Source organism: Papio anubis, chromosome 9 (genome assembly GCF_008728515.1).
Source record: "Papio anubis isolate 15944 chromosome 9, Panubis1.0, whole genome shotgun sequence".
In the NCBI taxonomy this organism is placed as follows: domain Eukaryota; kingdom Metazoa; phylum Chordata; class Mammalia; order Primates; family Cercopithecidae; genus Papio; species Papio anubis.
Genome location: NC_044984.1, coordinates 111,541,780 through 112,478,261, shown reverse-complemented (window position 1 = coordinate 112,478,261; position 936,482 = coordinate 111,541,780). Strand labels below are relative to the sequence as shown.

Here is a 936,482-nt window from a genome sequence, read left to right as displayed (position 1 = left end):
GTCGTGCATAGAAGCATGCATTGCTGAAGAGAGAAATTGGGCACCCTTAAAGGAAAGCAGGCTGGGGAGAAGGCACCATAACCAAATATCTGAAATGATCCCGTGTAATATTAGACCCCCCTCCTCTCATATTCTGCTTTTATTAGAATAATTTTACATGTAAAACAGATAGTAAAAAATACAAAATTTCAGGGATATGATTTGGGGGTCAGGACAATCTCAGTAAGATCCCATATGCTTAAGGCTGTATCAGGCTTGTCCAACCCACCTTATTTTGTTGTTACTCTGTTTTGTTTTAGGCTTTTGGCAGCCTGAGGCTATGGTTTTTGGTTTCCGTGTCTAGTGATACATGGAAAAGGGGGATGAGGAAGGGGCTTTACTGGCCCAACCAGAAACAGAAGCTAAGAACCCATGACTGTGTTCTCTCCCTTGGACACCCCTGGAAATTGCTCTTTAGAATAAGATGACCTGGGATGGGCCCAGCACTTCGGGAGGCCGAGGCGGGTGGATCACCTGAGGACAGGAGTTCAAGACCAGCCTGGCCAACATGGTGAAACCCCGTCTCTACTAAAAATACAAAAAATAAGCTGGGTGTGGTGATGGGTGCCTGTAGTCCCAGCTACTTGGGAGGCTGAGACTGGAGAATCGCTTGAACCCGGGAGGCAGAGGCTGCAGTGAGCCAAGATCATGCCATTGCACATCAGTTCGGGCAACAAGAGTGAAACTCCGTCTCAAAAAAAAAAGAACGATGACCTGAAGATCATTCTTGTTTCCTACAGGATGTTCATGTGTCAGAGACAAATGTGACCAGTCATGTTCACAATGACAGGCTAAAGCAGAAAGGTATACTCATAAAATTAAAAAATAATTACCAACATGGGTTAATCCCAACCGTAAAACCTTTTGTAACTCACACTCAGTGATAATTGTGTTTCCTAAATAGCTCTGTTCATTGGAGTTTCCATATTAGGTACATCTGAAAATAATACTGGAAAGGGCTAGAAAGAAGACATGTAATGAAGAGAAACAGATACCATGGATGGCGTGCTTACGCTTGCCACGTGACAGAACACTAGAATTTCACAGATGAAGAAATAAGCTCACGCCAGAGTAAGTGGCGGGGTGGGGTCTGAATCGAGACCTGTCTGATCTATATCCAAAGGGGTATTCCATCTTCGGTAGGGTAGGAAAGCTTCCTGTAGCCTATTTCATCCATTTCTCACTGTGGTGAAAAATTCTAGCTAGTTTGGGAAAGGGCTCTATGTCTGAGATTGTAGGTGCTATCTTTAGAAAAGGTCTCGGTGGCTCACAGCTGGAATCCCAGCACTTTGGGAGACCGAGGTGGGTGGATCACCTGGGGTCAGGAGTTTGAGACCAGCCTGGCCAACATGGTGAAACCCTGTCTCTACTAAAAATATAAAAATCAGCCAGGCGTGGTGGTGGGTGCCTATAATCCCAGCTACTCGGGAGGCTGAGATAGGAGAATTGCTTGAACCCGGGAGGCGGAGATTGCAGTGAGCCAAGACTGTAGCACTGCACTTCAGCCTGGGCAACAGAGCGAGACTCGGTTTCAAAAAAAAAAAAAAAGGTCCCACTGCACAGTTGTCAGGGATGTGTCCCAGGGCAGTTACCAGGAAACAGGGATGTGGGTCCCTGCTCCTAACACCTGCTATGGACAGAGTTGTCCAACTCCTCCTAGTACCTGCCTGAGGAGGCAGTAAGGAAGGCAGGGGGACTAGGAAGGCTGAGGCAGGAGAATTGCTTGAACCCAGGAGGTGGAGGCTGCAGTGAGGAAACAGGCCTGAGGAAACTGGGCTTTTGTACTTCATTCTTATATGACAATCAGGCCAAGTTTAGTCATTTACATACATTAACTATTAATCCCAACAAAAGATGATTTTGTCCTCCAACAACCCTGTGAGATAAATAAGGTGGGCTGACAACCCCCTGCAAACCTGATTTTCTTTTCAAATGAGGAAGCTGGAATTTGTGACCCACTGGGCCTGATGGTTATGAGCTGGACCTTGAGGACAGAGCTGAGTTCAGAATGGGGGTCACCCACTTCCTAGCCACCCTTGGCAGGTTCGCATCACATACCAGTTGAAGAAGGGAAACATGGCATCACCCTTCTTTCTAAGATGACTACTGCCTTCTCATATATATGTATTTTTTTCTCTTTAGTACCATGTTAGTATTAATATGTTTTTTTCTTTTTTTTTTTTTTAGATGGAGTCTCACTCTGTCACCCAGGTTGGAGTGCAGTGATGCGATCTTGGCTCACTGCAACCTCCACCTCCCAGGTTTAAGCAATTCTGCCTCTGCCTCCCACGTAGCTGGAATTACAGGTGCCCACCACCATGCCAGGCTAACTTTTGTATTTTTAGTAGAGATGGGGTTTCACCATGTCGGCCAGACTGGTCTTGAACTCCTGGCCTCAAGTGATCCACTCGCCTCAGCTTCCCAAAGTGCTGGGATTACAGGTGTGAATCACCGCGCCAGGCCAGTATTGATAGATTTTTCTTTTTATGTTAATTTCTTTTGCATTTATTTTACCTTCTTTGGTTGGTTTGTTCACCTTATTCTGAATCATTTGAGTTTGTACCTGTTTTAGACAAGGAAACTAACAGATCATTATAGTTCCTCATTAATCTGCAGACTTTGAAAAAGGACTTGTGGTTATCAAAATGTCTCATTAAAACAGAAGTTTAGAGAAAAACTATATGATTTTAAATATGCGTAAATATCAAATTGTCAAAATGTTTGAGAAGACTGATAAGAGTATGAAAAAGTAGGTACTTTTTTTTTTTTTGAAATGGAGTCTTGCTCTGTTACCCAGGCTGGGGTGCAGTGGCGCCATCTCGGCTGACTGCCAAGCTCCACCTCCCGGGTTCATGCCATTCTCCTGCCTCAGCCTATCGAGTAGCTGGGACTACAGGCGCCCGCCACCACGCCCAGCTAGTTTTTTGTATTTTTAGTAGAGATGGAGTTTCTCGGTGTTAGCCAGGATGGTCTCGATCTCCTGACCTCGTGATCCACTCGCCTCAGCCTCCCAAATTGCGCCCAAATTACAGGCGCCCGCCACCACGCCTGGCCAATTTCTGTATTGTTAGTAGAGACGGGTTTCATCATATTGGTCAAGCTGGTCTCGAGCTCCTGACCTCAAGTGATCTACCTGCCTCAGCCTCCCAAAGTGCTGGGATTACAGGCGTGAACCACCGCGCCCGGCCAAAAGTAGGTAATTTCATACGCCACTGACATGAATATAATCAGTGTGATCTCTGCGAAGAATGGTTTCTCAGTATCAGAATTGAAAATGAGCCTGGGCAACACAGGGAGAGCCCATATCTACTAAAAAATAAAAAAAAAATGAACTGTATATGGTGGCACAGACCTGTAGTCCCAGCTATTTGGGTGGCTGAGGTGGGAGGATCCCCTGAGCCCAGGAAGCAGAGGCTGCAGTGAGCTGTGAGCCACTGCACTCCAGCCTGAGCCACAGAAAGAGACCCCGTCTCAAAAAAAAAACTGAAAATGTATATATCCTTTGACCTAATTATTTCAATACTTGGAATTCACCCTACAAAATTACTTGAAAAAGCATTGTATACATATAAATGGTCACTGAAGCACTGTTTATAATAGCAAACAACCAGAAATAACCTATCACCCAAGGGGGCTGGTTAAATATATCATAGAACATATATAAGATCAAATATTTGCTTCAAATAACATTTGTGGTGAATGCCAGGTGCAGTGACTCGCACCTGTAATCCCAGCACTTTGGGAGGCCCAGGCGGGCAGATCACTTGAGGTCAGGAGTTCTAAGCCAGCCTGGCCAACATGGCAAAACCCTGTCTCTATTAAAAATACAAAACAAACTAGCCAGGCATGGTGGTGCAAGCCTGCAGGAGAATTGCTTGAACCCAGGAGGTGGAGGTTGCAATGAGCCGAGATCGTGCCATTGCCCTCCAGCCTCAGTGACAGAGCAAGACTCTGTTTCAAAACAAACAAAACAAAACATTTGTGGTGACTTGTTAACTGAAGATTCATTAGCTTGGGGGAAAAAAAAAAGGCAGAACAATGTATGCCAGTATCTAGAGTAAGACTTATTTTTTAGAATAAATATGTATATATGCTGATACATATATTTTTATTTACCAATAACTAAATGGAAGGTAGGAGACATTTTCTTCCTATAGCGCACAACTTGTCTAACCATGTACATGTATTACACTTTACTTTTTTTTTTTTTTTTTTGAGATAGGCTCTTGCTCTGTTGCCCAGGATGGAGTGCAGTGGTGCAATCACGGCTCCCTGCAGCCTTGACCTCCTCACCTCAAGTGATCCTCCCACCTCAGCCTCCCTAGTAGCTGGGACTACAGGAGCAAGTCCACACATCAGGCTAACTTTTGTATTTTTTAGAGACAGGGGTTTCACCATGTTGCCCAGGCTGGTGATCTGCCCCACCTTGGCCTCACAAAGTGCTGGGATTACAGGTGTGAGCCTCCATGCCCAGTCTTTACATTTATTTTCAAGGTCAAGGTCAACAGGATAGCTGTTTTTTTCTTTTTTCTTTTTTTTTTTTTTGAGATGGAGTTTCACTCTGTCGCCCAGGCTGGAGTGCAATGGCGTGATCACGGCTCACTGCAACCTCGCCTCCCAGGTTCAAGTGATTCTCCTGCCTCAGCCTCCTCAGTAGCTGGGATTACAAGCGCCCACCACCATGTCCAGCTAATGTTTGTATTTTTAGTAGAGACAGTGTTTTACCATGTTGGCCAGGCTGGTCTTGAACTCCTGACCTCAGCTGATCCACCCACCTCGGCCTCCCGAAGTGCTGGGATAACAGGCGTGAGCCACGGCGCCCGGCCGACAGTTGTTTTCTTTATAACTTGTGTTCAGCAAAATCTTATTATGTAAAAAATGAATTTTAAAACTCTAAAGTCAAAAAAAAAAAAAGAAAAAACGTCCAGGCTTGGCATGGTGGCTCACACCTGTAATCCCAGCACTTTCGAAGGCCAAAGCAGGTCAGGAGGTCAGGAGTTCGAGAGCCGCCTGGCCAACATGGCAAAACTCCTTTTCTACTAAAAATACAAAATTAGCTGGGCGTGGTGGCACATGCCTGTAATCCCAGCTACTCAGGAGGCTGAGGCAGGAAAATCACTTGAACCCACCCAGGAGGTGGAGGTTGCGGTGAGCCGAGATCGGCCTGGGTGACAGGGCAAGACTCTATCTCAAAAAAATAAAAAAACAAGAAAACTTACATCTACCTTATGTGCTTCCAGCGAGGCAACATTTTCAAGTTTTTCAGAAAAAAAAAGTACTGCAGTGAAAGATGGGGAAGGGCCAGTCATTAGCGCCTGTCAGGCCTGATTCAGGATCCCCCCTTTCCATTGCAGACACCAAATCAGTGATTTGCACCTTCAAACACCTCCTTTCCTTTCTTTTGGTACATCAGATGGCATGAGACCGTGACCTTCTCACCCTCCTACCCTGCGCACCTCTTTGGTGCTGATCCTCTGTGGAGAACACACGAGAACGGAAAGTGCAGGCTACTTCTTAGGCATTGTTACAGTGTCCGCACCAGACTTCACCAAGCGGGAAGGTTTTCAGCCAGCTTCTTCAGAACATCCCACTCAGGTCAAAAGGACCACTTGAAGCAAAGGTGCTTTTTGGGCAAGACGACTCGGCCTCATGTTTTATGATTTTTTTTTTAGAAACCTCAAGTCTAACGGTTTGCTCCTACTGTGGGTTAATGGCACATGTAGAGGCACGGACCCTCCGTACGGCCCCTGAAACAAGTCCCAGCCATTACTTGCTGGTCACGGAGACGACTCACCCTGAGAGACTTTGACTTCCCAGGCTTATGAAACACACACCCAATAGGACAAAACATCCGGGGACTCGGTTCCTCCATTCAGGTTTCTATTTTTATTCAACTATAAGCAAACAGCACAATTAATGCAACATTCAGCAATTCCAGACCAGCTTTTCTGACCCCCATGAGAACGATGAATTTAACAGACAAAGATGTAAGGATTCCTCCTAAACTGTCAGCGAGCGCTGCTGCTCGTCTCCATGGCCACGTCCCAACGGCAGCAAAGCTACTCTTCCTCCTGCCTCTTCCAGGACTGCTCTTTAAAGGGGGCACAGCGACATGCGGATGCCTGTCGAGGCATCTGAGATGTACCGTGTTGGGGGTCAGCCTCAGTGCCAGCCTCTGCTTGTCTAGGTGAGCGACATCACCATAAAAACACATTGTGTACCATTCTGGACTCAGGTTCACAATGGCAGAGGCAACCAATCTTTTTTTTTTTTTTTCAACCTCCCTTAAAGATTATTTGACGCTTTGCTCTGTCACTGTAGAACTGGTCTTTCCCACCCCCCTCCCCGATTTTTTCTTTTTTACATTCTGGGTTGCTATTTTCAGATGAACAATTTGATGACCCCATCACAGTACCAACATATCCCCCAAAACGAAGTTCAAATTTCATCAAAACATAAATCAGAGTGAGTGAGTAAAATTAGAAAGGTTAGGCAGCAGGAAAAGCCACCCTCAAACACCATCTGACTGGTCAGGTGTCGTCTGTGCCAAGGGGGGCAGGAAGAGGAGAAATCTATTATACATGCAACACTGAACTAGGGAACAGGGCTTGGGGCCTCCAGGACACTTCAGATCCCCAAGCTAACCCCCTACTTCCCAGACAGCTGCTCGTACAGTTTGGGCACATAGTCGTCCCACTCGGCCTGGTAACACGCGCCGGCCACCGGGGCCCCGAGCTCGTACTTTTTACGGAAGGACGCCACCTTGAATTTGCCACGGTGGTCTCCAGATCGGTTGCTGAGGATGGGCTCATCACACTTTAGCGGCCTGGCCTGCTCGTAAACCAGCCAGACGTAGCGGTGGAGGCCTGTGGGGAGAGGCAGAGGGAAGATGTACACACAGCCCAGCACTTGAGATGGGGACATCACTGGTTTTTATCGAATGTTTCAACATGGAGGCACCCAGACCACACCATTTACAAGGAGGACACCAAGGGTCCAGACAGGTATTTGGTACAAATTAACATTTAATGGCAATTAACGTATTAATGGCAAAAACCGCAATTACTTTTGCCACCAACCTAATAGAATGTGTTAGGCCCCTGCTGTAACGTGTCAAGCCCAAGCCCTTAGTTCCAGCCTCTCCTGGCCTGTGGGATCTGGCCTCTGTACCCCCTTATCCTCGCCTCCCACGAGGCTCTGTGCTCTTCATTCACCCCACTTCAGGCTCCCAGCCAATCTCAAGTCACCACCCACCACCTCCGATCAGAACACCCGTTTCACTTCTGTCAGGTATGAGAACCCAATTAAGGACAAAGCAAATCAATGACTAGGGCCCACCATACCACAATCGAGCCTCCAGAATAAAGAAAAGAACATTTGTTTTTGGCCGGGCGACAAGCAGCCATAATCCCAGCACTTTGGGAGGCGAGGCGAGTAGGATCTGAGGTCAGAGATCCCAGAGACCATCCTGGCTAATAACAGTGAAACCTAGTCTCTACTAAGCCCACAAAACTTAGCGAGTAGAATTAAGAAGCCTATGAATCAACTACTCGGGAGGCTGAGGCTGGGAGAATGCGTGGAGCCAGGGGCCCGGAGCTTGCAGTGAGCTGAGATCCAGCCACTGCCATCCCAGCCTAGGTGACTTGAGACTCCGTCTAAAAAAAAGAAAGACATTTTTCTTTCTATCTCAGCACTTACTTCCCTTAGGCAGAGACCCTTTGTGTTGGCTCATGCCCATGTAGCTCTTTTTGCAGGAGGCGGAGATACCAGCTAATACAGGCTGGAAGTGCGAGCGATCTCGGCTCACTGCTGCCACCTCCCGAGGTTATTCTCGGCTTATCCTGATGCTGGGACTGGCATCCCAGCGCCGGCTAGTGTATTTTAAAGGGACTCACTAATAATCTCTGACATCCGCTCCCTGCCTCTGAAGTACCTAATGAAGCAACACAGCATCTTTCCTTTCTACAAGCTTCCAATGATATACTGGATGCAAATAGGTACCATGAGCTTTTTTTATAAAAGTAGGTTTTGTTTTGTTTTTTTAAAGTGGGTTTTGTTTTTTTGTTCTGTTTTTGAGATGGAGTCTCACTCTCTGTTACCTAGGTGTGGAGTGCAGTGGCATGATCTTGGCAGCTCTGCAACCTCAGCCTCCCAGGTTCAAGCGATTCTCCTGCCTCAGTCTCCTGAGTAGCTGGGATTACAGGTATGCACCACCATGCCCAGTTTTTGTTTTTTTTTTAATATTTTTAGTAGAGACCAGGTTTCACCATGTTGGCGAAACTCCTGACCTCAAGTGATCTGCCCACCTAAGCCTCCCAAAGTGCTGGGATTACAGCTGTGAGCCACTGCCCCAGCCAGAAAAAAAATTTTATTATTATTATTTTTTTTTTTGAGACAGGGTCTTGCTCTGTTGCCCAGGCTGGAGTGCAGTGGCATGATCTTGGCTCACTGCAAGCTCCGCCTCCCGGGTTCGCACCATTCTCCTGCCTCAGCCTCCCGAGTAGCTGGGACTACAGGAGCCCGCCACCTCGCCTGGCTAATTTTTTGTATTTTTAGTAGAGATGGGGTTTCACCGTGTTAGCCAGGATGGTCTCAATCTCCTGACCTCATGATCTGCCCACCTCAGTCTCCCAAAGTGCTGGTATTACAGGCTTGAGCCACCACACCTGGCCAAAAAAGTTATTTTTAAAAGAGTTCTTTAAATATTTGCACACCGATGTTCAATGCAGCAGTATTCACAATAGCCAAGCAGCAGAAGCAACTCGACTGTCCACTGATGGCTGAATGGATGATCAGAATGTGGTTTATACACACAACAGAATATTATCCAGCCTTTTATTTTTTCTTTACTCCTCTGTGTTACTCTAGGACTATTCAGCCTTAAAAAGAAATTCAGACACATGCTACACCAGAGAAGAACCTTGAGAACATTACATTAGTGAAATTAGCCAGTCACAAGACAAATATTGTACAATTCCACGAGGTATGTAAAATAGACAAACACTGCAACAGAAAGCGGAATGATGGCTGCCAGGGCTAGGGGAAGGGAAATGGGGAGCTGTTGTTCAATGGGGACAGGGTTTCTGTTGGGGAAGATGAAAAATCTAGAGATCTGTTTCACAACAATGTGAATGCAGTGGCCGGGCACGGTAGCTCAGGCCTATAATCCCAGGACTTTGGGAGGCCAGGATGGGAGGGTCGCCTGAGCCCAGCAGGAGGAATGTGAGACCAGTTTGGGCAATATGGTGAAACCCCATCTCTACCAGAAACAGAAAAAGTCACTGGATGTGGCAGCCTGTGCCTGTGGTCCCAGCTTCTCGGGAGCCTGAGGTGGGAGGGTTGCCTGAGCCCAGGAGGTGAGCTGAGCCCTGCAGTGAGCTGAAAACATGCCACTGCGCTCCAGCCTAGGGGACAGAGTAAGACCCTATCTCCAAAAAAAAAAAAAAAAAAAAAAAAAAAAAAGCAATTGAATGTAGAGTTAACACACTACACGGTATACCATAAAATGGTTTAGGATGGCAGGCAGTGGCTCCAGCAAGCCTGTAATCCCAGCACTGGGAGGAGGCAGGGCAGGCGGATCACGAGGTCAGGAAGTCAAGACCATCCTGGCGAACGGTGAAACCCCGTCTCTACTAAAAAATACAAAAAACTAGCCCGAGGCTGAGGTGGGGCACCTGTAGTCCCAGCTACTCGGAGGCTGAGGCAGGAGAATGGGGAACCCGGGGAGGCCGGAGCTTGCAGTGAGAGCTGAGATCAAACCCACAACACTCAGCCTGGGTGACAAGAGCAAGACTCCGTCTCAAAAAAAAAAAAAAAAAAAATGGTTGGATGGAAGTGCGGTGGCTCACGCCTGTAATCCCAGCACTTTGAGAGGCTAAGGCAGGTGGATCACTTGTCAGGAGTTTGAGACCACCTTGGCCAAGATGGTGAAACCCCGTCTCTACAAAAATTAGCCAGGCGCGGTGGCGCGTGCGCGTGCCTCTAATCCTAGCTACTCAGGAGGCAGAGGTGGGAAGATCACTTGAACCTGGGAGGTGGAGGCTGAAGTGAGCTGGGATCACACCACTGCACTCCAGCCTCAAAAAAAGGCTTAAGGTGGTAAATTTTGCCAGGCATGGTGGCTCTTGCCTGTAATCCCAGCATTTTTTTGGGAGGCCAAGGCGGGCAGATCACCTGAGGTCGGGAGTTTGAGACCAGCCCGACCAACATGGAGAAACCCCGTCTCTACTAAAAATACAAAATTAGCCGGGTGTGGTGGCACATGCCTGTAATCCCGGCTACTCGGGAGGCTGAGGCAGGAGAATTGCTTGAACCTGGGAGGCGGAGGTTGTCGTGAGCCGAGACGGCGCCACTGCACTCCAGCCTGGGCAATAAGAGTGAAACTCTGTCTCAAAAACCAAACAAACAAACAAAAAGATGGTAAATTTTATATGTTTTTATGAGAGTTAAAAAAATAGCTTTCAAAAAGCAAGTAAAGCAAGTTACAAAACAAGAATGGTCATAAGGACATTAAAACCTCATTAGTCATCAGGGTGATGAACAGTAAAACCACAAAATGGCTTTTTTTTTTTTTTTTAGAAGGACTCTCACTCTGTCGCCCAGGCTGGAGTGCAGTGGCGCGATCTTAGCTCACTTCAAGTTCCGCCTCCCTGGTCACACCATTCTATGCCTCAGCCTCCTGAGTAGCTGGGATTACAGGCGCCCGCCACCATGGCCGGCTAATTTTTTGTATTTTTAGTAGAGATGGGGTTTCACCGTGTTAGCCAGGATGGTCTCGATCTCCTGACCTCGTTATTCGCCCACTTCGGCCTCCTGAAGTGCTGGGATTACAGGTGTGAGCCACCGCGCTTGGCCTAAATGGCACCATTTTACACTCACTTAAGTGTTTAAAGTCAAAAAGACCAGGCTGGGCATGGTGGCTTACACCTGTAATCCCAGCATTTTCGGAGGCCAAGGCGGGCAGATCACAAGGTCAGGAGATCAAGACCATCCTGGCTAACACAGTGAAATCTTGTCTCTACTAAAAATACAAAAAATTAGCCAGGCACGGTGCTGGGTGCCTGTAGCCCCAGCTACTCGGGAGGCTGAGGCAGGAGAATGGCATAAACCCGGGAGGCGGAGCTTGAAGTGAGCTGAGATGGCGCCACTGCACTCCAGCTTGGGCAACAGTGCGAGACTCTGTCTCAAAAAGAAAAAAAAAAAGACTGACAACACCTAATGCTGGCATGGAGCTACAAGGATGTTATATGCTCTACTGAAACTTTCAGATATTGCTGATCAGAGTACAAAGTTTTCTTTTTTTCTTTAAGACAGGATCTCTATCACCAAGCCCCGAATGCAGTGGTGTGATCACAGCTCACTGCAGCTAAAGTATAACATCTTCAACCATTTGGAGAACCTTGGGGAAATTTCCATGACTAACAATTCTACTCTTCAGTATTCACCCAAGAAAAATGGAAACACCTGCCTACAAAATGACAAGAATGTATACATACAAGAATATATGGCGGGCCAGGCACGGTGGCTCACACCTGTAATCCCAGCACTTTGGGAGGCCGAGCCAGGCAGATAATCTGAGGTCAGGAGTTCAAGACCAGCCTGGAACATGGAGAAACCCTGTCTATACTAAAAATACAAAAATTAGCTGGGCATGGTGGCGTCTGCCTGTCATCTCAGCTACTTAGGAGGCTAAGGCAGGAGAATCATTTGAACCCAGGAGGTGGAGGTTGCAGTGAGCTGAGATCAAGCCATTGCAATACAGCCTGGGAGACAGAGCGAGACTCCATCTCAGAAAAAAAAAAAAAAAAAAGAAAAAGAATAGTGAAAGTGATTTATGGAGACAGGAGTCAGAATATGGTTAGCTCTGGGGGAATTTAAGTAAAAAGGTCACGTGAGAACTTGCTGGAGGATGGAAATGTCATCTATCTTTCCAATGGCTGGTACCTTCCATGGGTGTAGGCATTGATCACATTTGCTGACTGAACCCTTCCGATCTGTGCATTTTGTTACATGTAAATTATACCATATTACAAGAATATGGAAAAAGCAACAACAAGAAAATGAGTTACTGAGGCTTTTTTTAAAAATGAGAACACAGCTCTTACTTGAGAGAACTGCTTTATTCTCATGGGTAAGCTTCCCATAATTAAGCTGCCTAATTTTATAACTGCCCTAGACAACTTAATAGGTCCCTGGGAAATCTGTCCCTTTACCATCTATTATGCATATGTGAGAGGGTTTAAAGGCATCTGAAGCTTCCGGGTCTCCAGAGAAAACATGATCCCGTGACCAACTGTCCATGTCAGGGATGTTCTTATACCCCTTCATGTTAACTCCTGGCTGGATAAGCTGTACGAAAGCTAGGATTGTGACAGTTCCATCAAATGGAAACATCCTGCACTGAACACCAGGCAGTAAGAATGCATCTCTCACCATCAGCTTAGGCAGCACTTACCCAACCTGGAAAGTTTCAATATGGTGGTCTTTCTCTATCTCTAGATGTCTACATGTATTTTATATGTAATAGCTATAACACGATACAACACAATACAATGAGTGTGTGTGTGTCTTCAATATAGTTCTGCTGAAGTCTTCCAAATCTTTTTTCAATATATCAAGCTAGACTTTTTCAGAAAGAGGGAGCAAAAAATGAATGCAGAAGGCAACCTTATATAGTTAATTTGGAAACTGATCATTTCTGAAATTTTTTATAGAATTAGCAACTCAAAGATCACCCTGGGCAAAGGCTTGAGATAGTTTAACTGTGTATTCCACCCAGTGCAGCCCCAAAAGGCCATGCTAAGCTTTCCGCAACAGTGATTCCCTCTCACCGACTTCCCTGCTTGCTAAAGGGCTAGGGATGCAGAGGCCACTCCACACAGAGGCCACTCCACACATCTGTCCAGAACCCAAGGCTCTAGCCACCTGACACTCCTGCAAGTGTGAATGTGTGCCCTGAAGGCAGCTGCCCTACAGGTGAGCTGAGATGCTATTTCCAGCAGGGTTAAGGGCTCTCAAAAGAAAAGAAAAAAGGCCAGGCGCGGTGGCTCACGCCTGTAATCCCTGCACTTTGGGAAGCCGAGGCAGGCAGATCATGAGGTCAGGAGATCAAGACTATCCTGGCTAACACGGTGAAACCCCGTGTCAACTAAAAATACAAAAATTAGCCGGGCGTGGTGGCTGGCGCCTGTAGTCCCAGCTACTCAGGAGGCTGACGCTTCAGAATGGCATGAACCCGGGAGGTGGAGCTTGCAGTGAGCCGAGATGGCGCCACTGCACTCCAGCCTGGGTGACAGAGTGAGACTCCGTCTCAAAAAAAAAGAAAAGAAAAGAAAAGAAAAAAGCACTGAGCCAATCCGAATGTGCACCCGAGCTCCCTCCCAACCTCCCACCAAAAACCACCTTTACTAACCTGTGCCCTTGGGAGGCCCTGAGCCCACATAATCGGAGAGGACTGTGCCACTGCTGATGTCATTGCCCTTCATGTTGACCACCAGGAAATGTTGCCATTCCCTGCATGAAGAAACACGGGATGTCAGCACCACAGAAGATCAGGAACACTCACTGCACAGCCAGCAACTGGGCATCGAGAACATGCTGGGTGCCAGAACACAGCCGCAAACAATAGTCCTCACTTTCTCTGAGGCTGGCACGAACCTCAGGGGTTTGCAGAAGAGCAGACCCAGCCCCTCCCACCCTCTTTTTCTAGAGCAAAGGTCAGCAACTTTCCATTAAAAGCCCAGAGAATAAATGTGTTAAGCTGTGGGGGCCGCAGTCTCTGCTGCAACTATTCAACTTGGCCTCGGCAGCACGAAAGCAGCCACAGATGACACACGGCTGTGCTCCAATAAAACATAACTGATGGACACTGACACGTAAATTTTGTCTAATTTCCACATCAGAAAGTACTATTCTTCTTTCAATTTTTCACCAATCATTTAAAAATGGTAAAACCAGGCCGGGCGCGGTGGCTCACATCTGTAATCCCAGCACTTTGGGAGACTGAGGCGGGCAGATGACCTGAGGTCAGGAGTTCGAGAGCAGCCTGGCCAACATGGTGAAACCCTGTCTGTACTAAAAATACAAAAATTAGCCAGGCATGGTGGCGGGTGCCTGTAATTCCAGCTACTCAGGAGGCTGAGGCATGAGAATCACTTGAACCCGGGAGGTGGAGGTTGCAGTGAGCCAAGATCATGCCACTGCACTGCAGCCTGGGTGACTGACTGAGACTCTGTCTCAAAAAAATAAAAAATAAAAATGTAAAAACCATTCTTAGCTCATGGGGCCATACAAAAACAAGCCACAGGTAGATATGGCTCTCGGCTGTGAGTTACAGATACCCGCTGTAGGGGGCAAAAGGGCAGGAAAGGCATTCTCTGGCTTAAGCATGGGTGGGGGGATCCCAAACCAGGTCTACTTCTCCATGTCCAGCAAGGGACTTACACCCGATAAGTCATGCCTGCATGACCTGCTCTTCCTCGTCTTTCCCAACTCTCACCTGTATTTGGGATCCTTCCTGCTGGGAGCATCCGGGTCTGTCAGGACCAAGGTGTAGAGCTTCCCTGAATCAAGACCATCCCACGAAATGCTGGTGGGTCTATTCTTAACCTGTATGAAGGAATCAGTTTGGAGTAAAAAAGTCAGAAATGTTGAAGAAACTGGCTGGGTGTGGTGGCTCACGCCTGTAATCCCAGCACTTTGGGAGGCCCAGAAGAGAGGATCACTTGAGGTCAGGGGTTCGAGACCAGCCTGGCCAACACGGTGAAACCCGTCTCTACTAAAAATTCAAAAATTAGCTGGGCGTGGTGGCGGGCACCTGTAATCCCAGCTACTCGGGAGGCCGAGGTGGTGGGAGGATCGCTTGAGCTGGGGAGGCAGAGGCTGCAGTGAGCCAAGATCACCCCACTGCACTCCAGACTGGGCGACAGAGTGAGACTCTGTCTCGAAAAAAAAGAGAAATCCTGAAGAAACGGATACTCTTTCTTTGATCTCAGACTCTTCAAAGACAAAACGGAATAGATTTTTAATAAAATCAACGACCCTGTATTGACTGTAAGAGCCAGGAGCTGGAGTTTTATATACATCATTTATCTTATTTATTTATTTTGAGACCAGGTCTCCTTCTGTTCCCCAGTCAGCAGTGTAGTGATGCTATCAAGGCTCACTGTAGCCTCAACCTCCAGGGAGGGCTCAATCGATCCTCCCACCTCAGCCTCCTGAGTAGCTGGGAACTACAGGCTCACACCATCACGCCTGGCCAATTTTTTTTTAGAGTTGGGGTCTTACTATGTTGCCCAGGCTGTGTATTATTTCAGTCCCAACAACACCACGGGGCTAGTGTCCCAGCACACTATTAACAGAAACAGATGAGGCTGGGATTCCAACCCTGGCACTGAGTCCCCCTCCCAAGGACACCCTTACATTGTCTGTCTGGAATCACAGGGTTTCTGGATTTGGTGATCACGAGGCTACCTGGGGCCTGCTAAAGTGAAATCTGCATTAACGTTTCAAAGTGCAACGTTTCAAACTGCATTAACATTTCAATGTGCAAAGAAAAGGAGAAAGTCAAGGTGGTGAGAGGGGGACAGGGAAACGGAGGCTATGTTAGATGGCCACTTCACATATAAACATCCAAAAAATTTAAATTCTGTGAACATCAAAAACAATGTAAGGTCGGGGCAGTTTATTTAACACTGTTGCCCGGAGCTTCATAACCAACTAGCAGTGGCGTCTGCAAATCTAGCTTCTTCACTTTCAGCAGCCCCAGCCGTGGGCGTGAGAGGTCAAACAGCAAAACTAAACCGTCGCCCTCCAGCGTTCCGGCTGCACGCTGTCGACCGATTTAACAAAAGAGAAATCGGCCGGCGCGCTCATCATCAGTTACATAATGCGTCACAGGCTCTCAGCCCTCCAAAGCGAGGCCTAAAATGCTGACGCCCTAGGGGAAGCTCTGGGGGCGGGGGCGTCCGAACGGCCACAGTCTACTCCGTCTCGGGGACGTCCCTCTCCAGCGCCCTGCCCCGTTGAGGGAGAGGGGGATCCGGCCTGTTTCCGGACCTAGGCCCCTCTTGGGCCCGAAGCCCGGGAAAAGTGAATGAATTTCTGCTGCAGGCCGAACCTGCCTGGCCACGCCACAGGCCAGGTTCCCGGTGCTCGAGGTGGCCCCCAGGCATGGGACACGGACCCCGGTACCTCTGCCCTGGGGGGCCTCGACACACGCAGGCTGAACCTCCCCACCGCCCCTGGCCCTGTCTCCGCTGGGTCCCACCCAGGCGGCCGGCACAGGCCTCCGTGCCGGGCCGCTTGCTGCACGCCCGCCGCCCGGTGTACCTGAGTGGGCGTCAGCACTTTGCCCAGCTCGTCCAACGCCGCCCCGGCGTAGGTGACATGCAGCGGGTGCTGCGGCTGCTCGTCCACTTCTTGCAGGCTCAAGGGCCCGGACCACTTGCTGAGGTCCACCGGCATGGCGAGGCCAAGCAAAGCGTGCAGCCGGGCGGCAGCGGCAGGCTAGGCGCAGGCGGCAGCGGCGACACGGAGGCCTCAGCGCACTGGCCCGGGAAGCCGCAGACCCAGCGACCAAGCGAGAGCACGCGCCCCAGCCACCGCCCGCCCCGCGCACCGCCCCACGCCACGCCCACCGCTGCCTGGCCTCTGATTGGCCGAAGCTGGCAGAGCAGGGCCGCTCGCGCTCCTGGGTCCATGCAACCTGCTCCGGGTGGCAGCCGAGTTCTCGGGAACCGCGGCTTGGCCTGCGAGGCTGTTGTTTCAAGAAATGAAAATAAAGGGCGCCCTGGAATAGGTCCGCCTAAGAGAGAGGTTCGTGCCTTACAAAGTGTCGCGCTGAAAAAAAAAAAAATTCAATTGAGTTCGCCTTGGTTTCGTTTTGGTTTTCTTAATTTTTTGTATGATTCTTTGCTCCACTTTCCAAGTTCAGCAATGTGGCCTGGCTCATACCTATATCGCCAGCACGTTGGGAGGCCAAAACAGGAGGATCGCTTGAGCCCAGGAGTTTGAGACCATCCTGGACAACATAGCAAGACCCCATCTTTACAGAAAACTAAAAAAAAAAAAAAAGCTAGACACAGTGGTGCATGCCTGTAGTCCTAGCTACTCCGGAGTCTGGGGCGGGAGAATCACTTTTTTTTTTTTTTTTTTTTTCTGAGATGGAGTCTTGCTCTGTTGCCCAGGCTGGAGTGCAGTGGCCCGATCTCAGCTCATTGCAAGCTCCGCCTCCCGGGTTCACACCATTCTCCTGCCTCAGCCTCCCGAGTAGCTGGGACTACAGGCGCCCGCCACCACGCTCGGCTAATTTTTTGTATTTTCAGTAGAGACGTGGTTTCACCATGTTAGCCAGGATGGTCTGGATCTCCTGACCTCGTGATCCGCCCGTCTCGGCCTCCCAAAGTGCTGGGATTACAGGCGTGAGCCACAGCGCCCGGCCGATCACTTCTTGAATCCAGGAGTTTGAGGCCATGGTGAGCTACGATCTTGCCACTGCACTACTGTCTGCGCTTCAGAGGGAGACCACATCTTCACACACACACACACATACACACACACACCAAATTCAGAAACTGTAAGGCCTTGCTTTTCTCTTGCACTTCTTAAAACGAGCCAGATTCTCTGTATTTTCACACAAGATCACTTGTCATGGTAATTGCCTGGTGAGAGCACCTGACTGAACTTTTGAGCATTTAAATATATGGGGAAATGTATTTGTCCGTTTTCTCCACACAAAATTCGTCCTCACAAAAGTCCTGAGAAATGTTTGGGTTTTTTTTTTTTTTTTTTTTTTTAAACATTTTTAAACCGTATTTATTCATACCAAAACTGCTCTTACTGTGACCACCAACTGCTTGCTTTTTGCTTTTTGCTTTTTGCTGAATATGATGAGCACTATTTTTTTCTTTCTTTTTTTTTTTTTTTTGTTTTTTGAGACAGAGTCTCGCTCTGTCACCCAGGCTGGAGTGCAGTGGCCGGATCTCGGCTCACTGCAAGCTCCGCCTCCCGGGTTCAAGCAATTCTCCTGTCTCGGCCTCCCGAGTGGATGGGACTACAGGCATGCGCCACCGTGCCCAGCTAATTTTTGTATTTTTGGTAGAGACAGAGTTTCACCATGTTGGCCAGGCTGGTCTCAAACTCCTGACCTCGTGATCCAGGACAACATGGTGAAACTCCATCTCTACAAAAAAATACAAAAATTAGCCCGGTATGGAGGGATGTGCCAGTAATCACAGCTACTACCAAAGTTGAAGCAGGAGGCTCACCTGAGCCTGGGAGTTTGAGGCTGCAGTGAGCCATGATTGTGCCATTGCACTCCAACCTGGGGGACAGAGTGAGACCCTGTCTCTACAAAAACAAAACAAAACAAAAAAGTCTTCAACATTTTAATGACTTATTCTTCTATAGATGCACCATCATTTATTCAACCATCATTTATTCAACAAGCCTCTTGATGTACTCTGTTTTGTTCATTGTTTTCCTTTTACAAATATCACTGAAGTGAACCTCCTTATACATATAGCTTTAAAAACTTGAAAGACTGTTTTTGGAAAGTTTTATTACATGGGAGCTTTTCTTAATTAGGTCAAAAAATACACACGTTATTTTTTGTTTGTTTGTTTTGAGACAGAGTCTTGCTCTGTCGCCCAGGCTGGGATGCAGTGGCACAACATGGTGAAACCCCATCTCTACTAAAAATATAAAATTAATAGGCATTGATGGCACACACCTAAATCCCAGCTACTCAGGAGGCTGAGCAGGAGAATCATGAACCTGGGAGGTGGAGGTTGCAGTGAATAAGATCGCTTCCACTGCACTCCAGCCCTGGGTGACAGAGGAGACTCATCTCAAAAAAAAAAAAAAAAGAAAAAGAAAGAAAAAAGAAAAAAAAGAGGCCCGAATTTGTGATGGCTCAAACCTGTAATCAAGCACTTTGGGAGGCCCGAGGCAGGCCCGGATCCGCGAGGTCAGGAGGTCAGAGACCATCCCACAAGCTAACACAGTGAAACCTACGTCTCTACTAAAAGCTAAAAACTTAGCCCGAGGCTGAGTGGCGGTAGCCTGTAGTCCAGCTACTCGGGAGGCTGAGGCAGGAGAATGGCGTAAACCGGGGTGGCGGAGCTTGCAGTGAGAGCTGAGATCGGCCACTGCACTCCAGCCTGAAGCTGACAGAAGCTGAGACTCCGTCTCCAAAAAAAAAAAAAAAAAAAAAAAAAAAAGAAAAAAGAAAAGAAATGTTTACAATATATTCTCTGAAGCCTGCTATTTGGAGGATTTTTTTGGGGGTTCTCCACAACCCCTTATCATAACCCAGACGTTCCTTTCTATTGATAATAACTCTTTTAACCAATTGTGAATCAGAAAATTTAAAAATCTATCTATAACCTGAAAGCCCTCCCACTTCAAGTTATCCTACCTTTCTGAACCAATTTATTTATTTATTTATTTTGTTTTTGAGACAGGGTCTCGCTCTGTCACCCAGGCTGGAATGCAGTGGTGCAATCATGGCTCACTGCAGCCTCAACTTCCCAGCTCCAGCGATCCTCCCACTTCCCACAGGTGTGTGCCACCACACCTGGCTATGTTTTGTATTTTTAGTAGAGACAGGGTTTTGCCACGTTGCCCAGGCTGGTCTCGAACTCCTGAGCTCAAGTGATCCACTGGCCTCCGCTTCCCAAAGTGCTGGGATTACAGATGTGAGCCACCACAGCTGGCCCCAATATATATCTTAAATGTATTTAATTGCTGTCTCATGTCTCCCTGAAATGTATAAATCCCAGCTGTGTCCAACCACCTCGGGCACATGTTCTCTGGGTCTCTTGAGGGCTGGGCCACAGGCCATGGTCACTCAGATTTGACTCGGAATGGATCTCTTCAAATGTTTTACAAAGTTTGACTCTTTTCATTGATGCTATTTATTCTGCTGGCCGCTTGTATTTCCGCCACGTGTGCCTCTTCTAGGCCAGGAGCTTGGGCAGGTGCTGGTTGAGGGTAGACTCAAATGAACCAGCCTGGAAAACTACGAGTTGTTTTTGTTTGTTGAAAGAGGACCAGGAAATTCACTGATGTGGTTATTCAGTGGAATGGCTTCATGCCAGTTTCACTCATTGCGCTTTTGCAAGAGAAATTGTTTAATAAGGAAATTTAGGGCCGGGGGCGGTGGCTCATGCCTATAGTTCCAGCACTCTGGGAGGCTGAAGCAGGTGGTTCACCTGAGGTCAGCAGTTGGAGACCAGCCTGGCCAACATGGTGAAACCCCTGTCTGTGAAAAATACAAAAATTACCCGGGCGTGGTGGTGGGCGCTTCTAATCCCAGCTACTCGGGAGGCTGAAGCAGAAGCATCGCTTGAACCTAGGAGGCGGAGGTTGCAGCGAGCCAAGATTGTACCACTGCACTCCAGGCTGGGCGACACAGCAAGACTCCGTCTCAAAACACAACAAAACAAAACAAAAATAATTATGAGGGAATTTTGGACAAAAACAAAGTTCTGTCCTTAGCTCGAATTCAGAAACTGTTGTGGCCATGCCAGTGACTTGCAACTGCCACTCTGGGGGACTGAGGTGCTGGCTGCTGGCCAAGGATATGCACGGAGACACTGTTCTGAGAATTAACCATTAACAGGTCACCAGGATTCCACTTGTCAGATTTTTCCTATCGAGACTGTTTTTTTTTTTTTTTTTTTTTTTGCCTTTTCTCTTTGAGAAAGCATTTGAAAATACCCCCTATGGCCGGGCGCGGTAGCTCACACCTGTAATCCCAGCACTTTGGGAGGCCGAGGTAGGTGTATCACGAGGTCAGGAGGAGATCAAGACCATCCTGGCTAACATGGTGAAACCCCATCTCTACTAAAAATACAAACAAATTAGTTGGCCGTGGTGGTGGGCTCCTGTGGTCCCAGCTAATCAGCAGGCTGAGGCAGGAGAATGGCTTGAACCCGGGAGGTGGAGCTTGCAGTGAGCCGAGATCGTGCCACTGAGCTCCAGTCTGGGTGTCAGAGGGAGACTCCGTCTCAAAAAATGAAAAAAAAAGAAAATACCCTCTATGTTCTCACTTAATCTCCTGCAGTCCTGAGTTGATGCAGACGACCACACATCCAAAAGGAAACCAGGTCTGTCAAATCTTGCGTAAACTCGGGGAAGCCTCATCATGCAGACTTCAGCAATATTACAGTAGTTATCATTCAGGCCAGGCGCAGTGGCTCATGCCTGTAATCCCAGCACTTTGGGAGGCCAAGGCGGGCAGATCGCTTGAGGCCAGAAGATCGAGACCGGCCTGACCAACATGGTGAAATCCCGTCTCTACTAAAAATAGAAAGATTAGCCAGGAGTGGTGGAGGGCACCTGTAATCCCAGCTACTCAGGAGGCTGAGGCAGGAGAATGGTGTGAACCCAGGAGGTGGAGGCTGCAGTGAGCTGAGGTCACGCCACTACACTCCAGCCTGGGCAACAGAGTGAGAACCTCTCTCAAGAAAAGTAAAATAAAATGATCATTCAAACCAGAATCCTGACCATCTTTGGGAAGAATGGCTTGCTTTGTGTCTTCAACAGAATACCTGCCACACCCACAGCTCCTAGGACGTCCTCAGGGGCCCATCCACTGACACTCCTCCCACCTGCAGCCAAACCTATGAAATGGCCTGACTCTACAGCCTGACCTGGACCAATCAGATTCGAGCTACTGCGGCTGTACAAACTGGTATTTTAAAAGAAGAAGGCCGGGTGTGGTGGCTCATGCCTGTAACCTCAGCACTTTGGGAGGCCAAGGTAGGAGATCACTTGAGCTCAGGAATTTGAGACCATTAAGAGCCTAGTGGCCCATGCCACTAGGCCCAGCTATTTTTTTTTTTTTTTTTTTGTATTTCGTGTAGAGACAAGGTCTCACTATGTTGCTCAGGCTGGTCTCAAACTCCAGGCAGATCACCCGAGGTCAGGAGTTTGAGACCAGCCTGGCCACATGGTGAAACTCCGTCTCTACTAAAAATACAAAAATTAGCCGGGTGTGGTGGTGGGTGCCTGTAATTCCAGCTACTTTGGAGGCTGAGTCAGAACTGCTTGAACCTGGGAGGCGGAGGTTGCAGTGAGCTGGTATCATGCCACTGCACTCCAGCCTGGGCAACAAGAGCGAGACTCAGTCTCAAAAAAAAAAAAAAAAAAGAGAAAACTAATTTGTTCATGTACTGAGATGCTGGTGGGTGATTGACTTCAGGAGTGTCTGGATCCAGGGACTTAACTAATACCTTAGGTATCTGTCTTCCATGTTTCCACCTGTGGGGTGGCTTCAATTTCATGTAGACTCCCCCTTCGCATTTCCAGATAACCATTCTGGTAGGCAGTTTCTAAGATGGACCCAGTGAACCCCACGTCCTGGTATTCATGGCCCCACATGCTTCCCTCCCCTTGAGTAACTTGCTTCTAATTAATAACATGACATGTAAATGGGATGTCCCTTCTGATTAAGTTATGTAAGGCTGGGTCAGGTGCACTGGTTCACGTCTATAATCCTAGCACTTTGGGAGGCCGAGGCAGGAGGATTGCTTAAGCCCAGTAGCTCAAGACCAACCTGGGCAACATGGTAAGACCCCCATCTCGCCAAAAAATTTAAAAATTAGCCAGGTATGGTGGCACACCTGTAGTCCCAACTACTCAGGAGACTGAGGCTGGAGGATGGCTTGAGCCTAAGAGTTCAGGGCTGCAGTAAACCGTCATCATGCCACTGCACCCCAGCCTGGGTGACAGAGCAAGACCGTATCTCAAACAACCTACGACGTGCAGACAGGATGTCACTTCCGATTGAGTTGTATAAGGCCGTGGCTTCCGTCATTGCTTTCTCAGCTCGCAGGCCTCTGGGAAGCAAGCCATCGTGTGGCAGCAGGCCCATGTGGCAAGGAACCAAGGGCAGCTTCCGGCCAAGAGCCAGCCGGGACTTGAGGCCCTAGCCCAACCACCCCTCCAGGAACTGAATTTTGCCAACAACCACTGAGTGACCTTGGAAGCAGATCCTTCCCCCAAAAGCCCGGCTTTCGGGTGAGTGTGGAGTACAGGTCCTGGCTGAAAACCTAGGGGAGATTCTTCAGGCCTGCCTGACTGTGGGCAATGACGAAGGCTTTCCCTGGCCAGCTTTGGGGAAAGCTGCCCTCCCCACACCACATTGGATGCCCAGCCTATGCACTGCAGTGTCTGAAGGGAGCTGGAGTCAGGAGCTCCAGCGGTCCTGGCCGGCCATGCTCTTGAACACGTTTGCATTCCTAACCAGGCAACACGTTTGATCCTAGGTCTCTTTATCTGGGGCCTCGGGCAGAGGTCTTTGGCGCTTCTGCCAAGACCTCCTTCTGGGGATGGGAGGGGAAAACCTTGAACCCACTGTTTCCCACTCTGATTTCATATCCAGTACTTTTCCACTCCTGGCCCTTATACCATCACAATCAAGTGATAAAGCTTTACCTCTTTCATTTTTGGCTTATTGCCTTTTTTTTTGCTTTTACTTTTGAGACAGGGTCTTGCTTTGTCACCCAGGCTGGAATGCAGTGGTGCAATCATGGCTCACTACAGCCTCAGCCACATGGGCTCAAGTGATCCTCCCACCTTGACCTCTTGAGTAGCTGGGACTACAGGTGTGCACCACCATGCCCTGCTAATTTTTCGATTTTTTTTTTTTTTTTTTTTTAGAGACAGGGTCTCACTATGTTGTTGAGGCTGGTCTCAAACTCCTGGGCTCAAGTGATCCTCCTGCCTTGGCCTCTCAAAGCGTTTGGATTACAGGTGTGAGCCCAGTGCACCTGGCCGATGGCTTATTGCTTAATTGTCTACTTGGACACCTGACACCTCAGCTCGCTCTCCCAGCTTGAGTAAGGTTTTGACAATGAGACGCGAGACCTGGCTGACACTTATTGAAGCCTCGTGAGACCCTGGGTCAGCAGAAGACCCAGCTCTGGTATCCCCACACCCCTGATCTATAGAAATTATAAGATAATAAAGTCCAGGTGCGGTGACTCATGCCTGTAATCCCAACACTTTGAGAGGCCAAGGCAGGCAGATTACCTGAGGTCGGGAGTTCCAGACCAGCCTGACCAACATGGAGAAACCCTATCTCTACTAAAAATACAAAATTACAGCTGGGCGTGGTGGCTCATGCCTGTAATCCCAGCATTTTGGGAGGTCAGGAGTACGGATCACAAGCATCAGGAGCCATCCTGGCCAACACGGTGAAACCCCGGCCTCTACTGAAAATACAAACAGGCCGGGCGCCGTGGCTCAAGCCTAACCCAGCACTTTGGGAGGCCGGAGACGGCGGATCACAGGTCAGGAGATCGAGACCATCCTGGCTAACATGGTGAAACCCCGGCTCTCTACTAAAAAATACAAAAACTGAAGTCAAGGAGGTGGCGGGCGCCTGTAGTCCCAGCTACTCGGGAGGCTGAGGCAGAGAATGGCGAAACTCCGGGAGGCGGAGCTCTCCAGTGAGCTTGAGATCTGCCACTGCACTCCAAAGCTTTAATACAGAGCGAGACTCCGCCTCAAAAAAAAAAAAAAAAAAAAAAAAAAGAAAATACAAAACAATTAGCTGGGCATGTGGAGGTGCCTGTAATCCCAACTACTGGGAGGCTGAGGCAGAATTGCTTAAACCTGGAGGCAGAGGGCTGTGAAAGAGTTGAGATCATGCCTCTGTACTCCAACCGGGGAGACAGAGCTAGACTCCCTGGGCGGCAGAGTGAGATTTGTCTCAAAAAAAAAAGAAGAGGCCGTGGCTCGCCTGTAATCCCAGCATCTCTTGGGAGGCCGTGAGATGGGTTGATCACGAGGTCAGAGATCAGACCATCCTGGCTAACACAAGTGAAACCTCGCCTCTACTGGGCATAGTCACGCAAAAATAGCCGGCGAGATGGCGGGCTGGTAGTCCCAGGCTACTGGGAGGCTGAGGCCGGAGAACGGCGCGGAACCCCGAGGCGGAGCTTGCAGTGAGCTGAGATCCGCCACTGCACTCCAGCCTGGCATAGAGCCGAGACCGGCCTCAAAAAAAAAAAAAAAAAAAAAAAGAAAGAAAGAAAAGGAAAAGAAATACAGGTAGGAAACGTAAAAGCAAAAGATGCCTTCTGCAAGTAGCAAATGAGTGATGCACACACCAATGCAGAGATCTTGTTAATCAGCTTGAGAGAGCAGCATCTAAGCAGGTGAGTAAGCTCCTTGCATGTGTACACAGCTGATAATTAATTATGTATGATATTGGCCACTTAATTAAAACAGATTCCATCTCTACTTATCAAAATGTTATGAGTTTCTGCAAGCTCCAGAATTTTCTGCAAGCTCCAGAAATTGAGAAACTTTATTCATCAAAACACATCAACCTGAATTTATTTCTACTTCTCCAACTGTTTTGACTTAGTCATGTTTATCTGTAGTGAACATTTGACCAAAAGTTCAAGGTAAGTAAAGAAAGATTAGATTTAAAAGCGCTGCCGCTTCGGCCCTCAGAGTTGGATCAAAGTTCTAGAAGGCAAACACAGTATGCCAGAAATGTGACTAAGCACCATGGCTCACACCTGTAATCCCAGCACTTTGGGAGGCCGAGCAGGTGGACTTTCACGAGGTAGGAGTTTGAGACCAGCCTGGCCAACATATGGTGAAACCCCTGTCTCTACTGAAAAATACAAAAACAATGAGCTGGGCATGGTGGCAGGTGCCTGTAATCCCAACTACTCGAGTACAGGCAGAATTGCTTAAACCGTGGGAGGCAGAGGTTGCAGTGAGCTGAGATCATGCCTCTGTACTCCAACCGGGGAGACAGAGCTAGACTCCCTGGGCGGCAGAGCGAGATTTTGTCTCAAAAAAAAAAAAAAAAGAAAGAAAAAGAAAAGAAAAGAACACAGGTAGGAAACGTAGGTACAAAAGATGCCTTCTGCAAGTAGCAAATGAGAGATGCACACACCAATGCAGAGATCTTGTTAATCAGCTTGAGAGAGCAGCATCTAAGCAGGTGAGTGTTTGCATGTACACAGCTGATATTAATTATGTATGATATTGGCCACTTAATTAAAACAGATTCCATCTCTACTTATCAAAATGTTATGAGTTTCTGCAAGCTCCAGAATTTTCTGCAAGCTCCAGAAATTGAGAAACTTTATTCATTAAAACACATCAACCTGGAATTTATTTCTACTTATCCAACTGTTTTGACTTAGTCATGTTTATCTGTAGTGAACATTTGACCAAAACAGCGTGGGGCAAAGAAAGATTAGATTTAAAAGCGTTGCCAAGCCAATTCCCTAGAGTTGGATCAAAGTTCTAGAAGGGCAAATGTCACATATACAGAAATGTGACTGGGCACCATGGCTCACACCTGTAATCCCAGCACTTTGGGAGGCCGAGGCAGGTGGATCATTTGAGGGTAGGAGTTTGAGACCAGCCTGGCCAACATGGTGAAACCCTGTCTCTACTAAAAATACAAAAAAGCCAGGCATGGTGACACACACCTGGAACCCCAGCTACTCAGGAGGCTGAGGCAGGAGAATCGCTTGAACCTGGGAGGCGGAGGTTGCAGTGAGCGGAGATCGCGCCACTGCACTCCAGCCTGGGTGACAGAGTGAGACTCCGTGACAAAAAAAGAACAAAAAATTCAAAAATTAGCTGGTGGGGTGGTGGGTGCCTGTTGTTCCAACTGCTTAAGAGGCTGAGGTGGGCCGGTCGTGGTGGCTCATGCCTGTAATCTCAGTACTTTGGGAGGCCCAGGAGGGTGGATCACCTGAGGTCGGGCATTCGAGACCAGCCTGACCAACATGGACAAACCCCATGTCTACTAATAATACAAAATTAACCGGGCGTGGTGGTGCATGCCTGTAATCCCAGCTACTCAGGAGGCTGAGGCAGGAGAATCGCTTGAACCCGGGAGGTGGAGGTTGTGGTGAGCCCAGATCGTGCCATTGCACTCCAGCCTGGGCAACAGGAGTGAAACGCCATCTCAAACAAGATAAAACAAAACAAATAAAATATATATATATACACATACATACACACACATACATGCCTGGTGCAGTGGCTCACACCTGTAATCCCAGCACTTTTGGGAGGCCAAGGAGGCCAGATTGCTTGAACCCAGGAGTTTGAGACCAGCTGAGCAACATGGCGAAACCCATCTCTACAAAAAATGCAAAACCTAGCCAGGTGTGGTGGCCCTCACCTGTGGTCCCAGCTACTCCAGGCTGAGGCAGGAGGGTCACTTGAGCCTAGGAGGTGGAGGTTTCACTAAGCCAAGATCACGCCACTGCACTCCAGCCTGGGCAACAGAGAGAGGCTCAAAAAACAACAATAACATATAGTGTGTGACCTTATTTATGTCTTTAAAAATATATGTATGGGCTGGGCACAGTGGCTCATGCCTGTAATCCCAGCACTTTGAGAGGCTGAGGTGGGCGGATCACCTGAGGTTGGGAGTTCGAGACCAGCTTCAACATGGAGAAACCCCATCTCTACTAAAAATACAAAATTAGCCGGGTATAGTGATGCATGCCTGTAATCCCAGCTACTCAGGAGGCTGAGGCAGGAGAATTGCTTGAACCCGGGAGGCAGAGGTTGCAGTGAGCCAAGATTGTGCCATTGCACTCCAGCCTGGGCAACAAGAGCGAAACTCTGTCTCAAAAATATATATATGTTAATATGTCATATATAATGCATATAAATGCATAGCTGGAAGAATAAACAACAAATAGTTAACTGTGATGTTTCTTTTTTTTTTTTTTTTTTTTGAGACGGAGTCTCGCTCTGTAGCCCAGGCTGGAGTGCAGTGGCCGGATCTCAGCTCACTGCAAGCTCCGCCTCCCGGGTTTACGCCATTCTCCTGCCTCAGCCTTCCCGAGTAGCTGGGACTACAAGCGCCCGCCACCGTGCCCGGCTAGTTTTTTGTATTTTTTAGTAGAGACGGGGTTTCACCATGTTAGCCAGGATGGTCTCGATCTCCTGACCTCGTGATCGCCGTCTCGACCCTCCCAAAGTGCTGGACCCAGGCTTATTCCCAGCGCCCGGCAACAATGATGTTTCTTTAGAGATAAAAATGTAGAAAGATTTTTTTTTTTTTTTTTTTTTGAGACAGTTTCGCTCTTGTTGCCCAGGCTGGAGTGCAGTGGTGCGATCTCGGCTCACTGCAACTGCCACCTCCCAGGTTCAAGGGATTCTTCTGCTTCACCCTCCCGAGTAGCTGGGATTACAGGCATGCACCACCATGCCCGACTAATTTTGTATTTTTAGTAGAGACAGGGTTTCTCCATGTTGATCAGGCTGGTCTCAAACTCCCAACCTCAGGTGATCCGCCCACCTCGGCCTCCCAAAGTGCGGAGACTACAGGAGTGAGCCACAGCTCCTGGCCTGCTGGGAGCTTTTTTGAGTAAGGTATACAGAAGGAGAGATCCCTGGTGATCAAAGCTGCTTGGGTTCCTGGGTCGATCAAACTTCTGGGTGCCATCAAGAAACTAAGAATCGGCTGGGCACGGGGGCTCACGCCTGGGAGGCACAGACAGGTGAATCGCTTGAGCCCAGGAGTTCGAGACCCACCTGGGCAACACAGTGAGACCACATCTCTACAAAAAATACAAAACATTAGCCGGGCGTAAGCGCACGCACCTGTGGTCCCAGGTACTCGTGAGGCTGAGGTGGGAGGGTGGCTTGAGCCAGGGAGGTCCAGGCTGCAGTGAGCCGTGATCACACCAATGAATTCCAGCTGGGTGACAGAGTGAGCCCCTGTCTCAAACAAACAAAAACTTTAACAACTGCCGGGCACGGTGGCTCATGCCTGTAATCCCAGCACTTTGGGAGGTGGAGGCAGGTGGATCACCTGAGGTTGGGAGTTCGAGACCAGCCTGACCAACATGGAGAAACCCTGTCTCCATTAAAAATACAAAATTGGCCGGGCATGGTGGCACATGCCTATAATCCCAGCTACTAGGGAGGCTGAGGCAGGAGAATCGCTTGAACCTTGGAGGCAGAGGTTGCGGTGAGCCATGATCGTGCCATTGCACTCCAGCCTGGGCAAACAAGCGTGAAACTCCGTCTAAAAAAAAAAAAAAAAGGCCGGGCGCGGTGGCTCAAGCCTGTAATCCCAGCACTTTGGGAGGCCGAGGCGGGTGGATCACGAGGTCAGGAGATCGAGACCATCCTGGCTAACATGGTGAAACCCCGTCTCTACTAAAAATACAAAAAACTAGCCGGGCGAGGTGGCGGGCGCCTGTAGTCCCAGCTACTCGGAGGCTGAGGCGGGAGAATGGCGTGAACCCGGGAGGTGGAGCTTGCAGTGAGCCGAGATCGCGCCACTGCACTCCAGCCTGGGCGACAGAGCGAGACTCCGTCTCAAAAAAAAAAAAAAAAAAAAAAAAACAAAAAAAAAAAACTTTAACAACTGTTCATCCTGAAGCAATTTAGTGTGCTGCCTCCTCCAGAGACTTCCTCTTTAAAAAAATAAAAATATGCCAGGCATGGTGGCTCATGCCTGTAATCCCAGCACTTCGGTAGACCAAGGCAGGTGGACCGCTTGGGGTCAGGAGTTTGGGACCAGCCTGAGCAACATGGCAAAAATCCATCTCTACCAAAAATACAAAAATTAGCTGGGCATGATGGAGGGCGCCTGTAATCCCAGCTACTTGGGAGGCTGAGGCAGGAGGATCACTTGAAACCGGGAGGTGGAGTTTGCAGTGAGCTGAGATCACACCACTGGACTCCAGCCTGGGCGACAGAGCGAGACCCTGTCTCAAAAAAAAAATACTAAATAATTAATTAAAAATAAAAATAAAATAAAAATAAATCCAGGAAGCACAATGTTTAGCCAAAAGAATAAATCTACAGCTGCAGAATTTTGAATAGAAATAGGTCTATTTCTATTTTTGTTGCTTTGAATAGCAACAAAAGTTATTTGCGGCCGGGAGCAGTGACTCATGCCTGTAATCCCAACACTTTGGAAGGCCGAGGCAGGTGGATCACAAGGTCAGGAGTTTGAGACCAGCCTGGCCAATATGGTGAAACCACATCTCTACTGAAAATACAAAAATTAGCCGGGCATGGTGGCGGATGCCTGTAATCCCAGCTACTCGGGATGCTGAGGCAGGAGAATCCCTTGAACCCAGGAGGCGGAGGTTGCGGTGAGCTGAGATTACACCACTGCACTCCAGCCTGGTGACAGAGCTTTCGTCAAAATGGGGGTCTCACTATGTTGCCCAGGCTGTTCTGAAACTCCTGGCCTCAAACCATCCTCCCATCCCAGCCTCCCAAAGTGCCAGGATTACAGGTGTGAGCCAGCCAGGCTTATTGCAGTTTTGATTTACATTTCTCTGATGATTAATGATATTGAGCATTTTTTCATGTTTGTTGGCTGCTAACATGTCAAGAAGTGTATTTATATTAATAATTAGCAATTATTGATTATCTCCTTCCTGCTGGCAACTTTTATTGACTGCCATAAACTGAAGTTCAGAGAAGGGAAAAATATCTCTTCCTAAAGACACAGAGATACATAAACAAACCTGACAAACAGGAGGACCAAAACCTATGTACAGTGCCTCACCCCTCGGAGGAATTAACAAAAATGTAGGTAGCTGTTGGAACAAAGAAACAGTAGTCCAGGGTCATTTTGTGTGTGGGATAAAGGTCCTCTAATCTATCTAGTTCCCACAGATAGCACAGCACAGACACCAGTGTTCATACACAAAAGTCCATTCTTTGAATTATCACAAGAAAATATTGCCTTGTGCATACTGTGCTCTGTTGAAAGTGTCGGGGAGCTATATGTGATACATTTTAGAAATATCAGGATTAGACAAGCGGGTGAGCCCTGCCTTTGTCCATGAGCTGTGACCTTAAGCAATGTTTAACAACTCTGGGACACTTTTCCTCCCTTGGAAGGGGAAGGCTATTGGTTGAACCAATAATCTCTGAAATTTTTGGAGTTCCATGAAGCTTGAACCAACTATTATCTTTGAGATGACCTTGGCTGTGGAACCCAGGTTCTGTTGAGGGCCGAGAGCGCCACCTGGTGATTCCAGTTTGTAAGTGAGTTATTATTACTACCTTTTTTCCCACTTCCTGGGCCAAACCGATCCAGTTTAGAATTCCAGTTTAGACCAGCAGGATTGGCTTTTTTGTTTTGTTGGGGCTCAGAAACAGAGGCGTTGATACACTGAAGAAGGATCTCTCTGATAATTCCCTCCCCTCCAAAAGCACAGGAAGTTCCTTTATCTACCTAAAATCCAGACCCCCCCAATTAGAAGCAATTGCTCTTTCTTTCCCTCCCTGTTATCTCTTGATCTATTGCAGAAAGGAAGACCCAGAAGGTAACCACACCTGAACAGATCCTTTCACAAGATAATGTCAGGCTCATTCACATTTCAAAGACATCTATTTACAAGTTAATTTCTCTTCTAGTTCCCGACCCATTCATTTCCCTAGTAATCCTTTATTTCCCCCTAAATTTCTTTTTTCCCCGCCAATAACCCATTTTGCCAGGATGGAAACCCCTGTCTTTCTGTAATCTCAAAATGATATTTAGTGTTCCAAATTCCCTTGAGTTGTGGGTAATTCCTCTGTAGTTTCCCTGCTTGTTCACATTAATAAATCTACATGCCTTTTCTCCAATTAATCTGCCTTTTGTTGAATTGATCGTTCTTTCGTTCTTTCTTTCTTCCTTTCTTTCTTCTTATTTTCTTTTTATTTATTTTTTAATCTAAAGCTGGCATCTGGTTCCAGGCTTCTTTCCTCAAAAAATTTGTAACTAGAATTTCATTTCTTTCTTTTTTTTTTTTCCTGAGTGAGAGCCTTTCTCTCTGTCACCCAGGCTAAAGTGACAATCCAGTGAACTCCTGACCTCAGTTCAGGACCTGATCTCAGGTCACGATCTTGGCTCACTGCAACCTCCATCTCCTGGGTTCAAGCAATTCTCTTGCCTCAGCCTCCCAGGTAGCTGGGAATACAGGCGTGCACCACCATGCCCAGCTAATTTTTATATTCTTAGTAGAGACGGGGTTTCACCATGTTGGCCAGGCTGGTCTGCTGACCTCAAGTGATCTGCCCACCTCGGCCTCCCAAAGTGCTGTGATTACAGGCATGAGCCACCATGCCTGGCCTGTAACTAGAATTTCTATACATCTCTGAAATGCATGCATATCAAAACTCATTGTGCAGACCCTGGCTGACATTAAGGGATCAAAATGTCTACAAATGTAATCATGTATCGTGACCTGCACAGCTAATGTGGTCCAAATTACCCTTAAGCTCCCGCTTTTAGGTCCATAAATACCTGGAAGGAAAATTCACCGCAGGGCACTCAGTCTTCTCGTGCTGAGGAGCCCCGCTGCACTTTCATGCAGTGTTCTTTCTAATAAATTTTTGCTTTTTTCAGACCTATACTGACATCAGTAAATTCTTTTTACTAACCTACAACCTGCGAGCCCACCACTTGCCAGTGACGGGCTCTGACATCTTGTCCAGCAGGGATGGTCTCACTCTGTTGCCTAGCTAGAGGGCAGTGGTGCAATCATAGCTCACTGCAGCCTCGAATTCCTGGGCTCAAGTGATCCTCCCATCTCAGCCTCCTGAACTGCTGGGACCACAGGAAAGCATCACCACACCCAGCTAATTTTTTAATTTGTTGTAAAGATGGGTCTAACCATGTTGCCCAGGCTTATCACAAAGTTCTCAATGTCCCCACCCCCCAACCCAAGTTTAAGAACAACTACTGGCCAGGCATGGTGGCTTATGCCTGTAATCCCAGCACTTTGGGAGACTGAGGCAGGTGGATCACCTGAGGTCAGGAGTTCGAGACCAGCCTGGCCAACATGGTGTAACCCCGTCTCTACTAAAAATACAAAAATTAGCCAGGCATGGTGGTGGGTGCCTATAATCCCAGCTACTTGGGAGGCTGAGGCAGGGGAGAATTGCTTGAATCCAGGAGGCGGAGGTTTCAGTGAGCCGAGATCGTGCCACTGCACTCCAGCCTGGGAGACAGAGTGAGACTTCTCCTCCTTCTCAAAAAAAAAAAAAAAAAAAAAGCCGGGCGCGGTGGCTCACGCTTGTAATCCCAGCACTTTGGGAGACTGAGACGGGCGGATCACGAGGTCAGGAGATCAAGACCATCCTGGCTAACACGGTGAAACCCCGTCTCTACTAAAAATACAAAAAATTAGCTGGGCGTGGTGGCGGGCGCCTGTAGTCCCAGCACTTTGGGAGGCCAAGGCGGGTGGATCACCTGAGGACAGAAGTTCGAGACCAGCCTGCCCAACATAGTGAAACCCCGTCTCTACTGAAAATACAAAAATTAGCCAGGCATGGTAGCAGGCACCTGAAATCCCAGCTACTCAGGAGGCTGAGGCAGGTGAATCGCTTGAACCTGGGAGGCGGAGGTTGCAGTGAGCCAAGATCGCGCCATTGCACTCCAGCTTGGGGGATAAGAGTGAGACTTCATCTCAAAAAAAAAAAAAAAAAAAAAAACCGGGAATTGCAGTGGAGAAAGAGTAATTCATGCAGAGCTGGCTGTGCAGGAGACCAGAGTTTTACTGTGACTGAAATTAGTCTCTCGGAGCATTCAGGGATCAGGGTTTTTTTTTGTTTTGTTTTTGTTTTGTGTTTTTTGAGACGGAGTCTCGCTCTGTCACCCAGGCTGGAGTGCAGTGGCAGGATCTCAGCTCACTGCAAGCTGCGCCTCCCAGGTTTACGCCATTCTCCTGCCTCAGCTTCCCAAGTAGCTGGGACTACAGGCGCCCGCCACCTCGCCCGGCTAGTTTTTTGTATTTTTTAGTAGAGACGGGGTTTCACCATGTTAGCCAGGATGGTCTCGATCTCCTGACCTCGAGATCTGCCCATCTCGGCCTCCCAAAGTGCTGGGATTACAGGCTTGAGCCACCGCGCCCAGCCAATCAGGGTTTTTAAAGATGAGTTGGCGGGTAGGGCTTGGGAAGTGGGGTGTGATGATTGGTCAGGTTGGAGATGGAATCAGGGGATCGAAGTGAGTTTTTCTGCTGTCTTCTGCTCCTAGGTGGGATGGCAGAGCTGGCTGAGCCAGATTACCCGTCTGGGTGGTGTCAGCTGATCCATCCATCAAGTGCAGGGTCTGAAAAATTTCCCAAGCCCTGATCTTAGGTTTTACAATAGTGATGTTACTTCCAGGAGTAATTTGGGGCTGTTCAGACTCCTGGAGACAGAGGCTGCATGGCCCCTAAACTGTGATTGTTTTTTTTTTTTTTTTTTAAGACGGAGACTGGTGGGACCTCAGCCCCAGTCGGTATCCAGGCTCTTGACACCATCTGGAGAAGGAATTCAAGAGTGAGTCAGAAAATGATGAAAATACAAAGATTTATTGTAAAGCGAAAAATATACAAGAAAGGGGAGTGCGGGCTGACTCAAGACAGAGTCCAATGGGACTTGGGACTTGGGGTTTCTACCTTTTGGGTTTCTTTTTTTTTTTTTTTGAGACGGAATCTCGCACTGTCACCCAGGCTGGAGTGCAGTGGCGCGATTTTGGCTCACTGCAACCTCTGCCTCCTGGGTTAAAACGATTCTCCTGGCTCAGCCTCCCGAGTAGCTGGGATTACAGGCATGCACCACCACACCTGGACAATTTTTGTATTTTTAGTAGAGACGAGATTTCACCATGTTGGCCAGGCTGGTCTCGAACTCCTGACTTCAGGTGATCTGCCCGCCTCAGCCTCCCAAAGTGCTGAGATTACAGGTGTGAGCCACCGTGCCCAGCTCTTAGGTTTCTTTAACCAAGGAGTGGAATATTCATGAAGATTCTTGGGAGGAGGTGGAGGTTTCTCAGAACCATGGTGCTACCCATTTTTACACCAAATATGGGTTTTTCCAGAACTATCATGGCCCTGGTGTGTGTGGGATTTATTTATTACTTATTTATTATTATTAATTTTTGAGACAGAGTCTCACTCTATCACCCAGGCTGGAGTGCAGTGGCGCAATCTCGGCTCATTTCAACCTCTACCTCCCAGGTGCAGGGGATTCTCCTGCCTCAGCCTCACAAGTAGGTGGGATTACAGGCTCCCACCACCATGCCTGGCTAATTTTTGTATTTTTAGTAGAGACGAGGTTTCACCATGTTGGCCAGGCTGTTCTCGAACTCCTGACCTCAGGTCATCTGCCTGCCTCAGCCTCCCAAAGTGCTGGGATTACAGGCATGAGCCACCATGCCCAATGGGTGTGGGATTTAGTATGTTAATGAGCATATAATGAGGTCCTTGGTGAAACCTACATCAAATCCAGCACCATGTTGGGTCCAGTTGGTCTTAGCCAGCTTGGTCCACACCCTGGTTTTTCAGGGTTTTATCGGTCCCTTACTTCTGCAACAGAAGTTTCCTTTTGCAAGTCATGTGAAACTGCTACTTGGAATTTTCTGTTCTCTTGTGACCAACCTGTATTATTCCTGTCTCACTGAGACCCTAAGAAATTGGGAATTCCAACTACACATCCAAAACAGTTTGACTAAAACTGTTGAAAAAATAAAAAAATAATGGCATAAAGTATTGCTTGACTAAATTCCAGGCAGGTGCACTGGCATACAGAAAGGCCACTCTAAGTCGGGTTTGGTGGCTCATGCCTGTAATCCCAGCATTTTGGGAGGTTGAAGTGGGAAGATCACTTGAGGTCAGGAGTTCGAGACCAGCCTGGCCAAAATGGTGAAACTCTGTCTCTACTAAAAATGCAAAAATTAGCCGGACCTGGTGACGGAAGCTGGGAAGTAATCCCAGCTACTCTGGAAGCTGAAGCACAAAAATTGCTTGAACCCAGGAGGTGGAGGTTGTACTTAGCCAAGATCATGCCACTGCAGTGTAACCTGGGTGACAGAGTAAGACTGTCTCAAAAAAAACAAAAACAAAAACAAAAAACAAACAAAAACAAAGAAAGCCCATTCTATATTTTTTATTTTTTATTTTTTTGAGACAGGGTCTCGCTCTGTCACTCAGGCTGGAGTGCCATCGCGCGATCTCTGCTCACTACGACCTTCATCCCCCAGGCTCAAGCAGTCCTCCCACCTCAGCCTCCTGAGTAGCTGGGACCACAGGCGCACACCACTATGCCCGGCTAGTTTTTTTGTATTTTTGGTAGATATGGAGATTCATCATGTTGCCCAGGCTGCTGTCGAACTCCTGAGCTCAAGTGATCTGCCTGCCTCAGCCTCCCAAAGTGCTGGGATTACAGGCCTGAGCCGCCACGTCCGGCCAGAAAACCCACTGTAAATAAAGAGAGGTAGGCTTTTAAAAGTGTCAATCTGTTCACAGTAAAGTAAGGCAAGCGAGGGAAGCAAAATCAATGTCTTTCTAGAGGTGGAATGATGGGTAGGGAAGGGAGGACTTTAGGAAAGAGGTGCCCCAGGTTCTGAGTCACTTCATGGCTTAAATATTAATTGAATATCAATCAACAGATGAATGGATATAAAAAAGGTGGTATCTCTGTTGCAGTAGGTAGTTAGTCAGACCTAAGCAGGGAAGGGGAGGCCCCTCCGCCCCATCAGGAGATGGTCAGGCAGTTGTTAAACTGTCTCTCTAAAATAATCATTGGTTGCAGCCGATGCCAGGGAAAAACAGTCTCCCAATAGTTAGAAACGCCAGAAACTGGTGGTCAGCAGCTTCCCAGTAAGATCTCAGGAGCTGGGTGAGTGGGCTTAAGCATGTGCATGAAAAGGGAAAATGGTGGAGTTTAACTGGTACATGACCTTCCTCTAGGAACACTCAACTGATAAGGGAAGAACGCCTCAAGACCCATACGGGTCTGCGGCAACCTGAATCCTTGCCTCCTCAAGAGAATTCAACCAAGGGGCATAAGGCAGAGTGAGAAACTAAGGCAAGTTTCACAGCAGGAGTAAAAGTTTATTAAAAAGTTTTAGAGCAGGAATGCAAGGAAATAAAGTACACTTGGAAGAGGGCCAGTAGGGAACAGAGATTCAAGTGCGTGGTTTGACCTTTGACTTGAGGTTTTATATGTTGACCGTCTGCATGTACCATGGCCTGCCAGCACTCGGGAGGGGCTGCATGTGAATGTTTACCGAAGCTATATGCGTTCTTGAATCTCTCAAGTTCCCTATTGGCCCTCTTCCAAGTGTACTTTATTTCCTTGCATTCCTGCTCTAAAACTTTTTAATAAACTTTCACTCCTGCTGTGAAACTTGCCTTAGTTTCTCACTCTGCCTCATGCCCCTTGGTTGAATTCTCTCTTCTGAGGAGGCAAGGATTCAGGTTGCCGCAGACCCATATGGATTCACTGCTACCAACATCTCCATACAACGGAATCTAATTTGGCCATAAAATGAAATGAAGTACTGATACAAGCTACAATGTAGATGAACCTTGAGAACATTGTGCTAAGTGAAAGAAGCCAGTTACAACATATATTGTTTGCTTCTGTTAATATGAAATGTCTGGAATAGGCAAAACCATAGAGACAGAAAGTAGATTGATGATTGCTGGGGGTTGGAGGGGATAAGGAAATTGGGAATGTGTCTTAGTCCGTTTTCTGTTGCATATATACCACAGACTGGGTAGGGTAATTTCTAAAGAAAAAAAAGTATATTTAGCTCATGGTTCTGGAGACTGAGAAGTCCAAGAGCATGGAACAAGCATCTGGTGAGGACCTTCTTGACATATCATAACATAGCAGAGGACATCACATGGCAAGAGGACAAAAGCAAGAGAGCCAGAGGCTGCTTGCTTTTATAACAAAACCACTCCCACAATGGCAACATTAATCCATTCTTGAGGGTGGAGGGACTGAGTTTCCAACACATGAATTTTGGAGGACACATTCAAACCATAGCAAGGTGATAGCTAAAGGGTGTGGGGTGTCTTTTTGGAGTGATGAAAATCTAAAATTGATGGTAGTAATGGTTGTACAACCTTGTGACTATACTAAAAGCCATTGAATTGTACACTTTCAGATAATTCTATGGTATGAATTATATCTCAATAAAGCTGTTATCAGCGGGGGTGTGATGGCTCATGCCTGTAATCCCAGCACTTTGGGAGGCCAAGGCAGGTCGATCACCTGAGGTCAGGAGTTCAAGGCCAGCCTGGCCAATATGGCGAAACCCTGTCTCTAATTTAAAAAATACAAAAATTAGTCAGGTGTGGTGTTGGGCATCTGTAATCCCAGCTACTCGAGAGGCTGAGGCAGGATAATCACTTGAACCTGGGAAGCAGAGGTTGCAGTAAGCCAAGATCGAGCCACTGTACTCCAGCCTGGGCTACGAAGCAAGACTCTGTCTCAAAATAAAAATAAAGCTGCTATTAAAAAAACTTTTATGGAATGTTACAAATCTGAATAATCACAATAGAGGGATTTTTATTCTTATATAAACTTTAAAAATACAAGTTGCCAGGCGCAGTGTCTCATCCCTGTAATCCCAACAGTTTGGGAGGCTGAGGTAGGATTATTGCTTGACCCAGGAGTTTGAGACCAGCCTGGGCAACATACTGAGACTCCATCTCTACAAATTTAAAAAAATGGCCAGGCATTGTGGTGATGGTCTGTAGTCTCAGGTACTCAGGAGGCTGACGTGGGAAGATCATTTGAGCCCAGGAGTTTGATAAGTGTGCCATGGCACTCCAGCCTAGGCAACAGAGTGAGACCCATCTCTCTTAAAAAAAAAAAAAAAAAAAGGAAAACCCAGTGTTAATGGCTGTATAATATTCTGACGAGGGCATATTAGGCAACCAGTAAAGACTGTAGTCTACAGAAGTTGGTGAGACAGCTCGTCCCTGGGGAAGAAGACTAGGGATCTGGGGTGGGCAAAAGGGTTTCTTTCTCTCTCTCTTTTTTTTTTTTTCTTTTTCTTTTTGAGACAGAGTTTCACTCTTGTCGCCCAGGCTCAAGTGCAATGGCACATTCTTGGCTCACTGCAACCTCCGCCTCTCAGGTTCAAGCGACTCTCCTGCCTCACCCTCCCGAGTAGCTGGGATTACAGGCACCCGCCACCATGCCCAGCTAATTTTTTTGTATTTTTAGTAGAGACGGCATTTCACCATGTTGGCCAGGCTGGTTTCAAACTCCTGTACCTCAGGTGATCCTCCCACCTCAGTCTCCCAAAGTGCTGGGATTACAGGTGTGAGCCACTGCGCCCAGCCAAAAGGCTTTCTTTCAAGGAGAATTTCACTATACATTGCTTGGATTTTGTTTGTTTGTTTGTTTGTTTGCTTCAATTACTGTTTTTTGTCTTTCGAGACAGAGTCTCACTCTATTGCCTAGGCTGGAGTGTGGTAGTATGATCATGGCTCACTGAAGCCTTGAACTCGTGGGCTCAAGTGAGCCTCCTGATTCAGCTTCCAGAGTAGTCAGGGCTACAAGCATGCACCACCATGCCTGGCTAATTTTTAAATTTTTTAATAATCTATTTATTTATTGGCTTATGAACAACATAAATGTATTTCTTACAGTTCCGGAGGCTGGGAAGTCCAAGATCAAGGCACTGGCAAACTTGGTGTCTGGTGGGGGTCCACTCTCTGGTTCACAGATGGCTGTCTTTTCGCTGTGTCTTCACATGATGGAAGAAGTGAACAAGCTCCTTTGGGCATCTTTTATAAAGGCACTAATCCCATTCATGAGGGTTCCACACTCATGACCTTATCCCCTTCCAAAGGCCCCTCTAGCTAATACCATTAACTTGGGGATTTGAATTTCAACATATGAGTTTTGAAAGGACACAAATATTCAGACCATAACACCATACACAAAAAATAATTTGGCTGGGTGTAATCCCATCTCATGACTGTAATCCCAGCACTTTGGGAGACCGAGGCAGGTGGATCACCTGAGTTCAAGAGTTTGAGACTAACCTGACCAACATGGTGAAACCCCACCTCTATTAAAAATACAAAATTAGGCCGGGCGCGGTGGCTCAAGCCTGTAATCCCAGCACTTTGGGAGGCCGAGATGGGCGGATCACGAGGTCAGGAGATCGAGACCATCCTGGCTAACACGGTGAAACCCCGTCTCTACTAAGAAATACAAAAAATAGCCGGGCGAGGTGGCGGGCGCCTGTAGTCCCAGCTACTCGGGAGGCTGAGGCCGGAGAATGGCGTGGAACCCGGAGCGGAGCTTGCAGTGAGCCGGGAGATCCGCCACTGCACTCCAGCCTGGGTTGCTGTGAGCGAGACCCGCCTCAAAAAAAAACAAAACAAAAAACAAAACAAAAATTAGGCCGGGTAATGGGTGGTTAACGCCTCTGTAATCCCAGCACTTTGGGAGGCCGAGGCGGGTGGATCACCTGGGGTCAGGAGTTCGAGACCAGCCTGGCCAACATGGTGAAACCCCATCTCTACTAAAAATACAAAAATTAGCTGTACATGGTGGCGGGGGCCTGTAATCCCAGTTACTTGGGAGGGTGAGGCAGGAAAATCACTTGAACCTAGGAGGCAGAGGTTGCAGTGAGCCGAGATCGCGCCATTGCACTCCAGCCTAGGTGACAGAGCAAGACTCCTTCTCAAAAAAAAAAAAAAAAATAGCTGGGGGTGGTGGCACATGCCTGTAATCCCAGCTACTCAGCAGGCTGAGGCAGGAGAATCACTTGAACCCAGGAGGTGGAGGTTGCACTGAGCTGAGATTGTGCTACCATACTCCAGCCTGGGCAACAAGAATGAAACTCCATCTCAAAAAAAAATTTTTTTTAATATAGGATTACATACCTAATGATAAAACTTAAGCCATATGGTCGGGCGCAGGGGCTCGCGCCTGTAATCCCAGCACTTTGGGAGGCCAAGGTAGGTGGATCACGAGGTCAAGAGATCAAGACCATCCTGGCCAACATGGTGAAACCCCGTCTCTACTAAAAATACAAAAATTAGCTGGGCGTGGTGGCATGTGCCTGTAGTCCCAGCTACTCGGGAAGCTGAGGCAGGAGAATTGCTTGAAACCGGAAGGTGGAGGTTGTAGTGAGCCAAAATCGTGCGCTGCACTCCAGCCTGGTGACAGACTAATCTGTCTCAAAAAAAAAAAAAAAAAACTTAAGCCATACAAATTTTAGAAAAACACAGGAGCACATCTCTATGACCTGCAGGTGGGCAAAAGTTTCTTAGACAGGACAGAGAAGTAATCATCTAATAAAAAAATATTTATTTATTTATTTATTTTTTGAGACGGCGTCTTGCTCTTGTTGCCAGGCTGGAGTGCAATGGCGCAATCTCGGCTCACTGCAGCCTCCACTTCCTGCGTTCAAGCTATTCTCCTGCCTCAGCCTCCTAAGTAACTGGGATTACAGGTGCCCACTACCATGCCTGGCTACTTTGTGTACTCTTAGTAGAGATGGGGTTTCACCATGTTGGCCAGGCTGGTGTCGAACTCCTGACCCAGGTGATCCGCCCGCCTCAGCCTCCCAAAGGGCTGGGATTACAGGCGTGAGCCACTGCACCTGGACTATTGATTTTTTTGAGATGGAGTCTCGCTCTGTCACCCAGGCTGGAGTGCAGTGGCATGATCTCGGCTCACTGCAACCTCTGCCTCCTGGGTTCAAGTAATTCTCCTGCCTCAGCCTCCTGAGTAGCTGGGACTACAGGCACATGCCACTGTGCCCCACTAATTTTTTTATTTTTAGTAGAGACAAGGTTTTACTATGTTGGCCAGGCTGGTCTTGAACTCCTGACCTCATGATCCACCCGCCTTGGCCTCCCAAAGTGCTGGGATTACAGGCGTGAGCCACCGCGTCTGGTCCCCCCCTTTTTTTTTAAAGTAGACAGGGTTTAGTCGTGTTGCCCAGGCTGGTTTTGAACTCCTGATGACTGCCTCAGTTTCCTGAAGTGCTGAGATTACAGGCATTAGCCAATGTGCCCAGCCTACATTAATTCTTTTACAGACATACATTTTCCCACCAATTCTTTGTTCTCCTCCTCTTTAAGAAGTGGGCTTGGCTGGACGCGGTGGCTCCCACCGGTAATCCCAGCACTTTGGGAGGCTGAGGTGGGTGGGTCACCTGAGGTCAGGAGTTCGAGACCAGTCTGGCTAACATGGCAAAACTCCATCTCTACTAAAAATACAAAAATTAACCAGCTGTGGTGTGGCGGGGTACGCCTGTCATCCCAGCTACTTGGGAGGCTGAGACAGGGAGAATCATTGAACCTGGGAGGCAGAGGTTGCCGTGAGCCGAGATCATGCCATTGCACTGCAGCCTGGGTGACAGAGCGAGATTCAGTCTCAAAAAAAAAAAAATCATTTAGATGATAGATTTTGTGTTATGTTAATGTTACCACAATTAAAAATTGTTTTAGGGCCAGGCGTGGTGGCTCATACCTGTAATCCCAGCACTTTGGGAGGCTGAGGCAGGCGGATCACTTGAGGTCAGGAGTTCAAGACCAATGTGGCCAACATGGTGAAACCCCATCTCTACTAAAAATACAAAAATTAGGCAGGTGTGGTGGCATAAGCCTGTAATCCCAGCTACTTGGGAGGCGGAGGCAAGAGAATAGCTTGAACCCGGGAGGCGGAAGTTGCAGTGAGCTGGAATCATGCCACTGCACTCCAGCCTGGGGGACAGAGCAAGACTCCATCTCAAAAATAAATAAATAAATCAAACTGGATGGTATGTGGCACTGCACCTTAGATCCAAGGATTGCAGGGAGGGTCCAGCGAGATTAGAACTGTGAGTGGACTTGGCCAATATGTCAGGAAGGCTGGCCTGTGCAATCCACCATGAGGCCATGGAGAATTCCAGGCCCTCTGCTAAAAACTGGCCAGTTATTGGGTTTTTTTTAAATTAAAAATATTTATTTATTTATTTATTTATTTATTTATTTAGAGCAGGGTCTCTCTGTGTTGTCCAGGCTGGAGTGCAGTGGCACAATCTCAGCTCACTACAACCTCCGCCTCCCGGGTTCCAGCAACCCTCCTGCCTCAGCCTTTCAAGAAGCTGGGATTATGAGCTGGGATTATGTGTGCCACCACGCCCAGCTAATTTTTCATTTTTAGTAGAGATGGAGGTTCACTGTGTTGGCTAGGCTGCTCTCGAACTCCTGACCTCAAGGGATCCGCCCACCTTGGCCTTCCTGAGTGCTGGGATTACAGGAATGAGCCACCTTGCCTGGCCCAGTTACTGATTTTGTTTATAGCTTGTTTATTGCAGGTGAGGATGTAAGGTGTTTGCCAGAAAAGCTGAGGAACTACAATATCAAAACCAATTAACTCATTTGTTTACTCAACAAATGTATATTAGAATGGCAACTAGCTGGCAGGTACTGAGGATATAGGAAACAGGTCTGGTAAGTATAGGATCTGCCGCAAGGTCAAACATGAAAAGCAAGAACCAAGCTGGGTGCAGTGGCTCATGCCTGTAATTCCAGCACTCTGGGAGGATCGACTTAACCCTAGGAGGTCGAGGCTGCAGTGAGGTACGACTGCACCACTGCACTTCAGCCTGGGTGATATAGGCAGACTCTGTCTCAAAAAAAAAAATCCTGTCAAGAATCTGATGAACAGTTATTTTATTTTTATTTATTTATTTTTGAGAGTAAGTCTCGCTCTTCTCCCCGAGGCTGGAGTGCAGTGGCGCGATCTCGGCTCACTGCAACCGCCGCCTCCCGGGTTCAAGTGATTCTCCTGCCTCAGCCTCCTGAGTAGCTGGGATTACAGGCGCTTGCCACCACACCCGGCTAATTTTTGTATTTTTAGTAGAGACAGGGTTTCACCATGTTAGCCAGGCTAGTCTCGAACCCCTTACCTCAGGTGATCCGCCTGTCTCGGCCTCCCAAAGTGCTGGGATTACAGGCGTGAGCCACCGTGCCCAGCCAATGAACAGTTATTTTAAAATATTTGAGCAAAGAATAAAAAAGGGCTGGGTGCAGTGGCTCACACCTGTAATCCCAACACTTTGGCAGGCCAAGGCGGGTGGATCACTTGAGGTCAGGAGCTCGAGACCAGCCTGGGTAACATAGCGAAACGCTGTCTTTACTAAAAATATAAAAATCAGCTGGGCGTGGTGGTGCACATCTGTAGTCCCAGCTACTCAGGAGGCTGAGGTGGGAGGATCACTTGAGCCTGGTGGTAGTCGAGGCTGCAGCTGCAGAGTTGCCACCAGACTCCAACCTGGGCACTGGGAGTGAGACTCTGTCTCAAAAAAAAAAAAAAAAAAAAGGCCGGGTATGTGGCTCAAGCCTGTAATCCCAGCACTTTGGGAGGCCGAGACGGGCGGATCACGAGGTCAGATAATGATTTTATTTTATTATTTTAATTTTAATATTTATTTTGAGACAAGTCTCGCTCAGTCGCCCAGGCTGGAGTGCAATGGCGGGATCTCGGCTCACTGCAACCTCTGCCTGTCGAGTTCAAGAGATTCTCATGCCTCAGCCTACCCAGTAGCTGGGATTGCAGGCGCCAGCCTCATGCCCAGCTAATTTTTGTATTTTTAGTAGAGACCGGGTTTCACCATCTTGGCTAGGCTGGTCTCGAACTCCTGACCTCGTGATCCGCCCACTTGGGCCTCCCAAAGTGCTGGGATTACAGGCGTGAGCCACCATGCTCGGCCATGTTATTATTATTTTAAACAGTAAGTTTCTCCTAGGGCTGTTTTATGGATGGCTCTTCCTGAAGATATCAAAGCCGCATTCCAGGACAGAATGGGATGTGGGCATGGCAGGGAAGAGAAGAGCTTAGCCTGGGAATCTGACTGGGTAGGGGATGGGCGAACGAAAAGGGGAAAAGCAAAAACAAAACTCTTGAGAAACAGGTCCTGGGGACTCCTTGGCGCTCGCTCTCACTGTGTGGCCCCAGCCAGTTCACTGGAGAACCGGAGTCTCGTGGCTGCTTTGGCTGAAGGTCAGGGGATCATCTTTCTCCGGCTCCCTTTTGCAAAGGGTAGGGAAAGGAAGTGATGGCGGCCTTGGCGCCCGCCCCGCGCCCAGGGACACAGACGGGAATCCCTCGAGACCCTCAGCGGGGACTGCCGGGGGGGTCCTGCGTTCTGCAGCTTGGCAACCGCCTCCTCCGTGTTCTGCAGCTCGGGGCAGCGGCGGGGGGTGCGTCCTGCGGCAGCTGCAGGGCTCCGTCCCGCCCGCTGTCCCCGCGACTCCGTACTGCTGTCCCAGGCGGAGTGGACTCGGGGAGGGCCCAGCCTCCGTGCTCCGCCCCTGGCCCGGCAGGACCCGGCTCGGCGCGCCCTCGGCAGAAAGCCCTCCTCCCCGGCCAAGGTAGAGGAAGTTGGGCTCCCGCCTGGCTGGGAGGCGGGAGGGAGCCCGCTCCTGTTGTTTTCCGCCGGCGGGAGTGGGCAGGCAGGCGCAGGGGGCGGGGTGCGCCCTCCCTCCGCGGCCAGGGCGCTCGGGAGCCGGGACCCGAGCCTGCAGCCGAGCGCCGCTCCCAGCCCCGGACACCCGGCTCAGCCAAGCATCCTTCCTGGGGGCCGAGAAAGTGGGGCCACTCTGCCGTTCCGAGGACCTGAGAGGAGCCCTTGGTCCCCGGGGCCCCGGTGCCCTGGGGCGCACACGTCCAGCCCAGCCTGAGCCTGCATTTCCTGAGCCGGGATCTGGGGCGAGATGGCCGCAGGCGGCGGTGCGCCCGAGCCCCGCGTCCTCGTCTGCCTCGGGGCGCTCCTGGCCGGCTGGGTCGCCTTAGGTAAGGGGCCGCGATCTGGAGGGAAAAGTTGAGTTTTCCCAGTCAGCGGTGGGGAGGGGACAGCGAGGGACCAAATTCCCTCCGACTCCGCTTGGATCCGTGGTGGCCGCAGCCTAGAAGCCGCCCCAGGAGGGTCTTGGTTTCCTGCTTGCAGCTCGGCGGTCTTTGCAGGAAGGAATTTTCCCGGGCGCCCGGTGCGGGGCGAGATACCCCTAGCCTCCTGGGGTGGGCAGCCGGTGAGGCTGCAGAGGACCCGAGCCGAGGTGCAGGGGAAAATAAAGAGGCACGTGTGCCGGGAAAGTGATTTTTTTTTTTAAGCGTCGGATGTAAATTCGCTTTCTGGTTTTATTAATACCTGATACGCTGGTGCTCAAACTCGAGACTCCCACTTTATTTTTCTCCTCCCTCTGCCCAAGGTTGAACTCGCCTTACACCTGTAACCGGTGGACTTCCCTACACACCTTTTCAAGTCTTCCTATGCTGACCAGCGCCTTCAAAGCGGGGTCTTCCGCCTTTACTTTTGGAAAAGCTTTTTATTTTGAAATACTTGGCAGACTTACAAAAGACTTCCCCTCACACTTGACATGATTGATAAAAGGTCTGAAATGCTTCATCTATGGTCTGCTTTGCTACGAAAAAAGAATTGGGGGGTGCTTACAAAAATATGTAGAATGTAAAAAGATTGAAATATATATAATATATATATGAATATATATATATGAATTTAATTCACCAGCATGCCTACTGTGCGTGCCTGCTGTGCGCTGGGAGTGTGACAAGCTGGGAGGTAGCTGGGGTGCAGGGAGAGGAGGTGGAGCCAGGAGGTAGTGAAGTTTGCCAGGATGCAGGCAGAGCCCTACTTTTTGTGTTCCCGGGTATGCTCTACCCAGCTGGTCTCCTCTTGCACGTTGCTGGAGATGAGTTGTAAATTATGCTGGAGCTTCCTAGCAGCAAGTACCAAAAGTTCCTAATTGTTAGGCTCCTACAATTTTATTTTGCTTTTTTTTTTTTTTAAACCAACCGTTTAAAAACAATAACATCTCTAGGTTTCCAGTTTATCTGGAAAAATCTGAAGGTCTGGCAACACGGGGCCTGCTTTCCCAGTTGGAACTGGGCAGTGGTCATCCTTTTATCTAGGGCACGTGAGCCCAAATTTGTTCCACCTCTCCCTGTTGTAATATTTGCCCCCCTACCTTCAGTCATGGGTGTTACCTGCTGGCCCTCCAGGCATTTGGCTGAGTAATCACTGTGCTGGGGTGTGTGTGGCAGGGGAGAAGGACAGTTTCTGGACGTGAAAGGTGGTCGTCAAGTATTCCCATCTCCCAAGCTGTTGGCACTGTTTCCTGCAAGATGAACACCAGGAACCTGGGAAGACAGAAGAACCCTGGGATGAAGTCATCCTGCTGGAATGACCCGGCATTCAGGCTGACTGCCGCCCGCCCCATGGGGAACCTATCTCCACTGCTATGGCCAGCTATTTTTTTCGAGCCAGGCTTTCGCTCTGTTGCCCAGGCTGGAGTGCAGTGGCGCAATCACTGCACTGATCCTCCCACCTCAGCCTAGAAGTAGCTGGGACTACAGGCATGTGCCACCACGCCTAGCTAATTTCTAAATTTTTTTTGTAGAGATAGGGTCTCTACAATTGCTTGAGCCCAGGCTGGTCTTAAGCTCCTGGACTCAGGCGATCCTCCTGTCTCAGCCTCCCAAAGTGTTAGGATTACGGATGTGAGCCACTGTGTTGGGCCTTTGCCCAGCTATTTTGATGCCCAGACCTGCTTCACCTTTGTGTATGGTGCCAGGGGGCTTCCTGAGCTTGGTGTATTTTTGTTGTGTGTTTGTTTTTTAAGTTGGGAGTTGTTTGCAGGGGGGGGGAAATTGTCTTTCTCCTGACATTCAACGCCAGACAACTTATATGCATCCACTAGCTACCTTGGATTGTAAATCCTAGGTTATTCTTGGGAAAAGTTGCTTAAAAAAATAAATAAATGGGCCGGGCGCGGTGGCTCAAGCCTGTAATCCCAGCACTTTGGGAGGCCGAGACGGGCGGATCACGAGGTCAGGAGATCGAGACCATCCTGGCTAACACGGTGAAACACCGTCTCTACTGAAAATACGAAAAACTAGCCGGGCGAGGTGGCGGGCGCCTGTAGTCCCAGCTACTCGGGAGGCTGAGGCAGGAGAATGGCGTAAACCCGGGAGGCGGAGCTTGCAGTGAGCTGAGATCCGGTCACTGCACTGCAGCCTGGGTGACAGAGCGAGACTCCGTCTCAAAAAAAAAAACAACAACAACAACAAAAAAAATAAATGTTTGGGTATAACTCTTACTCTGTAAATAATAATACATGGGCAGCATCAGGGAGTTTATATTACTCCCTCTTCTGTTCCCTATTATGCATTTAAGGTTGGGGGCAAGAAGGACCCTCTGGACACCATATAAATGATCTCTAAAATTGTTACTATATTTTATCATTGCATCCTGTCTGGAGACCAAAGTGACCTGAGTGACAATCCCACATCTCCCAGTGATTTGCTTGGGACTTTAAGTGAATAATTTAATCTTCCTAAATCTCAATTTTCTCAATAGTAAAGTGAGGAGGTATAGGATTGCCAGGCAAGAACTACCCCTTCCATGTCTATGTCAGACATCACTAATCGATGACTGTGTTCTTTTCCACTGAGCCAAGACTCAAACTCATCGTCAACCCAGCCCATAGGGCAGTCACAGATCTGGACTAGATGATCTCCAAAGGCACCTTCACATACGGTGGTTTAAAAAAGAATGGAGTAAGCCAAGCCAGGAGAAGCCTTCAAATGGTTTCTTTTGTGATCATGTCATTCTATGCGTTGGAGGAGAAGACAATGTTAGCTGAAGTTTCACCAGGGCTTTTTTCCAAGCCACTGTTCCTGTATTTCCTTGCCAAGGAGTTAGGCAAGGGGCAGGTCTGCAGGTCGCATGTTGCATCTGTAACTCTAAAGTTCATCTTCCTTTCTATCGTGGGGGTTGCCACTGGAGAATTTGGGTTCTCAGTCCTAATAATTTAAAAAGAATTCTTGGCCGGGCGCGGTGGCTACCGCCTGTAATCCCAGCACTTCCGGAGGCCGAGGCGGGCGGATTACCTGAGGTCAGGAGTTCAAGACCGGCCTGGCCAACATGGTGAAACGCATCTCTACAAAAATTCAAAAAATTAGCGGGACATGATGGCGGGTGCCTGTAATCCCAGCTACTCAGGAGACTGAGGCGGGAGAATTGCTTGAACCCGGAAGGCAGAGGTTGTAGTAAGCTGAGATTGAGCCATTGCACTCCAGCCTGAGCAACAGAGTGAGACTTCATCTCAAAAAATAAATGAAGACATAAAAAGAATTCTTACCTGCTCTTTTTTTTTTTTTTTTCCCGAGACAGAGTCTTTTTCTGTTACCCAGGCTGGAATGCAGTGGGGTGATCTTGGCTCATTGCAACCTCCACCTCCCCAGTACAAGTGATTCTCCTGCCTCAGCCTCCTGAGTAGGTGGGATTACAGGCATGTGCCACCACGCCTGGCTAATTTTTTGTATTTTTAGTAGAAACTGGGTTTCACCATGTTAGCCAGGCTGGTCTCGAGCTCCTGACCTCAGGTGATCTGCCGCCTCGGCCTCCCAAAGTGCTGGGATTATAGGCGGGAGCCACCACACTCGGCCATTCTGCTAATATTTGTGTTTTTAAGTAGCGACGAGGTTTCACCATGTTGGCCAGGCCGGTCTCGAACTCTTGACCTCAAATGATCCACCTGCCTCGGCCTCCCAAAGCGCTGGGATTACAGGTGTGAGCCATCGCCCCCGGCCCTCACCTGCTTTTTAAAGTGATTGTTCAGAAGCATTTCTTGCTGTTTTGGAATCTCTATCATTAGATGACATTCTCCACCTTTCAGCAAGTGGCTTAGTTTTTAAAATTTGGTTTTTTTTCTCCATCCTGACTTGGCTCAAAAGTCTTTTGGGAATGGTGTGGCCAAAATGGTGAGAGAATCAGAACTTCTTGGGGTCCAGGCTGACTTCAGATCTCTCAAAGGGAGCCCTTCTAACCAGACAAGAGGCCAAATACAGATAATGATCACTCTTTCACTTAAACGGGAAGGATTGCCAGGGGCAGGTGGCAGTTTATTTTTTCTATAACAGCTGTATTCAGATACAATTTACATGCCACAAAATTCACCCTTTTAAAGTGTACGACTCAGGGAATTTTAGTGTATTCCAGGGTTACATAGCCATCACCACTAATTCATCATTTTTATCACCCCAACAGGTTCTGCCTGTCTTCCTATTCCTGCAGCCTCTTTGTATTTGGGTCTTGATTGTGGAGGGGGCTGGACAATTGTGAAACTTCTCAGCAAAATGGGTTGCATTTGCTTCTTGTTACCTAGTGACAGTCTAATGCCCGGTAGCACCTGTCAGTCTTTTTTATGAGACAGGGTCGGCTGGATGCGGTGGCTCACGCCTGTAATCCCAGCACTTTGGGAGCCCGAAGTGGGTCTGAGTGGAATGCTTGAGTTCAGGAGTTCAAGACCAGCCTGGGCAACATAGTGAGACCTCCCCCCCCCCACCCCCTGCCCCATCTCTAAAAAAGAAAAAAAAAATTATTTACATTAAACAAACAAAAAAAGAGACAGGGTATCTCTCTGTTGCCCAGGCTGGAGTGCAGTGTCACGATCGTGGCTCACTGCAGCTTCAGTCTCCTGGATTCAAGTGATCCTCCCACCTCAGCCTCCCAAAGCCCTGGGATTATAGGCCTGAGCCACCACACCTGGACACCTGTCAGTCTTGAGTGGTCATCAGAATCACCTGGAGGGCTTGTTAAACCACAGATGCTGGACCAGGTGTAGTGGATCACTCCTGTAATCCCAGCACTTTGGGAGGCTGAGGTGGGAGGATTGCTTGAAGTCAGGAGTTCAGGACTGTCCAGGACAGCAGAGTGAGACCCACCCCACCCCCCATCTCTTTAAAAAAAAAAAAAAAAGTTAAATAATTGCTGATTTGTTCAAAATAAACAAATAAATAAAACAAAAAGGGCTGCTGCTCTCCCAGTTTCTGATTTGGGTGTTTTGGGGTGAGGTTTGATAATTTGTGTTTCTAACACTCTGCGGCCGCTGATCTGGGCTTTTGAACATGTTTGCCTGGGAACCCATCCTCACCTTTCCTTGGCTGATTCTACTTGTCCATCAGATCTCAGTTTGGCTTCCTGGGGGAAGTGTTTCCTGACATTTGCCCTAGTTGGACTTAGGAGCCCTTTCTCTGAGGCCTTATCTTGGTGTTTATCACACTGCATTGTAATTGCCAGTTTATTGTCTCTTTTCTTCACTAGACTGTGAACTCTTGGAGGTTTCTGTGTGTTGTGTCCACCATGGGGTTCCCAGTGCCTTGCCCAATGTGGGCACACAGTCCCTACTGCCAGCCCATTCTTGCGTGGAGCTTCTGAGAGAACTTGAACTCTAGGGCCGTTTGAGATGGGGGGAGAGGGAGAGGCAGAGAGAGCAGCAGGACAGTGGAAGCAAAGCCAAAGCCCTCTTCTTTCTACCCCTTCTGGGTTTCTAGGCAAATAAAGCCACTTGGGTTCTCTATGAATTATTGATCGCCACAGTAATGCTGTGTCAGAAACAACCCCAAAATGACAGTAGTGCTTATTACCCACAGGCCTGGGTGGTTGGTTAGGTGGCTCTGCTGACCCGCCTGGGGATCAATGACTAGCTGAAGGCTGATCTAGAATGGGCCAAGCTGGAGCCGTTGAGACAACTTGGGTCTGTACCATGTAGTTTATTTATTTATTTATTTATTTATTTGAGACAGAGTTTCGCTCTTGTCGCCCAGGCTGGAGTGCAGTGGCACAATACCAGCTCACTGCAACCTCTGTCTCCTGGGTTCAAGTGATTCCCCTGCCTCAGCCTTCCAAGTAGCTGGATTACAGGTACCTGCCACCACACCCAGCTAAGTTTTTGTATTTTTAGTAGAGACGAGGTTTCACCACGTTGGCCAGGCTGGTCTCCAACTCCTGAGCTCAGGTGATCTGCCTGCCTCGGCCTCCCATAGTGCTGGGATTACAGGCATGGAGCCTGGCCTTTTGTTGTTGTTTTTTTCTTGTTTTTGAGACAGTCTTGCCCTGTCAACCAGGCTGCAGTGCAGTGGACAATCTTGGCTCACCGTAATCTCTGCCTCCTGGGTTCAAGTGATTCTCGTGCCTCAGCCTCCTGAGTAGCTGGGACTACAGGTGTGCACCACCATGCCTGGCTAATTTTTGCATTTTTAGCAGAGACGAGGTTTCACCATGTTGACCAGGCTAGTCTCAAATTTCTAGCCTCAAGTGAAACCGTCTCCCTCGGCTTCCCAGAGTGCTGGAATTACAGGCATGAGCCACTGCTCCCGGCCTCATTGCAGTTTTGATTTGCATTTCTCTAGTGATTATAGACAAGCGCTTTAAAGCCTCTGCTTGTGTCACATTCCCCAACATCCCATTGGCCAAAACAGGTCTCATGGCTGAGTCCTCACTAAGAATGGGATGGCCCCCTGGTGATGTGTGGCATGGATGGTGAGGGGCATGGATGATGGGCAGGCTGGCTGGGCAACTGGGGCTATATTTGTTACCTACTACAAGTTCATTATTGTCAGTGACTGGCCAAGAGTCTCAACATACCAGAGGTTCTGTATGTGTTTTTTGTTTGTTTGTTTTTGTTTTGAGACAGAGTCTCGCTTTGTCACCCAGCCTGGAGTGCAGTGGCACAATCTCGGCTCACTGCAACCTCCACCTCCCAGGTTGAAACAATTCTCCCACCGTAGCTTCCCGAGTAGCTGGGATTACAAGCATGCACCACCACGCCTGGCTGATTTTTGTATTTTTAGTAGAAACGGGGTTTTACCGTGTTGGCCAGGCTGGTCTGGAACTCCTCACCTCAGGAGATCTGCCTGTCTTGTACTCCCAAAGTACTGGGATTACAGGTGTGAGCCGCTATGCCCAGCTGCTCTGTATGTGTTACTGCATCTTAAGAACACATACGGTCAGGTGTGGTGGCTCATGCCTGTAATCCCAGCACTTTGGGAGGCCGAGGCGGGCGGATCAAGCAATTCTCCTGCCTCAGACTCCCAAATAGCTGGGACTACAGGTGCACGCCACCATGCCCAGCTAATTTTTAGTTTTTGTTTTTGTTTTTGAGACAGAGTTTCCCTCTTGTTGCCCAGGCTGGAGTGCAATGGCGCGATCTCAGCTCACCACAACCTCCGCCTCATAGTTTCAAGTGATTTTCCTGCCTCAGCCTCCCTAGTAGCTGGGATTACAGGCATGTGCCACCATGCCCAGCTAATTTTGTATTTTGAGTAGAGGCAGGGTTTCTCCATGTTAGTCAGGCTGGTCTCGAACTCCTGACCCCAGGTGAAACACCCGCCTCGGCCTCCCAAAGTGCTGGGATTACAGGCGTGAGGCACCGCGCCCAGCCACAATTTTTTGTATTTTTAATAGAGATGGGGTTTCACCATGTTGGCCAGGATGGTCTCAATGTTTTGACCTTGTGATCTGCCCGCCTCGGTCTCCCAAAGTGCTGGGGGCATGAGCCTGACCTTTCCTGAGGTCAAGAGTTCCAGACCAGCCTGGCCAATGTGGTGGTGAAACCCTGTCTCTACTAAAAATACAAAAACTAGCCGGGCATGGTGGCGCGTGCCTATAATCCTAGCTACTTGGGAGGCTGCCCGAGAGGCGGAGGTTTCAGTCAGCCGAGATCGTGCTATTGCACTCCAGCCTGGGCGACAGAGTGGGATTCCGTCTCAAAAAAAAAAAAAGAACATATACCTGATGAAAAAAAAAAAAAATCCTAATACAGGAGGACTGTCCAAAAAGGGACATTGTTTAGAAATTAAGAAGGGTAGTAACAGCTTGATCTTGCCTTGTACAGGATTGGAGGCTGTTGTCATTGGAGAAGTTCATGAGAATGTTACTCTGCACTGTGGCAACATCTCGGGACCGAGGGGCCTGGTGACCTGGTACCGGAATGACTCGGAGCCTGTCTTCCTTCTCTCATCCAACTCTAGCCTCCCGCCAGCTGAGCCTCGCTTCTCTCTAGTGGATGCCAGCTCCCTGCACATCAAATCGCTGGGCCTGGGAGATGAGGGGAATTACACCTGCCAGGAGATCCTGAATGTGACTCAGTGGTTCCAAGTGTGGCTGCAGGTGGCCAGTAAGTGGGGCTGGCAGGGACCGGGGCTGGAGAGGTGCTCAGAGCCTTGGAAAGGAGGAGACCATGGTCAGGAATGTGGGTTTTGGGTTCCAATGGCCTGGAATTCTTTCTGGGCCCTGCCACTTGCAAGCTGAGGGACCTCTCACACCTCTATTTCCTCACCTGTAAAATGGGGATAATTCCTGTGGCTTTGCGCAGTGGCTCATGCCTATAATCCCAGCACTTTGGGAGGCCAAGGCGGGCGGTCATCATTTGAGGTCAGGAGTTCGAGACCAGCCTGGCCAACATGGTGAAACCCCATCTCCGTTAAAAATACAAAAAATGCCTGCCGGGTGCAGTGGCTTACACCTATAATCCCAGCACTTTGGGAGGCCGAGGCAGGTGGATCACAAGGTCAAGACATGGAAACCATCCTGGCCAAGATGGTGAAACCCCGTCTCTATTAAAAATACGAAAAATTAGCTGGGCGTGATGGCATGCACCTGTAGTCCCAGCTACTTGGGAGTCTGAGGCAGGAGAATCACTAGAACCCGGGAGGCCTGGAGGTTGCAGTGAGCCGAGGTTACAGTGAGCTGAGATTGCACCACTGTACTCCAGCCTGGCAACAAAACGAGACTCGTCTCAAAACAAAAGAAAACCGCGGGCACAGTGGCTCACGCCTGTAATCCCAGCACTTTGGGAGGCCGAGACGGGCGGATCACAAGGTCAGGAGATCGAGACCATCTGGCTAACACAGTGAAACCCCGTTTCTACTAAAAAATGCAAAAAAACTAGCTGGGCGAGTTGGCGGGCGCCTGTAGTCCCAGCTACTCGGGAGGCTGAGGTAGGGAGGGAATGGTAAACCGGGGCCGAGGGCTTGCAGTGAGCTGAGATCCGACCCGCGCCCCAGCCTGGGCGACAGAGCAAGACTCCGTCTCAAAAAAAAAAAAAAAAAGAATACAAAAAATAAGCCAGGCGTGGAGTCCGGCACCTATAATCCCAGCTACTTGGGAGGCTCAGGCAGAGAATGGAGTGAACCTGGGAGGTGGAACCTTGCAATGAGCCAAGATTGCACCACTGTACTCCAGCCTGGGCGAAGAGCGAGACTCCGTCTCAAAAAAAAAAAAAAATCAGCCGGGCATGGTGGTGCATGCCTGTAATCCCTGCTACTTGAGAGGCTGAGGCAGGAGAATCGCTTGAACCTGGGAGGCAGAAGTTGCAGTGAGCCAAGATCATGCCACCACACTCCAGCTTGGGCAACAGAGCGAGAATCTGTCTCAAAAAAATAAAAATAAAAAAATATAAAAAATTCTTACTTCTTAGAATTGCTGTGAAGAATAGATACCAGTTTATAAAGTGCTTTAGGCCAGGCATGGTGGCTCATGCCTGTAATCCCAGCATTTTGGGAGGCTGAGCGGGCAGATCACCTGAGGCCAGAAGTTTGAGACCAGCCTGGCCAACATGGTGAAACCCCATCTCTAATAAAAATACAAAAATTAGCCAGGCATGGTGGTGGGTGCCTCTAATACCAGCTACTCGGGAGGCTGAGGCAAGGGAATCACTTAAACCCGGGTGGTGGAGGTTGTGGAGATCCGAGATCATGCCACTGCGCTCCAGCCTGGGCGACAGAACTAGACTCTGTCTCAGAAAAAAAGAAAAACAAATAAAGTGCTTTAAAAGGCTCCTGGCATATTAATAAGCTTTTATTTTTAGCTTGTTGTTAATATCATCTTTGCTATTAATATCATTTTATTATGTAACAAAGTTACAGTATATCATAATCAAAGCCAGGTGCAGTGGTGTGGGACTGTAGTCCTGGCTACTCAGGATTGCTTGAGTCCCGGAGCTCCAGGCTGCAATGTACCATAATTGCACCTATGAATAGCTACCACACTTCAGCCTGGGCAACACAGGGAGCCCTGCCTCTAAAAAAAACATACAGAGTCAAGTCAGACTGCCTGAATCCCAATGCAAAGGCTGTCACTGAGTTCTGTGTCACCTTGAGTAAGTAGCTTCATATCTCTGAGCTCCAGTTTTCCTCATTTCTTAATGGGGAATAATACATTGCCTGCTTTGTCGGGTGTAGTGAGCACTCTTATTTATTTTTATTTTATTTTATTATTATTATTTTTTGAGACGTAGTCTCACTCTGTTGCCCAAGCTGGAGTGCAGCTGGATGCAATCTCAGCTCACCACAACCTCCGCCTCCCGGGTTCAAGCAATTCGCCTGCCTCAGCCTCCCAAGTAGCTGGGATTACAGGTGCCCGCCACGTCACCCAGCTAATTTTTGTGTTTTTAGTAGAGATGAGGTTTCACCATGTCGGTCAGGCTGATCTTCAACTCCTGACCTCGTGATGTGTGCACTTCGGCCTCCCGAAATGCTGGTATTACAAGCGTGAGCCACCAAGTCCGGCTATAGCGAGCACTCTTATACTGCGGTGCTAAGTACAGGGCTTGGCACGAGCCACCCTTCCTATTGCACTTTCCTAAAACAGTCTATCATATCTGCTGATATACACGTATGAATTTACAGCAGGCCAGGTGTTGTGGCTCATGCCTGTAATCCCAGCACTTTGAGAGGCTGAGGCGGGAGAATCACTTGAGCCAAGAGTTTGGGACCAGCTTGGTTAACATAGTGAGACTCCACATTACAAAAAATTATTAAAAAAAAAATTTAGAGTGGGAGGTTGTAAACTACAGCCTGCTGTTGTATGGCCTGCAGATTATGAATTTTTTTTTTTTTTTTTTTTGAGATGGAGTCTCACTCTGTCACCCAGGCTAGAGTGCAGTGGCACAATCTTGGCTCACTATAAGCTCCGCCTCCCAGGTTCACGCCATTCCCCTGCCTCAGCCGCCTGAGTAGCTGGGACTGCAGGTGCCTGCCACCACGCCCAGCTGATTTTTTTTTTTTTGTATTTTTAGTAGAGACGGGGTTTCATTGTGTCAGCCAGGATGGTCTCAATCTTCTGACCTTGTGATCTGCCCGCCTTGGGCTCCCAAAGTGCTGAGATTACAGGCGTGAGCCACCATGCCCAGCCAATTGTGAATATTTTTTATATTTTTAAATGATTGAAATAAAAAGGATATTTGTGACATGAAAATCATATGAAGCCAGGTGCAGTGGGTCACGTCTGTAATCCCAGCACTTTGGGAGGCTGAGGCGGATGGATGACTTGAGCCCAGGAGTTTGAGACCAGCCCTGGCAACATTGCGAGACCCCGCTTCTACAAAAAGTGAAAAAATTAGCTGGGTGTGATGGTGTGTGCCTGTAGATCCCGCTACTCAGGAGGCTGAGGTGGGAGGATTGCTTGAGCCCATGGAGGTCGAGGCTGCAGTGAGCTGTGATCATGCCACTGCATTCCAGCCTGGGTGACAGAGCAAGACCCTGTCTCAAAAAAAAGAAAAGAAAAAAAAAACATATGAAATTCAAATGTTGGTGTTCGTAAATAAAGTTTTATTGGAATATAGCCACATTCATTCATTTACATATTATCTCTATCTTTGTTACTAACTATGGCAGAGGTGAGTGGCTGTGACATAGATCCTATGGGCTTCAAAGCCAAATTTATTTGCTCTCTGGCCCTTAACAGAGTTTGCTGGTCACTGGATTAGAAGGACATCCATGCTCTAGATTCGGGGCATGTAGTTTAGTAGACATATCCATGAGAGGCCAGGAATGGTGGCTCATGCCCATAATCCTAGCATTTTGGGAGGCTGAGGTGGGATGATTGCTTGAGCCCAGGAGTCTGAGACCAGCCTGGGCAATGTAGTGAGACCCCAGCTCTACAAAAAGTATAGAAAATAGTAATTAGCTGGGCATGGTTTCATGCACCTGTAGTCCCAGCTATTCAGGAGGCTGAGTGGAGAGGATTGCTTGAGCATGGGAGACAGAGGTTGCAGTGTGCCAAGATGGTGCCACTGTACTCCATCCTGGGCTCCAGAGTGAGATCCTGCCTCAAAATAAAAATAATAGGCCAGGTGTGGTGGCTCACGCCTGTAATCCCAGCACTTTGCGGGGCTGAGGCAGGCAGATCACCTGAGGTCAGGAGCTCACGACCAGCCTGGCTAACATGGTGAAACCCCGTTTCTACTGAAAATACCAAAAATTAGCCAGGCATGGTGGTGCACACCTGTATTCCCAGCTACTCGGGAGGCTGAGGCAAGAGAATCGCTTGAACCTGGGAGGTGGAGGTTGCAGTGAGCCGAGATTGCACCACTGCACTCCAGCCCGGGCAACAAGAATGAAACACTGTCTCAAATAATAATAATAATAAAAAAATAGAGAAATACCCATGTAATCACTTCACTGTTCTGGATCCAAGATTCCTCCTCTGTAAAACAAAGAACCTACTAATTCCTTTATTCAGCATAGATTCATTGAGAGCTTGATGCCAGACACTGGTCTGGGCACTGGGCCACAGGTGTGAGCAGCCCAGTGGGGCGGACAGATGAGAAACAAGTTAATGTGACTTTTCTGAACCATTTTAAATTGGGAGGCCACAGGGCAGATTTGGGAAGTAGTGACTTTTTTTTTTTTTTTGGGACAGAGTCTCCCTCTGTCACCCAGGCTGAGGTACGGTGGTGCCACCTTCGCTTACTGCAACCTCTGCCTCCCAGGTTCAAGCGATTCTCACACCTCAGCTACCTGAGTAGCTGGGATTACAGATGTGCACCACCACACCTGGCTATTGTATTTTCTTTCTTTTTTTTTTTTTTTTTTTTGAGACGGAGTCTTGCTCTGTCACCCAGGCTAGAGTGCAGTGGCTGGATCTCACCTCACTGCAAGCTCCTCCTCCCGGGTTCACGCCATTCTCCTGCCTCAGCCTCCCGAGTAGCTGGGACTACAGGCGCCCGCTACCTCGCCCGGCTAGTTTTTTTGTATTTTTTAGTAGAGACGGGGTTTCACCGTGTTAGCCAGGATGGTCTCGATCTCCTGACCTCGTGATCCGCCCATCTCGGCCTCCCAAAGTGCTGGGATTACAGGCTTGAGCCACCGCGCCTGGCCGGCTATTGTATTTTCAGTAGAGATGGGGTTTCTCCATGTTGGCCAGGCGTGTCTTGAACTCCTGACCTCAAGTGATCCACCTGCTTTGATCCCCCAAAAAGCTGGGATTACAGACATGAACCACTGCACCTGGCCTGGAAATAGTAACATTTAAACTGATTGGTAAATAGGGCTGGGCACAGTGGCTCATGCCTGTAATCCCAGCACTTTGAGGGGCTGAGGTGGGGTGATTGCTTGAGCCCAGGAGATCAAAGCTGCAGTAAACCATGATCATGCCACTGCGCTCCATCCTGGGTGACAGACAGAGACCCTGTCTCTGAAAAAATAAAAGGAGAAGAATTCTGCCAGCTCTCTTTTCAGGCAGAACAAGACAGGTTGAGCTGAGCGTGATGCATTCACAGATAGGGAGAAGGCTGGTGTGGCAGGGGCCTTGTGTATAAGAGGGCAGGCTGTGTGAAATACGGGAGGCCAGGCCAGACTGGGGCCAAGTAGGACCTGTGCTATGGGTTGAATTACGTCCCCCAAAAAGATATGTTGAAATCCTAACCTTTGGTGTCTACGAATGTGAGCTTATTTGGAAATAGGGTCTTTGTAGATACAATCAAGTTAAGAGGAGATCATTACGGTGAGCACTAGCCCAGGTTGACTGACATCCTTATTTTTTAATTTTTTATATTTCTGAGACAGAGTCTTACACTGTTGCCCAGGCTGGAATGCAGTGGCGTAATCTTGGTTCACTGCCACCTCCATCCCCTGTGTTCAAGCGATTCTCCTGCCTCAGCCTCCCAAGTAGCTGGGATTACAGACTCACACCACCATGCGCGGCCAATTTTTGTATTTTTAGTAGAGAAGGGGTTTCACCATGTTGGCCAGTCTGGTCTTGAACTCCTGACCTCACGTGATCTGCCTGCCTCAGCCTCCCAAAGTGCTGGGATTACAGGCGTGAGCCACTGTGCCTGGCCAGGAGTTGTGATTTTATTCTCCTGGAGCTTCCCGCAGGGGTGTGGCACCCTTTCATTAGCACATGGAAAATGTATGTGTTTGGTATCAAGTAGAGCTGATGAAATAAAATAGGGAAGACAATCGGAGGTATACAAAGTCGGTGACCAGAACCAGGGTGGCGACAGTAGCCTTGGTGAAAATGCACAGGTTTGGAAAATATTTTGGAAGGAGACCAGCAGGACTCGCTGGTGGATCGGAAGTGGAGGATAAAGGAATGAGAGACCTCCAGGACACCTCTCGGGTTTTGGATGATGTCTAAGGTTTCTGCCAGTTCTCAAAGATTAGGGTGTCATCCATCAGGGCAGTGTTTCTGTGTCTGGAGATGCCGTAGATAAATTCCTGGGTGATGCCAGGAATGAAGGCGGTGCATAAAAAATGTCACCCATCTTGGCCCCACTGTTTGTTTCCTACTGTGAGCCCATGGCAACTGCTGGCTGGTCTCCCTCAGTCCTCCTGCCCAAAGTAATTAGTCATCCCTTCCTGTCCATCTCATCAATGAATAAGTTTATCTTTTTATTTTTTTTCTTTTTGAGACGGAGTCTCGCTCTGTCGCCCAGGCTGGAGTGCAGTGGCCAGATCTCAGCTCACTGCAAGCTCCGCCTCCCGGGTTTACGCCATTCTCCTGCCTCAGCCTCATGAGTAGCTGGGACTACAGGCGCCCGCCACGTCGCCTGGCTAGTTTTTTGTATTTTTTAGTAGAGACGGGGTTTCACCGTGTTAGCCAGGATGGTCTCGATCTCCTGACTTCGTGATCCACCTGTCTCGGCCTTCCAAAGTGCTGGGATTACAGGATTGAGCCACCGTGCCCGGCCCAATAACTTTATCTTTTATCCACAGTGGAGTAAGGTGACATTGCAACTTTTTGTTTCTTTATCATCACTCTCTTTAGTTTTTTATTTTTTATTTTTTCATTTTTTTGAGACGGGATCTTGCTCTGTCGCCCAGGCTGGAGTGCGGTGGCACCATCTCGGCTCACTGCAAGCTCCACCTCCCAAGTTCATGCCAATTCTCCTGCCTCAGCCTCTCGAGTAGCTGGGACTACAGGCGCCCACCACCACGTCCGGCTAATTTTTTGTATTTTTAGTAGAGACGGAGTTTCACCGTGTTAGCCCGTATGGTCTTGATCTCCTGACCTCGTGATCGGCCCGCCTCAGCCTCCCAAAGTGCTGGGATTACAGGTGTGAGCCACCGCGCCCGGCCACTCTCTTTAGTTTGTGATGACTTGAACAGACACTGATTTGTTAATAATTGGCTAAGTTTATTGGAGGATGGACTAGTTTTGTTATTGCCCTTTAGGGAGATAAAGGCAAGGTCTTGTTACAATGAACGTGAACTTACATCTTTAAAAATGTCACTGAACTCTTGGCTGGGCGCAGCGGCTCACGCCTGTAATCCCAGCACTTTGGGAGGCTGAGGCGGATGGATCACTTGAGGTCAGGAATTTGAGACCAGCCTGGCCAACATGGTGAAACTCCATCTCTACTAAAAATACAAAACTTAGTCAGGGTTGGTGATGCGCACCTGTGATCCTAGATATTTGGGAGGCTGAGGCACAAGAATCGCTTCAACTGGGGAGGTGGAGGTTGCAGTGAGCTGAGATTGCACCACTGCACTCCAGCCTGGGTGACAGAGCAAGACTCTGTCTCAACCAAAAAAAAAAAAAAAAAAAGAAAAGAAATAAAAACGTCATTGAATTCCTGTGGCACTTTGCGCTCCCTCCAGGCAAGTCCTGTGCGTGTCTTCGTTACTGTGCTGTGATTCATAGCGTGGAAATCTCTTCACTTGGAAATACATGGAGTCCTTGACTAATGTACAGCTTGTTTGTGAAAACCAGACACAGATCCCTTTCGGTTCAAACACACCAGAGCCCTCTGGGCTTGGTCTCCTGGTTCTCACCTTAGGAGGTCCCTGGACAAAACACCAGACCCTTCTCTGCCTCAGGGAACCCTGTGTTGCTCCCCCGACAGTGGCCAGCGGGAAGGGCATGACATCTCTGATTGGAGTTGGTCCTCATTTTTGCGTAGATTTGGGAAAATAGATTAGGTTTGATTCAGCCTGTCTTTCTGGGATGGCAGTGGTATTGTGGAGTGGTCCAGATACCTAGGTTCAAATCCACGTTCTACTAGTTGTCGTCTGTGTGACCTTGGGAAACTCCCTTGAACTCCAATGTTAGTTTTATTGTCTGTGAAATCGAGGGTAACGGTGGAACGAGTTACAGATTTGTGGTATGCACTAATGAGACAAACTCATGTAGCCCTCAGCACACTTGAACTGGATCCAGTGGTTAAGCCAGTGAGGGGACTCCCATGGGGCAGTCCATCTCAAGTTCTCAACAATCAACCAGTTTCTATCTGGGTCCTTTTTCTTTTTGTTTTTGAGACAGAGTTTCACCCTGTCGCCCAGGCTGGAGTGCAATGGTGTAATCTCAGCTCACTGCAGCCTCCGCCTCCCGGGTTCAAGTGATTCTCCTGCCTCAGCCTCCCGGGTAGCTGAGATTATAGGCATGCGCCACCACGCCCGGCTAATTTTTTGTATCTTTAGTAGAGATGAGGTTTCACCATGTTGGCCAGGCTGGTCTCAAACTCCTGACCTCGTGATCTGCCCGCCTTGGCCTCCCAAATTGCTGGGATTATAGACATGAGCCGCCGCACCCGGCCTCATCTGGGTCTTTCGAACAGGTCTTGCTGTGGGTTGGGGACTCTGTGTGCCCAGATCTTTTCACTGATGTGGTTGCTAGCTGGGTCACATTACCTCCTTCTCTCTCTCTTTTTTTTTTTTTTTTTTTGAGACAGGATCTCACTCTGTCACCCAAGCTAGAGTGCAGTGGTGTGATTTCGGCTCACAGCAGCCTTGAAATCCTAGGCTCAAGTGATTCTCTTATCTCACCTTCCCGAGTAGCTGGGACTAATGGTGTATGCCACCACACTCGGCTAACTTTTTAGTTTTTTGTAGAGACAAGGTCTCACTATATTGCCCAGGCTGTTTTTGAACTCCTGGGCTCAAGCAGTCCTCCCTCCTTGGCCTCCCAAAGTGCTGGGCTTACAGATGTGAACCACCTCGCCCAGCCCCCTCCTTCTCTTAAGGAGAATGATTTGGAAACATTCTAATATGGCGTTGGAATCTAAGGGGAACAAGGTATGACAGTTTGTTATCTGCAAGTGGCCTGGGATGTGTGACTGGACAGAGATGCTGTAGAAACATGGAAATGGCAGTAGGGGGTTGCCAGATTTCTCCCTCCTTACCCGCTGGTCCTCTGCTTGTCCATCCGTGGGCATTTGGTGTCTCTGTCTTGTAGGAGGTCAGGTTTTCTTTAGGCCCAGGGCAATTCAACCTGCCTGGAATGGGTACCTGTGGTGTCCATTCATCACTCATCCCACAACAAGAGTGTGCACTGCTCCCTGTTAATTGAAAGGTGAGGTTGAAGGGTCTTGCCATCGGGATTGGAACTCTGCTTCTAAATGTACAGAAATCCCTTGGTCCAGAGCAGTTAAGGGCTGCCAAGGCCGTCTTTCTTTCTTTTCTATTCTTTTCTTTTCTTTCTCTCTTTTTTTTTTTTTTTTTCAATTTTTAAATTTAGGCTGGGAGTGGTGGCTCATGCCTGTAATCCCAGTGCTTTGGGAGACCAAGGTGGGCAGATCGCCTGAGGTCAGAAGTTTGAGACTGCCTTGGCCAACATAGTGAAACCCCATCTCTGTTAAAAATACAAAAAAATTATCTGGGTGTGGTGACACACACCTGTAATCCCAGCTACTCTGGAGGCTGAGGTGGGAGAATCACTTGAACCCAGGAAGCAGAGTTTGCAGTGAGCTGAGTTTTCGCCACTGCACTCCAGCCTGGGCGACAGAGTGAGACTCCATCTCAAAAAAATACACAAGTAAATAAATTAATTAATTAAACAAATATTTTTGCAGAGACAGGGCCTCATTATGTTGCTCAGGCTGATCCTGAACTACAGGGTTCAAGCGATCCTCCTGTGTCAGCCTCCCACAGTGCTGAGCTTACAGGCATGCGCCACCTCACCCGGCTACACAGCTGTTTATTTCATCAATTGACCCATCCCTGCTACCTCCAGATTGGAGTGGGTATGATATTGGAACAGCCATGTGTTTACCTGCAGACAGGCTGGTCAGATAGGGAAGGTGTCATTGCCCTTCCCATATCTTGGTACACTTTTTTTTGAGACATGGTTTCACTTGGTTACCCACACTGGCATGATCTCAGCTCACGGCAACCTCTGCCTCCTGAGTTCAAGCTATTCTCCTGCCTCAGCCTCCCAAGTAGCTGAGATTACAGGCGCCCACTACCATGCCTGAATAATCTTTGTGTTTTTAGTAGAAACAGGGTTTTGTTTTGCCGTATTGCCCGGGGTGGTCTTGAACTCCTGACCTCAAGTGATCCGCCTGCCTCGACCTTCCAAAGTGCTGGGATTACAGGGTGTGAGCCACCATGCCCGGCTGACTTTGTGCTTTTTTTTTTTTTTTTTTTGAGATGAAGTTTCGCTCTTGTTGCCCAGACTGAAGTGCAATGGCGCAATCTCAGCTCACTCACAACCTCTAAGCCTCCGGGTTCAGCGATTCTCTTGCCTGCGCCTCCCAAATGCTTTAGTGGTATTATACACATATTACCATCGCCCAGCTGGTATTTGTATTTTAAGTAAAGACAGGGAACACCATGTTGGCCGGAGGCTGGTCTCAGACTTTCCTGACCTCACGTGATCCGCCTGCTTCGGCCTCCCAAAGTATTGGGATTATAGGCGTGAGCCATCGTGCCCAGCCAACTTTGTGTTTTTCTTTTTTTAAAAAAGATATTGTCTCTTATGTATGCATTTGAGGAGCTGAGATATCAAGAGATAGATCAGCCCATGAAAGACCCCAGTTAGATTTCATGGTACACAGTGCCAGGCTCTCCCTGTGTCTGTTTTTCTTAGGCCAAGCAAGTGTTTAGGGAACAATGGAACCAGCTAGCATGTGAGCAATGAGGAAGCTGGTCTGTGTCGACCTCCAAGAGGCTTAGGATTCAGTTGGGTTTGGGGGATGGGGAGCTCCTCTTTAGCCAGTGATGTGGCCTTCACTCCAAACTTCCAAGAAAGGGAATCTCAGGAAAGATGCATGTTTCCTGGCTGATGGGCCTGTCTGATATGGACCCACCAGCAGTGCTTTTGTGTGTTGGTGGTGGTGTCACTATGTCTTCTCACAGTGTAGACTCCTAGGGAAGGGGAATGTTGGGTACACCGAAGAAAACTTGTGTGTGCCTGCTCAGAAGGTGGGGTGATTGTTGCCCAAGGATTGATTAATTTGGGTCTTGCCAAGCTTATCTGTTTTTTTTTGTTTGTTTGTTCGAGAGGGAGTCTCACTCTGTTGCCCAGGCTGGAGTGCAGTGGCGCGATCTCAGCTCCCTGGATTCAAGTGATTCTCTTGCTTCAGCCTCCTGAGTAGCTGGGATTACAGGCACATGCCACCACGCTCAGCTAATTTTTGTATTTTTAGTAGAGATAGGGTTTCACCATGTTGGCCAGGCTGGTCTCAAACTCCTGACCTCAAGTGATCCACCCACCTCAGCCTCCCACAGCTCTGGGATTCCAGGCGTGAGCCACCGTGCCTGGCCTGCCAAGCTTATCTGTGGCAGAGATTGGTGCTTACAGGAGCCTGCAGATCTCTGGGATGGGCTCTGAGTGGCAGTCACTAGGGAGATCAAGAGGCAGTGGGTTGTTGATTTTGCCTGTAAAGGTGATATCACAGTCTTTAAGTTTTCCCACAGACCTCATCCTATTGGAGAAGTACACATTAACTGATTAGCACAGACTGTGGGGTGCATTATGAAGTCATTTTCTTTTTTTTTTTTTTTTGAGACGGAGTCTTGCTCTGTCGCCCAGGCTGGGGTGCAGTGGCCGGATCTCAGCTCACTGCAAGCTCCGCCTCCCGGGTTTACGACATTCTCCTGCCTCAGCCTCCGGAGTAGCTGGGACTACAGGTGCCCGCCACCTCGCCCGGCTAGTTTTTTGTATTTTTTAGTAGAGACGGGGTTTCACTGCGTTAGCCAGGATGGTCTTGATCTCCTGACCTTGTGATCCGCCCGTCTCGGCCTCCCAAAGTGCTGGGATTACAGGCTTGAGCCACTGCGCCCGGCCTGAAGTCATTTTCAAATAAGATTGCTGGTCTGAAGAGTAAATGGCTGAAGATAAGGTAACTTTTCCTGTTAGCAAGGAACTCAAGATACTGAGATGTAAATGAACCTTGCAGCTCTTGACTGGCCAACCTATATTTGTGGTGGGTAAGAAAAGAAGTGAATTCTGATGTCAAAGAGGACAGCAGAGAACAGGAAGGCAGCAGCCGTAGATTGTTCTAGAACAGCATTCGGCAAAGCTTTTCCTTTCCTTTTTTTTCTTGAGATAGGGAGGCTCTCATTGTGTCACCCAGGCTGGAGTGTACTGGCGCAATCACAGCTTACTGCAACCTCCACCTCCTGGGCTGAAGTGATCCTCCCACTTCAGCCTCCCAAATAGCTGGGACTACCTGCCTGCACCACCACACCCGGCTAATTCTTTGGTGTTTTATGAGATGGGGTTTTGCCATGTTGCCCAGGCTGGTCTCGAACTCCTGGACTCATGTGATCTTCTGCCTCAGCTTCCCAAAATGCTAGGATTACAGGCGTGAGCCACCGTGCCTGGCCAGCAAAACTTTAAAAAAATTTTTTGGCTGGGTGTGATGGCGCATACTTGTAATCCCAGCACTTTGGGAGGCCAAGGTGAGTGGATCGTTTGAACCCAGGAGTTCAAGACCAGCCTGGGCAACGTGGCAAAATCCCGTCTTTACTAAAAATACAAAAATTAGCTGGGTGTGGTGGAATATGCCTGTAGTCCCAGCTGCTGGCGGGGCCTGAGGCAGGAGGATCACCTGAGCCTTGGGAGGCTGAGGCTGCAGTGAGCCGTGATCAGGTCACTGCTCTCCAGCCTGGGTGACAGAATGAGACCTTATCTCAAAAAATAAAAAATTAAAAAATTAAAAATAAATTTTCTTTTTAATTAATTATTTGATTTTTTATTTTGTTTATTTAGTTTTTGAGATGGAGTCTACTGCTGTCGCCCAGGCTAGAGTACAGTGGCATGATCTTGGCTCACTGCAACCTCTGCCTCCCAGGTTCAAGTGATTCTCCTGCCTCAGCCTCTGGAGTAACTAGGACTACGGGCATGTGCCACCATATCCAGCAAATTTTTGAATTTTTAGTAGAGATGGGGTTTCACCATGTTGGCCAGGCTAGTCTTGAACTCCTGACCTCAATAAAATATATATTATTTATTTTGGGTCTTGCCCAAAATTTGGTCTTGCCAAGCTTATCTGTCTTTGTTTGTTTGTTTGTTTGTTTGAGATGGAGTCTCACTCTCTTGCCCAGGCTGGAGTGCAGTGGCGCGATCTCAGCTCACTGGATTCAAGTGATTCTCTTGCTTCAGCCTCCTGAGTAGCTGGGATTACAGGCATGTGCCACCACGCCCAGCTAATTTTTGTATTTTAGACTAAATATATAGTCTTTATATATTACAAACTATATACTAAATATATAGTCTTTATATATTATAAAAAATATATATTACATATAAATAATATAATATTTAAATATATTTTATATCAATAAAATAATATAATATGAAGTATATAAATATATATTTACATATAACTAATATAATATTTTATATAAAATATGTAATTTATATATATTTCTATACATAAAATAGTAATTGATAACTTTTTTGCAGTACAGATCTGTTAATGAGAAGAATGGAATTCCTTTTCGGGGAGGATAGTATTTCACTTAATTGGGATTCACAGGTAGTGTTCTCTCGTCAGATTGATCAAAAGTGCTCATCATTAAAATCCATCCTTAGCTCTTGGGTTATACAAAACAGATGGTGGGCTAGCATTTGCCGACCCCTGTGCTAGAATCAATCTACAAGTATATGCTGATAACAATATCAGATAACACTTGCTGAATATTGACCAGGCTAAGTGCCCTGCTTATATTACCTTATTGGATCCTTCAATAACCCAGTGATATAAGTCATTAGCACTCTTTCATTTTGTAGGAAGGACAGTGGAGGCTGAGGTGTGAGAATCACTTGAACCTGGGAGGGGGAGGTTGCAAAGAGCCAAGACTGCACCATCGCACTCCAGCCTGGGCGACAAAGCGAGACTCCGTTTCAAAAAAAACACAAAAGCCTCAAACCCCAGGGGTTTAGAGATGAGCTATTAATTTTGAACACTGAACAATTCGGGAGTCCCCTTTAGGCTTTCTCATTTGCTGGTTTTTCTTTTTTTTTTTTTGAGACGGAGTCTCGCTCTGTCGCCCAGGCTGGAGTGCAGTGGCCGGATCTCAGCTCACTGCAAGCTCCACCTCCCGGGTTCACGCCATTCTCCGGCCTCAGCCTCCCGAGTAGCTGGGACTACAGGCGCCCGCCACCTCGCCCGGCTAGTTTTTTTTTTGTATTTCTTAATAGAGACGGGGTTTCACCCTGTTAGCCAGGATGGTCTCGATCTCCTGACCTCGTGATCCGCCCGTCTCGGCCTCCCAAAGTGCTGGGATTACAGGCTTGAGCCACCGCGCCCAGCCGGTTTTTCTTTTTAAATTTTGAATTCTTCTCCCTGTTTCCTTCTCATTCAGTCCCCGTACACTAGCTCCATGTCTTGCCGAGAACTGTGCTTGCAAAAATCTCTTCCAGCTGGTGTCTGGGGGTCCACACTGTCCATGCCGGGTGACTGGGACCCCTCTGGGGCCGCAGTGTGAAAGACACAGACTTGTCTGAGCTGAGACAGTACCTGGCATTGGCTGCCAGTACCCTGGACGTGCCCAGTGCTTGATTGGCGTGCCAACTGTTGGTGTGCCCGGAGATCTGCTGATCCGCATACCTAACCAACTAGCCAGCAATGGCGAATGGGACATTTGAGCACCTCCCAAACCTTGATCTGAGTTTTCCCCTGGAGGCAACGTGATTCCAACAGATCCCTGAAACTGTTAGGAGCCAGCTGCAACTTCATGAGAACATTGTCCTTTAAAACCCATGATTTCTATAGTTATACAATGGGTTTGGACATAGGCAGAGGAGGTCTATCTGCGAAAGCTGTTTCCTCCCACAAAATAATTTTTTTTTTTTTTTTTGAGACGGACTCTTACTCTGTTGCCCAGGATGGAGTGCAGTGGCATGATCTCGGCTCGCCACAACCTCCGCCTCCCGGGTTAAAGCAATTCTCCTTCTCAGTCTCCCGAGCAACTGGGACTACAGGTGCATGCCACTGTGCCTGGCTAATTTTTGTGTTTTTAGTAGAGATGGGGTTTCACTGTGTTGGCCAGGCTGGTCTCGAACTCTTGACCTTGTGGTCCGCCCACCTTGGCCTCCCAAAGTGATGGGATTACATGTGTGAGCCACCACGCCCAGCCAATAATTTTTTTTTTTTTTTTGAGACCGAGTTTCGCTTTTGTTGCTCAGGCTAGAGTGCAATGGCACAATCTCGGCTCACCACAACCTCTGCCTCCTGGTTTCAAGCAATTCTTCTGCCTCAGCCTCCCGAGTAGCTGGGATTTCAGGCATGCACCACCACGCCGGGCTGATTTTGTATTTTTAGTAGAGACGGGGTTTCACCATGTTGGTCAGTCTGGTCTTGAGAACTCCCAACCTCACGTGATTTGTGCGCCTCAGCCTCCCAAAGTGCTGGGATTACACGTGTGAGCCACTGCGCCCGGCTGCAAATAATTTTTGTTGCTGGCCTATTTCTGTTCAAAAATCTGCAGCCATAGATTTATTCTTTTGATTAAACATTGTGCTTCCTGGATTTATTTTAATTTTAATTTTTTTTTAGTTTAGTTTTTGAGACAGGGTCTCGCTCCATGGCCCAGGCTGGAGTCCAGTGGTGCAATATCAGCTCATTACAACATCGGCCTCTCAGGTTCAAGGAAACCTCCTGCCTCAGCCTGCCGAGTAGCTGGGATTACAAGCGCCCGCCACCAGGCCCAGCTAATTTTTGTATTTTTGGTAGAGATGGGTTTTCGCCGTGTTGCTCAGGCTGGTCTCGTACTCCTGACCCCAAGTGATCCACCTGCCTTGGCCTCCCAAGTTGCTGGGATTACAGGTGTGAGCCAGCATGCCTGGCCTACTTTTATTTTTTTTAAAGAGGAAGTCTCTGGGAGAGGTAGGACACTGAATTACTTAAGGATGAACAGCTGTTAGGTACAGTCTTTTAAAAAATGTTTAATTGGTCCAGGTGCAGTGGCTCACATCTGTAATCCCACCACTTTGGGAGGCTGAGGTGAGAGAATTGCTTGATCCCAGGGATTTGAGACCAGCCAGGGCAACATAGCGAGATCCTATCTCTATAAAAAATTTAAAAATTAGCTGGTGTGCTGTTGCGTGCTTCTAGTCCCACCTACTCGAGAGGCTAAGATGGGAGGATTGCTTAAGCCTGAGAGTTTGAGGCCACAGTGAGCTGTGATTGTGTCACTGCACTCCGGCCTGGGTGATAGAGGGAGACCCTATCTCAAATACATAAATACGTAATTTTAAAAAGTAACAAAAACTGAAATAGAAACGTTTGAATTGACAAGTAATAATTATATATATTTTGGGAGGAGATATATTCTTCAAGGGGATGCAGAATCTTAGAGGTCCTGGGTACCAACAGTGGAAGGCATTTCAGGGGACAAGAAGGAAGTTCAGAAATGTGAAGAGAAGACTGGGCACGGTGGCTCATGCCCATAATCCCATCACTTTGGGAGGCTGAGATGGGCAGATCATTTGAGGTCAAGAGTTCGAGACCAGCCTGGCCAACATGGTAAAACTCTGTCTCTACTGAAAATACAAAAATTAGCCAGGTGTGGTGGCGGGCGCCTGGAGTCCCAGTTACTCTTCCTGGGGGGCTGAGGCAGGAGAATGGCTTGAACCCGGGAGGCGGAGGTTGCGGTGATCTGAGATAGCCCCACCGCACTCCAGCCTGGACAGCAAGAGTGAAACTCTGTCTCATTAAAAAAAAAAAAAAAAAAGGAAACGTGAAAAGAACTGAGATGAGGCCTAACAATTCATCAGGTGTTTCTAACATGCCCGCACTGTTCCCAGTGCCTCACTGCACCCACTCGTGTAGTTGTCACCGCAACACCAGGAAGTGGGAACTGTCATCACCCCATTTTATAGATGAGGACATGGAGGCTGAGGAGGGTAATTTGGCCAAAGTCAGACTAGTTCATTGCTTGCTTTTTTTTTTTTTTTTTTTTTTGAGACGGAGTCTCGCTCTGTAGCCCAGGCTGGAGTGCAGTGGCCGGATCTCAGCTCACTGCAAGCTCCGCCTCCCGGGTTCACGCCATTCTCCGGCCTCAGCCTCCCGAGTAGCTGGGACTACAGGCGCCCGCCACCTCGCCCGGCTATTTTTTTGTATTTCTTAGTAGAGACGGGGTTTCACCGTGTTAGCCAGGATGGTCTCGATCTCCTGACCTCGTGATCCGCCCATCTCGGCCTCCCAAAGTGCTGGGATTACAGGCTTGAGCCACCGCGCCCGGCCGCTTTTTTTTTTTTTGAGACAGTCTCACTCTGTCGTCCAGGCTGGAGTGCAGTGGCGTGATCTCAGGTCACTGCAGTCTCCCCCTCCTGGGTTCAAGCAATTCTCCTGCCTCAGTCTCCCGAGTAGCTGGGATTACAGGCACGTGCCACCACACCCGGCTAGTTTTTGTATTTGTAGTAGAGATGAGGTTTCACCGTGTTTGACAGGCTGGTCTCAAACTCATGACCTAAGGTGATCCACCCACCTCGACCTCCCACAGTGCTGGGATTACAGGCGTGAGACACTGCATCCGGCCCCGTTTCTTTTTTTGAGACGGAGTCTCGCTCTGTCGCCCAGGCTGGAGTGCAGTGGCCGGATCTTGGCTCACTGCAAGCTCTGCCTCCCGGGTTCATGCCATTCTCCTTCCTCAGCCTCCCGAGTAGCTGGGACTACAGGCGCCCACCACCACACTCAGCTAATTTTTTTGTATTTTTAGTAGAGACGGGGTTTTACCATGTTAGCCAGGATGGTCTTGATCTCCTGACCTTGTGATCTGTCCGTCTCAGCCTCCCAAAGTGCTGGGATTACAGGCGTGAGACACCGAGCCCGGCCTCCGGCCCCGTTTCTTGCTTTTCAGTGTGATACTGTCCTGCGGGTCCCCAAGGTTTGACGATCTGCTAAGAGGACTCACAGGACTCAGCACGTAGGATGATTTATTTCAGCAAAAGGATACAAAACAAAACCTGCAAAGGGAAGAGGCGCATGGGAATAAACCCAGGGTAATCAGGCGCAAGTTTCCAAGTTTTCTCCTAGCGGAGTCACATGGGATACACTGAAATCTTCCAGAAATGAGTTGTGGCTACGCACATCGAATGTCTACTAGGGAAACTCATTGGAGACTCAGTGCTCAAGGTTTTTTGTTGGGGATTCATCATGTGGGCACCTTCTGCCTTGCAGTTACTGAATTCCTGACTCCTAGAAGGAAAACAGGTGTTCAGTTTAAACCACTTTTTTTTTTTTTTTTTTTGAGACAGAGTTTTGCTTTTGTTGCCCAGGCTGGAGTGCAATGGTACGATCTCGGCTCACTGCACCCTCCACCTCCTGGGTTCAAGCGATTCTCCTGCCTCAGCCTCCTGAGTAGCTGGGATTACAGGTGTCCACTACCATGCCTGGCTAATTTTTTGCATTTTTAGTAGAAACAGGGTTTCACTATGTTGGCCAGGTTGGTCTCGAACTCCTGACCTCAGGTGATCCACCCACCTGGCCTCCCAAAGTGCTGGGATTCCAGGCATGAGCCACCATACTAGGCCCAGTTTAAACCAGATTGTTTGCATAGTTTAGGCACAGCAAGCCACTCTTCTCAGTTCTAGGAATGATGGGAATTCTCCTGAAATCCAAGTTCCCGGATAGCAGCAAATGGCCAGCCTTGCAAGCAAGTCTTTCTAGGAAAGCCAGAGTCCCAGGACTGCTGTGTTAATTCTTCGCTGCACAGATACACTTTCCATTCTGTAGCGTTTTGTTTTGTTTTGAGACAAGGTCTCACTCTGTCACCCAGGCTGGAGTGCAGGGGCAAGATCATGGCTCACTGCAACCTCAACCTTCCAGGCCAAAGCCAGATTCCCACCTCGGCCTCCTGAGTAGCTGGGACTATAGGCACGTGATACCACACCTGGTTATTTATTTATTTATTTATTTATTATTTTGAGACGAAGTCTCACTCTCTTGCCCAGGCTGGAGTGTAGTTATGCGATCTTGGCTCACTGCAACCTCTGTCTCCCAAGTTCAAGCAATTCTGCCTCAGCCTCCCAAGCAGCTGGGATTACAGGTGTGTGCCACCACGCCCAACTAATTTTGGTATTTTTTGTAGAGACACGGTTTAGTCATGTTGACCAGGCTGGTCTTGAACTCCTGACCTCAAGTGATTTGCCTGCCTCGGCCTCCGAAAGTGCTGGGAATTCAGGAATGAGCCACCGTGCCGGCATTAATTTTTAAATTTTTTGTGGAGATTGGGTCTAGCTATGTTTCCTAGGTTGGTCTGGAACTCCTGGCCTCAAGTGATCCTCCTACCTCAGCCTCCCAGAATGCTAGGATTACAGGCATGAGTTACTGTACCTAGCCCTTGCAGTGTTGGGTTTTTTTTTTTTTTTTTTTTTGAGACGGAGTCTTTCTCTGTTGCTTAGGCTAGAGTGCAGTGGCGCAATCTCGGCTCACTGCAACATCCGCCTTCCAGGTTCAAGTGATTCTCCTGCCTCAGCCTCCCTAGTAGCTGGGATTACAGGCATGCGCGACCACGCCCAGATGGTTTTTGTATTTTTAGTAGAGACAGGGTTTTGTCATGTTGACCAGGCTGGTGTTGAACTCCTGACCTCAAGTGGTCCACCTCCCTCGGCCTCCTAAAGTGCTAGGAATTCAGGCATGAGCCACCATGCCAGCCCTAATTTTTATTTTTTTATAGAAATGGGGTCTTACTATGTTTCCCAGGTTGGTCTGGAAGTCCGGGCCTCAAGTGATCCTCCTACCTCAGCCTCCCAAAGTGCTAGGATTATAGGCATAAGCTACTGTGTCTAGCCCTTACAGTTTTTTTTTTTTTTTTTTTTTTAAGGAGCAATATATACTTTTGCTGTTCTGTAAAGATTTATGCCCCTAATAAAATCTTACATAGTCACCCAGGATTAAATGAAATAATGTATCAGGGCACTTGGCATAGCATTTGTCACATAGTATTAGATACCATACTCTTCATTGGCTGTTTCCTGTTCGTTTATATATTAGAGTTGGTAAGGCAATCGAATGAACTCTTCTTTTTTGAGACGGAATCTGCCTCTGTCGCCCGCCCAGGCTGGAGTGCAATGGCACGATCTCGGCTCACTGCAACCTCTGCCTCTTGGTTTCAAGCGATTCTGCTGCCTCTGCCTCCTGAGTAGCTGGGATTACAGGTGTGCGCCACCATGCCCAGCTAATTTTGTTTTAATGTTTTAGTAGAGACGGGGTTTCACCATGTTGGTCAGCCTTGTCTCGAACTCCAGACCTTGTGATCCGCCTGCCTCGGCCTCCCAGAGTGCTGGGATTACAGGCGTGAGCCACCGCGCCCAGTGACAATCAAATGAACTCTTACATAATTAATGCCATCCTATTCCCTCTGTCATTCCCAGGCGGCCCCTATCAGATTGAGGTCCACATCGCAGCCACCGGCACACTCCCCAACGGCACCCTCTACGCAGCCAGGGGCTCCGGGGTGGACTTCAGTTGCAACAGCAGCTCCAGGCCACCACCCATGGTTGAATGGTGGTTCCAGGCCCTGAATTCCAGCAGTGAGTCCTTCGGCCACAATCTGACAGTCAACTCTTTCTCGCTGTTACTGATGTCGCCAAACCTCCAAGGGAACTACACCTGTTTGGCCTTGAATCTGCTCAGCAGGAGACATCGAAAGGTGACCACCGAGCTCCTGGTCTACTGTGCGTAAGCAGCACTGCTCTGCCCTACTTCTTCCCCTTAACCCTTTATGAAGTTACGAACTGCACGTTTGTGCCTCTCTCATTTGTCTTTTTTTTTTTTTTTTTTAGATGGAGTTTCGCTCTTGTTGCCCAGGCTGGAGTGCAAAGGTGTGATCTCACCTCACCGCGATCTCCACCTCATGGGTTCAAACGATTCTCCTGCCTCAGCCTCCCGAGGTAGCTGGGATTACAGGCATGCCCCACCACACCCGGCTAATTTTGTGTTTTCAGTAGAGACGGGGTTTCTTCATGTTGATCAGGCTGGTCTCGAACTCCCAACCTCAGGTGATCTGCCTGCCTTGGCCTCCCAAAGTGCTGGGATTACAGGCGTGAGCCACTGTGCCCGGCCTCCTGTTTGTCCTTAAAGGCATGCCTGCTACATGGTTCTTCTGAACATATATCTGTGGCTCCCCCAATACACACACCCGGGGCTGCTACACTCAGGGAGGGAATCATCCCTTCTAGAAGCTTGCTGCTATGCAGGGGTGCAGGAGAGTGCTTGGGAGCCATGGAAGGACACTAATGCATTCTTTTTTTTTCTTTCCCCTAAATTGAGGTGAAAATACATAGGATTAACCATTTAACAACATACAATTGAATGGGCGCAATGGCTCACGCCTGTAATCCCAGCTACTTAGGAGGCTGAGGCAGGTGAATCACTTGAACTTGGGACACAGAGGTTGCAGTGAGCTGAGATTGTGCCACTGCACTTCAGCCTGGGCAACAGGGTGAGACTCTGTCTCAAAAAAAAGTAAAAAGAAAAATGTGTAATTCAGTGGCATTCAGTGCTTTTATGCAACCATCACCTGTGTCAGGTTCCAAAACATTTTCTTTTTTCGTTCTGTTGCCTAGGCTGGAGTGCAGTGGCGCGATATCTGCTCACTGCAGCCTGCACCTTCTGGATTCAAGCCATTCAGTTCTCCCACCTCAGCCTCCAGAGCAGCTGGGACCACAGGCATGTGCCACCATACCCGACTAATTTTTGTATTTTTGGTAGAGACAGGGTCTCCCCATGTTGCCCAGGCTAATCTCAAACTCCTGAGCTCAAGTGATCTGCTCACCTCAGCCTCCTAAAGTATTGGGATTACTGGCGTGAGCCACAACAGCTGGCCCTGCAAAGCATTTTTGTCATCCCAAATGGAAATCCTGTACCCAATAAGCAGTCACCCTCATTCCCTCTTTTCCCCAGACCTGGACAACCCCCAATCTGCATTCTGTCCCTGTGGGTTGGCCTGTTCTGGACACTTCATATGAATGGATCATGCAATGTGGGGCTTTTCGTGTCTGACTTCTTTCACCTGTCGTCATGTTTTTGAGGTTCATCTATGTTGAGGCATGTATCAGTAATGCATTCCTTTTAATGGCTGAATAATCGTCCATTCCTTGCATGGATGGACCACAATTTATGTGTTCATCTATCCATCTATATACATTCTTTTTGTGGACCCAGTGTGACTGTCACAGGCACCAGGCCCTCTAGCACTGTTGTGAACAAGTGGTCCATGAACCTTTATCTCAGGGGTGGAAACACCAACCAAACACTCCCATACACAAATATCTTGGACAAAAACCACTGTAGAAATGCAGAGTGGGGCTGGGCGTGGTAGTCACGTCTGTAATCTCAGCACTTCGGGAGGCCGAGGCAGGTGGATCATCTGAGGCCAGCCAGGAGTTCAGACCATCCTGGCCAACATGGCAAAACCCTGTCTGTATTAAAAAAAAAATAGATTAAAAAATAAATAAGAAATGCAAAGGCGAGGCTGGGCGCAGTGGCTCACGCCTGTAATCCCAACACTTTGGAAGGCTGAGGCAGGTGGATCACCTGAAGTCAGGAGTTCAAGAACAGCCTGACCAACATGGCAAAACCCTGTCTCTACTAAAAATACAAATATTAGTGGGGCACAGTGGCGCATGCCTGTAATCCCAGCTACCTGGGAGGCTGAGGCAGGAGAATTGCTTGAACCTGGGAGGCAGAGGTTGCAGTGAGCCGAGATCGTGCCACTGCACTCCAGCCTGGGCGACAAGAGTGAAACTCTGTCTCAAAAAAAAAAAAAGAAAGAAAGAAATACAAAGGCGAATGAGACCCAGGTCCTCAGAGATTTAACACCCAGCAGAGGAAACCTGAGTGTTGTCAGGCATGAATTTGTGCTAGGAGCTATTGGACACTGACACTAATGGGGGTTGATGTCTCTCTGAGACCCTGGTTCTGCCATCCTTAGAGTCAGCCAAGTGGCTGATCCTAGAGTCTGTGATTCAGCCCGTGCTCTCCTCTGGTGTTTTGCAGACCCCCCTCCATCAGCTCCCCAGTGCTGGGCACAGATGGCATCAGGATCGTTCATGCTGCAGCTCACCTGTCGCTGGGATGGGGGATACCCTGACCCTGACTTCCTGTGGATAGAAGAGCCAGGAGGTGTAATCGTGGGCAAGTCAAAGCTGGGGGTGGAAATGCTGAGCGAGTCCCAGCTGTCGGATGGCAAGAAGTTCAAGTGTGTTACAAGCCACATAGTCGGGCCAGAGTCGGGCGCCAGCTGCGTGGTGCAGATCAGTGAGTCTGTTTTGCTTTGTCTTGGGGTTGGGAGTTCACCTGCCTTCCTTTCTCCTGGGAGAAGCATTTGAGAGTTCTTCTGAGGAAGAAATCCCAGGATGTCAGAGTGGACTGAATTCCTTCCCTTTCTTCCTTTCTTTTTCTTTGTGTTTCATTCCTTTCAAACTTTAGAGATGCTTTGCTCAAGCTTCTTCGTTCTAGTCCAAGCTATTTTCCGCTTGACAAATACTAATTGGGCACGTGCTATGTGCCAGGTACAGTTTCTACGTGCTGAGGGTGGAGCAGTGAACAAGACAGATGAGGTTCATCATCTTTTGTGTCTGTCCATTTACTGTTGCTGTAAAGGAATACCTGAGGCTGGGTAGTTTATAAAGAAAATTGTTTGTTTGTTTGTTTGTTTTTGTTTTTTTGAGACAGAGTCTTGCTCTGTTGCCCAGACTGGAGTGCGGTGGCACAATCTTGACTCACTGCAACCTCCATCTCCCAGGTTCAAGTGATTCTCCTGCCTCAGCCACCTGAGTAGCTGGGACTAAAGGCATGCACCACCATGCCTGGCTAATTTTTGTATTTTTAGTAGAAATGGGGTTTCATCATGTTGGCCAGGCTAGTCTCGAACTCCTGACCTCAAGTGATCCACCTGCCTCAGCCTCCTAAAGTGCTGGGATTGCAGGTGTGAGCCACTGGGCCTTGCCGAAAATTAGTTCATTTGCTCATAGTTTCATAGGCTGTGCAAGAAACATGGCACCAGCATCTGCTTGGCTTCTGGTGAGAGCATCAGGCCGCTACTGCTCATGACAGAAGGAAAAGGGGAGCCAGCTTGTGCAGAGATCCATAGTGAGAGAGGAACCAAGAGAGAAGGGAGGTGCCAGGCTCTTTTTAACAACCAGTGCTTGCTGGGCGCAGTAGCTCACACCTGTAATCTTAGCACTTTGGGAGGCCAAGGCTGATAGATCACTTGAGGTCAGGAGTCTGAGACCAGCCTGGCCACATCATGAAACCCCATCTCTACTAAAAATACAAAAATTAATCAGGCGTGGTGGTGCGTGCCTGTAGTCCCAGCTACTCGGGAGGCTGAGGCAGGAGAATTGCTTGAAACCAGGAAGTGGAGGTTACAGTGAACAAGATTGTGCCACTGCACTCCAGCCTGGGTGACAGAGTGAGATGCCATCTCAAAAAAAAAAAAAAAAAAAAAAAAAACAACCAGCACTAATATTAGATTGGTGCAAAAGTAACTGTGGTTTTGCCATTGAAAGTAATGACAGGCCGGGCATGGTGGCTCATGCCTGTAATCCCAGCACCTTGGGAGGCCGAAGCGGGCGGATCATGAGGTCAGGAGATCGAGACTATCCTGTCCAACACAGTGAAACCCTGTCTCTACTAAAAATACAAAAAAAAAAAAAAAAAAAATAGCTAGGCGTGGTGGCAGGTGCCTGTAGTCCCAGCTACTCAGGAGGCTGAGGCAGGAGAATGGCATGAACCCAGGAGGCAGAGCTTTCAGTGAGCCAAGATCACACCACTGCACCCCAGCCTGGGCGACAGAGCAAGACTCCATCTCAAAAAAATAAAAGAAAAATAAAAGGAAATAATGACAAAAATTGTAATTACTTTTGCACCAAGCTAATAGAATGAGAATTCACTTATCCAAATACCTTCCATTAGGCCTTACCTCCAACATTGAGGATCAAATTTAAACATAAGATTTGGAGGGGACAAACATTCAAACTATAGCATCTAGTTATGTAACAAATTACTCTCAAACATAGTGGCTTAAAACAAGAATGACCATTTATTATCTGACGATTTCTGTGGGTCAGGAATTCAGACAGGGGACAGTGGGCATTGGGGATGGTTTGTCTTGGCTCTATATGTCTGGGGTGTCAGCCGGAAGATTTGAAGGTTGGGGGGCTGAAATCACTTTTGAAGTCCTCACTCCCATCCCTGGCAACTATTTCTTCTCCATGTGGGATTCTCCATAAGGCTCCTTGAATTTCCTGCCAACATGGCGGCTGGCTTCCCCCAGAGCAAATGATCCAAGACGGAGTGAGTCAAGCCGATGCTATCCTTTCTATGACCTAGCCTCAGGAGTTACATGGGATCCCTTCTGCACACTCTGTGTATTAGAAATGAGTCCAGCCCACATTCAAGAGAACTGGGGAGAATTAGTCACCACTTTTTGAAGGGAGGAGTGTCAGAGAATGTCTGTACATATTTTTAAAACCATAACCATTCCTCTTTCACAGAGCTTATATCCTGGGTGGCATGGAGGTAGAAGGAAGACAGAAAGTACAAAAACAAGTAAGATAGGTCCAGATATGATAATAATTATGAGGATAATAAAATGGTATGTATAAAAGAGAGATCTTTATAAGAAGAGGGACACTTTTCCTAGGGTGGCAGGGAGGTCTCCTTGAGGTGGTAATCTATCCTTAGAATGAGAAGGAGCCGGCTAGGTGAAGACCGTGGTCTGAATGTTCCTGGCAGAGGCAATAGCAAACACAGAGGCCCTGAGGTGGAAACAAATTTGGCATTTGAGGACCCGAGAGAAGACCCGTGTGACTGGGGCGTTGTGTGTAAAATACTGATAAAGCTGGATGGAGGTTGGGGGTTCAGTTGTGTCCCCCAAATAGGTATGTTCAAGTCCAAACCCTCATACCTGTAGATATGACTTTATTCGGAAAGAGTCTTTGCAGATGGCATCAAGTTAAGATAAGGTCATACTGGATTAGAGCAGGCTGTAATTCAATGACTGGTGTATTTCTTTGTAAGAAGAGAGAAGGCCCAGCGTGGTGGCTCACGCCTGTAATCCCAGCACTTTGGGAGTCAGAGGTGGGAGGATAGCTTGAGGCTACAAATTTGAGACCAGCCTGGGTAACACAGACCTTGTTTCTACAAAAAATAAAAAATAAATAAGGTAGCTGGGCATGGTGGTGTGCACCTATAATCCCAGCTACTGGGGCGGCCGATCTAGGAGGTTGAGGCTGCAGTGAGCCAATATTGTGCCACTGCACTCCAGGCCTGGGTGACAGAGTGAAACTCTGTCTCAAAAAAAAGTGGGGGGATAGGCAAAGTTAAGGGAGATGAGAAGCGCCAGGATCAGTCAGGCATGGTGGCTCATGCCTATAATCCCAGCACTTTGGGAGGCTGAGGACAGGCAGATTGCTTGGGCCTAGGAGTTTGAGACCAGCCTGGGCAACACAGCGAAACCTCATGATATGGTTTGGCTTTGTGTCCCCACCCAAATCTCATGTTGAATTGTAACTCCCAATATTGGCGGAGGGACCTGGTGGGAGGTAATTGGATGATGGGAGTGCATTTCACACAAACACTAACACTAACGACAGGTGATGAGCGGAAAAAAAAAAAGGGTCCGTGCATAATTTTCATGATATCTACCACCACAGAGAAGCAAACATGTCCTCACATTCAAAGCCATCCTGGGCTGAATTTGGCCCACAGGCTGCAGGTCGCACAAGCTTGCTCTAGAGCGTCCAGAAGGAACCAGCTCTGCCAACACCTTGATGTTAACCTTGATGTAAGATCATTCCAGACTCCTGACCTCCAGAACTGTAAGAGAATAAATGTGCTTCAAGCTACTAAGTTTGTCACAATCTGTTACATCAGCAATTGGAAACAAATACAGCTGCCCTCTTGTCCCCTTGAAATCCTTGTTAGATATGTGTCCATTTTTTATATGATCAGTACAGTTTTTGTATGTAGTAGTATATAGCATAGAAGGAAAGCTTGTGGATACAGGAACCCGTTTATCCTGGTTTGCCCAGAACTCTCCTGGTTTTAGGACTGAAAACTCCACATCCTGGGAAAACTCCACGTCCTGGGAAAACTCCACATCCTGGGAAAACTCCACGTCCTGGGCAGACTGGGACAGTTGATCACTCTGTATCATAGCTGCATTTCCTATTTAGTTCTGTAGCATTGAGCAAATTACTTAACTTTCTCTGTGCCTCAGTTTCCTTATCTGCAAAATGGGCATAATAACAGGGTTGCTGTGAGAGTGAATTGGGTTAATATGTGTAACAGTGCCTTGCCCACAGTAAATGCTTAGTTAATGTTAGGCTTATTATTATGTAACACCAGGTGTGGTACAGAAATTTCTGGAGTTGGCCAGGTGCGGTGGCTTATGCCTGTAATCCCAGCACTTTGGGAGGCCAAGGTGGACAGATCATTTGAGGTCAGGAGTTCGAGACCAGCCTGACCAACATGGTGAAACCCTGTTTCTACTAAAAGTACAAAAATTAGCTGGGCGTGGTGGTGGGCACCTGTAATCCCAGCTACTTGGGAGGCTGAGGCATGAGAATTGCTTGAATCTGGGAGGCGGAGGTTGCAGTGAGCCAAGATCATGCCACTGCACTCCAGCCTGGGCAACAGAGCAAGACCTTGTCTCAGAAAAAAAAAGAAAAAAGAAACAATTTCTGGAGTTGCTTCATTAGGAAGGAAAGGTAGTGTTCCTCCCTTATCCATAAGGGATATGTTCCAAGATCCCCAGTGGATGCCTGAAACCATAGGTAGCACTGAACCCTATATGTACTATGCTTTTTCCTATACATAAATACTTATGATAAGGTTAATTTATACATTAGGCACAATAAGAGATTAACAATAGTAACTAATAAAAAATAGACAAGTATAACAATATACGGTAATAAAAATTATGCAAATGTGATCTTTCTCTCAAAATATCTACTCAGCCTTCTTCTTGTGATGAAGAAAGGCTCATTCAGGATGGTGCAAGATTTCATCACACAACTCAGAACAGTGTGCAGTTTAAAACTTAGGAAATTGTGAATATTAAAAGTACTGCAAGAAAAGAAAAAGATAAAAAGTTTATGAATTGGCCGGGCATGATGGCTCACACCTGTAATCCCAACACTTTTGGAGGCTGAGGCAGGTGTTTGAAATTAGCCTGGCCAATGTGGTGAAACCCCGTCTCTACTAAAAATACAAAAATTAGCCGGGCGTGGTAGCTCACGCCTGTAATCCCAGCTACTCGGGAGGCTGAGGCAGGAGGATCTCTTGAACTCAGGAGGCAGAGATTGCAGTGAGCCAAGATTGCGCCACTGCACTCCAGCCTGGGTGACAAAGTGAGACTCCATCTCCAAAAAAAAAAAAAAAAAAAGTTTATTTCTGGAATTTTTCATTTAATATTTTTGCACTGTAGTTGACCATGGTAACTGAAACCTCAGAAAGTAAAATCACGGATAAAGGGGACTGGGGCCGGATGCGGTGGCTCACGCCTATAATCCCAGCACTTTGGGAGAGAGGCTGAGATGGGCAGATCACCTGAGCTTGAGAGTTTGAGACCAGCCTGGGCAACATGGTGAAACCCTGTCTCTACTAAAAATACAAAAATTAGCCACGTGTGGTGGCACACGCCTGTAATCCCAGCTCGGGAGGCTGAGGCAGGAGAATTGCTTGAACCCGAGAGGGAGGCAGAGGTTTCAGTGAGCTAAGATCGCGCCACTGCCCTCCAGCCTGGGCAACAGAGCAAAAACTCCATCTCAAAAAAAAAAAAGAAGACTACTGTATTTTTCTTGCAGATCTCAGTTCATGACTTGAATCTCTAACATTTGTCTTTCTTTACCTTCTGATCACCAGGGGGTCCCTCCCTTCTCTCTGAGCCCATGAAGACTTGCTTCGTTGGAGGCAATGTGACACTTACCTGTCAGGTGTCTGGGGCCTACCCCCCTGCCAAGATCCTGTGGCTGAGGAACCTTACCCAGCCTGAGGTGGTCATCCAGCCCAGCAGCCGCCATCTCATTACCCAGGACGGCCAGGACTCCACCCTCACCATCCACAACTGCTCCCAGGACCTGGATGAGGGCTACTACGTCTGCCGGGCTGACAGCCCTGTAGGGGTGAGGGAGGTGGAAATCTGGCTGAGTGTGAAAGGTGAGTGGTGGAACTGAGCCTGAAGGAGGAGGGTTCAGAGCTTCAGAGCACCCAGCACCAGCATGGGGACGGCCTGGTGCCTCCCTGCACGTGGCTCACTGCCAACTGGGAGAAGGCATATCTGCTCGCTTATGACTTGACAAGGTGGCTGGAATACATTATTATCCAACCCCAAACTCACTAATATTTACATAGGTAGCAAAAATTACATACTATCTATACACACCAAAGAATAGATATCTAGTGTGTATCAGTTGTGAAGCATAACAGCAAAAGGAACACCTAAGAAACTGTCATCCCATTTAGGATATAGAATAGTACCAACATGCATTAGGTTACTGGTATGTCTCAGGGCCAGATTTGGAAACAACAATAGGACTGGGCGCGGTGGCTCACGCCTGTAATCCCAGCACTTTGGGAGGCCGAGGCGGGTGGATCAGTTAAGGCCAGGAGTTCGAGACCAGCCTGGCCAATATGGTGAAACCCCATCGCTAGTAAAAAAACAAAATTACTTGGGAGGCTGAGATAGGCAGATCACCTAAGGTTGGGAGTTAGAGACCATTAACTGGGCATGGTGGCAGGTGCCTATAATCCCAGTTACTCAGAAGGCTGAGGCAGAATCACTGGACTCTGGGAGGTGAAGGCTGCAGTGAGCCAAGATTGTGCCACTGCACTCCAGCTTGGGCGGCAGAGCAAGACTCCATCTCGAAAAGAAGAAAATAACAATAGAACTTTAAAAACAGGATGCCTGGTTAAATTTGAGTTTAGAAAAATAATTTTTTTTTTTTTTTTAGTATAAGTGTGTTCCAGATATTTCATGGGACATACTTACACTGAAAAACTATTCATTGTTTATCTGAAATCCAAATTTCACTGGGCATACTGAATTTTACCTGGGAACCCTCCCTGTAGGCCTAGTCTCATCCTGGGCCCCTCTTGAAAGGTAACCACGGTCCTGAATTCTAATTTTTACTATAGATGTCTATTTTTATTTTATTTTTTATAGAGATGGGGTCTCTCCATGTTGACCAGGTTGGCCTTGAACTCCTGGGCTCAAGTGATCCTCCCATCTCAGCCTCCCAAAGTGTTGAGATTACAGGCACGAGCCACCACACCTGGCCTCTTTCTTTCTTCCCTTCCCTTCTGCCTTTCCCCTTTTCATCTCCCTTTTCCCTTTCCTGCCTGCCTTCTTTTCTTTCCTTGCCCTTCCCTTCCCACACCTTCCCTCCCCTTTCTTTCTTTTTCTGAGACGGAATTTCACTCTTGTTGCCCAGGCTGGAGTGCAATGGCGCAATCTTGGCTCACCACAACCCCCACCTACCGGGTTTATGCGATTCTCATGCCTCAGCCTCCCGAGGAGCTGGGATTACAGGCATGCACCACCACACTTGGCTAATTTTGTATTTTTAGTAGAGATGGGGTTTTACCATGTTGGTCAGGCTGGTCTCAAACTCCTGACTTCAGGTGATCCGCCCTCCTCAGCCTCCCAAAGTGCTGGGGTTACAGGCGTGAGCCACCATGCCCAGGCTCTAGTACCAATTCTTAAATAGTGCTTCCTTTGCTCAATACCCTGTCATATATCAAGTATATTTACGTGTGGACCTGTTCCTGGATTCTCTGTTCCATTGATCACTCTGTTTATCATGGCATTGATAACTCTCACACTCTTACTTACCATGGCCTTATAAATAGTCTCAATGTTTGGTAGACAGAGAGATTTTAACTTTCCATTGTTTTTTCACATTCCCTGCTCCATCTCATCCCCACAAACTCCCTGAGGTTGGGTGATAAAATATTTATCTGGCATGACAGACAGGTCATAAGCCGTACCCAAGGTCAGCAATCAAGATAAGACAAGAACTGGATCCACGCAGAGAAAGGAAGGTGGTGTTCTGATTGCACACATATCTGATGGAAGAATCAACGGTGTGATTTGTCTTTACAGACCCTGTAAATATCGGGGGGATTGTGGGAACCATTGTGAGTCTCCTTCTGCTGGGACTGGCCATTATCTCAGGGCTTCTGTTGTATTACAGCCCTGTGTTCTGCTGGAAAGGTAAGAGCTCCCTGGGTCCCTTAGCTTCTCTTCCAGGCTTTTGAAAAGGTGCGGGTTGGGGAAGGATGGCCCCTGTCATGCGCCCACCTGAAGTTCTGTTCTCTGGGCTTCTTCGTTGGGTCGAGATGTACAGTAATAAGTCATCTAGGTACCATCCCGGGACACCCTGTCACCTGTCACATTGAGTCAGTTTTCTTATTCGTTCCTCTAGTAAATGTTAGCCTGAATAAGAACCTGTGAGGTTGAAGTGGATGTTACTGGATATTAATGGTTTTTCCTTTCTCTCTTCAGTAGGAAACACTTTCAGGTGAGTGTTCCCTAGACTCAAACCCATTCCCACCATCTGTCTTCACTTCTGTTTTGTTCCCTTCCTTTCATAAGAACAATAATAGCAACTACCACTGAGGACCTACAATGTACTAGACACTGGTGTAGGGGTTTTATCAGGTATTCTTATAAACCCTTTCATCATCTCCTCACGGTGGTGGTGACGTCTCCATTTTCCAGATAAGGGGATGGAGGCTCAATGAAGTAATTTCTGCAAGCTCATTCTGGAAGAAAGCAGCAGTGCCTTCCTTCAGGTCCAGGTCTAATCAATTCCAAAGTCTGTGTTCTTTTACGACGCCAAACCTCAGGGCTGGACACATTGCAGGTCTGTCATTGAGACAGAAAGACAATGTGTACATTTTGAGCCAGTCATTCATGCATTTGTTTTATTTAATTTTCTAAAAAGAGCTAAAAGAAAGAATCAATCATGGTCTTAGAGTTTTTTGTTTTGTTTTGTTTGTTTTTTGTTTTTTGAGACAGAATCTCGCTCTTTTGCTCAGGCTGGAGTGCGATGGCGCGATGTCGGCTCACCACAGTCCCTGCCTCCTGGGTTGAGGCCATTCTCCTGCCTCAGCCTTCTGAGTAGCTGGAATTACAGGTGCGCACCACCACGCCTGGCTAATTTTTGTATTTTTAGTAGAGACGGGGTTTCACCATGTTGGCCAGGCTAGTCTTGAACTCCTGGCCTCAAGTGATCCGCCCGCCTCGGCCTCCCAAAGTGCTGGGATTGCAGGCGTGAGCCACTGCACCCAGCCAGTTTTACAGTGTTTTGGAAGACTACTATGAGCATGCCTAGAACCCCCTCCCAAAAGGAAACCCCAGTAGGGGCAAAGCAACCAAATGGAACTTGTATATTACATTTCCTAAGGAGATTCTGGGTGGGAGCAGAGTACTCTTCTCTATGATCCTATGGAAAAACAGTTCTTTACCTATTCATAACAACAGGATGTTATTGTTCTGGGACCATCTTTCGTAGCAAAACATTACCTTTACTGCCCTGTATTGGAGGGCCATTCTCTCAGTAAGTCTGTCATTCCCTGGGCTTGTTTCTCACCGGAGGCATCAGTGTGGTATAGGAGGAAAAGGCATTGAGACCATTGGACCTGGGTTCAAATGACAGCTGTGCCATTCCCAAGCCCTGTACCGATAGAAAATCCCTGACCCTCTCTGAGCCTTCGTCTCCTGATCTGTTTCACCAAGGAGTTTGTGAAGATTAAATGAGAATGTAACACAGCTCCTCGGGCAGGTGACTGACCTGTGACTTTCATTCTTTCTTCCTTAAGAAATGCATAGTCCAGGCTGGGTACAGTGGCTCATGCCTGTAATCCCAGCACTTTGGGAAGCCAAGGCGGGCAGATCACCTGAGGTCGGGAATTTGAGACTAGCCTGACCAACATGGAGAAACCCCGTTTCTACTAAAAATACAAAATTAGCCGGGCATGGTGGCACATGCCTGTAATCCCAGCTACTCAGGAGGCTGAGGCAGGAAAATCACTTGAACCCAGGGGGCGGAGGTTGTGGTGAGCCGACATCGCGCCACTGCACTCTAGCCTGGGCAGCAAGAGTGAAACTCCGTCTGAAAAAGAAAAAGTTTGTTTTGCCGGGTGCGGTGGCTCATGCCTGTAATCCCAGCACTTTGGGAGGCTGAGGTGGGTGGATCACCTGAGGTTGGGAGTTCCAGACCAGCCTGACCAACATGGAGAAACCCCATCTCTATTAAAAATACAAAAAATCAGCCAGGTGTGGTGGCGCATGCCTGTAATCCCAGCTACTTGGGAGGTTGAAGCAGGAGAATTACTTGAACCTGGGAGGCGGAGGTTGCAGTGAGCTAAGATTGTGCCATTGCACTTCAGCCTGGGCAACAAGAACGAAACTCTATCTCAAAAAAAGAAAAAAGAAGAAATGCACAGTCCAGGCCGGGCACAGTGGCTCATGCCCTATAATCCCAGCACTCTGGGAGGCCAAGGTGGGTGGATCACTTGAGGCCAGGCATTAGAGACTAGCCTAGCCAACATGCTGAAACCACGTCTCTACTAAAAATACAAAAATTAGCCAGATGTGGTGGTGCACGCCTTTAGTCTCAGCTACTTGGGTGGCAGAGGCAGGAGAATTGCTTGCACCCAGGAGGTGGAGGTTGCAGTGGGCCAATATCGTGCCACTGCACTCCAGCCTGGGCAACAGAGCAAGACTCCATCTTGAAAAAGAAAAAAGAAAAAGAAATGTATAGTCCGAAATGCAAAGTCTGGCTGGGTAGGCAGAGCTAGTGAGCTGACAGTAAATAAGCTACAGTGTGGACTCTAAATGGAATCATTAATTTAGGTCTTTAGCGGGAGAGAGAGGACTTTACCTGTGTCTTCCAAAATGAAGAGGGGGACAGATTTTGGTAAGTAGAGCAGAATGAGGGCATTTCAGAAAAGGAAAAACATTTGTCTACCTGCTGTAAGGGGACATGAAATGGTAGATGCCTGGGACATGGTCACCTGCCCGAGGAGCAAGGGAGTAATAAAACAAACCCAGCACGAGATACCATCATCTGAAGCAATTTGTGGCAGCATCTCTCTCTTTGGTTACCACACCATCATCTCATTACTTCACCAAGCTGAGTGCCTGAGGAATTTTCCATATTACTAATGGGGTCGCAAAAAATCTAGTGTTTCCTATTCAGTGAGGGCTAAAGTTGGGAAAAATAGGAAATCTTCTTGATTATTTTTTCCCTTTGGAAATTAGGGGACAAAACATGGATGATGTCATGGTTTTGGTGGATTCAGAAGAGGAGGAGGAGGAGGAGGAAGATGCTGCAGTAGAGGAACAGGAGGAAGCACATGAGAGAGAGGAGTTGCCAAAAGAAATACCTAAGCAGGACCACATTCACAGAGTGACCGCCTTGGTGAATGGGAACATAGAACAGATGGGAAATGGATTCCAGGATCTACAAGGTAAGCTCTTTTTCCTTAAACAAATAAACAGAAAACAAACAAAGGCATGTTGGCTCATGCCTATAATCCCAGCATTTTGGGAGGCCAAGGTGGGAAGATCACTTGAGCCCAGAAGTTCGAGACTAGCCTGGGCAACATAGTGACACTCTGTCCCTACAAAAAAAAAAAAAAAGAAAGAAAGAAAGAAAGAAAAATTAGCCAGGCATGGTAGTGTGCACTTGTGATCCCAGCTACTTGGGAGGCTGAGGCTGGAGGATTGCTTGAGCGTAGGAGGTCCAGGCTGCAGTGAGCTATGATCACGCCACTGCACTCCAGTCTGGGCAGCAGTGGGACACCTGTCTCAAAAAACAAACAAAAAACCAAAACAAAACAAAAAAGCCCACAAACCTCTGAACTGCAGTGAGCTTCTCAGCAGGAAATCTCTAAGGGGTGAGTTTGGTTTTTTAAAGGCTGGGGAAGATAGCTAAACTGTAGTCTAGAACCTGAGACTACTGTCAACTACCAACATGAAAATCAAATTGACACACTCTTATCAAGGTCCTGGTCTAGGGTAGGCACAATATTGGCATTGTGGGAGAATAGAAAAGAGAAACTGTTAGCGTCTTCATGCAGGGGCTTTACAAGACCAGTTCAGGCTGGGTGCAGTGGCTCACGCCTATAATCCCAACATTTTGGGAGGCTGAGGTAGGTGTATCATTTGAGGTCAGGAGTTTGAGACCAGCCTGGCCAACATGGTGAGACCCCCCCATCTCTACTAAAAATACAAAAATTAGCTGGGCATGGTAGGTGCATGTAATCCCAGCTACTTTGGAGGCCGAGGCAGGAGAATCACTTGAACCCGGGAAACGGAGGCTGCAGTGAGCCGAGATTGAGCCACTGCACTTCAGCCTGGGTGATAGAGTGAGACTCTGTCTCAAAACAAAACAAAACAAAAAAAACCAGTTTAGGTGAACAAACTAAAATGCACAGGGGAAATGGAAACAGGAGCAAGACTGAACCAACACTTTGAGAGAGCAGTAGAAGAGCTGCTGCAGAAAGATATTTGATTAATTGCCTGATGGACAATATTTAAAAATTATAGGCGCGGTGGCTCATGCCTGTAATCCTAGCACTTTGGGAGGCCAAAGTGGGCGGATCACTGGAGCCCAGGAGTTTGAGACCAGCCTCAGCAACATGGCAAAACCCGTCTCTACTAAGAGTACAAAAAATTAGCTGGGTATGGTGGCATGTACCTGTAGCCCCAGCTACTTGGGAGGCTGAGGTGGGAGAATCCCCTGAGCCTAGGAAGTTGAGGCTGCAGTGAGCTGAGATCGTGCCACTGAACCAAAAATTATAGGACCTCAGAGAAAGATAAGAGCCTGGAGGGGTGCACTGGTCAGGGGGAAGCTTTATGGAAGAGGTGGACATGAAGCAAGGCTTTAGGACGGCTGAGTTGGAATAAGCAGAAAGGAGACAGGGTGTTTCAGGTGAGGGCAGGGGCGTGAGCAGAGGACATGAAGGATGGCTGGTATCAAGCATGCCTAGAGGTTTTGAGTGTAGAAAACAGGTGAAAAGGGGAAAACACACCCTACCCCACCTTCCTCTCCATGAGATCCCATTCTGTGACTCACCAGGAAAGGACTAGAAATCACTGAGATGATTGATGACTGATGGTTGAAATAGAATCACACTCTGATTACAAAGCATTGGGTTTATTTCCCCCCTGTGCAGATGACAGCAGTGAGGAGCAAAGTGACATTGTTCAAGAAGAAGACAGGCCAGTCTGAAGAAGAGGATGGTCCATGGTTGTCTTGCTCTGAAAGCTTGGAAAGCTACACTGAAGATGAGCTCTTCATTCAGCTTTGACTCGACCTGCACCCCTGGCCGGGGCTTGCACTAGCAACATTTGGGTCTCAGCAAAAAACAAAACCAAGCACACACATCCTTCCTTCCATTTATTGAAAAACGTTGGTTTGATTTGCTCTAAGTTTTCCCAATGATGTTTAAAAGCTTTGAGAAGGAAGGCTGCTTTGGTGTCTGAGGTGCCACTTCTGCTGTGAATCCTGGCTTTATCCAGGTTGATTTACTGTGATAGATGCTTATTTGGAGGGAGCAGAGGTCAGGGAAGCGCTGGGTCTTGGTGCCTTTTAACACTTTTTTTTTTTTTTTTTGAGACCGAGTCTCCCTTTATTGCCCGGGCTGGAGTGCAATGGCACAATCTCGGCTCACCACAACCTCCACCTCCCGTATTCAACCGATTCTCCTGCCTCAGCTGTGCCACCACGCAAATATCAATTCCTTGGAACAGGTGAAGTTCCAGGTACCAATGCCAATCAGAGGAAGGCAGTTTGGTTCAGGCTTTGGAGTTAGAAACACCTGAAGTCGAATCTGGGCTCTGTTGCTTCCTTCTTTCATGGGCTAGGGCACAATTCTTTACCTGTCTCTTGGCCTCAATTTCCTCACCTATAAAATAGATGAGGAAATTGCTCACTTATTGTTGTCTCGTTCGGAAAGCTTGGAAAGCTACATTGAAGATGAGCTCTTCATTCAGCTTTGACTCGACCTGTACCCCTGGTGGGTGCTTGCACTAGCAACATTTGGGTCTCAGCAAAAAAACCAAGCACACACATCTTTCCTTCCATTTATTGAAAAACATCTTTGTAAGATCCACTCATTGAAAAACGTAATCCATTTATTGAAAAACATCTTTGTAAGATCACCTGCTAAATATGAAAATCTGACTTGAATTTGTACTATTTAATATTGCGTATCTGCTCTAGTGGGCAGGACCTAGGGCTTAAAGGGGAACTTCCTTTCTCCAGTTCGAGGAACTGGGACTCTAAAATGAGAAGCTGGTTGTCTGAAGTAACCCTGCAGGTGTGGTTGGGGAAGGTCTGTTTTCTTGGATGAAGGAACTAAACTAAGCAAATCAGCACTGTCTTAACCATTTTTATTTCCCTGGAGATAGAATTCTTTTAAAAAGAGTTAGGGAGCTGGTAATAGCAAGTGCCTTTCATTATAACCACATTTTGCAGAGCTTCATATTTATATACAAGCCTCCTAGGTGATACACTATTAGCTTGCAGACTTTCCTATGCTTCATTTCTCCTGTTGCTTTCAAAGAAGGCAGGAGACATGTTTAATAACGGAGTATCTGGTGATAAGAACTGCTTGGGCAAACCAGCTCATCTGGACTGTTTCTCAATCTTGGAAATGGGAAGAGGAAAACTTGTTTCCTTCCTGCTGCTTAAGGATATTCTGAGGGTACACTGATCAATAACACTAAATTTGGAATGAAAATGCCATGTGATGAGTTTAGCCTGCTGATGCTTCCAGTAGATCCTTGTATAGTTTCAATATTTAAGTTTTCTGATTTCATATAAATTTCTTAAAGTCAAGGATCTTATAAAGGTGCAGTGGATGTTTGCTAAATATGAAAAACTTACTTAAATTTGCACTCTTTAATGTTGCGTATCTGCTCTAGTGGGCCGGACCTAGGGCTTAAAGGGGAACTTCCTTTCTCTAATTCTAGGAACTGGGACTCTAAAATGAGAAGCTGGTTGTCTGAAGTAACCCTGCAGGTGTGGTTGGGGAAGGTCTGTTTTCTTGGATGAAGGGACTAAACTAAGCAAATCACTAGAAGTATGCCCTGTCCCCTGCTCAGAACATTGGGGAGCTCAAGAGTGGGCTGCAATGTGCACCCCTCAGGAATAGCTGTGAATTGCAGTTCTACTGGCTTTTGGCTTTTTGTCTTTTGCTGCAAGGCACCCACGTACTTGACCATTCTCAACAGTGTAAATCAGTGTCATTTTAGAATGAGATACTCAGCTTGCTTCTAAAGTCACTGAATACTGAGTGAGTCTCTCCTTTAGAGTCTTCGGCAACCAAATTCCAGAATTGAAGAGTCTACTACTCAGAGGCAACAAGATTAAAAAAAGAAAACACAAAAACTGTTGAGGTGAAAAAAAAAAAAAAACCCTAACTGGGAACACAGAGAATGTTTTGTAAGATCACTGGGATATTTTCCACAACTTCCTCTTCTCTTGCACACACATCTGTTGATAGGAAATATTTGAGGGTTTTTCCACTATCAAATGGGAGCTTCATGGTCCTGGTGCCAAACACTATAAACCTTTGACCAGCTGAGCTGTGACTGCCGTCACATATCTGAGTCCTGTGTGCACATTAATATCCTGGATCCGGTAAAATCCAGGTCTTCAAGTTTTAAGGATTTTTGAAGAATTCAGGCTTCTTTAAGACGATCCATGCCCAAATCCACAAGCTTGTTGACAGTGGATTACAGTTTGTGTGGCAAAGTCCGAGTTGTTACACTGTGCTTTAAAAAAAAAAAATCTTATCTGCATGTATTGTTAACGTAGAGACTGTGAGATCTATTTATCAGGACCAGGAAGATAAACACTTCAGGTCCATTGCAACTGACCTTTTTCTTGTTTTTCTCAAAACCTGGTGGACCCCGGGAAGGGAGCCTCTACAATTCTGTGGCTTTGATATTGGCTCCAATTCTCACAAGCACATACAAGCCCCATAACTGCCGCAGGAAAACACAAGATGGAAAATTGCAATAACCCATGCACTGAGACTTAGAAAATCATCCTTACTAGGTAAAATGTATTATGATGCAATAAGGGCCAACTGATATTTCTCACGTTGGGACTGGCCAGGAACTGCTGCAAAGAAAAAAAAGCAGCTCCTTCTCCATTATTTACATTTTAAGATGTGGTGGGGGGAGATTGGGAGAAATTAATTCTGAGGTTATCATATGCATTTTTTAAAAGATAATGGAATAAAGCTATTTTTAAGTAAGTGCTTTTGTGATCTTGATTGAGACCTGCTTAGTAAATTGAAAGACTTGGAAAAACGAACTTGACAAAAATTTTTTTTTTACTAGCTTTTTAAAAATTGGTAACAATATTATTCTTCTCACCTCAGCCCCGCTTTTTTTTTTTTTTCCTCGAGACAGAGTCTTGCTCTGTCGCCCAGGCTGGAGTGCAATGGCAAGATCTCAGCTCACTGCAACCTCCGCCTCCTGGGTTCAAGTGATTCTCCTGCCTCAGTCTCCCAAATAGCTGGGTTTACAGGCGCCAGCCACCATGCCCAGCTAATTTTTGTATTTTTAGTAGAGATTGGGTTTGGCCATATCGGCCAGGCTGGTCTCAAACTCCTGACCTCAGGTGTTCTGCCCGCCTAGGCCTCCCAAAGTGCTGGGATTACAGGCATAAGCCATCGTGCCCTGCGCCCTTACCCTTTTATTCTTTTCCATGATGTGTACATAAAAATGAGGCCTGTAAAGACTCCAGGAATCGAAGGAATTTGGAAGACAAAAAATGGAGACTCAGAAAATTGGGGGCGGGGGGAGGCTGGACAATAAAACGGGGGTCCTCAGGAGGCAGGAAATTAGCGATTAAATGGGAGCAGAGGTGGAGGAGGCCGACACTGGTGCCAGAGATAAAAAGTGGAGACCCAGAGGAAGGGGTGTGCTGGTCCGTTTTTAAAATTAGGAAGCATAAAAAATACCCAGTGGAAAATGAAGGGTGAGAACGGGGCATGCTAAAGTTAAAATGGGCGGCGAGGAAGGGACAGGTAGCCAGCGGAAAACGGGGAGACTGAGAAATCGGCAGGTTAAAAAAAAAAAAAAAACCGGCCAAGTGGGGTGAACAGGAGTGTAACCCAGGAGGCCAAACGGGACACAAGAAGGAAGTACCCAGGGCTCATAAAACAGGGGCCTGGGTAAAAAACCCAAAACATTAAAACGGAGAGACCATGGCGAAAAAGAACCCGGGAACCTCAGTTACCGCAGAAAACATAGGTTGCGTTAGAAAGCAAAGAAGTTTAAAATGGAACCACTGCGATCCGGAGCTCTGGGACCAGTGACCGGGAAATGGAGAGGGCACTTGGAGGGAAGTGAAGAAAGGCGGGGAGAAAGGAATGAGAAGCGCGAGAGTGACTTGAATGAAGCTGACACCAAGAACCGCGGGAAGAGCTTGGACCCAAAGCAGGAAAGGGAAGCGCTCGAGTCGGGGCTAAAGGGAGGCATTTTGAGGACAATGAGCTGAGCTCAGTAAGAAATCCCCAAGCCACTGACACTACTGGGGACCGCACAACTAAGAAATGGGGTCTTTCAGGCAGGAAAAGCCTCCATGATGACTCCTGCCCTGGCCCTGGAATGTTAGAAAGGGGGCGTCTGGCCCAAGCGAGCCATTTCTTGAGGCTATGCAGGTACACAGGGAGCAGCTTCCTCAGGGGGACGGGGACAGGAGAGGCTGTCGCAGTAGGTAGTTAAGGGGACAGTCTTCTTCCGAATCGCCCCTGCCCCGTTTTTTATCTCGTTCCCACCCCCACCCCGGTTTTCACCCTGCGCTCCTCTCCCCACTGCGCCGTTTTCTCCTCACTTCCCTCCCATTACCGGAGCCATTGAGCGGCCCCCCTTGTTTTACCCTAGCCTTGACCCTCGCCGCACACCCCCATTCTTATTCATGTCCTCCCCCAAGCCCCAGCACCCGGTTATTACACCTTCCTTCCACCCCCTCTCCCTCCGCATTTTCGCCTAAGCCCAGCTCTCCCCCAGGTTTCTTCTCGGCCAGTGTTCCCTCCACCCTATTTCTCCCGCCCCCCTTTTTACCCGTTCCCCCCTCATCGGGCTTCGCATGGCTCCATTTTCACCTGCCCCTCCCCTCGACTTCGCTTCAGCCCCTTTGGTTCCCCTTCCCCCCACCGCCCTCAGTCCCCCTCTCTCCGTTTTCCCCGGATCGCCGCTTCCCCCGCTTGGTTTTTCCCTCAGCCTGGCTCTACCCACTCTCCAACACCCCCTTTTCCCCTGAGCCCGGCTTCCCCTACTCCGGTTGCTGTCGCCCCCCTTTCCCCGGTTTCCCTCAGCCCAGTTCCCCTCCCTCCCTTCCCCGTTTTTATCCGGCGCTGGTTCCCCTCAGGACCCCGCACAACCCCTGGGTTTTATCCCGTTCGCGCCCCACCCCGTTTCCGCTCACCTCCCCCCACCCCTGCCCCATTTTTATCTGGTTCGCGCGTCTTCCCCGCCCCCGTTTCCCCTCAGCAACCCCTGGGCTTTTATCCCGTCAGCGTACCGCCCCCCCGATTTTCCATCTTTTCCCTCAGCTGCCTCCCCACCGTTTTTATCCCGTCCGCACCCCCCCTCCGTTTCGCCAGCGCCCCGCCCCCGCGCGTCTCCGCCCGCGCCCACCGCCATGTGACGGGAAGCAGCTGATGGCCTCTCCGGGCGGCGGCGGCGGCCGGGCCAGGGCGGGCGGCGCGGGGGCGGCATGAGGGCCCGCGGCCCGGGGGGCTGAGGCGCCCGCCGCCTGCCGCGGGGGCCGCGCGCGTCCTCCATGGAGGCCGGAGGTGAGTGGGGCCCGGCGGCCAGTTCCCGCCCGGCGGGGCCGTGGCCCGTTCTCCCCGGGGAGGGGGAGGCGACCCCGGGGCTGGCTCGGCGGGGCGGGGCGGGGGCTGGACGCGGCAGGGGCGTCCGGCCTGGGAGGTCCGCGCGGGGCCGGCGGGGGTGCGCGCCCGGCGACCAGCTTTGTTTCACTTTCGTTGTCAGTGGCCGCCACCCCGGCTCCCGCTGGCGACGGGATCGGGAAGATCGGGCTTCTGCGGGAGGAGATCCCCCGACCGGGACAGAGGGGGCTCCTGGGTGGGGAGCACCAAGCCCTAAAACGGAGATCCCGAAGGGGGTGGGTGCCTCTGGGTACCCAGGTGCCAGGGGACGCACTCGCATGTCTAGATGGGAGTCACCTCTGCCCCTCACAAGCTGTGTGATGGTGACAGTGGACGAACCACAGAACCACCGCCAGCCACCCATGTCTCAGTTTTGTATCTGCAAAATGGGATAATTCTAGTACCTGCCTCGGAGGGTGGTTGGAACCCGGTAAAAATGGTGTCTGGGTTCTCTGTTGAAACAGTCTATTCCCAGCCTCTCCCACTGGAGATTAATTCAGTGGAGGTGGGGCGGGACTGGAGATGCTGATCCCTGGCGATATGTATGATCAGGCAAGTTTAGGATACACTGATGGGTGAGGACCTTGCCTCTATTCTTGTTATCTGTCATCCCCATCAGAAGACAGCGTGGAAGTCAGGATATTGGATATACCTCAAACCAGCTCAGATGAACATTTAAATCTCAGTGGGAAAGGTGTGTCTCTTATGCAAGGGGAAAAAAACCTCAAGACGCATGCACGCCTCGGCCCCCTCCCCTCCAACGACCTTCCCTCGGAACCCCACCTGTATAGAAACTTGGGATAGATTTAGAATTGATTCCTGGAGTCCCAGCTCTTGAAGGACCCGAGTTTAAATGCAATTTCCTTAGGAGAAATTTTCAGAACGGGGTCAAGGCCCAGGGCTCAGAATTTGTTCCAGAACTTCATTGTAATCTTGCAGCCAAGTTCAAGCTTCATCCTGGTCTGGAGAATTCTGATTGCTGATGGCTTGTTATTGTGGGTGGGAAGGTTGAAATCTGGATATTCCCTGGGGTGGTGTTACTTTTTAATTTAGGAAATGACATTTCTTTGTTTGCTGAAGTCAGGCATTGAGTTAAAGGCAGCTCTCTCCCCTTCCCATCTAGATAAGGGCTTTCTTTTCAGTGAGTGTGTTACCCGTAGAATTCTTTTTTAAAGGGCCCCTACTGTTTGTGTAGATCCTATGTGAATCTTTTTATAGCTTCCGTTTCATTTCCATTGCCTCCTTACAGTTCAGTGTGAAAGCAATCTGTAGCTAGCCTCCCTTTTTAACAGAAATCTGTTTCCAGTTCTGGGATTTTCCTAAAGATTGACAACTTCGTTTTGAGGGTGTGGGCAGGGTTGTTGAGAGCTGCCAAGTTACTGTACAAAAAAGGCCAGAGTTTTAACTACTTTTCAAATGGAATAAAGCCCATTGTAAAGGAAATACAATGGGCAACAGTTGAAATCTTCAGAGCAATGGTTAGAATTCATTTATTCATTCAACAAATATTTGTTGAGTGTCTACTATGTGCCAGGCACCCTCTAGGCTAGCCCTGACCAACAGAGGTTTAATGTGAGCTACGTATGTAATTTAAAATGTTCAAATAGTCACATTAAAAAAGAAAAAAGAACTAGGCGACAATTTAAAAACTCTTTCAATCCAACATGTCTAAAATATTAGTGCTACATGTAATCAAATAAATTGTAATGTTTTAGATTTTTTGTGTGTGCTAACTGTTCAAAATGTGTTGTGTATTTTATACTTTCAGCCCATCTGAATTCTGACTTGCCACATTTCAAGTGGCTGGTAACTACATGTGATTTCCCTATTAGACGGTGTAGCCCAATAGCAGTGAACTGGCAAGTTTGGGTGCGTTGAGAAAGAGATAGACAATAAATATGTAAAAATGACAGGCAATCAAGAAAATATCAACCAAATGTGCTGGGGTGGCTCATGCCTGTGATCCCAGCACTTTGGGAGGCTGAGGTGGGCAGATCACTTGAGGTCAGGAGTTCAAGACTAGCCTCACTAACATAATGAAACCCCGTCTCTACTGAAAATACAAAATTAACTGGGCGTGGTGGTGCATGCCTATAATCCCAGCTACTCAGGAGGCTGAGGCAGGAGAATCGCTTGAACCAGAGAGTGGGAGGTTGCAGTGAGCCGAGATGGCGCCATTGTACTCCAGTCTGGGCAACAAGAGTGAAATTCCATCTCAAAAAAAAGAAAAAGAAAATATCTAAGTGATGGTTATAAAGAAAATAAAATGGTTAAAGGAAAGTGAATGGTGCCAGGCGCAGTGGCCCAGCAGTTTGGGAGGCCAACTTGGGTAGATACTTGAGCCCAGGAGTTTGAGACCAGTCTAGGCAGCATGGCGAAATCCCATCTCTACATACATCCCATCCAAAAATACAGAACTATAGGCATGTAGAATGCGGCTGTAGTCCCAGCTGCTGGGGAGGCTGAGGTGGGAGGATCATCTGAGCCTGGGGAGGTCGAGGTTGCAGTGAGTCATGATCGCGCTACAGCATTCCAGCCTGGGCGACACAGCAAGACCCTGTCTCAAAAAAAAAAAAGGAAAATGAATGGTCACTTTAGATGGTGAGGCTAGGATGGTCTCTTGAGAAGGTGACCTGAGGACTGATCCCTGAATGATAAGATGGAGCAACCGAGGAAAGCTTTTGAGGCCGGTGGAATATCTAATGTACATGTCCTGAAACAGGAAAAATCGCCTAGCTTCCTGCTGGCTGGGGTCATAGCTTTCATCTCTGTGTTAAGGCTAACTGCTTCGCCTAGAAGAGGCTTATAATATATACCTTTCCACTCAGCCTGATTGTCCAAACACATCCCATTGTTTAATTAGCAAACCCTGATCCAGGGCCAGGTGTGATGGCTCATGCCTGCAGGAGGATCGCTTGAGCTCAGGAGATCAAAACCAGCTTGGTGAACATAGCCAGACACCCATCTCTACTAAAAATTTAAGTTAAAAAAAAAAATTAGCTGAGTGTGGTGGTATGCCCCCGTAGCCCCAGATACACTGGAGGCTGAGGCTGGAGGATCACTTGAACCTGGGTGGGAGGTTGAGGCTGCAGTGAGCTGTGATCAAGCCACTGCACCCCAGCCTGGGTTTCAGCATAAGACCTTGTCTCAAAAACAAAACAAAACAAAACAAATATATATGTATGATATACTTGAAATTTGCTAAAAGTAGATTTTAAGTGTCCTCACCACACAAAAATAAGTATGTGAGGTAATGCATATACGGTAATGAGCTTGACTGAGCCATTCCACAATGTATACATATATCAAAACATGTTATATGCCATAATATGTATGATTTTTATTTATCAATTTAAAAAAGAAGAGGCCGGACGCGGTGATTCACTCCTGTAATCCCAGCACTTTGGGAGGCCGAGGTGGGCAGATCACCTGAGGTCATGAGTTTGAGACCAGCCTGGCCAACATGGTGAAACCCCATCTCTACTAAAAATACAAAAATTAGCCAGGCATGGTGGCACATGCCTGTAATCCCAGCTACTCAGGAGGCTGAAGCAGAAGAATCACTTGAACCCAGGAGGCGGAGGTTGCAGTGAGCTGAGATCACACCACTGCACTCCAGCCTGGGCGGCAGAGTGAGACTCTGTCTCAAAATAAAAAAAAAAAAAGGAGAAAACAAAGAAACCCTGATTCATAGGCCTTTTCACCAAGAAGGGTCTGCAAGTACCATACCAGATGAAGCTAGATCCCCCACCCCCAGCTGTGTTTTGTTTGTTTGTTTTGTTTTTAAGTTCTGCACTAATTAGGGCTTTCTCTCCCTGTAGCCAAGTTTAGTTTGGGCCCAGACTCCAAGAGACAGGAGTCACTGAGTTTGTTCTTCTTTTAGCTCCTGGATTCCTGAACCTGAAATAGCAAGAGACTAAATCCCTAAATCACAGAAATAGAGTGTGAATTCTGAGTAGGGCTTGTGTTTAAGAAGCATTTCATGTGAAGTGTTTGGCATAAGCATCATCAGAGTTTAAGGGGCTTTATTTATTTTTTATTTTTGGGGGACAGAGTCTTGCTCTCTCGCCCAGGCTGGAGTGCAGTGGTGTAATCTCTGCTCACTGCAACCTGTACCTCCTGGGTTCAAGTGATTCTCCTGCCTCAGCCTCCCGAGTAGCTGGGACTACAGGCGCCTGCCACCATGCCCGGCTAACTTTTGTATTTTTAGTAGAGACGGGGTTTCACCATGTTGGCCAGGCTAGTCTCGAACTCTTGACCTCAAGTGATCCGCCTGCCTCGGCCTCCCAAAGTGTTGGGATTACAAGCATGAGCCACCATGCCCGGCCAGCTTTATATTACTTTTTTGTTTAAAGAGTTATACCATATGTATTTTTTAGACAAATATTTACTTACTGCCTGCCCTCCACCAGGAACTCTGCCAGCTCTGGGAATAAATATACAAGGTTCCTGCTCCCTGGAATTGATGTCCTAGTAGAGGGGAGACAGATGGCAATCAAATGGTGATAGGGCTGTAAAGAAAATAAAGTGAGGGGTTGTGAAGGAGGTTGACAGGGGTCAGAAGACTCTCTAAGCAGTTGTCATTTGAGCCAGACCTGAATAAGAGTAGATGCCAGCCGAGGAGAGGCATTCCAGATGAAGGGAATGGTTGGTGCAAAGGCCTAGGGTCAGAACTAATTGAGCATTGGCAGAGAGTAGAGAGAAGGGCAATGTGTTGGAGCCAGGGGCAGGGAGAGAAGTACAAGCCCAGGGAGGTTCAGATTATGCTGGATTTTGAGGGCAGGGTGAGTAGCTAGAGCTTTATTCTAACAGTGAAACTGATCACTCTGGAGGCAAGGAGAATTGATGGTGCGGGGCTAGAGGGGAAGCAGGGAGAGCAACTGGAAGGTTGCCTGCTGAGCCAGGCGGGAGATGGTGCTGCATGGATGAGAGTAGAGATGGAGGGGGGTTAGATTTGGCAAGTCTTTTGGAAACAGACTTCATAGAACTTGCTAATGGATTTGGTTTGGGAGATTAAAAAAAAAAAAAGATCAGGCATGGTGGTTTATGCCTGTAATCCCAGCACTTTGGGAGGCCGAGGTAGGCAGATTGCTTGAGTCCAGGAGTTTGAGACCAGCCTGGCCAAGATAGCAAAAACCTGTCTCTACTAAAAACACAAAAATTAGCTGGGTGTGGTGGTGCATGCCTGTAAACCCAGCTTCTTGGGAGGCTGAGGCGTAAGAATTGCTTGAACCCAGGAGGCGGATGTTGCAGTGAGCTGAGATCGTGCCGTTGTGCCAGTGCAGTCCAGCCTGGGTGACAGAGCGAGACTCCATCTCAAAAAAAAAAAAAAAAGAGGATAATGTAGAGGAAGTGAACCAACTGTGAATGTTATCACGATGGAAAAGAAAAAAAACAGAAATTTTCATTCTGGTCATTTGATCCAGAACTCCTGGTCTCAAGCAATTCTTCCACCTCTGCCTCCTGGAGCGCTGGGATTACAGGTGTAAGCCACATCCCAGGCCATCCAGGTCATTTGAAAATGTTTCTCTAGATCAGTCAATGTCATTTAATACTTGACTGCATCTGGGTTTCTTAGCCTCAGCATTGTTGACGTTTTGGGCCAAATGATTCTTCGCTGGCGGCTGTCCTGTGCACTGCAGGGTGTTGAGCAGCATCCCTGGCCTCCACCCACTAGACGGCAGTAGTAGCATCTCCAGTTGTGGCAACCAAAAATGTCGCTGCCAAATGTCCTCAAGGGGCAAAATAGCCCCCAGTTGAGAACCCTGGGTCTATACAAATAGCTATACACATGTGATTGTATAAATGAAACTATCACACATACAAATGTACAGATTTCTAGGAGGATTTACCTGGGTCTGTACAATGAGCTGTTTACACAGACCATATATATATAAAAATTTCTTTCTCTTTCTTTCTTTCTTTCTTTCTTTCTTTTCTTTTCTTTTCTTTCTCTTTTCTTTTCTTTCTTTCTCTTTCTAGAGATGGAGTCTTACTATGTTGACCAGGCTGGTCTTGAACTCCTGGCCTCAAGCGATCATTCCATCTCAGCCTACCGAAGTGCTAGGATTATAAGCGTGAGCCACCGTGCCTGGCCAGACCTAATACATTAAAACCCAGATCTACACATAGAACCTCTGAGAATGAATATTCACTTTACAAAGGCTTGATATGATTTATTAACATTCTATTTAAAGACAGAAGTTTCAGCAACCTATTTTATATAGGTTTTCAAATACCTATTTTATATAACAAGATATACCTATGTTATTATTTTCCTATAAATGCATATACTAGAATTAATTAATTAATTATTTATTTTTTTGAGACAGAGTTTCACTCTTGTTGCCTAGGCTGGAGTGCAATGACGCCATCTCGGCTCATTGCAGCTTCTGCCTTCCACCTCCCGGGTTCAAGCAGTTCTCCTGCCTCAGCCCCCTGAGTAGGTGGGATACAGGCATGTGCTGCTACGCCTGGCTTATTTTGTATTTTTAGTAGAGATGGGGTTTCTCCATGTTGGTCAGGCTGGTCTCGAACTCCTGACCTCAGGTGATCTGCCCGCCTTGGCCTCCCAAAGTGCTGGGATTACAGGCATGAGCCTAATTTTTTTTGAGACAGAGTCTTGCTCTGTCACCCAGGCTGGAGTGCAGTGGTGCAATCTCGGCTCATTGCAACCTCCGCCTCCTGGGTTTAAGTGCTGCTCCTTCCTCAGCTTCCTGAGTAGCTGGGACTACAGGTGCCCGCTACCATGCGTGGCTAATTTTTTTTTTTTTTTTTTAATGTACTTTTAGTAGAGACATGGTTTCACCATGTTTGCTAGGCCAGTCTTAAACTCCTGTCCTGAAGTATCCACTTGCCTTGGCCTCCCAAAGTGCTGGGATTACAGATGTGAGCCACTGCACCCGGCAAAAATATTTTATAAATATACACATATGCATCTCTACCATCTGCTTTACTGAATCCAAGATACCATGGATTGTATTATCATCATCTATAACTGAGAAAAAAATACTACCTATTTAACTATGAAAAGTCATTGATTGTAAGATACATCCTGATTTCAGCAAGGTCAAAATGTAGATGTATAGGGATGTGTCTTAACATATATGAAATATGAGTTTTAAAAATGAGTATCTATCTGGTAACAGCCAGGGTCAAAGTCTTCCACATTCCACATTCCTTGTGTGGAATGCACACATCAGGAACTGACCTCATTCAGGATGGAAGCCAGTTTTTATATTAGTAAGTATCACAGTCATAATGGTCAAAAAATTCATTCTGAAGGCCTTTAATTTATGAGCTTCCTCAGCCATTGAGAATCTTCCACCGGAGTAAAGAACTGAACTAGGAACTGTGGGTCAGTCAATGAAGAAGCTCCAATCTGGTGCCTACTCTTTCACAAAATGGTGTGCTAGGTCCTGGGAGAAACAAAGATGAAATGATCTGGGTGTTGGAACAAGGTATTTAGACGCTGATAAGGAGGGCCGGGGGCAGAGGGAAATTGGTTACATAAGAGAGAATGAAATAAACAAGGTGCGACTTATTTCCGTTTTGATAGTGTGAGATCAGGGTATGCTTCTTAGTTGTGAATCTAGGTGGGATTATTACTTTTTCTTTCTTTTTTGTTACTTTGAGAAGCTAGGGATTCTCATAAGCAAAAGTGGGTCCAGGTGTGAACGTAATTAAGCCCCTTGCATGTTAAGGAGATTTTGTGGCCAGAGTGTGGCCTGCAGGGAGGAGATAAGGGAAGGAGTCTGGACCGATGGGCTGGGGCAGATGGCATGTGGTGGAAGGCCTGGGCTCAGTTGCCTTTATGATGTAGGCAGGTGGGAGCTTTCAAATGTATTTGAAAGAAATGATGTGATGGTATGTGTATTTCAGCTTTAGCAGCGTCTCTAGGGGTAGGAAGACCGATCAGGAGACTGTAGCAAAAGGTCTGGGCAAGATGAGATGAAGGTTTAACCCCGGACAGAGGATGTGGAAGCAGGAGAGATGGGGAGATGGAATCCATACTTCTGAGTGTGAGGAAGCAGGGCAAGGGCTGAGCGTTTTTAGCCTTGATGATGGGGAGGATGCAGGCGAGTGAGAGGGAGCCTTTGAGTTTCATATATTCCTTATTTGACAGCAGCAGGTTCTTTTTTTTTTTTTTTTGAGACGGAGTCTTGCTCTGTTGCCCAGGCTGGAGTGCAGTGGCGCGATCTCGGCTCACTGCAAGCTCCGCCTCCCGGGTTCACACCATTCTCCTGCCTCAGCCTCCCAAGTAGCTGGGACTACAGGCATCCGCCACCACGCCTGCCTAATTTTTGATATTTTTAGTAGAGATGGGGTTTCACCATGTTAGTCAGGATGGTCTCGATCTCCTGACATCATGATTCGCCCACCTCAGCCTCCTAAAGTGCTGGGATTACAGGCATGAGCCACCGCGCCCGGTCCTAGCAGCAGGTTCTTTTGAAGAAAACTGAAATGCATTGGAAGGCCTTGCTATTTTGGCCCCATAATCAGCACTATCTAGCATATTCCTGGTCTGGCTATCTCTCCACTTTCCTCCCCTTCAAGTATTCATAGGAAAATGAGGCCTCCATTCACTGAGTTCACGGGCACAAAGGTTACTGTGAGTCATGGTTAACCAGCAGTGAGGAGTGCCAGGATTGAGTAACCATGGTGGAATGTGGCCTGTGGCTGCTGTTATTGCCCTGGGTCATTTAAGTGACAACTCCCTCTGGGAATGGATAGTGTCGCTCTTTGCCACAGGGAGACGGTGGCTTTCCTGTGTCTGGGTGGTCAGGGAGCAAGGGGGTGTGTATTCGAAGCATGTTGTCTCCTGCCCCAGAGGAACCGCTGCTGCTGGCCGAACTCAAGCCCGGGCGCCCCCACCAGTTTGATTGGAAGTCCAGCTGTGAAACCTGGAGCGTCGCCTTCTCCCCAGATGGCTCCTGGTTTGCTTGGTCTCAAGGACACTGCATCGTCAAACTGATCCCCTGGCCACTGGAGGAGCAGTTGTAAGTGTTCTCTCACTGGGGCCCCCATCCAGCGCGTTTCCAAACACCCCTTGTTCTTTTGCCATCTCCCTGCCCGAGAACCAGAGAGAGGGAAGGTGGCTCATGGTTCAGGAATTGATCATGGGGGTTTCCAGAGCCCCAAGTTCTGTATATGTGAAAGTCAATTCGGTCAAGATTATGTTAGCCCCAAGTTGGCTTTTTTTTCCATAGCTTTTTTGAGATGAAATTTATATACCACACAATTTGTCCATTTAAAGTATACAATACAATGGCTTTTAGTCTATCTGCAGAGTTGTGCATCCATCACCATCATCAATTTTACTTTATTTATTTATTTTTTGAGACAGTCTCTGTCTCCTAAGCTGGAGTGCAGTGGCGCAATCTTGGCTCACTACAACCTCTACCTCCTGGGTTCAAGCGATTCTCCTGCCTGCCTTAGTCTCCCGAGTAGCTGGGATTACAGGCGTACACCACCATGCCTGGCTAATTTTTGTATTATTAGTAGAGATGAGGTTTTGCCATGTTGGCCAGGCTGGGCTCGAACTCCTGACCTCAAGTGATTCACCTGCCTCGGCCTCCCAAAGTGCTGGGATTACACATTTCTCCCATGAGCCACTGCACCCAGCACATAATCAATTTTAGAATATCTTTATTTCCTCAAAAAGAAATCCTGTATCCCTTAGCTTAGATCCCCTAACCCCCCTGCACTCTCTAGGCAACCACTAATCTACTTTGTCTCTCTAGATTGACCTATTCTAGATGTTTCCTATCATGGTTCATACAACACGTAGCCTTTTTTGACTAGCTTCTTTCATTTTACATAATGTTTTCACAATTCGTCTGTGTTCTAGCATATACTAGTATTTCATTTCCTTTTATTGCATCATATGGAGATGACAAATTTTGTTCATACATTTATCAGTTGATGGACATTGGGTTGTCTTCATGTTTTGGTTGTTACAAATAGTGCTGCTGTGAACATTTATATAGAAAACTTGTGTTTTCTATGTTTAACTATTTGAGGAAGTGTCAGACTGTTTTCCAGAGTGGCTACACCATTTTACTTTCCCACCAGCAATGGATTCAGGTTCCAGATTCTCTACATCCAACCCTTGTTATTGTGTGTCTTTTTTATTATCCTAGCGGGTAGCCATCCTAGCGGTGTGAAGTGGCATTTCATAGTGGTTTTGATTTGCATTTCCCTGATGGCTACAGATGTCAAGCATCTTTTCTTTTCTTTTCTTTTTTTTTTTTTTGAGGCAGAGTCTCTGTTGTTCAGGCTGGAGTGCAGTGGCATGATCTCGGCTCACTGCAACCTCCACCTCCTGGGTTCAAGCAATTCTGCCTCAGCCTCCCAAGTAGCTGGGACTACAGGTGCACACCACCGCGCCCAGATAATGTTTGTATTTTTAGTAGAGACGAGGTTTCACTGTGTTGGCCAGGCTGGTCTCAAACTCCTGACCTCAGGTGATCCACCCGCCTTGGCCTCCCAGAGTGCTGGGATTACAGGTGTGGAGCCACTGCACCTGGCGGAGTATCTTTTCAGGTGTTTACTGGTCCTTTGTATACGTTGTTTGGATAAATGTCTACTCAGAGCCTTTGCTCGTTTTTGTCTCTTTATTATCAACCAAGTTTATTTTATTTTATTTTATTTTTTGAGAGAGAGAGAGGGTCTTGCTCTCTTGTCCAGGCTTGAGTGCAGTGGCTCAGTCACGGCTCACTGCAGCCTTAATCTGCTGGGCTCAAGCTGTCCTCCTGCCCTAGCCTCCCAAGTAGCTGGTACTACAGGCGCACCACCATGCCCGCTCAACTTTTAAATATTTTGTAGAGACAGAGTCTCGCCTAGGCCTGGTCTTGAACTCCTGACCTCAAGCAGTCCTCCTGCCTCAGCCTCCCAAGTAGCTGGGATTACAGGCGTGAGCCATGGCGCTTGGCCAAGTTTAGTTTCTGATACTAGTTTTTCTTTCTTTGGGATGGACAAGCCCCGGTGTCAGAATGCTGTGAGCTCCCATTCAGATAGTCCAGCATCTGTATGTTTTCATTGGTCCTAGGGCAACTCTATGTCTGTATTCATTCATTCAGCCAGCCTTGGTTGCATAGGTTCTTTCTTTTTCTTTTTTTTTTTTTTTGAGATGTAGTCTCGCTCTGTCGCCCAGGCTGGAGTGCAAGGGCGCAATCTTGGCTCACTGCAATCTCCGCCTCCTGGGTTCAAGCAATTCTCCTGCCTCAGCCTCCTGAGTAGCTGGGATTACAGGCGTGCGCTACCACCTCTGGCTAATTTTTTTGTATTTTAGTAGAGACGGTGTTTTACTATGTTGGCCAGCCTTGGTTGCATAGTTTCTTTGCGTAACACGGAGTTAGGGACTGAGAGTCCTGAGATAAATCAAACATGGCCCTTGCCCTTGAAGCTCTCATTTATTTTGCTTTAAGCATTTTTTATAAATAACATTAGATTTAAGGTTTTTATAAGTTGGATATGAAATTTGCATTGATAAAAGGGAATGTTGACAGGAGTTTGTTGAGATGGGTACTCTGCATGCTGCTAGGGTTGAGGGGGATAAATCTGTGCATTTTCTGGAAGGAAGGCTGGCAAAATGCATCAAAGACCTGAAAAATGTTCTTTTGGGCCGGGCGCGGTAGCTGATGCCTGGAATCCCAGCACTTTGGGAGGCCGAGGCAGGCGGATCCCTTGAGGTCAGGAGTTTGAGACCAGTTTGGCCAACATGGTGAAATCCTGTCTCTACTAAAAATACAAAAAGTTGGACAGGTGTGGTGGTGTGCACCTGTAATCCCAGCTACTCAGGAGGCTGAGATAGGAGAATCGGGTGAACCTGGGAGGCGGAGGTTGCAGTGAGCTGAGATCGCGCCACTGCACTCCAGCCTGGGTAACAGAGCAAGACTCCATCTCAAAAAAAAAACAAAAAAAAGAAATCTCAGAAATGGTGTCATCTATTTATATACACTGATCTTCATTATGAAATTAGTTGTATATTAAGAAAATTGGAAACAGTTTGAAATCCAGAAGTGAGAGGATGGTTAAGAAAATTTTACCATTTCCATATGATATTTTTGCAGCCATCAAATTTTGTCATGTGTTTTTAATCAGAGTTTTCAGTTCCTTCTGTGGTCAGTTTAATGATAATGCCAAGGTCATACATTGTTTACTAATTCCCCACTTGAAATACAAGGGATGCTCCTTCAAGACTTGACATATAAGTACATTTACTATATGAATTTATAGTCTGCCTTTTTTTTTTTTTTTTTTTTGAGACGGAGTCTCGCTCTGTTGCCCAGGCTGGAGTGCAGTGGCACAATCTCAGCTCACTGCAAGCTCTGCCTCCCAGGTTCTTGCCATTCTCCTGCCTCAGCCTCCTGAGTAGCTGGGACTACAGGCACCCGCCACCACACCCGGCTAATTTTTTTTTTTTTGGTATTTTTAGTAGAGATGGGTTTCACCGTGTTAGCCAGGATGGTCTTGATCTCCTCACCTTGTGATCCGCCCGCCTCAGCCTCCCAAAGTGCTGGGATTAGAAGGCGTGAGCCACTGCGCCTGGCTTAGTCTGCTTTTTTTTAAAAAGCACAACCTGGAAGATCCTGAAAATCACTCGTTTTCAAATACGTGTATTTCTATAGGTAAATATATCCTTTCACTATTAACTAAGGAATATGGAAAAAGGTATTTGAGTATTAACCATTTTTTCATATTTATTATTTAACATAATGAACTAAGTGTTATTTTTTCCTGTGTTGAGTGAGAAGTTACTGGTTTTGGAGAAAAATCACACTTTTTTTTTTTTTGAGAGAGTCTTGCTCTGTCATCCAGGCCAGAGTGTACTGGCGCATCTCGGCTCACTGCAACCTCCGCCTCCTGGATTCAAGCGGTTCTCCTGCCTCAACCTCCTGAGTAACTGGGATTACAGGCGTGTGCCACCACACTTAGCTAATTTTTTTGTATTTTTAGCAGAGACAAGGTTTCACTATGTTGCCCAGGCTGGTCTTGAACTCCTGGCCTCAAGGGATCCACCCACCTTGGCGTCCCAAAGTGCTGGGATTACAGGCGTGAGCCATTGCACCTGACAAAATCACATATTTTGAAGAACAGTATTCTGAGGAAATGTTTGCAGTATGAAGCTTATTGAAAAAAAAAAGAGGCTATATGGCCGGGTGTGGTGGCTCATGCCTGTAATCCCAGCACTTTGGGAGGCAGAAGTGGAAGGATCACTTGAGGCTAGGAGTTCTAGATCAGCCTGGGCAACATAGCAAGACCCTGTTTCTACAAAAAAAAATTTAAAAATTAGCCTGGCGTGGTGGCACATGCATGTGGTCCTAGCTACTCAGGAGGCTGAGATGGGAGGATCGCCTGAACCCAGGAATTAGAGGCTGCAGTGAGCTCTGATCATACCAGGCCACTCCAGCCTGGGCGACAGTGAGATGCTGTCTCTTAAAAAAAATAAAAAGCAGTTTGTAAAACCATGTATGCAGTATGATACCAGATTTGGTTTTTTTTGTTTTTTTTTTTTTTGAGACGGAATCTCTCTCTGTCTCCCAGGCTGGAGTGCAGTGGCCGGATCTCAGCTCACTGCAAGCTCCACCTCCTGGGTTCACACCATTCTCCTGCCTCAGCCTCCCGAGTAGCTGGGACTACAGGCGCCCACCACCTCGTCCGGCTAGTTTTTTGTATTTTTAGTAGAGACGGGTTTCACCGTGTTAGCCAGGATGGTCTCGACTCCTGACCTCGTGATCCACCCGTCTCGGCCTCCCAAAGTGCTGGGATTACAGGCTTGAGCCACCGCGCTCGGCCAGATTTGTTTTTAAAAGACGTGTATATACACAAAAATTTATAGTGAGATGTTTAGAATGTGGTGTTAGGATTATAGGTAATTGCCTGGGCGCTGTGGCTCAAGCCTGTAATCCCAGCACTTTTGGGAGGCCGAGACGGGCGGATCACGCAGGTCAGGAGACCATCCTGGCTAACCCGGTGAAACTCCGTCACTGCAAAAAATACAAAAACTAGCCAGGCGTAGGTGGTGGCTTCGTAATCCCAGCTACTTGGGAGGCTGAGGCAGGAGAATGGCGAACCGGGAGCAGAAGTGGAGCTCTGCAGTGAGCTGGAGATCCCGCCACTGCATCTCTAGCCTGGGCTTTGTTGTGAGCAGACTCTGTCTCAAAAAAAAAAAAAAAAAAAAAAAAGGATTATAGGTAATTTTTACTTTATTTGTCTCATTTTCACATTTCTCCCATGTTTCTCTTCTATTTTTATTTATTATTTTTATAAATTTAAAAATATTGTTTTTGGGGGCGGAGACAAGGTCTTACTCCGTCACCCAGGCTGGAGTACAGTGGCATGATCATAGCTCAATGCAGCTTTGAACTCCTTGCCTCAAGTGATCCTCCCTCAGCTTCCTAAAGGCGTAGCCACCACACCCCGCCAACAATTGCTATTTTAAAAGTCTTTTAAAAGAGAATTTGAGGCATTTATATTCTAGTTAGGGTAGTTTTACATTTTTTAAAAATCATATTATGTAGTGCTTTTGATATTGAGCAAATAATTGATATTAACCAAATAATTATACTGCTTTTTGAAATAAAGTTTTTAGAAACTTTAACTTCAGTGAAGCTAAATTCTGCCAATGAATCTGTCTTGCCTCATCAGCCCTTTCCCATGGTACGATCCCACTGCGTTTCATGTAACTCATCCCTTGATTCATTAGCAAACTCAAAGTATTTGTTAAGCATTAGGCCAGGATACCCAAGACCTTAGTTCCAGTTCTGCCCCTGATTTTGTGACCCCGGGAAAGTTAATAACCCATAAAATGGAGATTTTAGTATCTCTTTCTAGAAAAATTAAATTTAGGATGTTAAAATGAAATGATAAATATGCCTTAATTCTTTTGGAATAAAGTAGCTACAGGTGTATTCCTTAATTCAAATGCAGAAATTAGGGCCAGGTGTGGTGCCACAGGCCCATAATCTCAGCACTTTGGGAGGCTGAGGTGGGATGGATTGCTTGAGGCCAGGAATTAGTGACTAACCTGGGCAACACAGCAAGACCCTGTCTCTGCAAAAAATTTAAAAATTAGCTGGGTATGGTGGCATGCACCTGTAGTCCCAGCTACTCAGGAGGCTGAGGTGGAAGGACTGCTTGAGCCCTGGAGTTCAAGGCTGCTGTAAGCTATGGTCACACCACTGCACTGCAGCCTGGGTGCCGGAGAGTGACCCTGTTTCTAAAAAAAAAACCAAAATAAATAAAACAAATACAGAAATCAGGATTTTATAAGAAATAAAATAAATTTAACTGGTGGCTCCAACCTGTCTTAAACCTCTTCCCATAGCCTGCCTCTTAAGTGCTTCTTCTCCTGACAGCAAACTCAGCGGCCAGTGCCAGGGCCAGAGCCAGGTAGGTCTGGACCGATCGAAGTGACATTCGTGGTCACATTCAGATTGGCCAGAATAACAAGTTTTAGCCTATATTTGGCCATTTAGACCCAGAGGTTGGCAAACTTTTTCTTTTTCTTTTCTTTTCTTTTTTTTTTTTTTTTGAGATGGAGTCTTGCTCTGTCATCCAGGCTGGAGTGCAGTGGTGCGACCTCAGTTCACTGCAACCTCTGCCTCCCGGGCTCAAGCAATTCTCCTGCTTCAGCCTCCTAAGTAGCTGGGACTATAGGCACCCCCCACCATGCCCGGCTAATTTTTTGTATTTTTAGTAGAGACGGGGTATTACCATGTTGGCCAGGCTGGTCTCAAACTCCTGACCTCAAGTGATCCGCCCACCTTGGCCTCCCAAAATGCTGGGATTACAGGCGTGAGCTATAGCGCCTGGCCAACTTTTTCTATAAAGTAAATAGTTTAGGCTTTGTAGGCCATAAGGTCTCTGTCTTGACTGTTGAACTCTACTGTCACAATGTGAAAGCAGCCTCAGACAATACCTAAACAAATGCGTGTGACTGCGTTCCAATACAACTTTATTGACAAGAACAAAATCTGTCATTTGCTACAACATGGATGAACCTGAGGGACTTTATCCTAAGTGAAATGAATTAGGCACAGAGAGACAAATACTGCGTGATCTCATGTACATGTAGAATCTAAAAAAGTCTAACTCATAGAAACAGAGAGTAGAATGGTGGTTACCGGCGGTGGGAGAGGGAGTGGGGAGATATTGATCAAAGGTATAAAGTTTCAGCTAAGCAGGGTAAGTTCGGAAGATCTGTTGTACAGCATGATGACTGTGGTTATTAATAATGTACACTTGACAACTGCTAAGAGCGTAGACCTTTTTTTTTGAGACAGGGTCTGACTCTGTCACCCAGACTGGAGTACAATGATGTGATCTTGGCTCAGTGCAACCTCCGCCTCCTGGCTCAAGCAATCCTCCCATATCAGCCTCCCGAGTACCTGGGATTACAGACGTGCGCCACCAGGCCCCTGCCACCACACCCAGCTAATTTTTGTATTTTTAGTAGAGACGGGGTTTCACCATATTGGTCAGGCTGGTCTCGAACTCCTGACCTCAGGTGATCCACCCACCTCGGCCTCCCAAATTGCTGGAATTACAGGTGTGAGCCACCGTGCCCGGCCCCTCCCTTCTAATTTTGTAAATGAGCTTGGTTAAAATTCTTTCATGTCTTTCACCACACAATTGACAGAAATGTGATTTAGTTAGAATTTTTTGGGAACATCTGTAATATTGGGTTGGTGCAAAGGTAATGGTGGTTTTTACCATCTGTAATATTGGGTTGGTGCAAAAGTAATGGTGGTAATTGCAAATACTGCAATTATTTCTGCACCAATTAATACATAAAGTTGTCAACTACATGTGCATCGAGTTTAGGATTTCTCATGGAACCAAATTTGGCGTTCAGCTTTCTCGTCTCCATTTCCCTTAGTTTAACCAACCAGAGTATGGTCAGGTCACATGGAGACCTTTGTGCTGTGTACCGCAAACAGTAAGCTTCATGTTTTCAGGCTCAACCCCAGGGCTGGCCAAGTGCTTGTGCATTTGAGACATTGTTTCCTGGGCACAGTGGCAGCCAGGGCCCCATGTTTTAGCTTATCTGGGCCTGTTTCACTGTAAGTTGAATTGTAGGAGAGGGTCGGGTTAAGAGATCTTCCAGGACAGGCTACCTCTACGCAGCCCTGTGAATTCCTTTTCTCTCTTGACTACCTTGCTGTTTGATTCTTGTGCGGGTTACCATCAGGGAAGTAAATGAAGGAGCCTCATTAATCAGTTGGAACATAGTGAGTAAAGGTGGAAATTAACATGTACCAAACAAAAGGTGTTGGCAAGACAGGGGTTTATTTTCCAGCTCCTTGGGGATTTCTAAGCTAGAGATAAGGGAACTCATCAGGCAGGAGAGTGGTGGCTATTCAGGCTCTAAGTTCTGCCCTAGTTCCAAACCTGCATTGCGCTTTCTTACTCATGGGAAAAACTGAGTATCTTTTTCCTTCCACTCACCAAAACCCGAGAGAACTTTCTGAGCAAGCATGTGACTCCCTGGAGCATCTGTGATTTAGTTATCCCACAAGGCAGGTCACCCCATTGCAGGGCTGTTGCAAATAGATTGAGCCATGGCCAGTATAGCCTGTGTTACATCAACTCTTTTTTTTTTTTTTTTTTTTTTTTTTGAGACAGAGTTTTGCCTTTGTTCCCCAGGCTGGAGTGCAATGGTGCGATCTTGGTTCACTGCATCCTCCGCCCCTGGGTTCAAGTGATTCTCCTGCCTCAGCCTCCCAAGTAGCTGGGGTTACAGGCACCCGCCACTATGCCCAGCTAATCTTTTTTTTTTTTATTTTTAGTAGAGATGGGGCCTCACCATGTTGGCCAGGCTGGTCTCGAACTCTAGAACTCAGCCGATCCACCTGCCTTGCCCGGCCTACATCAACTCTTAAAAAGAAACAAAAAGAAAAGTCACAGCAAACTGCACCAAAGGCCAGCTTGTTTCTAGGATTTAAAATCTTATGTGGCCTGGTGGGGTGGCTCATGCCAGTAATCCCAGCACTTTGGGAGGCCAAGGTGGGCAGATCACTTGAGCTCAGGAGTTCGAGACCAGCCTGGGCAACATGACAAAAGTCCATTCTACAAAAAATACAAACAGAGTTAACAGAGCCTAATGGCACATGCCTGTAGTCCTAGCTACTTGGTGGAGGCTGAGGCGGGAGGATCAGTTGAGCAGGGAGGTCAAGGCTGAGTGAGCCATGATTGTGTCACTGCATGCCAGCTTGGGTGACAGACCCTTCCCTCCACTCCCCAAAAGTCTTACATGTCCCAGGATGAAAAGTTGATAGACTTGGTAACAATTGCAGATTCATTAAGAAATCTCTGCTTCTCCCAGCATCCCTAAAGGGTTTGAAGCCAAAAGCCGCAGTAGCAAAAATGAGACGAAAGGGCGGGGCAGCCCAAAAGAGAAGACGCTGGACTGTGGTCAGATTGTCTGGGGGCTGGCCTTCAGCCCGTGGCCTTCCCCACCCAGCAGGAAGCTCTGGGCACGCCACCACCCCCAGGTGCCCGATGTCTCTTGCCTGGTTCTTGCTACGGGACTCAACGATGGGCAGATCAAGATCTGGGAGGTGCAGACCGGTAGGTCATTCCTGGCTGGCGCAGGGTTCTGGGAGGCTCGGGTGCATGTTCTGACTGTGTCACCTCCCTGCTCCACTCGTGTTGGCCGAGGGGTGTGGCCGTGGAAGGCACACCTTGTGCCCCCTCTCTGGCTGACTGAGTGCCCCTGCTTTCATGCCAGGGCTCCTGCTTTTGAATCTTTCCGGCCACCAAGATGTCGTGAGAGATCTGAGCTTCACACCCAGTGGCAGTTTGATTTTGGTCTCCGCGTCACGGGATAAGACTCTTCGCATCTGGGACCTGAATAAACACGGTATGGGAAGAGAAGGAACTACTTGGCAACTCCAAAAATACCGTATTTGCTTTCTCCTCTTTACCAGTTTCATTTTGATCTAAAACAGTATTTCTTGATGTTTTTTTTCTGTGATTGTCCCTTAAGGAGCCTTTTTAGACAGTTTTTTCCTAATTGCCCCTGCCCGCCCCAAAGATAATACCGTACCAAAGAGAGTTTAATACCAGACATATACTGTGTGTCTATTTAGGCTATTGTAATATTGAAGATCTATTGTATATTTGCTTATGTGCTGAATGCATGTCTATGCTTTGTATGTAAAAAAATGTTAAGATTTTTTTGGCTACCAAGAACTAGTTTGTACCCTCTTGGGGTGAATTGCCCCTGTTAAAAATATTTGATCTAGAACAGGTTTCCTCATCGGCACTATGGATATTTTGGGCTGGATAACCCTTTGTCGTGGGCTCTCCTGTGCATTCTAAGACACTGAGCAGCATGCCTGGCCTCTTCTCTTTTGATGCCAGTAGCATCCTCTCCAGTTGTGACAAGCAAAAAAGTCCCCATGTCCTGTGAAGGGCAAGGTCTCCCCAGGTTGAGAACCACTGATGTAGAAGTCCCTGTTGGGTGCTTCCTGTTAGACTTTCTTTTTGAAGCAGACTCTAAGCCTAGAATAATTCTCTCAGGCTACAGGGCATCAGGTTTTGTGAAATTCTGCCTTGAGCAAACTATATACGGGGGTGGCCCAGTAAGGAATTCCATACATCTCTGGTTTGATCCTTAACTAGAAAGGTGATATAACAGGCCAGGCACAGTGGCTCACGCCTGTAATCCCAGTACTTTGGGAGGCTAAGGCGGGTGGATCACCTGAGGTCAGGAGTCCAAGACCAGCCTGGCCAACATGGCAAAACCCCATCTCTGCTAAAAAATACAAAAATTAGCTGGGCGTGGTGCTGGGCGCCTGTAGTCCCAGCTACTTGGGAGGCGGAGGCAGGAGAATCACTTGAACCTAGGAGGCGGAGCTTGCAGTGAGCCGAGATTGCATCACTGTACTCCAGCCTGGGCGACAGAGCAAGACTCTGTCTCAAAAAAAAAAAAAAAGTGACATAAGAAAGGGGAATTTATTGCAATGCCATTTTTCCAATCCCTCCAGCCCTGGATGGGGCTCAGGGGCTGGAGGGATTAGAAGGAGGCAGTGGTAAAGGGTCATGAAGAGGATCAGGGGCGGGAGGGATTGGAAGGAGGGTTATGAAGAGGCCACTCATCCCCATGGTGTGAAGGCACTGGCACTCTCTCCCAAGTTATGACTGTCCAGCTCCACACAGCCATGGGAGGGACCTTTCTCCTGCTCGTTTAGCAGTGAGCCCCAAAACTTGTATCTTAGTCAGTGCCAGAGACTAGGTGGCTTAAACAACAGACATTTATTTCTCCCAGTTCTGAAGGTTGGGAAGTCCATGAGCGAGGTGCTAGTAGTTTTGGTGTCTGTGAGCACCAGCTGCCTGGCTTGTAAACAGCCACCTTCTGTCTATATCCTCATCTGGCAGAGATCTGTCTCTTTCATGTCTCTTCTTCTAAGGGCACTAATCCCATTCCCGAGGCTTCACCCTCATGCCCTGTTGACTTATCAAAAGCCCTACCTCCTAATACCATCACATTGGGGATTAGGGCTTTATGTGTTGGGGACACATTTAGTCTATAGCAACTTGTCAAACAAACTAAGGTGGTGCATGTGCATCCTCATCTGAAGGCATCTGATCACAAAGATAACTCTAGGTGTTTTTTTTTTGTTTTGTTTTCTTTTGTTCTTGAGACGGAGTCTCACTGTGTCACCCAGGCTGGAGTGCAGTGGCACAATCTCAGCTCACTGCAACCTCCGCCTCCCAGGTTCAAGTGATTCTTGTGTCTCAGCCTCCCAAGTAGCTGGGATTACAGGCATAAGCCACCACACCTGGCTAATTTTTTGTACTTTTAGTAGAGCCGGGGTTTCACCATGTTGGCCAGGCTGGTCTCGAACTCCTGACCTCAAGTGATCCGCCCACCTGGGCTTCCCAAAGTGCTGGGATAACAAGCGTGAGTGAGCCACTGCGCCTGACCTACTCTAGTGGAACCTGTAATCACACAGTCTAAGATACGCTGCTGATCAGGGCACCTTCTCCAAGGCAGTGCCTTTTTTTTTTTTTTTTTTTTTTAAAGACAGAGCCTCCTACAGGTGTGTGCCACCATGCCTGGCTAATTTTCGTATTTTTGGTAGAGATGGGGTTTTGCCATGAAGGTAAGGTCAGGGTGGTCTTGCACTCCTGACCTGAAAGGATCCGCCCACCTCAGCCTCCCGAAGTGCTGGGATTACAGGTGTGAGGTACCACGCTCCGCTGGCAGTGCCTTTTTAAATGCTGGCTTAATGCGTGTACTGAGGCAGCTTGCCACCATCTCAGGAAGGTCCATGCCGTGGCTCTGGAAATCGCTTGATGACTTGGAAGGAAAGACCAAGTGAGTGTGACTGAGAGTGGGTGGGATGGAGCAGGCCAATTATGAGAGCTTTTCAAGGAGAGGAGGGGAATAAAGTTGCGTTCCCAGCTGCCGGGCGCTGCCCCATTGACCTAACAGGCCTTAATTTATTCAGTACTCACAGCACCCTGAGATTTGACGGCTGAAGAAACCATGATTGACCTTTATTTTTTTTTGAGACAGAGTCTCACTGTGTTGCACAGGCTGGAGTGCAATGCTGCGATCTCAGCTTATTGCAACCTCTGCCTCCTGGGCTCAAGTGATCTGCCTCAGTCTCCCGAGTAGCTGGGACTACAGGCACCATGACTTTTTAAAAATATTAATGAAAGCACTTTGGGAGGCCAAGGCAGGCAGATCACTCGAGGTCAGGAGTTCGAAACCAGCCTAGCCAACATGGTGAAACCCTGGCTCTACTAAAAATACATAAAAATTAGCAGGGCGTGGTGGCAGGTGCCTGTAATTCCAGCTACTCGGGAGGCTGAGGCAGGAGAATCACTTGAACCCGGGAGGCAGAGGTTGCAGTGAGCCGAGATCATGCCATTGCACTCCCGCCTGGGCAACAGAACAAGAGCCTGTCTCAAAATAAGTAAATAAATAAAAATTAAAAATAAAAAGTACTAATTTTTGTAGATCCATACATCCGCATAAACTTCAATAAATTCATATATATGACCATGTACGGGCATATAACAATTCTTTTTTCTTCTTTCTTGCTTGGCTCTTTCCTTCCCAATTCTCTCTCTTGCCCTCCCTGCTGTCGTCATCCTCCCCTCTTCCCCTGCATCCTGGTACCCCGTGTTAGGAGCCTAGTATATACCCTTCCATATTTTTCTCTCTGCTTATATAATCCTGTGCACACACATTTGCATTCATGGCTTTTGGGTCATTGTTTCACAAAAATTGAGTCATATATCTTCACGATTTTCCCCTGCATCTCGCATTTTTCATTAAACGGTAGGTACCCCATGGAAAATCTGTCTCTAATTCCAACTGCATTAATGGGGTAGATATACCACCATTTATTCACCCATCCCCTATATGGACGGGCTTTTTTTAAAGCAAGAGCTGGAGAGATTGTGTGAGTTGCCCTGGGTTATGTGCTGAATTAGCAGGGGAGTCAGGATTCAAACCCAAGCTGTCTGACTCTAGAATGTGTGCCCCTAATGACTCCACAACACTGCTCATCTGGACATCCTGGCAAGGCTGGCAGGGTGACAGTCTGCAGCAGGATCCTTGTGATTACAGAGAAACCTTTACAGTTTAAATGAGGGAGAATTGAAGATAAACTCTCTCTCAAAATTGGGAATGATGCTTCAGGGTACTTGAGGTGGTTGGGGAGCCGAAAAAGAACATTCTCTGCTATCAAAGGCTCCCTTTGATATGGTTTCCTATGAGGAAACCTTTAAGGCAATTCAAGATTATATTTAAAAAGTGATCAACACCTGAGGTCAGGTGTCCGAGACCAGCCTGGCCAATATGGTGAAACCCTGTCTCTACTAAAACTACAAAAATTAGCTGGGCACAGTGATACGTGCCTGTAATCCCAACTACTCAGGAGGCTGAGGCAGGCGAATCACTTGAACCTGGGAGGCGGAGGTTACAGTGAGCTGAGATTGCGCCACCGCATTCCAGCCTGGGAGACAGAGTGAGACTCCATCTCAGAAAAAAAAAAAAAAAAGTGATCACCATACCCCTTCACCTTTACTGATCTTATAGATTGTGTTGAAGCCATAGGTAATGGTTTCTGTGGGGAATTAGAATATCATATTCACAGATTATAGGTGTTTAAATGACAAATCTGGTCATATTTCTTACTCTGAATTGAAAATTGGACCCTTGGGCCCAGCTGATAGGAGCTGATGGGTATACTGGGCGGGGGGCTGTTACCACCCCAGTTCTCCCAGTTCTCCAGTCTTCCTGCTTTGTTGTTTTGAGGATTGGCTCATCGTTTGCTTCTTTTTTCTGCCAGGTAAACAGATTCAAGTGTTATCGGGCCACCTGCAGTGGGTTTACTGCTGTTCCATCTCCCCAGACTGCAGCATGCTGTGCTCTGCAGCTGGAGAGAAGTCGGTGAGTCTCCAGCATTATTGCTTTAATTCACTGAGACGTGGAGGTCTGAAGTGGTGGCCTGGTGTGTGTGAGTGTTCTCAAAATCGTCCGCAAATCCACCCCAATAGAAGGCATGCTGGTGAGCCGTGGCTGCCACCTGCGAAACTCCCTTGTGACTTGCACTTTAACATGAACCCAAAGACAGGAGGGATCTGGAAACAGGTTGCTCCTGTCATCAGAGGTCTGTTTCCCTTTACAAAATGGGAAAATGATTGCTTTTTAAATTTCTTTTCTTCTTGGAGTCTGAGATTTTAAAAGTTGCAGCCCACATGTGAGTCCAAATTTCCTTTGAACCATCAAATTTGAATCTCTCTAATTTGGATTTCCAATTCAAATCATGTCAGTGCAGTAACTTGTTGAACTTTGTCCTGAAATCCTGTTAATTGAAAAAACAAACATGTATTAGAAATCCAAGAACAATTTGAGAACAGTTTCTGTTTGAATTTTGTGTTGCGTTGAGCCACTTGCTGCAAGTGACTGAAGGGAAGGTTGAGAGTTCACCATTTGGTACAGTCCCGGTGGCTCATCATTTATTTGTGGTTTGGAATATGAGGGTTTTCTTTTTTACTTTTTTTTTTTAGACAGAATTTCGCTCTTGTTGCCCAAGCTAGAGTGCAGTGACACAATCTTGGCTCACTGCAACCTCCGCTTCCCGGGTTCAAGCTATTCTCCTGCCTCAGCCTCCCGAGTAGCTGGGATTACAGGTGTGCACCACCACGCCTGGCTAATTTGTTGTATTTTTAGTAGAAATGGGGTTTCACCATGTTAGCCAGGCTGGTCTCGAACTCCTGACCTCAGGTGATCCACCCACCTCGGCCTCCCAAAGTACTGGGATTGCAGGCGTGAGCCACCGTGCCTGGCCTGAGGGTTTTCTTAAAGGAATGAAAATAAAATCCTCTTAATGCTTCTCACAAAGGTTTAAAGTGATGAGCTAGGTCAGAGACACAGTCTTGGGACAGATTTCCATGGTTCCATATACAAGGTGGGGGGTGTAAAATGCCTTGACAGGCTGCCACTACTTTGTGGGGTGGCCGCAGATTTCACTTCTGACCCTTTAAAAAAAAAATTGGAGACAGTCTTATTCTTTCGCCCAAGCTGGAGTGCAGTGACGTGATCTCAGGTCACTGCAGCTTCCACCTATCAGGCTCAAGTGATTCTTCTGCCTCAACCCCCCAAATAGCTGGGCTTACAGGCGTACACCACCATGCCTGGCTAATTTTTGTATTTGGGGTTTTGCCATATTGGCCAGGCTGGTCTCAAACTCCTGGCCTCATGTGATCCACCCACCTTGTCCTCCCAAAATGCTGAGATCACGGGCGTGAGCCATCATGCCTGGCCACCAACTTTTAAGTGGAATAAGATAGCACTTGGCTCAGGTCTTCATCAGCACGTACTACCCTATTGGCAAACAGGACTCAGAAGCAGACTCAGAAGTCTCTGCACATGCGTTTCAGCGGGGGTCTTCCTAAGGCTGGTCTGGTTTATTCTCTCTTATAGTGAGCTCCTTGAGCATGTCTGTTGGTTTAAATCCTCAAAAATCCAGACCAGTTACCTTATTTAAACCTATACGACAGGTTCTGGAAGAGCTGTAGGAAAGGGATAGAGAATCAACTTGACCTGGCCGCAAGGCCTGCAGAAGATTTGGTGGTGGTACCTTTCCCTCCCTCCATTTGAGTCCTAAGCACTTCGCTTCTGCCCTAACCAGGCACTTCTTACTTTCCACAGGTCTTTCTATGGAGCATGAGGTCCTACACGTTAATTCGGAAGCTAGAGGGCCATCAAAGCAGTGTTGTCTCTTGTGACTTCTCCCCGGACTCTGCCCTGCTTGTCACGGCTTCTTACGATACCAATGTGATTATGTGGGACCCCTACACCGGCGAAAGGCTGAGGTCACTCCAGTAAGGACTGAATCCTGCTATGACTTTTTTGTAGGGGGACTGATGAGGAACCTGCCTGGGATTAGACATGTCTCTTTTAGAGTCTGGGACATGGGAGGGGGAAAAGCTGGATAAAAAGGCACAGTGGGTCTCTTGTTCTTTTGAGATGGAGTCTCCCTCTGTCACCCAGGTTGGAGGGCAGTGGCGCAATCTTGGATCACTGCAGCCTCCACATCCCAGGTTCAAGCGATTCTCCTGCCTCAGCCTCCTGAGTAGCTGGGACTACAGGCGTGTGCCACCAGGCCCAGCTAATTTTTGTATTTTTAGTAGAGATGGAGTTTCACCATGTTGGTTAGGCTGGTCTCAAACTCCTGACCTCAGGTGATCCACCGCCTCAGTCTCCCAAACTGCTGGAATTACAGGCATGAGCCACTGCGCCTGGACTGGTTCACTGCTTCTTAGTGATGCCTTGTCAGTTAAGCCCTCTCAAGTAGCTTTGAGTGTCTTCCCGTTTCCCGATTCAGGCGGCTGCATGTAATTCTTTGGAATCAGCATTATGAAGCCTCAATATGACTCTTTATTTCCATTTACTAATAACTGTAGTAACAAGTTCAGAAAGAGCCTCTTATCGAAACTGTGCTTTCCAAAATGAGTTTCATGTTCTCATAAACTTGGTCTCCTTTTTCCTTTTGTGTCTGTTGTTTTATGAAGCAAATAATAGGCAGTCCTATAATTATCATGTATCTTAGCCTAAAAAAGACTTGCAGTTTCTACTGTGGCATTAAAGTGAGGGCTGACCTACTTTGCATAAGCCAATTAGCACAAGGAAGTGTTAGTAACCCTTCAGTCCCTCCACAGGACACCTGGAGCCTTCTGAGATATCCTTTTTTTCCCAGTGTGCAAATCCCAAGCTTTTCCACGAGGGGCACACAAGTGCATCTTGAGTCCTTTTATAGCCACGGCAGTTTGGCTTCCTGCCTGGGGTGACGATGGAGGGTGGAGAGCAGCCATCACTCCAGGCCTGCCATCCTGTTTCTTTCCTTCTCAGCCACACCCAGGTTGACCCCGCCATGGATGACAGTGATGTCCACATTAGCTCACTGAGATCTGTGTGCTTCTCTCCAGAAGGCTTGTACCTTGCCACGGTGGCAGATGACAGGTAACAAATAGAACTCTCTTTACGTGACCTCAGAACAAGTGCTTGCAAGTAATGGCAGCAAGGCCCTCCTGGTCTTGCCCTGGGTCAGCTAATGTGTGGATGTTCTCTCTCCCCATCCAGACTCCTCAGGATCTGGGCCCTGGAACTGAAAACTCCCATAGCATTTGCTCCTATGACCAATGGTCTTTGCTGCACATTTTTTCCACATGGTGGAGTCATTGCCACAGGGTATGTATTTGTTAGCTGAACAGATGGGTGGTGGTTTCTGCTGAGTATACCATGGAGCTTTTTAAGGAAAGAAACCATCTAGAATTTTCTTGCCTATGAGGAAACCTTTAAGGCAATTCAAGATTATATAAAACTCAAATGATCGATTTTGCTAATACAGTGTACCATTTTCTCTGAATATTTAACCTAAATGTAATTAAAGACCTGTAAGTCATGCCACCTAATGGGCCAAGTTCACAAGGGAGAATAAAATTGAGATGATGCGTAATATATGGGAAACTATTTAGGGCTAAAAGACCGCTTTACAGGTAACATCTATAATTCAGTAGGTGGCACTCTTCCCCCTATTACTTTAGAACTGACTGTGGTCAGATTTAGAAAGGGCTGTGCGGAGAGAGAGCACTTTGGTATCAAAGGTGTCTTGAGTTTTTCTAATCCTATCAGCCGCCTTAATTATTCAGCACCACAACTTTTTTTTTTTTTTTTTTTTTTTGAGACGGAGTCTCGCTCTGCCGCCCAGGCTGGAGTGCAGTGGCGCGATCTCGGCTTACTGCAAGCTCCGCCTCCCGGGTTCACGCCATTCTCCTGCCTCAGCCTCCCGAGTAGCTGGGACTACAGGCGCCGCCACCTCGCCCGGCTAGTTTTTTTGTATTTTTTTAGTAGAGACGGGGTTTCACCGTGTTAGCCAGGATGGTCTTGATCTCCTGACCTCGTGATCCGCCCATCTCGGCCTCCCAGAGTGCTGCTGGGATTACAGGCTTGAGCCACCGCGCCCGGCCAGCACCACAACTTTTACATCCATTTCCACGGTCAGGGTTACATTTCACTCTCTGAAGACTCCGCTCTTTCCAGTCAAAACAGAAACTTGAGTATCCATCCTCATGAAAACATGAACATCCAAGCTCTGTCTTAACACAGCATCGGTTTGTTTCATTTCAGGACAAGAGATGGCCACGTCCAGTTCTGGACAGCTCCTCGGGTGCTGTCCTCACTGAAGCACTTATGCCGGAAAGCCCTTCGAAGTTTCCTAACAACTTACCAAGTCCTAGCACTGCCAATCCCCAAGAAAATGAAAGAGTTCCTCACATACAGGACTTTTTAAGCAACGCCACATCTTGTGTTTCTTTGTAGCAGGGTAGATCGTCCTGTTAAAGGGAGGTGCTGGAATAATGGGCCAAACATCTGGTCTTGGATTCAAATAGCATTTCTTCGGGATTGTGAATAGAATGTAGCAAAACCAGATTCCAGTGTACTAGTCATGGATCTTTCTCTCCCTGGCATGTGAAAGTCAGTCTTAGAGGAAGAGATTCCACTTGCATGGCAACAGAGCTTTACCTTAAATCTTCAGTCCAGTTACAAACAGCAAGTGTTGAACTCTTTCTAGTCGTTTTGATTCAAAGTGCAGTTACTGATGTTGTTTTGATTACACAAGTAAGTAGGCCTCCAGAGCCTCTCTAGTGGCAGAGCAGCTCACACTCCCTCCACTGGGAAGGATGGCTTCTGCCTAGTACCTATCCTTGTGTTACTGATGCAGTGGTAGCATTGGTTCAAGTTCTCTCCTGCTGTGGTCAGAGTTGCTTCGACGTTGGCCAAGTGCTTTTCTTCTTGGGCTCCCTTCTGACCTGCAGGACAGTTTTCCTGGAGCCATTTGGTATGAGGTATTAATTTAGCTTAACTAAATTACAGGGGAATCAGAGGCCGTGCTCCTGACTGATCGAGACACTATTATTGGCTTTTTTTTTTTTTTAACAATGGTGTGCATGTGCAGGAGATGACAAATTTGTATGTCAGATTATACAAGGATGTATTCTTAAACTGCATGACTATTCAGATGGCTACTGAGTTATCAGTGGCCATTTATCATCATCATATTTATTTGTATTTTCTCAATAGTTTTGGGCAGACCTCAACAGATGTTAAGGTACAACTATGTTTTTCTCGATTATCTAATAACCGTAGTACTTAAAATTGAACAGTTGCAAAGATGTCTTAATTGTGTAAAGACTTGGTGTAGTCATGACTTTAGCTGATACTTTTATGTACGAGATCTGTCTCTGCTGTTTAACTTCATTGGATTAATCAGCTGGTTTCAACTCTACTGCGAAACAAAAATAGCTCCTTAAAAGTACTGTTCTCCTTCAGTGGCATGTAGTTATCTAATCAAGACACCTCATTCAAACAAAACCTGCCTTAGGAAAATTTAATATATTTTAAATTATTTTAAAAGAAATACAACATCTTATTCTTTAGCTTTCTTAATCGGTGCTTTATGGAGGCCAGTGTAACATTACATGACTTGTTGAGAAAGTTGAGGAATTTCCTCTACCACCTTTGTTGCTTGAAGAAAAACATGTCTTTTCAAAATGAGAGGCTTTCATTGAAGGAAAGAAAAAAAAAAAAAGCTTTTGGCTCTGTTTCATTTTTTTCCATTAAGAAAAAAAAAGTCCCCTTTTAAAACAAGCAGGGCTGGGTGTGATGGCACATGCCTGTAATCCCAGCACTTTGAGAGGCTGAGGTGGGAGGAGTGCTTGAGCCCAGGAGTTCAAGATCAGCCTGGGCAACAGAGTGAGACGGGACCCCATCTTTATTTAAAAAAAAAAAAAAATAGCCAAAAAACTTAGTAGTGTGGTGGTGTGCACGGTAGCCCCAGCTACTCAGGGGGCTGAGGATGTGGTGGCATGTACCTGTGGTTCTGTGGTTCTAGCTACTCAGGAGGCTGAGGTGGGAGAACTGCTCCAGCCTGGGACTTGGAGGCTGTAGTGAGCCATGATCGTGTCACAGTATTCCAGCCTGCATGACACAGCATGATCTTGCCTCAAAAAATAAACAGATAAAACAAGTAGTACAGTGGAAGAGCTGGGAACCAACTGGCCAACGTTTGCATTTCATGGTTATCTTGAAGTTACAGGTACAGCAGAGGCTGAGCCTCTGGGTGGTTTAAGGCCTAGTTGGCCATCAGATTTAGCTTCAAACTTTGCCACTGTCCTTAAGGAGGTGAGTCCTCCACGAATAAAGGGAATAGTGACTTTTTCCGTTAGACAGTTTAAGAATTTGACACTTATATAAAGAACAGCATCCAAAGAAAGTTTATTCTGTGATATTAGAGACGGAAGGTTTTCATGTAAATGCAAGTTTGACAAAGTCAGCGTCTTTCTAGCTGTCTAAGGAGGAGTCACTTGTAACACAGCCAGCCAGCAGGCTGCTTTGTCTTGTATTATAAAGCACACTAACACAAATGCAGCATGAGTGCTATAAAGTAAATGTGAAATTTGTACAAAAGTCCCAGTCCTCCCACGGTTCTAGGTTTACAGTCAGGCTCAATCTTACTTGCCCCTCTCCTGCATGAAAACAAGTGTGTTTTATACAGCCTCTGCCCCCCAATGGCATAGTTTAAGGCTCTATATTATATTTAAAATTAAAATTTTTTTCCTATCATCCACATCAATTTGAAACCTGCTGGTAACTCTTCTACCACAAAGGGTAAATAGACCAGTTTTTAAAGTCAGAGAATTCAGCTCATCTTATAAAAGTATAATAGTTTTGGCCAGACGTTCGTTAACATCTGTTTAAATTAGATAAAGACACAATGCCAAATATTAGAATCGTAAATGTAATTTTGGAGATGATGTTTACCTTGAGTAGGAAGACACTTGGACCATATTAGATTTGAAAGTCTTCTGTTCCAGACCAAAATGGGGTAGGCTAATTCCCTGTCATCCAAGCAACTAAAAGGTAAAAGCCTTATAACTTTAAAATAAAAAAGGTTATTTTTTTCCCCTATAAAAGATGGGCAGTATGAGTTATACATTAAAATTATTTTGTACATCTCTGCTCCAAACCACCACAAAAATGGTACTTTTAAAAATGCCTGCCAATCCTGTCCTGGAAAGGAGTTTTTCCAAGATTTAGAGTGACTGGTTCATCCCACGACCCCAGGCTGCAGTTCATCCCGGAACTGTCCTCTGTTCTTCCGTCACTGCAGAGCCCTGAGAATTGTGAACAGCCCTCGGAGCATCTAGGCCTCTGCAACAATCAGGTCTCTGGTGACTTGAAATGCAGCAATGAGGGAGCTCAGCTGGATCTTCTCATTGGTGCCAACAGAAAGCCTGTACCTAAAAGAAAGCAAACACACAGGGTAAGAAAAAAGACACCACACACAGCTGCCTTTTCTTAAGGGAAAAAGAGATCTAGGACTGAAAATCTGTTGAAGGAGTGGGGATGGGAAGTGATAAAACAAATTTACCCTGGACGGCAATCTTGTATGTGTCCCCCTAACATTTTCTTCTTTGCCCTACACATTGATTTATAAATGTGATGTTTCAAACTCATAAGGACAGATTCAATTTTAAAAATTATTAGGTATCAGACCGGGCGCGGTGGTTCACACCTGTAATCCCAGCACTTTGGGAGGCGGGCCAATCACTTGAGGCCAGCCTGGCCAACATGGTGAAACCCCCATCTACAAAACAAACAAACAAACAAAAAACAAAAATTAGCCGGGCGTGGTAGTGCATGCCTGTAATCCCAGCTCCTCAGGAGGCTGAGGCAGGACAATGGCTTGAACCTGGGAGGCAGAGGTTGCATCACTGTACTCCAGCCTGGGCAACAGAGCGAGACTCTGTCTCAAAAAAAAAGAAATAAAGTATTAGGTATCAACAGTGGTGTTCTGAACTTAACTTTGTCCTAACTATACAGATATACAAAATTTATGTCATGAAGGATTATTTTGTCGGCAAAATACATTAAGAGGGAAACAAAACGGAGATTTCCTTCCTCTTAATTAAGCCATTTCACTGGGAAGTTTGGCTGATATATTGGTGGGTCTGTGGTCTAGTCAGTAAAGCAGGACACTGGAGTTCCTCTTGCCACCTTTTAAATGCCCAGCCACTGAGAGCAAAACCGTCATATTCACAATGCAGTGAAGAGAGGTGACCTAATTTGTGCCTGTGAAAGCCAATGCCGCAAATTAGAGTTGGCCTATGCTGGCGTCTCTGTTGAACCCAATGCTGTCTACTCAAATGATAGCTGCCAGCTTCGCTGGGGGCTAATAACAGTGTTTACGGAACCAGGCAAAGCAGAAAATTGAGTTTGTGTTTACTTTTCCCCCCAATATGCTTTAGTATGCCAGAATGCCTTCATAACAGCTGGGTGGTTGAAGCAAAGCAGGCCTCCCAAATAACAAGGGCATTTTCAGAATCAATGTGGGCCAAGCCTGTGAGGTCCAAGGAAAGGCTTCATCTCAGATATGTAACTGATCTGTACTTGACCTGTGAGTTTATCCCCATGTTCTTTAAGCAGCTCACACCCTTCCCCACATTCCATTCGATATCACCAGACTGGATTCTACTGTATGTGAACGATTTAAGGAAAAAAAAAAAAAAACTGAAACCAAGAAAGTTGAAAGAACTCACAACAGGGAGAAAAAGGAGGAAAAGAATGAAAACTGAAAACTGGGAGAAGTACTCACTCAATGTCTGCCATTTTGGTCAATAAATGTATTCGAACTGAAGATGGAAAGTCAACTGAGGGAAAAACAAAATCAAACAAGTTAGGTCTGTCACTCTCTACTGTCAAAAAACCCACAGAGGACAAATGAGTTTCAACATCAAATCCTTAATACTGAACTAGTCCCGAGGCCTCAGCCTGCTCACTAGATACCACACCTCTAAGAGTAAAAACGGTGCTGGTTTCATACTTTTTACCCACTCGATTTTGTGCTTCTTTATAGGGTAGTCAAAAAGGAAAATGAGCAGATACCAAAGTGATCCTGAGAACACCAAAGATCACACCGTTCTTAGCAGCTGGGTAGCTCTACAAGTTAACCTGAATGTTGAGTTCCCACTTGCTGTTTTTATTCTGTATTTTACTTTATTTTGAGAGGGGGTCTTGCTCTGTTGCCCAGGCTGGAGTGCTGTGGCATGGTGTGATCATGACTTACTGCAGCCTTGACCTCCTGGGCTTGAGGGATCCTCCACCTCAGACTCTTGAGTAACTGAGGCTACAGATGTGCACCACCATGCCTGGCTAGTTTGTATTTTTTGTAGAGATGGGGTTTCACCATATTGCCCAGACTGGTCTCGAACTCCTGGGCTCAAATGATCTGCCCATTTCGACCTCCCAAAGTGTTGGGATTACAGGCGTCAGCCATCATACCCAGCCTGTCCCCATTTAAAAACCAAGCACAAACAACAGATTTTTTTTAAAGTTGGTTTATGCTCAGCTTCCACAATCAAGGTGCAGAGCAGGGCCTGAGCCAACCATACTTTGGGCAGAAGGCATGGCATGGGCCAGCCAGGAAGAGGTCTGTGAAGGCCTGGGCAGAACCAACATTCATTGACCCAGTTAAGTCTCCATCCGCAGTTGGCCACTGTGGAGGGAAGAGCTTCTCTGAAAGCCTACACAAGTCACCTGGGGAGCTTAGAGAATACGGATGCCTGGTTCTCCTCCGAGAAGCTGACTTAATTTGTCTGGAGTGCCCCTATCTGCTGCCAAGGTTGAGAACCAGTTCTCCGTGTAGAAGGTACAGGCAAGTGTGGAACTTAAGATGTTTTCCTTAAGCCTGCTTTGGTTTACATGTTTACATATTTTCTCTTTCTTTTCTGGGAATATATATTTAGATAGATACACAGAGATAGAGACTTTTTTTTTTTTTTTTTTAGAAATGTGAATTAATATATACTACTTACTGCTATAACATACAAACCCCTAGAGGAAATAAAGTTAGCCTCCAGGAGTTTTCACTCTCCCCAGCAGTGCTAGATATTAAAAGAGGGTTTATGGAACAGTTTTTTTTTTTTTTGAGACAAACTCTAGCTCTGTTGCCCAGGCTGGAGTGCAGTGGCAAATCTTGGCTCACTGCAACCTCCACCTCTCAGGTTCAAATGATTCTCCCACCTCAACCTCCCAAGTAGCTGGGATTACAGGCGTGTGCCACCACGCCCAGCTAATTTTTCATATTTTTAGTAGAGATGGGGTTTCACCATGTTGCCCAGGCTGGTCTTGAACTCCTGACCTCAGGTGATCTGCCTGCTTCGGCCTCCCAGAGTACTAGGATTACAGGCTTGAGCCACCCTACCCAGCTCTGGAACAAAATTTTAAACAGTGGCAAGACAGAACTGCTAACAAGAAGGGGTCTGATTTACACTTCATTAGTTTCTTTGCTTCAAGAATGAAGCCTCCTGTCCTAACCATCCTTAATCCCAAAGCAGGCTACCTTCTCCACAGCTTCTCAGCTGGGGTCTAATGTCAGTTACCTCTATGCACAAACAAGTGTATCTCTGTCAGGATATCATGCAGTGCCAACCCCTTCAGAGTTTTCAACTCTGTAATATCTAGAGGAGCAGTTAAGGCAAAGGGAACAAGTTCCAGAACAAACATACTGCAGAGAATTTTGAATCCAAACCCTGGCAAGTGACTTTTTAAAGTAGGACTTTTAATCCCAACAACTGTTTCTCTTTCATCTTGAAGCTGCACATGTTGGACTCCAATTCTTTATTTTTCTTTGTTTCATCTTCAGTAAGGGCTTTCTGAAAGATAGAGTTGTACCTCCTTCTAGTAGAGAATAAAGCCAACTACATTTTCTTTTTCTTTCTTTTTTTTTTTTTTTGAGATGGAGTCTTCCTCTGTCGCCCAGGGTGGAGTACAGTGGCACGACCTCGGCTCACTGCAACCTCTGCCTCCTGGGTTCAAGGAATTCTCCTGCCTCAGCCTCCCGAGTAGCTGGAACTATAGGCACCCACCACCACACCCGGCTAATTTCTGTATTTTTAGTAGAGACAGTGTTTCGCCATGTTGGCCAGGCTGGTCTGGAACTCCTGACCTCAAGTGATCTACCTGCCTCAGCCTCCAAAAGTGCTGGGATTACAGGCATGAGCCACCACACCCAGCCCCAAATGCATTTTCAAAAAGGCTTCGTATCACCATTCCCAGCCTTTAATTTCACAGCACAAGAGCTATCACTATCACTGACCACTTGAAAATTACTGCATCTTCTATGCCAAGGCCTAAGCTTTTCTCCCATCTGGGAGTGAAGCTGCTTCAAGCCTTACCCTGACTTGAAGGTCAGCGCCCCCCCAAGGAGAACTCTGGAGTGCTAAAGACAAGTACGCACTCCACCTACAGACGTCTCCCTCCCACAACAAGCTGACCAGAGTCGCCTGCAGCCAGTTGTGCTTTGCCAGCAAGGTGTGGGTGCTGGCTGCAGCCTGAACTCCTGGGGCCAACTTCAGGTCTCGTTGGCCAGGAGGTTATGAGAAAGGATACTTCTGTAGGCTGTGGTGAAATCTTGATTCAACATCCAGTCCAGGATGTTGGCGATATCTGACTTGAGCGGGTGCCCGGTGCAGGTGTAGACAGTCTCCTCTGTCACCTTCCCAAAGGCCATATTGGTGCTCTGTGCAGAGAGGGGGAAGGGGGAGATCACAGTGGCGGTCACAGCAGCCACCAAGCTGCAGGGAGCCAAGAAGCAATTGCCAAGGCAGCAATACAGGTGGGCAGCAAAGTTCCATGGGCATAAGGCAGTTAGAACCCACACGTTCTACACCGGGAAGAGTCCCCTCATCAGAGGACGCCACGGCCTGTTGGCTATTCCAGTGCCAAATCCTTTTCTCCCTTTGCCTTCTTTGCCAACAAATGACTCCTTTTGTTTTTAAAACATTTTCTTTTGCTCTTTGTTTTTTGAGACAGGGTCTTGCTCTGTTGCCCAGGCTGGAGTACAGTGGCATGATCACGGCTCACTGCAGCCTCGACCTCTTAGGCTCAAGTCACCCTCCTGCCTCAGCCTCCTGAGTAGATGGGACTACAGGCATGTACCACCACACCTGGCTCATGTTTTTTTTTAGTGGAGACAGAGTCTCACCATGTTGCCCAGGCTGGTCTCCAGCTCCTGGGCTCAGGTGATCCACCTGCCTTGGCCTCCCTAAGTGCTGGGGTTACAGGCGTGAGCCACCATACCTGGCCCTGCAACAAGTGATTTTTTCAATTAATCAAAATACAAAGTGAGGAGGGGGAATCCAGCAGGTTATGAGATCAAGGTCTTACCAGTTGTAGATTTCTAAATGTACAGATTGATCATGCCTTTGCTTAGGTCTTTCTTAAAAAACTATGACAAAACAATGACTCAGGATTTGCTGGGACCAGGCCGGGCACGGTGGCTCACGCCTGTAATCCCAGCACTTTAGGAAGCCGAGGCGGACGGATCACTTGAGGTCAGGAGTTCGAGACCAGCCTAGCCAGCATGGCGAAACACTATCTCTACTAAAAATACAAAAATCAGCAGGGCGCGAAACACTATCTCTACTAAAAATACAAAAATTAGCAGGGCGTGGTAGTGGGCGCCTGTAATCCCAGCTGCTCAGGAGGCAGGAGATTCGCTTGAACCCAGGAAGCGGAGGTTGCACTGAGCTGAGATTGTGCTGCTACACTCCAGCCTGGGCGACAGAGCAAGACTCTGTCTCAAAAACAAAAGGATTTGCTGAGACCATACCTGCAAAATGTTCAGAGCCCTGCGCATGTCTCCGCTGGAAAGAGTGACTAGTGCTTTCATTCCATCTTCACTTATATCAACTCTGAAAGAAATAAGCAGAAGGGATTTATGAGGTCCCCTGAGAGCACCAGCATTCACCAAAGGAACAAGATGGTCTGGAATGATTAAGGCTTTAAAGGAATGAAGCAAAGAGAGGAACAGAGTTAATAATCTCGTGATCTATCTGATCTAGAATTCACTCTGGTTTTTAGGGACCTGGGCTTCACATTCGTACTCACAGCCAACCAAAACGAGAACAGCCTGCATTTAGGAACAAGCATTCTCCCATGGAGCCAGTCGCCTTGAATTCTGCTCTCTGGGGAGCAGAGGCCTGGCACAAGCCATGATCACGCAGCCCAAACTCCTCCTTTACAACAAGCAGCTGCTCAGGTCGGCTACTTGTTTGGCATCTGATTACACAGAATGTGATGTCTCAGAACCTTCCCTTCTAGTCTAAAAAGGCTGGAAGCATCTTTGCAGAAGGGACTCAGCAGCCTGCAGTTTCCAATGACAAAGAAGAGTAGGAGGAAATTGGGCAGCTTCCAGGGGAGGAGGATGGAATCAAGAAAAATGAAGTACCAAAAGACTTTTATGAGGAATGGCCTTGAGACAGCAGAGAAAATGATAGCAGTAGACGCTCCCCAGTGCCTCCCCTGTGCTAGGCACTCTGCAAAGTCGTTTTCCAACATCCTCTCCTCTACATACGAACCATCAGTCATCCCACAAGCCTGTTTCTACTACACTGCATCCCCAAAGACCCGCAAAATACTCACTTCTCTTCTTCCACGACATGTTCCAGGCGGGGAACCATGAGTTCAGGAGTCAGGGGACCGAACCGAAACCTCGTGCAGCGGGACTGCAAGGCAGGGATGATCTTTGACAGATAGTTACAGATGAGGCAGAATCTGGTATTCTCTGTGAATTTCTCGATTACTGGTAAGAGAAAATAAAACCACCTCATGTCAAAGTCCATTCTGATTTTTCAGAGTCCAGAAAACTTGAATTTTTCTGTTGTCACAAGGGTATAGGAAAAGATTCAAGACTGCAAACAAGTGAGGATGTTGGCCGGCCGCGGTGGCTCACGTCTGTAATCCCAGCACTTTGGGAGGCTGAGGCAGGAGGATCACTTGAGGTCAGGAGTTCGAGACCAGCCTGACCAACATGGCAAAACCTCTACTGAAAATACAAAATTTAGCCAGGTGTGGTGGCACGTGCCTGTAATCCCAGCTACTTGGGAGGCTGAGGCAGGAGAATTGCTAGAATCCAGGAGGTGCAGGTTGCAGTGACCCAAAATCATTCCACTGCTCTCCAGCGTGGGCAACAGTGAGACTCTGTCGCAAAAAAGAAAGAATGTAAACAAATGAAGATGCAGCCGGCAACAAGACAGGGCAGCTCTGTCCTCTTCAGATCAGAGATTAGTCACTCCTCTTTTTTTTTTTTTTGAAACAAAGAGTCTCGCTCTGTCACCCAGGCTGGAGTGCAATGGCGCGATCTTGGCTCACTGCAACCACTGCCTCCCGGGTTCAAGCGATTCTCCTGCCTCAGCCTCCCGAGTAGCTGGGACCACAGGCGCGTGCCACCACGCCAGCTAATTTTTTGTATTTTTAGTAGAGACGGGGTTTCACCATGTTAGCCAGGATGGTCTCGATCTCCTGACCTTATGATTCGCCCGCCTCGGCCTCCCAAAGTGCTGGGCTTACAGGCATGAGTCACTGCGCCAGGCCAATTTTTGTATTTTTAGTAGAGACAGAGTTTCATCATGTTAGCCAGGCTGGTCTCAAACTCCTGACCTCAAGTGCTCTGCCCGCCTCAGCCTCCCAAAGTGCTGGGATTACAGGCATGAGCCACCGCACCCGGCCTAGCCACTCCTCTTTCACAAACTGGTAAACATGCCTCCGTGGAATTTTACAAAATGCTTCCTTTTTACCATTTACCATGATTCTGGCACTTTTGCCATGTAATCCCATTCAGATTATGAGACCTCTTCTTGTCCTTTTACATAAAATTATATTTGGCAGGTTGATGATTCTTCACCTTCTATGGGCAGGGAGGGGGACGGCTTTTTGCAGACTTTTCCATGGAGACTGTCTGGAGGCCTCAGAGCACTCAAGGGAGCAATAACCCGAACAAAGAGTTGCTTATGACACCAGTTCCATTCTGTAGGTACCCAATGTTCTTACATGGGGATCTGCCCAGAATGACAGTCACTCGGCAGAACAAGATGCCGAAGAAAGGCTGCCAAGCTTCTAGGACCAGAGAGATTCTCACTGTCCTCCTCAACCTCCTCCTCCTCTGCCTCGTCCTCCTTCTCCTCCCCCTCCTCTCCTTCTCCACCCCCTCCTCTCCTCCTCCACCTGCCCCTACCCTTCTCCTCCACCTCCCCCTACCCTCCTCCTCCCTTTCTCCTCACCCGCTCCTCTTCCCCCCACCTTCCCCCGTCCTTTCCTTAAACGTGTGCTGCCATCTACTCCCTCCCCACAAACTCCTAAAGATCGTTCTTCTCTCAAAGCTGATTCACTTGGAATCTTAATGAGAGATGACAAGTGTCCTTTAAGGGAAAAGAACTGCACTGGGCCCCCGAAGACAGACAAATCGCAGGGTGCTCTCCCTCCCCCCGCCAAATCATTCACTTGGCAAGCAGTGAAGTAATGTCAGCTCTCCGAGCACCTCAACTTCAGATATTCTTCTCCTAGCTATTGTGGTTCAAAGGGTACCATTAGCAGAAAGGAAAGGGTACTATTAGCAGAAAGGACTATCCGATAGTTTAGGGATGAAAGATTTTCCACACCCCATCCCATGGAAAGATATGAATTCTCAACCCTGAAATTGAACCCAGTGTCAAAGGAGGTTGAACACCAGTGACTGGCCAGACTTAAAAGTCCCCGCAGGGCTTAGTCCTTAGGCTGCTGAAGGGGAAGGTCCCACTGCAGAGGTATCTTGCCTGTATCATCAGATGGGAGACACACAGAAAGGCATAGAGATTTCTCTGGGCCAGAAGATGAAAACTGAAAACAAGTCATGCCATATCTCATGTCCAAAGTTCCTCATTCTCCTGTAATCCCAGCACTTTGGGAGGCCGAGGTGGGCGGATCACCCAAGGTCAGGAGTTCGAGACCAGCCTGGCCAACATGGTGAAATCCCATCTCTCCTAAAAATATAAAAATCAGCCGGCTGTGGTGGTGCATGCCTGTAATCCCAGTTACTTGAGAGGCTGAGGTCGGAGAGTCGCTTGAACCCAGGAGGCAGAGGCTGCAGTGAGCCGAGATCGCGCCACTGCACTCCAGCCTTGGCGACAGAGCAAGACTGACTCAAAACCATCCCCTCCTCCCCCCCAAAAAAAACAATAACAACAGCAACAAACACAAAGTTCCTAATTCTCCTTGTAGCGCGCGCGCCAGCCCACACACTCCACAGTGCCTCTGCTTACCTCTTCTCAAGGCATTCTGGGCGTCCTGAGTCATGGCGTCTGCTTCATCCAAGATCACTAGCTTAAAGCCTTTCCTAGAAAAACAAATGGTGCTGTCTAAAGATTTCTTCAATCTCACCTCAACATCTGGGCTCAAACCTACATCTTCCCATTTGTGCCATCGGGTCCTGTCTCGGAAAGGCTATTTCTTCTAGAACTTTGGCCAAGACAGACATCTTTGGTCACTCAGAGAGGAAATGCCCCATCACTCCTTCAACACTTGGTGGGAATGGAGGACTGACTGCTCTACTTCTATGCGCTGTGTCCTCTGGCATCTTCACTTTCCTCCATATACCACCCTACCATGCTACTGCTTTCCCCATCTCCCTCACTCACACCAGAGTCTCTCACCCTTTCGCTTTTTTTGAGATGAAGTTTTTGCTCTGTTGCCCAGGTTGGAGTGTAGTGCCGCAATCTCAGCTCACTGCAACCTCTGCCTCCCAGGTTCAAGCAATTCTCCTGCCTCAGCCTCCCGAGTGGCTGGGATTACGGGCGCCCACCACCATGCCCAGATAATTTTTGTATTTTTAGTAGAGACGAGGTTTCACTATGTTGGCCACACTAGTCTTGAACTCTTGACCTCAGGTGATCCACCTGCCTAGACCTCCCAAAGTGCTAGGATTACAGGTGTGAGCCACTGTGCCTGGCCCTCACCCTTTTTCTTTCTTTCTTTTTTTTTTTGGCCACCATCCTAGTTGTCTTTCCTGATCTCAATTTATTTTAAAATTCAAACTAGCTCATCCAGGCTTAGGGTAATCTAACCAGTTCTCAGGAACTAAAAATGAAGAATGCTTCCCTAAAGAACTTGGTAATACAGGCTGGGCTCACGTCTGTAATCCCAGCACTCAGGGAGGCTGCAGCAGGCAAATTGCTTGAGCTCAGGAGTTCGAGACCAGCCAACGCAACATGGCAAAACCCCATGTCTACTAAAAAATACAAAAATTAGTTGGGCGTGATGGCTCACGACTGTAGTCCCAGCTACTCAGGAGGTTGAGGCTAGAGGATCGCTTGAACCCAGGAGGTGGAGGTTGCAGTGAGCCGAGATCATGCTACTGCACTCCAGCCTGTACCATAGAGGGCGATCCTGTCTCCAAAAAAAAAGGGAAAAAAAAAAAAAAAAGAACTTGCTAATACAAGTGTAGACAACATTTTATTTTAGCAGTTGCATTATAATACTTCTTACTACCATCCTCTCCTTTATCTCTTTTCCATGGTTGCTTTGGACAAAGTCAGTATTTTTTTTCAACCCATATAAACTGGCTAAGGAGAGGATTAAAAAATTAAGCCATGTCATCTTACTAATCAAAATCAAGGGAGCGAAATTACACAAATAATTCTTACTTAAATATTGTCCTTGTGCTAGCAAAGCTCAGGATTGGTCCTCGAACGATGTCTATTCCTCGGTCATCTGAAGCGTTCAGCTAAATGTGGAAGACAGAAGTAAAAACAAAAAGCATGCTGCTATGCTATCTGTGAGTTCTTGGTTTTAATGTATCTCCTCATCAGTCCAGCTCAGCAGGTTAGCTTTCTATGTCTAATGATGGCTAAGAGATCATCACAAAATAAAAAATCAGTTTTACACAAAACTCACTAAATCAATAAAGATGGCTATATTACCCCCACCGTTTGAGGACAATGACTGACATAAGCTGGAGAAATAATTAACTGGTATGGTTACACTGAATAGCACCTCCGGTATGAGCAGAATGATACAAATTTCAGCTACCACAATCCCAAGGTTACCAAGTTCTTAATAAACTGACATAAGGACATTAGTAGCAGCAAAGTTCTGAGACCCGCGTCTAAAAAGTAAATTAAACTTTTCTTGCAATAGACAACATTCACATTTTTGAATCTAAGTATGTTAGTCAAGGTCGCAGCAATATACAGATGGCATACTCAAACGCAGCAATTTGAAGAGAATTAAACAAGGAGATCTTTTTAAAGGTGCGATATAGGAAAACCATGGGGCTATGCAATACCCGTGACCCTTAAGCCTGAAGGGGTTAGTGAAGGGAGTGGCTGTAGGCACCTGGAGAGGGCTGCAGGAAAGGTACCACCTGTGAGATGTACCCTACAGATGGGCCATGCTGCCAGCCTGTCAGCCCTCAGGGAAGGTCCCGGCATCACTCACTCCCTTCCCCTACCCCTGCCAAGGCCTCTATTGGCCAAACCCAACCAGGAGCCAGAGGGTAAGTAAGCTTATAGTCAGTAGAGCTCAGCCTTCCAGGCAGGAATAGGGTGGAGAGACGTGGAGAACTGATCCGGAGGGGCCATGGCAGACAGGCAGCAACCAAGTAACCATAAAGGAGGGTTTGGGTAGAAGTTGGCAACAGCAAAGAAAAAGGTGCCTAGCCCTACAACTGCCCTCTAGCTGACCAACACTAATCCAGACTAAAATGACCATTATAGGAAAAAGGGAATTAAAGTATCTTATTTCGAATTTACTTCTTTCCTAACTGTCCGTGGGGCAACTTACTTTTAAAGTAAAATAAAGCCAGCAGAACTGAAATTCAGAGACTGGAGTCCTAAGTTATTTGTAGAGTAAGAACAATTGTATTTACCTCCAAGACCATGGAGCCAAATTCTTTGTCTTTATACAGCTGTTTCGCACAGGCTAGGATGGTAGATGTCTTGCCTGTCCCTGGGGGACCATAGAGAAGCAAGTGTGGCAGTCGGTCTTCACTGATAAACTTCTGAACTGAGGATCAGGAAGGAAGAAGGGCACCATCAGTCTTTGGGAGCTGCCTCATTCACCCTGGGCCCCTGAGTTGGGCTGAAAGCTCTTCAACCCAATGCAATGTCCAAATCAGAGGCAGATGCAACTTGATGTAGGGGCCTTGTCTCTGCGTTCCTGGGGCAACTGGAATTCACTCAATAGTGCAGCCAGCCAGCAAGTATTTATTGAGGGCCTACTGTGTTACAGGCACCTTTCTGGGTGCTGACAACATCTGTGAACTTAAATGATTCGCTGTAACGCTATTTTTACTCCACTGAGTTGCAATTTTATGCTCATGTTTGTGACTTACCCACTAGACTGCAGCTATCTGAAGAAGATGAATGAATGATCTTAAAGCCACATTCTACAAAGCTCAATCAGATTCTTTGAAGTTAGGAGAGACATCACCAAGAAATTCACACAGGTCCCTCATCCAGGACAAGAGCAACTGACACATGGATACTTACTGGTACTCAGAATGTCCTGATGAGAAATGAGATCATTCAGGGTCTGTGGCCGGTATTTTTCAACCCTGAAATACAATTTAGTATGTATTATGACATATATACATGCAAGAATATTTTATGTGTAAAAGAATCCTTGCAGGTCAGGCACAGTGGCTCACACCTGTAATCCCACCACTTTGGGAGGCCGAGGCGGGTGGATCATTTGGGGTCAGGAGTTCAAGACCAACCAGACCGACCAACATGAAAAAACCCTGTCTCTATGGCCACCTCCTAGGGTCTTTGTAAAGATCGAACATCTAACAGGGCGTCTGCTAACCCAATAATATGCCATTCAATAAAAAATACCCAAAAATACAAAAATTAGCTGGGTATGGTGGCATACCAATGCAGCCCCACCTACTCAGGAGGCTGAGATGGGAGAACTGCTTGAACCTGGGAGGCGGAGGTTGCAGTGAACCGAGACTGCACCACTGCACTCCAGCATTCCAGCCTGGGCGACAGAGTGAGACCCTGTATCAAAAAAAAAAAAAAAAAAAAAGAATCCTTTCATATCCTAATTTAAAAAGCAAGAAAAACAAAGCACTTTAAGTTTGAACACAGACCAGTGGTTCTCAACCAGGGGTGATTTTGTCCTCCCAGGAACATCTCGTGATATCTGGAAACATATTTAGTTGTCACAGGTGAGCGGAGGGTCCTATGGCACTTAGTGTGTAATCTCTAGGAATGCTGTTAAACATGCTACAGTGCACAGGACAGCTCCCCCAAACCCACCCAGAGTATCTTGCCCAAAATGTCAATAGTGTCGAGGATGAACTCTGTTCTAATTTCATCTTTCCAGCTGTTTGTCTATAATCTCAACCTGATGGGCACCTACTATTTCAAAGTGCATTTGAAACTGAACTCCTACCCAAATAGCCTTCAACAGAAGAATGGATAGGTAAAACCTCTTCTGTCCACACAATGGAATATGATTCAGCCATAACAAGAAATGAACTACTGATACAAGCAGCAACATGCATGAACCTTGAAAACATGATGCTGAGTGAAAGAAACCAGACACAAAAGGCCACATAGTGTAGGATTCCACTTACATGAAATGTCCAGAATAGGCAAATCCATAGAGACAGAAAGTAGATTAGTGGTTGCCAGGGGCTAGAGGAAGGGGAGAATGGGGAGTAACTGTCAATGGGCACAGGATTTCTATTTGGGGTGATGAAATTTTGGAACTAGGTAGTGGGAAGACTCCACAACAGTCCACTGCATTCTGAATGTACTTAATGCCGCTGAATTGTACATTTTAAAATGGTTACAGGATGGGCTTGGTAGCTCGCCTCCAAAAGTCCCAGTTCTTTGGAGGCTGAGGCAGGAGAATGGCTTGAACCCCAATGTTTGAGGTGACACTGAGCTGTGATCACGCCACTGCACTCCAGCCTGGGCGACAGAGCAAGACCCTGTCTCTAAAAAAAAAATATGTAAATACATGAAATAGTTACAACTGTCAATCTTCTGGGGTTTTTTAACCACAATAAAAACAAATTGGCCGGCCACGGTGGCTCAAGCCTGTAATCCCAGCACTTTGGGAGGCCGAGGCGGGTGGATCACGAGGTCTGGAGTTCAAGACCAGCCTGGACAATACGGTGAAACCTCGTCTCTACTAAAAATACAAAAATTAGCCGGGCGTGGTGGCAGGCTTCTGTAATCCCAGCTACTCAGGAGGCTGAGGTAGGGAACTGCTTGAATCCAGGAGGCGGAGGTTGCAGTGAGCTGAGATCGCGCCACTGCACTCCAGCAACAGAGGGAGACTCCGTCTCAAAAAAACAAATTTTTTTGAACTAGTTACTAGACAATGACAACTTGGAGCTTTTCGAAGCCAAGCCAAATTGCTTCAAAGTCTTGAAAGCATTGCTAGAACACACTTGTTGAAGTAGGATGGTTAAGAGTACAAGCTCTGAATTCAGACTTCCTAGATTCACCTCCAAGCCAATTTTTTAGCCTTGGACCATAGGGAAGTCATTTAACCCTTCTAAAATGCAGTTTCCTCCTGTGTAAAATTTGAAGCGGTGCCTACCTCTTACGGTCTTTGTAAGGATCGAACATCTAACAGGGCGTCTGCTAATCTAATAATATGCCATCCAATAAAAGTTGACCAGGGAGCCTTATTACTAGTTTAAAATGTGACCAGTAGTCGCATCGCAGGTTTTGAAGAGTGGGAAGAGGGCACTTTGGCATGGAGGCCACTGCAGGTGTCAGGAGACGCGGAATCGAATCCCTGTGCTGTCACCAGGTGCGAAAGCCGACTTCTTCTTCGGCAAATGGAGCTGGGCGTCAAAGGGTGACAGCTGGCAAAAGTCCTAAACAGACTGACGAGTCTGGGGAGCTGGGGGGTGTCGGAGAAAACCTTTGCGGCTCGGTCCCGGCTGCAGGCCCGGGGGAGACGGGAAGAGGTCGGGTTGGGGTCCGATCACCTGCCCACTCCAGCCACCTCCTCCCCGCGCGGCCGCCCGGCCCCCTCTGCCCACAGCCGCCGCTCGGCCTCTTCCTACCAGGGCAGGTTCCTGATCTTGGCCGCCGCAGGCAGCTCCTGCTGCTTGAGCGCTGAGGTCTCCATGGCGGGGAGACGAAGGTGACCAGATCAGCTGAGATCGTCGCGTCACCCAAGCGCCTGCCCAGTGACCAGCCGCGACCCGGCCCTGAGACCCTGGCACTTAGAGTTCGCGCGCAAAAGCAACTCTCGCGAGCCGTAGCCACCAGTTTCCGACTTCCTCCCTCGGTCCCGCCCCCTCGCGTTGCTAGGGCGCCGGTTGCTAGGTTACCGGGAGGCGCGGGCCGCCAGCCTTCCTCCAAGCTCCGCCCCTCCAGCCTGCTCTGAGCTCTTAGATACCCAGGCGCTTTCAGAGCAGGCAAGCGGGAGAGGCAGGGCCCCCTGCAGCCCCAGTCATCATTACATATTAAGATCGCACGGCCAAAGCCAATTCCTCCATCGCCAAGCTTCAAACACTTACGTTCAAAGGAACAAAAGCTGCCGGGGCTAAAAAAAAAAAAAAAAAAAAAAAAAGAATCTAAGAAAAAAACAGCCCGGAGTAACACGGTTGGGTCTTGAATATAGACGCCCTTGTGAAAAAAGGCTCGCGATACCTCTCGGCCTCAAAGCTGGGAAGTGAATGTTTGGAAACGAAAACAACCCCAAACAAACACAACTGCAACCTACCTGTCTCCGGAATCCATGTCCCTCACCCAACAAAATTTGGAGAGCCAACCTCCAGAAAACATCTCCAGAGAAAAACAAACAGAAACTTCCAGTTGGGTTAATCTGTGTCGCTGGAAGGATCTAGTTCATGAACACAGAGGACAGGGTCTCTGTGATCTGAGATACTGAGGAGAATCGATATCAACATTTTAGTTTTTTTCCTGAAGCGAGGAGAATTCTAGATCGCTTTTATTTTCTTCTTTTTTATCGGTCTGTATTTTCTTTTCTTTTTTTGGAGTCTCGCTTTGTCACGCAAGCTGGAGTGCAGTGACACGATCTTGACTCACTGCAACCTCTGCCTCCCAGGTTCAAGCGATTCTCTGCCTCAGCCTCCGGAGTAGCTGGGATTACAGGTGCGTGCCACCACGCCTGGCTAATTTTTGTATTTTTAGTAGAGACGGGATTTCACCATGTTGGACAGGCTGGTTTCGAACTCCTGACCTCAAGTGATCCACCCGTCTCAGCCTCCCAAAGTGCTGGGATTACAGGCGTGAGCCACCATGCCTGGCCTGGTCTGTATTTTCCAGCAATGAGCATGCAAAGCATCCATACTGAAGTCTTTTTTTTTTGAGACGGAATCTCGCTCTGTTGCCCAGGCTGGAGTACAGCGGCGATCTCGGCTCACTGCAACCTCTGCCTCCCGGGTTCACACCATTCTCCTGCCTCAGCCTCCCAAGGAGCTGGGACTACAGGTGCCCACCACTATGCACAGCTCATTTTTTGTATTTTTAGTAGAGACGGGTTTTCACCATGTTAGCCAGTATGGTCTCAATCTCCTGACCTCGTGATCCACCCGCCTCGGCCTCCCAAAGTGCTGGGATTACAGGTGTGAGGCACGGCACCCGGCTTTTTTTTTTTTCTTTTAACATGATGAGGGAGACAAAAATCCTGGGAGGATTTTTGAGGCTGGCCTGGGGTCAGCAGTGTTCTGATTAGGAGGTAGCAGTACTCCTTGCATTGGATTACATCACTGTCACCTGCTTCAGGAACACAGCAGAGGGACAGTGGCAAGTATATGATGGCAGTTACGGCTTCACCCTAGCCCCTGCCTGGGGACCTCGAAGAAGGGGATCAGCTAGGGCTTGTGATGTGACAGAGCCCCTACTCTGCTTTCTCCCAGGAAACTTTAACACTGGGGGCTTAGATCATTAGCATGTAATTTTAAAATTTTTCTTTCTTTCTTTTAAGATAAAACTGGTTTTATTCATTTTTATCTCCAGGAAAGGAATCATAAGTGATTAACAAGTTTTTTTTTTTTTTTTTAATACTAAAGCTAAAAATCAGCACGTTTACAATTAACTTGCTGACACATGCTGAGGTGAGATATAGATGCTTCTGAATTAAAGTCACAGAAACACATTAAATATTTGTCATGTATTGCCAAATTCTGGGGTCTCTGAACACTCCTACAGTTTTGTTTTGTTTTTGAGAGAAGGTCTCACTCTGTCACCCAGGCTGGAGTACAGTGGCACGATCATGGCTCACTACAGTCTCTAACTCCCAGGCTCAGGTGATCTGCCTGCCTTGGACCTCCTAAAGTGCTGGGATTATTGGCGTGAGCCGCCACACCCAGCCCACTCCTGTTTGTTAAAAGGCATAAAATACAAGTGATGGGTGTATAAAGGAAAACAGCTGATACGATTTTAGAAAACAACTGATACGATAACTAAGCAAAATTATGAGCGATTACTAAAGAAATAAATGGTGCTGTACCCTCCTCACCAATGATCTAATTACTGAGAGGCAGACTTTACACTGGGGTTTTAAAATCCTAAAGGGTGGCTGATATGGTTTGGCTCTGTTTCTCCACCCAAATCTCATCTTGAATTGTAATCCCCAGGTGTCGAGGGAGGGAGGTGAGTGGATCATGGGGGTGGTTTCCCCCATGCTGTTCTTGTGATAGTGAGTTTTCACGAGATCTGATGGTCTGATAAAGAGCTTTTCCTGCTTCGCTCTTTCTTCTCTCTCCTGCCTCCTTGTGAAGAAGGTGCCTGCTTCCCCTTCGCCTTCCAGCATGATTGTAAGTTTCCTGAGGCCTCCCCAGTCATGTGGAACTGTGAGTCAATTAAATCTTTTTCCCTTATAAATTACCCAGTCTCGGGTATTTCTTTATAGCAGTGTGAAAATGGACTAATACAGTGGCTTTTGAAACTAAAGGAGAAGTCATCAAGAAAGCATTGCTTTGGGTGTCAGAAGACCTGCCTTGAATCAGTTCAACTCTAAAAATCTTTACACAGCCTATGGAGAGAAAACTAAGCAAGTCCCTGAATCCTCAAGTGTTCCAGGAGAATGAAAAGAATTATAAAGGCTAAAGAACCGTTAGAATCAGTGCAGTGAACATGTAGACCAAAGCATTCCTACATGCCAGGAAAATGGTGCGTTGAAATGTTTTTGCTTCTCACAAGAAAGGCAATTTAAGTTGCAAGGCAAGGGCAAACTTTTGAAGATGGCCATGTGGACTCTGGATCCTTCTCTCTTTGTTCATGATTTGTTCTCCCTTCAGTGGTTCTGCTCCTTGCCAAACATTAGGTACCCTTGGGGTGAGATGCCACTTTTTCCACTTAGCCTTGGGCAGGTTGCTTCTCTCCTTATCCAGTAATATTTACTCAAGGATGGTTGCAAGGATTAAATGAAAGAACAAATGTGCAGCATCCAACACATTGCCACCCTACTCTTCCCTTCCCTCCTAACACTCTCCACCCAAACTGTTCTGGTTTCAAATTTGTCCTCTCAAACAAAACCCAAAGGACTGGCTAGTGGAACTATGCCATAACCTGCCCTTACTGATGGTTAGAGCCATCCTTACCATCATGGTACGAGCCATTCATGGTAAGAGCCATCCTTCTAAGGACCTTTGCATTAGAAGCATGATGCTGCCACCTCTTTGAGCTGGAAGATTCAAACAAGACCAGAACAACTTATCATAAAACTCTGTGTGCATCTGCTGTTGCGTTAACTTGGAATGTAGAGTTATCCTGTGTTGACATTAGATCATTTGTTGCAAAGTCATCTATTGTATGCCTTCCCAGTGGAATGTAAGCTCATTGAGAGGAGAACCTTTGACTTACTCACCACTGTACTTCTGGTGCCTGAAACATTACCTGACTCAAAGGAAGTACTCAATTCATAACTGTTTGATGAATGAATGAATGAATGAAAATGACTCATATCCATTAGGCAGTTACTATGGCTGAGACACTGTTCTGAGCACTTTACATTTATTATGATCACTCAATTGTTGCAAGAAGCCCAAGTTACTATCATTGGCCCCATTCTGTAGATATGTTAGGTACCTTGCTTAGGTTCTCATTTGTAAGGGGCAGAACTGGATCTTGCTAATATAGTCTGATTCTATATAGCCCATGCTGGAACAACAGCATCAACAGCAGCTCCTGGGAACTTGTTAGACATCCTAATTATTCTTCCCTCCACCTCAAACCCAGGAAATCTTAAACTTTGCAGGTGGGGCCCAGCCATCTGTGTTGTGACAAGCCCTTGAGGGGATTCTGAAGTGCTCAGGTTTGAGAGTCATATCACTACTCTACCCTCCTTCTCAGTCCTCAAGCACTCCAGGAATTTGATTTCCTTTATTTATTTATTTATTTATTTATTTAAGAGAGGGATCTCACTTTGTCACCCAGGCTGACCCAGGCTGGAGTGCAGTGACACTGTCGTGGCTCACTGCAACCTCTACCTCTAGGGCTCAAGTGGTCCTCTCGCCTCAGCCTCCCTAGTAGCTGGAACTGCAGGCGCATGCCACGATGCCCAGCTAGTTTTTGTATATTTTGTAGAGACAGGGTTTTGCCACGTTTCCCGGCTGGTCTTGAACACCTGGGCTCAAAGAATCCACCCACCTTTGCCTCCCAAAGTGGCTCATGCTGGGATTACAAGCAAGAACCACTGCACCCAGCCCCAGCACTTCACTTTCTAAGAAACACAATGGATGCTGTCTAAAAACAAAATTTTATCAAACTGAATTTAATGATCTCATTGTCTGTTATTTTATTTTTTTGTTTTTTTTGTTTTGTTTTGTTTTGTTTTGTTTTGTTTTTTGAGATGGAGTTTCACTCTTGTTGCCCAGGCTGGAGTGCAGTTGGGCAATCTTGGCTCACTGCAACTTCTGCCTCCCAGGTTCAAGCGATTCTCCTGCCTCAGCCTCCTGAGTAGCTGGGATTACAGGTGCCTGCCACCATGCCCGGCTAATTTTTTGTATTTTTAGTAGAGACAGGGTTTTGCCATTTAGGCAGGCTGGTCTCCAACTCCTGACCTCAGGTGATCTGCCCACCTCAGCCTCCAAAAATGCTGGGATTACAGGTGTGTGAGCCACCGTGCTGGGCCGTCTTTTATTTTCAATTCATGGATCGTGCAGTATCCCATTTGTAAAACAGAAAGGTGCTCCAGCGAGCTGAGCAAGGGATGGGTTTCATATGCAGAAGAACTAAAGACGGCAGAAACACAGGCTAGAAAGTGAACTGATCATTTCAAAGCTACTTTCCTTATAAGATTAAAGCAGAGGAGACATTCTTATGCTTGTTCAGCTTGACTGGGCCCTTTTGGATTGGTTGCTGTAAATCTGGTTTTTTCACTACTGGCATTTTTCTTTCTTTTCTCTTCTTTTCTTTCTTTCTTTTTTTTTTTTTTTCCGAGATGGAGTCTCGCTTTGTCATCCAGGCTGGAGTGCAGTGGTGCAATCTCAGCTCACTGTAGCCTCTGCCTTCTGGGTTCAAGTGATTCTCCTGCCTCAGCCTCCCTAGTAGCTGCGATTACAGGCGCCTGCCACCTCATCTAGCTAATTTTTGTATTTTAGTAGAGTCGGTGGTTCACCATGTTGGCCACACTGGTCTCGAACTCCTGTGGTCCACCTGCCTTGGCCTTCCAAAGTGCTGGGATTACAGGCATAAGCCACTGCCCCTGGTCAAAAACTGGCCCATTTTAAAGTTCCATTTGATTGCATGGCAGTTAGCACAGGTGACTCCATTTTGGTTTGGTCTGTTCTATCAAGGCCTAGTGTAGGAACTTAGTCCAAACAATACCTCTCATAAGTTTTATTTAATTTTTAATTTTTATTTTCTGAAAACATGTCAGGTTCATAAATTTTATTTAACAGTACTCACATGTATATTCTGGAAACACAAAGTTGTTCTATTATTATTATTATTTTATTTTTATTTTTATTTTTGAGACAGAGTCTCGCCCTGTCGCCCAGGCTGGAGTGCAGTGGCGCGATCTCCACTCACTGCAAGCTCCGCCTCCCGGGTTCACGCCATTCTGCTGCCTCAGCCTCCCGAGTAGCCGGGACTACAGGCACCCACCACCACGCCCGGCTACTTTTTTGTATTTTTTAGTAGAGACAGGGTTTCACCATATTAGCCAGGATGGTCTCAATCTCCTGACCTCGTGATCCGCCCGTCTCAGCCTCCCAAAGTGCTGGGATTACAGGCATGAGCCACCACACCTGGCCTAGTTCTTCTAGTATTATTATGATTTAAAAAATTTTTTTTTCGTACACACGGAGTCTCATTGTATTGCCAGGGCTGCTCTCAAACGCCTGCCCTCGAGGGATCCTTCTACTTTGGCCTCCCAAAGTGCTGAGATGAAAAGTATGAGCCACAGCGCCTAGACAAGTTTTCCTACTAAATGTAATTTGTGTGTGTGGTTTTACTTTTTTCTGTTTTTGCTATTAATTAAAGGTATAGGCCTTTGGGCAAGTTACTTAACGTGTCTTTGGACCTCAGTATTCATATCTGTAAAATGGGCAGGAGTGGGGACTGGACTAGATCAGTGACTTTTAGCCCTGGCTGACACTAAAAGCACCTGCAGAACTTTAAAAAAAAAAAAATCCATTATCAGAAGTTCAGCAAGACCAATTAAACTTGGCCGCTGGGAGTGGGACCCTTCATTGACATTTTATTTTATTTAATTAATTAATTTATGAGATGGAGTCTCAGTTGCCCCGGCTGGAGTGCAGTGGCGCCATCTCGGCTCACTGCAAGCTCCGCCTCCCAGGTTCATGTCATTCTCCTGCCTCAGCCTCCTGAGTAGCTGGGACCACAGGCGCCCGCCACCACGCCCGGCTAATTTTGTTTTTGTATTTTTAGTAGAGATGGGGTTTCACTGTGTTAGCCAATATGGTCTCTATCTCCTGACATCATGATCCGCCTGTCTCTGCCTCCCAAAGTGCTGGGATTACAGGCGTGAGCCACTGCGCCCAGCCTATTTATTTTTTCATTTATTTTTTGGAGATGGAGTCTTGCTCTGTCGCCCAGGCTGGAAGTGCAGTGGAGTGATCTCGGCTCACTGCAACCTCCGCCTCCCAGGTTCAAGCGATTCTCCTGCCTCCCTCTCCCAAGTAGCTGGGAGACGGTGCTGGCCACCACGCATGGCTAATTTTTTTGTATTTTTAGTAGAGATGGAGCTTCATCATGTTGGCCAGGCTGGTCTTGAACTCCTGACCTCAGGTGATCTGCCCGCCTCGGCCTCCCAAAGTGCTGGAATTGCAGGACTGAGCCACCACGCCCAGCCTCCACTGGCATGTTAAAGAGGCTTCTCAGGTGATTATAATATTCAGCCACAGTTGAACTACTGTGCTAAATAAAGCCAATCACAGCCATCCTGGACCTCTTGCTCGTGATTGGCTTAAGAGATGTGCACGTGACCTAGTTCTGCCCAATTCTGATGTAAGAGGAAATGATGGGAGGGGCTTTCGGGAAGCTTTTTCTCATTACTTTGCTGATTCTTGCGCTAGCGGTCTTTGCTTTCTAAGTACCGAAATGCTTTCACTGTAAAGAGAAAGACAGAGAAAGGCTGGAGTTGCAAACTCACATGTCTCTAAGTAGCCTGGAAGTTAATCTTTAAAGGAAGAGGGTTGGGTGGAAGCTATGCCGTGCCTCAAGGGGGCTGAAGTTTTAGATGTAAGATTTAAGCAGAAGGGGAATGTGATAATGAAATATTGGATAGCTCGTATAAGCCCTTTTTTTTCTTTTTCTGAGATGGAGTCTCACTCTGTCACCCAGGCTGGAGTGCAGTGGCGCCATCTCGGCTCACTGCAACCTCCGCCTCCCAGGTTCAAGCAATTCTCCTGCCTCAGCCTCCTGAGTAGCTGGGACTACAGGTGTCCGCCACCACACCTAGCTAATTATTATTATATTTATTTATTTATTTATTTATTGTATTTTTAGTAGTGACGGGGTTTCGTCACGTTGGCCAGGCTGGTCTTGAACTCCTGACCTCAGACAATCTGCCCGCCTTGGCCTCCTAAAGTGCTGGAATTACAGGCATGAGCCACCGCACCCAGCAATATAATCACTATTATAAGAGACTGGAGTACTGAGCTTGGAAAATGGGCAGATAGGCTACGCAACTGAAACCGTGATCAAAATTACTCCCCAAATCAAGCCAGTTAAGAAACTGTTGCTGCTGCCAACCATGGAATACCACTGCCCCTACCGCCCTTGCTGTTCCTAGAAGCTGAATTTTGCTTTCACCATCGACTGCCAGAAATAATTCACCAATTCTTTCTTGTCCTGGATTCTTCCTAAAATTAGCACCCCATTTATAAGCCTGGGAGACACGCTTAATTGGCCAAGCCTGGAGCATGCTGGTAAGTATCGGGTATATTGCTCGAACAGTGGGAAATGGCACCTGCCTCCGACCAAGACTTGTGAATTGGGGACATCCTTGAATAAAGGAGAGGGGTTCAGAGGCTGGTGACCGAAGGTATCACAAGTGTTTATCACACCACTATTCTGCCATGAGGGACGATAGTCAAATATTGCCAGTGCTTTGGATTTTTCAAGCAAAATCAGAAATTTGGATTTTATCTCATTTTATTTTTGGAACAGGGTTGTGCTCTACTGCCCAGGCTGGTCTTGAACTGGGCTCAAGCAGTTCTCCTGCCTCGGACTCCCAAAGTGCTGGGATTACAGGCATGAGCCACCTCACCAAGCCTATTTATTATTTTAGAGGCAAGGTGTCACTCTGTGGCCCAGGCTGGAGTGGAGTGATGGAATCCTAGCTCACTGACGCCTTGAACTCCTGGGCTCAAGCAATTCTCCCCGTCAGCCTCCTGAGTGGCTGGGACTATAAGGCATGCACCATCACACCCTGCTAATTAAAAAAATTTTTGGTAGAGATGGGGTCTTGCTATGTTGCCCAGGCTGGTGTTGAACTCCTGAGCCCAAGTAATCTGCCCGCTTTGGCCTCTCAAAGCATTGTGATTACAGGTGTGAGCTATGGTGCCTGGGTGAAATTTGGATTTTATATGAAATCCTTGTATATTAAATGTTGGTGACTAATTAAAAACAAACTGCTGGCCAGGCAAAAACACTATACAGATCTCTTTGTGATTTCTAATTTGTCAAAGACAGATGATCAGGCAAAGATGTCATTTCTTCTTACTTTCCCCTTCTGCCTGTGGTTTAGCCCTTCTGGGACATTACTGGCAAGTAAAGGTGATATCTCTGTGTGAATTGTACCATTAATTAGCACAGGTGCAAACTTTTCTTATATAATCACCATCAGATTTGGAAACAATTTAATAAAACATCAAGTCGTAGAGATGGCAGGATCAATACATTACAAGGAAAATTATCAACACAAGGCATTTGCTCTTAAAATTGGATTAGAGAAAGGGAGCCCGGGATTTTGCTACTCTCAGCTTTGGAACAAGCTTGGGTTTGGACACAGCACTTACTGCCTTTGTTTATCTTAATTTATTTATTTTTTGAGACGGGGTCTTGCTCTGTCCCCCAGGCTGGAGTGCATGGCGCAATCTTGGCTCACTGCAACCTCTGCCTCCCAGGTTCAAGCAATTCTCCTGCCTCAACCTCCCGAGTAGCTGGGATTACAGGCACCCACCACCACACCTGGCTAATTTTTGTATTTTTAGTAGAGACGGGGTTTCACCATGTTGGCCAGGCTGGTCTCGAACTCCTGATCTTGTGGTCCACCCGCCTCGGCCTCCCAAAGGGTGGGGATTACAGGTGTGAGCCACCACGCTGGGCCGCCTTCGTTTATTTTTAAGACTTCTTCTTATGAGAGAATGGGATTGAAGGCTATCTTTGGAAGATGCTGGCAGAAGAAAATCAAACTGAGTTTTTCTCCTGAGCATGTTTATACTGGTGAAATCATGTTTAAATAGAGGGAGGACTTGAAGGAGAAAAACATCTCAAAGGGCAATTTGAAGAGTGTCTTCGATGGCCACAGCAAAATCCTAGACGACTGATCAGTGCTCAAAGTCCTGAGGTCTTCTTCCCCCCAATTACTTTCTCTTATCAGAAACCCCAAATCCCCCATGTTAGAGTTTAGGGACTTCGTTCATCATCCTCTAACATGTGTTGATTAACGAATAGATGGTTATTTATCACATCCTGAATCTGATTCTAATTTTCAGGTTGGAAGGGTTAACTCCTATGAATTTGCTCCATATACAGGGCTCAAAAAAATTCACATTTCATTATTTTTCTATGTTTAATATATATCTGGCTTAATGTCCTTCGCTGTTGCTCTCTCAAGCTAAGGTAGTTTGGAAATTCATTCTGTTGGGAGTGGAGGATTGGGTTTCTTCCCTTCTCTGGGGCTATTCAAGATGCCTAGGTGGTTGTAGAAATGGGCCAGAAAATTGGGAGAAAGGGCTTTTGGTCTTCAATTCTTTTATTATTATTATTATTATTATTATTATTATTATTTTTAAATTTTAGTGACAACATCTTATTCTGTTACCCAGGATAGAATGCAATGGTGCCATCACAGCTCACTGAGGCCTCAACCTCCTGGGCTTAGGTGATCCTCCTGCCTCAACCTCTGGCATTGCTGAGACTGTAGGCATGTGCCGCCACACCTGACTAATTTTTAAATTTTTTGTAGAGATGGGGTCTTACCATGTTGACCAGGCTGGTTGTTTTGAAATCTGGGCTCAAGCGATCCTCCCGCCTTGGCCTCTCAAAGTGCTGGGATCACAGGCATGAGCCACTGGACCCGGCTGGTCTTCAATTCTTTTTTTTTTGAGACGGAGTTTCGCTCTTGTTGCCCAGGCTGGAGTGCAATGGTGCCATCTCGACTCACTGCAACCTCCACCTCTCGGGTTCAAGCGATTCTCCTGCCTCAGCCTCCTGAGTAGCTGGGATTACAGGTGTCTGCCACTATGCCCAGCTATTTTTTTTGTATTTTTAGTAGAGACAGGGTTTCACCATATTGGCCAGGCTGGTCTCAAACTCCTGACCGCAGGTGATCCACCCGCCCCAGCCTCCCGAAGTGCTGGGATTACAGGTCTTCAGTTCTTTATATTGTCTGTTGTAATAGATGCTCTTTGTGCAGTTGGAACAATCCCTTTGAAGATCAGCAGCTCTGTGGGTAATAGTGTTGGTTTTCTCAGTGTACAACTTAGCCACCCAGAACGTTTGTCATCGCACCCAGTGCCACAAGAGTTTGGGGTTTAGACTTCCCTGTGCTCATTCTTCAAAGTCCTTCTTATCACCTCTCCCCTCCCTTGCCTCCAGGAGAAGTACTGATCTATGAAGACAGGATGTGATCTGCACTCTTGTTACTCAAAGCAAGGTCCAGGGACCGGCAGCCTTCACACAACCTGGGAGCTTGTTAGAAGTGCAGTCTCTGGCTCCACCCCAGACCTCCTGAATCCAAATCTCCATTGTAACAAGGTCTCCAGGCAATTGGTAAGCACACTTCAGTTGCCAAACCCTGGATACCACTGCATTGTATTATGTTGGTGCAAAAGCAATTACTTTTGCACCAACCTGATATCTCTATCCTACTGTCCTGCCTCTCCAGCCTGTTCTACACCCTCACTGTGAATTCTTCAGGGACTTGGGCCACTCTGCTCTCATACAACACTCCCACCTCCTCCTCTCGAAGGGCCTGGCGTTTTGACAATTCAACTTTAAGTCCCAAAGTTTCTAGGCATTCAAGTTCCCCTGGACTAGGCAAGCCCAATATTCCAGATCTCTAAGGCTTAATTGCTTGGAGGGAAAAATCTTCCTTAGTCTTTTGTATTGAGTCTTCAGCAGTAAATATTAATGTTTAGTTAATTTCTCAACCATGTTATTCTGTCACACTAATAATAGGCCCTCGAAGCCGGTAACATTTAAAAAAGATTTATTTTGAAATTTTCCCTACATGGAATCCCATGTAATTGCCCTAGGCTAGAAACCCCAAAGTCATGGGGACTGAGAAAGATAAAAAGGTGTTAATAGGGATGTGGTCAAAGTATACTTACATTATCCTGGCTGTGTTTGGCAGTGGTCCAGCCTGGGACCACACAGCTTTTGGGTTTGTGACACTAAAAATGCAGAGATGTGCTGGGCATGGTGGCTCACGCCCGTAATCCCAATACTTTTGGAGGCCGAGGCGGGTGGATCACCTGAGGTCAGGAGTTCAAGACCAGCCTGTCCATCATGGTGAAACCCTGTCGCTACAAAAATACAAAAATTAGCCGGGCATGATCGTGGGTGCCTGTGATCCCAGCTACTCAGGAGGCTGGGGTGGAAGAATCACTTGAAACCGGGAAGCAGAGGTTGCAGTGAGCTGAGATCATGCCATTGCACTCTAGTCTGGGCGACAGAGTGAGACTCTGTCTCAAAAAATAAAATAAAATAAAATAAGTAAATTAAAAAAGGAAATGCAGAGATGACAAAGCAGTTGGGTGCATACCTATTGTAAGCTCTGTGTGCACAACAAGGGGACAATTTATTGCCCCTCTGCCATCATACTAGGGACCCTGGGGGATGAAAGGAAGTGAGAAATAGACCTCAATATTGGCAAAAAACTGTAGAATTCATTCAAGAATGCCAAGTAATAAGAAAATGCAAATCACTAGCATTATTTATGTTGCATGGCAGAGTTACACAACAGTTTATTATATAGTAGATGCTACACAAAGCATGGCTGTTTATAGACATTTTGTCCCATTCATCCAGTTCCCCTAAACTCACTCTTTCAAAGCATTTAGCCCAAGTTTAATGGCAATATGATTTTTATTTTTTGAGACAGGGTCTCACTCTTGCCCAGGCTGGAGTGCAGTGGCTCTATTTCAGCTCACTGCAACCTCTGCCTCCTGGCCTCAAGCAATCCTTTCACCTCAGCCTCTCGAGTAGCTGGGACCACAGGTACATGCCACCATGCCCGGCTAATATTTTGGTATTTTTTGTAGAGACAGGGTTTCACCATACTGCCCAGGCTGGTCTTGAACTCTTGGGCTCAAGAGATCCACCTGTCTCAGTCTCCCAAAGTGCTGGCATTACAGATATGAGCCACTGTACCCGGCCAGGCAATGTGATTTTTAAAATACATACTTTAATTTTTATTTTTTTGAGATGGAGTCTGTCATCCAGGCTGGAGTGCAGTGGTGCAATCTCGGCTCACTGCAACCTCTACCTCCCAGGTTCAAGTGATTCTCCTGCCTCAGCCTTCCAAGTAGCTGGGATTACAATTGTGCACCACCATGCCTGGCTAATTTTTGTATTTTTCAGTAGAGATGAGGTTTCAACATGTTGGCCAACCTGGTCTCAAACTCCTGACCTCAAGTGATCCGCCCCCCCTCAGCCTCCCAAAGTTCTGGGATTACAGGCATGAGTCACCATACCTGGCCCCGAAATGTACATTTTTAAAAAATGCAATGCTGAAAATTATAGCAAGAGAGTAAGCATTGAAAATTGGGCCAGGCCGTGGTGGCTCATGCCTGCAATCCCCGCACTTTGGGAGGCCAAGGCAGGCGGATCACCTGAGGTCAGGAGTTCGAGACCAGTCTGGCCAACATGGTGAAACCCTACCTCTACTAAAAATACAAAAATTAGCCGGGTGTGGTGGTGCACGCCTATAATCCCAGCTACTCGGGGGGCTGCAGCAGGAGAATCACCTGAACCTGGGAGGCGAAGGTTGCAGTGAGCCAAGATTACACCATTGTACTCCAGCCTGGGTGACAGAGCAAGACTCCCTCTCAAAAAAAAGAAAAAGAAAAAGAAAAAAAACAGAAAATTGGGCCAGGCATGGTGCTGCACACCTGTAATCCCAGATTTTGGGAGGCCAAAGTGGGTGAACTGCTTGAGCCCAGGAGTTCAAGACCGGCCTGGGCCACATGGCAAAACTTCATCTCTATTAAAAAAAAATAAAAATAATAATAAAGAAAAGAAAACAAAATTGAGACACCAACGTTGCCCCAAGTCAATATAGAGGAGAATTTTTGAGCTTGAAGATATTTTTTGGGGTTCAAATATAGACTATCAAAATATATTTTAAAAAATGCTTTAAGAGAATTCTTTTAAATGAGAAGCACCTTAGAGTAAGTCTTGCTCTGAACTGAAGCAACTTGGCAGATCTGCAGGAAATTAAAATACCTGGCACATTCATTAATATGAAGATTGGACAATTGTGTCATGAAAAAGTCTTGAAATCTTTTTTTCTTTTTTTCTTTTTGCGACAGGGTCTTGCTCTGTCACCCAGGCTGGAGTGCAGTGGTGGTACAATCTCCCAGTCTTGCTCCATCCTCCCACCTTAGCCTCCCAAGTAGCTGGGACTATAGGCACGTATCACCACACTCAGCTAGTTTTTATTTATTAGGTCTTGAAATGTAAAGATCATTTAAAGTACAAGTTTGAACAAAAGCAAATTTCTTTCTTAAAAGAGTAAGTTTCCTGAGTTGCATGAGAGTAAATCATTTCATATCCTCTGCTTTCATTTTTTTTCTTAATTTAAGAGATATTGGACAAAAATAACATATTCAATATGTCATATTTTGGGAAATGTCAACCGGAACTGGCTTGTTGAATATGGGTTATCGTCAGTTTGAGCCAATTAATTAATTAAAAATCTTTCCTTAATGCTAAACTCGAATAAGTTCTTGGTTTTGATACAACTTCTAATTTTCTTCTGTTGCTCAGGTGATTTGAAATTATAATTGGAATAAATTTTGCAAAATTAACACATAAAAGGGCATCACTGAAAACATTTTCTATTGCATAATTCCAAATGCCATGGAAGAAGTTGGCATATTTGGATAGTCACAGAACTTAATTCCATACGTACATATTTCAAAATTATCCATCTGCTTAACACCAGGAAGGGTTTCAATGGTAAGATCTTGGTGTACCCAACTGTGGGGAACTTGGTGTGATAAAATTTGCGAAATCAAAATTGTGTTATTTCTTTAAAAACAATTAGTGGGATTAGAAAGTTATTCCAAGTCTGCAATATGGTATTATGAGAATGAGAAAACAGGCTGGGCACGGTGGCTCACGCCTGTAATCCTAGCACTTTGGGAGGCCAAGGTGGGAGGAGGGCTTGAGCCCAGGAGTTCCAGATCACCCTGAGCAACAAGGTGAGACCTCATCTCTACAAAAAATTAAAAATTAGCCAGGCTTGGTGGTACTTGCCTGTGGTCTTAGCTACCTGGGAGGCAGAGGCAGGAGGAATGCTTGAGCTCAGGAGGTCAATGCTACAGTAAGCTGTGATTGAACTCCAGCCTGGGCAACAGAGCAAGACCCTGTCTCAAAAAACAAACAAACAAACAAAAAAACAAGATAACTTATTCATGTCTTCCACATTCCTAAGTGACCACCAGGCAGAAGACACACACAGAGGTAATAAACTAAAGGTAACCCCTCAGATACTAAAGACTAGGAGAATTTAGCTTAAGCTTTAACATTAATTGAGATTGCTCCTTCTCACTTAAAATTGTAAGCGTTAAAAAATAACAGTGACATTCGAACACCGCTCTAAATATATTTTTTATCGGGAAAGTACCTTGACATCTCTTTAGTCAAAGTAATATAAACTGGCCGGGCGCGGTGGCTCAGGCCTGTAATCCTAGCACTCTGGGAGGCTGAGGTAGGTGGATCACCTGAGGTCAGGAGTTCCAGACCAGTCTGGCCAACATCGTGAAACCCCGTCTCTACTAAAAATACAAAAAGAAAAAAAAAAAATATTAGCCCAGCATGGTGATGGGCACCTATAATCCCAGCTACTTGGGAGGCTGAGGCAGGAGAATCGCTTGAACTTGGGGAGTAGAGGTTGCAGTGAGCTGAGATCGTGCCACTGCACTATAGCCTGGGCAAAAGAGTGAAACTCTGTCTCAAAAAAAAAAAAAAAAAAAAGTACTAGTTCTAAACTATAGTTAGTAAACATCCCCTTTGATTGGTAGCAACTTTTTAATAGAATGGCTGCTGTCTTATTGGGGGAAAGTAACTGTGGTAGATAGGTCTACAAAGAGGGCTGCCAACAATTCCTTTATCCCAGTGGGTGCGTGCAGTTTTTTCTCTCAGGAGGTGAAATCTGTTTCTTCATTCCTTGAATCTGGGCCGGCCTTTGACTTGCTTTGGCTGGTGGATTGCAGTGAAAACGCTGTCGCTATTCTAGGACTTCCAAGCTGAGGTCTGGAAGTTTCTACTTTAACTTTAGGAAATGCCGTCTGCCCTGTGAGAACGTCCATGCCATCCTACTGGGGAAACAGGTGAAGTAAAGGGGACCCGAGGAACCCAGATAACAGCCAGAACCCAGGCTCCAAACTCATGAGGAAGTCCAGCCAACTTCACAAGAAAAGAAGCCCAGCTATCTTCACCAGTGCCCAGTCGTTGGAGCCAATTCAGCTGAAGTGACAGCCGTGCAAGGCCATCTTGGATCTGCCAACCCCACAGGAAACCACTAGAGCTGACACCATGTGGAACACAGGTATTAGTCTGTTCTCATACTGCTGATAAAGACATACCAGAGACTGGGTAACTCATAAAGGAAGGAGGTTTAAGGGACTCACAGTTCCACATGACTGGGGAGGCCTCACAATCATGGTGGAAGGCAAGGAGGAGCAAAGGCACGACTTACATGGCTGCAGGCAAGAGAGAATGAGAACTGAGCAAAAGGGGTTTCCCCGCACAAAACCATCAGACCTTGTGAGACTTATTCACTACCACAAGAACAGTATGGGGGAAACTGCCCCATGATTCAATTATCTCCCACTGGGTCCCTCCCACCACCTGTGGGAATTATGAGAGCTACAATTCAAGATGAGATTTAGGTGCGGACACAGCCAAACCATATCAGCACAGAACTGCCCCTCTGAGCTCAGCCAGAGTCCCAGACCCACAGACTTATGAGCAAGTAAAACAGTTGTTCCAGCCTGGGTGACATAGTGAGAACCTGTCCCTACAAAAAGTAACAAAAATTAGCCAGGCATAATGGCATCCCTGTAGTCCCAGCTACTTGAAAGGCTGAGGTGGGACGATCACTTGAGGCAAGGAGTTAGAGTCTGGAGTGAGCTATGATTGAACCACTGCACTCCAGCCTGAGTAACAGAGCAAGACCCTGTCCCTTAATAAATATAAAATAGCATAAATTAATTTTTATTTTTAAACTATTATCTTTAGATGTGGTCTGTTATGTAGCAATAAATGACTGATTTAAATGGCAATTTTCTAAATTCTTAAAATTGGGATTTACAAACTCTTGAAAGTTTTTGGAGGTTGAGAAAAGAAGGCAGGTAGGTGGCCAGGTGAGGTGGCTCACTCCCGTAGTCCCTGCATTTTGGGAGGCTGAGGCGGGCAGATCACTGGAGGTCAGGAGTTTGAGACAAGCCTGGGCAACATGGTGAAGCCCTGTCTCTACTAAAAATACAAAAATTAGCCAGGCATAGTGGCACATGCCTATAAACCCAGCTACTTGGAAGGCTGAGGTTTGAGAATTGCTTGAACCCCGGAGATGGAGGTTGCAGTGAGCTGAGATTGTGCCACTGCACTCTAGCCTGGGCGGCAAAGCGAGACTCTCTCTCTCTGTATATATAAAGCAGGTAGATTGTAGAATGTTAATTGACCCAAACTGACATAACATAAGGAAGGTTTTTTTTAAGGTCCTTTTGAAAAAGCTTTATAGATGCACTTACAAACTGTTTCAGCTGCAAGTGTTTCTGTCATGAAGAGGAATTTCTTTGTAAGTTAGTTAATGTGTAACTTTGATGATAGCAGTAACAAAAGCAGTCACTGCAGTACTTAACTAATTTTCACTTGGTGTCATGTAAATGAGAAATTCCAAGTAAGCTATGTGTAAGAATGTGCAGTGTTAATAACTGGGTGCTCTACTGTTGCACTCTGAGACTGCAAATACGATCTGTATGAAGTACGCTTGATATACTTATATAACAATAGAAATATTTATGTGCATACATTATTAGATCTAAGAGCAAAAGAAACTTATCTAGGCCCAAAAGAAAGTTTTAAGCAAGTCAAAATTTTCATTAGAATTATAAATATGACTTGTGGTCTGGCGCGGTGGCTCATGCCTATAATCCCAGCACTTTGGGAGGCCGGGGTGGGTGAATCTCTTGAGGCCAGGAGTTCCAGACCAGCCTGGGAAACATGTCGAAACCCAATTGCTACTAAAAATACAAAAACTGGCCGGGCATGGTGGTGCATGCCTGTAATACCAGCTACTGTAATCCCAACTACTCGGGAAGCTGAGGCAGGGGAATCACTTGAACTCTGGACTGGGAGGCTGCAGTGAACTGAGATCGCACCTGGGCGACATATGAAATTCTAGCTCAAAAAATAAAATTAAAAAGAATTATAAATATGACTTGCAATACTGGTATTGAATTTTTAAAAACTTAGCTACCTAGTGCTACCAAGTTTGCCAGCATTTTGGCAACGATATTATGGAAACACTGCTAGCAGTTTTGTTGATGTCAATATGTGTGTGTGTGTGTGTGTGTGTGTGTGTGTGTATATATATATATATTTTTTTTTTTTTTTGAGATGGTGTCTCACTCTGTTGCCCAGGTTGGAGTGCAATGGCGCAATCTTGGTTCACTACAACCTCCGCCTCCCAGGTTCAAGCGATTCTCCTGCCTCAGCCTCCCAAGTAGTTGGGATTACAGGCATACACCACCACGCCTGGCTAATTTTTTGTATTTGGTAGAGACAGGGTTTCACCATGTTGGTCAGGCTGGTCTCGAACTCCTGACCTCAGGTGATCCACCCACCTCGGCCTCCCAAAGTGCTGAGATTACAGGTGTGACCCACTGTGCTCAGCCAATATATGTATGTTTTTAACGTGCAAGATTGGGATAGTATTTTCTTCGGAAAAAAGGCAATTTTAGCAGAGCAAATACAAGCTATATTAGGTGCCTGTTTACTAGAAATTACATAAAAGTATTGTTAGGAAAAGATGAAATAAACCAGTAATGATAACCAAACATGAAGGGGGAAGAAAGAATAGTTTATACAAGGAATATGATTAGCATGGGCATTTCATTCTGTAATGTAACTTGTAAATATAAGAGGAGAAAAGTGGTAGATATATAGAAAATAAGAGGAGAACAAAGTGACATTTTGTAAAAATAGACTCATGAACACAGAATGAAGAGAAGCCTAAAAATTAGTCTACTGGGTTTCTATTTTTGGCAATATTTTGAGCCAGATAATCTAAAAACTTTCATACCAATAATCATCTACAAATGCTGGATAAAATAGAACAAACACACTTTTATTTTATTTTTATTTTTGAGATGAAGTCTTGCTCTGTCACCCAGGCTGGAGTGCCATGGTGTGATCTCGGCTCACTGCAGCTTCTACCTCCAGGGTTCAAGTAGTTCTCCTGCATCAGCCTCCCTAATAGCTGGGATTACAGGTGTGCACAACCACACCTGGTGAATTTTTATATTTTTAGTAGAGATGGGGTTTCATCATGTTGGCCAGGCTGGTCTTGAACTCCTGACCTCAAATGATCCACCCACCTTGGCCTCCCAAAGTGCTGGGATTACAGGTGTGAGCCACTGTGCCCGGCCAGATATAGCAAACACACTCTTAAATGCCAGAAAATGGGGACAATCCTCAGGAATTAGAGGATATGAAAACCAGAGCTGGGTTGTGTGCGGTGGTTCACGCCTATAATGCCTGCACTTTGGGAAGCAGGGCTGGGAGGATCTTTTGGCCCAGGAGTTCAAGACCAGCCTGGGCAACATAGCCAGACCCTGTCTCTACAAAAACATTTTGAAAAAATTAGTCTCAACTTTCAGGAGGCTGAGGCAGGAGGATCACTTAAGCCTAAGAAGGTTGAGGCTGCAGTGAGGTATGATCACAACACTGCACACCAGCCTAGGTGACAGGAGACTCTGTCTCTACAAGCAAACAAACAAACAAAAACAGAATTGTGAGGATGAACTAGGTCTTTATGGAGGTGAAAGGGGTTTGAGTCTTTTGTTTTGTTTTGTTTTGTTTTTTAAGACAGAGTCTCGCTCTGTCGCCCAGGCTGGAGTGCAGTGGCACAATCTCTGGCTCGCTGCAAGCTCCGCCTCCCAGATTCACCCTATTCTCCTGCCTCAGCCTCCCGAGTAGCTGGGACTACAGGCGCCCGCCACCACGCCCGTCTAATTTTTTTGTATTTTTAGTAGAGACGTGGTTTCACCGTGTTAGCTAGGAAGGTCTCGATCTCCTGACCTCATGATCTGCCTGCCTTGGCCTCCCAAAGTGCTGGGATTACAGGTGTGAGCCACTGCGCCCGGCCAGGGTTTGAGTTTTAAAGGTTCCTAAAGGGAGGGGACAAGGCTTTGGTGGAACTGGAACTACAACCTCCACACAAGTAAGAACCCTCAAAGAGTTACACCCTTAAGGAAAATGGTCGTAAAAATCTGTCCACCCAGTGTAGGGAGATGACAAGGAGGCTTATCTGTCTTATTCTGGGTCCTACGTGGAGAAAACTCCCCCTCTACGTTTGTCACAACATGATTGTACTCTCAGTTATAAATCGAGCAAGTTCTGGGCATCTAATGTGCACCATGGCTGGCGAGGGATGTGTTAATTTGATTGTGACAATCATTTTATATCATATACATACATCAAATCATCATGTTGTATGCCTTGAATATGTATGTACAATCTTTATTTGTTGTTTTTTGTGGTTTTGTGTGTGTGTGTGTGTGTGTGTGTGTGTTTTGAGACAGGGTCTCTCTCTGTCACCCAGATTGTAGTGCCATGGTGAGATCTCAGCTCATTGCAACCTCTGCCTCCTGGGTTCAGGTGATCCTCCTACCTCAGCCTCCCGAGTAGCTGAGACTACAGGTGTCTGCCACTATGCCTAGCTAATTTATTTATTTTTTCTTTTTGCCTGGGCGCAGTGGCTCACACCTGTAATCCCAGCACTTTGGGAGGCCAAGGAGGGTGGATCACTTGAGGTCAGGAGTTCAAGACCAGCCTGTCCAACATGGCAAAACTCTGTCTCTACTAAAAATACAAAAATTAGCCAGATATAGTGGCACATTCCTGTAATCCCAGCTACTTGGGAGGCTGAGGCATGAGAATTGCTTGAACCCATAAGGCAGAGGTTGCAGTGAGCTAATATTGTGTCATTGCACTCCGGCCTGGGTGATAAAGTGAGGTCTCACTATATTGCCCAGGCTGCTCTGAAACTGCTGGGCTCAAGCGATCCCCCTGCTTCAACCTCCCAAAGTACTGGGATTACAAGCGTCAGGCACCACACCCAGCTAATCTTTATTTGTTAATTAAATATTTTAGAATGAGAAAACAAGACTATACTCACATAGATTTGGAGTTCAAATTTATGCTATGGAAAACCCAAGCCAAGAAATTAACTAAACACAAACTCGGGAATGACAAAGCTTCAGCCTAGATGTGTGGGATTCCCACAGGTAGAGATCTACACATTTGAAATTACAAAGCACACAAGGAAACACTCCACCATGAACAAAAGGCAGTAGAAATAAACATCAGATCTCAATTGCTTCAGATAACTGGATTATAAAAGACTCATTTAAATAGGTTGACAATGATAGAGCCACAAATAAATTAATAAACATGAGAAAAAAATTGCAACTCTTAAAATGTATAAGGCACTTTTGAGAAAGAAACTAGAATACTTTGATTTTGGTGATTTGTGTCTTTCTTATCATTGTTACTGGAACCAAATATTCAACATGAGACTTCACCTACGTGCTTGGGTATTATCTAGAAGCAGTCAAATTTCCCAATGAGTCACTCGGCATCACTGGTTCAGCAAAAAAAAATTATTGACATCTGCAATGTGCCACCCACTATGACACATTGCCCTAGGGATATAGCGGGTAAAGAAGACAGACCCTCCTTTTGTCTGCATGGAGAATTGCAGACAAAACACACATTGAGTAATTAATTACAAGTGTGAAGATGCATGAATGAGGGTGAAGGAAAGTCAAGGAAGACCCTGGGGAAGTGATATTTCAATGGAGACTTGAAGAATGAGTAGAATTTAGCCTGGTGATGAGGGAGTAGAGAAAGTTGTCCAGACAAAGAGGAGAGTGTGTTGGAAGATCCAGATTCAAGACAGGCTGGTGCATGTGAAAGTCTAAAGACTAATAGGGTTGAGTGAAGAGTGGGTTGTTGGATGTATGTGTAGATTATCACAATGCAAGGCTTTTTGGGCCAGATTCTGAACAACCTTGTATGCTAGGCTGAGCAGTTTGATTTGAATCTATCCTGTAGGCAATAGACAAGGGGAAAATTTGGGATAGAAGAGATGGTTGCACTTATGGTTTTTTTTGTTGTTGTTGTTATTTTTTTGACACAGGGTCTCATTCTGTCACCCATACTGTCACAATGGGTGCAGTGGTGCAATCATAGCTCACTGCAGCCTCACACTCTAGGGCTCATGTGATCCTTTCACCTCAGCCTCTTGAGTAGCTGGAACTACAGGCATGCACCACCACACCTAGCTGTTTTTAAAAAAGTTCTTGTAGAGACAGGGTCTCCCTATATTGCCCAGGCTGGTCTGGAACTCCTGGCCTCAAGTGAGCCTCCCACCTTGGCTTCCCAAAATGCTGGGATTATAGGTGCGAGCCACTGCACCTGGCCCAGATGATTTAATAAGGGGTAGACCTGTCACTCTTCAAGGTGGTTGTAACCAGGACTTAAACTGCAAAAGGAAGTTAGTATTCTGCAAATTTTTGGGGGGAAAACTTGAAACAATTTTGATGGACATCAATAGGGGAATTAAACAGTTAAAAGGAAGCAAGCTTGAAACTAGATCCACTGTGCATTCCTAAATGGAAAAAACAAGAGCATACTCCCATTTCTAAAAAGTGAAAATAGACCAGGCATGGTGCACAACGGGTAATCTCAGCTACCCGGGAGGCTGAGGCAGGAGAATTGCTTGAGTTCGAGAGGCAGAGGTTGCAGTGAGCTGAGATTGCACCACTGCTCCAGCCAGGGTGACAGAGCAAGACTGTCTTAAAAAAAAAAAAAAATTGATGTCAAGAAATTGCAGTATAACTTTCTTATTTAGAAGCATGGCGGTAAGTACCAGGTGAAAAGGAATAAGGTTTGAGGGTGGCTGCCTCTGGAGAGCAGGACATAAAAGATAGGCTGGGGAAGGATAGGATTGCAGGGTCTTTTAAATAATGCACTTTGCAACCATGTTATTACTATTATTTTTTTGAGACAGAGTTTCTCTTTTGTTGCCCAGGCTGGAGTGCAATGGCGCCATCTCAGCTCACCGCAACCTCTGCCTCCTGGGTTCAAGCGATTCTCCTGCCTCAGCCTCCCCCGAGTAGCTGGGATTACAGGCGCCCACCACCATGCCGGGCTAATTTTTGTATTTTGTATTTTTAACTAACCTCAGGTGATCCCCGTGCCTCGGCCTCCCAAAGTTTTGGGATTACAGGCGTGAGCCACCACACCCAGCCAGGAACCATGTTATTTTGAATACATCATTTAATACTTTGAAGATAGTAATATATACTATATGTGACTACAGTAATGAGCTAGTAAATAACATATACATATATATATATATGGAGAGAGAGAGAGAAAGTCTCACTCCGTCACCTGGGTTGGAGTGCAGTAGCGTGAACACAGCTTATGGCAGCCTCCACCTCCCAGACTTAAGTGATCCTCCCACCTCAGCCTCCTAAGTAGCTGGGACTATAGGCATGTGCCACCACGCCTGGCTGGTTTTTTAAAATTTTTTTTTATTTTACATTTTTTGTAGAGATGGAGTTTTGCCATGTTGTTCAGGCTGGTCTGAAACTCCTGAGCTCAGGCAATCCACCCTCCTTGGCCTCCCAAAGTGTTAGGATTACAGGCATGAGTCACTGCCCCTGGCCAATAATATTTTCACATTTAAAAAATTAATTAAAACTTGCTTTGGTGCACGTTTATCAATGGTTAGTATATTCTCAGGAAATCAAAGATTTGACAAAATGTTTTCAGCATAGTGGTCAAGCATGTAGACATCGGACTCTGACAGCTTGCCTTTTAGCCTCAACTCTGCCATATGCTGTGTGAACATGGAAAAATCACTTAACTTCTCTGAGCCTGCTTTTTTTTTTTTGCCTGCAGAATGGGGATAACAATAGTCATATTGTTATAACAATGTCATAGGAATGTTTTGATAATTAAGTGAGATAAAAATAACAATACCTAATTAATTGTGCAAAGCACTTTATACATGTTGTTATTATTATTATTATTATTTTGGAGACAGTCTTTTGCTTTGTCTCCCAGGCTGGAGTGCAGCAGCGTGATCTTGGCTCACTGCAACATCTGCCCCCTGGGTTCAAGCGATTCTCCTGCCTCAGCCTCCTGAGTAGCTGGGATTACAGGCACCCACCACGATGCCTGACTAATTTTTGTATTTTTAGTAGAGACGGAGTTTCACCATATTGGCAGGCTGGTCTCGAACTACTGATCTCAGGTGACCCACCCGCTTGGCTTCCTGAAGTGCTGGGATTACAGGCGTGAGCCACCACGCCTGTCCTCGCCCAGCTAATTTTTGTATTTTTAGTAGAGACAGGATTTTGCTATGTTGGCCAGGCTGGTCTCCAACTCCTGGCCTCAGGCAATCCGCCCACCTTGGCCTCCCAAAGTGCTGGATTATAGGTGTGAGCCACTGTGCCTAACCTTATATGTATTATCTTATTGAATCCTCATAATCTGTCAGCTTTGTGAAGAGTATAGTTATCACAGTGTCTAGTTTATAAATTATTAACTGTTTAATAAACATAAGTAGAGTTCTGTTTGTATTTTTATGGAAATGAAGATGAATAGGAGAAACACTGAAAAAAGACAGACAAACCCAGTAACATTCTGCTTATTTCAAGACCTGATTTCCAATATTGTTCATTTTCTTTTGGTACATAGTGTTGAACCTGCAATTAGAAGAAAAATATTCCCAGATCATCAAAGTTCTGTTTAAAAGTAACATTCTTTGATGTAGTATCAATTTTTTTAAAATTATGGTAAAATATACTTGACATGAAATTTATCATTTTAGGCTGGGTGCGGCAGCTCACGCCTGTAATTCCAGTACTTTGGGAGGCCAAGGTGGGGAGATCGCCTGAGGACAGGAGTTCAAGACCAGCCTGACCAACATGGTGAAGCCCCGTCTGTACTAAAAATACAAAAATAGCCGGGCGTGGTGGTGGGTGCCTGTGATCTCAGCTACTCGGGAGGCTGAGACAGGAGAATCACTTGAACCCAGGAGGCAGAAGTTGCAGTGAGCCGAGATTGTGCCGCTGCATTCCAGCCTGGGCGACAGAGCAAGACTCCGTCTCAAAAAAAAAAAAAAAAAAAAAAAAAAAAAAAAAAAAAAAAAAAAGAAAAAAAAAGAAATTTACCATTTTAACCATGTTATTATTTATTTATTTATAATTTCAACTTTTATTTTAGATTCAGAGGTACATGTGCAAGTTGGTTACATGAGTATGTTGTATGATGCTGAGGTTTGAGGCACAAAGGATCCCATCACCCACGCGTGAGCATAATGGCCAACAGGTAGTTTTTCAGCCCTCACCCTCCTTGTTCTCTCCCTCCTCTAGTAGTCTCCAGTGTTTATTTTTCCCATCTTCATGTCTATGTGTGCTTGTTTAGCTCCTGCTTATATGTGAGAAACTGCAGTATTTGGTTTTCTGTTCCTGCATGAATTCACTTAGCATAACGGCCTCCAGCTGCATCCATATCACTGCAAAGGATATGATTTTGTTCTCTTTTATGACTGTGTAGTATTCCCTGGTGTATATATACCACATTTTCTTTATCCAGTCCTCCATTGATGGGCACCTAAGTTGTGTCCATGTCTTTGCTATGGTGAATAGTGCTGTGATGAACATATAAATACATGTGTCTTTTTTTCCCCATGTTAACCAGGCTGGTCTTGAACTCCTGCCCTCAGGTGATCCGCCTGCCTCAGCCTCCCAAAGTGCTGGGATTACAGGTGTGAGCTACCGTGCCCGGCCCTGTACTTTTTCATAGTAGCCATTCTGACTGGAGTGGGATAGTATCTCCTTGTGGCTTTGATTTGCATTTCTCTGACGATTAGTGATGTTGAGCATTTTCTCCTATGTTTGTTGGCTGCTTGTGTATCTTCGTTTGAGAGTGTATGTTCATGTCCTTCGCCTACTTTTTAATGAGGTTGTTTTTTGCTTGTTGAATTCTTTAAGTTCCTTACAGATTCTGGATAGTAAACTTTCGTTGGATGCATTTTAACCATTTTAAAGTACATTCATGGCCAGGCATGTTGGCTCACACCTGTAATTCCAGCACTTTGGGAGGCCAAGACGGGTGAATCAGCTGAGCTCAGGAGTTTGAGACCAGCCTGGCCAACATGGTCAAACCTAGTCTCTACTAAAAATACAAAAATTAGCCAGGCGTGGTGGCACGTGCCTGTGATCCCAGCTACTTGGGAGGCTGAGGCAGGAGAATCACTTGAACCGGGAGGTGGAGGCTGCAGTGAGCTGAGATCCTGCCATTGCACTCCAGCCTGGGCAACAAGAATGAAACTGTCTCAAAAAAAAAAAAAAAAAAGAGAAAAAGAAAAAAGGCCAGGCGTAGTGGCTCACACCTGTAATCCCAGCACTTTGGGAGGCCGAGGCAAACGGATCACAAGGTCTGGAGTTCAAGACCAGCCTGACCAACATGGTGAAACCCGTCTCTACTAAAAATACAAAACTTAGCCGGGCCTGGTGGCGTGCACTTGTAATCCCAGTTACTCAGGAGGCTGAGGCAGGCGAATCGCTTGAACCTGGGAGGCGGAGTTTGCAGTGAGCTGAGATCACGCCACTGCACTCCAGCCTGGGCGACAGAGTGAGACTCCGTCTAAAAAGAAAAAAAGAAACAACATAGTGCTGGGTGCGGTGGCTCACGCTTGTAATCCCAGCACTTTGGGAGGCTGAGGCAGGTGGATCACCTGAGGTCAGGAGTTTAAGACCACCTGATCAATATGGTGAAACCCCGTCTCTACTAAAAATGCAAAGATTAGCCGGGTGTGGTAGTGTGCGCCTGTAGTCCCAGCTACTCAGGAGGCTGAGACAGGAGAGTTTCTTAAACATGGGAGGTGGAGGTTGCAGTGAGCCAAGATTGTGCTACTGCACTCCAGCGTGGGTGACAGAGTGAGACTCCATCTCAATAAATAAATAAATAAATAAATAGGCCGGGCACAGTGGCTTACACCTGTAATCCTAGCACTTTGGAAGGCTGAGGCAGGTGGATTGCCTGAGTTTAGGAGTTCAAAACCAGCCTGGACAACACAGCGAAACCTCGTCTCCACTTAAAAAAAAAAAAAAGTGGCGGGCATGGTGGCGTGTGCCTGTAATCCCAGCTACTCCCGGAGAGAGGCTGAGACAGGCCGAATCTTTTGAACCAGGAGGTGCTCCAGGTTTGCAGTTAACAGTTGCCAGGCTGGAAAGACAGAGAGACTGTCTCAAAATAGCCATGGCAATAATAATAATAATAATAATAATAATAATAAAATAAATAAATAAAATAAAATAAAATAGATACATTTATGATGTGCAAGCATCACTACCATCACGGGCATTTCATCTTCCCCAAGATTGAACTCCTCTTGACCTCACTTCCCATACCATTTTTCCTGCCCGTTCCTGGCCACCACCATTCTACTTTCTGTCTTTATGATTTTGACTACTCTAGTACCTCATATAAAAAAAATCATACAGTATTGGTGTTTTGTGTGTGTCTGTGTGTCTGTGTGTGTAACTGGCTTATTCCACCTAGCATAATGTCCTTGTATTAGGCCATTCTTTCATTGCTATAAAGAAATACCTGCGACTGGGTAAGCCATAAGAAAAGAGATTTATCTGGCTCATGGTTCTGTAGGCTATACAGGAAGCATGGCAGCCACTGCTTCCGAGAAGGCCTCAGGAAGCTTCCAATCATCTGGAAGGCAAAGGGGGAGCAGGCACATCACAGGGAGAAAGCAGGAGTAAAAGAGAGAGTGAGAGAGGGAGGGGAGGTGCCACACACTTTTAAACAACCAGATCTCAGGAGAATTCACTCTCTGTCACACAGATAGCACCAAGGGGATGGTGCTAAAGCATTCATGATAAACTGTTTTCATAATCTAATCACCCCCACCTGGCCACACCTCCAACATTAGGGATCTCATTTCTTTTTTGATGGGAGGATTACATTTCAACATGAGATTTGAATGGGACAGGTAACTATATCAGTCCTAAAGGTTTATCCATGTTATAGCGTACTGTAGAATTTCTTACCTTTTTAAAGGCTGAATAATTCCATTGTATGTGTTTTATATATTTAATCCATTGGTGAACATTTGAGTTGTTTCTAACTTTTCGTTTTGTTTTGTTTTTTTGAGGTGGAGTCTTGCTCTGTCACCCAGGCTGGAGTGCAGTGGCACGATTGTAGCTCACTGCAACCTCCACCTCCTGGATTCAAGTAATAACCTGGACTACAGGCATACACTACCACGCCTGGCTAATTTTTTTGTAATTTTAGTAGAGACGGGGTTTCACCATGTTGGCCAGGCTGGTCTCGAACTCCCGACCTCAGGTGATCCACCCGCCTTGGCTTCCCAAAGTGCTGGGATTACAGGGGTGAGCCACCACACCTGACCGTTTCCACCTTTTGGTTCTTGCGAATAATGCTGTATGGACCTTGGTGGCTGGTGCACAAATATCTGTCCAAATCTTTGTTTTCAGTTCTTTTGGGTGTGTACCCAAAAGTGGAATCATACGATCATAGATCATATGATAATTCTATGTTTCGTGTTTTGAGGAACTGCCACACTGTTTTTTATAGTGGTTGTACCATTTTACATTCCCATTGGCAATGCGCAAAGGCTGTAATTTCTCTGCTTCATCAACTAACACTTGTGCTTTTGCACATACATTCTCGCGTCCACGTGGAACAGACCCTGTTGCACAGATTTTTAGAAGTGGAATTGATGGGTCAAATGTTATATACATCTTAAATTTTGATGCATCTAACAAATTGCCCTCCAAAATGTTTGTATCAATTGATACCCCCACCATTAGTGTAGGGGAGTGCTTATTTGCCATATCCTCAACAACCTTAAATAACATTACACTTTTTAGTATTTGCTATGCTGATGGACAAAAATATCTTGTTGCTTTAATTAATATTTTTCCGATGACTGTTGAAGTATATTTTGTATTTTTATTTGCTACCTATGTCGTTGCCATACTTGACTTAATTCGTTCTCTATTGGTGAACACTTAGCTTGGTTCTCAGCCCACTGTGTATTCAAGATGGCCAAGAAGGAGGGCGAGTATGGGAAGCTGTTTGAAATATGTCCAAATGACAAGAAAGTGACTATGGAAGCACTCAAAATGATAACCGTGAGTCATCCAGTAGTTACACTGCATTTAGGAAGTAGAACAGTGCTTTACAAAGAGTACTAGTAAAAGTGGTTAAAAATATAAAGCCTTGGTAATTTTTAAAAGCTGCCATTTGTTGAACATTAACTACGTGTCCTCCACTGTGGTAGGGCTTTTCATACATCATTTTATTTCATCTTGGCTTGAACAAGCATCAGCTTATTTTATAGCTGTGAAAAACTAAGGTTTCTGGAGACTTGCTTAAGTTCACAGTGAGTAAGTGGGTGGTCAGATCCTAACCCAAATCCTTTTGATGCTGTCACCCTTTGAGAATGACATCTGAGGGAAGTTCTAAATTTTCATGGCAACAGAATTATGGACTACAGGAACCATGTCTACCAGTGGTGTCTCCAATCGCCTGGGGTCATTTTTAGTTTTGTTCTTGTTTTTTTTTTTTTTGCAAATGCAGAGTCAGTAAACTTTCAAAGACTTTATTGAAGATCTCCACAACGCGTAAGCTGTGACTCACTAGGAAATGATTTTAGGTGGTGCTTAGACCCAACATTAAATGACATTGAATCACCCAAGGGGGAGGTAATTCCCCTTTTAATACCCTTCCAGTCATTTCATCAAGGAGAAAGCCTCCGTGTGGTGTTAGTGAGCCTGTAACATCTCTCTAGCACTTGCTGAATTTCTTTTTCTTTTTTTTTCTTTTTTGAGACAGAGCCTCACTCGGTCGCCCAGGCTGGAGTGCAGTGGCATGGTCCTGGCTCACTGCAACCTCCGCCTCCAGGTTCAAGTGATTCTCATGCCTCAGCCTCCTGAGTAGCTGGAGTTACAGGCAAGCATCATCATGCCTGGCTAATTTTTGTATTTTTAGTAGAGATGGGGTTTCGTCATGTTGGTCAGGCTGGTCTCAAACTCCTGGCCTCAAGTGATCTGCCCGCCTCAGCCTCCCAAAGTGCTGGGATTACAGGCATGAGTCACCATGCCCGGCCAGCCATCTTCTTACTGTATCCTCACATGGTGGAAGGGACAAGGGATCTCTCTGGGGCCTCTTTTATAAGAGCACCAATCTCCAAGCTCCACCCTCATGACCTAACACCTCCCAAATTCCCCACCTCTAATATACCATCACCTAGGGGGCTTAGGATTTTAATAGATGAATTTTGTGGTAACATAAACATTTGGTCCATAGCTGCTGGATAAAGTAGGTCTGGAGTGTGTCACCTGCGATTCTGCAATTTTCATATGCAACCCAGGTGCTTCTGGTACAACTGGCATGACGTTTTAAGAAATTCTGAGGCCAGGCGCGGTGGCTCATACCTGTAATCCCAGCACTTTGGGAGGCTGAGGTGGGTGGATCACCGGAGGTCAGGAGTTCGAGACCAGCCTGGGCAGCATGGTGAAACCTCGTCTCCACTAAAAACATAAAAAATTAGCCAGGCGTGGTGGCAGGTACCTGTAATCCCAGCTATTCCTGAGGCAGAGGCAGAAGAATAGCTTGAACCTGGGAGGCAGAGGTTGTAGTAAGCTGAGATTGTGCCATTGTACCCCAGCCTGGGAAACAACAGCGAAACTCTGTCTCAATTAAAAAAAAGAGAGAAATTCTGAACCAGACCTTCCCATTTTAACCCAATTTAGATTTTTTTTTTTTTTTTTCTTTTTTGAGACAAGGTCTTGCTCTGTCACCCAGGCTAGAGTGCAGTGGCATGGTCTCAACTCACTGCAACCTCCATCTCCCAAGGCTCAAGCCATTCACCCACCTCAGTCCCTGGAGTAGCTGGGACCACAAATGTGCACTACCACTCCAACTAATTTTTGGGTTTTTTTTGTAGAGATGAGCTTTCACCATGTTGCCCAGGCTAGTCTTGAACTCCTGGGTTCAAGCAATCTGCCTGCCTTGGCCTTCCAAAATGCTGGGATTACAGGTATGAGCCACAGCACCCGGCCAAATTTTTTAATAGATTGGCAAGAATGCTAGCTGGATATAAATCTGTCATGCCACAGATAACGCTTCTGCTTATATAGTGGGTTTTGTTGCCAGGGGGCAGTAGTTACATGTAATTTTCAGGCAGTGTTCTAAGCACTTTACACATGTTTAATCCTTGGTACAACCCTTTGAACAGGTACTATTATTACCCTCATTTTACAGGTGAGGAGACTCAGATGCAGGAGGGGAGACCACTAGCCTGAGGTCACAAAGTCAGGAAGTGCAGAGCTGGGATTTGAACTCAAGTCCTCTGGCTTAGAGCCAATATTCCTACCTGCAATGCTCAACTTCCTCTCCTGGATCCCCACCTCTATTTGTGATGATGAAGGTTCATCACCCCCTCCAATTCCACAGCTGCTTGTCATTCTAGCCTGTCAGTCTGGGGATGACAGTCCTATCATCGACAATCAGACTATTTGCAATCAGAAATTTATCAATATTTGTATTGGACGAATTAATGAATCAGTGACTTCCCAGGATTGAGGACTATAAACTTTCTAGTTCAATGGAAATCATGGACTAGGTCTTGAAAAAAGAAAAGCCAACATGTGTATTTCCCGTGCTGAAAATAAAAAGGGTTCTCCATTTACCAAGAAAACTAACCCGGTAACTGATTTCTGATTCTATGCAGAAAAGCACAAAACAGGAAAATCTGTGACCTGCTCAGCTCAGCATTTCTCAGTTTCCCCCACCTCATTTTTTTTTTCCCAAAGAAAAGGAAAGCTGAAAACTTGCAGAAGATCCTTGTAAAGGACCTTCAGTTCATTTTGTCAGACTGGAGTACAGGAGAGTTCTTAATAAATCCTGGGTCTGTACCTTTCAGAAGGCAATCACATTTGGGATGATTTGAGCTCATCTGGGACTCCATGGGCTCTTTTGTCCTCACACTACATGCATTCCTTTTTTCTTTTTCTTTTTGCCAAGTCACAGATGGGTGCTGGAAGCCGAGTCAACGCTGTGCCACAAGGCGAGATGCAGACAGCTGTGAGGTGGGGTGCAAAGAGGAGGCCCTTTCTGCTTTCTCCGACCAGACAGACACCCCACATGGGAGCTGCAGGGCAGATGCGGGCTTCCTCTCTGACCAGGGCACAGCTGGCTGCAGGAAAGGTCTGCATTAGAGTAGAAAGCATACCTTGAATATGTCCAGACCATAGCACAGATTTTGCTTTTTCTTCCAGCAGTTGCTATCATGTACCACGGAAGAGCTCTGGTGTGCTGGGAGAGAGCTCACAGGCAGGAGCACGTGGAAGATGCATATCCAGGGTATCAGCCATTGTGTCATGGTTGCACTTTAAGAAGGGGTGACCACTTGGAAGAGCACACGTGTATTTACATGACAAACCATGTAAATGACATGGATCATGCCTGTAATCCCAGCATTTTGGGAGACTGAGGCGGGTGGATCATTTGAGGTCAGGAGTTCGAGACCAGCCTGGCCAACATGGTGAAACCTTGTCTCTACTAAAAATACAAAAATTAATACCAGCTCCGTGAGAGGCTTTGGCAGGAGAATCGCTTGATCCTGGGAGGCGAAGGCTGCAGTGAGCCAAGATTGTGCCACTGCGCTTCAGCCTGGGTGACAGAGTGAGACTATCTTAAAAAAAAAAAAGAATATAGCACACTGTGGACTAGAGTCATTCTCACCAGTTAAACCAGTGTGGGGTAACATTCAGATTTTATGAGATGCTTTAGATGCTATTTTTCTTAAATAATTGAATAAATAAATAATATATACTTTTTAGAGACTGGGTCTTGCTCTTTTGCTCAGGCTGGAGTGTGGTGGCGTGATCATAGCTTATTCTAGCCTCAAAATTCCGGGCTCCAGCGATACTCCCGTCTCAGCCTCCTGAGTAGCTGGGATTACAGGTATGCACCACCATGCCTGGCTAATTTTTAATTTTTAAAATTTTTGTAGAGAGAGGGGTGGGGAGGTCTCACTATGTTGCTCAGTCTGGTCTCAAACTCTTGAGCTCAAGTGATCCTCCTGCCTCTGCCTCACAAAGCATTGGGATTACAGGCACGAGCTAGAGCCAAATGCTGTATTTGATAATGAATCAACAGATTCTCCTCCAAAAAAAAATATCTGAAAATAGATTATTCATATGTTTCTTGTATCTGCCAAGATGCCTGGTGGGCAGCTGAAGATAGAATGTATCTGTAAAGGTATATACCAAGAACAACAAAACACACTTGAGTTGAAACTAGAAAGATTCTGTTTGTTTTTTTTTGAGACGGAGTTTTGCTCTTGTTGCCCAGGCTGGAGTGCAATGGCGCCATCTTGGCTCACTGCAACCTCTGCCTCCATAGTTCAAGCAATTCTCCACCCTCTTCGGCCTCCCAAAGTGCTAAGATTACAGGCGTGAGCCACCACAGCAGCGAAACTACAAAGATTTTTGTGTGTAGTTGGGTCCTTGGCATCTGAGGCCCACAGAAGATAACTTTTTAAACAGAAGTTGGGGCCAGGTGCGTGGCTCACGCCTGTAATCCCAGCACTTTGGGAGGCCGAGGCGGGCGGATCACTGGAGGTCAGGAGTTCAAGACTAGCCTGGAAAACATGGTGAAACCCCATCTCTACTAAGAATACAAAAAATTAGCTGGGTGTGGTGGTGGACACCTGTAATCCCAGCTGCTCAGGAGGCTGAGGCAGGAGAACTGCTTGAACCTGGGAAGCAGAGGTTGCAGTGAGCCGAGATCGCGTCACTGCACTCCAGCCTGGGGGACAAAGTGAGACCCTGTAAGTAAGTAAATAAATAAATAAATAAGTAAATAAAAGGAAATTGGCTGAGTGCCACTGCTGGCCAACATGGAGAAACCCCATCTCTACTATAAATGCAAAAATTAGCTGGGCATGGTGGTGAGTGACTGTAATCCCACCTTCTCGGGAGGGTGAGACAGGAGAATCACTTGAACCTGGGAGACGAAGGTTGCAGTGAGCAGAGATGGCGCCCCTGCACTCCAGCCTGGGTGACAGAGCAAGACTTTGTCTTAAATAAATAAATAAATAAATAAATAAATAAATGGAAGCTGTAAAGTGGTAGTTTTCAAGTTTGGCTCCACATTAGAATCACCCGGGGAGTTGTGAAAAATTTTGATGCCTGGATTGTACCTCAGACCAGATAAATCAGAATCTTTAGCGGGTAGGATCCAGGCATTGATAGTTTTTAACGTTTTGTTGGCTGGGCATGGTGGCTCACGCCTGTAATCCCAGCACTTTGGAAGGCCAAGACGGAAGGCTGCTTTGAGTCTTGAAATTGGAGATCACTCTGAGCAACACAGGGGAGACCTTGGTTCTGTAAAAAATAAAATAAAATAAAATAATAAATAAATAAATAAATAGCTAGGCGTGGTGCCACACACCTGTATTCTCAGTTACTTGGGAGGCTGAAGTGGGAAGATCACTTGAGCCCAGGAGCCCAGGAGGTCGAGGTTGCAGTGAGCTGTGATCATGCCACTGCACTCCAGCCTGGGCGACAGAGCAAGACCCTGTCTCCAGAAAAAAATAAAAAATAAAAATCAAGTTTCCCAGGTGATTCCCGTGTGCAGCTAAAGTGATGAGCCGCTGCTTTAAGGGGAACTGTTCTTACCTCTTACAGGCTAAGAACTTCAACAGTCATATAACATTTCGGGCAAAATGGTAACCCACTGACATCTCATTTAGAAAGGAATAAAAATGGAAGTCACCATGTGTTTTGTTTCATTTCCTTACTTGATTATCTATCTGTCTTCTAATTGTTTTGTGCAAGTACTGGAAATTCTACACGTTAGTGCCTATGGGAACCAGGCAGTCACAGCAGAGGTGGGAGGGAGCCAAAGTGAGGGTTAGGGGAAGGGGATTAAAAGAACTGGAAAGTGTCTGTCCCCAAGCAGAGAAGCCACTCCACCCCCATCCTGATGTTGCCAGCGGGAAAAGGAGCTCAAGTGGGGCTGGGTTTTGGGAGTTTTTCAAAATAAACTGGTGGTCAGAAGTGTTAGGTGAAACATCCCATTTTCTAAATGTTAGCGGCAAACTCAGACTCTTTGAAAACTTTGTGTAGCCAAATGAAACTCATATGTAGGCTAAATTTGACCCTGAGGGCTGCCTGTTAGTGTATCTAGTTACTAAACCCTTTGGGAGGCAGGGTTCACTGTTTTAAAAATTATTCTTACATTTTTATTGTGGTAAAACACACTTACGAAATGTATCATTTAACCGAAGTATACCATCAGTGGCATTAAGCACATTCATATTGTGTAATCATCACCACTATATAGTTCCAGAAGTTTTTCATTACCCAATACCCATTTAGCAGTCACTCCCCACCCTCCTTCCCCTGCTCCCTGGCAACCACTAATCTGCTTTCCGTCTGGATGGATTTGCCTGTTCTGAATATTTCATATAAAGAACTATACAATGAGGTCTTCTGTGACTGGCTTCTTTCACTTAGCATAGTGTTTTCAGCGTTCATCCATATGGTAGCATGTATTCATCGATGGACATTTCTTTTTCTTTTTTCTTCTTTTTTTTTGAGACAGTCTTGCTCTGTCGCCCAGGCTGGAGTGCAGTGGCATGATCTTGGCTCACTGAAACCTCTGCCTCCCAGGTTCAAGCGATTCTCCTACCTCAGCCTCCCAAGTAGCTGGGATTAGGGGTGCACACTACCACACCCAGCTAATTTTTGTATTTTTAGTAGAGATGGGTTTTGCCATGGTGGCCAGGCTGGTCTCAAACTCCTGACCTCAGGTGATCCACCAGCCTTGGCCTCCTAAAGTGCTGGGATTACAGGTATGAGCCACTGTGCCTGGCCCATCGATGGACATTTGGATTGTTTCCACCTTTTGGCTATTGTGAATAGTACTGCCGTGAACATTCATGTACAAGTTTCGTTTGCATGCTGAGATGATTCATACATAACAGTGTGTGCTCCTGTAGCACTGATCCCAACTCCACGCACACTCTAGGTGCTCGTGAACTGAGGACTTAACTCTAGGATGATGAAGTTGTCCCAGTTTGCCTTCATCTGTTCCAGCTTTAGCACTGGAGGTCCCACATCTTAGAAACCCCCTTAGTCCCAGGTAACCCACGATGATTGGTCACCCTGTAGTGTCTTGGCTTAAGCTAATCAGCGAAATATCCCAGTTCAGAGTCAAGGTATGAGACTGCCACATGTGATTCACCAACATAATCCTTCTTAAGATAGAACCTGACAGATTAGTAGTTCAGTTGCAACTTTAAAAATAATTGTGACAAGGCTGGGCGCAGTGGCTCATGCCTGTAATTTCAGCACTTTGGGAGGCCGAGAAGGGTGGATCACTTGAGGTCAGAGTTCGAGTTTGAGACCAACCTGGCCAACATGGCAACCAGAAACTCTGTCTCTACTAAAAATACAAAAAATTAGCCAGGCATGAGGGGCATGCCTGTAATCCAGCTTCTCGAGAGGCTGAGGCAGGAGAATTACTTGAATCCGGGAGGCGAAGGTTGCAGTGAGCTGAGACCGCGCGGCTGCACTCTAGCCTGGTGACAGAGCGAAACTCCATCTAAGGAAAAAAAAAAAAGTGGCAAGTGTATGTTTCTTGTGACTCACAAGCCAGGTCCTCTATGTGTACCTGAACGATTCCCATTCCTTTTTAAATCTTAGCTTCTGGATCATCTCACCAGAACCTTCTCAGAATCTTCCCCCTTTTCCTTTCAGGGTTGAAGGACTCCTCTCCTTTATTCTCAGAATTTGCTATAATTACAGGCTCTGTTTACACAGGTCCCCCAACTAGACTATGACTTCCCCAAGAATGGTGGAATATTGCTGATGTTTTTGCCTTTCTGACATCCATCCATGCTTCTTTTTTTTTGAGACAGAGTCTCTGTCACCCAGGCTGGAGCACAGTGGTGAGATCTCGGTTCACTGTAACCTCTGCCTCCTGGGTTCAAGCAATTCTCCTGCCTCAGCCTCCTGAGTAGCTGGGATTACAGGCGTGCACCACCACGCGTGGCTAATTTTTTGTATTTATAGTAGAGACAGGGTTTCGCCATGTTGGCCATGTTGGTCTTGAACTCCTGAGCTCAGACAATCTGCCTGCCTCGTCCTCCCAAAGTACTAGGATTACGGGCATGAGCCACCGCGCCCAAGCATCCATGCTCCTTCTGATAACAGCAGCCCTGCCTTTTTGGAGGCACAGACCAGCCCTTTCTGATCTCATACCACACGGTTTGAGTAGCATCAGTACCACTCCCTAGGTTCCAGGGCGGCCCTACAACCCAGGCCAGGCCCATCCACACACACATTCCATCCCCTTGGTTAATGTGACTGACTCAGGAGTATATGTGTCCGGACCAGGTCAGTGCAAGTTAATTGTACAATTTATGCTAGAACTAATGGGAGAGAGACTGTATCCCTGATAGGGTTGCTCAGCATTCTGCAGTTGTCCTTCTTACATCTGGGAAAAAGCCACCTAAAAATGATGCCAACAACAAAGTAGTGCTGAGAGATGCAGACAGAAAAGAAATGTCCTAGACCAGAGTAAGAGTCATCTTTAAACTTCTCGATTATATGAGTTACTTTCTTTTGCCTAAACTGGGTGTGTTGGGGTTTTGTTCCTTGCAGCTAAAAGAATACTAATGCATACACTTGATTAATATTTTAATCTTACACATACAGCATCATATCTGGCACATTGTAGTCACTCAAGAAATGTGTAAGTCAATGCATGCATGCCTTTTTTTTTTGAGACAGAGTCTTGCTCTATTGCCCAGGCTGGAGTGTGCAGTGGCACAATCTCAGCTCACTGCAACCTCCTCCTCCTGGGTTCAAGCAATTCTCCTGCCTCAGCCTCCCAAATAGCTGGGATTACAGGCGCACACCACCACAACCAGCTAATTTTTGTATTTTTAGTAGAGATGGGGTTTCACCATATTGGTCAGGCTGGTCTCAAACTCTTGACCTCACGATCTGCCCGCCTCCGCCTCCCAAAGTGCTGGGATTACCGGCATGAGCCACCACACCCAGCCAGGATTTTCTTTCAGGGTAATAAAAACATTCTGGAACTAGATAGTGGCAATAGTTGCACAGCATTGTGAATGCACTAAAAGTCACTAGTGGTAAATTTTATCTTATATATGTTTTACCACAATAAAAACAAAAGAATCGGGAATTTCATCAGGGCTGTCTCTGATGGATGCCACACAGCTTGTTGCCTGCACAGGGCGCCCAGATTGGGGTGCAAATCTGAAATCTAGATTGTGCTCTGCCCCCTGGGTTGAGACCTCTGGTACTTTTGCAAAGTGGATGCCTTTTTCTGATTCATACAAAGACGCTGTTCAGGCTAATGCTGATCTTGAACTTCATAGACGAGATGGCGTAAGAAGTGAGTGAATTGTGTTGATGGCATTACTTTACTGCAATTTTCAATGGTATTTCTTGGCTATACATCTTTAAGTACTTGGAGAGTACCACAGTACACATCCTGTCCCATCCTGAGGGTGCTATATCTGAAAATTCACAGTTCATTGTTGAGTGCTTAATTTGTAAAGCTAGCATAAATCACTGGACTAAATTGTCCATTACCGTGAGCTCAAATTATCTCACCATCAAGAGAGTGATCTGGTTGCCTTCCTCACAGTGGAAATTAAGAGACAATGAGGCAAAAAGCCAAAAGGAGAAGAACTCTAGAAAAATAAGTTTTCTGATATTGTAAAGAAAACCTTACAAAATTGAAGATAGGAACATTTTGCCTATCCTCATCAATAGTAATTTCTTTTCTGGAGATAGGATCTCACTGTGTTGCCCAGGCTGGAGTGAAAAATCTGTTTTTTGATGTTAGAAAAACCTTACAAGGTTAAAGATAGGCACTTTCTGCCTGCCCTCATCAAAGGTAATTTTTTTTTTTTTCTAGATATAGGGTTTCACTGTGTTGCCCAGGCTGGAGTGCAGTGGCTATTCATAGGCACAGTTATAACACATTACAGCCTCGAATCCCGGGGCTCAAGTGAGCCTCCCACCTCAGCCTCTCAAGTAGAAAGGTGTGGGGTTTTTTTTTCTTTTTTTCTTTTTTTTGAGATGGAGTCTTGCTCTGTCTCCCAGGCTGAAGTGCAGTGGCACAATCTTGGCTCACCGCAACCTCTGCCTCCCGGGTTCAAGCGATTCTTCTGCCTCAGCCTCCTGAGTAGCTGGGATTACAGGCACTTGCCACTATGCCTGGCTAATTTTTGTATTTTTAGTAGAGATGGGGCTTCACTATGTTGGCCAGGGTGGTCTCAGGTGATCTGCCTGCCTTGGCTTCCCGAAGTGCTGGGATTACAGGCGTAAACCACCGCGCCCGGCCAGCAAGTAGAAGGTATTTTTAAAAAATCATTTATGTTTTGAGGATCAGTGAGTTAGAATGAAACAATAATCCTCTAATAGCTATGGAAGATTTGGTTGTATTTTAGGGGATAGCATTGTGAGATTTTTTTTCTCCCCACAAAAATCAGTAGAAAAAGACAAAAGGAGGCCAGGCGTGGTGGCTCACACCTGTCATCCCAGCATTTTGGGAGGCCAAGGCAGGTGGATCACTTGAGCCCAGGAGTTTGAGACCAGTCTGGGCAACACTGGCGAGACCTGCCTCTGCAAAATTTATTAAAAGAAAAAAAGAAAAAAATTCCCTGGGAAAGCAGTGTGGTGAACTCTTCAAGGACAAGTCAGTATTAGTTTTGTTTAGTTCCAGGGGCATTGGTAGCCCCCTCTCCTCCTAATCTGCCATTTCCCCGTTTGTGTCCTCACAATGCAACTTTGAAAATATTGGGGCCAGCTCATAGCTAACATAACTGGATGTGGAATGAGACCTTTCTTGTTGACCCAGAACTTCAGCTAAAGCTTCCAAGGTGAGGGCAGTGGGTGACAACACTTCCTCCTTCTATTAAGAGGTAGCTAGACTGGTCCTTTGACTATCAGTAACCATCAGCCTCCAGCCTATGTAAGAGAAGATCAAGATTTTGTCCAGAAGAGGTTTCTGTGACAGGTCTTTGTAGGGGATTTTCTTTTCCTTTCCCAACCACAAGCCAAGAGAAGGGAGTTCAACAAAAGGTCACTCGTGAGACTTGGGTGCACCAAACGGAGATGCTGGCACCTCACTGCCGGCTGAAGGCTGCCTGGGGCTGCCCAAGATGGCAGGGTGCGGAGAAAGGGCAGCAGGAGGAGTAGCCTGCGATTGCCATTCTGCAGGGCAAAGGTGTGTCCTGTTTCCTGTGAGTCAGGTGACTACCTCTGAGCACACTTGGGCTTGAGCCATCCTGAAAAGACTTACCCAAGAGGGCATCCTTTCAGCAAAGGGACCTCAGAAAGAAGATGTGGGGTACTTGCTGGAGTATGAATGGAAAACTGGTCTGCAAAAGACCACCCAGTGTGTGCATTGAGTCCCGATAAGGTCCCCATGAGGGTCTCTAAAGATCCCCCAGTGTGCCCCATGTTCAAAAGTCAGCCTGCAAGTGCCTGGCAGGACATGGTAGGACATCTGACTCCCTTCACCTGCTCTCAGTTGAAGGTACTTTTTCCACTTAGCCCTCAGTTCCTGCTCTCCTGCAAGGCGAGATGGAGATCAGGAGGACACACACACCCTAGTCTCCCCTGCAGATTCCTGAGCCATCCATGGGTCAGGCTGGAAGGGGCAGGGAACAAGGTATTAAACTGGATGTGAGAATGAAGTTTTGATTGGACTGGACTTTTTTTTTTTTTTTTTGGCTGAGTCTTGTTGTGTCTCCTAGGCTGTAGTGCAGTGGCACAATCTCGGCTCACTGCAACCTCCACCCTCCGGGTTCAAGTGATTTTCCTGCCCCAGCCTCCCAAGCAGCTGAGACTACAGGTGCCCGCCACCACACCTAGCTAATTTTTGTTTTTTAGTAGAGATGGGGTTTCACCATGTTGGCCAGGCTGTTCTCGAACTCCTGACCTCAGGATCAGGTGATCCATCCAAATCGGCCTCCCAAAGTGCTGGGATTACAGATGTGAGCCACTGTGCCCAGCCTGGACTGGACTTTTAATGTCTGATGAGATTCTTAGTCGAAACTAACTGAAAAGCTAAGAGATTTACTAAGATATTGCTCAGGGCAGAGGAGGGAGCCCTGGCAGTGGATCTTAAGGTTGAAAAGCAGTGGAAGAAGGAAAAGAAAGCCAGTTCTTGATTCCCACCTGTCTCTCCTCCTGCCAAATCCAGCTCATTCAGTCGCCCAGTAACAATAATTTATTCCCACTATTAATAAAATCACTCTGAGACATATGGCCTTCAGAGTTAGTATGCAGTTTCTAGAGTGAAATACATCAACAATAACAACAACAGCATCATCAACAACAAAATTATCATCCATCAGCTTCCATTCTTTGAAATTGATGACACTCTTATTAGTTTGAAGTGCAAAACCCTTCACCAGAGGCATCAAACTCAAATGCCTACACGAGCCAGGGAGGAGATTTCAATAATGAATGTAGGGGCCTGGGTGGGACTGTAGTGGAGAGTCTGTGCCCCATCTGAAAGGACAGTTACCTCTCTTCCAACTAATTGTTGCCCAATGCAGCCGGCTCTTCCCCTTTTCCCAGAAAGGCCAGAGATCTGCATTTTTGGCGTAGTATCTCTTAATTTTGGAACTACTGTCAAGAGCATTAGTCAGGGTTCTTTGTTACCAATGACACAATCTACTCTAGGTAGTTTAAGCAGAAGTATTTTAATAGGGTGGTGAATTGTGGTCCCTCTTCCCTGCACCAAATCATATGTTGAAGCCCTAACCCTCCATGTAACTGTATCTGGAGGTAGGATCTTTAGGAGGTAATTAAAGGTTAGATGATGTCTTAAGGGTGGGGGCTTAATCCAATAGGACTACGGCCTTATAAGAAGAGGATGAGAGAGAAGGAGAGAAAGCGATAGATCTTTCTCTCTCTCTTTACCAACAAGAAGGTGGCCATCTGCAAGACTTTAGAAAGAGAGCCCTCAACAGAACCCAGAACCTGACCATGCTGGCATCCCAATTTCAGAATTCCAGTTTCCAGAATAGTGAGAAAATAATTTTTTTTTTTTGAGATGGAGTCTCGCACTGTCCCCCAGGCTGGAGTGCAGTGGCATGATCTCAGCTCACTGCAACCTTTACGTCCCGGGGTCAAGTGATTCTCCTGCCTTAGCCTCCTGAGTAGCTGGGATTACAGGTACCTGCCACCATGCCCAGCTTTTTTTTTTTTTTGTATTTTTAGTAGAAATGGGGTTTCACCATGTTGGTCAGGCTGGTCTTGAACTCCTGACCTTGTAATCTGCCTGCCTCGGCCTCCCAAAGTGTTGGGATTACAGGCGTGAGCCACTGCGCCCAGCGAGAAAATAAATTTCTCTTGTTTAAGCCATCCAGTATTTTGTTATGGCAGCCTCTAAGACAGGTGGTTGAAAACTCTGTAGAATCTCCAGGAGGACAAGAGAGCCAGGTTCTGTCTGTGCAGCCAAAAATGACTCCCAAACCAGCTGTAGGGCTGCCCCCTGTGAACACGTGACATGCCTTTCACCATGGATACCAAGCTTACACAGGGGTGGAGCACCTGGAAGCAGAGGCCTTGGCTGCCAGGCTCACTACCAGATAGATTCCTCTCTTTTGTTGCTCACTTCCTGGCAGAAATCTCATGTGATCTTCTAATGGCACAGCCTAGATCACATGTGACCTGTTTGCAAGGAAGGTTCTGGAAAAGTGCTTTCGCTTCTGTGAGGGAAAGGTGGAACTCATAATGTGAGGCATTTTCCAAACATAAGAAGAAGATGCGTTTGTGTGCTGCTTACAGCCCTGCCAATGGATGACATTTGACCTGTGGGCTACTTTCATTGTTTAAACTTCCACTTCTGAGAACAACTAGAAAAGCCAGATTAAATCATCATCATCATCACCATCTGTTAAAAGACATTCAGAGAACTGCTGAAATAACCAGGACTAAAGAGGCCAAGATTCTGGAGACAGGGACACTCTGGTGTGGTGAGCTGACATTCTGCAGCTGATTTTTCCCTGGGGATATTTGCACATTTGGGCACAGGGAAAGAGGCCGAGTTTCTAGACTCTTCCCAGGCATGAAGGCTGCTTTGGGGGAACAGAGAAACTGACAAAACTTTTAGCAACCTCTTAGGGCTAGAAAGACAAAACTGGAGACTCGAGAGGCTATTATCCCAGGGAGAAGCGAGGGGCAGAAAAGTGAGCCTGATAGATGGTGGTTTTCCCCTCAAGATATTTGGCAAAGTCTGAAATAGTGCAGGGCAAGAAGCAAAGATGCCATGCAGAAGGTCCCTGAAAAAACAGAGCCATTTCCACAGTCTTGTCGTGCTGTGAAGATAAAGGTTAGAGCCCAGGACCAGAGAGAGGGGACTTAGTGAACACCCAAGGTTCCTGGTTGGAACCCTGGAAAGGCAAAGCATTAGAGATAGGGGACAGAGTGAAGTGGTGTCTTTTCAAAACTATAACCCAGTCTCCACCCAGCTCAGCCCCTGATTGGATTAAGATAATTGATCTGTATGCAATTTATCTTGCAGAGAAAGAGTGTGTCCTCTCCAGACTTAGATATTATCACCTCGAGTCTGTACATTTTTTCATACACAATATCTGACATTCAATAAAAATTACAAGGCCTGCCAAGAGACAGGACCATATCACTGAAAATAAAGGGAAAAATAGTCAATAGAAAGAGACCCACAGGTCATCAAGTTTTTGGAGTTAGACAAATGCTTTAAAATAACCATAATTAACATGTTTAAGAAAAACTAAACGATGGAGAAAATAGATGAAAAGAGATAATTTTACCAGACAACTGGAATTCATAAACTTCATGGTCCAAAAGACAAAGAACATAGAGAACTTACTTCATCTGCTCATTGTCAGATGTTGAAAATACTGACTCAGTTCTGTATAGCTATAAAATCCCATGGCTTACAGTATTTTTTTTCTTTTTCTTTTCTTCTTTTTTTTTTTTTTTTTGAGACAGAGTTTTGCTCTTGTTGCTCAGGCTGGAGTGCAATGGCACAATCTCAGCTCACTGCAACCTCTGCCTCCTGGGTTCAAGCAACTTTCCTGCCTGGGAGTAGCTGGGATTATAGGCACCTGCCACCACGCCTGGCTAATTGTTTGTATTTTTAGTAGAGACGGAGTTTCACCATGTTGGCCAGGCAGTCTCAAACTCCTGAGCTCAGGCTATTCACCTGCTTTGGTCTCCTAAAGTGCTGGGATTACAGGTGTGAGCCACCATGCTGGGTCAGCGTACAGTCTTAAAAAAAAAAAAAGTGTGCCGAGGGAGAGCATCAGGAAAAATAGCTAATGCATGCTGGGCTTAATACCTAGGTGATGGGTTGATAGGTGCAGCAAACCACCATGGCACACGTTTACCTACGTAACAAACCTGCACAACCTGCACATTCACCCCAGAACTTAAAGTTTGTCATTCAACTTGGCCACCACTGGCTCCTGTTCTTTCTGCTTTTCAAGTGGCTTCATTTAAGGTTGATATATTATACCATGTGTTCTGAGTATCACTCCTTACTCAGTCCTCAGCTCAGGGCTCTGTTCACCTGGAGAAAGGTGCCTTTTGCTAATTATTCTAAATACATCTGTTGGGCAACGTGTGTTGGGAATACTATTAGATAAGGTGATTAGGGAGATGAGGCCTCTCTGAGATGACATTTGAGTTAGCAGTGACAAGAAGAAACCCACCAGGAGAGGATTAGGGTGAAGCATGTTCTGGGCACGGTGGACATAGAGTGCAAAGATTTAATCAAGAGTCAGCAAACCTTTCTGTAAAGTGCCAGGCAGTAAATCTTTCAGGTGTTGTGAACCACCGGTCTCAGCTGCAGCTACTTAACTCTGCTTTACAAGGCAAAAGTAACCACAGACAATAAACAGATGGATGGTGGTATTCCAACAAAACTTTACTTGTGAACACTGAGATGTCACATAATTTTCACGTGTCACAAAATATTCTTTTGATTTTTTCCAGCCATTTGATTTACATTTTTAATTTTTGAATTTTTAGTAGCGACAGGGTCTTGCTATGTTGTTGCCTAGGTTGGTCCGAAACTCCTGGTCTCAAGTGATCCTCCTGACTCCGCCTCCCAAAGTGCTAGGGATTACAGGCGTGAGCCACGGCGCCAGGCTTTCAACCATTTCAAAAGGTAAAAACATATTAACCATGGAGCCATCATCTGCTGTTATAACGTCAGTTAGGTATGCTGGGGTCAGGCCACACAGACCCTTGTAGGACATGGGAATACTCAGAATAAGGCAAAGGCCCTTTTCCCTTCCAAATGGAAAGCCATCAGGGCGGGCCAGGGTACCAAGTCTAGGAGGCAGCTTCCTGAAATTCACGGAAAAGATCACCAGGTTCGCTTTATTTTTTTCCCCAGTAACAAGAAAGGACAAACGAACAAAAAAGGCACGCACACACACACCGAGCCAAAGACAGAGAAGACGTGCCCAGGTTCACGCCGACGCCTCTCCAGCGCGCACCGAAGGTTTCAAAGTTGGGCGCACACCTGCTCCCAGCCGGAGCGCACCTGCTGAGCAGCACTCCAGCTCGGTCTCGCGAGAGCGGTGCAGGAGTAGTGGCCCCCACCCCCTCCCCGCCACCGACTCCCTCTCCCCGCCCCCTGGCCCAGCCTCCAGGCTCGGGCACACTCCCTGCCTCCTCTGCCGCCCCCGGGAGCAGGCTGGGCCCGATGCGCGCTCTGTCTCCGCGCCCCCGCCCGCCGATCGCTCGCTTGCTCGCTCGCACGCACTCCCGGTAGTAATTTCACTTTGCCACGCGAGCTCCGCAGCCCCTAGAAATCCCGCCCCCCGGCCCTGTCCCCGGCCAGGTGCGCGAGCCTGCGCGCTCCTCCTCCGCCTCCTTCGGCGGGTCCCTGGCGCGCCGGGGCCGGGGCCCGGCTGGGGCGGCTGCGCGCACGGCGCCTCTCCACCAACCCGCTCCCCTGCAGGTCCCTCGCTCGCTCTCCATCCCTCTCCGGCGCTCCCTCGCTCCCCCCCGCCCTTTGATTGACAGGCAAGATGTCGGTGTGGAGCGAGGCAGGAGCTATTGCAGCAACCGTCACCCCCGGAGCCTGGCGGCGGCAGCAGCAGCAGCAGCAGCGCGGGGAGGAGACAGCAGCCAGCCGCAGTAGCCGCCGCAGCCGCGGGAGCAATGCAGACAGCACCTTGAGAACGCGCTAAAGCACTTCCAAACCGTGGACCATGCCGTGTCCCTGCAACTGGGAGGGGGGCAAACCAGATTTTTTTTGACATAAAAGCAAGCCAGCCAAAAATATATAATTTTGTCCTTCAAGGAGCCGGTGTGTAAAGAGTGAGCGCTATTTTCCTTCTCCTCCTCCTCTCCCTCCTCCTCCTCTCCCTCCTCCTCTCTCTCCTCCTTCTCCTCCTCTTTTTCCTCCTCCTCCTCCTCCCTAAGTATACAGACAGCATCACATCACCTGGTTTGCTTCTGAGAAACAGCATCTCTCCTTTTCAGGGACCAGAGACTCAGAGAGGAGACATTCTAATGGAGTCCGCTTGATACCCCAAAATAAAATAATAAATTTTGGCTCTTGTCCCCTCCTCCCACTCCCACCCCCTCAACCCTGTGTGAGATGTTGGATTTCTTCTTCATGAGACATTGTTGAGAAGTCGCAGTGGTTGGAGAGGCGGAGGGGTAGACTACCTCTACTCCCCCCCCCTTTTTTCTCTCTGGGAGGAGGAGGAGGGGAAGGGGGTTGCAGAGCAAGCGATGGATGAGGAAAACATGACGAAAAGCGAGGAGCAGCAGCCTCTGAGTTTGCAAAAAGCCTTACAGCAGTGCGAACTGGTCCAAAACATGATAGACTTGAGCATCTCCAACCTGGAAGGTCTTAGGACCAAATGTGCTACCTCCAACGACCTCACACAAAAAGAAATCCGGACCCTGGAGGTAGGTGTTGCCTACAGAAAAAAAAAAAAAAAAAAAAAAAAGCAATCCTTCTTTCCCCCTCCTTTCTCCCCACGGTCCCCTTTCCCTCTGACTCTGTTTATTGGGGGCTGGGGGTGATGGTGCGGGCAAGCAAGGTGGGCACGGTTTTCTTTTCTGTGATTTCTCTCCTTGCACAGCCTGCATTGGATATCCTTTTACTGTGCTGCTGTCGTCTGCGCTTGGCTGGGTGGTGGTAGTAGTAGTAGTAATTGTTATTCTTTATTTATTATTATTGTTGCGGCTGTTACCGTTATCATTCGCTTCCCGGCTGAGGAGGGAGTTCTCTCTTTTTTCCGCTTGTGGATTTGTTTATATGCCACGGGGGCTTGTGTGCCGGGTAATACATTAAGGAGCTGCAGAGAACCCACGTGACCTTGCGCATTCTGCAGGTGGTCAAAAGGTGGTTTTTGCTCGCAGAATGGGGCTGCCTGTCATTGTAGACCTCTTCTTCTCTTGGCCTTCTTCCCCGCCCTCCTTTTGCTCCTTAGATTTTTTTTTTTTTTAATCAGTGATATACATGTCAGGAGGCAAGATGCATGAAAAAAAATCCCTATGGAGCTACCCATTTCCAATCCAATCGTTTTGATGCAGTGAGCTGTTGCAGGCCTAAAACGTATAAAAGGAAAAAAAAATATGCCTCAATCAGCACACATAGGTGGTGTAGGAGAATACTCCTGAATCTCAGTGGGGCTGCGAGGAAAGAGGAAAGGGGTCGGGGAGGAGGAGTTATCTTTGGCTTCTTGTAACATTCTCTCCGGCAGAACTTGAGGGGGAGTTTGAAACAGTTTTTTGGGGGAGTGGGATGGGATGAGGGATGGATGCAAAGTTACTCAGAAAGAAGATGGCAGAAATTAGTTTTTTCTGAAGGCCATTTGGTCAAAGGAGGAAGGTTTAAAGAGCCTTAGGAACTGCCAAATGCCTGGTGTTCATGAGATCACTGGACATCTGCATTGTTCAAAATGTTTGAAGGGTTCAACTCACTTCCTTCTCTCAAACCAACCCAGCTATACACATGGGTTGATTAAATTTCAGAACTTCCATTAGCTGGCATCCACCAAGGGTGGGGGCAGTGGGGCTGGGAGAAAAGGGGTTCCCCCTGTGGTGGAGTGGGCATGAGCAGTACTGAGACGTTCATCTTGCTTCTGGCACATGAGTTCCCAAGGCCTGAACTCGTCAGTCCCTAGTGAATCTTGTAGCCCTCCTGCCCCTGTTCTAGCCTGGATAGGTGCTTTTCTTGGATTCACTTTGGGTCTTTCTTTTTCTTCCCGTGATTTTAAATTTGGCTGGATGTCAACATGCAGGAGGTCATCCCTTCAAAAGGATAGAGAAAGAGAGAGAGAGAGAGAGAGAGAGAGAATGCTGTTTGCTACCCTAGGATGCATGTCTGTGTGCACCTGTCATCTGGAAATGTGATCCTCAGAGACGAAATAAGATCAATGTCAAGGTGTATCGGGAGAGTGGGAATTGTGTTGGGAGGCACAGGTATTGCCTTTCCTGGAGCTTGGGAGAGCAGGTGAGGCCAGAGCTCTGCTGTTGGAAGAAAAAGTGTAGGATCCAGCCTTCTGTCTCTGCCTGAACATTACCCAAGAGCAGACTCTTCAGACCTGCATGCAGTCAATACATAACCCCAAAAAAGCCATCAGAGCTCTCTTCTGTTCCTCTGAGTCAGGAGTCCCAAATGCTAGTTTGTGTATTCCTGTGTAAGTTTCTTCGAAGTTTTCTTTTTCTTTTTTTTTTTTTTTTCTGTTTTAAACACGCTCCATCCTCTGATAGCTTCCTGGATGGTGATGTGCCGCAGTGGGCATTGCCTTCTTTCTGCATAGTGGTTTTCCTTTTAAACTGGGGGGATGGAGGCACTGGTAGGATGGCTATGGGGGAGTTGCAGTTGTAGGAAATGCATCTGTTTTCAGTTCCCTCGTCCCAGTATGCTACAGAGCATGCCAACCAGTTTCATCCATCTTGCCCAGGGAATGGTCTTGAGCAATGATTCCAATTTCTATTTCCCAGATTTGTAGGGTTAGGGAGGGTCCCTGCAGAGGGGCTGGTAACTCAGGGTCCAGACGAGTCCAGCCAATCCTAACATTTGGGTGCACGGAATTTTCTAATTTTGTATATCAGAACCATATGAGGGTGCTTGTTAAAATGCAGATTCTCAGCTTCTCTAACCCTAGAGATTCTAATTTAGCTGGGTTTAGCGAGAGGGCCAAGAAATCTGCGTGTAATAAACAGTCCAGGTATTTCTGACACATGTTTTCAAATGGACACTTTGAGATGCTAATCCATTAGGAGAAAGATATGATATTTCAGCTATTTAATGGTGAAAACTCACTGCTTGCTAACACGAATGCAAGTAATAAATTGAATAGATGATCCCTGAAAAGGGTGATAATGAACAGCATTTAATAGCATGTATACACTTCTGTAGAAACAAAAATAGGCAAGGTGGACTTGGCCTTCAGGACGCATACTTCATGACAGAATAATGTGTATGTGAAATAATGATAAAGTCCAAGTGGTAAATAATATGGGGGACAACGTGTGGGCCCATTAGGCCTGTTTTTGTTCAGCTGCATGAAATGGAAAACCCAGTCACAGCGGTAAGGCAAATAATGGTTTCTCTTCATGTAACAAGAATTCTGGAGACATATAGCTGCTTTGGTTGGCTCAGTAGGTCAGTAATACCAGGGCTGATGTCTTTGGGAATTCTCATGGCTTTTCTCTTGTGGTTGCAAGATGGTTCCTGCAGCTTCAGCAATTACATCTGGGTTCAAGGTAGCGAAGAGGAGGACCTGGTGAGTGTGAAGGAATAAAGGGTTCCCCAGGACATCTCTTCCTCCTCACCTTGCAGATGATTTGATTATCTCTTCTTGGCCAGAACTGAGTCCTAGCTGCAAGGGAGCCCGGGAGGTGGGGAAGTGGGAACACCACCATGATCGGCTTAGATGGATCATGAGCCATTGCCTGAAATGACATGTTGCCACTCCATGCAAAATCAGGGCTCTGCTAGTGTGGAAGGAGGCACAGGTAGATATTAAGTAAGTGGACAGCCAGCGATGGCAGCCATGGCACATTATCAGAAGATATTTTGGTGGAAAAGAAAGTTCATGAACTTTGAGTCAGGCTGATATAGTTGTAAATTCTATCTTTTCTTTTTACTTTATCTTGGGCTGGTGATTTAAGTTTTCTGATTTATAGTTTTAAGTTTCTGGCAAGACAGCAATAATTAAATAATATTCCCTGCTTCAGAGGGTGGTTATAAGGATCGAAAGAGATAATGTTTTCAAGGGTCTAGCACTATCTGGAACAGAGTGGCTGCAGGTGTTAATGAATGACAGCTGTCATGATGATAACGATTGGCATTAGATGGTGTTGACTAGATGGCACGGAAGGGAGCAGTTCAGATTAGAGAGAGAGGAGGAGGAGCTTGAATAACATTTCCAAAGTATGTTCTGTAGAACCCTAAATCTGGGATGTTAGCATTTTTCATTCTTTCAACAAATGCTGACATCCAGGCACTGTACTTAATGCTGGTAGTTAATAAGTGTTCTGTGGACAAAACAAATTCTATGGTAAATAAGTTTGGGAAGAGTTGAACTAAGCAAAGGGAAACAGGCATCTTTACTGCAGGACTTCTCAGAGCCTTTAATATGCTACCTATGTGTATGAGGCCTCCAAGAGAGGATAGAATGGAGTCTTGCTCTGTTACCCAGGCTGGAGTGCATGGCGCGATCTCGGCTCACTACAGCCTCCGCCTCCTGGGTTCCAGTGATTCTCCTGCCTCAGCCTCCCAAATAGCTGGGATTACAGATGCACACTACCACGCCCAGGTAATTTTTGTATTTTTAGTAGAGACGGGCTTTTGTCTTGTTGGCCAGTTTGGTCTTGAACTCCTGACCTCAGGTGATCTGCCCGCCTAGGCCTCCCAAAGTTCGGGTGTGAGCCACCGCACCCCGCCCAAGGATTTCTCTTGGGATTTTTGTTCCATAGAATACACCTGGGAAAACATTTGGCAAAGCAGGGAAACCTTCTTGGTTGGGGAGATGGGGATTTGGAGTGAAGGATGAGGAGGGTTTAGATTGCAGCAAAAGGGGAGAGCTTGCTGGACAAGGACAACGAACCAGATGAAGGTATTTGAATGCCATCATGGGGGCAGCCTAGAGACCATTTTGCCCAGAATGGAGGGTACCTGGTAGCCTGTCATAGGAAATGAATTTAGGCCACTAACTTCTGGGATCCAACTAAAGATTAGAGAGTCAGACCAACAAAGTTTCATCCCTTTGCGGAAGGAGATAGAAGTCTTCAAAGCTTTTGGAATGAATATAATAGAAAAGTATAAGCTTTTTTGTTTTGTTTTTCTGAGGCAGGGTCTCATTCTGTAACTCAGGCTGGAGTGCAGTGGTGCAATCATGGCTAACTGCAGCCTTGACCTCCAGGGCTCAAGTGATCCTCCTGCCTCAGCCACTTGAGTAGCTGGGATTACAGGTATGCACCACCATGCTTGGCTAAGTTTTTGCATTTTTTAAAATAGAGACAAGGTTTTGCTATGTTGCCCCAGCTGGTCTTGAACTCCTGGGCTCAAGCGATTCACCTGCCTTGGATGGCAGCCTACAGCAGGGGCTGGCAAACTTTTTCTGGAAAGGGACAGATGGTAAAGAGTTCAGGCTTTGTGAACCCTGCAATTTTCATCAAAGCTGCTTGACTCTGTGCTGCAGCATGCAGCAGCCATGGGCAGTACATACATGAATGGCTGAGGCAGTTTTCTTTTTCTTTTGAGACAGGGTCTCGCTCTGTTGCTCACGCTGGAGTGCAGAGGTGTGATCTTAGCTCATTGCAACCTCCGCGTCCCAGGTTCAAGCGATTCTCTTGTCTTGGCCTCCTGAGTAGCTGGGATTACAGGCCTGCGCCATCACACCTGGCTAATTTTTGTATTTTTAGTAGAGACGGGGTTTCAGACCAGCCTATAGGCCAGGCTGGTCTCAAACTCCCAACCTCCAGTGATCCGCCCACCTCAGCCTCCCAAAGTGCTGGGATTATAGGTGTAAGCCATCAAGCCCAACCTGGGGGGAGGCAGTTTTCTAATAAAACTTTATTTATGGACCCTGAAACTTGAAATTGATATACTTTTTGCATGTCATGAATATTTTTCTTTTGTTTTTTTTTATATTCATAGTTGTACAAACTGTAGTTTCTGGGCCTTACAAAAACAGGTGATGGTGGCCAGGCACAGTGGCTCACGCCTGTAATCCCAGCACTTTGGGAGGCTGAGGTGAGTGGATCACTTGAGGTCAGGAGTTCAAGACTAGCCTGGCCAACATGGCGAAACTCCGTCTCTACTAAATATACAAAAATTAGTGGGGCATGGCAGCAGGTGCCTGTAATCCCAACTACTCGGGAGGCTGAGGCAGGAGAATCACTTGAACCCGGGAGATGGAGGTTGCAGTGAACCAAGACTGCGCCACTGCACTCCAACCTGGGTGACAGAGGAAGACTCCATCTCAAAAACAAAAAGCAAAACAAAACACCATAAAACAAAACAAAACCAAACCCAGGTGATGAGTCATATTGGGCTCATGGGCTGTAGCTTGCTAATCCCTAGACTCTAGGATGGATGGGAGGAGAAAAACTCTGAAAGACAGAGACCACCCTAACGTGAGCAAGTGACACTAGAATGGGAGAGTACTAGCCAAGTAGAAGTAGTTCTGAGCTGGATTCTGTTTTAGTTAAATTGCAAGGGGAAAAAAATATTAGGAGTTAGGGTTGGACAAGTATGGAATCTCCTTGTATAGCAAGGGTATCGTAGCTTTTTGTTTTTTAGAGACAGGGTCTTGCTCTGTCACCCAGGTTGGAGTACAGTGGTGCGATCATAGCTCACTGCAGCCTTGGACTTCTGGGCTCAAGCGATCCTCCTGTCTCAGCCTCCTGGGTAGCTGAGACTACAGGCATATGTCACTGCACCCAGCTAATTTAAAATTTGTTTTATAGAGACAGTGTCCTGCTTTGTTGCCCAGGCTGGTCTTAAACTCCTAGCTTCAAGCCACCCTCTTGTCTTGGCCTCCCAAAGTGCTGGGATTACAGGTGTAATCACCACGCCCGGCCTCCTGTCGTTTTTTTGCTGTTCATATATTCCATCTCAATTTTCTGTTGCTGTATCATGAACGATCTTTTTTTTTTTTTTTTTGAGACGGAGTCTCACTCTGTCGCCCAGGCTGGAGTGCAGTGGCCGGATCTCAGCTCACTGCAAGCTCCGCCTCCCGGGTTCACGCCATTCTCCTGCCTCAGCCTCCCGAGTAGCTGGGACTACAGGCGCCCGCCACCTCGCCCGGCTAGTTTTTTGTATTTTTTAGTAAAGACGGGGTTTCACCGGATTAGCCAGGATGGTCTCGATCTCCTGACCTTGTGATCCGCCCGTCTCGGCCTCCCAAAGTGCTGGGATTACAGGCTTGAGCCACCGCTCCTGGCCACGATCTTTAAACTTAATTTTGTTTGGAAAACTTTGGGCTGAAGACAACAATTTGTTATTTTCATGATTCTGTGGGTTGGGCTTGGCGGGAGGGTTCTGCTAGTCTTGCCTGAGCTCCACTCATGTGGCCACATTTAGCTGGAGGAAGGGGAGGATAGGAAAGCTGAGACTTTCTCTCCCTGCGGCCTAGTGGTGTGATAGCTTGGGTTTCTTACAGGTCTCTAGTATTCCTAGAGAGCGAGAGGGAAAGTGGCAAGGAGTCTTAGTATTTGGAAATCACAGAATGTTACTTCCATTGGAGTTGTGAGATAATGTAAGTCCCGTGGCCAATCTGGGTATAGAGGATGGGGAAATAGACTCCCATCTTGGTTGGAGAAGCTTCTAAGTTAGTGTATTAATTAGGACAGACTATAAGAAATAGACCCCTAAATGTCTTTTTCTTGTTCGCTAAACAGTCCAAGGAGGGTGTTCTTGGTTGGCAGGTGGCGGGCCATTCTCTCATGCTCCAGACCCCTTCCCCTCTGCAGCATTATCATTGGTGCATCTAGAAGGGGGAGAAAGTGCAGAGAAGACAAAGCCTTATTTCCCAAAGTTGCCCTCATCAGTGCATTCCCTTATGCTTGCATTTCCTTAGCGAGCATTCAGTCACAGCACTGCAAAGAAGGTGGAGAATGAAGTTTAGCTGTGGGCTTAGGAAGAAGAGAGAATAGGCTGGTGTGGTGGGTCACGCCTATAATCCTGGCACTTTGGGATGCCAAGGTAGGAGGGTTGCTTGAACCCAGGAGTTCGAGACCAGCCTAGACAATGTGGTGAAGCCCCATATCTACCAAAATACAAAAATTAGGTGTGGTGGCATGTGCCTATAGTCCCAGCTACTCGGAAGGCTGAGGTGGGAGGATGGTTGGAGCCTAGAAGGCGGAGGTTGCAGTGAGCCGAGACTGTACCACTGCACTCCAGCCTCGGTGACAGAGTCAGAACCTGTCTTTAAAAAAAAAAAAAAAAGAAAGAAAGAAAGAAAAAGAAAATAGTGTTTGCTGAATACTAGTAGTCTCTGCCACAGCTAATGATAAGCTGTCATATCAGTTATGTATTGCTAGAGAACAAGCCACCTCAAAACTTAGTAGCTTAAAACAATCATCATTTGCTCAGGTGCCTGCAGTCAGGTATGGACTCAGCTGGCCAGTTCTGCAGGTCTTGCCTCACTCACTCGTGGTTGTGTTCATCTGATGGCCTGACTGTGGCTGGAGAGTCCCATATGGCCCTGCTCACATGGCTGGTGGTTGGCTGCAGTGCCTCACTTCTCTGCTCCCCCAGTGGCTTTTCTGGCAGGATAGCCCGGGTTTCTTACCTGGTGGCAGCAATGGCGTTCCCAGAGGACAGGCCTCAGTGCACAAGCCCTTCCTAAGCCTCGGTTCTGCAACCTTTGCTAATGCCCTCTTCGCCAGAGCATGTTACATAGATAAGCCCAGAGTCACCGTGGCTATGGATTCCAGGAGGTGTGGTTTACTGGGGTGCTAGTGAACAATCCAATGTCACAATATACCACAGCCATGAAAATTAACCAAAACAAAAAGAGCATAGGAGAGCAAGGGAAAGATACGGGATGATTAGCAAAGGCTCCTTCATGGAGGTTTTACTAACTCCAGGAAGCAAGCCATGAAATATTTGGAGGAAGAGTGTGCCAGGCAGAGGGAACAGCAGATGCAAACTTCTTCGGTGGAACATGCTTGGCATGTTGTTGGAATCCCAAGGAGTCCACTGTGGTTGGAATGCAGGGAGTGGGCAGGGAAAGGATGAGGAGGGACAGAGTGGGAGACAGAAGCTGGTCATCGGGGGCTTTGCTAAGACACTAAGGTACTTGAAGTTTTTTTTTTTTTTCTTTTGAGATAGGGTCTCACTCTGTCACCCAGTTTGCAGTGCAGTGGCACCATCATGGCTCACTGAAGCCTCGACCTCCCAGGCTCAGTCCTTCCTCCCACTTCAGCCTCCTGAGTAGCTGGGACTGCAGATGTGCATCACCACGGCTGGCTACATTTTAAAATTTTTTGTAGAGATGGGGTCTCCCTATGTTGCTCAGGCTGGTCTCCAAGTCCTGGGCTCAAGTGATGCTCATGCCTCAGCCTCCCAAAGTGCTGGGATTACAGGTGTGAGCCATCATGCCCAGCCTTGGATTTTTGTTCTAACTGTGATAGAAGCCCTTTGAACCAGGGGTTATGTTTTTAAATGATCTTCTGATTGCTGCCGGGTAAACAGACTGTAGGAGGTAGGCATGAGAGCAGGGAGACAGGTTGGTAGTGACTGTGGAAGTCCAAGCCCTCAATGACTGTGCTTTTGACTGGTATGATTGTTTTGGGGTGGACGGGGCAGGTGGCTGGATTCAGAAGGTCAAGTATGTGGACGGTGCTGATGGATCTGTTGTGGCGGTGAGGGAGAATCAAGAATCAAAGATTATTCCTAGGTGTTTGGCTCAAGTGCTAGGAGAATGGGGGTCCCCTTGTTTGAAATGTGAAGACTGGAGGTGGGATAGATTGGGTTTGACAGTCAAGTTCTGTTTGACATGCTACATTTGTCAGGTAGACAGCTAGATGTGTGAGCTTGGAGCTCTGAGAAAGGCCAGAGATACGAAGTTCACTTAATAGGCCGTGAACCAATTTTTCAAATTATTAAAGTATTATTATTGTTTAATTAGTACATAATGTACATATTTTCAGGGTACATGTAATATTTAAATACATTCATATAATGTATAATAATCAAATCTGAGTAACTGGGCTATCCATCACCTTAAATGTTTATCTTTTCTTTATACTGAGAACATTCAGATTATTCTCTTCTAGCTATTTTGAAACATACAATAGATTATTGTTTACTATAATCACTCTACTGGTTTATTCAACACTAGGTCTTATTTTTTCTGTATATCTGTATAAAGTATTATTTGTAATGGCTGTATAGTATGACACGGATGCCCCATCATTTCTCACTTTATTTGATTTTGAGACAGAGTCTCACTCTGTCGCCCAGGCTGGAGTGCAGTGGTGTGATCTCCGCTCACTGCAACCTCTGTCTCCCGGGCTCAAGCAGTTCTTGTGCCTCAGCCTCCCAGTAGCTGGGATTACAGGCACGTGCCACCACGCCCAGCTACTTTTTGTATTTTTAGTAGAGATGGAGTTTCACCATGTTGGTCAGGCTGGTCTTGAACTCCTCACCTCAAGTGATCTGCCTGCTTAGGCCTCCAAATTGCTGGGATTACAGGTGTGAGCCACCGTGCCCAGCCACCATCATTTCTTTAACCAAAATTCTATTGTCATGTGCTTATGTTCATACTTTTATGTTTTTATAACAATGCCACAGTGGATTCCTTGTGGCTAATTCTTATTTTCAGCTCCTAGAAATGGAACTGCTGGATCAAAGGATATGCAAAAGTTTAGGACTTTCCACAGGTTTTGCCAAGTTGCCCTTCACCAGCAGTGTTGGAAAGGGTTCATTTCCCCATACCCTCAGCACAGGTGTATATTTTATTTTATTTTTTGAGTGTGAGTGTTTTGATGTCTAAGAGCTCAGGGTTAAGGAGGCTTTTGTCTCAGGTCAGAATGTGATCTTTACTGTTTTTAACTGGGTAGGGCCTGGGTACCTGGGGTAATGGGGAATGCTTGGTTTTCTGCACAAAATGGGCAACCTCGGCTGGATGCAGTGGCTCACGCCTGTAATCCCAGGACTTTGGGAGGTCAAGGCAGGCAGATCACTTGAGGTCAGGAGTTAACGAACAGCTTGGCCAACATGGCGAAACCCCATCTCTACTAAAAATACAAAAAAATTAGCTGGCTTGGTGGCACACGCCTGTAATCCCAGCTACTGGGAGGCTGAGGCAGGAGAATCACTTGAACCCAGGAGGTGCAGGTTTCAGCGAGCCAAGATTGCGTCACTGTACTCCTCCAGTCTGGGCAACAGAGTGAGACTGGGTCTTAAAAAAAAAAAAAAAAAAAAGTCAGCCTGTGAGGACCTGGCCTTTTCCTTTTGCCTTGTGTTCATAAAAGGGTGTGTATGTGTGTGTGTGTGTGTGTGTGTAACTCACAATTCTAACGCATGATAAATGTTACGTCTGAAGGGTTCACTCCTCCCTCTGGGTTTCAGAAGTGGATTCTAGCAGGGAGTTTGTAATCCATCACCTTTCAATAGGTAGAAAACTAGGAAGTCTTCCCACCCCCAGAGAATGGATCATTTCCTGGGCTTCTACCCATGGGGTCCCAACTGTTGGGAAGAGGGATAGGGCCTGGCCTTCCTTCTTGCCCACCGTGTGCTGCTCTGGGTGTGGGGACAGGGGAGGTGTTGAGAGGCTGAGGAGGACAGGAGACACATGGCGGCCAGGAAGGAGGATGGAGAAGCTGAAGGATGGGAAGGGAAGAGGGACAAAAATAGGAGAAGAAAGTGAAAAAGTAGAACGATTTTCTTCAGCAGGGCTTCTGTGATGCTTGGAATGTCTTTCCAGTGGGTCGTGACCACAACCGTGGTGGTTGCTCCTTTACAGGCAGGTTTATTGAGGTTTAGAGTCACCAATTTGACTCAAACTGACTGAGTAAGGCAGCCGCGGACACAGGAACAGACGGAGGTTTACTGCTCTCCTGTGGACTCCCCAAAGGTGAAACGACCCGTAAGAGAAGAAAGATGAGGATAAATGGAGGGCAATGGGGAAGTGTAGACGTTAATGGTAATGATGTGATTAGAGGTGGCAGCCATAGGATTAATGACAGTCACGATGATGGAATACTTACTCTGTCGCTAAAATGCTTTCTTTGGTGACTATTGTGGATGACAATTATTTGAGAGAAACAGAGGACTGATAGAAACAAAGTAGGGCATTCATAGAGATGGGAGGATGAGATAAAGAGAGGGAGATATTTTAGACCTGAGCCGTCCAGTGTGGTAGTCGCTTGCTACATGTGGCCATTGACCAATGGAAAGATGGTGAGTCCTAGTTGAAATATGCTGTTAGTGTCAAATACATACCAGATTCCAAACGCTTTTTTAAAAAATTAAATGTATGTTTTAAAAGAGATGGGGTCTCACTATGCTGCCCAGGCTGGCCTTGAACTCCCAAGCTCATGTGATCCTCCTGCCTTGGCCTCCTAAAGTGCTGGGATTACAGGCATGAGCCACCACCCCCAGCCCAAACTCTTAGTATGAAGGAAAAAAAAGTAAAATATTTCATTGATGATTTCTCTTTTCTCTTTTTAAAAAAAGAAATTTTTTAGTGAGACAAAGTCTCGCTCTGTCACCCAGGCTGGAGTGCAGTGGTGCAATCATGGCTCACTGCACCCTCGGCCTCCTGAGCTCAAGCAATCCTCCCACCTCAGCCTCCCAAGCGACAGGGACTACAGGTACATGCCACCACACGTGGCTAATTTTTAATTTTTTGTAGAGATGAGGGTCTTGCTATGTTGCCCAGGCTGGTCTCGAACTCCTGGGCTCAAGCAGCCCTCCTGCCTTGGCCTCCCAGAGTTCTGCGATTACAGGCATCACCCACCATGCCCAGCCTTGATAATTTTTATACTGACATGTTAAAATGATAATATTTTAGATATACTGGGTTAAATAAAATATATTAAAATTAATTTCACCTGTATGCACTTTCCTTTTCTTTTCCCCTGAGGCTACTAGAAAATGTTAAATTACAAGAGTGGCTCACTGTATATTGCTGTGGAACAGAGCTGTTTTTGAGCACTGAAGCGATTTCTCTGTTTTGCCATAATAGAAATCTTGGTCTTGATGAGGACTGAAAATCTGATCCCCCGAGAGTTACCAGGCAGCCATTGATTAAAGCAGTGGATGCATTCCAAAGATGGATGTGTTTGATTTTCCTGAACCAGAAAAGTGAGATCAAGACTCAGAAATAATAACCTGACTCCCTGCAAATTCAAATGGGTGCTTTAAGCAATATAGACTAGCAGTTAGGAGGGCTTGAGCTCTGAGGTGAGATTGTTTGGGTTCCAGTTTGGTTCAGGACTTAACTAGCTAAGTAACCCTGTGCCAAATGATCTCTCCTTTCCAAGCCTCAGTTTCCTTGTTTATAAAATCAGCATTGTGGCTCACACCTGTAATCCCAGCACTTTAGGAGGCCAAAGCAGGAAGATTGCTTGAACTCAGGAGTTTGAGATCAGACTGAGAAACATAGGGAGATAGCGTCTCTACAAAAAATAAAAAATTAGCCGAGTGTGGTGGTGCATGCCTGTGGTCCCAGCTACCTGGGAGGCTGAGGTGGGAGGATCGCTTGAGCCCAGGGAGATTGAGGCTGCAGTGAACCATGATCATGCCAGTGCATTCCATCCTGGGCAACAGAATGAGATCCTGTCTCAAATGAAACAAAATGATCATTTTACATGAGGTTGTTATGTGATTAAATGGAATCACGCATTCAGGAGCTGGGTAGAGCCGAGTGCCTGTCACATGGCAATTTCTTTTTTTTTTCTTGAGACAGGGTCTCGCTCTCTTGCCCAGGCTGGAGTGCAGTGGTGCAATCTCAGCTCACTGCAACCTCCATGTACTGGGTTCAAGCGATTCTCCTGTAGCAGCCTCCCCAGTAGCTGGGATTGCAAGCGCATGCCACCACACCCAGCTAATTCTTTGTATTTTTAGTAGAGATGGGGTTTCACCATGTTAGCCAGGCTGGTCTCGAATTCCTGACCTCAAGTGATCAACCTGCCTTGGCCTCCCAAAGTGCTGGGATTATAGACGTGAGCCACTGTGCCTGGCTGCAAATTCTTAATAAGTCTTGATTTTGGAATTTTTGATGATCATCCCCGCTGTAGATTTGCAGGAGGGAGCTGAGGGTACTTCAGCCCTGCGTGGTGCTGAGCTCTGCATTGCCATTTGGGGAGATACCGTCCTTGCAGTATCATTCATTTATTCAGTAAATGTTAGCTAAGCCCCCAGTGTGTGAGAAGAAGAAACCCATAGAAGGCCTTTATAGCATAGTGGCACACCCACTAGGCTGCAGGTGACAGAAGGAACAAGATTCCTGACACTCCATCTGGATCTCTGAATTTGCCCACAGATGACGCACCTCCCATCAGTGGCTAGCAGGCCTTAGTCTTTAAACCACATGCTCATCCTAACTCTAAGTTGGATAACGAAGTATGGAGTTGGGCCTTGCAACTTCTGTACTTGTCTTAAGCTTGCATGGTGAAGAGTTAAAAACTCTGATGTCTGAGCATCTGAAAAGCACATCCTGTAAAGGTAGGGGGAACTTTCAGAGGTTGTCCAACCCCATCTTTGCCCAGTATCCAGATTTAGGGTGAGTGTTACCTCATCAGGCTCACCCTAAATGATTTTTTAAAATCAATTTTTTGTTATGGAAAATATACATAAAATTTACCATTTTAACTTTTTTTTTTTTTTTTTTTTTGAGACAGGGTCTTGCTCTGTTGCTCAGGCTGGAGTGCAGTGGCGTGATCACAGCTTGCTGGAGCCTTAAACTTCGGCATTCAGGTGATTGTCCTGCCTCAGCCTCCTGAGTAGCTGGGACTACAGGTGTATGCCACCATGCCTAGTTAATTTTTAAATATTTTTTGTAGAGGCTGGGTCTTGCCATCTAGCCCATGCCAGTCTCAAACTCCTAGGCTCAGGTGATTTTCCCACCTCATCCCCAAAGCAGCATTGAGAATTACATGCATGAGTCACTGTGCCCCACCCATTTCAACTGTTTTTAAGTGTACAATTCAGTGGCCTTAAGTACGCTTACAATGTTGTATAACCATCACCACTATCAACTTCTGAAAGGTTTTTTATTGTTTCAAACAGAAATTCTGTATCCATTAAGCAATAACTCCCATGTACTCGCATTCTCTGGCCTAGTACATGGTAACTGTCATCTTACTTTCTCTATGAACTTAATATTCTAGGTACCTCATGTAAGTAGAATCATATGATATTTGTTATTTTGTGTCTCACTTAGCATACAATTTCAAGGTTCATCATGTATCAGCACTTCATTCATTTTTAATGGCTAAATAATAGTCCATTGTATGCATAGTTGGCATTTTGTATATTCATCTGTCAAGTTGAACATTTTTTAGGTTATATTCACCTTTTGGTTATTGTAAGTAATGCTGCTACAATACTGATATACGAGTATCTGTTTGAGTTCATGTTTTCAATTCTTTTTGGTGTATACCCAGGGGCGGAATCATGGGGTTATACGGTAATGCTATTTTTAATTTTTAGAGGAACCACCGTAATGTTTGCTACAGTGGCTGCAACCCTTTTACATTCCTACCAGCAATCCAGCAATTCCTCTACATCCTTCATGACTTTTGTTATTTTTCATTTTTAAAATTATAGCCCTCCTGGTGGGTATGAAGTAGTATCTCATTGTGCATTTGATTTGTGTTTCCCTAATGACTAATGATGTTGAACATCTTTTCGTGTGCCTGTTGGCCATTTGTATACCTTCTTTGGAGAAATGTTTGCTCAAGTCCTTTCACAAGGCAGCCTTTAAAAGTTTTTTTTTTGTTTGTTTTGTTTTTGTTTTTTTTTTTTTTGAGATGGAGTCTCACTCCATTGCCCAGGCTGGAGTGCAATGGTGCAATCTCGGCTCACAGCAACCTCTGCCTCCCAGGTTCAAGCGATTCTCCTGCCTCAGCCTCCTAAGTAGCTGGAATCATAGGCGTGCGCCACCATGACTGGCTAATTTTTGTATTTTTAGTAGAGGTGGGGTTTCACCATGTTGGCCAGGCTGGTGTCGAACTCTTGAGCTCAGGTGATCCTCCTGCCTCCAGCTCCCAAAGTACTGGGATTACAGGTGTGAGCCGCTGTGCATGGCCAAAGGTTTTTTTTTTTTTTTTTTTTTTGAAACGGAGTCTTGTTATTGCCCAGGCTGGAGTGTGTGATGGGGCAATCTTGGCTCATTGTAGCCTCCACCTCCCGGGTTCAAGCGATTCTCCTGCCTCTCCTTCCCAAGTAGCTGGGATTACAGGTACCCGCCACCACACCAGGCTAATTTTTGTATTTTTAGTAGAGACGAGGTTTCACCATGTTGGTCAGGCTGGTCTTGAACTCTTGGCCTCAGGTGATCCGCCCACCTCGGCCTCCCAAAGTGCTGGGATTGCAGGCATGAGCCACAATTCCCAGCCCTAAAAATTTTTTAAATTAAATTTTTTTCAGCTTTTCTGAAGCATACGTAACAAAGTGCATGTATTTAAGGTGTACAATATGGTGATTTGATATCTATCATGGAATGATCACACAGTCAAGTTAGTTAACACATTCATCTCCTCAGTTACTGTGTGTGTGTGTGTATGTGTGTGTATGTGTGTGTGTGATGAGAACATTTAAGATCTACCCTCAGCAAATTTTAAGTATGCGGTATAGTATTATTAACTCTAGTCACCACGTTGTATGTTAGATCCCCAGAATTTATTCATCTCATAACAGAAAGGTTGTATCCTTTGACCAATATTTCCCCATTTTCTCCTCCAGCTCCTGGCAGCCACCATTCTTCTCTATTTCTATGGGTTTGACTTTTTTAGATTCCACATACAAAATCAGACTGTATTGGTCTTTCTCTGTCTGCCTTATTTCACTTAGCAGAATGACAAGGCAGCCTTTTGATCTCCTTGTGATGGTTACAATTGTCCTCCTTCTGTTGAGTTGGATTCACTCCCTGGGAACCTCCTTTCTTTGATTTTGCTCTCTGGAGAACAGGGAATGAGGCCAGTCCCTCCTTTAGTTGAGCAAATAGTCTTAAGAAGACTAGATCTGGAACCTACCAGGTAGAGACAAGAGATGGCCACTCCCAAAGACCTCTGATGAGTCTCTGATCCAAATTTCGCAGCCAGCATCCCCCTGCTGTCCCCTGCTCTGTGTGAGTTCCATTCTTATCCATCTGGGGGGGGTCTGGAGTTGTTGAAATGGTAAATTTCCCTTTGTCTGTCCACCTCCCCTACCCAGAGTATCACACTAATCAGAAATAGTCATGAGTGTTTCTCTGTGTGCCCACCCACAAAGGCACTGGGGTGATCCTTGTTCAGGATTGGTGGCTTGGACTTGAGCACTGAAGCCAATAGGTATAAAAGAACTTGTTAAGTGGGTATTTAGGGATGTTGTTTTTATCAGGAGGCAAAGCAAGTTTAGATGCCACCGTTTTTATTTTATCTTTATCTGACTTGGAGAAGCAGTGTTTTGTGATAAACTCAAAAAGAAATATGCTTAAAACCTAAGCTGCAAGAATGAGTTTCTACCACCAGCTCCAAAGAAAGCCCTCTTAGAAGAAGCACTGGTTGTGGCCGGGCGCGGTGGCTCACGCCTGTAATCCCAGCACTTTGGGAGGCCGAGGCAGGTGGATCACGAGGTCAGGAGATTGAGACCATCCTGGCTAACATGGTGAAACCCCATCTCTACTAAAAATACAAAAAATTAGCCGGGTGTGGTGGTGGGCGCCTGTAGTCCCAGCTACTGGGGAGGCTGAGGCAGGAGACTGGTGTGAACTGGGAAGGTGGAGCTTGCAGTGAGCCGAGATCACACCACTGCACTCCAGCCTGAGCAATAGAGTGAGACTCCGTCTCAATAAATAAATAAATAAACAAGAAGAACCGCTGGTGGGCAGGACCTTCCTTAATTACTCTCACGCTTACCTAATAGCTTGTACCGGGAGAATAGAAGTGAATGCTAAATACTTTTGTTTTTCCCCAATATATATTTACTTTTTTTCTTTATTATTATTATTATTATTATTATTTTTACAGAGTCTTGCTCTGTCACCCAGGCTAGGATGCAGTGGTGTGACTTTGGCTCACTGCAGCCTCTGCCTCCCAGGCTCGAATGATCCTCCCATCTCAACCTTCCAAGGTTGCTGGGACTATAGGTGCACACCGCCACCCCCGGCTAATTTTTTTTGTTTGTATGTTTTGTGGAGACGAGTTTTGCTATGTTGACCAGGCTGGTCTCCAGCTTCTGGGTTCAAGCGATCCACTTGCCTCAGCCTCCCAAAGTCTAGGATTACAGGCGTGAGCCACTGTGCTTGGCCTCAACGTTTATGTAAAATTTCAAACATACAGCGGTTGAAGGTACTTTACAGTGAGCATCTGCCACCTGGTACCATTAACATTTTGCTCTCTTTGCTTTATTACATATCTATTCATCTATCCATCCCTCTGTCCATGAATCTATCTTATTTGATGTATTAAAAGTAAACTGCAGGCCGGGCGCAGTGGCTCATGCCTGTAATCCCAGAATTCTGGAAGGCTAAGGCGGGCGGATTGCCTGAGCTCAGGAGTTCGAGACCACCTTGGGCAACACGGTGAAACCCTGCCTCTCCTAAAATTCAAAAAATTTCCTGGGCATGGTGGTGTGCGCCTGTAATTCCAGCTACTCATGAGGCTGAGGCAGGAGAATCTCTTGAGCCCAGGAGGCGGAGGTTGCAGTGAGCCGAGATCTCCCCACTGCACTCCAGCCTGGGCAACAGAACGAGACTCCATCTCAGTAAGTAAGTAAATAAATAAATAGCTAGCAGACATCAGTGCATTTCTGTCTGTATATGTCTGTATATTTATCATTAATTAGAGTTCAATATTCATTCTTTTGATGTAAAATGGACAAACAATGAAACATACAGATCTTAAGCATATGCTCACTGAGTTTTGGCAAAAGGATACACCACTGTAACCTAAACCTCCATCAAGATACAGAACATTTACCATTATGTAGCTAATTCTCCCTCTACCTTCAAATCAACCAATTTTCTGATTCTTTTTCCACCATAGATTAATTTTGCCTGTTCTTAGGCAAAAAACTGTATATAAATGAAATCATACATCATGTACTTTTTTATTTTTGACTTATTTTTGGGTGTACAGTCCTGTGAGCTTTAATTACTGGATATATTTGTGTAACTACTGCCACAATTTAGGATACAGAGTAGTTCTTTTACCCACACAATTTCTTTCATGCTTCCCCAATATATTTCTACTCTTAACCCCTGGCAACCACTGATCGATTCTGCATTACCATAAGCTTTGTCTTTTTGAGAATTCCCTTGCGCATGAGACAAAATTGTATTATTTATTTTCTTACCATTGAATGTTGAGAATTATTTATGTGTCCTGGATACAATCCTTTGTGAGATATGTGAGTTGCAAATATTTTCTCCCATTCTGAAGGTTGTTTTTTCTCCCCTCTTAACAGTGCTGTTTGCAGAGCAAAACGTAAAATATAATAAAGTCCAATTTATCACTTTTAAATTTATTTGCTCATAAAATTTTAATTTTTTTACAATTTACATTCAATCTATGATTCATTTTGTGTATTAGGTTGGTGTAAAAGTACTTTTATATATAAAAAGTACTTATATATAAAAGTACTTTTTATATATAAAAGTAATTATATATTTATGTATTATGTATTTTATATTTAAACTTATATATATAATATATATATATGTTTTGGGCTGGAGTCTCGCTCTGTCACCCAAGTGGGAGTGTAGTGGCGCGATCTCAGCTTACCGCAACCTCCACCTCCTGGGTTCTAGCAATTCTCGTGCCTCAGCCTCCTGGGTAGCTGGGATTGCAGGCGCTGGCCACCATGCCTGGCTAATGTTTTGTATTTTTAGTAGAGACGAGGTTTCACCATGCTGGCCAGGCTGGTCTCAAACTTCTGACCTTGTGATCTGCCTGCCTTGGCCTCCCAAGTGCTGGGATTACAGGTGTGAGCCACCGCGCCCAGTCTTTGTCATTACTTTTAAAATGGCAAAAACTCCAATTACTTTTGCACCAACCTAATACATTTTGGTATATAGTGTGAGGTTTAAATTGAGGTTCATTTTTTTGTGTGTGTGCTTTTGTATGTACAATTTTTTTCAACACCATTCATTGTAAAGCTGATTTCTGTCTCCACTAAATTGCCTTTACACCTTTGTAAGAAAATAATTGTCTATATTTGTATCTATTTCTGGACTCTGTCCTGTCTCACTGATCTATGTGTCTATTTCTTTGTCAATATCACATTTTTGTGATAACTGTAGCTTTATAGTAATTCTTTTTTTTTTTTTTTGTATTTTTAGTACAGATGGGGTTTCACCATGTTGGCCAGGCTGATCTTAAACTCCTCACCTCAGGTGATCCACCTGCATCAGCCTCCCAAAGTGCTGGGATTGCAGGCGTGAGCCACTGTGCCTGGCCTATTGTAATTATTAAAATTGATCAGTCAAATCTAGGTAAGGGATGAAAAAAATTGAATAGTGTGAGTTCCACCTTTATTATTCTTTTTCAAAAATTGTTTTAGCTATTTAGTTCTTTTGTATTTTTATATAAATTTTAGGTCAGCTTGTCTATCTATATCTACAATAAAAATCTGATTTTTATTGCAATTGCATTAAACCTGTACCTCAATTCAGGGAGAATTGACATCTTAACTATATAAGTCTTCCAATCTGTGAACATGGTATGTCTCTCCATTTATTTAAGTCTTCTTTTCTTTCTTTTATCAGCATTTTATAGTTTTCAGCATATAGATCCTTAACATGTTTGGTTAGACTTATACCCAAGTGTTTGATATATGTAAATGTATTTACTTTAAAAATTTTGATTTCCAATTATTTTTAGTATTAAAATATAATTGATTTTTGTTTTGACCTTGTATCCTGTGACCTTGATAAACACACTTATAAGTACTAGGAACTGTTCTCCCCTGGATTTAATGGATTTTTCTACATAGATAATCGTGTTGTCAGATAATAAGGATAATTGATTTTTTTAAAATTTTATGGTTTTTTTTTTTTTTTTTTATTTTACTAGCCAGGATTTCCATTATAATGTTGGATGGGAATAGTGGGAGTAGATATCCTTGCCTTGTTCTCAGTCTTAAGGGGAAAGTGTTCAAATTTTCCACCATTAAGAATGATGTTAGGTTTGGTTTTTTTGTTTTTTGTTTGTTTATTTGGGTAGATGCTCTTTTCTCTATAAGGTTAAGAAGCTTCTTTCTATTCTTGGGTCCTTGAGAGTTTTCCATAATGAATAGATACTGAATTTTGTCAAATGCTTTGTCCATATCAATTGGTATGGTCATGTGGTCTGGTCCGGTCCTCCCCTCCCCTCCCCTCCCCTCCCCTCCCTTCCCCTCCCCTCCTCTTCCCTCCCCTCCCCTCCTCTCCTCTTTTCTTTCTTTTCTTTTTCTTTTTATTTTTTTCTTTCTTCAGAGTCTAGCTCTGTCACCCAGGCTGGTATACAGTGGCGTGATCTGGGCTTACTGCAACCTCCACCTCCTGGGTTTCAGCGATTCTCTTGCCTCAGCCTCCTGAGTAGCTGGGATTACAGGCATGCACCGCCACACCCAGCTATTTTTTTTGTATTTTTAGTGGAGATAGACAGGGTTTCACTGTGTTGGCCAGGCTGGTCTTGAACTCCTAGCCTCAAGTAATCCATCTGCCTCGGCCTCCCAAATTGCTGGGATTGTAGGTGTGAGCAACCGCACCTGGCCCATTCTTTAAACTATTAATATGATTTATCTTCTGTAGACTTTTAATATGTTTGACTTAAAATTTTTGAACCAGCCTTGCATTCCTGGGATAAACTCCACTTGGTTATGGTGTATTATTTTAATATACTGTTAAGATTTGATTTGTTAGTATTTTGCGGAACATATTTTTTTGTCTGTATTCATGAGGGATATTGATCTGTGGTTTTCCTTTTTTATACTGCCTTTGTTTAGTTTAAGAATCAGGATAATACTGGGCCTAGGTAACTTTTTTGTGTTTGTGGAAAGCTTTTAACTACAAATTCAATTTCTTTAATGTTTTTAGGATTATTCATGTAGTGTATTTATTCTTGGTGAATTTTAGTAGTTTGTGGCTTTTAAGGAATCGGTACTTCTTATTGAAATTGTTGAATTTACATGCATAGAGTTGTTCCCAGTATTCTCTTACTATCCTTTTAATGTCATGGGCTCTATGGTGATACTCCTCTTTTCATTCTTGATGTGGTAATATGTGTTTTTTTCTCTTTTTTCCTTTGTTAATCTGGCTGGAAGTTTATAATTTTAATTCAACTTTTCAAAGGACCAGTTTTTGGCATCATTTATTTTCTCTAATGTTTTCCTGTCTTCAATTTTGTTGATTTTCATTCTTATTATTTTTTCTTTCTTCTGCTTACTATAGGTTTATTTTACCCTTTTCTTCCTGTTTTGTTGAGGCAGATACTTATTAATAGATAAGACCTGAGAACTAGTTGACTTGAGAACTGTCTTCTGATGTAACTATTTATTGCCATGAATTTTCCTCTAAGAACTACTTTAACTGTTTCCCACAAATTTTGATATATTTTCATTGTTTTCCAGTTCATAATATTTTCTGATTTCTTCTGAGGCTTCTTCTTTGATGCATGTTTTCTTTTGAACTCTTGTTTAATCTCTAAGTGTTTGGATATATTTTATTATATTTTTGTTATTGATTTCTAGTTTCTTGGTTTCTCTGCTGGATAGGACCAGACTCACAGCTGATCCTAGGCCCAGGCTGTTCCCTGTTGGGGTTGTTGTGTTCGACCACTCATGTGGGCTTGGTGGAATGAGGATGGAGTGCCAGTGCTGGAGAGGTGCAGTGGCTTGTGTCCTCCAGAGCAGGGGGCATTCCAGAGGTGGCTCTGGTCTCAAGATGGTGCTGTACTGTAGCAGCCTGCCTCATGGGGTCAGTAGGGGAGTGGAATGTCCACCTTGTGCTCCTAATCTGGGACAAGGAAGCTGCTTGAATTCCCAGCACCTCTCCCAACTGGTCTCACCTGGCTTGGAAGTACTGTGGGATTCTTCTGTAATAAGAACTATAGGTGTTTTCAGTGGCAAGAGGGGATGGTTGGGTTCTTCTTACCTTTCCCCACAACAGGAAGCCTCTCTGGTCTCCGGGCTGATCTGGGTGAGGAAGGTGGGGCTGCAGAGGCCAGTGACCTCCTCCCTGCCCTGCTGGACTTCCAATTACCAAAAGTATATCTCCTCTCCTTTTTTTTTCCGCACACCAGCACTCTCCCTTTGATATGCCAGTCAAATCTTAGCTATTATTTCATTGCCTTGGTCCTTTCTTGTGGGAGGATGAGTGCCAAGTGTCTTTAGTCAGCCATCTTGCTGACATCGCTCCTCTAGTTTTATTCAATTATTATTATTGTTATTATTATTTTTTTGGAGACGGAGTCTCACTCTGTCACCCAGGCTGGAGTGCAATGGCATGATCTTGGCTCATTGCAACCTCTACCTCCTGGGTTCAAGTAGTTCTCCTGCCTCAGCCTCCCGAGTAGCTGGGTGAGAGTACAGGCACCCGCCACTACGTCTGGCTCATTTTTGTATCTGGAGATGGGGTTTTACCACATTGGCCAGGCTGGTCTTGAACTCCTGACCTCAGGTTATCCACCTGCCTTGGCCTCCCAAAGTGCTGGGATTACAGGTGTGAGTCACTGTGCTCCGCCAGTTTAGTTCAATTATGATCAATGAACACATTTCGTATGGTTTCAGTTCTCTTAAGATGTTTAAGGTTTCTTTTTTAACTCAGGATATATTCCTTCTTGGTGAATGTTCCATGTGTGCTTGAAAAGAACACATGTTCTGCTGTTGATGGGAGGAGTGTTCTATAAATGTCAATTATATCCAGTTGGTTGATGGTGTTTAGATCTTTGATATTCTTGCTGATTTTCTCTCTAGTTGTCTTATTGATTACAGAGAGAGAAGTGTTGATGTCTCCTACTGTAATTATGGATTTGTCCATTTTTCTTTTTCAGTTCCATCTGTTTTGCTTCATGTGCTCTGAGATATTTTGTTAAGTGTGTACACATTTAGGATGGTTACGTCTTCTTGGTCAGTTCATCCTTTGTTGTTACTTAAAGTTCTCTTTAATCCCTGGTAATTTTCCTTGCTCTGGAAACTATTTTCTCTGATATAATATAGTCACTCCAGATTTTATTTTTTTAGGTTTTAATTATTTATTTATATTTTGAAACAGGGTCTCATTCTGTTGCCCAGGCTGGAGTGCAATGGCGAGATCATGCCTCACTGCATCCTTGACCTCCCAGGCTCAAGCGATCCTCTCACCTCAGCCTTCTGAGTAGCTGGGACTACAGGCGTGTGCTACCACACTCAGCTAATTTATAATTTTTTCTGTACAGGTGAAGGTCTTGCTTTGTTGCCCAGGCTGGTCTCGATCTCCTGGGCTCAAAAGATCTGCCTGTCTTGGCCTCCCAAAGTGCTGGGATTGCAGGTGTAAGCCACTGCACCTGACCATTTTTTTTTAGGATTTTACAAACTGAGATAACATTTCACATAAAATTCAACCTTTTAACCATTTAAACTGTACAATTAAATGATTTTTAGTATATGCTCAATGTTTTGCAATCACTACTATCTAATTGCAGAATATTTCTATCACCACAACAAATATTTTTTACCTATTAGCAGTCAATCTCAATCCCTTTGCCCTCTATTCTCTGGCAACTACTAGTCTGTTTTCTGACATTATTGTTTTGCCTATTCTGGATATCGCATATAAATGAAATCATGCGATATGTGGCTGTGTTAGTCTGTTCTCATGTTGCTGATAAAGACATACCCGAGACTGGATAATTTATTTATTTATTTTTGAGCCAGAGTTTCGCTCTTGTTGCCCAGGCTGGAGTGCAATGGCGCGATCTCGGCTCACTGCGATCTCTGTCTTCCGGGTTCAAACAATTCTTCTGCCTCAGCCTCCTGAGTAGCTGGGATTACAGGCATGCACCAACATGCCTGGCTAATTTTGTATTTTTAATAGATATGGGGTTTCTCCATGTTGGTCAGGCTGGTCTCAAACTCCTGACCTCTGGTGATCTGCCCGTCTCAGCTTCCCAGAGTGCTGGGATTACAGGCATGAGCCACTGCGCCAGGCCAAGAGTGGGTAATTTATAAAGAAAAAGAGGTTTAATGGACTCTTTAAACCTTGTGGCTGGGGAAGTGTCGCTATCATGGCAGAAGGTGAAAGGCACGTCTTACATGGCAGCAGGCAAGAGTGAATGAGAGCCAAGAGAAAGGGGAAATCCCTTATAAAATTATCAGATGTTGTGAGACTTATTCACTACCACAAGAACAGTATGGGGGAAACTTCTCCCCTGATTGAATTATCTCCCACTGGGTCCCTCCCATAACATATGGGATTATGGGAGTTACAATTCAAGGTGAGATTTGGGTGGGGACACAGCCAAACCATGTCAATGGCCTTTTGTTTACAACTTCTTTCACTTAACATAATGTCTTCAAGTTTCACCCATGTATCGGTACTTCATTTTTTTAATGACTGAATAATATTTTGTTGTATGTATATGTCCGTTTTGTTTTTCCATTCATCAGTTGATGGACATATGGGTTGTTTCTACCTTGTGGCTCTTGAGAATAGTTTCGCTATAAGTTTTTTTTTTTGGCTAGGTGGATAAAGACACATAAGGAGGAATGTCCTCTACAGCAAACTAATGTCCCCAGGTTCAGGCTGGTGCACAGTTAGGATCTCTAGAGTCAGAAGTTTTTTCTGTAGCTTTTGTAGTTGTACATGATGGTTCAGTGTGACAATTCCAGGGAGCTCTTAAAGGCATTTGAGTGGCTATTCAGGTTATATAGACCAGGTTATGAGTTGTTCATACTGACTTCAGAAATGGAGAAATTAAAATCATTTAATAGAATATAATAGTCAATTTAAGGCAGAAGTACTTTACTGCTTAAGAAACAGAATGTACTTGAATCAAAAAGAAAAATGAATGCTGTTATGATCCTACTGCCCACATATCGGTATTGTGTTGGCTTGCAGCATTACAGGGGTCTTGCCAGGACACCTCAATACAACTATATGTTATTTTATGGGTCTTTTTTTTTTTTTTTTTTTTTTAGGTGAGTCTGGCTCTGCTCATGGGCTGGAGTGCAGTGGCCGGATCTCAAGCTCACTGCAAGCTCACACCTCCGGTTCCGCGCCATTCCTCGGCCTCAGCCTCCCGAGTAGCTGGGACTACAGGCGCCAGCCACCTCACCAGCTAGTTTTGTATTTCTTAATAGAGGCCAAGGTTTCACAGTGATAGCCAGGATGGTCTCGATCTCCTGACCTCGTGATCGCCCGTCGGCCTCTAAAGTGCTGGGATTACAAAGGCAGGCTACGGCCTTGACCTATGGGTCTTAAGAGTAACTGTATGATATGTATTTTGTAGTCTCCGCATTTCCCCTGAAAAGTTGACTTAAGACATGAACGTCTTTCAGTGTCAAAACTATATTTTATAGCATTTCTAATGGCTATATAACATTCCAACATACGATACAGCATAATTGAGTTGAAAGACACCCTTTAGTGACTTAGATTGTTTCTAGTTTTTCACTCTCATAAACACAGCCTTAATAATATATTTTTGAAATGGAGTCTTTGTAAAGCACTCTTATTTGTTTCTTTAAGAAATATAGGCTGGGCAGGGTGGCTTATGCCTGTAATCCCAGCACCTTGGAAGGCCAAGGCAGAAGGATTGCTTGAGCCCAGGGGTTCGATTGAGACCAACATGGACAACATGGCAAAACTCTGTCTCTACAAAAAAATACAAAAAAATTTAGCCAGGTGTGGTGGCATGCACCTGTAATCCCAGTTACTTGCGAGGCTGAAGTGGGAGGATTGCTTGAACTTGGGAGATTGACGCGGCAGTGAGCCATGATCCCACTACTGCACTCCAGCCTGGGTGACAGAGCAAGACCCTGTCTCAAAAAAATAAAAGAAAAAAAAAAAAAAAGAAAGAAAATGGGAAAGAAAAAGAAATATACCTAGAGGGAACTTGAAAAATTGATCTTATGGAGATAGTGAATAGAGTGGTGGTTACCAGAGGCTGGGAAGAGTTTTGGGGGAAGGAGAGATGAAGTGGGTTGGTTAATGGGTCAAAAATACAGCTAGACAGAAGGAATAAGATCGAGTGTTTGACAGTGCAGTAGGCTGACTACAGTTGGCAATAATTTATTGCATATTTCAAAATAGCTAGAAGAGAAGATTTGGAATGTTCCCAACACAAAGAGATGATAAATAAATGATAAATGTTTGAGGTGATGAATATTCTAGTTACCCAGATTAGATCATTACACATTGTATGCTTGTATTAAAATAGCACACGAACGCCATATATGTGTACAACTATAATGTATCCATAAAAATTAAAAGTAAGCAAAAACAGAAAGAAATATACCTAGAAGTGGCAGGAATGCATGCACGTAAGATTTTTGTTCATCTATGGCCTAATGATCCCTTGGAAAGAGCATTCTACGTCATAACCTTCTCAGAGTTTAAAAGAGTGGGCTGAGCACAGTGGCTCATGCCTGTAATCCCAGCACTCTGGGAGGTCAAGGCAGGTGGATCACTTGAGGTTAGGAGTTTGAGAACAGCCTGACCAGCATGGTGAAACTCTGTCTTTACTAAAAATGCAAAAAAAAAAAAAAAAAGAAATATTAGCCAGGCGTGGTGGCACATGCCTGAGTCCTAGCTACTTGGGAGGCTGAGGCACGAGAATCATTTGAACCAGGGAGGCGGAGGCTGCAGTAAGCCAAGATCGTGCCGCTGCACTCCAGCCTGGGTGACAGAGCAAGGCTCCATCTCAAAAAAAAAAAAAAGTAAAGCCTGTGATTTTATAGCTTCAGGAATGACAACTGTAGAGGCAAATGTTTCAAATAAATCTGAAAGTTAATAAAAATATGTAAAGTCATTTTACTACATCTGTGCATCAACTGATCATGATGAGCTAAGAGGCTGGAAGCAGTCTTGGTTTTTAAAAAAATGTACACTTTGAGTTGAAATAAATAGATTTTGAATCATGTCAATGACAAGAAAGCCTAATTTAAGATGATTTTTTTTTTCCCCAAATGGCATCAGAAAAAGGTGTGAGTTTTATGGATGAGGCTGCTTGATTTCTAGGGGGTCACACAGTGATTCTGGGGGCTAGGCAGGAAACCCACAGGAGGAAAATGGGGCTGGAGTGGAATGTTTGGGGGGTGACATGAGGGGAGGTCATGGTGAACTGGGCAACATCCATTTAGAAATGTCAGGTGTTGGCAATAAATAGGATTTGGACCTAGTATTGTCAAGTATTTCCATTTTTCAATATAACCCCAGAAATAAAAATCTTTTTTTTTTCTTTTTTTTTTTGAGACACAATCTTGCTCTGTCACCCAGGCTGGCGTGCAGTGGCGCGATCTCGGCTCACTGCAACCTCTGCCTCCCGGGTTCAAGTGATTCTCCTGCCTCAGTCCCCCGAGTAGCTGAATTACAGGCCACCACCACGATGCCCGGCTAATCTTTGTATTTTTAGCAGAGATGGGATTTTGCCATGTTGGCCAGGCTGGTCTCAAACTCTTGGCCTGAAGTGATCCGCCCGCCTCAGCCTCTCAAAGTGCTGGGATTACAGGTGTAAGCCACCACGCCTGGCCCACAAATCAAAACTTTACGTGTGAAAATTTTCATTCCAAACAAAAAATGCTATCAAAGTTTAAAAAAACATACCCGTAGGTTGGATTCAGCCCATGAACACTTCGTGCTCTTTGCCATATTCCTTAAAAAACAACAAACAAAAATTTATTTTAATTTCAGTCTTGACTACTTGACTGTTTTAAATTGGTATTGAATGTGGTTGGTGAAAAGTGGCAAAAGGTTTACGCATTATGTTTGTGAACACTGCAGTACACAACTGAATTCAATACCTGGGAAAAATAAGAATTGTTCTCATTCTTTCAAATACAGATGAAAATAAGGCTGATTATGCCCCAAGTTCATGTACCTCACCATCAAAATTGTGCCTCACAATCAAAATACATGGGTTTCTATAATATATGTTACACATATGGATAGTAGAGATAGATATAAGTTGAATAAAGAAATGGCTTACAATTGCTCTGAGATACCTACGAAACAAAGAGTTGGCTGGGGTGTGAATAAAAGTTACCTAGAAATTCAACCTTGTCTTGTCACTGAAGATATGGCATTAGAGAGACCTCCCGTTAGGTTGATTTTCCAAGTAATGATATCTGTGTTATCCTTGGTGAAGTCACCTTGAGGCTAGAGCAACAATTTACATTCAGTGGTTCCTGAAGGACATCCAGTATCGATGTTTATAAGGGAATGTGACCGAGCCTTTGTTTCTGGCATAAACTGGTAATTATATTCGTGGTATTTCATAAAAAGCAGACAGTACCTCGTTACCATCTGATCAAGAACCTCACCATCATGCCTGTTAATTAAAATGTGTGTGTGTGTTTTTTTGAGATGGAGTCTCACTCTGTCTCCCAGACTGGAGTGCAGTGGTGCGATCTTGGCTCACTGCAACCTCTGTCTCCTGGGTTCAAGCAATTCTCCTACCTCAGCCTTCTGAGTAGCTGGGATTATAGGTGCCCACAATCATGCCCAGGTTATTTTTCCATTTTTAGTAGAGACGAGAGTTTCACCACGTTGGCTGCGTTTCAAATCTGTTTTTTTTTTGAGATGGAGTCTTGCGCTGTCACCCAGGCAATGGCATGATTTTGGCTCACTGCAACCTCCACCTCCCGAGTTCAAGTGATTCTCCTGCCTCAGCCTCCCGAGTAGCTGAGATTACAGCCGCCCGCCACCACACCCAGCTAATTTTTTATATTTTTAGTAGGTATGGGGTTTCACTATGTTGGTCAAGCTGGTCTTGAACTCCTGACCTCGTGATCCACCCGCCTTAGCCTTCCAGAGTGCTGGGATTACAGGTGTGAACAACTGCGCCCGGCCCAGCCATGTTTCAAATCTATACAAAAGTAGAGAGAATTGCAAAATGGACTCTTATGTCCCCATCACACAAATTCACCAATGATCAAATCATGGTCAATCAATGCCTCCCCATGTCAAAAATCTCCCTGGATTATCGTGAAGCAATTCCCAAACCATTATTGCATTTCATCTTCAATACATTTCAATTATATATTTCTCATAAACAGTAAGTACTATGTTTTAAGCATAACCGGTGCTATTGTCACACCACCAATTCCTCAATCAGGTATTTCCTGAAACAACAAAATGAAATATTCATACACAAAAGAGGACTGTATTTATTGAAGTCATCACTGTGATTATGTCTGCCTTGCCCTAGCTCTGCTGGCATTACTTAAAATATTCTTACACGCTGTCTTCAGTCACTTTACAGGAAAACAAGTCTATTTACTTTCTTTTTTATTTTTTTTGACCCCAGATGGTAGCATTTACTGTGTCTGCTTGACTGATTCCCAGTGATTTTTGTTGATTTAAAATGCATAAATAGTCCAGTCCGCTCTTAACAAAATGTGCTGCTGTTGATGATGATCATGACGATGTTCTGGACACAGTATCTGAAAGGGAATTCAACAAGCGGGGTCATAGCTTTGGTGTTGGGATAAGTATTCAGCCATTTATAGTATCTACTTGGTGGTTATTTTTGTTTGTTTAGAGACAGCTTTGCTCTGTTGCCTAGGCTGGGGTTCTGTGGCATGATTATGGGCTCACTGCAGCCTTGAACTCCTGAGCTCAAGTGATCTTCCTGTCTCAGCTTCCTGAGTAGTTAAGACTATCGGGGTGCACCGCTGTGCCCGGTTAATTTTTAAATTTTTTAGAAATGAGGTCTCTCTGTGTTGCCTAGGCTGATCTTGAACCCCTGGACTCAAGTGATCCTCCCACCTCTGTCTGTCAAAGTGCTGGGATTACAGGCATGAGCCACAACACCTGGCCTATGATGTCTGCTTTGAAAGGCAACCTGGTTGATGAGTTCAGCATTCGTTCATTTCTTCATTTATTCCACTTTATGTTGAATGCATTAGATACACAAATGCAAGTCTGGCATGTATGGAAATTATGATGTACAAATGTGTATTGCACATCAGGCACTGTGCTGGGTACTGGGACACAGAATACATGCCTTCATGTCATGGATCTGGTGACGTGATGCTAAAGCTAAGACCTGAAGGATGACGGAGTTAGCTAGAGATGAGGAAAGGATGTTCCAGGCAGCAGAAACAGTATGCACAAAAGCCTAGAGTTAGGAAATAGCATGGGGCATTTGAGGAACCAAATGAAGTCCAACATGGGAGGAGACTAGTATGTTTCAGGTTTTTTTTTTTTCTTGAGACAGAGTGTGTCTTTGTCGCTTAGGCTGGAGTGCAGTGGCGTGATCTCGTCTCACTGCAACCTCTGCTTCCTGGTTCAAGAGATTCTCCTGCCTCAGCCTCCCGAGTAGCTGGGATTACAGGCGTGCCTGGCTAATTTTTTTTTTTTTTTTTTTTTCATTTTTAGTAGAGATGTGGTTTCTCCATGTTGCCCAGGCTAGTCTTGAACTCCTGACCTCAAGTGATCCACCCACCTCAGCCTCCCAAAGTGCTGGGATGCTGGGATTACAGGGGTGAGCCGCTGTGCCCAGCTCAGGCTCATCTGGAGACAAAGGGATGGGACCACACATTTTCCTGTCTTTAAACTGGGTTCCTTTGCGTCTCCTTCCTGCCTCATCTCCTTATTATAGGAAAATAAGGCAGTCTCATTTGCCAAATTGAATCAAACTCTCTAATATATGATCTCCACTTCTCAAATATGATTTGAAAGTATAACATTAATTTATTGGTCCCCTAAGGTAGAGGCAGGTTCTTTAACACCAGAACAAACACAAGCCACTTCATAATGATGATGATGATGATAATAATAATAATATAATAATAATAATAATAGATGGGCAAGATCTTGAGAAGGGTAGGGTGGAGGGAGGGGAAATAAAATCAGGATAAAAGAGGTGGTGAAATGGAAATGCATCTGAAATCTCCTGCTTTGTGGTTTATGATTAACAGCAGGGCAGAAAATGTCTGTGCAGAGTTATGAAAAATTCATTAGCAGCATGCTACAGGTCTGAGAAGCTGGTCATTGTTTGATCAGATTAACGATAATAAGAGCAGTCTTAAATTAACTCAGATTAAGAGGAGAACTTTCCCCCGCTACTATTTAGTCATATGTGTATAATCACATTTCCTCGCAGCCAGTTGCCCTTAGTTGTCTGCTAAGATGGTAACTCGGGTCTTTACTAAGATGGAACCAAGAGGGGAGAAGGTGGGCTGAGCCCAAACGTCACCTTGAGGCTGGAGGCAGATGGAGGAGGCGTCCTTGGGCACCCTCTGGGCTCTGGCTCATGTTTGTCTAGTCTCCCAGACATCACCCTTCTGTTTTTCAGACCTGCTTCTTTTTCCTGGGTCGGCCTCATCCCAACTCATGGTTTCCCAGTATGGGGCACCTGCCATGTGGCGTGCAGTGTTCTAGGTGCTGGGGAGATACATCCGAGAGCAAAACAGGCCAAGAGCCCTGTGCTCTTGTAGCTCATATTCTAGGTGGGGGAGACCGACAATAAACAAATAAAAGCTGTTTTCACAGTCACTGAATGGGGAAGCTGGCCAGGCATGGTGGCTTACGCCTCTAATTCCAGCACTTTGGGAGGCCAAGATGGCAGCATCTCTCAGGAGTTCAAGACCAGCCTGAGCAGCAAAGCGAAGCCCTGTCTCTAAAAAAAATAAAATAAAATAATACTAATAAACTAGCCAGGCATGGTGGTGTGCACCTGTAGTCCCAGCTACTCTGGAGGCCGAGGTGGGAGGATCATGTGAGCACAGGAATTCATGGCTGCAGTGAGCCATACTTGCGCCACTGCATTCCAGCCTGGGCAACAGATTGAGAAAAAATGTAGAGCAAGCTTCATGAAAAAGGTGACATTTAAGCAAAGACTTAAAGGAACCGAGGGAGTGATCCCTGGGACCTCTGGGGGAAGCGCACTCAGAGAGAGGGTACCGCACATGCCAAGCCCCTGAGGTCTCCGAGGAACAGCCAGGAAGCATGTGTGACCAGAGTAGAGTGTTGAAGATGAGCTCAGAGAAGTGGAGTTGGACCAGATCATGGGAGCCTTTATTTATTTATTTGTTTTCTTGTTTGTTTGAGACTGAGTCTCACGCTATTGCCCAGGCTGGAGTGCAGTAGCACAATCTCGGCTCACTGCAATCTCCATCTCCCGGTTCAAGCAATTCTCATACCTCAGCCTCCTGAGTAGCTAGGATCACAGGTGCCCACCACCACAACTGGCTAATTTTTATATTTTTAGTAGAGGTGGGGTTTCACCATGTTGGCCAGGCTGGTCTCGAACTCCTAATCTCAAATGATCCACCCACCTCGACCTCCCAAAGTGCTGGGATTACAGGCATGAACCACCACGCCCGGCCCATGAGAGCCTTTTAGACCAGCTTAAACATTTTGCCCCATGAAATGAGCACATCGGAGGGTTTTGAGCAGAGGAGGAGTGGGATCTGACTCGAGTTCTAGCAACATCTTTCTAGCCACTGGTTGAGTACAGACTCTAGGGGCCTGAGTAGAAGCAGGTGGATGAGTTAGAAGACTGCAAGCAGGATGTGGTGGTGCATGCCTATGATTCCAGCTACTTGGGAGGCTGAGGAGGGAGGATTGCTTGAGCCTGGAGGTTAAGGCTGCAGTGAACTGTGATCAGGCCATTGCACTCCAGCCTGGGCAACTGAGCAAGACAAGATCCCGTGTATAAAAAGAAGAAGTCAGGGCAAGGTGGCTCAGACCTGTAATCCCAGCACTTTGGGAGGTTGAAGTAGGAGGATCACTTGAGCCCAGGAGTTTGAGACCAGCCTGGGCAATGGAGCAAGAGCCTGTCTCTACAAAAAAATTAAAAAATTTTGCTGGGTGTGGTGGTGCACGCCTGTGATTCCAGCTACTCAGGAGGCTGAGGTGGGAGGATCCCTTGAACCCAGGAGTTCGAGGCTGCAGTGAGCCATGTTCATACCACTGCACTCCAGCCTGGGTGACAGAGCAAGCCCTGTCTCAAAAAGAAAAAAAATGTAAAAAATAAATAGTAGAAGAAGACTGTGGCTTGCACCAGGCCGGCGAGCCATGGTTGGATTTGGGGTATATTTAGAACTTACAGTGAACAGGATTTTCAGATGTTTTTGACCTTGCCTGTTGACTGATAGAACATGTGATGATATTCACTGATTGTATTAACCTGAGCTCCTTTGTTTGCGAGTGTGAGAAACTTATCTCAAACTGGTTCGACAAAAATGGGGAGTTCTTTGGCTTGTGGGACTGAGATGTTTATGGGTAGCTGGCTTCAGCGTGGCTGGATCCAGGTATTTAACAAAGCAAAGTCTTGTCTCCACCTCTCAGTTGGGCTTTCTTTCTGGATTGCTTTCATCCAAACAATCCTTATGGCGGCAGAATGGCCACTGGAAGTGCCAGACTTGCATTTTATCACCTTGCTTGTAGGAAGAGCGTGATTATTTCTCAGTGGCTCCAACAAATTTCTGGGGTATCCTATTCACCAGTCAGGAGTGGTTCATTTCTGTACTCCTGGAGTCAAAAGGGAGCGGTGTTCTCATGGGTCAGTTCTGGAGCCAGGGAGCAAGATCAGTCGCTTCCAAGCCCTGTGGACCAAGCAGGGATGTTCTCCAAACAAAAGCTGGGATGCTGTTACTCAAAGATAATAAGCTTGGCTGGAGGATACGGTAGATTCTGTTGTTCCAACGTAGCTACAATTCTTAATCCAGAATTGCAGCAAATGCAGAAAATTCTAAGTAGGACATAAGGATCAAAAGGGTAAAGAACATATTACTGGGAATGTCTGGATATTCAGAGTGGGATGTTTCAGAGTTTGCAATGTCGGCTGGATTTAAATACTAGTTCTCGCTCCACTCATCCACTCTGAAGCCAAGTGTGGTCATACATCTGCCCTCCCCTTTAAGAGGCGCCATGTATCTTTTTTGGGATGGTGAGTGGATGGAGAACTGGAGCACGGTGCTGGGTCCCAGTTCTGCCACCCTCTTGCTGTGTGTCACTTGGGCAAGTTACATAACTTGACTGAGCCACAGGATACTGGGAGGATCAAGGGTAAGAAGCTTTTTGAAGTACTTGGGAAACTGTGGCCCCCGCAAGTTAGGGCTTGGCTGTAGTGTGCCATGACCAGGAGTACTTTATGACTTTGCTGCTTTTCAGGTTGCCTGATAAAATATAGGATGCTCTTTTAAACTTGAATTTCAGATAAACAATGCATACTTTCTTAGTATAAGTATGCTTGAATACTGCACAAAACATACTTATACTAAAAATTGTTTGTTGTTTATCTGACATTCTAATTTAACCAAATGTCTCTTTATTTGCTAAATCTGGCAAATCTAGGTGATCATAACAAGTGGAATGTATTATCACCAACCACTCACTGCTAACCCCTGATAGTCACTTCATGCCAACATTGGGAAGAACCCCCAAATGGTAGACATCACTAGTATTTTCAGATTGAGTGTGCATGATCTTTTTGTTCTTATTTATTTATTCATTCTGAGATGGAGTCTCGCTCTGTCACCCAGGCTGGAGTGTGATGGCACAATCTGGGTTCACTGCAACCTCTGCCTCCCAGGTTCAAGCGATTCTCCTGCCTCAGCCTCCTGTGTAGTTGGGATTATAGGCACCCACCACCATGCCTGGCTAATTTTTGTATTTTAGTAGAGATGGGGTTTCGCCATGTTGGTCAGGCTGGTCTCAAACTGCTGACCTCAGGTGATCTGCCTGCCTCAACCTCCCAAAGTGTTGGGATTTACAGGCGTGAGCCACCGCACCCAGCCTATTTATTTGAGACAGGATCTCACTCTGTCACCCAGGCTGGAGTGCAGTGACGTGATCACAGCTCACTGCCGCCTCGACCTCCTGGGCTCAGGTGATCCTCTTACCTCAGCCTTCTGAGTAGCTGGGACTGCAGGTGTGTGCCACCACACCTGGCTACTTTTTTTGTATTTTTCGTACAGATGGGGTTTTGCCGTATTGCCCGGGCTGGCTTTGAACTCCTGGGCTCAGGTGATCCTCCCACCTCAGCCTCCCAAAGTGTTAAAATTACAGGCATAAGCTTCTGTGCCTGGCCTGTTCTTATTTTTGACTGTAGTGTTATGATCAAGTGTGAATTCTGTAATTTGGCCTTGTAAACATATGTCAACTTTATAACACCATGATTATCATTTTGAGATAGGTTTAATTAATTAAATAATTTTTTTGAGACAGAGTCTTGCTTTCGTCACCCAGGCTGGAGTGCAGTGGTGCTCTCTCGGCTCACTGCAACCTCTGTCTCCTGGGTTCAAGTGATTCTCTTACTTCAACCTCCTGAGTAGCTGGGATTACAGGCGCCCACCATCATGCCCAGCTAATTTTAGTATTTTTAGTAGAGACAGGGTTTCGCCGTGTTTGCCAGGATGGTCTCAAACTCCTGACCTCAGGCGATCCACCCGCCTTAGCCTCCCAGAGTGCTGGTATTACAGGCATGAGCCACTACACCTGGCCAGGTTTAAGTTTTAGATAGCAGTGTTGTCTCCCTAAGTTACAGAGTCATAACCTTGGGCATAATGTCCTCCATGTCTTTCAATCCCCATCTGTAAAAATAGGATGTTTGCTCCTAATGTTGGCATGAGGATTAGACAATAGGTGCAAAGTGCTCAGCTCAGTGTCCTGTATGTGACAAGCACTCAATGTTAGCCACTGCAGTTATAGTAAATCTATAGAAATTAATCTGGCTGGTCTAGAATAACCTGGGTTCGGTTTTCCAAAGGAACTTCTCAGCTCTATTTGGAAATGTTCTGGTTGTATTGTTCCTATGGGTTGGGCTCCGTGCCTAGCAGATTGAATTCCTAAAGCAGAATAACAAGATGCAGTCCTGAATCTTGACACGTATGAGCAGCTTTCAGCTCTAAATTGTTGGAAAGGGTGAGGGATGGGAAGAGAGAACGTCTGGCAGTGATTTGGACTGGGTTGTTCCTAGAATTGGTGGGCATGATTGTGGCAGTCTTGACTCAAGATTGTGCCCTACATCCAGGTGGGCATGACCTTATTAGCAAGGCAGATTGGATACAGGGGTGTGACCTGAATCCAAGCCATGGTGATGTCCTTCTTTTTGAGTCATTCTCTGAAGCCCTGGTCCCTAACTATTCTTGTCTATTCTTCACCTGCAGGCCCTGAACAATGGCTGAGATAGTTAGAAAAATGAACTCCCAGGTCATAAGAAGTGTTTGAGGGCTGCTCAGGAACAGGGCACGGACTGGGCTAGGCCAAGGTGCTATCTGTGTCTTATGCATGCTTCTTTTTGGTTGAGATCCTTTAAAATGAAAATATTTTTCAAGCTTGGTGTTTTTATCCATATGACACTTTGAGAGAAATGTTTTTAGATGTCTGTGGGAGACACAGCCGCTGAAGTCTCTGCTCCGCACGACTCTCTTGGAGTTTCTGTAAAAAGAGTGTGCTTGGGGGTTTTAAGATTTCAGAGCAGATCAAAATGTGCTGCTTTCTTCTTGAAATGAGCATTTACCAGTGAAAGACAAAATGTTTGAAAGATCCACATCAACCTTATTTATTTATTTATTTATTTGTTTGTTTTCTTGAAACAGGGTCTTCCTCTGTTGCCTAGGCTGGAGTGCGGTGGTGCAATTTTGGCTCACTGCAACCTCCACTTCCTGGGTTCAAGCGATTCTCCTCCCTCAGCCTCCTAAGTAACTGGGAGTACAGGTGCGCACCACCATGTCTGGCTAATTTTTGTCTTTTTAGTACAGATGAGGTTTCACTGTTGGCCAGGCTGGTCTTGAACTCCTGACCTCAGGTGATCCGCCTGCCTTGGTCTCCCAAAGTGCTGGGAATACAGGCATGAGCCACTGCGCCTGGCCTACGTCAACTTTAGTATTAATATCATAACTACAGTGAGAATTTATCTAGTGTTTACTATATGCTGGGCACTCAGTGAAGTTTTATGTATGTGGCTACCCAAAGTGTGGCCCATGGGTAGGTAGCATCTGTGCCACCTAGGAACTAATTAGAAGTGCCACATCTCAGGACCTGGCCCAGCCTCATGGAATTACATTTTAATACAACTGGGTGATTTCTGTGCATATTAAAGTTTGAGAACACCAGTTTAGTCCTCAGAACAACTCCAGTATAATGAAGAACAACTTCTTTAAAAATAATTTTTTTGGCTGGGTGCAGTGGCTCATGCCTGTAATCCCAGCACTTTGGGTGGCCGAGGCGGGCAGATTATTGGAGCTCTGGAGTTTGTTACTAGCCTGGGCAACATGCCCAAAACCCTTCTCTACTAAAAATACAAAACATTATCTGGACGTGGTGGTGTGTGCCCGTAATCTCAGCTACTTGGGAGGCTGAGGCACAAGAATCGCTTGAACCCAGGAGGCGGAGGTTGCAGTGAGCTGAGATTGTACCACTGCCCTCCAGCCTGGGTGACAGAGTGAGACTCTGTCTCAAAAAAATTTTTTTTTAAAATTGAGGTATGCATACATAATATTTATCACTTTATCATTGTTATTTAATTGTAAGTGTCCAATTCAGTGACATTAAGTACATTCACAATGCTGTGTAATAACTTGCCACATCATCACCAGAAGTTTTTCATCATCCCTAGAAACTCTATCCTCATTAAACAGGAACTCTCCATTTCCCCTACCTCCTGCTCCTGGTAACATCTATTCTACGTTTTGTCTTTATGAATTTGCCTGTTGTAGGTACCTCATATGAATGGAATTAAACAGTATTTGTCCTTTTGTGTCTGGCTTCTTTCACTTAACCTAATGTTTTTGAGATTCATCCATATTGCAGCACATATCAATACTTCATTCTTTTTATGGCTGGATAATATTCCATTGTATAGATACACTGTGTTTCATTTATCCATTCGTCTATTGATGGACACTTGTGTTGGTTTCACCTTTTGGCTATTGTGAATAACACTTGTATTAGTCTGTTTTCATGCTGCTCATAAAGACATACCTGAGACTGGGCAATTTACAGAAGAAAGAGGTTTAATGGACTCACAGTTCCATGTGGCCGGGCAGGCCTCACAATCATGGCAGAAGGTGAAAGGCACGTCTCACATGGCTGCAGACAAGAGAAGAGTGAGAGCGGAAAGAAAGGGGTTTCCCCTTATAAAACCTTCAGATCTTGTGAGACTTATCAGCTGCCATGCGAACAGTATGGGGGAAACCAACCCCATGATTCAATTATCTCCCAGTTGGGACCCTCCCACAACATGAGGGAATTCAAGATGAAATTTGGGTGGGGACACAGTCAAACCACACCAATGCTGCCATGAACATTGGTGTACAAGTATGTGCTTTCAAATCCTAGAGTATATTCCTACAAGTATTAACACTGTTTCTAACCTGAAGTAATTGAGATGCAGAGATGTGAAGGGACGTGTCTGAAGTCATACAACTATTTGGTGATGGTCTTGGGTTTCTGGGTTTATTTGTTCCCTTCCATTGATCCCAAAGGACACATGCGAGACTGCCTTAAGGCGAAGGATCAGTGTTTTCCTTCCTTTTTTGAGATGACAGTGTCAGCTGGTAGGAAAGGTTGGCATTGAAGTCTGCCAGATCTGAGTTCAAATGCAGGCACTTGCCTTTGCGAAGCATGATGTCGTAGGCAAATTACCTACCCAATCTCTGGCTCCATTTGCGATGCCTACCTCATGGGGATTGTTGAGATGATTAAAGGTGAAAAAATTAATTCAAGTGCCTGGCTTGTAAATATTCAACAAATATTGGTTTCCATTAAATATAAGGAGGTTCTTCAAAAAAATTAAATGTAGAATTGCCATATGATCTAGCAGTTCTGCTTCTGGGTATATACCCCAAAGAATTGAAAGCAAGAACTTGAGCAGGTATTTGTTCACCTGTGTTCATGACAGCATTATTTGCAATAGCTAAAAGGTGGAAGCAACCAAAGTGTCCACGAACACATACATGGGTAAATACAATATGATCTACCCATACCATAACATAGATATACCCATATTATGTAGCCTTACAAAGGAATGAAGGCCAGGCGTGATGGCTCATGCCTGTAATCCCAGCACTTTGGGAGGTCGAGGTGGGCAGATTGCTTGAGCTCAGGAGTTCAAGACCAGCCTGGGCAACATGGTAAAACCCCATCTCTACTAAAATTACAAAAAATTAGCCAAGTATGGTGGTGCACGCCTGTAGTTCCAGCTACTCAGGAGGCTGAGGTGGGAAGATTGCTTGACCCCAGGAGGCAGCAGAGGTTGCAGTGAGCTGATACTGCACCACTGCACTCCAGCCTGGGTGACAGAGGAAAACTCTGTCTCAAAAAAAAAGAAAAAAAAAAAAAAGAAAGAAAAAAAAAAGAATGAAGTGCTGACACATTCTACATCATGGATGAACCTTGAAGACATGATGCTGAGTGAAAGAAGCCAGATCCAAAAGGACAAACACTGTATGATTTCAATTAAGTGAGACATCTAACGTAGTCAAAATCAGAGACAGAAAGTAGAACGGTGGTTGCCAGGGGCTTAGAGGAGAGGACAGTGGTGAGTTATGGCTTAATGGGTACAGAGTTTCAGTTTGGGAGGATGAAAAGGTTCTGTGGATGGATGGTAGTGATGGTTACACAACGCTGTGTATGTGCTTAATGCCACTCAGCTGTGCACTTCAAATGGTGTATTTTATGTTATATATATTTTATCAGAATAAAAAATAAGGGGGCAAGGAGGGCAGAATGACTTTCTAGATGCTAATTTTATACTAGTATGACTTTGCTTTCAAATACCAGCATTTAGTGGGTGCCTAGGAAAGGCCTGGTTCCTTTTTTATTTTTTATTTTTTGACAGAGTTTTGCTCTGTCGCCCACGTTGGAATGCAGTAGCGTGATCTTGGCTCACTGCAACCTCTGTCTCCCAGGTTCAAGTGATTCTCCTGACTCAACCTCCCAAGTAGCTGGGATTACAGGCTCATGCCACCACACCTGGCTAATTTTTGTATTTTTAGTAGAGACAGGGTTTCACCATATTGGCCAGGCTGGTCTCGAACTCCTGACCTCAAATGATCCATCTGCCTCGGCCTCCCGAAGTGCTGGGATTACACACGTAACCACCGTGCCCAGCCAAGGCCTGGTCCTTTTGTTTTGTTTTGTTTTTTTGGGACAGAGTCTCGCTCTGTCGCCCAGGCTGGAGTGCAGTGGCATGACCTCAGCACACTTCAACCTTCATCTCCCGGGTTCAAGTAATTCTCTGGTCAGCCTCCCAAGTAGCTAGGTTTACAGGCATATGCCACCATACCCAGCTAATTTTTGTATTTTTAGTAGAGATGGGGTTTCACCATGTTGGCTAGGATGGTTGCGAACTCCTGACCTCAAGTGATTCGCCCGCCTTGGCCTCCCAAAGTGCTGGGATTGATTACAGGCCTGAGCCACTGTGCCCGGCCATGGTCCCTTATATATATATATATATATAGACAATCAAATCATTACCCAAAAATGATCTGTGTTGTGACTGGGTGCCAACGGTGTGCCAGAGACTGAACTAAGCACCTTCCATATATAGTTTCTTACCTACATCAGTCCTGGGAGGCAGGAACATCACATTTGACAAATGACAAAACCCAGGCACAGAGAGATCAAGTAATTCCCCTGAGGACACAAAACTAGGAATTGTTGGAAGCAAGATTTCAGAACCTCAGTCTCTGCTGTCCTGTAGGCCATGCTGTGCCATCTCCCAGGATACCCGCTAATAGGCCGTCGAGCAAGGCCACCCTTAGAGTTTTAATTGTGCCTCCACATTGCAGGGACAGAGGTGGGTGGTGAAGGTCATTGGGCCGTCTCCGCCAAGAGCAAGGCCATCTGGGGCTGTCACCACTGGTGGCTCCTGGGTGATTTTTCTCCGCTGGATAAATGTAAACATATCACAAGGAGAATGGATCTTTAGAGAAACGTCCAAAGTGCCGAAAAGAGCTCTTAGAAGGGCCACCCACGGAGTCCCTCCAGAGAGAGAGGCCAACCGTTTTCCTCATCTGAAGCAGCCCTGATACCTGCAAGTCAGACTTGCAATTCACCTCCAGAGCAGCAGCTTCCAGCTTCCTAATTGAGAGATGCTAATTAGGAATTATGGAGCGTCCATCATCCTTGGGGGTGCTTTGCACGTAATGTTTGGTGCTTACAGCATCTCTGTGAACACGTTATCAGGACTTCTGTTTTTGGAGCAGAAAACAAGATGGGCTAGTGAAGATTCACGTGGTTCACTAAGTAGAAAACCAAAGCTGGGATGGGGAGAGAGCTGGGTTTTCTCCTCCTCTTTTCTCTGTTGTTATTTTTTTCTGAGACGGAATCTCACTCTGTCACCTATACTGGAAGTACAGGGGCGTGATCTCGGCTCACTGCAACCTCTGCTTCCTGGGTTCAAGTGATTCTCCTGCCTCAGCCTCCTGAGTAGCTGGGATAACAGGGGCATGCCACCACGCCGGGCTAATTTTTGTTTTTAGTAGAGATGGGGTTTCACCATGTTGGCCAGGCTGGTCTTGAACTCCTGGGATTACAGGCTTTTCTCTGTTATTTGACTCCAGATCTACATGAAGAAGAGCCATAGGCACCCATTACTTTGTTTCTGAAAAGGCTACACTGGGCCATGTCCCGTACTAACTAAACCCCTGCCCCAGCACACGCTTTGGAATCAGTCCTGGGTTCAAATCTGATTTGCTGCTTACTAGCCATGCGTCTTTGAGCAACTGTGTACCTCAGTTTTTTCCATCTGTAAAATATAGATCATACTAGACCTACCTATCAGGGTTAGGATTTAATAAGATAATGCATGTAAAATGCTTAGCCTTATATCAGACATGCAATAAGTAATAATATTAATAGCCATTGCTGCTGTCATTACTATAATTATTATTATGTAAAATACCACCATATATTAAAATAATAGTGAACAACCCTGTAATTGATTAAAAAGTGTCAGCATTGATGACCTTCTTCTTTAAAGAGTAAGGTCAGTAAAAGACTATTTAAAAAGTTTTCTTTTTTTTTTTTTTTTTGAGGCGGAGTCTAGCTCTGTCGCCCAGGCTGGAGTGCAGTGGCGCGATCTCGGCTCACTGCAAGCTCCGCCTCCCGGGTTCACGCCATTCTCCTGCCTCAGCCTCCCGAGTAGCTGGGACTACAGGCGCCCGCCACCTCGCCCGGCTAGTTTTTTTGTATTTTTTTAGTAGAGACCATGTTAGCCAGGATGGTCTCGATCTCCTGACCTCGTGATCCGCCCGTCTCGGCCTCCCAAAGTGCTGGTATTACAGGCTTGAGCCACCGCACCCAGCCTAAAAAGTTTTCTTAAATGGAAAATTTAAATATGAAAGAAAATATAAGCTGGACATGGTGACTTATGCCGGTAATCTCAGCACTTTGGGAGGCTGAGGTGGGTGAACTGCTTGAGGCCAGGAGTTCGAGACCAGCCTGTGCAACATGGTAAAACCCCATCTCCACTAAAAATACAAAACTCAGCTGGGCATGGTGGCGTGAGCCTGTAGTTCCAGCTACTTAGGAGGCTGAGGTGGGAGGACTGCTTGAACCTGGGAGGTGGAGGATGCAGTGAGCCAAGATCAAGCCACTGCTCTCCAGCCTGGGCAACAGAGTGAGACCCTGTCTCAAAAAAAAAAAAAAGAAAAAGAAAAAATAGTATAACAAACTTCCTTGTACTTACCACCCAGATTCAACAATAATCAGCATCTTGCCAATCTTGTTTCATTTGTTTCTGTCCTACTTGTGTGTGTGTTGGAGTGTTTTGACGCAAATCCCAAAGGTCATAGATTTTTATCTGTAAATACTTCAGTAAGTATTTCAAACAGGTAAGGCCTTTTAAAGTAATGTTACAGAAAGCTATTACCACAGCTTATAAAACAAAACATTAATTTGTCAATATCATTTATATTCAGTCCATGTTCAAATATCTCCAGGTCTTTAAAATGTCTTGTTGCATTTGACTTGTTTGAATTGGGATTCATACAGGGGTCTTATGTTCCATTTGGTTCATGTGTCTCTTAAGTTTTTAATTTCCATAGTTCCACCTCCCTCTTCCCCACATTACTTATTTGTTGAAGAAACGGAGTCATTTGTCCTATAGATTTTTTTATGCCTCCTTAGGGGCATGGTTTAACTTTTTTTTTTTTTTTTTTGAGATGAAACTTTGCTCTTGTCAGCCAGGCTGGAGTACAATGGCATGACCTCAGCTTACTGCAACCTCCGCCTCCCAGTTCAAGCAATTCTCCTGTCTCAGCCTCCCGAGTAGCTGGGATTACAGGCGCCTGTCACCACACCTCGCTAATTTTTTGTATTTTTTTAGTAGAGACGGGGTTTCACCATTTTGGCCAGGCTGGTCTCAAACTCCCCATCTCATGATCTGCCTGCCTTGGCCTCCCAAATTGCTGGGATTACAGGCATGAGCTACCAAGCCTGGCCTAAATTTTTTTTTCTGTATAGTTATGTCACTTGATATCTACAATAGATTGATTTATTTTAGTTTTTCAGTTTTAAGTTTTAACCTATATTAAAAAAGCAAATATAGGCCAGGCACGGTGGCTCTCGCCTGTAATTCCAGCACTTGGGGAGGCCGAGGTGGGTGGATCACCTGAGGTCAGGAGTTCGAGACCAGCCTGACCAACATGGAGAAACCCCGTCTCTACTAAAAATACAAAATTAGCCAGGCGTGGTGGCGCACGCCTGTAATCCCAGCTACTCGGGAGGCTGAGGCAGGAGATTTGCTTGAATCCAGGAAGTGGAGGTTGTGGTGAGCCGAGATCATGCCATTGCACTCCAGCCTGGGCAACAAGTGTGAAACTCTGTCTCAAAAAAAAAAAAAAAAAAAAAGAAAAAGAAAATATATATAATGTCAACCCCTTTGTTACACAAAACATAGAATACTACATATACTGAGTACTCTAAAGTAGCACACCCCTGTTTACTTCTTTACTTAGTTGTCTGTTTCATTGTGTTTATAGATTTGGATTACAGTCAATTCTCATTATTCATGGCAGTTATATATATATGTGTATATATACATACATATATACATATATATACACATATATTTTTAAGACAGTATCTCAAAAGTCTGTAGAGTACAGTAGTGTGATCATAACTCACTGTATCCTTGACCTCCTGGGCTCAAGCGGTCCTCCTGCCTCAGGCTCCTGAGTAGTTGGGACTACTGGCATGTGCCACCATGTCTGGCTAATTTTTTAAATTTTTGGTAGAGATGGGGTCTTGAACTCCTGGCCTCAAGCAATCCTCCCACTTTGTTCTCTGAAAGTACTGGGATTACAGGCATGAGCCCCTACACCCGCCATCATGGCAGTTATATTCTATTAAGTTTCCATGAACCCTGAGTTAACGAATATCGAATCTGCAAGGGAGATAAGAGGGTTAGGTTTCTGCAAGCCTTTGGCTATAAATTTACAAACCAATTAATACATACCATCATTTTATGTGTGTTTCTGTTTAAAGACACCTTATTTTATAGATAGATGGATGTAGATAGATAGATGACAGACAGATGGATGATAGTTAATCCATTAACATTGAGCTCATAGCCAACAGCACTATAACTCATGCCTGAATGAAGCTTATCTAACACATATGTTTTCTCTGTAAGGCAGATTCCAACCTTTTTGTGCTTAGGAACACACTAGACAGCACTTTATCCCTAACTGGGGATATTCTAAATATTCTAAATAGTGAAATCACCAAAAAAAGTACAAAAACATGAAGTAAGGCCTTTCTGGACCTCAGCTGGCATCAGGTACATCAGGCAGCTCATGTTTTTCACTGTATGTGCATATGTCCCCAAATGACGCATGAAAAGACCATGCATATTGATATTGGGGTTACAAATAAATTTCAGTGAGTAGACAAATCTGCAAATGGAATAATCCCCAAATAATGAGGACTGACTCTTTATTTTCTTTGTTCTCCGTTCTCCACTCAATTGTGAGCTCCGTGAGGGGCAAGACCATGCTGTTGTGCACCTCGTTCTGTGGGAGGTGGATGAGTGCATCTCTAAGGAAGAGTGGATATTTTTTGCTTTGGGTCTTAAAGCTCTAAATACTTGTGTTTGGCTTAGGTGTGTTTCCCTTCTTTTGAATTGTAGTTGTTTCTCAGCAGAGCACTGGCCGGGCACAGATCCGTCAAATCTACTGGGTCATCAGATCTATCAAATCTACTGGTTCTGGGTCTTTAGAAATATTTAACATGAACTCAACCTGATATAAAATGTCCCCAAGTGCTTTATTTATGACTGTTATTCACCCTACCATGTGATCGACCCAGATTTTCTTTAAATAGGGAATTCTGTTAATATATGTGAACGGTGTTTGCCTTTACCCCAAAGTTGATTGACATGCACTTTTCCAGCCATGCAGGCTTTGACCAAGGGACTCATTATGTTGTCCTGATAGCTGATCTTGAGCCATGAACTTTAGCCTATTAGGGAGAATTTCTCCCAGAATTTCTCTGGGAAGAAGTTAAAGCATTTGCATTAGATTGGCTGATGAAAATTTTGTAGGATGTTGCTAATCTGAGACTTGCTGGGTTTGCCCTGTCTTCAGATAGGTGGGAACGCTTCTGGGTATGATTAACAGACTAAATATACCGCATCAACACGCCTGCAGAGAAGCCAACCTTCCAGAGAGCTTGGGAAGGAGCCCTGGCTTCTGTCTGGGGACTGCTTCTATTAGAGTCTTCATCATGCTTTGTTTACATTTAGTGCATCAAATTCTAGGCAAATAAAAGTATACAGCCTCCATAAATAGCTGTCACACAAACATACATTTGCTAAACTCTTCAGGGATTTGCATTTATATATGTAAGAAGAGCATCTACTATTTACCAATTACTTCTTTTTATTTTTGTCAAACCATTTTACTAGCTCTGCATCTTCTTGTGGGTGCATTATAATATTATCTGGGGTGGAAAAGGGGTAAGCGAGCCCAATGCAAGGGGACTGAGTTACTGGTAATGATAGCTGTCATTTAATGAGCGTGTATTATGTGCTAAGCATGGCACTAAGAGCTTTACATTGATTGCATTTAGTTCTTAACAGCAGCTCTGAGGGGATAGTATCAGCATCTCTCTTTTATAAATCAGGAAGCTGACATTCAGAGAGGTGAAGTAACCTTCCTGGAGTTACACAGTCCATTAGTGGCAGAGTCTAGGTCTGCTTGACTCCAAAGCTTGTGTGTTGACTGCCTTGGTTAGAAGTGTCCCGGGAAGCTGAGGCAAGAGGATCCTGTGAGGCCAGGAGTTTGAGACCAGCCTGGACAATGTAGTGAGACCCCATCTCTGGGGGAGGGGGTGGGGAAAGAAGTGTCTTGAAAAGCTTCTTCTTTTTTTTTTTTTTTTTTTTTTTTTGAGACAGAGTCTCGCTTAGTCGCCCAGGCTGGAGTGCAATGGCGCGATCTCGGCTCACTGCAAGCTCCGCCTCCCGGGTTCACGCCATTCTCCTGCCTCAGCCTCCCGAGTAGCTGGGACTACAGGCGCCCGCCGCCTTGCCCGGCTAATTTTTTGCATTTTTAGTAGAGACGGGGAAAAGCTTCTTTATAATAAGATCTCACTGTATGTGGCTTCAAAGACAGCTTTATTCAATTTGCTTAATATTTACTGAACATTTATCATATAAGTATATATGTCACCATGGTTGACATTTGTGGAGTTAGGAATAACAATAGTATCTGACAGTCATTTAATATTTAATGTGCCTGACATGGAGGCACATGTAAAGTTCCGAGGACTTTATGTATATTGGCTCATGCAGTTATTTTAATAACCTTTGAGGTAGGTCTGATTATTCCCCTTATTTTACAGATGAGGAAACTGAGGCCCAGAGAGATTAAATAAGAAGTTAAAATCACATAAGTGAGCAAATTGCAAAGCCTGGGTTCAAATAAATATACAGGTGCTGGGGTCTCTGAACCAGACCCTTACACTGTTATTGCCTCTCAAAGATAAAATACTAGTATCGAGACTGAGAACGGTATGCAGATAGCTGTAATTTAGAATGAGGAGGGTTGTGTTTCTACCTACAGCGAGTCCACATTTTCTCAAGTTTGCCACCCAGGAGTTAGCCATCTGTTGGCCTCAAACCCACTTTGAAGCCAGGTGCGTGCCAAATTCAGAAACTCTTGCATCTTTATGCCTGAATCCTGCCTCCCCTCCACCCTGTTGTGTAGCGTGGGCAGCCACACTGGGAAGCTACTGGCTCTACCCTAGACACTGAGTTTACTTAGAGAAGTTCAGAGACTGGGTTATAGAAGATACTCTTGGGAAAAAGATTTCACCTCTCTGAGCCACAATTTCTGTATCCAAAAACCGAAATTGTAACTGTATCTCCCCCATGGGCCTATTGTGAGGTTTCAGGTTAATTCATGTGAAGTAGCTGGTTTAATGCCTGACATATAGTAAATGCTCAACAAGTGACATCAATGTATTAGCATTATTTATCTGTTTTAACTTAGGAGATGGTCTTGTTCTTTTCTTATTCCAGGTCAAAGCCACCATCGTAAGACCTATATTCTTTTTCTTTCATTAAAATTGTTTAAAAAAAAAAAAAAAAGACCAGGCACAGAGGTTCAGGCTTGTAATCTCAGCACTTTGGGAGGTTGAAACCGGGAGATTGTTTGAGCCCAGGAGTTTGAGACCAGCTTGGGCAACATAGTGAGACACTCATCTCTATAAAAAATAGAAAAAATTAGCTGGGCATAGTGGCTCCTACCTTTAGTTCCAGCTACTTGGGAAGCTGAGGTCAAAGGATTATTTGAGCTTGGGAGGTCAAGACTGCAGTGAGCCTTGATTGTGCCACTGCACTCTAGCCTGGGTGACAGAGCGAGACCTTGTCTCAAAATAAATTGTTAAAAAGTATTATAGGCGTGAGCCACCATGCCCAGCCTATTCCTTTAATTTTGTGGATTTTAATTTCATGTATTTTGGTGCTCTGTTGTTAGGTACATATATGTTTACAATTGTTAGTCCCATCTTTTAAAGTGCTGTATTGTAATCTATAGAATGTATATGGATCAGCATAGGCTAGGAAATGCTGCAGAAATAAACAACCCTCAAATTTCAGTGACTTAACATAACAAAAGTTTATTTTCTTCTTATGCCACGTGTTCATTCCAGGTCTATGCTAATCAGAGTTACCCATGGGCTTAAGCTAATAGAGGCTTCAACTCCACAATTGCCAAGGCAGAGAAAGGTGATGGGAAGACTCCCATGCTGGTTCTTAAAGGCTTCCACTTGGCTGTGACATGTACCATTTCTGTTCATGATTTATTGCCCAGAATAAGTCACATGACCATGCCTTACACTAAAGGATATGGGGAAGTATAATTTCTTGTGAGAAACAAGACAGGAATTAGTGAGTAGCATTAGTGACCATGGATGTTCCATAGTTTAGCCGTTTTCTTATGAAAGATCATTTTAGATACTTCTAATCATTTTGTTATTACAAACAGTACTGAAACAGCCAGCCTAGCATCTGCTTCCTTGAAGATTCACATTCTGCCGGGTTGTGTTCAGAGCTGATGGTCCCTCCACTTATTCCTTGGAATGCTCCTCTTACCTATGATCCTATATTCAAAGCAGTTGACAGCTACAAAAAGATGCAGAAGTCCTGCAAAGCAACCTTATGCTTAGGGCCAGAGTAGAAATCTGGACTATCTCTTCATTGCTAAGGGTCTGCACAGACTAGGGACTCTCGGACTTGTTCACTAACAAGCTACAGTTGAAGCACAGGAGTTGTTCCAAGCAGGGCCAAGAACATGCCTGGTTTGAAGGACTAGAAAAGGTTTGTTTATTTATTTATTTTGATATGAGGTTTTGCTCTGCGGCTGAGACTGCAGGGCAGTGGCACGATCATGGCTCACTGCAGCCTTAAACTCCTGGGTTCAAGCGATCCTCTCACCTCAGCCTCCTGAGTTAGCTGGGACTACTACAGCATGCACCACCACACCCAGCTAATTTTTTAAATTTTTATTCTTTGGGGGGTGGGGGGCTATGTGTTTCCATGTGGTCCAGGCTGGTCTTAAAGTTCTGGCCTCAAACAATCCTCCCACCTTGGTCTCCCAAAGCGCTGGGATTACAGGTGTGAGCTACCCCACCTGCAGAAAAAGTTTAAAAGAGACTTTTTTTTTTTTTTTTTTTTTTGAGACGGAGTTTCGCTCTTGTTGCCCAGGCTGGAGTGCAGTGGCACGATCTCGGCTCACCACAATCTGCCTCCCGGATTCAAGCGATTCTCCTGCCTCAGCCTCCTGAGTAACTGGGATTACAGGCATGCGCCACCGCGCCCGGCTAATTTTATATTTTTAGTAGATACAGAGTTTCTCCATGTTGGTCAGGCTGGTCTCAAACTCCCGACCTCAGGTGATCCACCTACCTCAGCCTCCCAAAGTGCTGGGATTACAGGCGTGAGCCACTGCGCCCGGCCAAGAGACAATATGTGAAATAGGTATTAAAAGATAGTTAGGAGATAGTAGAGGAGAAGGAATAGGGCAGGCAAGCAGGTGATGGGGCAAGGAAGTTCAGAGCTTGTTGCTGTAGTTTAGGGAAGTTGGCTATCAAGACTGGGGCCATATTGTCACAAGCTTTGAATACTTTGATGGAAGTGGGAGCTAGTGTTCTTGAGCAGGAGAGTGGCAGATTAGAGACATGTTTTAGGATTTTGCACAAACACCATGTTGGGTTTAGGTTTGCAAATGAAATGCACAGAGGTGCCAGGGAAGCCATAATGAATGAAGCTGTGTCCCCCCAAATAAACATAATCTGAAAGGCAACTGCCTGTTGGCTAGGTCAAGGAGGTCAGGTCAGTTCTCAGCCTCCTCTTTCAATTAGAAATACATTTCTATTGCAGTTGCCATGGTCTGAGTCCGAGGAAATAAGCAGTGGGAGGTGGGGAGTTAGAGATGGGATGAACTGAGAAGTGGAGACAGCCACTACTGAGTTCCAGCCGAGGTTTTCATCCAGAAATGTGGGCTCAGCACGATTGGATCTTCTGCTTGTTTTTCAAGAGAAGCCAGTCATTCAGGTTTTGTTATCTCTCCTAATTTTCGAAGTCTAGTAACTAAAGCAAAACCGAAGGGCTCTTTTATGGGCTGGATCTGGCCTGTGAGTTGCCTATTTTCATCCTCGGGTGCTGGGGGAGAATGGAGCATGGCTCAGTCATGTACAGTAGGGCTTCAGAGTATTGACCATATTATAATATATCCACAGGTGAATATATTCATCTGTGGGTGCACGCATTATATTGACAATTTGAGGCCAGGACTTTAAGAACAGCCTGGGCAACATGGCAACCCATAGCCCCCTACCTCCCATGCCATGCCTTGGTGTTTCTTCAACTTGAGACATGTTCCTTTTATAAAGAGAAAAGACTTTTTAAATATTCATTTATCAAACATTTTTTTAGAGACAGGGTCTTGCTATCATCCAGGCTAGAATACAGTGACATGATCACTGTAGCCTCAAACTGCAGGACTCAAGTGATCTTCTCACTTCATCTTCCTGAGTAGCTAGTACTACAGGCGTGCATCACCACACCCAACTAATTAAAAAATTTTTTTTAAGAGATGAGGTCTTTCCCTGTTGCCCAGGCTGGTCTCAAACTCTTGGCCTCACCGGATCCTCCTGCCTCAGCATTCCAAAGTACTGGGATTACAGGTATGAGCCACTGTGCTCAGCCTGGAAAAGACTTTTATATATATTGTATAGTCTTAATTTTATTATAATATTACTTAAATATCTATCAGCACAAGACTGGTTCTTAACTGGGGGCAATTTTGCCCCCTCCCAGGGGACATTTGGCAATGTCTGGAGATATTTTTCATTGTCACGACTTTGGGGAGGATGGTGTGCTACTAGCATCTCATGGGTAAAGGTCAGGGATGCACTGAATGAACTACAATGCACTGAATGGCCCACCACCGCAAAGAATTATTCAGCCCTAAACATCATTAGGGCCTAGATTGAAAAGCCATGGACAAACCTAGCTGTAAATATCTTATGTTTATAGATATCAAACAATTATGCAGACAAAACAAATCTGCAAACATTAAATACGATCTATTTTGCAAAACCAGTACATTCTAGTAGATAACATCAGTGATGGAAATGATACTTTGGTGAAAGTAAATGGTGCATTGAAACTTGAATGGGGCTGCTTCTATTCTTGTGAGCATTATTTTGTCGTTGGTGAGCCTCAGGTATGTCTCTTTGAGGAAGAAAGAGTGGTAGGAGTGACTTCATTGGCCTTCACTATGGGGGACCCGTTATAGAACAAAGTATTAAATGTGCCTTGGCTCTACTCTGATTAGGCAGTGATTATTAAATCAGTGCAACTTAGCACCAAAAGAATCATAAATTATAACCACTGAAATTACCAGGCAGTGTTTCTTTATAAAGTGGGCATCCAGATGATCTAGCAGGTGCATATACTGTGTTCCGTTTTAAAAAACTACCTTTGAAATAAACACTCACAGTTTGGCTGGGTGGAGTGGCTGATGCCTGTAATCCCAGCACTTTGGGAGGCTGAGGCGGGCGGATCACCTGAGGTTGCGAGTTTGAGACCAGCCTGCCCAACATAGCAAAACCCCGTTTCTACTAAAAATACAAAAGTTAGCCAGGTGTGGTGGTGCCTGTCTGTGGTCCCAGCTACTCAGGAGGCTGAGGCAGGAGAATCGCTTGAACCGGGGAGGCAGAGGTTGCAGTGAGCTGAGATCGTGCCACTGTACTCCAGCCTGGGTGACAGAGTGAGACTCTGTCTCAAACAAACAAAAAAAGGAATAAAGAAAAACTCAAAATTTAAAAAGTCTTGTAGAGAACTTTTTTTTTTCTTTTTTCTTTTTTTGAGACGGAGTCTCGCTCTGTCACCCAGGCTGGAGTGCAGCGGCCGGATCTCAGCTCACCGCAAGCTCCGCCTCCCGGGTTTATGCCATTCTCCTGCCTCAGCCTCCCGAGTAGCTGGGACTACAGGCGCCCGCCACCTCACCCGGCTAGTTTTTTGTATTTTTTAGTAGAGACGGGGTTTCACCAGGTTAGCCAGGATGGTCTCGATCTCCTGACTTCGTGATCTGCCCGTCTCGGCCTCCCAAAGTGCTGGGATTACAGGCTTGAGCCACCGCGCCTGGCCTGTAGAGAACTTTTAGACCCCCAAGAATTCATCTGCAGCCCCGCAAAGTTTCATGTGTCCTAGTTTGAAAAGCATGAATAAAGATATCAGAATGCAATGGGCTAGGAAAAAAGCAAGAAATGGAAGTAGAATGATTTGCTAGGTTTTTAGTTGGAAAAATGAAAAATTTCCTCAAAGTCTGCTTGAGGGGTTTTGTTAATTCTGGGTGTGGGGAGTTGGTGGTAGGGTGCGTTGGGTATAGCTGGGACTACAGGCATGTACCACCATGCCCAACTAACTTTAAAATTTTTTTAAAAAATTAGTGAGAGGACTTTAATCTTCAGGTCTTAGAGAAGGCTTCAAGGCGGAGGTGATATCTGAATCAGCTTTTGAAAAAGGTGATATTTTTAGAATATATCTCGAGCCAAAGTTTTAAAACTTGTCAGGATCCATGGAAGATATGGAGATATGACTGTTTTCCTGGGATTTCCTGGGATTTTGTCTGTGATCAGCCTGATGGCTGGGGCCCCATCTGTGTTGTCACTATTTCCCTGCTGCATGGCCCGAATGAGTATTCAGTTAACTATCAGTTAAAGGAACGAATGGACAGTTTTCATCCCAGCTGAAAACTGCCCCAATGTCTTCTTAAGTGCAATGGACTGAATGTTTGTGTCTTCCCCAAATTTACATATGGAAATTCTAACCCTTAATGTGATGGCAGTAGGAGCTGGACCTTTGAGAGGTATTAGATCATGAAGGTGGAGCCCTCATTTAGAGAGTTTAGTGCCTTTTACTGAAAGGACCTCCAGAGAGCTCACTTTCCCTCTTCAGCCATGCGAGGGGGACCCTCACCAGATCCTGACCCTGCTGGCCCCTGATCTCAGACTTGGGGCCTGCAGAACTGTGAGAAATACATTTCTGTTGTTTATAAGCCATCTAGCCTATGGTAGTTTGTTATAAAAGCCTGAACTAAGATAGTAAGTATCTTGGGGCCTATCAGATCTTGAATCTTCATTTTGGGGTAAGAAAAAAAGTTAATGCAGACACAGACTGCTGCTGGTACAGCTTTAGGTGACCTTGTACCCCCACTAACATTTGGTGTTGCTGACCCTCATTGCACAGCTGAGATCTTAAGTACCTGAGTGTGTCCTTTCTTGGCCCCTTTTCTCTGAGATGCTCTGCTGCCTACAGCCTTTCATAGTTTCAGGTCCCTCAGCTCACACTGTATGCAGCCTCAGTTCACACTGTGTTCACTTATGCAGACAAAAATTTATTGGCCAGGCGCAGTGGCTCATACCTATAATCCCAACACTTTGGGAGGCCAAGGTGGGCAGATTACTTGAGGCCAGGAGTCCAAGAACAGCTTGGGCAACATAGTAAGACCCCCATTTCCACAAAAAATGTAAAAATTAGCCACGTGTGGTGGCACGCCTATAGTCCCAGCTACTTGGAAGGCTGAGGTGGGAAGATGGTTTGAGCCCGGGGGTTTGAGGCTGTAGTGAGTTATGATTATAGCACTGCACTCTAGCCTAGGTGACAGTGAGATCCTGTCTCGTAAAAAACAATTACTGATTATGACAGATAAAACCAGTTGAGTATTTTCTAAACACTAAGTGGTATGCTGAAGAGCTTCGCATAGATGACTTCTTTTTGTTGTTGTTTTTTGGCTTTTTTTTTTTTTTTTTTTGAGACAGAGTCTCACTCTGTCGCCAAAGCTGGAGTGCAGTGGCATGATCTCGACTCGCTGCAACCTCCGCCTCCCAGGTTCAAGCGATTCTCGTGCCTCAGCCTCCCAAGTAGCTGGGATTACAGGTGTGTGCCACCATGGCCGGCTAATTTTTGTATTTTTAGTAGACACGGGGTTTCACCATGTTGACCAGGCTGGTCTCAAACTCCTGGGCTCAAGCAGTCTGGCCACTTTGGCCCCACAAAGTACTGGGATTACAGGCGTGAGTCACTGCGCCTTGCCATAGATGACTTCTTTATCCTCCTAATAACGGTATACACCCAGAATATTATTCTTCCCAGTTTTCAGACGGAATATTGGATACACAGAGGGGTAGGTGTACTGTTTCCATATTACATGACCAGTAAGTGGTGGGACCCCTGGGAACCCTTCTGGAGCCAGTTGCCCCATTGAGAGTGAAGGGAGGGACAGAGGAGAAAAGTCATGGGAGAGGTTGGTGTGTAGGATGCTGGATTCAATGTAGGCAACAGTAAAACATGTCGCAGAGTTATCTGGCGGGTCCCGAGACGCCAGGGTGGAGAACTTGGGAGAGAGGTATGTGTGCTAATTTCCTAGAGCTGCTGTGCTAAACTGGGTGGCTTAATACAACTGAAATTTATTCTCTTACCGTTCCAGAGGCCGCAAGTCCCAAATCAAGATGTCAGCAGGGCCATGCTTCCTCTGAAGGCTGTAGGGGACACCCTTCCTTGCCCCTTCCAGCTTCTGGGGGCTCCCCACGTTCCTTGGCTTGTGGCTGCTTCACTTCAATCTCTGCCTCTGTCCTCAGATGGCTTTCTTCTCTCTGTCTCCTATTTCTGTCTCTTACAAGGATGCCTTCATTGGATTTAGGGCCCACCCTTTTGAGTATGATCTCCTCTTCACCCTTACCTTATGACATCTACAAAGTACCCTATTTTTCAAATAAAGTTACTTTCTGAGTTTCCAGGTGAACATAAATTTGGGGGAGATGGCATTCAAGCCACCGTGGTGGGATGGACAGGGGGACAAGTGAGATATGTGGAAATTTAGAGGACAGATAAGTCCAGGGGTCATTACAGTTCCATGGCGCTTGGCAGTGATGTCTGCTTCCTTGGAGTGAGGACCTCTTATGCCTCCCTTAACACACTGACACGTGAACGGCTCGCAACAGCCTAAAGAAACTAGGTCCCCGAGTCCTGGTCTAGAAACTCATTGTGCAAATCCCAGGAGATTTCTCCTCTGGGGCCACCTGGGGGTGGAGCACCCTTCTTCTGAAGCCAGCTCGGGAACGGACAGGATACGCCATTGATTTTCTAGTCGGAGATGTCACCGTTTCCCTGTCCCCACCTTCCTGCTTCCTGCCCCGGGTAGGGCCTCTCACCTCTGGGTCTGCTGGAGACTAATATCAAAAGGTTAATTTGGAACAAACTGTTTTCAGAACTGGCTGGAAACAGTGTCTGCCCTGAGGGGACTGGCTGCCAATGATTTGTTTCTTTTTTAACTAGGTAAGCTTCCCTAGTTGGCATTTCACTATCTTTACGGGGCCCTACTTGCCGTCTTCCTAAAATACAGCATCGGAGGAGCTGTGATCAGAGAACACTGTCTTCTCTGAAGTGTTAAGATCAAATCACTCTTTTTAATTTATGTTTTCCTTTTTTATATTTTTAAATCCAGCTCCTTGTTGAGCATTTGGACAGGATGTAAAAGTGTTACAAAGTACAAAACAGAGTCCCATAATCCCACCACACCAAGGCATTTGCTGAAACATTTTTGGTATGTTTCCCCCTTATGTATTGAGGACATCTGGATGGAATACTTTGCATCTTCCTTTTCATGCTTAATCTTATATGATTATTTGTAAATGTAATTTTTCTTCATTTTCAAAACTTTCAGACAACTTTAGATTTCTTGTGGACAAACAGAATTACGGTTTTCCATAAGGGTGTACGAATTATAACATGGTTCTTTACTGGCAAAGGTTTGCCGTACGTTTCTGTAGTTTCAAATGGTCTTAAGGTCACAGGTACATTTTTTGTGTCTCCCAGAGGAATATAACATACCATCATTTGAATCATATAATTCTGTTTTAGCAAGGAAGCCAAGACAGAGCATTAAGCAAGGTCGGAGATCCAAGTAGCTAAATACCAGTGAAGTAGCTTTTCCCATTGACCTTGGCTATTACCAATCATGGCTTAATTTGGTCTTGGGAGAACTTGATTTTCATATTTAGTACATAATGGCTCTGAAAATCCAGGACTTTTGTTTATCACAACACCTCTTAGAGGTTGAGAGAGCCCTACGCCACTTTCATTCTTTGAGTTTCCTGATATATTGGAAATAAGAAAAATTTTTTAAAATGCCAAACCAGAATTATGCAAGTCGGTGATATGTGTTCAATGTTTTCACTTAGGAGATCAACATGTTTGACACACACGTTAGTGACTGATGATTCACGTCCTTTGGAGAGAGCATCAGATGTCTAAATTTGAGGTCCTTTCTGGATTTGAGGCCCAGGGCAAGTGGTCCTCCTGGCCCAGAGAAGCATAAGCCTTGGCTTCTTGCCAAGCAATATGCTGGAGTGTTTAAAATGCTCTTTATATATGTTACTTATGCCTGTAGTGATTGAGAGTTTTTGATCCTCATGAATTGTGGTATTTGGTCAACACTGTCATTTATTCAGCAAGTATATTGAATGCCTGCCATAAAAGAGATGGGAAGAGATACGGTTCTTGCCCTCAAGGAGTTAAGTGTCTGGTGAGGACATGGGCTTCTAGGGAAAAAAAAATAAAGTAGGACAAGAAGTCCTTGATAGAGGTATGTCCAAGTGCTGTCAGAGCAGAGGAGGGAGGTTTTGTTTGCAGAATGTATTAGTCAGCTATTGCTGCAGTAACAATCCCCAACTTCAGTGATTTATGGCAACAAACCCTTTATTTCTTGCTCATTAGTCTGTGGGTCACTGAAGCGGCTCTGTAGTAGGTTGCAGGTTGGGTTCAAGTCTTCATAGGATGATCTTTCTGGACCCAGGAGGAAGGAACAGCAGCTCCTTGAACATTCTCTTCTCATGACAGATGACAGGAATGCAAGAAGCCAAACCAAGCTAAATATTTGGCTCAGATGTGGCAAACATCAAGTCGTCTGATATTCCATTGGCCAAAGCAAGTCACATGACCAAGCCCACCATCAGTAGAGTAGGCAGGATTATTTTCCTTTTGCGCGCGTGAGTGTGTGTTTGTGTGTGTGTGTGTGAGAGAGAGAGAGAATGTGTGCAAGTGAGAGAGGGAGAGAGAATATTTGCAGAACAGTAAAACAATCTGCCATAGATAAGGTTTAATAGAAGAGATGACTTTGAATTGGGTTTTGAAGGATGCGTAGAAGTTCACCAGGCGTGACTTATGTGTGGAAATTTAGAAACATATGGTATCTTAAAGGCAGAGTAGTGAGTACTATGACCTACAACCCTGCTCTGGTTGGTCTAGTAGTAAATTTCACACAGGATCAAGTTGGAAGGCACCAAACTGTGGTCTTTTGTGAGCGATAGCTTTTCCCTTTGCTCGTGACAAAAGAACAGAGTTGAGCACACATATGCCCTCTTCTTAGGACTGCGCTATGGTGTGCCACATGCTAGATTCACGCCTGCCTTCTAAACTGACATTCAAACAAAGTTTCCAAAGTAACATACTCCAGCGCTCTCTGAGGATCCCATGACGCTATATATTACTGCACTATAACAAGAGGGTACAGGTGAGTGCCTGGCCCTGCTGTGCTACTCCAGGCATTTCTCTCCTTGTCTCCAGAGGAACTTGTGAAATCTTGAAGCTCTTCTAAAGCAAAGTAAGTTTAATTGTGGTAACATAGAAAATAGTGCCACGACTTGGGGCTCTTTGAGGATAGGGACACTTTTATTCAACTCTGATTTCCTGATCCTTACACAGGAGCACGTAAAAAGCAAGACTCTCGCTTGCCAACGTTGGCTATTTTCTATGCCAGGTACTGTGCTGAGCACTTTTCATACCTGATTGGAACCTCAGAACCAGTCTGTGAGGCAGGTGTTTGTATTACAAGTGAGGAAATGGGCACTGTCTCTTGGTTAATAGGGAGAAGGTTAGCAAGCATTGGGAAGTCGTTAAGGATCTAACGGCACTAAACTGAGACATTCTTGGCATGCTCTTTTTTGTTTTCTTCTTCTTTGAGACAGGGTCTCACTCTGTCGCCCAGACTGGAGTGTAGTGGTATGATCATGGCTCACTACAGCCTCAAACTTCCAGGCTAAAGTGATCCTCCTGCCTCAACCTCCAGAGTAGCTGGGACTGCAGGCATGCACCACCATACCTGGCTAATTTATTTTTATTTTTATTTTGCAGAGACAGGGTCTCCCTAAGTTGTCCAGGTTGATTTCAAACTCCTGGCCTCAGATTATCCTCCTGCTTCAGCCTCCCAAAAGTACTGGGATTATAGGTGTGAGCCACCATGGCCCATGGCTTTGCCTTGGATAGTATTTTTTTTTTTTTTTGAGACAATCTTGTTCTTGCTCTGTCACGTAGGCTGCAGTGCAGTGGTGTGATCTCAACTCACTGCAGCCTCCACTTGCTGGGTTCAAGCGATCCTCCTGCCTCAGCCACCTGAGTAGCTGGGACTACAGGCATGCGTCACCATGCCCAGCTACCTTTTTTTTTGTATTTTTAGTAGGGATGGGGTTTCACCATGTTGGCCAGTCTGGACTCGAACTCCTGACCTCAAGTGATCCGCTTGCCTTGGCCTCCCAAAGTGCTGGGATTACAGGTGTGAGCCACCGCACCCTCCCTTGGTATAATCTTGATGGAACTGAAAAAGAATTGGAAAAGACACGACTTACGTGCTATGGGATTCAAAGTTATATAATACCGTATCCGTGCACCAGCTAAGATATTCCGTGAGATTAACAGGCATACACGTACTTTGGTATGTGTATACTTTGGTAAACAATATATTGGATAATTGTGCTGGAAGATAAAGCCAGTTTAAAGTCATAATAGTTGGGGGGCAGTGGAAGGAAAACTGAAGCGCCAGTGTGAGCATTGTTTCCGACCTTACCACCATGCTTTTGGCAAACAATGTCAGGTGACTTACACCTGGTAGGGGGAAGATAGCTTCAGAGTGAATTTGTTTTAAAGGACACAACAGTGGGGTAGTGAAGTGATGTTCAAATTTTAGTCAGGTTGAAGAGCCCCCTTTCCAAGAGAAATCTTACTGAAGACCCTTATATGTAAAGTAGGTAAAAATAAAGTAATTGGGTTGAAGCCATTGGGAGTGTTGGAATGCTGCCTGCTGGATTCTAGCATAGGACCCTAAAGTTCAAAAACCACTGGTATAAGGACATGCATATTGGTCTTGGGAATCAAAATTAAGTTTGAGTTTTGGTGCTGGAACTAACTCACTTCTTAGCTGTGCCTAGTGAAGTTACCCCTCTATGTCTTAGTTTATTCACCTGCGAAATTGGATTGGTCTAGAGATCTTCAAAAGCTCACTTTCGGTTTCAATATTCAATGTAGTGATACAGAGTAAATTAAATACTGAAATTGAGTAGGACATTTCATTGCCCAACTACCTCATTGCCTTAATAACTCAAGAGAACATCCTGCGACTCACTGTGGAAACTTGAGTGTGACATATTTGAAGTATTAGGTTGGTGCAAAGGTAATTGCAGTTTTTGCCTTGGATGCCTTTGATGCGTTTTGCCTTTGATGGCAAAAACAGCAATTGCTTTTTGCATCAACTGAATACTTTTCTTTGTATTGCGTTAGAATGTTGGCATATTTCTTGCTGTTGTATGACTTCACATGCAATGCACTCTCATTCTTGTAAGAGTGACAGCACATTGAACTATCTTTGGCCTTAGAATCACTGTGGATTCTCCGTTCAGATCCCAGAGATTAACTTTGCATGTTTGTGTCACAGAGATATGTAAAGATCTAAGCTGTGGACATTCTCCAGATAGTAGAAAGGGCAGCTTTCACAAATTGTGCTTTGGTTTCTTGTTCTATTCCTGTGGCTGGTTGTTTAGGAATATTTTATTTTGATGAGGTTCCTTAAAGGTGAAGGTGGGGGTGCGTTTATACATTTGTTTAGATTTCTCACAAAGCAGCCTTGCTCAGTAGACATCCCAGTGGATTCTACAGTGTAATCCAGAAGAAAGCCAAACTTGGTAAATAATTAGCCTTAAAAAAAGGCACAAATGAAGCCAAAGTTAATGAGTTTTTAAATTATTTTTTCCTGAGTTTTTCAGAAATATGCGTAAATAGATATGTGAGATATGTGATAAGTTCATGTAAATATGTTCTCTGTTTAGCTTTTCCACATATAAATCATTTTCAACACAAAATATGAATTAAAGATATTGATGCTATATTGTATATTGATCGTTGTCAATCACCTTCTTGCAAGTAACCACCCCAAATATTTCGTTTTCTTATTTACATTCTTCCTTCTTGGAAACTAATTATCCCTTTAGTTTTACCCAACCTGAATCTTCCAATATCTTCCAGCTCTCAGTAGAAACTTCTAGTTGATTTTTTTTTCTCTGTAGAAGACAAGCAGTGTGATTATTTTGAATACCTTTTCAGTAAATTGGCAGCTCTCAAAGAAGGGCAGTGAAAAGATGATTACGAAGCTTGTATTATTAGCTTTATAGAAAGAAAAAAGAAAAAAGAAAAACTAAAAAAATTGACGTGGTTACAATTCCCCCTTCAGATACTTCTGGAAAGCCAGCACATTCATTTCTCTTCATTTGCATTTCATGACTAAATAGTGTAAGGTTAACTCACTTTAGCCTTGTACTCTTACAGGTGGTTGGTTTCCTTACAGATTTTTCCATTCACATTTTCTGATATTCTCTCTCTCTGTGTTCTGTGCTCTCTTAATCTCTAAACAGGTCAGGGCAGGAGAGCAGTTTCCACTGTGGCTGACGTCAATCCAGCCCCGTAGATTAGTTAGCGGATGGCGTTGGGAGAGGGGTACAGCTGTTGTGCCTTCACCTAGAGACCAGATCTCACCTGAGATACCTGCTGAGTGTCGTCTTGAGCACGCAGACCCAGCACACCTGGATTCACAGGATGGCGGACTCATTTCCTTGAGCTTTATAAATTCTGGCTCAAAGAAAGTGCACCTGTTTTGTCTCTGCAAAGTCGGCATGTCAGGACGCCCCCATCCAGAACGAAGGCAGTTTGGTGTAATGGCTCATCTAGACATTGGGTCAGAAAGAACCAGGTGTGAATCTTGGTGCTATCACTTACTTATGGTGCTCATGTGAACAAGTAATTTACCCTTCACGAGCTTCAGCTTCCTCATCTATCCAAAGAGGGGATAATAAAAGTATCTCCCTCATAGAATTGTTGAAGGGCAGTTGTTCCCAAAGTGGGGTTCCCGACCAGCAGTAGCAGAAGCAACACACAAGCACTTGTTAGAGATACAGATTTTTGGATCTTTTTGGGCACGGTCTCACCCTGTCACCCAGGCTGGAGTGCAGCAGTGCAATCACGGCTCACTGCAGCCTCCACCTCCCTGGGTTCAAGCGATCCTCCTGCCTCAGCCACCTGAGTAGCTAGGACTACAGGCGTGTGCCACCACGTCTGGCTAATTTTGTTTATTTCTTTGTAGAGATGGGGGCCTCATTATGTTGCCCTGGCCTCAAGTGATCCTCTCACCTTCGCCTCCCAAAGCGCTAGGATTACAGGCATGAGCCACCATGCCTGACCAGTGATGTGTATTTTAACAAGCCCTCCAGGGGATCTGATGCTCACTGAACATTGAGAACTGCTGCTGTAAGGAATCAATGAGAGAATCCTGAGCACATCAAAAGCTTGTACCTCCCTAGAGTAGAAACTGTGTGAAGGCAAGCAGTTTTTTTTTTTTTGAGAAGGAGTTTCGCTCTCGTAGCCCAGGCTGGAGTGCAATGGTATGATTTTGGCTCACTGCAACCTCCGCCTCCCGGGTTCCAGTGATTCTCCTGCTTCAGCCTCCCAAGTAGCTGGAACTACAGGCATGCACCACCATGCCCAGCTAATTTTTGTATTTTTAGAGACGGGGTTTCACCATATTGGCCAGGCTCGTCTTGAACTCCTGATCTCAGGTGATCAAGGTAAGTGTTTTTGTTTGTTTGTTTGTTTGTTTTTGAGACGGAGCTTTGCTCTTGTCAGCCAGGCTGGAGTGCAATGGCCTGATCTCGGCTCACTGCAATGTCTGCCTCCAGGGTTCAAGCGATTCTCCTGCCTCAGCCTCCCATGTAGCTGGGATTACAGGCGCCCACCACCATGCCCGGCTAATTTCTTTGTATTTTTGTAGAGAGGGGTTTTGCCATGTCAGCCAGGCTGGTCTCAAACTCCTGACCTCTGGTGATTCACCTGTCTCGACCTCCCAACGTGCTGGGATTACAGGTGTGAGCCACTGCACCCGGCTGGCCAGCGGTTTTTTTGAATGTTTCTCATCCATGTATCTCTTGCACCTGGAACAGTGCCTGGCTCATAGTTGGCACCCAACAAATATTTGTGGAATGAGTGAATCAACGAATATTAAGTAGTATCATGATCACCATTATAATCTTTTTTTTTTTTGTTAATTATTATGTACTATCTTCCTACTTTTTTTTTTCCGGATCATGGAATCAAAGCAGAAAAAAGGGAACTTGGTGTAATTTAGTTCAAATCTTTTCAGAAAGACAAGGGTATATAATTGCTCCTTTTTGGTTATTTTATTATTTTCCTTGTGTCACGGACCAGTGTCTTGTCCCCAGGCATAAGGCAGAGCAGTGATTTGAACCCTCGTCACTTGCTTCTCAGGCGAAGTGTTTTCTCCTGCTGCACCACACCATCCTTCAGGGAGGCAGGTACAATCACAGCCGTTCTTAGTTCTGCATCTTTTTTCGTAGCCTATATATCATAGCTGTGGAATGTAACCTGCACACTTTATTAGCTTTTCTTGTTTCTTCCTCTGGACACCTGCCTCCTTTCATTGTCTTTGCTGGTTCTAGAGGTGAAGGTGTCCCAGAATGTGGTGCATTGATCACCGATGGTGCACGAAGTGATTTGGGGCTGGAGTGGAGTCCGCGGGCAAAACATTTTGCATTTTAATAGTTACATGCTTATTTTATTTGTATTATAACAAACATAACTATCAAACATGGGCTCCCAGATATTATTATTTAGGACAAAGCTAAAATAAATAGTGATAGTAGGTCTGTGTTAGCTTGAATACACGTTTTTATTTATTTTTTATCATAAGCTGTCTCCTACAGGAAGAATACACATTATATTTTGTTTTGTTACATTATTTTTGAGATGGAGTCTCGCTCTGTCTCTCAGGCTGGAGTGCAGTGGTATGATCTTGGCTCACTGCAACCTCCGCCTCCCAGGTTCAAGCAATTCTCCTGCCTTAGCCTCCTGAGTAGTTGGTACTACAGGTGCACACCACCATGCCTGGCTAATTTTTGTACTTTTGGTAGAGACAGGGTTTCACCATGTTGGCCAGGCTGGTCTCGAACTCCTGACCTCAGGTGATCCACCTGCCTTGGCCTCCCAAAGTGCTGGGATTACAGGCATGAGCCACTGCGCCTGGCCAGAATACACATTTTAAATAAGTAACAGTTGCTGATTTTAAATTAACAGCAGTGGTTTTGGCAAAGGTCAGAAGGAAGGTGTACAGGTGGCAAGTTTTGGAAATACCAAGATCATCTTCTTGGAGGCTAAATACAGCGGGGTTTGGGTTTGGAATCTGCCGCTAATCAGCTCTGTGACCTTGGCTAAATGATTCAGCATGCTTAAAGCCACTATGTTTTCAACCGTAAAATGGGAATAACAATATTTCTTCTCTCCCAAGGCGATGGGGAGAATTGGGCAAGTAAGAGTATATAAAACACTTAGTAGGGTACTGGCCCATAGTGGGTGTCCAATATTCGGCAGGGACTGTGATTTTTATTTAGTGTGGAACAGGGGTTATAAGGCCACTGCAATCCATCTTCTAGTTTCTTAAAGACAGTCTGCATTTAAACCAAGTGTTGATGTGGAAAATGTAAATACGAGTGGTGCAGGCTACACTTTTGAATTCTCCTGTAATGTCAGTCTGCACCTGGTTGGCTGAGAACTGGTGGAAGTCTATACCAGACACTTCCAGTGACACCATTCTTCGAATTTCAATCTCATTCGATGGGTTTAGATACTGACCATATCAGAAGCACCTTCAGGTATGGAGGAGATTCCTGTGAGGCTGGTGTCCTGGATATGAACCCCTGAGGGTCTGATTAAGGGGCCGGATGATCACCGCTCTTGCTTCTTTGTATAGCATCAGGGCTGCAGACATATTTCTTGTTCATCCACCCGACAGGTGATGTTTTCTCTTTCAGGGACTATTGTGTGAACCATTTTTTAAAATTTTGTTTTCTTTATTTTTTTTTAGAGACAAGATATCACAGAATCTTTTTTGACCAAGCCATTCAAAGATTGATTGATTGATTGGTTTTTGAGATGGAGTCTTGCGCTGTCACCCAGGCTGGAGTACTGTGGCATGATCATAGCTCACGGCAGCCTTGAACTCCTGGCCTTGAGCGGTCTTCCCACCCCAGCCTCCCAGGTAGCTGGGACTATAGGCATGCTCCATCATGCCCAACTAATGTTTTTGCAGAAATGGAGTTTCCCTGGCTGACCTCAAACTCCTGGCCTCAAGCAATCTTCCTGCTTTAGTCTCCCAAAGTTCTGGGATTACAGGCATGAGCCACAGTGCCTGGCCTCAAAGTCTTATTTTTTAAATGTACATATTTCAAAAAATATGTTGCTTCTTTAAATAGATAAGATTATGTAAAACGTTGTTCTGGTCACCATCAGTGATACAGATTGCAAGCATTCTCCCGCAGTGATATGGTAGGGGTTCGACTGGGATATTTGAGCTGTTTGCCCCTAGGCAGGACTGCCAGATAAAATATAGGAAGCCCAGTAAAATTTGAATTTCAGATAAACAATGAATACTTAAATAAAACATAAGTATATCCCATGTAATATTTGGGATATACTTTACACTAAAAAGTATTTGTTTATTCAAATATCAAATTTAAGTGGACATCCTCTATTTTTATTTGCTAACTTGGGCGACTCTATGGCCATACCCTATTTGTTACTATACTGTTACAAATCCACACTTTCCTATTGCTTCGCTGTGTAACCCACAGCGAGCTGTGGGCCAGCCCTGATTTATGACTCCAGATGGTCATAAAGTACGAGAGAAGCTCTTGTTTTCACATGTACTCTGTTTATGATTTATAGTTATTCTTACCATAATTCTATCAAACCTGATGACAAAATGTAACTGAAAGAAAATCAAATGGCAATAACTTTATAACTACGCATCCAGTATGGAAATCAAACTCTCACCGACTCACATTTGTGGGGGGTCTTGCTATGTTCAAAGCTGTATTCTAAGTGCTTAAAATGTATCCATTCATTAAGCCCTATGAAGAAAAGACAACAGTTATCTTCTATGTTTCAGAGACTCAGAGAGGTTAAGGAACTTGCCCAAGGTCACACAGCTCATAGGCAGTAAAGACAGGATTCGCATACAGGTGATCTGACTCCAGAGACTGTGCTGTCATCCTCTCTGCATTGTTCAGTGTATGTTTCTGGTGAATTCATAAATAAAATGTTTGCACTTTTGGAGAAATGTTTTCACTGGAGCTGGCTTAGCAGATACTTTTATTTATTTATTTTTTTAAAATACTTTAAGTTCTGGAATACATGTGCAGAACGTGCAGGTTTGTTACATAGGTGTACACATACCATGGTGGTTTGCTGCACCCATCAACCCATCACCTACATTAGGTGTTTCTCCTAATGCTATCTCTCCCCTGTCCCTGAACCCACAGAGACATCTTAAAATATGAGTCTAATGACATTTGTACTGAAGGTGGTTCCCTTTTCCTTACCTGGTAATTCTCCTTTTATTTTTTGAGACGGAGTTTCACACTGTTGCCCAGGCTGGAGTACAGTGGCGTGGTCTCAGCTCACTGCAGCCTCCGCCTCCCGGGTTCAAGTGATTCTCCTGCCTCAGCCTCCCAAGTAGCTGGGATTATTGACACACGCCACCACGCCCAGCTAATTTTTGTAATTTTAGTAGAGATGGGGCTTCACCATGTTGGCCAGGCTGGTCTTGAACTCCTCACCTCAAGTGATCCACCCGCCTCGGCCTCCCAAAGTGCTGGGATTACAGGCATGAGCCACCACGCCTGGCCACCTTATAATTCTCATTTAGCAAGCATAACCATATTTTACTGCACCAAGAATTTTCAAATTTTCAAACTGAGTTCGAAATCACATTCATTTACTTAGAAATTGGCCATTCAGGATTTATGAAGATGGAAGTCCTTGACTGGTGACTACATTCTGGCTGAGAGAAAGGTAGTTTTGACAGATTCTCCTAGAGCCAAGAAGTCATATTGGATCACGAGGCCAAATAAAAAATATTTGCCCGTCTGTACACCTATTAAAATATCCTCCCATATTTTGAACTGAGTGGAAAAGGTAATAAAGCTCTACAATTAAAAAAGTGACTATATATAAAGCCCTGTTTCGTCTAACCTGTTTGTACACCACGGTGAACCCTCGTAAACCCACCGAGCGGCATATGTGATGGCCTTACAGGTCTAGGAATAATGGGCTGATTGGAAATGATGGTTCTTATTGCATGGTAACGCAAGATCTTAAAACAGCCAACCAACCACACCCTACCTTTAAAAAAAATTGAATATTTTGTTTGTCATAATTTTTTTTTTTTCATTTTAACTTTTAAAAGTATTCCATTAAGGCTAGGCACGGTGGCTCATGCCTGTAATCGCAGCACTTTGGGAGGCCTAGGCAAGCCAATTGCTTGAAGTTAGGAGTTTGAGACCAGCCTGGGCAATATGGTGAAACCTCATCTCTACTAAAATATAAAAAATTAGCTGGGCGTGGTGGCAGGTGTCTGTAGTCCCAGCTACTCGGGAGACTGAGGCACAGGAATTGCTTGAACCAAGCAGGTGGAGGTTGCAGTGAGCTGAGACAGAGCCACTGCACTCCAGCCTGAGTGACAGAGTGAGATTTTGTCTCAAAAAAAAGAAAAAGAAAAAAGAAAGAAAAAAAAGTATTGCATTAAAATATCGCATAGTTTATTTGTATTTTGATGTATATTTGTTATTGTATCATATGTTTATTGTCTACTTTATTATTTATTTGTCATATTCCTGAGGTTTTTTTTGGCACCCCTCACATTTTGCACCCAAACCAAGTGCCTCACTCGTGTCACCTGGCCCTGGTTCCTTTCCTTCCATGACGCACTGTGCACTGTTTCATTCATGAGCGTTTGTCGCAATGCTAATCTCCTCTTCCCAATGTCAGGCTGACTTTTTTTGGAAGAGCCCTTGATGCTGAAATTATTATGCCACCAGGTTCTCTGCTGGGAAAGATGAAACCGTGTTTTGGTCTTAATGGTTTGATGTCTGGCCATGCTGTTCTAAGAATTTTGAAGAGAAAAGGTGTCTTTACCAAAACCACTGCTTGGTTTGGAGGCATGTGAATTGATTGTATCCAATCAAATATCCATGCAATCCAGAACTTATCTGCCTTACACGTCATGCTTGCTTTTCACAGTTAATAATATAGAGGCACTAGCCGCTGTAGTGAGTGTGTGACTCAACACATTGTCATGTTGGGTGCATTCTTAAATATGAGATTGGGTCATGATGCAGATGTCTTAAGAAAGACAAGTTGTAAGTTGAGTTTGCCTGTTTCTAATATCTTGGAAACCCAATTAATAATAATTAACTTGTTATGCCTACTGTGATGATGAAACATATATATAAAGTCTCTAGCATTGTGCCTGGCACACAGTACATTTTCAATACATGGTAGTCAACACTATTGTTAATTTTATGTCTGTTTTCTTGTTTTGTTCTCCTTTCCCTTGAGGCATCTATCTAATGTTCTTTGAGGACCCACTGTGTGCTAAAGACTGACCACGGCACCTTTCCTTTAACTGCTGTCAAGGCTTCTTTCTTATAGGGTCTGTTCCTGATGGATATGTCTTGCTAGTATTATGATTCTTATTAGCTGAGTACTAGAAAAATATACACCTGAATTTATGTATTCAGTAAGAGTCAATAGCCTCTTTGTTGGGTGTTGAGTAACAGTCAATGAATCTCTGAATAAGTAGTCAAGGGCCTCTGTATTAGTTTTCTATTGCTGCATACAAATGATCACAAACATGGTGGCTTAAAACAACACACATTTATTATCTCACAGTTCCTACGGATCAGACATCCAGGCATGGCAGAGTTGAGTCCTTTGCACAGTGTCTCACAAGGATACAGTCAAAGTGTTGGCTGCATTCTCATCTGAAGGCTGGACTGGGGGAGATCTGCTTCTAAGGTCATTTGAGTTGTTGGCAGATTTCATGTCCTTGCAGCTTTCTGACTGAGGGCCCCAACTTCTTACTACTGTTTGGTGGAGATATACTTCATGTCCTAGAATTCTCCTCAAGTTGCTTGTTGCTGTGTGGCTGTGGCTGTCTTTGTGTTCACAGTGTGGCCGTTTGCTTCTTCAAGGCCAGCAAGAAAATCTTTCTCTCCAATGTGTTAAAACAGAGTTTTAGATAATGAGTTGTGATTATGGGAGTGATATCCCATCTCCTTTGCCATATTCTATTGGCTAGAAGGAAGTCACATGTTCTGTCACACTCAAGGGGAGGGGTTGTACAAGACAATACCAAGGGCAGCGTTAGAGATCGTGGGGCCATCTTAGGCTTCTGCCTAGCACAGCCTCCTTGAAGAAAACACTTACATGTTGGTGCATGAGCTTCGGGAAAACTATTTAACTTCTTCTTTTTTAAAAATGCGTTATTCATTTTTTATTTTTCTAATTTTTTTTTTAGACAGGGTCTCTGTTGCCCAGGTTGGAGTGCAGTGGCATGATCATAGCTCACTGTAGCCTTGAACTCCTGGGCTCAAGTGATCCTCCCACCTCAGCCTCCTGAGTAGCTGGGGCTACAGGTGTGCACCATCACGCCTGGATAATTTTTTTTATTTTTGTAGAGACAAGGTCTTTTTATATTGCCCAGGCCAGTCTCAAACTCCTGGCCTTAAGTGATACTCCAGTCTCAGCCCCACAAAGAGTAGGATTACAAGCATGAGCCACCGTGCCCAACCCTGTTTAACTTCTCTTAGGCCTTTATCTACAGTTTATTTCACGGTTGTATCCCAAAGTGGGGTGGGAGTTGCTGGAAGCTTGACTTTGGGATAAGCGGAGATTTTTAGGTATTTTTCACATGCTAAGTATCAGTGATATATCCATGATGTACATACCGAAAATGTAATGAGATCATCTGCGCCAAGATTCTATGAAGGGAGGGACTTTAAATAAATAGTCTAAAGAGAAAGAAGAAACTTCTAAGGTTGTCGGGCCCTGCTCCCTGCCTCCAAGTAGGAATTTATGTTAGCTAGACCCTTACCCCACCCAAAAAAAAACAAACAAAGAGTTCAATTATTTTGATTTTTAGATCCCACAAATAACTGAGAACATGTGATGTTTGTCTTTCTGTGCCTGGCTTATTCCACTTAACATAATCTCCAGTTCCATCCATGTTGTTGCAAATAACTGGATCTCAATTTTTTTTTTTTTTTTGACTGAAGAGTACTCTGTTGTGTATCCCTACCTATTTCCTTTATTCATTCATCTGTTGATGGACACTGCACCCCATAAATATATACATCTATGTACCCACATAATTTTTTTTTTTTAGTTAAAAAAGGGCAGGCATGGTGGCTCACACCTGTAATCCCAGCATGTTGGGAGGCCGAGGCAGGTGGATCACTTGAGGCCAGGAGTTCGAGACCAGCCTGGCCAACATGGTGAAACCTCATCTCTACTAAAAATAAAAAAATTAGCTGGACGTGGTGACAGGTGCCTGTAATCCCAACTACTTGGGAGGCTGAGGCAGGAAAATCGCTTGAACCTGGGAGGTGGAGGTTGTAGTGAACTGAGATTGTATGACTGCACTCCAGCCTGGGCAACAAAGCGAGACCCTGTCTCAAAAACAAACAAACAAAAAAGTTAAAAAAAGAAAAAAAAAAAGGAGACAAACAGCCACATAAAAACCTCCTACTGTTTTCCTAAAGAAAGTGGAAGACAAAATGCTTCACTGACCTCTTCTCAAACCAGAGGGCTTTTGAAATGTGATTGCATTTAACTCTGTACCAAGACAGTTATTTTCAGGGGAAGTTTGACCATTCGCTGTAAGTGTTCATGATCCCGTTACTCTTTTGAAGTGCCTTTGAGTCGCCTAACTCTCCAGATGGGTAACCGGTTGGCAGGCGGTTGATGGGCAGGAGGCTGGAAGCATTCACAGGAAGCTGTTTGGTGTGTTTCTTACTGTTGAAGTTGGCCGGGAAGTCACCTGGGAGTGGTGTTAGGTTGCCGATAGAGTATACCATATGACTGTGCGTGTGTACGTGTATGAGTGCACACAGACACACACACAGACGGTGTGTACAATAGACTGCCAACCCTTTCATGTGGGTGGCTGTATTCTCAAGCCAACTAAAACTTCTGTGGGGGTGTTTTCATAGGAAAATAAAACAATATTCCCAACAATTTGGGGAATGAAGCCCATTATATTTGTATGGCATCTGCTTGGTGGTTTCTGCTGCGTTCAGGATCTCGCATCAGCAGGTTTCTTAGCACTGCAAAGAGCTAGCACCCAAGTCACCTAGCTCACATTTAAAAAAATAGGAAAATTACCAACCTCATACTTATTTTTGTACCAAAGGGGATTTCCACAAGGGGAGAATTTTCCTTCCCCGCTCCAGAAGGCCATTGTTACCTCAAAGACGTGTCTGTTCAGCCAGGTAATGGGGACAACATGAAGACAGAGTGCGGCCCCTCGCCTGGGAATCACAGGAGACACCAGTAAGCTTTGATTATATTTTTGGATGCTGCAAAGCTGATGTGGTTTCCTAGTCAACCTTTCATGCCTCTTGATAATGGAGGGTGCTGGGTAGGCTGGTGTGCTTTCTTTTTTTCTTAAAAGAAGCCGAGATCTCAGACTTGCTGGGTCAGGGAAAGAAACCTTCTCACCTTTCAGCACGGCGTGCTGACCGCCAAAGGTATTCTTAGTTGGCAAGTATTTCCTTGGCACCCCTGCCCTGGTATGTTTCCCCCCTCCAGATCATTTCTGCTATGCATAATGTGGCCTGAAACTGGCATCTGTCACAGCTTGGGAGTTGGCTGTTAATGAAACAATAATTCCTGATGACGAACCTGTGACCACTCCGCTACTCCCTCAAGCTGAGCATCAGTCCCTGGAGACTTAGGTGAAGAGGAACAGGGCAGAGAGGAAGAAACGTCTTCACTCTAACACCTCCTGGTTAGGCGGATGAAGTGTCACTGCCCTGCTTGGCACAGCGCCTGTCTTGTCAGGCTTTTCCAGTGTGAACACTGGATCGTTAACCTCAGAGAAGCCCTCACCTAACAGGAGGGTGACGACTGCCTACCCATTTTATAAAGATGGAGCCTGCATTCCTCGACTCCATATTACAATCATCTGGGGAGAATTTTTTAAAAATGAGGTATAGCTCACCATTAAATTTATCCTCTTAAAGTGTTCAGTGGTTTTTGAATATATTTATAAGGTTGTGCAGGCCAGGTGTGGTGGCTCATGCCTGTAATCCCAGCACTTTGGAAGGCTGAGGCAGAGGGATCACCTAAGGTCAAGAGTTCAAGACCAGCCTGGCCAATGTGATGAAACCCCATCTCTACTAAAAATACAAAAATTAGCTGGGCATGGTGGTGCACGCCTGGAATCCCAGCTACTTGGGAGGCTGAGGCAGGAGAATCACTTGAACCCAGGAGGTGGAGGTTGCAGTGAGCCGAGATGGCGCCGTTGCATTCCAGCCTGGGCAACAAGAGCAAAACTCTATCCGCCTCCCCCACCCCTAAAAAAATGTTGTGCAAAACCACCACTAATTCCAGAACATTTTCATCGTCCTGAAAGGAACCTCATGTTAGCAGTCATTCCCTAGTCTACCTCCCACCAGCCCTTGGTAACCACTAATCTACTTCTTGTCTCCATATATTTATCTTTTCTAGACATTTTATTTCAGTGGAATCATACTATATGTGGCCTTTTGTGTCTGACTTCTTTCACTCAGCATAGTGTTTTTGAGGTTCATCTATGTTGTAGCATGTATCAGTACTTCATTCCTTTTTCATGGCTGAATAATATTTCATCGTGTGGCTCTGCCACATTTTATTTATCCATTTGTTGATGGACATTTGGGTTGTTTCTGCTTTTTGGCTGTTATAAATAGTGCTACTATGAACATTTATGTACCAGTTTGTTTTTTTTTTTCCCACGGAGTTTCACGCTTAGCCCAGGCTGGAGTGTAATGGCATGGTCCTGGCTCATTGCAACCTCCGCCTCCCCGGGTTCAAGTGATTCTCCTGCCTCCGCCTCTGGAGTAGCTGGGATTACAGGCATCCGCCACCATACCTGGCTAATTTTTGTAGTTTTAGTAGAGGCGGGGTTTCACCATGTTGGCCAGGCTGGTCTCGAACTCCTGACCTCAGATGATCCACCTACCTCAGTCACCCAAAGTGCTGGGATTACAGGCGTGAGCCACCATGCCCAGCCTCATGTATAAGTTTTTATATGATGTTTTTGGTTTACTTGGGTATATACCTAGGAGTGGGATTTCTAGGTCATATGATAACTCTATGTTTAACATTTTGGGGAACTGCCAAACATTTCCACAGCAGCTGCACGAGATTATATTCCCCCAGCAATGCAGGAGGGCTCTGCATTCACCACACCCTCACGGATACTTGTTACAGTCTGTGTTTTTGATTATAGCCATAATAGGAGGTGTGAAATCCTAATAGGTGTGGAAGTCTAGAGGTCTTTAAAAAAAATGCCAAATTCCAACATTGCCCCTACATCTCTCCATTCTGAGTAATTGGTTTTATTGTTATTATATTTTTAATTCCCCTGGTTGAAGTCCATGTGCAGCCAAGTTCGAGAACCACTGGGCTAGGGGAACTTACTTGTGCAAGTGAGATATTTGGTAGGCCTCTACCCAGAGCCTGGAGTAGGGTAAGGCCAGTGAGGCACTCCCCTTGGGCACAATGTTTGTGTGGAGGCATCAAAATGTCAGTAATATATATTTTATATAGATGTTTAGAGACAGGATCTTGCTGTCACCCAACCTGGAGTGCAGTGGTATGATCATGGGCCACTGCAGCCTCAAAGTCCTGGGCTCAAGCGATCCTCCCAGCTCAGCCTCCTGGGCAGCTGGAACTACAGGCACAGGTGTGTGCTACCACACCTGGCTAATTTTAAAATTTTTTTGTAGAGACAGAGTCTGACTGTATTACCCAGTCTGGTCTTGAACTCCTGGCCTCAAGTGATCCTCCTGCCTCAGTCTCCTGAGTAGCTGGGATTTCAGGCATAGTGCCACTATGCCTGGGATATTAGTCCATTCTCACACTGCTATAATGACATACCTGAGACTGGGTTATTTATGAAGAAAAGAGGTTTAATTGACTCACAGTTCCATAGGCTGTATAGGAAGCATTGGCAAGGAGGCCTTAGGAAGCTTACAATCATGGCGGAAGGCAAAGGGGAAGCAGGCATGGTCTTCACATGGCCAGAGCGGGAGAGGGAGATGGGGATGGGGAGGGGGAGAGGGAGAGGGGGAGGGGGAGATGGGAGGGGGAGGGGGAAGTGCTACGCACTTTCAAACAACCAGGTCTTGTGAGAACACCTGGGGGTTAGTCTACTCCCATGATTCAGTCACCTCCCACCAGGCCCCTCCTCCAATATGTGGGGATTACAGTTTGACATGAGATTTGTGTGGGGACACAGAGCCAAACCATATCACCCAGCTAATTTTTTATTAATTTGTTTTTTTTAGTGATGAGGTCTCTCTTTGTTGCCCAGGCTGGCCAGGAACTCCTGGCCGCAAGTAATCCTCCCGCCATGGCCTCCCAAAGTGTTGGGATGACAGGGATGAACCACTGTGCCCAGCCATATAATATTTTAATGCACTATTTAAAGATAAAAATTATTACAAAAGTTCATGATAAACAAAATATCAACATTTTACAAAGAGACAGCCTGTGACCTGGCAGCTGTACAATCCTCATCCTAATGTTGGCACTATTAGATCCTGTCTTTATTTAAGAATTTTGAATTTTATTCTTTGTGGATTTTCCTGGCTATGAATTTTGACATTTTAAAATGCTGCATTAAAATATGCTTATCTTGGTTACGGAGTTTTTGGAGCCTCCTTAAATTTTGTACCCAGAGCGAATGCCTCACTCTCCTTACCCTATTCTTGGCCTTGATTTTACCTCTCTCCCAGATATTGTGAAAAGCAAGCGCCTACTATGTTCTGGGTACTCCTAGGTGCCCTCTTGGTCTTGTTTTATCCCACCTGAGTCTCACAACAGTTCATCTGGAGTGGGTGACAGAATTCTCAATTTATAGATGAGGATACAAGGTTCAGAGAGATGTGGGACTCGACCCAAATCACACAGGTAGTGGGTGGTGAGTTGGATTTCGACCCGGATCTTCATGCAGAGAGCTTACATGCTTTGCACATACTAGGGTGTATTACACTTTCGGGCTCATGGGCCACAGCCTACGCTGCAAAGTACAAAGGGTGGAAAATGTTGGTTTTCACCTATAGATGAGAAAACTGAGCCTCATTGATTCTTTGGAGACTTGGTCACTTTTTTTGAAAAGACATTTTTAGTCTATATATGGTCTCGCTGAGCACAGTGGCTCATGCCTGTAATCCCAGCACCATCAAGGCCAGGGTGGGAGGATTGCTTGAGCCCAGGAGTTTGAGACCAGCCTGGGCAACATGGTGAAACCCTCTCTCTACCAAAAATACAAAACTTAGCCAGACATGGTGGTATGCACCTGTAGTCCCAGCTCCTCGGGAGGCTGAAGTGGGAAGATGACTTGAGCCTGGGAGGTTAAGGCTGCAGTGAGTCATGATCACACCACTGCACTCCAGCCTGGGTGACAGAGTAAGACCCCGTCTCAAAAAAAAAAAAAAAAAATTACATAGGGTCTCATCCCAGTTTCCCCCTTCGTTTCATTGGTAATTCATTCATTTGGCTCAGCAAATAATTATTGAGTCCAGCTGGGTGCCTTGTCTTGTGCTGATTATGGGAGATGGGACAAGGGAGCCACAGCCCTGCATTTGGAGTAGAGATGCAATACTGTTTAAAAAATTCACTTTAAAAGCAACTTCTCATGAAATTGATTTTTTTTTTCACATAGCACAGATGTCAGCAAACTTTTCTTTAAAGAGCCATATAGTAAATATAGTAAATATTTTAAGCTTTTTGGGTCATACAGTCTCTGTGGCAACTACTCAGCTCTGCAGTTGGAGCACAAAAGCAGCCACAGATGATATATATACATTAATGGTTGTGGTTGTGTTCCAATAAAACTTTATTTACAAAAACAGGCTGAGGGCCAGATTGGGCCTCTGGGCAGTAGTTTGCTGACTCTTGGTATATAGGAATTTCTACCTTTTCCCAGAAGCCAGTATGGGAAAAAAATGCTTTGAAAAGTCTGAAATTGGTCTGTGAAGATGGAATCTTGAAGGGCTGGAGACAAATAGAGAAGAGTTCTAAAAGAAATGGAGATAATGTGTTGTGAGAGCTCTTTGTTTGAGAGGCATACAGACAAATGAGAAAGACAAAGATATTCCAACTGGTTTTTGGTGTGTATTGTTTTTCTGTTTGTTTGTTTTTGAGGCAGAGTCTTGCTCTTGTTGCCCAGATTGGAGTGCAGTGGTGCGATCTCAGCTCACGGCAACCTCTGCCTCCAGACTTCAACCTCAGCCTCCTGAGTAGCTGGGATTACAGGTGCCCGCCACCACGCCCAGCTAATTTCTTTTTGTATTTTTAGTAGAGACGGGGTTTCATCATGTTAGCCAGGCTGGTTTTGAACTCCTACCTTCAGGTGATCCACTTGCCTTGGCCTCCCAGAGTGCTAGGATTACAGTCGTGAGCCACCGCACTGGGTCATGTGTGGTTTTTTTTGAGACAGGGTCTCACTCTGTTACCCATACTGGAATGCAGTAGCACGATCATGGCTCACTGCAGCCTCAACCTCCTGGGCTCAAGTGATCCTCCCACAACAGCCTCCCAAGTAGCTAGGACCACAGGTGTGTACCACCATGCCTAGCTAATATTTTGTTTTGTTTTTGTAGAGACAGGGTCTCCCTATGTTGCCCAGACTGGTCTTGAACTCCTGGGCTCAATTGATCCTCTCTCCTCAGCCTCCCAAAGTGCTGGGATTGCAGGCATGAGCCACCACACCCAGCCTAATTGTTTTTTTTTTTTGGTTTGTTTGTTTGGTTTTCATCCCATACTTCCTTCCAAGCAATTTATTTTTTAAAAAAAGTCATATTTGGTATAATAAAACATTTTGTTTTTTAAAAATTTGATATTTATTATAGAGATGGAGTCTCTGTTGCCCAGGCTGGTCTTGAATTCCTGGGCTCAAACAATCCTCCCACCTTTGCCTCCCAAAGTCCTGGGATTTACAGGCATGAGCTGCCACACCTGTCTAATAAATAATTTCTTTTCTTTTCTTTTTTTTTTTTTTTTTTGAGATGAAGTCTCGCTCTTGTCGTCCAGGCTGGAGTGCAGTGACACAATCTCGGGTCACTGTAACCTCCACCTCCCATGTTCAAGCAATTCTCCTGCCTCAGCCTCCCAAGTCGCTGTGATTGCAGGCACAAGCCACCACGCCCAGTTAATTTTTTGTATTTTTAGTAGAGACAGGTTTCACCATATTGGCCAGGCTGGTGTTGAACTCCTGACCTCAGATGATTCGCCCAGCTTGGCCTCCTAAAGTGTTGGGATTACAGGCGTGAGCCACCGCACCCAGCCATAAGAAGACATTTCTAATAAAGGGATTATTGTCTAGTAATTTGAACTAGAGGACTAAAAATTTGGGAATTTCACTTATTTTTTTTTTTTTTGTCCCCTGCTGCCTTCATTCTGCCATTGACATCTTATGTGACCTTTGAATGATTTAATTTTTCTGAAGGGAGGGATGGCAGTGATGAGCCATGTAGCAAGGTGACCCCATGGTAATTCCTCATCAGCAAGGGAATCCAGCAGCCCTTCTCGGGAGAATATGGGATGTTGCAATATTCCACTCAGAGACTTCTTTTTCCCTTCTGCTGGAACCCAAGTCTCCTGACTCCCAGTCTAATGTTATTTCCATTACACCATCCAAGTGTGATGCAAGATATGGGAGAGAGATGTCCCATGGTGCATCTAAGTGGGAAGAAAAAAATTCTAGCTTATGGGTACATAAACAATGCAATAAAGGGATCAAATGCAATCAAATGGATCTGCCAAATGCATAGGTCTTCCCATTAAGTAAATTGGGCATGGAAGCCTGGATAAATATGGTTCTTCCATGAAAAGTTCTTAGAACCTGCAAAAGGCTTTAATGCAGAGAGGATCTTTAAATAGTGAGCTTATTTAAAAAGACTAGACTTCTAAGCAGTGTTTCCGGGAGAGGGCTACTGTAGAATTCTCAGGTTGTTTCCTTTAGTTTGGAGCTCATCATTTGTTGAGGATGGTAAATGTCAGAGAAGATTCACACCAAAGGTACTCGCTGGTGCTCCCTGGATGTGTGGCTGAGCATTAAAGCCTGAGGACACCCCTAGAGGCTGGAGATTAGACTGATCTTGGTATAAAGATCAAACTACTTACTAGCTTCTGGGACCCAGTGTGACTTGGGTAACTTTAGGTGACACTTCTCCTCCTTCAGAGCCTTAGATCTCAAAGACATAAGATAAGAAGAACAGTACCATTGTCCCAAGACCTTTTTGAGGATGATCCAATACAGTGCTGTTCAAAAGGCGGTCCCTGGACCAGCAGCATCAGCGTCACCTGGCAGCTTGTTAGAAACGCAAAATTGGATGGTTCCCCAGACCTGCTGAGTCAGCAAATCTGGCAGGGAGTAGGGGTTGGAGGGAATCTAGCAATCTGTGTTTTCACAAGCCCTCCAGGGCTTTCTAATGCATGCTCAAGTTTGAGGACTCTTAGAGTAGGAGAGGGTGTTTCAACCTCGGTACTACTGATATTCGGGGGTGAATACCTCCCTGTCGTGGGATCTGTCCTGTCTATTGAAAGATGTTGAAGAGCAACTCTGGTCTCTCCCCACTAGATTTTAGTAACAGTTCCCCATCTCCCAGGTTGTAAAAACCAAAATGTTTCTAGACATTGCAAAAGTCCCCTGGAGGACAAAATCACTTCTAATTGAGAATTGCTGGTCTAAAGCAAGTCTAAAGCAAGTTCCTTATATTTGGCAAGCTCTGAATTAAGTGTTAACTTCCCTTATTTTCTTCTGCAGTCTATCCATCTGAATTGAAGGGGAGGGTGGAAGAAAGCAAGATACAAATGTTTTTTACCTTTTCGAGTGTGCTGACACTATGGCCCCATGTCTCATTATTTAAAAATAGTCACACGCTTTCAACTTTCTAACAAAATTTTCCTTTGGGTTGAAACTAAACATGGAAAATCTCAGCCCTGCGACCTGTGTTAATTTTCCCCCAAGAGCTAAGAGGCTGCAAGTGAGGATTATTGGTGGAAAGTTTGAGGTCTCTGTAACTGCAGAGCTTGCTGCTGTGATGTGGGGGCATGAGTTCCCTCCACTTCACCTTGGCTTCCCCTCCCGTGAGAGTTTCACAGCTGGTCCGCTTCACACCTGGCTGTTCACCCTGCTAATAATAACCACAAGAGATCTGTTTTCCGTTGCTGGTGAACTGTCTCTCATGCTTGGATTTTCCTTCTACATGTGGCCTGAGTTGGGAGAAGCATCTGAGCTGCGGAAGGGGCACAGCATCCTTGGAGTTAGATGACCTGGGTTTCAATTCTACCTCCACCCATAACTTGCATGGAAGATCCTGGGCACATCATTCAAGTGCCTGATTGCACTTTGGTTTCCATACCTGTAAGACAGACACTATAAGACCTGTGGGAACATTCATTTTTAAATATTGTGGTAAATTATATGTAACATAAAATTCACCATTTTAATAATATTTGAGTGTACAGTTCAGTGGCATTAAGTGCATTCACATTGTTGTGCAACCATCACCGCTATCCATCTCTAACTTTTTCATCACCCCAAAATGATATTCACTAATTCCCTGACTTAGTCAAATTGGACTGCCATAACAAAACACCATAGACTGGATGGCTTAAGCAATAGAAATAAAATATAAATTTATTTTCCCATATATAGAAAAAATAGAAATTTACTTCTTACTGTTCTGGAGGCTGGGAAGTCCAAGACCAGGTTGCCAATATGGTCAGGTTCCTGGTTCTGGTGAGGGCTCTATTCTTGGCTTGCAGATGGCCACCTTCTTTCTGTGTCCTCACATGGTGGAGAGAAAGTTCTGGTTTCTTCCCCTTCCTAGAAGGACACTGATCCCATCATGGAGGCTTCACCCTCAGGTCTTCATCTAAAGCTAATCATCCCCAAGGCCCCCGTCTCCAAATACCATCACACTGGGAGTTAGTGATTCAATATATGGCTTTTGGGGAGACACATTCATAATACTTCCCATCACTCCCACTCCTAATCTCTTGTCTACTTTCTGTTGTGAATTTGGCAATTCTAGGCACCTCATGTAGGTGGAGTCATAGAGTATTTGTCCTTTTGGAGTGCATACTTTTGATATGGTGGAACACTTACTTGTATATTTGAATATAAATATGCACATTTGTGTTTGTGTCTTTGAATATCCCCAGAAGCATTGTCCAGGGTTTTATCTGGCCTCTGATAGAATGGTTGAAAGTGCCCTGGGTAAAAACTGAAGATCAAATATCTAAATGAAAACTGAAAAATGCTGGCAGTTTGATGGTTCTCGGTAGGGTTTTCGGGCTGGAGAAAAGGCTACACTTGGAAATATTGTTCCCAAGCATTAAGCCCTTCTTCAGGAAAGCACTGAGAAGACACTGGAAGACAGTGGAAGAAGCACTGGAAGACACTGTTTTCCTATCCAAAGTCATCCTTGCTTCCTGAACCCAGTTTTGTTCTTGCTCATCTGAGCAGCCTGCTCTTGAGACAAGGTCGCTCATGACTGGTCTAGGCCAATGACGTTCCCTTTGCAATCAATGGTTGATCATAGCCATGTGGCTACCCACTCCTGGCCAGTGGGATATGAGGGGTGGCCAGTGGAGGAGAGATTTTTTTTTTTTTTTAATGCATGGAAGGAAACACTGGTGAAAATGGTCATCTCTTTTGCTGATGCCCACATGGAAATGCCGCAGCCATCTCAACCCCACCAGGGGAGAAACCACCTATGGTCCCTTGATACCGCTGATGAGTCACTGAGTGAAGCAACCCTGGCAGCCGCCATGCTGCTGGATTCTTGCTGTGTAACTAAGCGATTCCTTTGTTGAAGCCACTTTTAGGAGGGTTTTTAGTTCCCTAAAGCAGAACATCCTGTTGAAACACTGGATTCTCAGGACTGGTCAAGGGCCTGTTCTGCTCCATGTGGTTCCAGCAGGCCTGGGTACGCTGGATTTGACCTAGTTGAGTTTGCATGTAAACTTCACCTGAACCTCTCCCTCCTGGCCTGATTCTTAGTCTCTTGATGGAAAAGAAGTCAAGGGGCCAGGTGTGGTGACTCATGCCTGTAATCCCGGCACTTGGGAGGCCAAGGCAGGAGGGTTGCTTGAGCCCAGGAGTTTAAGACCAGCCTGGGCAACATAGAAAGACCTCATCTCTACCAAAAAAAAAAAAAGAAAAGAAAAAACATCTGGCACGGCATGATGACTCAGGTCTGTAATGTCAGTACTTTGGGAAACTGAGGTGGAAGGATCACTTGAGCCCAGGAGTTCGAGACCAGCCTAGGCAACATAGCAAGACTCCCTCTCTGTAAAAAATAAAAAATTTAGCCGGGTGTGCAATGAGCGCCTGTAGTTCCAACTACTGGGGAGGCTGAATTTGGAGAATCGCTTGAGCCCAGGAGGTCTAGGCTGCAGCAAGCCATAATCACACCACTGCATTCCAGCCTAGGTGATAGAGTAAGACTGTGTCTCAAAAAAATAACAATGAAAAAAGAAGAAAAGGTATTCTCTCTCTTTCATAGGGGATGACTTTTTTTTTTAATAAGCCAGGTAATACATGCACATGAGATAAAATATACATAGCAAAAAAGAAACAAAAAGAAGGATGTTACAATTACATATCAACATCTATGTGTGTGTATGTATATTGTTATGTATAGATGTTATGTGATAGACGTGTATATTATGCACATTTACATATGTGATTATGTTATATATAATTATATGTATATTGTCATATGTCACTAAATGACGGGGATACGTTCTGAGAAATGTGTTGTTAGGTGATTTCATTGTGTAAACATCAGGGAGTGCACTTACACAAGCATAGATAGCATAGCCTACTCCACATCTAGACTATACGATAGAGCCTATTGCTCCCAGCCACAGACCTGCACAACGTGTTACTGTACTGAAAACTGTAGGCAATGGTAACACAATGGTATCTGTGTATCTAAACATAGCAAAGGCACAGGAAAAGTACAGTATTATAATTTTTGGGGACCACTATCATATATATGATTTGTCACTGATAGAAACGTCGTTATGGGGTGCATACTGTATATCTATATAAATTATGTATATGAAATATATACTACATATATTTATAGGTATATACCTATATAATTACATATATTTATAGGTATATAAACATATAATATGCTTATAATACCTATACATATACATAAATATATTTTTATTTATTATATATACCTATACATATTATTTATACCTATACAAATATTATAGATACACATATATACATACATATAATATATATATACATGTATATTTTTATTTTAGGTTCCAGGTACATGTGCAGAATGTGCAGGCTTTTTGTTTTGTTTTGTTTTTTTGAGATGGAGTCTCGCTCTGTCACCCAGGCTGGAGTGCAGTGGCGCGATCTCAGCTCACTGCCACCTCCACCTCCCGGGTTCACGCCATTCTCCTGCCTCAGCCTCCCGAGTAGCTGGGACTACAGGTGCCTGCCACCCCACCCGGCTAATTTTTTTGGTATTTTTAGTAGAGATGGGGTTTCACCATGTTAGCCAGGATGGTCTCGATCTCCTGACCTTGTGATCCGTCTGCCTCGGCCTCCCAAAGTGCTGGGATTACAGGCGTGAGCTACCGCGCCCGGCCAGGTTTGTTACATAGGTATATGTGTGTCATGGTGGTCTGCTGCACCTGTCAACCTGTCATCTAGGTTTTAAGCCCCGCATGCATTAGGTGTTTGTCCTAATGCTCTTCCTCCCCTTACCCCCTGCCCCCTATGGTGTTCCCCACCCTGTGTTCAATACATATGTGTATATTATATAGATATAATTACATATAATACACATATATAATTATAGGTATATAAGCATACACATATATGTATAACATATGTGTTTATACACACCTATAAATATATAATTATATGCATATTATAAAATATACATATTACAAACAGACCCACACTTTTCCCCAGAGATAACCCCAGCAGGGTGGTACAGTGGCTAGGAGCCTGGGTTCTCAGCTAGACCTGATTCATTTTCTGGCTCCACCTTTCCTGGCTGTGTGATCTGGGGTAAACTGCCTAGCCTCTCTGTGTCAGTTTCCTTATCTGAAAATGTGCTAAGTGAGCATGAACCCTACTTTATAGGGTTAGTGTGTGGATTAAATGAGATCTGCATGGAAAGTGCTTGGCATCATGCCCTCTATGTAGAAAGCACTCAATACATAGGGGCAGTAGTGACTCCTAGGATCTCTGTTGGAAAGACCTGGATTTCAGGTCCAGCTGTGTCACTCTCAGCTGTGGAACCCCAGACGGGTCACTTAGCCTCTCAGAGCCTGGGCTTCATCATCCACATGCAACAGGGCTGTTGTGAGTGTCCCCCGGGCAGTAGAAACTGAGGCCCGGGTGGGTGAAGTAACGTATCCAAGGATATTCGGCTTGGATCTGTGCTCCCTCCTCTGGGCAGGAGCATCCTCTGGTATTACCTGCTGCATGTTGGTGGGGAAGACAGAAAGGTGTTAGTTCTGCGCAGTTTTCCTACACGGCAGGTGCTATGGCTGTTTCTAATCCATTTGTTTCTGGTGAGGTTTAAAGTAAAGAGGAACGGAGCAGATGGTAGAGAAGAAAGAAACAGAGATGGCTGGTGAATTCTAGTGCCTCCTTCCCCAAAGCGGGTTTTATGGAGGTCTTGGCAGTGCAGCACTTAGATAGACTCTACATCGCTCCTTTCCACTCATTGTACCACAGCCACAGAGGTCAAAGGACATCTACTTTGAGTTTGTAATGCTCTTGCTAGATTGCTTTTCATAACGGTATAGCAACTTGCACATCCACCAGAATTAGAAGATTGTGTGTTTCTTTGGTCTCAACGCAGTGTTTTTGGCATCTCTTCTGAGTATCAACTTTTGGTGGAAACTTAATATATGGAGCTTGCTGGTCATCAGGATTCCAAGATGCTTCTCCCCCTTGCTGCTACAAGTGAGAGAACTTTAGAAATTTCCCTTTCAGAAGACTGTGTTCAGTTCTAGTGAGAGCTGGCATGGTGGAGGATTTTGTCTCTCTGATGCAGAGCTGAAAAGGTTCGTGCCAACTTGAGTATATGTCACAGAGAACATTGTGCTGAGACCTGGCAAGGAGGCGGGATTTTTTTCTCATCCTCATTCTCATGTCCTTTTTTTTCTCTCTTCCTTTTGCTTGTGTTGTTTTGCTCTGGGACTGGGAATTGTGCTGAGAGTAATCTGCAGGAGGGGCGCTACCATTTAGAGGCGGGAGCTGGGAGCAGACCTCCAGCCTGGGTGAGTTCAGAGTTTGAGGTCCTGAAGACATATTTGTAAGATGGGCACAGTGACATTGACCAGACCCATCTCTCACTAGGTTGCTTTGCAGGACAAATGGCATGATTTTCCTGTTTTATCAGATAATGTCACTCTCTGTTTAAAAAACTTCTTTAGCTCCCCATGGCACAGGAATGAAATTCACCTGCTTTCTGTGACTGTAGCAGGTTCTACTTGACCCAGCCCCTGTCTCTGCTTCTTTGACTTCATTTCCCCCCCTTTTTTTTCCCTTAAGATGGAGTCTTGCTCTGTCACCCAGGCTGGTGTGCAGTGGTGCCATCTTGGCTCACTGCAACCTTCGCCTCATGGGTTCAAGCAATTCTCCTGCCTCAGCCTCCCAAGTAGCTGGGATTACAGATGCCTGCCACCACACCCGGCTAATTTTTGTATTTTTAGTAGAGACGGAGTTTTACTCCTTTTTATCTCTCTTTTGCCCATAATATTCCAGCTGTCAATTCCTGAGACATGCCGAGTGCTTTCCCACCTCAGGGCTTTTGCACACCTTTCTGTGCTTGGCTGCCTGATCCCTTCTGTAGTGAGACTTTCTTTGGCTGTTCCAGGTAATAAACCGTCCTTCCCTGTTATATGTTCTGAGCTCTTTGCTGCAACCATAGCACTTATCAAATAGAAGTTCCATGAGGGCAGGGACCAAGCCTGCCTTGTTCATAGTTTTATCTCAGGACTTAGCACAATGGTTGACACAGGAAATCAACTCCTCATCATCTACTGTGTGCCAGGCACTATGAGAGGCAGTTTAGAAACATTATCTCATCTGATTCTACTATGTGTTTGGTTACAAACTATTTTTATTATTAATAGCAGTAATTATAATTTGTATCACTTGGATGTAACAGTTCTGCATGGCCTGATATGCCTGATGTGATGTAATTGGCTTTTAAGATGATAGTCAATCTCAGTTTCCTTATGTTTTTAATATATGGTGCTAGGTGGGTACCAGGAGTGAAATACTTTTATTTGATGGATGCATAGATAGGTGAATGGATGGATGGTTGAAGGGATACATGGATGGATATATGAATGGAGCAGGGGAGGGATGGATGGATGGGTGGTTGGACGAATGGATGGATAGTTGGATGTATGGTTGGATTGAATGGATGGTTGCTTGGATGTATGGTTGGATTGAATGTATGGTTGCATGAATAATTGGATGGATGGATTTTTGGATGGATGAATGGATGGGTGGATGGATGGATGGATGGATGGATGGATGGATGGATGGATGAATGCCTGCATGGACGATTGGATGGATGGATTTTTGGATGGATGAATGGATGGGTGGATGGATGATTGGTATGGATGGATTGGGATGGATGAATAAATGATAGATTGGATGGATGGGTTGTTGAATGAATGGATTGTTGGATGGATGGATGGATGGATGGATGGATATATGGATGTATGGATAGATGGTTGGATAGATGGATGCTTGCATGGATGATTGGATGGATGGATTGTTGGATGGTTGGATGAATAAGTGGATGGATGGATGGATGGATGGATGGATGGATGGATGGATGGATGGATGGTGGATGAAGATGGATGAATGGATAGATGGCTAGATGTGTGGATGTATGGTTGCATGGATGAGTGGATGGATGGACGGATGGAAGAATGGTTAGTTCTCAGATCCCTGTAACCATAACATTCCAGGGTTAAAAGAAACCTCAAGGTTCATGCAATTCAACATTCCTATCCAAATGTGACTCATCTCTGCTCAGGTGGAAGCCAGTGTGGGTGTGTTTGTGTGTGTAGATGGTAGTTGAATGGCAATTTGGAAATGGGAAGTTATGAGTGCTTGTCAAGGCCTGGCTTATATGCCAGCTCCTCCAGAGAGCTTTCTCAGATTGTCTCTCCCAGAAGTCATCTCCCTGTCCTTTGAACCCTTGGCCTGTGCTACTACTGTGGTGCCTATTGCCCCCTGCAATCTGTTGAGGGAGCTGTGCACATCCCTGTCTGCTCCACTGGACTCTGAGCCCCTTGAGAGCCTTGTTGGAAAGCGCAAGGTGCTTTCCTCTTAGAATGGTCTGTCCTGTAGCTGCCATCGCATTTCCATCCTGAAACTTATAGTTGCTTTTGAGATTTCAGGGAAATGTATATCTTTCTGTAAATATGCACAGGACACTCCAACATCCCTTTGGAGGAGCCCTGAATAGGAGGACTTTGGTATTGGGTGTGGGGCCCTAAGCCATTCGGTCTTCTGTTCTCTCTTCTCACAACCTCGAGAAATATTAATATTAATTGGGCAAAGATGCATTGAGTCACTAACAGACCCTGCTGGACTTCAATTCTCAACCTTGGCCTATGGCTCTGTCTCTTCCCGACTCAGATGGTTGCCATGGCTTGTGGAAAGACAGCAGCTTTGGAGTCAGACAGCCTGGGGTCAGCTCTGCTGTTGTCCAGCCGGCATTGTGCAAGGCGAGTCAGCTGACCTTCTGTTTCTTCATTTTACAAATGAGGATAATGTGGCCAACATTATAAGTTCATAAGAATTTCATAAGAATTCAAGATTTTATACATAAAGAGCCTGAGCAGAATGGGGAATGTTGTTGTCACTTAGTAGCTGTTGAGATTCTTGGGAGAAATGACTCAGCGGGGGTTATAGCACAGAGTTAGTGGGATGATCACCATATTAACAAGGGTTATATGGTGAAAAGGATCTTTCTTTCTTTTTGGAAAGAATTGCTTTTCACTTGTCTGCTGACAACACCTCATCTCTAGGTGGGAGCAGCTGGTTGGAGTGGCTGGTCTGTAGCGTTTCTATCTCTTCCTCACCAAGCCTCCTCTGTACCCCCAAACAAACCAAAACAAACACTAACAAAAAGTAACCCAGAGTTGAGACCATGAATCTGAACCCTGGACCAATTAGGCATGTGTGGTTGTTGCTTATGGAAAAGGCCTTTCCTTTGTTCATTCTTGCACATCATTCATTCATTCATTTATTCATGAATCCATTCCATAGTTTTAATTATTCCGGGGAAACTCACCATGTTCATTGTTGGGAAGATGCAGAGATGACAGAAACAAGGCCTCTGTCCTCAAGATACTTGAAATCTGGTGTAGGTTGAGTATCCTGATCAGAATGCTCCAAAATCTGCTCTGGGTGACAGAGCGAGACTCTGTCTTTAAAAAAAAAAAAAAAAAAAGGCCAGGCATGGTGGCTCACACCTGTAATCCCAGCACTTTGGGGGGCCAAGGCGGGCGGATCACCTGAGGTCAGGAGTTCAAGACCAGCCAGGCCAACATGGCGAATCTCTGTCTCTACTGAAAATACAAAAAAGTTAGCTGGGCATGGTGGCGGGCACCTGTAATCCCAGCTACTTGGGAGGCTGAGGCAGGAGAATCTGAACCTGGGAGGTGGAGGTGTCACATCTCAGAAAAAAAAAAAAAAGAAAGAATCTGGCAAAATTCTGTCATAAAATAATGTGAGGAGGAGTTAGTGGATATTTACGGCTTCCTCCTGCAGGCTTTCTGGGTCGTCCTCGGTCTAGGGTGCATTTCATGGTCGGCATTCTCTGTCTTGTTTTCCATCCCTCCCAGCCCAGGTCGCCTCATTTTCTTCAGGAGCCTGTATTATCCATTAGGACAATTCTGAATATAATAGAAAGAGTTAAATTGTCTCTTTGGCGGGGTCTTGGGGTACTTTTTCCTAAGAGATCTGCTAAAAAATTGTCTCCTGATTTGGAAGAAACTCTCCATGAGATGATGGCTATATTCTGTGTCTATACTGTCTAGTACAAGAGCCACTCTCTACAAGCAGCTACTGAGCATTTGAAAGATAGTTGGTGTGATCAAGGAACTGAATTTTTACTTTTATGTAATTATATTTCGGTTTTAGAAATTAATATTTATTAAAGCAAAAAAAATTCATTCTATTTATTCCTATGCTTTCACACAGTATTGTTCTATTCATATAAATCTTGTTTGTTTGTTTGCTTTTGAGATGGAGTTTTGCTCTTGTTGCTCAGGCCAGAGTGCAATGGCACGGTCTCAGCTCACCGCAACCTCCGCCTCCCAGGTTCAAGCGATTCTCCTGCCTCAGCCTCCCAAGTAGCTGGGATTACAGTCACATACCATCATGCCTGGCTAATTTTGTATTTTTAGTAGAGATGGGGTTTTGCCATGTTGGTGAGACTGGTCTCGAACTCCTGACTTCAGGTGATCTGCCTGCCTCGGCCTCCCAAAGTGCTGGGATTATAGGCATGAGCCACCGTGCCCAGACCTATTCATATAAATCTAACAAAATCTGTCAATCAGGTATAAGGAGATTTTGCATACTGTGTGCTCCCTATTACAATGTTGGTTAATTAAACATCTTCAAAAAATTTAAACTGCATTTATAAATTTGATATACAGTTTTTTCTTTCTTTTTTCGTTTTTGAGACAAGGTCTCGCTCTGGCACCCGGGTTGGAGTGCAGTGGCGCAATCACGGCTCACTGCAGCCTCCACCTCCTGGGCTCAAGCAATCCTCCCACCTCAGCCTCCTGAATAGCTGGGACTACAGGTGTGTGCCACCACACCTGGCTAATTATTTTTTATTTTTTGTAGAGAGTAGGTTTTGCCACGTTGCCCAGGCCGATATACAGGATTTTAAAAACTACTCTTTAATTGTTGACAGACAAACCTTCTTAACTACTTATATAACCCACAAGCCTGAAAAATTAAACTTATAAATACGCCGAGCCGTTTTCTATTAATAATGTTGTACATAAATTGAATAGAATTTCAATTTAAAATACATGTCTAAATTAGGTATTCAGTTACACATTTCAAATTAGGCTTAGAAAGATGAACTCTTACTCTAACTGGCTAAATTATATAACATTAAAAGAATATAAAATAAAATACCCAAAATGTATGATCTCTTTAATTCAGATATTAATATCATGGGGTTATTTATCTGAAGTATGCCTGTATTCATTCTGGATCTTCCTAGAACTTAAAGATGCTACCCCATTAAGAATACTGGGTTATGTCACACAATTCCAGGGTTAAATTCTAACGATTTTTTTTTTCCAGGCAGTGGGAGGGGAGTTGAATTCCCTGATTGCCTGGGGTCACATAACCGCCAGTGATTTCGGCGGGCGTGTTGTCCGGATGTTTTATCCACGACCCTGATAGGATGCGTGTTGATTCACTACGCATCTACGACCCCCGTTTATTCACTATGTTGATTGTTTATGTAACTTTAGTTAATTCCAGCGTGACCGTAAATAGCCGTATGTGGTAAGTTGCCTCTCTATTGGGAGGAGTTCTTCTCTGCAGCTCTAAATGGAACAGCCTCTGTGGCCAAAGTGGGAAGCTGCTTAGCAATTGCTGCAGTGAGACCTGCTTTCAAGGCATGTGTATTTTATCCCAGATTCATCTGTACCTCGAGTCTGGAATCTTAACTCTGCTTGCTTCTTAGTTCAGCCATAGCTACTAAGGCAACGTGTAGCTTACAGTAGACCCAGCAGCGTGTCTCTCTGGCTGCTACTTGGGGTCCAGCTCTCAGTACCCCCAGCAGTGCAGGGGCCACAGGCACGGGCTCTCAGAACTTCTGCCTACCTCCTCCTAGCCTTGCCTCCCCTAGTACACTACCTGCCACCAATTTTTATTTTATTATTAACAACATCATCCATCTTTGTCACTTGCCAGGAGGTCCCATGGTTCAAAATGTGGGTGCCGAGGGTGGGTACCCACCCTGCAAGCTGATATTTCTCTGTCCAGCTTGGCCCCTGGTGGATGATTAAGAGGAGGCAGGTAGTGTGTGTGTTATGCGGGGTGGTGACCAGTGGGAGGGAATTTAGGCGGATTGGCTTTGCCCCGCAAAAGCCAGCCCCGGATGAAAGCGTGCGCTGTTACTGATGTACTTTTCACGAAGGGCTCTTTGGTTCCAAAAAGGCTGGGAGTGATTAGTGCAGGTTCAGTTTGCCTGCATTCTTATTTTGCCTCTTGCTTCTCTTCCTTCTTTTTGGGATTCTTGGTCTTGCATATCCGACTGAAAGCTGCCCTCCCCACATCTCAGCCCCTCAAGACTCATTCATTCATGTCATCAGATCACCCAATGGGAACTGTGATATTTACAACAAATAAAGAACCCCTCTCTCATAGGGCTGGGCGGCAAAGCCCCATGCAGTGGTTCTGAACTCTCCCTCTGTCTGAGCTATCTGGGGACCTTGTTGAAAAGAAAAGAGAAGCCCCTGTCCCCAGGAGTGCCTGATTCTGTAGGCTTGGGTTGGGGCTGAAGCTGGGGCTCAGCATGTGTATTTTTAACAAGCTCCCCAGGTGATCTTGCTACAAGCTCAAGTTTAACACCTTTGAACTGTGCTATGGAAATAAGGAAGGGGACAGGCTTGGGGGCAGCCTCCCTCCTTGTGTTTTATCTATGTGACCTTAGGCAAGTTCCGTTGTTACTCTGTGCTGCTTTTTCTCATCTCTGAAATGGGAATAATATGGTTGGTTCTTAGCCCTTAGGGTGCGTATGACAGTTAGATAATATTCATAAAGCACTTAGCACATAGTAAGTGCTCAATAAGACTTAGCTATGTTTGTGATTATGAATATATTGTATAATAATTTATCAGTAACAGCATTATTAACACAAAGCAGTAGGCACAGGGCTAGCATATAAAAACAATCAATAAATGTCAGTTTTATTATTATAAATATATAATACAGGTTGAGCATCCCTAATCCAAAATTTAAAATCTAAAATGTTCCGTAATCGGAAACTTTTTTTTGAGATGGAGTCTTGCTCTGTCGCCCAGGCTGGAGTACAGTGGTATGATCTTGGCTCACTCCAACCTCCCCTTCCTGAGCTCAAGCCATTCTCCTGCCTCAGTGTCCCAAGTAGCTGGGATTACAGGCACCCACCACCATGCTCGGCTAATTTTTGTATTTTTAGTAGAGACAGGGTTTCACCATGTTGACCAGGCTGGTCTTGAACTCCTGACCTCAAGTGATCCACCTGTCTTGGCCTCCCAATAATCGGAAACTTTTGAGCACTGGCATGACATCACAAGTGGAAAATTCCACACATAAATCTTAACCCTAACTGTGTAATGCAACACATTAAAAATATTGTACAAAATTACTTCCAGGCTATGTGTATAAGGTATATATGAAACATAATTGAATTTTGTGTTTAAATTTGGGTCCCATCCCCAAGATATCTCATGATGTATAATGCAAAGATTTCAAAACCTGAAAAAAATCTGAAATCTGAAACATGTCTGATCCCAAGTGTTTCGGATAAGGGATACTCAACCTGTATATGTTGCATAATATAAATATTGTTATATTTCAAATTATATTATGTATTACATATGAATTATCATGTGTGGGAGATGTATGCCTACACCTATGATGACATTAGACAATATACATGTAGAGTATAAATATTGACATAATGTATTATTGTGTAACTGTTAAAATTATAAGGATCGTGTAAGGAAGTTATTACTACTGGACCTGCTGTCTAGTAAGTGCTCATTAAATATATAAACCCTTTTTTTCTATTGTTTGTAATATTCATTAGCAGTAATAACATAGAGAAAAGGAAAAACCATCAGCAATAGTGAGGCAGCGGACAGGGGGCTCTTCCTTCCGGCAGAGGCAGCTGCCTGTGTTCCAGCATTCACGGGGGACTGCCCCAGACTGTTGGGTTCCTCTGCCTGGCCTAGGGATCTGGTTCTCACTGGGATCCAGAGCTGGGGAGAGAAGGAAGGGCGCCTCTCCCAGGCCTCCAGCCCTCCCTCAGCAGGGGATTTTCCTGTGGAAGCAAATTGGCCGGTTACTTGAGACGTTCTCCAGTCAAATAATTCTCTCCCTCGTCAGCTGGGCCGCTAAGCGCCAGGGATGTTATGACAATGGTCGCCCTGGCAACGGCGGGAAGGCGTTGGGGCTGCCGGCTGTGGCTGCCGCGATTTCATTACCCGCATGGGGTCTGATCACCCGAGAACCTTAATAACACAACCAGGGACCCGGTCCTGCAGGTGCACTGTGCCCGCTTGAAAAGGACTTGGGATTCATTTTTAGTGGCCTGGTGTTTAACTACCAAGGATGTTGGTTTATTGAAAGACCAAGGAAAATGTATTGAGCACCGACTGTATGCCAGGCACAGATCTGAACGCTGGGGAAAAGACAGGCAAAGCCCGTGCTCTCTTGAGCTGACATGATGGGTGTGTGGTGGTTGGGGGGGAGGGGTGCGTAACCATGGAAACCAATAAACAGGATGATTTGTGAGATAGCAAAGTGCCACCAAGGAAAGAAAGCAGGGCGGCGTGACGGTGGCATTGAGGGGGGCTCGGGCAGAGGTGACACCTGAAGAAACGGAAAGGGCCGTTTATGCCTAAAGCTGATAGAAGAGCTCCGGCCGGTGGGACAAGCAAGTTCAAAGGCTGGAACTCTTTGCTGCTCATCTGTACCTTTAGGGAGAAGGTAGCGATTATGGGGTGCTGATGGGCAGTCCTGAGGGACACCGAGGGCTCTGGAGCCTGCCTCTTTATGTGTGTGACCATAAGGCCAGCCCTGTCCCATTCCTGAGCCGCAGTTTTCTCGTGTGTAAGATGGGCTGAGAGCCAAGCCCCTTCCCTTGGCGCTGCTGCGAGGTCTATACCAGGGATGGTTCTTGCAAGGGCCCGGTCCGTAGAAGGCCCCCATGGTGTCCTGCATTCCCTCCCAGCTTTCATGGACTCCGCTTTCGTTTTATATATATGTAAAAAAAATAGCACCTAAAGGGTGAGGATTTGGGGCTCTGTCAAACCCAACGGCCAGTACGTTCCCGGAGGTCTCCAGGTTTGATCTGGGTTTAGATTTGGAGTGAAAAGTTCCCCGTTTCACATTAGGGATTTCAGACACGATTATTTTTAGCTCTGTCACATGGCTTGACTTTTTGATTTTGTGTGTGTGTGTGTGTGTGTGTGTGTTTATGCTGCTAAATTTACCGCCATGCTAATACAGAGTACAGTAATAAGGCGCTGCGGACGCTCCGATGGGCCAAGGCCTGAAAAATTTTCCATCTGTCGTGGAAGGTGCCAGGCTGCCCCCTGGTGTGGAGATGGAAAATTACACCTTCAGGCTCCAGCTCTGTCGGATTTCCGCAACCTGTGATCCCTCTAACCCCAGGCCCAGGGAACCTTAGCCTACACCTGGGCAGTGCAGAGTCAGACGGTGGGCTCGGCTTGGGTGTGCTATTTCCAAGAGTCCTGTGTTTCTTTATTTGAAGATGGAACCTTTGTTTTTTTTCTTCAGTTCGGCTCTGCACGGACTTGAATTGAGGTCGACCTAAAAATCAATTAGGCCGCCTGGCAGGGTGAAGCCATACAAAGGCCCTTTTCTAATTGTGCTTCTCAACCGTTGATGCTCTGTTTCAGCAGAGAATTGTGAAGAGGGCACGGCACTGGGAACTAGAGGTCCTGAATTCAAATCACGACCCCGATACTGCTTTATCTCTGCGATCACGGGCACGATTCCAGCAATTCCAAGGCCTGGTTTCCCCATCTATAGAATGATACTCACAATCGGGCCAGGTACAGTGGCTCATGCCTGTAATTCTAGCACTTTAGGAGACCAAGGCAGGAGGATTGCTTGAGGTCAGGAGTTTGAGGCCAGCCTGGGCAATATAGCAAGACCCCACCTCTACAAAAAATGAAAAAATTAGCTGGGCATGGTGACACACGCTTGTAGTCCTAGGTGCTTGGGAAGCTGAGGTGGGAGGATTGCCTGAGTTCAGGAGGTTGATGCTGCAGTGAGCTACAACTGTGCCACTGCACTCCAGCCTGGACAACAGAGAGAGACCCCGTCTCAAAACAAGTTGAAAAAAAAAATCTACTCACTCAGGATTGTCATGATACATGAACCATTCTGGAAAATAATTTATTTAGAGATGTTGGTAGATTAAGATGAATACATGGAAATTCACCAAGTAGAAGAGTCAGTGCCTTTCCCACCTTCTGTGGTGAAGAATCAGCTTTATCTTTTCTGACATTTTGCAGCCAATACTTTTCTGAAATAGAATAAAGAGGATTTATGAGGGAAATGAAATGGAGAAAACCCCAAACAACATCCAGTGCTCACTTTGAAAAAATTAGATTGAACAGACATAAGATGACTCCATCAGATAGCTGTAAAAGTACCTAAATGCTCTCTCTTGATTTCTGTACTTATCCAAAGGTACAGAAAAGGCACCTGTCTTCAAGTCCTACCTGAAATAGCCCACCTTAAAGGCAGGGGTGGTACGTAGGTGATTTTTGTATCCTTTGCTGTCTGCATTTTGAAAGCACCTCGGCCAGGCGCCGTGGCTCATGCCTGTAATCCCAGCACCTTGGGAGGCCAAGGCAGGTGGATCATTTGAGGTCAGGAGTACCAGACCATTCTGGCCAACATGGTGAAACCCCATCTCTACTAAAAATGCAAAAATTAGTCGGGCGTGGTGGCATGCATCTGTAATCCTAGCTGCTGGGGAAGCTGAGGCACGAAAATTGCTTGAACCCGGGAGGCGGAGGTTGCAGTGAGCCGAGGTCATGCCACTACACTCTAGCCTGGGCAACAGTGAGACTCTGTCTTAAAAAAAAAAAAAAAAAAAAAAGCACCACGAACATCTTTAAATGAATGAATGAGGCCTCGCTTCTCTTAGAATAAATGTGAAGCTCCCATTATTATTATCCTATGATATGGAACATGGCTTTTTTTGTTTTTCTTTTGAGACAGAATCTCGCTCTGGTGCCCAAGCTGGAGTGCAGTGGCGCATCTCGGCTTACTGCAACCTCTGCCTCCCAGGTTCAAACGATTCTCCTGTCTCAGCCTCTGGAGTAGCTGGGGTACAGGCATGTGCCACCACGCCCTGCTAATTTTTGTATTTTTAGTAGAGATGGGGTTTCACCACATGGGCCAGGCTGGTCTCAAACTCCAGACCTCAGGTGATCTGCTTGCCTTGGCATCCCAAATTGATGGGATTACAGGCGTGAGCCACTGCACCCAGCGGGAACATGGCTTTTTAAAAGGCATCTCTCTTGACTTGGCATCCTCCATGCCCGCACTGAACCCTGGCTGCCCTTCTGTTCTGGTTCCTGCCATGTGGCTTTGTGATTTGCATTTGCACATCTGTCTTCCCTGCCCACTGGGAGCCCCTTCAGCCCTGGACAGGTGCTGACTGCTCTGGAAGCTGTTTGGAAAATGAGCCTGTTGTACAAATGAGCCCACAGCCCTTGTAGAGGGGACTGATTGTGGAGGGTGCTGAACCCTGGCTTCTAGAATGGGGTTTCTGCCCTGTGTTTATTGCCCAAGGACCCAGATCCTTCAGCTTGACTGAGAAGCTACTTTCATTACGCAGTTGTTCAGACAGTAGAGGGACGTTTCTCATACTTGCCTGATCCTTGGAACCATTGGAGTCCTCGGTGTTTTCACAGATTCCTGGGCTGCCGCCAGATTCACTGAATCAGAATTTCTAAGAGATGGGCCTAGAAATTTGATTTTTTTTTTTTTGGCGATAGGGTCTTGCTCTGTTGTCCCTGCTGGACTGCAGTGGTGCGATTCATGGCTCACTGCAGCCTGGAACTCCTGGGCTCAAGGGATCCTGTCATCTCAACCTCCCCAGTAGCTGGGACTACAGGTGCACAGCACCATGCCTGACTAATTTTTAATTTTTGGTGGAGATGGGGGTCTTGCTATGTTGCCCAGGCTGGTCTTGAACTCCTGGCCTTAAGCGATCCTCCAGCCTCAGCCTCCTGAGTAGTAATGTTTGATTTTTAACAGACATCTTCAGATGAAGCTTATGCTTGGAAGTTGAGGAAAGAGGGAAATAATGTGAAATTATCTAGTACCTTGGGTAGAACTACTTAAACCCTGTGGCTCTCTGTTTTCACATTTGTAAATAAGATGGGGTTCCTATTGAGGCTATTGTGATGATTCAGTGAAATAATGTGTCAAGTACTTAGCAGAATGCCTGGCATATTTATGTAATGCCTGTCATACTTAATGAGATGGCTGACACTAAGGATGGCCTGTGTGTCTTTATGATTGGCAAATGTCTGATTTTCATGTGATTTGTAACTTACAATCATATAGGTAATTCAGGCTTACAGAAAATAAATGGGGAATAGTGACTTGTGCCTGTAATCCCAGCTATTCAGAAGGTTGAAGCAAAAGGATTGCTTGAAGCCAGGAGTTTGACACCAGCCTGGGCAACATAGCAAGACCCCCTCTCTTGGAAAAAATATCTGTATCTTATAGAAAAATTATAAGATACAGAAGGACAGAAATAAGAAAATAAACTTCACCTATCATAACCCAGAGATGCAGTTGCCAACCTTTTTTCTCTCTCTCTCTGTGTGTGTGTGTGTGTGTGTGTGTGTATGTGTATATATATGTGTGTGTGTATATAATTATATATATGAATGCGTTTTGCATTCAGAAACTAGGGTTATACTATACATTTTGTTTTGGCTGTTGTGTGGTTTCATCTGACATGACATTTTTTTTTTTTTTTTTTGAGACGGTCTCACTCTGTCACCCAGGCTGGAGTGCAGTGGCACGATCTCAGTTTCCTGGTTTACTGCAACCTCCGCCTCCTGAGTTCAAACAATTCTTGTGCCTCTCAGCCTCCCGAGTAAATGGGATTACAGGTGTATGCCACCACACCTGGCTATTTTTTGTATTTTTAGTAGTGGCGGGATTTCACTGTGTTGTCCAGGCTGCTCTTGAACTCCTGACCTCAAGTGATCCTCCTGCCTCGGCCTCCCAAAGTGCTGAGACTACAGGTGTGAGCCACCGTGCCTGGCCTGGCATGACATTCCTTGTGTGTTCATTAATGAGAGTTTGATAGACTTGGGTTCAAATCCCAGTTTATCCACTTAGTAGCTTGATGGCCTTGGGCAAGTTATTTGACATTTCTGGGTCTTGATTTCTTTCTTTGTACAATGGGGACAGTGATTGCACCCATATCACAATCCTCCAGCGCTGTGGAAAATTAAAGGTAATTCATAAAATGTGCTCATTTCAGCATTTGGCTCAAAGCAAATCTGTTAACTGACAGCCATAGTTATTCTGTAGCATCAGTCCTGGAAAACCAGGAGAAAGAGCTGCTCTTTCCAGGGTCCCTGTTCGGGAAGCCCTGCTCGATCTCTGCCCAGCATCGCTTCACACTCTGTGGAGTTTTCTGGGGTTTTCCCTGCTCAGCCGAGTACACTCTTGTCCTGCAAGATGATTCTCATTCCCTTTTGCCTCAAGGGCAAGGCCAGAACCCAAGGCCACTGTCCCCACCTGTCTCCTTCACTCCATCTGCTTCCTAAACTCACTCCTCCCATTTCTAATGTGTCATAGTTGGGACACCCCTTGGTTCTAACTCCTTGGCAAGTGCAGGATCTTGGTCTCTGGGTGACCTGGGAAACACCTCCCCAGAGTCCACATCCCCATTCAACAAGTAGGACGTGGGTGTATGGGGTATCTACTGCACAAATAATTTCTTTCCTTTTTTTTTTTTTTTTTTTTTTTTTGAGAGAGTACCTCACTCTGTCTTGCCCAGGCTGGAGAGCAGTGGTGTGATCTCGGCTCACTGCAGCCTCTACCTCCAAGTTTAAGCGATTCTCCTGTCTCAGCCTCCCGAGTAGCTGGGACTACAGGTGTGTTCCACCACACCCGGCTAATTTTGTATTTTTAGTAGAGACAGGGTTTCACCGTGTTGGCTAGGCTGGTCTCAAACTCCTGACCTCAGGTGATCCACCCGCCTCGACCTCCCAAAGTGCTGGGATTAAAGGTGTGAGCCACCACATCTGGCTGAGAATGCCTCAGCAGGCCTGTGAGGAAAGGTGAAAGACACCTGTTTTACAGATGAGAAAGTGGAGGCTCAGAGAGCTGAACTGACTGGCCCCAACCCCAGAGCTAGAATTCAGGAATTCACTTAGAGGACTTCTCCTAAGATGAATAAGGCCCTCTCTCTGCCCCTGAGGGGTCGATGCCCAACTTTTTCACTTCCAGGTCAGTGGGAAGGAGCCGTGACAGCTCCTAGCATAGTGTCCTGGTGAAGAGACAGAGCTTTCGGATCACACCCTGGCGCTCCCACTTCAATAGCTCTGTGGATCTTGGCAAATGATTCAGCCTTTCGAAGTTTTGGTCTTCCCGTTCGTAGAATGGGCTGAAAGTACCAGCCTCACAGCTAGCATTGTCACGTGGATTAAAAGGAACAAACACGACTGGGTGCGGTGGCTCAAGCCTGTAATCCCAGCACTTTGGGAGGCCGAGACGGGCGGATCACGAGGTCAGGAGATCGAGACCATCCTGGCTAACATGGTGAAACCCCGTCTCTACTAAAAAATACAAAAAAAAAAAAACAAAAAAAAACTAGCTGGGCGAGGTGGCGGGCGCCTGTAGTCCCAGCTACTCGGGAGGCTGAGGCAGGAGAATGGCGTGAACCCGGGAGGCGGAGCTTGCAGTGAGCTGAGATCCGGCCACTGCACTCCAGCCTGGGCGACAGAGCGAGACACCGCCTCAAAAAAAAAAAAAAAAAAAAAAAAGGAACAAACACATTCACAGCACTTGGCTCACGATGCCAGGCATAAATGTTTAGTACATGGCAGCTGTGATGGTGGCTGTTATTCCTGAAAACGCTTTATTGTCATTGACAAAGATGTCCCAGCAGACATCACAGAACTGCTCACATCATGGGCTTTTCACCCAGGTATCAAAGGAATCCTTCATGCAGAAGATTAAAAAGAACGCAGCAGATCTGTATGGATTAACATGGAAAGACTCTCAGGGCTTACTACTGAGTGAAAAAAGCAAGTGCACAAAAGTGCATGCTGTATGATACCACTTATGTGAGAGGAAAAAAGAAATCGTACACATAAAGCCACATTGCAGAGTTTCAGCAGATCTGTATGTATTTGTGAAAATTCACAGATCAACGTCTGGAAAGAGGGGCACCTAAGTAGTCTCAGCGATTACCTGCTCTACCTCCAGGGATGGGATCTGTATTCATGGGAGTGGTCGAAGGGAGCTCTGGCCTTATCTGAAATGTTCAAACTTTCTTTTAATTATTTTTATTTTTTTGAGATGGAGTCTTGCTCTGTCACCCAGGCTGGAGTGCTGTGGTGTGATCTCGGCTCACTGCAACCTCCGTCTCCTGGGTTTGAGCAATTGTCCTACCTCAGGCTCCCGAGTAGCTGGGATTATAGGCGCCTGCCACCACACCCATCTAATTTTTGCATTTTTAGTGGAGACGGTGTTTCACCATGTTTGCCAGGCTGGTCTCAAACTCCTGACCTCAGGTGATCCACCTGCCTTGGCCTCCCAAAGTGCTGGGATTACAAGCATGAGCCATTGCGCCTGGCCTGAAATGTCCTAACTTTCTTATAAGGAAAATATATGCGGCCTGGCACAGTGGCTCACTCTTGTAACCCCGGCACTTTGGGAGACTGAGGCGGGAGGATCATCTGAGGTCAGGAGTTCGAGACCAACTTGGCCAACGTGGCACAAAACCCCGTCTCTACTGAAAATACGAAAATTAGTTGAGTGTGGTGGCACACACCAGTAGTCCCATCTACTCGGAGGGCTGAGGCAGGAGAATTGCTTGAACCTTGGAGGCAGAGATTACAGTGAGCTGAGATCACACCACTACACTCCAGCCTGGGCGACAGAGTGAGACTCTGTTTCAAACAAACAAACAAACAAACAAAAAAGCATGCATTTATTAAATAATTAAAGTAAATTAAATTGAGATTATCCTTTCTGTAACTTTGGAGTGTTTGAATTAGACTGGGTTTGAATCTTGGCTCTGCACTTACTAGCTGTGTGATTGTGAGCAAATGGCCTAACTTCTCTGTGCCTGGTTTCTTCTTTGGTACAATGTAGATGTTAATAGCACCTAGTTCCTGGGAATGTAAGGATATATTGAAATAATGCATGTGTGACTTTCAGCATGGGCCTGGCCCATGGGGGAAGTGCTCAGAAATGGTACTTTTATTTTTATTTATTTATTTATTTATTTATTTATTTATTTATTTATTATTTATTTATTTATTTATTTTTTTGAGACAGAGTCTTGCTCTGTTGCCCTGGCTGGAGTGCAGTGGCATGATCTCAGCTGACTGCAACCTCCACCTTTTGGGTTCAAAAGATTCCTGCCTCAGCCTCCCGAGTAGCTGGGACTAGAGGCGTGCACCACCATGCCTGACTAATTTTTGTATTTTTAGTAGAGACAGGGTTTCACTATGTTGATGAGGCTAGTCTCGAACTCCTGACCTCAGGTGATCCATCCACCTCAGCCTCCCAAACTGCTGGGATTACAGGCGTGAGCCACCGTGCCCGGCCGTACTTTTATTGTTATATTTATTTCATTTACTCTTCCAAATCTAGCAAGGACATCTTAGCCCTTTAAGGGATCTAGTGTCTTCTTGGTCAGTTATAATGCAAGAAAAATTGTGAATAATTCTATAATACAGTGTGTACAAATAAAGTCCCAAGAAAGAATTTATAAGTTCCTGCTGGAGCAGGTGGCATTTGAGGTGGGCTTTGGAGAAAAATTCAGATTTTCATGCATTGATGTGGTGGTGTATCAGTTAGCTACGGGTCCCCATAATGCTGCATAACAAACACAAAACCGCCATGGCACATGACATAAGCATTTATTGGCCATGCCTCTGGGATCAGCAGTAGATTGGTGGCTCCTCTGATCTGGGATGGCTTCACTTATAGCCAATAGCCAGGCAAGAGTTGGCTGTCAACTGAGCTGGGATGGTTTTTGGCTGGGACATCTGGGAAGACTTGACTATGTACCATGTAGTCTCTTATCCTTCAGCTGACTAGCCTGGGCACATTCTCATGAAGATGACAGGGGTCCAAGCCAGCAAGTAGAAGCACACAGGCCTCCTTCTATTGGCTGAGGCAAGTCACATAGCCAGCATCACTGAAAAGGCGTGGACACAGACTGCACCCCTTTGGTGAATCAATGAATCAACTGCAAAGTGACATTGCAAAGGGTATGGACACAGGAGGGGTGTAAGGGATTCAGGTCTTTTTTTTTTTTTTTTGAGACAGAATTTTGCTCTGTCTCTAGGCTGGAGTGCAGTGACGCGATCTCAGCTCACTGCAAGCTCCGCCTCCCAGGTTCATGCCATTCTCCCGCTTCAGCCTCCTGAGTAGCTGGGACTACAGGCGCCCGCCACGACGCCCGGCTAATTTTTTTGTATTTTTAGTAGAGACGGGGTTTCAACGTGTTAGCCAGGATGGTCTCAATCTCCTAACCTCGCGATCCGCCCGCCTCGGCCTCCCAAAGTGCTGGGATTACAGGTGTGAGCCACCGCGCCCGGCCTCAGGTCATTTTTATATCCTTCCTCAGGTGGGTATGGAAAGGACTTCCAGGTAGGAGGAATCAGGGAGGTGACATTTGAGGTCCTGCATGTATTTAGGTAGTTTTCCATTTTTTTTTTTTTTTTTTTTTTAAATACAAGCTCTCGCTTTGTTGCCCAGGCTGGAGTGCAGTGGCATGAACACAGCTCACTGCAGCCTCGACCTCCTGGGCTCAAGCCATCCTCCCACCTCAGCCTCCTGAGTATCTGGGACCACAGGCACACAACACCATGCCTGGCTCATTTTTGTATTTTTAGTAGAGATAGGGTCTTACCATGTTGGCCAGGCTGGTCTCGAACTCCTGAGCTCAAGTGATCCTCCCACCTCGGCCTCCCAAAGTGCTGGGATTGCAGGTTTGAGCCACTGTGCCTGGCCCTGTTTAGGGAATTACATGGAAATGAATGAGGCAAGGAAGGAGAAATGGAGTAGGGTTAAGCCCCAAGTAATAGTTTAAGGAGTCAGAACTGTATTTTGTAGGACAGTGTTTCTCCAAATGCATCAACTTGATACCACCGTCATACTTTTTGCCATATTTGTGTTTTCTTTAAACCAACTCCATTTTTTAACATGCATGTATTTAAAAATTAAACCATGTGCAGCTATTGTAATGGAAAACTAATGTCACTTGCCATAAATGGAAGACAATGAAGAAAATAAATACAATGTAAACACAAGTGTCATGAAATTGTGTATCATATTGTTATCTGCCGAAGGCTCTGAGACTGTCCTGTGCTCTGTTATAAAGAGAGCGGTGGCTCATGCCTATCATCCCAGCACTTTGGGAGGCTGAGGCAGGAGGGTTGCTTGAGTCCAGGAGTTAGAGCCCAGCCTGGGCAACCAAGTAAAGCCCATCTCTACAAAAAATAAAAAAAGGCATGGTGTGTTGGCCCATGCCAGGCATGGTGGTACATACCTGTTGTCCCAGCTACATGAGAAACTGAGGTGGGAGGATGGCTTGAGCCCAGGAGGTCAAGACTGCAGTGAGCCATGATCACACCACTGCACTCCATCCTGGGTGACAGAGTGAGACCTTGTTTCCAAAAAATAATAATAAATAAAATTAAAAAAAAAAGACAGAGATTGCAGAGGTTAGAGAGTTGTTAAAGACATAGTATCATTCAACAGAGACTGTCTCCTTGATATAGTCAGATGGCTGGAGAAAAATTTGGACAGAGAAGAAAGTGCTCGCTATATGATACGATGTTATTTAACACTACGCCCGGGTACCACCTCTCAAGTTATCAGTGATACCTGCAGTTGGGAAACAGTACTATTCTCCAGCAGATGTTTGCATAAGGCAGTACCATGGTTCCAATGGTCCTGCCATTTAACTTCTGGTCTTAGCCTAGTTTTTCAATTTTCTGTGACTTTTTTAAAGGTATGACGCATGACATCACTGGCTTCCCAGTTGACATTAGCTCTTTTGTTTAACAAATTGAGGCTGGGCATGGTGGCTCACACCTGTAGTTCCAGCATCTTGGGAGGCCGAAGTGAATGGATTGCTTGGGTCCAGGAGTTCGAGACCAGCCTGGGTAACATGGTGAGACCCTGTCACAGTAAAGAAAAGAAGAGAAGAGAAGAGAGGAGGGGAGGGAAGGGAAGGGAAGGGAAGAAATTGATAAATCATGCTCATTTATTATTATTTTTTAAAGGGGCCAGATCCTTATTTCTTTTGCAATATTTGAAATACAACATAGGCATACATAGATATAGAATAATGAACAGTAAAACCTCATTTATTCAGAAGAAAAGGCTGAGGAAAACCACTTAGTACAAAGCCCGATTTGCAGATATTGCCAATGATGTCAGTGTGTGTGTGTTTCCCATAATTTCTATAAATAGGATGGATTAAATTAAACCCTACTATTTTCAAAATCAGAACTGAAATTACGAATTAGGAAGACACAGTTTTCTATCCGATTAAAAGTACATTCTCTTGCAGTATAATGGTAACCTGTACTGAAAAAAAACTAGATAAATGATATATTGGGCTTTTAAAGAATGTTTAGTAATTTAAACCTGATTAGTTTTTTATTTTATTTTTTAAATTAATTATTATTGTTATGTTTTTGAGATGGAGTCTTGCTGTGTTACCCAGGTCCCTGATCTAGGATGAATGCAGTGTCTTTGCAGACAGATGGTCAGACTGGAGTGGTCAGGGGGTCACTCTTGCTTTTGTGTTTCAAAGGTCCGTGTTCTGGTTTCAGTTGTGATACCCCAAGATTCATACGTTGAAATCCTAATCCTCAATGTCTCAGAATATGACCTTATATGGAAATAGGGTTGTTGCAGATGTAATTAGTTTAGGTGAGTTCATACTAGTCCAGTATGACTGGTGTCCTTGTAAAAAGGGAAAATTTGGACACAGTCACACATACAGGGAGAATGCTATGTGAAGACTGAAGTTTGGCTGCCACAAGCCACGGGATTCTCAGAAGCGAGGAGAGAGGCCTGTCGCAGGGCCTTTCCCAGTGCCTTCAAGGGGAGCATGGCCCCACCGACACCTTGATTTCAAACTTCTAGCCTCCGGAACTGTGACACTGGAAATGTTTCCTGTTCGAACCATCCCACTTGTGGTACTTTGTTACAGCAGTCCTTGTAAACTACCGTAGCCCAGAACTCACCTTTTGGAGTAAATCTGAGTCCCTTCAGTGGACAATCTAGGCTATATATATATATATGTATGTGTGTGTGTGTGTGTGTGTGCAGTGCATATATGTATACATATACACACACATTTACATCAACATTTGTATCTATATGTATGGAGTAACTCTTCCCAAACCAATACCACAGGATTTAGTCTAGCTTTTCCCATCCCACATCCCGTGTCACTCTTCTCAGACAGGAAGAACAATAATGCTCAATAGATTTGTTTATTTGCTCAGTTTTCTGTATTTACCTAATCTCCCAACTTCACTGGGCCATTGCTATTTCTGGATGCTCTTCTTGGATGGTCGTCTCATGGGCCCTGACCTCTGCTGGGGCTGCCTTTCCTCAGCCCCTCCCCTCTCCTCCAGGTAGAGTTGAACCACTTGCCCTGGTAAGTGCACAGGTGTGGTGGGCTAAATAACAGTCCCCCAATAATTTCTACCTCCTACTCCCCAGAAGTTGTGATTGTGTGACCATACATGGGAAAAAGGACTTTGCAGATGTAAGATAAGGATCTTGAAATGGGGAGATTGCCCTGGGTTGTCTGGGTGGGTCCCAGATCATTGCAAGGGTCTGTATAAGAGGGAAGCAGGAGGATAAGAGGCAGTAGCAGGAGATGTGGTAATGGAGGAAGTGGTTGGAGTGATGTGGGGAAGGGGCCAGAAGCCAAGGCATGCGGGTGGGCTCTGATCACTGAAAAGGGAAGGAAACTGATTCTTGCCTGGAGCCTCCAGAAGTAACCAGCCCTGTTGACACCTTGACTTTAGCCCCATGAGACTGATTTAGGACTTTTGATCTCCAGAACTGCGAGATCAGTATGTTTGTATTGTTTTTAGCCACTTAGTACGTGGTTATTCATGACAGCAGCCACAGGAAACCAGTATACCAGGGATGCCAAGACTCCCTCAAGGAGGTGGACTCCATGTTCTTTAATTTCCCTATGAGTCAGGAGGCTTTAGCGACAGAAATCCAGCTCACTGCAGCTTAAGCAAAAGAAGAGAATTTATTGGCGCACATCACTGCAGAGTCCAGGGAGACCTGGTTTCTCTGCTCACTGCTGGGGCTCAGATGATGGCTATGGCCGGGAATGTGACTCCATCTCTTGGCTCTGCTGTCGTCCAAATGGGCTTCAGTGTCAGGAGGCTCCCAGATGGCAGCAGGGACGACAGCCCAGGCAGCTCCTGTCTTCCATGACACCACCTGGCAGCCCTGGAGGGTGTGCTATGGCTATGGCCTGAGTGCTTAGAAGAGGTCCTGGTGGGGTCTCAGTGGCCCAGCTGGATCCATGATTGCCCTTGACCCAAGTACGGCTATTTGATGGGGCCTGGGTTATGTGCCCACCCTGCAGCTGTGGTGGGGTGGTGCAATGGGAACAGCCTCACATCAGCAGGATGGACTGCGGGCCAAAGAAGGGAGGTTCCTTGAAAGAAAGTTGATGTGTTCTTTTCAGTAAAAGGGGAAATGGAGACCAGGTAGCAAAAGCAACAGAAGCCCATGACAGTCATCCCAGGCTCCAAATTTTGCTTTGTTTTGTTTTGAGTGATGGTCTCACTCTGTCAGCTAGCCTTAAGTGTAGTGGTATGATCATGGCTCACTGCAGCCTCCACCTCCTGGGCTCAGGTGATCCTCCCACCTCAGCCTCCTGAGTGAGGAATTTTTCTTTTTTTTGTAGAAACAGGGTTTCACCACATTGCCCAGGTTGGTCTCAAACTCCTGGGCTCAAGCAGTCCTCCCGCCTTGGCCTCCCAAAGTGCTGGGGTTACAGGTGTGAGCCATGGCATCTGGCCCTCTGAATTTTTTGATCCTAGAATTCAGACTTTGTTCTTGATAAATGTTGGTTGACTGTTTTGAAATGCCACAGATACCTCCTTACCGAATTCTAATTTTGTTCTATTTAATTATCTTTATTAAATACATTTTAAATTACAAAGATGATAATATAGGCTGGGTTTGGTGGCACTCACCTGTAGTCCTAGCTACTTGGGAGGCTGAGGCAGGAGGATCTCTTGAGCCAGGGAGTTCGAGGCTACAGTGAGCTATGATTGCATCACTGCACTCCAGCCTGGGCAATGGAAAAAGACCTTGTCTCTTTAAAAAAAAAAAAAAAAAAAAAAAGATGATAATGTATTATACCTCGGGTAACTACTGAATGCATACAAAAAATGTATATAAAGAAATACTTGACCCAAGTCAGAGGCCTGGAGTTTATTCTTGCAAATTGTTCTCTCTGCTCAGACATACAAGTATTGCCTTTCTTTGGTTAATATTGTGAGATTTTACAAACCCAGCAATAAAAAACTTTCTTTTCTCATGTCATGGGATCTCTTCAGAAGCCTGGGTTCAAGTCTGTCTCATTTTAAAAGAATTAATTTTTGGATGTTTCTGTAGGACTTACAATTCAAACAGCACAAAAGAGTTTAAATAAAATGTTTCCCCGACTCTTTTTCCTCACCTTCCTCTTCCCTCCCCTAAAGAATTGGGAGTCCTTGGCCGGGTGCGGTGGCTCACCCCTGTAATCCTAGCACTTTGGGAGGCCGAGGCGAGCAGATCCCGAGGTCAGGAGATTGAGACCATCCTGGCTAACACGGTGAAACCCCGTCTCTACTAAACATACAAAAAATTAGCTGGGCATGGTGGCAGGCGCCTGCAGTCCCAGCTACTTGGGAGGCTGAGGCAGGAGAATGGCGTGAACCTGGGAGGCAGAGCTTGCAGTAAGCTGAGGTTCGCGCCACTACACTCCAGCCTGGACGACAGAGTGAGACTCCGTCTCAAAAAAAAAAAAAAAAAAAAAAAAAAAAGTAAAGAATTGGGAGTCCTTGTGGACAGAGTTTCTACATTTACAAAGATATATACAGGGAAACGTTTTCCTTATGAATGGGAGAGTATTTATTTTTATTTATTAGTGTACCCTGGAGACTGTTCTCTGTCAGTACAGAGCCTGCTTTGTGGTTTGATTTTAGAGCTGCATAAGTTTCTTTGTTGGCTGTAGCGTCATTTATGTAATGAGTCTCCTACTGATGGACTCTCAGAATGTTTGCAGTCCTTTGCTGTTGCAAACAGAACTGTAAGGAAGTAACCTTGTACAGTCATTCTGCACAGTATGGGTGTCTGTTGGAGGAATTCCTGCAGGTGGAATTGTTGGATCAAAGGATGTGTGCAGGCCAGGTGCAGTGGCTCACCCCTGTAATCCCAGCACTTTGGGAGGCCGAGGTGGGCGGATCACCTGAGGCCACGAGTTTGAGACCAGCCTGGCCAACGTGGTAAAACCCCGTCTATACTAAAAATACAAAAATTAGCCAGGCATGGTGGTGCACACCTGTAATCCCAGTTACTCTGGAGGCTGAGGCTGGAGAATTGCTTGAACTTGGGAGGCGGAGGTTACAGTGAGCAGAGATCATGCCATTGCACTCCAACCTGGGTGAGAGTGAAACTCCATCTCAAAACAAAAGAAAACAAAAACAGAAAAAGATGTGTGCAATTGAGGTGTCAATGGATGCCATCAAAAGGCCCTCCACTGAATTGGTACCAATGTGCGCCACCTCCCCCAACCCCAAGCCAGATGCTGGAGCCGCCTGTTTCTTCACCAACGAGGTGGAAAGATGGGTGCCAACCTGGATCTCACTGTAGCGGAACCAGTCTTTAAAGTACAGAGTTGGCTGAGTTTAGGGTGGGGGTTCGTAGGGGATTCTTGTCTCTCTTCCTTGTGTCAGTGCCTCTGAGATGTGTCCTCTGTCCTTGTCTGTGTCTCCACAGAGCAAGCTGGTGAAGTACTTCAGCCGGCAGCTGTCCTGCAAAAAGAAGGTGGCCTTGCAGGAGCGCAACGCGGAGCTGGATGGCTTCCCCCAGCTACGGCACTGGTTCCGGATCGTCGATGTGCGCAAGGAAGTCCTGGAGGTGACCTGGGAGGCCCCTGTGTCCCCTGCCCCTTCGTGGCCAGCAGCTACCCCCTGGGTTTCTCTTGGGCTGCAGGTTTCTGGCTGTGCACAGCACAGTCCCTGGCACATAGCAGGCTTTTAATAAATATGTGCTGGACGAAAACATTCAGGATGACTGGTGCTGTCTGAATGGGGTCATCGAGAGTGTGCTTCCCGAGTCAGTCAGAACCCTTCAGCTCTGCCACGTATTCACAGAGGCACCTTAGCTAAATCACTTCACCTCTTAGTCCAGCGCTGTCCAGTGGAACTTTCTGCTATGATGGGAATATTTTCTATCTGTGCTGCCGGATGTGGTAGCCGCTTGTGGTTAGGACATGTGATTAAGGAACTGAATTTTAAATTGTGTTTAACATTAATTAATGGGGCCCGTGGAAGCCATATTGAACAGTACTGTCTTAGAGCATTAATATTCTCATCTGTGAAATGTGCATAATGATTGTCATCTCTTCTTAAATGGCCAACATCATAGAATGAGATGAGTTTTATACAATGTTCAACTCAGCTGGGCACAGTGGCTCATGCCTGTAATCTCAGCACTTTGGGAGGGTGAAGTGGGCGAATCGCTTGAGGTCAGGAGTTCGAGACCAGGCCAACATGGTGAAACCACGTCTCTACTAAAAATACAAAAATCAGCCAGGTGTGGTGGTGCACACCTGTAGTCCCAGCTACTCGGGAGGCTGAGGCAGGAGAATTGCTTGAACCCAGGAAGCAGACATTACAGTGAGCTGAGATTGCATCACTGCATTCCAGCCTGGGTGACAGCACAAGATTCTGCCTCAAAAAAAAAAAAAAAAAAAAAGGTTTAGCTCATATTCTGGCACCAAATAGCATTCAGTAGATGCCAGGCTATTACTGCTGTGAGCATCTGACATCTTATGTCCACCCTCAAAGATTGGACCACGTTCTTAACATCTTGAGGATAGTGAGATTTTCTTACCCCCTGGGATCCCAGAGACTGATCCATTTGCAGTGACAGGGCCAAGCCAAACCTAATAAAACCAGTGGACATCACTGCATCTTTCATGCTAGGCATTGTGCTAAGGGCTTTGCACTTAGGATCTCAACTGCTGAGACTGTTCAGCCTCCTCGCAATGACCTTTTCAGTAGGTGTGACTGTTATCCCCCTTGTACAGAGTGGGAAACCGAGGCTCAGAGCTAAGTGACTAGTCTAGCTGGTAAGTGGATGGGGCTGGCGGATGTCCAGCTCAGATGGACAACAAAGCTTTAGGTTGGAAGGACTGTGCCTTAGCCTTGTTTCCTGTTGCCTGGGCCTCCCTGAACTGGGCAGAAGAGGAGCTTGCCCCCCTGCCAGTGAAACCAAGAGTCCTCTCTCAAGGTGCTCCCTGCCTCCTGCTTGAAGAGGCCTCCTGTCTTTTTTAGACCTTGTCCGCAGGGACAAGAATCTCACCCAGCCCCACCAGATCTAAGAATCCCGAGTCAGATGCGGCATCACCCCGCTCCATTCCTCCAGGCCCCCACCCCACCCCATCTTGCATATGCACATCAGACCATGCACAATTCCATGTTTCCTTATTTCATTCTCAGCATGGCCAGAAAACCCAGATGAGTTTCTTGCAAATATCCTTAGAATGAACGGTCCTGTATAAGGACAGATGGCGTTGTGTTTGCACGGCTCAGGAAATTTTTTTGGGAGGCTTCAGGATCATTTGTCTATCAAGTGCTACTTGTGGGAGCAAATAAGGCAGAAACGATTCTAGACCAGGGGCTGAAAACTGGTGGCCCTCAGGCTGGATCAGCTATGCAGACATTTTGTTGTTGTTGTGTGGCTAATATGATGCCAGGACATTTATTTTGAGCCAGTACTTAAAAACCGAAAGAGTCTGCCTAAAAATCCCAGATCTCTGGCTTCACTCACAAAATCAGAAACGTTGACCATGGAACTGAGCTCCTGTCTGGCAGCGACTTGCTCATTTACATTTACCTGGCCTGCAGGTACCCGAGTTTTGGCTGTTGCCTTAGTCAGTGAGCGTCTTGAGTCCAAGGTCACCACCCAGGGAGTGGGCGGGAGAAGATGAGGGGTTTCTGCTCTTTGTCTGCAGTTCAGGCATGTGTCCACCAGAGGTCCCCTTTCTGTGAAGTGACTGAAGTATGGAGAAAACTCCAAAGTAAAACCGCTGGGTTTGAATCCTGGCTCCACCAATTACTTGCTGTGTGACCTTAGGCAAGTGGTCTAACCTTTCTGAATTTTACTGTCCTAGACTCTAAGTGGTGGTGATAAAAGTGCCTACTTTCAGTAGTCTTTGTGATAATAAAGGAAATCTATCAAAAACCTTAAAACAGTGTTCCATCTATTTCAGCTATTGTTACTACTATTATTTTATCAAACAGAGGTGTGTCTGCCCTTTTGGCCCAGATTGTTAAGGGTTTCTCCATTTTTGATGTTATAAAAATGTTACTTTTATGATTTTCTGTGATCTTAAACTTCAGAGTAAATTGAAATTATATATATGTAAATCATAAGGTTAAAATGCACAAGTGAATCCTGAATCAAAGAGGAGAATCCTTTCATGTTATGAATCACCCCCTTCAAATGTGAGTCATTCTGTACCTTCAGATCCTAGACAGGGTGCAATGGCTCATGTCCGTAATCTCAACACTTTTGGAAACTGAGGTGGGAGGATCGCTTGAGGCCAGGAATTCGAAACCAGCCTGGGCAACATAGTGAGATCCTATCTCTACAAAAAATTTAAAAATTAGCCAGGCATGGTGGTGCATGCCTGTAGTCCCAGCTACTCAGGAGACTGAGGTGGGGGGGTCGCTTGAACCCGGGAGTTTGAGGCTGCAGTGAGATACGATGGCGCCATTGCACCCCAGCCTGGGTGACAGAGTGAGCCCCTGTCTCTGTTTAAGAAAAACAACAACCAGAAACAAACAGGTCCTTGGTCATCACCTTTCTTAAAGGGGCTCATCTGCAATGTGTCCCTATTTGAGAAAGCCTCTAAGTGACTCCACTATTGTTCTCTCTCTGCCCCCTGCCTGCCCTGGTGAGTTGAAAAGGCACTGATTGGGCTTTGACTTTTGCGCCATAGCTCATATTTTTGAAGATAATTTTTTGTGCTGAGACAGTTTTCTTCTTTCTGGCTATCAGTTTAATGTGGGAGCTGTATCTTGTAATACACAAACATGTAATACACAAACATGACCACAAGAGGGTAGATGTATTCTGCAATACTGCCCTAGAATCACCATCCGTATGCTATTTCACCCTTATTTACTTTGGGAGGCTGAGGTGGGCGGATCACCTGAGGTCGGGAGTTTGAGACCAGCCTGGCCAACATGGTGAAACCCCGTCTCTACTTAAAATACAAAAATTAGCCAGGTGTGGTGGTTGGTGGCTGTAATCCCAGCTACTTAGGAGGCTGAGGCAGGAGAATCGCTTGAACCCGGGAGGCGGAGGTTGCAGTGCGCTGAGATCATGCCATTGCACTCCAGCCTGGCAGACAAGAGTGATACTCTGTCTCAAAAACAAAAAACAAAACAAAAAACCCTTACTTAAGTAATACTATATGTTAAGATGTTGAGTAGTAAGTGCTATAAAAGAAGACTCATATATACATACAGATATATATGCATAAATATAGAAGCTTGACAAATTTTGAGGTGTCTCCATATGATGGTGTCTAGGGAGACACTGTTTTGGGAAGATGGGGTGGCGGTGAAAGTTCACTTGCCAGCACGTTGAGAATCCTGCCTTTTCTAGGTCCCTTTCCCCAACTCCACGCTACACTCCAGCATTTCTGCTTTGCCTTAGGATGCAAAGCCATGCCCCATGGGGCTCAAAAACAAACCTAGTTTCATTTCCAGCATGGAGCACGGACCTTCAATCCCTTTCCTATTAGGTTTTCTGAAGACCAGTGTGAGGCCTGGACTCTGCAGCCAGAGAAGAAAGGAAGCAGAGTGGGGCCCAGCCATCAGCGCACCTGCCTTTTCCTGTGCTTGCTCTGAGTGTGTGCTGGGATTTCAGATGAGTCCCTGCAGAGCAGGAGGCACTGGGAGCCATGCAAACATGAAAAAATGGGGCCCTGGCTTATAAACATTCGAGAGACAGGCACAGTGTTGACGCCAGACAGGGTAGTAATTATAATAGCACTAAGCACCTGCGCTACCTTGCCAAGTGTGAACACGTATGATTCCCACTTTATAGATGAGTAAAGTGAGGCCCAGAGAGGTTGAGCGACTGGTCAGAGGTTATCTAGCTAATGAGTGGCAAACCGGAGATTCGGAGACCCCACTGTTGTGCAAAGCGTTTGCACGGAGTGTTCTCCTCTAGGCACCACTAGAGGGCGGGGTGGAGGCAGAGAGGCTGTTCCTGCCCCACCGTTGACAATCCTCTCTCCCCTCCCCTAGGAAATCTCCCCGGGCCAGCTGAGCCTGGAGGACCTCTTGGAGATGACGGATGAACAGGTGTGCGAGACTGTGGAGAAATATGGAGCCAACCGGGAGGAGTGTGCCCGCCTCAATGCCTCCCTCTCCTGCCTCAGGAATGTCCACATGTCAGGTGAGCAGGCCCTGGGGCCGGGGATGTGGAGACTTGTCCCCAGAACAGCTGCCATGGTCCCTTGGCATCCTGTGCCTGCCACTGCAGGCCAGGATGAGACAGTCAACCCTGGGGGGCAAATGTGACACGCAGGAAGAGGCAGCATGGACCTGGGATTTGGAGGCCGGAAGACGCCGACAAGGGCAGTTCTTGGGTTTGAACTCTTGCCCCAGGACGACCTGCTGAGGTTTAGGGTATCTGGTGCTGGATAATTAGGGTCCGGACATGAAAATGTTGAGTGTGTGTAGGAGACCAGGTTCTTTTTACTTTAGACATGTTGAAGTGCCTTTGCATTTTGGGTCAGTGTCTAGCTTCTATTTTTTTATTTTTATTTTTTTACAGAAGTGATTTGCATTCATTGTAACATAAACCAGAAAATAGATTTTTTAAAAAATCGCCCTAAGCCCCACCCTCTAGGTAACTGCTGTTATCATTTTGGTATAATTTTTCCTGACAAATGGATATATGTTTACTTTAAAAAACAGAATTAGAATTATCCGTACATATTGCTTAAATTTTTTTTTTTCACCTGATAAAATAACCTCTGTGACTTGTATCAGTTTGGGGGCCAAATATATTGTCATCCCTCCTGGATGTTTTCCATTAATTGCTCAGATACCCATTTGTCTTTATTAGCAGAACATCAAATATCATCTTCCTGAGGCTTCCTGCTTCTCTCTAGCCTCATGATTTATCTGCAAATTCTGGGGCCTTTCTGTCCCAAGGGATGCGCTCTGCAAACGCCAGCCACGGAGAAGTGTTAGTGACCATCAGCACGGTTGTTTCAGTTCCCACCACAAGGTGTCACTGTTGAGCATCAGTCTGGCAGAGTCAGTTGGAGGCTCTCGGATGCCCTTGCTTGATTCAACCTGCTCTATTCAACAAGCATTTGTTGAATATTGTTCTAGACCTGGAGAAGTCTTCTAATCTGAGTGGCTATGGGGTGCCAGCAGGGCTGAGGAGGCAGCAGTGAACAAAACAGAACATACTTGAAACAGGTCATTGGCCTAGTCCTCCATGCGTGCCCTTTTGTATTTTTTTCTTGCTGACAGATCCTGATTCAGGTACAGTCAGCATCAAAAGGGATCATGCAGCCGGGCACACTGGCTCATACCTGTAATCCCAGCACTTTGGGAGGCCAAGGCAGGAGGATCTCTTGAGCTCAGGAATTCCAGACCAGGCTGGGCAAATGGTGAAACCCCATCTCTACAAAAAATACAAAAAAAAAAGTGCCGTGTGTGGTGGCACACACCTGTAGTCCCAGCTACTTGGGAGACTGAGGCTGGTGGATCACTTGAGCCCAGGACATTGATTGAGGCTGCAGTGAGCCATGATCACACTGCTGCACTCCAGCCTGGGTGACAGAGCAAGATCCTGTCTCAAAAATAAAGTGGGGGCGGACCATGCACTGGGGGCTGTCTTATGCCTTGAAGGATGTTTGGTTAGAAGCATCCTTGACCTCTGCCCATGAGATATCAGTAACATCCCCCAACTCAAAGTCATGACACACGGAAATATCTCCAGATATTTCAAAACGTCCCCAGGGAGGCACAATCACTGCTGGCTGACGAGCTGTAAAGGTGATGCTACTCTTTACCTCTAGCACAATGGTGCTGACTCACCGAACGTGAGTGTGGCTGACAGGGAGGGGCCTCTCAGTCGCTCAGTACATACAAAATCTACTCCAAAGGTGACTTTCTCTCTTTACCCACAGTGAGAAGCAGATGGCAGTTTTCTCTCTTCAAAAAAAAATTGCAGGCCCGGCATGGTGGCATGCACCTGTAGTCCTAGCTACTTGGGAGGCTGGAGTGGAAGGATTGCTTGAGTCCTGGAGGTGTCAAGGCTGCAGTAAGCTGAGATGGTACTACTGAACGCCAGCCTGGGCCACAGAGTGAGATCCTCTCTTAAAAATAAATTGCACCAAATTACAATGTTATCTCATAAACATCTTCCTTTGTCAATAAATGCATTCACTTCTTATTTTTAATGCCTGAATACTAACACAATTTATTCAACCAATCTCCTATTTTTGGAAATTTGAGTTTATATCCATACTTTTCCTATCATAAGCAATGCTGCCTGAATACCCCTGAGTGTTGCCTTTGGGGACCCCTGTGGCTATTCTTTTAGAGTGAATTCATAGGAGAGGAGTCTTGCAGGAAAACATTTGCATATTTTGGCCAGACGCGGTGGCTCACACCTGTAATCCCAGCACTTTAGGAGGCTGACGCCGGTGGATCACCTGAGGTCAGGAGTTTGAGACCAGCCTGACCAATATAGTGAAACCCCGTCTCTACTAAAAACACAAAACTTTAGCTGGGCGTTGTGGCACACACCTGTAATCCCAGCTACTTGAGAGGCTGAGGCAGGAGAATCTCTTGAACCTGGGAGGTGGAGGTTGCAGTGAGCCAAGATCATGACGCTGCACTCTAGCCTGGGTGACAGCGAGACTGTCTCAAAAACAAAAGACAAAGACAAAAACAAAAACAAAACACATATTTTAAGAATTGTGGTGAACATTGTCATATTGCTTTCCAGAAAGTTTGTACCCATTTATGCCCCCACAATACCTGACAGTGAGTGTTTGAGGTTAGGTTTTTAATTACTTTTCAGAATTCACGTTGTCTCATCAGAGAGGCTCTACTTAGAGTTTGGCAGCATCCTTAGAAGTAGAGTGAGGTTCCAGTTTCTGTGAGAGAGGCATTTCTGTCAGCCTTATGGGGGCAGAATAGTCATTTTTTTTGTAACATTCTGGGCTGCGCGAGAACATGAAAGGCCTTGTACTCTGATTTTTATTTTTATTTTTTGGAGACAGAGTCTCGCTCTGTCACCCAGGCTGCACTGCAGTGGCGCGATCTTGGCTCATTGCAACCTCCGCCTCCTGGGTTCAAGCAATTCTCCTGCCTCAGCTTCCCGAGTAGCTGGGACTACAGGTGCATGCCACCACGCCCGGCTAGTTTTTTTGTATTTTAGTAGAGACGGGGTTTCACCGTGTTGCCCAGGCTGGTCTTGAACTCCTGAGCTCAGGCAATCCACCTGCTTTGGCCTCCCAGAGTGCTAGGATTACAGGCATGAGCCATCACACCTGGCCCTGTCCTCTGATCTTTTTCAAAATTTGTTTGATCCAGATGGACAGTACAAGTACAATTTATATTGTGACCCCCTCCACACCCATAGGTATACATACATGCACACCATGTAGCTAAACATACATATACACAATTATAGCATGTTTCATGAAAGAATACTCCTCCTTCCTATTCATGATAAAAGACGATGTTGTAAGTCCATTCCTGTTCTATGCTATATCATTTAGCAGATGCGGGTAATGTCCACTTTCTTTTCTTTTTTTTTTTTGAGATGGAGTCTCACTCTGTTACCCAGGCTGGAGTGCAGTGGCGTGATCTTGGCATACCGTAACCTCTGCTTCCTGGGTTCAGGTGATTCCCCTGCCTCAGCCTCCTGACTAGTTGGGACTACAGGCATGCGCCACCACGCCCAGCTAATTTTTGTGTTTTTAGTAGAAGTGGGGTTTTGCTATATTGGCCAGGCTGGTCTCAAACTACTGACCTCAGGTGATTCATCTGGTTCCACCTCCCAAAGTGCTGGGATTACAGGTATGAGCCACCGTGCCTGGCCTGCCACTAATTTTTGTTTTTGAGGCAGGGTCTTACTTTGTCACCCAGGTTGGAGTACAGTGGTGTGATCACAGCTCACTGCAGCCTCGACCTTCTGGGCTCAAGCAATTGTCCCACCTCAGCCTCCCCAGTAGCTGGGACTACAGGTGCACGCCACCACACCTCTCTGATTTTTGTAGAGACTGGATTTCGCTTTGTCATTGCCTAGGCTAGTCTCAAAATCCTGGGTTCAAGCAGTCCTCCTGCCTCGGCCTCCTAAAGTGCTGGGATTACAGGCATGTGTCCCCATGCTTGGTCAAGCAGCACTTTCATTACACCCTTACTACGGTTTGAACCTACACTGATCTCATTGATCCTCCTGCCTCCACATAGGCCTCCCTCTGGACTCTTCCCAGGCTGCTAAGACTTAGTCTTCTATGTCCTGCCTCAGATGTCAGCCTTAGGGCCACCGGCACCTTGAAAGCAATGGCCAAGTGCTCCCTGTTTACCCATGTTCCTACAGCACTCAGCACCAGAATCAGCTCAACTCAGACTTCTTAGTAAAGAATTGTGTACCCATTTCTGATCCTTAACACTGTACTTCACCTATGCTGTTCCTGCAGGTAACGGTGCCACTTAAAACATTTACGCCGGGCGTGGTGGCTCAAGCCTGTAATCCCAGCACTTTGGGAGGCCGAGGCAGGTGGATCATGAGGTCAGGAGATCGAGACCATCCTGGCTAACACGATGAAACCCCGTCTCTACTAAAAAAAAAAAAAAAATACAAAAAATTAGCCGGGCGTGGTGGCGGGTGCCTGTGGTCCCAGCTATGCGGGAGGCTGAGGCAGGAGAATGGTGTGAACCCGGGAGGCGGAGCTTGCAGTGAGCCGAGATCGCACCACTGCACTCCAACCTGGGCGACAGAGCGAGACTCCGTCTCAAACAAAACAAAACAAAAGAAAAACCCCAAAACAAAACAAAAAAATAAAACGATGAAGCACAACGTTGTATAGCATTGCAAATTTAAGGAATAATAGACCTCAGATATGTCTTATAAGTTGAAAAGATAGAAATAATGCACATCATAGCCTAGATCATGCCACTGCACTCCAGCCTGGATGACAGAGCGAGACTCCATCTCAAAAAAAATTTTTTTTTAATGCTTACCTTTTTTGGGGAGCAATTTGTTTTTAAATGAATGCCTCTCTTTTCCACTAGACTTTAAGCTGAAAAAGGGCAGGGATCATACTTGTTTCTGCTCACTGTTTGATTCCCAGATGAAGATCAATATCTAGCACATAGTAGCAGTTTAATACATATGTATTTTTTTTTGAGATGGGGTCTTGCTTTGTTGCCCAGGCTGTAGTGTGGTGGCACAATCTTGGCTCACTGCAGCCTCTACCTCCTGGGGTCCAGCAATCCCCCCACTCAGCCTCCTGGGTAGCTAGGACTCTAGGCGTGTGCCACTGTGCCTGGCAGTCTTTTTTTGTACTTTTTGTAGATACAGAGTTTTGCAATGTTGCTCCAGCTGGTCTCAAACTTCTGAGCTCAAGCAATCCGTGAAAACTTACCAGTGGCTTAAAGAACACAGTCTTCCTCATGGATTGCAAAACGTCTCATGGTTTGGCTCCATTTGAAGTCCTACCAGTCACATTTTCCCTTCAAGCCCTAAATATCTGATAAATCTGTGAATTACTTAGAGTTTTCTAGATGAGGCTTGGATTTCACATCTTGGTACTCACATCCCTCTGCCTAGAATTTTCTTTCCCTTTGTTCTTCTGGTGAATCCCTGCTCTTCCCCAGGCCCAATGCAAAGCCTGCTTCTTTATGAGGACTTTCCTGGGCTCTGCAAACTGAGCTGACCGCTTGCCCTTGGCAAGCGCAAGATGACCGCAAGATCTACACTGCCGAGCCCCTCCCTGCCTCTGAGAAGCTGTGTGATGTGCTCGCTATTAATGTCCACCAGGGGGAACCAGTGAGCCATCCTCAAAGTATCTTTCATGTTTAAAATCCTTTCTTCCCTCAAAAATAGTAATTGGTTCCTTGAAGCTTCTAACCATCTTGGGAGTTGGATGGCTTCCCTTTACTCTAACTAAAAATGTTATCCCAGACTGAGGAATAAACTAGTATCTTTCCCATCATACTCTTACTTCTTGAGGGTGATATTGTATTCATCTTAAAAGCCCAGCTCAACCCAGAGCTGGCGTTTCCTACAGTGATGAAATCAGGTTTTTAAAATTCTGGCCCAAAGTGTGGACTGGATGCGTGTTTGTTAAATGACAGAAGACAAGTTGTATTGAGGAACTCATATGGAGACCAAGGATATGGCAGCAAGGCTGCTTTGTGCCTGGCCAAGAATATGTCATCTCTCTTTCTCTGTCCCTATCTCTCTCTCTGTCCCTCTCTGTCTCTGTCTCTCTCTCTCTTTCTTTCTCTCTCTCTCTTTCTCTCTCTCTCTCTCTCTCAGAGGATGGAAGTAGCTTTATTTTAGAGACGTTAATGCTAATCTTAGTTTTCTCCTTGGGCTTTAGGGATATCTTTATTTTCCAGTGCCCAAGGAGCCTGGAAGATAGGAAATCTTAACTCATTTTTCTCTTCTCATAGCTTGTTAGATCAGCTTTAGCCTGAAACCAAAGAATACTCATCCATTCATTTAGCAAGGTCAAAGCATCCCAGAGCCAGGATAGCTGAACCTTTCCTTATCATGGCAGCTACGGCCTGAAACCAAAAAACCATTATTCACTTATTCAGTGAAATTGGTTGCATGGTTATTCTATGCCAGGTGCTCTTCTGATCTCTAGAAATGCATGCTGAGGTGTGTATCCCCATAAAGTTTACTTTCTAGTGTGGGGGGCTGGGGCGCAGACAATGAATTATTGTCCTAATGAGCATGTACCTTATCCAGTGTGTGAGAATAAGTGCCGAGGATTAAAGAAGACGTGCAGCAGGCTAAGCGGGGTTGGTAGTGGCCTCTGGAATGGAGGAACTGGTCATCATACTAAATAAGGCGGCTAGAGCAGGCTCCATTCTCGTTCTCCTTTCTCCTTCTTAGTCCTCAATCATTTTCTAAGAGTATGGAATCTGGAGTCCAACAAACTTGGGTTTCAGTTCTGGCTCTGCCACCCATTAGCTGTGATTGTGGATAGGACATATTATGATTCTGTGCTTAGTTTCCTAAGCAGTAGGATGGGGATGATGATCATTTGAGCCACATTGGTTGTTGGGAGCATTACATGAGATGATACAGGCAAATCACCACCACTACCATCACTATTAGCACCACCACCACCATCATCACCATCACCACCACCACCAATGCCACCATCAACCCCCACCACCATCACCACCCACCACCATCACCAATACCACCATCACCACCACCAATACCACCATCACCATCACCACTACCACCACCACCACTACCACCACCCCACCATCACCACCCACCACCACCACCACCATCATCACCATCACCACCACTACCACCAATACCACCATCACCACCCACCACCATCACCAATACCACCATCACCACCCACTACCATCACCGTTGTTAACACGATCACCACCCACCACCATCATTACCACCATCATCACCACCACCATCACCATTGTTACCACCATCACCACCCACCCCCATCACCAATACCTACCACCATTACCACCTACCACCATCATCACCCATCACCATCATCATTACCACCGTCATCACCATCACCAGGCTCCTCCAGCCTTTTTCTTCCCCCAGCTCACTTTCTCCACTTCTCCTCCTCATCCTCCTCTCTTTTTTCCTCCAGGGGGCCCTTCCAAGGGGCTTCACCTTTCTAATTCAGCTCTCTCATTCTTTGTTTCTCTTCCCTCTGAGCCACGGTCTCCCTCAGCACTGCTGCTGCTTTTGAGACTACTTCCCTTCTGTCTGGCTAGATTATTCTCTGGAGGTAACCATTCCCTGGCCACAAAAATAAAGGCCACAAACCATTTCTCTCTGGACCCAGCCCCCGTTTTCCCCTGTGGTTACTACAGAGCTGAGGTCCTGGGGTGAAATTGATTTGGCTGCAGGAAGAGCACATTCTCACCATTTGCCTCCACCTCCCTCTCCATTCCAAGACTGGGGACTTCAGCATCTGAGGACAGCAGGTCCCTTCCTAGACTTTCCTCTCCCGGGCCACAGCTGTCTTATCAGAAGAGAGCCTGGCGGAGACATGGCCCAGCTCTCAGAATGCTGTTGCTGTGGCCTTTTTCCTCTTCTCTGCTGTTCTTTCTCTCTCTCCTCTTCTTTTTGGCATTTTGATGTTTTCAGCCTCATAATTTGTGGTCATCTGCATCTTTCCTTTCCCAAGGAAAAACCTCTGGTCAAGATAATGGAAGATCTTTGCTGTGGTTATTGTTTTCCTTTTTTAAAGTGAATATGCTTATGTAAGGATAATGGGAGATCTTGCTTTCCTTCCTCCTCCTCTTCCTTCTTTTCTACCCTTCCCTCCTTTTCCCCCTCCCACCCGTGTTGATCCAGCACTTTCTCTGCATCTGGCACACACAGTGTTGGGTTCCAGGGCTCAGGGACTTTCTCAGGACTTCAGGATTGAACTGAGACCTGAAGGGGGAGGGAAAGTCTTAACGACTGGGAGTGATGGGAACCCTCAGAAGGGCCTTGGGACGGGAGGGAGGGGAGCATCCCAGGTGCAGAGAGAACAGCATGGCTGCCCAGGGGGGATGCTGGAGAGAGCGGTGGGAGCTGGAGCCAGACAGGTGCGCAGTACCAGCCCCCACAGTGGGCCACGGTGAGGAGCTTACACTGCAGAGTAAGCAGGTTAGGCTGAACAGAAGGTGCCTGGATCTCGTCTGGTTTTCAAATAACACTCTGACCGCAGAGTCGGTGGGTGGCTTAGAGCAGGTGACAGATGCTGAGAATCCTTTGGGGGCTCAGGGAGCCACTGAGGGGAGAGAGTGGAGGCCAGGGTGCTGCAGGCAGGCAGGTGCCCGTGCACCCCACAGCCTCCCGGGAGCTTGCCTGCGTGGGCCCTCCTCTGGCTTCTCCTCTTGAGTATCAAGGGTGAGAACTGGCAGTCAGGAGAAAAACAGGATGCAAAGTGGCCCCCGAAATAGGACAGCCTCAGATGCCCTCTGGCTTCTTCCCAGTTTGGGCTTTGAATGAAGCCCCCCAGAATGCCGCCTGCCACCATACCGTCTTCCTTTGACTGGAACAAAGAGTAAGAGTGGGTCTTGATTGCCCTATTGTTCTACTCGCTTCTAACTTGGGAAAGGCTGGGCTGGCAGAGGAAGAGCTGCTCCTCCCGAAGCCCACAGGGTCTCGTATGTTCTAGCATTGATGCTGATGTCTTTCGTTTCCCCTGTAACTGCTCCAGCCCTCCTGTTCTGTAGGCGCTCAGGAATCCCTTACATGTCGATAGCATCAAATTAGGTCTCCTGCTTACAGGCGGCAGAAACCTGATGTGAACACGCTTAGGCGCAAATGGCTCATTCATTTATTCTGTAAACACAGATGGAACTTCCCCTGTGTAAGCTGCTAGGAGGGGTTGGGGATACAGTGGTGGGGAAGGCTAGCTGGCTGTAGGCTCTCGTGGGTCTGTGTCCCAGACCTGCACTATTCAGTACTGCGGTCACCAGACTTGTGTGACCAGGTAAACTTATATTCATTAAATAAAGATTAAAATTCCCTTCTTCATTCTCAGGAGCCATGCTTCAAGTGTTCATTGCCGCACGTGGCTAGCAGCCTCCCTGTTGCAACAGCACAGTTCTAGAACATCCCCACCATCCCAGAATATTCTAGTCGACAGTGCTGCTCTAGAATATGTTGGAAGGACCAATAAACAAGAAAAATACCAAGTTGGGTGCAGTGGCTTATGCCTATGATCCTAGCACTTTGCAGGGCTTGAGGCAGGAGGATTGCTTGAGCCCAGGAGTCCAAGACCAGCCTGGGCAACATAGCAAGACCCCATCTCTACAAAAAATAAACAAAAAATCGAACTGCGTGTGGTGGCAGAAACCTATAGTCCCGGCTACTTGAGGGGTTGAGGCAGGAGGATTGCCTGAGCCTGGGAAGTCAAGGCTGCAGTGAGCCAAGATCATGCCACTGCACTCCAGTCTGGGCAACAGAGTGAGATTCTGTCTTAAAAAAAAAAAAATCAAATGATAATAGGTTTTATGCAGATAATTAAAACTGAAGTGAAACAATGGTGGCTTTGTGGCTGGCTTTGATAGGGTGATCACAGCAGGTCAGTTGGGGTTCAGCCAGAGAAGTAGAACCAATAAGATGCATTGTATTAAGAGATTTATTGCAAGGAATTGGCCTATGCAATGGTAGGGGCTGGCTGGGAAGGTCTGAAATCTGTAGGGCAGGCTGTTAGGAAGGGCAGGCCTGAACTGAAGTTGCTGTCTATGGGTGGAATTTCTTTTTCTTTGGAGAGCTCTCAGTTCTGGGTGGGCGCAGTGGCTCACGCCTGTAATCCTAACACTCTTGAGAGGCCAAGGAGGGTGGACTTCTCAAGTGCAGGAGTTCGAGACCAGCCTGGGCAACATAGCAAAACTCCATCTCTACTAAAAAAAAAAAAAAAAAAAAAAATTCAAAAAATTAGCTGGGTGGGGTGTGTGCCTGTTATCCCAGCTACTGGGGAGGCTGAGGTGGGCAAATCACCTGAGCCTGGGAGGTCAAAGCTGTAGTGAGCTGAGATTGCACCTCTGGACTTTGGCCTGAGTGACAGAGTGAGATCCTGTCTCAGGAAGAAAAAAAAAAAAAGAAAAAAGAAGTTGTCTCAGTTCCGCTCTTCAGGCATTTCAATTTCAATGGGTAGAATCAGCTCACCCAGATTTAGGGGATAATTTTTACTCAGAGTCAGCTGATTATAGACTTTAATCACAGCAACAGAATACCTTCACCTGATGCCTAGATGGTTGTTTGATTGAATAACTGGGGCCTATCGCTTAACCAAGTTCACACGTAAAACTGACAGCGAGCCTCTCTGGGGAGACGACATTTAAGCTGAGACTTGAATGACAAGAAAGTATCAGACAAGAGAATATCTGGGAGAAGAGCATTTTGAGAGCAAACAGGTCTCAAATGCATGTCTTGGAAGCACTTTTAAGAAGCAGAAGGCAGGCCTACATGGCCAGTGGTTCTGGGGACCCATGGCTGCGTGGGTCTGTGTCCCAGACCTGCATTTCAAAACCTAGTGGCTCAACAACTGCCTTGTTATCTCTCATTGTTACTGAGCAAAAGGGGTTCACTGTCTGATGCACTAGAAGCCAATACTATGACAACAGGTTTTTGAGAAAAGAAAAGCTTCATATTGAAAGTTGACTCCCAAGGAGACAGGAGTCAAGCTCAAATCTGTCACCCTGGGCTGGATTCAAGGCAGTATTTTTATTAGGAAAGGTTTAGGGGGTAGATACTTGGGTAAGCAGGTGGTTGGTGGAGGGAAAGGGGAAGTCTGGAAAGTCCTTGGATGTGTGTAGTTATTTCTTTATGCTACCTCATAGGTTACATGTGCAAATTTGGGAGGAGTTAGCATTACATATGTGGTGGAAATTTGGGCTGTGGTGTCAGTAAACTTGTGCACAAACTCCAGTTGGTCATCTTGGTTCCAACTGATTTTAGCCCACTGCCAAATCTTTTTTTAAAACTTGTGAGTTTTTAAAGAAAAAAACAAAACAAAACACAAAAAAACCCAAAACTCACAAGAGGAAGGAGTTTCAGCATCTCAGCAAGTTATTATTATTATTTTTTTCTTGTCTGTTATCCTGCAAACTCAGTAATTTCTGCCATTGGTTCCATTAACTCTTTAGGGCATAGTTTCATCATGATTCCCTGGACTCAGGGATTGGCTGGGCTCAGCTTGGTGGTTCTTCTGTTCTGTGTGTTGTTGGCTGGATCTGCCATCATCTGGGGCTTGACTGGGCTGGAACATTCAAGATGGTGCATGCTCATGGATGGCAGTTGGCACTAGTTGTTGAGTGCGTGTTCAGTTGGGGGTTATCTGCTGGGGTGCCCACATGTTGCCTTTCATGTGACATGGGCTTCTCACAACACACATCCCAAGGAGGAGGAAATGGAGGCTGCTAATTCTGGAACAGTATCCCTTCTGCTGGTGATGGTCTCAGTGATGGGTCAATCAGGGAAGCCAAACTACTGTGAGTATAATGGAAAAAATGGAATTTATTAGATGTTAGACTTCTACAACCATAGGAAGAGCTGGGGAAGTACAAGCTCAAAAAGGGAAGCTTAAGATTCAGAGAAAGGTCTCGAACCTACCCTGACATAGGTAAGGCAGCCTACGGATTCAGGGACATCTGGCAGCCAATACATCTGGCTGTTGGAAGGGACCTTGCAGATGGGCTTGGATAGACAGATGCCCAGGGAAAGTTATTAGCCCTTTGTGGCTATTGCCTCTGTGAGTTTGTCATGAAGCATCTGGTGGTGAAGTTGAGGTCGCTGTTGGTCATCGAGGGACTACTGTCAGGAAGAAGAGCTGGCTGTGAGGTGGGGAAGATGGAGGATAAACAGGACCAGCACCCCAGCCTCTGTTCTCCATTGCCTTCAACCCATGTTACTCTTCAGGGCATGATGGCTGCTTCTCTTTTGCCACCTAAGTCTTGTACAACTTCACTTTTGGCTAACTCTAATCTGGAACCACACAGAGAAGGGGATTCTCGAAACGTGGATGCCAGGGAAACGTGGGTGCCAGCATAACTGAGTTGTCAGTGGGCTAATCTATGGCTGGGAGAGGAGGCAGAAGATAGGAGATGAGGTCAGAAACATGGGCAGGGCTCAGTTGCTCAGTTCCTGAGGGCTCTTGTAGCCATTGCTGGAAGCTTCTTAGTAGAATGGGAAACCATTGGAGGGGATTAAAGAAGGGAAGGGACTTGATTGGATTTTACTTAACTCGTTCTAGGCTAAATTAATCCATCAGTCAATTTCCCTTCCTCTCTCCCTCCTTCATCCCTCAGCGTTCCCTCTCTGTCTCACTACCTTGCTTTCCTCATCTGTAAAATGGGGATGCTAGTTGTATCATTCTCATGGAGTTGTTTCAAGGAAATAAATGAAGTCATATAAACACCGTGTTAATGTAAACACTTGTCTGGTAAATTTGGCACTCAATATGTACTGGGCTATGATTTTTATTATTTTTAAAGACAGCTTCCCTCCCTCGTTTCTCCTCCCTCCTTCCCAAGCTGAATCTGAACCAAGGCAGTCTTCCTACAGAGCCACTGGCTGGTCCCCACAAAGGCAGGGGTGGAGGGACAGGCAAGACGTTTTCCTCTCCAGCCTTTGTCTTGCAGCAGCACCCCTGTTGAGCAGCCTGGTCCAAGGCTTCATCCACCTGTCCTGTCCCCCTCCAGCCCACTTTCTCTTTCTTGCAGGCCATCCCTGGCCCCTCTGTCTTGCCCACCTGCTGCTTCATGTGGCCAGCATCTGGCTTTTGTGGAACCCCCACAGTGAGAACAAAGAGAACCTGACTCTGGCTGTCATCTCTGATCAGCGCTGTAGTCACTTTCTCTTTTTATTCCTGGCACCCACAAGGTGCTGAGCAGAAGAATTGGGTGCAGAATTGACATTGAACTTGTGCTTGGCAGGGACTGAACTCTGAGGTTTGTGGGTGCCATGAAACTACATGAACTGAGTCAGATCCAAACAGATTGTTACCTCTTAGAATGAGACCCCCAGTCCTGTCCTTGGGCTCCCGATCTGGTCCCTATCTGCTGATGTTTTCACTGGCTCATTGCACCCAGCTACCCTCTCTTCTTCACACTGTCTGCCCCAGGGCCTTTGCATGGCTCTTCTTTCTGCCTGGAATACCCTGCCTCAATCTTCCCCTGGCTGATTCCTTGTCATTTTGGACTCAGCCCAACTGCCAGCTTCTCAGAGTCCCACTTCCATCCTGTCCACTCTCTGTCCTATCATAGTCTCTAGCACATCTAAAATGATTTTATTTGTTTGTTTTCATACCCCTTTCCACAAGAACAGTGGTGCTCAAAACCTCAACATGCATCAGAATCCCCTAGACGGTTCCACCCCCAGAGTTCCTGCTTCAGCCAGCCCGGGGCAGTGCCCAGAAATCTGCATTAACAAGTTCCCAGGCAATGCTAGTGCTGCTGGTTTGGGGAACACGCTCTGAGAACCCCTGTGTTGGAATTCTCCCAGCATCTGGTTCAGAGTTGGAATGTAAGAAGTAGTCATGGAGTGACTGAGTGAATGCTAGTGGTTGATGATAACAGCAGCAACGAATATTGATTGAGTTCTTCCTGGGCCAAGTCACGCAGCACCTGCTCAACCTCATGAGGTCCATAGGATTATTATTTCTATTTTCTGGTAAGAAAACTGAGGCTCAGAGAGGTAGAGTCCTTGCCTCGGGGTCGCACAGCAACTAAATGTCAGAGGCAGGGTTTGAACTCATTTCTGTCTGACTCCTGTTAAACGGAGGCTTCCCACGTAAAAGACTGGTGGAAATGAATGGCTTTCTTCTTAACTCTGAGTGGTTCCTGTGTTTGCATTTGCTCAGCTTGAGGGAGCAACCCTTTGGGGCTTTTGTAGCAGCTTACACTGGAACTGAGATAAAAAGAAATTATTTAAAGGCTGCATGTAAATATCAAATAATACCGCACATTTGCAGAGCACCTTCAGTTTTAGGATGCACCTGCATGCAGGTGATTTTGTTTTAGCCTCACAACCATATGAGTGGTGGGCAGATTAGGCTGCGTGCCCAGTGTCACAGATGGGAACGTTCCCAGCGGATTTGACTCTCCATCAGTATCTCTGTCCTTCCCAGCCATGGTCCTGAGCGAGGATGGGAGGCTTCCTTGGGCGCATGAATATGTTTGAAACTTGCAGGGAACATGCAGGGGGAAGGCAGGAAGGGCAAGGAGGATGAAAATATTTTTTATTATTTGGAGCGAAATTATTCTTGCCTTCCTCTAAAATATTCCGAGAGGAAATGGTTCCAGTTCATTATAGTCATGATTTTTACTCAGGTGGCCTTCTGCTTTCTCTATTTCCCTGATTACCAACTTATACTCTTGTATGAGAAGTACCCAAGCTATTGTTTGAGAGAGAAAAAGAAAGCACTATATTGACCATAATTTGCATTCACATTGGCATGTTACTTAGTAATTTTTTTTTTTTGAGACAGAGTCACTCTGTTGCCTGGGCTAGATTGCAGTGATGCAATCTCGGCTCACTGCAACCTCCGCCTCCCAGGTTCAAGCAATTCTCCTGCCTCAGCCTCCCAAGTAGCTGGGATTACAGGCACCCACCACTATGCCCAGCTAATTTTTTGTATTTTTAGTAGAGACAGGGTTTCACCATGTTGGCCAAGCTGGTCTTGAACTCCTGACCTCGTGATTTGCCCACCTCGGCCTCTCAAAGTGCTGGGATTATAGGTGTGAGCCACCTCGCCCAGCCTAGTATTTTTTAAATTGTTGCACGGGGCCAGGCGCGGTGGCTCATGCCTGTAATCCTAGCACTTTGGGAGGCCAAGGCGGATGGATCGCTTGAGGTCAGGAGTTCGAGTCCAACCTGGCTAAAATGTTGAAACCCTGTCTCCACTAAAGATATAAAAATTAGCTGGGCATGGTGATGCATGCCAATAGTCTCAGTTACTCAAAAGGCTGAGGCAGGATAATTGTTTGAACCCAGGAGGCAGAGGCTGCAGTGAACTGAGATCATGCCACTGCACTCCAGCCTGGGCAACAGAGCAAGACTCCATCTCAATAAATAAATAAATAGGCCAGGTGTGGTGGCTCACACCTGTAATCTCAGCACTTTGGGAGGCCAAAGGAGTGGATCACCTGGGGTCAGGAGTTGAAGAACAGCCTGGCCAACATGGTGAAACCCCATCTGTACTAAAAATACAAAAATTAGCCAGGCGTGATGGTGAGCGCCTATAGTTCCAGCTACTCAGAGCACCGAGGCAGGAGCATGGCTTGCACCCGGGAGGCAGAGGCTGCAGACAGCTGAGATTGTGCCATTGCACTCCGGCCTGGGTGACAGAGGGAGACTCCATCTCAATAAAATAAAATAAAATAAAATGGGAAAAATATCTGGAAGGAAATCCACTTGGATATTTAGCATAGCTGTTCTTTGGTTAAGGGCAATGATTTTTTTCTTTTGCCCTTTGGCATTTTCTGTCTTTCTGGGCAACAAATAAGTAGTTGTGTAACTTGAATGAGGAAGTTTGAAGGAAAAGAATCCTCCTTGAACCCCGTTTGCTTACTTTCATCTGTACTGTGATACCTTCCTCTCTGCTGCTGGTGCCTGGTGGGGCAGGATGCTCTGACCTCCCAGATTTCAATGGTTTTCTCACTGGTTCACCGTCCCTTTGCATCTGCTCAAAAGGAAAAACTTTGTGGGCTGCATCTTCCTAAAGTAAACCTTCCTATGGCTTAGGCAACTCCTGACCACTGCAGGGAGGATTTCCTTGATTGCACCTGTGTCAATCTTGTGCCATAGTCATTGGGCAGTTATCTTGTAGTTGCTTTGACATCTAAATTTCCTATGTTAGATTGGAAATTCCTAGATAGCAAGAGCTATCTTTTAATAACCAAATAATAACAAAATACTGAAAACATACTGAGTGTCAGGCGCTGTTCTGAGCTGATTTTGAGGGTTATTTCACTTAATCGTCAGCTATCCCCATGAGATAGGGACTTTCGTATTCCCCAGTTTTCAGAGAAGAGAATGAAGGCACAGTGGGGTGAACCATGGTACCCAAACAAGGTCCGTGGCCGGTAAATTGCAGGGCACCAGTGCTTGAGCTCGGGCTGATTCCAGACCATGCACTCTAAACGCAGCACTTCGTTCATTTCCTACAAACGACCTAGCACAGTTGCGAAAGTATCATTGAATGAATTAACGAACAAATGAACTGTCATAATCTAATCACAGAAATTATGCCCTTGGAGGGGAAGGTTGAAGCATTTATAGGTTTGCCCTAGGGGAGAGAAGTAAAGCCAAAGCACTTTCTGTCTGTGTATCAGGGATGAGATTGTGTGGGAGGAATAATGGTCAGATAATGAGAGATTTTCTCTCTCAAAGAGGGGTTGACCAAGGATAGCCCAAGGGCCAAAGTCAGCCCTCCACCTGCTTTTGTAAATAAAGTTTTATTGGAACACTGCCATAGCTCTTTGTTTTCACTTTGTCTATGGCTGTTTTCACGCTGCAACATCAGAATTGTGTAGTGTGACAGAGATCGTATGGCCCACAAAGCCTGAAATATTTACTGTCAAGATTTTTGGAGAAAATGTTTGCTAACCTTTTTTGTAAAAGACCAAGCTAGAAATAGTGAGTGTCAATTAAAACAAATACATACATGTCTAAATCAGGGGAGACTTTGGTCTGATGTAAAGGAGAGCTTCCTTTTGGAGGAGGGCAGTAAATACATGAAGAGGCTGGGGAGGCATTGACTGTGGCGAACTCTGTAGTGGGGGTGAATGAATATTTGTACAAGTAGTACAACATTTATAGGGGGCTGTAATTGATCAAGAACTTCCCATAGTAAGTGCTCTGGGGAAGGCAGGAAGAAGGCATATGCCCAGAGAGGGTAAGATGCCTAGGGTCACACAGCTCGTACCTGGTAGAGCTTGTGCTCAAACCCACATCAGTTTCACCCAAAACACATGCTTTCATTATGCATAGCCCTGGCGGAGCGTGGTGGCTCACGCCTGTAATCCCAGCACTTTGGGAGTCTGAGGCGGGTGGATCACAAGGTCAGGAGTTCGAGACCAGTCTGGCTAACACAGTGAGACCCCATCTCTATTAAAAATACAAAAAATTAGCCGGGTGTAGTGGTGTGCACCTGTAATCCCAGCTACTCGGGAGGCTGAGGCAGGAGAATTGTGTGAATCCGGGAGGCAGGGGTTGCAGTGAGCTGAGATCTCACCATTGCACTCCACCCCAGGCGACAGTGTGAGACTCTGTCTCAAACAGACCCAGAACATTATGCATGGTCCTTTGTGCTGACTTTTTGGGTCTGTTCTGCATCACACTGGGTTATTTGGGGAGTGGGGACCACATCTTGTCTCTGGAGTGTGTACACAGATGCTGTCTGGATAGTACTCGCTGAAGATCACGCCTATATAGGAGTCTGTAGCTTTCTTTGGGTGAGTGTGACCACCATCCCGATGGGATTCAGAAATGTGGGGTTGCTCTACACTCTAAATTTCCCCCACTGCCTTCACTCTTCAAACAGGAAACCCTAAATGGTCCTCCTTTCGCCACACAGAACCTGTTGCTTTGAGTTGGGAGGGTGGGAGACGGTACTTCCCTACCCCCCATGTCAGCCCTGTCCTTGGGAACAGAGCTCAGTTTAGCTTCATTATCTGATCATTTTCTTTCCTTAGTGCCTTTGTTTTTTTCCTTCTCTATCTGGTACCTTGCGGAGGAGAAATGAGGTAGACAAGCTTTGTCATCGGATACCAGGATGCTCTCAGTGGCTGGGGCTGACAGATTTTTCAAGCTCAACTTGTAAAGACCTTGTGCCTTAATGATCACGGAGGTGGAGGAACTGAGCGCCAGGGCTGTATTGTTGCTTTCAATCCTAGGTTCCTTGCTTGAAAAAGTTAGGGGCATGTAGCTGCTTGGGTATAGACACTTGGATGCCTTTTCCTCCCAGTGTTTCTTTTCTTGGACACCATCGGACCAGGGCCCCCTCTTGATGGCTCAGTGTCACTTTTGGCCACCAGGAGGCGCTGCCCGATAAGCTTCCTTTAGCGGAGACGTCAAAATTGACTTGAAATCGGTGCAAAAGATGCACAGTAATGTAGAAACTGGCAGGAATCTCGGTCTGATCATCTCAACTCTCAAGCAAGGAAAAACTGAGTCTCAGAGAGGAGAAGGGCTTGACTCAGCTACAGCAGGGACGAATACTGGCTTAATTCTGTTTCACAGACCGAGCATTCTCGGCAGGCAGGCTGCAAGCCAGGGGAGACCCTGCGTTTCTTTCCGGGCTGGCCCGGAGTGAACGGCAGAGGCATGTCTCAGAGCAGCCTACTCCGACGGGGCCTTGCTGCCACTCACCTTCCTTCCGCATTCATGTCATGATGCTCTTGCGTTGGTCTCCCTGCCACACTGCAAGGCCAATTAAGAGGAGAAAATGAACTGAAAGAAGGAACATTGAAATGTAGCTTCCAAATAATCACTAGTGGAGATGCAAAGGGAGCTCCGAAGAGACAGAAAAAGCTCTAGGCAGTGGCTTTATTCCCTTGGGAGACATCTGGAAACAGCTTGGGGCCCAGTCTGGGGCACCCCCAGCTGCATAGGAGCCCTCCGAGAGGCTGTCTAAAGAATGGCTACGATGAGAAGTGGCTGGACTTGCTTCAGTTGAAATCAGTGTCTTAGTGCTTGCCACATTCCCTGCACTGGGTGCATCGATCAAAAAGACATGGGCCACAGTTGGCAAAGGGCTGGGCCTCCTGGCTGTGTCATTCAGCTGCCCTGGTCGGTTTGTGGCACGGTCAGGAAGGCATGCGAGTCCTGAGCCTGGGATGTGAGTCCTGCCTGGGCCACGGGTCCAGCCTCTTCCCTATCGGAACCTCTGTCTTTGAAATGGGCATCACGATACTGAGGCTTTTAGTGTTGTGAGGATTAAGGGAGGTGATGTGTGCCTTTAACGCTGTCTGGGACCACTTCTCCATCTGAACGAGTCTTGGCTGTGCTCCTTTTGGCTGGGGTGAATTGGAAATCATACAACCCAAAGAGAATGGTGAAGTGAAAGGTTTCTCTCTGTTTCCTGATAAGTATGGTGTTGGCGTTGCCTGTTCTGCCTCCAGCATCTTTCTGGAAGGTAGATTCCACAGGAGCTGAATGGTCACGGGGCCCCAGACCTGTTGAAGTCCACTTCGTGATGGGTACCGATGGCTGAGGGTGTTGCCTGTGACTTCCATCAGGGTCTAAACTCGGTGCTACTGCCCTGTGGATGGAGGACAGTGTTCTGACCCCTTTTAGTATTTTGGAGCAGAAAAAAGGTAGCGCCCAATCACAATCTTCTTTTAACATATTTGGGAGGTTGGGAAAAGTTTCCCAATAGTGTTTTTTTGGAAATATATGACTATATTTATTCCCCAAGAGTGGGCAAGTTTCTAGACTAAAGGGCTTTTCTGTAGGCGGCTGTTGGTTTACAGAGGGTACCCTAACTACAGAATGTCTGGAGGCTGTAGGGTAGGGGGCCTTGCATAAGAGCAATGATCATTGTTAATCCTCTCTGATGTCAGTCGTTAGACCTCAGGTCCCAAGTAGGAGGTTTTCTTGGTGGTCTCCAATTACAGGACGAAAAGGGCTAGCCCCTCGGGTTTCTCAACCCTGGCACTATTGACATTTGAGGCTGGAAAATTGTGGTGGGGGGCTGTCCCGTGCCTTGGAAGATGTTTAGCAGCATCTCTGGCCTCTACCCACTAGATGCCAGTAGTATCCAATCCCCCAGCCCCTGGATGTGACTATTAAAAATGCCTATAGACACTGTCAAATGTTCCCTGCAGCAAAATCACTCTGGGCTGAGAGCCACTGGCTTGACTTACCCTCAGCACTCCAGGAACATGGCTGCTGTGGTTCTAAGGAGGAGGGGGAGGATTATGGCGACACTGATGACAACTTCAGTATTCTGAGACCAGATGAAAGCCAGGAGTTCCTGTGAACACTGAGGTTCTGTAAAGCACAGAAAGCCATAATTGAGTTGGACTTTGGCTTATCAGGCCCAGAGCATGGTTTTCCCAGGGGTCTTTAGTCCAATTAACAGGAACCAGATGAAAGCGAGGAGCCGTGATATACCATCCTCCCTCCGACTCGCCATGCACACACATACTCTCCCTGTCTCCCCTGGGACCTTGTTAAAACTTCCGTCAGTTTTGCCGATAAACAGCTCCTGATCACCCATGAAAGGAGGCAACAGTGGACAGAGCTCAGGGATGGAGGCAGGATGCTTGGGTTCTGGCTCTGCCCCTGACTTCTCTGGTTATGGGAGCCTGGATCAGCCACATGGCCTCACCGAGCCTGGTGTCCTGGTCTGCCAAATGCCTGAGGACAGGATGGATACCCCATAAGCCCCTTTTTCCCTGGACTCTGTGTCTCAGGTTCAATTTTCATGCCTAGCCAATGAGCTGCCAGCAGTAACCGCATCCCTGCCCTCAAAGACAGCTCTCCGGTTTACCCCCACAGCCTCTCACTGTTACTACTATTACTGCATCGATCCCTATATCCACTCAGTGACACCTTTTTTAGATTCTTCGAACATAAAAAAATTAATTCCCACTTTTGCATTTGTTTCTTCTGCCTGCAATACTCTTTCTGGTGAGCCAGCTCCTTTTCGTTATTTGGCTCTCAGCTCAAATGCTGTAGGAAGTAATCAATGTATGGTATTACTGTGGATATCGTCTATTACTATTAGTATCATGATCATTGCTCTTCTTAGGCTGGGGAAGCACAGGGGCCGGGAAGCCCAGAGGAGGAGGCTTAACGCAGCCTGAGCAAGCTCAGGGGAAGTTTCCTAGGAGAATAAACCTCTCCATTGAGTTCAGAGGCTATGTTTGGGCTTCTCCCGTTGCCTCCTGGGTTGATTATTTTATTTTATTGCCCATCAAATACCAAATCTCCAATGTACTCAGGACAGTTTCTTTTTTCACTCAAATCATCATAGCTCAAAAAAAATCCGCCCCCACCCCACCCCAGTATGTTTTTGGACATTTTGTGATGTCAAAGCTGCCTGCAGACTCTCAGTATTGAGGTCAGTAACGTACGGTGCTCTGGGAAGGGTGTACTTGTTCTGCTTGGATTTTGGAAAGAAGGACAGAGTCATACTCAACGACATCCACTTTCCTTTGATCTTTGTACCCAATAGCCAGAAGGTGGAAGCAGAATCTGCGTGAAACTCCTTTTAACTTTGGATGACGGTCTTTGTTCAGCCGGGTCCTTCGGGTTCTTGGGTGATGCCAGTTCTGTGTTTTGTTTTGTTTTGTTTTAATTTTTTTGAGACAGGGTCTCACTCTCTCACCCAGGCTTGAGTATGGTAGCATGATCTTGGCTCACTGCAACCTTTGCCTCCCAGGCTCAAGCGATCCTCCTCTCTCAGCCTCCAGAGTAGCTGGGACTATAGGGGCGTGCCACCATACCTGCCTAATTTTTTAAAATGAAAACATTTTTTTTTTTTTTTTGTAGAGACAGGGTTTCACCATGTTCCCCAGGTTGGTCTTGAACTCCTGGGCTCAAGCGATCCACCCGCCTCGGCCTCCCAAAGTGCTGAGATCCACCATCGCCGCTGGGTGATGCCAGTTTAAGACAAGATACTGTGATTTTTTGGGAAATCACCGTAGGGGAATTATGACATCAAGGTGGGTTCAAAAAGAGGTTGAGATGAAAGAGCTTGTAGATTTCTTCATGAAGGAAGGACTTAGTGTCCGGTGGTCTTTTCTGAATATTCATGATGCCCATAAATGTGGAAAAAGGATTTAAAATGCACCCCTGGCCAGGCACTGTGACTCATACTTGTAATCCCAGTGACTTGGGAGGCTGAAGCAGGAAGATTGCTTGAGGCTGAAGGTCAAGGCTAGCCTGGGCAACGTAGCAAAACACCTTCTCTCCAAAAAAAAAAAAAAAAAAAAATTCAGCTGCGCTTGGTCGTGTGTGCCTGTAGTCCCAGCTATTCTGGAGGCCAAGGCTGGAGAATCTCTTGTGCCTAGGTGTTTGAGGCTGCAGTGAGCTATGATCATGCCACTGCACTCCAGCCTGGGTGGTAGAGCAGGACCCTGTCTCTAAGAAAACTCCAACCCTCACCCCCAAATGCACTCCTGTCCCAAGGGTTTCTGCACAGATGTTTAACATTCCTCTACTATGTATAAGGCATTGGTCCACGTTTACAGTGTGCTAGACACATGATGTGTAAAGAATTTTCATGGATGACTTCCTATTATTTTTATTACAACTTTCTAAGCTATGAGTTGCCCTGTCCCTTGTAAAAAGGGAGGAGATAGAATTCAGAGAGGTGCCTGGGCCTAGCAAAGGCCGCACAGTTGGGGTAGGTCACAAAGCCAGCATTGAGCTCAGGAACTTAGCGTGAAACCACCGCTACATACCGCCCCACCTTCCCGCCTCCTCCTGCCCTCCCGAAGGCTCTGAAAGAGCAAAAGGAAGGCAGCGTATTTGCTGGGAGCCCATGTGCTGTGCAGAAGCCGCCTGGCCAGGGGCATCCCACTGGTCTCTGCTGGGTCTATCTGAAAGCCCGTGGACTTCAAGAGTTCAGACTGATTTTCAAGGGACGTAAATCCATCACATGGAGTGACCTGTTGTCCCAGGCAGCAGTACCTTGGCCTGTGCCCGGGTAAGGCTGGTGAATGGCTTCATAGCCTAGGAGTAGGTTGCAACCAAGGCAGAGGGTGAGAAAAGTGAGATGACCTAGGAAGGGCTGGAGACAAGGCCTGGGGTCTGAAGGAGCACCCCGCTCTCTAGGGCTCTGGAAAGGGCTGATTGGCATGCCGATGCCACCTCCAGCTTGCTCTGTGGCATCAGGCAGCTACTGGCCTGACCTCCGTGGGTCTCTGTAACAGGAACGCTGCGACAGTACCTGCATCTTCCTTAGATGTTGGCGTTGAGGACGCAGTGAGGTGATGCAGATAAAAGCTTGCAGCTCAGCCCTGCTGTATTCTCTGTGCTCAACAAATGTCGATTGCTACTTTTGTTGATGACGCCGGATCTGTAGCTTTATCTGCAGCCATTAGCAAAGAAGAGGGGGGCATTTCTTTGTTGAAATAAATTGCCTTGTAGCTCTGGTTTCCTCCCTTAAAGCATGTGGATGTGGACACGGTACAGGTTTTTTTTTGTTGTTTAGTTTTTGTTTTTGTTTTTTGAGATGGAGTTTTTGCTCTTGTCTCCCAGGCTGGAGTGCAATGGCACGATCTCGGCTCACTGCAAACTCTCTCTAATGGATTCAAGCCATTCTCCTGCCTCAGCCTCCCCAGTAGCTAGGATTACAGTGCATGTCACCACGCCAGGCTAATTTTTGTATTTTTAGTAGAGACGGGGTTTCACCATGTTGGCAAGGCTGGTCTCGAACTCCTGACCTCAGATAATTCACCCGCCTCGGCCTCCCAAAGTGCTGGGATTACAGGCGTGAGCCACTGCACCCGGCCACAGTACAAGTTTTATAGTGAGGGGAAAACCACCCTCAAGTATCTTAAATCGTGCTCTTTTGAAAATAGAATGAGCCTAGCTGTCTCTACAGGTTATGGCAGTCAAGAGGTGATGACGTCTTAGTGTGCAGTTGACCTATGCATTCAGCTTTAACCAGCATTTATTAAGTACCTCCTGTGTTCCTGAACTGTGTGGGGTACTTGGCTGTGTGGCCTTTGGCAAGTGAATTCACCACTCTGAGCCATCACTTCCATGTGTGGAAATTCAGATAATAACTGTCCCTACCTCTTGGGTTGTTTGGAGGATTAAGCGAAATCAAATATACGAAGTCCAGTGTCTTGCATGGAGTTGTTGTGGGTGCCTGATAACCAATACCTTGCCATTATTATTATTGGGTAATAATTATTGTTACTAGTAGGAGTCCTCACCTATCTGATTTCATTTAATCCTTCCAGCAGTCCTGCAAGCATTTTTCTCCCCCTTGCTTTCAACTTGACTTCATTTTCCCAAGCTGTCTCCTGTATGAATTAAGTGCCTGGCGTTCCTGCCCCCAATTTATAGATGAAGAAAGAAGGGCAGCCGCCAAGCAACCTGGTTCAGGTCTCAAAGAGGCAGAGAAGAGGGGCCCGGGGCTGTCCTGCCCCTGCTTCTAGCAAGGTGGGCGGGGTTGGAGGTTTCCGCCCACGTGGAACAAGCAGGAAACTTCTCCTCGAGGGAAAGAAATTGCTCAAAGCTGTTGGAGACATAGCATCAGTTAAGAACCAGGATGGAAAAAGAAAGAGCTAAAAAATAATCCAAACTTCCTTTCCAAGTACATTTATTGAGAAAGAGAAAGAGCGAAATGAAGCAAGTTCTGCCCGAACAGACATGATTTAAAGTGGCAAGGGCATATTGATAATAATATCAGCGTTTCTTGCTCTGGGGGAGGTATTTGGATTTTTCATGCTCTGCCGGTTCCCCCAGGAGACAGGAACATGGAGGAAGTTGGATTTGGGGACATGTCACATCTCTTTTCTCTCACAGCCAAGAAATCTATTTATTTAATTAAATTTCCTTGGAGTTTGGTTTTTCCTTTGAGCTAATTTTCTCATCTGTTTCCCTTCTTTCTCAAGGAAAATGAGGCAGAATTTTATCAGTAGGCAGACTTTATCAATAGAAATGACAGTATTAGTAATAATAATAGTAAAAATCATCATAGAACCCAAACAGTATCATGTCTTCCGTGATCTCTGGTTTGTGGCCGGAGTTGCAACTGTCTTCTTAGAGGAATCAGTTACTAACTCATAGCTTAAATTTGCTTCTCTCCACATCTGCCTCAAGGGCTTGAGGCTTGAGGTCTGATAGAGTTCTGAGAAAATCTTTTTAATCATCTGGAAACGATGCAGGCTTTCTTAGGAGATGGTATATTCTTTCTCTCTCTCCTTTTCAATGTTCCTCTTCTATTCTAGCCTGGCTGGCTATTCTTTTAATTTAATTTAATTTTTAATAATTTCAACTTTTATTTTTTGACTTGAGGGTACATGTACGGGTATATTGTATGACACTGAAGTTTGGGGTATGGATGAGCCCATCACCCAGGTAGTGAGCATACTGCTTAATAGTTAGTTTTTCAGAACTTGTCCCCCTCCCTCCCCCTTCTTTGAGGAGTCCCTAGTGCCTTTTGTTCCCATCTTTATGACCATGTGTACCCAATGTTTAGTTCCTACTTTTTTTTTTTTTTTTGAGATGGAGTCTCGCTCTGTTGCCGAGGCTGGAGTGCAGTGGCTTGATTTCAGCTCACTGCAACCTCTGCCTCCCGGGTGCAAGCGATTCTCCTGCCCCAGCCCCCTGAGTAGCTGGGATTACAGGCATGTGCCACCCTGCCTGGCTAATTTTTGTATTTTTAGTAGAGGCAGAGTTTCACCACATTGGCCAAGCTTGTCTCGAACTCCTGACCTCAAATTATCTGCCCATCTTGGCCTCCCAGAGTGCTGGGATTACAGGCGTGAGCCACTGTGCCCGGCCCAGCTTCTACTTGTAAGTGAGAACATGCGATACTTGATTTTCTGTTCCTGCGTTAATTGGCTTAGGATAATGCTGGCCAGGTATCTTTAGAGGAAAATAGAGGATGACTTGCTAAGCATGAGCCTCTCTGCTTTATGCCACTTTAACATGTGTTGAATAGTCTAATCCAGGAGCCAGTGAACTAGAGTGGGCTACCTAGTTAAAGTTTTACTGGGACACAGTCACACCTAATCATGTATACATTGTCTGTGGCTGCCTTTCTACTAAAATGGTTGAATTGATTAGTTGCAACAGAGACCGTGTGGTCCATGAAGTCAAGATCTTTACTGTCTAGTCCTTCACAGAAAATGTGGACCTCTGTCCTAGGCCTTGACTGTGGCCCTCTGTTGTTTTTCATCAGTTTCTGATCTGAGTGCTTGTAAACAAGTAGGCCCATGTACTTATTCATTCATCAAGCGTTTTGGGAACCCTTTCTTTGTGCCAAGCCCCATGTTAGGTACAAGAGGTTTAGAGATGAGCGCATGTACTTCTTGTCTTTAAGGTATTATCATGATGCAATAAGATACAGAGAACTGTGTCAGCTGCAGTGGTGGCACAGAGGGTGAAACAAGCACTGTTTTGGAGGCTGAGCATAGGAAAAGGTTAGGGAAGCCTTTAGAGCGAAGGAGATATTTGAGTTGGGTATAAAACCAGAACATTACCAGTTGGTTGGGGGAACATGTCTGCTCAGGCATAAGGAAAAGCCTAAAGTGAGGCACGTAGTTGTGATAAAGCATGAGTTGGAAGTCAACCTGGATGATGATTAGGGAGATGAGAAGAGGAGATGAGGTTGGGGAGGTAAGTGAGAGGTTATATGGGAAGGATTCTAAGGACAGGAATGGTGACTCTTATGCCTTCATCTTCCATGCTGATTAGCTTCAAGGAGCAACTTAAGGGGTGGTGTGTGGTTGACTGAGTTCATCATACTGGAGTTACCCCAGGGTCACCCCATCTGCAGGTAGCTTTGAAGCTGGCTGACCTGGACCCAGTTGGCTGTCCCAGACTCTTCAGAACCACTTCATCCTTTTGGAATTGACTCCCCACCTTCTGAGGCCAATGGGAATGTGAGCACTAGACTTCTCCAAGGCACGGTTCTTGTTTTCACAGTGCGACACAGATGGCAGTTGGGAGGCTAGCTAAGGGACAAGGACCTAGAGTCTGGTGCATCCCACAGAGGGTCTTGGAAAGTTTCAGAGGGACATCCAGGTGGTATGGATACTGGATACCTTTCGGGGGCCTGAGGCCAGGGCTGAGAGGACCCTGAATTAACAAGATAGAGACCAGTCGGCCTTGGGTGCTGTCTGCGCTTGTAACTCAGGACAGCCTGGCCGCAAGGGCAGGTCCAGGGTTTGTAGATTTGCTTTCCTAAAAGGGCTTAGTGATCTGTGCTTCCTTATCTGGGAGTGGGGATCATTATAACACACACTTCTTAGGATTATGTTAAGTATGTAATGAGTTATGATATATAAAGCAAATACTTGATATACAGCAAGCACTCAATAAAAATGGTTTAGTAGTCATTTGTATGGCTACTAATGGTTTACTATTCAGGATAGCACGTTCCAAAGGATGTTGAGGGATTTTACTTGCTGCCATGTTCTGGATATTACATAACACCAGGATTCTACCTAAACTTGGCTGTGGCTTTCTGTTTTTGCTGATCATATGTTGAGACAAGTGATTATGAAGCAGGCTGTGGGATGTATTGTTTCAGGGAAGAGTTGGTGTTGAACTGACACCTCCCGAGTGTTACTGCATGCCAGACACTGAGTAAGCCCTGGGGACACAGCGGTGGACAAGTAGTGCATTGTCCCATCCTCATGGGGTTTGGTAATGGCCCTGGAGTTAATACAAGAAGTAGCCAGAGCCCTGGGCTGCTCTGCTCCTTGGTGTTCAAGTCTGTGAAATAGAAATGATGTGAGTCCCTGCTACATTTTTTCTCCCCAGGAGATAGGGAAGATAATATGAGATAATGGTTTGGGTGGGGATTTAAAAAGCTGAATTGTGGAAGGGTCATACTTAAGGATAATGCCAGAGTGATGAGTACAGACTCTGGAATTAATTGGCTGAGGTTTGAGAACCAGCTTTGCTGCCTACTAGCTGTGTGACCTTGTACAAGTTACTTGACCTCTCTGTGCTTTCATCGCCTTCTATGACATGAGGATGCTACTACTACCTCATAGGGTTTAATGAGTTTATACCTCATAGAATTTAATGAGTTGTAGGACACTGACATATCAAAGTGCCCAATATTTAACACTTACATATTGTGTTAAATATTGTAAGTGCCAAATAAAGAAATTATCCACAATATCATTAGTAGCAACCAACATCATTGATCAACTATTTGATCTGTGATCAACTATTTGAAACCAAGTTGACATTGATCAACTATTTGATCTGTGCCAGGCACTTTGCATGGGTTGTCTAATTTACTCCTCACGATGACTTTATGTGGTAATTGTGATTATCCTGATTGAATGGATGAGAAAACTGAGGCTCAGAGTTAAGTCACAGCCAAAGGCACACAGCGAGTAAGTATTGGAGCCAGGTCGTTTGACGACAGCGCCTGAGATCTTAACTCCCATCCCAGCCCTGTGTAGATGAGGTGATTTTAGAGGCAGGACATGTTTACCAGGTGGAGGTTCAGCTTATAGATGGGAAGTCCTGCGGCTGCAAAGGGGATCTGGCTCCATTTGGTTTAGTTTCTCCGAAGATCACCCAAGTCCAGTCTTTCTTCCTCAGACTTCTGGGAGCAGGTACGCCTTCTTTTTTCATTTCAAAAAGGCAGACTTCATTCTCTTTTCCTCCTCCTCCTATTCAGTTTTTACAATGGCTTTTGGAAGTCAGGGACAGAGCTCAGAAATCCCAAGAACCAAGAACACATCTATAAAAGAGAGCTACTGCTTTTTTTTTTTTTTTTTTTTGAGACAGGGCCTCACTTTTTTGGCTAGGCTGGAGTGTGGTGGTGTGATTTCAGCTCACTGGCTGAGACTACAGGCACATGTAGTCACCATGCTGGGCTGATTTTTTTTGTATTTTTTTTGTAGGGATGGGGTTTGCCATGTTGCCCAGGCTGGTCTTGAACCCCTGAGCTCAAAGCAATCTGCCCACCTTGGCCTCCCAAATTGCTGGGATTACAGGCATGAGCCACTGCGCCCAGCTGTCCATGATGTTTAAACAAAAAGTGCAGGAAAACTGGAGCCCTCATCCTTGAGTCAGTTCTCTCTCTCTCTGGGTGTGTGTGTGTGTGTGTGCGCGTGTGCGCGCGTGCGCATGTGTGTATATTTTTAAAAAGATCTTGCTAAATGCTAATACCTGCGTCTGCTAATGTCAGGCAGTGCTTCACAGAGGTCACCCTTCACACTTCGTGTGTCTCTTGCTTGTCATTCTCTGAATATTTTGAGAGTGGAAGGCTTGACCCTCTCTCTAAGCAGCAGTGTATTTTAAATGGTTTTTTTTGTTGTTGTTTGTTCTCCTATTAGGGTGTTTTTTCCCCTTAGTCTTCAAAAAGATCTTTTTTTTCCCTCCTTCCCATTGCCCAGTAGCCTGACCCTGCCTTGCTTATTACAGACAGTATAACAGGAACAGCTAACGTCAACCCTCAGGAACGGGATGTTGCCACAGCTCTGGCTGAGGCTGCAGAGAAGAACTGCTGTGGGCTTTGCAAAAAGAGAATTGAAGTCCTTTAGCACCTGGGAGGGTATACGTCTTCTTTGCAAGGCTTTGTGGGCTTTGACTGATGGTGGCTGAGCAGAGGTGGATCCAGAGAGGTCAAGGTGGTAATTTTCCTGAGCATGGATCAGAAGGAAGTGGGGTGAATTCATTCATTCATTCATTCATTCATTCATTCATTCATTCCTCCCTCCCTCTCATTCTCTTCTGTTTCTATCCATCTCCCCTTTGCTCTTTCCTTCCTTCCATCCATACACCCACCCATTCATGCATTTATCCATCCATCCATCCATCCACCAACCCACCCACCCACCTGCTCACCCATCTACCCACCCATCTACCCACCCACCCATCCACCCACCCATCCACCCACCTGTTCACCCATCTACCCATCCACCCACCCATCCACCCATCCACCCATCCATGCATCTATGCATGCATGCATGCATCCATCCATCCATCCATCCATCCATCCATCCACCCACCCACCCATTTATCCACCTACCCATCCATCCATCTATCCATTCTTTCATCTGTCCATCCATCCAACTAATATATTGACACTGAGCCCCTTCTATATCCCAGGCACTCTGCTGAGTGCTGGAGATTTAGAAATGATGAGCAAAGCTCCTGCCTTTGTGGACTGAACCATCTAACAAGGGAGACAGACAATAAACCATTCAGCAGAAAGATGAGATGATTTGAGAATCTGACAAACACTGTGAAGAAAATAGTGAGGGAGCCATGTTAGCTAGCTAGGGTAGTTAGGGAAGGTCTTTCTGACAAAGTAACACTGAACTGAGATCTGAAGAATGCAAAGGAGAGAAGGGATGGCAGAAAGAGTGCTCAAGACAGAGGGAATTGGTTACATGAAGAAGGAAAGTATTTTTTGCTTGGAAAACTAACCAGAGTTCTCCATGGCTGGAACCACTACATTTATGCCCTGACCCATGCACCTATCCATCCCCACACACATTTACCCACCCATGCCCCCAACCATGCACCCCCATCCATCCATCTGCGTACGTACCAATCTTCCATGCGCACACCCATCCACGCACCCATATATACAATCCACGCACCCATCTTATGTCCCTCTGCGTACCCATCAATCATCCACTGACAACCTAATATGTGTCAGGCACTTTGTTTTGTTTTGAGATGGAGTCTTGCTGTCACCCAGGCTGGAGTGCAGTGGCGCAATGTTGGCTCACTACAGCCTCCACCTCCTGGGTTCAAGCAATTCTCCTGCCTCAGTCTCCTGAGTAGCTGGGACTACAGGTATGCGCCACCACGCCTGGCTAATTTTTTTTTTTTTGTATTTTTAGTTGAGACAGGATTTCACTATGTTGGCCAGGCTGGTCTCAAACTCCTGACCTCAAGTGATCCACCCACCTCAACCTCCCAAAGTGCTAGGATTACAGCTATGAGCTACCGCTTCTGGCTTTGTCAGGCACTTTGTTTAAAATTCTTTTAAAATAATTTTTTATTGATGCACAATAGGTATACATAATTTCAGGGTACATGTGATAATTTAATACATTTATATAATTTGTAAAGATCAAATTAGTGTAGGAGTATCCATCACCTTAAATATTTGCCTTTTCTTTATGCTAGAAACATTTCAATTATTCTCTTCTTGCTATTTTGAAATGTACAATAGATTCTTGTAGCCTATAGTCACACTACTGATTTATTGAATACTAGGTCTTATTTTTTCTATCAAACTGAATATTAGTACCCATTAATCAACTTGTCTTCATACCCCCTCCCCCTGCCCCTTCCTAGCCTCTGGCAACCACCAGTCTACTGTCTATCTGCATGAGACCCACTTTTTTAGCTGCTTCATAGGAGTAAGAATATGTGATGTTTGTCTTTCTGTGCTTGGTCTATTTCACTGAACAAAATGACCTCCAGTTCCATCCATATTGCTGCAGATGACAGGATTTCTTTCCTTTTTATGGCTGAATAATATTCCATTGTGTATATATACCACATTTTCTTTACCTATTCATCCATTGATGGGTACTTAGGTTGTGTCCATATTTTGGCTACTGTGAATCATGTTGCAATGAACCTGGGGGGTGCAGGCATCCCTTTGATATACTGACTTCCTTTCTTTTGGATGTATACCCAGCAGTGGAATTGCTAGATCAGATGGTGGTTTTATTTTTAATTTCTTGGGGAAACTCCACACTGTTCTCCAGAGTGGCTGTCCTAATTATATGTCAGGCACTTTGGATATCAAGGTGAATCAGAGAGACATCTCTCTTCTCTTACTTGATCTCCTATCAGTATGTGCAAGGAGACCACTGACCACTTCTTCCTTTTGGAAATGATATATTCTCTTGGTTTCCAAGAAAGCACACTCTCCTGGTGTTCCTCCTACCTCTTTGTCCTCTCATTAGATGTATCACCTGCATCTTAAACTTAGCATCATGCCTAAAACTGAATTGCTCCTCTTTTCCCTACAGTTGCCCTTCCACCTGATGTTTTTTTCTTCTTAGTAAATGGTAGCACCATCTCTCTAGATGTTTAAGTTGGAAATCTGGGAGCCTCCTGATTCCAGCCCAACCCTCACTCCTCAAATGCTATATGTACTCAGCTCACGTTCATTTTGTCTTCAAATTGTATCTCAAACCTGCCTATTTCTCATGACTACAACCCCAAGCTTTTGCCTGGATGACGGCAGCAGCCTCCTGTCTGGCCTCTTTGCATCCATTCTTGCTCCCCTTCAATGTCTTCTGGACTTGGAACCAGATTCATCTCTTAAAATCCCAAAGCAAATCATGTGACTCTTGCTGGAGACCCTCCATCTACAAGACCCAGTCCACTCCTTCCTACCTCGGCAGCCACATTTCCTGCTATTTTCTGTCTTACTCCACACCCTCCAGCCACACTTTTTTTTTTTTTTTTGAGTTCCTTGAATGCCATTCTCACTTCAGGACTTTGCATATATTGTAGCCTCTGTCTGGAACATTCTTTTCTTTTTCCTTAGCTGATTCTGATTGGACTTTCATATTCTGGCTTAAATGTATTTTTCTTTGGAAAGCCTTCCTGTCCCCGGTCCAAAATAGCACTTCTCTGTTTTCTCTTGGGATAACCCTTTTCCTTTTCTTGGTAGTATATGTCCCAGTTTTTAATCACACACAGACGGTCCCTGACTGTCAACTTAGGATTTTTCCACTTTATGATGGTGTGAAGGCAATACACATTTAGGAGACAATGTCCTTGAAATTGTGAATTTTGATCTTTTCCCAGGCTAGCAATATGCAGTATGGTACTACTGTCTCATGATCCTGAGCCAAATCATTTAACACAAACTCCACTTTATAGTCAAGTGTTGAATATCTCATGTAGTTTAGGGATTACTGTACTGAAAGTGTTCTGAGCACATTTAAGGTAGGCTAGGCTGCGCTATGATGTTTAGTAGGTCGGCTGTATTAAATGCACTTTTAGCATAAGGGTATTTTCAACTTATGATTTGTTTATCTGGACATATCCCTTGGTAAGTTGAGGAGCGTCTATTTATTTGTGTGTTTATTTAACATCTGTGTCATAATGTTACAGGAAAGGGGTCTGGGTCCAGACTCCAAGAGAGGGTTCATGCGTCTTGTGCAATAAAGATTTCAGGGCGAGTCCATAGAGTAAAGTGAAAGCAAGTTTATTAAGAAAGTAGAGAAATAAAAGAATGGCTACTCCATAAACAGAGCAACCCCAAGGGCTACTGGTTGCCCATTTTTCTGGTTATTTCTTGATGATATGCTAAACAAGGGGTGGGTTATTCATGCCTCCCCTTTTTAGATCATATAGGGTAACTTTCTGACGTTGCCGTGGCATTTGTAAACTGTCATGGCGCTGGTGGGAGTGTAGCAGTGAGGATGACCAGAGGTTACTCTCGTCGCCATCTTGGTTTCGGTGAGTTTTAGCCGGCATCTTTACTGCAAACTGTTTTATCAGGAAGGTCTTATGACCCGTATTTTGTGCCGACCTCCCATCCCATCTTGTGACTTAGAATGCCTAACTATCTGGGAATGCAGCCCAGTAGGTTTCAGCCTCATTTTACCCAGCTTCTGTTCAAGATGGAGTTGCTCTAGTTCAAATGCCTCTGACAATAATACTTCAGACGCCTTGAGACCAAAGACTATGTTCTTTTGTTCACCACTGTGTCCCTATTGTTTCTCCCAGAGCCTGGCTTCCAATTAATATTTGTTAAAATAAAATGAAATGTTATCAGGCAGCTTAGATCTTATAAAAATATTGTATGTCCACATAAAAAGTACAGTTGACCTTTGAACAACAGAGGGGTTAGGAACAGCAACTCCTCACACATTGAAAATTCACATATAACTTTTGATTTCCCCCAAAACTTTACTAATATCCTACCATTGACTGGAAGCCTTACTGATAATATGAAGTCAGTTAACACATAATATATATGTTATGAATATATGTATTCCTATAATGAGGTAGAGAAAAGAAATTATTATTAAGAAAATCATAAGGAAGAGAAAATATATTTACTGTTCATTGAGTGGAAGTGGATCATCATAAAGGTCTTCATCCTCATGCTCAGTAGGTTGAAGAAGAGGAGGAAGAGGAGGGGTTGGTTTAGCCATCTCAGTGGTGGCAGAGTCAGAAGAAAATCCACATATAAGTAGACCCATGCAGTTAAAGTCTGCATTGTTCTAGGATCAACTGTGCACTAGGTGGGAAATTCTATTAAAAATAATTCAGACAATAATAGTATCTAACATGGATTAATCATTCTATGCCAGGCATTGTGCTGGTGTCTTATAGGCATTATCTCATTTAATCTTCCCAACAACATTATGAACTAGGTGCTATGACTATGTCTATTTTACAGATGCAGAAACTGAGGCACAGAGAGGCAGTCATTTGCCTAGAGTCTCACAGAGAAGGAGTGACAGAGGATCTGAACCTAGACTTGTCTGGTTCTCAAGTTTTTGCCCCTTAACCTTGAGTCTTCAGGGCTTTAATGTAAGAAACCTCAGGAACAGAGACTCAGTAACATGGCTCTTCCAGAGGTCTTGCCTGAGAACTTGAAAGTTCTCTTGCTTTGAGACAGGGAGTAGAGCAGATGGACCACATGTAGGCTTCTAATACTGGTGTGTTTTGAAAGGTCCTGAATTGCTGGTAGCTCCTGGATTTTTTTTTTTTTTCCCACACTGACTCTGACTGCTGCCAGGTTTTGTTACATATTTGAGGTCATTGTAAGTTGGTGAACCTCTGGGTTGTCAGGGAAGGAGGGAGGTTCTTTGGTGTTGGGTGATGTTGGGTGGTGTTGGGTCGGAAGATGACCTCGACATCTGCCCGAAGTCTTCCTATTTCTTCCTTTTCCTCCTTCCCCAGGGTCTGGATCCAGAGCCTGGTTTTCAAATTGCAAGATAACGATCTGATTTAGTGATTTATCTGATTAGGCTTAAATGTATTTATTACATGCTTAAACATATTCCAGTGAGCTCTGAAAACGAACCGCAGGTCTGTCCTGGGCTGAATTTCCGGGACCCACTGGAGCAAGTTCAAGAAAAGCATAATCTACTTAGAGGAAAACAGAACCAGACCCTAATCCGATCAGCATCTGCGTTAGGCAGAACATCCCCCGCCTCCTGTCGATAACCTCGGTGCCCCCAAACCTTTATCTGGAGTTTAGAAGAGATCGCAGGGGGCAGTCTTCAGGGGGTCCAAAGTCACCTCGACTTCAATGCTCCTTTGGTTTCTCCCGCTTATAGAACTGGGTAGAGGGGAACCCTTAGCTGTCTTCTAGTTATTTTTTTTTAAGTAACATTTCTTTCTCTTTTTGATATTAAAATCATTTTTGTTTGGGAAAATTTTGAAAAATGAAGAAATACATAAAAAAAAGAAAACCAAATCACCCATAATGTTGCTCATACTCACATTTTCCGGTGAGTCTTTTCAATATTTAAAAATGCTTTCAAAATTACCCAAGCAAAGGGATTACATTTTAATTATAATACCTTTCAGGCTTTTTCCCATGCATTTTTAACAAAACAGAAATGGTATAAAATTATATTGATTATCTTATGCCCTTTTTCCTTCTCTTCTCTTTTTTTGGAGGGCCATGTCATTAATTTTTGAAAATATCACGCTTAATAGCTACACCCTGTTTTCTTCCTGTGAACAGGGGAATTTGCATAAGTATTGGGTTTTGGTTATATTATGCTTTTTGGTTTTTCTTTTTGCTATTGTTTTTTGAGCGAGTGATTATTTTTGCTATTATTGACACTACTGCTCTGAATACTTTTCTATTACCTATTCTCATTCCACTTCTTTTGAACATGAGATATTTTTTGACAGCTTAACTGAGATATAATCAAGATTTAATAAACTGCCCAGATTTATAGTATGCAATCTGATGAGCTTTGACATATGTAGATACCCAGGAAACCATTACCATAAATCAAAAGAGTGAACATGGCTTTTACCCCCACCATGCCCTCCAGCATCCTTGTTCTGTGTGTTGAGATAACCTCACCAGGTCTAGGAGGCTCTTAGTAACCCTGCATCCCTATGAGGTGCCTAGGACACCCTCTAGGGCATGCCCCTCACTTAGAAGATGCCGTAGTAGATGTTTGCTGGATGAAAGAATGCAACTTAAACTCTGCTGGGTATGTAGATACCTACCTGGTGTACACCTGCAGTGATGGGGAACTCACTCCCAAATAACTCAGTCCCCTTCCATAGCTAGCTTGTTCTGGGTGGTCAGTCCTTCACTGAGCTCAAACTGGCCTTATTTCCTTCAGCCTGATGCTACGTATTTTGGCCACAGTGAGGGAGTAGTACAGACCTAGCCCCTAATCTCATGGAGCTCATGGTTTCTTGGTGGGGATGGACATTGAACAACTAATGATGTAAATCATGATTGAACACCAGGGGGAGCAATGCTCTGGAAAAAAGGGGTGTAAGAGCTATAAGAACTTGTGATGGGGAGTTGGTGTTTTGGGGGCTGCCCTGGTCAGCAAAGCCTCCATATCATGCTTCATGATAGCCTTTTATGCATCTTCGTGATTTTCTCTTCCCTGGTGTAAACATTTTCAGTTGCTTTGGCCATGTCTCCATTGGGCAGGATTTTCAGATTCTTCATCTCCTGCCTGCTCTTTTGTCATCCTTGCACCTGCAACTGGGGAACACTAAGATCCCCATCTCCAAGGACATTTGCCTAATCATGCAGCCAATGACAGCAGGCGTTCCTCCTCCTCCAGCCACAGAATGTTTTCAGCAGGATCAAAGGCTGGTTTAGAAATGACAATAACCACAATGAAAACCCCGCCACCCATGAACATTTATGACATGCTTCTCAGGTGGCACGCCCTGCACTAAGCACTTGCCATGGGCTCATTCACTGCGTTCTTCCTGCCACAATATGAGCTCAAACCTCTGAGCCAACCTTTTACCCATAGGCTGTGCTGTGAGTTGTTTGTGTCTCTTAGCTCCCTTCTTTCTCATAGCAACCTTGCCAGGGAGCTATTTTTATTCTTCTCACTTTACAGATGAGGACGTTGAGGCAGAGAGAGGTTAAGCAATGCACCCTAGGCCACACAAACCCTCAGAGTCCTTGGTTGCAGCCTCCGAGCACATACTGTCTCTGCTGTGGTTCCCATTTCCCAGGTGAGGGGATTAAGGATCACTGATCAGTGGGGCAGGAAATCTTCCCAGGGCCAAATGGTGACATTAGAATTTGGCCCTAGCAGTGTGACCCCAGAGATTGCCCTTTGATCCCTATTCTACTCTCTACCTCTGACTTGCGGGATGTATTGGACAAAGCATTGGAACTTTTCTTTTTCTTTTTTTTTTTTTTTTTTGAGACAGAGTCTCGCTCTGTTACCCAGACTGAAGTGGAGTGGTGTGATCTTGGCTCACTGCAACCTCTGCCTCCTGGGTTCAAGTAATTCTTCTGCCTCAGTCTCCCAAGCAACTGGGATTACAGGCACACCCCACCACGCCTGGCTAATTTTTGTATTTTTAGTGGAGACGGGGTTTCACTGTGTTGGCCCAGCTTGTCTTGAACTCCTGACCTCAAGTGATCCACCTGCCCCAGCCTCCCAAAGAGCTGGGATTACAGGTGTGAGCCACTGCACCCAGCCTGGAACATCTTGAAGAAAGGGATTTGGATGGGGGAGATCCCAGCCGCTGTGGGGAAAAGGAATCTCTCTTTATCCATTGTCATAGCCTCCTGAGGTCTAATTCAGGTCTTGTGTATAGCATGTTTTTAATCAATGTTGGCACACAAATATGGGGCCAGGGGTTAGGGGCCATTAATAGCAAGAGTTAATAATATTACATTATTAGTATATATATATAAATAATATTATAAGGTAATATTATCATAAGGTCAGATCCTGGAGCGGGGTCCTTCCTTTAAGGAGGGGTGAGCTGGCTGTGGGAAGGTAGCTTGTTATCAGCCGAAATGTGTGATCTGGAGTAAGTGTCCTGCCAACCTTTTCCTTTTCTATTTATTGAGTCATTAATTAGAGCCATCTAATTTCCCGTGCTGTTTTTACTTAGGAACATCGGTGTTGGGGGTGATTGAGAGAGAGAGAGAGAGAACAAATCATTATCTCTTATGACACACTCAAAGTCTAATGAAGTTTTGCTAGAATGGTTTTGAAATTCAGATGCAAATAGACAGTAGGTCTTAAGGGACTGCTCTTTGTCAGCAAACTTTGTTTTCCAGAGGAAGAGAGACTTTCACGGAAAGGCTATAACAGTCCTTAAATGGCTTATTGAAACTTTTTCATGAATAAGAGTTGAAGTTGGTTGAAAACTGAATTCTGTGATTTCCGGAAAGATTTGGCAAAAGGACATTCCCGTCCCCTGGCCTGGTCATTGCAAACAGAAATGCAGCCATCCAGCTGTTCATCTTTCCATCGACTTCTTTGGAAAGTCAAATGGAAAGAAGAAGCCGATGGAAAGACAAACAGTCAGAAGGATGTGCTGCCTTGTGTAATGGAATCACATGGGAATCCATCTGAACAGCCCTGGGTTGGAATTTCAACTCTTTGCCACTTATGAGCTAATCAACTATGGGCAGACCCACTTTACTTCTGGAAGCCTTGTTGCCTTACCTGAAAAATGGGGGTGATGATTGTTCTTTGCCACAGGATGGTGGTGTGAATTAACCAAAATAATGCCCTGCCTTCTAGTAAACACTTAGTGGTGGCAGCTGTTACCCTGGGTCAGTTTCTGTGCTGTGCCCTGAGGATCCAAGGATGACCATGCCTTTAGGGATGACACAGTTTTCTAGAGGAAAGTGATGTGGAAATTAATTAGTATGATGAAGAGTTGTATCTGCTATGGTCCAGGGTCTGTGCCCTCAGCCATCATGACCTTCCCAGGGTTCTATGATGACTAAGAAAAGACAAAGCCAGGTCACAGACACTTGTAAAATATTATTGCAACAAACCATTCCAAACTTTGTGGTGTTAAACAGTAACCTTTTTCTTATGCTGTGGAATCTGTGGATCAGCAGTTGGGACAGGACACAGAGTGGATAGTTTGTCTCTGCGCCATGATAGCTGGGTGCTGCAGTCATTTAAAAGCTCACCCATTCACATGGCTGGAGGTTGATGCTGGCTACTGGCTAAAACCTCAGCTGGGGCCATCCGCAGAACTCCAGGTGGCTGCTTGGGCTTCCTCACAGCATGGTGGTTGGGCTCCAACAGTGTGTGATCCAACAGAACCTGGAGGAGGTGCATGGCATTTTTATAATTTAGCCTGGTAAGTCATATAATGTCATTCCCACCATTCTTTATTGGTTGAAGGAGTCACAAACTCCTGCCCAAGATCAAGAGGTGGCCTTCCCTGACTTCTTGGTTTACAATTGCAACCTTGCCCTCTTCTCACCTCCCCAACACACACACACACACGCACACACACACACACACACACACACTTTGTTTTTTTTTTTTTTGAGATGGAGTTTTGCTCTGTTGGCCAGGCTGGAATGAAGTGGCACCATCTTGGCTCACTACAACCTCTGCCTCCTGGGTTCAAGCAATTCTCCTGCCTTAGCCTCCCAAGTAGCTGGGATTACAGGCCCATGCCACCATGCCTGCCTAATTTTTGTATTTTTAGTAGAGATGGGGTTTCACCATGTTGGCCAGGCTGGTCTCGAACTCCTGACCTTGTGATCTGCCTGCCTCAGCCTCCCAAAGTGCTGGGATTATAGGCATGAGCCACCATGTCTGGTCACCCCCCACACTTCCTATACGCCTTCCCACCATACTCTTTCATAGTACTTACTTTTTTTTCATATACTCTTTAGCATATATACTATTTACTTAATACTCACATTCTTGGTATAGAAACTCTGTGAAGATAATAATTTTGTCTATTTGATTTTTTACTGTATCCTGAGCATCTTGCAAAATGCCTAGTACATAGTAGTACTTGGTAACATTAATAATAAATGAATATTTATAAATGTTTTATTATGTACACGGTAGAGTGCTACACACACTATTCTGCATGTTACTTTTTTTTCTCATACATGTATCATGGAGACTGTTCCATATCAAGACATATAGAGTGATCTTCATCTTTTTCATGACTTCCTAGTATTTAATTGTGTAATGATCCATAGTTTAACTGGTCTCCCATTGATGGGCATTGAGGTTGATTGCAATCTTTTGCTGTTACAAACACAGCTTCAGCAATATCTTTTAATGCATGATTTCACCTGTGTGAAATATAGAATTGTAATTGCTGGGTCAAAGGGCTTATGTGTTTTGCATTTGGATGGTCTTGCCAGACTGACCTTTGTGGCTAGGTCTAAGAGTGCTCTTTCCCAAGCTTTCAATGAGCCTTTCTGTTATTATGAGTGAGATTAAGAATGTTCATATATTTAAGAGCCATCTGTATTTCCCTTTCTGTGAGCCCTTTGGCCATACCCTTTGATCATTTTAGCACTGGATTGTTTGTCTTTTTATTGATTTGTAAGAACTCTTTACTTATTAGGATATTGGCCTTTTACTGTGACATGAGTAGCAAATATTTTTCCTCCTATAGATACTTATTCAGCTGGTCTGAGCTAGAGCCTGGAAATCTGTATCTTAAACATGTACTTGAGTGATCCAAGTACAGATGGTTCAGGACCCACACTTTGAGGGATCCTGCTGAAACTAGGGATCCTGCTGTGGTTAGCACAAGGCACCGAGGTAGAGTTCACTCTTCATGCCCCCTAGATGCCTCCCGAGTGCTCTCTGAATGGAGCCTCTGTGGAGGAATGCGGTTTTGCTGGAACATTGTAGGGAGATGAGATCTCCAAAGGGAACTTCTTTTTACCTGGTTGGGAATATTTTGAGGTACCCGTTGTGCAGTTTATTTAATCTCTGCCCTTTGTCAGGGGTCTTGGTGTTTGGGAGGGGTTGTCACAGTAAAAATGGCAGAGCCCCTCACCCCCTTTATCCTGATGGCAAGATGATTGACCACCACATCTCCCACCCCCATCCTCCTATGCTCCAGGCTCTTATTGATTTATTTTTAATTGACATATAATAATTGTAGATATTTATGGGATTTTGACATATACAATGTATAGTGATCAGGTTAGGGTAATTAGCATATTCATCATCTCGAACATTTCTCATTTCTTTGTCTTGGGAACATTCAATATCTCTTCTAGCTATTTATTATTAACGGTATATACTATTGTTAACTGTAGTCATCCCACAATGGTATGGAACACTAGAACTTATTCCTCCCATCTGGCTATAATTTTGTATCTTTTAATAAATCTCTCCCTTTACTACTCTTCCCCCTACCCTTCCCAGCCTGATATCCTCTCTTCTACTTTTTAGTTCTATGAGATAATCTATTTTGCTTCTACCTATAAGTGAGAACATGTAGTGTTTGTTCTTGGCTTATTTCACTTAATATGGTGTCCTTCAGTTCTATCATGTTGCCACAGATGGCAGGATTTCATTGTTTTTGTGGCTAAATAGTATTCTGTTGGGTATATATACCACATTTTCTTTATCCATTCATCTCTTGTTGGACACTTGGGTCAATCCATACCTTGGCTATTGTGAATAGTGCTACGATAAACATGAGAGTGTAGATATCTCTTTGATAAGCTGATTTCTTTTCCTTTGGATAAATGCTCAGTAGTGGGATTGCTGGATCTTATGGTAGTTCTATGTGTTGTTTTTAAAGGAACTTCCATACTGTTCTCCATAGTGACTGTACTAGTTTACATTCCCACCAACAATGTATGAGTTCCTTTTCCTCTGCATTTGTTATTTTTTGTCTTTCTGATGGTAGCCATTCTAAATGGTGTGAGATGATATCTTATTGTGGTTTAAATTTGTATTTCCCTGATGATTAGTGGTGCTGAGCATTTCTTCATATACCTGTTGGCCATATGTATGTCCTCTTTTAAGCAATGTCTGTTTAGGTCTTTTGCCCATTTTTAATCAGATTATTATTATTTTTTTGCTAATAAGTTTGAGTTTCTTAAATATTCTCGTTATTAGTCCCGTGTAAGATAATTGGCAAATATTTTCTGCCATTCCTTAGATTGTCTCTTTAATTTGTTGATTGATTCTTTTGCTGTGTAGAAGCTTTTTAGTTTGATATAATCCCATTTGTCTATTTTTTTTTTGCTTTTGTTGCCCATACTTTTGAGGACTTATTCACAAAATCCCCTCCCAGACCAATGTTCTGAAGCATTTTGCCTGTGTTTTCTTCTAGTAGTTTTAAGTTTTAAGTCTTACATTTAGATCCTTAATCCATTTTGAGTTGATTTTCGTATTCAGTGAGAGATGGGGGTCTGGTTTCATTCTTTTGCATGTGGCTATCCAGTTTTCCCAGTACCATTTATTGAAGAGACTACTCTTTCCCCATTGAATGTTTCTGACACCTTTGTCAAAATCTGTTGTCCATAGATATGTGGATTAATTTCTGGGTTCTCTATCGTGTCCCACTGGCTTATGTGTCTGATGTCTGTTTTTATGCCAGTACCATGCAGTTTTGGTTATTGTAGCTTTGAAGTATATTTTGAAGTCTGGTCCTGGTGTGTGTCATGCCTCCAGCTTTGTTCTTTTGGCTCAGGATTATTTATTTTTATTTTTATTTTTTGCTATCTGGGGTCTTTTGTGGTTCCACATAGATTTTAGAATTTTTTTTTTAATTTATGTGAGAAGAATGTTATTGGTATTTTAATAGAGATTGCATTGAATCTTTAGATCACTTTGGGTACTGTGGACATTTTAACAATATTAATTTTTCCATTCTATGAACGTGGGATATCTTTCCATTTTTCTCATGTCGTCTTCAGTTTCTTTCATCAGGGTTTTATAGCTTTCCTTGTAGACAGGACTCTTCTTAGCTAGTAAATGATGATGCTGGGAAACAGAGAGTACAGGACTATTTACTATCTGAAATTCATTATAATAAATTCAAGAGGAGCTGAAGGCGTCACTTGAAATGAATTGGACTTGGCTCTCCTGTGTGCTCAACTGTCTAGCTCAACTTTCTAATAGAAATATAAAGCAAGCCACAAATAGTTTAACATTTTTCTAGTAGCTACATTAAAAAAGTAAAAAAGAAACCAGTGACATTCATTTTAACAGTATGGTTTTTTTAGCCCAGTATATCCAAAATAGAATCATTGCAACATGACATCAATATAAAATATTTTTATGGAGATATTTTATGTTCTTTTATTTTGTGTTAAGTCTTAGAAATCTGTGTGTATTTTATACTCACAGCCCATCTCCATTTGGTTAGCCACATTTCAAGTGCCCAGTAGCCCTATCTGTCTAGTGACTACCCTGTTGGACAGGGCAGCTGTAGAGCTCTCAAAGGCAGATCGTTGGTGAAAATGAATGCCAACAAGAATCTTCTCACATTGGGACCTTATTTTTTCCCAAGAAAAATCCTGTGTGCTCCTTGAGCCCAAGCTCAGTGGTCTGACCCCCAGCAGAGACTGTTCCTTGGCATTCTCAGCTGGCCTGCTGAAGGAGGCAAGAATAACCACACTTTTTTCTAAGCTCAGGCAGCAGGTGGGTTGTGAACTTCTAAGTGCTGCCTGGGAGTTGCCTCAGGTCCCTGCAGAACCTCCAAAACATCTCCTTTTCTAAGCAGGTGAATCTAAGTAGAACTTGACCAAATTTAGAGCAGTCCTCTCTATAGCTATCAATCCTTAGCTAATTGTAGTGACAACATTAGTAACTAGTATTATCTTTTACTGACCTCCTCAGTAAGCTCCAGGCTTACCAGAGTCCCGGTAAACTCTGTCACATACCTTATCTCACTAATTTCTTACAATTACTCTGTGATGTGGGTACTTCTAATTGCCCCATTTTATGCAGGGGAAGTGGAGGCAGAGAGAGGTTAATCTGCTAAGTTCTGTCTTAATGGGAAGCAGTTCTTCTCAAACTTGAGCATGCATCAGAATCTCCTAGAGGGCTGGTGAAAACACATATCACTCGGCTTCATGCCCGGAATTTCCGGCTCCATAGGTCTGGGGCGGGGCCTGGGAATCTGCATTCATAGCAAATCCCCAGGTGTTGCTGATGCTGCTGGACAGGGGGCCACACTTTGAGAAGCACTGAACTAAAGTTATTCCTTCCCCCAAATTGTATCCCTTCTAGTATGGTTGGAGGAACTAGTTTCCTGAAGCAGAAGCGGGGAGGGGTATAGTCACGTCCCATTGTCACCTGTGAGAAGGGCTCTGTGGGGCACAGGAGGCTGTGTTGTGTGGGTGTAGAGGACAGAGCAGGGCCAGGAGGGCAGTAGTCACCCTGACCATAGTTTGGGCTTCATTAAAGCAAGAACTTTCTATTTGCCAGGCCTGCCCTCCAAGTACAGGACTTCTGAAGCACCTGTCACCAAAGAGTTTCATCTGAGACCCAGGCATTGGTTGGGAAGCAACCAGTTGATGGGTCTTTTGATGCAATTGATGAAGACTCATCAGTTTATCAAGTTTGAGCCTCTGAAAGATATCACAGCACATTTTAATTTCAATTTAACTTAATTTTATTTCATTCCACAGTCATCATTCTCATGTCTTCATTTATTTTTAGCTTTGTTTTTATAAGCTCATTAACTTTACTCATCTCTTTTCATTTCTATTTTCCCTTTTCTAAAAGCAACCAAAAATAATGCCACCACCCCCAAAACAAAACAAAACAAAACAAAGACAAGCTGGAGGTCTGGGATGGTTAAACAGTTTAACCGTCTTCATATTGCAGCAGCTGTCTTTCATGTCTTCTGCACATTAGCTTGGAATGTTAGGATGAGGGCTAAGAAATGATAATTTAATTGCCAGTCGGATATCACCTTTAAAATTGAGAAAGTGCTGGATGTGGTGGCTCATGCCTGTAATCCCAGCTCTTTGGGAAGCCAAGGCGGGAGGATCCCTTGAGCCCAGGAGTGTGAGACCAGCCTGGGCAACATAGTGAGACCCCATCTCTACAAGAAATTAAAATAATTAGTTGGGCATGATGATGCCTGCCTGTAAGTCCCAGTTACTCTGGAGGCTGAGGTGGGAAGATTGCTTGACCTTGGGAAGTCAAGGCTACCATGAGCTATGTTGGTGCCACAGCACTCTAGCCTGGGTGACAGAGCGAGACCCTGTCTCAAAAATAAATAAATAAAATAAAATTGAGAGAGGATTTATTTTCGTATTAAAGTGTCAGTTGATGGAGATACTGTAGAGTGCAGATTAATAGAGTGATAGCTCCTGAATTTTGTGGGTTCTTTGTTATATGACTGCAGTGAGGCAAAACGACAAAATAAAACAAGCAAACAAAAAAACCCCCCAAAACCAAACCCAGAACCGTTTGTTAGGTTCCATTGGTTAGCGGCTCACTGGTGGCCAGTCTTTGAGGGGTGCCTCAGCAAAGGCTCATTTGGGCTCTACTTCCTCCCAGCTGAGAGCTGCTGTTGACAGAGCTACAGAGACTGAACCTCACAAATGCCAACGGCCTCCAAAATTCATCTTTACCCTCTCTTCAGTCACTGGAATCACTTTCTGCTTTCTGAATCACTAAGTAAATTTGGGTCAAATTATACTGTCCATCCCCTGAGTTCTAATCCTCCCATCCCCATCCATTTCTCACTGCTGGCATCTGATTTGCCTCTCATTCATTAAGTATTTATTAGATTATTTATTTTTTAGCTCCTGCTAGGAGCTGGGTGCTGGGCTGGGCATAAGGGATACAGCAGAGAACAAAATGGATAAGGCCCCTGCTCACGTGGGACTTATATGGAAGCTGGGGAGAGAGCTAGCAAACCAGTAAACTGCTTCATAATATAATTTCAGTGAGTAGCACATTCTGTGGACAACCACAAACAAGTGGGGCAAAGCAACAGAGAGTGATGTTGATGAGGCAAGCGGGTTATTTTAGTTTAAGTGGCCAGGAAAGTACTTTCTAACAAGCTGACATTTATGTAGATTGGTGAATCTCAACTGGGGGTGATTTTGCACCCCTCTTTTCTGCCTCCGTGGACATTTGGCAATCTCAGGAGATATGTTTGGTTGTCACAGACGGGGAAGGGGGTGCTACTTCTCCTTTCTAGTGGGTAGGAGCCAGGGATGCTGCTTAACCTCCTTCAATACATAGGACAGCGCAACCCCCATCAACAAAGAATTAGCCAGATCCAAAAGTTAACAGTGTCAAAGTTGAGAAACCTTGGCATAGAGGTATGAATAGGGAAGAAATTTCCAGGAAGAGGGAACAGCACATCTAAGCCCCTCCGGTGATGTACTAGTTAAGGTAGTGCTGATTATTGTAAAAGATAAACCTTAAAGTCTCAGCAGCTGAATATGGTAGAAGTTTAATTCTAACTTAGGTAAAGTCTAAAAATGGATGCTCTGGATTAGAGGTGGGGGGTGGGGACTCTGCTCCACATGGTCATTCAGGAAGCCCAGGACCCATGCTGTACCATCTTCAATGTACAGCATCCATCAGGATTGCCCTGGATATTGACATCCAGAAGGTAGACTGGGGAGAAGGAGAGGGGAAAAGGAGAGGATGTGTAAGATTGCACAGGAGTTTTTACTGACCATGTCTAGAAGTGCTCTAATTTGCTGCATCCATATTCCATTGGCCAGAACTCTAACTGCGAAGGAGGCTGGAAACGTCATTTAGATGTGGCCTAGGAGGAAGGAGCTTGTTGTGGTCAGCTAACCAGAGTGGGAATGAGCGAGTTTCATTGGAAGGATGGCAGAGAATTCACCAGGGCTGGAATGGATGGGAGAGGAGAGGAGTGTAGGAGTTGAGGGTGGACAGATGGGCAGAGACTTCAGATTGAAATGTAATTAAACATGCTACGTTTTCTTAGTGATCATCGAAGTAATCATGCTAGTGAGATCTAGCAGGGATTGGGTTCCAACTGTGGACCAGGCCCAGGACTAAACCTCTTCCAAAGGAAAATGTCATTTAATCCTCATACCAACTCTTTGAGGTAGTCACTATTACTACTCTCATGTTAGAGATGAGGAAATTGGGGTTTAAAGGGGTTAAATAACTTCCTCATTTGATTTTCCAAACTTGATTTCCTACTTATCAAAGTTGGAGCTGGCATTTAATCCCAGGATCTAGGAGGCGGGAGTAGATACTGTAGGCTAAGAGGTTCTCAAGCTTGCCTGTGCATCAGAGTCACATGGAATGCTTGCAAAAACACTAATTTCTGGGCTCTGCATTTGTGGTTCTGCTTTGGTAGGTCCAAGAGGCCCTTGGACAGGGCCGTATATGACATCTAGACTCATTATAATCCACCCAGAGTGGCCTAAGGAAATGCCATGCTTTGGGCTTTACACAATTGGAGTCAAGAGGGGAGAGAAACAGGGAGAACTCCTTTCCTTCCTCCAAGGAACATGCAATGTGGCTGAGAAAACAAGACATAAAGCCTGGAACTTCATCAATCCAAGAGATTATGAAAGTTCAACGTAATTATTTGGGAGCTGTCACAGGCAGAGCACAATGTATTACCTCCTGAATGGTGCAGGCCATAAATTTGTAGGAGCTCAAAGAAGGAGACATGACTCTTGATTGGAGGGGGCTGGAAAGGTTTGAATGAAGGGAACTTTGAGGCAGACACTGAAAGAGCGGATTTCAGGTGTTGTTATTCTTGCTTACTTATTAGTTTGTTAATTACCCATCTCCACTTACTAAAATGTAGATTTTTTGGGGTGCAGGAATCACAACTATCTTTTCCACCACCACATTCTCAGTCCCTGAAACTGTGCCTGGCACATAGTAGGTTCTCAATAGATATTTGTTGAACAAGGAATTCAAGATGTGTAGGGGTGTTTATGATGCATTTATAGGTCAGTGAGTTTCCTCCCCTAGAGATATTTCCTTGATCAGATGTATTAAATAAATGAGTAAAGTTTTCTTTCCTGCAGGACTTCTCAGAGCCTTTAATTTGCAAACTTGCTTGGAGAATCTCCAAAAATGGGAGCCGATATTTGGTGATAACCCAAACTTGTTAGAGCATTGGGTCTCTCTTTCCCATAGAACCTGTTAACACTTTGTGGATTAGTATTATTTGGTAGAACTCAGTTTATGGAAATGTCTGAAAGTGACAGTAGGTTTCTTACGTCTCTTCTCTCCATCTCTCTCTGTTTTATACGCTGCATCCAAGCCCTCACTCTGGTTTTCTAGATGGAGGGGGGATACCCTGGTGGTCGGTGGAATTTGGAGGTGGGTTTCTAAAATACACTCAGTTTCCAAGAGGCCCGGGAATCGCCTGCTTCATTTTCTCCTGGCTTTGTTTCTTGAGCAGGTCATCGGGTTAGAGTGAGGCTGTCTCGCTGCTCAGCTTCCCTCCTGTCAGGTTTGATCAGGGACTCGCAGCTTCCCGGTGACACTGCAGACTCCCCACCATGAAAAGGAAGTGTCACGGCTGCTCCAGCTGACGCTGAGCGGAACAGGCGCCTGTGTCTCCATCCTTGTCCCTCCGTAATGGATCCTGACAGGGGACGGGCGTGGGGACAGGCACTCTGGGAAGTGAGAGGCTTGTTCTTGAGGCCCCAGCCTGTACAGCAGATGAATTGGAGTTTCGATTCGATTCACTGTACACTAGTGTCTCAATGTAACTTAAAAGAAATGAGATATGCATGCATGCTGCAATGTGGACGAACCTCAAAAAGATTAGACAAAGTGAAAAAAGCCAGACACAAAAGGGCTTGTACTGCAGGATTCCATGTCTATGAAATGTCCAGAATGGGTAAACCCATAGAGACAGAGCAGATTGGTGTTGCCAGGGGCTGAGAAGAGGGGATATGGGGAGAGACTGTTATTAGTGGGTCTGGGGTTTCCTCTGGGGGTGATATAAATGTTTGGTAAGTAGATAGAGGTGTTTGGTAAGTAGATAGATTGTGAGTGTAAATGCCGTTGAAGTGTCTGTGTGAAAGTCGTCAATTTTGTTATGTAAATTTCCTTAAGGTAATTCTGTATTGAAGTCCTTAGTCCGCTTCTGCCGACTTAGAGAGAGGGAAATGGAGCCCTAGACGAGTTTTAGGATCTGGTCTAGGCTGGAGCCCCGAGTCTCGCTCCTGGTTGCAGTTAGTCGCCTGGGGAACTTTGGAACTCTGGCTGCCTGGCCTTCACTCCTAGAGCTAATTTAATTGGGCTGGGGTGGCATCTGGGTACCAGGATTTACAAAAGCATCCTGGGTAATTCTAACTTGCAACTGGGATGGAAGCAGGGAATTTGAATATGCCACATGTGAGCAGCAAAGCCCCAGGCCAGAGCAGGTGCCTCCGGAATCCCATACTCCCATCCTGTGATCTGTCCTTATACTCATCTCCCTCCTGAGTCTTAACTTTTAGGAAATGCCAGATGTTGTTTAAAACAGCACTCCGCACACTTAATTTCACATGCCTCAGCTGGGGAATCATATTACATTAATTCGGCTGCAGCAGGTCTGGGATTGGGCGTGGAAACCTGCATTTCTTTTCTTTCTTTTTTTCTTTTTTTGAGGCAGTCTTCCTCTGTCACCTAGGCTGGAGTGCAGTGGCACAATCTTGGCTCACTGCAACCTCTGCCTCTTGCGTTCAAGCAATTCTTGTACCTCAGCCTCCCGAGTAGCTGGGATTACAGGCACGCACCACCACACCCAGCTAATTTATGTATTTTTAGTAGAGACAACGTTTCGCCATGTTGGCCAGGCTGGTCTCAACTCCTGACCTCAAGTGATCTGCCCGCCTTGGTCTCCCAAAGTGGGATTACAGGCATGAGCCACTGTGCCTAGCCTGGAAACCTGCATTTCTAACCAGCTTCTGGGGGATGCTGCTGCTGCTGGTTAGGGACCACACTTAGCCAGGGTCTAAAATAAGCAAATCTGCACGTGCAAATTCAGGTTCAGAGATTTTGAAGCACAGCCAGCACAAAAGAGTTATTGGGTACCAGGCTCTGTTGAACGGGCTTTGGTTGTTTTAACTTATTTCATCATGACCTGAACCCTTTGAAGCAAGTATTTCTATTGTCCCCATCTTACAGATGAAGAAACTGAGGCTCAGAGGCAGGAAGTAACTTCCCCACGTTTATATGACTGGCGAGTGTAGAATCTGTGTTCTCAATTTCTACCCTTCTTGGTCTCTAGAAAAGTTACCAGGGAAGGCCACACCTCTGTCTTGGCCCAAGGTGGTTCAAAGATGGCTTGAGTAATATTCAGAGTCTAAATTCAGCACAGCCAAGCTAGTCCCTAAAAAGGTGTGTGTGGGAGGTTGGGTTTGACAAGAAGTTCTCCCAAATTAAAAGATCTGTGGTTGACTTCAGCTGGGCTTCCCATCTGTTTGTGGTGGACTGAATGCCAAATGTCTTGGAGAGAGGGTGATCAACTCATCCCAGTTTACCCTGGGTGTTCCTGGTCTTAGCACTGAAAGTCTCACATCCCTGGAAATCCCTCAGTCCATCCACGATGGTTGGTCACCCTACTTAGAGCCCAGGAATTCTTTCATGGCTTCCAGGGATGCTGAGTGGGCTCTGGGCAGCCCGGAAAGATGGGCTAAGACAGGCCAAGAGGTCTGACTATTCCCATCCATATCTTGGTAAATAACTTGGACCTTTTCCAACCGTGTGCTTTTGGACATCTCTAGAATTGTTCTGTAATGAGAGGGAGAGCGGCTTACATTTTCAGAAGAGCTTGTTGAAGGATGCGGTTGCAATTTAAATTCTCATTAAGAAGCTGGAAATATTGAAAGACCTAAGATATTATTCAATGTGTTTAAGGATCTTATGATTTACTGCAGGAAACACAACACTTATTATCTTGAAGGCCGGTTCCTTAATGGGGTGGCTGGAAAGATTTCTTTGTCTTTCTCAAGGAGATAAATATGATAAAAGCAGTATAATAATAGCATGATACTAAAACAACAACAGCAACAATAGTCATTATGGTTTGGCTGACATTTACTGGGTATTCAGTCTAGGGTCTCCAGGTGGACTCCAAACTTGCTGGCAAATGGTATAGGAGCAGGGGTCAGCTAACTTTTTCTTAAAGGACCAGGTAGTAAAGATTTTAGGCTTTGAAGGTCATATGGTCTTTGTTGAAACTACTCAGTTCTGCCACTGTAGTGTGAAATCAGGTATAAACAATCAATGGCCGGGCGCGGTGGCTCACGCCTATAATCCCAGCACTTTGGGAGGCCAAGGCAGGTGGATCACCTGAGGTCAGGAGTTCGAGACCAGCCTGGCCAACATGGTGAAGCCCTGTCTCTACTAAAAATACAAAATTAGCCAGGCATGGTGGCACATGCCTAAAATTCCAGCTACTCCGGAGGCCGAGGCAGGAGAATCACTTAGAACCTGGGAGGCGGAGGTTGCAGTGAGCTGAGATTGCATCGCTGCACCCCAGCCTGGGTGACAGAGCAAGATCCTGTCTGACAAAAACCTCCAAAAACAATAAATGAATGAATATGGCTATGTTTCAGTGAAACTCAGTTTACAAAAATAGCCCATGGACTATAGTTTGCCAACCCCTTGTAAATGGAAAGAGAACTGTCTTTGGGAGTCAGAGTTAGGTTCCAGATGCAGCTCTGCCAGTTTCAAGCAGTATCGCCTTGGATGAGTATGATCTTAGCCTCTCTGAGCCCCAGTGTACTCATCTGTAAAATGGGGACAATGATGGGCCCAGCCTCTCAAGTTTGTAGTGAGGATGAAATGCATGGCCAGAAAGACAGAATCGTAGCTAGTGCTCCATAAATTTCAACTCTTTTCTTTTTTTAATTTAATGTAATTTAATTTTTTTTGAAACGGGATCTCGCTCAAGGAGTCGCCCAGGCCGGAGTGCAGTGGCGCGATCTTGGCTCATTGCAAGCTGCGCCTCCCGAGTTCATGCCATTCTCCTGCCTCAGCCTCCCGAGTTGCTGAGACTACAGGCTCCCACCACCATGCCTGGCTAATTTTTTTTTGTATTTTTAGTAGAGACGGGGTTTCACCATGTTGGCCAGGATGGTCTCGATCTCCTGACCTCGTGATCCGCCCGCCTCGGCCTCCCAAAGTGCTGGGATTACAGGCGTGAGCCACCGCGCCCGGCCAATTTCAACTCTTTTCTATAAGCTCCCCAGCTTGGGGTCAGGGATACAGAGGACACATCTTGGCACTCCTTGGAAGATACCTTGGCAAAAGGTGAATATATCTTATAAACTCTTTTCTCTATGGCCTTCAAATGCCACCTCTCCGTGGTCCGCTCCCAGCTCTGGAATGGAACGCTGTGTTCCTTCCCCTAGGTGCTGCTTAATAAAGGAGAGGCTGAAGTCCTCCTCTCTCTTTGTTTTCATGCCCAATAAATCACTCTGACAAGGGCTTGTTATTACTTAACTCTGTACATTGTTTCGGCAGTCCCTGGTAGGAGAGAGAAAGGCATCATTTTGCCCGGAATTGCTTCGGGAATGGAAATATTTTTTTGTGAATTAATATTCATCAAATAGATCAGGTAAACATCCAGTAATGACAATGCATGGGCAATTTATCAATTCCAGCTTCAGAATGCAATTATCAGTCAAATGGCACCGAGGCACAGTAATGAAGCCTGCCTGAAAAATCCCATTACTCCCAGATCGGGGGGTGTGAAGATTCATTTTTCACTTTTCTATGAAGAATGATACCCTCTTGTCAGAGCCGGGGCTGGGAGTCAATATGTCACTCTCTCCTGAGCCTCACACTTGGACAAGGAGTTGGCAAACCCTGATTCCAAAGATGCGATAGGTATCTGTGGGGAAAAGGGAGTGGGTGGGGAAAGAAAGGGTTGGACCCTGACCAACACCCCCCCGCCGCTTGGTTTTTCCCAGGGGCCCTGCTAAGAGATCATTCTATTCCTGGTGTCATCCTCAGACAAACCCCAAATGTCAGTGCTATTATTGTTGGCCCCATTTTACAGATGAGAAAGTTGAGGCTCAGAGAGGAGGAGGGAATTCTTTGCTGTAGTAGTCAGAATAATGACCCCCTTTCCCCAAAGATGCCCATACCCTCATCCCCAGGAACATCTCTGAACGTGTGATCTGGGAGTATGTGACCTGTGAATATGTGACATTACATGGTAAAGGGACTTTGAAAATGTCATTAAATGAAGGATCTTGAGATGGGGAGATTATCATGGATGATCTGGGTGTGCTCAAAGTCATCCCAAGAGTCCTTATAAGGGAAAGACGAAGGCAGGAGGGTCAGAGGTGAGAGTCAGAGAGGTCTGAAGATGCTACACCAATGGCTTGGGAAAGGGAGGAAGGAGCCAGGAGCAAAGTATACTGATGGTCTCTAGAAGCTGGAAAAGACAAGGGAACAGACTCTCCCCTAGAAGTCCTAGAAGGAATACAGCTTTCTTGACACCTTGATTTTTGCCTTGTAAGACCTATTTTGAAATTCTGATCTCCAGAATTTTGAGATAATGTATGTTGTATTAAGCTCCCAAGCTTGTTGTCATAGGAAACTTACACCTTTGCTTGAGGTTACATAGCTAGTGAGTGGCACTGCTCATCATACCTTTTGACAAATGTATCCCACGCCCCTTCCATTGCCTTTTCAGTCACCCTTTTCTTAGGGACAAGTTTTTATGGTGAACAACCCTGGTCATATAAAATTCTTCAGCCCCAAGGCCTCTTGGGAATCCCAGGCCACCTGCTGTTCTTCTTCCCCCAGCCCACGGTACTTCCTGCTTCCCTGGACCTCCCCAGCCCCTTCTCCATCTGATATGGTTTGGATCTGTGTCCCTGCCCAAATCTCATGTCAATTTATAATCCCCAATATTGAAAGTGGGGCCTGGTGAGAGGTGATTGGATCATGGGGGCAGATTTCCCTCTTGGTGCTGTTCTTGGGATAGTCAGTGAGTTCTCGTGAGATCTGGTCATTTGAAAGTGCATGGGACCTCCTCCCCACCCAACCCCACTCTGGCCACTTGAAGTGCTGGCTCTCCTTTTGCCTCCTTCTAGGATTATAAATTTCCTGAGGCTTCCCCAGAAGCTGAGCAGATGCCAGCCAGCATCATCCTTCCTGGACAGCCTGAGGAACTATGAACCAATGAGACCTTCTTTCTTTGTAAATTACCAAGTCATGGCCAGGTGTGGTGGCTCATGCCAGTAATCCTGGCACTTTGGGAGGCCAAGGTGGGTGGATAACTTGAGGCCAACAGTTTGAGATCAGCCTGACTAATATAACAAAACCTTGTCTCTACTAAAAATACAAAAAAAACAAAAATTAGCTGGGCATGGTGGCAGATGCCCATAATCCCAGGTACTCAGGAGGCTGAGGCACAAGAATCACCTGAACCCAGGAGGTAGAGGTTGCAGTGAGCTGAGATCGTGCCACTGCATTGCACTCCAGCCTGGGTGATAGAGTGAGACTCAGTCTTAAAAATAAATAAAATAAAATAAAATATTTATACCCAAATGATTATAAATCATCCTAGTATAAAGACACACACACACACGAATGCTTATTGCAGCACTATTTACAATAGCAAAGACTCGGAACCAACCCAAATGCCCGTCAATGATAGACGGGATAAAGAAAATGTGGCACGTATGCACCATGGAATACTATGCAGCCATAAAAAATAACGAGTTCATGTCCTTCACCATGTTGGCCAGGCTGATCTTGAACTCCTGACCTCAGTTGATCTGCCCACCTTGGCCTCCTAAAATGCTGGGGTTACAGGCATGAACCACTGTGCCCGGCCCATTCTGACAATTTTTAAAGTCTACAATTCAGTGGCATGAAGTATATTTACAATGTTGTGCAATCATCACCACTATCTATTTCCAACACGTATTCATCACACCAAATAGAACCTGTACCCATTAAGGAATCACTTAATACCTATTCTTCTCTTTTTCCCAGCCCCTGGCAATCCACTATGGATTTGCTTCTTCTAGATATTTCAGATAAGGGGACTCCTACACTGTGTGGCCTTTTGTGTCTGGCTTCTCTCACTCAGCATCATGTTTTTAAGGTTCATTCATGTGGCAGCATGTGTTAGAACGTCATTCCTTTTTAAGGCTGAATAATATTCCATTGTATGCATATAGTACCTTTTGTTTATCCATGTATCCATTGATGCACACTTGGGTTGTTTCTTCCTTTGGGCTGTTGTAAATAATTATTCTATGAACATGGATGTATTAAGATCTGTTTGAGTCTCTGTTTTCAGTTATTTTGGGTAGATACATACATACATACATATATATATATATATATACTTTTTGCCTACCTCCCCCTTTTCCTCCTCCTCTATTTCTTTAGTAACTATGTAACAAACCTGGCGGTAGCTCCGCGCCTGTAATCCCAACTTTGGGAGGCCAGGAGCAGACGGATCACAAGGTCAGGAGGTCAGAGACCATCCTGGCTAACATGGTGATCGACAGGGATAATTGAGCCATAGTATTGTGACCTTCCTGCATCTTGTGAGCCTTCCTGTGGTTATCATCCCTCTACTCACAGAACTCCACGTCGCTCACAGCTGCGGAAGTGTGAGCCTTGGGGAAATCCAAGGTACATACCTGTGGCCGACAGAGCTGGGATTTGAACCTTGAACCTGTTTGACTGTAGAGGCCACAGTCTTTTCCCAACATGATGAGATTCCTTTGGGTGTGAAGTATCACTGGGAGTCTCGCTCTGTTGCCCAGGCTGGAGTGCAATGGTGCAATCTCAGCCCACTGCAACCTCCACCTCCCAGGTTCAAGTGATTCTCCTGCCTCAGCCTCCCGAGTAGCTGGGATTACAGGCGTGTGCCACTATGCCCAGTAATTTTTGTATTTTTAGTAGAGACAGGGTTTCACCATGTTGCCCAGACTGGTCTTGAACTCCTGACCTCAAGTGATCCTCCTGCCTTGGCCTCCCAAAGTGCTGGGATTACAGGCGTGAGCCACCACACCCAGCTTCCTCTGTTTCTTTAGGAACTTCTTAGAGCCTTCTCTCAAGACTTGATTAGCCTGCAGCTGGAACGGGAATCAGTCCAGACAGAAGCGCAGATATGAGAGATTGAGTAGCTGGCACCAGGCAGGGCAGCAGCTTCTCCACTTTTCCCTTCTCAGGACAGGTAGCCCCACCCCTGGTGCCTTTGCTTTCTTAGGAATGCAGTCTTCAGACATGGGCTGTAGGAAGATCCCATTTGATACTTCAAAGGTGAGAAGAAAAAAATTAGCTTTTGAGATAACTAGTCAATCTGATCAGTGACACGGGATTAGGGCCCCCATGCTGCTCACAGCACTTCACACTTTCCTGTCAAAACATTTACCCCTGTTCTACATCATCCAGTCTTCTTAAAAAATCAAAGTGACAGGCTGGGTGTGGTGGTTCAAGTCTGTAATACTCGCACTTTGGGAGACTGAGGCAGGAGGATTGCTTGAGCCCCGGAGTTCAATTCCAGACCGTGAAACATAGTGAGACCCTGTCTATAAGAAAAACAATTAGCCAGGCATGATGGTGCACAACTGTGGTCCCAGCTACTTGGGAGGCTGAGGTGGAAGGATGGTTTGAGCCCAGGAGTTCGAGGCTACGATGACCCATGATTGCGCCACTGCACTCTAGCCCGGGTAACAGAGTGGGACCCTGTGTCAGAAAAAAAATTGAGGTGAAATTTATATAATATAAAATTAATCATTTTAAAGTGAACAATTCAGTAGCATTTAGTACATTCACAGTGTTGTGCCATTATGCCTCTGTCTAGTTCCAAAGTATTGTCATCACACCAAATAGAAACTCCATAGCCATTAAACAGTCGCTCCTCATTCCCTCCTTCCCGCAGTCTCTGGCAACCACCCCTCTACTTTCTGTCTCGATGGATTTACCTGTTCTGGACATTTCCTGTAAGTGGAATCCTGTAAGATGTGACACTTTGCATCACTTAGCAAAATATTTTCAAGATTCACCCAGCTATGGCATGTATCAGTACTTTATTCCTTTTTATGGCTGAATAATATTCCATTGTATGGCTAGGTCACATTTTATTATCCATTCCTTTGTTGATGGACATGGTGGTGGTTTCCACCTTTTGGCCATTGTGAATAGGGCTGCTGTGGACATTTGCATACCAGGATTTGTTTGAGCACCTGTTTTTAATGTGGGGGTATATGCCTAGAAGTAGAATTGCTGAGTCCTGTGGTCATTCTAGCTTTCACTTGTTTGAGGAACCCTAACCCAGTCTTTGTGTGATGATCTCTTCACCATCTGCACGGTGAGCTCTGGGGAGCAGGGGCTGGGTTGGCTTTGTTCTTTGTTATGTTCCCAGGCTCCAGTTCAAAGCTCGACACTCAACAGGCAGTTGGTGAATGCTTGTTAAATGAGTGAGCAGGGGAATTAAGAGACTCTGGGCTGGCCTCCTTGGCTGTGGAGTTGCTGGGCATTTTGGAGGCTGGGCAGCAGGTCTGGGACTGAATGCCATGGGGGTTCTATCAACATATGGGTTGCGCTGGAGATCGACAGGGATAATTGAGCCATAGTATTGTGAGCCCTTCCTGCATCTTGTGAGCCCTTCCTGGCATGGTTATCATCCCCTCTACTCTGGGAACTCCACATCTATTTCACAGCTGTGGAAATTGAGCCTTGGGGAAATCCAAGGTACATGCCTGGTAATGGGCAGAGCTGGGATTTGAACCCAGACCTGTTTGACTGTGAAGGCCACAGTCTTTTCCCAACATGATGAGATTCCTTTGGGTGTGAAGTATCACTGGGAGCTTCCAGGAATGCAGCATGGGTTTGGAAATCTACAGGGCAGCTTATATCCCTTCCACATTTGTCTAATGTCATGCTGACGATAATGACAACTTGTTTTTTTACCTTATACCTGGGATGTAATTTTCTGAGATAATTTCGTTTAGTCCTCACCATCACCTTATTAGGTAGGTATTTTCCCCAATTTACACGCTAGGAAACTGAGGCTCACACATGCACTTGCTTACAAAGGCCTAACTAGTAAGAGGCGATGCTTGTATTTAAATGCAGGCCAGCTGGGCTTGATGGCGTCCACCTTTAATCCCAGCACCTTGAAAGCCATGGCAGGAAGATTGCTTGAGTCCAGGAGCTCAAGACCAGCATGGGAAAGATAGCGAGACCCCCGTCTCTGCAAAAAAAATATTAAAAAATTAGCTAGGCATGGTGGCACACACCTGTGGTCCCAGCTACACAGGTGTCTGAGGTAGGAGGATCACTTGAGCCCAGATGGTTAAGGCTGTGATGAGCTGTGTTCATACCACTGCACTTCAGCCTGGGTGACAGAGTGAGAGACCCTGTCTCAAAATAACAACAACAACAAAAATTCAGGCTTTGGCCAGATGTGGCGGCTCATGTCTGTAGTCCCATTACTTTGGGAGACTGAGCCCGGACGATCACTTGAGCCCAGGAGTTTGAGACCAGTCTGGGTAACACAGTGAGACCCTGTCTCTACAAAAAATTGATGGCACACACCTGTAGCCTCATCTACTCGGGAGGCTGAGGTGGGAGGATTGCTTGAGCCCAAGAGTTCAAGGCTGCAGTAAGCTATGATTGTACCACTGCATTCCAGCCTGGGCAACAGAGCAAGACCCTGTCTCAATAAATAAAAACCACAGGCTTCTGTCTCCAACCTTCACTCAGTCTGAATTCCTGCCAGCAAGCTGTCACAACCTCTTTCCTGCATCTTGGAGGCAAATGTCATTCTCTGGAAGCTGGGGACATCTGTGAAGATTCTGGGTCCCTTCCAGAGGGTCTTGGTGTCCCGACAATCCTGAGCCACTTCTCGAATCTTGTGGTCTTCTGGCATTCCAGTCTGTTCCACTTGGCATGCTGAGCTCCGTGTGAAAAGTTGGCATCATCTTCCAGAAGGCTGAGGTGGTATCTGCCAGGAGGAGTCAAAGATGATGTCGCCAGGAAGGTGACACCATTGGCAAGTTGGGCTTCATCTATTTCTAAAAAGTCTAGAGGTTTTTCGAAACTTGTGCCCATCATTCCTGAAGTGTACAGGGAAGAAGAAAATGGTCCCAGCGATAAAGAACGAATTTCTTCCGAGGCACTGTCAACAGCATGGGACCCGTTTCCAGAGGCTGGAAGAATGATGAGTCGCTGTCCTTTGCCGTGCAAGTAAGAATGATATGTCTTGGGGGCATTTCTCTGCTAAAGGAAAGCAGCATGACACCAACTTAGAATGAGGGGCGCTCTCGTGGCAAATGAAGTCCTGGAAGTTACTGGGGCTGGAAGTCAATCACTTTGCTGCAGCTTGGGGAAAACCATTAGCAGTGTTCTCTGATACTGTAGTTAGGCTGTCTCATTCTGTCCCTTGCTGGGCCGCCTCTGGACAAGAGCCCTCTAATCAGCTGTCACCATCATCAGCTGTCTGTGAGAGTGATGGGGTGGTCGTAGCGAGGCTTTTCTCCTGTTGATTAAAGTTGGAGTATTTCCCCATCCTATTTAAAGTGACTATTCTGTGTGTGTTTGTGCACATTGGTGTGTGTGTGCATGTTGGTATGAGTGTGTGCATATTGGTGTGTATGTTGGCATAAGGGCGTGTGCATGTTGGTGTGTGTGTGCATGTTGGTGTGTGTGCATGTTGGTGTGAGTGTGCATGTTGGTGTGTGCATGCTGGTGTGTGTGCATGTTGATGTGTGCATGCTGGTGTGTGTGCACGGTGTGTGCATGTTGATGTGTGCCCGTTGGTGTGAATGTGCCTGTTGGTGTGTGCATGGTGTGTGCCTGTGTGTGCCTGTTGGTGTGTGCATGTTGGTGTGTGAGTGTGTGTGCCTGTTGGTGTGTGTGTGCGCCTGTTGTGTGTGTGCATGTTGGTGTGAGAGTGTGCATGTTGGTGTGAGAGTGTGCATGTTGGTATGTGTGCATGTTGGTGTGAGAGTGTGTGCCTGTTGGTGTGTGTGTGCATGTTGGTGTGTGTGTGCATATTGGTGTGTGTGTGCATATTGGTGTGTGTATGCATGTTGGTGTGTGTGTGCATGTTGATGTGTGTGTGCATGTTGGTGTGAGAGTGTGCATGTTGGTATGTGTGCATGTTGGTGTGAGAGTGTGTGCCTGTTGGTGTGTATGTGCATGTTGTGTGTGTGCACGTTGGTGTGTGTGTGCATGTTGGTGTGAGGGTGTGTGCACGTTGGTGTGAGGGTCTGCCTGTTGTGTGTGTGTGCACGTTAGTGTGAGGGTCTGCATGTTGTGTGTGTGTGCATGTTGGTGTGAGTGTGTGCGCACACGATGCAAACCAACATTTGCCTTGGTGCCTTCACTTCCACAGTGCTCAGTTATTTTTAGGGATGACGCACCCCACATCAAAATAACTAGTTATTTTTATGATTGGGTGCATCAATCACATTATGACATATCCCAGGTCTGGAGAAATAGCAGCCAACCAGCAGTCAAGACAGGGAAAGGGAGTAGGATGATTCAGACACAGGGACAGAGGCAGAGGGCAGGGGCCACGGGGCTGGGAGAGGCTGCTGATTTGATTTAAGTGACTGAGATTCCTAATAATAGCTCCTGTGGGCTTACTCTGTGCCTGGCACAGCGCTGAACACTTTTCATGTAGGATCCCTTGTAATTTTGCAAGAATCCTCTGAGATGGAGGCTCCCAGTATCCCTATTTTACAGATGAAGATGCTGAGGCCCAAAAGCTAAGCAATGTGCATGCAGTATAACCAGCTCTGTCTGACTCCAGAACTGCAATTCTTTTTTAAAAGGGTCTCACTCTGTCAACCAGGCTGGAATGCAATGGCACGATCTCAGCTCACTGCAGCCTCGACCTCTTGGGCTCAAGCAATCCCCCTGCTTCAGCCCCCTCGAGTAGCTGGGACTACAGGACAAGCACACACCACCATGCCCAGATAATTTTTATTTTTTTTGTAGAGATTGTGTCTCACCATGTTGTCCAGGCTGGTCTCAAAACTCCTGAGCTCAAGCAATCCACCTGCCTCGGCGTCTCAAAGTGCTGGGATTACAGGCATGAGCCACTGTGCTTGGCCAGAACAGCAATGCTTTATCATTGCTCCCCTTGCATCTTATGGAGGGAATGTCAGATCTTTCACCTTCTAGAAGCTCCATGTATTTATACAGTGGGCACTCATAGTGGGCATAGTGCTGTGCAATCTATCTTTTGGGAGTAGAGAGAAATATGGAAAGAGAGAAGCAGAAAAGAAGTTTCTGGTTCTGAAATACACAGAGTACATTTAGTTAGTGAATTAAAATGTTGATATCTGTTGCAGCACAGTCCATGGGTCTGGGCAGTGTAGGATGAACTGCAGTGGAGTTTTTGATCGCTGATACCTCTGTTCCTCAGCTTCCTGTGTGTCTCACTCATCACCACGTCCCATTCAAATGTCCTTCAAGTTGGTATATGTCTCTGCTCCCCTCCCACTCCTCCAGCAGCCAGAGTGACCTTTCTAGAAAGCACCTCTGATCATGTCACTCCTTGGCTGAAAACCCCTCAGTGTCATTTCCACAGACTGGATGTTCAATTACACTGAGCTTTTTTTTTTTTTTTTTTGCCATTCATTCATTCACTCACTCAGTAAATATTCGAGGATCCATTAGAATGTAACAAGCTTCATTCTAGGAAATAAACAAGATAGACAAAGTTTCTGCCTTTAAGGAGCTTATATTCCAGTTGGGGGAGACAGATAGTAGATGAATAAACTGGAAAATATCAGAGAATGACTTAGGGCTGTGAAAAAGAATACATCTTTGATATAATCAGGAGTGACTGGGAGGTCAAGGGAGGCTTCCTTGAGAAGGTGACATGTAGGCTAAGGATCTATGTGACAGGAAGCAAGCTCCTGAAGGGTCTGGAGGAAGAGCTTTGCAGATAGGGAGCAGCAAGTGACAAAGCCCTGGGGTGAGTTGGTGGGCTTAAAGGAAAGAAGGAAGGTCAGTGTGGCAGGAGATGAGAGTTGGGAAAGGGTAGAGGTGGGTGAGGTGGGAGAGAAGTGGGCTATGCTCTGATTAGGGAGAGACTTGTAGGCCATTAGAAAGAATTTGGATTCTAGGAGTAATAGGGAGCCATTTAGGTTGACAGGAGGGGAGTGAAGGTCTGATACATGATTACAAAGGATCCATTGTTCTAGTCAAACGGGTTATAGAGGAGCTAGAGGGGAGTCAGAGAGACCAGTGGGGAGGCTGCTGCAGTTGTCCAGGTGTGAGGTGAGGGTATCTGGGACTGGGTCACAGCAGTGCTGATGGACAGAATAGATGGATTCCAGGAATGTGCACAGAGGTAGTGTGGATGGGGTGGGAGGAAGGAGATTTATCAAGGATGACTCTGTGAAGGAAATTCCTTGTGGGCCTCAAGATCTTTGCCCTAAAACAGTTCTGTTGAATTTCACCCTGGCAATGTAAATGGATAGCTGATGTTCACAGGCACAGGACAGAACGTCATCCCTCTGCTCACCTGAGACAAATGCATATCTGATTGCTTCCTCTGCCCTATTGTTTATGTAAAAATGCAGATTCACAGAGCCAGATTGAATTGTGTATTTAGTGGAAGGCCGATCAAGAACTCAAAAGAATGTAACCTTTTGTCTGTCATCTACCTACCCCTTGCCTCGAGTTGTCCCACCTTTCTGGACTGAACCAATGTACCTCTTACACATACTGATTGATGTCTCCTGTCTCCCTGAAATGCATAAAAGCAATCTGTATCCTGACCACCTTGGGTACCTGTCGTCAGGACCTCCTGAGGCTGTATCACGGGCACGTCCTTAACCTTGGCAAAATACACTTTCTAAATTGGTTGAGACCTGTCTCAGATATTTGGGCTCACAGCTCTTATGTTTTGGTTCCATGCAGTGGAGCGGAAGGCAGTGCTATGTATGGAGTGGGGGAAGCTTGGGAGGTTGGCAGGGGTCCAGGTGTGACGGTGGAAGCTTCAGCCCAGGGCGTTGGTCTAGGGTCCAGTGTGTCTTCCTCCAGATACCTCTAAGATTTAGCAAAAGCATCATCTCCCAGAAACCCTTCTGACCAGCAAGACATGCTATGTGTCTGTGTTTGGAGAATACTTTGCAGGCTGTATGAGTTGTCTGTTTAGCTAATTTTGCTGTGTACTCAGCAGGGATGAGGACCTTGTCTGTTTTGTTTCCGGCTGTGTCTCCAGGTACCTGACACTCAGTAGTGCTTTGTGCAACTAAAGGGAATTGCTTCTAGGAGGAGTTGGTGGAGGGGAGGGGCTTTCCTCAAGCAGTACGTTTTGACCAATGTGAGGGATAGGGAGGGACTGAAGGATCGGAAGGAGGCCGGCATGCAAGTTGGCAGGAAGAGTCATTTTACAGAAAAAGATCCAAACATGGGTTTAAATGATCTGGGTTCAAACCCTAGCTCTGTTTCTTTCTACAGTGTGACCTTGGCCAACCTACTTTGTCTCTCTGAGCCTCAGTTTTGCCACCAGTTAAAAGGGAATCGTGGTAGCTGCCTAGTAAGGTTTCCCTGGTGGATACATGAGGCAACAGAGGTGGAAGCATCTCAGAGGATGCCTGGGGGAAAACTAAGTATTTGAATCTGAAAGGTCTGAGCAAGGCTGGCTCCATGCAGCCTCCCCTAATAATGCCACCTGGGTCTTCTCTGGTCACAATTACTGACAGGAGAGGGCTTTGCAGACTGTATCTACTTCATTAAGGATCAGATTTCTCTTTTGCCTTACAGAAGGCATCCACCTACCATTTTATGGGGTGAGAAGAAAAGATCAGAATTACAGGTGCTTGGAGACTAATTCGCAGTGAGGTATATGAAGTTTAGCTAGTTCAAGTTTTTAAAACCCTGAACGTTCTTAATCTCGAAGGCTAGATAAATTGCAAAATGAGATCACTGGACCAGCAGCAACAGCACCATCTGATAACTTGTTGCAAATGCAAAATGTCAGACCTCACCCCAGATCCCAGCTATGGGAAATTTAGGGGTGGAGCCTAAAATTGTTTTAATAAGCTCTCCAGGGAATTCAGATACATACTCAAGTTGGAGACCCACGGGCCTAGAGCTTCGTTTTTAATGGAGAGAGAAGCATAGAATGTTCAAGTTGAGAAGGTCAGCGTTGTCTTCTAGTCCAGGTCATTTGAAATGTGTTCTGGAGGCTGGGCAAGGTGGCTCACACCTATAATCTCAGCACTTTGGGAGGCCAAGGCAGGTGGATCATTTGAGGTCAGGATTTTGAGACCAATCTGGCCAACATGGTGAAACACCATCTCAACTAAAAATATGAAACAAACAAACAAACAAACAAAAAGTCAGGCATGGTCATACACACCTGTAATTCTAGCTACTCGGTAGGCTGAGGCAGGAGAATTGCTTAAACCTGGGAGGCAGAGGTTGCAGTGAGCTGAGATCATGCCACTGCATTCCAGTCTGGGCAATGGAGTGAGACTCCGTCTCAAAAAAAAAAAAAAAAAAAAAGTGTTCTGTACAACATTGGAGCTCAAGTCCTATCTGCAGGATTCTTCAAAGCTTATAATATGCTAATGTGCTTTGTTAATCTCCAGTGGAAGGTTATAGCATGCAGTCTTTTTCAGATTTCCTTTCAGGACTCATATTCCATGGTACAGTGTGGAAAACACAGATCTAGTCCAATCTCCTGCCAAGTGGACAGTTTGAAGTTACCTTCTGTAAATTTCTGGTTATTCAGCCTTTTCTCCAAGCCTTCTAGATACAAGAAGTTGCTGACCTTATGAGGTCATCCATTTCTTTTGTTTCAGAGGAGATCTTGATAACTATTAGCATTTGCCTTACAGTAAGCTAAATCTGTTTTCCTTTAATTTCCTCTTGGTTTTACCTCTGAGTCCTGGAACCTCCTAGAACAAGTCTAATTCACCTCCTGCCTGGCAGCAGCAGGAAGACAACTGTTCATTCTCCATCTCTTCCCAAGACTTCTCTTTTCTCGTTCCCATCCCATAGACATGGTCTGACTTTTTTAGCTAGTGAAGTATTTAGAAATTACTTCTTTAAAGTGGCTTCTTTCCCATGTACAGTTTCAAAGAGTGATTACAAAGAGTAAATATTTATTATTGAGTCAAAAGGTATCTCAAGAGTCTTCTGGCGTGGTGTAGTTTATCTCTACTTCATCTCTCTGAGACAGACGGTAGTTCATCCTATTAAGAAAGATCGGGGGGGATCACACAGTCCTTCTGGTTGGTCTGTTTTGGTGAGTCCAGTGATTTTGCTCATCTAAAAGCTCCTTCTTTTGCCTAGCCACATGGGTTACTTACCCTTCCACTCCTAAACTGTATTTGCACTTTGCTTTGACCAACCAATTGACTGGCTTTCTTTTTGTTTGAGATGGAGTCTCGCTCTGTTGCCAAGGCTGGAGTGCAGTGGCGCAATCTCGGCTCACTGCAACTTCTGCCTCCCGGCATCAAGCAATTCTCCTCCTCAGCCTCCCGAATAGCTGGGTTTACAGGCATGTGCCACCATGCTTGGCTAATTTTTGTATTTTTAGTAGAGATGGAGTTTCACCATCTTGGCCAGGCCCGTCTGAAACTCCTGACCTCAGATGATCTGCCTGTCTTGGCCTCCCCAAATGCTAGGATTACAGATGTGAGCCCCTGCACCCGGCCTGCTGACTTTCTTCTTATTTTTTATTTACCCGTTTGCTCATTCATTCCATGCACCTTTGAGTACCCATTCTGTGCCTGGTATCTATAAGATGCTACAGAGCCAAGACTGAACAAGACCAAACTAATCTGCACAGACCTTACAGTCTCTAAGGGTGAAGAGCAATGATCATATAAACACATAAATACACACTTTAAACTTGTGCTGATTGGATAGGCAGTGGTAGAGAGTAGTGGGGTAGGGACAGACTCAGAAGAGATGGTCCGGGAAGGATGCTTGATGTTTGAGCTGAGAGCTGATAGACATAATTTTTTTTTTTTTATAGATGGAGTTTTGCTCTTGTTACCCAGGGTGGAGTGCAGTGGCATGATCTCAGCTCACGGGAACCTCCACCTCCTGGGTTCAAGCGATTCTCCTGCCTCAGCCTCCCGAGTAGCTGAGATTACAGGCATGTACCACCACGCCTGGCCAATTTTGTATTTTTAGTAGAGGCAGGGTTTCTCCATGTTGATCAGGCTGGTCTCGAGCTCCCGACCTCAGTGAGTTTCACTCTTGTTGCCCAGGCTGAAGTGCAATGGTGTGATCTCGGCTCACTGCAACCTCCGCTTCCTGGGTTCAAGTGATTCTCCTGCCTCAGCCTCTTGAGTAGCTGGGATTACAGGCGCCCACCACCACGCCCAGTTAAATTTTGTATTTGTAGTAGAGATGGTTTCACCATGTTGGCCCGGCTTGTCTCGAACTCCTGAGCTCAGGGGATCTGCCTGCCTCAGCCTCCCAAAGTGCTGGGATTACAGCCAAGAGCCATCATACCCAGCCAAAAGGTGTTCTAAATAGATACTGGGGTCTACTTAAGGGTGGAGGGTGGGACGAGGGAGAGGATGAGAAAAAAGAACTATCAAGTACTAGGCTTAGTACCTGGGTGATGAAATAATCTGTACAATAAACTCCCATGACACAAGTTTATCTCTACATCCAAAAAACCTAAAATAAAAGTTTAAAAAATAAAAAAATCAAAAATATGTTAGTATCATGGGTAATATATGAGTGTGTGTGACAGCTTGAATGTCTGCTTAGTAAAAAGTGGAAAATATGATTGAAAAAATATACTTCTTTCTTAAATGTTGTTAAAATGGAATAAATGTCATACTTTATCTGCAAAAAAAAAAAAAGATGTTCTAGTAACTTTTGGCTTTCATAGTTTTGGTAAGAAATCTCCTGTCATTCAAACTGTTGTCCCTTCATCTATAATGCGTCATTATTATTTTTTAAATGGCTGCTTTCAAGATTTTCTTTGACTTTCAACAGTTTGATTTTGATGTGCCTAGGCATGGTTTTCTTTGAGTTTTTCCTATGTGGGGTTTACTCAGCTTTTAGAATTTGTGAATTTATGTTTTTCACAAAATTTGGGAATTTTCAGCCATTATGTCTTTAAGAGTTTTGTTTTGTTTTTTGTTGTTTTTATTCTGCACCAATCCTTCTCAATTCTCCAGCGACATGAATGTTAGATCTTTTGATATTGTCTAATTGCTCCTTGGGGCTTTTTACAAGAAATTAATCTTTTTTTCCTCTCTGTTCTTTGGATTTGATAATTTCTATTCACCTAACTTCACATTCACTGACTCTTTCCTTTGTCATCTCCATTTTGATATTGAGCTCATCCAGTAAATGAGAACATTTTCCACTGAATTTTGGATAGTGTATTTTTTGATTCCAAAATTTTCATTTGGTTACTTTTTAATAGCTTCTGTTTCTCTATGAGAATTGCTAGCTCTTCATTTCAAGAGTGGTTACTTTTATCTTATGGAGCATGGTCATAATGCCTGCTTTAAAGTTTTTGTCTGGTAATTCTAATATCTGGCTCATCTCGGTGTTGCCACCTGTTGATTTTTTTTTTTTTTTTTTTTTTTTTTTGAGATGGAGTCTCACTCTGTCACCCAGGCTGTAGTGCAGTGGCAGGATCTTGGCTCACTGCAACCTCTGCTTCCTGGGTTCAAGCAATTCTCCTGTCTCAGCCTCCCAAGTAGCTGGGACTACAGGTGCCTGCCACCATGACCAGCTAATTTGTGTATTTTTAGTAGAGATGGGGTTTCACCATATTGGTCAGGCTAGCCTCAAACTCCTGACCTCAGGTGATCCACCTGCCTCGGCCTCCCAAAGCGCTGGGATTACAGGTGCGAGCCACTGTGCCCGGCCTGTTGATTGCTTTTGCTTTTGAAAATTGGTTAGGATTTTCCCAGTTTTTGGCATATCACACAATTTTGGAGTATCTCCTGGAGATTTTGAATATTTTTGTGAGACTCTGGTTTCCTTCTGGAGAATATGATGTTTGGTTTGCTTGTTTTGTTTTTCTTAAACAGTCAGTCATTCTGGTTAGATTCAGACTGTTGGTTCGGTCTTGCCTTCTATAGGTGGTGATCCGATGCCAGTTAAGTTCCTAAAAACCTTTGCTATGCTGCTTTGGGTTTATTCTGAGTGTGGGCAGCATTTCACATACAGATTATGGCTTTGCTTCTCCAGCTCTTTTCTTTTGGAGATAACTTCCACATTCTCTGGCTTTCAGGGGCCTCTTTCTCCAGTTCTTTTGACCAAAAAGATAGGGTTCTGTCAGAGTTTTAGCCTCTTGCCCTGTTGCACAGATCTGAATGACTGGCCCTCTCATTGAGGGTGAAGTGGTGAGAGAAAAGAGAGAGAAAAAAACCCATGGGTGTAATGGACTTAAAGATGATGCAAACAGCAGATACTGGGGACCACTAGATGGGAGAGAGTAGGAGAGAGCAAGTGCTGAACAACGCCCTGTTTGGTACTGTGCTAATTACCTGAGTGTATTAGCCTGTTCTCATGCTGCTAATAAAGACATCTATGAGACTGGGTAGTTTATAAAGGAAAGAGGTTTAATGGACTTACTGTTCCACATGGCTGGGGAGGCCTCACAATCATGGCAGAAGATGAAGGAAGAGCAAAGGGACGTCTTACATGACAGCAGGCAAGAAAGCTTGTGCAGGGGAACTCCCATTTATAAAACCATCAGATCTTGTGAGACTCACTACCATGAGACACAGTATGGGGGAAACTGCCCTCATGATTCAATCATCTCCACCTGGCCCCGCCCTTGACACGTGGGGATTATGATAATTCAAGGTGAGATTTGGGTGGGGACACAGCCAAACCATATCACTGACTGATGGGATCATTCATACCCCAAACCTCAGCCTCACACAACATACCCCTGTAACAAACCTGCACATGTATCCATGAATCCAAAAGAAAAGTTGAAATTATTAAATTTTTTTTAAATCTCATGTACTCTCCCTTACCTTATTCATTCTGAGCTTCTTGGTCCAAAGGAATGGGATGTCTTTTGGGATCTTTGGTGCCTGTGATCTTTCTATGTCATATGAGTGCAGTTTTGTGTCTGGACTGATGTTGGGGCATGACTGGGAGAGAAAAAAGACACACACACACACACACACACACACACACACAAAACCCAAAGATTCTGCCCATACTCTCCTACTCACAGAGCTTCCTTTCCTGGTCCTCTGGCCAGAAATGTGGGATGCTCTGAAGTATTTACTCCTCATTTCCAAAGCACAGTTCCTAGATCCTGCCAATCTTTTGGCCAAAACTGAGAGATGAAGGAAACTCACCATTGCCACATTAGTCTTGCTTCAAAAGTGGACTCCCCTGCCCTACCCACCTGTTGTCAATGACTTGTAGGAATCCTCGGGTTGTTGCCTTTTGCATTTTTTCCCCCAGAATTTTTGGGAAAGATGGGCTTTGGTGAGCTTGCTCTTTCATGGCCAGAATCAAAATTGGGCTGGGTGTTTTTTAAGTATAAACTCACTAGACCCTCAAAACAATCCTGTGAGGTGGGTGACAGTATTCCCATTGTACAGATGAGGAAACAGAGGCTCTGAGAAGTGAATCAGTATCTAAGCCCTCACCTGATTGCTGTTGTCTTGCTACTTGGCACCTTGCTCAATGCGTTGACATGATGCAGAGGCTGTTTCCTTGCTTGCCTTATCTCCCCTACTCCACCATGGGACCCTTGGGGTCAGGGACTACATCCAACTTGTCCTTCATCCATGAAATCAAGAAAATATTAATAACTACCTTGTAGTGCCATTGTAAGGGTTGAATTAGCTAATATATGTATAGTATTTAGAATAGTGTTGCGCACACGGTACACTTTCCAAAAAAGGGTGACCATGATCATTGTCATTGTTATTTTTTCCTTGGATATTGAATGCTGACAGCACAGCAATTGGCATAGGGTGGGGCTCAGTAAATATTTATTAAGTTCAGTCCTTGGTGAAACCATTTTTATCCTTAAACACCATGGATCTTACTTTGTTGTTTCTTTTAGAAACACATGAGCGTTTTTTTGCCATTATTATGTGTAGTCTTCCATTCTACCCACAGGATATTGCTATGAGGGGCGGAGGGGTCTAGATGTCCTGACCCCATTCTTACCCTACAGCCTTTCCCATTTTCTTCTTTTTCTTGCTCAAGTTGAACTTTTCTCACGTCTCCCTTATCGAGAAATAAGAGGAGCTCTGGGTTCAAATTTTGGCTTTTTCACTTAGGAGATTTATAGCTTAGAATGGGTAAAACACAGAAGCCTAGAATCTCATATGTACTTTGTGAAGAATAGAGTCTACCCCACAGTGTTGCTGTGAGGATTACAATGAGGTGGTGTGGGCAAAATGTCTAGCATAATTCGTGGCACATAGTAAATACTTTAAAAATGTTTGTTTCTGGCTGGGTTCAGTGGCTCACGCTTGTAATCCCAACACTTTGGGAGGCCAAGGCAGATGGATCGCTTGAGTTCAAGACCAGTGTGGGCAACATGGCAAAATCCTGTGTCTACAAAAAATACGAACGATTAAGTGTAGTGGCACACACCTATAATCCCAGCTACTTGGGAGGCTGAGGTGGGAGGATCGGTTGAGCCTACAAGGTTTAGGCTGCAGTGAGCCATGATTGTGCCACTGCACTCCAGTCTGGGCAACAGAGTGAGACCCTGTCTCAGAAAAACCTGTTAGTTTCCTCATTAGCATTTGATAATAAGATATTCAGCTGCAGTATGAGAGGAGTTACTCTAGATACAGGAGGGGAGTTCTGGTCCAGATACGATTGGTCAGAAGCTGACCAAGGTTTCTAGCATCTCAAAAGTACCTGCTTCATAGTACGCACTCAACAAAGATATGTGGAAAGAATAATCAATGGAACAATTCAAGTTTGATGCCCTATCTCCCAGCACCAGACTGCCCTACAGGGTTGGTAACTAGGGATGGAATGATGTTAAGCGTGAACATCTCTGTTGCTAATATCTAAACATGCTTAGTTCCACCTTACCCAATGATTTTTTATCAGTTTGAAAGGTTTAATTATTGTTTAGACCTGCAGGGATATTTTCAGTTTTGCATTTGTTCTTTATCTCTGGGTTCGGCAGCATCTCCTTTTAGAAATATCCTTTGGAAGCATTGTCAACCTGACGTTTGGGCTCCAGAGGCAGGCTGGGTGCCAGGTAGGGTTAGCTGCTAGGGGGACCCACTTGTGTTGGCTTCCTTTAGGTAAAGCCAGTAAAATATTTATTGGTGCAAATTTTGTGCCAGGGGCTGAGATGGTTTGAGGATATGGAAGATACCAAGATGTGGTCCCTGAGCATCAGGAGTTCATCATCCAGTTGAAGACACAGAGAAGTTTACAACTCAAATGCAGTGGGTTTGGTTCGTGAGGGGTGATCATTGGTGCCATGACATTGCACATGGCACTGTCCTCTGGATAAATCCTCAGCTCTCCACTTTGACCTGTCCACCTCTTCTCTGCCTCACTTTCCCCCTTCTCTCTCTCTCCATCATCTACACTCTACCTCCTCTGCCCCTCAGCCTCCTCCCATGGATCACATCTTTGGACAGACTGGTTCTGACTGGGACACTTGTCCTTCTTTCTTTGCTTAATTAACTGCCACTCATCCTCTAGACCTGTATTAGTCTGTTCTCACGCTGCTAATAAAGACATACCTGAGACTGGGTAATTTATAAAGAAATGAGGTTTAGTTGACTCACAGTTCCACATGACTGGGGAGGCCTCATGATCATGGCAGAAGACGAAGGAAGAGCAAAGAGAGTTTTTTTTTGTGTGTGTGTGAGATGGAGTCTGGCTCTGTTGCCCATGCTGGAGTGCAGTGGCACCATCTCGGCTCACTGCAAGCTCTGCCTCCCGGGTTCACGCCATTCTCCTGCCTCAGCCCCCGAATAACTGGGATTACAGGCGTCCGCCACCACGTGGGGCTATTTTTTTCTATTTTTAGTAGAGATGGGGTTTCACCGTGTTAGCCAGGATGATCTTGATCTCCTGACCTTGTGATCCGCCTGCCTCAGCCTCCCAGAGTGCTGGGATTACAGGCGTGAGCCACCATACCTGGTGCAAAGGGACTTTTTACATGGCAGCGGGCAAGAGAGAGCTTGTGCAGGGGAACTCCCATTTATAAAACCATCAGATCTTGTAAGACTTATTCACTGCCACAAGAAGAGCATGGGTAAGACTTGCCCCCATGATTCAATTACCTCCCACTGGGTCTCTCCCATGATACATGGGAATTATGGAAGCTACAATTCAGTGAGATATGGGTGGGGTCACAGCCAAAGCATGTCAATACCCCAGTGCAAATGTTCTTCCTTAAGGAAGCCTCTCCCTAGCCCTCAGCTCTGGATTACATTGCAACAACCCTCTGTGACATTGTGAGATGTGATTCCTTGTTTAGCGCCCATCTCTTCTTCCAGATCTGTGCTAGACATTGTATGTCCAAAAGAAAGATCATGGGAACCATGTATGTAATTTTAAATTTTCTAGTGGTTACATTTAAAAACATTAAAAAATCAGCCAACATCAATTTTTTATTGTAGCAAAACACATCAAAGTTTACCATTTTAACGTTTTTTAAGTGTATAGTTTAGTGGCATTAAACATGTTCACAAGGTTGTGTAATCATCACCACCATCCATCTTCAGAGCTTTTTCATCATCCCAAACAGAAACTCCATAGCCATTAAGTAATCTCAGCCCCTGGTAACCCCTATTCTTCCTTCTGTCTTTATAAATTTGCGTCATCTAGATACCTTATGTAAGTGGAAATATACACTGTTCGTCCTTTTGTGTCTGGCATATTTCATTTAGCATATGGTTTTCAAGGTTAATCCATGTTGTAACATGTATCAGAACTTCCTTCCTTTTTAAGGTTGAATAATAATCTGCTATATGGATATATCACATTTTGTTTATTTATTCATCCATCAGTGGAAACTGAGCTGTTTCCAGCTTTTGGCTATCATGAATAGTGCTACTCTGAACATTGGTGTATAAATATCTGTTTAAATCCCTGCTTTCAATTCTTTTGGGTATAGACCTAGGAGTAGAATTGCCAATTGGTCATTCTGTGTTTAACTTTTTGAGGAATGACATTAATTTTTACAATATATTTAACCCAATATTTCCAAAATATGATCATTTCAACATGTAATCCATGTAAAAATGATCAATGAGCTGTATTACTTTTTTCATGCTATGTGTTCATAACCTACTGGGTAGGGTGTGAATTCTGTGTGGATGGAGAAACTGTCCATCTTCAGATCAAAGTACCTGGTGTATAAGTCAGAATGTGTGCATACATCAAAAGATGCACACATTCTGCCTGGGGAAGGGAAAAGAGTTACTACTAATGATAGCAACAATAGTGTACTGATCTATTTTCACACCACTCTAAAGAAATACTCGAGACTGGGTAATTTATAAAGGAAAGAGGTTTAATTGACTTATAGTTCCGCATGGCTGGGGAGGCCTCAGGAAACTTACAATCATGGCAGAAGGCAAAGGAGAAGCAAGTACCTTCTTCACAAGACGGTAGAAAAGAGAGAAGACAGGAGAAACTGCTAAACACTTTTAAAGCATCAGATCTCATAAGAACTCACTATCATGAGAACAGCACGGGGGAAACCGACTCCATGATCCAATCACCTCCCATCAGGTCCCTCCCTTGACACGTGGGGATTGCAATTTGAGATGAGATTTGGGTGGGGACACAGAGCCACGCCATATCAAATAGTAACAAAGAGAGCAGGCCCACTGCTTGTTTGGTGTTTCATGTTCACTAACCCTTTAAGCAACCCTAAAAAGAGGGTACTTTTATTATTCCATTTTCAGATGCGTGAACTGAAGTTCAGAGAAGTTAAGAAGTTTACCCCAGGTCACACAGCTAGTAAGTAGTGGAGCTGGGATTCAAACCCAGCTCACTGGCCCTGCTGAGTTCTGCATCCTTGGCAAGAAGTTTTGTTGGCAGGTATTAAATCTAGATGTCTTGGAAAAGCCCCCTGGTGCCCATGCGGTTATCTGCCTTAGTTAAGAGGAGTTAAAAAGGTTGATAGACATTTACACAACACCTTTCTCTTAGAAGTATACACATTTCTCTCTGCCTCTAGGTCAAGGCTATGTGGATAACCTGAGCAAACTGACCTCCTAGCACACCTGGCTCTGAAGGCTTCACAAGCACTGTCTTTGCAGAGGGAAATTGGGAGAGAAACCGGGGCAGGTGCTGGCCCCGCTGAATCTGCACAGGGAGGGGAAAGCCAAAGGGATTTGGAAAACCTGTGCCCCAAGTCAGTTGTTGGGAGATAAAAATAGGGCACCTTGCAGCACATAAGGTCGTCGAATGCTACTTTTAGCTGTCTTGAATTTGCCAACACAAGAGGTTATAAAACTAATATAACGCCTGTCACTCAAGGAAGGCAGAGCAATAGAGCAACAAAGGGTTCTGGAATTAGGAGCGTCTCAGAGGTCATCCCTCTCTAATGTGGCTTTCCTGGTGTGGACTCTCTTGTGCAAGCGTGCGTGAGAGTCAGCCTGAGCTGGATGGGTCTCCTCAGCTTCTCACCTCCTTCTCCCTCCCTCAGAGGCCCATGGGACAGCCCATTCTTCCCAGCGGGTAGAGGCACAGCTGTTTCTCAGAGGATGCAGAGCCAGAGGAGGCAGGGTCAAGATAAGGACAACCTTCCACCCTTTCTTCTGGTCACTAGGCCTTCATTTCTCAAGACTATCCATCTATGGTAGCCCTATGCATGAATAGAATTTTGACTATAGCGAGTTGTCTCCCACTTAATTTCTTGCCTGAATTCAAGGTACATGATACAAATACTGTTATCCATCATGGCAGCTTTAATTTATGACTGTTCAAGAATTGTTTCGGCCTGCTGCAGTAGCTCACTGCTGTAATCCCAGCACTTTGAGAGGCTGAGGCAGGCAGATCACCTGAGGTCAGGAGTTTGAGACCAGCCTGACCAATGTGGTGAAACCCCATCTCTACTAAAAATACAAAAATTAGCTGGGCATGGTGGTTCACACCTGTAATCCCAGCTGCTTGGGAGGCTAAGGCATGAGCCAGGAGGTGGAGGTTGTAGTCAGCTGAGATGGTGCTTAGATGACAGAGAGAGATTTCATCTCAAAAAAAGTAAAAAAGAACTGTTTCATTCCACAAATATTTATTAAAGCAACATATAATTTGTGCATTGAGACAAAAAATTGTATTTATTTTATTTATTTATTTATTTTTGAGACAGAGTCTCACTCTGTCACCCAGGCTGAAGTACAGTAGCGCAATCGTGGCTCACTGCAGCCTTGATCTCCCAGGCTCAAGCAGTCCTCCCACCTCAGCCACCCAAGTAGCTGTGACTACAGGTTCATGCCACCACGCCCAGTTAATTTTTCATATTTTTAGTAGAGATGGGGTTTTGCTGTGTTGCCCAGGCTGGTCTCAAACTCCTGGGCTCAAGTGATCCACTGCCTCAACCTCCCAAAATGCTGGGATTACAGGTGTGAGCCACCGTACCCGGCCAAAAATTACTATTTATTTATTGCAAGGCAGTGGGTGATATAGTGGTGAGAAGGTGAGTCCAGGGCTCTGCCTTCTTAGAGAATATACTCCAGTGGGAAAGATGGATGATAAACAGATAACAACAGTCGATCCTCATTCTTTGTGGATTCTGTATTTGTGAATTTGCCTACGGGCTGAAATGTATTTGTAACCCTTAAATCAATACTTGCGTTTGCAGAGTGGTAAAAAAAACTTTGAGTCACCTGATGTGCACAACCCTTGAGGTTGAACAAGGCAGCATTCTGCCCTCTTGTTTCAGCTCTCATGATGTAAGCAGTGTCCTTTCCGTGGTCTTAAACTGAATGCTATGCTTTTCACATTTTGTGTGTACTTTGTGTTGGTGATTTTGCTGTTTACAATGGCCCCGAAGCATAGTGCTGAAGTGCTCTCTAGTGTTCCTAAGAATAAGAAGGCTGTGTGTGCTGTGCCTTATGGAGAAAATACCTGTGTTAGATATGCCTGGTTTAGGTTTGAGTGATAGTGCTGTGGGCTGTGAGTTCAATGTTAATGAATCAACCATATATATATATATATATTTAAAATACAGTATCTTGAAACAGAAACACACCTAAAACAAGGTTATGTGTGGATGAGTGGATGATAATATGACCAGAGGCTCACAGGAACCTAACCTCATATGTCTCCTAGTCACAATGATTCAGCATTTGCCAATTCAGTATTTGCAGTGACTTTGTGGAAGAGAACACAATTGCCACAAATAACAAGAACTGATTGTATAACAAAACAGTTCCACTGGGTGGTAAGGGCCATGAGGAAATGAAACAGGAGGAGGAATGAGAGAGTGGCTGGGGTGGATGTGGTTGGGGAAGCCTCCCAAAGGTGGAGAATTGAGATGAGGTCCTCAGAGCTGTGTGTGCCCAAGCCACCATGGAACCCGGGAATCCTGATGTCCAGGGTGTTGTGCCTTTGACCCTGCCCTAACATCCATATTAGGTTGTTTAGGGCTGTAGTGAGATGACAACCACCATCAGGGTTTATATCCATGACTCCCAGGGGCCTGTGGTCTCCAATGTCAGATCCAGTTACCCCCAGCAATGTGGATATGCTTGAAAAGGTTATTGAGAATGGTGTCCTGAGTATTTCTTTTATCCTTGATCCCCCAAGTCTGGCCCCATGTGAGTCTGGGCTGCAGTTTATAATTTTATGACTTGTAGTAAATACCCCAACTCTAAGATAGGGTTTATTTGATTGCAATATTGGAATACTGGGCAGTGTTTTATTGCAGTATTCCTGAAGTAGATTTTAACTGTGATTTTAACCAGGAAGGACTTTGTGTTTTAGTTTAAAATGTCCAATGAATGATGATAATCATTCTCTTCATTCCAGAGATTGGAAGCAGCTGAGTCCCAGGTTTAATTGCACTTGACAATTAAAATGCTAAATATTGTAAAACAATTGTATACAATGGAGGGGAAGGAATATGGGGTTGGGGGTTGGATGGATGGATGGACCTGGAATTTTCTAGATGGGTGGATTTTTAAAAAAATTTAATTAAATTAATTAATTTATTTTGATTTCCATAGGTTTTTGGGGAACAAGTGGTACTTGGTTACATAAGTTCTTTAGTGGTGATTTGTGAGATTTTGGTGCATTCTTCACCCGAGCAGTATACACTGAACCCAATTTGTAGTCTTTTATCCCTCCCCCACTTCCCACTTTTCCCCACTGGGTCCCCAAAGTCCATTGTATTATTTTTATGCCTTTGCATCCTCATAGCTTAGCTCCCACTTATGAGAGAGTACATATGATGTTCGGTTTTCTATACCTGAGTTACTTCACCTAGAATAATAGTCTCCAATCGCATCCAGGTCACTGTGAATGTCATTCATTCATTCCTTTTTATGGCTGAGTAATATTCTAGATGGGTGGGTCTTGAGAAAGTTTCTACTCCTCTCTCTGGCTCCATTTCTCCATCGGAAACATGGGGCTGATGGTTCCTATCCCCTGGGTACTTGTCTCCTATTCAGATGTGCAGTATGTTTATAGCAGCCAAGAGAACACGCTCTGTGGTCAGACTGCCAGGTTTTGCATTTCACTTTGAATCTTGGCCTTGGGCAAGTGACTCCACTTTTCCAGAGCTGTAATTTCCTCTCCATCTCACAAGATTGTTATGAGAATTAAATGAAATAAGGTGTGAGAATGAGAGGAGATGCTGCAAAAACCCAGCCCACAGTAAGTGCTCAATAAATGTTACCTATGGCTATTACTAAGAATGTTTTATTAAACACCCACTAGAATGGCTATGATGACGCTGATGATAAACAACGGAAAATAACAAGTGTCGGTGAGGATGTGGGGAAATCAGAACCTTTATATGTTGCTGGGTGGGAATGTAAAATGATGCAGGCACTGTGGCAAACAGCAGGGTGGTTTCTCAGAAGGCTAACAACAGAGTCACCATCTGACCCAGCAATTCCACCCCTGGATATATGCCCCAAAGAACTGAAAACAGACGTTCAAACAAATACTCATACACAAATGTTCAGAGCAGCACTATGCACACTTCCCAAAAGGTAGAAGCAACTTAAATGTCCATCAGCTGAGAAATGGTTAAACAAAATGTGGTTTATACATATTATTCAGCCGTAACAAGAAGCGAAAGACCAATACGTGATACCCTTGGATGAACCTTGACAACGTTATGTAAAGGGAAAGAAGCCAGACAAGAAAGACCACATAGTGTAGGATTCCATTCATATAAAATAGCCGGAATAGGTAAATCTATAGAGACAGAAAATAGCTTAGGGCTTGCCAGGGACTGGGGGAAGAAGGGAATTGGGAAAGATTGCGAATGGGGATGGAGTTTTCTTTTGGATGTGGTGAAAGTGTTTTGGAACTAGATAGAGGTGGCGGTTACACAGCATTGTGAACGTACTAAGTGGTGCCGAATTCTATACTTTGAAATGGTTACTGTGAATTTCACCTCAATAAAATTTTTTTTTTTTAAAGAGCTTTGTTAAAACAGAAGAGCTACCCTAAAGTTAGTGACTGAAGGTTAATCTTCCCAGTCTCTTGGTGGGTAATAAAATCACGAATCTCATAGAGCAGGACCTGGAGGCATTACTGGGTCAGAGCCCGTGCTCCCTGCCCTGTCCTGTCTCCCAGACGACCTGCCCGAACTAGGGTCAGTGCATTTGTTTGGTTCTACTTGGGGACGTCCTAGGGCGGGGCTAGTGCCCAACGGGACCCAAGGTTCTGCTGAATGCCAAGCTCATTAATGAGGTCTTAGATTAAGATTCTTGCCAATGTTGAATTACTTTGGCAACTGCGTGTTTTTCATTTGTCCTTATTCGCTTCTTTTTGCAAGGATGACAAACTCGAAACTCAAAACATTTTCCTGGATTTTCGGTTTCAGGCTTTCTGGGATTGTGGCTAAAATGAATGTCCTGTTTGACTTTTGGGAGGTCAGAAGGAGCTGCCGCAGGTGCTGACCCACAAGCCTGTGTATAATGGCTCAGGTTTCCAAGGGCTTTCTGGACGGGTCTCTCATTTCCTGAGGGGTTGGGGGCTCCAGAGGACCCTCTTATGGTACAGATCTGGATCAGAAACCCTGATCTACCACTTACCAGCTGTGTAACCCAGGGCAACTCAGTTTTTCAAATAATTATCCGTTCCTAGCACTGTAAAGTGGAGACAATAGTGGAATTTTCTTCATGGGGTCTTGTGAGGATACTATGAGGTGATGCACTTGAATACTTAGAATAGTATCCGGCACATGGTAAGCACTCAGTAAACCGTAATTGTTATTTGTACTACTACTAATTATTATTATACTTTGCTTTTCCTGTGATTCCAGTCAAATGTTTTCAACCAATGTCTAAAAGTTCTGTCTCTTGCCGGAAAGTTATAAGGATTTAAACCAAAAAAACAGTTTTTTTCTTCTACCAGTGACTTCAGTCTAATATTTTCAGCCGGCATCTAAAAGTTTTGCTTCTTGCTAGAAAGTTCTGAGGATTAAACTAACAAGTGCATTGAAGTATTCACAAAAGTTACAAGCAGTGTTGATCCTGGAATAGCAGACTCTCTGTCACTTCTGCCTCTGAAGAGCTAAAGAATCTACTGCGTAGATTCCAATGCTGGCTCCGAAATTCAGACAAATTTAAACCGCACGATTGCCTGTTTATAAAATTTTAATGGGAAGGGACAAAGACGTTAGACACTTGCTTAGATTTTCTGAAATCACTTTTTCCCTTGAGAATGGCTTTTATTTCTCTTAGCCCCTTATCAGAGAATGTCAAGTGAAAAACCCCTGCACCTTGAAATGTCTTTAATCAATCTTCAGACCTTTCAATTCTTAAACACCTATTCCCTTCTCCCCACCCATTTCAAGACTTGAAATAAAATGATTTTCCAGAAACGGATGACAAGATAGCAAGGGTGACAATTAATAACCCCCAGAGCCCCCTGCTACCACACCTTTCCTATTTAAAATGATAAATTACCTATTTCCCTCAGACTTTATTAAAAAGAGGATCAAAAAAGAGAGGGAAGAGTTGATATAATACAGTTCATCAGTGAAACGCTGTTGAAGCTTTGGCAGAGAGAAGCTGAATCCCTGTCAATTTAGAAGCCGGTAATTTGGATAATGAAATGAGGCTTTTTGCATTTTTAGCCCCAAACTTCTGGTTTTGAAGTGTAGGGGTGGAGAGGAAGATAGTTTCCTGTGAAAGATAATTTGGCAGAGGGTAAGGCTTTTCTTTCTCTCTGCTTCTGTCTCAGACTTTGAACAAACTTTAAGGAAGGAAAGTTAACTTGAGGGTGAGTCGATGTTCCCATGGCCCCTGGTGGAATGGTGTGTATGTGTGAGTGTGTGTTTGTGCATCTTTGGGGGAATGGTGTGTATATGTGAGTGTGCATCTTTGGGGGAATGGTGTGTATGTGTGAGTGTGTGTTTGTGTGTCTTTGGGGGAATAGCATGTATGTGTGAGTGTGTGTTTGTGTGTCTTTGGGGGAATGGTGTGTATGTGTGAACGTGTGTTTGTGTGACTTTGGGGGAACTGTAGGCTGTGGGGAGGGGTGGATCCCAGCTCAGCTACAGGATGCCATGTAATTAAGGGGAAAGTGAGGGTGTAGGTTGCTACCAACTATAAGACTTTAGCCATGACCTGTCACTCATCTAGTACTTGTTGATAACATTACAGTTTCTTCATCTGTAGGATGGGGATAGCAGCAGAGTTTTTTCCCAGAATTATTCTGAAGATTAAATGAAGTAACGCAATTAGAGCATTTAGCCCCATCCCAAGCACAGTAAGCACACAGCCAATGTTGCAAACCCTGAAAATTGGAGACAGGTCTCAGTTAATTTAGAAAGTTTATTTTGCCAAGGCTGAAGATGCATGCCCGTGACACAGCCTTAGGAGGTCCTGATATGTGCCCAAGGTGGTCAGGACACAGTTTGCTTTTATACATTTTAGGGAGACATGAAACATCAATCAGTATATGTAAGATGTACATTGGTTCCATCCAGAAAGGCAGGACAACTCAAGCAGGGCAGGGGCTTCCAGGTCACAATTCTTTTGAGTTTGATTAGCCTTTCCAAGGGAAGCAGTCAGATATGCATTTATCTCAGTGAGCAGAGAGATGACTCTGAGTAGAATGGGAGGTAGGTTTGTTCTAAGCAGTTCCCACCTTGACTTTTCCCTTTAGCTTAGTGACTTTGGGGCTTCCAAGATTTATTTTCCTTTCACAATGTTGTATAAATGTTCATGTATAAAGGGGGTAAAAGCACCTATTTCACAGGATCCACGGAGGATTGAATACATGCATAAAGTGCTTTATAACATTACTTGTTGATAACTTTTTTTTTTTTTTGGAGATGGAATCTTGCTCTGTCACCCAGGCTGGAGTGCAGTGGCATGATCTTGGCTCACTGCAAGCTCCGCCTCCCGGGTTCATGCCATTCTTCTGCCTCAGACTCCTGAGTAGCTGGGACTACAGGCGCCTGCCACCACACTCGGCTAATTCTTTTTTTCTATTTTTGGTAGAGACAGGGTTTCACCATGTTAGCCAGGATGGTCTTGATCTCCTGACCTCGTGATCCGCCCACCTTGGCTTCCCAAAGTGCTGGGATTACAGGCATGAGCCACCACGCCTGGCTGATAATTGTCAATAACATCTACTTTACAGGGCACGTGAGATCAGCACCAGATCCTCTAATGCAGAGTCTGGCAGCTGCACTCCACGTGCAGGCTTTTATATGGCGATTCCCCAGTCAGCGTCCAGCAAATGCATGAGTTATCCAGGGCTTTTGTAAAAAAAAAAAAAAGCCACCACAAACTAGATGGCTTAAACCAGCAGAAACATACTTTCCCACAGTTGTAGAGACTTGAAAGTCTGAAATCGGGTGTTGGCAGGGCCACACTGCCTCCAAAGGCTCGGGGGGAGAATCGGTTCCTTGCCTGTCCTGCGGCTTCAGCAGGTGGCCGGCCATCCTTGGTGCTCCTTGGTTTGTAGCTGCATCACTCCAGCCCCTGCCTCTGTCTTCACATGACGTTCTCCTCTGTGTCTTCTCCTCGCCTTATAAGGACACAAACCATTGGGCTTAGGTCCTGATCCGGTATTAACTCATCTTAACTTGATTGTAGCTGCAAAGATCCTATATGCAAATAAGGTACAGGAAGTCACAGTTCAACCCAAAATAAAGGCTCAGTGGCTTCCAATACCCTGGGCTTTCTTTCTGTCAGAGTTAGCACCTGCCAAGACCAGGGATAATGACTGGATGATTCTTTTTTTTTTTTTTTTGAGATGGAGTTTCACTCTCAGGCTGGAGTGCAATGATGCAATCTCAGCTCACTGCAACCTCCCCTTCCCAGGTTCAAGCGATTCTCCTGCCTTGGCCTCCTGAGCAGCTGGGATTACAGGCATGTGCCAGGACACCCAGCTAATTTTTGTATTTTTAGTAGAGATGGGGCTTCACCACGTTGGCCAGGCTGGTCTCGAACTCCTGACCTCAGGTGATCCACCTGCCTCGGCCTTCCAAAGTGCTGGGATTACAGGCATGAGCCACTGTGCCTGGCAGGACTGGATGATTCTTGAGTGTGAACTCTGTCAGGCTCAATGAAAAGCACTGTATGCATTTATTTAATCCTCAGTGGCATTCTGTGAAACAGATGGTGTTACACTCTTTGTACACGAACATTTAAACAACATTGACTGTGTGCTAGAGAATGAAGCTAAATGGTCTGCTTGCATGTTTTTGTTTAATCTTCAGAGCAATCCTGGGGGAAAGCTCCGTTGTTATCCCCATTCTACAAATGAAGAAATGAAGTCACAGTGAGGGATGGTAGGGACAAATTCATGTCTAAGTGTTGGCGTTGACTTAGGAGAATTAACTCTTGTTCTTTCAGTTCAGAAAGTAAGTCCTCCATATGCAGAGGTATCTTCCCTTCTGGGGGAATTAGTCAGTGAGTGACAGGCTCATGACCCCCCGTCTTCCAGACCTGCATTACTGGCATGTAATTCAGGGTCATGGGATGTTTACTCTGGAGATTCGGAGATCAGATGGGAGAGGAATGGTAGGTGAATGTGATGAAATCATCATGTCTTTGTAGAAAAAAAAAAAAACTACTAAGATGAGATTTTAGAATTTCATGATCCATCTTTTCAGGCTAGAAAAATAACTTCTTCCTGGGGAGTGATTCCGGGATTTCTGGGAGGAGAAGTTGAGGTTCAGCTGCATCCCAGAATCTCCTCTTAGGTGTCCTGCAGGAACCTCAGACTCAGCCTGTCTGGCCCTGAGCTTGCCACCTCGTCTGTGTCCAGTTTCCTTCTCCTGCATTTCCTATTGCTGTGATCAATGCCACTGGCCACTGTATGACCCAGGCTAGCAACTGGGACATCAGCCTGGACTTAGTGTCCTGGTTACGGGTCAGGTGAAGATCCAGACCTCACATGTCCTTCTTGGACAAGGCTGTGTGGCCTCGAGCAAGCCACTTGACCTCTCTGTGCCTCAGTTTCTTCATCTGTAAGATAGAGTAAATTCTACCCACTTTGTTGGATGGTTCCATGGGTCTATAACTTATGTGTAAATTCAATAAATGTTGGCTAGTTTTCCTTTTTTCTCCTCTAATATACAGTCACTCCACCTCTATCTCCACTGCTACAGCTATCCCAGGTCCTCGTCACCTCCCATCCAGATGTCTCCAGGAGCCTCAGTCTGGGCTCCTGCTGCCACCCAGGCTCTGTCCAATCCTATCTCCACTCCATGGTCAGAGACATGTTTCCATGATGCTCAGCTTCCCTACACAAAGGGGCCCTGTTGAGCTGCAAGGACGGATGCCCACACAGCCTGTGCACCAGGGTTTGGACAGCTTTAATCACACACGGACAGGAGTGGCAGATATAGTCCCCACTCACCATTGTCCTTTACACCCTGGCCCAGCACAGTGGGCTCCAGGAGGACTTCATGGATCCCATCCATTGGGCTGTGTGGCTTTCAAGCCATATGATCAAAGCTGCACCAACCCCTCCCCTGGTATGATCAGGAGCTGGCACTCAGCAGCACTGTTGTGGGCAGATGCTTGACCTCCAGCTCCAACCCACTTGTCTACATTTGCCCATTGGGAGAGTCAGCCCTTCTCCGGCATGAGCAGGAGTTTGGGGCCCAAGCCTCAAGGATATAGCAATATATACCCCTACAGAAAGTTAGCTTCCATCCCATTATCATTTATGGTTAGGGGAGTTTCAGCCCCTCCCCTGGCATGACCACGGGACTAGGGTCTAAGCCTTGAAGCAGCTGAGTGTGACCAGATCTTCTACTACACCCATTACCAAGTTTGATTGCCACAAGCCCTCAGCTGCAGCAGGTCTCCAGGAGTCCTGGAGGAGACCGCCTCCCTCTCTGGGAGGCCAGTGGCAAGGGGATCAGTCACACTGGGCCTTAGTTCTCAGCGTCTCCTTCTGCCTAGAATAGCAGATCCCTGGGAAGTCCTCCCTTTGCTTCTCCAGCCTGGCTCGATTTTTTCTTTTTTTTTCGAGACAGAGTCTCGCTCTGTCGCCCAGGCTGGAGTGCAGTGGCGCATCTTGGCTCACTGCAAGCTCCGCCTCCCGGGTTCACGCCATTCTCCTGCCTCAGTCTCCAGAGTAGCTGAGACTACACGCGTGGGTCACCACACCTGGCTAATTTTAGTATTTTTAGTAGAGACGGGGATTCGCCATGTTCAACTTCCAGCCTGAAGTGATCCACCCACCCTTGGCCTTCCGAAGTGCTGGGATTACATTGTGAACCACTGCGCCCAGCCTCTGTAACTAGACTTCACAATCATCTTCCCCAGAGCCTCATTTCCTTTTTGTGTTCCTGTTTGTCTCTTTTTTTTTTTTTTTTTTTTTTTTTAAAGACCGGAGTCTCCCTCTCTCTCCCAGGCTGGAGTGCAGTGGCGCAATCTCGGCTCACTACAAGCTCCGCCTCCCGAGTTCAAGCCATTCTCCTGCCTCAGCCTCCTGAGTAGCTAGGACTACAGGCACCTGCCACCACACCCGGCTACTTTTTTTCTTTCTTTTCTTTTCTTTTTTTTTTTTTTTTTTGTATTTTCAGTAGAGACGGAGTTTCACAGTGTTAGCCAGGATGGTCTCGATCTCCTGACCTCATGATCCACCCGTCTCGGCCTCCCAAAGTGCTGGGATTACAGGTGTGAGCCAACGCTCCTGGCTGAATTTTTTCCTCTCTCAAAATAACTCCAGCTTGGCCGGGCGCAGTGGCTTATACCTGTAATTCCAACACTTTGGGAGGTCAAGGCTGGTGGATCACGTGAGGCCACTGTAGTCCCAGCTGCTCAGGAGGCTGAGGCAGGAGAATCGCTTGAACCCCAGGAGGTTGAGGTTCAAGTTTCAGTGAGCCAAGATCATGCCACAGCACTCCAACTTGAGCGACAGAGCTAGACTCTGTCTCCCCACCTCCTCACCCTGGAAAAATAACTCTAGTCATACTGAACGACTGGCAGTTCTCCAAACTCCCACGTCCCTCTTCTCCTGGCCCTTGACTCTGCTGTTTTCTGTGTTACCATCCTTCCACTATCACCCACCTCGCTGCCACCTTTCCTAGGAACTCTTGTTCACCCTCAAGTTCTGGGCTTAGGTGCCACCTCCTCCAGGCTGCCTTCTCCTACCCACCCCCACCTCCTGGCCAGTGGGCTTCCTCTCTTTTGTGCCCCATATGCTCCTGCACTTTTTCTGACTTAGGATTCTGTGTTTGGTATTGTGAGTACTTATTGATTCATTTTATATAGTGGAAATTCACATCACATACAATTAATCATTTCAAAGCGAACCAGGCTGTGACATTTAGTTCATTCACAAGATTGTGTAACTACCACCTCTATTTAGTTCCAAACCTATTTCATCACCTCCCCCAAAAACCCATGCCTATTAACTGTTCCTCCCCATTCCCCACCAGCCCCAGCTCCTGGCAACCACGAATCTGCTCTCTTTCTCTACAGATTTGCCTCTTTGGGATTTTTTCATGTAAATGGAATCATATGACATATGACCGTTTGTGTCTGACTTCTTTTACTTAGCATAGTGTTTTTCAAGGTTGATCCACATGAATCAGTACTTCTTCCCTTTTTATGGGTGAATAATATTCCATTATATGGACGTACCACATTTTGTTTATCTATTCCTTAGTTGATGGACACTTGGGTTGTTTCCACCTATTGGCGATTGTGCATAGTGCTGCTATGAGCATTTGTCTACAAGTATTTGAGTCCCTGTTTTCAATTATTTGGGATCTGTACCTAGGATGGAACTGCAGTGAGAGTTTTTTTATTATTGATCATTTTCACTAGACTGGGAGCATCTTGAGGACAGGGGCTGGCATAGTGAATGCCTGGGGACAAAGGGGATGAGTCACAAGGCAACCAGAATAGATATTTTCACCCATCTTCAATCATCTGCCATTTGTTGGCATGGACATGATGGCTCAGGCTCTGTCTGATGGTTTGATCACTTTATCTTATTAATTCAGTCTTCATTTCACTCTGAAATTTGCTCAAATGTCCACCATCACCTCCTCATCCTTTTCCGATTAAAATAGCCCTCAGTACTTTTTTTTTTTTTTTTGTCTCTATGCTCTGCTTTCTTTCCCTCTAGAGGACTCACTATCACTGTATATATGATACATTTGTTCATCTACTTGTTTCATCTGTTTCCTAATAAGAATGTGAGCTCTGCAAAAACAGGTTTTTTGTGTGTGTGTGTGTTTTATTTATTGTTCTATTCCGGTGTCCAGAACGGTGCCTGGTACATAAAGGGTGTTCAAATATTTGTGAAATAAATACATTTAATTCTCACTGCACCCTCCAACAAAGCCATAATTATTCCCATTTTATGAGCCCCCAAACTGAAGCTCAAGGAGGTTAAGTAATTTGCCCAAGGTCACAGAGCTGGTCGGTAGTGTAATCAGAATTCTATTGAGTTCTTCTGGTTCCCAATCCTGTATTCTTTCCATTTCATTCAGGGTGGACAACAGCTTGTAATGATAATGCCAAAAGCACTACTTTGTGGTTTCATGGTGCAGTATTTGATTAAGACAGCTTAGAAAATAGATTGACTTTCTTAAACAGGCTTTACTTAGGCTAACTGGACAATGAGTTTGTATTCCCTGATCTGATACATCAATCCAGAGCTTATGCGTGATGGAGAAACTTGTCTTAACTTGATTCTTTGTTCTGTTCCTGACTCTTAGAGCTATGTAGCTTCAGCTAAATGTCAGCTTCCTCACTGTACAAGGGGTGAGAATAGTAAAGTTGTCAGAACCACTACACACTCTTTAAATAGCAGATATTGTATTACCACAGTGTTGAGAATTACAATGCCAGTAGCTAGCATTTATGGTGTACCTATTGTGTGCCGGGAGCTGTGCTAAGCACATTACTTGTATTTGTGCATTTGATCCTCATAGTAGTCCCTGAGGTAGGTTTTATTATTGTCCCATTGCACAGGTGACAAAGCTAAGACTCAGAGAGGTTAGATGAGTGCCTAAGGTCACACAGCCGTAAGTGGTGGGGAGTCAGATTTGGAGCCCAAGTCATCTGACTCCAGCGTTGACTCTCTTACTCACTGGGCTAATGTGTATGTGTCAATATTTGAGAGTAGATACTGTAATGATGGTGACTTTGGTAGAGTGTTCTTCTGGCAAGCCTGGGAGGAGGGAAAAGGAGACCCTTTTGAGAAATGAGCCTTTGTTTCAGTATCTTTTCCCGTTTGAATGATCTCTGATGGCAAATGGAGGCCCCAGTTCTCTTCCACAGACAGTCTCATGCCCTGCTTGTTGAGGTGGCCAAAGTTTTGGGTTTGAGTCTGGCTGCCAGTTACCATCTCTCTTGTGACCTTAGGCACATCTTCATCTCTTTGCATCAGTTTCCTTACCTACAAAATGGAAATCAGAATGACCCTTGGCACACAGAGTTACAAAAATTAAGTTAGATGTAAAACAGTCCCAATATAACAAGTGAAGAAAACAGACAATGAACCATTAAATATGGTCTTATGGAATATTTTTTTTCCTAAAAAAAAAAAAAAAATCCACCCCAAACCATCTGGAAGGCTCTACCGTCAGATATTGATAGGGATGATGGCTAGGCTGTAGAACAGCATTGCCTTTTTCTCTTATCTCAATTTTCTAATTTTTCTGTACTGAATATATAATAACAAAATGAGTTGTTTTAATTAAAAATGGAACAGTGAGTCAGTGTTCATGAAAGCACTCTGGAAGCCATCAAATGCGCTATAAATTAGCTCTTGTTACGGTCGTTATAGTAATTATTATTGTTATTGCTAGTCAGCTAGGAATTTCTTTCCACCCCAAATCTCCTTCCTCGGCCCATCGTGGAAGTGTCCACGTGTTTACCTTCCTCTGGGTTCTGGTGGTTCTTCCTTCATTGACACCTGGCCAACTTCTCTCCATCTTTGTTGCCACCACCCAAGCCAGAGCTGGCATCATCTCTTGCAACTCCCTGAGATACCCCTTAATTAGGCTCTACTTTTCCCTGCAGCAGCCTGAGTGATCTTTGAGAAATGAACATTCAATCCATGCCTCCCCTGCCTCAAAACTCCCAATGGCTTCCTGTTGGACTTGGTATAGAAGCCAGTCTGCACCTTAGCCCGCAGACCTGGCAGTCTGTTCTCACCTGTCCCTTCAACCTCTCCTTGAGGGTCACCCCATTGTCATCACACGGTTGTGAACACCACCTTCATGCAGGCACCCAGGAAAGAGACCTAGGAAAGTGACTGCCCTAACTTAGCTGGTTTTGAAGCCTGTACATTTGGTATTATTGGATGTTTATGCATTTAGAGCTCTTAGCATGGAGGATGCAGAAAGGCTTTACATGGTTGCATGAGAATCTGTGTCTTTAGACCAAATTTGTATTTGCACTGGTCAGTATGGCAAACGAATGAAAAATGTTAATACACCATTAGATTTGTTTTTTTTTGAGACAGTTTCACTCTTGTTGCCCAGGTTGGAGTGCAATGGTGCGATCTCGGCTCACTGCAACCTCTGCCTCCTGAGTTCAAGGGATTCTTATTACCTCAGCCTCCCGAGTAGCTGGGATTACAGGTGCACACCACCACGCCCAGCTAATTTTTCTGTATTTTTAGTAGAGATGGAGTTTCGTCATGTTGGTCAGGCTGGTCTCGAACTCCTGACCTCAGGTGATCCACCTGCCTTGACCTCCCAAAGTGCTGGGATTACAGGTGTGAGCCACCACACCCAGCCTACCATTGGATTTTTAAATTTCTGTCTCTCTTTTTAATTCAGTTTATACTAGGGATGAAAACCTCAATTCGAATTCATAACAGTGGGGATTAAAAAAACTGTCTTTTCTTTCTAACAAGCTATTGGAAGACTTAAAAAAAAAAAAAAAAGCCCTTCCTACTTCTAGGCCTTAGCCCTTATTGTTTCCCAGTCTGGTGTGCTCTGTCCTTGGTGCTTGGTGTGACCATCCGCTTCCTGTCCTTCACATGCCAGGAGGAATGTCACTTCCTTAGGAGGCCTTCCCTGATCACCCTACTAAAGTAGGCCCCCCATATTCTTGTATTTTATTTTTAATTTCTTAACAGAAATTTTTGATTGAGATAATTGTAGATTCACATGCAGGTGTAAGAAATAATATAGACATTCCTTGTATACTTTTCTTTCCAATGTTACATTTTGCAAAACTATAGTACTACTGTACTCTACAATACAATATCATAGAATATTGATATGGATACAATCCACCATCTTGTTCAGATTTCCCCAGCTTTATTTTCACTCGTGTGTTCGTGTGCGCCTGTGCCTGTGTGTTTATTTAGTTTTATGTATTTTTCTTTTTAAGGCAGGGTCTCACTCTGTCATCCAGGCTGGAGTGCAATGGCATGAACATGGCTAACTGCAGCCTCAACCTCCTGAGGCTCAAGCAATCCTCACACCTCAGCCTCCCAAGTAGCTGAGACCACAGAGTGCACCACCATGCCTGGCTATTTTTTTTTTTTTTTTACTTTCTGTACAGACCAGGTTTTACTCTGTCACCCAGGCTGGTCTTGAACTCCTGGGCTCAAGTGATCCTCCTCCCTTTTGGAGGCTCTGGCCTCCCAAAGCGCTGGGATTACAGGCAAGAGCCACCACCATGGGCCTAGTTTTTTTTTTTTTAATTATACTTTTAAGTTCTAGGGTATATGTGCATAACGTGCAGGTTTGATACATAGGTAAACTTGTGCCATGTTGGTTTGCTGCACCCATCAACTCATCATTTACATTAGGTATTTCTCCTAATGCTATCCCTCCCGTAGTCCCCCACTCCCCCTGCAGGACCCTGTGTGTGATGTCCCCTACCCTGTGTCCAAATGATCTCATTGTTCAATTCCCACCTATGAGTGAGAGAACATGTGGTGTTTGGTTTTCTGTCCTTGTGATAGTTTGCTGAGAATGATAGTTTCCAGCTTCATCCATGTCCCTACAAATGACTTGAATTCATCCTTTTTTATGGCTGCATAGTATTCCATGGTGTCTCTGTGCACCACGGGCCTACTTTTATGTACTCTGATCACCTGTGTAGGTTTGTATATCTACCACAGTCAAGATGCTGGAGAGTTCCAGCACTCCAAGGTTCCCTTGTATTGCTCTTCTATCCCCGCATCCATTTTTCTCCTACCCGCTTTTCTGCCATCCCTAACCCCTGGCAACCATCAATCTATCCTCTGTTTCAAAAATGTTGTCATTTCAAAAATACTATATAAATGGAGTCATATAGTATGTAACCTTTGGGGATTGGCATTTTTTACTCAGCCTAATTCTCTGGACATTCGCCCAGGCTTTCGTGTGCATTGGCACTTGGTGCCTTCTCCTGGCTGAGCTGTGTAGCATGTGGTTTGTATGTAGCACTCTATGGTTAACCATTCTGTTACTCATATTCTTTGTTTTTTTTAGAGCGAGCCTGTAGCCTGGGCTGGAGTGCAGTGATGCAATCTTGGCTCACTGTAATCTCTGCCTCCTGGGTTGAAGCAATTCTCCTGTCTCAGCCTCCCCAGTAACTGGGATTACAGGTGTGTGCCACTATGCCTGGCTAATTTTTTGCATTTTTAGTAGAGATGGGGTTTCACCATGTTGGCCAGGCTGGTCTTGAACTCCTGACCTCAAGTGATCTACCCACTTCAGCCTCCCAAATTGCTGGAACTACAGGTGTGAGCCTCCGTGCCCAGCCACCCATATTGTTTTTATCACATCATTCTGTTTATTTCCCTCCCAGCACCAATAACACAAGTCTGGAACACAAGTCTGTTCCCGGCTTCCCTGACCTGGGCAGCTCCTGAGACCACGGGGCAGCCCCTCGCAGTCCGGGACTCGACAGCCCCAGGGCACCCACCGACCGCACTCACTTGGGCATGTGGGCCTCATCCACGTGGTGCCCCAGCTGGAACTCATGGGATTTGCTCCGATGCAGCGCGGTGAACCCCGGGATCAAGTGTATCAGCTTTCGGGAGAAGGGTGAAATCCTTCAGTGAGCATGTTTTCTTGTCTATCATGACTCTGCTTTGGCAGAATGTAAGTCCAGGGACCAGGGTCTCATCTGTGTTACTTTTGTGTCTTTTCCAAGCAAAGGGCATAGTTGGCACTCACAGGATGTTTACTGGACAAATGCATGAATGAGAACATGGTGACATAGATCTGGAAGAAGTATGCGGTGGCCGAGGAAGTGGTCAGGGAGAAGGATGAACTTGACTTCCTTGGAATCTGTGTATCTCATGTGAGGGTTAGGTATTAAAATGTCCATGTAAGGGAAAAGTTATCCTTTAAAATCCTTTAAATCACTTTGAAACTGCCGGAACTGGAACCTTGGGAAGCTCAAAAGGCGAGAATTAACTTCTTTGCTTTTCTGAGCATTTGGGCTGTGGGGTCTTTCCAGCTATGGGGCAGTGGAAGACAAGGCTGTTGAATGGGGAATAGGGTAACAGGGTCAACAAAGGGATTTCATTCTCTTTTTGGAGAGGCCAAGTAGGGGTGGTTGGATTTATGTAAATGTGCTTATGATCTAATGTGAGTATGATGTAACGTGCATTTGATAGAATGTCTATAAGAGGTAATGGGCATATGAAATAGCATGCATATGATGTGATGTACATATAATGTGACATGCATATGATGTAATGTGCATATGATATAATGTACATATAACATGCATACAATGTAACAGATATATAGTGTAACATGCATGTGATTTAATGTGCATATGATATAATGAGCGTATGATATACATACGATGTAACAGTTATATAGCGTAACATGCATATGATGTAATGGGCACGTGGTGTAATGTGTGTATGATGTAATGGTGTATGTGGTGTAACTCATCTGGCTTTCTCATGGCTTACCCATTGTCTCTGCTCTTCTGTTCCAACTTAGGAGGCAACCTTTCCAAACAAGACTGGACCATCCAGTGGCCCACGACAGAGACGGGGAAGGAGAACAATCCCGTGTGCCCCCCGGAGCCCACCCCGTGGATCCGCACCCATCTCTCCCAGAGCCCCAGGGTCCAGTCCAAGTGCGTCCAGCACTATTGTCACACCAGCCCCACTCCCGGGGCCCCTGTGTACACTCACGTGGACAGGCTTACCGTGGACCCCTACCCGGGCTTGTGCCCGCCCCCGCCCCTGGAGTCGGGCCACCGTTCCCTGCCCCCATCGCCCCGGCAGCGGCACGCAGTCCGCACCCCGCCGCGCACCCCCAACATCGTCACCACCGTGACCCCGCCGGGCACGCCGCCCATGAGGAAGAAGAACAAGCTGAAGCCCCCGGGGACCCCACCACCCTCCTCCCGAAAGCTGATACACTTGATCCCGGGGTTCACCGCGCTGCATCGGAGCAAATCCCACGAGTTCCAGCTGGGGCACCGCGTGGACGAGGCCCACACGCCCAAGTGAGTGCGGTCGGTGGGTGCCCTGGGGCTGTCGAGTCCCGGACTGCGAGGGGCTGCCCCGTGGTCTCAGGAGCTGCCCAGGTCAGGGAAGCCGGGAACAGACTTGTGTTCCAGACTCTGGCTGAATGAAAAATGGCTTTTCACAGAGGGTTCTGAGAAAATGAATAGAACAGACTTTCTCAGAATAGGCCATTTAAAAAATACGATTAATATCCTATAGCCTAGGGGCTAAATCTGATACCTGGCCTGATTTTGTAAATAAAAGGTATTGGAACATACCCATGATCATTCCTTTATGTGTTGCCTATGGCTGCTTTTGTGTGACAATGGCAGAGTGAGAATGGCCCACAAAGCTGAAAATATTTACCATCTGGCTTTTTACTGAAAACGTTTGCCAACCCCTGCAGAGTCTAGCCTAGTGCCGCTCCTAGAAATAGGATATGAGGCATATATTAACCTTCAACTTTCTAGTAGTCACATTAAAAAGAATGAAAAGGAACAAGTGATATTAATTATCATAATACGTCATTCAACCTAATATATCAAAATGATAATATTTTAACATAGAATGAATGTAAAATATCATTACTGAGATATTTTGCATTTTTTAAAATACAAAGTCTTTGATATTGAATGTGTATTTTATATCCACGGCTCATTTCAGTTGAAGGTGGTAGGAAGCAGGACACATTGAGGAAATTGACAGAGGACCCCTTTGAGGGAGAGAGCAGGTGTGTGATGTAGGGTGACACTTGAGGATTGGGCAGGTTGCTGTGCTATTCACAGTAGCCAAAAAGTAGAAACAACCTGTGTCTATCAGTAGACAAAAGAGTAAACACAATGTGGTCTATCCATACAATGCAATATTATTTAGCCTTTAAAAGGAAGAAACTTATTTTTTTTGAGACAGAGTCTCGCTCTGTTGCCCAGGCTGGAGTGCAGTGGTGCGATGTCAGCTCACTGCAACCTCTGCCTCCCAGGTTCAAGTGATTCTCCTGCCTCAGCCTCCCGAGTAGCTGGGACTATAAGCCTGTGCCACCATGCCTGGCTAATTTTTTGTATTTTTAGTAGAGACAGGGTTTCACCATGTTGGCCAGGCTGGTTTCAAACTCCTGACCTCAAATGATCTGCCCGACTTGGCCTCCCAAAGTGCTGGGATTACAGGCATGAGCCACCACGCCCGACCTGGGAGGAACTTCTGATATATGCTACAACATGGGTGAACCTTGAAGACAGCATGCTAAGTAAAATGTGCCAGACACATAAGGACAAATACTGCATAATTCCACCAATATGAGATACCTAGAGTAGACAGATTCAAAGAGGCAGAAAGTAGAACAGTGGATGCCAGGGCTGAGGGGAGGGAGAATGGGGAGTTATTATTTATTGGGTATAGACTTTGCGTTTGGGATGATGAAAACATTCTGGAGATGGATGGTGGTGATGGTTGTACAACAATGCAAATGTAATTAATACCACTGATCTCTACACTTCAAAGCAGTTAAGATGGTAAATTTTATGTCATGTGTATTTTATCACCATTAAAAAAAGGCAGGATTTTGTAAGTGAAGAGTTGGCACACTTTTTCTGTACAGGGGCAGATAGTAAATACTTTATTTTTTTTTATTTTTTTTATTTTTTTTGTAAATACTTTAGACTTTGCAGGCCATTTGGTCTCTATTGCAGCTACTCAACTCTATCATGTAGCACAAAACCAGCACAGACAATAGGTAAACAAATAGGCATGGCAGTGTTCCAAGAAAACTTTATTTACAAAAACAGGTACCTGGCCCAATTTGGCCCATGAACTGTGGTTTACCAAGCCCTGTCTGAAGCTGTGGTGTACAGAGTGATTCTCTTTTTTGAAGCATTGGGAATGCCCTAAAGTGATTGACGTGGAACATATGCAAGCTGCTGTGTGGAAACCTAGCTTGAAGACATAGAATGCATGTCTGAGACCTCTGAGGGTGAAGCAGAGGATAGACGCTTTTCTGATTGGAGTTGGGTTTGATTTGCATGGTTTTGTGACAGCCACAGAGATTGGGGCCTGCTGAAACCTCAAGGTGAAGACATGGGGTAGAGTTCTAGGAAGGCTGGGAGTGCAGGTTGCTAAGGTGGAAGGTGGAAGAGGCATTTGGGGTCTGCTTGCTACATTGTCCCCACACTTTGTGCTTCTTCCTGTCCGTTTCCCAGAGTGCACCACCTAGTAAGGGGAAACTTGATCATAAAGCCGACTCTCCAGACACATCATCTTTTAATCTGCAATATGGAGGCCAAGTGAGAGAGGCTGCCCTTTGGTTTTTAAATGCAGTCCTTTCCCTAGACCCCTGAAGGATTTATTCTGCCTGGACAGGGCTGAATGGCCCACTTCTTCAAGGTCTTCCAAATTTTGGAATGTGTATATCAGGACCCAGGTGGTGTTAAGCTTTGCCCTTCAGGTTTCTTCTGGCTGAGTTAGCAAGCTCATCACTTTCTCAAGGCTGGTAGTTCCCTGGCCCACCTTGGGGGATGCTGTGGTTCATGGCAAGGAAGGAGTAGAGGAGAGGAACAGAGTGGTCAGTTTGGTGATGTAGAAAATGCTGTGGGACCACTTAGCCTGAGACCATGCCTCCAGGTTCACAGGGATATCAGGGCAGCAGGCCTGGGGGTGTTAAAAAAAACCTAAGACATAAACAACAGCAACCTGAATAATGTTGGTAGCAGGGGTCATGGGTAGAGGTGAATTCTGATCAGGACTTATAGAGGAGGTGTTAGTTGAGGTAAGTCCCAATTATTAGACTGGTAACAACAGTCATCATTTACCTGGGTCTGAGGTAGTCCTGATTCTGTCAGGAAGTAGCCTTTTGACCGTGGATTTAACCTCTCTGAATCTTAGCTTTCTCAGCTGTGGACCTAAGAGGTTAGAATACATTTGTGTTTTTAAATTTGTGGTCATGACCCATTCGTGGTTGGTAGCATTATTTTAATGGCTTGTGACCAGCATTAAAAAAATGAAATAGACTAGCCTAGACTAGAGTATATTGGAACACATTGCATATGGTAAGTGTTTTAGTGTTGTTTTGTAAAACTTGTTTTCAGTAAGTACGGGCATACTTCAGAGATATTGTGAGTTTGGTTCCAGACCACCACGATAAAGATCCTAAAGTGAATGACACAAATTTTGGATTTCCCAGTACATAGAATAGTTATGTTTTATACCATACTGTAGTCTATTAAGTGTATAATGACATTATGTCTTAAAAAACAATGTACATACATTAATTTAGAAATACTTTAATGCTAAAAAACACTAATGATCATCTGAGCCTTCAGTGAGCCATAGTCTTTGCTGGTGGAAAGTCTTGCTTCGATGTTGATGGCTGCTGACTGATCAGGGTGATGGCTGCTGAAAGTTGGGCCGACTGTGACAATTTCTTAAAATATGACAACAATGCAATTTTCTACATAGGTAGACTCTTCCTTTCACAAAAGGGTTCTCTGTAGCATATGATACCGTTTGATAGCCTAGAAGAACTTCTTTCAAAATTAGAGTCAATCCTTTCAAACCCTGCCACTGCTTTGTCAACTAAGTTTATGTAATATTCTAAAATGTTTGTTGTCAATTCAACAATGTTCAAGGCACCTTTACCTGGAGTAGATTCCATCTCAAGAAACCACTTTCCTTGCTCATCCGTAAGAAGCAACTCCTTGTCTATTTAAGTTTTATCATGAGATTGCAGCAATTCAGTTATATCTTCAGGCTCCACTTTTAATTCTAGTTCTCTTACTGTTTCCACCACGTCTGCAGTTACTTCCTCCATTGAAACCTTGAAGCCCTCAAAGTCATCCATGAGGGTTGGAATCAACTTCTTCCAAACTCCTGTTAATGTTGATATTTTGACCTCCTTCCATGAATCATGAATGTTCTTAATGGCATCCAAAATGGTGAATCGTTTCCAGAAGATTTTTTTTTTTTTAGATGGAGTCTCACTCTGTCACCCAGGCTGGAGTAAAATGGAGCAATCTTGGCTCACTGCAACCTCCACCTCCTGGGTTCTAGCAATTCTCCTGCCTCAGCCTCCTGAGTAGCTGGGATTACAGGTGCCCACCACCATGCCTGGCTAATTTTTGCATTTTTAGGAGAGATGGAGTTTCACCGTGTTGGCCAGACTGATCTTAAATTCCTGACCTCAGGTGATCCACCCACCTCGGCCTCCCAAAGTGTTGGGATTACAGGCGTGAGCCACTGCACCCAGCCTCCGGAAGGTTTTTATTTTACTTTTCCCAGATCCATCAGAGGAATCACTATCTATGGCAGCTATAGCCTTATAAAATGTATTTCTTAAATAATAAGACTTGAAAGATAAAATTACTCCTTAATCCATGGGCTGCAGAATGGACGTATTAGCAGGGATGAAAATCACATAATCTGTTTGTACATCTTCCTCAGAGGTTTTGGGTGAGCAGATGCATTGTCGATGAGCAATAATATTTTGAAAGGGATCTTGTTTTTTCTATACAGTAGATCTCAACAGTGGGCTTAAAATATTCAGCAAACCATGCTGTGAACAAATGTGCTATCATCCAGGCTTTGTTGTTCCATTTATAGAGTATAGGCAGAGTAGATTTAGCATAATTCTTAAGAGCCCTAGAATTTTTGGCATGATAAATGAGCATTGGCTTCAGCTTAAAAGTCACCAGCTGTGGTAGTCCCTGACAAGAGAGTCAGCCTGTTCTTTGAAGCTTTGAAGCCAGGCCTTGACTTCATCTTTGTAGTTCTGAAAGTCCTAGATGGCATCTTTGAATATAAGACTGTTTCATTTACATGGAAAATCTGTTGTTTAGTGTAACCACTTTCATCAATGATCGTAGCTAGATCTTCTAGATGACTTGCTGCAGCTCCTCCATCAGCACTTGCTGCTTCACTGTACTTTTTTTTTTTTTTTTTTTGAGACGGAGTCTCGCTCTGGCGCCCAGGCTGGAGTGCTGTGGCCGGATCTCAGCTCACTGCAAGCTCCGCCTCCCGGGTTCCCGCCATTCTCCTGCCTCAGCCTCCCGAGTAGCTGGGACTACAGGCGCCCGCCACCTCGCCCGGCTAGTTTTTTGTATTTTTTAGTAGAGACGGGGTTTCACCGTGTTAGCCAGGATGGTCTCGATCTCCTGACCTCGTGATCCGCCCGTCTCGGCCTCCCAAAGTGCTGGGATTACAGGCTTGAGCCACCGCGCCCGGCCTTCACTGTACTTTTTTATGTTATGGAGACAACTTCTTTCCACAAACCTTATGAGCCAACCTCTACTGGTGTCCACATTTTCTTCTGCAGCTTCCTCACCTCTCTCAGCCTTCACAGAATTGAATAGAGTTAAGGCCCTGCTTTGGATTAGGGTTTGACTTAAGGGAATGTTGTGTCTGGCTTGATCTTCTGTCCAGACCACTAAACCTTTCTCCGTATCAGCAATAAGGCTGTTTTATTTTCCTATCATTCATGTGTTCACGGGAATAGCACTTTTAGTTTCCTTAAGAAAAAGAACGTTTTCTTTGCCTTCACAACTTGACCGTTTGGCGTAAGAAGCCTAGCTTTCAGTTCATTTCAGCTTTTGACGTATCTTTCTCACTAAGCATAATCATTTTTAGCATATGATTTAGAGTGAGAGATGTACAACTCTTCCTTTCACTGGAACGCTTAGAGGTAATTGTTGGGTTATTAATTGGGCTAATTTCAATATTGTTGTGTCTCAGAAAATAGGGAGGCCCAGGAAAAGGAGAGAGAGATGGGGAATAGCCTGTTAGTGGAGCAGTCAGAACACATACAACATTGATAGATTTATTTCACTGTCATATGGGCACGGTTTGTGGCACCCCAAAACAATTACTGTAGTGACATGAAAGATCACTGATCACAGATAACCAAAACAGGTATAATAATAATGAAAAAGTTGGAAATATTGCTAGAATGACCAAAATGTGACACAGAGACATGAAGTGAGCTTGCGCTGTTGGAAATGTGGCAGCTTGCTCAATGCAAGGTTGCCACAAACCTTCAATTTGTAAAACAATGTGATGTCTGCAAAGTGCAGTAGAGTGAAGTGCAATACAACAAGATATGCCTGTATATCCTTTTCTTTTTCCCCCGCTGGAGGCTTTTCCTACTCTGAACAGCTTTGATTCTAGAATAAACCCCATCAGGGAGTAGGTGAGAAGGTTTGAGAAGCCTTTGCCCTCCATTCTGTGAAATGTAGCCAGAGATAGTTCCAGAGCTATTCTGTGCACTCGGGTTCCAGTTATCTCTCTTTCATGTCTGGTTTCCTCTCTCCTTCACCCCTGTAGTCCTGCTGGGACCCATCTCTGTGGCTAACTTGGCGGTATTCAGTCTGCTTTTATTTCCTCTGAATGGAATGAATCTGAGTTTCAGAAGTCACAGATCTTTGTGAACAGGTTCCAAAGCTTTCAAAACTGTTCCTTCCTGTGATTTTTCAAGCACACAATACCAAAGGAGGTCTTGGGTTGGAGGAAGGCTAGGAAGGCTATTTTTTTTTTTTTTTTTTGAGATGGAGTCTTGCTCTGTTGCCTAGGCTGGAGTGCAATGGTGCGATCTCAGCTCACTGCCTCCACCTCCCGAGTCAAGTGATTCTCCTGCCTCGGTCTCCCAAGTAGCTGGGATTACAGGTACCTGCCACCATGCCAAGCTAATTTTTTTTTTTTTGAGATGGAGTCTCACTCTGTTGCCCAGGCTGGAGTGCAGTGGCACAATCTCAGCTCACTGCAACCTCTGTCTCCCGGGTACAAGCAATTCTCCTGCCTCAGCCTCCTGAGTAGCTGGGATTACAGGCACGTGCCACGACACCCCACTAATTGTTGTATTTTTAGTAGAGATGGGATTTCACCATGTTGATCAGGCTGGTCTCAAACTCCCGACCTCAGGTGATCTGCCTGCCTTGGCCTCCCAGAGTGCTGGGATTACAGGCATGAGCCACCATGCCTGGCCGAGGAAGGCTATTTTTCAGGCTTTTTATCCTTGGTGCTCTCAGGCACACCCATGTTGGTGTTTATCAGATGATCTGTTGGGGTTTTCCTCCTGTCCCCAGTAGTATCTCCACGTCTTTTCAGAATGAGCATGACAAGAATACAAGAATATATTAGCCATAGCATGTCTGTCATCTCCACTGGGGGATTTGCCATCTAGGTGTGTTGGAATATGTTAGAATTGCTATGATTAGTCTAATCAAAGCCATTTCCCCTGTTTTATGTTCATTCTCAAAGAACTGTTTATTTTCTTCTTTTCCTTTCTTTTTATTTTTGCATTTAAGTATGTGGTTTTGTTCCTCTGGCATTCCTAAAAACACACACACACACACACACACACACACACACACACACACACGCTCTATACTTTACCCGGTAAAAGTAACGATTGATTATTGTGGAAGTTGAAACAACTTTGGAAATGTGATGAAGAGAGTGGGAAGTGTGTGCTGATGTTCTTGTTTTCTTTCTTCTTCTTTTTTTTTTTAACTTTCATTTTAAGGTCATGGGTACAAGTGCAGGTTTGTTACATAGGTAAACTTGTGTCATGGGGGTTTGTTGTACAGATTATTTCATCATCCAGGTGCCTAGTACCCATTGGTTATTTTTCTTGATCCTCTCCCTCCTCCCACCCTCTACCCTCTGGAAGGCCCCAGTGTGTGTTGTTCCCCTCTATGTGTCCATGGGTTCTCATCGTTTAGCTCCCACTTAAAAGTGAGAACATGGGGTATTTGGTTTTGTGTTCCTGTGTTAGTTTGCCAAAGATAATGGCTTCCAGCTCCATCCCTGTTCCTGCAAAGGACACGATCTTGCTCTATTTTATGGCTGTATAGTATTCCATAGTGTGTATATACCACATATACTTATATACATAGATACACGTAGAGCATGAATTCTCAATGGGGCTGAAATCACCTCTGAGGGGACAAAGATTGGTTATTGGGGGAAGGCAGGAAAAGTCTTGGATTTTTACAATAGTATGTGCCTCTCCTTCACAAGGAGCCACCGTATGTAAACAGAGATACACTATATCTGTGTTTATGAAAATTTCATTGGAGGTTGCGGATGGAGATTAGGAACCACAAAATCTAAAAAGGTTCCCAAAGGAGCCATAATAGAAAACAGGTTGAGAAACACTGACATAGATTATGGATTTAATCCTATAAATGTTAGCCATAGGCATGGGGAGTTACCAAAAATCTCTCTGATATTCTTATCAGCCTTCGTTTTCCCTCTGGCTTTGTGGCCATACTTAGAAGGGCAAACAGGCACTGATTCTTCATAGTGAACTGTTCGGAAAATTAAGAGGAAATGATCTCAGGGATTCTGGTTATCTTGATCTTCATTCCAAGGATACCACACCCATGACCACGTTGTTGGGGGAAGAAAGATCCTAACAATTCTTATGTGTGCAATGATTTGTATGTCTTCAGATTTTCTCATTTGTCTGCCCATGATACAAATGGCTTGTTCTTTCTTTTCAGAAGATCTGAAAGGGTAAACTGCATTGCTGTAAACTGAATTACATTTTAAATGTGCAGGAGAAACTCAGTATTAAAAAGGAATCCTATCACATATATATTTTTTCAAATCCTTGTTAAAGGTGATTTTTCAATTATAATTTTGATTACAGAAGTAATTTGCAGATATATCTTTATTTTGAAAATACAAGCAAAATAAAATGTAAGCAATAGATGGTAAAATTCTCTGTTTCCCTTGTCTTGGAGAACTACTATAACTGCTATTCGTACTTTGATATAAATCCTTGTGTGCATTTATTCATGTTTGTAGGTATGTATGAAATATATCTAGTTCCCTTTCTTCATTATTGGAACCACACTATATGCTTTTATTAATGTGACTTGCCTTTATTAGTCCTGCACAAATACAAATATTCCATTTATGACCTTTTCACAATTTATTTCCTTTGGAAATTCTTCTGTTTTCCCCAAAGCACATCTAGAACATTCCTTGGTACATGTCTCTGTGTTCAGACCTGTGTAGTTTATGAGTGAACACATTTCACCTCCACACTACGGAGCAGTATGTCAACAGCGTCAGCTGGCCTGTGAGCAGAGAGAACCAGGCTGGATAAGAGCCACAGAGTATGTGTTTGTTACACCTTCACTCAAACCCCATTCTCTCTGTTCCAACTAATTCAGATTTTGTGCATGGCCTAGGCTATATCATTTGCTGTTTGCATGGAAACAGGCTTTGCCTAACAGATTCATTATGTAAATAAGATTTCAGAAGGTATATTTTTGTCTGTTTTAGAAAACGAATCAGGTATAAGTGCTTAAACTCACTAGCACACACCTACAAATCATTGTGCTAATTATTACAATGATCTCTAATGTATTTATAAGGGTAAGAGAGGGAAGACTAGTCTGTGGGTAATAGCATATTAATTAAAATAGGAAGACTTCTGCCGTACTCATTTTGTAATTCCTTTTATGCTAACTAAGACACACTCAGCACTGCACTGACTTAAGAGGGTGCAGGCAGCATTGGGCATCTCTTCTGTGGGTCCTCAGGGGCCATTCTTTTTGTCCTCTACCTCCAAGTGGCAGTTGAGGTACAAAGACTCACATTAAGCACATGTGGGAACTATCCTGTCTTATGGGACAATAGCTGTTGTAACAACTCTGTCTTCATGGCTGCCAGGGTGTCTGCAGGGGACGTGCCCTGTTACAACAGTCGTGCTGCTTAAGGACTCCCAAAGCTGTGGATTCCTCATCAGATATTTCAGATTCATTCCATGAGCTCCCAGTCCAGATGCAGTCTACCAACAAGAGGTAATTTGATGAGCACTGTGGCCCACTAACACAGTGATGTTTCCTGTTTATCAGGTTCAGCAGATCAGAGCTAGAAAGTTAACCCGGGGTTAAAGTCTCATACAGAAGAGGAAAAGATTGTGTTAATCCTTTACATACAGTGTGTTAGTCCGTTCTCACGCTGCTAATGAAGATATACATGAGACTGGGTAATCTATAAAGGAAAAATGTTTAATGGACTCACAGTTTAGCATGGCTGGGGAAGCCTCAGGAAACTTACAATCATGGCAGAGGGGGAAGCAAACAGATCCTTCTTCACATGGCAGCAGCAAGGAGAAGTGCAGAGCGAAGGTGGGGAAAAGCTCCTTATAAAACCATCTGCTCTCATGAGAACTCACTCACTGTAATGAAAACAGGATGGGGGAGACTGCCCCCATGATTCATTTATCTCCACCTGGTCTGTCCCATGACACGTGAGGATTATGAGAACTATAATTCCAGATGAGATTTGAGTGGGGACACAGTCAAACCTTATCACACAGCTTCACATGTACTCCTATGTTCATTGCAGCACTATTCACAATACTAAAGACATGAAATCAATCTAGGTCCCCATCCATGGTGGATCGGATAAAGAAAATATGGTACATATATGCCATGGAATGCTATACAGCCATAACAAGAACAAAATTTTGCCCCTTGCAGCAACATGGATGCAGCTGGCGGCCATTATCCTAAGCAAATTAACACAGGAACATAAAACCAAATACTACATGTTCTCACTTATCAGTGGGAGCTACACATTATGTACGCATGCACATAAAGATAGAAACAGTGGAAACTGGGGATAACTAGACAGGGGTGAGAAGGGAGAGGGACAAAGGCTGAAAACCAGACTATTGGGTACTATGCTCATTAACTGAATGACGGGTCAATCATACCCTGCACGTTAGCATCACTCAATACACCCATGTAACAAACCTGCACATATACCTCCTGAACCTAAAATGAAAGTTGAAATTATAAAAAATTGAAATTAAAATTAAAAAATAAAAATCTTACAATATAGACTTGTCACCGATTCATGTTGAATGTCTTATTTTGAATTGATGAGATCTTTCACAAGGTATTTTATAATTTATATTAATAGTATTATATGTATACATATTCTATAACATAATTATTTCTAGTAAAATTTATGCTCCTGAGAAATTTTTGTTAAGTATTATTATTACTCTGCATAAGAAAGTTCTTTTTTTTTTTTGAGATGGAATCTTACTGTGTCACTCAGGCTGGAGTACAGTGGCGCCATCTTGGCTCACTGCAACCTCTGCCTTCCAGGTTCAAGTGATTCTCCTGCCTCAGTCTCCTGAATAGCTGGGATTACAGGTGCGTGCCACCATGTACAGCTAATTTTTTTGTACTTTTAGTAGAGACGGGGTTTCACCTTGTTGGCCAGGCTGGTCTCAAACTCCTGACCTCAGGTGATCCACCTGCCTCGGCCTCCCAGAATGCTAGGATTCAGGCATCAGCCATCGCACCCGGCCAGAAAGTTCTATTTGAGCCCCCAGATTCCCATTCAGCATTGACCTAGTACCCCCTATCCTGGATTCCATGCCCTCTTCCTTAGCTCTGGAGCAAGAATCGGTCCTTATCCTCTTAAAGACCCTGCCCTAGCCTCCCTTAAGACCATGCCACAACCCCCTAGCTGCTGAATCTTTCAGGCCGGTGATGAGAGATTTAGTCCAGTACGGCTCATTTAAGATATGTTTGGCTTTCTAAATATCGAATGGACTATCTTTTGGTGTTTGCCCCAGAGGCTTATACAGACAGCACTAATGAATCATCTATTGTCACATTCCTATTGAAACAGCAGCTCTGAAGTTCCACAATGGAAAATCAGCTCAAGAATATGCTTCTTGATGAATTTTTGTGGTGAAGTGTTCTGTGGGTTGGGTAACAGAGTATTTAGTTTGCAGTCCCTTATTATTTACAAGGAACAAACTGATGATATTATGCTGGTGAGATTTTTTCCCTATGTTATGTCGAGTCCTTTGACTTTCCCAGTGCCTGCCTTCCTCTCTTGTTATTTCTTTTCAGGGTGTTGAGAGTTTCCTGGGAGGTGTTTTAGAAGGAGCCCAGGGTGAACCCCGCCTTGGCTACTAATTAGCCTTGTGACTGCAAATAAGTCACTTAGGAATTGATGCTCCAGTAGCGTGGAGGCTGTGTCTGCCCACTTCTCAGAGCTGGTGAGGTCCCCTCATACTCCCGAGCCCTACTCAGGATCTCACCTGCAGCTGTGGTGGGTGGTTTCTGTATACACCGAGGGCTTCCATGCCAAGCACCTGTGTCTCGGCCTGGGCGGTTTTGTTTGTTTGTTTGTTGCCAGTGGAACATGTTGCAGGCTGGAAATGTCAGGGGCTTGGTGTTGTCCTTAAAACAACCTTCAGTTGGGGAAGGACAAGAGCTAGTGCATAAATATGCCCTCAGAGGGCCCATTCTGCTGTGCGTTCTATACCCGTCCTGAAGGCTTCCCAGAGGGACAGCCCCAATTGTCCCCAAAGGCATTCCCCATAACACCCTTTATGGGCTATGTTTTCTCCCCTGACTCACCTCTCCGTCTCCTCATCCTGCTGCTAGGATCACCTCTCAAATATATTACATGGACCCCAAACCTTGCTTTAGGATCTGCTTTTGAGGGAACCCAAATTAAGACAGGGATAAAAGTCATCCTAAATATAATTGCATTAAGCTCTTACACAGCTATATAGACACATTTTCACTAACACAAAAGTTTTCTTGATTGATTGGTTATTAGAATATAAATGATAGCTGTCACTTATGGAAAGCTTATTGTATGCTGATACTTTGCATGGTTTAATTTATTTGTATTTTTACTATTTTTATTTTAATTGACAAATAATAATTATACATATTTATGGAGTACAGTGTAATGTTTTTATATATGTATACATTGTGGAATTATTTAAGTCAAGCTAATTAACATATCTATCATCTTACATGCTTATCTTTTCTTTGTGATGAGAGTATTCAAATTTACTCTCAGCGGTTTTGAAATATGTGGTATATTATTTTAACTAGTCACCATGCTGTGCAATAGATCTGAAAAACTTATTCCTCCTATCTAACTGAAACTTTGTACCCTTTAACCAGTATCTCCCCATTCCACTGCCTCCTTCCTGCCGGCTCCTGGTTACTACCATTCTACTCTCTATTTTTGTGAGTTTGACTTTTCAAAGTGAGATTATGCAGCATTTGTCTTTCTGAGCCTGGTTTGTTTCACTTTGCGTAGTATCCTCCAGGTTCACCCACAGTGTCACAGACAACAGGGTTTCCTCTTTCTTTAAGGCTAAATAGTACTCAATTGTGCATACATATACCTCATTTTCTTTATCCCTTCATCCACTGATGAATTCTTAGGTTGATTCAATGTCTTGGCTATTGTGAATAATGCTGCAATAAATATGGTAGTGCAGATATCTCTTTGACATACTGATTTCAATTGCTTTTGATACATACGCAGTAGTGGGATTTCTGAATTTTATGGTAGTTCTATTTTTAGTTTTTTGAGGAACCTCCACACTGTTTTCCACAATGGCTGTACTAATTTACATTCCCACCAACAGTGTGCAAGGGTTCCTTTTCCCCACATCCTCTCTATGACTTGGTAATTTTGTCTTTTTGATAAAAGCCATTCTGACAGATATGAAGTGAGATCTCATTGTGGTTTTAGTTTGCAATTCCTCGATGATTAGTGATGTTGAATATTTTTTCATAAATCTGTTGGTCATTTGCGTGTTTTCTTTTGAGAAATGTCTATTCAGGTTCTTTGCCCATTTTAAATTAATTAATTAATTTTATTTTACTTTAAATTCCAGGATACATGTACAGAATGTGTAGGTTTGTTACACAGGTATTTATGTGCCATGGTGGTTTGCTGCACCTATCAACCCACCATCTAGGTTTTAAGCCCCACATGCATTACGTATTTGTCCTAATGCTCTCCCTCCCCCATCCTCCACCCCCCGACAGGCCCCAGTGTGTGTTGTTCCCCACCCTGTGTCCGTGTGTTCTCATAGTTCAACTCCCACTTATGAGTGAGAACATGTGATGTTTGCTTTTCTGTTCCTGTATTAGTTTTCTGAGAATGATGGTTTCCAGTTTCATCCATGTCCCTGCAAAGGACATGAACTCATCCTTTTTTATGGCTGCATAGTATTCCATGGTGTATATGTGCCACACTTTCTATATCCAATCTATCATTGATGGGCATTTGGGTTGGTTCCAGGTCTTTGCTATTGTGAATAGTGCTGCAATAAACATGCGTGTGCATGTGTCTTTATAGTAGAATGATGTATAATCCTTTGGGTATATACCCAGTAATGAGATTGCTGGGTTAAATGGTATTTCTGGTTCTAGATCCTTGAGGAATTGCCATACTGTCTTCCACAATGATTGAACTAATTTATACTCCCACCAACAGTGTAAAAGTATTCCTATTTCTCCACAGCCTTACCAGCATCTATTGTTTCCTGACTTTTTAATAATCACCATTCTGACTGGCATGAGATGGTATCTCATTGTGGTTTTGATTTGCATTTCTCTGATGATCAGTGATGATGAGCTTTCTTTCATATGGTTTTTGGCTGCATAAATGTCTTCTTTTGAGAAGTGTCTGTTTATATCCTTTGCCTACTTTTTGATGTTTTTTTTTTTCTTGTAAATTTGTTTAAGTTGCTTATAAATTCTGGATGTTAGACCTTTGTCAGATGGGTACATTGCAAAAATTTTCTCCCATTCTGTAGCTTGCCTGTTCACTCTGATGCTAGTTTCTTTTGCTGTGCAGAGGCTCTTTAGTTTAGTTAGATCCCATTTGTCAAATTTGACTTTTATTGCAATTGCATTTGGTGTTTTAGTCATGAAGTCTTTGCCCATGCCTATGTCCTGAATGGTATTGCCTAGGTTTTCTTCTAGGGTTTTTATGGTTTTGGGTTTTGCATTTAAGTCTTTAATCCATCTTGAGTTAGTTTTAGCATACAGTGTAAGGAAGGGTCCAGTTTCTGTTTTCTGCATATGGCTAGCCAGTTTTCCTAGTACCATTTATTAAATAGTGAATCTTTTCCCCATTGCTTGTTTTTGTTAGGTTTGTCGAAGATCAGATGGTTGTAGATGTGTGGTGTTATTTCTGAGGTTTCTGTTCTGTTTCATTGGTCTATATATCTGTTTTGGTACCAGTACCATGCTGTTTAGTTACTGTAGCCTTGTAGTATAGTTTGAAGTCAGGTAGCATGATGCCTCCAGCTTAGTTCTTTTTGCTTAGGATTGTCTAGGCTATAAGGGCTCTTTTTTGGTTCCATATGAAATTTAAAGTAGTTTTTTCTAATTCTGAGAAGAAAGTCAATGGTAGCTTGATGGGAATAGCCTTGAATCTACACATTACTTTGGGCAGTAAAGTCGTGTTCATGATATTGATTCTTCCTATTCATGAACATGGAATGTTTTTACATTTGCTTGTGTCCTCTCTTATTTCCTTGAGCAGTGGTTTGTACTCCTTGAAGAGATCCTTCACATCCCTTGTAAGTTGTATTCCTAGATATTTTATTCTCTTTGTAGCAGTTGTGAATGGGAGTTCATTCATTATTTGGCTCTCTACTTGTCTATTGTTGGTGTATAGGAATGCTTGTGATTTTTGCACGTTGATTTTGTATCCTGAGACCTTACTGAAGTTGTTTATCAGTTAAGGAGTTTTGGGGCTGAGATGATGGGGTTTTCAAAATATAAAATCATGTCATCTGCAAACAGAGACAATTCAACATCCTGTCTTCCTATTTGAATACCCTTTCTTTCTTTCTCTTGCCTGATTGCCCTGGCCAAAAATTCCAATACTATGTTGAATAGGAGTGGTAAGAGAGGTCTTTGCCCATTTTTAAAATGAGCTATTTGATTTCTTGCTATTGAGTTGTTTGAATTCCTTATATATTTTGGATATTAACCCCTTATCAGATGTATGATTTGCAAATATTTTCTCCCACTCCATAAGTCGTTTCTTCACTCTGTTGATTGTTTCCTTTGCTGTTCAGAAGCTTTTTAGCTTGATGTAATCCCATTTGTCTATTTTTGCTTTTCTTGCCTGTGCTTTTAGAGTCATATCATGGTTTATTTTATTTAGGCCTGAAAGTCCCATTTTATAGGTGAGAAAATAGGCTGTAAGAGAGTATACCTTGTCTAAGTTCATTTACACTAAGGATCAGAGGGGATTCTGTTTTACCCAGAGTCTATGGCAGCATTGTGGTAGGGGTAGAGCAGGGGCTTTGGACCCAGATGGCCTGGGTTTGCCTCCTCTTTTCACCCTTCCTGATTGTGTGACCCTGGGCATGTCACTTACCCTCTCTGAGCCTTGGTTTCCTCATCTATATAATGAGGCTCATAACAGCACTTAGTTCATAGTTTTGTTGCGGGGAGTTACGTGACACAGAGTAAATGCTAAATTAGTGCTGCCAATTGTCATTATTTAAAAAATATTATTCCTAGTTGTTATTCAGAATCTGTGACTATAACCTTGGTTTTTAGTAGGTTTCCTGCAGGGGAATGATCAGTTAATCAATAACACTGTGGAGGATAGGAGAAAGGATCTGATAGAACCCCCAATGCTTTTAAGGAGCTTCAAGTCTAGTTTGAGAAAACAAGAGATATTTATTGTTAAGATGTGAAGTTAATAATGGATCAAGCATGAAAACAGATTTGGAAGTAGAGAAAAACTTACAGATTTGTTGCCTCCACCCCCAGGCTCTAAGTGCTTCCATGCAGGGCAGCTGTCAGTGGCCGCAGAGTGATGGATTGCTTTCCTTTGTTCCTTCCCTTCCTGCTGGCCAACTTAGAAAACCTCTCAGCTAGATCTTGGACCCTCTATAAACAAAGTTCTAGGTTGGAACCATGGAGAATCTCTTATCAGGCTTCAATTCAGGGATTCCTTTCGTTTCCTTTCTTGGGGAAGGAAAGGCTCATAAAGTCTTATGTTTACCAGTCAACAGTTTTTAACCCAGTTACAGCTGTGATGGGTCCTGGTATCCAGAACACATGGGTACGTGGGAAGATTATCATTCTATGTTCAAGGAGGCAGGGAACTAACAGTTTTTTAATACATAGGATGGGCCTATTACTCCACGCATTTTAGGGTAATTGATTCTCACAGTAAACAGGAGAGGTAGTTATTATTAGCCCCATTTTATGGATGAGGAAACTGAGGCTCAGGAAGGTTGACCAGTGTCATGCAGCTTTTCAAGGAGCAGAGGCAGGCACGATGGAAACCCAGCCTACCACCAGAGGTCTTTCCACCGTGCCATGATAGATGGGGCTTATGGCAACTAGACAGCACAGAAATCAAATGCTATAGGAATCAGATGGAAGAGAGAGCATGCAGGGCTTGTGTGCTGGCTTGGGACCAGTGACAGAACCACCAGGAGTGGTGAGAATGAAGTGAAGGGAGCTGAGAATTCATGGGGTGCACTTGGCAACTCCCTGGTCATCATCTTGTCTTGGATCTGGAGGCCAGGGATTGAAAGCAGCCAGGCATTGAAGAATCTTCTGCTTCTCTCTCTCTCCTCTAGAACAGAAAGGACTTCACCTTGCATTGTTTAAGATGCCTGGTGATTGGCTAAGTGCATCTGAGGTCCTTGCCATTTAGAGTGCATTTGTCTACCAATGACAGAAAAGCAGGGTAGTGTAAAGGTTCAAGGCATAGGCAATAAAGCTGAACAGATCCCAGCCATATAAACTACGTAAATATTCTGTTACTCCTCAAAATTTCACTATGAGTTTTAGCATCCACTGAAGATTCTTTCCTGAATCAATTATAAGTATGATGGTTTCCAAATGGTGATTTTCAAATTCTATCATTTCTTCCACATTTACTAGTTAGTTCTACTGAAAGGATGACCTTTCCCTTCTCCCTCTTTATTTTTAATAATAATAATAATAATAATGATAATAATATTTTTCTAAGAGACTGAGGTCTTTCTCTGTCAAGACTAGGAGTTTAAGATCAGCCTGGGCAACACAGGATAGAGTGCAGTGGAACAATGATAGCTCACTGTAATCCCCACTTCTGGACTCAAGAGATTGTTTGAGGTTTTTTGTAGTGATGTGGTTTGTATTGTGTGTTTGTATGTTTGTTTTTAAAAGATAGGGTCTTGTTCTGTCGCCTAGGCTGGAGTGCAGTGGTGCAATCCTAACTCACTGCAGCCTCGACATCCTGGGCCCAAGTGATCTTCCTGCCTCAGCCTCCTGAGTAGCTGGAACTTGACAGGTGGGCACCACTGTGCATTAATTTTTTATTTTTTTTGTACAGACTGGGTCTTGCTATGTTGCCCAGGCTGGTCTTGAACTCCTAGGGTCAAGCAATCCTCCCAACTTAGTCTCCCAAGTAGCTGGGATTATAGGTGTGAGCCACCACATCCAGCTCTCTATTTGTATCAGTGTAGACTTATGGATTCTTATTTCATTCAATAGGTTATACTCCTTTACTATTGTTATTTATTTTGATGCTCAAATTGTCCCAGATTTGGCCAGCAGAAGCCCCTTCTAGCTGCCCCTGCATCCTTTAAACATGTTCCTATCTTTCTTAGGATGTACCCTTTAACCTTGACCATCAAGTAAGTTTTCAGAGATAGAAGTGTGAATAAGTGGTATGGCAGCTATATCTTTCCCTCCTCACCACTTCCTTTTAATCTCAGATGATGATGCGATGGGGGATTCACTGAGTGGATAAAGAAATTGTGGGGTGTGTGTGTGTGTGTGTGTGTGTGTATGTGTGTGTATATATATGATGGAATACTACTCAGCCATAAAAAGGAATGAATTAATGGCATTTGCAACAACCTGGAGGGAACTGGAGACTATTATTCTAAGTAAAGTAACTCAAGAATGGAAAACCAAACATTGTATGTCTCACTCATAAGTGGGAGCTAAGGTATGAGGATGCAAAGGCATAAGAATGATACAGAGAACTTTGGGGACTCGGGGAGGAAGGGTGGGAGGGCAGTGAGGGGTAAAAGACTACGAATTGGGTTCAGTGTATACTGTTGGGTGATGGGTGCACCAAAATCTCACAAATCACCACTAAAGAACTTACTCATGTAACCAAATACCACCGATTCCCCGAAAGCCTATGGAAATAAGAAATTAAATAAATAAATAAATAAATAAATAAAAGCTTTTCTAAGAGTGAAAAAAAAAAAACCAAAACCAAACAGTGACACCCAAAATACATCAGTCCAACCACATGCCTGAGCTACCTCCTGCTACTCTTCTCTGAGTTTGTGCCTTGGCTGAGATTGGGAGGTCTATTTCAACTCCCAGCACCCCTATCTTACCTCATCCTGTCTCTAGCAACGCGTCCAGTTGTTTCTAGTCTTTCTTCTTCCCTAGACTGTCTTTGCCACCAGACCCAGGCTCCCCAAGGATCCTGCCTGTCTTGCTCACCACTGAGCTCTCAGTGAAAACACAGCAGATGCTATATATATGTTGGTTGAATGAATGGATGTTGCTAGTGATAATGCATTTATGATGCTGTTAATAACATCATTATTGAGTGCCAGTGATGTGCCCAGCACTAATTATACTCATGCACTGCTTAATGACATTTTGGGCAAGGATGAACTGCTTATCTCAACGGTGGTCTGTACGATTATAATGGAGCTGGAAAATGCCTATCACCTAGTGATGTTGTAGCTGTCATAACATTGTAGAGCAATTACTTTATTATTTTATTTTATTTTTTGAGACGGAGTCTTGCTCTGTCACCCAGGCTGGAGTGTAGTGCGCCATCTCGGCTCACTGCAATCTCTGCCTCCCAGGTTCACGCCATTCTCCTGCCTCAGCCTCCTGAGTAGCTGGGACTACAGGCGCCCGCCACCATGCCTGGCTAATTTTTTGCATTTTTAGTAGAGATGGGGTTCACCGTGTTAGCCAGGATGGTCTCGATCTCCTGACCTTGTGATCCGCCCGCCTCTGCCTCCCAAAGTGCTGGGATTACAGGTGTGAGCCACTGCGCCCAGCCAATTACTTTATTTTAAAAATAAATTTAGTGTAGCCTAAGTGTACAGTGTTTATAAAGTCTACAGTAGTGTACAGTAACATCATGGGCCTTCATATTCATTCACCACTCACTTGCTCACTCACCCAGAGCAGCTGCCAGTCCTGCAAGCTCAGATCATGGTAAGTGCCCTGCGCAGGTGCAACGTTTTTTATCCTTCACTTTTTGAGACAGAGTCTTCTGTCGCCCAGGCCGGAGTGGAGTGGCATGATCTTGGCTCCCTGCAAACTCTGCCTCCCGGGTTCAAGCGATTCTCCTGCTTCAGTCTCATGGTGCTTGCTACCATGTCCGGCTAATTTTTTTGTATTTTTAGTAGAGATGGGATTTCACCTTGTTGGCCAGGCTGGTCTCGAACTCCTGACCTCAAGTAGTCCACTGGTCTCGGCCTCCCAAAGTGCTGGAATTACAGGCATGAGCCACCATGCCCAGCCACATTTTTTGTGTTTTATATCATTTTTTTTTTTTACTGTACCTTTTTAATATTTAGGTAAGTTTAGATCCGCCACTACTTCCCATTGTGTTATAATTGCCTACAGCATTCAGTAGAGTACATGCTAAACAGGTTTTTAGCCTGGGAGCAGTAGGCTACACCACACGGCCTAGGGGTATGGTAGGCTACGCCATCTAGGTTTGTCAGTACACTCTATGATGTTTTGCACAGCAATGAAATCCTCTAATGATGCGTTTCTTGGAATGCATCCTGGTCATTAAGTGATGCATGATGGTACATAGAATGCATTTTCTTATTTATCCCCACATTATCCCATATGAAGTGGATGCTGTTAGTGTCCCCATTTCACAGATAAGGAAACTGAGGCTTAGAGTTGGTAGAAACATTGCTTCCCGTTGCAGCTAGTATGTAGGAGCCAGAGTCTAAATACAGCTCTGACTCCAAATCCCTTACTCTCGATTGCTGAGTCCTTCTACTTCTGGGACAGTGTTGTCTTCTGCCCAGTAACAACGTGGGTTTTAATTGCTGTGATTGGAGCCCTGTGGAGGGGACAGGGTGTGCCTGTGGAACAATTCGTGAGGGCAGTGACTTGCACACTTTGGGACTCAAACTGTTGCAGCTGAGGTGACTTTAAGAGGTATACCAGCCAACTTTAAACATTTAAAATTATGTTAACATTTTAGTGTTATTAGAAAAAAAGTGTGGCTGACACATTGGATTCAGTATTCATCAGATGTGTCTGTTGCTTAAGATGAGGCTTTAACGAAAAGTTTTTTTTTTTTTTTTTGAGGCAGCATGTCGCTCTGTCACCCATGCTGGAGTACAGTGGTGTGATCTCAGCTCACTGCAACTTCTGCCTCCTGGGTTCAAGCCATTCTCGTGCCTCTGCATTCTGAGTAGCTGGGACTACTAGCATGCACCACCATGCCCGGTTCATTTTTGTATTTTCAGTAGAGACAGGGTTCACCATGTTGCCCAAGCTGGTTTCAAACTCCTGACCTCAAGTGATCTGGCTGCCTCGGCCTCCCCAAGTGCTGGGATTACAGGCATGAGCCACTGCACTCAGCCTCAGAAAGTCAATTTAAAGAAATGACCAGTAAATAAGATGGTTCTTAGATATGGCAGAGCATGAGAAGGTGGTTTACAGAATGAATGAAGTTTGGAAGGTACCACCTTAACCCATTTCCTGTTTAGAAAATAAAAAAATGTCGTGTGCTGGCAGCACTCATTTAATCTGACATAAACACACTCTTTGAGGCTGAAGCAAATCTGACTGATTTTCAGTGTGAAAATAAAATATAAAAACTGTTCTTGGAGTTATTTCTAAACAGAACTTGTCTCTAATCCTAATGTGATGGAAATGTATATGATGTTACATTAGGATTAGAGACAAGAGCATTCTCAGGGCAAATGCGAAATAGTTGGAAGTCGTATTCTAACCACAAAGGATTGGATTGAATTTTCCAGTGTGGATGAAACACTCATGAGGCCACACAGGTAGAAAATTGTGTTTGAAGTTGAATATATTATGGAAGATTTCAGTGTCGTTGGATAACAGGCTGGGAGCCATGCATTTTTCCCTGTGCTTCTTCAAGGGTTCATTCTCCCCTTTGAGCCGTGGAGCCAGGTTCTTGGTAGGGAGAAGAAAACGCTCTTACTCTGGAATAAGCTCATTGCCATTGCAATTTCCCCTCTGGAAACTGATCTTTACTCTTTTTTTTTTTTTTTTGGAGACAGGATCTCTCTCTGTTGCCTAGGCTGGAGTGCAGTGGCACAATCTTGGCTCACTGCAGCCTCCGCCTCAAGCGATCCTCCCACCTCAGCCTCCTGAGTAGCTGGAGCTACAGGCATGCACCACCACACCCAACTAATTTTTGTAATTTTTTCAGTAGAGACAGGGTTTCGCCATGTTGCCCAGGCTGGACTCGAACTCCTGGACTCAAGCCATCCTCTTGCGTTGGTCTCCCAAAGTGCTGGGATTACAGGTGTGAGCCACTGAGCCCAGCTAGTTCTGACTCTTTATTAGTTTTAAAAGTTTTTGGTTGAGACGAGGATGGGATGAGACTTACTCAGATGAAACATAAATTCAGCGAATAGTTACTGAGTCCTTATTATGGGCCAGGCACTGGGAGTTCAGAGATGGATGGGGCAGGCTCCTGCCAGAGGAGGAGACAGACAGAGAGGCAAATTCCTCCAGTCAGTTTATGAAGCACTAAAGGAGAGAAAGCTGTGGAATTTACAGACTTGATCACTTTACATTTTTGAACAGGCGAGGGAGTGTTTCATTTCCCTGAGCAGAATGGAACAGCACCAAGGAAAACAAAGTGAATACATGACCTGGGGGACATTTTAACAGGGCCCTGTGGGATGTATTTGCGTTGACTGGGCCTAGAGAAATGGATAAACATTTTAGTACTTATTTTGACTTGATTCAGCTATGGTCAAATGACCAAAAGTCAGGCTGGGATAGCTGGTGTGTATAAGGCTGACCATTTCTCTACCGTTTCTGGAGGCAGACATTCTTCTTGGATCCCGGTATGACTCCAGGATTCTCAACACAACGCTCTGGGAAAATTACTCTAAGTCATCCAAAAGAGGCACGTTCAATTAATCTTATTTCTATCCCTTCTGAAAGCCCTACATTCTGTCATTTTGAGCAAATAGTTTTTCTCTTAATGGGGATGTGTCTTAGAAGATGAAATGCAGGGAGGTAAGAAAATGCTTGGGGAAGAGTGTCATTTTTAAGCTGTTAAGCGTATTTCTTAACTACTATTACAGGGCACCCTGTGGTTTTATGGTGCTGTGACTATCTTAGAGATGCACTTTCTCCAAGTCACCCAGAAGTGTCATCCTACAGGCCCGTTGTTGATGCAAACCAAGAACTGTTTCACCATAAGTGGAATGATACATTTTGCATGACACTGGTATCTTAAATGTCTGATTACAGTTATGATTATTAACATGATAAAAGAAGGAGCATTAGAATTCGTCTCAGGGATGAGGTCCCTAGGAACAAAATAGCCAGTCTTGTGTACAGGAAAATGCAGGGTTTCCTGAGGGACATCATTAGTCCTGTAGAATTTATAGTTTCTTTTTATCTTTGTGATAATCGTGTTGAGTTCTTGCTTCTCCTCCCTTCTCTCTCCGCTTGGCCACTGGCAGGCGCCAGGCTTCTGGGAGGGAATGTCACTTGGTTGCCAAATTAAATGCCCCAGATCTATTCACCCTAGAGGGTGGTGTCATTTCTGGAAAACAGAAAGAGAAGGCTCTGCTCTCTATCTTGATATTTGACCTGTTTAATATAATTTGAAATGAACCTTTAGTGTGATAAATGGGGAGTCAGAAAAATTCCTTGCAGGGCCAACATCTCCACTGTGCTTTGGCCCCGGGGTGGCAACTTGAATTAGAGAGGGCAGGTGCCCAGCACTTTGATTTAGGGTAGTGGGGGCCAGGCTGGGGTGGAACGGTCACACTGAGGTAGGCAGGAACAAGTCTGGAGACAGCTGAGGCCCCAGAAACACACCCAGAAAGTGAAGGCCATGAGGGCAAAGCTGTTCAACACCCAGTGTGTGGCTTCGGCATGAGAGACACAAAGTAGCCACAAAACAGTCAAGACCATCCTTAAATCGAAGCATCCATCTGTCGTTCTCATGCATGGGTCTGGAGACCAATCCATGGGTTCATCCATCCAGAGTGAAATCCAGGGCCCATCCATGGCACTCTGTACCACTGTATGCCATCCATCCATCCATCCATCCATCCATCCATCCATCCATCTATCCATCCATCTATCCATCCATCCATCTATCCATCCATCTATCCATCCATCCATCCATCCATCCATCCGTGCATGGATCCATCACACATTTTAGGAGGGCCTACACGAAGCCAGGTCTCAGCAGGGATTCTCTGGTGAGCAAATGACCCTGCCTTCCAGGAGCTTACAGTTCAGCAGAAAAGAATGATAAGTCCGCAGACTGAAATAGCAACGTACAATGAGAAGGATCAAGAGGGAGGGATGGAGCTGACTTGGAAGCATCCAGAGAATTTGGAGTATGGATTGTAACTTGGAATAATCTTGGAGGACCCCGGGCCCCAGCTGTTTGTGAGATTTTCATCTCTTCTCCCTTGCATTTGGTCTAGGAGAAGCTCCCCAGGAGATATTTGTGGGGCCTCTTTAATCACTGGATGGGCTAATCTTTAAGCCTTTTCTTTTCTCTCTGTACATTCCAGAGAAATAATGCCTCTGTGTAGTCTCTCTCTCTCTCTCTCTCTCTTTTTTTTTTTTTTTTGAGACAGAGTCTCGCTCTGTTGCCCAGGTTGGAGTGCAGTGGTGCAATCCCAGCTCACTGCAACCTCCACCTCACAGGTTCAAGTGATTCTCCTGCCTCAGCCTCCCGAGTAGCAGGGACTGCAGGCACACGCCACCATGCCCAGCTAAGTTTTATATTTTTGGTAGAGACGGGGTTTCACCATGTTGGCCAGGCTGGTCTTAAACTCTTAACCTCAAGTGATCCACCCGCCTCAGCCTCCCAGATTGCTGGGCATCGGCGTGAGCCACCACACCCAGCCTGTGTAGTCTCTTGCCATTCATCAATAGCCTGGGTTAGTTGAACTCTATTTAGTGACAGAATTGGGCTTTCCAGCACTGCGTTCAAAGACTCCTTCATTCGTTCGTTCTTCCATTCAGCAAACTTATTTTTCGGTGCCTACGAGGGGTTCAGGGTCTGTGTAAGAGGCCTGGGGCACAGAGCTGCAAAAAAACCAGCCTTCCTCATAAGGAGCTCGGAGTCTAGAAGAGAAAGACTGAAAATATCAATTATAACTCAGAGGGGAAAGGGCTGGGGTAGGGGAAGTAAGATTCAGGCACCTAAAACATTCTGGTGAGCCAGGAACAATGTTCTGGAGGAATTAGCCTCTGGGACAGGGGCTGGCAAGTTTTCCCTGTAAGGGTCCAGGGAGTAAATACAGCAGGCTGTTGGCAGCCATATGGTCCCTGTTGTATCCACTCAGCTCTGTTGTTATGAGCAAAAGCAGCCACAGACAGTATGCAAATAAATGGGCATGGCTGTGTTCCAATAAAACTTTATTTACAAAAACAGGTGGTGGGCCAGATTTGGCCTGTGGGCTGCAATGTCCTGACCCCTGATCTGAGATAAGACCTAAAGAGTGAGTGGGAAATGAATGGCCAGGTAAAGAGTGGGACGTGTTCAGGTAGGAGAACAGGTATCATGGCCTGGGAGCTAGAGCTGGTTCGGAAGAAAAATATTAACTAAGAATGGTTGCATGGCTAGACCATAGCATGCATGTGTGGTGCGGCATGAGGTGACAGGAGGATTAGGAGGGGCTGTTTTGGAGTTCTGAGTTTATCCTGAGGAGAGTCAGTAGGAAACCCTCTAGAATGGCTCTCAGAGTGGAGGGACAGGACCTGTCATGCATCATTTAAGCCATGGTGCGTTGTGGCTTCAAGGCCTCAGTCTAGTTGCTCTGAGCCCCTTTCTTTCTATTTTCCATTAATTAATTCTTGCAGGTATGCAAGTGTGCCTCCCAGGACACAGCAGAGCGTGGCTCTGATGACACAGCTGAGCAGAAGTCAATGGGAGGCATTGCCATCTGCTCCTGGCGGCTGACGGCAGAGGAGAGAGCCCTGGACCCTCTCGCAGGGCCGGGCACTGCTCTGCATACATCACCTCTGATGGCCTCCTGGCCTACATCCCTTCTGATGGACCCCATTAGGACTCAGTAATTTGAAACGCATGTGGCCAGGGGCTGTCTGGTCGCTGGTAATGAGGCCTTCACCTCCTCCTCCTGTTCCCCTTAGGCTAGAGGCATTTATTAACTCAAATTAATAGAGGAAGAAGAAAAATATTAACAACTCTCTAGGTCTCCAGCTGAGGCCTCCTTCCAGCACGATCAACTTCCCAGAAGCTTCAAGAAGAGCAGGTGAGGGTCACTTTCTAAGTGCTGCTCAGTAATTTTCAGGGCTGAGCGCTGTAGCTCACGCCTGTAATCCCAGCAATATGGAAGGCTGAGGTGGATGGATCACTTGAGGTCAGGAGTTCAAGACCAACCTGGCCAACATGGTGAAACCCCATCTCTACTAAAAATACAAAAAAATAGCCGGGCATGGTGGCAGGTGCCTGTATGCCCGGGGGTGTACAGCTACTCGGGAGGCTGAGGCAGGAGAACTGCTTGAGCCCAGGAGGCAGAGGTTTCAGTGAGCTGAGATGGCACCATGGCACTCCAGCCTGGGTGACAGAGCGAGATGCTGACTCAAAAAAAAAAAAAAAAATTCAGGAAGCAGACACCAAGTCATCCCTCCCATTCTAGTCATGTTTTGGGATCATCGCTCATACATTAAAGAGATGGACTTTCTGTGTCCATCAGCTGAATTAGGCGCAATTTTAGCAGTTACCACTTCACGACAAGGGTTTTACCTACTAACTCAGGGCGAGATGCACCTGGGGTAGAGATAGAACTGTGGCACCTCAGGGGATCTGAGCTTGACACCAGCTTTGATTTCACTTTTATTATAGTAGTAATAATAGAGACGGGATATACTGCGTTTTTTACCATGTTATGGGCATTGTGCTAAGTGCCTTATATATAGTATCAGCTTATACCATCCCACGAGGTAGGTTTTATCATCATCTGTTGTAGTGAATGAAACTGAGGTATGGAGGATTATATAACTTGCTCAAGATCACATCTCCTTGCTCAAGGGTACAGGGATTGGCAGGCTACCACCCTACCACCTGAGGCCCAAATCTTGCCCACCACCTGTTTTTGTAAATAAAGTTTTATTAGAACAAAGCCACACCTATTCATTGACATATTTTCTTTGATTGCATTCATGCTACTATGGCAGACTTGAGTAGTTGCAACAGACACGATATGGCCCACAGAGCCTACAATATTTACCATTTGGTCCTTTCAGAAATGATTGCAGACTCCTAGCTAATAAGTAGCAAATGTGATACAAACCTAGGTTCCTCGGACCCAGAGGCTGAAGTCATGATCATCAGTGCTATGCTGCCTCTATATTACCATTTCTATGCTTATCACTTGTTTGTACAGCAGGTTTAGGTATTAGTTTAGGTATTTTCCAGAATCCTAGACCATGAGTTCTTTGAGAGTAGGGACCCTGTCTTATTCATCTCTTTCATTTCTCAGTTTAACACAGCACTGGGCACATTGTTAAAGGCTCAAAGAATGTTTGTCAAATGAATGAATGGATGGATGGATGGGTGGGTGGATGGGTGGATGGTTAAATGGTTTTTCCAGCCTTCCCAGCATTGGAAGGCGACTCTCAGTCTAGTGCTCTCCCCATTACGGAGTGAACGTGAGAGAAACTTCATAATGAGGGACCTCAGGTAGGGATGGAGGTGAATGACACTGTGCTGACTGAAGACATCAGCCGCATCTTTCCAGCCCTCATCCTGCCAGGCAGAGTAATGTGGAGGTCCCTGGAAGCCAGAGGAAACATTCTTTATCATTCCTTTCGACAGATCTCTTAGAGTTGTCCTTGCCTGTAATTTAGACTCTGAACATTACTAATACCCTGTTGTCGTACGCAACTAGTATTTGTCACCCCCATGGCAAGCAGAGTCCTGAATGTAAATTCATGTGGTCCCTTCTCTAGAGTTAAGGCAGTCAATGCATGAGAGGGATGCTCTTCCCTAGGTCAGCTGGGAATTCCACGCAGAAGCACCGGCAGCATCACCCTCCATGTTAGGTTGTAGACTCCCTGAGGGGCACTGATTCTATTTCTTACTGATAAAAAAAAAGGTGTCCTGTTGGTGACTTCATTTTCTGTAGCCATGGCATTTGAAAAACACCTTCATGCACAGTGCTGAGTTTGGCCTCCCAGCAGCGTTTTGAATTGGGTACCGCTAACCGCATTTTGCAGAAGGAAACTCGCATTTATGGAGTACCAGTTCCTTACATGCATGTATCTCTTACAACAAATTAGCATTTCGCCCATTTCTCGGGTGAAGAGATGGCATCAAGAGCCCAGGTAAGATGCAAGTCTCAGCCCTTGAACTCTGGACTACCAGATGCCAAAGTTCATGATATTCCACTCTTCATCACCTTTACAGTGACCCCCTGGCATGGCTTGGCCCTGGGTAAGGACAGCATAGAGGACTTTTGTCTAAGGCCACTTCTTCGCTACTGAGAGCCTGTGAGTCTGCAGCTCAGCTCAAGTCCCCGCATCGCCTGAGATGAGAGCTTAGTGCAGCTGAGTGGTGAGGCGGCACGGCCGTTATCCATGCTTGGTGTGTTTTGCAGCGCTGAGGGAACACACAGGTTGCTCACCAGACACAGGGTTCTGAGTTTTTCTCAGTTGTCCATTTAAGTTTTCAAGATTATTCCTGAAGTGTGGGGCAGCTGGGGGCTTTCTGGGAGCCAGAGGGGCCTCTCAGAAGGTAATGTTCCATTCCAGGTTATAATGGACAGCAGCTGGGATGTCCACCTGGGCCAATTTGCTTTGAGCATCTCTGCAAACTTGGCCTCCAGTGACGAATTTGTGAGCTTACTTAACCATAGCGAGCACAGGTGTAACAAAATGACAGAAGTCATCAGTGTGTTGGTCTTTTTCTCATATGACCGTTGGTCTTCTTCTCATATGACCCTTATTTGCCTGTTATCTTTATGGAAGAGGACATGCTTTCTGATTTACCTTTCTCTTCAGCTTCTTTACCATTTAAAAAACTGAGGTATCAATTATATACAATAAAAACCACAGATTGTAACTGCAATGAGTTAGGATGGAGGTATATCCCTAGATACCCACTGCCCCAATCAAGACAGAATATTTCTCCTCCACCCCAGAAAGTTCTCTCTTGTTCCTCTGCAATCATCTTGCCCCACCCTGAAGGCAACCCTTGTTCTGCTTTTTAGCACATAGCTTAGATCTCTTGCAGAACTTCATGTAAATGCCATCATACAGTGTGTACCCTTTTGTATCCGGTTTCTTTTACTGGATATGATGTTTTTGAGATACATCCACGTGTTGTATCAGTGCATTCTTTTGTATTATTTTATAGCTACATATTACTAATGTTTTCTTGTGTGAATATACCACCATTGATTGGTGCATTCTCATTTTATTTGTTTCCTTGGGTTGCTGTAACAAAGTATCACAAACATAGTGACTTAAAACAACAGAATTCTGTTGTCTGGCAGTTCCAGAGGCCAGAAGTCCGGAGTAAAGGTATGGGCAGGGATGTGCTCCCTCTGAAGATTCTAGAGGAGGATCCTTCCTTGCCTCTCCCAGCTTCTGATGGCTCCTGGCAATACTTGGTGCTCTTTCCTTGTCTTGAGCCTACATTATTTTAAACTCTGCTGCACATGGCATCTTCCCTCACTGTGTTCCTCCTCCTCCTCCTTTCCTCCTCCTCCTCCTTCTCCTCTTGTTCTTCTTCTTCCTCTTCTTCCTCCTTCTTCTTCTTTCTCCTCCTCCTCTTTCTCTTCCTCCTCTTCCTCCTCTTGTTCTTCCTCCTCCTCTAACTCCTCCTTCTTCTTCTTTCTCCTCCTCCTCCTCTTCCTCCTCCTTCTTTCTCCTCCTCCTCTTCCTCCTCCTTCTTCTTTCTCCTCCTCCTCCTCTTCCTCCTTCTTTTTCTTTCTCTTCCTCCTCCTTTTGTTCTTCCTCTTCCTCCTTCTTCTTTCTCTTCCTCCTCCTCCTCTTCCTCCTCCTCCTCCTTCCCCTTCTTCTCCTTCTTCTTCCTTCTTTTTCTTCTTTTTTTTTTTCCTTACAGGGTCTGGCTCTGTCAGCCTGGCTGGAGTGCAGTGGTGCAATCACGTATCACTGCAGCTTCTACTTCCCAGGCTCAAGTGATCGTCCCAACTCAGCCTCCCGAGTGTCTGGGACTACAGGTGCTCACCACCATGCCTGGCTAATTTTCTTTTGTATTTTTTTTTTTTTTTTTGGTAGGAATGGGGTATTACCATCTTGCCCAGGCTGGTCTCAAACTAATAGGCTCAAGCAGTCCTCCCACATTGGTCTCCCAAAATGCTGGGATTACAGGTGTGAGCAAGCACACAAGCCCTCTTTTCTTATAAGAACACTAGTCATTAGATTTAGAGCTTATCCTAATCAAATATGGCCTCAACTTGATTACATCTGCAAAAACCCTCCTTCCAAATGAGGTCACATTTGCAGTTACTGGGGATTAAGACTTCAACATACCTTTTTTGGGGCTACATTTCAACCCACTATACATCTGGAATGCTTCCAGGTTGAGGTTATTGAAAGTAAATCTAAATCTACTTAGAACATTCTTGTACAAATTTTTTGTTGTTGTTGTGGACATATATTCTCATTTCTCTTGAGTAAATAGCTACGAGTAGAATCCCTAGGTCCTAGTGTTGTGTGTTTTTATGTAGCTTTGTAAGAAACTGCCAACTTGTTTTCCAAAGTGCTTGCATATTTTACAATCCCACCAGCAGGTGTGACGAGTCAGTTTTTCTCTATCATCAGTAGTTCTCAATATGGGGCAATTTTGAATTTTATCCCCTAGACGACATTTGGCAATGTCTGAAGACAGTTTTGCTGGCCATGATTTGCAGTGGAGGGGACAGCGCTGCTAGCATCTGGCACCTGGGGAGAGACCAAGGATGCTGCTAAACATTTCACAATGCACAGGGCAGTCCCCATTCCCAGTCCCCAGTAATGGGTTATCCAGCTGGAAAGATCAGCAGTGCTGAGGTTGAGAAATCCGCCCTATCTCCTTGCTACCGTTTAAAACTGTCAAGCATCTAACTTTGTTCATCCTAACAGGTGTGAAATGTTATTGTGTTTTGCTTTGTGCTTCTTTAATGACTAAATATGGTGAACATCCTTTTTTGGACTTATTGGCCATTTCTCTCCCATTTTATATGAATATGTGAATTATCTATTCAAATCTCTTGCTTATTTTTAAATTGGGTTATTTTATTTTATTTTTTTGATGTGGAGTCTCACTCTGTCACCCAGGCTGAAGTGCACTGGTGCTATCTGGGCTCACTGCAACCTCCACCTCCCAGGTTCAACTGATTCTCCTGCCTCAGCCTCCCTAGTAGCTGGGATTATAGACGTGTACCACCACGCCCAGCTAATTTTCTGTGTATTTAGTAGAGAGAGAGTTTCACCATGTTGAGCAGGCTAGTTTCGAACTCCTGACCTCAAGTGATCTGCCTGCTTCGGCCTCCTAAAGTGCTGGGATTATAGGCGTGAGCCACCGCACCCCACAACCTCTGCTTCCTGGGTTTAAGTGATTCTTGTGCCTCGGCCTCCGGAGTAGGGGGTGATTACATGTGTGCGCCACCATGCCTGGCTAATTTTTGTATTTTTAGTAGAGACAGGGTTTCACCATGTTGGCCAGGCTGGTCTCAAACTGCTGACCTCAGGTGAACTGCCTAGGCTTCCCGAAGTGCTGGAATTATGGGTGTGAGTCACCACCTCCGGCCTAATAATTTTTTAATGTTTAGTGCTTTTTGTGTCCTAAGAAATCTTCGCCAATCCCAAAGTTGTCAAGATTCTGTTTTCTTTTAGAAGCTTTATAGTTTTTAGCTTTTCTGATAGGTGTATTATCTATCTCACATAAATTTTTGCATATAATGTAAAGTAAGGATGGAAGCTCCTTATTTTCCACATGAATATCCAGTTGTTCCAGCACCATTTGTTGAAAAGACCACCCACTCCCCATTGAATGACTTGATATCTTCGTCAAATGTAAGTTGGCCGCGTGTATGTGGGTCTACTTCAAGACTCTCCGTTCCATTCCATTGATCCACGTGCCTGCTTTTAAGGCAATATCACACTGCCTTGAAGACACATCTTATCTCTCTGGTCTCTTGTCTTTTCATCTGTCTCCTCTGCAGTTTCCGCTTTCAGCCTCCCCTCTTTCACTGGGCTGGGGGTGAGTGCAGTTGGGAGACAAAAACTAAGCTATATTTTGCTTCTTGTTATTTCTCCTCCGTTTTTTGCAGTCTACCTCCGTTGCCATCTTCTGTTTTTGGGGTGTGTGTGTGTGAGAGAGAATTAAGCCAGGGATAAAAAGTACCAGATGCCTGCCCCGAGCATCCCTGTTCTTGTTAACCAGTTTTCTTTCCTGTTTCCTGTTCTCCACTCAGCACCTAAGTTCTCACTTGCCCCAAGAGCCTCCAGTCTAAACAGATTGGCCAAGTCTGTTCCTCCCCTTGTCTTTGACTCTCTTGACTTCTTGAAATCCCTCCCTCCTACCCGAAGTCTTCCTGGAATCGATAGGGAAAAAAGTCATACTTCTTCTTTCCTAATGAGTGACTCATCAAGCCAGGACTAAACACTCACAAACAACCCTTGCTACAAGGGATCAAAAATGTGCCTTGTCTCTGTTGATTCCTCCCATTTATTCTTGCCATGTTATTGTGCATCTGGGCTGATGCTGCTGGTTATGTCCTGGGATTGCACAGACCCCCTCTGCCTGTTTGATGTGGACCATGGAGAATCCAGCAGTCCAGAACTGCATAGGGTGAGGGGTAAGCGGGCGGCGGGGGGCGGAGGGGGCAGGTTATGTTTTGCTGATGATCCAGAGTGATGATGCTTGTCATGTGGCTACTAGCAGCAAAGCCACCGAAAGTCTCATGACTCTTCAGAACAAAATGGAAAGATTGTATTGCCCATTGCATCATTATTTAGAAAAAGTGTAGTTTTTATATTTGTAAATGGTGAATCAGAACCTGGGCTAACACCTCAGTATCTGAGGAACATTGCTACTTATTTTTAGGTATAGTTTGATAGATGTACGTTATTTTTCTTTTCTTTCTTTCTTTTTTTCTTTGAGACAGGGTGTCACTCTGTCATGTTGTCCAGGCTGGATCTCAGCTCACTGCAACTTCCACCTCCCAAATTCAAGCAATTCTCCCACCTCAGCTTCCCAACTAGCTGGCACTACAGGCACACACCACCATGCCCTGCTAATTTTTGTGTTGTTGGGTAGAGACGGGGTTTCACCATGTTGGCCCGGCTGGTCTCGAACTCCTGACGTCAAGTGATTCGCCCACCTCAGTCTCCCAAAGTTTTGGGATTACAGGCGTGAGCCACTACGCCTGGCCTGAAAGATACATATTTAATCCTACCTGTAAAACATATTATGTTTTAAAGACTAAATTGAAATAAATAGAACAGGATTTAAAGACAGCTTGAGTTTAAAATACTTATCAAAATGTGAGATTTTCTTGGTATCTGTACTAGTACTTTATGTGAGAAATACACAATAAATGTTATTTCCATAACTTCAAAAATCCCATATTAGATTGTTTTTTAAAAAAATGATATTATGAAATGGTTGAAGACTCACAGGAAATAGTGCAGATGCTCCTTGTATCCTCCCCGCAACTTTCCCCCAGTGACAGTATCTTACATAACCACAGTATGAAACTGACATTGGTACAATACTGTTGACTTAGGTACAGATCTTATTTGGATTTCACCAATTTTTACTTTTTTACTTGCATTTTTTGAGCTTTTTTTTTTTAATGTTGATCTTATTGTTCAAAAGATGGCCTAGCAATATCCAAGACAATTTTGGAGTGAGAAAGATATGAGTTCCCATTCCAGCCTTGTCACTTCTCTGTAAGATCATGGATGATTTCATTCAAGTTTTCTGAGCCTCAGTTTCTTCCTCTGTAAAATGGGGTTGATAATATCTGCCTCTTATGGTTGTTGTGAGGCTTAAATTCAATAACTTACGCAGGTATATCATGCTTGGGAACTGTTGTGATGGGTTGGTTGCAAAATCTAAACTCATGGAAGTATAAAATGAAGAAAGCAGTTTACTTTTAGTTTAGTTGAGATATGTGGAATGTCTTCTTTTCCATTTTTAGTGACAACTTGGGCAGATTTATTCACTTTTGGCTGGAAGAGCTTAAAGCAGAGAAGGTCTGCCTGGTGTTGGTGTGGTTTGATTTGTTCTTCTATTGTGAGTGATCTCTCTGTGAATGGGGAGGATGGATTCCTCTGACCTGTCTTCAGGGTCATCCTGATAACCTCCCCTGCCACTGAGGGGCAGCCTGGTCTCACTGACTCACTGGATGGCACCCCTTTGGTCCCTTTTCTGGTGGTCACCTAGACATAGAGAACTCCTGCCATCCACTAGCCCTCAGGGTTTCCCTTGCAGCCATGGGAATACGGGATGCTTGTTGTATTCTCTTTGTACGTAGAGATCTGAGATGGAGTGGGAAGTAGCCCCATTGCCTTCTCAGACTCACTACTTCCGTGTCCCCTTGTTATAGGAAAGGGGTTCTGATCCAGACCCCAAGAGAGGGTTCTTAGATCTCGTGCAAGAAAGAATTCAGGGTGAATACATACAGTAAAGTGAAAGCAAGTTTATTAGAAAAGTAAAGGAATAAAATAATGGCTACTCCATAGACAGAGCAGCCCTGAGGGCTGCTGGTTGCCCATTTTTATGGTTATTTCTTGATGATATGTTAAACAATGGGTAGATTATTCATACCTCTTCTTTTTAGACCATATAGGATAACTTCCTGACGTTGTCATGGCATTTGTAAACTGTCACAATGCTGGTGGGAGTGTAGCAGTAAGGACAACCAGAGGTCACTCTTGTGGTCTTCTTGGTTTTGATGGGTTTTGGCCAACTTTACTGCATCCTGTTTTATCAGCAAGGTCTTGATGACCTGTATCTTGTGCTGACTTTCTATCTTATCCTGTAACTTAGAATGCCTTAGCTGTCTGGGAATGCAGCCCAGTAGGTTTCAGCCTCATTTTACCCAGCTCCTATTCAAGACAGAGTTGCTCTGATTCACACGCCTCTGATGCCCTCAAGCTGTTTGGATGTAGGTCATCTAGTATTCCCCCACCTGCAGAAATGTCTAGGCCTGCATTGTCTAATATGGTAGCCACTAGCCATAGGTGTTAATTATTTAAATTTAAAAGAATTAAAATTAGTGTGTAGTGGCATGCAACTGTAGTCCCAGCTACTTAGGAGGCCGAGGTGGGAGGATCCCTTGAACCCAGTTTGAGACCAACTTGAGCAACATAGCAAGACCCTTAAAAATATTTTTAAAAAATTAAATTTAGATGGAATTAAACATTTAATTTCTCAGTTGCACTAGCTGCATTTCATGTGCTCAATAACCATATATGGCTGGTGGCTGCCATATTGGGCAGTACAGATATAAAACATTTCCACTATCACAAAGAGTTCTTTTGGACATTGCTGGTCGAAATAATAGATCCCACATCTTATGGCTACCCATGTTAGTGTTTTCTAAGAACTGCCCCACCTCTGTCTGCTTAGAGGGTGGTACCAGTGGGTGACCATGGGATCCATAATTTTAGCAGACATCTACTTAGGAAATAAGATGCCAGTTTCTTTTCTGGTAGACACCCCTGGGGAGTAGGAACACACTCTGTTTGTGAATCCTATGCCCTCAGAAGGTCAAAGACCAAAACTCAACCCATTTGCCTCCTCTTCTTCTGAGGAGGCGGCGGCAGTGGTCATTGGGATGTAGGGCTCAAGCTGCCCCCTCTTTGGATCCTTGTGGGAAGGAGTTTGAACTCAGCTCTGGCTCACAGGTAGCTCTTTTTAGAAAGTAGAATTATTTGAATGTCTTATTTTTAGCTTTGGGTATAAACTATAATTCTGGGACAATAGTAGAAATCCCACTTGATAGCCAATTACACTGTTATCATTAATAGTATTATTCTGACCATATAGCCTTCTATACTTTTCTGCAACTATGGAAGTATATGACCTTCCGTTTCTCATCTACATTCATAGATAACTGTTCGTTACGTTGGAAGCATTTACCCACATTTCTGTTTCAACTGGGAGTTTCCATTTATAGATGGGCACATAATGTTGCATTGCATTGGTATCTATGGTTCTCTATTTCTCTTTCAGATAAAGATTTCCGTTATTTCTAGAGGTTTGGTGTTATCAGTAGCACCGCTGAGGGCATCTTGGTGCACAAAACTTCTTGCTTTTTACGACTTCTTTTCTTTGGAGAAATTTTCCTAGAAGTAGGAAAGGTATTGAGCTTATGAACTCCTTAACTCTTTGTCAAAGTTTAAACTCCCCTCCCCTTACAAATTACAGGTCTGATGGCTGAATGGGACTTAAGAGGATCTGTAGTCAATACCTGTCCCTGTCATCTGTGTTCTATACACAACTCTCCGCTTTCCAGCTTCGTCTCATTCCCTCCTGCCTCAGGGACTTTGTTTATGCTTTCCTCTGTGCCTCTTCTTTGTATTTCTTTCCTCCTTGTAATTAATTCCTATTTTTTCCGAGATCTCAGGTCTGGGTTCAAGGTAACTTCTACTGAGAAATATTTTCCCACTCTACCACCTTCAAATAAGCCAGACCCCCTTGTCAAGAATAGGAGCCTGTTCTTTCTTTCATAGCATTTATCATGATGTATGATTAGACATTCATCTGTGTAATAGGCAGTCTGATGTGTGAGCCCTTGGTTAAGACCAACGGGTGGAGCCTATCATTGCCTGGCACACAAGCACTTAGGCTTTGTTGAATGAATAAACACATCTGATGCAAAGTGACAGGGATGCCAATCAGGATGCTGGGTCTTTATTGATCTTGCCTCTGCCTTGTGTTACTTTAAACAATTCCTTTTTAGGCCTGGGGCCAAATTAGGGGTTAAAAATATCTGGAGCCTATTAATGGGCTTCAAGGGTCAGTAAACACCATAACATTGTATATACAAGTGTTGTGCAGACAGCTGCACCGGGGGAGGAAGATGCTAGAGGGTCCATGGCTTCCATCATGAGATTTTTTAAAGAAGGTAGCAAACCTTCTAAATGATAACAGCCATCAGCCTAGATCATTGGTGTGGTCTTTACAACACCTAAGAAACAGCCCTGCTTCCCTATAATTGAAGAGAGTTACTCATCCAGTCCCTGGCTGCACCCAATCAGGGCATGTCTGGTTCAGCAGGAATGAACCATCTATAGAACTTTGACTCTGCACTTCCTCCAGGCACTTTGCCCCCTGTCTGAAGAAGAATAAGACATGAGAAATGGCCCCCTATACCCAGCTTCTCTCCCAAGCTTCCAAACTTCAAGTTATTCAGTCACTCTCTCTCTGCATGGAAGGAGTGATGAAGGAGTGGAGAAGGGCCAGGAGTGGGATGCTGGCAGAATTTCTTTCACATGGAAAAAGACATTGAGGGTAAGGAGAAGCATTCCCCTTTGCCCCCAACACACTAACTCAGAAGACTCATAGTTCTAATATTCTCAGACTCTATTCATAGAGTCACACAAGACCAGTGTTTGAAGGAGGCTTAGAAGGGCCATCTTCTTTGTAATTGCTTGTTGGAATTTTGCCTAAACAATTTATTATGCGATTAATGCATGTTCATTTTGCGAAACATGCAAACTCTAATACCTAATAGGGCCTGGCGGGAAACTCAAATGGTTGAAGAGGGCCTAGCATAAGATGAAAAATGGCAACTGACATTTGGCTTCAGGCTCAATGACTTACAATAGAGAATGGTGGGGAGTGGGGCAAACTGGAGCACCCATGCCTCATCTAAAGGAGGAAGCCACTCCTTGTTTCTATCTGACTGTTGCCACATTGAATGCAAGACCTGAATTGTTAGCCAGGTGCTGTGGCTTACACCTATAATCCCAGCACTTAGGGAGGCCAAGGTGGGCAGATCACCTGAGGTCAGGAGTTCGGGACCAGCCTGGCCAACATGGTGAAACCCCATCTCTACTAAAAGTTCAAAAACTTAGCCGGGTGTGGTGGTACATGCTTGTAATCTCAGCTACTTAGGAAGCTGAGACAGGATAATTGCTTGAACCTGGGAGGTGGAGGTTGCAGTGATCCAAGATCGTGTCACTGCACTCCAGCCTGGGCTGGAAAAGAAAAAAAAAAAAAAAAGACCTGAATTGTTTCAATTTATCAAGAAAAATTGGAAGCATGAATTTTTAATGTGGAATTTTGCTGTTTTTATAAATGTTGCCAACGAATATACGTTTAAGGTTTGTATGAGCCAAATAAAGTTTGTCTGCATTCCAGATGTTTCTCCACAGGCCATCACTTTGCATAGTAAATTTCAAACCTTACAAATCCATGGAATCGTGTTTTCTTGGAAGTCGCCCTAAACAGAAAACCTTCTGGATCCATTGATGAGTGGTTGTTTGGGAGGTGGGAAATCCTCTCCTTTCAGGGAGATGGAGATGGTGACTCTAAATCATCACCTTAGACCTTGTCAGAGTCTCCACATTCATGATTGTATGGCAGAGGGGACATAGCGGGGATCAGCACGCAGCAGAAAGGCCCTGCCTCGCCAGAGCTGGAGTTGGCATGTGTATTCAAGCCCCATGCCGAAGAGGCTAAAAATAGTCCCAAGTGTTTGGGTGGCTGCTTTGTCTTAACTACCTCCAGGCCCTGGACAACTGTCACCTCATTAATCTTCATGGCAGGGTGCCCGGCTTAGAGGACAAAATTGGGCTTCCAATGCATATGATTTAATTCCAGCTGGGCACGTGCCTCAGTTTCCCCATCTGCCTCTGAGCCACTCATTCACTAACCTCATGGTCTGCCTGAGGAGGTGACGAGGAACAGGACCTCAGGGTACAGGTGGAGGTCTTCTGGGTGGCATTCCCACACGAGGTTTCTGCCAAGCAGCAAGAATAAAACCCTGAAAGCCACATTTATTTAAAGACCATTAATCCAGTTCTGGATCATTCCAACTGGAGTGACTTGTCTAAAATTTAGTTTTGCTGAGCAGTCCTTTTGCTTCCATGGACAGTGAACAACAGGGTTTCAGTAAAGTGGTTCCAGAGGAAATGCCTTTGTTATGATCCTCTTTGCATTCCCAAACTTTAGAAGAGCTTGTTTGTATTTAATTCATAATCTAGTTATAAAAGATTTTCAGCAGCACCTCTAGACAATACTCTGTTAATCCAGATGAAGTTACTCTAGGAATTGAAAGTCATAAAAGTAATTTTCAAATGCATTATTTTTTCATCTCTTTCTAAGTGATTAAATCTCAACTTAAACTGGCTTCTCCCACAAAATGTATTTGTTGGCTTGTGTAGCTGCAAAGTGCTTAGGACTGGTGGGTTTTAGGTACAGTTGGATCTAGGTGCTTAAACAAATGTTGAAGAAACTCTGTCTGTCTCAGCCCCGTGCTCCTTGGTAGCTTTGCTTTCTCATTATGGCCAGCTGCCTTCCCTTCCCTCTGCGTCTCAAGTAGTTCCAGAAAGAGACTCAATTGCCTCAGTGGAAAAAGAAACTTCTTTCTCTAAGGTTTCTGCAGAAGTCCTGAGATTGGCCCATTGTAAGTCAGCTTGGGCCTCTCGCCTATCCTGAAACCATCTTTGTGTCCAGTGGGATGCAGTAAGCCGATTGGGACAGGCGTGCCCACGTACACACACACATACATGGATGGATGGTAGACAGACTAAAGTCTGCCCCACACTTACCACATGGATGGATGGTAGACAGACTAAAGTAACAGATGTCATTTACATTTTAAAATAATGAAAACTTCAACTCCCAGTCAGCCTAAATCATATAGGGCCCTCTTATTTTTATTTTTTATTTTTGAGATAGGGTCTTGCTTTGTCACCAGTGCAGTGGTGCAGTCTTGGCTCACTGCAGCCTTGACCTCCTGGGCTCAAGCAATCTTCCCACCTCAGCCTCCTGAGTAGCTGGGACCATAGGCATGTGCCACCATGCTTAGCTAATTTCGCTTTTTTGTGGAGATGAGGTCTCACTATGTGGCTCAGGCTGGTTTCAAACTCCTGGGCTCAAGCAATCCTCCTGTCTCAGCCTTCCAGAGTGCTGGGATTACTGGCATGAGCCACTGTACCTGGCCTTGGGCTCTCTGAAAAGTGCAGTTGGCAATGTGCCATCATAAGACGAGGAGTTTGTCTAAATCATCAAGTTACCTTGACGTCGTCGTTACTGGAAAGATTATCCCCTAGGTGTGCTGGGAGAGTGGACCACACACCAACTTTGGTGAACTTGAGGAGTCTGACAATGGACTTGTCTTGCCAAACTCCTCAGCTTCTGCAATTCTGAAATTTACCTGGAAGAAGAATCGATATTGACTTCAAAAGTCAAACTATGAGCATCAGAAGTTGGGAAAGGTGGAGGAAGTTGGGTCATATCCAGAAACCAGCGTGGGAGGAAATAAAACACTTGGAGATTTAGAAACAAAGCCAGAAAATCTCATTACAGAAGAGCTTGCATTTGTATAGATTTTTTTTCCCAGGCACTTTCATATCCATTATCTCATTTGAGCTACATCACAACCCTGTGTGGTTGGCAGGTCAGAAATTCTTATATTCATTTGTTGCATAAAGAGACTGAGACTTACTGAGGTTAATTGACTGGACCAAGGTCAGAGAGCTAATTAGTAAGAAGTCTGGGAATAGAATATAGGCAGTTCTAGACCAGCATTACCAAACAGACACATAATACAAACACTGTATGTAATTTAAAAATTTCTAATAGCCATATTAGAAAAGTAAAAAGAAACAGTTGGAGTTGGTTTTAGTAATTTATTTTATTTTACCCAATAGAGCCAAAATATTATTTCAATAAGTAATCAACTAAAAAACTTGAGATGTTTTACATTATTTTTTTTCCATATTGAGTCTTCAAAATCTGGTGTGCATTGTATACTTAGAGTACATCTCAATTCAGACTAGCCGCATTTTAGGTGCCCTCTAGTCACATGTGGCCAGTGGATGCCATATTGGGTGGCACAGTCTAGGCTGTGCTTGGTGTAATGGGTGGAAGCCATACTTCAGAGTAAATTTTTCTGGGTTTCAATTCATTCATTTAGTTCAACAACTATTTATTGAGCATATACTATGCGCCAGATGCCAAGGATAAAATGGCAAATGAAAAAGATTTGATTTCTACCTTCATGGAAGGCATGTGCTAATGGAAGAGGGTGACACAAAACAAATTTACGATGAAGTAAATACAATGATTTCAAAGTGTTCCAAGTGCTATGAAAGAAGCAGACAAGGTGCTGAGATTGAGACTGATAGAGTGATCATGAAGACCTCTCTGTTTCACTGAAGCTGAGGTCAGAGAAGAGGCCGTACAAAGAGTGGGGGTATCAGGGGGATAGAGGAGCATGTTCCAGGGAGAGAGAAGACATGTGCAAAGGCCCTGAGGCAGGAAAGCATTTGCATGTTCTGGGAACTTAATGAAAAACAGTATAACTGGGGCTATATGGAGGGTGCTTTGAAAGAGACTCAACTGCCTTGATATCCAATGTGCCAGACATATGGCAGGTTGTTGATGAATATTTGTTGCATAGATGGATGGGTGGATGGATAGACAGAGTTATGGACAGGCAGAAGGATGCATTCGTTTTGTGTTGTCTGTGGCTATTTTTGTATGACAGTAGCAGAAATGAGTAATTGCAACAGACATTCTACACCCTGTAAAGCCTAAAATATTTATTATCTGAACCTTAACAGAAAACATTTGCTGACCTAAAATCTATAAAATGGGGAAAATAATAACTCCTTTAAACAGCCGTATGGGGATTCAATGGGAGGAGGATATCTCTTGCCTGTGCCAGTGGCTGGCCCTTGGTACAACATACAACAAAGGTGAATTTTCTCCCTTGCGCTCTGCTCCGAATCTTTCTCTGGGCTCCAGCTCCGGTGCTTGCGCACCTTTCTTGTTCACAGGCAGCTGAAACGGGGATTGAGTTTCTTCTGTGGGTCCCTCAATTATTCCTGAATGTTGCGTTTTATTTTCACGGGGGCTGTGAGGTAGAATGGAGTTGTCCATAGCACATAGACCCTGCCGCAGGGATCCCCGGGTGGGTCGACTTGGGGGGTTTCATAAATGTTAATTACAGCAGTGCTTCATTTTGAGGGAGCACAGATTCTTATTGCCTCAGTGGAGAGAAACTTAGACTATGCCCTTTAATGAGAAAAGTGTGTCTCTCTTGCCACTGTGGAATTGTGAATGTGAGCATGAATTTAGATGAGAATTTATGTATCCAGGGGCAACACAGAGAGGCAAGAATCCCCAAAATACCTGCTCACTACCAGGTGAGTTTTTTCTGGGGCTCTGAAAAAAAATACCAGAGCATTGGGTGGAATTTCTAGATTCCTATAGTGACAGCCAGAAGCACGGATACACGATGGGGTGACTGCAAATGCCCTCCACATAGCATAGAATTTCTCAGCCTTGGCACTGCTGAGATTTGGGGCTGCCTAATTTTTCATGGTGGTGGCTGTCCTGTGCATTGTAGATGTTTAGCATCTTCTCCAGCCTCTACTCACTAGACGCCAGTTGCACTCCCGCCCCCAAGTTGTGACACCCAAAATGTCTTCTGACATTGTCCAGTGTCCCCTAGAGGGCAAATTTGTCCCCATTGAGAACCACTGGTGGGCAGGGACTTTGTGAGTCGTGAGGCAGCTGTTACAGAGGACTGGGCTGAGAGGTCACAGAGACCGGATTCAAATCCCCAGAGTGCGTGCTGCCAGCTGTGTGACCTTGGGCAAGTCACTTCACCTCTCAGAAGAGAATTGTTGCTTCAAAGGTTGTTGTAAAAATGAAATGCTGTCAAAGTGGTAGGCACAAAATAGGTTCTCTGCCAGTGCCATTTCTTTCTCTCCCTATGGCCCCTCTCCTCTCCTCCTTTTCCTTTTCACTCTTATTCCCGGGCTCTGAGAATCTTTTCCCCTCTCTGCTGGTCCCTAGGGGGCAAACAGGTGCAATCTTCCCCAAGGTTTTTTTTGTTTGTTTGTTTGTTTGTTTTTTTTTTTTTTTTTTACCTCTGCTCTTTTTTCTTGCCTTTCTTCAGGAGAATCAGCGTAAGAGGCATACCTGTTGGGGTGAAGAAAAAGTTGCATTCGATTACTTAAAGTTCCTTTCAGAGGATGGTGCAGTTTTATCATTTGCAGCCTGATGAAAGAGTTCCACCTGCCGCTCCAAAAAGAATAATAGATCAGTAAGATTTGAACCTTAAATCGGCTCATCCTCCTGGAACAGTGACAGGCATTTGAATGAATATTTAACGAGCCAGACTTTATAATGAAGAGCTGCTGCTCCCCCCTCCCTCCATCCTGCCCCCAAATCAGGAAAGAAAATTCCTCTTCTTCACTCTGACCTCTTAGATGAATGAGAAAAGGATGAAATATAATTTGGGGGAATAATTTGCACTCCTCAGCCCGCAAACATCACAGGTGATGCTGTGCTGAAGTCATTTAACTCTGACTTAGAAGCAGTGGGTTGCTGGCATCAGGGAGCTGGAGCCAGAGCCATTGAAATTGACTCAGCCTCAGGGAGTAATTTGTGTTTTGCCTCATCCCCTGGGGAGCGAGTCCACCTCACCTCTCACTTCGAAGCCCTTCTCCAGCTCTCATTAGGGCTGACAGAAAATAGGAGAGAGGAGAGGGTGAGAGGACAGAATTTTGGAGGCTCGGATGACTTTTTCTTTCCTGTCCTATTCTGTCTCCCTCTTACTGTCCCTTCTCATCCCTCCCTTTTCCTCTTTTAAATTACAAAAGTAATCTGTGCTGGTGTGACAAATACAAACTACACAAATGTAGATACAGTAGAACAGTGAAAGCCCCCCATTCCCTCCTGCCCCAATTTTAGTCCCGAAGTAATTGCTCTTAACATTAGTTATGCGTTCTCTTAATATTTGTTGTGCATTCTTTTGAAGAATAATAACTAAGGTGCCAAAATCTGTATCTGTATCAGTCAGAGTTCTCCAAAGAGACAGAAACAATAGGAGACATCTCTGTATCTATCTATCTATCTATCTATCTATCTATCCATCCATCCATACACTGTCTACTTAGCTGTATCTATATATCTGTGGCTGTTATCTATAGATATGGATAATGATAATAGATACAGCTATATCTGCTTGTCATGTATCTATCAATCATCTGTCTACTTAGATATATCTGTATCTATTATCTATATAGACATATCTGTAACCCTCCCTCCAGATATATCTATATCTTCTATCTTTTATCTATCTAGATATACATATATCTATAAATATCTATCCAAATATCTACCTATATATATCATCTATCTATATAAGTATATGTAGATATATTTATGTATTTGTCTAGATATCTGTATATATTTCTCTCTCTGTAGATACATCTATATCTATTATCTATCTATATCTACTTAGATAATATAGATGAATGAGAAAAGGATGAGCTATATCTGTATCTATTATCTATATAGACATATCTGTAACCCTCCATCCAGATATATGTATATCTTCTATCTTTTATCTATCTAGATATGCATATATCTATAAATATCTATCCAAATATCTATCTATATCTATCATCTATCTATATAAGTATATATAGATATATTTATGTATTTGTCTAGATATCTATATATATTTCTCTCTCTGTAGATACATCTCTATATCTATTATCTATCTATATCTACTTAGATAATATAGATGAATGAGAAAAGGATGATGTATATCTGTATCTTGCTTCTATCTAAAGATATATCTCTATATAGATATGTCTATAGCTATCTATAATCTATCTAGATATATCTATATCTAGATCTAGATAGATAGCTAACTAGATAAATAGATGTAGATATGTCTGCATCTATCTCTCTCTGAATGAATGAGAGAGATTGATTTTCAAGAATTGGCTCCTGTGACTGACCCAAACCTGTTAAGACCTGATGGTCTGCCAGTGGCCTGGCAGAAGTTGATGTTGAAATCTTGAGTCTGAAGGCATTCTAGAAGTAGAATTTCTTACCATGTGCCAGACGCTGTGTTAAGCCTTTTAAATGCATTTTATCATTTACTCCTCATAAGCACTCTAGGAGGTAGGGACCAAGCTCATTGCCCCATTTTACAGGTGGAGGGAGTGAGGCCCAGGAAGGAGCGGGTGAGAATGTCTTGTTGCTTGGCGGGCATCTGGGCAGGGAGGAGCATCCCTTCTGACTCCGGCTAGTGGTGTTTCTGTCACAGCCGAGGGTCTCAGCAGCTGACCCTTTGTCTTGTTCCTAGGTGTGGTCTTCGTGGCTTCCCCCCCATTTCCCCATCTGCTTCCTTCACCTGAGACCCTGTCCCCAGACTTCATCCCTTCTTGGGAAGATTTTCCACTACTTCCCAAATCCAAGGCTTCAGAGAAGTCTACCCCCTTGAGAGGAGCGTGCGAGCATCTTGTTATTAGTAGAGATGAGGCTATTGCTGATGGAAAATAAGGAATGAGGCCACACCTTGGGTTTCTACGTCACCTGCCACCTCTTGCCTACGAGGACAAGGACTAAGAGGCCTTGTTACTGCTGACATGGGAGTGAGACATGCATGAGCTCACTTGAAGCCCCTTTTCTGGAGCTGGGAGGGTTGGCTTGGGTGATTCAAACCTGGATATTGGGTGCCTCACATGCAGGCAGTCCCCGTGGGATGGAGCCTTGCCCGGAGGCCAGCTCTGCCTCCATGCAGGACAGCCATGGGAGAACCTGAGAAAAGGGCATGGCTCAGCGGTGTCTCCCTGATCCCCACACTTCTGGGCCAACTCCTCATGGCACAACCCAACCACAGAGGAGTCCCTGGGGCTTCTTTCTAACCACAGCATTGCCCTCTGCTTTGTATATTATAGCAGAGAGCTAAGGGCATCTCTGCAAGAGCTTAAGGTGATGATGACTACATAAAACAATGGAGAATTTCAGGAAGATCCTTCCATGAGAAATCAAGGCAAGAGGTGTAGCCAAAGTCCTCAGAGTTTCTGGCCTGTATAATCCATAGATCTTTCTGCATTCCAGACTCCTGTCTTCACAGGAAGGATAGCAATACACATAATGGTAATTAGCAAAGCCTGCCAATTTCACCTCCAAAATCTATTTCAACTCCATCCACCTTTGGTGTGTCCATTCCCATCGTTCTGTCTAGGCCACCAGCATTTTCCCATCTCCATGTGCTTCCCTCCAACCATGACTGCCTTGCTCCAAGCCATAATCCAGTGAGCTTCAGCCACACTGGTCTTCCATGAGTTCCTGCAGCCTGCAAGTGCTTCCTGCCTCAGGGCCTTTGTACATGTCTTCTCTCTCCCCATCTCCATTCTTTGCATGGCTGACTCCTTCTGATCCTTCTGATGTCAGTTTCAGCCACTCAGAGAGCCCATCCTGACCACCCTGTCATCCTCAATCTCAGCTCCTGGTGTGTTTCCTTAATGGCAGGTGAGGCACTTTGAAATTGTTTTATTTATCTCATGTCTTTGCCCTCTTGGAATGTGGGGTCTGGAGGCTACAATGGTCTTTAAATAGATAATTACACAAAGAGATATATAAGTTATAAAATTGTGATAAGGGATAGGAAAGAAAATGAAGAGTGCAATGAGAAATGAAGACAGGAAGAGGATCTAACTTAGACTAATGGCTGGAGACGGTGTCTCTGATTAGGTGACATTTGAGACAAGCTCTAAAGGATTGTAGATATGAGCCAAGTGGAGAATGGAGTGAAGACTGTTCCAGGCAGAGGGAACAGCATGTGCAAAGGTCTTGAGGCAGGAGTGATTTTAGAATGTTCGTTGAAAGAAGGTCGGCATGGATGAAACATGGTGTGGCAGGAATATGAAACATTGCACCAGGGAATTATGAAGGGGGCAGAGTATGCGTTAAAAAAAATCACTATCATGATAGTACTGAACATTTATTTAGCCCTAGTGTATTAGACCCTGAGCTAAAAGCTTTATATAGCTTCTTTAATTCTTACAACCATCGATACGATTATTCTCAAGGAACCAATGAAGAAACTGAGTCCCCAAAGGTTAACTTGCGTGCCCCAAACCCCACCCACACAGCTGGCAGAGGTGAAGCTCAGATTTGAACCCATGACTTCAAAGCTTTTAGATACCACAAAACAGTTGCCTTTGTCTGCACTCTGCTCCAATATCACACTCCTCTGCCAAAGCGTCCAAGGCATCCTGGAGTAGAGGGAGGCATGAGTACCCCAGACTCTGTGATAATGCACCTCAGGACAAAGCTTTCTGCCCAGCCCTAATACACACTTTGCTTTGTAATGCACTTGAATGTTTCATTATTTCCATGCCCCCAAATGCACTGAAACTTTCCCATTTCCTTGTTAAATAAAAGATGAGAGGCGGATAATGAAATCCAGATGCCCTCGAGGCCTTTGATGTCACCTGCCAATTTTCCTGTTGGTCATTTTTCTTTCTTTGAACAAAACAGCAGCGACGGTCTGATGGTTCGGAGCAAGAGGTCATATTCAAATGGCATCATTACCTGTCGGGGCTCACTGTTTTTTTCACTCATTTCTCTCCTTATATTCAGGGCTCAGATTCAGTTTTCCAACATTCTTGCAGCTGATTTTTCAAATACCAGTGGGATGCCAAAGGTCCTGTCCAGATCTACCCCCTCGAGAGCTGGGAGCAGATTCACTCCATGACCCTCTTTCTCAGGATGAGAACCAGTGTAGATCAAGACTCTTTACAATCAAGTGCATTTAATCTCTTCTCTCCCACAGTCCGGTGGTTCTCAATCTTGGTGATTTTGCCCCCTCCCAGGGGACAGTGGGCAATGTCTGGAGTTCATTTTGGTTGTCACTTGGGGTGGGAGTGCTACTGGCATTGTGTGGGTGGACAGCAGGGATGCTGCCCAATATCCTACAATGCACGGGACAGCCCCTCACAACTAGGAATTATCTGGCCCCAAATGTCAACAGTGCTGAGGCTGAGAAAACCTGAATTTAGACCATGATTCCTGTGAGCAGCTGTTTTTCTAAGCCCTGTGTCCCCAGCCTGGTGCACTGAAGTAGATAAAACAGAGAGCTGCCAGGCACAGTGGCCCACGTCTGTTATCCTAGCACTTTGGGAAGCAGAAGCAGAAGGATCCCTTGAGGCCTTCTGAGCAGCCTGAGCAAGATAGTAAGACCCTGTCTCTGCAAAAAGTAAAAAAAAAAATAAGCCAGGCATGGTCGTGCATGCCCATAGACCCAGCTACTCTGGAGGCTGAGATGGGAGGACCACTTGAGCCCAGGAGTAGTGAGCTATGATTGCACCACTGCGCTCCAGCTTGGGTGATGGGGTGAGACCCTGTCTCAGAAAACAACAATATAACATATAGCCCAATGATTGTTGGGTGTAGGTCAGGTTCCCTGAGAAGCTTCTGAAATGAAGAATAGGATGCAGGAAGTTAATTAGGGGGTGCTTTGGGGATTAACAGTGGAAGAGAAATATGGAAGCAAAATGGGTGTGAGAGGAACAATAACAGCTCCCCCAAAGATGTCTGCACCCCTGGAACCTGTGAATTTATTGTGTTGCTTTACATGGTAAAAGGGACGTCGCAGGTGGGTTTAAGTTAAGGATCTTGTGATGGGGAGATTATAAGGACAAGAGTCCTTATAAGGGGGAGGTGGGGGAATCAGAATTAGAAAAAGGAGATCTGATGGTAGAAGCTGACATGGCAATGATGGGCTTTGAAGTTGGAGGAAGGGGCCATGATTCAGGGAATGCGAGCAGCCTATAGAATCTGGAAAAGGCAATCAAATATATTTTCCCTAGAATCCTTGGGAGGAATGCAGCTCTGCCGACACCCTGATTTTAGCCCCGTAAGACCTGTTTTAGACTTTTGACTTCTAGAACCATCAAGTCATAAATGTGTGTGGTTTTAAGCCGTTTCCCATTGTGGTGATTTGTTACAGCAGGAACAGGAGATGAATACGATTGGGAAGTGGGAAAACGCGAGCTGTGATGCAGTCTCAACAGAGGCCTTGGCCAACCTTACAGCCAGGTCTCCTGCTGGAATGACCCTTTATTCCAGTGTTGCTGCACATTGAAACAATCAGTATTAGATGTAGGTGGCCCCTGGAAGGAAATTGGCCTTGGGAGAAGCAGTTTTTTTCAGCCTCAGTCAATTGTTGGAGAGGCTGACAGCAGAGAGATATTCCCTGGCCATACTCTCATCAGCTGGGGGTGTGAATCCTTCATTCTTCCAGGGGGACCTGGGTGGCACATTACAGTATCCACTACACTAGGTATTAGCTACTATGCGATTAGTAAGTAATGAGGCATGGTGATTAGAATCATTGGCTTTGGGTCTAGTCTAGCCTAGATTCAGGTTCTGGTACTACTACTAATTAACTGAGGCAGGTCCCTTCATCTCTAGTGGGGTAAATCTCAGCCACTACCTCCTGGTTCTCAAAAGGTTCCCATGAGATAAGGCACGGAGAACCTGACACTCGAACCACTGGACTCCACTGGACCCTGGAGTCCTCAAGTTTCAGATCTGACTTAACAGTTTCAGTTATCACTATCTGACTTAACGCCCAAAAGCAGAATCACAATGGTTTAATTAAAGCCATGGATCCGCTGTCTCCTAAAGTTTATTTTGCCAAACTGTCATACCACATGAAACTCTCAAGAATGGTTTGTCACTAAGTTAATTTTGAAAATTCTGGGTACTATATCTTTGTAGAGATATCCACTGCACAAATAGGTGAATTAAAGGCTCTGACAAGGCTGGCAGCAAAGATGTCCATTTCACTTCATTTACACTTTGAATTTCCTAAGATAATTTGCCTCGGGGACTCCTTTTTCATGCAACGTCTATCAGCATCTCTTGGAGCCAGTATGGTGAGGAGCACCCTAGGGGAAATACTACCAGAGATCGTTGATCCAGGAAGCCTTTGAGAGCAAGCTGAGGCATATTTGCAACCCCTATCTCCTCCCAGACAGCCATGCCCGGGTGCTGGTTTTGGAGTCGGAATACCAGTTGAAATAGATGGGTTACTGTGAAGCTAGTCTAGATGACTCTCTGTGTCCTCATTTTCTCTTGCTTGTCTTCAAGACTTTCCTCTGTTTCTCAAGGCCGGAGTGTGCGCCTGGCTCACAATGCTTAGTACTCTGTGTTCAGTAACTTCATTTGTTTTCTGCACAACCCACATGCCAAAGTACTCCTATTACTCATACCCTACCACTTTCTATATATTAGGAAACCAAGGCTCAGAGAAGCCAAGGCACTAGCTCAGGGTCACACAGCTAGAAAGTGATGCAGCTCAGCTTTGAACCCTGGCTGTCCAAGACTACAACTAGCCCTTCCATTTTATTCTTCTTTTTAAAGCAAGTTTATCAAGATATAATTTGCACACCATACAGTTCATCCATTTAAAGTATAGAATTCAGTGGTTTTTTGTATATTAACAAAGTTGTACAACCATCACTACAATCCATTTTAAAACATTTTATCACCCCGAAAAGAAACTCAAATATCTGAACTGTCACTTCCTATTTTACCCCCATCCCTACACTCCCCTGCTCCCAACTAGCCCCAGGCAATCTCTAATCTACTGTCTCTATGGATTTGCCCATTCTGAATATCACATATGAATGGAATAATACACTATGTGGTATTTTGTGTTTGACTTCTTTCATTCAGCATAATGTTGTCAAAATTTATTCATGTAGCACGCATTCCTTTCTATGGTTGAATAATATTCCATTTTGCGCACACACACACACACACACACATATACACATACATGCATGGCACATTTTGTTTATCCAGTCCTCAGTTGATGGGCATTTCGGATGTTTCAATTTTTTAGCAATTATTGATGCAATGAATATTCATGTACAAGATTTCATGTGGACATATTTTTTCATATCTCTTGTAACCCTCCTGTTTATTACAATGTATGTTTTATTGTTATAGACAATATGTTGACCAGGCCACTTTTTTTGAAATATAATTGTATTTATTTATTTGCTTAACAACTTTATTAAGGTATAATTTATATGGCATAAAAATCACCACTTTAAGAAGTATAATTCAATGCATTTTAGTAAATGTACAGGGTTGTGCAACCTTTGTCTTAATCCAGTTTTAGAACATGTCTGTCACCTTGAAAAGGTCTCTCATGTCTGTTTGCAGTTAGTCCCCACTTCCATCAGAGCTCCAGGCAACCGCTGATCAGCTTTCTGTCTGTCTACATTTGTGACTGAGATACTTTTATATCTGTTACCCAAGCAGAATGGCTAACGCGGAGAGAGAAGAGGTTACCTTTTCTGAACGTCCACTATGGGAATGTGGACAGAAGACAGGCGGCTTGGCCAAGTGATTTCACCTCTTTGAGGCTCCATTTCTCCATCTGTGAAGTGGGGTTGGTAATTGTAGGTGATTAACAGGATTGGAAATTATAAAGAGTAGATGCATTCAAAACACTCAGCCTAACACTTTGGGAAGCCAAGGCAGGTGGATCACCTGAGGTCAGAAGTTTGAGACCAGCCTAGCCAACAGGGTGAAACCGTATTTCTACTAAAAATACAAAAAGTATCTGGGTGTGGTGGCATGCACCTGTAGTCCCAGCTACTCGGGAGGCTGAGGCAGGAGAATTGTTTGAACCCGGGAGGCAGAGGTTGCAGTGAGCTGAGATTGCACCACTGCACTCCAGCCTGGGCGACAGAGCGGGACTCAGTCTCAACAATAACAACAACAACAACAACAACAACAACAACAACAACAAAGACCCAATAACACTCAGCCAACCACTCTGCACAAGGCAGGCACTCAGTTAACCGTAGACACCATGGTCAGCACCTCCCTTTGTCTGAACAGCTTGTGAGGCAGGTGTTACCAGCCCCATTTTACAGAAGAATACACTGAGGCTCACAGCGGTGAGTGAGGATACTGGGAATGCATTCCAGATTGGTGAATTCAGGAGCCTGAATCCTCTCCACCTCTCCAGCTGCCCAGATTTCCTAGTAAGAATTCCCAAAGAGGGGAGCATTCCCAGTCCATGCAGGGGCACCCCCTCTTCATCCTCAACTTGTCTGGCAGGTCTAAGTGCTGCGTTATGGCCCAGTCTATCAGGAACCAATTAGGGCCAAGAGCACTTAGCTGCAAGCATGGTTTCTGGGAACTGGCAGTAATGAAGCAGATGGAACCTGTCACCAGGCAGCACGAGGCACATTCAGCTGTTCGATGTCAAGCCAAGGCCACATTGAGGCTGGGGCTGCAGGACCTGAAGTTATTGCCATAAGGACGGGATTAGAGACCTCTGCTTGGTGTCCCCTGGGGGCCCAATCAGTGCATCTGCTACTGTGCCTAGCGGGGTGAGGAAAGGGTGACCCTGAACCCATTGTCCGGTGTCTTGTGTCTCTGATTCCAGGCTCCTAATAGGCCCTCAGTAAATAAGTGGGCCCGCTGCATAACCAGAAGAATGTGGGAGCAAATGAATGGAACTGGCATTTTTCAGTGCAGGTTGAGAGATCTTCTCCTCTGGGAGTGTCTGTGCCTGACCAGTTCCTGTTCTCTAGTGTGCTCTTAGCTTCCTGGGGGAACTTCCCAGGATCCCTTCGCTAGGCTGTGGGCATCTTATCAGCTCTCAGAGTACCCAGAACTGCCCTTCTGTAGTGTTCGCATTCACCATAATGAACTCATCCTTTATAGGATGGACTCTAAGTCCCTTGGAGGCAGCCCCTGGCCTGCCTAGCTCATAGACATATCCCAGCATGTCCTAGCCCAGGGCCTGGCACAAAGGAGTCCCTTGATCAATATTTGTGGGATGGGTGACTGAATAAAGGGTCAGACAAATGAGTCCTTCTGACCTTGTCCCACTCTTTAAGCTTAGAGTTAGTAGCTCCAAATTAAAATAATCTCATCCCCAGATCCTTCTTCATTATGCATTTTTTTTTTTTTTGAGATGAAGTCTCACTCTGTTGCCCAGGGTGGGGTGCAATGGTACAATCTTGGCTTACTACAACCTCCACCTCCTGGGTTCAAGTGATCCTCCTGCCTCAGCCTCCCAAGTAGCTAGGATTACAAGTGTGTGCCACCACGCCTGGCAAATTTTTTGTATTTTTAGTAGAGATGGGGTTTCACCATGTTGGCTAGGTTGGCCTCAAACTCCTGACCTCAAGTGATCTGCCTGCCTCGGCCTCCCAAAGTGCTGGGATTACAGGTGTGAGCCACTGCACCTGGCCCTTCCTTATGTCTTGAGCTTGGTATAGAGAAGAGGTCAGCACGCTTGTCCTGTAAAGGGCCACATAGTTAATATTTTAGGCTTTGTGGGTCACATAGGCTCTATTTCACCAGGGCTTTGGGGGATCCCTTCTCTCCCCAGTGGTCTGGGTTGCAGGTGAGGCTGTGTTGATCAATTATTAAAGAGACTGCAGAAGTAAGCTCTGAGATCAGTAGCAATTGGATTTTCTTGGCTTTACCCCTTACCAGCTTCTCCTTCCACACTGAAAACGTGCTTTTCCATTTGCCTACTTGGCCAGAGATAGCGGTGGGTGGGATACAATCTTAGTGGCTGCAGCTATTTGGAAAGTTGAGTTTCCATAACTAAAGACTGTTGATACCAAAGACTTTTCAGGGGCACCTGCAGCTCAGGAACCATTCACCACCAAGACATGAATATGCATTTCTTCCATCCATGAATATGAATATGAAATGTCCTCCCCAAATTCAGATAATCTTGACGATTATAGGTCTTCTATTGGAACCCCATAGGAAACAGTGCACAGATCAAATAACGCCCTGAAAGTAAGGCTAAGCTCTTACCCAGAAATTGCCCAAATGCTTTCTGTTTATGTTAATACATCCCGGTATGTGCTTTTGCCCTTTTTCTCCCCAGTTTCTTTGCAAAGTAAAGAGACTCGCTGATTTCATCTTGTTTTATTTACACTGCATAGAGAGGGGGTAATTTCAGGGCTCACAGTCCATACCTCATGCAGTTGGAGTTCTCAGCGTCCTGACTGGGAGGACGTATGCCCCGGCAGAGCAGGTCTGGAAGAGATTGGTATTTATGGCGTCTGTTTGCCTTAATTTTTTTTGGCCTGTAATCCGGCTCTCTGGGAGGATTGCTGGGTAGCTGTGTGTGTTTGATAAATTCAGCCTCACTTAAGTCACACAAGTGGTTTTTCAGTGGGAGGTGGAATTGGTCTTTTAAGAACTCCAATGTTCAATTTCTTTGCTGTTTTTCTTGTGACCAGGAGATCAGTGTCATGAAGTTTAGGAAAGTTTTCTCCTTTTAGCCTGTAGACTTCATAGCAGGGAAATGGCCTTGATGTTTTTATTAGTGGATCCCAATATCCAGCACCAGGGCCAGGGGGAGGCAACTGAGGGACATCAGGGGTAGCATTTAGGGAGGTGCCCACTCTGAAGGTTGGGTATGTCTCTGAGAGTATCAACTTAAATTTAGTATCCTAGGCACCTCATGCACCTTGCCCTATTCACAGTCTTGCCTAGCACACTGTTGTTGCACCTTTAGTATTTGTTGAGTGGACAAATTAATTCCTCTTCTATGTAAGGAAGTGAGACTAAAAGAGGTGAAATAATTTGCCTACGATCTGGCAAATGACAACTTCTGAATATGTGATTTGAACCCAGGCCTGACTCCAGAGCCATCTGCCTTTCTCTTTGTCAATCTCTCTCTCTCTCTGAACCTGGTTTGATCCTGGCTTTCTTATCTTCCCCCTCATTTCTTGGGTGGGCTTTTCCAAAGAGTTGATAAGTCTGAGTCTGGAGAGAATCAGAAGGAAACAAGTTTATTGCTAGAAAACTGTCCTTCCTCACTATTTTCCCCCTTGGGCTCCCTGGGAAGCTGACTGGCTTCTACTCCAGTCAGTTGTCCAGCTGTGAAAACAGAAAAATGGCCCAAATATGTAATAACTTAGCTCTGGAGGATTTCATTCTGAGCTAAGTATCCCGTTAGCCAGAGAGGAGCTTTCAAAAGGGCCATGGTGCATGGGCCAGCAGCTCTAGCCGTTTCACTGAATTTCTGTCCATTTGAAAGTGGTTGGAGACTTTGGCTCAGTGTCTGGGAATATTCCAGCTCGGTGGGGGAACAGGGGATCCGTGGATAAAAGTGATCCTTAATAGGGGAGGTGGTTCTGTCAACACTGAGGAGCGTGTAAGTCAATGTCCCGGTTTGACACCATCCGTAGGCACTGAAGTTGCTTCTGAAAACTTTGATATGGTTTATGGGAAAATGAATCAGGCTAAATCACCTATTCACCACAGGGACTTTTCTATTTCCATCCTTTTTCAGTTTGATGGATCTGATATTTGGTTAGAGACTCAATTTTTGAGGTTCACCAAATTGCACTTCCTTTCTTTCCAACGGTCATTCCAATATTTAGGTGTCTTTTACACATCAGGCACTGTGTGTAGGTAGGTGGAGTGAGTGGGGTGAAGAGACAGACATGGTCCCCACCTGGAGTGGAACAGGTCAGTAAAGTGGAGTGAGTCACATCTTTGCAATGGACCTGACAAAGGCTACCAAGGCGAGGTGCTTGGTGTTGGGAGGGCCTGTAACAGGGAATCACGTTGGCCCAGTGACTGTTGGGAGAGGAAGCACTGAGGAAGGAGGATAGAACTGCTGTCTGAAGGCGGACGGCTCACGCCTGTAATCCAGCACTGGGAGGTGAGGTAGGCGGATGCAGATAGGGGCCAAGAGACATCCTAGCTAACTGCGGGTGACCCCAAATCTCTCCCAAAAATAAAAAGCAGTAGTGAGGCCTGCTGATCCAACTCTAGGAGGCTAGGAAGGCAGAGGCTCGCTGAACCAGTGAGGAGGCACCTGAGAGAGTAGGCAAGGGTCAGCGCCCTACCTCAACCTAGGCGGAAACACAGCGAGACTCCGTCTCAAAAAAATAAAAATGAAAAATAAAAAAAAATAAAAGAACTGCTGTCTGAAGTGTGCAAGAAACTACTGGGGAGCAGACAAGGGCAACAGCATGTGCAAAGGCCCTGCAGTGGGCCAGGGAGCATGTTGCAGTTGCACTCGAGTGACAAGAAAGAGATTAGTGTGGCTGAGGAAGGAGCCCAAGGATGCATGGCCTGCACCAGTGGGAAGGGGCGGGTGTCCATGGCAGCCGGACTGGTATGGGAGGGCTAGGATGCGGACAGTATGGGAAGGGCCAGATCACATGGCAGCCTTGCACCAGTATGGGAAGGGCCAGATCACATGGCAGCCTTGGACCAGTATGGGAAGGGCCAGATCACATGGCAGCCTTGCCAGTGGGAAGAGGTCCAGATCACATAGCCTTGGATGGTATGGGAAGGTCAGGGTCATGGCAGCCTTGGTGACATGAGAAGGGCCAGATCACATAGCAACCTTGGACCAGTATTAATTTCCTGTGGCTGCTGCAACAAATTACCCCAAATTTGATGACTGAAAGCAATAGAAATTTTTCCTCTTTTAGTTCTGGAGATCAGAAGTCTGAGCAAGGTGTTAGCAGGTCCGTGCTCCTTCCAAAGGCTCTAGGGCAGGATCTTCCCTTGCCTCATGCAGCCTCCGTGGCTCCAGAAATCCTTGACGTTCCTTGGCTGCAGCTGAATCCTTCCAGTCTCTGCTTCTGCCTTCACACGGCCTTCTTCTCTGTTCTGTGTCTTCTCCTCTTGTGTCTATGTCAAATCTTCCCTGCCTTTCTCTTATAAAGACACCTGTCATTGGATGTAGCACCCGGCCGGACAATGCAGGTTGATTTCACCTCAAGATACCTTAATTATATCTATAAGGACTCCCTTTTCCCCCCAAATAAGGCAGCATTCACAAGTCCTAGTAGCCTTTTTTTCTTTTTTGGAGAAGCACCATTCAACCCACTACAGAGATGATGCTGAAGAATTTGATCTTTATTTTATATGCTTTGGGAAGATGCTAAAGGATTTTCAGCAAACGTGTTGGCATGAACAGATTTATGCTTATATAAAGTTTTCCAGTCAGGCACAGTGGCTCACACCTGTAATCCTAGCACTTTGCGAGTCCGATCACCTGAGATCAGGAGTTCGAGACCAGCCTGGCCAACATGGTGAAACCCTGTCTCTACTAAAAATACAAAAATTAGCCAGTTGTGGTGGTGAGTGCCTGTAGTCCCAGCTAGGTGAGAGGCTGAGGCAGGAGAATCCATCCCCTTAAACCCGGGAGGTGGAGGTTGTAGTGAGCCTAGATCGCACCATTGCACTCCAGCCTGGGTGACAGAGCAAGACTCTGTCTCAAAAAATAAATAAATAAACAAACAAAGTTTTCCTTCTGTTGTGCAGATGGAGGATGGATGAACAGTCAGGTGGAGCTAAAAGGTTAGTTGGTTTGTGTTTTTCCCCAGTCATCTAGCAAGAGATGATGGTAGCTTATCTCCTGGGGTGATTGAGAGGGGGTAATGTTAAGAAATGGATACAATCAAGAAATACTTAGGAAATATAATGGATGTTCCTTTTTACCATCTGGAATCATTTATTCGGTGTTGCCCTGCATGGTAGCACCGACACTGGGAGTTGTACAAAAACCTGCTAAGAGGATGTTTCGGTCACCTGAATGAACCTTTGTCTCTTATCTGAGAGATACCGACATTCGCTCCCACGTTGAGGATTCTCCTCATTACATGGCTTCCTTGTGAATAAATGTTTTCTTTACTGCAGTTAATAGCGTCTTCACCAAGTTAAGTACATACAGGGGCAGGAAGGCAATTATAGCACAGGCAGACTTTGTATATCTCTATAGCATCCATGAAGCGTCATTCTTTTTCAGTGACTTTTTTTTTTTTTTTTTTTTTATAATAACCAAACTTGTCCTGTGCAGGAAAAATACATGAGAAAGGCAATTCAGTGTTCACTCTTGGTTGCACTTCATGTGCATTTCATTAAGGACCTCGTTCTACTACAATGCTGAGGTCAGATCATGGCTGGATAGGCAAAGTGGTAGATGGACAGGGACCTCGCTGTCACATGGAATGCATAGGTGAGGCTGGACAAGGGAGCTAGGCAGGTGGTTGAGTCTGTGGGCTCCAGGATCTGAGGTCCTGTTGTCAGATCCTGCCTCCACCACCCTGTAGCTGTATAGCCTTGGGTAAGTCCCAAGCATTCTGTATCCCATCTGTAAAATGAGGACAACAATACAGTCATGGGCCACATAACAACGTTTTGGTTAATGACAGACTGCATATACCATGGCGGTCCTGTAAGATTATAATGGAGTGCTTTGGGAGGCTGAGGCAGGCAGATCACTTAAGGTCAGGAGTTCGAGACCAGCCTGGCCAACATGGTGAAACCGGTCTCTACTTAAAAAAAAAAAAAAATAGTCGGGTGTGGTGGTGTGCACCTGCAGTCCCAGCTCCTCAGGAGGCTGAGGCAGGAGAATTGCTTGAACCTGGGGGGCATAGGTTGCAGTGAGCCAAGGTCATGCCACTGCACTCCAGCCAGGGTGACAGAGTGAGACTCCATCTCAAGAAAAAAATCAAAAAAGATTATAATGAAGCTGAAAAATTCCTGTCACCTAGTGACATCATAGCTATTGTAACCTTGCAGTAGTTGCTTTATTTTTTAATTTAGTGTCACCTAAGTGTACAGTGTTTATGAATCCTGCAGTAGTGTACGGTCATGTCCTAGGCCTTCACATTCATTTACCACTTACTCACTGACTCACCCAGAGCAACTTCCAGTTCTACAAGCTTCATTCATGGTAAATGCCTTATACAGGTATACCATTTTAATCTTTTATAGCGTTTTTTTTTTTTTTTTTTTTTCCTGTACCTTTTCTATGTTTAGATGTTTGGATACACAAATAATTAACATTGTATTACAGTTGTCTACCACATTCAGTACAGTAACATGCTGTACTGATGTGTAGCCTGGAAACCATAGGCTACGTAACCCAGGTGTAGTAGGCTCTCCCACCTAGATTTGTATAAGTACATTCTATGATGTTTGCACGATGACAAAAATCACCTAATGCATTTCTTAGGATGTATTGCTCTTATTAAGTGACACATGACTGCTTGACTGGGCTGCTGGGAGGATTAAATGAGGATAATGCACGGATAATACTCAGTATTTACCTACTTGACTGGGCTTCTGGGAGAATTAAATTAGATAATGCATGGATAATACTCAGTAAAAGGGTAACCATAATTCTCTCTGCCATTTTACATAAATGCCATACCATCGATTCATTTACAGGTATTTACTGAACGCTAAGCACATGCTGTGCACTACCTTAGGAGCTAGGCTTAAAGCAGAACAGATCATCCAAAGGCCCTGTCTTCATATAGCTTGGTAAGGGGAGATAGACAAAAGGCACATAAACCAATGAATAGACACAATGTCAGGTGATGGTTGTTGCCGAACACTAAATGAGAGCAAGGTCAAGAGGTAGAAAGTGTTAAGGAGAGAGCTGTTCTTTTAGATGAAGGGGATGGGATGGCCTCTCTGATGAGGGCTTATTTAGGCAGAGAATGAAGTCGTGGAGCAAGCCATGGGGGTTTCTACAGGAAGAAGATTTCAGGCCATGGGAACTGTGTGTGCAAAGGCCCCGGGGCAGCCAGTAAGACCCTGATGGGCCCCGTCAGGAGACAATCAGAAGATGAATAAACAAGAAGAAATATAATGTCAAGTGGTGCTAGGAGAAAAAGGAGGAAAATAAAGCTGATGAGTGGATGGAGCATGATACAGGGGACTGCTGGAGGCTTTCAGGGTTTGGAAGTGGGTTTGGAGCTCTGGATCTGAGTGTCTGTGATGTGGATGAAGCTAGGAAGGGATGACAGATGTAATGATTAAGAGAAAAAATCTGGCCGGGCACAGTGGCTCACGCCTGTCATCCTAGTCCTTTGGGAAGCTGAGTTGAGCAGATGGCTTGGGCCCAGGAGTTTGAGACCAGCCTCAGCAAAACTTTGCCTCTACAAAAAATACCAAAAGAAAAAAAGGATTAGCTGGGAGTGATGGTGCGCGCCTGTAGTCTCAGCTACTCGAGAGGATGAGGTGGGAGGATCACTGGAGCCGGGAGGTAGAGGCTGCAGTGAGCTGTGATTGCACCACTGCACTCTAGCCTATACTGAGATCTTATCTCAAAAAAAAAAAAAAAATCTGAGAGACACCCAAGAAACCATTAACAGTGGGATCTCTCAGGAGTTCTACTAAGAGAGGAAGAGACCAAGGGGATATATTAATTTCCTAGAGTTACTGTAACAAAGTACCATAAACTGGATGTCTTAAACAACAGAAATTTACTGTCTCACAGTTTTGGGGGCCAGAAGTCCAAAATCAAGGTGTGAGCAGGGCTGATTCCTTCTGAGGGCTGGAAGAAGAATCTGTCCTATGCTTCTGGCCTAGCTTCTGCTTCTAGTGATGTGCCGGTAATCTTTGGTGTTCCTCGGCCTCTGGAAGCATCACTCTGATCTCTGCCTTCATCTTCACGTGGTGTCCTCTCTGTGTGTGTCTCTGTGTCTGAGTTTCCCCTTTTATAGGCACATCAGTCATATCGGAGGGGTCCACCCTACTCCAATTATGAATTCCTCTAAATTTAACGAATTACAGCTGCAATGACCCTATTTCCATATCATATTACATTCTTTGATGCTGGAGTTTGGGGGACTTCACTATATTTTGAGAAAGCACAATTGAACCAACCCAAATAACAGGGGCCACTGAAACTTTTTTGTTTGTTTGTTTTTTTGAGATGGAGTCTCGCTCTGTCACCCAGGCTGGAGTGCAGTGGCGTGATCTCGGCTCACTGCAACCTCCGCCTCCCGGGTTCAAGTGATTCTCCTGCTTCAGCCTCCTGAGTAGCTGGGACTACAGGCATGTGCCACCATGTCTGGCTAATTCTTGTATTTTTAGTAGAGACGGGGTTTCACCATGTTGGTCAGGCTGGTCTCGAACTCCTGATCTTCTGATCTGCCCACCTCGGCCTCCCACAGTGCTAGGGTTACAGGCATGAGCCACAACGCTCGGCCAAAACCTTTTTATTGAAGTCTAACATATATGCAGAAGAATGCATACTCCTAAGCAGAGAGCATCTTGAACTTTCATTAAATAAACGCACCTCTGTAACCAGCTCTCTGATCAAGAACCAACATTTTCTGCCCTCCAGAAGCCCTCTGGGGAGGAGTGGGAGCTTCTGTTTTTCAATATGTAACTTCCTATACTGTTTTAACATTTTAAAAATGGTGTGGATTTACTTTTACAATAAAACTTGCAAATTAAACTTGCAAATAAAGAGCTCATATTATTAAGTTTAGGGACGCTGTCCTTCCTGAGCTGATAGGGAACCTTCCATCTCGAGGGGGAGGAAAGCAGCTTCGTTTGTTCTGTGTGCTGGATGCTTTTCAAAGAAGCTTCCCAAACCAGTGTCCTGCAAAATGGTTAAAGGTGCATTGAAATGCCAATGCGCTCAGAACTCTGGATGCCTGGGGCAGCTGGCATCCCCTCATCTGTTCACCCCAGCGCACAAATTGTGTCACTTTCTGTGTGTGTCATGATGTGAAAAAGATTGAAGAGCCCAGCTTAACACGTCCAATCTCAGGAAACGCTCCCAGCGACCCAGGGAGGCAGGTGCTTCTAGTTCCATTTTATAGGTGCAGAGGCTGAGGCTCTCCAAGGTGACTTCCTAGGAACAGTTTTTTAGGTGTTTCATGGATGTCATCTGGGCCTGGCAAGGGGAAGTCACGGAAATCCTTGGATGCCTGGTAATCACTCATTAATGAACATAATAAGTAGTCTTAGGGTCGATTTGAGCTGAAAGAGACCTTTGGGAGAGTGGCACTATCTAACCCAATGCAATGCCTTTACAAGAAAGATTACCTTCACTAAAATATCACAGCTGGTCAGCCACAGAGCTGGATCTGAATCCCCTTCCAACTCCCAAGCCCCTACTCTGCACAAGACCATGATACTCCCTTCACCAGTGCTAGGATGTAGGTCATCTCTTCTTGCAGAAGAGAAATCTAAGGTGCAGAGAAACAAATTCCAAGTTTGTCTGTCTCTAAACTTGTTTTTGTCTTGGCATACACAGTAAAGTTTATCCGTAAGGACAGCTCAGGGTACCTTAGGACACTTACTGCCATGATTACTTTTGAAAATGTGTACACTTTGTGCTTCTGGGACATAGGCCTCATTCTCTTTTGGGGTTCACCGTCCACTGCTTTTCTTATGACCCAGGTAATGTGTGGATCATGGGCGGAGTGGGACCTCAGAGAAACCTAAGCTGGGGCCCAGCAACCTCCCTAGAGTGGCAGGTGACAGGTGGCTTCGAGCTGTACTTCAGTGGCCCTGAGTTTTATGGCTCCTTTGCTAATGGTCATAAACTTGGCATTTACTTTTGGTACGTGGGGAGTCCTGAACCTCTAATTAAATCGGCTCTGAGCAGGTGGAGAGCACACAGCTAGAAGCGATATTTAACAGCTGCAGAGAAGGTAGAAGGGAACCAGCCTCAGCTCAGCCCGCTGATGGCTTCTGTCACTGTGCTGGCTGTCAGCTTTCACTTGCACAAGTTCAGCTTCCATTTCCCAATGGATGGCAGTCCTGTCCCGGCTGTGGGTCTTGGTGACCCCTCTTTGGCCTTCCTGAAGAAGGAAGAGCGGTGACCTCTCCGGTGTCTCTCTTTCTGTCTCTTTCCCACAGACCCTTTTTCCCCATTTCAGGCCTTCATTATCGGAGGGTGGGTTATTCCCTTGCCAATAGATCTCTTTTTCTTTTTTCCTTTTTTTTTTGAGACAGGATCTCACTTTGTCACCCAGTCTGGAGTGCAGTTGTGTGATCATAGTTCACTGCAGCCTCAATTTCCCGGGCTCAAGTGATCCTCCCACCTCAGCCCCCCAAGTAGCTGGAACTACAGGTGTGTGCCACCCCATCCAGCTAATTCTTGTATTTTTTTTTTTTTTTTTGTAGAGATGGGGTTTCATCATGTTTCCCAGGCTGGTCTCAAATTCCTGAGCTCAAGGGATCCACCCACCTCAGCCTCCCAAAATGTTGGGATTACAAGTGTGAGCCATAGTGCCCAACCCCAACACATTTCTTTTATTGCAGCAAAATATACATAACATAAAATTTGTTATTTAAACCACTTTAAAGTGTACAGTTCAGTGACATTAAGTACATTCACATTATTGTGCAACCATCACCATTATCCATCCCCAGAACTCTCTTCATCTTTCCAAACTAAAGTTCTGTACCCATTAAATTTCTCATTCTCCTTCCCCAGCATGGGCCAACCATCACTCTATTTTCCATCTCGACAATTTTGACTGCTCTAGGTACCTCATAGAAGTAGAATCATACGGCCAGGCATGGTGGCTCACTCCAGTAATGCTAGCACTTTGGGAGGCCGAGGCGGGCGGATCACGAGGTCAAGAGATTGAGACCATCCTGGCCAACATGGTGAAATCCCATCTCTACTAAAAATACAAAAATTAGTTGGGCATGGTGGCATACACCTGTCCTCCCAGCTACTCGGGAGGCTGAGGTAGGAGAATTGCTTGAACCTGGGAGGCGGAGGTTGCAGTGAGCCAAGATAGTGCCATTGCACTCCAGCCTGGGGTGACAGAGTGAGGCTCCATCTCAAAAAGAAAAAAAGAAAAAAAAAGTAGAATCATACAACATTTGTCCTTTTGTCACTGGCTTATTTCACTTAGCAGAATGTCTTCAAGGTTTATTCATGTTGGAGCATGTGTCAGAATTTCCTTTTTGTCTAAGGCTGAATAATATTTCATTGTGTGGCTAGACCACATTTTGTTCATCCATTCGTCTGTCAGTGAACACTTGGGTTGCTTCCATTTTTTGGCTCTTGTGAATAATGCTGCTGTGAACATGTATGTACCAGTATCTGTTCGAGTTCTTGCTTTCAGTTCTTTGGGGTATTTACCCAGAAGTGGGATGGCTGGATCATATGGGGCATTAATCTGCTTTCATGCTGCTAGTAAAGACATACCCAAGACTGGTTAATTTATAAAGAAAAAGAGGTTTAATGGACTCACAGTTCCATGTGGTTGGGGAGGCCTCACAAGCATGGTGGAAGGCAAAGGAGGAGCAAAGTCACATCTTACATGGCAGCAGGCAAGAGAGAGCTTGTGCAGGGGAACTACCATTTATAAAATCATCAGATCTCATGAGACTTATTCACTACCACAAGAACAGTGTGGAGGAAACGGCCCCTGTGATTCAGTTATCTCCACCTGGCCTGCCTTTGACCTGTGGGGATTATTACAATTCAAGGTGAGATTTGGGTGTGGATGCAGCCAAACCATATCATATGGTAATTCCGTTTTCAGTTTGTGGAGGAACTTCCATGGTGGTTGCCACAGCAGCTGCATCACTTCACATTCCCACCAGCCATGCAGTGGGGTTCCTGTTTCTCCACCTCCTCCACACCTTTTTGCAGCGTCCTTTAGTTAACCCTTTCACTTATCACCTAAAACAAAGTTCAGGGGCTGCGTAATGACCCTTCAATCAGTGTTGTAGACCAAAGAATATGGAACTGGAAGAAAGTAAGTTATTCAAGAGGCAAGAGCAGAGTGGTTTAGCTTAAGGGCATAGGCGTCGGAGCATGTCTTGTAGAAGCCTGATTTTACTGCTCAGTGGGCAGATAGTTTGACAAATGAGTCTCCCCTGTGAACCGCAGGTGTACCATCTGTCAGTGGGGATGACGGTAGGACCTGCTTCCTGGGGTTGGGAGAGCTCCATGAGATTGTGCATATAAAGCATCTAGCATAGGGCCTGGAAGGACATGAGCACTCCCAGAGCATCACTATTATGGAAAGGAGGTATTTATCCACCCAGAACTTATCAAGCACAACTTCCTGTCAGCTGAGGACCATGCTAACATGTAGACTTGGACATTCACAGACATGACTATTGTCTATCACGATTGTTGCTTCTTCAGACCCAGACTTTGAGATGCAGGGTCTTTTGAAGCAGTCACCCATCTTCAGTGACCTGAGCAGAGATGTGGGGGAGGAGGATGTGTAGTTTTTGGAAAATGAACTTCCCTTTCTAGTTTAGGAATGTTCTACCAAGTCAGCACAATCCTCTGGGCTTCCATGGAGGGTGACTGGCAAGTCGTTTGTGGCCCACAGGTGGTTCATTGTAGATTGGTTCTTACTCTACAGCATCGTCTATTAATATTCTATCCTTATTCAATTAAACAAGGCCAACAGGCACTTAGTATTTATCTCACACTGTGTTTTCATTTGTCTTTATTTATTTGTTCTGTTTCACTTCGGGGGTCAGTCTTGGCTGCTTGAGGATGGGGTGGCAGGTTGGTGGTAAAGATCCCCCAGGCTTCCCAGGCTTCCTCTTAGGTAACCATCCTGCCTCCTTGTTTCTTTGGATTCCACATTCTTTTTAAAAATTATTGAAGTGGAATTCACATAACGTGAGACTGACCACTTTAAACTGAACAATTCAGTGGCATTTGGTACATTCACACTGTTGCACAACCACCACCTCTAAGTAGTTCCAGAATATTTTCATCACCCCAAAAGGAAACCCTATATCCATTAAACAGTTACTCCCAATTCCCCAGCTTCCCCCTATCCTCTGGCAACTGCCAGCCTGCATTCTGTCTCTGTGGATTTGCCTGTTCTAGACATTTCATATAAATGGAAATCGGACAATATGTGACCTTTTGTGACGCTACCTCCTTCACTTGGCATAATGTTTTCAAGATTCATCGTGTCTCAAATTGTATTCTTTTTTATGGGTGGCCAATATTCCATTGTGTGGATATGCCACAATTTGTTTATTCATCTGTTGATGGACATTTAGGTTGTTTCCATATTTTAGCTACTGTGAAAATGCTGCTATGAACATAGGTGTACATGTATTTGTTTAAGTACCTATTTTCAACTCATATATATGTGTGTATATATATGTGTATATATATGTGTGTATATACATGTGTGTACATATATACACACACACATATATGAGTTGAAAATGTATATATATGTGTGTGTGTGTGTGTGTGTGTGTGTGTGTATATGTGAGTGAAGTTGCCAGGTCATGTGGTAATTCTATCTTTAATTTTTTGAGGAACCACCAAACTATTTCACACCAGCTGCAACATTTTATATCCTTACCTGTGATATGTGAGAGCTCCTATTTCTCCACATCTTTGCCAGTGCTTATTATTTTCTATCTTTAAAATTATAGCCACCTTAGTGGTTGTGAAGTGGTATCTCCTTGTGGTTTTAATTTTCATTTCCTCAATGACTAATAATGTTGAACATCTTTTCATACACTTGTTGGCCACCACTTGTATATCTCCTTTGGAGAACCATCTCTTTGTGCCATTTGTCCATATGTTAACTGGATTGTCTTTCTGTTCCCTTTCCTCTTTTTGATCCATATTTGTAACCTCCCCTTCCCTTAAGCCTCTACCAGCCTGATAGCACAGGAGTGACACCCTGCAGAGGCAAAGGAACACAGACTCGTTGCCAGCCAGGTCTGGATGGAATGCCACCTCTATTTGCCCTTGTGCAAGCAGCTTCCATTATCTGTGCCTCAATTTTCTCATCTGTAAAATGGGGAATCCTCTATCACCTATATGGTCTCTAAAGATTAGAGGCAATGTAGGGGAAATGTGTATCCTAGTACCCAGTGTGGGGAGGGCCCCCAGAAGACATGAACACTTCTTCCTAGTTTGATTTTATTTCCTGCTCTAGGCTTAATTTGCAGCTACGGCATGGCCTATGAGACTTACTACCTTGCTGGATGCCTTAGCATCCATCAGAGATCTGGGATAGATGCTGTAGATAGTGCTGGAGCCAGCCACACAGCGTAGAGATTCTGCACCATGGAGAACGGGAGGCAGGAGGGAGTCTTTTGGAACATCTTGATGTGATGGCTCTGGCCTGCACCCGGCATGGCCTTCGGTGGGCAGCCGTCTGTCTATGTCAACCTGCCAAACCTCACTGATGCATAATTCATTAATCTTAGTGCTGAACATGGCTTGGAACTCACACCGAAGGCAGCAGAAGACAGGAGAGTTTGCGTAAGTGGGAGGGAGAAGGGAGGCTCTTATCCAGTTTCCCAGGTGCCTGTGGCTCAAGGCGAGGGTCAGTGACTCAGTATCCCCTGGCACCATCTTTCTTTGCAGGAGTAAAGCTCTGGGTTGTGTCATTTCCCAGGGACCTAAAGGTCATATTTGACATTTTCCCTGAGTTCGCCAGTTGAGATGCCCGTTACCCTGGATTCCAGGGCACTGTGGAACAAAGCGTCCAAAAATGCAGCAATTTTGTTTCTCCTCTGAAATCCGCTTGCACAGCTTCCCATTTCTCCACTTATCCCCTTGAAAATGCAGCCTAGATTCTTTTGAAAGTCACTTTTGCAACATTGTCAACCCATGCTGGGTCCCACTTGAAGCCCTGTCCCTGTGTTTAGGAGTAGGGTTGCTGATTCTCTTCTACATTAGAATCTGTTTGCCTGTGATCGGAAAACACTGCATTGCATTTAGAGATGTGGTTTCCTTGGAGATGGGAATATTTGCCTTCAGATCTGAGAACCTGCAGGACCACCGACCAGCTTTTGTGCATGGTAAGAACAGAGAAATAGGTGTCTGGATACAGAGCAAAATGTTTTCTGAGCCACCGAAGTACCACAGAGTGAGCCACCTTTGATGTGATAATGTGAGGATGACAACTAGTTTTTGTTGTTGTTGTTGTTTTTAAGATCACTGCCATTTAATTAACCTGTGTGCTAGCAGCAATTAGTTCAAGACATTTAAATGAGTAACACACAGCATGTTCCTTTACACATGCTCATGACAAGGGTTTAGAATAATAGTTGAGTTATTTGTTTTCCAGGGTGATAGGGAAAGGCTGTGTGGTTTTATTTTTTCACCATTCTTTTATCTTTTTTTTTGAGACAGAGTCTTCCTCTGTTGCCCAGGCTGGAGTGCAATGGTGTGATCTTGGCTCACTGCAACCTCCGCCTCCCAGGTTTAAGCAATTCTCCTCCCTTAGCCTCCTAAGTAGCTGGGATTACAGGCACACACCACCACACCTGGCAAATTTTTTGTGTTTTTAATAGAGACGGGGTTTCACCATGTTGGCCTGGCTGGTCTCGGACTCCTGACCTCAGGTGATCCACCCATCTCGGCCTCCCAAAGTGCTGAGATTACAGGTGTAAGCCACTATGCCCGGCCTTTTCCCCCGTTCTTTCAACAACTATTTCTTGAGCTCCTGCTGTGTGTCGGGGTCTGTTCTAGAGACTGGGGATATAATGGTGAATAAGATTTCCAGGACTTTGCCCTCGTGGACTTGGGTTTCTAAATCAGAGGTCAGAAGACTGTGGCCATGGATCAAACTTGGCCCACAGCCTGTTTTTGTAAATAAAGTTTTATTGGAACATAGCTTTCTGTCTTCTTCCCTCCTTCCCTCCTTCCCTCCCTCCCTCCATTGATTCTTCCCTCCTTCTGTTTCTCTTTTCCATCTTCCTTCCTTTTTCTCTTCCTTCTCTCCTGCCTTCCTGTTTCTTTTCTTCCAGATTACACATGCATTACACACATGCTAGGCATTTTCACTGTAAAAGATTCATACACATAGTCAAATTTGGGAGTTTCCCCAACCCCCTTACTCTCACTGTCTTTCTCAGTATAAACCCATCTAGCTCTTTTTCTGTAATCATAACTACCTCATATCAACAAATAATGAACGTGTCCAAACATTATATAAATGCAGGTATACATATTTATATTTATATTTATTTTGTATAAATATGATCATACTATGTGTGTTGTTAGGCAGTTGGTTTTCTTCATAAATCAATGTATCTTGGAGTTTTAAACATCTGTTTGTGTAGACCAGGGGTCATCCACCCATGCCCCCCAGGGCCAAATCTGGCCCGCCGACTGTTTTGTAAATAAAGTTTTATTAATATACAGACACACCCAATTGTTTATATAATGCCTAGGACTGCTTTTGTAAAGGCAGAATTGAGTAGTTGCAATGGAGACTGCATGTCCTGCAAAGCCTGTAATATTTACTATCTGGCCCTTTACAGAGAAAATTTTGACTCCTGCTATAGAACCACCTCATTCTTTTTAATGACTGAATAGTGTTCTATAATCTGGAATCATCATATTTTTATTAAATCACTCTCTTATTAAGACATCTCCTGCTTTGCTGCAATTGACACGGCCTTTGGTGGACGACCCCTGGTCTACACAAACAGATGTCTAAAACTCCAAGATACATAGATTTGTGAAGACAACAAACTGCCAAGCAGCACGTAGAGTATGACCTTATTTCTACAAAGAGAAATAAATATAAACATAAATATGTATATATACATTTATATAATGTTTGGACATATTCTTTATGTGTTGGTATAAGGTAGTTATGGTCACAGAAGAGTTAGAAGAGTTTACACTGAGACAGACAGTGAGAGTAAGGGGGTTGGAGGAACTTCCAAATTGGACTATGTGTGTGAATCTTTTACAGTGAAAATACCTACGATGTGTGTAATGCATGTGTCATTTGCAAGGAAGGAAAAAGGAGGCAGGAGAGAAGGAAGGAAAGAAGGGGATCTACGACATGAGTTGTGACCGGGGTGCCTAGAGTTTGACACAAACACTGTGGACTTTTCCAGTGGGGAAGGCGGAGGAATGTGAGTTGTCCTCAAAACTTACAGCAGCAAAGACTTCATGGCGTGTGCACTTATATCCCTATGGCCATCCTGGAGAGTGTCCTTTGGCAGTACATTTTCTCCTTGCTTCTGGCATACTCGAACCCTGATCGAGCCTCTACGGACTAAACCTGATTCAGGCCTTGGAGTCTGGTTCTTGGAGGGCCTGAGCAGTCACTAGCATGTGAAAAGTATTTTGCTACAGAGCATCAGCCGGTGTCAAACCTGCCAGTTGGACACTGGCTGATGTTATTGGTGTAGAATTGTAATGCAGAGAGTGGTTCTGGGGAGCTTGAAATTTCTTTGGAAAGCGTGATAAAATGCAGATTTCTGGGCCCCACTCCAAAGGACTTGAGAAACTTTGGAGCTGAGGGTACTTAGTCTGACTTAGTGAAAACATTAAGCTATAGACTTTTTTTTTTTTTTTCCCCTGAGACAAGGTCTTGCTCTGTCATCCAGGCTGGACCACAGTGGCATGATGGCTCACTGCAGCCTCCCCTTCCTGGGTTCAAGCGATTCTCCCGCCTCAGCCTCCCAAGTAGCTGGGATTACAGGCACCAACCATCACACCTGGCTAATTTTTGCATTTTTAGCAGACACGGGGTTTCGCCATGTTGGCCAGGCTGGTCTCGAACTCCTGACCTCAAGTAATCCACCCACCTTGGCCTCCCAAAGTGCTGGGATTACAGGCGTGAGCCACTGTACCTGGGTGCAGTGGCTTTTTTTTTTTAAAAGGGAAATTCAGCTTTAAAGGTCTCGGAATACATTAGAGATAAGATCTTTGGTTGCAAACAACAGAAGCCAACTCTAGCTAACTTAGGCAGAAAATGAACTTGTTTGGGATATTATAGGATAACTCTGAGGACTGACAGGAAAGCTGGAGACCCAGGCTCAGAGAGGGACAGGATCCAGGTGTCTTTGGGCTCTAAGTAGCAGGAATGACTTGACAGCTGATTTTGGGAGGAACCACCACTAGATTAAACTGAGCTTCAAATATTTTTTTCCATCGTGTGTCATGCTGTTCAAGATTCATATTTCCAAGAGAGATTCAGATTGGTCCGATTGGCACCTGGTGAGTTAGGGGAAGGTAGTGTCCCCTAGTTGACACCCCCAGTAAGGTTATGCACAGAGTAGGAGAGAGAATTCCCTGAGGTGGAGTTGGGTGAAGGCTAGATGCTCACAAAACCAGTGTCCTCTGCAAGACAGCAGTACAGGCTCTTGGCTCGGATATTGAAATACCTGAGTCTGATTGAGCAGGAATAATTACATAGATGAACATGTTAAGCGACAATTTGCAGCGAGCCCACCCTCTATACTGTTTGATCCCAAATAAGCAAATTTTCTACCCCAACAAATTCATGCTGGATGCAAAAGTTGAAAGCACATCAAAAGCCTGGCTTTGAAGAAATCCTCTAATTTCAGGCAACAGTTCTTCAAACTCTCGTGGAAAAAGAGATTCAGACTTTGTTTCTTGGAGTCACAGTAGGAGAGCCACGACTGAATTATTAGAAATTCCACACTGGTGGGATCATACTTGCTGATGTTTAATTGCGCTCTCTGCTGAGCTCACACTGACTCATTTGCCCCCACAGAAGCAAGGGGCAGACAGAGAGGCAGGAGAAGTTTTCCTGTTGTATAAATAAGAGGACCTGAAACCACACAGATTCTGACCTGCCCAAGGTCGTGCTGGAAGCTTGGAGGAAAGGGAGCAGCATCACAGAATCACCGCCTTGAGGGTGGATAAGCTTTTAAGGATGAGTTGCTCTAAGCCCCTCATTTTACAAACGAGGAAGCTAAGGGCTCACTGAGGTTAAGCAACTAGCCCTGGGCACCCAGCCAGGCAGCCAGCCAGCCCCAGCATCTTTCAAGTCCTCTCCAAGCCCTCAGGAACTGGTAGATACTGTTCGCTGTCTGTCTCTCGGGCTCTGATGGATGGATTTCAGTGTGGATCTCATAGAATCATAGATTGAAATATATTCCAATAGGCATGCTTGTTCATTCTCCATTTATTTTTTCCCAGGATAAAGGAAGCATCTGTAAAATAATCCATAGGTGGCAAAACTATCAGTTTCCTTGAGTAAAATATTTCCGGCTGACCTCCTGCTGGCACAGAGAAGAGGCTTTTTACTAGCTTACCACCTGAGTACACAATGATGAATGCTGCATTTGCTTAGGACACTGACTCTGGGTGCTTTCCTATGGAGATGACGGAGTGTTGAGAATCCAGATGACAATGGGCTTTTTTTTCCAGGCGTTACAAGCAAAGCCAGGTCTTAGGGAGTCTGTGACATATTTTAGGATTAAGACCTTTGGGGTCAGACAGAACCAGGTTCAAATCCTGGCTCTGCCCCTTACATACTGTGTGACCTTAGACAAGTCACCTAGACTCTCTGACCCTCTGTTTCTTCATCTGCAGATGACAGATCCCATCATAAAGAATAAAATGAGGCCAGGCATGGTGGCTCATGCCTGTAATCCCAGCCCTGTGGAAGACCAAGGCAGGAGGATCACTTGAGCCAAGGAGTTCAAGACCAGCCTAGGCAACATAGCAAGACCTCATCTCTGCTACAAATAAATAGAAAAAAAATTAGCTGGGTGTGGTGGTGTGTGCCTGTGGTCCCAGCTGCTGAGGAGACTGAGACAGGGGGATGGCTTGAACCCAAGAGATTTGAGGCTGCATTGAGCTGTGGTCGCACCACTGCACTCCAGCCTGGGTGACCGAACAAGACCCTGTCTCAAAAAATGATAAAGAAGAATAAAATGAGCCGATGCCTCTAAAATGCTTAGCACAAAACCAGGCATGTAGTAAGGGTGAAATTAACGGCAGCTGTCATAATTAGGACCAAGGTAACTGAAGCAAAAATGAATAGAAAGGGACCTTCAGCAAATCTCTGCTTTTTACAGGGGGGGAATCAGCATTAAAGTCCAAGATAACTTAGGTAATGACAGAGCTAGGTCAGGAATTCATCCTCCTGCTTCTCCATCCAGTGATCTTATCCACTCAACATGTGGCCTCTCGTGGTGGGTTGGGGGTGGGGCACCTGGACAGACCAAACCACTCCCTGCCCCATGGGTCACGTGGGCTGGAGGTGGCAATGCAGCTATTTCTTCTTCTGGGCTCCTCCCCTCTGCTGTCTTTACAGCCTCTGATTTCAGGGAATGATTGTGAATCAAATGACTCCCTGTTCCACTCTTTGGCCCCAGAGGGAGGCCAGGAGATGCGGGCAGAAGCTAGCACTGGCCATTTCTCCGGGGGGCCATCACTTATTGGGCTGACAGAAGCCTGCCCACGTTCCATTGGCCCCGGGGAGACAGTGAGAGCAGACCTCTGCGCCAATTTATCTTGGAAATTGTCTGTTCTTCAGGCAAGGGGAGGAGGAAGGAAACCTAAAAGAAACCATCCAGCCACATGGCCATGAAATCTCTGCCCAAAATCAGTCATCCTTTTTAATAATGAGGGCTGTCACGAGCTCTGGTTCAGTCGGAAATGATGGCCTGTGTAAATATTTGGTCTGTAACTGATTTATGGGTTTGGGAACAAAAAAATAAGATTAGTCACTAATCATAGGGATGCAGGAAAATCAACGGGCCTGGACGCCAACACAGATCAGGCCTAAGAGGCAAAGTCCGGGTCGCTGTCTGGATGAGCTCAGGGGATGGTGGAAGAGGCTGGGTTGTGCTGTGCAGTGGTTCTTCACTGGAAGAGGGAGCCATGGGCTTCTGGATTATTCCATGGTGTGGAGGCAGCATTGTCAGTGTCCAGTTAAAGAACTGGCTGAGACCAGCCCCTACCCCTCCCCTCCAAGATTGCAAGTCTAAGATTGAGTCTCCTTGGCTAACCCTGAAATTGACAACCTGTTTGCACAGGTACCTCTGTAAAATGGGAATATATGTGATCAACTCTTACGGTAGAATTAATAGAGTGATTAGGAACTGGCTTTGAAATCAGCCAGAACTGCCATCACACTCCAGGCTGTGTTGAATTGTGATCTGCGTACATTAATTATCGGGAACGCCGGTTATCTTAATTGCAAAATAGAAGTCATAATTGCTCCAACTCCAAATGAGGTAATGTGTCCTGAGCACAGTGCCTGGCCTCTGGCATGTGATAACAGAGAGATCTTGGTGCTGACATAGGCATTTGTGTGAGAATTGGAATTCCCTCCCCGAGGTGGGCTGGTACAGGCACTTACCTCTCCTGCCAGCTAAACCCCACATGGCCACTCTACGCAGTAAATGCCTCCTGTTGGAAGTATGTATAGAGGGTGGGTGCCGGCCTTGCCTCTCTCATGGCATCGAGGAAAATTGGATCCACTGGCGTGCCACCCCCCCACCCCGCTCATTTCCGTGGAAAGCCCGTGAGCGTTCATGTAATAATACAGTGGAAATACTTGGACTTCCATGTATTTGTTTAGTTAAACTGTTTTTATGGAGCTGTTACTATATGCCAGGCTTTAAGCTGGGTGCTGGGAGCCAGAAAGAAGTTAAACCCAACCCCTGCCTTCCCAGCACTCCCAAACCAGTGGGAGAGGCCCATACTCATCAAGTCATCAGAAAAATCAATGTGTACCTCAGAACTGTGGACAGAGCTGTGGAGGAGACCTAAGCCATCCCAGGAGGGGTGGGTCCGGATGAGGAAAGGAGAGACACCAGATAAAGTCCCAGTGGCAGAGGTGAGGGCTCTCGGGGAACCAGTTGATGGGAAGTGGGGTTCAGGGGCTACTCTTAGTGTTTTGTTTTCACTTCCCTACTTTAAGGTAAGTCTAGATCCTATTAAAACAGTGGTTGGGAAACTACCCAACCTACTATCTAGCCCAGAGGCCTAGTTCAGCCCGTTGCCTATGTTTGTAAATAGCTTTATTGGAACATGGTCATACCTGTTCACTTACACATAGTATGCAACTGAGTTTCTGCTACAAAGTCAGAGATGGAGAGTTGTAATAGAGAGCAAGTGACTTGCAAAGCCAAAGGTATTTCCTCTCCGGCCCTTTGCAGAAAAGATTTGGCAACCTCTGCCTCAGGACATCCTTCCTTTCCTCTCCCTTTCTTTATCCCTCTCTTGCCCTACATCAGAAGCAGCATCTTAGTGGACAAGAGGGGAATATGTATTTAAGGAACATTTCGTTCATTCTTCAAATCTAGCCTTGGTAGGAGGTCTGTTAGGTATCAAGAGATGATTTGTCACTGAGCGAAGTTTAATCTCTAAATAAGCACTATCTAGCTGTTCTTAAAACATCTTGCATATTTTTCAGGTGTAAATGTTCCAATATACATATAACATATAAATTTATGTAGGTATAGGGTATGTGTTTAATTTCTAGGAATTTATACACAACTACATTTTCATATTTGCCAACTAAATCCAAGATACCAGTTACCAGCTAACTTATAGCAGCTACTTAGGAAACAAAAATCCAACTCAAATTTGATCTTTATGTGTAACTTCTTGAAAAAATAATGAAATATCATCAAAATATTAAAAGTTGACCCTGTTATTTAATGTCTGTTTTTCTGTTTTCTAGAACTTTTTTCCTTTGACAAAAATAAAAAGAAAACATTCTAGGCACACACACACAAAAAAATAGTATATGTCATATACTATTTATATATGACTACTATATAACTAAAAATTATGTCTTATTTTTATAAAAGAATGCTTCTGTTACTAAATTCAAATAGCAGAGACAAGTCTAAAAGTAACAAAGTGTCTGCTCCCCAAATCCACAGCCCCCTCACCTGCCAACTGCCTCTTGCCTGTCTTTCCAGAAAATGTTGATACGTATGTGCGTGCATCTAAGACTCAGCGCATCTATTTGAAGCTTCAACTTAGGAGGCATCTGACTCCTCTGCCTCTCACCCCCAACACACTGAAACTGCTGGCAAGTCCTGGGAGAGCTGTGTCCCAGTCAAGTCCCCTCCCTCCACCCTCATGACCTCCACCCTGCTCCAAGCCACCATCCTCTCTTGCCTGGGTGACTCCAACACCCTCCTTTCCAGATCCCCCAATTCCATTCTTGTTGCTGTTCTTGTTCCATTCTTGTTGGTCAACTCTCTACACATCTGGCAAAGTGATCTCTTTAATTTGAATGTTAAGTTCTGAGGTACATCCAGGCGTGATGGCTCATGCCTGTGGTCCCAGCACTTTGGGAGGCCAAGGCAGTGGGTCAGCTGAAGTTGGGAGTTCGAGACCAGCCTGACCAACATGGAGAAACCCCATCTCTACTAAAAATATGAAAAATTAGCCCTGGTGTGGTGGTACGCACCTGTAATCCCAGTTACTCGGGAGGCTGAGGCAGAAGAATAGCTTGAACCCGGGAGGCGGAGGTTTCAGTAAGCCAAGATTTCGCCATTGCATTCCAGCCTGGGCAATGAGAACAAAACTCCGTCTCAAAAACAAAACAAAACAAAACAAGTTCTGAAGTGCATATGCAGGATACGCAGGTTTGTTACATAGGTAAACGTGTGCCATGGTGGCTTGCTGCACCTATCAGCCCATCACCTAGGTATTAAGCCCTGCATGCGTTAGCTATTTTTCCTAATGTTCTCTCTCCCCCGGCCCCTGCAATAGGCCTCAGTGTGTGTTGTTCCCTTCCCTGTGTCTACATGTTCTCCTTGTTCAGCTCCCACTTGTAAGTGACATGTGGTGTTTGGTCCTCTGTTCCTGCATTAGTTTGCAGAGGATGGTGGCTTCCAACTCAGTCCATGACCCAGCAAAGGACATGATCTCATTCCTTTTTATGGCTGCATAGTATTCCATGGTGCATATGTACCACATTTTCTTTATCCAGTCTACCATTGATGGGCATTTGGGTTGATTCCATGTCTTTGCTATTGTGAATAGTGCTGTAGTGAACATACGTGTGCATATATCTTTATAATAGAATGATTTCTATTCCTTTGGGTATACAGCCAGTCATGGGATTACTAGGTCAAATGGTACTTCTAGTTCTAGATCTTTGAGGAATTGCCACACCGTCTTCCACAATGGTTTAATTAATTTACATTCCTGCCAATAGTGTAAAAGTGTTTCTATTTCTCCCATATTTATCAAATAGTGCTGAGAGAAGTGGCTGGCCATATGCAGAAAACTGAAACTGGACCCCTTCATTACACCTTATACAAAAATCAACTCAAGGTGGGTTAAAGACTTTAAAGTGATCTTTTAAAAGCAGAATCCAATTCCATTATCTTCCTTCTGAAAGTCCTCCAACAGCTTCCCAAGGTTCTCAGAATAAAACCCTACCTCCTAACAAGGACCTGCAGTGATCTGGCCCTGCTGCCTCCCGACCTCACCTCTGCCCCTCTCCTTGGCACTCACTCTGAATTTCCCTGTCCTGGCCTTGCACCGGTTCTGTGGGCTCTACGACATTCCCCCTGCCTCAGGCTGCCTGATCCTTCTTCCTTCAAATCTTTCAAATCTGGCTTCTCCTTGACATTCAGGTCTCAGCCAAAATGCCAGGTCTGCCTTCTCACCCAGTTACTCACTACCATATCACTGGATTTTAATTACCTACGTAGAAGCTCTTATTATTGTATTTATTTATTTATTTATTTATTTATTTATTTATTTATTTATTTTTGAGACAGGATCTGGCCTTGTCACCTAGGCTGGAGTGCAGTGCACGATCTTGGCTCACTGCAATCTCCACCTCCTGGGCTCAGACGATCCTCCCACTTCAGCCTCCCTAGTAGCTGGGACTACAGGTGTGCACCACCATGCCTGGCTAATTTTTGTATTTTTTGTAGAGTTAGGGTTTCATCATCTTACCCAGGCTGGTCTCAAACTCCTGAGCTCGAGGGATCCACTTGCATTGGCCTCCCAACGTGCTGGGATTACAGGCGTGAACCACCACACCTGATGGTAGCTCTTAAGTAGCATTTCTTCATTGCTATCTGTTTGTCTGTATTCCCCCATCAGGATATAAGCCCAGGGAAAGTATAGCTCTTGTCTGCCTCCTTCATTGCTGGAATCCAATTACTTTACTGTCCTAGTAATATTTATCAGGTCATTTTTTTTGAATTAATATGTATATTTCAAAGACACAATGAGGCGATATCATATCCATTGTTTTTTTTCTCCTCTCACTTTCACTTTATAATAAATGTTGGTGCTCTCTCTCTCCTGATTCTTTTTTAACACCTACATAGTTTCCATCAAATGGAATTACCATAATTTAATCGACCAGTCCACTATAATGCATATTTCAGCTGCCTCCAGTCTTTTGCTAAGCAAAGTTAATTTCACTGTTGTTGGGAGGGGTGTGAAAACCAGACTTGGAGAGGAGAGAGACATGAGATGGAGCAAATGATCTAATCGCAGAACAATGCATCATCTCATCCTTCAATGCTGGGGGCAGGGATTGTTTAGAGCAGCCATGTCCAAAAGAAATGTTAGAAATGATGGAAATGTTTTCTACCGGCTTTGTCCAGTGCAGTAGCCACTGGCCACATGTAGCTTTTGAGCATTTAAATCGTGGATATAATGGCTGATAAGAAGAATTTTAAATTTTGTCTTGTTTTAATTAAAATGTTAATATCTGTAAAGAACAGCATAGATTTAGACAAAGGGATTTATACTGATCATTAAAGAATGTTCCTGTTCACTTCCCTCCCCATAACCCAGTCGCAGTGGCACACAATTCAGGGATATGGGGAGAGGAGTGAACAGGAATAGAGAATGTTCATTATTTAGACACAGAAGGTCAAGAGAGAAGCTGTATCTTGAGGGAAAATAAATCCTAGGCAGTCCTTAAAGCAGGCTGTCTTACAAGTTTGCTCTTGACATCTGTGGACAGGTAGTCTAGAACAGGGATCAGCAAATTTGTTCCATAAAGAGTCAGATAATAAATATTTCAGCTTGGGGTTATGCCAACTCTGTCACAACTAACCCTGCTATTGTCAGGCAAAAGAAGCCACAGACAATATGTATGTAAATGAACAGGCATGACTGTGTTCCAAGGAAACTTTCTTTACCAAAACAAGGTGAGGGCTGGATTTGGCCATTGGTTGGCCCATAGTTCTTCTGGAACCCCTGTTCTGGAAGAACCTGGCTAGAGCTGCCCAGTTCAGACCACCAGGCAATCTTCCTGAGAACAAAGGGAGAACCATGCCCTACCTATAACCCAGGAATTGTTTAGTTTTACACACCCAGATGGCCTAAAAGACAGCATGGATGACCTACTCTCAGTGAACCAGTTACTGGATCACCACATCTGATTTGAGATTTCTGCTGTGTCTTGAGACATCCATACCCTTATTGCAGGTGTCAAAGACTCCTGCCTCATGGCCGGGTCTGTGCTGGTGCAGATGTGATACACAAGTCAGGGTTGCTGACAATGGAAGCTGTGTCTTCTATTTCCCTTTACACGCTGAAGTGTAAGAACACAGTGCATCATACTTAGAGAGTGTGTTTGGTTGGTGTGTGCTGAATTTTTCACCAAGTGCCGCATAACCTCTCTGAACTTCAGTTTCCCCATCTATGGAATGGGTGTAACTCGAGTACCTTCCTTGTTGGGTTGTTGTGAGGACTGCATGAGTTAATGCACATGGAGAGCTGGTACCTGGGCCATAGGAAATGCTCAGGCATGGTGCTGCCGCACATGGAGTGCTGGTGATAGCAACCTGAATTGGATGGTTCTGGAAGATTCAAAGGAGCTCAGACTTGAGTTCAGTCTTTAAGGATATGTGGAGAGAAGACAGTATTGGGTCCTGGGAGAGTGAAGGCACAGAGAAGCTGAGCCAGAGCAGGTTCAAGGTGAAAGCAGACAGGGGAAACAGAGTTTGGGCCATGTGCCTTCATGAAGTAGGAAATTTACTAGAAACAAAAGGGATTCATGCCAAGAGGGTGATGCCAGTCTCTCCTTCTGGTGCCACTGATGCCATGTCCCTTCCCTGGCAGACCCCTCAGCAGACCTTGTCTCATGTACCATCACCACCCTTGGATGATATCCCTCTTTAAGAAATGAGGAGACAGGCTCAGAAAGGAGAAGTGACTTGTCCAAGACCACACAGCTGGTACAAGGGGAGGAGGACCATCATCCAGGGCCATTTGGCATTCAGTCCCTGCTGCCCACATCGTGTTGTCCATTGTCCTCACCCACATAAAACCTGCCTTTGCACTACAGAGGTCCCTTCAGGGTTACATGGATCATTCTCTGAGAGCTGCGTTATCCCCAAACAGATCCCATGACCATAGGGGAACCATATTCCTCCCAGGCCAGATCCTGTGTCATGGATGCTTGGTTTGAGAGGACAGATGCAGGTAACACCTCTTAGGTACCTCAGCAGTTCTGTTTTGTACCTGGAGGAGAACTCCTTTGCTTCTTGCAAGAAATCTGTTCTTCAGTCCGAATCTCCTTGTGGTCAAGGTCTTGGGTCACAGTGAGGAGGAAGTCATGTAGGTCTCACCCAGAGAGCCTGGGAATCCTAACTCCTAGTACGTGAAGATGTCTGCAATCTGAAGCTTGGCAGGGGTTGATGCGGGCAGGGGGTAGTATCCTCTTTTTGGCACCAGAGTGGGATGGAGCCTCATGTAGCTGTGAGAGCCTGGGCTCTGGATCTGGACAAATTGGGTTAGAAGCCTGGCACTGGCCGGGCATGGTGGCTCACTCCTGTAATCCCAGCACTTTGGGAGGGTGAGTTGGGTGGATCACTTGAGGACAGGAGTTCAAGACCAGCCTGGCCGATATGGTGAAACACCATCTCTACTAAAAATACAAAAAAAAAAAAAAAAAATTAGCTGGGCTTTGGTGACACATGCCTGTAATCCCAGCTATTTGGGAGGCTGAAGCAGAAGAATGGCTTGAACCCAGGAAGCAGAGGTTGTAGTGAGCCAAGATCACACCACTGCACTCCAGCCTGGTCAACAGAGTGAGACTGTCTCAAAAAAAAAAAAGCAGCTCAGAACTTTCTGGACTCAGCTTCTTCATCTGTAAGATGGAACTGCCTACAAGGCTTGATGTTAATATTCACTTGTACATTCATCCAAAGTATAGTTTTGGAGGACACGCTGTGTGTCAGACATTTTTCTAGGCCTTGGAGACAACATTAGTAAGCAAGATTGAGATAGAGCTCGTATTTTAGTTGGCAGAGACAGCAAACAAAGAAATTCAGATACCGCTAGAATAAGAATTTCATAGAGTGGCCAGTCCTATGTATGGTCCCCAGTAACTATCCCACAAAAAGCGGTAGGTATTTTTCTTGTTCTAGTTATGATGCCAAAGAATCCCTTGAGATGAGGGTACTGTCTGCTAGGGTTGCTATGACAAAATACCACAGACCGAGAGGCTTAAACAATGGAAATGTATTTTCTCACAGTTCTAGAGGCTGGAAGTCCAAGATCGAGGTGTTGGCAGGGTTGGTTTCTCCTGAGGCCTCTCTCTCCGTCTTGCAGATGGCCATCCTCTTGCTGTGTCCTTACATGGCAGCTCCTATGTAAGCCGGTGTCTGGTGTCTTGTCCTCTTCTTATAAAGACACCAGTGATATTGGATTAGGGCTCTCCCTTATGATGTCATTTACGCTTAGTCACCTCTTTAAAGTCTCCATCTCTAAATACAGTCACATTCTGAAGTCCTAGGGGTTAGGACTTCAACATAGGAACTTGAGGGGGCAACAAAATTCAGCCCATAACATGCATTGATGGTGAGAACCAAGAGAATGTCTTAAGACCAAAAACTCAGCGTGGGGAGAAAAGGCACTTTGGCCAAGTATTCCTTGCACATCTTTTCTCTGGATGCCTTTGATGATGCTACTGTATGCTCCCTTCTTCAAGGAGAGCTTCTTGCTTCCCAGGCCTGGCATCATCACCTTATCCCAATGATGGACACCCTTCTCCACTTGTTCACTGTCATTCTCAGACTCTGTGTGTTTGAGAATTCAAGTCATAGCATTTGTACACTATGACTTATTTAGCCCTTCTACTATTGATGGTCATTGAGATGTTCCCAGTGTTTGTGTGGCCCTTATGAATAATGCTGCCATGAACATTCTTACAAAGGTCTTTTTTTTTTTTTTCAGACATGGGCACTCATTTTGATTAGGTACATGCCTGGGAGTAAAATCATTGGGTCAGAGCTTTTTTAGTAGATACTGCCAAGTCATTTTTCAAAAACGGTTGTACCAATTTACACTCCCACCAGGATTTTAGAAGAATTCTGGTTGCCTTATATCTTTGCCAACATTTGTAACTGTCAATCTATTTTTAGCCATTTGGGTGGGATCTCTACTATAGTTTACTTAACATTTTTTAGCCAACAGCTTCTTTTCCTTCTTTGTCTTCTTGTTCTTCTTTTTCTCTTCCTTTTTCTCCTTTGTCTTCCTTTTTCTCATCCTTCTTTCTCTTCCCCCCTTCTTCTTTTTTCTCCTTCTTAGTATCTTTTGCATATAGAAAATAATTACTACGAAATTATAGATTTGACATGCAAAGTCTATTTCTTGAATTTTATTAAAATGCAAAAAGATGCATACATGTCTCCTTTAAAAGGACTGCATGTTCCTCCACACTTGGGGAAATGCAGCTTGTGCTATTTCACTGGCTCATCCATGCCCCCCACTTTTTTTTTTTTTTTTGCCAGGGCCCTGGTTGATTAATGCCATGCTTGGGGAGTGCTCCAGCCAGAAATGAGGGCTATCGCCTGTGGCCAAGAACAGAGCAGATTCTCAATAAACATCCCTGTGGTGTTATACATAACGGGGCTTTGCTTTTCCAAACTGTTCCCTTTCCTGGGCTCTGAGCAGCTGAGCCGAGGGCTCGTAAGCTCTGCTGCCCCAGAACATTGTGCATTCTTTGATTTAGAAAAGAGTCTTTCCTGGAAGCCTCCTCTTGGGTCATTGGATCAGCCCAAGAGCAAAGGGTTTAAAAGGGCCACTTGATAGGGACAGCTCACAGCCCTGTGTCAGACCAGTAGGGATTTTTCCTGTTTGGGGAAATGGTTACTGGATTAGCATTTTGCTGCACAGGGTGAGAATGTGTGCTCTTGCCTGTCCTCAAAGCAGGCTTGTGAGGAGCTTGCCTGTTCCCAGCCCTGCCATTTCCTCCCAATTGGCTGGGCCAGATGCTGCAGACACAGTTAATGAGATGCTGAGGGATTTGGCCGGGTGAAGGCTTTTGAGTTCAAGGGGACACAACCACATGTTCAAGGAAGCTGAGGCCATGTGAGCCGGCAGCTCTGTTTCAGACCCCAGCACACTTTGGGAAAAGGAAATGGTGCAAAGACTAAACATCAGTTTGGGGCTTCCCTTGACAATCTCTGTGACGAAGGCTGGGAGAGGTGGGCTGGCAAAAGGGTATCGATTCAGTTTTCTGAATGTGCAACCACCTGCCAGACCTAGGCCAAGGGTGGCCAGGGGCTGACAGAAGAAATTGTCAGAAAAAGAAATTGTGTTTCTGTCCTTGAAGAGCCCTTATTTGGGAATTAACTGGGAAGATGCTGCTAAACCAGCCCTTCTGACTTACAAATGGAGACTGGGTCACATTCCTTTAGAATTCCCCCCAAATAGAAGGTGTCACATCGTCCTTGCTTGAGGTGGGATACATGGGCTAGGGTGAGCATCTGTAGACCCAGCTTCTGGATCCGTGCCTTATGCTAGATGGTGAGGATACAGGCCCTTTTTGTGTCATGGGCACGGGCCCTAGGGGAGACAGATAGTCCTCTGGTAACCACATAAGTAAATGCAGAATTCCAGCTGGGATGCATTCTAAGAAGGAAAGCAGGTGGTACTGGGAGCAGGTGTAACCAGGAGATCTGGCTGGTTTGGGAGTTAAGGATGGCATCTCTAAGGAAGTGGCATCTTAACGATGAGTAGGATACCACTAACAAGCAGAATGGGAAATAATGTCCCAGGCAGCAGGAACAGCATGTGCAGAGGCCCTGAGGTAGAGCATTTAGTGTGGTCAAGGACCAGAAAGATGACCAGAACAACTGTAGTCCAAGATGACACAAGAAGTTGGAGGGTAGGTGTGGAGGGTCCTAGGAAGCTTTTATAGACCATAAGAGGAGAGAACAACGGGAAACCTTTGTGGGGTTTTAAGCAGAAGAGTGACATGATACAATGTATACTTTTTAAAGCCTGCCTTTGACTGCTGAGTAGAGAATACCTTGTAAAGCATCCAAAGTGGGATCCAATTACTCAACCATGAAAAGGCATGTAGTGCTGATCCATGCTAGAACATGGATGAGCCTCAAAAACATTGTACTGAGTGAAGAAACCAGACACAAAAGGCCACATCTTGTAGGATTCCATTTATATGCAATATCCAGAATAGGCAAATCCATTAGAGAGAGCAAGGTGGTGGCAGGGGCTGTAGGAAAGAGGAAGTGGGAGTGACTAATGCGTAAGGGATTTCCTTTTGAAGTTGTGAGCATTTGAAACTAGATAGAGGTTGTGATCTTCCAATATGATCAATGAACTTAATGCTACTGAGTTATTCCATTTAAAATGGTGAATTTTACATTATGTGAATTTCACCTTAATATAACAAAAAAGCAAAAATGGAACCAAATAAAAGTGAGTCTGGGATTCCAGTGAGGAGGCAGCAGCAGCCCAGGTGAGAGGAAGTTGGTGGCTTGGACCAGAACAATGGGGCTAGAGATGGAGAATAATGAACTCGTTCAAAGACAATGTAAGATTTCTTGGGATCTTTTCAGTTTTGATACTCTATGTAAACTGGGCATCAGAAAAGTGAGAGGAGGTTTCCCAGATTCCAACACTGGAAGAGTCCCTTGCTGGACTTGGGAAACACATGCATTTTCCTAAGCACAGGTGATGGCCTGGAGCTGAGTGCCTTTCCCTAACATAGATGTGCAGCCTCGGCTTAGCCCAGCCCCTCTGCACAGCTTACCTTGTCAGGGAGCCCTGACTTGCTGGCCCACCCAGAAACCACCATGGTACACCCAGGGCTGATATGGCCCCAGAGGATGGGGCTTCCCTTTCCAATGTTTTGTGCCACCTCCTTTTGTTGATTTTCTCTGAATTGGCCTTATTTCCAGATGAGACATCTGTGTGACAGATATCTAATATCCTACAAAGATCATGGGAAAGAATGTCCTTTTTAATTGCATCTGTGGGATACACTGCAAACGTGGGATTCACTAAATCTTAAGTACACAGTCACAGTCATTAGGAATAGTCATTTGTGTCTGTTTTTTCCCCTCTGACCATGCCTTGGTAATGAGGGTGGATGGTAAAGGTGAATCCCACGTCTTGTCCATGAAGGCTTCCTTGATGGGTAGGAAGCAATATGGGATTTCTTTCCACCCTACTCTAATCAAATAGCCATGTATTCTCTCGTTTTCTTTTACTCCCATTCCCTCTTCTGCCCTTCTTTCTCTCCATCTTTTCATCCCACCGTTCTTCCCTTTTCCATCCTTCCTTCCTCTTTCCATTTGTCTATCCTGCCATCCTCCTTCCATCTGTCCATCCTTCCATTCTCCCATTCTTCTCCATTCCTTTGTCCGTTCTTCTGTCTTCTCATTCTCACTTTTATTTCATCCATTTATCCTTCCATTCTTTCATCTTCCTCCCCCATCCTCCCTCCCTTTTATCTGTGTGCCCATCCTCCCATCCTCTCTGTCCTTCATCAATTCCATCCTCCCACTTTTTCACCCTTCCTTCTTTCCATTCTTCCATTCATGCATCTTTTCGTCCATCCTTCTGTCCAACTAACCCTTATTTAGATATACCCCTTCTCCCCTCCATCTGTGGCCGTGGTTGGTAAAACAGATTGACTCTGAGGTCATTGAGCTCCTGCTAAACTTGTGCTGGGTCAGACTTGGTTCTTCTTTCCAGAGAATCTGGTCTTGTCACTTGGCTCAGTGCCTCAAGGCTCCTGTCAGGATTTCGGAGATCATAGTGGTTATCCATCACCAGAGGGTTTTGCTGTGTCCTCTTCACTCACTAAGAGCCATGGTAGATTGAAAGTGTGTTGGATATTGCTGGGTGCAGTGGCTCACGCCTGTAATCCCAGCACTTTGGGAGGCTGAGGCTGAGGCGGGCAGATCACAAGGTCAGGAGTTCGAGACCAGCCTGGCCAACATAGTGAAACACCGTCTCTATTAAAAACACAAAAATTAGCCAGGTGTGGTAGCACATGCCTGTAGTCCCAGCTACTTTGGAGGCTGAGGCAGGAGAATCCCTTGAACCCTGTAAGCAGAGGTTGTGGTGAGCCGAGATCGTACCATTGCACTCCAGCCTGGGTGACAGAGCGAGACTCTGTCTCAAAAAAAAAAAAAAAAAAAAAAAGTTTGTTGGATATTTCGGGTGAAAATTGCAACTTGGCTTCAATTTTGGCTTTTTCCAGTCTATTTCCATAGCTATACAGACATCTAATTTGATCTGGTCATCGTGACTTTAATAGCAGGTGACATCACCTGAACCCTCACTCTGTGCTGGGTCCCGTGCCAAGCTTGTTATCTCATAGAATTCTCACAGTAGCCTTCTGAGATTGTGTTAGTATTGTCCCCATTGCCCAGATGAGGAAACTGAGATCACTTTCTCAAGGTCACAACCAGGACTGAAGTCCCAGTCTCTCTGACCCCAAGGCCTATGAGTTTAACCACTAAATTACACTGCATCTGTGGGACATGCTGCAAAATATTCACTAAATCTTAAGTACGCAGTCACAGTCATTAGGAACAGTCATTTGTGTCCGTGTATGGATGTTTCTTTGAATCTTCAACATTGAGCATTTGCGTGGGATGAAATGATGAAATGGAACCACTCCCCCCCCCCCCCCCCCCCCGGCCCCGCCTTGCTTTCCTTTCTTCTCTGACCATGGGCAAGAAAGAGTCCGCCAGTATGTGCTGCTGTAACTGGAAGCTCCTTTCTGGTCCTCGCCGTGAGCCCTGGGGGAGATAAGCAGAGTTGGCGTTCCAGGCACTAAGGAGACTTTGCAGGCATGCTTAGACTCCCTCAAGCCAGCGAGCAGCAGGCCTCCTGCACAGTGGGACTTTTCAGCTGCTTGTGTGGGATGCCCCCAGGCTTAAACCAACAGACTTTTCTAAACTCTCCATTCAGGGATTCTGAAAATCTGCAAGGATGCTGTGCTCTGGCCACAAGAGGGCGCTCCACTCCCGGGGAGGCAGGACGGGAGTTTGGGGGAGGTGGGTAGGAGGAGCTGAAAGATTCCTTTTGGATGCAGCTTTGAACCAAGCGCTCTTAAGCACACTCCTTGGGAAGGGAAGAAATGTTTTCAAGCCCACTGAAAAGTTTCATTTCATTCAACTAGTACCATGCTAAGGGATGAAGGATCCAACAGGGAAAACCACATGGTTCCTGACTTCAAGGAGCCTACAGTCATGTGTGGAAGGCAAAGAATTAGAAGGGAATGTGATGTGTGCCAGAGTCTTAATCCAGAACAGTCATTTAGTAAGCATTTAATGAGCGCCTACTGTGTGCCAGGCTCTGTGCTGGTTGCCAAGAATAGGAAAATGAACCGTACAGAGTCATTGCCCTCAAAGACCACAGTCTACTTGGGAGACAGCAAATGTGAAAAAATGGGAAACTGTAGCCATCAATCTGTTTGTCTATCTGTCTATCTATCTATCTATCTATCTATCTATCTATCTATCTATCTATGTATCTAATGATCAGTCAATCAATCGAGAGAGAGAGAACTGCGAAGGAACACCCAGCCAAGTCTAGGAGGGAAGAGGGAGTATTAGGGAAGACTTCCTGGAGGAAGAACACCTGACTCATGCTGAAATGAATTAGGATATCAAGGAAGACTTCCTGGAGGAGAGGACATCAGAGCCAAGTCATAAAAGACAAATAGGGTTTAACCAGGCAAAGCAACGGAGGGTACTCCAGGTGGTGGAGAGAGCATATACAAAGAGTGAGAAGGCCCCAGAGCCAGACCCAGGTGTGTGTGTGGGTAGATATTGGGGACCATGTTAAGGAAATTGGGTCTTTTCCAGCATGTGATGGGAAAGCAGGTACTAAGAGAGTGAGGTGAGGGAATGATAAGTTACCTGACTCTGTGGGTTGGAGAGGGCATTATACACGTTAATATTTGAACTGGACCATGGAGTATGTGTAGGGCTTCACCAGGTGGAGGAGGGAGAGAAATGGTAGAAACACTCTGTAAGGGGCAGCTTTGCCGTTCCATGGGGGCCACTAAACAGGGACTCTCCAGGGTCCCCGCCCCGTCTCCTTCATCTATTACAGCATTTTTCTCTTTAATTACTCCAGAGCAAAAGGGCTCAGTGCTGGAGACAGGGGGTCAAAGGGAAATATCTGTATGGGGTTTCTGGGTGGTTCTGGTGAAAGGGTTCCAAGAAAAGAGGTGGATGAAGCAAAAGTGAAGATTTGGGGCTCAGTTCTTGGCCACCCCTGTGCCTCTGACCTGAGCATGTCCCAAATCAAACTTCTCAGTATAGCTGGCCTTGGGGTGGGTGATGATGTGGGGTTGGGACTGACACGCAGGGTCTGGTGTGGGTGCAGTTGAGAGATGCACCCTGGTGCCATATACTGCCTGGTTTCAGGGCTGGGACCACTTTCACCGCATCCCTGATCTCTTTACTTTGGAGTCCTCATCGTTGGGGAGAGGATAATAACAGCATCTCCCACCTAGGGTTACTATGGCACTTAAGTGAGGTCATACATGAAAAGCAAAGCACTTGATACAGTCCCTAGGACAGTCGGCACTCAAATCAAAGCAGCAGTAACACTGGCTGTTGTTGCTGTTGTTATTATTATGATGAAACCTCCTGTTTGATCAAGTTGAAAAATTTTAAATGTCCATGTTTTATGCCTATAATTTCAGAGCTGTATTCTCTCCGTTTCAGATGAAAGCTTAATCAGCACCTGGCTGGAATCCTTGTTTTTAGTGTCTCCTTTCCATCTCTCTCTCAGTATGACAGGTCCTGTTGGAAATGGAGTAATTTCACCTCCTAATAATCTGTTGGCAAGGAAGATGCCTTGAAAAAAAGAAACAATTCTAAAAGAATCTTAAATACCCTGCTCTTTTTTTTTTTTATTTCAGCAACAGACTGTGAATAATTGCTAAGCCCCTCACTTTCTTTATCATTTTTAAATTTTATTGTTATCATTATTATTATTTTAGAGACAGGGTCTCACTGGGTCACCCAGGCTGGAGCGCAGTGGTACAATCATAGCTCACTACAGCCTCAAACTGCTGGCCTCAAGTGATCCTCCCACCTCAGCCTCCTGAGTAGCTGGGACTGCAGGCACATGCCTCCATATCCGGCTAATTTTTAAATTGTTTATAGAGACAGGGTCTTGCTATGTTGCCCAGGCTGGTCTCAAACTCCTGGCCTCAAGTTATTCTCCCACCTTGGCCTCCCAAAGTGCTGGGATTACTGAGATGAGACACTGCACCCAGCCCTCTTTTTTTTTTATTTTATTTTATTTATTTTTTTATTTTTAGCAATGTATTTTATTTACCCCAACATTTGATGCTTACAAAAGTATTGTTAGATATTGTCCATTATTATTATTATTTTTCATTCTAAGCCTATTTCAGTCAAGCCTTGCCACAAATTCAAGTGCTAATGTGGACAAGTAGCTCTGTTATTGGACAGGGTAGCTCTATACTAAGAAATGGCCAGCATGTGACAGATCCATTCTTGAGGGCATAGTTATTCTCAGCCTTCGGTATACATTGCACTTATTTTTGATAGTATCAGATTGTGTCATAAGCTTAACTCTGATGGATACTAGCACTCATAACACATTTCTATTAGTTGCTTAAATATCACGCCATTACCTGTTTCAGTGAGTTACCTATGCATTACCTTTATGATTCTGTGTAAGGGAGAGCCCCTGGCTTTATTGCACAATTGTTGCCATGAATGCACCATGTTGTAGGCAGAAGGCAGATGCTCACTCACTGGTGGGGTGAGACCAATGCCCATGTGTAGGATTGAGATCAGACATCACCTCTCTCTCTTCTCTTGAATGAATCTGTAACTGGCCATGGATCAAAGGCTGTGAGCTGAGGGGTCCCTGAAAGAGCTCCTCTTTATCTTCCTTCCTTTTGCCATTTAGAGATCATTCAACAAATATTTAAGTTCCTTCTCTATGTGACTCGCTTTGCTGGGCACAGAGTGTACAAAGAATACCGTTCAATCTCTTGGGTCTTAAAGAGTCCCCAAGAGAAGAACCACACTTTCCAGAAGCTTCTGCTTGGTTTTAGCTGCAGATTCTTTCTTCTGAAGGAACTATCAGACAGATCTCCATAATATAATAATAATAATAATTCACGTTTCTACTTTGTATTGAGTCACTTATGGGCATTTTTAAATTCACTCCACAATTCTCCAAAGGAGGACTCTGAGGCTTGAGAAGTGTAATGGACTCACCCAGGGTTGGTGAGACTAGTTATTTGAATCTGGGGAGTGTGACCCCAGAATAGTGTAATTCCTACAAGCTGCACCTGCTCTCCTCCAGCAATGCTGCTATGGTGGGCACAGCGATGAAGGGTGGGGGCACCCAGGGTCCCTCGTCTATATCACTCTTCTGATCTCTGGCAACTGCCTGTGAGGCACCCCATCAGATCCAGCCTATGATCTGGGGGAGCACCCTCCCTCCTGAACTCCTAAGGTGGGCACCGTCTGAGACTCCTGGCAGGCACTGGACCAAGAGCCAGACAGAGCCGTGGGTGGGCTGAGAAGAAGGAGCCCAGCACTAGAAGTTCTGAGCAAGAGGAAGCATTTCCAGAAGAGGCACTGGGATCCTACCGAAGGCTTAGTCTACTTAGATCTCTTGAAAGTCGTCAGGCTTAACATCTACAGAAATGCACTGATCATTGTTCCCTGGAGGAAGGGCAGTGGATTTGGGGATAAAGCATGTAGATGGTGAATGCCACCTTGACACAGATCTGGACTCACTTGAGGACAGCCTGGGATTTGCTCTTTTTGTCAAATGGCCAAAGGGCAGCTTGGCCACAGGTTGGGGGCTTGGAGCTCTGGGGACTCAAGATGTTTAGGCAAAAGTTGTGGGATTGGAGTTGGAAGCTGAACTTGACCCTGGCTCTCTGGAGCTTCTCTAGGGAGCTGGGCGAAAAAGAATGGCTGAAGTGTTTGCTTGTGCTCCATGGCAGAATGAGCTTCTCAGAGGGACCTAGGGGTGAGAGGGCAAACCCTCGTTGCCCAGCCTTGTGTCTCTACCTAAAAGCCTGTGGCTCTTCTAATTTCTCCCTGTGGGTTTTTGGATCCCTCATGGGAAACACAAGTCTGGGCCTCCCTGCTGTAACTTTGCGCACCTATGGATATATTTCCTTTTCCTCTTTTTCTGTCTCCCTTTCAGAGCCAAGAAGAAGAGCAAACCCTTGAACCTCAAGATCCACAGCAGCGTAGGCAGCTGCGAGAACATCCCCTCTCAGCAGCGCTCCCCGCTGCTGTCCGAGCGCTCCCTCCGCTCCTTCTTTGTGGGACACGCGCCTTTCCTGCCTTCCACCCCTCCTGTGCACACCGAGGCCAACTTCTCTGCAAGTAAGTCCCCCGCCGGGCTGCACTGGGGACGCCGGCCGTGCCACCTCCTTCTCCCCGGCACCTGCTGTCCTCTGCGCCAGGTGCAAACTCTCTTTTCTTTATCTCGAGGGCTTGTAAAATGCTCACTGATAGAGCTTCACCCATGCTCTGCCCATGGCTCCCCCCACCAACATCTGCCTGTGCACTCACATCCATTTGAATGGTTTTGGAGGGGGGCATCATTGATGCTGGGGAGGTTGACTGGGTGTTGTCATTGGTCCCTGGTTCCCGTTCTTTCCCCTGCAGGTGTGAAGGAAAGATAGAGGAAAGCAAGCAGGCATTCAGGGAAGCACCCGCCCTCTCTCTCCCTCCTCCCCGCTGTCTCTCAGCTGCCTGATTACAGGACTTTTCTTGGCCGCTGTGGCTAAGGCATCTATGATTCAGTTTTGTATTTTTTTCCCCACTCAGGTCAACATATATAACCTTTCCATCTCAAAGATGTATTTTTCAAATGGGGTTGAGCATGGCCTGGGGTGGTTTACTCTCTGCTCTTATGAATTTCTGCTGGAGACAGGGTGGTTATTACTTGGAGCAGAAATGGAACTTTTTGGTGATGGAGGGCTGAGGTTTCAGAAGGTGTTTAATCTTCTCCACCCAGAGGCCCGATTTGCCGAACAGGCACAGACATGGTCAGAGGGGCCACCCCCCTGAATAAAGCCCAGCCAGTCCTCCAGCCAAGACAACAACTTTTATTGATTGATTGCTCAAGAAAAGGAAGGGCTCTGAGAATGTAGAAGACATAACCCTTGGCCCTTAATTCAGCCACAGGCTGTGCACGTTGTGTTGCTGCTCTGAGAAATGATGAGACGTGTTCATTGAGCACTGATACATGCTAATCACTCACAGGCAGGGCCCCATTTAGTTCTTGCAACAATCCCTCGTGCAGATGGATTATTCCCATTGTACAGAAGGGGAAACTGAGGCCCAGGGACGTCAAAGAACTTGCCCAAAGTCACACAGGTGTTGAGTATTTGAGCTGGGATTTGAATTCGGTTATTTCTAACACATCACGCATCATTTGATAACCATGACGGCTCAAATAGCCAGCAGAATGCCTTTCTCTACATGTGGGATTGTCTTCATTACTTTCACATAAGGGTTCCTACATGTTGAGAATTTGGCAAGATCTATTAATTCTTGCCTGGAAAAAAAAGGCACATGTAATATCCAACATCCAGCTAGATGGTTAGGCTCGGGCCCGGATGGTGAGCTTGGTTTATAGCCCACGGGTGTATATGGCGCATCCATGGTAGGAATCAGCTGAGGGTGTAGACTGATAAACCATGTGGACATCATATAGGGGTCAATCCAGAGACTGCCTTGTCTCAGTGCCCAGGTTAGGCAGGCTCTAAATTGAGCAAACTAAAATAGCACCCATTACTCACAGGTCCACACCAGAAAGCCAATTTATTAATTTGTCCAGAGAAATCACTGCCAGAGAGAGCACCCTTCATGAGGGTGGGCCTGCGTGGTAGTCAAAGAGAGTGGCTGCATGAGCGTGGATGAAGAAAAGCATGATAGTGACATGTCCAGTGTGTAGCAACAGCCAGGTGAGGCAGATGTCACAACCAGGAACAGATGCCTGGGTTTGAACCCCAGTTATTCTACTTTTAAGCAATTGTGCGTGACCTCAAGTGAATTCAAAGCCTCTGAACCTGTTTCCTCATCTGTAAAATGGGGACACTAAGAGGTTCACCTTGTAGATAGTTGTGAGGATTAGATAAGCTCATGCATGCCAAGCCTTCTGCACAGTTCCTGGCACACAGTAGGTTCATAATAAATGGTGGCTTTTATGATGATGTTTTATTCTTGAAGCACTTACAGCCTGTGGTCTGATGGTTAATTTGGGGCTTCTGTGGCTAAATGCCTTGCAGTTTACTCCCCCTCCCCACTTACCTATGGCCCTAAGGGTGCTTGGCATTTGCCTTGGCATGACTCTGGGTGGCTGCCTCTAGCAGCCATCTGTCCTTGGTCATCGCCATCCTATGAGTAAATGTCAGCAGGGCCCCCTCCAGGGGTTTGACCACTGCTCTGCATTTTAGTTTTGGCCAGAGTAAAAACATCTCCCTCCTGCTTTGAAAAAACAAAAACAAACAAAAAAAAACCCCCCAAAAAACCCCCATGGATTTGAACATTTGAGCCCCCGTCCCTACCAAAGAGTTTTTGAGGATTCATTGTGGCTTCTAACTTTTTGTTCCTGCCCTGGTCTCCACCTAAGAGGAAAAGCTTTTCTGCTTGCCTGTGGACAGCAGCAAAGTCCTTAATTAAAAGGCAGCTCCCAGCAGTATGAGGCACCAGCAGCACAACTGCCTCTTGGACAGTCTTGGTTCTTGCGTGCAAAGAAGTTGCTCTCTGATCTCCCAGAAAGAAGAAAGATAGCATTTGAGTCTCAGTGGAAAAATGAGTGTGTAACCCAACTATTAGCTGAAACCACAGGGACCAGTTCCCTATCTGTTGATTCTAACAAGTAACAGGAACAGAGGCAGCCTGGTGTGGTGCGGCAGGTTCCAGTCTGGGAAATGAGATGCTCTCTGTTGGAATTTCAGTGTTGCTGCCCGTTGCGTGTGTGGCCTCTGTCTCTGCCTGGTGTGTCAGCTGCACTATTTCAGTTAAGACTCGCCCCAGTCTGTGAGGCAGGTAGTAGAATTCCCATGTTACAGATCAAGAAACTGAGGCTCAGAATGGTGCCTGAACTTGTCCGTGGGGTCCCTTCTGAATCCACATGCAATCTAGCCTGCATTGTATCACTTCAATGCAGCGAGTTCCTTTCTCTATCTGGGTCTCAGTTTCCCCAGGGGTATGCACTCCCTGAGGGTCCATTTCAGTGACTCTGAGGTCTACCCACTGAGATTTCCTAGGCAAATCTTTTGACCCACTTAGAATGCTGGTTCTGGGGACTCTGGGTGGGGCTTGGGGTTGGGAGAACACAGCTACCGGGTGCCAGCTCCTCCTTGTTTGTAATCGTTCCCATTCCCCCGCCACTGTGAATTTCAGAACAGAACTCCCTGCTTTTGGGCCCTGGTGGCAGCCTTCCTCCTGCTGACCCAGCCAAGGGGGCCTCTGGGGCTGCATCCATGCCCGGCTCAGTCTGTCTGTTTGTCACTGTCGGCTCTGGCTCTGGTCTGCACTGTGAAGGGCGGTGACACGCCATCTTGTTCCCCCATGATGGTAATGCCTGGGGACAGCGTTAGGCAGGTCTGGCTGTAGTGTGGCCGAGCCTCACAACCTCAGGGTGCCCAGCCACCTCGAGTGGGGCATGAGAAGGACATCACCTTCTTGGGGCTTACCCTAGTCCCCTGGCCTGGGAGTGGCAAGTGAGGAAAGGGAGGGAGGGGAATGGCAGGAGCCTTCGCTGATGGAGGAATCTGTCTCCAAGGTTCACCAGCCCTTGGGGTTCACAGCCTCACTCAGGTAGGGCTAATATAAAAGACACCAGATGCTTCTGTTCACCATGGGAGATGTTGACTCAAATGAACCTGCTTCCCAGAGAAATAGAGATCAGTGGACTTATCTCTCCACCCTTGCTGTATTTACTCTGTGTTGCATTTGGGTGGGCCACCATGCCCTGGTGGTTTGGTTAGGTGCTCTTCACCAATGGATCATCTTTACTCCACCAGTCTGCAAGCTTGTGAGCTCCTTATTTTCTATCTCTGATCCCAGCTGGTGAAGGTCAGGCTGTCTTAAATCCCCTAAAGAAAGCCGACTTCAGAATGAAAGAGTGCCGCCTAGATGGAAGAAATAATTGTCATCATTCATTACTGGCTGGTAGAAGTGACTTCGGGTTTAAAGCAATTAACTGGATGCTGTTAAGTCACTGGACAAATCAACCTCTTGAGTCTATTTTCTACCCAGCAACGATGCAGTGAGGATACACTGAGAAATGCATGTAAATTCCCTAGCATGGAGATTGGTACTTACAGCACTGAGTCTCAATAAAGGGTGGCTTTGGGAGCTATTGCCATATGTTACATGATGAAGTGGCTTGCAACAATGATGAAAACCATGGTCACAATAGCAATCGGCATGTATTGTGTTGACAATGTTCCAGGCATTGCACAAAGCAGTTTACTTTTATTATTTCATTTAAGCTCCACTATCCTCTATAATAATATACTATTATCCCCATTTTACAGATGAAGAAACTGGGGCTGAGAGAGTTTAAGCACTTGGCCCAAGGTCACAAGGTCAGGAAAGAGGTGAAGTTTGCCATCCTTTTGAATCTTCCACTCTGCAATGCTAGGTTGTGAAACTGCAATGTCATCTTCATTAAAACTTGCTTGCTCATCAGCTAGGGAACTGAGCATGCTCAAGTTTTCTCTCCGATGCCCTTGCATCACTGGGGGAGCGTGTTGTGGGTGACAGCCTTGCTCAAAGGATGCCTCTTTGTCAGTGTGCTGTGCTCACTTAGGAAGCAGCACCTGCATTGACTGGCCTTTTGCTGCTCCACCCGACTCTGTTGTGATTATTCTAGGGATCCGTTGTCCCAGGTTGTAGCCATCCCCGTAGGGGCCAGGCAGTTGCAGAGCCAAAATTACAAGCTGCAGGAAGCTCCTGCGACTCATCCATCCTGGACATCTCTGGTAGAAGATGAAGAATGACATAGTAATTTTGCCACCTGCAGTTTTCTGGGTGTTTCTTTATTAGCTGCCCATGACTCACTTAGAATGCTGGTTTTGGAAACTCTGGGTGGGGCTTGGGGTTGGGAGAACACAGCTACCAGGTGCAGCAGCTTCAGGGCAGCAGCTACCAAGGGGAACAAGTGACTGATGGGTTCCAGAACTTCCCCATCTTGGTCTTAATGACACCAGCTGGAGTACCCACTAGCCCTGGGTCTTATGAAATATTGTCCTTCATGAGGTGTCTTGAAAGACGGCAGCCCCTCAGCTCATCCCAACTCTAAGCAACTCCTGCTCTTTGTCCTGGGGACAAGCTAAGAGAGAGCTGACCCTCATTTGATAGCCTGGCCTTGTGTGTACCTTGAGGCTGAGTCAGAAGCCTGGTTTGTCGAGGAAGGCAGCAGGTAGCAATAAAGACTGATGGAGCAGAACTGCCTGCTCCCAAGAAAGCCACTGGAAGGGTTATAAAGAGACTCAGGATGGGGGTGATTATATAATGGGGTTTAATGAGGCTTAAGGCCAAGGTTCATTACCCCCAGAAGAGAGGGAGGAGAGGCTCATGTCTTGACAGAAGTTTGCTGACTGAACCACAGTCTTGTCCCAGAATTGGAAGATATTTTGAGCAGTTTGGGTTTGACCGGACTCAGTGGTGCCAATTCCAAGGGGAAAGTAGATATCCTATTGGAGTTACCCAAAGGGCTTTGCTCCCCCAAAATGAGCTGGGGTAGGTGCTGGTATCTCCTCTTCCCCTGAGGACTCAGCAGACACAGGAGGTACCACGTTGCCTGGCATCTTTTAGAAACTCAGGTCCCAGCAGTTTTTTAATGGGTACTGACCACCTGCTACATGCCAGGTGGATGTAGATGATTTGCAGGCATTAAAATATATAAACCTGGAAATAAACAAAACGCTACAGAACAGTTCCTAATGAAAAGCACTGATCTCTTGCACTATCCCTCCCCAGTCCTGCCTCCCAGAAGCAGCCAGCTTAACTCTTTCTGCCTAGTGATTTTGGTGGTCATGACCACAATTTAAACCAGGTTCTACCAGGGGTTCTCAAAATGTGTTTCAGACCACCATCCCCAGCAGCAGCAGCATCCCAAAGCTTATTAGAAATGCAAATTCTTTCTCTTCCCCTCCAGCCCTATTGAATCAGAAGTTCTGGGGAGAGGTCCAGTAATCTGAGTTTTCACAAGTTCTCCAGGGAGTTCTACAGGCTGGCATTTCAGAATCCCCGGGTTATGTGACAGTTTTTTTTTAAAGCTTTCATTTTGAAGTAATTTCAAATTTACAGAAAAGTTGCAAGAACAACACAGGGAACTTCGAGGCCCCTCTTTACTTAGATTCACTGGTTTTTAGCATTTTCCTACATTTGCTTTTTTCTCTCCTTCTTTCTTTCTCTTTCTCTAATTTTTGTGAACCATTTGGGACTAGGCTGCATACTCTCTTACATAACCCCGTAGGTTACCAATTTCAGGAAACTTGACATTGAATCAGTACTTTCATCTCGCCAGATTCCAATTTCATCTATCGCCCCAATAGTATCCTTTAGAGCAATTTTTTTTTTCTGGTACAGGATCAAATCTGGGGTCACATATTGTGTTTAGCAGTTATGCAAGCTAGAACAGTTTCTCAGCCTTCTTTGTTGTTGTGTATGACTTTGGCCTCTTGGAAGAGGAGGGGTCAGTTACTTTATAGAACATCTCTCAGTTCGGGTCTGCCCGATATTTCCTTCTGGCTGGACTCAGGCTAGATGTCCTTGGCAGGATGCCTACATAAGTAGCATTGAATCTTTCTTAGTATATCATGTCTTCATAGAAAACTCCACTGTGTGGGATCAGGAGACTTAAGGTCCTTCTGTGCCCTGCACACTTGCCCCATGGATTTCCGGGAAGCCAGGAGCCCAGCCCTCAGCCTTCCTCGTGCTTCTCTGTGATGGGATGGGAGTTATTCCAGATGTAAATTTCTCTCAATGTGCCAGAAACTGACACAGAAGATAAAGCCTGGATGGAAGCAATGGGCCTTAAGGGACTGCACGTGTGTCAAATTGTCATGATTCCGTTGCAGATGTATCTATTAAATGTCTTTATGTTTCAAAGGAGTTTTCAACCTCTTGTGTGTTCATTTCTACCCGTTTAATGAGGTAGATTTTGCCTTGTCATGGGTTGAATTGTGGCCTCAAAAAGATGTGCCCAAATCCTACCCCACATATCTGTGAATGTGCCCTTATTTGGAAATAGGGTGTTGGCAGGTTGATCAAGTTAAAATGAGGTCATTAGGATGGGCTCTAGTCCAGTGTGACTGGTGTCCTCATAAGAAGAGGGAAATTTGGACAGAGATACCAGGATGGCACCAGGTAAAGATAGGGACAGATATTGGAGCAATGTGTCTACAAGCCAAGGAACGCCAAGGATTGCCGGAGCCCCCAGAAGCTGGGAGAGAGGCATGAGGACATTATGTCCTCAGAGCCTCCAGAAAGAACCAACCCTGCTTTGAAAATCAAGAGCCCCCTTGCTCTTGGACTTCTGGCATCTAGAACAGTGAGAGAACAAACCCGCCTTGTTTTAAGCCACCAGTTTTTGGTATATTATTATAGCAGCCCTAGGAAACCAACGCAGACCTCCTCCTCATTTTCCGAACAAGAATAAGGAAAGGCGGCACCAGGGCCAATCTGTATAATCATGGCAAGTCAATACCTGTTCCAAGTCTCAGTTTCACCTTAAATGCCAGCTGGAACAGGGCTTTTTCTCTGAGATACCTACTGGGTTCCAAGAAGTACCTGAAAAGAGTGTAGCAGCCTGAGGTGGGGGAGAGAAGAAAGAGGTGAGGCAGGGACAGTTGCTCTCCAGCCCCAGCAGGTGTGGCCCCGTGGAGATGTGGGCCCAGCGCTGCGCTGCCAGATTGTTTGATTTGTTCAGAAGTTGGAGATCCTGACTTTTACAAGCACTCTCCCATTTAAAAAATGTTAGCACCCAATTATACATCCTTTGACACTGTATAAGCCCATATTGGATAACGCCACGGGTTTGTGGGTTATATTTTGTTTGGGGGCTCCCAATTTTTAATCTCTGTTCTAGGATAGATGTCAGAGCTGGAAAGGGCCTCAGAAATCACCGAGTCCAGCCCCTTGTTTTACAGATGGGGAAACTGAGGCTAGAGAGTAGAAAGGACTTGCCCAGGGCTATAGAGCTGGGACTTGAACCTGAGTCTCCTGATGCCCAACCAATGGCTCTCTCCATTATATCAAGAGGGTTGACAGCAGTCTCTGCTGCCATTCCAAGTGCTCAGCAACAAGGTGGTGGAAGTTCAAAGGAAGTTAGCGTGTCTTTGCTTAAATGGTGACACTGTTTGTGTGTATGGAGGCTGCTGAAGCATGTGGGCATGAGCTGTATGTGTGTGTGCATGTGTGGGTGTGTATGTTCCATGAGAGGCGACTTCTGGGTTCTTATCATCAGTCTTCTCTTGTCCCTGCCTACACATTTTGTACTTCTTGCCCTAGCAAAAACAGTTTGGGTTCACCATGCAATAGACAACCTCAGACCTTTTGTTATGATTGCTCTCACCAGGAGTTGTGGCAAACAAAATTTGTAGGTAAGTGGTTGGCATTAGAAACCAAGAGAGCCATTTGTGTCTGTTGGAGTTAAGTCCTGATCCTCGGTCAGGTATGTGCTGTCAGAGTGGGCAATGCCATTTCCCTGCATCGGGACCTGTGTCTGAGTGTTACTGCCTTTGTCTCAGTAACCCCTCTCTTGAGCATCAGCTGATTTCAAAACATCAGCTGATTTCTCTACGCGATAGAACCGTACAGTGTACACAAGACATTCGTATTCCTTATCCATGCCCCTGCATCCCCATTCTGTGGATGAGAAAACTGATGTTCCAAGAGAGGAAAATTCCTGGCCAGCAGTTACATAGTGCATCAGAGGCAAGACTAAAAACCACAACGCCTTCAGATACCGGGTTGCACTCTCTTTCTGCACATAACTTGGCCTGACCTCATTTCTATGAAGTGGTAGGGTTGCAGCAGGGGTTGGATTTGTTTCAATCAGATTTACCCTCCTCCCCAACAAGCCTGATCCTCTTCTGGCAGCCCTGTCTTGCCCATCTATCCAGCTGGGTAAGCCTATATTTAGGTGTGAACTTTGACCCTTCTCTTCCATGATGCCCCATCTTCCATGTCGTGTTGAGTGAGGCTTCTAAATCAGGGGTCAGCAACATTTTTTGTGTAAAAGGCCAGATAGTAAATATTTCCAGTCTTGCAGGCTGTATGATTTCTGTGACAACTACTCAACTCTGCCGTTGTAACACACAAAGCATCCAGAGGCAATACCAAAACAAATGGATGTGGCTGTGTTTCAATAGAACTTGACTTACAATAACAGGCGGAGGGCCACATTTGGTTCGTGGGATGTAGACTGTGACCTCTGTCCTTCCACTTTTTTTCATCTCTTCCTCCATCATCACCACCCTGGTCCAAACTATGCAATAGTTTCCAAATGGATCGTCCTGTATGCACTTTGACCCAAATCCAATCCATTGATGTAATCTTCCCAAAGTGAAAATCTGGCTCTCCACCCCAATTAAGGTAAGATTCTACCACGATCTCCCACGGTTCATAGTCTACAGCCCAGATCCTTAATGTGTCACACCAGACCGCGGCTGGCTCCTGTGCTCTCTCTAGCTTCATTTTTCTCTCTCTGCCCTGTCACATGAATTCCTTCAATGAACTATGCTCTCTCTTGACATGAACTCTTAGGCTAATGGACACCCACTCATTATTATCACTTCTGTCTGAATTATTGTTTCCTTGGGAAAGCATTGCTGATATTCTAAGTTAGATCAGTTATACCTTTTCTCATATCTATACTTTTCTTTAGAAGCATTTAGCACAATGTGCAGGTATATGTGTACTTATATGAGAATTTGTTTCATGCCTCATTCCTCTAATATCAGTTCCATGAAGGCAGTGACTACGTCAGTCTTGCTCATCCCTGTGCCTGGCATGGGGCTAGCACACACACAATAGTTTTGAATAGATAGCAATTAACATTTTTGAGCACTCACTTTGTGTCCAGCACTGTGAACCTTCAGCTACTCAGGATCTAGATGGCAAAAGACAAAGAATTCTACTTGTTGCCCTCCAGAGCTGCAGGACTGGCTGGGCTTGGCATCACCCAGGCAGGAACTGAAGTCTCTGGATTTGGACGCAGTCTTTGGATTTATGGATGGTTCTCCTGCTTAACTGACTAGGAAGGCAAGTGTCCAAGAAAAACTGCCCCCAAAATCATTTTGTTGATTGAAAAATAAGCAGCTCTTCATCACTGCATGGTGGTGACGGTGACTGGGATTCATGGTTGGTTACAAGTGACAGGTAACCCAACCTAAGTGTTTTTGTTTTTTTTTTAATATAGAGGTAATTTATTGACATATATAACTAAAAGGTCCATAGGCTGTGTGGGCTTCAGGTGCTTCAGGTATGGCTGGATCTAGGGGCTCTGTTCATATTGTGATTTAGTCTCTTATCTCTCAGCCCTTCTCTTCTTTAGGATGGCTTCACTTTTATGTTCTATGTGGAGACAATATGGCCCCAGCAGTCTCCCCTATTCTAGTCTATAGCGGCAGAGTAAGATTGTTTAGATCTGAGATTCACTCTGAATCCACAGGCTTGACTGTATTCTCATCTCTGAACAAATCAGCAGAGCCAGAGAAATGGGGTGGATACTTACTGGCTTTATTTGGGCCATGATCTAACCTATAGGCTTAGAAATGGAGAATTTTGCTGTATTAGTCAGGATTCTCTTAGAGGGATAGAACTAATAGGATATATGTATATATATACACACACAAAGGGGAGTTTATTAAGTATTAACTTGCATGATCACAAGGTCCTACAATAGGCTGTCTGCAAGCTGAGGAGCAAGGAAAAGTTAAAAATTTTTTTTTTTTTTTTTTTTGGTATGGAGTTTCACTCTCGTTGCCCAGGCTGGAGTGCAATGGCGCAATCTCAGCTCACCACAACCTCCACCTCCTGGGTTCAAGCGACTCTCCTGCCTCAGCCTCTCGAGTAGCTGGGATTACAGGCATGTGCCACCATGCCCAGCTAATTTTGTATTTTTAGTAGAGGTGGGGTTTCTCCATGTTGGTCAGGCTGGTCTCAAACTCCCAGCTTCAGGTGATCCACCCACCTTGACTTCTCGAAGTGCTGAGATTACAGGTGTGAGCCACCATGCCTGGCCACAACTATCCTCCATATAACCAGAAACATACCGATCTCTAACCCAAATACTATTACATAAAGTTAACAATACTTAAATGCTGATATGTAGACAATAAATCTTATGTCACATGATAAAGGAAAAGGAAATAAAATGAAGATATGTTCTTAGTACAAGTGTATACATGCACAAACATGTTTTCAACAAAAGAAGGAGGAAATACTCATGACACAGTCCTCATTGCTGCAGCTGGTCACGTGGTCATAGCCGGTTTTGATGACTACCTTCTACTACCCATTCTGTATTCCCTTTGCCTTCAGCAGGCACCTCAGCAAGTCGTGTTTTTTTCCTGGTGGAGTGACACAAACCTTCATTCCTGAAGTGTCCGGGTCATTTGTAGTCCTGCCTGAATTGGGCTGTTATAGTTTCCCATTGATCTAAATCACAGGGCATGGTAATACTCAGAGATGCCCTAATGGATCTCCTGTATTCCGTGCGTACTCTTCCTTACCTCCATTGTGGAGTAGCAGACTGGTTTCATCTTGATAGTCTGGGTCATTCACTCCAGCCAACACTGTTGGCTTAGCCTGTTGACTTAAAGGTAGGAGGAGCTCAAAGTGTCCCGGTGGCAATTTTAACTTCCAGTTTAGTGGAATCGTCGTGTCTCCTGGTGGCAGCATTCCTCTCTCTGGAACTAAGATCTCTAGGCCAGCAGAACGTAATGTCCTGGGATCAAGAAGCAAAAATTTTGCTAGTGGATCACTAGGGGTGATGGTGGGTGGTGCCACTTCCATCTACTTGATTCCTGGACCTGTGAATCCTGGCTATGGGAGAAACAGTACCATATATTGGATGCTGATTCAGAGCATACATGGCCTTCCAGAGAACTTTGCCCCAGCCCTGCAAAATATTGTCACCGAGTTCATATTGTAATTGTGACTTCAAAAGGCCATTCCACCGTTCTATCAATCCAGCTGCTTCAGGATGATGGGAAACATGGTAAGACCAGTGAATTCCATGAGCATGAGCCCATGCTACACTTCTTTAGCTGGAAAGTGAGTGCCTTGATCAGAGGCAATGCTATGTGGAATACCATGACGGTGGATAAGGCATTCCGTGAGTCCACAGTAGTTTTGGCAGAAGCATTGTATGCAGGAGAGGCAAACCCATATCTGGAGTGAGTGTCTATTCCAGTGAGGACAAACCTCTGCCTTTTCCATGATGGAAGAGGTCCAATATCATCAACCCGCCACCAGGTAGCTGGCTGATCACCCTGAGGAATGGTGGCATATTGAGGGCTCAGTGTTGGTCTCTGCTGCTGGCAAATTGGGCACTCAGCAGTGGTGGCTGTAGCCAGGTCAGCCTTGGTGAGTGGAAGTCCATGTTGCTGAGCCAATGCGTAACCTCCGTTCCTGCCACATGGCCACTTTGTTCATGGGCCCATTGGGCGATGACAGAGGTGGCTGGGGAAAGAGGCTGAGTGGTGTTGACAGAATGGGTCATTCTATCCACTTGGTTATTAAACTCCTCTTCCACTGAGGTCACCCGTTGGTGAGCACTCACATGGGATACAAATATCTTCACAGTTTTTGACTACTCAGAGGGTTTCGTTCACATACCTCTTCCCCAAATTTCTTTGTCACCAATTTTCCAATAATGCTTCTTCCAAGCCCCTGACCATCCAGCCAAACCACTGGCTACAGCCCACGAATCAGTATATAATCACACATCTGGCCATTTCTGACTTCCATGCAAAGTGCACAGCGAGGTGCACTGCTCAAAGTTGTGCCCACTGGGAAGATTTCCTTTCACCGCTGTCCTTCAGGGACGTCCTAGAAAGGGGCTGTAGTGCTGCAGCTGTCCACTTTGGGGTGGTGCCTGCATGTTGTGCAGAACCATCTGTGAACCAGGCCCTACTCTTCTCTTCCTCTGTCAACTGATCATAGGAGACTCCCTATGAGGCCATCAGTGCAGCCTGGGGAAGAGAAGGCAGGGTGGCAGGAGTGGAGACCATGGGCATTTGAGCCACTTCCTCGTGTAACTTACTTGTGCCTTCAGGACCTGCTCGAGCCCAATCACGTATATGCTGCCTCCATTTGATGATGAAATGCTGCTGTGCATGACCCACTTTATGGCTAGCTGGGTCAGAAGGCACCCAGTTCATGACAGGCAGTTCAGGTCACATTGATGACGCATAGCCAAATGTTCAGTTTCCACCAAAGCTTAGTAACAGGCCAAGAGCTGTCTCTCAAAAGGAGAGTAGTTATCTGCAGAAGATCTCAGGGCTTTGCTCCAAAATCCTGGAAGCCTCTGCTGTGATCCACCTATGGGAGCCTGCCAAAGGCTCCAAACAGCATCCCTGTCTGCCACTGACACCTTAAGCATCATTGGATCTGCTGGGTCATATGGCCAAGTGGCAGAGCACTTTGCACAGCAGCCTGGACCTGTTGTAGAGCCTTCTCCTGTTCTGGACCCCACTCAAAACTGGCAGCCTTTCGGGTCACTTGATAAATGCACTGGAGTAACACACCCAAATGAGGAATGTGTTGCCTCCAAAATCAGATAGGCCCACTAGGCGTTGTGCCTCTTTTTGGCTGTAGGAGGGGCCAAATGCAGCAACTTATCCTTTACCTTAAAAGGAATATCTCAACAGGTTCCACAGTGCTGCGCTGGACCCCTGGAAATTTTACTGAGGTAGAAGATCCCTGATTTTGGTTGGATTTATTTCCCATTCTCTGGCATGCAAATGTCTCACCAGTAAGTCCAGTGTGTTTGCTACTTCTTGCTCACTGGATCCAGTCAACATAATGTTATCAGTGCAATGGACCAGTGTGATATCTTGCAAAAGCGAAAAGCAATCAAGGTCTTTCCAAATAAGATTATGACACAAAGCCAGAGAGCTTCTATACCCCTGAGGTAGGACAGTGAAGGTATATTGCTGGCCTTGCCAGCTGAAGGTAAATTGCTTCTGGTGGGCCTTATGGACAGGAATGGAGAAAAAGGCATTTGCCAAGTCAATGGCTACATACCAGGTACCAGGAGATGTGTTAATTTACTCAAGCAATGAAACCACATGTGATACAGGTGCAACAGCTGCAGTTGGAGTTACCACTTGGTGAAGCTTACGATAATCCACTGTCATTCTCCAAGATCCATCTGTCTTCTGCACAGGCCAAATGGGAGAGTTGAATGGGGATGTGGTAGGAATCACCTCCCCTGTGTCTTTCATGTCCCTGATGTGGCACTAATCTCCACAATCCCTCCAGGGATGCAATATTGTTTTTGATTTACTATTTTTCTAGGTAGAGGCAGCTCTAATGGCTTCCATTTGGCCTTTCCCACTATAATAGTCCTCATCCTACCAGTCAGGGAGCTAATGTGGGGGTTCTGCCAGCTGCTAAGTATGTCTATGCCAGTCATACATTCTGGCACTGGGGAAATGACCACAGATGAGTCTGGAGACCCACTGGACCCACTGTACATCAGACCTGAGCTAAAACTCCATTAATTACCTGACCTCCATAAGCTCTTACCATAACTGGAGGACCACAGTGACGTTTTTGGGTCCCCTGGAATGCGTCAGCTCAGAGCCAGTGTCCAGTAGTCCCTGAAATGTCTGATCATTTCCCTTTCCCCAGTGCACAGTTACCCTGTTAAAAGGCTGGAGGTCTCCTTAGGGAAGGATGGGAGAAAGATTCACTGCATAAGTTGTCTGTAATATAATGGGGTCCTTCCTCAAGGGACCCAGCCTCCCCTTCATTCAAAGGGTTCTGGGTCTATAAACTGGCTCAAGTCTGGAAATTGACTGAGGGGCTGTGATTCTCTTTTTTTATAATTCAAATTAGTCTTTTGTCCATTCTACCCAGAAATTTTCTGTTTGTATAATTTAAGTAGGAATGCAGTAGGCTTCCTATCAATTTCACTTCTAGGAACACTGTGATTAATTAGCCAATGCCAGAGATCTACATGAGTCAGAGTATTATTTTTTTAATTATTATTTTTTATCTTTTCCATAAGTTATTGGGGTACAGGTGGTATTTGGTTACATGAGTAAGTTCTTTAGTGGTGATTTGTGAGATTTTGATGCACATATCACCCGAGCAGTATACACTGCACCATATCTGTAGTCTTTTAATCCCTCATCCCCCCTCCTACACTGCCCCTGAGTCTCCAAAGTCCACTGTATCATTCTTATGCCTCTGTGTCCTCATAGCTTAGCTCCCACATATCAGTGAGAACATACGATGTTTAGTTTTCCATTCCTGAGTTACTTCACTTAGAGTCAGAGTATTCTGATTGCCACTTTGCCTCTGCTGTCCATTACGGTAGCTACACTCACCTTGCCTTTGACAGCTGAGTGCCGCCACTTGGCCCCTGCCACCTTGGGATCCAATTATTCCCCTTGTATTTAAATTTTGTAGTTGAGTGACTGTGATTCCCACCATTAGAACTGACATACAGAGAAGAGCAATTACAGGGCTCTTCAAAGATGTAGGTGCTGCCCTCACAAATCTGTTTTGCAAGACATTGGTCAAGGATATATCTTCTGGACCCTCCCAGCTGGGATGAGTAGATCTAAAGTGACTAATCTACTCCACCATCCCAATCTCCCTAAGCCTTTGGATCTCTTCCTCTACATTAAACCAAGGGAGACCAGGCATTTCCAGCTCACTCACAGTGGGCCATCTTTTAATCCATATTTCAGCTAACCAAGCACATAAACTATTAGAACCTTTTTTTAACTCTCCAGGCTGCAACATTAAATGCAGAGTCCCTCCTTAGTGGGCTCAAATCAATAAATTCAGCCTGATCCAACTGTGTTCCTTCCCCCATTATCCCACACCCTTAGTATCCATTCCCATGCCTGTTCTCCAGATTGCTGTCTATATAAATTAGAGAACTCAAACAATTCTTTTAGAGCATAGTGCACCTCCTCATGGGTCACACTCTCAACCTCACCTCCAGGGACCCACTGGGACTTTAATGTAGTTATAGGTCTAGAAGCAAACAGAGGTATTGAGAGTGGCTCCTGAGGAGAATCAACATTATTTTGCCTGGCAACTGCCTCAGGGGAGGCCATGACTGTTGCGTTAGGCAGGGCAGGGTTTATCTCCTCAGACAAAGGTAGAAAGGCTGATGGCAGCATTGGTTGGGGAGGGGTTGTTGCCATTACTGGGGATAGGGAAGTTGTTCCTTCTGGCAAAAAGGGTCCATCAGAGTTTACAAACTCAGTGTCCCCAGCTTCATCAGGGTCCTCCCACAAATCCCCATTCCAAGTTTCAGGGTCTCATTTTTTTCCAATCTATGCCCTCACTTTAACAGTAAACACCTCGTGAGGCTGTGCATACACCTTTCGTCGCAGGTCAGCCACTCACATGGTAAGAGCTTATGTCTGTTTTTCCACAATTTCAGCTCTTTCTCTACAGGAGATAAGACTCACTCAGGGCAATCTTACTAGATTTGAGGCTCAGTATCTGTTTCTGAAGCTGGGAGACAGAATCCCTGAGTTCATAATTTCTTTCATAATTTTATTTCATCACTTTGTCTACTGAACTTAGGAGCAGCCAACCAGCTTCATTGTGTTCCTTGGTTCTCCACATATGGTCAAAGGTATTATGTATATAGTCACTAAACTCCTGGCCTTTCATAAGCAGTGAATCAGGAGTCTCAAATGCATTTATTTTGCATAACTCTCTAAACAGTTCATGCCAAGGACTATCAGTCCTTGTGTCCTATGCCTCCGCGTCCTCATAGCTTAGCTCCCACATATCAGTGAGAACATACGATGTTTGGTTTTCCATTCCTGAGTTACTTCATTTAGAGTCAGAGTATTCTGATTGCCACTGTGCCTCTGTTGTCCATTGCGGTAGCTACACTCACCTTACCTTTGACAGTTGAGTGCTGCCATTGGCCCCTGCCACCTTGGGATCCAATTATTCCCCTTGTATTTAAATTTTGTAGTTGAGTGACTGTGATTCCCACCATTAGAACTGACATACAGAGAAGAGCAATTACGGCTCTTCTACAGTGTTCTCTATACTATTAGAAGTAGAGTCCTTAGCATTTTTGGGTCTAATCATATACATATATATATATATACACACACACACACATATATAAATGAGTTTATTAAATATTAACTTATGCGATCGCCAGGTCCCACAATAGGCTGTCTGCAAGCTGAGGAGCAAGGAGAGCCAGTCTTATTCCCAAAACTGGAGAACATGGAGTCATATGTTTGAGGGCAGGGAGCGTCCAGCACGGGAGAAAGATGTAGGCTGGGAGGCTAGGCCCATCTCTCCTTTTCACATTTTTCTGCCTGCTTTATATTCCCTGGAAGCTGCTTAGATTGTGCCCACCAGTTTAAGGGTGGATCTGCCTTCCCCAACCCACTGACTCAAATGTTAATCTCTTTTGGCAACACCCACACAGACACATCCAGGATTAATAATTTGTATCCCTCAATCCAATCAAGTTGACACTCAGTATTAACCATGACATTTGCTTAAAAGAGAGAATGAATGCTGGGGAGGCTGACAACCAGTGTTCACTAGAGCAAGCATGAATAATGTGGGGTCCCTGTCTTCAAGACTTTGAGGAGCACTCCTCCAACCCCAGGCCAGATCAGTTCATGACCTGAATTAGCAGGCTGTATCTCCATCATTGTACAGAAAACCATTTCAGTTCTCTGTTTCTGTTGGGCTGTATTCCCCAGTGATCCCTGGAAAGGAGTTTTTTTTTTTCTCCCATCCCCTGACACTCCTCTAGGAAGCACACAGCCTTCTAGGGAAAGTTAATCATGGTACCAAGTAGAGACTCAGCCCCACTCCCAGGGCAAAGCCATGGCATCCTGGCTTTGGCCAGGCAGGCAGTTGAGAATTGGACAAGCCTGGGTTCAGATCTTATCTCTGCCACATATTACTTACCAGCTCCAAGCCTCAGGTTCTCCATCTTTATAATGGACATCATATCCCTTTCTCATGGATTGATTATTGGGATGAAATGAAAGGATCCTAAGCAGTATGCCTGCTGCATAGGAAGCAGTACCTGAGTGTCGTGGTTGTTGATACTGTTGTATGGTGTTTGGATTTAGGTCAGCTTTAATCCTCATTGGTTTCTGCTGGATATTGCCCCACCCTACAGCGTATCTGAATGCAGCGATCAGTACTAATTGAACATCTGAAATGTAAAATAAGATACTGAGTATCAGGGAGGAGTCAAATAAATGTATGTTACAGTCCCTGACCTTAGTGAACTTGCAGTCGAATTGGTTAGAAGCCCTCTAGGATGCAGGTAAAACTCTGGGCCAGGAGTTGGGAAATGTTGGTTTTCCTCCCAGGGCTGTTACCCCTGGCTGTATGGCTCTTGTTAAATCACTCAACATTTCAGAGCCTTGGTTTCTTCATCTGACAAATGTGCATATTGATGTCATCTGCCTACCTCACAAAACTTGATTGTTGGGAGGTGTGTGATCACCATTTGGAAACTAGCAATTGTTCAGATGGACAAAGTATCATTATCTCTGCCTAGTAAGACAGCAAACAGACAGGCAGGGCAGACATTCAGACGTTGCGCGTCTGTAGCACTGTACAATCTGATTGGTTGGGCATGTTTTTGGTGTGTTTTCTGATTGGTTGAGTGTATGTTTTGATTGACTAGGTGTATTTTCTGATTGGCTGGGCGTATTTTCTGTTTGGCTGAGCATATTTCCTCATTGGCTTGGCGTGATTGGTTGGATATGTTTCTATTTGGCCCATGCCACCCCATAAGGGTGGTTAAATATTTTCAGTAACACCGCTAGACACAACTACCTACCTCACTAGGCATAAGAAAATATTCAAGCCTCAGTTTCCTGATGTATAAAGTGATAGCAATACCTTCCTGGCAAGGTTATGGTGAAGATTGTAGGAAATGAAATGCTAAGGATTACCATCTGTCCCATCCACAAGACTGTGCTCTATAAAGGCAGTATTTTATCTTTTCTGTTGACTGCCATATCCTCGTATCTATAGCCTGCTACATCATAGGCCCTGAGCAAGTATGTTTTGAATGCAGAAATGAAGCCCCAATGCCTTATGCTAGGGGCACAATGGTTACTCAGTAAATCCAGATTGAGGATATTAGGGGTCATCAGAGATGAAGGATGCAGTTGGTGTCAGACAATAGGGAGGGGTGGAGATTATGGTAAACTGGAGATCACCTCCTCCTCCACTTCTAAAGAAGGCACTCAATGCTCAGTCCCCATCAATCATTGCTGTATGGGAAAGGGAAAAATTGTCATCACATTATCCAAATTTTCTCAGAGAAGCCAGACATCTAGATTTTTGTAGATAATCTCATCATCTTAAAAATACTGGCAATAGATTAAAAAAAATTTTTTCATAAAACCCATCACAGGTTAAGCAACATATATATGGGGGCCACCAGTTTGTGACCATTGGACCTGCCATAAATGGTATGTCCCTTGCTGATTCTTGTAACTGGAACTTTTCTCTTTAAAAAGACAGGGTTAGGCTGGGTGTGGTGGTTTACGCCTGTAACCTCAGCACTTTCGGAGGCCAAAGCGGGAGGATTGCTTGCGCTCAGGAGTTTGAGAACAGCCTGGGCAATGTACTGAGACCCCCATATCTACAAAAAAAAAAAGTAAAAAAAATAGCCAGACGTGGTGGTGTGTACCTGTGGTCCCAGCTACTCAGGAGACTGAGGCAGCAGGATTGAGGTTGCAGTGAGCTCTGATCATGCCACTGCACTCCAGCCTGGGTGACAGAGTGACTCTGTCACTAAAAATTAGAACAAAAACGGATGGGTCAGCCTTCCTTCTCATCCTTAGGACTGTCCTCCTGGCCCCTCTCCTGATCTCCAGCATCATTAACATGCCGCAAAAGCCTGTCCTCCCGGCTGTGATTATGCCCCTAGGATGTAGCTTTGATAACTTGGATTTTCACCCTGGGGACTTTACCTCTTTGTTACTCATTTTGAATGGAGAAACTCTTCCTTCTCCAAATAACAGGCTCCTTCCTAGGCCTCGGGTGGATGTGCCACAGCCCCCGACCCACGGCACCCTGGGCCCGTGCTGGCTCCTGGCATACACCCGCACTCTGAGGCTTGGCCCCATCAGTCTCTGGGCAGGATCCGAGACCCTGTTTTTCATCTCAGGCCAACTTCTTCTTGGCCGGGGATAAAAGTGGCAAGTGTTCTACCGTGCCCCATGCTGCTCTGTCGAAGGCCTCTGTTAAAGCTGTTCTTCCCTCTGATAAAGTCAGGGCATGACCAGGCAGGCGTAGGTGGGCACTTAGCTCCTGCGCCCCTCTCTCCCTCCTGCCTGCCCTCCTCTGTTTACTCTCTTTGCCCTCTTCCTCCATCACATCTGTCTTCAGGTCTGTGTGTCTGGATCATCCAGTCTCTTTTTCTGTTACTTTCTTCCTTGAGCCCTGTCTTCCTCTCTCTTTTCTGTGTGTGGCTTTCACCCTCTCAGTCTTTCTTTCTCCTGGTCACCACATCTCTCATCTCTGTCTCTGTCTCTGCCTCTCCCTGGCTCTTTCTCCCTCTCCTCTCCCTCCTGGCTGTAACCATCCACCCTTCACAGCCTCTTGAACGCTGGCAGCCCTTCTGCGCTGCATTCCTTAAAACCCTTGCCGCTGCCAGAGAAGACTTGGAGGTGGTGGCTGGGGGACTGAGGGAGGGAGGGAGGACTAACCCCCTCAGAAGTCAGAGCATCTGTCTCTTTGGGAGCAATGCCGGGGCTTTGATGCTGAATACTGAGGAGTGAGAAGGAGGGGACAGATGGCAGAGGAGGAGCTCTGTAGGGTGGGTGCTTGCGCGCCCCTTCAGGAGAAACTCAATGCTGACTCCATCATGACAAGCCTGGGGTCCTGGATCCCTGGGGTTAGTTGGCACACCCTGGCCTGCTTCCAGTTGGAGTATTTACTTTCTGTTCCCCAAACCCTCCAGGCTTTGGCTGCAGCGTTCTCTGGAAACCCCAGGAACCATTGCCTTGTCCTGCAGCAGCTCTTTCTGGGAGGCTGCTAGTCCTGGCAGGCACCCTAACGGGGCATATCAGGACCCTCTGAGATTAGGCATCAGCAGGATGCAGTGGAAAGCACAGGGGCTCTGCCTCAGCCCAGTCCCGAGCAGTAGGGTCACCTTAGAGGTGCCACCTCACCTGTCTGTTTGTCCATCTATAAAATGGGACTAATGATGTAAGTGTTCCCAGCCTCATAGAGCTGCCACAAGGACCCAGTGAGCCAGTACTACAAGTTATGGGCTGGAAATGGCTGGATGGGGTCAGCTGCTACTGCTGCAGAGGGCCAAATAATAAGTATTTTCAGCTTTGCAGGACAATAGCCCTGGCCCTCTGTATTCATAGATTTTACATCCATGGATTTAACCAACTTCAGAACTAACATATTTGAAAAAACATGGATGATTATGTCTGTAATGCACATGTACTGACTTTTTTCTTGTCATTATTTCCTGAACAATACAGTATAACAACTATGTGCATAACATTTACATTGTATTAGGTATCATAAATAATCTAGAGGTGATTTAAAGTATACAGGAGGCTTTGTGTAAGTTATTAATATATGAAGACTATGCCATTTTATATCAGGGACTTGAACATATTGGAGTTTGGTATATGTGGGGTGTCCTGGAACCAACCCCCTATGGATACGGAAGGACAGCTGTACACACACACGCACGCACACACGCACATTCCAGAAGACATAATTGTTTTCAGTGCTATATTTGGAATTGTAAGAAGAGTTCAAGCAGAGTGGTTTTTGATGAGGCTTCTCCACCCACTGTATTTGATGAGAACATTTCACGCTTAGCCCTCATGAGAAGCCAAGGCGTTGATCTAAGATTGGCCACACTGTTCCATCACTACCCCTTCCAAACAGTCAGAGATTTTGCTTCCAGGAAAATTGGGTGGGGAGGCAGATTGTGAAATTGAGGTTTGCGCAAAGAACAATATGACTTGTACATGGGTATAAAGTTAATTCTGAGAGCAGGTAGGTGGTTGAGGATGGGATTCAAGGGTCTATAGAGAGGAGAAGATTTCTTACTTAGCCAACTTCTTTCCCTTTGGGAAATCCCATAGAACTTGGGCAGAGGAGTGGGGATTGTTATCAGCAGAGGGACACCTGGCATGGAGGCCTCCAAGATTGCATTTGTCAGAACTTTTTCTGATATAAGTAACAGAGAACCACCACATACTCGTTTCAGCAAATACAAGTGAACATGATGGTTCATGCACTGGAAAAACAAAATCCATTTCTAGAATAAAGGCATCAGGAATGGCTGGATCCAGGAGCTCAGTGTCATCAGCACATGTTCTTTCTCTTTCTTGGTCTTACAGCCTTGTGAGTTTTATTCCCAGTTAAGCTCCCTCTTCATAGTAGCCCTTGACTGCTCCAAACTTCCATCTTCACAGTTCTAAGTGTATCAGTAAAAGAGTCCCAGTATTAGCTCTGATTAGATGCATGGGAACACATACATGTTTATCCTGAACTGATCACTCTAACCAACGGTGGCCCAAGTTATTGGTCCACTCTTGAAGCCATGGAGTGAATCAACTCCACTGAACCAACTGGGTTGCAATCAAGGGGAGTGGATTTCCAAAGACCAGGGTGATGTAACTACCCAAATAGGGATGGTGAGCACGCGAGAACAACTGCTGCCTGTAAATACCAACTGGTTCATGGGTTGGGCACCTGTGATTCATGCTGTCATTTGTTTCTTCCCCCATGGAGTGGCCAGGGGGGAATATGAACGATTGTTAATTCAAAAGAGGAGCATGAACCTGTTTGATGAGTGTTTCTCTTTCTGATTACTCAAGATTGTACTTTCAGGGAGTGTCAGGAATCCCCCTTTTCCCCACTTTCACCATGGGCTTTCAGCTGACCATGAAACAAAAAGAAAGTGCTTCTTGCCTAGTGGTTTCCAAACTTGTTTTCACATTCAGATCACCTGGGATGCATTTTAAAATTCTGATCCACAGGCTGCACTCCGGTCCAATGACATCAGAGCCCCTGGAGGATAGGGTCCGGGGGGTCAGTACTTTTTAAAGCTCCCTGGGTGATTGCAACATGCAGCCAAGATCAAGAACCACTGATCCTGCTGGAGTAACCTGCATATTCAGCTGCTGTCCTAGATAGGTGGAGCTAAACTCTAGTAGGATTTTCTGAATACCTATGACTTCAGTGTAGATGCTGCAAACTTTTTCTTCTCATCTCAAACCATATCCAAGCCCTAGAAATCAATAGAAGACAGGTTTGGGGCTGTGATATGATCTGTGTAATTTACAGGTACAGAGCCCTCGCTGGGGCCATAATTCACCAGTGCTGTTCCTGCTTACTAACACACTGATTACTGTCAGATTATCTGGGCTGCTTGCTGTATCTTCAGCTGAACTGGCACCAAGGCAGCTGCTCAGCCCCTTGAATCCACATGTGCAGAGGTGGAGACAGTGAGTGGCCAGGCAGGCATGAACTACAGACACAACTGTGCTTCCTGGGGTGGACAACAGACAGATCAGCCCGTAGGGACAAGGCCAAAGAGGAGGCTTCAACAGCTGTCCAGAGGGCCTAAAACATCTGCCACACGCCATCCAAGGATCATTCATTCATTCATTCATTCAACAGATGTTTATGGGAGATATGCAAAGTCAGGCATCATGCGGTAGTGTTAAGAGTAAAATTGTTGAGCCCATAGCTAAGATTTAGAGTAAGAGGAGGCTCTGGCCGTTCCTAAATGCTGGTTCTGTGGATCCGCTGCCTTTGAATCTCTTTCCCATCTTATAACTGCTGATCCCAGTCTCTGAGGCTGGGCCCAGAATCGGGGGGCTATTTAACGAGCACTCGTGGAATTAGGATACAGAGACCAGTCTGCAGACCAGGGTTAGGACCTGGTGATGATTTTCGCCAACTGCCAACCACCTGAGAAAATAATGGCAATGTAGTGAGTGTTTCCATAAAGTATGTTCGTGCACTTAATAAACAAGTTTTTAGTTTAAGATGATATCCTGCATCCTTTTTTGGTGTTAAATGCCCTTTAAAAATGAAATGATGATAGTGATAAATGGCTATTTTGTTGTTGTTGTTGTTTTATTTTGTTTTTGAGATGGAGTCTTGCTCTGTTTCCCAGGTTAGAGTGCAGTGGCATGATCTCAGCTCACTGCAACCTCTGTCTCCTGGGTTCAAGCGATTCTCCTGTGTCACCCTCCCGAGTAGCCAGAACTGCAGGCACCCACCACCATGCCCAGTTAATTTCTGTATTAGTATTTCTAGGAGAGATGGGGTTTCACCATGTTGGCCAGGCTGGTCTCACGCTTCCGGCCTCAAGTGATCCGCCCACCTCGGCCTCCCAAAATGCTGGGACCACAGGTGTGAGTCACCATGCCCGGCTGATGGTTTCGATTTAGTGTCCTTATTGGGAAAGAAAAGTTGCTAACTCTAAGTAGTCCCCTATTTATTAATTTCACCGATGCATAAAATCCAAGTCAGAAGCCATTTCTCTAGATTGGCATATTAAAACTTTCTTCTTATTTAGCAATAAATCCTCTCTTCTAAAAAAATCCTGTCTAAAACCTCAGCATATGAATGAGCAGATAAAAGTGGAATCATTCTGGGTTACATGGAGCCTGGGGGCTTGGTGTCCCATCCCGTGGGTCTTCCTTTCTTTCCATTCCCTAACAACAGTGGCCCCTAAGACACCTCCTTAAAACTCAACTTGGAAACTACTCTCCTATTTCTCCTAGAAATTTCTTTGCATGTTATAAATGGGAAACTCAAGGCTCTAGGAAGGAAAGTATTTTCCCTAAACCTCTAATTCCTATTTGAGTTCAGTCATCACAAGATCAGCAAATCATTGATAAATGAAAAAGGTCCACCCAAACTCCAGTATGGCTTAGAGCCTGGTAAGGTATCAAGGGGCATGGTCTTCTTTGTAACAACCTTGGGGGAAGGTGGAGTCTGATTTTCTCCTTTTGTAAGTGAGGACAACATGGTGCAGCTAAGCTAAGCGGCTTTCTCAGGGTCGACAATGAGGGAGGAAAGATTCAGGGACAGGTATGTTTACCTTGAGGTCCAGAGCTCTTTTCTGCTTTTTCTGATGCTACAAAGTTGGCTCTGGAACCTTGAAGGAAGCCTTGAAAATATACAGGAACTATGACTTTTCCCCTAGGACAACTTCCAAGCCTGTCTCGTCAAGAGTCATTCCTCCTTCTGTCCCTCCAATCACAAATATTTTTTGAGTGCTCACCCCCTGTGATGGACACCAAGGAAACGGATGCATCAATGTCCAAGATCTCCATTCTCATAGAACACCCAGGCTGCTGGGAACACAGATACAAAAGGGCTGATTATGACAGTGTTAAGAGTCATGTTCAGAACGCTACAGAAATCTACAACAGGGGAGCAGCAGTGGTGAGGGGACAGGGATGCCTGATCTAGCTGGGGATCGGGGGAGGCTTCCAAGAGTGAGTGCCATTAAACTGCAAGGCTTCAAGGGTGAGCAGGGCCAGCCAGATGATGAATGGGAATGGGTTGGAAGTGCATTTAAGGCAGAAGGAATAGCCTGTGCTGAAAGAACTTGGCAGGTTTCAGGAATGCAGAAGGTTCTGTGGATGAAGCAACAGAGAGAGAATGTTAGAGGTGAGACTGGAGAGGTGGGTGGGAGCCAGACCCAGATTTTAGTTTAGTATCCAGGCTTTCATCTAAGACCTGAGGGAAGCTCACAAGCCTTAGCCTCAGGTGCTCACTAAACCATGCTGTTTCTATTCTTCTCTTCAAGGGCAACTTTTGCTACCTGACAGGTGTGTCTGCTATGGGTTAAATTGTGCCCCCCATTAAAAAAGATATGTTGAAGTCCTAACCTCCAATACCTTGGAATATGACCTTATTTGGAAACAGGGTCCTTGCAGGTATAATTAGGCAAGTTAAGATGAGGTCATACTGGAGTAGGGCGGGCCCTTAATTCAATATGACTGGTGTCCTTATAAGAAGAAGGAAATTCAGACGCAGAGGTGCACAAGGAGAAGTCATGTGACAACAAAGGCAGAGATTGGGATGACACAGCTGCCAGTCAAGGAATGCCGAGGACAGCCACCAGAAACTAGGAAGATGCAGGGAAAGATTCTACTAATGGTCTTACAGGGAGTGTGGCCCTGATGACACCTTGAAAAATAAAAACTTCTAGCCTTGGGAGGCAGAGGCAGGTGAGGTCATGTCACTTGAGGTCAGGAATTCGATACCAGCCTGACCAATATGGTGAAACCCCATCTCTACTAAAAATACAAAAATCAGCTGGGCGTGGTGGCACGTGCCTGTATTCCCAGCTACCTGGGGGGCTGAGGCAGGAGAATCGCTTGAACCTGGAAGGCAGAGGTCACAGTGAGCCGAGATTGTGCCACTGCACTCCAGCCTGGGTGACAGAGTGAGATTCCATCTCAAAACAAACAAACCAAAAAAACCCAACAACAACAAAAAACCTTATAGCCTTCAAAACTGGGAGAGAATGCATTTCCATGGTTTGAAGCCATCCAGTTTGTGGCACTTTGTTACAACAGCTTAGGAGACTTAACACAGTGTCTATCATGGGCATGTCTTCAGCCTTGACTTAGCGAGTGGCGTGCTAATGAGTCCATTTCCCAGTGACTGTATAATCAGTCTGGGAGTAAACTGGGTGCTTCTGGGGGGAAGTGACATGAGCTCTTCTCAGCTGTGAAATTGCTCATCAGTCAATGTGTTCGAGTGATCACCCCCCCAGTGACCGTAAAGAGTTCCATGCTCTTTCCCAAAATGGTCCATTGCTCTGGGCGGCTGTTTGCCATGGAGGGGAATCTAGACGTGCTGTCCACGGGAGTCCAGGGAGGAGGAAGGGCTGGGAGCCAATTAGACACGACTGTTGCAGCTGCTGCTGCCCAACCTCAAGTGCACGAATCTATACTGCCTGCCACACTGTAGGAACACGCTCTTCGGATGAAACTATTTTCCCAGTTAAAAGAGCTTCATCAAGGCTGGGCAGGGTGGCTCACACCTGTAATCCCAGCACTTTTGGGAGGCCGAGGCAAGTGGATCACCTGAGGTCAGGAGTTTGAGACCAGCCTGGCCTACATGGTGAAACCCCATCTCTACTGAAAATACAAAATTTAGCCAGGTGTGGCGGCATGTGCCTGTAATCCCTGGGTGTGGCGGCATGTGCCTGTAAACTGGGGAGGCTGAGGTAGGAGAGTCACTTGAACCTGGGAGGTGAAGGCTGCAGTGAGCCGAGATTGTGCCACTGCACTCTAACCTGGGTGACGGAGCGAGCCTTCAAGGCTGAGTAGGGCTCCATCTCAAAAAAAAAGAAAAAAAAAAGAGCTTCATTGGAACCCCCTTTGCTTCCTCTTGTCACCCCAGTTTCTGAAGTAATAGTAAACTAGGTGAAGTGTGTCTTGATTCAGAAAGGCCACCCGTCAATTGGCCATGATGGAATGCATATTGAATAGATTCCATACCACCAAGGAGTCGGGCTCTGCCACCCTTTGCTGTGCAATGTGGGCTGGGTTTGTCAACCTTCCTGAGACTCAGTTTCCCCGTCAGGAAAATGAGGAGTTTTCCACTTCCCCTGCAGCATTGTGACAAAGCTTAAGCTCTGGGATGCATGACAGAGTGGCTTCTAAGTTGAAGCTATTCTACTGTGGGGGAGGGGGTGGAGAAGGTTCCTGCCCCAGGCTGGCAGAAGCTGCAGTGAAGCTCCTGACCCATCTGTTTGGAGTTTGTGGTGGGAAATGCCCCTTGATATTACTGGTATTGACGGGCTACATCTGAGGAGGACATTTCTCCCACCATGAGGGAGGGTGCCATAGGAGAGATCTCCCACCTCAAGTATTGTTTTGAGTTTTCTCACTGGCTTTCCCTTTCTGTAAAATATTAAAATAATAATAATAATAATAATAACAACAACAACAACATGACTGGGTGCGGTGGCTCACGCCTGTAATCCCAGCACTTTGGGAGGCCGAGGTAGGTGGAGTCCTTGAAGTCAGGAGTTTGAGACCGACCTCGCCAACATAGTGAAACCTCATTTATACTAAAAATACAAAAATTAGCCGGGCACGGTGTTGTGCACCTGTAATCCCAGCTACTCGAGAGGCTGAGGCACGAGAATTGCTTGAACCTGGGAGATGGAGGTTGCAGTGAGCTGAGATCACACCACTGCACTCCAGCCTGGGCAACACAGCAAGACTCTGTCTCAAATAATAATAATAATAATAAATTAGTGTGTCTACATACATGCATATGTGTGTCTGTGCTTATATGTATAGGCTTATAATCTATTAATATGTATACTTTAAAGATAAAATGCAGGGCCAGGACTAGGGTGGGGCTGGGAACAAAGGCTTGCCTTGGATGCAAAATTTAAGAGGTGCCCCAAAGCTCATATATCAAGATGAAAATATTTTAATACAACATTTTCAAAAACTAAGTGGGCAATGTACGTGAACCAGCTGCCTGTTTTTGTAAAATAAAGTTTTATTGGAATGAGGGCCGGGATTAGAGAGTGCCCTGTGAAGCAGTGTCAGGTAGGTGCAGGGCTAAATCCCGTCTTTATGTAAAAGTCTTTATCAATCATACTTTGTTGATCATGGAGTTTTGGGGGTCATTCATTTCGATTTTTAAAAAATTATTGCATTAAAATATTTTTATCCTGATACCTGAATTTTTTGGATTTCCCCTTAAATTTCATGCTGGAGGTTTTACCTCACTTGCCTCACGGTAGTCTCAGCCCTGATAAAATGAACACTTGAGTGCTCAGTCCTGAATTTGGACTTGAGAAATCGAATATCACAAGCTCCTGGAAGCCCTGATGTGCATTTCCTGATTGCCTTCCCCTTCCTTTCCTCACAGAGATAGCATCATCCTGAGTTTGTTTGACCAGGTCTTACTTCCCCCTGTGGGAAACCTCATGTATGTGTACCTAAATAGTATATCTTTTAATTTTGCATGGTTTTGAACTTCATAGAAATGAGGTCATATTTCACATATTCTGCAGCTTTTTTGTTTTTCCTGAATATTGTTTCTGAGATTCGTTCAGGGCTCTGTGAACAGTTCAGCATCTCTGAAATAGGGCTGTGAATTGCACTGTGTGGCACCCCACAGTGGCTGTCTGCCCAGCATGGGGGTGCTGTAGCTGTCACTGCCTGCCTATCTAGGGCCCACGGACATGGCTCTTCATGTTATCACTTCAGTCCTGTTACTCGTTGTTGATCTTACATGAGTTTAACTAGAATTTAAAAGGACTTCAAAACTATTACACTGTAACTTGGCATTAAAACAAAAAATCACCTATAATATTGTCTATGCAGGAAGACATGGGAACAGAGCAGCATAATATATGATAAAATGTATCTAAATAAATGAACAAGATTTTAAGATGACACTTAGGCAAAAATGTTAAGTATGAGAAAGCAGTGTGTCCTAGATTAATTGGCAGCCTCTTTTTATCTTAGTGGTTCGTAAATTAGTGATGTACTTCAATCAATGTCCTATTAGAGTACAGGAAATATAGTAACACTTCATTCTATGAATAGACCACCATTAATGTAAGCATTCCTCTGTTGAAAGACATTTGGATTCTCTCCCGTTTTTTCTGTTTATGTATGTATGTATGTATGTATGTATGTATGTATGTATGTATGTATTTTTTACCTTGAGGCATTCTTGGACATTCTTCTTGCACACTTGAGCATTTAGGACAGTTTTGCAGGCTTCTCTGGTGTTACCAATTACTTAGGCATTTATGTAAAAATACAGACGCTGAGGCAGGAGAATTACTTGAACCTGGGAGGCAGAGGTTGCAGTGAGCCGAGATCCTGTCATTGCACTCCAGCCTGGGCAACAGAGTGACTCCGTCAAAAAAAAAAAAAAAAAAAAAAAAAAAAAAAACCAACTGATTGCTGGGTCCCATTTCTAGCCTCTTGAATCAGCCTTCCCAGGGACATGACTGAGATTTAGCCATTGATACAAGTGCCCTTCTTAATTTTTATCAGGAAAAGTGTTGGAAATATCAAGCTAGGAAATGCTCCTGGAAATAGATCTGCTTGGTCTGAGAGTCTGCACATCTGCAACTGGATGTGATCAGTTTCTCAACTTCAGAGCTATTGACAACTGAAATGGATTATTCTTTGTGGTAGGGGCTACCCTGAGCCTTGCAAGATGTATAGCAGCATTCTTGGCACCTACCATTACAGGCTGGTAGCACTCTTCCCCTGCCACCTACACACATACTTATGAAACCAAAATCTCTCCAGACATTGTCAAATGTGCCCCGGGGTGGGGATGGGTGTCAAAATCACCCCCAGTTGAGAACTACTGGAACAAATGATGTATAATTGGCTGACAAAATTGTTGCATCAATTTATATGCTCACCAACTTTGTTTAGGTTGCTCCACATCGTTGCTGACTTCCATTTGGCCAGGCTGTTTAACTTTTATGGCAAGGAGGCGAGAAGGAGATGGTGCCTCAGTTTAATTTCAGTTTGCATTTCCCTAATTGCTGATGAAGTTGAAGGTCTTTTCACAAGTTTATTGGCTTCTTAGATTTCATTACCTGTGAAATATCTCTGTGAGTTGCCATTTTTTCCTATTAAATTGCCTCTCTTTTTCCTATTGACTTTTAGAAACTAAAAAAGTATTCTGAATTCTAATGCTTTGGTATATATGTGGCAAATGTCTGCTGGTTTGTGGTGTGCCTTCTTATTTTCTTTATTGTCTCTTTTGATGTATAGGGGTTCTTAACATTAATGCAGTCAAATGTATCATTTCTTTCCTTTATGGTGTCTACTTTTAAAAAAATGTTATTTAACAAATTCTTTCTTCCCTGAGGTCATAAACATATTGTTCTATATATTCTTCTAAAAAGTTGTGAAGTTTTGCCTTTCACATTTAAGTTCTTAATCAACCTGGAATTGATTTCAGAATATGGTATAAGTTAGGGCCTTATTTTTTTTCCGGATGAATAACCAGTTGCCTAGTGGCATTTATTGAATAACCTTCCTTCCTCTACTCATCTGTCATGTCAACCTGTCATTGATCAGGTGTCTACCTTCACTCAGGACTGTTCCTGTACTCCCTATTCTATTCTCTTGGATGTGACTGGTTTCTCTATTTCAGTTTTCCTCTTTCATATCTACCTGGATGATCTTAAATGTTTTCTTATAAAATTCATATATATATATATCCATGTATATATATTTGGAGTACATAAGATTTATTTTAATTTTTTTATGTTTTAACTATTTTTCCAACAAACATGGGAGTGCAGATATTTCATTGATATACTGATATTTCTTTTTTGTTGTTGTTTTGATTATATACCCAGCAGTGGAATATTCCTCTCTTCAATGAAATGTAGTATCCTAGAATGGATCTTACAATAGACAAAGACATTAGTGGAATGAGTAAAATCCAAATGAAGTCTAGCATTTAAAAGTAGTAACATACTGGCCAGGCGCCGTAGCTCACACCTGTCATCCCAGCACTTTGGGAGGCCAAGGCGGGTGGATTACCTGAGGTCAGGAGTTCAAGACCAGCCTGGCCAACATGGAGAAACCCTGTCTTTATTAAAAATACAAAAATTAGCCAGGCATGGTGGCGTGCGCCTGTAATCCCAGCTACTCAGGAGGCCGAGGTGGGAGAATCGCTTGAACCTGGGAGGTGGAGGTTGCAGTGAGCTGAGATCACACCACTGCACTCCAGGCTAGGCGACAGAGCGAGACTCTGTCTCAACAACAACAACAACAACAACAACAATGTAACATACCAATGTTGGTTTCTTTGTTTTGACAGATGTACTGTGGTTAGGTAAGAGGTTATATTACAGAAAACTGGGTGAGGGTATATGAGAACTCTCTTGTACTATCTCTGCAACTTTTCTGTAAATCTGAAAGTATTCCAAAATGTAAACCTTGATTAAAAATATTTATCTCATTGAAAAAAATTATATTTTCTATTCTTTTTTTCTTAATCCTTAAACCCATCACTTACTTTGGCATTTTATACTGATCATCTCTTGGGTTTAAACCATTTATCTTAACCTTTTATCTCTTTTGCCTTTGGTCTTTTAAATTTTGGCTTCATTGACTGGCAATCTTAGTTATTTTAAATTCCTTTTCTTTTATCTCACTAGTTAGAGGAAAAACAGTTAATGCCTTCTATTTATTGGAATTCTAACTCATTTTTTAACTTCTAGGTTATTCATCTCTTTTAGTTTGCTCTTAGTTTTAATCACTTCATAATCACCTACCCTCCCTTTGTTATTTAAAATATATGGTGTTTCTTTCCTCTGCCCCTTTATGTATGTAGTCCATTATTTTTAGTGGTGTTTATAATAGCAGAAAAAGTCTGGCTGTGGGGAAGACAGGAAAGAGCAAGTCCTTATCATGAATGAGGGGACAGGAGGCTTGTTTCCTTCTGCCCCTGAATTTTAGCAGCAAACTCTGACTTTTCCAGAGAACCTCCATGCTGGGAGACTGGCCATGGGGTAACCTGCAATTTGCTGTGTACGGATGTTTGATTGGCTAGAACAACAGCCTCCACAATACCCTGGGCAGGTCTTATATGTGGCATTGCCTCCTTGACAATCCAGGGCTCAGGTGTCTGAAGCCACTGCATTTGGGCCTCCCGAACCTCTGCTGGGTGGGCTTAGGCTGGATAACTTCTCTCACATCTCCATCTTCGGGGTAGCCAGAGGGTCTGCCTTCTGGACCCTACTCTGTTTCCCAGGAAGATGAATGTGATTTTTCTCAACATTTACATTCTCCCTGCCAAGAAAAATATCATTTACTCAGAAGTAATCCTGGTTGATTTCAGATTTCTCAGGGCAGGCCAGTTGTCTCTGGAGTTCTGAATGCTGAACAGGGCTTGTCTGATGGCATCCGGCCCTGATTCCTGCCTAATGACATTGCTTCCCTGTGGCCGGTTCTCTTAGCCATGGGAGTGCCACCCAAGAGGGCAATTCTTCCTCGCTTCTGTGTGTGAACCTGGGAAAAGGATGACTCCCATCAGGCTTTATCCTGGGGGCACCTCACTCTAGCCCTTTTTTGCTTGGAGTGAATTTTCTTCTTGTTTTAATTTTGATCTGGCAACTGACTGAATTCATGGGTGTTGTGGAAGTTTGGTACTTGAGGAGTGCCAGATAGACTCGGGGGCTTTCAGATTCTACAGAGGATCTGATGCATGCAATGGTTTTTTGAAGCTCCGTCTTGCACATTTTGTCTTTCTCCTCCATTAGATGAATAACAACTTCAAACCAATTCAGTGCGTGTAGTTTTCCTTTAAATGAGGCTCCCTCCCTCTTCCTACCTGATCAGAGCTACCTTTCTTTTTGGCTTCTGTGGACAGGGGTTTGTTATGGGATAAGCTAAGAGGTCAAGGCTGGACCTTGGTTGCTGACTCTTGGATAGAACCTGAACTGTCATTCATTCGATGTATAGTCATGGATCACCCACCACACGCCAGGGGCTGGGCTAGGCTCTGGGTATGTAAGACACACACAGCATCTGCCTTCATGGAGTGATTGCCAGATAGGAAATGGGAAAACAAATCATCCAGATAGTTCCAAAATTATGTGAAGCAGAGTCAGGCAGGGCTGCCTGGTCCATATAACATCAGTTAGAAAAACATACGTCCCTGGACAGCATCACCCCACACTGGGGCATGTCTGGGGGAGCACAGTGCAGATGAAATCCCACCTCCAATTTGTCTGCCTGTACTGGGTTGAGTAGCATCCTCCCAAAACTTATGTCCATGAGGAACTCCAGAGTGTGATTTTATTAACAGAAATAGGGTCTTTGCAGATGTGATGAGTTAGGGTGAGGTCACAATGGATTAAATGAGCCCTAAACCCAATGACTGATGTCCTTGCAAAAAGACACAGAGAGACACACAGGAAGGAGACCAGGTGAGGACAGAGACAGAGATTGGAGTTACGCAGCCACAAGCCAAGGATTTCCAGCAACTATCAGGGGATGGAAGAGAGGCATGGGATTTATCCTTCCTAGGGCCTCTACAAAGAACCAGTCCTGTCAACATCTTGATTTCAGACTTCTCTAGAACCGTGAGAGAATAAATGTCTGTTGTTTTAAGGCACACAGTTTGTTGTTCTCTGTTATAGTAGTTCTGGGGCACTGATATTCCCCTGACCCAGGAGGCCTTGGGCAAGGCACAACCTGCACACCTGTTCCTGGTGGCTCCGCTGAGAAGGAGACATTCAAGCTGAGACATGAAGATTAAGGAGGAGTCAGATGTGAGAAGAACCAGAAGAAGAGTGTTCTCAGCAGAGAGAAGTGGAACTTCCAGGGACCTGAAGCAGGAAGGAGGTTGGCAATATTTAGAGAATTGAAAAGAAATCCACATCACTGGAGGACAGTGAACATCGTAACTTAAGTAACATTATGAAGGCAGGAGTTGATGAAAAATGTCTTTTGATAAACCGAATCACTATTTCCAGTAGCCATGAAAAAGGGGTATGTTCCAGCCTTTTAACAGTTGTACCTGAATGACTTTATTCCCCCTTGGAATAATTGGATGAAAGCTCTCCTACAACTAAAAATAGAGCAGTTCATTACAGCACTGTTCACAATTGCAAAGACACGGAATCCACCTCAATGCCCATCAACGGTGGACTGCATACAGAAAATGTGGTATATGTACACCATGGAATACTACACAACTATAAAAATGAATGGGATCATGTCCTTGCAGCAACATGGATGGAGCTGGAGGCCATTATCCTAAGTGAACTAATGCAGGAACAGAAAACCAAATACTGCGTGTTTTTACTTATACTTGGGAGCTAAACATAGAGCACCCATGGACACAAAGAAGGGAACAACAGACACCAGGGCCTACTTGAGGGTGGAGGGTGGGAGAGAGAGGATTGAAAAACAACTTAGCAGGTACTATGCTTATTACCTGAGTGATGAAATAATCCTGTACAGCAAACTCCCATGACCCACAATTTACCTATATAACAAACCTGCACATGTACCCCTGAACCTGAAATAAAAGCTAGAAAAAGGAGTAGGTGGCAGGGCATGGTGGCTCATGCCTATAATCCCAGCACTTTGGGAGGCCGAGGCGGGTGGATCATGAGGTCAAGAGTTTGAGACCAGCCTAGCTAACATAGTGAAACCCTGTCTCTACTAAAAACGCACAAAAAAATTAGCCGGGCATGGTGGCAGGCACCTGTAATCCCAGCTACTTGGAGGCTGAGGCAGGAGAATCACTGGAACCTGGGAGGCGGAGGTTGCAGTGAGCCAAGATTGCGCCACTGCACTCCAACCCAGGTGACAGTGCGAGACTCTGTCTCAAAAAAAAAAAAAAAAAAAAGGCATAGGACTAGAGCCATAAGCACTCTCTTACAGCCTGGCATCTAACAGGACTCAATACTGGTTTAATGAAGTTGTTGAATAATGTAGTTTACTGCTGTATACGGAGAATGGTCTTATTAGACAACTAGGCTCTCCTATTAGTAATTCTAGCCAAAATTCCTGGACAGCTATGAAAAAAATTGTCAGAATTTTGGCAGCTGACTTCCTATATTTCTGACTTTTAGTTAATGATCTTTTGTACTGTATTACTCCATCCTGCTACCAGGAATATATTTGCAACTAGTTTATTTTTGTGGGTATACCAGGAACTTGTTGCTGCTCAAAATAAATGTTTTATGGGGACTTTATACTTTGCAATTTTGTTTAATGAATGATGATAACAGCTCACATATTGCATACTGCTTTTGGTTTTAAAGTACTTTTTGTGTATTATTTCATATGATAAATAATGATAATTATCCCTGCTCTACCCTGAAGTCACTTGATTCTTCCTATTGATCAGTACATAACAAACACTGGGGTTTCATTTGGATTCTGGTTGTTAATGAACTCTTGGTATGCTTGAAAAGGAACCGACTAAAGATTATCTAGCTATGTTATCATAATACTTAGCACAGTGGAATATGGATGAAGAAAAATAATTAGGCATGAAAAATGTAGATAAAAGTCAAGATTGTTTCTCTGATGGAGAAATAAAAGACCTAGATTTATGATAATCACAAAGAAGAATCATGAAATTGTAAAATAAAAGTCTAAAATAGTTTTCAAGCACAGAAGTAGTTACAGGAGGTCAGGCCATCATATAGGCTCGCTGTTTGAAAACTGCATCTCTCTGGCAGCAACTGACTCAGCCATTCATTTAATCACTCAACAAATTTTTATTTATTTATTTATTTATTTAGAGGCAGAATCTTACTCTGTTGCCCAGGCTGGAGTACGGTAGAGTGATTATAGCTCACTGCAGCCTCAAACACTGGGCTCAAGTGATCCTCCCATTTCAACCTCTCAGGAGGCTGGGATTACAGGTACAAGCCTCTATGCCTGGCTAATTTAAAATTTTTTTCTTGCAGAGACAGAGTTTCACTATGTTTCCCAGGCTGGTCTTCAACTCCTGGCCTCAGCCTCCCAAAGTGTTGGGACTATGGGTGTGAGCCAGCACGCCTGGCTTGTTCAACAAATATTTACTGAGAATCTTACTCTACAGCCAGCCTCTTGTCAGCTTGGGGAGCATTTTTATTTCTCACAGAGCTCATTGGCTTGGATTGTGAATCCTCAGGTCTTCGGAGAATCTATACCCAGAGGAAACAGTACCATTGTCCTTTATCAACAGGGTTCCTGCTTTTTGCAGAGGATGTAACCCCAGTCCCCAGTTTCTCTACCCATCAATACCACCCATTGGTACCACTCGTCGGTCCCAATCCCTTTCATCTATTCAATGACTGCAACTCCCAGAGAACCTTGCGTCCCTAATCTCTGCCAGTTTGCACTTCCTAATTAGCTCTCAAATCACTTGTCTCCATCCAACTTTCCACTGCTGGGTCAGAGCCATCACCACTGCCCAGTCTCCTAACTCCTCCTTTCCCTTTGCCTTCTTCCAATTAATTCCCCACTATGCAGATGACAAGATCTTTGAAAAGGCAAATCCGATCAGGTAGCCTCTGTTTATAATCCTTCCATGGCTGTACAAAACTCAGTCCTTGGCACACTAGGCTCTGTATGCACTAGTGCCTGTGTTCATTTTGCACCAATCTCTGCCACCCTTCCAACTCCTCTTCCTTTACACATGCACACACGTGTGCACACACATACACATGCACACATACATTTTCTTCCTTTCCTCCCCTACTGCCATTCCTCATACCACCATATTGTCTTCAACCCCAGGGCTTTTGCACGAGCATCTACAGTACGTGTCATCTGTTGGCCTGCAGTTTGTTAGATAAGTGTTCCCACAAATGAGAATCACTGGGCTGCTGAGAGATGTCACTAGTGGGAGGACATTAGGCATGTGCAGCACCTGTTCCTTAGACCCTAGGGATTTTTCTTGCTTCTTCTTCTGTGGGGGGAGGAATCCAAAGCCACTTGAGAATGGTCCTGTTGGCCTGTCCATGAGCACTCCCATGACCCACTTCTGCATGAGTCCAGCAGGCTGAACAATAAAGCAAATGGTAGCATCCTTGGCAAAGCTCCTGGCAGGCCACTTGGAGGGGACTTGCTGATGCTTGTTTTGCTAAAGGTTGACTGATGGGAGTAGACTTTATGGAGGATATGTACAACTCTTCTTGTTATGCCAGAATTAGTCTTTGGGTGATGCCAGAGCTGGAATATTTTAAATTCTCATTGAACTATTTCCACAGACTTACACCTTGGTTCTTATATTCCTCACTATTAATTAAAGGATATTTTAAGACAATTCCAAGAGTTGTTGAGGATGTTGATTGCTATAGTAACTAGCGTCCTGTTGAGGACATATAGGAGTAATTTATTTCTGATGTCAGGAACAGAAAGAGTTCTGATTCTCATGCACTCTTGTTTTGCACATTATGGAACTAGTGACTGAGTCAGATAACTGATGTGTTTTCCTTTTTGCTGTGATCACGAGGGAGCTCAAAATCAAATCTGTGGCCAACTTATTGCAGTTGTCAGCATAGATTTTGTGTTCTTTTCTCCCTTTTGATTTCACATTTTTTTCTTACTCTTGTTTCCTTCTTGTCCAGTTTTCTCATTAGATGATACAAAACCCCTTTTTTTTCCGCTGTAATGTATGAATGTAAGCAGTTTTAAGTATATTCTGACATAAACCAAAGGCATAGAAGGCGTTCTAAGATGGCTGAATAGGAACAGCTCTGGGCTGCAGCTCCCAGCATGATCGATGCAGAAGATGGTGATTTCTACATTTCCAAATGAGGTACCTGGTTCATCTCATTGGGACTGGTTGGACAGTGGGTGCAGCCCACGGAGGGCGAGCCAAAGCAGAGCAGGGCATCGCCTCACCCAGGAAGTGCAAGGGGTTAGGAGATTTCCCTTTCCTAGCCAAGGGAAGCCGTGACAGACTACCTGGAAAAATGGGACACTCCCACCCAAATACTGTGCTTTTCCCAAGGTCTTAGCAACCAGCAGACGAGGTGATTCTCTCCCGTGCCTGGCTCGGCGGCTCCCACGCCCACGGGGCCTTGCTCACTGCTAGTGCAGCAGTCTGAGATCCATCTGCTAGATGGCAGCCTGGCTGGGGGAGGGGCGTCCACCATTGCTGTGGCTTGAGCAGGTAAACAAAGCGGGCCGGAAAGCTTGAACTGGGCAGAGCTCACCGCAGCTCAACAAGGCCTACTGCCTCTAGACTCCACCTCTGTGGGCAGGGCATAGCTGAACAAAAGGCAGCAGACAACTTCTGCAAACTTAAGCATCCCTGTCTGACAGCTCTGAAGAGAGCAGTGGTTCTCCCAGCATGGCGTTTGAGCTCTGAGAACAGACAGACTGCTGACCCCCGTGTAGCCTAACTGGGAGACACCTCCGAGTAGGGGCCAACAGACACCTCATATAGGCGGCTGCCCCTCTGGGACGAAGCTTCCAGAGGAAGGATCAGGTAGCAATATTTGCTGTTCTGCAATATTTGCTGTTCTACAGCCTCCACTGGTGATACCCAGGCAAACAGGGTCTGGAGTGGAACTCCAGCAAACTCCAACAGACTTGCAGTTGAAGGACCTGATTGTTAGAAGGAAAACTAAAAAACAGAAAGGAATAGCATAAACATCAACAAAAAGGTCATCTACACCAAAACCCCATCTGTAGGTCACCAACACCAAAGACCAAAGGTAGATAAAACCACAAAGATAGGGAGAAACCAGAGCAGAAAAGCTGAAAATTCTAAAAATCAGAGTGCCTCTTCTCCTCCAAAAGACTGCAGCTCCTCGCCAGCAATGGAATAAAGCTGGACAAAGAATGACTTTGATGAGTTGACAGAAGTAGGCTTCAGAAGATCAGTAATAACAAACTTCTCCAAGCTAAAGGAGGATGTTTGAACCCATCGCAAGGAAGCTAAAAACCTTGGAAAAAGATTAGATGAATGGCTAACTAGAATAAACCATGTAGAGAAGACCTTAAATGACCTGATGGAGCTGAAAACTATGGCACGAGAACTTCGTGATGTGTGCACAAGCTTCAGTAGCCGATTTGATCAAGTGGAAGAAAGGGTATCAGTGATTGAAGATCAAATTAATGAAGTAAAGCAAGAAAACAAGGTTAGAGTAAAAAGACTAAAAAGAAATGAACAAAGTCTCCAAGAAATGTGGGACTATGTGAAAAAACCAAATCTATGTTTGATTGGTGTACTTGAAAGTGATGGGGAGAATGGAACCAAGTTGAAAAACACTCTTTGGGATATTATCCGGAAGAACTTCCCCAACACAATAAGACAGGCCAACATTCAAATTCAGGAAGCACAGAGAACACCACAAAGATACTCCTCTAGAAGAGCCCCCAAGACACATAACTGTCAAATTCACCAAGGTTAAAATGAAGGAAAAAGTGTTAAGGGAAACCAGAGAGAAAGGTTGAGTTACCCACAAAGGGAAGCCCATCAGACTAACAGTGGATCTCTCAGCAGAAACCCTACAAGCCAGAAGAGAGTGGGGGCCAATATTCAACATTCTTAAAGAAAAGAATTTTCAACCCAGAATTTCATATCCAGCCAAACTAAGCTTCATAAGTGAAGGAGAAATAAAATCCTTTGCAGACAAGTAAATGCTAAGAGATGTTGTCACCACCAGACCTGCCTTACAAGAGCTCCTGAAGGAAGCACTAAACATGGAAAGAAACAACTGGTACCAGCCACTGCAAAACCAGGCCAAATTGTAAAGACCATCGATGCTAGGAAGAAACTGCATCAACTAAAAAGCAAAATAGCCAGCTAACATCATAATGACAGGATCAAATTCACACATAACAATATTAACCTTAAATGTAAATGGACTAAATGCCCCAATTAAAAGACACAGACTGGAAAATTGGATAAAGAGTCAAGACCCATCAGTGTGCTGTATTCAGGAGACACATCTCATGTGCAGAGATGCACACAGGCTCAAAATGAAGGGATGGAGGAAGATCCACCACACAAATGGAAAGCAAAAAAAAAGCAGGGGTTGCAATCCTAGTCTCTGATAAAACAGACTTTAAACCAACAAAGATCAAAAGAAGGCCATTACATAATGGTAAAAGGATCAATTCAAGAGGAAGAGCTAACTATCCTAAATATATATGCACCCAATACAGTAGGAGCATCCAGATTCATAAAGCAAGCCCTTAGAGACCTACAAAGAGACTTAGGTTCCCATGCAATAATAATGGGAGACTTTAACACCCAACTGTCAATATTAGACAGATCAATGAGACAGGAGATTACTAAGGATATCCAGGACCTGAGCTCAGCTCTGCAACAAGCAGACCTAATAGACATCTTCAGAACTCTCCACCCCAAATCAACAGAATATACATTCTTCTCAGTACCACATCGCACTTATTCTAAAATTGACCACATAATTGGAAGTAAAGCACTCCTCAGCAAATGTAGAAGAACAGAAATCACAACAAACTGTCTCTCAGACCACAGTGCGATCAAATTATAACTCAGGATTAAGAAACTCACTCAAAACCACACAACTACACGGAAACTGAACAACTTGCTCCTGAATAACTACTGGGTAAATAACAAAATTAAGGCAGAAATAAAGATGTTCTTTGAAACCAATGAGAAAAAAGACACAATGTACCAGAATCTCTGGGACACATTTAAAGTAGTGTGTAGAGGGAAATTTATAGCACTAAATGCCCACAAGAGAAAGCAGGAAAGATCTAAAATTGACACCCCAACATCACAATTCAAAGAACTAGAGAAGCAAGAGTAAACAAAATCAAAAGCTAGTGGAAGGCAAGAAATAACTAAGATCAGAGCAGAACTGAAAGAGATAGAGACACAAAAAACCCTTCAAAAAATCAACGAATCTAGGAGCTGGTTTTTTGAAAAGATCAACAAAATTGATAGACTGCTAGCAAGACTAATAAAGAAGAGAAGAGAGAGGAATCAAATAGACACCATAAAAAATGATAAAGGGGATATCACCACTGATCCCACAGAAATACAAACTACCATCAGAGAATACTATAAACACTCTATGCAAATAAACTAGGAAATATAGAAGAAATGGATAAATTCCTGGACACATACACCCTCCCAAGTCTAAACCAGGAAGAAGTTGAATCTCTGAATAGACTAATAACAGACTCTGAAATTGAGGCAATAATTAATAGCCTACCAACCAAAAAAGTCCAGGACCAGATGGATTCACAGCTGAATTCTACCAGAGGTATAAAGAGGAGCTGGTACCATTCCTTCTGAAACTATTCCAATCAATAGAAAAAGAGGGAATCCTCCCTAACTCATTTTATGAGCCAACATCATCCTGATACCAAAGCCTGGCAGAGACACACCAACAAAAGAGAATTTTAGACCAATATCCCCGATGAACATTGATGTGAAAATCCTCAATAAAATACTGGCAAACCAAATCCAGCAGCACATCGAAAAGCTTATCCACAATGATCAAGTTGGCTTCATCCCTGGGATGCGAGGCTGGTTCAACATATGCAAATCAATAAACGTAATAATCCATCACATAAACAGAACCAATGGCAAAAACCACATGATTATCTCAATAGATGCAGAAAAGGCCTTTGACAAAATTCAACAGCTCTTCATCCTAAAAACTCTCAATAAACTAGGTATTGGTGGAACGTATCTCAAAATAATAAGAGCTATTTATGACAAACCCACAGCCACTATCATACTGAATGGGCAAAACCTGGACGCATTCCCTTTGAAAACTGGCACAAGACAGGAATGCGCTATCTTACTACTCCTATTCAACATAGTGTTGGAAGTTCTGGCCAGGACAATCAGGCAAGAGAAAGAAATAAAGGGTATTCAATTGGGAAATGAGGAAGTCAAATTGTCCCTGTTTGCAGATGACATGATTGTATATTTAGAAAACCCCATCATCTCAGCCCAAAATCTCCTTAAGCTGATAAGCAACCTCAGCAAAGTCTCAGGATACAAAGTCGATGTGCAAAAATCACAAGCATTCCTATACACCAGTAACAGAGAGCCAAATCATGAGTGAACTCCCATTCACAATTGCTGCAAAGAGAATAAAATACCTAGGAATACAACTTTCAAGGGATGTGAAGGACCTCTTCAAGGAGAACTACAAACCACTGCTCAACAAAATAAAAGACACAAATGGAAGAAAATTTCATGCTCATGGATAGGAAGAATCAATATCATGAAAATGGCTGTACTGCCCAAAGTAATTTATAGATTCAGTGCCATCCACATCAAGCTACCAGTGACTGTCTTCACAGAATTGGAAAAAACTACTTTAAAGTTCATATGGAACCAAAAAAGAGCCCACATTGCCAAGACAATCCTAAGCAAAAAGAACAAAGCTGGAGGCATCACGCTACCTGACTTCAAGCTATATTACAAGGCTACAGTAACCAAAACAGCATGGTACTGGTACCAAAACAGAGAGAGAGACCAGTGGAACAGAACAGAGGCCTCTGAAATAACACCGCACCTCTATAACCATCTGATCTTTGACAAACCTGACAAAAACAATAAATGGGGAAAGGATTCCCTATTTAATAAATGGTGCTGGGAAAACTGGCTAGTCATATGTAGAAAGCTGAAACTGGATCCCTTACACCTTATGCAAAAATTAATTCAAGATGGATTAAAGACTTAAATGTTAGACCTAAAACCACAAAAACCTTAGAAGAAAACCTAGGCAATACCGTTCAGGACATAGGCATGGGCAAGAACTTCATGACTAAAACACCAAAAGCAATGGCAACAAAAGCCAAAATAGACAAATGGGATCTAATTAAACTAAAGAGCTTCTGCATGACAAAAGAAACTACCAGCAGAGTGAACAGGCAACCTACAGAATGGGAGAAAATTTTTGCAATCTACCCATCTGACAAAGGGCTAACATCCAGAATCTACAAAGAACTCAAACAAATTTACAAGAAAAAAACAACCCCATCAAAAAGTGGGCAAAGGATATGAACAGACACTTCTCAAAAGAAGAGATCTATGCAGCCAACAGACACATGAAAAAAATGCTCATCATCACTGGTCATCAGAGAAATGCAAATCAAAACCACAATGAGATACCATCTCACACCAGTTAGAATGGCAATTCTTAAAAAGTCAGGAAACAACAGATGCTGGAGAGGATGTGGAGAAATAGGAACGCTTTTAAACTGTTGGTGGGAGTGTAAATTAGTTCAACCATTGTGGAAGACACTGTGGCAATTCCTCAAGGATCTAGAACTAGAATTACCATTTGAGCCAGCAATCCCATTACGGGGTATATACCCAAAGGATTATAAATCATGCTACTATAAAGACACATGCACATGTATGTTTATTGCAACACTACTCACAATAGCAAAGACTTGGAAGCAACCCAAATGTCCATCAATGATAGACTGGATTAAGAAAATGTGGCACATATATACCATGGAATACTATGCAGCCATAAAAAAGGATGAGTTCATGTCCTTTGCAGGGACATGGATGAAGCTGGAAACCATCATTCTGAGCAAACTATCACAAGGACAGAAAACCAAACACCGCATCTTCTCACTCATAGGCGGGAATTGAACAATGAGTTCACTTGGACACAGGGTGGGGAACAACACACATTGGGGCCTGTCAGGGGTTGGGGGATGGGGGAGGGATAGCATTAGGAGAAATACCTAATGTAAATGATAAGTTGATGGGTACAGCAAACCAACATTGCACATGTATACCTAAGTATCAAACCAGCATTTTGTGCGCATGTACCCTAGAACTTAAAGTATAATAATTATATAAAACCTAAGGCATAAGTAAGTAAATGTGTAAATGTGAGATATTGTTATGGAATTTAACTGGTATCCACCTCTGAGTGTCCATTGGTATCTACTATGTGCCAAGCACATTATCAGATCTGCATTATGAAATTTAAGCAGAGGAAAATGAGGTTCAAAGAAGTGGGAAAGCTTCCCCTGAGCCTCATACCAGCAGCCAGCAGAGTCTGGTTTTCATGTCAGCTCTGACTCTTAATACCTGTGCTTTGAGTCACTACCTTAAACTTCCTCCATTGGCGTGCACGCCTACCTCAATATGCTATCATTTTAGGGCTATTTGTCTTTTTCTCAGACCCAACAGTGCATTCCAAGAGGTCAGTATTCATGCTTTGCTTCTTATATTTCTGGCATTCAGCACCATATATGGAATATAAAAGGGGTTCAGGAAATATCTATTGAGTGTGTAACGGCTTGGATGGGTTTGCGAAATTATCTCCTCTTATTCCTAAAAGTGGAGTAAATGACATTTCTAAACAATTCAAGATTCTAGAAATCCTATTGAATTGAAGCTTTATGGCATAGAGTGGACCTGGAAGTTTTGTGCAGAAAAATCTCTCCACAATATTTTGTGTGGAGAATCTCTCCAACCAGTGTAGGTTAGACCTGGTGTTACCTTTGCTTAAGGCAGTGGAAGGTGTTAACATGCACATCGTGCTTGACCTTGTCTGCCAGGGACAGGAAAAAAGAACCTTGATAACTAAATTGCACAACACTGAAATTGCACAAATAGGCTCATTGAGAATAAGATGCCAGTTGAATAAAGTAACTTTTATTGTCTTATCAAAGAGGTTCTCTGAGAGAGACTCTTTCTTTTGCTTTGCAGATGTTTTGAGTACAGAGTCTGTGAAGGCTGATTGTAAATTTCAACAGTGTTGACTCTCTGAGTTCTTGAATTATGTAAAATAAGATGCAGGAAATGATGATTTAATCCTGAGTGAATCACATCCCAAATCCTGGATTCCCAAAAGGATTAGGCACTTTTCCACCATACTTAAACAAAAAACAAAATACAGAAGTGCAGAGAGATGTGGAGATATGCCTAAGGTCACACTGGGAGTCACTGATGAAAATGGTCTCAAATTCTCCCATCAACTGCTCCATCAAGCGTTTGCCAACTGGTGCCATCTTGCTTGTGAGGTCAAAGCAGTTACATAACTTTCATGTGCTCAGTGAGATTATTCCTTAGCTCCCTAAATTAATGTAATAGGATGTGCAAATGCATCCGTAAGGTGCCCATGGAATGTGGCTGGTCCCTTTATCTTTTATCATTTGCAAATTTGTGTTATGCAGCTAAAGCATGGAGCTATAGGTGACAGTGGTAGAGGTTGGCTCATGGGGAGAAGGTCTGCATTATGATTATGATTTTTATCTTTGGTTTTGAAATTTTAAAAAATATGTATTATTTTGAAATAATTTTGGGCTCACAAGAAGTTGCAAAAATAGTATAGAGTTCCTATGTACTATTCACCCAGTTTCTCCCAATGATATTGTCTTATATCATCACAGTATATTACCTGAACAGGAAAATGGCATTGGTATAATACCATTAACTAAATTACAGGAGAAGGTCTGTGTTGCTGACGTGCACTTATATATGGATTCAATAACTAAATTCTATACCAGCCCCTTTTCTGCCTATATCATTGAAATCCTTGTAACAACCCTATAAAGCACATACTGTAATTATCCTCATGCTACTGATGAGGAGATTGAGGCACAGAGAGGTTAAATAACCTGCCTATGTGAATGCGGCTAGTAAGTGGTAGAGTCAGCCAAAATCTGATTCCAGATCCTGTGCTTTTAATCTTTCTTCTTTACTGCTGTATTATTCCATTTTCATACAGCTATAAAGAGCTGCTAGAGGCTGGATAATTTATAAAGAAAAGAGGTTTAATTGACTCACAGCTCTGCATGGCTGGGGAGGCCTCAGGAAACTTAGTTATGGTGGAAGGGGAAGCAGGCGTGTCTTACGTGGTGGTAGACAAGAGAGAGCATGTGAGAGCACAGGAAAAACTACCATTTATAAAACCATCAGATCTCATGAGAATTCATTTGCTATCATGAACAGTATGGAGGAAACCACCCCCGGAATCCAGTAACTTTCCTCTCTTGACACGTGGGGATTACAATTCGAGATGAAATTTGGGTGGGGACACAGAGCCAAACCATACCAACCGCCTCCAAATTCAATAATAAAATTCCTTAGAAGTAGAAACTCAGATTATATATCCTCTAATCTTCCCACAGTAATTTATAGATGGAAGGGGCTTACTACGTATTTAGGTTTTGTTTTGTATGTATGTAGTGAATATATAAGTAGGATCAATGGAATATGACTGGAGTGTTCTCTCCCTGCTTTCCCAGAACTTACTGTTAAGTCTGCGTCATGAGAACTAGTAATGGCATAATCAGAAAAAAAATAAGAATGTAAATACCCACACATTGGTTATTGGTCACAGCTCACAGAGAAGTGTCTTAACCTACATTCTGAGCCATGTAAGCAGAGAATGAGTTCACTCTTCCAGCCTTTGCTGCTGATATTGGAGCTAGGGAGAAACCTAATTCATCTCTATCAGGGCACAGATATCTGCTCACTGGGAGCTCTAGAGTGCATAAGCTTCAATCGTGGTAAACTCACAAACTATTTGTGCTGCGTGTACTTCCATAATGTCTTTATTTTTTGTTTCCTTTGTGATTTTCTCTGTCAGCCGTAACACAAATGTGTGGTCCCTAAGCAAACATCAACTAATGGCAGGCAACAGGAGGTCACTCAAAATGATGTTTGGGGATGGTGAATTGGGGTAGAAGCAGGAACTAATATAGGATAAATTTGTTTCTGTTTAACAAATAACTCCTGTGTATTCATGATGTGGTAGACCCTGTACTCACCATCCAGGGTCTAGGAGCCCGTAGGATATGACTGTGACTCCCAGGAAGCTCACATATGATGAAGGTGGTTTTGTAGGGAGAAAAAGCTTTTAGATGTGGGTCCAGATCTTGGTGTCCTTATCATTAACCAGCTGATTAACCTCAGGCAATTCTTTTAATCTCTCCAGTTCTCCATTTTCTCATCTCTAAAGTGAGGCTAATAATACCTACATTAAAGATCAACTATGATAAATTAAAGAAGGCAGATGTAAAAGACCACACACTGTAGGGTTTCGTTTGTTTGAAATGTCCAGAAAAGGCAAATATATGAAGACAGATAGTAGATTAATGGTTGCCTGGGGCTAGGGTTGGGAATAGTGAGTAACTTTTGCACAAGGTGTCTTCTTGGGGAGATGGACGTGTTCTAGAATTGGATTTTGATGTTGGTCACATTTCAGCAAGTTTACTAAAAATGATTGAATTGTGCACTTAAAATGAGTGAGTTTTATATGCACATCATACTTCAGTAAAGCTGTCTTTATAAAAAGTATCAATTTTGAGGCTCACGTGAGATGATTAATTGGACTTATATAAGACATTCTGACATATTGTATATGTGTGCGTTGTTATTACTATTTTTAACATCGAAAATTGACTGTTTCTTGTGGCTGACTGCACACAAGAAATGTTGCCAGGGAAGAGCAATTGCACCAGGTTGGTAGCCTGCCCATCTAGCAGATAGCATTGTAGTAATTCTTAAGGTCTCCTAGAAGGTTTCTTGAAGGTAGGAGTTATCTTTGGATCTGTGTCCCCCTAGGGTCCTGCAGAAATTTCTGCTTCCAGAAGTGGAGTTGTTTTGCTGTAGACCAATCCTCCTACCGAGAATAACTGGAAAAGCTGGACAAAATATTTTTTAAAAAATGTTTGAAGGTATTATCAAGCTACCAAGAAAGTGAGGGCTTGAATGTGGCCATGTACTAGTCCATTTACATGCTGCTGATAAAGATATATCCGAGACTGAGTAATTTCTAAAGAAAAAGAGGTTTAATGGACTCACCTGGGGAGGCCTCACAATCATGGTGGAAGGTGAAAGGCACGTTTTGCATTCTTACATGGTGGCAGACGAGAGAGAATGAGAGAACCAAATGAAAGGGGTTTTCCCTTATAAAACCATCAGATCTTGTGAGACTTACTCACTACCACGAAAACAATATAGGGGAAACCAACCCCATGATTCAGTTATCTCCTACTAGTCCCTCCCACAAAATGAGGGAATTATGGGAGCTACAATTCAAGATGAGATTTGGAGGGGTTGGGCACAGCCAAATCATTTCAGGCCATGACTCCAGAAAGAAAGGAGGCACAGAGGAAAGAGCTCAAAGTTCAATGCTGCATTTCCCCTCAAGATACTTGCTAATTCCAAAATGGCGGCTGAGAAACTAAGAAGCCGACAGACCTTCCTGCACCTCATGTTGCTGAGGGACAAATGTTGGCACTCAAGTTCCATCAAGCAGAAGGGGACCTTGGTAAATATCAACGTGTCGAGTAGGGACTCTGAGGGGCTACACTCTGGGAGTAACGGTCAACTAGAAATAGACCGGTGCTTGTAAAATTGAAGTCCGGTATCAAATCTGCTTAATCCTTGATTGAATTAGTGTTATTTTTCTCTTTTCTAACTGCTTGCCAGAAGCAAAATTTAAATCCTCTCTGGAGAAAGATAACATCATCCAGAAACTCAAATTATCTCCTCAAATTTTTATGCACAATTTTAAGAATTCAATAAAAGGTTACCAGAAATATTAGGACATAAAATGACATGACTAAAAACCAGAGCAAAAATCAGACCCTGAAGAGATCCAGATATTTGAGTTATCAAACACGGACTTGATCTTTTTTGATCATAATTTAATTTATTCTTAATTCTTGTGTTCTGGGATTTTCCAGAATTGGGAGCTATCTCCTCAACTCATCTAGGTTTAATCTGGGTTTTTTAAAGCAACACTATTGTGGTATTGTACCCTTATATAGTTGGATAAGTTTTGGCAAGTGCGTACACATTTATGCACTTGTTGTACCCATATATAGTTGGATAAGTTTTGGCAAGTGCATACACCTTTATAAATGCAACCACAATGAAGAAACAGAACCTTCTAATCACCTCAAAATGTTCTCTCATTCCTTGTACAATCACTTCATCCTCCTAGACCCATCAACTAATTATCTATCTTCTATCACTATAGATTACTTTACATTTTCTGGAATTTCATATAAATTGCTTCATATAGTATATACTCTTTTGTATCTGGCTTCTTTCATTCAGCATTATGCTGTTGAAATACATCCATGTTGTTGTATTTATCAGTAGTTTGTTATTTTTAATTGCTGTATTTATGACGTGAGCTTTAATATGATTAAGATATATAAGACATTAAATGACAAGATAGAGAATTACAGCAGAGATCTAGAAATTATCAAAAAGTCAAATGAATATTTTAGAACTGAAAAATTCAAAAACTGAAATGAAGAATTCAATAATGGGCTTAATAGAAGAGTAGACACACTTGAAGAGAGAATTGGTAAACTAGAGGAAGGATTAAAAGAAAATACCTAGATTGAAACAAAAAGTGGAGGGAAAGATGGAAAATACTGAAAAGAATGTGTGTGACTCATATAGGACCCATTGAAAAGGTCTTTTTGATTGAGATTCCAGAGGGAGAGGAGAGGAAGAAGGGAGAGAAGCAAAATTTGAAGAGATAGTGATCAAGAATTTTCCAAAAAAGACAAAAGACATCAAGCTTCGGCTTCAAGGAGTGCCTTGAACCCCAAACAAGATGAATACAAAGGAAACCACATCCACAAACATCTTCGTAAAACTGCAAAACCCAGTGCCCTGAAATGAATTTCTTGTTAATGCAGGGCTCCTAGCTTTTGTTCATTACATTAATGCACATATGAATGAATGAGTGAACAAAAGAATGAAAGAAAGAAAGGAGAGAAGGAAGAATAAGAAGGTGAATCATTGAGCCTGGCTTTCTGTCCAAGAATTGCCAAATATTTCAAGTTGTTTCCTAGGAGGCAGAATCTGAGAAAGAAATGAGCATATCAGAAGATTGTTAGGGAACACTGTTGGAATCAACAGCAAAGGGAGTAAAGGAAGCAAGGTTGGGCAGAAGGAGAAGTTGGGCTGTGATACAGTCTCAGTAAAGACCTCATCCAACCTCACAGGGTGCTCAGGAGCTGGGCTGGCAATGCAAAGTTGTTCTGAATTGGGACAAAAAGCACAGGTCTTTATATGACCTCATTGACCAGTATTTAGTAGTGGACTGACCCCAAGGAGAGAGTGATTTTGGGCAAGGCTGTTTTCTTTAGTCAAGGGCAGGTACTTGGAAGGGATACCTGGGTGGTGCCTCATATCTCCAGAGAAAACAGCAAGCATAGGAACCCAGCATCCCAAGTTCTGTAGCCTTCTGAAGTTATTTAGTTATTGAACAACCATGCAAAATAACTTAAGCTCTCAAATATGTGAATGGAGAAAATGCAATTCCTCATGGGCCTTGGGGACTGGACAGCTACTTACTTATAGTGACTTTTGCTGATCTTTTTCTTCTCTTTTTTCCAAATTGATTGATTGAGTCATCATTTAAATATTTATAAAAATATTTTCAATTTACTAGGCACTAAAAGTTCATATTTATGTATTTATTTATGTATTTATGTATTTATTTATTTATTTATTTTTGGAGACAGGGTCTTACTCTGTCACCCAGACTGAAGTGCAGTGGTGTGGCGTGATTATGGCTCACTGCAGCCTCAACCTCTCAGGATCAAACAATCCTCTTCCTACCTCAGCCCTCCAAGTATCTGGGACTATGGGCGTGTGCCACCACACCCGGCTAAGTTTTGTGTTTTTTTGTAAAGGTGCGGTTTCACCATGTTGCCCAGGATGGTCTCGAATTTCTGGGCTCAAGTGACCCACCTGTCTCAGCCTCCCAAAGTGCTGGGATCTGTTTAAAATCTGTATGTATTATCTGCTACATAACAACTTATCTTAAAACTTAGTGGCTTAATATGCAATACACATTTATTATCCCACAGCATCTATGGGTCAGGGATTTTGGAGCAGCTTATAAATGGGCAGTTTTGGATAAGGGTCTCTCATATCCAGTCAGTATGTTGCTTGGGGCTACAGTCTTATCTGAAGGCTTGCCTGAGGCTGAAAGGATCCACTTCCAGGATGACACACTCATATGGATGGCAAGTTGGTGCTGGCTTTTGGCAGGAGACCTCAGTTCCTCTCTACATGAATCTTCCTATTGGTCTCCTTGAGTGTCCTTATGACATGGGAGCCCTAGTTTCACAGGAGCTAGTCACCATCTTTCCACATTGCATTGGCTCTCATCTTCTTTGTCCCCAGGTGGACATAGTAATAAGCCAATTGTGTCATTGTCATGAGCTTACTGAAGACTGAAGACTTGGAGATGGGTAGGTAATGGGGGCTGGTAGCAAAGAAAACAAAGCATTTAACATTGGTTGGCAGATGTCATCCTTACTCAAGGCTTGAGCTAATGGGCAGGATTTAATTCCTGTGCCTGAGCTTCCCCAACATCTTTAAAGCACTACACATTTTTCTGGACAAAAGAGGAATCTGATTGTGTGTGTGTGTGTGTGTATATGTGTGCATGTGTGTGTAAGTGAAGAGAGAAGGAAACATGCTTCCTCAGGACTCTGAGTGTGTCTTACCAGAAGAGAGTGGGTGCTCACCTCTACTGTCTTACAAAGATTCTTGCTCCCAAAGTGGGTAGACTAGAGAGGAGAACACCATAGGGGCCAAGGGTACCCTGGATATCTCTAGTGTGGCTGTGGTGGGAGGAGAAGGGACGGCATCCTAGGTCTCTGAAAGATAGAGCATGGAATAGATTTTCTTTTAAGATAATTTTTTTCCCTCAACCGCCACCATTATTATCAAATTCAGTCCAAGTCTTAGCACATCAAAAAAAGATGTCAGGACAAAAAACAGGGAGCAGTTATTTCCAGGCTCACATATTAATAGAGAGATAACACTCAGAGAATATCAAAGTAAATTCCAGAGGCAATGGTGACATTTCCAGAATAACCATTAGTTAAACACTTATGAACAATCGTCAAAATTATTTCACAGGCGTAAATTAAAAGGCAGTCCTGTAATGTTGATTCATTTTCCTCTCCCCGAGTTTCCACAGTTGAATGCACAAAAGTATGACAGAAAACTATTAAGGCACCTTTATCCACATGGAGATGTCAATGGCCTCCCCTTTTATCTTCTGTTAGGTTCCTTTTTCAACCAGATTCATCATTTACTCCTAATAGTGATATTAAATTCACATTTTATCAGCTAATGAACTGGAGTTCTGAACAGCCCACCCAGGGAGATATGGTCCAGAGAGTTTCAAAGCACTTTCCATTTAGCCCAAACAAATCCAATCAGTTCTTAACTATTCATTTGTATCCTTCTATGTATCTTAGAATAAGCTTTCTCTAGATTTTAGGACTCAGTCCTTTTTTAAATTATAAAAAGTAATTTATGCTTATTTCAACAAATTGAAACAATATACAATTATGTAAAGTAAAAAGGTCACATTCTGTCACCAGAATATGTCCACTTAGAAACCAGTCTGGGCACATCCTTTTTAAGTTTTTTTTTCTATACATATAGTAGTGTTCTATTAATTTAAATAATATGAAAATATGTCTTATTATTTACTTTGCTTATTTTATTATCACCTACCACTATATCAAATGTATTTTTTCATATCAGTACATATATGTATATGGCATTAATAACATACAATATTTCATACTGTGGATGTGCTATCATTTATTTATTTGCTACTCTATTTTGCTGAACTTTTCATGGTCTCAGCACCACAATGACTTGCATACAGGTCTCTGAACATCATGCTAATTGCTTGAGCTTGCCTCAGAATACAGAGCCTGAGGCAAGGATTAAGTGCTAATACGTTACTTGGGAGGTACAATTCAGGGGCATGGAGAGTGAAGGATGGAGAAGCAGGGAGAACCGTGTAAGACGATGCATTACCACACTGGCCACCACTTCACTGTGAGCCACAAAGAGACACAGCCAGTCAATTAGCAGGTGCATCTGTTCATCCACATGTGATGTCCTTAGGATAGGCTGTGCAGAGAAACCATGCTTCAAGAATAGTCCATTGAAGAGAGAACGGGAGAGAAGATGGATCTGCCCAACTGCTTTTTACATCCTGTCTTCCAGTGACCAAGGTTCACCCCACAGAGCATTAACTCTCCCTCACTTATAGGTTGTGTTTGCTAGCCCATGTGGCAGTAGTTCACAGAGGCCAAATCCCATGCCCTGTGGTTTCATGTTTCATCTGAGTCCAGTGCAGGAGGGTCCAGAGACTCTAGAGGTGCCACTGATTAGCCTCAGGTGGCAAAACCACATGGGCCACATGGAGTTGGGCTGCAGGGTGACAACGTAGACAGGGCCAGTAGCTGAAAGTCTGGGACTCAGTGAGGCTGAATAATTCTGGGGAGGCCAATGGGGGAGCTGAGTCTGATACACTACTATTTCTATGTGATATAACAGAAGTAGAATTGTTAGGTCAAAATGTATGTGCATATAGAGCTTTAATAGATGGCAACAAATTGCTTTCCAGTAAGGTGAAATGGAATTACAGCCCCACTAGGGAAGTATGAGAGAGTCATTTCCTATACTGTTACCAACTCTGGATACTATTATCTATGTCAGGATTTGCTAGCCGAAGAGCTGAAAAATGGTTTTGCTTTAATCTGTCTATGTTAGTCTGTTCCCATACTGATATAAAGATACTACCAGAGACTGAGTAATTTATAAAGAGGTTTAATTGACTTGCAGTTCCACATGGCTGGGGAAGCCTCAGGAAACTTACAATCATGGCAGAAGGAAAAGGGGAAGCAAGACACATCTTTCCACGGTGGCAAAAGAGAGAGAGAGCAGGGGGAACTGCCACTTATAAAACCATTAGGTCTGGTGAGAAATCACTCACTGTCACCAGAACAGCATGGGGGAAACTGACCTCATGATCTAATTCCCTCCCTACAGGTTTCTTCCTCGAAACCTGGATTACAATTCGAGGTGAGATTTGGGTGGGGACACGGAGCCAAACCATAGCACTGCCATTATTATAGTGAGGTTTAGAATTATTTTCATAGGTGTATTGGCCATTGGCTTTTCTTCTGCAAATTTGTTATTTGTATATCTCAGAACAAGTTAAATTTTATATTTCCTAGCAACCTTCTGGGTTGCTTTTTTTTTTTTTTTTTCAGGGAGTACTAAGGCATTTAGGTATTGCTCTGGCTGACCTTTGAAAAAGGAAACTTTCTGGCAAGAAGAATTGCATCATGCCTTCCAAAGGCAAACACAATTTAAATTTTTTTTTATCATGATGAAATAACATAAGATTTACCTTTTTTTTTTTTTTTTTTTTTTTGAGATGGAGTCTTGCTCTGTCTCCAGGCTGGAGTGGAGTGGTATGATCTCGGCTCACTGAAGTCTCTGCCTCCCAGGTTGAAGCGATTCCCCTGCCTCAGCCTCCCGAGTAGCTGAGACTACAGGGGCGCACCACCACGCCCAGCTAATTTTTTCATTTCAGTAGAAACAAGGTTTCACCATGTTGGCTAGTATGGTCTCGATCTCCTGACCTCATGATCCGCCCACCTTGGCCTCCCAAAAGTGTTGGGATTACAGGTGTGAGCCACTGGGCCTGGATGAGATTTACCATTTTAACCATTTTTTTGGAGTACAGTTCTATGGCATCAAGTACATTCACAGTGTTGTGCAACCATCACTACCATCCACCTCCAGAACCTTTTCATCTTTCCCAACTGAAACTCTGTACTTATTAAACACTAGCTCCTCATTCCCTCCTCCCTATAATCTCTGGCAACCACCATTTGACTTTCTGTCTCTATGAATTTGACTAGACTAGGTACCTCATTTGAGTGGAATCATACAATATTTGTCCTTTTGTGACTGACTTATTTCATTTAGCATAATGAACTCTAGGTTCATCCATGTTGTAGCATGTGTCAGAATTTCCTTTCTTTTTAGGACTGAAATCACAAAGGTGATTTTAAGTTATCACTGGTTAGGATTATCTGTACTTCTCCTGTAGAATATGGGTTCCAGAAGTGATTGTTACAAGAAGTTCCCAGCTGCTACTTGGGTGCTGGGCTCAGCTGTCATTTCTACTCGGGACCTGTTCTTGGCCAATCGTGAATCTTGGCTCTTGAGTACCCCAGATGTCCACTCACTTTCCCCATCATATTCCCCATGAACAGAAGCTTTCTATAACGTAAACATAACCATGCTATGTCCCATCCACTTGTCACTCTGCTTACTGATAGCAGGTAATCTGCAGTGGATACAGTGTGTGTGTGTGTGTGTGTGTGTGTGTGTGTGTGCGCGCGCGCGCGTGCATATGCCTTTTCAAGTATTGACAAAATTCCATGAAACTCAGATGCACACCTTGATTTGACTGCTTTGGAAACTGTCTTAGATCCCATATCCATCCCTGGTCTTGCCACACCCAGTGTGACTTTCTAAGCTTTCTTGAGTAAATTAGAACCAATCAAGCTTCATCCAGGAGCTCCTACTTCTCCCAGAGTTCATCTCACAACTCCCAAGCCCACAGAAGTGCTGAGGTTAGGAGGAAGAGAAGAAAGAGAGATGATTGCCATATTCTTTTAAAAATTAGAATCAGAACATTTTTAAGTCATTGTCATTACTATTTTAGGTTTATAGACAACAATTTTTTTTTAGCAAGAGATTATTATAACTTTTATAAGGACTAAGGTGATATAATCTTAGACAGTAGCATAAACTATGCAGCCTATACAAATCATTGTTATTAAAACCAGACATATTTTAAAAATTAGAATCAGCAACATTGATGTATTTTTTACACAATACTAGTGATTTATTGCAGAAGTACTTTCACTAGGGTTCTTAATAATATATTGAGATATATATGTCTCCAGTGTTTTTCTATCTATCTATATGTCTGTCTGTCTCTCTCTGTCTCTCTCTCTCTCTCTCTCTCTTTCTGTCTCTCTATCTACCTATCTACTTACACATGCATTCGGAATACTGTGTGTGTGTTTCATTTTCTAACTGAGATCTTTTTCTTTTTTCTTTTTTCTTTTTTTTTTTTTTTTTTTTTTTTTTTTTTGAGACAGGGTCTCGCTTTGTCATCCAGGTTGGAGTGCAGTGGTACAATCATGGCTCACTGCAGCCTTGACCTCCTGGGCTCAATTGATCCTCCCACCTCAGCCTTCCAAGTAGCTGGGACACAGGCACATGCCACCATGCCAGGCTAATTTTTGTATTTTTTTGTAGAGACAAGATATCACCATGTTGCCTAGGCTGGTCTTGAACCCTTGACCTCAAGAGATCTGCCTATCTGCCTGCCTTGGCCTCCAAAAGTGCTGGGATTACAGACATGAGCCACTGTGCCTTGTCATAACTGGGATCGTTTTTAATGGCTGCGTAGTATCTCATAATACACCCTGTGTGTTATTACTCCTTCCTTTATTGTTTGAAATTTGGGTTGTTTTCTGATTTGGGGGCATTTTAAACAATTCTGTAATACTAAAACAATCTGCACAGCTACAGAGCTTTGTGAGCATCTGTGATTATTTCCTTAGGTGGCATTTTTAGAAGACTAATTTCTGTGTCATAGAGAATGCATATTTACAAGGCTATTGAATTATATTGCCAAATTATCCTATAAAAACTTATTGGTTTATACTTCCTAAAAACCAAAAATCTTCTCACCCAGGAGGCTGAGTAATATCTAGAAAGAACACTCAGAAAAAAAATCTAAAAATAAGAAAATGATATAAGCAGACCCCAAGCTGCTTCCATCCAGGGTATATCTGGGTGAGTCATGTGCGCCTCCCGGTGCCTCAGTTTCTCTATTTGTGCAAAAAGGAAGTTGGGTCAGCTCAGGAGTTAGCAAGCTTTTTCCATAAAGATACAGGTAGCAGATATTTTAGGTTTTGTGGGCCATGTGGCCATATGGCAACAGTTCAACTGGGGGTGATTTTCCACTCCTAGTGTCTGGAAACATTTTTGGCTGTCACAGCTGGGGAGAGAATGCAGTGGAATGCCAGTGGGATGGGACCGGGGATACAGCTCAATATCTTACAATGCCCAGCACCGTCTTCCAACATGAAGAATCATCCAGCTCCAAATGTTGCTGGTGCCACCCTTGGAGAACCCTTGAGAGCCCTGTCGCATGGCCTCTGTCATGACGACTCACTTCTGCCATTGTTGTACGAAAGCAGCCACAGGCAACACAAAAGTGAACAGGTGCAACTGTGTTCCAATTAAACTTTGTTGATGGACACTGAGATTAGAATTTCATATAAATTTTCCATGTCACAAAATATGATTCTTTTAAAAATTTTTAGGCAAGCCATTAAAAATGTAAAACCATTGTAAGACTGCGGCCATACAAAAAATAAAAACTACAGGTGGCAGGCTGGATTTGGCCTTGGTGCTGTAAGTTAGCTGACCTCTGGGTTAGATTCTAATGCTTGGAGATTCTATGAGCTGGGGCAACTGATATTCTTCATCTTCATGGAGCATTTATTATAGGCCAGGCGCTGTACATGGATTCTGATTTTGTTTCATCTCACATCAACCTTGTGGAACATTGTTATCCCCATTTTAAAGATGAGAAACTTGAGGCCCAGAGAGGTGAAATCATTTGCTCAGCATCTCTCAGTGGCAAAGTGGCTGAGCTGGGATTTGAGCCAGGTGTGGCCCATTCTGGAGCCAATGTGTAACATCTATAGGCCACTTGGTTCCAAAATTGTGTGACTCTTCCCTAAGCTTGGATGTGTCTGTCTCAGGTTGGGGCCAAGGTGAGAAGTGGAGATGTGGTGCGGGATAGACCAAGGGGAATATGAGTAAGGGAAGGGGCTGCTACCTGCAGAAAGAATATAGCGAGGAGACTCCCTAGCTGTGGACAACTGCCCAGAATTCGCTGTGTACCCTAAGTCTGAGCTATTACCCCCCAACTGTGCACATGTCAGTTCCCACAGTGCTTAACCCTACTCGTGAGCGCACCCAGAGCTCCATACCATTTCCCATGGATGTTTCCCCACAGAGGCCTCATACTGTTCAGTGTGGGCCCAAGGTACTTTGGCTTTCATTAGTCCCTTCTCCATTAAAAAAGGAAAAAGGAAAAAATTAAAAATTATATTTTAGTCTATGTTGGTATAAAGATCATATAATCCATCCTGGATTCATTTTGCCATACTCATTGTTATTTTATTTATTTTTTTCTTCTGTTTGTAAAAGAAATGAAAATGAAAGGATTTGCAAGGGCACCTGTATATAGGGTGGGCCCAGGCTCTGTGCCTCCAGTGCCGATGAGAGAGGCCACTCTGATTCTATTCCCCACAGTGCTGGAAGCATGTAACAGCTGCAAAGCCCTGCATTCTGGAGCAAGTTTCTTTATTCTCTGAGCTGATATCTCCTTGTTTTAAAAATTATAATAGTGATGCCTTATTAACCCAAAGTCTGGAGGTGACGATAAAATCATCTGTGGTTTTATACATTTGTTTGCACATTTCTTTGTTCAGTGGATATTTTTTCTTAATTGAACAGCTACTATATGGCTGATACCTCTCTGTGAACTGTGTAAGACACAGCCATGTCTTCAAGGAGCCTGTGGGCTAGGCAAGCTCATGTTAAAACTCTGGCAAGCATTAGATACCGTTAGACACTTGAGATACTATTTTTGGCTCCACTGTACAGATGAAGGCACTGAGGGTCAGAGAGATTGAGTACTGTTCCTGTTTGTAAGCAGCAGAGCTGGGATTCAAGCCTTAATCATTTGCTCCAATGCCTTGCTGCCTTCTCTCCACAGTTGGGTAAAAGCAACCAGTTTCCTAGCCTCAAGGAGTGGTTCCCTTACAGAGCTGAGTTGACCCCATGTGGGGCCCCGTTCCTGTTGGCCGGGCTGCAGTGCTGATTACCAGCAGGTGCCTGAGCAGCAAGGAGCTGCTGCTCACGCTTCAGTGACTCTGGGGACAAGCAAGCCTCTTCTGTACCCCGACTCTGCCCTGCTCTCTCCAAAAGGGCACCAGTGGTGTCAGAAACCCTGTGCCCTCCTGTCACACCTGTCTGTCGGCCTCAGATCCGCAGAACCCCCGGTTAATCTCCTGTCAGCAAAACGCCTGGCACTGTCACCCCTGCTCATCAAGGCTGCTCCCTGCTCCTCTGTGCTTCCCACTCCTCTCCTTCCTCTCCTCTCCTCTCCTCTCCTCTCCTCTCCTCTCCTCTCCTCTCCAGGAGGTCTGTGGATGCAGGTGGGGTGGTGGAGCGTGAGCTCAGATAGTGCTGAGCTTTTCCTGATTCACTCTTGGAGATTCTCCCGCTGGTGGAGAAAGGGGGCCTGTGGAGGCATGCAGAGTCCAGGGTTCCCAGCGGCAGCGCTGGCTGATGGGATGGAGGGCAGTGCAGACTCAGTTCGGAGGCTGCCCGGTTTGGGTTCAGTTCTGGCTTTGCCTTCTACCAGCTGGGCATCTTTCTGGGCTCATTCTTTATTTGCAAAATGGGGAATAGGTATGTCTCTTTCCCCATAGTCACGGAGAAGACTAGAGGAGTCCTCACAGCCCTTAGCACAGTGAAGGCATCTAAGTTCTTATCCTTAATTCATATTAGGGGAATTTCCTCTATATGCAAAGTAGCCTTACTCTACCTTAGTTTAATGCAACTAGGTCTTTGTAAGTGACTGCTCTGAGCCAGACAGGCCCTGGGCCCGGCCCAGGGGAGGCTGAGATGAAACAGACACGTCCCTTGCCCTTGAAGAGCTCATCGTCATTGAGCTCAATGAGCCAGTGGACAAATCACACTGCCGGTGCCCCACAGGGACAGGATGGGCTACACGTGGTCCCATCACCTACAGAACTCCCCAGGGACTCCAGGGAGGTCAAAAGTCTGCAATGGCAAGCAGGAGTCTGCATGGGCAGAGAGAATCTTTCAGTGGTCTCTTCTCTCCTATGCCAGGGACTCTTTCTCCCCCTCTTCCCAGTCCTGTGTTTATTTGTGATTGTATCTTCACAGCCATCATCATTTTCTTCACTGAGGAAAACAGGGAGAGAGAGAGAGAGAGAGGAGGAAGGAAGGGAGGAAGAGAAGGAGGAAAGAAGGGAGGAAGGGAGGGAAGGAGAGAGTAAGGAAAGAAGGAAAGAAGAAGGGAAGGGAGGAAGAAGGGGAGGAAGAAAGTAAGGGAGGCAGGCAGGGAAGGAGGAAGGAAGGGAGGCAGGGAGGGAGGAAGGAAGGGAGGGAGGAGAGGAGGAAGGAAGAAAGGGAGGGAGGAAGGAAAAGAGGGAGGAGGGAAGGAAAAGAGGGAGGAAGGAAGGAGGGGAGGGAGGAAAGATAAGCAATCTGGAAGTCATTAGGAGTCAATCACTAAGAAAACTGTGTCTGCTTGAATACCAGGTCCTTAATGCTGTATTTACATTTTTTAACTGTTTAACTTTCACCTGTCTATTCCTACATGCCAGGTAGGCCCTGCCCTAAACACTCTGCATGCATTATCTAATCACAGCATCTCCCATCAGCCATGGTCACCACCCTGGGATATAACACTTAAGAAGAGCCCTTCTTCCTTTTATGGGTGAATCTTCCTCTCTTTGGGCCTGTTGTTTCTTTCTTTAGTTTCTTTTTCTCATTTCTGGAATCTAATTGAGGCATAAAATAAGCCCTTTGTTCAGCTCCCACTTATAAGTGAGAATACGCAGTGTCTGGTTTCCTCTTCCTGAGTTAGTTTGCTGAGGATAATGGTTTCCAGCTTTATCCATGTCCTTGCAAAGGTCATGATCTCGTTCCTTTTTATGGCTGCATAGTATTCCATGGTGTATGTATACCACATTTCTTTATCCAGTCTATCATTGATGGGCATTTGGGTTGGTTCTATGTCTTTGCTATTGTGAATAGTGCTTCAATAAACATACGTGTGCATGTGTCTTTATAATAGAATGATTTCTGTTCCTTTGGGTATATACCTAGTTATGGGATTGCTGGGTCATGGACACAGGAAGGGGAACAACACACACTGGGACCTGTCAGGGGAGGGTGGGGAAGCAGAGAGAACATTAGGAAAAATAGCTAACGCATGCTGGGCTTAAATACCTAGGTCATGGGTTGATAGGTGCAGCAAACCACCATGGCACACATTTACCTATGTAACAAGCCTGCACATCCTGCACATGTACCCTGAAACTTTTAAAAATTATGTAATGAAAAATATTACCTCAATGTTGAGGTCAGAGATTTGTGGTCTTTGCAGCAACATTGGAGGAGACTTAATGAACATAAGAGCCTTCCTGGGTTGGAGAGAGTGTCCTTAAAACCCACACCAATGAGCTGGTCACAGCCCCTCACTTAAACTCAGGATGCCCATATCTGTCCATCCACAGACACTTGGGAGAACCTTAGAACACCCCATTCCTCACAGAGGCCCAAATCCCCTGAGACCCCAGTGAATTCATTCCCTCTCTTCTTTAGAAAAAGCCACAAACACAATCACAAGAAAGCACAAGAGATTAGAATCCTTGGATATAGATAGTAAATATTTTTTGCTTGACTCAGGTATTCATTTTTTCCCCTGAATTAGTTGCTAATATTTAAAAATAGAGAAATTTTATATATAAAAATCTGAGTTTCTGGCTTCTGTTGGAAAAACAATGAGAAAATGCAGTGGCACTGGACCCCCATTCCTGCTCGGCCACAATGAACTAGAGCTGAGCAGTGAGCCACCCCCTTCAGATGGGTGCATGGTCTCCAACTTGCCGCAGTCCCACTCTTCCTGTAGCATCTCCAGTAATGAGGCAGAATGCCAGATACCAACCTAGCATGACATGCATACTGCAATTTTTAAATATATATTATATAAAAGATTATATATAGTTGAATTAACATATTCAGTAACAATTACTTGCATCTCTGCTTCTATAAAAATTAGGAAAACTGTGGGTAGATGGAGAGGATCCCCCTTTATCATGAAAAAACTTGCCTTTTTATTGTGTAACTTGTCTGTTTCATGTTTCTAGCTCATAGGCATTGAGATTTCTTACCCTTGCTCTAGGGCAAGGAGTAGCAAACTGTGTGGAAAACAGTTTGGTGATTCCTCAAAAAGTTGAACTTTGAATTACCATACAACATAGCAATTTCACTCCTAATTCAATTCTTATGTACCCCAAAGAATTGAAAACAGGTTGTCTTTTTCTTTTTGATTTGGAAAGGAGAGTTTTATTTTTCACAAAGCTTTGCAGCTGGCAGGGTGGCCATTCTGACATGCTGGGAAGTGTAGCCTCCAGTCAGAAGCTGGAAACAGACACTTCAAGGGAGAAGCAAAGGGAATAGGGATTTATGCTGAGTGGGGTGGCTGAATATACATATTCAATAAACTTAGGAGGAGTCATGAATATTTATGAAAGGAGAACTGTGCACCTGTGCAGTTGAGCCGCATGCCCCTTCAAGGATCTCATGTCAAAAAAATGGCGGTGTTTTATCTGAAGGTAGAGTTTTTGACCCTCTGATGTCAATAAGTGAAGAAGAAGACTTGGAAACCCCAATGTGCATTCTCCATAGATCAGGCAGAACCACTCCATGGTTGGTGATCTCTTATCAGGAAGAAATGTTGGTTGGTTGTTTTGTTGAAATTGCAAAAGGAGGGGGTAGCAGCCAGACGGTTGGTATCAGCAGTGGAGCCTGTTGAAAAGGCTGGTTTCTGTTTAGCCCTTCAGGAAGAAAGCCTAAAACAGTTAGCAAAGCAGGAGTTTTAATGAGGTGTGTCTGACCTCCCATCCTGTCCTGGCTGAGAACTCAGTTTTCAAGTTTTTTTGGGGGTCCCCTTGGTCAAGAAGGAGTCTTTTCAGTTGGTTTTGGAGAGGGTTAGAATTTTGTTTTTATTTCTCATGTTACCCCTTTTGGTCAAGTTTTTCCAGAGGCAGCATTGATGGCTAAACTTCTATTTCATCCCATATCATTGCCAGGGTGGTGTGGCTGCCTGTCCTGGGTCCTTCCTGGCCCTTGGTGGGTCCTCTGTGACCAACAAATTTAGAGCCAAAAGACTGACGGCCAATTTAAACATTCCAGGCCAGACAGGAAGGGTGGTGGGCAGACACTCATCAACCCTGAAAATCTTTTCATCAATTTAAGCGACAAAAATCAAAGCCAAAAACAAGGTTACAAAGTTGACTTATCTGTAAGTTCTGTGCATAGAGCTGCTGTAATCTTGGTTTCAGTTAGACTTGTAGCAATTAGCTATATAAAACATTTGCTAAAATCACTTAAGCTAAGGAGGTTGGAGACTTTTGTTGTGTAAGGATGTGAGAGATTTTTGTTGTGCTGTAATGCTTTTTGAAGTCACTTTAATAATTTGTGCTAAGGTGGCTGAAAAATTTCTTATCATATTTCTATTTGCATAAATCCCATAACTTGGAACAACTATACCCAGAAGGCTCTGTCACCAGGTATCTTGATATCCTCTTGGCAATTCTTTTTTAATTCTTTGGAAAGTAGGAATTTTTCCATGACTGAGATGGATGGAAAAGAGGTCACATAATGGCCAAGGAAGCAAAGTTCCTCAATTTGCCACCTGTTTAGGCATCTATGTGTCCATCCTTGATTTGCAGACTGAACTAATTCTATCCCTTGAAACCAGCCCTTACAATCTCAACGCCCACCTCTTCCAAGATAGTTCCTGGGCCTAGAGGGAGGGTGCTTCTATATAGTTTTAGCAACAGGGCTTTGGCAATGAAAAAGAACTCAGGCCCAGTGGGATTCCAAATAAGGGAGGTTTGCAAGCTTCATCAAGTCATTCCTAGTCTTCAGAATGCCATAATTCTGGGGAGATAGGTTTTCAAACAAATACCTATATGCAAATATTCATAGGAGCATATTTATAATAGCAAAAAGGTAGAAACAATACAAATGTTCATCAACAGTTGAATAAACAAATTGTGCTCTGTGTGTGTGTATCACACAATGAAATATTATTCAGCCATAAAAAGGAATCAAGTACTGATACGTGTTACAACATCGATAAACCTCAAAAATACTACACTTAGTAAAAGAAGTCAGATGCACAATGCCTCATATTATATGATTCCACTTAAATGAAATATCCTGAATAGTAAAATCCATGTAGACAGAAAGCAGATTGGTAATTCCAGGGACTGGGAGAAGCTGGGGTGGGAGGAATGAGGAGTGATTTCTTAGTGGGTACAGGGTCTCCTTAAGGGGTGATGAAATAGTTTGGAACTATATAGAGGTGATGTTTGTGCACCACTGTGAATGTACTAAAGGCCACTGAATCATACACTTTTAAATGGTTAATTTTATTTTATGTGAATTTTGCTTCAATCGAAAAAAAAAAAAAAAAAAAAAAAACCTGGCCCACTGCCTGTTTTATACAGACCGCAAACTAAGAGTAGGTTTTTACATTTTTAAGCAAGTGGAAAAAAAATCAAAAGAAGAATATCTAGTGACACGTGAACATTGCATGAAATTAAATTTTAGTGGCCATAAATGCAGTTTTATTGGAAAACAGCCATGCTCATTCATTTACATATCGCCTATGGCTGCTTTCATGTGATCACAGGAGAGATGAATAGTTGGGACGGAGACTGTATAGGCCGCAAAGTCTAAAATAGTTACTATCTGGCACTTTACTGAAAATGTTTGCTGGGCCTAGCTCTAGATCCTTCCCAGCCAGATGACGGAAGTCAGGTGGGAATTCTTGAGAGATTGGAAGGTTGGCAGGCTCTTGTCTGGAGGCAGAGAGTTGGACAAACTGGCTGCCTTTGATATTAGGTGTATTGGTCTCCTAGGGCTGATGCCAAAAATACTGCAAACTGGGTGGCTTAGGACAACATTTATTCTTTCACAGTCCTGGAGGCTAGAAGTCCAAAATCAAGATGTAGGCAGGGCCATGCTGTCTCTGAAGGCTCTAGGGGAGGGTCCTTCCTTGCCTCTTCCAGCTTCTGGTAGTGGTCAGCATCCTTGGCATTCGCTGGCTCCAGTCTCTGCCTCCTTGGTCTCGTAGTGTTCTCCCTGTCTGTGTTCCTGCATCCTCTTCCCTCTGTGTGGGTGTCTGTGTCCATTTTCCCCTGTGCTGAGAAGACTTGGATTAGGGCCCACACAAACCCAGGATGGCATCATCTTAACTTGATTACATCTGCAAAGACCCTATGTCCAAATAAAGTCACATTTGGAGGTTCCAGGTAAATGTAAATTTTGGGGAAGGATACTATTTAATCTAGTAATTAGGTACCCCCCCAAGATGTTTGATTCTAAACAAGTAAGCACAGACAATTTATGTCTTGTTAGATGCACTTGGAAGCTGAGTAGAAGTGAGCAATGAGAGACAAATATTAGCTAAGCACCTACTAAGTGCTAGGCACTGTTCTAAGCACTTGTTTGATCCTATGAGGAACTTAAGAACTTGCCCAAAGTTTTATAGCTGACAAGTAGCAGAATTAGGATGCCAACGCCAGCAACTAGACTCCAGATGCTCATGTAATCCTACAGCCACCATGCAGAGCTGCTGCTTACATGCTCATACTGCAGGTAAGTAAGTAAACACTCTTAGAGGGGGCAGAAGACTCATCCAGGGGCCAAGCTGAGATGTGACTTCAGGACGGTAACCTCGCTCTGTCCAGAATATAGGAGTCCCCAGCCCCCGCTCGACCCCCATGCCTTTAACATTCCTTCCTTGAAGTACAGAGAACATCTTTTGCCTGCCCTCTCCCTAGGGTGATATCTAGGGATGAAAGAAGCTAACAGATGCAAAAAGAGTCATCCGGAAGCTTTGAGTGGGGTTTGGAAAACCCTGAGCTGGCTCTAAGCATTCACCCATGAAAACACCTTTCAGCCTTTAGAGAATCAAGGTCCTATTGACAAAGTGCAAAGATGTTGACATTCCCTTGGAGGCTGTACTTGCTGCCTGCTCCAAGGTGAGAGGCATAGATCAGGCCTGTGAATATGCTTCTTTAGGAGTTCATCAATCCTGCCTTTGTTTTGTACATAAGTGAGAATGATCACATTGAACAAATCCATCATTAGGCTGTGTTCTTTTCTACAAGAATAGGAACGCCAGGTAAAGGAGACGGAGGGCGTGGTCCGGGGACGCATTCAGAGCCAAACTCCTTGGAGAATGGGGGCAGGTGTCAGAGCACACTGGTTCTGAAAACACGTCTGATTGCATCTGCACCCATCCATCAGGCCCAGATTCGACACCTCTTCCTTTCCCCACTGACTATCAATCCCATGGCTTTTGAAAAACCTGGGGAAGATTGCACGTTAGGATTTGGTTTGCTGACTTTGAGAAGTGGCAACCTGGGACTGCTTTGTGAATTTGTTTTCCTCTTGGATAGTTGCAATCAGACCGTCTTTGAGCATTGGCCCTGAGTTCCTTTTTGGGCTCAGACCCATTTCTCAATGATTAGCCAGGATTGGCCATTTTGTCCTTAGGTACAGGGCTGAGTCACTACAGCTGGGAGTGGTGGCTGCTCTGAGAACTTGCAGGTCACTCAAAGAAGACAATGAACCATTTGTCTGGTAGAACCTGTGGCAGCTTGACTGACCTGGGAGGGCTACAGGAGTGACAGGCTTAGGCATTGTAGTACCCAGGCTCGCTCTAAGTCTGAACAACATTAGGTAGGATCTTTTGTGATATTTCTTTGTTCCCCATCTCTTTCCATTGTCTCCCCCACCATGGTCACCGTTCAAGCCACCTGCTTAATAAATAGTTGGCAGTACAGTCAAGAGCTTTAAGATGTTGGAGTCTTCTTCAGTGATCTCCCTCCTTCTTGTGCATTCTGGAAATATTTGATCTAGGGCAGTGGTTTTCAGTCTGGGGAAACGTTGCCTCTCCACCCCCAGGGACATTTGGAAATGTTTAGATACATTTTTCTTGGTCACAGCTTGGGGAGGACAGGGCTCCTGGCATCTAGTAGGTAAGAGGCCAGGGATGCTGGTGACTGTCTTATAATGCACAGCCCCCACCAGAGAGAATGGAGTAGCCCCAAATGTCAACAGTGCTGAGGTCGGGAAATTCTTGATTTAGGTCAGTGGATCTCCAAATTCAGTCCCAAGAGGAGTGCCATTAGTATCAGTCATCTTCTAGAACTTATTAGAAATGCAGATTCTTTGTCTCACTGAATCAGCAACTCTGGGGAAGAAATCCAGCAATTGATGTTTTAACAACCCACCCTTCCCCCAGGACTCTGATGCATGAAGTTTGGAAACCAGTGACCTGGAGTCATTAGTGCTATAAAAGGCCAAGAGAGGCACTTGCAGGTGAGGGTCTCATTAAATGGCTGATATGCAACTGACTTTGGAGTCCAGCTTCTCAATCCCGATTGGGTTTCCATCCCATTTGAAGTTGTGTCAAATTATTAAGTTGGGGCACAAGTTATTGCAGTTTTTGCCATTATACAAATAGCTAACACTCAACATCAGTGCCTCTTATCAGACTGAGAGGCCAAATCACTTTCTAGGTAAATTAAAATGCCGGTAAATGACTGTTACAGGTGAGAGCATGCCTTTGGTTTTTGTCTGATGGCGCCTTCCCTTGTGAACTTAGTAGATTAAATTGTTTATTTCTAGGAAAGGTCGGGGGAAGACTTCATTTGTTTTGATTTTCATGGAATATTGGATCTTATTCACAGATATTACCAGGGCAGACCCATCACTTCAGGCTGCTAGGTCACATATAGAATAAATGGACTTTTTTTTTTTTTTCCTGTGGGAAATTCCTGATAAAGAAAGCAGCAAGAAATTCCCTACTCCTCTGCAAAGGACATGAGTACAGTGTTCTCAAAATAAGATATACAGATGGCCAGCAAACGTATGAAAAAAAGCTCAACATCACTAATTATCAGGGAAATGCAAATCAAAACCACAATGCAATACTACCTCACTCCTGCAAGAATGGCCATAATAAAAAAATTTAAAAAATAATAGATGTTGGCATGGATGTGGTGAAAATGGAACACTTTTATACTGCTGGTGGGAATGTAAACTGGTACAACCACTATGGAAAACAGCATGGAGATTCCTTAAAGAACTGTAAGTAGAGCTACCATTCAATCCAGCAATCCCACTACAGAAGTCATTATATGAAAAAGATACTTGCACATGCATGTTTATAGCAGCACAATTCACAATTGCAAAAATATAGAACCAATCCAAATGCCCATCAATCAATTAGTGGATAAAGAAAATGTGGTGTATGTATATATATATATATATATATATATATATATATACACCATGGAATACTACTCAGCCATAAAAAGAAACGAAATCATGGTATTTGCAGAAACCTGGATGGAGTCGGAGATCATTATTCTGAGTGAAGTAACTCAGGAATGGAAAACCAAATATTGTATCTTCTCACTTATGAGTGGGATCTAAGCTATGGGGATGCAAAGGCATAAGAATGATATAATGGACTTTGGGGACCCAGAGGGAAGGGTGAGAGGGGGCTGAGGGATAAAAGACTACACATTGGGTGCAGTGTCCACTGCTCGGGTGATAGGTGCACCAAAATCTAGAAATCACCAGTAAAGAACTTATCCATGAAACCAAAAACCACCTGTCCCCCAAAATCTATTGAAATAAAATTAAAAAAGAGAAATTTCCCACTCCTCCTTGTGTTGAGAAAGTTACTGAACTTCTCTGATCCGCAGTTTTCTCTCCTGTGTAATGGGAGATAGTCCTGAACTCTCAGGTTGCTGTGAGGATCCTGGACATAGAACGCCAGGCGTGGAATAGGAGCTTGATAAATAAATGTCCAGTTATGCCTGTTATTTGAAAGAGTTGGGAAGTATTAGGTTGGTGCAAAAGTAATATTAGGTTGATGCAAAGGTAACTGGTGAATATTTAATACATGGCTACATTGGTTTCCCATTGCTGCTGCAACAAATTTTCATAAAATCTGTGGCTGAAAACAACACAAACATATTTCTTAATCATTCCGGAGGTCATAATTCCAAAACAAGTCTTGTGGGGCTGAAATCAGGGCATTGGCAGGGCCGCTTCCTTGTAGAGGCTCTCGGGAAGAATGAGCCTCTACATCTTTCCCATCTTTCAGAGGCAGCGCTCCTTCCTTGGCTCATGGTTTTGCCTCACATTTTCTCCCTTCCTCCCTGTTGTGGTCACATCACCGTCTTCTTCCTTTGATCCTCTTGCCTCTTTTTCATAAGGATCCTTATAATTACATCTTGGGCTCACCTGGATAATCCAGAAGGATTCCCCATAACAAGATCTTTTATTTAATCACATCTTCAAAGTCCCTTTTGCCATATAAAGTATTATGTTGGTGCAAAAGTAATTGCGATTTTTTTTTGCCATTACTTTCGCACGAACCTAATAACAGTCACTGATTCCAGTGATTAGCACCTGCAATCTTTGGCGGGGCTGGGCATTATTCAGTCTACCACAGTGACTAAAGTCATTAGCCACTCTATAAATAAACTCCTCAGGTCACCAAGGAAGAAGGATTGGCTTTGGCCCAAGAATTCAGCTGTCTCTTGTTTGAGACATCTGCTGCATACCACTATTACATTGATGATGTTTTCCATGCCCTTGTACAGGAGATACGTAGGAAAGAAAAAGGAGGCAGTACTGGCTGTGGAGAAAAATGTCTAAGTGCAAAAACGGTGTATGGAAGAGGCTAAAATCACCATTCCAGAAAAAGAAAGATTCAGTAACTTGAAAGGAAGATGTGAAATGTTTAACTGCAAACCACGGTGCTTTATCAAAGCAATAGTGAGCCTGGTGCTTGCTCTTCCTCCTGTTATGACCCTTATTTTAGCAGTAACTGATTAGTGGGACATGCCTACTAGGAGATTTTAATGATGTGGTCTTTAAAGTATTGTTTCTTAGTTAATTATGATTCATAAACCCAGTGGAGCATTGTCTACTTTTAAATTGCCACATTAGAATTTGATCTACCAAGCTTTTGGGTTCTGTTGTGCTGATGTTAATTAATTAATGTAAATTTGTTTATACCCAGGAGAATATGTAAAATAAATAAATAAATAAGTAAATAAATAAATAAATGACTCATTTGTAGGAGACCCAATAGTGAAAAGGCCCTGACACTGTTTTGCTACAAGGTGATGTCTGGGTAGGTGTTCGTTGGTGCATTATGGCAGGTGGGAAGTGGCAGACACTACCCATTGGTTGTCAGAGTGAGATGCTTGGTGATATGATTTGACTGTGTCCCCACCCAAATCTCATCTTGAATTGTAGCTTCCATAATTCCCATGTGTCATGGGAGGGACCTGGGGAGAGGTGACTGAATCATGGGGGCAGGTCATTCCCTTGCTGTTCTCATGATAGTGAATAAGAATCATGAGATCTGATGGTTTTATAAAGAGGAGTTCCCCTACACACGTTCTGTCTTGCCTGCTGCCATGTAAGACATGCCTTTCGCCTTCTGCTACGATTGTGAGGCCTCCCAGCCATATGGAACTGTGAGTCCATCAAACTTCTTTTTCTGTGTAAATTACCCAGTCTCAGGTATGTCTTTATTAGCAGCATGAGAACAGAGGGAAGGGGAGGGGAGGGGAGGGCAGGGAAAAGGAAGGAAAGAAGGAAGGAAGGAAGGAAGGAAGGGAGGGAGGGAGGGAGGGAGGAAGGAAGAGGGGGAGGGAGGGAAGGAGGGGGAATGAAGGAGGGAAGGAAGGAAGGAAGGGAGGAAGGGAGGGAGGGAGGGGGGAATGAAGGAAAGAAGGAAGGAAGGGTAACTGGAGAAGCTCCAGGGGCTCAAATGATGTGTCAGCCCTTCCTTCCCGTGTCTTTGCCTGAACCAATCACCATGGTCAGAATGCTGTGGCCTTACCAAGCCTTGGTCAAACGCTCTCTTTTGAGACTGGAAGGGACTCAGCCTGCTGTGGGACATTGGAATGGTAGTTTCCCAGTGGAAAATCGGGCTGCTGCTACTTTCTTCAGAAGTAACTGATAGGAGGGACAGGCCTACTAGGAGATTTTAATGAGGTGGTCTTCAAAGTATTGTCCCTGAGTTAATTATGATGTATTAACCCAGTGGAGCACTGTCTGCACATTAGAATTTGATCTAGCAATGTTTAGGGCTCTGTGGCACTGGTGTGAATTAATTAGTATAAATTTGTTTATACCCAGAAGAATATGTAAAGTAAGTAAATAAATAAATAAACAAACTCCTTTGTAGGAGACTCAGTAGCGAAAAGGCCCTGTCACTGTGTTGGGCTATAAGGTGACGTCTAGGTAGGTGTTTTGAAGAAAGAGGAATGGGCTCTGAGCTTGTGCATATGTCCAGAGTCAAAGAGCTCTGCCTCTGGATGGGCTGGAAGGGTCAGGCTCTGCCTCTCCTTTCATGGTGACTGAGCCTGTTTTTAGATTCTGTCCATGCATTTAATGGATTGTATCAGGCTATGGAGATCTAGGTCCCTTCCTGTCTTTCTAGGCAGGGATTTCCAGTTAGGCACTATTGACATTTGGAGCTGGACAATGTTTTGTTGGAGGAAGCTGTTCTGTTCGTGTGTAGCATCCCTGGTCTCTACCCAGTAGATACCAGTAAGACTCCTCCCCGTCAAGTTGTGACAACCAAAAATGTCAGCACATATTGCCAAATGTCCCCTAGGGGTCAACAGGGCTTATAATTGAGAGCTGTTTCTCTAGATTAACTTTGTTTATTTGTCAGGAGTTGGGCTGGTTTAACTCTTGTTAGCGGGGAATCCCTTCTTTATCGCCAAGTTCTTGGGGGTATGGGGACTCTTTGTATCCTCCCTCTACTGATAACACCTCTCACTGATAAACCATAGCCCTATTGCCAGAGGTATCCTGCCTCAGAGGTCTCACTTTCAGGGATGCAATCAGTACCTGTCACAACCCTGTCGCCTCAGCAGGCTTCCTGGCCTCACTTGGGGATGCTTCAGAAAGATTGGCTTTGGAATATGGACACCCAGTCTTGAACTTGTATATTATTTATCATGAGACTGTCCCCACCATGTCTGCAAACTACAGACAGTGTGACATCTCTTCAGATGGCACTTTAAGTCTCAGAAAACTGAGAGAGAGAGACAGTCTATTGCCTGAAGTTCAGAGCCCCATGATGCCTGGTGTCTTGGGTTTCTGAAAGCCTGGCTGGGGTCTTTGGCAGCAAGCTTATCTGGTCTGTCCCCAAGCAGTCCATCCAGGCAGTAAATTCCACAGAATGGTTCTGTAGGGGGAACTTCTCAGCAGCCCTTTGTTCTGTGGACAATTAACTTCCACTGAACATTAACTAGAGAGTGGCTACATAATGAGAAACATCATATTTCCATCAGGGGAGAATTTCAGCTCAGACAACTCCGAATGGCTCTGATTTAAGATCCATAAACTCAGTTCAAGGCGATAAATATGTAAGTAATTGATGATGTAGTGTGTGAGGAACTTAAGACCCATCCATCACACCCGGGCAGGCAAGGGCTGTGGACACGCTCTGAGAACAGGATGATAGAAGGGGAATAAATGGTAAGAAGGACCTAGACAGTTCTGTCCCCTGCATAACTCACCGCAGCTTCTCTCTACGGTCATGGCTTCCTTCCCAAAAGAGCCTTTTCCCATATTTGGTCTTCTCCAGCCAGGAAGAGAGACAACTAAGAAAAGCTAAAAGCAAGCAGCTGAATTGCTCTAGGGGCCATCTGCCTCTTAATGCATACGTACTATTGCCAGGTACCTGCTTCATTTCCCAGTGTCTGATCCTCAGGTAAACCCTGCAGGATGGATTTCATTGCCCCCATTTTACAGAGAAGGAGATGCACAGAGGGAAAGAGTCAGATGACAGGACACACAAGCACAGAGCTAGAATTCTGACTCAGGCCTGCATCTGTAAATTAATTCCATTTTGCCCATTCCAACTCAGGCAAAAGAGGGGGTTTGCATCCCCTCATTTGCCTGGATTTGGGAACATGCAATCCACAAACAAGTCTTCACCAGTTTCTGGGTCTAAATGTCAAGCCCAACTTGCAGATTCCAGGCTGTGGTCTGCGTGTCTCCCATCTTCCCCTGCCCCACACCTGTCAAGCTACTGCTGTTTCTGTTGGTTTATTTCAATGTGAGGCCATTTACAATGGAAATTGATGGAGCACAGGGCTGGCTGTTATTCTCCCTTCACAGGGACCTTTGCGGTGATGGCAGTGTGGGTCCTCTGTCAACTCTTGTTTTGTCCTCATTTAAGCCTGAGTCAGGCAGGGGAAGCCAACTTCTTTCAATTAGCATTTTCCTTTGAGTCAAGGAGACAGTCCTGTATATATGTGGGTTGAGATGGCTCTGCACCGCTAGCCAGGCCCCATGCTTCTCCAGGCCTCCAAGCTGCCTCTGCACATGATCAGGGCTGCTCTCCTCTTTCTAGACCATAGCAGTAAAATTATATCAAGGGGAAATTTGAAGGGAAAGTTTGGGGGTGGGGCCAGGAGAGGGAAGAAAGATAAGTTTTCAAACATGTCTCATCTTTAGATTCAAATGAAGATTGATAATTTATGACACTCCCCTCTCTGATCCATGGGATGGTGTCTTGTGCCTCACCCCCGATTGGCTACCAGTGTCCCCACGCCCCTTGCATGCCTACCTGACCTACTGTTACCATCTTGGATTCTTCATCCATCATCAACACAAGGAAGATCATTACTCCTGTGGCATCCAGGTCTCCCATTGTTTGGTTACAAGGTTAAAAATCCCTGATGCACTTTAATAAATTCAGCAGTGAGCACATTATGAAACTGTAATTAAATGCCTCAGCCATCTTTTCTTTCTTTACTGGCAATGAAACTTAATTGAGGCTATCTGAGAAAGGCTGAAATAAATCACAGGTGATGACTCTAGGATCCACATTTCTCATTGGGAGAGGGAGGGATGTTATCACTGTCCACACATTTGATTTAGGGCAAATTAAGGGGATCCCAGCTTGACGGTTACCTGCCAGGACTCAGACATGAGGTGGTGGTGGTCTTTTCAAAAAGGGGGAAGCGGACCCGGCATAGTGGCTCATGCCTGTGATCCCAGCACTTTGGGAGGATCACCTGAGGTCAGGAGTTAAAGACCAGCCTGGCCATTGTGGTGAAACCCCGTCTCTACTAAAAATACAAAAATTAGCCGGGCATGGTGGTGGGCACCTGTAATCCCAGCTACTTAGGAGGCTGAGGTAGGAGAATCACTTGAACCTGGGAGGTGGAGGTTGCAGTGAGTGGAGATTGCTCCATTGCACTCCAGCCTGGGTGAAAGAGTGAGACTCCGTCTAAAAAAAAAAAAAAAAAAAGTTGGGGGGAAAGTGATTCTGAGGGTGAATATGTGAATATTAGAATAAATACATTCGTATATCCTCACTAGATCCTGAAGGTGTTTCTAGTTTAGTATAACCCTTTTTTTTTTTTTTTTTTTTTTTTTTTTTTTTGAGACAGAATCTCACTCTATTGCCCAGGCTGGAGTCCAGTGGCACAATCACAGCTCACTCCAACCTCCACCTCCTGAGTTCCAGCAATTCTCATGCCTCAGCCTCCCAAGTAGTTGGGATTACAGGCATGAGCCACCATGCCCAGCTAACTTTTGTATTCCTTTTTTAGTAGAGATGGAGTTTTGCCATGTTGGCGAGGCTGGTCTTAAACTCCTGACCTCAAGAGATCCGCCCACCTCTGCCTCCCAAAGTGCTGGGGTTATAGACGTGAGCCACTACACCATTTTTTTTTTAACCAGGGGTGGGACCAGGTGGAATGGGTGATGGAAGAGAGTGGTGATGACAGCTTTCCTGTGATGTCATCCCTCACATCGTCTCCAGTGTCCTACCTCTAGCCCCCACATACCAGCCCTTCATCTGCTTTGCTGCCGTTAGTGCAGTGCCCTCACCACTCACCGGTCCTACCAATATCAGCTGCTACCTGGAGACACTCCTAGCAGGGCATCTCCTATCTCTATCTCATCCGTGACCACCACCACTGCCTCCAGTTGTAACTTAGAGAGAAGACTCCCCCAGGTCTCAGCTGTGTCATGGTGCTTTAGCAGATGCATGAGGCATTTCTTCCTCTACTGCGTGGGATCAGCATATTCCTTCCCCTGGAGAAAGACTCCTTCAGGTCTTCTCTCTGCTTTGATAGAGTGACAACTAGAAAATCAAATTATTTAATCCAGACAGAAGCAGTGAGAGGAGAGAGTTAATTTTTCTTTTCCTCTGCCACCATGAGTTGACCCAGATTTCAGAAGTTGCATATAGAGACATTGCTCCCTCATGGATTATTCTACCGAGAGACAGTGAGGGGTTGAAAGAACACAGCGTTGGACTATCATCTTGACTGGGCTGCTTGCAAGTCCTCTTTGTCTGACTCTTCTCTTCTGCAAAATGGGGATCAAAACAACACACGTCACAGGGTGCTAGGATTAAGTGGGCAGTGGGGTGACACCAAGTAGTTTAATGTATTTTGGCTTGGAGACTACAGACCGTTTGTCTAAGGATTCCTACCATGTAAGTGGCAGAAGGGGATCCTGAACCCTGGTCTTCTGGCTCCATAGAAAAAAATCTTTCTGCTGATTAGCCAAGAAAATGAGTTTCACAGCTCTAAATCAGGACTTGGCACTCATTTTCTTTAAAGGGCCAGGTAATAAATATTTTTTTGTTTGGTGGACCATACTGTCTCTGTTACAACTACTACTGCTGTCATAGACAATATGTCAATGAGTGGGTGTGGCTGTGTGCCAATCGAACTTTATAAAATTAGACAGTGAGTTGAATTTGGCCTGAGGGTCAAGTTTGCCAACTCTGGCCCTAAGTCATAGTTCGTACAGAGATTTGTCATTTTCTAACTGATGTGTTAAATTCAAGAGGCAGAGTGATGATGACAATGACAAAAACAGTAATAACAATACTATATCAGACACTCAGTGGATCACTGTTCCAATTATATCACCCCACTTTATCCTCCTACCAATCTTATGAGGGAGATACAATGACCTCTTTTTTATAGGAGAAACCGAGTCTCAGAAAAGTAAGAGTACCAAGATCCCATAGTTTGTAAGTGGCAGAGCTGGTGTTTGTCACAGGTGTGCTCACGTCAAAGTCCCATGCTCTCTCTCCCACACTTCACTGGGCAAGTTGATTGCCCTTGAGGCCCTTCCTGTTCAGAAATATGCTACTCTGTCTCCAGAGGAGGTCCACACTCAAGGTCTTGTCTCTAACTTAAACTCCACACATGCATGGATTGCTGTGATCCTAATATTTGCATTCCTGCAATGGACAGGAACTGAGGCCATAGTCTCAATAGCTTAGCCATTGCCCATTGTTTTGTCTCAATGTCATGGGAGCCCCAGGAAACTTCTGTGAAATCCCTGTATATGATCCCTTCCATCGAGAATCCTTGCTCACCCCTAGCATCTCTTATCGCTGTCAGTCTCCTCTGCCTTATTTCTTCCCCAATGACATGAAACCAAAGCCACCCTGGTCTATGCACTCACCAGTGCCAAGGGGTTCCATGGAAGCCCCCATAGCCATCAAGGGTCCCAGATGATGATGTTTGGATCTTGGGAGATGAGTGTCACTGTTTCAGGGAGAAAATTATGTCCAACACCATGAAGAAATGCAATTTGGCCCTGAAGCATCATGGAGCTGTAACCTTTAGAAACTGCACATAATTAAAATACTTTCAGATCTGATATATTTGAGCTGCATATTAAAGCAAATAGAGTTATCCTCTGCTATGTGAATGATATCATGAGCAGCTTTAATCTAGGATTGGTTGGCACCTTGGATAAATCAGTGGGATTTTAGCTGGTGACTGGCCTGTGACTCCAAAGAAAAGTTTAATGGTCTAAGTTTTATTAGTTTCAGTTACCTTTAGGCTCAATGAATTTGCTAGTTGATTTGAATGCAGCACCTCTGCTGAGTTCTCACTCAGTCTGTCATGTCCCTGGGCTGGAAGTTTAAGGGCAGTTTGGAACTTCCAGTTCCTTTGTGTTACTTCTGAGGATGAGCTCTTGGGTTCAGACCTGAGCTTTAGCACCTAAAAGGGAATTATGGAGACTAAGTGAAATAATACATCTAAATCACATAATCTAGGTCCCGCTGTGTAGTAGGTGCTTAATAAAAGTTAGCTATTATGTTTAATAATATTATGTGCTCAGAGGTCTTTATCTCCATGGAAACATTTAGGGTAGAGTAGCTCCTTATTTATCCAACAGGGTTGAGAGATTCAAAGACTGCAATAAACTATTTCTTGTAGTCCTTTTCAACTCTAGACTGGCATGGCTTTTAAGATAATTTTTACTTTTATCTCAGAAGGGGACATGGTATGGAGCTGGATAGAAGGCTTTAATTTTATAGGAAACTGGGTTCAACTCTGGAGTTCACGATATTTGGTGAACCTTAGCTATATGACTTTGAACAATTTAGTTATCCTTACTTTCCTTATCTATAAACTGGGGATACCAACTCATAAGACTGTGTGGATTAAATGAAGACATAGCTGCAAGATACATATAATAAATATGTCTGAGCATTGCTCTCATGATCAGAATACAGAATACTCTTTGTGCATTATCCTACTTAGTCTTCAAACAACACAATGAGGTACAGTGGGCACTGTTATTTACTCACAGTTTTTGCCTGATGACATTGAAGCTCATGGGGTTGTCACTTGCCCAAAGACACTCAGCAGGTCACATCCCACATCTACCTCAATTTGCCATCTGTGAAATAGTTATAATGTGTACTTTCTTCCCTACCACACTGAATATTTTGAGGATAAATCAGTTCAGATTTGCTCTGAGTCTGATAAAGTTATCTCTAAGATCTCCCAGGGCCACGTAAGTTTCTCATTAACCAGAAAAACACCAGTTTCAGCCAGGACTTGACTATCAGTCTATTCATTTGTTCGTCCTTCATTTGTCCATTAAACACACATTTAATATTCTTTGAGCAGATCCTGAGCTAGACACTTGGGGATACAGTGACAGATGAGACCCAGGCCCAAACCCCAAAATCTCCCAGCCTAGTGTCATTTGTCCCCATAGCAGACAAATTACAAACAATAATTTTTAAAAATTGGCTTTGCTTTCTTCCTGTGGCTATCTCTTTATCCTCCCCTGCTTGGGTTTAAGAATGCAAATCCCATGAAAATTTCTTCAGAAACTCTCCTCTAAGGTCAGTCTATGCCACGGCATAGTAAATATACTCTGTTAGCTTCTGAAAAATAATACAGGCTGTGGGGCCAATGAGTACACCCCCTTTGCTTTTCCCGGGGACATTGAGGAGTGATGGGATGTGGATTTTTTATGAGGGGCTGTGGGTGGGATCATGACAGCTCCGGTGGGAAAGGCCTGGGTTGGGAGAATGACCTTGGGAAGGAATGATCTTGTCAGGGTTAGGGCTGTAGCGCTGGACCTGGGTAGGGGTTGGGGTGATGGAGCATTGATGCGGGGATAGGGAGGTGGGGAGGCCCTCCCTGTTTTTTCCAGTTACAGCCTGGCAGGCTATTTCCCCTCGACCGCCAGAGGGAGCTCTTAAATCCATACACAGCGTCCTCCTTCCATTCTAACGCACATCAGGGTTTCCGTTGCCGTAAAACAACCCCAACGTCGGTACTGTTTCATTTTCCTCATGGACTCTTATTTCTTGGCTCATTTACTTTCTGTACTTTCCCCCTGTAGACTCTAAGCTCAAAAAACATGGTTATCCTGTTCACCATATCCCCTTGAAACCATGCCTGGAACAAGGTAGGTGCTGTGTCAGTTTCCCATGGCTGCTGTGACAAACGGCCACCAGCTCAGTGGCTGAAAACAACACAGATTTATTATCTTACAGTTCTGGAGGTCAGAAGTCCGAAATGGATGCCAATGGGATTAAGATCAGGGTGTCGGCAGAGCTGGTTCCTTCTGGAAGCTCTAGGGGAAGAATCCATTCTCGCCTTTTCTAGCTCTGTGCCTTGGCTGGTGTCCCACCTCCTCCTTCAGAATCAGCAGTTGCATCACTCTGACCTTGGCTTTCATTGTCACGTCCCCTTCTCTGACCTCTGACTCTCACCCTCCTCCCTCCGTCTTATACGGGCCTATGGTGACATTGGGTCCACCCGTGTAATCCAGGGTAACCTCTCCATCTCAAGATAATTAACTTGGTCACATCTTCAGCATCTCTTTTTGCTGGATAAGATAACATAGTCCCAGGTTCCAGGGATTAGGACGTGATCATCTTTTGGGTGGGACAGTAGCATTATGCTATTACATCGCCTCCCAGGCCTCCTTGGTCCTTCCCAGACAGAGGTAGATAGGAGGCCTTGGCAGTATAGGATGGGTTGAGCAGGGTGTTGGAGGGAGGTCTGGACTAAAAGCGTCCAGTTTGTTTCTGTCTGCAGTTTAAATCCCAACTCAGTCACTTATCAGCTCTAGACAATTGCATATTGCTTCTAAGCCTCAATATTCCCATCTGTGAAAGGGAGATGAAATTCACAGCCACGGCTCAATTAAAAATCCCCATTCTGGCATTTACTTGCATTTACTTTGGGCAGTCAGGATAACTTTTTAATTTCCTTGTTGAAATAGCACTAATGATCATGGCTGATATGCTACGTGTGTGTATACTCTGTAGTGTTTGTATTAATGGGATAATATAGGTCAAGGGTCTGTTTGACAGTAGTGCTTGGCACATGGTAACAACAGACAGCAGATCTACTATTATTTTTCTTCTTTCTTTCTTTTCTTTTTTATTATTATTATTATACTTTAAGTTCTAGGGTACATGTGCACAACGTGCAGGTTTGTTACATATGTATACATGTGTCATGTTGGTGTGCTGCATCCATTAACTTGTCATTTACATTAGGTATATCTCCTAATGCTATTCCTCCCCCCTTCTTTTCTTTTTTCTTTTCTTTCTTTCTTCTTCTTCTTTTTTTTTCTTTCAGAGTTTCGTTCTTGTTGCCCAGGCTGGAGTGCAATGGCACAACCTTGGCTCACTGCAGCCTCAGCCTCCCAGGTTCAAGTGATTCTCCTGCCTCAGCCTCCTGAGTAGCTGGGATTACAGGTGCCTGCCATAAACGAAAATAATTTTTTTTGTATTTTTAGTAGATACAGGGTTTTACCGTGTTGGCCAGATTGGTCTCGAACTCCTGACCTCAGGTGATCCTCCCACCTTGGCCTCCCAAAGTATTGTGATTACAGGTGTGAGTCACCGCACCCAGCCGTATTTTTCTTATATCTTATTTTCTTCTTTCTTCTCCTCCTCTTCCTTTCCTTCATTGTCACCCATTTTTCCCTGTATCTCTGTGTATATCCTCACGTATTTTTCCCGTGCCTAGCTCATCCGTCAGGGAGCTTTCAAATTCACCAGGTCAGAGACTGATTTTTCATCAAGCAGCGCTGTGCGGTGTGGATGCTTTGTTAATGTTGGTTTCTTCTGTTGGGCCTTCTGTTTGTCTCTCTGACTGCTAAGGTGATTCCAAAGACCAGGGCTCCTGGCTTTTCCCTCTTCTGTGCAAAGCCCCTTCTGGGCAGATGCATTTCTCAGAAGATATCAATAGCTAGACCTGTGCAAGGGGAGAAGAAACTTCCCTCCTTCCGCCTCTTTCTGTGCACTAGAAATGAAAATATCTACGGAGAAATGTCTATTATTCTACTCCTGAGACCGTAGGCACCAGGGATGCACAAAATTCTGCCTCTGTGTCTGCATGACTTGTTATCAGAAAATTAGAGAAGAAAAGAAGCTTTTGTTCAGCTATGGAGACATCTTAATAGGTGCTTTGATTGTTAAACAGAAGTTTCTGTTTTGGTTTAATTGCTGTAAATGTTGTTTGTCTTCTCTGCTATGATAAGCCCTGGATTTTCATATATTTTTTCCCCTTCCCTTTCAACAGTTTTCCGTTGCTTTAAGGCTTGCATTGGCAAGTTTAATAAAATCCAAATGAAGAAAGCAAAGAAAGGATCTCAAAGTTCAAATCTTCACGCCCACGTAGGAAGCTGCGTGGAGGTTATTATTGCATGAGACTAATGATGCTGCAGCCGCTTAATGTAATTGACAGAATTCACCCCTTCAACCAGATATTGGGAAATGAGACCAAACTACTAAACTTAATTACATCTAGTTTTTGAAAAGGAGCTATAATTGAGAATAACTGAATATTAGGCTGTGAACCTAATAGTGAGATGTGCTTATAATAAAAGAGGATTTGTTCTCTGCTGAGTTGAGCCTCAGAAGCACCACCTGGGGGATTTTTGGTGGAGGGGTGGGGGTAGTAAGGGAAGAAGCTGGCTAGAGAAACAGAGAAACATCTAGATCAGGAATTCTCTACCTTGGTGCTATTGACATTTTGGGCTGTTTAATTCTTTATAATGGGAGTCTGCCCTGTGCATTATAAGATGTTAAACAGTATCCCTGCTGTCTCTCCACCAAATGCTGGTCACACACACACACACATATACACATACACACACACACAGAGTGTGAAAACCAAAAATGTCCCCAGACATTGCCAGATATCCCCTAGGGGGAAAAAGCACTCGTCTGGTTGAGAACTGGGGTGCAGGGGCTCCTGGAAGACTTTCAAACAATTGCAGAGTTCCTCATTGAGCATCTGCAGGTACCTGACTGTGTGGCCTTTAGCAAGTCACTGCATTTCTCTGAGATCCTTTTGTCTTCCTTTGCACAATGGGAATAATGATAGCCTGACCGCACAGAGGAATAGCTTCCAGGTATAACATGCCTAGCACCTATTGAGTAATCAGTAAACTCGGAGTTTTTATTATAATAATCTTGGATTCAGCAAACGTGTATTAAGTACTTTGCTTCAGGCACTATGCTTTGAGATGATGATGGAAAGATGAGATGTGGTTCCTGCTCTTGCAGAGGTGGAAAATGTAGGCGGACCTGTTGGTACAATCTTATTCTTCACCCGTGGCAGACATTGCTAATCAATTTCAGTGCCCTTTCCTGTTGAGCCTCAGAATCCATTTTAACACACTTCTTTGGGCAGCCACTACTAGTGGCGCCTGAAATGAAACCCATTTAGCACTCCTAGTTTTGTAGATTTCCTGGTGAGGACGCTGACCCTTCCTCTCCAGCGCAGTCCACCCACCCCTGGCACTGAAGAAAGCACCTTAGGGAGTTAATGGTGGAATCCCTCCTCCTACATCTGACTTCAGTCCCCAAAAGGGATAGGAATAGAAAAATGCTCTCTTAAAATTTTTTTTTTCCTCTTATCTTTTCTATTTCCCTCAGAAATGGAAACAAGTAGTAAAATGGGCTTGAGGTTGATGACATTTAGTCTTTACTTAAACTAAAGGAATCCCACAGGCTATAATTCTGATTGATACATCATGCTCTTTCCCTCCTAGGTTTTCTCTGCCCTTTGAAGCTTGGGAAATCATTAGCTCTCTCATAAAGGATCCCAGCTTTACAAGGGCAGAACTGGGATTTCTGGAAACAGCTTTCAGATGGCTGTGGATGGTGTCATTAGACAGAATAGAGGAGCAAGTAGGTTGGGGGTTAAATGCTCTGTGATAGGTTCTGACATGCCCGGCTCCCCGAAGAGAGTGCCACTCCATAACAATTGCTGTGAAAAATGAGGCATGCATTTGCAGCTCCAGACACAGGGAGCTGGCTCCATCCATCTGGCCTGAGAAATGAGAACTGGCGTGTAGGGTCAGGCACTTGCTGCTTCTCTCCCTGTCTGGTGGAGATTCCACAGGCAACACTGGTTACTTGTTGCCATTGTTTTACAGCTCTCTGGGGCCTGCAGGCTCTGCCAGAAGGATGGTGTGGGCAATGGGGAGTAGGGCGGAGGTGGGACCTGGTGCACAGGGTCTGTGGGAGAACCAGAACTCAGTCTGTAATGGAGTGATAGTACAGTTCGTTGAGATTTAGCCTAAGGGATGAAAGAAAAGACCAGATGGGGACAGGCATCTCATCTGAAGTTTGATTTTGTTTTGTTTCTTCCTCATTCCCATTCATCATGCATCCACCCACCCACCTACCTGTCTATCCACTCACCTATCCGTATTTCCATTCACCCGTCCATTCACCCGTCCATCCATCCATCCATCCATCCATCCATCCATCCATGCATCCATCCATCCATCCATCCACCCATCCATCCATCCATCCATCCATCCATCCATCCATCCACCCACCCACCCATCTATTCATCTATTCATCCATCCACCCACTTACCCACCCACTTATCCATCCATTCATCCACTCACCCACCCACCTATCCATCCATCCATCCACTCACCCACCTGCCTATCCATCCATCCTATCCATCCCACCCATCTATTCACTCATCCATCCACCTACTTACTCTTGCATAACTTTAGGTGGTGCATGTTTGGACATTATTAAAATAATTATCTATAATGTACAGAAATTGATATGGCTTTCCACATAGGGTTTGCTTTTAAATAAGTGTATTTAGCCAAAAATATTGGAGTCAGCCTAAAATGTTAAATAAATAACTTGGCAGTTGTATAGAGGCATGGCAGAAATGAGAAAAGCATCACGTGCCTGGCTGTCACTGGGAATCCACTGCACTCTAACTTTCATGCAAAGGCATATGTTCATTTCAGTTTCCTCGAACCCGAAATCACAGCTGCTGTGCAGCCTCTAAGGTATATGACCTAGAGCAAGCGACTTCCCCTCTCCAAGCCTTAGTTTTTTCTTCTGTAAGGTGAAGATGCTAGCAACCCCTATTCTTGGGGTCGTTTGGAGAATGTAGCAAGCTAAGGCATGTGAATCACTTAGCACATGCCTGGCACACACCAAGCACTCCGTAAATGGAAGTGATGCTTGCTTTTATTCATTCCACAGCTGGCTTCATTTAAGGCATCCCCTGGCAGCCCTGCCCAGGGGACCTTGCGTGAGTTGAGGTGACAAGCTAAACCAGTGTTCCACTTGGCTTTGGTTTAGCAAGTGATGGCAACTGGTGTCCTTCCTGAGGGTGACGAGCCCCCCCTTTTCCTTCCAGGGCTTGCCAGAGCCTACCCCAGTCTCTGACCCTTTGTGTAACAGGCTGTTCTCTTTTCTCTTTAGACACACTGTCTGTGCCACGTTGGTCCCCGCAGATCCCTCGCAGAGATCTCGGCAACTCCATCAAGCACAGGTAGGCTGGATTCCTGTGTGCACTGGTGCCTACTTCACAGCCCTGTGAGGGGTGGGGGCTCTGGCCCCTGCCCTGGGGTGAGAGAAGGCTGGGCTATTGAACTCCAGCACCTACATCTCCATGTCCCTTTCTCCTCTGCTAGGCTAAACTTTAAAGTGGCAACCAGGGGACTGAGACATCTGCTTCTTACTAATCTGACCCTTATAAAATTAGCACATAGCAGTTAAAAGCCAGGGCTTTGGAGTCAGACTGACCCGTGTTCCAATCCCAGCTCGTATAGCTTTGCAACCTTGGAAGTTACTTAACCTTTCTGAGGCTCAATTTTTTTCCTTAGATAATTCTGCCTACCTATAGGGTGACTGTACAGATTAAATGAGATAATATATGTAAAGTGCTTAGCACAGGGCCTGGCACATAACAAACACTTAATAAACAGTATCATTCTTAAGATTAATGCTTTATGTCCTAATTTTTGATCTCCTCACCCAGAATACACAAGATTGCAGGTGTCCATTCTCTGGTGTGGTGGAGGTCGGTCCAGAGCTCTAACCCTGCTGGGTGCATGGAACAGGTGGTCCTCTCCAAGGCTATACCTGCCCTTTTGGGGAGGGGGGTTTGCATATACCAGGCATCCCTTATAAGAAGTCCTTTAACTCCCTGAATTTAGCGTTCCCCACTTCGTCTTAGTAGTTCCAGTCTCCTCACAAACTTAGCAGGGTGAGTGGGGCAAGTGTGCTCATGGCCATTGGACAGATAGGCAAACTGAGGCCCTGGGAGATTAAGCGATAGGTCGAAAAGCTAATTAGCCTCAGTACTTTGTGTTCTTTTGACACCCTGCTGGGTTTTCCTAGCACCAGGGCCTCTGTGAACTCACTGGGGGACCCGTTCACTCATTCATGGATTCTTTCCACTTGTATTTACAGAGTTTCTGTGCCACAGTTACAGCCCTGACCAAGACATAAGGCCTGTTCCCTTGGGGAGCTTGTGCTCTAGGGGGGGGTCAGATAGTTAACAGACCACGACAGTATGGAGAGATCAGGGTGACAAGGTAGGGTGATAGCAGGGCCAGATGCATCACCATAGCTGGGGCCATGGCGGAGATGAGCATTCTCATGATGGGGACTCACGGAATGGCATCTCGTCAACAGTTTTTGAAAGAAGTGTGTTGACAGGATAGTTGTTAAGACTGAAATGAGAAAACTTTGGAGGAAGCAGTGAGAAGTATGTGATAGACACGTCAGTGGTCAGGCCTTGAGCTGCAGAGAGAAGGGCATCAAAGACGAGGGCTTTTCTTTGTATTTTCCTCCTCACTGCTCTCTGGCTCTGCTCCACCCCTGGATTGGCCACGCCCCTTGATCGACCATGCTCCCTGGACTGGCCCTGCCCCTGGCTCATCCCCAGTTTTGAATTGGCTACGCCCCTGGCTCAGCCACGCTCTTGGCTCGGCCACACCCCTGGGTCAGCCACTCCTCTGGCTCAGCTCGGCTCCTGGATTGGCCATGCCCCTGGCTCAGCCCCACCCCTTAGATCGCCCAGCCCCCAGGCTCTCTGGTAGTCCCTAAGATTCAAAAGCTGATGCCCAGAGGAGGGAGACAACCTGTTAATTGTAGGAATGTCTTCCCAGAGGAGCTGAGACTTGGGATGACCTCCTACTCTTCAGTCTCTCCCTGTGTTTCTCCCTGGGCTTAATGCCAGGAGGTAGAGAGAACTGGACTCACCCCAGCCTCGGTGAAGAAATGAAATTAAAATCCCATCTGCTGCTATCCAAGTCACTTCAGCCAGAGCTGGGGAAGAGGCAGAGCTGATCCCAAGCACAAGAGAGGGCTGGAAAGGAGAAAAAACTGTCACCCACTGCTTCTGACGCCTGCCCGCCATTCCTGTGTGGCTGGCTGATGAGTGAAATACACGCTCCTTCGCCGCCATTCCCCAGAGCTGCCAAATTCTGCAAAACAGAGTCTGCTAAACTCACTGGCTCTGCTGAAGGGAAAGAAAGGGGCTTGACCAACTCACAAATCCAAAACCAGAGAGGGAGAGTTTTCTTGGCAGTAAGCGTCTTTGCTCAGAATATTGCTATTTGCTTAGATTTGGAGGCTTTGGGCTGTGGCTTATTTTGTTTGGAGAGTGACTGACCCAAATCAGGCAAAACGGTCCAACAGAGGGACGCAACCTTTCCCTCGAAATTCTCCGACTCCAAGTTATATAATCACTTCCGATTTCCCTTTTGACACTCTGAGGCAGTGGAGATTAGATACAACTCCTGCTGACGGTGACACACATTGAAAATTAAAATTAACTGTGACCTGGCAACCTTCAGTACTTTTCTTGGGCCCAGTCCTGCCGCTGCCTCATATCTCTTGGGGAAGAAAGCACCCTGGCAATATCGAGGGGAGATGTGCCCGGGGAGTTAATCGAATGCACCTCTGCTCCAGTTGGTTTATAGCTGTACACGGGAGACCTCCAAACTGCCCATGTTTGCAGCAAGTGGATGGGGTTGGAGAGCAAGGTGAGCTGATGGTCTGAAATGGCTTTCACTTTCAAAGACTCTTCTCTGCCACTGAAGTTTGGGTTCTCAGGTCTTTTGGGAGGGGAGGGCTCCCTTTGATACTCCCCAGGTGGTGTGACCAGCAACTGATGGGAGATGGTTCAGCGGGTCCCCCAGGAGGCTCCACCTTGCTTTGTAGCTTTCTGCAGGCAGTTCCAGCCCTATCCATTGCTCTGTCCCAGAACTGACCTTGGCATATAGTAGGCCACCAGGCAATATTTGTTGAACAAATGAATGACCCTTATGAATGTTCAAGGTAATAGTATAGTCACAGCCCAATTTACTGAGTGCTTACTATGTACCAGGCACTGCACGGAGCCCTTGACATGCCTGACTGACCTCATTTAATCTCCCCAGTAACCTACGAGGTCAATACTGTTATTATCTGGAGTTTACAGATGGGGAAACAGAGGTTCCAGTGGTTTAAGCAACTTGATTAAGTCACACAGCTCGGAAGAAACAGGACTGGAATCCAGGGTTCGTGTGCTTGCTCTTCAAGTGCTTCATCCCTCTAGAGATAGGTCAGTTGCCGTTTCCTTAACCTTGAACATTTTCTGTCTCTTTTCCACAGGTTTTCCACCAAGTACTGGATGTCTCAGACATGCACAGTCTGTGGGAAAGGGATGCTTTTTGGCCTCAAGTGTAAAAACTGCAAGTAAGTGACTGTGCCCTGCGGTGACTTTTTCCAGCACCCAATGTCAGCTAGAACTATGCAGGTCACTGAAACAGCCTTTGGGAGTTTGATTTCTTCACTCTTGTTTGCTTTGTTTTTAAGAAATAGATTTGAAATGCACCTCTACTTTCGGTAGGGTGTCAAGGGAGGGCAATTCTGAATAAGAACCAGAGCTGATGGAAGATGCTGGAAATGCCTAATGCTGTGTGCTGAGGCACAGTGGTACTTCTCGTTTTCATAGCATCTAAGGCCAGGGGTTGGCACACTTTCTCAAGTTGACCAGATAGCAAATATTTTAGGCTTTGCAGACCATAAGCAGCCGTAAACAATACAGAAACAGTCTTGACAGCTTCATTTATTCCAATAAAACTTTATTTGCAAAAACAGACTACAGGCTGGCTGTGGCCCTCATCTGTAATTTGCTGATCCTGAGTTAGAATTTGCCAAATCCTTTTCTCTCTCTCTGTCTCTTTTTTTTTTTTTTTTTTTTTGAGATGGAGTCTTGCTCTGTCATCCAGGGTGGAGGGCAGTGGTGTGATCTTGGCTCACTGCAACCTGCGCCTCCCGGGTTCAACCAATTCTCCTGCCTCCGTCTCCTGAGTAGCTGGGACTACAGGCCTGTGCCACCATGTTGGCTTTTTTTTTTTTTTTTTGTAATTTTAGTAGAGACAGGGTTTTACCATGTTGGCCAGGCTGCTCTTGAACTCCTGACCTCAAGTGATCCTCCCTCGTCAGGCTCCCAAAGTGTTGGGATTGCAGGCGGGAGCCACCGCGCCTGGCTCCCAAGTCTGTCTCTGCTTTTTCTTTCTCCTCATGGTACCTTTTTGAACCAGCATTGTAATTCTCCCCATTTTACAGATGTGAAGGCTGAGTCTAGCAATGAAAAGTCACTGTGAAGAAGTGACAGTCAGGACCTGAACCCAGATCCCTAACTCCTTTTCTGCTCACTTTCTGTAGTATCATGTTGGTCTGGAATTTTGATGAGAAAGCCAGACCACCCAAGCTCTGCCTCCCCCAGCTTCCTTTCTCTTCCTCACCCCCATTCAAGGTCATGGCTGGCAAAAGGTAGGGAGGAAGAAGAAGACTGAGACACTAGATATGGGCTCTGGTTTCAAATCCTGGCGTTGCCACTTGGCAGCTGCCTGACCTTGGGCAAGTCACTTCACATTTCTGTCCCTAGTATTTTCATCTGTGTGAGAGGAATAATAATTGATATGGTTTGGCTGTGTCACCACCAAAATCTCATCTTGAATGGTAGCTCCCACAATTCCCACATGTTATGGGAGGGACTCGGTGGGAGATAATTGAATCATTGGGGCGGTTTCCCCCGTACTATCCTTGTGGCATGAATAAGTCTCATGGGATCTGATGGTTTTATAAGGGGAAACCCCTTTTGCTTGTTTTTTCTCATTCTCTCTTGCCACTGCCATGTAAGAAGTGCCTTTTGCCTTCCACCATGATTGTGAGGCCTCCCTGGCCACGTGGAACTGTGAGTCCATTCAACCTCTTTTTCTTTATAAATTACCTAGTCATGGGTACGTCTTTATCAGCAGCATAAAAACAGACTAATATAATTATCATGCCTGCCTTGGGTGGCAATGAGCTTTTGATAACTCAGCACACTTGAGGACATAACACAGTGCCTGGCTTAGTCCAGTCCTTTGTAAGAAATTGCAATGCTTTGCTGTCGGGCCTCAATCTTTCCCTCTCTCTCCTTCTGTAAACACGTATTACATACCCCTTCAGGTCCAACATTACAAAATAGTCAGTAACAGTCAACTTTATGTAATAATTACAAATGAACGTGCATCTGTTTGCTTTATAGAAGTCATTTAGTTTAAAAGATTCTGAGAACTCCTCTTTCTGCTCTAGGCTTGCTCTTCCTTGTCTAGTCCAGGCAGAGGCCTCTCATTTAGGCCCTTTCAGGCCTCCCCACATCCCTGCCCCAAGATAAAAGTGAGATAGTGGCAAGGGCAAGCTCTCACTCTGCCCACTTTGCCCCACCCCTGTCCGTACCCTCCACCTGGCAGTCTCACCTGAGTAATGAAGGTAAGGTTGAGCATCCTTTCCTCCTGGAGTCGTGGGGAGCCTTAAGCCCCATAGTATAAAGGGAAGCACAGGCCAGATGCAGAGTCTTATGCCTGTAACTCCAGCACTTTGGGAGGCTGAGGCAGGAGGATCAGTTGAGCCCAAGAGTTTGAGACCAGCTTTGGCAACATAGTGAGACCCCCATCCACACACACACACACACACACACACACACACACACACACACACACACAAAATTAGTCAGGCATGATGGTACATGCCTGTTGTCCTAGCCACTCTGGAGGCTGAGGCAGGAAGATTACTTGAGGACAGGAGTTCAAGACCAGCCTGGGCAACAGAACTAGACCCTGTCTCTACAAAATAAATTAAGGTAAAAAATTAGCCAGGAGTGATGGCACATATTTGTGGTCCTAGCTACTTGGGAGGCTGGGGCAGGAGGATCACTTGAGCCTAGGAGCTTGAGGTTGCAATGAGCTGGGATTGCACCACTGCACTCTAGACTAGGCAACAGAGAAAGACCCTGTCTCAAAAAAAAAAAAAAAAAATTTAAGGGGAAGCAGGGGCAATAATGACCAAGCATTAGTACTTCAAGGCCACCTTCCTTGCCTTGGTCCTCTGTGAACCTAGGCTCTCAGTGGTCTTTCTGACAACAAAAGGCATAAGGCTAGGCCTTTAGGTCTGGCCCCCGGGCTGGCTGATTTTCTCCGTATACCAGCAGCTCTGAAGACCCGTCTCATCTGTATCTAGTCCTACCACATTCCGAGGAGGTGATGGCAACTCTTACATCCTCATACCTGCCGTGTGAAGGCTTTGAAGTCAGGTAATTAGGTGACAGGAATGCAGCTGGGGTAGCGAGGCCGAACACTTCCCAGGCCGTTTTCAGTTCCAGCACTAGACGCAGAACTCAGAAGTAGCCTTTGCTAGTGCTCTCTGGTCTAAAAATCCTGAGCAAAGCCTTAGACCCTGCCAAGGGTTGGGAGAGGAGGTTGTGGGAAGGATAGGGATGGGATCGGGCGGCAGGCTGCAAGAACACAGACTTGGAAAGCAGTCAGAGCTGAGTTTGGGTCCCAGCTCCATTACTAAACTCTTGCATGAGCTTAAGCAGAGGTGTGCCATCATGGGGCTCAGCGTTTCTCTCTACAACGCAAGTGTGACATTAACGCCCACCACAGGGCTGTTGGAAGGAGTCAATGAAATGTCCATGCTCCAGATTGCAATGTTTTATCACATTCTTCCCTATTCCATCTTGTGCGAAAATGACTCCTGGCATATAAGAGGCAAAATTCAAAACCAAAAATTCAAAACATGAAGATCTGACATGCTTCAGGAGTTTTGACATAGTGCTTGCAGAAACTACAACAGAATTGAGAGCAATCTCCAGTACATAATTATGAGCATGCATTGCTAATATCACCAGTTGAAGTTGAGACGTGTTCTATAATAAATTCCTGCAGTTTTTGCATTAGTTATAGTGAGGATAGAGGGTTACTTGTATGTGTTTTCAAAGATTCGCAGAATTTTGGGTGCACTTATGAGCTGATAGAAGGGTTGGATGAGGGATAGAAATGGGAGATGTACAGACCCCATGTCAAGGAGTTTAGAGGAGACACACCTATGGAAATTGAATGTCAATAAAATGAGAGTGTACACATAAAGAGCGGTGACAGGTGACATTTCAGAGAGGTGACACCAAGGATGAGGAGGCAGCTTCTTGTAGAAAATGAGCAGAACCATTTGTTCACTTATTCAACTAATACTTTTTGGGCACCTGCTATAGACTGCACAATGGTTGGCACTGGGGAAACGACAGTGAATAAAAGAGACAAAATCCTTCCCTAGTTTCTATGCTGGGGCATGGGCAGGAGTTGGGCAGACAGTAAACAAAGTAAATTAGTAAATTAGGTCATATGATAAGATGATGCAAAATGCTAAGAAGATGGACAAAGCAGAGAAGGGTCAGGATGGGGGCTGCAACTTCAATTCAAGTGTTCAAGGATGGTCTCATACCTGAGTGAGAACTTTGCAAAAATAGTAGTGTGTGATCTGGGTCATTTCCTGTCCTCTGAAAGCCCCTCCAGAAGCCTGGGTTTGAACCTTCCCTGAAGGGAATGATTTTTTTTTTTTTTTTCACCCAGAGCAAATCCAGTTCTGTTACTGCCAGAAACTCCCTGGGTGACAGGGATTGGATTGGCCTCATGCTATTCTGCACATGGTCCCTGGACCAGCACCATGAGCGTCACCTGGCACCTGGCTGGAAATGCACATTCTCGGGGCCCACTCCAGACCTGCCAAATCAGAATTTGCATTTAAGATGGTCCTTGATATGGTTTGGCTGTGTCCCCACCCAAATCTCATCTTGAATTGTAGCTCCCATAATTCCCACGTGTTGTGGGAGGGACCCAGTGGGAGATAATTGAATCATGGGGGCCGTTTCCCACATACTGTTCTTGTGGTAGTGAATAAGTCTCAAGAGATCTGATGCTTTTATAAGGGGAAACACCTTTCGCTTGACTTTCATTCTCTCTTGTCGCCACCTTTGGGCTTCCACCATGATTGTGAGGCCTCCCCAGCCACATGGAACTATGACTCCCTTAAACCTCTTTTTCTTTATAAATTACCCAGTCTCAGGTACATCTTTATCAGCAGCACGAAAGCAGGCTAATACAGTCCTGGTGATTCCTTTGCACATTAACGTTTGAGAAACACTACTCTAGGTGATCGCCAAATTTCTTTCCTGAGCTACTTTTCATTTTCTAGATGATGGTTCTCAAACTTGAGTGTGCACAAGAATCCCCTGGAGGGTTTATTTAACAAACAGCTTTCTGGGCTCCACTTCTAGACTCTCAGGTTCAATACCTCTGGGCTGGACTCCCAGAATGTCTATTTCTATCAAGTTCCCAGGCCACACTGAGGCTGCTGGCCCTCGGACCCCAGTTTGCAAACCACCGCTCTACATTAGAAGTACTAGCTTAAAAAACAAATTCAAACTGTATTGTCCAGCTGGACATTTTATAATGCGAGATGTTTGTGTAAGTCTTTGCTGATGGTGTTTCAGGCTCTTCTGTTCTTACACGCCTTAACTGCACTCTATAGGTAGGAATCTTTTTCATCATCATCTGCCCAGCAAATTCATCCATTGGTATGACGAGCCTAAAAGATAATGTGTGATTAGGAGGCAGGCATGGTGGCTCACGCGTGTAGTCCCAGAACTTTGGGAGGCTGAGGCAGGCAGATCATTTGAGGTCAGGAGTTCGAAACCAGCCTGGCCAACATGGTGAAACCCCGTCTCCACTAAAACTACAAAAAATTAGCCCAGTTTGGTGGTGGGTGCCTGTAATCCCAGCTACTCGGGAGGCTGAGGCAGGAGAATCACTTGAACGTAGGAGGTGGAGGTTGCAGTGAGCCGAGATTGCACTACTGCACTCCAGCCTGGGTGACAAAGTGAGACCCTATCTCAAAAAAAAAAAAAGATAACGTGTGATTAGGAACACAGGCTGTAGGTCAGACATGCCTGTATTTGAACCCTGACTCTGCTGCCAGCTGGTTGTGCGGCCCCTTGGAGCCTCAAGTTTTTTTTTTTTGTAGAATGGGGATAATAATATCCACCTTACTAGACTGCTTAACAACAACAACGACAACAAAACAAGGTAATTGTTCAATGACATGTTCATCCTAGTACCCAGTCCAGTAGAAGTATTTAATTAATGTAGCTAATGCTATATTACTAACTTTATGAATTAACTTTGGGGTACCCCTCCACCCAGGAAGCCAGCAACATCTCCTTCATGTCTAACCCCCTTCCCTCCTGCTCCGATTTCATGCCCACTTCCTCCGGAATTATCATTAGCTGTCTTGTTGGCATTTTGAATAGAGAGATTAATGAACTAATAGGAAATTAAGACTCAGAAAGCAATTTGCAGTTATCTAAATTGAGGCGTTTTCATCTAATAGGTTCGTGAGAGCGGAGTGGAGTTTAGCTCTGAGAGTAGAATGTCAGCACAATTCACATATTGTCTGATAACTGGATTCAGCTGGCAGAAGTTTGCTTTTGCAGTAAGATGCTGATGGGTTTCCCAGCCTTCAATCACGTGTTATCTGCATTCTTCCCCCTTCTCGGGGTCCTTCCACAAGTTTCTGCAGAGCTGAGATCTGGTTCCTTGGAAGCCTCTCTACCGCTATCTGCATTTCTTGCAGGAAAATGCACAACGTGATTTGGGTGACACCTGCTCTAGAAAACGAGAGTTTGAACGGAGATGCTTTTTTTTTTTTTTTTTTTTTTTTTTCATGGGCTGGAGTGTGGAAGAGAGGGGAGCACCTTCCAGAACCACAAGTGGATAAGTAGCATTTTAGCTGTCTCTGATGCTTGTTTTAGCTACCCATTTTCTCTTCTCAGATTATGTTTTGGTTCTGGTTAGTTCAGCCATCTCTGAGCGTGTGGGGATTCTCTGCTGCCACTCGGAGTATGAGGGTGAAGAAGACACACTTGTCCTGGAGATGCTCACGGTTACTATCAGTTCTCAAGGTGTGCCCTGGCCCCACCTATCTCGGGATCAAGGTGCAAGCTTAACATTGCAGCTTCCAGAGCTCCTCTGCAGATTTCCTGGACCAGGCTGTGAGCATAAGGCCTAGAAATGTGCATTTTACTAAGCCTCCCAGATAATTCGTATTTGTATTTAAGTGTGGAAGTGCTGCGGTGCCGCGTCAAGGTCGGGCGGATGCAGTAATGCACATCAAGGTGCTCTCCTGGAAGACCTTGAAGCTACGTCTTGAAGGAAGAGGAGTTAGCCAGGTGAAGCAGTCAGGGCGCTCTGGGCCGAGGAAACAGACTGAGCAAAAGCTTGGACCGGGACGTTAAAGGCCTTGAGCATATTTTGCAATTGTTTGTACCAGGCAGGGACTGGGGGAGAGTGGAGATAGATTCTGCTTTGCAGCCACAGGACTGAGCCTGGCTTGTTTGGGCCAGCTATTGCCATGATTCAGGCTGCTGCTACCTGATGCTCCAGGCAGGGGACAGGAAGGGGGTGGGAAGCATTGCTTAGTGCCCATCCAGACCCACTCCTGGAAAAGCAGTCTTGGACTCAGGCTCTCATTATCGCAAGAGTGGGTTGTTTGCCAAGTACAGGGCCATGGGGAGGAGCATGCTGGTGTCAAGATCACCCTTCCTGTGGGTGGCAGAGTGAGGAACGCACACTAGGAGTTGCGATATTCTCTGAGTCATCTGCTCTCAGGGCCTTAGATTCGAAGGGTCTGATCAACTAAGGGATTTCAGAGTACTTCATAGATGCTGGAGGCTTATTCTTCCCTAGGACCAAGGAGCACTCCTCCTCTGCTTTGAAGACAGGATGTGATTATAAACTCAGCGGCCAATGGTCATAGTCTTACCTCACCCACTTCCGTCTTGTGCTCAGATCAGATTTCCAGTGATCTCTTTGACCAGCCGCTGCTACAGAGGCTGCAGCAAATGGCTAGTACCTTGCAGCTGCCTCACCCAGGTACCTGGGACTAAGCCCCTCCCCCTTCCCCAGGTAGTTCAGAACCAGTGACTACCTTTTTCAGGGCTGCAAAATCCCAGCCTCCTTACCTTGAGACAAATAGATTTTTTTTTTTTTTTTTTTGAGACGGAGTCTTGCTCTGTTGCCCAGGCTGGAGTGCAGTGGTGGGTCCGGCTCACTGCAAGCTCCGCCTCCTGGGTTCACGCCATTCTCCTGCCTCAGCCTCCCGAGTAGCTGGGACTACAGGCGCCCACCACCTCGCCCAGCTAGTTTTTTGTTTTTGTTTTTGTTTTTTTTTTGTATTTTTCAGTGGAGACGGGGTTTCACTGTGTTAACCAGGATGGTCTTGATCTCCTGACCTCGTGATCCACCCGTCTCGGCCTCCCAAAGTGCTGGGATTACAGGCTTGAGCCACCACGCTCGGCTGACAAATAGATTTTATGGTACAGTTTTTCCTGCAGGGTCCCCATGGTATCAGGCTGAGACTGCATTCACCTGAAACCGCATCCATGCCTGGTTTCTCCCTACTCCCGACCTTGCTTCCTCCACAATGAAATAGGTTTCTTTTTTTCTTTTTTGAGACAGAGTCTCACCCTGTTGCCCAGGATGGAGTGCAAAGGCATGATCTCGGCCCACTGCAGCCTGGAACACCCGGGTTCAAGCAATTTTCCCCCTCTGCCTCCTGAGTAGCTGGGATTACAGGTGCCCACCACCAAGTCCGGCCAATTTTTGCATTTTTACTAGAGACAGGGTTTCACTAAGTTGGCCAGGCTGGTCTCAAACTCCTGGCCTCAAGTGATCTGCTTGCCTCGGCTTCCCAAAGTGCTGGGATTACAGGCATGAACCACCGTGCCCGGCTGGAATAGGTTTCTTCTGAGCATACTCCCTCAATAAATCATTTGCAAGAATATTCATTTCAGGATCTGCTTCTACAAAACTCAACTTATGACAGTGAAACAACAGCAAGGATACAGACTGCGGGCAGAGAGAGCTGAGTTCAGGTCCTGGCCCTGCCACTCCCTCACTGTGTGACTCTGGGAAGGTTTCTAAACCTCTCTGATGTACGGTGAGGCTAACACATTCATTCCATGTGATGAAATATGTTCATGCCCCAATAATAATGACTTGAGAATTCTTTCAAATTAGAATCTTTAAATATGTTGTTCAGCATTTATTTCATTGCAAAACTCAACTTTATATGAATGCGAAGTATAAAAAGAAACAGACCCACTAAATCGCTTCCATGGGTTGAAGCAACATCGAAGTTCTGGAAAATTTTAGCACATTTTCGCCTTTTCTGTAGTTCTGGTTCTCTGCTCTTCTTTCGGAATTTTCTGAATCAGCCAACTTCTTGGAAGGCTTGTTAAAGGGTTTATTTCAGTTTTTCTCAACCTTGGCACTATTGGCATTTGGGGCCAGATAGTTCTATGTTGTGGGGGCTGTCCTGTCGTTGGAGGATGTTTAACACCATCTACAGTTTCTACCTGCTAGATGCCAGTAGCACCCCCTCCTCACTCCCAGTTGTGACCATGAAAAACGTCTGCAGACATTGCCAAATGTCTCCTGGGGGTCAAAACTGCCCACAGTAGAGAGCTACTCATCCCAAAGCCATGGGACTGTGCTGTGCATTATTCAGTTTTAGAATGGCAACTTGCAGGTGCTTGACCTGTGCTTGGACTCATTACTCAAATAGTCAACTTGTAGGGTGAATCCTTATATATATTTCAGGTTATAGGGTGAACTACAGGGTTATCTACTCTATAATTATAGGGTGATATAGGCATTATAATCCCTATTATACTAGGGGGTGATCAACCATCCCAGTTTGTCTGGGACTTTCTGAGGTTTAGCACTGAAAGTCCAGAGTGCCTAGAAACCCTTCGGTCACGCCTAGGTTGGTCACCTTATAATAGAGGTAGGTCTTTACTAGCTAAAAACATTTTATACATTCCGGTTGAGGTCACTGCCCACTTCTGTAGGAGTGAGACCCATGATCAGTCCCCTAGTAAGGTAAGACATGCTGTTTGAAAGCCTGAGTTAACCAGCACAAGATTTCCAGTGTATTCCAGTGGTGTTTTCATGGCCTTTATACGAGTCCTCTTTCCTCCTGCCTGCAGTAGCTGGCCAGACATGCTCGTACCTACTTCTTTTTATATAAGCAGTCACTTTACTAATTTTTACTTAAATAAGCCACGCACTCCTCAATTGAGTTTTGCTGTGTTAGTGGATCTTTTCACTGGGATTCGTACACATCAAAATCCAAGTGAAAATGTCCAATAACACAGCAAAAGCAAGCACATCTTGGGTTTCCCTCTTGCCCTGTGCATTCTGCTCTCCTATGTTCTTGCATCAAAATATGTTTTACCTAAAAATGTCCTATTTTTTTGCAAAATAGCTGCAGCCACAAGTGATGAGGAGATAAAAGTGTGAAGTAAGCCATGGCTAGTATGAGCCACCATTGCACTGATTTACCCAGACCTTTAAAAAGTGGGGAAATGATGAGTGCTGCTGTCGCAGCTGCTGCGAAGTTCCTGGAAGCTTCGGGAGTTTGTACAACAGGCAGGATATTGGCAGGATATAATTATGAGCAAGTATTTCAGAGATCACCAGCTTGAATCTTGAACTTACTTTTCTATTAATAGAAACACTTCAGTTTTTGCAATAATTATAATGGGAGTTAATCATCCCATATATGCGTTTTTACCTATGATAAGCAAAAATTTAGGTCTAATTATAGTTGTATCTGAGGGATGCTTATAATTCTACTGGGGGCTGAGGTGGGATTAGATGTGATAATGATGATGATAATTATAATGATGCTATCATGTATTGGGGGCTCACCCAGGTGCCAGACATTTTGCTAAACACTTTACATGCATGATCTCATTTAATCCTTGCCACAACTATGGAAAGTAGGTAGGGTCTGTTATTACCCCCATTTTACAGACAAGGAAACAGAGGCCTTCAGAAGTAAACAGCTGGCTCTAAGTGTCATGGTGAGGGGATCTGTTACTCAAACCCACTGATCACTCTGATTCAAGATCCCAGACTTTTAACCACATTACATAGGCTGGCTACACAGAAGGCCGGCAATAAATGCTACGTGTCACTCTGCTTGCCCTTTAACTAAACAAGCAGAACAGAGTATAAGAATCTGGTCTCAATCCCAGCCTGGACCAAAGCTTTTCGTCATTCGACCCCCAGCCTGCCCCACGCTCCCCTCATCCTTTGTTAAATTGAAAGACGACAAATGGATCTTTGTGTTCTGATGAACATCTCTGGGTTCAGAGAGCCAAGAAGACTCTCCAGTCGCTTTCTCCTTTTTCAGGGAAGGTGGGGGAGAGGAGAGGAGGGAGGGTACAGCAAGCAATAAATGTACAGCTTCCCTTGCAGTGTTCTCTTATGGAGAGAAAAGTGCTGGGGGTTTCCTGGTGATTTTTCGTGATGTCCCTGGAGCCCGAGGTCTGATTTATATGTCAATACTCCCTACCACCCGCCCTTTGCTCATTTATATTGTGGTTGGCTATAGGCTAAAGAGCTAGACCCCACCGAGTTGTTAGCAGTGAGGGAAAGGGTGTTTTGCTATCCTGCACTTGGAGCATACAGAGGCATTTCTAGAAGCATTGGTTCAAACAAGAGACCACAGGGGAACTCACATGAGACCAGAATGCTCAATTGGGGTATGCAGTGAACCAAGCCCTGCTGCAAAGGGGGCAAGGATTTGGTTTCGTTGTTTTTTGTTTTGTTTTGTTTTGTTTTTTGCAAGAAGCCTTCAGGAACACTTAATGCGGTGACCTGGAAAAGGAAAGCAGGTACAGAGAGTAGGGAAGATAATGAGAGGGGAACTTTGCTGCCCTTTAATTGCAAGTTTCTGCTGCCAGAGGGGGTCTTTTCAAAATGCTTAGCCGGCATTCCCCTCGCGGTTTAAAATCCTTCATTAGTTCCCCCGGCTCTCGGCGAAATCCAGCTGCATGATGAGACCCTGCGCCATGTTTGCTTCCTCCTCTATCCCCTCGTATCTCTCCCCTCTTCGTGCCCAGAGCTCCAGCTTCCCTGAGCCATCAATCCCTGCAGCAGGCCATGTGCCCACTCATTGACATGTCTTTGCACCCCATTGCTACTGCCTGCATCTTTCTTGCACACCTCTCCTGGCTCTCATTTATCTTTTAAGCTCAGCTCAGTCACCACTTTCCTCCAGGAAGCCCTCCTTGACTCCCCTCAAATCTGAAGTGCCACTGTCTGCCCTTTTCTGTCACACCATATTACATACTACTATGTTGTATTTGTCTATTTACCTGCCTGTCTTCCTGACCAGACTTTAAACTCTTTGAAGGCAGGGCCATCTCGTTTCTGGACTGTTCACTGTTTAAACCTCTAGGGCCAGCACGGTGCTTGGCACATGGTAAATGCTCAGTAAATATTTGTTGCTTGAGTAGATCTCAGTAGGGACCTCTGGAGAGAAAGTGGTTCTTGCCAATATGAGGCCCCCAAAATCTGGTTCAAATCCAGATGGGCTCATTTCTAAGAGGCAATTTGGGAGCAGTAGGATGAGTAGAAAGATGTTCATGCTTGAAGCCACAAGAGACGGGTTTACATTCTTGGACAGTACATTTCTTGCTAGACTGTAAGATCTTTAAAGAAAGAATTCTGGTCTTATTTAATTATTATACCCCAGTGCCGAGCACAGCCCTTGGCATAGAGGAGGAACACAGTGTTTTCTTGTGGGCATGCATGGGTGAATTGTCCCAATTCTGCCCATTACTATCTGTATGACTGAGCTTGAGCTTGTTACTGGACCCCAGTCTTCTTGACTTAAAAATGGATGTACATGGAATACTATGCAGTCATAAAAAAGAACAAGATCATGTCTTTTGCAGGAACATGGATGGAACTGGAGGCCATCATCCTTAGCAAACTAACACGGGAACAGAAAACAAAGTACCACATGTTCTCACTTATAAGTGGGAGCTAAATGATGAGAACACATGGACAGAAAGAGGGGGACAGGCCAGGCGCGGTGGCTCATGCCTGTAATCCCAGCACTTTGGGAGGCCAAGGCAGGCAGATCACGTGAGGTCAGCAGTTTGAGACCAGCCTGGCAAGCATGGTGAAACCCTGTCTCTACAAAAAATACCAAAATTAGCCAAGATTGTGCCATTGCACTCCAGCCTGGGCAACAGAGCAAGACTCCGTCTCAAAAAAAAAAAAAAAAAAGTTAAAAAGCAAAAGAAAATACTGGGGGGAAAAGATAACAGTTAAAAAGAGTCTTAGACTTCAAGTCTTCAACTTGATTGCAGTCTAAAACTTAAATTGAGGTTTTAAAAACATGCACGTAGAAGACAGAGTTATACATCACATGATTACACAATGGGGGCACATCTATGAGGATTTATCACTTTGTTTTCTGAAGAATGAGTGAGCAAAATGAATGTATTAGATCTGCAGTGAGAGTAAACAAACAGACAAACAGAAGCTAATAAGGGTTAAAATATAGGTAAAACATTTCACACAGTTTATCTCACATGGTAGAGGGAAATCATTATTATTCCTAGTCTCATGGTCAATATTGTGATTCCATAGCCATACGTAAATTGATATCCACTATTTTATTAACAAAAGTAAGCCAACAAAGCTAGGTGTTCAGGACTTTTCACATATTACATGGGTGTAACAATATCCACCTCTTATGAGATTGCTGTTCAGGGGACGTGGGTTGTGGAATTTAGCACCTGGCTCAAAGTTTGTGCTTGCTGAATGTTTCCTCAATTGGATATTAGGAGCCAGGTTTTTAAAATGTTCCATTTGCACTCTGGAAGGAAAGCCCAGGCCCTACTCACACAGATTATTGTGAAGTTAGCTGGTGTGGAACAAGAAAAAGTAGGAGAAATGAGAGATTGAAGCTGATTGGAGCAAATTTTCATCCATTGGTTAGAATCGCCCAATGAATGGTGAGAAATTGACGTGACAGTCTTCCCCAGGAGGCGTCTTGCCTGTCCCTCCTGTGAACGCCGGCATTCCAATCCCAGCTCCGCGCCAGGCTCTAGGCTTGTGACTGCTTCACAGGGGGCCATGACAAATCTTTCAAGAAAACAGCAGAGCTGCTTGTGAAAGAGACCATGTGTCCCCCGCGGTTCCCATGGAGATCCAGTTTGCTTCTGGTCAAATTCTTGCCCCCGCGCCCCACACTGGGAAGAAGGGAGGGAAGAAAGAAGGCGGCATCATTGCATTTCACAAACAAAGAGGGATACGATTTATAAGAAATAGAAATGACCTTTCAATAACGGTTTTGATAGGGATTAGAATGTTTCTAAATCTCAGTGCCTGACAGATTTCCCCTCCACCCGTTCTTTTTCTTTCCTCCTCTTTCTCTCTCTCATACTTACCCACCAGATAATAAGCACCAGGCACCTTTCAATGAAGGAGGAAAGGAAAGGGAGGTGGAACCTGAGGGAGACCTAGATTCTGCCCTCAAGGTGAATTCACATATTTAATTTTCAGACAGAGACGATGTCTCATTTAGCCAGCAGCTCCCTTGAGGGAATGAGATGTTCCTCGTAAGCAACTTTTCCCGATAACTGAAGTTTATCCTATTAAACCTTGGAATTTAAAAGAAAAAAAAGTTAACTCTTTGCAATGAAAGTTTTCAATAAATCCTTTCCAAGTTTGCAGGCTCTATGAGGGTGGCAGGGCGTTTCCTGCGTGCATTCAGAGTGGGTCGTATCCCTGCCTGCTAAAGCGTTGACCTATTTAGTGCCTATGTGGCACTACTTATTCTCTCATTAAATGCTCTCTTGCCCTGCTAGGAAGGGCAGACCTGTGATTTAGGCTCAGGTCAGCTTGATTCCAAAGTGCAAACTTTTGACCACTTCTGGAACCATATAGGACCTTCCCTGGTGCCTGGGAATCCTTCAGACTCACCATCTTGAAACATGGAGCTCCTCCTGGCCCACGTCTGGTGTGGAGGTTTGCCTTCTTTCATGTTGTTGGAGGCAGTCTGCTGTGTCCACCCACCTCTTCCCTTCCTCCTTGGGGAATGGAGCACCTGGAGAACCAAATTCATAAAGGACTGGCAGCTAGAGACACACGAGGAGTCAAGGGGCAGAAGGCTTGGTTTTGGTGTGAGAGCCGTGTGGAAGGCCACGTTTATGCCCTGAATTTCTGTTAATAATCCTGATATTTTAACTGGGCTCCCCTGTTTCCACAAACCCAGAGACAAGGATGTGAGGGCAAGTGGTTTATTTGAGAGATGATCCCAGGCCATATCAATAGAGGAGTGGGGAAGTTAGACAGAGAGTTAAGGCAGCTGGTAATGGGTGCATCGAAGAGCAGGTGCTTGCAGGGATTGGGGTGCAGTCCTAAAATGAGCATGCCTCTGGGTCATGCAAACCGTGAGAGAGGGGGCTGGAATATCCATCCACCAATGCCCACCTATAGTTGGTTGAGGTCTCCAAGTGTTCTAGCCAGCCCATATTTCCAGCCAGAGAAAGTCCTCCAGCAGAGGATCTTAGGGGCTTGCTGTAGAAAGCTGTTGCACAAACTAGCAATAATTATGGTAGCTACCATAATAAAAAAGATAGTACTTGCCACTTCTTGAGATTCTACTGTGTGCCAAGTATTTGTTCTGGGCACCTTACTTGCATTGTATCATTAGTCCTCACTGCAACCCAGAGAGGCAAGATGCTACAATTGTCCCCACTTTACAGATGGGGAAACTGAGGCTCTGAGTGTATCGGGAGCTTGCCCAAGTTATCACAGCCAGGGAGTGGTGGTATCAGGATTTGAACCTAGGTTTGTTCTATATACTTTCCCCCTATTTTCCTTTCGGAGGAGAACATTGTATTCTGAAAGATTCAGGCTCCCATACATCTCTCATCTGGGAAGTAGAATGTATTCCTCTGATACGGTAGTTCTCAAGTTTCACGTGTGCTTGCTTAAAATTTGCATTCCCAACAGACACTTACCCAATCAGGACCTCGGAGAGTGAGGCCTGGGAATCTAATTTTGAAGCAGGTGGTCTCCTGGTAAATTACATGCTAGTAGCTCTTTCTTCCACGGTTAGGGAAAAGGAAAAGTCATATTTTGGGAAAATGCTGCACACTTCCAGCTGGAAAAACAGTTTTTGTTAAGTGGGACATAGTGTGCTTGCAAAGTCTTGCTGTGGTCCCTCTTCCCTCGCTCTCCAGAGTCTGTGTAATTTCAGGGCTTGTCTAATCCTGCCGACTCTATTAGCAGATCCTGGATGTGCAGGCTCTCGTTCTTGACATCTGAACCTCCATGCAAGGTTTAAGTGCCTGGGCATTGGAGATATTTCTCTTGGGGTTTTCTGCATGAGCAAGGCTGTGTTTCCACTGCCAATGCTGCCCTCTGAAGCCCCTGGCTGGAAGGAGGAGTGTTCGGTCTCCCACTCCTGGGACAGAGGTCAAGGAGGGCTTTCCCGTTACTGCCAGAGATAAGCAACAAGGGACTCTGGAGAGGAAAAATGCCAAGGAGGAGAACAGGAAACAGGCCAAGGTCATGGGCAGTCTCACCTGTCCTGTCTTGGATTAGCAGTGGTCTACAGGTTAAATTAAATTGCATGCCCCTGATTCAAAGTGCTGCCCACGAGATAGCCACAGGGCTTCTTTGTATCTGCAAGGCACTCTCCCAGCTGGGTTTATTAGAGATGACTCATAGGTAGGGGTGTTGGAAAGGAAAATAATTCTTTCTTGAAATTTCTGGAGTGGAGTCCAGCTATTCCAAGTGCAGAAACTTCTTAGTCTGACTCCCCTTTGACATCAGATTCCCCGAAGCTCAGGGCCTCCCAAACATCTGTCTGACCGTGTCATGGTCCTCAGAAACCTTCAGCGGCTTCACAGCACCTGCAGATTCAAATGCAGACCCTTTGTCTTAGCTTTCGGGGTCTCCGCCACTTCCCCTTCCTCATGTCCCCACCGTTCGTGTTGTTCTCTTTACTTTACAAGTTCTCATCACTTTAAAAGCCTCGTCGACCTTTAACTTTTAACCCTTGAACTCACCACACATGCCCTGCCCTCCAAACCTTTGTGCCGGAACTCGGCTTCACCTACCCTTGACACCTACCCGAGGACCCCCCTCATACCCCATCATTCCCCCTATCCCACTTCCCTGAAATATTTTTTCATGATCTTATGACATCTGCAGTTATTTGATTTATCTGCTTATACATTTATCATCCTTCCCCATAAACAGAGAGGCGGCATTAGTCTTGTTCATTGTGTATGTCCAGTACCTGGGGCACTCCAGGCCAAGTCAATGTTGAATGAATAAAAGGCCAGTTTCACGTTTAGCAGAGCTCCGCATAAGGGTTTTGAGACATCATGAGCTTTCCCATGGGGGCTGGGATATTTCCCATAAGTCTGAGAGTCTGAGGATCTTAGAAAAGGAAAAGACAAAGAAAGCCAGGTCACAGTAACTTGGGATTTTGATTGTCCTTGTCAAGTCAAGCGTCTGTATTGGGAAGAATTAGGTGTTATCTTAGGCTTGTCTCAGAGAAGGGCATTTTGACTCAGGTAGTCATAGCTCCCGGGAACTTTCTGCTTTATCCACACCTACACCCAAAATGATAAAGCAAAAAGTGTGCAAGTTGTGAAGGCATCTAGCATCGTGATTAAAAGTTGGGCTTGGGACCTCTGTCTCTTACTGGCTATTTGACCTTAGGTAAGTTATACAAATTTGATGAGCCTGAGTTTCTCACTCTGTAAAATGGGACTAACAATAATTGCTACTTCTTAGGGCTGTTACGAGGATTAAATGAATGATGTAAAGCACTTAGGATATTACCTGACACATCATACATGTTAGTTCTTGTTATTTTCAGTGCCCTACCGTTTTTATGTCCTTCATGACCAACGGCAATTCCAAATGTTTTTCAACCATCTTAGACTTTCTGGTGCCAAGAGCTGTGTCCTCTTTTTGTAGATTCCAAAATGTCTAAGTCAGCTTTTCCCAGTCTAACTCAGACATTTGTCTAACACTCTGTCATGATTTTATCATAATTACATATCCGCTCTACTATTTTTACTTATTTTCTATTTATGGCCTTTTTAAACTTAAATTTATTGAAAGATGAAAATATATCTCATTATTATAAATGAAAAATCAACATCACTTGCCATTAATATAAGGTGTGTTAGTCTGTTATGCATTGCTATAAAGGAATACCTGAGGCTGGGTAATTTATAAAGAAAAGTTTATTTGGCTCATGGTTCTGCAGGCTGTACAAATATGGCACCGGCATCTTCTTGGCTTCTGGTAAGGTCTCGTAGCAGAAGGAGAAGGGGGAGCAGGGGTGTCACATGGCAAGAGAGGTAGCAAGAGAGATAGAAGGAAGTGCCAGGCTCCTTTAAACAATCAGATCTCAGGGTCTTTAACAGAGTGAGAACTCACTCATTACCATAGGGAAGGCACCAAGCCATTTGTGAAGGATCCATCCTCATGACCCGAACACCTTCCACTAGGTCCACTTCCAACTTTGAGGTCATGTTTCAACATGAGACTTGGAAGGGACAAATATGCAAACCATCTCATAAGGCAACCTGGAAAAAATAAATTTTCAAATGGAAAAATCCATTGATAAAACTCCCTGTGGATACTGCTACCTGTCGAAATCCGGGACTGGACATAACACGTGTTGGAGACACCTCTCTGGTGCCATCAGATTGAAAGAGAATTGGAGAGGGGCTTATGTCTCACCCTGTGATTCAGCATTGTCTCATATTGCCCATGTCCCTCTTTGCTCCCCTGCTGCACTCTTGGTGGTCCCAGGTCTAACTTTTTCAGAGAGGAATTCAGAGCCCCATGAGGACCATGAAAGACCAAACAAGAGAAAACCTGGGGAATTGTGCACAAATATTCCAAAACAATCAGCTAGGCTGGTGGTTCTCACCCGAGCATGCATCCGATTCACCTAGAGGGCTCGTTCAGACCCAGAGTGCTGCCTGCTACAGCCTAGCCTCCGAGTGCTGGTTCAGCAGGTCTGCCATGGGGCCCCAGAAAAGTTCCCAGGTGGTGCTTATGCTGCTGTTCTGAGGACGCTACTTTCAGAACCACTGAACTACACTAATTGGAGGAATCAATGTTGAGTCTGTGCCTGCATATTCAAACCATTATTTTAAAGAGAACTGTCAAATCAGGAAGAGAGTAGGGGGCAACTGTAAAGTTCCTACTTCTGAGTTTAGTATTTGTGTCTATTTTCATACTAAATCTCCAAGCAGCCTGAGGGCCACCATCTGGCAAAGATGTTGGCTGCTGGAAGTTAGGCTGGTATGTGCAAAATGGTAAGAGAATTCAAGGGGATATGAATGGGGCACTTATGGCATCTTCCACAGGGTGTATCTATCCTATTGACATAAAACTCTAAAAGAAAAGGACAAAGCCAGGCTGCAGTAATTTGTGATTTTTATCATCCTTGTGAAGTCAGGCAACTCGAGGGGAAAGAACAAGGTGTCCTCTTTGGCTCCTTTCAAAGGAAGACATTTTCATTCTAAACTCTTCAACTTTATGCCTCTAAAACTTAATACCTGGCACCGATTTCATTATAATTGGAAGCCCTGGTTGAATGTGTCCTACAGCTTGAGGCTTTAAGAAAAATGAGCGGCCACCTTTGGGACCACTGACCCAGGTTTTCTGTCAGGGCAAGTCAGTTAATCTCAGTTTTTCCATCTGTGAAATGGGAATGATAATAATGCCCATTTTGTGAGATTGTTATAAAGATTAAATGACATAGTATAAAATGAGTCTTCAAGTAAATGGAAGATGATGAGAAGAATTGTGATGATGATCATGGATACAGGCTAATGGGAAAAGCATGATATTTGATTTTTTTTTTAAACATGAAGTCCATGTGGGCAATGCTAATAAAACAGCTGCCATCCACTGTTGGACCACCCAAGACTGACCTGAGAGAGTAGGATACTAGAAGCCTGTCTCCAGAGTTAATTTCCTGGTTTGCTAAGGATATGCCTTTGCAGTAGCTGCCCCATCTCATCTCACATCTTAGTATCCACAGCACCCAGAGCTTTCCAGACCACTGGGGGCATCCCATCTATCCACCTATCCATCTACCTACCCATCCACCATCCATCCATCCATCCACCCACTCACCCACCCATCTATCCATTTATTTATCTATTCACTTCCCCATCTATCCATCTATCCACACATCAGCCATCAATCTATCTGTTCATTCATCTCCCATCCATTCATCTATTCATCTATCTACCCATCTATCCACCCACTCATCCAACCACCCGTCCATCCATGTACCCATTTATCCATCTATTCATCCACTCATCCATCTACCATCCATCCATCTGTTCAGCCACCTATCAATCTATCCACCCATTCATCCACCCAGCCATGCATCTATCCATCTACCAATTTATGCATCCAACTACCCATCCATCCATCCGTGAATCCATTCACCCATTCATCTACTCACCCATCTATCCCCCATCCATCTACCCATCCATTCATTCACTCATCCACCCATCCACCCATCCATCCATCCATCCATCCATCCATCCATCCACCCACCCACCTGTCCACTCACTCAGCCATTCACCTATCCATCTTTCTCTCTCTTTATCTTTCTCAGGTTAAAGTGCCACAACAAATGCACCAAAGAAGCCCCACCCTGTCATCTTCTGATCATCCACCGAGGAGGTAAGTATTTAACACTTACTGCCCGAGGGGTAGGGGTGAGGTGGGGCTCCTGCAGGTCCCGCACATAGCTGTCCCACTCGGGTTGGTTCTGAATACCTCCTGATCCCCACATAGTTCCCCACATGGTTTCTTCCTCTCTAACACCATTCTTCCTGACATCTGTCTCCTTTATCCTCCCTTATGCCTCTTCTCTCTATTTCTTGCCCCTCTACTGGTCCCTCAGACACTTTAGCCCCTTTTGTCTCCCCACCTAACCCCTGCTCTCTCATCCTGCCTCCTGTGCTAACTTCTAGCCTCTTCTGTTTACCAATCCCATTGCTTTTCTTCCCACCAAAAAGAGCACTGGCTGGATGTTTTTCCATTGTGTGTTCGCTAGATTTAATCAATTGGCCTTGCAAAAGTAGGTATGAGAAGGGGTACATCTTGGGCCTGTTGGATTGGGCCATCTGTGTCCTGTCTCCTGGGGCCCTAGGAGTGTTCGAGCCAACCTATCCAGGCAAGGAAGTAGCAGCCCTGGGAGAGCCACTACCAGGATTCCACTGCAAAAGCAAGACAAATCTGGCTGAAAGGAAAGGCTTTTCCCTGACTGCCAAGGACTTACTTATAAGGGACACTGTCTTGGGAACTCTTGTAGTCCAGCTTTCAAAATAGTTCCCCTGATCCTTGCCCAATGGGATGATCACCCCCAAACTCCATTATCCATATTGAAATTTATCCCTGAGGGACTTTCTGGACCTGTGCTGCCCAATACAGTAGCTACTAGCTACATTTGACTATTTAAATTTAGATTAATTAAAATCAAATAAAAACACAAATTTAATTACTCAGTCACACCAGCCACATTTCAAGGGCTTATACTGGTACAAATATAGAACGTTTTATTGATTGCAGAAAGTTCTACTGCACACCATAGGCCAGATCCTTGCTATTCAAAGCGTTGTCCATGGACCAGCAGCATTAGGATCGCCTGGGAGCTTGTTAGAAATGCATGACTTATGAGGCCGGGCGCGGTGGCTCATGCCTGTAATCCCAGCACTTTGGGAGGCCGAGGCAGGTGGATCATGAGGTCAGGAGATCAAGACCATCCTGGTCAACATGGTGAAACTCCATCTCTGCTAAAAAAAAAAAAAAAAAAAAAAATTAGCCGGGTGTAGTGGCAGACACCTGTAGTCCCAGCTACTCGGGAGGCTGAGGCAGGAAAATGGCATGAACCCGGGAGGTGGAGCTTGCAGTGAGCTGAGATCATGCCACTGCACTCCAGCGTGGGCAACAGAGTGATACTCCATCTCAAAAAAAAAAAAAAAAAAAAAAAGAAAGAAAAGAAAAGAAATGCGTGATTTATGGCTCCACCCCAGACCTACTGAATGAGAATCTGCATTTTAAACAGGATTGCAGGGAATTCCCATGCACCTTAAAGTGGAGAAGCACTCTCTGGAGCAGGAGTCAGACATAAACTGAGATGCCTACGAGGGCCAAGTAGATGTCCTAAATGAGAGAAGTTGGCCAGATGGGGCTGTAGGACACTGGAAAACCCAAGTGCCATCTAGAGAGGGTAGCCAGCCACTCCAGCCATGTGGACCTACGTTGCCAGCATTTCTGACATTTCCAACAAAAGCCCAAATAGAGAATTTTCTGTGCCAAATGCTTATTTTTTATTTACTTAGTGTTTTTTGAGACGGAGTCTCGCTCTGTCACCCAGGCTGGAGTGCAGTGGTGCAATCTCGGCTCACTGCAACCTCCGCCTCCCGAGTTCAAGCGATTCTCCTGCCTCAGCCTCCTGAGTAGCTGGGATTACAGGCACACGCCACCTCGCCCAGCTAATTTTGTATTTTAGTAGAGGCGGGGTTTCACCATGTTGGCCAGAATGATCTCAGTCTCCTGAGCTCCAGTGATCCACCCGCCTCGGCCTCCCAAAGTGCTGGGATTACAGGTGTGAGCCACTGCGCCTGGCCCATATGCTTATTTTTAAATGTAAGCAGTTTATTAAAATCTTCTAAACTCATGCTGGTCACCTCCCTGCAAACCCCTCATCTATAGGATGGATAGAGCCTTCAAATCACCAGGGAGCAACTTTAGAGTACAGCAACTTGCTAATCGGACACTGAGTCCTCCTTCCCTGTCCTCCCGCTTTCCCACTCCCATGTCCCCTGGCCTTGATCAGTACATATTCCTGGGAATCTGCCCTAATTCAGAATGAACCCAAGGGAAACTTAAAGAAGGAGGCAAATTGCTGCTGAAAGCACTGTGATGTGTCCCAAAGCCAACTTTCAATGATCTTTGCATTGTTTATCTCCAAAAACACAGAAAATTGCAAGTGAAGGCAAAGTCTTCAGCTCCCTTCTCTTACCCTTCCCACCCCACATCCTTAATTGAGAGCCATCTGTTCCTTGAATAACTGTATACACTCAATGAGGCTATTTTAAAGCCTGAATTCTCACCTCTCTTGAGACCCTGCCTTGGGTCAGCCTCATTGGAAAAATTGCCTCCCACCAAATTCTCCTCTGTAAAAGGTTCTGCTAGCAGCTGATTCCCATATGGACAGAACCAGCCTGTTGGAAGGTGATGGCTCTCAGAGGCTGACATTTGAAGAAGGGCTCCCTCCCACCCACCCTCAAGGCCATGCCTCCTTTTGTTCAAAGGCGGCAGGTGTCTGTACATGCAGAGCAAACTGAACTTTGCAGAAATCCACCAGCTTCTTGCTTTTTCTCTCTGTTGGTTGGAAGTTGAAAATATAGTCAGTTTCCATGGTGATGGCAGCTCAGGCTAAGCAGAGAAATGAAATCCCTGGGTCAATCCGGAGCTTAAACTTCTCAACCAACACCCTCCCCTCACCACTGCAATAAAAACAAAAAACAAAAAACAGCTAACAAGTAACAATACCAGGCATCAGATTTGATTTTGATCTTCTCATTTTTGTCCCTTACTGTGTTCTCCTGTGAGTAATAGAAATAACAGAAGGGAGAGGGGCTTGGGCGACGTGATTTGGATCAGGAAGCATTTATTTAGCATCTACTATGTGCCTAGCTTCCTGGAACAGCTGTCTTTCTTTCAGGGATCCAGGGTTGTTTAGGACAAAGTGTTTCAATGTGCGGCAGGCTGCTTAGGCCTGAGAAATCCCAAAAGTAATGAAAGATGATCCTAACACAGAGGTTAGAAAGTTAGGGACAGGGCACCGTGATGAGCTTTTCCACTCATCACAGGCCCTGAGAAATCAGGAATCTCGTGTATTTAAAATGAATTTTGAGTCTGCCAATATGAAACAATTATGGTATTTTTAAAACCCTGATAGCTTTAGTTTTATTATTATCATCTTAATTGTCAAAAGTCATATATGGACAATAGAAATATGTTGCAAACCACAGAGAATACCCGGATCCCACCACAGAACGATGATCACTTTTAGTGAATTGTCCTCCAGTCTAGAGGCTGGGCCTAAGAGGTGGGATCTGAGCTATGCTCTCCTGGCATAACCAAAGACAAAGTGATACTTAAATTCCCAAATCAATGTTTTTACCCCTACGGATCCAGCAAGGTTAGTCCGGACAGAGTCCGTTCCATGTGACATCAACAACCCTCTACGGAAGCCACCTCGGTATTCAGACCTGCACATCAGTCAGACGCTCCCCAAAACCAACAAAATCAACAAGGTAAGGCTGGGCTTCTGCTGGGTCTGGGCATGTGGGGCTGGCACTGCTGGGTGAGGGGTAGGAGGGAGGAAGGGTTGATCTGGAAGTATGGCGCTCCCTCCCAACCCATCTCAGCTTCCCTAATTCTGTGATGTTTGTGTTGAGTAAAGCTTGAGGGACATCCAGCAATCAGTGGAGAGGTTTGTGTGCCAGAAATCTAATTTAGAGAGAGGCCATGTCGGAATGAGAATGGATGAGGGTGTCCAGGAAGGCACAATGGATGGGAGGAGAGACTTAAAAGGAGTTTCGTTAGTGGTCCAGACCTCACTTGCTTTGCTCTGTGACAGGTTTTGCCATCTGTATTAGTCTGTGTCATGCTGCTGATAAAGACATACCTGAGACTGGGTAATTGATGAAGAAAAAGAGGTTTAATGGTCTCACAGTTCTGTGTGACTAGGGAGGCCTCACAATCATGGCAGAAGGTGAAAGGCACATCTTATATGATGGCAGACAAGAGACGGCTTATGCAGGGAAACTCCCCTCTATAAAGCCATCAGATCTTGTAAGGCTTATTCCCTATCACGAGAATTGCACAGGAAAGACCAGCCCCCGTGATTCAATTACCTCCCACTGGGTCCCTCGCATGACATGTGGGAATTGTGGGAGCTACAATTCAAGATGAGATTTGGGTGGCGACCCTGCCACACTATAACACCATCTTCCAGGACCAACTTTGCAGATGGTTCTGGGCTTTCTGACACATCTGTCGGATCAGACCTCCAAGGAATAGGGGTCTATTTCTGAGCTTCTGGTAGAGGCTGGATGGGTGGGTTTTCTTTGGGGCCCTGAGCTCTGAGCAACAGGCAATTTGGTTGGCTTCTACCCTCAGACAGAGGTCAGCACTGGGCCCCTCTGTGCATCTTTCTTTCAGTTGTGGCCCAGAAATTTCTGGCATGATTTCCATATCCTTTATTTGATCTGCTGATGGGACTGTACCAAATCTATCCCAGGGGTATGCCCAGCTTCACAGTAGGAAGCAAAGGTTACACCCACCAGCAGGTGATTTCCCAAGCATCTCAAAGCTTTCATGCATTATGTCGAAGGTACATGTCTTAGTCCATTTGCATTGCTATAAAGGAATATCTGAGGCTGGGTAATTTATAAAGAAAAATGTTTATTTGGCTCACAGTTCTGCAGTCTGTACAAGAAGCCTGACACCAGCATCTGCTTCTGGGGAAGCCACAGGCTGCTTCTACTCATGTTGGACAGTGAAGGGAAGCAGGCATCACAAGGCGAAAGGAAGGAAGGAAACGCGTGTGTGAGAGAGAGAAGGAGGGAGAGGGAGAGGGAGAGAGAGAGAGGGTGAGAGAAGAGGGGAGGTGAGAGGAGAAGAGGGGAGGGAGGGGAGGGAAGGCAAGGGGAGAGAGGTGCCAGGCTCTTTTAAACAGCCAGCTCTAGTAGGAATTAATAGGGTGAGAACTCACTCATTACTGCAAAAAAAAAAAAAAAAAAAAAAGAGACCAAACTCTTCATGAGGGATCCACCCCTGTGACCCAAGCACCTCCCACTAGGCCCTACCTCCAACATTGGGTTCAAATTTCAACATGAGATTTGGAGGAGACAAATATCCAAACTATATCAGTGGAAAAAGCGCATTAGCCCAAGGATCAGGAGGGCACTGACCTGTGTTCAGGTCCTAGAGGAACATCGTGATAGCTGAGTCACTATTCATTGGCAACGCACAGAGAGAGGATTGCCCCCTTCACAATCCATTTCCCACACATCAGCCAGAGTGATACTTAATGAATGCAATTTGAATGATGCCATGCCCTGCTTAAAAACCATCCAATAGCTTTCGATTGCATCTAGAAAACAAATCAGACTCTACTGCAGCCTGAAAGGCCATGCATCATTTGGTTCCTCCTCTATCTCTGACCTCTCCTTCCATGTCTCCCCACAAAGCTCATGTGTCCCCTTTCTCTTGAGCTATCTCCCCCGCCATTTTTATCTCGAAGCCGTTTACCATCTGGCTCCTTGTGGCATCATTTCAGCAGTTGAGTGAAGCTGGCTTCTGGAATCAGGCAAACCTGGCAGCCAGCCAGGGCTTCCTCTGCTTATTAGCTGTGGGACTGAACAAGTAACTTAATCTCTCTGAGCCTCAGTTTTCCTGTATGTAAAATGGGGGTGTTCCAGTTATCTACTGCAGCACAACAAACCACCCAAACTTAGTGGCATATGACAATCATCCTTTTATTATACTCACAGAATCTGTAGGTCAGGAATTAGGACAGAGAGCAGAGGGAGTGGTTTGTCTCTGCTCCATGATGGGAATCAACTGGGAAGACTCACACAGATAAGGGCTGGAGTCATCTAAAACAGGGATTGACAAACTATGGCCCACAGGCCAAATCCAGCCCACCACCTACTTTCGTAAATAAAATTTTATTGAAACACAGTCATACCCATATTTCTGTGGCTGCTTTTGTGCTATAATGTCAGAGTTGGGTAGTCATGACAGAAACTGCATGGCCTGCAAAGCCTAAATTATTTACTGTCAGAATCTTTACAGAAAAGGTTTTCTGACCCCTGATTCAGAGGCTCTTTCACTCCATGTCTGGTGCCTGGGCTGGGTTGAGTCGAAGCGTGGGTTCAGCAGAGTTGTCAACTAGAGCACCTGTATATGGACTTGCTGTAATGCTTGGGTGTCCTCACAATATGGCTGCCTCAGGGTAGTTGGGCTTCTTACATGGCAGCTCATGGCTCAAAGAGCAAATGAATTAGCAAACAGGTAGAACTTTGACAGTGTCACTTCTGCTGCTCTTTACTGATGGAAGCAGTCACAAGCCTGCTCAGATTCAAAGGGAAGAAACACAGACCTCAACTCTTAGTGGGAAGAGTCCACAGATTTGTAGTCATATTTTAAACTGCCCATGGCAGGCAATAAGAACATCAACCTCAGACAGTTGTTATGAGGATGGAATTCAATAATCAACATTTAAATGCACTCAGTGTACTTACCGGCCCACAGTTAATATCCAGGAGATTCTAGCTATTATTATCAGCTTAAATTTAGGGGCCTTTGATCAAAACGTCAGGCTGGGTCCACTTTTCCTTTGTTATTCGCAAAAGATACAGGTCTTTAGGAGAGGGGATCCCCACTGCTGGGAGGGCTGAGTAAGTTCAAATAGCGAGGCTTCTGGGAACTATAGTAACTGTGCATCCCTTAGAACCCATTCTTTCCTTTGTGACATTTTGAGGGGTGAGGAGCTCAGAACCACCTTGAGACCTTTCTCTCTAGCTTTACAGGCACCATGAGCCTCTTGGTGTCAGATGAGACTGAAACATAGGTCAGATAGATCAGTGACTGTGACATTGTTCTGCTTGTCTGCCAGCAGGAGAATTTGATAAGGGAAATAAATTAACCTCTATTAAGAAAGCAGCTTTGACATGAAGGTGGACAGGATCTATCATAGGGCTGGGTTATTTTTTCCCCTCTTTCCCTTCTTGCTGGCTTCACACAGATTCTTCTTGTCAGGCAATGACGTGGTTAGTGCAATAAGTTTCTGAGCCAGTTTGGTCTGAAGATTTTTTTTCACTGCTCTTTGTCTTGTCTCCTGTCTAGTTCAGTCAATCCAGTTCACAAAGGCCCTGCTTTTTCACCTAGCACAGTGGTTAGAGTATAGATTTTGGAGTCAGGAAGTCTGGGCTTGCAACTCAGCTCTTTAACTTGCTGTGTGATTGTGGGCCAGTTATCTCAAGATCTGTCTGCCTTAGTTTTCCTTTATGTAAAATAGACATAATAGGAGGTATTATTGGGGTTGCAGACAGGATTCGATGTATGATATGTATAAAGGATTTTAGTCCAATGCTGAGTACTCAGGGCATGGAAATAGCTTGATGATGACGAAGACAGAGAAAGAGGAGAAGGAAGAGGCAGGAGGAACAGGAAGGGGGAAGGAGGGGGAAAGGAAGCAGGAAGAAGAAGAGAAGGAGAAAGAAGGAGGAAGAAGAAGAAGACAGAGTGGGGTGGATGAGGAGAATGGAGGAGGGGGAAGGAGGAGAAGCAGCAGCAGTAGCATCTGCCAATTCCTTATGGGACCAATCTACAACCCTTGTACTTCCACATCAAGGCATCAAAACTACCATCTGCAGTAGTGGCAGAGGCTGAATCTCTGCCTGCTGTATTCAAGCTGTTTGAAGTGCCTGCATGCTGGCTTACTTTTGTTGGTTGGTTGCAAGGTACAGAGACCTGCCTAGGCTGGCTCTGCAAAATGAGTTGTCTTTTGTAAAGAGTGGACATGGGGCAATTCAGAGAAAGGGAAATCATCATTTAGGATCTGGACCTTATGAAACTAGACATGGAGGACAGTCTTGAGCTCAATCCAGCTCCTTGGACCCAAAGCAAGCCCATGGGCCATTATTTTGGTCTTCCATCGTATCCCTGACTCAGCTACTCTTTGTGGGTCTCCTCTGATGTGTTGTTACTGTTGGCTGGTTTCTTCATCTTCTACTTTTGTCTTTCTTTCCTTTATCATTGCTTCTGCCTCCATATAGTTCCTACTCCTTATGACCTTTGGCTTCTTTGTTTTCTGGCCTGTTGTGGCTCCCCTGTTCTCTTTGAACCTCATCTTATCTCAGCCTTTGCTCCTAATGCTCTTCTTCCTAATGGCGTATCTCATCATTCTATCCCATATTATAGGTCACTGGTCAGCTGCCATTATGCTCTGGCCTATGGTCCTGTGTTGGGAGTGGGCTATGGAGGTCACAAGACAGGTGTGTCTGTTTAGGACAGTCCATTGAACCAAGGCTGTTGGGTTGGAGGGTGAGGACAGTTTCCTTAGAAAGTTTCCATGGGAGAACAGTGACCATCACCACCATGTCCAAATCAGTGCTTAGCTGAGTGAAGTGGAAACCTGGGTGATGAACGTGCTCCTATTTGAGTTCCAGAGTCAGATGTGAATTTCTTATTACTTGGCACAACCTTGTGTTTCTGCTTCTGGGCCAGGACTTGGGACCTGGGCCACTAATGCTCTGTGTGACTCCAGGAGGAGTCCATTCCTCCTACCTTAGAGTCTCAGCATCACCTCCTACAGAATGAAGTGGTTGGACTGGACGGTCTCTGATGGATGTTTCCAGCTCTCATCTGTGTTCAGAAAGAGGAATTATGCCATTAGCCTTTCCCTGCATGATCTGGTAGAGTTTAATAAGTTTCCTTCTGATGGAACACAACCACCAGCTGCTGGTCCTATTCGGACACAGATCTGAGTTTGACCTGCAGAAGATATTTTCCCTCCTGTTGTAACAATTCTGCCAGGAGAGGTAAGTACTATATGTATTAATGAGTCTGTCCTCAAAGAGGTAGAGATACATCCTTCCACCATAAAGACAATTTTCTCTCCCTCTCTCCCTCTTTCCCTCTATCCTTTCTTCCTTTCAATTGCTTAATTCATTCATTCATTCATGTAACATTGATTAGTTACCTCCTCTGTTTTTGTTTCTTGCTTAGTTTTACAGATTCCAAGATGAATAAGTAACAGTCTAGTGGGAGGAAATAGATCCTCCTCTATCCGTCTCTCCTTTTCATCCATACAACCCTTCCTCTTTTCATTTCTTCCTTTCTTTTTTCCTTCATCCAGCACACATTTATTGAGTAGTGGCCACCATGTGACTGTGTGACTGGCACATTGCTAAGTGCTGATGCATATAACATATTCCCTGTTCTCAAGGAGTGCCTAGTCTAGAGGATGAGACAGATAAGCTGACAAATGTCCATGCAGAAGCACAAACCTATATGTTTTTTTTTTTTTTAAGTTAGACAATGACCATCTTTTTGCAGAGCATCTATGGAAACTTCTTGAAATTTGCCAGCAAGTTCAAAGAGCAAGGCTTGGGAGGGTGGGTAGATGCCTTTCTTTTCCTCGTGTAATATAATTGGCCCCCAACTTTCTTGAAAAACCTCACCTGCCCCCTGGGCTGAGTGGGAGCTTCTCTCTATATCATAGTCATAAATGATAAATGTTTGCTCCACATGTCACTGACATATTATTCCTTACACCAATATGTCCATTGTTATGGAAATGCAATTACCGTTAGATAAGATAGAGTGAGAAGGCTTCCTGATGCCTTTCTACTAATGTTGGATCAGAGTTACTTTCAAGGTGGTCTTGCCTGGCAGGTGGTTAGAATGAACTAGAGCACAGTCTTGCCTAGAATAGTAAGACTATGTCCAAGTGGTCAGATATTCCCTGCCTTCTACTGGGACTCACATTTATTTCTCCCACGCAGGATTAGAGATCAAACTGGAGAGATCTGTTATTCCAAGGAAAATTCTATAGCTTGGGAATGTTAATTGTCCATGGGACCAATATTCATTTCTCTGTCCACACAATCATAGTTGAGTCTCCCTTTCTTGGAGACTCTCTGGAGTGAGTCTAGTTTCTCCCTCCAGAGATAACACCTAACTTGCAGGTTTGCTGCCAGGATTAAATGAACTAACAATATTAGTTACTCTGCTTCCAGGAAGATGGAGTAATTTTACTTTTCCGTATTCCTCCCACTAAGTACAGTGGACCCTTGAACAATATGGGGGTGAGGGATGCCAACCCCACCCCCACAGTTGAAAATCCACATATAACTGTTGATGCCCCAAAAACGTAACTACTAATAGCCCACTGTTGATCAGAAGCCTTACCAATAACACAGAGTTTATTAACATGTATTTTGTATGTTCTATGTCTTATATGTTATATTCTTACAATAAAGTAAGCTAAAGAAAAGAAAATGTTACTAAGAAAATTATAAGGAAGAAAATATATGTTTACTATTCATTAAGTGGAAACAGATCACCATAAAGGTCTTCATCCTTGTCGTCTTCATGTTGAGTAGGCTGAGGAAAAGGAGGAAGAGGAGGGGTTGGTCTTGCTGCCTCAGAGGTGGCAGAGGTGGAAGAAAATTCACATATAAGTGGACCAGTGCAATGCAAACCTGTGTTGTTCAAGGGTCAACTGTACAGCTATAAACAAAGGACATTGTATATAAAATAAACATAAGACCATTCTGAAAGAGGGCAAGAAGGAGGCAGACCAGCTAGGGACCCAAGCAATGACACAGTGGCAAGTTCCCTGAGACCTCTTTTTTTTTTTTTTTTTAAGATGTAGTCTCACTCTGTCACCCAGGCTGGAGTGCAGTGGCGCGATCTTGGTGTACTGCAACCTCTGCCTCCCAGGTTCGAGCGATTGTCCTGCCTCAGCCTCCCAAGTAGCTGGGACTACAGGCACCTGCCACCACACCTGGCTAACTTTTTTTGTATTTTTAGTAGAGACAGGGTTTCACTATGTTGGCCAGGCTGGTCTTGAACTCCTGACCTTGTGATCCACCTGCCTTGGCCTCCCAAAGTGCTGGGATTACAGGCATGAGCCACCGTGCCTGGCCGTCTGAGACTTCTTTTAGCTCCATGTATCCCAGACTTAGAACTGAAGAAGCTGGCACCCTGGATGTGTCAATGGGTTAAAAACAATAAAAGCCCCAACAAAAGCCTGCCCCATCTAGTCGAAGGCCCAGGAAAGGGACAGCTTAGCAAGAAAACTTTTACCCAATAACCAACCAAATGCCACAGCCAAACACCACAGAAAAATCTGTTGCCCTACCCACCCATAACAGCAAAGATCAAGTAGGGAATCTAGACTCCCATCCTTGTCAAGCTGAACCCTGGCATCCCAATCCTCCTGCCAGGCTGGTGTTAGAGAAGGCTGAATAGGGACTGTCATCCCTGCTGGTGGGAGTGAACACCCCCCTCACCCAGCAATCATGCAGCACTCCTTCCCACACCTGCTGAGGGAGGATTCGAGGAGACCTAGTGAAGAGTCAGAGCTTTTGCCACCACCATCATTAACAAGTCTGCTCCCTGCTTTTTAACATTCTTACCCCTCCCAGCAAGAGTGGTATCAGCGAAGGTCTATGGGGGAGCTGGATTTCTACCTCTGCCCAGCAATAATGAGAAACTCCTCCCCTCTTCAGGGGCTAACAGAAGCTGAATGGAGAACTTAGACTTCTACCCATCCCTGGCAATAGCAAGGCAGTACCTCCCCTTTCTCTGCTAGAGCAATGTCACAGGAATCCAGCAAAAACAAGAAGTTTAAATAAGATTCAGAGTCTCACAACATAATACTCACGTGTTCACGCTTCAATTGAAAATTACTTGTCGTAGCAAGAAGCAGAAAGATCTCAAGCTGAATAGAAAAAGAAAGACAATCAATAGAAGCCAATGCTGAGATGACTGGGATTTTAGAATTATCTGATGACACTTTTAAAGCATTCATTATAAAAATACTTCAATAAGCAATTATGAACATTCTTGAGACTAATGAAAACATAAGAAGTCCCTGAAAAGAAACAGGAAGTGTCAGCAAAGAATTGGAAGATAAAAAGAAGAAGCATTTAGAAAATTTAGAACATACAATTAGAAAATATAATAACCAGATAAAAAATTCAGTAGATGGACTGAATAACAAGATGGATGGGGCAGGGGAAAGAATTTGTGAACTTTAAGATAGAGTGATAGACATTACACAGTCTGGATAACAGAGAGAAAATGGCCTGAGCAGAGTAGCAAGGACCCTTGGGGATTATAATTTAAAAATCTAACATTGGTGTCATTGGTGTCCTGGAAAGAGAGAAGAGGAGAAAGAGGACAGAGCTGAAAATGTTCTTAAAGACATGATGGTTGAAAACTTCCCAAACTGGGCAAAAGACATAAACTTACAGATTAAAGAATCTCAGAAAACACCAAAGAAGGTCAACTCAAAGAAATCCATGCTAAGATATGTCATGTCAAACTTCTGAAAACTGAAGACAGACAAAAGCATCTTGAAAGCAACAACAGAGGAACAATACTTTACCTATGGGAGAAACCATTCAAATGACAACAAATTTCTCATCAGAACCCATGGAGGCCAGAAGAAAGTGGCACAGCATTTTTTCACGTGCTGAAAGAAAAGTTTTCAATTCAGAATTCCATGCATAGTGAAAATGTTCTTCAAAAATGAAAGAGAAATCAAGACATTGTCAGATGAAGGAAAACTATTTGTGATAAGTATATCTACCCTGAAAGAATAACTGAAAAGTATTTTCTAAACAGAAAAGAAGTAATAAAGAACCTTGGAAAATCAGGAAACAATAAAAAGTGTACAAATACTAGTAGATACGATAGTACATATACCTTCTCTTCTTAAATTTTCTAAATTATGCTTGAGAGTTGAAGCAAAAATTATAACACTTTCTGATGTGGTTCTATATATATGTACAGGAAATATTTAAGACAATTATTAAAGGGGGAGGGTAAGGACATAAAGAAACATTTCACTCAAACTAGTAAAATGTCAACACCAGTAGACTGCAATAAGTTATGCGTATATAATATAATACCTACAGCAGCCATTTAAAAAGCTATAGGAAGAGATACACTCAAAAATACTCTAGCTATGTCAAGATGAAATTCTAAAAAATGTTTAACTCACAGGAAGGCAGGAAAAATAAAACAGAAATTAAAAATGAAATTGATGAGCCTGTAGCATGACCAACAAAGAGAAAACTCTGATTACAATTATCAGGAATGAGAGGGGACATCCCTACAGACTCTGCAGTCATCAAATGGACAAAAAGAGAATATACAAACAATGCTACACATATACATTTTTAGCTTAAATGAAATAAGCCCATTTCTTGAAAATCGCAAACTTCCACAACTCACCCAATATGAAATGTATAATTTGCATAGCCCTGTAAACATTAAGGAAACTGAATTTGTAATTTTAAAACTATCTTACTCCAAAAAAAGAAATCTCCAGATGGTGTCACCGGAGAATACTACCAAATGTCTAAAGAAGAATTAACACCAACTGTACACAATCTCTTCCAAAAAATAGAAGAGTATACTTTCCAATTCATGATATATGCCAATATTACCCTGATTCGAAAGCCAAAGTACAGAAAAGGAAAACTACAGACTAATATTCTTCATTAATATAGATGTGAAAATTCTTAACAAAATATTTAGAAAATAGAGGTCAGCAATATATACAAGTGGAGTTTATTCCAGGGATAACAGACTGGTTCAGTATCTGAAAAATCAATTGACATAATTCGCCATATTAACAAGCTAAGAATAAAAAATAACATGGTTATATCAATTGATACAAAAAATTGTTTGACAAAATTCAACAACCATTCATGGTAAAAGAAACCAGAAAAGTAAAAATGAGGAAATTCCTCAACTTGATAAAAGCACCTAAAATAATACTACAGCTAACATACTTAGTGATGAAAAACTGAATGTTTTCCTCTACAACTGGGAACAAGCTAGGACATCCACTCTCACCATTCTTATTCAACACAGTGCTAGAAGTTCTGACCAATGCATTAAGGCAAGAAAAGGAAACAAGACGTGCAGATAGGAAAGGGGGAAATAAAAATGCCCTTATTTGCAAATGACATCATCATCTATGTAGAGAATCCCAAAGAAAATACAAAAGTCCCAAAGAATATATTTTTTAAAAAGTTCTTAGAACTAATTAGTGAATTCAGCAAGGTCACAGAATACACGATCAATACAAATTAGTTATATTTCTTTTTTTTTTTTTTTTTTTTTTTTGAGTGGAGTCTCGCTCTGTCACCCAGGTTGGAGTGCAGTGGTATGATCTCAGCTCACTGCAACCTCTGCCTCCCAGGTTCAAGCGATTCTTCTGTCTCAGCCTCCAAACTAGCTGGGACTACAGGTGTGTGCCACCGCACCTGGCTAATGTTTGTATTTTTCATAGAGATGGGGTTTGACTATATTGGCCAGGCTGGTCTTGAACTCCTGACCTTGTGATCTGCCCATCTCAGCCTCCCAAAGTGCTGGGATTACAGGCGCGAGCCACCGTGCCCAGCCCAAATCAGTTATATTTACTATACACTAGCAATTAACATATGGAAACTAAATTAGAAACATGCCATCTACAATTGCTGAACAAAATGGAAACACTTTGGTGTATATCTGATAAAACATGTATAGGGCTTGTACACTGAAAACTACAAAATGCTGGTGAAAGGAAACACAGATCAAAAGAAACGGAGACAGATACCACTGTGGGTCTGACTGTATTCCCCACAAGGATATGCTAAAGTCGTAACCTCCAGGACCTGTGAATGTGATCTTTGGAAATAGGAACTTTGCAGATATAATCAAGTTTAGATGAGGGTGTACTGAAAGGATGGTTCCTTAATCCAATATGACTTTCGGCCTTATAAGAAGAGGAGAAGAGAAACAGAGACACACAGGGAGAGCACCATGTGACAACAAAGGCAGAGATTAGAGTGATGCAGCTGCAATCCAAGTAATGACAAGGATTGCTGGCCACCACCAGAAGGTAGGAAGAGGCAAACAAGGATTCTACCTAAAGTCTCAGAGGGATCCTGAGACACGGCCTTGCCAATACTTTGACTTGGGACTTTTGGCCTCCAAAACTGTGAGAGAATAAATTTCTGTTGTTTTAACCCACTCAGTTTATAGTACTTTGTTACAACAGCTCTAGGAAACTGATACCCATACCATGTTCATGGATTGGAAGATTCAACATAGTTAAGACGTCAGTTCTCCTCAAAATTCATATATAGGTTTAGCACAATTTATATCAAGATCCGAGAAAGATTATTTTTTATGAGTAAAGACATGATTATTCTAAAAGTTATGTGAAAAGGCAAAGGAACTAGAATATCTGCAATAGCTTTATTCTTTTGAAAAATAATGAAGTGAGAGGAATCAGTCTACCTGATCTCAAGACTTCTTATATAGATACAGTCATCAAGACCAAAGTGGATATACAGATGGCAAGTAAGCACATGAAAAGAAGTTCAATATTATTAGCCATTAGGAAATGCAAATCAAAGCACAATGAGATATCACTACACTCCAATTAGAAAGGCTAAAATAACAAATAGTGACAACACCAAACACTGGCTAAGATGCAGAGAAAAATCAGTCATTCCTACATTGCTGGTATAAAATGGTGCAGCCACTCTGGAGAACAGTTTTTGCATTCCCTTTTAAAACTAAACATGTTATTACTATATTATCCAGAAACTACACTTCTGAGCATTTATTCCAGAGAAATAAAAACATATGTTCACATAAATCCTGTAAATAAATGTTTATAGCAGCTTTATCCACAATAGTGAAAAATAGAAAACAACTTACATGTCCTTCAGTGGGTAAATGGTTACACAAACTCTGATATATCCATATCATAGAGTACTACTCAGCAATCAAAAGGAAGAAACTCAGCAATTGAAAGGAAGAAACTATTAATACACACAACTTGGATGAATCTATAATTATTCTGAGTGAAAAAATGCAGTCTGAAAAGGTTACATACTGTATGATTCAATTTATAAAACAGTGAAATGATAAAATTATAGAAACTGAGAATAGAGCTGGGCACCAGGGTGTACAACTCTAATCCCAGCTACTTGGGATTGAGGTTGAGGCAGTGGGATTGCTTGAGCCCGGGAGTTTGAGACCAGCCTGGGTAATGTAGCAAGACTCTATCTCAAAAAAAAAAAAACAAAAAAAACAAAAAACCCACATACAACTAGTGTTTATTATACTGGACAGATGTGGAGAATAGATTAGAGGTGCCAGGGGTTAAATATGGGGAGAGGATGGTGAGGAGAGAGCAGGAAATGGGTATGGCTATAAATGGGCAACATGAGGGATCTTGGTTTTGATGGATCTGTTCTGTATCTTGACTGTATCAGTTCAGTATCTGGGCTGTGATATTGTACTATAGTTTCATAAGATGTTATCAGTGGAGAAAACTGAGCAAAGGAAACATAAGATCTCTCTCTTCTTACAACTACATGTGAATCCACAATGATCTCAAAATAAAAAGTTTAATTATAGAAACATACTATCATTAACATAATGGCTACCATTTATTGATGATAAAGCACCTCTACTCAATACAAAGGAGGTAGGTACATACATAACTCGTTTAAACTTCACAACAGACCTACAAGGTGGATGTTCTTAGCCCATGTTAAGGATAAGGAGTTCAAGCGCATTGACCCCACACCTGTAATCCCAGCACTTTGGGAGGCCGAGGTGGGAGGGTCAGATCGCATGAGCCCAAGAGTTTGAAACCAGCCTAGGCACCCTAGTGGGACCCTGTGTCTACAAAAAAACAGTGTTTTAAAGCTGGGCGTGGTGGTTCATGTTTATGGTCCCAGCTACTCAGGAAGCTGAGATGAGAGGATCGCTTGAACCCAGGAGACTGAGGCTACAGTGAGCCGTGATCATGCCATTACCCTCCAGCCCAGGCCACAGAATGAGACCACATCTAAAAAAAACAAACAAACAAACAAAAAATGGGATAAAGAGAGAGTCACTGACCCAGAAGCAGTGTAGATCTAGTGGCAGTAGAGTACGCTTTGGGAGGGTGAAATACACAACCTGGCTGGACACCCAGTAAGCCTGAGCAGACAGAGAATGTCCATTTCCCCTTCTGCCCTTGACCTCCTTTGCTATTGGGTGTTCACCACACCTACTCTTGGAGTTGGCAGATAAGCATACCTGTTGACCACACTAAAGCATCTTTGGGTACCTGGTCCACATGCGTAGTGGACCTCTGAGTAATGGAGGGATCAAGTGACCACAGTCCTGTGGGTGAACAGATGAAGGCTCCCCTGGGAACACTTAGCTCTGCTGGCTTTGAGAGGCAGGAATCCCTTTTATGTCATGTGGAGGTTTGCTGCTTTTGTTCATCTCTTGCCATCTGGTGAAAGCAAAAAGTCCCGAAGAGGTGAAATGCTTTTCAAGCTTCAGGCAGCACCAATCTCTCACTTTCCAGGAGAACATGCCTGCAAATACATACAGCTACTGTTCCTCCCTGCCTGCCTCCCTCCCTCCCATGCCTCTATATCAGCTACTGTTCCTCCCTGCCTGCCTCCCTCCCTCCCATGCCTCTATATCAGCTACTGTTCCTCCCTGCCTGCCTCCCTCCCTCCCATTCTTCCACATCATTTAATCTTCATGCAGCCCTGTGCACTTGATGTTATCATTATTCCCATTTTACAGAGGACAAAACTGAGGAATGGAAAGATTAGGCATTTTGCCCAGGATGCACAGAAAAGAGGTGGCTGTGGACTTTGAGTCCAGGTTTTCCTGACTCCAGATCCTGCTGATACTAATTTTCTGGTGCTGCTGTAACAAAAGAATATAAACTGGGTGGCTGAAACAACAGAAATTTATTCTCACACAGTTCTAGAGGCCAGAAATTCAATGTCAAGATGCCAGCAGGGTTGCCTTCTGGAGGCTCTGAAGGACAATCTGTTCCATGCCTCTCTCCCAGTCTCTGGTGGCTCCAGCAACCCTTGGCTTGTGTCTGCATCACTCCAATCTCTCCCTCCATCTTCATGTGACTTCCCTCTCCATGTGTCTCATTGGATTTAGGACTCACCTGAATCCAGGATGATTCGGATATTTGTCATTGGATTTAGGATATTTGTCATTGGATCTAGGACTCACCCGAATCCGGGATGATCTCATCTCGGGATCCTTACCTTAAATTATGTCTGCAAAGACCCTTAGTTTAAATAAGATCAGATTCAGAGGTCCTGGGTGGACGTCTTTTGTGGGACGCCGTTCAACCCACTACTGTGCTCCTAAGTCCACCCCAGCAGGCCATTCCGAAAATGCACACATGGATTCTTTCTCTCTCCTTGTTTTTGAGCTGGTCTGGCATGAAGAGAGGCAGTGCTGGTTCCAGCTGTGACCCGAGCTAAGATGCTGAAGGCTCCCTCTCACATTCTCTCTGGAGCTGTCAGACTGTTGATTCTTTAATAAACACTTGGGAGGAGAGGTGTTGGTTTGGGAGGGGTACTCTGGACACCTCTGCATGGGGTTTATCAGAATCAAAGAGGCACAGGGTGAGTGGCTGTCACCTGTGTCGTTTTCATTACACGGTCACCTTTCACTCTGGGGTCCAAGCAGTGGACAGGAATTCGACTGCAGAGGCTGTTCCTTCCACAGCTGGATGCAGCCCAGCAGGGCTGATGAAGCAGGAGGGACTTTGGAAGGATCTGGTGGCTGAGGAAAGGGCAAGAGTTGGTGCAGGGGCTGGGGTGGGGGCCTCTTCTGCTCAGCCCACTCTTTCTGCTGTGTCTCTGCTTCCCTGCCTGTCCCTGACTCCTACCCTGTTTTCTCTCTGCAGGACCACATCCCTGTCCCTTACCAGCCAGACTCCAGCAGCAACCCCTCCTCCACGACGTCCTCCACGCCCTCCTCGCCAGCACCCCCTCTCCCTCCTAGTGCCACGCCGCCTTCTCCCCTACACCCTTCCCCGCAGTGCACACGGCAGCAGAAGAACTTCAACCTGCCAGGTACCTCCATGCTTGGGGAGATATGGGGTGTGCAGTGTTGGAGGGACAGAGATTAGGGAGGGGGTGGGTTCATGCCAGAGTCCTGATACAGCAAGTCTCTGCTGGAAGGTGACGGATTGATGACCAGAGAGGGGTAAGGAAGTATGAGGACTGACCTTTATCGTATCCTAAGCAATTACCCTATATCACTTATTTAATCTTTGGAACAGCCACAGGTAAGCATTATCAGCTCATTTTACAGATGAAGAAACAGAGGCTCAAAGGGGTGCAGGAACTCTTAGAGACTGTGTGTTTTGGCAAGCTACAACCCAGGGTCTTCGCCTAAGTCTGTCACAGAAGGGAACCATTGACTCTGGAGCTGACAGTTATCTTGTGAGCTAAATTGGTTAAAATTGGCAGCTAGATCCTGTGCTGGAGATCTTAGGGGCACACATCTGAGCAGGGCTGCATACTGAGTCTTAACCCAGATGTGAGGACAGGGCTGTCAATGAGCAGTCTGGTCTCCTGGAGTCAAGATCCAGGTCTATCACATTCATGCTGTGTCTCACGTCTGAAAAGATGTAGTTGGACAAGATGATCTGGAAGGTTCCTCTAGCTCAGGAATTACAAGGCACCTAGGCTGTTGACCAGGGAGTATGCACTGGGCTATGAGATGATAGTAGAGAAGCCACTCATGGGACACTGTGGCTTCTTGACCTTCTTTGTCATTAGACCTAAGAATGGGATATTTTTCTTCCTTCAGGTAGACCAGACCTAAGAATCTCCCCATCTATTCCAGGGTCCAGCCTAGCCCAGTTCCTGTGCTAGGGCCCTAAGAATGCTTCCAACTCAGCTGTATTTGTGGCACTGCAGCTGGCCTCAAGAAGAAGGCTGGTGGGACTGGCATGGCCAGTTGGAACCAGAGTCTACATCTGTGTTGTTCAATATGGTATCCGCTAGCCGTGTGTGGCTATTTACGTTTAAATGAATTAAATATAATTTAAAAATTAGCTTATTGGTTATACTAGCCACATTGCAAGGGCTCAGTAGCCACATGTGGCTGGTGGCTGCCATACTGAATGGCTCAGGTATAGAGCATTTCCATCATCACTGAAAGTTCCCTTGGTTACTCTGGTCTAGCTCCTGATTTCCTCCTGAGTCAACAAGCCTCACACTATGAAAAAAAATCCTAGGTCCTTGGCCGCAGCTCACACCTCTAAGCTTAACTAGGCATGAGTGAATGGCCAGGAGGCAAATGGAGGCCCCGCCCCACACCTGGGCAGCACCCGCATGCAACCATCCATCTGAGAACAAGCCAATCACAGCACCTGCCCACACTGTTTTGATTTGGGCTACGTCCACAGAGATGGCACATATTTTGAATTCTTGGAACTTTGGGTTTTTTGTTAAGTTCAAGTCTGAATTTAACAGCGTCATATCCGCCTTGTATGGGGGCCACTCACCTGGCACCCACCAGGGACTGCCGTGTGAGTCACCAGCTGAATCCTCTTAGTAAGTGCCGCTGGTTCATTGCCCGGCATTTCCACAGACAGAAGGCCCCCACCGCCATCTCCAGGGTTGTTCAGAAAGGGATGAAAGGGAAAAGAAAAGACCCTTAGACTTCCCATGACCACCCACACTTAGGGGAAGTGGGCCTGATGCTTTCCTGTAGCCACTTCACTCCCTGGAGACACTGACTTCAGGAGTATTTTCTCTCAAATTGTTTGGCACTTGTTTATGGACCAAGGGAAGGGGAAGGGCCCGTTTTATGGGAGAACTGTGCACAAAAGCACCACAACTCTTCTCATCCCTTAAAGAATCTTCTGGCGTCTGCAGACAAGAGACCTGCCTAACCCGGAGTAATCAGGGTGTCCCTTAGCTCCTTCGTTCCCTCAGCCAGAGTCTTCAAGGAGGGGTGCCTGACAAGGTCCTGGCCCTCTTTGGGGGCTGAGCTAAGGGGTCCTTTGGGTAAAAGCACTTCAGCATGGCAGTTAGAGTGTGGGCTCTGCAGCCAAGCTACTTAAGTTCAAATCTCAGCTTTACCACTTAATGTCTGTGTGATGTTGGGCAAATAACTCGCCTCTCTGGGCCTCAGTGTTCTCATCTGTAAGATGGAGATTGTAATAGTACCCACCTTAGATAATTGTTTTAGAAAGAAATGTCATAATACATGGACAAAGCTTAGCAGAGTGACAGTTTCATTGAAAACCTCAACAAATCTGGGCTCCTTGGATTGTTGTTAAACACAATAATAATAAAGTACAGTGGCTACCTTTATTTGCATTTCTCATTATCACTGTTAATTAATATGGGGGCCTAGACAGAATTGTAGAATAAAAGATGAAATCCCAATATGTCTTGACATAGGAGTATGAACTGAACTAAACATTTGGGGAAGCTAATTTGACATTTTTTGTTAAAGTTTTTGTTGTTGTTGTTGTTTTGAGATGGAGTCTCGCCCTGTCACCCAGGCTGGAGTGCAGTGGTGCGATCTCAGTTCACTGCAACCTCCACCTCCCGGGTTCGAGCAATTCTCCTGTCTCAGCCTCCTGAGTAGCTGGAACTAAAGGTGCACACCACCACGCCCGGCTAATATTTGTGTTTTTAGTAGAGGCGGGGTTTTACCATATTGGTAAGGCTCGCCTCAAACTCCTGACCTCAGGTGATCTACCCGCCTTGGCCTCCCAAAGTGCTAGGATTACAGGTGTGAGCCACCATGCCCAGCCCTGTTAAAGTTTTAAACGTGTATTTCTTTGACCTGTATATCACTTCTAGGAACGTATATACAGAAACACTTGCACTAGGTTGCAGAGATCTGTGTGTAAGGACTTCATTGTAACAGTGAAAACTGAAATTAACCCAAATGCCCATCAAGAGTGGGCAGTGAATGGTTGAATACACACATATATCCATATAACCAAATATTCTGCAAACCTTCAAAGGAATGTAGTACTCTATGTAGATTTCCTGACTTGGAAAGATATCTGTAATGTTTCTCAAGTAGAAAGTAAGTGATTTGCAAAGTCATCAGTATAATATTCTGTTTATTGTAAAATATTTACATACATGTATGTCTGTGTACCAGTGTGCGTATATGTGTTCACCTGTGCACAGTAAAGTCTGGAAGAACTTCATGGCAGCCATTGAGGAGAGGGACTTTATCTCATGTACTTACTTCTATGATGTGTATGAGTGTGCATCCATTTTAGAATCGAATAATAAAATTCAGTGCTGAAATGGAAAACAAAATAGAACCTTTGGAAGTACAGTTGGACATACCCTGTGTCTTAGGCAGTTTTAGCAAAACAGCCCCAGGGTCATGAGTACCTGTCCTGTTTGTACAAAGATCTGGCTGGCTGTCCCACTCTTGACTGGGAGCTTCTGTTAATGAAAAATGGAACTTAGCCAGTGGGTCCCTGCCAGATGTTGAGTTTTCTGAAGGCTATTTAAGCTAAAGCTTAGGCATAACAATATCCCCAGCACTGATTCATCTAGAACATTCTTGTCCAAAAGGGGGTGGGGGGTTGACCAGCCATTTAACTCATCTGTTAACCTCAGGACATGTGGTGAAAAGGCTGTTAGAACCCAAGCGTGGCGTGTGCAGCCTCGGTGGTATTTGTTACTGTGCACTGCCAGCTGCGTGGACCTCCTGTTAACCGCCTTTCCCTGAGTCCTGGGACCATGTTGGACATGGCCCAGTATAAGGTGATGTCAAGAGTGCTACATGGACAGACAGACCTGGGGTTGGATCCCAGCTTTGCTCTTTCCTAGCTGTGTGGCTTTGAGCATGGCACTGCCTCTGTTTAGGTCTGTTTCTCATCAATAACATGAGGCTAACAATTCAGAGCTGTGGTGGCAACCACCATGGCAAGATAGATGAAGAGGCTTTGGAAATGATTGTCTTATGGGTTTCTGAGGCTGGAGTGTTCAAATACATTTTTTCTTTGGAGCCACCTAGAGCCATCTTGAAACACACACACACACACACACCCCTAACTCCAGGAAATGGCAAATTCTAATGGCTCAAAGGGAGAAGAAAGGAGGTGGAATCTGCCTTTGGTGGAGTTTGCAGGATTTCTGAGACCTCACTTGGGCCACTTGGACTCGTGGGAGTGTTTCCTCCCTTCCACTTTCCATCAGTCTCTCCCAAGCCTCTCTTTTACGCTCATCACTCTGTGCCATGATCTGGTTTACGTACTCATTTGTTAAGTGTCTGTCTCCTCCATCAGAATGCCAGCTGCATGAGACTAGGCAATGTGTCTTCATTCACCACTGCACACTCAAAGCCCAACACGTTGCCTGTGACTGAAGGCACTCGTTAAGTGTTTGTTGAATGAATGAATGACCTGAATTTCATGCACTGCCCAGGGCTGCAGTTTTTTCTCTTCAAATTTTCTTCTTGACCCTCAGACTGTGTTCATCCATTCATTTTGTTAACAGTATTTATGAAGCATCTACTCTGTACCAGCTACTGTACTAGGCAGTAGGTTTGGAGCAGTGAACAAACCATATGTAGCCCCTGTATTCACTTCCTATTGTTGCTGTAACAAATGACCACATACTTAGTGGCTTAAAAGCACACAGATTTATTATCTTATGGTTCTAGAGGCCAGATGTCCAAAACGGGCTTCACTGGGTTAAAAACCAAGATGTCAACAGGGTTGGTTTATTCTGGAAGGTCTCAGGGAGAATCCATCTCCTTGCCTTTTCCCGGCATCTAGGGGCTGCCCACATTACTGTGCTTGTGGCCCCTCCTCATTCTGGCCTCTGCTTCTGTGATCACATCTCCTTCTCTGACTCTGCCTCCCTCTTCTGAGGACCCTTGTGATGACGTCGAGCCCACCCGAATGATCTAGGATAATCTCCCCACCTCAAGATCCTTAAGTAATCTCATCCAAAGAGTCCCGTGTGCCATGTAATGAAATGGATTCACAATTTCCAGAGATTAGGACCTGAACATGCTGTGGGGGTAGGGGCAGGCATTATTCTGCCTACAACAGCTCCAGTTCTCATGAAAAGTATAGCTTAGTGAGAAAGAAAGGTGTTAACCAAATAAACGTATGCATGAAAACAGGATTATAGATTGTGATGAAGGCTGTGATGGCCAAGAGTCTTTGCAAGAGTCCTTGAGCAAATGCAAGAGAACAGATTTAGGTTGGAGGGTCACTGGATGGCTGAGTTCTGCAGGTGGGGAAGTAAGGCAAAGGCCCAGTCACAAGAAGGGGCCCAAGTGCCATAAACAAGGGAAAGTGGCCTCCAGAGAGACTCAGGGCTGCAGGGTCTGGGCCTAGCAGTATTTTAGATTTTATGTGAGACTCCATGGGATGCAGTTGAAAGGTTTAGGCAGAGAACAACTTGACCTTTCTTCCTTCCTTCTAGAAGACCACTCTGGCTGCTGTCTTGGGAGGCTTCAGGGTAGGCATGGGGGCTCTGGAGGGGAGGCTCCTTCAAAGTGGCCTGCTTGTCTCTTTGACTTCATCTGCAACCTCCCAGGTCCTGAGTCATCTTGGATGCCAGAAAGCCAGGAGCCACTGGGCTCTCCTGAGCAGCCCACTCAAGGTCACCAGCTGTTCTTTAGAGCCACTTCTTGATGGTGTCTGTCATCAGCAGGAAGAACAGGTCTCCCAACAATGTCTTTCCTCCTCTTTTGGCCACATGTTTCCCTTTCAGTCACCAGGAACGAGTTGTTCCATGGCACATGGGGAGGAGTCAAGGAGGGTGTTGGCTTCGGGTGTGGAGGCATTTGCTGGTGTCCCGTTGCCTGACACCTGTCCCTTCTCGGACTCTCTGAAGCTGCTCCTGCTCTCCATTGCCCAACAAGAACATAACTGTCAGCGAACGTTTTCTACAGACACTGAATCCCCCATCACTGTCAGAGCTGGGGAGGGAAAAGATCAGCCAAGCCTCTTAAGAGCCTCGGGTAGTTTTCCTGTTTTAATTTTAGCCCCTTGTTGACTAATAAAATAGTTGCATGCAATGAAAAACTCATGTTATCTAACAGTAAAACGGTCCCTGAAATCATGGAGGGTGCTTTTCTTTTAAAGCTTTGCTCTGTGACCTCGAATAAGTTGCTTCTTGTCCTGGACATCTCATTTTCCAGAATCAAAAATGCATCCATCTGGACTCCAACTATTTGATACAATCTGGAATTGGACTAAGCCCAAGGTTTTTGCTGTTTCATCTATGATAAAGAGAGTTGATTAATTCAACAAATGTATGTTGCACGCTGACTGGTGCAAGGCACAGAACTAGGAGTTTGAGGTCCTGAGATAGTAGGATTTACTCCCTATCCTGAAGGAATCTATCAGTAAATTTCAACCTCAGGGAGAGTGTTCCGTCTGCTTCCCCAAGGCAAAACATTTAGTTAGCACTTGGAACTATGTGATTGTCTCTTAGCTATAAATCATTCTTGTCTATTAGTTAAGAGAGCTTAGAAATGTGTTTATTTATCTCAAAGCTAATACTAATTCGGCACCTTGAATACACTTTTATCTTGTAGTGATGGTCCTTGCCCTTTGAGGAAGGGACTGTTATTATCCTCATTTTACACATATGGGCAGTGAGACTTGGAGTCTCTACAAATAGCCAAAGGCAGAGCAAATATTTGACCATTCAGGATCAGCTTCTAGACTCTAGGCTCTGAGCTACTGTGCTAATATTTGATAAAACAATTCCAGTGGTGGCTTGTCCCTGAATGTCATCGAATTGTTTCTGGAAGTGGCTTCACCAATACAGACTCATCTGACTATATCCCTGCCCTCTTCATTTACTTGAGGACACAAAGCTCTGTGTCCCCTGCCCCCAACACCCCTTGACCCCCTATTCCAGGCACTGTTCCCCAATAGAGTATTAGCATGTTAGAAGCCTTTAAGTGTCCAAGACTCCTGGCCTCTGGCGAGTAGATTAGAAGTAAAAGGAATTGTCAGGGAACCAGCAGTGAAGTCCAGAAAATTTATTTTATGTAACTTTTTCCTAAATACAGAAGTTAATGCATACTTGTGGTAGGTAGAATAATTCCCAAAAGATATCCATGTCTTGATCTCAGAATCTGGGAAGATGCTGCTTTAAAGGACAGTAGGAACTTTGCAGATGTAATTAAGTTATGGATCTTGAGATGAGACGATTATCTTAGCTTATCTGGGAAGTCCTTAAATATAATCACAAAGGTCCTTATCAGAGGGAAGCAAGAAGGTCAAAGGCAGAAGAAGGAGATGGCACAACAGAAGCCGAGGTTGGAGTGATGGAGCCATGAGCCAACAAATGCAGGCAGCCTCAAACAACTGGAAAAGACAAGGAATAGATTTTCCTGGAGCCCTCAGAAGGAACTAAGCTTGATTTCAGCCCTGTAAGACTTATTTCAGACTTTTGTCCTCCGGAACTGTAGGAGGATACATTTGTGTTGTTTTACTAAGTTTGTAGTAATTTGTTACATCCACAAAAAAAGAGAAAACTGGTACGATGCTCATTGCAGAAAATTAGGAAAGTACAGAAAAAGCATAAAGGATTTTTTAAGCCACTGTAATCATTCTGCCAAAAGGGGGAAAAATTAATATTTTGGATTATGGCTTTGCAGGCTTCTTCTGTGTGTGTGTGTGTAATTATGCATTTCACAAAAATGGTATTGTAGTCAGAATGTCTGTTTGAGTTGGAGCAGTCTGATTTTAGGGAGTGTGAGATATCAGATGGGAGGGTTGGCATGGATGTTTAGAGTTCTGGTTTCTTTACACATGTTTGCAGTCCTTTGTCTGCACAAGTGTGAAAACTCTTGAAGGTGGGCAGAGAATGACCATGTGGTGGCCGTAAGAGCTCAGTTTGGTCCGTGAAGGGACATCTCCTTGGGGACACTCACTCTGATGTTTTCTTTCTTTTGCAAGCATCCCACTACTACAAATACAAGCAGCAGTTCATCTTCCCAGGTGAGTTTCATGTGAGCTGGAAGCAGCCGCTTCTGAACAAGCCCTGCTGCGTTGCAGGAGTTGCTGGGATGAATGGAGGCAGATGTTGTGGGGGTGCCTAAGATCAAAGAGGGTGGTAGTGGAACCATCACACTCCAGGATAATGGCTGAACATGGAAGTGGAAAAGAAAGAGTGGGAAGTCCTAAGGGCACAGTGGGACCCAAGGAGGTCCCAAGGCGCCATGGAAAGGCCTGAGAGGGTGGAGTGCCGTGGAACAAGGGGCAAGGGTGAGGAGGGGTCTAGAGCCATGTGGCAGGGAAGAGATGGTCATAGGGTCCTGAGCTGGGTACTGAGAAGATGTGAAACCAAGGGGCCTTATCATACCAGAGGGAACCCAGGAGAAAGGAAGATTCAGAGATGATCAGTCAATGCTTCAGGCTGGATGCTTGAGGGTTCTGGCAGCCCCCTACTCAACAATGAGGAATTTTGTGGAGGATGTCATCCAGAACCTTGGTCCAGCTGAGCAGGTAGAGTCCAGGTAGTCCAGGAAAGGAGAAAGGAGATTGGCCAAGCGAAGAGATCCAAGATCTGGTGAAAAATTAGCTACCATGTCACCCAGGAATCAGGCCTTTGTGAGGGTTGTGGACTTCACATTTGTTTTCTGAATGTCCCATCTCTGGTTTTCAGATGTGGTGCCGGTGCCGGAGACGCCGACCCGGGCGCCCCAGGTCATCCTGCATCCGGTGACCTCGAATCCAATGTAAGTGGGACAGAGACATCTTCCCCCTTCTCCGAGATTCCCAGCCCTGGCCCTACAATCCACTCTGGTTCCCTATCTTCTTTCCTCCTCTTCCTGGAACTGATGGAGTTGGGGGCAGAGGGAGATGTACAAGGGGTACAGAGAGACACAGGGAATAACTTAGGCAAAGAGAAAGAACGTAAGAGCTCAGGCAGAGAGAGGCAGTGCTGTTCCTCACGAGCAGCTATGCCTTGTGTCTCTGCCCCTGCCTGTCAAATGCATTTTCCAGGGGCTGGACCTTTTCCTAAGGACCTATAACACCCCTATGATTAGGAAGACAACTTTCCCCAGGCGATAGTTAGGGCTTAATGAAAGGGCAATTATTGCATGTCACTGAACATGGAATAACTTTTGAAAGTCTCATTTAGGTTTATACCAGGAATCAGCAAACTATAGCCCATGGGACAGATCCAACCTCCTGCTTGTTTTTATATAAAGTTTTATTGGAACACAGCATGCCTGTTTGTTTACGATGTATTGTGCAGGCTTGCTTTCTCAGTGTAACAGCGGAGTTAAGTAGTTGTAATAGAAACTGTAGGGCTTGCAAAGCCAAAAATATTTACTCTATGACCCTTTGCAGAAAGAAATTTGCTAACCTCTGGTTCATATTATTGTAAAACTAATATAAGCTAATTTCGGAAAATTTGGACTATTCATTAAAAAGGGAAAGGCAAAATAATTGCTCATGATCTCACCACTGTTAGAACTTCTATGTGTGTTCTTTCCATTTATGTCTTACATAGTTATGACCCACAAGATATGCAAGCAGTTACCATCCTGCTTTGTTATCTTTTTGCTGAATGTCACATTTTATGAATATTATTTTAGCCTCTCCATAGACATTGTTGGTTCTTGGTTTTTGTTTGTTTATTTTTTGAGACAGAGTCTCACTCTGTCACCCAGGGCTGCAATGCAGTGGCACGATCACAGCTTACTGCAGCCTCAGCCTTCTGGGCTCAAGTGATCCTCCCAGCTCAGCCTCCCGAGTAGCTGGGATTACAGGTGTGTGCCACCACACTCAACAAATTTTTTATTTTTTTATTTTTGTAGAGACAGGGATTTGCCATGTTGCCTAGGCGGGTCTCAAACTCCTAGGTTCTAGCGATCCTTCCACCTCAACCTCCCAAAGTGCTGGGATTATAGGCATGAGCCACCACACCTGTCCGACATTGTTTTTAATGGCTGTAAAATGACATATGATGTAGAATAATTTTCTTAACCATTTTCCTATTGCCGGATTTTACATTGCTTCCCATATTTCACTGTTGTAAATAATGCTGCAATGAACATCTTTGTGCATAGCATCCTTTGGAAACAGACCCTCTTTCCAGGTGGTTTATTGCTTGTGCAGCAGAAGTGAAGTCACCTTGGCCAGGTGCAGTGGCTCACGCCTGTAATCCCAGCACTTTGGGAGGCCGAGGTGGGAGGATCACCTGAAGTCAGGAGTTGGAGACCATCCTGGCCAACCTGGTGAAACCCTGTCTCTACTAAAAATACAAACATTAGCCAGGAGTGGTGGCACACAACTGTAATCCCAGCTACTTGGCTACTCGGGAGACTGAGGCAGGAGAATCGCTTGAACCCAGGAGGTGGAGGTTCAGTGAGGTGGGATCGTACCACTGCAGTCCAGCTGGGCAACAGAGGGAGACTCTGTCTAAAGAAAAAAAAAGTAATAACCACAAAGTCACCTCCTTAACTTCTTTTGTTGTGATGGAAGCCTGGGGCTTGCTAGGATTTGATCAGTTTCCCAACTCACCTTTTGCCTACTTAGTTTTTCTTCTGGGTCCCCTAACTGCTTCATCTTTTCTGACTGGTCTTAAGGACTTTATAAAGACTTACATGGTACATCTCTGAAATCAAAGGAGTAGCAACTTGCCGGGGGATATGGTGCTGACATCTAGCTTCGGATCATTTCTCTGCTTCACATAAACCAATTCTACAATTTGTGCAAGATGAACTCCAGGTTATTAACTGACAGTCCAGAAGTACCAGCGAAAAACAGTCAATAGCTGCTTGCGATCTGCTTAAATGTGTGTGGAGTGATGGCAACTCTTTGCAGAGGGAAATAATTGAATAGCCCTGGCTGCTGGAATCACACCTTGATGCAGAGAGGAGGGTGGCCTGTTTTGGTTTGGGGCATGAGGAGGGACTCCAGCTGCATTGTCCCAGCCAAGTCCCCCCAGGGCATCAAGTTCCCAGCATGTCGGCTGTCATCGTGCAGGTTCATTCCAGTTTCCCAGGCTGTGCTGTGAATAATTGGTTAATACCATGGCAAATGCCACTTTGGGATTGACCTTTCTTTCTCCTTCTTTTAGTTCTTGTGGTCTTTCAGACTCTCTCTCACCAGGACCCCCTCCAGCAAGTGGACTGACTCTGTGGAGCCAGCCACTTCCTGCGATCTGAGGGTCAGGGTATGGGAGGTTCCCCAAATGAGGAGGGGGAAGGGAGGATCCACCGGGGAAATAGGAAAGGAGGGGTGGGGTATTCATTGTGACTCTTTTTTCTCACCTGTCTCAGCTCCTCCATGCTTTCAACAGCCCCATTCTGTCTCCCTGCTGCACTTCAAAAACACGTACACATCCTCAAGTCTAAACCCCACAACATACCTCTAATGCACACTGTGCCCAACATCCATGACATGTCAAATGTCACATGCATTTGACAGTCCACTCACACCTCTAATGCACACCCAATTATACCATCAGCATACAGCATCCCCCTCGACATCCTGTGTGTACACCCAACTCACATGCACACAAGACAGCCCTGCACAAAGCACATCCCGTAATACCTATGCAGTGCTCACACAAACACATTGTGACGCCCTGCCAGCATCTATACCCAAAATGTTTGCTTCCTAAGAACAGAACTGCAGCTCATGAGCTTGTGAATGCATCTCTCTCACACATACACACACACACACACACACACACACGCACACACACGTGTCTTCCAGTTCAATATGGTCTTTTTATTTTCATTCCACACATCCTCATTCCATGTGATTGGCAAGGCCTACCTCAAACATTGGGAACTTTCAAATACACCCAGTAATTCTCTCGTCTTGGAATTCCCACCACACTCCATTTATCCAATTCATACCTAACTTTTGGCCTTGTTACTTTTAGCCTCTCTGCATAGTATCTACATACTGGCTTTAGTTCCTTCAGTAGGAACACAATATTCCTTAAGGTCAGAAGCCATGCCAGTTTCAATTCTATATCCCTCCAAGGGCCTAACACTGTTCCTGGCACACACATCTATTCAATAGTCGCATGAATGCATGAATGAACAGACAAACAAGAACACTGAGATCCTTCCAACAAATTCCAAATTTGTGTGAACTTCGGAGATCTGATTAATTCTTTCCTGGCAAACATATAGAGCTCTGAGGACTTGTCTACCCAGGGCGTTTAGGCCAGTTTATAAGAAAGCTGCTAGATTAGTTGAAACCAAAGCAATAAATAAAAATGAGCCCTGAGCAGCCCGGAAAATCAACTTAAAACAAGGTCCTGCCACACTATGTTTTGTGTGTGTGTGTGTGTGTGTGTGTGTGGCGAGGTTATGGATTATTTCAGACACACGTGTTGAAATGAAATGTGAGATAAAGGCTTGGTGGTGAAGACTTCCCATCTGGGGATTCTTCATACAAAGCTAAACTCAATAGACAGACCTACCTTTTCACCTAGGGATCACGTTTCTTTTTCTTTCTTTACAGCTTGGAAGGAAATCCATTACTTCAAATTGAAGTGGAGCCAACGTCGGAGGTGAGAATCAGAGAGCAGTGTAGCGACATTTTCCAGGGGCTGCCCAGAACTTGGCAAAGCCGACTGACGTTTTGGATGACGCAGAGGGCTTGGGGTCAGATTGGGGCTGTGGTGGCCCTGACCGATGGATGTTCTAACTCTGGGACATTTAGCAAGCGGTGGCCCCTCCTAGCACTGAGCCTAATGGGCCATTATATGGCATGCATCATGGAAAAGCCAGTTGTGCGGAAATTGTCAAGAGATTTGCATTCTTAGTTGAAAGATCAGCTCACAGCCGGGTGACTACCAAGGGGGATGTGCCCTGCTGCCTTCAAAAGAATATGTGGGAGGAGGTGGGGGCCTCAGGGATGCTGGGCTTGGAAGTGTTGGGAATGCGCTGGGGCTTCTTCCCACCTGCCTAAGCGGCTGCAGAAATACATAAAACGCCCTGGCTGGAAACCATGGAGTCCTGGCCCCTCAGCTCTGCCACTGCACTGTGTCTTGTACTGAAAGGAATCGAGTCAGGGCTTCCAAGGAAAATCGTGTTCTTTTCTGGGACTGTTTTGGTTGTTGAAATATGATCCTGGGAGAAACTAATGTCTCCTGTATTGTTTCTCCTGAGTGTGCCAAGGGGGGCAGCTTGCTCAGGTATTCTGGGTCAGGAAGACCTGTACCCACTCAAGAGGCCACCTTCTCAGGCTATTTCATCAGGTCCCAGGGTCTCTGGGAATCCCTGCTGGCCCTGGCCCCTGCTGCTCCTACAATTCTGCAGGAGAATCCAAGAGGCAATTCACCCCAAAGCACCCCTAGATATCATGCTGATAAGGTAGGTCCCCACACCTCGAGCATTTAACTCTAGTGGTAGTCACGCCGAAGTATGCCTGAGTCGTGTGGGTGTGCATGGTAAAAATGCAGATTCCCGGTCCTGGCCTGCTGATATTTTGATCCAGTAGTGCTAGGTGGGGCCCAGGAATCTGCATTTTCTCGGGCCTCCCACTGGGTGTTTAATACAGGTGGTCAGTTCTGTACTAAGAACTTAACAGGCCTTCATCTAAAACCTCACACTGCTCCTGGGGCAGATTTTCTTACCCCCACTTTACAATGAGGAAAGGCAGCCTCAGGGAAGTAAAGCAACTGGCTCAAGGTCACACAGAGGCGAGATTTCAGCTCGCTTTGTCTGGTTGTTAAGCCCATTCTGTCAACCCCTGACTCTCATGTCTCCTACCTTCCCAGCTGCTGTAGGAGCCTCAAACATCTAGCTTGTAGCTCTGACCTCTCCCAATTTTTGAATCATCAATTCCAAATTCCCTGGGGGAAGCAAAAGATACTCTGTGTTGGCAGTTGTCACGTGTTACCTGCAGATGCATGGTGTACCCGTTGTTTTAGCCTGTCTAGCCTGTCAGCTTTATCACATGCACATAAACAGCCAAACCAAAAGACTATGGAAGAATAGGAAGGGCATCGGATATTCAAGTCCAGAGACCTGGATCTTAGTCTCTCCTCTGCCTGGCTGCATGACCTGGAGTGAGTCACTTCCCAGGGCAACACATGGGACTTTCGGTGCTAAAACCAGGAAGATTCCAGCAAACTGGAATGGGTGATCCCCATAACACTTCTCTCTGAGCCTCAGTATCCCCCCATTTAGCACAAGAGAGGTGGATGATCATGATCTCCCTTTCAGCACCTTCACTGTAGTATGATTCTAGACCAGATTCTAGACCTGGGGAAACAGAGGGACGTGTGTCTGCACCAGCTCCAGATGCATGTAGAGATGTGTCCAGACCTACGCATGCACACGGGACCCAGCAGAACCATGAGGGAGGCTGGGGCAGTGGCAAACCCAATTCTGACCTCTCTCCCACTCCGGCCACAGAATGAAGAGGTCCACGATGAGGCCGAGGAGTCAGAGGATGACTTCGAGGAGATGAATCTGTCCCTCCTCTCGGCCCGGAGCTTCCCACGCAAGGCCAGCCAGACCAGCATCTTCCTTCAGGAGTGGGACATCCCCTTTGAGCAGCTGGAGATCGGTGAACTCATTGGAAAGGGCCGCTTTGGGCAAGTGTACCACGGCCGCTGGCACGGCGAGGTGGCCATCCGGCTGATTGACATTGAGAGGGACAACGAGGACCAGCTCAAGGCCTTCAAGCGGGAGGTGATGGCCTACAGGCAAACGCGGCACGAGAACGTGGTGCTTTTCATGGGCGCCTGCATGAGCCCGCCTCACCTGGCCATCATCACCAGGTCAGTTCTACCTGGGCTCCCACCCAGGGATTGGCAAACTCTGCTTCTGGCATGGTTGAGAAATGGTTTTCTGCTTACTTGACTGCTCTGGTTAATAGACCATCTCCAGTTCTACCATGTACAGTTTACTTACATGGTTTAAGACTTAAGATTCCAGAAAATACTTAATTTATTTATTTGTTTTTTTAGAGACAGGGTCTCCCTCTGTTGCCCAGGCTTAAATGCAGTGGTATGATCATAGCTCACTGCAGCCTTGAACTCCTGGACTCCAGAGATCCTTTCGCTTCAGCCTCCCAAGTAGCTGGCACTACACGTGTGTGCCATCACACCTGGCTCATTTTTTAATTTTTTGGTAGAGATGAGGTCTCGCTATGTTGCCCAGGATGGTCTCAAACTTCTGGCCTCAAGCAATCCTCCTGCCTTGGCCTCCCAAGTGCCGGAATTACAGGCCTGTAAGCTACCACGCCTAAACCCAGAAAATACTTTTAATGCTAAAACTCTTTAGCAAAACCAAAGAGTACTAAATGGAGAATCAGAAACATCGGGTCTTGCTCCCCCTGTATTCCAAGTATTTGTGTAACAGCTTCTCAAAGAGTCACTTTCTCCATATGTGAAATGAGTATATTCGACTAAATCAGGAGTCAGCCAGCTTTTTCTGTAAGGGGCCCAATAGTAAATATTTTCAGCTTTGTGGGTTGTACAGTTTCTGTAGCAGCTACTCTGCTCAGCCACTGTAGTCTGAAAGCGGCTATAGACAATCTGCAAATGAAATTGCAGAGCTGTGTTCCAATAAAAGTTCGTTTACAAACCCGGGGAGCGGGCTGTATTTGGCCCATGGGCCATAGTCTGCAGACCCCTGATTAAGATTTTTTTCTTTTTGAGATGGAGTTTCACTCTTCTTGCCCAGGCTGGAGTGCAATGGCGCGATCTCGGCTCACTGCAACCTCCACCTCCCGTGTTCAAGCGATTCTCCTGCTTCAGCCTCCTGAGTAGCTGAGATTAGAGGCATGCACCATCATGCCCAGCTAATTTAGTATTTTTAGTAGAGACAGGGTTTTGCCATGTTGGTCAGGCTGGTCTTGAACTCCTGACCTCAGGTGATCTGCCCGCCTTTGCCTCTCAAAGTGCTGGGATGACAAGCATGAGCCAAGATTCTGGTAACTATTATTCTGGTTTTCATGAAAGTTGCAGAGCACATTTGCAGTCTTTACCATTGTAGTTTGGAATATCCAGGATCTGTGGTCTTTGGGTACACAAAAGGGATAGTTCATAGAGAACTAACATTGTGAAAATGTTTCTTGAACTTTCTCAGATTTGCTCTCTGGCCTCTCCCAGAGGCTTAAGGCACTGGGGGAAAAATAGCTTTGGTTTTGATGAAACAGTTGTGAAACAATCCTTTGATTTGTTTTCAAACTCTGGCACTGGCTCCCCTGTAACATTAGGACTGGCCTCTGCAGTGGCATTCTTAGTATGATCTGTGATGCCAAGGGCCCGTTAGGAGCTGTCTCCTTCCTCTACTCAACTCAAGCAGTGAGACCCCAAATGCACAAGTCTTGCATCTTAGCAGGCCCAGAGCAGATGCTGTGGGCTCAGAGAAGAGCTGGTGTGTCTTTGATCTCCTCCCTTGTGAGACAAAACCTCCTTGAGTCCACTTATAAGAACTTGGTGATTGTTAGAAGGTGCATTATATTCTGTATCCGTAGATAATGCGGATGGTGGGTTGACCGGGGTGACTCGTGCTTTGAATGATAAGCGCTGGTGAAAGATTGGGGATCTAGGGATGGGCCTCCAAGCCTCCTTAAATCAGGATAAAAATGGTGGTTCTCAATGCTGCACAAGGCAGAGAAGTGGCTCTGAAGAAATCAGCCCAGGAATCTTCAGGGGCTGAGCTGTTTTGAGTGTAAGCTTTTGCTGAGTAACTACGCCACAACTTGGTGGTTTCTCTGTATCCTATGGACAGTTCTGGGCTTAGCCAGACTGAATAGCTGGGCTCTTGTAGTTGGCTGTGGTCAGCTCTGGGTCAACAAGGGGATAGTCAGTCTTAGATGCCCTCCTTTGTGTGTCTGCTGGTTGGCAGACTGTCAGGGGATATCCCCAACAGCCTAGCTCAGGCTCATTCTCATGGCGGTCTCAGGTTTCCAAGTGCAGCGAGAGGTCAAGACCTACATCTGTTGGCCAAAGAAACTCCTATTCTCCCCTAGATTCTAGGCATGGAGACACAGCCTCTACTTCTGAATGGGAAGATCTGCAATGTCCCGCTGCAAGGATGTGGCTGCAGGTTGGGGACAATCTGTGGCTATTTTTGCAATCTACTACAGAGAGACCTTAGCTCCCTTTCCTTCCCTTTCTTACCCAGTATATATCCTCATCTATCAGTCAATAGCCTATTACTTGGGATACACAAGTCTGGTTGAAGGGTGATCTTTTCCCCACCCCTGGCCTTCTCTCTATTGCTCCCATCTTAAGCTCTTATCCCGTCTTTCTCTCTGGTCAGCTCCTCACCACCCTCCTGCCTCCTGGTTCAGCATTATCTATGGAGCCTAATCCCCATGGCTCCCTCACCCCCTCCTCAAAGGCTAGCAAGTTGGAAATAGACAAACTCAGCAGCCATCCTTGAAAAACGAGTGGTCATTATGAAAATGTGTTGCTCATCCTGCAAGCCAGCTGCATTTGCGGCCCTCTTCTATTATGTACAAAATTCTGAGCCCCCCTCCCCAAGCGCCATAACTGCCTACAGATTTCACAAATAGCCCAGCCTTTTCCTGGCACCACGATAAAGACTCTGCAGCTTTGGGACGTGTAATTGGTCTCTGAAGTGTTTTGGTATTTTGTGTGAGGATGCCAGATGAGCCCCAGAGAAGTGGCATTGATTCCATATTATTGTGTTGTTATATATTTATCTTCGGGAGGGCCTCTGTGCATCCCTCTCTCTGTTCAGCACTGTCCACTTGTTGGCTCTCCAGGTTTCTTATCTGCACGTTCAGTTTGAAACCAAATATTTGAGTAATTTGATTAATCACTTGCATTCGCATGATTGGCTGGCAGAGGTTGATGGCTGGACGATAGCCAACCAACTGGAACCATTTTTGGACCCTAGATTTATTTTACAGGGAACATAAGACCAGATAATTACCTGGCATATTCTGGATCAATTCACAATGGCACATTCTAGCCAATTACTTAGTAATTATCATCGAAGTTAACAAGTATTTCTAAGATTAGCTTCCTTGCAATGCAATATGTGTGGCTCTTGGGGAATGAGTAATAACCAACTAGTTACCCAATTGCTGTAGCCACAAATGCTATTAGCAGCAGGATTGCTAAATTGTTTCACAATTGGGTCATTATGGGATTATTGCAAAGCTATTGACAGTCTGCACAATCACTCATGTGAAAAACTCCAAGTGAAATCTGAAAGCCAATAGAGTTGAGTGAAAGTGTCTCTCACCCTTCTACCTTGCTATCTAGAGTTTCACAGGCCTCAGTTTCTCCTTCTGTAAAATGAGCAGGTGGAAGCGGATGTTTGTTGCAGTGTCCTGCCAACTCTGACAGTATTCTTTGCTTGTCTGATAATGAGCTGTGTTTGAGAAGCAGCTGGGAACAGGTCTGGAACAATGCATCTCAAAGATGGTGTACCTGGACCTTCCTGCACCAGAGTCATAGGAGAAGAAAGTTGTAAAACTGCAGATTCCAGAAAAAAGACTGTGATGGTGGCAGGTGAGGGCAAAGGGGAGAAGGTGAGGGTAGAGAAGCTGTCAGGAGCACGACTGGAGAGAGCAGGGGTTCTCAAGCCTGGTGGAGGAAGGGGAGCTTTTAATACAGTAACGGTGCCTGGCCCTGCCCCAGAGCAGAGTCTGCCATCTTCAGCACTGCTGATATTTGGGGTGAGAAAAACCTTTGTGGTGGGGGCTGTCCCATGCACTGTAGGGTGTTTGGTAGCACCCCTGGCCTCTACTCACTAGATGCCAGTAGCACCAAGCCCCAAGGTGTGACAACCAAAAATGTCCCCAAGACATTGTCCAGAGTGCAGGGGACTCTGCACTGGCAAACTCTGTGTTATGAAGGTCACCATATTAGGGTTGCCGTTTTGACAGTGGGTGAGGCTCTGAACCAGCAGAAGCCAAGCCATGCTAGGTGACATAGCTGAGCCTTTTTGCCGAAATCAGTTCCCTGGTTGTGGGGTAGAACCAACACAGAGCCCTCAAAAATAAACCAAAAAAGCCGCAGATTCCAGCAGCTTTCAGCAAGTGCTTTTCTTCAGGCCAGGCGTGATGAGGTTCTCCTGTTTATCCTTGTGCCTATTTTACAGGTGAGAAAACTGAGGTCAGAAAGGCAGGGGGAACCCTTGCCCAAATCATGGAACAAATAACTGGCAGAACTGGGAATAAGCAAATGTCTATCTGAATACTAGTCTAGTAGTAGGTTCCTCCTTTGCCAATGGCTGCCTTAGCTAGGTCAAGGGGAATGGCCTTCATCTGCGAGCACTTTTGTGGCACAGAGATTCTGCATTTTTGGTCATATCACAATCACCTGGAGAAATTGGTAACCATTCAGGGCGGAGGCGCCATCCTACAATTAGCTTGGACCTCTATCCTTTTTAGTAAGTACCAGGGGATTTTGTTCATGCCACAGTTTAAGAACCACTGGCTTATTAGAACTGAGTTTCATTTTTGTAGCTTTGATTTTCTGGTGTTTATGTGCTTCTCCAATACCCTGTAAATTCCTGTGGCACCAGCATAACTATGCTCAAGCACACGTGCACACACACATGTACACACACACACGTGCACACACACACACTCGCTCCTCTTCCATATAAACCCTAAATTACACGCCAATTACCTTCTTTCTCTCCTGTTCTCTTTCCCGCGTCCCCTCAGAGAAATGCACATACTCTATCTTTCCCTGTAAAACTCATTCCACAAATATTAGCAAGTCACAAAACTGCTCTGCAGAACTCACAGAACATACAGTCTCTCACAGAAACCCCCACCTCACCCCCTTCCCCACTCCCCAAATAATTTTGTTGAACTCTAAAATTATTTAAATCTGTGCTTCTTATCATGTGGTTCCCTAACCAGCCTTACCTGCAAACTTGTTAGAAATGCTAATTCTCTCTCCCACCCTCCCCCGCTGAATCAGAACCTCTGCGGGTGTGTCCAGCAAGCTGGGTTTTAAGACGCCCTATATGGAATTCTGGTTCATGCTCAATTGTGAGACCTGCTGCTTTAAAGAAAGCGGGTCCTTCTTCCCACCTGGAGCAAACTGCCTTTACGACTGCCAAGAGCTTCGGGCACACCTTGGAAACCTCTTCTCTCAGGCACTACTGAGAGGTATGCAGCTGAGTCCACCATGGGTGAGGGCCTAGCGTGACCCAGTATCAGCACCTCCGGGGGCCTGAGAGCCATCTGTTAGCTTCGGTGCTAGCACATTCCACTAACGTGCCTTCCACAGACATTCATCAGACCCCGGCACAGTGCCAAACCACATGATAGACACTCAGAACACAGTGTCTACAGTTTGTACTGTGGCCTTTGCATTCCAGAAGAGACAGACAATAACAAGTTAAGCAAACACATAAGATCATTAAAACACTGTAATAAGTGCTGCGAAGGCCATAGACAGGGCGGTCAATGGGTCAGAGTGATGGGAGGGCTACTTTGAAGAGGGGCTCAGAGCCGGCTTCATAGGGGAAGTGACATTTGAGCTAGGATCTAACGATGAAGAGGCAGAGAAAGAGCAGTTCAGGTGGAAGAACTGCAGGTGCAAAGGCCCTGGGGTAGGCATAAGATTGGTACATTTGAGGAGCTATGGAAAGGGGCTGCAGAGGCCAGATAATTGCAAGGCTTTGAATGCCATAGAAAGGAATGTAGCATTTATCCTAAGACAATGGGAAGCCTGTGTAAGGTTTTAAATGGAAGCTGCCCACACTACTCTGGGGGTTTCCTGATGGCCAAGATCCTACCTCCTCTTGCACTCAGCTGGTTGGTTCAATGTGTCAAAGTGCATATAGGTTAGAATAGTGATGGCATCAAGGAAACCCAGCACCGAAGAGCACAAGCTGAGAGAAAAGGCTCTGGGGTATCCTGACTGTCAGTTTGCCATTTCCACCTGTGTGGGGCTCTCAGGAACGATACCAGTGAATTTCATCAGGATCCTTTCCCAGCGACTGGGGTAGGATGGGGCGAGGTATTAGGGGCATTACCTAAACATCTCGTAATTGAGGGGCTCAGACTGTGTGCCCCCGGAAAAAAGAGGGAGGAAGAACTGGATTTCCCCATGCCCCCCAGGATGATTTTAAAAATTTCTCATTTGGCGCTTGTCACCAATCCCCTTGCTGGGTTCCCAGAGTCTGAGAGGTATCTTCTCAGTTATGTGAGGTTAACTGTTGCCCGCATGCATGAAATATCCAGCACTTACCCATCTCCTAGGGACAAGGTAGTAATGAAATCCCTTAGGGCCTCATTTGCACAGCATTTTAAATCCAGTAAATATCAGGAACTACTTACTAGATTATTTATTTCCAACTCCAAATCAGTTCCTGTTTTCCATGCTTTCAAATATAATAGCACTAAGCTGCTATATTTGACAGACAGACACATGGAGAACCCTGCCTTCTGTTAAGATGGTAACTCGATACCTGGGTGAGGTTTCAACTTGCTTTTTCTGTAACTCCTGTAGTTGTGGTCTTTCTGATTTTTGTTTCCCTTCAGGCCAGTTTGATTGTCCTAAATATAACATATAGGAGTTGGGGTGCCTGAGCACATGAAGATTCCGTCCCCATCATCGAGTGGAATCGGCTTCCTTTTATGTTCAAAAAGCTGAATCGCTTTCCCTTTATAAAGCACAGCTGAAAAGGTTTTTTGTCTGTGGCTGCCTTTAATTGTGCTGAAATGTAAAGCACCCTGGGACTTTTGTGAAGGAAGCGCTATAAATGTACAGCATCATTATCATTATTATTATCAGCATCATCTCATGTACATTGCATATGCCTGTGTAATCCAGCCAGTGAGCAGCAGAGGATCTGCATGGCTGAAGACCTCACCACTGGCCACCACTTTCCTCAAATCTCAAAGATCCTGAATTAGCACGTGTGACATCTGTCATCACTTTTAAAAATTGTGTATCTTATTACACAAGTGAATGACTTGTTTGCAATTGCAAATGCAGATCAGCAGAAAGAAGAAAATGAAATTCACCCATACTGCCTCCAGCCAGAGAGAATGACATTAACATCTTAGTGTATATCCATCCAGGCATTTGTCCCAGAGTGTGTGTAAATTCACACTTTGTATTGGTCAGGGTAATGGTAGCTGCTGTAACAAATAAGCCTTAAACCATGAAGTGGTTTAACACAATATAAGTTTATTTCTTGTTCATGTAATAGTCTAAGATGCAAGTTTTTGGATGGTAGGTGGCTTTTCTCCATGTATGGGGGGATCCAAACCCTGTCCATCTTTTGGATTTGCCTTCTTCTAAGCTGTACAGTCCTCTGCCTCTAGCTGGGGAAAAAGGAAGGGGTGTGGAACATCCTTTGGGGGGGTGGTCTGTGAGCCTCGTACAAGTGGTACATATCACTTCACTTATGTGCCATTGGCTGGTGCTGAGTCCATTGGCTATACATAACTGCAAAGAAGGCTGGAAAATAGCTAACTGTATTCCCAGGAGGAAAATAGTGGGCTTATGAACAGCCAGGAGCTCTGAGGCACACATTCATCTTTATGGATAGATCTTCTTCTACCATGAGCAATAGACTCACACCAGCAGCCCTGTTTCATGACTTGCTATATTCACTAAACAATATATGTATGGAACACTCCCCTTTGGCATTTGGGTCTATTGCAAATTTCTTCACTCCTGCTTGTCTTAGTTTCTCCACATGTAGAATGGGGATAACATTTATCTCTTTTGCAAGATGATGATAAGAATTAGAGATGTATATGAAAAGACTATAGCATAGTGCCTCCTGTGACTGGAATACTCAATAACTTTCATCTCCTATAAAACGATGCTATAATAATATCATCCTATAAAATGATGCTATAATAATAATGATATAATAACAACAACAATAATAATAATGGTAGCAGCAAATCGTACAAGTCATGTATTTTCTCTCAGGTGCCAAAACATCTTTGACACGACAAACAGCAAGTGTTTTGTGTTTATTATAATATCAAATGATAGGAGTCAGTGGCTACAGTTTGATTACTTGGATTTGTGTCCCAGCTGTGCTCCTGGCTTGCACACTGGCCAAGTTACTGAACCTCTAAGCTTTGAGCCATCAAGAGGGAGATCTTGAGTAGGGCGCTAGATATCCTGGTCTCAAGCTTGGACGAAAGGTTGGGACTAGAAATAACCATGTATGAGTCATCTGCATAGACGTGATGATGGAAGTCATGGACTTCTGCTGAAGCTGAGGTCATCTGGGGAAAAGAGGAGGGTTGCCCGAGGACGAAGCCCAGAGCACCTGAAGCCCGGAATACCTGCAGCATTGTGGCCCAGTTGAGATGGCACATTCTGCAAGGGGACCGAGAAGAAGTGGCTGGATGGTGGAGGCAACCAGAGGAGCATGAAGTCAGGAAGCCAACCCAAAATTGTTCCCACTGTGCAGCTTCCCCCATCTCTGTCTCCTCTTATTTCATTGCTGTGTTTTATTTTATTTTTGAGACAGAGTCTCAGTCTGCCACCCAGGCTGGAGTGCAGTGGCACAATCTCAGCTCACTGCATCCTGTGCCTCCTGGGTTCAAGCAATTCTCTTGCCTCAGCCTCCCCAGTAGCTGGGATTACAGGCACGTGCCACCTCGCCCAACTAATTTTTGTGTTTTTAGTAGAGAGGGGGTTTCACCATGTTGGCCAGCCTTGTCTCGAACTCCTGACCTCAAGTGATCTGCCCGCCTCAGCCTCGCAAAGTGCTGGGATTACAGGCATGAACCACCATGCCTGGCCCGTATTTTATTCTCATCAAGGTGCTTCTCAACATAAGATAATAATCATTTTACTCTTCTATGTTTGCTCACTTATTTTTTCCCCTGCATCCCCTCCCCCACCTTAGAACATAAGCCCCAGGAAAGTAAGGATCTCAGCTATTTGACTTACCTCTGTATCCCCAGCCCCCAAAATACTAGGTCCTCCATACATACTTGTTGAATGGATGAATAAGTTTACAAAAATACATTCACATGCATTAGCACAGTCTACTCCTCTAGGCAAGTGTAGCAGCAGACAATGAATGGTGCTATTTACTTAGAATCACTGAGAAATGAGTAGACTTAAGGAAAATATAGTACACACTGGAGGGATGACTATAGGATGTGGGAGAAGTAACAGTGATGAAAAGAAAACAGATTCCAAGTATGTGATGTAAGTTACAACAATGCAATAAAGGAGTATTTGCCCCACTCACTTACTGTGTATAGGGTGCCGTGCCTGATGATGGGAATAGAGAGAGGAAGGCATGATGTCTGCCCCTCATGGATCTCACAGACAAGGAAATTAACTGGATGACTCTCCAACGGTGTTGTGATCTCTGCAATAAGATCCCAGGGGTACATGGGGATCTGGAACCCGCCCTTATCCAACCAAATAATTAGGCAGATGGACAAGAAGGGAGTGACATTCCTAATGGAGGGGACAGCATATGCAAAGGCTTAGAGGTAGGAGGTAACAAGGCCAGGGAAAGGGCAAGAGCTGGAGTAGAGGATATATATGGGGAGTAGCAAGAAATATGAAACTAGAGAGATCCGACCAGGCACAGTGGCTCACACCTGTAATTGCAGCACTTTGGGAGGCCAAGGTGGGAAAATCTCTTGAGCCCAGGAGTTCAAGACCAGCCTAGGCAACATAGGGACACCCCATGTCTACAAAAATTACAAAAACTAGCCAGATGTGATGGTGTGCTCCTCTAGTCCCAGCTACTTGGGAGGCTGAGACAGAAGGGTCGCTTGATCCCGGGAGGCTGAGGCTGCAGTGAGAGAGCCATGATCATACCACTGTACTCCAGCTTGGGCAACAGAGTGAAACCCTGTCTCAAAAAAACAGAGAGAGAGAGAGAGAGAGAGAGAGAGAGAGAAAGAAACCAGAGAGATCTTAAAGGACCTTTCAAGGCAGGCTAAGGAACTTGAACCTTTCTCCTAAAGGCAGTCAGGGGAGCCACCCAGGGGTTAAACTAGAGGAGGGACACAGTCTGGTTTGCATTTTATAAAGACTACTTTGGGGCATTCCCTCTTCTTAAGAGAGCTTGCAGTAGGGTTGTTGATGTATTCCCCCCTCCAAAAAATGGTGTAGTATTGCTCCTAATAAGATATTAGCAGGAACAAATGCAGGCTTTAATGCCTTAGGTTCTAAGAGATTTTTGGCATGCCTCCCTTAGGGGAAAGCAACAGGGAGTTGGCAGGCCTTTGGAAACGAAGGCATTTTCAACAGCTTTCACTATTTACCAACGTTAAAAATAGCCAGCTGCATTTGCATGTTTTGAAGGCAAGTGTGGGCAACATCGGGCCCTTAACATGTGTTCCAGAAAGCAAAGGGACGGTTTCCTCCGTACTGCCGGCAGGCAGTGGTTAAACAAAGATTTGGGAGCATGGGGACAGCTTTACATCGGGAGACAACATTGTAATTAACCACTCTCTGAAATAGGTACCATGCAATCCATTTCCTTGTCTGTAAATGGGGAATTGAACGGTACCTACTTCAAGGGATCATGAAAGGGATTCAAAAGACAGAAAAACCAGTAATGCATGCCAGTTGGTCAGATTGCAGGTAATCAGCTTTTAATTACGATTTTGCCCAAGGTCATAAGCTAGGAAGAGACTGTCTGATTCATACGGAAGCTTGTATCCAACCACCCTCTTTCCCTTTTCCTTCCTAGCTTTCCCTTCCTAGCTGTGCCTGAGTCCATCCCACTTTCTTATGCCCCATGGACACCTTAGGAACTCCCCACTGCTGGGTACCATTCCCTGTGGAGGACAACAACTGACCTACCTCCAAATCAGGTTCATTGTCCAAACCACCAAACCTGCCTGGCCTGTGACTTGTTAAGTTGGCAGCAGGCACAAATTGAAACCCTGCCTCTTGTTCCTTTCCCTCCCTTTCCTCAGCGGCAGATGCTGGGGTGGTGAGGGTGGGCAGAGCAAAATCAGTGTGTCTGCACTGTTCAGAAACTTGCTGGGCCCCAGGCTTTGGTTTGATGTATTCCCAACCTGGCTCCAGTTGCTTGGTCACTGTTCAACTTTGGCCTTGTCCCCTGCCTGATCATGTTTAAGATAATTAAGTCCATAAATCAAATAATAAATAGATATTGACTCCTTGTCATGGAGTATATCAGGATTGATTGACCACTGGGAATACTGCTTTCCTCAATCAATGGGGAGCTGTGAGGCTAAATAAATCTTGATAATGACTGGCAAGAGGAAAATCAATAGATGTATTAATATATGCATTGAGAGCATATATCTTTGTGAAATGAGAATTTGTTTGGCAGAAGAGGGAAATGAGATGGAGGGAGGACAGAGAGACAGAATGACTCAGTATCCCCAGACTCAAACACAGCACCTGCACAAAGTAGGTGCTCACTGATTTTTTTGGGGGGGCGGTGGGCAGTGAACTACGGAAATCCTAGGAGAGGTTTTCCTCCACGAGAAACTGTATTTAGTGTTTCCTTTCTTGTGTTGTCTAGATGTCCAGTGCCCAGAAATCCCTTCTGCCTATGGGCAGCAAGGTTCTGTTAATGTTTGGCCTTCTGGTATCACTGGAAAAAAATAGAAGAGGGAAAGGTGGGACGTGATGGCAGGTTGGAACCAGGCTACTGAGGTTAGGCTCAGGGAGCAAAATCAAGAGACTTTGGTTGGGGATGTTGAATGTGAGGTGCCTCCAAGTCTAAGTCTATTAAGAGGTGATGTTAGGTAGACATTTAGATACCTCACTGTTCAGAGGTGAGTTCTAGACTGGAGATACTGGCCTGGGAGCCATCCATGCTGGGTGGAATTAGAAAGCATGGGTATTAGAAGGTATTAGAAGACATGGATTTCACACTGAAACGTGCATCAGAAGCTCATGGAGGGCTTTTGAAAACACAGATTACTGGGTCCTACCCCCAGAGTTTTTCATTCAGTAGGTCTTGGAGGGGCCTGGGAATGTGCATTTTAACAATGTTTAACAGTCATCCCAGGTGATACGGGTGCTGCAGGTCTGGGGACCCCACTTTGAGAACCAGAAGCTTGGTGGGGGGAAAGAAGAAGCTGAGAAGAGAAGAGGACAGAGCATTCCTACAAGGAAGACTGATAGGAACCAGAGAATTGAGGAAAACCAGGAGAGGGTATTATCATGGAAGCTTGGGACACTCAGTGTCCAGCAAGGGGAGTGGTCAGCAGCTTAGAGGCTGGTGTTGCAAGGACAAATGGGATGCAACTAGAAAAGTGTCCCTCAGAATTCTTGCAGCCTTAACATCTTGTTAGGCTGTGGTTTTACCATGCATGCAGACTTCCTTTATCCACCTGCCCAGTGACATCTGACAGCTCAACTTGTAATTTGACAATTCAACCTGTAATTGCATACCGTGTACATTTCCAGCGTAGGGCTAGGGTTCAGTTGGGAGTAAAACTCTTCACCCTCTGAACCAGGTTAGTGGGACTATTTCAGTCATCAGAGTCATTGGAGGGATCAAGGACAGAACTAGAAGATCCTTTCCCAGCAACAGTTCGCAGCAGGAAAGAGCTAAAATTCGCCAGAATGGCAGTGTGGGGTTGCTGAGACAGGAAATGCATTGACTTCCAGGAGACATGTCCTCTCTGGGGACTGAGCAGTATTGTTTTCCAAACTAATCACTGATGTTTGCCACCACTGTCCTTTAAAAATAAGGAAGGGAAGTTGGTCACTTGGGTGAATCATTTTTAATATGAAAGAGGGCTTCCTTGTGAAATGGCACTTGGATATTTATTAAAGGGAACAGATTCATTGAGCAACAGATTCATTGTGCGCACTAGGTACTGTGCTAAGGACTTTGTAGATACTGCTTTTTAAAATCGTTATCCCTGTTTTACAGATGAGAAAGCTGGGGATTAGAGAGGTAAGGTGGCTTGTCCAAAGACATGTAGCTGGTGTCAGGCTAAGCCAGGGCATAACCTTGACCTCTGATTTCAGAGCTTGAGTCCTAACCCTGCCAGGCTGTACTGTGTCATCTTAAAGAATGCATAAAATCTTTGTTTGGTTATTCTTTTTGGCTATTCTCCATGCCTTCCCAAGATGAATTTCGTAGGTCACTGCGGTAGTCTGGCCACTTCTCTTACTCTTGGGTATAAAGTAAAGTTTGTAAGAATTTTCTGCCTTACAGAAATTTCGAACTGCAAAGAAATGTTCTTCCACATCAGAGTTGAGCACCTGTGTGTCCGCCAGTGCTTGACCTTGTGGATCATCAGGAAACAGAAGCCAAGTGGTCACCAAAAGAGTCTATAGGGGAATGCTTGGTTTGCTAGTTGTTTTGGGTCTTGAGTAATTGAACTTTCATGCAGATTTGCTAACACAAGTTTTTCTTTTGTCTTGGTAATCACTTAGACTGTCTGAGCCTCAGTTTCTGCAGCTGTTCAATGAAGGTAGTAATAGGCTAATAGTCCCTACCTGGTGGGATAAATGTGAAGATTAAATGAATTAATAGACATAAGGCTCTGAAAATGGTGCCTGGCACACATCAAGTGCTAGATTAGCATTGACATCTGCTACTGTTGTTGCAGATTTTTTTTTTTTTTAAACGGGGTCTCAGTCTGTTGCCTAGGCTGGAATGCAGTGGTGCGATCTCAGTTCACTGCAACCTCCGCCTCCTGGGTTCCAACAATTCTCCAGTCTCAGCCTCCCGAGTAGTTGGGACCACAGGCATGTGCCACCATGCCTGGCTAATTTTTGTATTTTTAGTAGAGATGGCGTTTCTCCATGTTGCCCAGGCTGTTCTCAAACACCTGAACCCAAAGCAACCTGTCCGCCTTGGCCTCCCAAAGTGCTGGGATTACAGGCATGAGCCACTGCTCCCAGCCTGTTGCAGATACTGTTACTGCTAGCACTACACCACAGGTACTCAATGGAGGTGAAGTAAATACAACACTCCTGTCCCTTGCTGCGGTAGAAAGAATATTGGGTATGGACTTGGATGTCCTGGATGAATGTTCTAGCCTTGTCATTTGCTGGCCGTATGACCTAGGGCAAAACCACTTCACCTTTCTGAGCCTTAGTGTTCTCATTTATAACACAGAGATAACAGTGTGCATTTCTCTAGGTGGTTAGGCAAAACCGAAAATTCTTCATAAAGTGACCAAGGCTACAGAAATGTGGAATAATCTTTTAAATCATGTAGTAATAGTAATAGTTTATGAAGCACTGACTTTGTGTCCAGAACTGTTCCAAGCACTTTGATTTTTTCCATATATCAGGTGGGCTTGATGCTTTTGGTAATGATGGAGCTAGGATTTGGGCTCAGGCCTGCTGTTGTCAAAGCAAGTATACATAGCACCTTATCGCTGAAGAGAACTTTCTTCTTGAGTTGGCAGGTGTAGGTGACCAACATTTAAAGTTGGAACTGCAACTGAGGGGACCCACAGTCAGCGCCCCCATTCTTGGTACTCAAGTCCTTCAGTGGTCTCCAGGGAAGTGTCTGTCTTTGCTCTGAGACTGAGTGATGAGAAGCAGAGGTCCCTTTCCCCAGCCCTCTTGCATCTTCTCCCTTTGATGGCAGTAGAAAGTGTACAGCTGAGAAGTCACTCTTGCTTTAAATCAAAAGATTTGACTTCGAGTCCTCTTCAAAAGAAGATTGTTTCTTCTAGGTGTTTAAAAGACTGAGAGGAACCTCGAGAAGGGAACAGATCAGGTATCTTCAAAGGCAAAGAAGGGGGTCACAAGCATCCTCAGCATTTCCCCAGCTGAGGCCAGTCCCTCCACGGCTGTTATTAGCACAGCCCTTCGGGACTGGGAGGCACAGATCAAAGATTCTCGGTGGACGTGTTTGGAAGTGTTTGTAGACCACTGAGGACTGTCAGAGCGTCTCAGTTCCCTGGGTCTGATCTCTCTCTGAGCAACAAGGGCTGCCTTTGACCAGCTCTCATAGCTAGAGACACAGCACTGAAGCTCAGTGGATTATTATTCTACCTTGTCAATAAGCTGCAGTTGCTAGGCTCAGCTGGCCTTGCAGCCCTTCCTTCTGCAGTGTTTGTGTGCTCTCCCACCTCCCTGCTCTCTTTCTTTCTGTCCCTTTTCCAGCCTTGGTGCTGGCCTATCCCTGGCCTTATCTCACCACCTGGCTCCTGAATTGGAGGTGAAAACATGGTGCTGTTTGCCTGGTATTTGGAGGGTTGGGCCTTTCATCAGATGCTGAATACAAAGAGGGAAGGGGATGGAAGGAGGAGGGAGCCAAGAGTTCAGGTTCTTGTTCTACCACTATGTGACTCTAGATAAGCCTTTCAACCTTCTAGCTTCGTTTTCTTGTTTGTGAAATGATTATAACATTATCTGCTTCATCTTTAGCTGGGCCATGTACCTCCTTGTCTGGACCTGTTTGAATTAAGCTGAACCCTCAGAAGTGAATGACCACTCGTCCATCCATCCTCTTATCAATTCAACCATCTTATATCCCCCAGACCCTTACCTGTCCCCCCGCCCATCTCGTCACCCTCTGAACCATCCGTCTATTCAATATAAACCCACCTGCCATCCATCCACTCATCCATCCCATCCACCCACCCACCCACCTTCTCATCCATTCATTCATGCAACATCCATCCACCCATCTATCCATCTACCCACCTTCACATCAACCCATCTGTTTAACATCCAGCTATCCATCTACCCATTCATCCTGTCAGTTTACCTAAACACTAACCATCTATCCAGCCACCCATCCACCTATCCACCATTAACCTGCACATACACTCATTTATCCACCCATGCACCCACCCTCTCATCCATCCATCTGTTTAACATCCACCTATCCATTTACCCATTCATCCTGTCAGTCCATCTATCCACTTCCTACCTATCCATCTACTCATCATTACTCTAGCCATCCACCCATCCATTCACCTACCCTCCCCTCCATCTATCTAACATCCAGCTATCCACCTACCCACCCACCCATCTGTCTGATCACCATTAATCAATCCATCTATCCATCCATCCATTCATCTTCCCACTCTCCAACCCTCCTACCTATCCATTCATGCACCCATCCATTCACCCATCATTACTCTAGCCACCTAGCTATTCAGCAAATAATTGTCGAAATCTTACTCTCTGACATGCAATCCCAGGTGCTAGAAGTTCATGAGTGGGGCTTTTCTTCTGGGATGTGATGGAAGCAGGCAGTGTGTCACAATTAAAGCCAACTCCTTGAGGCAAGGCATGATGGCCGGTAGCTTGGAAAGGCTGTGGTCAGCATCATTCTGGTATCATGTGTTTAGCGCCAACAACAAATAAGTCTAGGGGAGCATCAGTAGATGGGAATTTTAGCAAACTGCACATCTATGGATCACATTCCCAGATATAAACATAAAACAGATTACCCCTCAAAGGAAAATATGGGCAGCATGACTAAAATAATCAGAATTGTCTTTTCCTGCAGGTTTCCTTCCCTTTGGATCTAACTTTTGTGGAACTCAAGGCTGCTGATGAGTGTAGAGGTCTAAGACCCTGGGAAGATGACAAGGGAGGGTGGCTTTTTATCTCAGTCTGGGAGGTGATATAAATGGAGGGGCAAAGGATAGGCTTGGGCCATGGGGACAGGGAGAGAAAGTGCCAATTTAGCAGGCCCTGAGGTAGTTCAGCCTGATTTCCAATAGGAGTGGGGGTGGGGGCCACTCACTGCCTACTTTATACCCCATTAACTCCCAACTCATAATAATTTATCAGCAATCAGCAGCAGGCTGGAGTTTACTTACTCATTATTTATAGAGAAAGTGTTTGCTAAGCAAATCAGTAGTTCAAACAAGATCGCAGGGGGATCGGTTTAACCCACTCAAGAAAACCAACCAGAATAAAAGCCTCAGCACATTCACTGTCTGAAGGCAGATGGGGCTGCTGGTGACAGAAGGACACCATCCAGCCTTCACGGCCCCTGCTTTGCAACTCCAGAAGCCTTCACTTTATCTCAGAATGGTCTCTAAGGAGTACATCTTGGCCTCTTTCTGCCCCATCCAGTCTGAATTTGACATTTGGCTCTATGTTGCTGTTTCAGTAGCCTAGTAAAAGCCTTTGGTCAACCCTAGAAAGAATGAATGTCCTTTGGGGTCAAGTCTCAAAACCAGGACCCTTAAACTCATTCCTTTATGGGAGATGAATGGCCATGGCCTCCTTTAAGTGACTTAAAGATCTCTGGTCCTTTCATTTCAGGAAAGCTTCTTGGATTTTAGGTTAGAAGACCTAGTTTGCCATCCTGGTGCTGAATGGCCTTGGGCAAATCACTTGGGTTCTGTGATCCTCAGCTTCCTGCTGTGTAGAACGGACATGCTGCTGCCCATCCCACAGAGTTCAGGCAGTAGATTAAACCATGTGGGTGAAAGTGTTTTGTAAACAGAAAAATGCAAAGCGGATGTGAGGGGCAAATAGTTTTTCAGGTGAATTTTAATGAAAATGAGAGTTTTTTTCCTTTATTGAATCAAAATGAGTGTCTTCAGCTTTTCCAGTGGTTCACAACCTTGGCCGAACATTAGAATTACCTGGGAGCTCTTGAAGTCTAAGTGATGCCTGGGCTCCACCCTCCACCCGAAAAGATCCTGAATCAGTCCATCTGGGGTGGATTTTATATATATATATATGTATGTATGTATATATATAAAATCATGTATTATATGTATATGTATAATCATGTATTATGTATGTATGTATGTATGATGTATGTATGTATGTATCTGTCTATCTACCTACCTACCTACCTACCTACCTACCTACCTCCAGGCAATCCTATTATGGAACCAGGACTGGAAACCACTGAACTATTCCCAGAAAGAGCCATGCCAAACCAAATTTCTCTTTCCTCCCATCTCAGAGTCAGAACTGCATAGCACTCTGGAATCCTATAGACTTTGGTGCAGCCCCATCTCTGTCACTTCCTGGCTACTACGTTTATTCTCTAAAAAGGTGTGTGCTCTTGGCAGCTATGCTGGGAGGAAACAGACTTATGGGTGACCCAAAACTCTTCTGACACCCAGAGGATTTTATTTCTCAATCTCTGAAGCAAACAGACTGCCACATGCATGCACCAAACAGGGATGGAAATTGCAACCTGAAATTAACAACTCAGGAAAAAAATATATCAATGTTTGCTAAGTAGAGAAAGAGGTGATATTGGCTGGAAAGAGAAATGTCATTTTCAGGCTGCCAAAAAAGAGTATTAACATATAATATGGAGAACCAATAAAATCCATAGTCTAATTCTTCCAAGCTGCCTAGTTGAAATAATTTATGAAATTGCATCTGAGAGCCTTGACATTTAGCTCCTAATTTTGATAGAGAAGATGTTTTGTTGGGCCCAATACTGGTGACATGTGTATCAACTTTGAAGATTCTTTCTTAGTCATAGAGGATCAAGATCTGTGTCCCTGATCAAAATGTTCAGAAATGACTTTGTTAATAATTGGTGTATCCATTCGTTCACTTGTCCAGTCATTCATCCAGCATAGCCAGGAGGTAGTAGGTACTGGAGCTGCGGTGCTTTATAAGACATGCCTGCCCTCAGTAGCCTCCCAGCCATAGGGAAGATAGTCCAAAATTTGAGGAATCATTATATAAGGAAGGAAGTGTTGAAACAGAAGTGTACAAAGGTCATGAAGAGAACTCAGAGAAGGAGACTGCCTGACTGGTGAAATGGGCTGTTTCTTGTAGAATAAGACATTTTGGAAGAAATGGGGATTAAAGGAAGGGTGTTCTTTGGTGTATGGAACAGCACAGACCAAGAAGGTGACAGAAGTCACATTTGGAAAACTTCAAATAGCTCAGTTGAGTTGGAGCAAATGGTGCCAACTGGGGGATGTGCAGTGCGGGACACCAAAGCCTAATGTATCTTGACTCTCCTGGATGAGTAATATTAAAAATAAGAGTGGATAGTTGAACCTTTTCAGGTGCTATGCAGTGTGCTGAGCACATTATACATACTTTACACTATTAGATGCTTGCAACCTGAGAGGAGAATATGATTGTCACTGTTTTACAGATCAGACTCCAGGAAATGTTATTATTTGCCCAGGGTTCCATGGGTGTAAGCAACAGAAGCACAATTCTGTTTGAGCAAGAGGCTGGGGTGATCTGGTTAAAAATACAACGGCATGAAAGCAAAACGTTTGGGTTTTGGTCTTGGAGGGAGGGCAACATCCACCATGTTCTGCCCCTTGGGTTTGAGTTAAACCTTTTTCCTTGAGGGACAATGGGACCAGCTATTCCCCACCCACCTTCAGTGTGGTCAACATGATGTGATAGCTTCCACATTGGTGAGAGGACTGCATAAGGACTGACACAAAGTCAGGATTCTGGTCCATTGACCAATGAGTGAATAAAGAAAATGTAGTATATATACACTATGGAATACTACTCATCCATAAAAATGAACTAAATGATGTCTTTTGTAGCAACTTGGATGAAGCTGGAGGCCATTATTAAGTAACTCAGGAATGGAAAACCAAATACCATATGTTCTCACTTATAAGTGGGAGCTAAGCTATGAATATGCAAAGGCATACAGTGATGTAATGGACTTTGGAGACTCAGAAGGGGGAAAATGGGAGGGGGGAGTGTGGGATAAAAAACTACATATTGGGTACAACATACACTATTCAGATGACAGGTACACTAAAATCTCAGAATTTGTCACTGTATAATACATCCATGTAACCAAAAACCACTTGTACCTCAAAAGCTATTGAAATTTTAACAAAGATTTTTTAAAAAGATTCTGGTGCTGGGCTGTTTGAACAGTCTGGCTGATCCTGACTCTTTTTGTATACACTGTGGCACCAGTCCCAGTCACCCCCTCCTACTAACTTTCCCAGAGCATCCAAAAGCACAGGAACCTTGGATATCCAGGTAGCTGAGCATTTGCTTATTAAGATCCCCATATCTTCACCCTCAAAACTTCACAGATAGAAGCTAGAGTTCCTATGGAATTTAAGGAGGCCTGAGAGGACAAGATTACCTAGGTGAACATTGGGAAAGAATTCTTTTAGTGCCCTAGAGTTAAGAGATTAAGGGAAAAAAGAATCCCAAATGAACTCAAGTGATGATTTTTGCCCATCTTTGAGAAATTGGCACAAACATATATTTTGTCCCTGCACCTTCTGAACTGGGTTTTGGGGAATGACAGGACTTTCAATTGAAACAGATTACCAAGGTGAGGCTTGGTGGCTAATGGAAATAATCGTAATAGGATTACATGGAGTTTTCATCTTTCCCATGAAGATGCAACATTGTCACATGACGTTTGGGGGCACAGAACCTATGTTTTTAATCTCTCTGGACATTTATTTTCTGTTTTTAAATGATTGAGAGGTGAGGTCACGTCCCTAGAGTGGTTTGCTTTCTGTGAGAAGTAGGAGAAAGCTGTTAACAAAAACATGAAATTGAATTTCACCAAGCACAGATTCCCATTTGCCTGATGGTTTTTAAAATCATTGTGCTGGCCATTTATGTACAAATAGAGGTAAGTGTTTGTGGGTGTTTGGAAAAGAACTATGTTTTTTCAACACAAAGGAAAATACAACTCCCATCCCAGAGTTTGGTTTCCCAAAATAGTGATGTTTATTGTGGAAGTTTGATCCTAGCTACAGTATCTTATTTTTGTTGATTTTGCTATTGTCCCTGTCTCTCTTCTCTTCTCATGGCCTCACTCACTTTGTATTTTGGGGCCCACCAATCAGCCATAATTGTCAATATTTACTGAGTGCTTTTGATGATCCAACCTCTTTGCATGTCCTTTTAGGTAGGATGGGAGAGGCTTATACTGCAATGACAAACAACCCTAAAATCTCTGTAAACATTTATTTCTCCATACTCAGAACGTTTATTTCTCACTCCTGTAAAGTTGGCTGTAGGTTGGGCAATCCTCCAGGGCAGCTCTCTTCCATGCAGTCACTCAGGGATTCAGGCTGTTCTGATCTAGTGGGTCTGCATATCATCCTGGAGCCTCCTTGGTCATGGGTGGCACAAGAAAAGAAAGTGGGGATTGAGCAATGCACTTTAATATACCCCAACCAGGCCAACAAAAACATCCTGCTTTTCATTGGCCAGGGTCAGTCACATATGCAACATAACTGCAAAGAGATTGAAAAGCGTAGTCTCCCGAGTGCCTAGGAGCAACATGGAGCAAGATCTGATGAACACTGGTGTTGTCTCTGCCACATGGATCTTCTAATTTAACCCTTCCAGACCTATGACATAGATTCTGGTCTGTCTACCTGCATTGATTTTAAGCAACTTTCCCAAAAGCTCATAGGTAAAGAGTATCAAGACTGGGTCTGAAACCTGGCTGTGACTTCAAATTCCAAGCTCCTAACCTCTAGGTGCTACTGTCTCCCCTAATAAGTTCTCTCCCCTCTCCACTCTCATTTCTGTTCCTCCTTCTAAAAGAAATGATTCCTGCCAGCACACTACCCTGGCTTCGATTTTTCTCCATTCCTCTTGCGATAGTGAAATGGTAGTTTGTTTTCCTCTCAATGTCCAACCCAGTATCTTGCCGCCGCCCCCCCCCCACACACACACCGAGGCCTCCTCAAATCTCGTAGGTCCTTCAAGTTCTATTTACAAAGCTTCAAGGGCAAAGCACAGAAATGTTCTTTGCTGTCAGGCCAGCAGAGGCATGGGTTGTTGAAACTGGAGGAAATTCCTTCCCTGGTTGACAAAGCTGTGAAATCAGGGTGTTTTATTTTTACCCATTGCCCAGCTCAGGGCTCCTCAGCAAAAGCAACAGGAAGAAGTGAGTTGGGATTTTTGTAAACTTCCATTTGTTTTTTTCTTTTTTAAAACAACTTTATTGATATATCATGTATATACCCTAAAGTTTACTCAAAGTGTACACACAGTTTTTAGTATGTTAACAAAATTGTGCCACTATCACCAAAATCTAATTTTAGAACATTTTCTCTCCTCAAAAAACAGAATCGATTTGATACCCATTACCAGTCATTCCCCACTACCCTCCTCCCAACTTCCCCCACCCCTAGGCAACCTGAAGTTCCAGTTTTAGACAAAGAATTGGTTTTCTTGTTGGAGCATTTCAAAGTCCAGGGAAAATGCAGACCCAGAGTGCTTTCTGAGGGATGAGAAAGGTCAGTTCTGCAGTTGGCATGATGGTACCCATATTGCTGTCCCCAAGTCAGGTCACAAAAAAACATATAGATACATAGACATAGATGTACACATAAATGCAAAGACCCCTACACATGTGAATGCACATACATATGTGCACACACTTGCACCTACAGTCATGCACATGCATACATTGACATGTCTTTGCATGTGTTCATGTGTGCATATAGTCACAGAGGCAGACATACACTTGCACTCAGAAACAAGAATGCCCATGTACATACCTGTGTGGGCAGACATAGGTCACACTTGTGGCTTTTGATTCAGTTACAGTGATTCCCTATGTGGTGACAGTGGGTCAGGTCATTTTCTCCCGATGGCCGTTTTGAAGTCAGTGGTCTGTAAGAACGGCATTCTAAAGCAATTTTGCATTTGTCTCACTTGGGTGAACATTTGTCCAGCTAATTTAATGTCCAGGAGCTGCCTGGGAAGGCTCTGTGAGGGTGTGATATAGGAATATGGGCCGGGAATTAGGGAAAGGAAGAGGCAGAAAACATGGACTTGACATATGCTTCCACGTTTGAGTGATTGTGTGGCTGGGGCATGCCTCTCCCTGATGGGTGGCAGCGGGTAGTTCAGTCTGTCTCCACCTTGCATAACACAGGCTTGCAGATAAACTCCCTTATTTGGCTGCATCTGCACTGGCCTGAGTTCAAGTTCCTTCTCCGTCTTTAGCCCAACTCAATCCTAAGCAGAACCTTGTCCCTGGACCTATGACACTTGCCGGCACTTTCTCAAGTAATGTGTGCCTGCCCACCAGACTCAGTGTCCCCACAGCTGGCACAGTGCCTGGCAGGGCTCTGGAAGTGTTAGCTCAGCACATGCATAGAAGCATAAATGGTTGACTGAGTGAGCAAGTGAATGAATGGAAAATCCATGTGACCTTAACCACACCCCAATGCAGAGGAGAATGGCTGAAATTGAAGAAAGCCCTTCTAGTTTAAGTAGCCCAATTTCTATTGGCTCCACCCTGATTTCTTAGAGCAGGGGTCAGCAAACCTTTTCTGTAAAGGGCTAGATAGTAAATATTTTCAGCTTTGCCATATGGTCTTTGTTACAACTCCTTAACTCGGCTATTTTAACATGAAGGCATCTATAGACAATTTGCAAACAAAGGTATGGCTGTCTTCCAATCAAACTTTACTGTAAACACTGACATTTGAATTTCATATAATTTTCACATGGCACAAGATATTACTCTTCTTTTGAAAATTTTCAACCATTTAAAGGAGTATCAAATTATTCTTAGCTAATGGGTCATGCAAAAAACAGGCTTTGGGCTACATCTGGTCCGTGGGCCATAGTTTGCAACTCCCGTCTCAGAATCCTGGTTCTAGCAAGCCTCAGTATCTTCACTTTTGCAAATTCTACACTCTGCAAACCCTTGACCTGCAGCAGTCTGAATAGTGGGCTAGTTGGGCATGTGCTGGGGTGGCCCAGTGCTGGAAGCCTTCTCAGAAAAGGGGGAGGCAGTGGAAGGCCCAGTGGCTTTGGGCAAACTGGACCCAGCTCCTGCTGCACGTCCTGGCAGAGAAGATTACTGGGCAAGTCATTCATCCTCTTGAGCCACTACTTCCTCATTGGAGGGATGGGAGGATGAAAAGTTCCCCCTCGGGGCTCTTGTGTGGGTAGAATGAGTACAAGGCTTGTCTCAGGAGCTTGGAAAACTTCGATTCCCTTGTTCCTCAGCCTTTGTTCCTTCCACTTCCAAAGAGGCCGTGTAGCTTAGTGGTTAAGACCCTAGTATCAAATAGACTGAGGGTAGAATGCCAGTTCTGCCTCATATATCTTAGCTGTATGACCTTGGCAAATGACCTGAACTCTTTGAGTCTCAGTTTCCTCATCTGTTGGATAGGAATAACACCTGCCTCATGGGGTTAGGTTAGAACTACAACCTATAGAGATAATTTATGTAAAACCTTCAGCAGAGTCCTCATGGGGAGGTTCACAAATGCCATCATTATTCTGAGAAGGCAGCATAGCTCTATGTCTACAAGCATTGGGTTTAGCTTCAGACAAAGCTGGGTTGCAGCCAGGCTGTGTCACTCAAAACACAACCTTGGGAAATTCCAACCCCCTTCTGCAATCTGGTTTCTCCATCTCCCCCATGAAAGTAGCAGATCCAGTAATTCCTAACGTTAGACTACAACCTGAGTTCAAAACATTTCTATGCCTGTTCTCTCTTCTACATGTGTTGTCTTACACCATGGCCAGGTAGTTTCCATGCTCAGATACCTTCCCAGCCTCCTCTTCCTCTTACCTCCATCTCCATCTCCTTCTCCTTATCTTTCCATCTCCCTTCACCAAGGATCAGACCTGACCCACAGGTCCAGGGTTGACTCAGCCTCAATGGCAGAAGGGAGCAGTGCCCCCCACACGTCACCCTGGCTAACTGCCTTACACAGGCCCTCCTCCCAGTGTCCTCAGCCTCCCTTCCTGTGCCCTCTTGGGCTGTGGGGCCCATGGGTGGAAAGAACACAGCCATTGGAGGTGGAGGTTATGCCTACCACGCATCTACCTGCCCTTTTGTCTCTTACCAGCTACACAGTTATTAGAAAGAAAAAAAAAATTGAACAGTAAATTCTGTCTTCCTCATTAGGGACTGAACTTTCCTGGGCCAAGAGTGTTATTAGGTTTTCAGTAATCACCAAGCATTTGTTGTGTGCCCACTTCCAAAAAGGACCAGAGTGGGCTAAACCTTGTTGAAAAGACAGAAGGTACAAAAATGCTTCCAGTCCTCAAAGAGTAACCACCATGAAGTCTCTAGAGCAAGGCTGAGCTACTTGGAGTATGAATTTGGTTCAGACTCCACTTTCTCATTTCAGTTCCCCACCGGCTCAATATTTTCCAAACTGTCTACAGAATAAACATATATGTCTGGTTTTACTCTAGTCAGAAGTCAGAGGTGTTTTCATTTCTTCCTTTTTTTCTCAGTTTACAAAAGGAACATGCATTTGTTGGAGGAAAAATTAGGAAAGAAAGATAAGCAGCAAGGGAAAAAAAAAAACCTTATAAAACCTCCTAATCCCAGTAGCCAGAGATAGCTCTGCTAACACCCTGGGGGCTATCCTCTCCCTGGATTTTTAATGCATATGAATTAGGTGATATATGTGTACAGTTTTTAAAACAGTAATTCAGGCTACTGTTGAGTTGAAACATAAGTGTGGTTCTGGTGAGTCAACAAAAAGAACTCAGTGTGTTGATATCCTTTGATGTCTAGCCCTAGAGCGAAGGACCAGGGGTCTATTTGGTCTTTTTGCCCCTGTGGTACCTTGCTCATGGAAGAGGCTCAAAGTTCACTACTAATTTGATCTGGGCTAGGCTCATGGTCTATTTCATGTGTTAAGACAGCAGGTACAAGCATATCTTGGTGTATTAGTCCGTTTTCACACTGCTGATGAAGGCATACCTGAAACTAGGCAATTACAAAAGAAAGAAGTTTAATGGACACACAGTTCCACATGGCTGGGGAGGCCTCACAATCATGGCAGAAGGTGAAAGACGCATCTCACATGGCGGCAGACAAGAGAAGAGAACTTGCGGAGGGAAATTCCCCTTTATAAAGCCGTCAGATCTTGTGAGACTTATTCACTAACACGAGAATGGCACAGGAAAGACCTGCCCCCACGATTCAATGATCTCCCACTGGGTCCCTCCCACAATACATGGGGATCATGGGAGCTACAATTCAAGATGAGGTTTGGATGGGGACACAGCCAAATTGTATCACTTGGCATGAAACACAGCCCTCCCCAGCTACAGGGGACGCCGGACGCATATCCCCAAGAAAACAGAGAAGAGGAGTCATTTATTCCTCTGTTTCCTCGGCCCCTCCCCTGGGCCAGTGTGGACAAGGATGCATCCAGCAGCTTGGAGACCTTCTAGCTCTAGCCACCTGCAGCCTGCTTTGCTTGTCTCTGAGTAGCAGCTGGGAATTCCCAAACAGAAGCAGCAAATGCATGATAAGGACTAACATGGCCCTGCCCTGAATTTGGAGGGTGGAAGGAAAGGCCTACAGTTGGAGTGGGGTAGTCTCAGCTGAGCTCAATGGGCAAATGAGGGTTCAGAGGTCAGGCTCTCTGAATCTCCGGAGTCACCTGCTCTGCTAAGTCATCTTTTCCCGGGGATCTTATGAAATCCTGAAAAGAGGTGAAGGTTTGAGTCCTGAACTCAAATCCTGACCCTGTTGCCTACTCACTGGGGGACCCTGGCGCAGGTAATTTTTACCTTCCTGTGCATGAATTTCTTCATTTATAAATCGTGTCTCTCCTACTAGGGGAGATGGTGTGAGAAGTTCTCAGGGCAGTCCCTTGCAGGAGAAAACTCCATCAACGGAGACCATCATCTTATCTCATTTAACCTGCAAGTACTGCTGAGTAGTGGGTATTAAAATAGGACATAAAGATCACACGCACCTGTGCAAAAGATGGAAGTGGCAAGTTGCTTATTTCCCACCCTCAAAAAATAACAGCTAGGGAATCTCCAAAGCAAGGCGGAGCCCCTTGGAATATGAATTCGGTTCAGACTGTACGTCCCCACCTCAGAGGTTACAAAGCACTGTGAGTTCCAAAGGTTTTCGGTAACTTGCCCAAAATCACGTAGCCAGGAAGTGGCACATTGTCTCAGTTGGTTCTGATTCTGAAGTATATGCTCCTAACTAGGCTGACTTACTGTCCCAGTCTCCTGGTCTGTACCCACTTTAGAGAGTTAAAAGGAGCATATAACGAGGTGCTGCTCGGAAACCTTTCACCTCTGTGCCTGGCATCCTGGTAGGCCCTCTAAAGATGGTCATCATCCTAAACAGGATGGTGCTGCCCTGCGTGGAGGGATTTGATAAGGAGTATCAGGCTAGAAGTTGTCCCAAGTTAATGCAGAGTCTTTGCCTTGAAACAACACAGGGTGGTAGGAAGGGGGGCCCTGCTGCCTCTCCTGAGATACCTACCCCGGTGATCCTATTAATGGAAGCACCTAGCACCTAGTTTGTTTCTCTATTGCCCTAATTATAATTTGCATTTATTATTATTATTTTATTTGCATATTGTCTCATGAGAATGTCAGCTCATTCAAGCAGTCAGTCCTTCTTGTCACCTGCACACACCATCATTGTGACAATAAGGCAAAAGTCTTTGGCCTGGCACAGTGGTTCATGCCTATAATCCCAGCACTTCCGGAGGCCAAGGCAGGTGGATCACCTGAGGTCAGGAGTTCGAGACCAGCCTGGCCAACATGGTGAAACCCTGTCTCCACTAAAAACACAAAAATTAGCCAGGCATGGTGATACATGCCTGTAATCCCAGGTACTTGGGAGGCTGAGGCAGGAGAGTCGCTTGAACCCAGGAGGTGGAGGTTTCAGTGAGCTGAGATTGTGCCGCTGCACTGCAGCCTGGGAGACAGAGCAAGACTCCATCTCAAAAAGAAAAGAAAAAAAGAAAAGAAAGCATCTCTGTTCAGTGCTAGTACTTGATACCTTTCTAACTCTAACTTGCTAAACTAGTTTTGTTGTTTTGTTTTTTTACAAAAAGAGGAGCCCCCAACCTTAGGGCCGTTGGCAGACCACAGTGCCAAACGAGGATTTCACTTTGTTTTTGAATGTATGTTTGTTTTCATTGTATTTATTTTTACTTTGTACCTGGGGTTAGGGATTCTAGCTTTCCATCTGGCAATGATAGAAGGTAATGACAGAAAGTATCTCTTTAAAATACACTGATTTTTTTCCCCCAAGGGCAGTACATTTAATAAAAGCTATTAAGTGATAAATAGGAGTTGGCTGATCTGGCAAATTCATAATACATACAAGTGGGCAGATCTTGAATGATTGCAAGGTGAAGAATACTGAATCAGATGTGCAGCCCTACCCTTAGGAGATGCTGAGAAAATATGATGCAGCATTGGGGAAGTTATATTGCCCTCAGGGTATCTTTTGGACAGTAAGCCACAACAGGGGGTCCCAGGCTGGACCCCACAATGTGACAGGAGGTGCAGAGGAATGCAGGTTACCATTTCCCTGCAGTTCTTCCTGGAGGACTTTGGAGGCTCACACTTCCCAGTTGGCGTCCTGTGAGGTGGGAATACCTCCTATGAAGCCTAGACCAGAGGAGGGTATGAAGGTCGTACCCAGATGCCCAGCAGCTTAAGGCCATACCTGCCTGGGGCAGAAGGATGGCCCTCAATGGCAGAACCATCTCAAGTTCTCCTTTGAAGAGCCTAGAGCAGCTGTGACTCTGACCTTTTTTTTTTTTTTTTTTTGAGACACAGTCTCCCTCCTGTTGCCTAGGCTGGAGTGCAGTGATGCGACCGGCTCACTGGCAAACCCCTGCCTCCCAGGTTCCTGCCAAGTACCTCCTGCCTCGGCCTTCTGGAGTAGCTGGACCACAGGTACACACAACCACACCTTGGCTAATTCTTGTATTTTAGTAGAGACAGGGTTGGGTTTCCCCACCGTGTTGGCCAGGATGGTTCATCTCTTGACCTTGTGATCCCACCCACCTCGGCCTCCCAAAGTGCTGGGATTACAGGCATGAGCCACCAAAGGCCCGGCCGCCTCTGATCTCTTGACTTAGCAAAATCAGATTCAGTTATGGGGGGAAGAATTTAGCAAGACAGAAAGAGAGTCTACGCTTCTAGGCCGAGTAGAGAATTGCTTGAACCTGGGGTGAGGTTGCAGTGAGTCAGGACGATCACCAGTAACTCCAAATCCCATGGCTGGTGAGGGAGACTGTAACCCCAAAACAACAAACAAAATAAAACAAACAAACAAACAAAAGGTCAGAGTCTGGCTGCTCTGGGCTCTTCAAAGACTGAGATGTGGGGTTCTGCCCGTTAGGGGCCATCCCTTCTGCCCCAGACCGTATGACGCCAAGCTGCTGGGCATCTGGGTGACCTTCTGCCCTCTCTGGTCTAGGCTTCATAGGGAGGGAGTATTCCCACCCCACAGGACGCCAACTGGGAAGTGTGAGCCTCCAAGTCACTCCAGGAAGAACTGCAGGGAAATGGTAACCTGGCATTCCTCTACCTCCTGTCACATTGTGGGGTCCAGCCTGGGACCCGCTGTTGTCAACACTGTCCAAAGATACCCTGAGACATGCTCTTCCCCAATGCTGCATCATATTTTCTCAGCATCTCCTAAGGGTAGGGCTGCACATCTGATTCAGTATTCTTCACCTTGCAATCATTCAAGATCTGCCCACTTGTATTTATATGAATTTCCCTCCCCACTTCTCTGAGCCTTGCAGCAATATCAGAGGCTGGAGGAGGGGAGGGAGGGCCTGCATTAACAAAAGCTCAGTGCCCTCATGGGCAACTAGGCTCTGTCTTTGCATATTCTGATGCCTGGCAGGCCATTGTCATCTTTCTTGTCTGGCTAGGATGTGAGCCTTCCCCAGCCAGCCCCTTACTTAATGGAACTCTATAACTCTTCATTTCCTGGACACACGTTGAGTTAAGCAGGTGGCAGACAGCTGGCATTTCTCACTTGCTTTCTGGCATGTCCCATTTTTATAGGAAGCTAACCTGGCATTTTTGATTATAAAGCCCCAGAGTCCCAAGGTTTAATATCTTGAGCGTTAGATTCATGAGCAACTTGGAAGTTAGAGATTGCCGGAGGCTGGAATTTGATGGAGTGTGCGACCTGTCACTTGGAATGTGATTTATTTGCTCAAGGGAGGGGGGAAGAGCATGGGACAATTAAGTGGGATTTGAGTTGTGAGAAGTGGGGAATGCTTGAAAGGGAGGGGGCCGCAGAGGGGTTGTAAATCCCTCTGACAGCTCGAGTGTTTTTTAAAATAACAGCTGACTTTGAAACCAACTGCCTTGTGAGCTCAAGTCAGGCAGCACCACGGACTATTTGCACCCAGCTCTCTGTGTATTTTATTTGGAAGGTAAACACCTGTAGAGAGCTACCACTGGGAGACACTCTTTGGATTCCAGCCAGATGGCCTTTGCCGGTGTTACTCAAGCATGCCACACGTTGTCCTACCTCAGGGCCTTTGCACTGGCTGGTTTCCCCAGCTTGGGGTTCTCTCCCCAGATTTCCACATGCCTGGCTTTTTTCTTCATTCAGCTCTCAGAATAAAGATGACCTCCCCAGAGTGGCTTTCCGTGGGCACTCTGGCTAAAGATGCCCCCAGCTCCATCTACTCTCTATCCAATAAGTCTCTGCATTCTCTTTACAGCACTGGTACCTCTCTGAAGTCTTATTTATTTGCTTGTTTACTGCCTTCCTTCTCCACTGGACCTTCAGCTTGTGGGATTAAGGACTAGGTCAGTGGTGCATACATATCTTCTGCACCTAGAACACGGTGCCAGGACCGTTCTGGCACCCATGTAGTGGATTTTGAACTTAACAGATGACCTCTGGGCCTCCACAAAAGGAGAATGGGCTTGAGCAGTGGTTCTCAAAGTGGGGTTCCCTGGACCCCCAGCATCCACATTATCTGGAAACTTGTTAGAAATGCACATCAGAAACTCCATCGCAGGTTAAAGGTGGCTGGGGTAGGGCCACCTTTGTTTTAACAAAGCTCCCCAGGAGATTCTAGTGCCTGCTCAAGTTTGTTAACCATTGGCCTAGTGCTTAAACACCTACGGGATCTAGGTAGGTGCTATAAATGTAGGAAGTAGACCAGGTGTGGTACATTACAGAGTGGTGAGGACTGTGGCAAAGGAGACCACAGGTGCGGGCCCCCAAAGAAGCTGTTATGTTTTGTTGGTTGTCACGCCATGGTGGGGATCTCACTCCCTGGAATACTGGAAGGAAAGGTCTGGCCGTGGGAAGCAGCCTAGGGCACTGCATCCATTCATTCATTCATTCATTCATTCATTCATGTGTTCAGCATTAACATTATAACATGTGTAACATTAACCAGATAAACCCAGTCCCTGCCCGTATTAGTCCATTTTCACCCTGCTGACAAAGACCTACCCAAGACTGAGAAGAAAAAGAGGTTTAATTGGACTTACTGTTCCCCATGACTGGGGAGGCCTCAGAATCATGGCAGGAGGCAAAAGACAAGTCTCACATGGCAGCAGCAAGAGAAAATGAGGAAGAAGCAAAAGCAGAAACCCCTCATAAACCCATCGGATCTCATGAGACTTATTCACTAGCACAAGAATAGCACAGGAAAGACTCACCCCCATGACTCAATTACCTCCCCCTGGGTCCCTCCGACAACACATGGGAATTCTGGGAGATACAATTCAAGTTGAGATTTGGGTAGGGACACAGTCAAACCATATAACTGCCCTCTTAAGGCTTACAGTCTGCAGTGGGGAGACAGTTCATCATCATAGGCTCCAGGCAACACCTGTTCAATTACAACCACAACAGGTGTTGCAAAGGTAGAGTCCACAGTGCTTCAGGGACCTACTGGAGGGAGTGACCTAGTTGGAGAGGCCATGGGAGGCTTTTGAGGCAAGTGGGAAAAGCATTGCAGGCCAAGGAAATGGCAGAGGCAAAGGTTCGGAGGTGGGCTGGTGTGATTGGAACTCCATGAATGACAGGGAGAGTCATATGAGAAGAGGGAAAACGGTGTGTAGGAGCCAGACTACATGGGACCTCCAGGCACTGGGAGACTCCGGTGTCTATCCAGAGAGCACTGTGGAGTCATTGTAGCAGTGGAGTGACCGGATCAGTTTTGCGTTTTGAAGCAGTTGCTCATAGTACCGATGGAGAATGAATTGGGGAAGCCAGAGAGACAGTGAGGAACCGTTGTCATCATTCAGGAAGAAAAATCTTATTAGCAATAATATTCATGGTAATATTATTAGTGATAATACGAGCAGCTGGTGAAGGAGTAGACGCTGTAGCTGGACACTGGACGAAGCACTTGCGTGCTTTCATCTCAACCTCACACCTGCTCACGGCGCAGCACTTACTGCCCCACTGTCTTAGTGGCTTCAAACAACAAACGAGAACATGGTTCTGAAAGTCAGAAGTCCAAAGTGGGTCTCATGGAGCTAAAATCAGGATGTTGGCAGGGCTATGCTCCTTCTAGAGGTTCTAGGGGAGAATCCGTTTTCTTGCCTTTTCCAGCTTTTTAGAGGCTGCCTGCATTCCTCGGCTTGTTGCCCCCTCCTCTATCTTCAGTATCAGTGATGGTGGGTTGAGTCCTCCCCCATCACATCCATCCAGCTCCCTCTTCTATCAGATCTCCTTTTGCCTCTCTCTTTTGTCTCCCCCTTTGCATTTGAAGACCTTTGTGACATCCATCTGGCCCGCCTGGCTAATCTGTGTGTCTCAAGAGTATGACTCAATAACTTCTGCAAAGTCCCCTTTGCCATGTAGGGTAAATTTTCACCAGTTCCAGGGATTAGGATGTGGACATCTTTGGAGCCATTATTCAGTTCACCACACTCCTGGTTATAGAGGCAGAGCCTGTGCCCCCATGAGATGCGTGTGCCCCAAGGCCATGGGGGCTTGGGGTGACAGAGCTGGGCTGGGAGCCAGGGTATCAGTCCTCAGAGGTGGCTGCTCCCAGAAAAGCCCCTGCTCCCCACTGTTCACACCTGGCCCGGGTGCCTGGGCTTGGTGGTGAGGCGTTTGGAGGAGGGAAAGGACATGGCTGCCACAGGCATCCAGGCTTCTGTCCCAGCCACTGTTTTGGCAGAATGAGCCAGTCTGGACAGAGGCCCTCAGAGACAAACCTTCTAGATGGTTTTATCTCATTGTTTCTGACAAGCCCCTTTTAGGTTGGTTTATAATAAACATCTCGTACCCACAGTGCCATCTTAGCCAAAGGCTCTCTGTGTCACCTGAGATAGGGGCTCAAAGGGCAGCCTTGTGGGTATTGCCTGAGGCCAGGCTGGGACAGGTGGGGTACCTGCAGATAAGATGGGGAATTCCCAGGCCTTGCCCCTCTTCTTGGAGAAAGATGATTTTTGGTGTAGAGAGATACCGAGAGGTGCATGTGCGTGTGTGTACTAGAAGCTAGAGAGGTACTAAATACACTATTGAGCCACTAAAACACTTTCTACTGACCTCCAGATGGACTGTACTACCAGCAGTCCTCATTAATCTTCATTGCCATAGGCGATGGGGATAGTGACATTACAGCTACCACTTTCTGAGGGCTTATGACATGCCAGAGACTCAGAGAAAGTTGCTAAGAAGCAAAAGATGGGTTTTAAGAACATAGCCTCCAGATCCAGGTGGCCTGCATTAAAACCCCAGTTCCTGCAATTCCACGATTGGGTATTTATCCAAAGGAATGGAAATCAGCATGTCGAAGAGAGATCTGTGCTCCCTGGTTCATTGTAACCCTCTTCACAATAGCCAAGATATGGAATCAACCCGAATCCATCAACAGATGAATGGATCAAGAAAATGTGGCATATAAATGCAATGGAATGTTATTCAGCCTTAAAAAAAGAAGGAAATCCTATCATGTGTGACAACATGAATGAACCTGGAGGACATTATGCTAAGTGAAATAAGGCAGGCATAAAAAGACAAATAACAGCCGGGTGTGGTGGCTCAGGCCTGTAATCCCAGCACTTTGGGAGGCCGAGATGGGGGGGGGGGGGATCACCTGAGGTCAGGAGTTCAAGACCAGCCTGGTCAACATGGTGAAACCCCATCTCCACTAAAAATACAAAAATTAGCTGGGTGTGATGGTAGGCACCTATAATCCCAGCTACTCAGGAGGCTGAGACAAGAGAATTACTTAGACCCAGGAGGCGGAGGTTGCAGTGAGCTGAGATGGCGCCACTGCACTTCAGCCTGGGTGACAGAGTGAGACTCCGTCTCAAAATAAATACATAAATTAAAAGACAAATATCACATGATCTCACTTATATGTAGAGTCTAAAACAGTCAGTCATAGAAATTGAGTAGAATGGTGGTTACCAGAGGCTGGGGAGTGTGGGGAGTGGAGAGACTTTGATCAAAGGACACAGAACTTCATTTAGACAGGAGGAACAAGCCAAGAGATCTATCGAACATCATGGTGATTATAATCAATAACAATATGTTATATGCTTGAAAATTGCTGAGGGAGTAGATTTTAAGTGTTCTCACCACACACAAAAAAATGTGAGATAATGCATAAATGAAATAGCTTCATTTAGCCATTCCACATATATACATATATCAAAACACCATGTAGTACACAATAAATATATACAACTTTTACACATTAAATTAAAATCATCCCAGCTCTACTTAACCCCTGAGCCTCAAGTTTGTCATCTATAAAATGAGATTGATACCATGCTTCATTGAACCATGAAGATACCTTCAATTAGAATATTCACCATTTAGGCTGGGTGCAGTGGCTCATGCCTGTAATCCCAGCACTTTGGGAGACTGAGGCAGGAGGATCACTTCAGCCCAGGAGTTTGAGACCAGCCTGGACAACATAGTGAGACCCCATTTCAAAGAAAAGAATAGTCACCATTTATTTTATGTGCTACAAAGAAAGAAATACAGTGCCCATGAAACTATGCTCTGTCAATGATTGCAGGACACATTCTGATTTTAGAAATGTGCATAGTTGGAATCAATGAGATACAGCAAGAATACCCACTTTGTAAGGCTCTTATCCTTAGGCTGCCTGGCACATAGAATGTGCCCAGGACATGTCAGCCTGTATTGTTTCTGCTGGACCCATTTTACAGACATGGAAACTGAGGTTGAAGTCACATCTGAAGGTCACCCAGCAAGTAGTAAATGCTGGAGTCAGGATTTGGACTCAGTTTGTGCTCCTCTGTTCCCTTAGCTGTGATACCTGATTAATGGTTCAAGAATCGTGTCTGATAACTGGGCACCCACACAGTGGAGGAGAAGACAGGAAGAAGATTGGGAGTGGGTTCCCATCAAGGCTATGCATCCACAAGCTGGGCCTCTGGGTGTCCATATCCTCACCCATAAAATAGATATAATAGGGTTTGCTATTATATATAGGGGTTGCAGCATTGCTAGAAGGAATCATGGAGGTGATATAGGTCCCAAGCACATGCTCAGTAAACTTTCATCCTCTTCTCCCTTCCTTTCCCCACATCCCACACTGCGAGTGGCTTTTAGGCCACCATTATTAGTCATGAGGAATTCCAAGCTCAGAGCAGTTGCTGTGGACACTTGAACTGACTTGCCGGGACCATCCTAGCCTCAGTCATCCTGGACATCTGCCTGATGCCTGCTCATCTTTAAAGCTCAGCTTTCATCTTCAACTTATCTCCAGCTTAGCTCTTGATAAACACCCAGGTGGGCACAGCCAGGCCTGGAGCCCCAAATTCCTCTGTAGACATTGCCCATCTGCAAATACTCTTCACTGTGTAAAGGCTTTAGAAAAGGATACCTTGGGTATCAGTGCCGCTTTACATTTTTTACAGATTTCAACACCATATATTAATTATATTAATTGTTAATTCTTTCCCTGCTTACTGTTTTTTTTTTTTTGAGACAGGGTCTCACTCTGTCACCCAAGCTGGATTGTGGTGGTGCAATCACCATGCACTGCAACCTCTGCCTCCTGGACTCAAGAGATCCTCCCTCCTCAGCCTTCCAAATAGCTGGGACTACAGGCATGTGCCACTTCACACGGCTAGTTTTTTTGTGTATCCTTCGTAGAATTGGGGTCTTGCCGTGTTGCCCAGGCTATGACTTTTTAAAACATGTGTTGGAAGGATAACATACCTGCAAAAGTATCCAGATCATAAAAGAACAGCCCCGTGAGTTTCCACTAAGTGTATCCATGTAACCAGCACCCAAATCAAAACACAGAACACTGCCTTCCCCCAGCCCCCTAATAATGCTCCTTCCAGCACCACCGCCTGCTACACACACACACAAGGGCCATCACTGTGCTGACTTCCAGCACCTAGGTCAGTTTCATTTACTTATGCACTTTATATAAATGGAGTAGTCTTGGGTGTCAGGCTTCCTTCACTCAACATTATGTTGGTGAGCTTTATCCATGCTTTTTGCAGTTAGCAGTAGTTTGGTTATTTTTATATAGTGCAGCATGAACATATTTTGTTATATGTATATATCATATTTTATGCACTTTTCTGTTGACGAACATTTGGGTTGCGTCTTAGTTTGGACTACCATGACAAAGTACTGCAGACTGGATGGCTTAGAAGCAACAGAAATTGTGCCTGTAGTCCCAGCTACTCAGGAGGCTGAGGCAGGAGAATCACTTGAACCCGGGAGGCAGAGGTTGCAGTGAGCCAAGATTGTGCCCCCGCACTCCAGCCTGGATGACAGAGGGAGACTCTATCTCAAAAAAAAAAGAAAAAAAAAGGAAAGAAAGAAACAACAGAAATTTATTTCTCACAGTTCCAAAGGCTGAAAAGTCAACAATCCAGTGCTAGCATGGGCAGATTCTGGGGAGGGCCGTCTTCCAGACTGTTGACTTCTCCTTGTATCCTCATATGGCAGGGAAAGAGTGAGAGAACTGGCTGGAGTCCCTTTTAAAAGAGCACTAATCCCATTCATGAGGCTCCGCCCTCATGACTTAATTATCTTCCAAAGCCCCACCTCCTAATACCATCACACTGGGATGAGGATTTCAACATACAGATTTGGGGACACAAACATTCAATCCATTGCTGGTTGGTTCTAGTTTGGGATTCCAACAGACAGGTTGCTGTTAACATTCTAGTGCGTGTGTAGGGGTGAATATGAGAATTCATATCTGTTGGGTACTTACTTAGAGGAAGAATTGCTAGTTGTAGATTTGTATTAGTCCGTTTTCATGCTGCTAATAAAGACCTACCGGAGACTGGGTAATTTATAAAGGAAAGAGGTTTTATGGACTCACAGTTCCACATGGCTGGGGAGGCCTTACAATTATGGTGGAAGGCAAAGGAGAAACAAAGGCACGTCTTACACGGCAGCAGACAAGGGTGCTTGTGCAGGGGAACTCCCCTGTATAAAACCATCAGATCTCATAAGACTTATTCAATACCAGGAGAACAGCATGGGGAAAACTGCCCCCATAATTCAATTATCTCCACCTGGCCCTGATCTTGACACGTGGGAATTATTACAATTCAAGGTGAGATTTGGGTGGGGACACAGCCAAACCATATCAGGTTATTATTTGTATGTATATTTCACCTGAGTAGCTTTGCCAAACTGGTGCAGTGGTTTCTCCAGAAGCTCCTGAGGTCATATGGGAGTGAGAGAAGCAAAGACCAGTAGCTGCTGAAGGGAAAGATGACGTAAGGAGGGAAAGAAGACAAGGGGTGGAAATCTGAAGCTTGAGACTTACCTGCAGTTACCCTGAGCAGGAGACTCCGGGGAGTCTTGGAGCCTTGTTGGCGGTGATTTGCTCTTTGGTCTGCAGTGGGGAGGGTGCTTTCTGGGCTTTGGCCTGTGATGAGTGTAGGTGGCTGTTCAGGAACAAAGTATCCAGGGGAGGGAATCCGCCCACGGTCTCAAATATTGAAATGTCAACATGGACTAATTGGCTGCTCTGCCCACCCTTCCTCCACCTCTGCTCCAGCAGCCACAGCAAACACCCTGCCTGGGACAGCAACCTAGGGGATGCGGGGCCAGCCCTGACTCATTCTGGGCTGCCTCCTGCCAGCTGGCTGGGTGACCTCCTCGGACACGTGAATCAGACTTTCTGTGAGTCAGCTACCTGGGGACTTCACCTTAAGCAGATGAAGAAAAAAATGTTAAAGATCATGGGTGGCTATCAGTAGCATTTTAGAAGAGTATACGGATGGGTGGACAGATAAACAGTGTGATATATATATAGATATATCACTTATATATATTTGCACAAGTGTATGTGTGTCTGTTTACTATTTTGTTAATCACTTACAACTTCTTACAATAGCCAGTGATCTCATGGAAAGTTACCATGAAATGTACTAGGCAAAGAGAGGTGCCTATACCTTTACATGCCTGGTTTCATGTGATTCTCCTAACAACTCAGAAAGGCAGGAGCTGTTGGCCCCATTTTGTAGACAATAAAACTGAAGCTCAGAGAGGTTAATGCACCCGCCCAAGGTCACACAGCCACTAAATGACAGATCAGGATTCTAACCCCTTAGTCCTACTCTAAGTCCCCATGCTCCTAACCACTGTGCTATACTTCCCACTGGATGCCAAGGCCTGTTTCCAACTCTGTATTTCATTCAATCCTCATACTCAACTACAGGGTTAAGTATTATTAGTTTCCTTTGGTCGATGAGGAAACTGAGGCCCAGAGAGGTGAGGTAACCCATCTCAAGACAGTAAGTAAGGAGCACAGCTGGGATTCTAACTGAGATCCCTCTGATACCAGCGTTCTTGCTTCAATCACAGGACATACAATCTCAGCAAAGCCCAGTACACGACAAGGGCTCAGTAAATACCAAATGGATGAACACAATGCCAGGAGTATTTTAGCAATAACGTCGTAGGTTAAAAGAGGAAGATTCAAACAGTGATTTTGATGGAGATGGAAAATTAATTTTCACAGTGACGTTCTTTCTTCTTTTGGCCCACATTGCATACTCTGAGCCAGTCACAGTGCTAGGGGCTGGGAGTGCTATGATGAATCTAGAATCCATTCATTCAGTGACGGCTTGTGGGTGCCTGCTCTGTGCGTGCTGGGAATTGGACTCACTGCAGAGGAACGGGACGGATGAGCATACAGGCGACTAAATGAGAAGGTGTTACTTTCACTGCATAATGTCCTTTTTCATCCTGTCATTCATCTTAAACTACTGGTCCTGGAAATGAACTCAATGAGGCTGAAAATAGTTTGAAAAACTCTTTAGCTAGACAGGCGTCTGGTTTGGGGGTGGTGTTACTGGTGTTTACACATCCCCGTCCAAACAATTGACTGCATCGTTTGCTGATGATACTTAATACACATCAGCCACCACTTTACTGGTCTTTCATCACTGTCCTCACACACTGACTCCTGGCAAGTGCATGCAGCTGGTGTGAATGGCCAACAGAATACTGTCTGAGTGGTGTCTGAGGACCCAGAAGTTGTTGATTTATGTGCTGCTTTCCACCTGTGAGCCTCTGGGATGGACTGGACATGGCAAACCCATTTCTGGACTAGGCTAGATTCTGTGGGTGTCCTTGTCGGTCAGCCACGTTGGCCAAGTTTCTAAAGAATCTACAAGAACTTCCTCCCAGATCTCCATCCCAGAACCAGATCTGAAGTCCAGTCCCAGGCTTATTATCTCATAAGCACAATAGTAGTGTGTCCACGTGCCTCTTCCATCATTTGTCACTTGAAGTAACTGTCATGGGTCACCCTCTTCTGAACGACTGCCATTAATTTTTCTTGTCCTTTTGCTTTTCAGCCTCTGTAAGGGACGGACGCTCTATTCTGTCGTGAGGGACGCCAAAATCGTCTTGGATGTCAACAAAACCAGGCAGATTGCTCAAGAAATTGTGAAGGTACTGTCGGCTCTAGGGCCTCCTACCTAAATCTCAGAAAGACCCAGTTTTCCCCAGAGAAGCCCCCCAACCCCAGGACTCCTAACATTCATGGTTGGATTTCAGACTACCAATCTGGACTTAAAAGAAATTAGACTTGACCTGAAAAATGCCAGGCCATGTGTAAGTAAGAATTCTGCCTCGATACGATCTGTAGGAACTATCCACCAATGGTTGGTTTCCATCTGGTGTCTCATTGCTATGGTACTTGGACCTATGCAAGGACCAGGGGTCACATACAAGCTATTCAGCCCTCTTGGTTAGGATCCACCATCCCTTGAGGCCTTAAATTCCCATGAGTGGAAACCGTCTCTCTCCACTGCTGCTAAGGAAACATCAAATTGTTGGGTGTTGTTTTGGATTAAAACAAACAAGAACATCCTGTGTTTTCTGGCAGGTGCCTTATTAGTTGTACTCAAGCTTTCATTTCTCATTTGGAGGTGTTAGGACCAAGCTGTAAGAGGAACGATGTGACTGCTAACAAAGGCAAAAAGAAAGAAACCACTGCAACTCTAGATGTTTGCCCTTGAACGAGGCTTCCAATACACTCTTCTCTGTTCTTAATGAGCAGTTATGAACATCTCTTTAGGAACTCAGTGCCTTCTGCAGCAGCATAGGTTAAGTAGGTCTGACTATGTAGTCTTGCAGAAGAGTTAGTCTTTAAAGGGGAAGTGGATGAAAATGGTTGGTCGAATTCCTTTCCCTGGGGATCTCTTTTGCTTCTTCAGGAATCAGATGAGCAAATGGGGATGGCCTTTCTGTGGTCTGAGAGTGGCAATGGATTTGTGTCTTGGGGGCCCTGCCTGTTCCTGCTTGCCATGCCTTCCCCGACCTCACCCCCAGGACCCATGGTCAGACCCCAGGCCCTGCCACTGTTGAGTGTGGTCCCATCAGGGAGCCAAGTCTTCAGGACAAGGGATGTGAACTCAAGCCAGGGTGGCAGCGAGCTCTTAGGTTGTTCTCTGGCAACTCCCTGTTCCTTGCTTCTTGCAGGGCATGGGCTACCTCCATGCCAAGGGAATCCTGCACAAGGACCTCAAGTCAAAGAATGTCTTCTACGACAACGGCAAAGTGGTCATCACGGACTTTGGACTCTTCAGCATTTCTGGGGTGCTGCAGGCTGGCAGGTGAGAGGCGGTGGGAGCACCCGGAGAGTTTCCTAACAGATGATGGTCAGGAGGTGGGAAGTTAGTCCAAATGGCTTTAGTGACGTAGACTCAGGGTTGGGCCTGAGGTTGCTGAGCTGAGTGGGTCGGCTGCTCTACTGATGCAGGATGCCAAGGCCATGCCGTGTTTCCCCATGGGGAGGCCAGCACCTTGCTCACCTGTCTTGCCTTTGAGTGTGTGTGATTGGACACAGAGCATCCCCAGATCTTTCAAAGCCCCTACCCTTGAATTTAACTGGAGGGCTCTCCTCTAACCCTAAGTACTCACCTGGAAGTTGAGATCACCCAAGAGGCCTTGCTCAAAGTTTTCTTAGGAATTAATTGATTTTAGTACAGGAAGAGTACAGTTAACAGCAAGGGGTTTAAAGTCAGAGGCAACCATGGCCTGACACAGCCCTTCCACTTATTAAATGCGACTTTAATCAAGCCGAACAACGTCTCTGAACTTTAGTTTCCTTGTCTGCAAGAAAAGTGGTAGGTTTGATGATGTCTTCCTCAATCAGTTCTTGTGAGGATAAAATGAGGACAAGCATCAAGCATCCACCCAATGTCTGATGCACCTCAAAAGCTCCACAAAGGGTAGCTGCTGCTGAGTTGTTGTAATTAGTATTAATTTGCATATACCTCCCAGTATCACCCAGGAGAATCATTAACTGTCGTTAAGTAATTAACTCTCAGCCACTACTCACCCTAGAGCAAGCTGCATTGAATTGGCCATGTGAAAACCAGCTTGATCTCAGATAACCCATAATTCAGAAAGTCTACCCTTGTGACTTTTAATTTGAACTGTGCTCTCTCTCTCTGTCTCGCTCTCTCGCTGTCTCTCTCTCGCTCTTGCTCTCACTTGAAACCTCTGCATGCTTTTTGTAATCCTGCATTTTGTAACAAATGGTGCATCTCTTCAGAAAGCCCACAGTTTCTCTCATTTTACTTCCGTTTCAGCTGCTTTTGAGAACCACTGATTTTTTTTTTTTTTTTTTTTGAGGAATGCCGCAGGGACGCCAACAAAGTGAATCTTGTTTGTGCTGTACGATACCTTGAATCTGTTATAAGTCGGATCATTTGGAATTTGACAAAACTTCACGTAGCTGTTTCTGTGTGATGAGGACCAAACAGATGCTTAAGTTTCTTTTTCAGATTTTACTCCACCCAAGAAAGATTAACCATAGTCTACAAAACTATCTGTAGTCCCTAAGGCAGTAAGTAGGCAGTAAATATATAAATATGTCAAGAGATACTGGAGAGAGTCCTTCCAGTTGGAACCCAAGAAGCCCAGGAGGGCAAGACCGTGTAGAATCCCTTCTTCCCTCTGACTCCCCTGCAGCAGTTAAGTTCCTGGTTCGCTGGCAGGGAACTCATACCCTTCCCAGTTTCCCAGTGTCCCAGGGGAACTGCAAGGATGCAATGGTGGGTGACTTCACTGTGAACCCAAGTATTTGCATCAAGACAAAAGGAGGCCCAGTAAGAGTTTTCTCTAACTTGCTTCTGGGCTTTTATAAAAAGCAGACATTCTTCCCTCCTGGTGGCATGTCCACACTTCTCCCTTTCTCCTCACCAGTGGCTTCTCCCTGTGGTGGAGGAAAGGGGTGCAGGACCTCTGATTTTCTGCCTTTAGACTCAGTTTTCTGAAGCCACAAGGAGAAGAGGAAGAAAAAGAAATGGAATGGAATGGAATGGAATGGAATGGAATGGAATGCCTTGGGCATCCCTTCCTTTAGCTCATTCATGGAGACCCAGTGTCAACCAGGAAGTTAGTTCAACCAAGTCAAGGGCAATGTGGCTTCCAGTCTGCTTGTCCAGACAGCAGCCCCTCCCACCCCTGCCCCAGCCAGGTTGTCAACACAAACCCAGGGAGTGCCCTCAGCAACATCTCCCAACAAGAAATTCACATTTCCCGGCCACCCACAAGTAGCCATCAATGACTTCTTATGCTTTTATCCTTGTTCCAGTTACATATTATGCTGCAATGAACCATCTCAAAACTTAGTGGCTTAAAACAAGGTATTGTCATCCCTCATGGTTCTGTGAGTTGACAGGGCTCAGCTGAGCTCTTGTGTTCAGTTTGTCCTGTAGGTACAATGGGATGGGTGGTAAAATTGCAGACAACTGAAGGCTTCCTCATTCACACAGCTGGGCTGGGCTGGCTGAAACATCTGGGGGACTGATGGGGTCTCTCGTATCTCCTGCTTTTCCCTCTTCATGTAGCCTGTCTGCATGACTACATTGGGCTTCCTCACACCATGGCAGTCTCAGGGTAATCAAACTTATGTAGCAAGTGGGTTCTACCAAAGCAAGCACGTTGCAAACCATGACAGGGAGGTGGAACTCTTGGGTGTCCCATGAATCCCAGGATGTTTCCCAGGTAGTGGATTTGCCTCAATATTTATGAATACCTCCAGTGTAGCTCTAGGGATCCACAGAGTCCCCTCAGGGGTTCAGGTCCATTTATCCCCTCTTGTTTATGCAAAGGCATCTTTGGTAACTGCCCCCATTGCAGCCTGGAGCCCCCAGTGCAGCAGCCAGAGGCCAGGAGACACCCCTTGAATAAGGGGCATCTATGGCCCTAATCAACAACCTGGGGGCTGGATTATAGGAGTGGAGAGAGAAGAGAGCTGGCTAGGCTTTGGGCATTGCAGGAAGCAGGGCCAGTATCTCTCAGGAGATAGGCCTGGAAGTTCCCTCATTCATTATTCACTCAGTCAGTCAGCAAATAATTAGAGAGTGCATGTATTAGTCAGCTTGGGCTGCTGTAACACAATACCAGACTCAGGAGTTTAAACAACAGACATTTATTTTCTTACAGTTCTGGAGGCTGAAAGTCCAAGATCAAGGTGCTGGCAAATTTAGTGTCTAGTGAGGGCTCTCTTCCCAGCTTGCAGATGGCCACCTTCTTACTGTGTCCTCATATGGTCTCTTCTCTGTGCACTGAAAGAGAGAGATAGAAGTCTTTGATGTCTTTCCTCTTCTTATAAGGACACCAATCTTACTGGATTAGGGCCCCAGACTTATGACCTCACTTAACCTTAGTCACCTCCCTATAGGCTTTATCTCTAAATACAATCAAATTGAGGGTTAGGGGTTCAACATAATAAATTTGGGGGAGACAAAATTCAGTCTATAATACCTTGAGATAGATTCCAGAAACTTGTTTAACACACACCTAGGGGTTCCCTGATCCTCAGTTTCCTCATCTGTAAAATAGGAGTAGGGGCAGGCACTAATTAATAGCACCTACCTCATAAGGCTGTTTTGGTGATTAAATGGGATACAGATGAGGAAGGCTTAGTTTAGCATTTTGCTTTTTTTTTTTTTTTTTGAGACAGGATCTCTTGCTTTGTCACCCAGGCTGGGATGCAGTAGTGCAATCATGGCTCACTGCAGCCTCAACCTCTGAGCCGTCCTCCTACCTCAGCCTCTCAAGGTCTTGGGCTTACAGGTGTGCACCACCATACCCAGCCAAGCTTTTTAATGGTTCTCTCCAGAAATTCTTGTAGAATTGGGGTGTGGTGCCTAGTCCCTGGGGTTTTAAAGACTAGTGCTCAAACAGATCTCAGCTCTGTCCCTTTGGACAGGTCACTTAACTGTTTTGAGCCTCCGTTTCCTTATCCACAGAACAGGATGGTAGCCCTCAGATTGTGGGCTTGTGAGGCCCAAGTGGGATGGGCACTCTGACAAACAGTAAGCATTCAGCAGGAGTCACTTGCCTTCCTGCCCTCCCCTCAGTTATTAGAGCTTGGGGTATGGATAGCCCTTGGTGCCCAGCAGGGAGAGACCACCCCTCAGCCCGAGGCAGGGATGGAGCAGCCCAGTGATGTGTGTTCTGCACATCCAGACAGACTCCAGCATACAGCTGTTCTGCCGTCGTCAAAAAAGGTATCATTTTAGATGCCAGTGCTGTCATGCCAGCCTCCCAAAGCCTGTTATTAATCATAATAACCATAATGAAGATGATTTGGGTTTGCCACCAGTGGGCCTATCGCCATGGGAATGGGGCACCACAGGGTGTTAGTGCCAGGCCTGGCTCCCGGCCCCCTACCACACCGACCCCAGGCTGATGGCTCTTGCGTGGCCACCATTCCACCTCCTGCCCTGGCCCCAAAATGCCAGTTCTCTGCTGACCCCATGAGTCAGGAAGAGGTGGCAGGGGTGTTTGCAAAAAGATGGGAGCAGAGAAGCTTCCCTTGGGCAGGAGCACCCCAACCCACTCCACCCACAGTGGCCCAGTCATTGTAGGGGAATGTTGGCTGGCCAATGCCAAAGACTTTCATGGAGGACATTCCTACTGTGGCCTCTAGTCTCAAATCCACTTCTGAGTCCTCAAGATAAACACACACACACACACACACACACACATACACACACACACGTAAACAGATATATACATGTGTAATGATTATGTCCAGTAATTGTGTGGCTCTGGCAGCTGACACAGTCCTGTGCCATGCACTGTCTCATTTTAGTCCTTGCAACAGCTCTGTGAAGTACAAATTAATGCGCCCATTTTACAGATGGGAAAATAGAAATTTGGGTCTGCTCAAGGATCCATAGCTAGTAAGCACAGATGGAGCCTTCAACCTCTGTGGGTGTTCCTGACTGTAGAAGCAAGAGCTGATTTAACTCTGCTGACTCAAGAGTATGCTAGTGAGTTTGAGTAGTAGTTTCTAGCACAGGATGTGTTGCATCATGTCTTTTGTGTAGAATGCAAGAGCAAGTCATGTGTTATTAATCCTGAAACACTGAGATTTGGACCGTTTCCTTATTTTGTATAAATTAGGACAGTGATTCTCAACCAGGGCAATTTTTCTCCTCCAGGGGACATTTGATGATGTCTGAAGACATTTTTAGTTGTCATGATTGGGGGAAGGGGGGTGCTAATGGCCTCTAATAAGTAGAGGTCAGAGATGCTGCTGAACATCCTACAATGCCCAAGACAGCCACCATGCCCCCCAACAACAAAGAATTGCCCAGACCCAAATGTCAATAGTGCCAAGGTTGAGAAATCCTAAATTAGCACAAATTTAATGGTGCCTGCCTGGCCACAGTTTTTTCTGTTGCATGCATGCCAGTCTGCTCCTAGCCTGGGAATGCAGGAGGTGGATGGGTGGCCCAGGATGAGATACCTGTGGCAAGCCACCATCCAAATGCAACTGAGAGTTGCGATTACAGCAGTTACCCAGATATGCTTCCTTTCCTGCAGTCCCTGTTTTGGGTTCTACAAAAAGTTGAGTATATGCAAATGGATGCTACCTTCATGTGTAAGATGGAGGGGGAACGAAAGAGATCTTAAAGAACTACATGTATGGGACACACCCAGCCCTACCCAGCTAGTGAATGTCACTGCAGTACTGGAACCCTGAGCCCCAAACTCTTGGGGTCTCATTCAGGGATCTTTCCGCCACCCAGTGTTTCTACAGGTGTTGATCTGCAAGTTGACTTGGGGGAGGACATGAACAAACATTTTCTATCTTAATTTTAACGTGTATTAGAAAATCACTGGTCTCCATGTATGGCCACACTAAAGAGCGACCTATTAAAATATATGTAAGTTAAAAATGCATTTCTTAGTACACGATAGTCTAGAACAGTGGTGTCCAGTTTGGTGGCCACTAGCCAGATGTGGCTACGTAAATTTAACTTTAATTAAAATGAAAAGTTCAGGGCTGGGAGCAGTGGCTCATGCCTATAATCTCAATGCTTTGCGAGGCTGAGGCTGGAGGATCCCTTGAGGCCAAGAGTTTGAGACCAGCCTGGGCAAGATAGCAAGATCACATAGCAAGACCACATCTCCTCAAAAAATAAAATAAAATTAGCAGGGTGCGGTTGCTCGTGCCTGTAATCCCAGCTACTTCATAGGCTGAAGATGGGAGGGTCACTTGAGGCCAGGACTTCAAGGCTTCCATGAGCTATGATCTCACCTCTGTACTTTAGCCTGGGTGATTGACAGGCTGTCTTAGCAGACCCCTATCTCTAAAATTTAAAAAAAAAAAAAAATTAAAGTTTAGTTCTTCAGTTGTAAGCCACATTTCAAGTGCTTGATAGTTATGGTGGTTAGTGGCTGCCACATTGGACCATAGAGAGGACATTTCTGTCATAATGGAAAGTTCTATTGTACAATGCTGCTCTTGAAGGTATTTAGATATGGCAAAAATCATGATTATGGGATATGAATGAGTGCATTTGAGAGAGCAACATGTCACAACTTCTGCATCTCAGAAACTGTCCCTGGAAGAATCTAGCCAGCCCCAGGTCCCCACAGAGACCTTCATGCTAGAGGCTGTCATCCTGCATGACCTCACTTTTAATGATGATTCAAGATATGCACCCCCTCTCCCCCCGACTGCTCACTTCCCCTGTGTTAATGAGCCAGTTCCTAGGAGTCTCGAGTCAATGAAGATCTCAGACGGGGTCTACTTAGATTTCGGACCCACCTGGAAAGCTCTGCCTTGCTAAGGACTTCCAGTGAAAGAAGGGAGCCAGCCTCCTTCCACATCTAAGAATTTACCTAAGGAATAAATTAATGTGGGTGAAGGGAGGTATTCCCAGTATCTACCCAAAGATGTTCATGGCAGCATTGTTTATAATGGGGGAAGAGGGAACCGCCTGCCCAAGGCCCATCAGCAAGGAGGTGGTTGTATACACTTTGATACATAGGATGGGATGATGTGTTCCAATTACACTGGGGTTCTTTAGGGTTCTGGAACACCCTGAATGGGGCCCTTGTTGGAACTTTGTCCTAGCTTCTCCTTCTGCCTAGATATTCTCCTTGTTCACATAGCTGGATCCTTTATGTCACATAGATCCTAGCTCACAGTTTACCTGCAGTAAGATCTGTCTTGTCTTTGATGCATCTTCTATTTTAATTATTTGTACAATGCTTATCACGATCTTTAGTTTTTCTTATTTATTGAACTCATTTATTGTCTCCCTTCCCTACCAAAGTGCAAGCTCCAGGAGGGAAGGGACCTTGTCAGTCTTGTTCCGTGCCAAGCGCAGAACCTAGGCATCATAGGTGATGGAAAAACAGTAGATTATCATTATTTGTGGATTACTGAAATGTATTTGTAATCCCCCAAATGAATACTCACAGCACTTTCACAGTTATTCACGGACATGCAGAGTGGGGAAAACTCTGAGTTGCCTGATGCACATGTTCCCAGCTTAGGTCAAACAAAGGATGCTCTGCCTCTGTTTTGGTCTCATACAGAGAAGCCTTGAGGACAGAGATTGAGCCAGAGTGGGCAGCACAGGGTAGCATAAGACGCTGCAGCTCTGGGGCCAGTTGGATGAGATTTGAATCCCAGCTCTGGCACCTGTTAGTAGGGTTGCCTCAGACAAGTCACTTAACACTTCTGAGCCTCATAGTCTATTATGTAAAATAAAACAGAATCTATTAGGATAAGTTGTTTTCGGGAGTTAAAATTATAAACTATGTGAGGGATGTGTGCATGTGTACATACTTCCCCAGGAGCAATGATTCAGTATTCTACTAATTCCATATTCCAGTGACTTTATAGAACATAACTGCCATGAATAGCAAGAATCCACAGTGTCATTGAATGAAGATGGGCAAGAAGGTGGGTGCCTCAGAGGCAATGGAATTCAATGATGGTTTGGATCCTGAGTGTTTCTCTAGAGCAGCCTTCCCTGTACCTCCTACTGGGTTTCTGCCTCCAGTAGGTGGTCAGGCAGTGCTCAATGGGGGAAGCAAGAAGGACAGCAGAGATGGCTCCAGAGACATGGGGTCAGTGCCAGGGGGGCTGGTCCTCCCTGGGCTATGAAACAGAGCTCATCCTGTGCTTTGCTTCTCCAGACGGGAGGACAAACTGCGCATCCAGAATGGCTGGCTGTGCCACCTGGCACCAGAGATCATCCGCCAGCTGTCCCCCGACACAGAGGAGGATAAGCTCCCCTTCTCCAAGCACTCTGACGTCTTTGCCCTTGGGTAAGTGGGCCCTGTCCTGGCCATTGAGAGCCACAGCCTGGGCAGAGGGGCACTTGTCAAGTCTTTCAATGGTTTTGGAAGGGCCAGGGTGTACCTGTCTACAGGGCCAAGGTGGCTGGATTTTGGGGTGAGAATGGAGGAATCTGAGTAGGGTATACTAGAAAGAATGACCCTAACAAACTTGTGTGCCTGGTTTCCAATGGATTATGTGGCCATAACAAGTTACCCAACTCATTTACTTATTCAGTAGCTATTTGTTGACTGCCTGCTATGTGCTAGGATTGTAGCAGATGCAGGGGACACAAGACTCAGTGTTGTATTAGTTATGACTGCATAACAAATTATGCCAAAACTTAGCCACTGAAAACATTTCTTATCTTAAGTTTCTGTGGTCAAGAATTTGGGAATGGTTTAGCTGATTGGTTCTGAGTGGGCTTTTATGAGGTTACAGTCAAGATATTGGCTAGGGCTGTGGTCTCATCTGAAGGCTCACCAGGCTGGGGATCCAGTTCCATGGTGGCCCACTTGCATGGCTGTTGGAAGGAGGCCTCAGTTCCTCAACCCTTGGGCCTCTGTATAGGCTGCTTGAATGACTTCACAGCATGGTGGCTACAAGCCTCATTGTCATTTATGATCTAGTCTCATAAATTTACATATCATTGTTTCTACCATATTCTGTTTGTTAAAAGCAAGTTGCTAAATCCAGTCCACACCTAAGATGGAGTATCAAAGAATATACTGGACATATTAAAACCACCAGAGGCCCCTACTCTCTCTTTCTAGTGGAAAGCAAATAAGGAAACATTCAACTTTAGCAAAGTATGATAATTGCTATTCTGAGAATAAACACAGGACTGTGGGAATAAAAAAGGAATCAAATCCAATCTGGGAGGTCAGGGAGGGCTTCCAGGAGATGATAATCCTGAGCCTAAGTTAAAGGTTGAGTACAAGGGCAGGGTGAGGTGTTCCAGATCAAAAGAATATGCAAAAAGGTGCAAAAATAAAAGAACACATTGCCCACATGGAAGAATATGTAGAAGGGTTGGGGGAGGAAAGGGAGCTGATGGATGAAGAGTCAGGAAAAAAAATAGGCTGGGGGTGGTGAGATAAGAGACTAGAGAGGGAAGCACAGTCAATCCTGCGAGGACCTAAAGGTTGAGTTAAGGAGGTTTCATTTCATCTTCAGTGCACTAAGGAACCATTGATGGTTATTAAGCTCTGGGGGATCAGGGAGTGACATAATCCTAATTGAGTTTTAGATCAGTCAGATCACTCTGGCTGCTGTGTAGAGAATGGAATGAAGAAGGAGAGGATGGGAGCTGGGTGTCCAATACCCAGGGAAATGCTGGCAGCCTTCACTGAATCAGAGCCTGTGGGTATGAAAGCTGAGAATGGACATCAGAAGCACACATAGGAGGTGGAAGCAATAGAGCTTGATCATGGATTGAATTTTGGTGGTGCCTAGATAGCTGCTTTAAGCAACCAGATGGAGAGTGGCATCATTCACTAAGGTGGAGACCGTGGAGGTGCAGCAGGGTTGGGGCATGCCAGGGAGGCAAAGAGGTCAGATTTAGACACAGTGAGTTTGAGTTATCTTGGAGATGACAAATGCAACCACCAAAACACAGCTGTCTCTACATGACTAGTATAGAAAAGAGGAGTTTAGGACTTGTCAGCAAGTAGGTAACTGCAGCCACAGACAGAATGAGATGTCTTTGGAAGTACAGAAAGAGAAGAAGGGCCCAGGACACAGCCCCAGGATACAGGGCAGAGTGCCTTGAGAAAGTATAGCCAGAAAGGCTTCTAGGCTCCCATGACCATGCAAATCCTTGCCTAATCTTGTCCACAGGTGGTTGCAATGGCTGGGGGAGATAACACTGGGGAAGGTGTTTGAGAAAGTTGCAGGCCTGCAGATGAGTGCAATTAGACTTAACACCACCCAGAGATGTTACAGAGAGTCTTCCTTGGAAAAGGGCCCCCACTGCGTCCTCACTGAAAAACCCTGAGGAGATATTTCTGGAAGATTAGAATTCTCAACATCTGTTGCTTGGGCCACTTTAGAGGAAGTCAGTCGGCCTGATTATTTTATGCCCAAATCTTTATCTAGTTAATATTGTTATCTGAAACCAAATTGCAATAATTACGTTGGTATAGTTTAGTGTAAATTTAGCAAAAGAAAAAAAAATGTGATTAACAAAATGTACCGGAATAATTGGTTTTCTGCTGGAGTTTTCATCTTCAGCAATTCTTTTTTCCTTAAAGTGAGTTTCTCTTGAAAGTTGGGTTTAAAAGGAAGTTTTAATGAGGCTTTTATTTCTGACACTGCTGAATTCTGAAGGACCCGGCGCTCTGGGTTTCCTGCCAATTAGGTGCATCCTGTTGCTGGGGAACCTCGTGCTCAGAAATGACTTAGAACAAAAACGAATTTTTTTAAAGAGGGCTGAGCACTGTGTTAAGTCTTTTATGTGCACTGTCTCACAGAATTTTTACAAGCACCCTTCAAAGCAGATACCATGTTGCTCCCAATTGACAGGTGAGAAAACTGAGGCTTCAGATGGCTCAGTGACATGCCTTACAGTGATGATTGATGGTGCTGAGATTCACCTGGAATATCGTGTACTCTAGAGTTGGAGCTTTTAACCATAGAGCCCTGATGGGTTTAGGATTTATTTTGCCACTCAAAGGCCTATTTCTCTCAACTGTAAATCAAGGATAATAAATCCATCGAGGTGTTCTAAGAATTGAGTGAGAAAACATTTGTAAGGTACCCAGCACAGGGAATAACTCAAGACATCCTTCCCCCTTTCACATGAGTGGTGGATGAGTCTGTTGATGCCTCCTTCACCAGACTCCAGTCACCAACCACAAGCTTGCGCCTCCCAAATTTTGCATTTTCCTGATTACAAAGGACTGTTAAATAGGATGGAGTCTAAGCTTCCTAGTATAGCACGTTGGCTAGTGGCACCATCTTGGAGTCAGACAGACTAAGTTCAACTTCTAGCTGCCCTTCCTGTTTGCTGTGTTATCTTGGGAAAGACACACAACCTTTCTGGGCATCAGTTTCCTCATCTATGAAAGGGGGATAATATTAATAATAATGCCTTCTGTTTTAAAATTTAGGTTTTGTTATTATTCAGGCAGCATGAGGCCAACAGTCGTCATTGAAAAGATGGTTTGTTACTCACAGTTCCCAGAGGGGGCGTGTCACACCATGCAGTGTCCACAGAGGGCAGCACCAGGGTTGGTCTGGCAGCAGAGGAAATGTGAGGAAAATGTTGGGAAGAGCCTTTATTGTGGTTTTCTTGGGAAGGAGCAGGGGAGGCAGGGTAAGAAGGCTTAGGATTGACTCGTTTGAATGATTTCAGCAGGCTCATAGCATATAGGGGCTGGGGAATGTTGGCCCAGAGCTTGCTAGCCCAATTAAGGAGGTAGTTGGCAGTATGAGTGTGAGCTCTGCATTATCTGATTAGCCTGTGAAAGGTGTGTTCACAGGTGAGCCCTTTACTATCTCCAGGAATTGGCTATTCCTGGAAGGGGCAGAATCTCCAGGGTCAGCAAAGCCCCAAGTAGTCAAAGCATCAGAATAAAAAGACATGCTTAATAGACCTCCCTCAGCAAAAAAACTTAGAGTAGTGTCTAGTGCAGAGTAAAAACTAAATAAGTATGATTATTTATTAGGATAACTATAATCTTTTAGTACCTTCTCTTGAGAGCTTTCTGATCACCTAAACTGACATTCCAACACCTGAGCATCACCACTCCTTACCCACCCCAGAGGTATAAGGTTGTCAGGTAGAAGGAAGATGTAACTATGAAGTGAAACCCTAACAATAGTTGATTTGACACAGTGCTCTGATCAGTAAAGAGGATAGCAGAGTGCTTTGTGTTCTTTAAAGCAAACTTACATGAAATCTTACAGTGGAGGAAAGATCACTTTCTAGAATTGTTTCAGATGTTTCCTAAGTTGGGGAATCTTGTGCTCAAAGCACTGAGATCTGTCAACATGGTACAGCTCAGTGACACCCCAGCATCCCGTTTCATCCACTGTGGTCCTCACTGCTATTCACACTTCATAGCATCATTTATGCACCACCTGGCCCATCACCCCATTCATGACACATGCTACTCACTAGAGCAATCCTTTCTCCGTTAATTACAATGTCACGATTTGTGAAACAGAAGATAATGTGGTAAATCCCTCTAGAATAATCCTAGAATGGAGTTGTTTTGGCATTCAGAGTCCCAGATAAACATCCTTCCACTGCAATGTTATCAGTATTCTCATTTATCAGGTAAGAAAACCTGCACTCACAGAAGTGAAGTGACATACCCAGGAAACCTACCCTATTATACTACTAGTATAAATAGAATCAGGACTTGAACCCAAGTCACTCTCAAACCTCTTTTTTTCTTTCCACCATTCCGCAGGATGGTTTATACTTAGAGAAAAAAAAAAAAGTATAAAAGAAAAAAATCCTAATCTGTCACCCAGAGTTAGTTATTGTTAACATTTTGCTATGCTTTACTTTATTCTCTTGTTCATACACATATGATTTTTTAGAAAGCAATATCAAACCTTACATACAGTCTCATATCCTGCTTTTTTTTAACCTAAGGATATGTACTGAGCATTTTTTATGTCAGCAAAATTTCATTGAAATGTTTTTATAATAATACAGCATTTCATCTTATTTTATGGATTTAACATAATACATATAACCAATTCCTCTTATTGGACAATTGTGTTTTTACTTTTTTTCAATATTATATATAATTCTCTGGGAATATCCTTATAAATAAATTTTTGTGCCCCTAATTATTTATTTGCAATGATTTTCTAGAATCATTGCAAGTAGAATCAGGGACAAAGATCCTAATCACATTGTATTTAACTATTCATTAGAAGATATCCTGGGATAAACATGACTTCTAAGACATTAAGAAAGCTTTAGGTGTGTCCCACGTGGCAAAATACCTACCCCATGAGGAAGAAACTGGGGAGAAGAATGGGTGCCAGGAGGCTGGCTGGGTGGGTGTGTGTTAATAATGGAGGTACAAGATTGCAAGTGACACACCACACCAACACCCCTTTAACAACGTCTGCCAACAGCACAATTTGGTATGAACTCCACGCCAGGGAATGGCCTTTCAAGACCCAACCGGCAGAGGCAATAATATGGCAAATGGGCACAGGCATGAAACCCAACCTCAGCCAGATTGGCATGGGAAAAGAAATCTCGGTAAGTCCCAAGATAGGGCCAGACCTGGGGGATGAGGGGAGACACAGACACAGTCATAGGCCTTCTTTTTACTATGTGTTAAGGTTACAAATGCTTTCATAGGGTGACCAAAAAAATATGCATCACAACCTTGTCAGACAGCAGTTTGAAGCTTAAAAGGCAAGGCTGCTGCACTGTGCCTGCAATTTCAGGTACCTGCCACCAGGGGCACAGTAACACGTGGTCAGGTTTTTCCTGACTATGGGTTGCTGAGTTAGGTAGAACCCATATATCCCTCTTTTTCTGCTATTTTTAAAAGATATGAATTAAAACATCACAAATATTAATGGTTCTAATTTTATTTGCATCTACATAATGATTTTAAGGCATTATCTAACTCAGAACAAGACATACAGAAACAGAGAAGCCTGGGTATATATTAACAATCTTCCTCTAAAACACAGCAGGAAGAATCCTCTCTTTTGATCAGAAGACACACAAGTCAGAGAAGGAGTAATTATATGTTATGTTTTTAAGGATTACCTGCACCTAGGTGATGAAGAGATTACTAAAAGTAACTTTTCTTCTCTGACTTTGAAGGGCTCTTATAGTATTGAGATATGGATGGAGACCCCAGGATTCCCTTTTATCCCTTCTGTTAAGAAAAATGTCAAGAAACTGTTTGGGAAGTATTGTTGATCTCAGTGTATCCTAGACCTTCTAGAATAGAGCTTACCTGGTTGTTATTTGGGTTCAGAAAATACATGGGAAGAAGGATGGATGGATGGTAATGGATGGATGGATGGATGGATGGATGGATGGATGGATGGATAATGAAGGATGAAGAATGAAGGAGTGAATTGATATAGATGGGTGGATGTATAGATGCATGCATGATGGGTGGATGAGTGGATGAATGGATGGATGGATGATATATGGGTGGATGGATGGATGAAAGATGGAAGGGTGAATTGATATGGATGGGTAGATGTGTAGATACATGCTGGATGGATGGATGGATGGATGGATGGATGGATGGATGGATGGATGATGGAGGAATATGGAAATGGGACAGATGAATGGACAAATTGGTGGACCAAATGTGATGCCAAAGAGTAATCAAAAAGTCACCATTTATGTGTAATCACCACACATTGGTTTCATTTAGGACATTCTTCTCTTCTGCTGGGCCTTTGAACAAGAAGAGAGACCTACCTTCACCAAGCTCATGGACATGCTGGAGAAACTGCCAAAGCGAAACCGCCGCCTATCTCACCCTGGACATTTCTGGAAGTCTGCAGAGTAGGTTTTCTCCCTTAGCATCTCTCCCCACTGCCTTGTCCTCTGCCCTTTGTCACCTTTTTGATCCTCTCTGCCCCTTTTTACTTCTCCCCCAACAAGCTCCTGTCCATGTGCCCACCCTTTGGCAGCCACCCTTCCCTACTAGGTTTCCATTCAATGGAGTCTGTTTGGGGGTTTGGGTCCTGGAGTCTATCCTGTGGGGTCTTGGTTCCTGCAGCTACCCTGGGTTTCTCATTGCTTATCTCTTCCTGATGAAGACTGATGCTCTGATGAGTCTGAGCATCATGCAGTGAGGTGATGCCTGAACCCGCCACGCCCCCCACATGTCAGGTATTCAGAGTACCCCTCCACGAGGCCCAGCTTTCTGGAACTCTTCCTTCTGGGCCAGCAGCCTGCCCCTGTCACAGCAGATCACAGCTTTCAGCATTCTCCATTGCATGAATGCCAGAGCAGGAAAGGCTCTGAGCTTCTTACCAGAAGTATCTCTAGCTTCCTCATGAGAGGCTCCAGACCCTGCTCCTCCCTCTTGTTTCTGGCTGGAGATCAGTAGTTCTATCTGAGATAATGAGTGTGGCATCTCTTTCTGGGACCTCCCTCGCCAACCCCAGCTTCTGTGACTGAACTCTCTAAAAGGTAAGAGGGAGACAGGCCCAGATGAGGCTACTGAGGGCTCCCCATGGCTCTGCCAGTTGCTCCCAGGTATTCATGGTTGTGCACACTCACACGGACACTCTCAGGTACTCACACTCATGCAGACCCGGGAGCAGTACTTAAAAACGTAGCTCTATACAAATTCTTTCACACACGGCTGCACTCAGATCTATACACACACATCCGTATACAAAAACATTCCATGAACGCACACCCCCACATGGAAGCCTGCACACATAGGCAGACTCAGGCACATACACACAGGTACACAATCACAATCACATTACATGGCACATGAAGACATGTGTATATACACACTTGTACTACCATGGCTTACCCACTGAAGACAAGCAGTACCCACAGATATAGATACCCCCACCTGTGGGCATGGTGTACCATAGCCATTGTCAGAGTCTTCCCATGAAGTTCCCCAAGGCAGCGTCCTGAAGAACAGATGTTCCCAGGGGCTGTGGACATTAGGAGGCTCTTTTTTCCTCCCTTCCCCTGCCGTTTGAGCTTGCTGAACCTGCAGGATGGAATCTCTTCATTCCCCAGGGGCTTATCCTTTCCCCAGACCATTGGAAGGAGCATAAACTTTACAGACAGACGTAGATTGGAATTCCCACTCCACTGTGTAATAGCTGTGTGGCCTTGGGCACGTCACTCGGCCTCTTTGAGCTATAGTTTCATGCTCTGAAAGGTGAGGGCGGTGAAACTGCTCTAGCAGAAGTGCTGTGCAGGTTCCATGTGGCCACGTGCAGAGCACCTGGTGAGCAGGTGCCTCCCACATAGCAGGCACTCACTGTAGCTCAGCTGCCGTCATCTGCCAGGAGGGAGAATGAGCCCTGTGCTGGCAGCCTGGCAGGATTTACAATGGATTGGATACGAAAACAGACAGAAGGAAGCTTTAACAAGCAAAAACTCTGCCCAGCTAAAGGAGTGCTGGCAAGTTAGAGAATTAGTGTTGGAGCTCCAGGCAGGACCCAGCAGTTTAACTGAAGAGAGGGACTTAAAGTTTACTGGTTGGAGGGAAAAGCAGAAGGCTTCTCTTTCTATATTTTATTGTGGAGTTGGGCTGAAACAAACAAACAAACAAACACAGGACCAGAAACTTTGTGGTCTAGCAGAATGGGATGTTGGGTTCAGTGGAATTTTCCATTCATTTCCTCTTCCATTCATTCTTTTTTTATTCAGCCTATGTGTACTGAACATCTTTTATGTGCTCGACACTGTTCTGAGAGTGAGAATACAGCGGTGAACAAAATAAATGAGTTCCTTTTGCTGCAGTGGACATCAAAGTCTGCTCATAGCAGGAGGCTATGGTGTGGATCCCAGTCCCACCCCCTCTTCCTGCATCTCTAGCTGTTATGGAGCTTTATTCCAGCCCCACACACTGGATGACCATTCCTAGTCCATGCCCAAGTGGGAAAAGTTCTGAGTTCAAATCCTGACTCTGCTGCTTCCTGGCAGTGTGTCCTTGGGCAAAACACTTAACCTCTCTGAGCCTCAGTGTTTTCATCTGTGAAATTGTATGATTCTGTCATAGAAGTTCATCACTGATTATTTTCATCTTTGAAAATATTCGTAGCCTGTATTGCAGGCTCATCTCAGGCTTAAATGGGATCAGGTATGTGTGGCACTTGGCACAGAGCCCAGCGTATAGTACGACCTCAGTTAGCAGAAATCTCTTCCACGTCTTCTTGCAGAAGACAGAAACTGTTCCTCTCAAGCCACCTGACCCTCTGAGAGGCTGCTCATTCACAACGGATGATATCATCATGTCCTTGTGGCCTCTCACCACTCTCTCCCTTCTCTCCCCACTCCAGGCTGTGACCTTTGGACACCGGGACGGCATCCAGCTGCCTGGGCTCCCGTCACCTCTCCCTCCCTGCTCTGTCCTCTGCCAGCTCAGGAGGCCAGAGACTCAGCATCAGAGGGTACCAACCCTGACCGACCTGGGAGCACTGGACAACAGCTTGGCGGCCTCCTGCACCTCAGACTTGAGCCCTTTTCCTCGGGCAGGGTTGGGGACCCCCGAGCTAGGACTGAACCGGACCAGCCAGGGTGATGCATTATTGGTCAGTGCGGCCCAGGGAACAGCACAAATGAAAGCACTGCAGGCTGCACGTGGTGCCTTTGGGCTATGGGACTAGGACAGGAGGCCCCACGTGGGCGGGCTTGCAGCTGGGGCTAAGTGTGTGTGTGTCTGTGTGTTCGACGCTGTTCACTCTTGTTTCACCTTGACAAGCAAGAGCCAGACTGCCCCGGTGATGGGGCACCCCTCAGTTCTGTCTTTGTGTGGTGGTTTCCAGCTGTGCCATCTGGGAAGCTAAGAGGAGGGGTACAGAGCCGAGCGGTGGCTTAGTCAAGGCTGCTGAGCCAAGATCGAGTAGGGAAGGTCGGGAGTGGCTAAGCTCGTTCCTTTGGAAATATCTGTTTTCAGACACCCCAACCCAAGCCTGTCATGGCATGTGGCACCTTTGCGTAGAGCTCTGAAGTACAGTAGGAAAGTTAGAACGTCTTTTGAGTGCTGGGTCTCTCTGGGGGACCTATGCCCCCATTTCTGCTGTTTCCTCCTGTTCTCTGAGAGTAGCACCCCTTTTCACCTCACTGTCCCCACCTCCTTGCCATTTGGAAAGCCAAGATGACTTCTGAGGGGCTCCTTAGAGCTCACCATCATTCAGGGCACCCCCTGAAGTCTGGTCCCTGAGAATCAGGGCTTTGGGCAGGGAGTTCTAGGACATTCCTTTTCTTCCCTCTTCTCTGCTACTCACACCAGTGAAGCTTATTCCCCAACCGTGGTGGATGAGGGTCCTTGGGATACGTCCATGTTGGGTTATGTGGTTGTACCTATGATAACACGTTTGCAAAAGAGTTCCCTGCCTTTCACCCTTAAGCAGTCCTGTTGGGGGAGCACAAAGCGGGGTGTCATTTGTTACAGTTCTGCGTTCTCCACTCTAGCCTGGTGCGGGGTCCTGGAGTGGCTTTCCCATCGGAAGCCTGTGTCCCTCACCTGTGTGTGTTCCCTCAGTGCCCCACCTTTCCTCCCTCCTCTTGCTCCCAGCCTGGGCCGGCGACTCTTCCTGACCATGTTGGGGAAACCCCTGGTGTTCTGCAGGAAGGGTGCCGGGAGCAGGCTGGGCATGCAGATGGAAGAGGAGAGCCTCTGGGTCATTTGCCCATGTTCTCAAAGCCCTGACCCCCTGAATGTGACCTGGTACAAAAGGGAAATCTGTCCCCAAGCAGAGCAATAGCAGGAGTATCTGGGCAGTGAACAGGAAGCCCAGGGCGGCCCACAGCCCCTCTGTATTTCCTGGGTACTGCCTGGGCCTTAGTCTTCTTGTAGCTGCTATCTATCCAGGCATCTCCCTCCTAGAGAGCCAGAGAGAGGAACTAGAACTTCAAAACCCTTACCTGATCTTACTCCCAAAATCCAAACAGACCTATAGGGATCTCTTCCCCACCTTGGCTGGCTCTCAGATTGGTTCATGCTCTGGGGGCCAAACCTGCTTCCACACTGGGAAGAATGATGAGACCAGTCATGCTTCACAGAAGCCTGGCTACAGGAAACCCCTGTGTTTCCCAAAGGGCCCTCCTGAATTGCCTTTCCAACACTCCCAGCTATCTGGGACTACAGGACTAAAGACCCTGGCTTGGGCTGCTCCTAAGTGGACATTGCTCTTCTGGGGACATCTGTGGCTCTTGGCTTGACATGTGTGTGTCTTGGAGGCATTTTATACATGTTTGCCTGAGCCCCAGCCACTCTGGGGTTGCTGGGGATGGCTCTTGTCAATGGACACCTCCCCATCCCAACACAACACTCTGTGTCCCAGCCCTTGGCCTGGACTTGCACCTGCCTTGGCTCTGCCCAGCAGCCTACTGAGTGCCTGAAACCCAACCACTCACTTCTCTTCCATCACACCAGGACTTCTTGGGTCCACGGACTCCAGTCCTTGTCATGTTCCCTTGTGCCAAGAGAAAGGATACGAGGAAGGAAAAGGCAGCCAGGGTCTACTACCCTGCAGCTGAAATGTCCACAAGAACTGGCACCTTCTCACTCTTACCTCTTCTGTTTCCAGAATTAACTGAAATATCCAACTACAGCCTTTGGCAAGGCCTAGCATGGTCTCCAACAATTGATTTTTCCATTCATGAGCACCAGTTTGGGATTAAGGACAGGGCCTGTGTGATCCAGGGGGAAAACCCAGCCCTTTGTGGAACAGGGTGCCTTGAGTCCATCCCTGAATCTGTGTCACTTGCTCTTGACTTCTCGATCTTTCCCCACTTCACTACTCTGTCCCCACGTGCATTGGTCTCTGCTGCAGCGAGGCCAGGCTCCTGGCCTTCAGTCCCTTGCTGACACCCTTACCCTGTCCCCCCTACACTTCCCTGACTTGTTGAGAAGCCAGCTCTAATTTGCACACATTTAAATCCAGGAAGAACCAGACCACTGCTTTCCCTGCTGGCCTCCATCTTTATTCACTGATGAAGTTTTGGGAGGAGGTTATATTCATCTTATGCAGGGAGGAAAAAAAGAAGAAAGAGGCTGTATATTTTTACATCATAATTACCAGCCTCACCTTCAACTCATTCTATACAATCCACATGACCAAGATTTGTGTATTTGCCCTTGTCCCGTCACAGCTGCACACAGGTGCCCAGTATACACAAGTCACGGACTCAACAGCAAGTTGTTCCAGTCTGTCTTGCTTTTAGCAAACCCCTTAGCTTCCCAAGGGGACCAGTCCACAGGGTGAAGATTCACCAGGAAGCCTTGGCTTTGCAGAGAGAAACATCTCAGCTTTCTTTAAAGGGCATGTGGATTTGCATATAAATTTCACTCAACTCTTCCAGAGTACAGGTTGTTCATAAAACCAAGGAGTTTCCTTCTTGGCCTCCTGTGGGAGGACATGCTCCTTGTGTCCCCATCCCCAGAGCCAAGCTGGAAACCCAAAGTCATTGCTTAGATCCATTTTGTCCTAGTATTCCTTTTACTGATCAAAGAGAAAATTTTCATCTTGCCCTGGACCCCCCATCCTCACCCCATCCATTTGTCTCCACAGCTACCTTGGATTGTCAGTCAACAGAAGTCCTTGACTGATATTGATCACTAGACTTTTGTATCCAGAAAACCTAGTTCTTCCCTTTTTCTCACTCCCATGCCATATACACACATCATGTCCCTCCCCACAAACACACAAAACCAGCCTTCTCTCACCTTCCACCATTCCTATCCCCACCTACAGCTGATCGTCAAAGGCACACAGAGGAAGTAGTAGACACAGAGCTCAGGCCAATCATTATCTTGCGAAATCTAAACCCAGGGCTGGCAGCCTATGCCCCATAGGCCATATCCAGCCTGCCAAATGGTTTTTACATGTTTTAATTGAGGAAAAATCAAAAGAATAATAGTTCATGACATGAAAATTCTATAACATTCAAATTTCATGTCAATAAACAAAATGTTATTGGAGCACAGCCACCTCTCCATGTACACAACCACGGCCGCTCCGTGCTACAGTGAGGGAGCCGGCTATTTGCAACAGAGACGATGTGGCCCCCACAGTCAGAAACATTTACAATCTGGCCCTTTCCTGACTTTGCTAGCCTTTGATAGAGAGGGTTGGATATGGCTCTCAGGGGAAGAACAGGAAGCTGGAGGGGGAGAAAACTTGTTTCAGTGGAAGAAGGCCAGCTTGCCCCAGGATTCAGCACGCCGCCTCGGCAGTAGAGAACTCCCTGTCCTTGGATAGGGTGGAGTAGAGGTTGACTTCTTGGCCTGTGTGATTCGGAGGCAATTCAGGCCCTGAAGGCTGGATCGACTCCCTGGACTTTAATACTCTTAGTTTGCTAAGGGTGGCCATAATAACAAAATATCACACACTGAGTGGCTTAAACAACACGAATTTACTCCTCACACTTCTTGAGGCTGGAAATCCCAAGATCAAGGTGTCAGCAGGGTTGGTTTCTAGTGAGGGCTCTCTCTTTGGCTTACAGACAGCTGCCTTCTGATCATGACCTCACGTGGCCTTTCCTCTGTGACTGCACATCCCCATTATCTCTTCATCTTCTGATAAGGACAATAATCTTATTAGATTAGGGTTCCAATGCTTTGTGATTTTATTCCCATCCCTGGCTTTCTTTCCCCACGCTGGTTCTCAATCTTGAGTTCTCAAATATGCCCTCCCTGTCCTCATCCTATGCGCACCTTCACTTCACACATCCATCCCCTGCAGGCTGGTCTTGCTCCACTGCGCCACCAGTATGCCCAAGCCCTCTTCAGCTCTGTGAGGCTCCTAGGACTGCTGCAGCAAACCACCACCCACTGGGGCCTAAAACAACGGATATATCATCCCTCCCCCATCTGGACACCAGAAGTCCAAAATCCAAGTGTTAGCAGGGCCATGTTCCCCCTGAAATCTGTAAGGGAATCCTTCCTGGCGGCTTCTGAACTCCTGGTGCTTTCCTGGTCATCATTGGCATTCCTTGGCTTGCAGCCATGTCAGGCCAATCCCTGCCCTCATCATCTCTCTGTGTGTCCCTATCTTCATATGGCCGTCTTCTTTTAAGGACACGAGGACATGAGTCATATTGGATTAGGGTCCCACCCTCCTGAAGTATGACTTCATCTTAACTAATTATATTTGCGAAGACCCTCTCTCCAAATGAAGTCACATTCTGAGATACTAGGAATGAGGACTTCAACATGTCTTTTTTTTTTTTTTTTTTTTTGGTGGGGAAAAGATGTGGGGAGACCACAACTCATAACACCCTCTAAGACATTTTCTCTTGTGCCTTGACTGGTCCTCCAGTGTAGAACCCAGGTCCCCTGGAAGATAGATTCCCCAGAATTCCTGGTCTACAAGGTCAGGCTGTTGCTGTCATGCTTACCAAGCTTGCCCTAATCAACAGGTCCCATCACTGAATTCCCACAGCTCTGGATCTCAGTTCTGTGGCTGTGTGGGAGCAGCCTGTGTGTAAGTGGCTTGTCTGTAGCAGGACTGTCACTTGACCCCTGAATGTGCTTCATGGCCCCATCGAAAGCGGTTGGTGACATAGCATCTGATTTTCTCTATACTCTTGTTCATTGACAAAGGAGTGGGTTTTATGAGCTACATTTTGCTGTTTCCTTTTTTGGCTTTGCCCGTGATGTGGGGAAGTTCCCAGGCAGACTCACGCGGCCACTCTCCCTGGCTCCCAGCCTCACCTCCTCCCATACCACCTCACCCTTACCTGCACACACCTGCAAGGGAATCACTTTGAACTCCAAGGGGAGTGACAGGCAGCAAATGTCAGTCTGGGTCCTGGAATGTGGAGCCACAGTGAACCTCTGTCCTCTCTGCTCGGTGCCTGACTATGATATTAACCCAAATCCCAGACTCCCTTCTTGAGGCCCTGTAATCCATACCCATTCTGTTACCAGTTTAATTTTGAAACCAGTAGTGGGGCAAGTGGAAAATCTGCAGTCCCATTGACCTCCTGGACTTGTCTTAGTAGTGCCTGGCACATAGTAAGTGCTAAGAAATGTTTACAGAATGCAGACAGAGAGGGTTGCTGGGTAAGAGTAAGACCCGGGCACAGGGAGTTAGAAGGGCACCATTGGCGGGTATCGGGATTCCCCTTTGCCAGACCGTGTTGTGGGTGCCATATCAACCCCAATGAGTTTGTTAGGTTTGTTGTTGTTGTTTAGACTTAGAGTCTTGCTCTGTCACCCAGGCTAGAGTACAGCATGATCATAGCTCACTGCAGCCTCGAACTCCTGGCCACAAGCAATCCTCCCACCTTAGCCTCTCAAGTGGTTGGTACTATAGGTGCACACCATCATGCCTCGCTAATTTTTTACTTGTTGTAGAGATAGGGTCTTGCTATGTTGGTCACGCTGGTCTTGAACTCCTGGTCTCAAGCAATCCCCCTGCTTCAGCCTCCTAAAGCACCGGGATTACAGGGGTAAGCCACTGTGCCCAGCCAGTTTGCCAGGTTTAATATCTGTGACTTATGAAGTAACCCATTGGATCAGGTGGCCCAGGATGTCTAGGAGGCAGAGTAACAATCCACCCTGAACAGCCTCTGTTCACAGAGCACTTACTACATGCCAGGCTGGAATTCCTATGATGGTTTGGGAAGATAGGTAGACTTATTCTCATTTCAATGAGGTAACTGCGGTACAGGGACAGAAGCCAGCCTCCTAATTGCAGACCCAGCATTTTAAAAACAAGTCGTTGGGCTCGTCCATTCCCGAGAACCCACCCCCAGGTCCAGGGGTTCATGCCCAGCTGCTCATGGGGATGTCACAGTCTCAGCCTCTGACACTTATTGGCAACTTGGAACCAGGAGAGAGAGAGGAAAAGCAGGAAGTTGTAGAAGGGAGGGTGCAGAGGCCAGCAGGGACCCTCCTGGGAGTTTGCATGGAAACTTGCACTTATGTTCTCAAACTGACAGGCTGCCAGCAGCAGCCCGGATTTCCAGGATATGTGTGTCTCGGTTGGCAGAGCCCCTTCTGGGTCCCTCCAGCATCCCTGCTCCAGGCTTCCCATCCCCTCCTTCTCTCACGCTGGACGTTGAACTGTGGTCCTGTGTTCCCGAGAGGTGTACATCAGTGAGTGCTCTTCCCTCTCAGGGGTGGGAAAGGGCCCTTCCTTCCCACTCATTGGGATCATGCAGCTCCCATTTCCTAACACCAAGAATATGAAGGATTCATCTCATGGGGTTGAGAATGGCTGCCCTCCTTCCACTGAGGGCTGAGCTGGAGGAGATGGACTCTGTCTAGAATGTGCCTGATCTAAATAAGACCTTGTTTCCCAAGTGTATTCCATAGACCTTTCGTTCCATGGAAAACTAGCTGGACACTGCATTATTGAAAGGGTCCTGGGACAAGTATGCATTGGAAATGCTTAGGTAAAATGAAACTAAATTTCTTGATTGCAGGACTTATCAGAACTTTTAAGACACTATTGTGTGGTTGAATCGCTAAATGACTGATAGGATACTGTTCTTCCCAAGCTTTCCCAGGCCTGTTTCTGAATCTCCAACAAGGTCAGCCTCTGTGAATGAGACTTGATACCTTACATTGTACTGAAGGAGGCAATGTCAGTGTACTGGCCTACAGAAAAATGCTGACCACTAGCATTCATAGACCCTGCTAGGAGATGAGAAGGGTAGCTTAGACCCTGATTCCATGCATGTGGACAGTGGTTCCATGAACAAGAACACCACATCTGGCTGATGGTGTCTCCCAATCGAGGGATCAAATTTGCTGTGTGTTGGTGGCTTCTCCAACATACCATGGCTTGGAGGCCAATGTGAAAATTATTTTAAGATGTAACACCCTCAGAAGGGTTAGTTAAGTTTTCACCTGGGTTTTAATCTTCAACCAAGTCATTGGGATGACAATCTAGAAGGACCTCTATCTATAAGATCTAGAAGGATAAAGATCTGGTCCTAGGAGTACAAATATGTAATGGATCTACCACCAGCGTCCCCTCCTGTACTCTTGGCAGACGTCATTAATCCATCACAGCATGCCTTCCCACTGATCACAGATGTAGCTTCAGGGCATTCGAGTTACCACTTAAGATGGATATGAGTGACCCTCCCTTATCTCACACTTCTCCTTTTGCAGAAGCAGGATCTGAGGCCCAGAGGGGGAAGCTATAATAAACTCCCCTAAGTCAGGTCCTTTCTAAGAGGCAGAGGTAGGTTTAGAACTCAGGCCTCAGAAGCTTCCAGAAGCCAAGCCATTTGGGCTGTAGTTGGTGGACAGTCTATCAGGGCCCTGCAGATGTTTCTTCTTAGTTAGGGAACTTGGAAAATGCAGAAAGAAAGATTCTGTCTTTAAGACTTTGTGTATGATCCTACTCGGTAATCTGCCTGCTTGGAGAAAAATCATTTCTTTTCTGGCACGGCTTCACCACAAGGCCTGAATGCTACCCCCAGTCTAGTAACATCTGGGCTGGAAGTCATGGCATATAGGGGCCTTAAGGAATAACAGTGTGCATGGTGGTGTGCAGGAGAGCTGCAAGGGCTTTTCTTTCTTGAGGAGGTTTATAAAATTTCTGCAGTTCAGTCTGGGCTTCTGGGAAGTCAGGGGGTGTTGCATATAAAGGGCAGGAAAAGGAGCCTGACTCCAGTTACTCTTTGGTTTCTTCCCTGAATGGAAGGCTCAAAATCAAGTTTCCACCCAGATAAGATCTTGAGGTCCTAGTGGACCACCAACTCTACTCCTGAGCTCTTGAAATACCTCTAATCACCAGCTCAGTGGCTGAGAGTACCTTCTTGTCCACTGCCTCTTCTTTTCCTTCCCCTCTTCACTTATCCCCCATCCACCTTCTGCCCGATAATATCTCCCGTGTATTGTAAACGGAGGAGAAAGTTGCACAATTGTAGAGATGAAAAATAGCTGCCATGTATTTAGCTTAAATTAGCTCAGAAGAACGGCTCCCTCCCTCCATTGAGCGGGCAGCAATTGTTTATGCCAACATGCTATTTGCATCGCGCCTTCTTAGATTTGAAAGTCAAATGATTAAAAACAAATCTTAGTTTTTCTTTTCCACCACTTAAAAAAAATACCAGCTTGGCTAGTTCTTCTAGTTTAAAAATACCTTGACCTCCAGCACTACCGTGAGAATTTTGGAAAGGCTGGTATCAGGATATCAGGAGGAAATACATACAGGCCAACAATAACCAGAAAGGCCTTTTCTGAGTGGTGGGCGATGGGGTGATCAAGGTAGAAGAGAGGTTGTTGTGTCCTTACACAGATGCTGGCATTCTGGGTTTGTTTGGAATTCAGTGAACCTCTGTCCTCTCTGACAGAGATTTCTTCACCAACCATTCATTCAATGGGTGATTTGTTGAGCATTTACTATGTGTTAGACTCTGGGCATTCAGTGATGAGTGATACAAAGTCTCCCCTTTTCTGAAGCCTAAAGCCCAATGGGGAAGAGAGACAAGAACCAAGCCAACAACAAATATATAAATTTGCAACTCATGTAGATCTACGGAAAGAAAACTCTTGGGGGACCAGAAACATGGGAGAGGATGCTACTGTGGGAGAGGTGCTGGCAAAGGTCTTTCTGAGGAGGTGACATTTAAGTCAAGATCTAAAGGAAGAGAAGGAGGAAGGATGATCATTCTTAGCCAGGGTTTGTCAACCTCAGTACTGTTAAGCTATTTGGGGCCAGATAATTCTTTGAGGTGGCGACTGTCCTGGGCATTGGAGGATGTTAAGCAGCTTCCTCAACTCTCCCCACAAGATACCAGTAGCGCCTGGTACTGGTGACATCCAAAGACATCCCCAGACACACCCTGACTTTGCTGTCTGGGATCAATCCTCATAAAGCCCCAAGGCTTGGAGCACAGAGGCCGGAAGCCCACATGGTGGCATGTCAGGCATGGTGTCACCTGAGCTCTGACCCCCACTGCTGAGATGGCATGCAATTTGGAGTCTCTTTTCTCTATGAGCTCCCATAACTGTCCCATATTCCACAAGGCATTGCTTCTGGGCCGCGGTCCTCTCGTTCCAGCATGGCCCTTTTTTTCGGGTACATTGGTGGATTTCAAAAGCCTCCAGTTGACATCCGAAGTGTGACCTCCAAAACCATCTCCAGACATTGCCAGATGTCCCCTGAGTTGTCTCCAGGCGATACGACTAGGAATCAAATCCAGCATCCTGCCATCCGCAACCTTCCGTGGGAGAAAGGAAATCAGAGGGGAATAGGAAAACACAGGGAGGAGACTCCTTGAGTGAACTTGGCAGGGAAATAGGTTTTTAAAGCACTGGTTAGCATCACCAGTGGTTTGAAGGCTGTCTAGATAAGGAGAATGTGGACTTGCCTTTCGCCATCTGCGTGGACAGGGGCTGAAATCTCCGGTCATTCTCTCCATCCTTCCACAGCCCTTCTAGGAAGCAGACCCTCTTGCTGAGCTGAAATCTTGAGACTTGCATCCGGCAATCCTGGTATTGCTTTCTGAGGCTACTCAAGGAAAGCCCCTCTGAATTCCCCAGGAAGGAAAGTCCCCCAGATAGTGAAGGGCCTTTTCCACCTTCCTTGCAATTCCCTGTTCACTGTGATGAAGAGAGTCAGGCCAGGTTAGAATGGCTGTCTCTGGTAGCAATGAAGCAACAACATAGACAGTCTGGACAAGATGTGGCAGTTCTGTCCAGTCCCGTCTGACTGATTTGGGCGTGGAGACAGGCAGTGGGTGAGGATGGCCTCTGCAGGTCCTGCTGTTTTACCCCTAGAATCGAATCCCTGGGGCTTCCAGCAGTCCCAGGATTGGGAAGGGTAACAGAGAGGAAGAGTTGGGCATTGCAAAAGACCAGATCTTGGAAAACTGCTTTGGGAATTGGGACATCTTCCAAGAAGACAATTGAGTTGGCTGGGGTTCTGCCCGGAATGGGGTCAACCTCTCCCCAACACAGCCCTTCCCAGGTTGGGGCATTGGAAGCTTAAGTGCGTCCTGGACAATTAATGTAATGTATTGGTCCTGTGAGATTCTAGCCATTTTCCTCTGCTTATTTTTCTATATGCGTTACAAGTGATAATTTTTAAATAGGTACATATGAACTTGTGTAAGTTCAAGTAACTGCTATGTAGCTACAGCATGGACATCAAGGTACTCTAAGGTACCTGCCCTACCACACTGAGGTCCCCTGCCCTGGCCCCCTTTCCCTCCTAGCCAGCCTTCTAGGGAGCATTGCATACCCTGCCCCTTCAAAGCTATCTGGACAGTCCTGACTCGACTGGAGCATTAAGGGAGGGGCTGCCCTTGGTCAGGGCTTCTGCACAACTGTGAGATGCATACATCTTTGCCTGGCCCCTTCTTCCTTCTTTTCAGAAGTCTATCTCCTCCTGAGGACCCCGTGGTCCCTACCTATCAAGGAATATCATAAATTGTACTCCCCACCCCATCAAAACACACCCTGACTTTGCTGTCTGGAATCAATCCTCACAAAGCCCCAAGCCTTGCAGCACAGAGGCCGGAAGCCCATATGGTGGCATGTGAAGCCCATATGGTGGCATGGTGTCACCTGAGCTTCTCTGACTCCACTTCCAAGATGGCATCCAATTTGGAGTCTCTGTTCTCCATGAGCTCCCGTAGCTGTCCCATATTCCACAGGGCATTGCTTCTGGGCCATGGTCCTCTAGTTTCCTCATAGCCCTATTTTTGGGTACATTGGTGGATTTCAAATGCCTCCAGTTAAGCAGCCAAAGGATTCTAAGAAAATCTTCCCTGTATCTCAAAGGCTCGTGTCCCCAGCCACATTCACTACACCCTCAGCAGAGCCTTGCATGGAGCAACCCTTATCCCTTCATTCCCCAAATCTTCATTTTATATAGTCATTTAGTAAATATTTATTAAGTGCCTCCTGTGATTCTGGAAAAAAAAAAAATGGAGACAAGTGGGTGCTGCCTTCAGGGTACTAGGAGTCCAGCGGAAGAGAGGGAGGAGTTCCAGTAGGGTCCTGAGGCCCCAGAGGAGCTCCCAACCCAGAAACATACCCTCCAGGGAGGGTTCTCAGAGGAGGAGACTTCTGAACTGTGTCTTGAAATTTGAGTAGAATGGTAGGGAACAGTGTGTCAGACAGAAGGGACAGCCTGTGTGTGGACTCAGAGGCAAGATCATACTTTATTGAGGGTAACTGCAAGTGGCTAAAAGCCTGCCCCCTGGCACTTGCCTGCCTTTCCCTGCTTTCCCCAAAGCCTGATTTTGGGACCCTAGAGGCTCCATCTCCAAACAGAGGGTGCCGTGGCTCAGACATGGAGACCTTGACTTCTCTCCCCAGCATGCTCTGTTTCCTACTGTTAGCCTTGGTGTCCTGTGGGGGAAGATGTCTGAGGAGAGTTTTGTGCTGGCTGGAGTCCGACCAGTACTCAGGCCACCTCAGGCCTGCTCTGCATCCCTCTCTGGCTCTACAGACCTCTCTCTGTCTCTCTCTCTCCCTGTCTCTCTCTCTGTGTGTGTGTGTGTGTGTGTGTGTGTGTGTGTGTGTGTGTGTGTCTGCCTGCCACACAGTGGAGGATGTGTCTCTATTTCTTAGTGCCCTGCATTGGGTCCTGAAGTCCATAAGCATCTTGGCTATAGATGGGTTGGCCATGAGCCCTCCTCTCTAAAGCATCTTCATTCCTGTTCCTCTTTTGCTTCACTTTCCCTCTATCAGCTCTTGCGACCTGTGTCTCTGATGTCTCTGGGGCCCCCACTTCTGTCTTACCATACCAAAAAACCTCCTTCAGCAGTCTTACCATGTCCTCTTTTTTGGACAGTTCATATGACTCTATGAATAGGCCCCTGGAGTGTTGAGGTCAAGGACGTGCATGAATGTGGAAACGTATTTATGGAAAGACCCTACACTGAGAGTCTCTGACTAAACATTACAGGTATGATGGGCAAAATCCTGGTTTGTTACAGAAATGACTGAAGAAGACCTAGGGGCCATAGTGGGCCACAGGCCAAGTCTGCAATACAGTCTGAAGTGTGGGAAAGAATGTATCACTCCTGTTGGTGGAATGGCGTGTTTGCCGTCCCTATAAATATATGTCAGGGTTTGAAAGACAGAAAACAAAGCATCTTTGCTGACCACCAGACTCCCAGGGTGTATGTGGCTACTACAAATTAGCGAGGCTTGTTTATCTGCTTCAACTTGACTCAATTTGCCTTTCTTGAGCCACTGTCTATTGTGGATAATGATTTCATCCACACTTTCTCAGCATCAGCAGCCCCTCCAGAGTATTCCTTGAATTTTCTTAGCTTTGTGCAGCCCACGAGCACTTAATATATCACTAACCCTTGAGTTTATTGGAGGGAGTGAATAAAATAATGAATGTCAATAACGTTACGCAATACCTGGCACACAGTAGGTGCTTCATCAATGTGGCTTTTCTTCTCAATCTCCCAAATGATCTTCCCCCAGAATCCCACCTCTAGGGGGACATTCCTGAAAAAAATAGGGGACCAGAATAGAGAGGTGGTGGGTGTTACCCATTTATTTAGATGCTTGGGTCCTGGTGAACATGGGGAGGGATGCCCAAGTCTCATAAGGACACCCGCTGCCCCTGTCTACAAGGCAGAGGCCTCTTAGGATTCGAGAGAGTCTCTTGCAAGACCAGCCCCCACCCCACCAAGGTCCTTATAGAAACAGAACATTCTTCCTCCAGATCCCAAAGCAGAAGTTCACTGGGGCAGACAAGGCAAGTCACGTCATGTCTGTGCCCTTGACCATACCTGGACCAGGCAGAGAAGATCCCAGACTTAGGTGGTCAACGTTTCCACCCCAAGCCTCTCATTTCTCTCTCTCTCTCTCTCTCTCTGAGACTTGATCTTGTACCAGGATCCACTCCACAGACTTAACGCATGATTAATTTGGTTGATTACTCTTGAAGTTACTGACCTTAGGAAAACTCCTCAATTGTAAAAAGGCTTTCTCTATATGTAAATTATGCTGTTATCTTTTTCTATACACAAAGTATATAGACCTATAAATATTATACATATATATTATATATATAAAGACTAATTCTTGTACAGACCAACGCGGACCGATGGTCCACATTCTTTTCTCCATGTTTGTTTGTGTTGACTGTTGCAGAATGAGTTGATGTAAGAAGGTGGTTTCATGTTTTCTTTTTTTGGGGCCACTTCTTTCTTTTGCTTTTTGTTTCTATCTCTGTCTGTCTCTGTCTCTGTCTCTCTCTTTCTCACTTGTTGCCAATGTCTTGTTGCTGAGAAATAACACTCTATTCAGATGCCGTCCAGGAAAGAAAGGCCAGATGGATGGAGGGTCCACTGTGTATATTTGTACAGAATCATTTATAAAGTTTTCTACACTTCTAAAAAAAGTATTTCTAACTTGGGCTGTTGGACAGTTTGTGTGCCTCTGAGCCGGCAAGCCTGTTGTTTCTTGTGTTTAGTGCAATGTTTAGTGAGAAACCAATGTCTGAATTATTTATGCCAATAAAGAATTTGAGAATTACTGCATTGCACTGCCGCCAAGACCGTCTGAATTCTATTGTTGTCTGTTGTACAGAAAGAAGCTTGAATTATGACATTGGCCAGTGTATCAGCCAGCTATCACCATGGTAATGCTGTGTAACAAACCTCCCCCAAACTCCATGGCTTATAACAGCTAACATTTATCCTTGTGCTCATGGGTGTGCAATTCTACGTTGGGTTTACCTAAGAGGCTCCTCTTCAGGCTTCAGGTCAAGTTCAAGTCAGCTCCACATGTCTCCCTGTTTCAGGGGCCAGGCTGAAGAAGAAACTCCCTGGGGCATGCTCTTCCTGTGAAAGATCATCAGAACATACAAGCCAAACCAGGCTGGGTGTGATGGCTTAAGCCTGTAATCCCAGCACTTTGGGAGGGTGAGGCAGGTGGATTGCTTGAGCTCAGGAGTTTGAGACCAACCTAGGCAACATGGTGAAACCTCATCTCTACAAAAAAAAAAAAAAAAATGCCAGGCATGGCAGCACTCACCTGTAGTCCCAGCTACTCAGGAGGCAGAAGTGGGAGGATCACTTGAGCCTGGGAGGTTGAGGCTGCAGTGAGCCATGATTGTGCCACTGCACTTCAGCCTGGGTGACCGAGCAAGACCCTGTCTCAAAAAGAAAAAAAAAAAAAAAAGAGCCAAGCCAACCAGCCTGTGGAGACACATTCACCACACCAACTCAAACCATATGCACTAACATTTCATTGGGTCAAGCAAGTCAAATAACTGAGCCTTTCAATAGGACAGGGCTGTAAACTCCACCCAGAATGGGAGGGGGAAGGAAGTGAGTGTTTCCTGCACTGTAATCCAAATTATCACAGTCTGGCCAAGTATTCTTCCAGCCAGCCGCGCAAAAATGCATCCTCTTCCTAGGGACGAATGCAGAAATTCGTCTGTGAATTCGTCATGTGAATGCGGAAATATACACGGATGTGCACACAACTACGGCTCTCCACATTGAGCATGTGATCTGCACCCATATTAATCCCCACAACCACACAATTCCATTTTATAGATGGGAAGGCTGGGTGCAGAGGGATGAAGTAACTGGCCCACCCCAAGATCAGAACCCAAAGCTCATAGCCCTGTTGGGGCTACACACAGCATGACGGGCTTCTAAGTACCTTGGATTTTTAAAAGCCACTTTATAAAGTGCTTTTATGAAACAAGATCTCACCTGACCTGGAAAACCAGTGAGACTGGGACTATTCAACTCATTCAACAGCAGAATAACTGAAGATGGAGAAACAGGCTCTCCGGCAAATCAGACTGGAACTCCCAGGCCCCTCCCTAGAGGAGCTGCTGCTGAGAGATGGAAGAACTGACCTCATCTGTCCTGGTAAGTCCTTCTCAATATGTGCTAGAAGGGAGCAGATTGACAGGCTGGAGTCTAATTCTATTAAATAGCACTGCCACATGCAAGCTATGTTACCCTGGCCAGGTCACTTAGCTGCTCTGAGTCTCCGTTGTCTCATCTGTAAATGGGCATAATTATTGTACCTGTAGTACCTGCCTCCCAGCGTTATGAGGCTTACATGAATTAACTTCAGTACTTGGAGCAGTGACTGGCGCCTAGTAAGTGTTCTTAAATGTATGAGTTGCTAGTTTGAATATTTATTGCTAGGCTGGGCGTGGCGGCTCACACCTGTAATCCCAGCACTTTGGGAGGCCGAGGCAGGCAGATCGCTTGAACTTAGGAGGAGGTCAAGACCAGCCTGAGCAACATGGTGAAACCTCGTTTCTACTAAAAATACAAAACAATTAGCCAGGCATGGTGGTGGGCGCCTGTGGTCCCAGCTACTTGGTAGGCTGAGGCGGGAGGATCTCTTGAGCCTGGGAGGTGGAGGCTACTGTGAGCCAAGATCGCATCACTGCACTCCAGCCTTGGCAACAGAGCGAGACTCTGTCTCAAAAAAAAAGAAAAAAAAAAAGTATGACTGTGGTTCATTTCTAACATTAGTGCCTAAAGACGAACTCCACCATGAGTGACCATCTGCTCCCTCAAATGCCAGTCTCTGCTGGGTGAACCCAGACCTGTCTCACCCTCAATCTCTCTCTCAGAGGATAGCAATTGGTATCCAGCACTGTAACGTTTTCGACCCACCTTCACAAGCATGATTTCTTCCCACTCACCACATTCAGATGGGGTGGGTGTAGGAGCTGGCCCATTTTACACAAGGGAAAACTGAGGTTGCAAAAAGTGAAAGTCTCCTACAGCATCTGCATGTCTGTCCTGGCCTATCTCACTCAGACCAGCTGGGTGACCCAACTGGGCAATGATATCAACTCTCAGAACCTCAGTTTTTTGTTTTTTGTTTTTTTTACTGTAGAATTGGGATAATAATGACATTCATTTCAGAGAGTTGTGGTTAGGATTAAAAGCAGGTAAAACATTTAGCACAATTCCTGGCATAAACAACCAACACACATTAGCTATTTCAAGCCCAGATCTGACATTTAGCTCTGGGAGAGTGTTGACGTGGGGAGGCGGTGTGAGACAATACCAGAACCTTCCATCCTCCTCTCTCCTTTTGCAGGAGGAAGAGAAGGGGAAGAGTCTTTCCTGGGGCCTGGAACTAATTGATTATCCTGGTTCTGGCTTGTGGTCTTCTGTGGCCGTGGGGTCACCATCAATCAGGAGAGTAGTGCTGAGCTGAGTGAGGGAAACCTTGCAAGTAATCGGAACTAAACAGCTCATTAACCTCTGTGCACTGGCTTCAGGGCAAGTGCCTGGTAACCAGAAACACAGGCACAGATGAGGTGCCTTCCCAGCTGCCTGGGTGGCAGGGAGAAGGCCTCTGAAACCCTTCTAGTCCCGGACTCCTCTTCACCTTTGCCCAGAATGCGACTCTCCAGAGCCCACCCACATCTCCCATCTCCCATCATTCAGTTCCCAGGAACAGTGCTAAGCACATTACATTTGTCATCTCATTTAACCCTCACCATGGTCCCATGCAGCAAATGCTGTATTGTTCTTGTTATGCAGATGAAGCTCCTGAGGCTCAGAGAGGTTAAGTGACTTGCTCAACATCACACAGTGGGAAGTGTGGAGCCAAGATTCATACCCAGACCATTTGAATCTGGGGCCCATGCTCTGAACTGCAATTCATTTTTGTTTGTTTGTTTTGTTTTGTCTGAGACAGGGCCTCACCCTGTTGCCCAGGCTGCAGTGCCGTGGTACCATCTCAGCTCACTGCAGCCTCAATCTCCTGAGCTCAGACGATCCTCCCAGCTTAGCCTCCCAGGAAGCTGGGACTACAGGTGCGTGCCACCATGCCCAGCTAATTTTTTTTATTTTTTGTAGAGACAAGGTCTCTCTGTGTTACACAGGCTGGTCTCAACCTCCAGGGCTCAAGTGATCCTCCTGCCTCAGCCTCCCAAAGTGCTGGAATTACAGGCTTGAGCCACCTCTCCTGGCCTGAATTGCAATTCTTGATGACTTCCAGGGAAGACAAGAGGCAATGAAAAGCCATTGCAATGAATCAATGCTTCTCAACCGGGGACAATGTTGCCCCCCGGGGAACTTGGCAATGTCCAACTGAGGGATGCTAATGGCATCTAATGGCTAGAGGCCCAGGATGCTGTTCAAACCCGCTAATGCATAGGACAGTCCCCCATAACAAGAACGATCCAGCCCAAAATGTCAGTGGTGCTGGGGTTGAGAAATCCTGCAAGTACAGGGCATGGTGGGGCACACTGGCTTGGGTTACAGTGGGGAGCAATTGGACAGTGTTCACGGATTAAGAAAGACCTTGGTTGGACAGCAAGTCATCTGCTTTCACTCTACAGATGCAGCAAGAGAAGTGATGTGAATTGCTAAGGGACAGAGTGAAATCCAAGCCAGCATTCTTAAACACCTTCTATGCAGTGGGCATAGGGCCAGGGAGGCCCCCAGCTCACGCATTTAATGATCATTCATTCAGTCATTGCCCAGCTTAGTCAAACCCTTGGAGCTGAAAGCAGTCATCCCCATTCTGTAGTTACAGAAGCCAAGGCTCAAAGACATGTGCTGTGTGCTGAAAGCCACACAGCTAGAAAGGGCCAGAGCTGGGATTTGAACCTGGGTCTCCTGACACTTGCACGGTCACACTTTCAGAAAAGCAAACCAAAGACACTAACCTCAGGGAGTCTGCTGCCACCTCTGAGCAGGAGCGTCTCGTATGCATAGTCAGGACACCCCCGATATGAGTTTGTGTCGTGGCCAAAACACCACTTAGCCACTGTGTGACCTTGGGTAAGTCGTTTCATCTCTTGGAGCCTTGGCTTGCTCATCTGTAAAATGGAAATCATGAAAGTGTCTATTTCAAAAAATTGTGAATCCTTATTGACTTGATATTAAAAAAAACTTTCAATGTTTAGCACAGAGTAAGACTTCAGTGCATGTTTTAGTTCAGGGCATTCTGGGAAACAGGATTGGCACTTGGATACGGGACTTTTGTTGAGGGCCCCGAATGCCAGGCTAAAATTTGGGGCTTGGGCTCATAGGCAGTGGTGGTTCAGAGATGGCCCATCAGTTGATGTGGTCAGCCATACAAACCCCACATGCGTGGTGCAAGCAGTGCTTCCCCCCATCCTGAAATGAGCTCTGGGGGAATGTCCATGTCCGCCCTTGAGCATTTCATACACCTTCCAAGAGGCTCCAGGGAGTTCAGGTAGGGTCATGTCCAGGGTGAGGCTGGTATGGCCTGTGCAGGTGACTGGAGCTCCAAGTAAGGGTGGGGTTGGCCAAAGCAGGGACTCTCACTCCTGGCTGGGACCCTCTTCTCATAGGCCTACAGGTTCCAGAGGTGGCCCCACCCTCAAGTCCCTGCCTTACCTTCCAGGAGCTCACACATGCACACACACATGTGCACAGAGATACACTATCGTCCACATGCACACCCACATCCACACTTGCCCAACTTTAGGACATGTAAATTCCTACGGCTCACCCCACACACTCTCACATGCCAATCCCTCCCCACTACCTCTGGCCACCACTGCCCTCTGGTTGGGGCTGGGTCCCTGCAGGCCTCACCTGACATTAACATTAGTTTCCAAAACATGCCCAACAATATCCGTTTGTCTAAGCAGTCTGCAATGGTTGCTCTGGGGGGTGAGTTGCAGGTTCCACGGCTGCAGTCAGGTAGCTGGGAGTGCCCAGGATCCAGCTCTAAATGTGAGGCCCTGCCCTTCCCAGGGCTCCAAATTACAGTAGTGTTGGACAATTGGGTCATTGTTTTTCCTACACCATTTATAACTCCTGGAGCTCCCCTGGGGGTTTATGAACATGGAAAATGTCATCTCAGTGGCTAACAAGCCAAACAAGGAAACACACATCCTTAAGCTCCAAGATTAGTGGCTTCAGCCAGGACTTGGAGTTTTCCTGAAATGTGTTCATGGGAGGTTAGTGATTATGGTCAAAAAGCAAAAGGGGCCGGGCACGGTGGCTCACGCCTATAATCCCAGGACTGTGGGAGGCCAAGGCTGGCAGATCACCTGAGGTCAGGAGTTTGAGACCAGCCTGGCCAACATGCTGAAACCCCCTCTCTACTAAAAAATACCAACAATTAGCCGGGCGTAGTGGTGGGTGCCTGTAATCCCAGCTATTCAGGAGGCTGACGCAGGAGAATTGCTTGAACCAGGGAGGCGGAGGTTGCGGTGAGCCAAGATGGCACCATTGCACTCCAGCCTGGGCAACAAGAGTAAAACTCCATCTTAAAAAAAAAAAAAAAAAAGAAGAAGAAAGAAGAAAAAGGGCACTAAATGAAACTAAGTTAAGTTGGCTCTTTGCAGCAGGACTTGTCAGACTCTTCTTTTTTTGAGACAGAGTCTTCGTATTAGTTCATTTTCATCTGCTGGTAAAGACATACCTGAAACTGCAAACAAAAAGAGGTTTAATTGGACTTACAGTTCTACATGGCTGGGGAGGCCTCAGAATCATGGCGGGAGGCAGAAGGCACTTCTTACATGGCGGCAGCAGAGAAAAATAAGAGAGAAGCAAAAACGGAAAGCCCTGATAAACCCATCAGATCTTGTGAGACTTATTCACTATCATGAGAACAGCACAGGAAAGGCTGGGCACCATGATTCAGCTACCTCCCCCGGTCCCTCCCACAACACGTGGGAATTCTGGGAGATAACAGTTCAAGTTGAGATTTGGGTGGGGACACAGCCAAACCATATCAGTCTTGCTCTGTTGACCAAGCTGGAGTGCAGTGGTGTGATCTCAGCTCACCACAACTTTGCCTCCCGGGTTCAAGAGATCATCCTGCCTCAGCCTCCCAAGAAGCTGGATTACAGACACATGCCACCCACCACACCCTGCTAATGTTTGTGTTTTTAGTAGAGATGGGGTTTCACCATGTTGGCCAGGCTGGTCTCCAACTCCTGGCCTCAAGTAATCCTTCCACCTCAGCCTCCCAAAATGCTGGGATTACAGGCGTGAGCCCCCGTGCCCAGCCTGTCAGTCTTTAATATGCCCATGAACATTATAACTCCCTCAGGAGAAGCTGGAGCAGGTAGGTTTCTCAACTTACTTGGCTTCAGAACCCTTTTTTCACTGTATCTTGGTGGATTCATGCCCTGTGGAACGCTTCGAGAAACACTGCTCTCAGACATGGGAAAAATTCCAAGTATATTCTGAGACCTTTTACAAACCAGGCAGCCTAATAGTCCATGTTTCCTGGACCATTAGATGAAAGAGAAAAAAAAAAAAAAGAAAGAAAGAAAGAAACTTTAGAGATACTGATACATTATCTCAGCTTTTTATTTTGCCAAGTAAAGACATTTTAAAAACCAAAGCAAAACAAAAACAAGATATTTCCAACTTAGTATCAACACTGTTTTATTAAAAAAAGGCTATCTATCACCCCAAGATTAGGAGGGCCTTGATTTGAAGAATAAAAATGTAAATGCTGTTATATTTTCTCATTTCTCCAAAAGCCAGTGGGGTGGAAACTCCAGTTGATAGACAAGTGTTTGGGGGCCACTTGGATCATGACACATTCTATGCATGTAATAAAATATCACATGTACACTGTAAATATGTGCAAATACTATGTATCAACTTTAAAATGTTTTTTAGAGTCCCTGGATTCTGGACTTAAGATACCAGGGGTTTGAACCGCAGCTCTTCATCTCACTGACTTGGAACACTTAGTGGTTGCCATATATGTGTGCCCTTCCCCTACCTCTGCGGGCTTTTGCTTCTAACAGCCACTCCTGTAATTCTCATAGGATCACTTTTTTTCGTTTGTTTGTTTGTTTGTTTGTTTGTTTTTTGAGACGAAGTCTCACTTTGCCGCCCACGCTGGAGTGCAGTGGTGCAGTCTTGGCTCACTACAACATGCACCTCCTGGATTCAAGCAATTCTTCTGCTTCAGTCTCCTGAGTAGCTGGGATTACAAACACACGCCACCATGCCCAGCTAATTTTTGTATTTTTAGTAGAGACAGAGTTTCACCATATTGGCCAGGCTGGTCTTGAACTATGGACCTCAAGTGATCCACCCAACCCAACCTCTCAAAGTGCTAGAATTACAGGCATGAGCCATGAGCCCGGCCACCAAGCGCTTTTTAAACATAAATTCCATTGCATTCCATTGCAATCAAACAGCAGTAATTGCTACAATTTATTGAACACTTTGCTGAGGGCTCACTGAGTCCTCCCAAAGGCCCCACGAGGTAAGCACTGTTGTTATGCATGCCCATTTGAGAGGTGAAGAAACTGAGGTTTAGAGAGAACCAACTTGCTCTAAGTCACACAGCAGGTAATACAGCAGGCAGAGCTGGGACTTGAACTGGGGTCTGAACGCCAGACTGTGCTCCTAAATCATTGCTTTTAAGATGTGTTAGACTCAGAGCTGCATTTCATTTAGGGCTAATTATTTCCCACTACTCAGGCAAGACCCTTCTGAAGAATCTGACCAATGCTCTGTGAATTATGAGGCTTTCCGGTGTGGCTCATAGCAACAGGCACTCTTCCCAGGACTGTGTGAGAGGCTGTTGCCTCTAATCCCCTCAGATGGTGTCCCCAGCCTTGGGTGATCTCCTCCCAGTCACCATCGGTGGTCAGCTGAGCCCTCATGGGGACCTCCACAAACAATCATTGAGGACCCACCCACCAGGGGGATAAGGCAGCAGGTGCTGAACGCCTTCTCTGTGCCAGGGACTTTATGCTTAATCCTCCAATAACTCTCTGAAGCTGTGCTGTCCAATGCAACAGCCACGAACCACAGGCAGCTACTTCCACTTAAATTAATTACAATTAAACAAAATTTGAAAATCAGTTCCTCTGTCACACCAGCCATATTTCAAATGTTTAATAGCCACGTGTGGCTAGTGGCTACCACCTTGGTTTCCATGTGTCCATTACGGCAGAAAGTTCTAGGGAATAGCAATCCATCCCCAATTCACAGATGAGGAAACTGAGGCTCTGGCTCAGGCACCTGTGTGATAAAGCCGGGATGGGGCCCTAGCCTCTGATTCCAACCGCTCTGATTCCAAACTGCCTCTCCTACAGAGGCCCACTGTGGAGCTCAGCTCCAGGGACAGAAAGACAGATAAACACAAAGGAGCCCAGCGGAAAGTGACAGTAGAGTGTGGCAACCCTCAGGATCTGTGGGCTCAGGGACACCTTGCCCATTTTGCTGAGAATATCCTGCCTCCTGTCTTCATTCCCTCAGTTAACACAACTTTCCATATCTGCATTCCCCAAACGGGAGCCACTGACCACACGTGGCTACCGAACTCTTGAGATGTGGCTGCTCTGAATGGAGCTGCAAGTGCAAAACACACACCAGATTTCAATGAGGTGCCAAAAAAGACTAAACTATCTCATTAATAAATTTTAATTAGTTACACGCCGACATGATAGCTCTCAATGATACTGGATTAAAGTGTATTAATTATTATAATTAATGCTGCCTCTTTCTTTTTACCTTTTGAATGCAGCTACTAGAAAACTTACAATTATATCTGCAGCTTGCAGTATTTTTCTAGTGGTCGCGGCTTCTCTGAAGGCCCCAATCCCTGTGCTCTGCAAGAGGCCACAGAGTAGAACCAGAAGAGAAATCTGCAAAAGTCCAGGAAAGAGACACCCTGCTCTAGGCTTGGTCGGTGCAGCTGCGCATGGGCTCAGCATGGGAAGTGCTGGAAGCTGCGCATCAGAGGGCTAGGTGCACCGACTGGGACCCATCAGCAAGTGGCTGATCTTTTCTGTTTCCTCCTCTGTAAAATGGAAATAGTAATTATCCCTGCTTCCTGGAGTTATTTTAGAGATTAAGTAAATTAATGAATGCAAAGTGCCTGTCACATAGTTGGTGCTTAAGAGATGACTAGGATTTCCAACCAGGGACAATGTTATTACTCCTTCAGGGCCGCGGGCAATGTCTAAAGACATTTTGGGATGTCATAAGTGGAAGCAGAAGGGAGGTTATTACTGGCATCTAGTGGGTAGAGACCAGGGATGCTGCTAAAATCCTACGGTGCACAGGACGGCCCCTTGCCACAGTTATCCAGCCAAATGTTAATACGGCCAAGGTACAGAAACCTAAGGCAATGCCTGTCATTGTGATTAATATGATTGACACCTGTGGAATTACCTCGTTAAAAGCCCAGTCGTGAGTGAGACCCCATCTCTGAAAAAGATGAAAAAAATGTGGCACATGCCTATAGTCCCAGCTACTCAGGAGGCTGAGGTGGGAGGATCACCCAGGAGTGTGAGGCTGCAGTGAGCCATGACCACACTACTGCACTCCTGCCTAGGTGACAAAGCAAGACCCTGTCTGATATGGTTTGGCTGTGTCCCCACCCAAATATCATCTTGAATTGTAGCTTCCATAACTCCCACATGTGGGAGGGACCCAATGGGGGGTCATTGATTCATGGGGACAGGTCTCTCCCATGCTGTTTCCCTGATAGTGAATAAGTCTCATGAGAGCTGATGGTTTTATAAATGGTAGTTCCCCTATACAAGCTCTCTCTTGCCTGCCGCCATGTCAGACATGACTTCGTTCCTCCTTCACCTTCTACCACGATTATGAGGCTTCCTCAGCCATGTGGAACTGTAAGTCCATTAAACCTCTTTCCTTTCTAAATCACCCAGTCTCGGGTATGTCCTTATGAGCAGTATGAGAACAGACTGATACCCCATCTCTAAAAACTAAAATGAAAGTCCAATCATGAGATGGTAGACTTCACGAAGGCAGAAATTTTTATCTGTCTTGATCACTACTATATCCCCAGTGCCTAGAAGAGTGCCTGGCACATAGTAGGTGTTCAGGATATATTTGTTGAGGGAAGAGACAAATGAATAAAATGGCAGGGCTACTTGTTGTCAGTCTCATGTGGTCAAAGCCAGAAAGAACATTCTGATCTGTACATATATGAATATAAGAAATATTTGCCAACTACTATGTGATGTGCTCTGTGCCAGACACTCGAGTTATGATGGTGTAAACGAGACCTAGAAGGTAGAGCTCAGTCTTACGGATACATCTGACAAATGAACAGGCCATTCTGGATTCTGCTTTATAGCATCCTGCTGGAGTTATTTGATTGATGAGGAGCCCATTCACTCACAAGGCAGCATACTCTGTGATTCTTGTAAGAATATTCTTGGCCAGGCGTGGTGGCTCATGCCTACATTCCCAGTACTTTGGGAGGCTAAGGCAGGTGGATCACTTGAGGTCAGGAGTTTGAGACCAGTCTGGCCAACGTGGCAAAACCCCATCTCTGGGAAAAATACAAAAAAATTAGCCAGGCATGGTGGTGCGTGCCTGTAGTCCCAGCTACTCGGGAGGTTGAGACTGGAGAATTGCTTGAACCTGGGAGACAGAGGTTGCAGTGAGCAGAGATCATGCCACTGCACTCCAGCCTGGGCAACAGAGCGAGACTCTGTCTTAAAAAAAAATTCTCTTTACTAGAGACAGCCACCGTCACCAGGGGCCGGGGTGCAGTCACCTGAGCTTAGGGCCGGTCCCTTGTCATCCCAAAGCCCCATTCTGTCCCCCAGGCACCCGCCCTATGGTTCAGGAGAGCCCCATGGCTAACAGCCCAGCCAGCTGCTTGCTCCCTTCTCATCTCTGCTTGACAGGCCAGGCTGGCTGAGTCACAGGCTCAACTTCTCCCAACCCACATGGGTTCTGGGTCTATGCCAGGGGGATGAGCTGCCTGCCAGAGTGCCCGCAAGTCAGACCAAAAAGAGCCCATGAGCTTCACTGAGGATCAGACCTAAGAACATTCTGGAATCCCATGCTCCAGCTTGGAGCTCCCAGAGGGCCAGATGGCAGCAGACAGGTATGTAATTCTACCAGTGAGAAAACCAGGGCATCCAGTGTGTTGGGGAGAACCTGCATTGCCTGAGAATAGTAATATAATAATTATTATTGCTATATGTTGTCATGGTTAATTATTGCTATTTATTATCATAGTTAATTATTAGAGTGGACAGCCTTGTCTGTATTGGTCCCTGCTATATCTCAATGCCTAGAAGAGTACCTGGCACCTAGTAGGCGCTCAGTGAGTTCTTTTGTGGAATACATGCATGAACAACAACAATAATAGCTACTTCCATTTGTCGAGCACGTAACACAAGGAATTACTTATTTTTTTGGTGGGGTTTTTACATTTGTCTGTCTCCACCGCAAGGGCATGAATGACTGACTTTGGTTTTTTGGGTTTTTTTTGAGACGGAGTTTCACTCTTGTCGCCCAGGCTGGAGTGCAATGGCAAGTTCTTGGCTCACTGCAACCTCCGCCTCTCGGGTTCAAGCGATTCTCCTGCCTCAGCCTCCTGAGTAGCTGGGATTACAGGCGCCCACCACCATGTCCGGCTAATTTTTTTTTTTGTATTTTTAGTAGAGACAGGGTTTCACCACCTTGGCCAGGCTGGTGTCGAGCTCCTGACCTCAGGTGATCTGCCCGCCTCAGCCTCCCAAAGTGCGTGAGCCACCGCACCTGGTCAACTGACTTTGTTTTTATGAGAATATTGTTCCTGTAAAAATTATATCGCCAGCACAGTCACCCGTGTCTAGTAGGTGCTCAATAAATGTTGTTGAACAAAGAGGCAGGTGCTGAGTATTATCTCATTCATTTTCATGCAGCCCAGGCATGGCGGGAGTCCCCAGGAGCACATTTTTAGAAAGGAGAAATTGAGACTAGAGAGTGAAATGACTTCTGAAGGTCACGCACTTTGTGAGACTCAGATCAGAGCCGGGATCTGAACCCTGTGCACTTGTGGAACCTGTATGCTCCTCCCTGCTGGGTCCCGCTCCTGGCAGTAAAGAGAAAGAACAGAGTTGGGGGTCTTTGGGAAGGGCTCCAGGGCAGAGTGGGGCTACTTTGGTACTCCCTCATCCTGCCCTGTGAACACAAGTCACAAAGCTTTTTCCATGTGATGTCCCATTTGGGGTTCACAGCAGCTGCAGCAAAGCCCAGAGAGGTGGAGTAACTTGCTCAAGGTCACACAGCAAGTTGGGCACAGGTCTTCTGACTGTAAGTCCAGTGCTGTTTCTCCTAAACCCCAAACTGTGGCTCATAAGCAGGAACACATGTGGGTCAGAGAAGACGGCTTGTATTTCAGCTGTGGACTTTATTTTCCCTGGCAACCTGGCCCAACACACCTAGTGGCAAATCCACGTTCCATACCTTGCTGTGTGACTTTGAAAACTGACTTCTCTCTAAGCCTCAATTTCCTCATCTCAAAAATGGGGATGATATGATCTACTTTGCAGGTGGCCATGCAAATCCCTGACTCAGTATCAGATACAGCTGGATGTGTGTTCTGGCTGTTCTGCTGTGTGACCTTGGAGAAGAAGCTTAGCTTCTCTGAGCCTCCCTTTCCTCATTTTGCAAAGTGGGTTAATAAATGCCCACCTTTTGGGGGCACATGAGATTTCAGAGGGGACAGTGTGGGCACCATGCCTGGCCTGGTGCATAGTAAGTGTTCAATAAAAGATAGTTCATGGGATCCTTTGTGACTGCCGTGGGTGGCCTCACTCCGGATCTGGCGGGCACAGCCTGATCCCCGCAGACACAGTGAGCTCGATCCTGGCTGCCCCTAGCCAGCTGGGGGGAAACCTGAGCCACCCTCCTCCTGGGCAGACACTGCCACTGCCGCTGCCACCTCTAAATGAAAGAAAGGTCAGAGCCTAGGGAAGCCAGGGCCGTGCCATGGAGGCAGCCGGCAGGAGTGGAAGGGAGGGGTGGCCAGCGACTGCCTGACTGCCCTTGTCTCTCCCGGGGAAGCCTGAACTGGCCTGGTCTGGGTGCAACCCCCCTGCCCAAGGCTTGGCCTCCCAACCCGACAGAGCCGCCTCCCAGCCTGCCCCTGGGGAGGGGCCACCTGGTGTCAATTAAACCCCAGTTGCTCGGCCTGCACCACGCCAGGCGGCTGATTAGTGCCGCTGGCCTCTCCAGATGGGGAGCACTGTCTGAGAGGGGGTGACTGCCACCATGCCAGGGTGAGGCCTTGCCGGAGCCGGTGAGTACCCAGGCGGGGGCTCGGCTCCCCAGGCAGGGGGACCTGGTGTGCCGGAGCTGGGTGTCATGGGCTGGGGGCTCACTGTAGGGCTCATTTTCCTGCAGCGTTACAGGGCCTCGCAGCATCCCTGACCCCCGTCACCTCAGCCTTACAGGAAGGGTACCCAAGGGGACCACAGGCCAGTCCCACGTCCTTCCCCTCCGGTCACGCAGCCGCAGGGGCTCCCCCCAGACAGTGTCAGGAGACCTGATGGGTGAAGGAGGGATCAGTCGGCACAGATGAGGCTTTAGGATTTCAACTCTGCTCTCATCACCCTCAACAGAGCTGGTTCTCCCTGCCAGCCTGTCTGGGACTCTAAGGCTGGGTCCCTCCAACCTGCCAGCCCCAGAGCTCATGCTGTGGGTGGCACCATTGCTCGGCTGGTATGAGACCCCTGTGGGAAGCAGGCATGGAGAGGCTGTTGTACCGGAGGCCAGAACTGAGGGGAAGGCCACGCGCTTCAGAGGGCCACATGTCCTGGAGCATGACTGAAGGCCAAGGAGGGCCCTGGCCAGGATCCACAGATGCCTTTAGGGATAGCAGTACAGCCTGCACGCCAGGCCACTCTGCAGGATCTGAGCCACCTCCTGGTTCCTAGTGGAGAGTTGATCCCAGCAGGGACAGAGGAGGAGGTGGCTGCCTGCTCATGGGACAGACATGGGTGGGGGGACGCAGACAGGGAAAGCTCGCCAGTGCCTCCAGGAAGTGGGGGGACACGTGACTCGCCCTTGAGCCTGCACTGGCTGTAAACGCTGAGCCTCAGCTCCTGGCTGGGAGAGGTTCTGTCATCCATGAGAGGGTCCCCCGTGGTGACAGACAGTGTTATCACTTGGTGGTACCACCTGGTGGTCTGTGGTCACTGCCTGCTTGGGGTAGAGGCAAAGTGTGTTTGAGATAGGATGGCAGGGCCTGGCCTGGGGAGATGGAACATTGCTGAGTGTCCATCCACATGCACGTGCTGTCTGGGGTGCATTTGCCCATGCATATCCCTGTAGCCCATTCTGTCCAGCAGGGCATAGTGCCTGCTGTGTGTGTGTGTGTGTGTGTGTGTGTGTGTGTGTGTGTGGTATGTGTGTGTGGTTGCATTCAATGCCAAAGCCATGCAGAGGAGGGCTCCTTGACAGTGTCACAGAATCACTGTAGATGGCTCTTGCCAGCTCAGTCTATCTCGGGGGTGAGTGTTTCCCGAGGGCAGCGCCCCCAGAGCTTCCTGGAGAGCTGGCTAGAGACTCTCCCAATTATGCATCTTGGGGAGCTTCACTTGCTTTGTCTCCCAGATTCCTTTCCCAGCTGGCTAACGCCAAGCCAGGCTGGCAGCTGGACCTGAGGACTGTGAGTATGAGACAAGAGGAAAGGGATGGGGGCAACTACAAGGGAAGCTCAACTGCTTTCTGGGAAATAGTAGATCTAGTTCATTTCTGCTATAAATATTCATCAGAGGCCTCTGTGCTAGGACCTAGGCCCAACGCTGAGGATATGATAGCAAACCTAGAATGCATTCATTCATCCCAAAAATGCTTATCAAGAAACATCTATTGCTAGATGCTGAAATTACATGGGAGATCTCAAATTCCTGTATTCCTTTGTTCACTGCACGGCATTTATTGAGGATCCACTATGAGTGAGCCCTGTACTAGCTGCGGCAGATCCACGGGCAGATCTGGGATATGAGAAACCACGGCCTCTTCCAATTTTCTCAGCTGTCTTTGCACGCTATGCCTGGATCTAGTGGAAATCTAGATGCCTAGGAAACAGTAGGACATGGGATTCTTTCTGTGGCAAAGGATGAGGCCCCACTTGGCAAAACCATGCAGAATGTCTCCAATGTCCACCCAGAATTAGTGGCTTTAGCCAGAGGCCGGGGATTATGAGCGTCACATACCCGCTTAGGCCTCTGGGAAGTAACCACACCAGAGCAAACTGAGCTTCACATACATCCATGGTTTAACTTCTTTTGCCAAAGCAAAGTATGATCATTTCGATAATTAATTGCTAGGCATGCCCAAGGCACTTGCTTGCGTAATTTAACAAATACTAGAAGGTACCATTTATTATTTGCCATGAGCCAGGTGCTGTGTTTAGCACATGAGATGATTCATTATTTTTGTTTTCTGTTTCGTCTTCTGTTTTCTGTTTGGTTTTGTTTTGTTGTTTTTTTGAGACAGGTTCTTGTGCTGTTGCCCAGGCTGGCGTGCAGTGGTGCAATCACGGCTCACTGTAGCCTCAATATGACAGCCTCAAGTGATCCTCCCACCTCAGCCTCCTGAGTAGTTGGGATTACAGGTGCACACCACAATGCCCAGCTAATTTTTGTATTTTTTGTAGAGGTAGGGTTTCGCTATGTTGCCCAGGCTGGTCTCTAACTCCTAGGCTCAAGTGATTGTCCTGTCTTGGCCTCCCAAAGTGCTGAGATTACAGGCGTGAGCTACCGAACCTGGCCTGAGATAATTAACCTTGTTGAACTCTTGCCCAGTGCTCATTTACTAGTTCTATTACTTTCCCATTTTACTGCTACAGAAACGGAGGCTAGGAGGGGTGAAATAACTTCCCCAAGGTCTTTGTGACTCCAGAGTGCGCACTTTCACCCTCTAGGCTACAGCCCTCCTTGAGGAGTTCCAGTCTAGATGGGACAGAAGCAATTTTCTACAAAATCTGGATGAGGCAGCATGAGGGAGGGTGTGCTTCCCATCAAGGGAGTGGGTGGGACAGAAGGAAAACACAACATGTCAAAGGGCTTCTCAGCCTTTGCAGGTGCAGAGCATTTTTGTCTAAACAAAATCTTGTGGAAACTGATCAAAGCAGAGTGTTCCAGGTTGAGCTAGGGTGGGAGTCTCACCACCTCCCTCAGCTCTGACTCCCTCTCACCCACTATATGCAACTGAATTCCTGAGGTGTACAGACAGCTGACAAAGCACTTTGCTATGGAGTCAAGGCCCGCTGGGGTGAACCTGGCAGGTGAGGATACCTGGCAGGTAAGGAGAGGATGGCCTTGAAGATTTAGAGAAGACCTGGATAGGAATTGAGAAATGCAGATGTCTAGGTGAGGGGAAGAAGAGACATTCATTTATTCATTCAACAAACATTCACTATGCTCCTGCTACGTGCCAGGCAGTGGTCTAGGCCCTCATGATGAAGTGGTAGACACAGAAAACAAAAGGGGCCAGTTTTTTGTATGCCTGTGTCAATCAGTCATTGACTTAGGCTGTCCTCAGTTGGGGAGGTGGGAGAGGTGTCATCATCTCCCAAGCAAGCCAGCTTCCCTACCTAAGGCAATACCCAGCTGGGGCATTGCCCTAGCCTAGCAAAGACACCACTGTTGTCCACATCACTGCCCCTGAGTAGGTTCTGGATCAGTGGGGGAGACAGGTGAGGGGACAGATGAGGATAGCAAGGAAGGAACATTGCTTGGATGGGGAAGCCCAGAAAGGGGTGCCAGGTCCAGTGTGGGAAGTCGAGGAAGCTTGGCCAGGAAGAGTTGGGGGCCTGAGTTCAAATCCCAGAATCACCACTTGCCCGTTGTTGACCTTGAGCCAAAGACTTGCTCTTAGAGCCTCTGTTCCCCTAACTCTAGGATGTGGCTGCCACCACGGCCTTCCTTCTAGATGGTTGGGAGGATAGCCCAGTTCCTGCAAGTAGTAACTACTGGGGCAATGAAGATGGTGGTGTGGGTGTATTGAGGCTGGGTTGGATCACAGAAGGCCTGGGTTCCCAGCGAAGCTAGGTCCCTTCCCACCGAACTCCAGAGGGACCTGGGAAGCCCTGAGAGGTGAGTCAGAAATGGCTGCTGGAGGCAGGTTCCAAATAGTACCAGAACTTTGGGTCATTCAGGAGGAGGCAAGGATGGGATGTATGTGGGGAGGAGGATCTGGTTCAGGAGGGGCCTAGGGTTTAGCCAAGAGCTGGGGAGAGAGGAAAGCCTTGAAATTGGCTGTGAAGGGTACCCTTACATCCTCTCCCTGCACCTCACTCCCAGAGCCCCGAGCCCTGGCCTAGGTAAATCATCTCTTTCTCCATGCCTCACACCCTCATTCCGTCTCATTCAGCAAATATTTCTTGATTGTCGGGCTCTGAGGATACACACGTGAATAAAGCAGAAAAGGCCCCTTTGCTTGGGAAGCTCAAAGTTCATGATTGGAGTCATCAGATACCAAGGATAGGGAAGAAAGAGAGACATCACCCAGGGGTCAGGAGAGTGAGTGCATGTGGGTGTCCATTGAAATTTGGTTTCATGCGGACATTGGCAGCCCAGAAGGAGCAGTTTCTGGGCATCCATGGGTCAGAAGCCTGGGGAAGATGGAGTGATCTGATCTCACCACTGGCTGGAATCAAATTAGGGGTCTCATCTGAATGGATCGAAGGGAGGACCTGGACAGGGTGGACATGGAAGGAAGGGTGGACAGGGTGGTACCAGCACCACCGGCGGGATATCAGGCATTACGATAGCGCGGCGCGGATAACAGGCGACACAAGTGATAAGCATTGCGATGATGAACCATGATCAGGAATCCATCCATGCAATGATTCAGGCACGCGATCGACCTGTCGTGAAAACCAGCACGATAACCGTGCGCATCAGCGGATAATCGCCACCGACATGCGTGATAACATGTCGATCAATCCTTAACGACGATGACCGCACGAAGGCGTGATGTATGCACGGGTGCGAATACGCGGCGGTCATATCGCGCCAAACGACGTACCATGGTTCATGTCGATATTCGACGTGATGATCGCGCACGATGGCTATCACGCGCGATATCATGCGCCACCTGCCGATCGCACGCATAGCGGCGATGAACGCAACACGATAAGCGGCGGCGACGGACGGCAGGCGAATAAGCGCTCCAGTGATAGTCAGGTGTCCGGCATGGGCATTTAATGGCGTCTATGGCATGGCATGGAATGGCGTGCATAACGCCCGCAATGTGCGAGGCGTGGCTGTGCGGTGAGGATGCGTGATGAACGCGAGATGGTGCGCACCACGTAACCGTGTGAGATAACCAGCCGACATTAACATCCATAGCATCTTCACCCACCCCAGGACCCAGACCGATCCTGAGTTCAGAAGCTCCCCGATCAACCAATCCCACATGCATAACCCCACCGCAGTACATGTGAGATGTGCGTGCGTGCGTGCGCGATGGTCCGCGCACGCAAAGACGGGTTTAAGATACGATAGCCATAGCCGGAGAGCGCGCACGCGGACGGCGTGCGGCATACGATGGGTGAGATGATCGTGCGTGCTGCGATGGGTCCCAGCAACAAAGACGGTCAAGGGGCGTACGCTATAGCTTCACGTTGAGATGCGCACGTGATGGCGCGGTGACAATGGATGGTCCAGTGGAGTGCATTGAGGTATGGCATGGATAAGCAATCCACGATAAGGCGGCGGATAAGGCGGTGGCGGCAGGATCCAGCATCGGGTTCGCATTGCGCAAGAATTGATCCTGATGCGCATCGTGATAAGGCGGCATGGATGTCCGATAGCGCATGCGATTACGTCTGATACGTGATAAGTGATAACGCCGAACCATCGACAAGGCAAGGAAATATGACTGGATCCACACGCAGCGCAGCACGATGCGATGATCGCACGGCGCTATCCGAGGAGGATCGCAGCAAGGAATAAGGCGGCGGATACCAGCACTAAAGACGCGGTTTGAATGGCATTGCGTGATGATTACATCGCGTCCGGTGATCACTGGACGAACTATACTGGCGGCGGCGAATAAGGCGGGGTGGAGGACGCGGCACGTGGTCCCACGGAAAGACGACTGAGTGGAGAAATTATGGCTGGAGGCATGGAGGAGTGGAAGGGAGGGTGGTGGAGGGACAGGGTGGAATGGAATGGTGGATGGAAGGAGGAAGGAAGGGATGGATGGAAGGTGGAGGAACGGAGTGGATGGATCTTAGAGCTAGGAGAGTCTGGAAGCTCACCCTACTTTCTTCACCCCACTCACGCCACCCACCCACCCCACATGTAGCACCATACAGCTTGCATTTTCCCATTCATTATTTCCTGAGACCCTCAGCAGCCCTGTGAAGATGGCTTCATCCCATTGACAGATGTAGAAACTGAGGCCCATGGGCTCAGAGGGAGATGGTGGCAGTGCCTCTGAGTCACAGAGAATTGGTCTTTGGCCAGGTAGCAGCTCCGACTTTTCGTTTCTCTATTTCTTCTAACTCGAGTGCTTAGGTACAAAACAAGATGCCTATTCAAAGCCCACTCACATTCATTGTATTCTTTCTTTCCTCCTTTGGTTCTATTAGTTTCCAGTATTCTTTTTTTATCCTGTTCCTCCCCTGGGTTCCATTTCCCTTCCACTTCACTAGGAATAAATGAGACTGTAACTTTTACACATCCCCTGTCCCCCTCTGCCAAATGCATTTTAAAAATCACTTTTCAATTAAAAGAAAAATTATTATAAAAGTGTTTAAATCAAAGTAGAGTTCATCATTCAAGAAAAAAAAAAAAAAAAAACAGGAAAAAATGGGTTTGCAATGCTCACCATGACTCCTCCAGAACAATGAATCATAAAGAGACATTTAATTTGCAAGGGAAAACAAAAGATCTCAAATAAAGACCAAATATTTTTACAGAGTCAAACCCCAAACTAGAGAAAACAAATTCAGTCTTCGGGAAGCTGGTAGTGCTGTTGGCCAGTAATACCCACAGATTTGGGAAACCAGATGTGTTCTTCTACGCTCTTTGCTCCTGCATTCTGAGCTTATGCCCCAAACCAACCTTCCTATTCATCATGGGCACTACTATACATATAGTTAGTCCTCCAGGTACCCATATGCGTATATAAGCAGTGACCATATTAAATTCTGATCCCGCCAAGCAAAAATCCCCCAGGCACTGACTCATTCCTGACAAAGAAGTTAGGTATGAATAGTCTTGAGCCTTTGAGGAACTCTTGTGGCCATTAAAATCTGTGGCCTTTAGAGCATCTGAAAGATTTAGGTCACTCCTTCTAACCCTTCACACACACACACACACACACACACACACACACACACACAGAGAGACATCATCCAAACACCCATGCGTCTATTCATGCATCCATCCATCCACTCATGCATCCATTCTTGCACACATACCAACCATCCACCCACTCATGCATCCACCCATCCATCTATCCATTTATGTATGAAACCATCCATCTATCTATGTATCTATCGATCCATCCAACCAATCATCCATCTATGCATCCATGCATCCATCCATCCATCCATCCATGCATGCATGCCAACCATCCATCCATGCATGCATTCATCTATCCATCCATCCAACCATCTATCCATCCAGCCAACCCTCCATCCATCCATCCATACATACATCTACCCATCCTATTAGTCATTTGTCTGTCCATCCATCTACCTAGTCATTCATCTGTCTATCCATCCACCTGTTCATCTACTCATCCATACATTTATCAATAGCTTATCAGACATCACTCATCTATCTACCTTTAATTTATCCATTTATTAGTTTATCTGTCCATCCATCCATCCATCTGTCTGTAATTGGGGTCCCCAAGAGCACTCCCAGGTTTGATGATTCTCTCAGAGGACTCAGGACTCAGTATACAGTTGTACTCATGAATTTATTCCAGTGCAAGATACAAAGTAAAATCTGCAAAGGGAAAAGATGCATGGGGTAAAGCCCAGAGAAACCAAGAGCAAGCTTCCAACAATCCTCTCCAAGTGGAGCCGCAGAGGACACACTTAATTCCTGGAGCAACAAGTTGTGACAAGACGTGTGAAATGTTTTCTGCCACGGAAGCTCATTAGAGACTCTGTGCCTAAGATTTTTATGGGGGTGGGCCATGTAGGCACACTCTGCCTAAAATATACCAAAATTCCAGACTCTCAGAAGAAAAATGGATGTTTAACATAAACCATAGTGAGCTACTCTTATCAATTCTAGGATCTTTGGAAACCCTCCCAAAATCCGACTTCCCAGTTGTGAGCCAAGGGTCAGTCTTGCAAGGAGGGCTCTCAGGGGAGTTGTCTCAGCTACTGTATTAAAGCTTTCCTTCACTTCATCCATCTCTCTGTCCTTTTATCTATCTGTCCACCCTCTCATGCATTTATCCATCACCCATTCATGCACCCATCCATCTGTTGTTCTGTCCATCCATCTATCCACCTGTCCATCTTTCCATCTACTCATTTATTTCACCCAACATGCATTGAACATTTACTCTCATCCTGCCTTGAACATTTACTCTCATCCTGCCTTACTGGGCTCTGAGACTGCAGAAATGGATGAGACATTCCCCACCCACTCCCATCAAGTTGCTCACATTCTGAGTGCCTTTAAAAAGAGCATCTCATTCCATCTCCTCCTCCATAGACGAACTGAGACATGAGAGAAGGGCCCTCCTGGGGCACATGTCTCTGGGATGAACCAAGGGTCAATGCTGAGCTGCAGGCCCTCAGTGAGCCCAGTGTGGTCTGAGCTGAGCACAACTCAGCCATGGGCACTCTTCGCCCTGAGCAGCCATGCCCCTGGCCTGTGTCATCCCTCTTTTTCCTATGGGGCTCCAAGATAACTATTCCAGCTTCTCTACTGGGACCTCAGCTGCCACCAAGGCAGCCTAAGACTCCCTAAGAGTCTGTGTAAGCTGAACCCAGTTGAGAGAAGAAGCTGGGAGGAAAATTTATAGGAACTGTGTGTGCCTAAGTTAGCTCTGGAGAAAGGACAGACAGTAAAGGCAATAGAGTTACTCTTCTCTCTCTCTCTGCCTTTCCCTCCTTTGCCAGCTCTCTGAGCATCTCTCCAACTCTGCCTCATCACTGTCACTCTAGCAATAATAATGGCAGCCCCTCAGGTCACTGTCACTTCCACCTTCCACATCCCTGACCTAATTGATCCTGCCGCCTGCTCCAGGAAGTGAGCAGGGCTACGATGATCCTTTGTCCTATTCAACATAGCAGAGCTCAAGGCTCAGAGAGGCTAGGTGTCTTGTCCAAGGGCACACAGAGTAGGCCCTACCCTTAAGTCTTTGTATTCCCTAATCCAGAATGTTCTTTCCCACAACATGATGGAGCCTCCCAAAACTCATTCCCAGGTATTTCTCTACTTAGGATAACACATTTACCTTCATTTTTCTTCTGTTCTCATGATCAGGCTGTAAGATGCAGAGACAGGAACATCGGGAGAGGGGCATTTATGCCAGCAGATGTGACATCTCTTTCCACAGTCTCTTGAAGAGGCAACTGTGCTCATATTAATAGTGGTTATCATTTAGCAGGCACTGGTAAATGTTGTAGGTGCTAGTTTGAGCACTCGGCACACCCCTTCCTTAACTGTAGGTGAAAGTACTGCACAGATGACTCGAAGGATGTTTTATCTACCCATTTGACTGAAGCATAGGATCTGTCCACCAACCTGGCAGGATACAGAGGCCACAGGTGAAGCACGTGAAGCATTAACTCCAAATGGGCAATAATTTGAACAGTAAATGTAATCTGCAAAGTGGCAAGCGGGTCAGCATCTTTCAAACATGGGATGCTTTTAAAAAATTCTTTTAAAACTAAAAACTTTTTTTTTGAGACAGAGTCTTGCTCTGTCACCCAGGCTGGAGTGAGTGCAATGGCATGATCATGGCTCACTGCAGCCTCAATCTCCCTGGGCTCAGGCGATCCTCCCACCTCAGCCTCCCCAGTGGCTGAGACTATAGGCATGCTCTACCATGCCTGGCAAATGTTTTAATTTTTTGTACAGACAGAGATTCCCCATGTTGCCCAGGCTGGTCTTAAACTGCTGGGCTCAGTCTACCTACCTCAGCTTCCCAAAGGGCTGGGATTATAGGCATGAGCTACCATGTGGCCTCTGGCCGTTTTGTTTTGTTTTGTTTGGTTGGTTTTTAATTGAGACGGGGTCTTGCTCGGTTACCCAGGCTGGAGTGCAGTGGCATGATCACAGCTCACTGAAACCTCAACTTCCTGGCCTCAAGCCATCCTCCTGCCTCAGCCTCCCAAGTAGCTGGGACTATAGGCAGGCATCACCATGCCCGGCTAACGTGGGATGCCTTTAGTGGGTACCTATTCTCACAGACACCTCCCCTTTGCCAATGTCGCCATAAAATCTTTCTATTATGAGGTTTTTTTAAATGTACATTGGCATAAAAGCAGATATAAGTTCTTCACTTATATCTCATCTACTGCTATAAAACCAAAACAAATCTGCAAATTAAATACGATCACAATTACAAAACCAATAAAATTCAAATTCAAAACATGTCTGCGGTGGGCACGGTGATGTTTTGCTGACACAAAACCGCCACTCACAATCTAAATGGTGGACACACACCCCAGACGGTTCTTTTTTCAAGAGCTTGATCAGCATATGTCATTTTTAAAATGTATTTATTCCAGAGAGTTCTTTTGATTTTCCTCTGCCTCTGTGAGGACCTGATTTTCCACTTTCCCCTTCTCAGACTTCTGTGAACCTTCTGTTCCTACAGCGTGGCTTTCCATTCTTGAGCCTTTACCAGGCACGAAGAAGATCATTTTTGTATCATGCCCATGGTATTTTCTTGTCATTGTGCAGTAATTAAAGTGAGACAGTTCAGCACAGTTGTCATCACTAACACAAATGCAGAACAGACACCAGCATCATGTGGCAATGCACGATGATAAGATAGTGATCAGTTAATTCGGAAAAGGATGATGGTAATATCCTACAACTTAAAGCAATTACAACATGATCATAGAGTATTGTGAAGCTCCAGGGGACCCCAATTTGAGAAACTCATGTTCAGACACATCTCGCATTCATGGGGAGCATGGATTAGAATTGGGGAGCTGAATTAAGAGGTTATGATGTTATTTAGGCCTGATAGCAGGAGGGCTTCAATGGCTAAAATGGGAAGGAAGGGCCAGGTGTGGTGGCTTACACCTATAATCCCAGCACTTTGGGAGACCGAGGCAGGAGAATCACTTGAATCCAGGAGTTAGAGACCAGGCTGGGCAACATGGCGAAACCCTGGCTTTACAAAAAATAAAAATTAGCCAGGTGTTGTGGCATGCTCCTGTAGTCCCAGCTATTCAGGAGGCTGAGGTGGGAGGATTGCTTGAGCCCCAGGAGTCAAGGCTTCAGTGAGCCGTGATCATGCCACTGCACTCCAGCCTGGGTGACAGAACGAGAACCCATATTTAAAAAAAAAAAAAAAAAAAAAATGGAAGGAAGAATCTGAGCCATGTGTTGTGTTAAAGGAAGACTAGGCAGGATTTGAGCTTTGATGGTGATGCCCAGAGAACTGGCACGAGGTTCCTTGAGCCTCCCAGGCCCTGGAGGTGCCATCAGAGATGAGGAAGGAAATCAGCAGCAGCTGAGCAAGGGAGAAACCTCAGCTGCTTTTCCTAAGCATATTGAACTCCTGGGCTTGGCTTCACCTTGCTTGTTCTGAGCCTTGGTTCTTTCATTGGTTAAATGAGAATAACACCTTCCCTGCGCTTGGCAGAATGGATGAGTGAGTAAGGGCACAAGCTGGGGGATCAGGCAGCCCATGGCTTGAATTCTAGCTCTACGACTTGCTAGCTAGGAGACCCGAGAGTAGACCCTGGACATATCCGAGGCTGTGTTTCCTAGGCTGTAAAAGAGAAATAGCATTCACACCTTTGTACAGTAATTGTCAAAAGTGAACGTGATCATGTTTGCAAGGGGCTTAGTCAGCATCTGAAACGTGAGCACTCAGTAAATAATAACTGCCGTGTTACTGTTACCATCAACCTCATTCATATTATCAATGATGATGTGTCACGATCACCATCATTTGCTCATCAGCTTTCTCTGTCTCTCCATCGTTCTGGGTCCCAGCTTCCCTCAACATGTGAATCCTGCTTCTCTGCCTATGAAGACTTTGTCCAGTGCCTTAACCTCACAGCTAGTCTCCTTTTTCTAATGCAGGTTCTCAACCTGTTTTATTCCATAGGCTCCTTGGTAGTCTGGTGAAACCTACAGACTCTTTCTCAGAATAATGTTTTTCTTTCTTTCTTTTTTTCTTCCAACTTCTGTTTTAGGTTCGGGGGTACATGTGCAAGTTTGTTACACAGGAAAATTGTGTGTCACTGGGATTCGGTGTACACATGACTTTGTCACCAAGTAGTGAACATAAGTACTTAATAGGTAGTTTTCTGAACCTCACCCTCCTCCCACCCTTCACCCTCAAGTAAGTCTTGGTGTCTATTGTTCCCCTCTTTGTGTCCATGTGTACTCAATATTTAGCACCCACTTATAAGTGAGAACATGTGGTATTTGGTTTTCTGTTTCTGCATTAATTCGCTTAGGATAATGGCCTCCAGCTGCATCCATGTTGCTGCAAAAAAAGGTGATTTCATTCTTTTCTATGCCTGTGTAATATTCCATGATTTATATGTACCACATTTTTTCTTTTCTTTACTTTTCTTTTGTTTTTTGTGTTTGTTTGTTTGTTTGTTTGTTTGTTTTGTGGAGACAAGGTCTCATTCTGTTGTCCAGGTTGGAGTACAATGGAGCGATCTCAGCTCACTGCAACCTCTGCCTCCTGGGCTCAAGTAATCCTCCTGCTTCAGTATCCTGAGTAGCTGGGACCACAGGTCCTTGAGCCACCATGCCCAGCTAATTTCTGTGTTTTTTGGAGAGATGGGGTTTCACCATGTTGTCCAGTCTGGTCTCGAACTGAGCTCAAGCGATCCTCCTGCCTTGGCCTCCCAAAGTACTGGGATTACAGGCATGAGCCACTGCTCCCGGCCCAAACCATATTTTCTTTATCCAGCCCATTGCTGGGCATCTAGGTTGATTCCATGTCTTTGCTATTTTGAAAACAAATAATGTTATTAAATGCATAAAACATAACACATAGGATTGCAAAGGAAGTAATTATACTGAAATATAGTTACCAAGTATTTCTTTTAAAGAAATCAATGTGATATGGTAACATGTGTGGGGTTTTTTTGTTTTGTTTTGTTTTGTTTTTGTTTTTGTTTTTGTTTTTGAGATGGAGTCTCGTTCTGTCACCCAGGCTGGAGTGCAGTGGCAGGATCCCAGCTCACTGAAAGCTCCGCCTCCCGGAGTGATTCTTCTGCCTCAGCCTCCTGAGTAGCTGGGACTACAGGCGCCCGCCACCACATCTGGCTAATTTTTGTATTTTTAGTAGAGACAGGGTTTCACCATGTTAACCAAGCTGCTCTCGAACTCCTGACCTCAGATGATCCACCCATCTTGGCCTCCCAAAGTGCTGGGATTACAGGCGTGAGCCACTGCGCCCAGCCAACATGTGTGTTTCTTTATTAACACATTAACTAACAAACGAGCTAGCTGTGAGTCTGATTCTATAATTTTGAAGTAGTAATGAACATAAACATTTGTAACAACTGTAAGGTGATATGAAAATACTTATGATTTATTTTAGTGATAAAGTCACAGGTACTGATAATACTACTGTGGCTATTGGTCTATATTCGTAATGAAAGCAAGTGCTACATTTCAGTTAGAGGTTAATGTAAAATAAAGATGTAATTTTTTTCCCATCCAGGTTCACAGCTTCTCTGAGTTGCATCCACAGACCCCTTGCTACAAATCAAATGGTGCTGTCTGCCTCATGCTACCAATTCCATTTAGTTAAGACTTATTTCTATTTGAACATTCAAAATTCTTTTTATCTACCAACATGCACATGGTGAAAAAAGAATCAAATGAGAGAGAACCCCATAAAACAGGAAGCAGTTCTCTCCCCACTTCTTCCTACTTTTATTCTGCTTCCCAGGGGTCTACCATTCTTAAGTTTTCTAGATGTTTCCTCTGTGGTTTTCTCCAAACCTCTAAGCATCATGCTAAAACATGGTATTTATTGATGTACAGACCTTAGACCTCATCTATTAATATTTCTTGCCCTGTTCTCCCAAAATAGGTTTATCACTATTTTTAGTTCTACCTTGGTTACCTTGGCAACTCTAACAAATGCCTTTATGATTCCATTTCTTCTTACATCCACTACAGGGATTATATTTTGACTCCACACAATTTCAGATGAGATGTTGGTGCTTCAACTTCCTTTGTTCTTCCCCTTTCTCTGCATTTCAAAATATTGACAACTGACTGGGTACAGTGGCTCACAGCTGAAATCCCAGCACTTTGGGAGGCTGAGGCAGGAGGATTGCTTGAGGTCATACATTCGAGACCAGCCTGGGCAACATGGCGAAATCCAATCTCTACAAAAAATATTTTTTAAAAAATGTTTGCCAGGCATGGTGGCATATGCCTGTAGTCCTAGCTATTCAGGAGGCTGAGATGGGAGGATCACTTGAGCCTGGGAGGTGGAGGTTGCAAGTGAGATGAGATCGTGCCGCTGAACTCCAGCCTGGGCAACAGAACCAGACCCTATCTCAAAAAAAAAAAAAAGTTGACGACTGTCTTTTGATGCATAGATCCTGTACACTTAATATAACTATGAGCTCCTGGAAAGCAGACACCTGGTTTGATTTCTCTTATATCTCAAGTGGATCTAATGGCACATACTAGGTGTGCAGTAAATCTGTGTCCCGTGCTCTGCCCCTTGCCTGTAGTATGTGCCCCCTAACCTGGCTGCTGATCTGGAAAATGAGCCCCCAGCCACCACTATAGCCAGGGGAAGGAGTGGAGCTGATACGATGCATGCAAGCCCATCCCCACTGACTGGCCAAAGCATAGTCATGGGGCTATTATTGCTCACAGTTACGTACTACAGAAATTCGCCTGGCCTTGGGGGTCTGCCTTTCCCATTCGAGCTTCAAGGAAGCTTCTTCAGGGAGAATATTAATAACTGTCTGAATCATTAGCTTCCCTCCCACCAGCATCACTAGATTTTCAGCCAGGCATAAAATGGTCCTGGAAAAGGAGACAAGACCGATGTCAGAAGGAAGAAGCCTTTTGCTATCATTCCCAAGTTTGATGACTTGTTTCCCGGGTGCTGTTCCTGGTTCATAAAGATAATCTATTTCCTACAAGAGAAATCTCCTGTGTGAGAGATCTTTCTAAAGCCTGCTGTCTTCACTCAAGCCTCTTTGATATCAATCCAAGGTTCCCTAATCCCTTGGGATAAAGTCCAAATTCAAACTCAACCCAAGGCCCTTTGTGACCAGGCCCTAGTCTCTAACCAACCCTATTCTTTCCAGCTTCACCTCCCATAATTTAGCCAAATATAACCACTTACAATTTCCCCAGATCAGTAGACATCCTCTTGCCCTTGCTGTTCTTCCACATGGAAAGCTCTCCTCCCCAGCAGCATGCCCTACATGTCTTTCCTCCCTGGGCATAAACAGCACCGCTGCCAGTCTTCCCTGAGCCTCCAAGTCCTGTGTCCTCCCACAGCCTCTTGAACTCATCCCTATCATAATCTGCATCATTGAATTGGGATGATCTATTTACTCAATGGTCTCCCCTCTGGAGTATAAATTCCTTGAAGGTGAAATTCATATGACGTTCAGCATTAGGTCACAACAATGCCTAATACAGTGCCTGGAAGCTAGAAAGTGTTCAATAAAGATGTTAGTGTATGAGTGGATCAATGTATGAATAGATGGTGGATGGAGATGGTTGTTTGAATGCATGGATAGATGGATGAGTGGATGAGGGGATGGTTGCATAAGTAACTGGAAGGCTGGAATGGATATACAAATGGGTGAAAAGGTTATTGGTTGGAAAGGTGGAAGGCACATGACCTTTGGTCCCTGATAAACTGGACAAGTGCCATCAAAACACACATCACGGAGTAACAGTTGGCCCTATTGCACGTAGCCCTGAGGTCAAGTTCATGCCCTAATTTTCCCCAGCTCTCCCAGTAACCCACGGAGGATCTTTCACTCAAAAGTGTCTCTGGGCTGGGCACAGTGGCTCACGCCTAATCCCAGAATTTTAGGAGACCCAGGAGAGTAGATCACTTGAGCCCAGGAGTTCAAGACCAGCCTGGGCAACATGGTCTCAAAATCTCATCTCTACAAAATATATAAAATTTAGCCAGGTATGGTGGCATGTGCCTACAGTCCCAGCTACTCGGAGCTGAGGCTGGAGGATTGTTTGAGCCAAGAGGTTGAGGTTGAGGTTGTAGTGAGCTATGATCATGCCACTGCACTCCAGCCTGGGTGACAGAGTAGGACCCTGTCAAAAACAAAACAAAACAAAACAAAACAAAAGTCTGTGAACCTTCCTGGAACTTGTACTTTTATGGAGCAGATTTGGAGCTCTGAATGTTACATGTATATTATCAATTGTGTAAGTGGGAATTTTTTGAATTTCTTATTCAGCAACAAACATTTCCTAAGGACATATTATGCTCCAGCAACTATGGCAGGTGCTAGAGATATGGAAATGAAAAATCACTGCCTTCCGGGAGCTTAGGGTCTGGGGGAAGTGGTGGATGTAAATGTGCAGTCAGCTAATAATAACACAGTGACAATAGCTGAGATCACTGCTGCCATTTATTAAGTTCTAACTAATAGGAGAATAGGACATAGATGGAGAATGAAGAGAGGATGCCCCTGATAGAAGAGAGTACAAGAGAAAAATATCATACCCTATCGTGTGAGGTAGGTCCTATTAGCTTCATTTCATAAGTGTAGAAAGTGAGGCTCAGAGGGGTTAAGTGAATAATTCAAGGTCGCATAGCTGATAAGTGGCAGAGCCAGAACTCCACCTGCCTCCAAGACCCAGGTTTTTAACCACTCCATGGCCTCTGACATAGCACACAGCCAGACCATGAGAGAGAAACCAAGAGGGGTGTAAGCCACGTACCAGAGGAACGTGGAGAAGAGAGAAATGGACTCTTCTTGGAGGAGAGGCGGAGACTGTCCCCAGGAAGGGATATCAGAGTTTGGGTGGAACATTCTGTGTACTTGAGAGTAGTTACTCATAGATTTAGACAGGGATTGTCTCATGGTCTCTGATACTTCAAAGCCTGGTCTCCTGAGGGCTCTGACAGAAGACAGGGCATGCATTTCCTGGCTAGATCACCTCCATTCCCCAGAGGCTGCATGGCACCAAGGACAGGACCCAGCTTGGGATCACATAGACACAAGCTGAAATCCCAGCCCTGTACCAGCTGTAGGGTAAGTAGTAGAGCTCAGTGTCTGTCTCCTAATTTGAGCTCTCCAAGCCTCAGTTTCCTCATCTAGAAAATGGGAATAATGATGCCTACATTGTCTGATTGTTGTTAGTATGAGGATAGTGTATGTCAGCCTGGCACTTAGGAGGGTCAGTAAAGAGTGGGTCCCTTCTCCTGGCTCCTGGACATAAGCAGCCTGCTCAGATCATCCTCACAAGCTGATCCCTTTGTGGACGGAGAATCCCTTTGAGAGTCTGGTAACAGTGAAAGCCTCTCTCTGCAGAAAAACACACATGTACCCTGAATTGTTTCTCACATCTTGCAGAGGATGTTTGCAGACCTCTGCAGGCCCAGGGTCAGACCTCCTGGTCTTAGGGCTAAAATTGGAATCATGCAGTTGTTCACGTTAACATTTGAGTGATCTTGGATTTTGGAAACCAAGGGCAACATGGATGCTCTGGTTTGAAAGCCTCTCTATGGAAAAGCAAGAAAATGCTCTAAATTATCTGTGAATTGATTTTTTAAAAAACCACCACCATTGCGTGGACATTTCCTGTGTTTCTGGTACTATGCTAAGCCGTCTATATATATTAGCATTTTTTTCAAAAAGTTTATTCTATATATTTGAAATGTACAGCCAGATTCAGTAGCTCAAACCTGTAATCCCAGCACCTTGGGAGGCCGAGGCAAGAGGATTGCTTGAGCCCAAGAGTTCAAGACCAAACTGGGCAACATAGTGAGATCCCATCTCTACAAAAGTAAAAATTTAGCCGGGCATAGTGACGTGCACCTGTATTCCCAGCTACTTGGGAGGCTAAGGTGGGAAGATCTCTTTAGCCCAAGAGATCAAGGCTGCAGTGAGCTGTGATTGCACCATTACACTCCAACCTAGGCAACAGAGTGAGAACCTGTCTCAATAGTAATAATAATAAAGTGTACAGCATGATGTTTTGATATAGAGAGACTGAAATAGTTATGATAGTCAAGCAGATAAACACATCCATCATCTCATCCTTTTTATTCCTGTGGTAAGAACACCTAAAATTTATTATTTTAGCAAAAATCCCAAATACAATACAGTACAATACAATACTATACACCATAATCAGCACGTTGTCCATTAGATCTCTAGACTTCATCCCACATATCTATCCCTTTGTGTCCTTTGACCGACATCTCCCTACTTCCTACCCATTTCACCCCTGGTAATCACTGTTGTTTTTTTTTTTTTCTCTATCGCTGTGTATTCTACTTTCTTTTAGATTCCACATACAAATGAGATCATGGGGTATCTGTCTTTCTGTGCCTAGCTTATTTCACTTACCATAACGTCCTCTAGGTTCAACTGCATTAGTATCTTTGAAGAGATGAGGCAATCCCCCCTATAATTCCCATTTTACAGATGAAGACCCTGAGGCTCAGAGAGGTGAAGTTACTCTCAGGGTCATTCAGTAAGTGGCACAGCCAGGATTTGAACCTGGGTCCATTTAATTCTAGAAGTCATGGTCTTAATGTGAGGAGATTCTACTTAGGGCCAGTTGTCACTCACACCCAGAGATAAATGTAGTAAGATGGCTCATGGGGCTAGATCAGAAGCCATTGGATATGGTAGAACTCCCCAGTGAGATCCTAGAGGTGGCTGTCGTGATGCCGGCTGATGCTCTGTGCTCAGCCTTTGTACACACCATAGGGGTGGCTGCTGAGCTTCACCTCTTTGAAGCTATCACTCTCAAAGTCCTTCAAGGTTTCCAGGGTAGGACACTCCATGTCCGTGATAAGTGTCACACTGCTTTTCTCACAGTGGCAGAAAAAGGTGTGACAAACTCATTAATGACAGCACATGGGCATCCCATAATTAGATGGCCAGTCTCATTCCTAGAATTCTGAGACTGTCTAATAATAGGAGGAACCAGCGGGCCATAGAATCATTTTGGTAATTGTTGCCCAATGGCTTTGTCTCCTGAAAGCGATGCTTCAGCGGGTTTTCTCCACTGTGACTTTGATGGGCAAAGAAGTACCAGGCTGACAGCCTAATGGAGATGTCCTCCCATGCACAAGACCCCCTGTAGTGGGTGACTGTGGTTCAGGGCCCCTCCTGGGAGCCTGGCTGCCAGCCACAAGGGAGTTCACCTGAACAATTAGCTTATGCCAATTAGAGTCTTTGCTACTGGATGCTTTGTTCCCACTGTTGTCTACACCCATGGGGACATAGGGGATACATCCAAGCAGAAAGGCAGAAAAGAGGCAGCCCCCACCCATTCCAGGCTGTTCCTGCCCAGACATGCTCCAAGCCTACCCCCTCCTCAAGCCTGGAAGTGCTATGGGACACCAGACATGTGATTGGCATCTCCGGGCGCCCGTGGTCCCACCTCTGAAATGTGTTGGGCAGTCACAATCCACTTTGCAGTTGGGATGTGAGATATTGACTGTCTTAGATAAGAGATGTGTTAATTTCCTAGGGTTCGCCTAACAAACTACCACAAACTAAGTGGCTCCAACAACAGAAATTTCTTCTTTCACACTTCTGGAGGCCAGAAGTTCAAATCCAAGGTGTCAGCAGAGCAGATGCCTTCAGAAGGCCATGAGGAAGAATCTTCTCCAAGCCTCCCTCTTTGCCGCTGCAGCCTCAGGTGTTCCCTAATTTGTAGGGTTCCTTCTCGCTGTGTATTCACATCCTCCCCACTCTATGCATGTCTGTCTGTTTACACGGTGTTCTTCTTATAAGGATACTCACCATATGGGATTGGGGTCCACCATACTTTAGTGTGACGTCATCTTAACTAATGACATCTGCAGTGACCCTGTTCCCAAACAAGGTCACGTTCTGAGGTACGGAGGTGAGGACTTCAACATACGAATTGGGGGTGAGGGGACAGAATTCAACCCATAGCAAGCGGGGACTTCACAGCAATTCAGGAATGTGTAAGAATGGCCTTAGAATCTGCCATCCCTTCCTTAAGTGGTCAGGAGCTAGATAAGGAGATAAGGAGAAAGGAGGATTGGAGAGGGGAGAGAATGTGATTATAAATGAACGTACAGGCTGGGCATGGTGGCTCACACTTGTAATCCCAGCACTTTGGAAAACCAAGGTGTATGAGGCCATTCTCATGCTGCTATAAAGAACTGACAGAGACTGTGTAATTTACAAAGGAAAGAGATTTAATTGACTCACAGTACTGCATGGCTGGGGAGGCCTCAGGAAACTTACAATAATGGCAGCAGGGCAAGCAAACACGTCTTTCTTTGCAGGGCAGCAGGAAGAAGCGCCAGGCAAAGGGTGAAAAGCCCCTTATGAAAACCATCAGACCTCATGAGAACTCACTCACTATCATGAGAACAGCAGCATGGGAATAACCGCCCCCATGATTCAATTTCCTCCCACCTGGTCCCTCCCATGACATGTGGGGATTATGGGAATTACAGTTCAAAATGAGATTTGGGTGGGGACACAGCCAAACCATATCACAAGGCAACTGGATTGCTTAAATTCAGGAGTTCAAGACCAGCCTGGGCAACATGGCAAAACCCTGTCTCTACAAAAAAAATATAAAAATTAGCCAGGCATGGTGACACGTGCTTGCGGTACCAGCTACTCGGGGGGCTGAGGTAGGAGGATCTCTTGAGCCCAGGAGGTGGAGGTTGCAGTGAGCTGAGGTCATGCCACTGCACTACAGCCTGGGCAACACAGTGAGACCCCGTCTCAAAAAATAAATAAGTAAAAGTTTTAAATTAAAATTAAAAAAACAAGTGAACATACAGAACCTAAGTAAAGGACACAAGGCTTGTCACTAGAACTCTGCTGTGGTTCCTCTACCCCTCCTCCTCCCCTTTCTCTCCTTCCCTCTCTCCCTCCTCTCCCTCCTGCCCTTCCTCCTCCTCCTCTACCTTCCCTCTCTTCAAATAAGTGGAGCATGAAGTACTTGGGCATTTTGAGGCTGATTCCTTTATATGGAAGAGAATATATAATATATATATGATCACTGTTGCTGCCACAGACCAGGGAGTTGAGTAACCAGGGACAGGTGGGCAAAAGGAAGCTGCTGGAAGTTTTGAAAAACAAACAAACAAACAAAAAACGGTGTTCAATTTATGTTACCTTTTTCAATGGGAGAATTTAAAACCTCCTTTTTTTGCCTACTGTAGGTTCCCCAGAGCAGTAGCTCTTAAATTTTAGCATGCATCAGATTCACCCAGCGGCCTAGTTTAAAAAAAATAAATAAATAAGGAGCTTTCTGATCGCCACTTCCAGAGATTCTAATTAGGACGGGCTACCTAATTTGCAGGGCCCTATGCAAAATGAAAATGTGAGGCCCGTTGTTCAAAAACTAGTAAGAAATTCAGGACAGCAACAGCAGCTGCACACGTCACAGGCTGGTGATTCTGATTCAGAAGATCTGGGTGGGGCCTTGGAATCTGCATTTCACCAGGTCCTTGGGTGATTGTGGTGCAGGTGGCTGCAGACCATCCTTGGCAGATGATCTGGCACAGAAGGTGAGCTGGGAAGTTTCTGGGTAAGTGGGTTTGGGCTGCAGCTTCCTGACCACTCTCCCTCCCCACAAATCTCTTAAAAGTAGTTCTGAAAACTTTGGCCAGAAAGATGTAAGAGCTACTTTCAGAGTTGGGCATGGCCATACTGTGGAAGAGGGTCCCTTCTTCTTCATGTCCTGGAGGCAGCTGGGGGAAGGATGATACCTGAAACCCAGCCCCTGCCTCTACCACCTCTGGAGAGGGATGTGGCAGAGTCCAAAGGACAAATGTCTGTGCCCTGAACTCTCAGCCCTTCACCAACCACAAGTCCTAAACCAATTTGTGAGTGGATTTGGCCTAGGTCCACCACAGAGGGTTATCAGGAAGGTCAGCTTGACTTTTCTGTATAATTTTCCCATGTGGGAAGATGGACAACAGCTGGTGTCCCCTGTGAAATCAAGTCAAGCAGGCATCACAGGTGGCAGGTGGCATTGCAGGCACCATTTTTAGAGAGACCCTGCACCAGGACACTCCAAGGAGGAAACAGTTCCCTGGAATTTCAAGAGGATCCATGCCTAAGATTGGGTCTGAAAATCACCAGTCCTCTTTCTGGAGCCTATGGTTGCCATCGGATCTCTCCCGGTGCCTGGCGCATGGAGGGAGTGGGTAATTAGCACGAAAGAATAAAGCAAAAGGAGGCAGATGGACAAGGGGTGCTTCCTTAGGGTCCTTATCTCCCAGTGCTCGAATTAGCCAGCAGTGGTCCAGCCCAATGCCAGAAAATGAAGAAGGGATTTTCTCAGGTTTGTTATGGGGGGCAGCGGGGGAGGTTGAGCAGTGACCAGTCTCTGCATCCTGACTGCTGATGCTGATGCTGATGCTGGAGGTGTGCAAACCTTTGATACCCCCCAGGTAGCAAGGAATGCTGAGTCTCCCAACCACCACCCCAGCCTCAAGCCCTGACTCCAGAACCACCTGCTCAGCATGCAGCTGGACCCTCAGGGGGGCAGTCCAGCTCTTCTTGACCTGGTCTTGGACCACAGAGAAGTTCAAAGTTGGAAACCAAGTCTTTCCAAGGTCCCAGCCTCTACTATCCAGGAGTCTGCAGCCCTGTCAGTGATATTTGATTCTGTAGGAAACTGCCAGGAAATGAGATGATGTAATCGGCACTCAGGGGTGGGGAGCAGAGAGGGAAGGCTGGTGTGAGCTGGACCCACTACTGTTGGGGTCTGCTGGTGAAGCTGGGGGTCACCTGAGACTGTCACCAAGTCAGTAGGCTTCAGAATAGAGTTGGAAGTTTTTGTTTTTTGTTTTTGAGACAGAGTTTTGCTCTTGTTGCCCAGGCTGGGGTGCAGTGGCGCGATCTCAGCTCACTGCAACCTCCGCATCCTGGCTTCAAGCGATTCTCCTGCCTCAGCCTCCCAAGTAGCTGGGATTACAGGTATGTACCACCACGCCCAGCTAATTTTGTATTTTTAGTAGAGATGGGGTTTTTCCATGTTGATCAGGCTGGTCTTGAACTCCCAACCTCAGGTGATCTGCTACCCTTGGCCTCCCAAAGTGCTGGGATTATAGGCGTGAGCCACCACACCTGGCCGAGTTGGAAGTTTTTAATTCTATTTCCTAGCCCCAACTCCTGCTGAGAGAGGCTGTAAATGGGTTGAACAGTGTCCTCAAAATAGATGCATCTAATGCCTGGTGCCTGCGAATGTGACCTTATTTGAAAACAGGGTCTTCGCAGATGTGATTAAGTCAGGGATTTGGGATGAGATTATCTGGACTAAGGGTAGCCCCTAAATCCTATGACTGGTATCCTTATAAGAAAGGAGAAGGAAATTTAGGACACAGAGAAGAACAGAATGTGAAAATGTAATCAGAGATTGAACTGATGCATTTACAAGCCAAGGAACTCCAAGGCTTGCTGGCAACCACCAGAAGCTAGGAAAGGCGTAGGATGGATTCTCCCATGAGCCTTTGCAGGGAGCCTGGCCCTGCTAACACCTTGGTTGAGGACTTCTGGCCTCCAAACTCTTAGAGAATAAGTATCTGTTGTTTTAAGCCACAACGTTTGTGGCAATGCGTTAGGACAGTCCTGGGAAACTAAGTCAGAGGTCACGGACATGGGCCTGCCTCTGGTCTGGGACATAGTAAGTTCTCAATAAATGTGTGTTGATTTTAGGGAGTTACTTTTCATTACACAGACTTTTAAAGAAGATTACAAGGTATCTTTTTTTTTTTTTCTTCTAGACAGAGTTTTGCTGTGCTGCCCAGGCTGGAGTGTAGGCTCGCTGCAGCCTACCAGGGATTTTAAGATCAGAATAATTGGCATTCCTCAGACACATAGGGCATGACTGCGTTTGAAAAAGGGGGCTTTGTTGCTACATTTGAAAAGCACTTAGCTCGTGCCTTGCTCCTGAAGCAGGAGCCATAGACTCACAGCGTTGGCATCACCTGGGAATTGGCTAGAAATGCAGAGCTCAGGCCCTGCCCCAGACTCACTGAGTCAGACCCTGCCTGTGAGCAAGACCGCCATGTGGCCAATGTGTACATCACTGTTGGAGAACACCCCAGTTCCAATCGTGGCCATGGAGGATCCTGCTGTGTGACCTTGGGCAAAATGCTTAAGCTCTCTGAGCCCTGGCTTCCCCATCCGTAATCTAGATCTAGAGCTATCATCTCCCTCAGCTGAGACCAGAGCGATCCCCATGGTGGATAGTCAGGTGATGTTGAACCTCAGATCGAGGTTACACCTTGATAGCAAGAACCAGACCCTCCTTTTGGTGAGAAACCAAGCAGTAGTCAGGGGCAGGGAGAGGCAGTAAAATGCTGGAGGCTGTGAGCCAGGAAGAGGAGGAGGAAAGAGGGGCCACTTGGGTCACTGGGGCCTAAGAGAATGGGCTTGCAGTGGCATTTCTAGGAGTTAGGGGGCAGGGATAGGCGAGATGGAAAGGATTGAACTAAGCTACCCAAGCTCACCCAGTTTCACTTTCCTGGGCTCATGCCCAAGAGTTTAATTTTTTACTTAGTCATTCACTAAATATTAGCTGAATGCCTACTATGGGCCATGGCCCATGATCATGAATATCTCTGTATGGCTTTTATTTTATTTTATTTTTATTTTTGAGAAGGAGTCTCGCTCTGTCACCAGGCTGGAGTGCAGCGGTACCTCTGCCTGCAACCTCTGCCTCCTGGGTTCAAGCAATTCTGCTGCCTCAGCCTCCCCAGTCGCTGGGACTACAGGCGTGGGCCACCACGCCCAGCTAATTTTTGTATTTTTAGTGGAGACAGGGTTTCACCATATTGGCCAGGATGGTCTCGATCTCTTGACCTCGTGACCTGCCTGCCTTGGCCTCCCAAAGTGCTGGGATTACAGGCCCTCTTTATGGCTTTTAGCAGCCCCTATCTACAGCGGGGTATTACCATAGAATGTGATCAGTGCTGTGCTTGAGGTACCAGGGCACCACATCAGTCTAGGGGAGATAGGAAAGGGCCTGTTAGAGGGCATGGTCTCTAAGCTGATATCTGAAGGTTGAGTCAGCAAAGGGAAGGAAGGAAGAGTGTTCTAGGCAGAGGGAACAGCATGTGCAAAGTCCCTGAAGTGAGGGAGTGGGAAATATAAGTGTTGGAGGTAGAATTGAAGGCAGCTGGGTGTGGCTGGACCACGGAGGCTGGAGGGGGCTGGTGAGGGGAAATGAGCCTGGAGACAAAAGCAGGTCTGGGTCAAAGAGGGTCATCGGCCGTCTTTAGGAGGGTGGGCAATAGGGAGCCATGGATGGAATTTGAGCAAGGGGAGACAGATTCAGACTGACACCACAGAAAGACCATGTTGGCTGCTGTGAGGAACTTCAGTGGGGGTACAAGAACAGGCAATAGACCAGCTAAGAGGCATTCACCATCATTCTGGCCAGAGTTGGTGGTGGTCTAAGGCTTTCAATTAGGGCTGAGGAATTGGGGTTTAAAATGATGCCCGTCTTACCTCTGAACTCCCAGACTTCACCTAGTCACCAGCGGAGGTTAGGCACACTCTAGTTTAAATCCTGTCCACAGAGGTACTTGCTGTGTGACCTTGAGCAAAATTCATAAACTCTCTGAGCCTTGGTTTTCTCACAAAATAAGGACTATTTTACTACCTCATGAGAACTGTAACAGCATATAAAGCCTTCTACTCATAAGGCCATGTAAGAATTAAATGAGAAAATACACGAAAAGTATCATGCCCAACAGAATAAGGACCCCCACACAGAACAGCTGTGTTTCATTGATCAATTACAATTCTCCAATGACCCAGAACCTCCTCTGTGCCAAGTTCTGGGGACTCGGTGAGCAAGATGCTATCCCTACCCTCAAGGATATCACAGGCTAGTTGGGGAGATAGACACTTATTTAAAAGGAAGAGGAGAAACAGCCATGGCTGGCATACCTCCCAGGCTGGGGCAATGGCCAAGGGAATGCTTTTGGGAAGAGGAAAAACTACCGGTGAAGACAGACAGTGGGAACAGCCCCCGGTATCCCCAGCTCCAGTTGCCAGCCCAGGGAATACAGAGCAGGGTAATATGATCGGGCCTGGAATTCTCCCATTGGCATGGAGAGAACAAGGGATGCAATGTGTGTGTGTGTGTGTGTGTGTGCTCGCGCGCGTGCACATGCATGCATAATTACCTAAATAGCACAGATTCCAGGGCTCATGGCATAGGGTCAGTGACAGCCACATGTGAGGGTCACAGGATCTGCCGGAGGTGCCACCAGAGTTGAGAAAGGCATCCTGGGCCTGACCTGGCCCTGGGCCATCGTGGAAAAGGACAGGGGTGAAAATAACCCTGGAGTGAGAGAAGCTGCAGGCTGGGATGGCCTTCAGGAGGGCGCCTGAAGGGCTCTATTAAGCTGAGAACTATGTCTGCCTCTGACCTTTCCATGTGTAGAGAAACCCTACCTCAGGGACACATTGTAACAGTGAAGAACCGGAAATAGCCTGAGTGCCCACCCAGGAGCAAATAAGTAAAATGTGGTCTCTATCATGAATATTGCAAGTTAAAAGAAAGAGCTAGATCTATAAGCATCCACATGACCCGATCTCAAACACATCCTGTAGAGTGAGAAAAGGAGGCGGTAGAATAAGGTTAAAAGGTGATAATATGTAGATATACTTGAACATTTGTCCATCTACAAAATGATGCTATCTTATACGATGCTGGTGCATATATTCATATGTGTCAGTAGAAAGCAAGCTTGGAAAGATACACAGGAAACTTACAGCATAGATTACCCCTGGGAAGCAGTGACATTGGAGGACACCTAGAGAGGATCATTTTTTAACACTCCCCTCCTCTCTAAGACAAAATTGTTTTCAGTAATAATCCTCTAATAATAAGTACTCTTTTCACAGTGTCCTGTTCCTTGGTTTTAAAACCAATTATTTAAAAATAATACATTTCTATGTTAAAGTTATACTCAAATTCAGTAAAATAGATTTTGTGTAAACTATAAATTTGTGCCTAACAAAAAACCCCAAAAATTTATTTGGAGTTTGTTGAAAGTTAAAAATAAAAACAAAAAAACACAAACTCACAGGTTGTACCCTATTTCACCATTTTAAATTTTAATCACAAATAAATGTTAAACAGCATTCCCAGTGGTGGCAAAGAATGACAGAATTAACTCAAGTGCTACTTCGTTGTGTCTATAATCACTGTTGTTTAAACAAAGGAAGATACATTATTCTAGAGGTTGAAGACACAGATTGGGCCCTCAGTGACTTTGAACGATTCCAAACGGTTCTGAACTTTCCAACTTTTGAAATAATCGCATGTTGAATCTGCCTGTGTATAACCAGGGGGTTCTCTGAATTCACTTCCATGTAAAATAATGTACTGTGTTCATTAAAGAATAACTAGGCCAGGCGCAGTGGCTCACGCCTGTAATCCCAGCACTTTGGGAGGCCGAGGCGGGTGGATCACAAGGTCAGGAGATTGAGACCACGGTGAAACCCCGTCTCTACTAAAAATACAAAAAATTAGCCAGGCGCGGTGGCGGGCACCTGTAGTCCCAGCTACTCAGGAGGCTGAGGCAGGAGAATGGTGTGAACCCGGGAGGCGGAGCTTGCAGTGAGCCGAGATCGCGCCACTGCACTCCAGTCTGGGGGTCAAAAAAAAAAAAAAAAAAAAAAAAAAAAAAGGTTGACCTCGTGGAGGTAGAGAGTGGAATGATGGTTATCCGAGACTGGGAAGGATGTGTGAGTCGGAGAGGTAAAGAGAGGTTGGTGAGATACTGACCTACAGTCCAATAGAAGGAATAAGTTCTACTGTTCGATAGCAGAGTGGGGCAACAATAGTTAACAGCAAATTATTGTGTATTTCAAAATAGCTAGAAATGAGGACTTGAACTGTTCTCAACACATAAAAATGATAAATACTCCAGGCGATGGGTACCCTAAATACCCTGGCTTGATAATTACACATTCTATGCACTTAACAAAATATATGTACCCCATACATACGCACAAATATTATGTATCGAATTTTTAAATGTACTAATTTGAAGCTTATTAGTAAAACTTAATAGTAAGGCAGCAATGGTTTAGATTTTAGACAAACAGAATACTTTCTCAGGGTGAAATATTTGATCCCTGACATTGGTTAGGACAGCCAGTGCATGGTAATAAGAAAAAGCAGACTGACTTTTGTCAGTTTTATGATTGTGGTAAATTTTTCTACCGACAGCCCAGCCCCTTATTACCTGCAACCAGGGTGGGTTACCCCCTCAGCCCCACCCTTGGTGCCCATTTCTGGGGAGGGGATACAGAGGACCAGAGTCAGAGCTGGGAGGTAAAAGATACTTTAGCTTTACCTATAATATCCTAATTTTTTTTTCCAGCACAGTGGTTAAGAGCATGGGTTCTGAAGGCAGACTGCCTGAGTTCTGATCCTGGCCCCAAGGCAAGTCACTTCATTTCTCCCAACCTCAGTCTCCTGTTCTGTAGAATGGAACTAATAATACCTATATCACAGAGTGGTTGTGAGGATGACAAGAGATAATTTATATAAAATGCATAAAACACCTCCTGGCATAGGGTAGGTATTCAATTAATACTAGTCATGTTTTTAGAGGATAATGTGTTCAAACACTAATGATGTAATTTTAAAAAGCATAGGCCTAGGGAAAAAGCTGGATACAAACATGCACAATATTAATCCAGGTTAGTGCTGAGGTGGGACCACACGAGGAGTTATTTTATTCTTTGTACATTTTTTTACTTTTGAAAGATTCCAGACCCTCCCCAACTTTGAGGCTGGAAGGCAGGGGTAGGGTGGTTCCTTGGGGCCTCAGTGGCTGAAATGAGCCCTGGCCCCCAGCCACTCTTCAGCTTTGAGGTCTGATGCTTCCAGACCTGCTCAGGACACCGGGTCTTGGCCTCCAGAACTCTCTGGCATGACCCCAGGGGGCAGCTTTTCTCTCTGAGTAGATTTTCTTTGTCTGGAAATGGTGGCGGCAGCTGTGGAAGCTGAGACTTAAATTGCTGGTGAGGGATAGTTTCAGGTTTGTTTCGTGACTTCACCGACGACGCCGACGATCTTTTGACGATGATCGATCGACGACGCCGATTTCGATTTGCATTGATCGATCTTTTCGATTCTCCACGATATCTATTCGACGACACGATATCTATTTTTATCTACTGACGACGTGATTCTTTCTTTATCATTTATCTATCGACGACGCCGAATTTTCGATTCCATTTATCTGTTTCTTCTATTTACTGATTTTTCGATCTAATTTACCGATTCGCCGACGCATCGATCTATCTTTTCGATCGGATTGACGATTATCTACTGACGGATTTATTCTTTCTGGACGATGACGATCGACGCATTTTTCATTTATCGATTTACTGACGATTCTTCGACGCATTTATCGACGATCGACGACACCGAGATTCTTCCTTCCAGATCCACTCATTCCATCTCTGGCTCACCATCCACCCATCCACCCATCAATCCCTCCGTCCACCCATCCACCCACCCATCTCCCCTCTATCCATCTCTCCACCCCTCCATCGACCCATCTGTCTCCCCTTCCACTCATTCATTCCTTTATCCACTCATCCATCCATCCACCCATCCATCCCTCTATCCACTCATCCCTTCATACACCCATCCACCCATCCATCCATCCACCCATCCATTCATCCATCCCTCCATCCACCTTCCACCCCTCCATTCACTCATTCATCCTGCTATCCACCTGCCTGTCTGTCTGTCCATCCTCTCACACATCTATTATTTTATTCATTCACTTATTCCACAAGTATTTATTGAACACCTATTATGTGCCAGGCACTGTACTAGTCCTGGGATATAGCAACAAACAAGTCAGACACAGTTCCAGCCTCCCGGGGCTGACATTCTAGTAGAGGGCACAGCAATAAAGTAAACAAATCAATAAGTGTATAATTGCAAGTAGGTCTAAGACTCAGGGAAACCAATCAGGCTGTAGCCTGGCTGGCTGATTGTCCACCAGCTAGTCCCCACTACCCTCCTCTCCTAACACTTCTCTGTCTAGCTAGCAGCCTGGGCCAGCCCCCAGGATTCCAGGGTTCAAGGCTCCTTCCCAGAATTTTCCTTCACCATTGCCCAACTTGTCAAATTGTGAGAATTGCTGGTACACCTGTTAAAAACACAGATTTCTGGAACCCTCCTGGAGACACCCATTCAGACTGGGAATCTGTGATAGGTGGATGAGCCTTGGGGTGAGTAAGCCACGTCTCAGCTCCACTTTCTCCCCAAGCCTCAGGTGCAGCCCAGGAGCGTGGGGCAGCTGGGCGCAGGTGACGGGGCCCTGGGATGCACCTGGGCTGATTCTCACGGCCCAGAGCCCTGGAAGGGGAGGGCCCGCTGAGGTCAGGGGTCAGACCTGCTCAGCGCCAGGCTGCCAGGAGCCTGAGAAGGCCAGGCCTCTGGGAGAGCAGGCAGAGGTGACTTCAGGATCTGCCCAGATCCTAAGAAGGAGGAGGAGGAGGCAAAGGAGGAGCCTTGGAGGGACTCAGCGGCCTCAGCCAGGTAGGAAGCCTGGGCAGGGAAGATTCCAGTCATCCTGCCCAGTAGGAAGGGGCTTTCTGCCAAGACTCTGTGCGGTCCCGAACCCTCGGTGAGGCCTGCCCTGGCACCACCACTCTTATGATCCTGGGCAGGGTCTGTATTTGGTTAGGCAAATGCCCATTGTGGGCACTGGAAAGATCAAGAGCAGCTCCTGCAGGAAGAGGGGGAGGTTTGAAAGGAGAGGAATTGGAAGCAGGAGCCAAGAACAGGGCTTCTCGGAGTTTGAAAGAGATCCAGACCGCTCCCACTTCCTGAAGCTCCTGGTATACGAAAAAATGAGGGAGTTTCAAACCAGTGTTTTAAAAGTCGCTGCTATATTTTTAATCCTTGAAATGCACTCATGAGACTGCACTGCACACCTTTCCACAACAATGCAATAGGAGGACGCTGGTCATAAGAAAGTGACAGGATTCACTTTAAATATTAATTCATAGTGCATTACAGCTGGCAAAGTCTGGGGCAGGGCAGAAGTTAAAACTTGTTTGGTAAATTTCATCTGCTTGGGACCCTACTGCTGCATTTTGGTGACTGCACGAATAACCACATTGGGAGATAATTTCGGGTGTCTGGGTTTGAGACCCCCATTCCCTGCAGTTGGCAAGACCTGTGGGCAGGTCATGGAAAGACATGAGGGACTCCTTCTGGTCGGGGGCCGCAGGAGATGTGACTGGTTAAGGCAGTGCACTGCGGGAGCATGGAAGAAGCCTCTCACCCACCTGGGAAACCCAGGGGGACTTCTTGGAGGAGGTGGATCTAATCTGGGACGTGAAGGATAAATGAGCATGAGCCAAGTAGAGGAGGGCAGATAATGGACAGATAAGTCTGGCACCTTGGTATGAGGGCAGCGGATGGAGAGGCAGGTAGGCAGATGCAAAGAAGGAAAGACTCTTAGTTGTATTTGGGGATTGGAACCTTCATTCCTGAAGTCAATTCAGTCAGACTTTCTGTACTTATAGTCTATCAAGACTTTGTTTTTAATGGCATACGTGTGTATTCTTTGTAAACGAATTAGGAAATACAGAAAAGCAGAATGATCAGGGATGTTTGTTATCAGTAGTCTGAGATAACTTCAGGGCTCCCTTGAGGTTTTAGCTACCCTGACATAGGTTCCCGAGCATGTAAGGAAGAAACAGAACCCTCACCTTGGCCTCATTAACAATACGATCAGTCCCTGTGCCAGCAGCCACAGTTAACAATACGATCAGTCCCTGTGCCAGCAGCCACAGTTAACAATACGGTCAGTCCCTGTGCCAGCAGCCACAGGAAGCCACCGAGAGGGGGTTCACAGTTTTGGTGCACACCTTCTCTGTGGCAGGCACTGTATTGTTACTGCCCTCCTAAAGCTAAGGATGGGGAAAACAGAGGGACACAAATCCATTAAACAGCAGGTTACGATAACAGGAATTATGTTCTGTATTAGAGGTGATGAGGGCTGGGCCCAAGAGCTTAACACCTGAGTTCCTCTTTAGAATGAACAGAGCCAGAGAAGAAGGGGTGACAGGGCATTCCAGGCAGGGGGAACAGCATGTGCGAAGGTACAGAGGTATGAAATGACTGCAGTGTATTTGAGGTTAGGTGAAAAGTTCATCAGTTGTAAAATTTCTGGCAAAAGGAGGTGGCAGGGGTGGAGTGGGGCTGGCTGGAGAGAGGAGAAGGGAACGGAAGAGAGAAAGAGGTACTGGTTTTCTTAAAGTTAGGGTCCTGTAAAGTAAGTTTTACCATTATGGTCTCACCATTTCCACTGCCGTCTACCTGTCCCCATTTCTTCACCTCGATAGGCCAGTGGTCACATGTAAGTAGCTCTCAGGTGGGCATGTGTCATGTAGACTGTCATGTTTTGCCTGATTGGGTTTGCTTTTTGAGGTTAGCCGTCGAGATTTATAATTTGGGATTTCACATTTTTAACAAAATAATCTAGATGTCCAGCTTCTTATGAAAAATCAGAGAGCCTGATGACACTGAAGGCTCCATGTTCTCACCTGGGGACAATCAGTCAAAGTGGAAGGGCAGCAATAGGTGCCCACCGTAGACGAGGTCATAGGCTCTCCAGTTCAATCCAGCCCCTAACCTCACCCACTTTCTCATTTACACCCCGGTGTAAATGACCTCAGACCCCAATGCCTCCGAGGACCATGCAGCCTGGCTCCCAGAGGCATCGGGGTCTGGGCTCCCTGCCTTCGGAGCCTCCATGACCCCACAGATCACCCTATTTCCGGCCACCCCAAGTGCTCATCCAGCCTCCCCTAGGTCCTAATCCTGAGGACTGCGGGGTTGGGGGTCAACCATTCCTTATGGCTCCTTCACCTAAAGGAGCTGGTCTCAAGCTGCTCTGCATGGGCCAGGCTGGCTGACACTGGTTCAAGGCAATTTTTTATTTTTCCAGACAGAAGGAAGCAAGGGCAGGAGAACGGGGATGTGGAAGGAAAGGCTGGGATCCCAGCAGCCCCAGCCTCTCTTTTTGCCTCATCTAAGACATGCATCTAGGTTCCACTTCTTCATCTGTACCTCTCTTTCTCTTCGCCAGAGCCCAATAGTCGGAATTTAGTGCCCGGGGCCAGGCACGGTGGCTCACGCCTGTAATCCCAGCACTTTGGGAGGCTGAGGTGAGAGCATCCCCTGACGTCAGGAGTTAGAGACCAAGCTGGCTTCTAAAAACTACAAAAAATTAGCCAGGCATGGTGGCAGGCACCTGCAATCCCAGCTACTCAGGAGGCTGAGGCAGGAGAATCGCTTAAGCCCAGGAGGCAGAGGTTGCAGTGAGCCAAGATCATGTCACTGCACTCCAGCCTGGGCGACAGAGCGAGACTCTGTAACAACAACAACAACAACAACAACAACCACAAAAAGAATTTAGTGCCAGGAAGAGCTGAGTTCAAATCCTACTCTGGCACTTTACAGAGGTGTGACTTGAGCATCATTTATCCGGAAGCTCATTTATAAACGGGAACAATAACAACCAACTCATTGACTTATCATGGGCATGAGCTGGGGTCATACATTAAGCGACAGGCACAGTATCTGGCACTTAATATGATAAAAGGCAGCTGCGTATGTATTCTTGCTCTTCAGTCTACTTTTTTCTCTGGACATCCACAGCAGACACTGTCATTATCCTGTGCACAGTCACTAAGATTTCTTCACCATGTTTGCATAACATACCAGCTCTTGGTGCATTTTTACTCCCAACAGCTGGCAGCTGCATCTCTCTGCAGCGGGCTGTCCTCAGGCTTTGTCTGGGAGAGACCCTGAGTTCCTGGGAATGTGCATTCTTCTATGGGTGACCCATAAAGGGTGAACCTCAGTGACAGGGGGAGTGCAGCTCCCTTGCCACTAACAAGAACATCTCCAGGGTATCGCCCACGCAGTCTGCAGTACTGCCCTCCAGGACTGAGCCTCCAGGGGACTTTGCTGATATCACAGGCTTGCTTGGCTGTCTTCCCTTTGTGGTTCTATTTCCCCCTCTTCTCTGTCATTTTTCCTGAGGACGTTTCCCAATAAATCACAGTGGCAGGAATCTTCATCTCAGAGTGTGCCTCTGGGGAAACCAACCCAAGACACTATCTCTTCTCATCTCAGCCTTCTGAATCCCCATCCCTCCCACCTTGGTTCCACTTATTCCCCACTTTCCCCATCTCTTCCCCGTTCTGCCTTCCCCTCCAGGCCAGCTTACCCAGGCACCTCCACCACCAACTTGGAAACAGATGGCATCATCTGGGTGAGAGCACTCCCTTCGCGGTGATTTATAATTCTTGATTGGGCAGCGTTATTTTTAGCTGCCTCTCTCCACCTTCTGCCATCCTCAGCCATGGAGGAAGTTCTGCCCTGTTTCTTGGGCATCAGAGGGTGGCTATGTCAGTGGTTTTCAACCAGAGACAATTGTATCCCCCAAGGAATATTGAGCAATGTCTGGACATATTTTTGGTTGTCACAACCTTGGGTGGATGGTGCTACTGGCATCTAGCAGGTAGAGTCCAGGCATGCTGCAAAACATCTGTTCATTGTGCAAGAGGCATTTGTGGTCCTAACTTTGGAAGCAGATTGGGGAATCTCTAAGAAGGCTGACCACAAGATGGCATGTATTGAGGCTCTGACCTCCCAAGAGAGGAAGGTCCTATCTCTATGGATACTCCTAGTCTGACATGTTGGATCAGTGATGGTCCTTTGAAACTGTCTCTCCTTGCGATGTATCAGTCAGCATTTGCTGTGTAACAATGCACCCCAAAATGCCAGTCCTTGTTATCTGAAGTTATTTAAGTTCACAGTTCTGCAAATTGGCAGTTTGGGCTGGGTCAGATGAGTGGTACTTCTGATCTCAGATAGGCTCCCTCATGCGCCTGTGATCAGCTACCAGGTCAACTGCAGCCTGGCTGATCCAAACAGTTCTTAGCTGAAATGGGTCATCTCTGCTCCACGTGGTCTCTCATCCTCCAGCCATGTCCAAGCTTGTACCTGTGATAGTGGCAGCATTTTAGGAGCACGAGAGCAGCTACACAGTCTCTTGAAGACTACATTGGGAACTGAGAAATATCATTTCTGCTGTATTCTCCTGGTCAGAGCAAGTTCTGTGACCAGCCCATATTCAAGGGATGGAGAAACATACTTCCCCCCTTAGTGGGAGGAGTCACAGACTATTGTCATCATTTTTGCAATGTATCACAGTGACATTTTCGTTGCAGGCTGAGGTCGTGCACTTGTTTAGAGTCCTCACAGTTAGTGGCACCAGCATACAATTTGGCGCTAAGAAACTGTCAATTACTTAGCTATGTGGCCTAGGGCAGTTCCTTAGCTTCTCTGGGCTTCAGTTTCATCATTTATAATTCAGGCAAATTATGCCTAACCTGCCTGCCTCACAAGTTGTCAGAAAGCTCAGATAAATAGTAGAGGTAGAAGGGTCTATTATTTTATTATCAGTCCTTGAAACAGAATGAGGCCCGACTGCTCCTGCTGAGTCAAGTTCTCTGTAATTTATCAGTAGCCAAGGTCTGGCAAGCCCCCGGTGGATCCTCCATCAATCCTCCTGTCTATTTTCCCAGGAAAAACCCAAGTGATTTTGCCAGAAACTCTCACGACCCTTTTCTTTCGAACTTAAATACTAAGCATCAGCCAAATGCCCCTTCAATAATTCTGTTAGCTGGTCTAAAAGCAAACTTTGAAATTTCTTGGCCTAAACCATTCTCAATGAACCCCTTTCCCAGGCAAAGGTTCGCTCTCATTCAATAAACGCAGCCTGTGTGCTCTGAGATGTCTCATAGCCACAGATTCGAAGATGCAGGAAAGAGATGTGTCCTCCGTGAATGGGGCCAGGTTGGTGGAGGAGTCTCAGGCCATCTTGGTGCCTGGTGACCTTCCTACAAGAGTGCCAGTGATCAGCCACCTAGCATCTCACAAGCCTGGGGAAAACTGAGGTCAGAGGTGTTCAAAGAAGAGGATAATTAACCCAGCCCTTGGCTATTTGTATTGTTTGGGGCAGATTCAAGAGAACAAACACCATCATTTAATTATTATGATGATTGATGAGGGTTATTGAAAGCTGACCATGACAGTGTCCCCTGTTCAAGGCCAGGGACCATACCTGTCCTATTCACGGATGTTCCCTGGTACCTTCCATTAGGCTTAGCCCATAGGAGGTGCAGGCAGTGTGGAATGATCTCATTTAGTCCTTCACCAACCCAACCAGACAGGCACCGTTATTATCGTCCCCATTTTACAGATGAGAAAACTGAGGACCAGAGGAGTGAGAGGATTTGTCCAAGTCATACAACCAGGAGACAGCAGAGTCAAGACTCAAACTGGGTCAGTCTGGCTCTGAAGTCCATGCTGTCTGTGGCTGCACTGTGCCCCCTTCAACTCTGCTGACTGCATAACAGTCTAGGCCGGTGGGCAGGGTGTGGGAAGGTTACAAACAGATATGTGCAAAGCAGACAGGTCACTCCAAGGGGTTCTTTCCACAGTGGGGGGCCCAAACGACCACTCTCTCCACCCTCCTCCAGGTCAAATGGCCTCTGCCCTTCCTCTTCTGGTGTCAGTGTGGCATGAAATACTGGGGGGAAATTTGTCCTTTTAAAAAAATGTTTTTAATTTTTTTTTTTTTTTTTTTTTTGAGACAGAGTCTTGCTCTATCACCCAGGCTGGAGTGCAGTAGCATGATCTCGGCTCACGGCAACCTCCACCTCCTAGGTTCAAGCAATTCTCCTGCCTCAGTGTCGCAAGCAACTGGGATTACAGGTGCAGGCCACCATGCCCAGCTAATTTTTGTATGTTTCGTGGAAATGGGGTGTCACCATATTGGCCAGGCTGGTCTCGAACTCTTGATTTCAAATGATCTGGCTGCCTTGGCTTCCCAAAGTGTTGGGATTACAGACGTGAGCCACCACGCTCAGCCGGCCTTTTTGTACTGATTTCACACTTACTACTTTCTTATATTAGGCCCTCTTCCAAATACTTACCCTGAATTATTTCACTGAAGTCTCCAACACCCCTAAAGAAGAAGGTTCTATAACCTTCCAGTCACACAAAAGTAAGTGGCATCACTGGGATTCAAATTCAGGCAGATTTAGCAATAATAATAATAATAACAACGGCAGTTACCATTTTGTCTTATCATCATATGCCAATTACAAGGCTAAGTATTTTATGTGCACAAATCTGTCAGCTCTACAAGGTAGGTACCATGAGGATCTCCATTTTACAGAGAAGGAAACTGAGTCACAGAGAAGTAAAGTGACTTCCCCAACATTACCCAGGGAGTAAATGGTAGAGCCAAGATTCGAACCCAGGGCTGGCTGAGTCTAGAGTCCATGGTCTTCCCCATTGTGCCCCACCACTTCCCCTGTGGGAGTTAAACCTGTTGAGTTTGCGCATTAGATGGTATTGACTAAATAAATTAATGAATGAGTGAATGAAGGAAGAGAGTACTTCCAGGTACCCCCCTGACTCCTATCCCTAGGCACTGCAAGAGAGGAAGCAGGGGTCTCAGTTAAAGAAGTCTCAGCTCTACAGCAACTAGGCTTCAAAGGCTGGAGAAAGGGGTTGGACCCCTGGAGAATCCCTAGGGGAATGTTTCATGACACAGCATCCTCTTCTTACCAAGCCCCTGGAGAGGGGTCCCAGCTGACCAGTACTCCTGGGGCATTGACACATTTCCTGGTGAGGCAGGGAAGAGCAAGGGACTTCAGGAAAATGTTGTCACCCTTTGCCTGCAGAAAGGTCATCAGAGGCTATGTGGACGAAAACTTGGTAATGACCCTTCCGTCCATTTCTTCCAATGGAGTTGCAGAGAGTGTGGCAGAAGCCACACAGAGCAAATCATGCCATGTCTACTGGGCCTTGCAAACAGTCTCAGCATAGCCAGAGCCCTGTCTCTGGAGCAAAACTAGAAAACAATGGACGAAATCAAGATTTTAGTTGCCTCCGCTCCCATCCCCCACATCAGAAAAAACTCTACTTTCTCCTAGGTGCAAGTGGAGTTTCAAATATATTCTTTCAGCCGGGTGTAGCAGCTCACACTTGTAATCCTAACACTTTTGGAGGCCAGGGAGGAAAGATCATTTGAGGCCAGGAGTTTGAGGCCAGGCCAAGCAATATAGCAGGACCCTGTCTCTACAAAAAGTTTTTTAAAAAAATTAGCCAGGCATGGTGGTGAATGCCTGTAGTCCCAGCTACTCAGGAGGCTGAGGTGAGAAAATCACTTGAGCTCAGGGGTTCGAGGCTACAGTGAGCTAGGATCCAGCCACTGCACTCCAGCCTGGGTGATGGAGCAAGACCCAGTCTCAAAAAATAAAAACAAAAACCCTTATTTCATGATGGTTGTGTACCATATTCTGTCCATCCCTTAACCCCTGTTGTCCATGAATCCTTGAGTGACCCTACATTTATGATCCCACATAGAAGGATTCTATTAAAATAGGAGTTGGATGACATCATTCCCCTACTCAAAGCCTTCCAAGGGCTCATTTTCTCAGTTTCTCATCTCTGTCAGGTCTCTGATGAAGTGATTCTTCTTCAAAGAGGCATTTGCTGATCACCCCAGCATATCCTGTCCCCCTCTGTTTCTCTACCCTGTCATAACATTCTCTGCAGCACCATTACCTCCTTACACACTAGAATGTGAGCTACATGAATGCAGAACCCTAGTGTGTTCATTTTGTGTTCTGGGGACCTTCCACAGTGCCTGGCGCTTAGTAGGTGCTCAGTAAATGTTTGTTGAATGAATGAATGACCCTATTTTACAAATGAGGAATCTGAGGCTCACTTGAGGTCATCTACCCTATAACTGAAAGAGTCCAGATGAGAAAAAGGACATAATATTATGGACTGTGTAATATGCTGTCATATAGTCCTCCATTATGAAAATCTAGATCATTTCTTCTGTCTCATCAATAACTCCATAACTCTCTTTGAACATTCATCTTTTTTTCCTATATCTGTTTATTTCTTTAAGATTTATTTCTTCTCTCCCTAGTTTCAGAATTTCTTTCATCATATTCTAGGAGCTTAGATTCAAATTATTAGTATTAATAAAATAGTTTTATTTAATAGATCCCACTTCAGATAATTATTTTTATATTTGCATTGTCAGTAACTATTAACAAAAATATACATAGATTTATATTTTTGTTTTTCTGTTTTGTTGCTCAATATCAGTTCTTAAAATCCATGATCTCCCCATTCTTGGATTATTTGTTTTGATTTATTGTTTGGTCAAAAAGGGCTTGCCTTTGAGTTTTTCATTTTGTTTTGTTTGAGGGCACACAAGTGGCAGACTTTCCAGGTTTTTGTCTGAGAATACATTTATGGCACCTGAAAGGTAAATATAAGAGTGGAAAATTCTTGGACCACAATAAGAATATTCCTGATATGGTTTCACTGTGTCCCTACCCAAATCTCATCTTGAATTGTAGCTCCCATAATTCCTACATGTTGTGGGAGGGACCTGGTGGGAGATAATTAAATCAGGGGGGCATTTTCCCCCATATTGTTCTTGTGGTAGTGAATAAGTCTCGTGAGATCTGATGGTTGGATCTCATTCTCTCTCTTGCCTGCCACCATGTAAGACATGCCTTTGTTCCTCCTTTGCCTTTCGCCATGATTGTGAGGCTCCCCAGCCATGTGGAACTGTGAGTCCATTACACCTCTTATTCTTTATAAATTACCCAGTCTCAAGTATGTCGTTATCAGCAGCATGAAAACAGATTAATACAATTCCATGACCCAGGAATGTCCCCTTATTCTCCTTTGCAGGCATTCTTCCACCCCCAGGTGCAACCACCCTTAGAATCATAGCAATTTAGTTTTATCTCTTCTTGTACTTCATATAAATGGAATCACACAGTCTGGACCCTATGTCTGGCTTATTCTACTCCACATTAAGTTTTTCTTAATTGATACATAATAGATGTACATATTTTCACATATGTGTGATCATTTGTTACATTTCATACCATGTGTGAAGATTAAATCAGGGTAATAGGGATATTCATCACTTTGACTCTTTATTTTATTTTATTTTTGAGACAGGGCACTCTGTCACCCAGGCCAGAGTGCAGTGGCATAGTCATAGCTCACTGCATCCTCAGTCTCCTGAGCCCCAGGGGTCCTCCTGCCTCAACCTCCCGAGTAACTGGGACTACAGGCACATACTACCATCACACCTGGCTTCTTTTATTTTATTTTATTATGTTGAGACAGGGTCCCACTATCTTGCCCAGGCTATATCTTTTCTTTATGCTAGGAACATCTGTTTTATTCCCTTCTAGCCATTTTGAAGTGTACAATAGTATTATTGATAACTATAATCACCCTACTGATCTATCGAACACTAGATCTTATTTCTTTTAGATTCACCTGTGTTGTGTATATCACTAATTTGTTCCTTTTAATTATTTTTTTCTGTCTGAGTATTAGTCCACTGAATGACTGTACCATAGTTTGTCTATCCATTTTCCTCATGATAGATATTTGGGTGTTTTCCAGTTTGGGATTACTGTTATTATACAGGTGTTTTCTGTAGACACTGAATTCATTTCCCCAGGTATGTACGTAGGTGTGGGATTGCTCGATCATATAGGAGGTGAACACTGTAAGAAGCTGTCAAAGAGTTTCCCAACATGTCTGCACCATTTTCCACCATCCATGCATGAGAGCTCTACTTGCTCCATGTCCTTGTCGACACTTGGAATTTGCCAGGGTTTAAATTCTTATTTTGTTTGGTTTGGGCCATTCCAGGTGTGTAGAGAGAGCTCACTGTGGTTTTAATTTGTATTTCTCTAATGTCATGACTTTGCGCATCTTTTCACAGGCTTACTTAGCAGTCGTTTGGAAATATTCTTTCATGAAGTGCCTGTTCAACTCTTTTGCCTATTTGCTTCTTTCGCTTGTGGTATCAAGTTTTAGAAATCTGTGGCAAGCCTGATTCTGTTCCTTTGTAAAGATCACCTGGGTGGTGGCGGTGGTTGTTTGAGGTTTGGGGTTTGGTTTTGCTTCATTTTTTTTTTTTCTTAAATACTTGCAGAAATTTTTTCTTATTCTGAAATTCCTGATATTGATTTTTGTTAGATTTGGCTAAGATACTCACTCGGCTCAGCCAATTATAGACTGAAGCCTCAAGAAAGTTTTCTATTTTTTCAAATTATTTTTCTCTTTGTTCTACTCCCTCTTTGGTAATATCTGAATTGGTCCTCCATGTTTCTAAGGTTACATGAGCCCTATTAATCCTATCAAGGCCAACAGAAACAAGAAGGGGAAAATTGGACTTATCTCAGTTGAACATTTCCAGTTGGGGATTCCAGCCACCCAGGAGAGGAGAGCGAGGGATGGTTATCATGGGCAACCTCAGCAGGTGGCTCAGCCTTAGGCCAAATGGTGTCTTTTCTCTGGTAATTGTGGAATCAGAGAAATAATGAAGGCAATGCCCTTACTGCCTGCCGAGCCTGGCTTCCCTCAGTGGCCACCAGCCAAGGATTAACACCCACTTGGGCTTCACGACAACATGGTGGCCCGTACTACATCCTTCCCAGAGGCACCAGCTGGATTTAAATGAACCTATTTGTTACTTCCCATTCCTGACAGTTGTACGCTCTGGGGTCTGTTCCACTAACTGGAAGGTGACTTACTCCTTCATGACCTTCTATAAATCTGTTCAGACCTTCTTTCAGTCAAATCTCATCCACACTCTATTTTGCATAAATTATATGAATTTATATGGATGCCAATCTCCCCTAGTTTCCAGCACTATTAAAGGCTTTCCCTGATTTTTATATTCCTTTGGTAATTTCGACATATACCCTAGAGAGGGACATAGTTAAATCTTACTGCAAAAGTCATCCCCTAACCCATAAGTCCTTTTCTCATTCCCTGAAGCCACATGAAGCTAACATCTAATTAAATAAAAATCAGGCCTCACCTGGTAACATGCTCATTGTATTTTATTATACAATCCAGGAGCCCTCTTATTAAATCTAAATTGCACACATAACTAAGCATATCGTAGATATTTAATCATGGCCTAGGGCCTGTTTTTCCTCCAGACCTCAGACATCTTCAGGTTTTGAGAAAAGAGATAGATGTCCCTGTATAGCTTTGGAAGGGCTTTTGTTTATATATGTCAGAAGGGTCTGGGGCTGGCCACTGCCTTAGAAATAGTTTCCTCCTTCCCTAAGTACCATGCAGTTAATGCAGCCAGGGCCAATTGTCTCCTACACAGAGTCCTCCACCAGGTGGTCCTCCCCACCAGCCTTAAGACCTGTAAGTCTTCTGCCCACACTCCTTATACGCTCATCAGGCTGAATATGCAAGTCCTAGAACTTGAGTTGCTCCTTCATTCCCCATGCCTTTGCACACACTGTTCGGCCCATCTGGAATGCCACTGCCCTTTCTTACCCTAGTAAACACCAGGTCAGCCTTCACATTTCATCCAAGATATCAACTCCTCTGAAATACACATCCCTTTCCCAGACTCTCTAGCTGTAAGCACAGGGCTCCATTTCACCCCTGCAGCACTTTCCATGGTGCATCGTAGAGGTGGATTTGGGTTCCGTCTCCTGAACTGAACTGAGAGAGGGCAAGGATGGTGATTTCTTCATTGTCGCATCCTCCTAGTTGAGTTGATTCAATGCCTGGCATATTGTCGGAGCCATTACTAGTTTCTGAATGAGCAAAAGGATGGATGAAGGAAGAAAGGAAGGATAAATGGATGAATTGGTGAATGAATGAATGAATGAATGAATGAATGACGAATAGAAGGATGGATGGGTGGGTGGGTGGATGAATGGACCAAAAGACAAATGGGTGGATGGGTGGAAGAAAGGGAGGAAGGGAGGAAGGGAGAAGGAAGGAAGGAAGGAAAGAAGGAAGGAAAGAAAGAAGGAAGGAAGGAAGGAAAAGAGGAAGGAAGGAAGGAAGGAAGGAAGGAAATATGGATGGAGGGTGAATGATTACATGATGGATAGATAGATGAGTGAATGAATGGATGGTTGGATAATGGAAAGATGGATTGATGGAAGGAAGGATGAATGAATGGTGAATGGAAGGATAGATGGATGAATAGATGGACAGATAGAAGCAAAATAACTGGGTAGAGTGGGTAGATAAGGGGTTTGATACCAAGAGTTATAATGAGAGTTATAGACATAACTTATACCCAGACAAGTGTACTAATATTAAAGGTACACCCTTGCTGGGTTTTAACAAGGCTCCTGTGTATCTGCCACCTGGATCAAGATGCAGGGCATTACCAACACACCCTACAATATCCCTGTGCCCTTCCCAATCAATAACCCACCCCTTGACGAGGTGCAGTGACTCACATCTATCATCCCAGCACTTTGGGAGGCCATGGCGGAAGAATTGCCTGAGCTTAGGAATTTGAGACTAGCCTAGGCAACATAGTGAGACCTCATCTCTACTAAAAAATCAAAACAATTAGCAGAGCATGGTGGCACATGCCTGTGGTCCCAGCTACTTGGGAAGCTGAGGCTGGAGAATTGCTTGGGCCCAGAAGATTGAGGCTGCAGTAAGCTATGATTGTGCCACTGCACTCCAGCCTGGGCAACAGAGTGAGACCCTGTCTCAAAAAAATAGTAAAAAAATAACCCACCCTTATGGGTCACCACCATTCTGACATCTACCACCATCAGTAGTGTTCTTCTTCTTGAACTTCATAAGATGGAATCATACAATATGTTCTCTTTGTGCCGTAGGCCCCTTCTTGAGAGTTGACCAATTTATTTTTTATTTCTCATCCCATCTGAAAACTCAGCTTGAGTGACCATGTCCACTGACACTTGCTGATGTCTATCCCTCTTCCTCTGTGTAAAATACATTTCCCTCAAGATCTCATCACCTATGGCTAGACAATGGCTTCAATAGCATCCATTTCAATTCACAAAGCAACCCTGTAAGTAGGGTGTTTGTATTCCGCCAATTTACAGATGAGGAAACTGAGGTTCAGAATGGTTAAGTCATTTGTCTCAAATTCTACCAGCTGTAAAAAAGTAGCCTCAGGCAGTTTGAATCCAGAACCTACCGTTAGCTCTGTCCTATCTCGCAGCAGAGGCCTGTGACCCAGTATACATATTTGTTGATTGACTGAATGATAGCACCTGTCTTGCTGGTTTTTGGAGTTGCAACATTAGAAGTGCCTAGGATTACTGCACAGGGAGTGGGTCAAGGCCAGGCCAGCTTCACTTGCAAGGTGAGCAGTAGCTTCATGTCCCCTGATGGTCTAGTCTTGATTTGACTCATGCCTGAGCAGGCCACTATGGGAGGCTGAGACCTGGAGGTTTGGCTCAGTGATCAACGCCCCCAAAAGCTATCAAAGGCTGGAAGCACAAAGCTGTTCATTTGGACTGCAGAAGAAGCCCTTAGGCAGTTGAGCAGCCAACAGCATTTGCACTAGCAAAAGAGATAAAGAAAGGATGTCAGAAAAGTGTAATTTTTTAATCCCCCAGTTTTCTTGAAGAGGAAAAAAAGAGAGAGAGAAAGGGTGAAATGGGCCTAATTCTAAATGAAGAGTGGCATGCAGTTAATGATGACTCATTTTTTAAATGGGTGTTTGACAAGAACAAGAAAGAACTAAAATCAGGACAATTAGGAAGTAATGAAGAGCTTAAAAACACAGAAAAAAGCAGGTAAGGAAATCACCCTGGAAGGCTATAATTAGATATGACTCAGCCCTACGCAGGGCCAGGCTGGGGGGTGGGCGTCCCACAGGGTATCTATGAGAATGATTCCGAAGAGTGGGCGCACATGAGAGGGCCTCTGAAAATTCAGCTGGACCACAGTCCTTGCCTCTGCCCACTTCTTGCCTTGTCCAGCATCACCACGCTCACCCAGTCTTCTCTTGCCAGGAGCCCTTACGTACTCTTTCACCCTGTGTCCCAATGCGTTTGCCTTAAGCAGGCAGAGGAATCTGTCTAGACACAAGGTGATTGTCATTCCTTGTTCCAGATCCTTCTGTCACTTTCCAGGGCACATCAGATAAAATCTAAATGCCTCATCTTGATCTCCAAGTTCTAGGCTAAGATATGTGCTAATGTCCAACTCTGTCTCGAGCCAGGTGTTCCCTCACTCTGTACGTGCCAGGATTCCGGCATCTTCACACCTACCAAGCTTCCTCCAACCTCGGGGCCTTTGCATGTGCTGTTTCTTCTACTTGGAACACCTCCTCTTTGTTGGAAGGGCAGGGGTACTTCTCAATCTTCAAGATTTTTGAGTTTTTGTTACTGGTTGTTTTCTGAGACAAGGTCTCACTCTGTCACCCAGGTTGGAGTGCAGTGGCGCAATCATAGCTTACTGCAGCCTCAATCTCCTGGGTTCAAGTGATCCTCCCACCTCAGCCTCCCAGAGTGTTGGTATTACAGGCCTGAGCCACTGCACCTAGCCATCATATGATATTTCTTTACAGCCTTTATCATGGCTAATGATTTTGGCTTTTGTTCATTTGCTTGCTTTTATGCTGTCTAGTTCCTCCTCTGGAATATGAAGGCGGGATCATGGATTTTTATTTGCCAAAGTATTACCCAGCACCTAACATATGAATTACTCATAGTAGAATAAATGAGAAAGCAGCCATCTAAGCAGTGGTTCTAGTTCTGGCTTCAGACACAGCTGGATCCCAGGTGACCAGCATTATCAGGAATCTTTCTCTGTTCACCTCTCAGGTCTGCTTTCTTCTGTGCAGTCTTCATTCTCAGGCAGGCTCTTCTCAAGGAAGATTTTTGTTCTATCCCTTTAACAACACCAGTGGAAAGAAAGGCTGTCCTTTAGACTCTCTTTTGCCAAAGTCAAGTCACCATTTATTCATTTGACAAGTCTTTATTGAGCACTTACTATATTCTAGGCACCATTGTAAGAATTGAGGCTCATGAGTAATCAAAATGGACTGAGTCCTTGCCATCTTGAAGCTTACATTCTAGTGGGCAGACAACAGTCAGACCCTAATAAGCGCTCTGAAACAATTATAATTGAGGTGGAATTGGAGAGTATTGGAAGTGGTGGGGTAGAACTCAGTTAGTGTGTGTTGCCTCTGATTGCCCTGCCTAGAGGCACTTGTTTCTCCTCAATCAATCCCACGGCCATGAGAGTAAAAGCTGAATTGTTCTCCCAAGGAAAATGGGGTGCTCTTATCAGAAAGAGAGGGGATAGAGCTGGTCAGGAAAACCCAGGAACTGTCTTAAGCAGACTGTGGAGGCAACAGGCTCAGGGACTCAACATTTCACTTCTAGACCAAGTATTCACGGTGTGTAGGACTCAGTACCAGCCATCATGGAAGAGGCTCTGGGCACTAGAGAGGGGAGTGGTCATTTCTGGCCTCCTGGCTTAGGGCAATGGTTCTCACTGCTGGGGTGGGACACTGGTGTGTCAGGACCAATCAAGAGGTTCCAGAGCACACAAGTCTTGATACTTGCTTGATATACAAATATTGGATTCTAGAGAAATCAGAGCAGATTCCAGGAGGTCCTTGAAAGAAATGTCACTTTCAGTCACTGACAACTTTTCTGAGCAGGAAGAAAGGACGTGGGCTCACCATAGGTAGATACACGGGGGTCTGCGCCTACCTTCTGTCCTATTTCAGCCACAACATGCCTGACGCCATGAAGCTATCACTGGTGGGAGTTGGCAGCCCTGGTGGCTACAAGCTACTAAACTGCTTTACTTCTCTGCCAAATGTTTTTCCAACCTTGAAATCTAGGGATGCCCATGAGAATGCTTAGCCTCGTCTGTCTTTGCAGGTCTCTGAAGAGGAAAAGTTGAGAGTTGCAATTTAATAGCACTGAGGTAATATTTAATCCAGAAAGGGCAACTTCCAAAACTGGTTGTGTTTGAGGAGGAGGCTAAACTTTGGGTTGGGCTTGTTTTCAGCAAGATTGACGGGTTTCTTGGTTCCCCCTTGTGACTCGTAGGCATTTGAGGTTGAGATTGGAGACCAAGGAATCAGAAGTTATTGCCTTTTCCTCAAGATGACCATCACAAGAGTGGCATCTGTTTTTTTGTGGGTTTTGTTTTGTTTTGTTTTGTTTTGTTTTGGTGGTGGTTGTTGTTGTTTGGGGTTTTTTTTTAGAGACAGGGTATCTCTCTGTCACCCAGTCTGGAGTACAATGGCACGATCATAGCTCACTGCAGCCTTGAACTCCTGGGCTCAAGCAACCCTTCCACCTCAGCCTCCTGAGTAGCAGGGATTACAGCCATGCGCCACCATGCCTGGCTAATTTTTATTTTTATTTTATTATTTATTTATTTATTTATTTCGAGATGGAGTCTTACTCTGTCGCCCAGGCTGGAGAGCAGTGGCACGATCTCAGCTCGCTGCAAGCTCCACCTCCTGTGTTCACGCCATTCTCCTGCCTCAGCCTCCCGAGTAGCTGGGACTACAGGTGCCTGCCACCACGCCTGGCTAATTTTTTGTATTTTTTAGTAGAGACAGGGTTTCACTGTGTTAGCCAGTATGGTCTTGATCTCCTGACCTCGTGATTCACCCACCTCGGCCTCCCAAAGTGCTGGGATTACAGGCATGAGCCACCACGCCCAGCCTAATGTTTATTTTTTAATGTTGTAGAGATGGGGCCTTGCTTTGTTGTCCAGGCTTGACTCCAACTCCTGGACTCAAGAGATCCTCCTGCCCTGGCTTCCCAAAGCACTAGGATTACAGGTGTGAGCCACTGCACCCAGCCTGATTTTTACATCAAATGTCATCTCAAAGGGTTTGGTAATGATGCCTAGACCACAGTGTTGAGAGCAGATCCGGGCTCAGCAGGAGAGTGTACTGTGATCCACTAGTAATGTCTGCCAGGGACATGAGAAGGGCAGGTTGTGCACACATGACAGATATTTGCCACACCTGATCAAATGGTTAACACTGTGAAAAATGCCCAGCTGGAAATAGATGCAAAGCATTAACAGACTGCTCATCCTGAGGCCACATGTCACGATGAAAACAGACTGAGGTCAGACCATTCCTGGCTCTACCACTTGTATAACTGGGTAATCTTGGGCAAGTCAAATACCTCTCAGCCTCAGTTTTCTCATTATCTCATTATAAAAAATATATATATTTTTAAGTATTAAATGAGATCATATTTGCAAAATTATTCATAGGTAGTAGGGACTCAGTAAGCTTTACTTCCCCCCTTCCCACTCTCTTCTAAATCCACCCAACCTGAGGAGGTGGGAAGTCAGGAAGGAAAGGGAAAAGGCCTTGGAGTAACTGGGATAAGGGAAGTGCAGAGGGGCTGACCTGGAAATGAATGGAAATTGGAACAATTAGAAAGCAGTGGGGGCCAGGCACGGTGGCTTATGCCTGTAATCCCAGCACTTTGGGAGGTCAAGGCGAGCAGATCACCTGAAGTCAAGAGTTTGAGACCAGACTGGTCAACATGGTGAAACCCTGTCTCTACTAAAAATACAAAACTCAGCCGGGAGTGGTGGCGGATGCCTGTAGTCCCAGTTACTCAGAAGGCTAAGGCAGGAGAATCGCTTGAACCTAGGAGGCAGAGGTTGCAGTGAGCCAAGATTGCACCAGTGCACTCCAGCCTGGACACAGAGCGAAAAGAAAACAGTGGAGAGTTTAAAAATCCACAACCCCAAAGCTTCCAGAACTGGAGATGCAAGCTCGTCTGGCTGACATAGAGCCCCCTGGAGAGACTCTTGGTGTGGTGGTTAAGAGCATGTGTATTAAAGTCAGACTACACAGGGTTAAAAACCAGCTCCACCACCTACTGGCTATGTGATGTCCCCTTTTTGTGCCTCAGTTTCCTCACTGTAAAATGGCAGTGGAAAGAGTACCTTCCCTACAGCAATGACGCATTAAATAAATGAGCTCTACGGAGAGGTCTGGCATAGCTCCTAGTACGTAGTAGGTGCTGTTGTAAGGTAATGATGATGATGTTGATGATCTCGCAAGCATCTGCTTCCTCTGTGGCCTGGAAGTGCATCACTAGGCCCCTTTCTGTCTGTCCCATTATCACCACAGGATAATGGGGGACATTGAAGACATAGCCGTAGAGAAGAACTCCCCCAGCTCCTTCCAGGAAATGTGCCCCTCTCATGACCAGGGGTTGGAGGTGTCCCAGCCTGCTGGGTAACTGTGCCACGTGGGGAGGTCTCTCAGTCTCATCCGGGCAGATGGCATCCCTGGGGTCCGTCATTCATTATCACAACAGCAGAACCTTGCCACTTTCCACTCTGATGCCCCTGTAATCAGCCAGAAAACTTGCAATTTGATATTTGGAAACAATTAGTCCAGTTCACGGCCTCTGCAGCATCAATTAATGCAGACGTGGCCATAAATTACAGGGAAGCAGGAACTGGCAGAAGAGGATGAGGTCACAGCAACCACAAACCTTTGGCTCGGAGGAGGTTCCCTGGGAAGAGGAATGACCACGGAGGGTCCTTGTCTTCTTCAGTCACACAAGTGGGGCCCCTTTCCCCCAGGAGTCGCCAGAGACCCATAGCCAGAAGCCTGTGCCCAGAGCCTCTGAGCTCAGGAACAAAAGTGCGTGGCCAAGAAACCTGGAGTGTCCAAAGCTCAGGCAGGCCAACTCAGCCATCCTGCTGCCGCCACGCAGACCTGCCCCCATGCTCTCCTCCAGCTAAGAGGAAGGTGCTGCAAACCCCCAGTCTCTGAGTCTCTCTAGAACAGTCTCAGCTCTGCATGACCCTCAGTACAAAACAACACTGGCACCCCCAACAACCCTGCTGCGGGCAGAGGGTGCTCCCTGGCGTGTATAAAGGGCTTCTTGGGGCTCCTCTCTCAGAAGCCTCAGCCTACACCTGTCCAGAAGTAGGTGCCAAAATGTCAGGCTGACTTTGCTTTGTGCCCCCTGCTCAGCCACATGCTGGCTGTGTGACCACATGCAAGACTGTTAACCCTTTCAAGCTGCAGTGTCACCTCTGTAAAAAGGGATTAAAAAAAAAAAAAAGTAGACAAATGGGCCGGGCGTCGTGGCTCATGCCTGTAATCCCAGCACTTTGGGAGGCTGAGAGGCAGGAGGATCACTTGAGGTCAGGAGTTCAAGACCAGCCTGGCCAACATGACAAAACCCCATCTCTACTAAAAATACAAAAATTAGCTGGGTGCGGTGGTGGGTGCCTGCAGTCCCAACTACACGGGAGACTGAGGCAGGAGAATTGCTTGAGCCCAGGAGACGGAGGTTGCAGTGAGCCAAGATCGCGCCACTGCACTCCAGCCTGGGTGACACAGCAAGACTCTGTCTCAAAAAGAACATAGACACATGGGCTTAACACAGCACCTAGCACATAGAAAGCATGTCGTCAGTGGGGCTTGCTGCTGGCAGTTGCTAAAGCAATAGTTAACAGAAAAATAGCAAAAATCACAGAGGGTTTCAGAGCTTACAGAATACCATCTATTCTCCCAACGGTGGGGAAAAGGAAGCAGATAGCTCACTTCATTTCCAAGCTCACCCACGAGGCTCTTGGCAAGCCTCAGGTTTGTGCTCTCTGGCTGCAGGCCTGAGGCATCAGCTCTGTGCCACGTGGACCTCTCCCTAGGGCAGCTCGCAACCTGGCCTCTTGCTTTTCCAGGGCTCTTAGGAGAGCAATGGCAAGAGGAAAGGACAGAAGCCACTGCCTTTTTGTCACCTGATCTCAGCAGTGCCAGCCCCTTGCTTTTGCTGTATCAATTCATTAGAAGCAGGTCACAAGGTCTCACCCACACTTGAAGGGGAAGGAGTCACAAGGGGTCTGACTGTGAACACCTGGCTGTGTGACCAAATACAAGACTGAGCTGGGGCGTCTTGAAGTCTGCCTCCCCCTGAGGGACAGCTGATGTCCATACCAACTGCCAGGCCCTGGGTAAATGCTTTTCAAAATCGCTGTAAGGGCCAGGTGCGGTGGTTCACACCTGTAATCCCAGCACTTCAGGAGGTCAAGGTGGGCAGATCACCTGAGGTCTGGAGTTTGAGACCAGCCTGGCCAATGTGGTGCAACCCCATCTCTACCCAAGATACAAAAATTATCTGGACACAGTAGCAGGAACCTGCAGTCCCAGCTACACAGGAGGCTGAGGCAGGAGGATCACTGGAACCCAGGAGGTGGATGTTGCACTGAGCTGAGATCACACCACTGCTGGAGATCACTCCAGCCTGGGTGAGTGCGACAGAGCAACACTCGTCTCAAAAAAAAAAAAAAAAAAGTTGGAAGAAAGGTTTTCAAATCTTCCCACTGCAGGCATCACCCTGTTTAATCCTCTCTATGACCCCATGGGGTGAATAGTACCTGCCTCTGGATTGGGAAGAGCAGAATCCATGATCATCCAACAGAGAAAAAGGTGAATTCTCTCCTTAAAAATATGAGAAGAGGGAATGCCAGCCGAAAAGCAAAATGGACACTAACAGACAAAAAGAAAAGGAAAGGAAAAGTCTGCCAGACACCATGACTATCCCTATTTTGTAGGTGAGAAAGTTGAGGCTCAGAGAAGTTAGATAATTGCCTCCAAATTGGGAGGAGCTGCTGGAATTCAAACCTGATTTCAGCGTTAGCATCTCGCTCCACAAAGGTCAGGCCGTGGTCCTTGGGACAACTACCGTGGACTGCGGAGGCCGCCCTGCACTTGGAAAGCTGAATCTCTGATTAATGGGGTCAGGGAGCCAGCATCCTGGCTGAACAGGGGAACCTTGCAAATGAACCATAATTCAGTAATGTGATTTCCTCGCCTGGAGCAGACTGGGTGTTCTGGGCTAGGAGAGCAAACTCCTCGGCCTGTCTGGCGTGGTGTCGTTGGAGACTGGAAGGGCCCTTAGTGATTGTAGCCAGAACTTTCCATTTGGGTTAAAATCAGAACAGAGCTAATCCCATTGGGAGGAAAACAGCCTTGAACCCCCAAAGGTAGCAAAGCTAAGCAGTGTAACCCAGGAGGCAAATGAAGAGGCCCTGCCCATCCCGAGCCCAGCTCAGACCAGGGCTGTCTTCCAAATGTGGGTGGAGATCATGCCCAGAAGGGATAAGGACTTATGCCCCAGCCAGGCCTAGGTCCCCATCCCACCCCTGCCACTATCTGATTGCAGGACCCTGATCAAGCCACAAAACTCTTCCAAGTCCCAGTCTCCTGACTTGTAAAATAAAAGTGATAATCATCTAAACTCACAGGACCACCAAGAGGATAAGGAAGTGTCGAGTTTGCAAAGCCACTCAACTCATAGTAGGTGCTTTAAATAGTCACTCTTCTCGGTGAATGGACACACCAGGCAGAGACCTCCACCACCCCCATGCCTTCATGTTTGTGTTCCTCATGCCGGGCTCAGACTTGGTCCACAGTCACGTTTAGTTAATCAGGGAGATAATCAAGGAAGAATGCAACTTCTGAACCGGGTGAAGGCTTGGAAGATGCAAATTCAAGAATTTGAGCCATTCTCGGATGCTGAGTCCATATGAAGTGGGTCATACTCCTATTTTTAAAGAAAGTTTTGACCAAATGAGTCAACAATGTTTACTTCCTCTTCACTTGACAATAAGAGTGTATTTTAACCACTGCAAAAAGCCACGTGCTCCCCAACACCTGACAGGCAGCCTGGTGTGAGACTGGTTATGAACAGCTCTTGTCTGTCACTGAAGAGGGTTCCCTAATCCCCTACAAGGACATGGATGAATCTGGGGTGCCTGCCATATGCCCTGCCCTGCACTCTTCTGCCTGATCTACAACGAGTCTCAACTTCCTAGAAAACCCTGAAATAATGTGCTTTGCTCTGTGACCTTGGGAGAAAGACTTCACCTCTCTGAGCTTCAGAAAATGGGGTGTATGTCAACATCTCTCAGAGCTATCACAGGAGTTGGAGGAGACATGTGCATCACAGTGCCTGGTGCCTGATTTAAACCCTCAGTGAATGGTAGTTCTCATTGTTCTAGGGTGATTCTGGAACTCATAAAGACTCTCTCAGGTCCCAAAAACTGAAGCTGGTTGTATTTCCTTGGAAGCAGATCAGAGAGGAGAGGAGCACTTGCTGAAGACTCACAGGACTGAGAGGAGAACAGGTATTCTGAAGGCACAGGGTAGACTGAGGACAGGTGAGGGTGACCTGCCCCCTTGCCACCCTGCATGCCCTCCTGAATGCATCGTGCCTCCACTCATAGCAATCTTGATGTTTTCCCTTCTGCTTGGCACAGGGGGCAAAGATATCCTCCACCGTAGGTAAATTCTGACCAGTTTCCTAAGGAGAGGCACAGAGACAAGAGCAGGCCTGTGACAGAGAGGTGGATGGTCCAACAGTTGTGGTCACCCATGGTCTCAGGGCCCGTCAGAGCCCCTGGCACCTGAAAGGTGGAGGCTGTGTGCAGGCATGTGTCTTGTGTGCACGTGAGTACATGCATGTATCAACTGCATGTGAGATGCTCTATTCCCCAAAGTCCAGTCGTCCTAGACCAGCAGTGACTCCAGCACACAGGGTTGCAGGAAGAATCTTCTTATCTGCCAGGAGGGGCTGCCTGCTGCATTTGGGGGCTGCTGGCTGCAGATGGCCAGATATTACATTCTGCTCGATCTCCCATCTGGTGGCTGCTCTGGCCAGCCAGGAAAATTCCCCACAGGCTGTCTCTGGGCTCTGGACAAGCCACTCTGCCACACCCCGACCCTCCAGTGACCCTCAGGCAGGACTGTGTTCAGCAATCTGGAGGATCCACGCCCTCCAGCAGAGTGGCCCCCCTGCCCCTGCCCAAGGCAGCCTCTCTGCCCTCATCTCCCAGTCAGCTTCCCCAGAGCAGGGGCCAAGAGCATGGGATTTGACACCCGATCCACCAGCGATCACGTCCTGGCTCCACTGGGCATTTGCCTAACCTCTCTGACCCTCAGTTTCCTCTTTTGTGATCTTACATCATGGGGCCATTGAGAGGATAAAATAGGAGATGAAGCATATCATGTAGGGTCTCCCCACCTCTGCACTGCTGACATAATGGTCCAGATAATTCTTTGTGGTGGGGGCAGCCATGCGCACTGTAGGGTATTGAGTGGTATCCCTGGTCTCCACCTCTCCCTCAGTTGTGACTACCAAAAATGTCTCCAGGCATTGCCAAGTGTCTCCTGAGGCACAAAGTCATCCTGTTGAGAAGTACGGGGGTAGACTGTTTCCTGGTGTGTAGTGTCATGTCAGCAGTGATGGATGGAGGCTATCTGGGACTGGCAACCATTTTCTGAGTTAAAAGAAACTGCACTGCTGTAGGGTGCTTAGAACATTCACAGGCACACAGAAATACTCAACAAACATTAGCTATTATTGTTGTTGTCTTGCCAAAAGACCTTTCTAGTCCCCCCTAGACTAGAAAGTCAAATGAGGCTTTGAAACCTGTAGTGTGGTTCAGTGTTCATTCATCAAACATGTATGGAGAGCTACAAGGCAGCCTGGGAAGGATATAGATACAGACCCAGTTCCTAAGTAGGTAACAGGAAGAGCAAACACCAGAGGCTGGAAAAGTCCCTGCTTTCATCCCACAGGGCAGCTGATACTTTGGAGGAGATGTGCAAAAATGGAAACAGCTCAAGCACGGTGGCTCACACCTGTAATCCCAGCACTACGGGAGGTCGAGGAGGAAGGATCACTTGCTCGGGAGTTCAGGACCAGCCTGGGAAACATAGGGAGATCCCGTATCTACTAAAATTCAAATAAAATTAGCCAGGCATGGTGGTGTATGCCTGTGGTCCCAGTTATTCAGCAGGCTGAGTTGGAAGGATCGCCTGAGCGCATGAGGTCCAGGCTGCAAGGAGCCCTGGTTGTGACACAGCGCTCCAGCCTGGGCAACAGAGCGAGACCCTATCCAAAAAAAAAAAAGAAAGAGTAGCAGCAGCCCTTCCCCCTCCCCCTCTACTTTCTCCTTCGCTTTGCTGAGACCATATCCCACCTCCAGGTACCCCCAACCAGCAGTGCCAGATGCGTTGGGCGGCCCCCCTCCCCAGCCTTCAGTTCCTGTCCCAACCTCATAATCCCCAGATCCTTTTCCCAGAAACATGATGATCCTGCTCAGTGGACATCTATTGATCCCAGAACAGACAGGGTACCTGGAACATGGAAGTTTCAATGCTAAAACCAGGAAAGTCCTGGGCACATCAACAAAGTTGGTCACTCCACCTACGACCTCTCAGCTTGCAGGCCCTTTACCCATGCCCTCCTGTGCTTCTGAAGGCATATCATCCTGGGATGATTCAGGTCCACGGCCCACCTTCTCATCCCCCACAAAAGAGCAGGCTCAGGGCCAGGCAGTCCAACTGCCACTTCACAGCTGCTCAGTAAAGCCCGCTCATCTGAAGCTCTGAGGCAGGAGAATTCGAGAACACAGGGAGAAGTGCAGAGAGGGAAAAGGACTTATCCAGGGCCATCCACAGGGTTAGCGGCAGAGCTGGGACCAGATCCCAGGCCTTCTGGATAAGCAGAATCATTTAAATTTAAAGGAGAACAATGACAATAACTGAGGTCTACTAAGTTCTTACTCTGTCCCAGCTCTATACTGAACACTTTACTGGCATCGTGTTGCTGAATACCCTCATCCTGACCCCAAAAGTTAACATTGTTATTATCAAGACCATTTTACGGAGGGAGAAACTGAGGCACTGATGCATTCAATGACTTACCCTAGGGTACCCAGCTGGGAAGCTGTAGAGTCAGGATTCAAACCCAGGAAGTCAACACCAGTTACAGGAGACAACCACTGTGCCACACAGCCTCCTATGAGCAGCCTTTCACCCTGGCCCCTGGCAGTACTGATGTTGGAAAGTAGGAGTTTGGGACCCTTGCAAAGTGCTGCAGTGAGGAGCATGCACACACACACACACACACACCCACCCCTTTCACTTACTGTGGGTCTCTGTCTGAGGATCCCTCAGACACCACCTAATGGTGGTGGTTCAGCTACTGTGGTAAGCTAGAGCTATTGCAGACAGGCGCCCCTCCCAGAGTGGTTCATCTCTACTGTAGTGGAGTCATTAGCTCTCTTTATAATTCACAGCGTCCTGAGGGATGGAGGCAAGTGACAAGAGACAGAAATGAAAGGAGAGATGGTATCCATTTAAAACTCTTTATTGAGACTCTGTTAGGTGTTGGAGAACCAGATATCAATATAACACAGAGACAGAAAACAGACAGGCAAGCAGGGATCTAATCATAGTGTGATCTATGCTGGGCTGGAGGTGAGCCCAGGGGACTCTGGAAATACCAGAGAAGCGATTTCACCCAGTCTTTGGAGGTGGGAGAGGCTTCCTGGAGGAAGTGATGTCTCCACCGACATCTGAAGGATAAGTAGGATTGAGCTAGGTAAAGAGCAGGGGTGGTGGGCGGCATATTCCAGGCATAGAGAAGAGCTTGTGCAGAGGCCTGGCGGGGAAGACAGTGGCCCATCCCAACAATTGTCAGTCACTCTGTTCAGCTGGGTCACACTCTATTCGGTTTGAGGATAGTCATGAGATGGGAGAGGGGAGAGGCAAGGCTGGAGAGGTGGTCAGGGGCCATATCAGACAGAGATCTTCAGCTCATTCTATCATGAGGGCCATGGATGACCACTGGTAGGCTTGAAGTAAGGAGGTGACAGGATTATATCTGTGTTAGAAAATTATTCCAATTGTTGGATGGAGAATTGGATAGGTGGAGTGAAGCTAGTGTGGACATGCACACTAGCACAAGCTCTTGATTCTCCAATTTCCTTCAGTATTTACCTCAGTAGATTGATGGGTGCAAAAAAGGAATGAAGAAAGAGAAAAAGGGAGGGAGGGAGGAAGATGAATGGATGAATGGATGGATAGATGGATGGATGGATAGATTGATGGATGGATGAAACCCATGGGAAGCCAGGTACAGTGGCTCATGCTTGTAATGCCAACACTTCGGGAGGCCAAGGCAGGCAGATCACTTGAGGTCAGGAGTTTGAGACCAGCCTGGCCAACATGGTGAAACCTCGTCTCTACTAAAAATACAAAAAAATTAGCCAGGTGTGGTGGCATCCGTCTGTAGTCCCAGCTACTCGGGAGGATGAGGCAGGAGAATCACTTGAACCCAAAAGGTGGAGGCTGCAGTGAGCCGAGATTGCACCACTGCACTCTAGCCTGGGTGACAGAGGGAGACTCCATCTCAATTTAAAAGAAAAAGAAAAAGAAACCCATGGGGATAAAATAGACTCAATGAACACAAGTCTAAGGAGAAAATATCTCAACTTGGAATATGAAAAACTTTCATAATAATCAAAATAGTCCAAAGGTGGCAAGAACTGTCTTGAGAGACAGTGAATTCCCTATATGTGGGAGTATGGAGGCACAACTGAGATGAGGCATAAGCATCGTAGGAATAAATAATAGTATTAGTACATTACTTTTATATAGGGCTTTATATGTCTAAGACAGTTTCATGTACTTTATCTCCTTTAATTGTCATAACAATCTTGTATCTTGAGTATTATCCTCTTTTCACAGATGAGGACATTCAAATACAGAGACACTGAGTGACTGATTTTCCCAGCTAGGAACAAACAGAACTTCCCCTAGAAGCCTCCCGATTCCAAGTTCCCTGCTCTTTCCAAAGAACCTCAACTGAACTCTGAAATTCCTTCTAACCCTGAAACAGTAGATTTCTTAGCTGGGGAGACATTCCTGCCCTACAGGAATAATAATGATATTTTTTAGCTGTTGTTAGCTTGCTCTAACCTAGACAACTGGTTTATCAAGACAGGCAGAGCAACACAATGGAAATAGAGCATCCAGAGTCATCAAACCATCCTCTTAGTGGCTGTGTGGCCTTGGGCAAGTCACTTCACCTCTCTGAGCCTTAATTTCCTAATCTATAAAATGAGGGTTATTAATATCAGTGTCACAGGGTTCTTAAGACAGTTCAGTATGACAACGTATATAATGGGCTGTATCCGTCAGGATTCTTTTGGTTGTAAATGACAAAAACCCCACTCCAAGGAGACAGATAAAGGAATGCATTGCATCCACAGTTTCCTCTGTTCTCTGCTTGTCTCATCTCTTGATTTGTATAAACCTCAGTCTCTTCTCCTGCAGATGAGCCTTTCCCAAGCGGCAGTAACAATACCACTAACAGCTTCGGCTTAGCAGCCTCAGCAGGAAGACAGCTTCCTTCACCCAGTAACAGTATATTAGTTCCAGGGAAGAGGCCTGATTGGCTCTGCTTGAGTCACTTGCTTACCTTTCAGACCAATCACTTTAGGGGAAGGGTATGAGGTGCTATGACTGGCCAGGCCTTAGTCATGTGTACTCACCACTATGGCCAGGTGTCGAAAATGTTATCATTACAAACATCCAGGACAATGTTCAGCAGGTAGTAGTTGTCCATTAAATGGGACTGTTATTGCTGCTATTATTGTCTGGGGGAATCAATAAAAACTTCATATGTGGCATAGTCTGGAGCTACAATTTAAAGGTTGGAGAGGAATTCTAGTGGGGGAGAGAAGGGAAAGGAGAATGCCAGGTCAACCACACAGACCTTGGTAATACTAAGTTCATGTTCCTCAATGGGAGCGATCATACATTCATACATTGCACCAGCATCCTATAGATGTCCTCTTCAGAGAATAATTTAGATGTAACAGAACTAAAATGTGGGGCTTGGGAAACTACTGTGCCACCCTTCCACACCCTGAAACATGCAAACTTGGCTCTGTGACTTTTCTACTTTTATTCACATTTCCTTTCATTCAATACTTTATTCAGCAACATTTTTTGTGCACCCAGCCTGACTTACAGCAGTGGATAAGATATACATAGCCCCAGTGTTCAAATTCTAGCTCTTTCTTGAATTCTAGTTCTTTCTCAGTCTTTATCTTTTCTTTTTCTCACTTGTTGAAAAACTTTAAGTGTTTACCTAAATAAAGGAGGAATTAAAAGAACCATAATTATAGTTCACTATTTCTGTGGCTGAGTTAAAGAGCATGTGTGGGTTCAATCACAATTCCCAAATGGTATGTCCCCTTGGACAACTGATTGAGAAGGAGGCACATGTCTGCTCCACAGCTCCCCAAGGGTTTCAAGCTGGTTGCAAGCCCAGGCGTCACTGGCACCATGTACAAATTATTTGTTTGGCCCCCAGTGCACTTTTTAAAACGTAACCCTTTACCAGCATTTAAAACTCAGAAAATTTCACATCAAATCTGAATTTGGGGCTTCTTTTGAAAATTCAGAAGACCCACCAGTACTGGACTTGTGTTCCACGTGGTAACAAATGGGCTGGAGCCAAATCGTACCAACCCCTTAACCCATGACCTGAGCTCTCTGGTTCTTAAGGTCCCCATGTGACCCATTTCTCTCACTCATTGACTAGTTGCCTCCTGCAAGCATCTGAGTTTACTACCCTGGGATTATAGGCCATTTGGATGACAACGTCAACTTTGCCTGGAGGTCTCTTCCTAGACACACTGCCTCCTGGCCTACCCAGAATCCCACCAAAACCCCTACAGAGTAAAGTATCTGTAGCCTGGGAAGTTGGACAAGAGGCCTCCACAGAGGCAGGTGAAGCCAAGCCTTGCCTTTTTTACACTGTTTCAAATCCTGGCCTACAAGGTGAAGCTGTTTGAAGGAATAAAAGGCAGACATTCAAGTGGTTTTCATTGCATCAAAGATGAGTGTTTTACCCAATGCAGCAGGAAGGCGGTTTTAAACATCATCAGCATTACCTTCATTCAGCTGTTGAATAGCTTGATTCTCAGGCTGCTCTGAGCTCAGAGAGGCTCCTCAATGGGCATACAAGAGCAAAGCAAGGAATGGATGGTTCTTCAGCTTGTTGCAGGGTTTTGGGGGGCTTTTAAATTACTTTTGGATGATTCTTGCCCACCTACTTCCAAAGGCTCAGTACAAGTGAGGAAAAGATGATTTACATCATCTGATTCAAAGAAGGTTTATTGAGTACCTACGAAGTACTTTAAATGCTACCTACAAGACAACAAATCTCTAAACTACGTCACCAGCCCAGACCTCTTTTGAATCCTTATATCTAACTTTCTACTTGACATATCCACTCAGATGTCTCCCAGACACTGCAAACATCCGTGTTCTAAACTTGACTCTTGATTCCCATAAAAAAAGAAAAAGTGAATTCTCTAATGTCATCTTCAGCTCAGAAAACATCAACTCCATCTCCACAGTTGCTCAAGCTAAAACTTAGAAGTAATTCTTCACCTCCTTGTTCATTCACAATAACCAAGTCCTGCTGGTTCCATCTATTCAACTAATCTGTCCATAGGTTGGTTACAGTAGGGCTAGCTGCTGTAACAAACAGACCCTGTAATCTCAGTAACTCAATATAATAGGAGTTTATTCTGCAAACAAATGAAATCTAATGAAGGGTTCAGGTGGTGATTCAGGGATGTATGGAGCTCTCATCTATGACTCTGCCATCCCCTATGGACTTTGCCTCCAACCAACACACAGGAAAAGAGAAGGCAGGGAAGACACACCTGTTCCTAACCACTTCAGCCCAGAGATGAGGCCATCACTTCTGCCCTCATTTCACTGGTGAAAACCAGTCACATGACCACATCCAGATGCAAAGGACTCTGGGAAATGTAGTCTCTGGCTGCTTCCCATCCACAACTATAAACTATGGAAATAGAGAGTATGAACCCTTGCGGGACTGACAACCATCTCTGCTTCAGTTTATTTCCTCCACCTTCATAGCCAATACCCAGGTCTAAGCCACCATCAAGTCTCACTTGGGAGACTGTGGCAGTCCCTGCTGGTCTCCCTGACTCTGTTCCTGTCCCTTCCCTAGTCTTTCCTTCACATACCCACCAGAGTAGTCCTTCAAGCCACAAATCAGACCTTGCACTCCGAATAAAATACAAATCCCTCACTGAGGTGTACGAGGCCCTGATTGGCCTGGTTCCTGCCACCTGTCCCACCTCATCTTCTACTTCCCCATCACTCATGGTTCCTCCTACAATCACCTCCACCTTGGGATGTTCTGTTGTCTATATGTGGGTCACCTTTCCTACCTGGCTAACCTTCCTCCTCCTCCAAGACTCAGCAAACATCTGTCACTTCCTCAGAGAGGACTTTTCCATCCAATGGAGCCCCTTGCAAGAGGGCTTTTCACAGTGAATAATTGGATATTTATTTGTGGCTCTTTGCTTACTTATATCTCTTTCCCTGAGGGTAAGAGCAGCACCTGTTCTCTTTCCTACTGTGTGCCCAGCACCCAGCACATTCCCAGACACATAGGAGGACACAATACATATTTGTTGAATTAAGGAATAATTGAATGAATGAATGACCTGATGTCATTGACTCCCCAGTAAAACTCGATACTGTAGGCTCTGTTATCATTTCCATTTTACAGATGAAAAGACAAGAATCGGAGACAGGAGGTGATTTTCTCCAGGGCCTCACAGCAAGGAAGTAGTGGGCCCCTGTCCTCTGACCTACATACAGCTCCAAGCTCTTTCTAGTGGAGCTCTTCTTAGTGCTTCCCATTGCAGGTACTTTCAGAGACTTTTTGTCTGATGCTTGTGCTGATTCTATTGCTTCTATTCTATTGCTACCTCCAGAACTTCTGTTCTATTGCTACATCCCAGAAGACTGGGAGACTCACCACAGCTTCCCATCTCCTCTAGATCCTAAGCAGGCAGGGATCATGGCAGAGACCTTCCCTGTATCAGTCAGGGCCCCGGCAGGAAAGGGATATGCACTCAAACCATGTAACTGAGGACAGATGAATGAAGGGCTAGTTTACAAAGGTGTGGTCAGGGGCAAGGGAAACCAACAAGGAATAGTGCAAGACCCAGGACTATGGGGAGCCTCAAAAAGTGAGAGGAAGAGAGCAGCTAGCAGAACTTGGGAATGAGCTACGTGGCGAGGACAGCCTCTAACAAAGGGACAGAGCCACTGCTCTTTCTAGCCCAGGGCAGCCACTGCTCTTTCTAACCCAAGAGGGAATAAACCCAACCTTACTCTCCTCTCACCCCCCATTATCCTACCAATGTGTTCTATTGACTGAATCCAAATAGAAGAGAGGTCTGTCCATTGGGTCAGCCTCCAAGGGCACCTAGCATAGTGCAGAAGTGTAGTGAATTAACCTAGAGGGGGCAAACCAACAATTGCCCATGCCCCTTCCAGGCTGAAAGATGAGAGGTGGACCCATTCATTAGGATTTATTTGGTTTCAAGCACCATAAACTGACTCTGGCAAAATTCCAGCAAAGGGAGGAAGAAGTGTATTGGAGGAATTTGAGGTAGCACCAAGATGTTGAGGAAAAGCTGAAAAATTGAGCCTCGTACAGGAACCAGAGTCCCAAGACTGAGTGAAGGAGGGTGGGGGCACCCCAAAGAAAGTTAAGGTGCAGCTGCAGAAGGGATGCAAATGCTGAGCCTGAGAAAATAAGAAATGTTCTCATAGGTTCCTTCCTACCAAAAAGAACATGAAACGAAGTCAGTTGAGAAGCGAATGCGTCATCAAACCTAATAAGGGTCATCTATTGGTGCTCAATCATCTTTTGCGGGTTGGAAGAATAAATGAACCGAGGGATGTTAAAGAATCTGGGCTTTATCCGGAGGTCACTGGGGACTCTGAAGTACTTCCAGATCTGGAGATGGCATGGTCAGATGTGCACCTTGGAGAGATCTTGCTGACTTGGGCTAGGAGACTGGATTGTAGGGATCAGGGAAGCCTGTTGGGGCTGGTGGCATGGCCCAGGTGAGGAAGATGGTGGCTCACACTGCAGAGTGATTACAGAGAAGGAAAGATGGGGTCAGAGCCTTTGGGACTTTATATGTGTGATAGTTAATTAAGCTGCTAACCACAGCTCAGAGCCCTGTTGGTGAGCTTGGGTGGGAGGCTGCAGCCCTGGGTGGAGGTTGAGGTGCTCTAGATGCCAGCATCAGCATCAGCATGTGCTAACAAATGTGTCAGACCCTGCAGCCACCCTTAGCCCACCACAGCTGTTGACTCCAAGGCCCCCAATAACCCAGGGATCCAAACCAATCCTATAAGCTGATATAAAGACCCCTCTAGCTGCCAGAATTATGGTAGCCCAGTCACTGACCCCAGAGATCTTCCATTCTGTTGGCCCAGGGAGATGGGCACAAGGCTAACCTTGCCCAAAGAAGGAACAGAGAATCACCTGGGAGATGCCCACACCCTCCACACAGCATTTCCCCGGGGTATGGGGAAGCCTAGGACTACACCATGGCTCCAGAAACGTGACTTTCATCCAGCCAGGCCCTGAGCTGTGCAAACTCTTGGACAAGGGGTTAATTTCACCTTCAGCAAAATATAAGCTCCTGGGGGTTACTAAAAGTGCCAACACTTCCAGATCTTTGCATTTCTCTAGAATGAGTTCCTTTCCCTCCTCCCTGCTCACCTTCCCTGGGCCAACCCCCATCCTTCTCCAGCCTTCAGCTCAGAAGTTATGCCTAGGAGGTAGGCGTTGATTTGCCCCAGGCTGGGTAGGCATGCCTCCTCTGTGCCTCCCTCACCACCATTCTCCATTGTGGTCCTGAACACACTGCATGGTCACTGTGCGATGTTGAGCAAGTTACTAATCTCCTCATCCCCTGGAAAATGGGGTTATAATAGTAGCTGCCTAACAGGGTTATCAGAGCCTTAATAGTGTGTCCCTCATCAGGTACTTAGCGTGAAGCCTACAGCAGAAGACGCAGACATGAAGTATCAGCTGTTGCTGGCCTGAGCCTCTTCTCAGTCATGAGACTTACTGCAGAATCTGTTGCAGACTCTGTTTTTACCAGCACCTGTGGCTTCCTGACACCTCAGATGGCCCCTTCGTTGATTCTGACAGCTCTCCTACTAGTACCGATCAATTATCAATGCCGCCTTCCTCTGGTGGTGGTGGGGGGGGTGTTAATTGGCACAAAAACTGTGTGCACTGGAGACCCAACAGATTTCTGAATGACTGGAAAATTCTACGTGGTCTTTTCGTATTTATTTATTTGTTTACAGAGTCTCTCTTTGTCGCCCAGGCTGGAGTATAGTGGCACCATCTCAGCTCACTGTAACCTCCACCTCCTGGGTTCGAGTGATTCTTGTGCCTCAGCCTCCCAACTAGCTGGGACTACTGGCGTGCTCCATCAAGCCTGGCTAATCTTTTTGTATTTTTAGCAGAGATGGTGTTTCACCACATTGGTCAGGCTGGTCTCGAACTCCTGGCCTCAAGTGACCCGCCCACCTCAGCCTCCCAAAGTGCTGGGATTACAGGCATGAACCACTGCATCTGGCCCCTTTTCCCTTTTATATCAAGGGTGTTATCCTCATCTGTCATATTATTCACTGGCTGGATAGTTAAAGATGATACTTCCTGTATTTAACAACACTTTATGGAGCACCAACTGTATGCACATCCTCCAAGGGGCCTGCCATATTATCTAAAATTGGCTCCAGCCCAGTCCCTTCTTGGCCCCCTTGTCCTGGTGTTTTTGCCAGAGTCCTCATCATCATTTGACATCATATTATCTGTTTACTGGTGAACTTTTATCTTATTGATGTCTTTACTTGTGTATGTTCTGCTTCCCTAGCTAGAATATCAACTCCATGAAGGCTGGGGCCACTTCTGTTAGCTCAGTGTGTCCCCGCCAGGGCCTAGGACATACAGTCGTGCTCAATAAATATTTATCATATGAATGAACACAAAGCGATGGGCCAGGCATTTTGCAGGGAAAAAAAAAATATGAACAATGAGACATGATTCTGGCTTCAAAATACTTATTCACTGAGTGGTCAAGAAAAGGCATGAAAAGTTATTACAATTCTGGAAAGACTCAGATGCATCCTAAGACGGGGCCTTAACATCTCTGAGAGGCAGAAAAGGGGAAGAAAAGGGGCTTCATATCTGCAGTTAATTCTTTTTTTTTTTTTTCTTGTTTGAGATGGAGTCTCACTCTGTCACCGAGGCTGGAGTGCAGTAGTGTGATCTCGGCTCACTGCAACTTCCACCTCCCAGTTCAAGCGATCCTCTTGCTTCAGCCTCCTGAGTAACTGGGATTACAGGCGCATGCCACCACACCCAGTTAATTTTTGTATTTCTAGTAGAGATGAGGTTTCGCCATGTTGGCCAGACTGGTCTCGAACAACTGACCTCAAGTGATTCTCTCGCCTTAGCCTCCCAAAGTGCTGGGATTACAGACATGAGTCACCGTGCCCAGCCTGCAGTTAATCCTTTATGAGTTTCTTCATTTAGTAATTGATTCTTCTGATGGCCTGAGTCTTTGCATCCTGACAGCAGGGACTGTATCTGTCTGGTTAATCCAGGCACAAGATGGAGTTCAGTGGGTGGTATGTGAGAGGAGTTTAGTACATGTCTTAGCTTCACTTTTGTTTGAGTCCTCCAGAAGCCAATTCCAAGACAAGGGTTGGGATGCAAGGAATTTCTTTGGGAGGAGATCTCAGAAAACACAGATAGGAGAATGGAGAAATGAGACAGAGAAGGCAAGGAGCCAATGAAGGATGAATTATCAGGCATGGAAACCAATGTAGAAAACACATCTCAGAGTTAGTCCACTCAAGGGGTGTATTAGTCTGTCCTTATGCTGCTAATAAAGACATACCCAAGACTGGGTAATCTATAAAGAAAAGAGGTTTAATTGACTCACAGTTACAGATGGCTAGGGAAGCCTCACAATCATGGCAGAAGGCGAATGAGAAGCAAAGTCATGTCTTACATGGCAGCATGCAAGCCAGAGCTTGTGCAGAGGAACTCCCCTTTATAAAACCATCAGATCTCATGAGACTTATTTATTGTCATGAAAACAGCACGGAAAAGACCCCCCCCCCCCCCATGATTCAATTACCTCCCACTGGGTCCCTCCTGTGACATGTGGGGATTATTACAATTCAAGGTGAGATTTGGGTGGGGACACTGAGCCAAACCATATCAAGGGGCAAGGAAGTATTCAGGTATTTGTACCCCAAATCTTGTCAATCATTGGTTAAGTGTTCCTGGGTGAGGCGGGGAGTGGGTGGGTATGAATTCCCTGACTTTTTTTAGCAAAAGAGTTGCAGATGCTCACAGCTGGCAGCTGGATCAGCATGCATGGGAATGGTAGGTGTCAAGGTGATATGGGTGGGGCACCACCAGAAGGTGCTTCAGTAAATATTTATTGAATAAATAAAGGAATGGACATTGGTTGGGTGCCTAGTACATACTAGGTACTTTGGAGCTGTTAGTTCATGTGATTTTCAAGGTTTTTGACAGGCAGGTAGATTCTGGGGCTCAGAGACGTTAGGTAACTTGCCCAAGGTCACACAGCTAGCAGGAAGCAGAGGCTGGATTTGGGCTGAGTCTTGCCTGGCTTCAGTGCCCACCCTCTCTCTCTTTTCATAACATTGATCAGTTGGATACAACAGTGATGTGGATACCCTGGGCTAGAAAGTTTAAGAAGGGCACCCATTTTTCTCATTTTCTTCTCTTTGGCTCCAGACCTAGGTCAGCTTAACCTTGCCTCAAAGTCCAGTCAATGGAACCCCTTGCCTTAAGGTCACCCCAACCTTCTAGGGCTTCACCTCAACCAGACTTTTCCCCTTAAGATTACTGGGCTCTGGAGTCCAACCAACCTGAGCTCCAATTCTGCAGCTGCCACTGCTTAGCCAGGTATCCTTGAGCAAGTAATTCTACCTCTCTATGCCTTAGTTTCCCCCCAAAACAGGCCAATAATACCCAACTAATAGGGTGGCTATGAAGAATAAGGAAGATTAGCGTGGTCTATAGTAAGTGCTCAAGAAATAGTTACCATGGTGATCTCGGTGAAGTGATGCTTAGCTTATTTTTTAGTTGCCACCCCATCTTCCTGTGTCCCAAGCTGCCCCTTCTAATCATTCCCTCTTCAACTTTAGCAATCATTGTGTAGCATTTAAGTGCACAGACCCTGCAGTCAGTCTTCCTGGGTTCAAATCCTGGCTCTGCCAGTCATTAAGTGGGTGAGAGCTAACACACTAATATATTGTTCACCAAGTATGTGACAGCGAATATACCAATATATGAATATAACACTTCCCATGTGGGTGGGAGCTTAGGACCTTGCCTGGCATATAGTGAGTGCTAAAGTGCTACTAAGTGTTTCTGATCATCATATTTCTTTTATCGTCATCATTAATATTACCTGAAATTCTTCCTGTGAGTCAGCAAACCTTTTCTAAACACCTAGTGTGTGCCAAACACTGGGTAGAGTTCTGGGGCCCAAGAGATGAAGAAAATGGGGTCTCTGCTCCAAAGAGTGCTCAGACAGAGAAGCAGAGACAGATGAGAGTGAACACATAGCAGTGCAGGGACAGAGGGAGGTGCAGAAGAATGCTGTTGTCCTGTCCAGAGACCTTCCCTGTAGACTCCTCAGTCCTTCCCTGTGGACTCCAGAGATGTGCCCTCCTCTGGACATTCTGCTGTCTCCCAAGTCCAGACTTCTCATTCTTCCAAAAAACTCCCACTTTCTGCCTGACAGCATGGCTAGAGTGATCAGTGGGTCTCTATCTTTCACCTTGACAAGCCAACTGCAAGCCCTCTGAGGCTAGGACACAATTTTCTTTTGCATGCCATGGAGTAGCCAACACACTATGCTGAAACAACAAAAGAGTGATGTGGGGGAGGCTGACTAGTGTCAAGAACAGTGAAGGATTGGAGGCTTTACTCTACATGCAAGACAACAATTTAGCTGCCGAGTTTTATGGATGTTGGCAGAAGACATGAGATTCCTGGGTCAGAGACATAGGATTTTATTACTCACAGCAATAGTAATAACCAGAGTATCAGCATTTGTGCCAGTTCCTCAATCTCCAACAGAAAGAGGATTAGGTGACATGGATTGGATTACAAGAGAGGAAACCCCATCCTGAATACTAGACAAACCTGCCCCCTTTTCCTGAGATAGTATATTTATCATACTGGATAGTACACATGCCTGCCCTTTGCTCTGAATTGAAACATTATTTCTGTCTTCCAAAGCTGTTCTCTATATAAGCATCCTTAAAAGGATAGTCTGAAGAAAAGGCAATCAGTACCTCTGCTGGTAAGACATAGAGAAATGCAAGAGACACATAATCTCCCAACAGATATGGATGGATGGATGGATGGATGGATGGATGGATGGATGGATGGATGGATGGATGGATGGGTCAGTGGGTGGCTGAATGGATAGGTGGGTAGATGAGATGAGTAGGAGGATGAAAAATTGTAAGGAAATGCTTTTTAAGCTTTGTTCCTGGAAGTCCTAAATGCTCCACGGGCTCCCTGGAGGAGGACAGGGCAGTCAAGAATCTTGCCCCCTGCTTCATGATTCTGCAATAGTTCCCCTTTCACCTATTTTATATACTGGCTTCTGCATACAATCCCATTAGAATATTTTTTAATGCCCCAGCTAAAACAAATTTGAAAATTATTGATTTAGATAACTGATTCCCAAATTTGAAAGTGTACCAGAATCACTGGAGTCTTCTCCAAATGCAGATTGCCAGGCCCCACACCCACGGTTGCTGATTCACTAGGTCTAGAGTGGATTCATAAAATTTGCATTTCTAGTAAGTTCCCAGGTGATGCTGGTCTGGGAAAAACACTTTGAGAGCCACTGGTCTAGAGAAATTGTCCTAATTCCTCCATGCAATTGAATTCAGTAGCTGAATGCCTGGGATGTACTGGCAAACTGCTAGGCATACTAGAGAATATCAGAATAGATTTGGACATGGCTCCTACCCCTCAAGGGGCTCCTAATCTCAAAACAGAGGCAGGACCCTCACGTTAGTAATAATAGGAGGAGAAGGAACTACCATTTGTTGTGCATGTACTATGTGCCAAATACTGTGCTAAGGGCTTCCAATCCACTATCTCATTTTATCAGCACAATCCTATGAAGTAGGGATTATCATCTTCCCCAGTTTTGCCAGATGAGAAAGCTGAGGCTCAGAAAGGGTAATTAACTTGCCTAAGATTGCACAGCTAGGAAGTAGCAAAGCCCAGGACTGACTCCAAAGCTTTTACATCACACCATATCAGTGTGCCCTCCCCTCTTCCACACAATTAGAGAAGAGTCTAAGACAGTTTGCTCGCATGTCTGTTTGAATAAATCAAATGTCAAAGCATATGAAGCTAACAGAGCTCTAGGCTGTCAGGCTGTGGAGAAGAAAGTGGGTTCTCTCATTAAGGCTTTAAGAGTCAGGGTGAGGCCAGCAGGATCCCTTTCCATGGTTCTGGGCAGTGTAGGCTGCAAAGCATCAGCACGCTAGCAGGCTTGGTTGTTACGGCCTGTAGACTATGAGCTCATCTGACTTTCTCATTGGCACTGAGCACTTCATGAGCCAGAAGCCTGCCTGGGGTTGCCCCAGCCCCCTGACATAGTGCCAGGCATGTGGACCACCAGAAAGAGGGGGAAGTGAATGATTACATGTATACTAGAAGATGCCAGGCCAGTAGCTCTCAATGAAAGCTGAATGAGGAAGCCAGATACACAGACAGATTAAAAACAGAACAGGTCTGAGTGAGCTCAGAGCTCAGCTCCCCAACCTTCCCCCTTGACCTACATGACAGGGAGACCCCAAGACACTACTGGAGAGCCCAAGGTGGTCCTAGAACAGAGGAGGAAGCTATGCTCCAGTCTACCACTCTTTAATTTTATACATGGTGAAGTTAAGGCCCAGAGGGGGAATGGTACTTGCCCAAGGTCACATAGCAGATGGAGGATAGAGTCAAATAAAGAAGTCAGGTACCCTGGCCCTGGTTTGGGAGCTTTCCAGAACACTGAGCTGGAATTTAACCTCTTCCTCTTTCAACCACCTCCCCACTATCCTCCCCTAGGGACTGGTCTCAGAATTTGCCTAATTCTTAGAAATAAGTCAGCCCATGTCATCTTTTTTGCACATGTCTGTGGTATGGTGGGGGGTGGGGCAGAATTATAAGAGATCTTTCTTTTTGAGGGGATGCTTTCATTTTGAGGGGATGTCATTGGTGATGAGAAGCTCTGTCATTGAACTCCAGTTATCTGCTGAGCAAGGGTAAGGACCCAGCCCAGCAGACTGGGGTGGCCTTACCAGCACAAGGTAGCCAACTTAGAACCAGAAGACAACCTGCCTCAGTTTCCCCTGGAGAGCTTATTAAAAATACAGCCTTTTGGGTACCACCCCAGATCTAGACTCCTAATCTTTGGAGGCAGGGTCAAGGAATTGGTGTTCCCCTTCTCAGGGAATTCTTATACAGCTGAGAGTTTGGGAGCCACTATTTTCCATTCTGATTAAGACCTTCTTTGCTGCTCAAACAGCTCCACTAACCAGGCTGAAACCCATTTCCTTGGTCAGAGCTCTTATACTATTGGCCCAAGTGATTTAGTTGGGTGGAACGCTACTTTGGAAACATCTGAATGTGAATGCCTTTAGGAGGGGCATGTGCTCCAGTTAGCCACAGGCTCCACTACTCCCTGATGTCTCCTACCCAGCCCACTTCATGTTCCCCGGAAGTATGTACATTCGCAACCCCCTGTTAGCACTGGGTTCTCCCTAACAGTGCCTTCAAAATGCAAATACTTTGACCAGCCCTTCATACCCCAGTGCAATTTAGACCATCAGAATTCCAGGCTTAGAGAATTTTTGCAATGTGTTGCCTTTAATTGGGGCGAGATGACCAGGGAATTCTGTAATGTGGGTGAAGGGAAGAACTGAAGGACTAAATTGAGGGTATCAAGAGCAAACTTAGGACTCCTCTCAATGTTTTACTTGGTCCTCTGGTATGTTTGCAACCCCCACCCCATGTCCTGCCTATGCCCTCACATTCTTTTTAGTGTCTTCTCTATGTGGACAGATGCTAGGAACCAGGAGATGCGGACAGTTTCTGGGGTGATCCAGGATTCTCAACCCACCCAGGGCAGCCTAGCTTAGCGGGGACCTAGGTTCTGGTCCTGAAAGCTGAGTATAGGAAGCCATGGACTACCTGACTGGTCTCCAGGAAAACAGGAAGGCTACAGCGAAGGTTTAGCGCGCCATCTGTTGGTCATTTTGGAAACTGCATCTCTTCCAAACGGGCTGCATAGAGCTACAGGCATCTGCAAATTTGCCAACCGGTTCTCCGGCAAGAAATTGCGTTTAACCTTTCCAAGGTCTCACACCCTTTAAAAAGCCGCTGCACACTTGTGAACCTTCTACCCCAGCAAAATGCACTTGCAATTGGTTTTGCATATAATTCCAGGGACTTGGCCATCTTCAGGTTAAGATTTTCTGAGACCCAGAGATGACAAGGAGTTTCCTTGAGCTCACATAGCACATTGGTGGAAGTGTCAGGTCTGGAAAGCAGGTGTTCCAGCCACAAATCTAGTGTTTTTAATGCTCAGACTGCCTCCTTAAGCCTTAAAGGGCTCTTCCCTCGTTCTTCTCTGCCAGAGTCCTGCAAATATCCTACCTCTCCTGGGGGTTTTGGGCTCTCGGACAACCCTGTTCGCTGTTCATTGTTCCTGGGTCCTACAGAAGCATGCCCCCAGGGCCACTTTAGTGACACCCACTTTGCTCTTAGGAGTCTCAGACCCCGCATCCTGAACTGGGAGTTAGGACAGGAAACTGATCTGTCACTGATAGGCTGCTGCCCCGGGATGGATTGTCAAACCTTCCTGGATCTTGGCCTCCCTAGTGTAAAATGCTAGGTTGGAGGCAGCCATCTCCAAAGGCCCTTCCTTACTCTAACTGCAAAACTGACCAATGGATGCCGTCCTTCACAACAAGCAGGTCCAAATCACTTTCCCAGCCAAATACCCAGAGACAGGGTCAAAAGCTAACTTCCTTTCCAGAATCAGAAGCCCTGAGTGGACGGGGCTGCTTAAGGGAGGGAGGGGACCTGCGCACCATGGGAACAGGAAGGACACAGAGGTGGCACCCCATGGGTCTTCCAACACCTCCAACAGGCCAGCAAGGCAGGACAATGAGGCAGACCAAGGGGCGTTTCTTGGGGATGAAGTAGTGTGGGAAATGGTGAGTAACAGGTAAAGGGGTGGCTTGGTGGGTTCAAGGGGATAATGCACAGGGCTGGGTATATAGTTGGTGTCTAATAGGGGAGACTTATTGTCATCACATAGCTGAACCCCAGCTTAACAGCAAATTCTTCTACTTATTTAAACAAACATTTGTTCGGTTTTTGGTGGGAACAGAGGTTCTCGAACTTGAGCAGGCATCAGAATTACCTGACTGGCTTGTTTAAAATGCAGATTGCGGGGCCCCATCCTGAGTGTCTAATTCGGGTGGTCTGAGGTGGGGCCCTGGAATCAGCATCACTAACAAGTTCTCAGGTGATGCTAATCTCATCATTCAGGGAACACGCTTTGAGAATCCCTGCCTTGGAGTAACAGAGGAGACAGATCACCCTGCCCTCGTGAGGGCACTGAATGAGTAAACATCACAGAACTTGTATGTTCTGAAGTGGGACATGCAGAGTGCCTAGGGCTGCTCCCAGGACGGGGAGTTCACGCTAAGACTTGAAGGCCAAGTAGAGCCAGCCCAGGAAGTGGAAGAGGGGTGAAAATTTCATGAAACACTTACTTAGAATGTGCCAGGCTCTCTCTCATATCATTCATCCGCTCCTCCCAGTCAATGTCAGGAAGGTAGGATGAACGTCCATTTTACAGATGAGGAAGGTGAGGCTGAGACAGGGAAATAACTGGCCTGAGAACTCATGGCAAGAAAGAAGCCCAGGTCTGTTTGTGCATAGGACGCCTACCAGCAGCCACATCCCCTCTGCTGCAGCCCCAGGAACCCCGTTCTTCCCAGGGGAGCTGCCACCTGGACGCAGCTGCCGGACCCGGCCAGCCGCACTCTGTCCATTTCCCCCACTGGAGCTCTTCAAGTGTTTTCACTGCTGGGTGAATTCAGCAGATGCCTTTCGATCGCAGCCTATTAAATTAGCCCCTCTCTGCAGCCAAAAGAAGATAATTATGTTTTCATTAGCCCTGGATAATGTATTACCCCCTCGGTGACAGCCATATCAGTGAGGCCAGCCTCCTCCCTTCCTCCTCCTGCTCGGGGCTCCACCAGAGCTCTCCACTCCCCTGGGGTCCACCTCTGCACTAAGGAGTGGGCACCAATGAGGGTCCAGAGTGGCTGGGAGGTGGGGGGAAGGGACACCCTTTTCACCCATCCACCATCCACGCACAGGTTGAGGCGTGTGGTCCTGAGAGAAAGGCCAAGAATAATTGTTATCATGGTGACCATTTATGAAGTGCCTGCCCTGTGCTGATGCCAGGACGGGTCTCAGCTGGTTTGACTTTCCAATAGCTCGAGAGAAGGGTGGCACAACCCTCATCTTCCCCTGAACCCCAAAGGGGTCCTGGTGGAATCAGGTTATTGTGACAGCCCAGAGCAGTTTCCAAGGCACTACACCCAAGGGGCATTTGGGGGACTGTCACTGTGCATTATCCCAAGGCCACCTGGTTGACAGTAAAAGTCTCTTCCCTCCACTTGCTGGGGATCTCTGGAGACAATGCCCAGCACTCATGTGGTAGCGGTCCCCAGACACCAGGAGCCACACTCCCCAAACCTGAGACACTCCCCGGATGGCTCCGACATCCTCACTCTCCCTCTTTCTCCACAAGACAGAGGCGAGGAGGCAGGAAAAGTCCCACTTTGGGGTCCCGAGTTCTAATATCTGCTTTACCACCGATTACCTGGGTGATCTGGAGCAAGTCACTCGGCCTCCAGAGCCTCTATTTTCTCCCTCTGTAAAATGGGAATAAGAAAGGGGGTCATCTCTTACCATTTTTCTGATGGTTCAGTGAGATATACCTATTAAATGCTTGGCTCAAAACCAGTGAAATGAGAAGTGCTCAATAGAAGATGGCCATTGTTCTCTTTGCCACCGCAACTAGTGTCCCTAGTTCCCATTAATCCTAGGGAAACCACCAGAGGGAGGGAAGGGAAGTCTGGCTCTGTCTGTCACTGTCCATCTTTCTCTGTATCTCTGTCTTTCTTTCCTGTCTCTGCCAATCTCTCTCTCTCTCTCTCTGCCAGTCTCTCTGTCAATCTGCCGATCTCTCTCTGCCTCTCTCTTACTGTCTCTTTTTCTCTCTGCCAATATGTCTCTCTGTGTATTTTTTCTTTCTGTCTCTGCCAATCTGTCTGTCTGTCTCTCTCTCTCTCTGCAAATCCCTCTGCCTCTCTCTTCTCTTACTCTTTCTGCCAATCTCTGTCTCCCTCTGTTTTCTCTGTCTTTCTCTCTGTCTCTGCCAATATGTCTCTGTCTTCCTGTCAATCTTTCTGTCTCTCTCTTTTTCTGTGTGCTTTTTCTATCTCCATCTCTGCCAATCTCTCTCTCTCTCTGCCAGTCTTTCTGTCTGTTCTTATCTGTCTCTCACTGTCTCTGCCAGTCTCTGCTGTCTCTGTCTCGCTCTTTGTCTATATATCTCTCTCTGCCAATCTCTCTGCCTCTCTCTCTTCTCTGACTCTGTGTGTGTGTGTGCATGCGTGTGTGTGTGTGTGTGTGTGTCTGTTTTCCTCTCTCATCTACACACACACACAGAGGGCCCCTCATGGTCCCTGGCTCCACCCATGGGCTCTGAGACTGTCTTCCCAGATCTCTGTCTCAAGAGCCACGTTCTAAGGCTTTGCTTTTAATTGCACCAAGGCACCTGGAAGTGAGGAGAGAAGTGAGGGGAGTGGGGTTTCTGTCCTGCTCTCCCCAAATCCAGCCAACTCTGCCTTCTGCAGGCACAGCCAGCCTTGGCCCTGACGCCACTATCTCCACCATCTCGTGGCCGTGCATTCCCTCCCAACCACCCTTCTCCCCAGTTTCAAAACAGCTTGTGCACCCAGAGGGGAAGTGCCCCTACTCTGAGCTTCTTTTGGCCTCGACCCACACACAGGCAGACGTGGACTCTGTTTTGAGCAGGTGAACCGCCAGCCCAGTGGAACAGCAGCTTCCCTTCCCCTGGCTTCCTGATTTTCCCCAGTTGCCATGGTAATTGAGGGAGCAGCGTTCTGAGAATGACACCACTGAAACCCAGCACTCAACTTTGAAATGGTTCAGGCAAGGGACGCTGGACCCAAGACAGGAGGGGACCAGACTGCAAGGACTCAGCTCCAGCCTCAATTTTCTGGGACCCGACCCCCATCCAGTCTGTGTGCCACTGTTCTTACTCTCATCATCATCAAAATCATCATTATTGTTGGCAACTGTTTCCTGAGCATTTACTATATGTCTAGCACTATGTCAAGGGCTTCACCAACACCATCTCATTGTGTATATCCTCACGATATCCCCAGGCCCATCCATGGCTCAGGAAACAGGCTCTGAAACTTGCCCTTGTGGCAGTCAGGAAGCGGCAGAGCGCTGGGGCTGGCGGCATTTCTCCAGGCCTCCTTCCAGTGTGTGGAAGACAGCATAGACCTCCATGCACCCTTATCAGCTTCTTCTTTATTCCTTCCTCCCCTCCTCATCCCCCACACCCCTCTTCCTGCCCCCAAAGTCACACCCCCCTCCCCTGCTGGATGTGCAAGACATCTGAAAAGCATTTATTAGTGACAAAGGGGGTGGTGGTTTTCCTCTTTGCCTCTTCTCTGTGCAACTCGAAGCCTGAGTGGGTTTGCTCCACTTGGCAAGGCTGGGGAGGAAGAAAAGATCAAATCACCCAGAGCCAGGTGCCAAGTGTGTGTGTGTGTGTGTGTGTGTGTGTGTGTGTCCTCTCTTTCCTTGCTTTTCCCCCATTTTCCCAAGACTGTGTGAGCAGCAGCAACAGCAACGGGGAGATGCAAAATCCTTTGCAATCTGCCCAGGAAAAGACAGCTTTTGAGTCGGGTTTATATGGTTACCCATATGTTAGGGCCCCTAAGAAAGGAAGGGAAGCTGCGTTCCCTGTGTCTTCCCCTCCTCCAGCCCAGACCTTGGCCTCTCCACACCTGTGGCGCTCCCAGGCCACAGATGAACATGTGCCCTCCATCTTTCCCCCTCCCCAGATGCCAGGCCTGAGTGTGGCTCCAGAAAAGACCAGAACCAGGCAACATTTCCTGAACAGGCTGCCTTTCTCCGTCTGTCCACCCAAGAGCCAAGGCCAGAACCCAGGCTGCGACTCTGCGGGCTCCCGGGAGGGGCCCCCAGCACTGCCCAACCTGGGGGGCTGTGTGTTCCACTGTCCCATTAAGGAATGCTCTCCCAACACTGATGTAGAGACAGAAAGAACCCTCCCTGCCTCCCATGGGGCCTTCTCTGCCCAAATAGACCTGCCCTCCCCTGCGTGGCTACTACATTCAGCCCTCTCCAGGCTCCCAGAAATTGTCGTTGTGTGTGTGTGTGTGTGTGTTTCCTGATAGAAAAAAAAAATGGAAATTAGGTTATATAAAAGATGTATGCTTTGGAGCCCAGAGCGGCTCTTTTAATGAGGGTTGCGACGTCTCCCTCCCCACACCCATGAACCAGTCGGGTTGGACGTCACTACTAATTCGTTTCAGCGATGATAGGATAAAGGAGGGACATTAAGAAATAAATTCCCCCTCACGACCCTCGCTGAGCTCACGGCTCAGTCCCTACATATTTATGCCGCGTTCCCAGCGGCTGGGTGAGGAGCTACTTAGCGCCGCGGCTCCTCGGAGGGGCGGCCGGGCAGCGAGCAGCGAGCAGCGGCCGAGTGGACGGGGTGAGCCAGGGGCGCGTGCGGGGCGCCCAGCACTGCGCCGGGGAAGCTCGCAGCCTCCGTCCCGAACTTGGGTTCGCTGAGGCTGAGGGAGGGGACGCAAGGGGAGGGGAGAAAAGAAGGGAGGAGTGGGGGCTAGGGGAGAGGGGGTGGGGAGGGATCTTGGAGGCACAAAGCGGAGGGGAAGGGGAGGGACGCGCGCGGCTCCTACCAGGAGGCGAGTGGGTGCAACCGGCGCCCTCCAGCCGCGCGGGGCGGTGGACTCGGAGGATTCAGACCCCGGAGCGCGGCGGCCGCTGGCGCCCGGGAGAAAGAGGAGGAGTAGGAGGCGGGCGGGCGGGTGCGCAGCGCGAAGAGGCAGCCTCCGCGCTGCCCGGCTCGGCGGCAGGTGAGTTCCTGATCCGGGCGTCCCGCGCCCCTTCTCCGTCCCCAGGGCTCCCCGCTCCCGCCCGAGTCCCTGGTGTGCGCGGAAGGCTCGGGCTTTGCTGCGCGTCCCAACTTGGTTCGGGCGGCCTCATTTTCCTCCTAGCGGGCGGCCCCAGGCCAGGGGCTCCAGTCCGGGGGTCTGTGCGCCCAGGCTCCAACTTTGCAGGACCCCAGTCGCTCCCCAGCCGCGCGCTCGGCTCCGAGCTGTGCGCTGGCGGTAATGGCGGAGCCCTTGGCACAGCTCGCTACCTTCCCGCGGGCAGCCCTGGCTGGGGGATGCCAGTCCCTGGGGACCGTTGTACCTGCCCAAGCTCAACTTTACGCCTTCCTCTGTGCCAGACTCTGCGGCCGAATTGCAACTGCGAGCCGCAGGTAATGGCGGAGTCTTTGGCACCGCCAGCCGTCCGCTGCTGGGGGCCCGAGGCTGGGAGGGCTCCGCTCCCCGGAACATCGCCTGGGCCTGGCCTCCAACTTTGTGAGGAGCCTCCTTGCGCTCTCCTCCCGCGGTCATTTCTGGGCCGCCCGCACCTCGCACTTCTTCCGTCTGGGCGAGATTGGGGTGTAAGAGCGCCGTCTCCAGAACCTGGGAAAGTTGTGCCTCTCCCGCGAAGGAAGCTCTAGGGAGGCCGAGGGGCGCGCTCCGCCGCGGTTCGGGGCTGGGCAGCGGCACCAGAGCTCGGTGAGGTGGTTTCCAGGTGGCCAAGGGTCAGAGCAGGGTCCCCGGGAGATCCAACTTCCAGGGCCACTCAGGGACCTTGCGTCCGCGGTCCTGGAAGGGGCTCTCTCGGAACTGCGCCCCAGAGGAGGCCAGACGCTCGCCCCCACCCCCAGGGCACTGTGACCAGAGAGCTCATGGCTCTCCAAGCCCCACATCAAGCTGTCTGGGGTAGACATCCAGAGAGGAAAGGCTCTCACGGAGAAGGCAGCCGAGGAGGGCAGGAACCTTTCCAGTGACTCCCCTGGGTTCTGGTCCTAGATCGACCTTTTACTTGTGTGACCTTCGGTAAGTCTCTTCATCTTTCCCAGCCTCAGTTTCTCATCTGTAAAATGGAGAAACAGTACCTTTTTCGTGGGGCTGTCGTGAGGACCTTAAAAAATCATAAATGTGAATATGAAGTCAGGGTAAGTGTTCATAACGCAGGAAGTGTTGCTGATTTTTCTTTTTTTTAAACCATTATTGTAATGCTCTGGGACCGGATCTGGGAGACTCGCACGCAGGTCTAGGGTTTCCCGCCAGTAGGAACTGGGGGGGTCTAGCCCACAGGGTACTACAGGCTGCAGAAGGTTGCTCTCGCCTCCATCTCTGACCCGGTAATCCTGGGGAAGACGCATGGGATTCTTCCTTCTACTCCCATAACCCAGCTCAAACCCTGCGCTCAGGCCTAAGAAAAGCGCGCACAGCCGCCACGGAGGGAGGGTCCCTAGGGACGCCGCTAGGCAAGGGTGCGGTGCAGGCGAGCGCTCCTCTAGGCGCCTCATCTCACCTCTGGCGGCCCAGGACCTTGGGAGACAGCAGAAAGGAGCCCCCAGACCGCTCCTCCCGAGAGGAATGAGGGAAAATTGCTCCCTTTCTTCAGTGCTAATTGGGGTCGGGGCAAACGCAAGAAATTCATAAACACACCAGGGAACACTGACGCAGCTCTCTGGAGCACAGAATTTTCCCCCGTTATTTCTTCAGAACTGAAGATAAATCCCCCCAAGTGCGCATGGGTCGCGTCCGTTCTCCGCCCTCAAGGCATCTCAGCGGATGGTTTGAGAAGCCTCCGCAGGTCTCTGAAGGAGGGGGTCTCTGTCCCACCAGCACCGCCACAGCGGCCCCGGCCCCTTTCCACTAGCCTGGATTTCAGAGGCGCCCTGAGGGGCGCACAGCTCTGTCACTGACAGCTCCAAGGCACTGTCACACATATTATTCACCTGGAGCCTCTTAACAACTCTCAGGTTGCCAGTGCAGCCATCTGAATTCCATTTTGCAGCTGTGGAAATTGAGGTGTGGCAAACCAAGCTACCTACCCATAGTCACCTAGCTGGTAAGTGGCACTACCCAAGACCTCAACCCCAATTTTTGCTTTCTTAATTGGGGGCATTTTGCATACATCTGGGCACCTACGCAGTCTGACATGTACCGGAACCTTGGCACACATAGCTGTATTTCCTGATACATCTGCTCAGCCAGAGGCCAGCCATCCCTATGGTCAGAGGCTTGGCTTTGTCTCCACAAATTGTGTGATTTTTTTTTTTCCCCAGAGTCCCAGATCACGTAGAGAAAGAGTGAGCAGTGTGGTAGAGAGACCTGGTGAAGACCTCAGCTTGAGGCCAAGCTTAGCTCACTCCATGGCTGTGTGACCTCAGATTGTTCACTTAACCTTTCTGAGCTTCTGTTCTGTTATCTGTAAAATGAGAACAGTAACTCCCACACGGGGCTGTTTTGAAGACTTTGTGATTATGTGTGTGAAAGGTGTTCTAGAAACAATGCTGTTATGCCAAGATTGGTGATTGTAAGGCAGGAAGGCCTTACAATCCGAAACAAATGGAGCCGTTTGGGGCCAATAGTGTCATCGTGGCTTTCAGAGCAGCCTGCTTTTTGCCCTTTCTGTCTCCTCTTTATTTTTCCCAAATGGCCAAAGCCAGTCTCCAGGAGCCTGTGTATTCCACGGGGAAGGACTTCACGGAGAAGAGTGAGAGGGCGAGGGTATTGTGACAGCTTAGGCTGCTCCCAGTGGTTCTCTGTGAGTAAGATGCAAAGAGTTGTCCAAGGTACCACTCAGACGGTTGTCCAGAAATTTCCCCGCTGGCAGGGTTGCTGATTTCCCAGGAGTCAGGAAGACTGGGAGGTCAATTTGCCTGCATATTGTGAGCACAGACAGGTTTGGCTGTGCCTGTTGTGCTCACAGTCTGCTGATGTTTTGGGGTGTCTTATGACAAGACTTCATGTGTTGCCTGTCACTCAGGTTCTATGGGTCTGTGCAGGGCTTGGAATGTGGTTAAGAGCCACAGGCAACAATCAGTGCTCATGAGAACTGGGGCTTTTTCCCATTAGAAACTGGAATTTGTAGGCTGGGCGCAGTGGCTCATGCCTGTAATCCCAGCACTTTGGGAGGCCGAGGCGGGCAGATCACGAGGTCAGGAGATCGAGACCATCCTGGCTAACACGGTGAAACCCCATCTCCACTAAACATACAAAAACTTCTCCGGGCGTGGTGGTGGGTGCCTGTAGTCCCAGCTACTCAGGAGGCTGAGGCAGGAGAATGGCGTGAGCCCGGGAGGCGGAGCTTGCGGTGAGCCGAGATCACACCACTGCACTCCAGCCTGGGCGACAGAGTGCAGTTCCGTCTCAAAAAAGAAAAAAAAAAGAAACCGGAATTTGTAGAAGTTGATTTTGGCATTTCAGGACCCTTTTTAATCTGGATTGTTTGAACAGGGGGGCATGTTTCCTGCCACGGATCAGTGTGGGTTTGTATGGTTAACACCACATAAGTTATAGACATGACCATTTTCCTTGTTCTAATATATGATAACATTTAAACATCATCTAATCCAGCAAACGCCAAACATCAGCCCAGTGGGCCTTTAGTGTCAGAATACAACAAGTCACTGGTTAAAAGTAAAGATGCCAGACCCCACCCTAAATCTACCAAATCAGCATCCCTGGGGGAGACTGGAAATATCTATATTTTTAACAAGGCTGCTTCAGGAGATTCTAATACCCTCAGTTTTTGTCTGTCACCCTCCTTGTACAAATTGGGAAACTGAGGCCCAGGAAAGGCATGTGACTCGATGAAAGTCACACAGCACATTACTGCCAAAGCTGGGATAGAACTTCAGTGTCTTGACTGGCTGTCCAATCCTCACTGATGATAACTTCATGTTTCCTTTGGTACAAGCCCTGTAAATGCCAGGGTTTAAAGAACTTTAATTTCATCTTTCTGATTGTCATTCTAGATTAGACCAACTGCTCAGAGGAGACTGAAAATAAGTCCTCCCACCTTGACCTTGCTGGGTGTCAGCACTGAGTTCCCATCTAATCTTGGACATTAGCCCCACTATTTGATCTATCCCTTTCAGAGAGAATATTCCTTTTTTTTTTTTTTTTTTTTTTTTTTTTTGAGACAAGGTCTCTCTCTGTTGCCCAGGCTGGAGTGTAGTGGCGTGATCACAGCTCACTGGAGCTTCGACCTCCTGGGCTCAACTGATCATCTCTCCTCAGCCTCTCGAGTAGCTGGGACTATAGGCGTGTGCCACCACACCTGGCTAATTTTTTTATTTTTGGTAGAGACGGGGTTTTGTCATGTTGCCCAGGCTAGTCTCGAACTCCTGGGCTCAAGCCATTTGCCTGCTTCGGCATCCTTAAGTGCTGGGATTACAGGTGTGAGCCACCACGCCAGGTCTAGAAAAATTCCTTTTATGAGTGACCTATCAGGTATAACTTCTGCAGAGAAGTAGTCACAGAGCTAATAAACCCAGTTTAACTACCATTGATTTCACCAAAGCCATTGGTTTGAGCTCATTTCAGCAGCCCTTCGGCCTTCCACCCAGCCTTTGCAAGTGTGTGTGTGCTGCTCACATGCCTGTTCTTAAGGTAGAAGAATGATGAGCAGCACCCAGCAATGCTGGAAAATTGAGCCCATTCGAATCTTTTAAATGAAAATGATGTATCAACAGAAAGTGCCCCTGAGTCTCTAATTCAAGTATGGTTAACAGGGTATAGTGGACGTGGGTCTTGGCACATCGTATGATACTAAGGATGAACAGCAGTTACCATGGGCCGCTCAGCAGCAGACGTCAGCACATTTATCATATGTGTCATGATACGTGTTAAATGGCAAGGCCAGTGCTGGGCCCCAAGGGCAGGTGCCCAGATAAAGGTGGTGTGAGCCCCACTCTAATGAAGCCTGCAGTCTGGCTAAGCGGTGAGCAACAGACAAGCCCTGTACCTGGCGTGAAGTTTCTGCAAGAGAGGTGGAGGTGAGGTGCTGTGGCAGCACCCAGGACACGTGGTTGAGGGAATCAGGAAGGACTTCTCAGAGGAGGTGGCATCGAAGCCCGTAGCCTGATTTGTGGCACCCTCTCAGGGATGGGGTCCCCGGTGCCAAACTGGGCCAGCAGCAGCCAGGTTGAAAGGCAGGACCTCACACTGAAAATCATCTTAGGAAACGCGAGAGGCCAGCTTGGGCACTTGTGGATTCTGTGACTCGGAGTGAGAGTTAACATCTCTGACTCTCCAGCATGTCATTCATGCAGTAGAGATTATGAGTACTACAGGGGGTTGTTAGGAGGATTTAATGGGATAGTGTGTGTGTGTAACTCTAGAAGGGAAGCAGCATTGGGCCCATCTCAGTGATCATAACAAAGAAAAGAAATTGTAAAAAGAGTTAGTTAGCCAGCCAGACGCAGTGGCTCACGCCTGTAATCCCAACACTTTGGGAGACTGAGACAGGAGGATTGTTTGAGCTCAGCGTTCGAGCCCAGCCTGGGAAACAGAGTGAGACTCCATCTCTACAAAAGAATTAGCCAGGTGTGGTGGCGTGCACCTGTGGTCCCAGCTACTCAGCAGGCTGAGGTGGGAGGATAGCTTGAGCCTAGGAGGCAGAGGTTGCAGTAAGCCAAGATTGTGCTGTTGCACTCCATCCTGGGTAACAGAACCAGAACCTGTCTCGAAAATAAATAAATTAATTCATCAGTTAATTTTTTAAGATAGCCAGTTGGTGTAATCTGAGCCCCTTTCTCTTGCTCAGCCTCCGTTTTCGTATCTGTGAAATGGAGTTGGAATTAAAGGGCATCTCTCGTCAGAGACCTGCAGATACGTTCTTAGTCTGGCAGAGAGTTTTTTTGCTTTCTGTTTGTTTGGATTGGGGGGCATTGTTTCGTTGGGTTTTGTTTGAAGAGTATTTTTTTTTTCCTTTAGGTCACCAGCCTCACCATTCAATATTGTTTAATTCACTTGTCTGGCCCTTCAAGGCATTTTAGTTTATAACCCCAGGACTAACTTCCCTCAAAGACCTTTACAGCTTTAACATCCTCTGCCTTACCTAGAGCAACATGGGCCCAATTGTCATCCATCAGTTGCATTTATGATTTCTGCTGACATTTCCTAAGAGAAAGGTGGCCCTATTCAGGTGGAAAATACAGAAGCCCTTTGCAAGGGGCAAAGTTCCCATTTCCAGCCTGGGCATTTCCCACCTCTGATTTGTATGTTCTGTTTCCTACTAAGACTGGGATTTCCTGGGAATGATGAGCCTTTACTTTTCGACCATCCACGATGCTTCAGGAGCCTACAGGTTTTCAGAGGTGCCCTGAAAAGCATCTCAGCTTCTGCTGGGAACATTTGCCCACTGGCATTAAATAATACTCAAGAATCTCTTCTTTATTGAAAACCTCACAGCTAAATTTTACTACCATGAGGATTAAAAAGGTGGGCCTTTCTGAAACCCATTTCCAGTTGGAAATGAAGAAGGAATCTTGTGAATTCAAAAAGCTTATGCAGCTTCAGATAGTATCCATGTACAGCCGTCGTTTCCCAGCTAAAGTATTTCTTGTCATAAACGAGAGTGAAGTTAACCACTTCTTCATTTAACAAACACACCCTGAGCTCCCATCTCTGTGCCAGATCCCACAAGAGAGGCTTCTGCATAAAGAAAGGGAAGACAGGGTCCCTACCCTCAAGGTGGCTCGTGGTGTCCAAAACAGGCATCCACTCACCAACAACTAGATGTAGTGGGGTAAACGATATGGGCAGTCCATCCTATTTAGTCACTAAGACAGCCACATGGATCACATTGGGCTCTATGTCATTCCAGGAATTTTCAGCATAAAAAAACGTATCCTCCAGGGATAAGTCAGAATGGTACTCGATCACAACTGACATATTTTGGGCATATTTTTCTCTTTAATTTTTTTGAAGCAGTATATCAGCTCTGGAATATTCAGTAAAAAAAAATGAAAGTCAGTCATGTTCACGTGCCAGAAATCAGGTAATGAACACAGTTGATAGCATCTATGTGCTTGTTTGTTATGTCTTAGCTGGCAATACCTTCAGTTATCATTTTGCCTCTAATATCATGTAGTCACTGAAATGAAACCTCTTTCTTTCTCCCAAAGCATGGTATAAGATAATGGGACTGGATGGGTTTCTTGACTTGATATTTTTATTGATTTCGATTATCTTTTTAACAAACACGCCAAACTCCTATATGTAGATAAATATTGTTTCGCTTCCAGCTGCTGTCAAGGTCTAGGATTTCTTGGGGGTCCCTTCTTCAAGACTTGCCTTCAGAAAGTATGGTATTTCTTTCCGAATCTCCCTACTAGTGATATCTTACTGGGCTTTTGAGGATGCAGTTGAATTTCAGAAACAGCAAGAAGTCATTGAGACCCACATTTTTTTTGGCTAAAATGGGTGATGACATTGGATGAAATGTAGAGATTTGGTGTTTGCTTGTTTGTTTGTTTCATTGTGGTTTTTTTTTTCATTGTTGTTTTGTTTTGCTTTTATGGAGATGGATTCTCACCATGTTGCCCAGGCTGGTCTTGAACTTCTGGGCTCAAATGATCCTCCTGCCTCGGCGTCCCAAAGTGCTGGGATTACAGGCATGAGCCCAGCCCAAACTGTGGAGATTTAGTTTAGAGGAGGGCTATTTTAAAAAAACAATATGGTATGATCAGGATTGCCTATCTGGTTCAAAACTGACATGTAAGTCAAGCATTGTGCGCCATGTACTTCATCTTGTGACCCTGACAATGGGAGCCAGCCTCCATGACGCTAAAACTCTTCCCTCGTGAGAACCCTTGACACCTATTACTGGGAAGCAGCTTGTCTGCTTCTCTCTCCTAACCAACAGGGATGAGATTTATGACTTGAGTTGTCATTGTTTAGGAAACAATCTTAATTGAGTATTTGGTGAAGTTGTGCAAGTACAGTATATAGTTAATTTTCTTAGGTGTAATAATGGTACTGTGGGTTTTGTGGGAGTCTGTCTCTATGCTGAAGGCATATGTGCTTAAGAATTTAGAGCCGAGACATTATGATTCTGCAACTTATTTTAAAATGGTTCATTTTAAAGGTAGGTAAGTAGGTAGGTAGATAGATAATAGATGGAGAGCTGGGTAGGTAGGTAGATAGATAGATAGATAATAGCTAGAGGGTAGATAATAAGTAGGTAGATAGATGATTGATAAATACATAGGTAGATAGATGAATAGACAGATAACAGGTGATAGGTAGGTAGATAGATTGGTAGGTAGATAGATGCATAGACAGATGATAGGTACGTACGTAGATAGACAGATAGGTATGTGAATGGATGGACGAATGGATAGGTAGATAGATAGGTAAGTAGGTAGGTAGGTGTGTGGATGGATGGATAGATAGATAGATAGATGACTGATAGAGAAAGACAAGTAGGTAAATATGAAAATGCTAATAGCTGTTGAATTAAGTTGAAAGTTTTTGGGTGTTTTTACAACATTCTTTTACATTTTCTCTTTAAACACTTTATCAAAAAAAAGTTGGGAGCCAAGAATGGCTTTCAACTTTCCTCCTTGTTAAATTTTTCCAAGTTTCTTAGGAGAATAATATTTAGCCATCTCGTTTCTATCCCCTCACCTCCCACACATGAATACATGTGCACACGCATATACGCACACATGAACACACACATCTCTCTCTCTCTCCCTCTTTTTTCCTGGAAGCAATAATCCTGCAGTTTAGCAGAATGTCACTGTTTTTCATGGCAGTTTCTCTTTACATTTTTCCCTCAGCATTTTAATTAGGGCTGTGAGTCACCATGCTTTATGAAGGCTGGTGACAATGTCATTTACGGCTGTTTAGCATCCCAATCGAGCCCTCTTTGGCGGTGCTCATTACATCAGGGGCATTGAGCAGTGAGCAGGCGACAGTTCCCTCTGTCAGCAACAGAACAGGCTCAGGGCCTCTTGAGGGACTGAGAAATGAGCTTGAGGTTTGTTCATGGACTGAATGCACTTCAGCTTGAGAGGGTTGTGCAAAACTGAAGCTCTGACCTCCTTCTCAGTGATAGTGAGCTTTCTCCCAGGCCCACGCTTCTCACCTCCAGACATCAGCTCTTGAATACTTATTTATTTATTTATTTATTTATTTATTTATTTATTTATTTATTTCTGTGACAGGGTCTTACTCTGTCGCCCAGGCTGGAGTGCTGTGTCATGATGACAGCCCACTGCAACCTCAACTTTCCTGGCTCAGGTGATCCTCCCACCTCAGCCTCCTGAGTAGCTGGGACTACAGGTGTGCACCACCACACCTGGCTAATTTTTTGTATTTTTTGTAGAGACGGGGTCTCACCACATTGCCCAGGCTGATTTCAAATTCCTGGGCTCAAGCAATCTGCCTGCCTGGGCCTCCCAAAGTACTGGGATTACAGCTGTGAGTTACCATGCCCAGCAGGTTCTTGAACACTTCTGGATGATGGAGAAGAGGCAGGATTCTGAAGCCCATCAAAGCTGGGTTCAAATCCAACCACTGCCATTGATTCACTCTGTAACCTTGGCAAGTTATTTAATCTCTCTGTAAATCTCATTTTCCTCTTCTGTAAACACAGGAATAATTCCACTTCACTGCATTACTGAGGCCATTAAATGCTTGGCACATGCAGGCTCCTCCATCAGTTTCTCGGTAAGGATGAGGTTGGTGATTAGGATGACTTGGCTTAGACATGTCACGCCCTTGACTATCCATGTTCCTTCTGATATTCCTCATCCCTCGACCCAAGGGGCAATGGAGGTGAAGATTTGTCAGTCAGGGTCTAAGCAGGAAACAGAAAGCAGCTGCAGCTGGGACTTCCAAGATAATTTAATTAAGGAGCAGCTTATGGACACAGGTTAAGGCACCAACAAGAGAGTGCTGAAGTACTCAGGGACTAGCAACCAGGGCAGCAGTTGCCACTCCAGGCCTGAAGGAACAGGGGGAAGCAACAGTGTTACTGAAGCCCTTTGGGTCGTGGAATGGAGCGGGGGTGCTGGCGAAGGGAAGGGTCCCTGTAGAAGCTATACTCAGAAGGGAATGCAGACCCTGCCAGACTACAGCACTAAGAGAGGGAGAGAGCAGAGAAGGAAATACCCTGGCCTCTCTCTGCTTCTCCCTCATCTCCTGTCTCCACGTCCCATTGGCCAAACCCAATCAGATGCCAGAGAGCAAGAGACTTTCTTTCTTTCTTTCTTTCTTTTTTTTTTTTGAGACAGAGTCTCGCTTGGTCGTCCAGGCTGGAGTGCAGTGGCATGATATCAGCTCACTGCAAGCTCTGCCTCCCGGGTTCACGCCATTCTCCTGCCTCAGCATCCGGAGTAGCTGAGACTATAGGCGCCCGCCACCACACCTGGCTAATTTTTTTGTATGTTTAGTAGAGATGGAGTTTCACCGTGTTAGCCAGGATGGTCTCGATCTCCCGACCTCATGATCCACCAGCCTCAGTCTCCCAAAGTGCTGGGATTACAGGCTTGAGCCACCGCGCCCGGCCAAGAGACCTTTTGATGTCCATAGAGGTCAGTCTCTTTGGAAGCCCAGATAAGTTTGGAGAATGAATCTAGGGGCAAAGGATGGAGCACAACTAGCACAGATGGGGGGAAAGAGGAAGAGCTCACCAATAATGGTGAGTAAGACCAATCCCGGTTCATCAGCTCTGAGCAAAAAGAAGTTTCCCTGAGTTGGGACGTTCTGGAATGTCTCCATTTTGCTTCCCGGATCCAGGACATGGTAGTGTGTCTTCAGTTTTCTGTAGGGTCCTTATGAAATCCTCAAAATAAATCAGGCATTTGCTTTCATTTCAAACACCCAAGGTACTTTGAGAAAATGAGAGTGGGTACTGTAAAATCAAGTGAACAGTGCCAGGGCATTGCAACTTAGCCTGCAAATTGTAGGGTGGATTCCTAAATAAAGCACCCAGTTAATTGAGGAGGTGTGGCTCATTGACTAATCTGTTGAAATAGTTTTGGTGTACAGTCAACAGGTAACAAGTAAGTGCCTGTTGAATGCCCACTCTGCATTGTCCCTGAGCACATCACACATCGTCCCGTGACAATGGCGTGCTGTGCCCTGCCAGACAGGCATGCAAGTCTTATCAAAGTGCAAAAGGTTCTTAGATTTCAAAGCAAGGTTTTCTAATGATAGCATCTCAGGAATCCTGAGATTTTACTGCTGACTTTCAAGGAGAGTTGTAGATTAAACTTGGAGAAACTTTCTTGGTGGAAATGACAATGATGCTGTAGAAAAAACTCTGAAGTGGGAGCTGAGAGTCTGTGTGTCTCTGGCAATGATAATAACACCAGTCAGCCAGGCACAGTGGCTCACGTCTATAAACCCAGCACTTTGGGAGGTTGAGGAGGGAGGATCGCTTGAGCTCAGGAGTTCGAGGCCAGCCTAGGCAACATAGCAAGACCCCATCTCTACAAAAAAATAAAAAATTAACCAAGTGTGGTGGCTTATGCCTGTAGTCCCAGCTATTCAGAAGGCTGAGGCAGGAGGATCCTTGAGCCCTGGAGTTCAAGACGGCAACTAGCTATAATCGCACCACTGCACTCTAGCCTGGGCAATACAACAAGACCCAGTCTCAAAATAATAAGTAATAACACCAGCCAATGTTCTTCATATACGTGCTACAGACTAGGTACCATGCTAAGCCCTGGGCTTGTATAATCACAGGTTTCCAAAATGTGGTGGTTACTCCACTGGCGGGACCCATTTTTTATTGTTTTATTTCATTGAGGTAAAATTCACGTAACATAAAATTAACCATTTTAAAGTAGCATTTAGTACATTCCCAGTGTTGTGTGATCATTGCCTCTCTCTGGTTCCAAAACATCTCCATTACCCCACAAGGGAACCTTGTACTTCTTAAGAATTGAAAACAAGTATTCAAACAAGAACTTTTCCATGTGTGTTCGTAGCACTATTCACAATAGCCAAAGGGTGGAAACAACCCAAATGTCTGTCAGTGGACAAGTGGATAAACTAAAAGCGGCTTATCCATCTATGTGATGGAATATTACTCATCCACTGAAAGGAATGAAGTGCTGATCTGCGCTGTAACATGGATGAACCTCAAAAGCGTGATGCTGAGTGAAAGAAACCAGACACAAAAAGCCTCATCTTGTAGGATTTCATTTATATGCAGTATCCAGAATAGACAAACCCATGGAGGCAGAAAGCAGATTAGTGGTTGCCAGGGGGCAAGGAGAGGGGAAAGGGGGAGCAACCACTTTACTGATACTCATTTTTTTAAAAACTTTTATTTTGAAGTAATTTTAGGTTCACCGAAAAGTTGCAATATGGTACGAGCTTCTTTATACCCTGACCTAGTTTCCCCAATGTTAACATCATACATAACCGTAGTCTAATTATCAAGAACAGAAGATTGACAATGGTGTGATATTAACTAAACGATAGACCCTGTTCGAATTGCACCACTTTCTCCGCTGCTGTGCTGTGTCTGTTCCAGGATCCCACATTGCTTTCGGTGCTGATTTCTGTCTGCCTCCTCTGATCTGTGACAGTTTGTCAGTCTTTCCTTGTCTCCCGTGGACTTGACACTTTTGAAGATGACTGGTCAGTTACAGTGCCACTTCGTGTGAATTTGTTCCACGTGTTTTCATGATTAGATCAAGGCACCATTAAAAAAAAAATTACTCATTAAATATTTGTTTTGATAGATCATAGAAAAAAAGCAGCTAGCAAATTTATACCATGATTTCGTGGATTTTAGCTTTTAGGATGAGGCTATAGTAAGTAAGATAGGAAGTGAGTTCATTGTAAGGGAAAATATTAAATAAATAATTGCATAGGTGAGACATGGGTATGATGCAAAGATATGATGTTCGTAAGAACAGCATGGGAAACATGATGTTACCTCATGGAATCCTCAAAAGAGCCCTGCAAAGTAGATTCAGGACTATTGTTTTTCTCCATTTTATAGATGAAGAAACAGAGGCACCAAGATGCCGAAGGCCTTGACCAAGTCACATGTCAGTAAATGGCAGAATCGGGATTTGAATCCCATGCCTGTGATCTTAAACCATGACATTTCCCTATAATCCTTCCTTCCAACCTCTGCGACATCAGCTTATAGACTGTTGAAAGTGACGCCGTTCTCTTCTGTGATTTGATTTCGGGGGATATTTGCAGAGCTCTGTTCAGTGAAGCTAACTCAGCTGGTGATGTGTCCCGTGGTGCCGAGGTAGGGTGTCCTCCAGGGGCTTCCCAGGTGTGCGGGTGCAGCATGAGATAAAGACCAAGCCAGTTCAGGTAACCCCCAGGTAGAGTCACTAAAAAAAACTGTAGAGGATCTAGAACTGAATCTTCCCTCGGAATGGAGGAAGGAAGTTGCGTTCCACTCAGCTCCTGTTAGAATGAGTACGCAAGGACTGGTTTGACATCAAAAGAAAAACTCCAATTTAGATAGAAAGGTGTCACTCCAGGAAGGGCTTTGGTGCACGCCCAAGATGAAAGAAGAAACAGATATAGACATAAAGATGATGATCGTGCAAAGTGCTGCGTCACTCTCAGTAGATTTAACCCAGGGAGAACAAGGTCAGGGTTGAGCATCAGCGCCAGGGCACAATCTGGGGTGGATGCTGTGATCTCCTGTGGAGGTGGGGATCCCATCGAACACCTGGATCGACTGGGGCCACCTAGGACAAGACCCAAATCACTGAGCACACCATGTCCCTTCATTGAGTAGCTTCTGAAGGTGACCTTCCTTGTTGCCCTTTAAAACTCACTCTCTAGCAGGGGTCCCACAGTCAAAGGCCTATAGTCAAATACTTATTGGCAAGAAACGAATGATGGGGGCCACAGGTTGGTGCAGGGGAACCAGAGAGCTCGTGCCCCACCTATAGGGGGCGCCGCCACCTACTCCAGCTGTTTGGAGTGTGCTCAGGAACTCAAGCCCAGTATTAATGTATCTTCCACAGTTCCGAGAAAGCCAGAGATTTTTATCTTTGGTGAAACCTCCAGTTTGTTTGTTTGTTTGTTTGTTTCCTTTTTTTGAGACAGGATCACACTCTCTTTCACCCAGTCTGGAGTGCAGTGGCGCAATCTCGGCTCACTGCAACCTCTGCCTCCCAGGTTCAAGCAATTCTCCTGCCTCAGACCCCCAACCAGCTGGGACTACAGGCATGCACCACCACACCCAGCTAATTTTTGTATTTTTAGTAGAGACAGGTTTTGCCATCTTGGCCAGGCTGGTCTTCAACTTCTGACCTCAAGTGATCCACCTTCCTCGGCCTCCCAAAGTGCTGGGATTACAGGTGTGAGCCACCATGCCCAGCCTGAAACCTCTAGTTTTTAAATGGTGGTAACAAATTTGGGGGGAAAAAAATTAACCGTATGAACCAAATGCAACTCATTTGTATACTTATGGGCTGTCTTTGATAGAATCTGACCAGAGCCTGATTGAAGCATATGATATCCTGGATCTGAGGCATTTTTTGTGCTGAACAGGTGATAGTTTGAGTTGAATTCCAAATTTCCTTTGAAATGGCCATTTGTGTAGGTCACAAAAAGTCACACAGGGCTTTAGAAGCAAGCTGTACCGGTGTTTCTTAAACTCCAGTGTGCACGTAAATCTGCTGGGGATCTTCCTAAAATGCAGAGCCTGAGTCGTAGGTCTGGGCTGGGCCTTGGGATTCTGCATTGCTGACATGTTCCCAGGTGATGGTGATGGTGCTGGCGCATGGACCACACTTTGGGTAGCAAGGGACTAGACCATGTTCATCGCTGGTGATTTTGCAAACTCCATTAAGACCCACCCCACATTGTCTTTCCTTTTTCTGAATCCAAGTTTTGTTTCTGTTTTTGTTTTTTGAGACAGAGTCTCATTCTATGATCCAGGCTGGAGTGCAGTGGTGTGACCTTGGCTCACTACAACCTCTGCCTCCCGGGTTCAAGCCATTCTCCTGCCTCAGCCTCCTGAGTAACTGGGATTACAGCCACGTGCCACCACGCCTGGCTAATTTTTGTATTTTTAGTAGAGGCGGGGTTTCACCATGTTGGCCAGACGGGTCTCACACTCCTGGTCTCAGGTGATCCGCCCACCTCAGCCTCCCAAAGTGCCGGGATTATAGGCGTGAGCCATGGCACCTGGCCTGAATCCAGGTTTTGTTAACCAAGTGTCTAAAGTTTCATTCATTTGTAATGGGCCGTGCCATCACCTCCCTGCAGCTGCTTTCAGGAAGTGAAGTGAGACCAGTTTGGCTTTCTGCATGGCAACCACTGGCTAGAACTGCCCTCCAGATGTGGCATGGGGCCCTCAGTTCTCTACAGTCCCCTCTGTTCCCTCTCACTTCTCACAGAGCTGTTTCATTCAGTAGCTGCAGACTTAGAGATTGAGACCCTGATTCACTGAGCACCTATTATGTGCCAAGTCCTGTGCTATGCACAGGTGGTTCTTTGGTTTTTGTTTTTGTTTTTGTTTTTTTGAAACAGGGTCTTGCTTTGTCACCCAGGCTGTAGTCCAGTGGTACTATCATGGCTTACTGCAGCCTCAACCTCCTGGGCTCGATAATCCTCCTGCCTTAACCTCCCCAAGTGTTGGGATTACAGGCATGAGCCACTGGACCCAGCCCTAAGTAGTTACTTGATAAAAGCTGAGTAAATGAAGGAATCATAGCAGACGTCTCTGATACCATAATCATTATTTTTATTTGATTTTTTATTTGAAAAAGTGCATTATCATCTGTGGTTCCCTTTCAGCACTAAATATTTATTTTAAGCTTCTTATCCTGATTATGAAATTGATTGTTTAAACATTTACTTTGACAAGTGACTAGAATCTGTTAGCCTTGCCCCCTCATCTCACTTTTAGTGGTATCTTCAGATACCCTGTTATCGATCCTTAGGAGGCAGATAATTTTTGGAGGTATTTCACCAGGAAGGGAGGTGAGCCAATATTTGACTGCTTGGGCAATAATTTAAATTGTTAAGCTCCAGCATAACAAGACAGAAAGAGCATCTTGCAGCTGGGCGCAGTGGCTCACACCTATAATCCCAGCACTTTGGGAGGCCGAGGCAAACGGATCACATGAGGTCAGGGGTTCAAGACCAGCCTGGCCAATATGGCAAAATCCCATCTCCACTAAAAATATAAAAATTAGCTGGCAGGCATCTGTAGTCCCAGCTACTCAGGAGGCTGAGGCAGGAGAATTGCTTGAACCCAGGAGGCAGAGGTTGCAGTGAGCCAAGATTGTGCCACTGCACTCCAGCCTGGGCAACAGAGTGAGTCACTGTCAAAAAAAAAAAAAAAGCAAGCAAACAAGAATGAATCATATAGCCTGAGTTTGATCCTCGTTCTGACTCTGTTTCTAAGAATCTTAGGCAAGTCCTTTCCTATTAGCCTCTAGCTCCTCATCTGCAAAATGCAATGTTAAACCAGTGACTTCTACCCTTATTATTTATTGTGTAATGGAATACTTGGGGAATCATATTAATGCGATGGCTTGTTTCCCCCATATAAATGCACGTATCACAAAAGTTGCACCCACAATTTCAGGATTTTCAGGGTTCCCTGAGCCCTGTAGGAGGTTTATAAAATCAATGTTGTGAACTAGAGTAGAAAATCCCTAGCATCTCTTTCAACTTTCAATTACTAAAATTGTAGAATTGAGCTAAAAATACATAGCAGTACTTAGAACGTTAGAAAAGCAAAGACGTTGAGTTCAGACAAACTTGACTTAAGTCCCCACCACTGACGCTAGCTGCATAATCTATGACTTAATGTCTTAGAGCCTCGATTTTAACATCTATAAAATGGGAATTATAATGTCACGTCATGTTCATATCGTGTTGCAAGAATGAAAATGAGATCTTCCAATAAAGTGTTTACATATAAAAATGTTCAAAATATTAAGTTGAACCATACGAAATTGAAAAATTTGATCACTTGCAAAACTGTTAATTTCATATATTTCAACCTAATAAGTACTTATTCACCAAATACTTATTTCATGCTTACTAGGTGCTAACATATTCTAAGAAGAAAGTCAGTTATATTGTGCAGATGAAAGCAGACCTTTGGTGCTTTAATTCCAAGCGGCCAGCAAATGTATACTAGGCTCAGGCCTGCCTTACTGAATATTTTCCCTCCTGTCCTTGGTACTAGTCTACACATTCATGCTAAGGTAGGGCAACTGCAAATACATTTTATACAATTGAAGAGTCTGGATCTTTTACTAAAGTTTGACCCAATTGCATTTATTGTTATTACTGGTATATCTGACATATATGGAATTATTTCTGCCATTGTAGTTTGTGTTTTCTATGTAACATGTTTTCCCTTTACTGAAATTCATTTGTAACTGATTCAGGCCTGTATGGATGCTGTGGATCTGTTTAAAGGGAACTTTCGAGTGAAGGGAACAGATATTATTACTGCTGTCTTAAAATAGTTATTCTTACTTCTTTTTTCTTCCCTGAGCACTTTTTGTCAGCCTTTTGACTCAGCTCCCCTATACCAGAAAGCACCCAATGATGCCAGGCATGAGAGAAGAAATTTGGTTGAGCATCAAGTTAACATTGATGTGCAATTTGGAGAAAACAGTTACTGATTTTCCCTGAAAAATAAACAGTCAACATTGTCATTATAGTTGACATTTACAGTTTACAAAGTGCCTTTTGCTGTGTCCGTCTTGCTTAATCATTACAAAATCCTTGGCAACTAGTTGTTATCACCGTTTCAATTTCACAAAAGGAAATCGAGAGTCAAAATGTTAAATGACTTATCCAAGATCAAATAGCTTGTAAATGGCAAAGCTTAGAATTGAGCCAAATTGAGCTTATTTTTTATAGCTGAATTCTCAGAATTATGGAAATGATGTTATTAGGAAATGTTGATTCTTGCAATATACTAGACCACAACTAAATTACTTATTACTACTCATGATAGACAATTCTATGAAATGAGTTTCATTCATTCTTATTCTTTCTTTCACCATTTTCCTCCCTTCCTCCCTTCCTTCCTTCCATCCATCCATCCTTCCTTCCTTCTTTCTTTTTGACAGGGTGTTTCACTGTCACCCAGGCTGGTGTGCAGTGACACGATTGTAGTTAATTTTTTCTTTTTTTTTTTTTTTTTGTAGAGATGGGGGTCTCACTGTGTTGCTCAGGCTGGTCTTGAACTCCTGGCCTCAAACAATCCTCTTGCCTCAGCTTCCCAAAGTGCTGGGATTACAGGCATCCAGCCCTTTCACCCCATTGTTCAGGTTTCCCTCTCTCAGGAAATCCTTCACACTCCTTCTACTAGTGGAAGCCAGGAGCTGGGAGGCCACTGCAGACACCTCCTTCTCTGTTAGCTTCTGTATCCAATTAGTCACCAAATCTTGTTGACTCAATCTTGTAAACATCTCTTAAATCGACCCACCTCCTTCCTTCCTCACTTTCACCACCTGATCCTTAACCACCATCATCGCTCATCTCTGGCCTGCAGCAGTCTCTTAACCAGGCTCCCCGTACCCAGCCTTGCTTTTCCCAACCATTTCCATCCAGCAGCAGCCAGAGTAATCTTCATAAAATCTAAATCTGACCACTGTACTTCTTGTCTGAAAACCCTCCAATGTTTGCCATTGCTCTAAGAATAAAGTCCAAAATTGTTAATTTGCCTTTCAAGAGACCTGATGATCCAGTCCCTGATGACCTCTCCAGCTTTATCTCATGGCGTGGCTTTCTTCTCTCACCACAATGCCAGCTCCATCCTACCACAGTGCCTTCTCACATGCTGGTCTCTGTCCTCCACTTCTCACTTCCTCCATCCACCTTCTTATCTGGCCGACTCTGGATCCTGACTCTTCCTCCAGGAAGCCTTCCCTGACCACCACCATCCAGACCATGTTATGTCCCTTATGCAAGCTCTCATTAGCACCCTGTATTTTCCCTTTTGTTCTACTCATTGTTTTTATCACTCATATTTCTCTCCAACTACCTCCACCCTAGGTTGTAAGCTTGAGGGCCGGGATGCTGTCTATCTTACCCATCCCTTTGCAGGGATGTAATCCCAATGCAAAGTCCACACTGACTGCCCTGATCTGGGGAGAGCTGTGTATGAGTTAGCAAATGAATGGTTGGCATGAATGAAAGAAAAGGAAAGATGAGAGGAGGCAAAGGAGAGAAAGAGGGAAGGAGGAAAAAAAAGTAAAAAGTTGAGCATAAGGTTGATGGGGGTAGAAAATATGTGCCATCTTATTTTAATGATTGTTAAGAAAAGTTTCTGAGACCACTGATAATATGTTTTCTTTTTATAGTAATGAGGCTGTCCTCTTGGCCGTGATTATGTTTGCATATCTAGCCTGAAATGGTTCAATTTTCTTGATGTGTAATCTAAAGTGACTCTAAAAATAATAGTCAACAGTAGCACATGCTTTAGATGAATTGTCCCATGCTTTAGATGAATTGTCCCCTCTAATGCACTTCCATTTAAATTATCCCATGTGATTTATTGTTTCCATATTTAAAGCAGAAACCAGAATTGTTCCCACTTTACAGATGAGGAATCTGAGGCTAATAGGCAGCAGAGGTGGGTCACAAACCCTGGTTTTTCTAGCTCCAAATTCATGCCTTTGACCCCCACACAGCATTTACAGCAATGGGGCATGTATGTAGGGGCAAGGATGGGAGGCAGAAGTGCATCTGTGGGCAAGGGTGGGAGGCAGAAGTGCATCTGTGGGGACTTTTTTCCCACTGAAGTGTCCATGGATAGAAGGAACTTAAGAACCTTAGCCCCAAACCCTGAAATTTTCTGTCATATGATTGATGGATATATTGGTCTCCTGTTGGCCGAACTAGCTCATGTAAATGAGCTCTGCAAAACGAAGCCGAAATGAAGACTCTGTGATTCCCCAGAACCATTCTAACATGGGGATGACAGCCCTGCAGCTCTCTCCTTATGATGAACCAGAACATCCTCCTCATCCCGCCCTAGTGGTGTTGATTCACCACCAAGTTCTGGGGTCTCAGTGCTTCTAGATGCACCTCTCATGTGCCGTATTCCCACAAACTGAATTCTGCTTTTGCAGCATTCCAAAAAGGAGCCAGTGACAGTCATCCACTCCCATGGGAGACAGGACCGGTCCACGTGTCCATAACTTTTACCTGGTCCTTCAACACAAAGTGCTTTAAGCAACACATCCACCAGACACTACAGATGCTCAATAGGAAAATGACTGCTTAAGTGATGATAATTAGTAAGAGTGGTGGTAAAAGGATCCATTTCCTGAGCACTTACTAGTCTATGGTGCATTGTAATAACTTAGAAAACTATTGACGGGGCACAGTGGCTCATGCCTGTAATCCCAGCACTTTGGGAGGCCGAGGCAGGTGGATCACTTGAGGTTAGGAGTTCAAGACCAGCCTGGCCAACATGATGAAACTCCATCTTCTCTACTAAAAATACAAAAAAAAGAAAGAAAAAAAAAAGTCAGGTGTGATCTCAGCTCCTCAGGAGTCTGAGGCAGGAGGATCATTTGAAACTGGGAGGCAGAGGTTGCAGTAAGCCAAGATCATGCCATTGCACTCAGCCTGGGCAACAGAGCAAGATTCCATCTCAAAAAAGAATAAAAATAATAGAAATTTAAAAATTAAAATGCAAAAATTAGCCAGGCGTGGTGGCGAGTGCCTGTAGTTCCAGCTACTCAGGAGGCTGAGGCAGGAGAATCATTTGAACCTGGGAGGCAGAGGTTGCAGTGAGCCAAGATTGTGCCACTGCACTCCAACCTGGGTGACAGAGTGAGACTCCATGTCAAAAAAAAAGAAAGAAAAAGGAAAAAAAACATTAACTATTATCTCCTATCCTCAGACACCCTATCTATATAGGCACTATTATCACCCCTATTTAATAGATGCAGAAACTATGACTCAGAGTAAGTAACTTGCCCACAATCACAAAGCCAAGTAGAGAATCAGACAGTCTGACTTCAAAAACCTTACTCTTTTCTTAAAATTGATGCAAAAAGCATTGTTAAAAAATAATAATTTAGTCCAGGCACACTGGTTCGTGCTTATAACTCAGCACTTTGGGAGGTCAAGGGTGGGAGGATTGCTTGAGGCCAGGAGTTTGAGACCACCCTGGGCAACATAGTGAGACACCGTTTCTACAGAAAGTTAAAAAATCCAGCCGGGCACGGTGGTGGCTCATGCCTGTAATCCCAGCACTTTGGGAGGCCGAGACAGGCGGATCACGAGGTCAGGAGATCGAGACCATCCTGGCTAACATGGTGAATACCCGTCTCTACTAAAAATACAAAAAATTAGCCGGGTGTAGTGGCAGGCGCCTGTAGTCCCAGCTACTCGGGAGGCTGAAGCAGGAGAATGGCATGAACCCGGGAGGCGGAGCTTGCCGTAGTTGATTTAATAGTCTTCTATTGATGGGTACTTAAGATTTTCTCAATCTCTTGATATTCAGATATTCAGAACCCTGCAAAGAAGAGTTTTGTGTGTGTGTTTAAGGATGTTCCTTTCAGGTTACCTATAAGAGAAAGTCCTAAAATTTGAATTGTCAGGCTAAGGTTTATGTATTTTAACTTTGGAGGTAGATATTGTCAAACTGCCATTCAAAGAGGTTGTATTTAGCAGCAATGTAAGAGAGTGGGGTTTCCCAAAGCCTTGGCAACAGAGCGTGTGTCACATTTTAAACAATCATTAATGCTCATGCTTGTAACTCTAAGCTGAGCCTGTTACTACCTCTGAGATATGGGCATCAGAGGTGGGAAGATTGACATCATCATAGGCAAACTGTAGCCATGAAACTCGGGGGATTCCATGGCTGGGGAGACTCAGGATGCTTGTGTCTTTGGGATCCCCAAGGCACAGAATGCCAACTTACCCCCTGGATTTGTGAGGACTCGTGGGTTTCCAGCTATGACTTACTAGCGTAGGAGAAAGCACTTCAGCTTGATTCCTGGGTGGTGATCTCTCTGGGGAAAGACTGCAAATTAGCAGTTCAGGAGATGTAAAGAAGTTGGTGGTTTTGCATTTTTAAAAAGAGCACAGTTGGGTTTACGCTTTCAGTCTTTTGTTTGTGTTGGGGGTGGCAGTATTTTGTTTTGTTTTTGGAGACTTGGAGGACTTGGAGTTTGTTTTTAAATGAGATTGCAGGGAGATAGGAAACAGGGCTGAAACTCCATCAGTGATTTTGTGGGTGTACAAACTGAAAACAGTCAAGACTTCACAGGCAGGCTGGGTTTTGTTTTCTTTGATATTATTCATGTAAAAGGTAATACACATGTGATTTCAAAAATTTACATGATACTCAAGTAGAAAAAAAGGTATTCAATACAAAGTATATCTCCCTCCTACTGACTTCTAACATTCATCTTAAGATGCAATCATTGAGATCTGTTTCCTCCAGAATAATCTTTGCATTTACATATACAGAACCAACTTGCTTACACCTTAATGGTGTACCTTGGAGTTCATTTCTTATTTGCAGATAGAGATCTGCCTCATTGTTTTTAATGCCACATTTATTGTACAGATGAGTTAGATTTTTTTTTTTTTTTTTTTGAAACAGGGTCTCGTTCTGTCACCCAGGCTAGAGTGCAGTGGTGCTATCTTGGCTCACTGCAGCCTCAACCTCCCAGGCTCAATTGATCCTCCCCACCTCAGTCTCCAGAATAGCTGGGACTACAGGCATGTGTCACCATGCCTGACTTTTTATTTTGTTTTGTTTCATTTTTTTGTTGTTTGTTTGGTTTTTTTGTTTTTGTTTTTGTTTTTTTTTGAGACAGAGATCTCACTCTGTCGCTCAGGCTGGAGGGCAGTGGCGCCATCTGGCCTCACTGCAACCTCCGCCTCAGGTTCAAGCCATTGTCCTGCCTCAGCCTCCTGATCAGCTGGAATCACAGGTGCCTGCCACCAAGCCCAGCTAACTTTTTTGTATTTTTAGTAGAGATGGGGTTTCACCATGTTGGCCAGGCTAGTCTTGAACTCCTGACCTCAAGTGATACACCTGCCTTGGCCTCCCAAAGTGTTGGGATTACAGGTGTGAGCCACTGCACCTGGCCAAATTTTTGTATTTTTTTGTAGAAATGGGATATCACTATGTTGCCCAGGCTGATTTCAAGCTTCTGGCCTCAAGCAATCTACCTGCCTCAGCCTCCTGAAGTGCTGGGATAACAGCCCTGGGTTAGATTTCAATTGACACTTGGAAACAAGATTTTGGATACTGGACTATTAGCCCAGGCGACATTCTACTGAGACCTCTTTCTTTGTATGGTTCTGGGTGGATTTTCTCTCTCTCCATGCTACCGCCACCATGCCTATTACCAGAGGTCAGTTTCAAAAGGTGACATGATATTTGCAAACCCTCTTTGTCATTTTTCTGGTTTCTTTAGAACGAAAAACTCTAAGAAATGTCTTCTGCCTGGCTGTTACCAGTAGGTTCTTGAGGAGATCCAGGGATGGTAGGCTACAAAAGGAACAACAGTCACACTCTAGACCCACGCTGCCCAATGACAATATAATGCAAGCCACGTGTGTAATGCTTGGCTTTATAAGTCACATTAAAAAGAGTGAAAAGCAGCTGGGTACAGTGGCTCATGCCTGTAATCCCTATACTTTGGGAGGTTGAGGCAGGAGGGTGGCTCAAGCCCAGGAGTTCAAGACCAGCCCGGTCAGTATGGCAAAACCTCTTCTCTACAAAAATACAAAAATTAGCTGGACATGGTGGCATGTGTCTGGAGTCCCAGCTACTCAGGAGGCTGAAGTGGGAGGATCACTTGAGCCTGGGAGGTGGAAGCTGCAGTGAGCCGAGATCGTGCCAGTGCCCTCCGGCCTGGGCAACAGAGTGAGACCCTGTCTCACAAAAAAAGGAAAAAAGAGTGAAAAGTGATGGGGACAATTAACTTTCATAATAATTTTATTTAACACAATATATCCATGACAGCGTCACTTCAAATGTAATCAGTAAACATCGTGGAGATGTTTATGTTCTTTTTCTCATGCTAGTTTTTGTTTTTTGTTTTTTAAATATTTTTATTTCAATAAGTGTTTTGGGGAACAGGTGGTGTTTGATTACATGGCTAAGTTCTTTAGTGGTGACTTCTGAGATTTTGGTGCACCCATCACCTCTCATACTAGTCTTTGAAAGTCAATGTGCACTTTACACTTACAGCACATTGCAACTGAACCAGCCACAGGCCTTGTGCTCAATGGCCATGTGTGGCAAATGGCTGCCATACTGGACAGCACAGGTCTGCACGCTCCAGCTATGGCTGGTTCATGTTGAATGAGCCCTTTGCTTCCCCAGGCCTCTGTTTGCTCATTTCTGAATGAGGAAGCTAGACTAGACAGGCTTGGTGGCTTCCCTTCATCCTAACATTCTTCATCTTTCAATGCTAAAAGTGGAAAGCACGGGCAAACCAGGACAGGCAGGCTTCCCTGTGGGAGCTTTGTTTTCTCGTCTATAAAATGGGGACAATCGAATATGACCCAGATCCACAGATGAGCATGTGCTTTGTGGAGGAAAAGGAGGGAGGCATAGTGTTGTGGGATTATTTTCAGGACTGTGGTTGACCACAGAGAGTGCTCAGAACCCACTCGCTTAGACCCAGATCTACCTCCTTGATTTATGTCCCTGAACCTCATCTGCCTTATCCATCCATAAGGTGCAGATAAAAATGGCACTTACAAGGCCCAGCATGGAGGCTCATGCCTGTAGACACAGGAACTCAGGAGGCTGAGGCAGGAGGGTCACTTGAGCCCAGGAGTTCGAGAACATAGTGAGACCCTGTCTCTACAAATATAAAAACAACTAGCTGGGTATAGTGGCATGCACCTGTAGTCCTAGCTACTCGGGAGACTAAGGCAGGAGGATCACTTGAGGCACAGAGTTTGAGACCAGCCTGGGCAACATATCAAGACCCTGTCTCTCTCTCTCTCTCTCTCTCTCTCTCTATATATATATATATATATATATACACACACACATATATATATTTCCTATGGTGTCTGTAACGATTAAATAAAACCCCTATGCAGAGGGCTCAGGCACCAATGCTTAGCACACAGTAAGCTCTCGACCACATGAGGCTGCTGCTGTTACCTTTCCTTCAGTTGCAGAAATGAGGTTCAGGGTGGAGAGGGGCTTGGTCAAGGTCGCACAGAGAGGAGGGAGTAGCAGACGCTGCCCTATTTGGGCTTCCTCCCTGTCACTGGCAGGCATCCCCGATAGTCAGCTACTAATTTCCTCACAGCAAGGTAAATGAAATAAATATACCCGAAGCCACTGAACTACTTGAATGAGGCTTGGGTCTAAGTATTGTTTCCATGGTATGTACCCTGGCAAGCATGCATATGTAATTTGTTTAAAATCCCTGTTCGCGAGGGTGGAGGCAGGGTCGTCAGGCGATTCTGTCCAGCGGCCGTCTCTCCGTAGACGATGCCCTCCCACCCAGACCGGCGTGAGATGGCTCAGTGTGATTTCAAGGGAAGGGCCCCCTTCTACATGGCGCCTGAAGTACCTTTGGCTGGACAGTGACAGAGTAGAAAGAGCACTGAATTAAAAGCCAGGAAGTCCGAATCGTTATCTATTACATAACAATAATAGGAAACCACTTTTCTGAGCTCTCACTACTCTATGACATTGCCAAGTTCCCTGCATTTACTGTTTAATTTAACCCTCCCTGTTACTCAGAGACGAGGTGCTTACAAATGACCGCATTTTACAGATAAGGGAACTGAGGTTCAGAGAAAATAAAGAACTCACCCAGAAACACCCGGATAGAGCCAGGAAGGACCTTAAAACTCTTCCCTGGGCAGGAGGTGGCCAGCTCACCCTACGGAGCCTCACGGAAACTGGACATTCAAAAACCGGGACAAGCGGGTGTCCTTGTAGCAGCTGAATTTATTCATCTGTAAAGCTGGGGGACAGCCGAACCTGATGATGTTGGTCAGGACAAGGATGAAAAATATGATAGATGAGGATGTTTTGCGGGAGGAAAGGGAGGCAGAGAAAGTGTTGTGGAATTGTTATTAAGATAATGATTGACGGCCAGGTGCAATGGCTCACGCCTGTAATCCCAGCACTTTGGGAGGCTGAGGCAGGCGGATCACTTGAGGTCAGGAGTTCGAGATCAGCCTGGCCAACGTGGCAAAACCCTGTCTCTACTAAAAATACAAAATTAGCCAGGTGGGGTGGCAGGAGCCTGTAATCCCAGCTACTCAGGAGGCTGAGGCTAGAGAATCGCTTGAATCCAGGAGGCGGAGGTTGCAGTGAGCTGAGATCGCACCACTGCATTCCAGCCTGGGTGACAGAATGAGACTCTAAAAAAAAAAAAGAAGAAGAAGAAGAAGAAGATGATTGACAATGAAGAGCGCTCAGAACCCAGAACTCAGACCCAGAGCTTGCTGTCTCCCTCCTTCTCTGTGTCTGTCTCTCAGCAGACAAAAAATATATCTGCCTCTCCCCAGCCCAGCTTCTTTTCAACCCCTTCCAAAGATCAAGTTTCCTTTCTATGGCCAAGGTGTGAGAGAGAAACAGCACACCAATTTCCCAAGCACCAGCCCAGAGCCCTCCCTGACTGTAGGACGCAGCGGAGAAAGAGAGAAGAACGTGCTGAGAGCGGCCAGGGGCCGTTGCCAGTTGCTTCATTTCTGTTTTCTTTTTTCCTTAAGCAAAGTACACCAAAGGCTAATTCCCGCCTCTGTCCTTTAGTAAGGTCTGGCCCAAGCCAGAGTCTGGAGGAAGTGAACTTGGGGGCCTTGCCTACCCAAGAGGTCGCCTTTCAGTTGCTTCTTTTAATAAAGAATTAAGCCCTAATGCCAAACAGGATGCTCAAGAGAGCCCTGGAGGTCCCGGCTGTCTCTGCCACCAACTGAACAGTGAGCATCCTTGGTTTGGTACCTGGAGGATGTGGGGCTCGGGGAGGGTTAAGGAAGCAAAGAGAGAGAAGGGCACAGCGCGGTCCTGGATGGGTTTCCCTGCAAACCAGAACCCCAGCAGCAAGATGCCAAAAGACACTCAGCCGGTCGACACCCGGGCCACACACAGCAGAGAAATGACACAGCACGCAGGCGACGCATGAATACACAGAGAGAAACATATACACAGAGCAACGCCAGATGGAAAATGTAGCCCGGGCTGGGCCTGGGGATTCATTATTTCCTCACCCACACAGAGGGGCTGGCGGAGTTACGTAATGCAGGCTGCAAAGGGGAGGCTGAACTTGCTAATTACCACCCCACACACACCCCCCATTGTGGGGCTCCAGAAGGTGGCACCTCCTTCTGGAAGGGGTCTCTGCACCCACCTCCTGCTCTCAGAGGCAGCAGGAGCTTGTCAGCTGCCTCAGCCCTGGGGTGACCCTGGGAAGTCACTAAAAGGGAAGCGAGGAAGTGAGTGTCAGTTTGTTAGTCATGGCAGATGGGGGTTCCCTCCTGGTGCTGAAGCGTGGTGAGGATGCTGGCAGGAAGGGGCTTTGGGACAGAGATGGAAGTAGCACTTGAGTAGGGGGTAGGGAAAGAGATGGAAGGGTTCTCTGATGTCCGCTACCCATCTTGCTGGTATTGATGTTTGTAGTGTGACCAAACCTATCTTTTTGAACTTGGAACAAACTAATAATCATGGGTAGAGATTGGGGGCTACTTCCCACCCTACCCACACCCACAGATCACCTGCCCCACCCCAGACATGCCACACTGTGCATGTACACAGCCCCGTGGGTACATGCTACAGGTACTCATCCCTCACCTGGGCCACAGCATCTCCATCTAGGCCCCCTGTTGGCCTTTGGTACCCCAACCAGACCCCATTTCTTTGAGCCTGAAGGAGTCAGTGACTTGGAAGATGCCAGTATTTCAGGGAAAAAGTTAGGAGTTAAGAAAATAACTAGAATATAGATTTGATTTTTTGGGGGGCGAGGGAGACAGAGTCTCACTCTGTTGCCCAGGCTGGAGTGCAATGGTGTAATCTCAGCTCACTGCAACCTCCACCTCCTGGTTTCAAGCGATTCTAGTGCCTCAGCCTCCCAAGTAGCTGGGATTACAGGCACCCGCCACCACGCCTGGCTAATTTTTATATTTTTAGTAGAGGTGGGGGTTTCACCATGTTGGCCAGGCTGGTCTTGAACTCCTGACCTCAGGTAATCCACCTACCTTGGCCTCCCAAAGTGCTGGGATTACAGGTGTGAGGCACTGTGCCCGGCCTGATTTTTTTTTTCTTTAATAAATAGAGACAGGGTCTCACTATGTTGCCCAGGCTGGTCTCAAACTCCTGGGCTCATGCGATCCTCCCACCTTAGCCTTCCAAAATGCTGGGATTACAGGTGTGAGTCTCCATACCCATCCTAGAGTATAAATTTGGAAGAGCTAGAGTATAAGTTTAAAAGCTCAGGCTCAAGGTCAAACCCTCCCCCTGCCATTATTGTATGTGCGACCTTGGACAAGTTACTGAACCTTCCCAAGCTTCCCTTTCCTCTTCTTTTGAGGAGTTATCGTTAGGATTAAAGGAGAAATAAAAATATATGTGTTAAGAGGGAACGTGCTCAAAAAGTGTCTGTCGTGTTTAGTCTTTGGGGTTTTTCTTTCTTTAGTCAACTAATATTCATTGAGTACCTGCAATGTTCCTGTGTTTCCCTTAGGGGTATAAAATCTACTCTTCCTAAGGTTTCTCCATCAGGGTTTCAGCTGTGTGTGTAGCAAAAGTGTCTTCCACAATTTTATGTGGACCCATCTTCTTGGTATTCATGTTTGTAGTGTGACTAAGCCTATTCTTTTGAACATGGAACAAGCTAATAATTATAAACATGGTTATGAAGGCCAATGGACGTTCGTCATCGTTGGGTCCATGGAAGGCAGTGTCACTCCCGTTCCATTGGGCTTTGGGAGCGGCTGGAAAACAGAGCCCAAAAATCTATGCCAGCTGAGCCCCTGAGCTATGGATGGAAAATGTATACAAGACACAGAGAGCAACTAGAATGCTTGACAAGTTGGACTGATGACTTCTCGTGGTGGGAAAGAGATAAGAGAGGTTTTCTGATTCTTGTCACTTGATTTCTGGGGGTGATTGTCCGTGGTTTGCCCAGGGAGACCCTTTCGTCCCGGAGGGCGTTGATCATGGAAGCGACACTGGGTATTTTGCAGCTAACTCCAGAAAGAAGGATTTTGTTTCTAGGTTGGCTTGAAATTCTGGAGTGTCTTGTGGCTAGACTTTGTCAGTTGGCTGCATTTTCTATCTCAGTTTTCAAGGTGATGTTGGGCACTCTTCTTCAATCTCTTTTTGTAAAATTCTTTTCATCCCCTTCCTGTTCTTCCTCTTCAGCTCATGATGCCTCAGGTCTGATCCACATCTAACAGGCTGGCAATGAAGATACCCAGAGAATAGTTCACATCTATCATGCGTCACTTCTAGATACAGCCACCAGACGCGTCTCCTCCCCTCTCTGCCTGACCTGTGGCTTAGGGACACATCCCACCGCCTCTCTTGACGTCTGCCTGGTCAACCATCACTTCCTTGGAGAATAAGGAGAGAGGCGGACGCAGGAAATCATGCCACCGACGGGCCACCAGCCATGAGTGGGTGACGCTGAGTTGACGTCAAAGACAGAGAGGGCTGAAGCCTTGTCAGCACCTGTCACCCCGGCTCCTGCTCTCAGCGTAGCCTGAAGCCTGGCTTCTCCTGGTGAAATCATCTTGGCCTGATAGCATCGTGAGGTCTTCAGACAGGACCCCTTGGAAGCTAGTTACCATGGAGGATCACATGTTCGGCGTTCAGCAAATCCAGCCCAATGTCATTTCTGTTCGTCTTTTCAAGCGCAAAGTTGGGGGCCTGGGATTCCTGGTGAAGGAGCGGGTCAGTAAGCCACCTGTGATCATCTCCGACCTGATTCGTGGGGGCGCCGCGGAGCAGAGTGGCCTCATCCAGGCCGGAGACATCATTCTTGCGGTCAACGGCCGGCCCTTGGTGGACCTGAGCTATGACAGCGCCCTGGAGGTACTCAGAGGCATTGCCTCCGAGACCCACGTGGTCCTCATTCTGAGGGGCCCTGAAGGTTTCACCACGCACCTGGAGACCACCTTTACAGGTGATGGGACCCCCAAAACCATCCGGGTGACACAACCCCTGGGTCCCCCCACCAAAGCTGTGGATCTGTCCCACCAGCCATCGGCCGGCAAAGAACAACCCCCGGCAGTGGATGGGGCCTCGGGTCCTGGGAATGGGCCTCAGCATGCCCAAGACGATGGGCAGGAGGCTGGCTCGCTCCCCCATGCCAACGGCCTGGCCCTCAGGCCCCCAGGCCAGGACCCTGCAAAGAAAGCAGCCAGAGTCGGCCTCCAAGGCAGAGGGGAGAACAATGAACTGCTCAAGGAGATAGAGCCTGTGCTGAACCTTCTCACCAGTGGGAGCAGAGGGGTCAAGGGAGGGACACCTGCCAAGGCAGAGATGAAAGATATGGGAATCCAGGTGGACAGGTAAGCTCCATGGCGGGGGGGGGGGTGTGTGTGCACACGCGCATGCTTGTGTGTGTACATTTGCGTCCATTGAGACTCAGCCTCACAGCCCAGAAGCCAACCTGGGCTATCTCAGACACCTGTATATGCATTCCCACTTGGCGGCCCCCTTGATCTTCACTTAAAATTACATTCGCAAGAGGCCAGAGGGCATAGCTTCTAGGATGCTTCTCTTGTCACAAAACCCAGAGCGAATTAATCATCATGGTAGCGGACAGTGTGTCTTCTCATCTTTATCCCCTATAATCCTCCAGGAACCCAGGAACTTGCATTTTTACAATCTGTGTTTCACAAGTGAGAAGACAGAGGCTCAGAGTGGAGGCTGCGCTTCCTGAGGTTGCCTAGCAAGTGGGAGGCATGTGTGCATGGCACCCTGGGGTGTGTGGCTCTGCAAAACCCCTTGGAAGACAGGAGGGAAGAGCTGAGCCCGGGGCAACCATTAGCCTAAATCAACTTTCTCCTCATTGCAGCCAGTCCAGGATGTGTAAAATTCTAAAGGAGGAGAAGGGAATCAAAGTCTAGAATTGGCCCCAGTTCCCAAAAACCGCAGTCTTGCTGGGATTATGTGAGAGCTGGGACGAGAATGTAAAGAACTGGGTACCAGCCCTCTATGTTCACCAGATGAATGTTTTCAATTCTCTGCAGGAGGAGAGCTGGCAGCAGAGTGGGTGATGCTAGCTCCTTCTCTGGGGAGAAATCAGCGGCTGGGCCAGGCAGTCAGAGGATAATGCGTCAGGAGATTAAACACAGAGAGAAGTTTCTGTGTCCCCCTTCCATTTGCATCTTAGGTCTGGCACTGATGCTACAGTGCCCAGTGCTGCCAGGGTGGGTCTAGGCATACTCAGAGGGAGGCTCAGTCTGGGGCCACCAAAAAATCCAGGCTAAGATTTCCCAACCCTTTCCCCAAGAACGCCAAAGTGTCCTCATAGCACTTAGAGACCTTCAGGAACATTCTGCACCCCCTCCCCACCGACAACCTGGGGGCCTGGATTAAGGTAGCTCCCCAGGCCCCTGCATTCACTCATTTAACAAATGTTCATTGAGGACCTACTGTGTGTCAGGCACTGTCCTACGCTCTAGGGTGGAGCAATGAATGAAATCAACAAATCCCCTGCCCTTGGGGAGCTTACAGTCTAGTGGGGAGGACTGGTGATAAATAAGATAAATATATAAAATATGTAATGAGGTCATGTGCTATAGATGCATAATGATGTCTCAGTCATCAAAGGGCCGCTTATGTATCAGGGATCCTATTAGATTATAAACCTGTATTGTTACTGTACCTTTTCCATGTTTAGATATGTTTAGATCCACAAATTCTTACAATTGTGTTACAGTTGCCTTCAGCATTCCCTACAGTCACATGCTGTACAGGTTCATAGCCTGGAGGCGATAGGCTACACCATATAGCCTAGGTGTGGTGTGGTGTAGGCTCTCCCATCCAGGTTTGTGTAAGTGCACTCTGTGATGTTCCCACAATGGCTGAACTGCCTAATGATGCATTTCACAGAATGTGTCCCTGTGGTTAAGCGATACGTGACCGTCTGTTAGGGATATATGTAAAGGAGATAAAGAAAGCGGGGAAGGGATTAGCTGGGCGTGATGGCACATGCCTGTAGTCGCAGCTACTCAGGCGGCTGAGGCAGCAGAACCACTTGGACCCGGGAGGCGGAGGTTGCAGTGAGCTGAGATTGCACTGCTACCCTCCCTTCAGCCTGGGCAACACAGCGAGAGGAGAGCGAGACTCCGTCTCAAAAAAAAAAAAAAAAAGACAGGAAAGGATGGGATCAGAAATATTGAGAACTTTTAACTAGGGAAGCTAGAGCAGGTCTCACTAGGAAGGCGACATTTAAATACAGCCGGGCAAGGTGGCTAATGCCTATAATCCCAGCACTTTGGGAGGCCGAGGTAAGCAGATCACCTGAGGTCAGGAGTTTGAGACCAACCTGCCAACATGGTGAAACCCCATCTCTACTAAAAATACAAAATTAGCCAGGCGTGATGGTGGGTGCCTGTAATCCCAGGTACTTGGGAGGCTGAGCCAGGAGAATCGCTTGAACCTGGGAGACGGAGGTTGCAGTGAGCCGAGATCATACCACTGCACTCCAGCCTGGACCACAGAGCGAGACTCCGTCTCATAATTAATTAATTAAATGCCTGGAGGAAGGGAGAGAGGGAGTCTGGGAGCTTTCTAGGGGGTGGGAGAGGGGATGGGCACTCCAGGTAAAGAGAAGAGCCTGTGCAGAGTCCTCAGGCAGGAGTGTGCTTAATGTGTTTGAGGCGCTGCATGGGATGCAGCCTTCCTCCCAAACTGCCCTTTGGTGGCCCCTCAGTCTGTGGCAGCCCACCTCAGTCTGCCAGTGCATCAGAGTTTTCCTAACTTCTCACACCTGGACAAAAATGGGGCCAATTCCGTCAAGACCCCAGAGCCCCCCAAGGAGTAAGACAGGGGCTCCATCACAAGTCCCTGGGCAGAGGGAAAACCAGGGTCACAGGCCTCCCTTTAAGCCTCTTCCCTCCAACCTACTTTTTTCCTCTGTATATTCCCTGGGGACAGCCTGGAGTCCTCCCTGCACCTTTGGTCCTCATCCCCAGGAGGAGGAAGACCAAGAGTCTCGGTCTAGATACACACAGCATGGTGTGACATCTCAGTGAGGTAGATGCATGCATGGGGAACTCTGTGGCATTGGATGTCCATTTCCAGAGTGGGTAGCCAGGATCAGTCCTTGGGATTCAGCTGACTGGGGGAGATTTGAAGCCTGAGTCACTCACAACTAGCACAGGAGGCCTCCCAGGCTGGAACCCAGGCCTCAGGGAGCTGCCACTGCCGCTAGGTCCCTCCAGCAGCACATCCAGTGGAGGTGGCATCTTGAGGCCTTGCTGTGTCTCCCAGCAGTCCAACTCATGCCATGGAGTTAAATCCTAAGGCAGCTGTAGGATCCAGAACAGAAGGCATTGGCCTTGTTTGCCAGGAGGCTTTGGGAAGTGTCCCTACCAAAAGGCTGCCCCCAAGCACCACCTCTCCCTCCCAATCCTCTACCACCCTTGCTGTCCCTCAGTGCTCCCTCTCCCGTAGTGCTCCCTCTCCTGAGAGGAGCAGCACCAGTGTGGAATGGGAGCTCTGTCTTACCTTATATAAGCAGAGTCCCCTTCCCATGGGCAGCTGAATCCTAGCTGTATCTAGTGTCCCATGCACTTGATTGCAATTCTCAACTGGGCCTGGGGTGGGCATGGAGGGGTGAGTATCAGAATTCCCAGGGGCTCTATTTCAGCCACACCCCCAGAACCCCAGGAGTCTGAATCTCTGTATGCGATGTGGAGATGTCCCCCAGAGGATCCCAGTGCAACCTCCCTTCCAGAACTGGGAGCTGGGTCCTTCCCCTCCAGGGGGTTCATTTGATCCTCTCCCCCAGCTGACAGTCTGGGACACGAGGCTTGGTGCAGAACTCTAGGCTTGGGTGTGATGCGGAGGACTTCATGGGAGCCCTCGTGTCACCAGGCACCAAGGGGTTCCTCTCCAAACGCCATCTCAGGAAGCAGTCTCCTGTCTTTGTTTCCCCAAGCAAGAGGGCGAGACAAGCCAGCCTGACATGGATGCCCCTGCAGACCTATTTTCCCAACTCAGGAGGCTGCATCCAAGCTCTCAGCTTCCCTCATCCCTTGCAGTCCTCCCACTAGTCACCCATCTCAACTGTGACCGTGATGAGGTGGTTTGCCCAAAAGCAGCCAAAAAACCTGCTTCAGAGGAGAGACAAGGTCTGGAGAAGGTGGCTTAGAGCAAGTACAGGGCTCTGTGAAACTCACTTAGGTGAGCAGTTCTAAGGATGAGTGATATTTAATAATAGTGTGTGTCCTCCTAGCTCAATGGCTTGCACTCAAAGCACCCCCATTTCTTTTTTTTTTCTCTCTCTTCTTTTTTTTATTTTTTTGAGATGGGGTCTCGTTTTGTTAATCATGCTGGAGTACAGTGGCATGATCTCGGCTCACTGCAACCTCCACCTCCCAGATTCCAGCAATTCTCCTGCCTCAGCCTCCCGAGTAGCTGGAATTATAGGCATACGCCACCACGCCTGGCTAATTTTTGTATTTTTAATAGAGACAGGGTTTCGCCATGTTGGCCAGGCTGGTCTTGAACTCCTGACCTCAGGTGATCCGCCCGTCTCAGCCCCCCAAAGTGCTGGGATTACAGGAGTGAGCCACCATGCCCGGCCAGCACCTCCATTTCTTAACACATATTTTTAAGTGTCTTTACTAATTCATGGATCATATAACCTACTTGCACTTCTTATTTTTAAAATCTAATAAAATGCCATTAACTATTAAATGAAGGGGACCTCATAAAAGTAACTTATAATTTCAAAAGCCTGTAATTTAACATATCAGCGTTCAGACACGACCACACTGGAATGGTCAGATGTTTGCGCCTAAACATAGAATTGCTGCAAACACAACAGCGTCAGAAGCAGAGACTGACACAGGTGTGTTGTTCTGGCAACTCAAATGCCATGAGCAGCGTCGCCTTGGTGATGCGATTTTCCAAAATGGTGAATGACTCCTGATAAAGCAATGGGTAAATCCATCTTTCCTTAATTTACCCAGTGGATTTACTGCATGGAAAATTCAGTCTGTTTTAAAGCCGTATTTATACAGGAGAGAGTTGGGATCTCAGTCCAGGAATATAAGCTTGTCTTTTATATGTGTGAAGTCCCAGAGATCGTGTGGCATGCAAGACTCTCTTCCCTCATGTTCCTGGTGTTGCAGGATGGCCACCACCCCTAATGCCACCTCCCTCCTACTACAGTGCCAGGAGCACCCCCACCTCCATCCTTGTAACAACCAAAACTACCTCCACAAATTGCCAAATGGCCTCCTAGGGGCTGAAATAAGGACCTCTTTAGGCGTCAGTGTCCCAAGTCAGGAATTGGAATCCCAGAGCGAGAATGTTCTTCGAGGTCACTCTTGTGACAGGCAGTCCTGGCTTGATTCAAGCCGCTTAGAGCACACGGCTGCTTGGAAAATGCTCATCCTCCCAGTGACCTCTCCATCCAGGCTGCATGTAGGGGTGGACATCAGCACTGGCATCCTGGATGCTGGCTGAAGTCACTGGCCTGAGAAAACCCACTGGCTCGGGTGACAGTGAAGCCCACCGGGCCCAGAGCCCCAGATCCAGGGCACACCTGCCAGTCGGGGGGCCAAGCCGAGGCAGGAGCTGTCACTGCTTCTCAGCAGTGCCCTGTCTCTCCTGCTCTGTTGTCCCCATTTTTTCTTTCTTTCCTCTTGGAAACAGGCTTAATCTCCTGCCACATCTCTTCCATTCCCCCATGGGGCGTCCCTGTAGTTTCGGGATGGTGGCACTTATTTGGGACGAGAAGTGATGTTTACTCTAAAGACAGTCTTATCCCTTCATCCCAAGAGGAAGGTGGCTCCAGCAGGCAGTGGCAGCAATACGAGGGGGTTTGAGGAAGGGAGGTAGTGAATCCCAAAGTTTCAGCACCTTCTGTACTTGGGAGCAGTCACTTTATTTATTTATTTGTTTGTTTGTTTAGAGACAGAGTCTTGCTCTGTAGCCCAGGCTGGAGTGCCGTGGTGCCATGATGGCTCACTGCAACCTCCACCTCCTGGGCTCAAGTGATCCTCCCACCTCAGCTCCCCAAGTACCTGGGACCATGCCCAGCTAATTCTTTATGTTTTTTGTAGAAACAGGGTTTCATCAGGTTGCCCAGGCTGGTCTCAAACTCCTGGCCTCAAATTATCCACCTGCCTCAGCCTCCCAAAGTGCTGGGATTACAGGCGTGAGCCACCGCACCTGGCTGGAGCGGTCACTTTAAAATGCTGCATGTAAGAGAATATCCAGGTTACTCAGCTTGCTGCCCTGAAGGAGGGTTCCAAAGAGGCCAAGGTTCCCGATCCAGCATCCATCTGGACCAGCAGGTCAGCCTCGCCCTATGCTCTGATAACCCCTCCCACTTGTAGGGCACTTGGTTACTTACAAAGTCCCTTCACAATAGTTGTCAGCCTCTTCCGAGAGTGTCTGAATTCCGCCCCATAAGGAGGGTGTGTGGTTTCAGCCTACTTTCATAGATGAGGGCGAGGCTCAGAGAGGTAAACAACTTTCCCAGGGTCACACAGCACCAGCCACAGGGTCCTCTCCTGGTTCTACCTAGAAGCCTCATAGTGAGTGTCTAGAACTTAATGGACAAGCCAGGTGGGTGGCTCATGCCTTACTCCCACATCTTGGAAGGCTGAGGCAAGTGGATTACTTGAGGTCAGGAGTTCAAGACCAGCCAACATGGCAAAACCCCATCTCTACTAAAAGTTAAAAAAAAAAAAAAAAAAAAAAAATTAGCCAGATGTGGTGGTGCATGCCTGTAGTCCCAGCTACTTGGGAGGCTGAGTTAGGAGAATCACTTGAACCTGGGGGCAGAGGTTGCAGTGAGTTGAGATCGCCCCACTACACTCCAGCCTGAGTGACAGAGCCAGACTCTGTCTCAAAATAAAATAAAATAAAATAAAAATTAAAGGGACACTAGGCAAGAGAATGTGACTGGGGTAACAGAAGTCAATTTCAACTCCAGAGAATCAACTCAGTCGTCGGAGGCAGAGAAGAAAGCTCCTTCTGTGGGAAGCCTAAGTTTTATAATGATTAGGCTGGCTAATCTCTGTGGAGCACTGGAAGTGAGTCTGGCTCCATGCTACTGCACAGCACTTTGTTTTCCTGATGGGGAAACCAAGGCTCAGAGAGGTATGGTCACTTGTCCCAGATCACACAGCTAGCAAGTAGCAAAGCCAGGACTTGACCCAAAACTCATACTCTTGGCCTCTACTGATTTTCTAGATTGCACTGTTGGCCACAGTGCACCTGGCTTCTAGCTGTCACATTTTTTAGGACACTGGAATATTTTCTCAGCATCTGAAAGGGAAACTGAGGCCTTGGGTGCCATCTGCTAAAGAAAGTGCCCCTGGCATGTTGCAGCAAATGCAGGTCACCCTGAGGGATGCCCACGACCCTGCTTCATTCAAGCAACAGGAGGGACTCCCCCATTTATGGAAGGGCCTCTTCATTTGCTCTGTGGTCCTCATGCCCTTTCTTCTTCACTGCAACCTTGGTGGGCAGGCAGGCTTATCCCATGGCTCCTCCTCAGAATAAAAGGCTGGGTACCCACCTGACAACACGGCAGGAAAACAGGTGGAGAGAGGGTGAAGGATGGGCTTTTTCATCCCATCCTTCACCCAAACCCATGGTTTCACTATTTAAGCGCCACATTCTATTCCGCTCTGAATCCCCATCATTTAGTTCCAAGCTTGACCCCAGAGTAGGCCTTAAAGGAGGGAGGGAGGGAGGGAGAGAAGGAAGAATGCATGAAGAAAGGAGGGAGGGAGGGAGTAAGGAGGGAAGCAAGGAAGGAGGTAAGGAGGGAAGGAAGGAAGAAAGGAAGGAGATAGGGAAGGGAGGAGGGAAGGAAGGAGGGCAGGAAGTGGGGAGGGAAGGAAGGAGAGATGAAAGAAGGAGGGAAGGAAGAAAGAAAGGAAGCAGGGAAGGAAGGAGGGAAGGGAAGAAGGAGGGAGGGTAAAGAAGAAGAAGGAAGGAGGAGGAGGGGTGGAAGGAAGGAAGGAGGAAGGAGGGAGGGAAGAAGAAGGAGGGAAGGAAGGAGGAAGGAGGAAAGGAAGGAAGGAGGAAGGGAAAGAAAGGGATTATGAGTGAGTGAAAGGGAGGAGGGAAGGAAGGAGGAAGGGAAAGAAGAGAGAACGAGGGAGGAAGGAGAGGAGGGACAGAGGGAAGGAAGGAAGGAGGGAGGGAAGGAAGGAGGGAAGGAAGAGGGACAGAGGAAAGGAAAGAGGAAGGAAGGAAGGAAGGAAGGAGGGAAGAAGGGAAGGAAGGAAGGAAGGAAGGAGAGGAAGGGAAGGAGGAGAAGGAAGGAAAAAGGGAAGGAAGGAGAAGGGGAAGGGAGGAGAGAAGGAAGGAGGAAGGAGGGAGGAGGGAAGGAGAGGGAAGGAAGGAATGAGGGAAGGAAGGAGGGAAGGAGAGAATGGAAGGAAGGAAGGAGGAGGGAGGGAGGGAAGGAAGGAAAGGAAGGAAGGAAAGGAAGGAAGGAAGGAAGGAAGGAAGGAAGGAAGGAAGGAAGGAAGGAAGGAAGGAGCCCAGGAACAGTGGAAGATGACCGGATCACGAAGGGACTCACGCTAGTTAGAACTCTCCATTAGAACTGACCTCAGCATGACCGATGGCAGTATTGATTCCAGGACTGTCTGAGTCAGAAGCACTCCTCCCAGGGTGCACTTGATGTATCTCAGAGCTTGGAATCCCTCTGCTGGGGTATATTTCAATTAAGGAACTAAGCCCAGTAACTTAGCCTTCAACCTGAATCTCCACCTTTTATTCTGATCTCACCCACTTGAACGTAAGCAGCTCCCCATCCACCCTTCCCGGGGTTACTCTTGCTTTGGACCCTCTCCCCATCTGTGTCCCTGCTGTCTTGCCAGGTGGGTACCTGGCCCTTTATTCTGAGAAAGAGCCATGGGATAAGCCTGCCCGCCCACCAAAAATGATGGCTAACCAGGGGGCTTCTCACCGCCTTTCATGGAATGAATGTTTACTGAGCATCCATTCTGCCCTGACACTGTACTCAGCCCTGGGAATTCCATGGTGAACTTCTGCCCCTGGAGAATCATATCAGAGACAAGAAATCAAAAATAAATAGGCCAGGTGCAGTGGCCCATGCCTGTAATCCCAGCACTTTGGGAGGGCGAGGCGGGCAGATCCCTTGAGGTCAGGATTTCGAGACCAGCCTGGCCAACATGGTGAAACCCTGTCTCTATTAAAAATACAAAAATCAGCCAGGTGAGGTAATCCCAGCTACCCAAGAAGCTGAGGCAGGAGAATCGCTTGAACTCGGGAGGCAGACGCTGCAGTGAGCCAAGACCATGCCACTGCACTCCAGTCTGGGCAACAGAATGAGACTCCATCTCTAAATAAATAAATAAATAAATAAGTAGACAAATGCAGTCATCTTAGATAGTGGTACATGCTATGAAGGAAATAAAACAGTGATTTGAAGAAAAGTGGCTTGGGGTGTGGTAGAGCATTAGATCGGGGGGTCAGGAAGGGGCTTTCTGAAAAGGCAACATTTTTACTGAGGCCAAAGATACCAACCATGTGACATCTAGGAAAGGGTGTTCCTAGCAGAAGGCACAGCAGGAGCAAAGGCCCTGAGACAGGAACCGGGTGGGAACGTGCAAAGGACAGAAAGCTCGAGGGGCTTGAGCATAGTGAGTGGAGGGGGAGAGTGGTGGGCAGTGAGGCTGGACACATGGGTGAGCTCATCAACCACCCTACTGTCATCCCTGTCCCCACCCCCATTCACTCATTGTGTCGGCTTCCTATGGCTGCATAACAAATCACCCCAAACTTGGTGACTGAAAGCAATACACCTTTATTCCCTTATCATTCTGACGGTCTTAAGTCTGAATTGGTCTCCCTGGGCTGATATCAAATCAAGGTATCAGCAGAACTGTGTTCTTTCCTGGAGGCTCTTGAAGAGAACTCATTTCCTTGCCTCTTCCAGGGTCTAAAGCTGCGTTCCTTGCATCCTTTGGCTTGTGGTCTCTTCCTCCATTTTCAAAACCAGGAACAGAGCATCTGGCTTCCATGGTGACATCCCCTCTGTAGTCAGAGCCCTCTTATTAAGACATGTGATTACATTGAGGGCCCACAGAGATAACCCCAGGGAATCTGCCCATCTCAAGATCTTTAACATCACAATATATCTGCAGAGACCCTTTCTCCATCTAAGGAAACATATACGGGTTCAAGGGATTAGGATCTGAGATCCTTGGGCTGTTATTCAGTCTACCACACTCATCTAACCAACACCGTGGAGCAATGCTCTGGCCCGGCCCTGGGCTAACCAATGGCTGTCCCTGCCGCCATCCCTATGAGGTCTCACTGGACTGAGTCCACTGACCTTGCTTCTAGCCCCTCCTTCCACTTTACCACTCACCAGCTATGTACTTTAGGAAAGCCCTTTGACCTCTTTGGGCACCAGTTTTCCCATCTGTAAAAATGAGATGTGGACCAAATGAGCCGTAAGGTTTCTTCCAGAACTAGCGTTCAGGTTCCTCGTGAGGGCCAGTGGCTGGTACGCTCATCACAGGCCACACCACACCTGGATCGTAGGAACTCCGCCTCTCTGGAACATTCCTCCAAAGAGAAGAACTCAAAACATCCTTTTAGGGCAAGGGTTGCAAAAAAGGTTGAGGAGCACACACAGTTCTCCCATGAGTTTATTTCGCCTGCAGTTTTCCGGAATAGTGAATTTGTGGTGAAATCAGTCTCCAGCCTCTTAAAAAAAAATTCCAAAGAACTGTTAATACAGAGTCTACATCCTTGTGAGGCAACCAGTGGCAGGAGCTGGAAAGGGGCCACTGTGGGGTCTCTCGTCTTCCAGCATCTAAACAGCCCAGTCCACACATTATCCTCACCAGCCTGTCTTCTGCAGACACGTGAGTTTGAGAATCCTGTCCACCTTTGGTGATATTAACAATTAAGTCATGATTGTGACGGAGCCCAAAGGCCCTCTCCTCACTTCCCAGATGCGGCGTTCATGGTAGAATTCCTCCTCTTGAAAGCATACTTTTGGCCAGGTGTGGTGGCTGACGCCTGTAATCCCAGCACTGGGAGGCCAAGGCAGGAGGATTGCTTAAGCCAAGGAGTTTAAAACCAGCCTGGGCAACATAGCAAGACCCCATCTCTACAAAAAAATTTAAAAATTAGTCAGGGATGGTGGTGCATGCCTGTAATCCCTGCTACTCAGGAAACTGAGACAGGAGGATCACTTGAGCCCAGAAGTTCAAGGCTGCAGTGAGCTATGATCATGCCTCTGTACTCCAGCCTAGGTGACACAGCGAGACTTTGTCTCTAAAAATCATAATAATAAAGCATACTTTTCTGTTTAACATGAACTTCCCATTCCTCCCACTCTAAGCATGATGAAATCTAGAAGAAAAGCTTTGCAGAGACCCCAGTCCCGGCCTCTACAGCCTCCAAGTCTTCCTACTTCCTACTTCCTACTTCCTACTCAGCTCCCAGCATTCCAGACCAGGTGGAGGCAGAAACCAAGGCTGTTGGAGCGTGCAGGGCCAGGAGAAGCAGGAGTCAGAGAGAGTGTGGTGTCTGCTGAAAAATGTGGTCAGGGCCTCCTGCCAGCACCAGCTGCTCCTCGGCGGCCTCCTTGTCTGGTTGGCCAGAACAGGCAGCCCCCGCCTCCCTGTGCCCAGCACAGGGTCTGGCCCACCTGTTCCCCTCGCAGATCCTCGGGGTCTGTAAGTGCTCAGCATCGGTCCCATCGACCCACGTTCAAACTTCCTGGGAAATCAAGCCCAGGACCCCTTTTCCTTCCGTGCAAGAGGTTGGGGGGCCTGGTTCTTAGGAAGCCACAGTTGGAAGGATCTGGCAAAGATTCTCAGAAGGTTTAGAGATGCACAAGCAACTTTTGGCTTGGGTACAACCATCCAGCTAGTGAAGTGGAAGAAAAAAGAATTTAGTTTTGTTCTCGCCAGAAAGCATAGAAAATGCTTACCAGGAGGGAGGCAGAACTCCACATCTGGCCTTATAGGAGGACGGGGGTGAAAAAAGGAAAGGAGATAGGGAGGCTGACATCTCTAACCCAGAAGGAACCTTGCTGCCTACTGCTAGAGCCTGGGCCAGAGAGCTCCCAGCGAAATGGGTCTCCCAGTGTGTCCGTGGACCACCTGGGGTGCTTCTGATGATGCAGATTCTAGGGTTCCCTCCTAGACCCACTACTCAAACTCTCTAGGAGGAGAGCTCAGAAATCTGAGGGGGGTGTGTGTGTGTGTGTGTGTGAGAGAGACAGGGTCTGTCTCTGTCGCCCAGGCTGGAGTGCAGTGGCGCAACCTTACCTCACTGCAGTCTCAGCCTCCTGGGCTCAAGTGATTCTCCTGCCTCAGCTTCCCCAGTAGTTGGGACTATAGGCAGGCGCCATCACGCTCAGCTAATTTTTTTTATTTTGTGTATAGACAGGATCTCACTTTGTTGCCCAGCCTGGTCTGGAACTCCTGGGCTCAAGCGAACCTCCCACCTCGGCCTCCTAAAGTGCTGGAATTACAGGCATGTGTCACCATGCCTGGCCAGGAATCTGAATTTTAACAAGCCGCTCAGTTGATCTGGATGCACCCTGGAGTTTGAGAACCACCAAATGTGACCACGTGATAGCCCTGGGGACACTGGCCACCAGAATGTCAGGGTTACTGGGGGATGGCTTTTCCAGACGGAGAAGGACACCTGAGAGGGGTGGGTGAGGGCCATTTAGTGAAGGCGAGCTCGTCAATTCCATCTGGGAACAAGGGACAGCTGGTGAATAAGTCCTTGCAGATCCTTGGGTGAGCATAGAGCAAGGATGGGGAGGAACTTGGAAGTGTCACGTTGAGATGCTCAGCCACATCTAAACCACTGAGAGTGCCTCTCAATGGGTAGGAGTACAATTTTGCCTCCCAGAGGGCACTTTGCAATATCTGGAAGCATTTTTTGGTTGTGACAACTTTGGGGATAAGGGTGCTACTGGCATCTAGTGTGCAGAGGCCAGGAATGCTGCTCAAACATCCTCCAATCCACAGGACAGCCCCGGCAACAAGAAATTATCAGGCCCCAAATACCAGTAGCGTGGAAGCAGAGAAACTCCAGTCTAAACTGAGATTATTCCCGGCAGCTGGGCAAGACCAAGACTCATGAGCTCTGTTAAAGGGGAGTTACCATCCAGACATCTCAGAAGTCAAAAGAGGCCCTGTCCGTCTCCTTCTGTGAGCTCTCAATATATTTTTAGTGAATAAATAATAAAACAGGCCAGGTGCAGTGGCTCACACCTGTAATCCCAACATTTTGGGAGATTGAGGCAGATGGATCACTTGAGGTCAGGAGCTGGAGACCAGCCTGGCCAACCTGGCGAAACTCTGTCTCTACTAAAAACACAAAAATTAGCAAGGCGTAGTGGTACGTGTCTGTAATCTCAGCTACTCAGGAGGCTGAGGCAAGAGAATCGCTTGAACCCAGGAGTTTGCAGTAAGCTGAGATCGTGCCACTGCACTCCAACCTGGGTGACAGAGTGACACTCTGTCTCAAAATAATAATAATACAACAGAGTTACTAAATTTATATATGAATGAATATATTCAACACATCTACCCCATTTGGAGAGAACATCTAACATTTAAGTTTGAGGTTCTTCTAAGATGTGAGGTCCAACCAAATGCTGCCCTCCCAGAGGCCCCCCACATAAGCCCTATACACAGTGACTCTCAGCTGGGACAACAATGAAGAGACATCTCATCTGCAAGCTCTTGTTGCCTGCTGTGTGACCTTTGACAAATTACCTAATCTCTCTGGGCATCAGTTTTCTTAGTTCTAAATGGAAATATACATCACTCATGTTTAGTTAGTGCTGATTATGTGCTAGGCATTTTACATGCATGATCTCATTAAATTCCCAGGACAGGTGGGACATGAAGTGGGCCATCAAGGCTGAGCAGGAGTTGGCTCTCAGCAGAGGGAATATGAAAGAGCAACCTGGGGAGCTTAAGTATAAAGGTAAGGGCGGACATGGTGTACTCCTCGGGAAGAGGGAGGAGTCAAGAGATCAGGGCCAAGAATGATAGGAGGTAGGAGACTGGAAGGGAAGTAGAGAATTATAGAATTCCTGGGTTCCGTGAACAAGACATGGCAGCTTAGAAAGTGTCTGAGTGTAGACCCCCCAGTATGGGCCCCAGCCCCCAGCAAAGATGCCCCCTGATTGGAGCCATGTATGCCTTCAATTCCCAGTCTTTGGAGCCTTCAGGTTTCCGGCGGTTGCACTGTCTGACAATATAGCCTTAAGCCACATTTGACTCTTTAAATTTAAATCAATCCAAGTTAAATAAAACTTAAAATTTAGTTCTTCCATGACAATAACCTCATTTTAAATGCTCAATTGCCACATGTGTCTAGCAGCTATAATATGCGATAGTGCAGATATGAGACATTTCCATCATCGCAGGAAGTTCTACTAGACAGGGATGGCACAGAGGAATAGCCAGTGTTCTACACAGAGCTAGAAGTTTCTTTCTCTATTTCTTTCTGATCCTCCATAAGCAGTAAGAGTGATAGCAGGTGCCACACTGCTAGGTATTATAAGCTTGACCTCCTTTAATCATTGCAGATATTACTGACGCTGTTTAACAGATGAGTAAACTGAGTCTGAGACAGGTGAAGTGTCCAGAGTTGCATAGTTTATAACCAGCAAGGCCAGGACTTGAACCCAGTTCCTCCCAATCCACAGCCACATCCTTAACCAGCATGCTGCACTGCTCCTGCAACCCCAGCAAACAGGTGGATCCAGGTTGAGCAGATTTGTGGCAATAAACCAGATATTTCCTTCAGACCTGGTTATCCCCGACAGATTGTGGGTTGAGAATTGAACTAAATCTGCTTCTGATTTTGCTTCTGGGTGAAGGGAAGCAAAATAGTTCGACCTGGATGTTTCTCATGATCCCATATTAAAAATATCCTTGCTGGGTGGATCACTCGAGGCCAGGAGTTCAAGACCAGCCTGGCCAACATGGTGAAACCCTGTCTCTACTAAAAATAAAAATAAAAAAATTTTAATTAGCTGGGCATGGTGGTGCGCACCTATAATCCCAGCTACTCGGGAGGCTGAAGCAGGAGAATCACTTAAATCTGGGAAATGGAGGTTACAGTGAGCTGAGATCACACCACTGCACTCCAACCTGGGCGACAAGCAAGACTCCATCTAAAAAAAGAATAAATAATAAAAATGTATGTGCCCATCACACAAGACTCCAAAGTTAAGTTTTTGTTGGCAAAACACTTCAACTGCATTATTTAAACAAAGATCTTAATGGATTAAAAAAAAAGAAGAAGAATGATGGTAAAAGAAACTGTCTCTGCAAATTCACAGAAGACGACCCATGTGATCATTTCCAAATTGCGTGGGTAATTGTACCTTGTAATTTTTGTAAATTGGCTTCACTCCGCAGGAGATGTTGGGTTACTTGCTCTGTAGCCTCTGGCTTAGAGTGAGCATCCTAACCAGTTTTTCCTATCTCTGTTTTAAAAAAGGAAGGATCTCCTGTAATCCCAGCACTTTGGGAGGCCGAGGCAGGCGGATCACCTGAGGTCAGGGGTTCGAGACCAGCCTGGCCAACGTGGTAAAACCCAATCTCTACTAAAAAAATCAAAAATTAGCTGGGCGTGGTGATGTGTGCCTGTAATCCCAGCTACGTGGGAGGCTGAGGCAGGAGAATCGCTTGAACCTGGGAGACAGAGGTTGCAGTGAGCCGAGATCACGCCACTACACTCCAGCCTGGGCAACAGAGTGAGACTCTGTCTCAAAAAATAAAATAAACAAGATAAAAAAGGCAGGATCTTGGCAGCTCATCAGTCACACCTAGTTTCAAATCCCAGCTGTCCTATATGCTGACGATGGGGCCTTGGGAAACTTACGTACCCCTCTGGGTTCAGTTTTTTTCATGTGTGAAATGGGGACTTTTAATGTCTGTTGAAATTAAATGAAATAACTTCTGTGCAAGTACCCAGAATGTTATAGAGGCTCCAAATACATTAACCTCCTCTCTTCTCTGCTGAATCCTCACTTATGGTCATGTGATGTAGGATCAGTAGTTTCAGAGCTGAAAGGGAACTGAGTGACATTTAGAGCAGCACTCTCAACAGACGATACTTCTGTTTATGATCATGTAGGTAACCGTTAACTTGGGAAATGCCTGTAATCAAGAGCCACTCTGGGTATGTTTTGGTGACATTTTAAAGAGGGTGAAACAGAATGTTCCCTCTGACGAATTGCAAACCTCTCCAGGCAGAAGAGCGGAAGTGGCTTTGACGTGGGCCACAAGGACAACGTGCAACCCTGCAGGCAGGGCATCTGGGTGGCCCAGAGGGAGCTGCTGGGGGGTCACTGGGGGTCTCACTCTCAGAGCTTGGACCGTGGCTTCTGGTTCATCCAAGATGACTGTCATTGTACCAGATTGGGGGATGGAGGAGTCCCCAAAGCTAGGAACATAGAACAGAAGGCAAGACAACGACCAGTCTTAATGCCTGGGACCCAAACCAAGATGAGCCACAGGGCAAGCTGCATGGCCCAGTTAGAGAAAGACAGAGGCCATGGTCAGAGTCAAATTGGATAGGAGAGCCAAAAGGAGAAAGGCTGTTGGGAAGTAGGAGGGCAGTACTTAGAGAGTAGAAGGACTCAGAGAGTAAGACAGGTCTGATGAAGCCATCTGGATTTTGGTGCCAACTCCCATCTCCATCTCAGAGGGTGGCCAGCCTGTGGAACCTAGCTGAGATCACCTCAGCCTGAGCCTGTTAGAGTTCAGGGACAGGAAGCCAGGAAAACTTAGTGAGTAAGAAGTCAGATTCTGGCCAGGCATGGTGGCTCATACCTGCAATCCCAGCACTTTGGGAGGCCGAGGCAAGAGGATCGCTTGAGTTTGGCAGTTTGAGACCAGCCTGCACAACACAGTGAGACTCTGTCTCTACAAAAAATTTACAACATTGCCAGGTAGGGTGATGCGCGCCTGTAGTCCCGGCTACTGGAGAGGCAGAGATGGGAGGATCGCTCGAGCCTAGGAGGTCAAGGCTGCAGTGGGCTAGGATTGCACCACTGCACTCCAGCCTGGGCAAAAGAGCAAGACTGTCTCCAAAAAAAGTCAGGCTCTAGCATCCAGAACAAGCCTGGGTTTGAATCCACCATCACTAGCTGTGTGACTTAGGCTAGTGACTTAACCACTCTGAACTATAGTTTCCTCATGTGATGATTGTGAGGATGATGCTGGTGGTCATGAAGATGCTGGTGTGGTCATGATGCCAAGGAGGAGGAAGAGGATGGTGATAATGGTGATGCTGCTAATGAAGGTGATGGCACTGATCATGAAGATGAGGATATGATGAGGTTGATGATGATAATGATGAGGGTGATTATGATGATGAGGATGGTGATGGTGATTATGGTGGAGGCTGATGAGGCAAGTTAGATAATGATGATTACAATAATGATGATGGTAACAATGAGAATGATGGTGGCTATGGTGATGACTGTGGTAGTGGTGGTGATAAAGATGATGGTGATGGTGGTGGTGGTGATGATGATGACAATGACAACCCCTACTTTAGAATGGATGTGATAGGCTTTTCTACTGTGTGACCTTGAGCAACTTAGCTTCTCTCTGTCTCCCTTACCCCATCCATAAAATGCTGATTAACAATCATTCCTGACAGGCTTAGTGGCTCACGCCTGTAATCCCAGCACTTTGGGAGGCTGGGGTGGGAGGACCACTTGAACCAAGGAGTTCAAGACCAGCCTGGGCAACATAGTGAGACCCCATCTCTACAAAAAATTTAAAAAGTTAGCCAGACGTAGTGGTACACCCTTGTAGTCCCAGCTACTCAGAAGGCTGAGGCGGGAGGATCACTCGAATCCAGGAGATCAAGGCTACAGTGAGCTGTGATTGTGCCACTGTATTCCAGCTGGGATGACAGGACAAGGCTGGGGGGGAAAAAAAAAAACCCACAGTCACTCCTGTCTCAAAGGGTTGTCACAAGAGTTAAATGCACTAAAACACATGGCCAGGCATGGTGGCTCACCATGGTGGCTCACGCTCCCAGCACTTTGGGAGGCTGAGGCAGGGGCATTGCTTGAGCCCAGGAGTTAGAGATCAGCCTGGCCAACACAGGGAAAACCCGTGTCTAATATAAATAAAATAATAATTTTTAAAAATCCACATGTAAAGTGCTTGGCACATAGTAAGTGCTTAATAAATGCTATCTCTCCTTATTACTAGTATTATTATTTTTGTCATTATGTTCCCTTTATTTTCCAAATCATTCTGTTTGTCCTGAGCTGCTATTGTTCAAAGCCAAAAGTCTTCGGGTTAGAATAACTTATTACCCAAAGCCCACAGGATCTCTCTATCCTTCCTGCCTCCTACTTTTTCCACTGGTAGGTGTCATGAGCATTAAGTTGTCCAGGGGTTCATGGTACATGGACTACTACTAGGAAACAGGCCTCCTGGGTTCCCAGATCCATGGAATGAAGAAGGGAGAGGGACAGGCAAAATCCTTCTCCTTGTCATCCTGAAATGATGTCCACAAAGATAGGGATATGCCAGCTGTCAAAGTCCCCTTGGATGCGCTCCCTTTGTGATTGACACCCGGAACTGCCTTCCCACGTGTCACTGTCGATCTTTATGAAGCAGCGGGCTGGGTACCCAAAGCTTGCTGGCTCATAACGAGTTATGTGAGTGAGCCACTGAGGTTCTGTACAGACTGAGGACTTCCAGATCAAAGCAACCAGCAGTCCCTCCTGATGTCCCCTTCCTCACCTGCCCCACCTTGCCTTTCAGAGATTTGGACGGCAAATCACACAAACCTCTGCCCCTCGGTGTGGAGAACGACCGAGTCTTCAATGACCTATGGGGGAAGGGCAATGTGCCTGTCGTCCTCAACAACCCATATTCAGAGAAGGAGCAGGTAAGTGCTTGATGCCAAGCTGATACCACTGCTTCCCATGCCTTCTCGACCCCTCCCAGGTGGGAAGCTGAGGGGAAGAAAGCTAAACCCTAAACTGTGTCGTGATGGAAATCAGCCGCCGTGGCTGGAGAACTTGGGATGCCGAGGCCAGGAGTGCTTATTCTCGGATGTGGACCTCGACTTTGTTTCTGTGTGGTTTGGTATTGTTTGTGAGCTTGCCATTTTTCACATTTTAATTCTGTTTCTACCAGGAAAGGCATTCACATGGCTCCAAATTTAAAAGATACGAAAGAAACATGGTAGCTGGTAACAGTGCCTCACGCCTGTAACCCCAGCATTTTGGGAGGTCAAGGCAGAGGACAGCTTGAGGTCCAGAGTTCAAGACCAGCCTGACCAACATGGTGAAACCCCATCTCTACTAAAAATACAAAAATTAGCCTGGCGTGGTGGCGGGCGCCTGTAGTCCCAGCTACTCAGAGGCTGAGGTAGGAGAATGGCGTGAACCCGGGAGGGGGAACTTGCAGTGAGCCGAGATCGCGCCATTGCACTCCAGCCTGGGTGACAGAGCGAGACTCCATCTCAAAAAAAAAAAAAAAAAGAAAAAAGACAACTAGCCTGGGCCACATAGCAAGACCCTATCTCAATTTTTTAAAAAAAAATTTTTTTTTTCTTAATTAGTAGAGCATAATGGCATATACCTATAGTTCCTAGCTACTTAGGCAACTGAGGCAGAAGGATCACTTGAGGACAGGAGTTCAAGGTTGCAGTGAGCTGTGATATAGCACCTCTGCACTCTAGCCTGAGTGACAGAGTGAGACCCTGTCTCTTAAAAAAATTGAAATAAATAAGCAAAAAGATACATAACGAAAAGCTGTGTATGTCCCTAATTCCAGTCACATAGTTTTCCTCCCCAGAGTCAAGCAATGTTAATGGTTTTTGTGTGTTCTTTTAGCCATATTTTATGCATTGACAAACACACACATTATTTTTGAATATTTTTACACAAATAAGAGCACATTACACATGTTGTTTTATACCTTGCTTTTTCACTTATTAACATATCGTAGAGATTAGTCCCCATTAGTAGGTAAAGAGGATCTTGTTTCCTTTTTTACAGCCGTATAATATTCCATTGTGTGATCATCCTGTAATTCTGTCAGTCCTTCATAATGAGCCATTGTCAATATTTTGCTATGACAGTGCTATAATGAGTGACCTTATGCACATACCTTGTTTGGCACATGGATAAGCTAATCAATAGAATACGTTCCTAAAGGCCAGGCATGGTGGCTCATGCCTGTAATCCAACACTTTGAAAGGCTGAGGCAGGAGGATTACTTGAGCCCAAGAGTTTGAGATCAGCCTGAGCAACATGACAAAACCCTATCTCTAAAAAAAAAAGCCAAAAATGAGCCGGGCATGATGGCACATGCCTGTTGTCCCAGCTACCCTGGAGACTGAGCTGGGAGAATCGCCTGAGCCTGGAAGGTCAAGGCTGCAGTGAGCTGTGATTGTATTACTGCACCACTGCGCTCTAGCCTGGGCAACAGAGGGAGACCCTGTCTCAAAAAAAAACAAGATAGAATAAATTCCTAGAAGTGGAATTGTTGGGTCAAAATTCGTGCACATTTGTGATTTTGGTGGTACTTGCCATAGTGGTTGGATCAATCTTACCAGCTAACTAGCAGAGTGACTGTTTCCTCACAGCCTCGCCAACTCCATCTGTTATCCAACTTTTTAGTCTTTGCCAATCTGTTCAGATGTGTTTTGACAGCTAAGTCAGTATCATTTACAAAGAGTGACTAGATTTGGCTGGAGATCAGCAGCGCCTTTGTCTCACCTGTCCAGTAAGCTGATGGGCCAGGTCAGGGTAACCGTAAGGAAGCGTGTGAATTTCACACCCATCCTCTGCATTGCAGTGAAGTCGGGGTGGAGTGACCAGTGGGAGGTCGGAACACGGGGGTGGCCTGGGTGACTCAGCAAGGGATGACCTGCTTCATTTTCCTGATGCTTGGCCTACAGATGGCAGCTTTCACTGCCAGCACATCTCAACAAGGCCTCAGAGCCTCTCTACATAGCTTCAGCGGGGAGGATGAGACATTCTAGAGCCTTGGTGGCAACTGCTTTCCTTAGCCGCTGATGGCTGGCCAGGAAGAAAAGGACATCGGGGTTTCTGCAGTGGGTGAGACCCATGATCCCACTAGCTGAATGTCCCTCCAGCAGTGATATCTGGAAATGTTTGGTGGAAAAGCACAACTGTAGACTTTTATTATGTTGTCTTCAAAAGTCAAGACCACACCATAAGCTTTAGGAAGCTATGCTCCATTCATGATTAAATGAACAAATATGGTTTAAAGCTCTTTTATATTTTCTTTTTTTTTTTTTTTTTTTTTTTTGAGACGGAGTCTCGCTCTGCCGCCCAGGCTGGAGTGCAGTGGCCGGATCTCAGCTCACTGCAAGCTCCGCCTCCCGGGTTCACGCCATTCTCCTGCCTCAGCCTCCCGAGTAGCTGGGACTACAGGCGCCCGCCACTGCGCCCGGCTAGTTTTTTGTATTTTTTAGTAGAGACGGGGTTTCACCGTGTTAGCCAGGATGGTCTCGATCTCCTGACCTTGTGATCCGCCCGTCTCGGCCTCCCAAAGTGCTGGGATTACAGGCTTGAGCCACCGCGCCCGGCCTATATTTTCTTAATTGAAAACAAAGAGGTATGGCCATCATATGAGCCCTCACAAGACAAAGAAAGACAGTAAGAGGCAGCCTCGGGCCAGATCTACACCATATTGTATTAAGAGATAATTTATAGTCATATTTTAAATGTACTGCCAATGTTTCAGATTTTTACATAAATATATCTACAGCTTCATGACACAAGTATACATATGTAACAAACCTGCACGTTATGCACATGTACCCTAGAACTTAAAGTATAATAATAATAAATAAAAAATTAAAAAAAGAAAAAAAAGAAAAAAGAAAATAAAATAAATAAAAAAAAATAAAATTTACATAGTCTAAGGCCAGGTGCGGTGGCTCACACCTATAATCCCAGCACTTTGGGAGGCCGAGTGGGACAAATCACGAGGTCAGGAGTTCAAGACCAGCCTGACCAACATGGTAAAACCCCATCTCTACTAAAAATACAAAAATTAGCTGGGCATGGTGGCAGGTGCCTGTAATTCCAGCTACTCAGGAGACTGAGGCAGGAGAATCGCTTGAACCCAAGAGGCGGAGGTTACAATCAGCCAAGATCGCACTACTGCACTCCAGCCTGGGTGACGGAGTGAAACTCTGTCTTTAAAAAAAAAAAAAAAAAAAAAAGTACATAATCTGACCACATTGCGCCTGTACTCTTTTATTTAAAAGACAATGTCTTGCTGTGTCTCCCAGGCTCAGGTGCAGTGGCACCATCTTAGGTTACTCACTGCAACCTCAACCTCTTAGACTTAAGAGATCCTCCCACCTCAGCGTCCCAAGTAACTAGGACTACAGGCTGGTGCCACCAGACCTGGCTAATTTTTTAGATTTTTTGTAGAGACAGGATCTCGCTATGTTGCCCAGGCTGGTCTTGAACTCCTAGTTCAAGCAATCCTCCCTTCTCAGCCTCTTAAAGTGCTGGGATTATAGGTGTGAGTCACTGCAGCCAACCACATTCTTATGGGGCAACAATCTGCATAGACTGAATAGCAGCTTCCCCCTCTAGACAGAGTGCAGCTTTCTAGTTGGCCACAAACCTCACCACTCCCTATTGTCTCCCTCTTATTAAGGCCAGTGTCCATTGTCATTTATAGTAGCATTAGTGCTTTTGATTTCTTATAGTAGAAGGAAAGTTAAATCTTTTCATATCCATGTTTTTTATTATTATTATTATTATTATTATTTATTGCGAGACAGTCTCTGGTGCTATCTCTGCTCACTGCAACCTCTGCCTCCTGGGTTCAAGCAGTCCTTCCCTCTCAGTCTCCCGAGTAGCTGGAATTACAGGCGTGTGCCACCACACTCAGGTAATTTTTACGTTTTTTGGAGATGGGGTTTCACCATCTTGGCCAGGCTGGTCTCGAACTCCTGGCCTCAGGTGATCCACCTACCTTGGCCTGCCAAAGTGCCGGGATTACAGGTATGAGCCACTGCACCTGGTCCCATGTCATTTTTATAAGTGGTAGGTAGAGATGGACCAAAAGGTTCATGTTTTAAGAAAGATTTTTTTTTTGGCTGGGCACAGTGGCTCACACCTGTAACCCCAGCAGTCTAAGAGGCCAAGGCAGGAGGATCACTTGAGCCTGGGAATTTAAGACCAGCCTGGGCAACATGGCAAAACCCCGTCTCTACAAAAAAGTATAAACTATTAACTGGGCATGGTGGCATGCACCTGTAGTCCCAGCTACTTGAGAGGTTGAGGCGGGAGTATCGCTTGAGCCAGGGAAGTTGAGGCTACAGTGTGCCGTGATAGTGCCACTGCACTCCAGCCTGGGTGACAGAGCAAGAACCTGTCTCCAAAAGAAAAAAAAAAAAAAAAAAGGCTAAGAACATTCTTCATTTCTACACACACAAGTCTTTCCTTTTTAATATGCGACTGAGTGTCCTGTTTTGAAGTTACCCAGCCTTCTTTACTGATTTAGCTTACCCACCTACCACCTCTAGGTATCAGTTTGTAATTCCTGGTATGCAGTAACCTTGAGATCTCGATTCGAAGGAAGAAACAGGGGAGGCCTCGACCCTGCGAGAAAGACACTAAAAGTCAATGCAGAAATCTGAGCAATGGCAGACTCTGGTCATTTCCTTGCACACTGCCCACCTTAGTTAGACAATGCCAACTTGAAAGCATAACTTTGGTCTTCAAGTCTGAGGAGTTGAGCTCAACATTGAGAACAGGGCCTCAGGGTTTTGAAGATCAGATAAGCATTTGCCTAAAACAAAATGGAAAAAGGCATTATAGTAAAAGGAATGCAGGGCCACGCCTGTAATCCCAGCACTTTGCGAGGCCGAGGTGGGAAGATTCCCTGAGGTCAGGAGTTTGAGACCAGCCTGACCGACATGGCAAAACTCCGTCTCTACTAAAAATAGAAAAATTAGCCGGGCATGATGGTAGGCACCTGTCATCCCAGCTACTTGGGAGGCTGAGGTGGGAGAATTGCTTGAACCTGGGAGGTGGAGGATGCAGTGAGCTGAGATCGCACCACTGCACTCCAGCCTGGGCGACAGGGCGAGACTCCATCTTAAAAAAAAAAAGGAATGGTTGTAGTGGATAACATTGCTTCTTTTTTTCTTGCTAAGGATCATTATTAGTTCTCTGAGGTTGTCTTTGGTGCTAACAATAACTGAGACACATGCTGAGTTTTGACATCATCCTAAAGCCTCTTATCGTAATAAGCATCTTAAGTGAAAAGCTACCCTAGATAAATAGAGTGAGGACCTACCTGCTGTTGGGCCATTCTCCCTGCACAAACTCAGGACTGGAAGGAGGACCACTAGCCTTTGCAGGACGTGATGATGAAAGGACAGGAAGATGTATGGAGAGCTTGCCTTAAGGCCTCTGCTAATATAGAAATTCCGTTTGCTTGGAGAAGGGAAGGACTTGAGGGTGCTGGAGAAAGGGGGTAAGACTGAATCTTCCAAGGTGAAGTAAGTCTGCCAAGCAGTTTTAGCCTAGAGATTTCCTGGGAGCATGACTGATAGACCAGCAGAGCTTGGGGTTTACGTTCATCTTCACCCACCATCAAATCCTTAATGTAGGATTTCACCCAGAAAGATTTAAAACCACGGGCCAGGCCGGGCAAGGTGTTTTATGACTGTAATCCCAGCACTTTGGGAGGCTGAGGCAGGCAGATCTCCTGAGGTCGGGAGTTCGAAACCAGCATGCCCAACATGGTGAAACGCCATCTCTACTAAAAATATAAAAATGAGCCCAGGCGTGAGGGCGCACACTTGTAGTCCTAGCTACTTGGGAGGCTGAGGCACAAGAATTCCTTGAGTCTGGGAGGTGGAGGTTTCAGTGAGCTGAGATTGTACCACCGCACTCCAGCTTAGGCAACAGAGTGAGACTCTGCCTCGAAAAAAAAGAGAAAAAAAAAAAAAGTCACGGGCCTGCGAAATCATCCTGACTCTGTTGCCTGAGATTCAATTTTCCAAATGCCTCTCAGAAATAGAGCTGTCAGGAGGCAGAGGCCCTAGCACTCGGATATATTTGAGTCCCAGCTCCAGCACAAAGGAAACAGCCCTGTTGTGGCCTGCTAGACATCCCCATAGGCACAGGCTTCAGAAATGCTTCCCAGGGTGAGCAAATTAATAGCAAACACAATGTTCTCCTTTCCATCCTGAAAGATGGTCTCCTAACCTCGCCTGTACCTGCTCAAAGCTACTATACCTGGAGCTCCTGGAATCAGCTTCTATCCTTCCAGTTGTAACCCACATTTATGGCTTGTTTAAGCATCCACAGGAGGCCTAGCATTGTTAATGACACAGAGAGAAACCCAGCCACTACCTGCAATCCTGAGTCAGGAAGGGATAGGTGGGGATTGAGAAGCAGCTGGGCAAAGCAGCAAAGCAACTGCCAAGGACTGGGCAAAAGGCAATAGAATGCAATTGAATTGGGATGGATGCAGGTTAGACATAAGGAAGAACTTCCTGACACAGGAGACTATAAGCTCCTGGAGGAAATAGTGAGGTCTGACTCCTTGGTAATCCCAGAAGGGATCCCCACCCTCTTCGATGCTCTTATTTGTCTAGATTCAAAGAAAATCCGCCCTAGAGGCATCTTCTTTTAAGTCCATCTCAGGAGGCTGAGGCATTAATCTTTATCTAGCAGTCATTTCTCTTGCCAACAGTCTGGGTCACTGTGGGTGGGGCCAGTGAGACTCGAGTCCCCCGTCACAGAGTGCATTGTGTGTATGACTTTGTGATCCTCATCTTCACCACTCCCTTGCAAATTGCATCTGGCCTGGGATAGTAGATAGAACAAATCAGTTCACCTGTCACCATTCACTCACTAACCTGCTGTGTGCATGGTTCTGGGGTAGGAGCAAAGCTGAGCAAACATAGACGTCCCTGCCCTTGAGACCCTCACGGATGTTTGTGGAAAGAGACTCATACAAGGTTCAATTAGTGCTGAAATAGAGAGGAATACAAAATGCTTTGGGAACATAATTACCTCAGCAAGTAGGTACCAGGGAAGGTTTACCCCAAGAAGTGACACCTGGGCTGGGTTTTGAAGCTCAGGTAGGAGTTTGCCTAAAAGAAAATGGAAAAAGGCATTATAGTCAAGGGAATCATTATGGCTGATACGTTGCTTTTTATTTTTCTTGCTAAGGATCATCGTTAGTTCTCTGAGGTTGTCTTTGGTGCTAACACAACCTGAGACACATGTTGAGTTTTGTTTTGTTTTGTGTGGATTTTTTTTTTTTTGTTTTTTGTTTTTGTTTTGAGATGGAGTCTCACTCTGTCACCCAGGCTGGAGTGCAGTGGCCTGATCTCGGCTCACTGCAAGCTCCGCCTCCTGGATTCACGCCATTCTCCTGCCTCAGCCTCCCCAGTAGCGGGAACTACAGGTGCACGCTGCCATGCCCCGCTAATTTTTTTGTATTTTTAGTAGAGACAGGATTTCACCAAGTTAGCCAGGATGGTCTCTATCTCCTGACCTTGTGATCTGCCCGCCTTGGCCTCCCAAAGTGCTGGGATTACAGTCATGAACACATATTGAGTTTTGACATCATCCTAAAGGCTCTTATCATAATAATCATCTTAAGTAAAAAGCTACCCTAGATAAATAACATGAGGACCTGCTGTTGGGCCATCCTCCCTGCACAAACTCAGGATTCAAATCAAGTCCTTCCTCCCTTCCTTTCTTATTAAGCATCTGTTTCCCTTGCCTGTCTAGTTTGCCTTCCTAAGAGAGAAGGGGTAGAATCGTGCCCTGTTTGGGGACGGAACATCTATTTTCAGATACCAATTAAGTGTCAATCAAACCCTTAGTATGAGGTACGAGTGGGGACAGGGTCAGACCTGGGGAAGTGGTATTTCCATTTGCGGTTCTCTCCTCTTTTCCGTCCTTCCCACTGCCCTTGCCCCTCCCTCCAGCCTCTGACTGGTAAAGGCGATCAGATAGAGAGATGACTGTTAAATCGAAATCCCACTCCCCAAGCTCAGCCGCCTTGGGATCATGGCATTTTCTCACCCCTGGGGACACAGGGCTTGTTAGCTGCTTTCAAAATGTCAAAACCTGTTGAGAAGATTTTCCCTGTTTCCAGGTAAATGACAGCATCCCCCCAGCTTCTCTAGAGGCTCTAAATTATGAGAAAGGTGGGGGACAGGCTTGCGGGCCATTTCTTTCCCAATCTTTAGGGGATCCAAGGTCTCCAGGATGACACCAACTGGCCAGCTACTGCTGGCCTTGCTGAAAACCAAAAGGGTGTAGCCAGCCCCAGCCAGCCCCAGCCAGCCTGGGTCTGAATGAAGGCAAACCAGTAAAATGCTCCACTTCTTGGTGACAACCCAGCACGCTCACCGGGAAGCCTTCTAAGTCAGCCCTGATTCATTATGTCAGGATAAAAATAACAGTAATAATGGCCCAGCGCGGTGGCTCACGCCTGTAATCCCGACGCTTTGGGAGGCCGAGGGTAGATCACTTGATATCAGGAGTTCAAGACTAGCCTGGCCAACATGGTGAAACCCTGTCTCTACTAAAAATACAAAAATTAGCTGGGCGTGGTGGCGTGTGCCAGTAGTCCCAGCTACTCAGGAGGCTGAGGCAGGAGAGTTGCTTGAACCCAGGAGACAGAGGTTGCAGTGAGCTGAGATCATGCCACTGCACTCCAGCCTGGGCATCGGAGTGAGACCCTATCTCAAAAAAATAAAAAATAAAAATAAGATAGTAACAGTGATAACAATATCATGGGGGCAAGTGTGTAGTCATTTTAACCCTTGGACTTATGAGCCCACAGCATTGAGGCCAGGAGTACAGCGCCTAGCTGGTGACCTTGGTCAGATGACTAATTATTAACAGCATCTGTGCTGAGCCTCCCTTTCCTAATAGGGACTAATAGGCTCATCAAGTTGTGGGGAGGATGAAATGAGATAACATATGAGATAATGATGTCAACCATAACAACGGGACCTAATGCATTTATTGAGCAATATCAGGTACTGTGCTAAGCACTTTAGGTCCATGGTCTCACTGAACCCCCAGCTCAACCTGATGAAATATTGTGATTGTCTCCATTTTACAGATGAGGAAACTGAGAATCACAGAGGGTTTTGTTGTTCAACATAACCAGTAAGTGACGGAGATGGGATTTGAACCCAGGCCTTGGAGCCCTGAGCCCACGCTACAGGGCCTGACACAGAGTAAATGCTCAACAAATGTTGGGGTCATTACTTTTGTTCTTATCTGACTAAATAATATATTGCTAATTTGAGGCAGTTAGGACAAGAAAGCACTGTGCCCGTTTTACAGATGAGACCCTTGTGGCCCACAGGTGACCCAAAGCCCAAAGTGACCACCCGCTGAGTCATGACAAGGCTGCGTCTCTTCCCCTTTACGACCACATTGTCATCTTTGTCAGTCATTGAAATTAACGGGACAGTTATGATTTATGCCTCCTGGGTGCTAAGCTCTGGAAACACAGAGAAAAGAGCAGGAGGGCCTTGAGTGGAAAGAGCGGAACTTTGAGAGCCTGGATTCCAAGCCCAGCTCTATTGCTTGTTTTTCATTAGTTTGAGGATAGCCACGTCATCTCTCACAGCCTCTATTTTCTCATCTGAAGAATGGGTTACCATGAGGATTCAATGAGCCTGTGGATGTGCAGTGGCCTAGCCCAGGTCAGGCACCAAACAGACATTTACTGAATGTTACTCAAAATGAAATGAAGGCCAAGTGTGGTGACTCATGCCTGTAATCCCAGCACTTTGGGAGGCCGAGGCGGATCACTTGCGGTCGGGAGTTTGAGACCAGCCTGGCCAACATGGTGAAACCCTGTTTCTACTAAAAATACAAAAAATATTAGCTGGGTATGGTGGCACACACTTGTAATCCCAGCTACTTGGGAGGCTGAGGCAGGAGGATCGCTTGAACCTGGGAGACGGAGGTTGCAGTGAGCTGAGATGGTGCCACTACACTCCAGCCTGGGTGACAGAGCGAGACTCCACCTCAAAAAAAAAAAAAAAAAGAAATGAAATTGAGTATGATCACTGCCCTGGAGCAGTTCACAGCCGAGCCATCCCCTCTTCTCATTTAATATGTACCTCAGCTTCTGAAAACTTCTACTTTCAAGACAAACTACAGATGGGGATACACACAGCAGTCATCATATTGTGATATTTGGGGTTTCGTAGACTCGTGCACAGATGTTACCCACAGAACTCCCTTGGCTGGCTTTGGCAGAGTCCCTTGGCTCCCTTGAGGCTGACATCTCAAGGTGCTTCTTGGTTACTCCCTTCCCTAAGTCTGTCTCGAAACATTTGAGAAACCTCTTGCATTTTTAGATTAATTACCCTCTGTAGGAGGATGCCCCAAATCCTGAGTTCTAAGCTGCAGTCCAACTCATTTTTGCCCCGACTTCAATCAGGTCCGGTATCCCTTGCCTTGGTCTAGACACCCAAGTTGGATTTTCCCAAAAGCATCTTCAGTGCCCCACTTCCTGGGGTGATCCACCGTTCCCAGGGTGCCCTCAAACCAGCAGACCCCCCACCAAGATGCTTTCTAGGGATATATACTGAACAGAGTCTCTCTCCATCCCAGAAGCGTCTTCCTTCCTTCCACCCCAGCCATCGCCTGCTCAGTGACTCCTAGGTCTTTATAGGTCACTGAGCCAAGAGGCCAGCAACCAAGCTTGCTGTCCTGGGTGGTCAGAGCCAAGGTGGAGCCAGAAAGTGGTGCGTGAATTGACTGGTGTTTGGGTTCAGCCCTGCTGGAATTTCCACATATTTTGCTAACTGTTTGTTTTAAGAGTGAGTATATTCAATGCAGGCTGTCCAGACTGTTGTCCGGGTCTGACAACAACACTGTGGTTCTGAATCAGTGACACCACTCTGCATGCTCCTTCACTGCACCACCCCATATTGAAAAGCTTTTCCCAAAAAGGGCAAGTTGGGTCAAAGTCATTTTTCTTTCTCTCTGTAAATTGCTACCAGTTGCCAAAACCAACCCCCACCAAACAGGCTCTTACAGGTCAACAGCCCCAGCCTACTTCCATTTCCTGAGGTTCCCAGGATTTTCTAAGATACAAGGCCAAAACATAAACACAAAACTTGTGCATTTTCAATATTTGCATTTGGCAAGTTAAGGCTTTCAACAAACAAACACAGTACAATGCAGTATCATAGGGCAGGCCATGAGATAATTACAGGATTGATGTTAAGATTAATTCCTGGTGTATATGTACGTTCTGGTCTGGTAATGGGACCAAGCTGAAAGTTGTCAGTAGCATCTGGCTATACTGTGATATCACTGCAATTTGGAGAAAGCTTAAAAAATTCAGCCTTGATGCCCCTTGGTCCTCCAGAGGTCTCCACTATCACCCCGAATCCTTAACTGGGATGGGTCTGACACCCAAGCACCCCCTTTCTTAATCACCTTCTACAGACTGTTGAATTACAGAAGAGAGAGAAGCAGAGTAAGCAGTGTCGAGTTTCTATGGTGTTATCTTAAGGAATGAATCACTTTAGACATAGTGCTTTGAATACACTATGGGAAATTATATTCCAAAGTACTAAATACGCTTGGTTAAGTTCTATACGTAGCAATGTTTTAATGGCACAGATAAGTGGGTACCTTCTGGATTTGTGAGTCTGTGGGCCTGGACCCTGATCTGCCCCAGCTCATAACCGGGTTACGCTTGCTGCCTGGGAGAGGTGGTGCCTACAGGTGGGTGCGGTGCCACCCAGGGCTGCAGCAAAGGGCGCAGTGTGTGGTGTCTGGCCCCTGGTGTGAATGGCCCTCTGCCCAGCTCAGCCCCGGTGTGCTGCCCTCATTTCAGGGGAAGCCAAACAGGGCAGGTTGCTGCAGGCCTCTAATAGAAGAGTTGTCACTGGTGCCGATAGCATTAGAATAAGAAGCGACTTGCTTTGTACAAGTTTAGGCCCTAGCTCTTAGATGAGTTTACTAGGGCTGCTGTAATAAAACACCACCAACTGGGTGGTTTACACAGCAGAATAGATTGTCTCACAGTTCCGGAGGCCGGAAATACAAAATCAAGGTGTTGGCAGTGCTGGTTCCTTCTGAGGGCTGGGAGGGAGAAGCTGACCCAGTCCTCCCTCCTTGGCTTGTAGGTGGCCGTCTTTGTGTTCACATGGCGCTCTCCCTGTGAGCATGTCTGCCATCAAATTTCTCTTTTCTGTAAGGACACCAGCCCTCCTGGATCAGGACCCACCCTGATGACCTCATCTTTAACTTGATTTCCTCTATAAAGGCCCTAACTCCAAAGAAGGTCACATTCTGAGGCAGTTTAGGACATCAACATATGAATTTGATGGGGGTGGGGTGGGGGGAGGACACGGTTCATCCCATAATACGGGGGTCCCCGAACCCCAGGCCACAGACCAGTACTGGCCTGTTAGGAGCTAGACCGCCCAGTAGGAGGTGAGCGGCGGGCGAGCAAGTGAAGCTTCATCTGTATTTACGGCTGCCCCGCATCACTCACATTACCGCCTGAGCTCTGCCTCCTGTCAGATCAGTGGCGGCATTAGATTCTCATAGGAGCTCGAACCTGTTGTGAACTGCGCATATGAGGGATCCAGGCTGCATGCGCCTTATGAGAATCTAATGCCTGATGATCTGTCACTGTCTCCCATCACCCCCACGTGGGACCATCTAATTGCAGAAAGCAAGCTCAGTGCTCCCACTGAGTCTACATTATGGTGAGTTGTATAATGATTTCATTGTGTGTTATAATATAATAATAATAGAAATAGTGCACACAATCAAGGTAATGCACTTGAATCATCCTGAAACCATGCCCCCGACCACTGGCCCATGGAAAATTTGTCTTCCACAAAACCAGTCCCTGGTGCCAAAAAGATTGAAGACTGCTGCCATAATAGTTCTTAAGATGCTGCATGTCTTGGAGGTGCCTGCCTGCCTCCCTTGGTGTAGCTGTCAGTCCTGGGTTCACTGTGAGACTTGTGACAGTGACAGCCACTACTGGGGAAGGGCAGGTGCTTGACCTCTGTTTCTAGGTGTTCTGAGTTCTGGTGCTGAGTTTCTGTCTTCTTGCCTAAAAAATCTCCCTCCATCCACCACCCAGCACACCTGCTTCTTACTGCCTAACATCTGCTAAAAAAGCCCACCATCCAGCCGGGCGCAGTGGCTCACGCCTATAATCCCAGCACTTTGGGAGGCCAAGGCAGGTGGATCACCTGAGATCAGGAGTTTGAGATCAGCCCAACCAACATGAAGAAACCCCGTCTCTACTAAAAATACAAAAATTAGCCAGGTGTGGTGGAACATGCCTGTAGTCCCAGCTACTCAGGAGGCTGAGGCAGGAGAATCGCTTGAGCCCGGGAGGCGGAGGTTTCAGTGAGCCGAGATCATGCCATTGCACTCCAGCCTGAGTAACAAGAGCAAAACTCCATCTCAAAAAAAAAAAAAAAAAAAAAAAAAGCCCACCATCCTTCCACTTACCCAATCCATGTTGACTTTATCCTTTGCCCCGATCCTCTCCTACCCAGAGACTCTCAGTTCCACTTCCAGAGCCCCCAACCTTCAGTTCCCCGCTTCTAGTCCTGCTGCCCCTGTAGCTGCATTCCCACCCTGTGGCCACTCACGGCCTCATTGCACCATCCTCCTCATGGGTCTCTCTGCCTTGACCCTCTCCCTCCTGCAATCCTTGCAATCATGTCTTCCCTAAAACCCAGCTGAGATAAGATCACTCACTCAGGCAGGCAGCTTCAGGGCTCGTGATTCTCTATGAAATCAAGGCCAACGTCCTTGGCTTAGCTTTTAAGGGACTCTACAGTGTTGAAGCTTTTTAGACCTTGTGTCAGTTTGCTTAGGTTATAATCACAAAGGACCATTGCCTGGGTGGCTTAGACAACAGAAATTTACAGCTCACAGTTCTGGGGGCTGGAAGTCCAAGATCACGGTGCCAGCGTGGTCAGGTTCTGGTGAGGGCTGTCTTGTCAGCTTGTAGACATCTGCCTCCTCTGTGTCCTCATATGGCAGACAGAGAGAAAGAGCTCTGTCTTCCTTTTCATATAAGGCCACCAATCCTATCAGATTAGGGCCCCACCCTTATGACCTTGTCTAACCTTCATTATCTCCTAAAAGTTCTATCTCCCAACAAAATCACATGGAGGTGGGGGATGGGGTTAGGGCTTTGTATTAGTCACAGTTCTCTAGAGGGACAGAATGAATAGTATAGATGTATATATAAAGGGGAGTTTATTAAGGAGTGTTGACTCACACAATCACAAGGTGAGGTCCCACAATAGGCTATCTACAAGCTGAGGAGCCAGGAAGCCAGCCTGAGTCCCAAAGCTAAAAGAACTTGGAGTCCGATGTTCAAAGGCAGGAAGCATCCAGCACAGGAGAAAGATGTAGGCTCAGAGGCTAAGCCAGTCTGGTCTTTTTACATTCTTCTGGTGCTTTTATTCTTCTGGCTACACTGGCAGCTACTTAGATTGTACCTACCCAGATTGAGGGTGGGTCTGCCTTTCCCAGTCCACTGACTCAAATGTTAGTGTCCTTTGACAACACCCTCACGGACACACCCAGGGACAATACTTTGCATTCTTCAATCAAGTTGACAATATTAACTATCACAGGCTTCAAATAAATTTGGAGGAAGGACAGAATGCAGTCTCATGCAGATCTCATATGTTTATTGAACATGTACTGTGTGCTGGGCACTATTCCAGGGATAGAACAAACTGAACAGTGGGTAGGCAGAAAACAAGTATTATATAAATGCCTAAATAGGTATATGTAAATCTATATCTACCAGATATATAAATGTAGATATGCACATACATGTCCAGGTACATATATGCTCATGATGACCACAGGTAGTGTTAAGTGCTAGGGGGAAAACAAAGCATGGTAAGGGTGATTGGGGGCAGAGAATGTCAAGGAGGTGACACTGCTTTAAAGAATGATCACAGCCGGCACAGTGGCTCACACATGCAATCCTAGCACTTTGGGAGGCTGAGGTGGGCAGATCACCTGAGGTCAGGAGTTCAAGACCAGCCTGGCCAACATGGTGAAACCTCATCTCTACTTAAAAAAAAAAAAAAAAAAATTAACCAGGCCTGGTGGCACATGCCTGTAATCCCAGTTACTCAGGAGGCTGAGGCAGGAGAATCACTTAACCTAGGAGATGGAGGTTGCAGTGAACCAAGATCACATCAATGCACTTCAGCCTGGGTGACAGAGTGAGACTCCATCTCAAAAAAAAAAAAAAAAAAAAAGGCTCAGGAAAGTTTTCTAACATGCCGGCATTTGAGCAAACTCAGTGGTCGGGGTCAGCCACTGGAATTCAACCCTTTAGATCAGGAGTCTACAAACCTCTTCTCTAAAGGACAAGATAAATATTTTTGGCTTTGTGGGCCACATGGCATTGGACTCCATCAAAACTACTAGCCAGCTCTGACATTGTTGTGTCAAAGCTGCCACATGCTATATGGACACAAATGAGCCCCAATGAAACTTTATTTATGGACACTAACATTTGAACATCATATAACTTTCGTGTGTCACAAAATATTCTCCTTTTGATTTTTGCATTCAATAATCCAAAAATGGAAAAAATCCTTCTTAGCTCAGGAGCTGTACAAAAACAGACAGTGGGCCACGCCGTCTGCGCATCTCTGCTTTAGAAGAAGCAGCTGTAAGATGCTTTTCCCAGTTGTGGAATGAGAGTCATTCAACGGCTGCTGAGTCCTAGAATACTTGTCCCCAAAATACAGTAGGTGCTCAATATGCACTTGTTGAAAGGGAGAAAGAAGGGAGGAAGAGAGAGAGGGGGAAAAGGAATCAGAGCTTCAGCAGACCTTGGAAGTGGCGTTCTCAGCTCCAGAGCCCAGGCTGACATGACTGCACCTCCCTGCCTCCTTTTGAGCCTGGCTGCAGGACCATTTCCTTTCATTCCTTCAAGACCTCTGCAAGTTTCCTAGGCAAAGAGGTGTTGACAAGGCTATGAAAATGCCCATGAGCTCATGGCCTCCTTTGCACACTTAGGGGCAGGTGTCCCGGGGTCCACAAAGAGCGAGCCATGTCTCCTCCCACTTAAAAGCTTCCATTGTCCCCACCGCAGACATAAAGCCAGAAAAGGATGTATGTAGCCACAGTCCAAAGCCCACATGTGCCCTGTGCCCACCGTAATAACTCGCAAGTGCTGCTAATCTGCATTTTGACCAGGAGAACTTTGGTGCCCACTCAGAAAAGTCATTTGCATCCTGCATGCAGGGCCCCTGACTGCTATATTAATCTCCCCGTTTCTCCCTTCCTGAGTCATCTAATATTGCTGCTGGCTAATTAAAACATCAAAGCGCCAAGTACAACAGCCCTGCCAGAAGCCTCCTAATGCCTGGTTTCAAGTGTGCAATCCAGTGAAACCCAGGGTGGAGGGGGGCACGGCTCACACTCGGGCAGCCAACTACTTGACTCTTAACGACCACCCCTCACACATCTGGGACCTCCACAGATGGCCTCTTTTATTAGTCCTGTTATCTCGTTCCTCCCACTCCCTGGCGATGAAGACTGTCGGCTGCTGCCCACAGGCCGCACCCTGCTCCTCCTCCTCATGCCTGGCCCCCCACCCTCTGAGTCCTGGGCCCAGACCCGATGTCATCACCACATCTGAAACCGGGTGTGTAGGGAGAATGGCTGGGGTGCCTTCCTCTGCGCAAGGTAGGATTTTTTTTTCCTCAATGATACAGGTTGTCGGCATGATCAGAGGAATGTGTTTACTACAAAGCCCTGCCCAGATGTGACTTTCATCACCTCCAAAACTCCTCCTGGAAGAGACAGGAGGGGAGACAGGATCCTAAAGAAGTGTTTAGGGTGCCTGGTCAGGCCTTTGAACAAAGCGGGGTTGTTTGTATGCAGATTCCTAAGGTAACATGGGCACAATAACTGAGACAGAAACTATCAATGAGAAACAAAGGGAAGAACTCATCCAAACCTTTATCATGCTCCGAGTGTGGTAGTGTGGTGATAATACTTGCAGAAGTAATAATAATAATAATACAAGTAATAATAATATAGGTAATAATATAAGTAATAATAGTAATACAAGTAATAATATAAGTAGTAATAATACAAGTAATAATGCTTGCAGAAGCATTGCAGTACTACTAGTAATACTAATACTTCTAATACTATAAGTTGAGCTAGTGGTCACATAATAATAACATTTATAATAATAAATAATGGCTAGCATTTAGGGGGTGACTGATCATCCAAGTAAGAGATGACTTGGTCAGGGCGCTGGCCAGTGGAAGGGGAGAGGAGTGAATGGATTCTAGAGCTAGTTAAAAAGCTAAGATGGGTGATCACCAGTGATGAGTTGGGTGTGGGAGATAGAGAAGAAGCTGATGACTAAGATAGCTCCCACCTGTGGCGTGTCCAGCACAGATGGTTGGTAGCACCCAGCACTGAGGAGGACCAGATCTGGCCAGGGCGGGGAGACGAGGAAGATTATGCATCCTATCACCTTCCGCGGGTTCCCTGTGCTGCCACAGCCTGCACTCTTCCGGAGCGATCTTTAACAGTGGCCCACCCTTCCCCCACCTCCTGTTCCCCAGGCTCCAACATGGTGCCATGAACACTTCAACACAGAACTCTTGTTCCACTGGCTGCGAAGGTGGCCATGATAGTTCTCTTAACTTAGGACCTTTGCATGATCTGTTCTCTCTGCTTGTAAGACCTTGCTTCCTCTTCTTTGCCTGTCTAGGACGTACTCATCTTTTGGCCTTAATCTAGAGGTTAGATGTCTCTTCTATGTGCTCCCACCTCCCCTGTGCTGCCAAGGTCCCATGTAATGGCATCCATTGTGCTAAATCGATTGCCATGGCTCATTCAGTTTTCATCACCTCCTACAGGACTGAGAGTCCGTGGGAGCTCACATCCATCTAGTTTGTCCTATGGTCTTGGTCTCTGCTGCCTCACCTGGCACATAGGAACTACTCAATAAACGTGTTAAATGAATGAATTATTCCTAATGGCCAAGAGGCAGGATAGTCAAGCTGTTAAGGACATGGTTTGATAGCCAGACTGCCTGGATTGGACTCCTTTCTTCAGCTTATTAGCTCTGCGATCTTGGGCAACTTAACCTCTCTGTGCCTCAGTTTCCTAATCTGTAAAATGGAGATAATAAGGTTGTTGCTTGGCACATAATAAGTGCTCATTTAATGTTAGTTATCAGTATTAGTCCTTCGCAGTTCTTTGTGACTTCTATCCTGGACTTAGCACCTTTAATCATAATTCACAGCTACCTTCACCAGCCTGAGCTCCTCCAAGTCAGTGAGATGGGTGCCCTGCCTCTTTTCTGATTTTATCTCCTTACACTTGCCCTCATGCATACACTGCAGCCACAGTCAACCTCCTTGCTGGTCCTTTGAACTTAACAAGCTCATTCCCACATCAGTGCCTTTGCACTTGCCCTTCTCCCCTCCGGTTAGTTACAGTCACCTCCCCATTTTCTATTCTTATCATCACCTGGAATTATGCTGATCCTATGTTAGTTTACTTACTGTTTATCTCCACCTCCACCACATAACGCTTCAGAGAGCAAGGTCCCTGTCTGTCTTCTTCACTGCTGAATCCCCAGTGCCTATTTATTGAGCATGTATTATAATAGGTGCTCAATAAATACTAGTTGAATGTATGAATACCCTGCCTTAAGGTCACTGTGCACTGATATACTCTTTGCATGAGTGTCACTTAACATTGGCTCATCTTCTCCCTGACCTTGCTTGGCTTTCGCATCAGGGTGCGCCTGCTGCCCCTCCCTTAGAGTTACTAAGTGACCAATGCTTGCCTGATGCATGTGTGTGCCTGTGCCCAGGCAGGTAGACAATAACCCAGGAGCATCCAAGACAGATGTGATCCTAGGCCAGGTGCGATGGCTCACACCTGTAATCCCAACACTTTGGGAGGCTGAGGCAGGAGGATTACTTGAGTGTAGGAGTTCAAGACCAGCCTGGGCAACATAGTAAGACCCCTGTATCTACAAAAAATACAAAAAAATAGCTGGGCATGGTGGCATGCACCTGTAGTCCCAGCTACTTGGGAGGGTGAGGTGGGAGGATCGCTTGAGCCTAGGAAGTCAAGTCTACAGTGAGCTATGATTGCACCACTGTACTCCAGCCTGTGTGACAGAGCGAGACCCTGTCTCAAAAAAAAAAAAAAAAAAAAAGACAGATGTAATCCTTATCAGTGAGGTCTAAAATGAATGGGCCAACACTGGTCAGCCTGAGACTTATCCCCACTCACCTGCTGGTCAAATTGTTTGCAGAGTGAAGACAAATGGGGGACTAAAGTTCCCCATAAACAGGCTCTTCCATGGCTTCTTTCCATGTAGGTGTTCAAGACAGAGGGGACGGTAAGTGCAAAGGCCCGGAGGCAGGAATGAGCCTGGAAGTTTTAAAAGTCAGAAACCAGAAATTTGGGGGCAATATTCTTTGCCTCAAATTTTTTCAATTTATTTTATTTTATTTTATTTCATTATTATTTTTCTGAGATGGCGTCTCATTCTGTCTCCCAGGCTGGAGTGCAGTGGTGTGATCTTGGCTCACTGCAACCTCTGCCTCCCGGATTCAAGCGATTCTCCTGCCTCGCCTCAGCCTCCCAAGTAGCTGAGATTACAGGCATGCGCTACCACGCCCGGCTAATTTTTGTATTTTTTAATAGAGACGAGGTTTCACCAAGTTGGCCAGGCTGATCTCGAATTTCTGATCTCAAGTGATCCGCCCGCCTCAGGCTCCCAAAGTGCCAGGATTACAGGTGTGAGCCACTGTGCCTGGCCCAAAATTTTTCAGTTTAAATCTTTGTTTTCTCAGTCCTTGCCAGAAATGGTGAGTTTGGACTGTCACAGAAAGGCCTAGAAATCCAAGTCAATCGACCCAGCTTTAGGTTTGATTCCTCGGTGCTAGGGGCTATTATCATTCAAAGAGGCTGATGGTGTCCTTTCAGTCATGTGTTCATTCAACAAATGTTCACCCAGTCCTTACTCAGTGTGTCAGACCCTATTGAACCAGAGAGACCACCTTTGAGTTCCTGATCCCTCTCCCCAGAGCAGAACCCAAGAGGCTCTTCCATGGTGTTTCTTTCCACGTAAGTGGGGAAATCAGGTTCCCAGGAACCTTGTACATGTCAGCCAGGGAGGGCTGGATCTTACTCTGGATATAGACAGTTGGTAACTCAAGGCAGATCCCAGGAAGATCAATGGCTCTCCCAGCCTCCGTGGAGACAATGTTACAGTCCACTCAAGGCCCTGCCTCATCTTCCACCTTCCTTCTCTCCTCCAGCCCCCTGCCTCAGGAAAACAGTCCCCCACAAAGAATGGCAGCCCCTCCAAGTGTCCACGCTTCCTCAAAGTCAAGAACTGGGAGACTGACGTGGTTCTCACTGACACCCTCCACCTTAACAGCACATTGGTGAGTACCCCAGCAGGGTATAGACAAGGGGGTGCAGCTGCATCACTGTCCACATTTGGAGTCGGATAAGTCTTTGTTGTGGGGGCTGTCCTCTGTTGTAGGGTGTTGAGCACCGCCCCTGACCCTTACCCCCTAGATGTTAGTACATCCCCTTCCAGGTTGTGACAACCAAAAATGTCTCTGACAGCAGAAACACCACCCTCTTGGACAAACACTGCCATTTTAAGTTCCAGCTCCCTTTCTAACCTCATGCATTTCAAGGAAATCACCTCCCTTCTAACAACAAGCAGCCAGAAAAGGCAGACAGTAAAACACAGATAAGACAGCTCAGACACAGAGGGAGGGGGAAAAGTCTCTTGGGTAACCACCAAACTTCACACTCATATAATAGGCTCCAGTAAAACAGTGGGCCTTAATAGCATATTCCTTTCCCTTTAGATGCACTAAGATAGGGAAGCTAAAAGCAGACTTGGGGGATATGCCTGCAGCTGCAGGAAAATGTATGGGAACAGACACAAAAATTCTCCCTCCCAGATAAGCAGACAAAGAGACACAGAAACATTTCAAGCTTGTGATAAACTCTATCACCCTAAACCCTTAAATACTCTTAGTCTGTAGAAAAGAGTGCTCCTCATTAAGACAAACACCTAATGTATACAGGGCTTAAAACCTAGATGATGGGTTGTTAAGTGCCCACCATGGCACATGTATACCTATGTAACAAACCTGCACATGTATCCTGGAACTTAAAGAAAAAAAAAAGAGTGCTCCTAACCTAACTCAGCCAGAAGCCCCTCTCAGGTTTATTCTTTAAAATAAACCTGTCTCTGATTGTTAAGCCACTTTTCATGTTTCTTTCTTCCTTCTTCAACACTTACAGTCTCCAAGACATTACCTAACATCCCCTGGGTAAGAAATTCACCCCTGTTTGAGAACCACTGGTGAATTCTCACTCTCTTACGTAAATGCTTTTTATTTGTGAACCTGGTATGCAAAAGAATCTGAGAAGAGTTGCTGTTTGTGAATACCCTCTCTGTCTCTCATAGTCTGACCACTGGTGGAGTATTGAACAAACCCTTCCTTGATTTCACAGTGTGTCCTCAATATTTTTATTTCATATTTTTAATAGTCAACAAACCGCTATATTGTTTTAAATTTTTGTTGAACCTGGGCCTCTTGGAGGAATGGTATCTGCAAGCTATTACAATGTAACAAATTGCCCTGAAACTTATTGGGTGAAAACAACTATTAAAACTATGTATAATTTTTCAAAAGTCTACGGATTGGCTGGGTGGTTTAGTGATCTGGTCCAGACTCTGTTGATTTTGGTGAGGCTTTCTTGTACATCTGTAGGTACGTCTGAGGGGTCAACTAAGGTCAGGGTGGTCTAGGATGGTCCTGGCTGAGATAACTCAGCCCTGTTCCATGTGGTCTCTCCTCTTCCAGCAAGCTGGCTTGGGCTTGTTCACATGTAGTTGCAGGATTCTAAGAGGATGAGCAGAAACATGCAAGAACTCTTGAGGCCTAGACTCAGAATTGTCACAGGGTCATTTCTGCCACATCCTAAGGGTCAAACCAGCCCAGAGTCAAGAGGTTAAGGGATAGGCTCCACTTCTTCATGGAGAATTGCTGTAAAGCCACATCACAAAAGATGTGAATACAGGGAGGGGAAAAATTAGGGCCCTATTTTGCAATCAATCTATCATAGATGCATTCAAATGAGTTACTGTAGCCACTGTATTAGTTCCTCTTTGATCATCATGCAAAATCTAAAAATATTTCAGATTTTAGTACCAGTGATTCTGATTCCTAGTCAAAAAGCTTCTGTTTCCAAGATGAGTAGAGCAAATACTTTAGGAACCTGAAAATGCTACTTAGTGTTCCTTAACATGGCTATGACCATATCCAGCAAGGATTTGAAGCTGGTACTTGAGAAATTGCCTCTGGGAATTAAGGGCCAGGTAAATTCAACCATGAATATGAGATCCAAGCCCACAGCCTAACACCTGCCACTCTTGGGTAAAACCAAGCAATAGCCCAAATCTCTTGATCTTCCAGGAAACGGGATGCACTGAGTACATCTGCATGGGCTCCATCATGCTTCCTTCTCAGCATATACGGAGGCCTGAAGATGTCCGCACAAAAGAACAGCTCTTCCCTCTCGCCAAAGAGTTTATTGATCAATACTATTCATCAATTAAAAGGCAAGTGTATGTCAATTCTGGGGAGCCCAAGGTAAGTTATCGAATGCTGGAGACAAAGATGTCAGCCCCAACTTTGCAAACCAAGGCCAAAGCACAAGGCCAAAGCACAAGGCCTCTGCCATACACAGAGGCTTAAAACTGGCTACCCACAGGTCACATCTGTTCCCCAGAAGTGCTTTTGTTTCACCTGCAAAGGGCTGCTTATAATTTGAAAAATTTCAAGCAATTCCATGCCTAGATACATACCCTAGAGAAAATCTCACACCTGTTCACAAGAAACCATCAGTAAGAATGTTCACTGAAACATTGTTTGTAGCAGGAAAAAATTAACATTAAAGATCCAACAAGATACCAGGCACAGTGGCTCACGCCTGTAATCCCAGCGCTTTGGGAGACCAAGGCGGCAGATTGCTTGAGCCCAAGAATTCAAGACCAGCCTGGCCAACATGGTGAAACCTTACCTCTACTAAAAATCCAAAAATTAGCAGGGCATGGTGGTGCACAGTTATAATCCTAGCTACTTGGGAGGCTGAGGCATGAGAATCGCTTGAACCCAGGAGATGGAGGTTGCAATGAGCCAAAATCACACCACTGCACTCTAGCCTGGGTGAATAGAGTGAAACTCCATCTCAAAAAAAAAAAAAAAAGAAAAAGAAAAAGAAACCACATAAATGCCATCAACAGGAGAATGGGTAAGTTGTGGTATATTCCAGTGATGGAATACTATACAACCATAAAAATCAAAGGGATTAGTGCTCTGCATGTTAATGGAACTGCAGTTCATAGCTAACTTTGTGCAAAAGAAAGGATAAATTATAAAAGGATACATCCAGTATAGCACCATTTATATGAATTTTTTTATTGATGTATTTTTTTGAGACAGAGTCTTGCTCTGTCACCCAGGCTGGAGTGCAATGGCATGATCTTGGCTCACTGCAACCTCTGCCCCCTAGACTCAAGCAATTCTCTGCCTCAGCATCCTGAGTAGCTGGGATTACAGGCATGCGCCCCCACACCCAGCTAATTTTTGTATTTTTTGTAGAGACAGAGTTTTGCCACGTTGGCCAGGCTGGTCTCAAATTCCTAGCCTCAAGTGATCCACCCTCCTCGGCCTCCCAAAGTGCTGGGATTATGTAAGCCACCAAACCCAGCCTATATGAATGCTTTAAACATGCAGAATGACATTGTACATGATTGAAGGATAGATACACACGTGGCAAAGATATAAACAAGTGTGTGAGAATGGTAAACGCCAGGTTCAACATAGCACTCACTTCTGGGGAGAGAATTGTCTACCTTGGGGAAGCCTTCCCCAAGAAACTATTACATTATTTTTTAGGCTTGGGACATGGGGGTTTATTATATTATCCTATATACCTTTCTGTAAATCAAAAATTTTTCGTAGAAATTTTTTTTAACTTTCTAAAATTGAATTCACTGCCAATATTTAAAAATTAGAAGAGTTCCCTTTAAAAGTCAGATTTCCAGTTTCTCTGGAAAGATTTGGCAGTCATGGGCCCCCGCTCCTGTCAGGTGACAAGTGGCAGGAGTGGAGTCATGGCTGCCCGCTTTGGAAAAGGCCTGGCTCACCTGTTTGCCACAGTCCCCACCCAGCTGGTTGAGTTGTATGTACAATGTTCAGCCTTTGTGGGCATTTGAGTTTGCAATGTCTGCTTTATCTTGCATCCAGAAATCAAACTGTTGCATACAGAAGTCCACTTGGAATTTTTTGTAGCTTCCAGCCTCTTGGAATAGCTCTCCCCTTCCACCAACTTCTAATTCAGAAGACGGGGTGATGTTCCCATGTCCCTTCCTCTTCATTCAGATTTGGCTCCAAAGCCCACATGGAAAGGCTGGAAGAGGTGAACAAAGAGATCGAAACCACTAGCACCTACCAGCTCAAGGATACAGAGCTCATCTACGGGGCCAAGCATGCCTGGCGGAATGCCTCGCGCTGTGTGGGCAGGATCCAGTGGTCCAAGCTGCAGGTAGGTGGTGAAGTCAGATACCTTGAAGAGCCCATAAATGAAGGAAGAGGGGAATGGGAGTGGATGGAGCTTTAAAAAGGATAAGGTTCTATCAAGTGTACCTGGTGGCCATGGTGACCTATCAGATGGTGGTCATGGGGTCCCACATTCTAAGATCACAGCCAGCTCTAGATGATAATCATGTCTTATTTAGCCAACGCAGTGCTTTTGCAAAAATGAACTTGCATATCTCTTGGAAGGGAGGGCTTATACTTTTCAGTTGACCGCAGACCTCACCATTCCCTTTTGTCTTGCACCTACTCAGCTTATTTATCTGCCTACTCCCTGAAGGCATTCGTTTCTGTGTCCCTTGGTTATGATTTTATTTTAGGAAATAGTTTAAAGTTGGAAGTAGATTTGTTATCAAGATCAGGGGGATTTTGTTTGATTTTTGTTCTGTTTTTTTTTTTTTTTTTTTAATCCCTAATCCCTAGTAACCTAACAGAAAATGTAACCAACACATTTAAACTCCCCTTCATTTACTATTCCTTTCCCATGTTCACTTACATGCCATGCCTACTTTTAGAGGATTTTTTTTTTTTCTGCTCAAATTGGCCTTTGTTATTAGGATAGAAAAGAGAAAATATAAAATGCAGCCTGGGACTCAGTAATGAGGTGCCCACTTCACCAATGGAGCAGTAGCTGGAGTGGGATCTGGGTTCTCCTAAAATGGGAAGATTACGCTGGGGAACTAGGGAGGGAAAGAAGAGGCAATCAGTTCCACCCTGCGCCTCTTCCAGGTATTCGATGCTCGCGACTGCACCACAGCCCACGGGATGTTCAACTACATCTGCAACCACGTCAAGTATGCCACCAACAAAGGGAACCTCAGGTGAGCTGACCAGCTGGGCATTGGGGAGCAGGGGGTCAAAAGTCCCCACAGCATCGTACTTTGACTCTGGAGTCAGCTCACCTGCCAGGGAAATACTCGTCATCTCAGGGAGACAGGCCAAGCAGGGAGAGGTGTCCTGGCATCTTTTTTTTTTTTTTTTTTTTTTTTTTTTTGAGACAGTCTTGCTCTGTCACCCAGGCTGGAGTACAGTGGTGTGATCTCAGGTCACTGCAACCGCTGCCTCCCAGATTCAAGCGATTCTCCTGCCTCAGCCTACTGCGTAGCTGGGACTACAAGCACCCGCCACCACACCTGGCTAATTTTTTTTATTTTTAGTAGAGACAGGCTTTCATGATGTTGACCATGCTGGTCTCAAACTCCTGACCTCAAGTGATCCACCCGCCTCGGCCTCCCAAAATGCCAGGATTACAGGCATGAGCCACTGCACCTGGCCCCAGCATCTTTATTCCATACCCCATCCCATGTTCTTTCTTTTCTGGGGCAAGTGGACTCCTGTGTGGTTGGCAAAACTACAGCAGCAAACATCATGTTCAACCCACAGTTCAGCATCCTACATGGAGATGACAGGAACAAATAGTTGAGATTCCCAGGAATTGGAAAATCCTATTGCTGGTGGTGACCTGCTTTTACTGTGTCTTGCTCTGTCGCCTGGAGACAAACCAAACCAAATCTTCCTTGGTTTAAAAGGCAACTTCTCTTGCCAATGTGATGGGAACTGCCCCTTCAGGTTCCACCCAGCCAAGCCACGCCTTGGACTCCTCTTCAACAATACAAAGAACAAAGCCACAGGGAGCAGGCCGAGGCAGGCAGACATCTATGTGGCTGGTGGCGGCCACGCTGGCAAGTCTCAGCTGGGAGAGGGACAGGTGGAAGGGAACAGCTGGGGCCCCACAGACAGCTGGCTACACTTGTTGACTCTGCTGGCTCACTGCTGCCATAGCATCTGTTCCCAGCCACTGAGCACCAGTCCCATCTTGGAGCCACACAGGATCACTGCAGGGATATTCCCACAAGCCCCCGGGCTTCACTGAGTTCATCCAAAAGTGGCTTCTCTGCATGAAGCATGAGTTTTCTTGGATGTGTCTCTTCTCTTCCTTAAGAAGGAAATGGGGTTTGCCAATTTTCTGAGTTCACCAGTAAGAAAAGGGCCTGTAATCTAAGCCTGGACCCACATGAGGAATTGGTATTTAGGTCTCTTTCCCAAGACAACTCTTTTCCTGGAGACCTCACCCCTTAAAGAATATTAAAGAACCCCCCCCCCCCCGTGTATCTGGACCCGGTTAGGCCAGGTCCTCAAGGAATTTATGGGTTCTTGGACTTTCTGGTGTATTTCCTTTTTTTTTTTTTTTTTTTTGAGACAGAGTCTTGCTCTGTCACCCAGGTTGGTGGAGTACAGTGGCACGATCTTGGCTCACTGCAACCTCTACCTCCCAGGTTCAAACAATTTTCCTGCCTCAACCTCCCGAGTATCTGGGATTACAGGTACGCACCACCATGCCCAGCTAAATTTTGTATTTTTAGTAGAGACAGGGTTTCACCACGTTGGCCAGGCTGGTTTCAAACTCCTGACCTCAGCTGATTTACCTGCCTCGGCCTCCCAAAGAGCTGGGATCACAGATGTGAGCCACCACGCCTAGTCTCTTCTGGTAGTTTTCACATGGGGCTGTGAGCAGGCTCTGAGCATCGTCACCCCAAGCCCAGCAGTGCACCTCCACTTTTTTCACTGCTGTATTAGGGGGTCTTTGTGAGATCTATTAAAGAAAACATTCAGCAGATTCTTTTTCTTTTTATAATTTTTAACCCTTATGTCTGAAAACGATGAGAACTATGTAAGAATGTATACCATGCAGCCGGGCGCTGTGGCTCACGCCTGAAATCCCAGCAAGATGGGAGGCCAAGGTGAATGGATCACTTGAGCTCGAGTTCGAGACCAGCCTGGGCAATGTGGTAAAACCCCATCTCTACAGAAAATGCAAAAAATTAGTAGGACATGCTGGAGTGTGCCTGTAGTCTCAGCTACTTGTGAGACTGAGGTGGGAGGATTGCTTGAACCCAGGAGGTGGAGGTTGCAGTGAGCAGAGGTGGAGGTTGCACTCCAGCCTGGGTGACAGAGTGAGACTGTCTCAAAAAAAAAAAAAAATGTATATCATGTTATAGGAATAATCTATGCATAAGGGGGAAGGATAGCAGAGAGAAGAGAGGGAGAGATGCAGGTTTACACTGTGCTCAGGGATGCAGGAGAGTAGAGGCATAGATATGTGTTCTGGTTCCTCCGTTGGTCTCAGTTTCTGCACATAGAGTAGGCATCACACCCCACTCACTGTGTGTGATTCTGGTGTTTCTAAACACACTTTAAAAATATCCGCATTACACAAACACCCTTTATCGGCTGTTCAACCAGAGAAACAGCAATGTGTTTTAGTGCTGGAGGGAAAACTGTTTGACTCACTCTGTGTTCATCTCCAAGATGGCGCCTCTGTTAAGAGATCTTTAAGAGCATCTTTGACTCCATGTGATTTTGGCCTTCAGCCTGGATTCTAGACTCACCTTCAGCTGTGATGCATCACCCCTGCAGAATTACATGCTACATTGTCTTGTGTAGAGAGTAAGACCTAAAAACCGTGCTCAGAAAGAAGGCCCTGTGAAGCTAGATGAGACAGGGGTTGCTGTATGGAGGAAGCGGATTTGAATCAGGTCTTGAACTTGGACGTAAAATGGAAGAGGGGGGTTCCAGCCAAGGGGATCAGCAGGGACACAGTTCTGGACAGAAATGTTTATGTGAGAAGATCTAGAAGCAACAAGTTAGACCCGAGATGCCATCTTTATGTTGACACAAGAAGCCAGGACCGTGTTTCCATAGCCTGGGATGGGGGACCAATGAGTCCAGCTGGCAAGAGCTCCTGCCGTAATATGACATTGAACTACATTGTGAGAAAGTTATTTTCCTTTTTTTTTTCTTTTTTTTTTTTTCCCAATCCTGATGATGATGTCGAGGAGAAAGGCTCAGTTTGGTGCTAAGATATTGTTAACACCTAATACTTGTTGATCTCCCTTTTAACAGAGAGACCAGGGCACCAGATAGGACCTTCAGCAGACAACAGCTTTCCACAATTAATAAAAGAATACAGCCTTCACTGTTGCCTGTTTAGGCAGGCAAAGCCAGTGGCTGGTGACCTGCAGTTTTCTTTTAAATAAATAAATGTGAATGCAAATGCAAGCTGATTGCTTTTTAATCAGAAGTCTATAAACTTTGGTTTGGTAAGGGGGGTGGGCAAAGTAGATGAGAATTAATGATGACTGGGAGAAGACTGGAATCCGGATTCTGCAGCGCATTACTATTTTTTTTTTTTTTTTTTTTTTTTTTTTTTTTTTTTTTGAGATGGAGTCTTGCTCTGTTGCCAGGCTGGAGTGCAGTGGTGCAATCCCGGCTCATTGCAACCTCCACCTTCCGGGTTCAAGCGATTCTCCTGCCTCAGCCTCCCGAGTAGCTGGGACTACAGACATGCACCACCACGCCCAGCTAATTTTTGTATTTTTAGTAGAGACAGAGTTTCACCATGTATGCCAAGGTGGTCTCCATCTCTTGTCCTCGTGATCCGCCTGCCTTGGCCTCCCAAAGTGCTGGGATTATAGGCATGAGCCACCATGCCTGGCCTGTAGTGCATTCTTTTCTTATTTTTATTTTATTTTTATTTTTTGAGATGGAGTCTCACTCTGTCGCCCAGGCTGGAGTGCAGTGGTGTGATTTCGGCTTACTGAAACCTCTGCCTCCAAGGTTCAAGCGATTCTCCTACCTCAGCCTCCCAAGTAGCTAGGATTACAGGCGTGCACCAACACATCCAGCTAATTTTTTGTATTTTTAGTAGAGACAGGGTTTCACTATGTTGGCCAGGCTAGTCTCGAACACCTGACCTCATGATCCACCCGCGTCGGCCTCCCCAAGTGTTGGGATTATAGGGGTGAGCCACTGCCCCCGGCACATAGTGCATTCTTAAGGGGAAACAAGGTCTGATGTTGCCATGGAAATAACTGGCTACAAAATAACTCTTTGGAAGACTGGCTCAAGTTAATATTATTTAAAAGTCTCCAGCTAGAAAGAGACTCGTTCCTTCAGCATGGTGGCATGGGGCCTCCCACCCCCTCCACCGTTTTCCTCACACCATAGTTCCGGTGGAGGAACAGAGCATGGCCCCTCCCTTCCGACCGCCGCTCCTTTGGCGCTGAGGACCTTGGCACGGAGGTAATCCACCCCGAGCGTCAAGCGGCTGTGGCCCTGGGTGGCACCATGTTTAGTATATTCTCACAGCGCAAGTCCCGCCCTGATGCCGGGTGTTCCCGTCTCTCCACCACAGGTCTGCCATCACCATATTCCCCCAGAGGACAGACGGCAAGCACGACTTCCGAGTCTGGAACTCCCAGCTCATCCGCTACGCTGGCTACAAGCAGCCCGATGGCTCCACCCTGGGGGACCCGGCCAACGTGCAGTTCACAGAGGTGCGAGCGTTTCCGCCCCCTACCCTGCCCCAACATGGGCTCTTACGTCCCCAGACTTTTATCCACAGACTTTTTCGGGCTTAATACTGTCATCACAGGGACAGCCACCGATGGGGTCGTTTACTCTTCTCCAAACCTACTTCTCCATCAGGCTATTCCCCATTCTAATTATTTTACAGCTGGACATTTGGTCACTTTCATGCCATTACCTCACTCAGCCCTCCTGATGGGAACTGTTCTCCCGTTTCACAGATGGGTAGACCAAGTCTCACTAAGGCCAAGTGAGTTATTCAAGACTGCTAAATGGGCCGGGCGCGGTGGCTCACCCCTGTAATCCCAGCACTTTGGGAGGCTGAGGCGGGCGGATCGCCTGAGGTCGGAAGTTCGAGACCAGCTTGGCCAGCATGGTGAAACCCCGTCTCTACTAAAATACAAAAATTAGCCGGGTGTGGTGGCACATGCCTCTGTAATCCTACTCGGGAAGCTGAGACAGGAGAATCGCTTGAACCTGGAAGGCAGAGGTTGTGGTGAGCAGAGATCGTGCCATTGCACTCCAACCTGGGCAACAGAGTGAGACACCATCTCAAAAAAAAAAAAAAAAAAGACTGCTAAATGAGTAGAGAAGAAAAGCTAGAACTACAGTCCAAACCTCCTGCCTCTCACCAGGAAAGGAAGAGCCGAGAAATGGAAGCCATATCTGGCATCCACCTTTTCTGAGTTATGAGATATGTCAGTTTCATATCATTCATTCATTCATTTGTTGATACGACAGTTTGAGCCACCCGAGCCTTTGAGTAGGCTTGACTTTGCCTGTCACCAGTGTCACTACAGTTACTGGTAGCCCAAGTCAATTCATAAAAGCCACCAGGAAAGTGACTACCACCATCTCCCTGCCCAGGGTTCCTTTTAGGTGGTAGTGTGGGCAGGTAGCACAAGTAAGACATGGTAGCTTATACGGACCATGCCCACACGACAGCACAATCACATCCCGGGTCTAGAATGATCTCAGGCACACAGGCCTGCTACCACCTTTCCTTTATTACCCAACTCATACCCTGCTGAATTTCACTGTTGTCCTTTGCTCAAGCCCCTCCCCGGTGGTATCTCCTTGAAAATGTAGCTGGCAAAGCTAAGGGCTGCTCCACTCCTTCCTGGCTGCCAACTTTGTTTGCCTGTGGCTTTTCTTATGAAAATGTTATTCTCATGAGGAGGGGACTGTAACCAGGGCAACCAGGAGCTGCACCTGTGCCATTTTAGAGGCAGCCAGGCTCAGACTCCCTGCTCCACTTGGCTGAGCACTAACTGTGTACTTGGCTGACCTTGTCTTCGTGGTCACCAGAACATAAACGCCCCAAACTCTTCCTCTTGCTCCATCTCTGGAAACCTTGCTGAGCAGGATGTGTTCTCCTGTACCATGATTTGGTGCTTCCTCTTTTTACTAAGCACAAAGAATCATTCCAAACCTAACCATGCGATTTTACATTTTGAAACCCTCTAACCCTGCCCTAATAGGGACACCTGTGGCTGTTGGTCACTTGAAATGTGGCCAGTCCCAGTTGAGATGTGTCATAAGAGAAAATATACACTGGATCTCAAAGTCTGGGTCCAAAAAAGAGAGGGAAATAACTTATTGATCTTTTTTTTTCTTTTTTTTTTTTTTTTGAGACGGAGTCTCGCCCTGTTACCAGGCTGGAGTGCAGTGGTGCAATCTCAGCTCACTGCAACTCTGGGTTCAAGCAATTCTCCTGCCTCCACCTCCTGAGTAGCTGGGAGTACAGATGTGCACCACCATGCCCAACTAATTTTTTGTATTTTAGTAGAGACAGGGTTTCACCATGTTGGCCAGGATGGTCTCAATCTCCTGACCTCATGATCTGCCCACCTCAGCCTCCCAAAGTGCTGGGATTACAGGCATGAGCCACCACGCTCGGCCCATTGATCATTTTTTATGTTGAAATAGTAATAATATGGATACATTAGGGTAATATATTTATTAACAAATTAATAGATTCACTGGATTAATAAGTATATTTTTAATTTTAATGTTAAATATATTTAAATACACTCAATAATTTATTATTAATAAATTAATGTTGATATTTAATGTATTATTTGATATATTTATTGGATGAATAAGTGTGTTACATATTTAATTTTAATGTCAAATATATAATTAGAATATGTGATAGTAATATTTTAATATACTATTAATAAATTAATATTAATATCAAGGACATTATTGAACTTTAAGATGAGTATATTATTAAAATTATTTTCTCCCATGATTTGAAGAAGCTTAGCAAAAAAAGATAAAATCAAAATTATTTTCACCGGTTTTTTTTTTTTCTAATGTGGCTACTAGAAAGTTTTCATTACTTACGTGGCTTGCATTATATTTTTATTGGACAGCTGCTGTAACATGTGCATTTTATACTGTAATTCTAATACATCTGCCTTCATCAAATTCAGCAGATTTTCTTTGTATCTTACAACACCTAATACAAACACAGAGCTGGCAACCTGCAGATGCACTTGTTAGTCAGATTCAGCCCTTGCCCTCTAGGAATTCCAGTGGGCAGGGAAGACCCGGAAAACAATGCTCAGTGCCAGAGGAAGGGTTTGCCCTCTGTCCTGTGGGCCCATGAGAAATCATGCTAGTTACTAGGTTAGTGCAAAAGTAATTGTGGTTTTTGCTATTGAAAGTAATGGCAAAACCCACAATTACTTTTGCACCAACCTAATACATGATGATGTCAGGGAGAACTTTATAAAGCAGGTGACGTGATCCAAGAGCCTCCAGAGGAAATGTCTCCTGGGGGCTTGCATTTGGATCTCTATCCACCCCACCCCCGCTTCCCACATAAGGCTCATGTTTGTAGGGTGTGGGGTACAGTGGCGTTACCTGGCCGGGTCTGCTTGCAGATTTGCATACAGCAGGGCTGGAAACCCCCGAGAGGCCGCTTTGATGTCCTGCCGCTCCTGCTTCAGGCCAACGGCAATGACCCTGAGCTCTTCCAGATTCCTCCAGAGCTGGTGTTGGAAGTTCCCATCAGGCACCCCAAGTAAGAGGGACCGGCAAGGGGTGGGAGAGGGTGAGTGGGTTTGCCCAGTGCCCCTCTTTGCCCAGCCCCATCCCCCCTGGCTTTCTTTCTAGTCCAGACAGAAGCTGAAAGGGGAAAGGAGGGCTTGGTTCCTGTCCTCACTGCGGGCTTGGGCAGAGTGAGTTCCCTCAAGGAGCAAAAAGACCTCTTTGACCAGCCTGGAGACCACCACCTTTTCTGAACCATCTCACTCCTAAGCCATTAACAAGGACCTGCCCTTCTTCCAGCCCTAAGCATTGAAAGAGCAGAAGCACCATACTGTCTTGTTGTGAGCATGCTTTTTCTTTTCCTGTTCCTTTTTCTTTTCTTTTTTTTTTTTTTTTTTTTTTTGAGACAGGGTCTGCCGCTGTTGCCCTGGCTGGAGTGCAGTGGCACCAACGTGACTCATTGCAGCCTCGACCTGCTGGGCTCAAGTGATCCACCCGCCTCAGCCCCTGCAAGTAGCTAGAATTACAGCCACACACCGCCATGCTTGGCTAATTTTTGTATTTTTTGTAGAGACAGGGTTTTGCCATGTTGTCCAGGCCGGTCTTGGACTCCTGGGTTCAAGTGATCCTCCCGCCTCAGCCTCCCAAAGTGCTGGCATTACAGGCATGAGCCACTGTACCTGACCCACATTTTCAATTGAGAGAACTGTTTAAAACTCTATAGGATCTGATGATCCAGTCCTGTAGAGTTTTAAACAGTTCTCTCAATTGAAATGCAAATCAAAACGACAATGAGATAGCATCTCACCTCAGTTACAATGGCTTATCCAAAAGACAGGCAATAACAAATGCTGGCAAAGATGTGGAGAAAAGGGAACCCCTGTACACTGTTGGTGGCAATGTAAATTAGTACAACCACTATGGAGAACACTTTGGAGTTCCTCACAAAACTAAAAATTGAGCTACCATATGATCCGGCAATCCCACTGCTGGGTATATACCCAAAAGAAAGGAAATCAGTATATCGAAGAGATATCTGCACACCTGTGTTTCTTGCAGCACTGTTTACGATAGCTGCAACACTAAGGAAGCAACTTAAGTGTCCATTAACAGGTGAATAGATAAAGAAAATGTGGCACAGATACACAATGAAGTACTATTCAGCCGTAAAAAAGAATGAGATTCAGTCATTTGCAATGACATGGATGGAACTGGAGATCATTACGTTAAGTGAAATAAAGCAGGCAGAGAAAGGCAAACATCACATGTTCTTACTTATTTATAAGATTTAAAAATCAAAACAATGGAACTCGTGGATATAAAGAGTAGAAGGATGGTTACCAGAGGCTGGGAAGGGGGTGAGGGGAAGATTGGGACAGTTAAGAGGTATATAAAGGCCGGGCGCGGTGGCTCAACCCTGTAATCCCAGCACTTTGGGAGGCCGAGACGGGCAGATCACAAGGTCAGGAGATCGAGACCATCCTGGCTAACACAGTGAAACCCCGTCTCTACTAAAAAATGCAAAAAAACTAGCCGGGCGGGTTGGCGGGCGCCTGTAGTCCCAGCTACTCAGGAGGCTGAGGTAGGAGAATGGCGTAAACCTGGGAGGCAGAGCTTGCAGTGAGCTGAGATCCGGCCACTGCACCCCAGCCTGGGTGACAGAGCAAGACTCCATCTCAAAAAAAAAAAAAAGGTATATAAAAAAAATAGAGGCCTGGCACAGTGGCTCATGCCTGTAATTCCAGCACTTTGGGAGACCAAAGCAGGAGGATCACCTGAGGTCAAGAGTTCGAGGCCAGCCTGGCCAATATGGCAAAACTCTCTACTAAAAATACAAAAATTCCCTGGGCGTGGTGGCACGTGCCTATAATCCCAGCTACTTGGGATGCTGAGGCAGGAGAATTGCTTGAACCTGGGAAGCAGAGGTTGCAGTTGAGCCCAGACCATGCCACTGCACTCCAGCCTGGGCAACAGAGCAAGACCCCATCTCAAAAAAAATAAAATAGAAAGAATGAATACAACCTATTATTTGATAGCACAACAGGGTGACTCTAGTCAATAATAACATAATTGTACATTTTAAAATAAAGAGTGTAATTGGATTATTTGTAACTCAAAGGATAACTGCTTGAGGGGATGGATACCCCATTCTCCACGATGTGCTTATTTCACATTGCAGGCCTGCGTCAAAACATCTCATGTACCCCATAAATACATGCACCTGCTATGTACCCACAAAAATGAAAAACAATGATAAAAAAAAAAAAAACTCTACAGAACTTGGTGTGGATCAAGTTCAAAAGGAATTTGGAGTCATAAAGTTGCTTCAAGGTCTCAGGCCAGCAACACAAATAGCATTTGTCCTTTGAGAATGAAAGACACTGGCTGTGAGGCACTAGACTCAAACCTGGGATTGAATAAAATCGAGGGGGTTGCTAACACACTCAATAATAATCAAAATAAATATAAGAATGCAATTTTTTTTTTTTTTTTTTTTTTTTTTTTGAGACGGAGTCTCGCTATGTCTCCCAGGCTGGAGTGCAGTGGCGCAATCTCGGCTCACTGCAAGCTCCGCCTCCCGGGTCCACGCCATTCTCCCACCTCAGCCTCCCAAGTAGCTGGGACTACAGGTGCCCGCCACCACGCCCAGCTAGTTTTTTGTATTTTTAGTAGAGATGGGGTTTCACCATGTTAGCCAGGATAGTCTTGATTTCCTGACCTCGTGATCCACCCGCCTCGGCCTCCCAAAGTGCTGGGATTACAGGCTTGAGCCACCACGCCCGGCCAAGAATGCAATATTTTTAAATCAAAATTAATGTTTCATTTTATTTTTCTAATTGATGTATAATTGCATATATTCATGAGATATATAATGATGTTTGAATATAAATAATGTATAGTGATCAGATCAGGGTAGTTAACACACCCATTATCTCAAACACTTATCCTTTGTATTGGAAACATTCAATATCCTTTCTTCTAGCTATTTGAAAATGTATGTTAATGTTAACTATAGTCATCCTACAGTGGTATAGAACAGTAGAACTTATTCCTTTCTAGCTGTAATTTTGTATCCTTTAGCAAATCACTCCCCATTCCCCCTTCTCCCTCCACCTCCCAGCCTCCAGCATCCTCTGTTCTACTTTTTACTTCTATGAGATCAATTTTTTTTTTAACTTCTACCTATGAGTGAGAATATTCAGTGTTTAACTGTTGGTTCCTGGTTCATTTCACTTAGCATAATGTCTTCCAGTTCTATCCATGTTGCTGTGAGTGACATGGTTTCATTCTTTTTTATGGCTGAATGGTATTCCAGTGTGGGGAGAGAGGGAGAGAGAGAGAGAGAGAGAGAGAGAGAGAGAGAGAGAGAGAGAGAGAGAGAGAAGTCTCCAAAATTTTTTTACTTTATTTTTTTTTTTTTTGAGACGGAGTCTCGCTCTGTCGCCCAGGCTGGAGTGCAGTGGCCGGATCTCAGCTCACTGCAAGCTCCACCTCCTGGGTTTACGCCATTCTCCTGCCTCAGCCTCCCGAGTAGCTGGGACTACAGGCGCTCGCCACCTCGCCTGGCTAAGTTTTTGTATTTTTTAGTAGAGACGGGGTTTCACCGTGTTAGCCAGGATGGTCTCGATCTCCTGACCTTGTGATCCGCCCGTCTCGGCCTCCCAAAGTGCTGGGATTACAGGCTTGAGCCACCGCGCCCGGCCTCCAAATTTCTTTTGAACTTGATCCATACCAGACCTGGTAGAGTTTTTTTTTTTTTAATTATTACTTTTAATTTTTGTGGGTAGATAGTAGGTGTATATATTTTTATATATGTATTTATCTATGTATATATTTATGTGGTACATAAGACGTTTCGATATGGGCATGCAATGTGAAATAAGCACATCATGGAGAATGGGGTATTTATCCCCTCAAACATTTATCCTTTGGGTTACAAACAATCAAATTATACTCTTTAAGTTATTTTGAAACATACAATTATGTTGTTATTGACTATAGTCAATATATATTTTATATACATATATATGTATATCTCACGCATTTTCTTTACCTCACACATTTTCTTTATCCATTCATCCGTTGTTAGACATGTAGGTTGATTCCATATCTTGGCTACTGTGAATAGTGCTGCAATAAACATGGAGATGTAGATATCACTTTGACATATTGATGCTCTTTCCCTTTCTTTTTTTTTTTTTTTCGAGACAGAGTCGAGTCTCACTCCAGCCCAGGCAGTAGTGCGATCTTGGCTCACTGCAACCTCCACCTCCCAGGTTCAAGCCATTCTCCTGCCTCAGCCTCCCAAGTAGCTGAGACTACAGGCGCACACAACCACACCCAGCTAATTTTTGTATTTTTAGTAGAGACAGGGTTTCACCATGTTGGTCAGGCTGGTCTCGAACCCCTGACCTCAAATGATCCGCCTGCCTCAGCCTCCCAAAGTGCTGGGATTACAGGCGTGAGCCACTGTGCCCAACCTGATTTCCTTTCCTTTGGATAAGTGCCCACTGCTGGGATTGCTGGATCTCGTGGTAGTTCTTTTTTTTTTTTTTTTTTTTTTATTATACTTTAAGTTCTAGGGTACATGTGCATAACGTGCAGGTTTGTTACATATGTATACTTGTGCCATGTTGGTGTGCTGCACCCATCTCGTGGTAGTTCTATTTGCAGGTTTTTGAGGATCTGCCATACTGTTCTGCATACTCCTGTGCTAGCCTATATTCCCACCAACAGTGTTTAAGAGTTCCCTTTTCTCTGCAACCTCACCAGCATTTGTTATTTTTTGTCTTTTTATAATTGCCGTCCTAACTGCGATAAGATGTTATCTCATTGTGGGTTTCATTTGCATGTCCCTGATGATGAATGATGTTGAGCATTTTTTCCTGTATTTGCTGGTTATCTGTCTTCTTTGGAGAAATGTCTGTTCAGAGCAAGTGCCCATTTTTTAATCCAATTGTTTGGGGTTTTTGCTTTTGAAATGTTTGAGTTCCTTGTATATTCTGGATATTAATCTCTTGGTGGATGAATAGTTTTCAAATATGTTCTCCCATTCTTTAGGTTGTCTTTTCACTCTGTTGCTTGTTTCTTTGCTCTGCAGACGTTTTTTTAGTTTAATATAATCCTGTGTGTTTATTTTTGCTTTTTTGCCTGTGCTTTTGAGGTCTTATTCATAAAATCCTTTCCCAGACCAATATCCTAAAGCATTTCCCTGATGTTTTCTTCTAGTAGTTTTATAGTTTCTGGTCTCAAAGTTAATTTTTTTTTAAAAAAAAAAAGCACATGATGAACAATATATCAACATTTTCAATAAAGATAGGATCCAGCTTGGGATTGAGATTAGGGTGAGATGAACGAGGTATCATACAAGTGTAGGGTGGAATCCTACATTATTGTTCATCATATATACACATACATTTTGATTTTTTAAATGTTGCATTAATTTAAAATGTTGTATAGATAAATAATAGCACTGATATTATTGAGTTTTTATTAGGTTGATGCAAAAGTAATTGTGGTTTTTGCCATTACTTTGAATGGCAAAAGTAAACTTAAGAGGGAGAAACTATTAGATTGGTTCATAAGTAATTGCAAAACCACAACAACTTTTGCACCAACCTAATAGCTCCCCCTACTTAAATTTTACACCCAAGGATAGTGCCATACCTGCCTCACCCTAGCCCCAGCCTTGGAGAGGGAGCAGGTGTGCTGAGGCTCCTGACACTGCCTGATATCTGGGAACTCACCCAGTTCCTTGATGAAATGTAGCCTCTATGTTTATTCATTCACTTATTGGCTCATCCAACACAGTTCATTGTTCCCCATGCAGGCCAGGCATTGTGCTAGCTTCGGGGGCTGACTCAATCCCTGCCCCATGGTGCTTATGATCTCAATGACAAGAAGTGCTTATACACATAATTACTCAAATAACCACTTAATTTTAATAAAGTGCTGCAAAGGAAATGTATGGTACCTAGGATGAAATCCCCTGACCAGCTGGGCCTCAGGGAAGGCTTTCCAGAATAAGCATGATTTTAGCTGAAAATTAAAGTATGAGTGAGAACTGAAAGCACAGAAGGAAGGGAGAAGATCCCAGGAGGAAGGGGCTGCCTGTGCAAAGGCCCTGAAGGTAGGAGGGTGCTCAGTCAGGGAAGCAGGAGAGAGGTCCGCACACTTTCTCCTGGACTCACTTTTAGGGTGGGTTTGGGAGAGAAACGGCAGCCTAAGGCAGTAGTTTCCAGGCCTGGATATCCATCCGAAACACCTGAGAAATATGTTAACAATGTACATTCTCAGGTCCCAGCTGCAGAACCTGTGATTGCACAGATCTGAAGCAGGGCCCAGGAACCGTATTCTGACCTTGTCAGTCCCACTCAATCCTTAGCATTTTAGCATCTCTAGATTCAAGCTGTCCCGCCCATGAGACATCTGCTCCAGGTGAGCTGGGCCCTGTTACTCCCTGCAGGTTTGAGTGGTTCAAGGACCTGGGGCTGAAGTGGTACGGCCTCCCTGCCGTGTCCAACATGCTCCTGGAGATTGGCGGCCTGGAGTTCAGCGCCTGTCCCTTCAGTGGCTGGTACATGGGCACAGAGATTGGTGTCCGCGACTACTGTGACAACTCCCGCTACAATATCCTGGAGGTAAGGACCCTCTCTGGTCACCACACGGAAAAGCACATAGGAGAGGGTACCAGCTCAGCAGTCCCTTTCTCCACGATGAGCTTGGTTGCTTGGAAACTTGAAGGGGTTAGAATAGAACTACAATCCCAGAGAAGCCCCTGGAAATGCCAGCGGCATCCATGTCTTTAACAACGATGAAAATGACAGCAAACACACACATAGCACATAGCCCATGCTAACACCATTCGAAGCACTGTTTCTGTGTTCCATTCTCATTTAATCCTCACCTGAACCTCGAGGTATGAGAATCCGCCTTCGACAGATGACAAGCTCAAGGTCACACAGCTAGCGGGCAGCAGGGCTGGGACGTGTGTCTGGTTTGACTTTATGGTCCAAGTTCATTACCACCCCACTCCACTGCCTCTCAGTCTTAAATCTTGTTAGAAGAGCTTGAGGATGACTGACAAACTCGGGACATATTTAGTGTCTTTTCTAAAAAACAAAGGAGGAGGGTTGGCAGTGGTTCCCCACTCTAAGCATTTCTCGGCGGAGGGTCTGATTCCCTCCCGGGCTGAGTCATCCGTATCTACTAAAAAGTGCTGGAGCGGTGCTTCCTGAAGCCCAACTTTGGTGAAAGCATCATGATTGCTGCATTTTTGTCAGCAAATGTCTCTAACAACACTCTGCTGCTGTTGGATTTGTTTCAAAAGAGGGCCCCGAAAAACAGAGAAGTTAAGCATCGGGCCTGTGTCACACAGGAACTAAGGCACAGAACCAAGATTAGAACCCAGAACCGAGCATCAGGTTTGTGTTGTTAAAAATCCACTGGTTGGCTGGGCGCGGTGGCTCACACCTGTAATCCCGGCACTTTGGGAGGCCAAGGCAGGCGGATCACAGCCTGGAGTTTGAGACCAGCCTGACCAACATGGTGAAACCCCGTCTCTACTAAAAATAGAAAAATTAGCCAGGCGTGGTGGCGTGCACCTATAATCCCAGCTACTCAGGAGGTTGAACCAGGAGAATCACTTGAACTGGGGAGGCGGAGGTTGCAGTGAACTGAGATTGTGCCACTGCACTCCAGCCTGGGCGACAGAGCGAGACTCCATCTCAAAGAAAAAAAAAAAAAGCCACTGGTATCACTGTGGAAAACAGATGCCAGGGATCCTCAGCTTTGCCACACATCAGAGGGTACCTGGGGGGCTTCGCGATGCCTGGGTCCCACTCATCGGGGTTCTGATGTCATAGGTCTGGGGTGGGCCCTGGGTATCTGCATTTTTGCAAAGTTCCTTAGGAGATTCTTCTGGACAACCACTGATGCATGCAAACTTCTTTTTTCTTTCTTTCTTTTTTTTGGGGGGTAGGGGATTGGAGTCTCGCTCTGTCACCCAGGCTTGAATGCAGTGGTGCGATCTTGGCTCACTGCAACCTCCACTTCCCGGGTTAAACAATTCTTCTGCCTCAGCCTCCCAAGTAACTGGGACTACAGGTACACACCACTACACCCGGCTAATTTTTTAAATTATTATTTTCAGTAGAGATGGCGTTTCACCATGTTGGCCAAGCTGATCTCAAACTCCTGACCTCAGGTGATCCACCCACCTTGGCCTCCCAAAGTGCCGGGATTACAGGGGTGAGCCACCATGCCCAGCCTAAACAACCACTAATGCGTGCAAACTTCTGGCAGGAAGGAAAAAATGTTTCAGGCGGTTTTCGTAGATGTGGCTCAACTTGCATTTGGGGATTGTTTTTTAAGGAGTTCCCCCCCCCCCGCAATTAATTTCTATTCTTTTAACCAAAATAATGCATAGAATAATAATAGCATTGTTCTTCTATACATACTTTCCTCCGTGTGTGTACTTTCCTCTGTCATACACTCCAGCTTTATATGTATTTATGGAAAGCAGCATCAAATTTCTTCCCGCAAATGTGTCGCTGATAGAGACCCCAAGCAGAAACTAATGCCTCAGCCTCGAAGAGTGAGTTAATAAGTCTGCTCTCTGATTTCTGTTTACATTTCAGTTGCAAAGAGTAGTCTCCGGGTAATTGAAATGAGCCTCTCTCCCACCCGACCCTCCAATTCCATCTGCCATGATGTACAAACGTTGACAGCTGGGTCTGGGAGCAGTTTACCCAAACCCAAGACATTGCTGCATTCTAGTCCCGTAATGAGACCTGGGTTCCCACCAGTGACTAGTATTGACAGAGGAAGTGAAAAGCAGGCCTTTAATTAATGCACTTGCTATTGGGTCTTCCCTGCTCCTGACACCAGCTCCTGCTTCTGCCTTAGCTGTAACACGCATGTCATAAGTTCCTTTCTTTGCAAGTGATTTTACTGAAGGCATCAGCTGCTTGGAGAGCAGCTCCAAGGTCTTCGATATTAGGCATCTCCCTGGGCTCCAACTCTGAGGCTAGCTGGTTCTGCGGACACTGGACATGTCCAGGCACCTCTCTGAGCCTCAGTTTCCTCATCTGTCAGATGGAGACTGGCAGGGGCCTCATGAGCTCAAAGCACCCATGGCCTAGATGCTAGGTCGTGACCACTCTAGGGGTAGAGTAGGATGGATGAAGAGCTTTTCCTACTAGAAAGCAGATGATGCACTCACAGACCCACATCTCTGTTAAAATGCTCCAGGGGCTGGGTGCAGCAGCTCACGCCTGTAATCCCAGCACTTTGGGAAGCTGAGGCGGGTGGATCACAGGGTCAAGAGATCGAGACCATCCTAGCCAACATGGTGAAATCCCATCTCTACTAAAGTTACAAAAATTAGCTGGGCATGGTGGTACGCACCTGTAGTCCCAGCTACTTGGGAGGCTGAGGCAGGAGAATCACTTGAACCCAGGAGGCAGAGGTTGCAGTGAGCCGAGATCACGCCACTGCACTCTACCCTGGCGACAGAGCAAGACTCCATCTAAAAAAAAAAAAAAAAAATGCTCCAGAGATCCTGCCCCCTGTGCCTATCACATCTGGAATAACATCCTGACTCCTTGGCCTGTCTTTCAAGATCTTGTACCAGCTAGTCCTGTCTCACTGCCACCAATTACCTCTTTCGTACCACCCTCCTCCAAGCACCCTCTGGCCTTCTTTCTGTATCTAAGATAGCCCAAGCCTCATCCCACCCCAGGGCCTTTGCTCTTGCTGCCCCCTCTGCCTAGAGCACTCCCTGCCCAGATCTGCAGGTATCTGACTGCTTCTCATCACTTAGGCCTCGCCTTACATGCTGTCTCCACAGTGGGCCTTCCCTGACTACCCTGACTGAATTAGCCCAGCCCCTATATCCCTCTTCATCCCATTTCTTTATTTTCTTCCTAGGAATTAGCACCTACCACTATATTAAGTGTCTCTCTCCCCCATTAGAATACAAGCTTAATAATTAAAGGGCTAGCCAAGTCTCTAGTTTCCTGCTGCTGGTAGGTTCTCAATAAAAATTGTAACTTTTTAAATATTTTTACATTTTTATTTCATACCTAGTCCAACAGATCAATAAAAAATTTTTGAATGATTGAGTTCATTAGTCTATGAATTCATTGATTAATTAATTAAGAAATTCTTGGCCAGGCAAGGTGGCTCATGCCTGTAATCCCAACACTTTGGGAGGCCAAGGCAGGTGGATTACTTGAGGCCAGGAGTTTGAGACCAACCTGGCCAACATGGTGAAACTCCATCTCTACTAAAAATACAAAAACTTAACCAGGCATAGTGGCAGATGGCTGTAATTCCAGCTGCTCAGGAGGCTGAGGCAGGAGAATCGCTTGAACCCAGGAGGTGGAGGTTGCAGTGAGCCGAGATCGCACCACTGCACTCGAGCCTGGGTGATAAAGTGAGACTCCATTTATAAGAAAAGAAAAGAAATTCTTTCATGCCACTAGCCCTGTCCCTCTTCAATCTGAAATCCAGAGATACTCCAGCCTGTAAATCTGTGTTTCCTTCCTCTTTCAGGAAGTGGCCAAGAAGATGAACTTAGACATGAGGAAGACGTCCTCGCTGTGGAAGGACCAGGCGCTGGTGGAGATCAATATCGCGGTTCTCTATAGCTTCCAGGTAACACCAGGGCCCGCACCACCAGGGTCAAGCCTCAGATGGGAGCTCAAACCTTTCAGAGCCTTGGTGCAGAGGGTCAAGAGACCTCACTGCCAGACACCACCTTTGGGGAGATTGTGTCCATGAGCATGGTCTAACTTCCATCCTGCATGCCCTCCTCTCCAGTGTGGATCTTGGGTGGGGACCATTTGATGAAGAGATGAACAGACGGTGGCAGAGGTAGGGGAGTGTTCTGTCTTGTTGCTTAGAGTTCTTTAGAATTCAGACAAGAGGCATCCTTTCTGTCTTGTCATCTCTTAGGGCCTCAGACTATCACATAACAGAGACAAATACTCTTCAACATGGTCAGAAACATATAGGCTCCTAAATGCATAAGGCTGTGCTAAATGGCATTATAGCAGGATGGCTGGAAAATGTATCAACTAAGCCACAACACTTTTTTTTTTTTTTAAGATGGAGTTTCACTCGTCACCCAGACTGGAGTGCAGTGGCACAATCTCGACTCACTACAACCTCCACCTCCCGGGTCCAAGCAATTCTCCTGCCTCAGCCTCCTGAGTAGTTGGGATTACAGGTGCCCGCCACCACGCCCAGCTAATTTTTGTATTTTTAGTAGAGATGGGGTTTCACCATGTTGGCCAAGCTGGTCTTGAACTCTGACTTCAGGTGATTCACCTGCCTCAGCCTCCCAAAGTGCTGGGATTACAGGCGTGAATCACGCCTGGCCACCACAACACTTTTGAGAGCCAGAGGGGGACACTAGTAATAACTATGCCAGGACAATGGACATCAACTAGGATTCTCCTGGGCCAACCAGGAGATCTAGAGACTAGAAGTTGCTCTCCATAATAGGGGCCATCACTGTCCTCTGGGGGCTTCCAGTCTAGGCAGCTAGACCCCCATAGATGCACATGAGAGGCACACACAGTCAGCAGAATGAATGTGTTAAATCAAGCCATGGAGGGATAGGAATAGAAGCCATAGGTCCCCATGTCAGATCTGGTTGGAGTGGGTGCACTGAGGAATGTCAGAGGAAAGGGACAAGTTGAGACAGGGCAAGAAGGAAGGAGGCCACCTCCCTTCTCTCTTAACCATGGAGAATAAGGTTTCAGGAGCGTGGCATTTGGCCTGATGGACTGGTATGAAGTCTGTCAAGCCAGAGACAACAGGGATGTGATTGAGATGAGCAATGAAAACTAGCCAGGCGCTATGGCTCACTCTTGTAATCCCAGCACTGTGGGAGGCCAAGGCAGGCAAATCACCTGAGGTCGGGAGTTCAAGACCAGCCTGGGCAACATGGCGAAATCCCATCTCTACTAAAAATACAAAAAATTAGCCTGGTGTGGTGGCACATGCCTGTTATCCCAGCTACTCAGGAGGCTGAGGCAGGAGAATTGCTTGAACCCGGGAGGTGGAGGTTGCAGTAAGCCGAGATCGGGCCACTGCACTCCAGCCTGGGTTACAAGAGCAAGACTCCATCTCAAAAAAAAAAAAAGATGAATAATGAAAACAGAAAAGTGTAGGAAGGGAACAAGGTTTGTGGGCACAGAGAGAAAACATTGCTTGGACAAGATGTGAATTCAAACCCATCAACCACAGCAGGCTCTGGGGCCAGCTTTCCCTGACAGCCAGTCCACCCCACCTCAGCTGGGATGTGCTTGTTTTATTTCTTAATCGACTCATCTTTATTACTTAAAAATGTATATTTTAAGATTTTATATCACCACCCTAAACCAGCCAGCACTGGTTGCCATAAATATGTTAATTGTAATATTAAATAAACAAATAAGCAAACAGAAGGAAAATAAATCAAAGTTGAGCAATTCTAGCTAGATACTGCCTGAGGTTCCTCCCTCTTATTAAAAAAAAAAAAAAAAGAGCGGGGCAGTGGATACAGCGGCTCATGCCTGTAATCCCAGCACTTTGGGAGGCCGAGGCAGGTGGATCACTTGAGCCCAAGAGTTCAAGGCCAACCTTGGCAACATAGTGAGACCCTGTCTCTATAATAAATAACAAATAAAAAAAGAAGATATACAAACGACCAACAAACATATGAAAAAATTGCTCAACATCACATCACTAATGATCAGGGAAATGCAAATCAAAACCACAATGTGATACCACCTCACTCCTGCAAGAATGGCCATGAACAAAAAATAACCGATGTCGGTGTGGATGCAGTGAAAAGGGAATCCTTCTACAGTGCTGGTGGGAATGTAAACTAGTACAGCCACTATGGGAAACGATGTGGAGATTCCTTAAAGAACTAAAAGTAGGCGGGGCGCAGTGGCTCACACCTGTAATCCCGACACTTTGGGAGGCCGAGGCGGGTAGATCATCTGAGGTCAGGAGTTCAAGAGCAGCCTGGCCAATGTGGTGAAGCCCATCTCTACTAAAAATACAAAAATTAGTCGGGCAGTAGTGGCATGCGCCTGTAATCCCAGCTACTCAGGAGGCTGAGGCAGGAGAATCACTTGAGCCTGGAAGGTAGAGGTTGCGGTGAGCTGAGATTGCGCCACTGTACTCCAGTCTGGAGGACAGAGTGAGACCCGGTATCAAAAAAAAAAAACAAAAAACAAACAAACAAAAAACCTAAAAGAAGTCATTATACAAAAAAGATACTTGCACACACATGTTTATAGCAGCACAATTCGCAATTGCTAAAAATGTGGAACCAATCGAATTCATGGCATTCGCAGCAACCTGGATGGGAATGGAGACTGTTATTCTAAGTGAAGTAACTCAGGAATGGAAAACCAAACATCGTATGTTCTCACTCATAAGTGGGAGCTAAGCTATGAGGATGCAAAGGCATAAGAATGACACAGTGGACTTTGGGGACTAAGTGGGGAAAGGTGGGAAGGGGTGAGGGATAAAAGACTACAAATTGGGTGCAGTGTATACTGCTCAGGTGATGGGTGCACCAAAATCTCACAAATAACCACGCATGTAACCAAATACTGTTCCCCAAAAACCTATAAAAATTAAAAATATAAAATATAAAAATTAAAAATATAAAAAGAAAGAAAAAGGCCGGGCACGGTGGATCACGCCTGTAATCCCAGCACTTTGGGAGGCCGAGGCGGGTGGATCACGAGGTCAGGAGATCGAGACCATCCTGGCTAACATGGTGAAACCCCATCTCTACTAAAAATACAAAAAAAAAAAAAATTAGCCAGGCGAGGTGGCGGGCGCCTGTAGTCCCAGCTACTTGGGAGGCTGAGGCAAGAGAATGGCGTGAACCCAGGAGGCAGAGCTTGCAGTGAGCCGAGATCGCTCCACTGCACTCCAGCCTGGGCAACTGAGCAAGACTCTATCTCAAAAAATAAAAATAAAGAAAGAAAGAAAAGGGTGTGGGGTGGGATGGGAGAGAGGAAGATTCGCAAGATCGACAAGAAAGGTGTTAAAGATACAGAAGCACCCAACGAAGACTTTCTTCTGGGTCTAAGTAGAAGGACTGGACAAGAAATGCAAAGAGAATCTCCATTTCACTTCACACTGTTCTAAACCATCTCAGGGACCACCCTTTGGGAAATGCTGCTCTTTGGGGGAGGAAGTCCCAAAATACCCCCGCTTCTCGTACCTCCTGACCCATGTCGCCTCTCCTCCCACAGAGTGACAAAGTGACCATTGTTGACCATCACTCCGCCACCGAGTCCTTCATTAAGCACATGGAGAACGAGTACCGCTGCCGGGGAGGCTGCCCTGCCGACTGGGTGTGGATTGTGCCCCCCATGTCTGGAAGCATCACCCCTGTGTTCCACCAGGAGATGCTCAACTACCGGCTCACCCCCTCCTTCGAATACCAGGTCCTTCCCTGTCCCTGCTTCTTTTCATATTAAGTGTCCTGTATCTGGTGTGTGTGTCACATTTAGGCTCATTTCAACCCAGGCTAGCGCTCTGGACACTCAATAGCCACATGTGGCTGGTGGCTACCATAGCACGGGTCTAGCTGAAAGAACAAGAGAGACAATATGAGTCCAGCATGATGGCTTATGCCTATAATCCCAGTGATTTGGGAGGTTGAGGCGGGAGAGTGGCTTGAGACCAGGAGTTTGAGACCACCCTGGGCAATATAGTGAGACCCCATCTCTAAAAAAATTTTTAATTAGCAGTCTGGACATGGTGGATCACACCTGTGATCCCAGCACTTTGGGAGGCCAAGGCAGGTGGATCACCTGAGTCAGGAGTTCGAGACCAGCCTGGCCAACATGGCGAAACCCCATCTCTACTAAAAATACAAAAAATTAGCCTGGCATATGCCAGCTACTCAAGAGACCGAGGCAAGAGAATCGCTTGAACCCAGGAGGCGGAGGTTGCAGTGAGCTGAGATCAAGCCATTCAACTCCAGCCTGGGCAACAGAGTGGGACAGAAAGAAAGAGAGAAAGACAGAGAGGGAGAAGGAGAGGGGGAGGACGAAGAAGGGGAGAGGGAAAGAGGGTACAGGGAGAGAGGGAGAGCAGGGAGGGGGAGAGGGAGAGAGGGAGAGAAGGGGAGGGAGGGAGGGAAGGAAGGAAAAGAAGGAAGAAGAAGGAAGGAAGGAAGGGAAGAAGGAAAGAAGGAAGGAGAAAGAAAAAGAAAGAAAGAAAAGAAAGAAAAAAGAAAGAAAAAGAAAGGAAGGAAGGAAGAGAGAGAAAGAGAGAAAATTAGCTGAGTGTGGTGGCACACCCTGTATAGTCCCAGCTATTTGGAAGGCTGAGGTAGGAGGATCCCTTGAGCTAAGGAGGTCAAGGCTGCAGTGAGCTATGATCACACCACTGCACTCCCGCCTGGGCAACAGAGTGAGACCCCTGCCTCCTAAAAGAGAGAGAGGGATGAAATGAGACTGAGTAGTCAGGGGTCACAAGAAGAGAGTTTCAGAGGGACTGGGGGCGGAGGGGAAAGAGCTAGCAGAACACTGCCAAGGCCAGACCACCCACTGGGCAAGGACACCCCCCCACCAACCTGCATCCCTACCCCCATGGTGGTCACCAGTGGGCAGAATTCTGGGTCAGGCAGTCACAAGCCCCAGGGGGTCCTGAGCATCCCCAACAGGAGCCAGATGCCCTCACTGCAGTGAGTGACCGTAGCCCTCTCCTCTCTTCCCAGCCTGATCCCTGGAACACCCACGTCTGGAAAGGCACCAACGGGACCCCCACAAAGCGGCGAGCCATCGGCTTCAAGAAACTGGCAGAGTAAGTTTCCTGCAGTGGGCGGGTGGGGTGGATGTGCGCACAAACTCAGAGAGCCCAGAGAAGGAGGCTGGGCAGACTCCTGTGCCCTCTGACCTCTCCGTAGGATATGATTTATTTGTCTTCTCCAGCCACCTGTGCCTTCTTTGCCTCTGAGGCTGAGCTGTGAATGTCGTTCCAACTCTTCTCCTTCTCAGCCTCACTTTCCTCATCCCAGTTTCCTAAATTCTTGTCCTGGGGCAATGGTGTGTTGGTGAACCAGCCCTCCTAATAATAATAATAATAGAAATAGTAATGGTAATACTTTGATTTTCATGGTTGCCAGTTTCCATGATGGAAATATTCCCACTATGACCAATTTCTTTTTTTTCTTTCTTTCTTTCTTTTTTGAGATAGGGTCTCACTCTGTTCCCCAGGCTGGAGGGGTCTCACTTTGTTGCCCAGGCTAGTCTCAAACACCTGGCCTCAAGCAATCCTCCTGCCTCAGCCTCCCAAAGTGCTAGGATTACAGGCGTGAGCCACTGCGCCTGGCCTAGGAAGTCACTGAACCCAGAGTAGGGAGGAGCTGGAGTTAGTCGGCTCCAGCACACTACTGCCTGGAGAGCACCCTCGTTCAGAGCTGACCCCTAATTTTACTCATTCGTTCGTTGACTCATTCATTCATTCATTCATTAGCTGGGTATTGTGGCATATGCCTATAGTCCTAGCTATGCAGATTCTGTGCCAGGCACCATGTGAGGCTTCAGGGGGATCATGGCAAGCTAGACAAATGCTGTCCCTGCTGTCATGAAGCTCACAGCCATTCCTTTGTCAAAGAATCAACAAATACAGTAAACATGGCAGCTGTGGAAGGTACCATCGAGGAATGGTTCCTGGAAGTAATAATGGTTCACAGAGTTTGGGAGGTCAGGGAGGGCTTCCTAGAGGAGGTGACAATTGAGCTAAAGAATGAGATGAACAAAGTTTAAGCAAAGAGGGGCAGGAAGGGGGTTATGGCCTGAGACTACTGAGGAGTGATTTTCCTGAATCATGCCTGACCAGCCAGGGAACCAGCTGACAAGTAGGGTAGGGTTAACTAAGTTGATTTAATGGGGATGCCAGCCTTCTGCCCAAATAAAGAGAACCCCACTGATCCACTTACCAAAGATCGCTGTTTGGAGCTAACTTTTTGTCAGAAGACACTACTCTCTTTCCTCAGCTCCCTCAGGTCCAGAATTCTCTATGTATGATAACTAGTTGTACAACAGGTATCATCTAAGCCTTGGGTCCAAGAGACAAGACACTGATTGGTCTTGCACGGACCCAAACCTAGGTCCTGGTTCCATTAATAGAGCCCATAGAATCAATCAATCAATCTCTCTCTCTCTCTCTTTCTCTCTCTCTTTTCTTTTTCTGTTTCTGTCTCTTCTCTCTTCTCTCTTCTCTCCTCTCTCTCTCTCTCTTCTCTCTGTCTTCTCTCTCTTCTCTCCCTCTCTTCTCTCTCTCCTCTTTCTCTCTCTCTCTTTTCTCTCTCCTCTCTCTCCCTCTTTCTCCCCCTCCCTCCCTCCATCTCTCTCCTTCCACCCTAATCTCATCCCCCAGCCAAGCAAGAACACATCAGCAGCCACCATTTCCCTAAAAAGAACATCTCAGATATTCTCAGGGAAGGCACTTGTTGGCTTCAGTTCAGCTCCACTGTCTCTGGGGGAAAGGGGAGGGAGAAATCTAAAACATTAATTGCACTATTGAGTTTTGGGTAGTAACAATGGGAATTAATTATAGATGCATCTTTATGCTCCAATTATTCAAAGGGAACCCTCCAGGTACCTTTTAATCCTTTCTGTTTCTTCCCCTTAGCTAAGTCTTCCTGCAGCGTGGGCGGTTTCCCTGATTCTAAAAAATAATGAACTTAACGCCGATAATCCCAGCTGGGGGAAAGTTAGCAACTTGTCTGCAATGAGATTTCTAGTTACAACAGGGAGGCTTGCTCAGGAGTCGAGCGCAGGTATTTCTGAGCCTCTGGCCTGTCTGCTACGTGCCCCCGGAACTCGCCCTGCCCCGTAGAGCAAAAGGAAGAGACACTGGTTTGAGCTTTTCTGTTTAGCTAGAAAGAGGCTGGATTTGATGTTCAGACTCCCCAGGGTCTCAGTGGCAGCATCTTTTAAAATTCATAACTTCTTTTATTTTTTTTATAAAGACGAAGTCTCGCTATGTTGACCAAGCTGGTTTCAAACTCTTGGCCTCAAGTGATCCTCCCGCCTCAGCCTCCCAAAGTGCCAGGATCACAGGCATGAGCCACTATGCCCATCCCATAACTTCTTTTGATAGATATTTATTTAGTGCCTATTGGGTATCAGGCTCTGTGCAAGACCCTTGGCATGCATTGCTGAATAAATCAGACCTGGTCCTTCCCTTGTGGACCAACAAACCTCTAAAATCCCATCAAACTCAATGCCTGGTGACTTATTCGTGATTCATTTCTCTCTGTCTTTCTCTCATTCACACATGTGCATACACACATTAGAATATGAGCCCCATGACAGCTGCATGCCATAGCTATGTTCTCTATGGTCTCCAGTTCCTGTAACAATACTGACACATAGTTAGGCACTTAATAAATATTTGATGAATGAAAGAGAGAGGAAATGGATGAACGATCATCTTTTGAGGCAATGCTCGGCACACTAAGGTTCTTAAGCCTGGGATCTATCAAGTAACAAGCTAGCAAAACTTAACTACTTCTTTTAACTCATGACTAATTGCTCTGGTGGGAATTTTTTTTTTTTTTTTTTGATACAGAGTCTCACTCTGTCACCCAGGCTAGAGTGCAGTGGTGCCCAGTGGTGCGATTGCGGCTCACTGCAACCTCCGCCTCCTGGGTTCAAACAGTTCTCTTGCCTTAGCCTCCCAAGTAGCTGGGACTACAGGCACACAGCTGCCGCGCCCGGCTAATTCTGTTGTATTTTAGTAGAGACGGGGTTTCACCTTGTTGCCCAGGCTGGTGGCAAATTCCTGAGCTCAGGCAATCCATCCGCCTCGGCCTCCCAAAGTGCTGGGATTACAGGCATGAGCTACTGCGCCCAGCCTCTGGTGGGATTTAATAAAGGATTTAATATCCAGCATTATCTCTAGAGAAGTTAAAAAAATAAAATAAAATAAAATAAAATAAAATAAAATAAAAGGATTCAATAATATGGTGCTTAAACACAAGGGCTTCGAGTGCCTCTGAGGAAACCCCTGAAGTCATCAAAGATCAAGAGAGTTCTCTTCTGTTATATTTCATGGATCCTGGTTCTTGCACAAAAGTCCCAATCCAGCATCTTCTCTCCCCTTTTCTGTTTCCCATTTCTCATCTCCATCCTCTTCCCTCCAGAGCTGTCAAGTTCTCGGCCAAGCTGATGGGGCAGGCTATGGCCAAGAGGGTCAAAGCAACCATCCTGTATGCCACGGAGACAGGCAAATCGCAAGCTTATGCCAAGACCTTGTGTGAGATCTTCAAACACGCCTTTGATGCCAAGGTAGGTGGGGGGTAGCCCTAGCTCCGCCAGCTTCTCATGGTAAATTAAGGCGGCAAGGGGAGAGAGGGAAGTCAACAGAGAAGAAGCCTTTGGCAAAGGATGAAAGCACAACTGACAATGCCTATCAGCTCACACGCACGTTGGTATAAATTTCAGGGGACTGTGATATCCCTCTCCCCATGAGTCCAGGAGTCACAAAATGAAATTCCCTTCTTTAGTGCAAAATGTTAGAGGGTTTATAAGAAACCATTCTGAGGTCAGTTTGGGAAGCTTTGCCTGAAGTACAGCTCAATGGTTTTCATTGCTGTGGCAGGACTTCCCAGAGCCTGTAATCTATAAGCATGTGTTCTAATCTCCAAAAGAGGCGAGGATAGAATATAGACGTTTCCCAAACATGTTTGATCGTGGATCACTTGTTTTCATGGAGCATCTCAGGAGACTGGGATTTTCTAGAACCTATTTTGAGAAATGTTGCTCAGACGGTGATGAGACACAGGGCAATCATCTTTCCAGAAGGCAGATATCTCAGACTTGTTTGGTCAGGTGCTCCATGCTGCTTGCGGGAGGATTAGAGAGGAGGTTGAGAAGACTTAGTCAGCTCTAGCCAGATCATTCCCAACCTAACTGGGGTCGGGAAGAATCCAAGACCAATTGACTATAAGAATCCCAAGGGATTTCATCAAGATCTGTTTCTGTGTCTGTCAATCGCTTGAACCATTGCTCCAGACTCTCCACAATCCTTCAGGCCACAGTGACCATAGCAAGGTCCCACGCTACCAAAAAGCATTTAGTTCTACCCACTTGAGCCCACTGAAATACTAACACCCCAGATCTTTCAGTTCTCCTTCCAAAGGAGATGACTCAAAATGACTCACATTTTTTCTTTTCTCTCCTCTTCCCCTTCCCCCATCGCTTCCTGTCTCTCCCACCTCTTTTCTCTCCTCATCCCCTTCTTCCTCTCCCCATTCCATACCTGTGCCCCGCCCACCTAGGTGATGTCCATGGAAGAATATGACATCGTGCACCTGGAACATGAAACTCTGGTCCTCGTGGTTACCAGCACCTTTGGCAACGGAGATCCCCCTGAGAATGGGGAGGTGAGATGAGCTTTTACCTGTTTAAGAGTGTGGTTCCATCATCAGTAAGAAGTGGGGGCCACAGTTGAGACTCTTCCTGTACCTGCTATTCAGTAGCAAACCCTCCCAGAGCCCAAAGCCAGTGATTTCCATTTGGATCCAAGTTATACAAAGGTTGGACAATTCCAAGTACTCAGTCTACGGGTGTCCACTAGTTAGCAAGTCCCTGGTGAAAATGTTGTCACCTAAATAAGCTATTTGTTTGCAATCGCTGCTCCTATCATGAGCTTGATATCCCCTGATGTAGATGAGGAACGTGGGGACAATATTTTTAAGGAAGTCTCCAAAGGGAAGTTGTGTGCTGGAGGTAGGGAGTCCACATCTATAGTCATTTAAACAGCAGGTGTATCCACTGAGTCTGTAACCCAGGCATTACTGTCCAGCCTGAGCCCCTGACCACTCCTGACATCCTGACCTCCAGGCATCAGTCTCTTCTATGACAGCCAGAACCCCAGACGCTCAGTGCCCGACCTGATTTCCCATTTACTAAGATGTGCTAATTTCACCCATATGTTTTCACCTCCAGAAATTTGGCTGTGCGTTGATGGAAATGAGGCACCCCAACTCTGTGCAGGAAGAAAGGAAGTAAGTGAATGACCCCTCCGATGTCACCCGCCACCCCCTGAGGGTAACTGGACATTGACTTTCGGCACCTGGGGTTCACATTTGAGTTCTGGATGGTGGCTGTACTCTGAAGTCCATTTGTGATGGGTCTTAGTTGTGAGGTGTCTGCAGTCTACTAGGGCCAATATTTTGGTTTCTGAGTCACTTACAGCCTTGTGCCTCAGTTTCCTTTTCTATCAAATAGAGATTATAGCACCTGCCTTGACTTTCTAATTAGTAAGAATCAAATCACAAACTAGATGTAAAAGCACTGTGTGCTGGAGGTGGTGGCTCATGCCTGTAATCCCAGCACTTTGGGTGGCCGAGGCAGGTGGATCACAAGGTCAGGAGTTCGAGACCAGCCTGGCCAACATGGTGAAACCCCGTCTCTACTGATAATACAAAAATTAGCCAGGCGTGGTGGCGCATGCCTATAATCCCAGCTACTCGGGAGGCTGAGGCAGGAGAATCTCTTGAACTTGGGAGGTGGAGGTTGCAGTCAGCCAAGATCGTGCCATTGCACTCCAGCCTAAGCAACAAGAGCAAACTCCTTCTCAAAAAAAAAAAAAAAAAAAAAAAAAAAAAAAAAGCACTGTGTAAATATTGTTCTTATTATTATTTTTCTCTCTTTGGGAACCTACATTCAAAATCAGTGCAAGGCAGTCAGGCATGGTAGCACATACCTGTGGTCTCAGCTACTCTGTAGGCTGAGCCAGAAGGATCACTTGACCCAGGAATTTGAGGCCAGCCTGAACAGCCAGACCTTTCGACAAAAAAGAAAAAAAGTTGCTAAAATCAAAGAATGGAACTTCTTTCCTTAGAAGGTTCCTGTCTGAGGCTCACAGTGAAGTTGCAGCTAATCTAGAAGTTGAGTTCAAAAGATAAGATACATCATAAGACAAAACATACCTGTAGTCAAAAATATGTTTGTAATGGAGCTGCATGTAATGTGGGACTGAGTTCTAAAGGTATTTGACAAAGTGAAAAAGCATCTAATCAAACTTACCATTGACGGCTGGGAGCGGTGGCTCATGCCTATAATCCTAGTGCTTTGGGAAGCTAAGGCAGAAGGATTGCTTGAGGCCAACAGTTCAAACCAGCCTAGGCAATTGCAAGATCCCATCTCTACAAAAAAAATTAAAAATTAGCTGGGTGTGGTAGTATGCACCTGAAGTCCCAACTACTCCAGAGGCTGAGGCAGGAGGATCACTTGAGCTCAGGAGGTCGAGGCTACAGTGAGCCATGATTGTACACAGCACCCTAGCCTAGACAATAGAGCAAGACCTTGTCTCTAAAAAATGGAAATAAAAAATTTTTTTTGAGATGAAATTTTGCTCTTATCACCAAGGCTGGAGTACAATGGCATGATCTTGGCTCACTGCAACCTCCACCTCCTGGGTTCAAGCGATTCTGCAGCCTCAGCCTCCCAAGTAGGTGGGATTACAGGCACATGCCACCATGCCCAGCTAATTTTTTTTTTTTTTTTTTTTTTTTTTTTGAGACGGAGTCTCACTCTGTCACCCAGGCTGGAGTGCAGTGGAGGGATCTCGGCTCACTGCGAGCTCCACCTCCCAGGTTCTCGCCATTCTCCTGCCTCAGCCTCCTGAGTAGCTGGGACTACAGGCGCGCACCACCGTGCCCAGCTAATTTTTTTTTTTTTTTTTTTTTTTGTATTTTTAGTAGAGACGGGGTTTCATGTTGTTAGCCAGGATGGTCTTGATCTCCTGACCTCGTGATCCACCCGCCTCAGCCTCCCAGAGTGCTGGGATTACACTTTGAGCCACCATGCGCAGCCCAGTTTCGTGTTTTTAGTAGAGACAGGCTTTCACCATGTTGGCCAGGCCGGTCTCAAACTCCTGACCTCAGGTGATCTGCCTATCTCAGCCTCCCAAAGTGCTGGGATTACAGGTGTGAACCACCGCACCCAGCCAAAAAAAAATTTTATTTAATTACCCTTGAAAAGCCCTGGCATCCCCCATAAGGTATAGGACATATGGTATGTGCACACTGAGCTATCTTTCCATTAGGCCAACTCAGTATTTGCTCAAGCATGGAGCAGATCCCTGTGTCTTAAGGTGAATATCAAATGCTCTAGCTGGCTGGTGTTTATTGGCTATGTTAAGCAGAAAATCCTTTCTGAGGCCAGGCACGGTGGCTCATGCCTGTAATCCCAGCATTTTGGGCGGCCGAGGTGGGAGGATCACCTGAGGTCAGGAGTTTGAGACCAGCCTGGCCAACATGGTGAAAATTGTCTCTACTAAAAACATAAAAATTAGCTGGGCATGGTGGTGTGCGCCTGTAATCCCAGCTATTGGGAGGCTGAGGCAGGAGAATCACTTGAACCCGGGAGGCGGAGGTTGCAGTGAGCAGAGATTGCGCTACTGCACTCCAGGTTGGGCGACAGAGACTCCGTCTCAAAAAAAAGAAAAGAAGAGAAAAGAAAAAAAGAAAATCCCTTCTGATTTTCTTTGGGCAGAGAACGTACTGCCATATTCACATAAGTTTGATACCCAGGAAACTGACCGTTGCTGAGTCTTTGTGATCAGCATCGTAGTCCTCACTCTCGCTACCTCTCTCCTTCCCACCCCATCCTGGATGGCCTCCCAGCAGGTTCCCTCTCACCCCTCCTTCAGGGAGAGATAGGGCACCATCGATTCTCCCCTCTAGGTGCCCGGAACCCTTGCGTTTCTTTCCCCGTAAAGGGCCTCCCCTCCCCCATGGTGACACAGAAGTCCACGGTCTGGCTGCAGCCCGTGACAGCCAGCACAGGTAGAGTGTGCATGTGTGTACATGTCCACATGTGTGTACACGCATGTGTGTGCGAGTGCGTGCATGCAGGCCCGATGCCTGAGCATCCCAGGCCACACATCTAGGTCTCAAGGAGACCTGAGTTCTAGCCTGAGCTGTGTCACTAACTCACTAAGTGACCTTGAGCAAGTCACTTAACCCCCGTGGGCCTCGGTCTTTCTCCTCTGCCAAATGGGGAGAAATTAGCTCTGCCCTACGCACTTCTGTGGCCTATTGGCAGGGTTAAAGGGTAGTAACAAAAAGGAAAGCATTTGGAAAAACCTCCAACCTCATACAAATGCACGTGCTGTTATTTTTACCACAACCATCAACCATTCCTCCAACACTAACAACACAGCCACCCCCTGATATATTGCATGACTCAATGTGAGACTATTTTAGGGCAGAAAATACACTTACATATATTTAGAACTTTCCTGATGCTGGAGCAAAAACTTTAAAGAACATCCAGCTTAGAAAACCCTGCTGCCAGAATGCACAATTTATTTTCTTTTCTTCTTCCTCTCTCTTGTTTTTTATTTTCTTATTTCTTTTTAATTTTTTGTAATTAGATTTGTGTGTTGGGTTTGCTTCTTGAGGTTTGGGTTTTGTTTTGAAGTTTTGGTTGCTTGTTTGTTTGGTCTCAGATTTTTTGTTTGTTTCTGTTTGCTTTGTTTTGTTTTGCCTTACCTGAGAGCACAACTTACCACTTTTAGGGGAAAACTGAGAAATTGGATTTTTTTTTAGTCTGAAGGTTCCTGAGCCTCTCATCTTGAGGTTTGAGTCCCAATGACATCGTCCTTCGCCTTCAAAATTATTTAATTTAAAAATGCAGTCTCTTTCCATGCCAGGTGTCAGTGCTGAACATTGCTCATATTTACTTGAAATGTGAAATGTGACAGAACCCTGAAAAGTCTAAGGACTCTAACTTTATGGAAGGACAGTATTGAATGGGATACTCCAGCACTGTCCAGAAGAACTTTCTAGAGAGATGTAAATGTTCTATATCTGTGCTGTCCACTATAGCAGCCACTAACCACATGTGACTCTGGAGCCCCTGAAATGTGGCTGGTGCAAGTGACACCCTGCTGTGACCCAGTGGTTCTCAAAGCTGAATGCACATCAGAATCACCTAGGGAGGTTTGCAGTGTACCAACCCACACTGACTTGCATTTAATTCAAATTAATTTAACTTTAGATAGCTACACTTAGCCAATGGCTGCCATCTTGGACAGCATGGTCTAGTTTCCAGCTACTTAAAGTGAAGTCCGGAGACACTGGCATCTCCTGGGAGCTTGTTAGAAACACAGAACTCCAAGCCAGGTCCCAGACCTACTTAATCAGAATCTGCATTTTAATGAAATCCCAGGATGATTCTTGTGTACCCTAAAATTTGAGAAAGGGCCAGGCGCAGTGGCTCACGCCTGTAATCCCAGCATGTTGGGAGGCCAAGGAGGGTGGATCACCTGAGGTCAGGAGTTCGAGACCAGCCTGGCCAATGTGGTGAAACCCTGTCTCTACTAAAAATGCAAAATTAGCCAGGCATGGTGGTACATGCCTGTAATCCCAGCTACTTGGGAGGCTGAGGCAGGAGAATTGCTTGAACCCGGGAGGCAGAGGTTGCAGTGAGACGAGGCCGTGCCATTGCACTCCAGCCCAGGCAACAAGAGTGAAACTCTGTCCCAAAAAAAATTTTTTTTTGAGAAACAAGAAAGCATGGTCTCATGGTTCAGGGGAGTAGTTAGTTCTGCTCCTGACTTCTTACTGATTAAATCATGTTAACTTTATGGGTCTCAGGTTTCCTGAGTTAAGCATGGCCAGAAACCTTTTTAGTACCAGTAAGACCAAGTATACATGGACGGTTACCACTGTGGTGGACATGGGTACGTTGGTAGATTATAGAAGAGACCATGGGAGTGTTATGGTTTGACTCAACATACAAGAGAAGACCCTAGAATCAGGACTTGTCACTTGAAGATCCATCAAGGGTGTTGACCTCAGGAGGGAGCTCCAGGCCAGAGCTCACAGGTTCTCTTTGGTTTTGGCAGGAGCTACAAGGTCCGATTCAATAGCGTCTCCTCCTACTCTGACTCCCAAAAATCATCAGGCGATGGGCCCGACCTCAGAGACAACTTCGAGAGTGCTGGACCCCTGGCCAATGTGAGGTAAGCAAGGGGATAAGGGGGTCGGGGGTCAGGGAAGACTAAGGCTCCTGGGGAGCTGGACCTAGTTACGAAGTGAGCTCTTCGTCATGGGAAGGGAGTCTCCCTTCTATGTCCATTCATTTCTCATAAAACCAGCTGCATCCTGGCTGTCTGGGACCCCTCCCACCCATTAAGTCACATTGCCTGGTCTCCCCATGCACCGTTTTTATCCTTTCTGTGACTTCTTTTTCTATACACACTCCCTCAGAGCCCCCTTACCCAAGGTTCACCCCGTTATTTGTGCTGAAGGCTATCAATCTCTGGATATTGCTCAATGAGCTGCCCTTCCCAATAGCTATGGTGTATACTTAATAGAAGCTTCTGTAGACACCCTGCTATGACCCCATGGTTCTCAATCCTGGAGGCTCCTCAGAATCACCTGGGGAGGTTTGCAGCATACTAATACAATAACCAAGCCCCATCTCCAGAGATTCTGATGGAATTGATCTGGAATTGGGCCCGTGTGCTGCTTTTTCCTTTAAGTCTCTCCAATTGACTCTAACATGCAGTCAGATTTGACAAATACTGCCCTAACCTCATATTATCTCATGGCCTAGTCACATACTATGAGATAATTTTAGGAAGTACGTGGACAAATATTTTATATTACAACAGTTGTGTATTCAGTCTAATGGGTTCTTGGAAGGAAAGAAAACTGGAATGTCAAACCCTTGGTTTCGTGGATATTGATCAAGACAAGACTAATGTGAGTTGCCCTGTAGGAAGAACCTTCAGGCCTGGCCACAAATCTCTCAGAACTTCACTAACTGAGCCTTCTCCATAATTACTCAGAGCAATGCTTAGTAGATGATATAGATCACTGGTTTGCTAGATGTTGAAATATCTGTTATGTCCTCCAGGACATTTTCAAATAGGCTTTATGTTTTAAAGCAATTTTAGGTTAACAGCAAAATGAGCAGAAAGTACAGAGAGTTCCCACATCCTCCTGTCACTACACACGCACAGTCTCCCCTCCTATCAGCATCCCACACCAGAGTGGTGCGTTTGTTAGAACTGACGCACCTACAGGGACACATCATTATCAGCCACAGTCCATAGTTTACTTTAGGGTTCACTCTTGGTGTTGAACATTCTATAGGTTTTGACATCAGTACATTTTTCAGCTCAACATTGAAACATCAGTTCTAGAGTTTGACAGTCAGACCCATTTTTCCCTTATTAAATCTATCATGGCAGGGGTTGGCAGACTAATGCCTGTGAGCCAAATCCAGCCTGGTCACTGCATATTTTTAACAACCCATGAGCTAATAATGCTTTTCTTACCGATGATCATTTGTAATCAGTTTGATGGTAGAAAACATTACCTTTGAACCCCAATGAAGAAAATGTTATTATTCTCTCCCAAAAAATGAATTCCAGTCTTCTCATAGTAGACCTGTGTTAAAGTATGCTTAAGTGTTATTATTATGTTTTTAATTTTATCAATTGAGAATGTTCAGGAATTTGTTTTCTTTCTTGTTTTGTAAGTGCCTATGTAATAGCTTCAATTTTGCTTCTCAGCCTGTAAGCCTAAAAATATCTGCTGTCTGACCCCCACATATAAAAAGTTTGGCAATGCCAGGCACAGTGGCTCATGCCTATAATCCCAGCACTTTGGGAGGCCAAGGCAGGCAGATCTCTTGGGCTCAGGAGTTTGAGACCAGCCTGGGCAACATGGCAAAACCCCATTTCTACCAAAAATATAAAAACTTAGCTGGGCGTGGTGGCATGCACCTGTGGTCCCAGCTACTCTGGAGACTAAGGTGGGAAGATCACTTGCACCTGGGAGGCAGAGGTTGCAGTGAGCCAAGATGGCGCCTCTGCACTCGAGCCTGGATGATAGAGCAAAACTCTGTCTCAAAAAAAAAAAAGATTTGCCAACTCCTGGTTTGGAGGCTTAAAATAGGCATTTTGAGATCATAAGCTGAAGATTGTGATGGAAATGTGACTAGTAGTGACTGCAGTCTAGGTTCTCAGGCCCACCAAGAAGAATGTTAATGAATCAACCACCTGAATCATCATCTGTTGGTGAACACAAGAGTTGGGAGCCTTGGTCCATTGGGGCTACTATACCAAACACCATAAACTGGTAGCTTGTGAACAACAGTAATTTATTTCTCACAGTTCTAGAGGCTGGGAAGTCCAAGATCAAGGTGCCGGCAGATTCAGTGTCTGGTGAGGGCCCACTCTCTGGCTCATAGATGGTACCTTCCAGCTGCGTCCTTACATGGCGGAAGGTCTCTTCAGCCCCTTATGAGGCACTAACCCCATTCATGAGGCTTCACCTTCATGACCTAATCACCTTCCAAAGGCCACTAATACCATGACATTGAGGGTTAGGTTTCAACCTGTGAATTTGGGGGAGACACAAACATTCAGATCATAGGAGTGATGAGCTAGTGAGGAAAAAGTAAAAGCAAGTTCAAAAGCACAAATGAGTTGTTGACAGTGTCAGTGGTAATCGAATATGGCAGACATCACAAACATAAATCACAGAGATTCGGGAAATAGCACCTTAACCAGAAGGCATGACTAGTGCTGGGAGCTCCCGATCTGCACTGGGCTAAGGCTGAGGCAGGTGGCTTCAGGCAGGGATGCCCTTTCGTGTCACCCCTCCAATCAGTCCACATCCAGTCACCATCTCTGTCTACCTGTCAGGCCACCACCCTGCAAGAAAAGGGTAATGTTTTTGGATTCAAGAAGATCATTAGTTAAAAGTAAATGGCAGGCTGGGCTCAGCAGCTCATGCCTGTAATCCCAACACTTTGGGAGGCCAAGGTGTGCGGATCACCGAGGTCAGGAGTTTGACACCAGCCTGACCAACATGGTGAAACCCCGTCTCTACTAAAAATACAAAATTAGCCAGGCATGCCTGTATCCAAGCTACTCGTGAGGCTAAGGCAAAAGAATCACTTGAACCTGGGAGACAGAGGTTGCAGTAAGCCGAGATCACACCACTGCACTTCAGCCTGGGTGATAAGAGCAAAACTCTGTCTCAAAAAAATAATAATAAATCAATAAGTAAATGGCAAAATGCTGTCTAATCCCACATACTTTATTTGGAAAGGCTCTGGAATTCTAGGGAAAGGAGGGCAAGAAAGAAGAGGAAGATTAAATGATACAATATGAGTGTGGATTTGAGGGGAGTGGATATTAACCTACATTAACTTTCACCTGTGAGGCACCTGGACCCACCCCAAGTTCATGCTCCAATGATGGAGGGTACCTTCCCAACTTCTCCTACCTTCTTCCTTCCTCCCCATCTCAATCTGTTACCATTTTGTCCCCATCAACCTAAAAAAGAGATTCAGGGGCAGGGCCTGATCCTGTATGGAGTGGGTTAAGTAGTCCCACTCCATGGTTTATCTGAGATGACAGTCTACAGCAGAACACTCTGACCTTAAAAAGTGGGGCAAGGTGGGGTGTTTTTGTCCCATTCATGAACCTGTTGTTCCTGTCACTGTGAGGTCTAGACCTACAGCCAAGACCAAGTTCTAGAAATGTGGCAGAAAGTGTCCGAAGGGCTGTGGACCACCCGTACAGGAGCCACCTAGGACATAGCCCTCCATTTCCTTCCTTCAGTCCAAGTGTCCCCACCTCAAAACAGAGAAACATCTCATGAACTTGACCCCACTGGTTCAAGCACCAACATTTTCTTGGTGGTATCTATACACAGAGGGTCTGTGAAGCAATTTAATTTCATAGACCCTACAAGGAATGTAACCAGAATATTTATAACTCTTTCATCCCCTTTTAGAAGAACCTGTCTGATGTGTTGATGACAATTTCTTCTGGTCTCTTCATTAATACAAGTCCCTGAGGACCATTATGTTATAGTTTCATTATCTTCATACTTAAAACTAATCTAGTTATGTCACTCATAGAATTTAAGCCTTCCACTAAAATAGACTAATTTCCCCAGTTGGTCCAGCTTAGAAGTGGACATGCACAAAACAGCCAGTAGTTCCAGGTCATTGCTATCCCTAATTTGTCCGCCTTAGAACAAATTAGAATATTCTCCTGATGATGGCAGTAATTAAAAGAGACCAAAAGAAAGGGAGAGAAACACTTGAGAGCCCTTAGGTTTAAAGTGCCCTTCCACAGATGAGCTTGGGGTTGCCTGACCACCATCAGCTAAACATTGTTCTTTTTGAGATAACAGATATATTAGTTCAGGCTACCATAACAAAATACCACAGACTAAGTGGTATTGGCTGTAATTCTAGAACTCACAGACAGCTTAAAGAAAAGAAATTTATTTTCTCATGGTACTGGAAGCCAGAGTTCAAGATCAAGGTGCTAGCAGAGTTGCTTTCTGGTGAGGTCTCCCTTTCTGGCTTGCAGACGGCCACCTTCTTACTATGTCCAGAGAGAGAGAGAGAGAGAGAGACAGAGAGAGAGAGAGAGAGAGAGAGAGAGGTCTGGTGTCTCTTCCTCTTCTTATAAGGACACTAATCTTATCAGAACAGGGCTCTACCCTTATAACCTAATTTAACCCTAATTACCTCCTTAAAGGCCCTATCTCAAAATACAATTGTAAGGAGATTAGAGTTTTAATATACGAAATTTGGGGGGACACAGTTTAGCCCATTACACCAGACACTCCCCACATTCCCCACAGTCCCTTAGCATGAACATTCTGTTGTCCCCTTGACAGGTTCTCAGTGTTTGGTCTTGGCTCACGAGCGTACCCTCACTTTTGCGCCTTCGGACATGCTGTGGACACCCTCCTGGAAGAACTGGGAGGGGAGAGGATCCTGAAGATGAGGGAAGGGGATGAGCTCTGTGGGCAGGAAGAGGCTTTCAGGACCTGGGCCAAGAAGGTCTTCAAGGTAATCTAGATCTCATGGACCTACAGGGAGAAGTAATGCTCCCCACAACCCCAAAGACAGCACCTAAACCATCAAGAAGAGAATAAACTTGAGAGAACCCTCAGTACCTCTCCCATGTATCCAGCCAAAATACAACTTTAAACAGCTCAGATAAATTTGGGTGTCCTGAAAGCACATATTTTCTACCCAGAATCCAACATTCTACATTATGGGCAAGGAGTTGGTCCATAAAAAAATTATAGAGTTTTGGAATGTCAGGGCTGGGAGGAAGCCATCCCTCACTCATATTTGGTATACAGGTACACAGAAAAACATAGAGTTAGTCAACCAAACCAAACTTAAGATCTTGGCAGTCTACCAACTTTGACAAGCATACCCCTCTTGTGCTAGATCTTCACTGACCAATATTATATGGTAGCCACTAGGCACACATAGCCATTTAAATTTAAACTTCAGCTAATTAAAATTAAATATGATGAATGGGTCAATAAAATGTGATACATCAATGCAATGGAATATTCTTCATCTGTAAAAAATAATGAAGTGGTGATACATGCTACAACATGGATGGACCTTGAAAACTTTGTGCTAAGTGGAAGAAGACAGTCACAAAAGAATATGTATTGCAGGATTCCATTTATATGAAATGTCCAGAATCAGAAAATCCATAGAGAGAGAAGGCAGGTTATTGGTTGCTAGGGGTTATGGGGATGGGAAATGGAAGTGACTACTAACAGATAAAAAAGTTTTTCAGTGTGGGGGGGGGTGATGAGAATGTTCTGGAAGCAGATAGTGGGAAGGGTTGCATAACCGTGTGGACGTTCTACATGCCACAGAATTGTACGTGTTTAAACAGTGAATTGTATGTTACGTGAATTACATCTATACCTATCTACACAGTTCAAAATTAAATAAGGCTGGGCATGGTGGTTCATGCTTGTCATCCCAGCACTTTGGGAGGCTGGGCAGGAGGATTGCTTGAGCCCAGGAGCTCAGGACCAGCCTGGGCAACATAGTGCGACCTCATGTCTTTAAAAAACTGATTAATTAATTTAATTAAATAGGTTTAAAATCCCATTCCTGACTTCCTCCAGACAGAAGGGAGCGACAGACTCTGCATCCCCACCTTACCAGGAAACTACTGAAGTTCCTGGGGAAGCAAAGTAGAATTTCATGAGAACATGATGGATGTAGAGGAGAAAGCCTATGGTGGCTGTGAAGTCCCTGGTACCATGCATGTCTAACTGATACCTTCTGAGGGTCAGGAATGTGTTTTAAAAATAGAACATGTGCTAACATCAGGAATGATAAAAGCCATGTTGAGTGGCCCAGGTCAGTTTGCTGAGAATAAAACAAATGAAGTTAATTTGAGAGAGAGATTCCTATCCCTGTATTAACAAAAGTATACATGTTTTGTTTTGTTTTGTTTTGTTTTGTTTTGTTTTTGAGACAGAATCTTGCTCTGTTGCCCAGGCTGGAGTGCGGTGACACGATCTTGGCTCACTGCAACCTCCACCTCCTGGGTTCAATCTATTCTCCTGCCTTAGCCTCCCAAGAGGCTGGGACACTACAGGCACCTGCCGCCATGCCCAGCTAATTTTTTGTATTTTAGTAGAGATGGGGTGTCACCGTGTCACCCAGGGTGGTCGTGAACTCCTGAGCTCAGTCAGTCCACACCCCTTGGGCCTCCCAAAGTGCTGGGATTATAGGCATGGCACACAGTTTACATACAACGTTCACTACATTCACAGCTCCACTGAGATTCCAGAATCCCCAATTGTACTTGAAATTGCGCTGGAACTGCTGATGGCTGCAAACTTCCTAGATTGTTAAATAAAATAAATTATAATAAACTGTTATCTTTCTTCAGTATTTAAAAAAAAAAAATCCCATTGCTCAGTTGCAGTAAGCAACTGAGAATACACATTTTGCATTCTCAGTAGCCACAGGGGTAGGGGTTACCATATTAGACAGTGTAGAACCTTTCCATCATGATAAGACATCCTATTGGCCAGAGCTGTTTTAAATTTAAGGCCACAGGAGAATAAATGAACCATGCATGGCCTTCTATCTGCATATGAGGATGACTAAACTGACCATTCTAGGCTGGGAGGTGGTAATGAATGTAGACCCTGCCACTTTTACCCACGCCATCCTAGCCTTGGAATGCATACTCATCAGCAACCCCGGGAGAAGAGTACTATGCAACCTTCTGTCATTTAGATGACACTTTTCATCCTGAAAGCAAACGCAGGTAGAGAGCAAATGGGGAAGCTGAGGCCCCTGGGCTGTGAGGATTTCCATGTGGGGACGCAGTGTTTATCAGCCTGTTCTTGCATTTCCTCCCAGACAAGGAGAGTTGAAATAATGGCTTTTTATACCCATTGGGATAATTCTGTTGCTTGATTTCCATCAGCCAACCCTGACTGAGCAACCAGGAAGGAAGGCCTGTTAAAAGCCACTGTACCCTTTAGGTGTCAACCTCCTGCTCCTATCCCAGTCCCAGCTCTGGCAAACACAAACCTACTTTCTGTCTCTGTAGATTTCCCTGTGCTGGACATTTCATATGAATGGAATCATAATGTGGTCGTTTGTGACTGACTTCTTTCACTTAGTATAATGTTTTCAAGGTTCATTCATACCGTAGCATGTATCAGAACTTCATCCTTTTCTATAGCCAAATAATATTCCATTGTATGGATGTGTCAAGTCTTGTTAATCCATTCATCCACTGGTGAACATTTGGATTGTTTTAAAGTCAACATGAGGTCAAACAATGGTAAGAACTATTCTTAAAAATTATCATTATTTTGAATTATCTGTGGTTTTATCTTAAAAATAACTCAGGACATTGGCCGGGCATGGTGGCTCATGCCTGTAATCCCAGCACTTTAGGAGGCCGAGGCAGGCAAATCCCTTGAGGCCAGGAGCTCGAAACCAGCCTGGCCAACATGACAAAACCATGTCTCTACTAAAAATACAAAAATTAGCTGGGTGTGGTGGCACATGCCTGTAATCCCAGCTACCTGGGAGGCTGAGACATGAGAATAACTTGAACCTGGGGAGGAGGTTGAGGCTGCAGTGAGCCAAGATTGCACCACTGCACTCCAGCCTGGGTGACAGAGTGAGATTCTGTCATAAATAAATAAATAAATAAATAAGGACAGCAATTCTTAGAACTGTTAAAATCGAAGAACAAGTGAGCTTGACCACAAAAAAAAAGGAAAATGTATTTGCAGTCATCCAGACATTCATTCAATATGCCCTTTCTTTACATAATTCTTAAATATTTAGAGGAAGATGGATTGGGAAATTCTGAGATGTTTACTTTCTTATTTAATGTTAAACCTCTACACACATTAATTTTAGGAATAAATGACATAATAGAATTATATCTTAAGTGCAGGTTAGGTCCTAAAGTCAATGGCAAATCTGACATGTCCAGCACATCGCAGACACTCAAAATATATAGGATGGATGGATGCATGTATGCATGGAAAGATATATGGATGGGTGGGTGAATGGATGGAAGAATGGATGCATGGAAAGATAGATGGATGGGTGGGTGGGTCGATGGGTAGATGGATGGAAGGATGGATGCATGGAAAGATGGATGAGTGCATGGGTAGATGGAAGGAAGGATGGGTGCGTGGAAAGATGGATGGGTGGGTGGGTGGGTGGATGGGTGGGTGAGTGGACAGATGGATGGATGGAAAGATGGATACATGGATGGGAGGGCGGAAGGGTAGATGAATGGCAGAGTGGATGAGTGGATGGGTGAATGGATGGAAGGAAGACAATGAAAGGGTAGAGTGAAGAAAGGAAGGGAAGGAAGAAGGGAAGGAGGGAAGGGTTACTGGATGGATAGATGAATGGATGGATGAATGGATGGATGGATGGATAGTTGGATAGATGGATGGATGGGTGGATGTAGATACATGCCATGACTTGGGGCTGTTGGCAAGGAGATCCGCTTGGCTGAAAGAGGTCACTGAAAGCCTTGTGTACACCACAGGCAGCCTGTGATGTCTTCTGTGTGGGAGATGATGTCAACATTGAAAAGGCGAACAATTCCCTCATCAGCAATGACCGCAGCTGGAAGAGAAACAAGTTCCGCCTCACCTATGTGGCCGAAGCTCCAGAACTCACGCAAGGTACCTCCCACCACCCTTCTAGGGAGGCATTCATGACAATGGGGGAAAGGCAGGCGATCTCACCTCCAGAAGGTGCTTAGGGAAGATGGGCTTCATTGCTTTGATCTCCCTTTAGTGCAGTCTTACCAAAATGAATACTTTGCTGCCCTCCCACACTCCGTAAAACAAGTACTGGGAAATGTCTCTCTCTCTCTCTGTCTCTCTAGTAATATGCTGTGTTCTTCCAAACCATCCTCTTCTCAACTTAATTCAACCAGATTTTCTTTTTGTTCTGCACTACCCACAACCACCTCACCCGTCCCAACCAATGCCTGCCTCATCTGTTCTCTTCTGTCTCTCATTCTAGTCCAGAGAACAGTAGAAGTGTCAGTAGAGGGTGAAGAAAATGCTGCAGAGTGTTTGTTTGTATTAATATTCTGAGAAAAGGTCTCATTATGTTTCCCAGACTGGTCTTGAACTCCTGGCCTCAAGTGATCCTCCCATCTCAGCCTCCTAAGTAGTTGGGATTATGGGCAGGAGCCACCTTGCCCCGCCTGGGGAGTTTTTAATGGAACATTCAACACCTTCTCAGGAAAACTGTTTTTCTCCCCACAGGTCTATCCAATGTCCACAAAAAGCGAGTCTCAGCTGCCCGACTACTTAGCCGTCAAAACCTCCAGAGCCCTAAATCCAGGTAGGAACATCTTGGTTCACTGGGTTACCCACCTATTCTCTCAAATGTCACCCATGATGAAGGACAAGCCCTGTGGACTCCAAGGACTGGCTGTTTTCCAATCATTGCAAAGTGCCATAGAGACTCCCTTGCTGCTTTTTAGCGTCTGGAGTTCCTGCTTTCCTTTTGCCAAGCTCCAACCTGAAGGGGTGGGAAAAGGAAATGGTGTTGATCTCATGAAAAGAGGAAAGAAAAAGGTTTTCTGAGTAAGGTTTTTTTAACAGTGGACCACACCCCTGTAGATTTGCTGCATGTTTATTGTACCACAGCATCTTAGCTGGAAATCACTTAGTCCAAGTATTTCCTATTATGAATAATTTTTTTAATGTAGCTAAAAAGTGGCTACCCACACTCTGCTTAAATTTCTTTGGGTTGATGGGAGATAAAGTCCTAATTGTTAGAAATTAGCTTAATATCCAATATAACCAGTATCTTTTTATCAAATATAACCAAAGCATGTCTTCCTAGCACTTTATTTTAAACCCAGTTTTACTCTCTGGTGACACCTAAGACAAGTTTATTTCTTTCCAAATGAGAGACCTGGAAATAGCCAACGACATTGACCAATCTCCTCTGGGGCCTGATTCCTTCAAGTCATTCTTTCTAAGACATGGTTTCCCAAGCCTCTGGCTTTAGTAAAAGGACACACTCTGTCCTGCTGGAAATGTCACTCTCACCTGGTCACAGTGCAGTGGAGAGATGTGATCACTGCCAAATGTGCTCAGGTTATTATTACCATCACCAATTTGAACAGGACGCGCTAATGCTGCCTGAGATCTCAGGCATGGTTCTAATGGCCGTTTTGCTTTTCCATTAAAAGCGGTCACTGCTGTTCTTAGACATCACGTCTTCTCAAAATCATCACACCAGGTCTGCTCATCTCTCTACTTGTATAAATAATTTTTCTAGCACTAATGAAAGTCTTTGCATAGATCCCTGTTGAATAGAATCTTTTTCTCTTTGTAGTTACAGCAGAAGAATCAAGAATCTTTTCAAGTCTTGATTCTTTGCCCAGCATAGTTCACTGTGCTGTGCTTGGTTCACTGGGTTACCCACCTCTGCTCCCAGGTGCCACCCACAATAAAGGACGAGCTCTTGTTGATTCCAAGGACTGGCTGTTTTCCAATTATTGCAAAGTACCACAGAGACCCCCTTGCTGCTCTGGGAACAGAGGTGGGTAACCCGGTGAACTAAGCACGGCGCAGTGAACTATGCTGTGCAAAGAATCAAGACTTGAAAAGATGTTCTGCTGTAACTACAAAGTGAAAAACATTCCATTCAACGGGAACCAGTGCAAAGACCTTCATTAGTGCTAGAAAAATTACTCGGCCCAGCATGGTGGCTCACACCTGTAATCCCAGCACTTTGGGAGCTGAGGCAGATAGATCATGAGGTCAGGAGTTCAAGACCAGCCTGACCACCATGGTGAAACTCTGTCTCTACTAAAAATACAAAAATTAGCCAGGTGTGGTTGTGGGGGCCTATAATCCCAGCTACCCAGGAGGCTGAGGCAGGCGAATCGCTGGAACCCAGGAGGCGGAGGCTGCAGTGAGCTGAGATTGCACCATTGCACTCCAACCTGGGCGACAGAGTAAGACTCCATCTCAAAAAAAAAAAAAAAGGAGAAGAAAAAAGAAAAAGAAGAATTACTTATACAAGTAGAGAGATGGATGGACAGACCCAGTTTGATCAATTTGAGATGTGATGTCTAAGAGTAGGCTCTTGATTAAGCAGTTCTGGGCTCTAACCCCAGCTCTGCCATGCACTAGCTGTGCAGCCTTGGCTAAGCCATTTAGGTGATCTGAGCCCCTGTCTCCTTACCTACATAATAGGAATGATAGCTATGAAGATTACTAATGTTTTTCTAGAGCTCTCTGTGTTCCAAGCGCTGTGCTGAGTCCTCTGTCCAGGATCTTTTATAATTCTAACCAGCCTGGGAAGTAGGCGCTCTTATCATACACATTTTAAATAGGAACAATGACAACTAGAAAATACAAGTGACTTTCTCAAGGTCACACCGACCTGGTTATCTGACTCCAAAGTCAGTGTGCCAAATGGCTACACAGATGGCCTCACCAGCATTGCAAGGCTGCTAAGTATTAAAAATAAGCTACATAAAGCAACTAGCATATCATAGAGTCCCGTCAGTATTCCTTATCCATCCGTGCTTCATGTCACCTGCAAATTTAGTGTGTGTGCTTTCTATGTAATCTTCCAAACCTTTGATAAAAGTGATCAACAGAGCAGAGCCCCAGGGCTCTCATATTCTCTCTTAGATTCTCAAACATTAAAGAAATGGAGTGGGAAATTAATCTCCGAATAATTAGTTAAGTGCAATTCAGAGCATAATGGCCCCTGATATGGAGAGGGACTCTGTATTTGAAATATATCTCTTACTACTTATTTTGGTCCTATGGGAAGGGATGATATAAGTAGCATTGCATGAGAAGGCCTAATAATCTACTGGAAATTTCCTTCAGCAACAAACTATGAAAGACCAGCTTACAGAATTTACTCCCAAAGCCATAGTACATAAGTAGCAAGGAAACTTGCAAATGTTTTGATGCTAAGTGAAACCAAAAGTCCCAAAATCAGCCCCCACCCCCGCCCATCCAGAGGAGGCACCTGACTCTAAGCGACGGGTCTAAAAGTGACTAGCAAGAGAATATTCCAAACAAGGTTAGAACTGGAGTGTAGAATTCAAATCAGTTATGAATTAGCACAAAAAGGACCCAGTCTTACCTCCGTGTTTCTCTCTTTAAAAGCATGTTCTCTATTTTCAAGCTTAAAGTGCTTTAAAAGCACTACCTATTTTCAAGCTTAATACCATTTCCAGCTTCATAAGGCTTATTTAAAAAAAGAAGAAAAAGGATAATTGAGTGAAAAAGCATGACTCTCCCGTTTTCTCCTGCCCGAGGCTGAAGTTGGGCTGTCTGGCCTAAAAGGCCACAACCAAGATATCACTAATCCCCCTACGAGAGACCATTAATGGCAGGCAAAGTGCTTATGAGGAAGTAGGCAGCCTTTTGAGGATGATCCTTGAAAATCTAAAGAGAAAAGTGACCACAGTCACCATCACAGCCTGGAAATAAATTTTCTAATGCACGTACAACAATTAGCAAATGACACAGAAGAGAGAGCATAATGGATGGCTGATGTGTGGGGTGTAGACACTAAGTCCTAGAAATCAGGAGCAAGAGGGGAATGCAGGACTTGAGATGAACCTCTTATGGGAGGGTGGGCTTTAGAAAGGCGGGAAAGAGGAGGGGGGTCCAGGAAGGAAGAACAGCAGAAGTTAAGGTCAGCACCGGGATGTCTGGGAGAATGGCAGACATTACAATGCAGAGTTCTTGATCGGTAGAATGCTTCAGTCTCATCTCCCCTCGAGTAAAATAGCTTCTTTCCAGCCTTCCCCATCTCAACAGAGGACATCAACGTTTGGCTTCAGTCAAAACCTCCAGTGTCATCCTCACTCCTCTCTCCCTCTCGCCTGGGTCATGCAGTCGCTCAGCAGATGCCCTTGGCCTTGTCTTTCAACTACATCTCAGACCCACCACCTTGAGCAAAGCCATGGGCATGTCCAGTCTGACTGACTGGAATAGCCACCCAACTTGTCTCTTGGTTTCTGAGCTTTTCTCTAAAAACATCGGTTTCCAAAGAGCAGACAGAGGAATCTTTCCTTTCTTTCTTTCTTTCTTTTTTTTTTTTTTATTATTTTATTTTATTTTATTTTATTTTTGAGGTTAAGAGTAGAAGTTTAATTGATGAAAGAAAGGGCTGGGTGCGGTGGCTCATGCCTGTAATCCCAGCACTTTGGGAGGCCAAGGCAGGCGAATCACGAGGTCAGGAGTTTGAGACCAGCCTGGCCGACATGGTGAAACCCCGTGTCTACTAAAAATACAAAAATTAGCTGGGCATGTTGGCAGGTGCCTGTAATCCCAGCTACTCGGGAGGCTAAGGCAGGGGAATCACTTGAACCCGGGAGGCGGAGGTTGCTGTGAGCCAAAATCGCACCACTGCTCTCCAGCCTGGGCAACAGAGTGAGACTCCGTCTTAAAAAAAAAAAAAAAAAAAAAAAAAAGAGCTCTCTGCTGAAGAGAGGGGTCCTGGAGAAATGGGTTGCCAGATCCACGGTGAAATGCACAGGGGCTTGGGGGTTTACAGATGTCTAGTGAGGAGGCAGTGTTTGATTTACATAGGACGCAAAATATTGGTTGGACCAGGCGTGCCATTTGCATAGGGTGCGGAAAACTGGTTTGGACTAGGTGTCCTACTTGTACAAGGTGTGAATTTCTGGCCACCCCCACCCTAATCTTTTACTATGGAAGCGGGTCGTCAGACAGAGGAATCTTTTAAAACCGTGAATTGAAGCCTATCACTCCCCAGCTTCACAGCCCCTAATGGTCTGCTGGACTTCAGGAAACCTCCAAACTCCTTCCCATGGCAGGTCATCATGAGGCTCTTGTGATATGACCGCTACTATTGTCCAAACAAACACTCCAGCCTTCTTTCACTTCCTTGAACATGCCACCTTTTCTCTGCCTCTGGGCCTTTGCACGTGCTCTTCCCCATCCCTGGAATGCTGTGCCTGCAGGTCTTTGCACGTCTCTGCTTAAATGTCAAATCGCCAGAGAGGTCTCCGTGACTGTCCTATCGACATAGCCTACTCCCCTCAACCCATCACCACTCACTCATCCACATCACCAACCCCACCTGAGATCTTTTAAGTGACTTCTCAATGAGAATAGGGCACTTTGCTGTCCTTCCCCATCACTCTCTCACCAGTGCCTAGAACAGTGCTTGGCACGCAATGTACGGGTGTTGAATGAATGAACCTTGTTAACTTGAGCAGTTCACAGCTGACAATATTTATCCTTTTCACCGAAGAATGCACATTTTCTGGGTTTTTTTTCCATTTAATGCTGGACATTAGCAAATTATTCTTTTATCTGCAAACCTATCATTGAGCCACCGCCAAGCATGTGTGTGTATGTGATGCTTCTGGATGTGACTAGAAATAAATCACACAGAGGGGACACTCGGGGGAGAAGGAAATAGGGCCCAAATGGCGGCTGCTGTTCCATTGCCTCTTCCTCTTCTCCCTGTACTTCTCATATGGCCCATATGTGTCCCAAGCTTTAAGAAAAAATAAAAAATAGGCCAGGCGTGGTGGCTCACACTTGTAATCCCAGCACTTTGGGAGGTTGAGGCGGGTGGATCACCTGAGATCAGGAGTTTGAGACCAGCTGGCCATCATGGTTAAACCCTGTCTCTGCTAAAAGTACAAAAACTAGCCGGGTATGGTGGTGGGCGCTTGTAATCCTAGCTACTCTGGAGGCTGAGGCAGGAGAATCGCTTGAACCCAGGAGGTGGAGGTTGCAGTGAGCCAAGATCGCACCACTGCACTCCAACCTGGGCAACAAAGAGAGACTCCATCTCAAAAAAACTAAAACTAATAATTTTTAAAAATGTTTAAAAATTATCCACTTACAAAGCTCAGCAGAACTGAGATTTAAGACAATTGGTTTATGAGCCAGTGCTACTCCCCAGAGGGTCGGCTTCCCAGCAAAGCATCAAAGACCAGCCCACCAAGGTGCCCTGGGGCCCTGCGGCCATTCAGCGCTGGGGGTTCTCAGCAAGCACCCCCAAGCAGCATGCAGAGTCCCCTTGATTAAACTCCCAGCAGGGCCAGAGCCTGGACCCACCTTCTAGCCCACGGGCCAGCCACTTTCCCAAGCCTGCTCCTTGTCTGCACGGCCACCCTCTGCCTCGTTCAAGGGGACTTGGGGGGAGGTGGCTGTGCTCGTGAGCTAGCTCAGCAAGTTTGGGTCCTCTGCGTTTCTATTTTGTACAAATCGTGATGATCTGGGAAGAAAGCGGGAATTGATTTGCGGGCCTTTCAAAGGCTTCCTTTGGGTAAACTTAGGAGGCTCCCAAATTAGAAACCCCACAGCGCCCCCTGCTGGCCCTGGCTTCTGCGATTTACTTCTTGCAGCTCTCTGGAGGTAATGTCTGCTCCCCAGGAACCAAAGACTGGTGTGAGCTCTGAGAAGGCTCAGTCGTGCAGGTTCCCAGACAGGGCAAGATCTGCCCAGGGAGGGACAGTGGGACTCCAGACCTTAATACTACCATTCACAATTATGGTCGCTAAGTTCCCCACTATGCTAAGGGCGGGGATGCCTTGCTTCAAGAAAATACTTGACACCGTTTCTTCCCCCAAAATAATATGCCCGCTCAACTCTTTTTAATAATGGTGGCTATTTGTAGCACAAAGGGGTTCTTGGTTGAGCCAAAAACTCCTTTAAATAGCGAGTCCCATTGGGCTATTCAAGTGTTGATTTACATACCATAGAGAATATAGAAACTTCATGTTGAATATCAAGCGTCTCTATCCACTGAAAACTCATTGGCAATGAAGAAAAAGCAGGTCTGAAAAAGCAATCATAGCTCAAAGGGTGCAAAAGATTTGATTTATCCAAGTGTAGTTGATCCTAGAGTTTGCAGGTATTGTGTAAAATGCAGTATACTGTACTGAAAGGTTTTTTGGGGTTCGTTTGTTTGTTTTTTGGGTGGCGGTGGGGGGTGGGGATGTAGTCTCTCCCTGATGCCCAGGCTGGAGTGCAGTGGTGTGGTTTCGGCTCACTGCAACCTCCACTTCCTGGGTTCAAGTGATTCTCCCGCCTCAGCCTCCGGAGTAGCTGGGATTACAGGCGTGCGCCACAATGCCCAGCTAATTTTTGTGTTTTTAGTAGAGATGGGGTTTTGTCATGTTGGCCAGGCTGGTCTCAAACTCCTGACCTCAGGTGATCCGCGCACCTCCACCTCTCAAAGTGCTGGGATTACAAGTGTGAGCCACTGCGCCTGGCCTGTACCAAAACTTTTTAAAGGACCAGAATAATCACATTCTGAGAGTTTATTATTGAAAGCTGTTGGATTAGCACAGGCCTCCTGAACCTGAAACACAAGAATCAATGCAGAAAGGTTATAACCCGGTGGGCATCAGTGACTTTCCTTCTGTGTTGTCTTTTTAGATCTCTCAATGTTGTAATATTGATGAGTTTATGCATAGGAGGAACCCAAGCTTAAAGCCAAGTCTTTTTTCCTTTACCATTACAACACGAGGAACCCTGGTTGCCAAAGGCAGTGGGGCTTGCAATTCCTAGGAGATGTAGAATTTCACAGATTGGGAATACCACAGTCTGTGGTTCCAGTGTAGTGCTAGACACTGAGAGAACCCCTATTAGTACTGAGAATGGGGTGCTAGAATCCAAAAGAAGGGAGTTGAGAAGGAGAGAGTGAGTAGTTATGCCCAATACTGCTTCCAGATCCAGATGAAACCTAGGAAGCAGCCATTGGATTTGCAGTGAGGAGTTCACTGGTGACCTTGATAAAAAGCCTCAGTGTAGAATGATGGCTGAGCACTGTGGCCCTTACCTGTAATCCTAGCACTTTGGAAGGCTGAGGTGGGAAGATTGCTTCAGCTCACAAGTTTGAGACCAGCCTTGGCCACATAGGGAAATTCCATCTGTACAAAAAATTCCAAAATTAGCCAGGCATGACAGTGCCTGCCTGTAGTCCCAGCTACTTGGGAGGGCTGAGGTGGGAGGATCGTTGAGCTTGGGAGATAGAGGCTGCAGTGAGCTGTGATCGCACCACTGCACTCCAGCCAGGGTGACAGAGCAAGACCCTATCTCACCATAATAATAATAGAATGATGGGGGAATAGGCTTGGTTAGCACAGGCCCCAACAAGAATGGAAGGAGGAGAACTGCAGCCAACAGGGACAGACAGAAGAGCCAAAGAAAAGGAAGAAGTAGCTGCTGGCCCTTGTCCTATGATTCCTCTGCAATTTCCTGCAGTCGGTCAACTATCTTCGTGCGTCTCCACACCAACGGGAATCAGGAGCTGCAGTACCAGCCTGGGGACCACCTGGGCGTCTTCCCTGGCAACCACGAGGACCTCGTGAATGCCCTGATCGAGCGGCTGGAAGACGCACCCCCTGTCAACCAGATGGTGAAAGTGGAACTGCTGGAGGAGCGGAACACGGCTTTAGGTAACATTCCCAGGGGCCCTTCCCTGCTCTAGGGAGCTGCAGAGGCAGTGGGTGTCTGGGGAAGAAGAGACCCGTTCTTCCCAGTCACGAGTCCAGGCAGGAGAGTGGGTCTCTGTTGCTAGCAGCCGATGAGACTGAAGATTTTCCCCTTTCTCATGGCTGATCAACCTTGGGCCAACCAGCTGAGCAAATAAATGCGCATGGTGCCAGGCCATCGATGGCTCACCATTGGGAGAAGGGGGCCGCTACCTTCCTTCATTGACTAGACACGGATGTTAGCAGTAGCCACTCTTTTCACTTTCCATCCTCACCACTACCCCTCAGGAAAATCTCTAGTACCCCATTGCCCACCAGGTAAATAACAGCAGAAATCTGATCCTGCCTCCTCTTAGAATCAAAAGGTACTATAGGAAGCTCGATGGCCAACGAAGGATTGAGCCCACATGTTTTACCTCATTAGATCAAGCTCTCGCCTGCTTAAGTGTCCATCCTTGACATTCATATTGAAGAACTTTCAAAGGCAAATGGGTCTCAGTGCTTCATCCAGGAGCACAGGTGGGCTCAAGGGTCAGGTACAAGGAACTGCAGTGACCTTACCTGGCAGACCAATACAGGACTGTCACTTTTACAAAAGAGCTAGGATGTGAAGTCAGGATAGAATGTGAAAGTAGCATATTGTCAAAGCCCTGCTGAAAACCTCTCAGGAAGACACTACGTTAGAGAGACATACCCTCTTTTTTTTTTTTTTTTTTTTTTTTGAGACAGAGTTTTGCTCTTGTTACCCAGGCTGGAGTGCGGTGGCGCAATCTTGGCTCGCTGCAACTTCCGCCTCCCAAGTTCAAGCGATTCTCCTGCCTCAGCCTCCTGGGTAGCTGGAATTACAGGCGCATGCCACCACACCAGCTAATTTTTTGTATTTTTAGTAGAGACGGGGATTTCATCATGTTGGCCAGGCTGGTCTCAAACTCCTGACCTCAGGTGATCCACCCGTCTTGGCCTCCCAAAGTGCTGGGATTACAGGCATGAGCCACCACACCCGGCTGAGACATACCCTCTCTTAATAAATCCTGGCTGAGTGAGGTGGCTGACGCCTGTAATCCCAACACTTTGGGAAGCTGAGGCAGGCAGATCATTTGAGCCCAGGAGTTTGAGACCAGCCTGGGAACATGGTGAAACTGCATCTCTACAAAAAAATACAAAAATTAGCCAGGGATCAGGCTGAGTGCGGCAGCTCATGCCTGTAATCATAATCCCAGCACTTTGGGAGGCCGAGGTGGGTGGATCACCTGAAGTCAGGAGTTCGAGACCAGCCTGGCCAACATGGCAAAACCCCGTGTCTACTAAAAATACAAAAAATTAGCCGGGCATGGTGGCACATGTCTGTAATCCCAGCGACTCAGGAGGCTGAGGCAGGAGAATCGCTTGAACCCGGGAGGCAGAGGTTGCAGTGAACCGAGATCGCACCATTGCACTCCAGCCTGGGTGACAGAGCGAGACTCCATCTAAAAAAAAAAAAAAATTAGTAGGGCATGGTGGCTCACGTCTGTATTCCCAGCTACTCAGGAGCGTGAGGTGGGAGGATCACTTGAGCCCAGGAGTTCAAGGCTACAGTGAGCTGTGATCGCATCACTGCACTGTAACCTGGGCAACAGAGTGAGACCCGGTCTAAAAAAATAAATAAATAAAATAAAATAAAATAAATCCAACCCAGACAATACTTCCTCTATGTTGAAATAGAGCTTTTTATTTGGGATCGAACCCCTGATGGAGGAGAGGCTTATATTTAGGGACATATTGGAGGAAGAGTATATAGAGGGAGTACAATATAGTAGTCAGAACAAGGTCTGAAGCCACACTGCCTGACTTCACGCTTATGAGCTGTGTGACCTCGGGCAAATTTCTTAACCTCTCTGTGCTTCTATTTTTCTCAGCGGGGAGAAGAGTAACACTGTCTTGGATTGTTGTGATGATTAAATGAGTTAATGTAAAATACTAATAATAGTACTCGGCACATAGACTGTGCTAGATAAGTGTTAGTGTTTATAATGACAAACACTAACATCCCATTCAGGGGGTGAGAGGCTGACACCATCCCATGATACATGGGGCCGAAATAGGCTTATCTCTGTCCCCCACAGCTGGGGGCTCGTTGTATAGAACGCCAGTGGACTATGCCATGCTATTTTAATATTTTTCTCCTCTCTTCATGTATTTTTCTTAATTTTTGGATTCATTTGCATAATTAATTTTGGATTTGCTTCTTGCACACATGGCATCCCCTGGATTCTGGGCGTGGAAGGTGGAGAGCTAGAAGGTTGCTTGGCTCTGGAGCCACCCTCCTCACCTGGCCCCACCCTCTGCTCCAGCAGCAGACCTGAACCCCCGACTTAGACTCAAGCCCTCCCACACCCACCCCTCACCCGCCTTGTACCTCCACAGGCGTCATCAGTAACTGGACAGACGAGCACCGCCTCCCACCCTGCACCATCTTCCAGGCCTTCAAGTACTACCTGGACATCACCACGCCACCAACGCCCCTGCAGCTGCAGCAGTTTGCCTCCCTAGCCACCAATGAGAAGGAGAAGCAGCGTCTGCTGGTCCTCAGCAAGGTGGGTCCTCAGGCTTCGCACAACCCTAGGGAGCGCCTTTCGCCTCCTTGTCTTTAAAGAGTTGGAAACTGTTATTACCAGGCTTCCAGCAGATGGCAGTCTTGAGCCAAGGGGGCCGTTATTTGCTGTAGGTCGCCATATTGGCTGGTCCAATGTGGCTGGTCTGCCCCCAGTTCTAAGGCCTGGCAGAGCAAGAGTGACTCCTTTGAATCAAACAGTTCCCTGGCTACAACTGAAATTGCTATTCTTTCTGTCTTCCTTTGGAACCTTGGGCTTCCATTAGTGCCATTTTAGGCCATGCTTAGGAGAAAAACAGGATCTCACCATGCCTTGGTTTAAAGATAAGGTTTTTTCTTGTTTGTTGTTTTTTTAATTTTTATGGATACTTGGTAGGTGTATGTATTTATGGGGTACATGTGATATTTTGATACAGGTATACAATGTGTAATAATCGCATCAGGGCAAAGGGGGTATTCATCCCCTCAATCATTCATCATTTCTTTGTGTTGGAAACATTCCAATTCCACTCTTTTAGTTATTTTTAAATATATAATGAATTATTGTTGACGATAGTCACCTTGTCTAGATCTAGGAAATAGTAGTTTTTTGTTTTTTTTTTTTTTTTGTCCCTAAGACAGAGTCTCACCCTCTAGCCCAGGCTGGAGTGCCGTGTGGCACAATCTCAGTTCACTGCAACCTCCATTTCCCAGGCTCAAAGGATTCTCGTGCCTTAGCCTCCCGAGCAGCTGGAATTGCAGGCACCTGCCACCATGGCCAGCTAATTTTTGTATTTTTTTCTTTAGTAGAGATGAAGTTTCACCATCAAATTCCTGACCTCAGGTGATCCACCCACCTCAACCTCCCAAAAATGCTAGGATTAAAGGCATGAGCCACCACGCCTAGCCTAGATCTTATTCCTTCTATCTAACTGTATTTTTGTACCCATGAACCATCTCCACTTTCCCCCACCCCTCCCCACTACCCTTCCCTGCACTGGTAGCCCTCCTTCTACTCTCTGTCTTCATGACTTTATTTGCTTCTAGTTTTTAGCTCCCACAAATGAGTGAGAACATGCAAAATTTGTCTTATTGTGCCTGGCTTCTTGCACTTAACATGATGTCCTCCAGTTCCATCCATGTGGCTGCTATGATGAGATTTTGCCAATGCAGAGGAGCTGCAGGTGGAACTACTAGAGATCAGAGGTCTCTGATTGTAAAATGAACCAAACGTAGCCTCTACCACCTTGCTTAGAAATCCTGGGATCACCTGCCCCAGCCTGCTGCAAAGCCTTGCTCAGTGAGAATTCTACCCAGGAGAACGGCCCACGCTGCTACCAATGGGGGCTCCTTCCCAGAAAGCAAGCCCCCAGCACAGGATGGCTTAGCTTTCTTCTGCCGTCCAGGAGAGGGGATTGAATGGTGAGCAGCAAGGAAGAGGCTAATTAGCGAGTGCGTAGTATTTAGAAATATGAAAATAAATACCAGAAGGAACACTTAAAGAGCTGTAAGTAGTTACCTCTGGGGAGTAGGAAGCAGATGGCAGAGGTAGAACAGGAGACCATTATTTTTAATCATAAGCTTTACAAAGTTATTTAACTTTTTAGACTATCTGCAAGTATAATTTTGATTTAAAACTTTTAATTAATGGGGGAGGGTGGCTAATAGGAAGAAGGACTGTAGATTGCACTGTTGGTACCTTATTAGATTGCACTGTTTTTACCTTATTTAAAGTAGAATTTGGGCACAGTGGCTCATGCCTGTAATCCCAGCACTCTGGGAGGCAGAGATGGGAAGATTGCTTGAGGCCAGGAGTTTGGAAATAACCCGGGCAACATAGACCCCATCTCTACAAAAAAATTAAATTAGCTGGGCATCATGGCACATGCCTGTAGTCCCAGCTACTCAGGAGGCTAAGGTGGGAGGATCACTTGAGCCCAGGAGTTCGAGGCTATGGTGAATCACGATCTTCCAACTGTACTGCAGCCTGGGTGAAAGAGCAAGACCCCATCTCTATAAATAAATAAATAAATAATAGGCCGGGCGCAGTGGCTCACGCCTGTAATCCCAGCACTTTGGGAGGCTGAGGCAGGCGGATCACCTGAGGTCGGGAGTTCGGGACCAGCCTGGCCAACGTGGCGAAACCCTGTCTCTATTAAAAATGCAAGAATTAGCTGGGCGTGGTGATGGGCACCTGTAATTCCAGCTACTCAGGAGACTGAGGTAGGAGAATTGCTTGTACCCAGGAGATGGAGGTTGCAGTGAGCCGAGATCACGCCACTGCACTCCAGCCTGGGTGACACAGCAAGAATCTGTTCCTAGATGGATAGATAGATAGATAGATAGATAGATAGATAGATAGATAGATAATTGATAGATAGATAGATAGATAGATAGATAGATAGATAGATAGATAGATAGAATTTGATATAACCCATGTGTATTAGTTTATTTCTTCCAAAAAGTGCAGACTTCAAGACAGGATTAAATGAGCAAGGATTTTTATTAGGGGAGACACTTGTGTGACATAAAGTGGAAAGGGATCAGATAGGGCTGGGAGAACCACCAGACCTCAAAACAAATCTAACGCTAGCCAAAGGAAAAGGAAGAAAGGTGGGATGAGAACGTTCTAGACTGCAGTGCAGTTTAAGGAAGGCCCAGCAGGGTTCTTGAGGAGTCCTGGAGACTCCTGTGCTTGGTCATTGGCAGGGAGCAGCCTGCGGGAAGGCAGGCCTGGCACCAACAGGGTGATGGATGTCAGTTTCAGGTAATGTCAGTTTCAAAGAGTTGAGAGGCCAGGGCTCTTTGTCCATTTTGCTCCTGCAATTGCAGGCCAGTCAGGCTGGAGGTCTGAGAAGCACGATGTAAAGGATGCCATCGCCTATTAATAAGGCCAGAACAGGCCGGGTGCTGTGGCTCACGCCTATAATCCCAGCACTTTGGGAGGCCGAGGTGGGCAGATCACAAGGTCAGGAGATTGAGACCATCCTGGCTAACACGGTGAAACCCCGTCTCTACTAAAAATACAAAAAATTAGCTGGATGTGGTGGCAGGCGCCTGTAGTCCCAGCTACTCGGGAGGCTGAGGCAGGAGAATGGCGTGAACCCTGGGAGGTGGAGCTTGCAGTGAGCCAAGATCATGCCACTGCACTCCAGCCTGGGCAGCAGAGTGAGACTCCATCTCAAAAAAAAATAAAAAATAGATAAATAAATAAGGCCAGGACAGTCTTTAGAAACTGGGGAAAATCTTTGTTATACAGTGCACTGGCACGCTGGTCTCAGAAACTGAGCCTTCTGTTCCAGCAATCAGAGACTGCCTAGGGCATCTTCTGAGATTAAGGAAAAATAACTCCAGAGCTCCAGAGAGTTCCTCTGTTGCCTGGTTACAGCTGGGCTTTGCTGTCAACACGTCCCCAAACATGGTCCTCCACACACCCCAACCTGATTTTTCCGGGGCTGTCACTCACCGCCATGAACATGACCCAAGCTCTCCAAAGATGCATCTCCAGATTCTGCAACCAACAAATCACAGGTCTCCACCGAATGCTGCCACTCCCCGCGTGAGTCATGACTCCCTTCTATAGTGCGTCTCTCTTGACTTCAGGAGTGTGTAGTGACTAGAAACACAAATTCTGAAGACACACTGTCTAGAGCAAGGCTCAGTTTCACCCAGCATCACCACCTAGTAGCCATAGGACCTCTATCACCCTCAGTTTCCTCATATATAAAATGGGGAAACAGTAATACCTATTTCATAAGGTCCTCATGAGAATCAAAACAGCACAGAATAATTGCTATTCAAGTGTTAACTGTTATTGCTCTTTCTTTTTCTTTTCCTTCTCTTTGTCTTTTTCTTTCCTTCTCCTTCCTTCCTTCCTTGCTTGCTTGCTTCCTTTCTCTCTCTCTCTCTTTCTTTCTTTCTGTCAACAGGGTCCCACTCTGTCACCCAGGCTGGAGCGCAGTGGTGTGATCCTAGCTCACTGTAGCCTCAAGCACCTGAACTCAAGCAGTCCTCCCACCTCAGCCTCCCAAGTAACTGGGGTACTGCAGACATCCACCACCACATCCAGCTAATTTTTCTTAAATTTTGTAGAGACAGGGTCTTACTATGTTTCCCAGGCTGGCCTTGAACTCCTAGTCTCAGGTGATTCTCTCTCCTCGGCCTCCCAAAGCACTGCGATTACCAGCATGAGCCACTACACCTGCCAACTGTTACTTTCACTTTGCCTTCTTCTTGGACCCCCTCAGGTCCTCATGGGAACTATGTAGCAGCTGGGTTCAAGCTTGTCTCTGTCGGTCTCCTTGGCACAGGGTTTGCAGGAGTATGAGGAATGGAAATGGGGCAAGAACCCCACCATCGTGGAGGTGCTGGAGGAGTTCCCATCCATCCAGATGCCGGCCACCCTGCTCCTGACCCAGCTGTCCCTGCTGCAGCCCCGCTACTATTCCATCAGCTCCTCCCCAGACATGTACCCTGATGAAGTGCACCTCACTGTGGCCATCGTTTCCTACCGCACTCGAGGTGGGCGGAGGCACTGGGAGAGCCTCCTTGGCTGCATTTTCCCCCAGGGGGCCTCTGGAGGGCTCCCTAAACCACTGCCTGCAGGCTAAATCCCAAATCCCTGGGAAGAGACACACCCCCAAGACCAGAAAACTGGGGGAAGAAGCAGCAGGTGAACTGTCCCCTGATGCAGAGCCAAGCCTGAGCAGAATTAGGAAAGAGGCAAGACGTGTATTTGCAATGGTGCCCCCTCATATCCCCAAAGCACCAGCTAGAACAAGCCACCACCACTCATTCCCTGGGAGAGCGCTCTGCTGTATCATGCCCAGCTGGTTGCAAGTCAGATAACCCAAGCTCTGCCCTGTCTTTTTCCTCCTAGATAAAGCAATTAAAATGCACAGTGCCCGTCCCAGGAGTCCAGCAAGCCACCAAAAGCACCCTTCTATAGGGAAGGATTTGAATCCGAACCACCCCTACCCAATAGAACCCTGGGTGGTTGCATAGGCACGAAGTCACCCCAGCTGTACCGTTTCCTCTTGCCCTTCAGAGGAAGGGATCCTGGGGAGGAATTCCAAAGGATAAACTTGGCACTGGGCCTGTGAGCATTTTGCATTGGAGGGAGGAGGGGAGGCCGTGCTTCGGAGCGGTGGGTGGTCCTGACTGCCTTGGTTATTCTGCTAGATGGAGAAGGACCAATTCACCACGGCGTGTGCTCCTCCTGGCTCAACCGGATACAGGCTGACGAAGTGGTCCCCTGTTTCGTGAGAGGGTGAGTAATAAGTGGAGAAAAATGAGCAATCATCTCAAATCTGCATATTGATGTTGCAAGTTGAAGTAGGTGGACCGGTCTGAAAGGTTCTAGAGAGGTGACTGGGTGGCACACAATGGAGACCAATGTCCTGCGTCTCTCTTAGTTGTTAAGGAAACAAGATCAGAGCAGCACAGCAAGCTAGGCAAGTCCTCTGGTCGATGTCAAGTCAATGCAACACACATTTCACTTGGGCGTGTACTGGGCTAGATGCTGGAGCTATCGGGGAGAACCCTGCAAATACAGTCTCCACCTTCGTGGACTGTATGGGCTAGTGGAAATTCTAGCCAAATTCTGCTGGTCACTCCCAATCAGTCCCAGTTTCCTGGCGATGGAAAAAATCCAATCACCCCCATTCATTGGCGCCTTTCCTCCCAAACTCAGCTTTAAAGGCTATAGCTGATCTTAGACCAGTTATAGTTAACCTGTTTTGTCTATCAATAACTTCTCTACCTGAACAGTGGCTTTAGCCAATCCTTTTTCTCAACCACTGAGGTTAGAATGTTCACAATATGGTCCACGTGCCATTGAAAACGATCCAAATATCATTGACATCAGAGTCCTCTGTGGTGTTTCAAACATAGAGTCCTGAGCCCAGATGTACTGCATGGCCCAGGAATCTGCATCTTGAACATCCCCAGGTGATTCTTGTACACACTGAAGTCTGTGACTCCTTGATTTAAAGATTTCATTGTTGGTTAAACCGGTGGCTCTGGGCTGGGTGCAGTGGCTCACGCCCATAATCCCAGTGTTTTTGGAGGCCAAGGCAGGCAGATCACTTGAGGTCAGGAGTTTGAGACCAGCCTGGCCAACATGGCGAAACCCCATCTCTACTAAAATACAAAAAAAAAAGTAGCCGAGGGTGGTGGCAGGTGCCTGTAATCCCAGCTACTTGGGAGGCTGAGGCAGGAGAGTTGCTTGAACCCGGGAGTTGGAGGTTGCAGTGAGCCAAGATCACACCACTGCACTCCAGCCTGGGTGACAGAGTGAGACTCCACCTCAGAAGAAAAAAAAAAGAAAGAAAAGAAAAAAGAAAAAAAAATGGTGGCTCTCAAACCAGGGTGATTTTTGCAGCGCCCCACCCCATCCCTGCCACCCAGGGACATTTGACAAAGTCTGAAGACATTTTGGGTTGTCACAACTCACGTGTACTCCTGGCACCTCATGGCTGGTAGCCGGGGATGTTGCTCAATACCCTACAATGCACAGGACAGTGCCACGACCAAGGAGGTCCACCCCCAAGTCTCAGTGGTGCCAGTGTAGAGATACTCTGGGTTGAATTTGCTGAGCCCAGCAGTGAGAAGAATTGGGGAATGGAAGAATAGCCAGACCCTGAGGACCCCCCATTTTTGGAATTCCCTTAATCGGTGAGACTCCCACCCTGAAAAGGGGCACCTGGCCCTGGCTGAAGAGCCGTAAGTCTCATTGTATGTCTACCGAAGACGGCCACCTGGTCTACCTAAGATTCAGTTGTTCTTGATTGGATTTGACCTCTTCAAGACTTCTGACCCCCTCTTCCTTGCCCAGAGCACCCAGCTTCCACCTGCCCCGGAACCCCCAAGTCCCCTGCATCCTCGTTGGACCGGGCACCGGCATTGCACCTTTCCGAAGCTTCTGGCAACAGCGGCAATTTGATATCCAACACAAAGGTGGGTTACAGTCCAGCGGCTGCCTGGTTCCCACCCCCAGACCTGGGGAGGTCCAGCTGTGTCTCAGCAGCCCTAGAGAACAGTGAAGGTGTCTCTCCATGGCGTCACTGCCTCAGAAAAGCCGGGGCGTGTAGCACCAGCCTGACCCACAGGTGAAGTTCATGGTGTAATCCAAACAGCCTGTCCCAGGGGCCTGAAATTCCAGGCCCAGAGGACATTTGTTAAGATGTGATCCCTTAAAAAAATAATCCAATAGCCTGGAAAAGGTAGGCGTTAGTCCTTATCAAATGGCTATGCTTTGTAATTATTGCAAAGACTGTTGTTCAAGAGCAAGTGCTGTGTGAAAGACACAGCAGATCAGCTTCGGCAGGAGAGAGAAAGAAACCCAAATTGTAGCATGCATTAAACAAGGATTTATTGAGCACCTAATAAGTGCCAAACACTCTTGGAGGTGTTGGAGCATAGCAGTGAACAAGACAGAAAAACAACTAAAATAGAAATGAAAACCTTTCCATTGATTCGAGGGATGATTACAAAAACAAATCAATCAATCAGTCAGTAAAACTTGCCCCCAGGAACTGTCATTGTAGTGGATAGCTAACATTTATAAAGTACTTGCCAGGTATCAGGCAGAGTTGTAATGTTTCACATTCATTTCTCAACAACAGTCCTGTTATATCCATTTTGCAAATAGGGAAGCAGAGGCTTAGAAAGTTGAGTACATTGTGGCTGGATGTGGTGGTTCACACCTGTAATCCCAGCACTTTGGAAGGCCAAGGCAGGTGGATCACTTGAGGTCACGAGTTTGAGACCAGACTGGCCAACATGGTGAAACCCTGTCTCTACTAAAAATTCAAAATTAGCCAGGCATGGTGGCCCACATCTGTAATCCAAGTTACTCAGGAAGCTGAGACGGGAGAATCACTTGAACCTGGGAGGCAGAGGTTGCAGTGAGCCAAGATAGTGCCATTGCACTCCAACTTGGGCAACAAGAGTGAAACTCTGCAGGTTTCACTCTGCAGGTTGCAGTGAGCCAAGATCACACCACTGCATTCCAGCCTGGGCGACATAGTAAGACTCCATCTTAATAATAATAGTAATAATAAAAAGAAAAAGGCCAGGCGCAGTGGCTCACATTTATAATCCCAACACTTTGGGAGGCCAAGGTGGGCGGATCATGAGGTCAGGAGTTTGAGGCCAGCCTGGCCAACACAGTGAAACCCCGTCTCTACTAAAAATACAAAACTTAGCCGGGCATGGTTGCAGGCGCCTGTAATCCCAGCTACCCGGGAGGCTGAGGCAGGAGAATCGGTTGAACCCAGAAGGCGGAGGTTGCAGTGAGCCGAGATCGCGCCACTGCACTCCAGCCTGGGTGACAGAGCAAGACTCCATCTCAAAAAAACAAAAAAACAAAGCAAAAAAAAAACTTGACTAAGTTGTTCATCACAGAGCTGAGATTTCAATCCAGGCCATCTAGCTCCAGAGTCTGGGCATCAGGTGGGGGCTCCTGAGTAGTCAAGGAGCAGAAAGAAGGATTGAGACCTGGGAGGGAGGTCCACTAAAGTTGAACACACGTCACCTCCTTCCTCAGTGTGTGCATGTGTGAGCATGTGAGCACCCACCTGTGTACATGTGTGTGCACGCATACATCTGCCTGCCCCAGTGTTCGTGAGCCTCTATCCGCATGGCGCACGCCAAGGTCTCAGTACCCCATCCCTGGCACCTCAGCCACCCCACACATCAGGCAGAGAGCCATCGGTGACATAAGGTCTTCCCGGTCCCCAGGAATGAACCCCTGCCCCATGGTCCTGGTCTTCGGGTGCCGGCAATCCAAGATAGATCATATCTACAGGGAAGAGACCCTGCAGGCCAAGAACAAGGGGGTCTTCAGAGAGCTGTACACGGCTTACTCCCGGGAGCCAGACAAACCAAAGGTAACCCCCAGCAGCGCATCCCCCAGCCCAGCCCAACACATGTGCACACTGGTGCACACTCATGTGTGTACACACTTGTACATCCCACTCTCAGAAACCCCTCACCCTCACTCTTAAGCTTCCTGATTTCCCCTCTGTGAAGTTGCTCTCTATTTCAGAAAGCATGGGTAGGGAAAATATCTACGTAAAATATTTAACAGGCCGAGCACAGTGGCTCACGCCTGTAATCCCAACACTTTGGGAGGCCAAAGCGGGTGGATCACTTGAGGTCAGCAGCTCAAGACCAGCCTGGCCAACATGGTGAAACCCTATCTCTACTAAAAATGGAAAAATTAGCCAGGCATGGTGGTGCATACCTGTAGTCCCAGCTACTTGGCGGGCTGAGGCAGGAGAATCACTTGAACCCAGGAGGCAGAGGTTGCAGTGAGCTGAGATCGTGCCACTGCACTCCAGTCTGGGCAACAAAGCAAGACTCCATCTCAAAAATATATATGTGATACAATAAAGTATTTAACAGCCTATATTATAAGATTCAACTTATATGTAATATCCAGAATAGGCAAATCCATAGAGACAGAATAGATTAGTGGTTGCCAGGGGCTGAGGGAGGGGAGAGTGGGGAGTAACTGCAAATGGGTATAGGGTTTCCATCTGGGGTAAAGAAAAAATTCTGGAACCAGATAGTGATGATCCCATAACACTGAGAAGGGTACTTAATGCCACTGAGTCGTACACTTTAAAGTGGTTACAATGGTAAATGTTACATGATGTGTATTTTACTGTAATGAAAAATGTTGGGCCAGGCACCATGACTCACGCCTGTAATCCCAGCACTTTGGGAGGCTGAGGTGGGAGGATCACTTGAGTCTGGGAGTTCAAGACAGCCTGGGCAAGATGCTTAGACCCCGTCCCTACCAAAAAAAAAATTAAGTTAGCTGGGCATGGTAGCATATGACTGTGGTCCCAGCTCCTTGGGAGGCTGAGGTGCGAGGGCAGCTTGAGCCTGGGAGGTCAAGGCTTCAGTGAGCCGTGATCATGCCACTGCAACCCACCCTTGGCAACAGACCAAGACTCTGTCTCTAAACAATAAATAGTTAGAAATAAAAATTTAAAATATTTAAAAACAGAAATTAAAAAAAATAAATTTAGGCTGGGTGCGGTGGTTCACACCTTTAATCCCAGCACTTTGGGAGGCCAAGACAGACAGATCATTTGAGGTCAGGAGTCCGAGACCAGCCTGACCAACATGGTAACACCCCATCTCTAATAAAAATATAAAAATTAGCTGGGTGCAGTGGCGCATGCTTGTAGTCCCAGCACTTTGGGAGGCTGAGGTGGGTGGATCACTTCAGGCCAGGAGTTTGAGACCAGCCTGGCCAACATGGTAAAACCCCATCTCTACAAAAAAAAAGAAAAAGAAAAAACAAAAAACAAAAAAACACAAAATTAGCCAGGTGTGGTGACGCTTGCCTGTAGTCCCAGCTTCTCAAGAGGCTGAGACAGGAGGAAGGCTTGAACCCGGGAGGCGGAGGTTGTAGTGAGCCGAGATCATGCCACTGCACTCCAGCCTGGGCAACGAGCGAGACTCTGTCTCATAAATAAATAAATAAATAAATAAATAAATAGAAATTTAACAGTCCACGAGAGGCAATACTAGTCAGAATGGACACGGACCACAGGACTAAAGCTCCATTGGCTCTTGGGGAGGTCTGAGGGTCCCAGGGAAGGAGTCAGGACATTGCAGTGGGTTGGGGGGGCACCCAGAGAGTCCGAGCAGTGTGGGTGGAAGTATGTCAGTCTTAAGAGTCACTACAGCCATGCCAGCATGTTCCAGCTGAATATCAGCTTCAGAGCGGGAGTTTCCTGGACAAGTTAAAGACATCCTGAACAAATGAGCTCCTTGGAGCTGTACTAGACACCCCTTGTGCCCACCTCACACCCTCTCAGCCCACCTTTTCCTTCTGCTATTGCTACAGCAGCCGGCCCCTCACCTCACCCCCATCTCTTGCTATCGGCCCCGGGCTTCCCTGGCACTCTAACATAGGATGCCTGCAGTAACCAGCCGCACACCTGGACGTGTGCAGGTGTTAACACCCAGGGACCATTGGCCACCAGGAGAGAGGAGTGGGTAGTGAATGTTCCCCGTCTTTCCCCTCTGCAGCGGATGATTCTGGGAAGCAGTCTATCCAGCTCCCTGGAGGGTCCTTAGCAGAGCTGAGCTCCAGTTGTCCAAAGAGGGTAGCAATGCATTCCTGCACCCTCCAATTGACTTTCCCGCCTTCCCTATCTCACTCTTCCCAGTCCCTTACTCTTGTTCCTTGGGATCAGCTCACAAAAGATCCTACCTGCCCACAAGCCCCTGAGTCAGGCTCTGCTTCCCGGGAGGACATGGGCTATGGCAGGCATGTTGTACAGCCCAGCCCCTTCTCACTGCCCTCTGCTCCTTGCAGAAGTACGTGCAGGACATCCTGCAGGAGCAGCTGGCGGAGTCTGTGTACCGAGCCCTGAAGGAGCAAGGGGGCCACATTTATGTCTGTGGGGACGTCACCATGGCCGCTGATGTCCTCAAAGCCATCCAGCGCATCATGACCCAGCAGGGGAAGCTCTCGGCAGAGGACGCCGGCGTGTTCATCAGTCGGATGAGGGTGCGTGACAGGCTGGCTTTCCAGGTCCCTTTTCCTATATCCACTCTCCTATCCCCTCTTTTTCATCCAACCTGTCTTGATGATTAGGGAGCCACGATGATATCCCTGCTCCCATTCACTGCACTTACCACTGAGGGTAGAGGATATAGGTGGCCCCAAACAATGACAGAGAAAGTAGAAGGATGGCTGGGCATGCAGGCAGGTGTAGTAAATATGACTGGAGGCCATGTGTGAAAATAACGAGTGAATGGACCTCTGGTAACTAGACAGAAACCATCCTAACCTAACTTTTCCTGCGTCAGAAGCTGCAGCACTGCCCCGTGTAGTTGTACAGGTTGAGCACTGCACAAACAGATCCGAGGAGAGCTGTGGAGCCCTCTATATACTCAGTCTGTTTCGTGTGACCCTCAAGAGACACTTTTATAGATTCCCCAGGATTTTGCGGAAGGGAGTTAAAAACTCACCCCGGCTGGGCTCAGTGGCTCAAGCCTATAATCCCAGCCCTTTGAGAGGCCAAGGCAGGAGGATCACCTGAGGTCAGGAGTTCAAGACCAGCCTGACTAACACAGTGAAACCCTGTCTGTTGTAAAAATACAAAAATTAGCCAGGCGTGGTGGTGGGTACCTGTAGTCCCAGCTCGGGAGGCTGAGGAAGGAGAATCGCTTGAACCCGAGAAGTGGAAGTTGCAGTGAGCCAAGATCGCGCCATTGCACTCCAGCCTGGGTGACAAGAGTGAAACTCCATCTCAAAAAAAAAAAAAAAAAAAAAAACGGCCAGGCGCAGTGGCTCACGCCTGTAATCTCAGCACTTTGGGAGGCCAAGGCAGGTGAATCATGAGGTCAAGAGATTGAGACCATCCTGGCCAACCAACATGGTGAAACCCCGTCTCTACTAAAAATACAGAAATTAGCTGGGCATAGTGGCTCATGCCTGTAGTCCCAGCTGCTCAGGAGGCTAAGGCAGGAGAATCGCTTGAACCCGGGAGGCGGAGGTTGCAGTGAGCCAAGATTGCACCACTGCACTCCAGCCCAGGCAACAGAGCGAGACTCTGTCTCAAAAAAAAAAAAAAAACTCACCCCAACTGAAAATGAAAATGAACCCACTCTACAGATGGGTGACTTTCTTCAAAACTTTCAGGACCAGGGGAGGCTGGAACCTAGTGCACAACAGATTCTTCCTGGCTTGCCAGATGCACGCTCCCAGCCACTGCCCTTCCCCAGCATTGAGGTGCATTTTCCCCTTGTTTAATCCCCTTGCCCTTTGAGAATATTGACTGCCCGCCACAGGAGCTCCCATAACTTGGTAAATTTGCAGATGTCACAAGTCAGTCATCGCTTGGGCTGTTTCCTGGGACTCCAGGGTAGGTTCTTCTCTTTGCTTGCTTCTTTCTGGGCAATGCTGAGCAAAGATGTTCATCTTCAGAGAAACTCATGCATGCCCAAGCAGTCTCCACTGTGGGCAGCTATGGGGAGTTCCCTGAGTGCTAAGCGGCCACTTGTTCCTTCCTCCCCTTTCTTCTGGTCTCATGGGCTATTTCACACTAAACCCAGCCTTGCCCAGACCTGAACTTGCAGGAACATGTTGGAGGGAGGAAAGCGGGGAATGGTGAGGTTTCCATTTGACCTCATCACTCCTTTTCACCTGAGAATCCACCAACCAGCTGCAGTGTTTCCAGATGGCAACCTAAATGTTCTTTGCCAACTGGGCTACATCCCAGAGAACAGTTGCCGCACATCCCAGAGAACAGTTTTGCTGAGCAGAGTCTTCGAGATCAAAGGTACCTCGGGGGCACTGGCTTCAGCCTCATCTCTTTGGGAACCATCTTCCTGAGGGATATTCCGTTCCAGGTGTCAGGCGAGTCTGTCCCTGCTCCAAGCCTTTATCTGGCATTTGAGAGCTGTTTTCTGGCTGTTTCTGTCTTCTAGGATGACAACCGGTACCACGAGGATATTTTCGGAGTCACCCTGCGAACGTATGAAGTGACCAACCGCCTTAGATCTGAGTCCATTGCCTTCATTGAAGAGAGCAAAAAAGACACCGATGAGTAAGCTGGCTCCATCCCTGGGTGAGGGGCGGGAAGAGCCCGCTCTTCTAGGTCCTACTGGGCAGGGATGTCTGGCTTTCCCACGGTAGAGTCCCCAAAACAGCAACATCAGCACCATCTGGGAACGTGTTAAAAAAATGCAGATTCCCAGGCTACCCCAGACCTGCTGGATGGGAAACTTAGGAGTTAGGATGCAGCAGTTTGCATTTTAATGAGTCCTCCAGGGGAACCCTGAGGCCCTGTCCAGTGTGGGAGGAAACCCCTGCTTTGGGTGCCGGCTTCTGTCTGGGGCACAGACAGATAATGATGGCTGCTAGCTCTGGGAAGTTGCTTTTTTTTTTTTTTTTTTTTTTTTTTTTTTTGACGGAGTCTTGCTCTGTAGTCCAGGCTGGAGTGCAGTGACACAGTCTCAGCTCACTGCATCCTCAACTTCCTAGGCTCAAGCGATTCTGGTGCCTCAGCCTCCCAAGTAGCTAGGACTACAGGCGTGCACCACCACGCCCAGCTAAGTTTTGTATTTTTAGTAGAGACAGGGTGACACCATGTTGGCCAGGCTGGTCTCAAACTCCTGACCTCAAGTGATCTGCCCACCCCAGCCTCCCAAAGCGCTGGAATTAAAGGTGTGAGCCGCCGCGCCTGGCCGGATCTGTGGCATTTCTACCAGAAGTATCTTTCTTGTTTGTTTTTCACCTACTGGGGTTTAGCATCAGATTTAGGACAAGGGTTTCTTCTACAAAAGTGTTTGAACACTCCTCATTTAGGAAAGTTGGGAGAAGAATGGGATCACCCCTGGCGCTGGGTGGAGGTCTGGAGTTCAGTTTTTGTGGAGAGTGGGGAGAAGAATGGGATCGCCCTGGACCTGGGTGGGGGTCTGGAGTTCAGTTTTTGTGTCCTTTCCCGCGGCTCCCTCACCCCCTAAATGGCTGGGGGCTTTCTCATCAACACAAATTACACTTCATATGATTTTGACAATTTCACTGAACCTCTAGAAACTGCTGGAAACAGGCTGAGGCACCAGGAGACTGGGACTGGGTCTCATGATTTAAACCTTACCTGAATTCCGTGGCACAGCAACCTTGATCGTCATTTCATTTCCCAAAGCTCCCTGCCCCAGCCCCGCCATAAAACCCCTGGAAACCACCTGTGTATGCCCTTTACTTTAAATTGGGTGGGGACTCAGCTGTCTTCTTTTTTCAGCAGCACAAGGCATACACTCATTTCTTGAATTTGGCATCTTCCTTGTTTTCCGCTTACAATGACACAGCAGTCTCGAAAACATACTGTTGTGACCAGTAGACTCATATCATTGCCTTGAAGGTCACAAGTCCCTGGGTTGTCAAAAGCATTTAAGGCCAGGTGTGGTGGTTCACACCTATAATCCTAGCACTTTGGGAAGCTGAGGTGGGTGAATTGCTTTAGCCCAGGAGTTCAAGATCAGCCTGGGCAATGTAGGGAGACCCTGTCTCTACAAATAATTTAAAAATTAGCAGGGCATGGTGGCACATGCCTGTGGTCCCAGCTACTTGGGAGGCTGAAGCAGGAGGATGGCCTGATCCCAGGGAGGTCGAGGCTGCAGTGAGCCATGATGGCACCACTGCACCCCAGCCTAGGCAACAGAGCAGGACCCTGTCTCAAGAGAAAAAAAAAAAAGAACAAACCCTTTTGCCAGACCCGGTGGCTCACACCTGTAATCCCAGCACTTTGGAAGGCCAGGATGGGTGGCTCACTTGAGCCTAGGAGTTCAAGACCAGCCTGGGCAACATGGCAAAACCCTGTCTCTACTAAAAACACAAAAATTAGCCAGGCGTGGTAGCATGTGCCTATAATCCTAGCTACTCAGGAGGCTGAGGCACAGGAATCGCTTGAACCCAGGAGGTGGAGGTTGTAACCAGCCGAGATCGCGTCACTGCACTTCATCCTGGGCGACAGAGTGAGACTCAGTCTCAAAAAAAAAAAAGTCCTTTGAAATGCTTCTCTTCCTGGCCAGTTGTATTTGTGAGCATTCATTCATTCACTTATCCATTCTTTCTTTCTTTCAAAACAAGCCCCTGCTAGGTGCCAGGTCCTGTCCAAGACACTAGGGCTACAGAATAAATGAAAGAGATGGGCCAGGTGCAGTGGCTCATGCCTGTAATCCCAGCACTTTGGGAGCCTGAGGCAGGCAGATCTCCTGAGGTCAGGAGTTCAAGACCAGCCTGGCCAACATGGTGAAACTCCATCTCTACTAAAAATACAAAAATTAGCCTGGCATGGTGGTGGGCGCCTATAATCCCAGCTACTTGGGAGGCTAAAGCAGGAGAATCGCTTGAACCGCGCTGGGATTTCAGTGAGAGGTGGAGGTTGCAGTGAGCCGGGATCGCGCCACTGCCCTCCAGCCTGGGTGTCAGAGCGAAACTCCGTCTCAAAAGAAAAAAGAAAGAAAGAGACGAAGCCCCTGAGCCCAGAGCGTGGGCGATTTTCTTTGGGACACTCAGAGGAAACACAGCAGCCTCGCCCCTGCAGCACTAACTGCCCCCGACTTCTCCTTCCACAGGGTTTTCAGCTCCTAACTGGACCCTCTTGCCCAGCCGGCTGCAAGTTTTGTAAGCGCGGACAGACACTGCTGAACCTTTCCTCTGGGACCCTGCGTGGCCCTCGCTCTGCCTCCTGTCCTTGTCGCTGTGCCCTGGTTTCCCTCCTCGGGGTTCTCGCCCCTCAGTGGTTTCCTCGGCCCTCCTGGGTTTCCTCCTTGAGTTTTCCTGCTGCGATGCAATGCTTTTCTAATCTGCAGTGGCTCTTACAAAACTCTGTTCCCGCCCCCTCTCTTGCTGACAAGGGCAGCTCACGGGTGCATGAAACCACTGGAACATGGCCGTCGCTGTGGGGTTTTTTTTTCTCTGGGGTTCCCCTGGAAAGGCTGCAGGAACTAGGCACAAGCTCTCTGAGCCAGTCCCTCAGCCGCTGAAGTCCCCTTCTTTTTTATGATGACATTTTGGTGGTGCGTGTGTATATGCGTGTGTGATGGGCCGGGTCTTTGTCCATCTCCTTCCCTGCACAAGTGTGTCGATCTTAGATCGCCACTGCTTTCATTGAAGACCCTCGATGCCAAGAAACATGTCCCTGGCCCATATTAATCCCACACGTGTCCATAATTAAGGGTCCACGCCCATGTACCTGAAACATTTGGAAGCCCCGTAATTGTTCCAGTTAGAAAGGGTTCAGGGCATGGGGAGAGGATGGGAAATTGATTAAGGGGGCTATCTCCCAATGAGAGAGGCATTCCCAGAATCTGATGCATTTAGATTCCGATACCACTGAGCAGAGCCCTCATGTGACATGAACCCATCCAATGGATTGGGCAAATCCCCTCTCCAAACCCAGCCATCCCAACCAGAATCACTTGACTTGTGCACGTCCATTGAGTACCCCCTTCCAGCAATACCAAGGGGTCCGGAAGTTACGTTGTTCAAAGAAGCCCGGTGGCAATAAGGATCTTCCACTTTGCCACCGGGTGACTTTGGATGGGTCCTTTGTCCTCAGTTTTTCCTAGTCATAATGTCATATGAACCTAAAGAATATGAATGGATTAAATGTTAAAGCTTTGGTGCCTGGAAACAATATCAAGTAACACTATGATTGTTATTTTTTTATTCCCCCAAAGGGGGCTTGCTGCTTCACCCTTGGGGATGAAATGATGGGAGCTCGTTAAAGTGGATGAGGTTGGAAAGAGTTGCCACAATGAGGTCCCACGTGGCTTCTTCAATAACAACCACAACTCGGGGTGGGAAGAACTTGGCCCTCAGGCTTGTTGCCCTCTACAGTTGATCTCCAAAGTTTTAAACCTGTTAAAGTAATTTTGACAAATAAATTACCCTCAACTCAGATCAAAAATGGGCAGCCAAGTCTTCGGCAGGAATTGGGGCCGGTGCAATTTCTCCCTAAGAGGCAACCTGTTGAATTTCCTCTCTCAAAGTAAATGGTGGGAAGGGATCCCTTTTTATACTTTTTTAAGTACTACAAATTAATGTCAGGCAGTTCCCAGAAAGAAACAAGAAATCCTAGTGGCCCCCCAGACTGCAGGGTCCCCAAGGATGGAAAGGGAATGTTCTGCTGGTTCTACCCTGTTTGTTGTGTCTTGCCATACAGAAAAACCACATTTCTTTTATATGCTGTGCGTGGGCATATCTTGGTGTTCAGTTTGGGTGCCCGCTAAAGAGGAAGTGCACTGGCCCTCTTTGAAAGGCCTTTACAATGAGGGCACCAAGACCCCAAAGGACCCAGGCCAGGAGACTGTTAAAGTGAAAAGGCAATCTATGTCTCACCTTGCTCTACCATCCCTGGCAGCCCCCACCAGTGTCCCGTTACTGCCATATGGAGCTTGACTTCATGCCAGCTATAATCTCCCCTGCCTTCCTTTAATTACAATTTCCCCTGCTCAGTCTTCCACAGATGTAAAGAACAAAGACTTAGCATCCCACACTCTCTCTCCATCCCCTTCCCTGCACAAGTGTGTCGATCTTAGATCGCCACTGCTTTCGTTGAAGACCCTCGATGCCAAGAAACATGTCCCTGGCCTGTATTAACCCCACACGTGTCCATAATTAAGGGTCCACGCCCATGTACCTGAAACATTTGGAAGCCCCGTAATTGTTCTAGTTAGAAAGGGTTCAGGGCATGGGGAGAGGATGGGAAATTGATTAAGGGGGCTATCTCCCAATGAAAGGGGCAGTCCCAGAATTTGATGCATTTAGATTCCCCTTCTATCCTGAAGGGAAGCCCATTCTAAACTCCTTTCCTGCAAACACAGTTCCAGCTCCTAGTAGCTTTTCTCCGGAAGGCTTTCTTTCCAATCCTTTGTACCTTTGGAGACGCCTCCCCAGTTCCCCAGGGAAGGAAACTGCTGTGTCCAATCCCCATCAAAGAGAAATTGATCAGTGCTTCCCACTCCAAGTCAAGCTTTATGCAGGAATGCTTTTCCATCAGGGAATAAATACTTAGAAGAGCTTCTGATATGCCAGGCACCTCCTTTCTGCAGGTCCCTGCCCTTTTAGTAGCAGACAGATGGAAACATTGTCTCATTTTGTCAAGGAGTCCAAAGAAATGATTATATAACCAGGATTCATCCTTCTTCTCCAGAAAGATTTTTTTTTGTAAGTAAACACCTTTCAATCCCCAACACAAGCTGCTTCACAACTCCAGGCTAGAAGGCAGGAGG

General features: G+C 45.7%; 6 protein-coding genes and 5 long non-coding RNA genes across 23 annotated transcripts; 6 read left to right on the top strand and 5 right to left on the bottom strand.

Annotated features, from left to right (window-relative positions):
• Positions 1–5,905: 5,905 nt before the first annotated feature.
• PEBP1 (phosphatidylethanolamine binding protein 1) lies at positions 5,906–17,091 on the bottom strand. The gene is made up of 4 exons (XM_021923008.2): positions 16,369–17,091; positions 14,537–14,646; positions 13,451–13,551; positions 5,906–6,905 (listed from the first exon to the last, which is right to left on the bottom strand). Exons 1-4 carry the CDS (start codon positions 16,501–16,503, stop codon positions 6,688–6,690), a joined length of 564 nt encoding a protein of 187 aa, XP_021778700.2. The 5' UTR covers positions 16,504–17,091; the 3' UTR covers positions 5,906–6,687.
• Positions 17,092–45,177: 28,086 nt separating this feature from the next.
• Positions 45,178–93,347, top strand: VSIG10 (V-set and immunoglobulin domain containing 10). 3 transcript variants are annotated; one of them, XM_003907225.4, is made up of 9 exons: positions 45,178–45,594; positions 53,499–53,780; positions 74,432–74,734; positions 77,058–77,318; positions 82,932–83,225; positions 85,171–85,281; positions 85,573–85,588; positions 88,336–88,544; positions 90,255–93,347. In XM_003907225.4, the coding sequence occupies exons 1-9, from the start codon at positions 45,516–45,518 to the stop codon at positions 90,308–90,310; spliced, it is 1,611 nt and encodes a 536-aa protein (XP_003907274.3). In that variant the 5' UTR covers positions 45,178–45,515; the 3' UTR covers positions 90,311–93,347. The 3 variants fall into 3 exon arrangements, with proteins under 3 accessions (XP_003907274.3, XP_031506665.1, XP_031506664.1); XM_031650805.1 differs by lacking the exon at positions 45,178–45,594 and having other exon boundaries at positions 53,382–53,780; positions 85,576–85,588; XM_031650804.1 differs by lacking the exon at positions 45,178–45,594 and having other exon boundaries at positions 53,382–53,780.
• Positions 93,348–95,726: 2,379 nt separating this feature from the next.
• Positions 95,727–125,116, top strand: WSB2 (WD repeat and SOCS box containing 2). Of its 2 annotated transcripts, none has more exons than XM_031650803.1 (9): positions 95,727–95,897; positions 104,824–104,992; positions 114,325–114,569; positions 114,730–114,861; positions 119,312–119,412; positions 121,177–121,349; positions 122,377–122,487; positions 122,608–122,715; positions 123,655–125,116. In XM_031650803.1, the coding sequence occupies exons 1-9, from the start codon at positions 95,885–95,887 to the stop codon at positions 123,815–123,817; spliced, it is 1,215 nt and encodes a 404-aa protein (XP_031506663.1). In that variant the 5' UTR covers positions 95,727–95,884; the 3' UTR covers positions 123,818–125,116. The 2 variants fall into 2 exon arrangements, with proteins under 2 accessions (XP_031506663.1, XP_031506662.1); XM_031650802.1 differs by lacking the exon at positions 95,727–95,897 and adding an exon at positions 103,417–103,453.
• A 662-nt stretch (positions 125,117–125,778) lies between these two features.
• RFC5 (replication factor C subunit 5) lies at positions 125,779–188,136 on the bottom strand. Of its 4 annotated transcripts, none has more exons than XM_009181798.4 (11): positions 188,118–188,136; positions 138,891–138,955; positions 138,269–138,405; positions 137,046–137,125; positions 135,666–135,739; positions 133,012–133,171; positions 132,200–132,281; positions 130,978–131,107; positions 129,969–130,046; positions 128,183–128,237; positions 125,779–126,827 (listed from the first exon to the last, which is right to left on the bottom strand). In XM_009181798.4, exons 3-11 carry the CDS (start codon positions 138,278–138,280, stop codon positions 126,731–126,733), a joined length of 768 nt encoding a protein of 255 aa, XP_009180062.1. In that variant the 5' UTR covers positions 138,281–138,405; positions 138,891–138,955; positions 188,118–188,136; the 3' UTR covers positions 125,779–126,730. The 4 variants fall into 4 exon arrangements, with proteins under 4 accessions (XP_009180062.1, XP_009180060.1, XP_009180061.1 ...); XM_009181796.4 differs by lacking the exon at positions 188,118–188,136 and adding an exon at positions 141,434–141,638; XM_009181797.3 differs by lacking the exon at positions 188,118–188,136 and adding an exon at positions 140,959–141,386.
• On the top strand, positions 166,794–173,126 carry LOC103876098. Its single transcript, XR_635183.3, has 3 exons — positions 166,794–166,892; positions 170,619–170,737; positions 172,872–173,126. It is a non-coding gene; the product is annotated as an uncharacterized LOC103876098 (long non-coding RNA).
• Positions 187,983–685,428, top strand: KSR2 (kinase suppressor of ras 2). 5 transcript variants are annotated; one of them, XM_021923003.2, is made up of 20 exons: positions 187,983–188,590; positions 296,514–296,654; positions 301,064–301,214; positions 393,519–394,032; positions 484,980–485,164; positions 569,355–569,424; positions 572,538–572,621; positions 592,794–592,861; positions 596,390–596,508; positions 611,733–611,901; positions 619,755–619,796; positions 620,464–620,536; positions 624,294–624,342; positions 626,195–626,562; positions 666,139–666,235; positions 667,268–667,401; positions 675,251–675,382; positions 680,493–680,622; positions 681,770–681,903; positions 684,381–685,428. In XM_021923003.2, exons 1-20 carry the CDS (start codon positions 188,411–188,413, stop codon positions 684,385–684,387), a joined length of 2,847 nt encoding a protein of 948 aa, XP_021778695.1. In that variant the 5' UTR covers positions 187,983–188,410; the 3' UTR covers positions 684,388–685,428. The 5 variants fall into 5 exon arrangements, with proteins under 5 accessions (XP_021778695.1, XP_021778694.1, XP_009180063.1 ...); XM_021923002.2 differs by having other exon boundaries at positions 596,384–596,508; XM_021923004.2 differs by lacking the exon at positions 187,983–188,590 and adding an exon at positions 279,680–281,204 and having other exon boundaries at positions 596,384–596,508.
• LOC103876099 lies at positions 507,255–510,204 on the bottom strand. The gene is made up of 3 exons (XR_635184.4): positions 510,117–510,204; positions 508,230–508,289; positions 507,255–507,473 (listed from the first exon to the last, which is right to left on the bottom strand). It is a non-coding gene; the product is annotated as an uncharacterized LOC103876099 (long non-coding RNA).
• LOC103876100 lies at positions 510,321–510,918 on the top strand. Its single transcript, XR_635185.3, has 2 exons — positions 510,321–510,691; positions 510,831–510,918. It is a non-coding gene; the product is annotated as an uncharacterized LOC103876100 (long non-coding RNA).
• Positions 560,530–562,263, bottom strand: LOC116268940. The gene is made up of 3 exons (XR_004176215.1): positions 562,174–562,263; positions 561,797–561,879; positions 560,530–560,680 (listed from the first exon to the last, which is right to left on the bottom strand). It is a non-coding gene; the product is annotated as an uncharacterized LOC116268940 (long non-coding RNA).
• Positions 647,233–664,209, bottom strand: LOC103876102. The gene is made up of 3 exons (XR_635190.4): positions 664,098–664,209; positions 649,113–649,227; positions 647,233–647,710 (listed from the first exon to the last, which is right to left on the bottom strand). It is a non-coding gene; the product is annotated as an uncharacterized LOC103876102 (long non-coding RNA).
• Positions 685,429–709,718: 24,290 nt separating the features above from the next.
• On the top strand, positions 709,719–934,900 carry NOS1 (nitric oxide synthase 1). Of its 3 annotated transcripts, none has more exons than XM_031650800.1 (30): positions 709,719–709,813; positions 818,369–819,519; positions 837,979–838,105; positions 858,560–858,688; positions 860,747–860,892; positions 862,718–862,880; positions 863,660–863,751; positions 868,125–868,266; positions 871,189–871,328; positions 877,761–877,935; positions 881,852–881,953; positions 885,568–885,762; positions 887,043–887,128; positions 890,478–890,622; positions 891,615–891,719; positions 892,285–892,343; positions 895,029–895,130; positions 897,197–897,313; positions 902,010–902,184; positions 906,200–906,338; positions 906,933–907,011; positions 914,910–915,103; positions 917,543–917,712; positions 922,019–922,229; positions 922,890–922,977; positions 924,544–924,665; positions 926,451–926,599; positions 929,050–929,244; positions 931,170–931,288; positions 933,822–934,900. In XM_031650800.1, the coding sequence occupies exons 2-30, from the start codon at positions 818,795–818,797 to the stop codon at positions 933,835–933,837; spliced, it is 4,407 nt and encodes a 1,468-aa protein (XP_031506660.1). In that variant the 5' UTR covers positions 709,719–709,813; positions 818,369–818,794; the 3' UTR covers positions 933,838–934,900. The 3 variants fall into 3 exon arrangements, with proteins under 3 accessions (XP_031506660.1, XP_017801724.3, XP_021778693.2); XM_017946235.3 differs by lacking the exon at positions 709,719–709,813 and adding an exon at positions 710,407–711,997; XM_021923001.2 differs by lacking the exons at positions 709,719–709,813; positions 895,029–895,130 and adding an exon at positions 788,881–789,066.
• Positions 934,901–936,482: the final 1,582 nt, after the last annotated feature.

What these genes read in the sequence shown, in the direction of transcription:
- NOS1 (XM_031650800.1), top strand. Translation starts at nt 818,795, where the DNA reads ATGGAGGATCACATGTTCGGCGTTCAGCAAATCCAGCCCAATGTCATT. An exon ending in TCCAGTGGTCCAAGCTGCAG is followed by an intron (nt 862,881 to 863,659) that starts GTAGGTGGTGAA and finishes CGCCTCTTCCAG; the next exon opens with GTATTCGATGCTCGCGACTG. An exon ending in CGGTTCTCTATAGCTTCCAG is followed by an intron (nt 881,954 to 885,567) that starts GTAACACCAGGG and finishes CTCCTCCCACAG; the next exon opens with AGTGACAAAGTGACCATTGT.
- VSIG10 (XM_031650804.1), top strand. Translation starts at nt 53,399, where the DNA reads ATGAAAAAAAAAAAAAATCCTAATACAGGAGGACTGTCCAAAAAGGGA. An exon ending in AGTGTGGCTGCAGGTGGCCA is followed by an intron (nt 53,781 to 74,431) that starts GTAAGTGGGGCT and finishes TGTCATTCCCAG; the next exon opens with GCGGCCCCTATCAGATTGAG. An exon ending in CAGCTGCGTGGTGCAGATCA is followed by an intron (nt 77,319 to 82,931) that starts GTGAGTCTGTTT and finishes TCTGATCACCAG; the next exon opens with GGGGTCCCTCCCTTCTCTCT.
- WSB2 (XM_031650802.1), top strand. Translation starts at nt 103,432, where the DNA reads ATGATCTGGGTGTTGGAACAAG. An exon ending in GATCTGGGTGTTGGAACAAG is followed by an intron (nt 103,454 to 104,823) that starts GTATTTAGACGC and finishes CTCCTGCCCCAG; the next exon opens with AGGAACCGCTGCTGCTGGCC. An exon ending in GAAAGGCTGAGGTCACTCCA is followed by an intron (nt 121,350 to 122,376) that starts GTAAGGACTGAA and finishes TTTCCTTCTCAG; the next exon opens with CCACACCCAGGTTGACCCCG.
- KSR2 (XM_021923002.2), top strand. Translation starts at nt 188,411, where the DNA reads ATGGATGAGGAAAACATGACGAAAAGCGAGGAGCAGCAGCCTCTGAGT. An exon ending in CAGGAATGTCCACATGTCAG is followed by an intron (nt 301,215 to 393,518) that starts GTGAGCAGGCCC and finishes GTTCCAACTTAG; the next exon opens with GAGGCAACCTTTCCAAACAA. An exon ending in CACCTGGCCATCATCACCAG is followed by an intron (nt 626,563 to 666,138) that starts GTCAGTTCTACC and finishes TTTGCTTTTCAG; the next exon opens with CCTCTGTAAGGGACGGACGC.
- RFC5 (XM_009181796.4), bottom strand. Translation starts at nt 141,498, where the DNA reads ATGGAGACCTCAGCGCTCAAGCAGCAGGAGCTGCCTGCGGCGGCCAAG. An exon ending in AAGATCAGGAACCTGCCCTG is followed by an intron (nt 138,956 to 141,433) that starts GTAGGAAGAGGC and finishes ATTGTATTTCAG; the next exon opens with GGTTGAAAAATACCGGCCAC. An exon ending in TCAGGACATTCTGAGTACCA is followed by an intron (nt 138,406 to 138,890) that starts GTAAGTATCCAT and finishes CCTGATCCTCAG; the next exon opens with TTCAGAAGTTTATCAGTGAA.
- PEBP1 (XM_021923008.2), bottom strand. Translation starts at nt 16,503, where the DNA reads ATGCCGGTGGACCTCAGCAAGTGGTCCGGGCCCTTGAGCCTGCAAGAA. An exon ending in AAGTGCTGACGCCCACTCAG is followed by an intron (nt 14,647 to 16,368) that starts GTACACCGGGCG and finishes TCCTTCATACAG; the next exon opens with GTTAAGAATAGACCCACCAG. An exon ending in AGGGCCTCCCAAGGGCACAG is followed by an intron (nt 6,906 to 13,450) that starts GTTAGTAAAGGT and finishes CTCTCCCCACAG; the next exon opens with GCCTCCACCGCTACGTCTGG.